The sequence below is a fragment of the Pan paniscus genome, chromosome 2 (assembly GCF_029289425.2).
Source record: "Pan paniscus chromosome 2, NHGRI_mPanPan1-v2.0_pri, whole genome shotgun sequence".
NCBI lineage: Eukaryota > Metazoa > Chordata > Mammalia > Primates > Hominidae > Pan > Pan paniscus.
In genome coordinates this window covers 3539164-4505463 of record NC_085926.1, presented here as the reverse complement: position 1 = coordinate 4505463, position 966300 = coordinate 3539164, and the positions used below count along the sequence as shown (strand labels likewise).

At 39.6% G+C, this 966300-nt stretch overlaps 3 protein-coding genes, 1 long non-coding RNA gene and 2 pseudogenes across 21 annotated transcripts; 3 read left to right on the top strand and 3 right to left on the bottom strand.

Moving 5' to 3' along the window:
* Positions 1-24616: 24616 nt before the first annotated feature.
* SUMF1 (sulfatase modifying factor 1) lies at positions 24617-721186 on the top strand. Of its 6 annotated transcripts, XR_010111383.1 has the most exons (15): positions 24624-24932; positions 38561-38734; positions 42281-42355; positions 71133-71215; positions 73150-73272; positions 74039-74153; positions 80325-80438; positions 114857-114916; positions 431138-431249; positions 670905-671236; positions 675595-675758; positions 709568-709728; positions 716175-716373; positions 719540-719621; positions 721059-721186. XR_010111383.1 is itself a non-coding variant. In XM_055109476.2 (10 exons), exons 1-10 carry the CDS (start codon positions 24663-24665, stop codon positions 621238-621240), a joined length of 1188 nt encoding a protein of 395 aa, XP_054965451.1. In that variant the 5' UTR covers positions 24624-24662; the 3' UTR covers positions 621241-623601. The 6 variants fall into 6 exon arrangements, 4 of the variants coding, with proteins under 4 accessions (XP_003831271.1, XP_054965451.1, XP_063458162.1 ...); XR_010111382.1 differs by lacking the exons at positions 709568-709728; positions 716175-716373; positions 719540-719621; positions 721059-721186 and having other exon boundaries at positions 675595-677035; XM_055109476.2 differs by lacking the exons at positions 670905-671236; positions 675595-675758; positions 709568-709728; ... (1 more) ...; positions 719540-719621; positions 721059-721186 and adding an exon at positions 621179-623601.
* LOC100986203 (histone-lysine N-methyltransferase SETMAR) lies at positions 176575-190608 on the bottom strand. 4 transcript variants are annotated; one of them, XM_063602091.1, is made up of 4 exons: positions 190345-190598; positions 180614-180945; positions 180082-180196; positions 176575-177628 (listed from the first exon to the last, which is right to left on the bottom strand). In XM_063602091.1, exons 1-4 carry the CDS (start codon positions 190498-190500, stop codon positions 176594-176596), a joined length of 1638 nt encoding a protein of 545 aa, XP_063458161.1. In that variant the 5' UTR covers positions 190501-190598; the 3' UTR covers positions 176575-176593. The 4 variants fall into 4 exon arrangements, with proteins under 4 accessions (XP_063458161.1, XP_003831270.1, XP_057157577.1 ...); XM_003831222.7 differs by having other exon boundaries at positions 180082-180945; positions 190345-190608; XM_057301594.2 differs by lacking the exon at positions 180614-180945 and having other exon boundaries at positions 190345-190567.
* Positions 190581-195099, top strand: LOC134729876 (uncharacterized). The gene is made up of 2 exons (XR_010111384.1): positions 190581-190716; positions 192085-195099. It is a non-coding gene; the product is annotated as an uncharacterized LOC134729876 (long non-coding RNA).
* On the bottom strand, positions 441239-699038 carry LRRN1 (leucine rich repeat neuronal 1). Of its 10 annotated transcripts, XR_004670427.3 has the most exons (8): positions 698444-699038; positions 495959-496098; positions 495482-495571; positions 491490-491522; positions 487857-488101; positions 458788-458870; positions 458369-458490; positions 441239-454639 (listed from the first exon to the last, which is right to left on the bottom strand). XR_004670427.3 is itself a non-coding variant. In XM_063602090.1 (3 exons), exon 3 carries the CDS (start codon positions 654149-654151, stop codon positions 652001-652003), a length of 2151 nt encoding a protein of 716 aa, XP_063458160.1. In that variant the 5' UTR covers positions 654152-654429; positions 655942-656183; positions 697331-698957; the 3' UTR covers positions 651178-652000. The 10 variants fall into 10 exon arrangements, 4 of the variants coding, with proteins under 4 accessions (XP_063458160.1, XP_054965448.1, XP_014199619.1 ...); XR_010111378.1 differs by lacking the exons at positions 441239-454639; positions 458369-458490; positions 458788-458870; positions 487857-488101 and adding an exon at positions 459061-459197 and having other exon boundaries at positions 697331-699037; XR_010111379.1 differs by lacking the exons at positions 441239-454639; positions 458369-458490; positions 458788-458870; positions 487857-488101 and adding an exon at positions 459161-459197 and having other exon boundaries at positions 491498-491522; positions 697331-699037.
* On the top strand, positions 519652-521902 carry LOC100967419 (polyribonucleotide nucleotidyltransferase 1, mitochondrial-like; annotated as a pseudogene).
* Positions 721187-721852: 666 nt separating the features above from the next.
* Positions 721853-724566, bottom strand: LOC129397546 (tigger transposable element-derived protein 1-like; annotated as a pseudogene).
* Between the last annotated feature and the right edge of the window lie 241734 nt (positions 724567-966300).

The window sequence follows — 966300 nt, the reverse complement described above, 5'->3', positions numbered from 1 at the left end:
TTAGGAGCAGCCTCTGAGCCCTTGGGCAAGTCATTTTCATCTCTTTGCCCCAGTTTTGCCATCTTAAGGAGATTCTTATTAGAATATGTCTACTTTTTAGCAGGATTCCTTAATATAAAATCGAGTCTCATGAAACTTTAGGAACAAATTAGAGGAGAATCATAGCTAATAGTTATTACTGACATAATAATGCCAAAACGAATCATAATTATTGACACTTATTGGGTGAATGCCATGTGTCAGGCATTGGTCTAAACTCTTTCTGTATAGCACCTAATTAAATCCTATTAAGCCATTTTTTACTTATGAGAAAACTGAGGGGGGGCACAAAGCGATTAAATTACTTCCTCCAAAGTCACACAAATAGCTGAGTCTTGAACCCTGGACCTAAACTACTAGTCTCCGCTACCTCCCCAGTGTAAACATGTGCACTGTATTTACCTGCTCAGATAAGCATTTAATGTCAGTCCAGGAAGGGGCAAAGCTCTTGAAATAGACAATGTTTGTGTTCACGATATTCACTCCTGCCCTCTCTTCCCTGTCAGCATTATCCCCTGGTCACTGGACGCTGGGGACTAGTGCCTAATACGTTAAGCTGCTTCTCCCCATCATCCAGAAACTGCCGCATCTGCCATATAAGGGAGATGTTTCTCATTCGCCCCCTCTCATCTCTTCCCCCATGAAAACCTCTTCCATTTTCAAAGGATCTTCGGCTCTACTTTTCAAGCAAATTCAACAAATCAGTGTATGCCTGTGTAACTGGTAAATAGTGAAGGGTAATTATTTCATGTGCTTCTAACTCAGAAACAATGGAATATTAACAGCGGTTTTCTGAAGATCCAGTTGGACAATTTTCATTTTCATCATATAATGGATATTTATCTCCTACCTGCCTTATCCACTGTCTTCCCTCGGAGACCACAAATTTCACTGAAGGCAGCATCTATGTCTTATTCATGCTTGTGCTCTCTACCTCTCCTGACCCAGAAGGACTTATTCTTCTTTCTGCACATTTTAGTAGATGTGTAAAAAAAAAAAAAAAAAAAAAAAAGTTTGTTAAGAAGATGTTTTAATGGAAGGTGTGTCAGGCATATGGCAGGATACATGACCATATTTTTGGAGCATGCAACACCTTGTAGCCCATCTCTATCATAGCCTATTTTCTCCGCCTGTATGTATGGATCATCCTATTCAACATTTTTAAGGTCTAGAAGCTGCTAGGTCACTAGAAAGTAATTTTGTTAATTTTGCTATGATGTGAAGAGGTTCTCTATGATGATGTATGACTGATAAATTATGATAATTAATGTCAGAATAAAAGGGTCACTGGCTAACTCATTCTCTGTTATCAGTAGAGGGAAAGGAGCTGCTTTCTCTTCACTGTATTTTTTTCTAGAAGAATTTTCTATCCCTGTGTTTTCCGGTATAGTGACTACTAGCCATTTAGGCACGTAAGATGTGGCTAGTTCTGAGATGTGAAATAGATGTTAACACATTGAATTTCAAAGACTTAGTACAAAAAAAAGCAAAATATCTTAATTTGCATAGTGATTACATGTTGAAGTGGTAATATTTTGGATATTTGTGTTAAATAAAATAGATTATTAGAATTTATTTTACCTGCTTTTTCCTTTTTTAATATAGCTACTAGGAAATTAAAAATTACATATATAGCTCATATCATATATTATGCAGCACTGATCTAGAAAACCAAGAATCTGATTCCCAGGATCACAATTCGAGATGATGACCAGCCCATTAAAATGGCCATTTATGACTTTGCCCTTGAAATGTTCATGCAGGGAACTACGAGGGCTTTGCAAGGTCAGTGCAGTATCATAGACTGAGCAGAAGTCTGAAGAAAGTCCAAAACTAGCACTTGAGCCTACCCCCAGGGAAGACCTACAAATAGAAGCAGGTTTCATCAGCAGTACACAGCTGAAAACTCTAACTGAATTCATCTGCCTAGAAGCCCACCTCAAATGCTGCCCTGGTTAAGAGAGCAAGATAAGCTGGAGAAAGGAGGGATCGGAGAAAATGGTTTTGACACCCAGCTGTACCATTTATATCCTGTTTTGTTTTGTTTGATAAAGTGATACTAACAATCCTTGCCTTGTCAATCTCACTGGGTCAATGGGTCATAGGACATGAAAGGGCTTTGCAAACTCACCCTCGCTATACTAAAGTAAGAGAACATTATTGACAAGAATGGAGATAATGTTGATGCGTCCTGATACAGTACTCAGTTCCAAACCAAATTTCAGATTATTGGGGCAGCAGTATTCCCAATTTTCTCTCAGGCATAAGATTTCAATTGCCTATGGAGTGTAATTGGATTGTGACTCAAAGAATAAATGTTTGAGGGGGATGGATACCCCATTCTCCATGATGCGCTTATTTCACATTGCATGCCTATATCAAAATATGTACCCCAAAATGTATACACCTACTATGTACCTGTAAAAAGTTTTAAAAAAAAGAACAGAATCACCTATGAATGTCACAATGAGCCTTGAGTGCTTTAATTAATAACTCTAAGTGACACTTAAATGGCAAGAAAGAATGTCCAACACCCAATCATAGAATTCAATCTATATTTTGGCACTGACACTATATTATCTAGTGTGATGGACTACCATTGACCATGGAAAACATCAGCAAAGACAAATAGCTACTGTATGGCTAGTCCAACTAGTCTCTCTTGGTCATTGTTAATGTTTTATGGTGGAGGGATAGAGTCACAGCCCTCGTTGAAACTCACAAAATCCATGGACACTTGCCCCAGCACAACACAGATACTGCACATTTCTGCACCAGTTCTTAAGTTTCTTGTACCAGTCCTCTAAAAATCATTCACAGATACTCCCACAAGACTAGATTATCTTTTAGCTCTATTTTTCGGTGATTTTTGTCTCACCATTCAGATAACCTCTTTGAAGATAGGGACTAAGTCCTATGAATGTAGGACCCTTTGTAGCATCTTGTTCTGCTCTGGATACAGAGTAAGCATCCAGCACTTACGGGCTAATTGGAACTTACAGAGATGACCAGAAGAAATGACCTACAGACACTTAATCAACCCTACTTGACATGGAAAAAGTGGAGTTGCTATTGGAACAAGGGCAGGAGAGAGGATGACTTGGTACAGAGCTCTAGAAACTAAGAAGTTTTCTGAATCCAGGCTCTAGATGTCCTGTGAGAATGAGAGAAGACACAGCGAGAGGGCCTATTTTTGTTGTCCTATCTCTGAAGTGCGGAAGAAACTGCTGGGCAGTCACCTTGTGAGTGGAGGGAACATGGACAAAATGTCAATAATTTAAAATCTGGAAGGCAGCATGATAACTACAAAATAATGCAAAAATTAAGAATTCTTAGTACTCTATGCAATATGGAAGTAGCTGCTATACCATCTCTGATGATTGCTGCCAGTATTGTCTAGAATCATGTAAGCAAGTAAAGAGAACTATTATTTTCTTATTCATTATTTTCCTGTAAAACATGCAGAGCCAGGGGTCTATTATTAACTACCCCATCTCCTGCCTCCCATCTGCAAGACTGTCATCCTAAATTGCTCTGGTAGACAAGCTAGATCTGGGGACTTGAAGAAATCTTGAAAAAGGCTTTTTTGTCTTATCCTAGTGTTTAAACTGAAATGAAATCTGTGTATCAAAGAAAAAACATAAAGCTCTTCCTTACAGAATAATTCAGCTAATACATGTAGAAGAAATAATAACATTAGAAAATTTGCAGCTTCCAGTATAATAATTTATTTAGATAGGCCAGGCACAGCGCCTCAAGCTTATAATCCTAGCACTTTGAGAGGCCAAGGTGGGCAGATCACTTGAGCCCAGGAATTCAAGACCAGCCTGGGCAACGTGGCAAAATTCCATCTCTACAAAAAATATAAAAATTAGCTGGTCGTGGTGGCATGCACTTGTAGTCCCAGCTACTTGGGAGGCAGACGTGGGAGGATCACCTGAGCCCAGGGAGATAGTGGCTGCAGTGAGCTGTGATCATGCCACTGCACTCCAGCCTGGGCAACAGAGCGAGACCCCGTCTCAAAATATAAATAAGTAAAAAATTATTTAGGCAGATTATCAATAGATGCCAAACACTCTGGGGAAAATGTTGATGAGCAATAAGATAGTCATGTGGTCCTAAAAATCACTCCATACATCACACACAAATTATGAAGTGAAAAATGGACCTTTACAGTAAAGAGGTAATGGCAATCACCCACGATTCACCCACATAACCACGTGATCAAATTTATTACCAGCAATACTGGGACAACTAGACACTATTTACATACGTATATGATTCTATAAGAAGTACACAACATCACATATGAAATGTTCTTGCCAAAAATATTCGTGAGGAAACAATCAAACAAACTCAGAATGCAGGACATTCCACAAGACCATTGGCCTGGATTCTTCAAATGAATCAGTGTCATTTAAAAAATATGGCAGGAGGATTATCTAGATGCAAATGCTTAAAGTGATGCATTTGGTAATTACCCTGATTGGATCATTATACTATGTATACATGCATTGAAACATCACATTTTACCCCATGAATATGGACAATTATGTGTCAATTACAAATTAAAAATTTAAAAAGACTCAAACACACTTTACAACTAAATGCAACATGTGACCTTTGAATTTTGGATTAAAAGAAATTTTAAAATGAATCTATAGAAGACATTTCTGAGCAACTGTAAACAATTTGCGTATTATAAAAATTGTAAATAATTTTCTTAGGTGTGATGATGGCATTGTGGTTATGTATGAAAATGTCCTCAAGAGATGTATACTAAAGTATTTTGAAGTGAAATCTCATGGTATCTGAAACTCACTCTCCACAAATGTGTGGTGGCATGCACCTGTAGTCCCAGCTACTCGGGAGGCTGAGGCACAAGAATCCCTTGAACCCGGCAGGCAGAGATTGCAGTGAGCCGAGATCGTACCACTGCACTCCAGCCTGGGTGACAGAGCAAGATTCTGTCTCAAAAAAAAATAAAATGCATGCCAATTTAATCTAAAAATTATATATGATTACACTTACCTATCTTATTCAAAAAATTATCTAAAATCTCGCCACATTCATGGAGATGTCTGTGCCCATTTTTGTGATAGTTTTACAGTTATGCTGGAGAAGTAATTATTTTTTACCTTTGAAGGTGATAGTGATGTTTCAACAAATGATTGAAAAATTTACACTTAGCTTTTTGGGTAAAATGCAGAACAAGCTACTTATTATAACTAAACAACTTTTGTGTCAGTCTCCAAGTTAGGAGTAATTGTATTTGTTGCAATATGTCCTTCTTAGGGTCTTTACAAATCAACCAGAAAAGCAAAAAGAATTATGCATAAGAAAAGGGAAATGGAAGGCCAGGCACAGTGGCTCATGCCTGTAATGCCAGCATTTTGGGAGGCCAGGCAGGAGGATCATTTGAAGTCAGGAGTTCCAGACCAGCCGGGGCAACATGGCAAAACCACATCTCTACTAAAAATACAAAAATTAGCCAGGTTAGGTGGCACATGCCTGTGGTCCCAGCTACTTAGGAGGCTGAGGCAGGAGAATCCTGGAACCCGGATGGCGAAGGTTGCAGTGAGCCGAGATTATACCACTGCACTCCAGCCTGGGCGACAAGAGCGAGACTCCATCTCCAAAAAGGAAGTGGAAAACTTGAGTATTGCAGGCTTCATCTTTCCCTTCTCCTGGGAAAGCTTTTTAATGATCAATAGACTTAGTTACTAAACTGAGCAGTGAATTCTATGTAATTCAGTTACCAGCGAAGTAGAACTTCTAGCTTTTTTCACTTCTCATGCTCTATCAGTGTAGACTCATGCAAATTAACTGCTTTGTTTTGCTCCCACTTAATTTTATTTCAAGATTTTAAGTAGTATTTCCCCCTCTAACTTTAGTTTTAGGATATAGGTAACCTGTATCATGAGTTCAACCCAGACAGAGAATTTGAGTCAATCCTTTATGAAACAGATCATTTGGGTAGGGTCAGCCCAGGGAAGTGGGATTGGACTGGTGAGGAATAGGGTAGAGGGAGCTATTAAGAACATTTGGTTGGTTTCATGTCTGTCATTATTAAACTGTTTAATAGGTACCTACCTACCCTAGCAGGTGCTACACTAGGCACTAAAAAGACTGAACAGAATGCAAAGAACTTTTGCTATCTGCCTTTTTCTTGATCACTACCTTTCTTACAGAGGAATTTCATACATGGTGCTTAGAGGATGACACATAAGAACACTGGCTGCTTTTTTATCAGAGGTTATTGTCATCAGCTGATCTCTCATGCCATTTCCCTCCTTGTTTCTTCTTTCAAGTAATAGTTTGCAGACCTAGCAGTTGTGACCTAGGAAACGGCTGGTGCTGTGGTCCTCTGATCTTCCTTGGTTTCTTCACCACCATCCAGGCACCTGTCCATTCACACTGGAATATTTCTCCATTATAGGCCATATTATCAAGATGATTCTTTGTCATTGAAACATGTATGTTGAATATAATATAGCGAGTGAATGAGGGAAATACCTTCTTCTGAGTAGTTTCTCTGCTCAACTGTCCTCCAAACAAGCCCTTTTATTTCAATTTTTTTAACTGTGTTACCTCTTAGAAGGAAGAGGGGGAGGAGGAGGAGGAGGAAACAGAAAGTGCATCGATTTTAAAAGTAGTCTAAGTCTTACTCAATACCTGAAATACCTTAAGAAACAGAAAAAGGCCATGGCTCATGCCTGTAATCCCAGCACTTTGGGAGGCCGAGGTGGGCAGATCACTTGAGGTCAGGAATTTGAGACCAGCCTGGCCAACATGGCGAAACCCCGTCTCTACTAAAAATACATTTAAAAAATTTAGCTGGGTTTGGTGGCACACACCCAGGAGGCTGAAGCAGGAGAATCACTTGAACTTAGGAGGCAGAGGTTGCAGAGAGCCGAGATCATGCCACTGCACTCCAGCCTGGGGAACAGAGTGAGGGTCTATCCAAATAAAAGGAAAGGGGAGGGGAGGGGAGGGGAAGAAAGGGATGGGGAGGAGAGGGATTGGCTATCTTAAAGCAAATTCTATAAAGATTCTATAAAGATCAGTGTTAATTAGAAAAAAAAAACAGCAAATAGCACTCTTATAATCAAAAATAAATAAGGGTGGTGGTTCATGCCTGTAATCCCTGCGCTTCGGGAGGCCGAGGTGGGCAGATCACCTGAAGTCAAGAGTGCAAGACCAGCCTGGTCAACATGGCAAAACCCCATCTCTGCTAAAAATACAAAAAATTAGTAGGGCGTGGTGGCAGGCACCTGTAATCACAGCTACTCGGGAGGCTGAGACAGGAGAATTGCTTTGACCCAGGAGACGAAGGTTGCAGTAAGCCAAGATCACGCCATTGCATTCCAGCCTGGGCGACAGAGCGAGATTTCATCTCTATAAATAAATAAATCAATAAATAAAGATATTTAAAAGAAAAAGATTGTTGTTTCCAAAAGAATCTCACTCATAGGCAAATCAAGGCTTTTCTTTCTAAGTTTCTGAATATACTCTTTTGAACCTGAATGAGGAAACATTGTTATAAGGCTTAATGAAAAAATTTCCATGTGGTAATATGTAAATAGTTTTGGTCTTTCCAAAAAAGGATACTGTCCCGGCACTTTGGGAGACCAAGATGAGTTTGAGCGCAGGAATTCAAGACCAACCTAGGCAACATAGTGAGACTCTCTCTCTACAAAATAAAAAATAAAAACATTAGCCCAGTGTGGTGGCACAAACCTGTAGAACCATCTACTCGGGAGGTTGAGGCTGCAGTGAGCCATGATTATGCCACTGCACTAGCCTGGTCAGAAGAACAAGATTTTGTTCCAAAAAAACAAGGTTGGGGGGTGGGATTTGTTAATCATTTTTAACTTCTGTATTATTGAACACTCATTTGGCCTTCAGAAAAAGCAAAATGGGCCTGGTACAGTGGCTCATGCCTGTAATCCCAGCACTTTGGGAAGCCGAGGTGGGTCGACCACTTGAGGTCAGGAGTTTGAGACTAGCCTGGCCAACATGATGAAACCCTATCTCTACTGAAAATACAAAAACTACCCGGGCATGGTGTCAGGCGCCTGTAATCCCAGCCATTTGGGAGGCTGAGGCAGGAGAATCGCTTGAGCCTGGGAAGCGGAGGTTGTAGTGAGCTGAGATAGCGCCACTGTACTCTAGCCTGGGCGACAGAGTGAGAGTCCATCTCAAAAAAAAAAAAAAAAAAAAAGTTTAAGTCCATCTGGTTTTGGAAATCTTCACTTGGTTAGAGAAGTAGGGTGAGAAGTTGCTATTATTAGATTGGTACAAAAATAATTGCAGATTTCACCATTACTTTCAATGGCAAAAACACAATTACTTTTGCACCAACCTAAAAAAATAGAAAATCTTTGTATTGTGTTTGTTGTCTCCACTTTTTTTTTAAAGGAAGAATGTGTACATTCTGACCCCAAATCAGTATTAGAAACTAGGTTCTCAGATTAAATTGGCCTTTATTTCTCTTCCACTTAAATTATTTTCAGAGCATATCACAAGGGAAGAGGCACCAAAGTTAAAAAGAAAAGGGAAAAAAAGACTTCTTATAATGTTAACCTATTTTAGAATGATGTTTTGAAGCAAAAGAGTGGCACTTGGTAACATATTAATCCATACCACAAGGTAAAGTAAAAGGAAAAACAGTTTTCATGTGTTTCATGGAATAACTCTTAATGAGTAAGTAAATTGATTAATTGTGGTATTAAATTATGAGTCACATTTTGTGTCACTATCTCATTTAAAATGCAGTAGAGGCTGGGTGAGGTGGCTCAAGCCTGTAATCCCAGCAGTTTGGGAGGCTGAGGCGAGTGGATCACTTGAGGCCAGGAGTTCGAGACCAGACTGGCCAACATGGTGAAACCTTGTCTCTACTGAAAATACAAAAAATTAGCCAGTCATGGTGGTGGGTGGCTGTAATCCCAGCTACTCAGGAGGCTGAGGCAGGAGAATTGCTTGAACCGGGGAGGCGGAGGTTGCAGTGAGCCGAGATGGCACCACTGCACTCCAGCCTGGGAGACAGAGCACAACCCTGTCTCAAAAAAAAAAAAAAAAAAGCAATAGAAACAGAAAAATTCTTGGTGAAATAAGGAAACAGTTGAGTTTGTCTTAAAGGTCTATTTTGGATGAAAGAAATCATGGACCTCTATCATTGCTCCATAAGGAAGAAGCCTGTTCAGGAAGTGTAGAAGACTTCTTGCTTGTAGGATGATATACCCTTCTAGAGAAGTATATTTAGCAAATATTGGCATAAATAAAGCACACAATAATAAAGAGATTTGGATAGAATTTAGCAAATATTGGCATACCTAAAGCACACAATAATAAAGAGATTTGGATAGAATTTAGAATGCACATGTGGATTTCAGGATAATTTTCAACACTATGCCTTTTTATTCTGTTGGTTCTCGGGTTCCTATCGCAATGCCTGGCACATAGTGGATACTTTATATATGTATTTATTGTATGGACATGTGCAGTCAATATATTTCTGGGTCTCTAAAGTGATAATGAAGATCCTTAAAATATTATAAACAAACTAGGTGACCCTGGTTATTTAATATTCAATTATATATATTAAGCAAAATTCATTCACTTAGAAATTTTAATTAAGTTAAGATATAGCCAGCTGGGTGCAGTGGCTCATGCCTGTAATCCCAGCACTTTGGGAGTCTGAGGCAGACTGCTTGAGCCTAGGAGTTTAAGACCAGCCTGGACAACATGGTGAAATACCATCTCTACAAAAAATGCAAAACTTAGCCAGACACAGTGGCACATGCCTATAGTCCCAGCTACTGGGGAGGCTGAGGTGGGAGGATGGCTTGAGCCTGGAAGGTCAAGGCAGCGGTGAGCCATGATTGCACAACTGCACTCTAGTCTGGGTGACAGAGCGAGACCCTGTCTCAAAAAAAAAAAAAAAAAAAAAAGACATAGCCAATACTAACTAGTAAGTTATATATATCCTAGACAGGCCAGACTTCAAGAAGTTTACCATGCCCATAAGTACAGTAGACTCAAAGTGCCTAGATTTTCCCTCTCCTAGGTATCTGTCTACCCGAGAGAAATGAAAACCTACATCCACACAAAAGCTTGTACACAAATATTCATAGCAGCCTTATTCATAATAGGTAAAAAGTGGACAGAAATGTCCATCAACTGATAAATAAACAAAACATGGAGTATCCATACAATGGTATATTATCTAACTATAAAAACTGAACTACAGATATATGCTATATAACATGGATGAACTTTGAAAATATTATGCTAAGTGGGGGCCGGGCGCGGTGGCTCACTCCTGTAATCCCGTAACCCCAGCACTTTGGGAGGCTGAGGCCGGTGGAACACCTGAGGTCAGGAGTTCGAGACCAGCCTGGCCAACATGGTGAAACCCCGTCTCTACTAAAAATACAAAAATTAGCTGGGCATGGTGGCAGGCGCCCGTAATCCCAGCTACTCGGGAGGCTGAGGCAGGAGAATCGCTTGAACCCAGGAGGCGGAGGTTGCAGTGAGCCGAGGTTGCGCCATTGCACTCCAGCCTGGGGGACAAGAGTGAGACTTCGTCTCAAAAAAAAAAAAAAAAAAAGAAAATATATTATGCTAAGTGAAAGAAGCCAGTCACAAAAGGTCATTTATTCTATGATTCCATTTATATGAAATGTCCAGAATAGACAAATCCATAGAGACAGAAAGCAGATTAGTGGTTACCTAGGGCTGGTTGGTGGAGAGGGTACTGGGAAGAAATGAGGAAAATTGCTAAAGGGGATGGGATTCCTTGTTGAGGTGATGAAATTGTTCTGAAATGGATTGTGATGATGATTGTAAACACTGTATTCAAAAAAAGAATTGAATTGTATACTTTATATGGGTGACTTGCACAGCATATTAATTTTTCTTTTTTCAGACAGGGTCTCACTCAGTCTCCCAGGCTGGAGTACAGTGGCATGATCACAATTCACTGTAGCCTCGACCTCCTGGCTCATGTGATCATCCAGCCTCAGCCTCCAACTCAGTAGCTGGGACTACAGGTGTCCACCACCACACCTGGCTGATTTTTTAATGGAAGCCCAGGCTTATCTGGAACTTCTGGAATCAAGCCATTCTCCTGCCACAGCCTCCCAAAGTGCTGTAATCACAGGCATAAGCCACCACACTCAGCCCAATTATTTATCAACGAAGCTGTTACCAAAAAACAAAAAAGTTGGATCCGAATCCTGGGATTTGCCATTTACTAGTTTAGGTAAATTGCTTATGTGAGAAGGGACCAATATAGTTTCTACCTCACTGGATTGTTGCTATAAAGAGAAAATCCTGGTAAAAAGCCTCTAACTTAAAAAGCAAAAATAAGTAGTAGCTATTATTATTATTATTATTATTATTGACAGAGTCTGGCTGTATTGCCCAGGCTGGAGTACACTGGCACAATCTTGGCTCACTGCAGCCTCTGCCTCCTGGGCTCAAGTGATCCTCTTGCCTCAGCCTTCTGAGTAGCTGGGACTACAGGCGCATGCCACCATGCTCAGCTAATTTACAATTTTTTTTTTTTGTATAGATGAGGTCTCACTATATTGGTCAGGCTGGTCTAGAACTCCTGGACTCCAGGCTATTATTAATTAATTGTTAAAGGACATTGGTCCATTCACAGACCACTCTGCTTTATTTTGTACCATTTAGGGTGCATCTCAGGCCCCATGCTTGACAACCTGCAGCATTGCCTTATGTAAAATATGCCCTGGGTCAATGAAATTCTTGCTCTTTAGATTTAAGTGGTGAAACAGAGACTAGGGCAAATGACTGTGAGGCCTGAATTTTCGGTCATAGGGGTTGGACGAGCAACAGGCAAATTGTCGTGGTGAGGGAGCAGAAGTAACCATGAAGCAATGGAGAAAGATAGGTAGGTAGTGAGAGGAGAACACAGACGCCATGGAGAAGGAGAAATTCTGTGAGTGATGTCCCGGTGCACAGTCCCGAAAATTGTCTGAATTCCTGGTAATTTACAGATCCAACCCCGAGCCATTTGGAGGATTGCAATATGCCACCACCATTGTGTGAGGTGCCACCACCAGACTGCAGAGGTTCAAGACCCACATTCAAACCTCAGTTTACCACACCACCTACTAGCCTTCTGACTTGGGCAAGTCATTTAAACTCTCTGAGCCTAACTCCCCTAATCTGTCCAACTGGCATCATGATAGAACTTCCTTCATAGGATTGTTGAAAGAACCACATGAAATCTAAGTGCTAAGCACATAGTAAGTACCAATAAATGAGAACTATTATTAATTAATACTACAGTCTATTTTTATTAATGTGTCTTTACTCCTTGCAAGCAAAGATACTTAATTAAATAGCTGGTTATACAAAGTTATTCACAATGTGAAGTCTTTTGGTTGAAAAGTGATTTTTATAAAAGGATACTTGATAATGAAAATTGTAGAAATGTTAGTGATCTACTCAATCCCTTCTTGTACTGATAAGGAACTGACACCTAAAGATCCTTCCAGATCACACAACCACAGACAGACTATGCTGGGATGAGAGGCTGAGCTTCCTGACCCCAGGCTTGAGTTCAGTCTGTTGACTCTCAGATTACTGGGATTTAAACTACTAAATAAATTTAGCAAACTTTTCTACCTATTCTCTTTACCAGTTATTCATTCATTCATTCATTCATTCATTCATTTTTTGAGACACATCCAGGCTGGAGTGCAGTGGCGCAATCTCGGCTCAGTGCAACCTCCACCTCCCGGGTTCAAGGATTCTCATGCCTCAGCCTCCAGAGTAGCTGGGACTACAGACGCGTGCCACCACACCTGGCTAATTTTTGTATTTTGTAAATTTTGTATTTTTAGTAGAGACGGGCTTTTACCTTGTTGGCCAGGCTGGTCTCAAACTCCTGACCTCAGGTGATCCACCTGCCTTGGTCTCCCAAAGTTCTGAGATTATAGGCGGGAGCCACTGCGCCCAGCCTAGTTCTTTATTTAAAAAAAATTTTTAAACAAAATGCATGATTAAAGTCCTAATGCTACTTAGTGTATTATATAAATGTTATGTTATAATAAATTCACTGTTTATTACAGTAGAATTTTATTCCACTGGGTTATTGTCCATTGATATGCCCAATTGTCACCAGGAAAGAGACACTTTTCTATGGGGGAGATCACAAGCCTGTCCTAGTTTCCCAGTGACCTACCCTGTTCTGCTGCTGCTGTGATCCAGAGAATGAACTCCTCATAGTGGAAGGAAAATGGGGTCCTTCAGGTGGCTTTTTCTTTTGTCACATAATGATAATACCAATTATCCCAGAACAAGGAGGAGAAAAAACCCCAGTTCTTACTTTCTTGTCAGATTTCCCAGAGGAAAGAGCATGGCATAGTTCCTTTTTCTTCTCCGAAATTGTTTCCAAATTAGTTTGCTCCTGGCCCAGTTTACGTCTATTCATTTCTGTAGCCATTGCATCACACCCAAATGAGTTTCCTCTTTCTATTGTTCGACAAATTTTCACAAAATATTTGAAAATTTTCTGCTTCCTCTTCATTCTGTTTTGTGAGTAAAGCATTATATTCAGACTCTTTCCTCTGGGAGTCCTTTGAGTTACAAAGTTAAATGACATTCCATGGGCAGGAGACTTGGAGAAAGCTCTCACTGTTGTGAGGTGAGCGGTTTGTGAGCAGACATTTATCATCCCTGTTGGCTTATCCATGGGTGTGCCTCTGGGTGCCTTGTACGCTACTTAAGAACTTGTCATTAATTATAATAATGGTAACACATTATAATAGAAACTATTAAGGTCTTACCATGTGCTAAGTCCTTCACATAGATCATCATATTTAATCCTCATCACAATCCTAGGAGGCGGGTTTTATTTACTCTATTTGATAGATGAAGAAAATTAAGAATTCCAAAATTTAAGTAAGCCGCCCAAGATCATTCAACCTGGAAGCAGCAAGGATGGCCTGAATCCTAAACTCTTATCCACTATTTCCATGGTGCTCAAATGGTGGTCCTCAGACCAGCAGCAAATCAGCACTACCTGGGAAACTGAAAGAAATGCAAATTCTTGGACTGGGCAGTGGCTCATAACCTGTAATCCCAGCTCTTTGGGAGGTCAAGGCAGGAGGACTGCTTGAGGCCAGGAGTTCAAGACCAGCCCAGGCAACAGAATGAGACTCTCCATCTCTGTAAAAAAAATTTTAAAAATTAGTTGTGCATAAGGCTGCACAGTGAGCTATGACTGTGCCACTGTACTTTAGCCTCTGTGACAAAGTGAGACTCTGTCTTTAAAAACAAAAAACAAAAAACAAATTCTCAACCTGCACCTCAAATCTACTGAATTAGAAATTCCCAGGGTGGGGACCAGCAATCTATGTTCCAACCAGCCCTCCAGGTGATTGATGGATGCTGAAGTTAGAGAATTAATTGCACCTTGCTATGCTTGACATGCACAAAGACCACACATGTAACCAGAGAACTATAAAGATTGTCTGGGAAATGACTCCAAAAACTTTATGTTTTTGGCCAGGAACTTGCTGGGACCCGAGGTTTCCTATCTCTCAGTGGGAGGGCTGGGACCCCCATGGTGTTTCAGAGACTCCCCCGGTATCTCCAAGTCAGGACAGTTAGCATTTCTCAAAATTCCCATTAACGCTGACATCTGAACTCAGACTATCTGTGCCTGAGCCCCAAATGGTTATCACCACCTCTACCCCATGCAAGACCACTCTCCCACTTTCCTGGCAAAAAGGGAGCATGGTGAGAGGTTGAGGGGCAGAGTCCCTCCTCTGGTCACAGTCCCACTGTGGTCCAGCTGTGTCATAGCCAAAGCACATTACCTGACTCCCCAAAGGATGCCAAGAGGATGGAGGGCACACATCTATTGACCCTTTTGCCTCTGAATTCCAGCCTGCACCTAGTGATGATGGTGGAACTGAAATATCTGGATTAGTTTCCCCTTGCTGCCATTACAAATGATCACAAACTTAGTTGCTTAAACAATACAAATGTATTATCTTACAGTTTCATAGGTCAGAAGTCCAGTCTGAGGCTCATTAGGCCAAAATCAAAGTGTTATCAGGGTTGTGTTCCTTTCTGGGGGCTCTAGAGGAAAATGTTCCTTTGCCTTGCCCAGCTTGTGACAGCCACCCACATTCCTTGGCCCTTGGCTTCCTTCCTCCATGTGCAAAACCAACAATGTTGCATGTTTCTGACCATTGTTCCATGCTTTCTGACCACATTGTTGCATCTTGCTGACCACAGCCAGGAGGGGTTCTCCTGCTTATAAGGACTCTTGTGATGACGTTGAGACCTTCATGATAATCCAGGTTATCTCCCCATCTCAAGGACCTTAACTGAATCGTATCTGCAAAGTCCTTTTTACCATGTAAGGTGGCATATTTACAGGTGAGACAGGAAAAAAAGAGATAATGAATTCATATATTATTTATCAATTAGAGGAATATATAAAGCCATTTTTCCTTTGTTCCAAGACCATTTGCTAAAATATAAACCTCAGCTTTAAAAACATTTTTTTTTTAGGGAAGAGGAAGTACTACCACATTATAGGCATCCACAGCTCAAAAAATACGTCTAGATTTCAGAACCATAAACTAGGATGGAAATTTGTCTTATAAGCAAAGTAATACCATAATAATCTCATCTAGTGTTTATTTTCCTTCTTATAACTGCCTACTTGATTTCAATGGAGCACTGTTATGAAGTAGGCAAGAAGAGGAAACTCAGGCTTACAGAAGCTTTGTGACTAAACCTAAAGTCCCCTAAATAAATTCCAGGACCCAAAGTCCAGTCTTTGACTCTAACTCTAGGACTCTTTGTATTACACTAGTCAAGACTGCTCTAAGTAGAAGTAAGTCTTCCTGGAAAGAAGTTACTTCCTCACTGATCCCCTAAGCCACCGTAGGGGATCCCCTTAGTCACACATCCCTGGGAAACCACAGAGTAATTACAAGGATTGAGAGTTCACTCCTATGTTGAGCACTAGCTGAGGTCTGAAAAGGTGATGTATATTTGTACCTTCAAATATATACAGGTGCTTCTGATGTGATTTAATATGCAGTTTCCTTTGCTAATGGACTGCCTCACAGCAGCATCTTGACATTCTATTTTCTTAAAAAAAGAACCCTAAACGTAAAACTGCTATTGAATGAACATCTGAAATATATATATATATATATACAAAGACATATATATCTCCTCTCTACAATTGAGCTCTCATTTGTGAAAAAGTTGGGAACCATTTTTCTCCCTCATTTTATCTGACTTCAAACATTGTGATATCTAGGCTCTAAAAGAGACTCATGACTGTGATTTCTTCTATTATTTCTTCCTCTCTCTTTCCAAAGGCACATAAAGCATCTTTCACTTGCTCTAAATTTCTTTTGGTGCCGTTCTGGCTACTTCTCACCCTTCTCTCCAAACACCACTGCCCAGGAACATCAGGAAGACAAACGGTAAGTTTGGAGGAGAATAATTACAGGCTGTACTGGAGTTGTCCATCACAATGCCTGTAATGCTGCTAGCATTGCTAAGAGAAAAGTGCCCCACCCAGCACAGGTAGTAAGGGGTAGAACTAGTGGCTTATTTTGTGAACGCAGTAGTTTGCAAAATGTATGGATTAGCATCATCTTGGAGCTTGTCAGAAATGTGAATTTTTGGGTCCCACCCAAGACGTACTGAATATGGTGGCATCCCCAGCAATCATTGCTTTAAGAAGGCCCCTAAGTGAGTCTGATGCAAGCTACAGGTTTGCCTGACCCAATTGCAACTGATTGGACCAGAAATAGCTACGTGACTCAAATGCAGCTAAAGCATAGGCTTCCTATTGGTCTATGGTGTCTTGTGGTGAGAGAAAGAGGAGCTGGGCAAACCAGGCTTCCCCTTTGTGGCAGGTGAATGGGGAAACAGTGATGCTGAATGAGGCTGTGCAGTAGCATTGAGGCCACGAAGGGTCAGGAACATGCTGGGAACAGGAACTGTGACTAAGCAGAAGCTGTGAAGCCAAAAACAACAATGACAAAAAGACAACGAGGAGAGGGGGAAGAAGGCAAGCCAACTGGAAGAGAAAAAATAAGTGTGCAGGGAAAAGCAGACCTTGGAGAGCTGGGGAATGAACCAGGAGAGCAGCAGAGTGAAGCTGAAGAAAGTCCGCTGCTGAGGTCCCAGAGCTGCTGCAGCCTCTAAGCCGACTCCTGGTTCTGTTTTTCACAATGTGCCAGTGCCTTCTGAAACTAATCATTCTGTTGTCTGCAGCTTCTGTCCTGTGTATTCTTAAAATGTATCTTTTCTTTGCATTTTCTTTAAGGAAGTCTTTCCCCATGCCCTGCACCCCCACCCCGGTGCTTTCAAGGAGTGGGGAAAGTAAGACCAGAAGCATTTGAAAAAGAAAAGAGGGCGGGGCGTGGTGGCTCACGCCTGTAATCCCAGCGCTCTGGGAGGCCGAGGCAGGTGGACCACGAGGTCAGGAGATCCAGACCATCCTGGCTAACACGGTGAAACCCCATCTCTACTAAAAATACAAAAAAATTAGCCGGGCGTGGTGGCGGGCGCCTGTAGTCCCAGCTACTCGGGAGGCTGAGGCAGGAGAATGGCGTGAACCCGGGAGGCGGAGCTTGCAGTGAGCCGAGATCGCACCACTGCACTCCAGCCTGGGCGACAGAGCCAGACTCCGTCTCAAAAAAAAAAAAAAGAAAAAGAAAAAAAAAAAGAAAAAAAAGAAAAAAGAAAAGAGGAAATGAACAAACCAAAATGAAACATTCTCTGTACATAACTTTCTCCACAGCACAAACTACAGCGCAAACTAGTAAAACTAAAAAGCCTAAATTAATAGGCTTTCCAATCAGATAATTTCACCAATAAAGGGCTCCAAAGACAGTCCAAAGAAAGAACCATATGGACAATTTTTTTCTACCTCTAATTATTTGGACTTCTCTCTTTTACTCTCTAAGTATAGAGGAAGGTGTCCTTTTTTTTTTTTAAATACTTTGAAATGCTCAGTTTAGATATTAAATGGGTTGACAATAGAAATAATAACTAAAAACTCTTGAGCTATTCTTATGCACCAAGCAATGTTGTATGTCACAGGGTTTAAGTTATTTAATGTCATTTTCACAAGGGCAAGAATTCTTTTCTGTTTTTTTTTTTCACTGATGTATTCTCAGTGCCTGGAATAGTGCTTGGCTACTAGTTGACACTCAATAAACACTTGTCTAATGAATTAATGAGAATCTTCATACAATCCTTGGGTACTATTATATCCATCTTGCAGGCCCTCCTGGATGTAAAAATGGAAAGCCACATTTCAAATGTCTATGTGAGTATAACACTGTCAGGCAGCAAGTTTCTACTTGGACCAAGACCATGAAGGTTTTTATTCATTGGATGATATATTCATTCATTCAGTAAATATTTACTTAGCACTTATACATACCAAGTGTTGTTCTAGCCATTGAGGTTACAGCATTGAATCCTGAAGATGCTATAGCTGCCCCCATGGGGAGACAGAGGAACAAAAGAAATCATTTCAGATAGTGACAAGAGCTATAAAGACAATAAAGGAGGTGAGGTAAAAGAGCAGAATGGGAAAGGGTTATTTTGCATTTGAGAATCAGGGAAGGTTCCTCTGAGGAGATAAGGTTTGTACTGAGACCTGCATGACAAGAAAGAGCCAGCTTTGAAAAAAGTAGGATATTGCAGGTAGAAGGAACAGCAAGTACAAAGACCCTGAGGTAGGGCTGTGCTTGATGTGTTCCAGGAGCAGTAAGAAGGATACCATGGCCAGAGCATGGTGAGCAAAGGACAATTTGATGGAAGAAGAGATCAGAAAGGAAGGCAGGGGCTAGATCATGGAGGACCCTCTTGGCCACAGTGTGGCAGCCCAGGAGTATGTGCTGAGATTGCTCTTCAAGACAGAACCTGCCTCAAGGTGTACAGTCAATGGAGAGCCCACAGCAGAGCTCTTGTAGGATTGGCCAGTGTTCCAACTGAGGCCACGCTCTTCCTGGGCAGCTCTATCAAATGATTGAACCTGGTGGGAAGAATAGGGTTCACCATTTTGGCTCAATGCATAACTCCTCTAATAAGCAGCCTTTGCTCTGGACTTCTGGTTGACCTGGACTAGACTTTCTCAGTGCAGTACCAGACTCAGAGGCTTTTCCTCCTCCATGTTCCTTCCTGCCTCCCTCCTTCCACAGGTAGGACTTGTATTCAGTTTGGAGGCTTTCCCTTCTGATTCCTTCCTATTCCCTCTCTTCTTGGGGTTTCACAGGTGCGACCCTCCCCCCAACCCCATAGGATTTCTTGCATTTCTTTTTCTTTTTTTTTATTCTTTTTTCTTTTTCTTTTCCTTTCTTCTCTTTTTCTCCTTTTTTCTCTCTTTTTTTTCCTTTTTTTCCTTTTTAATGTTTTTTTTTCTTTTCTTTTTCTTTTTAGAGGTGAGATCTCGCTGTTACCCAGGTTGGCTTTGAACTCCTGGGCTCAACTGCAACTACAGGTGCACCACCATGCCTGGCTTTCTCTTGCATTTTTAATGACCTCTTGGCCTCTCTTTTTAAGAGGAACCACACTGACACAATTGGTAGTGTGAGTAGTCTGAGAAAGCAGGTGGTAAAGTGGAGTTTGGGGACTGGGTCACCCACTGCCTGCCTGGTGATAAGGATCCCATCTTGAGTGGGGTATGATTATTTTTGGGCACAAGGCCCAGCTGCTAAAAATGTTACTGGCAGTGACCTGGGAAAATGTCCAGGTGAAAAGGAACGCCTGTGCCAGCATGCTGACTCAGGAGTTTGAGAAGTGTAGAGGAACAATGAATGCAAGGTTAATGGAATTGGCTGGTTATTACCAAGCTGCACTGACCCTCTCTACAAGGGATAATGAGAAACTGAGAGCAGTTAATAAACAGCTGAGAACCAAGTGTGAGAGCCAGAGGGTCTCTTTGGTAATTTGCAAAGAAGTCTTCTCCTGCTGTGCAAGAGCAGACCCAGCTGAGCGGCAGAACCCACAGCTCCACCACAGATGTTTGGATGCTCAGCCAAAGTAGGTCTCCTATGCTAAATTCAGGAATCTGGTTGGAAAAACATGGGGCCTGGAACCTGAAAAGTGGGGCAGGGACATCTAGGTGGATGGCCCTGTGAAATGTGGCTCTGCAGACTCCTTTGGGACCCCAGAGGGAGCTCGCAGAGGTAGCCTCCCTACTGAGAACCAGTAGTTTCCACATGTGGAAAATACTGCATATACCAGAACTTTTTTTTTTTTTTTCTGCTTAAAAACAACAGCCTCCCACCCCCAAGAAAGTGCCTCTACATCCTCTTGTGGCTGCCAGGTTATAACCAGGGTCAAGTTTCAGTATAACCTGGCTGAGGGTAGGCTGGGCCTGATAAAGGAGAAAGAGATTTTACTCTGCAGGAGGTGGAAGAATTAACTACGTTATGGAGAAATTGGACGCCTCATACATTGTTAGTGGGGATGTAAAATGGTGCAGCCACTTTGGAAAAGTCTGGCAATTCCTCAGAAGGTTAAACAAGACCAGGAGTGGTGGCTCACACCTATAATCCCAGCACTTTGGGAGGCCAAGTTAGGAGGATCACTTGAGGCCAGGAGTTCGGGACCAGCCTGGGCAACATAGTGAGACTTCATCTTTATAAAAAAAATAATAAAATGACCTGGGTGTGGTAGCAGCTTGTGATCCTGGAGGCTGAGGTAGGAGGATTTCTCAAGCCCAGGAGGTTGAGGCTGCAGTGAGCTGTGATCATGCCACTGCACTCCAGCACTCCAGCCTGGGTAGCAGGGCAAGATCCTGTTTTGTTTTGTTTTTTTTTAAACCCAAACCCAAAAGGTTAGAATTTCCATATGACCCAGCAATCTCACTTCTAGTATATATGAAGACAAATGAAAACATGTGCAAACAAAAACTTGTACATGAATATTCATATCAACATTATTCATCAAACCCAAAAAGTGGAGCCAAGTGTCCTGCACGTGTGAAGTAGATAACATTTTGACTTGTGCCTTTCCTACTCCAAGAGCCTCAGGCAGCATCACTGTCTGAGGGCTTTCAGAATGCCTTATGCATAGGCATATATTCCTACACCACATGGCATCTGACCGGGGACCCACTTCACAGTGAAGGAGGTGCAGGGGTAGGCCATGATCACAGAATCCAATGGTTTTATCCCTTACAATACAAACCCAAAGCAGCTGGCCTCGTAAAGGGTGAAAATGGCTTACTGAAAGCACAGCTGAAACGCCAGCTTGGATGCAATTTCCTGCAAAGATGGGGCCATCTATAAGGATGCAGTATACGCACTCAATTAGAGATGTCAGACTTGTCCCCACGTAGGAAGAATATATAGGTTCCACCAAGAGGTGGAAGTAGAAGTAGCCCCACTTACTATTACTCCTACTGACCCACTGGGATTTTGTTCTCCCATCCCTGCAACTCTGAGCTCTGCAGAGCTGGAGGTCCTGATCCACAAAGGGATGCTGTCTTTCTGTGGACACAACCAGGGTCCCATTGAACTACAAGCCATGGCTACCATCAGGGCACTTTGCATTCCCTGTGTTCAGGAACCAGAAAGCAAGAGAAGCCTCTAACCTGGTAGGAAAATTGATGCTGCTCAGCAGGAAAAGTGTCAGGTGTCTTCTCAACACTGCAGTGGCACCAACTTCCACAGTAAAAGCTTACCAGAACATCCATAACTTGGCCCAATGTTACCTTTCTGATCTCCTTTCCTTTTTTCTCTCCCCCTTGCTCACTCCACTGTAGCCATGCTGACCTCTTTGATGTTCAGTGAGCAGACAAGCTGCTTTCAGGACTGGGGTCTTTCATCCTCCCAGCTTCATGAGATAGAAGGAGCAAGAAAGGCTACAAAATGCAGAAGGAGCTCACATGAGAGACGGAGGGTGAGAGATATTTTATATAATTACACTAATTCGTACGAGCTGATGGCTGAGTTGGACTTTTTACCTCTTAATTTTTAGAACAAGCCTCCTCACTGATAGGAGGAAAATATTAGAGTGGAAAATATTGATGAGAAATCTCTCATCAATCTCATACTCATTGATTAGTGACTAAAAAGTTAGCCTGAGACAAAAGAATGATCGTCCTGGAGAACCAACAAAGTTCCATCTTTGATAATGATTAGTAATAGCAAAGTTATTTTTGAGATATGTTAAATGTCAGGTACCAGGCTACACCTTTTATATACTTCGTGTTATTTATTCCCCATAAAATCTATAAGAAAAAGGAATTATTATTCCCATTTCACACATGAAGTAATAGAGGCTCAGAAAGGTGAAATAATTTGCCTAGGTCATACTTCATGTAAAGTGGCCAGCTTTAACCACAGCTCTTTGTGAGTCTAAGACCTATATTATTTTCTCCACAATTTGCTTCCCCTTAAGAGAAAGAGCTAATCGTTACTTCATTTGTTCATTCACTTATCCATAATTTAATAAATGTTCACACTGAGTGATCAAGTGCCAGGCTTGGCCTGATTTTGCTGATACAGTGGCAAACAAATAGGCTCCTGCCTTACCTTCATGGAGGTTATAGCCTAATGGTGTAGCTGGACCATGAATCAAAGAAGTTCAGGTCTCTGAAGCGCAGCTGACACAGCATGTGCTGAGACTGATATTTGAAGGAGGCGAACAAAGATTACCGTTGACCTAGACCTTGACTATATATTATGCACAGTAAATACATACAACCTTGGTTAAGGTATTGACCTTTTAGCTTCATCAATTTTGAAATGAGTATAGTAATAATACATTTCTTGCCAAGTGGTTGTAATCTCAAATGAGAAAATGTGTGAAAGGCCTTGGCAAACTGTAAAATAGTCAACAAGGAGAAAAGGCCTTTTTTTTTTTTTTTTGAGACATGGTCTCACTTTGTCACCCAAGCTGGAGTGCAGTGGCACAATCACGGCTCACTGCAGCCTCTGCCTACCAGGCTCAAGTGATCCTCCTGCCTCAGCCTCCGAAGTAGCCAGGACCACAGGTGTGCGTCACCATGGCCAGTTAATTTTCTTAATTTTTTGTAGAGACAAGGTCTTGCTGTGTTGCCCAGGCTGGTCTCAAGCTCCTGGCCTCTAGCGATTCTCCTGCCTCGGCCTCCTAAAGTGCTGGGATTACAGGCTTGAGACACGGTGCCTGGCTGGTCTTTTCTTTATGCTAAAAAAATTCAGAGATACTACATTAGAATAGTGCAATAAACACCCAGATGCCCATCAACCGGCTATGACAGTTATCAACTCATGGCCAATCATGCTTCATCTTTAGCTAGACCCTGATTACCCATTTTTTGGGAAGCAAATCTTTGACTGCCTGTATTTTTATCCATATATATGTGTGTGTGTGTGTGTGTGTGTATACCTCAGTGAGTGTGTGTGTACCTCAGTGAGGGGATTCTTTTCAAAAACATAGCCACAAATACCATTATTACTCCTAAAAGCCTAAAAACAAAATTTACAGCAATTCCTTAATTTTATCAAATATTATAATTTGACTTAGTGGTTAAATTTCCCTGATTATCTCAAAAATTTTGAACTCAGTAGGTTTGAATTAGTATTTAGATAAGGTTCACATATTGCAGCTGGCTGCTATGTTTTTTTTTTTTTTTTTTTTTTTTTTCAGATGGAGTCTTGCTCTGTCCCCAGGCTGGAGTGCGGTGGCGCCATCTCGGCTCACTGCAAGCTCCACCTCCCGGGTTCACGCCATTCTCCTGCCTCAGCCTCCCGAGTAGCTGGGACTACAGGCGCCCGCCACCACGCCGGGCTAATTTTTTGTATTTTTTAGTAGAGATGGGGTTTCACCGTGTTAGCCAGGATGGTCTTGATCTCCTGCCCTCGTGATCCACCCGCCTCGGCCTCCCAAAGTGCTGGGATTACAGGCTTGAGCCACCGCGCCCGGCTGCTATGTTATTTTTTAATCTGTAAGTTTTTCCTTCATCTTCTTTTTGTTTTGGTTTTGCATTTTGTTCGATTACGGAACTGTAGAACAGTGGTTCTTAAACTTAAGTGTGCATTAGAATCATCTGGAGAGCTTGTGAAACCCTGGATTGCTGTGTCCAGTCCCCACGGATTCTGATTCCGTATTGTATTTCTCTTTTTTTTTTTTTGAGACGGAGTCTTGCTCTGTTGCCCAGGCTGGAGTGCAGTGGCGGGATCTCGGCTCACTGAAACCTCCGCCTCCCAGGTTCAAACGATTCTCCTGCCTTGGCCTCCCGAGTAGCTGGGAGTACAAGCGCGCCATTACTGGGTCTTTGTGAGGATTAAATGAGATTTTAAAAAGTGAAGTGCTTAGCATAGTACTCTGGCACTTAGCAAATGCCCAGCAAATTTGACTGTTATTTTTCAACCAAGAAATCACAAAGGGGTGCACAGTCTGTGGAAGGCCTTGAGTTTTGTGGAGTTTTGTGTTTTGCTGCGTTTTGACGTTAGCACAGGCCAGCAGGAGCGCCAAAGAAGTACCTGAAGAAAGCTGAAGAGCAACTCTCCTGGCGACTTCGTTAAGTCAGCTCAAAATTCTGCCCCTTTAAGGAGGGCTCATCCACGTGACCAACCGGGTCACATGGCCCGCGGGACAACATGGCTGCGCCCGCACTAGGGCTGGTTTGTGGACGCTGCCCTGAGCTGGGTCTCGTCCTCTTGCTGCTGCTGCTCTCGCTGCTGTGTGGAGCGGCAGGGAGCGAGGAGGCCGGGACCGGTGAGGGCGCGGGGTCCCTTGCGGGTTCTTGCGGCTGCGGCACGCCCCAGCGGCCTGGCGCCCATGGCAGTTCGGCAGCCGCTCACCGATACTCGCGGGAGGCTAACGCTCCGGGCCCGGTACCCGGAGAGCGGCAACTCGCGCACTCAAAGGTGCTCCATCGATTCCTCCGAGGCGGGTGGGGGCTGCTCGGTTCCTGGACGGGGTTGGAGTAGGCAAAGCAAGGCACTAGTAGGAAGGGAAGTAAAGGTTATAACCACACCCCAAATCGAGCACCTGCTGTTCCCGTATGAGGAGTTCCTTCTCCGTGCCTCACCGGAAGACTCCATTTCATTGACCATTAGGGAGTTTGGTTTGAGGGTTATTGTTACTTCTTTACCCCCTATTTCTTCCTCCCTCCAACCTGTTCTCTTAATGAGGATCTCATAATTTTAAGGCAATCAAATTATGGTTTAAATCACCATTTCCTCTCTTATTAACGGAATAAATTAGGATCCTGGGTCTCAGTATCTTCAACAGGGTTGTTGTATACTTATCTGTAGTCTCCTCGAGTACACTCTGCTTGAGGACAAGGGCTTGAATGGTTTATCCTGCTATTCTTAGCACTTTAGCACTTAGGAAGGGCTAAGCAAACTGTAGTTGTTTTATTACTATTATTTATCTGTCTTGCTTAGCGCCTGTATGTGTTAGGTGCCGGGATATATAAATAACTTAGTGGCCGGGCGCGGTGGCGCACATGCCTGTAAACGCAGCACTTTGGGAGGCCGAAGCGCGCGGATCACGAGGTCAGGAGTTCGAGACCAGCCTGGCCAACATGGTGAAACCCCGTCTCTACTAAAAATACAAAAATTAGCCAGGCGTGGTGGCGGGCGCCTGTAATCCCAGCTGCTCGGGAGGCTGAGGCAGGATAATTGCTGGAACCCGGGAGGCGGAGGTTGCAGTGAGCCGAGATCTTGCCACTGCACTCCAGCCTGGGCGACAGAGCAAGACTCCGTCTCGAAAAAAAAAAAAAAAAAAAAGAAAGAAATAACTGTTACTTCAATCTGTCTGCCCGGTATTTTGCATATTGATGTGTTGTCGAAACAACTTATGGATCTAGAAGTCAGGTCTTCTGACTCTTAAACTAGTGCTCCTTCTTGTTTACTTAGCAGACACTATCCTTTTCCCATTCCATTTTTCTTTCCTTTGGGTTAATCCTGACCAATATTTTGGACTTAGGTGAGAGGTAACATCCACAGCAGGTTTTACCTGACCTCCTCTTTCTCTCCCCTTCAATATTTCCGTATCGTGCCTCAGTAGTATGTGTTTATTCTGACATAACAATTATTAAAGATGTTTTTCTGCTGATGTCTCTCCCCAACTGGACTGTGAGGGTGATGGGGTCAGGACCATGATTTAGTCTCTCAGGTGTACAGTGTAGGAGGTTGATACCTGGGCTTCTCATTGTTTTTCCGTCCTGTATACTTTTTGGCCTTTAATTTTTTTCCTGTTACCCCTTAGAGCGTGTCCTGGAGTACTGTTTATTTTTTGTGTGTTGAAGACTCCTGATTACTGTTTTAGTGTGTATTGGCCATACTTGATATTAATTCCTCTCTAACTTGCCTGGTAATTGATAATCAATCTCTCTTTCTTTTTTCTTTTCTTTTTTTTTTTTTAGACGGAGTCTCGCTCTGTCACCAGGCTGGAGTGCAGTGGCGTGATCTCCGCTCACTGCAATCTCCACCTCCTGGGTTTGAACGATTCTCCTTCCTGCCTCAGCCTCCCAAGTAGCTGGGATTACAGGCACACGCCACCATAACCAGCTGATTTTTGTATTTTTAATAGAGATGGGGTTTCACCATGTTGGCCTGGATGGTCTCAATCTCCTGACCTTGTGATCCGCTTGCCTTGGCCTCCCAGCGTGCTGGGATTACAAACGTGAGCCACCGCGCCAGGCCGGTCTGTCCCTCTTTCTAAGGAGAAATCCTTACATCTGTTTATCTATTTTTTAATAGGGCAGCCATCTCATTTGCATATATACATTGGTCTGTCTCAAAATTTTATCTAGATTCCTCTGGCAAGCATTGAACATTTTTCATTTTTAAACATTCTATTTTCCTCTGGGTTCCAGAATGGGATGTGGATGTTAGAATCTTTTGGATTACATTTACAAAATGTACATTTTTCATCCCTATAGAGTGGTTTTGTGTCTTGACTGGATACTATATGGGCCATCTTTGGCCAGTTCTTATAGTCTGCTTTCTACAATGCTTAGGGGCATCTCAATTTATTAACAAATTAGTGGTTGATGAGAATATACCTTCAAGCCTTCAAGGGCTGAACTTAATGACTGAAACTGAAGCAGTCTTGTTATCAAGACAGTGATGTCATAGGAGGCTGTTCTTAATCTCTATTTTCCTTGGTTTCAAATGTTTTAGTTCATGTGCAGATGACTTTGGTCTAATTCTGACACTTTACCATTTATTCTAAATTCAGGAACTCCAATATTTCAGGAGAAGTAAATGATCATAGTGGTGTTTCTGCCTGTTTTTCCCCTCTTTGTTTTCTGTTTATTTGGTTTAATTAAACAAATGTTTATTTGGCACATTACTATATAACACTTGTTATGTAAGATTCATCCTATGTGCTGGGCATACAGAAAAAGACCCATACACTACCCACATGGCATTTACACTCTGGTAGGTGTTTCTCTCTCTCTCTCTCACACACACACACACACACAAACACACACAGACACACACGTAAGTATCATTTTTCTATAGTGAGAATACTATAGGAGGAATATGTCCAGAGTACCTGGAGAGGAAGAAAGAATTCATTCTTCATGGACAAGTCGAGTAGTGCCTCAAAAAAAAAAGGCCACATTTGAGCTAGGCCTTGGAGGAAATATTTTTAGGAGCTGGGAATGGAATTCCAGATTCAAGGACATTCCAAGAAGGAGAATAGTATCAACACATGGCACATTGTGGAAATGCATGGTGTGTGCTGGGAAACATAAGTGATTTAAGATCTGGGAGTGACATGTTCACACTTTTTAATGTAACACTTTTTAGATGAGTCTTTTTTTGTTTTTGTATGTTCATACAATGAGTGTGTGTGGCAAGGTGAGGGACACAGAGAAATAACACTGGGCTTTGCCCTCAAGAAATTTTCAGTTTCACTAGAAAGTTATGGCAATTAGAATTGTCTGGGAAACAATATAGACATTTAAAAATTTAATGTGTATTCCCTCTGGTTATAAAAATACGATTCTCATTGAGAAAATTATCCTAATAGTTTTCTGCATGGCTTATGATTTTGTAACAAGGAAGCAAAATGTTTTAGTCTGCTTTTATCTTTTAGAAGAGTTATTTGAAAGGCATTTAGGATCATGGGATGCTAAGATTGTAGGTGGCATGTCTGTACATATGGACAAAGTCAGTCTTGATTTCCTGTCTGAGGAGGTTTCTGACTGGTAATGCTTCCCTGGGCAACGAGGCACAATCGAATGCCGTCTCTTCCATGAAACCTTTCCACCTCCTACAAAGAAGTAGTTTTTCTATCCTCTCAGTTCCCATAGCTTATTTTGTTGTTGTTTGATGACAACTTGTATATTTTCTTCAATATGTTGCTAGTGTTTTTTTGTTTTGTTTTGTTTTTGAGACGGAGTCTCGCTCTGTCACCCAGGCTGGAGTGCAGTGGCGCAATCTCGGCTCATTGCAACCTCTGCCTCCTGGGTTCAAGTGATTCTCCTGCCTCAGCCTCCCAAGTAGCTGGGACTACAGGCACCCGCCACCACACCTGGCCAATTTTTGTATTTTTAGTAGAGACGGGGTTTTACCACGTTGGCCAGGATGGTCTCGATCTTTTGACTTCGTGATCCACCTGCCTCTGCCTCCCAAAGTGCTGGGATTACAGGCGTGAGCCACCGCGCCCAGCCCTAATGTAGTGCTAGTTTTGTAGTTGTCTGATATTCTACATTGGAAGCATTTTTAGATGTTTTAATCTCTATATCCCCCACGTGCCTTATACATTTTAGGCATTCTGTAATAATTTCTTGAATGACCTGTGTTTCCTTTTTTGGTGGATACAATATTGAGAAACTGCCTTGGGAATAGAGAAGGTCACATACTTTTTCAAGAAACATTTGTAAAGTATTCTTTTGCTGTATTCATCCTCCTAAGAATCCTGTGAGAGAGATCATCTCCCACTTTACAGATGAGGCAACTGAGGCTTAAAGGAATCATATAGCTCAGAACTGCAAGAAACTTTGAATGTCATTTCATCTATGATTAGTGTCTGTCTGTAGAGGCAGGAGGGTGACAGAATGGTATAGATAAATAAGCCCTGTGTAGATAGATAAGGCAGGAGTTTGTGGACAGATCCAGAGAGCATGCTTCTCTTATTCACCCAGCTTTCTCATGAACCTTTAGCTTATTTTATTTTATTTTTTATTAGAGGGGACTCAGAACAAGAGCCTTTAGCTTTTAATGTTAAGGTTGAGGAGAGGAAAGAAGGAAAAGGAGAAGTTACACAAAAAAGTTATGTATGAGCTGATTCTATTTTTGTGTACAAGACAAAAATCTTGTACAATCTTGTAGCAAGTGAAAAAAAGACAAGACTGGCTTAAGCAGGAAAAAACTGGAAGGGACATTTATAGCTCCCCTAGTTGGGAAGTTCAAGAGTAAATATGGCCCCAGACACACCTGGATACAGGGCCTCAGGCAGCATCTCCAAGGCCTTTCTCTTTGGCTATCTCTTGGCTCTTCTGCATAGTCGGCTCCATTGTCAGGTAATGTCCCTTCTCCTACTGATAAGATAACTAGAAGAGAAAAAGTTCTTTCCTGGTAGCTCCAGCAAAAGTTCAAAGATGAACTTTGATTGGGTCTTGGGCCTATCCCTAATTACATCTCCGTAGTCAAAAGAATGCTATGGTTGGCCAGGCTTGGCGGGGGGTGGGAAGTAGGATAGAGTCATCCAGTACCCCTGGGCCACTTAGAAAGCTTAAGAAATGGTTTTGGAAAGGAACTTCAGTATTTTACAAGAAGTAGAGGGATTGGGTGCCGGATGGACCAAAATAGCAGTGCCCACTGCACATGGCCTAAGTGTGTAGCCCACACATGGTTCCGTTATTCCAATGAATAATAGAGTCATTCTTTACTTCACTTATGCTTGTGGCTTGAGTGGCAGTGGCAGAAACTGTGGTGTGGCAGGGAAGGGGTTATCTCACCTTCAGATTGGAGGAGATATGGATTGTTTGAATTTGAACCTTCAGTGAAGAGTTGACTAAAATGGTCCTTTTTATGTGGCTTTGGATCCTACAGAGTGAGACACTTGGTTCTCTGGTTTTCACTTGAATGACATTTGACATTTGTAGGACAGAAAACTTTATTTCATTAGTATAAGTGAGAAATTATGATCCACTCAGAGTGATCCAGGCTATTTTTATCTATAGTCTCCAGAATGGAAACTTGGCTTATTCAGCACTGGCTATCTCTGATGGTTAATGAAAGAAGGAAAAAAAAAAACTCGGCCGGAAGTTCACATGGAAGTCATGATTGCATTAGCATTGTTGGTACTCACCTTGAGGGAGAAGAAGATGAGAAAAGTTAGATAATTGTAAAAGTTCATTAGGTACAATGGGCACAGCTTCCTGTGGTCCTTTGAGCTGAGGGATGAGCAACTGTTCTCCTAACAGGAAAGCTTTTTCTTTAAGTCTTTTATGAAATCTCTTATTAGAGCCTCTTAATCATTTTAAGACTGCTCTTGAAACTTTTGTCTGATGTCTTCAATTTTTCTACTTCTTTGTAGAGCTGCTTAAAATGTTGATTTCTCCTTTTAGGACTGGGTTATCTTGTGTCCCAGCACTTAGAGTATAGTGAGAATAATGGACAACCTAGTTCAGTCCTTGACCTGCATCTGTTAGACAGGTTTCACTGTGATGTTGACATGTTATGCATGTCTAGAACTGTTATAAATTAAATAGCATTTTTATAATTATGCATAATTCAAATGATAAATTCCTCATTACAGTCATGACCTCATTCAATTGGTAAAGATTTTTGTGTCTGCTGTGGACCATGCACCATGCTAGGCACTGGGGATATAGAAATAAAAGATTCATTTCTGGTCCTCAAAGAGCCTAGGTTCTAGGGAAGATGAAAACACAGAATTAAGATACTTTGGGTGGGATGCGGTGGCTCATGCCTGTAAGCCCAGCACTTTGGGAGGCTGAAGCAGGAGTATCACTTGAACTCAGAAGTTGGAGACTAGCCTGGGCAACATAACAAGACCTCGTGTCTACTAAAAAAAAAAATTAGCAGGGTGTGTTGGTGTTCACCTGTAGTGCCAGCTGCGTAGAGGCTGAGGTGGGAGAGTTGCTTGAGACCAGACGATCAAGGGTGCTGTGAGCTGTGATCACGCCTCTGCACTCCAGCGTGGGGTGACAGAGTGGGACTCCATCTCTTAAAAAAAAAAATATATATATATATATGTATATATACACACACACACACACACACACTGTGTGTGAGGGCACATGAGCTAGAGGGATATGCAGGCAGGAAAGGCCTCCTGGAGGAGGTGATCCTTGAACCATGACAATATTTACAAAGAGACAAAGTGGTTTATGGAAATGCGGGTGAAACACAGGGCAAGAGAGAGTGTGAGAGATGAGCTCTGATGTTTATATATGTTATTCTGAAAGGCGATAGGAATTCCTGACAGTTTTAAGTAGGAAAGTAGTATGGTCAGATTGACACTTTATTTTTTAAAACAGGTAGTATATTTACGTGGTTTAAAAATTTAAAAACATATAGAGGAGTATATAGTGAACAATTTCTCATTTACCCAGTAACCTTCCCCTCAGACAACCACTGCATGCATTTCTTACATATTTCCTCAGAGCTATGTTCTGCAAATATAAGTAAATACAAAAATAGTGAACCTGTATCCCTCAACCTACTTTCACGCTAATGACAGCATACCATACTTAGCATTTGTGCACCTTGCTTTGTTCTTGTAGCTCATCATGGTGAGATCTTTCCATATCAATATATCAAAAGCATCCCTTTATATCCCCCTCTTCTTTTTTCTTTCCTATGGCTGCTTAATTTTCCATTTTATTGAAGGCCCACAATTTACTTAAAATGAGCCTGCTATTGATGGACATTTAGATTGTTTCCAGCCCTTTTCAGTTGGAAAATTGCGTTGGGTACAGTAGACTAACATTTTCAGAAGGATTAGTAGGGGCTTAAATATTTGTTGAATGAATTATTGAATGGAAGATAGATGACTTGGAAGCAGGTGGGGATGTGAAAGGAGACTGAAGACAGGAACACCAATTACAAGGGTTCTGCAGTTATCTGGGGATAGAAAAGAGGGAGAGATTAGAGAGATACATATTTAGGAGATCTAGTGAGACTAGGTGGCCCGTGTAATATTGGGAGTAGGGGATGTGAGTAGTCAAGGTTGATTTCTTGGGATAGTAGTAATACATTAGACAAATAAAAACACATTTATTACTAATTTATCATAAATGAAAACAGCACCATTTTTATTGGGAAGTACACGCATAGAATCAAAGCAGCCACCAGCAAGGAAAGCCAGTAGAAATAGAAAGTAGAATCAATGATTGTGGATTCCTAATTTCTGTTTCTTGTGATGTTATTTTTCTAATGCTTCTGCCCTTATTGCTAAGTGACTCTCTTTTTTTCCAACTAGTCATCTCTCCTTGACTTCTTTTTTTCCCCTTTCCAATTTGAGCCCTTGTTTTTTTTAATTTTATTTTTAATTGACAAATAATTTTATAATAATTTGTGGGGTACAACGTGATGTTTTGATATATTTTTACATTGTGGAATGAGTAAATCAAGCTAATTAACAAATCCATCAGCTCACATACTTATATTTTTTGTGTGGTGGAAACATTTAAAATCTATTTTTAATAATTGCGAAATATATAATGCATTACTTATTATAGTCACCACTCTGTGCAATACATCACTAAAGCTAATTTCTTCTATCTAACTGAAATTTTGTACCGTCTGATTAACATCTTTCCTTTCCCCATCTTCCCCTCTCCCCCAGCCTCTGATAACCACCATTCTACTTCAATTAGTTCAACTTTTTTAGATTTCACATATGAGTGAGATCATCAAGGCATTTGTCATTTTGTGCTTGGCTCATTTCACATAGTATACTGTCCACTAGGTTCATCCATGCTGTCATAAATGACAGAGTTTTCTTCTTTTTTTTTTCTTTTGAGACGGAATCTGGCTCTGTTGCCCAGGCTGGAGTGCAGTGGCTCCATCTGGGCTCGCTGCAAGCTCCGCCTCCCGGGTTCACGCCATTCTCCTGCCTCAGCCTCCCGAGTAGCTGGGACTACAGGCGCCCACCACCAACGCCTGGCTAATTTTTTGTATTTTTAGTGGAGACGGGGTTTCACCGTGTTAGCCAGGATGGTCTTGATCTCCTGACCTCATGATCCCCTTGCCTCGGCCTCCCAAAGTGCTGGGATTACAGGCGTGAGCCTCCGCACCTGGCTGAGTTTTCTTTTTAAGGCTAAAGAGTATTCTGACATATATATATATATATATATATATATATATATATATGTATATATAAACATTTTCTTTATCCATTTATATGATAAGGGACATCTAGGTTGCTTCTGTATCTTAGCTATTGTGAATAATGCTGCCATGAATTTGGGAGTGTAGATATTTTTTCAGCATACTGGTTTTATTTCCTTTGGCCATATACCCAGAAGTGGGATAGCTGGATCATATGGTAATTCTGTTTGCAGATTTCTGAGGAACCTCCATATTGTTTTCCATAATCACTGTATTAATTTACATTCTCACCAACTGCAGTAGAGTTCCTTTTTCTCTACACCTTCTCCAACACTCGTTATCTTTCATCTTTTTGATGATAGCTATTCTAACAGGTGTGAGGAGATAGCCCATTGTGGTTTTAATTTGCATTTTCCTGGTGATTAGTTGTGAAGAGCATTTTTTCTTATATCTGTTGGCCATTTGTATGTCTTTTGAGCAATGTCTATTCGGGTTCTTTGCCCATTTTTAAATTGAGTTCTTTGTTTTCTTGCTATTGATTTGAATTCCTTATATATTTTGAATATTAACCCCATATAAGATGCATGGTTTGCAAAGATTTTCACTCATTCTGGGATATCTCTTCACTCTGTTGTTTCCTTTGCCATACAGAAGCCTTTTGGTTTGATACAATCCTATTTGTTTATTTTTGCTTTTGTTGCCTATGCTTTTGGGGTCAAGTCCAAGAAATCTTTGCCAGGCCTGTGTCATGGAGCTTCTTTTCCCAATGTTTTCTTCTAGTAGTTTTACAGTTTCAGACCGTACATTTAAGTCTTTAATACAGTTTGAGTTGATTTTTGTATATGCTGTGAGATAAGGGTCTAATTTCATTCTTCTACATGTGGATATTCAGTTTTCCTAATACCGTTTATTGAAAGATTGTCCTTTCTCCATTATGTGTTCTTGGTGCCTTTGTTGAAAATCAGATGATGGTAAATGCATGAGTTTATTTCTGGACTCTCTGTCCTGTTCCATTGGTTTTTGTGTTAGCTTTTATGCCAGTACCATGCCATTTGATTAGGTTTGTAGTATATTTTGAAGTCAGATAGTGTGGTACTCCACCTTTGTTCTTTTTGCTCAAAATTGCTTTTGCTCTTTGGGGTCTTTTGTGGTTCTGTACAAATTTTAGGATTTTTTTTTCTATTTCCTTGAAAAATGACATTAGAATTTTGATAGGAATTACATTTGATAGGAATTACATTTGATAGAAATTACATTGAATCCTGGCCTGGGATTAATTTCTTAATATCTTTTTCAGATAGTTTGTCATTAGTATAAAGAAATGCTGGCTGGGTGTGGTAGCTCATGCCTGTAATCCCAGCACTTTGGGAGGCTGGGGTGGGTGGATCACCTGAGGTCAGGAGATTGAGACCATCCTGGCTAACATGGTGAAACCCCGTCTCTACTAAAAAAAAAAAATATATATATATATATATACGTATATATATATACACATATATATACGTATATATACACATATATACGTATATATATACACATATATACGTATATATATACACATATATATACATATATGTGTGTGTGTATATATATATATATATATATATATATATATATATATATATATATATATTAGCCTGGTGTGGTGGCGGGTGCCTGTACTCCCAGCTACTCAGGAGGCTGAGACAGGAGAATGGCATGAGCCTGGGAGGCAGAGTTTGCAGTGAGCCGAGATCGTGCCACTGCACTCCAGCCTGGGCAACAGAGTAAGACTCCGTCTCAAAAAAAAAAAAAAAACAAAGAAAAACATGGCATCTACAGTCAGGGACAACATAACGTCTTTGTTTCCAGCTTGGATGCTGTTTCTTTCTTTCTCTTGCCTAATTGCTCTGTCTAGTATGTCCGGTATTACATGGAATAGAAGTGGCAAGAGTATGCATCCTTGGCTTGTTCTGAATCTAACAGGCAAAGCTTTCCATTTTTCCCCATTGAGTATAATGTTATCTGTGGGCTTTTCATATATAACTCATGTTAACGTACATTCCTTCAATGCCTAACTTGTCAAGAGTTTTTCTCATGAAAAGATGTTGAATTTTATCAATGCCTTTGCATATATTGAGGTGAACATTTGGTTTTGTCCTTCATTCTGCTAACATGGGATATCACATTTGTAGGTTTGCATATGTTGAATCATCCTTTGATCCTAGGGATAAACCCCACTTAATTTTGGTATATGATCCCTTTAATGTGCTGTTGAATTCACTTTGCTAGTATTTTGTTAGAATGTTTGCATCTATGTTCATTAGGGATATTGGCCTGTATTTTTTTTTCTTCTAGTAGTATTCTTTTCTGGCTTTGGTGTCAGTGTAATGCTGGTATCATAAAATGAGTTTGGAAGCGTTTCCTCTTCTTCAATTTTTTGGAAGAATTTGAGAAGGATTGGTATTAGTTCTTCTTTAAATTAGAATTCTGCCATGAAGCCATCTGGTTCTGGGCTTTTCTTGATGGAAAATTATTATTATTATTATTATTATTATTATTATTATTATTATTATTTGAAACGGAGTCTTGCTGTGTCGCCCAGGCTGGAGTACAGTGGCGCAATCTCAGCTCACTGCAACCTCCACCTCCTGGGTTCCAGTGATTCTCCTGCCTCAGCCTCCCAAGTGGCTGGTATTACAGGCGCGTGCCACAACACCCGGCTAATTTTTTGTATTTTTAGTAGAGACGGGGTTTCACCGTGTTGGCCAGGCTGGCCTGAAATTCTTGACCTCAGGTGATCCACCTCCCTCGGCCTCCCAAAGTGCTAGGATTACAGGTGTGAGCCACTGCACCTGGCCAATTTTTAAAATTATTTATTCAGTTTCCTTATTGTTATCAGTCTGTTCAGATTTTCTACTTTTTTTTTATTCAGTCTGGGTAGGCTGTATGTTTCTAGGAATTTATTCATTTTTTTCAAGGTTATCAAATTTGTAGATATATAATTGTTTATAAGTAGTTTCTTATGATCCGTTTTATTCTGTGATATTGAACCCTTGTTTATAGATGAGGAACTTGACAATTCCTAAGCTGCTGAGGAGTCTATTAATTGATTCACTCAAATGATTTGAAAATAAGACATTGTGTCTGTAAAGAGTGTATTTCTGACAGATGGTATGGTTGAAGGCCTGTGGTTTTTGAAAAAAGTTGAGATAGAATTCATATAGCATGCAATACACTCTTTTAACATGTACAATTCAGTGGTTTTTAATATAGTTATGAGGTGTTACAACTATCACTGCCTAATTCCAGAATACTTCATCATCTCAAGAAGAAACTCTATGCCCATTAGCAATCATTCCCCATTCCTGCCTCCCCCTAGCCTCTGGCAACCACTAATCTAGTTTGTGTCTCTTTGGATTGGCCTATTCTGGACATTTCATATGAATAGATTCATACAATATGTGGCCCTTTGTGATTGGATTCTTTCACTTAATATAGTATTTTCAAGGTTCACGCATGTTGTAGCATGAACCAATACTTATTTATGTCTGAATATTATTCCATTTTATAGATATACCAAATTTTGTTTACTTATTCATCAGCTGATATACATTTGGATTGTTTCTGCTTTTTGGCTATTATGAATAATGCTGCTATGAATGTTTTTGTACAAGTTTTTACATGGACATATGTTTTTATTTCTCTTGGGTATATACCTAGGAGAACTGCAGGGTCATATAACTCTTTGTTTAGCTTTTTGAGAAACTGCCAGACTGTTTTCCAAAGCAGCTGAACTATTTTACATTCCTACCAGCAATATATGAGGGTTCCAATTTCTTCACATCCTCATCAGCACTTGTTATTGTGTCTTTTTTGTTATAGCCATGCTAGTGATCATGAAGTGGAACCTCATTATAGTTTTGATTTGCATTTCCCTAATGACTCATGATGTTGAGCATGGACCTGCATTTTGTAACTGAAAATTTTCAGTGTCATCCTCACATCCTGTGCTCAGTGTTGGGAATAGAGCTGTGAATAAGGCAGCCCCAGTTGCTGTCTTCTTGGAGTTTAGAGTTCATGTGGGAAGGTAGATAGGAACAAAGTAATTGCAATTAGGGTTTTATAAGGAATTATACAAACAGCCCCTTAGTAAACTTTAAAACTTTCTATTTTAGTGAGGTAAGCCTTTTTCATGATTGTTGGAGGCCAAAATTCATGCAGTGATTATTTAAAGATATTATAGATTGCATTTTTACATGTGCTTTTAAAAATAATTCAAAAGAAACAAAAGCATATGCGAATAAAAAATGTATAAAGAAAAAAGTGGGGCTGGGCACAATGGCTCATAATCCCAGCAGTTTGGAAGGCCGAGGTGGGAGGATCACTTGAGCGTGGGAGTTGCAGACCAACCTTGGCAACGTAGTGAGACCTCATCACTTAAAAAAAAAATCAGCTAGGCCGGGCGCAGTGGCTCACGCCTGTAATCCTAGCACTTTGGGAGGCCGAGGCGGGTGGATCACCTGAGGTCAGGAGTTCAAGACCAGCCTGGCCAACTTGGTGAAAACCTGTCTCTGCTAAAAATACAAAAATTAGCCGGGCATGGTGGTGGGCGCCTGTAATCCCAGCTACTCAGGAGGCTGAGGCAGGAGAATCACTTGGACCCGGGAGGTGGAGGTTGCAGTGAGCCGTGATTGTGCCACTGTACTCCAGCCTGGGGCGACAGAGCAAGACTCCGTCTCAAAAAAAAAAAAAAAAAAGTTGGTCATGGTGACACATGTCTGTACTCCAGCTGTTTGAGAGACTGAGGTGGGGGAATCGCTTGAGTCTGGGAAGTCAATGCTGTAGTGAGCCCTGATCATGCCACTGCACCCCAGCCTGGGCAAAAGAATGAGAACCTGTCTAAAAAAAAAAAAAAAAAAAGAAAAGTGTGATATTCTCCCTACCTCTGCATTCTAGCCGTTAGCGGCTTGGTGACTGTTATTCCAGACCTGTTTCCAGTGCAGGTACGGATTTGTATCAAGTAGTGGTTTGATTAAGGAGATTACCTTCTTAAAGAATTTTCACTTCTTTTTGAGACTCGTGATTCACCTTCTTTGGGGTATAGAGAGATTTTTCCGAATTTTACAGTTATTACTGTGGTGAAGATTTACAAACTTGCGTGCTTCCTGGGTGCTAGGAACTTTACCCCTACACAGGTACACCTTGGCCGTGATGCATGACTTCCTGTGTTTCACCTTTCATTGTAGATGGTCCCCATCCCTGCAGGAGTATTTACAATGGGCACAGATGATCCTCAGATAAAGCAGGATGGGGAAGCACCTGCGAGGAGAGTTACTATTGATGCCTTTTACATGGATGCCTATGAAGTCAGTAATACTGAATTTGAGAAGTTTGTGAACTCAACTGGCTATTTGACAGAGGTAATGGGATTGGGGAAAGGAGGGAGAACTTGTTCTTTTCCAGAACTTTTAAGAATGCTTTAATAGCAGCTAAGATTGACTGACCATTTTTACTGCATTCTGTGGTAGAACTGTGTGAAGCATTTTATTGTATATATTTCATCTTAATTTCTCACAGCAACCCCATGAGGCAGGTTATTTTTCAGGTGGCATACTGAGGATAAGAAAAGTTATTTGCCCCACATTACACAGCTAGTTGGTGGTAGAGCTGGGATTCCAGCCTGGCCAGTTTGACCTCAGAACATGTGCTATAACTATTATGCTATATTGTGTTAATGCTTAATGTGTCAGAGAATACCACTGTCCACTAAGGCTTTTTGAGATAACAGATGGCGTGTAAAGTAAGACCACTTTTCTTCTCAGTAAATTGCAGTTTGTTTTTTTCCAGAAGCATTTCATATTTTTTAAGTGATAAATGCAGAAGTGCAGCTTTTCATTTTCGTGACTTTATTCCAACACCTTGACAACTCACACATGCTGTGCTATGGCAGTTCCAGACATCATCTGGTGGTCACTGAATCACAAAGCAAGGTTCTGAAAGTGGATGTTTTCCTAAATGGGAATAGGAAGAGGAAAGCTTTCTAGTCTATGAATGTTTATGTCAGTTTCTGAAATATACTTATTTTATATGCTTTCCAGTTTTCTCTCACAAAAAACCTTTACTCTTGTCTTCAGTTCGTGGGGTCCCATTCTTTTTTTTTAAGACCCCAAATGTCTTTTTGTAAATTATTATTAAATGAATAATTTGAGAGTGAATGTTTAAAGTAAAACAACTTTCAGATTTGGTTTTGCATTGTCACATTTCTTTGGAATTTTCTCAAATATATAAAGTGGTTAGAAACCTTTTTTGGGCTGGGCGCAGTGGCTCACGCCTGTAATCCCAGCACGTTGGGAGGCTGAGGTGGGTGGATCATGAGGTCAGGCAATCGAGACCATCCTGGCTAACACGGTGAAACCCCGTCTCTACTAAAAGTACAAAAAATTAGCCGGGCGTGGTGGCGGGCACCCGTAGTCCCAGCTACTTGGGAGGCTGAGGCAGGAGAATGGCGGGAACCCGGGAGGCGGAGGTTGCAGTGAGCCGAGATCGGGCCACTGCACTCCAGGAAGAAGAGCGAGACTCTGTCTCAAAAAAAAAAAACAAAAAAACCAAAAAAAAACCCATTTTTGTACACATTCATAATAAGCAGAAGTCCTTTTCCTTTTGGTTTCACAGAGATACTCTCAGCTCAGGTTCCTCAATAGTTTACTTAAGTTAGAAGACTTCTAAAGAACCAGGGTTCTCCATGAAGATTAGATAGAATAAGCAGAATTTGGGGCATCTAAAAACATGGATAGGGAAAAGTTATAAGTTGGTACAAAAGTAATTACGGTTTTTGTCATTACTTTTAATGGCAAAGACCGTGATTACTTTTGCAGCAACCTAATATATCTGGTTATTTACTACCCTCGAGCCAAAATGTAGTATTTTCTTCAATTATGATGCAAACAACAAACCACAGCAGTAGTAGCAGTACCTCTAACTTTGTTACCAGTAGAAATCACAGACATTTTTAATCATATTTTTGTTGTTGCGGAGATCTTGAAATATTGTTTGCATTCATCCCCACTTTGAAATATGATAATTATGAGACCTGCCACTAGATCTTATTTAATATATTAATGAAGATCATATTTAATACTATAGCACTGGTTTGTTTATTAATATTTTGATATAATGACTTTTCTTCATAATACTATTTACTTTATTTTATTTTTTTTTATTGATTTTATTTTATGCATTTAAACATTTTATTCTGAGAAGGGAGTTCTTAAGCTTCACCATACTGCCAAGGAGCTCAAAAAGGACCAAGAACTGCCTTGGACAAAATGCTCTGTTTTTTTAATGGCACTCTTTTCCCATCTCTCCAGCTTTACTTTATATCATGCTCCTCTTGTATACTATGTTCTAGCCCTGCTGGTTTTGTTTCGATTCCTTGAAAACTCAACCTTCTTTCCCACCTCAAGAACTTGGCCCGTATTTTCTCTCTGCTTGGAATTCGCAGTCCTCTTGCTTATCCTCCTTGTGCATGGTTGGCTCCTTCTCATTCTTGAGTCATCTCAGCTTAAATGTCACTTTCTCAAGAAAGTTTTTCATGACACTCTACCTTACAAGGTGTAGTAAAGTTATCATTATTTTCTTCCATTCGTTGTTTGGCTTGATTTTTTTCTGTGCTCCCACACTTAAGCACAATAAGGATAGGGGCCATGGCTATCTGATATTGACCTTATATCCCCTAATTTAGCCCCACACTGGGCACATGGTAGGTGTTTGATACATGTTTGTTGAATAAATAAATGGCTTAGGTGGTTAGTCATGGCAGTGTCACAAGGGAATGCAGGAAGAAGATTAGGGGTGAAGAAAAGATGGCAGCCTCCACTCCGGAAAAGGAGTTGGAGATGCTTGTAAGATCTGCAATATAAGGATCCAGTACTCAGTTAATTTCATCTAGTAAGAACAGGACAGCACTAGAGGTAGAGATTTGAGAGTCATTTGGAGTACTGGCTATAGTTAATTTGATGAGATTGAAAGTTGTCCATCAACAAGAATCGATCAGTGTATCTCAAAGTGCATCTCTTGAACTACTTGTATTAGAACAACTAGCTGTGTGCTATTTACACACACAGACTCCTTGACCTCACCCTAGACCCCCAGAATGAGAATCTCTGGTGTTGGGGAGCAGCAATATGTAGTTTTAACCAGCTGATTACATAATCTCAACTGCACAAAGCCTGAGAGCCACTGGTGTAGTAGAATTGCAGAGAGCCAAGGGCAGAGCTCTGGGGAGCAGCAGTGTTTCAGTGGCTGAAACAAGAGCCTACATATTTTAGGAGATGAATAAGAACACTGACAAATGTAGGAGGAGAGTCATGGTTACCAAGGGACAAACGACCTAATTTTCAGAATAGGGTTACATGCAACAAAAATAATCAGGTGGATGAAGAATTGAGACACTAATGTTAAATAAAATCATTAAAATACAGATTTCCATTTGGTGCTTGAATTGGCCAGTTGAGATTTGTAAGCACATTTGACCCCTTAGTGGAACTAGAATGTGTCAGAATATGAGCAAACAGTGCCATTTAATTCGTTTAGCTAGATTCAGGACAAAGGACAAAGCTTGATTATGTAATCCCACACGTACAGAATACTATTTCCCAGAGTCATCTGTGATACTTGGGGAAATGTATTTCCTTCAGGAACAGTCACGTTCTCAAAAGCTAATCTTGTTCAGTCTGCATTCTTATCAGCTAAGTGAGTCTTAAACGAAAATGGTCTCTGTAAGTGACATTAATTTAAGAGGAAGCCAGAGACTTTTAGGTCATTTCTGAGTCCTCTGGGAAGTCATAAGAAAGACTCAAGTTCAACTGGACAAGAGGAATCACTTTAATAGTGTGGAGAGAAAATGGCACACATGCAACACATTACTACAACCTTTTCTGGATTTTTATTTCCTACCTTCCTTATAGGCTGAGAAGTTTGGCGACTCCTTTGTCTTTGAAGGCATGTTGAGTGAGCAAGTGAAGACCAATATTCAACAGGCAGTAAGTAATGTTTCAACAGGCTCCTGTATTTCTCTAAGGCTCATTGAAAAGGGTTTGGGTGAAAAATCCAAACCACACATGTCACCTTCCTCTCCCTGTAACACCTAACCATTCTCCTGCTGAGGATTGACCCCAAATAATAGGCCCATGGACCAGGACACCTTATCTTAAGGAAAATGGGACAAGATGGTATCTGAGAAAGTGCTGGGTCTGCCTTGAGCTTCTGTCTTGTGTGCCAAGGAACACACAGTGTTGCTAGGTAGAGCTCAGTAGGCTCCAGACACTTCCGAGTTTCATTTACTTATAGCCATTTCTAGAATGGAGGGCTCAATGAGAACATTTTAAAATTCTATTCTAAAAGCCTCCATCTCCTCAGGTGCTGGTGTGGAGATAGAGCTTCCTTAAACATTTTTGAATTCATGGGATCAGAGTAGCATTCAAGAAAGGAGCCCTTTGTTCTGAATGTTCATAAAAAATGGAGGTGGTGAACTGGTTCTTTACATGCAGGGGTGTACCCTCCCATATGGAGGATCCAGGGAATGCAGATGAGGTGTGTTTTTCTCAGACATGGAAACAAACAGTGGAGTAGATTTTCACAAGCAGCTTTGTGATGAGTGGAACTTGGGATTCTTGTTCCAGACATTTTAGCAGGTTTGTGTATGTTTGAGTATTTGCTTGCTTTCATGTCTCTTGAAAATATAAGAACAAGGGAAGGAGTGAGGGTAAGCTGGGAAGTTGAGGGTTCACAAAACAAAGAGGGTAGAGAATGCAGAAGGGATAGGAGATGGTGAGAGAGGGAAGGAAATGGGGGTCTGCCCACTCAAGGGAGGCTGATGAAGCTAGAGGCATTGAAGACAAAGGAATCCAGCCCTCATCTTCCTTTTTAATGCAAGTTACCTTTTAGTTCCTGTCTGCACTTCATCTTTGTGGGTGGGCCTCACTCTGTCCTCTCGTGAGCAGCAGTGCAGTGCAAGAAAAACTAAACTGTCCTGGCTTATGTTTGCTTTCTCTTTAATATAGAAAAATGTGGGGGAAACGGTGAGGTAAAACAAGACTTGCTTTCAGATCATATATAAGTGAATTGAGCCACTTTTTAATATGTGTTTTAGATAAATGTTTGAAAAATGTGATTGAGCTCCGTTTTAATTTCACAGCTTTCTTTGCTCCTTACAAGTTTATAAGTCTAATATGTAATCTGATATTCCCCCCCCCTACTTTTTTTTTTTTAAAGGGCTTTGAGGTCAGTTTAGGCTGGTGTTGATTAGCCAGCAGCTTGGGACACGTGCCTCATTTTAAGATACTGAGTTCAGGTGAGGGTAGGCGTTTGCGCTTATTTTTGTAATTTGCATTTTCAGATACAGGGCCTCTTGTCACTTGAGAACCTCCAAACACATTAGGTATGAAGACAGAGGTGGGTCATTGCTAGGCTGTGAAGGTGCCTGTTGAGTACATAGTAAAGTGTGTGCTTGTAACTAGGATGAGGACAAGCGGCTCTCACTGGGTTGTAGTGTTGGTCACTTGCTTAAATGCTGATAATGGAAAAGCAAACCTTTTAAGCTTATTTAGAAAGGGCTGAACAAGTAACATAAATGTGTCAATGATCAGGGAGAGCTAAGTTTTTGTTTTTTCATCCTCCTCTTAAGGTCTGACTTACCTTCATTCACTGCACCAGACCTTTTTTTTTTTGTAACCCAGTGTCTCCAGAAGAGTAAGATGTGAGTTGGCCTATGAGGTAAATTTGAGCAGTAGGGGAGATGATTTTGGGTGGTAGATTGGCAAGCCTCCAATCTCACTGAATCACATAGTGAGAAAGCACTTTCCTTTTAGGTGTCTTTCAAGACTTGATTAAGTTAGAAAGAAAGACCTGAATCTTTCAAGTTTGAGTGCTGGCATATCCTTAACACTTGACTACACTTTTACTCTCCTTTTAACATAGAAGAGGCCTTGGAAGTGTCCTCAGGCTACCGCAGCTAGTTAATAATATTGTTTATTTTCATGTAATTATTTAAAGTATTGCATTCTATTTATGACAGGTTATAAAAGTGAGATAAATTCTCCTTTTTAAAAAAAATCTTCTTTTTTTGGTAAAATAAGACAAATACAGAAAGTCACACAACACAAATGTACAGCTTACTGAGTTATCCTAAGGTGAACGTACCTGTAAGCATTACCCAGGTCCAGAATTAGAATCTTTCTGCCTACCCCAGCAGCCCCATCCAGGTGCCACATCCTAATCATCACCCCTCTCTGTCCCTAAAGTAGCCAGTACCCTGCTTCTCAAAGTAGACACTTCTTTGCATTTCTTTATAATATTATTACCCAGGTGTACATGCAAAGTTTAATCTTGCTAATTTAAAGGAAATTTGTGTCTTTTAAGACTCTTCTACAGGTTTCGCTTTCATTGTGTCGCTTCCCCTTACCCCCTAGTTTTTCCTACAATGATTTATCTATTGAAGAATCTAGGACATTTAGCCTGGAGACTTTCCTGCAGTCTGGATTTTGCTGAATGCCCTGTCATGGTGCAGTTCATCTGTTCTCTCTGTCCTCTGTATTTCCTGCAAGTTGGTAGCTGGATCCCCAGGTGTGATCAGACTCAGGTTTGAACCCTACAGTAAGACATCAGATAATTGGTGGGTTCTTTCCCCTGAAGCACCTGATGTCTGGTGTTTCTTCTTTTTATAATGTTAGCGGCTGTTGATGCTTAGTGCCTAATCCATTAATCCAATGGGGGCCATAAGATGGTGTATTAGTCTCTCCTCGTGCTGCTAATAAAGACATGCCCAAGATTGGGTAATTTATAAAGAAAAAGAGGTTTAACGGACTCACAGTTCCACATGACTGGAGAGGCCTCATAATCATGGCAGAAGGTGAAGGAGGAACAAAGGCACGTTTTACGTGGTGGCAGGGAAGAGAGTTTGTGCAGGGGAACTGCCCTTTATAAAACCATCAGATCTCGTGAGACTTATTTACTATCATGGCAACAGCACAGGAAAACCTGCTCCCATGATTCAGTTACCTCCCACTGAGTCCCTCCCATGACAGGTGGGATTATTGGAGCTATAATTCAAGATGAGATTTGGATGGGGACTCAGCCACACCATATTAGATGGTGATAATCTAATCTTTTTCATTTATTAATGGAGATACTTTCATAAAGAGATAGTTCCATCATCTACTATTTCTTAACCATTGTTGCAGGTCATACAGGAAAGATAGGATAAATGCTTGATTCTTTACTAGCTTTTAAGATAATGAATTGGTTCCCTACTGTTCTTCAGAGGTGACCAATTAGAGTATTTTTTTATTAAATATTTCTTCTTAAGATAATTATATGTTCTCATGCAGTGTAAGAAATAATACAGAGAGATCCGGTGTACCTTTCACCCAGTTTCCTCCAATGGTACCATCTTATATAACTATAGTACGGTTTCACAGCTGGAAAATTGAGCATTCATATGACCCACTTGTTTTTGTCTGATTTCACCAGTTTTATATTATTCATTTGTGTGTCTGTGTATATATTTAGTTCTGTACAATTTTGCCACAAATGTCGATTTGTGTAATCACTGGATTTAAAAAAGTCTTCATGAACTCATGGATTTAAATATATTTTATGGCCAGGCATGGTGGCTCATGCCCACAATCCCAGCACTTTGGGAAGCCAAAGCAGGATGTTCGCCTGAGGCCAGGAGTTCAAGACCAGCCTGGGCAAGAGAGAGAGACAGACCCCATCTCTACAAAAAATACAAAAAATTAGCCAGGTATGGTAGCATGTGTTCATAGTCCTAGCTACTTAGGAGACTGAGGTGGGAGGATCACTTGAGCCCAGGAGTGCGAGGTTTCAGTGAGCTGTGATGGCACCATTGTACTCCAGGCTGGGTGACAGAGTGAGACCCTGTCTCTGGGGAGAAAACAAAACAAAACAAAAACAAGCCATATTTTATTTTACACTGAAACCATGATCCCTTTTGAAGGTTTGGGCATATCTTTTTTTCCAACAGCTTTATTGAGATGTAATTTACATACCATAAGTTTTAACGTACTAAGTGTATAATTCCATATTTTTTATATAGTACAGTTTCACAACTAGAAAGCTGACCATTGATACAACTCTCTTATTTTGGGGTTGTATCAAAAATTTATCTACATCATCACAATCTAATTTTAGAACATATCTATCAGCCCTGAAAGAAACCACATGCCCATTTGCGGTCATTACCGATTCCCATCCCCAGCTTTAAGCAACTGTCCTGAGTCCTAGCAGTGCTTCAGTCCTAGTAGTCCTTCATGGCTTCATGGCTTCATAGCTTTGCTTTTTGTGAGGCCAAGATCTGCTCCCTCCCCTACCCCTCACCCTTAAAGCCATTTCTTTAAGAAGCTCTAGTATCTTGTAGTAGAAAACAGTATTTCGAGGACCCTGTCTAGGCCCTGGGTATGCTCATTGCTATTAGGTTGGTCATTGTTTCTAGGCCTCTGCAGTGGACAGACTGAGATAAAATGCCAAAATGAGTATACACTGATACTTTGTGTGATACACTGATACATTTTGTGATTTTTAGTTTAACCTGTTCTGTGTTACATCTGTCTCCTTTCTTCCACAGCAGGAATCCTGGTTTTCAAGGACACAGGGGATGATAGACTAGTCTATAATCACTCATTTATTTTATCCCAGGTTACATACATAATGCTCTCAATAATACTAATGCTACCATCCCCAGTGTAATAACTGAGAATAGGTTTTTAAAACTCCCAAACATTTATATATGCTTTTCCTGTTTCTCCCCTAGTTTTAAAATACTGTACTATTTCTGTATTATTGAAACATATGTCCATTATAGAGAGTACTCTTTCCATTTTAGCTCTCAACTAATCTCAGTTCTACAAGTGACTATACATGTTTAATACTCTCTGTGATCATGTCTCTCTAGTCATTTGAATTGATCAAGCTCATTCGCAACTAGATTCTTCAGGAAGTGGCCATGGGAACAATATGCCCTGAGTTTTTGCCCGTTGATAACAGTTTGTTAGTGCTCTTTATACTTTAAAGTCAACTTTTCTGGATATGAAATCTTTGGTTCACATTTATTTTTCTTGAGTAGCTCACATACTTAATTTTTTTTCTTTTGGAATAAAGCATTGCTATTGAAAAGCCTGATGGTAATCTAATTTTTTTCCCTTGAAAATTAGTTGTTTTTGCCTGAACACCTGACGATTTTCCTTTTTCTTGTTCTTTAGTATCCAGTGATTTCACTAGACTGTGTGTTGGTGTTTGTCATTGGGTCAGTATTTTCAGGTATGGGGTAGAAGCTTTCAATATCTAGTTTCACAATTTTTTTTTAAACTTCAGGAAATTTTTCTGTTATACTTTTTACTATTTTTTGTGTCCTTTTGTTTTATTCTTTAGGAACTTCTCATATCTTTCTTTACATAATTCTTTTTACCCATTTTCAGTGTTTATCACTTTCTTTTTAATCATTTTTATCTCTCTCTCTTTTTTCTTTTTCTTTTTTTGAGAAGGGGTCTTGCTGTGTCACACTGGCTGGAGTGCAGTGGCACGGTCTTGGCTCACTGCAGCCTTGACTTCCTGGGCTGAAGTGATGCTCCCACCTCAGCCACCCAAGTAGTGGGGACAACAGGCACATGCCACCACACCTGGCTAATTGTTTTCATTTTTAGTAGAGATGACGTCTCACTATTTTGCCCAGGCTGGTCTCAAACTCCTGGGCTCAAGCAATCCTTCCACCTCAGCCTCCCAAAGTGCTGATATTACATGCATCAGCCACCATGCCTGGCCTCTTCTTTTTATTTTAATTTTTTCTTCTCTTTTGTCTTCTATGTCTTTTAATTATCTGTTTATTTCTGAAATGACTTTTTATTTTATTTCTAGTTGCTACTTGACTTCTCTACCTCATCTGAGTTTGTGGATTCTGATTTATTTTGTTCTCTCATGCATCATTTTCTTCACGCCATTTACCTCATTTTTAAAAATTTTTATTTTTTGAGACAGAGTCTGGCTCTGTCACCAAGGCTAGAGTGCAGTGTGCAATCTTGGCTCACTGTACCCTCCACCTACTGGGCTCAAGCAATTCTCCTGCCCCATCCTCCTGAGTAGCTGGGATTACAGGGGCCCGCCACCACGCCCGGCTAATGTTTTGTATTTTTTAACAGAGACAGGGTTTTGTCATGTTGCTCAGACTGGTCTCGATCTCCTGAGTTCAGGTGATCCATCTGCCTTGGCCTCCCAAAGTGCTAGGATTACAGACATGAGCCACCATGCCCGGCCTACCTCATTTTAAAACACCATGTTGTGATTTTTTTTTTTTTTGAGCATGTCTTCCTGACTGCATTTGTTATTCATAAGGATGTTGTTCTGCTTCTTCTTCTCTTACTTCTTATAGAAATTTGGATTGCATTTGAGCTTGAGTCTTTTCTGTTGCTCATTTCCATTTGAACTCAGTTTTTCTGAACTTTTAGAAAGAGACATGGTTCAGGGTAGCTTTGTAACTTCACTGAGCTCCCTCTTAGTTGTTCTCAACATGGTGTTTAAACGATGGCCTCCTGTCTCCTGAGATTTCCTGGATTTCTTCCCCTCCTCCACTACTTCTCTTTCCTTTTTCTCTCTTGTCCCTCTATTTCAGGAGTTTGGTTTTGTCTCTTGAGATTTCTCCTTCGTGTGAGGCTGTATTCTGGAAGGGAACCCTGGCAGGTCAGTTTCAAGAGTTCATGGTGCACAACTGTTTGAGTGCCTTCACACGTTCTTACCATGGGCCCCTTAAACCTACTCCTTATTGGAGTGGGCAAAATTCCTTCCAGTGTGAGCTACTGTTGTCAAACTGTCCCTCCATGCTTTCCAGTAATGCCTGTTGGCTCTTTTGGGATTTTCCTTTTCACAGGTCTGATTTCCTGTTGCTTTCTTTTCTTTCTCCTGCCCAACCACTGCCCAGCCACAGACACCATGCAGGTTGTATGGCCGTTGGTGGTTTTTCTTCACCTGTTTGCATTCTGGGTTTGGTGAGGATACTTTGTCACATGGATTTGCTGTGCACATTGTTCCTGGGTTTTGGGTATTGCTCTCTAGTTGTTCTGTCTGGTTTTATACGTAGAGAGGCGAGATTCAAAAGCTTTGCTGATGCCGTTGCCATCTCAGCTAGTTTTCTTTTTATGTAAAGTTTTGAGGTAAAACATTGAGCTAGCTTTCAGAGTTTGCATGTAAAACTATCTTAAACTGGTGAATTTAATGGTTTAAAACAGAGTATTATTATCCAAGTAATAATCATGAATTAATCATGAATTACTCATGATTATTATCTGGACATTTAATTTGAGACAAGAATCTTAAAAGGTATAGATATTAAGTCCCAGAAGGGATTAAGGCAAGTTTTGCTATTGTAGCAGTGTTTGTTTTTTTGGGGGATATTATACTACAGATCAGCAGTCCCCAACATTTTTGGCACAAGGGACTGGTTTTGTGGAAGACAGTTTTTCCTCGGACGTGGGGCAGGGGAGGGGATGGTTTTGGGATGTTTGAAGCAAATTATATTTACTGTGTACTTTATTTATATTATTATTACATTGTAATATATAATGAAATAATGATACAACTCACCATAATGTAGAATCAGTGGGAGCCCGGAGCTTGTTTTCTTGCAACTATGCAGTCCCATCTGGGGGTGATGGGAGACAGTGAGAGATCATCAGGCATTAGATTCTTACAAGGAGCCAGCAACCTAGATCCCTCACATGAGCTCTTCACAACAGGATTCGCACTCCTATGAGGATCTAATGCCACTGCTGATCTGACAGGAGGCAGAGCTCAGGCGGTAATGCAAACAATGAGGAGCGAGCTGTAAATACAGATGAAGCTTTGCTTGCTCGCCTGCCACTCACCTCCTGCTGTTTGGCCCGGTTCCCAATAGGTCACAGACCAGTACTGGTTTGTGGTCCAGGGGTTGGGGACCCTTGCTATAGATAACCCTCCTTTCTTGAAAAAAAGGATAGTATTTAAGATATACTTCTAGTATTTAAGATAAAGACTGTTTTGATTTTATAATTGTATTATTAATATGACTCATAAAACTTTGACACAAGGGATAGCCATAGGCTGGGTAGAAAACAGTTGCTGTTGGTGGGAGCTTGAGGAACAAGGATTATCTCTTCATTTGTAGCTTGGCACTTTCTAGATCAACCGTTTAAGGAAACAAATTCCTGACTAGGTATCCTTGACAAATGAGAGGAGTAGGCTATTTTAAGTTCTTTTCAACTGAAAGTCAATTTCAGTGAAGGATGAGAATTACCAAGCATCTTTTTTCCCCCTGCAGTAAAAACTAATTTCTAGGCAGTCATATCCTGCCCAAGTGGTGCTGGGTGCTTTGTTATTTGGATGACACTGGGCTGGGACAGAAGGCAAAGAATAATGCAGCCTGACCCGCTGTTATTTAATCACAACTGCACGACAACTCTAAACTAGAAAGAGAACTGTTAATAAGGATGCGATCCAGTTACCTGAATGTGTGTGGGTTGTAATGAGAAATGCCTTGAGGTCCAGCGGAATTCTAAGGTCACACTCCCCAAAATAATTTTTAGAAAAGCTTTACTAAGTTAACTTCAATGTAAAGTAAGCCAGAAAGTATTCAGAAAGGCAAGTTTCAGTACATAGGAAAAGTAAATTAAAATAACTCAAAACACATGTAAGTCAGATAAATAGCTCAGTATCTTTTTTTTTTTTTTTTTTTTTTGAGACAGAGTCTCGCTCTTGTTGCCCAGGCTGGAGTGCAGTGGTGTGATGATCTCAGCTCACTGCAACCAACCTCTGCCTCCTGGGTTTAAGTGATTCTCCTGCCTCAGCCTCTCAAGTAGCTGGGATTATAGGCTCCCGCCACCACGCCCAGCTAATTTTTTTGTATTTTTAGTAGAGACGGGGTTTCACCATGTTGGCTAGGCTGGTCTCAAATTTCTGACCTCAGGTGATCCACCCGCCTCGGCCTCCCAAAGTGCTGGGATTGCAAGCATGAGCCACCATGCCCAGCCTTCTCAGCATCATTTTGAATGTTTGAACTTTTAGTTTTCTAGTAGTTTAAGCAACACCATCTTGAAAACTTCAATTCTGCTTTAAGAGTTTTTTTTCTTGGCTAGGTGCAGTGGCTTCTGCCAGCACTTTGGGAGGTTGAGGTCGGAGGATTGCTTGAGGCCAGGAGTTTGAGACATACTGAGAGCTCATCTCTAATATTAAAAAAAAATAAAAATTAAAAAATAAAAAGAAATTTAAGAAAGATTTTTTTTTCTCTTATAAGACCTCTAAGACTTTCTTGCCCAAACCCACTTGTTTATTTGGGAAAGTCATAAGGAAAAGATAGCCTTTGAGTGAGAGAGATTGGTTTTGAATCTGAGCTCTGCCATTTATCAAATGATTTTGGGAAAAGCCACTTAACTTTTTTTTTTTTTTGAGACAGGGTTTGGCTCTGTCACCCAGGCTGGAGTTCAGTGGCGTAATCTCTGCTCACAGCATCCTTGACCTCCTGGGCTCAAGCCATCCTCCCACCTCTGCCTCTCGAGTAGCTGGGACTATAGGAGTGCGCCCACCACACCCGGCTAATTTTTGTATTTTTTTGTAGAGATGGAGTTTTGCCATGTTGCCCAGGCTGTTCCCAAACTCCTGAGTTCAAGTGATCCGCCTGCCTCAGCCTCCTAAAGTGCTGGCATTACAGGCGTGAGCCACCACACCCAGCCTCTCTTAACTTCTTTGCTATTCTTTTTTTGACTTCTTAAGTTTAATACATAGTTTAAAATTGTTGAGTCTTCTTTGCTAATGTAAACATTTTAGTCTGCATATGTCTAAGTGACCACTTTAGTTCCACAAGTGTTATAGTAGTTTTGTAATTGTTTATTTCTAAATGTTTTCTAATGTCCATTATCATTTCTTCTTTAACACATAGTTTATAAGATTTTTACTTTTTAGCGTGCAGCTATTTTGCTATCATTTGGTCCTGAGATCTAACTCAATGAGGCTGTAATCAGAGAATGTGGCCCTTATGATATTGGTCCCTGAAATGTGTTGGGGCTGTCTTTAGCACCTACCAGGGGTCAACTTTCATAAATGAATCGTGTATTTGAAAATAATTTTTTATATTAATTGGGTGCAATATTCTATACATATCCATTATAGGAAGTTGTTAATTTTGCTGTGCAAATTTTCTATATCCTTACTAATTTTTTCCTTCTGCTTGATCTTAGTAATTGCTGAGAGAGTTGTTAAAATCTCCATTTAAGATGATAGATTTGATAATTTCTCTTAGTGATTCTGTCAAGTTTTGCTTTATATATATTAAAGCTATGTTACTAAGTGTATGTAAGTTTGGAAGTATGTCTTCCTCAGATGAAAAATTACTAAGAGGAAACATCAGAGGTAAGTAGGGGTTCTGGCTCAACTGGCCTAACAGGATTCTTGCTGAAGGCAGGTCAGTGTGATCAGACATCACCTGGGGGACTGGGAAGGATGAGGAGTTTGATCAGATATCAAGGGTGATCACACATTTGAGGGTAGGCAAACTGACTTAGCAGGATTCTTGGTGCAGGTGGACAATGCAGAGATGAGCTTGGAAGCCCAAAACTCAGGGCCTAGTTGAAAGGAGAGTTCAGAGGAGCCTCATTAGAGTTTAGTCAAGGAGAGAATCTTTGTCATTAATGAGGTGCATCTTTCTTTTTAATCTATGTATTTCTATGAGATGTATTTTTTTTTGCTCTTATAGCTATTGAAACTAAATATTGAAATATTTTTATGAGAAAAAAGTTTTTATGCTATTTATAAAATGAAATAATTAAAATAGTAAGAAAAGCATGTCTTACCATTGAATTGAACATTTTATTATATAGAGATTCTCTTTTACTTTGATAATGATTTTTATCTTAAAGTCTATTTTGTCTGGTATCTACTATATAGGTGTACAAGCTTTCTTTTGGTTAGTATTTGTCTAATATATACTTTTTCTTTTTTTCACTTTTATTTTATTTTTGTGTTTTGAGACCGTCTTGCCCTGTTGCCCAGGCTGGAGCGCAGTGGCACGATCTCAGCTCACTGCAATCTCTGTCTCCAGGGTTTAAGAGATTCTTCTGCCTCAGTCTCCCAAGTAGCTAGAATTACAGGTGTGCACCACCACGCCCAGCTAATTTTTGTATTTTTAGTAGAAATGGGGTTTCACCATCATGGCCAGGCTGATCTCGAACTCCTTAACTCAAGTGATCCCCCTACCTCAGCCTCCCAAAGTGCTGAGATTACAGGTGTGAGCCACCATGCCCAGCCTTCTTTTCACTTTTAATTTGTATCTTTATGTTTTTGGGTATATCATTGTAAATAATGTATAGCTGCATTTGAAAGTAATTCATTCTTTGTCTTTCAGTTAAGACTTTAGTTCATTTATATTTATTGTGGCTATTGACATTTTTGGATTTAATTCTACCATCTTATTCTTTGCCTTCTGCTTATTCTGTTTTTGTCTCTTCTTTTTCCTCAATTTCTGGCCTGTGTTTTATTTTTCTTATTCCAACTTTGCTTGTCTTCTTAGAAGTCATATACTTTATATCTCCTCATTTAGTAGTTAATCAATTTTAATACTTGAGTATAAAGTCTAACATTTATTATTCCATTAACTTTTCTGTTGTATAATCCCATGACCTTACTCTAGTCATCATTATCCAACTTATGTATTACTGGTGTCCACTCTTTCATTCTAATTTGTTTTCTTCCTCCACTAATTAGACATTGTTAATACTTTTTTATGTAGTCAGTATTTCTTTACTCCTATAATTACTAATATCTGTACTCTCCATTCCTTTCTGCATCTCAGGAATTCTGTCTGAGATCAATTTATCTTCTGCCTAAAGGATATCCGTTGGCAGTAAACTTTCTTGTTATTTGAAATATCTTTAAGTACCTCATTTTTGAAAGATACTTTCACTAAGTAAAAATTTTAGGTTGGAAGTTATTTTCTTTGGCACACTAAAGGCATTATTTCACTGTCTTCTGGTATTTATTATTGCCTTTAAGAAGTCAGTCATTAGTTGGGTTTTTTTTGGTTTTTTTTTGTTTTTTTTTTTTTTTAGGTGATCCAGCTCTGGCTGATTTTAAGGTTATCTCCTGTCTTTATTATTCTAGGTGTTGATTTCTTATATTTATCCTGCTTGAGTTTCACTGGGTTTCCAGGATCTGTAGCATGTTAGTCTCCTTCATGAGTTCTGCAAGTGTTTGTGGAGCTACAGTTAATAGTTTTGCAATTGCTTATTGCTAAATATTTTCTAATGTCCATTATAATTTCTTCTTTAACCCATACATTGGGAAGTTTTTTTTTTTTTAATTAACAACTCTGGTCTACTCTTAACCATTATTTTTTTGAATATTGCCCTTTCTCTATTCTCACTTATTTTCCCCTGAAACTCCAATTAGATGTTGGCTAGACCTCCTCACTCCATCTTCCAATGTCTCTTAACCTCACTTTTGAATGTTTTTGTTTATATCTATATCTATGTCTATATGTATTCAGTATTCCATTGTAATTCTGTTATCTATTTGGCTATATCTTTAGTATTATTTTTAGTGGTAGCTCTAAGGATTACAATATAATATACGTACATAACAACTGACATTATAGTGTTAACATTTTAACACTTTAAGTAAATGTGTCCTATAACCATATAGATTCCACTACCCCATCCCCTGTGTTAGAGTTGTCATATATTACATGTACATACATTGGAAAAAACCTAGACTATGTTCTGCTTTTTTTCTTGCAATACTCATACATATTTAATTTAATTTATTTATTTACTTTTTAAAAATAGAGATGGGGTTTCGCCATGTTGCCCAGGCTGGTCTCAAACTCCTGACCTCAAGTGATCCTCCCACCTTGGCCTCCCAAACTGCTGGGATTACCGATGTGCACCACTGCACCCCGCCTCGTACATATTTTAAAGAAGAAAAATAGTCTGTTATATTTATCCAAACCATTTCTGTTGCTCTTCCTTCATTCTTCATTCCTAAAGTTCCATGTTTCCTTCTGGTATCATTTCTCTTCAGCCTAAAATAAAACTTCCTGTAGTACTTTTTTTAGAGTAAGCCTTATGGTAATGAATTCTCTTAGTTTTTCTTCATCTGATGTTTTTATTTCACCTTCATTCCTGAAGGGAATTTTCTGAGCTGGCAGGTCCTTTCTTTCATCACTTTACAAATGTTGATTCACAATCTTTTCTGGTCTACATGATTGCTGATGACAGTCATTTCAAACACTTCTCTTACATGTATTGTGTCATTATTTTATGTCTTCCTTCAAGTTTAAAAAATTTTTTATCTTCAACAGTTTGATGACGCATTTGGACATGTTTTCTTAGGGATTATCCTATTTGGGGTTTCTTGAGATTCTTGTATGTGTCCATTTATGTTTTTAATCATATTTGGGATTTTTTCAGATATTATTTCACTTTTTTTAAACACCAATCTCTCCTCTCTTTTTGGGACTCCAGTGCATAAATGTTAGACCTTTTGATAGTATCCCAGAGGTTCCTTAGGCTTGTTCATTATTTTAAAGTAGTCTTTTCTCTGTGTTCTTCAGATTGTGTACCTTCTGTTGATATGTCTTCAGGTTCCCTATTTTCTCTGAGAGCTCTTACCTTTCCATTTGAGACCATTCACCTTTGCTTCATAGCCGATGATTGTAATAGCTCCTTTAAAGTCTTTGGCTGGGCCCGGTGGCTCACGCCTGTAGTCCCAGCACTTTGGGTGGCCGAGGTGGGCGGATCACCTGAGGTTAGGAGTTCAAGACCAGCCTGGCTAATGTGGTGAAACCCCATCTCTACTAAAAATACAAAAATCAGCCGAGTGTGGTGGTGCAGCTTGTAATCCCAGCTACTTGGGAGGCTGAGACATAAGAATCACTTGAACCCAGGTGGCGGAGGTTGCAGTGAGCTGAGATCACACCACTGCACTCCAACCTGGGCAACAGAGTGAAAGTGTGTCTCAAAAAAATTTGAAAAATAAAGTCTTTGATAATTCCAACTTCTGGGTCGTCTTGGGGTTGGCATCTGTTCATGTTCTTTTCCCTCCAGTATCGGGTCTCTGGGGCTTGTTATAATTATCTAGGGAATTTTTTTTTCCAGCAAAATCAACCTGGTTAGGAACAGACTGTAAGTTTTGTCTCACCTAAAGCTCGTGATCATTCTGCAACTCTGTTCATTCATTTTTTTCATGCCAGCACAACATTGTAGTTTTTTATTCACTAGTATTTTACTTGTTTTAATCAATCTCTTACAATAATGCTACCCCATAGAACTGTTACAAAGACCAAATTAAGTAATGTATACAGTACCACCTGGTACAGTACCTAGCACATAGAAGGCCTTTTAGTAAATGACATTGTTCTAGTTTCTTCCAGTGGACTATCTCTTTGCTTGATATAATTGAAAATTAAGTTAAATTTCTTTTACTGTTGCTCATTTGTAAGATTTGGTAATGCCTCATATAGCATTCTGCCAAGCTGCAATGATGTTTTGAAAAGATTTGCTATTATGGAATACCAAATTGTGAAATTTACTATGAAATAAATCCTCTTAGATTATCTTAGAAGCCTTGGCTGGAGGAATATACTAATAACATACTTTGTATGTGTGTGTATGGTACACTATACATAACGTAAAATTTACCATTTTAACCATTTTTAAGCATAAAATTCAGTGGCACTAAGTACATTAACAGTGTTATACAACCATCAACATTATGCATTTCCAGAACTTTTTCATCATTATAAACAGAAGCTGTATGCTCATTAAACAATAACTCTTCAGCCTCTGGTGACCTCCATTGTACTTTGAGCCTCTGTGAATTCTCCTATTCTAAGTACCTCATGTAAGTGGAATCCTTGTCCTTTTGTGCCTGACTTACTTCACTCAGCATCACGTCCTCAAGGTTCATCCATGTTGTAGTATGTATCAGAATGTCTTTCCTTCGAACCCCTGCTTTCACTTGTTCTGGATGTATATGGTGACGTATCTCTTGACCTGTCATTTGTATTCATGCCTTCTTGAGGTCTGTTATCCATCAGTGGGGTGTGTTCTTTGACTTCTAGTGATGGAAGTGAGTCTAATTCCTTCTGTGACAATTTGCTTTCTGGTTTAAGATGTGGTCTGTGTGTTTAGCATACAACTCTAGATGTCCCACTGTCTTCCTGGTACTATGCCAAAACGTGAAAGAATGCCATTTGAATATCATCTATGGGAGCATTTAGTTTTTGAAAGCAGCACGGCTCAGACCTGGTATGACCCATTTCATGTTGTAAAGTCAGCTTTTCCTTGGGGAGAGAACACTGGCCCGGTCAACAGGGTGAAGGTGGGTTCACGGTAACTGAGTTATTCGGGAAGGGCAGGCCAGGGCTGGCTGACTGGATGAGATAAGAAGATAACACTGTCTTTTGTGTCTTTTTTTGAAAAGAGTAGTTGTTCACTTGACTTAGGAGCCAGTGTGTGGCATAAGCTCAGGAAGCAAAACATGATAACCCTGGAAGGTGAGAACCTAATATAATAGGATAACAGGGCACACAATATTTTTTTCTAACCTGCTCCAAGACACCTGATCTGAATGAGTGTGTGTGAGGCATGCTGGGGTCCCAGAGGTGCAGATTTGAAATACCTGTTTAATGTGACCTTAAATTTCTTTTCATGTCTTGGTTCTTTTGAGGCCTAACTTAGATTAAGAGGTAACAATGGTTCTGATGTTCCCTGCCCCTCGAATATTGGACTCTGTATCGTCGGCCTCTGTGGGAAAACAAAGGTAAACTGTTGAGTAGAGAGTCATGCTGAGGGATGTCTAGCTTTAAGAGAAACTTATGCAAAAATAAGAATTTGGAATGGATGAAACTTTCAGAATTATCTGGCAAAAAATCTTATAGATGAGGCAACAATGGCCCACGAAGTGGCACAAAAGGATATCCCACTGAAAGACTATTTAAAATTGATGTTTATGCGGAAGAGGGTCACCCAGGGGTGGGGTTGGGTTTGGAAATCATGCAAACCTAAGGAACCGAGGACTTTTTTCATTAAAAATAATGTTTATCCAGTATGTACTAGGGGCTAGGTTGTGTTTTAAGTGCCATAGATACAACAGATAACTAGATCTAAATCCTTATTCTCATGGAGGTTATAATTCTAATAAGGAACAGACTCTAAACAGGTAAATTTATAACTGACTGTGACGACGGACTGCGATTCAAATAAAACAGAATAATGGATAGAAAATGATTAGAGTATAATGCAGTTGTGCTCTTGGGTCTTTTATTTATAGGATTGGTGATGGTCTCTCTGAGGTGATGACATCTGAGCTGAAATCTAAACAATGAGCAAGGCTAGCATGACCAGTAAGGAGGGATTGAGGAACAAGGGGGACTGTGATGTGGGGTCAGGGTTAGGTTGGAGAAGTAGGCAGGGTTGGATTACATAGAGCTTTGTAGGCCTCAAAGGTGTTTGGTTTTCATCTGAAACACAGTTAGAAGCCATTGGATCTAATTAACATTTTAAAGAGACCACTCTGGTTCTGTACGGGGTTTTGTGATAGTCCTGGTGAGAGATGATGGGTCTGAGGAACCAGGTGGTAGGAAGAGAGAAGCTAAGAAGTGATCTGATATTTGGAAGTACCTCTGAAAGCATAGAGAGAAAAGAAAAGACAGGAATCTAGTATGACTCCTGGGTTTTGGGGAGATGGTGATGCCCTTAATTTGAGATTGGAGTTCCTGGGAAAGGTTGAATAAATTACTGAACCTAAAGACTAAGAGGTGAATGAGTTATGATTATTCTACAAATGTCTGAAAGATGATGGAAAAAGAACTTGATCTATTCCATCTGATCCCTGGGAACCTAGAAAGGGACAGCAGAGGGAAGGTCTCCAGGAGACAGATTTCAGTTTAGCTATAGATTGGGAACTCTGTTAGAATGATCTGAACATGACAGGGACTGCCTACCAGGAAGTGATATCTGTCACCCAAATTGTTCAAGCTGAGACTGTGGGACCATCTATTCATAGAGTGACTTCATAATTTATCGTCCAAATCAAGACACTTTTGACAGCGAAATGGGATGCTCTTAATTATGCTTGGATAATACTGACTTAGGACTTTCCTCAATCACTTTTGCCAGCCGGAGATACCTTGCTAGCAATGCCCTTGCCCCACCTTGGTCTGTGACTTCAGGGCTAGTTTGGCCTCACCACCATTTCTGTCATGTGGGGTGGCTGCTCTGTGCCGGTGAAGGGCAGAGGGCCATGATGTTACAGCCTTTTCTGCTCCAATATTCAGTGGGTCCCAAGCTCTTGTCTCACATCTAAGAAGAATGAGGATATGCTGACAATCAAAGAGTGAGGAGGGCGGAGAAAAATTTTATTGAGCAACGCAACAGCTCTCAGTGGAGAGGGGACATGGGGGTGGTCCCCCATCCCCACAGTTGGGTGGTTTCTCTCTCAGTGTGGCTGAGTGCAGGGCTTTTATGGGCTCAGAATAGGGGAATGCATGCTGATTGGTTTGTGTGTATGCAAAGAAAGGCTAAAGCAAAGACACCACTCAAAGGTGGGCATGGCAGTGTAGAAAACCAATTAGGAAAGGGTAGGTATATGTAAAATTAGTGAAGGATGGGGATCAATCAGAGGAAAGTGTGCCAAATGGGAAGGCAGATTCTCAATCCGGTCTGTGGCTTTGACTTAAAGCTTGGCTTTCAGGCTTTAAACTGTCTTCCACTTGGAGGTGGGGTTTCACCACTGACCCACCTCTATCTGCCTAGGCATTTGTCTGCCTCCTCCCACTATCAACAGGTATAAATCTGGACTTCCCTTGTCAAATAGGGAATGGTATTCATCCTACCTTATTTCTGTTCATCCTAGAGACACTATAGAGGGGATGCTTTTAGGTACAGGTTAAAATCAAGTAACTTTTTGGCATCCTTCCAGATCTAAGGTTCTGAAGATCTTTGGTACATTTTATTTAACAAAAAATGTTGATGCCCAAGTTTTCTGGATTAGTTCAAGTACACCTGTAATACAGGTGGCCTCCTGTGTGGAATGCCCTTCCCACTCCTGCCCTGCCTTACTTGCTCCTCCTTCTTACCTCCTGCAGGAAGCACTGTCAGGGCGTCACCCCCCTGACTTTGATTGGGTGCCTCACCTTTGTCTCCCATAGCTCATTGAGCTTTTCTTGGCCACAGTACTTAGAACAGGCTTGAAATCATCTGCTTGTTTGTCTGTCTTCCCTTCTCAATTATGTACTTTGGTTCTGTATCCCCGGGGGCTGGCACAGGAGTGGCATAGAGAAGATGCTCACCAAGTATTTGTGGAATGAGTAGATAGCATCATGAACCTATTCTATAGGTTTGTAGTCATGTGCCAGTACCCACATATACCTAACTACATGTTGAGTGCTTGTTATGGTATATCCTCATAGCGAGCCTATATGAGAAATTTTCATAGTATACTAATTTTACTGATTGAGGAAACTGAGGCTCAGAGAGGAAAGTCACTTGTCCAACCAACATTACATGGCTAGTAATGTAATAGGAGAGCCAAAACTGGCACCCAGAATTAGCCACTTGGCTCAAGTGCCTACTATCTGTCCCGTTACTCAAGACTTACCATACACTTGATAAGATTCTCAGAAGTCCTGCAATTAAAAATTAGTTTAACTTTGAGTAACCCAGTGCTTTCCTAACTAGTGTGACTCCTTTGATGGTGGGAACCTTTTATTCTCCATACCTACTACCATCTTATGGAAAACTGTCAGGAAACAGCTATTGGGAAGTGCTTGAATAGTGGAAAAAGTTCTGAATTGTAAACCTGCAGCCGTGGGTTATTTTCCTGGCTCTGCCACTATCTGCCGCTTTTCAGGGCCTATTTTCCCATTTATAAAATGAGGGAATTTCAGTAGATATCTTCTCAGATCCTTCCCACCTTTAAAGTCTTTGCCACTTTTAAAATCCTTTAAAAGTGTGCAAATGTTTCCTGCATAGTTTGCCTCCACCAGCAGGAGAATCAGCAGTCACGACCTTGCCACTGGTGCAGTGTTCTGCTGCCCGGTGAGTTGAGATGTGCCAGGCTGGCAGCCTGAGGAATTAGCTCTGTAGAATGTTCAGAATTTGTTCTGTGTTCTTGTGGCTGTGGGCTGAGATTGGCTGGTACAGTACCAGCCTCTCGTTTGAAGGGCCAGCAACAGAGCCATGATGTTATATGGTCATCTGCATGTGTATGTCTCTTACTGTTAATATAAGTAGGAAGCAGATCATCTCAGGCTGTGACCCTGTGCTGCCTTTGCAACAAGAGCCCCTGTCCCTTGAGGATGCTCTTTTTCCTGTCTTCTTACAAATAATAAATGAGATTATTTATATTGTTGTTTACCTCCAAGACAACGTGTGGGAGAATTTCCTGATCTTAAAATGCCTTTTCTATGTTCTGTCTTCTCTTTGACCTCTCTTCTCAGAAGCTTGAGAGCTTGTAAGGTGTGAAAAAATAACACAGAAGCAATCAGATGGCATTCCAACTTTCTGTAATTTCCCTGTTTTAGACACTGGAAAAGATCTGTAAAGATCTATAAGTAAGCTACTAGCAATGTAAGGTACCTAAGTGGAGCCTTCTTACAGAGTTGAAATAAATACCTTCATCTTGGGTGTACACGCAGATGTCTTTCCAGAGGGAAACTAACCGTACCATCTAATAATATTGAGGATTTTTGTAAATGATTTTTAGCAAGGGCTATAAAGACACGCTCTTAGGTTACAGTGATGCTACTTGTGGAAATTTAGCAGAAGCAAAAAATGTACATGAAGGTGTTTGAACATGTTCACTGTAGTGTTATCTATAATAGTAAAAAAACAACAACAGACAAACTTGAACATAACCTGAATGGTTCAATGTTAGGAGACCAGAAATTATAGTGTATTGACAAGACAAAAATACTGGCAGCCACTGAAAGTGATCGTTATGAAGTTCAGATAAAACATAGAAAAATATTCAATAAAATCAATGAAAACATTCAATATAAAATTTGGAAAAACTGTAAAAATGTGTATGCTTACTGATGAAGCTGGAAGATGAATATAAAAATAAAATTTGTAATAGAATGATGAATATAAGTAATTTTTAATGAACATTAATTTGATATTGCTTACTTTTGTTTTTTCAATGTAAAATTAAGTCTTTGCTCCATTAAAAGAAAAAACTAAAAGAAACTAAAATGAAAATATGAATAAAAAATATGTTCACTGTAGATGTTTCAGACATTAAAAATGGAACAGGGCCTAGAGAGGTGGCTCATGCCTGTAATCCCAGCACTTTGGGAGGCTGAGTTGGGAGGATTGCTTGAGGCCAGGAGTTCAAGACCAGCCTAGGCAATGTAGCGAGACTCCATCTCTACAAAAATTGAAAAAATTAGCCAAGTGTGGTGGCATGTACCTGTAGTCTTAGCTACTTGTGTGGCTGAGGTGGGAGGATTGCTTGAGCTCAGGAGTTCAAGGTTACAGTGAGCTATGATAGTGCCACTGCACTCCAACCTGGGTGACAGAGCAAGACCCTCTCTCCAGAAAAAAAAAGGCACAAGAAGAACATTAGATATACCCATAATCTCACCACCCAGAAATAATCATCACAAACATTTAAATATATGTTCTGCTAATATTTTCTTGGGATATGTGGGTATGTGTGTGGGTATCTCTATATATTGATGTATTTTTAATTGAATTTGTACAAACATTTTTGTAACTGGCTTTTTTCACTTTCAGTAAAGGGCAGACATTTATTCAAATTTTATTTTTTCAGCATATAATTTTTAATGACTATGATGTATTTGTTCAAATGGTATGAAATAAATGATTCTGAATATTGTCACATTGCTTTCAAGATAGGTTATACCAATTTACAGTTACTTATTTGATGAAAATGAGTAAAAATTGTTTTTAAATAATAAAAAATATTTCTCTCATTTTTGTTAATTTTTTTTACAAGCTCCAAATCAGTTCCCCCTGCCCTGATAATTATGCAGATCTTAACTGAAAATGAGTAAACTAGATCACTTTTAAGGCTTCTTTAAGTCCATAGATTCCTTGGGCCATTTTTTGCACATTCTCAATAGTGCCTAGAAATTCTGCCTAGAATTTCCACTCCTTTCTTAAGGACATGAAATGTTTTGAGTGTACTGATGACTGCGATGGTGTGCCTTGGGAATGCAATGTATTATAGCATGAGGAATTTCACTAAGAACTGAACCAAAAAGTATTGAAAAGTTCAAGTCTGCCTGAAGTTTCATAAATATTTTTACCCTGTTTGAAAAAGCAGGCATTTTTCTCTCCCATGCAGTCTATTAAGTCATCAGGGTACCTGATTTAGGATTTAATTTGAAGTAAGCTGTCAGACTTGACTACCTACTTTCATGATGAATTTGTTTTTAGCCTTTATTCAAGCCTCATTCTTAGCTTTCCACACTTGTGTTGGGTACTGAGGAAATATTTTTACTGTGTGCTCTTTACTCCATTTAATTCCTTCAGTTGCTAAGTTCTCCTCTGGTTTTATTTATACTTCATGAATTTGAGCAGATCTGTAATTTCTCATTGTTCACTGATGCCAGTTGAAAAATTCTCCCGGGTTGTTTTTATAGGGGTAGCTGTCATGTTTATACTATGTTTCAAGAAACGTCCATCTTTTAAATTTGCTTGTCTAAATGCATTTAATTTTTAAGAGAGCAGTTGTAAAGTTGTGCACTTGACATCTTTACACTTGAGTATGCATAATTATACAGAGCTTTCTTTTTCCTGTGCTGATTTTATTCTGGGCTGTGTGTGTATAAGAAGCATAATTTGCCACCTCTGGCAAGAATAAAGGCACCTTTGCTGTCTTGTTTCCTTTTCTTTAATTCGCTACTACAAGTCTGGTTATGTCCCCAGGGAGAGGTGGGAAAGTCTTTGCTCTCTGAAGTCCATTTCTCAAGGGGACCTCAAAACTCACATGGGTCCTGTTTACATTGTAATTGGTCACTGGCTGGCTCATACAGCTGTTTCAACTTAAACCCTAGACAGTTGCTATGGAGATGGTTGACTAGAAATAGGTCATGTTAAAGTCCTTTCTCCTCTGGATATAAGGGAGTGCTGTAACTCTGGAAATTGTCTCAGTTGAGCAGAGAATGTGTAGGTGGACAACCACATCCAAAAAAGATTGTCTCTTTTTAGGTTGAGGTTTATCATAGATGCCAGTCCACTCATGCTGCTGCTTCTGCTCTGTAAACAACACACCTGAACACTATTCCTGTTAAAAGGAATTATAGATGTCACAATCTGCAGTATAGCCTTGATGAAATGCCTAATATATGACTCTTAAAAGGTGTTTGTTTTGTTAAGTTCCTAAACCTAGTAGAATAGCACTTATTTTCAAGACAGAACCAGGAGTTCAAGAACAAGTTATTTGAAATGTTTAGAAACAGTGACACTTGGAAAAGGAAAGCGTCTAGTGAGTTTGGATGGGATTTGCCCTAAATTTGACCAGAAAATATTTGACATTCCAAGGGAAACTTGCGCAGGATGAATGAGGCCCTACCTCTGATTTCGTCAGTCCTCAGTTGTGGGGTGACTTTGATTACTTGTCTTTCCTTCTTCATGTGTGAAATGGGAAAATGGTTTCTGACTCTGCATCTGACCATCACAATGGTGACTTACGATCTGTCTTACAGACAGACAAGTGTGTAGTTTGGTTCCCTTACAGGGGCCCAAGCTTTCTGAAGTTTGGAGGTTGAGGAATGTGGATCCCTCCTGTATTCTGTTTACCCCTCACACCCTCCCTGATATGGTTTGGCTGTGTCCCCAACTAAATCTCGTCTTGAATGAATTGTAGCTCCCATAATCTTTACGTGTCATGGGAGGGACCCGGTGGGAGGTGATTGAATCACGGGGCTGGGTTTTTCCCGCACTGTTCTTGTGAGAGTGAAGTCTCATGAGATCTGATGTGATCTCTGAGATCACATGGTGATGGTTTTATAAAAGGGAGTTCCCCTGCACATGCTCTCTTGCCCTCTTGCCTGCTGCCATGTAAGGCGTGCCTTTGCTCCCCCTTTACCTTCCACCATGCCATGATTGTGAGGCCTCCACAGTCATGTGAAATGTGAGACAATTAAACCTCTTTCGTTTATAAATTACCCAGTTTCAGGTATGTCTTTATTAGCAGCATGAGAATGGACTAATACACTCCCCTTGCCCTACCCTCATGGTGCTGCTTGCTTTAGAGAGTGGGTTAGTTTATGTGTAGATGGTTCTCACATCATGACTGTGATGGAAGATGGTACATCTTCTTGAGAAGTCTTTGGAAGTGACACATGTTCCAACACTTCCTTCACCCCTTAGCCCTTGGTCACTTTTCTCAGTTGATCAGTACTCTGAAAAGGGTGAACTGGTGAGTGGAGGGGGCTCAAGCTGAACAGATATGGGGGTAGATTTTCACTAATTAGAATATATGTTCTCTGAAAGCTCTAAGAGAATATTGTAACATGTAATAACATAAATGAATAGTAGTAATAATGACAGCTAATACTCTGTACCAGGTACTTTTCTAAGCACTTTACATGTATTTTTAAATTTAATCCTTATAACATCCCCAGGAAGTAGATAGTATTATTTTATCCCCACTTTGCAGATGAGTAAACCGAGGCCTGAAGGGGTTAAATAAGCAGCTGAAGATCTTGTAGCTTGTAAAAGGTGATACTGTTGTTCAAGCTTAGGCAGCTTGACTCCAGGGTCAGATACTCTTACCACTATGCTACTATGAACTGTGTATTAATATTTAAGAAGAGTAATCTTTTTTTCCCTAATTATCATAATACAGTAGATAATTTGCTCTCCTCAGAGGACATTTAGCAATGTCTGGAGACATTTTTGTCTGCCGCAGTTGGCATGGGAGAAGAAGGATGCAACTGGCATCTAGTGGGTAGAGGTCAGAGACACTGCTAAACATCCTGCAATTCATAAGACAGTCTCCCATAACAAGGTATTTGGCCTAAAATAGCAGCAGTGCTGAGGTTGAGAAAACCTGTGATAGTGACGCACACTCATTCTAAAAATGTCTAATAGTACTCTCCTGATCCTTCGCTTATGTTAAGTTTATGTATATTCTTCCAGACATTTTTTTCCTGATGATACTAACAAACATTGTTATGCATACATTTTATAGAAATGGAATCAAATGTGTATTCTATAGGTTACCTTTATGACAGTATATTATTTTCATATTTCCATGTCAGAGTGTATTTTGGTAACTAGCCGTATAGTATTCCTTTTTTCATGGACACCAAGGACAGTTGGGTTATTTTGTAATTTTAAGTTAGAAACTATATTATGTCTAGATTTACTATACATATATCTTTGCATACTTGCTTCAGGTCTTACTATTTTGGACCAAAACACTAGGTTGCGGCCTTTGGTCAGGGATAGTGTTGTCGTGGTGTCCTCTTTCTCATGCTTTGGCCACAGTGTGCTCACGTGTTTTTTCCATCTTACTGTGCACCTCATTGAGATTGGTGATCATCATATAGCTCCATGACGTTAAGTAAGTAGTGTGTTTTGGGTTGCTAGGGTAGCATGAAAGATTTCAGAAAGAATAGTTGCTGGGAAAAAAGAAAAGCGGGTGTCTAGAATGAGAGAAAGTGTGAGTGAGTAGGTGTGTGTATAGCAGAGGGTGGGGTAGCGGGTGGAAGGAGATAAAAAAACTATAGTACTAATATGTGTAGGGTGATATCTGGACCCATCAATTTGAATTTTAGAGACATTTATCAAGGAAAATGAGATGACTAATTGCACATTTTCTATGCCAATTATTGCAACTGAGGAATTAATTTTTGTATTAAGCTGTTCTTGCAATTGCTATAAACAAATACCTGAGGCTGGGTAGTTCATAAAGAAAGAGGTCTGTTTGGCTCCTGGTTTTGCAGGCTATACAGGAAACGTAGCTCTGGTATCAGCTTTTGGGGAGGCCTCAGGCCTTTCGATCATGGCAGAAGACGAAGTGGGAGCAGGCGCTTCACATGGTGAAAGCAGGAGCAAGAGAGTGAGGTGGAGGGAGGCGCCATACACTTTTGACCAGATCTCCTGTGACACAGTGAGAGCTCACTCATCACCAAGGGGACGGCCCAAGCAATTCATAAGGGTTCTGCCCCAGTGATCCAAAGACCTCCCACCAGGCGCCACCTCCGATATTGGGGATTATATTAATATTTCAACATGAGATTTGAGTGGGGATAAATATATAAACTATATCAATTATTATATGTAAAATAAATACTTTTAAAACTATTTAATATACCAATTGTCTTCAATCATACTCTGAGGATTCCTGGGACTTGTAGATCCCCTCCAAGAATCAGGTTCAGTGCTAGCCATACAGTCGCTGCTCAATAAACATTTGTAACCAGATTGAATTGAGAGGAAAAGGAGAGTAGAAGAGTATGGGCTGAGAGGCCACTAGAGAGAAGCCCTGGGGACTTCTATACATAAACTGACTTGAGGGAAAGCTCCCCTTTGAAAAAGGGGTAGGCTCCAATCCCATCCAGGTTGCTGTGAATGCCGTTAATTCATTCTTTTATGGCTGAGTAGTATTCCATTGTGTGTGTGTGTGTGTGTGTGTGTATCACAGTTTCTTTATTCACTTGTTGATTGGTGGGCATTTGGGTTGGTTCCACATTTTTGCAATTGTGAATTATGCTGCTATAAACATGTGTGTGCAAGTATCTTTTTCATCTAATGACTTCCTCTGAGTAGATACCCAGTAGTGGGATTGCTGGATCAAGTGGTAGTTCTACTTTTAGTTCCTTAGGGAATCTCCATGCTCTTTCCGTTATTCTAAGTGAAGTAACTCAGGAATGGAAAACCAAACAACATATGTTCTCACTTATAAGTGGGAGCTAAGCTATGAGGATGCAAAGGCATAAGAATGGCCCAACGGACTTTGGGGACTCAGGGGAAGTGATAAAAGACTACAAATTGGGTTCAGTGTATACTGCTTAGGAGATGGGTACACCAAAATCTCACAAATCACCACCAAAGCACTTACTCATGTAACCAAATACCACCTGTTCCTCAGAAACCTATGGAAATAAAAAGTTAAAAAATAAATAAATAATTTTTTAAAAAAAAAAAAAGGAAGAAAAGAGGGTAGGAAATGGCAGGGGCCTTCTCCTGTTTAAGGCTTGTGTTTGCCTCTACTAAAGCTGTGCACTCAGCTGTTCCACTCCACCATGTACTGTCGGCAGAAATGCGTACATATATTTGCCAAAAGCCACAAACTCTTTTAAGAGTATTCATAGAAGCAGTACTATTCATAATAGCCCCAAACTGGAAACTACCCAAATACCCATTAGTAGTAGAATGGACAAACAAATCATGTTTTTTTTTTTTTTTAATCACTAATGATGAAATATTTTAAGACACAAAAGGGTATGAGAAAAAAAGTCATTCATGGAGGTTAACATATTGCTACATTTTGTCATTCTTTTAAGCTTTTTTATTTTTATTTTTTAATTTAAGAACTAGAACCTTCTGGTGGTGGTGCTTAGTGTTGGGGACAGGGTAGAGTTGGGAGAATGATCTGAGGATCCTCCTGAAACACAAGTGTGGGCTGACCTGAGCTTTCACTGCAGCTCCTCCCTTGACACTGAATGAATTACCTGTCATGGGCACCTAAACCTGCACAGCCCAGTCAGTGAGAACAGCCCCCAGATGAGCTTCTACAGTGCCACAAATGAAATAGAAAGAAGCCATGCCTTTTCACTCCCCTGTTCTCTGTAAAATAAAACACCTTGCTGTAGTGTCATTTAAGGACCTAATGCCTTCTTTTGTTGAAATATTTTAAAAATTGGGTTTTCCCATCAAATTGTGATTGAGATATCATGAATGTTCTGATTGTGTTGATGTGAAAAGAGAATGAACAAGAATGGGGCTTGGTGTTTTCAGTGATTGCTGTAATTGTTAGCAGGGACATATTCTCCCTTAACTTCTACTCAGACAAGCTCAAAAGGATGAAAACAATCAAAGAGTAACATTGTTGTGGGGATAACCTTGAGTCACTTTCTTTTGTATTTGTATTTGCATTAGAAGAATCATTTGCAGGCCAGGTGCAGTGGCTCACACCTGTAATCCCAGCACCTTGGGAGGCCAAGTTGGGCAGGGATCACTGGAGCCCAGTAGTTCAAGACCAGCCTGGGCAACATGGCAAAACCCCATCTCTACAAAAAATACAAAAAATTTAGCTGGGCATTGTGGCGCACACCTGTGGTCCCAGGTACTTGGGATGGTGAGGCGGGAGGATCACTTGAGCTGAGGAGGTCAAGGCTGCAGTGAGCCATGACCGTGCCACTGTTCTCCAGCCTAGGGGACAGGGTGAGACCCTGTCTCAAAAAGAATCATTTGCAACATCTGTTCTTTAGCTAGTATTAGCAACAATGATTAGTTTTTGTGGCTCTCCTTGTGACTGAGTGTCATGGGGCCATAGTGAGACTGGTTCCCTTTACTGAGTGCTTGCTGAGTCATTAACCTCAGTTGCTAAGGGCATAGTCATAAGTCCTGTATGCGTGTTATATTTCCTCCTTGTAATAACCCAAGATATAGGTGCTGTTACTATCTGTATCCCCACATGAGAAAACAGGCTTGGGGAAAGAGGTTAAATAAGTTGCCTAGGGTCACACCGTGAACAGCAGAGCCGTGATTCAAATCTCATTTTGACTGGCTCCAAAGCCTGTGTTCCTAACTAAACCATTCACTAACTGAGGACCACTGACTGTTGTTATTTTGGTTAACAGAACCATAAAGTAGGAGTTAAGGTTCTAGTTACTGTTTGCTGAGCATTTTCCAATCTTATCTCATTTGACCTCTGTATTCTGAGTTAGGTGAGGCAGGTGGGTGTGCTCCCATTTCACAGACAAGGACTAGGAGGGTCCAGACAAGTAGTGAACTTGCCCAGGGTCACCCAGCTAATGTTGGGTTGGAAGTTGAATCGGGGTCTTTTGAAAATACACCCCATTTTTTCTTCTGTGCTTCAGCTTGATCTCTGACCACCATGGTTGACCTTTAGCCTCACATTTAATTGTAGGGTTAACTCTGTTTCCTCATCTTTTAAATAGGAGCAGCACTACCTGTCTCACTTGTTAGAGATTATAGAGGATTGGCTAGCCATGCACTTTTTAAAAATTCTTACAGAGGCCGGGTGCGATGGCTCACTCCTGTAATCCCAGCATTTTGGGAGGCCGAGGCGGGCGGATCACAAGGTCAGGAGGAGATCGAGACCATCCTGGCTAACACAGTGAAACCCTGTCTCTAGTAAAAATACAAAAAATTCGCTGGGCGTACTGGCACGTGCCTGTAGTCCCAGCTACTCGGGAGGCTGAGGCAGGAGAATCGGTTGAACCTGGGAGGCGGAGGTTGCAGTGAGCCAAGATTGCAACCCCTGCACTCCAGCCTGGGCGACAGAGCGAGACTCCATCTCAAAAAAAAAAAAAATTCTTATAGATATACACCATTTAAATACACACGTATTTGTTTGCTGTGATGCTTTATGATATGAAGTAATACTTTTTTGTTAAAGATTTATTTACATATAAGTCTTTATTTTGGTATTCTGGCAAATGTATTTGTTTGGTAATCCAAATGGAAGTTGAAGGCATTGAGATTTTTGCTGCATGTACTGAGTTGATATTTTTCTAGAGTTGATGTTAGTAGCTAACATCAGCCTGTTCTGGGTTGCTTTGAGGTTGCAGCTGCTCCCTGGTGGTTACCTGTGAAAGGCGCTAACTGGAGACACCCAGAAGGGCCTGACTCTACTATTCTGCACAGGTGAGGCTGGTCCCTCTTTCCCCAGTTGACAAGTTCCATTGCAAAATAGATACCCTTTGCTCTTGCGAAAGAACTCAGTGGGCATCTTCATCTATAAAATGATAAGAATGACAAACCGTAATTGATTGGTAGGAAAATAAGATGGCGGGAAATAATGTATGTAAAGACCCAAACACTGCACCTTGCTCATAAGAAAGCTCTTAATTAGTGGCCTCTTTCTCTCCTCATTTGGCTTGTCAAAGAGTTGCCTCTTCCCAGTTTCCCTGCTCCTTTTGAGAGGCCTATTCCAAACCTCACGACATGTTTAATCTTTACATTCTGTTTCTGTTATTAGCGGGTCTATGAGGAAGAAGACGTCTGTCTTATGGATAAGTAATTGCGTCCTCCCGGGTTGCCACTGTAGAAGCCCAGGCCTTGGGTATAGGATTCACATGATCTTGAGTTCCAGATTGGAATTCTTTGAAGCCACCATCTAACTGGAAAACCACAGAGAGCCAAGTCGGTCAGCAAGTCTCCAGGGTGGCAAGGAAATAATTATCTCAAGCAAAAATAGAGTAACGCTTTAAACCCTGGAGATGGAGCAAGGTTTGGGTTAGGACTCAGCATCTCAGCAGCCCAAGAAACCTGCTCTCCTAACCTAATTTTTCAGATGCAGTTTTTAAGTCTCTATTTTTAACAACATTCCTGGTTATTGCCCTTATTGTCGGGGAGCTGGGAGTATAGGAAGTTCAGCTTTAGGGATATAGGCCATTGACAAATGTCAAACATCTTTCAAAGCCTCAATTGGAAGCCGCTGTGCTGCAATTAGGCTTCGAGGTGGAAAGTCATAGGATTCCTGGGTTTCTCAGGTGGACTTGGCTTCTTAGCTCCCAGTTAATATCTGCTTTCCTGAATTTAGTAACAGAGGAAAATGCTAAGGGAGGAAGGAAAACCCAAAAGGGGAATGTATGTTATCCATGCAGTCAACAGCGATGGATCTTCTGAGAAGAGTACATCTGTTGTCTGTGCTGGAAACAGTGACTGGCACATGATAGGTACTCAGTAGATGTTTGTTGAAAGAATAAATGAAAGGCTTGGTGTAATTACTGTGGGGAATTCAAAGGTGTATAAGGAATGGACTAGGAATTTGTAGCCCACTTTAAAAAAAGTGAGCAGGGAATTCAGCCAAAGCCAGCTAGTGCTGGGTGAATGAGTTTATCCCCTTTTTCTCAGTTTTTTTTCCCCAAACTTCCACACCCTTTATACCCTCAGGAAAAAAAGACTGGCCTCTTGTAGAGGAAAAGTACAAAGACACAGAGTTGAAAGCCAAGGGTCACAGGTTGGGTTCTCTGGAAACAGAGGCTGAAACAGAGTTTAGGATGCAGAATGTTAGGGTCCCACACCTGTAGAAAGCAGGGGCCAGAGCAGGACTGGGCAGAGGGAGAAGTCAAAGCCACAATGCAGGTCCAACCAAGCTCCACCCAACACAGGGGCCTCTAGGGTGTATATGGCCCATAGGTTGAGCCACTGTAGGCTGAAATGGCTGGCTCTGTATGCCCCTGCTGTGGTTGGTTAGTCACTGGTTTCTCTGAGATGGCTGTCAGCTCTGCTGAACCCCAAAGGAGCTAAAAGCTTCTGCTGCTGGCCCTCCTAGCAGCTGGAGTATCTCCGCATCTGCCATACCAATGACATTCTGTGGGAATCCAAGCCTACAAAGTGAAGAAATGTTTTGAGTCTAGTTCCCAGTGGAACTGTAACCCATTTGGGAGCCTGGGTTGTCAGAAACCGTTGGTGGAGCATGACAGATGCAGCATGGCTGGGGTTTGACTTAAGGACCAGGATGACCTCAGTGTCACAGACTGAACTGAGGGGGATTATGGGCGCTTTGCTGAAGCCAGTTCCTGCTTCTTGTTCTGATTGGTGTCACTTTTCATTCTACTTTTGCTCTTCCCCAGGCCGGATCATCCAGTTCTCCATGTCTCCTGGAATGATGCGGTTGCCTACTGCACTTGGGCAGGGAAGCGGCTGCCCACGGAAGCTGAGTGGGAATACAGCTGTCGAGGAGGCCTGCATAATAGGTATTTAGAGGATCTCATTTTGCCTGACAATATGTTGGTCATTTGAACAAAGAAACAACAACAAAAAACTCCATGGAACTTACTTTGGTTAGAAAGTTATAACGACAATAATTCTTTTTCTTATTTTTCCACAAAATTACTTAGAAGACACTGGAGAATGGGTCACAAATCTTTTATCACCCCTAAACCAAGTGTCTGGCCAAGTGGGCTCCCTCCAGCCCCAAAGCAAGTCCTAGCAGTTCAACCCCCTTGAGTTACATATCACTGCTTAGAACTTCTTGGCAGACTGCCCTGCTTTTAGCATTTTCTTATTTTAGGCATCTCCTGAAGCAGCGGTATGTCTCTGCTTCTAGAGCCATGAGACAGAAAACTCATGTTGGGTTCACATCTTCTAGGAAAGGCTCCTTAAAATAGCCCAGGCTTTATAAAAAAGTGTGGTGTGGTGGTGCCTGATCACACTACCATATAAGTCCAAAATGAGGTCTACTCTCCCAGCTTTCTATAAGTCCTTCTTTTAGTTTTGTGATTTATTTCAGGCCTCCTGAGTACCTGGGCAAGACTGAGACTGTTGTGGATGTGACATGAGAAGTTATAAGGAAACTGAAAATAAATCCTGATTAAAAGCTTTATTTATTTATATATATATTTTAACTGGCTCACTCAGAACAAGCAAGCAATGTTCTCTTTTTCATTGCATCCCTTCTCTTGACTTTCATCCAAAACCTGTGCCTGTTTGACAGGCTGATGCCTGTGTCTCTTCTGACAGACTTTTCCCCTGGGGCAACAAACTGCAGCCCAAAGGCCAGCATTATGCCAACATTTGGCAGGGCGAGTTTCCGGTGACCAACACTGGTGAGGATGGCTTCCAAGGAACTGCGCCCGTGAGTAATGAGACCTCTGCAGGAGGGTGGCAGCTGCTGAGAACTGAGGCTCCCAGTAGACATGGGGTGAAAGGCATTGCTCACTTTGTGACTCACACGATGTTCCCTTCGTGTATGCATTCACTGTTGCACGTAGCAAATACTAATAATTAATCAGATTTTCTTTTTGTATAATGGATTTCCCTTTCTGATTCCATAATACTTACTGTAGATTATTTGGAAAAATGAGAAGACTATAAAGGAGAAAGCTAAACTGTCCTGGAATTCTACCACCCAGAAATAATACCTGTTAGCATATTGGTGCATTTCTTCCCGATTTGTTCTCTGTGTTGATGATGCTAATAATGGCATGTAGTTATTGAGTGCTTGCAATGTGCCGGGCATTGTGCCAAGGCATTTGCATGAATTGTCTCATTTACTGTCCATTCAACTCTGTAAGGTAGGTACTATTATCCCCATTTTCCAGGTGAGCATTCTGAGGCACAGAGAGGTTAACTAACTTGCTCAAGGTTACACAGCTGGAAAGCGGCACAGCTGGAATTTGAACCAGGTCGGTTTGTTTCCAAAGCCCATGCTCTTAACTACCGTATTTGCCAGCATATGTGTTTCTGGTGTATATGTATCATATTTTTTTACATATTGCATTTAGGTGAGACTGGATACAGTATTTAAAATCCTACTATTTTTTCCTGCCTATATCAGAAACGTTTCATCTGTCATTGGCAGTATGCCGCAAATACATTGTCTTTCAGCAGCTGGATAACCTCTCATAAATAAACCCCAATGTATTTACTGGAAACACGTTATTTCTGTTTTTTTTTTTCTACAGTGAACATCTTGTACATAAATATTAACCTACGTCTTTGATGATTTTTGAAAGATAGATTAGATTCCCAGCAGTGAAATAATTCAAAGTCTAGAAAACTTTCTGGGTAAGAGTTTCAGATATATGGCCAAACTGTTTTCCAGAACACTTGGGGCATGTTTTCCTCTATTGGTGTATAAGAAATCTTTTCTCACCGTTCTTTTGCTGGCATAATCATATACTCATAAAGCCATGTCTTAGTCTTAGTCCCTTTGTGCTACTGTAAGAAAATACTACAGACTGGATAATTTGTAAACAACAGAAATTTATTTCTCGCAATTCTGGAGGCTGGGAAGTCTAAGACCAAGGCAGCAGCATGATTGATGTCGGCTGCATCCACCAGAAGGGACTAATGCTGTGTCCTCCCCTGGCAGAAGGCAGAAGAAGGGCAAAAGAGCACTCACTTCAACCTTGAGCCATTTTATTTACTTATTTATTTATCTATTTATTTATTTTTGAGATGAAGTCTCACTCTGTCACTCAGGCTGTAGTGCAGTGGTGTAATCTTGGCTCACTGCAACCTTTGTCTCCTGGGTTCAACCAATTCTCCCATTTCAACCTCCCGAGTAGCTGGGACTACAGGTGCACACCACCACACCTGTCTAATTTTTGTATTTTTAGTAGAGACAGGGTTTTACCATGTTGGCCAGGCTGGTCTTGAACTCCTGACTTCAGGCGATCCTCCCGCCTCAGCCTCCCAAAGTGTTGGGATTATAGGCATGAGCCACCGCACCTGGCCCTTTGATGATTTTTTAAAGATAGATTCCCAGCAGTGAAATGATTGAGTCAAAGGTTAGAAAACTTTCTTGGTAAGAGTTTCAGATATATGGTTGAATTATTTTCCAGAACACTTGGGGCATGTTTTCCTTTATGGGTGTACAAGAGTTCCTTTCTCACCATTCTTTTGTTGGCATAATCATATACTCATTTGAAATGAGCTCCATTCCAAAGACAAAGGTGATGGCTTTTGTGGCCCTCATTTGGACAAGACCGTGATAATCATTTCTTTTATTTTTCTGTCTGTCTGTTTTTTTTTTTTTTTTGAGATGGAGTCTTACTCTGTTGCCGAGGCTGGAGTGCAGTGGCGTGATCGTGGCTCACTCCAACCTCCGCCTCCTGGGTTCAAGCGATTCTCCTGCCTCAGCCTCCTTAGTAGCTAGGATTATAGCTGTGCACCACAATATCTGACTAACTTTAGTATTTTTAGTAGAGACAGGATTTCGCCATGTTGGCCAGGCTGGTAGGTGATCCTCCCACCTTGACCTCCCAAAATGCTGGGATTACAGGCATGAGCCACTGCGCCTGGCCTGTGATAAGCATTTTTGATGAACCAAACGAATGATATAAGTGCCATATAAGTGTCATAGTCATTTTAGCAAAAGACTATGACAGGGTTTTCTTGGACAGTTATGCATACTTGACAGCATTTGCAGCTACAGTTTCTTTTCTATTTAATTACATGAGCTACCAAGGAATATAGAGCCATTTACTCTTCTAAAATCAGTGTACCTTTTCAAAAAATACAATGTTCAATATGAAATAAGGACACTCTACAGATGTTTAGAATTGGAATTTTTGACTGAAAGTTCAGCATATGTGTAGGAAATTGACCTGAAGAAGTTGCCATGGAAGTTACTAAAACAGATTAGAACATTTACTGGGAGTCCTAAAGGAACCAATTTGACAAACAGGACTAGAGGAGAAAGCAAGCAAGCCAGCCAGAGAGAGACAGCTGCCATCTGTGTTTAGAATGAGTCTTAATGAGATCTCTATCTTATGGAAATCGTTTACACGTAGTATCTCAAGTCCACCTAAGCTGCTCTTTTGTGTCCACATGCTCTGGTCAATTGGAGCAGGAATTTAACTTTGATGATGAGATGGACTACAGGGAAATAGTTCCCTGACCTGGTATTTCATGTATTTAGTATTTCAGGTCTGATTTTATTTATTTGAGACAGGGTCCTGCTCTGTTGCCCAGGCTGGAGTGCAGTGGCATGATCACAGCTTACTGCAACCTCAGCCTCCTGGGCTCAAGTGATTTTTCCACCCCAGCCTTCCAAGTAGCTGGGACTACAGGTGCACACCATCATGCCCAGCTAATTTAAAATTTTTTGGGGGCCAGGTGCGGTGGCTCATGCCTGTAATCCCAGCACTTTGGGAGTCTGAGGCAGGTGGATTGCCTGAGCTCAGGATTTTGAGACCAGACTGGGAAACACAGTGAAACCCCGTCTCTACTAAAATACAAAAAAATTAGCCGGGCGTGGCAGTGTGCACCTGTAATCCCAGCTACTCAGGAGGCTGAGGCAGGAGAATTGCTTGAACCCAGGAGGCAGAGATTGCAGTGAGCCGAGATCAGGCCACTGCACTCCAGCCTGGGTGACAGAATGAGACTCTATCTTAAAAAAAAATTTTTTTTTTGTGGAAGTGAGGTCTCATTGTGTTTCCCAGATTGGTCTTGAACTCCTGTCCTCAAGCTATCCTTTTTCCTCAGCCTCCCAAAGTGCTGGGATTACTGGCATGAACCCCCACACCCAGCTAGACCTGATTTTATACTGAGCAAACTATTTTGACCACAGTGAGACTAAAGAATTTACATTTTGCTATGCTGCTTGTTACACAATGATTAATTTTGGCTTTAACGCATATCAGCTTATTCATCTGAAAATGTGCCAGGAGTATTCTCATATACATTTGTTTGCTTTTGAGGTTCCTGAGAGGAAGCTTTAGTTAGTAGATTGGTTTAATAGCAGGCAGTTAACATTTTTATTTTCCTTAGTGGCATACTCACCTATGGTAATTTTAGGGGTGGTGACCTCCACATTCTACTTCACTTAAACATCAAATTATTTAAGGTGGGTAAAGAAAAAAATACCCAAACCCTTGAGTAGGTACTATTATTTTTCCCATTTTACAGACAAAATAGCACCTATATAGGTTAAGTTGCTTGCCTAGTGTTAGCTGTTAACTGTTGGTGTCACTGGGTCTGGTGCCTCATGCTTATAATCCCAGCACTTCGGGAGGCTGAGACAAGAGGTTTGTTTGAGCCTAAGAGTTCAAGACCAGCCTGGGCAACATGAGGAGACCCCATGTCTACAAAAAATTCCAAAAATTAGTCGGATGTGGTGGTGCACACCTGTGGTCCCAGCTACTTGGGAGGCTGAGCTGAGAGGATCGCTTGAGCCTGGGAGGTTGAGGTTGCAGTGAGCTGTGATTGCATCACTGTACTCCAGTCTGGGTGACAGAGCAAGACCCTGTCTAAAAAAAAAATAGTATTGATGCACACATAGGACCTCAGGCAGACTGATTTGAGAGCACCTCCACCTGTGCTCTATAAGTCTGGAAAATGATTCCTTCCTCCAGTGTTTGTTTCATCTGTTTTTGTTTGTTTGTTTGAGACGTAATCTCGCTGTGTCACCCAGCCTGGAGTGCAGTGGTGCCATCTTGGCTCACTGCAACCTCTGCCTCCTGGGTTTAGCAATTCTCCTACCTCAGCCTCCTGAGTAGCTGGGATTACAGGCGTGCACCATGCACCTGCCTGGCTAATTTTTTTGGTATTTTTAGTAGAGACAGGGTTTGACCATGTTGGCCAGGCTAGTCTTGAACTCTTGACCCCAGGTGATCTGCTCACCTTGGCCTCCCAAAGTGCTAGGATTACAGGCATGAGCCACGGCACCTGGCCTGTTTCATCTTTTAACTGCACTTGCTCCTCTGGCTCCTTTCCTTGTATTCCTGAAATAACTGAATTTCTTCTTTTCCTTCCTACCTCTCCCAGCTATTACTCTACCATGCTCTTTTTGATCATCTCCAAATTGTTGAAAAAGTTGTTTATGCCTGTGGCCTCTTCTTTCTCTTTTGAACTCTGAGCCCTATTTGAAATCTGCCCAGACAACTCTACTTTTGTAAAGGAGAATGCCTTCAGCCAGAAATTTCTCCCTCTTGTGAATTTCTCTGACATTTTATTTCCCTCTCTTACCCTACTCATCCCATTCTGCATTTCAGAATTGGATTTTGAGTTTTGGGTATATTCTTTTTTTCTCCCTCATTAAACTAGTTGAGGTCATTCATTATTTGTTATTGAAGCCCTCACTGTCTTTAGTCACTGTGCATGGAATTACTGAATGAACCAATGAATAAATACTGCTGTTTCCATAATGATTGCTGATTTTGGAAGCAGTGTGGTGAGAATTTTCAGCTTTCCAACTCATCCAAATTAAGTTCTTTTCACACTAGCTTCGTGACTTTGATTGGAGTGCTCTGAATTGCCCAAGCATCAGATGCTTCCATATTCATGTGTAGATGTGAAACCATCTGAAGCCACATGGAATGAATTTTAGTTTATTCATTCCTTCCATTCTACTTCATTTAGTCTGGAAAAAGCATGGATTTACAAAAAGATTTTTAACCCCCCAAGGATTACTTGATATACATATATATTTTTTTCATTTTAAAAATGAAATTTTTCTTTATGTTTGAGAATTTCCATTTTAAAATGTTGGGAAAAATGTTAAGCCATTAAGCCAGCAAAACTATTCTGCATTTATTATTGTTCAGTTAAAGTTTTTGTTTTTTTTTTTTTCTCCTGCTCTCCCCCCTTTTATAAAAACTCTGCACTTTGGTCCTGTGTTTGTGACAGTATTATGTGGCAGACTGTCTGACCTGCCTTTGAAATGTATAATTTTCTGCTGAAGAACGCATACCGTTTGCCTCAGACTCAGGTTTCAGAGACTGAAAACCCTGTATTACCAATACACTTGATAATGAATTCACATTTTCTTTATAAAAAGAAATCCCCTTAAGTTTTGAGGCTTAAGATAAGATGATGAGTTGGCAGAAGCTTGTGGAGAGGACAGAGCTAACTGACTTGGGGTCGCTCAGTGCTGAAAGACATTGTGTGGCCAGGAAAGCTGAGCTGTGATGACAAGACTCATATTGGGTCCAGTGGGATTTTCCTGTGAATGATTTTGAAAGTCTAAGTATCATCTATCCTCTGCCTACTCACCCAATGTTTGACACAAATTTTTGATTTATGATAATATTAGTAACTCTATTAGGAATAATTTCTCTGACTTTCATACCATTTAATATGAACTCTCTTTAGGTTTCTGAATTCCTCTAAGAGCTCAAAGCCAAAAAAAAAAAAAATGCCCCTTTCTTTGTTTTTATGTTGGTCAAATTGTACTTTGACTGTTGGAATAAAACCCAACATTCATACTCTGAAATTAAAGCTCTTGTTGCATTTCTGCACTGAAGATGTTTTTTAAACCAGGTGAATAGTTTGACAGCATTTTTCCTGTCTTTGTTTTTAGGTTGATGCCTTCCCTCCCAATGGTTATGGCTTATACAACATAGTGGGGAACGCATGGGAATGGACTTCAGACTGGTGGACCGTTCATCATTCTGTTGAAGAAACGCTTAACCCAGTGAGTATTATTCACAGAGCATGTGTCTTGGAATGGTGGCATCTGTCCTCTGGGCAGTCTGCAGCCAGGCTGTCATGTGTTTCCGAGGGGTATTTACATACTCTGGAAATTAGTCTTGGGATTTCCCTAAAGGCACATTAAGCGCATGTTTCTTATTTCAACCTCAGAGCATTTTGTAAAAATGTCTGTGAGCATGTTATCTTTTCCTGGATTGTGATGGTGATAACTATTTGAGGAAATCTGCCTATAACTTTAGAAATTATATTCAGTCTCGTAAATTTGATCAAAGCATGCATGATATATAAATAACTATAAAGTTTATTACTGTTTTATTATGAACTATTAAGATCTGCTAGGTGGTATTTATCATGCCTCTAGTTGCCTGAGTTCTGATGGGTTGAAATTTTGATTCAGCAGCATTGTTTGGAGAGAAAGAGAAAGGGTGTTTTCTGGTTAAATGTTGAAGCAGGAAGTTGTGTCATTTAGTGATTAATTCCTGAACCTCTTAGTATGTCAGACCGATGCACCTTATAACTTAGGAACAGAAGGCAACCATGTTTGTCCAAGTTTTACTTATTCTGGCATGTGAAAAATGTTGAATGCAAATAGTATACTACCCTGCCTCTAAAACCAAGCTACCCCAGCAGAATGTATACAAATTGAGACACTACATGGACATGTGTGTGGAAAGTGCTTCCTTTAAAAAGAACATCTCTGAATATTTTTTATGGTGTGAACAGATTGGGGGGAGAATATCATGCAAAATCCCATCTCTAGCAAAGTAGTCATTCATAAGTCAGTTCCAAGAATGTATATTTATAACCAAACTAGCTAGACTGGTTACTTGATGTGCTTAATTTTAAACCTGAACTTTTTGAAAAGGCTCAAAGGGTAATGATAAAGAAAATTAATTCTTCAATATCTTCTGAATATAGGATTACAGAGCAATTGAAGAAATAGACTCTGCCTGAGGCTCATTTTTCAGAATACGGGAATAAAGTTGTTGGATATGCTTAATTTTTCTTCACAGAATAACACATGGGCTGCTCATGAATAATCTAGAGAAAACAGATCTACTTTTTGGGGGCTGCAGATAAAAAAGCTGAGTTCTTTAGAAACTGTCATCCCTCCTCAGTTTCTTTTACTTTCCAGCGGGGCTGGCGGAAGTAGTGGTCAAAATGAGAATAAGGTTGTAAAATTCTAGGTGGGTTTGTAGTCGGGAGATGTCATTCTCTACTGGCAAGATGTGACTTGGCATTTGCTGTCAGAATCAGAAATAGAATTTTTTTCATCTCAGATAAAAGCATCTGCATGCTTGGAAGGGGGTGCACAAGGCCTTAGAATGCTGGCAAGTTGTGAATGTATCTATCTGACCATCTGGTGTGGAGCTGAGCGCTTGTTAGCTTTCAGTTTTAGAGCTACTTGTGTTTCTTCTAAGGATTTACAGAAAAATTCACATTTTTCTTTTCACCAATCCCAGGCTTTATCCTGGATGTTGCCCTTGCTCTAATGAAATTGTTCTCGTTTTAGGTTTCTCTTTGTCCCAGTGGCCTCCTTTGCTTCCTCATTTGACTGGGATATAATTTAACAGTTTTGAGAACTAAACCCCAAATCCTTAGACAGTTCATACTCCATAATTCAGGTCTTTATAGCTTTTCTTCATTGCCAGCAGAAAAGCCATGATCATCCCTCACCTGGGTTACTGCAGCAGCCTCCCAGAGGGCTCCCTGCCTTCCCTCTCTTTGCCATATTGCGACTAGACTGATCTATATAGAGAGCAAGTCACGTGAGGTCACTCCCCTGTTTAAAATCCTTTAATGCCTTCTTATTATCCAAAGAATAAAGTGTAAAATATTTTTTAAAAACTTAATTACTTTTATCTTTTTTTAAAATTTTTATTTTTTGAGAGAGTCTCGCTCTATCCCTCAGGCTGGAGTGCAGTGGCGTGATCTCAGCTCACTGCAGCCTCTGCCTCCCGTGTTCAATCGATTCTCATGCCTCAGCCTCCCAAGTAGCTGGGATTACAGGTGCCCGCCAGCTAATTTTTGTATTTTTAGTAGAAACGGGGTTTTGCCATTTTGGCCAGACTGGTCTCAAACACCTGACCTCAGGTGATCTGCCCGCCTTGGCCCCCCAAAGTTCTGGGATTACAGGTGTGAGCCACCATGCCAGGTCTTGTTACTTTTATTTTTAATTTTTGTGGAGATGGGGTCTTGCTCTGTTACACAGGCTGGTCTCGAACTCCTGGCCTCAAGCAATCCTCACGCCTTGGCCTCCTAAAGTGCTGGGAGTACAGATGTGGGACACTGCACCTGGCTGATTAAGTATAAATTCTTGCACATGACTTCTGAAGGCTAACATAATTTAACCCTTGCTGATCTCTCTAGCCACATCTTTTTTTTTCTTTTTTAAACAGTTAATTATGAAATGTTACAAAAATTCAGAATAGTACAGAAAATACTGTAGTGTAATAGATAACTGTGTACCTACTACATAATGTTAACAGTTTACTGTGTTTACTTTCTCTTTTAGCCAAAGAAAAAGAACAAAAACTGTTCTTCTCATCAATGCTTGATATCGTCAATATGTTTTATTTAAGGTGCTCTGGTCAGTGTGCAGGGCTGTTTCACTGTGTTTTTCAGTCATCATTTTTAAAAGTTTGTCTGATAACTCTAATATCTGGCCACCATGTTGATCTGTTTCTGTTGTTCTTGGCTTTCAGTCATGTCTTGTTTTCTCACATGCCTGGTTAGTTTTGACTGACTATCAGACATTTTATGTGAAAAATTGTGGAGGTTGAGATCTAGATAGTGTGATGTGTCTCTGGAAAGGATTTACCTTTGCTTCTAGAAACTTCTATTTCAGATTAGCTTTAATCTAGTCAGGAATTGAGATGATTTGAAGCAGAGCTTCAGTCCCTGTAATGGCCAGTCTATTTCCAGTTCCCCCTGGGTATAGTTCTTCAGGGTGCCAACCAAAAGTCTAGGGGTTTTACCATAGATCCTCCACCTTGGAGGGCCTTAAACTCCAGTTTTTTATATCCTCAGGCCATGAGTCTATTGAAAGTTCTGCTCAGCTTCTCAGCCTTACATCTGCCATTTGAGGCAATAGATCTCTAAGGAAAACAGTTTCGCCTCTCTAGGATTTGAGCCCTGCAATTCTTCACAGCTGTGGTAGTTCTCATCTGGTCTGGTTAAGTCCTATTTCTCTTTGAGATCTTAATTTATTTGCTTTTCTTCCCTAATGGACTGTGTATCTCTAGTGCTTAGCAAAGAACCTGTATATAATTATTGACCCTACAATAATACCAATTCCAGATATATGGAATTGGGGGAGTTTGGTGACTGTCCAGACTCCATGTGTTCCATAAGCAGAGGCTGGTTAGAAGAGACATTTTCAGGGAATGTTTACAACCAAAATATCCACGTGGTTAGTAAATATTTCAATTCAGGAACTGACCTCTTCTGTGTTATGTATTTATGTTAGTTCTGTGACTAACTCATAATGGCAAATAATTTTAAAGCTTCTTTAGAGAGCTTGGGAATAGTCAGTGCCCTGTATGCAAAGGCTATTCAGGAAATATATTTTTCTTTTTCAGTGATTTCCAGGGAGCAAAAGTTAATCATTAGTTTTTATTTTATTGGGCAGTCATTTATGGCAAAAGCAGGTTGTGGAAACAGCCATGTGTGCTTTGTACACATCTGAGAGAAGATGAGGTATTTGGCCATGTGAAAAAAAGGTCAGCTTGGTGTTAACGTGTGTGTGTGTGTGTGTGTGTGTGTCCCACGTGTGTGTCCTGTGGAGGTGCCACATTTAGATGGCCTCATTCCCCTCCTCACAGATACAACCTAGTAAATGGCCAGTGCTGTGATGTATCTTAACCCAATCATAATGTGGTTTTTGAAAATGTAGTTTGTGGTTATTTGCTTTTCAGTTGCCTAAGTCTGAGATGGATATTAATCTGTGGTGCTATGTAGTGCTTTCAGTTAAAGAAATATGTAGAGGTTATATAACGTTCTAATTTCCCACATCTGCATACTCACTTTCAGTACCAAGGTACCATGCTGACTTGTTCAGTTGATGATGTGACAGGATGGGGTGATCTGTGATATCTTTCCCTCTCTGTGAGGGACACAATTGCATTTAGGTGGCTTCTTTTTCTCAGAGAAAGAACTCTCCTTTTGTTTTTGTTTTATTTTGTTTTATGTGAGATGGAGGCTCGCTCTGTCACCCAGGATGGAGTGCAGTGGCACAGTCTTGGCTCACTGCAACCTCCGCCTCCCAGGTACAAGCGATTCTTCAGCCTCAGCCTCCCGAATAGCTAGGATTACAGGTGCCCGTGCTACCACACCCAGCTAATTTTTTTGTATTTTTAGTAGAGACGGGGCTTTACCATGTTGGCTAGGCTGGTCTTGCACTCCTGACCTCTGGTGATCCACCTGCCTCCGCCTTCCGAAGTGCTGGGGTTACAGGTGTGAGCCATCACACTTGGCTGTCAGGGAAAGAACTCTAATTTTGGAATTAACCAAAGTAACTTGGATTACAGCTCTGCCACTTAATATTAAAGGACTACTGCTAAATGTAGAATATATCTTCAGTTTCCTTGTCTACAAATTAGAAATAATTATACTGGATGAAATTGTGTGACATTTAATATGTCATTGTATGTGCAAACAACAACAGAGGAATGTTGTTATTTTACTCTTTTTGTATATATTATGTTTTGGCTAATTATAATATTGCTTACTTCCATCAGCCGAGTTAATGAGAAACGTTGGCCTTTAGAAGCATGGTGGGGGTGTGGGGCGAGGCAGGGAAAAAAGAAAAAAAGAAGCAGAGGGAAAGAAAACAATATTTATAAATAGTGATTGCTGATATTCCTCTTACCCTTACCTTTTGTTGGCTTATCACATACTCATTCTCTCAATGAAAACTTTGCTCATGCTTCCTGGATCATCAAAGCCCAGTCAGATCAAAGTTTCCAAAATGTATTCCTCCTCTGAATGAATCTCTGCTACTTATCACATTTTAGCCAGAGATTCAGTTTGTTTTGCTTCTGTTAATGTGGAATTTGATTGTCTAATAGATTGTGTAGCTCTAGACATTTTGGAAAGTGTCCTCTGTTTCTCAGGGTTGTTTGATGTATGGAATTGACCTCGGATATGCTGGGTGCAGTGGCTCATGCCTGTAATCCCAGCACTCTGGGAGGCTGAGGTAGGAGGATCGCTTGAGCTCAGGAGTTTGAGAGCAGCCTGGGCAACATGGCAAAATCTCATCTTTACAAAAAACACAAAAAGTTAGCTGGGCATGGTGGCACATGCCTGTAGTCCCAGCCACCCGGCAGATTGAGGTGGGAGCATGGCTTGAGCCTGGGAGGCGGAGGTTGCAGTGAGCTGAGATCACACCACTGCACTCTAGCCTTGGTGACAGAGCCAGACCCAGTCTCAAAAAATAAAACAAACAAAATACACACAAAAATAGAATTGACCTGGGATAAGCCCTCCTTGTCTGTCTCCTGTGGTGTGCAGAGGCCACCCCTCTGAGCTCTTGCCTATCCACACATAGCACATTAAGTACATTTGGGGCACATACCAGTTCTCTGGCCAGAGATTAGCATGTATACTCATGCTTGCAGATGCCACACTTGTTGACCCCACTCAGATACTTCTTTGCCACTGCATGATAGGACTTAGGGCTTGGACTCACAGTAGTTTTTTAGATCCTCTGAACTCCACACTTGATTGTTCCCCTTCCCTGTGATCCTCTGGCCTCCCACCACTGTGTCTCAGTGCGCAACAGAAACAGGAGACTGTTACTTAGCTTGCCTCCTGCTCCTCCTCTGCCCAGGCGATGAGACTGCCATTTTCTCAGTCTGGCAAAAACCGGTAAATATCATATCATCTTTCTCCTTAGTTAAGACTTTCATACCCATTGATGGTCCCATCAACAGCCTCATCATTTCAAGCAAGCATTCATTGAGTACCTAGTATGTGCTGGGGGCTGGGGGAGGAAGTTAATTGAGAATTTTTCCCTGCTATAAGACCTTCACTCATGTGTTTTTTGTTTTGTTTTGTTTTGATTTTTTGAGATGGAGTTTCGTTCTTGTTGCCCAGACTGGAGTGCAATGGCACTATCTCAGCTCACTGCAACCTCCGCCTCCTGGGTTCAAGCGATTCTCCTGCCTCAGCCTCGCAAGTAGCTGGGATTACGGGCATGTGCCATGTGTCACCACGCCTGGCTAATTTTGTATTTTCAGTTGAGACGGGGTTTCGCCATGTTGGTCAGGCTGGTCTCGAACTCCTGACATCAGGTGATTCACCCGCCTCAGCCTTCCAAAGTACTAGGATTACAGGCATGAGCCACTGCACCTGGCACACTCACATGTTTTTAATCAGGACATTCTGAGGACATGAATATATCAGTTTGATAGAGAACTAACCTAATGTTCAAAATGAAAAAAAGCACGAAAGTGATGATGAAGTTCACCTGATAATAAATTTAATACAGCTACAAGTTATACAGAGTAAGTGCCAAGGGGAAAGCAAGGTGATCAAAATATCAGCCTTTTGGGACTATGCTTGGGAAAATAATTTTATCTCCTTCTCCCTAGTGGAAGCTGAATGTCTTCTGGAGGAAGTACTAACGTTTACTCATTGTAATTTTTCACTGTGGATCAGTTGCAAGGTTCTTCATCCAGTAAAATAGAACTATTGAGAAATAGAAATAAACTCAAATGTATGGCTCAGATATTTAGATCCTGCAGACACATTTCCAAACACGTTATCCAGGCATATGCTTCTTGCTTGAAAAGAGCGAATTCTAATTCCAGTTACTATTTGGACAATGTTAGAAATACCGTTTGTTTCCACTTCAGGACAAAATGACCCTTAGAGCCTCATGTTACAACTATTGATTCTTCCTGAGCAAAGAGAGCAGAACACCAAAATGTACCATGGCCTCCTTAGTTTGGAGGGTCAGTGGATCTGAAAGGTGGGAAGTGGAAACCTTCTCTAACCTCTCCCCCTGTGGGAATTCCTTCTTTGATACCCCTGACAGCTGTGGTCCTGCAGCCTCTTGCTAAAAGCTTCTTGGTGAACAAGAACTCTCCAACACTTGGGGCAACTTACTGCATTGTCAGATGTTCTCACTGAAGGTTCCTCTGTCCAACTCAAATCCTCCTTGAAGTGTCAACTCAGTGGCCCTCATTCTGCTGTTGCTGAGAATAAGAATGTATCTTCCTTCTGCCTTGTACATACAAGCTCTTCAGATACCTAAGAACAATTGTCGTGTCTCCCCTGCCCCACCCATCTTTCTGTTTCTAGATAAGCATTCCCATTCTTCTGCTGCACCTGGGATAACTGGGTTTGCAATTCAGGGCAACCCAGTTACATTCCTCTGAATAACATGAATTGGGGGAAAATGTCCTTTTTTATAAATGGACACCCAGAATTATACACAGCATTCTAGATGTTGTCTGATAGATGCAAATAATAGTGGAGCTATCCTTTTTTTATTCGTTCTTTCTCATCAGGTCTCAGATTACATCCGCAGTTAAGAGTTTGGTTAGTGGATGCCAATCAAGCTGGGTTTGAATCTTGTCACTGTAACTGTGGCTTCCCAGATGTGTGACCCTGTGCAAGTCACTTAACTGCTCTGAGACTCAGTTTACTTTCTTCTTAAATGGGGATGAAGATTTCTACTTCATAGAGTTGTAAGGAAGTGAGAGAGTGTAGTACAGGACTTAGCACAATGTTTGGCAGATAGCATGTGATACATGGTAGCTTCCATCCTAATTGCTGTCAGTGCTATCCTACTGGTACTACGGGCACGCCTACTGTTACTGTGAGTAGGAGCTGCACTAGTAATGAAGAACAATATCTCACTGATGGTTCCCGTTAAGCTTGTAGCCAAATAAAACTTGCATTTTTCTCCCATGTTGATCTCAGGCTAGGTCTCCCCAAATGTTGTTACACAGCGATTTTTTTAATGTAGCTATTTTTTACATGCAGTTATTTTTTACAATATGATTTTAAAAATTTTGAATCTTTTCTGTTTTGTATGTGCATTTTGAAACTTCATGCAATGCCTATCTCAACTCTCCATGAGATTTTATTTTGTTTATGGGTTTCAACCTTGAGAGACAGCTTATAGAAATCATTCTGGCTATCAGTGCTGTCTTTGATGGTGGTAGCTTTCCCTTCCAATTTATTATCACCAACGGATTTGGTTGTTTTAAAGTCATTGATATAGTATGAATGGGACAGGGCCCAAGGCAAAGCCCTGTAGCACTGGAGTCAGCCTACATTTCCTGAGTATCCACTGTAGTATCGTGCTATATCTACTCTTGGGATACAGAGATGTGAAACACCAGTCTTGCTGTTAAGAAGCTCCCAGTTTGTTGAGGAAAGACTGAGTTCCAATCAGATGAATCAAGATGCACTATGGTAAGATTTGTTATGGATATGATTGAGGTAGAGCCTTGGTGACCTCTGTTCTCCACCAGTTGGAGCTGTGAAGGCTTCTTGGAGGAGTTACCTTTAGAAAGGATGGCAGCAATTGGTGAGGTAACTATGATAGGTCCATGGGATCCAAAGATGAAGAAGACACGGTCCAGCCTTTTGAGGAATTCAGGGTAAGTGGTGAAAGGATTTTCTTCTTTCTTTCCCCACTTCTTTTAGTTTCTTAAGTAAATGCCTAATCGGTGCCCTGAGCCATAGCTGCGCTCCACTTGCCCTTAGTCCTGAAGTGTGATGACTTTTCCATACCCAAAGTAAATGCAGTGAGGGGAGCATGTGTGTGTGCGCACTTCTTTCTTCTTCTTTTTCTGCAACATATTTTCCTACTTCTTATGGAGCAGTAGAGCTGTTTCAAGAATTTCCTTTAGCTTACCAGCTAGGGGCTTTGGAGAGTGACTTGTAAATTATCTTCCTTACTTCAGTGTGCTCAAGAAAGGGGCTTTTATTGGTTACCTTTTCACAGTGTATCACACTCCTGGGAAGGGAGAGCCATATGCTATAAGATTGGGATGGCAGCAGTTCAGCAGGATGGGTTGGGCTTATAACAGAAACATTAAAAGAAAAGAGCAGAGAGTTTGCTAATGTGGTTATTTGTCATTCTCAGTAAAGTTCTTTCTGCTGCGCTGAATAACAGAGCCATGGTTAAGTGATGAAAGTGAGGTCAGTCGCCTGGGTTTCCATCTGAGATTTAGCTTTAAAATGTCGTGGGGCCCTAGGTGAGTCATGTCACCCTTGTAGGCTTAGTGCTTCATCTGTAAGTTGTGCTGAGAATGTAGCAAGCCATTCCTAAGGGTACAGTAAATCTGGGGAACTGCCCTTGGGTCTGCTGCTTGCTTGGAAAGTAGGCAGTGATGGAGGCTGCAGCTGACAGTAACATGGTTAAGAGGGTGGTTTTAAAATTATTTCCACCGAGTGTAAACTAGTTCAGCCATTGTGGAAGACAGTGTGGCAGTTCCTCAAGGATCTAGAACTAGAAATACCATTTGACCCAGCCATCCCATTACTGGATATATACCCAAAGGCTTATAAATCATGCTACTATAAAGACATATGCACACGTATGTTTATTGTGACACTATTCACAAGAGCAAAGACTTGGAACCAACCCAAATGTCCATCAGTGATAAACTGGATTAAGAAAATGTGGCACATATGCACCATGGAATACTGTGCAGCCATAAAAAATGATGAGTTCATGTCCTTTGTAGGGACATGGATGAAGCTGGAAACCATCATTCTTAGCAAACTATCACAAGGACAGAAAACCAAACACCTCATGTTCTCACTCATGGATGGGAATTGAACAGTGAGAACACTTGGACACCGGGTGAGGAACATCACACACCAGGGCCTGTTGTGGGGTGGGAGGAGGGGGGAGGGATAGCATTAGGAGAAATGCCTAATGTAAATGACAAGTTAATGGTTGCAGCACACCAGCATGGCACATGTATACATATGTAACAAACCTGCACGTTGTGCACATGTACCCTAGAACTTAAAGTATAATAAAAATAAAATAAAATAAAATGATTTCCATCTAGGTCCACATCCCAGCTCTGCTATCTTGGGGCCAGGGGGTGAAATCCTTTGCTTCTGTTTCCTTGTCTATAAAATGGAGTAATAGTAAGATTCAACAATATTGAACTGTTCTGAGGATTAAAAAGAGAGGTTGACTCACTGTGCCCACCACACAGCAAGCACTTGGTAAATGAGAGCAGATTACGGTTTCTAAGTGCCTCTTCGTTGGAACATCTCCCTTTGGAAAATCCTTTCCCCTTCAGCATTGCCTCTTGTTGTTTAGTAGACCAGATTATGTTATTTTTCTTTCATTTGTTTAATAGCATTTTTGAGCACCTGCTGTGTGATAGTGGCAAACATAAACATCACGCAGTCCTTGCCTCCAGAGAATTTGAATCTCAGAATTCCTAATGGTGGTTTCTTATCATTTCCATGGTAATAGGCACTTTTGCTCCACTGATGCTTAGGAAGCCAGAACCAAAGCCCGAGTTTTTTGGATTTCTTTCAATCAAAAGATTGTTTATTCCTTTCCTATACTTTTCTTCACCTGAAAAGGCCATGGGGAAATTTCAGGGTGAGGGCTTGAAAGCCTGTCTTTCTTGGCTCCCTTAGTTGCATCCACAGCTGGCAGGCCATGTCTGAGCAGCTTTTCTGGGCAGAGGAGGGGTACTCTGGGAATTCAGGTAGAATTCGGCCCCCAGTTTGGGTCGGTTGCTTGAGGAATTTTATCTCTTGTCTTGGTGTGGTTTGAGGTATGAATCAATAATGGAAATTTAGGCTCTCGGCTGGGTGCGGTGGCTCACGCCTGTAATCCCAGCATCTTGGGAAGGTGAAGTGGGTGGATCACATAGCCTGGCTAACATGGTGAAACTCCATCCCTACTAAAACATACAAAAATTAGCTGGGTGTGGTGGCACGGGCCTGTAGTCCCAGCTACTTGGGAGGCTGAGGCACAAGAATCACTTGAACCTAGGAGGCAGAGGTTACAGTGAGCCGAGATCGCGCTACTGCACTCCAGCTTAGATGGCAGAGCGAGACTCTGTCTCAAAAAAAGAAAAACAAGAAAAGAAAAGAAAGGAAATTTACGCACTGTTTTGAGGGCCAGACTCTTTGCCAGAGTTGGCATCCTGTCTTCCACTTCCGTGGGCCTTCCTTTCCATCTTTTTCATGACCTGGGCTCTCCCTGGACAGATTGTTTTTTCTTGGCAGTGAATTACAGTTAACCCTAAATGTTCCCGCACTGTCTCAGCCTGTGATTGCTGCTTAATATTTTCAGATAGGGCTCTGTCTCATCACTCTTGGCTGTAAGCAAAGATTAATATACATATATATTCCAACTCACACAATAATTCTCTTTACATTTTCTCACATACAGTAGTCCATGTTCATAAAGAGTTTTCCCACAGTACTCCTGAGTCATCACAAATGGTTTGGGGAGGAAGAGTGGTCTCTGTCAACTTAAAGATGGCCCCCAAGCCCTTCCCCACTGTAGCTTTATAGATTTTTAGGGTGAAATGTGTTTCGGGTTAAAAGAAGACATATGCCTCAGACCCTGCATCCCTGTGTGATAGTCCTGACTTTACTCCAGACTGCTGTGCTTCTGGAGTGAACAAAACGAGGAGTGAGGAGTGAAGTCAATGTCTTAAAGCTTTGCATTTATATGGGACTTTTCTACCCTGAAGAGCTCGAAGTGTTCACGCATGCGTTTTCCCCATCCCTCCGCCCCCTCTCGTTCTCATATCCTCAAAATATTCCTGATTATGCAAAAAAGAAGATGTGGTCTTGGACTCATTTTTTATGGTGTGGAGCTCTAGAGGTTTTGACTTTGGCCCAGATTTTGAACTTGATTTGCAGTCAGGATTAAATCCCAGATCTTCTGATCCCCAGACTTGTTAATGTTTACTGGATTCCAGATGTTATTTCAAATACAAAACATGAAAAGCTGCTTATTTCCTTGTAGTAGTATTTTGTCACAAGTCACATATGTTAAATCAGGCATCTCAAGACTTGTTATAAATATAAAGATAATTTAAGAGATGGGAATCGCTATGTCATACAGTGGCTTCTTCCAAAAGCAAGTGGGAGGCAGTGAATTTTTCCTATCGTTTTTGATCTCTTGAGATTTTAAATCAGTTTCTTGTCCTTCTTACCTTCCTAACCTCTTATTTCCATTAAATTATTTTTTAAAATTATTGATTTGGCAAGCTAGTTTTTGTATCTGACGTCTGACTTGTTAATGAGCTGTAAAGTAATATAGTGCCATTTCCCATTCCTATAGCTTACTTTTAGTGACTTCCCCATGTCATAGTATGACTCATTTGTTCTTTCCCTAAGGATCTGGAAATAAAACTAGGTTATTAAGAAGAGAAAATAGAATAGTTAAATTATCTTTTTTTGTTACCAAATTATGCTGTGATTTTTTTCCTGTGGATGTGTGGATGCCTTTTTAATATAGGAATATGCATATCCACACGTAGAAGTTTTATGTAAGGGTATACTTCTATCCATTCAGCAAAATTTACTGGCAAGCTACTGAATGCCAGATTTGTATGCTGGGTTCTGGGAATCTAACAGACACAATCCTCTTTTCTTAAGGAGCTTGCAGATGTTAAAAGAGCAAGCAAACCCACCTCAGTGGGTTTACATACATATACATTTATTGCTATAAAAGTATAAAATTGAGGAGGAAGTATAGCATGATGGTTAAAAGCATGCAGTTTTGGAGTGGGACCTGGATTTAAGTCATAGCTCAGCCACCTACTAGCTGAATAACCTGGAGCAAGTTAGTTAACCTTTTTCACCCAGCTTCCTCATCTGTAAGTGAGGAAATAGTAATACCCTTTATGGGGTTATTGGAGGTTTCAAGGAGATGCTACAGAGAAAATGTCTAGGGTAGAGGCTGTCATGTAGTAAACATTTGATATATGTTAATTATGAGTATTATGTTTTACGTGTAATGAAAATTCAAATGAAATAAGCTAGCAAGCTATGAAATTATACCTTACTCTGAAATCTAATCCATGGAAGACATTTTTTTGGACCTTTTTAGGGATGTGGAAAGGAGATAGGCCATCTGGTAGCATGCAATTATAAATAACACTTCTTTCCATGGACAGTCTCCACTTCATACTCAGTAAAGGAAGTAAACATGGCATCTAATCAAGCAGCAGAACATACAGAATTGGGCACTTAGCACTTATCCACTTTCAAAACGTCCAAATAAAATCATGGAAGTCTTCAAGTGGTTCTCTGAAAATAATGGTTAAGTGAAAATGCCATTTGGTATAAGCTAATTGCTTTATTCTCTCATAACTTGCTAATGAATTGTCACTGAAGAACACAGAAGATTGTGAGAATAAAAGAATGTGATAGATCCCTAATGAGACTAAACCGTGTCTACTTTTCTCACTTCAAGTAATACTTAGAACCATATGTGGCCCTGCACTCAGGACTGACAGTTTTATACAGTTATTCTAAGCAATATAAGTGATTGATTCTGGAGCAAATCTTTCCGTGAATGTAGTCTGTACCCTCTGTTGGTGGTGGTTTGGTTTTAGTTGACCTAGAAGTCGCCTTTGCATTTAGGATGATGCTGCTGTATAACATGCATTGCTTAGGATAAAACAAACGGATTTCTCTATAATTTAGATCTAATCCATCTGAAATTGGATAGAGCAGGCATGTTCCTTTGTGTTGCATATTAGTGTGTTACACTTTCTGAAGTTAAAGAACCACCTGCATTATTAGGAGGCTAATTCCATCTAGCAGTCTACTGCATTCCATCTGGCAGTCTACCACTACCAGTAGATGATGAGAAAGTTTCTTCTTTGTTGCAGAAATCTAATGTGATATGTGTTTTCTCTTAACAGTTGTTTCTTCTGTGTTTAGGTTGACTGGTTTTCAGCACATAGATGCTTTATAGCCTTGTGTTTCACAGCTATAATAATTCATGCTTCTTAAACAGAGCATATGTATCTACCGTTATATAGGTCAGAGAATTAATCATTCTCCTGGGGCCTCACTCTTTTTTCTACTCTCTCTCCTTCCTGTCTCTCAGTGGGGAGAGAGGCTGTAAAACTTGAGGCCCTCGAATGAGGCACCTCAAAGAAGATTGTAGTTGCTTATCTCACACCTCAGCAAGAAACCATGGGAAGTTCCTTGAAGGAAGTGAAACAATTTGGGATGGAGAAGCTCCAAGATAAAAGGATTTGGACATGTGTCCACCAGCTCACATCAAATGGTTGGTGGGGAAGGACCCTATAAGGTCTCTAGAGGAGCACAAGTGAGGGAACTCAGGCCAGAAGGGAAAGGATAGAGCCCAGACTAGATACTGGTTCTCCCAACTACCTGGCCTGTGCGGTGGGTCCCGTGGTGATGCCTCCTGCCTGGGCTCATCCTGTGGAGTCTCTGCAGGTTATTTTGCAGACACTTTCTATTTGCAATCTCTTGTAAGACTTTTTACTGTGTGCTTTTATGGCCTTGTGGAACTCGTGAACTATAGAGAGGTTTGTGTGTCTGAAACTAGAATAGTCGAATGATTTATTTGAAAAATGTTACAGTCTGTGAGTTAGTTCAGAAGGGGCACATGGCAGAATGGCTGAGTATGATGCTGAAGCCAGACATCCTGGCCTTCAGCCCAGCTCCTCTGCTTACTAGCTGCGTGACCTTGGGCACAATATTCAACTTTTCTGTTCCTTAGTTCTTTAGCTGTAAAATAAGGCCAATGAGTGGGTGTCCAAACATTCCTGGTTTATATCTGTGCCTAGCACAAGTGTTAATAGTGCCACCTTTCAATCTCTAAAGTATCCTTATTTGGATGGTCAGTTATATGTCTGCCATACCAATAAGAGAATCTGTATCAAAAATTTGTTTGGAAGACTAAAAATATGGAAAACAATATCCAACTGTAATGTGCTCGGTAAATATTAGCTGCTATTGTTTATTTATATGCTATTTATTTTACAAGTTGACTGGTATTTTAAATACCTGATTTCATGTATTACTCCAGGAGCAAGAACGGTTACCATAGACTTTGGGGTCTGAAAGTGACTTATATTATTGGAAAATCAGGAGCCACCGTGGTATAAGCAAGTGTAATACAATTTCAAAAATTCTCTTCGTTTCTAATCTGGTGTGGGTGAAACAAGTAGCGTGGAGGAAATGACTGCTTTCATTCATTTCACTAAAATGGTAATCACCGCAATGGCATGCTGCTTTTACAGAGAAAATACAGTGGAGGTTGTTAATTTGGTTCGTGTGTTTTACTGCGCTCTTCTTTCCAGTTTGATCTCTAGTTTTCTTTCTTTGACCTTTCTTTGGGCATCACCTTTTCTTCTCATGCAGGAGAGGCTAATGCTAATTGCAGTCCCTTCTTCATTGGTCCTTGTCCCCAGAGATAAATAAAATTAAACATAATTCAAAAAGCTTTATTTGAAGTAATGGTTTCATCTGCTCGCTCTTAAAATATTTTTTCACGTTGGACATTAGGTAAAAAAAAAATACAAATTATTGGTATTTTGACTGTATTTTTCACAAATACGTACTTTGGGTAGAGATGCTGCTGAACCTAGAAGATGCTCTATCTGGTTAGGCACGGGGGTGAGATAAGCCTGCAGGTGCCACAGTGTGATGGACTTTGACTCCTGGCTCTCTCGCTTGCTACCTGTGTGATCTTGGGGATGCCATTTATTTCATCTCTCTGAGCTTCAGTATTTTCATCCTTAAAATGAAAAGAATGATACTTCCTGCTTTACAGGGTGATTATGAGGATGAAATACGATGATAAGGATTAGTATACTCTCAACAAATGGATGGTATGGTAATTAACAGAGACGTTAGTCATTTTAAATTCTAGAATATTTGAAAACAAAGAGTTCCTTTCTCGAAAGATGGTTGAGGTGATTGAAAGAGACTTCTTTTAGGAGGAAGATGTGCAGAGGCTGTGTCTCTGATGATAAAAATACTTTGATGATGTGGATTTCATACAGGAGAAGCTAGTGCTCTTCATCACAGAGCTAAATACAGACCTGCCCAGGACCCAGAGAAACTAAAGGAGGATATAGGGTCAGTGAGAAACAGCTGCAGCCTTGCCTGGATCCCTTGTATCAGTCTTCTGAGAATAACAACACTATGGCTATTGCTACTCTTCTGTCTTCCAGATTGCTCAGTAAATGTCTTTTGTAGCACACCCTAACCAGAAACATAAAGGGAAGAGAATTCTGGGAAATGAGGTTCAGTCTAGCCAAGGTGACACATTACAAAGCTGGGACATTAACAGTTATCCAATCTAGTTTAATCTAACACCTTTGAATTACTTTAAAACCAACCCCAAATACTATATACTTTTTTCCCTAGAAAACTTCAGTATATGGCTGGGTGCCGTGGCTCATGCCTATAATCCCAACACTTTGGGAGAGCGAGATGGGCAGATCACTTGAGCCCAGGACTTTGAGACCAGCCTGGGCAACATAGTGAAACACCGTCTTTACCCAAAAATTTAAAATGGTGCATGTGTCTGTGGTCCCAGCTACTCAGGAGGCTGAGGTGGTAGGATTGCTTGAGCCCAGGAAATTGAGTCTGCAGTGAGTCATGATCATGCCACTGCACTCTACCCTGGGTAACAGAGTAAGACCGTGTCTCAAAACACACAAAAAAAGCACTTCAGTATGTGACTGTAAAAGCTAAACACTCTTTTAAAAAATAATAATAAAAACAAAACTATAATGGTATTATCAAATCTCAAAAAAACCTAAAAATAATTCCTTAATATTATCAAATACTCAGTCAGCATTCACATGTCCTTAATTATCTCATGAACATTTTTCTGTAATTGGCTTGTTGAGAATCAGGATCCTAAGAAATTCCATTCTTGTTGTGATCCTAATTACATTTGGTTGAGTTCTTATTTTGGTAATTGCAATGTAAGAGGTCAAGTGATTCACTAATACAGAAAACAAGTACAAAACTGAACAAAATTGTAAAGAAAAAACACACACCCAACCACTGGAAACTGAAAATCCACCAAAGGGAGGTGATAAATTGAGAAGTGTTGATTCTTGAGAAACTTCTATAGCTTTGGCCAAGAATGGGTGAGAATATGTGGCATTCTTGCTTGGAACTGATTCCATATCCTCTTCCTGCCACACTCTATTATTAAAAAAAAATAATAATAAATAAATAAATAAATAAATAAATAAAAGGCCAGTCATGGTGGCTCATTTCTGTAATACCAGTGCTTTGGGAGGCTGAGGTGGGATGATCTCTTGAGGCCAGGATTTCAAGACCAGCCTGGTCAACATAGTGAGATGTCTCTACAAAAAAATAAAATATTAGGCGAGTGTGGTGGCATATGCCTGTAGTCCCAGCTATTCAGGAGGCTGAGATGGGAGGATCACTTGACCCCAGGAGGTCGAGGCTATGGTGAGCTATGATTGCACCACTGCATTGTGGCCTGGGTGACAGAGGGAGACCCTGTCTCTAAAACTAAAATAAAAATGTAACTGTCAGTTCAGGACTGGTGGCGAAAACCAAAGCCTTACAGCCAAAGATTGACTTGATTCAGGGTGGAGGATGGGGGCACTGAAAGCCTGTGGCTTTGTCAGCTAAAAAAGCAGACTCACGTTAGAATATTTTGGGAAATCCTGCAGCATGACTAGCCCACGGTAGCAGTTGTGATGGGTGGTAGACCAGCCAGAAATTTAACAGGGAGATTGCGCAAGTAACAGAGACATTAAAGGTGTGAAATAAGCTTTTCTAGGCTTTCTGGGAAACTAAACATAAGCAGGGAAGACCCAAGAGAGCCCAGCAAAAAGTGAAAGCCAGGGAGACTTGAGATGACTGCCACTTTGAATGCCATTCCTCAATCCATGCACCTTGGTTCATGAAGGGTAAAAGCCCAGTGGGTTCAAGGTGTCTGAGATAGCCTCTGTCTAAATTATTGGTCAGCTGTTCAAGTATGCAACACAAATATGACCTCAATGGAATTGAAAAAAAAATCTGAACAGAGACATCAGTGGGTACAGACCATGGGGAATGAGATTCTACAGTTTATATTCAGGTAAGTTACCAAAACAAAACAAAACAAAAACCTTCAGAAAAATAGGGTAATCAAGAGTTGCTGTTACATATACATGTGCTCTCTCTCTCGCTCTCTTTCTCTCTTTATATATATAGGTAGATATATATATATATACACACACACACACATATATCTGAACATATAAACATTTAAGAATATTTAAGATTATATATGTAATCTTAAATTATGCATATTATATATAATCTTAAATGTCTAGTTTTCAGCTAAAATGTAATAAACATGCAGACTAACAAGAAAGTGTGACCCATACTAAAGAAGATGAGTATTTAAGTTAAAACTAACTCCCAAGTAGGCCCAGATGCTAGATTTAACAAAGACTTAAAAATAGCTATTATGATTATATTTAAAGAACGAAAGTATATTTGAATAGTTGCTATAAAATATGCCAACTGTGAGTCAACAAATAGAGAATCAAATAGAAATTTTAAAAAAAGAACCAAGTAGAATTTCTAGAATTGAAAAGTATACTACTAACTGAAATGAAAAATTCCCTAGTTGAACACAAGAGCAGATTAGAAATTGTAGAAGAAAGATTCAGTGATCCTGAAGGTAGATCAAGGGAAAGTATCCAGGACAGATGCAGTGGCTCACACCTATAATCCTAGCACTTTGGGAGGCTGAGGCGAGTGGATCGCTTGAGCCTGGGAGTTTGAGACCAACCCGGGCAACATGGAGAAACCACGTCTCTACAAGAAATAAAAAATTAGCCAGGTATGATGGTGCACATCTGTAGTCCTAACTACTTGGGACGCTGAGGTGGCAGGATCACCTGAACCTAGGGAGGTTGAGGCTGTGGTGAACCAAGATCGCACCACTGCACTCCAGCCTGTGTGACAGAGCAAGACTCTATCTCAAAAAAAAAAAAAAAAAAAGAAAAGAAAAAGGAATTATCCAAACCAATGAGCAGAGAGGGCTGGGCATGGTGGCCCATGCCTGTAATCCCAATACTTTTGGAGGCTGTGGCAGGTAGATCACTGGAGCACAGGAGTTCGAGACCAGCCTGGGCAACATGGCAAAACCCTATATCCACAAAAATTACAAAAATTAGTCAGGTGTCATGGTATGCACCTGTAATCCCAGCTACTCAGGAGGCTTAGGTGGAAAGATCTCCTGGGCCCACGAAGTCAAGGCTGCAGTGAGCCAGATCATGGCAATACACTTCAGCCTGGGTGACAGAGTGAGACCCTGTCTCAAAATAAATACATAAAAATTTAAAAAGCAGAAAAAATTTCAGAGAAAAATCAAGACAGCCCTGTGCAACAACATCATGTGTTCCAACATAACTTTAACACATGTGTAAAGGGAATCTCAAATGGAGAGGAGCAAAAGGGACAAAAATTTGAAAGAAAAATCTGAAAATTTCCCAAATTTGATGAAGGTTATCTATAAATCCAAGAAGCTCAGTGAACCTCAATTAGGATAAACTGCAAAAAACAAAACAAAACAAAACAAAAACAAAAAACCACACCTGGACAAATCATATTGACACTGTTGAAAGACAAATCTTGAATATAACAAGAGGAAAACAGTTCATCACATACAGGGCAACAATAATGTGATTAATAGCTGATTTCTGATCAGAAACAGTGGAGACCAGAGGATGATGGTGTGACATAATCAAAGAGTAGAAAGGAAAAAAACAAACAAACCTGTCAACTGAGAATTCTATATCCAGGAGAACAATCCTTCAAAAACGAAGGTGAAGGAGGTTTGACTTCTGGTTCTAGAAAGATGGAGAGATGGAGTAGATGTAAATTTTTCTATTGCTCTTACTAAATACAACTAAAACTCTGGACACTGCACATAAAAGAATTATAAGCAGACCATGGAAGGTTAAAGCAGAGTGGCTGAAGACCTCAGAGTCCTAGAAATGACATTATGGTGAGCCCAGGAGTTCGAGACCAGCCTAGGCAACATGACAAAACCTGGTCTCTATAAAAAATACAAAAATTAGCCAGGTATCATGGTATGCGCTTGTAGTCCCAGATACTCAGGAGGCTTAGGTGGAAAGATCCCCTGGGCCCAGGAAGTTGAGGCTGCAGTGAGCCAAGATCGTGCCACTGTACTCCAGCCTGGGTGACAGAGTGAGACCCTGTCTCTTTTATTTCCTTCTTGCTGCATATATCCCTGACTTGGAGCTAAAGAAGCAAGCAACTCAGAAATGCTAACAGGTGCAGACAAAGGAAGTCTCAACAAAAGCCTGTTCGCTCTAGCCAAAAGAGCAAGTAGGAAATGGGCAGTCTAACAATACAGAAAGCTTTTAGACAATAACCACTCTACTCTATCTAAACACCAAAGAAAAAACTGTCCAGCAAAGGCTGAGTGGGGAGTCTAGGCTTGTACCCTCATGAAGCTGTATTTAGGTGCCAGAGAAGGCCTAGCCAGGTCTTTCTTATTGTCTAGTAGTAAAGTGGTTACCCCTACCTTGCTGTATACAACCAGGTGGGGAGCCAAAACTCCTACCCACATCTAGTAGTAATGAAGGGTCCCTTCTGAATTGTTAATGGAGGCTGAGCAAGGAACCTGAACTTCTGATTCTGCCTGGCAGTAACAGGATCACACCTTCTCTGTTCCCCTGCCAGGGTGGTATCAGAGAAAGACAGCTAAAACAGGGTGTTAATAAGATCCAGAGTCTTTTAACATAATAAGAACATGTCCACATTTAAGTTGAAAAGTCACTTGCCATTCCAAGAACCAGGAAGATAACAAAGTGAATTTAAATAGATAGCAGATGCCCACACTGAGATGACAGAGATGTTAGACTTACCCAGCAAAGATATTAAAGAAACCATGGGAGAAGAAAGAAATCAGTGAGCAACTATGATCGCACTTGAAACAAATGAAAAAATTGAAAGCTTCAGCAAAGAAATAGAAAATATAAGAAGAACCAAATGCAAATTTTAGAACTGAAAATTGAAAAATCAAACTAAGAAGCTCAGTGTATGGGCTCAACAGCAGAATGGAGGGCACAGAGGGGGAAAAATCAGTGAACTGTAAACTAGAACAAAAGAAATTACCCAATCTGAACAGTGGAAAGAAAACAGTAAATAAAGAAATATTGAGAACCACAAGGATCTACATGATTATAACAAAAGATCTTACATTTACGTATTGAGAATCCCAGAGGAGAAAAGAAAGAAGACAGCATGAAATGAGTACTTCACAAAATAATGGCTGAAAACACCTCCAGTTTGGCAAGAGACTCAAACCCACAGATTCAAGGAGCTAAGCAAACCCCAATGAGGGTAATTCTGAAGAAATCTACAAGAAGACACCGTTATAATTAAACTTCTGAACACTAAAGACAAAACTTTTAAAAGCAGCCAGAAAAAATGACACCTTACCTATAGGGAAAAAAAAAACAATTTGAATGACAATGGATTTCCCATTGGTGACCATGAAGGCCAGAGGAAATGGCATGATGTTTTTTAAGTGCTGAAAGAAAAGTACTGTTAACCCAGAATCCTTATCCAGTGTCTTTTTGGAATAAGGAGAAATCAAGATATTCTCAGACAAAGGCAGACTAAGAGAATTTGTTGCTAGCCAGCCTATCCTAAAAGGATGGCTAAAGGAATGTTCTTAAACAGAAAATGATTAAAGAAGGAACTTTTGAATATCGGACTAGAAGGAAGAACATGGTAAGCCCAAATATGAGTATATACAATAGGCTTTCCTTCCTCTGTGGAGTTTTCTAAATTTTATTTGACAGTTGAAACAAATTATAACATTGTCTGATATGGTTCTAAATGTATTTAAAGGAAATATTTAATATGATTATATTATAAACAAGAGAAGCTAAAGGGATTTAAAGAGAGTTACGGTTTTGATGCTTCACTGGAACTGTTAAAATGACATGAGTAGGCTGATACATTTATGACTATATGTACACACACAAGTAGAGTGGTATGTTTATGAATATGCATACACCTTTTAGCAGCCACTAAAAAAGCTACACAAAGAGGTATGCTCAAAAGCACAATAGGTAAATAAAAATGGAATTCTTTTTTAAAAGTTTGGGTAACCCACAGGAAGTCAGAAAAAGGAAAACAGAGACAAAAAAATAGAGAACAGACAGAAAACAGAAAATAAAATGACAGACTTAACTCTTTGACATACCAATAATTATATTAAAAGTACATTGCTTAAATATATCAGTTAAAAAGACAGATTGGCATAGTAGATTAAAAAACCAACCTAATTATATGCTGTGTACAAGAAACTTCAAATATTATGATATATAAGCAAGTTGACAACAAAATGATGGGAAAATATATATTATGTAAACATTAATCAAAGGAAAGTCAGAGTGGCTATATTCATATCATGTAAAGCAGACTTCAAAGCAAAGAAATTTACCAGAGTTGGGGAAGAACATATATAATGATAAAATGGTTAATCCTTCAAGAGGACATAGTAATACTGTGTATGTCCCAGAGAATGGAGCTGAAACATGTGAAGCAAAAAGTAATAAAATTGAAAGGAGAAGTAGACTAATCCACAATTTTAGTTGGGGACCTTACCACTCCTTTCTCAATAATTGATAGTACAATTAGACAGAAGTTCAGCAAGGATATAGAAGAACTCAACAATACCATCAACCAAAGGATCTGATAGAGATTTCTAGCACTGTCTACCCTATAACTGCAGAATACCCCTTTTCAGGTATGCATGGAACATATACCAAGTTAGACCATATCCTGTGCCATCAGATGAACCTCAACAAATTTTTAAAAATTGAAGACATACAGAATGTGTTCTCCAACCACAATAGAATCAAACTAGAGATCAGTAACAGAAATATAATAGGAAAATCTCCAAACACATGGAAACTATGAAACACGCTTCTAAATAATCCTTAGGTCACAGGGGAAGTCCCAAGGTGAATCCAACAGTGCACTGAACTGAATGAAAATGAAACATATCAAAATTTGTGGGATACAGTGAAAACAGTGCTAAGAGGGAAATTTACAGAACTGCATGTGTGCATTAGAAAAGAGAAAAAGTCTAAAATCAATATGTTTCAGCTTGACCCAGAAGAAAAAGGAGAAAACTAAACCCAAAGCAAGCAAAAGTAAGGAAATAATAAAAACAGAAATCAATGAAATAGACAACAGAAAAACAGAGAAAAATCAGTTAAATGAAGAACTGGGTCTTTGAAAAGATTTATAAAATTGACAAACCTCTAGCAAGTCTGACAAAGCAAAAAGAGAATACCCAAATTACTAATATGAGAAATGAAACAAGATATCAGTGCAAACTCTGTAGACATCAAAAGGATAATGAGGGAATACTGTGAACATCTGTATACCCATAAATGTGACAACTTAGGCGAGAAACTTCCTCAAAAAACTCCAAATACCACAGTTTACCCAATATGAAATAGATAATTCGAATAGTCCTGTAACTATTAAGGAAGTAGAATTAGAAATTTTAAAACTTCTCAAAAAACAAATCTCCAGGCCCAAATGGATTCATTGAAGAATTTTACTAGACATTTAAAGAAGAATCAACACCAATTCTACACAATTTGTTTTAGAAAATGAAAAGAAGGGAGCACTTTCTAATCATTTTACGAAGCTAGTATTGCCTTGATCCCCAAACCAAAAGCAGTAAAAAAAAAAAAGGTTACTACAGGTGAACATCCCTCATAAATAGAGACACAAAAATCCTTAACAAAATGTTAGCAAATAGAATTCATCAGTGTATTTTTTAAAACATGATAATTGAGGTTTATTCCAGGAGTGCAGTCTGGTTAAATATTTAAAAATCAGTCAGTGTAATCTACCATAATAAGAAGCAAAAGAAGAAAAAAAAAGCCATATGATTATATCAGTGCAGAAGAAGCATTTAACAAACTTCAACACTCATTTATAACAAAAATTCTCAGGAAAATAGGAATACAAAGATTTTCTCAAACTTAGTAAAGAGCATCTACAAAGAAACTATATACCTACCATTATACTTAATGGTAAAAGACCAAGTGCTTTCCCACTAATATTGGGAAAAAGGTAACTATGTCTGTTTCCAGAACTCTTATTCAACATAGTGCTGGGATTTCTAGCCAGTAGAATAAGGTAAGAAATGGAAATAAGAGGTATACAGATCAGCAAGGAAGAAATAAAAGTCCCTATTTGCAGATATATGAGTGTTTGTTTACATAGAGAAAGTCCCAAGGAATCTACCAAAATCTTCTTAAAACTAATATTTCAGTTTATAAAGTTTATAAGACACAAGATAAACATGTTTATTTTTGTAAGACTAACAACAAACACATGGACATTGAAATTTAAAATACAATACATTTACAGTCACCAAAACCAAATGAAATGTTTATGTGTAAATCTAATAAAATGTGTTTAGTACATGTGTGCTAAAAGCTATGCAACACTAATGAAAGAAATATCTGAATAAATGAAGAGACAGTGCTCATGAATTGGAAAATTCAGCCTAGTAGAGATATCAGTTCTTCCCCCAATTGTTTAATGTAATTCCTATCAAAATCCCAGCAAGATTTTTTGTAGATATTGACATGATTATTCTGAAATATATATGGAAAGGCAAAGGAACTAGAATTGCTAAAACAATTTTGAAAAATAATAATGTGAGAGGAACCAATCTACCCAATTTGAAGACTTACTACTTAGCTACAGTAATCAAGACTGTTTGATATTGGTGGAGGGATATGCTTATAGATCAGTGGAACAAAATAGAGAATCCAGAAATAGACCCACACATATATGATGCCCAACTGATTTTTGACAAAGTTGCCAAAGCAATTTAATGAAGGAAAGAAAGGCTTTTCAACATATGGTGCTGGAACAATTGGACATCTGTGGGCAGAAAATGAACCTCTACCTTAGTCTCACACCTTACATAAAAATTGACTCCAAATGAATCACAGAGTTAAAATTTAAACTGCAAAACTCTAAAACCTTTAGAAAAAAACACAGGAGAAAATCTGAGATCTAGGCCTAGGCAAAGAGAGTATAGACTTGACACCAAAAAGCATGATCACCCACATATGGAAAAATAAACAAACTGGACTTTATAAAAACTAGAACTTCTTTTCTGTGAAAGAGCCTGTTAAGAGGATATAAAGGCAGGCTACAGAGTGGGAGAAAATATTCGCAACCCATGTATCTGACAAAAGCCACATATATTTACAATATATAAAAAACTCAACACTCAGCAGTAAAAAACCGAACAATCCAATTAGAACACGTGCAGAAGACATGAAGAGACACCACAGAAGAAGATACACAGATGGCACGTAAGCACATGAAAAGATGCTGAACGTCATTAGCACTGGAGAAATACAAATTAAAACCATAATGAGATACAACTACACACGTATCAGAATGGCTAAAATTAAAAAGTAGTGACTGGCTAGGATACAGAGAAACTGGATCATTTATCCATTGCTGGTGGTTGTGTGACAGAGTACAGCCATTCTGGAAAACAATTTGACGTTTTCTTTAAAACCTAAACATTCAGCTGGCACAGTGGCTCACTCCTGTAATCCTAGCACTTTGGGAGGCAAAGGCAGGCTGATCTCATGAGGTCAGGAGTTCGAGACCAGCCTGGCTAACATGGTGAAACCCTGTCTATACTAAAAATACAGAAATTAGCTGGGCCTGGTGGTGCGTGCCTGTAATCCCAGCTACTCGGGAGGCTGAGGCAGGAGAATCGCTTGAACCCGGGAGGTGGAGGTTGGAATGACCCAAGCTTACGCCACTGCATTCCAGCCTGGGTGACAGAGCGAGAGACTCTCTCAAGAAAAAAAAAGAAAAAAGAAAATGAAGTAAACATTCGACCACTATATGCCCTCCTTTGGCATTGATTCCAAAGGGATGAAAACTTATGTTCATACAAAAACCTGTACATAGCATCTTTATTCGTAATAGCCAAAAAAACTAGAAACAGCCGAAATGTCCTTCAGTGGGTGAATATTTAAACAAACCGATACATCCACACCATGGAATACTACTCAATAGTAATAAGGGATAGACTGTTGGTACGGAGAGCAACCTGGATGAATCTCCGGAGAATTATGCTGAGTGGAAAAAAAGCCAGTTCCAAAAGTTTACATACTGTATGATTCCACTTATATTAATATAACATTCTTGAAATGACAAAATTATAGGAGTGGGAAGGGGTTAGTGTTTTCCAGGGGTTAAGAAGGGGTTGGGGTTGGGAAGGAAGTGGTCGTAACTATAAAAGGGCAACGTAAGGGATCCTTGTGATGCAAATGTTCTGTGTCTTGACTGTGTCAGTGTCAACATCCTGGTTGAGATACAGTACAGAGTTTTGGAAGATGTTGCCATTGGGGAAAACTGGATATAGAGTGCACCAATTCCTCTGTTACCTTTTACAGCTTCATGTGAATCAACAGTTACCCATAATAAAGGTTTAATATTTTAAAATGAAGGAGAAATAAAGTCATTGTAGATTAACAAAGACAGTGAATCTGCTAGCAGATCTGCCATACTAAGAAATACTAAGCAGTTTTTCTAGACTGAAAGGGACTGGCACTAGCTGATACCTCAGATAGATACACAGGCAGAACTGACAAGCAGGAAATATGGTAAATAGGTAAGTAGAAAAGACTGCATTTATTTTTTCACTTAATTCCTTTTAAAAACAGAAGATTGTTTAAAGCAATAATGGTCACTGTGTTGTTAAGTTTTTCACATATATAACTGTAATATGTATGACAGTAATACTATGCATTTTGTTTGTTGATATGTCTTTGTCAAGACTATGAAGAGTCTGAAATTTTATTCTGTTTGCAAGCTCATGAGTTAGGCCACTACAGTGTCATGGATGCTGGCGGAAGACATGAAGTTTCTGTGTCAGAGTTACAGATTTTTCTAGTCACAGCACAGCAGGCAACATGCACTTCATGTTCACATCGCTTCCCCTTGTCTCCCAAATCCCATAAGGATGACACAGTAGGTCTTTGTCACAGCCGGAGAATCCTGAGCTTAGGAGACTCCAGTCTTATAAAGAGGTTTATAATAAACATACCCAACCTTTGACATTATTGTTCTGGCCAGGAAACAAACCTGCCTTCTGTCATCTTCTGAGACTGTTGGTTACACAAACATCCTTCAAAAGATAATCCAGGACAAAAACTGCCACAAGGCATATAGAATTGCCCCGTGCCACCACCACGACCAGAGGATATTTTAAGCCTCTCAATTTATAACTTCTCTCTTTTTCCTCCCTTGCTATTTATTTGTTGAAAAGATGTCTGATCTCTTTTTATTTTTATTTATTTATTTATTTTTGAGTTGGAATCTTGCTCTGTCGCCCAGGCTGGAGTGCAGTGGCACAACCTCGGCTCACTGCAGCCTCCGCCTCCCGGGTTCAAGCAATTCTCCTGCCTCAGCATCCCTAAAAGCTGGAATTATAGGTGTGTACCACCACGACTGGCTAATTTTTGTATTTTTAATAGAGGCAAGGTTTCACCATGTTGGCCAGGATGGTCTTGAGCTCCTGACCTCCAGTGATCCATCTGCCTTGGCCTCCCAAAGTGCTGGGATTATAGGCATGAGCCTCTGCGCCCGGCCCTGATCTCTTTTTTTTTTCTTTTTATTATACTTTTTAAGTTCTGGGGTACACGTGCAGAATGTGCAGGTTTGTTACTTAGGTATACATGTGCCATGGTGGTTTACTGCACCCATCAACCCGTCACCTACATTAGGTATTTCTCCTAATGCTATCCCTCCCCTAGTCTCCGACCCCCTGACAGGCCCCAGTGTGTGATGTTCCCCTCCCTGTGTCCATGTGTTCTCATTGTTCAACTCCCTCCTGTGAGTGAGAACATGCGGTGTTTGGTTTTCTGTTCTATTGTTAGTTTGTTGAGAATGATGGTTTCCAGCTTCATCCATGTCCCTGCAAAGGACATGAGCTCATCCTTTTTTATGGCTGCGTAGTATCCCATGGTGTATATGTGCCACATTTTCTTTATCCAGTCCATCATTGATGGGCATTTGGGTTGGTTCCAAGTCTTTGCTATCATGAGCAGTGCCACAATAAACATATGTGTGCATGTGTCTTTATAGCAGAATGATTTATAATCCTTTGGGTATATACCCAATAATGGGATGGCTGGGTCAAATGGTATTTCTGGTTCTAGATCATTGAGGAATCACCACAAATGATCTATTTTTAAAAGAATTTCCCATGGCCTGGGTTTTGTTCATTGCATCTTCATGGAATCATTTTAGTATATTCTTCTACCCCTTGTATTTCCTACAATCTTTGTTTAGATTTAAAGTCTTGATTATATTTAGGCTTTAGGTAGGATGTGTGTGTGTGTGTGTGGTATGTGTGTGCATGTATGTGTGCGTGTATGTATAAGAGTAATTAAAAATACTTCATAGGGCTGTGTACATTCTTTATATCATATCAGGAGGCATAGTATGCATGGCTTTTATTGTGACACCGATAAGATTATTTTTGTTAATAAGATTGATCAGTATTTAAGTAGGCATTGTCAGTCTGAACCATCCGTTACGAGGTTCTTCATTAGCCTTTCACTCACTGATTTTAGCAGCCATTGATACTCATTGCCTAGATTCAGTTCTTTAGGAAGGTTTGTTTGTTTGTTTGTTTGTTTTCCTGAGACAGAGTTTCTCATTCCTGTTGTCTAGGCTGTAGTGCTGTGGCGCAGTCACTGCTCACTGCAACCTTTGCCTCCCAAGCTCAAATGGTTCTCCTGCCTCGGCCTCTTGAGTAGCTGGGACTACAGGCGTGCCCCACCACGCCCGGCTAATTTTTGTATTTTTTGTAGAGATGAGGTTTCACCATGTTGCCCAAGGCCGGTCTTGAACTCCTGGGCTCAAGCAATCTTCCCATATTGGCCTCCCAAAGTGCTGGGATTACAGGCATGAGCCATTGCACCTGGCCAAGATTTTTGACATAGTGATATTCTATTACTCTTTCTGCATTAATTATCTGGAATTCCTCTATAAAGAACATTCACTCATAACTCTTCTATTTTCCTGAGGCATAGTTTGTGTGAGGAAGTCAGAATAAATGCTTGATGCTGTTATTTTCTTAGTAAAAAGTGATAGTAAAGTGTACACGTACAGAAGTGCCTCATTCTTTGTAATGGGTGCTTAGCATTTCATTACTATGGATTGTGTCAAATGACATGTTTATTATTTGTTTTAATTTTTTTAATTTCCATTGGTTATTGGGGAACAGGTAGTGTTTGGTTACATGGGTAAGTTCTTCAGTGGTGATTTGTGAGATTTTGGTGCACCCCCACCCGAGCAGTATACACTGCACCCGATTTTTAGCCTTTTATCCCTCACCCCCTTCCCACCCTTTCCCCCAGAGTCCCCAAAGTCCATTGTGTCATTCTTATGCTTTTGCATCCTCATAGCTTAGCTCCCACTTATGAGTGAGAACATATGATGTTTGGTTTTCCATTCCTGAGTTACTTCACTTAGAATAATAGTCTCTAGTCCCATCCAGGTCGCTAGTGGTGCCTTTTGACTGTTTGCTGAGTGATGGAAATTTGTCACACTCTCCATCCCTTCTGTTGCTTTCCTTGTCAATGTATTGGGCATGATGAGGGAAAGGGAAATGTCTCTTGACTACACAGAGTGCAGTCGTTGTGCTGTGAAAAATGTCCTGGTAGCCGTGAGCAGGCTGGCTACCCCTCTTCCTTACAGACTCATTCCTCCTCCAAACAAGCCAGTCTCACTGATACGTGGTTCTGTGGCATCTCCAGTGGATTCAACTCATCCTTAAAGACTTACATGCCTTCCCAGGTGTTTTAAACAGGGGTAGATTTCTCTGCACTAATGCTGAGTGTTGCTTCTTCATCACTTTTCCCGAGAACTTTAGCTGTACCTTGGCCTTTTGAGATTATTGGGACTGTTATGTAGAAACCTGTGTGTTTTGCTGTTCTTGCAACCATGCAAGCATTGGAGACATGTTAATATTTTGGTGTCTATGGGACTAGAGCAGTTACGGGCAATAGTACCTTTGGAGACAGGATTCACGATGGTTCCTGCCTGGTTGTAGGCAGAGTCCCTATGTTCCATATGTTTTTCCACTGAGACTTTGTTTTTCTTTCCAACTTTCATTTTAAGTGCAAAGGATGGATGTGCAGGTTTGTTACATGGGTAAATTGTGGGCCGTGGGGGTTTGGTGTAGATAATTTTGTCACCCAGGTAATCAGCATAATACTCAGTATGTAGTTTTTCAGTCCGCATCCTTCTCTCACCCTCCACCTTGCCCAAATAGGTCCCAGTGTCTATTGTTCTCTTCTTTGTCTCCATGTATACCCAATGTTTAGCTCCCATTTATAAGTGAGAACATGCGGTATTTGGTTTTCTGTTCCTGCGTTAATTCACATAGGATAATAATGGCCTCTAGCTCCATTCATGTTGCTGCAAAGGACATGAGTCATTCTTTTTTATGGCTGTGTAGTATTCCATGGTGTATATGTACCACGTTTTCTTTATCCAGTCCACTGCTGATGGATATCTAGGTTAATTCCAAGTGGATTCTTATGCATCCCCGAGCCTCTTGAGCACAGGAGGTGGAGGTGGTAGGGCCTGCAGCCGCTCTTCCTGCTGTGGTATACAGGCAAACAGATGAGGTGTTTAAACACCACCACCAATAGCCACTTAAGTTGTTTTAGCCTGCAGTCATAAATTTGATCATGAGAGACAGTGTTAATTTTGATTTATTAATGTTTTCTTTCACAAATGGGAATGGAGATACCCCTCTTCCCCAACTCTCTGGATTAATCTGCTAGGGCTGCATAGCAAATTACCACACTTAGTATCTTTTTTTTTTTTTTTTTTTTTGAGATGGAGGCTCACTCTGTTGCCAGGCTGGAGTGCGGTGGCACGATCTCGGCTCACTGCAACCTCCGCCTCGCGGATTCAAGTGATTCTCCTGCCTCAGCCTCCCAAGTAGCTGGGACTATAGGTGTGTGCCACCACGACCAGTTAATTTTTGTATTTTTAGCTGAGATGGGGTTTCACCATATTGGCCAGGGTGGGCTCCATCTCTTGACCTTGATCTCTTGACCTCTATCTCTTGACCATCTCTTGGCCTCAGCCTCCCACTTTTAGTGTCTTGAAACAACAGAAATTTATCCTCTCACAGTTCTGGAGGCTAGCAGTCTGAAATCAAGGTGCTGGCTGTGCCACACCCCATCTGGAGTCTCTAAGGGAAGATCCTTCCTGGTGACTTCCAGGAATCCTTCTCATTCCTTGGCTTGTAGCCGCCTCACTCCAGTCCCTGCCTCCATCACCACATAGACTTCTCTGTGTTCCTCTGTGCATCCTCTCCTCATCTTATAAGGACACCAGTCATTGGATTTAGGGCCCGCCCTAATCCAATATGATCTTATATTAATTACAAAAATTACAAGTCTGCAAAGTTCCTATTTCTGAATCAGGTCAGATACTAGGGCTGTGAATGAGCACTAATTTTGGGAACACTCTTCAACCCACTACACCCTCCTAGTAATTTTTCTGTTTTTTGGCAAAGTGGCAAGCATTTCAAACAGTTTTAGTTAATTATCATGTTGTTTGCTAGCAAAAATAGTTTTATTTATAAGAAGCAGCTGAGCAGTCACCTAAATTGAGGACTGTGTTAGGTGCTACAGTTGTGTCAGCCTGGGATGACTGTCATTAGTACTCGCGTCACTGTGATAAGTGTCGTAGTTATTGATTGCAGACTTAGTTCATTGAAGTTGATGATGAAAGGCAACTATTTTGTTCCCATGCCTTCCCATTGGCAAATCAGCTCCTTCTTGTTCCAGATCTACTTGAGGAGTCTAAATTGCACGCTAGCAGATACTGTGAGAGACTTGAATCACAATTTGATACATTGTAACAGAGCATGCAGAGAACCACCTAAAGCAGTGTAATGCAAGAATTGTTAAGCGAGAAACAGTGTAGGAGAGTGTGGCCATTACATGGGAGAGTTCCACAATTATAAATGCTTTCATTGCTGCTACAGTGAATTCTTGGTAATTGTCTTATAGAGTAATAAACTGACTCAGAGTGTTTGTCAGATTCTAGATATTCCTGGGAAGAAAACTGCTGCCAGCCATTATTTTGACACGTAGCTTTTCACGTTTGCAGTGTGCCTGTTTGTAATTAACAAAAGTTTATTAATGTAACATTAAGCATTTAAGGCCTTGGAAATATTGTAGCCCTGCAGTTGAAGGAGGAATAGCCAATGGCTTTGTCTGTGATAGTTTCTAAGCACAGACAGTCCCCTACTTACAATGGTTTGACTTAAGATTTTTTTTTGAGTTTACAATTGTGCAAAAGTGATATGCCTTCGGTAGAAACTGTGGTTTTAAGTATGCATACAACCATTCTGTTTTCCACTTTCAGTTCAGTATTCAGTAATTTACATGATACATTCCACAATTTATTATAAAATAGGCTTTGTGTTGTTAGATGATTTGCCCAACTACAGACTAACGTAAGTGTTCTGAACATGTTTAAGGTAGGCTAGGCTAAGCTGTGATGTTGGGTAGGTTAGGAGTATTAAATGCATTTTTGACTTAATAATATTTTCAACTTATGATGGATTTATCAGGACAGGACCTAATCCCATGCTAAGGAGCATCTGTACCTGGAAATGCTTAGAAGATAATGTGCACTTCTGCCCACATGGTTTACATTTGCAAGAAAGCACATTAGCCATGCTTGGAGAAAACGTGATTCTTTTAATTTCTGCCACTTAAGTAAGGGTGCTTTTGGGTCATAGGAAAAGGAAAAACTAAGATAGGAGTGGGGTTGTCCCGGCTTCTTGCGTTTTTGGAGCAAATAGTAGACAGGTGTGTGATTAATTGTCTTTTTGAACAAAAAAAGGAGATAAATCCCTTTCCCCACAGACTCCCCTGATACGGTTCTGGCTTATTAGAGCCTATTTATTGGTACCTCTCAGATGCTGTGTATGGCTTACCTGATGTTGAGGCTTTTATCTTGGCAACTGATGCTTTAGGATTTTCATTTCCTTTGAACTTTTATCTGAAGCCCTTCCTAGAAAAAAGTCTTGCCATTATACTGGCTCTGTGTAGATGTTAATTCTCATTACAGTGGTAGACGCTGCTCTTCCTTGCCTCCTTTTAAGCATTGCCTAATTTCCTACACTTCTTGTCTCTAAGTGGGAGCGCAGTGGAGTGCCTCAGAGCATGGACTCTGGAGCAAGGCTGCCTGACTGTGCCACTTATTTTGCCAGTAACTTAACCTACCTCCAAGGTTGGATGGAGAATACCTGAGTTAATATTTGTAAAGTGCTCAAACTGTGCCTGGTTCATAGTACGTATATGTGTCTTTTTTTTTTTTCTTCAAGATAAATCATGTTGTATGTCTTGATTGTGGTAGCGGTTACATGACTATATATGTTTGTCAAAACTCACTGGAACTGTGCACTTAAAAAGGATAAATTTTACTGTATATTAATTATATCTTAATAAAGCACACCTAAATTTTTTTAAGGCTAACAAGCAAACTCTTTCATTCAATCAGCAAAGTATTTATTAAGTATTACACAGCGGGATTATAAAAACATATAATTATGGCCTGGCATGGTGTTGCATGCCTGTAATCCCAGCACTTTGGGAGGCTGAGGTAGGAGGGTCACTTGAGCTCAGTAGTTCAAGATCAGCCTGGGCGATATAGCGAGACCCTGTCTCTACAAATAATAATTTTTAAAAATTAGCTGGGCATGGTGGTTCATGCCTGTGGTTCTAGCTACTTGGGAGGCTGAGGAGGGAGGATTGCTTGAGCCCAGGTGGTCAAGGCTGTAGTGAGCTATGATCACAGCACTGCACTCCAGCCTGGGTGACAGAAGGAGACCCTGTCTCAAGAAAAATTTTTGTTTCAAAAAATACCATGTAATTCAAAGACGCTTGCCAGTGTAGATGAGTAAACCAATTATAACACAGGATAAATTCGCATCATGACATGGTAAGAGGTGCAGCCAAGCAGCTTATTAGTCATCTAGGCAAGAAATGCTGTAGGGACTTAGAGACAGGATTGCTTCCTGTAGTCACAAAGACGTCACCAAAGAGTGGAAACTTGAGGTGGGCCTTAGAAGATGAGTAGGATTTGGGGAGGTGAGCGTTTGGGAGAGCCCATGAATACAGATACAAAGCCTAGGGGTGGAAATGCATGTGGAGAGCTTAGGCAACCATGAGAGAGCTGGTTGGATCAAAGTGGATTCTCTCCCACTGTGTAAGGGGCAGCTTTGCCTTCTGGTCTAACATAGCCTTTTTTCTTCATCTGTAGAAAGGTCCCCCTTCTGGGAAAGACCGAGTGAAGAAAGGTGGATCCTACATGTGCCATAGGGTAAGTCATGTCACTAAACTGTTTTGCCGTTCTTGTTCTGATAGCAGTTTTATGGATCCATTGTAAATGATAGCCCCAAATGTCTCATTCACTTCTGCAAATGCCTACCTAACCCCACTGAAACCAGAAAAAAAGGAGGACAGTCATCTCAAATTTGGTTACAAGCATGGAGAAAAGTAACACAAGTAACAAAGGTTGTGAATGACCTATCGTCAACCAAATTTCATCTGTTGAATCTTGCCCCTTTGAGAGACCTTTGTCGTCCCACGAACTGCACGGGGGTGGGTGTATATAACTTTTCCAGCATGTAAGTCTGAAAGCACACCCTTAATTTATTTGAGAATCCTGTACATTTCTGGATTTTCTGTTGAGATTCAGGTGAGAGTTATGTATGGAGGGCAGATTGTGATATACTGAAATGGAAGCATCCCGTGTTCTAGGTACAAAGTGTGCCTTGTGAAATAAGCATCATTCCCAGAGAGTGTTTCTTCTCTTTGGGCTATGATTTTAGTGTCTGAGCTGGCTTTCTTCATCAGTTAGAGTGACTTGGTGTTTCCTAAATAACCTTTATAAGGAATTTGGAAATAAAATACCATCCCTTCCCTTTTTTCTTTGAGTCATATATTTTTCACTTCTCCTGAACTCCAGCTTTCTATCCCTGTGCAGAGATGGCATTTTGCAGATTGTTATTGCCGCAAAGCTTCCCCTAGTAATTTATTCAGTCCAGGTGGTTAGAGACTTAAAACCACCTATAATGGCTCCAAATTAAGTTACTAATTTGATAATGATGGCATTATCAAATTTTGTCTTAAACAGTGGTTCTCAAACTTTATTCCACATTGTAATCATTTGGGATCTATATAAAATACTGATGTCTGGCTCCTCACTCACCCCCATTCTGATTTGATTTTTCTTCAGTGTGAGCTGGGCATTGCATTTTTTAAAGTTCTCCAGGTGATGAAAACGTACAGCCAAGTTCGGGAATCACTAGCCTAAAGCAAATCTCTCTAGATTTTATATATATATGTGAGTTTGTGTGTATGTGTATCTTCTGTATTTCTTAGAATTTTTAATCCAGTGATTCAGGTTGAAGTTCATAGAGCAGAGCTCAATTGATGCTTTAGACCTACATTGGTAATAAGATGTAGACCAATTTATTTTCATGAAATCTTTTTTTTGTTTTGTTTTTTTGAGACAGAGTCTCACTCTTCACCCAGACTGAGGTGCAGTGGCACAATCACAGCTCACTACAGCCCCGACGTCCTGGGCTCAAGCGATCCTCCCATCTCAGCCTCCTAAGTAACTTGGCTAATTTTAAAATTTTTTTTAGAGATGGGGTCTTGCCATGTTGCCTAGGCTGGTCTTGAACATTTGGGCTCAGGAAATTCTTCCTGCCTTTGCTTCCCAAAGTGTTGGGATTACAGGCATCAGCCACTGCGCCCGGCCTAAAATCCTAGTTTTAATTTTAAATTAAAAGCATTGTCCCAGGTCTTCCCAATATGTTTACATGTTCACGTATACATCAGAGTCTTTAATCCCAGATTGCTTCTCTATTTGAAGTTATTGCTACAAATGTACCTGGATCTTCTTGCCAGGAAACCAGACTTCCATGGAAAACAGGTGAATCTCTCTTTGTACAGTAGTATCTCAAAATCCTAATTGTCACCAGTTACGTCTCTGGCATATGGCACTTTTCTAAATTCAGAATCCATTTACTTTCTAAGTAATTGAGGACCAGAAGATTTTTCATCAAGAATAAATGGGGTAACAGAAGCTTGTAAAAAACATTTTAAGCAAGTAAAGGACATTAACTGTCCTAATTCCATACGTATGAATGTATCTACTTTCATGTTTTATAATTTTTAGCTTATTTGTAATCTACATTTTTATAAGCTTCCCAGTAGATTCTTTAAAAATATCTTTTAAACTCCTACATACTTTATTAAGTACACTTACATGGTACTGATTTTTGTATGTTCATCTTGAGTCTTGCAACCTTGCAAAACTCATTTATTAGTTCTAGTAATGTTTTTGTAAATTGTATCATATTTTCTACATAGCTGATCATATGATCTGTGAATATCGACAGTTCTTCCTTTTTAATCTAGATCCCTTTTATAACTTTTTCTTGCTGTATGTCATTGGCTAGAACCTTCAGTATAGTGTTGAATAGGAATGGTAAGAGTAGACATTCATACCTCGTTCTTGATCTTAGGGAATAAACATTCAGTTTTTCAAAATTGGATATGTATTAGCAATAGCTTTTTCATAGACGCATGCCCTTTACAGCTTGAGAAAGTTTTTTTCCATTGCTAATTTTTTGGAGTTTTTTTATCAGCAATGGATGTAGATTTTGCTGGGAGCTTTTTCTGCATCTATTGAGATGATAATATAATTTTGCTTTTTCTATCTGTTCATATGGTGAATTACATTGATTTTCAAATATTAAGCTATCCTTGCATTCCTGGGATACGTATCATTCCACTTAGTCATGATGTATTATCTTTTTTATACATTTTGGATTTGATTTGCAAAAATTATGAGTATTTTTGAATCTAGTTTATTCTATGTTTTCTTGTAATGTCTTTGTCTGATTTTGGTTTCAGGGTATTGCTGACTTCATAGATTGAGTTGTTAAATATTAACTTATTTTAAATTTTTTGCAAGAGTTTATGTAGAATTAGTGTTATTATTGAAATGTTTGATAGGATTCCTTGGTGAATGCATTTGGGCCGAGAGTTTTAACTATTAATTAATTAATTTAGAGACAGGGTTGAATTTCTGAACTCAAGCAATTGTCCTGCCTCAGCCTCCTGAGTGGCTGGGACTACAGGTGTGAGCCAGTATGCCCATTTTTTTTTTCTTTTACTGTAGGCCTAATTTTTTAAATAGAGGTAGGACTATACAGCTTATCTGCTTCTTCTTGAGTACATTCTAGTAGTTTGTATCTTTTAAGGAATTTGTCCATTTCATTTGAGTTATTGTATTTATTGGCATAATCTCTGCCTTTCATTGGGTGTTTAGACCATTTATTTTTAATGTGGTTTTTAATATGGTTGGGTTGAAATGTGCCATCTTGATTTTTTTTCTCTTTCTCTCACCTGTTGTTGTTCTGTTTGTCTTCCTTTCGATTACATACTTTTTATCACCCCATTTTCTCTCCTTATGCTTATTAGCTGTAACTCTATGTTTTATAATCTTAGTGGTTGATTTAAAGTCTATATTATGCATTTTTATCTTTTCTTAGCTTACTTGAAGGATTTGTTTTAATTTAGTCAGGTTCCATGTGATGGGGATAACATTTTAGAAGAGTAGAATAGCAGATTGACAGAACTGAGTGGGATCCACAGGATTTTCCATAGAAAAATGGCACTTCCAGGATCTTGGTCAAATGAATTGTTTATTAGGTTGGTCTTTAACATCAGTCTGGTTATATCTGTAAGGTTAGGAAAATAGCATAGTGTCGGTTGTGAATTATTTTCGGAGTGCTTAGCCTTTCCAGTAGATGAAGAGTGACAGCTTTTACTAAATTATTGAGATGTGGATTAGGGAATTACATCTGGATTGGAGTTCTATATCTGTTTCTTGCCAGGTATGTGACCTTGGGCAAATTACTTAATCTTTCTAAGCCTCAGTTTTTACATTTGTAACATACTATAATTGTACCCATTATAAGGTTCTGATGAGGAGTAAATGAACCAACATATATAAGTTCTTGGTACAGTGTTTAGCTTATGGTAAAGGCTCAGTAAAAGTTAGTTGCTCCTATCAGCATCATCTTTATTATAATTAGATTATTTCCCCTCTTCTCTTTCGAAGAAGGAACCAACTAATAAACTCCCAACTAGACAGGCAAAAGCAATGTTCATGGCATAGGTGAAAATCAATAAAAGGAAAAAAATCAGTAAAAAGAAAGAATAATGTTATAATTCATTTTTTAAAAAAATTTCTTTCTTAGATGATGACTTATTTTTGATCATGGGGCAACACCAGTTTGCCTGGCTAAAGTAAATTCTTTTTTTTGAGACAGAATCTTACTCTGTCACCCAGGCTGGAGTGCAGTGACATGATCTAGGCTCACTGCAACGTCCGCCTCCCAGGTTCAAGCATTTCTCCTGCCTCAGCTTCCTGAGTAGCCGGGATTACAGGCTTGTGCCACCACGCCCAGCTAATTTTTGTGTAGAGATGGGGTTTCACCAAATTGGCCAGGCTGGTCTCGAACTCCTGACCTTAAGTGATCCTCCCGCCTTGGCCTCCCAAAGTGCTGAGATAACAGACATGAGCCACCATGCCCGGCCTGCCTGGCTAAAGTAAATTCTGATGATCATTCATAATTTTTTGAAAATCTATCCAAAGTATAGCTTCAACAAGGAGATGGGGGCACAGAAAGAAAAACTATGAGGCAACATGTCATCTGGTTAAGGGTGCAGACTTTGGAATCAGATTGAATAGGCTAGAACCTTGGATCCACCATTTATAAACCATGTGACCTTAGGCACACTATTAACATCTGTGTGCCTCAATTTTTCCTCATGTATACAGTGCAGATACTAATGATGCCTATCTCATAGGATTGTTGAGAGGATTAAGTGAATTAATACATAGAAGTGCTTAGAACAGTTCACATAGTAAGTACTCAAGAAATACTCATTGTTGTTGATGTTAGATTAATCCCTCTGGGTCTTTAGCTCAGCCTACAACATTAAGGAAATCCTCACCATCCTACCAAGATGAAGAGCAAAAGGAGTTGGTCTAGTGTTAGTGGCAAGAGCAACGGATGGGAAATTGAGACCTCTGTTCTGTTGTGGCGTTCTCTATAATGATTTTGTTTAACATGAGTTACAATTATCTTTAAAATGCCCTTTGTCCCTAAAAGTCTCCCTCTCATAAAAACCATATTGCTGCTCCCCTTGACTTTGAAGCCCCAAGGCTGGTAAGTCATTATCTTAAATGGATTGTTCCCAAGTCCAGGATCTCATTCTTAGCACAGACATGGAGATCAATTTCACACAGTAATTAGCCATCTTAATGAAATAGGACTAAAACAGGTCCTTCCCACTTTCCCTGTTCTTAATTAATAGAATGACCCATTTTTCAGCCACCTAAAGACCTCACATCCTTAAGAACCACTTTTGGTGCTAAAAATAAAGTTGGTAAAAAAGAAAGAGCAATGAGGACATTTATAATGAGGCCATTTACCTCTTTAATTGTGTGCTTTATTAGTTGGAATTTAAAATAAACGACTTATTAATAAATGTTTGCTGAGTGAATGAGTGCATTTGAAATGGAATGATGTGTGAATTGACTGTTTTCTCAAGTGATGGCCCTGACCTTGCAACACTAACTTTTGTAGTGAGTCTTGCTTTTTAGGGTTTAATTCTTTATTGTCATTTTGGTTAATGGACAGTCTCAGGGATTGCTGTGATCTAATAAAGAACTAAATTTTGGTGGTGGGGAAGGGAGAGGCACTGATTTTAAACTTTTCATTATTCAAAGAAAACATTTTCATAGCATAAAATTTAGAAAATACATAGTAAAGATCAAAATGAAAATAAAATCATCATGCTTTCTAAAGAAAACAATTGATAGTATTCCAGCAAACTTTTTGTGTACTTAATTTTTGTCTTTCAAGAATGGAATTATTCTGTATATACCGGGGTCTTCAGATATGGCCCTGGGAATAATCTCTTGTATATGTCTTTTCACTATCCTGTGTCGCAGCTGTAGAATCCTCAACCCAGTGCTTTGGGCAGATCCCAACAGTTCATTTGAGTGGTTATATGCTAGGTTTTGTGGCATATGAATATCATCTTATTTTAAAATAGTTTCTGATATAATTTAAGAGATAAGTGACAGGTAGAAATATGCCATTCAACAAAAACCTAAGTCCTATGCCCTATCACCAGAGAGATTTCTTAACTTTCCCATTTATGTAGCAAATGTATATCCACATTCAGATGCTGGCAGGGCTATTACCACCTTCCTGCAGTTGAACACAAGGTTTCTAAGACCTGCTTAGAAGCTGGCTAATACCTTTGTTGTTTTAGTGAGGAAGCCAGTTACCCCAAAGACATCATTAACCACCTTTGTGCCAGTCATTACTCTTGCCTGGAATTCTCATGCTCCAGATCTTTGGGCAACTCAGTCCACATGTGATCTTCTCAGAGAGGCCTTTCCAGACCACCACCCTATCGAAAGTAGCCACCCAGTCACTCTCAGTCCTCTTTCCCTATTTTCCTTCCTGCAGAGGTGACTGCTCCTGGAAACCATCTTGAATGTATCGGTTTATTTATTGTCTGACAATTCCCTTTTGAATGTCAGCTCCCTGATAACAGCTATCTTGTTTGTCTTGTTCTAATTGTATCCGTCATACCTAAAATAGCATCTGGCATATTGTAAGCTGTGGTATATTCAGTGAATAATTAAACCATGCCCTGATATGATCAGGCTCTGGCCTTGCTATCCTCTCAACTTCCCCTCTAAATCCTATAAACTAGTGTTACTCAAAGTGTGGCCCATGGGCCTGTAGCATCAGCAGCACCTAGAAGCTTGTTGGAAGTAGGTTCTTGGGCCCCATACTAGACTTCCTGAATCAGAGTTTCTGGATGTATGGCCTAGGAACATGGATTTAAGCAAGCTGTATTGGCCATTCTTATGTATGCTGAGGTCCGAGGACCACTGCCATGATCATGGAAATCTCATCCACATCAATTTTTGCCTTCTAAAAAAGCGTGTACGTTTATGGGACAAGAATGTCATGTCATCTGTGTAGCTCCCCCTGAACCTGATCTTTGCTGCAGTGTGGAGTTTGCTACACATGCTTGGCTGCATGGGGCCCTGGATTATCCACAGGAACTTGATTCTAGAAATACCAAAGCACTGTTGTTTCACAGCAGCCCGAGAAGTAGGCCCTGCATGGAATGAGGCTTTTGCTATGTCTTCCTGCATGGTCACCTCTAGTCATTTGAGAGCTTCCATTACATGCAGATCACACATAGTAGGAGATGCCATCAATTTATCAATTATTTCAAGCACACTTTAAATTCATCTTCCCTCTGTCTACCTGAGAATTGCTAATGTTATATTATTCACTGACCACAAGGAAAATGAGAAAATTGGCTGCTATCATTTCACTATCTATAGAAGACAAAGCACTGTCTTTATTTTTACAGTAGAAGTGCTCTAAAGAATTTCTGTGTCAACTTGAGATACTTTTCACAAAGATAAGAAGCATTTTACTTTTCTGAGAGAAAAGAGAATAATTAAAAAAAAAAAAAAAAAACCTTTTGCATGCTGACTTATCTTCCCCCCGAGTCCAAATTATCGCTTCTGCACAGATTCTAAAGTTATTCCACATGTTGCTTTGTGAAACTTCTTTAACCAGTTTGCAGGGACTTGAGCTGTACTGGGCCAACTCAGAGTTTATGCTCATGGCACACAGGATGACTAGTTTATTTTTATTCTCCGTTATTTTGGATCGGAGAACAATCCTAGGGCACAAGAGTTTCAAGCGTGGTTATTTTTGGCATGTGGAGGCTTTTGAAGTAATCTGTGGTTAATCACTGAATACCTGCTAGGTAGCCAGGGATATGTGCGTTAGGCTCTCTTAGGTTTATGCAAGTGTACAAGTGCATGCAGAGCTTGTGTATTGGGCAGTGGGAAAGAAGACATGAGTCGTGATACTCTTCCATGGTGTATATGTGCCACATTTTCTTAATCCAGTCTATCATTGTTGGACATTTGGGTTGGTTCCAAGTCTTTGCTATTGTGAATAGTGCCGCAATAAACATACGTGTGCATGTGTCTTTATAGCAGCATGACTTATAGTCCTTTGGGTATATACCCAGTAATGGGATGGCTGGGTCAAATGGTATTTCTAGTTCTAGATCCCTGAGGAATCGCCACACTGACTTCCACAATGGTTGAACTAGTTTACAGTCCCACCAACAGTGCAAAAGTGTCTCTATTTCTCCACATCCTCTCCAGCACCTGTTGTTTCCTGACTTTTTAATGATTGCCATTCTAACTGGAGTGAGATGGTATCTCATTGTGGTTTTGATTTGCATTTCTCTGATGGCCAGTGATGGTGAGCATTTTTTCATGTGTCTTTTGGCTGCACAAATGTCTTCTTCTGAGAAGTGTCTGTTCATGTCCTTCGCCCACTTTTTGATGGGGTTGTTTGTTTTTTTCTTGTAAATTTGTTTGAGTTCATTGTAGATTCTGAATATTAGCCCTTTGTCAGATGAGTAGGTTGCGAAAATTTTCTCCCATTTTGTAGGTTGCCTGTTCACTCTGATGGTAGTTTCTTTTGCTGTGCAGAAGCTCTTTAGTTTAATTAGATCCCATTTGTCAATTTTGGCTTTTGTTGCCATTACTTTTGGTGTTTTAGACATGAAGTCCTTGCCCATGCCTATGTCCTGAATGATAATGCCTAGGTTTTCTTCTAGGGTTTTTATGGTTTTAGGTCTAAGGTTTAAGTCTTTAATCCATCTTGAATTAATTTTTGTATAAGGTGTAAGGAAGGGATCCAGTTTCAGCTTTCTACATATGGCTAGCCAGGTTTCCCAGCACCATTTATTAAATAGGGAATCCTTTCCCCATTGCTTGTTTTTCTCAGGTTTGTCAAAGATCAGATAGTTGTAGACATGCGGCGTTATTTCTGAGGGCTCTGTTCTGTTCCATTGATCTATATCTCTGTTTTGGTACCAGTACCATGTTGTTTTGGTTACTGTAGCCTTGTAGTATAGTTTGAAGTCAGGTAGTGTGATGCCTCCAGCTTTGTTCTTTTGGCTTAGGATTGACTTGGCGATGCGGGCTCTTTTTTACTTCCATATGAACTTTAAAGTAGTTTTTTCCAAGTCTGTGAAGAAAGTCATTGGTAGCTTGATGGGGATGGCATTGAATCTATAAATTACCTTGGGCAGTATAACCTAAGCAGCTGGGAAGCTCGAAATGGGTGGAGCCCACCACAGCTCAAGGAGGCCTGCCTGCCTCTGTAGGCTCCACCTCTGGGGGCAGGGCACAGACAAACAAAAAGATAGCAGTAACCTCTGCAGACTTAAATGTCCCTGTCTGACAGCTTTGGAGAGAGCAGTGGTTCTCCCAGCACGCAGCTGGAGATCTGAGAATGGGCAGACTGCCTCCTCAAGTGGGTCCCTGACCCCTGACCCCCGAGCAGCCTAACTGTGAGGCACCCCCCCAGTAGGGGCAGACTGACACCTCACACGGCCGGGTACTCCTCTGAGACAAAACTTCCAGAGGAACGATCAGACAGCAGCATTCACGGTTCACAAAAATCTGCTGTTCTGCAGCCACCGCCGCTGACACCCAGGCAAACAGGGTCTGGAGTAGACCTCTAGCAAACTCCAACAGACCTGCAGCTGAGGGTCCTGTCTGTTAAAAGGAAAACTAACAAACAGAAAGGACATCCACACCAAAAACCCATCTGTACATCACCATCATCAAACACCAAAAGTAGATAAAACACCAAAGATGGGGAAAAAACAGAGCAGAAAAACTGGAAACTGTAAAAAGCAGAGCGCCTCTCCTCCTCCAAAGGAACGCAGTTCCTCACCAGCAATGGAACAAAGCTGGATGGAGAATGACTTTGACGAGTTGAGAGAAGGCTTCAGACGATTGAACTACTCTGAGCTACAGGAGGAAATTCAAACCAAAGGCAAAGATGTTAAAAACTTTGAAAAAAATTTAGACGAATGTATAACTAGAATAACCAATACAGAGAAGTGCTTAAAGGAGCTGATGGAGCTGAAAGCCAAGGCTCGAGAACTACGTGAAGAATGCAAAAGCCTCAGGAGCCGATGCAATCAACTGGAAGAAAGGGTATCAGTGATGGAAGATGAAATGAATGAAATGAAGCGAGAAGGGAAGTTTAGAGAAAAAAGAATAAAAAGAAATGAACAAAGCCTCCAAGAAATATGGGACTATGTGAAAAGACCAAATCTACGTCTGATTGGTGTACCTGAAAGTGACGGGGAGAATGGAACCAAGTTGGAAACACTCTGCAGGATATTATCCAGGAGAACTTCCCCAATCTAACAAGGCAGGCCAACATTCAGATTCAGGAAATACAGAGAACACCACAAAGATACTCCTCGAGAAGAGCAACTCCAAGACACATAATTGTCGGATTCACCAAAGTTGAAATGAAGGAAAAAATGCTAAGGGCAGCCAGAGAGAAAGGTCGGGTTACCCACGAAGGGAAGCCCATCAGACTAACAGTGGATCTCTTGGCAGAAACTCTACAAGCCAGAAGAGAGTGGGGGCCAATATTCAACATTCTTAAAGAAAAGAATTTTCAACCCAGAATTTCATATCCAGCCAAACTAAGCTTCATAAGTGAAGGAGAAATAAAATACTTTACAGACAAGCAAATGCTGAGAGATTTTGTCGCTACCAGGCCTGCCCTAAAAGAGCTCCTGAAGGAAGCACTAAATATGGAAAGGAACAACCGGTACCAGCCACTGCAAAATCATGCCAAATTGTAAAGACCATCGAGGCTAGGAAGAAACTGCATCAAGTAACGAGCAAAATCACCAGCTAACATCATAATGACAGGATCAAATTCACACATAACAATATTAACTTTAAATGTAAATGGACTAAATGCTCCAATTAAAAGACACAGACTGGCAAATTGGATAAAGAGTCAAGACCCATCAGTGTGCTGTATTCAGGAAACCCATCTCACGTGCAGAGACACACATAGGCTCAAAATAAAAGGATGGAGGAAGATCTACCAAGCAAACGGAAAACAAAAAAAGGCAGGGGTTGCAATCCTAGTCTCTGATAAAACAGACTTTAAACCAACAAAGATCAAAAGAGACAAAGAAGGCCATTACATAATGATAAAGGGATCAATTCAACAAGAAGAGCTAACTATCCTAAATATATATGCACCCAATACAGGAGCACCCAGATTCATAAAGCAAGTCCTGAGTGACCTACAAAGAGACTTAGACTCCCACACATTAATAATGGGAGACTTTAACACCCCACTCTCAACATTAGACAGATCAACGAGACAGAAAGTCAACAAGGATACCCAGGAATTGAACTCAGCTCTGCACCAAGCGGACCTAATAGACATCTACAGAACTCTCCACCCCAAATCAACAGAATATACATTTTTTTCAGCACCACACCACACCTATTCCAAAATTGACCACATACTTGGAAGTAAAGCTCTCCTCAGCAAATGTAAAAGAACAGAAATTATAACAAACTATCTCTCAGACCACAGTGCAATCAAACTAGAACTCAGGATTAAGAATCTTACTCAAAACCGCTCAACTACATGGAAACTGAACAACCTGCTCCTGAATGACTACTGGGTACATAACGAAATGAAGGCAGAAATAAAGATGTTCTTTGAAACCAATGAGAACAAAGACACAACATACCAGAATCTCTGGGACGCATTCAAAGCAGTGTGTAGAGGGAAATTTATAGCACTAAATGCCCACAAGAGAAAGCAGGAAAGATCCAAAATTGACACCCTAACATCACAATTAAAAGAACTAGAAAAGCAAGAGCAAACACATTCAAAAGCTAGCAGAAGGCAAGAAATAACTAAAATCAGAGCAGAACTCAAGGAAATAGAGACACAAAAAACCCTTCAAAAAATTAATGAATCCAGGAGCTGGTTTTTTGAAAGGATCAACAAAATTGATAGACTGCTAGCAAGACTAATAAAGAAAAAAAGAGAGAAGAATCAAATAGACGCAATAAAAAATGATAAAGGGGATATCACCACCGATCCCACAGAAATACAAACTACCATCAGAGAATACTACAAACACCTCTACGCAAATAAACTAGAAAATCTAGAAGAAATGGATACATTCCTCGACACATACACTCTCCCAAGACTAAACCAGGAAGAAGTTGAATCTCTGAATAGACCAATAACAGAATCTGAAATTGTGGCAATAATCAATAGTTTACCAACCAAAAAGAGTCCAGGACCAGATGGATTCACAGCCAAATTCTACCAGAGGTACAAGGAGGAACTGGTACCATTCCTTCTGAAACTATTCCAATCAATAGAAAAAGAGGGAATCCTCCCTAACTCATTTTAGGAGGCCAGCATCATTCTGATACCAAAGCCGGGCAGAGACACAACCAAAAAAGAGAATTTTAGACCAATATCCTTGATGAACATTGATGCAAAAATCCTCAATAAAATACTGGCAAACCGAATCCAGCAGCACATCAAAAAGCTTATCCACCATGATCAAGTGGGCTTCATTCCTGGGATGCAAGGCTGGTTCAATATATGCAAATCAATAAATGTAATCCAGCATATAAACAGAACCAAAGACAAAAACCACATGATTATCTCAATAGATGCAGAAAAAGCCTTTGACAAAATTCAACAACCCTTCATGCTAAAAACTCTCAATAAATTAGGTATTGATGGGACCTATTTCAAAATAATAAGAGCCATCTATGACAAACCCACAGCCAATATCATACTGAATGGGCAAAAACTGGAAGCATTCCCTTTGAAAACTGGCACAAGACAGGGATGCCCTCTCTCACTGCTCCTATTCAACATAGTGTTGGAAGTTCTGGCCAGGGCAATCGGGCAGGAGAAGGAAATAAAGGGTATTCAATTAGGAAAAGAGGAAGTCAAATTGTCCCTGTTTGCAGATGACATGATTGTTTATCTAGAAAACCCCATTGTCTCAGCCCAAAATCTCCTTAAGCTGATAAGCAACTTCAGCAGCGTCTCAGGATACAAAATCAATGTACAAAAATCACAAGCATTCCTATACACCAACAACAGACAAACAGAGAGCCAAATCATGAGTGAAATCCCATTCACAATTGCTTCAAAGAGAATAAAATACCTAGGAATCCAACTTACAAGGGATGTGAAGGACCTCTTCAAGGAGAACTACAAACCACTGCTCAAGGAAATAAAAGAGGATACAAACAAATGGAAGAACATTCCATGCTCATGGGTAGGAAGAATCAATATCGTGAAAATGGCCATACTGCCCAAGGTAATTTACAGATTCAATGCCATCCCCATCAAGCTACCAATGACTTTCTTCACAGAATTGGAAAAAACTACTTTAAAGTTCATATGGAACCAAAAAAGAGCCCGCATCGCCAAGTCAATCCTAAGCCAAAAGAACAAAGCTGGAGGCATCACACTACCTGACTTCTAACTATACTACAAGGCTACAGTAACCAAAACAGCATGGTACTGGTACCAAAACAGAGATATAGATCAATGGAACAGAACAGAGCCCTCAGAAATAACGCCGCTTACCTACAACTATCTGATCTTTGACAAACCTGAGAAAAACAAGCAATGGGGAAAGGATTCCCTATTTAATAAATGGTGCTGGGAAAACTGGCTAGCCATATGTAGAAAGCTGAAACTGGATCCCTTCCTTGCACCTTATACAAAAATCAATTCAAGATGGATTAAAGATTTAAACGTTAGACCTAAAACCATAAAAACCCTAGAAGAAAACCTAGGCATTAACATTCAGGACATAGGCGTGGGCAAGGACTTCATGTCCAAAACACCAAAAGCAATGGCAACAAAAGCCAAAATTGACAAATGGGATCTAATTAAACTAAAGAGCTTCTGCACAGCAAAAGAAACTACCATCAGAGTGAACAGGCAACCTACAACATGGGAGAAAATTTTCGCAACCTACTCATCTGACAAAGGGCTAATATCCAGAATCTACAATGAACTCAAGGAAATTTACAAGAAAAAATCAAACAACCCCATCAAAAAGTGGGCGAAGGACATGAACAGACACTTCTCAAAAGAAGACATTTATGCAGCCAAAAAACACATGAAAAAATGCTCATCATCACTGGCCATCAGAGAAATGCAAATCAAAACCACAATGAGATACCATCTCACTCCAGTTAGAATGGCAATCATTAAAAAGTCAGGAAACAACAGGTGCTGGAGAGGATGTGGAGAAATAGGAACACTTTTACACTGTTGGTGGGACTGTAAACTAGTTCAACCATTGTGGAAGTCAGTGTGGCGATTCCTCAGGGATCTAGAACTAGAAATACCATTTGACCCAGCCATCCCATTACTGGGTATATACCCAAATGACTATAAATCATGCTGCTATAAAGACACATGCACACGTATGTTTATTGCGGCATTATTCACAGTAGCAAAGACTTGGAACCAACCCAAATGTCCAACAATGATAGACTGGATTAAGAAAATGTGGCACATATACACCATGGAATTCTATGCAGCCATAAAAAATGATGAGTTCATGTCCTTTGTGGGGACATGGATGAAATTGGAAACCATCATTCTCAGTAAACTATCACAAGAACAAAAAACCAAACACCGCATATTCTCACTCATAGGTGGGAATTGAACTATGAGATCACATGGACACAGGAAGGGGGATATCACACTCTGGGGACTGTGGTGGGGAGGGGGGAGGGGGGAGGGATAGCAATGGGAGATATACCTAATGCTAGATGACGAGTTAGTGGGTGCAGCGCACCAGCATGGCACATGTATACATATGTAACTAACCTGCACAATGTGCACATGTACCCTAAAACTTAAAGTATAATTAAAAAAATAAAATAAAATAAAATAAAACAAAATAAAAAAAAGAAAAAAAATAGATGCAGAAAAGGCCTTTGACACAATTCAACAACCCTTCATGCTAAAAACTCTCAATAAACTAGGTATTGATGGGATGTATCTCAAAATAATAAGAGCTATCTATGACAAACCCACAGCCAATATCACACTGAATGGGCAAAAACTGGAAGCATTCCCTTTGAAAACTGGCACAAGACAGGGATGCCCTCTCTCACCGCTCCTATTCAACATAGTGTTGGAAGTTCTGGCCAGGGCAATTAGGCAGGAGAAGGAAATAAAGGGTATTCAATTAGGAAAAGAGGAAGTCAAATTGTCACTGTTTGCAGATGACATGATTGTAAATCTAGAAAACCCCATTATCTCAGCTCAAAGTCTCCTTAAGCTGATAAGCAACTTCAGCAGCGTCTCAGGATACAAAATCAATGTACAAAAATCACAAGCAATCTTATACACCAATAACAGACAAACAGAGAGCCAAATCATGAGTGAACTCCCATTCACAATTGCTTCAAAGAGAATAAAATACCTAGGAATCCAACTTACAAGGGACGTGAAGGACCTCTTCAAGGAGAACTACAAACCACTGCTCAATGAAATAAAAGAGGATACAAAGAAATGGAAGAGCAATGTATTTTTAAAAAGCAATGTTGTCCCACAGCCTTTCCTATGTTTGATATTCCTAGACTTGTTGTTTAATTTTTTGCCGATCTACTGGTATTAAATGATATCATAAATATGATTTAGATAATAAATGATATCATAAATATTATTTAGATATTAAATGGTATCTTAGTGTTGTTCTTAGTATTTTTTCAGTGGCCGTCTATCACTTATTACTTGGTTTAATTTCAAAAATTAATATATATTCTTATTGTATTGGAATACTGAATAGGTTTCATATAGGAAATATGAAACTCAGATTGCTTGAGGGATAACTACTGTGCACATTGTGGTGCATTCGGAATCTTCCAGTCTTTTCTTCTTGGCACATGTAGTTATCTACACTGTGGTCATACCACATATACACCTTTATATTCTGACTTTTTCATTTTAACTGTTTTTTTTTCTTTTTTTGGACACAAGATCTTGCTCTGTCACCCAGCCTTTAGTACAGTGGCTCAGTGATGGTGTACTGCAGCCTCAAACACCCAGGCTCAGGAGATCTTCCCATTTCAGCCTCTAGAGTAGCTGTGACTGCAGGTGCACACCACCATGCTCAGCTAATTTTTTGTAGAGATGGGATCTTGCTGTGTTGCCCAGGCTGGCCTCGAGCTCCTGGCCTCAAACAGTCCTCCCATTTCAGCCCCCCAAAATGTTGGGATTACAGGTGTGAGCCAGTGCACCTGGCCTCATTTAACATTTTATCATGAAAACTTCCTGTGTCATTAAATACTATGTAAAAACATGACTTTCAATGGCTGCTTACTTTTCTGTTATATGGATGTGCCTAAACTTAGGCAATCATTGGTTGTTACATTTTTTTTTTTGCTGTTATATCTAATGCTGAACATCTTTGTACTATATCCATGTTACATTTATAAGGTGAAGGACGTTGGAAAATATGTGGTTAATTCTTGAATGTGCTGCCCTTTTTAAAGCATACATGTTAAGTATCCATACAGGCAGGGTTGTGGGGAAGCACTGTCTACAGCCGGTGCAACATGCATCTGACGGGTTAGAGCCTTCAGCTGAGAGTCCCAGTAGCGCTTACCTTGCTTTTTCTCTCTACACAGTCTTATTGTTACAGGTATCGCTGTGCTGCTCGGAGCCAGAACACACCTGATAGCTCTGCTTCGAATCTGGGATTCCGCTGTGCAGCCAACCGCCTGCCCACCATGGACTGACAACCAAGAATAGTCTTCCCCAGTCCAAGGAGGAGTCGTGTCTGACCTACATTGGGCTTCCCTCAGAACTTTGAACGATCCCATGCAAAGAATTCCCACCCTGAGGTGGGTTACATACCTGCCCAATGGCCAAAGGAACCGCCTTGTGAGACCAAATTGCTGACCTGGGTCAGTGCATGTGCTTTATGGTGTGGTGCATCTTTGGAGATCATCGCCATATTTTACTTCTGAGAGTCTTTAAAGAGGAAGGGGAGTGGAGGGAACCCTGAGCTAGGCTTCGGGAGGCCCGCGTCCTACGCAGGCTCTGCCACAGGGGTTAGACCCCAGGTCTGACGCTTGACCTTCCTGGGCCTCAAGTGCCCTCCCCTATCAAATGAAGGGATGGGCAGCATGACCTCTGGGTGTCTCTCCAACTCACCAGTTCTAAAAAGGGTATCAGATTCTATTGTGACTTCATAGTGAGAATTTATGATAGATTATTTTTTAGCTATTTTTTCCATGTGTGAACCTTGAGTGATACTAATCATGTAAAGTAAGAGTTCTCTTATGTATTATTTTCGGAAGAGGGGTGTGGTGACTCCTTTATATTCATACTGCACTTTGTTTTTCCAAGGAAATCAGTGTCTTTTACATTGTTATGATGAATCCCACATGGGCCGGTGATGGTATGCTGAAGTTCAGCTGTTGAACACATAGGAATGTCTGTGGGGTGACTCTACTGTGCTTTATCTTTTAACATTAAGTGCCTTTGGTTCAGAGGGGCAGTCATAAGCTCTGTTTCCCCCTCTCCCCAAAGCCTTCAGTGAACGTGAAATGTGCGCTAAACGGGGAAACCTGTTTAATTCTAGATATAGGGAAAAAGGAGCGAGGACCTTGAATTAGCTATATTCAGGGTATCTGGTATTTTGTAATAGGGAATAGGAAACCTTGTTGGCTGTGGAATATCAGATGCTTTGAATCATGCACTATGTTGAATAAACTTATCTGCTAAATCAGGCTTCACTCTCATCAGCTTCTTTTCTCTTTCTCTTCTTTGTGTTTTCTTTTAAAGAGAGGACTTTGTGATATGCGTGTTTTATTTGCTAGAAAACGTTCATGTTTATTAGCTAGTGGATAACTTTGATATGTGGGTAATTTGTGGGAATTTTTGTTCCATAAAGCAAGGCTATTCCAGCAGGAACCCTATCATGACCTTGCTGCTTGTTGCCACAGTAGATAATGCCAAGTCAAAGGCACTGCCTCACTTGCGGTCTTGTAAAACCCAGCATTTGCTTCCCATGCCAGGAAAGCACCTTGTTTTAGAACAATGGCTTTCAACCTAAGGTCCCTGGTATCAAGTTCCCATCCTGATTCCTCAGTCCTGAGAACCCCTAAGCCATTTCTTGCATGCCGTTTGAAAGAAATGTTTAAATCAAATAATATTCAAAAGTGTTTAACTAACACTTGATTGCTACTTTTGTGCTTAGCCTCTTAACATGTTAAAACAATTCACTTGAAAAGCAGTCATGTAGGCCAGGCGCAGTGGCTCACACCTGTAACCCCAGCACTTTGGGAGGCCAAGGTGGGTAGATCACTCAAGGTCAGGAGTTCGAGATTAGCTTCGCCAACATGCCAAAACCCTATCTCTACTAAAAATACAAAAAAAAAAAATTTAGCCAGGAGTGGTGACACTTGCCTGTAGTCCCAGCTACTCAGGACTGAGCCAGGAGAATCGCTTGAACCTGGAAGGCGGAGGTTGCAGTGAGCCGAGATCGCGCCATTGCATTCCAGCCTGGATAAGAGAACAAGACTTTGTCTCAGGAAAAAAAGAAAAAAAAAAAAAGTCATGTAGCTGGCACGTTTAGCCACATTTGTGGTTCATTTTGTGGATATTAAATGTTTCTCTACAAACTTCCACCTACTGATGATTAATCCCAGGCAAAAAAAAAAAAAGAACAAACATTTGTAGCAAATAACTAATGTAGGAAATAAGAGATTTTATTTTTAAAGTCACCCTACTCCAGTACAGTTTGTTTTTGCTTGTTACCTCCCGCCTGCATATATTTTTTACATTGTTATATTTATAGTGTGTCTATTTTGAATTCTTGTCTTGTTAATGTTATATTGCGTAAGTATTTTTGGTGTTTTGGGTGTACTTTTTAGAATTGCATTTCTAGCAGCAGCATAATACTGGAAGGCATTTAAAATGAATTCCTAAGTTGGGGACGGTGGCTCATACCTATAATCCCAGCACTTTGGGAAGTCGAGGCGAGAGGATCGTTTGAGGCCAGGAACTTGAGACCAGCCTGGGCAACTGAGATGGTTTGACTGCGTCCCCACCCAAATCTCATCTTGAATTGTAGTTCCCATAATCCCCAGGTGTTGTGTGAGGGACCTGGTGGGAGTAATTGAATCATGGGGGCAGTAACCCCCATGCTCTTCTTGTGATAGTGAGTGAGTTCTCACAAGTTCTGATGGTTTTACAAGGGGCTTTTCCCCCATTGCTCAGCACTCACTGTCTCTCCTGCCACCCTGTGAAGAGGTGCCTTCCACCATGATTGTAAGTTTCCCCAGCCATGTGGAACTGTGAGTCAATTAAACCTCTTTTCTTTATAAATTACCCAGTCTTGGGTATTCCTTCATAGCAGTGTGAACATGGAGTTATAACAGCAACAAAGCGAGACCCCATCTTTATAAAAAATGAAAAATCAAAATTAGTTGGGCATGGCAGTGTGTACCTGTAGTCCCAGCTACTTGAGAGGCTGAGGTGGGAGCTTCGCTTGTGCCCAGGAGCTCAAGGCTGCAGTGAACTGTGATTGTGCCACTGTACTCCAGCCTGGGCAACAGAGCAAGACCCTGTCTCTAAAAATGAATACAATAAAATGACATCCTAACAAGCCGTTTATTTAAGAACTGCATGTCTGGGTTACCAACTAAAGAGTACCCTAAACTATGTATAGCTATAGTCACTACACTTTATAATGTTGGATAGTGACATATGAGCAGACCAGCAAAATGGGACTACGAAAAGTTCGGTTTGAATGCCATAGGTGTAGTCCTGAAAAGCCTCACTTTCTGTGACATTGTACACAAAACATAGAGGCATACGGGGAAAACTGGGGTAGAGGCAGATTACTCAAAACTTAAGGAACTTTGCACGTTGTACCACAAGACTAACAAAATAATAACTATCCTAACAAAACCAGTAGCCTAATTCAATCTCCACTGGCATTTGCAGCCAGCATTACAGCCAGTTGATCCTTTGCAGCCTTAAGTTTTGAGGCACCTTCTTTCTTCTCCAAGGTGTAAGACCTTCAGGACATATGCTTCTAATGGAGATCACGTCCATCAGAAGTAAAAAATCTGATCTGGGATGTAGATTTCTCCATCAGTCGACTTTAAGGTGGGCAGTGTCTTTGCAGCATCTTTATCTGCACTGTCAGTTTTTCAGAGCTTAACACACTGGAAAGTGTAGCAGTTCTTGAAGCCACTAAATAAATCACTAGACTCACTAAAAGAAGGCACTTTCATGGGATTAAATTGTTTTTTCCTGAAGGTCTTCGTATATTGCTAAGGTTTTCTTTAAAATTATGAGAAGGTTTGTGCCTGCTTGTTTCAAAACACGTTTTAAACCACATGTGATCCAACACGACTTCCACATTCTACTGTCCTCCATTCTCTGTTTATTGATCACTTGTGAGCAATTTCTGCTTTAAATAAACAGTTGGAGCAGAGCAGACCGTTTGGTCGATGTGCCAGTTCCAGTATTAAAAAACTGTTTTGTTTTTTGTTGTTGTTGTTTTAGGAACTCTTATATCTAGAGTTGGTTTCGAATTCTCATTTCTTGCCCCATTGAAGCATGGAAGGAATTTGGGGTTTGTTTTCAAGTCTGCTTTAGTCCTGAATCCTGGACGGTCTTTATTTTTGGACTGTACATGACAGTTGAGTGAGAAGCAAGGTGTATCTCTGTTTTTTTAAAGCTGTAAACGTGATTAGAAGAAGGCAGGGGCTGGGGGAAATATGGGTGGTAATCAGGAGGGACCTTTTCTTCATGGAAAATGGGCTGCATAGATGCTTCAAACTACATGGTTCAACCTACAGCTTAAAATGCAGTACAGATCTGTGTCAATATGGGCATTTTCTTTTCACCCCCACCTTTTACTTTTTTTTGAACAGAGCATCTCAACTGTCGATAAGACCCTTGAGGAAAAATGAAATGGAAGCTACCATTTATTTTAGTAAGAGTTGGTTGGGGCCAGGCACGGCGGCTCATGCCTGTAATCCCTGTACTTTGGGAGGCCGAGGCGGGTGGATCAGCTGAGGTCAGGAGTTCATGACTAACCTGGCCAACATGGTGAAACCCCGTCTCTACTAAAAATACAAAACTTAGCTGGGCTTGTTGGTGCATGCCTGTAATCCCAGCTACTTGGAGGCTGAGGCAGGAGAATCAATTGAACTCGGGAGGTGGAGGTTGCAGTGAGCCGAGATCGCGCCATTGCACTCCAGGTTGGGTGACAAGAGCGAAACTCCGTCTCAAAATAAATAAATAAATAAATAAATAAATAAAAGTTGGTTGGGGCAGGGGTGTGGTGGGGGTGGTGGCTTCAAAGTAGTGCATGGGTAAATTCTATTTTTCAGGGACTATCTTTACTGAGAATTCTATTGACAAAAAATAATGACTGAAATTTCATCCATGGGAATCCAGTATTCTAATTCTCTTGCTAATCACCTTTTCAAAATAGATCACATTTTTGTCCTCAGTATTCAAGCTGCAAACAGAATTTTTGCATGTGGTAAAATCCATAGTTGACTTCAGGAATATCTTGAAAAAAAAAAGCACCGTAAACATAGTGCTTTCTGTTCTGAAACTTCAGGAATTTTATGCAAGGGATTAGTGTGGGCTTATTTTTTCTTTTTTAAATATTTGGCATATCTGTCTCCCTCCTTCCCTCCTTCCTTCCAACAAATATTAACATTCCATTAGCAGTATTTCTCATAAGGGAGTTAACCTGCAGGCTGGCTATGGAGGAACAAAGGAAGTAAAAAATCTGATCTGGGATGTAGATTTCTTCATTAGTCGACTTTAAGGTGGGCAGTGTCTTTGCAGCATCTTTATCTGCACTCTCAGTTTTTCAGAGCTTAACACACTGGAAAGTGTAGCAGTTCTTGAAGCCACTAAATAAATCACTAGATTTAGGAAGTGCAGAGCCAGGCAAGACGTGTGAACAGGTGAAGCAGGCTGGGCATGAGCGAGGCCTGCTCTAAGCGTGCTGCCACTGCTTTGTTCTCGTCCATGGCTGCCCTGCAGAAATGTCAGCCTGGAGTTGCTCAGTTATCCAGTTTCCAGGACTGGCTGGATGTTTGCATTTTTGTGTGAAGCCTTCTGAGTTTTTAATGTTGGCAACCAACTAATATTTTTAAAAAGCAAACACTGTGAAGACCTAATAAATTGCTTCTGCAGCCCCGTTTCATCTGCGGGGTGCCAGTTTGCATTTGCAGCCTAGATTATGAAGAGTTGATAGTCTCACAGAGCAAAAAAAAAAAATTGTATGTATTTATTTCTGAAGAATGACTGATCAAGTAAGTAATGTACTAGCAAGAAATGTATAAATGTAAGAAAGGGCCGTGGCTTGCCCAGGGACCTCATCTTGCCTAGAAATGCCTTATGAGACTCCTCTCCTCTATCCCCACGCTGTCCCCACCGAAAACCATTTAACAGCCATCAGTAATCTCAGCAGAGCCATTGGCAGCCCATTTTCATTAACTTGAGCACTTATGGCTAAGTTTGCAGATTAGTATCAGAGAATAGCAAAATTTTAATTTATTGACTGTTGATTTAATTTTATTTGTTAAAACTTAATTCTCTGGATACAAACCACCCTAGAGCAGGCCTCATTTTTATAGGTTTTCCAGAATCAGTTGTGCTATTAGTGAAAGCTAGCCTTTGTTGTTTCAAATGCTTAAAACACCATGGAAATTATTAACTCCGAGAGCCTCAGATGGAGCTTTGGCAGGTGGCCAGAACTTCCTTCCTCTGACTTGTGTTTAGACCATTAGAGCAAGAGTTTAATTAATTTTTTGATTAAGCAAAATCATTACAGACAATATTCAGGTAGGCTGTAAAATGAGAAATGCTCTTTCCTGAAACTTGCCCTATTTAGGATTGGAAAGTTCAAGGGATTAGTACCAAGGGGGCGGAATTTTTCAGCTTCAGATCAGATTCTAATCTGCCCCCAAAGTAATTGACCCCAAAGTCATCATTATGAGAAGGCTGGTTGGGCCTTTGGAATTAGTCACAGTTGTCAGGGAAGAAGGCGATTCCAGTTCAGAGTAATTGAAGGTCAGATAGGATTGCTCTCCCGCCCTTGGGTCTGGGCCATATTTGACAAACCCCTTGTTTTCTTTGCCGAGGGGAATGGAAGACTGATCAGAGCAACTCTTTTCTAGCATGTCAGCTTGGACCTCAACAGGGTAATGCTAGAAGCTGTGAATCAACGCTTAGGGGAAAAGTGAAACCACTAACAGACTATCAGGGGAGCAGAGATAAGGCTTTCCTTGTCAGGTGGCACTGATAAAAGGTTCACCTACATTTACTCTGGTGCTTGTGGGGAAGAGCCATTGGTTGCATTTTCAAAGTCCACAATTTCTCTCTGCTCTACACCTTTGCCAAATAAGATTTTATTTATTTACCTTTAAATGACATGGGAAGGATGTCATTTTAATCTCTTCAATCACTGTCTTTTATTTTTATTTTTCTGAGACAGAATCTTCCTCTGTCATCCAGGCTCGAGGGCAGTGGGACAATCATGGCTCACTACAGCCTCTACCTCCTAGGCTCAGGTGATCCCCCGACCTCAGCCTTCTGAGTATCTGGGACTACAGGCACATGCCACCATGCCCAGCTAGTGTTTTTTATTTTTTATTTTGTAGAGATGGAGTTTTTCCATGTTGTCTAGGCTGGTCTTGAACTCCAGGGCTCAAGCAAACCACTTGCCTCAGCATCCCAAAATGCTGGGATTATAGGCGTGAGCCACTGTGTCCGGCGTCACTGTCTTTAAAAGGCAGTTTAGCACCGTGGGTAGAGAGCCTTGGGATAAGATTGTCTGGGATCATATCCCTGCACCACCACATATGTAACTGTGCCACCTTAAGGCAAGCAATGTCCTCTAAGGCAAAATGGGAATAATAATACCTACCTTGTGGGGTTGTGGGGAGATATGAGAAAATGCAAAAATAAAGTGCTTAGCACAAAGTACTTGGATAAGTGCTTCCTAGGTACTTGGATAAGTGCTTCCCAGATACTTGGATAAGTGCTTCCCAGATACTGGGATAAGTGCTTCCTAGGTACTTGTTCCTGTTATAAATATGACTATTAGAAGCAAAGGAGCAGGAAGGTACTGCCAGATGGTCCTGGGCAGCCATGGAGTTACAGCCACAGAGAAGAGGACAAGATGGGCTAAGAGTAGGAAAGAACGAAGAGACTGCATAGAAAAGCTTAGCCCTGACCCCCATATCAAACATTAAAAAAGAAAAAAGCTGGCATGATTAACCCCCAAACTTGTGTTAGTACTTGAATTTGGAAATACCTGATCCTGCGCGGTCTGTCTGTCCCACAAAGTTCTCACAGAAGGGGAAAGTGAGACCTGGTTATCGCTACCTATATTGTGAAATTCTGGGTCTTTTCTTCCTGAATCCACCTCACAAAGAACCTCTAGCAGGTTTAATACCAATGGAAAAGTCATTGTGGGCATAACAATAATTAAAAAGAAGGAAAAACGAAAAGGGAGGGTAGTCTGTTTGCCCTTACTGCGTTGATCTGCCTGTTCAAGGTTTTCTGTGGTGTCTTCAGTGCTAATTTGCATTTCAGTTTTAGAGAATAGTTGTTTGGGTGGTTCTGCCTCATTGTTTACATTCTTACTTCTTATTTAATCCTTCTTTGAGATTACTGGTTCAGGATTTTAATTCTAACTACATAAATTACCAGACTTAAAAATCAAGATGGGGGCTGGGCAGAGTGGCTTATGCCAGTAATCCTAGCACTTTGGGAGGCCAAGGCAGGAGGATCACTTGAGGCCAGGAGTTCATGATCAGCCTAGGCAACATAGTGAGACCCCATCTCTACAAAAAATAGAAAAATTAGCTGGGCATGGTAGCGTAGTCCTATAGTCCTAGCAACTCAGGAGTAAGACTGAGGTGGCAGGATTGCTTGACCTCAGGAGTTTGCTATGATCACACTGCTGCACTCCAGCCTGGGTGACAGAGCCATACCCTGTCCCTAAAAATCATAAAAATGAAAATAAACAAATGAAAATCAATATGATGTCCAAGTAGAAGAGTTCAGGATGTGGCAGACAGAACTCACTACAACCTGTTGTAGGAGGTTTTATCTAGCTCAGCAGTTCTCCAAGTGTGGTCTGGAGACCCCAGAGACCTCCAGCCCCCTTTCGGGGGGCCTGTGAGTCAAACTGATTTTCATAATAATATTAAGATGTTGTTTGTTTTTTAAATTATCTAAGAGTATACAGTAGAGTTTTCTAGAGACTATATGATACGTAGCCTGAGGGCTCACAGAATATGAGCTTGTATATTTTTATGTTAAAAAATTAGGCCGGGCGCAGTGACTCACGCCTGTAATCCCAGCACTTTGGGAGGCCGAGGTGGGAGGATCACCTGAGGTCGGGAGTTCGATACCAGCCTGACCAACATGGAGAAACCCTGTCTCTGCTAAAAATACAAAAAATTAGCCGGGCGTGGTGGCGGGCACCTGTAGTCCCAGCTACTCAGGAGGCTGAGGCAGGAGAATGGCGTGAACCCGGGAGGCGGAGCTTGCAGTGAGCGGAGATCACGCCACTGTACTCCAGCCTGGGCGACAGAGTGAGACTCCGTCTCAAAAAAATTCGTAATCTTAATTTTTTCTTAAAATGTAAAGATGGGGGTCTCACTATGTTGCCCAAGCTGGTCTTAAGCTCCTGGCCTCAAGCCATCCTCCTGCCTCCAGCTCTTGAAGTTCTGGGATACAGGTGTAAGCCACCATACGTGGGTCAATCTTTTAATATGTTCAATGTCTGTAGATATAAGGCACATTACAGAAATTCTGTGGGGTCCTCAATGATTTCTAGGAGTGTAAAGTGATCCTGAAACCAAAAAATCTGAGAGCTGTTCATCTAGGAGAAGAGCAAGGTCTGACAGTGACTGAATCTGTCTTGGGAGAAAATGACAGCCTTTCTCCATCTCTTCTAAGGACGGTCAAAAAGAATTGGGTTTAAATGACCTCAAGAGCAAGTTAAATTAACTGTTAAGAAGCACTTCCTTCCTGTTTGTTTTGGGAGACCTGTTAAATGCAGAGGTGAATTTGCTTCCCTGGCCCCTTCACAGACAGATGGCCCTGCCGTGGGGTTGTCACCCTTTTTTTTTTTTTTTACACGCAGCAATAATGGACCTACATCCTTTGGAACATAATTCTATGCATGGACTGCCCTCAACAATCCTGTAGTTGGAATCACTTTGTATAAAATGACTCCCAAAAAGGGCTTTGCAAGTATTCGGTGCAAGTCATGGAAGATTCCCTGACTATTGCAGCCTCCACTCAAGGTGACATTGTGGTGGGACCCTGCCATGTCCCCAGCCATCTTTCCCCAGATGGTGGCTGTATTATAAAGCCATTGAGGAAGGTGGAAGTGTTACTTTCTGAAGCAGCTCACTTTCTCCTGGTAGACTGTGTTCATTGCGCGGTAAATTGTGGTTGTTCTATGTCTTCTCTTGTCTTGGCTGGTTTGCTTTCCAGCCAAGAGGCACCTCTTAGGTGCCAGGCACTGTACTGGAGGCTTTGTGTACATGACCTAATTTAATTTGCAGAGTAGTTTTGGGGGGGAACTGGTTATTTTTGGTTAATATTCCCAATGTGCACTTCGAAAACTAGGACTCAAGATGCCCCAGGTGACACGGTTGAGTGAGGCAGAACCAGGACTCACGCCATTTTTGTGACTTCCGTTCTCTCTACTGTATCATTGAGTCCGTTGTTTTATTGTGAGTTTGGGGTGGGGAGCGGTGGACTGAAGACGGGAGATTACTGGGGCAAGGGATAGCTTTCAGGAGTAAAAAGGCAAAGAGTGAGGAGGTGGAATGGATTAGTGGTTAAGAACATAGGCTCTGGAGCCAGACTGTCTGGGTTTAAATTCTTCTCCTACCACTTACTAGATTTGTGACTTTGGACAAGTTACTAAATCTATTTCTTCTTCAGATTTTGAAAATTATGTGCAAGTACTTCTAGAAAAGGTACAATCAAGGCAGGAGGGTTAAAGCAGTCAGTATAGAAGGATCTGAGTGTAAACCTTTGACCTGCTTTAAATCCACTCCAAACTTGAAGGCTTGATGCTTAGTCACACTGCAGAAATTATTCTCAATATGGTAATGACATGGCCAAGGCTAAGACTACACGTTCTTGAAAGACGTGCTTTCATCACACCTCCCTCCCCACCCATGTGTCACTTCTTTTTTAAAATGATGATGTTACCCTAAAGAAATGGACTTTTTTTTAAGGGCGGCGTGGAAGAAGGCTTGGGTGCATGGAACACATTCATCCACTGGAAAAAATGATCAAAAGGTGCATTATCAGCTCATTCGTTCCAGGCACAAATACATAAAAAGAATGTGGCTGATAAAGACGACTGAGATCAGTGTGTGAAGAATGAAAGGAAAAGTGTGCTGCGTCATCCTCATGAAATAGCAGTCTGAAAAAGTATAGGAGAGGACTTCCTTGATAAGATTAAATCCCCTGGTCTTTGTAAAAGGAGCCTAAAGTTTCTTACTTGCTTCTCCTAACTCTGTGGCTGGGCTCAAAACTGGGTATTTATTGTTTCGTTAAGACTCGGTTTCAGGGCAGCTTCCAACTCAACATTTGCTTCTGTTCCAGAACATTTGCAAAAATTTGATTCAGAGCAGGGAGGGTGGGGAGACCTCACTAATGTGGGAAACATATTCACATTTGTAATTTTATATTTATTAATAAAACTCTTTGCTTCAGGACATATTAGGCAAGCCAAAGGCTGAATCACATTGATGATTGCCTGTGGGCTTTCAGCTTTGAACAATCTCTTGTGGAGCCAACCCTTGTGCCTCCGTCTGTGGGTATGGTTTTCCGTGGAGTGGTAGCTCGAAGTGGTTTTATGTGTGATGTTCTCCCTCTAGTGGCCAGTTTGGGTTTGTTGTATTGGTTTGATTTCTTCTTTTTTTGTTGTACAAATGATCTCTAGAGTTGGCAAACCTTTTATTTAGGGGTAGTGTGGATTTGGGAAGGCTAGGAGGTATGAGCAAAAAGGGAGGGGGTGCAAAATTTTATTCCATAGGTAAAACAGTTATTCTAAAGTGTTTGTTCCAATTGCTAGCTTTTTAAAGAGGAGGAAGAGAAGGAGATAGAGAATGTGACCTGCAGAGGTGAAGAGAGCTCTGGAATAATTTGTCATCTTTTTACTGTAATCATTTTCTGAACTTCTACTGCTTTAATTAAGAATTATCTCATTTTTAACTATTTATCAAGTTTCTTTGAAAATTTATTATTTTTTAGTTATCAGAGCTTTAATATACCTAGGTAAAATTAGAAACTCAAAGCATAAATAAAATTTATATAGAAGCTCCTCATTCTGTGAGTTTCTGGTCTTCTCCCATATCCATGCCACTAGGTGACTACTATCAACAGTCTATCTTTCCGGACTTTTAAAAATGTATTTACAAACATCTATACTACATGTATATATGGATATATATTGAATATATACACACACAATTATATACACACAATTATATACACACAATTATATACACACAATTATATACACAGTTATACACACACACACACACACACACACGCATATACACACACAGAAAGTGGTGGCTCAAGCCTGTAATCCCAGAACTTTGGGAGGCCGAAGTGGGCAGATCACGAGGTCAGGAGTTTGAAAACACCCTGAACAACATGGTGATTTTATATACTAAAAAATGGTGATTTTTTAATACTAAAAGAAATTACAAAAATTAGCCTGGCGTGGTGGTGCGTGCCTGTAATCCCAGCTACTCGGGAGGCTGAGGCAGGAGAATTGCTCAAACCCGGAAGGCAGAGGTTGCAGTGAGCCAAGATCGCACCACTGCACTCCAGCCTGGACGACAGAGCGAGACTCCATCTCAGAAAAAAAAAAAAAGGAAATAATACATAATATATACAACTTATTTTTTTTATTTCTTCTAAAAAAAACCGGATGCATGTACAGAACGTGCAGGTTTGTTACATAGGAATACATGTGCCATGTTGGTTTGCTGCACCTATTGACCCATCGTCCAACTTCCTTCCCTTCACCTCCTACCCCACAACTGGCCCTGGTGTGTGTTGTTCCCCTCTCTGTGTGGATGTGTTCTCAATGTTCAACTCTCACTTATGAGTGAGAACATGTGGTGTTTGGTTTTCTGTTCGTATGTTAGTTTGCTGAGGATAATGGCTTCCAGCAGCTTCATCCATGTCCCTGCAAAGGACATGATCTCATTCCTTTTTATGACTGCGTAGTATTCCATGGTGTATATGTACCACATTTTCTCTATCCAGCCTACCATTGATGGGCATTTGGGTTGGTTCCATGTCTTTGCTATCGTAAATAGTGCTGCAAGGAACATACATGTGCGTGTGTCTTTATAGTAGAATGATTTATATTCCTTTGGGTATATATCCAGGAATGGTATTGCTGAGTCAAATGGTATTTCTAGTTCTAGATCATTGGGGAATCACCATACTGTCTTCCACAATGTTTGAACTAATTTACATTCCCACCAACAATGTAAACATGTTCCTACTTCTCCACAGCCTCACTAGCCTCTATTGTTTCTTGATTTTTTAATAATCGCCATTCCGACTGGCGTGAAATGGTATCTCATTGCATTTCTCTGATGATCAGTGATGTTGAGCTTTTTTTCATATGTCCATTGGCTGCATAAATGTCTTGAGAAGTGTTTGTTCATATCCTTCACCCACTTTTTGATAAGGTTGTTTGTTTTTTTCTTGTAAATATGTTTAAGTTCCTTGTAAATTCTAGATATTAGACCTTTGTCAGATGGGTAGATTGCAAAAATTTTCTCCTGTTCTGTAGATTGCTTGTTCACGCTGATGACAGTTTCATTTGCTGTGCAGAAGATCTTTAGTTTAATTAGATTCCATTTGTCAATTGTGGCTTTTGTTGCAATTTCTTTACACATTTTTGTCGTGAACTCTTTCCCCATGCCTATGTCCTTAATGGTATTGCCTAGGTTTTCTTCTAGGGTTTTGTTTGTTTGTTTGTTTTTTGAGACAGAGCTTCGCTCTTGTTGCCCAGGCTGGAGTGCAATGGCGTGATCTTGGCTCACCGCGACCTCTGCCTTCTAGGTCCAAGTGATTCTCCAGCCTCAGCCTCCCAAGTAGCTGGGATTACAGGCATGTGCCACCACACCTGGCTAATTTTTTTTTTTTTTTTTTGTATTTTTAGTAGAGACAGCATTTCTGCATGTTGGTCAGGCTGGCCTCAAACTCCTGATCTCAGGTGGTCCACCCGCCTCAGCCTCCTAAAGTGTTGGGATTACAGGCGTGAGCCACTGTGCCTGGCCTCTTCTGAGGTTTTTATGGTTTTGGGTTTTACATTTAAGTCTTTAATCCATCTTGAGTTAATGTTTGTACAAGGTGTAAGCAAGGGGTCCACTTTCAGTTTTCTGCATATGGCTAGCCAGTTTTCCCAACACCATTTATTAAATAGGGAATCCTTTCCCTATTGCTTGTTTTTGTCAGATTTGTGAAAGATCGGATGGTTGTAGATGTGTGGTATTGCTTCCGAGGTCTCTGTTCTGCTCCATTGGTCTATATGTCTGTTTTGGTACCAGTACCATGCTGTTTTGGTTACTGTAGCCTTGTAGTATAGTTTGAAGTCAGGTAGTATGATGCCTCCAGCTTTGTTCTTTTCGCTCAGAATTGTCTTGGCTATCCGGGCTCTTTTTTGGTTCCATATGAAATTTAAAATAGTTTTTTCTAATTCTGTGAAGAGTGTCAACAGTAGTTTGATGGGAATAGCATTGAATCTGTAAATTACTTTGGGCAGTATGGCCATTTTCATGGTATTGATTCTTCCCATCCATGAGGATGGAATGTTTTTCCATTTGTTTGTGTCCTCTCTTATTTCCTTGAGCAGTGGTTTGTAGTTGGAGAGGGCCTTCACATCTCTTGTTAGCTGTATTCCTAGGTATTTTAATCTCTTTGTAGCAATTGTGAATGGGAGTTCATTCATGATTTGGCTCTCTGTTAGCCTGTTGTTGGTGTAAACAAATGCTTGTGATTTTTGCACATTGATTTTTGTATCCTGAGACTTTGCTGAAGTTTCTTATCTGTTCAAGAAGTTTTGGGGCTGAGATGATGCAGTTTTCTAAATGTGAAATCATGTCACCTGCAAACAGAGACAACCTGACTTCGTCTCTTCCTATTGAATACCCTTTATTTCTTTCTCTTGCCTGATTGCCCTGGCCAGAACTTCCAATACAATGTTGAATAAGAGTGGTGAGAGAGGGCATCCTTGTCTTGTACTGGTTTTCAAAGGGAATGCTTCTAGCTTTTGCCTATTCAATAAGATATTGGCTGTGGGTTTGACATAAATAGCTCTTATTATTTTGAAATATGTTCCATCAATACCTAGTTTATTGAGAGTTTTTAACATGAAGGGATGTTGAATTTTATCCAAGGCCTTTTCTGCATCTATTGAGATAATCATGTGGTTTTTGTCAGTGGTTCTGTTCATGTAATGGATCATGTTTATTGATTTGTGTATGTTGAACCACCCTTGCATCCCAGTGATGAAGCCCACTTGATCGTGGTGGGTAAATTGTTTGATGTGCTGCTGGATTCGGTTTGCCACTCTTTTATTGAGGATTTTTGCATTGATGTTCATGAGGGATGTTAGCCTGAAAGTTTCTTTTTTTGTTGTGTCTCTTCCCGGTTTTGGTATCAGGATGATATTGGCATCATAAAATGAGTTAGGGAAGAGTTCCTTCTTTTCAATTGTTTGGAATAGTTTCAGAAGGAATGGTACCAGCTCCTCTTTGTATTTCTGGTAAAATCCAGCTGTGAATCTGTCTGGTCCTGGGCTTTTTTTTAGTTGGTAGGCTATTAATTACTGCCTCAATTTCAGAGCTTGTTATTGGTCTATTCAGGGATTCAACTTCTTCCTGGTTTAGTCTTGGTTGGGTGTATGTGTCCAGGAATTTATCCATTTCTTCTAGATTTTCTAGTTTATTTGTGTAGAGGTGTTTATAGTATTCTCTGATGGTAGTTTGTAATTCTGAGGGGTCAGTGGTGATATCCCCTTTATCATTTTTTATTGCATCTATTTGATTCTTCTCTCTCTTCTTCTTTATTAGCCTAGCTAGCGGTCTATCTTTCTATTAATTTTTTCAAAAAACCAGCTCATGAATTTGGTGATTTTTTTGAGGGTTTTTTTGTGTCTCTATCTCCTTCAGTTCTTCTCTGATCTCAGTTATTTCTTGTCTTCTGCTGGTTTTTGGATTAGCTTGCTCTTGCCTCTCTAGCTCTTTTAATTGTGATGTTAGGGTATCGATTTGAGATCTTTCTAGCTTTCTGATGTGGGCATTTAGTGCTATAAATTTCCCTCTTAACTCTGTTTTAGCTGTGTCCCAGAGATTCTGGTACATTGTCTCTTTGTTCTCATTGGTTTCAAATAACTTCCTGATATCTGCCTTAATTACATTATTTACCCAGGAGTCATTCAGGAACAGGTTGTTCAATTTCCATGAAATTGTGTGGTTTTGAGTGAGTTTCTTAATCCTGAGTTCTAGTTTGATTGCACTGTGGTCTGAGAGACTGTTTGTTATGATTTCAGTTCTTTTGCATTTACTGAGGAGTGTTTTACTTCCAATTATGTGGTCGATTTCAGAATAAGTGCCATGTGGCACTGAGAAGAATGTATATTCTGTTAATTTGGGGTAGAGAGTTCTGTAGATGTCTACTAGATCCACTTGATCCAGAGCTGCGTTCAAGTCCTGAATATCCTTGTTAATTTTCTGTCTTGTTGATCTGTCTAATACTGATAGTGGAGTGTTGAAGTCTCCCACTATTATTGTGTGGGAGTCTAAGTCTCTTTGTAGATCTCTAAAACTTTGTTTTATGAATCTGGGTGCTCCTGTATTGGGTGCATATACATTCAGGATAGTTAGCTCTTCTTGTTGCATTGATCCCTTTGCCATTCCCTTCTTTGTCTTTTTTGGTCTTTGTTGGTTTAAAGTCTCTTTTGTCAGAGACTAGGATTGCAACCCCTGCTTTTTTTTTGCTTTCCATTTGCTTGGTAAATTTTCCTCCATCCCTTTATTTTGAGCCTATGTGTGTCTTTGCACGTAAGATGGGTCTCCTGAATACAGCATGCTGATGGGTCTTGACTCCTTATCCAATTTGCCAGCCTGTGTCTTTTAACTGGGGTATTTAGGCCATTTATATTTAAGGTTAGTATTGTTGTGTGTGAATTTGATCCTGTCATCATGATACTATGTGGTTATTTTGCGCACTAGTTGATGCAGTTTCTTCGTAGTGTCATTGGTCTTTATAGTTTGTTGTGTTTTTGCAGTGGCTGCTACCAGTTTTTCTTTTCCATATTTAATGCTTCTTTCAGGAGCTCTTGCAGGGCAGGCCTGTTGGTAATGAAATCCCTCAGCATTTGCTTGTCTGGAAAGGATTTTATTTCTCCTTCGCTTTTGAAGCTTAGTTTGGCTGGATATGAGATTCTGGGTTGAAAATTCTTTTCTTTAAGAATGTTGAATGTTGGCCCCCACTCTCTTCTGGCTTGTAGAGTTTCTGCCAAGAGATCCGCTGTTAGTCTGATGGGCTTCCCTTTGTGGGTAACCTGACCTTTCTCTCTGGCTGCCCTTAACATTTTTTCCTTCATTTCGACCTTGGAGAATCTGACGATTATGTGTCTTGGGTTGATCTTCTCATGGAGTATCTTAATGGTGTTCTCTGTATTTCTTGAATTTGCGTGTTGGCCTGTCTTGCTAGGTTGGGGACGTTCTCCTGGATAATACCCTGAAGTGTGTTTTCCCGCTTGTTTCCATTCTCCCTGTCTCCTTCTGGTACTCCAATCAATCATAGGTTTGGTCTTTTTAAGAGGTCCCATATTTCTTGGAGGCTTTGTTCATTCCTTTTCACTCTTTTTTTCTCTATTCTTGTCTGTGTGTCTTATTTCAGTAAGGTGGTCTTCGAATTCTTATATCCTTTCTTCCGCTTGCTCTATTTGGCTGTTGACACTTGTGTATGCTTCACGAAGTACTCGTGCTGTGTTTTTCAGCTCCATCAAGTTGTTTATGTTCCTCTGTAAAGTGGTTATTCTAGTTATCAATTCCTCTAACCTCTTATCAAGGTTCTTAGCTTCTTTGCATTCAGTTAGAACATGTTCCTTTAACTCATCGTAATTTTTTATTACCCATCTTTTGAAGCCTACTGTCAATTCATCCATCTGATCCTCCATTCAGTTCTGCGCCCTTGATGGAGAGACATTGCAATCATTTGGAGGAGAAGAGGCAAGCACTCTGGCCTTTTGGATTTTCAGCATTTTTCATTGATTCTCATCTTCGTGAGTTTGTCTAGTTTTGGTCTTTGAGGCTGCTGACCCTTGGGTGGGGCTTTTGTGGGGGCCTTGTTGTTGTTGATGCTGTTGTTGTCACTTTCTGCTTGTTTTTCTTTCAATAGTCAGGTCCCTCTTCTGTAGGGATGCTGCAGTTTGGTGGGGGTTCATTTCAGGCCTTATTCGTCTGATTTGCTCCTGTGCCTGGAGATGTCACTCAAGGAGGCTGGAGAGCAGCAAAGATGGTTGCCTACTCCTTCTGGGAGCTCTGCCCTCGAGGGGCACTGACCTGATGCCAATGGGGGTTCCCCTTCCCCGTGTGGCTCTCAGGGTGGCCGCCACACCACACTGCTCTTCCTTCTCTCCGTGGGTCACGACAGCCTTCTAGTCAATTTTGATGAGAGAACCTGGATACCTTGGTTGCCGGTGAAGGATTCTCATGCTTATTATGATTTTCTTCTATGGGAGCCTCAGAATGCTGCTGCTTCTAGTCAGTCATCTTGGCCTGTCAATCACAATTTATATATGGTTTTTATAAAACAAAATTGAGTCATACTATAAAGGCTATTCATTTAATTTATTTTGTATATCTTGTGAAAGTTCTATAAAGGTCTAGGTCTTTTTAAAATAGCTGAATTAATTTATTTAAGCATTTCCCTACTGATGAATATGTGAGTTATTCCCAGTTTTCATTGTTAAAGTTTTTTCCAATAAACCTATTTGTACCTATTTATATCTTTGCCAATTTGTGCAGATATTTCTGTGAGATAAATTCCTGGGAGTCTAGCTGCTGCATCAAAACATATGGTTATTTCAAATTGTGTTGGATATTGACAGCCCTCCAAAAAGCTCGTACTAGTTTACCAATTTACATCCATGCACAGTGAATTTGCAGCATTTCAATGCTTCTTTATTCTAAAACTAATTTGAGAACAGCCAAGGTAGCTCAGCATAGGAGAAATTCTTCTGTAGGGTGCAGGCATAGTTGTCAGGGGAGAGGAATGAAATCAAACTGAGGTCTTCATCTGGCCTGAGTTCTAGAGCATTCTCTGCTTTCTGTGGCTGAAATACAACCCTGGGGTATGCTAATTGGTCCAACTGTAGTTGCAAATGACTCCAGTCTGCAAAAGTGACTCACTGTTAATGAAATCAGTCTTCAGGAATAAATTGTTTGCACTCCCCTCTCTGCCCACAATCTACAGTGACCTCTTAACTGTCTGTAATTGCCATGCTCTTTTTATCCCTGTGGTTTGGTGATCTGGAGCTCCTCACTGAGTTAATAATTTTGACCTTTCCTACATACGGCTTGTTTGGGAATGCTTCTGACCTCACTTACTCATGAAAGTTAAAAAATCGTGTTCTGTAGGCCAAGGACCTTATGTATTATCCAGTCTCATCAGCCTCCTCTCTCCCATCTCCCATCTCCATGTTGTAGTCCTCAGAGCTGGTCCCTGGCCTAGGCCTGGCTTGTGTTAGAAGCAGGGGAAATTGTTCAAAATGCACCTATCTGAGCCCTCCCTCTAAAAGACTGGGTTCATAGGACTAAACTGAGACTGGAGATTATATACTTTTAAAGTCCCCATTCACATCCCCTGAGCCGTGGGGCTTTTTTATCCCTTGGGAGCTTTAGTTACATTATCTGTAAAATGAGGACTTGAATAATGTTGAGCTCTCCTGTAGGAGAAAGAGGAAAGAGGCTGCCAGGAAAATTCTGCCTGGAGACTTTAGGACAGCTGCTCCTGAGGCTCACTAGTGAGTCTATCTGGATGGTTCTGTGACTGCAGATATTGGTCGGGTGCTGCTTCCGTGTTAGGCTCTATTTCTCGAGTAATAGTAAGCCGGTTGGTGAGAAAACAAGACTGAAAAAATGCTCCGTTGACATAAACCTGTTGTAGACCCCTCACTGCACGTTCTTTGAGGACCTTCCACTGTGGAATTCTGTAACTGAAGTCCAGGGGTAAAGGAAGGCCAAATGTGAAACCAGCCATATAAAACTGAGGAGTGACTTTTGTTTTATAATTATTATTGTTATTATATATTTTTTGAGACAGAGTCTCACTCTGTTGCCCAGGCTGGAGTGCAGGGGCATGATATCAGCTCACTGAAACCTCTGTCTTCTGGGTTCAAGCTCTTCTTATGCCTCAGCCTCCCAAGTAGCTGGGACTACAGGCATGTGCCACCACATCTAGCTAATTTTTGTATTTTTAGTAGAGATGGGGTTTCACCATGTTGGTCAGCCTGGTCTCAAACTCCTGACCTCAAGTGATCCACCTGCCTTGGCCTCCCAAAGTGCTGAGATTACAGGTGTGAGCCACTGCGCCTGGCCAACTTTTAAAAACAACAACAATGATAACAGAAAGCTTTACCGTGATGTTGAAGCACCTCAAAATAGCTGGTATGTAGTAAGTGCTTAATAAATGTTGGCTAAATGACCTGAGTTTTGACATTTGTTGGAATTGAAGACCTAAAGTTAGCCTGCTAGATTACATCTGGCAAGTGCTTTCTTTGTTGGAACCTGTGGGTTTTTCAATATAAACTTGGAGCTTTAGAACTTTCATGTCCCATAATCTCTGTAAGATCCTTATAATCAAATTGGATTCGTGCTAAAGTATAAATTATTACTTATTGCCTTGTATGTCCTTAGAGTGGCACTATTTATAAACAAATAAGCTGCAACTGGAATTGGAGTATTTTCAAATGAATGACTTCTTAGTTAAAAAAAAAAAAAACACATAAATAGCATTTGATATTTTGTGACAGTGTCTAGGTGAGCAAGGCAAGAAGTCTAATAGCTACAAAAGCCACAAGCCACTTATAGGTGTCTTGGTAAAGAAATAGGGGTTTTTAAATGTAAATAAGAAATACAAATTTTTTTAAATGGGGAGTGAATCCATTTGATCTTTGTTCAATAGCAAATGACATATAAATGCTTGTCACACCTTAAACTATTTCAAATGACAAGTGTCAAAAAATCTCTCTTGCATGTAGCCTTGTAAGTCTCTTAAAATTCTGGAATTTTTAAAAAAAAAGATGTCTATTGGATATAACACTATTGTATTCTGGAAACAAAAAACCCTTTATCCATTTGGCAGATTAAAAAAAAATAAAGAAAAGCTATGTATTCATTCACAGCAGAACGAAAGAAAGAGTCCTGAATCTTACAAGTTAAAGCCTGAAAATTCCTTTTAAAAAAACCAAAATGCCCTTAGTTTATCAGGGTCATTATTTTCTGAGAGCCACTCTGGCATGGTAGGAGGTATGTGAATCGTATCATGATGTCTACACTGTTTGATCATATTCTTCTTTATGTCAACTCTCCTATTTTTCTTTCTTTCTTTTTTTTTTTTAATGTTGTCATCATAATGGCCAGAACTTGTGACTGAGGAGAACAAATCTGGCAAGATGCTGATGTACTTTCTGGCAATAATGCCAGCTCATGTGATGTTCTTTGTTACTTTTTGGGGGATACAGACAGTTCAGGACAAAATGTTCTCTTAGGAGACTTTAAATTAGTTTTTGACAATCAAATCTTCAAAGATGCACTCCCTGATGGCAAAAGCTACAGCACGTATATCTCCTAACACAAAGGATATTGTGTGGAAAAGTCAATGTTTGTGTAGAAGAAGAAAAAAGAAAAAAAAATGAAGCAATTAGCAAGTTAATCTTTTTAAAACATTTGCAACTTGATGCTTTCAGGAATAAAAAAACAAAAAAGTTGTAAAAGCCCTGTAGATGAGGCCCTCATATTCTACAAGCTGTGTCTCTTCCAGTGTTCAGGAAATGGCGCTTCAACGCACATTCAGCTGCATGAGCAGAAACTGCAGAGTCATTCTTGCTCTCACACGATCTCTCTTCCCCGACAACTAATCCATCTCCAGGTCCTGTCACTGTTGCCTCTTAAATATCCCTTGAATCTCTCTGTTTTTCTCCATCTTCATTAGTGCAAGCTCTTCTTATTTATTAACTCTCCCCTGGACTACTAGAATCAAACTCCTAACTCCACCTGAGTCCTCTCTGGCAACATCCCTTTGCGCCCCCATCGCAAGTCACTTCTCTTCACTGTAGTGAAAGTGATCTTTTTGAAATATACATGTGACCCTATCCCATGCAGCTCAGATTCCAGCAGTGGCTTTCCATTTACTTTCATGAAGACCATAAACTATTACACAGTCTGTAGTCTCTGCATTCACAAAAGGATGCGGCTCAGGAAAAGACGACACAAATAACATGGCACCAAGCAGCAAGTGGTAAGCACAATGTGAATGGTCAGAAGTTATGTGGGTTGAGGCTTTGTGTGGGTACAGTGTATGGTAAGTGGTTCTCAAAGTGTGGTCCCGGATTCAGCAGCATCAGCATCATCTGGAAACTTGTTTCAAATGCAGATACTCAGGCTCTACTCCAGATCTACTACATTAACAACTCCGGAGTTGGGGCCAAGCAGTGTGTGTGTGTGTTTGTGTGTGTGTGTGTGTGTGTGCACATTGGTGCCTGTGTGTGTGTGTTTTGAGACAAGGTCTCACTCTGTTGCCCAGGCTGGAGTGCAGTGGTGCGATCATGGCTCACTACGACCTCGACCTTCTGGCTTCAAGTGATCCTCCTGGCCTCAGCCTCCCGAGTGGCTGGGACCACAGGGATGTGTAACCACACCCGGCTAATTTTTGCATTTTTTGTAGAGGTGGGGTTTTGCCATGTTGCCTAGGCTGTTCTTGAACTCCTGGGCTGAAGCAATCTGCCTGCCTCAGCCTCCCAAAGTGTTAGGATTACAGGCGTGAGCCACCATGCCTGACCCAGTCAGTGTTTTAAAAAGCCTCTGGGTGATTTGGATGGGTGCAAAAATGTGGGAATATTTGTACAGCAGTTGTTGGGTGCATTGCCCAGATGTCCTAGAAGGACTGAAAGATTTATTCATCTAATTGCTGAGAGTGCTATCAGCCTTCCTGCCCAAGACCTCTTTCCAGGGGGCAGTCTACATCCATTGACTGGTTGATGCAGAAATCTAAAGACCCTGTCCGCAGCTACAACATGGAGCCACCCTAAAAAGCTGCCTTGGCTTCAGAGCTACCTGCGGGTTGGCTGAGGTCTTCGTTGAGATTTCATTGCAGCCCAACTCCTCCTTTGCCCAGCCTGCTTCCTTTCCTTCCATTCCACAGGTGGGAATCCTAGCAGCAGCTCTTGATCTTCCCATGCTCCAATTTTCCTCCCAGAGACTGCTTCCTTGGGTACCCCCTGAGCTGTGGGGCATACTTCACAAGGAAAATGGGACAAGTTGAGACTTTAAAGAGGATGGGGAAGAAGTCAATCAGTGATGAAGGGAGGGGCAGAAGGATTGGACATGGGAGGTGTCCCAAGAGAGGAAAGCAGCATGAGTGAAACATAGCCTAAGGCCCATTAGGAACAGGAGAGCCACAGAAATGGGCTACATCACAGAATGAGGAGGGAGTACTGGGATATTGCTGAGGAAGTAGTTTGTGGAAGGTATTAAGGTCCCCAAATAAAGAGTTTGAACTTGGTTGGAAAGTTAACATCAGGCTCATCACACTAACATTAGTTGGCTCAGTCAGCAATACCCATTCAGTGCTGGGGAGGCACTGGTGAGCAAAGACAGACCTGGTCCCAGTCTGCCAGATCTTACAGTCTCATAGAGTAGCTAGACATAACTCAATCACACGAATGCCAAATTTGCACACACACACTAAATTATAGGGGCTCAAAGACCCAATGAAAGACTCTGTGTACTAGGTATACGTATGTACTAGGTATACCTGTGAGAGACTCTATACTAGGTATACATATGAGACTCTACGTACTAGATATACGTAGGTACTAGGTAGACCTAGTACATAGACTCTGTCATTCAAATTTTGTTTTGGTTTTTCCCTTATGAGACCATGAATTCTTTGAGAATGAAAATTGCTTTGCGTCCTGATTTCTCCAGAATGTAACAGTAGATGCTCGAAAACATTGGTTGAATGAATTATGAGCTCAGGGACTCAACTTCCCACCACTTAGCATGTACTAGATTCTTGACAAACGTTTGTGAATGAATGAATGAATTGTTTTGGTGTCAAGGTGGTTCAACCAGAACTACTTCCAAAGTGCTGATAAGGTGTCATGTTGTTCATAAAGCCACACTGACTTTATTTTAAGAACTGCTGAGAGATTTTAAGAGACCTTCCCTGTGTCAAGATGCCTTTTCTTTTTGAATGGATGACGATAGTAAATATTACTTTAAAGTATCTTTTTTTTTTTTTTTTTTTTTAATAAAGAGACAGGGTCTCACTTTGTCTGCCAGGCTGGAGTGCATGGTGTGATTGTAGCTCCCTGCAGGTTGTAGCTCCCAGAGACTGGGCTCAAGCCATCCTCTGCCTGCTTCACCTTCCTGAGTAGTGAGGATTACAGGGATGCACCACTGTGCCAAGCTCTAAAATATTCTTACTACTCAAAATAGTCAATAATTTAGTTGTCAAAATTAATTTTTGAACTAGTCAATAATTTGGAAGCAATTTCTGCAAAGCAAGTTGGGATAGAGGGGAGGCCTGGTGTCTGTTGAAGATAAAGGATTAATCTTTGAGCTGCCCTTGATTTTTTATCCTTGAAAAAGTTGAGGATGTCTATGATTGGGGGTTTACTGGGAGGGAGGTGAGGTGATTACTGGAGAGGAAAGGGAAACAAGGTTATTTTCAAGAGTTGGGTAGGAGATACAGATTGGCAAGAAAACACTTCCAAAATAAGCAACAAAAACAAACCCACTTTGTAAAACTGTTTGAGGGCAGATGAAAATTTTAATTGAAGAGATGCAATTATGTTCAATGCAGGATAGGAGAAATGGGTTTTAGATTTGTTTGAAAGCACTTTTCTGTATCCACCTCCTATGCACAAATGCTTTGATGTAGTGGCAAGTTAGGAAAGAGGAGGGAAGGGGTCAAGGGATGGAGGGAGGGTAGAGTGTGGGCTGCTCAGGTAGGTACCATGGTGAGCAGAGGTTGTGGGCATGTGGGGTTGGAATTAGTGGGATTAGCAGTTTGTAACTGGCTGCCCTTATAAATCCGGGAGCATTAAATATGTCTGGACGAGAGGACTAACAAAAGTTGGCAAAGTGATACATGGTAGAGATGGTCATTCAGTAATGAAGTAATTTGTATTTTCCCAGGGGTGTAGTAGTGAGGATGAGGCTGGGCAGCTGGCTGCAGGAAGATGAATGACAAGGGGACAGTAGGGTGATGGAGGTGATGGATAGCTGGTTGACAGCAAACAGGAAGAAACAAAAGGAGGGGGAGTGAGGGAGAGAGGGAAGGAGGGAAGGAAGGAAGGAAGGAAGGAAGGAAGAAAGGAGGGAGGGAGGGAGGGAGGGACAGAAAAGAGACAGAGAAATAGAACATATTGCTGGCTCTCTTGTAGTTTTAGCTGCCTAGTGGCTATGTAAACAAGAATCATAAGAGATGGAATATGGGAAATGCCAGCAATATCTAAAAGAGAAACCAGGACAAAGAAAATCCAGAGTGTTTTGCAAAGAAGGCAAGGGTAAGAGCATGTAGAGTTGGAATTCGTGGGATCAGCAGTTTGCAATTGGCTGCCCTTACAAATTAGGGAACATTGAATATATCTGGACCAGAGGACTAAGAAAAGTTAGCAAAGTGGTACATGGTAGAGATAGTTATTCAGTACATCAAGTAATTTGTATTTTCCCAGATTGATGAAAGTGTCTTCATAACCACAAGAATGAAAAACATGTATGAAACTATGGTTTTTATGTGACTGAAAGTTGACAGCATATCAAATGTATCTAAATTGAATTATCTTTGATCATGCCTGGGCATTCAGCTGAGCTGGTGATATTTGGATGGGTAATAAAATAATGACCTGATTAATAAATTATCATATATTTTTCCATATAATTTGTTCTTCTTGGCTTCCTTTCAGCAAAATCATAAATTGTGTTGTTATTGTAAAAGAAAAGTAGACTATCGGGACCTCAAACTCACTATGCCAAAGGGAAAGTTAAACATGGGAATCAAGCCTCCAATACTTTTTTCCTTTTGTACCCAAATAGATAACTGTAATTTCACAGCCTGTGTCATAGCCTCATTTGCTCTACTCCCTCTTTTCACATGCTTACTTTATCTTATGTAAAATGTAGATTTACTGAGCACGAGACAATACACAATGGACTCTTCCACACTCCGTCTTTTCACATGTAAAATGTAGATTCAGTGAAGCTAATCAGAGCCTCACAAGACTGTAACCATCTGCCTCACTGCCTACCCTTCCTCCCATCTCCTTTTTTCCCCTTTTTGCTTGCTCTTTCTGCTTTAAATACTAAAGTTCACAAAATCTCCCTTGGAAAAATCATAGGTCAAAGATGCTCCTGGGATTTGTGTTTCTTCCTGGGCACATCCTCAACCTTGGCCAAATCAACCTTGAATCGTTTGAGACCTCCCTCAGTCACTTTTTGGCTTCCATTTTGGTAGCTACAGAGGGATTCTCCGGGTAGATTTGGCCCTTGGCCAGCAGCAACTCTCCTATCAATGCCTGGTACTGGCTGGGGTTTTTTCTGTTTTTTTTTTTTTTGAGTTGGAATCTCACTCAGTTGTCCAGGCTGGAGTGCAATGGCATGATCTTCAGTTCATTGCAACCTCTGCCTCCTGGATTCAAGCAATTCTCCTGCCTCAGCCTCCTGAGTAGCTGGGATTACACGTGCCCGCCACCACACTGGGCTAATTTTTGTATTTTTAGTGGAGATGGGGTTTCACCATATTGACTAGGCTGGTCTCTTGGCCAGGCTGGTCTTGTACTCCTGACCTCGTGATCTGTCCGCCTTGGCCTCCCAAAGTGCTGGGATTACAGGTGTGAGCCACTGTGCCTGGCCAGCTGGGGCTGTTTTTATTTCTATGACTACTGGGATTACAGGTGTGAGCCACTGTGCCTGGCCAGCTGGGGCTGTTTTTATTTCTATGACTACTGGGATTACAGGTGTGAGCCACTGTGCCTGGCCAGCTGGGGCTGTTTTTATTTCTATGACTACTGGGATTACAGGTGTGAGCCACTGTGCCTGGCCAGCTGGGGCTGTTTTTATTTCTATGACTACTGGGATTACAGGTGTGAGCCACTGTGCCTGGCCAGCTGGGGCTGTTTTTATTTCTATGTCTACTGGGATGATTTGCTGAGGTCTGGGAGCTTCTCCCTTCAGACGTCTCTGACCTCACCCAAATTTTCAGTTGAGATGAGGTTAATTCTGCTGCAGAACTCCTCTATGGGAGTTTAGTTTACTTTCAGCAAGGAAGATGAGTTTCCCACTTCCGTGATGGTGGAGAGTAGCCTTTAGCTTAGACCCCATCTCCAGGTAAGAGGCTGATTTGGGGATTCATTTTGGTATTTGGTAGCTGTGGGTCAAAGTTAATTGTCAGCTGGCTATCACTTCTCCTTATAATCAGAGATCTAGGCTATATGTAAATTTTAAGAGATGAGGTGAAGAGGTAGGTAGGGTGGTCTGGTCTTGTTAAGTTTGGGCATCATCTTTCATCCTGAGAGTGATGAGAAGTCATTGAAGAGTTTAAAGGTGGAAAATGCATTGTGAGGAATGGGTGGGACGATGCCTAGGCTGCAGGCAGAGATCACTTTTTTCTGTTTTTGTTTGTTTGTTTCAGTCCATCTTTTGTTAGATTTGACCAACTTCTGGTCCCCTCTTATGTCAACTGAAATCCCTGCAGCTGCAGAAAGACAAATTTTACCTCTAAAATCCCTGGCTGGTTAAGAAAAATCAAAATTTGACTACCTGAGAGGTTTTATTTACATAAGACTGCCTTCCCAGCCTCTCTCTCTGTGCTGTTAAAGATTTTAGTGATCTCTTATATTAAGCAATTAATGAAAAAGATAAACTTTTTTAAAGGACAAAGGCTAGCCTAAAAAAGTTCTCTTGACTAAAATAGGTGCAAAAAAGTCTGACCTAAAATAGTTCTGGTAGTTAAAATTCCCATCAGGGCTTGAGTTCGTTTCTTAATCTGGGAACAACAAAGGCTACTCCACCTTGTGGCCTAATAGTTAAAATTCTTCAGTTTTACCTCCACTGCATGGGTTTGATTCCTGGTCAGGGAACCCACCCCTCTTGGTGTGATACTTGTGTGAATGTCTTTTAGGGTACCAACTTATTATTGACCCATTCCCTTTCCTTGGGAAGCTTTTGATTTCTTGTTTTCTTCTGTCTGTTTGGGGTCACACAAGGCTTTTGAGCCTTTGTGTGTGGACAGTCAGTTGAGACGCTAAGATCCTAGAGAACATGTCCTGAAAGAAATGTGGTCTATACCCCCTTTATGGATAGTGAAATTTTCCTTCTCTGAGCTGTCTTTGGGGTGATTCTAGATCTTGTAAAAAACTGCTTGCCACCTCTTTGGAGACATCTCATGTGTCTGTGGTTGTTACAACCTTGGTTGAAACACTTGGGAAGATACCTTTGCAAAAGAAGTTCAAAAGCAAAAAAATCAACCGTTTGTCCCAGCTCAAATCTGGTAACAAAAGAGCCGAAAGGATTTTTTTAGAGAGCTCTATGGTTAGAAGTCAATTTAATTAGAAGCTGATATCTAGCCTTTATGCTTTCAACACCTTTTGTTTCCTGTTTCTTGGAATTTTTTTTTTTAGTTGACTTAAACATTTTTTTTAAAGATGGGTCTCGCTTTGTTGCCCAGGTTAGAGTGCAGTGGCACAATCAGGGCTCACTGTAGCCATGCTCTTCTGGGCTCAAGTGATCTGCCCGCCTCAGCTCCTCAGTAGCTGATACTACAGGTGTGCACCACCACATCTGGCTACTTTTTAAATATTTTTGTAGAGATGGGGTCTCACTGTATTGTTCAGGTTGGTTCTAAACTTCTGGTCTCAAGCAGTCCCCCCACCCCAGCCTCTAAAAGTGCTGGGATTACAAGTGTGAGCCACTATGCCTGGCTGGCTAAAACTTAAAAAAAAAAAAATTATGTGCTTAGTATCTTTGTTGGCTTTCTTTTAAAAAAATTTTTCTCCTGTTTATATTTACTCCACACTATTCCTCCTTCTTCTTTGCCATCTTCATTGCTCTGAGTCCTCATCCCACAGGATATGGGCCGATCACAAAATGGGCTGATTGGGGTTGAGTTGTCCATCAGACTTGAAGGAATGTCCTTGCAGTGAGGTGCACTGTGGAAGCATTGTACTGTCTTGTCCCGTGGCTTTTGCTTCTTTTTGGGGACCCAGTATTTGGTATAAAAAATGGGATCCTTGAAATTTTGGGGGACCTGTGTTTTGCTTTCCAGCTATACCTGCTTCTCACATATTTAAATATTAGGCCCTAAAAATTGCATGCTTTCCTTTCTGTATTCACTAAATGGTTCCACCCGATGAGGCGGGAGAGTTAGTTCCCTGACACCCCCCTGAGGATGTGTAACATGGATGTGGCATGTCTGTTTGGTCACCACCGCTGCTCAAACCCCCCTTATGGGAGGGGGAACACGCAGACAGACAGGTGCAGGAGCTGAAATGGGCATATGTTACAGTGTGCTCTTTTAGCCTTGCCATCTGTGGATGGCTTAAATGTTAACCAGCTCAGTGGACCCTCTGCCTTTCTGCAAGGGCAGAGGGCAAGTGTGACAGCTTCCTGTATCCCAAGCTCTTGTCCAGTGTCCTGAAAGAATCAGGTCACACACAAACTTGAAGGATGGTGAATGTGGGGTTTTATTAGGGTTGGAGGTGGCTCTCAGCAGGATGGATGGGGAGCTGGATAGGGGATGGAGTGTGAAGATAATCTTCCCCTGGAGTTTGGCCATCCAGTGGCCGATTCTCCCCAGCCAAACTCCTCCCAATGTTTCTTTTCTTCTCTGCTGCACTGTTCTACCATTTGTCTGCTTGTTGCCTCCTGGAGCCAGGGGTTTAGGGTTTATATGGGTACAGGATAGGCGGCATGGTGGGCCAAAAGGCAACTTTTCGAGTACTAAAACAGGAATGCCTGTTCTCACTTAGGGCCACAGGTATCCAGGCTTGAGGGTGGGACCTTTACCAGGGAACTGCTCTCTTCTACCCAGTATTTCCCTGTCTTCTGTCTGTATCACCATGAAGCCGGTAATCTAACTAAGAAAACAAGCTAAGCCAAAAATCCAAAATACAACTTTCAGGCATTTAGCTGGCTATCTTTAAACTCCTTTGTAAAAGAAACATCTTTAAGAAAATTCCCATTTTGTAAGGGTGTCTGCCGGTATACACTAGAAACATTTACCATTGTTTTAATGTTACAAGTCATACTTTGCTTAAGGTGGTTTTCCCGGTCTCTTAATTGAACTTTTACTTACACCCTTTAAAACCCCTTTGGTTTGAGCAAATGATGTTACAATATTTAGGCCTAATGCCTTAGCTCTGTGCTTTGAGATATAAATTTTCTACCTTGTTTCACATAAGAGCTGTCCCTTTAGAAATGTAAATTTAGGGTTGCCTAGCTGACAATTGTTTAGGGCAGGAAACAGGTAATCAAGAGAGTGATAGTCTAAAGTGGAGGTGAGATTTTGAAAACTGGCAAATGAAGAATCTTATAAATATATAAGATCTGCTACTGTCTATGGCTCTGTGTGTTTATACGTGTTGTGTGTATGTGATGTTTCACTACCAAAATATGTAAAAGGGCTCTAATTAATTGGCTTAAAGAAAAAAGGAAGTGCTTAAATCAAATGTGTTACCACAAAAATAGAAACTTTAATTCAAATGCCTTGTAGTTCACATGACTTTAATAATCTTTAGTAAATTAAGACAATTTAAAAATTATTGGTAAAATAAAAAAAGTCTTCAGAATTTAATTTAGACATTTTGTCTGAGTCTATTGATTAGATACTATCTCTACCAGATGTTTTAAGGCATAAAACTTGCTTCTATGATTTGTTTTCATACCTAACTTGTCTATAAACTTATGTCTTTAGATTTATTTATTTATTTAATTTTTTGGAGATGGAGTCTTGCTCTGTTACCTAGGCTAGAGTGCAGTGGCGCAATCTTGGCTCACTGCAACCTCCACCACTTGAGTTCAAGCAATTCTCCTGCCTCAGACTCCTGAGTAGCTGGGATTACAGGTGTGTGCCACCATGCCAAGCTAATATTTTGTATTTTTAGTAGAGACAGGGTTTCACCATGTTGGCATAGGCTGGACTTGAACTCCTGACCTCAGGTGATCCACCCACTTCAGCCTCCCAAACTGCTGGGATTACAGGCGTGAGCCACTGTGCCCAGCCTTTTATCTTTAGATTTAAGTTTTTAGGCTATGACGAGGCCTAGCTCCAGGCATTGTCCTTTGTTCTGGACTTTGCATCTGGTACATAATTAAAATGGCTTACCTCCAAGGTTTTTCACTAAAAATAAGAGTTACTAAAAGTTAACATTGTAATAAATGTATATAATTGAAATTACTAAATACAAGAGAAAAAATTCTCCATCGAAAGTGTATAAGGGAAGTAGGACGTGTTTTTGGTTTAAGAAAAGTTATCAGAAGGCATGAAAATGTGGTTTTTGTTAAAAGGAAAGTAATTTTGCCTAGTTTAAAGGTTTTTTTTTTTAAATTAAAGGAATAAAAAAAGGACAGATAAAACTACACAAATATAAAAAGTTGGAAAAGAAGGTAAATTTTTGTCCTAAAGTAAGATGACAGGACAAAACTGAAGGTTTAAGCAAATTGTAGAAGGTTTGTAGAAGACTGACCTTGTGAAAGGAATTCTATGTGCAGTTAAGTTGTCTAAAATTTAAAATGATTATTTACTTTTTCTATACAGTAAATATTAATATCAAAAGCACATTGATGTTAGAGTCTGGGCCCTTGAATTGGAATAACAGAGTTTTACAGGAGCATTGATTTGTTCTTTAATAGAAAACTGTAAAAAGGTTATAAAAAGACTTATGGAAATCTTACTTTGTGATCAAACTGATTGAGATTGAGATGGATTTGTTGACAATATTTTAATAAAAATTGGCTTCAGCATTAGTAATACACTAATGTAATGGTAAAATTTGCTTTTCTCTTTTAAGTAAGATTTTTGTGAAATACTAAGAGATAAGAAAACATTTATCTTTTGAATGAGCTGGAAAAAAAGACAGTTGAGTGACAAATTCATCTGGCCTCATGCCATCTGATTTGGTTTGGCTGTGTCCCCACCCAAATCTCACCTTGAATTGTAATAATCCCATGTGTCAAGGGCGGGGCCAAGTGGAGAAAACTGATTCATGGTGGCAGTTTCCCCCATACTGTTCTTGTGGTAATGAATAAGTCTCGTGAGATCTGATGGTTTTATAAATGGGAGTTCCCCTGCACAAGCTCTCTTGCCTGCCACCATGTAAGACGTGCATGGTCCTCCTTTGCCTTCAGCCATGATTGTGAGGCTTCCCCAGCCATGTGGAACTGTGAATCCATTAAACGTCTTTTTTCTGTATAAATTATGCAGTCTCAGGCATGTCTTTATTAGCAGCATGAGAACTGACTAATACAGTAAATTGGTACTGGTAGAGTGGGGTGCTGCTGTAAAGATACCCAAAAAATGTGGAAGAGACTTTGGAACTGGGTAACAGGCAGAGGTTGGAACAGTTTGGAGAGGTCAGAAGAAAGGAAGTTGTGGGAAAGTTTGGAACTTCCTAGAGACTTGTTGAATGGCTTTGACCAAAATGCTGATAGTGATATGAACAATAAAGTCCAGGCTGAGGTGGTCTCAGATGGAGATGAGGAACTTGTTGGGAACTGGAGCAAAGGTAACTCTTGTTACACATTAGCAAAGAGACTAGTGGCATTTTGACCCTGCATTAGATTTGCAGAACTTTGAACTTGAGAGAGATAATTTAGGGCATCTAGTAGAAGTAATTTCTAAGAAATACAAAGTGTTCAAGAGGTGACTTGGGTATTGTTAAAAGCATTCAGTTTTATATATTCACAAAATTATGGTTTGGAATTGCAACTGTGTTTAGAAGGAAAGCAGAGAATAAAAGTTTGGAAAATTAGCAGCCTGATGATGTGATAGGAAAAAAAAAAACATTTTCTAAGGAGAAATTCAAGCTGGTTGCAGAAATTTGCATAAGTAATGAGGAGCCAAATGTTAATTGCCAAGACAATGGGGAAAATGTCTCCAGGGCATGTCAGAAGTCCTCAGGGCAGCCCCTCCCATCAGAAACCTGGAGGCATAGGAGGGAAAAATGGTTTTGTGGGCTGGGCCCAGGGCCTTGCTGCTGTGTGCAGCCTAGAGACTTGGTGCCCTGTGTCCCAGCCACTCCAGCCATGGCTAAAAGGGGCCAACATAGAGCTCAGGCCATTGTTTCAGAGGGTGCAAGCCGTAAGCATTGGCAGCTTTCACGTGGTTTTGAGTCTGTGGGTACACAGAAGTCAAGAATTGAGGTTTGGGAACCTCCACCTGTATTTCAGAGGATGTATGGAAATGCCTGGATGTCCAGGCAGAAGTATGCTGCAGGGGCAGAGCCCTCATGGAGAACCTCTGATAAGGCAGTGTGGAAGGGAAATGTGGGGTTGGAGCCACCACACAGAGTCCCCACTGGGGCACTGCCTAGTGGAGCTGTGAGAAGAGGGCCACCGTCCTCCAGACCCCAGAATGGTAGATTCACCAACAGCTTGCACCATGCACCTGGAAAAGCCACAGACAATACCAGCCTGTGAAAGCAGCCAGGAGAAGGGCTGTACCCTGCAAAGCCACAGAGGCAGAGATGCCCAAGACCATGTGAACCCACCTCTTGCATCAGCATGACCTGGATGTGAGACATGAAGTCAAATGAGATCATTTTGGAGCTTTAAGATTTGGCTGCCCTGCTGGATTTCAGACTTGCATGGAGCCTGTAGCCCCTTCATTTTGGCCAATCTCTCCCATTTGGAATGAGTGTATTTACCCAATGCCTGTACCCCCATTGTATCTAGGAAGTAGCTATCTTGCTTTTAATTTTACAGGCTCATAGGTGAAAGGGACTTGCCTTGTCTCAGATGAGACTTTGGATTTGGACTTTTGGGTTAATGCTGGAATGATTAAAGACTTTGGGGAACTGTTGGGAAGGCACGACTGGTTTTGAAATGTGAGGACGTGAGATTTGGTAGGGGTGAGGGGCAGAATGATATGGTTTGACTATGTCCCCACCCAAATCTCACCTTGAATTATAATAATCCCAATGTGTTAAGGGCAGGACCAAGTGGAGAAAATTGAATCATGGAGGCAGTTTCCCCCATACTGTTCTCGTGGTAGTGAACAAGTCTCATGAGATCTGATGGTTTTATTTGCACAAGTTCTCTTGCCTGCCACCATGTAAGATGTGCATGCTCCTCCTTTGCCTTCAGCCATGATTGTGAGGCCTCCCCAGCCATGTGGAACTGTGAGTCCATTAAACCTCTTTTTCTTTATAAATTATTTAGTCTCAGGCATGTCTTTATTAGCAGCATGAGAACTGACTAATACGCTATCTTATTTTGATTGTATTGTTTGGGAAACTGAGTCTCCTCTCCATAAAACAGTAAAAGTTTTTGCTTAATTTATTTAATAAATATTTTTATTCATTTATTTTTTAAATTTATATTTATTTATTTTGAGACAGGGTCTTGTTGGTCACCCAGGCTGGAATGTACAGTGTCACAATCATGGCTGATCACAGCCTGAACCTACAGACTCACGCAATCCTCCCACCTCAGCCTCCTAACTACCTGGGACTACAGGCACCCGCCATCACACCCAGCTAATTTTTAATTTTTTTTTGTACAGGGAGGGCCTCACTATGTAGCACAAGCTGGTCTTGAATTCCTAGACTCGAGTGATCCTCTGACTTTGGCTTCCCAAAGTGTTGAGATTACAAGTGTGAGCTACTGAGTGCAGTGGTTTTTGCTTTTAAAATCCTTGAATTATCATTTGGCTAAACTAATGACTTATTTTACAGTGACCTGTGTACCTATTTTGTGATATCAAGTGTTTTAAATCTTTGATATTTAACACATTTTCCAAAATCAAAATTTCAAGTTCTAAATTCTTTTTTATTTCATTAACTTTTTTAGATATTAGGTCCCCTTAAGTCCAAAGGAGACATATTGAGCTTATTTGCTATGTTAAAAATTATACAAGAGATGTCAAATATGAAATGGTGTTTAACTTTCTTTGGGTTATATTTTATATGTTATTAATATGTGTTCCAAAATTGTATGAGATTCCTATAATTCTGCTGTCTTAATGTTATCAGCTATAATTATATTATGTTAAATTGTTACATACCAAAAAGATAACCAAATTTCCTTGACAATTGTGTTTTTAACCATGAGTGTCCTACGACTTTTGTCATCCACAATTATTGTTTTACTTTGATTCTTCCCAAAAAGCTGTTTATAGTCGGCTACAGAAAACAACAACAACAACAACTAGCTTTTTTTGGGAAATTTATGGAAAAGACTCTTCTGGGTGCTATTAAAGGCAGATTTCAGATAATTTTAGACATTGTGCCATTAGGCTAGAGAGAAAATTTCCAGGATTCTCACTGGAGAGCTAATGTGTTCATGAGGCTTGCTAACCCCAATCAAATGGAATGAGTTAATTGCATGGGACTGAACTAATAGAGGACTGAAATAATGTTTCTATGACTTTTTTGTTTGAAACATTGCTGATATTTTTGTGTTTTTTTGGTCAAGAAAAAAATCGATCTATTTTTAGCTTTTAACAGTTTTGTAAAGTATACCCTTGTGAGCCAAATTTGAAGCATATTTCCTTTTCTCTACCTGATTTCTCCAGAATTTAGAAACTATTTGTAAGTATTCTTAACTTATAACAATATAGTTATTTGCATAAGTTCAGCAAGAATCTGTTTTCTTTTGGAATAGGCTATAATTGGAGACACTGGTTATTTTACCAAAGCTTTGACTGGCATGGCATATTTTCAGATATGACCAGAATGCTTTGAGAAATTGAGATGATGTTAGAGAGCCAATAAAAGCCCCTTGGAGGCTGGGCATGGTGGCTTATGTCTGTAATCCCAGCAGTTTGGGAGGATGAGGCAGGCAGATCACCTGAGCTCAGGAGTTTGAGACCAGCCTGGGCAACATGGCAAAACCACATCTCTACTAAAAATACAAAAAAAATTATCTGGTTATGGTGGCATGCATCTGTAGTCCCAGCTACTCAGGAAGCTGAGGCATGAGTATTGCTTGAATCCAGGAGGTAGCAGTTGCAGTGAGCTGAGATCATGTCACTTCACTCCAGCCTGGGCAACAGAGTGAGGATCTATCTCAAAAAAAAAAAAAAAAAAAAAAAAACCCTTGGAAAAACTGGCCTTGTACATTGTTTATGAAATTCCTTTATAGGGTTATTGACCTGTGGTAAGTAGAGAATGTCATTTTCTGACAGGCCCAGGAATCTCATTTATTTTGGGACCTCAAGAAGAGAGGAATTGAGACAGGTATCTGCAGGCACAGACAAATTCTTGGCTGTGCTTGAGAAAGCTTTAAAAGTCTAATCTGAGATTCCTTATGAAAAAGTTCCAGCAAAGCCAATTTAAAAAAAGCCTATTGGCCAATAATTATTCTTGCTGTACTTTATGCAACTAATCAGGCCAAGTATAATGAGACTAAAACTTTTTGCAAATAAATTGGTCTTTCTGTGACTTGTCTTTGGTAAAAATAAAGGATTGAGAGAAAAAAGTTATGTTTCAAAAGATAGCTGGGCACTGTGGCTCACGCCTGTAATCCCAGCACTTTGGGAGGCCAAAGTGGGAGGATCACCTGAGGTCAGGAGTTGAAGACCAGCCTAGCCAACATGGTGAAACCCTGTTTCAACTAAAAATACAGAAATCAGCCAGGCATGGTGGTGCATGCCTGTAGTCTCTGCTACTTTGGAGGCTGAGGCAGGAAAATTGCTTGAACCCAGGAGGAGGAGGTTGTAGTGAGCTGAGTTCACTATAGTATACCTGTTAGATTCTAGCTTTATTCATTTTTTTTCAGTTTTTATTATTTGTCTACAATTTATTTGGACTGGATTCTGAATTCTTTCTTGACTACATGTTTCCAAACGAACATTAATCAATTTTTTTATCCCATTTTTCTGAGTTGGAATCACTAGAAACTAAAACTGTGCTTTCCTTAAAGCCCTCCAGACTGCACTTAGACACCTTAAAATTCAGGAGAAATAACAGCAACCTATGCATATGTGTGTGTGTGTGTGTGTACATATATATACACACACATATATACATACATATATATACACACACACAGACACACACATATACACACACACACACATACATATATGCCACTTTCGTGCCTGCCACTGATGTATGGACTTCTCAGTAGTACAGGCTGAATTGGTTTTCCAGGATTGCTTTCCCTTTGCTGCTACAATTTGTCCTTGGTCCCTTTTCTCTTTCTGTTTTTGGTCTTTGTTTTCTTTCTTCCTTTCTCCCCCTATCTTTCTCTGTGGGGTATGAGACTTCATGGCATCTTAGAAATGAGCCTTCCTAGCCATGTGGATACTAGCCTTCTGGGAATAAATCATTCTAGTGATGATTTATTTTCTTCTACAGTACTTTCTTTGAAATATTTTGAAGAACAGGGGTGATATGGTTTGGCTGTGTCCCTACCCAAATCTCATTTTGAATTTTAGCACCCACAATTCCCATTTGTCATGGGAGGGACCTGGTGGGAGGTAATTGAATTATGGGGCTGGGTCTTTCCCATGCTGTTCTTGTGATAGTGAATAAGTTTCATGAGATCTGATGGTTTTGTAAGGGAGAGTTTTCCTGCACAAACTCTTTCTTGTCTGCTGCTGTGTAAGGTGTGCCTTTCACCTTTCAACATGATTGTGAGGCCTTCCCAGCCAAGTGAAATTGTGAGTCCATTAAACTTCTTTTTCTTTATAAATTACCCAGTTTTGGGTATGTCTTTATCAGCAGCATGAAAATGGGATGTAAATGGGATGTAAAAAGGGGGGAAATGTAAAAGAAAAATAGAATTGCAGGGCCCCCAAACTCACTATGCCAAAGGCAAAGTTGAGCTTGGGAAATTAACTTGGTAATCGACCAATACTGTATTTCTTTTGAGCCCAAACAGATAACTGTAATTTCACAACCCCATGTCATAGCCTTATTTCCTCTACTCCCTCTTTTCACATGTTTACTTCATCTGATGTAAAAATGTAGATTTACTGAGCATGAGACAATGCATAATCGACTTTTTCCTCTCCTCCCACTTTTCACATGTAAAATGTAGATTTAGTGAAGCTAATCAGAGCCTCACAAGAATCTAACCATCTACCTCACTGCTCATGCTCACTCCCACCTCTTTTTGTCCCCTCTCCTGCTTACATTTTCCCCTTTAAATATTCAAGTTCACGAAATCCTCTTTGGAAAACTCATAGGTCACAGATGCTCTTGTGATTTATGGTTTTCCTTGGCACATCCTCAACCTTGGCAAAATAAACCTCTCATTGATTGAGACCTGCCTCAGTCACTTTTTGGTCTATATTATAAAAAAGATTTTCACATAGTTGGTATTCTATTAACAATGATACCAAATGAGGCCATCTTTCTTCAGTCAGTGTAGGTCTTTGACTTTTTTTTAAAAATTAATTTCAATTTGAGAAAGCGTCACTCTGCTGAGACAGAGTTGAAAACAAACCATGAAATGTATGTATCATGTTCAAACATTCTAATGGGGCCACATTTGGTAAATTATTATTGCAGAAAACAAAAAATCTTAATTTCATCACATAAGCTATCACTTATGCTGTCATTTTCATCATCTGCTAAATCTATACAGTAATATAAAGAACCAGTATCAAATTTCTAGACTTACACGTACAGAGATTTAAAAGTAATAGGAATTGGAATTCTAAGTAATAGGAATTGAAAACTGTACATTGTTATTCATGAATCTGTTACATTTATGCTGAGAGGAAGAGCTGTCAAGTTAATTAATCTATCTCTTATCTATCTGACTGAGCACTTCTGTCCACATTCTCCCTGCACCCCAAAGCTGTGTCACTCTCTGATGGTGGTAATGGCCCAACCCAGAGCATTAGGCACAGTTATGTTTTGTTTTTGAGGACAGAAAGTAAGTGAAGTAGCATTTTCCTGGGGCCTAAAGCATTCTTCCCAGAAACAAATGTTCAGTCACAAGTTACCAGTTTCCAAACCAGAGGTACCAGGTGGTTGTTGTCCTCCTCCTCATTCTTCTGCTGCTCCTCCTTCTCTTTCTCCTCTTCCTTCCTTTTCTTCTTTTTCTTATAATATCTTTAAGGAGATACAATTCACATACCATAAAATCCACCTAATTAAAGTGCTTTTTAGTGTAGTCACAAGTTGTGCAACCATCACAACTAATTCTAGAATGTTGCATTACCCCCAAAAGAAACCATGTACTTGTTAGTGTTAGCAGTCAATCCCTATACTCCTTCCTGCTCCCGGCCCTGGCAACCACTAATCTACTTTGTATCTGTATGGAGTTGCCTATTCCAGATAGTTCATGTAAACAGAATACCACAAATGTGACCTGTTGTGTCCGGTTTCTGTCACTTAACATAATGTTTTCAAGGGTCATCCATATCAGGGCATTTTTTGGTATTTCATTCCTTTTTATGGAATGGCCAAATAATATTATGACCAAACAATATTCCATTGCATGGATACTACATGTTGTTTATTCATCCATCCATCAGCTAATGGATATTTGGGTTGTGCCTACTTTTTTTTGCTATTATGAATAACGTTATATGAATATTTGTGCATACTTTTATGGCTAAATAATATTTCATTGTATGGATACTATATTTTGTTTATTCATTCATCGGCTAATGAATATTTGGGTTGTGTCCACTTTTTTGTTGTTATGAATAATGCTATATGAACATTTGTGCGTACTTTTTTTTAAGACAGCATCTTGCTGTGTCATCCAGGCTGGATGTGCATACACTTTTTGTGGACATGTTTTCAATTCTATTGGATCCATGCCAGGGGAGTTACTGGGACATGTGGTAATTGTATGTGAGCTTTGAGAAACTGCCAAACTGCTTTACAGAGTAGTTGCACAATTTTGCAACCAACCAACCAATATATGAGGCTTCCACTTTCTCCACATCCTTGTCAATGCTTATAATTGTCTGTCTTTTTTCTTTCTTTCTTTTTTTTTTTTTATAGGCAGGTCTCCCTCTTTCACCCAGGCTGAAGTGCAGTGGTAGGATCATAGCTCACTGCAGCCTTGAGCTCCTAGGCTCAAGGGATCCTCCTGCCTCAGACCCCTAAGTAGCTTGGACTGAAGGCATGCAGGCATGCACCACCATTTCTGGCATTGGCACATTTTCATTTACCGTAGACTTTCATGGAATAGTTTTAGATTTTCATAAAAATTGAGAAGATAATACAGAAAGGTCCTATATATCCCATAGCCAGTTTCCCCTATTACTAACATTAGTTATGGTACATTTATATTACATTATTATACATATCAAAATATATTATTATGTATTGATACATACATATATTATACATATCATTACATTATGATACATTTGTTACAATTAAGAACCAATATTGATACATCATTAACTAAAGACCATAGTTGATTCAGATTTTTAGTTTTACCTGTCTGTTTTGGTTCTAGTATCTCATCCAGGACACCACATTACAGTTACATATCATGTCTTCTTTGACTCCTCTTGGTTGTGACAATTTCTTAGACTTTTCTTGTTTTCCAAGACCTTGAGGAATAATGTTCAAGTATTTTGTAGATGACCCTGTATTTAAATTTATCTGATTCTTTTCCTCATGATTAGTCTTGGGTTATGGGTTTGGGGAGCAAGACCACAGAGTTAATGTACCATCTTTATCACATCCTGTCAATGGCATATACTACCAACATGATTTATGACTGTTCATATTGACCTTGATCACCTAGCTGAGGTCATTTGTCAAGTTTCCCCAGAGTAAAGTTACTCTGCTCCCCTCCCTTTCCTCCACCCTCAACTTTCCATTCTACACTCTTTGGGAGGAAGTCACTATGTATAGCTTACACTAAAGGAGTAGGAATTTATGGTCCCCCTTTTCGTGGGCAGAAATAGCTACATAAGTTATTTAGAATTCTTATGCAAAGTTAGATTTGTCTTTACCCCATTTATTTATTGATTCAATCATTTATTTATATCAGTATGGACTCAGATTTTTATATTTTGTTTTATAATCCAGTACTACTTTATTTATTATCTTGCTCAAATTATTCCAGATTTGGTCACTGGGAGCTTTTACAATTTGTTTCTATACTCCTTTGACACCCCCATCAATGTAGGTTTCTTTCTTTTTTTTTTTTTTTTTTTTTTTTTTAGCATTTCCTTACTTTCTGGCACTATAAGATGCTCCAGTCTCAGCTTGTTGATTTCCTTCTTTAGTAGCAGAATTAGCCATTTCTCCAAAGAGCCCTGTTTTTTTGTTGTTGGAGAATGGTATAAAAATCAAGATCTGGGTGCTAAATGTGCTCCTTGCTACTGGAGCATCATTGCTTCTAGGCTGTCTGAGCTGACAGAGAAAGGAAATATATGTGTGCATACTAACTGTAATATACTAACCGTAATCTAGAAATATTTCTATATGTAACCTTTTGTATCTATATTAAGCTAAATGTGAGTTCATGCTGATGTCTCCAATTGATCCATTACCACATGGATCATCCTTCCTTTGCTTAAATGTAAATTCCCAATCCAACAGTGAGAAACCTGGCTCCCCCGATCTGCCATCAATTTGTTTAACTGATTACAGTATACATGTAAGGCAATAGCAGAGTTGTTAATATCAGAATTATATCCTGTTAAGGCTCAGAAAATGATACCCCAACGTATGGTCCTTTAACATGCTGAGCACTTAGAATTAAAGGAAATTGAAAGGCCTTAGAAGCTGCCCCCATGGAGGCCTGTCTGGCTTTCTCTTGTTTCTCACCCTACTCCCATAAGTGCAGGGAGGGGCTCTCCTGAAGTTCCCTTCTCTGACTGAGGGAAGTTCTTCCAAAAGGAATACATTTGTGTTGAGACTCCTCCCTAGGAATTTCATCAAACAACCAGGAAAGATTTATCACCAGAGGAGATTAAAAGTTGTCACCACACCAAAACAGGCTATTGCCTATTCTTCAGCAGCAATAAAAAACTCCTAAACAACTTTTATGACCTGAGAGACTTTATTTACATAAGACAATCTTTGTTCACCATGCAGTTCCTCTCCTTTTCCTCTCATAACTTGTCATCACCTCCCCTTCAAGCCCCTATTCATTTTATGCTATGAAACCTTCAACCATCTGCCTCCTCCTTTGAGTCTCATATTTTTCTGAGGCTTCCATTTGCATGTATGTAATTAAAATGGTCTTTCTCTTCTTAATCTGTTTATTGTCAGTTCATTTCAGCAGACTTAATTATCAAACCTCCAGAGGGAATGTTTAAACTTCCCTATAACCCCCATGGGAAACAACTTGTGTCAACTAGGAACTGCTTACTTGCAGTTCCTTTTGCCTTTAGTCTTACAAACTCCAGTAATTTCCAAAGTTACTTAGATCAGCACCTTTCACCCTTACTCTTTTGAGTTTGTTTCCTACATTTGTACTAATAGTTATGTTCTCTTGTCACAGTCTGCATTCCTGTGATTCCCTGACTTCTTAAATGATTAAAATTGTTTACATAAAATTTTGACCCTTTGTGCAGTAAAGTTCTATATGTTTTCACAAATACACAATGTCATGTATACACCATCACAGTATCATACAGAATTGTTTCATTGCCCTAAAAAACTCCTGTGCTTCACCTATTCATTCCTCCCTCCCCTCAAACTCTGGCAACCACTGACATTTTTATTCTCTATTGTTTTGTCTTTTCCAGAGTGTCATATAGTTGGACTCACATAGTATGCAGCCTGTTCAGAATGACTTCTCTCACTTAACAGTATGCATTTAAGGTTCATACAGGACTTTCTGTGGCTCGATAGCTCATTTCTTTATTGTTCAATAGTATTCCATCATATGGATGTACCAGTTTGTTTATCCATTCACTTATTGAAGAAATGTGTGTTGCTTCAAGTTTTAACCAATTATAACCTTGTTATGAACACGTGTGTGCTGTTTTTATGAGGACAAGTTTTCAAATCAGTAAATACCTAGAAGTGAAACTGTTCCAACTGTCCCATGGAAATGACATTTAAAAGTTTTGGAACACACATGGAAATTGACCCTTCAGGTCTTCAAACTTGAAATTTACATTTCTCTCATCTGAGTTCCTCCCTTAGGAAACCGAACCTCAGGCAAGGGACTTAAACTCACCAGATCACCACATCGAAATAAGATGCCAGACCCCCTCATTCATCATAATTGCTTCTTTACCCCCCTTAATTCCTTCCCTCACTATGTAAGCCTCCCCAGTTGTAGCTGGTCAGGGATTTGAGACTTTATCTCCCATTCTCCTTGGCTGCAGCACCCAATGAAATACTTCTTTCGTGGCAACATTCATTGTCTCAGTGATTGACATTCTGTGTGGTGAGCAGCAGGACTGAACCCCGTCATTTTGGTAACAGGAGCATGATTGCTGGATCAATGCTAAGGCTATGCCTAGCTCTTTAAGAGCCCACCAAACTGTCTTCTAAAGAGGCTGTACCATGTCACATTTCAATGAACACTGACGAGTTCCTGTTGCTCCACATCCTTGCCATCTTTTGGCATTTTTAGTGTTTTCGCTTTCTACCATCCTAGTGGGTGCTAAGAGATAACTTATAGTTTTAAATTGCAATTCCCTGATGACAAATGATGTTGAGCACATTTTCACATTCATGTTTATTTTTGATGTCTATTCAGACCTTTTGCCCATGTTTAAATTGGGTCATTTGTCTTATTATTTTTAAGACTTTTTTTTGTGTTTTTTTGAGAGGCAGTCTCACTCTGTCACCTGGACTGGAGTGCAGTGATGTGATCTCAGCTCGCGGTAAACCTCCGCCTCCCAGGTTCCAATGATTCTCCTGCCTCAGCCTCAGGAGTAGCTGGGATTACAGGTGTGTGCCCTATGCCCAGCTTATTTTTGTAGTTTTAGTATGGACAGGGTTTTGCCATATTGGCCAGGCTGGTCTTGAACTCCTGACCCCAGGTATCTGTCTGCTTTGGCCTCCCAAAGTGCTGGGATTACAGGCATGAGCCACTGAACCCGGCCCTGAGTTTTAAGTTCTTACCTGCCTAATTGTCCTGGCTAGAACCTCCAGTACAATGCTGAATAGAAGTGGTGAGCTTGGAGATCATTTTCTTGTTCCATATCTTAGGATAAGAGCTTTCAGTCTTTCATCATTATGTATGATGTTAGCTGTGGGTCTTCATAGATATCCTTTCTCAGGTTGAAGAAGTTCCTGTTTACTTCTAGTCTGTTCACTGCTTTTATCATGAAAGGCTACTGGAGGTTGTCAAATGCTTTGTGTCTACAGAAATGATTATGTATTTATTTTTTGTGAATTATCCCATTAATATACTGGATTTACTGATTTTCGTATGTTAAACCAATCTTGCTTTCCTGGGATAAATCCCAATTGATCACAGTGTATAATTCTTTTGATATCTTGCTGGATTTCATTTGCTAGTACTTTTTTTTTTTTTTTTTGCCTCTATATTCAAAAGGGATATTGGTATTAGTTTTCTTTCCTAGTAATGTCTTTGGTTATGTTATCCATGTCTTCTTTAACTCATGTGTCTGGTTATGGTATCCATGTCTTCTTTAACTCGTGTGTGTGTGTGTATGTATGTAACCCTAGGCACTCTAAAATGCAGGGCTCAGGGCAGGAAACTCTCTTGCTCAGCTCTAACCCTTCTGGTCACCTCTTAGTGACTTTTTCCCCCTTTAAGTCTGCCATTGAAGGACATTATATCCTAATTACACCTGAATAGAAGGGAGAACTTTGGGTCACATCCTACAGACAGTTCTCAAGACTAATAATTTACATTTATTGAATACTTTCTATATACTCAGGCATTGCTCTAACCCCTTTGCATGTGTCAACTCAATCTTCCCAACTAAGGAAACTTTGACTTGGAAAGGTTCAGTGATTTGTTCAGCGGTAACACACTGGAGAGTGACTACATTTTAATTAGGGCAAAATTTTCCATTTGGCCAAGAACAAAATCTAACAGCCACTGCTATTTTGTGAATAGTAATTTGAAAATTAAAGGAAAATTTTTTTAAAGAAAAGCTTTGTTCTTCAAGTGTGACCGTTATTATTCTTGGGCCAAAATGTTTTTCAAGGTACATGTTTCTAATCTTTTTTTAAAAAATTATTTTATTAGAGTCAGGGTCTCACTATGTTGCCCAGGCTGGTCCTGAACAATTGGACTCAAGTGATCTGCCCGCCTGGGCCTCCCAAAGTGCTGGGATTACAGTTGTAAGCCACCATGCCAGGCCACATTTCTACATTCTTAATAAAGTCCGTGGAATCTAATTCAAATGCAATTTTAATTTGTATTTCAATCCGTGGAATCTAATTCAAATGCAATTTTAATTTGTATTTCAATCTATGAAGATATTGGGCTGGTGCAAAACTAATTGCGGTTTTGGACTGTGAATTTTAAATCATTATAACTAAGCTCAACGCATTTTTATTAATCAAAATAGGAACCATTACAATCAACACATTTTTGCCAACGAGAAATAAGTTGGTTTATTCCTGTAGTGTAAAAATCCGTGCTTTGGGATTCGACGAACTCTCGGAAAGCATTTTCTGCATCCTGCTGGTTGTGGAAGCGTTTTCCCTGCAAAAAGTTGTTGAGATGCTTGAAGACGTGGTAGTTGGTTGGCAAGAGGTCAGGTGAATACGGTGGATGAGGCAAAACTTCATAGCCCAATTCATTCAACTTTTGAAGTGTGGGTTGTGCAACATGCGGTCGGGCATTGTCGTGGAGAAGAATTGGGCCCTTTCTGTTGACCAATGCCAGCTGCAGGCGTTGCAGTTTTTGGTTCATCTCATCGATTTCCTGAGCATACTTCTCAGATGTAATGGTTTCACCGGGATTCAGAAAGCTGTAGTGGATCAGACCAGCAGCAGACCACCAAATAGTGACCATGACCTTTTTTGGGTGCAAGATTGGCTTTGGGAAGTGCTTTGGAGCTTCTTCTTGATCCAACCACTGAGCTGATCGTCGCCGGTTGTCATATAAAATCCACTTTTCATCACACGTCACAATCCGATCGAGAAATGGTTCGTTGTGGTTGCGTAGAATAAGAGAAGATGACACTTCAAAACGACGATTTTTTTGATTTTCAGTCAGCTCATGAGGCACCCACTTATCGAGCTTTTTCACCTTTCCAATTTGCTTCAAATGCCGAACGACCGTAGAATGGTTGACATTGAGTTCTTCGGCAACTTCTCGTGTAGTTGTAAGGGGATCAGCTTCGATGATTGCTCTCAACTGGTCGTTGTCAACTTCTGATGGCCGGCCACTACGCTCCTCATCTTCAAGGCTCTCATCTCCTTTGCAAAACTTCTTGAACCACCACTGCACTGTACGTTCGTTAGCAGTTCCTGGGCCAAATGCATTGTTGATGTTGCGAGTTGTTTCTGCTGCTTTACGACCCATTTTGAACTCGAATAAGAAAATTGCTCGAATTTGCTTTTTGTCTAACATCATTTTCATAGTCTAAAATAAACATAAACAGCAAGTAAGATGTCATTAGCAAAAAAACATAAAGAAATGCTCATTAAAATGATGTATAACATGACCACATTTATTTAAGAATGTATTCCAATATCAAATACCAAATTCCAACAATGCAAAAACTGTAACTACTTTTTTTTTTTTTTTTTTTTTTTCGAGACAGAGTCTCCCTCTGTCACCCAAGCTGGAGTGCAGTGGTACAGTCTTGGCCCACTGCAACCTCTGCCTCCTGGGCTCAAGCGATTCTCGTGCCTCAGCCTCCTGAGTAGCTGGGACTACAGACATGTGCCACCACATCTAACTAATTTTTGTATTTTTAGTAGAGATGGGGTTTCACCATGTTGGCCAGGGTGGTCTCAAACTCCCGAGCTCAAGTGTTCTGCCTGCCTCGGCCTCCCAAAGTGCTGAGATTACAGGTGTGAGCCACTGCACCCAGCCCCATCTTTTAAAATTTGAATCTTATAATTTATAAAAATGTTATTTTATCATGGGATAATAGTCAAGTGGAAGTATATTTTTAAATGTTTTCTCTCAAAAGAAGTGTGAACATTCTCAAAAATATGGCAATGAAGCAAACAAATGCAGTTAACTTGCTGCTTAGAAAAGACTTGGAATAAAGACTCTTTGACTCTTACCTTAGGAATCTGGTTTCTAGGATTAAGTGCTATATAATAAACTAGTGCCTGAGGACAAAAAATTTCCAGGGGTCCATATTCAGTCAGTTGTCTCTGGCAGAGGCACTGAGTTGGAGGGGGCTGTTTGTGTCCTTGTCTCTGAATGGAAGATTGTCCTCTGGGAATATCTCTGCTGTTCAATATAGAAAGGCAAAAGGACATAGAAAAGAGTATCTGCAGAATCAAATGGTGAGCCAATCATTTTCCTTCTGACCATTTCCATATTGCGTCTGAAGCAGCTCAGTTATTAGGTGAGCTTGTGAGCAAGAAAAAGCACATTTTGGAGTGAGGGATACAAGCTGCCTTATAAAAAGCAGGACTGCTTCAGAGGCATTGAAGTAATAGAGGATAGTTGGCATGGAGAAATGATTAATTTGGAGGAAAATTTTTGATACTATGTATTTGTAATTTGGGGCATTTTATGTGTACTCTAGTACCATTTGTTCACAGGGAACCATTCCATGTAATGTTATATGAACATTATAAACCCTAAGATACTTAAAAACGACCTAGCTTTACTGAGATATAATTCACACGCTGTATATTTCACTCATTTAAAGTGTACAATGTACTTATATTACAGAGGAATAGTGTTATATATAACATGGATTCCTATAATGTTGAAAGTGCAGGGCCTCCTAGTGGTAGGGTTTAAATGTACTAGAGAAGAAATTAAATTACTTAATAATATCATAGGGGCTCTAGTAATTATTTTAGCTTTCAAAATGTCTGATAAACCTCCACAGTAACTGTATTTTTGCAACATCCCTGCTTTAAGGAAGGTAGTTAGAGATGTTTGCTGCTCTAGAAGTTTAAACGGGATCATAAAACTCCCGTCTCCTTCTGTGGTGTGGACAGGGTTATTTTTCTGTTATTTATACATGAAGTGAGGCTGTTTGAAGTTTTGAAGCATAACTTCACAAGATTTGGAGTACAGCCAAGTATATAATGAAAAATTTACAATCTGTCTCTTTTTCTGACTTTTGGTTACAACATGTAAGTCATTTTCATAGTTATATTTTTCACTACTGGTAGTACTTATTAGGGTTTTAGCAGGTGATAGTTAATAATGCCTTTTTCCTTGATCCATGCTTAGAAACAATTAAGTAGGACGCAGGAGTCAGACAGAAATCAAAAAGTCAGCTTTATTACTGTTAAAATTGGTTGGCAAGCAGGGTTTAGGTATGCAGCCACAAGGGTTTCTTGGATCATTATTAGGTTCGATGTTAGTGCTAGAAAACTTACAATAACAGTGACTTAAGCAAGGGAGAGACTATTTCTCACCTGAAAGTACAAAGGTGTCAGATCACGACTGACAGGATGTTCTACAGTACCAGACACCTAGACTCCTTTTAACCTTGTTGATTTTTCTATGCAATGGCTTCCTTTCCCAGGGTCATCCTGGGGTCTAGGATGACTGCTCCAGTTCCAGTCATCATGTATACATTCCAGCCAGCAGGAAGAAAGAGGAGGTGAAGGGCAGGATATCTCCATTTAAGGACTTGTCATTTTTGCTTATATCCTATTAACTAGAACAGTCACTAAGACAAATCTAACTAGGAAAGTGAGTATTCTGGGTAGTCATGTACTTTTGTTAAGTGGAGAATTCTATTACAGAAAGGGGAAAGGATACTGATGGACAGCTTGCAGTCTCTGCCACATTCCTGAGTTAAACTTATGTCACTAGGCAGAGGTAAAGCTAGCCAACCACTGTCTTCCACTATAGGGAGGGGCAAGCTGCTTATCACTGAACAGACTCACCTCAAGGGTCAATCGCTTGCAGGAGGGGAACACAGAAGGGGCTGAGCCACACATGCTGGGTTCCTTCTCATGTCCACAACTGATGTTCGACTTTTCTACGGGGCAGTACAGAGAACTGTCAAAAGGCAGGAAAGCAGTACATGATTTGGCACCACAGTAACAAGGTTTCCTTAGTTTCCCATGATCTAGCCTTTCTTTGTCTTCACTGACTGTTAGATTGAGATATCTTCCTGAATAATCATAAGAGAGTTCTTCTTCTGGCACAATATCTTTGGCTGCAAAAAGTGCCAACTTAGGTACCATTGAGTCAATTCGGACAGGAATCATCAAAAGGTTTGGCTCACAAGAATGATTAAGGAATCTTCCAATATTTCCTATATAAGTAGGGTCAACAAATGTTTCCATTACCTGCCCATTATAAACATGTTCCCTGATGGCTATAATGTAATTGGAGTCGGATTTTGTTTGTAAGTGAATTCTTCTCTGAACTTCAGAGAATCCTAAAACCTCACCAGCATATTCACAGACAAACCTTCCTTTCGGTATAAATTCCAAGGTACGAAGTCCCCAGCCTTTTTTATGCGTCTTGAACACTTGGAAGTGGAACTGTAGACCTTTCTGGACCACTCTGTTTCTGCAGTGGTCACTGCATCGGCACAGCACATTGCATTCAAAAACAGGCTCTGCATACTTTCCTCCAGATCCTATATCTCTAAGGCATGAGTTATCATCATAGTTCTCTCCATGGCGGAGACAGGAGCAAGTGCCAGGGAGGCAGGGAGTTTTGACACAAATGCATCCGGGAAAGGTTATTTGAGTGGGATCAATGTCTGCTCCAGGTCCAACTACATGATCAGGAGTGTACTGTAAAAAATATACACACTGTAAGTCAGCACGGCATGTCATATATTTCCTATATATTCCAAGTAGCTTCTGACTGGGACCCATTCTAATTCTAACATATATAAAAACAGGACAAAACTGTCAAAACACAGCATACTAAGATATTGTCCAAAAAGATCTCTCTCCAATAAAACAAGTTTTTTTGTTTTGTTTTGTTTTGTTTTGTTTTTTTTTTAAGAGACAGGGTCTTGCTCTGTTGCACAGGCTGGAGTGCAGTGCTGTGATCACAGTTCACTGTAACCTGGGCTCAAGCGATTCTCCTGCCTCAGCTTCCTTAGCTGCTACAGCTACAAGTGGGAACCACCATGTCCAGCTAAGATTAATTTTTAGAATTTGTGGTTTTATTTTAGGTATGTATAAGGATGAGTTGGGCATTATAATACTTAATGTATATAATAGTATGTTATATATAGGTACACATAAGGACATATATATGTATTATTATGTATGTATAAGGACAATAAGAAAAGTACTATTTTTTTCTCTTATCAGAAATAGAAAGCTTTGTAACTTCTTTTGTTTCCCTCTTATCTTTGGATGTCAGAAAAGTCAGTGCTGAATTTAGTGTCTGAGTACAGTTAAGCATTTTATCCTTAGCTTTTGATCTCTTTTACCTTTACCTGATAATATACATGCATATATGTATTTTAATTGTGGGTTACCTCAAATACTGGTTGGGGATAAGAAAGTCATAGATGACAAGTCAATTGCACACAGAATTCCAAAATGCTATTTCTTAAATAGATATTACTAGATATTTAAATTTATTAAAGATATACACTTGTAAAGAAATTCTAATTAAATAAGAAAGGAATATGAAAAAAATCTGTCATTTAAATGTACCTGTATTTTCAAAACATTACATTTGTAAAATGTTATATAAAAAGAAGACAATCCTCAATCTAAACTCTATGTGAAGCCTGATCTCTGGTTAGATCCTCATTAGCATCGTGAAGCATATTTTCAAACTGATTTCAGATTCAAGTATCTCTCATGAACCCAGCAGATTTTTTTATGTATATAGTAATTCTTGCTTACATAGAACTCAATCCATTTTATACCTGCTTTATTCCTAAAAGGATTTAATGAGACTTACAAACAGGTAAGATAAATGAACAAGTAAGGAGAGTAAGGTGAAAGGGAAATAGAACAAACAGGTCTAGTGAGCTTAGACACACAGTATGTGGTAGAAGTAGACTGGATATTTGGCTCTGCCTGAGAGCTGCCAATTCAGAGAAGGATATATGATTAGATACATAGCTTGCCCTGCCTGTAAGGAATAATCTCATTGTTCAGAAGTGGCACTGACTTTTTTCAGTACTGATACCAGGAAGGAATTCCACCAATGTGTTCTTCTAAACCATTCTTTTCCAGGAAGCAGTTTCATGGGCTGTTTTTTATTCCGGTCCCCAGTAAAGGCTGCTGGGATCCCACAACAGCACAGTCGGGTAAGAGCAGTTCTGCAAGGAACCAGTTGCACGGCCTTTCATTGGGGATAGATTTTAAAGCACCTGGAGGAATGTTTGCACCACGTCTTCCAGTCAATCCTCCATTAATATTTTGTCTCCAGGCCAGGCTTTAGAAAGGTATTGAACAGCAGATAGTTCTACTCCCTGTGGAGGCCTCGGGTGGAGCTATGTAGTTAAGTGCAAAACCCTATACTAAAAAAAACTCTGAGCTGGGGAGGATTGACATCCTCTTGTGAAAGATGAGCAGGACAACCAGTGGGAGGACCTGTGGGAGAAGACTAACATTCTGCTTAAAAAGTCTTTTGGGGGTGGAGAGAGGAAATAGCTTTTGTTTGTGTTGTTTCTTACAGCTTTAGCTTAGCAGGAATATCCTAAATGGATAAAGGATAGGTTAGAAAATGATGCTGTATCAGTCAAACTCAACGACTGCTGTTTTATAGAGAATCTACTTTCAGCTTTTTAAAGGTTCAGTGTTCAAATGTAAATGGTTACTGAGACATTTTAAAAAGTACTTGTAAAATGAAGATCTCTTTGTTAAACTTTTCATGTTAAACTTTTAAGTTGATTTGTCATTAAAGGTGCACATATTTTTAAGGTACTATATAAATCACTAAACGCTAAAGTTTTTTTTTTTGACATGGATAACTTCTTTTAAAATCACGTCTGACTTACTGCAGTTTTCTAATCAGGAAAGCAGGTGAAAAACAGTTTTATTTCGTTATTTTTACTTACAAATTTAAAAAGATTTTGAAGAATCTCATGATATATTTTTTAAAATTCTGCAATTAAACTTGCTGCACAAGCTATAATCCTTCAGGGACTTATAGACAGTAGCTAATTCCGAATGAACTGCAGATATCTTCCAAAAGAAAACAGAGACTTCTGGGAAAATTTCCTGTTTAAATAAATTTTTTCCCCTTGATGGATATAATCACTGATCCTGATACCAATAATTGCTTTGAGTCATTTTGTCTTCATGTTTCCATTTCTCCTCCATAAAAGGTCAATAAAGTATCATTTCAGATGATAATGACTTAAAAAAATGACTACACTCAAGAATAATCTTTTGAAAACTTTAGTCTAATTTAACATCTGATTATGTAATTACCCATCTTTTCAGGTATTTACATATTGAAAAGCTATTTATTATTTTCAGAAATAATGTGAGGTCATTGTCCTAACATTCTATTCAAATATTTACATGCCACGCGGTTAAACTTCGAGTAGTCATGTGCTGCATAATGACTTTTTGGTCAGACCACATATATGCATATACAATGGTAGTCCTGTAAGATTAGAATACAGTATTTTTACTGTATGTTTTCTATGTTTAGATACACAAACACCACTGCGTTACAAGTATCTACAGTATTCAGTGTAGCAACATTCTGTGCAGGTTTGTAGCCTAGGAGTGATAGGGCATTATCATATTGCCTAAGTGTGTAGTAGGCTATACCATCTAGGTTTCTGTAAGTACTGTGCACTCTATGACTTTTGCATAATGATGAAATTGTCTAATGATGCATTTCTCAGACTGTTTCCCCATAGTTAAATAATAATTGTATCTGAAGTATAATTGTATCTGAAAGCTAATGTAAAGTGGGTTACAAACTGGGAGTCAGCTGATACGACCTAAGCCAGACTTCTGCTGAAACAATTAGGGAAGAAGCATTCTCTTTCTACTAGAATTATTCAACTGTAGTGTTTGCCTGGCATTTCCAAGTTCTGCCACGTAGATGAGGCCTACTTAGTGTGTAGCCTACCACAGAAATGGGAAGCAGGGGTGTGAAGGGGGAAGGTGGTGGGAAGAAGTATCTGACAATACTTTTAGAGTTACTGGGTCCAGACATGCCTATAGTTACCACTTGGACTTTTCTGATTTGAGGCAATTCCTTCCCTTTTTTGTTGGAGCCAGTTTGTGTTATGTTTCTTGCAAACACATGAGTCCTGACTGATACACCCTCGGTAGAAGCTGAGAATGGTTTCAGGAAATGGCTAGAAAATGTACTCTGTTAACCAAAAATAAAATTCTAAGTCCCCTGATCATCTGAAGGGACCCCTCCTCTCAGCAAGGGCATTCCAAAGCTAACCTGAAAAACTAGTTCAGGTCATGATGGGAAGGGGGCAGGGGTCAGACATGCCTCATTATACCCTCTTCCCTTTTGGAATTACTGATAGAACAGACTCTTTAAGTCTGATAAAAAACATTTACAACCTATTCTCTCTGAAGCCTGCTACCTGGAGGCTTCACCTGCATGATAATAAACCCCTGGTCTCCACAACCCTTTATCTTACCCAAGGCATTCCTAAGTTTTTAGACAATAACAATTCCTTCAAGCAAACTGTTAATTAGAAACTGGAAGCCTCCGCTTCCAACTGTCCTGTCTTTCTGGACTGAACCAATGTACGTTTTACATGTATTTGACTGTTGTCTCATGTCTCCCTAAAATGTATAAAACTAAGCCATATCCCAACCACTTCGGATACATGTTCTCAGGATCTCCTGATGGCTGTGTCATGGTCCATGCTCACTCATATTTGGCTCAGAATACATCTCTTCAAATATTTTGCAGAGTTTGACTCTTTTCATAGACAAGTCAAAGGTGTAAATGGTCAATGAACAAAGATGTCTTCAATTAGGAGGTTAGACTAGAGCAAAGTGTGCAGGAGACCAGGCAGGAAAACTCTGTGACTATGGTCTTGAACTGTGAGGAAGCAGTGGAGAGCTTCCTAGTGCAGAACATGGAATGCTCTAAAGGAGACACAAACCACAGCCAGGCTCTTATTAGCATTGTGATTCTGGACAAGTGACTGGCTAGGCTTCAGATTAGTAGCTATAAGACAAGGATAATACCCACATTTGGGGTGGCTATCATGAAATTTTAATGAAATAATGCTGTACTCCATGTCAGGCACTTTATAAAAATATTGGCTTCTTTCAATTCTTCTAGATATTACTTTTAGATGTTATATTTAAAACAACATATGTTTCTGGCAAATTACTTTACATTACTAAACATCTTATTTATTTCATAGGTTTCTGTGAAAGAAAACATGACAGAACTGGCTTAAAAAGCTTACTCTAGGGATTAGCATGTACGTGTTCAATAAAAATTTTGCAGGTAGTGCATAGTAGGGTAGTGAAGAAAATAAGTTCTGGAGTTAAACTTTCCAGGTTCAAACATATTCAAACCAAAATTGTCTAGGAAGCCATTGGACTGTATACCTTTCCTCCATTACTTCTCCATTTGAGTGGAGAAAAGCTAAGAGCTGATCCAGACCAGACTTCTTTCAGTTATCAAGTATTACCTTACTGTCTGCAATATGCACATACTGGGATTTAGAAACAGTCAGAAAAGTATAAAGGACATGGAGAATGGGATTTTTTTCTTTTTAAGACGTTGCTGCCCAGTCTGGAGTGCAATGGCATGATCATAGCTCACTGCAGGCTCCAACTGCTGGGCTCAAGGTCAGCCTCCCAAGTAGGTGGGACTACAGGCATGCACCACCATGTCTGGTTAATTTAAAATAAAATGTTTTTGTAGAGATGGGGTCTCACTTTGTTGCCCTTTGTTAAGGGTGGTCTTAAACTCCTGACTTCAAGTGATTCTCCCGCCTTGGCCTCCAAAAGGGTTGGGATTATGGGAGTGAGCCACCATGCCTGGCTGGGATTTTTTAAATTTCCTGCATTGTTACAATGTAAGTTTTACTTTTTCTTCGTATGTATCAAAGCACAGAATTACTCATGCAAGAGCTAGGAATAAATGCAAAACAATCACGGCAAAATGATATACTGGAAATCAGATCCTTGAAGCACTGGGTGAAGATTTCAAGTTTTTTGACAGAAAACTTAAGAGAAAATACACTCTTGTCTTGGCTATTCCTGTCTGCAACAATTTCTTTCTTCTCTGAACTGGACTTACATTTACTGTTAATAGCATGAACTTCAGGGTCTAAATGACACAGATTGTAGGGCTCTCTAATTGTGTTAAATGTGTAGGTCTTACCTTTCTAACAGATACGTGTCTCAGGGAAAAGCATGGTTATGAGGTTTCGAGTGTGGCAGGGTGATGGGGGTGGGGTTCCTATCCATAGGACAAGGCACACAGCAGGTGCTCAAGAAGCATTTTTCGACTGCCAGATTGCAGCTCTTGATACTTGTTAACGAGAAGTTTGACTTTTCTGAATCACATTCTGTACTGAAGACCCAGAAACTGAAGTATGATACTATAACATTCTAGGCTTAAAACCTGGGCCTCTGAATTATAAAGAAGTGTTGTGAAAATCTTCATTCCTTTTTTGGTTGTGTTGAAACCCCAGCTACAAGAATCTTTGTACTTGGCCTCTAGCCTCATAAGTTTGTTTTTCCTCCAAGCAGCTATTAGAAGACTGTGAGCCAGATAATTCTTGTCAAGGCCTGTTGAGATCTAAAAATAATGTTTGAAGCTGGTTTCAGAGACCTGAAAAATGGTTAGATCCAACTGTTAGCTCAATAAAATCAATTAGTTTATTTTCTACTTGGCTTTCAACACTGATGACATTATGATATGCTTGTTTCCAATATGAACATCTGAATTTCTTTTTGCCTTTTCACACAGTAGCCAAAGGCAAAACAGACACAAAGTTATTTTTATCTTGAAAGTTTTTCATGCCTTAATTCTTATGTGTGCATATGCCTGTGAAGGCAGGGTTTGGAGCAAGCAAGCTGTTTTGACCTTTTATAAGACTGGTTTTGTGTTCCATGAATACATGGAAGAAAACGAGTTGAATGCACTTTTAGGCTTGTCACTTAAATGTTTCAAGCATGTTTGATCTTCTTGGTAAGAAAGACAATAAGCTCTCTTAGGAAGGGATCCTGTCTTATTTTTGTAACTCTAACTTTATTGGGAGCTGTGCATATACAGAGATAGTTAGAACACTGTGGGACTGGGTTTTAATCTCCCAATTTTCATTTATGCCCACCAACTGTAGATGTAACAATCAATCACAAAGCTTCCTCTTGTCACTCCTTTCTCCCCTTTTAAAAATAGATGTATTTATTTTAATATACACTTTGAGAAACAGAAAACCTCATGATTTTATGGACATTAATGATTACAATGATTCTAAGGGAGATACTTATATAATTTATTTTTAAATAATTGAACGCTGAAAGTGAGTTAATTAAAAAAATACGTCGGGCACATAGTTTTACAGATTGTCCTTGGATATGGCAAAGAAAAATATGACTCAAGATTGGAAACAGATTTATAGAATAGTCTCAAACGCACACACACACGCACACACACACGCACGGCAGGAATATTGAAGCTAATCGTGACAGTTGTAAACACCTTGAGGGTAGAGTGCGTTTTTCTGTTTGTTGTATTCTTTGCAGCCCAACCCACCACCTTGCATATATTTAGCTCTCAATAAATATTTGTTGAATTAAGAATGGACTAGAACAGTGGTTTTTTAAATCAGTGTTTTTGACCAGGAACTCAGCAATGCTTAGTCCTAAGTTTTCAGGGACCACTGTTTAATATTGGGCCAGCTAACTGTATTATTAACTATAAATTGCCAAAGGTAGTCTGGGGAACAATAATAATTTCTGACATTAATATCTTATTCTACTCTTTGAGGACTAAACTCTGATTTTTTCTTATCTTGCCCAAATTCCTACCTAAGGCACCTGGGGAGTCATGCCTTACAAACCATAAAGTCTCATCAGAGGAGTTTTAATTTTAACCCTGTATAGCATGGTCTGCTTTCTACCTGACTCTGGCATAACATTACATAACAAATAAGGGAAGAAATCAAAATATTTTAACCCCAAATATATTTCCTTGCCATATCTTGAAATTGCCCTGGAGGGTTGTCTCTTGTGGGAAAAATCCACATTCTATAGAGAATCCCCTTTCCCCCTCTTTTTCTTTCTTTCCACAACAAGGAGATAATCAACTAAGACCGAGGCACCTTTTTAAGTTCGATAAGAAACATTTTACAACCTGCTCCCTCTGAAGTCAGCTGGGAGTCTCCTCCCCACAATTAAAACTTGGGTCTCTACATGGCCGGGTGCGGTGGCTCACGTCTGTAATCCCAGCACTTTGGGAGGCCCAGGTGGGTGGATCACTTGAGGTCAGGAGTTTGAGACCAGCCTGGGCAACATGGTAAAACCCTGTCTCTACTAAAAATACAAAAATCAGCTGGGCGTGGTTGTAGGCGCCTGTAATTCCAGCTACTCGGGAAGCTGAGGTGGAAGAATCGCTTGAACCTGGGAGGCGGAGGTTGCAGTGACCTGATCGCACCACCACACTCTAGCCTGGGTGATGGAGTCAAGCTCCGTCTCAAAAAAAACCCCTTTATCTTAACCTAAACATTTTTATTGATCCCAGGTCTTCAGACAAACTCAACCAATTGTTAACCAGAAAAATTAAAATCTACCTATAGTCTGGAAGCCCCCCCCACCACTTTGAGTTGCCCCGCCTTCTGAACCAAACCCATGTACATGTTAAATGTATTTGATTGACGTCTCCTCTCTCCCAAACACGTATAAAACCAGGCTGTGCCCTAACCACCTGGGACACATGTTCTCAGCATCTCCTGAGGGCTGTGTCACAGGCCATGGTCACTCATATTTGGCTCAGAATAAATCTCTTCAAATATTTTAGAGTTTGATTCTTTTCCTTGACATCTTTGAAAGCTGCTATTGAATCTATTATCTTATCTGATCCTCACAAAAACCCCTAGGAAAAAGAAAGGGCAGATAGGGTTCATTGTTGATAATGGATGTTAAAGGGGCTATGCATTTTTAAATTATTATTTTCATTTTGCAGATGAAGAAACTCAGGCTCTGGGAAGTAGCTAAGATGTCTAAGCTCTGAACCATACTCTCCAACTTCCACGTCCAGTGCTCTTTCCACTTCAAAATCTTTGGTCATTCCTTATTCCTTGGGTAACGCTCAGGCCAAGGTCAGAGGGATAAGAAAGTCAGTAGAGGCTGGGAGCGTGGCTCATGCCTGTAATCCCAGCATTTTGGGAGGCCGAGGCGGGCGGATCACCTGAGGTTGGGAGTTCGAGACCAGCCTGACCAACATGGAGAAACCCTGTCTCTACTAAAAATACAAAAATTAGCCGGGCGTGGTGGCACGTGCCTATAATCCCAGCTACTCGGGAGGCTGGGGCAGGAGAATCGCTTGAACCCGGGAGGTGGAGGTTGCGGTGAGCCGAGATCGCGCCAGTGCACTCCAGCCTGGGCGACAGAGCGAGACTGAGTCTCAAAAAGAAAAAAGAGAGTAGAAAGGGCTTTGAGGTAGTTAATAGAAGCAAACATTTACTGAGTTCTTACAGCAAACCAGAAAATGTATTTTCCTTGCAATTTTCGAAGCACTCCGGAAGAGAGGTGCTGTTCCACTGTACGCTGGAAGACTCTAAGGCGTAGCCACAGCTCATTTATACTCGCCCAAGAGCCCCCAGCGTGAGGGAGACCACAGCTAAGGCTGACTCGAGGGGCTGTTTTTATGCACGACACCGGGTGCGATCCACTAATAGGCCTCACGGCTTATCCTACCTGTGAGAGACACCTGAGGCCAGGGAGGTAAATGACTCCGCCCGTGATGCCTCCTTGAGTTCTGAGGACAGGACTGGACAAAAAGCCAGGTTCCCACAAGGCCTCCGGTTCTGCGCTTCAGGGAATGGACTGAAAAGGACAACACCCTTGCTAAGGTCATGCCGTGGGTTCACAGAAAAAGGCCCAGGCCGGGGCATGCACACCTATTCCCGCGCACCAACGGGTGCGCTATAAGAGAAGACAAAAGGTCACGACTGGGAGGCCGTCCCAGCGAGGCGGCTTGAGGAGACCACGTGGGGGAGCCGCGCGCCCGCCTCCCGCGCCGCCTGGCCCCGCCCCTACCTGGAAGGGCGCCGGCGCGGCCCCCGGGGGCCACGCGCCCACCGGCAAGTTTTCCTGGCCGCACGCGACATCCAGCTGCTCAGTCGGGGCCTCAGGCTTCTCCTTAAACTCCGCCATCCCACAAGGCCGTGTCGTCTTTGCCGCTTCCGCGAACATTTACCCGCCTCACGCAACGCCTACTACCCTGACAGGCCTGGGCCGCGCGGTGGATGCTGGGACTTGTGGTCCCGTGGACCCACCGCCTCGTGGGAATTGTAGTTCGTTTCTTCTCAGGAGCGGCCTGGAAGGCGCTTCCCTTCCTTGACTTTTTGGGTCTGGCTCCCGTTTTGATTTCAGCCAGAGGCACCACAGATAATTACAAAACCATGTAAGGTACGGACGAAACAAAGTGAGGTGCTTTAGTTTTTCCTGGGAGCATCAAAGAGGGGGCTTTCGAGGTGAGGTCATTTGTCCAGGTTTTTGAGGGCTCACTGCACGTTTGTGGAGTGGAGGCAGGGGTGCGTTCTACACCGAGCGGGGAAACGCACACCAAGGTTTCTAAAGATCTGCGGCTTGCCGGGAAGTTGACTGACATGTGATAGGGTTTGTGCCAAGGCGATAGCCTCACAGGGTGCCTTAAGGAATTTGTGTGGGGCATGCTCACTCCCTGATGGAGGTATCCGTGCCCCTTTGCCTGTCCTTTTCCCTCCTCTCCATCCCTCTACCCTCACCCCTCCAAACCCCTGCCCTGCCAAAGGGTTCTGATAGCCTCAAGACTGCTGAATCCGGTGGAGCATTTTCATCCTCACTGAAGCTCTCTGACATGATTGTCCTGCTTCTCCTTGAAACTGTAAACCAAAAATAAAATTCCAATCCTCCAAACCATCTGAATGGACCCCTCCTCTCTGCCAAGGTTAACCTGAGAAACTGGTTCAGGCCATGATGGGAAGGGGGGTCCAACATGCCTCATTATGCCCTTCTTCCTTTTGGAATTCAGGAAAAGCCAGCCAGCATCAACCTCAACACACACCTTAAGTCTGATAAGAAACATTTACAATCTGTTCTCTCTGAAATTTACCTCTTGGAGGCTTCATCTCCACGATCAAATTTGGTATCCACAACCTCTTATTGCAACCCCGACATTCGTTTCTATTGATTCTAGGTCTTCAGATAATAACCAGTTGCCAATCAGAAAATCTTTAAATCTACCTATGACCTGGAAGCCACCCCTCACCCGCTTCTCGTTGTCTGCCTTTCCAGATCCAACCAATCTTACATGTATTGACTGATGTATTATGTCTCCCTAAAATGTGTGAGAGTAAGCTGTATCCCGACCACCTTGGGCACATGTCATCAGGACTGCCTGAGGCTATGTTGGGGGCGCATTCTTAAGCTTGGGAAAATAAACTTTCTAAATTGAGACCTGTCTCAGATAATTTTGGGTTCACAAACCCTTCTGACCTTGCAGCTTCTGAGGTCCCGTTGGCCTAAGTGTGTTTCCATCTTGCAGACCTTTCCTTGTTAGTATCCTCTTGTTTTCCTGCCTGACTGTTTCTGAAAAGTGGGTGTGATTCAGGGTTCTGCCCTTGACCTTTTTCTTTGCTCCCCTTCCCTGGACTTTCTCATTAATAACATCCACTCCCATGGCTTCAAATATAAAGGATTAGGTCACCAGTCTCCAACCCAGATCAGACGTTTCTCCTTAAATCCAGTTACGCATATTCAGCTAATGATTGAGCATTTCTGTTTTCTGTCCTACAGGCTCCTCAAACTCAAAATAATCTGAATTGACTTCTTCTGCCAGTCTTGCTTTTTCTTCTTTAAAGTTAACTGGGAAAATAATTTGTGACCTACAGAGCCACTAAAGCAACAAACCAGTTACTCTGTATTCCTTCTCTTCACTAGACTCATATAGCTAAGGACGTGGTGGGTAAGTCTTGTTGATTCTGCCTTCATGTTTTCATTTTTGCCTCTTCTCACTTAGTCCTAGGCTCTCTCATTTCTTGCTTGGACTTTGAAGTTCTTTGCTTTAAGTCTGTCATTCTCCATATCCCCAAATCACCCTTACTGCCGCTGCTACAATGAGCTTTGAAGATCCTTGTCCAGTTATTATATTTTGCTGCTTAGAGTCTTATTTGCTCCATTTTCTCTCAAAGTTTACCTTCTATATTCTGTGTTATGAGCCTTTGAGGACCCAGACTTTACCTATTTCCTTGGTCTCTTTTGCTGCTGTTCTCTGTTGGAACCCCTCGTTCTGTTGACATTCCCTCAATAAGCCATTCTACTTGGGCCTCTGGGCCTTTGTCCACATTGTTCTTGTATCTCCAGTGCCTTTACCCAGGACTGTCTGTCTGCTCAGCTCAAGTAGTCCCTTCTCTGTATCTTTCTTTACCCTGTTTCCCTTAGCATTGGTTACCCTCTTTACATTAGTTCTCCTACTTTATAAGCCATTTCTTATGTTCCCTGCAACTATTTAATGTAAGCACAGGCAAAACCATCTTATTGAACTCATAAAAATTATATATATATATTGGTGGAGGGTGGGGAGATAGCTAGAGAAACATTTTGTTTTAACTTAAATGATTTTGGTACATTTATATGCTAGTCTTTTGATGTAGGGCCAAAAGAGAAGGAGAGCTAGAGTGTGTGTGTATGTGTGTCTCTGTATGTTTGTTTTCTACTGATTAGAGCTCCAGGTCAAGCTTACTCTGAGTTCCAGTTTTGGTGTCTTTAAAGTGGGGTGGGAACTAAAGGATAGTGAAGCAATGTGATATCACGATCTGTTTTCTTTCCCTAGTCTTTTATACTTTTCTCACTCACAGCCACTTCAACGGCAAAACATTTTTTAGTGACTTGCTTTTTTTCCTCCAAGTCTTTACAGAATGTTCTACTTAGTTATCCCAGAAGGGGGAAACTCTTTGCACTCATAGTTCATCATCATTTTTTCATAAAATTATAATAACAGTTATACCTGGCATTAATAGGTTTGGGAACAGAAATTAAAGATCAGCCTTATAAATGTGCTATTCATGAGCATGTATAAAATCACATAATTTTGCACTGCAGTACACATCTGATATAAAAACTTTTTTGAGTACACATCTGATATAAAAACTTTCTTGTGTTGCTGTAAATAAATACTTGAGGCTAGGTAATTTATAAAGAAAAGAGGTTTAATTGGCTCATGGCTCTGCAGGCTGTACAGGTAGTATGGTGCTGGCATTTGTTCGGTTCCTGGGCAGGCCTCAGGAAGCTTTGAGTCATAGTAGAAGGTGAAGAGGAAGCAGGCATCTCACATGGTCAAAGCAGGAGCAGTGAGAGAGAGTGGGGGTTGGGGCAGGTGCCACACACACTTTTAAATGACCAGATCTTGTGAGAATTAACTCACATTCAGGTTCACAGGACTGTCACTGGCCACACTTGGCATTAGCTTCACTTGAGATTATAGGACAAGAGCCAAAGCCTACCAGAGGCCTCAGGTGTACCCCTTCTGTGGGAATAGTGCTTGCAGTCCACACAGCAGGTCACAGAGCTGCCTGGGAGCTGTTTGTTCTCCCCGAGGGTGGCTCAAATGCAAGGAGAATATATCCCATTAATAGGGTGTGGGGGAATCCTGAATTAGAAGCCTTGCCTCTCAGAAGCTATAGACTTTAAGGTAGCTGCCTAGTAAATATTTTATCAGATATAGTTGTGTACCTATCCTTCCTTAAAAGAAGAGATAGTCATGTATATGATACAATTAGCTGCTTATAGTATAATTAAGAAACATAAGAAGGTTTAGGTAAAGTGCTATGGATCTTTAGAACTGGTAAAGATTACTTTTAGCTGGGGAGATCATGAAGGATGGATAGGATTTAGGCGTTCCAGGTGGAAGGAACAGGAGAAGCAAAGTAATAAAAAGAAAGATGTGGATAGGAAAGAGTAATTTCAGATTGGCTGGAGATAAGGTTTGTTTCACTCTTCAGGAATTTTGAATAGTATGGGAATTTCTCAGATATTCAGAGAACATGCTGTTCATTCATTTTAAGAAAAGTTTGACCACTGATTACATGCATGGTCCAGTTTACCAATTAGGGGAATGTATACATGAAGAAGACATGGTACCCTAGAAAAGCTTGCAGTGTAACAGACAAATAACTATATACTTACAGAATGTGATAGAAATTGTAAGAATGTTGTGAGAAAAGAATTATAAGAGCCATGAGGAGAACCACACTCCTATATTTGCTGTTATGCCATTTTTAGTTTTTGACTCTTTCTTGGTAATACTGTCTGCTATTTGGAAAATTTTTTTGAAGGATCCACCTTATTTTATTTTTTTGGAAGCTGTCAGCAGTGGTGCTTCCAGAATAAGATATTTTGTGCATGCTGGCCCTTTGGTTTAATTTGTTTTTATCTTGCTGGCAAAGGATCCAAAAGTATTTTATAGAGTATGAGATTAAAATAATGAGAGGATGTTTGCAGGCTGATATAACCAATCTTCAGAATGCCAAGCTGTAAGTCTTTCATCTTTTCGGGGCCTAGAAACCTGTCTTATTTTCTCTAGACAACTGCTTTTCATTGACCAGGAACCTGGATCTTCAGAATTTGTTCTGCAAACCATTATAGCTAGATGGTGGGGAAAAGTGTATTTCTGGACATTAATGAATTGCCCTAATAGATTTCCATAAACAGGTTTTGGAACTGAATATTGCATTGATTATTCAGATTTCTTTTGGATTTTTCACTGGCAGAAGAGAAACTAATCTGATCAGTAATAAAAAAATAAAAAGAAAACAATACAATATAATAAAACTCTGACATTTCATAGGTTCAGTTATCCTTGGCTAAATTATGAGGTATGACTATTTGAGCTTTACATTTATTAACAAAAGTGGTCTTTAATTGGGGTGTTTTTATGCTTTTTTGTTCAGGGTTTTTATGAAGTTCTGCATGGCTTTGTATTCAGAAGCCATTCTTTTATCAAAGTTTCACTAGCATTATCTGAGCTTAATATTCTGGGATGTACTTTGTAGCCAGTGATGAAAGGAGGAAAGTCAGCAGAAATTACTTACATATTTGATAGCATTTGAAACATCTTAGCCTTCTAATAAGAACTATCACGGCCAGGCACAGTGGCTCATGTCTGTAATCCCAGTGCCTTGGGAAGCTGAGGTAGGAGGATGGAGGATGGCTCAAGGCCAGGAGTTCCAGGCAAGCTTGGGCAATGTAGCCAGACTCCATCCCAAAAAAAAAAAAAAAAAATCCAGGTGTAGTGGCTTGTGGCTGTAATTCCAGCTACTAGGGAGGCTGAGGTGGGAGGATTGCTTGAGCCCAGCAATCCAAGGCTCCAGTTAGCTATGATTGTGCCACTGTACTGCAGCCTGGATTGGGCGACGGAGAGAGACCTTCGCTCTAAAACAAACCCAAAACACCTGACACCAGTAGATACCAAGTAGGCATAGTACAGGCACTGGATCCTCTCATGAAAAAAGATTGTTGCATGAAGTCATTTTAAAAAGAAGCATGGTAATTGATACTTTTGGGGATTTCTGTCCAATTTGGTGACCATTTCCCTTGTGAGAACATGCCATCCCTCACCCAGCCCGTCTAACAGGGGTGGGCTCACAGACAGTTATGTTTATATTACACAGTGATCTCCTAAAAAGCCTCGGCCCAAGTTTTTAGCTTACAGGTGCACACCTTTTTCAATCTAGGACAATTAGGTTCTCTTGGTCAGGACCTGAGACCAAATCACAGCTAAAACTATTATTTATAATTCAGGAGCTGAGAGGTAGGTTTATTTGGTATATAGATGGAGAAGCAGAGGAAAGTCCGTCTTCCAAGAGAAAAATAAAGCAGATGAGTGATAAGGAGAGAGGACAGCTGTCTATTTCTGGTTTCAGTCTCTTTTTCGATTCACATTACATAAGTATATTATTATAATAAATTCTTCCTTTGGGTTTAGGTTAAGTCAGAGTGGTTTCTGTTACTTTAAACAATTTTAGCCAGGAAAGGTACTGTGAACATTTATAATGACATTATTATTACCATTATTATCATTAGAAAGTGTGGGTTGGATAATTAGCTACTTTGCTCTTGATATGGTTTTGCTGTGTTCCCATCCAAATCTCATCTTGAGTTGTAGCTCCTGTAATCCGCACGTGTCGTGGGAGGGACCCAGTGGGAGGTAATTGAATCAGGGGGTTGGGCTTTTCTCCTGATAGTGAGTAAGTCTCATGAGATCTGATGGTTTTATAAAAGGGCAGTTCCCCTGCACACGCTTATCTTGCCTGCTGCCAGGTAAGATGTACCTTTGCACCTCCTTCACCTTCCACCATGATTGTGAGGCCTCCCCAGCCACGTGAAACTGTGAGTCCTTTAAACCTCTTTTCCTTTATAAATCACCCAGTCTCTGGTATGTCTTTATTAGCAGCCTCAGAACAGACTCATACAGCTCTATATAGAAGTTATATGATCTTTATGAATTTTTGTTCACTTTAAAAGTTGGGTAAGCTTTTTTTTTTTTTTTTTTAACTACTTTGCCTTTCTGATGTGTCTTCACTAAAGAGTGCCTTCCCAAAATAATATTAATAGAATTTTATAACATCAAACAGTAGTACAAAATAAGAAATTTCTATCTGGTGGAAGGGATAATAATACAGTAATAATGGCTAATACTTCTATAGCACATAAGTCATACCCAGTATCTTTTTTTTTTTTTTTAAAAAAGCAAAGGCATATGGGTCATTTTTCTATAAGAAAAAATGTGGCAATTGATTAAAATAACTTGAAACTTTTACCTTACAAAATTGTGACCCTGTGTTATGTTTTCCAAAAGACAGCAGTTTACATTTTTGTGTTTAGACTGCTATTAAATATGTTTTCAGCGAATAAAAAAACTTCCATCTTGTCCTATGTTTTTATCATTGCATTATGGTTTCATGAAACCCATAATTTCCCTTGTTGATATGATAAAAAACATAAAGATAAAATCACAATCAGAATATTGTCAGTGTAAGTACTTTAGCTGTGAAGTAATATCCAGGATTGATGATTGTAGACTGTCTCAAAATGTTATGAAGTCAAATGTGGATTGTTTGATAATATGCGAAGAGGTGAAAGAAGAGTATTATGTATTTATATAACCTGCAATATCACCAGCAAGAAATTAATTTCACTCACGGAAAACATATGAACAAATTTGTTAGCATGCATATTCAAATACTGTTACCAAGGCTATGAGAGCAGACTTGCTTTGTTTGCAGTTTGACCTTGAAAAGCACAGCCCGCGGTTCGTTCATTTCACGTTCTAGGTAGTAAGCTTTGCATACCACCTATAAACAGAATTTTTTCTAGAGTACTAGATCTTCCTTCTCATCTATAATAAGGCACACCACCAGCCTTTTCTGCTTGCAGTTTTGAAAGCAAAGATGTGTAACCTTTGAAGTTTAGTTCCACAAGCGTCCTATTTTAGAGCAATCTACCCAAAACATTCTAAGCCCAGATCTACAAGTATCTACAGGATAATTTCGCTGGATACCCCCAAATATCATCTGAGACTAGAATCCTTCTTAGAGACTGTATTAATTTTCTGCTTCTTATAATGCAACGTTCCTGCAACTATATAGGCCCCTGGCATTCTCACTCTGGTAGCTTCCCAGCCCCAGTTCTAGCATTTGAGTGGAGAAAGGAAACCATGGAAACAAAAAACCAAATGCAAAAAATTTTACTCAGTTGCCCAAGACTAACTTGTCTAAAGCATCTCTTGGAAAAATGTTGATGATTTATAATTATTTTTAGATATTTCAACCAGGAAAAGTTTGGCGTAAAAAGAATTCCACAGAGGAAAAAGCTCTTTTCTTTTTCATTATCTCAGTAAGTGCTAATGTGTTAAAGTCAGCGTCGCTGCAGACGGTGGGTCTCTACATAGCAATTGAAGAGGACTGTGGAGACTCCTTTTTACTCTCCTCACACATATAGTTAGTCCGAAAAGACCTCGCTCAGTGTCTGACTACAGTGCCTGAAATCCTCGTCATTAGAACTTCTCCCATGTGCGATAAACATTGCTGTTTCCATGTCATGTTTTTTTTAGAACTCCAGTATTCTTGGGAGTGAAAAAAATGGTAAACACAGATATGTTTTACATATTGCTTTCTTTCCAGACAAGGAGAAACCTGGGCAGCCTGACAACTTAGAGGAATTGGTGAAGAGGAGGAAAAAAATGTCAGACACACCAAATTAACATTTGTTGTTGTTGAGACAGGTTCTTGCTCTGTTGCCCAGGCTGGAGTGCAGTGGTGCACTCTCTACAACTCAGATGCTCATTGTACCTCAGAGGCTCACTGCAGCCTCGATCTCTCAGCCTAAAGAAATCCTCCTGCCTCAGCGTCCTTTGCAGCTGAGACTACAGGCACACACTATGATGCCTGGCTAATTTTTTAAATTTTTTGTAGAGATAGGGTCTTGCAGAGTTGCCTGGGCTCGTCTTGAACTCCAGGGCTCAAATGATCCCTCTGCCTAGGCCTCCCAAAGTGCTGAGAATGAATGGACGTGGCCACGTGTAACTCCTGAATAGTTGAAATATGGCTAGTGTGACTGAAGAGCTGAATTTCAAATTTATCAATTTGAATTAAATTTGATTTAAATAGCTACATATAGCTATGGACAGCACATTCCTAGATACTATACTTAAACATTACACATATTTTAAATTTGATCCTCACAACAATTCCACGAAGTAGGCAGTATTAATATCTCCACTGCCCAAGATCTGAGAACTGAAATTCCGATAGATTAGGTATTTTAAAAAATGTATTTCACATGTATGAGTGGTAGGGGTGAATGTGGGCCGAGGTCTGAAACTCTGCCTCTCTGAAGATAAAGTTTCTCACCATTTATGTTTCTAAGCCTTTGCCATATTCAGAGACTACTTTTCTTCTGGCTGCTGTGCAGGAAGGAAAGGATTAGAAATCATGAAATTAGAAAACATAAACAGTTTTTCATCCCATTGGAAAGTATAGTGATTTATATAGTGAAGGGCATTATGTAGCTTGAGAGATGTTTTTACTAAGGGTTGTGCTCTTGGGCTTTGAAAATATAATCACATTAATTAATTTGCTTCAAAGGAAACCTTGATCTCACTGCTGAATATGCTAGTCTTACAGCCTGACTACTAGAACAGTCTATTAGGCTACTGAGGTTTCTGCTTTGTGACATTCGAATGTTATTACTATAATTTTACTAATTGTGAGTTACCTGAGTGAGAGAATTGAGTAATAGAAATCTGTTGCATATAAGATTATGTCTCTCTTGGTAGTAATAAAAATGCTGAGGAAATAACCAATTTATGAATGATCATAGAAGTGATTTCTAATTCTATTCTCTTTATCTTTTCGGGCTTTTAAAAATAAGTGAATGGAGGCAACAAACTGCTCTATGCCTGTGCCACTCAGAAGAGGCAAAATAGGTGGCTCTTTGAACTCCAAAACCTTTTAGCTTCAGAATAGAAAGTCAAGGAAGTTGTGTTTTGGGAAATTGAGCTTTCTTTGCAACAGTGGAATGGATTTTTTCAGTGTCATTCTAATCTAATCATTAGGATTAGAACATATTACATATAATATGTAACTCTTCCACTTCCAGTTACATATTATAACTGCACTATGTGGTTGATGAATGACTGGTCATAACAGGCAGCTCTGAATTCCTTTATCCTGAGTCCTGACTCTAGCTTTAATCCCTCAGTTTGAAAGTCTTTCATTTAGTTGTTCATTTAGCTGTTCTCTTATCATTTTAATTTGCAGTTTTTAAAAACTGCAAATAAGCTGTTCTCTTATCATTTTAATTTGCAGTTTTAAAAAAAGTCAAGTATTTTCAAACATCTTTGCTTTGTTAGTTTGAGCTCTGGAAGATTAAATTTCACATTCTGGAACTCACCCATGAGCTTAGCTTAGAAGAACATTGAATATAATTTCTTTTTTACAGAGCCTGGAAATTACAGGGTTAATGACACAGGAAACCACTTCTCACTGCAGATGAAATATGTGTGTCTTTTTTCATCTCTTAGCAAATTAGGTAAAGTTTTCCCCCAAAGAGCTTTTTTGTTTTTAGTTGGTAAATTAAACAAGCAGTTCAGATTGCACTTTCCAGACCCTAGATTTTGTAGGTATTTGTTGCTGGGGCTTTTGTCTTAATGAAGTCTGGCAGTACCTGTTCAGATGAAATAGCCAATTTTACCTTTGCTCTGGCACTTAATCCAGCCATCTGCTCTAGCTTTGGCTTTCAAGCACAAAGGGAAAGTACAAAGTATAGCTAACTTGTTGGTGACAGCTGGTGGGTAAAAGAATCATTGTGTTTGACAGTGTCCTTTGGAATAGACCACGAGATGAATAAAATACAATATATTGCCTCATCTTATAGCTGCCTTTAGGTTAGTTGAAATTTAAATTTCTGACTCATCCACCTTATTTTCACTTCTTAGGCAAAGCCCCTTCTTGTCATGTACTGCATCAGCCATATGTTCTTGGGTAAGGGTATTGTGTAGACCAACACTGAAGTAGATATTCCACTAAACAAAACGCCTTGCATTTAACCAATGACTTAAGACATGCTATTCGTTTTAGCCTATGTGTATTTTTAAACTAGAAATGATCATGGACAGTATTTATATATTCTAGGGCAAATGATCATCTTAGAGAAAAGCCAATACTTTTAATTTTTTTCCTGCATTAAAAAACTGTGCTAATTAATAATTGATAAATAAGGAAAATTTTATTTTTGATCAATAGATTTACATTTGAACAACTGGAGTTTTATTCCAAACATGTTTTTGCAAATAATTAGTTGTTTCAGTCTTTGGTTGTACTTTTTAGTGAGCGAATGAAGCTATTGGCTGATCCTCAAACATAGTTAGCTACTGGAAGCAACCTTGTATCTAAAACACCATGTTAGCATTGGGATGAGGTAGCTGAAGTGAGGTGAGAGGAAGAGAAGCTCACAGAAGAGAGTTGGCAAAAGACGTTTGGTGGAAGGTTATTTAAGATAGAATTTATTCTAATCCAGATCAGAGAAGCAGCGAGAGATTATATATTTGGAAATGTGGCCCACATCAACCCTAAAAGATAAGGACTTTTTTTTGCTTCCCTGTTGGAAAGTATTTGGAATTCATGGCAATTTAGTTTTCCACTTTGCACTTGGAAACTTAATTTCGTCTTTCCCCAAAGGTCTATATAAAGAACCCATTTTCTGCCAAGGACCAATCAAACAGGATCATGGAATCACTGATAGAAGTGGTAAAAAGCGACTTCATTTCCTTCCCTTGGAGAAGTATAAAATCCTTATTCACTAAACATGAAACCAAGTTATCTATTATTCACTGCAAACCTTTTCTGGAACAAAGTGAGGCATAAATTATTTATTTTGCATTATGAAATAAAGTGGTAAAAAGGAGAGAGGAAGGCACTTTAGAGTGAGTAAAAATGGAAGACAAATGCAGGAGACAAGGAGAGAGAGCAGAGATGAGGGGGAGAGAGAGATGGATTTCAAGCAGGAATAAGATGGGGGTCAGGGCAAGCGAAAACATCTGGATTATTTATAATTAAAGAGTTTATGTCTCCTATAATGATCTGGCCTGTTGTTAAGCTGGGACTACCATCAGTGTTAACATATCTGAAAATTTCTCATTGAAATTCTTGATTGTCATTTAACAATTGAATGTTTTGAGGATCTGCTACTTGCAATGCACCATGATAGAGTTATCCGGAATAGTTATTATAATATTTGGCGGATACATACTATGTGCCTGACATTAGACAAAACATTTTATGTGGGTTCTTTTATCCTTAAAAGAGTCCTGTGAGGTAGGCAGTATCACTACCTCTCCTCACTACATATTACTGTAGATACAATGAGATATGAAGAAGTTAAAGTTGGTCAACAAAGTTTTATAAGTGTTCGGATTTACAGTATTTTTTTTTCCTGACTTCCATTTTGTAAATGCACCTACGATGGCTAATTTCAAACTACCAACACTTTAACAACCAGCTTGCAACCTTTCTGAATGTTAAGCTGTTGATGAGAGTAGGTATGAACTGGCTTCAGTACGCGTCTGAAGGTGACTGTCCACATATCCTCAAAATACCTACAGTCTAGCAGGGGAGATAAGACTATACAATATGAAGTAGAAAATAAGAAGAACCAGATAAGGCAGCATGGAAATTTAGAGAAGAGATAAGTTTGAGTTAGAAGGTTCTATGAGGGGGACATTTAAACTGTATTTTGAGGAGCGGGTAGGATTTGAAGATGTAGATTTGGGGCAGAAGAGCTGGAGGGGAAGCGAAAAGCATGAACAGCTGATGTTAAATGTTACCTTCTCATTCTTAAAATGTGCTTTGGCTCTGTAGCAGCAATACCCTTACGGTCCACAAGGTGGTGTGATAACCCTATCCTTTTGTCCATTTAATTACAAATGATAAAATACCCATTTTGCATAAACTGGACAAGAAGTTTTTACTCTGTTGAAAATGAGGAAAGAGTTAAAAAATGTTTGTAGCAAATTGTGATGAGAAAATTCAGATAAACGTTTTCCTTTGCTGTGATTTGTTTAGACTCACATTTACACAATCTAAGAGAAATTTATGTTCAAGTTATAACGAGTACATAGGCAGTCGTAAAATGACTGAGTGAATATGTTTGACAAAAGATGGAAAATACTGTCTAAAGATACTAAACTTGGGAATATGTTTTATTTGTCTGAGAGTTAAAAATTGGGTATGTCTTTTAAGTTTCATTGTGATTAAAAAAACCAACCCAGCATAATTTAAATTCATTAACCAGATTGAATGGCTACAGTGTGCCACTCATTATGCCATGTGTGATTTGCCTATTATGCCTTATACCTGGGTCTCATATCTAGATCTGCCAATAGTTGCAAAAATGCAACTTAATCAATTATGGAAGACGTTTTGAAATGTTTTGTTGTTTTTGTTGATACCACAATTTATTTGATGCTAGAGTCATTCATAATAAAGAAAGGTTTATTTTTAGCATTTGTTCATGTAGTTATTCAACATGTTTATTAAGTACCAACTGTGTGTTGGCCATTGTGCTAGGTGCTATTTTAAATGGTCATTTAGTTTACAGAGTGCTCTAGCTAGAAACCCTACAACCAGATGCTTTACCCCTTCTGGATGATAGCAACGAAGAAAATGGGTTTAAATTAAGAGAAGTGGTAGATCCAGTTGACAAAAGGAAAAGAGTACTGTAATGGGTGATGGAGGGTGAGTATGGAGGGGGTTCCTTGTAGGAAATCTATAAGAACAGAATTGATATAATTAAGATATATACTTGCTTGAAGGCAAGGGCTTAAGCTCTGACTCATAGAGCTTCCTATCTTATTTTAGGTCTCTAATTGCTAGTGTAGTAATGTAAGAACACCCTTCAACAGACAGTCTATGTGTGACCGATTTACACCACACTGGCCCAGTGCGGTTCCTTGCTCTTTGGAGCCTCTTTCCTCACCCATAAAATGAGGTTGATAATGCCAGTCTCATAGGATTGTCCTGGAGATTTAACTGAGCAGGAAATACAGGATTTATTTTGGACTCAGCTTTGTAAGTGCTAAGAGAAGGAGGAGATCCTTGGATTCTTGCTCCTCCCCAAGTGGGACTATCTTGGCCTCCAGCTGCTCTTTCACCTCCAGTCTGAGTTTCTCAGGCTTCCTTTCTGTCACTATCTTCCTCCCCATTTTCCCGAAACCTCGTAGTTGCTTTCAGTGTAGTTCAGTTCTGGTTTGGCTGGGATAGGGTTTAAAATAGCCCTCACTCTGAATGTGATGGCATTACAGCCCACCAGGAGCAAATTATGCTATGTACTGTAGCAGAAAAGGTTGTGTGATAACGAATAAAGAGATGGAGTTGGTAGAAAGAACAACACCACTGTGGGCTTGAGGTCCTTCTTGATTTTCATGGATAAAACAGTAAATAATAAGGAAGTTAAGAGAACGTTGTGAAGTTCCGAAACCATCTTCCTTTGGGGGCAGAAATTAAATTGTATTTAGAAACAATGGAGGGCTTTGTAGGTTCAATTTTTTTTTTTTTCTAGACAGAGTCTCGCTCTGTTGTTCAGGCTGGAGTGCAAATGACACGATCTTGGCTCACTGCAACGTCCACCTCCCAGGTTTCAAGCAATTCTCCTGCCTCAGCCTCCACTCTGAGTAGCTGGGATTACAGGTGCCTGCCACCATGCCCAGCTAATTTTTATATTTTTGGTAGAGATGGGGTTTCACCATGTTGGTCAGGCTGGTCTCAAACTCCTGACCTTGTGATCTGCCAGCCTTGTAGCTTCTAATTTTTGAGTGGGGTGATTGTATGGCAATACTAAGCTAGGTTACAGGGTATTCAATTTTTCATACCACTGTAGAGTTAGGAAAGGGAGCCCAACGGGAAGAGCCGTTTCGGGGACAGAGACCCATGATAGTAATTCTTTCAGAATGCTTTTACATCTATCCAAAAGCTTTGGAATATTAATTTTTTAAAGTAGAAAGACACAGAAAATAATAATTTCTGGTTCTTAATCTTTGCCTAAAGCTGATGACATTTTTGTGCTGTGCCAACAGGGAGATTCTGTCCATGCATAGTTTTTTCCCTTGTCAGTACGTTTGCTTACTGCTCAGATGTACTGACAGAAATTAGGAAACTGCTATCTATGTACCAGTGATGAAGCAATTAAGAACTTCATTTATATTATTGTATATTCCTCACCTTCCCTAGGTGTTTTCTGGTGAGGTAGTTCTAAATGGTCATAGACCTAGATTGCAGATAGCAGGTGCCTGAACTCTCTGGGGTCATTATTTTGCCTTTGCATGGGATCATCTTTAAATTTTTCATACCACTGTAGAGTTAGGAAAGGGAGCTAAAAAGATGAGCAGAAGAGAAGTATGGATGTCAGAGCAGTAGCATTAATTATCCAAATCTACGAATTATCAGAAAGCTTACAAAATATTCTATTTCCCTATATTGGAAGATTTACTAATTTACTTTAAGCTTTGCTTGGTTGATAATAATAGAATTTTCTAAGCACAAACAACTAGCTAATGCAGAACTAACAAGATGACAAGGAAAAGCACTATATTCTTTGAATCTATTGTTCCTAAACTGCACTGAGGCACCTTGGGACTCCAAAGGGAATACTGTAGTATATTTTAAATATTCAAGGGAAACAGTGATACTCAATGTCTGTGCAAATTACTAGCTCTAGGTAGGTCATGGTTTCAACATTAGATTGTGCCACGTTCCTTTTGGTGAGGTCCTATCTTTGTGAAGCTGTGTTTTTGGTAATTGCTGTAATACTAAGCAAATACCAGTGAAAATCAATGTGGAATGAGAAATGAGAGTGACAGCATCCAATCTGATTCCAAAGTTAGAAGGTTGTGCGGTGACCAACAGGCACACACATCCCATTAGTAAGAAAATGTGTGAAAGATTTTTTTTTTTTTTTTTTTACAATTTATATTCATTATTCTTCTAAATGGCTATTTGGAAAATAAATGTTTATTAAGTTTTTTGAATCTAATGGAACTCTTAGGCATTTCCTTTGGCTTGTAGACATCATGAAAAAATTAGACACAGAAGGTCACCACAGACCAAAACAGTTTGGCAAACTACAGTTTAAACAAATTTAAAATATATGTGGTGGCCTTTTTTCTTAAAAGCTTTTGCAATTTTTTTCTCCATTACTTAATCTAAATGTACAGCTATAACCACAGACTTGTTTTAAAAATATCTTTTCTGTTTCTTCCAGCTTTCCTCTTCTTCCCCACTCCCCTACCAGAGGAAATAGTAGCAACCTAGTATGTGTCATATTTAATAATTTATTCAAATGTGCAAGGCTGGGAAGGGTCACTGTTTTATGAAAATAGGATCATAGTATTGCATTGCATCTTGCTTTTTCAGCCTATCTGGTACATTTCTAATTTTTTCACGGAAAATTTTATTTAGTAATCTTAGTGCTTTCTAATTTTAAAAGCATTTTATACATATTGTGGAAACATTAGAAGAGAAATATGCAAAAAGAAAAAAGTTAAAATCACTCATAACTATTAATATTGTGGTATTGGAGCTTTTAAACTTTTTAAAAAAGTGTATAAAAAATGCCTTAGTGGCTGATGCATATGTATGTTTCCTTTCATGAAATAAAAAGCAATACATACTTGTAAAAATTCAATGATCATAAAATACCTAAAGTGAAAGTCCTCTCACTTCTATCCCTCAAAGTTAATTTCTAGAACTTTTTCATTGCATATATAAACATCCATATATACATATATACTTTTTTCCCTTTCCAAAATTGAATTATTTCATGTTAGTACAATCTGTAAGCTATCTCATTCTTTTTAGTGGTTGTATAAAATTCCATTGGACGTATCTACTATAATTTAACCTATTTCCCTAATGGTGAGATTTCTGGTTGCTTATAGGTTTTCATATTACAAATAATGTCTTAATGAATATCCTTATGTGAGTAACATGTGTTTTTATATGTAAATGAGAGTATTTGGTTGGTTATAATGCTGGAAGTAGAATTTTTACCCAAATAATGTTCTATATTTTACATTTTGGTAGATAGTACTAGGTTGTTTTCCAAAAAGGTGAACCAATTTGTAGTCTAAATAAGTAGAGAATTTTATTTATATCAGTGATCTTGTTTGTGGTTTTAAATATCCTCCCAGTTTTGATGAACTAACATAATTTACATTAATTTTTCTAACACTTATAATACCATCTGAGATTTCTATATATTCAATATCTGTGTTTCAAGTAAATGATCATTTATTGGCCTATCATATATAATTAGCTGGCTTAATTTTATTTTTGACCACTTTTAGTTCATGGAGCTTAGCAAATATCATTCAGCCAATTTTTTTTTTTTTGAGAAGGAGTTTCGCTCTGTCGCCCAGGCTGGAGTGCGGTGGCGCGATCTCGGCTCACTGCAAACTCCGCCTCCCGGGTTCACGCCATTCTCCTGCTTCAGCCTCCCGAGTAGCTGGGACTACGGGCGCCGCCACCACGCCCGGCTAATTAGAGACGGGGTTTCACCGTGTTAGCCAGGATGGTTTCGATCTCCTGACCTCGTGATCTGCCCCCCTCGGCCTCCCAAAGTGCTGGGATTATAGGCGTGAGCCACCGCGCCCGGCCAATTCAGCCAAGTTTTAGGATTCAATAAATTGAAACAACTTTAAAAATTCATGATCTTATTCACATTTATCATCAGAAACAAATGCATTTTTACATCTAATAGTTCTTTTTTGAAATTGATTACTTATTTTATTTCAAATTGTCTAATTTTTAAAAATTTATGTTTTCTCTTTTTAGCTACTTTTAAAAATTTTATAAATTACATTTATTTTTGTCAAGGTAATGTGTTAACTATAATAACATGAGTGAGACACTTCTTGAAGTTAGAGAATTCTGCTAGAACATTGTTTATTGGAACCAAATCTCCAAAAAATGGTGTATTTCCTAGGTTTAATTGTTCTTATTTGATAATTTCCATTAAAGTGAATATATAAAGTCTGATACAATTTTCGAACTTGCAGTTCCAGACTTAGAGCCTAAGTCTAGACTTAAGACTAAGGCCCAAACATTTTTCCATTTTTCATTATTTCAATTCTGAGCTCTTAAGGTATATTATTTAAATTTTTTGCAGATTGCCTATTAGAGTATGGTAATAAACAGAAAGCATGTAAGAAAAAATATAGTGAGAACTTGATTAATATTGTGCCTTTTATGGAATCATCCATAGGTAATTGAACAAGGTATCTTAGCATCAAATTAAATATTTTTTAACATTTGCTAGAATTTTGGCTAAACCTCTAGACTTTTTCCTTAGCATTGTATTGCCTGTAAAAATCCAGTAAAGATTTATATGTGAATATTATTTATTGAAATCATTTTCTCAAGAACTTACTAAATAATTTTGTTATATTATTTCAGAAATTATTCCTCCCAGCTCCACAAAATCAACAGAAACCATTAAGTAGTCTTCAAAAGTTTTAAATTTCACATGACAGTGTAATGGGAAACATTTGAATCTTTACTGTGAACAACTGATGTTTTGCTGCCTCAATTTCTGAAAGGTTATTTTCTTATTTTGTTAAGTTGCTGGTTCTGAACTTTTTGGTCTCAGGTTCCCTTTATATTCTTAACGATAGTTGAGGACCCCCTGAAAGCTTTGCATTGTGTTGTTCTATCTACCAATATTTAACATATTAGGAATTAAAACTGAAAACATATAAAAACTCAGGAACATATAGCACACATTCCATTAGCTGTGAGAAAGAAGATGTCATGTAGCCTCTGGAAAACACATACACTTGTGAGAGAATGACAGTTACAAGGCAAATGACACTTAAGTAGTATTATGAAAATAATTTTGACATTGCAGACCACCTGTAATGATCTCAGGTATCCCAGGCATCCCTGGACCACACTTTGAGAACATTGCAATAGATGGTTTTACAATAACCTAAAACATAAATCTAGGTTGCATTGATACACCCATTGCATTGTTCTTTAAGTTCTGTGTAAATATTTCATGTCTAAAATGCTTCATAATTTTTATCTATAGTACATAGTTTTACAAGTGTACGTTAGGTGTTATATGCTACGACGGTGTTATGATGGATCTTAATGTTTTACATTTGCCTTATTGACACTGATAAAACATCTTTGAACTTGTTATTTTATAAGCTTTAACTTGCGAAACTTATTTGTAATATTCTTTTATATTTTCCTCATTAATGATTGCATTTTCTCTTGGAATCATGGGCTTTAACAGAACATGACTGCTGGTGTGATGAAAATGAAATTTAAACAATAAAACCTTCAGCACCATTTTACTCCTCATTTTGTTCAGAAAATAAACCAATCATATTCCTTCTTCAAATAAGTTGTTTTTCATTCCAGAGCTAAAATTAGTTTTACTATGCGCTGATTGTTGCAAAGCATAAAAAGACTTTCTAGACTGTTACTGCTTTTGTGCTGTATTAGAAGATGATCCCAGCCTTGGTTCTTTGTTAATACGGTTTTTGCTTTGTTTTCCTATAGATGTGGAAAATTCATGTTTATAACATGCAAAAGGAACAATAAGAAGCTTGCCCTAACTTTATGGCATTTTTATTCTGATAATTTGTTTTTAATATTTTATTATAAATTTTTCCATTTATAAATGTTAAAAAGCTACATACTTATTACTTACACAAGAATTGTAGTGCACTGACAATAAAAACCAGAGAAAAAACTAAACAATTTGAAAATGGAGGTAACTATGTAATTTAAGAATGTAACAAATGAGTGATACTCTTAAGGAGTCTTGTAAAGAATGTGCAATACATTCTTACTGCATACTTTGCTCTGGGCCAAACAGGTGGATATTTCTGCAAGTATTTCTAATTTCCTGCTTGGTGGGGGACCTAGTTAGGATTTATTTGACAACATGCTCCGACTATTAGCTTGAATTAATGAATTTAAATTATAATTTATACTTTTAGTTAATTTTTTTTGCTTATTGCATTGCTATTATAGTGTTTATCCATTAGTATGGAAGTATTTCAACATTTTGGCAGTTGTGTGCATTTGGATGAATATATCAACTTTAACCTTTGTTATTGGACGTATCATTCATCCCTCATACAGTACTGATCACTTAGCAAATATGAGGCACTATGAGGTACTGTATGAGGTGACAAATATGTGTAAGGCCCAAAATGCATCCTCAGAGAGCATGTAATCTATTACATACCTATACAAGGAAATAGAATATATGGAAGAAAGTACTAAATACTAGAGAAGAATTGTTAATATTACATACAAGTTGTATTCATGTAGAGAGATTAATCTTGTTTGGGAAATTTCATTGCCAAAGTTTAGGAATAACCATATACATTTTTTCCTTATAAGAATCATGCCTTCTCATTGTGAAAATTCATAAACTCTAGAGAGTCACAAAAAAGAAAAATCACCTGTAGCTTTTTATGACAATTACCATCATTAATATTTTGGTATTTAGCTTTAGCCACTTTATTATTTTGAGTAGACTCTTCAGAAAAGTGCTTTGTAAAGATACTCATTCAGAGCATAGTCCTAGGAGTAATGCAAGTATTATATACAGCCCTTGCTATTAGTAATTTCGAAAGAGGAGATACTATTAAGTCAAACTATTTTAAGCGTAAGTTATTTTATGGAGAATAGTGATTTGGCTATAGTTATGCCTATTATAATTATAATTGTACCCAAGAATTATGAAAGAGATAATGCAGCTGCCTTATTCGGTGGCTTAGAGACAGGAGAACTGCACTCATGGAGTTCTAGGAATGTGACAGTTTCTATTGAGAAACAGAAGAAAGCCTCATCTTACTTGTGAGACGAAGATGATCAGCTGGTTATTAGAGACCTTATTATAAATGGGGGTGAAAGCTTAGCAAATCTACCATAAAGTATGTTCATATCAAAGTTATCAGCTAAATCTTTGTATTGGAAGTAACATTTGCTTACTAAGATATTCAGTTTACAGGAAAAATAATGTATTAAATAATCCCTTTATCTTAGCTTTTCTCATTTACAAGCACCACAGATAATCCCAAATAACAAATTACCCCCCATGCTTCTTTATATTTTGGGTTGGAATCTATGGTACTATTTTTGTTTTCAGGAGTTTTTTTTTTGCCTTTCCTGATTTGAAGTAATTGTTGACGCTAGTGTGACTGCCTAGGAAGAGCCAGCTTAAAGACATTTTTGGTGGCAAGAAAATATCACACTGGAGTAAAATATATATCAAAGATAGTTTTTAAAGTGGATCAATCACATGTGGGAAATGCAAACTTGATGCCAGGGCTACCTGTGGCAAAATGGAAAAGCAAGGCAAGCCCCTTCTTTTGTACTTTCTCTCCTCCTTCTCCTCCTCCTCCTCCTCCTTTCATTTTTTATTTACTTATTTTTTTTTTTGGGACAGAGTCTCATTTTGTCATCCAGGTTGGAGTGCAGTTGCTTGATCACAGCTCACTGCAGGCTCAACCTCCCAGGGCTCAGGAAATCCTCCCACCTCAGCTCCCTGGGTAGCTGGCACTACCGGCACGTGCCACCATGCGTGACTAATTTTTTTTTTTGTAGAAATGGGATTTTGCCATGTTGCCTAGGCTGGTCTTGTATTCCTGGGCTCGAGGTATCTGCCTGCCTCAGCTCCCAAAGTGCTAGCGTTCTAAGCATAAGCCTCTGCTCCTGGCCTCCCACCTTCTTTGTTAACACTTTGCGTTCTTAGCTCCTCCTTCATATTTTCTCTAGGGTTCTTGCTATGGTCTGAATGTTTGTATCCTCCCAAAATTCATATGTTGAAATCCTAACCCCCAAGGTGATGATAATGGGGAGTGGGACATTTGGAAGATGATTAGGTGATGAGAGCAGATCTCTCGTGAATGGGACTAGGGCCCTTAAAAAAGAGGCCCCTGAGAGATCCCGTCCCTCTTCTACCATGTGAAGACACAGCAAAAAGGCACTGTCTTTTTGAAAGTGATCCCTTACCAGACGCCAAATATGCTGGCACCTTGATGGTGTACTCCCCAGCCTCCAGAACTGTGAAAAATTAATTTATGTTATTTATAAGCTACCCAGTCTACAGTATTCTATTATAGCAGCTTGAATGGACTAAGTCAATCCCTTTCTGGTGAATAACACCATCCTCTTTAGGTAGTGGCAAATACTTAGACTTCTATTATGCTTTTTTCCTTTATTAAAGCCTATATATACTGTTGGCCATTTTCTCTGTTACCATGTGGGAAAATAAGGCATGCACTGATCCCTCCAAAGGTATTCGTTACTTAGGTTATTGTAATTTGTTAATCTTTTGCTCTTATTTGAATTTTAACAAAGGGTTCCTGGAGTCAAAGCTTTAACCAAGAAAAGGCAAATATTTAATGAAATTTAATGAAATTTCAGATGGGTTGGAGAACGTATTAATATTTGGAGACAGGCTAACATTAAGGACTCCTAAGTTTATCCCACAGACTGCCAAATAGTTCTAGTTGAACGTATAGTTCTTTTTTAACAACAATAAAAGGATGAAATGATACTTGTGTCTTTTAATACAAATGGGCATTTGAAAATTCCTTTTCACAAGGTTTTCTGTGCTTCATTGTTGCCTCTAGAAGTTGAAAGTGGGGGTGGTTTTCTTGAAGAGATTGGAACGAAAAGGAACAAACTTGTAGCAGGTTTGCAAGCCTTCTCTCCTTAGCTATTTCTCTATCTCTAAGAGTCTAAAGATCCTCAAGGGAGAGGCACCAAATGCAGGTCATCAATTCCATTCAGGTCCACAGTCTGAGCTCCTAAAATGGCATAATATGCAGTCTGAAAAAGAGAGGCAGTCATCTAATTCATTTTGTTCTCAGAGTAGAGAAGTGTAGTACATGATTACAGATTGAGCCTTTAGGAGAGCAATAAAAATAGCTCTGACAGCCATTTCCAATAAAAAAATAATTTTTCACTGAGCAGAGTAGTCAGTCAATGAAGACATTTTTGGAGTTCTTGTTTGGTAGTATGTTTGGAGATATTAAGTCTCCAAAGGCAGTCATGGGAGAAAGGAACATGTGATTGACGCAGGACAAAAACAAGACACCTTCTTTTAAGAGAGTGTTTTATGACCTTTAAGTTTCAAAATAAGATTTTCTTTTAAAATCTTTCTCTAAATAAGAATTGACTGAGCAACAGTTCTCCCACTTTCCACTCTTGCGCTGGTATCATTATTTTCACTGAAAGTGCCATTTAGTGTAAAAGGGTTGAAATTGTAATAACTGTGGTCTAAGAGCCATTCATGTTACCATAAGGATTTTTCCCCACTCGCAGTGCCAAGTAGTTATTTCTTTGCTCTGATAAGCCAAGAATTAGGGAGTACAGAAATTGTAGAAGGTTTGTGTGAATTGATTTTTATTCTAACTAATTATTGTAGAAATTAAGAAGAGCAGTGTATTAACTCCACACCCTTTCCCTCTGTATATTTCTTCCCTTTAAAAGACAAAATTCAAAATTCTTAGTACTGTATTTTATTAGCAACCAGGTATTTCTTCTGGTAAAACTACAATAAAGCTTTTTCCCTTGTATTCATCTGAATGTGATTTCTTTCTGCAGCTGGGTAAGTACATTGATTTTATGTTTCATGGAGATTAGAGGTTTAACAAAATGATAATAGGGATTACTGATTCTAATTTTTCCTACATTGTTACTGGATTTAACTGTCTTTTCAACCCACACAGAGTCTTTAAAGATGTTTTCTCTTTGCTCTAGACAACATTAAATGTATCACGATAATGACAAATCAGTCATGTTAAATAAAATTAAGGTCGTAAGTTTTTGCCAAAAGACTTAAGCCAGCTTCTAAATACCTATACAATCTTCTTCATTCTGGCTTGTCTTTGCTATTTTACTGAATTTGTCTTTCTTTCTGAAATATTTTTTGTTGTTTTTTTGAAGAGGAAGTATGTTCACATGGATTAAAAACTCAAAAGAATATAAAAATATGTGTTAAGGAGTCTCATTTCCACTCCTGTTCCCACTTTTCTTCTTCTTTCTGTACTCCTTCCACTCTACCCTCCAGGTAATAACTTTTATTGGTTTATTGTAAACTCTTCCAATTGTTTCATGTAAATACATATATTTATTTTCCTTTCCCCCTGTTTTTTCCCCAAAAGTTTGTTTAATATGTAAATTATTCTAAACTTCTCTAATTGTTACTTCTTCTAATTATTTTCTCTCATCCCTGAACTGTAAACATCTCTCTGAGATTTTTTGGCTTTTTTGGTCAGACAAGTCTCAGAGCGCTGGTTCTGCTACTTATTAAGTGTGTGGCCTTGGATTAAACTTGAGAGTCTCAGTTACTTTACCTGTAAAAATGGAATTATCAATATCTATGGCATAGGGTTGTTATGAGGACTAAATGAGGTAACTTACAGCTAGTAGCCAATGTGGATGATCAATATATCTCAGTTTCTCTTTCCTTTTCTCTGGCTTTTTCTCTCTCTCTCACAGTGAAATCAACCCTCTCCATCATCCCTTCCCTGAATCAAAGCTATAATAACATCACAAAGTGTCTCCTTGTCTGTAGTATAGCTCCTGTACATCTATTCTTCACAGTGCAAGTAGAGTGGTCTTTCTGTGGCTTGTATCACCTGCACAGAGGAGCTCCGTCAAAGGGCATGTTATACTCTTCACCATGCTCTTCTTATCTGTGCAGTTTCATTGTATATGCTTTTCTCCTTGCCCAGAAGTCCCAGTCCCTGCCTTTCCATTTGACAAGCTGTTATGGATTGATTTGTGGCCCCCCCACCCCCACTGTTACCCCACTCAAAGATGTTGAAGTCCTAACTCCTAGTACTTGTGAATGTGACCTTATTTGGAAATAGGGTCTTTGCAGGTGATCAGGTTAAGATGAAATTATTAGGATGGGCCCTAATCCAACATGACTGTGCCCTTATCAAAAAAAGAAATTTGGACACAGAACACACACACACACACACACACACACACACACACACACACACACACACACACACACACACACACACACACGGTGAATGCCATTTGAAGATTGGAGTTATGCTGCCGTAATCCAAGGAACTACCAGACACTAGGAGGGAGGCCTGGAACAGGCTCTTCTCTAGCCACCTTCAGAGGGAGCAGAACCCAGCACGCATCTTGATGTTGGACTTCTAACCTCCAGAATGGTTAGACGGTAAATTTTGTTGTTTAAACTTCCCAGTTTGTGGTGTGTTGTTAGGACAGCCACAGGAAACTGATACGCAAGCCTTTTAAATTTTCATCTCAAAGCTACCTTCTCTATAAAGCCTTCCTCTCACATAAGGGGTTCCTGCCTCTTTGTTTTTTTTTCCTCTATTAGGTTATCTTGCTTTATGAAAAAAAATTTTAAGTCAAGGTACTTCAAGTTCAGTACCTCTAGACCATGAGCTACTTGAAGAGAGCCATTGCACTTTTCATCTTTGAATTCCCAGTGGTCCACAACATACAGTATGCACCAAGCAAACCTAAGTTAAATGGAGTAGGCTAAAGCTTTTTAGGACCCCGGGGTGTTCTTGATTACATCTTTGGTTACATTTGTAGTGCATTTATAAAATGCCTCTTGGAATTTTTTAAAACATTTTAATTTTTAATTGACAAAAATTCTATATATTATGTACAACATGATGCTTTAAGATATGTATACATTGTGGAATGGCTTAAGAGAACTAATTAACATCTGTACTACCTCACATAACATCTTTTTTGTGTGTGGTAAGAACACTTAAAATCTACTGTCTTAGTGGTTTTCAAAACTGGAATTGTTGTCTTTTTACAGATGGCTAGTGTCATCTCTTATGTATATGTTTTTACTACAGTTGAGTCACATCCTTTAAAGAATACAGCTTTAAGGACTCTTTAAAGTTAGCTTGAATATATAGCCAAAATTAAATTTAAAAATCTTTAAAAAGTGTCTCATAAGATATAGTACATGCAGTTTTTTGGTGTGTATGCCATCTGGTACACTAATTTTTATGCATCCTAAAGTTGATAATTTTAGGAAATGGGTTCCCTAAATAAAGCCAGGAAGTGGGAAAAAGTGGTTCCATTTAAAAAATTAACTTCCAGCCTGCTGAGGTGGCATATGTAACTTGGTTCGTATTATGAGTCTCTTGTCAGAGTATAAACACAACATGGCTTTATTTTTTTTTTGCATTTATTGCTTCCAGCTCTGCTGTGATGAACCTTCACCTCCCACAGAGAATGCATTCCCAGCTCAATGGCATCTCCTCAGATTGGTTCTCATATAAGTTGGATCATAGCGCCTACTATTTGTGACTTGCTTCTGTACTTTCCAGTATATCTTGGAGAGAGTTGTGAATCAGCACACACTAAGCTACCTCATTCTTCATGGCTTTATACTATTTTGTTGTATGACTGTGTCATAATCTATTTAATTGTTGATGGGCATGCAGGCTGTTTTCATTCTTTTAGCTAGTAAAAACCCATATATGACTTCTTAGAGGCCCTTGATTGTTTTGTTTCTACATTGTGAGATTATAAATTGACAATAAAAGGTTAAAGGTATTTACATGATTTTCTTCACATATCTGGCTTTTAATGAACTATTTTAGGTTACCATGACTTTCATATAGTACTTCAGTGTAATACTAATAATCTGTCAAATGAAGTGGCTGGTGTTAGACTAGAAATGTCTAACTTAGTCATGCAGGGTTGCATTAGAGCAATTCTTCTCAAACTACATTTGGCAAAAGTGTCAAGTTCTGAGTTGTTTAAAAAAAAGTTCCAATCCTTTGTAGACCAATACTTTTGTAAAATACAGTAAAAACAAATTATCATAAAAATAAAATTAGAAATGCATACAAACTACAAAGCCTAGATGATTAACACAGAGTAGTGGTTCTTAAAGGGTACTCTGGTATCCTCAATCATTTGTGTGATGTAAAAGGCATCAAAAAATTTGAGAATAGCTACTATGGGGAATTTTTATTATTTTTAGAAGTTTTTATTGTTCCACCATTATAAATAAATACAATGTTAAAAGTGAACCCGGGGTTTCTTTTATTATATACCTATAACCCATTTTGAAAGAATACCATGTATATCAAGACTCACTGCCATCGATGTGACAAATAAGCTTGCTTTTTGCTTGTTAATTAATCTTGGTTCGACTGATGACAATGCCACTTGAGGGAGATAACGTATGTCTAAATGGTTTCTGTTGTCTGTTTTAATAACACTCCTAGTAGAGAAACCAGTCTCATAGAAGTATTTGATTGTTATATATGAAGAGATTTTTAGAAAAGTTTAGCAAGCTCAGGATGTTCTTTTTAAAATTTTGCTCAGAATTAAGCAAGTCATCCTGTATTTTCAAAATTCATCTTCAATTTTTTATCAGTAGTTAATTCTAACAATTTCTCCTTTAAAATTATAGCCAAATTTAAATGACCTTTCATTAAAGGTAATAGGTTTGAGATTAATGCATGTCCTATGATTTGATCTCCTTCAATGGAAAACAAAATTCAGAAGTTTCATCAAATTAATAAGGTAGTTGGTACAATATATCAAGATTATTACCTACTTCACTGATAATTATTGATAAATTATAGAACATGCCATAATATTTTTCCAAGGCTTTAAAATTTGCTTTTGTCCTTTGATCTCATATGCCATCCAAAAAGATGTTGCAGTCCTTTTGTTCTATTGAAATATTAAGAAAATAAAAGTGCCAAAAATATCAGCCAAACAAATCTGGGTGTTCAATTAACATGTTTAAATACTTGGGACCAAACTGCTTTCTTGTGTTGTAGCGAAATAGAAATTCATTTTGTAGTTCCAACATTCTCTACATAATTTTTTCCTTTGATAACTGCTGTACTTTAACTGCGTACATTTTTTTAATTGATGATGATAATTTGATGATAATGATAGTGATGATTAGATTACCACATCAATACCTTAAAACTTTGGATGGGCCCTGTTTAAAGGTACCTGTGGAAATGGGAGACCCCAGAGGAAGCTCTTCCTAGGCTGTGGTGACCTGGTTATTGGCCTATTATTTAATGGAGGTACTCTAACACTGCTGATAGTGCTCTGTTGCAATCTGTCCATCCACAGATTATTATGCTGATTGAGAAAGTGTAATACAGAAATGGAACATATAAAGTCATTCTCATTTATGCCAGTTCTTTTGAGCCTCCTAGATGTAAAGATTATAAACGTTTTTCATTTTGAGTTTAATTCAAGGTCCTACTGTGTCTATTTTCCCTCACTAATTTGCATAGCATCCCTGTCTTTCCTGTCTCTTGCTTCTTGTCCTCCAGTTCCCTCTGTTCTTCTTATTAGGTCTGGATCTCTCTATGTGATGTAAGTTTCCCTCTAGTTGACCCTCACTTTCTTGTACTGTCCTGGGTAATCTTTCTCCTTTGATCCAAATAATTGTAAGGGGTTTTTAATTTAATGTTAGACATATTATTTATATGTAATTATAATTTATGTTGATAAGGTAGTGGAAAGAACACCAGGCTTTTGGGAAAGGAGACCTGGGTATTTTCATTTTGTCTTCATTCTTTATTTGAATTTTATTTTTGTCCTTTATTAAATAATGTGATTAGACTATATCAATGGTTCCTAGACCTGCCTGTGCTTCAGAATACCTGATGAACTTGATAAAAATACAGATGTTCAGTTTGTTTAGGGATTGGGGGATTGGGAGTGAGGAGGACAGTTTATTAAGCAGGTTCTGCGTATAATTGACTGCCTGACAAGGTTTGGGAACCACTGGATTAGATCACCTCCAAAGTCTTCCAGATCTAAAATGATGTGTTTGATATTTTACCTCATCTTTCTTTCCTTTCCACCATCCCCATCTTCCCTCAGAACATCCTGAAGGCTGAAAGTGTGAACTTATTTAAGACAGTGGGAGATTATTGTGTCCAGATCTATATACTTATTTTGTCAAGGTTTTTAAACATTGCTGTATTTTACAAAATTATTGTTTAAATGACTAATAATAAAATGCACAGTATGGGAATTTACCTAGAAAATAAAAAGCCACTAAAGAAAGACATACATTACAGGCATAAAGCCTATGAAGCCATATTTGGAAAACAGGAAAACAAAAGAAATACCGTAGCTTGTTGTTCCCAAGAACCATAGAAAATTTATGATATGGCACAATATGACTGATTCCTGGAATCAATTATATCTTGCAATAATAAATTATGGGGTTGAGAAGGAACTGATAAATCATGTGTATTTTCTAAAGGAAGGAATGAGGAGACCCCAAGAACTTAAGACCACCATCCAATGAGTGGTGGAGCTGGTGGTACAAATGATTTTCAAAGAAATAATTTCTTCTTTTAATGGAAACAAGGCTACTTCTACAACAGAGTATTGGAATATTCTGCTGATTTTTAATTATGCTCAAAACTTGTAATTTGTCATAGTAAAAGATAGTTATATTTTGAATATAATAAAGCATTTTGAGAAATCAGTTAAACATATTATGTCTTTTTAGGCTATTTCTTCATTTAAATCAACATGCATATTCATAATGTGCTGCCTTATAGCCTCAGTTTTAGGAAATGCAATAAATATTATTATCTGTCCATTCCCACAGCAGTTAATCATGCCTGTTGTCCCCTGTAAAATATCCCTTCAAATCTCTTATCAGAGAATGATGCTGGGCCATGGGGGTGGATTTCTGGACAATAAATTTCCCCAGGGAAGATGGAATCTGAGAAAAATTAATGTCTTGTGCTTGAACTCATGAACTTGGAACCACACAGATCAGGGCTTGAGTATTTTATTTCTTATGGATAGATTAACCAGAACTACAGAGAAATGAAACTGATTTGGGAAATTAGCCTTCTAGGAGTTAAAAAAATATTTTTTAATGATCCAAGTTTTCTTAGGATTCTAGTATATGAGCAGAAACAGGCCAATATGATTATTTTCTGCTACTGTTCTAAAGCTCGTGCTTCTGCTAGTTCTGACGCTTGTACCATAGTTGCTTGGCTAAGTGACATTTACTGACTTCAGCAATAGTGTCCTTATGTAGAGAACATTGTAGGTTACCTATTCAACTAACTTTTTGCTTTTGTCTTCTTCCTGAGAGAATTCTGATTTTGTCCAAACATCCATCTCTTCTCCCCAGAACTAAGTACTTTAGGAGAAGTTGGCCTCATCCCCAGTTACAGCAGATAGGTCCTGAATAGACTAAGCTGGTCTTGACTATTCCAAAGGGATCACCAGTGATTGCTTTAGGAGTGACATGTGTCTTGTTCTGACAAATAAGATGTGAGGGAAGGTCTGCTGGGATGGAGGTGGGGAGTTCTGGGAAAGGTTTTCTTGGTCTTATGAAGGATGCACCAGAAGAGACCATCCCTCTTCTGCCTCTTGACATTGCCCTGTTGAATGTTATATCTGGAACTAGTCCATTTTACTGCCATCCTAAGGATGAAGCCAACACAGAGGAGAGAACCCGTATCACAGAGGGAAGTGGTGCCCCATTCATGCCAACTCTGCAATTTCTCTGCCTGTGAACATCTCATATTGTATATGAGACAATACATATTATTTCAACAAATTAAAACTCTGTTTAGAGCTGAAGTCGTTCTAACTACTTCATTTCTTGCTTCTATTATTCTACCACGATCAGGTCTTTTTCTAATTTCTCATAGCGCAACCAAGGGCAGACTATAAAGAAAAGAATGTACAGTCTGGAGGTTAATTTTCAACTGCTCAAAAACCCAGACCCACCCTAGGGTCTGTTCCTAGGTTTAGGAGACACGGAGATGCATCACAGAACACTTCTGATGGGGAATGCTTGCTCTGGAGATGCCCTCTGGTGTGATCAGGGCTTCATCAGGCTTGTATGACATTTGGACTTTTTCCTTTGTCCAATTCTGCTTCCTTGACCCTCCTTTCATTGGTGTTATTCCGTAATAAATATTTTGACCCTAAACACTGTCTTGACAGCTGCTTCTGCAGAATTCAACCTGTGATTCCAGACCAGCTTCCTATTACCTGGTCTAGTTTTTTGTCAGTCTAGATTTTTATGAATTTTCGTCTCCTAAGCAGGGTGACCAGAGAGAAGCTTTTTATTTCCAGAGATTCATTTTCAGCTGCAGGAAAAACTTCTTCGCAGGATGTTTTACAGTGGGATATTCAGGTTTTTCAGGTGAAAACCTATCCCTATTCGTAGGGGCAGAGTCTGGCTGCCTAACTCCAAAAAGACAATTGCAAAGTAGTCTGATATTTTTGTATTATCTTGTTTATATAGTCTTACCTATGTTCATCTTATTACCATCCTGGCTGATTTCAGATGCCATTCGGCTTAATCCTCTTAGCCTCTGCTTTCTTATTAATTAAATAAGAATAATGTCCCTCCACAGAATTGTAGTTAGACTAAGTGACATAATATATAACAAGTACAGTGCTGAATATAGTATGCTTTCAGTAGAGCTTAGATACCTAGGTCTTTTCCCTCCCCATCCTCACTTCTCCCTTTGCCCCCTACAAATTTAGTTTCTTGGTGAAATTGGGTAAAAGTGAACATCAAGGGCAATCTTGAAAAGGGAAGTTGGTCAAACATGGTATTATTATTAAGCCTAGGTATGTGTGTAGAAGGGAGGAAGAACAGTTTTGTCAGACTGATGAAGATGGAGATTTTAGACATACATTGAAAGTATATATCTTAGAGTGGTTTGTGTTTTTAGTATGACTGGGCAGTCTCCTACCAGCTGCTTTAGGGAGGTAACTATCATACTGTTTATGGGCCCTGTTTATATTGAGTTTTCCCCAAAGTGAATTTAGATCCTAAACATTGAGGTCCAGGGACCTGCTGATATGACGTATTCTGACAGATGCAGACTAGGCTATTATTTTAACCCCATATCCTATGTTTAGATTAAAAAAAGAAACAACACTGATCAGAGTCGGCCACCCAGGAACATCATGACCTGCCCTCCCCTCCCATGCCCTCCCCTCCCATGCCCTCCCCTCCCGTATCCCCCCTCCCGTATCCCCCCTCCCGTATCCTCCCTCCCTTCCTTCTTTCTGCTTTATTGAGTATAATTTACTTAATGTAAAATGTACTCATTTTAAGTATATAGTTAAAAGATTGTTAGTACATTCACAGAGTGGTGCCATCACAATTCAATGTTAGAACATTTCTATGATCTCCAAAGATTGCTCATGCCATTTTCAGTCATCCTCTGTTTCCGCCTTCAGCCTCAGGCAGTCGTTGATCTACTTTCTGTTTCTATAGATATTTTTCTAGACATTTCATATAAATGGAATCATATAATATGTAGTCTGTTGCTTTAGGGTTTTAAAGCATATTTTGAAGTTCATTCATGTTGTAGCATGTATCAGTACTTTGTTCCTTTTTATTGCCAAATACTATTTCATTCTATTGGCATAACACATTTTGTTTGTCCATTCACAAATTGATAGAACCTGGAATGTTTCCATTTTTTGCCTATTATGAAAAATGCTATTATGAACATTCCTGTATATGTGTTTGTGTGGACAAACATGTTTTTACTTCTCTTCCATCTAGGAGTGGAATTACTGGACCCTATGGTAAATTCTATATATATAGAATTCTAAATATATATATTTATATATATGTATGTATTTTGGAGACAGAGCCTCACTCTGTCACCCAGGCTGGAGTTGCAGTGGCATGATCATAGCTCACAGTAGCCTCGAATTCCTCCTGCCTTGGCCTCCTGTGTAGCCAGGACTACAGGTGCGTAACACGATGCCTCGCTAATTTTTAAACTTTTCTGTAGAGATGCTGTCTGGCTATATTGCCCAGGTTGGTCTCAAACTCCTGGCCTCAAGTGATCCTCCTACTTTGGGTTCCCACAGTGCTGGGATTACAAGTGTGAGCCACAGTACTTGGCCCATATGGTAAATTTAATTTTTAAAGAAACTGCCAAATTGCTTTCCAACGTGGTTGCATCATTTCGTATATTTATTACCTTTGATTTTTGTAATCATTGCAAGATTAGTTACACTGTTTGCCACTGTGTTTATTAAGAAACAGTTATTAACAGTATAGAATAATTATGTAGCAGACACTGTGATGCCACACCCAGGTTCTCCCTCAGGTCTGAAAGGTCTGCTCCTCCCGCTTCCAGGTCTGCTGCTACCTGATAGTTCCCTTGTGTCAGCCCCCGTCAGAAACTGTTCTTAGAGGAAGAGTCACCTTGCTCAGGGTCATAGCTCCTTGCCCAGGGCTATGGACAGCCTGTATCCAATGGCTGGTTGATGTGAGGATGTGAAGGTCTAGTCTTCTTGTCCCAACTCAGAACAATTCCGAAGGTCCAGCCAGTATCAGAATTCTCTGTGGGGTCGATTAAAGCCCTTGTTGGAACCACATTACAGCCCAGCCTCTGCGTTTTCCTCCAGTCCGCCAGAGAAAGGGTTGATCCCCAGAGCTTTTCCTAATGTTTCCTGCACAGTATTGTTCATCTCTCAGGAAACCAACCTTGAAAACAACAAATTGCTATCTTTTAAATATTACAGATTACATTTACACTTGCCTTATTAAGTAGATTTCCCTACTGGCAAGAATCAAGAATATTTTCTTGAAGCCTGAAGCCAAATTCCAGTCCGGGTCAGGAAATCAGCTTCTGTTATCTCAGTATCTACCAAGAGAGGGCAGTCATGTAGTGAGATAAAGAAGAATTTAATTATCACAGAGATTCCCAGCACTTTGTTCTTAAGAAAAAATATTTTTTCTTGGCTTATCTTACATCAACCAGAGGCTATGTAGGAATAGTCTTCATTTGTGTGCTCTAAGAGAAGCAGAATTCTGAGGAACTCCTTTTTAGGGACACTTCTGAGCACAAGCTATGATTTTAGTTTTTAATTAATGTTTAAATTGATGGCATAGACCAGGTTGGCTCATTCTTGTAATCCCAGCACTTTGGGAGACCAAGGTAGGAGGATAGCTTGAGGCTAGGAGTTTGAGAGTAGCCTGGGCAACAGAGTGAGACCCCTGTGTCTACAAAATAAAATTAATTAGCTGGGCATGCTGGCATGCTCCTGGAGTCCCAGCTACTTGGGAGACTGAGGCGGGAGGATCACTTGAGCCTGGGATTTCAAGACTGCAGTGAGATACCATCACGCCACTGCATTCCAGCCTGGGCAATGTTGAGATCCTCTATCTATCTATCTATCTATCTATCTATCTATCTATCTATCTATCTATCGATAGTATAAAACATTTGAATAGAGTAGATTTTTAAACATTCAGTCAAGGATACCTCATGAAATCAGAGAATGTTAGACTCCAGAGTTTATCTGGCTTGACCTCCTTATTTAGTAGGTAGAAATATATGGTGCATAAGACATGGAGTGGTTGGCCCAAGAACACCAAGGAGAAACAAGTCTGAAATTTGGTCAAATGCCTTTTTATTATACCTTGCTCCTTTTCTTCTATTTTAGGACTTTGGTTATTTCTAGTTTTTCAGGAGTTAAAAAGTTTTCCTCATATAGAAAATCACTGTTGAGATCCTGATGAAATGTGATTGGTGGTGGGTATTAGCACAATCGATCAGACTGACTGTAGCACTTTCAGTGACTTTGAGTTTGATGTATTCTAGGACTTAGTTTTTATCCTTTGCATTTCAGTTATTTCTAATACTACCATTAACAAACGTTTGTGAGACATGTAAGTATTCAGACTTAAAAGTGTTTTCTCTTTGTTGCCTTCACAAATAGCATACTGCAGTCAGAGCTAATTGACCAGTTTCCGTTTTACATGATTTGGTTTCACTTTGTGGTCTCTAAAACTCTTCTCCTGGGTGAAATGCTATTTAAGAATACCAAGCCCTTTAGGGAAGTTCCTAACAAAGTGAAAACCAAATAACCATTCCCTTCATCTTTGTTAATATCAATATTAAATTATCTAACTTTTTTGCTTGGCAAAGCCAGGAAATATCCCAGTTCCAGACCTGATTAATTTTTAATACCGGTTATACTTAGGGAGCACCCCACATGCTGGTATCCTTTGTTGAAATCTGAGGCAAAGTTTAATGCTATTTTTTGACGACCTTCTTCTTCCCATAAATTGAAGTTCCCCTTGCACTCAATTCCCTTTGTCTCTGTAAATATATACCCTTGTTATGGCAGAATCCTTAAGAATTAGGAGTTGTAATTATAAATTCATTGCTTATTAAATGGTTTAAGCTTTCTATTTACCTGTATCCTTTGAATTTAAGTGGGTGGAGTGTGTGTGTGTGAGAGAGAGAGAGAGAGAGAGAAAGAGAGAGCAAAGAGAGAAGAGAAGTGAAAATAAGGGAAGGGAAAGGAAGAGAGAAGAAGTAAGAGACTTTCCCTCTCTTGATCTCCCTGTTAGTTTTCTTGCAGATGGAGACCTGGGACCACTTTATCACCTATAGTCAGTATTACTTCAGTGCTTAATTATTTCAATACTGAGGCTCCTTTATAAGGAGCCCAAGGTCATTGACTCAGCATCAGTGTATCATCAATTTAGTTTCCCTGATAGTCCGGCTCTGACCCCAGTTTCTTCGTTTATTCCTCCTGAACCTTGGGTAAATGACCTACCTCTTCTGGGCCTTGGCTTTCTTATACATAAGATGTGATTAAAAATACCTTATTTGTAGTACTTATGTGGGGACTAAATGAGATGGTAGCTGTAAAAAGCTTAGGACATAAGTCACTTAATACATGGTATCATTACTTCATCATCAGCTCTTCACATTCAAAAAGTTCCCTCTTGTAGACTGTCCTTACACAGAGTGCAGGTAGCTACGAGCAGCTTGTATTGTATACCCTACATTTTCTAGTCTGTCCAGAGAAGGATGAGAATTTAATAGGGCCAGATCCTCAGAGGGATGCATTTCTGGTAGAATTTTGTGCATTAGTAGTTGAATGGAAGTGCCATTGTGAGCTTCATGGCTTCCAATATTATTCCACTTAAGGAATTGGCCTGTCTTGCCTTTGGACTGTTGGGTTTTGGGAAATGTGAATTTTTGATTATCAGGATAACAACTCACCCATTCATTCTTTCTGTCCCCCACTTTTGGTCTTTGTTAACTCTCCTCTGTCCTGTAGTGCTGCCTTATCTTCTGCAAGTACCAAGTAATTTGTAATATGGCACTTTGGTTAAGATTGTTTGATATTTGCATGTATCTGCTAAACACCCTTTAATTATGATTCATGACTAGCTCTGGATTAAAATTGTATTTCTGAATTTAAGGTTTAAAAAACTGGAATGCTATTATAGGCCTTTGGTAAGTTTGTGTTGCTAATAGTGAATTATGAAGCGCAAACATTTCTGAGATATAATCCTGTAATTCTTTCATTCTTTGGGATGGGGGGAGTGGGGAGGGATAGCATTAACATGTTAAATGACGAGTTAATGGGTGCAGCACAGCAACATGGCACATGTATACATATGTAACTAACCTGCACATTGTGCACATGTACCCTAAAACTTAAAGTATAATAAAAAAAGATTCTGTGTGTATAAAGATCAAAAGACAGCCAAAACAAATCTATGGCAGTGATTATTTTTGCTGTACAGCAGTATGAGGCAAGGATCATCACTGATCTGAGTGGTGTTCCCAGAGGTATGTTCACTTCCCTTTCTGTATGGTTAAAAAGTTACTTTAAAAATTAACACTTAAAAATATGTTTAAGACCATATTTTAGACCTATGAACAGTTTCCTTATACTACTGGAGCATGCTATGATTTGCAACTTAAGTGAAAGCATATATATATGTATATATACACACACGCACACACACACACATACACTCTAAATGTCTTTTTTAAAGGTATTTTTTTTCTGTCCTGTGATGCTAAAATTAACTAGAAGAATGCATAAAGTAGCTAAGTGGAGAGTGGTTGAGTAGAAAATGCACATGATTTAAAGTTAATTAGATATGGGTTCAAGTTCAGTCTTTGCCATTTATTGGCTACTTAGCACTGGATAGATTTTTTTTTAACCTGAGTTTCTGTGTATGTAAACAGGGGAAGTAATATTAAACCTGGTTGCTATTGTGAAAATGGGAAGTAATAGAAGTATGTTTCTGAGTATGTAGTAGTGTTTCCTGTGCCAACAGAAGCTATCACACAACTGTATAAACCTATCATTAAACATTGATCTAAAAAAAAAAAAGAAAAACATTTTATTTTACTATGTAAAAGCAAATTGCGGGGTTTTATTATTTTTTCTTTTTTTTATTATACTTTAAGTTTTAGGCTACATGTGTACAATGTGCAGGTTAGTTACATATGTATACATGTGACATATGCTGGTGTGCTGCACCCAGTAACTCATCATCTAGCATTAGGTATATCTCCCAATGCTATCCCTCCCCTCTCCCCTAACCTCACAACAGTCCCCAGAGTGTGATGTTCCCCCTCCTGTGTCCATGTATTCCCATTGTTGAATTCCCACCTGTGAGTGAGAATATGCGGTGTTTGGTTTTTTGTTCTTGCCATAGTTTACTGAGAATGATGATTTCCAATTTCATCCATGTCCCTACAAAGAACATGAACTCATCATTTTTTATGGCTGCATAGTATTCCATGTTGTATATGTGCCACATTTTCTTAATCCAGTCTATCATTGTTGGACATTTGGGTTGGTTCCAAGTCTTTGCTATTGTGAATAGTGCCACAATAAACATACGTGTGCATGTGTCTTTATAGCAGCATGATTTATAATCCTTTGGGTATATACCCAGTAATGGGATGGCTGGGTGAAATGGTATTTCTAGTTCTAGATCCCTGAGGAATCGCCACACTGACTTCCACAATGGTTGAACTAGTTGACAGTCCCACCAACAGTGTAAAAGCATTCCTATTTCTCCACATCCTCTCCAGCACCTGTTGTTTCCTGACTTTTTAATGATTGCCATTCTAACTGGTGTGAGATGATATCTCATTGTGGTTTTGATTTGCATTTCTCTGATGGCCAGTGATGGTGAGCATTTTTTCATGTGTTTTTTGGCTGCATAAATGTCTTCTTTTGAGAAGTGTCTGTTCTTGTCCTTCGCCCACCACCGATCCCACAGAAATACAAACTACCATCAGAGAATACTACAAACACCTCTATGCAAATAAACTAGAAAATCTAGAAGAAATGGATAAATTACTTGGCACATACACTCTCCCAAGACTAAACCAGGAAGAAGTTGAATCTCTGAATAAACCAATAACAGGAGCTGAAATTGTGGCAATAATCAATAGCTTACCAATGAAAAAGAGTTCAGGACCAGATGGATTCACAGCCGAATTCTACCAGAGGTACAAGGAGGAACTGGTACCATTCCTTCTGAAACTATTCCAATCAATAGAAAAAGAGGGAAACCTCCTTAACTCATTTTATGAGGCCAGCATCATCCTGATACCAAAGCCGGGCAGAGACACAACCAAAAAAGAGAATTTTAGACCAATATCCTTGATGAACATTGATGCAAAAATCCTCAATAAAATACTGGCAAACCAAATCCAGCAGCACATCAAAAAGCTTATCCACCATGATCAAGTGGGCTTCATCCCTGGGATGCAAGGCTGGTTCAATATACACAAATCAATAAATGTAATCCAGCATATAAACAGAACCAAAGACAAAAACCACATGATTATCTCAACAGATGCAGAAAAGGCCTTTGACACAATTCAACAACCCTTCATGCTAAAAACTTTCAATAAATTAGGTATTGATGGGACGTATCTCAAAATAATAAGAGCTATCTATGACAAACCCACAGCCAATATCACACTGAATGGGCAAAAACTGGAAGCATTCCCTTTGAAAACTGGCACAAGACAGGGATGCCCTCTCTCACCACTCCTATTCAACATAGTGTTGGAAGTTCTGGCCAGGGCAATTAGGCAGGAGAAGGAAATAAAGGGTATTCAATTAGGAAAAGAGGAAGTCCAATTGTCCCTGTTTGCAGATGACATGATTGTATATCTAGAAAACCCCATTGTCTTAGCCCAAAATGTCCTTAAGCTGATAAGCAACTTCAGCAAAGTCTCAGGATACAAAATCAATGTACAAAAATCACAAGCATTCTTATACACCAATAAGACAAACAGAGAGCCAAATCATGAGTGAACTCCCATTCACAATTGCTTCAAAGAGAATAAAATACCTAGGAATCCACCTTACAAGGGATGTGAAGGACCTCTTCAAGGAGAACTACAAACCACTGCTCAAGGAAATAAAAGAGGATACAAACAAATGGAAGAACATTCCATGCTCATGGGTAGGAAGAATCAATATCGTGAAAATGGCCATACTGCCCAAGGTAATTTACAGATTCAATGCCATCCCCATCAAGCTACCAATGACTTTCTTCACAGAATTGGAAAAAACTACTTTAAAGTTCATACGGAACCAAAAAAGAGCCCGCTTCACCAAGTCAATCCTAAGCCAAAAGAACAAAGCCGGAGGCATCACGCTACCTGACTTCAAACTATACTACAAGGCTACAGTAACCAAAACAGCATGGTACTGGTATCAAAACAGAGATATAGATCAATGGAACAGAACAGAGCCCTCAGAAATAATGCCACTTATCTACAACGATCTGATCTTTGACAAACCTGATAAAAGCAAGCAATGGGGAAAGGATTCCCTATTTAATAAATGGTGCTGGGAAAACTGGCTAGCCATATGTAGAAAGCTGAAACTGGATCCCTTCCTTACACCTTATACAAAAATCAATTCAAGATGGATTAAAGATTTAAACGTTAGACCTAAAACCATAAAAACCCTAGAAGAAAACCTAGGCATTACCATTCAGGACATAGGCACAGGCAAGGACTTCATGTCTAAAACACCAAAAGCAATGGCAACAAAAGCCAAAATTGACAAATGGGTTCTAATTAAACTAAAGAGCTTCTACACAGCAAAAGAAACTACCATCAGAGTGAACAGGCAACCCACAAAATGGGAGAAAATTTTCGCAACCTACTCATCTGACAAAGGGCTAATATCCAGAATCTACAATGAGCTCAAACAAATTTACAAGAAATTGTGGGGTTTTAAAATATTTTTGTGCCTTTGTGAAATAGTATAGTTTGGGGGGTAGCTAGGTAAGCTTGGAACAATTAGCAGAGACACTGAGAATTTAAATAATAACATGTGAAAAAGTGTTTTGTAAGCTATAAAGTGTTATTTATATATGAAAAATCATGATCATTGTTGCCAAAAAATGGACAAATCACACTTGATATTACTGTTGTAAATAACTATAGGAATTTTAAAGGAGCAAAAAATGTGGACTACAAGTTTGTGATCTCTAAGCTAAAGGTTTGGCTACGTTATCTTTAAGATACTCAACATTGAGATTCTTAGAAAACATGAGCAGAAATAAAATAGTAGCAAAAATATTCACACAACCAGGGATCTTCCTTCTCCTGCCAGATGCATAGAACATATTTGTGTCCTAAGTGTTCTTTTTTTTTTTTTTTTTTTTTTGAGATGGAGTCTCGCTCTGTCACCCAGTCTGGAGTGCAGTGGCGCAATCTTGGCTCACTGCAGCCTCCACCTCCCGGGTTCAAGCGATTCTCCTGTCTCACTCAGCCTCCTGAGCAGCTGGGATTACAGGCATGCGCCACCACACACAGCTAATTTTGTATTTTTAGTAGAGATAGGGTCTCACAATGTTGGCCATGATGGTCTAGATCTCCTGATCTCAGATGATCCACCTGCCTTGGCCTCCCAAAGTGCTGGGATTACAGGCGTGAGCCACTGCTCCTGGCTGTGTCCAAAATGTTCTTAACTGATGAGAGTTGGGGTCAGACTTGTTAGCAATTGCTGCTGTTAACAATGTCTGATATTAGGTAGTTAAATGTCACTTTTATAGCCTGAGAGAGTCCAGGCTATCCTCCCCTGACATATCTCACATTTACAGTGAGTCCACTTTCTGATGTGAAAGTACCCATTTTATCACCCAGACTTGATGGAAAACCTAAATGGGTGTTATTTCTCTCAGAAGAAAAGCACTTTAAAAGTACTGAAAGGGCAGCTGAGTTAGACGTTTACAAGTCATATCTATGGAAAAATAAAATGTGTGCATTTCCCTGCTGTTTCTCGTGTATAAAAAAAAAAGTGTTCTGATGATGAGAATTACAGAAACATCCCATGGCTCATGAAATGTTCATCACTCCAACCTCCCCTGTTTGTCAATGTGGTGATACTTGACGGTGAGAAAGGAACTGGGACATTTTGAAGAGGCATAATATGAACACGATGGCTTGTGGGGCTTTTTTGTTAAAAGTCTCGCTGCTCCTTCCCAGACTCCCTCATTAGCTCCAGGCTCTGGCCCAGAGGACTGTGCACGGCTATATCTAACTGCCTGGGAAGTGTCTCTAGAAAGATGCTGGCTCAGCCTAACTGGGTTGTATCCTGGCTGCCTTTGGGTGGGAGTTTTATTTTTAACTCTACTCCCAATTTCAGATGATTGCTGAAGTCAGATTATAGCGAGGAGAGCTCAGTTTGATTCTTAGACCTTCTTTTCTTACTTAGTAGGGATCATAACCATTTTCCTCTTCTCTTTTGTCACTAGGAGAAGGAAATAAAATGATAAACTTCTTCAGAAAATGTTATGTGCGTAATAGTAAAGATTTGCTATTAATATGTATTTTCCTGTCTAGTTTATAGAGGAACAAGTCTATCTTCTTATCTTTCGGCCCTCTGTCACTCAATGAAACAATAAATAAAATAAAATAAGCAACTCAATTGCAATCATCAGGGTAGGAAAGAGATTATAAATATGTAGAAATGGCCTTGCCCACTTGGAGCACAAGACTACTATAATTTCAGGCAGAATGGAATAAGGGCCAGAGAGGAGTATTGATAATATGCCTTCAGTATTAAGAGAACTTAATAAGGGGGCAAGGGAATATTTCCTAGAAAATGTGGTGTTTGAATTGGGCCTTTAAAGATGAGAAGGATTTTATAGGCAAAGAATAGTCTGAGGGCATTTCCCAGTGAACTGGGTGAAAGAAGACAGGAATCATGAGAATGCTTGGTGGGTTGGTGGAATAGAAATGGACAGGTGTTGATGAGTGTGGCATACTTGGTTCGATATACTAGGAGACAAAACTAGAGAGACAGATTGGGGCTGGATCAAGGAGGGTCTTGGATCTGCTAGGCTAAGGAGTCTTTATAGTACTAGATGTTTCCTCATAGCATTTAGAACCAGTTAAAATACCTTTTTCTTGGATTTTTTGAAAACATCACACACCTTTACCTTGAATTGTTTTGGAATCATGCTCGTGGATTTAGAACAAGACAATTTCATGAAGCAGAAATCATTTGGAAGGCAGTTCATGATGCCATTTGTCTTATTAGGTCATCTTCAGAAGGAGTAACTTTTAAAACTGACCAAATGAGATTATACACATGGAGAGGCATTAAAAAGGATAACCTAATATTACAGATAGGAGATTTTCTTATTCTGCAGGAAACCCTTGACCTTTACATGATCATATCTCCATTTATTTAGAACTAAGCATTGCTTTTCTTTTTCTTTACCCCATGCCCTACACCCCCATTTAAAAAATAAAGACAATATAATAACATTACAGAAAGTTTGGAAACAGAGGAGAAAACACACACATGAATTGCCCCCTCTCATAGAGCTAGTGCCATCATTCTGGCCCTAGGTTAGGGCATAGTTGTGCTTTGGTTGTTTCTGCCAGCCCAGCATTAATTTCCTTTTCTTCTTTACGTAGCACTTTGATTTTCCTTAGACAAACAAACTACTCTTGGACCATGTGGTTGGGGTGGACCTCGCCTATTGATACATCTAGGAGGATCCTCTCATGGCCTGATGGACAGTTGCATCACCCTGGCTATTGGGAGCCAGAGATTCACTTCTGTGACTTTTGTTGGAACTTTTGGGAAAGAGGCATGCCTTTCTGCTGGGGCTGCTGAGATAATAGAATGTAAAGCTTAAAGCTGCTGGTAACCATTGTGCTACCTCTTGGGTAAGAATGGAGCCACATGGGGGAAAGCGGAGCCAGGAGCCAGAGAGGGATCACATTCTGACGACCTTGCTTGTGCACCAGCCATGCCAGAATTTGACACCTTAGTCATGGATTTTTTGGTTTTGTCTATCAATAATTGTCTTTTTTGTTGTTGTTGCTTTGACCACTTTGGCACATAGAGAAATAATAGAGGTGTTAGGTTTTGCACTCAGAGGAAAGAGGCAGTTTCTGGGAACAGAAGTGAATTGGGAAGTCATAATGTTGAAGATGGAATTTATAATAAGCCTTGCAGTGTGGCTAGGATTGCTTTGTTATGTTAGGCCCAGCTCTCTCCATCACACTCTGGAGGTTGTGCTGAGCAATGTGCTTCCTCCTACCTGGCCCAAGGAAAGGGCACTTTCAGGTACCCTCCAGGTCTGTTTTTATGACAAGGAGGGGCAGTTACACTACCCTTTAGATCTTTGCTTGGGTTGAGGCCTGGGCATAGACATATTTTGGCTTATAGCAGCTCTGAGTGCACAGAGAATATCAGAGATGTGGTCAGTTTTGGCCATTTTGAAAAGAAGAGGGCCAGACCTTGTTACACGTTTGGTTTCCTTCCCTTTATTCTCATTCAGAATATTTATTTCTTGGTGAAATCTGGCTAAAATGCACATCAAGGGCAGCCCCTGAAAGGATAACTTGTAGGTTGCTTATAGAAGTAGAATGGAATGCTTGCTGTGGTCCTGCCACCTGACTCCGTACATCAGTACTCAGGTGCCAGCAGCACAGGCACTAGTTGTGGGGCCTTTGGGAGAAATCTGTATGTGGCACTGATGCTGGTCTTCTACTGAACACCGGAAGGGGAAGCAGAAGTGAACATGGATAGATTTTTCAAGCAGGCTTGAGCTCTGATGTCCTTCACGCTGCTGACTCTGGCATTGCTGCGACCATTGAGCTGTGATTGTAATCATGATCTCGGCAGGCATATCACAGCTCCAGTTACACTGCAGATGGTTGACACCTAAGCCAACAGAAAATGTGCATAATCCCTGGGATAACAGATCCTTATAAATCCTCCAGAGACGGCAGGACAAGCAACCCATGCCCAGGCTGTTTTAATTTCTGCAAATTCCAAACTAGACAGCAAATTAAGTTCCCAGTTAGACAGCAAAGCATCAAAGGCAGGCGTTTAAGTAAAAGTAACAACGTAGACTGATTTCATATATTGGAGTAGCTTTGTGTTTTTGAACTGAATGTATCTTCTTCTTCCTTTTACTTACTTGTCCTCTCTATCCCAAACCAAATGTTACTGTTCAAGTAAGTCCCAGTTAAACTGAATGTTTCTCTCCCCTTCTCTCTCTGCATGTTATTTATTCTGCCCTTATGAAAAAATTACATAAAGCAAACACAAGGTCAATCAAGGCAGGCTCATACAGTGGGAAGATCACTGGATGGGGACTCTTGAGATGTGTTTTTTTCCTTGCTTTGTCTTTATACTCTGTGGACCTCAGTTTTCCAATTTGTACAGTGTCAAACTAGGGTGAGCATTAGTTATTGTTGCCATAACAACTTATCACACATCTACTGGCTTAGTGACAGAAACTTTTAATCTTATGGTTCTATTGATCAGAAGACCAACACAGTTCTCACTGGGCTAAAATCAAGGTATCACCAGGGCTTCCTGGGAGGTCTGCAGGAGAATTCATTACCTTGCCTTTTCTAGCTTCTAGAGGCGGCTGCATTCCTTGGCTAGTGGCGCCTTCTTCCATCTGGGGATTAGGACACGCACATATAGAGGGTTGGGGGTGGCATTAATCTGCCTACTGGTTACTGAACTCCTAAGTCTCTGTCAGTACTAAATTTTTCTTTTTTTTTCTGAGACATATTCTCGCTCTGTCACCCAGGATGGAGTGCAGTGGCGAGATCTCAGCTCACTGCAACCTCTGCCTCCTGGTTTCAGGCGATTCTCATGCCTTAGCTTTCTGAGTAGCTGGGACCATGGGTGTCACCATAGCCAGCTAAATATTAAATTCTGTTTGTGGAAGCTTACTATCTGTTCAGAATTCTTCTACTAATAAGACAATGATCTAGGTTATGCCCAGGTTTATCCTAATCTCTGATAATCAGGGCTGGAAACTGGTAACCAACAGGCCAAATTAGGCTCACAGTCATGTAGATTGGCTTACATATTTTAAACATTTCTGTTTATTTGAAAATTTTAAAGTGTAGAAATTTCACATAAAGACACAGATTTTTGGTTTCTCTTTAAGAAACAACAGCAACAACAAGTAGGAGAATATAGAATACTAGGCTGTTTTATTGCCTGGTATCAATTAGCCAGAACTGACTAGTACCTGTTGGTTGTCTTTTATAGAACGGATATTTGTACCTGCTTTTAAATATTACCAATATATTTTATATCAGTCCCTGTGCGAGCATTTGCATATTCAGGCCCTGTTCTATTCCCTTTATGACTTCAGCCCTTGCATAAAACTTGATTTTCACCCTGATGATCTAGAAGTATTAGAAGTTCCTGAGTCATAAATTAGATTCTAGATTTCACTAATTCATTATTCCTGAATTATTGAACTAGATAAACACATTACTCTTTTTTTTAATCCTTTTTCTGGTTTCAGAGTCAACACATATGTTATGACATTTGAGAAAACTTTCTAACTCACGACAACTATAACTTCTCCTCTGAGCATTCCAGTTAGTTGAGGAATTCAATATTATTATCTCCGTTGGTTAAAAAAAAATTTAAACAAATGGTAATAGTTTCTAAGTAGTAAATTATGGGTTGTTTTAATAGCCTTCCCTTTGGAAATATATTTTCTACCTATCCTTGGTGCAAATGATACTTTTATAATCTGAAAAAATGTAATATAAGTTATTTATTTAAAAAATCGCCTTTTGCCATTAGGCTTTGTGCTTTCACTACTGAGCTCTAGGCAAAGAGAGTTGAATACAGAATTATTCATTGCTTGGTATTTTGAGACATGCAATTCCCTTCTTAGATTGTTCCAAGCTGTTTATAACCCAAAAGGCAAGGTACTGAGATTTATTGATAGAAAAAACAAATAAAATAAAAATAAAAACCAAACCACAATCCCCAAAAGCCTTATATCCCACATCGACTCCAAATATTTTGTCAAAAAGACAGAAACATGTAAATAATTCACATTTGAGATTTTCATACTGTGTTGAATGATCATATGATCTTATATAACTGCAGATTCCCTAAATGCTGTCCTTTTGCCTTACGTAACATGTAGGTCAAATCAGGTAATATTAATGTAAGTTAAAATCACAATAGCCATGAAAGTACAGGAACAATGAAAAGAAACTGTTTATTTCCATTTTTTTTCCAATGGAGAGAAAAAAGCAAGGTTCATCGTCAAATTATGATCCCTTCTTGAGGGGAATAGAAGAGATGGAAAGTGAACCAAACTGAGCTTGTGTCATAACCCAAAAGCCTTTTCACAGTGCCTTTTTTCTTTCATTACACTACATGTTGTACATATAACATATAGCTAGATTTTTAAAAAATTTAAAACTCTTATGGAAAAACACATAATAAAGTGTAATTGGTGATAAACTGCATTGAAAGTTAGATGATCTAAGTCAAATGTTCCAATGCTGGTTTGATAAGAGTAATGAGTCAGTGGAGAACTTAATATTTTAGATACGAATACACCAGGATCACGTTTGTTTTAGGGTGCATTTTTGTGTTTAAATATTAAAAACAGGTGCAATTTTAGATTATCTATTGACTGCCTGAATATTCACTGAGTCAGACCATTTGCAGTTTTTTTTTTCTTGGAGGTAAAGTTCTTTGCTTTGCTACTATTTTTCACTGTACTTGGTGAAAGAATGGATTTTCCCCTTCATTAAAGGGGTTGGCTGGGTGAATGTAGCAAATTGGGAAGAAAGTGGTTTGATGGAAATTGCTTGAGCTTGTAACTTTCAACTTTCCTAGTTTTTTGTTCTCTCTCTGAGACCTTTAAGTTCATTGTACCTGTAAAAATGGCAAAAAGGCAGGCTGGTAATGAGCTTGGTTGCCTTCATTCCCTACTTTTGCCACTCAGGGTTTGATTTTTCAATATTTGAAAGTTCAGCAGTCTCAAACGGTGAATCTATTTAGAGATTATTTTTATATTTTGGGATAATAGACAATGTAGGCAAGTTGTACAAATGTTTTAAACAGCCAATGGGGTGTGTGTGTGTGTGTGTGCGCACGCATGTGTGTATTTGAAGCGAATCCAAAATGTCCTTCAGAACTATTTGCTACTTTCTTGTTGACTTTTCAGAAGATTTGGTTGTCCTAGAAATGACACTTATGTAGCTCATGGAGAAGAGGACATGGGGCAACCATTAATTCTATCATCATTTGTAGCTACAATATATTTTGTAGATTAGGATTGTTCTCAGAAACCATTGCTGATTTGTGCAGTGTTACTCATTTCTTTATTTACTTAGGTCAGTGGGGTGAGGACGATGAGGAAATTAAGATGGAAACTACCACTATCTACAGGCATACCTTACAGATATTGCAGGTTTGGTTTCAGACCAGCACAACAAATTGAATATTGTTATAAAGTGAGTCACATGAAAATTTGGTTTTCCCGTGCATATAGAATTTATGTTTACACTACTGTAGGTCTGTTAAGTGTGAAATAGCATTATCTCTAAAAATGTACATAGCTTACTAAAATACTTCATTGCTAAAATAATTCTAACAATTAACTGAGCCTTCAGTGAGTTATCTTTTTGCCAGTGTAGGGTCTTGCCTTGATATTGATGGTCCCTGACTGATGAAGGTGGCTACACTAAACAACAGATTTTCAATGTAGGTAAAACAGCTTTATAATAGAAGAAGATGCTGTCTGGTATTTTCAAAGCTAGAGAGAAGCCTAGCTTCAAAGCTTCAAAGGATTGACTGTCTGAATATTCACCAGGATGGAGGTCACTGAAAGTTGGGGTGGCTGTCGTAATTTCTTAAGACAACAATGAAGCTTGCCACATCAATGGACTTTCTCTTTCAGAAAAGATTTCTCTGTAAAGCATGTGATGATGTGCATTTTACACACAGAACTTCTTTCAAAATTTGAGTCAATCCTCTCAAACCCTGCTGCTGCTTTATTGACTAAATTGATGTAATATTCCAAATCCTTTGTTGTCATTTCGACAATGTTGACAGCATCTTCACCAGCAGTAGATTCCATCTCGAGAAATCACTTTCTTCACTCATCCATAAGAAGCAACTCCTCATCAGTGAAAGTTTTATAATGAGATTGCAGCAATTCAGGCTCCACTTCTAATTCTAGTTCATTTGCTATTTCTACCACATAGGCAGTTACTTCCTCCACTGAAGTCTTGGACTTCACAAAATCATCCACGAAGGTTGGAATCAACTTCTTCCAAACTCCTATTAGTGCTGATATTTTGACTTCCATGCATCATGAATGTTCCTAATGGTATCTAGAATGGTGAATCCTTTCCAGAAGGCTTTCAATTTACTTTGCCCAGGACCATCAGAGGAATCATTATCTATGGCAGCTATAGCCTTATGAAATTTATTTCTTAAATAAAAGGACTTGAAAGTCAAGATTACTCCTTGATCTATGGAATACAGAATGAATATCGTTAGGAGGTGTGAAAACAACATTCATCTCCTTGTTTATAAACTCCATTTGAACCCGTGGGTAAACAGGTACATTATCAATGAGCAGTACTATTTTGAAAGTAATCTTTTTTTCTGATTAGCAAGTCTCAACAGTGGGCTTAAATATCCAGTAAATCATGCTGTAAACAGACATGATTGCATCTCGGCTTTGTTATTCCATTTAAGCAGATTAGAATTAGCATAATTCTTAAGGGCCCTAAGATTTTCAGAATGGTCAGTGAGCACTGGCTCCAACTTTAAGTCACCGGTTGTGTTAGCCTCTAACAAGAGAGTCTGCCTATTCTTTGAAGTGTTGAAGCCAGGCATTGACTTTTCCTCTCTAGCTATGAAAATACTAGATGGCCTCTACTTCCAGTATAAGGCTGTTTCATCTACATTGAAAATCTGTTGTTTAGTGTCGTTACCTTTATGAATTATCTTGGCTATATCTTCTGGATAGCTTGCTGCAGCTTTTCCATCTGCTCTTGCTTCTTCACCTTGCACTTTCATGTTCAGGAAATGGCTTCTTTTCTCAAACCTCATGAGCCAACCTCTGCTAGATTACTTTCTTTCCTTTGTTTTCCCTTCCCTTCCTTCCCTCCCTCCCTTCTTCTCTCCCTCCTTCCCTCCTTCCCTTTTCCCTTCCCTCCCCCTTTCCCCCTCTTTCCCTTTTCCTTTCCCTCTCCCTCACCCTCTCCCTTTCTTTCTTTCCTTTCTTTTCTCTTCCTTCACTCCCTCCCCCTTCCCCTTCCCTTTCTTGTCTTGCTCTGTTGGCTGGAGGGCAATGGCACAATCTTGGCTTCTGCTAACCTCTGCCTCCTGTGTTCAAGCGATTCTTGTGCCTCATGTCCTGAGTAGTTGGGATTACAGGTGTGTGCCACCATGCCTGGCTAATTTTTGTATTTTTAGTAGAGACAGCATTTTACTATGTTGGCCAGGCTGGTCTCAAACTCCTGGCCTCAAGTGATCTACCTGCCTCAGCCTCCCCCAAGTGCTGGGATTAGAGGCGTGAGCCACTGCCCCTGGCCCAATGAGACTCTTTTGCATTCTTATCATTTGTGTGTTGACTGGAGGAGCACTTTTAATTTCCTCGGAGAAGTTTTCCTTTGCATTCACAACTTAGGTAACTGGTACAAGAGGCCTAGCTTTCAGCCTTTGTTGACTTTCAATGTGCCTTCTTCACTAAGATTCATAATTTCTAACTCTCTTGATTTAAAGTGAGAGACGTGTTTTTACTTAAAAACTTAGAGGCCATTTTAGGGTTATTAGTTGGCATAATTTCAATATTGCTGTGTCTCAGGGAATTGGGAGGCCTGGAGGAGAGGGTAAAGAAGGGAATGACCAGTTGGTAGAGCAGTCAGAACACACACATTTATTAAGTTTGCCATCTTATATGGACATGATTTGTGGTGCCCCCAAACAATTACAATAGTAACATCAAAGATTACTGATTATAGACCACCAGGACAGATAAAATAATAATAAAAAGTTTGAAATATTGTGAGAATTACCAAAACGTGACACAGACATGAAGTGAGCATATGCTGTTGGAGAAAATGAGGCCAATAGACTTAGACTCAGAGTTGCCATAAACCTTCAATTTGTAAACAATGAAATATCTGTGAAACACAATAAAGTGAAGCAGAATAAAATGAAGAATGTCTGTATATTATATTTGGTTTTGGCACTCAGTAGAATGCATAGTTCATAGCAGACTAAAATTCCTTTGATATTTGATTTGCTGAATGCTAAATTATACCCACTCTGCTAGAGAACACAGAACTTATTTTCTCTACTGATTTTGAAGCCAATGCATTAAGAAGATACCTTCTGAGTTAGGAGCAGGTGACCCCATGTGCCTCATGGGCCAGGTGGCTCCAGGCACACCAGCAAGGCCACTCAGTGAGAAGTGAAGGAGAAGGGGACGAAAGATCATGCAGATGCACACGCACATGAACTGCCACGGCCGCTGGTGGTCTGTTTGTGTTCTTGATCCCATATCAGGGCTCTTTGAGTCAGCTGATCCTCTCAGCAAGTCTGCAAGCCACAGTGTGGGTAGGTGGGAATGTCCGGTTTTCCTCCATACCACATGCAGGCTCTAGGAACATGTTGCTCTCATCAACACTTTCTTTTCCTATACTTGTTTCCTTCTGTCTATAGTTCTCTTTTTCTTCAATAGCCACCCCATGTTGCTAGATTATACGCTGAATGATTGCATTTCCCTGGGATTCCAGGTGGAAGCAGGAAAAAAGTCCCTTTTGCTTTTGGATTCTAAAGTGTAGCTGAGGGGTGGGATGTTTCTTATATCAATTCTCCCATTCCAGAAATGAAATCTCAGGTATGTGGTGATGCAAGGGGGGATGTGGCAGAAGCCCTCAATTATGTCTAAAGCTTCTCTTTTTATCTTGCCACTCATTAATCCAGACTAGGAATGGTTTTGAGGGCTGTTCTTTTTAGTGGGAAATTGCTTTTGCCTTGTGTCTTGTATCTTTTCTTCTCTACTGCTTACAGGAAAACAAAAAAGTGATGTCTTGAATTAGTGAGGTACTGGTTTTTAATATACAGCAAAGCTTCTGGAATTCAGAAAACCTTTTCTCCCCCTGCTTAAGTGTGTGGTTCTTGTAGTTAAAACAAGTTCCTTTCATGACTGGTATGCTTTTTATGACTTAAAACAGTCTATTCTGAATGTTGAGGTTGAGCAATGACTCCTTTGTTTTCAGGCTGATTTTGCTCTTCAGCAGTGGACACTTCAGCCTCAATGGCTAGAGCATCACTGGGCAATGAGACTTACCCAGGACAAAAATATATCAGTTAATCTTTAAAATATTATCCCATTAAATTAATACTAGTAATATCAAAAGCCATGATAATGCCATCACCATCACTAAACATTTGTGTCAATTTGCATTTTACAAAATATTTTCTGATGAAATAGGTAATTTTCCCCATGCCTTTGCAAAGTAGTTTGAAAACAATTCCCATTTTGTATGAGGGGATTGAGACTCAGAGAGATCAAGGGACTATCTCCTAAGATCATATATGTTGTGAGTTTTCAATTTTAGACTGGAACTGAGACATTTTGTTTTCAAGCACTTTTTGTACTTCATCGAAATCTTGGTTGCTGGATCAATGGGCTTTGTAAGGACTTGTCTGGATCATTACATTTTTCTGCTTGTATTCTTCTATGCCTAGTGGACTGCTATTCTTCCTTGGGTTCTCAACTGACTCCCTCTGTCTATATTGAAATTTGTGCCTCCAGTTTTAGTCTAGATGTCAGCTGCTTGCTCCAACTCATGTCTTAATTAGTCTCCAATAAATCTAAGCCAGTCTTCTTCCCCCGCTAGCACTACAAATCTCCAGCTGGGCTTCTTACCCCCTCTTTCCCTTCTTTGTAGTACTAATCTACTGTAGTAGGTTATAATCAGATTTCCTGAATGATTAATGCAGAGAATAGTGAACATTGCCACTTTACAAAATCCTGATTTCTAATTTCAGAACTTAATATTGAATTTAATAGCTTTACATAGAAATGTTTATTGGTAATATGGGGCCTGTTGATTTGACTGTAGCACAGAGTTGAATTGAATTAATGGTTTTTGCTGTTCTTGGAAATATCAAGAACATTTAGCTCAGAGTAGACTGGGCCAAGAATGGATATTATAGAACACATGTTCCAAAATACTACTGTATTTTTGCAATGGAAGTTGCATAGTGAATTAATTACTTGGCCTTGACTCTGGTTTTGCTTCTGTTGCTGACACACTGTTTCACCATCTGGGCAATGGGGCAGTGAAAAAATATGCCTCCTTTGCCTTGTATTGCCATAGTGTTTTAATATTTGCAGAGAATCTATTTAAGTGACATGGTAGAAATTAATACTGAAAACATGAACTCACCTCATGCATATGCCTTGAAACCAGTTGTACAGGATATATACTTAAAGCTGCGTAGTTTCTAGGCACTCATGAGCCCTGAAAAAAACTGGCTAAACATACCCAAAACCAAATTATGTGTTAAGGAAATATATAATTAAAACTGGGTCCATGACTTATAGAATTAGTGCTGAATTTCCTCAGGTTACTGTTGTATTTGCCCTTATTCTCATGTCATAGGGAAACATAGAAAGGTCAAGATTTGAAGGGAACTTGGTTAGAGCTGCGAACTCAACCACTTCTCTTGGTGGTTAGTGAAGTATCTTCAACTAAAAGACATCAAGAAACAGAGAAAAAGGCTGGGTGCGGTAGCTCACGCCTGTAATCCCAGCACTTTGGGATGCTGAGGCAGGTGGATCACGAGGTCAGGAGTTTGACACCAGCCTGGCCAACATAGTGAAACCCTGTCTCTACTAAAAATACAATAATTAGCCGGGCATGGTGGCATGCGCCTGTAGTCCCAGCTGCTCAGGAGGCTGAGACAGGAGAATCACTTGAACCTGGGAGGCAGAGGTTATGGTGAGCCGAGATTGTGCCACTGTACTCCAGCCTGGGCAACAGAGTGAGACTCTGTCAAAAACAAAAACAAAAACAAAAACAAACAAAAACTCCAAGATGGCCGAATAGGAACAGCTCCAGTCTACGGCTCCCAGCGAGATTGACACAGAAAACGGGTGATTTCTGCATTTCCAACTGAGGTACCTGGTTCATCTCATTGGGTCTGGTTGGACAGTGGGTGCAGCCCACGGAGGGTGAGCAGAAGCAGGGCGGGGTGTCACCTCACCCGGGAAGCACAAGGGATCAGAGGATTTCCCTTTCCTAGCCAAGGGAAGCCATGAGTGACTGTAACTGGGGGAATGGTGCACTTCTGCCCAAATACGGCACTTTTCCCATGTTCTTCACAACCGGAAGACCAGGAGATTCCCTCCCGTACCTGGCTTGGCGGTTCCCACACCCACGGAGCCTTGCTCGCTGCTAGTGCAGCAGTCTGAGATTGACCTGGGATGCTGGAGCTTGGCAGGGAAAGGGGCATCCACCATTGCTGAGGCTTCAGTAGGCAGTTCTGTGCTCAGTGTAAACAAAGTGGCAGGGAAGCTCGAACTGGGTGCAGCACATTACAGCTCAGCAAGGGCTACTGCCTCTCTAGATTCCACCTCTAGGGGCAGGGCATATCTGAACCAAAGGCAGCAGACAGCTTCTGCAGACTTAAACGTCCCTGCCTGACAGCTCTGAAGAGAGCAGTCATTCTACCGGCATGGCATTCAAGCTCTGATAATGGACAGACTACCTACTCAAGTGGGTCCCTGACCCCTGCATAGCCTGACTGGGAGACACCTCCCAGTAGGGGCTGACAGACACCTCATACAGGTGGGTGACCCTCTGGAAGGAAGCTTCCAGAGGAAGGGTCAGGCAGCAATATATGCTGTTCTACAGCCTCTGCTGGTGATACTCAGGCAAACAGGATTGGGAGTGGACCTCCAGCAAACTCCAACAGACCAGCAGCTGAGGGGCCTGTCTGTTAGAAGGAAAACTAACAAACAGAAAGGAATAGCATCAACATCAACAAAAAGGACATCCACACTAAAACCCCATCTGTAGGTCCCAACATTAAAGACCAAAGGTAGATAAAACTGCAAAGATGGGGAGAGACCAGAGCAGAAAGGCTTAAAATTTCAAAAATCAGAACGCCTCTTCTCCTCCAAAGGAATACAACTCCTCGCTAGCAAGGGAACAAAACTGGATGGAGAATGAGTTTGAGTTGACAGAAGTAGGCTTCAGAAGGTCAGTAATAACAAACTTCTCTGAGCTAAAGGAGGATGTTCCAACCCATAACAAGGAAGCTAAAAACCTTGAAAAAAGGTTAGATGAATGGCTAGCTAGAATAACCAGTGTAGAGAAGAGCTTGAATGACTTAATGGAGCTGAAAACCACAGTACAAGAACTTTGTGAAGCATACACAAGCTTCAGTAGCCAACACCATCAAGCAGAAGAAAGGATATCAGTGATTGAAGATCAAATTAATGAAATAAAGCAAGAAGACAAGAGAAAAAAGAGTGAAAAAAACCCAAAACGAACGAAGCCTCCAAGAAATATGGGACTATGTGAAAAGACCAAATCTATGTTTGACTGGTGTACGGGGAGAATGGAATCAGTTGGAAAACACCCTTCAGGATATTATCCAGGAGAACTTCCCCAACCTAGCAAGGCAGGCCAACATTCAAATTCAGAGAACACCAGAGAGATACTCCACGAGAATAGGAGCCTGAAGACACATAATTGTCAGATTCACCAAGGTTGAAATGAAGGAAAAAATGTTAAGGGCAGCCAGAGAGAAAGGTCGGGTTACACACAAAGGGAAGCCTATCAGACTAACGGCAAATCTCTCTGCAGAAACCCTACAAGCCAGAAGAGAGTGGGGGCCAGTATTCAATATTCTTAAAGAAAAGAATTTTCAACCCAGAATTTCATATCCAGCCAACTAAGCTTCATAAGCCAAGGAGAAATAAAATCCTTTAAGACAAGCAAATGCTGAGAGATTTTGTCACCACCAGGCCTGCCTTACAAGTGCTCCTGAAGGATGCACTAAACATGGAAAGGAACAACTGATACCAGCCACTGCAGAAACATGCCAAATTGTAAAGACCATTGATGCTATGAAGAAACTGCATCAATTAACTGGTGAAATAACTAGCTAGCATCATAATGACAGGATCAAATTCACACATAACAATATTAATCTTTAATGTAAATGGGCTAAATGCCCCAATTAAAAGACACAGACTGGCAAATTGGATAGAGTAAAGACTCATTGGTGGAGTATTCAGGAGACCCATCTCACATGCAAAGACACACATAGGCTCAAAATAAAGGGATGGAGGAAGATCCACCAAGCAAATGGAAAGGAAAAACAAAAAGCAGGGATTGCAATCCTAGTCTCTCATAAAACAGACTTTAAAACAACAAAGATCAAAAGAGATAAAGAAGGCCATTACATAATGGTAAAGGGATCAATTCAACAAGAAGAGCTAACTATCCTAAATATATATGCACCCAATACAGGAGCACCCCGATTCATAAAGCAAGGTCTTAGAGACCTACAAAGAGACTTAGATTCCTACATAATAACTGGAGACTGTAACACTCCACTGTCAATATTACACAGATCAAGGAGACAGAAAATTAACAAGGCTACCCAGGACTTGAACTCAGCTCTGGATCATGCGAACCTTAGATATCTTCAGAACTCTTCAACCCAAATCAACAGAATATACATTCTTCTCAGCACCACATCACACTTACTCTAAAACTGACCACATAATTGGAAGTAAAACACTCCTCAGCAAATGTAAAAGAACAGAAATCACAACAAACTGCCTCTCAGACCACAGTGGAATCAAACTAGAATTCAGAATTAAGAAACTTTACTCAAAACCACGCAACTACATGGAAACTGAACAACTGGCTCCCAAATGACTAATGGGTAAATAACGAAATGAAGGCAGAAATAAAGATGTTCTTTGAAACCAGAGAACAAAGACACAACATACCATAATCTCTGGGACACATTTAAAGCAGTGTATAGAGGGAAATTTATAGCACTAAATGCCCACAAGAGAAAGCAAGAAAGATCTAAAATCGACACCCTAACACTACAATTAAAAGAACTGAGAAGCAAGAGCAAACAAATTCAAAAGCTAGCAGAAGGCAAGAAATAACTAAGATCAGAGCAAAACTGAAGGAGGTAGAGACCCAAAAAACCCTTCAGAAAATCAATGAATCCAGGAGCTGGTTTATTGAAAAGATCAACAAAATAGATAGACCACTAGCAAGACTAATAAAGAACAAAAGAGGGAAGAATCAAATAGAAGCAATAAAAAATGATAAACGGCATATCACCATCGATCCCACAGAAATACAAACTACCATCAGAGAATACTATAAACACCTCTACACAAATCACCTAGAAAATCTAGAAGAAATGGATACATACACCCTCCCAAGACTAAACAAGGAAGAAGTTGAATCTCTGAATAGACCAATAACAGGCTCCGAAATTGAGGCAATAATTAACAGCCTACCAAACAAAGAAAGTCCAGGACCAGATGGATTCACACCCGAATTCTACCAGAGGTACAAAGAGGAGCTGGTACCATTCTTTCAGAAAACTATTCCAATTAATAGAAAAGGAGGGAATCCTCCCTAACTCATTTTATAAGGCCAACATCATCCTGATCCCAAAGCCTGGCAGAGACACAGCAAAAAGAGAAAAATTTAGGCCAATATCCCTGATGAACATCGATGCAAAAATCCTCAATAAAATACTGGCAAACTGAATCCAGCAGCACATCAAAAAGCTTATCCACCATGATCAAGTTGGCTTTATCCCTGGGATGCAAAGCTGGTTCAACATATGTAAATCAATAAACATAATCTATCACATAAACAGAACCAATGACAAAAACCACATGATTATCTCAATAGATGCAGAAAAGGCCTTTGACAAAACTCAACAGTGTTTCATGCTAAAAATTCTCAATAAACTAGGTGTTGATGGAACGTATCTCAAAATAAGAGCTATTTATGACAAACCCACAGCCAGTATCATACTGAATGGGCAAAAGCTGGAAGCATTCCCTTTGAAAACTGGCACACGAGAGGGTTGCCCTCTCTCACCACTCCTATTCAACTCAATATTGGAAGTTCTGACCAGGGCAATCAGGCAAGAGAAAGAAATAAAGTGTATTCAATTAGGAAAAGAGGAAGTCAAATTGTCCCTGTTTGCAGATGACATGATTGTATATTTAGAAAACCCCATCTTCTCGGCCCCAAATCTCCTTAAGCTGATAAGCAACTTCAGCAAAGTCTTAGCATACAAAGTCAATGTGCAAATATCACAAGCATTCCTATACACCAAGAACAGGCAAACAGAGGGCAAGGATCATACGCCTAGACCAACGAGCCAGCTATCTTCCCTTTTCCTTTCCAAGCACGTGTGCAGTAGGGAACAGACTACATGGTGCCAGCCAAGTGGAAAGCCCATTTGCATAGTAAGAAGATTAGGGTGAGGTAGTCAACTTCCCTGTGTGTTATGTAAATGTCACAACTGGTCCAACCAATCTCTAGGCCCTATGTAAATCAGACACTGCCTCCTCAAGCCTTTCTATAAAATCTGATGCACTCCACTGTGGGCCGGAAGTCCCATTTGGTTGCTGTTCTCCTGCCTCTTTCTTTTGCCTATTAAACTTCTGCTCCTAAACCCACTTCTCATGGTATCTGTTACCTCAATTCCCTTGGTGTGAGACAACGAACCTTGGGTATTTACCCCAGACAATGCTGCTGCTTCATTTTTAAGTGGCTATGGAGGCCAAACAAATAATTGTTGATAGAAAGAAAATTTTATTATAAAATACATTGTTTAGCACTTCTTAGCTCTCATATATATGATCTCATTTGGTTCTCATGATAACTCTGTGTTAAGAGACACAGCTGGTATTATGAACAGATGAGATAACTTCCATATTGGTTACATGACTTAGCCAAGTCATGCCATAAATAACTAGTTGAGCTGGGACTTAAACTTGGGCCTTCAGACTTCAATCCAGGACCTATCCCACAAATACCAAGGTTCTTCTTACCTAAGCATACATATTATTTGGGTATAAAGGGTCAGAAAAGTTTTATTTGGTAGCCCCTTATCCTGAACTGAAGATACATGAGAAGCATCAGATAGTCTGGATGTATTAATCATTTATATCACAGGGTTTTAGAAGTTGAAGATCCTTTGCACTCTGTGGAAATGTTCTATTACACAGATATATTTGGAGAGCCTTTTCAGGTTCCTGACTATAATTCTGTCATTTATCCTTACCTTGTAGTTCCTAACCCCCAAATCTTCTCTCTAATTATCTAAATTCTATCTCTAGTAAACCAACCACTACTAATTACTTTCTACTGATATAAATGTGCTTTCTACACATATAAATGTGCTTTGGGTGCCAAAATCTACTTCATAATATTAGGAAAGGATATCGTATCTTTGGTTTGGCCTAGTGTCCTGAAAAATATGTCATTTGTCATTTAAATCTTTATAAAGGTCTTTATAAAGGGTCACTTGACACTTCAGTTCCATAGGGAAAAAATCTTAATTTTTTTCTGATTATAAAATGAATACATATTATATAAAAACATATAAAAATAAAATATAACCTACATTGTATATTTCAATGATGACATTTGGTATAATTTCTTCCAGGAAAGTAAAAAATATTTAAAAACAATACTTAAAAGAGCTTTATAACATTTTATGAAATGGGTATAATATACTTTAATTTTTCTTGTAATTTTTGATACTTGGGTTGCTTATAATATCTCACTATCATAAATAGTGTTGGATGAATATCTTTGTCTAAGCCTCTGGTTATTTTCTTAGGATAATTGCTTAGAATTTGAATTATCAAGTTTATGGGTAATTTTAAAAAATCATCTTCTAAAAGCAAAGCATGCAATTGAAAACAAAATAAAATAGTACCAAAGGTTTCAAAATGAAAATTAAAAGCTCTTTATTACCATCACAAACTTTAACTAAAATATAGGCTATAATCCAAGAAACGCCCAGGACCAGATGGATTCACACCTGAATTCTACCAGAGGTACAAAGAGGAGCTGATACCTTCCTTCTGAAACTATTCCAAACAATAGAAAAAGAGGGAATCCTCCCTAACTTATTTTATGAGGCTAGCTTCATCCTGATACCAAAACCTGGCAGAGACACAACAAAAAAAAAGAATATTTCAGGACAATATCCCTGATGAACATCAATGCAAAAATCCTCAATAAAATACTGGCAAACCAAATCCAGCAGCACATCAAAAAGTTGATCCTCCACCATCAAGTCAGCTTCATCCCTGGGATACAAGGCTGGTTCAACATATACAAATCAATAAACATAATCCATCACATAAACAGAACTAATGACAAAAACCACATGATTATTTCAATAGATGGAGAAAGGGCCTTCAACAAAATTCAACACCTCTTCATGCTAAAAACTCTCAATAAACTAGGTATGGATGGAATGCGTCTCAAAATGATAGCTATTTATGACAAACCCACAGCCAATATCATACTGAATGGGCAAAAACTGGAAGCATTCCTTTTGAAAACCAGCATAAGACAAGGATGCCCTCTCTCACCACTCCTATTCAACATAGAATTGGAAGTTCTGGCCAGGGCAATCAGGCAAGAGAAAGAAATAAAGGGTATTGAATTAGGAAAAGAGGAAGTCAAATTGTCTCTGTTTGCAGATGATATGATTGTATATTTACAAAACCCCATCATCTCAGCCCAAAATCTCCTTAAGCTAATAAGCAACTTCAGCAAAGTCTCAGGATACAAAATCAGTGTGCAAAAATCACAAGCATTCCTATACACCAATAACAGACAGAGAGCCAAATCATGAGTGAACTCCCATTCACAATTGCTACAAGGAGAATAGAATATCTAGGAATCCAACTTACAAGGGATGTGAAGGACCTCCTCGAGGAGAACTGCAAACCACTGCTCAAGAAAATAAGAGAGAACACAAACAAATGGAAAAACATTCCATGCTCATGGATAGGAGTAATCAATATCATGAAAATGGCCATACTGCCCAAAGTAATTTATAGATTCAATGCTATCCCCATCAAGCCACCATTGACTTTCTTTACAGAATTAGAAAATCTACTTTAAATTTCACATGGAACCAAAAAAGAACCCATATAGCCAAGACAATCTTAAGCAAAAAGAACAAAGCTGGAGGCATCACACTACCTGGCTTCAAACTATATTACAAGGCTACAGTAACCAAAATAGCATGGTACAGGTACCAAAACAGATATATAGACCAATGGAACAGAACAGAGCCCTCAGAAATAATGCCACACATCTACAACCATCTGATCTTTGACAAACCTGGCAAAAACAAGCAATAGGGAAAGGATTCCCTATTTAATAAATGGTGTTGGGAAAGCTGGCTAGCCATATGCAGAAAGCTGAAACTGGATCCCTTCCTTACACCTTATAGAAAAATTAACCCAAGATGGATTAAAGGCTTAAGTGTAAGACCTAAAACCATAAAAGCCCTGGAGGAAAACCTGGGCAATACCATTCAGGACATAGGCATGGGCAAATACTTCATGACTAAAACACCAAAAGCAACGGCAACAAAAGCCAAAATAGACAAATGGGATCTTATTAAACTAAAGAGCTTCTGCACAGCAAAAGAAACTACCATCAGAGTGAACAGGCAACCTACAGAATGGGAGAAAATTTTTGCAATCTATCCATCTGACAAAGGGCTAATATCCAGAATCTACAAATGACTTAAACAAATTTATGAGAAAAAAAGAAACAACCCCATCAAAAAGTAGGTGAAGGATATGAACAGACACTTCTCAAAAGAAGGCATTTATGCAGCCAACAGACATATGAAAAACTCATCATCACTGGTCGTTAGAGAAATGCAAATTAAAACCACAATGAGGTACCATCTCATGCCAGTTAGAGTGATGATCATTAAAAAGTCAGCAAACAACAGATGCTGGAGAGGATTTGGAGAAATAGGAATGCTTTTACACTGTTGGTGGGAGTGTAAATTAGTTCAACCACTGTGGAAAACAGTATGGCAATTCCTCAAGGATCTAGAACCAGAAATACCATTTGACCCAGCAATCCCGTTACTGGGTATATACCCAAAGGAATATAAATCATTCTATAAAGACACATGCACACGTATGTTTATTGCAGCACTGTTCACAAAAGCAAAGACTTGGAACCCACCCAAATGCCCATCAATGATAGACTGGATAAAGAAAATATGGCACATATGCACCATGGAATACTATGCAGCCATAAAAAGGATGAGTTTCTGTCCTTTGCAGGGACATGGATGAAGCTGGAAACCACCATTCTCAGCAAACTAACACAGGAACAGAAAACCAAACACCACATGTTCTCACTCATAAGTGGGAGTTGAACAATGAGAACACATGGAAACAGGGAGGGGAACATTACACACTGGGGCCTGTTGGGGGTTGTGGGGCTAGGGGAGGGATAGCATTAGGATCAATACCTAATGTAGATGATGAGTTGATGGGTGCAGCAAATCACCATGGCACATGTATACCTATGTAACAAACATGCACTTTCTGTACATGTATCCCAGCACTTAAAGTATTTAAAAAATGGGCTATAGATCTATGTGTAAAATGCAAAATTATAAAAATCCTAAAATATGACTGAAAATTTAGATGATCTTGGGCTTGGCAATGACTTCTTAGATCTTTCTAGGTGCAACACAAAAGGCACAATTCATGAAAGGAACAATTGATAAGTTGTACTACATTAAAATTTAATATTTCTGCTCTGCAAAAGACACTGTCAAGAGAATGATAAGTGACAGACTGGGAGAAAAATATTTGCAAAAGACATGTATGATAAAGGACTATTATCTAAAATATTTAAAAACTTTTAAAACTCGGGAATAAGAAAATGAACAACCCAATTAAAAAATGGGCAAAAGATCTGAACACACACACATAATCAAAGAAGGTATACAAGTGACAAATAAGCATAAGAAAATATGTTCAACATCATATGTCATTATGGAATTGCAAATTTAAAAAAATGAGATACCAGTACACATTGATTAGGATTGTAAAAATCCAAAACACTGACAACATCAAATGCTGGTGAGTACATGGAGCAACAGGAACTCATTCACTGCTGGTAGAAATGCAAAATGGTACAGCCACTGTGCAAAACAGTTTGGCAGCTTCTTGTAAAACTAGATTTACTCTTACCGTGCACTCCACCAAAGTTGTTCTTCATTGGGTGAATGAATAAATAAACTATGATATATCCCTATGATGTGATATTATTTAGCTGTATAAGGAAATAAGCTACCCAGTTATGAAAAGACATGGAGGAAACTTAAACTCATATTTCTAAGTGAAAGAAGCCAATTTAAAAAGGGTATATACAGTATAATTTCTATTATATGACATTCTGGAAAAGGGAAAAGTATGAAGACAGTAAAAGATCAGTGATTGACAGGGGTCAGTGGGGTAAAAGGGATGAATAGGTGGAACACAGAGTTTTTGGAACAGTTAAACCATTCTGTATGATATAATGGTTTGTCATTATACGTTTGTCAAAACCCGTAGAATGTACAACACTAAGGGTGAACCTTAATATAAATGATGGACTTTAGGTGATAATGGTGTATCAATGTTGGTTCATTGATTGTTACAAACATACTGCTCTAGCACAGGATGTTGATAGGTGACAAGGGATATATGAGAACTCTGTACTTTCTGCACAATTTTGCTGTGAACCTAAAACTGCTCTAGAGAATAAAGTTTGTTTATTTATTTATTTATTTAGAGATGGGGGTCTCACTATGTTGCCCATGCTGAACCTGAACTTCTGGTTCAAGTGATCCTCCTGCCTCGGCCTCCTGAGTAGCTGGGACTATAGGCAGGTGCCTGCGAGCCTGGCTAAAGTCTATTTTTTTAAAAATGTATTTTCCCCCTTTTCCTAATGGCCCAGTCATTAGAAAAAGCATTTATCTTTGACCGTTTCTCATTTTTCTTTTTAGTTCCTTTGGTAGTTGTAAGGTGCTTATATCTCTTGTCCTTGATTTCTTAGCTTTGGGAAATTTACAACTTATCAATATGAATATGAGAAAGTTAGCTCACATTTATTATCCCTTGCCAATTTCTGTTAGATATGTGGTTTTTCTATTAGTTTCCTTTGTAGCTTTTAAACTGAATTTTTACTATCTAGGTGGAAGGATCACTTTAGCCCAGGAGTTCAAGACCAGCCTGGGCAACATGGCAAAACCCCATCTATGCAAAAAATTAGCAAGATGTGGTGATGCATGCCTGGTTATCCCAGCTATCTGGGGGGCTAAGGTGGGGGAATGGCTTGAGACAGGTAGGCAGAGGTTATGGTGAGCCAAAATCCTATCGCTGAACTCCAACCTGTATGACAGAGCCAGACCTTGTCTCAAAAAAATTATTGTACACATTGGTATAGACATGTGCTTGTATTTCCTCTTTAATGCTTCATCACTGCCATGGAAACCACCTCAGAGACGAGTAGCATGGCAGGTGGGGAGGGAAGCAGTGATTCAGGGCAGCGTTGAATGAAAAGAAGGGGAGGGAGATGGTACTTGCATCTAATGATTTTAGATGCTTATGCATAAAAAATATCAGCAGATAGTTTTCCTGACTCCTTGTCCCAACCTTCCACTGCCATAAGAAATATGAGGGCATGAGGTTCTCTAAGAATGTCCAGAGAAGGGCCTAGGATGTTCCCTTGTAAGTACATAGAGGTAATACATTTGGTTTTATGATATATCTCTTAAATGCAACAGAATGTCATAAAGCATTTTTCCTAATTATAATTTTTAGCACTCGTGTAATTTAGAGTTGTATAATGGTTAATTTAGTCATTTACTAATTGGTTATCCTAAGGGCTTTCTTCTATGCTGTATTTTCTTCTTAGTACTTTCTCCCTACTTGATTTTGCCTTTGATATGCTGGTGACTCCCAAATCTGTATCTCTGGTCTAGCCTAGTATTATTCTCCTGAACAGGTGCCTCAAATTTATGAAATTCAAAACTGTATTTATCCTTACCCCTAGAACTTGTTAATCTGCCACATGACAATGGATGGCACCACCCTCAGATAATTGCTCAGGCAAGAAAATAAGGTGTTAATCTTGACTCCTTCCTCTCCCTTATCCCCCTTTATCCAGCCAGTCATCAAGTTCTGTTGATGCTTTCTGCTACATTTGAGATATTTCCATCCACTTTCCTTTGTCTCTACTGCTGTTGCCCTTGTCCAGCCCACTGTTGTTTCTCAGCTAGGTTACTGCAGCTGTTTCCTGCCTGGTTTCTCTGCCTCTGGTGTTACTGTCTTCAAGTTTATTCACCCAACTGCAGCCGGAGTGATCTTTTTAAAATACAAATTCAGTCAATGTTACTTTCCTGTTAAACCTCTGATATGTATTATACATACATGGATATGTGGATACACACACACATCTACATACAAATGCCCTTGATAATGCATCTTTAGACCTTATTAGCCCACTTCTTGCTAAACGAATTTGTTTTCCTTGGCGATGCCATGCTCTCTTTTGCTTCTGGAATGTCACGTAGGCTTTTTTCTTTTCTTGGCCTGGAATAATTCCCCCATCCCTCTTTAACTGGTAGCCCATTCTCATCTTCTGCATCTCAAGTTGGCTGAGATATTCCCTTCTCCCCAAATACTTCCTTAACACTAAAGTCTGGAATAGGTACCACTAATAGGTGTTTGCAGGGAAATTTTTACTTCTTCTTTTGGAGCATATATCATGCTGTACAGTAATTCTTGCTTGCACCAATGATCCTACTAGGCTGTGAGTTCTGTATATATATGAATACACACAAACAGTCATATACATGTTAGTTGAATGGATATGTGAATGAGCAGGAGAAACGAAAAGATACCATCCAGCATCTACATAGGGAGTTGGCATTATAAAGTCTGAGGGAGGATAAAACAAAAGCAGAAACATGAAAGAGAACATGTAATACCTGAAGGTAAACTTTCCAGTTGCTGCTTGTGCTTCGAAGTCGAAAGACCTATAACAATTCATATTCCCTTTGACTTTTGATAAATCAGTTCCTTTTCTTGCATGCGAATTTATTTCTATAAAATATATTTAATTATAAAAATTATATAATTATTCAACCTCTGACTTTAAAAGTGAGGAAACAGAGGGTCAGAAAGGTTAAGCAACTTGTAGAAACAAGAGTCAGGACCAGATCCCAGTTCTTTTGACTATCTGTAACTACGGATAAATTAAACACCCGTACAATTGTTAGCATTGTGCATCTTTTGAAAAATTATCCAAGTTCCCAGTTTAGGCACCTTTAGAAAAATGGCCATAATTCTTTCAGGCCAGGAGGTCATTGCTTCAGTACATATGGGACACTAATGAACAATAAGAGTTAATTGCTAATTAGGTAAGTGTGACCTAGTCCCTGGGGGAATCTGGTCAATGTTGGAGCATCTCTGGGTACAAATGAATATTTATTGGTGCATCGGTGCAAACCCTGGTGCTGTTACTTTGAGGAAGGGAAGAGCAGTACTCTGCTTTTAACCACATACCCTTTTCTCTGAAGCTTGTTTAGTATTGACTTCATTTTAAACTCATGTCCTTACCTAACTCACATAGGTTCAGGGACTCCCTTAAGAAACTTCTGTAATAGCAGTTCACGTCTGCTCATCTGTGCCCAAACAGTCTTTCATGACTCAGACATTTTGAAACTGCAGTGTGGTATTTTAAGGCCTTTCTAAATTGAATACTTTATTTTAAACAATTCAAATTGGTTGTGTGTTCTGTCAGTATAACAGGGAAGCCTTTTGTTTATGTTAAAAAACCACACACACCAAATTAGCTTGGTACTTATTTTATAGCTTAGTAATTGCTCACTGAAAGCATCTAAGTTGACTACTTTCTCATGGAATAGGAAGAAGAGCTTGTGAGAAATTTATATTAAAAATGAAAATGGCTCATAAAAAAAGAAAATGGCCCACTGTAGGTCAAAACTCCCTACAAGAAATGTTATTGCTATAACATATACCTCATTGTTCAGTGAAGTAGGAAGGTTTGGAATAGATAGATTTTTAAACACATCAACTAACATTGACCTGCTAGGCCGTAATGACATCTCTCATAATGCCATCTGCGGATCTCAGAATAAATGCTGACCAAGCTCCCACAGAAGGTGTAGCAGTGATCTGTAAAGGGTCTGCTGCTGCCAAACATCCTATTTGTTTTTGGGATCTGAGGATGAGGCTTCCTAAATCCAGATCATTTGTTTTGCATTCACTATTGAAAACCTGGCTTAGGAGTGGGTACAGATGTTTGCTTTACTTAACACCAGAGGCTTTTGTTAACTGCAGCTGCACATATTTAAATTTGAAAGTTAGGGACTCCTGGTGAGACCCGTGGAATCACCTGCATTTTTTATCCTTCTTCAGATGAGGGAGGAAAGGGAGGACTGTAACCCAATGACTCTGTGGGGATTTGTCTGGCAACCTGGTGCTTGTTATCCTTCTTCAGATGAGGGAGGAAAGGGAGGACTGTAACCCAATGACTCTGTGGGGATTTGTCTGGCAACCTGGTGCTTGTTATCCTTCTTCAGATGAGGGAGGAAAAGGAGGACTGTAACCCAATGACTCTGTGGGGATTTGTCTGGCAACCTGGTGCTTGGACATTTTTGCTTTGGGTACAGGCATGACACCTGCATTGGAATCCCATTCTTTCTTAACGCACAACAGCTACGGACATCTAAGGTGCTGAGAATGTATCAGATATTGAATTTTTATTTTTGATAGTGAGATCTTCTATACCCTGGACTGCCTTTTAAAAAAAATACCATATGGCCTTGAATAATTTATTAAATGATAACCAAACAAATACAGATACAACTCTGTTGGTTATAGCTTTCTTTCATTTTTTTTTGTTTTCTTTTGGCTGCAAGCAAGCATAAATTCTTCCTTCTGAATAATTCCCTGATTTCCTTTGAGGGACCATTCTCCACTGTTTCATGTAGTATTGCTGGGAGGGTAAATTTTCAGGTGCTTGTCTCTCTATGGAATCTGAAGAGCACAGAGCCTCCTTCTCTTGGCTCACAGGGGACTGACGTGATGAACCCTGGCAGTCATATTCTTTCTCAGAATTTTGAATCTTGACTGAGTGATTTAAGGACACAAAGTACAGTTGGATATTATTCATCGCGGGGAACAGCTGCAGTGACATTTTGGTTTGACTGTTCTGGCAACAACGTGCTTGCTGTCTTTCCCTCATCTTGGCCTCTTGCAGTTCCTTGGTTGCTGCATGGCTCTAAGCCTGCTCTTCCAGGCTCCTATTGGGTCTGACACTCTCCTGCCCCAGTATGTTTGTTTTTGATAAAATTAGTCAATGTCAGTTTTGCTGCTTACAAATAAGAACTTTGATGCATATGCTAAGTCTGATTACCTAAGATGGACTCCATTTACATTTATCAATGAAGCACCAGGAGGAATTTACATGAGACACTCACTAGTTTCAGTTACTTGTTCTGATCATTCCCATTAAAATAATTCTCTTCAATACCACCTATACTCTTTGCCACTTGACAAATTAAGAAATGCATCTTTTTCCTAGACTTAATAAAACATGTAATGAATTTATCTGTAATGAGATCACTCTGAGAGTTGATACATTCTTTATGTGATAAAATTCTTTATGACTGTGACATAAAGGTAGGATGATTTTTGTTTTCCAGATTCCCATGTAGCATACATATTTACCTCCCATTGCCAAGATTCTTCTCAACATGCAGCTGTTGACACACTTCTCAGATAAATGCAGTGATTTTTCCAACATGAAGGGCTATGTGTTATTAAGGAACAGTGATTTCTTAACAGAAGGCTGTTCTGCCTGCCCCTGATTTTTGAAGAGGATGCCCCCTTCTTTGCATGCAAAGCAGGAAAGGGCATATCATTGGGGCAGTTAGGATAGCAGATACCTCTGTGACCGGCTCTTCAAAATAATCGGTTCAAGTTTCATTTCTTACAGATTAAATTGTTAACTTGTTTGGGTAACAGCAAGGGACAAGGTTAGAGATTGAAATAATGTATTAGTAGCATGCTTTCTATTTGAAGTGTGGTGTTACTTGAGAAAAGTTCTCTGTATTTATCTTCTGCAGGCAATGGTAGCCTTTCTAAGGTCGTTGCATTTAAAAACCAAAATGGGCCTGAAAAATCATTGATGTACAACGATTTCATTTCATTAACAGGGAAACTGAAGTCCTAAAGGTTATGTGACCTGGCTAAGATTACATAGTTGGTTGCATCACAGTCCTCTTCCTCATTTTCTTGTAATAAATGCATTCCCACCTCTCAAAACTCGATTGTGCCTAGCTATTAACAGGCCAGCTCTGTAGTCAGTTCCAGGCTGGAAAATTTTGCTTTTTGTCATTCTCTGGCATGGTGAATTGTTCAGGAATATCTGTTAGCTGGTATTCTTTCTCTAGAAATGGGCAGATCTTTCTGATAATATTCTTATCCCTTCTATAAATCTTTTGTAGACATAGGGTTATCAAACCCTGTAATTCACATGTACCTCCCTTTAAAGCATAGACTTTTTTCAAAGTTGTGGTAAGGTAACTTTTGGGTACCCATATGTGATAAAATAAAAAATATGTATTTGGTCCCCAGTTTCTTGTACACAGGTCCTAAAGCCCTTGGAATCTCCGGAGTGATAGGAGTGTCTTTTGTATACCAATGGGATGACTGGTGGCTGGAGGCCCCCAGACAGCTTCAGAATGGGGGCTGGTCACCAGAAAGACGATGGCATGATTAGAGGATTGGGAATTTCAGCCCCACCACTGGGGAAGAGAGAGGGGCTGGAGATTGAGCTAATCACCAGTGGGCAATGATTTAATCAGTCATACCTAGGTTATGAATCCTCTGGAGAACTTCCAATTTGGTGAACATGTTGAGGTGCTGGGAAGGTGGCGTATCCGGAGAGGGCACGGAAGCTCCACACACCTGTCTCCTCCTTTCTTGCCCCATGTGTCTTTTCCGTCTGGCTTTCCTGAGTTGTATCCTTTATAATAAACCAATAAATATAAGTCAAGTGTTGCCCTGGGTTCTGTAAGCCATTTTACCAAATTATCAAAACAGAAAGGTGGGTTGTAGGAACTCTTCTTCTTTTGTTGCCAAGACAGACAAAACTGTTGGCACTTATGATTGTGGGCACAATACTTATGATTGGCATCTGAAATGAGGGCAGTCTTGTGGGACTGAACCTTTAAACCTGCAAAGTTTAACTCTGAGTAGTTAGTGTCAGAATTGAGTTGGATTGCAGGACAACTGGTTGGTGTCTGGAGAGTTGGAGAATTGGTTGCTGTAAGGAAAGAAAGGACACATTTGGTTTTGGAAGTGCTGTGAGTAGAAACAGCACAGACCAAGTCACATTTGTAATGCTCTAGGGAAACTTCTATCTAAAAAAAAAAACTATCGTAAATTCTCATAAAATGAAGTTTCTTTTTCTTTTCTTTTCTTTTTTTTTTTTTTTTTGGTGACAAGGTCTCACTCTGTCACCCAAGCTGGAGTGCAATGGAGCAATTATAGCTGACTGCAGTGTTAAACTCCTGGGCTCAAGGGATCCTCCCGCCTCAGCCTCCAGAGTAGCTGGAACTCTAGGTGCATGCCACCTTGCCCAGCTAATTAATTTCTTTTTGTAGAGATAGGGTCTTGCTATGTTGCCCAGGCTGGTCTCAAACTCTTTGTCTCAAGCAGTTCTCCTACCTTGGCTACCCAAAGTGCTGGGATTAGAGACATGAGCCATTGTGCCTGGCTCTGAAGTTTCTTTTAGTGTTGTTAATAATTTTTAATGTATCTATTTGGAAATTCTGATTCTCAGACTTCATATTTTCTTGGAGCAGATCATACTTGATGATATGGCCCATAATAATTGGAATTTATTAAATGTTTACTGTGTGTCAGGCATTATGCTAAATGCCAAACATTATATATGAATTATTTCATGTAGTCCTCACAGCAACCTCCTAAGCAAGGTAATTTCATAGATGAGAGAACTAAGGCTTGGAGAGGTGCAATAGTTTTTCTCAAATTACCTGGTTAGTAAGGAATGGTGCTGAAAGTCTTAGGAGAAAAGACATGGCTAAGACATGCGCTTGTGGTTTCTCTTCTTGGCTTTTGGGGCTGTGGACATTTATAAGAAAGGTGGATTATCAAAGGCTCACCAGAGGATTTCACAGGAATGGAACATACACACCTAGTTGCTAGCATATGAAGGAGGATGATTGTCCGGGTGGGCAGTGGATTCTTGTGACAACCAGAGAAGGATGCTTCTCTTGAGTCCTAAGTTTAGACCAGCCAGTGAGAGATTGGCCACACAGGGTGTGTTTATTTGTTCAGCATTTTACTTATCTCTATGTATGTCCTTGTTTTATTTCACTTGGAGTTTATATTCCTGGAGGCTAGTTGCCGTTTTCATCTAAATTGCTTCGTACATCACTCAGCACAGTTTCTTGATAATGAAGGTCACATAACACTGTGGTTATTGGCACACACTTTGGCACTTGGGTTTGACTCTCATTTCTTACCTTTACCTTCTAGCCACCCTTAGTTACAATAATTCACCTTTTTGAGCTTCAATTTCTGTATTCGCAATTTGGAAAAAATTGTAGGTTTATGAGACAAAGGATGGAGGGGCTCCTCTTGGTGCCTGACATCTAGTAATGGCTGTAAGAGGCATCTCTTTCTAGTGCTGCTGCCACTGGGTACTTTTATTACTAACTAAAATGGTCCATTTAAAAGAATTGATATGTCAGGGTTCTAAGAATTTACAGTGTGGTTTTTAGGATTTGGGACCTTGGAAAGCTGGAGGAAAGAATATTCAATGTCCTTTTATTTAAAGAGAGCAGGTGTTTGAACTTCTCAGTAACCACATGTTCTATCAGCCTTAAATTCCCCGTACATCAGACCTAGGGAAGCAGTGAAGCAGAGCCGCGTAAAGGTGAGGGCAGATCAGAGAATGTGGCTGCTATTAGTCAGAGGTGGTTCTAATTGGCCCCACGGGGGCTGCTTTCCATAAACTTAGTTATTGGAACAGCAGTGCTACCCTGAGTATTCTGTCACTTGCCATCTGCTACCAGAGGATGTGTGCTTTTTTTTCTAATCTAGGATGAGGGGAATTGGGGCCCAGAGTTAGCTGAATGCAGCAAGAGATGTGTATATACAAAGGGTGAAGGAGACATACTAGAGTGGCTTGGTATGTGGATAACTATGTTTTGAGTTAGAGCAGGTGTCTAGGAAAATTAATTTTGACTTAAATAAAGTTATTTTCACTGAAATCATAAGATAAACTGAAGATTCATAGTTATAAATGATATATTGAAAATGACTTACAAAGTCATCCACATAGTCTGCATGGTCCAACCCCAACTACCTCTCTCCCCTCCTCTCCCACCACACTGGTCCACCACACCCCTTCTGCTTTTAGTTCCTGCAGGAAACTCTTTCCCATTGCAGGGCCTTTGCATACATTGTGTTCTCTTTCTGTAACCTCCAACTGTCCCTATGGCTACTCCAACTCATTCTTTAGGTCTTAACCTGAGTATTACTTCTTCAAAGAAGCATCACACTCAAATATAAATTAGGTCTCTGTATTCATAATGATTATTTGCAATAAAGTAATGAAAATTAGAAAAAGGAATGTGTTGGCTCCTGAAACAGGGAGCCCAGGGATGGAGCTGACCTCAAGCATGACTGGCTCTAGGGACTAAAAGCAATGCCTCCTGCATTTTAGCTCTGCTGTGCTCCTCCCACCTCTTAACTCCATGGCTCACTGTTGTTCTCATTCTTCCCACCTGAGGACTGACTTCGACCACATAGCAGGGGGAAAAGGAGCAATGGCTAGAGACCATTAAGGTTTCTCTTTTCTGGTCTGGCTAGGCCTGGATTAGGGAGAGTGTGGAGCCCTGTGTTTGAGGTTAATCTCCCAAGGTAGTGTGGAGAACATGTCTATCTGTGTGAGGGAGGGGTGACTCAGGAAGTCCGGCGGGGACGAACAGGGAAGAATGGCTACTGGATAGATGAAAGCCGATGGATCTCCACTACAGTTTCCCTTGTGGTTTTCTGTTGCAGAAGCAGTTATTTTTCTTCATAGCACTTGACCAATTTGAAATGTAGTGTATTTTGTGTGTTCATTTGGTTAATACCTACTGTGTGCTTCTGCAGGGTGGCGATCCATTCTGCAGTGTTCATGGCTGTATCCCCAGTGCCTGTTGCAGGCACATAGTAGGAGCTTGGTATCATGTGTGGAATGAATGACTTGAATGGTCAAGGAAATTAGAGTGTGTGAAAAGGAAGGAGACGGATGTGTTGTAACCATATCGTTATACCCAAAGAAGCTCTAGAATGCTTCTTGGAGAACTTGGCCATTTGAATGATTGGTAGAATCATGAGTTGAGGGCTAGAATGGGGCAGGGGTTGTTAGAGTGTAGTGTCTGTACCAGCAGGACCAGCATTATTAGGGAAAGTTTCAGAAATGGAAACTCCCAAGTTCCACCCCATGCCTCCTGAATCAGAAACTCTGAGGATGGGACCCAGAAATCTGTGTTTTAGCCCCCAGAGTGATTTTAATGTATGTAATGTTTGAGAACCACTGGAGTAGGGGACGGGGAGAAGTGAGAAGGTCATGCTTACATAGTCATAGCATATAAAAGTTACTGGCAGGAGGCAGTTCCTTGGGTTTTTTGAAACTCCTTTTTGATTTGAAGTGAGGCAGTAGAGCATAATTGTTAAGAGCACTTGAGCCAGGTTGTCTGGTTTAGAATTGAAGCTCCTCTGCTTATAGAGTAACTTTGTACAGCTCACACTATCTCTCTAAGCATCCAATTCCATATAAAATATGGAAATGAATATATTAATAAAATAACCATAGCAAATAGTAGCTAATTCATATAAGTGCTGCGGAGATTAAAAACAATAATTGTGGCCAGGCACAGTGGCTCATGCTTGTAATCCCAGCACTTTGGTAGGCCGAGGTGGGCAAATCATGAGGTCAAGAGATCGAGAACATCCTGGCCACCATGGTGAAACCCCATCTCTACTAAAAAGACAAAAATTAGCTGGGCATGGTGGGGTGCACCTGTAGTCCCAGCTACTCAGGAGGCTGAGGCAGGAGAATCGTTTTAACCCAGGAGGCAGAGGTTGCAGTGAGCCAAGATCATGCTACTGCACTCCAGCCTGGGTGAAAGAGTGAGACTCTGTCTCAAAAAAAAAAAAAAAAAAAAAAAAAGAAACAAAAAAAACCCGATAATCATGATGGTGGTAATAGCTAACAGTTATAAGGCCCTTATTAAGTGTCTAAACACTGTTGAAGCTCTTTCCAAGTGCTAGCTTATTCAGCGCATACAATTTATTGAATGCTTACTATTATTGCTTATAAATGGCGAGCGGGTAGATCCTATGTATTTGGAGTGGGCCAGAAGTTTCTCCAGTTGAGGGAATCATGGTAGAGGTTAATCAGTCATCTTTATGACCTGGAAGAGTGTGAGGCTGGTGTCCTCCTCCTATTCTGTTTCTGCTCCCACCATCCTGCCCTCTGATGGGCTCTCCATCCTACATCTTCCTGTCTTATTGGCATCACTTGATGCATAGCCTTGTAGTAAGCCATAAGTACTTGTAAGCCTAGTCATGTCTGACTGGGGTTATTCAACCATTTTGATGTACTTTTCTAAGTGGGATAAACTGAAGGTATTCTTTGTACAGGCCTTTACTAAGCTCTGCATTTTTGAGTATTTGCACTTCAGGGATTTTTCTTAATTGTAAAGAACCTACAGAGACTTTTATAACCTCAGGTGACTTCTACTCTCTGCTCATGATTCCGGTCACTGAGATGTGGATTGATCTGACAAACCCATGGGTTTTGGTCATTTGAGTTCCTGACACCAGCGATTTGGACTATTCACCAGTGCTGTATGTCTGCATGTGTGTTAGCTGGGTTTATTTACCATAGACTGAAGCTGCTGTTCTATCTGGTCAAGTTGGAGGCTGAGAAGTTTGTGTTGTGGTGCATGGTTATTCTTTTATGACACAAGCATTCATTGGGTGCTTACTGTATGTGAAGCCCAGAGACTTCATTCCTGATGAATGCTTAAACAGTAATAGTTTGTCATAGTGGAACTTGCTTGCTCAAAACAACCTGGGGCTGGTGATATCTCAGCCCAGGAAAAGGTGTGTATTAACTCGAAGCTGACTGAGCTCCTGAGGCCTGTGGGGTACTTAGTATAGACAGGGATGCTGTGACAAGGAGAGGCACTGTGAGCCTTCAAGGCTCAATTGTCAGCAGATGTTTTTCTAAGATTAACTATCTCCAGTGGCCAAATGTGCTGTGGGTGGAGATGTTTTTCTCCCAAGGGTGAATCCTCAGATTCAGGGCCTTTCCTTTTTTTCTCCTTCAAATGCTCCCTTGTCTTTCTACTGTAATTAATTTGGTACATGGCCACTTCTTGTGCACAGCTAAAGTTTGACATTGTGAGTGGAGGAGTTTTTGTCAGAACCCTTGATTGTCCAAGACAAACCCAATTTGAACTAGCTTAAGAAAAAATGAGTTGATTGGCTCAGGCAACTGGGAAGGATGGTGGTGCAGACCATAGAATTAAGGAGAGAACTGTAGGACCAGGGACTTGAGAATCAGGACACAACTTCACCAGGGTTTTTTCCCTGCTTATCTCTCATTCCTGCTTGTCTGATTGTTTTCATTTTCCTCTCTTATCTCAGGTTTTACATCTTAACTCTCCTAATGTAAAGAGCTTTCCTTCTTTCCAAGGTCCATTTTTTTTTCACGCCCAGAGAAAGATCTGATTGGCCCCATGTGGTCTTGGGTCCACCAATAGACTCATCCTATGCCTAGAGGAGTGGGCAGGGCTGACATTCAGCAGGTGTATACCATTGTGGCAGGAGCCCATCCTGAATGTTGGCCCCCTTGCTGTGCTAGTTGTGAACTATTTTGAGTAGGATCCCTGGAAATGGGATATTCTGATTGGCTGATTTGGGTCATCTGTCTTTCTCTGTGAGCTGTGGGTGAGGGTGATGGTGCACATGGCAGGGTTTGTTATAAAAATAAGAGATGGGGAAAATATGCTAGGGAGCCAAAAACTTGCCACCAAAATATGGCTTGAACACTGTGTAGCTGAATTCAATAAAAAACAGTTACTCATTACACAGCTTGTCACGGAGCATCCCAGCTAGGCCATCTGTTGACACTTTGAAGGATAAGTTGTTGCCTTTTTCTCCCCTTTCCAGGTCTTTTCCTAAATAATGTGAAACTAACCTACCTTGCTTTTCTGATAGAAACTTTATCTGCATCAATCTGCTGTCATGAGGCCCACTGGGCTCTGCTCATAGGAATCATGACTGATTTTTCTGCTAATGACAGACACGAGGTCCTTGCACTGTTCCCCTCAATTGGGTTTTGTCCATCTTCATCACACTCCACCCCCGGCCCCTGGTTCTTTTGCCTGCCCTTGATTCTTTTTCCCTCCTGTTCCTTCTTGCTTACTCTTATCCTTAATGCTGTTGTCTATTGGACTGTTTCTGTCAGAAGAGATAGCTAGGGGGATTATGATGCTTATTTAACAGATGAAGAAATGAAGGCTCAGAGAGTTTAAAGTGATTTGTTCCAGGTCGCACAGTTGGTATTTGGCAGATGAGCAATTTTTAGTCAGAGCCTTTTGATGCCAAAGCTCAGACTCTTTCCTCTTTGCTGTGTTGTCTCACTGTGTTTGCTCAGACCTTTAAACATTACCACCACCTTCCCAACACATAATCACCATTTGGAGAGAGGGAGACTTTTGACAGTGATTTAGGGATAATTTTGGAGGGTGAATCTTGAGTTGAGTATAGAAGAAAATTCAGGCTTTTGATGGGCTGGAAGAAGAGAGGAGGCCATTCTAGGGAACAAGAGCAACCTGAGTAAAGCAGCTGAATGAGAAGTGGCCTCTGTCTCATGTCACGAAACCAGCGTGGGATTAGTGGTAGCAATAACAGTATCCTCAAGGAAAGTGATGAAAAACCAAGGTGGCAAAGTGAGCAGCTGCTATGCTCCAGGCACTGTTCTGAGCACCATGATGCTTTACCTTGTTTAAGTCTTAAGGTAACTCTGTGAGCTATGTAATACCATTATCTCCATCCTCCACTGCTGAGGAAACAGAGGCACAAGGAGGTCATTAACTCACCCAAATCACATAGCTGGTAAGAAATCAAGTTTACATTCAAACTTGAACCTGTCTGACCCTGAAGTCTATTCTTTCTCTTAACCACATACTTTGCAGCTGGAGGGTGCTGCATGAATTTGAGAAGAAGCCAGACAAGCAGTCCCAGAAATCTGTCCAGAGAGCTGATGCTATTAGTAAAAACTATTCTATTTGTCAGGTATTTTTTTTTAAAAAGGTATATCTTTGTTGAACATTAATCATCAATTCATAAATACCTTGCAGTCTCCTTGTACAAGATGCAAACAGCACAGAGAAAAATGTGGAAGTTTCCCCTTTACCACACTGTCCCCTCATCCTGTGCAGATTACTTTGTATTCTAATTTATCTCTCAGGCTGCTGCAGTGGGAGAAACCACTCTGCCATCAACTTGTTGTAGGACTCGGGGCACATCACTCATTATCTGTGTACCTGGCTTCTCCATTGGTAAACTTGAGCCTCTTGCTTGCCTCCCTTCCAGGCTCAACGTTCTCCGAATCTCTTTCCTCACCCAGCGGCAATGACTCAGGAATCCTGTGGGTAATAAATTATGTTCTGTAATAATGAACCCTTTCCTTCTGTTCCATCTGCTGGTTTCACTTTTCACAGTGAACCTTGATGGGTTGAGGCAGAAAAACTCTCAGTTTAGAAATGAGCTTCTAACCCTTGGAAGTGCACTTGGTGTCAGGAGATGATGATGACAGGCCCTCCGGGTAGACAGCTAGGAACAAGGTGTGGGGGCTGCTGAGGGGAGTAACTCACAAACCAACCCTACACACAGCAGTGGTACATCCAGGTTGGATTTGAGGGTACCAGCGATTGAATGGAGACACCCGTATTTATTGACCATGATAAAATGGTTGTGTGAGTGAAAGAACTCAAACATCTGGTACCTCCCTCACAGAGCTCACAGAAAAATGATGATGAGAACCGTATCTTGTGCTTGGTGTTAACGTGGCAACAAGTTGTACAGGCGTTCAGTAGAGGAAGATCACGTGATCACAGTATGGTGCTGGCCAAAGGCAGCTTCCTTGAGGTGGTGAGATTCTAAGGCTAAAATAAATAAAAAGTTATATGCTCAATATAGAAATCTTGGCTAATTTTTAAAAAGCCTAAAAGAAAAAATGGAGTATTATCCCACCAAAGATAACTGCTACTAGTATTTTGGTACATGCTCTTCCAGTTACTTTTTACTGTATTATATAATCAAAATGAAATCTTTTTATATACTTGTTGTTTTGAAACTTTTGTTTTTAGCAATATGATATTTTCCTGTCAATAAATCTTCAAAAGCATAAATTTTTTTACAATGAAAATTGCTTTTTTTTCTCATTATAAAACTGTAGTGCTTGCAAAAAAAAAATCAGAGGATATACAAAATGTTATAAGGAAAAGAAAAAAAATCACAATTCTACCCCCCAGCAATTATTACTATTAACATTTGAGTATATATACATCCCAACTTTTTCCAAATGTGTGTGTGTGTATGTGAAACATATGTATATACTATATATTACATTTTATTCTTTTACATATTTGATTACTATCTCTCATCCACCTTCCTCTCACAGATTTTTAAACATCATGAGGGCAGAGACTGTGTCTGTCTCATTCACTAGAGAATTCTTATTTCCTTGCACAGTGCCTGGCACATAATGGGCATTCATTTAGTAAACATTTATCAAATAACTGAATGAGTGAATGATAGGTCCACATTGTAACGGATCTTGAATTAGATGATGATAAGAATGTTGTCTAATCACTGGGAAATGGGACAGGGCTTTCAGAACTATGGACATCAGGTTATGGATCTTTGCTTATGTATGTTTAGCATCTGTGCATTAAGAAAACGCAAAACACACACACACACACACACACACACACCCCAAAAAACCAAACCCAAAGCATTTGCTGCTTTTAAGTACATGAAAAGTTGCACTTTTGGCTACATTATGACTGTTAAGATTCATGGCAACTTAAAACACCTCCATGCATCACTGTGAACATGTCTCTAACTAGCTCTAAGAAGGCAAGGAACATGTGTTGTTCATCTTAGTACTGCTGCTGCATTGGCATATGTGTCTTTGGCATCAGCACATGTTTCTTGGTGAGTGTAATGGTAGGAGGATGAAAGAGGTGGAAAATTATTTATAGAGAGGCCCTGTGGTGAATAAAAGGCATGCGACGCTTCTCTGATATGACCAGATGCTAAGGTGACTACTTATTATTTTAACATGTCTCTCCCTTACCTAGTTTCACTGGACCTGATTAAAGAAGTCATAGTGAGAAATATGTGTGGGCAGACAGTTAAGTAGCTAAGCCAATTTATAGTTCCACTGCTGTAGCATGAGACTCTGGTGCACACTCTTAGAGACATTTTATATGCTCTGAACTCAAATGAACCAAGTAATAATTCGGACCTGGAGATTTTAAACTTTCATGTTGCTGGAAGGGATCCAGAGAAGTCAACTTAGAAATTAAGAATATTTGGATTGGAGTGACCTTGGATACCAGCTAGTTCAGTCTTCTCGTTTTACAGATGAAGAAACTGAGCCCCAGAAGGAAGAGTGGAATTACTCAAGGTCCTATAGCAAGTCTGTGGTAAAACTGGAACTAGAACTCAGGCATTCTAAATTCTAGGGTGATATGATTTTAGCATCTGCTATGAGAAAGATAAAAACCTAAAACATCATCCAAGAACACTTGACCACCATTTAAGGGAGGGAAGGAGGGAGGGAGAGAGAGATGGAAAGAGAGAGAAGAGAGGAAGTGAGGACAGAGGAAACAAATGAAAATGAAAACCGTCCTAGATAATACATTCTGTGGTTTCACAGAATGACCTGGAAAGCAATGCTCCTGTGAACTTCTCCATCACACATGAAAAACCTGGAGGGTTGTAGTTTTAGAAAGGAATTTGAAATGCTTTGGACATCGCTACTGGAAGTTTACCACCTTTTCTTCTGATCTAAATGAATTTAGCAAAGGAACTCAATTTTAGTCCCAGGAGACTAATTAAGCGGTCTAGCATGAACCGTAGATAAATCCGCTTGTATGAAGTGCAGCACACACACAGAGAGATGAGCTGAACTGTGGCCCTGATGAAATATGCTCACAGAATTAACTTGGCCTCTTACTAATGGCTAATGGAGCCTGGGTGAAGTGAAATTTTTGTAGAAAACAAAGAGAAGAAATTGTAGTGACTTATGTAATGCTCTTTAGAATTTTTCTTTCTATTTCCATGTTTACTCTTTCCCTTCCATCCTGTTTCTCAAGTTGGGCTACTGCAGTAATCTCAGACAGTTCTCCTAGACTCCAGTCTTTCTACTCCAGCTCATGTGAAACATTACTTCCAAGTTTATCACCTTAAAATAACCCTTTGGTGATTCTAGTCTCTGGCTTAAAACATCCCAGGATTTTCATTGCTGAAAGCTCTGCTTCTCAACTTTAAGGCTGGATTCAGCTTGGGAGAGCTTGTTAAAAATGCAAATTCCTAAACACACTCCCAAAAGATTCTGATTCCATGGATTTGGGATGATGCCCAGGAATTTATATTTTTAACATATTCCCAGTGTATTTCTTATGGAGGTACCTCAGAAACAATATTGAGAAAAACTGGCCTGCATGGTAAATTCCAGCTTGTTAGGTGGAGAAGTAAACTCAAATGGTGGAAATACAGATCCATGGCAGGCCAGAGGGTGAGGAAAGAGAGATTTTGGGTCCAAAACATCTAGAGGAATTGAATACATTAGACAACCATGACTGTGGGAGACTTTGCAACTTACAGGTAGATATAAGGGAATTTGAAAAGTTATGTCACCAGTTTTTTTGAGTTGAGTCTGCAAACATCTGGCACAGCAGAAAGAACTCTGCAATAGAGTCAGAAGATATGAGTGTGGGTTCCATCCACTTATGAGCTATATAACTTTTTGGTTAGCCACTTCACTTCCCTGAGCCTCAGCTTTCCTCATCTGTAAAATGGGATCAGCAATACCTCCTCTGCCTCTTCATTGATTTGTAAGGATCAAATATGTGAAAATGTTTGAAATGTGGAAAGTGTCGAATAACATAAGGTACTTTGTATTTATTTATATGAATAGTCTGTGCTCTTTACCCTCTCTTCTTTTCATCTTCGCCAAGTGGCAACAAGAATCTTGTTCAGGAGAGTAATTGCAGTTAAACAGGCTAAGCCTGTGTGGGGGTAGTATGGGGGAGTGTGTGTTGACATTAATCCTGCTACTGCTGTTTGCGGAAGGAAAGAAAAAAGTCATACAGCAGCTTACGGAATGTTTTTGATTACCCAGTGGATTTGGGTAGCTTGGAGATCTGCTGTTGAGCTGCCTACTAGAATCTGACTTCCTCTGTGAGCACGAATTTGGCTGAGTTTAATAGTGAGAAAAGCTTAAGAAAAACCCACACATGCTGAAACCCAAAAGGCTAATGAGGAGAATAAACAGCTTGTGTAATTAGACCTTGTGCATTTCCCTAAAAAGAAATCATGAAATATGTACAAAATGTTGTATCTGAAGGCGTCATAGTTAGTCTAGTTTTCAATTTGGAAACTATGCTCATTGCCTATAGGAATTACAAGAACAATAGGCTTCTGGTTTGTCTATAAACTGATGCTCTCACACGAAGTCTGACATTTGAAGCTCTGGCCTGGCCCGCATTCACAGCAGCAGGCATTCACGCAGATCCAGATTTGCTCTGCGCTGAATGCCCACAGTTTAGTGCGACCTTAGGTGGCTCTAGAGTGACTTCTTGATGAGCCAAAGTCTTGTAAATGTACTGTGTTGTTTTGGCTTCACACATGTTTATTCTTCCTTATACTGCTTGTCCACACAAAAAACACAATGAAATGCTTTATCTTAAAAAAATCAATTATTATTCTCAGAGGCCTGTGGTGTCTTCAATAAAAAGGAAACAATTTAACTTTTCCCCCACCACCTAAATTTGTCAAATCTTTGCATTTTGCCATTTTTGCTTCTTTTTTTATTACATATTATTATTATTTTGTATGTGGCTTAAACAACAGAATTTTATTCTCTCACAATTCAGGAGGCTAGAAGCATGAGGTCAAGGTGTTTGGTTGACAGGGTTGATTTCTTGTAAGGTCTCTCTCTTTGGCTTATAAATGGCCTTCTTTCAGTGTCTTCACCTGATCTTCCCTGCGTGTCTATTTTTTTTTTAAAGAAGTAAAATAAAGATACAGTTAAAGCCTCTGAGAAATCCTTCCCTCCTCATTCTTGTTTCTCTCCTTCGCTTTCGAGAAGTGACCACTATGCCGAATTAAGTGAATAACATGATATTAAACTGAATGTTTTGACTGAAGTAACAGGATTTCAAGGTGAGATTCTCATCCACTTGTGGACGTGAAAGTAGGTGTCCCAAATCAGACCTTACCTATCTTTCAAAGATCATATGAAGTCCTGTTTCTCCTGCAAATTGTTTCTCAGCTGGTATACAACTTAATTTTTTCCCTGGTGAATTTTAGTTGCAGTTCCTGTGGATATATCTTATTATTTTCTTGTGTTTTAAAAAAATAGCTAAGAAATTTTGTGGTTCAAAGATAAAAAATATTTTTTAATTTTTTTAATAAAAAAATAAGAAAACCTACACATGCTGAAACCCAAAAGGCTAATAAGGAGAATAAACAGCTTGTGTAATTAGACCTTGTGCATTTCCCTAAAAAGAAATCGTGAAATATATACAAAATGTTGTCTCTGAAGGTGTCACAGTTAGTCTAGTTTTCTTTTTCTTCATATATATCTATATATAAAATACTTTAAGTTCTGGAATACATGTGTACAACGTGAAGTTTTGTTACATAGGTATACATGTGCCATGGTGGTTTGCTGCACCCATCAACCTGTCACCTACATTAGGTATTTCTCCTAATGTTATCCCTCCCCTAACCCCTCACCCCCTGACAGGCCCTTGTGTGTGATGTTCCCCTCCCTATGTCCATGTGTTCTCATTGTTCATGAGTGAGAACATGTGGTGTTTGGTTTTCTGTTCTTGTGATAGTTTGCTGAGAGTGATGGTTTCCAGCTTCATCCATGTCCCTGCAAAGGACATGAACTCATCCTTTTTTATGGCTGCATAGTATTCCATGGTGTGTATGTGCCACATTTTTTTAATCCAGTCTATCATTGATGGGCATTTGGGTTGGTTCCAAGTCTTTGCTGTTGTGAATAGTGCCACAATAAACATACGTGTGCATGTGTCTTTATAGTAGAATGATTTATAATCCTTTGGGTATATTCCCAGTAATGGGATTGCTGGGTCAACTGGCATTTCTGGTTCTAGATCCTTGAGGAATTGCCACACTGTCTTCCACAATGGTTGAACTAATTTATACTCCCACCAACAGTGTAACAGCATTCCTATTTCTCCACATCCTTTCCAACATCTGTTGTTTCCTGACTTTTTGATGATCCCCATTCTAACTGGCATGAGATGATAGCTCATTGTGGTTTTGATTTGCGTTTCTCTAATGATCAGTGATGATGAGCATTTTTTCATATGTTTGTTGACTGCATAAATGTCTTCTTTTGAGAATTGCTTGTTCATATCCTTTGCCCACTTTTTGATGGGGTTGTTTTTTTCTTGTAAATTTGTTTGAGTTCTTTGTAGATTCTGGATATTAGCCCTTTTTTCTCCCATTCTGTAGGTTGCCTGTTTACTCTGATGATAGTTTCTTTTGCTGTGCAGAAGCTCTTTAATTTAGTTAGATCCCATTTGTTTATTTTGGCTTTTGTCACCATTGCTTTTGGTGCTTTAGTCATGAAGTATTTGCCCATGCCTATGTCGTGAATGGTATTGCCCAGGTTTTCTTCTAGGATTTTTATGGTTTTAGGTCTTATGTTTAACTCTGTAATACATCTTGAGTTAATTTTTGTAGAAGGTGTAAGGAAGGGTTCCAGTTTCAGTTTATTGCATATGGCTAGCCAATTTTCCCAACACCATTCATTAAATAGGGAATCTTTTCCCCATTGCTTGTTTGTGTCAGGTTTCTCAAAGATCAGATGGTTGTAGATGTGTGGTGTTATTTCTGAGGCCTCTGTTCTGTTCCATTGATCTATATGTCTGTTTTGATAGCAGTACCATGCTGTTTTTGTTACTGTAGCCTTGTAATATAGTTTGAAGTCAGGCAACATGATGCCTCCAGCTTTGTTCTTTTTGCTTAGGATTGTCTTGGCTATGTGGGCTCTTTTTTGGTTCCATATGAAGTTTAAGGTAGTTTTTTCCAATTCTGTGAAGAAAGTCAGTGGTAGCTTGATGGGGATAGCATTGAATCTATAAATTACTTTGGGCAGTATGACCATTGTCACAGAATTGATTCTTCCTATCCATGAGCATGGAATGTTTTTCCATTTGTTTGTGACCTCTCTTATTTCCTTAAACAGTGGTTTGTAGTTCTCCTGGAAGAGGTCCTTCACATTCCTTATGAGTTGTATTCCTAGGTATTTTTTTCTCTTAGTAGCAATTGTGAATGGGAATTGACTCATGATTTGGCTCTCTGTCTGTTATTGGTGTATAGGAATGCTTGTGATTTTTGCACATTGATTTTGTATCCTGAGACTTTTCTGAAGTTGCTTATCAGCTTAAGGAGATTTTGGGCTGAGACTATGGGGTTTTCTAAATATACAATCATGTCATCTGCAAACAGAGATGATTTGACTTCCTATCTTCCTATTTGAATACCTTTATTTCTTTCTCTTGCCTGATTGCCCTGGCCAGAACTTTCAATACTATGTTGAATAGGGGTGGTGAGAGAGGGCATCCTTGCCTTGTGCTGGTTTTCAAAAGGAATGCTTTCAGCTTTTGCCCATTCAGTATGATATTGGCTGTGGGTGTGTCATAAATAGCTCTTATTATTTTGAGATGCATTCCACCAATACCTAGTTAATTTAGAGTTTTTAGCATGAAGGGATGTTGAATTTTATTGAAGACCTTTTCTGCATCTATTGAGATAATCATGTTGTTTTTGGCATTGGTTCTGTTTATGTGATGGATTATGTTTATTGATTTGCATATGTTGAACCAGCCTTGCATCCCAGAGATGAAGCCGACTTGATCGTGGTGGATAAGCATTTCATGTGCTGCTGGATTTGGTTTGCCAGTATTTTATTGAGGATTTTTGCATCGATGTTCGTCAGGGATATTGGCCTGAAATTTTCCTTTTTGGTTGTGTCTCTGCCAGATTTTGGTATCAGGATGATGTTGGCCTCATAAAATGAGTTAGGGAGGATTCCCTCTTTTTCTATTGTTTGAAATCATTGCAGAATGAATGGTATCAGCTCCTCTTTGTACCTCTGATAGAATTTGGCTGTGAATCCATATGGTCCCGGAAGTTTTTTTGGTTGGTGGGCTATTAATTACTGCCTCAATTTTAGAACTTGTTATTGGTCTATTCAGGGATTTGATGTCTTCCTGGTTTAGGGTTGGGAGGGTGTATGTGTCCAGGAATTTATTCATTTTTTCTAGGTTTTTTTAGCTTATTTTCACAGAGGTGTTTATAGTAATCTCTGATGGTGGTTTGGATTTCTGTGGGATCAGTGGTAATATCCCCTATATGATTTTTTATTGCATATATTTGGTTCTTCTCTCTATTAGTCTTGCTAGTGGTCTATCTATTTTGTTGATCTTTTCAAAAAACAGCTCCTGGGTTCATTGATTTTTTGAAGGGTTTTTCGTGACTCTGTCTCCTTCAGTTCTGCTCTGATCTTAGTTATTTCTTGTCTTCTGCTCGCTTTTGATTTTGTTTGCTGTTGCTTCTGGAGTTCTTTTCATTGCGATGTTAGGGTGTCAATTTTAGATCTTTCCTGCTTTCTCTTGTGGGCATTTAGTGCTATAAATTTCCCTTACACAGTGCTTTAAATGTGTCCCAGATATTCTAGTACATTGTGTCTTCATTCTCATTGGTTTCAAAGAACATCTATTTCTGCCTTCATTTTGTTATTTACTCAGTAGTCATTTGGGAGCAGGTTGTTAAGTTTCCATGTGGTTGTTCAGTTTTGAGTGAGTTTCTTAATCCTGAGTTCTAATGTGATTGCACTGTGGTCTGAGAGACTGTTTGTTATGATTTCCGTTCTTTTGCATTTGCTGAGGAGTGTTTTCCTTCCAATTATGTGGTCAATTTTAGAATAAGTGTGATGTGGTTCTGAGAAGAATGTATATTCTGTTGATTTGTGTGGAGAGTTCTGTAGATTTCTATTAGGTCTGCTTGGTCCAGAGCTGAGTTCAAGTCCTGAATATCCTTGTTAATTTTCTGTCTCATAGATCTGTCTAATATTGACAGTGGGATGTTTAAATCTCCCATCATTATCGTGTGGAAGTCTGAGTCTCTTTGTAGGTCTCTAAGAACTTGCTTTATGAATCTGGATCCTCCTGTATTGGGTGCATATATATTTAGGGTAGTTAGCTGTTCTTGCTGCATTGATCCTTTTACCATTATGTAATGGCCTTCTTTGTCTCTTTTGATCTTTGTTGGTTTAAAGTCTGTTTTATCAGAGACTAGGATTGCAACTCCTACTTTTTTTGCTTTCCATTTGCTTGGTAAATATTCCTCAATCCCTTTATTTTGAGCCTATGTGTGTCTTTGAACATGAGATGAGCCTCCTGAATACAGCACACTGATGGGTCTTGACTCTATCCAATTTGCCAGTCTGTGCCTTTTAATTGGGGCATTTAGCCCATTTACATTTATGGTTAATATTGTTATATGTGAATTTGATCTTACCATTATGATACTAGCTGGTTGTTTTGCCTGTTAGTTGATGCAGTTTCTTCATAGTGTTGATGGTCTTTATATTTTGGTTTGTTTTTGCAGTGGCTGGAACTGGTTGTTCCTTTCCATGTTTAGTGCTTCCTTTAGGAGCTCTTGTAACGCAGGCCTGGTGGTGACAAAATCTTAAAGCATTTGCTTGTCTGTAAAGGATTTTATTTCTCCTTGGCTTATGAAGCTTAGTTTGACTGGATATGAAATTCTCGGTTGAAAATTCTTTTCTTTAAGAATGTTGAATATTGGCCCCCACTCTCTTCTGGCTTGTAGGGTTTCTGCAGAGAGATTTGCTGTTAGTCTGATGGGCTCTCCTTTCTGTGTAACCCGACCTTTCTCTCTGGCTGCCCTTAACAATTTTTCCTTAATTTCAACCTTGGTGAATCTGATGATTATGTGTCTTGGGGTTGCTCTTCTTGAGGAGTATCTTTGTGGTGTTCCCTGTATTTCCTGAATTTGAATGTTGGCCTGTCTTGCTGGGTTGGGGAAGTTCTCCTGGATAATATCCTGAAGAGTGTTTTCCAACTTGGTTCCATTCTCCCTGTCACTTTCAGGTACACCAATCAAACACAGGTTTGGTCTTTACACATAGTCCCATATTTCTTGGAGGCTTTGTTTGTTCGTTTTTATAATTTTTTCTCTAATTTTGTCTTCTTGCTTTATTTCATTAATTTGATCTTGAATAACCGATATCCTTTCTTCCACTTGATCAATTTGGCTATTCATACTTGTGTATGCTTCCCAAAGTTCTTGTGCTGTGTTTTTCAGCTCCATTAGATCGTTTATGTTCTTCTGTAAACTGGTTATTCTAGTTAACAATTCGTGTAACCTTTTTTCAATGTTCTTAGCTTTCTTGCATTGAGTTATAGCATGCTCCTTTAGCTCAGAGGAGTTTGTTATTTACCACCTTCTAAAGCTTACTTCTGTCAATTCATCAAACTCATTCTCTGTCCATTTTTGCTCCCTTGTTGGCGAGTAGTTGTGATCCTTTGGAGAAGAGGCATTCTGGTTTTTGGAATTTTCAGACTTTTTGTGCTTGTTTCTCCCCATTTTTGTAGATTTATCTACCTTTGGTCTTTGATGTTGGTGACCTTCGGATAGGGTCTTTGAGTGGACGTGCTATTCCTTTCTTTTTGTTAGCTTTCCTTCTAACAATTAGGCCCCTCTGCCGCAGGTCTGCTGGAGTTTGCTGGAGGTCCACTCCCGATGCTGTTTGCCTGGGTATCACCAGAGGAGGCTGCAGAACAGCAAAGATTGCTGACTGTTCTTTCCTCTGGAATTTTTGTCTCAGAGGGGCATCTGCCAGATGCCAGCCAGAGCTCTCCTGTATGAGCTGTCTGTCGGCCCCTACTGGGAGGTGTCTCCCAGTCAGGATACACGGCGGTCAGGGACCCACTTGAAGAGGCAATCTGACCCTTAGCAGAGCTCGAATGCTGTGCTGGGAGGTCTGCTCCTCTCTTCAGAGCCATCAGGCAGGGACGTTTAAATCTGCTGAAGCTGTGCCCACAGCCACCCCTTCCCCAGGTGCTCTGTCCCTGGGAGATGGGGGTTTTATCTGTAAGTCCCTGACTGGGGTTGCTGCCTTTTTTTCAGAGATGCCCTGCCCAGAGAGGAGAACTCTGGCAGTTTGGCTGCGGAGGCCTTGCTGAACTGCAGTGGGCTCCTCCCAGTTCGAACTTCCTGGCTGCTTTGTTTACACTATGAGCATAAAACCACCTACTCCTTGCTAAGACTTGATGTATTATCGGTTCTTATAATTTTAGCCAATCTGGTGAGGATGAAGTGATATTTAATTGTGGTTTTACCTTATAGTACCAATACCTTCTAGTTTATAGTCTAATGGCATCTTTTGGAGAATTGAAGATCTTAATTTAAATGAAGTTGAACTTGTCTATGTTTTTTAAATGATTGGAGTTTTCTGTGACCGGTTTAAGAAATCTTCCTTACCTCAAGGTCATGAAGATATTCTCTTATATTTTCCTCTGGAAGCTTTATTATTTTCTCTTTCATGTTTACCTCTTTCAAAAGCTGGAGGCCATTATCTTAGCAAACTAATGCAGGAATAGAAAATGAAATACTGCATGTTCTCACTTATTAATTGGAACTAAATGATGAGAACACATGGACACAGAGAGGGGAACAACACATACTAGGGCCAACTGGAGGGTGGAGGTTAGAGGAAGGAGAGGATCAGGAAAAATAACTAATGGGTACTAGGCTTAGTACCTGGGTATATTAGTCAGGGCTCTCTAGAGAAACAGAACTAATAGGATATATATATATATATATATATATATATATATATATATATGTATATGTATATATATGTGTGTATATATATGTATATATATGTGTGTGTGTGTGTGTGTGTATATATATATATGGGAGTTTATTAAGGAGTATTAACTCACACAATCACACGGTCCTGCAACAGGCCATCTGCAGGCTGAGGAGCAAGGAAACCAGTCTGAGTCCCAAAGCTGAAGAACTTGGAGTTGATGTTTGAGGACAGGAAGCCTCCATCACAGGAGAAAGATGTATGCTGGGAGGCTATGCCGGTCTATCCTTTTTATGATTTTCTGCCTGCTTTATATCCTGGCTGTATTGGCAGCTGATTAGGTGGTGCCCACCCAGATCAAGGGTGGGTCTGCCTTTCCCAGCCCACCGACACAAATGTTAATCTCCTTTGGGAACACCCTCACAGACACACTCAGGATCAATACTTTGCATCCTTCAACCCAATCCAGTTGACACTCAGTGTTAACCATCACATGGGGTGATGAAATAATCTGTATAATAAATGCCCATGTTACAAGTTTACCTGTGTAAAAAACGTGCACATATACCCCTGAACTTAAAAGTTAAAAAAAAATTTTTGTGCATTGTGGAATTTAAGAGTCAAGGTTCCTCTTTCTCCATATAGTTTTCCAATGATCCAGCACCATTTATGGGGACTGGGAAAGGGTCATTCTTTCCCCTTTGAACTTCAGTGGTATGTAAATTGGTGACAATATGTGTGGGTCTAGTTCTGGGCTCTCTTTATTCTGTTCCATTGGTGTATATACCACATTGCCTTAGTTATTGTAGCTTTTTTCTAAGTATTGACATTTGGTTGTGTAAATCCTCAAGTTTTGTTCTTTTTCAAGATTGTATTGGCTTTTCTAGGTCATCTGTGTTTTCATGTACATTTTCCAATAAATGTAGACAATGTCTGCTGGAATTTTTATTTGGATTGCATTGAATTTATGGATACATTTTGAGGAGAATTGACATGTTAATATTTCTAAGTTTTGGCCAGGAACAGTGGCTCACACCTGTAATCTCAGCACTTTGGGAGGCTGAGGCAGGCAGATCACTTGAGGTCAGGAGTTCAAGACCAGCCTGGCTAACATGGTGAAACCTTGTCTCTACTAAAAATACAAAAATTAGCCAGGTGTGGTAGAGCACACCTGTAATCTCAGCTACTTGGGAGGCTGAGGCAGGAGAATTGCTTGAACCCAGGAGGTGGAGGTTACAGTGAGCTGAGATCGTGCCACTGCACTCCAGCCTGGGTGACACAGTGAGACTCTGCCTCAAAAAAAATTTTTTTTTCTAAATTTTAAAATCCATGAATATTTATTTTGGCCTTATTTAATTTCTCTCAGCAATCTGTGGTAGTCTTTAGCGTAGTGATCTTATACATAGTTTGATAAATGTATTCCCAAGTATTTGATGTCTTTTATTGCAATTTAAATGCTTATCTTTCTAAAATTATATTTTCCAGTTACTTGTTAGGATATAGTTGATTTTGATGTTCAGTAATTTTCATGTGTTTAAGGATCATTTGGTGTTTCTTTTTCTGAATGTTATTTTTCTATTATATTGTTGTTTTTTTCTTCTTGATCTCTAAGATCTAATAAATTTGGAATAATATTTTGTCTGGGCTTTTAATTGTAAACATTTTTCTTAGATTGTCATTTGTGATAAAGTTTAATTTTAAACTTTCCTTATAGATTAAATAATTTAAATACTGGAAGGATCTTAGAAGTATTCTCATCGAACTTTATTATTTTACAATGAGGAGACTGCAACTTAGGATGTTTAAGTGATTAAGGTTCAACTACCAGGTAATGACAGAAACCGAATTTGAATAAAGTTTCAGTTAGTGTTTTGTTCTCCATGATGTTTGCACATAATTAAACAGTACCTTGTATTATGGCATGGTTGATTTTTGTATGTAGGATTTTAAAAATCTTTATAGTAGAGTGTAAAATTTATACATACTGGAAATTGTAGGTCCTTAAAGTCAGCTGCAGCAGCGCATATATAATAGGTACCCAATAAAAATTTATTGAATTGAATCGTTAAAAGGATAATATCCCATAAAGTGGCCAGGTCTAGATGTTTTAACTGGAGAATCTTGTGAAGTATTTAAGGAAGAAATCATACTGATTCTACACAAACTTTTTCAGAAAACAGATAGGAGAGAACTTCTTCCCAACTCATTTTAATGAAGCCAGACAAAGCTGACAAAGACATCACAAGAAAACTATAGACCAATATCCTTCATGGACACAGATGCAAAAATCCTTAACAAAATATTAATCTGAGTCTAGCAACAGATCTCTTTCTTCTCTTTCTGATATTCCCATTGTGCGTATGTTACCTCTTTGGTTTCCTCTTTGGTTGTTGTCCAGCAGCTCTTGGATTTTATGTTAGTCTTTTTTCTTTTCAGTTTGGAAAGTTTCTATTGTCACATACTCAAGCTTGGGGTTTCTTTCCTTAGTCACGTCTGGTCTACTAATGAGCCCATTAAAGACGTTCTTCATTTCTACTACAGTGTTTTTGATGTCTGGCATGTCTTTTGGTTCTTTCTTAGAATTTTCGTCTCTCCGCTTGTTACTCATCTTTTCTGCCATTAACCTTAGCATATTAATTGCAGTTAAAAAAATCCTAGTCTGATAATTTTAACATTTCTACCATATCTATCTCTGGTTATGATGCTTGTTTTGTCTCCTCACAGTTTTTTTTTTTTTTGCCTTCTAGAATGTCCTATAAATTTTCTGTAGAAAGGTTGACATGATATACTGGGTAACTGGAACTGCAGTAAATAGGCCTTTAGTAAAGTAGCGGTAAGGTTTATAGGGAGGGAAAACATTAGTCCTATGAGTAGGTTTCAGTCTTTTTATGAGACTGTGTCCCTGGACCATGACAGTTGCAAATACTTCTTAGTCCTCTCCTTACCCTTTAGGTGGGACAGGATGGCTAGAGGGGGCTGGAGTTGGGTATTTCTTTTCCCCTTGTGGAAGGCTAGAATTGGCTGGAGTTGGGTATTTCCTTTTTCTGAAGTAGGCTCTGGTAAAACCCCAGCAATTTAGGCTATAATAAAATGGTTTCTCTTGAGGGTATTCCTTATTAAGAAGAGAGTGATCTGGCATACTTCAGAATGCTTACTTTTCCCCAACCCCTGCCAGAAGCATGAAAAGATTTTCCTAGATATTCACCATGAGAGTTTTGTAGAGCTCCTGCAGGTAGAACTCATAAAAACATGGGGGCCTCCTATGACTCATTCTCCCTGGAGTTTTTAACTCTCAGACGTGTTCACACTGAGTCTCCAGCAATTGTCAATTACATTTCAACATTTCCTATCTGGGCACTGGTTCTGCACAGAATTTCTTCTTGTGAGTTTCTGTTGTAGTAAGTTGTGGTTTTCTGTATCTCCTTGTCTGTCGCTATGTTTTTGGGGCAGAGGTTTGCCCTGCTACCTCACTTCTTTGATGAATTTAAGAATAGTTATTGATTTTTCAGTTTGTTTAGTTTTTTATTTGTTGTTTGGATGGAGTAGTGATTCTTGAGCTCCTCACATGGCAAGGTTAACTTATTAACCCAAAATCAGTTAGTGTAATACATCGTCTTAATAGAATAAAGGACAAAGTCCATATAATTATCTCAATAGAAACAAAAACATTTGAAAATATCCAACATACATTCATGGTAAAAATTTTCAACAAACTAGAAATAAACATTTCTTCAACCTGAGCTGCAGGTAATTTCATGGTTAATATTAAAAGCCTGAATGCTTTCTCACCCTACGATTTGAAAGGATACAAAAATGTCTCTTCTCATCACTTTTATTTAACATTGCACTGGACATTCGAGGCAGTGCAATGAGGTAAGAATAAGAAATTAAAGATATGCATATTGAAAGGTAAGAAGTAAAATTGTCTTTATTCATGGATGATATGATTTGTATGTAGGAAATCTTAAGGAATCTGCCTTAATAAGCAAGTTTAACAAGGTCATAAGGTACAAGATAAATATACAAAAATCAATTGTATTTCTGTTTATTAGCAATCAACAATCTAAAAATAAAATTAAGATAATATCATTTACTATGAAAGTAAAAAGAATAAAATATATGGGAATAAATTTTTTAAAGTGCAAGAACTATATAATAAAAACTATAAAACATTGCTAAGAGAAATTAATGAGACGTAAATAGGTGGAAAGATATACTATGTTTGTGGATTAGAAGACTTAGTTTAGTTAAAATGGCAATTCTCTTCAAATTGATTTATAGATTCAACATAATCATTATCAAAATTCCAGCAGGCTTTTCATAGAAATTGACAACTATTTCCTAAATTTAAGTGGAAATGCAGAGTACCTAGAATAAACAAAATTAAAAAAAAAGAATGGGGGAGAGGTGGAGCAAGATGGCTGAATAGAACCCTCCAGTAATTATTCCCCCACAATAGTTGTTCAGTCACCAAACTTGAACAACTGTTGACAAAAGAAAGCACCTCCATGAGAACCAAAGAATCAGGTGAGTGATCATAGTACCTGATTTTAAAATCATTTCAAGGAAGGAGGCACTGAAGAGGTAGGAAAGACAGTTTTGAATTGCCTCCAACACCCTTGCCACATCTTCTGGCAGTGCCACGTGACACAGAGAAAGAATCTGTGTTTGGGAGAGGGAGAACACAGTGACTGTTGAACTTTGCATTGGAACTCAGTGCTGCCCAGTAACGGTGAAGGGCAGAATTCACCTGGTGCCCACAGAGGCAGTATTTAGACCAGCCCTCACTGGAGGGGAATTGTCCAGCTAAAGTGCTCTAGGGTACTAAATAAATTTGAAAGGCAGTCTAGGCCACAAAGACTGTGATTCCTGAGCAAGTTCTGGTGCTTTGCTGGGCTTGGAACCAGCGGACTTGGGGTGCACATGACTCAGTGAGATACAGCTGGGGCAGCCAAAGGAGTGCTTGTGTCACCCTTCCCCAAGGCCAGTCAACACAGCTCACAGCTCCTGGAGAGACTTCTTCTGCTTGAGGAAAGGAGAGGTGAGAGGAAAGAGGACTTTATCCTGCACCTCGGATACCGGCTTAGCCATATTAAATAAAGCACCAAGCAGAGTCCTGAAGCCCTCATTTCAGGCCCTAGTTCTTAGATGACAGTTCTAGACCCACCCTGAACCAGAAGGAAACTTGCTGCCCTGAAGAGAAAGACTCAGTCCTTGCAAGATTCATCATCTGCTGACTAAAGAGTCTTTGGGCCTTGAATAAACATTAGTGGTAGCCAGGCAGTAGTTAACATGGGTCTTGGGCAGGACCCAGTACCATGGTGGCTTCAGATGTGACCCAGCACATCCGCAGTGGTAGTGGCCATAGGGATGCTTGCATCACCTTTCCCCCAACTTCAGGCAGCTCAGCGTGAAGAGAGAGACTCTGTGGGAGAAAGTAAGAGAAGAGAACAAGAGACTCTGCCTGGTAATCTGGGGAATTCTCCCAGATCTTGCCCAAGACCACCAAGGCAGTACCTCTATGAGTTGGCAAGAGTCACAGTGTTACTGGACTTGGGTTGCCCCCAAAGCAGATATGGCTGCAGTCATCAAAGACTTAAATTACAACACTCAATGCCCTTTGAATACTTAGAAAGCTTTCTTAAGAAGGATGGGTACAAACAAGCCCAGAGTGTGAAGAATAGAATAAATCCCTAGCTCTTTAATGCACAGACATCATTGAATATCTGCAAGCACCAAGACCATCCAGAAAACATAACTGTCTCATGTGTCCGTGTGAAGAGACCACCAAACAAGCTTTGTGTGAGCAACATGGCTGTTTATTTCACCTGGGTGCAGGCGGGCTGAGTCCAAAAAGACAGTCAGCAAAGGGTGGTGGATTATCATTAGTTCTTATAGGTTTTGGGGATAGGTGGTGGAGTTTGGAGCAATGTTTTGCGGGCAGGGGGTGGATCTCACAAAGTACATTCTCAAGGGTGGGGAGAATTACAAAGAACCTTCTTAAGGGTTGGGGAGATTATAAAGAACCTTCTTAAGGGTGGGGAAGATTGCAAAGTACATTGATCAGTTAGGTGGGGCAGTAACAAATCACAATGGTGGAATGTCATCAGTTAAGGCTATTTTCACTTCTGTGGATCTTCAGTTGCTTCAGGCCATCTGGATGTATATGTGCAGGTCACTGGGGATATGGTGGCTTAGCTTGGGCTCAGAGGCCTGACAATAACCTCACCAAATGAACTAAATAAGGCACAAATGACCAATCTGCATGTGACAGAGATATGTGACCTTTCAGAGAATTCAAAATAGCTGTTTTGAGGAAGCTCAACAAAATTCAAGAAAACACAGAGAAGGAATTCTGAATTTTATAAGATAAACTTAACAAAGTAATTGAAATAATAAAAAAAATCAAGCAGAGATCCTGGAGCTGAAAAAGTCAATTGACAAACTGAAAAAATACATCAATGTGTCTTAACAGCTGAATGGATCAAGCGGAAGAAAGAATTAATGAGCTTGAAGACAGGCTATCTGAAAATACACAAGCAGAGGAAACAAAAGAAAAAAAAGAAAAGGCATGAAGCTTGCCTATAAGATCCAGAAAAGAGCCTCAAAAGGGCAAATCTAAGAGTTACTGGCCTTAAAGAGGAGGTAGAGAGAAAGATTGGACCATAAAATTTATTCAAAAAGATAATAACAATAACTTTCCAAACCTAGAGAGAGATAACAATATTCAAGCACAAGAAGGTTATAGAACACCAAGCAGATTTAACCCAAGTAAGACTACCTCAAGACATTTAATAGTAAAACTCCCAAAGGTTAAGAATAAAGAATGGATCCTAAAAGCAGCAAGAGAAAACAAACAAATAACATATAAAGGAGCTCCAATATGTCTGGCAGCAGACTTCTCAGTGGCAATTTTGTAGACCAGGAGACAGTAGCTAACATATTTAAAGTGCTAAAGATAAAAAAATTATCCTAGAACATTGTATGTATTTGAATATCCTTCAAACATGAAGGAGAAATAGAGACTTTCCCAGGTGAACAAAAGCCAAGAAGTTTTGTCAACACCAGGCCTGTCCTACAAGAAGAAATGTTAAAAGGAATTCTTCAGTCTGAAGGAAAAGGCCATTAATGAGCACTAAGAAATCATCTGAAGGCACAAAACTCATGGATAATAGTAAGTATACAGATAAATACAGAATATTACAACACTGTAATTGTGGTATATAAACTACTTATGTCTTGAGTAGTAAGACTAAAGGATGGACCTATCAAAAATAATAACTACAACAACTTTTTAAGACATCAAAAGTATAAGATAGAGATATCAAAAAGTTAAAAAACAGGGGGTTGAAATTAAATTGTGAGTTTTTTTAGTCTTCTGTTTGCTTGTTTTTGTAATCAATGCTGTTATCAATTTAAAATAATGAGTTACAAGATGTTATTTTCAAGCCTCATGGTAACCTCAAATAAAAAAAACCTACAACAGATATACTAAAAATGAAAAGAGAAATTAAAATACATGACCAGAGAAAACCACTTCCACAAAAAGGAAGACAGGAAGAAAGGAAGGAAGGAAGAGAAGACCACAAAACAACCAGAAAACAAATAACAACATGACAGGAGAAAGTCCTTACTTATCAATAGTAACATTGAATGTAACTGGACTAAACTTTCCAATTAAAAGACATTGCAGGGCTGAATGGATGTAAAAAACAAGACCAATAATCTGTTGCCTACAAGAAAAACACTTCACTTACATAAAGACACACAAAGGCTGAAAATAAAGGGATGGAAAAGTATGTTCCATGCAAATGAAAACCAAGAAAGAGCAGGAGTGGCTATATTTATATTACATAAAATGGATTTAAAGGCAAAAAACAGAAAAAGAAACAAAGTCATTAATGATAAAGAAGTGAATTCTGCAAGAAGATATAATAATTGCAAATATATATCATCCAACACTGAAGCACCCAAATATATAAAGCAAATATTATTAGAGCTAAAGAGAAAGATAGACCCCAATACAATAGGTGGGGACGTCAATACTCCACTTTTGGCATTGGAGAGACCTTTAGACAGAAAACCAACAAAGAACTATCACACTTAATTAGCATTACAGACCAAATGGTCTATTTGATACTTGATATTTACAGAACATTTCATCCAATGGTGGCTGCTGCTTCTCAGTACATTTTTCTCCTCAGTACATGGATAATTCTCAAGAATAGAGAATATGTTAGACCCCAAAATCAGTCTTAAAACATTAAAAAAAATGGAAATAATATCAAGTATCTTCCCTGACCACAATGGAATAAAACTAGAAATCAATAGCAAGAGGAACTTTGGAAACTATACAAACACATGGAAATTAACAATATGCTCCTGAATGACCAATGGGCCAATGAAGAAATTAAGAAGGATATTGAAAAATTCATTAAAACAAATGAAAATGGAAATACAACATACCAAAACTGATGGGTTACAGTAAAAGTTCATGGACTGGAAGAACCAATATTGTTAAAACATCCATACTATTCAAAGCAATCTACAGATTCAATGCAATCCCTATCAAAGTACCAATGACATTCTTCACAGAAATAGAAAAAATAATCATAAAATTCATATAGAACCACAAAAGACCCAAAATAGCCAAAGCCATTTGGAACAAAAGGAACAAAACTAGAAGAATAACATTACCTGAGTTCAAATTATACTACAGAGCTATAGTAATCAGAACAACATAGTACTGGCATAAAAACAGACACATAGACCAATGGAACAGGGTAGAGAACTCATAAATACAACCATAAACATTTACAATGAATTCATTTTTGACAGAGGTGCCAAGAACATACACTGAGGGAAGGACAGTCTCTTCAATAAATGGCACTAGGAAAACTGGATATGCATATGCAGAAAAATGAAATGAGACCCCTATCTGTTGCCATATACAAAAATCAAATAAAAATAGATTAAAGATTTAAGTCTAAGACTTCAAACTATGAAACAATGAAAAGAAAAAATTGGAGAAACTGTCCAGGACATTGGTCTGGGCAAAGATTTCTTTGGTAATATCCCACAAGCATGGAGAACCAAAGCAAAAATGGACAAATGAGATCTCATAAAGTTAAAAAGCTTCTGTACAGCAAAGGAAACAATCAACAGTGTGAAGAGAAAACCCACAAGATGGGAGTATATTTGCAAACTATCCATCTGACAAGCAGTTAATAACCAGAATATGTAAGGAGCTGAAACAACTCAATGGGAAAAAAATCCAATAATCAGATTTAAAAAATGGGCAAAAGATCTCAATAGACATTGCTCAAATGGCAAACAGGTATTTGAAAAGGTGCTTAACATCAGAAAAGTGCAAATTAAAATTACAATGGGATATCATCTCACCCCAATTAAAATGGCTTTCATCGAAAAGACATGGCAAGGATGTGGAGAAAAGGGAACCCTCGTACTGTTGGTTGGAATGTAAGTTAGTACAGTCACTATGAAAAACAGTATGGAAGTTCCTCAAAAAACTAAAAATAGAACTACCACATGATCCAGCAGTATTGCTCCTAGGTATTTGCCCAAAAGAAAGGAAATCAGTGTATTGAAGCAATATCTACACTCCCATGTTTATTGCAGCACTATTCACAATTGTCAATATTTGCAATCAACCTCTTTCCATCAACCAATAAATTGATAAAGAAAATGTGATTCATACATACAATGGAGTACTATTCAGCCATAGAAAAGAATGAAATCCTGTCATTTACAACAAGATGGGTGGAAGTGGAGGACATAATGTCAAGTGAAATAAGACAGGCATGGAAAAACCAACTTCACATATTCTCACTTATTTATGAGAACTAAAAATTAAAGCAATTGAACTCATGGAGATAGAGAGTAGTAGAATGATGGTTACCAGAAGCTAGGAAGGGTAGTGGGTGGGGGTTGGAAGTGGCGATGGTTAATGAGTACAAAAATATAGTTATATAGAATAAATAAGATCTAGTATTTGATAGCACAATAGGGTGACTATAGACAGCAGTTTGTTGTACATTTTAGAATAAGTGAGGGAGTAAAATTGGAATGTTTGTAATGCAAAGGAATGATAAATGCATGAGGTGATGGATACCCCATTTACTCTGATGTGATTATTGCACATTGTATACCTATACCAATATATCTCATATACCTTATAAATATATACATTTACTAGGTACCTATAAAAAATTACAAACAAAGAACAAAGTTGGAGGGTTTATGCTATATAGTTTTCAAAACTTTACTATAAAGTTATAGTAAGACAATGTGGTATTAGCTAATATAAACTATAGATCAGGGGAACAGGATAGTCTAGAAATGAATCCACACATTTATGGCCACTTGATTTTTGACAAAGTTGAAAGGTAATTCAGCAGAAAAACATGCTGGAACAATTTGGTATCTGCATTAGTCAGGGTTCTCCAGAGAGACAGAATCCTGTATGGATAGTATGGATAGACAGATAGATAGGTACATAAGAGGAGATCCATAAAGGAAATTGCCTCATGCAATTATTGAGGCTGAGAACTCCCATGATAGGCCATCTGCACGCTAGGGAATCAAGGAAAGCAGTAGCATGGCTTGGTCCAAGTCCAGAGGTCTCAGAACTAGAGAAACTCATGGTGTAACTCTAAGTTTGAGCGTGAAAACCTTAGAACCCAGAGAGCTGCTGGTGCAAGTCCCATAGTTCAAAGGCTGGAAAACTTGCAGTTCTGATGATCAAGGGCAGGAGAAGGGTGTCCCAGCTCCAGGAGAGAGAGAACAAATTCACCATTCCTCTGCCTTTTTGTTTTATCTGCGCTCCCAGCAGAGTGGGGAGTGTCCTGCCCACATTGAAGGCAGATTTTGCCCACTGAATTCACTGACTCACACACCAGTCTCCTCTGGAAACACTGTAACAGACACAGCCAGAAATAATGCTTCACCAGCTATCTAGGTATCCCTTAATCCCGTCAAGTTGACACCTATAAGTAACCATCACAGTAGCCATACGCAAAAAAAAAAAAAAAAAAAATCTTGATGCTTACCTCACACCATATGCAAAATACGACTCAAAATGGATCATAGATCTAAATGTAAGAGCTCAAAGTATAACAGTTCCAGAATTAAAGATGAGAGAAAAAATTTGTGACCTTGGGCTAGGCACAAAACACATGAACCTTTATGTTGTGACCTTTAGATAGGATGCAAAACACATGAACAATAAAAGATAAATGAAAACTTCTGTTCTACAAAAGATGACATTAAGAAAATGAAAAAACAGATAAGCAAAAAGGAATGGATGCAAATACTTGAAAATTATATGTTTGATAAAAGACTTATGTCCAGGTACGAAAAGACCTCTTACAAGTAAATAACCTGAAGATTCATAATCCAATTAAAAAATAGGCAAAAACTTGACACTTCACCAGAAAAGATAAATAAATAGCAAATAAGCACATGAAACAATGTTCAACATTGTTAGTCATTAGGGAAATGAGAATTGAAACACCGGAGAGATATTACTACACACTTATTAAAATATACATAATAAGAAAGACAGAATGCTATGTGTTATTTAGATTTATGAAGAAACTGGAGCCCTCATACATTGCTGATGGAAATGGAAAATGATATAGCCACTTTGAAAAATTACCCGCCAGTTTCCTAAAAAGTTGAACACGTAATTACCATATAACCCAGAAATTTCTCTCCTATGTATTTGCCCAAGAGGAATGAAATCATATGTGCACACAAAGACTTGTATCTGAATGTTCATCTTACTTATAATACCTCAAAGTTGGACAACGTAAATATCCTTCAGCTGGGGAATAGATAACTAAAATGTGGTCTAAGTAATGGAATACCATTCAGCAATAAGAAGGAGCAAACTACTTATACATGTAACAACATGAATGAACTTCAAGAGTGAAAGAAGCAATACACAAAAGAATACATATAGTATGATTCCATTTATATAAAATTTCTGGAAAAGACAGAACTATAGAGACAGAAGATCAGGTTTCTGTGGAGCTGTGAGTAGGAACAGGGATTGAAGGCAATTGGATACAAGGCAACTTTTTGAGTGATAGAAAGTTCTAAAGCTTGATTGTGGTGATGGCTGCACAACTGCATACATTTACCTAAACTCATTTGATCTGTATACTTCAAGTGGTCGAATTTTATGGTATTATAAATTGCATTTTAAAAAGTTGTTAAATGAGAAAAAATAGTGGAAGAGGAAGCATTTCAGAGGGATAATAGCTTGGAAGGGTATCTTTCTTAAATGATTATTTCTTTTTCTTATTTTTAAAGTGAGTAGACTCTTTTTTTTTCTTTTTGGACAGAATACTTCATGGTGGTTCTTGGAAGGGATTATTCCCCAGAGCAGATGTACATTACAGCATATGCTGAGTCTCTTCTTCGGTGGAGACAGTTGCCAGCGAAGGGTGAGACTCAGCGGGAGAGGGTTGAGTGAGGCTTCTGAGGTAGGCTCCCCTCAGATCTTCCTCTAATTACTCCAGCTGAGCACACAAGAAGAAAGGCAAAGCTACAGGGAGGCATATTAATTAAAATGTCTTCTTTTTGTCAGGCCATTGTCAGTCTTTTCACTTTTAGAAGGCTACAGTTGTGGGTTTACAATTTGTTATTTCCTGCCATTTCCAAGATGGTTGCATAATGAAAGCATACCACATTTTAATTTTCAGGAACAGTCACTTAGGTAGATTAATAAGCAGGAATATCTAATTGTCAACTTGGGGCTGGGAGGAAGGAGTATCTACTTTCAAATTGAGACTGTTGGGAACCATCTTGAAAGGCAGCTTTTAGTAAATCAAGAGATAACTTCCTTCAGAATGATCTCTGCAGAGTTCCCATTTCCTTCTGGTGTCACACACTTAGACATGGCAGGAGAGATCTTGGCCCTTGAGCTTTCTGGTGTCTAACTGCATGTTACTCCATAGGAGGTATAACAAGAGACATGAAAGAATCCCACTCACTGGTTTTATTTCCACTCTTTGTTTATACCTTCACTGCCAATGAATAAGGAATAGGAGAGAAACATACCTCTTAGGTAATATAGAGAAAATATTGCTTTGATTTTATCTACTGCAATTATTGAATACATTTTTCATTTGACCAATAAGAATCTCTCTTTCCGAAAAAAAAAAAAAAGCCTAAAACAAACACAAAAACCCATCAACTTAAACTCATTGTTATTCGGGAACATTTTTGATTTGATATTTTAATTTAAAGATTACCCTGTTCATTGTAAGATCAGAGGCTGATATTTTCAGAGCCATATGCTGCTTTGATTCCATGAATGGATACCCCATGGATCACAGTTGGAGTTGAAGCAGTGATAGTGGCAGAATGGCACTTTCTTCATTATATTGCACAAGGCGCGTTTTGCTTGGTTTTTCTGAAGAGTGTAATCTGCATGTATTAAGGTTAGTCGTTTGGCATAAATGTTTACTGACATGTTTGGATAGACAATAGAGTATCTTTTATAGGCATTTCCTAGTTTACTTGTCAGAACAGACTTGCTAAAGATTATTCTATAAGAGTAGCATCCTCCGCCATTCCTTGGGGGACCAACTGTATTCTATTCCCTTAATCAAAACATTCTTTCTCCTGTTCTTTTCCAGAGAAGCAGGGTAATTTCTTCTCTGTCTCAGAAGTTTATTCCTTCCTCAAAACCTTTCCTTAGACTATTTCTTCCATCTGTCATGCCCTCTCATCTCTAAACCTTACCTATCTTTTAGAGCATGGTGTAAGTTTAATCTTTCCGTGAAACTATCTCCTTACTGGGTGCACTGGCTCACACCTGTAATCCCAGCACTTTGGGAGGCTGAGGTGGGTGGATCACTTGAGCCTATACTGGGCAACATGGTGAAACATTGTCTGTACAAAAAATACAAAAATTAGTTAGGCATGGTGGCGTGCATTTGTAGTCCCCAATATTCGGGAGACTGAGGTGGGAGGATCACTTGAGCCTGGGGAGATCGAGGCTGCAGTGAGCTGTGATCGCGCCACTGTACTCCAGGTCCATGATACCATCTCCTGATAGTTCAGCCAAACTGCTCTCTTTTCTGAACTCCTAAGCCTATATTCTCCTTATAGAATTCATTTCCAAATTATGACAGTCACTGATGGTTGTCTTTGTAGACAGTTTCGTCTAGGAGTGTCCATGTGTATCTCAGTTGAGGCCAGTAGGGTTAGAATGGAAGGTTGCTGTCGTGTCCCTGGTAAGGTTTGTCATCCTGTCAAGATGCCAGGTGTTGAGGTGGCCAATTAGGACAATGAGCCAAATGAAAGTAACAAACAAGGCTTTTATTGATTTATTGCAACACAGCAAGCAAGAAGCAAAAAGTGGCACTGATTCCCTAGTATTTAATCTCTAGTACTTTTCCCATGGAACAGCACTTTGCAAGGGTGAGATGGATACATTGCAGGTGAGGAAATATTTTATTGCTTAGAGCCCTGAACAGAAGAATCCTGCCTTTTTATGGACCCAGGAGGCCAGAGAGGGGGAAAAGGGTTAGAGGTAGAAAAGCATTAAGTCAGAGTGTAGAATAGTACTTTAGCCAAGGTCTCTGACAAGGAGAGCTCAGTGCAGATGTCTGGGAAGTGCCTCAGCCAAGGCCTCTGATAAGGAGGCCTCTGAATGGAGGTGCCAGGGCTAGGAATGCAGATATCCATATTAGTATGGCTGGCTTCGGAGAGGATGTTTCAGTCCTTGACTGCAACTCCTTCCAGAAAATTGCAGTGCACTCACTATGTACCAAGTCTGGTATGGGGAGGAAAGCTTCCCCCCATGAAGCCTGCCACACAAAGCCTGGAAACTGTCTGTGTTTGGGTCTGAATGGTCACTTGTAGGATTTTGGTTTAGAGATAGACTCCTCAATAAGTAACACCTCTTCTCTTTCTTCCTTCATTAAGCTGAGATGGGACCTTATGATTGGAGTTGCAAAACCTGGTTCCATGAAGGAAATATCCAGGGAATTCAGAGGCTCTGGAGCTAACTAAACCAGAACTAACAACTGCATGCTTCTGGACTTCCCCTTATGTGAGAAGAAATAAGTTACTAATATTTAAGTCACCATAGGCATGTGTTCTGCTCCATGTAGCCTAAAGTATTCCTAATGCTATACCATTTAATCATATAGTGCTTTTTACTGTTGTATAATTGATATGATCTAAATTATTATATATAATTTCTGGTATCCAAAGGGACCCGTCAGCCATTCTTTCCCACCATACTTTTTCCTTGTAATCTTAGTGCAATTCAGAGTTGATGACAAGCATGTTTTGAAGCTATCTATTTTGGTGTTTTTTCATAGATAAGATATGGGAGATGAAAGCTATAGGATTCTTAGTTTATTTCTTAGTGTTCAAGAAGAGTGAAACTGAAAAAAAAGTCCTAGCTTTAAAAACCATGATCAATTGCCTTGAAATGAAAAACTTTAGTCTGAGTCCTAGTGTCTCTGATTAAATAAAGAACAGATAAAGTTCATCTGCTTTTTGAATATTCAGCACTGCTCTCCATGATATGCTTAGATCCTTGCCTATTCATAATTCCTACTACCTGGGAGTCAACAAATACCTAAAATAATACCTAGAATGATTCTAATAAAAAATTCTTTCTGCTCTCTCTACATTTTCCCATTTAAATATAGGCCAGTTTCCTTTTTGTTAAATGGCAAGTCTGGATTTTTTAGGACAATATTTTGTAGGAAGGAATATCAGGGCTTTAGGTACAGCTCTTGCCTTGTTGACCAACATTGTATAAGTATCATCAGTTTGTGAATAAGTTCTTTGAGAACCTTGAAAATGTTGATTTTATTGCTCTTCCCTTGGCTTATGTACAGGAATTGGTTATGACCCACATGCATACTCCTAGCTACTGATACTTATATGGGACTTGTAGCTTGTCTCCTAACACCACTGCCAGAATCTAGGTCATTAGACACAGTTTCTTGGCAGATTAGATAACTTCAAGGAAGACAAAATATGATATGTTTCAAATTTTCCTTTGTAATGTGTATCTTAATGACTTGTTATTATTCCTAAATGAGCCAAATTTGTGTTTCCTTGCTATAGAGAACAGACAGATAAGCACTTGAGTAAAAGCTGATGATACAGTTTTATTTTCTTGAATTTAAGCCTCCACAGACAAGGGCTCTGTGACCTAATTGCTTTACTTTAAATAAGTGACTTCAAAACCTAAATCATCAGTTTTGGCAGACAGCCTTTAGCATTTAATTGGTCAAGAACTAAAAATCCTATACAGAAGTGTTAACTCTTTTACTTTTTATAGCTTATATTTTACCGCTAGCTTATCTTCAAGGGGTCATCAGTAAATAACATTGTTCGAAATTCTGTATTATATGGGAACTGTATTGACCGTATTAATGTGTGCTTACATAGTTTTACAGGTTGAAATTATTACAGTATATTTTATAGCATAGAATAATCCTGGTAATGATGATAACAAGAGCTAAAATTTATTGACTGTTTGCTGTGCAAGGCAATGTGCCAAGCAATTATAAGCATTTTCTCCTGTAATTCTCACCACAACTTGAAAAGATAGGTAGAACTTTTGAGTCTGTTATTATTATACATTATAGTAAATTCTGGACTGTTTAGACTAAAGAAAGCCTTATCCATATCTGTAAATATTATCTTGGCCCATCTCTATGTGGCAGACGGTGGGCTTTTCTCCAGGCTCCTGCCTGAGGGGTAGGCTTCTTGAGTTTCAAAACAAAATGTTAATCCTACTCTCTACTCAGATGCACATAACACATGATTCCGCCCCTAACTAGCCACTTAGAATTAAGCGGACTTGAACTCTTGCCTGCCCAGTCATTGCCAGAAGCTTGGTTATAAGAAATATTGTTCATGAGAGAGCACCCAAAGGGCATGTGGCCTGTGTAGTATACACTTGCATTCTCTAGTGTCCAATATATGGTAGTATCTAGTCTCATGTGGCTATTTAAATCTAAATAAAAGAAAGTAAAAAAACTCAGTTCTTCAGTTGCAACACCCATATTTCAAGTGCTCAGTATCTATATGTGCCTAGTGGCTTCCAGATTGGACATCACAGGTATAGAATATTTTGATCATGGTGGTCATCTATTGGACAGTGTTGCAATAGACAATTGTAGAACTTCATATCTGGACTGCATTAAAAATTACTTTCATTGAATTGTTTTTTGACATACTTACTTTGGCCTGTATTGTGGCCTATTCCAATAATAATAGCTAATGTTTATTGAATATTCATTCTTACTTGTCATATACTGTTTTACATACTTTTTATGAATTGGCTAATTCTTAATTTCATGAAGTAGGCATTATTATCAACTCCATTTTCTACATAAGGGAGTGGCAGCTCAGAGAGGTTAAGACTTGCCTGTGGTCACCCAGATGGTAAAATAGTGGAGGTGAAATTTGAGTCCTATAAGTTTAACTCAAACCACATCATGCTACTTCTGAAATCCCTATGAAACTGCTTTGGAATTGTTCTCAGGGTATGAGTAGTAACTGCATTACTTTCATGACACTATTTGTGTACCCCTGCTCCTCCTGGCTATAGCTGTTTATTTATTTTATTTTTATTACTATAATGCTGTAATACAATTCTGATGCTGACTACATGGAGTTGGCACAGACTCTACAAGTTAAGGGCACAGTCTCCCACAAAAGACTGCCCACAATTAAAATGCCAGCCACAAATTCGGGTGTCCCCAGTCCACCTGCACTTCTGATCAACTGGCTGCAAATTCAGGCATTCTTATGATCCCCTCAAGTCTGATAAATTTGCTAGAATGATTCACAAATTCAGGAAAGTGCTACACTTACAGTCTTATTATAAAGGCCATCAATCAGGACTAGCTAAATGAAGAGACACAAAGGGCGATGGCTGGGAGGGTTTTGGATGTGGAACTTTCATTATTCATTTAATTTAAATAAATTAAAAATAAAATAAAATTTCAGTTCTTCATGTATAATACCCGTATTTCAAGTGCTCACTATCTACATATGCCTAGTAGCTTCCAGATTGGACATCACAGATATAGAACATTATGATCATTGCAGAAATGATTATTGGACAGTGCTGCAATAGACAATTATATGGCTTCATATCTGGACTGCATTTAAAAAACATTAATTGAATTATGTTTTGACATGCTGACATTGGCCTGGATTGAGGCCTATTCTAATAATAATAGCTAATATGTATTAAATATTCTTATGTGGCAGACATTGTTCTTACATGTCAGACTCTCCTTTTGGAAGCAGGGCCCATCATCCTCTTGACACGTTGATCTATCCACCAACCATGAAGCTTACCTGAGCCTTGGCATCCAGAGTTTTTATTGGAGTTTCATTACAAAGGCATGATTAATTAAATTATTGGTCACATGATTGAACTCAGTCTTCAGCCTTCCTGGAGGTTGGCCTAACTCAAAGCCCCAACCCTTTAATCTCCTGGTTGGTCTTTCTTTGACCCATCCTGAGTTACCTCATTAGCATAAAACATGTATTATGCAAGGAACCTATCAAGAATAACAAAGACACTTCTATCTCAGGAAATTCCAAGGATTTAGAAGTTCCTAGAACCAGGAACAAAACCAGACAAATTCTTTATTATACAATAGTATGTATTTTTTTAAGGTGGCCTCAAATCCTTCTTGAAATAAGGTAGAGGATTTATGTATGTTTGTGTGTGTATATATAAATAAAAATATAAACATTATATGTTTATACTAAAGGACTATTAACCATTGTCATATGGATTTCTAGAACTAAAGGTTGCCTTAGAAATAATTTGGCTTTATATTCTTACTTTATAAATGGAGAAATAGGCCAAGAGAAGGGAAGTGGCTTGCTTAGCTTCTTAGTGGCAGAGTTGGAACTGGAAGTTTAGGACTTTAAACCTTACATTTAATGCTCTTATCATCTTCATAGCCTCAAGCTCCTCTTATAACACTGGTCATGAACTGACTATCTCATACTTTTCTCCCTGCCTTACTGTGCCTAGAAACCTCAGGCCACTTTCAGGAGACAGCTGTGACCCAATGGGCAAAGCTCAGCCCAGACTGTATTTGTGTACCTCCTGCCTTTCATATATGCCATTCTGTCAGCCTCTAATGCCATTTTTGTCCACTGGCCATTTCTTAATTGTTTTTAAATATACAAGCTAAACATCACCTCCTCTCTGAAGCCTTCCCTGATGTCAGTTAAAATAACACTCTTCTCATAGAATTAATCTCTCTTTCCTCTGTGTTATTACATTATTTAGAATATGCCTCTACCTCAGCAGTAATTATCACACTGTATTGTAATTCTTTTTCGCCTTGTTGAATAGACATTTCAAGCCTTTACAGAATTCTTGATTCACTCTTAACTACCAATAAATCTGTTCCTCTTTTTGTCTTTCCTATCCTGATGTAGCATTATTACTGACCCAGATGTTCAATCCAAAAATCTAGAAATCATTTTGCTTTCTCTCTTGTCCTCATCTTACACATCTGATTAACACCAAGTCCTTTGATTCTACAGCCTAAATATATCCCAAAGCTTTCATCTCTCACTGCCTACCCAGTCTACCTGCCTCTACTCCTGCTTTCTTTCAGTTCATTCCCCATGCCATAGCCTGAATTATCCTTTCAATATATAAAACAGATTATGTCACTTCTAGGTCAAAATCTTCCATTGGTTTCTCCTTTCAGTGAGATTAAATCTTAACTTTTTATTGTGGCCAGCCAGGACCTACATGATGTAACCTTTTACTTCTTCATTTGGTACCAGGCTTGCTAGACTTTGCCTAAATTTCTTCCTTAAACACACCTCGTTTGTTTCTTTGTCGAAGCTGCACCAAAGTGTGGCTTGCTGTGTGAGTATGGTGGGAAGAGGAATATTTGCCCTCTCTCCAACCCACATATTCTCCTTAGCTTCCCCTACAGCCACTCTAAATGAACATAAAATCCAAGTAAAAACAGTTGGCTTGCTATACAAAGGCAGCCTCAAGATGAGTTTCCTGGTCCCTCCCTTCCAACCAGATTGCTGCCAGAATGTTCAGGCTTGATTCTTTACCAGACTTGGTTAAGATGTTATCTCCTCAGAGAGGCTTTCCTTGATCCATGATAGCACCCTCCCAGCTCTGTGATCTCACCTTGTTTATAGAGTTGGTAGAACTCAATAACCTGTCTTATTTGTCTGTTTGCCTACTGTCTGGCTTCACTAGAATGCACACTCCTCAATAGCAGGAACCTGGTGTGTTTTGTATATTGCTTATTTCCTAGCACCCTGATTGTAGTGGGGACATAGTAGACCCTCAATATGTAGTTTTCAAGTGAATGAATACCCATCTGTGGTCTTCAGTAGGCTATGAACTCCCTGAAAGCAGACATGGTGGCTTATTTTTTGGTATCCCCAGTGCTTAGTACAGGGTACGAAAGTCAGTAAAAATTCATTGAGTAATATTGAATTAAATTTGTCCTCTATGATAGTCTATGTGACCTTGGGAAAGTTCCTTAATCTCTTTGAACCTCATTTATAATACCTTTTTCTCAGGGTTGTCAAGATGAAAGGTGATCAATGGATGCAGAGTTCTACAAATGTAGGGGATTGGTATTGTTATCATGGGTCACTTTTCTGCTAAACAGGCCCACAGAGCTCATATTAATAATGCATTCCTCAGTCTTGCCAAAGATACTTCTTATTGGCCTTCATAAGACTGAGATGCCCCATGTGATAAGTTCTCAAGAGGCTGAAAGGATGTTATAATAATTTTTTTGCTTCTGTACTCTTTATAGTAATGCAAGCCTACGTGGTAATGTGGAGCTGCCTACAGACACGTTGCTGTCGCCAACACACAGTTCTTACTTCCCCTGTGCTTCCCTGGTGTTTCCATTAGCCATGTAATATAGCTTTCACGAGCTAAATGATTAGCGTCCAGCTGCTCCTGTGTTAATGCTTGTGTTCAGTTCATTAAAAAAAAAAAACTCTCCATAAGGGTTCTTAGTTCATTTAAAAACTGTTTAAAGCTCAGAGAATACTGTTTCTTAATTTTTTTAAAAAAGTAATCATTCAGCTCAGGGAATTTTTTTCTATGGCAGAACTAAAAATCTTTATAGATATCAATGGTTATTTGGAAAAGTTAAATTGGAGTCAATTCACTGATGTTGTTAAGCACAACAGCTACTGGAGCTATATTTAAAAATGCCTTTCGAAGTGGAGGGCAAGGAAAATTGATTTTGCAGATGCTCAGATGAAAGCAGACACTTTACATGAGGCAGAAAAGGCAGTTTGAGCTAATCTGTTGGAGGAACATTTTAGACCAGCAAAAGAATAGGCACATAGTCAGGGAGTGTGGGGCTGGAAATGTGAAAGGTGTCAGCACTGATCCAAAGGGTACAGAGGATTTTGGGGGAGCAGGAGGAGATGGTGCCAGCCCAGGTGAGATTGGGTCATTTATTTTTAGTTTTCTCCTCCTTCCTTTAGTTCTTCAAAATCTTGAGTCTTTAATCTAGGATCTCTTGTTCTCTTGCCCTACTTTTTATATTTTAACTTTCTCCACCATTTGCCTTGTCACAGCATCTGTATCCTCTTGCCTAACCCATCAGCAGTCTCTTAGCTGAACTGAAACCCTGTTTAGTAGGTATTAAATAGGTTAAGCATGATCTTGTTCAGGTATCGTGTTTGTACGTTTATCAGGAATCTTGTAGGAAAATTATTGCTGACCCCAAAATGAATATGACTATGAACTTGGATTTTAGACATTTTAATTTAATTAACATGCCTGTCTTTAAAAAATTTCCCTGGAATCACTTAAAGGCATTCACCAACTCTGCCATAATGGACAAAGTTAGCCTTGAGTTGGACCACTGGGTAGTGAATTGTGGGTGATAGCGAAATGCAGAAGTCTACTGGTATGGAGTATTCAGGGTCCTCTCCCAATTTTGGACCCCTCCCCGCAAATAGGCTTTCCTGTTCTGTCCTGAGCCAGGAGATACAAATACAAAAAATCCCCAGCTTATTATATTAAGATAATATTACTGGTGGATTAATATTTTGGACTTGATGTACAAGCAACTAGTTTATATCATTCTACCATGTTCTGATTTAACAGAACTGATTGACTTGACCAAATCACTTATGTATCTTAAACTCATAGAATATGAGCTAGAACCCATGTGAAATTGTTTTTGTAGGTCAAAATGGTGAAATACTAGGAATTTTATACAGTTAAAGCTAATAACAATAGCTAATAACTAAGATTTATTACATATAACATGTATTAATTGTAGTGTTTACTCAAATTAATATAAGCAAAACACTTATGATAGCCCTTGGCATAATAGGGATACCATGTACAAGGCACTATTCAAAATGTTTTACATGGATGAGCTCACTTAATTCTCACACTTTTTGAGGTAATTGTTCTTATTATCCCCATTTTATAGACAAGGAAAATGAGGCTCACAGAGGTTAAGCAAATTATCCACAGTAAATCAGCACTAAAAGATGAGCCAAAATATGACCCTGAGGAGTTTGTCTCCCAGCTGCACTCTTAGACACTAGGCTACACTGCCTTATATAGTCCCAGGCCATGTCTATTGCCACCTCATTAAACTCATGTTTTGTGGAAAACCTAGTGCCCAGAGTTCTGCCCTGGATGAGGTTATCTGGAGAGACAGAACATGTGTATGAAAACGTTTTATCATGGATTGGGGTAAGTTAGGGCTGAATAGGTGGAACACAGAGGATTTTTAGGACAGTGAAAATATTCTGTATGATGCTATAATGTTGGATACATGCCATTATATTAGACATTTTTCCAAACCCATAGAATGTATAATACCAAGAGTGAACCCTGCCTCCTGTAGTCCCAGCTACTTGGGAGGCTGAGGCAGGAGAATTGCTTGAACCTGGGAGGCGGAAATTGCAGTGAGCCGAGATTACCCTGCTGCACTCCAGCCTGCGTAACAGAGTGAGACTCTGTCTCAAAAAAAAAAAAAAAAGTGAACCCTAATGTAAACTGTGGACTTTGGGAGATTATGATGTGTCTGTGTAGGTTCATCAGTTGTACACATGTGCTACTCTGGTGAGGGATGTTGATAATGCGGGAAGCTAAGAGCATGTGTGTAGGGGGTATATGAGAAATTTCCATACTGTCCTTCTAATTTTGCTGTGAACCCAAAAGTGCTCTAAAAAAATAAAGTCTTTTAAAAAACAGTTTTATCATGAGGGGTCAAAATCAATGTCATTACGAAACAGTAACATTGGGCTATCACAATGAAGTGCATGTTAAGGTCCGGGTGTATGGTCAGAAAATACTGTTAAATTAAAAACATTATTTTGGCAATATGAGGTCCAAAGGAAGTTTAAGACAAACCATCAGCTTAGGACACAATATTCAAAATTGGAAGAAATTTACTAATCAATAGGTTTCAATTATTATTGACACACATATGCAAACATAGTCACTCCTCTACACACATGCTATTAACATACTACCTGTAGTTAGTGAGAATAGATGCAGGATTATTTATACTTGCTGCACTGGAACAACTTTGATTTTTCACTTATTGGGAAACCCTCAATAAAATTCTGTCTCCTCCAATTTTAATTCCTCAATTTTGTTCATTTGTTCATTAAACACTTACTGAGCATCTATATTGTGCCATGCACTGGGAATTATATACCACTAAAGAAGACATAGTCCCTGGCATTAAGAAGCCCACAGTCCTCTGAAGGAAAAAAAAAAATCAAATGTTTGAACAAGAATTCAAATGTCTACACAAGACCTTGTCTCTAATTTTTTCTTTTTTTTTATAGACAGGGTCTCACTCTGTCTCCCAGGCTGGGGTGCAGTGGCACGATACTAGCTCACTGCAACCTCAAGCTCCTGTGCTCAAGCAGTCCTCCCACCTTTGCCTCCTGAGTAGCTGGGACTGCAGGTACCTGACATTGTGCTGGCTAATGTTTTTATTTTTTGTAGAGATGGGGTCTTGCTTTGTTGCCCAGGCTGGTCCCGTACTCCTGGCTTCAAGCAGTCCTCCCACCTCAGCCTCTCAAAGTGCTGGGATTATAGGCATGAGCCATTGTGCCTGGCCTATGACTTAATTCTTTTGGCAGCTCAGAAAATGTATGGTCCACCATCCAGTTGTATAGTCCCAACACATCAGGTCCTGAATGTATTGCATAACTAGCAATATGTTATGCTAGTAACATATTGGTTTGTATGTGTTACGTAAAGAATGATTTTTAGTAGATGTCTGATTTTGGGGTATATCTAAACTTTTACTGGAACCAGATAAAATTATATCAAAGGAACACAGAGAAGAAAGAGAAGATTGTGGCTCATTACATCTTCATTGCTAACCTCATGAATATCTGGCATCACACAAAAGGGCAATTGAACTTCTCACATTTTCTTGGAGGAGAAAATTTTGGTCAATATTTAAATAGTGAATTTGCATTTTACATTCAGGTTACCTTCTGTAGTTAGTATGCAAGCCAAAATTTGGGTATAATAAATATTGCTTATGAACACCCAGTAAAATTGGTCATAGGGACAATTTTATTTTTCAGCACAAATGAACTGAGATTGGCTAAGGGAGAGTAGAGTAATGCATTCTGTTTCAGCTTCCACTCACTCTAGGCCATATACTTATTGACAAAAATGGTGGGCTGAATTCCCCCTATTATTTAAATTATTTCTTACCAAGCAACATATATTTGAATTTGTGTAGGGTTAAAGAGCATATTATGATAAGCCACTGTATGGGTTATGTCTCTACTCCTCTGTATATAATTATCTTCCAATGCAGCTCACCTCCCCCCATTACCATAGCAACCCACATGGGTGGAGTCTAAATGGAAAAATAGTAGGATTGAACCTCCAAATACAAACATTATGCCCAATTTGGGGGTGTTGGCCTTCAGGTTCTGATTCTCTTCTTGTGGATCTTTGTATTTTGTGACATACAGCATCTGCCCATTAGCATGAGCCTCTAGGTTAATTCAGACCATCTTTATGTCTTGGTACCAAGGATATAAACTCTCTATGTAGAGTAAACATAGAACTTGTAACATCTTGGGTGTATTTGAAATGACTCTATCCCCAGTGATGACTGGAATAGAAACACAATTGGTCATCTTGAAGATACTGTCCATAGGAAAGGGAAAAGTAAAGGATCTTAGGTCAAAGTGAGTTTGAGATATCCAAGGCAAGACATTTGCTTCTGGTACTTCCAGTGTGGCTCCATCTCAGAGCCATGAGAGAATGCCCCTTTTTAATCCTGCCACTATAAGGAAGTTTTTCCATGGAGGAACATTCCTGAAAAAACAAGAACAAAAATATCCTTGTTCAAGCCAGTATAATCTATCATTCCAGTAATTCACATGTGTCTGCAGTTACCCATGTATGTATAAACACTTTCCTTCTCTTTATTAATCTTTTATAAAATTATACCCTCACTATCTCAGCATTTATTACAATTGATCTATTAATTTATAATCATTATAAACATTGCGGTAATTAACTGTGGCATCTCTTGATATCATTGTTTGGGGTTCCAAATATTAACTTTCAACTGCTACAGTTCGCATTAGTATTAACTTTGGAAGTGTGCTATCCCAGTTTAGAGAAAGGAAACATTTCTGTCTGCTAGATCCAAGGCTTAGAACATTGTAGACTCTCAGATATCTGTTGAGGACAGAAAGCATAAAAGCATTCATAGTAGTTATTGGACTGGAGCAGGATAATGTATCTTACATTAAATAATTCACCAACATCTTAGTTGTTAGATTCAAAAAAACAATGAAAAGTAAAATAAGTCTGTTATCTCCTGGAGCTGGAAAATCACTTTTCACCCATTATTGGTTATTTTGGTGTACTGGCCAACATTTTGAACACATAGAAATCTCTCTCTATATTAAGATGGGATTATATATGATGTTCAATCATCTCTTTGAAGCTCCAGTTATGGATTGTTCAGTAACCAAGGACTATGTCTCTGAAGCCTGCATACAGTATGATTTCTTTAGGGAAATTCATAGACATGAGAAGATGATATGTAAACAATCTTTACTTCTTGTTATGAAGCCATAGACTACTTCATAGGTCTAATCATCTCATAAAATTTTACCAACAAAATCTCCTTGTATAGGAAATAGGATGATTGTACCTTATTTTAAATCGGAGAGGAGTACACAGAGCATTTTGGAGACCTTTTTAAAAGCATATGGAGGCCAGGTGCGGTGGCTCACGCCTGTAATCCTAGCTCTTTGGGAGGCCCAGGCAGGTGGATCACCTGAGATTAGGAGTTCGAGACCAGCCTGGCAAACAAGGCAAAACCCCCATCTCTACTAAAAATCCGAAAATTAGCTGAGCATGGTGGCAGGTGCCTGTAATCCCAGCTACTCAAGAGGCTGAGGCAGGAGGATCGCTTGAACCCGGGAGGCGGAGGTTGCAGTGAGCCGAGATCACACCACTATACTCTAGCCTGGGCAGCAGAGCAAGACTGTCTCAAAAAAAAAAAAAATCCAGGGAAATTGTTTTCTGTAAATATATAGACAGATGGTATTGGATTTAATTAATTAATTATGATCTGAATCTGAGGTCATAAAACATTACAGTTGAAATGACCTTCAAGATCGTTGTGAGACCAAGTCCCTCACTCAGTGTAAGAATCGACTCTTTTGCATTTTTTTCTTTCTTTTTTTCTTTTTTTTCTTTTTGAGACCCAGTTTCACTTTGTCGCCCAGGCTGGAGTGCAGCAGCATGATCTTGGCTCCCTGCAACTTCCGTCTCCTGGGTTCAAGCGATTCTCATACCTCAGCCCCTGGAGTAGCTAGGATTACAGGCGCACAACACCATGCCCGGCTAATTTTTGTATTTTTAGTAGAGACAGGGTTTTGCCATGTTGGCCAGGCTGGTCTCAGATTCTTGACCTCAAGTGATCTGCCCACCTCAGCCTCCCAAAGTGTTGGGAATACAGGCATGAGCCACCACACTTGGGCTCTTTTGCCTTTTTTCTTTTTTTTTAAATTTTTTCCGAGACAGGGTCACATGGCATCACCCAGGCTGGAGGGCAGTGGCATGATTTCAACTTACTGCAACCTCCTTTTCTCAGGTTCAAGCGATTCTCATACTTCAGCCTCCCGAGGAGGTGGGACTGCAGGCATGTGCCACAATGCCCGACTAATTTTTGTATATTTTTTTAAAGTAGAGATGGGAGTTCACCATGTTGGCCAGGATGGTCTTGAACTCCTGGCCTCAAGTGACCACCCACCTCCCTAATTGCCATTTTTCTTTAATGCCTCTTCTGATGGTTTAACACTACTTATAAAGTAGCCCATTACCTTGTGAACCAACTTCCAGTTCTTTGTTTTAATTAATGAGAATCCTATTTCCTTTTAGCCACCTTCCATTGGTTTTGCATATCCAAGAATCATATAGGCAGGCTTAAAGTGGATAAGAAAATCATACTGATATTGATTTTCAGTGTTGTTCAGTTTTTCCATGAATCATTTTTGTCTTTAACATCATGAGTTATTTAGGTGTAGATCCTGCCAAAGAAGTGAGCCTGTAATGCTTTTGTCTGTAATTAGTTAACTCTCAAACTAAATTAGGTCTGAATCAGCAATCTGCAATAAATACATCAAGATTATTATCCGATGAGCGCTATCAATTTTCCTCCTGTCTCCAAATTATTAGTCTCCTATTTGTTTACATTACAAATTCAGTAGGAGTAATTATATAATAAGAAAATGATATTGTCACTTTAAATAAACTGCTCAGCAACTAAAGCATCAGGACTATAATTAAAGGCATCATTCACAGCTTCAAATTTTAATACATAAAGGAGAAGGACATGATTAGACTTCAATGAACTTGCTTTTGTTTTAACTATTTTTTGTTTTATTTTAATCTAGATGTGGTGATTTCAAAATTCCCCAAATATTACTAAACATTCTTAATTTTATACAATGGAATTGTAGTAAATTAACTGTCTTTGCCTCTGACACCAAGCTTTTAGTTTCTAATCTCTTTCTTAGATGTAAGCTCAATACCTGCTAGCACTTGGAATGGAACAGTTATCCAAGGCAGTTCAGACAAGTTCCCACACCTATAAACTTTCTTATTCCCAGTTGGCCGATAGCAGAAAGTATATGGTCACACATTAAACCCTCAAGCCAACCTCAGTGTCTACTGGGGCCCCGAGTCCAAGATAATTGGCTGGGTTTTTTCTGTCTGAGGAATAATGGAAGGATACCCATGACCTGAGCTGAGTGTCCAACTTACCCTCTTTCCCCATAGGTAAAATAGAATATAATTTACCTCTAGGATTATTGTGATGAGTCTCTCAGATTCAGGATGTGAGCCTGTTTTAACTCTAAAGCATAGTACTAATATTAACCATGATGACTCTCCACTAGTGTAACCCCAAGTGTTCCAAAACTATACCTGAAGTCCAATAAGATCTTCCCATTGTCCTGCCATCATGCCTGAAATTTGCATTATAAAAATCATGAGAAACCACAGCGAGAAAGGGAGAGAGAATGAACACCAGCATTTGGAGAACTGGGGTGGAATATATAGCAGAACAAAGCCTATTGAACTATTCTAGCTCTTTGGGACCCTTAAGATTTCCTTTCCATCTAATGGAAGTATATGTCTGAAGTTCTACGTTTTACCCGCTGAATACAAGTTTCTTTTTTCCTTAAGGCAAAGGGGGAAGAAAAGAGGGGAAGTAATATAATAAAAAATATAATAATAAAATAATATAAATAAATTATAATATAATTTATTAATAGATATAACTTGGAAGTTGGATTTATCATGCACAGATTACTGATTTACAGTGCTCTATAAATGCCAATAGAATAACCTAGGGGCTTTAACGTATTTAGGAATAGGCATAATATTTTATTTTTGAGAGAATGACAATTCATTTGACACTCTGGATTAATGTAGACATATTCCATCTACCCCATGCTTACCCATACCCTGTATCATTATTTACACCTTGTATTAAGTAAAACTTATAAAGCTCTGAAGACCTAGACTCTTGAATAGGAATCTCTAGGGCAGCCTTTGAGATTTTCAGGGCCCAGGGCAAGACTGTAAATAGAATCTCTATCACAGTATGCCTTGTATTTCGAAGTTACAAATCAAGCTATAACAAACAATGAAATTATGTATATTTTAGTCTCTTACATTAACAAATATTATAATGACTTGGAAGGCCAGGTTCTGGACTCTTCAGAGCTCAGTGCCAGAGTGCAGTAGCACAGACAGCCAATCAGCAGCCTGTGTTCCCCAGCCTCAGGTCCATGTAGTGCTATATGAGGCCCTCACACACACATGAATGTAATACATACGTCAGCCTGCACAGCCAGAGAATTCTGTGGTCCTGGGCTCTTGGAGCCAGGTCCAAGGGTAGGCTCATCCCTTTAGACCCTGAGACTATGTAAATTGTGGGTTCCAGGACAGGGGACACTCTTGCTTGGGCATAAGGGAGGTTTTGGGAAGCTCAAAAAATCATGGCATTATAAAATTGGAAGGAAACATGGAACTCATTTGATCCAAGGCCTTCATTTTACAAACAAAGCAACTGAGATACAGAGAAGTTTTGTGACTAGCCCAAGGTCAAACCCCAAGCCAATGGCAGAGCTAAGAAGATTAGAGCTCAGATCTTCTTTCATCCTTTTCTCTCTGTCCAGCCTCTTTACGTAGACTGAAATCCCCAAGAAGATATATTTTTCTATTGCTTCCTCAGCTTCAGAATGTTTTTCAAGCAGTCTTTTAAATAAGAATGCTCCCTAGGGTAGCCAGTGATTTAAGCTTCGAACCATAATCACTGAGCTGGCAGAGGGTTCATCTGGGTGTTGTACAAACCAGGAATGAGGAAGGAGGTAGACATGAGGAGGTGAAGGCTCCCCTGAGCAAAAGCTGTACCTGACAACAGAGCGAAGGAAAACATGAATTAAAAAATGTTCCCTTTACCAAACATAAGTCAGAGAACCACCATCATGAGGAAGCACAATGGGAGACACCCTTGATGGCACACTAGTCTTTTCTTCCACTATCCTCTATGTGGAAAGAAATTCCTGTGATTATCCATTTCTGATATGGATAGCAATTACATAAGATACATTTTTACTCTAGCTACTTGATTCACTAACCCCCAGAGTTAACCGAATGTATTGTTATTATTTTGGTTAGTAAATGAATTGTAAGCATGTTTTTCCTTGTGTTCTCAAAGAGAAGTGTATTTTAGTAGTAGAATTCTTACCAACCATGTGGGGACTCCAAGTTTATTTATTTATTTTTTGTTGAGACAGGGTCTCACTCTGTCACCAAGGCTGGAGTGCAGTGGTGTGATCTCAGCTCACTGTAACCTCAACCTCCCAGGCTAAGGTGATCTTTCCACCTCAGCCTCCCAAACAGCTGGGACCATAGGAGTGCGCCGCCATGCCTGGCTAATTATGTGTGTGTGTGTGTGTGTGTGTGTGTTTGTGTGTTAAGTTCTAGGGTACATGTGCACAATGTGCAGGTTTGATACATAGGTATACATGTGCCATGTTGGCTTGCTGCACCCGTCAACTCATCACTTACATTAGATATTTCTCCTAATGCTATCCCTCTCCCAGCCCCCCACCCCATGACAGGCCCTGGTGTGTGATGTTCCTCGCCCTGTGTCCAAGTGATCTCATTGTTCAATTCCCACCTATGAGTGAGAACATGTGGTGTTGGTTTTCTGTCCTTGTGATGGTTTGCTGAGAATGATGGTTTCCAGTTTCATTCATGTTCCTGCAAAGGACATGAACTCATCCTTTTTTATGGCTGCATAGTATGCCATGGTGTATATGTGCCACATTTTCTTAATCCAGTCTATCATTGATGGACATTTGGGTTGGTTCCAAGCCTTTGCTATTGTGAATAGTAACACAATAAACATACGTGTGCATGTGTCTTTATAGTAGCATGATTTATAATCCTTTGGGTATGTACCCAGTAATGGGATTTCTGGGTTAAATGGTAATTCTAGTTCTAGATCCTTGAGGAATTACCACATTGTCTTCCACAATGGTGGAACTAATTTACACTCCCACCAACAGTGTAAAAGCGTTCCTATTTCTCCACATCCTCTCCAGCACCTGTTGTTTCCTGACTTTTTAATGATTGCCATTCTAACTGGTGTGAGATGGTATCTCATTGTGGTTTTCATTTGTGTTTCTCTAATGACCAGTGATGATGAGAATTTTTTCATGTGTCTTTTGGCTGCATAGATGTCTTCTTTTGAGAAGTGTCTGTTCATATCCTTTGCCCACTTTTTGATGGGGTTGTTTTTTTCTTGTAAGTTTGTTTGAGTTCATTGTAGATTCTGGATCTTAGCCCTTTGTCAGATGGATAGATTACAAAAATTTTCTCCCATTCTATAGGTTGCCTGTTCACGCTGATGATAGTTTCTCTTGCCGTGCAGAAGCTCTTTAGTTTAATTAGATCCCATTTGTCAATTTTGGCTTTTGTTCCATTGCTTTTGGTGTTTTAGTCATGAAGTCCTTGCCCATGCCTATGTCCTGAATGGTATTGCCTAGGTTTTCTTCTCGGGTTTTTTTCTTCTTGGGTTTTAGGTCTAATATTTAAGTCTTTAATCCATCTTGAATTAATTTTTGTATAAGGTGTGAGGAAGGGATCCAGTTTCAGCTTTCTACATATAGCTAGCCAGTTTTCCCAGCACCATTTATTAAATAGGGAATCCTTTCCCCATTGCTTATTTTTGTCAGGTTTATCAAAGATCAGATGGTTGTAGATGTGTGGTGTTATTTCTGAAGCCTCTGTTCTGTTCCATTGGCCTATATCTCTGTTTTGGTACCAGTAGCATGCTGTTTTGGTTACTGAAGCCTTGTAGTATAGTTTGAAGTCAGGTAGCGTGATGCCTCCAGCTTTGTTCTTTTTGCTTTGGCTTGTCTTGGCAATTTGGGCTCTTTTTTGGATCCATATGAACTTTAAAGTAGTTTTTTGCAATTCTGTGAAGAAAGTCAGTGGTAGCTTGATGGGGATGGCACTGAATCTATAAATTACTTTGGGCAGTGTGGCCATTTTCATGATATTGATTCTTCCTATCCATGAGCATAGAACATTCTTCCATTTGTTTGTGTCCTCTTTTATTTCCTTGAGCAGTAGTTTGTAGTTCTCCTTGAAGAGGTCCATCACATCCCTTGTAAGTTGGATTCCTCGGTATTTTATTCTCTTTGTAGCAATTGTGAATGGGAGTTCATTCATGATTTGGCTCTTTGTTTGTCTGTTAATGGTGTACAGGAATGCTTGTGATTTTTGCACATTGATTTTGTATCCTGAGACTTTGCTGAAGTTGCTTATCAGCTTAAGGAGATTTTGGGCTGAGACTGTGGGGTTTTCTAAATATACAATTATGTCATCTGCAAACAGAGACAATTTGGCTCCCTCATTTCCTAATTGAATACCCTTTATTTCTTTCTCTTGCCTGATTGCCCTGGCCAGAACTTCCAACACTATGTTGAATAGGAGTGGTGAGAGAGCGCAGCCCTGTCTTGTGCCAGTTTTCAAAGGGAATGCTTCCAGTTTTTGCCCATTCAGTATGATATTGGCTGTGGGTTTGTCATAAATAGCTCTTATTGTTTTGAGATACATTCCATCCATGCCTAGTTAATTGAGAGTTTTTAGCATGAAGGGTTGTTGAATTTTGTCAAAGGCCTTTTCTGCATCTATTGAGATAATCATGTGGTTTTTGTCATTGGTTCTGTTTATTGATGGATTACATTTATTCATTTGTGTATGTTGAACCAGCCTTGCATCCCAGGGATGAAGCCAAATTGATTGTGGTGGATAAGCTTTTTGATATGCTGCTGGATTCGATTTGCCAGTATTTTATTGAGGATTTTTGCATCAATGTTCATCGGGGATATTGGCCTAACATTCTCTTTTTTTGTTGTGTCTCTGCCAGGCTTTGGTATCAGGATGATGCTGGCCTCATAAAATGAGTTAGGGAGGATTCCCTCTTTTTCTATTGATTGGAATAGTTCCAGAAGAAATGGTACCTACTCCTCTTTGTACCTCTGGTAGAATTACACTGTGAATCTGTCTGGTCCTGGACTTTTTTTGGTTGGTAGGCTCTTAACTATTCCCTCAATTTCAGAGCCTGTTTTTGTTCTATTCAGAGATTTTACTTCTTCCTGGTTTAGTCTTCAGCAGGTGTATGTGTCCAGGAATTTATCCATTTCTTCTAGATTTTCTAGTTTATTTGCGTAGAGGTGTTTATAGTATTCTCTGATGGTAGATTGTATTTCTGTGGGATTGGTGGTGATATCTCCTTTATCATTTTTTATTTCATCTATTTGATTCTTCTCTCTTTCCTTCTTTATCAGTCTTTCTAGTGGTCTATCAATTTTGTTGATCTTTTCAAAAAACCAGCTCCTGGATTCACTGATTTTTTTGAATGGTTTTTTGTGTCTCTATCTCCTTCACTTCTGCTCTGATCTTAGTTATTTCTTGTCTTCTGCTAGCTTTTGAATTTGTTTGCTCTTGCTTCTCTAGTTCTTTTAATTGTGATATTAGGGTGTTGATTTTAGATCTTTCCTGCTTTCTCTTGTGGGCATTTAGTGCTATAAATTTCCCTCTACACACTTCTTTAAATGTGTCCCAGAGATTCTGGTACGTTATGTCTTTGTTCTCATTGGTTTCAAAGAACATCTTTATTTGTGCCTTCATTTCATTATTTACCCAGTAGTCATTCAGGAGCGAGTTGTTCAGTTTCCATGTAGTTGTGCGGTTTTGAGTGAGTTTCTTAATCCTGAGTTCTAATTTGATTGCACTGTAGTCTGAGAGACAGTTTTTTGTGATTTCTGTTCTTTTACATTTGCTGAGGAGTGCTTTACTTCCAATTATGTGGTCAATTTTAGAATAACTGTGATGTGGTACTGAGAAGAATATATATTCTGTTGATTTGGTCTTTAGAGTTCTGTAGATGTCTATTGGGTCTGCTTGTTGCAGAGCTGAGTTCAGGTCCTGGGTATCCTTGTTAACCTTCTGTCCCACTGATCTGTCTAATATTGACAGTGGGGTATTAAAGTCTCCCATTTTTATTGTTTGGGAGTCTGAGTCTCTTTGTAGGTCTCTGAAGACTTGCTTTATGAATATGGATGCTCCTGTATTGGGTGCATATATATTTAGGATAGTTAGCTCTTCTTGTTGAATTGATCCCTTTACCATTATGTAATGGCCTTCTTTGTCTCTTTTGATCTTTGTTGGTTTAAAGTCTGTTTTATCAGAGACTAGGATTGCAACCCCTGCCTTTTTATGCTTTCCATTTGTTCGGTAGATCTTCCTCTATCCCTTCATTTTGAACCTATGTGTGTCTTTGCACATGAGATGGGTCTCCTGAATACAGCACTCTGATGGGTCTTGACTCTTTATCCAATTTGCCAGTCTGTGTCTTTTAATGGGGGCATTTAGCCCATTTACATTTAAGGTTAATGTTGTTATGTGTGAATTTGATCATCTCATTATGAAGTTCACTGGTTATTTTGCCTGTTAATTGATGTAGTTTCTTTCTATCATTGATGGTCTTTACAATTTGGCCTGTTTTTTCAGTGACTGGTACTGGTTGTTCCTTTCCATGTTTAGTGCTTCCTTCAGGAGCTATTGTAAGGCAGACCTGGTGGTGACAAAATCTCTCAGCATTTGCTTTTCTGTAAAGGATTTTATTTCTCCTTCAATTATGAAGCTTAGTATAGCTGGATATGAAATTCTGTTTTGAAAGTTCTTTTCTTTAAGAATGTTGAATGTTGGCCCCCACTCTCTTCTGGCTTGTAGGGTTTCTGCCCAGAGATCCGCTGTTAGTCTGATGGGCTTCCCTTTGTGAGTAACTCGACCTTTCTCTCTGGCTGCCCTTAATACTTTTTCCTTCATTTCAACCTTGGTGAATCTGATGATTATGTGTCTTGGGGTTGCTCTTCTTGAGGAGTATCTTTGTGGTGTTCTCTGTATTTCCTGAATTTGAATGTTGGCCTGTCCTCTTAGGTTGGGAAAGTTCTCCTGGATAATATCCTGAAGAGTGTTTTCCATCTTGGTTCCACTCTCCCCATCACTTTCAGGTACAACAATCAAATGTAGATTTGGTCTTTTCACATAGTCCCATATTTCTTGGAGGCTTTGTTCATTTCTTTTTACTCTTCTTTCTCTAACCTTGTTTTCTTGCTTATTTCATTAATTTAATCTTCATTCACTGATACCCTTTCTTCCGCTTTATCAAATCGGCTATTGAAGCTTGTGCATGTGTCATGAAGTTCTCGTGCCATGGTTTTCAGCTCCACCAGGTCATTTAAGGTCTTCTCTACACTGTTTATTCTAGTTAGCCATTTGTCTAATGTTTTTTCAAGGCTTTTAGCTTCCTTGTGATGGGTTTGAACATCCTCCTTTAGCTCAGAGAAGTTTGTTATTACTGACCTTCTGAAGCCTACTTCTGTCATCCTGTCAAAGTCATTCTCTGTCCACCTTTTTCCACTGCTGGCAAGGAGCTGCGATTCTTTGGAGAAGAAAAGGTGCTGTGATTTTTAGAATTTTGAGCTTTTCTGCTGTGGTTTCTCCCCATCTTTGTGGTTTTATCTACCTTTGGTCTTTGATGTTGGTCACCTACAGATGGGGTTTTGGTGTAGATGACCTTTTTGTTGATGTTGATGCTATTGCTTTTTGTTTGTTAGTTTTCCTTCTAACAGTCAGGTCCCTCAGCTGCAGGTCTGTTGGAGTTTGCTGGAGTTCCACTCCAGACCCTGTTTGCCTGGGTATCACCAGCAGAGGCAGCAGAATGCAAATATTGCTACCTGATCCTTCCTCTGGAAGTTTCATCTCAGAGGGGCAGCTGCCTGTATGAGGTGACTGTTGACCCCTACTGGGAGGTGTCTCCCAGTTAGGCTACACGGGGGTCAGGGGCCCGCTTGAGGAGGCAGTCTGTCCATTCTCAGAGCTCAAACGCCATGCTGGGAGAAACACTGCTGTCTTTGGAACTGTCAGACAGGGACGTTTAAATCTGCAGAAGTTGTCTGCTTTCTTTTGTTCAGCTATGCCCTGCCCAGAGAGGTGGAGTCTAGAGGCAGTAGGCCTTGTTGAGCTGTGGTGGGTCCCACCCAGTTTGAGCTTCCAGGCTGCTTTGTTTACCTACTGAGGCCTTGGCAATGGCAGACGCCCCTCCCCCAGCCCGGCTGCCTTCTGGCAGATTGATCTCAGACTGCTGCAATAGCAGTGAGCAAGGCTCCGTGGGTGTGGGAGCTGCCGAGCCAGGCACAGGAGAGAATCACCTTGTCTGCTGGTTGCTAAGACCTTGGGAATAGCACAGTATTTGAGTGGGAGTGTCCCTTTATTCCAGGTAGTCTGTCACGGCTTCCCTTGGCTAGGAAAGAGAAATCCCCTGACCCCTTGTTCTTCCTGGGTGAGGTGATGCCCCACCCTGCTTTGGCTCACCCTCCATGGGCTGCACCCACTGTCCAACCCGTCCCAGTGAGATGAACCAGGTACCTCAGTGGAAATGCAGAAATCACCTGTCTTCTGCATCGATCATGCTGGGAGCTGCAGATTGGAGCTGTTCCTATTCGGCCATCTTGGAACGCCCCCCATGTGTGTGTGTTTTTAGTAGAGATGGGGGTTTTGCCATGTTGCCCAGGCTGGCTTTGAACTCCGGAGCTCAAGTGATTTGCTTGCCTTGGCCTCCCAAACTGTTATCCCCTGGGATAACAGGCATGAGCCACTGTCCCTGGCTGGATTCCAGGTTTAATTTCCAAACTGGGTAACCATAATTTTTTTTTTTTTTTTGGAGACGGAGTCTCGCTGTGTTGCCCAGGCTGGAGTGCAGTGGTGTGATCTTGGCTCACTGCAAGCTCCGCCTCCTGGGGTCATGCCATTCTTCTGCCTCAGCCTCCCGAGTAGCTGGGACTACAGGTGCCTGTCACCATGCCTGGCTAATTTTTTGTATTTTTAGTAGAGACGGGGTTTCACCATGTTAGCCAGGATGCTCTTGATCTCCTGACCTCATGATCCACCTGCCTCAGCCTCCTGAAGTGCTGGGATTACAGGCGTGAGCCACCGTGCCTGGCCTGGGTACCCATAATTTAATCCTAGCTAATACTAGCTAATTACATGATTCTGGGTAAATCATGTGCAGATACATGTGCAGAATGTGCAGGTTTGTTACATAGGTATACTCCTGCCATGGTGGTTTGCCACACCCATCAACCTGTCACTTACATTAGGTATTTCTCCTAATGTTATCCCTCCCCTAGCACCCCACCCCCGACAGGCCCTTGTGTGTGATGTTCCCCTCCCTGTGTCCATGTGTTCTTATTGTTCAACTCCCACTTATGAGTGGGGACATGCGGTGTTTGATTTTCTGTTCCTGTGTTAGTTTGCTGAAAATGATGGTTTCCAGCTTCATCCATGTCCATGTAAAGCACATGAACTCATCCTTTCTTATGGCTGCATAGTATTCTATGGTGTATATGTGCCACATTTTTTTAATCCAGTCTATCATTGATGGGCATTTGGATTGGTTCCAAATCTTTACTATTGTGAATAGTGCTTCAATAAACATACGTATGCATGTGTCTTTATAGCGGAATGGTTTATAACCCTTTGGGTGTATACCCATTAATGGGATTGCTGGGTCAAATGGTATTTCTGTTCTAGATCCTTGAGGAATTGCCACACTGTCTTCCACAATGGTTGAACTAATTTACACTCCCACCCACAGTGTAAAAGTGTTCCTATTTCTCTACATCCTCTCCAGCATCTGTTGTTTCCTGACATTTTAACGATCACCATTCTAACTGGCATGAGATGGTATCTCTAATGGCCTGTGATGTGACTTCAAACTATACTACAAGGCTACAGTAATCAAAACAGTGTGGTAGTGTGGTACTGGTACCAAAAGAGATATATAGAGCAATGGAATAGAAGAGAGACCTCAGAAATAACACCACACATATACAACCATCTCATCTTTGAGAAATCTGACAATAATAAGCAATGGAGAAACGATTCCCTATTTAATAAATCGTGCTGGGAAAACCAGCTAGCCCTATGTAGAAAACTGAAACTGGACCCCTTCCTTACACCTTATACAGAAATTAACTCAAGATGGATTAAAGACTTAAACTAAGACTTAAAACCATAGAAACCCTTGAAGAAAACCGAGGCAATACCATTCAAAACATAGGCATGGGCAAAGACTTCATGACTAAAATGCCAAAAGCAATGGCAACAAAAGCCAAAATTGACAAATGGGATCTAATTAAACTAAAGAGCACAGCAAAAGAAACATCATCAGAGTGAACAGGCAACCTACAGAATGGGAGAACATTTTTGAAATCTATCAATCTGACAAAGGGCTAATATCCGGAATCTACAAGGAAGTTAAACAAATTTACAAGAAAAAAACCCAAAAAACAAAAAAACAACCCCATCAAAAAGTGGGCAAAGGATATAAGCAGACCCCTCTCAAAAGAAGACATTTCTGCAGCCAACAAACATATGAAACTTATTCTTAGCTGTGTGATCTTAGGCAAGTAACTTAACCCCATCTGAACCTCACTTTCCTCATCTGTAAAGCAGAGCTAATAATCTTACCTTTCTCATAGAGTTGCTGTAAAGATTTAAATGAGTTGTATAAGGAAAGTTCTCAGAAGAATGCCTGGGACTCAAAAAGTGTGCTGCTATTATCAGGTGGATTTTAGGTCATAGTTTTTAGTGAATACCTGGAAAGCACATGTGTAAATTTTATAGACATTAAAAACTCAACGTGTCTAAAATCAAGCTTATCATATTTCCTGCATGTCTCTCCTTGTATTTTTAATTGTGGGACTGACACCACTATTCACTCAGTTTCCCCAAAACGGAAATCTGGGAGTCATCTTTAATAACGTCTCTTTCCCTTTGTCTGCAAAGTCCAATCAACTTCTATGTATTGCTAATGGAATTTTCTAAATATTTGAAATCAAATCAAGATTTCATTTAAGTATTTTTCGTTCCATCCCCCTACTTGCATTGGCTACTGTCTTATTTGAAGTCTGTTTCCTACAGAAACTTTCTAACCAGTCTCTGCCTCAGTTCTTGCCACATTCAACCCGTCATATTGCCTTCAATGTGATCTTTCTAAAACATACATTTGGGCCGGGCGCGGTGGCTCACGCCTGTAATCCCAGCACTTTGGGAGGCCGAGGCGGGCGGATCACGAGGTCAGGAGATCGAGACCATCCTGGCTAACACAGTGAAACCCCGTCTCTACTAAAAATACAAAAAATTAGCCGGGCGTGGTGGCGGGCGCCTGTAGTCCCAGCTACTCGGGAGGCTGAGGCAGGAGAATGGCGTGAACCCGGGAGGCGGAGCTTGCAGTGAGCCGAGATCGCGCCACTGCACTCCAGCCTGGGCGACAGAGCGAGACTCTGTCTCAAAAAAAAAAAAACAAAAAAAACAAAAAAAACAAAAAAAAACATACATTTGATAGCATCACTTCTTAAAAGTGATTTAAGGTGCCTCAAAGGGTGGAGTATGCTTTCCTCTGACTGGCACAGAAGGATATCATGGTTGGACTACTGTCTCATTCCTCTCTACACCTTCTGGTACCTGATGTTTCAGGTATATGGAAGAACTTGCTTTTTCCTGAACTTAGCTTGTGCTTTTTCTTACCTCTGAACATGCTGTTCCTGTGTGTAGCATGTGCTTCCCAGCCTAAAGCTCCATCTCCTCCCCACCTCACAAGCCCATTTATCTGGAACATCAGTCATTCTTTAAAACTTGCTGTTAGTTTGAAGCCTTTTGGGCCAGGGCAATGTTGAGTACTGCCTCTTTGTGCTTCCATATCAGAGGGTTATCTATTTTCTCATCTACATTCAGATTCTCCTAAGAATAGAGACACTTGTATTTCAGTGTCCAGGCAAGTAAACAATAAAAAATATTAATTTATTTTTGACATAATTGTCTGGTCTAATTTAGATGTAATCATTTGGCCTGAATGATTCAGATGACCCTTGGGTTTCTTTGGCCCATGTAAACACATCTATGAAACTCAAGTCTAACTGTTAGCTAACCAACACCTCAAAAAGTTAATTTACCCTTTCCTTTTTGATTTATCTCCTGTTCTGGAGACCTACTTATAGACTCATGTGTGCTGACCATCATTTTGTCAAATGCATGATGAGGGGATTTCCTTGTGTATTAGAGAATCCTGGAATAGATCGCGGAGCATCTGCAATACTCCTTGCTGCTGATGGTGGCAAAATACTTAGTAGTTAGCAAAATTCTACATGATAGGGGTGAAAAACTGTTATAAGGAGCAAGGTGTTTATTCAGCCATAAAGTATCCTCTCTCCTTAAGGGCATCGAATAATTCTTTTTAACAAAATTTGAATTTGAGATTAAGATTCTGTTGAAGTCTTCATGTTAAAGTCTCAGCAGTATTCTTCTGATGCAAATGCAGAGTTTGGGTGAATGGCATAGAGCACTACATTGCCACCTTCTTCAAACTTTTTCAACTTTTCCATCTTATAAAAATGTTGACATGTAGTTCATGCAACAGTGACTGACTTCATCTGCTTCTGGGTTTATTTTTCCTACAAACCATGAAGAGAAAGCTGGCTATTCTCCTTTTTGTACTAAATATAAGGTGTAAGGAATGAATCAAAGTTCATTTTTTTGTTGTTGTTAATGGATATCCAACTGTTCCATCATCATTTGTTGAAAAGACAGTTCTTTTTTCACTGAATTATCTTTTCACCTTGTCAAAGTTTAGTTCACTATATATGTGATGGTTTAATCCCAGACTCTCTACTCTGTTTCATTGATCTATTGTCTGTTATTGGTGACAATACTACACTGTCTTGATTACTGTTGCTTACTAGGAAGTTTTAAATCAATAGTATAAATCTTCCAACTGTGTTCATTTTTCAAAATCAAATGCAATTTTAAAATTAACTGCCCTTCCTTATTCCCCACTCCTGTCTTACATCACGCTTAAATTGGTGCATTGGTCAGCGTAAACTTAAAGTGGCAGTTCTCAAAGTGTGGCCATTGGAACTTGTTAGAAATACAAATGCTCAGGCCCTACCCCCAGATATTTTTAGTCAGAAAATCTAGGGCACTCAGCAATCTGAATTTTAACAAGGCCTCCAGGTGATTCTGGTACCCACTAAAGTTTGAGAACCATTGATATAGATCATTTTTCTACTCTAGGGTTCAGTCAACTTTTTATGTAACTAGCCAGATAGTAAATATTTTAGGCTTTGCAGGCCCTGTGGTCTCTGTAAGGATGACTTGACTTTACTGTTGTAGCACAAAAACAGCCATAGACAATATATAAATAAATGAGCATATTGTGTTCCATTGAACTTTACAAAAACAGATGGGGTGGTGGGCAGATTTGGTCTGCAGGCCATAGTTTGCCAATCCCTGTTGTATTCCATTCTCACCTCTCCCACATCTAAATGCTTGGCATTTGTCTCATTCTTATTGAAAATCTATGTTCTACATCATTTTAGAACCTCTTTAATTTAGAACCTTTTAGTTAAAAACCTCTCAAGGAAAACTCTCTTGCTGAGTAGTTCTTTTAACGAGGCTTTTGCAGTGCTGAAGTTTGATAGTTCATCTCTCTCCAGCTAGTCCTTAATGCCTGATACTATACTGTTTATTTAAAAAGCACAGTTTATCATTTAGCCTCACTCTTGAGCATGCCATTTGCACAAGCCCTACATGATGGCCGTATGCTACAGGAGCTTTTAAATCACTGCAGATTGCCAGCCCCAAACAGAGTATTGGTAACGGTGATTGCATTAGTTTGTTAGGGCTTCAGTAAAAAGGTACGCAACTGGTTAAAACAAAAGAGATTCACCCCATAGTTCTGGAGGCTAGAAGTCTGAAATATAGGTGTCTGCAAGGGCATGCTTCTTCTAAAGGCTCTAGTGGATCCTTTTTTCCTCTCTGGGATTCTGGTGTTGTTGGCAATCCTTGGTGTTCTTTGTCTTGTAGATGCCTCGTTCCAGTTACATGGCCCCTTTTCTCTGTGTCTTCACATTGTCTTTTCTCTTTGTGTCCAAATTTCCCCTTTTTATAAAGATACTAGTCATATTGGATGAGGAGCCACTCTAATGACCTCATCTTAATTTGATTATTGTTAACTCCTATTTCTGTAAAGTCAGATTCATAGATACTGGGGATTAGGACTTCAACATTTTATTGAGGAACACAATTCAACCTATAATAGTGATTAAGGTGGAAGCTGAAGTTTAATAGCAGCTGTTCTAGATAGAATCCTCACATGTGAATTTGCCAGCGTTATCTGTTCCATCTGTTATACAATGCAATATTTACCTCTGGGAAAGCTGCATAGAGACATCTTTGCCTTACTTCAGGAAAAGAGACAACAATTGCAGTTTTCTATCTACTTTTTCCCGAGAGAGAAAAATATTATTACTTGTACAGCAGATGTTAGAAGGGACTCAAGCTATCAGCAGGGGTTTAACCAATACATTGCTGGAACAATATCTACCATGGTTGTTGAATATAGCATGTGCTCAATTAGTGGAAGAAATGTCCAGAGTTTAGATGGAAATTGATATTCATTCATTTATATCAACTGTAACCAGTATTTGTTAAGCTCTTATTGTGTGTTCAGCACTGTGCTAAGTGCTTCACATATATCTCATGAAATCCTCACCACAATACTGGGTAATATAATGTCTCCTCTTTACAGATGAATCTTAGAGAGATAAAGTATGAAATGATTTGCTCAATGTAATTACCAGAAAGTGGCGAAACAGAGATTTTTACCCAAAGTTGCTTGAGAACTCATTAAAAAAACTTTTTAAATTGAAATGTAATATGTACACATAAAAGTATACATTCTGTAAGTGAAGAGGAAGCCCATGTTTTTAACCACTGTGCTAATTTTATCCCACTCTGCAATTCATTTGCATAAAATATTTATTGACCACCTACTAATAGTTTAATGATTAGTGATGTGAAGACCAACCTTGCTTCTGAGCAGAGCTGGAGCTGGAGATGGCAGATCTGTTCATCTCTCATCACATTATTAAAGGCTCAGAACTCAAGGCTAAAGAGTTTTATATTTATCCTTGGGCAAATCTGTGTCATCGAAAGTTTTTAGGCAGGGTAGAGACACAATTAAATTGAAATTTTGCATATGTTTTTGGGCAGGTTGAGTCAGTAATAAATGTAGATTTTGTCCATGAGTTCCAAAGTGTAGTCCTTAAGATTCAGACCACATGGGGGTTGTGATCATGTTTGGAAAGAGAGGAGTTCTTTAATTCCTATTAACAAATATCTAGTTCTGATTGAAGGGATATAGTGTGCCACACTGTAAACTCCCTGAAAATAGAGGCTCTGTATTGGGTAATGGTCAGTGCCAAGTGCCTAAGAGAGTTTTAAACTTTTATGAGCACAATAAATATGCATGTATAAGACTCTGGACAGAACTGGACAAGACTATGGCTCTCTATCATTGGAATACTGTACTTCATGCTGGGCTTTCCAAGAAGCAAGTGACAAAGAGATGCCTGCTTTATCTTCCTCCTATATCTAAAAAGTAGTTAGCAAGTGACAAAGAGATGCCTGCTCTATCTTCCTCCTGTATCTAAAAAGTAGTTAGCAAGAGACATATTACCTCATCATTCTCAGATAAATATAAGTCAAATCTTAGGGCTTGCTTCTTTGACCTTTCTGCTGTGCTCCTTGCAGAGGGAATAGGCAGGGTGTATTGTCTGAGTTGCCACCGCTACTGATAGGTGAAGAGCCAGCTGGACTTCCTGGGTCGAGTGGGGACTTGGGGAACTTTTCTGTCTTACAAGGGGATTGTAAAATGCACCAATCAGCGCTCTGTAGCTAGCAAGAGGTTTGTAAAATGCACCAATCTGCACTCTGTAAAAACACACTTATCAGTGCTCTGTAGGGAGTGAGAGGTTTGTAAAATGTACCAATCAGCACTGTGTAAGATGTACCAATCAGCACCCTGTAAAATGGACCAATCAGCACTTTATAAAATGGACCATTCAGCAGGAGTCTAAGAGTAGCCAGTCACAGGGAGGATTGGAAAAAAGGCATTCTGATAGGACAGAAACAGGACATGGGAGGGGACAAATAAGGGAATAAAAGCTGGCCACCCCAGCCAGCAGCAGCAACCCACCTGGGTCCCCTTCCATGCTGTGGAAGCTTTGTTCTTTCGCTCTTCACAATAAATCTTGCGGCTGCTCACTCTTTGGGTCTGTGCCACCTTTAAGAGCTGTAACGCTCACCATGGAGGCCCGTGGCTTCATTCTTGAAGTTAGTGAGACCATGAACCCACCAGAAGGAACCAACTCCAGACACATCTTGGGGGCTTATCCGGGGTATCGCCACGTGGTGAGTACCATCAGACCCCTTTTGCTTGCTGTTCTGTCCTATTTTTCCTTAGAATTCAGAGGCTAAACATCAGACACCTGTCGGCCAGTTAAAAGTGACTAGTGCAGCCGCTGGACTAAACACATGGGTGTCAGGCTTTCTGGGAAAGGGCTCTCTAACCACCCCCGACTCTTCAGAGTTGGAAGCATTGGTTTGCCTGGAACCAGCTTCTGCTTTTCCTATACTTCTGGACTGAGCTGAGGGTCAACAGAGAGGAAAGCCATTCAGCTCTGGGGTCCCAAAAAAAAGTTGGTTGGCCCTGCAGCCATGAGTGGAACTCTTAAAGTTACATCACCCAAGTGAGACTCGCCCATCTGTCCTATCTATTCTGACCCTTGCCTCCTGGGTCCTAATGCCTGTCAGACAAACTTCCTTCTGCCTCTCTTCTCTGAGGCTAGTCATGCTTCTAAAAACCACTCCTGTCTCTGGTGCTCTTCTAGTTTCTCCTATAAGAATGATTTCTAGTATAAATTTTGGGACTCTGTTCCCTTCTTTAGGCACCTGGGATCACCAATTAGAAAGATATAATTTTTGCCCAAGGCCCTGTTGCTGGGGACTATCTGGAATTTTAGGATCCCTTCTCAGACTAGCAGGCCTAACAAAGGCTATTCATGAAGCTAGGATATGGGAATTCTCAGAAATTATATCCTTCCTATTCATATGATGAGAAGTGTGGACAAAAGGCATCACTCCTCCAACCATGGAGATCCCTTCCCTCCCTCATGGTATGGTCCTCTGCTCCATTTTGAGGCATATCATCTTATAGGACAAAGGTAAGGTCCCAGTACTAACAGGGGAAAATGCTTAGGACTCTAACAGGTTTTGAGAATTCATCAGTAAGGGTCACTAAATCTGATTTTTCTGTCCTGTTTGTGGTCTAAGAGGAAAGACAAGGGTGCAGGTCTTCGAGAATGTGTTGGTAAGGGCCACTAAATCTGACCTTCATTGGTCCTCTTTGTGGTCTAGGAGGAAAACTAGCATTTCTGCTGCTGCATTGGCGAGTGCAACTATTCTGATCAGCAGGGTCCAGGGACTGTTATGGGTTCTTGGGCAAGAGGGGGATCTGCTGCTGCATCAGTGAGCACAACTATTCTGATCAGCAGGGTCCAGGGACCATTGCAGGTTCTTGCTCGGGGGGGAAAACAAACAAATCAAAACCACGGGCATTTTTTTTTTTTCAGCTGGGAAACACTCAGGCATCAACAGATTCACCCTTGAAATGCATCCTAAGCCATTGGGACCAATTTGACCTACAAACTTTGAAAAAGAAGTGGCTCATTTTTTTCTGCACCATGGTCTGGCCCCAATATTCTCTCTGTGATGGGGAAAAATGGCCACCTGAGGGAAGTATAAATTACAATACTATCCTGCAGCTTGACCTTTTCTGTAAGAGGGAAGGCAAATGGAGTGAAATACCTTATGTCCAACCCTTCTTTTCATTGAAAGATAATCCACAACTATGCAAAGTTTGCAATCTACATCCCACAGGAGGACCTCTCAGCTTACCTCCATATCCTAGCCTTCCTACAGCTCCCCTTCCTATTAATGATAAGCCTCCTTTAATCTCCCCCGCCCAGAAGGAAATAAGTAAAGAAATCTCCAAGGGACCACAAAAATCCCTGGGCTATTGGTTATGTCCCCTTCAAGCTGTAAGGGGAGGGGAATTTAGCCCAACCCGGGTATATGTCCCCTTCTCTCTCTCTGATTTAAAGCAGATCAAGGTAGACCTGATCTTGCCAAGGTAGACCTAGGGCAAATCTTTGACTTCACTTGGAGAGACGTCATGCTATTGTCAGATCAAAACATGGCCGTTAATGAAAAGAATGCGGCTTTAGCTGCAGCCTGAGAATTTGGAGATACCTGGTATCTTAGTCAAGTAAATGATAGAATGACAGCTGAAGAAAGGGACAAATTCCCTACCAGTGAGCAAGCTGTTCCCAGTATGCATCCCCACTGGGACCTAGACTCAGATCACGGGGACTGGATTCATAAACATCTGCTGACCTGTGTTCTAGAAGGACTAAGGAGAATTAGGAAAAAGCCCATGAATTATTCGATGATGTCCGCGATAACTTAGGGAAAGGAAGAAAATCCTTCTGCCTTCCTCGAGTGGCTATGGGAGGCCTTAGGAAAATATACTCCCCTGTCACCTGACTCACTCAAGGGTCAATTTATCCTAAAAGATAAGTTTATTATCCAATCTGGCACAGATATCAGGAGAAAGTTCCAAAAGCAAGCCCTGGGCCCTGAAAAAAATCTGGAGGCATTATTAAACCTGGCAACCTCAGTGTTCTATAATAGGGACCAAGAGGAACAAGCCAAAAAGGAAAAGTGAAATCAGAGAAAGGCCGCAGCCTTAGTCATGGCCCTCAGACAAACAAACCTTGGTGGTTCAGAGAGGACAGAAAATGGAGCAGGCCAATAACCTGGTAGGGCTTGTTATCAGTGTGGTTTGCAAGGACACCTTAAAAAACATTGTCCAAAGAGAAACAAGCTGCCCCCTCGCCCATGTCCACTATGCCAAGGCAATCACTGGAAGGCGCACTGCCCCAGAGGGCAAAGTTTCTTTGGGCCAGAAGCCCCCAACCGGATGATCCGACAACAGAACTGAGGGTGCCTGGGGTAAGCGCCAGCTCATGTCATCACCCTCACTGAGCCCCGGGTACGTTTAACCATTGAGGGCCAGGAAATTGACTTCCTCCTGGACACTGGCATGGCCTTCTCAGTGTTAATCTCCTGCCCTGGACAGCTGTCCTCAAGGTCGGTTACTATCCTAGGAATCCTGGGACAGCTTGTAACCAGGTATTTCTCCCACCTCCTCAGTTGTAATTGGGAGACTTTGGTCTTTTCACATGCCTTTCTTGTTATGCCTGAAAGTCCCACACCCTTATTAGGGAGGGACATATTAGCCAAAGCTGGAGCTATTATCTATATGAATATGGGGAACAAGTTACCCATTTGTTGTTCCCTACTTGAGGAGGGAATCAGTACCATCAAGCTATTCATCAAATAGCCAGTGGTTCTAACAGTTTTGCTGACTTTCTGTTTGGCTTCTCACAGGTGATTCTCAGTACAGGCTTGTGTGTGTTCCAGGGCAGGGCTGTAGAAATGGAAAATATATGGTCTTCCCCACTCCTTTCCAAGGTAATTCATAGAAAAATATAAGATGATGGCTGTCTATTAGAAGACTGATGTTGGAAATTAAGAAACAGGTTCAAACCTAACAATACATCTTGATCTCCCTTTATGATGTGGACTGGTAAAATTGAAAGAACAGGGAGTGGCAGTTAGGAAACCCAGATGTTGTTTTAACTCTGCCCTACTCACTCTAGACCTTGAGCATGGCACTTACCTTTCATAGGCTTCAATTTCCTCTCATACAAAGGAGCTGGAAGACTGTTCCTTTACAGAAATGTCTGAGAAAGTGGGTCCAAGGACAGTATCCTGGATGTCAGTACAAGAAAACCAGAATATCAACAAAGAGATAGAAGAAAGATCCTGTAATAGGTCTTTGAGAGATACATTGGAGAGATTTTCTTACATCTTTATAAAGTCTTTATAAATTCCCATCCTCCCTCCCTCCCTCCCTCCCTCCCTCCCTCCCTCCCTCCCTCCCTCCCTCCCTCCCTCCCTCCCTTCGTTCCTTCCTCTCTCTCTCTGTCTCTCTCTCTCTCTCATCTGCATGAAAAGGAAGGTTAAAAAGGGGCAAGGAGATTAAGCCTGCTTTGGTACAATAAAAACAAGGAGAGATAATTGGTTGTTGGAGTGTTTTTGTTTCTCTTCTCTTCAATAGGCAAAGTGCAGTGACCCGGAAACCCTAGCAGTCTACCGGGAGAAGAGTGGAGGCTACATTTCCTAGGTGTAGCAGTAGACAGTGATTTTTTTTTTCAGGCTGCTGCTTAGTTCAACACCCAATGACTTTACATCAGACATTTGTACATTTTTGATCCATGCCAGGCATTTTTCTTCCTTCAGTTGGGCTAAATAAGAACTTTACATTTTTAGAGTGCCAGCAATGGGCACTAACGTGATGAGTTTGTAGTTCCGTGAAGCATTCCACATTTTTCATTTTTTTTCATTACTTTCAAAACCTTTTTTTTTTTTTTATGAGGGAGGCACAGTGAGATGGCTGAGTAGAAGCCTCCATTGATTGTCCCCGCAACAGGAACACCAAACTTAACAACTATCCACACAAAAAAGCACCTTCATAAGAACAAAAAATCAGGTGAGTGATCACAGTACCTGGTTTTAACTTCATATCACTGAAAGAGGCATTGAAGAGGGCAGGAAAGACACCCTTGAATTACTGACACCACCTCACTCCCATCCTTCTGGCAACAGCCGCATGGCATGAAGACAGAATATGTATGCTTGTGGGAGGACAATGCAGTGACTGAAGGACTTTACATTGAAACTCAGTGCTGTGCTGTCACAGTAGAAAGCAACACCAAGCTGAACTCAGCTGATGTCCACGGACGAAGCATAGACAGGCCCTAGCAAGAGGGGCATTACCCATCTCAGCAATCAGAACTTGAGTTTTGATAAGCCTTGCCACTGCTGGGTAAAGGGCTCTGGGTTCCTAAATAAACTTGAAAGGCGGTCTAGGCCACAAGGACTGCAAGTCCTAGTCAAGTCCTAGTCATGTGCTGGGCTCAGAGCCAGTGGATCTGGGGGACATGCAACCTAGTGAGACACCAGACAGGGCAGCCAAGAGAGTGCTTTACCACTCCTCCCCCAACCTCAGGTAGCGCAGCTTGCTGCTCCAGAAGAAACTCCTTTCTTCCACTTGAGGAGAGGAGAGGGAGGAGTAAAGAGGACTTTGTCTTGCAACTTGGATATCAGCTCAGCCACAACAGGATAGGGCATTAGACAGAGTTGTGAGGCCCCCATTCCAGGCCCTAGCTCTCAAATGATATTGCTAGGTACACCCTGCACCAGAAGGGAAACTGCTGCCTTGAAAGAAAGGACCCAGTCCCAGGCAGGATTAATCACCTGCTGACTAAAGAGCCCTTGGGCCCTGAAAAATCAGCAGTGGTAGCCCGGTAATACATGCTGTGGGCCTTGGGTGAAACTCTGAGATGTGCTGGCTTCCAGTGTGACCCAGCACATTTCCAGCAGTGATGGCTATGAGAAGAGACTCATTCTGCTTGAGAAAAGCATAGGGAAGAGTAAAGGGGACTTTGTCCTGCAACCCGGGTGCCAGCTCAGCCACAGTGGGGTAGGGTACCAAATAGGCTTTGGGGGAGTCCCTGATTCTAGGTCTTGGCTCTTAGATGGCATTTCTGGACCTGCCCTAGATCAGAGGGGAGCCCACTGCCCTGAAGGGTGAGCGTCAGGCCTGGCAGCATTCACCAGAAGCTGACTGAAGAGCTGTTGGGCCCTAAGTGAACATTGGTGGTAGTCTGGCAGTACTCTCTGTGGGCCTATAATGGTGACAGCTATGGAGAGAGACTCCACTCCCTATGGAAAGGGGAGGGAAAGTGGGAAGGACTTTTTCTTATGATTTGTGTGCCAACTCAGTTGGTAGAGTAGAGCACCAGGTAGATTTCTAAGGTTTCCAACTCCAGGCCCTGGCTACCAGACTGCATCTCTGGACCCACCGAGGGCCTGGGAGAACTCACTGACCTGAAAGGAAGGACACAAGCCTTGCTGACTTTCCCACCTGCTGATTGTAGAGGGCCTTGAACAAACATAGGTGGTAGCCAGGTAGTAGTTACTGGGCGAGATCCAGTGCTGTGTCTGACCCAGTGTAGTTTCAGTGTTGGTACCCACAGGGGTGCTTGTGTCACCCTCCCCTAGCTCCAGGCAGCACAGCACAAAGAGAGAGACTCCGTTTGTCTGGGAGAAAGTAAGGGAAGAGAACAAGAGTCTCTGTCTGGTAATCCACAGAACACTTCTGGATCTTACCTAAGACCACCAAGGTGGTATCTCTATGAGTCTGAGCATTACTGGGCTTGGGGTGTTCCCTAAAGCAGATACAGCTGCAATGACTAAAAATTTAGATCACAATACCCAATTTCTTTTGAATACCTGGAAAGCCTTCCCAAGAAGGATGGGTACATCTGTGAAGCCCAAACTGTGAAGACTACAATGAATAACTCTTCAATGTCCAGACACTAAACAACATCCACAAGCATCAAGGCCATCTAGGAAAACATGACCTCACCAAACAAACTAAATAAGAGACTAAGGACTAATTCCAAGGAGACAGAAATATGTGACCTTTCAGACAGAGAAGTCAAAATAGCTGTTTTGAAGAAACACAAAGAAATTAGAGATAACACAGAGAAGGAATTCAGAATCCTATCAGATAAATTTAACAAAGAGATGGAAATAGTGAAAAAGAATCAAGCAGAAATTTTGGAGTTGAAAATGCAATTGACATACTGAAGAATGCATCAGGGTCTCTTAATAGCAGAAGTGATCAAACAGAAGACAGAATTAGTGAGCTTGAAGAGAGAGTATTTGAAAATACACAGGCAGAGGAGATGCAAGAAATAAGAATAAAAGAGAATGGACCAAAGCGGGCAGATCACTTGAGGTCAGGAGTTCGAGATCAGCCTGGCCAACATGGTGAAATCCCATCTCTACTAAAAATACAAAAATTAGCTGGGTGTGGTGGCTCATACTTGTAGTCCCAGCTACTTGGGAGGCTGAGGCAGGAGAATTGCTTGAACCTGGGAGGCGGAGATTGCAATGAGTCAAGATTGTACCACTGCACCCCAGCCTGGGTGACAGAGTGAGACTCTGTCTCAAAAAAGAAAGAAAAAGAATAGAGCATGCCTATAAAATCTAGAAAATAGATTCAAAAGGGCAAATCTAAGAGTTATTGGCCTTAAAGAGGAGGTAGAGAAAGAGATAGGGGTAGAAAGTTTATTTGAAGCAGTGATAACAGAGAGTTTTCCAAACCTAGAGAGAGATATCAATATTTAACTATAAGAAGGTTAAAGAATACCAAACAGATTTGAACTAAAGAAGGCTGCCCCAAGGCATTTAATAATCAAACTCCCAAATGTCAAGGATAAAGAAAGGATTCTAAAATAAGCAAGAGAAAAGAAACAAATAACATACAATTGTGCTCCAATATGTTTGGCAGCAGACTTTTCAGTGGAAACTGTATAGGCCAGGATAGAATGGCATGACATATTTAAAGTGCTCTGGGAAAAAAACTTTTACCCTAGAATAGTATGTCCAGTGAAAATATCCTTCAAACATAAAGGAGAAATTAAGACTTTCTCAGGCAAACAAAAGCTGAGGGATTTCATCAACACCAGGTCTGTCCTATAAGAAATGCTAAAACGCAGTTCCTTAATCTGAAAAGGGTTAAGAGAAGGATGTTATTTAACAATAAGAAATCATCTGAAGGTACAAACCTTACTGGTAGTAGTAAGTACGCACAGAACCACAGAATAGTATTACACTGTAATTGTGGTGTATGAACTATTCATATCTAAGTAGAAAGATGAAAAGATGAACTGATCAAAAAAATAACTACAACTTTTTGAGACATAGTACAGTAAGATATAAATAGAAAAAACAAAAGGTTTAAAACTGGGCAAAATGAAGTTAAAATGTAGAGTTTGTATTATGGTTTTTTTGCTGGTTTGTTAGTTTGTTTATGCAATCAGTGTTAAGTTGTCCTCAGTTTAAAATAATGGATTATAAGATATTATTTGCAAGCTTCATGGTAACCTCAAATAAAAAAAACATGCAATGGATGCACAAAAAATAAAAAAAAATACCACCAGAGAAAATCACCTTCACTAAAAGGAAGGCAGGAAGAAAAGAAAGAAGGAAGAGAAGACTGCAAAACAACCAGCAAACGGATAACAACATGACAGGAGTAAGTCATCTGAAGGTACAAACCTTACTGGTAATAGTAAGTACACAGAGAAACACAGAATATTATTACACTGTAATTGTGGTGTATGAACTATTCATATCTAAGTAGAAAGATGAAAAGATGAACTGATAAAAAAACTGCAACAACTTTTCAAGACACAGACAGTACAATACTTATCAATAATAACATTGAATGTAAGTAGACTAAATTCTCCAATCAAAAAACGTAGAGTAGCTGAATGGATAAAAAAAGAGACTCAACGATCTGTTGCCTACAAGAAACACACTTCACATATAAAGGCACACACAGACTGAAAATAAAGGGATGGAAAAGGATACTCTGTGTAAATGGAAACCAAAAAAGAGCAGAAGTACCTATGCTTATATCAAATAAAATGGATTTCAAGACAAAAACTATAAAAAGAGACAAAGAAGATCATTATATAGTAATAAAGTGGTGAATTCAGCAAGAGGATATAACAATTGTAAATATATATGCAGCCAACACTGGAGCACCCAGATATATATGAGCACATATCTATCTGTGAGTCTGAGTGAATAAAGGAAACATTATTAGAGGTAAAGAGAGAGATAGACCCCAATACAACAATAGCTAGAGACTTCAACACCCCACTTTCAGCACTGGACAGATCCAGACAGAAAATCAACAAAAACATTGTACTTAATTTGTACTTATAGAGCAAATGGACCTAATAGATATTTATATAACATTTTATCCAATGACTGCAGAATATACATTCTTATCCTCAGCACATGGATCATTCTCGGGATAGACCACGTTAGCTCACAAAACAAGCAAACATTCAAAAAAAATTCAAAAAAATTGAAATCATATCAAGTATCTTCTCTGAACACAATGAAATAAAACTAGAAGTCAATAACAAGAGGAACTTTGGAAACTATACAAAACATTTGTTTATATCTCCATTGTAACTTACTGCATACTGCCTTGTATTTTATGTTTATCTTTTAATCATCTAGACCATAATAAGTTCCTTGAAGGCAGAGACTGTGTTTTTGGCCTCTTGGTAATTGCAAAGGATGCCGAGTACAACACCTAGCACAGGGCAGATGCTCTTTGAATTGAACTCAATTGGACTGAATTATCTTGGGTTGTCTAGCAATTAAGGCACTAGTTTAAATGAAATAAATGCTTTTCTGTGATATATTAAACTTCCTCATACCAGATATTGGGCAGCGCTGCCAGACCCAGAGACTGAAAATACAAAGTACAATATGGGATATATGACTTGAGTACGGAAGTATCATTCTTGTGGGATTAGCATCCAGAGGCTAAATAGTTTTTAACTCGGTGACAGGGTAGAAGTAGTCACTTCTACAGACTATGTCTGTTGTAATAAAAGTAATTACTAATAGATGCCTGTCTGTCTCATTTCTGTGGGAAGAACTTAAAGTCTTAATTGCCTTATGCTGGAAAAAGGAATAAATAAAGAAGCGTATAGAGATAAGCAGAGCTATAAGGGAAACAAAATGTAAATCACTCTGATGATTAGAGAGAAGAACACAGGGAAGAAGAAATCCATGGACTCATTACAGCAGGATGACCCAGAAGTCAACTCTTGCCCTTCCAGTGATATGTGATTCTGAGAAAGTGACCCTGAGGGTAAAATATTGTGATATAAAACTAAGAAGAGAACTATTGATTTAAAAATATTTTGGGGAAAGAAGTAAATCACTTTCTACATGAAATGGAACAGAATAAAATACCTGTAATGTTGATAAATATTCCATCATAAACTTATGGATAATGACAGCCACTTGGAAAGCAACCTCAAGTGACTGTCAAGGGCTAATACTATATGAAGTGAGGAGGGAAGGTAAAGGCCTGTTCCCTGAAGTGGTTACTAGCTTAAGGAACATGACCAGCACATCTAAAAAACTGGCCCAGCAGTGAGTGAGCTAGAGAAGTAAGAATTCTGAATTGGAGATGTCTGTGATGCTAAATAACCTATTCTGTGAATTATCCCTGTGATAAGACCAAACACCAAGAAATTAAATGGGGTAGACACATCTGAGGGTTAGGGGATTATTGATTAACTTCATAGCCAGGAGGATGAAGGGTAAGAAGTTAGTCTCCAGACACTGAATGATCCTATAGGTACTCAAAGATGCAGACAGATGTGTCCAAGTCTTCTCTCTGGATCAACTTTGAAAAAAATGAAAGGCTGTGAAAATGTTTTAATGATGGCATACATTTGCATATGAAGACACATGCATTTTATAATCAGCAGCATTACTCATTCAAGTTTGCACTTAGTCAACTGGGAACTAGAAAAAAAGTATTAATTTATTTAAAATATTCACTGAGATATACTCTTTGAATTGATCTCAAATGGATTGAATTCGCTTGGGTTGTCTAGCAATTAGGGCAATAGATTAAATGAAATAAATGCTTTTCTATAGTCTATTAAATTTCCTTACTCCAGGTATTGGGCAGGGCTGCCAGGCCCAGAGAGTGCAAATACAAAATACAGCATGGGATATATGACTTAAATATAGAAATATCATTCTTGTGGGATTAACACCCAGAAAACTAAACAGTTTTTAGCTTGGTGACAAGGTAGAAGTGGTCAATTCTAGAGTCTACTTCTGTTTGAATAAAACCAATTATTGATAGATGCCTTTCTGTTCCAGTTGTGTAGGAAGAACTGTATTGGATACTGTTTTATACACTGAAGATATAGTGGGGAACAAACCAGAAAACCCCTGCTCTCATAGAGCCTTCATTCTAGCAAATATAGATAACATTAGATTAGGTACTAATTAGTTCTACAAAGTTGAAATATGGTAGGAGATAGAAAGAGTACAGGAGTGTTGGTAGGGGATGGAGAGAATTTTCATTCCAGTTTATAAAAGTTGTGTGACCTGTTGCAGGTTGTTTCCCTTCTGCAGGCCTTGTGTTTTTCATTTGTCAAATTTGAGAGACAGGCTAGATTAAAATTCCTATGACTCCTTTCTTCTGTTCTGCAGGAACCCTTAAGTCAGATGTACAGGACCAGGCTACTTTATGGTGGTGGGAAGGCAATGGCATTTTGCTATTTTATACTTTAAATTTCATAAGCCAAGTTACTCTTGTACTCTGGTGCGCAAGGTTTCTTTCTTACTTTCAGATGAAAAACAAAATTCCTAACTAGACTGCTGGGCCCAGCTTTGGTCAAGTGTTATACCTGGGGTAATTACTGCGTTCAGGGGAAAGGGACACCATGATTAGCTTGGTGTTTGATTATGAAGAGTATCTGTGGAGGGGAAGGTCTTGGGGAGCCTCTACGATGGGCAAATTGATTTTTGGTCCTGGGTTTAATTTGATGTTAGGGCATTTCCCCTCTGGAAATGGTGTGATGTTACAAGAAGAAGAGGCTCAGGGATGCTTCGGACTGACAGGGTTCATATCTGTAATCAACAGAGGCTGATTCTGGCTGCTTAAGCATGAAAGAGTTTACTAAATTAATGTTGGGAAACAGATTTGTTGTGAAGGCTAGGAGCCAGGTTTAAAGCTGAGCCCCAAATCACATCATAGAACTGATCTGAAGAGAAAATTGCTGCTGCCACCACTAAATCTTGGAATTTTGTACTGCCGCTATTTTCTCACCATGAATGTGGTTTTTCTGTAACTTACTGCTGCCAGGAGGGAAGGAGCCGTCCCTTATCTCCTTCCTTTTGCTTCAAAGCTCCTACGTCCGTGTTTGACTTGAGAACATCGCATGCCTAAAGCAGCTGGGAAAAGCAAGTACGTAGCATTTTCCATTCATATGAAGAAGGAATTTTTGCTCCCCTTCCCTCATTAGGACTCATTAAGTGGAGATTCCTCAAACATGGAAAGAGTTTCTGAATCTAGGCAGCAAATATCTACCATACCTGTTTCATGTCATTAATACCACAGGGCTTTCTTCCTCTGCACATGAACCTAAGCACAGTACCTTAATTGGCATAGGACTGGCCTGCAGGGGTGAGAAAGTCAGCCCTCCATCACAAAAGCATGCCTCGTGTCAGGAGCTATAGAAAGAAGGTTGATGTCTCAACAAGATGATAGGTCCCTAATGTCTTCCTCAGCAAACCCTGTGCACCCCTTTGAATGAATGTCACCTGTGTTCCTTTCAAATTGCCTTTTTGAAGTCTGCCAACATAAAACTAAAAGGTACATCTCCTTTCTCTGCTGAGCCCCAGCAGTTTTCCCTTACCTGAGTTTACAATGACCTCCTTCCTTGCTGACCATATGACAATTTTCAGAGAGGGTCTTATTTCAAGTTGCAGTCATATATCAAAAAAAGCTGTAATTTTGATGTATTCTGGAACTGGGATGCGGTGGTTGCCCAGATATTGGCTGGTGAGCATCCTCATCTTTCCTCCTACAATGCAGTTCTTAGAAAAACTCTTATTTAAAAATTATCAGTCTATGTACCTGTTTTCTTCAGCAGAGGGCACACAGTAGGCAATCAAGAAATATTTTTTTGAATAGATGAATGAGGCAGTGTGGAGGCCTCAAAAGAGCCCAGGTTTGGGGGACAGATCAACTGAGAGGTTGAATTCTGTTTCAGTTACTTCATAGCTATGTGACCTTTGATAACTCACTTAATGGCAATGAAACTCATTTATTCATCTATAAAACAGAGATAATAGTCCCCAGCTTGTAGGTTTGTGGCAAGGATCAGATGAAATAATGTATGCAAAGTGACTGGAACATAGTTGGTGCCCAATAAGTGTTAACTATCTTATTATTCATGCTGGAGTGGTAATTCTTTAAATTTTAAGTGAATAAATGAAAAATGAATGAAATTCCATTGATGGGTGGAAAGCTTCCTAGTGGGTTCCTGGTGAGGTTAGTTTCCCCAGGATTAGAGTCACTTTATGTGATGGTTGTGAAGGAGAATAAAAACACTGTAATTCAGACCCAGAATCCACCATCATGCCTTTCTCCATGCTGCCAGTTCTTTCTGGAGTAGCTCTGCCCCACTTCTTGGATACCTCCACACATTCTACCACATGTAGCTCAGGAGTCACCTCCTCCTCTGAGAAACCTTTCTGGACATCTCAGTCTAGGTTTGGTGCCATGCCATTCCATTTAATTCTGCCATAGTCCATGTTACAGTGTTCAACTAGACTTGGGTCACTAGCCCCAACTGCCCGACTCTTTGCAAGTTGAAGGAATGAATGGGTGGATTGTTGTCCAAATTGCGCAAGCAGATCTGATGCCTTAGGCGGGAGTCCTAACCTAAGCTCCAATATCCTCAGTAAGATAAAGATGAAACTTGACCTCCCTGCCTCCTAACAGACTTAAAAATATATTTCTTTAAAAAATTTTATATTAAATTATTTTAAAAGCAATTGTAGGCAACAATAATTTCTATACAATCATGTTGCTGAATATAACATACAGAAATGGAATATGTTTTACAATAACTATACAAAGGAGGTGAATGGTAATGTAGTTACGTTGAAATAAGGAAATAACACCAGTTTTTAACTGAAATCCATAGGCAAAAAGTGAAAATGAAAATGGTAAATAAGAAAGTTAATATTTTTTAGGGCTTGAATATATTTTTTATTTATAAGGAGTTCCTCTGTCATTGAACAGTGGAAAAACTGGAAATACAGTAAAAAAAAAAAAAAAAAAAAAACCTACAAGGCAGGGCATTGTGGCTCACACCTGTAATCTCAGCACTTTGGGAAGCCAACATGGGAGGATTGCTTGAGGCCAGGCATTCAAGACCAGCTGGGGCAACATAGGAAGATCCTAACTCTACAAAAAATAAAAATAAAAAATTAGCTCGGCATAGTGGCATGTGCCTGCAGTTCTAGCTACTTGGGAGGTTGAAGTGGCAGAATTGCTGATTCCAGGAGTTCGAGGCTGCAGTGAGCTATGATGGCTTACTGCATTCCAGCGTGGGCAACAGAGTTACATCCTGTCTCTAAAAAAGAAAAAAAAGAAAATCCTCAAGTAATTGATCAAATATATGTTTCTGCTCAATTTTTAAAAAATTTTATTGTATGTATTTATGGTGTACAACATGATGTTTTGATATATGTATCCATTAAACTTTTTGAGGATCAGAAGTGATTGTAGCTGTAACTTTGCAGGGGTTCTGAGAGCTCGCTTGCAGTTCTCAGAAGAATAGGGCTTGGTTTAGGACCAGGCTTTTTGCTTAGCTTATGCCGAACAACTAGCTTTTATTGTGTTGGGTGGAGACTGCAAGCTGACCAGATACCAAATATCTCTGCCAGGGGGAGAGACTAGGGATGTATAAGGTACTCTGAAAATGTTTTCTTCTGTCTATCCATGAGTCCATCAGTAACAATGATATTACTCAATAGCGCTTTTGGAGTTAAGTGTCTGGGGTTTTGTTTGAGAGGTGGGGTTGGGTGCAGAAGGTGGGCTGAATTAATGGTTGTTACTAGCCTCAGGACAGCCTTGGGCTGCATGAAGCATTGGTCTAGCCAAGTGTAGACAGTTTGATTTATAGAAGTAAGTCATTTGTATTGAAGCTCATGTATGAGATAAGTTATGGAGCTGATCCACATACTGTCACTTCTGTTTTAGAAACCACACTGGGCCAGGCACGGTGGCTCATGCCTGTAATCCCAGCACTGTGGGAGGCCGAGGAGGGAGGATCACTTGAGCCCAGGAGTTTGAGACCAGCCTGGACACTATGACGAGACATCAGAAAAAGAAAAAGAAAAAAAAAAATCTGGGTGTTGGGGCCTGTGCCTGTAGTTCTAGCTACTCAGGTGGCTGAGGTGGGAGGATTGCTTCAGCCTGGGAGGTGGAGGTTGCAGTGAGCTGAGATTGCACCACTGCTCTCCAGCTTGGGCAACCAGAGCGAGACCCTGTTTCAAAAAACAAATAAACAAACAAAATCCAGACTGCTCTTCTAGACTGTCCAGAAAGTGACTTCTTGGATAAACCCTTTACTATCTCTCACTGCTTTGTGCCAGGCAAATTTCTAAGTTCATTTCAAACATTAAAATTTTTCCAGTTCTGTGTTCTTTGCACTGCTCCCTTCCCCAGTGTAGTGCTTCTGTATGATCCTAATCTTTATTCACCTTTATGGCCCATAGTCTGGTCTCGGGAATATTGGTTATTTAGATATTGATGTGAGGTTACATTATGAATGCTTGTATTTTCATCATATTAATACTTGAACTGAGTTGGGGAACAAAGGTCATTGTTTCCCATTAGCAGGATTTCAGAAACCATCCAGCAAGTAGAGGAGAATTTTGAGATGATAGAAATGGCTATTTACCATGCTTACATGGGAAGGTCAGTTATGCCTGGAGTTGTCGTACCTGTCCCAGTGCATCTTTTCTCTATATCAAGCTTGTCCAACCCATGGCCCACAGGCTGCATATAGCCCAGGTTGGCTTTGAATGTGGCCCAACACAGATTCATAAACTTTCTTAAAACATTATGAGATTTTTTTGTGATTTTTTTTTTTTTTTTAGCTCATCAGCTATTATTAGCATATTTTGTGTGTGGCCCAAATCAATTCTTCTTCTTCCAGTGTGGTCCAGGGAAGCCAAAAGTTTCGACACCTCTGCTCTACATACTTGCATGTGTGTGTGTGTGTGTGTGTGTGTATATACACACACATATATATACACACATATACACATATATACACATATATACATATATACATATATACACATATACACATATATACATATATACATATATACATATACACATATATACACATATATACATATATATACACGTATATATATATATAATGTATGTATATTTATGTTTTTCTTCTTCCCTGTAGGGAGAAGCACCCCAGACTAGCAGCAGCACTCCATATTTACATGTATAAATATCTATATTTTAATGTTTATCTATTATATGTTGATATATGTATTTATATTCATTATACATTTCCTTATATGTGTTTAAATATATATTTGCATGTGTGTGTTTGTGTATAGTCATGTCTTTGCTTGTTCTCTGTTGCATGAAACCCCTAGACTGACAGACTGTGCTACACTGTTTCTTGAGAACAGCGATTCTAAAAGATGAGGCCCCCACCAGATGTTAATCCTCTGTTGAAGTGTGACGAAGCAGGCTGTACATTGGACTTCAGGTGTGAAGGCCATTTGTTCCCTTGGTGTTCCAAAGGAAATAGTCTGTCACTTTCGAAGACAGCAGAAAGAGTTTGCTGGCCGTTTTGGGGCACAGGTAGACAGCTAAAGCCTATGGAACCTGGTAATATCAGGGGTCTCCTCCTATCTGGTTGCTACCTCCCTGAGCTCCTAAGAACAGAAGAGATGGAGCTCCTTTTGTCTGGGGCAGCCATATACTCTTCAGCCCAGCTATGATGATTCAAAAGCATGCCCAAACTTCCCAGTGCATCTTTTCATAGTGGTATCACTGTTGCTTCTTTTTCTTATTAAAAATAAAGTTGAAGCCTGGCATAGTGGCTCATGCCTATAATTACAGCACTTTAGGAGGATGAAGTGGTAGAATTACTTGAGCCCAGGAGTTTGAGACCAGCCTGGGCAACATAGCGAGACCCTGCCTCTACAAATTTTTTTTTTTTTTTGAGACGGAGTCTCACTCTGGAGTGCAGTGGCACAATCTCAGCTCACTGCAACCTCCGCCTCCCCGGTTCAAGCAATTATCCTGCCTTAGCCTCCCAAGTAGCTGGGACTACAGGCACCTGCCGCTACATCTGGCTAATTTTTTGTGTTTTAGTAGAGACGGGATTTCACCGTGTTGTCCAGGCTGGTCGCAAACTCCTGAGCTCAGGCAATCCACCTGCCTCGGCCTCCCAAAGTGCTGGGATTATAGATGTGAGCCACTGAGCCTGGCCTACAAAATTTTTTTAAAAAATTAGCTAGTATGGTGGCACACCCCTGCAGTCCCAGCTACTTGGGAGGCTGAGGCAAGACAATTGGTTGAGCCCAGGAGATCAAGGCTGCAGAGAGCTATAATTGTGCCAGTGCACTCCAGCCTGGGAGACAGAGACAGACCTTGACCCCCGCAAAAAAAATAAATAAATAAAAATAAAGTTGAGATAATTATCAGAACAATTACTAATCTTAAGATATTTGTTTAGCAGCAGAATTCACTAAACTTTTTTTTTCATATTTAAACCTATAAATCAGTAAACCAAATCTCCAGAGGCTAAAATTTAAATATGGAAGATATGCAAATGAAATCAACTGTTATAAATATGTACCCATTGAGGTGATGCATTTCTTATAACAAGTAAATCAGTGGCTCAGACATGGCATCAACTGAAACAAGCAGAACTTCGTTGGCCCCTATTCATCACCACTCTGCTTTACCTCTAGGCACCTCTAGGACTACACGTCCACAGGCCAGGGAGCAAGCCCATGTGTAGGAAACTACCAGTCTTCCTCACCCCAAATTGCAATATCAGTGAATTTTCGAGATAGTAGTATATGGCCATAGATTTTAATTGTGCCAAGTGGGGACGGTTGCTTCCTGTTTGGGGATTATCTATAGTACGTGCAAAATTTTGGAAGGACAGATATATTGGCACAGTCTGAGGAAGAAATTCCTAACGACGTGGTTCAAAGAGGAACATGTTGCCTCCAGAAGTCATTAGCTTCCTATTATGGTGACTGTCTCATTATGTTGGCTCAGTGACCATGTGGGGATGTGGTAGAGGTGTTGCAAGCATTGAGTAGATTGAGTAGGGCTGGGCTAGGTATACTGGCATTGAATCCTATGCTGAATAAGGTTTTGAAGTGCATGTTTAAGGAGAAAATGGTGTATAGTCAGAATTACCTTTGAAAAATCCCTCAAGAAGACTCCATTATGGGGCTGTAAATGCTCTCTGCAGGTTCATTGATTCTCCTTTCCCCTCCAGGGCTGGACATGATTGCTGTTAATTTATTTGAGCACCAGATGAAGTAGTTTATGAGTCCCATAGTAAGAAAGTAATACAGCATCTTTAAACACTACAACAAGAACACCTCTCTGTAGGGCAAAACGCTCATGTGAGGAAAGTTCCAGAGAGTTCCAGAGCTCTTGAGGAACTCCAGAGAATCCAGCGTTAGGAACTGTGAATGATTGTTGAAACGTGAGATTTCACTCCTGTAACTTCAGGTCTCTCTCTTGTACCAGGGCATAAATTCAACTAAATGGGATGATAGGTTAATGTCCTATGCTCTTTAAATTGTTAAGTTTTTTTCTCTTTCCCTTTCTCTTTTTGAACTTACAGCATGTAGAATTGAATTTGGGTAAGTAAACGCACAGTTGATATGACCCTTGTGTAAACGTCCTTCCAAATGTGAGATTTGGTGATTTCTGCCTTATGGGTCTATAGAGATCTAGTTTAGGAAGTTGCTAATGTTTTTAGGCCAGGATTAGTAAACTGTGTTCTAGTCTGCGGATCAAATGTGGTCCATTGACTGTTTTTGTAAAGAAAATTTCACTGGAACATAGCCATTACCATTTGTTTGTATACTGTGGCTGCTTTTGAACTACAATGTCAGAGATGAGTTGTAGTAAGAAGGAGTGCATGGCTTGCAAAGGCTAAAATATTTATTGTCCTGTCCATCACAGGAAACTTTGCTCATTTCTGCACTAGCCCTTTTGTGTGGGAGGGATAGGAAGGGGAATAAGAAAATAACCACTTGCACATATGGACATAAAATGACTTCTTGTGAGGTAGGAGTTTTCTAGGTGATTCTGAGGAAATAGCTCATCTGCCTAAGCACTTTGACCCAGAAGATTACTATTGCTTATTTTCCACCTACTAAACTGAAGCAAAGAACTTCTATAAAACAATCCATGAAACACTACTTGTAACTATATGAAAACTGCCAATAAAAAATCAACCCCCATCTCTTGGGTGAGAAATTCTGCAAATGATTATGGCTTATGAGAAAGATATTTATCTTATCCCTTTTCTCAACAGCAGCTTTTCTTCGCCTGATTAGCTAGGGTGAAATTTAATTCCGCATTCAAAGATTTCAGATTAGATTAAAAGAAATGTTTGTTCAAAGGAGTGGGTAGGAGCTATACCTATGTACGGAAATGCTGATATTCAACATTGTGATTAAACTTAGTTAAAAATGCTTCATTTTTTTAAAATGTGCCAAAGGAAGCTTATATTTCATGCAACCTCAATTTCCCTGAATAGAGCTAAATGTGATTTCCTAGCATAGTGCGGAGCTGCTTATCTTCAGGTGGAAAAAAAGGGTCATTAGCTGATTCCTGCTGAGCCATCATATTTAGAAGGCCTAATGGCTAGCTGACTAACTTAAGATCAGGGAAGGGGAAATTATTGCTTATTATAGGACTATTTCCATCTCCGATTGATATGATCATTCTGCTGGGTTAGGTATACAGGAAAAGAGGGTGGTGGTGGTAGGTAGTTCTTTTTATCTGCATCCTGTATCATGACTGTTATAAGGAAGCATCTGGTTCTGTACAATAAGTTAGTCACTGTATGTGGCAATAGTTTATTTTCTAAAATAATTTTTATGTAGGCGTGGCACGTAGCTTTTGTCCTTTTCAAAATGGCTAGAAAAAGACCATAAATTCTGTCAAACAGCTTTTTAGGTGAGACATTTATTATCTCTGCTCTGGTACCAAGCATCTGCTAGCAGAGTTAAAAACTTTGCCTTTTCTAAGATTCAGATTTCTCACCTATAAAAAAATGAAAGATTAGGTAGATGATTTATGTGGGCCTTGATTTTTGATCAAGAAATTCCAAGAGTCTTTGCTATTGTGAATAGTGCCACAATAAACATACGTGTGCATGTGTCTTTATAGCAGCATGTTTTATAATCCTTTGGGTATATACCTAGTAATGGGATGGCTGGGTCAAATGGTATTTCTAGTTCTAGATTCCTGAGGAATCGCCACACTGACTTCCACAATGGTTGAACTAGTTTACAGTCCCACCAACAGTGTAAAAGTGTTCCTATTTCCCCACATCCTCTCCAGCACCTGTTGTTTCCTGACTTTTTAATGATTGCCATTCTAACTGGTGTGAGATGGTATCTCTTTGTGGTTTTGATTTGCATTTCTCTGATGGCCAGTGATGATGAGCATTTTTTCATGTGTCTTTTGGCTGCATAAATGTCTTGAGAAGTGTCTGTTCATATCCTTTGCCCACTTTTTGATGGTGTTGTTTGTATTCACAATAGCAAAGACTTGGAACCAAGCCAAATGTCCAACAACGATAGACTGGATTAAGAAAATGTGGCACATATACACCATGGAATACTATGCAGCCATAAAAAATGATGAGTTCATGTCCTTTGTAGGGACATGGACGAATCTGGAAACCATCATTCTCAGCAAACTATTGCAAGGAGAAAAAACCAAACACTGCATGTTCTCACTCATAGGTGGGAACTGAACAGTGAGAACACATAGACACAGGAAGGGGAACATCACACACTGGGGCCTGTTGTGGGGTGGGGGGAAGGGGGAGGGATAACATTAGGAGATATGCCTAATGTTAAATGACGAGTTACTGGGTGCAGCACACCAACATGGCACATGTATACATATGTAACTAACCAGCAGGTTGTGCACATGTACCCTAGAACTTAAAGTATAATTAGAAAAAAAAAAGAAATTCCAAGAGTCTTGGTGCTATCTATAACTACCGACTTTTTGTTCTACTTTTTCATATGCTGACAGTGTTGATTTCATGTGGAAGGTTGGAAAGTACTAAAGACTTCTCCATTCACCTTTCCCCCCTCGCCTCTCTCTACTGGAGGCTCCATCACTCTCCATCTTTTTTTAGACTGTGGCTCCCTCTTTTTCCTTTACCTCCATAGTCTCTGAAAGCTCCCCATTTTTGTGCTGCTCCCTCTTCTGTTCTTACCATCTCCCTTCATTTCTGCACGTTTTAATCATTGCCTTCCCTCTCTGCCTTGTTTCCTTTCCTCTTTCATCCACCCCTCTTTTCCCCAGGTTTTCTTTGAAATCCTCCCAGAACACACGTGCGATTCTTTTCTCTCAGCAGTAATGATGTTCTCAGGTGAAATGCTTTGCTGGCGGTTTTGGGCAGAATGCTAAGTGTGCTAAAGATCTGTGAAGGTCAAGTACTTGCCTGCTGGAATAAATGGGGCTTCACAGTGAGACCAAGTCGACACAACAGGGAGACCCGGTGGATTTTCCCTCTCTGTTAGCTCATGGTGAAATCAATCATAATATACCGCCCTAAAAATTGAACTCAGGGAATTGGAATCGCTGAGGTTCTTTGTAACAGGGCCTAAAGCTGTAGAGGGGGGGAAAAGGAAGAGATGAATGGGGCTGGGCAGCCTTTTGACAGAAGTATCTTAAAATACTTATCCCCTGCTGATTTATGTTTATCCTTTGCCTCAACTGTCTTGAATACAAAACAACTAGAAACCATTCATCATGAAACCCAAAGCACCCAAAATTCCTGGATTGAGGTTTGAATATGTTTTCCATCAATCTTTGATGCAGACATGAAAAGTCAAAGGAGGCTTATGGCAAAAATTGACCATAAACTTCATATCTATTATGAGTCAACCCTGCATTATGCACAGAGACAAAAGCAATGTATGTATGGATTGAGAAGGCATTGTAATTGCTTATAGCTGAAGGGAGGTCATGTAGGAGAAGAAAGCAGATTTGGTTTGGCCAGAACAAGAGGGACAAGATATGAATTGCAGAGAGGTAGGATTTAGCAGAGTATAAACAAATAATTTCTAATAAGGATATCTTTCCCACAAAGTAATGGGGTCTCTGAGTTCATAGTTCAAGAGCTGGAAGAAAATTTGCTAGAGATTTATTCATTCATTCAGCAAATATTTACTGGGTACCCAAGTAATTTCAAGCACTCTGCTAGATTCTGGCACTCAGCAATGAACGGAGATGTCTGAAGGATTCAGGTATTACATGCATGACTGTAGGAGATGGCTTTTTTTTTTTTTTTTTTAGACGGAGTTTCACTCTGTTGCCCAGGCTAGAGTGCAGTGGCGTGATCTCCGCCCACTGCAAGCTCCGCCTCCTGGGTTCATCTCCTGCCTCAGCCTCCTGAGTAGCTGGGACTACAGGTGCCTGCCACTGCACCCGGCTAATTTTTTGTATTTTTAGTAGAGATGGGGTTTCACCGTGTTAGCCAGGATGGTCTCAATCTGCTGACCTCGTGATCCGCCCGCCTCAGCCTCCCAAAGTGCTGGGATTACAGGCGTGAGCCACCGCGCCCTGCCGAGATGGCTTTTAAGATCCCTTATACCGTAAGAATAATTCTGTGGTTTGTTCCGCTTTTAGGAATTTGGATTTTAATTAGCTAAAAATAAATGAAGCTATCACACATGAATTATCTGTTTTTCAAAAATCAAAATAAAACTTACTTATAACTGAAATTACGTGAAACCTAATGGTAAGAAAAACTCATCTCTGTAGATTTTACATAGAGTAGGGTAATCATTCTGAGTATTAGTTACAAGTCTCAGAAAAAAGCAGGTTATTTGTGTTTTGGAGTGGATTGGATTATGAATAAACAGGCATTAACCTTTCCCATTAGTTTTTCTTAAAGTCTAATATTGAAATGCATTTGTATTCCTAATAGTAAGGCATGTATGGGAAACTGGAAAGAAAGGAGATTTTATTTCTGGTCTCTTGTTTTTCATTTTTGTCTTCTCCTAGATCCAGAATCTTCTCTAACTTGCTTCAAAGATTGGTGATGCTGTCAGAGCCCAAAGCTCCCATGCTTCACATTGTTTTCTGCCTTCCTCCACCTTCCCAAAGTATCTCAAGCTTGCCAAATCATACATTTCTATCACCTCTTTTCTCATCTGCCACATACTTATTCTTTTCTTTGGCCTTGTTTCCCAAACTACCACTATAAGAAGAAAGTGGGCCGAGTGCTGTGGCTCATGCCTATAATTCCAGCACTTTTGGAGACCGAGGTGGGAGCGTTGCTAGAGCCCAGGAGTTTGAGACCAGCCTGGGACATGTGGTAAGACCCCGTCTCTACGAAAAAATAAAAAAATTAGCCAGGTATGGTGGTGCCTACTTGTGGTCCTAGATTGCTTGAGCCCAGGAGGTAGAGGCTGCAGAGAGCCGAGATCGGGCCACTACACTCCAGCATGGGTGACAGAGCGAGACCCTGTCTAAAAAAAAAAAAAAAAAAAAAAAAAAAAAAAAGAGAGAGAAGACAGTGGTCACTTTAAGGAGGCACTATGGCCTGCTGCAGTGCTTCTCTAACTTTATCATGCATACATATCACTGTGGCTCTGGTTAGAATGTATATTAAGATTCAGCAGAACTGGGTTGGGGCCTGAAATTCCACATTTCTAACTAGCTCCCAGATGCTGCTACTGTTACTGCTCTGTGAATCCCAATTTCAGTAGTGAGGGCTTGATGGATTAGGAATTAGGAGCTATCTCACTTAGCTTTATGACCTTGGGAAAGTTACCTAACTCCCTGGGCCTAGTTTTATATAAGAATGAAAGAGATAAATAAATTCCCCCTGTCTCTGTACATTCTCAAATCCAAGATTCAACTAGTCTACATACACAGAAAATGGGTTTTTAGTTCACAGAGAGGGCTCATGAATATCGTTTCATTATGTTTTATGTCAAAATAATAATAATGTCAAAATAAATGATGACTTTCATTCGGGCCCATTGGAATATCAAGAGTGAACTCCTTGTTCAGATGTAATTGCTACTGTTCTTGCTTGAAATCCTACTATCTGACCTTCTCATTATGTTCCTTAGGAAAAAAGAAAACTCACTTCTTGCAAGGTACACTTGACAATCTTGTAGTGAGGGTTACCTGGGAAAAGTTACTGCCATGCAACCTGACTTATCCCTGGTACACACTGGGGAGAAATTTGCACCAACTTTTCTGCACTGGTCTGTTCTTGAATCTGGCACTTAGCATCTCTCTAAATTTAATGGGCATTTTCTGTTTTAATGAATATCTAACTGTGTAAATATAGATGTTGTTTGTTCAGCACCTTTCCCAGCAGTATTTTCCAGGTATAACTAGCCTGCAATAAACTCCCGAGGCAAACATTCTTCCCCTCTACCAGCCTTGCACAAATAGCCGATCGAGGCTCAGGGACATAAATAACCTCTTTGCAGCGGGACACTTACCTCCAGAGAGTCCCAAACTTTGTCAGAGTATTCTTTGTCTTGGAGGTGACTGCTTTCACATTTCTATTGATTGAGTCTCTGAGTTCTTCTTGGGACTGGATATTGGAAAATACTACCTTCTCTTTTTTGGGATTGTGGATCCTTTTGGAGCTAGAAAGTCTTTGAGATGAACATTCTAGTAGTTCTTAACCTGGAGTCCATTGATGGCTTTTTGGGGGCTCAATTTGCAAATCCCCTCTAATTATATGTATACTTTGGAGGTGTGAGGGCTGTGAGGGAATCCTGTAGCATTCACGAGATTCTTAAGCAGTCTGTATTTCAAAAAGTTTTAAGAACCTCTGATCTAATTGAGGTTCCCTGATTCCCAAGGTACCTATTTTTCAAACACATAAAATAATGATTAGCCTTTATCTGTATTTTGTAGTCCTTAAGCAAGCAGAAAACTGTTTGTGTTAGGTACTATCGAGTATACAAAGAGTTGCAATGAATAGTAATTGCTTTCATATACCTTACAATGTACTGTTTATTCATTCATCAAATAATTAAGGATTACAAAATATATGATATCCCCTATTTAGACTGGGGATACAGAAATAAAAGACACTATTCCTACTCTCAGTAAAACTTCATTGTAGGTGAGGGCATGTGACTATACAGCAATATGTGTTAAACATCAATGTGTCAAATGTCTCTCAACTTCTTAGAGGAACTGTAGGACACGTGATGGAATTGTCAAAACTCTATGGAAGCAGCAATGTGAATTCAGAAACCTAGCTGATAATGCCATTTTTTTTCTTTAACAGTGAAAAAACTGTTTCTCAACAATAGAGAAAAATAAAGCAGACAAACTATTCCTTGGGAAATTTTGGAGAGGAGTTAGTGGTATCCCAGGATTAAGAGAAACAACCACATTCTTCAAAGTAGCCCCCAAATTTTGCTATACATTAGAATACCCTGGAGATACTTTTGTCTTTTAATACATATCAAAATCATTCATGCACACAGTTATAAACATCACATAGTAGTTTGCTGATTGTAATGAAACACAGCAACCCCTGTTCAACATTCTTAATTCTCTGGTCTTGCTTGAGCAATTTTTAAAAACACGTGGGTTCCTAGGACTCCACCCAGAGGTCTCAAATTGTTGGATGAGTCAAAAAGGTCCCAAACCTTCATTTTGTGCTGGAGAAGTATAGTTTCAAAAGTTCCCTATGGATTGGCCCAGGATGGATGATTAGAATCTCTTGGCCTGGGACTTTTCTGCTCACCCAAACATTTTAGGACTTCACTGTCTGTGGATAAAGTGCCATAAAAGTGCAATAGCTATGTTTTTTGTTTGTTTGTTTTGTTTGTTTGTTTTTTTGAGGCTTTGAAGCAGGATCTTGCTCTGTTGCCCAGGGTAGAGTGCAGTGGCATGATCATAGCTCACTGTAGTCTCGAACTCCTGGGCTCAAGCAATCCTCCTTTTTCAGCCTCCTGAGAAGCTGGAATTAAAGATGTGAGCCGCTTGAGTTGACATTTAAATGACCCTTGATGAATAAGTCAGATTTTCAGGCACACCCTGCTCTTCCTTTCCTGGGAGGCCAGCTTTTGCTGCTGGTCAAGTTATCCTCTGGGCACTGGCATGGTTATAACCTAGGTTGCATTTCTGGTCAGATCTTCTTAAAGGCTTCTAAGTGAGATGGATTTCAATTTCTTCTCCCCCTTGGCCATTTCAATAAATCTTTTGTTTACACACATGCCTAACTCCAGTATGCACAGTGCTTATTGATGATTACCTCCATATTAGGAGGGAAATGAGATAAAAGGTCAACACAGTACTCTCACTGCTGCATTTATTTGAAAGGAGTACACATTGCCTTGCAAAATGCTGTGGCAGAAAATACAGGGAACCAAAATGAAAATATGCTTGTGACTGACTTGGCCTATTCTCGTAACAGTCTCTAAATACTAATCTCATTATATGCTTCTAATGCTGTACATGAGGATGGATTCTCTTAAAGGTCAACAAGTGAATGTATTCAACAGTCTCTTATTTGCTTATCAGGTGAAAACTCATGAAATGCAAGCTTTTTCTATTTTCCAGGGACTGTGTTTTTTTCCTCTTCCCTATTCCTATTATGTTTCCTTGACTTTAATCTTTACAGATTACTAATAATCTCAATTCCTTGAGAGGTTTATTTTCTTCAATTAAACCTTTTAAAAAAAGTTTACAGCTAGAGTTTTCTCTTTTCTAAGGATATCCCTCTACTTTGAGGATAACCTATACTATTCTCTGCTGAAGGGATAACAAAACTAAATATTATATTAATAAAATAATTTGGGATTTTGGGGAGAAATATACTACATAAAGTAGTGTCACATTGTTTCAAGGAAGAAGTAAGTACAAAAATTAGGTAAAGTCAAGGAATAATGTAAATAATTACATGGGAGTGTATGAATAGAAAAATAATTTTTAAAATATAGGATAAAGTCAAATGTTTCCTCTTTATTTCAGCAGGAAAGAGAGCAAGGAACAGAGGAGTCCAAAAGGCACTGATTTTTCCTACTTGACAAAATACTAAACTCTACTTGAAAACTGAAATAGAGAAATGGTAGAGTTCTAGCTGGGGATAGCAGGAAGTTATATAATAACAGAGTAAGAATCAGTTTCCTGAATCCTTTTAAAAATGATTTTCAAAGAATGTTGGTTGTGGGAAAAGAAAGAGGAACCCTAGTCCTTGGAAGGATTTACAGATGCATCTGATCTGTAAATAAGATCCCTATTTTATTACATTCACATCAGTGTCTAGAATTTGGGAGAAGCATCGGGGGTTAATCTCAGAAGGGGAAAGCCAGAGGTATAAATTCTATCCCAGGTATCCTATGGAGAATTAAGTCAAATGCCATGAAAATTAGGATAAATTCCAGTTCAAGTCCTAGAATTAGGATTAGAGTTAGGATGGAGAGCCAAGAGTTTTGAGTTAGGTGTGAACAGTGGTGTAGGAAGAGTTGAGAGATTTACAGAAATGCCTTAGGACATTTATGATCTCCTTATTTTGAGTTCCTGCAAAGGATGTATGGTCCTTTGGAATGTCTGAGTGGCTAAAAGAGACAGAAAAGTTCTTGTTATTGAACTACATATGCCAAGAGCATGTGTTCAAATAGCCCAAATAAACTCTGTAGTCTGTCTTAAAGAGTAGGCTGGAATCATTGCAGAACTGGTCTATACTATTTTTCAAGAAAAGATGGAGATCCTGGAAGTGTAAAGGGGGGATTTTTTTTTTACCTGTCAGCCTAACTTCTCTCTAGAAATTATTAAAGGCAATTGTGCAGCTAGACTTACTATGCAATTGTTTGCCATATGACTAGTCCTCTTTCCTGCAGTAAGATAACACTAAAATCAGTCGTGTCCTGGTAAATGATTAACAACTGGCTCTCCCCTTAAGAAATGTGTGTGTGTATATACATATACACACACACACGCATATATATAAGTTTATTCTACATATATACACACACATACATGTATATAAGTTTATTATACATTTTATCAACATGAAAGATGTGCAGCACACAATTTACACTTAATAATAAAATATACATGACTCTTTATTATTAATTCCATATTGCCAACTGATTCTCACAGAATGCTATTGTTGATTTTTTTCTGAATTATTATATCCATAGCCAAGCTATGGTTGCAGTTGATGAATGAGTCTAGCTCTAACATGAGTATTGGTTGATCTTTTCATTTATAATAATGACTGATATGAAACTGAAACAGTGAGGACGTATGTTGGAAATTTACTCTTTTGTCAATGATGTCAGTAACTTCTTTGCTGAATTGGATAATAATTTTTAAATACTGACAGAATATCTCCTCAACTTTCTGTACTATTTGCAATGTAATGGCTATCAATACAATAAAATTTTATGTTTAATCTGTATTATTAATAGTTCTGTTGTTAGCAAAATAATAAATTAAGCTCTGATTCATAGCATTTGCTGATTTCTGTGATATACTTTCCCCACGGTTGATTTCAAGGTACCAACATGAATCACTGAAAGTGGAGTTGAGAAGAAATGCTCATTACCATACTATGTTATAATATATAAAAAATCCAGCATACAGAAAAAATATGTGTAAATAGCCTCAAGAACATCACATCAGCTGGCTACAAATTTGAGGGTTCCCATGACCATCCTCAGATTTAGTAATTCACTAGAATGACTTACAGAACCCAGGAAAGTGCTATACTCACTATAACCATAATTACAGTTTTATTATTGCAAAAAGGTATAAATTAGAACCAGGCAAAGGAAGAGTTGCATAAAGTGAAGTCTGAAAGGGGCCCAAATATGAAACTTATAGTCATATTCTCTGCATGGAGTCCTGGATGGCGTTACCTTATCCTGGCTGTGATGTGTGACAATACTCAAAGCTCAGAGGGTATTGCCAACTAGGGAAGCTCACTGAGCTTTGGTTTTCAGAGTTTTTAGTAAGACTTTATCACATACTGTCCATGTGGCTGGTTTTTAGTCTCCAGTCCCTTCTGGAAGGTCAGGCTAATACATTTAGTCTCTGATTCCTCTGGAGGTTGGAATTGACATGGAATATCCCAAAGCCCCCATCATAAATCACAGTGTTCACTGTCCAGTGGTCAAATCTTCAGGCAAACAAAGATATTCCTATTAGGCAGGACATCCCAGAGATGTAGAGATCAACTTCTGATAGTTGAGGTGAAAGGTCAGTCCTCTTTTTGAGTAAAGTTAACTTTTCACTATACAGAGTTCGATAGGAATTGTGTTGAAACTGTAGATCACCTTGGGTAGTGTTGTTGTCTTAACAATATTAAGTCTTGCAATCCATGGACACAGAATATCTTTCCATTTACTTAGGTCTTTAATTTATTTCTACCATGTTCATCACAAAAGACCCAAACCTTGTTAAATTTATTCCTAAGTATTTTATTTTTTTTGATTCTATTATAAATGGGGAGTTTTCTTAATTTTATTTTGGGATGGTTCATTTCTACTGTATTGAAATACAATTAAATCTTGCATATTGAATTTGTATTCAGCAACCTTGCTGAACTCACTTATTAGTTCTAATAATGTGTGTGTGTGTGTGTATTATTAGTGTTTACTATATGCAAGATTATCTTATCTGCAAATAGAGATGGTTGTACTTCTTCTTTTACAATTTGGATCATTTATTTCTTTTTCTGCACAGTTGCTGTGGCTAGAACCTCCAGTACAATGGTGAATAAAAGTGGTAGGAATGAGCATGTCTGTCTTGTTCTTGATGTGAGAGGAAAAGCTTCAGTCTTTCATTAAGTATGATGTTAGTTGTGGAATTTTTGTAGATTCCCTTTATCAGGTTGAGGAAATTTTCTTCCATTTCTTGTTTGTTTGTTTTTTTTTAATTATACTTTAAGTTCTAGGGTACATGTACACAACGTGCAGATTTATTACCTATGTATACGTGTGCCATGTTGTTGTGCTGCACCCATTAACTCATCATTTACATTGGGTATATCTCCTAATGCTTTCCCATCCCCCTCCCCCCGTCCCACAACAGGCCCCGGTGTGTGATGTTCCACTTTCTGTGTCCAAGTGTTCTCATAGTTCATTTCCCACCAATGACTGAGAACATGCAGTGTTTGGTTTTTTTGTCCTTGCAATAGTTTGCTGAGAATGATGGTTTCCAGCTTCATCCATGTCCCTACAAATGACATGAACTCATCCTTTTTTATGGCTGCATAGTATTCCATGGTGTATATGTGCCACATTTTCTTTTTTTTTTTTTTTTTTAGTATGGAGACCCTGATCTCCAGTCTTTTTTTTTTTTATACTTTAAGTTTTAGGGTACATGTGCACAATGTGCAGGTTAGTTACATATGTATACATGTGCCTTGCTGGTGCGCTGCACCCACTAACTCGTCATCTAGCATTAGGTATATATCTCCCAATGCATCCCTCCCCCCTCCCCCCACCCCACAACAGTCCCCAGAGTGTGATGTTCCCCTTCCTGTGTCCATGTGTTCTCATTCTTCAATTCCCACCTATGAGTGAGAACATGCGGTGTTTGGTTTTTTGTTCTTGTGATAGTTTACTGAGAATGATGATTTCCAATTTCATCCATGTCCCTACAGAGGACATGAACTCATCCTTTTTTATGGCTGCATAGTATTCCATGGTGTATATGTGCCACATTTTCTTAATCCAGTCTATCATTGTTGGACATTTGGGTTGGTTCCAAGTCTTTGCTATTGTGAATAGTGCCTCAGTAAACGTGCGTGTACATGTGTCTTTATAGCAGCATGATTTATAATTCTTTGGGTATATACCCAGTTTTGGGATGGCTGGGTCAAATGGTATTTCTAGTTCTAGATCCTTGAGGAATTGCCATACTGTCTTCCACAATGGTTGAACTAGTTTACAGTCCCACCAACAGTGTCAAAGTGTTACTATTTCTCCACATCCTCTCCAGCACTTGTTGTTTCCTGACTTTTTAATGATCACCATTCTAACTGGTGTGAGATGGTATCTCATTGTGGTCTTGATTTGCATTTCTCTGATGGCCAGTGATGATTAGTATTTTTTCATGTGTTTTTTGGCTGCATAAATGTCTTCTTTTGAGAAGTGTCTGTTCATATCCTTTGCCCAATTTTTGATGGGGTTGTTTGTTTTTTTCTTGTAAATTTGTTTCAGTTCTTTGTACATTCTGGATATCAGCCCTTTGTCAGATAAGTAGATTGCAAAAAATTTCTCCCATTCTTTAGATTGCCTGTTCAATCTGATGGTAGTTTCTTTTGCTGTGCAGAAGCTCCTTAGTTTAATTAGATCCCATTTGTCAATTTTGGCTTTTGTTGCCATTGCTTTTGGTGTTTTAGACATGAAGTCCTTGCCCATGCCTATGTCCTGAATGGTATTGCCTAGGTTTTCTTCTAGAGTTTTTATGGTTTTAGATCTAACATGTAACTCTTTAATCCATCTTGAATTAATTTTTGTATAAGGTGTAAGGAAGGGATCCAGTTTCAGCTTTCTACATATGGCTAGCCAGTTTTCCCAGCACCATTTATTAAATAGGGAATCCTTTCCCCATTGCTTGTTTTTGTCAGGTTTGTCAAAGATCAGATGGTTGTAGATGTGTGGTATTATTTCTGAGGGCTCTGTTCCATTGGTCTATATCTCTGTTTTGGTACCAGTACCATGCTGTTTTGGTTGCTGTAGCCTTGTAGTATAGTTTGAAGTCAGGTAGCGTGATGCCTCCAGCTTTGTTCTTTTGGCTTAGGATTGTCTTGGCAATGCAGGCTCTTTTTTGGTTCCATATGAATTTTAAAGTAGTTTTTTCCAATTCTGTGAAGAAAGTCAATGGTAGATTGATGGGGATGGCATTGAATCCATAAATTACTTTGGGCAGTATGGCCATTTTCATGATATTGATTCTTCCTACCCATGAGCATGGAATGTTCTTCCATTTGTTTGTATCCTCTTTTGTTTCATTGAGCAGTGATTTGTAGTTCTCCTTGAAGAGGTCCTTCACATCCCTTACAAGTTGGATTCCTAGGTATTTTATTCCTTTGAAGCAATTGTGAATGGGAGTTCACTCATGATTTGACTCTCTGTTTGTCTGTTATTGTTATGTAGGAATGCTTGTGATTTTTGCACATTGATTTTGTATCCTGAGACTCTGCTGAAGTCGCTTATCAGCTTAAGGAGATTATGGGCTGAGATGATGGGGTTTTCTAAATACACAATCATGTCATCTTCAAACAGGGGCAATTTGACTTCCTCTTTTCCTCATTGAATACCGTTTATTTCTTTCTCCTGCCTGATTGCCCTGGCCATAACTTCCAACACTATGTTGAATAGGAGTGATGAGAGAGGACATCCCTGTCTTGTGCCAGTTTTCTTTTTATTTATTTATTTATTTTCTTTTTTTATTATTCATTAAGGTTTAGGTTACATGTGCAGAATGCGCAGGTTAGTTACATATGTATACATGTGCCATGTTGGTGTGCTGCACCCATTAACTCATCATTTAACATTAGGTATATCTCCTAATGCTATACCTCCCCCATCCCCCCACCCCACAACAGGCCCCGGTGTGTGATGTTCCCCTTCCTGTGTCCGTGTGTTCTCATAGTTCAGTTCCCACCTATGAGTGAGAACATGCGGTGTTTGGTTTTTTGTCCTTGCAATAGTTTGCTGAGAATGATGGTTTCCAGCTTCATCCATGTACCTACAAAGGACATGAACTCATCATTTATTTTTATTTTTATTTTTGTTAAACAAAAAATAACTTTCTCTTGGAAATTTGAAGGTATAGTTCCATTATCTTCTACCTTCCATTTCCATGGGAAGTTTGATGCCATTCTTTTTTTTTATTATTATACTTCAAGTTTTAGGATACATGTACACAACGTACAGGTTTGTTACGTATGTATACATGTGACATGTTGGTGTGCTGCACCCATTAACTTGTCATTTAGCATTAGGTATATCTCCTAATGCTATCCCTCCCCCCATCCCCCACCCCACAACAGGCCCCGGTGTGTGATGTTCCCCTTCCTGTGTCCAAGTGTTCTCATTGTTCAGTTCCCACCTATGAGTGAGAACATGCGGTGTTTGGTTTTTTGTCCTTGTGATACTTTGCTGAGAATGATGGTTTCCAGCTTCATCCATGTCCCTACAAAGGACATGAACTCATCCTTTTTTATGGCTGCATAGTATTCCATGGTGTATATGTGCCACAATTTCTTAATCTAGTCTATCATTGTTGGACATTTGGGTTGGTTCCAAGTCTCTGCTACTGTGAATAGTGCTGCAATAAACATACATGTGCATGTGTGTTTATGGCAGCATGATTTATAATCCTTTGGGTATATACCCAGTAATGGGATGGCTGGGTTGAATTTCTAGTTCTAGATCCCTGAGGAATCACCACACTGACTTCCACAATGGTTGAACTAGTTTACAGTCCCACCGACAGTATAAAAGTGTTCCTATTTCTCCACATCCTCTCCAGCATCTGTTGTTTCCTGACTTTTTCGTGATCGCCATTCTAACTGGTGTGAGATGGTATCTCATTGTGGTTTTGATTTGCATTTCTCTGATGACCAGTGATGATGAGCATTTTTTCATGTGTTTTTTGGCTGCATAAATGTCTTCTTTTGAGAAGTGTCTGTTCATATCCTTTGCCCACTTTTTGATGGTTTTTTTTTTCTTTTAAATTTGTTTGAGTTCATCGTAGATTCTGGATATTAGCCCTTTGTCAGATGAGTCGGTTGCAAAAATTTTCTCCCATTTTATAGGTTGCCTGTTCACTCTCATGGTAGTTTCTTTTGCTGTGCAGAAGCTCTTTAGTTTAACTAGATCCCCTTTGTCAATTTTGGTTTTTGTTGCCATTGCTTTTGGTGTTTTAGACATGAAGTCCTTCCCCATGCCTATGTCCTGAATGGTATTGCCTAGGTTTTCTTCTAGGGTTTTTATGGTTTTAGGTCTAATGTTTAAGTCTTTAATCCATCTTGAATTAATTTTTGTATAAGGTGTGAGGAAGGGATCCAGTTTCAGCTTTCTACATATGGTTAGCCAGTTTTCCCAGCACCATTTATTAAATAGGGAATCCTCTCCCCATTGCTTGTTTTTGTCAGGTTTGTCAAAGATCAGATAGTTGTAGATATGTGGCATTATTTCTGAGGGCTCTGTTCTGTTCCATTGGTCTATATCTCTGTTTTGGTACCAGTACCATGCTGTTTTGGTTACTGTAGGCTTGTAGTATGGTTTGAAGTCAGGTAGAATGATGCCTCCAGCTTTGTTCTTTTGGCTTAGGATTGTCTTGGCAATGCAGGCTCTATTTTGGTTCCATATGACCTTTAAAGTAGTCTTTTGCAATGCTGTGAAGAAAGTCGTTGGTAACTTGATGGGGATGGCATTGAATCTCTAAATTACCTTGGGTAGTATGGCCATTTTCACAATATTGATAGTTCCTACTCATGAGCATGGAATGTTCTTCCATTTTTTGTATCCTCTTTTATTTCCTTGAGCAGTGGTTTGTAGTTCTCCTTGAAAAGCTCCTTCACATCCCTTGTAAGTTGGATTCCTATGTATTTTATTCTCTTTGAAGCATTTCTGAATGGGAGTTCACTCATGATTTGGCTCTCTGTTTGTCTGTTATTGGTGTATAAGAATGCTTGTGATTTTTGCACATTGATTTTGTATCCTGCGACTTTGCTGAAGTTGCTTATCAGCTTAAGGAGATTTTGGTCTGAGACGATGGGGTTTTCTAGATATACAATCATGTCATCTGCAAACAGGGACAATTTGACTTCCTCTTTTCCTAATTTAATGCCCTTTATTTCCTTCTCCTGCCTGATGGCCCTGGCCAGAACTTCCAACACTATGTTGGAATAGGAGTGGTGAGAGAGGGCATCCATGTCTTGTGCCAGTTTTCAAGGGGAATGCTTGCAGTTTTTGCTCATTCAGTATGATATTGGCTATGGGTTTGTCATAGATAGATAGCTCTTATTATTTTGAAATACATCCCATCAATACCTAATTTATTGAGAGTTTTTAGCATGAAGGGTTGTGAATTTTGTCAAAGGCCTTCTCTGCATCTGTTGAGATAATCATGTGGTTTTTGTCTTTGGTTCTGTTTATATGATGGATTACGTTTATTGATTTTCATATGTTGAACCAGACTTGCATCCCAGGGATGAAGTCCACTTGATCATGGTGGATAAGCTTTTTGATGTGCTGCTGGATTCGTTTTGCCAGTATTTTATTGAGGATGTTTGCATCAATGTTCATCAAGGATATTGGTCTAAAATTCTCTTTTTTGGTTGTGTCTCTCCCTGGCTTTGGTATCAGGATGATGCTGGCCTCATAAAATGAGTTAGGGAGGATTCCCTCTTTTTCTATTCATTGGAATAGTTTCAGAAGGAATGGTACCAGCTCCTCCTTGTACCTCTGGTAGAATTCGGCTGTGAATCCATCTGGTCCTGACCTTTTTTTTGTTGGTAAGCTATTGATTATTGCCTCAATTTCAGAGCCTGTTATTGGTCTATTCAGAGATTCAACTTCATCCTGGTTTAGTCTTGGGAGGATGTATGTGTTGAGGAATTTATCCATTTCTTCTAGATTTTCTAGTTTATTTGCATAGAGGTGTTTATAGTATTCTCTGACGGTAGTTTGTATTTCTGTGGGATCGGTGGTGATATCCCCTTTGTCATTTTTTATTGCGACTATTTGATTCTTCTCTCTTCTTTATTAGTCTTGCTAGCGGTCTATCAATTTTGTTGATCTTTTCAAAAAATCAGCTCCTGAATTCATTAATTTTTTGAAGGGTTTTTTGTGTCTCTATTTCCTTCAGTTCTGCTCTGATCTTAGTTATTTCCTGCCTTCTGCTAGCTTTTGAATGTGTTTGCTCTTGTTTCTCTAGTTCTTTTAATTGTGATGTTAGGGTGTCAATTTTAGATCTTTCCTGCTTTCTCTTGTGGGCATTTAGTGCTACAAATTTCCCTCTACACACTGCTTTGAATGTGTCCCAGAGATTCTGGTATGTTGTATCTTTGTTCTCGTTGGATTCAAAGAACATCTTGATTTCTGCCTTCATTTCGTTATGTACCCAGTAGTCATTCAGGAGCAGGTGGTTCAGTTTCCATGTAGTTTAGCAGTTTTGAGTGTTTCTTAATCCTGAGTTCTAGTTTGATTGCACTGTGGTCTGAGAGACAGTTTGTTATAATTTCTGTTCTTTTACGTTTGCTGAGGAGTGTTTTACTTCCAACTATGTGGTCAATTTTGGAATATTTGTGGTGTGGTGCTGAAAAGAATATATATTCTGTTGATTTGTGGTGGAGAGTTCTGTAGATGTCTGTTAGGTCCGCTTGGTGCACAGCTGAGTTGAATTCCTGGATATCCTTGTTAACTTTCTGTCTCGTTGATCTGTCTAATGTTGACAGTGGGGTGTTAAAGTCTCCCATTATTAATGTGTGGGAGTCTAAGTCTCTTTTTAGGTCTCTGAGGACTTGCTTTATGAATCTGGGTGCTCCTGTATTGGGTGCATATATATTTAGGATAGTTAGTTCTTCTTGTTGAATTGATCCCTTTACGATTATGTAATGGCCTTCTTTGTCTCTTTTGATCTTTGTTGGTTTAAAGTCTGTTTTATCAGAGACTAGGATTGCAACCCCTGCCTGTTTTTGTTTTCCATTTGCTTGGTAGATCTTCCTCCATCCCTTTATTTTGAGCCTATGTGTGTCTCTGCACGTGAGATGGAGCTGAGTTCAATTCCTGGATATCCTTGTTAACTTTCTGTCTCATTGGTCTGTCTCATGTTGATGGTGGAGTGTTAAAGTCTCCCATTATTATTGTGTGTGCCCCTTCTAGTGGCAGAGAAGAGTCATTGGAATTTAGGAGCTGAGTATCCACAGATTCATCAGTCTGCCCGTATGTTCCCATGCCAATTTTAATGATCCTGTTCCTTCCCAGTCAATGCCCCCACTTTAGCAGTAGACACCTGTATTAGTCAGGGTCCTCTAGAGGGACAGAACTAATAGAATAGATATACATGTATAAAGGAGAGTTTATTAAGTATTAAGTCACATGATCAGAAGGTCCTACAATAGGCCATCTGGAGGCTGAGGAACAAGGAGAGCCAGTCCGAGTTCCAAAACTGAAGAAATTGGAGTCCGATGTTCAAGGGCAGGAAGCATCCAGCACGGGAGAAAGATGTAGGGTGAAAGGCTAGGCCAGTCTCTCTTTTCACATTTTTCTACGTGTATATATTCTAGCTGCACAGGCAGCTGATTAGATGGTGCCCACCCAGATTAAAGGTGAGTCTGCCTTTCCCAGCACACTGACTCAAATGTTAATCTCCTTCAGCAACACCCTCACAGACACACCGAGGATCAATACTTTGTATCCTTCAATCCAATCAAGTTGACACTTAGTATTAACTATCACAAGTTCACCCCTTGTCAACTTGAACCCATACACATCTCCTGAGATCATACATAATTTTCAAATAAGGACAATAATAAGGTCGTAATTATGCCTAATATAACTATCTTTCCTACAACCTGAAACACACTAATCCCCAACCCAAATACTATTACATAAAGTTAACAATTCTTAAATGCTGATGTGAAGTCAATAAATCTTATGCCACATGATAAAGGAGAAAGGAAATAAAATGAAGATTTTTCTTAGTACAAGTGTATACATGCACAAACATGTTTTTAACAAAAGAAGAAGGAAGTACTCATGACAATTACAGTCTTCTTTCTGCAGCTGGTCGTGTGGTCATAGCTGTTATTAATGACTACGTTATTCCAATACCCATTCTGTATTCCCTTTGCCTGCAGCAAGCACTTAAGCAGGTTGTGGTTTTTTTCCTGGTGGAGTGACCCTAACCTTCATTCCTGAAGTGTCTGGGCCATTTGTAGTCCATCCTGGAGTGGGGTCCTGTAGTTTCCCATTGAGTTTAATCACAGGGCATGGTAATGTTAAGAGATGCCCTAATGGATCTCCTGTATTCCATGCATACTCTTCCTTACCTCCGTTGTGGGGTAGTAGACTGATTTCTTCTTGATAGTCTGGATCAGTCACCACAGCCAACACTGTAACTCCCTTCTTAGCCTGTTGGCTTAAAGGTTGGAGGAGCCCAAAGTGTCCAGGTGGTAATCTTAACTTCCAGTTTAATGGAATTGTGTCTCCTGGTGGCAGCGTTCCTTCCCCAGGAACTAAGACAATCTAGGCCAGCATAACATAATGTAGTGGAAACAGGAAGCAAAAATTTTGCTGGTGGGTCACTAGGGGTGATGGTGAGTGGTGCCACTTCCACTTTCACCCCTTGATTCCTGGATCCATGAATCCTGGCTATGGGAGAAACAGTACCATATATTGGATGCTGATTCAGAGCATACATGGCCTTCTGGAGAACTTTGCCCCAGCTGTGCAAAGTATTGTCACCTAGTTGACATTGTAATTGTGATTTCAAAAGGCCATTCCACTGTTCTATCAATCTAGATGCTTCAGGATGATGGGGAACATGATAGGACCAGTGAATTCCATGAGCATGAGCCCACAGCCACACTTCTTTAGCCATAAAGTGAGTGCCTTGGTCAGAGGCAATGCTGTGTGGAATGCCATGTTGGTGGGTAAGGCATTCTGTGATTCCCTGGATGGTAGTTTTGACAGAAGCATTGTGAGCGGGATAGGAAAACTCATATCTATATCCGGAGTAAGTGTTTATTCTAGTGGGGACAAACCTCTGTCCTTTCCATGATGGAAGAGGTCCAATATAACGAACCTGCCACCAGGTAGCTGGCTGATCAACCTGAGGAATGGTGCCATATCGAGGGCTCAGTGTTGGTCTCTGCTCCTGGCAAATTGGGCACTCAGCAGTGGCTGTAGCCAGGTCAGCCTTGGTGAGTGAAAGTCCATGTTGCTTAGCCCATGTGTAACCTCCATCCTTGCCACCATGGCCACTTTGTTCATGGTCCCACTGGGCAATGACAGAAGTGGCTGGGGAAAGAGGCTGATTGGTGTCCCCAGAATGGGTCATCCTATCCACTTTATTATTAAAATCCTCATCTGCTGAAGTCACCCGTTGATGAGCACTCACATGGGATACAAATACCTTTAGTTTTTGACTACTCAGAGAGGTTCATCCACATACCTCTTCCCCAAATTTCTTTCACCAATTTTCCAATCATGTTTCTTCCAAGTCCCTGACCTTGCAGCCAAACCATTAGCTACAGCCCACGAATCAGTATATAATTGCATATCTGGCCATTCCATATGCACTTCCATGCGAAGTGCACAACCAGGTGCACTGCTCAAAGTACTGCCCACTGGGAAGATTTCCCTTCACTGCTGTCCTTCAGGGATGTCCTAGAAAGGGGCTGTAGTAGTGCAGCTGTCCGCTTTTGGGTGGTGCTTGCATATTGTGCAGACCCATTTGAGAACCAGGGCCTAGTCTTCTCTTCCTCTGTCAACTGATCATAGGGAACTCCCCATGAGGCTGTTGGTGCAGGCTGGGGAAGAGCAGGCAGGGTGGCGGAAATGGAGACCATGGGCATTTGAGCCAATTCCTTATGTAACTTACTTGTGCCTTCATGACCTGCTCTAGCCCAGTCATGAATATACCACTTCCATTTGATGATGGAAAGTTACTGCACATGACACACTTCATGGCTAGATGGGTCAGAAAGCACCCAGTTCATGATAGGCAGTTCAGGTCATATGGTGACTTGATGACCCATAGTCAAATGTTCAGTTTCCATCAAAGCCCAGTAGCAGGCTGAGAGCTGTCTCTCAAAAGGAGAGTAGTTATCTGCAGAAGATGGCAGGGCCTTGCTCCAAAATCCTACAGGGCTCTGCTGTGATTCACCTATGGGGGCATGCCAAAGGCTCCAAACAGCATCCCTACCTGTCAGACACCTCAAGCACCATTGGATCTGTTGGATCATATGGCCCTAGTGGCAGAGCAGCTTGCAAACCAGCCTGGACCTGTTGTAGAGCCTTCTCTTGTTCTGGACCCAACTCAAAACTGGCGCCTTTGGATCACTCGATAAATGGGCCAGAGTGATACACCTAATTGAGGAATGTGTTGCCTCCAAAATCAAAATAGGGTCACTAGGCATTGTGCCTCTTTCTTTGTTGTAGGATGGGACAAATACAGCAACTTATCCTTCATCCTAAAGGGGATATCTCAACAGGCCCCACACTACTGGACCCCTAAAAATTGTACTGAGGTAGAAGTTCCCTGAATTTTAGTCGGATTTATTTCTCATCCTGTGGCACACAAATGTCTCACCAATAAGTTCAGTGTGTTTGCTACTTCTTACTTACTGGATCCAATCAGCATAATGTCATCAGTGTAATGGTCCACTGTGATATCTTGCAGAAGCAAAAAGAGATCAAGGTCTTTCTGAATAAGATTATGATACAAAGCCAGGGAGTTTGTATACCCCTGAGGTAGGACAGTAAAGGTATATTGCTGGCCTTGCTAGCCGAAGGCAAATTGCTTCTGGTGGGCCTTATGGACAGGAATGGAGAAAAAGGCATTTGTCAAGTCAATGGCTGCATACCAGGTACCAGGAGATGTGTTAATTTGCTCAAGCAATGAAATCACATCTGGTACAGCAGCTGCAATCAGAGTTGCCAGTTGGTTAAGCTTATGATAATCCACTGCCATTCTCCAAGATCCATCTGTCTTCTGCACAGGCCAAATGGGAGAGTTGAATGGGGTTGTGGTGGGAATCATTCACCTCTGCATCTTTCAATTCCTTGATGGTGGCACTGATCTCTGCAATCCCTCCAGGATGCGATATTGTTTTTGATTTACTATTTTTCTAGGTAGAGGCAGCTCTAATGGCTTCCATTTGGCCTTTCTCACTGTAATAGCCCTCACCCTACCAGACAGGGAGCCAATGTGGGGGTTCTGCCAACTGCTAAGTATGTTTGTGCCAATTATGCATTCTGCCACTGGGGAAATGATGACAGGATGAGTCTAGGGACCCACTGGACCCAGTGTAAGTTGGACCTGAGCTAAAACTCCATTAATTACCTAAGCTCCATAAGCCCCTACTTTAACTGGAGGACCACAATGACGTTTTGTTTCCCCTGGAATCAACGTCAGCTCAGAGCCAGTGTTCAGTAGTTCCCCAAATGTCTGATTATTTCCCTTTCCCCAATGCACAGTTATCCTGGTAAACGGCTGGAGGTCTCCTTGGGGAAGCATGGGAGAAAGATTCACTGCATAAATTGTCAGTATTGTAGTGGTGTCCTTCCTTAAGAGAACCCGGCCTCCCCTTCATTCAAGGGGTTCTGGGTTTGTAAACTGGCTCAAGTCTGAAAATTGATTGAGGGGCCGTGATTCGCTGTTTTTATAATTCAAATTAGTCTTTTTTCCATTTGATCTAGTAGTTTTCTGCTTATATAAATTAAGTAGGAATGCAGTAGGCTTCTTACCAATTTCACTTCTAGGAATGCCATGATTAATTAGCCAATGCCAGAACTCTACATTAGTCAGATTATTCTGATTGCTGCTTTGCCTCTGCTGTCCATTACAGTAGGTACACCCACTATGCCTTTGACAGTTGAGTGCTACCATTTGGCCCCTGCCACCTTGGGATCCAATTCTTCCCATTGTATTTAAATTTTGTAGTTGAGTGACTGTCGTTCCCACCGTTAGATATGACATGCAGAGAAGGGCAATTACAGGGCTCTTTAAAGATGCAGGTGCTGCCCTCAGGAATCTGTTTTGCAAGGCATTGGTCGAGGGTTTATCTTCTGTATCCTCCCAGCTGGGATGAGTAGGTCTGAAGTGACTAATCCACTCCGCCATCCCAATCTGCCTAAGCCTTTAGATCCCTTCCTTTACATTAAACCAAGGGAGATCAGGCATTCCCAGTTCACTCACAGTAGGCCATCTTTCAATCCATATTTCAGCTAACCAAGCAAATAAACTATTAGAACCTTTTTTAACTGCCTGAGCTGGAACATTAAATGCAGAGTCCCTACTTAGTGGGCCCAAATTAATACATTCAGCCTGATCCAACTCTATGTTCCTTCCACCATTATCCCACACCCTTACTATCCATTCCCATGCCTGTTCTCCAGATTTCTGTTTATATAAATTATTTCTAATTTATAATTTATATAAACTCTAATTTATATAAACTCAAGCAGTTCTTTTTGAGTGTAGCACACCTTTTCATGGGTCACGCTCTGAACCTAACTTCTAAGTGCCTGTCGGTACTTTAGTTATAGGTCTAGAAGCAAACAGGGCTGTTGTGGATGGCTCCTGAGGAGAATGTACATTATCTTGCCTGGCAACTGCCTCAGGGGAGGCCAACACTGTTGCCCCAGGCAATGCAGGGTTGATCTCCTCAGACAAAGGTGGAAAGGCTGATGGCAGCATGGATTGGTTAGGGGATGTTGCCACTACTGGGGATAGGGAAGCTGTTTCTTCTGGCAAGAAAAGTTTATCAGAGTTTACATACTCGGTGTCCCCAGCTTCATCAGGGTCCTCCTACACATCCCCATTCCAAGTTTCAGGGTCCAGTATTTTTCGAATCAATGCCCTCACATTAACAGTAGACACCTGGCAAGGCTGTGCGTGCAACTTTTGTTGCAGGTCAGTCACTCGCATGATAAGAGCTCCTGTCTGTTTTTCCACAATTTTAGCTTTTTCTACAGGAGATAAGAATCTTACTCAGGGCAATCTTAGCAGATTTGAAGCTCAGTATCTGCTTCTGAAGCTAGGAGATGGAATCCCTGAGTTCATCATTTTCTTTCATCACTTTGTCCACTGAACTTAGGAGCAACTAACCTGCTTCATTATGTTCCTCGGTTCTCCACGTATGGTCAAAGGTATTATGTATAGAGTCACTGAACTCCTTGCCTTTCATGAGCGATGAATCAGGAGTGTCAAATGCATTTATTTTGTGTAAGTCTCTAAACAGTTCATGCCAAGGACTGTCACTGTTCTCCATACTGTTAGAAGTAAAGTCCTTCCCATTTTTGGGTCTAATCATATTAAGCAGCCAACTCCAGAAACCCCAAAACCAATGAAAGAACTCCATCCTTAATATTCTGTTCATCTAGAAATACTCCTGGTACCAAAGTCTGTGTTAGTCAGGGTTTGCTAGGGGAACAGAACTAACGGAATATATATAATATTTATACAAAGGGGAGTTTATTAAGTATTAACTCACACAATCACAAGGTCCCACAATAGGCTGTCTGCAGGCTGAGGAGCAAGGAGAGGCAGTCCAAGTTCCAAAACTGAAGAACTTGGAGTCCGATATTTGAGAGCAGGAAGCATCCAGCACAAGAGAAAGATGCAGGCTGGGAGGCTAGGCTAGTCTCTCTTTTCACATTTTTCTGCCTACTTATATTCTAGCCTTACTGGCAGCTAATTAGATTGTGCCTGCCCAAATTAAGGGTAGGTCTGCCTTTCTCAACCCACTGACTCAAATGTTAATCTCCTTTGGCAACACCCTCACAGACACACCCAGGATCAATACTTTGTATTCTTCATTCCGATCAAGTTGACACCCAATATTAACCACCACAACACCCTGTGAGGTTGGGAATACAATTTGCTTTGTAACCAACCACTTTCAGGATGAAATCCTGGGTTTGGTTTTTAGCCATTTCAGCTCTCTAGGTTGGTATCACTACATTTTTGTAGCTTTACAGTAATTTTATTGTTTGAACATCACTGTGGGCTCATAGCCTTTTATACATCCAACTTGTTTCAATTAGTTATTATTTGCTTAAATAGACACAACCTTGTCAGTGAGAGACCTCTTAAATGGGCTCCTTTGTCCTCTGGAATCCTTGGAAGCAATCTTTACTTTTTGGTCACAGTAGATTTCTAACCCTATTGTAATTTTGTTCTTCTTCACGATGTGGAATCATTTACCCTCTTTTAAGTATCAGTGACTTACCTCAGGGAAGAATATTAGAGATTTAAGTTTGAGTACACATTAGATTGAAAGTAGGTAAGACTACTGCCGCTTTCATTGAGTTACTCTTGATAGTGACAGGACTGAAAAATTATTTCTTTTCATGATTATGAATTCAAATATCTCTTCAATTTAACTATCTTGTTGTTTTTTACTTTCCTTATATTATAGGTTTATCAACCAGTAAGACTTTTGCCCTCTTTGAAATCTGACACCCCTTCCACTGCCAGTTTTAGTTCTTCCTGAAAAGTGGTTGTATTCATACCCTTGTTTTGGGGGCATATCCTTACTTTCTTAGACTCCTGTTGCTGAAGTTAGCTCAAGTGAACTTCTGCTTCTAACAGTCGAAGGTCTTAACAAACAAATCTTATTAACTAAGGATGAATGTAGTGAGTCTAGTAGATGGTCTAGAGGCTAAGATGTATTAAAATCTGCAAAAAAAAGTTTTAAAGATAAGATGAACAAAATTCTATGTATACTTGTGTTTAGAGAAAGAAGAGTAAGGAAGGAAGTCCTAATGATGTATCACTAACAGAAGAAAGAGGAAAAGCTAAATTAACATAGAAGAAATAAAGCTGTCAAGAAATATTATTTTTAAACTTGAATAAGTAGAACAAGCATGAAGAAAAAAGAGCTGACATATACAGTCCTACTTTTAACTGAGTTAAAAATTACCTAGGATGCACAAATTATATTTATGGGTACAAAGAATTGGCTAGACTATTGTTAGTGATCTTTCAGGAGTCCTGAGACACAAGAGACACAAAACAGAAAAGAAGCATCTATATATAATTCTGATTTTTTTTTATTTGAAAGGAGAATGATCAGCATGGCACTGACAGGTGGGATGCAGTTCTAGGGATAGTTTGTGCATGCTTGGGAAAATGGCACGAGGCACTAGCATGGGCTTAATAAGTGATGGTTGGGCATGGTGGCTCATGCCTATAATCCCACCACTTTGGAAGGCCAATGTGGGAGGATCACTTGAGCCCAGAAGTTTGAGACCAGCCTGGCCAACAAAGCAAGACTCTATCTCAATGAAAAATACAAAAATTAGCCACGTGTGGTCATGCACACTTGTAGTCCCTGCTACTCAGCGGGTGCTGAGACAGGAGGATTGCTTGAGCCCAGGAGATCAAGGCTGCAGTGAGCCGTGAGCATGCCACCGCACTCTAGCCTGGGTGGCAGAGTAAGATCCTGTCTCTAAAAATAAACAAATAATAATTGATCATGACAGAAGAACTTTCTCTTCTGTATTTCTTTTGACAGAGTTACAGATGTCTGTTACAACAGACAGTGGGCACTTGGATTTCAGCAAGCAATGTGATAATATTTCTCATGACATTCTCATAAATAAGAAGGAGAAAGTTTGTGAGTTAATGGTGAAAAGCAGATAGATTGTAACTAGTTGAATAACTGTACCCATGGGTGTTAATGTATAGATTGATGTCTATTGGAATATTGAGTTGAATGACTGAAACATTTATTTTAGTGCTTTGTAAAGATAATAAAGCATAGTGCTTTTTCTGTCACTTCATACCAGTGCCATTAAATAAATCTTCCTATGATTACAGAAATGTTCTATATCTGTGCTCTCCGGTACAGTAATAACCAGTAACATGTAGTTATTTGAGCACTTGAAATGTGGCTAGTACAACTGAGGCATTTATTTTATTTTATTTTTAATTATTTTAAATTTAAATATCCACATGTGGCTAGTGGCTATTGTATTGTACAGCACAGCTTTATGCTATCTACAAATTTTTAATAAAACACATACAAAGGTTTTTTTATTAAGAAGTATTTAACATTTTATTTTGTAGAAACATAAAACTGCTTTACTAAGATATTCTTCTACTATTTTACAACTGTTTTCAGTGAGAGAGATTAGGCCTAAGGCAATTAAATGATTTGATTGGAATCACATAGCTGTCAGATGAATAGGGGCTGAAATGACGATTCTTTGAATTCCAGTCAGTGCATTTTTTATATGTACTACATTATAGAAAATGACCCTTCATGAGTATATAAGTGTATATTAGATATTGACTTTCAGTGGTCAGGCAGTAAAAATTTTTCCTGAGTTTCTTTTTTTGATATTAGATACAGATAGGTAGTATTCTCAAATCAATACATTGATTCTTTGTAGGTAGGTATTGCTAAAAACAGAACCTCAACATTTTTGTTTCTTGGTCATGAAAGCCAAAGATAATTAACATTAGCTTCCAAATAGTAAATGTGTGTCCTTTTGGAGAAGACTATTTTTAGGGCCCTGAATTTCAGAGTTGATTTCCTCTTTTTTTTTTTCCTGCACTCAATTAAAATATATATGATTTAGGACTATGGCACTGTGCTAATGTATTTCTGAGAAAATAAAGAGGTGATCTGCTGCTGTGTAAAATTGTAGCAAGAAATCAACAGGGAAGGGATTAGAACAATTAAAATTTTACATTTGCAAAGGGAGGAAACGAAGTCTGACTAATAAGATCTGCAGTCTGTATTTATAGGAAGGAGAATAACATTGTGTTTCATAAACATTACTTGTACCAAACTGACCTCATTATCTTCTCCTACTTTCCAAGATATAGGAAAATTCCTCCTCCTACCATTGAATTGAATGGGCATTTGCATGCTTTTATCATTTTCTTCAGAGTAGAATTGTACTGTCTTGATGTCTTGATGCCATTTTAAAGAAAAATCTGTTTATTCTGTCTCCCCAAGTGCGGGGAGGTGGCATGTAAAGCTAATTTGCTTATAAGTGAGATTTTTATTTTTTGGAAAGAAAGAGACAAAAAGAAATTGATATAGCTTTCAAGTGTTATTGCTTTATTCACAACCTCTTGTTTTATTTATCAACAGGCGTCTCAATCATTCTCGTAAGTAAAGAGAGGGAGGGAGAGCTTTTAGCAAAGGAGCTGAATCTGAAAAGTGACAACATGAATGCAAAGACAGGAAGAGCAAATATTTCCCAGAGACATAAACACTCACACGGATCAGCCATTGTCGAGTCCCCATGTCTGATCAATGTCTGTGATGCCCTAGCTAAACCTTTCTCTCTGAGCCCTACTCTCCTCTGCCCCCATATATATCATATACAAGAACAAGACCTCAGAGATATTATGTAGTTCATTTTTCCCATTATTTAGAGAAAATCAAGGTACAAATAGTTGAAATGACTTTCCTATGATGGTATGGAAAGTTAGAAGAAAATTGGGACCAGAACAATGGTCTCATAATTCCTAGGTCATGGGTCTTTTCTCTCTACTGTGCTACTTTCCTAGTTCTGCTTTTCAAGGAAGTTTGAAAATGACTGAATTCTTCCTTCTGACCATTTGATCAATAGAACAAGTACAATACATGTGTTTCATTCTGAGCCTTTTCAGCAGTTATATTTGAGTAGAAGAAACGATGTTTTAGGGCAAATGTCTTGCTTCCTATGGACAAAACTGGAACAAAAGCAAAGCAAAACCAAACTAAACAAACATGTGGATGCCATCTAGACACTCCCTCTCATTCTGACCTCCATCAATATTTGTTAAGTGTTCACTGTGTGCAGAATATGGAACTCAGCTCTGTATGGAGTTAGGAATTGTGAGATAAAGTGTCTGTATTAGTAAACTAGCTTCTGCTGTGCTGTGGTATCACTCCCGCACAGCGGTCCTCATGCTGAAGATTTAGTTCTCAACTAACATATTACTTCTTCAAAGATGCTTCCTTGACCATTGCATCTCTCATCCCCTCTAATCACGTCTATACAAGATTGCATTGCCTTCTTTTCTTCATAGCTGTGATCAATTATCTGAATTTATCTTTTTTCTTTTCTTCTCTTTTGTGTACTTTACTCAATGTTATGTAAGTTGCATGAAAACAAAGACCATTTCTGTCTTACCTAAAGTATAGAACGATGCCTGGTACTAAGGAAATGCTGAATACCTATGTGTAGAGTGAATGGATTTGTTGTTGAATGGGCACATATCCACTGTCCCCCAGTGCCTGGGTGGTTGATGCAGAGGTGTTGCAACGTCAGCCACACAGTGCCCTGTGGACTGCTTCCTCCAACAGCAAACCAGATCCTGCTGCTGAGCCTGGGCAACAGTTCCAATACACTCCCCTGCTTTGAAGGCAGTTTTCCCTTTCAACCTTTTGGCTTCTCTCCTACTAGTTAACCACAGTCACAGCCACTTAAGTCCTTCTCAACAGATTTTAGTTACTTTAAACTTTGGACAGAATGGGTTGAGATCTTGATCCCATGTCTGCCATGAGGACTTTGGATTCTTAATGTTCCTTTTCCTTCATCCCTATGTCCAGTTTTCTCATATCAGTGGACATGAGTTTTTTTAATTGAGGTGAAATTCACATAACATAAAATTAACCATTTTAAAGTCAACAAATTAGTGGCATTTAGTACATTCACACTGTTGTATAACCACTGCCTCTATCTAGTCCCAAAACATTCTCATGATCCCAAAATAAAATTCTATACCATTAAATACTTACTTCCTATTTCCCACATACCTTCTCCCTGAACCCTAGCCACCACCAATCTGCTTTGTGTTTGTATGGATTTACCTATTCCGAATATTTCATAGAAATGAAATCATATAATATGTGACCTTTGTATATGGCTTCTTTCACTTAATAGAATGCTGAAATAATATTCTGTTATATGGATATACCATAATTGTTTATTTATCTGTTGATGGACTTTTCAGTTGTTTCTACCTTTTGCTTATTGTGAATAGTGCTGCTGCTGTATTCACCATAGCAAAGACATGGAATCAACCTAAATGTCCATCAGTGTTAGACTATATAAAGAAAATGTGGTACATACACATGGAATACCATGCAGCCATAAAAAAAGAACGCGATCATGTCCTTTACAGGAACATGGATGGAACTGGAGGCCATTATTTTTAACAAATTAACACAGGAACAGAAAACAAATACCACATGTTCTCACTTATAAATGGGAGCTGAATGATGAGAACACATGGACACATAGAAGGGAACAACACACACTGGGGCCTATCAGAGCAGGGAGGATGGGAGGAAGGAGAGGATCAGGAAAAATAACTAATGGGCATTAGGCTTAATACTGGGGTGATGAAATAATCTGTACATAACCCTCATGACAGTAGTTTACCTATATAGAAAACCTGCACATGTACCCCTGAACTTAAAAGTTAAATAAAAAAATAGTGCCGCTGCTATGAACATGCATATATAGGCACTTATTTGAATCCTTATTTTCACTTCTTTTGGGTATATACCTAGGAATGAAATTGCTAGGTCATAATGGAAACTATATGTTTAACTTTTTGAGCATGTGTTTACTTTTCAAATTATGTCTACAGGCTACAAGGAACCTCAATGGTGGTTCTTGGCAGAAAAAAAGAAGGTCTACCTTAAGTGGACATCACCAGTTCTACTAATCATAAATAACACAACTATCATTTTTAAAGGGTTGGTAGCCTTGCTAAAAACATAAAACAAAGAGACTATAATACCCATTAGAAGAAGATGAAGTGAGATCCAAGAATGATGCGTGGAACCTAGTACATAGTAAAGATAATATATCTTAGCTCCCATCTTCTATAATTTATTAGCTTTTTGACCTTGGAGAGGTCATTTAATCATCTTGGACTCAGTTGTTTTATTGTTAAAAATTATGTTCTTTTTGAAACTGGGGATATAAAGCTAGATGTGTGAAATCTAGAATGTTAATAATGGCTGGGAAAAAAATTGTCAAGTCAAATTTCCTGAATTTACAGTTGAGGAAGCTATATCCTTGAAAGATTATGTGATTAGCCCAGGGTCACAGTGTTGTTGCTCTTTATTGCCCTGGTCTGAAGTCTGGTCCAGTGTTTTTCCATCCGGTAAAGTAAGTTCTTCTTCTAGTTCAGTTATTTCCTATCTGTTATCAGCTATTATTTACCTAGCACAAACTCGATACTAGGTTAGGTATGTGAAATACTCATGCCCTCACAATTATCCTGCATCTTACCAATGAGAAAATAGAAATTCATGGGATTTTGGCAGTTTGCCATGGTCATACAGTTAGTAAATTGTGGAACCAAAATGAGACTTCAGGTGCATTTAATACAAAACTGTGTGTTTTCCTGACACCACAAGTTGGGGGTCTTGTTGAAGGAGGGGTAGAATATAGAACCAGCAGTCCAGCCACCCCAGCTAGAGTGACCTCGTAAGTCACTTTGCCCAAACCTCTTCCTGGTAGCATCCTGGAAATCCCCTCCTCCAGACAATCTCTATCTGATATCTGTGGTGAGAGAGGGACCCTTTCCTTCTTAGGCCAGCTCTTGGGCCTTGAATTTCCCATAGGTGTAATTGTGACTCCAGGAGGCCAGGCAGTATCATGATTATTTTCCCAACAGGTAGACAAAGAAGATGGTATTTTAGGTCAGAGTTGTACAAGACCATCACAAATAACCTGTAATTTTAGCTGCCCAAGATTACTTCTTTGAAATATCTTTTTGTAAAGTGTGTATCCTTCACCAAGTTATAGAAACTCAGGATTACAAATAGATTGTGAGATCTAACAAGCTTTCAGAAAACCAGATTTTAAAAAAATTTATTATTATTATACTTTAAGTTTTAGGGTACATGTGCACAATGTGCAGGTTAGTTACATATGTATACATGTGCCATGCTGGTGCGCTGCACCCACTAACACGTCATCTAGCATTAGGTATATTTCCCAATGCTATCCCTCCCCCATCCCCCCACCCCACAACAGTCCCCAGAGTGTGATGTTCCCCTTCCCGTGTCCATGTGTTCTCATTGTTCAATTCCCACCTATCAGTGAGAATATGCGGTGTTTGGTTTTTTGTTCTTGCGATAGTTTACTGAGAATGATGCTTTCCAATTTCATCCATGTCCCTACAAAGGACATAAACTCATCATTTTTTATGGCTGCATAGTATTCCATGGTGTATATGTGCCACATTTTCTTAATCCAGTCTATCATTGTTGGACATTTGGGTTGGTCCCAAGTCTTTGCTATTGTGAATAGTGCCTCAGTAAACATACGTGTGCATGTGTCTTTATAGCAGCATGATTTATAGTCCTTTGGGTATATACCCAGTAATGGGATGGCTGGGTCAAATGGTAAGAAAACCAGATTTTGAAAGGTGTTTTAGGTTGGCTTATCTAACAAAATTTATTGTGTGTCCTACTAGGTACCAAATGCTGGGCTTGTCACTGAGCATAGGAATATGAATAATATATGGCTTTTGGTTTCCGAAAGCTCACAGTTCAGTGGTAAAGACAGAGACATAAATAAATTATAATACAAAATTGGCAACTTTAATAGTAGAGGTGTGGGAAGATGGACTTCCTGTGACTGGAAGTCTGCAGGCAGAGACATTATTTAGGAACATTGTGCCTGGCTCAGCTTTCTCTCCTCTGTGAGGATATGTCTGCACAGGGGCTAAATTAAGAATCAGGAGGGTCTGCTGTTTGTTAACATTTCCTAAAAAGGAAGCTCATAGGTGGATGATGCTGTAAGTTCAAGTATAAAGGAGTGATAGTGTAGCAATATTGTAACTTTTTTCTCAAACATGGCTGTACCCTACCTAAATGGACAGTGTCAGTGGCAGCTGCACAACCTGTGGGGAACCAAGGACCAAGGAAAACTTCCTGCATGTGCCTGTACTCTGTGCAGCTACTTCTGTTAAGTTTTGTACTTACTACAAGCTAAATACATGAGAACTTGGTGGTTTGTATGTGTGTGTGTGTTTGTGTATGTGTGTGTGGCCTCTTGCTAGAGATCCAAAGCCTGACTCACAATGCTGCAGGAGATAACAACACAGCATATCAGGATATTGGGAACACTGAAGAAGAATTTTCCCTGCATGGCTTTATAGACAATGTGACATTTCAGTAAGGCCTTGAAGAATTAGTAAGTTTTCCAGTTGAAGAAATCAAGGTGGGGAATTACAGGCAGTTGGACCAGGTGGAGTGATGAAGGAGCCTGAGGCATTCAGGACCAGTGAAGAATCCAGTGTATCTGGGGCAGAGGTTCTGTGTATATTAAGGCACATTGTCTGGAACATGGGTCATAGTCAGACTGCGAAGGCCTCCAATGACAGGCAAAGAAAATTATACTGATAATGAGCTGTTGAAAGCTTTTAGGCAGGAGCAGATGTGGCTTTAAGGAATATAACAGGCAGTAATGCAGAGGATGGACTGGATAGGAAGAGAATAGCATCTGAAGATAAATGATAAGCCTAAGATAAGGTAGTGACAATGTAGGTGGAGAGAGCAGTCCAGACTTACAGCTCTTTCTGATCTGAAGGTTGAGGAAGGAGTTGAGAGTGACCTTATGGTTGTTAGCTTGGTCAGGCCATTAGCTGGAATGAAAAATGTAGCAGATTAGGTGGATTTGGGTTTGGGGAGTGGAGGAAAATAGGTAAATAATGAAATCAATGTTGTATATGCTGTTTGAGGTGTTTGTAGGACATCAAATAAAGATGTAGACAGCTGGAAGTCAAGCTCAGGGGATACAGATTTGGCAATTATTGACTTACAGATTGGAAATCAAAACTTAGGAGTAAGGCTATCCAGCAAGTGTGTAGAGTAAAAGGAGAATAAGTAAAGATGGGACATAAAAGTTTTATGTAATGTAGAAGAAAAAACAGCAGTGGTGATGTTGAGCTCTTGGAGAAAGAGAACTAAAGAAGAGTGACATTCTAGAAATTAAGGGAGGGTTGGGGTGGTCACATGACAAATGTTACATACTTCTCAAGTAGTATGAGTATTGGAAGCTGCCCACTAGATTTGGCATTTAGAAAATCAATGTTGACTTCAAAAAGTGTAGTTACTATGGTGTGTTTAATGAGTAAATTAGAAGTGACAAAGTGGATACAAAAAGTATAAATAATACTTGAAAACTACTTTGTTTTATTAAAGCAATATACATACACATTTAAAATATTTAAATGGTACTAAAAGGTTCTTCAGGAAAACTAGCAGTCCCTCTCTCTGGAACTAATGTTAGACTTCCTGGATTCATTCTCTGATTTTCTTATTTTTTTCTCTTTTATTTCCATTTCTTTGATTTTTTTTTGGCTCTATATTTTGGAGTTTCCTTGACTGAATCATTAACCTCTTTTATGGCATTTTAAATGTGGATAATGACACTCACATTTTCATGACTCTTTTTTGTTCTCTGTTTCTTTTTCATGTATCCTGTTCCTTTTTTCAAGCATGCAATATCTTCTCTTATCTCTGTAAATAAAGAGAGGCAAAGCTAGAGGTGATGATGGTCAAGAGTACAAAGAGAACTCAGGAGAACATTCCTATGTCTTGGGAGAGGAGGGTCCTATTTACTTATGCAAATGAATTCTCATTTACCCTACCCTATTATCTGCCAGATCCGCCCTGATATGTCCTGACCATGAATGTGAAGGGTGGACACAGCTTAGGTTCAAGCTGAGAATCCTGCTTCAAAGACACCTATTCATGCCTTGTTTTGGATGTTTAAAAAAGTTTGGAATAGTCACAGGCTCTTGGTGGGAACCATGTCTTCTTTGGCATAATAGGATGATTAGAAAGGCCTAGCTGTCATGCCGTCTCAACTTGAATACCAATTAGAACCATGTAGCCAATGGAAATGAGATCCAAGAACCTGAGTACTTAATGTATCTGTTTTTATTTCAGACAGAGCAGAAAACCAGCATGAGAATCAGGGGAGAGATTCATGTTTAAGTTACATTTTTTGATTTCTAACTCCATGCTCCAAATTTTCACAAATATTTTCTCAGGGAATTCTTACCTGAATTAGGTATTATTGTCCTCATTCTTGATAAAGAAATCAAAACTCAGAGAGGTGGTGAATCCTACCCAATTAAGAGGAGAGGCTAATAAGGTAATCAAGGCCTTCTGACTCTAAGCCCAGGCCTCTGTCTTACTAAGTCACCTGTTTTCTTCCCCTCCCAAAAAGGAAGAGAACTAAGAAAACAAGTTCCAGAAAAGATAAGGAAGAAGCTGCCCTTAAGTCCCTGTTTACCTGATTTCTTGAGTATTAATTAGCATGTATCATAGTTTAAATTCCTTCCCAGGAATAATTTGTCATTTTGTCCCATGAGATTTTTTTTCCTTTACATTTGTTGTATTCTGTAATTCATTTGAAAGATGGAAAGGGAGGTCCATGGCCCTATTAAACTTTGCTTTAGTTACATTTCCACAGAGAGGCTTTACTTATAAAGTAAGAAAGATAAACTCATTAGAGAAAAACTAGAAAGTATAAACAAAAATTTAAAAATATAAAAAAGCCATAATTCCCCTGCTTAGAGAAAATTAGTTTCCAGATTTACTTCTATGCATGGATACAATTTAAGATGCAGTCATATTATCTACACTTCTATAAAATGTTATGAATATCTTGTGTCAGTAAACATAGATCTATGCCATTGTCTTTAATGACTGTAGACTTTTCCATGTATAACTATAAGTAGAGCTTTGTTTTGTTCACCTAGCATTCATTAGCTGTTTGCAAACTTTGTTTTATGCAAAGTCTCAAATAGATTTCCTTTGGTTTTTGCAATCCCACATCCCTGACCTTATTTATCTTCCAAGTGGTGACAGATTTGGACTCATGATTTGATAACTGCCAATCTCAGTAAGTATTGAAGTGACCTGATAGAAATTGCTGGAATTGTCCAGTGAGAAGTAAATAGTTGTTTAGTACTTATTTTCAGCACGATACCCTATACTGAAGATACCAGATAAGAAGTGATTAAAGTACAGACCAAAGAGTCTCTGAGTGAAAAGCATGGGTCACTGGTTTATTGCTTTTCATATAAAAGAAAGGATAAAAAGGAAAGAAACTCAGTGATAAAGTGTAAATGAATTTGACTTGCTGACCCTTGAGAAATTTGGGATTTGAGCACTGAATTTTAAACACCTTTAAAGAGGCACTGAGTTCAAAATTTAATAGATCAAACTGGGATATGGGAAGATAAAACCAAAAGCTTCTTCACACCTCCATCTAGCAATAAATAACTCTTTTGAAAATTTAGGGTTTCTATGGGAAAACTTTGCAGGAAAGCAACTATGTATGTTAGTAGCTGGAAATTGCTTATTCTGCGCAATAAAGAGAGGAGACCCCGGGGAATAATAATCATTGTTCTTACTTGCGTTTCTTGAACACACTAAAGAGATGTGGCCCTTGATGTTGGGTAGTGAAGTGACATGGTAGAAAACAAATTAGCAACCAGGAGACCTGGGTTGATCCCTCTTCTACGTTAACTTTCTGTGTGACATTGTATAGGTCACACAACCTCTTTGTGTCTCAGGATCCTCATATACATTGGGGATGATGTTAACTGTGGCCTGATCTACCTCATAAACATATGTGGGAATCAAGTGACATAATCATATAATGGGTTTGGTGACATGTTGAAAAGTATAAAGCTCTGCAAATTACGGGGTCATGAAAAATATCAATAACTTTCATTTATTTGTGTTCAATCAAATGCCTGATTTTTTTGTTTCCAGAGTCCAGTGTTTAAACACCAGAACTGTTTTCACTGACAGAGCTCTACAGTAGAAAATCTGCCAGCCCAAATGGCAGATCTGCCCCAATTTAGTCATTTGTTTACAAAATAGATTTTTTATGTTTTTTTAAATGTAGTTTCGTATCTAGAAAGTTTCAGCATCAAAGTATTGAGAATAAAACATAAGACCATTTCATTCAGAAATTGGACTGAAACATGGAAAGAAAATAATTCGTTAAAAAGATGAAAAATTAGCAAGGAAATAAATAATCAGTCTGCTCAGCTAGTCCAGGTAAATGGGGAAAGTTCCCTTATCCCCCTCGCAGAGGGTGCGATGCGGGTGTGGCTCGCCCAAACCCCTCGGAGGAACATGCATACTGGCAGGTCGTGAGGAGCGTTTTTGGGCTCTGACCCCACGGCAGCATCTACGGTTGATTGTCTACAGCTCCCGAAGCCCCAGTGGGTGTGTGTCACAGTGTACTCTTTCAGTTTAGCCATCCTCAGGCTGCTTGTGTTAATCAGCTCAATTAGACCCTCTGCCTTATTGCAAGGGCAGAGGGCTTTCTGTATCCTGGGGTTCTTGCCTTGGTGTACTAGGAAAATCGGATCACACGCGGGCTTGGAGAATGAGTGCAGAGTTTCATTGAGTAGAAGTAGCTCTCAGCGAGGTAAATGGGGAGGACAGAAGGGAGATGGAATGGGAAGGTGATCTTCCCCTGGAGACTGGCTGCCCCCAGCCGAATTCCATGTCGTCCCGCTGTTGATGGCCTGCCAGAGTCCACTGGTGCCTGTCGGTGACCTCTTCCGCTCCTCTGCTCCTCTCGAGGTCCAGCTGTCTGCATTTGGGCCCGCGAGGGTCTTGGAGTTTTCATAGGCACAGCGTGGCGGGTGTGGTGGGCCAGGGTGGTCTGGGAAAAATGCAACATTTGGGGACAAAAGCAGGAGTGCCTGTCCTCACCTAGTTCCGTGGGCACAGGCCAGAAGGGAAGAGCCCTAGCCAGGGACCCTGCGTTTCTCCACCCAGTGCTTCCCTGCCTTCTTCCCATACCACAAGGACTAGATATTTTCCCTCAGAAATAAAGGCTACATACTTTAAATAAGTTGAAAATATTTTTAAAAGGCAGTTGATGTTCTCATTTATGAACTGAACTTGTGTGTAAATGGGTGTGTCTAATGCACATGGACAAATTATGTTTAATGATTTCTTAAATACTTCTCTGTTACATAATGTTAGGGAAGAAGCTAAACATACTCCCCAGTGTCCCATCACCTCCAGTTTAGCCTCTCCTTACCCAAAGTAACTCCAGATCAGCTGAAGTAGCTTTACAAAGTGGTTTAACCTGATAGGGGTCTCATTAATTTTTATGCTGGCCACTGAAAGTACTTATAAAATGTAATGTATTATAAAATGCAAATAATAGTTTACATTAACTAGTGATAGTCAGTAACTTGGTCAATAAGGGCAGCATATTAAGGATTCTAAAAATCATATGAACAGTTACACTTAACCTTTGATGAAGCTGTATTTTTCTAGCAGCTTGCCTTAAATGTGGGGAATTACACTAGAATTTAGAGGTACTTTCATCACATGGTAGTCTAGACTCATTTCCTTTTTCTTTTGTCCCAGGGGTTTGTAACTGTAGATGACATAGGGGTGTGATAGAGAATATAAAAGCTTTGATTCTGCCATTGCAAACTCTGCATGGTACCTTACTCACTCAAAAACTTCATGTCCTTCCCCAATGTAATTTTCTCTTTATTCATGGGTAACATCTGTCCTAGATCAGAAAGTTCAGTGGTGTAACAGGAAAGAGAGCTCAGTCTTGATTTTAGGTATTTGGTTCCTCAATTTAAGTGTGGGACATCTCCCACCTTCCACCCAAGAAATTAGCGATGAAATTTCCACTAAGAATCTACAGATGAAGTGGGATCTCAGAAACGTCCAATCAGCATCTTTTAAAATGAGCTTGTAGAGAAGTGACGACCTTTCTGTTTGCTCTCTTCTATATAGGATATGTTGTTAATGTTCATATTACCACTATCTAAAGGAAATTTAGAGAAGACAAATGCACTTTGGATATTATTCTACCTTTTGAGGAGGCATCCGGATCTGTGGATTAACTTTCAGTAATTTGTTCCTATCTGCCTACCCCACATTAAGGTCATGATGACCTTTTTTCCTGATCCTGATCTGGGAGTGGTGGTACATCGTAATTGTGCCACATGAAGAGAGACTGAGTTTTTTCCTGTTGTTAAGAGTGGCATACCTTCCAAAAAAACCTTTAGTATTTTCTCTTAGTATTGACCACCTCTTTTAGCATTACTAGTTTAAAAGTCCTCTCTTTTAGTTCTAATGTTTGATAGCAGAGTAGGGTGACTATAGTTAGCAATAATATGATATATATTTCTTTCTTTTTTGGGGGTGGGGGGGCCAGTGACAGGGTCTCACTGTGACCCAGGCTGGAGAGCAGTGACACCATCATGGTTCACTGCTACTGTAACCTCCTGGCTCCAGGAATCCTCCTGCCTCAGCCCCCAACATAGCTGGGACTACAGGTGCAAGCCACCATGCCTGGCTAATTTTTATTTTTTATTTTTTTGTAGAGACAAGGTCTTGCTATATTGCCCAGGATGGTTGAACTCCTGGCCTCAAGCAATCCTCCTGCCTTGGCCTCCCAAAGTATTACGATTACAGGTATGAGCTACTATGCCCAGGTTGTAATATATATTTCAAAGTAGCTAGAAGAGAGACCTTGAAATGTTCCCAACACATAGAAACGATAAATATTCTAGGTGACAGATACCCCAGGTACACTGGCTTGATTATTACACATTCTATGCATGCAACAAAATATCACAGGTATCCTATAAATGTGTAAAATATTTACAATTATTTTTAAATCTCATTTTAAATCAGCTTTACCAAATGTATTTTCTCAATGAGTGATGAGGACCAGGAAATAAGAGCGTATGGGATCAGAACACCTCATCCTGCCACATACTTTAGAAATTGTAACTATTTATGCAGACTGGCATTCAATATTTGATTGACAAACATGATCAATTCAGATTCTGTGGGCTAGCTAGCACCATGAGAGCTTGCAATTATTTGAGTTTGTTGGTAAGCATCTACAGCTTTTAGTGTCTGAAAGCACAGATTGTTCTCACTCTGTTGGATAGTGGTTTGGAGGGGATAAGAAGAAATCTCAAGTTTGCTGTTTGCTTTCTCCAGCTGTTTCCACTTATGCTGATTATAGCCTCATTAACCATTTCCCTTGCCCCTTTCTTTCCTCATCCAGCCCCCAAGTCTAGCTTCTTACCCAGAGTAACTCCAGACTAGCTAAAGTGGCTTCATGAAGTACTTTAACTTGATATGGGTCTCATTCATCTTTATGATGGTCACAAGATACTTTTCTATGAAACAGCCAATTTTAAGCAAATTATAAATTAAAAAGAGATACTAGAAGATGCTGAAGAGAAACAACTTAGCATCTTCTATCGCCTCTTTTTACAGTTTCTTCTCACCATTAGCAGTTTTATCTATTCTTGGCACAAGCTAACTCTTTTATTGAAAGGGACCAGGTACACTAAGTAATGCTAAGGTATAAATGAACAAGAGATGATTTAGTTGGCTATCCCTCTCAGCATTGGCATGTGTATAAAGAAAGAAACATGCTCTTGGGCTTAGAAATGTTTTGTTCCATCCACCAGGCATATTTTATGTATCTGGTGTTCTAGTTTCATTTATAAGTATCCTCAGTAGATTGGTTCTTTGCTTGCTTGAAGTGCATTCTGATTTGCTTTATTTATTGGAATTTACAACAGAGTTTAAGGCCAGTCTGCACTAGAGTTAATTGTAGATCTTTTTGTCTCAGATTAGAAATAAAAAAACAAAATGAGGGGTAATAATCACATATATCTTCTTGGAACAATGACTGTTTTCTCATGCCTTTCCTGTCATTTATGTATACACATTCATATTTTCTATAACTGCCATCCTAATATCTACACCACTTTGTGACCAACTTTTTCTTTAACATTATTATAAATTTCCTCCAGAATTTCTCTCAAGTAAATTCTAATGAATGAATAATAACCTAGGCCAGTGCACTTCAAATTTTTTTTTGCCATTTTCCATACTAAAACATCTTTTACGTTGTACTTGGTATACATACACGTAAACACATTCATATTTACAGAGCAATAAAGGTTTTTTTGGGTTTTTTTTAGACGGTGTCTCGCTCTGTCGCCAGGCTGCAGTGCAATGGCACAATCTTGGCTCACTGCAACCTCTGCCCCCTGGGTTCAAGCGATTGTCTTGCCTCAGCCTCCGGAATAGCTGGGACTAACTACTAGAGGCAGGTAGAGGCAGGTGCGCACCACTACCCTCAGCTAATTTTTGTATTTTTAGTAGAGACGGGATTTCACCATGTTGGCCAGGATGTTCTCTATCTCTTGACCTCGTGATCCACCCGCCTTGGTCTCCCAAAGTGCTGGGATTACAGGCGTGAGTCACTGCGCCCGGCCGAGAAATAAAGGTTTTATGAGATAATTCTTACCCTCACAAGGAATGATGTAGTCTGATATTTTCTATTTCATTTTATTCTGTTTTATACTACAGTTGACCCTTGAACAACACAGGTTTGAATTGCACAGGTCCACTTCCATGTGGACTTTTTTCAACCAATCATGGATTGAAAATGAAAATACAGTATGGGCGGGAGGTGAAACTCAGTATATGGAGGGCCAAATTTTCCTATACCCAAGTTCCACTAGGCCAACTGTGGGACTTGAGTATGTGTGAATTTTGTTACATGTATGGGTCCTGGAACCAATCTGCAAATATCCTGAGGGAGGGGTGTATTTTCTTTCTTAATCATTTCATTTAAAAAAAAATGCTGACTTTGATCAACTGAAATATTTTCATCTCTCCCTTTTTTTTTTTTTTTTTGCTATGATTGTAAGTTTCTTTTTTTATTATTATACTTTAAGTTATAGGGTACATGTGCACAACATGCAGGTTAGTTACATATGTATACATGTGCCATGCTGGTGTGCTGCACCCATCAACTGGTCATTTAACATTAGGTATATCTCCTAATGCTATCCCTCCCACCTCCCCCCTCCCCCCACCCCACAACAGGCCCCAGTGTGTGACGTTCCCCTTCCTGTGTTCAAGTGTTCTCATTGTTCAATTCCCACCTATGAGTGAGAACATGTGGTGTTTGGTTTTTTGTCCTTGCGATAGATTGCTGAGAATGATGGTTTCCGGCTTCATCCATGTCCCTACAAAGGAAATGAACTCATCATTTTCTATGGCTGCATAGTATTCCATGGTGTATATGTGCCACATTTTCTTAATCCAGTCTATCATTGTTGGACATTTGGGTTGGTTCCAAGTCTTTGTTATTGTGAATAGTGCCACTATAAACATACGTGTGCATGTGTCTTTATAGCAGCATGATTTATAATCCTTTGGGTATATACCCAGTAATAGGATGGCTGGGTCAAATGGTATTTCTAGTTCTAGATCCCTGAGGAATCGCCACACTGTCTTCCACAATGGTTGAACTAGTTTACAGTCCCACTGCCTCCTCAAGTGGGTCCCTGACCCCCAAGTAGCCTAACTGGGAGGCACCCCCCAGTAGTGGCAGACTGATACCTCACACGGCTGGGTACTCTTCTGAGACGAAACTTCCAGAGGAACGATCAGGCAGCAACATCTGCTGTTCACCAATATCCGCTGTTCTGCAGCCTCTGCTGCTGATACCCAGGCAAACAGGGTCTGGAGTGGACCTCCAGCAAACTCCAACAAACCTGCAGCTGAGGGTCCTGACTGTTAGAAGGAAAACTAACAAACAGAAAGGACATCCACACCAAAAACCCATCTGTATGTCACCATCATCAAAGACCAAAGGTAGATAAAACCACAAAGATGGGGAAAAAACAGAGCATAAAAACTGGAAACTCTAAAAATCAGAGCGCCTCTCCTCCTCCGAAGGAACGCAGCTCCTCACCAGCAATGGAACAAAGCTGGACGGAGAATGACTTTGACGAGTTGAGAGAAGAAGGCTTCAGACAATCAAACCACTCCGAGCTAAAGGAGGAAGTTCGAACCCATGGCAAAGAAGTTAAAAGCTTTGAAAAAAAAATTAGACAAATGGCTAACTAGAATAACCAATGCAGAGATGTCCTTAAAGGACCTGATGGAGCTGAAAACCATGGCACAAGAACTACGTGACGAATGCACAAGCCTCAGGAGCCGATGCGATCAACTGGAAGAAAGGGTATCAGTGATGGAAGATCAAATGAATGAAATGAAGTGAGAAGGGAAGTTTAGAGAAAAAAGAATAAAAAGAAATGAACAAAGCCTCCAAGAAAAATGGGACTATGTGAAAAGACCAAATCTACGTCTGATTGGTGTACCTGAAAGTGACGGGGAGAATGAAACCAAGTTGGAAAACACTCTGCAGGATATTATCCAGGAGAACTTCCCCAATCTAGCAAGGCAGGCCAACGTTCAGATTCAGGAAATACAGAGAACACCACAAAGATACTCCTTGAGAAGAGCAACTCCAAGACACATAATTGTCAGATTCACCAAAGTTGAAATGAAGGAAAAAATGCTAAGGGCAGCCAGAGAGAAAGGTCGGGTTACCCACAAAGGGAAGCCCATCAGACTAACAGCTGATCTCTTGGAGCAACTCTACAAGCCAGAAGAGAGTGGGGGCCAATATTCAACATTCTTAAAGAAAAGAATTTTCAACCCAGAATTTCATATCCAGCCAAACTAAGCTTCATAAGTGAAGGAGAAATAAAATACTTTACAGACAAGCAAATGCTGAGAGATTTTGTCACCACCAGGCCTGCCCTAAAAGAGCTCCTGAAGGAAGCACTAAACATGGAAAGGAATAACTGGTACCAGCCACTGCAAAAACATGCCAAATTGTAAAGACCATGGAGGCTAGGAAGAAACTGCATCAACTAATGAGCAAAATAACCAGCTAACATCATAATGACAGGATCAAATTCAGACATAACAATATTAACCTTAAATGTAAATGGGCTAAATGCTCCAATTAAAAGACACAGACTGGCAAATTGGATAAAGAGTCAAGACCCATCAGTGTGCTGTATTCAGGAAACCCATCTCACGTGCAGGGACACACATAGGCTCACAATAAAGGGATGGAGGAAGATCTACCAAGCAAATGAAAAACAAAAAAAAGGCAGGGGTTGCAATCCTAGTCTCTGATAAAACAGACTTTAAACCAACAAAGATCAAAAGAGACAAAGAAGGCCATTACATAATGGTAAAGGGATCAATTCAACAAGAAGAGCTAACTATCCTAAATATATATGCACCCAATACGGGAGCACCCAGATTCATATAGCAAGTCCTTAGAGACCTAGAAAGAGACTTAGACTCCCACACAATAATAATGGGAGACTTTAACACCCCACTGTCAACATTAGACAGATCAACAAGACAGAAAGTTAACAAGGATATCCAGGAATTGAATTCAGCTCTGCACCAAGCGGACCTAATAGACATCTACAGAACTCTCCACCCCAAATCAACAGAATATACATTCTTCTCAGCACCACACTGCACTTATTCCAAAATTGACCACTTAGTTGGAAGTAAAGCACTCCTCAGCAAATGTAAAAGAACAGAAATTACAAACTGTCTCTCAGACCACAGTGCAATCAAACTAGAACTCAGGATTAAGAAACTCACTCAAAACTGCTCAACTACATGGAAACTGAACAACCTGCCCCTGAATGACTACTGGGTACATAACGAAATGAAGGCAGAAATAAAGATGTTCTTTGAAACCAATGAGAACAAAAATACAACATACCAGAATCATCTCTCTTTATGAATAGCAACCTACAGTTTGAAAAACACTGTTCTAGCCTTTGATATACTATAGTTTATTCCCCTGTTGTTGGGCATTTGGGGTATTTTCAGAAATTGTTTTCTCTAGTTTCCATCTCTTTCCTGACCTCCTTATCTCTTTCTTTCTTTTTCTTTTAGTTATCACAGAAAATACCACACCAAACAGCTCATGTATTTAGTAGTTTGCTTTGGTTGAATTATTCCTAAGAATGGAATTACTAGGTCAAATGTTATTTTAAAAAAAGTATAGCTCTTTATATTTGCACTTAATTCATTTATTTGTTTTAGGCTGGAGTGCAGTGATGCCTTCATAGCTCACTGCAGCCTCAAACTCCTGGTCTCAAGTGATCCTTCAGCCTTGGCCTTCCAAAGTGCTGCTATTACTGACATGAGTTGCCACACTAGGCCCTGATATTTGTGCTTTAATAGGGAATAATTTCTTCCACTAGAGGGCTGAATGGCTGATCATTGAATGTCAGGCAATTCAGATAGGTGGGTAGGAGACAGGTGGGATTACAACGAAGAGAGACCTTTATTCACAAATATCAAATAAACACCTACTAAAGCTAGGCAGGATAGTACTGTGGGAGAATGATAAGAGTCAGAAACCCTGGATATCAGTCTCAACTTTGTCATTTGCCCATTTTGTATCCTTAGGCAGCTGTGTGAGTGAGCCTCAGTGATAGCTGCCTCTCCAGGGTGTTGTGAATAGTAAATAAAACAGCACACTACTGCAAAACATTAGTTATTGTTTTATTATTACTGCCTGTATTCCTAAGGTTAACTCAGTGCACAGCTCTCCTAAGGAAAATTATCTTCCCATTTATTCAGTATGGGCATCAGAGAAAGAAAATTTGGCAAATCTTAGCTCCTGGACAGTTTACTGTTTATCTGAAAACCAAGAACAATTCTCAACTTAGAGTTTAGTGACACCAGAGACACTAGCTTCTGCTGCTTGTCCGTGAAGCTCCTCCATGCCCAACCTTGGGCTATTGATCTGAATAGCTGATGGTAGAATGAAGTTGAAGAGGTAACACGACAGGAAACAAAAGGAAACCCTCAAAGCCCTCTAGGTACAGCCTTTCTGAACAGGTTGGAGAAATATCTGAATTTTTTTTCTCTTTTATGTTTTGGCTTTGTCTTAAAACCATCATGTTCTGGAAAAATAGAGTTTATTTTACCTGATGGTATAGCTTTATTATGAGGATTCTAATAAATGTGGCCTATGTTTATGTAGGGTAAATCCTAATTTATTTCACTGTCAGGAGTTATCGAGGGTTTCTAATGCAAGTTTGACATCTTCAGTTAATTGAAGAATAGATCTTTTTGCCTCAAACCAGCAAACCCTCATTGGGAGGACAAATTAATTTTAAGGATTCAAGTAGAGTCAATTCCTGATTTCTCCAGGGTTTGACTACTTTGTGGATTATTCAGCTTTTACTTTTCCTGTTGCCTTCAAGTTTCTTGTTATTTCTTTATTAGTGACTTTACTCTTTGTTTACATTGGAAAAGATGATTTTAAAAAAGGATACACTTCAAACAGTTGGAATTTCCTATCTGTTATATTGTTCTGATTAAAAGAAAAGGGAGTTATAGTGGAGGTGGAAACTATTACCTACAATGAGGCATTAGTGAATGTCAGTTATCTCTTGAAGGGTATATGTGAAAACGAAATGAGATAATGATTGCAAGGTGCCTGGTTTACGGCCTGGTGAACAGTGCTATTTTCATCCCCTAGCTGAAAAAAGAAGTAGAAATATCACTACGAATGGATATCTTTATCTTCATTTCCTCTTGGTTCTTTTATCTTTTCTTTAGGCCAATGTTTACTAGTGACTACTGTTAAAATTCCATTTTGATGCCCGATCACATAGCCTAAACCTCAAAAATAAAAGTTTCTAAACTCATTTTGTTTTTTGTGGCCCAGCAATGCCACGGGAACCCTACAGAAATTCTCCTAAGGTGACTTAGAGAAGGAGGTTCACTGAAGTATTGTTTATTATAGTGAAAAGTTTGTTGGTAGAGGAACAGATAAAGCAAACAGATAAAGCAATTTCGACCAATTATTGCATAACTGTTAAAAAAATGAAGTAGAGGTGTATATGCCAACATGGATAGATCTTCAAAACATAATTTCGAGTAAAAATTTTAAGTTGCCAAATTATGGAAATCGTGATTCGTAGTTTATTAAATAAACCACATATCATTTTATAATTGTATTGTTAGAATAATAATGTCCTTGGACCAGGATACACATTTATGTAAATAACATATAAAAATAGTTTGTAAGAATGCATATTCAATTTATGATATAGATTTCTCTGGTAAAGGGGACTAGTAGGAGCAGTGTAGACTTTAATTTTATCGTATTGTCTTATTTCTTTTTAACAAAAAAATTTTAGTTCCCCAAACAGACATTCAAATGAAGAGACAGATATTCACAGGAAGAACTCCTAAGTTTCCATTAATAATGTTCCTATTTCTGTCAGTATTATCATTTTCCAGATTACCTGGACCCAAAAATCTTTGATGATTTTTGATATTATTCTGTTTTCTTACCTCTTTTCGGTATTTCATTCAATCATGTTCCTTCTTCCAAAATGTACCTCAGACCTGGACCTTTCCTTATATTTTAAATATCACTATTCTAATTCACAAACTTATCACCTGTGTTAGGCTCACTGCAGAAAACTTAAGTTGTGTAATTGAGGAAAATTTAAGGAGACTTTTAAAAAAAATACACATTGTTATTAACTATAATCACCAGCCTATGCAAGAGATCTCAAAATCTTATTCCTTTTGTTTAACTAAAACTCTGCGCATTTGACAGACATCTCCCCTTTCCTCATTCTACCCTCCCAGGCCCTGGCAACCACCATTCTATGCTCTGCTTCTATGAGTTCGACTGTTTTAGATTCCACATGTAAGTGAGATCATGCAGTATTTGCCTTTCTGTCCTTGGCTTATTTCACTTACCATGTCCCCAGGTTCATCCGTGTTGCAGCAAATGACAGGATTTCCTTCTTTTTTAAAAACAGAAGCTTAATAATATTCCGTTGTGTATATATACCACATTTTCTTTATTTATTCATTCGTTGATAGACACATAGTTTTATTCCATATCTTGGCAATTGTGAGTAATGCTGAAGTGAACATGGGAATGTAGGTATCTCTTCAACATACTGATTTCAATCCCTTTGAATATATACCAGAAGTGGTATTGCTGCATTTTATGGTGTAAAAGGACTCTATACAAGTTTGAGCATAGAAAAAGAAGCAAAGGGTGAAAGAGGCTGATGGTAGGAAAATTTTTAGGCCTGGAAAGGTTAAAGGAAAAATTTATTACTTTGGAGAATAGGGGAAATGGTGGGTGCTGGGAGGAGAGACAGAAAGAGAGAGAGAGAGAGAGAAAGAGGGAAATCGAGATTTACTAGGATCCTCTAGATCCTCCACCTTTAGTACAGGACACCAACCTGAGGTGGCCCAGCAGGGGGAGTATCCGGAGAATACGGACCCTGACCTCTCTCTCTCCTTCCTGATTCCCTGTGGGTGCATTCTGCTGGATAACCTCTCTGGGAAGCTAAAGAGCAGGTGCACTGCTGCAGGCTCCACAGATCACCTGTTGGGGCACAGAGCAGGATGAAGAGTGGGGAGTGGATCTGAAGGGCTGTATTAGTCTGTTTTCATGCTGCTGGTAAAGATATACCTGAGACGGGGTAATTTATACAGAAAAAGAGGTCTGATGGACTCACAATTCCACATGACTGGGGAGGCCTCACAATCATGGCAGAAGGTGAAAGGCACATCTTACATGGTGGCAGACAAGAGAGAATGAGAGTCAAGCATAAGGGGAAACTCCTTATAAAACCATCAGATCTTGTAAGACTTATTTACCTCCAGCAGAACAGTAAGGGGGAAACTGCCTGCATTATGCAGTTATCTGCCATTAAGTCCCTGCCACAACATGTGGGAATAATGGGAGCTACAATTCAAGATGAGATTTGGGTGGGGACACAGAAAAACCATATCAAGGGCTAAATGAAAATTTCCAGCATGGTCTCTCATCTTCTCATATCCAGACTTCTGAAAACTTAGATATAGGATGTAAAGACAAAAACTTAGGTTAACCAAAGAAAATTTTGCTGTCAAGTAAACTCTGTGTTATCATCAAAATGAAAAATGTGTGAGGGAATTGGAGGGTCTGCTTCTGCTCTTCCAAATTTTCTAAGCATCAGTGGTTGATTCTTCTATCAGCTGTTTCCAGTTGTGTGATATGGAGCAAGGTTCTTGGCCTCTGTTCAGTTTTCTTATCTGTAGAGAGGACATAATCATAGTGGTTTGTCTAAGGATCTGATTATGTGATTTATGTTTTGTTCCTAGCGCAGGACCTGATACATAGTAAGTGTATCCATTAAATGTTGGTGTTTATTCTCTATTGGGGTGAAAATTATTCTCCAAGCCTAAGAAAGTCAAGCTGCAATTACTGTGCTATTCAAAGCAGAAACCACTAATCACTAATGACAAATACGAGAAGGGATATAGAATATCAAGGAACATTCTAGGACTTGCCATCCTCTTTCATTTTTGCTTATCCGTTTCACCACTTTCTTCATGTTCCAGCAAAAAAAAATCCCTTCCATTTCATAAAACCTTCTCTGAGTTCTGCAGCCATGCTGACCTTCATATTTGAATTCCTATAGTATTCCTTTTAGAGGCCAAGTACTAGACTGTGTGGTTATAAGTCATCTAATATGGACCTCCTGTTATAAAAAATATATATCTCTATCTACCCAACTAGGTCAGAAGCTTTTTGAGGAGAAACATAATCTTTTTTCCTTTTTTTTTTTTTATTCTTAAAAGTGTTGGCCGGGCACAGTGGCTCATGCCTATAATCTCAGCACTTTGGGAGGCCGGGGCAGGTGGATCACTTGAGGTCAGGAGTTTGAGATCAGCCTGGCCAACATAGGGAAACCCCATCTCTAGTAAAAATACAAAAATTAGCCGGATATGGTGGCAGGCACCTGTAATCCCAGCTACTCAGGAGGCTCAGGCAGGAGAATCATTTGAACCTGGGAGGTGGAGGTTGCAGTGAGCTGAGATCACACTACTACACTCCAGCCTGGGTGACAGAGTGAGATTCCATCTCAAATTTAAAAAAAAAAAGAAGTTTCTGTTCATCTATCCATTTTTCCTTCTGCCTCTTTCTCCTTTCCTCTCTCTTCTTCTCCCTGTCTTTCCTCTTCCCTTCCTTATTTCTCTTTCTTCTCTTCTTCCCTACTCCTTCCTTCACCCTATCAAATAAGCTACATTAATTTATCAAGCACCTATCAAATACTGTGCTACTGGTGCAAGACTCTGCCCTTGTAGAGCTTAAGGTACAGTTGGAGAGATAGAGTACACAAATAACCACAATCATAATTATTCCATATATAATACTAAGCAATGTAGAACACGGGAAGCACTATTAGAAAATCTCAGTTGAAGTCTTTGCATATTTAGACCTTAGTAAGATAAGCTTTGAATAATGGACAAGACCTCAGCAAAGAAAGCTTTGACAAATGGCTAGAAATTAAGGTGAGAGGTTACCCTCACTACTGACTAAGTGAGGAGCGGATGAAGGCAAAGGAAGACTGGACTCTATCATTACTGCTGTTGTGGGATTTCAGGGATATACACAGCAGTAAGGTTAGTCTAGAGGAACTTATGTTCTGGTTAATAAGGGTTTCTTGATGGCCATTTTGGCACTAACCCGTTTGTCACAGCTTTCCAGAGAAAACATCTTCTAATATTAAACTTTTTGTACAAATGCTTATTGATATCTCTTACAAGCTCCTGGTCTTTCAGAATCAGGTCTTTGTATAGATTTAATGACATTAGCAAGAATATTCCAGAAATTATGTTATGCAAATGATATGGCTTGGCTGTATCCCCACCAAAATCTCATGTTGAATTGTAGTTCCCATAATCTCCACATATCGTGGGACAGACCCAATGGGAGTTAATTGAGTCATGGAGGCAATTACCCCCATGCTGCTGTTCTCTTGGTAGTGAGTGAGTTCTCATGAGATCTGATGCTTTTTTTACGGGGCTTCCCCTTTTGCTCAGGACTCATTCATTCACTCTTCTGCCACTCTGTGAAGAGGTGCCTTCCACCATGATTGTAAGTTTCCTGAGGCTTCCCCAGGCATGTGGAACTGTGAGTAGATGAAACCTCTTTCCTTTATAAATTACCCAGTCTCAGGTAGTTCTTTATAGCAGTGTGAGAATGAAATAATACAGTAAATAGCACATTTTAATAAAACTCACATTTTCTACCTCTCTGAAAAAAATTGATAACAGAGTTCTGTGGACCCACTCTAGAACTATAGCTCTATGAAACAAATCTGGTTAGATAGCATATCTGTCACTTCAAATAGTTATCAGTTCTTTGTAGTGAGAACATTAAAAATCCTCTCTTTTAGCTACTTTGAAATATACATTATTATTAACTGTAGTCAACTTGCTGTGCAATAGAACACCAGAACTTATCACTTCTATCTAAGTGTAACTTTGTGTCTGTTGACCAAGCTCTCACCTTTCCCTGCCCATCTTCTCCACCCCCAGCTCTGGTAACCACCATTCTACTCTCTACTTCTATAAATTTGACTTTTTTAGATTCCATGTAAAAGTGAGATAACATACTTGTCTCTGTGCCTGACTTATTTTACTTAATATAATGCAGGCCCTCTAGGTTCATCTATATTGTCATAAATGACAGAATTTCCTGTTGTGTTTTTTAAGGCTGAATAGGTTCTGTTGTGTATATATACCACATTTTAAAAAAGCATTCATCTGTTGATGGACACAGGTTGTTTTCATATCTTGACTATTGCGAATAATGCTTCAATGAACATGAAAATATAGACTTTTTTTTAACATACTGATTTCAATTCCTCTGGGTATATACCTGGTAATGAGATTGCTTGATCATATGGTAATTTTATTTTTAGTATTATGAAGATCCCCCATACTGTTTATATGAATTTATAATATCACCGACAGTGTATAAAAGTTCCCTTTTCTTCACATCCTTGGCAATACTTGTTATATTTTATCTTTTTAATAATAGCTTATCTAACAGATGTGAGGTGCTATGTCACTGTGGTTTTAATTTACATTTCTCTGATGATTAGAGATATTGAGTATTTTTTATACATCTGTTGATCATTTCTATGTCTTCCTCTAAGAAGTGTCTTTTAAAGTTATTTGTCCATTTTTAAATGGGGTTATTTGTTTTCTTGTTATTGGGTAGTTTGAGTTCTTTATATATTTTGAATATTAGTGTCTTATCTGATACATGATTTGAAAATATTTTCTCTCAATTTGTGAGTTGTCTCTTCACTCTATTAGTCATTTTTTTTAGTTTGATGTAATCTAATTTGTTTAGCTTTCATTGCTTGTGTTTTTGGGGTCATCTCCAAGAAATCATTGCCCAGACCACTGTCATATAGCTTTCCCCCTATGTTTTCTTCTGGTAGTTTTATAGTTTCAGGTCTTACATTAAGTCTTTAACTAATTGTGAGTTGATTCTTGTATAAGAGTGAGATGAAGGACATTTAAATTTTATCTGTGGTTTTTCAAGCACAATTTATTGAAGAGACCATCTTTTCCCCATTAGTGTTCTTGGCACCTTTGTTGAAAATCAATTGACTGTAGATGTGTGGGTTTATTTTTGAGCTCTCTATCCTATTCCTTTGGTTGATGTGTCTGTTTTTATGCCAGTCCTATGCCATTTTGATTATTATTGCTTTGGAATATATTTTGTAATCAGGTAGTGTGATGCCTCCAGCTTTGTTCTTTTTGGTCACGATTGCTTTGGCTTTTCAGTGTCTTTTGTGGTTCCATATGAATTTTAGGATTTTTTTTCTATTTCTGTGAAGAATTACATTAGAATTTTGATAGAGATTGCATTAAATTTGTAGATTGCTTTGGTTACTATAGACAATTTAATAATATGAATTCTTCCAATCGATTGGAAGAATTCATATTATTAAATTGAATTGGATTGAATTGAATTGGTATTACTAAATTGAATTAGATTGAATTCTTCCAATCCATGAACATGGGATATCTTTCCATTTATTTGTGTCATTTTCTATTTCTTTCATCCGTGTTTTGTAGTTTTCAGTATACGCATCTTTTATTTCCTTAGTTTAATTTACACCTATGTATTTTTTTTCATGCTATTGCAAGTGGGATTATTTTCTTAGTTTCTTTTTTCAGACAGTTTGTGGTTAGTGTATAGAAACACTGCTGATTTTTGCATGTTGGTTTTGTATCCTGCAGCTTTACTGATTTTATCAGTTCTAGTAGGTTTTGGGTGTGGAGTCTTTAGGATTTTCTATATAAGATCATGTCCTCAGCAAACAGACCATTTCAATTCATATTTTCCTATTTGGATACATTGTATTTCTTTCTCTTGCCTAATCACTCTGGCTAGGACTTCTAGTACTAAGTTAAACAGAAGTAGTTAGAGTAGCCATCTTTGTCTTGTTCCTGATCTTAGATGGAAAGCCTTTGACTTTTCAGTGTTGAGTATAATGTTAGCTGTAGGCTTGTCATATATAGCCTTTATTGTGTTGAGGAACGTTTATTCTATATCTAATTTGTTGAGAGTTTTAATTATAAAAATATGCTGACTTTTGTCACATGCTTTTTCTGCATCTATTGAGATGATCGTATGGTTTTTGTCCTTCACTCTGTGAATATGATGGATCACATTTATTGATTTATGTATGTTGAACCAAACTTGCCTCCCAGGGATAATTCTCACTTCATCATTCCACCACAACCTCTTATAATATCTTGCTGGTGTACGGAGTGGGGAGGTGTATAGCAAGGGAGGTTGGTGGTTTAAAGTCTACAACTATCTGTTATCATTTAACTCCTGATTTGGAGGCACGGCAGATTATACCCAAGCCACCATTATCTGGATGCTATATCAGGGCAGATCCTTACTTCTTTTTATGCCATCTCATAACTCATGGAGAATAGGCTTTATTTTGCTTTGTTAAGAACTGCAGTGGCCAGAGTCTTCTTCACTGTCACTAATGGGTAAAAAAATCTATTTTCTCAGGCCCTAGCACATCAGATGTGAACTGAATGCTACAAATCTGCTTAATGAGTCTTGAATGTTAACATTGTATTGGCATATTTAAGACAAATTGCAATTGTCAGAAATTCCTTTGTGGCTTCCTCTCAGGCCTGTGAATGGAAGTAAGTTAACTCTATGGTTTTCTGGCAGTTTCAATCTTTAACTTTTTTTCCTTTTGGTTTGAAACCATGAAGGATGATTATCTGCAGAACGCCTCTTGGCAGATGGAGGAAACATCCCAAAGGTTTCAAAGTAAAATCCTATACCAATGTTTAGCTAGCATGATTATGCAGTTTCTAGGGGGAAAATATTGTGCATAAAAAAGTGGTGATATTTATCACAGAAAAAATAGGATACATCTAGAGACTCAGAAATCTTTCAGAGTAGACAGTTTCTTTTGCTTTTGAGAGCCATTAATCATTGCCACACAAAGGGCATTTCTGGTGTCTGGAGATAGAAGAATACAAGAGAAATACACTTAAGAATCCTCTTTGAAATAAAACAAGATTAAAAAACAAAATGTAGGTGAGGCACACAGTTTTTCAGGCTCTACCACATTTTAATATATAATATTGTGTGTCCCTATGTGTCTGTAGCCTTGAAATGTTTATGTATGCTGGTCCTGAATCTACCTTGTTAGAGATATGGACTTAGAAACATACTTGCTTCTAAATATTTAGTATATTTTATAGTTTTGTTGATCCTCTGAAGAGATGTCTCTGAGAATGCCCTGGTGCTGCTAGGGGAGCTTCAATTTCTATGTGATGCTCTCCCACTGAGTTATTCTGATGTCCCACTACTTCTCAGTGAACTTTAGCATTAAAGATAAAAGCAGTATGAGGCAATTTTGGAGGAAGTTTTGTAGTCTCAACCCTGACAGGAAGATGAGTTATTCTTCTGGGCATTTCAGCGGAGACATTGTTTTTAAAGGCAAGAGGCCAGAGAAGTCCTGAAAAATCACGGCCATTGTTTCTGACAGTAGTCAGGGTGTTGATCAAATTAAGCAAGACCAGCAGGCTGTGTCTTGAGAATTTTTGGAAGCATGTCTCTCTTTGTGTATGCCACACCAACTTCTGGCCCTTGACTGTTTGTTGTCAGTCTGATGGATAGCTGGAGCTAAAGCTTTAGGTCCAAGGACAGCTGGATGTAAGAAAGGGTGGTACTCTTGAGAGAACTCTGGTTAATCTAGGGCTATGCTTCTTAAACATGGTTTGCAGAGGTTTTGAAAGCCACAGAATAAATGTGGCACATTGTCCTGGAGAGTCTTTACTAGAGATTTTGGGGGTGAAAATCACCTTTCTTGATATGAAAAGGAAGAACACATGCGTTGTGAATTGGAAGGCAAAAAATACATGAATTTTTAATATAAACCAGAGGTGTTTTTTGTTTTTGTTGTTGTTTTTGTTTTTTTGAGACAGGATCTCACTATGTTACCCAGGCTGGAGTGCAGTGGTGTGATCTCGGCTCACTGCAACCTCCGCCTCCCAGGTTCAAGCGATTCTCCTGCCTCAGCCTCCCAAGTAGCTGGGATTACAGGCACCTGCCACCACGCCTGGCTAATTTTTGTCTTTTTAGTAGAGATGGGGTTTCACCATCTTGGCCAGGCTGGTCTTGAACTGCTGACCTCGTGATCTGCCCGCCTTGGCCTCCCAAAGTGCTGGGATTACAGGCGTGAGCCACTGTGCCTGGCTCAACCAGAGGTTTTAAAGAAATAATAAACTTACAGTAGGTATATTTAGGTTGCCTCCCCAACCCTTATTGCAGTGAATAGGTGAAAATTCTAGTTTACTTCTATGATCCCTCTGTTGGACATTTTTGAGCAATTAGATACAATTTTTTCATGAACCTAGAAATTGTCAAACATGTCTTGTTGACTAAACCAGAAGTTTTAATAATGAAATTTGAAGTTGAAAATTCTTAGTCTGCAGGCTGAATCTGACATACTGGCTAAATGTAATCAACAGACATGTTTAGTTGGATCCATGCTATGTTACTTTTTTCATTTAGTTGCCAGGAATCAAATTCCTCCTAATAATCCAGTTTCTCTTTAAAGATAAAAGGGAAGATTTGGGAACACTGAGCCTGTTCCCCTGCATAACAGGACTCAATTAGAACTAAATAGTGCTGTCCCCTTCACATAGTAGCTCACTGTGGTTCCGACCCAGCCCACTACCCTCACTATGTTACCTGCCTGATTGCTGTGGACATTTCCATTTGTGACCCTCAACTAAGATACCACCAGAGGTTTTCTTGCTTTATCTTTACAGATTCATGTCTCCTCCTAATTTTGGTATGTGTCTTCCTGATGACCATGGCTATCATGATAATCTGTAAAGAGATTTAGATGCCTTTGGATTCTGTGGACTAGTCCTTACTTAAGTATTGATTTCACCTGTATGCAGAGAAGCTGCTGTGCACAATGGCTGTCTGAAGACTGAGTCCATAGGCTGATGTTTGCTGCCTTGATATCAGGGACCTACAAAAGCTGCCCATTTCTACTTTTCACCCACTCTTTGGCTGGGTGAAGGTAACCCTTTCAGTTGTTATTATTCATTTTAAAACTTATTGTGAAAGAGGCAAGCAACAACTTTGTTATGAGGAGCAAGTATAGAGAACTTGATTGCTTAACAGCTATAGTGTGGGAGAAAGACCCTTAGATATGGAATTAGGGTCCTTGTGTTGCAGTCCTAACTCTGTACTTACTGGAAGTTCTCAGGCATGATGACCGACTGAGTTGGTGATGCTCAGCTTTCTGTTCTGATTTGGATGTTGTATCACCTGCCTTGACTATCTCGCAAGCATATTGAGAAACTGAAATGTGGCAATGTAAATGAAATAGCTTAAAGACCATACAGTCTTTACAAATTTCGGATATCTTGTTCATATAGAATTCTAAACTGGTGGGCTATGCCTAGTAATTCTCTTTTCCCTGTGACCACCATAATCCCATACAGTTAAGTGTTTAGTAGTTATTTTACCAGGTGGTGATGTAGTTTCTATTTTTAAAGACTGAAGAGAAAAATCAATTAGAAAAAAAATGTGTCTGTATTGGCTGAGTTGGGCCTTAAAATGATAAGAGTATTTTGCTTTCCCTTGTTCAGTGAATACCAGAGTTATCTACCACTAGCTGTAAACAAGAAATAATAAAGTTATGTAAAAGTGTGTTTGATTTTTACAGGCTTAGAGGCCACTGGGATTAGCTTTATATTCATTTTTTTTTGTTAACACCATTTTTCTTTCATGCACTGTGGATTTGTGAGGGTCTTTTTCCTTTCAGGCAGTCAGGAATATGAATTTGTTTTATATTGATCTGCTTATGGTAGTTGGTGTAACAGCATCTTGTAGTAGACATGCTGCTGGTCATATCTCATTTTACCTTTTATAAAAATCTTAGTGTTTCTTGTCAGTGGCAGAAAACATCAATGTTTCTCCTTGAACAATGCTGAACAAGTCATTTGATGTTTTCTGGCTTGGCTCTTAAATCTTGTGTGGTGTGGATTACAAAAAAAAGAGACATTAGGGATTCTATCATCAATCTCATTCTTCAGAGCTTTCAAAAGAAAACTTTGAAAGGTACTAGATTTTCTGCAGCCATGGAGGTTTCTGGCATTTTACATTCATAGAGATGAGTTGCACAATAATCCTTTTCAAAAAGAAAGCAGAACTCCATTTGTTCTGTTGCTTATGGTGCCCTATGGTCAGAGTTTTAAAAGCTGTTCTGGAGTTTAAAATATAGAGTTTAGGACCATAGATACAGTCTACCCTGTAAAAAATCATTTTTTAAAAATTTCATTATTCCTTTGAACAAGCCAAGACATTATTAAGAGACTTGTAATTTAGAGAGATCTATCCTGTATAAATATTACACTGTAGGTGACACAGCAATTATCCTATTTCTATTTAGAAATGCCTTACTAACCATCAATACTTCATTCAGTATTCATTTTTCTCTTTATAACATCACTACCAATTGATCATAAGGTTTTATGTTTCTTGAAGTGTGTTCTGTAGAACACTGGTTCCATGAGATGGCTCCTCAAAGTAGGGTTCACTGGTGAAGTAAGTGTTAGCATGGCTTGGAGTCAGCCTACATCATGATCCCTCTCCTTTGAACATAGTTCTCTTTTCTCTTTGTGATATTACTGAGTAGTTGGTTTTGGGACCAAGGAGACATGTATCATTACTTCCCTAACTATAAGTATTATATTATTAACAGCCTTTTGACTCCACTGTTCAACCTTCTCACTGACATTGGTTTTGAGCACAGGCTGGCAGCCCTTCACCATAACTAGGGCAATTGCATAATTTATTGTTAAAATTAGGGAGTGAAGGTGGGGTGCTGTTAACAATTATGCTTGACAAAAGGCATAACTGGGACTGTGTAGTGTAAACTGGGACTTATGGTCACTCTGTGTTTAATAAGCTTACCTCACCTTCAAAGCCTTGCTTACATCCTGACCTCTCCATCATGACTTTTCTGGTTTCCCCAGTTGGAAGTCATTTTTCACTACACTGATATCCTTTTTTGATAATTATATCATTTACTACCTTGTCTTAATAGTTGCTTGGGTACATTCCATTTCTCCCCTAGTAAGCTCTAAGTTCATGAGGGCATGATCTATATTTATACCATCTTTCTATCTCCAGTGCCTATTCATATTACCCTATCAGGAGAAATACCAATAAATATTTGTTGAAGGAGTGAGTGAATGAATAGATTAATAAATGAGCTCAACACCAAAAGTCAGATAGGCTTCTCAACTGTTACCTCTTTTCCCTTTTAAAGCAAATCATCTACACTCAAGCTACACTCAAGGTCATTTCATCATGACCTATACCTCATAAACCTTACTTCCTCCAGGCAACTTTGATTGTCTTTCTTATTTATTTTCTGTATCAGTTCAGTTTAGGTATCTCTTGGATTCATATCTTCAAAAATCCAGGTCCAGGGCCTTACTGTATCATTCTTGAATGTACCTTATTTCGAATCTCTTTCCAATTCCCATTTTGGATATATACCTGCCTAATCTACCTAAAATAGAATTTTAATATTTATCCCCTATCTTAGAACTGAAAATACTTTTCAACTGTCCATAGGCTGAAATTCAAACTCCTTGAGTTGGCATTTAAGGCCCTTCATTAACTGAGAATAATTTACAGATTCCACCTTGCCTTGTTAATTTTTTATTCTTCTTCCTTAGAATTAGTCATTATCATCTGACTCCTTTGCCTGAAGAAACAAATTCAAATCTGTTTTTTCCTAATTGTCCAGCCTTGTCCCTTATTGTTTCCCCCCCATATCCTGTACTCCATCTTCCACCAAACCATTTGCAATTCTTAGATTGTTTCTTAAATATCTGTATCTTTGCATGTAATATTTATTCTATCTAGAAAACTTTTTTTTGTTTAGTGTTTGTATGCTCCTACTCATTCTTTTAGACTTAGAATCCTCACCATCTTTGTGATCTATTTTCCTCATCCTTTCCTTCTCCCCAACCACTGTTAGGTGCTTGCTCCCTGTGTTCCTATTTGCAAAGATTTGGTACAATATGTGTCATGGTGAATTATTGATTTGTCAGTTGGTCTTCACAGTGAGAGTTTTTGTGGCCAGCACTTTAGTTTTAATTTATTTGTATTTCTTGGGCCTAAGAGTGATTGACATATAACAAGTTATTTACAAATATTAGTTGATAGTGATATCAATTATGACTAAAGCTTTTTGAATACTTGCTACGTGCTAGGTATTACCTTGTTTAATTTTATTTAACTTAATCCCCATAACCAATTCCTGAGCTAGCCATTCTAAATATCTCCATTTTATAGGCAAAGAAATTTAAAGGCTCAGAGTGGACAGGTGGTGACTTACCCAAGAACACACAGCTACAAATGACAGAACCAGGATCAGAAGCCAGTCTACCCAATTGCAAAGCTCTTACTTTTAAGCACTGCATGTATTCAGTCATTTCTATCTCTATAAACATTGGCACATTCATGGAATAACTTCCTCCTTGTTTTTTTTTCCTTTTATCAAAGCTTTCTATATTGTAAGGCACACACCAAAATTTACTTTTCTAACCATTTCTTCCATGACTATTATCAGCCTTACCTTCTTATATATTCACTCACTTGGCCATATGAAGTTCAGTACTTTAGCATGAATGTTTCACATGCAACAATTTTCTTATCAATTCTTTGACTCTCTCTAGACTTGGATTGTGTTCTAAATGACACACTACTCCACCCCCGATATACACACACACTACAGTTCTGGACACTTAGTAGAACTTAACAAGAATTATTGCTTTTATACTATACGTAGTTGGTCACTTTCGTTGTTTTTCTTGTATGAGTCTTTAGAAGATTGGAGGCAGGCTAGGAATATGACATGTTAACCAATTTGAAGATTAATCTTTGTCAAGTTTTCTTCACTTAGGAAAGGCTTAACTACTTTCAACAAAGAGAGAATGTAAAGCAAAATAAAACTGACACATTAAAATAGTGCTATCAGCAAAGGCATAGATGCTCAATGTGGAAAGGATTCTTTGAAGTCATGAAATTCACCACCCTCTGAAAACAGAAAAGGAAACTGGGGGATGCTTGTGCTGCTACTTGCCTTGCTCCAAATCTCCCACTTTACATGCAAAGCCTGGATAGAGAATTGGGATCTTCTGGTGATTTCAAGTCCTGTGCTATCTCTCCTTTGGACAGGGGCTTCAGGTCCCAGACTGGAACCCTGGCCCTGTGTGAAATTGTGCTTTGGACACCACTATGTGTCAAAGGAGATTATGATAGTGAGCTATGGAGCAGGACAAGCAGCCAAGCAGCTCTAAGAGAGGACTAAAGAATTGATTGTTGATAGTTGGCCTATACAATAATACATCAGGCCAAGTAGAAGCAGCTGGCCAGGATACCCAGCGAGGCATTTCCAGTCTATTCCTTTACTCCTTGCTGATGTGGCCTTTTGAGAGAAGAGGTGATAACTGGATGACTAAGTGCCTAAATGTATTGCAGCTGTCCTTTGAGGGGGGTCCAAGTATTACTTAATGGTCCCTGGAAGATGGTTTTCTTTTTTTTAATTACACACTCAAAAATACAGTTGAATTGAAATGGGAGCATCCAGAATAATGACTATGTTCTGAACCAGGCTGTGAGCTGTATGTCCTTGTGAGTAAATGATGGTCCCATGCAAGGGTCTCTTACATAACCATTATTACCAGTGAATATAGGTTGCACAAACTGGTCCTGCCACACTGCCAAGTCTGGCAGAATTTCTTTTTTCCTTTTGGTTCTAGTACATGCTGGTTAATTGCAATAAAAATGAATTTTTGTTAAAGTCATAAAGGGCTGTTATCCTATTCAAGGTTGTCTTAAAGGCTGCAACAGGTTTTTTTGTCAACAGCGTGACAACCTTGTAATTGTTTAACTGAATATTCAATTTGTACATAAAAAAGAAGTCTTCTGAAGGAAGACACAGGTGAAAGGTAGAAAGCTGTGATACGTTTTTAAAGGTACATTCAATTCCTTGCTGCATAGATGCACGTACACCCTCATGCACATATACACAAATATACACAGCTTTAGGAAATTATATCCAAGTTAATATTTATGGAGCCACTGTCATGTTCAAGGCGTCAGATTCCCTGTTACAAGAGGTAAAGGAGTTTGCTGTCTTTTGGGAAGATACCACAGTAAGTCTTCACTTAATGTCAATAGGTTCTTAGAAGCTACAACACTAAGTGAAACAATGTATAATGAAACTAATTGATATAAATAAGAGTTAAGTTTCTATGGCATATTTCTGGTCAGAAAACATCACCAAACTTCTACATAAAGACCCAAAATGTGTGTTGTTGTTTTTTTTGTTGTTGTTGTTGTTGTTGTTTTTTATGGAGTCTCGTTCTATCGCCCAGGCTGGAGAGCAGTGGAGCGATCTTGGCTCACTGCAACCTCCGCCTCTCTGGTTCAAGCGATTCTCCTGCCTCAGCCTCCCAAGTAGCTGGGATTACGGGTGCGTGCCTCCACACCTGGATAGTTTTTTGTAATTTTAGTAGAGAGGAGGTTTCACCGTGTTAGCCAGGATGGGATCCACCTGCCTCGGCCTCCCATCATACTTGTACTATTAAGCATTGAAATAAATGTGAACTATGTATATATTTAAGAAAGAATGATAAAAACAAGATAATGTTTACCCAATTTTTAATGAATCAGTGAGTGACAGTGGTTGTAGTAATGGCAGGTTAAATCAAGGAATAAATGCAAAGTGAAAATTGTCAGGAGCCCCTCCAACCACCATGCAGTTCAAAAACAAACAATAACAAATATGGGGGGTTTGCTGGGTGCTTTTATACTGCACAGTTTATTGTCATGCATCTGTATGTTTACTGTACACTTCACAAATTTTTATTTTACAGTGGTTTATATTTATTCATCCCTTCATTCTTTTTCAACCTGCTTAATTCCAATTCAGGGTTATGGGTGGCTGGAGCCTATCCCAGCAGCTCAGGGTACAAGGTGGGAACTGACCTTGGACAGGACCCCATCCCATCACAATGTGCACTCACACATAGCTGCATTTATTCTGAGTGGAACAACTTAGACATGCCAGTTCACCTAACATGCACAGCTTCGAAATGTGAGAGAAAACCAAAGTACCTAGAGAAAACCCATGCAGACACAGGGGAATGTGTCAGCTCCACACAGATAGTCGACCTGGGTAGGAAATGATTTTTTTTTTCCTCTCATCAATTCTATAACAAAACAATGTTGAATGAAGCAGCATTATTCGAGGACCTGCTGTGCATATGCTCAAATTACATATTATTCATTAATGTATTAATTTACCAAATATTAATGAAGCACCTGCTATGGCCAGGCACTGTGCTAGTGCTGGGAATACCTGGTCAACAAAATCATATGTGGTCACTAGGGTCATGGAGCTCACAGTTTGTTGATTTGAGATAGTCTCAAGCCAAATGAATAAAAAGATAATTGTGTAACTACCGCTGAAATAAGTGCCCTGAAAGAATGGAACATGGTTCCATGAGTATGTAGATCAAAGGAACCAGTCTGAGATCGCAGTAGTGATCAGCAAATGAAAGAACTCTGAAGCTGAAAATGAAGGACCAGCATGAGATGAAATGTGATGAGTATCTTAAAGAAGATACTACAGAAATATGATGTGATCAACATGTAGGAAAATGAAATTTGGGTTGGGGAAGTCAGAAAGACTTTGCTAAAAGGTGGTAGTTGAGTTTCAAAGAATGAGTTAGGAATTGCCTAGGTTTGAGGCCTTTAGGATCTCTGGTATATCACTTAATGACTAATATATTATTCTTCCCTTGTTCTGCAATTTAGTTTTTTATCCAGTGCTTTATTTATTTATTCATAATCCCGGGAGTTCCAGGTATATGATAGGCTCTGTGATAGAAAGGCGTTGGGAAAACAGACAAAGAATAAGAGCTCACATTTCAAAGAAGAAGACCTGAAAACAATGTTTGTATTTTTTTATACCAAGTATTTTCCAATTGTTTATTACGTATTTCTCTAATAGACCAAGTAGCTTTCCTTATTTCTCAAGTGACATTCTTCATCCTGTTTTCCAGGCAAGCAGTTTTACAAAGCAGAGCTGGACATTCTGAAGTGTTGCCAATTGTTGAGAGTTGTATTATGAGTAACTGATTACTAATCATAGGGAAAGTATTGCATTTTAAGAAAATTTATTTTACAAAATAGAACTGATTCAAGGTCACCCCTATGCAAACACCATGTCCAGTCTAGATCTTGGATGCTTTGTGAGTAGGAGCAAAAGGGTGGAGTTTCAGAATACATGAGGGATAATTATACATAATCTGCACTTCATGTTATTAGTGCCAGCTTCCACAGTGTGGGTCATGGCCATAGAACTGTGTGACAGGGGTATATGTCATCTGTCACACATACCTGGTTGAGAGTCATTGGTGGACTGTGGGCTCCTTGAGAGGATAGTCCATGACTTAAATTATTCTTTTTCATCCCACCTAGATTGCTACATTCATTTGTCCATATATTCATTCATTCTAATCACTTTCATTCATTCAACACATTTTTTCTGTGTGTGGTTTCTCATCCCATTTCTCTCTCTCTGGAATTAAAGAGCTTACACATATTGAGTCAGGTGGGGAAATTGATCCGGATGGCCAATCAGAGACTTGTGCATCTTAAATTCTCTTCAGTAAGGAAGAAACTATGTGCAATAAAGGCAGAAATAAATTTATATATGTCAGGCTCCTTCCTAGGTGCTGGGGACTCAACAGTGAGGGAAGCATAAAAAACAATATTTGTCTTCATGGAATCTACATTTTAGCTGGGGAGATAGAAAATAAGTAAATGAAATGAATAAATGAAATTTAAAATGTGCTAGTGATAAATATTATAGACAAAATAAAGGAGGAAGGGAGGAGAGGGAAGAAGTAGAGACGTGGTGATATTAGTGGTGTTTGTGGTAATGGATGGCTCTTGAAGGCCTTGCTAAGATGATATTTGCATAAAGACATGGAGAAGATAAAGGTGCATAATAGTTGTTCACAAAACATTTTTTGGGCAAATATATATGTCTCAGTGTGAGGTGATGTTTACCTGGTGGACCAAGCAGTGAAAGGAATTCAGAATATGATTTTTGCCTATTTCCTAAGGTTGAATGTCAATATCAGGGCATTGTAAAAAGCAGACTGGTCTTACCTGAGTATGGAGAGTGGAAGGAATAGATGGAAGAAGGAATGGTCTGGCACAGGTTTAAGGAAGGAAATCATGGAAGTAAATCAGAGGTGTCCAAAGAGAATACTCACCTGAGTTCAGAGGCTACCTGGATCCCCGTCTTCTCAGTAGGAGTCAAAGTATACATCTCACTGACGTATCAGCCTACACAGGTTATCATTTTCTTCCTTAGTCCATACTTCTGCTTAGGAAAAATTGTATTACACCTTCTTAGAATCAAATAGGAGTGTGCATTTTTTTTTTTCAAATCAAGCTCTCAATCATTAATTTCTCTTCAAAAACTTTTTCAGGCTGTTAACAAAAATAAAATATCAGTAATTGCTGGGAATGGCTGATTTATCTGAGATTATCACTGAAGTAAAAATGCAATTTAGAATCTCATGATTATTATTACATTTCATTCACTAAATATGGTGACCTTTTTTTTTTTAATTTTTTTTTCTTTTTTTTTTATTATACTTTAAGTTTTAGGGTACATGTGCACATTGTGCGGGTTAGTTACATATGTATACATGTGCCATGCTGGTGCGCTGCACCCACTAACTCGTCATCTAGCATTAGGTATATCTCCCAATGCTATCCCTCCCCCCTCCCCCCTCCCCACCACAGTCCCCAGAGTGTAATATTCCCCTTCCTGTGTCCATGTGATCTCATTGTTCAATTCCCACCTATGAGTGAGAATATGCGGTGTTTGGTTTTTTGTTCTTGCGATAGTTTACTGAGAATGATGGTTTCCAGTTTCATCCATGTCCCTACGAAGGACATGAACTCATCATTTTTTATGGCTGCATAGTATTCCATGGTGTATATGTGCCACATTTTCTTAATCCAGTCTATCATTGTTGGACATTTGGGTTGGTTCCAAGTCTTTGCTATTGTGAATAATGCCGCAATAAACATACGTGTGCATGTGTCTTTATAGCAGCATGATTTATAGTCCTTTGGGTATATACCCAGTAATGGGATGGCTGGGTCAAATGGTATTTCTAGCTCTAGATCCCTGAGGAATCGCCACACTGACTTCCACAATGGTTGAACTAGTTTACAGTCCCACCAACAGTGTAAAAGTGTTCCTATTTCTCCACATCCTCTCCAGCACCTGTTGTTTCCTGACTTTTTAATGATTGCCATTCTAACTGGTGTGAGATGGTATCTCATAGTGGTTTTGATTTGCATTTCTCTGATGGCCAGTGATGATGAGCATTTTTTCATGTGTTTTTTGGCTGCATAAATGTCTTCTTTTGAGAAGTGTCTGTTCATGTCCTTCGCCCACTTTTTAATGGGGTTGTTTGTTTTTTTCTTGTAAATTTGTTGGAGTTCATTGTAGATTCTGGATATTAGCCCTTTGTCAGATGAGTAGGTTGCGAAAATTTTCTCCCATGTTGTAGGTTGCCTGTTCACTCTGATGGTAGTTTCTTTTGCTGTGCAGAAGCTCTTTAGTTTAATTAGATCCCATTTGTCAATTTTGGCTTTTGTTGCCATTGCTTTTGGTGTTTTGGACATGAAGTCCTTGCCCACGCCTATGTCCTGAATGGTAATGCCTAGGTTTTCTTCTAGGGTTTTTATGGTTTTAGGTCTAACGTTTAAATCTTTAATCCATCTTGAATTGATTTTTGTATAAGGTGTAAGGAAGGGATCCAGTTTTAGCTTTCTATATATGGCTAGCCAGTTTTCCCAGCACCATTTATTAAATAGGGAATCCTTTCCCCATTGCTTGTTTTTTCTCAGGTTTGTCAAAGATCAGATAGTTGTAGGTAAGTGGCGTTATTTCTGAGGGCTCTGTTCTGTTCCATTGATCTATATCTCTGTTTTGGTACCAGTACCATGCTGTTTTGGTTACTGTAGCCTTGTAGTATAGTTTGAAGTCAGGTAGTGTGATGCCTCCAGCTTTGTTCTTTTGGCTTAGGATTGACTTGGTGATGCGTGCTCTTTTTTGGTTCCATATGAACTTTAAAGTAGTTTTTTTCCAATTCTGTGAAGAAAGTCATTGGTAGCTTGATGGGGATGGCATTAAATCAGTAAATTACCTTGGGCAGTATGGCCATTTTCACGATATTGATTCCTCCTACCCATGAACATGGAATGTTCTTCCATTTGTTTGTATCCTCTTTTATTTCCTTGAGCAGTGGTTTGTAGTTCTCCTTGAAGAGGTCCTTCACATCCCTTGTAAGTTGGATTCCTAGGTATTTTATTCTCTTTGAAGCAATTGTGAATGGGAGTTCACTCATGATTTGGCTCTCTGTTTGTCTGTTGTTGGTGTATAGGAATGCTTGTGATTTTTGTACATTGATTTTGTATCCTGAGACTTTGCTGAAGTTGCTTATCAGCTTAAGGAGATTTTGGGCTGAGACAATGGGGTTTTCTAGATAAACAATCATGTCATCTGCAAACAGGGACAATTTGACTTCCTCTTTTCCTAATTGAATACCCTTTATTTCCTTCTCCTGCCTGATTGCCCTGGCCAGAACTTCCAATACTATGTTGAATAGGAGCGGTGAGAGAGGGCATCCCTGTCTTGTGCCAGTTTTCAAAGGGAATGCTTCCAGTTTTTGCCCATTCAGTATGATATTGGCTGTGGGTTTGTCATAGATAGCTCTTATTATTTTGAAATACATCCCATCAATACCTAATTTATTGAGAGTTTTTAGCATGAAGGGTTGTTGAATTTTGTCAAAGGCTTTTTCTGCATCTATTGAGATAATCATGTGGTTTTTGTCTTTGGCTTTGCTTATATGCTGGATTACATTTATTGATTTGCATATATTGAACCAGCCTTGCATCCCAGGGATGAAGCCCACTTGATCATGGTGGATAAGCTTTTTGGTGTGCTGCTGGATTCGGTTTGCCAGTATTTTATTGAGGATTTTTGCATCAATGTTCATCAAGGATATTGGTCTAAAATTCTCTTTTTTGGTTGTGTCTCTGCCTGGCTTTGGTATCAGGATGATGCTGGCCTCATAAAATGAGTTAGGGAGGATTCCCTCTTTTTCTATTCATTGGAATAGTTTCAGAAGGAATGGTACCAGCTCCTCCTTGTACCTCTGGTAGAATTCGGCTGTGAATCCATCTGGTCCTGACCTTTTTTTTGTTGGTAAGCTATTGATTATTGCCTCAATTTCAGAGCCTGTTATTGGTCTATTCAGAGATTCAACTTCATCCTGGTTTAGTCTTGGGAGGATGTATGTGTTGAGGAATTTATCCATTTCTTCTAGATTTTCTAGTTTATTTGCATAGAGGTGTTTATAGTATTCTCTGACGGTAGTTTGTATTTCTGTGGGATCGGTGGTGATATCCCCTTTGTCATTTTTTATTGCGACTATTTGATTCTTCTCTCTTCTTTATTAGTCTTGCTAGTGGTCTATCAATTTTGTTGATCCTTTCAAAAAACCAGCTCCTGGATTCATTGATTTTTTGAAGGGTTTTTTGTGTCTCTATTTCCTTCAGTTCTGCTCTGATTTTAGTTATTTCTTGCCTTCTGCTAGCTTTTGAATGTGTTTGCTCTTGCTTTTCTAGTTCTTTTAATTGTGATGTTAGGGTGTCAATTTTGGATCTTTCCTGCTTTCTCTTGTGGGCATTTAGTGCTATAAATTTCCCTCTACACACTGCTTTGAATGCGTCCCAGAGATTCTGGTATGTTGTGTCTTTGTTCTCATTGGTTTCAAAGAACATCTTTATTTCTGCCTTCATTTCGTTATGTACCCAGTAGTCATTCAGGAGCAGGTTGTTCAGTTTCCATGTAGTTGAGCGGCTTTGAGTGAGATTCTTAATCCTGAGTTCTAGTTTGATTGCACTGTGGTCTGAGAGATAGTTTGTTATAATTTCTGTTCTTTTACATTTGCTGAGGAGAGCTTTACTTCCAAGTATGTGGTCAATTTTGGAATAGGTGTGGTGTGGTGCTGAAAAAAATGTATATTCTGTTGATTTGTGGTGGAGAGTTCTGTAGATGTCTATTAGGTCTGCTTGGTGCAGAGCTGAGTTCAATTCCTGGGTATCCTTGTTGACTTTCTGTCTCGTTGATCTGTCTAATGTTGAGAGTGGGGTGTTAAGTCTCCCATTATTAATGTGTGGGAGTCTAAGTCTCTTTGTAGGTCACTCAGGACTTGCTTTATGAATCTGGGTGCTCCTGTATTGGGTGCATATATATTTAGGATAGTTAGCTCTTCTTGTTGAATTGATCCCTTTACCATTATGTAATGGCCTTCTTTGTCTCTTTTGATCTTTGTTGGTTTAAAGTCTGTTTTATCAGAGACTAGGATTGCAACCCCTGCCTTTTTTTGTTTTCCATTTGCTTGGTAGATCTTCCTCCATCCTTTTATTTTGAGCCTATGTGTGTCTCTGCACGTGAGATGGGTTTCCTGAATACAGCACACTGATGGGTCTTGACTCTTTATCCAACTTGCCAGTCTGTGTCTTTTAATTGGAGAATTTAGTCCATTTAAAGTTAATATTGTTATGTGTGAATTTGATCGTGTCATTATGATGTTAGCTGGTGATTTTGCTCGTTAGTTGATGCAGTTTCTTCCTAGTCTCAATGGTCTGTACATTTTGGGATGATTTTGCAGCGGCTGGTACCGGTTGTTCCTTTCCATGTTTAGCGCTTCCTTCAGGAGCTCTTTTAGGGCAGGCCTGGTGGTTACAAAATCGGTCAGCATTTGCTTGTCTGTAAAGTATTTTATTTCTCCTTCACTTATGAAGCTTAGTTTGGCTGGATATGAAATTCTGGGTTGAAAATTCTTTTCTTTAAGAATGTTGAATATTGGCCCCCACTCTCTTCTGGCTTGTAGGGTTTCTGCCGAGAGATCCGCTGTTAGTCTGATGGGCTTCCCTTTGAGGGTAACCCGACCTTTCTCTCTGGCTGCCCTTAACATTTTTTCCTTCATTTCAACTTTGGTGAATCTGACAATTATGTGTCTTGGAGTTGCTCTTCTCGAGGAGTATCTTTGTGGCGTTCTCTGTATTTCCTGAATCTGAACGTTGGCCTGCCTTGCTAGATTGGGGAAGTTCTCCTGGATAATATCCTGCAGAGTGTTTTCCAACTTGGTTCCATTCTCCCCATCACTTTCAGGTACACCAATCAGACGTAGATTTGGTCTTTTCACATAGTCCCATATTTCTTGGAGGCTTTGCTCGTTTCTTTTTATTCTTTTTTCTCTTAACTTCCCTTCTCGCTTCATTTCATTCATTTCATCTTCCATCGCTGATACCCTTTCTTCCAGTTGATCGCATTGGCTCCTGAGGCTTCTGCATTCTTCACGTAGTTCTCGAGCCTTGGTTTTCAGCTCCATCAGCTCCTTTAAGCACTTCTCTGTATTGGTTATTCTAGTTATACATTCGTCTAAATTTTTTTCAAAGTTTTCAACTTCTTTGCCTTTGGTTTGAATATCCTCCCGTAGCTCAGAGTAATTTGATCGTCTGAAGCCTTCTTCTCTCAGCTCGTCAAAATCATTCTCCATCCAGCTTTGTTCCGTTGCTGGTGAGGAACTGCGTTCCTTTGGAGGAGGAGAGGCACTCTGCGTTTTAGAGTTTCCAGTTTTTCTGTTCTGTTTTTTCCCCATCTTTGTGGTTTTATCTACTTTTGGTCTTTGACGATGGTGATGTACAGATGGGTTTTCGGTGTGGATGTCCTTTCTGTTTGTTAGTTTTCCTTGTAACAGACAGGACCCTCAGCTGCAGGTCTGTTGGAATACCCTGCCGTGTGAGGTGTCAGTGTGCCCCTGCTGGGGGGTGCCTCCCAGTTAGGCTGCTCAGGGGTCAGGGGTCAGGGACCCACTTGAGGAGGCAGTCTGCCCGTTCTCAGATCTCCAGCTGCGTGCTGGGAGAACCACTGCTCTCTTCAAAGCTGTCAGACAGGGACATTGAAGTCTGCAGAGGTTACTGCTGTCTTTTTGTTTGTCTGTGCCCTGCCCCCAGAGGTGGAGCCTACAGAGGCAGGCAGGCCTCCTTGAGCTGTGGTGGGCTCCGCCCAGTTCGAGCTTCGGGGCTGCTTTGTTTACCTAATCAAGCCTGGGCAATGGTGGGCACCCCTCCCCCAGCCTTGCTGCCGCCTTGCAGTTTGATCTCAGACTGCTGTGCTAGCAATCAGGGAGACTCTGTGGGCGTAGGACCCTCGGAGCCAGGTGTGGGATATAATCTCGCAGTGCGCCGTTTTTTAAGCCCGTCGGAAAAGCGCAGTATTCGGGTGGGAGTGACCCGATTTTCCAGGTGCGTCCGTCACCCCTTTCTTTGACTCGGAAAGGGAACTCCCTGACCCCTTGCGCTTCCCGAGTGAGGCAATGCCTCGCCCTGCTTCGGCTCGCGCACGGTGCGGGCACCCACTGGCCTGCGCCCACTGTCTGGCACTCCCTAGTGAGATGAACCCGGTACCTCAGATGGAAATGCAGAAATCACCCGTCTTCCGCGTCGCTCACGCTGGGAGCTGCAGACCGGAGCTGTTCCTATTCGGCCATCTTCAATATGGTGACCTTCTAATTTAGAAACTTAAGATGCTTATTAGATAAATATTAAAATGGTGCTGTTTTAATTGTAATTATTTTTTTCCAGTTTCCTTTCAATTTGATTATATAATATTTTGTTTGATTGCTATTGGGGGCTGTGGTGGGGAAGTAATGGCCATTTCTCCTACTGTCTTCTATGAAGCCAGACATTAAAGAGACTTCTAAAACTGTAAAACAATGTGATTCTTCTTACTATTTTACTTTTTGGAAAAATATAGTTTAATTTTTAAGAATCCTCAGACCAAAAAGTTTGAGAACTACTGGCTAGAGGTCAAGAAGATGGACATTGAAGTTAGACTGACTGCCTGTTACTGAGCTTTAGGTGACCCTTAGCAAGTTACATACCTGTGCAGTGCCAGACACTCCACCTGCAAGATGGGAATGGTCATCTTACCTATGTCATATGGCTATTTTGAGGTGTAATTGAAAGAAGGCATGCTGCATAGTAACTATTCAGTAGATGTCTGGTATTATAACTTGCCCAGCTCCATGTCTGCGAGATCAGAAAGCTGAGGCAATCAGATTAAATACCTTGGCTGAGGTCACACACAGAGTCTGTGTCAGGACTTGTCTTCTGATTCTCACTACCCCGCGTTGGCTTTCCAGTACCTTTATCAGCCATTCGCTCCAAAGTTGCTCAGCACCATAGAATCATTATTTAGTGATCGCTCTTTGGAAACTAAAGGGGGGGAAAGATCTTTTCTATTAGATGTTTTTTGGGAAGTTAAAATGATGATAGTACTTTGTATTAATCTGTTTTCGCGCTACTGATAAAGACATACCCAAGACTGGGTAATTTATAGAGAAAAAGAGGTTTAATGGATTCACAGTTCCACATGGCTGAGGAGGCCTCATAATCATGGTGGAAGGCAAGAGGCATGTCTTATGTGGCAGCAGACAAGACAGAAATGACAGCCAAGTGAAAGGGGTTTCCCCTTATAAAACCATCAGATTTCATGAGACTTACTCACTACCATGAGAACAGTATGGGGGAAACCGCCCTCATGATTCAATTATCTTCCACTGGATCCCTCCCACAACACGAGGGTATTATGGGAGCTAAAATTCAAGATGAGATTTGGGTGGTGACACAGCCAAACCATACCATGCTTCTAGTTCATTATAACTGTATGACATTTACAGTTCTCTAACCACTTGCAATCTGATTATCTTCATCCCTGTAAGATAAGCAGACCAGGTGATTTTGTCTCTATTTAATAGACGAGGAATTCTGGTACTCAGGAAAGGTTAAATGACTTGCCTAACATTTCATGACAGATCGGGCATGAGACACCAGGTCTTCTAACTCCCTTGTGTTGTATTACACAGCTGTTCAGTATTGTAAATATTATCTAACCCAACCTCTTAATTTCACAGAGGAAAATAAGGCCCAGAGAGGTGAAGTGACTTTCCAAGGGCACAAAGGACTGAAATAATTTGGAGAAGAAACTAAAATAATAAATGTGGGATGGGGATTCTTTTATTATTTGTTAGATGTTTTAGTTTACCCCAGTTTAATGACAATAATTCTGTTTGTTTTTCTGATTCTAGGTGTATAAACACTGCAGGGCTATTGTTTTAGTGGTTTAATTATCATGGTTTGGGTAATGTATATTTTGCCTAACAGCCAGGCTGTTTAATGGCCCTTGTTTCTGTGTTCTCTGTGTTTAAAACCCCAGCCTTATTGTGTTGTGGATCTTGCTGGAGGCAATTGGCTTTAACTTGCACCAGGGGATGCATAGATTGCTTCTCAGGACTGAGTTTCACTTCAGATATTTGCAAATTTCAGTTTTATACACTTTTCATGCTAGACTAGGTGGTTTGAGTATTTGTTCTTTTTTTTGAGAGGCAGAAGAGGAAAGGAATGATTGATAACAATATCAAATCATGGGAGTACTGTCTATTTTTGTAGGAAAGGTGTATAGTATAATGTCAAGAAAGCAATATTTTTGTCCACTTTTGGGCTTTATATTAAAACAACTGCATGTCTCATGTTTGTAGTTCTTTAGGTAAAAGAGAAGGACAAAGTAGAACAAAAAATACTAAGTCTCTGTAGCATTTATATATGACATCAGTCCTGTCCAGGGTGGTCTAGGTGAAGGAGAAGGGATATGGAAATTATTGAATGACTGGGAGAATGAACTTTTGTTTTAATTATGTTTCTCAATACTTTAAGACTGACTATGAGTGACAAAAGGGACTATTCACAATTTAACAAGACATGTGGGTATCTCTTGCAGGCTAATAATTTGATGCCTCTTTGAAGAGATGTACTTAATAGTTCATTTAGAGGTGAATTTGAGCACTCTATGGGGTAAAGATGAAGAAAGATCATCACTGGTGGAAGCTCTCAACCTCACCTCTATTGTCTAAGCTCTGGCCCCCAAATTTATATTCTCCCCTCAGCAAAACCAAAACTCTAGGCTCTTCACATCCACCCTTCTTAGAAGGCGTCATCTTGGACTTGCCTTTCTGGGGACTCACAGAGCACCCAAAGCAGTTTATTAAGTAATTGTTCCCAGCCACATATATTTTATCCCTACTTGAAGTACTGGGAAACACATGTTCTTCATCTCATTACATTTAAAATACAATTTAGTATTCCAAGAGCCATTTTTTTAGCTTCCCCTATTTGATGGGGCCCTGATTACCTGAATGGTTGGCCCACCCCTAACCTGTCTCTGAGTCTGTGATATAGGATGGGTCTTCTATTTTAATATGCATAGAGTAGATAGACATCATCTATTTCCTGAATAAATGAATCAAGACACATACTGTAAAGCTCATATTTCATTGACTTGTAGTCACTGGAAGATTCAAGATGGTCTGTTTGAAACTTGACCTGTTATGTTGAAAACTGGGAAAGATGTAAAATTGGCACTTCTGAGGGATAATGGTCCTCTCCTCATCTTTAAACAAGATAACCACACAATGTTTTTCTAAACTCTAGGAATTTTAATCATACCCTTTTGCAAGATACAAAGAACATTATTATTTACCAATCTTTAAAATAACCCTTTATAGTATTAAGGATAAGGTACCATCTTCCCAATTTACAAAGTAATATTGCTAATAAACTCAAGGGCAGTTCTATGGATCAAAGATCACACTTTGTGCTAAGTGTGAAAGTCAGGAAGAAACTTAAGTCTTGAGTTTCTTTGTCCTGTGTTCTGTCTACTTCAGCTCCTTGCCTTGGTTCTGGAAATGCTTTGGCTCTTACTAATCAAGTAATTTTCTTCAGGTATCCTGTGTCTGGGAAAGTTTTGTTGTATGTAATTTCTCAAGCAGATTCTCTAGAGCAGAGGTGAATTATTTCCACATCATTCCATTGGCTGCTCTGACTGCTGAGTGGAGGAAAACTCACAGGCAGGTCAGAACCATGAGCTGTACTTGTTATTGACATTTTGGGAAATTACAACATTTCTCAAAACATCTACTCCTGAGTAGCCTCCTGTGTAGTCAATCTGTTGGGTCCAGTGGTGGCAAAGACCCTTGGCTTTTATGCCACTTGCGTTTTTCCTGGACTTTACTGGCAGAATAATTAGGAGCAAGAAGCAGGGAGTTGTGAATTCGCCCAGGCTCATGGAAGAGATGCCTTTCTTCCTTTAATGACTTCCAAAGGAATTAGAGTGGGGGTCAGATAACCAGCAAATTCATTATTACTCCTCTGAATTATATCTATTTAAAAAGTGTCATTTCCTCCATGAACCCATTTTTCTTTCCTATTCCATCTTGAAATAAACATCATTGTTTTTGTAAAAATGATTCATACTTACTGTAAAATTGAAACAAATCATAAAGTACAGAGAAAAAGGCAAGAAGCATCCCCAAACTGACCCCTCAGAGAAACACGATAACATTTGGTGAACACCTTAATCCTACAAAGTCCATTTCTAAGCTCTTTTTTTTTTTCACATGCCTGTGTGCCAACGATGATGTCATATTTGTATTTGTATTTGTATCTGGTTAATATTTATGTTTTATCTCTCCCACAGAATATAAACTCTCTGAGGATAGGCATGGTGTCACATATATCTTTGTACAGTGTCTAATAAGGCATTACATATTTTGTAGGCTTTCAAATATATGTTTTAAAATAAGCCAGAGGTATAAGTTCTTCTATAAGACCCTAATTTTGGATGGAATGTGCTTTCCTTGGAACAAGTTGCAAATGGACGATAGTGGTAGCAGAATATTGGGGGAATTAGATAAAGTAACAAGACACATAGACTTTTCTTTGCTTCTTCTGGGTGTTTCATAGTCACTCTGGGGTGCAGCCGATAGGCACCCTGGTGATGAGCTCTGGTTTGCTGACACATCCTCATCAGCTTAACTAGAGCTCCTCACAACGGGCATTGAAGGGTGGTGATCAGGATTCAGGGTTTGATTGCTGAACTTTTGCTGCCTTCAGGTTCCAGTGATTTTTAGTAACGTGTGTCTTGGAAAAAGGACAGGATATTAACTCAAATGTCATGTTTAAAGGGTAGGCAGACTGTCCGTGAGGTTCCAATTGTGTAGCCGCCAACAAAGTTTGAATTACAATATTAACAAGTCAGTTTGCGATCTCTTAATCAAAAGTGAGGTGTTAGAACACAGCTGCATCCCAGCAGATGGCCCAGGATTTCATCCTTTTCAGTCTGGGCATGTTTATCCATGGGGTGCACTTTGATCTAGCCGGAGGGCCTGCCGTTGTCTCTAATATTCTAGACCCAGGAGACTTTTAGATATTTTCTAAATAAATTTCTTAGCACTGTGCTTGGAGGAGGAACTTTTAAATATGAACCTCTGTCAGGCAGTGCACCACTCTGGTCGTTTATCTGCTGGGCACTTATTACACAGAAAAAGAGTTTAAACAGACGTAGATTTCATCATCTAAAATAGATTGACTTCACTTAGCCTATTTTGATTGCCTGAGAGACCCTCCTTTTCCATCTTTCATTTTTTCCTAGTGAAATCATACCCATTCTCTCTCTAATCTCCCCCAAACAGGATGTAATCTCTCTTTCTCTCTTTTTAAAATGTATATTCATTAATAGTTCATAGAGGTAATATTGCACAATTAAAATATGGGTAATTGAGTTGTTTATTAAATAGATTAATAATTTTAAAATGCTTACAATAGGCATTTTGACTAATCTCTTTCACTCCACATCAGCAATCCTTGTCTCAGACCTTTGGTTGTTGCCAGAGTAAATCTGTTGGAACATTTTAAATATAATTTAATTCTATTGATTTTAAAATTTTAACTTTTAATTAAATTGGTTAATTAATTACTTAATTTTTGAAACAGGGTGGGTCTCACTCTGTTGCCCAGGATGAAGTGCAGTGGCATGAACATGGCTCATTGCAGCCTCGACCTCCCAGGCTCAAGCGATTCTCCCAATTCAGCCTCTCGAGTAGCTGGGACCACAGGGTGCATCACCATGCCCAGCTTTTTTTTTTGTACTTTTTGTAGAGATGGGGTTTTACTGTGTGGCCTAGGCTGGTCTCAAACTCCTGAGCTCAAGCGATCTGCCCACCTTAGGCTCCCAAAATGCTGGGATTACAGGTGTGAGTCACCATGCCCAGCCTAACTTTTTTAAAATAATGATTTCAGACAGAAAAAGTTTTAAAAGTAGTTCAAAGAATTCCCATATATCCTGTCATCAGAATCCCCAAATGTTAATATTTTCCCATGTGTGCTTGATCAATATCTATCTATACACAATTCCAAACTACTTGTTTGAAAGTAAGTTGCAGGCATAATCCCTTCTGGAGAGCTGTAGGCAAAGACTTATACCCTTACACTTAAAGTCATTGTGTTAAGGCTTTCAGTATGTGTTCAACAACAATGGAAATATCACTAACACTATTGGCAGTTAACATTCATTAAGTATGATGGGCCAGGTATGAGCTTTACATACTTTATCAGTTAGAGTTCCTGATTGTAGATGTTAAACACATCTACAAAATACTTTTGTGGCTGCACCTAGTTGTGTTGGATTGAGTAACCGAGATTATAGGCTAGTCAAGTCCACACATACAATTGACCATTGCATATTATTCCAAGTTATCACTCATAACCCTATGACAGAGGTGTTATTGTCCCATTTTATAACTGAAGAAGCTGAGGTGAAGTAACCTGGCCATGGTCAAATTAATTAGGAAGTGGCAGAAGTACCCTTTGAGCCCATACAGCCCAGCTGTGGAGCCTTTTTTTCTAAACCACTCTACTGGACTGTCTCCTTAAGACCTAAATAACTGACAATCAGCTTATTGGCAACATCTAAAAGAAGTTAGGTGTATAATGTAAAGAGCTGATGAATGAATTCAACTCAATTAGATAATAAAGTTTACTATATGCTAGGAACGGTGCCAGGCAATGAGAATATGACAGGGATCTTGCTCTCATGAAGCCCATCTGAGTAGAAGCAGGCAGTGAAGCAAGAAGATGGATATGTGTATCTACCCTAGATGAGGCAGAAGGAACACTGATTTGAGGAAAGTAGTGCTCTGAGGTTTAGAAAAATTGGGTTCTGGTCCTGGCTTTGCTACTAAGTAGTGTCCTGTCCTGACCTGCTCAGTGAACGTTACTTTAGGCAACAGCTCTTCTCTGAACTTTAGTTTCTTTATCTGTAAAATAGGAGGCAATACATAAGTTGAAAAGTGAGGTCATTATGTCAAGAGGCTTGAATTCACCTTTGTCTTGAAATGTGGGCAGTCACTGGGCTAAACGCTTAATGTGTATTGAGTCCTTTAAACAATTCTTACCAGATCATCATTATTCCCATTTTTCAGTTGAGCAAACTGAGGTAAGAAAATTTATTTAATGACTTGCTCATGGTCACCAGCTAGGAAGTGAGAAAGTCAAGATTTGAATTCAGATAATGTGGCTCCTGAGTCCAGATTCTTAATATGTGTGTTATACTTCTTTGAAAGACATCAGGAAAGTCTTCGTGAAATTTGAATATGTGACCTGCTCTTTTATAAAACCAGTGCTCTAATCCCTGAGCTAAGAAACCTTTAAAATATGTATACAAAATTATCTAGTACAAATATGTGTTTTATATTGTATTCTTTTATTGGTTCCTGCTATAAAGGTAACGTATATTACATGTATGTCTGTGTGATTAATGTTAAGTCCATATTTTATGATTTTTCTTCCTTTTTAGAACATTGTTTGGATGCTTAATTAGCAGCTAGTGCCCATCAGAAAATGAATAAAAACCTGGATTTTGTCCAGTGTTTTAGATTTGGCATCAGATTTTGAAGCAGGGTTCCCAGGTACATTGCACTGGATTCAATTAAAAAAAAAGAAGAGTTGGTTCAAGTATTAGCATAGGTGCAGAAAGTCTGAGATTAGGAGGGCTGGAGATAAACTGGGACATGCACCTCAATACCAGCTTGGCCGGTGGCTCAAGAGGAAGTGGAATGCCACTGATATGACCATAGTGGGTCATAGCCCATTAGACCCTCTGAGGCATACTTAAAAATTAATGGTATAATCTTTTGGTGTCCAGCTGTAGCCTTCATTCATAAAAAACTTAAGTTTGAGATCAAAGCAAATGGAATGTATGTGTGCATTTCTGCAAGGAATACTGGAGTGATTAGTTAACACTGAAACTGTCAAAACTGGAAGTAAAGAATTGCTGTTTGTAACGTCCAGTGAACTACGGGTAAAAGTGTTCCTCACCCCCTGGAAATACAGGACCCTCTGGGAGTGACTACTCTGTGAAGATCAGTTGGATTCTGACTCATTTATTATACAGATAAGGACACTGAAGTCCAGAGAGCAGTGCTTTGCCTGAGGTTGCACGCAGGGAGAGGCAGAGCCAGGGCAAGAAGATTATGTTTCCTGAGTGCCTTTAGTTTTGAAGGAGACAATGTATGTGATTTTGGGAAAGCCCCACAGTTTCTGCAGCTTCAGCTTCTCCATCTGTAGGTTTAAAAGACAGGACTAGATCAGAAATGTCATATAAATGGCACTGTTACTGCCACTGTCACCTCCAGGACCCATGCCAGATACGACAAGTTGCTTATGATCAATATGTGTTAACAGCATGTTGAGTACTTAGGGCATGCTAGATATTCCAATAAGCACTTTCCATATACTATTTCACTAAATTATCACAACCAACCTATCAGGTAGATTTTATCAGCCTCATTTCACAAACAAGAGAACTTAGATAGATTTAGAAACTTGCTTAAGTTTGCACTGTCAGCAAACAGTGAAGCAAGACTTTGATCCTAGGAAATCTAACCCCAGAGCCCATATTCCTAAGAGCTACACTGTACTGCTAGGACAGCATATGAGCTTCTGCTGCTCTCTCAGGTACATGTCAGGCATGTACCTTATTTCAGTAAACTCCAAATGGTATCAAAACCCTTCTCATGTCACTCCAGGCATCTACTACCAATCGATCAGATCAAAATGGGCATGTGAGGTAAACCTTTTTATTATCCCTGGATTAGATGATTTCCAAAAACCCTTCCAACTCTAAGATTCTGGTGTGTGGTTTTAAGGATTGAAGCGAGGTGTTAGCTAATAATATTTACAAAAGCTGGAATACAGGGTATTTTGGCTGGCTGAGCTGATGACATGGATGTTGTTACTTCTTGGGCTGATCTTGAATTCGTGGTTAGTGTGGGAAGGGCTAAAATGGGTGAAATTGCTCATCAGGGACTGTGAGGCAACTCAAGTAGAACTGCTCTGAGGTACAGATGACAAAGAATGTCACATAGGAGGAGGAAAAAACCCAGAGAAAACCCCGAGAGCTTCCCAAGAAAACATCTTTAGCAAAACATTGCCAAGTCTGTGATGGACACCTTCTGCAGCGACTTCTTCAAGAGATTTTAAGAGTATAAACTTTAAATCCACACTACCTGGCTCTGTTATTGATTAGATGATGACCTTGAGGTAGTTATTAAACCCCTCTCTGTCCCAGTTTTTTCACCTATAAAAATGAGATAACCACAGTACCTACTTCATAGGCTGTTGTATGGATTTTTAAAACTTTTTTTGATTTTTTTTTTTAGAGATGGGGGTCTCACTGTGTTGCCCAGGGTGGACTCAAATTCCTGGACTTGAACTCTTGGCCTCAAGTGATTCTCCTGCTGTGGCCTCCCAAAGTGCTGGGATTATAGGTGTGAGCTACCACACTGGGCCTGTTATATGGATTAAATGAGTTAATGTATGCAAATCATTTAAAAATAGCACCTGGCATATAATTAGCACCATATAAATATTGATCCATTTATTGCATTATACATTTTTTTAGAGGCTCCTACTCTAACATAATCAGAAAGAACTCTAAATTGTGGGCCATTTCTGTAACTAATGAAACACATGATCAAAGTTAAGTCTAATTATCTTGTTTGTCAAGCTGATTTTTGTTATGTTGTTTTACATTTGGAACTGGGATGATACGTTCACAGGTAGTGGATAGTTTGCAGTTTAGCAAGCTCGGCCTACTCATTACTCTGGTAACACACCAGCCAGTATTTTCATTGTCTGGAAAGCCAGCCCCATTTCCATCTGCATAGTTTGATTTTGAGGGATGCCCATAGATTTAGCTTGTATGCCTGCTCAGATTGCACTTTTGAACCCTGCTTTCAAAAAGATTTTGAGGTCATATTTCGGCTCAGTGGGGAACAGTACCATATGCAATCAGTAATGTCTGCTATTAGCATAGGAGAGGGGAAGCTGCACTCTTGCCAACAGGGCTGGCTGCATAATTTGTGAGTCCCAGTGCGAAGTGAAAATATGGGCCCTCTTGTTTAAAAGCAAGAAAAAAATGCCATGAAAAGGACTAAAATATCAAGCTTTTTTCTTTCTTCCATGGTCTCTTTCTCTTGACTTAGCATGGTCTTTTTACTTACTATTTAGTATTGTTAATAAATAAAAATTTAAATTTAAATTATTAGCATGAATTTTACCATTCATCTTATATAGTTTAATGCCAGTTTTTTTTTTTATTATACTTTAAGTTCTGGGGTGCATGTGCACAACGTGCAGGTTTGTTACATATGTGTACATGTGCCATGTTGGTTTGCGGCACCCATGAACTCGACATTTACATTAGGTATTTCTCCTAATGCTATCCCTCCCCCAGCCCCCAACCCGATGACAGGCCCTGGTGTGTGATGTTCCCCTCCCTGTGTCCATGTGCTCTCATTGTTCAACTCCCACTTATGAGTGAGAACATGCAGTGTTTGTTTTTCTGTCCTTGTGATAGTTTGCTGAGAATGATGGTTTCCAGCTTCATCCATGTCCCTGCAAAGGACATGAACTTGTTCTTTTTCATGGCTGCATAGTATTCCATGGTGTGTATGTGCCACATTTTCTTTATCCAGTCTATTATTGATGGACATTTGGGTTGGTTCCAAGTCTTTTCTGTTGTGAATAGTGCCACAGTAAACATACATGTGCATGTGTCTTTATAGTAGCATGATTTATAATCCTTTGGGTATATACCCAGTAATGGGGTTGCTGGGTCAAATGGTATTTCTAGTTCTAGATCCTTGAGGAATTGCCACACTGTCTTGCACAATGGTTGAACTAACTTACACTCCCACCAACAGTGTAAAAGTGTTCCTATTTCTCCACATCCTCTCCAGCCTCTGTTGTTTCCTGACTTTTTAACGATCATCATTCTAACTGGTGTGAGATGGTATCTCAGTGTGGTTTTGATTTGCACTTCTCTAATGACCAGTGATGATGAGCATTTTTTCATATGTCTGTTGGCTGCATAAATGTCTTCTTTTTTTCTTTTTTGAGATGGAGTCTCACTCTGTTGCCCAGGCTGGAGTGCAGTGGCACGATCTCGGCTCACTGCAAGCTCTGCCTCTCGGGTTCACGCCATTCTCCTGCCTCAGCCTCCCGAGTAGCTGGGACTACAGGTGCCCGCCACCACACCTGTCTAATTTTTTGTATTCTAAGTTAAGCAGAGATGGGGTTTCACCATGTTAGCCAGGATGGTCGGGATCTCCTGACCTCGTGATCCGCCCGCCTCGGCCTCCCAAAGTGCTGGGATTACAGGCGTGAGCCACCACGCCCGGCCAGTGTCTTCTTTTGAGAAGTATCTGTTCATATCCTTCACCCGCTTTTTGATGGGGTTGTTTGTTTTTTTCTTGTAAATTTGTTTAAGTTCTTTGTAGATTCTGGATATTAGTGCTTTGTCAGATGGATAGATTGCAAAAATTTTCTCCCATTGTGTAGGTTGCCTGTTCACTCTGATGGTAGTTTCTTTTGCTGTGCAGAAGCTCTTTAACTTAATTAGATCCAACTTGTCTATTTTGGCTTTTGTTGCCATTGCTTTTGGTATTGTATTCATGAAGTCTTTGCCCATGCCTATGTCCTGAATGGTATTGCCTAGGTTTTCTTCTAGGGTTTTCATGGTTTTAGGTCTTACATTTAAGTTTTTAATCCATGTTCAGTTAATTTTTGTAAAAGGTGTTAAGGAAGGGATCCAGTTTCAGCTTTCTACATATGCCTAGCCAGTTTTCCCACCAGCACCATTTATTAAATAGGGAATCCTTTCCCCATTGCTTGTTTTTGTCAGGCTTGTCAAAGATAGATGGTTGTAGATGTGTGGTGTTATTTTTGAGGCCTCTGTTCTGTTCCATTGGTCTATATATCTGTTTTGGTACCAGTACCATGCTGTTTTGGTTACTGCAGCCTTGTAGTGTAGTTTAAAGTCAGGTAGCATGATGCCTCCAGCTTTGTTCTTTTTGCTTAGGATTGTCTTGGCAATGTGGGCTGTTTTTTGGTTCCATGTGAAATTTAAAGTAGCTTTACTTCCAATTCTGTGAAGAAAGTCAGTGCTAGCATGATGGGGATAGCATTGAATCTATAAATTACTTTAGGCAGTATGGCCATTTTCACGATATTAATTCTTTCTATCCATGAGCATGGAATGTTTTTCCATTTGTTTGTGTCCTCTTTTATTTCACTGAGCAGTGGTTTGTAGTTCTTCTTGAAGGGGTCCTTCACATTCCTTGTAAGTTGGATTCCTAGGTATTTTATTCTGTTTGTGGCAATTGTGAATGGGAGTTCACTCATGATTTGTCTCTGTCTGTTATTGGTATGTAGGAATGCCTGTGATTTTTGCCTATTGATTTTGTATCCTGAGACTTTGCTGAAGTTGCTCATCAGCTTACGGAGATTTTGGGCTGAGATGATGGGGTTTTCTAAATATATAATCATGTCATCTGCAAACAGAGACAATTTGACTTCCTTTTTTCCTAATTGAATACTCTTTTTTTCTTTCTCTTGCCTAATTGCCCTGGCCAGAACTTCTAATACTATGTTGAATAGGAGTGGTGAGAGAGGGCATCTTTGTCTTGTGCCAGTTTTCCAAGGGAATGCTTTCAGTTTTTGCCCATTCAGTGTGATATTGTCTGTGGGTTTATCATAAATAACTTATTATTTTGAGATACGTTCCATCAATACCTAGTTTATTGAGAGTTTTTAGCATGAAGGGCTGTTGAATTTTTTCACGTCCTCTTCTGTATCTATTGACATAATCATGTGGTTTTTGTCGTTGGTTCTGTTTATGTGATGGATTATGTTTATTGATTTATGTATGTTGAACCAGCCTTGCATCCCAGGGATGAAGCCGACTTGGTGGTGGATAAGCTTTTTGATGTGCTGCTGGATTCAGTTTGCCAGTATTTTATTGAGGATTTTCACATTGATGTTCATCAGGGATATTGGCCTAAAATTCCCTTTTTTTTTTGTTGTGTCTCTGCCGGGCTTTGGTATCAGGATGATGCTGGCCTCATAAAATGAGTTAGGGAGGATTCCCTCTTTTTCTATTCATTGGAATAGTTTCAGAAGGAATGGTATCTGCTCCTTTTTGTACCTCTGGTGGAATTTGGTTCTGAATCCATCTGGTCCTGGACTTTTTCTGGTTGGTAGGATATTAATTATTGCCTCAATTTCAGAGCATTTCAGGTCATTGGTCTATTCAGAGATTCAATTTCTTCCTGGTTTAGTCTTGGGTGGGTGTCTGTATCCAGGACTTTATCAATTTCTTCTAGATTTTCTAATTTATTTGCGTAGAGGTGTTTATACTATTCTCTGATGGTAGTTTGTATTTCCATGGGATCGGTGGTAATATCCCCTTTATCATTTTTTATTGAGTCTATTTGATTCTTCTCTTTTCTTCTTTATTAGTCTTGCTAGTGGTTTATCTATTTTGTTGATCTTTCCAAAAAACCAGCTCCTGTATTCACTGATTTTTTGAAGGGTTTTTTTGTGTCTCTTTCTCCTTTAGTCCTGCTCTGAGCTTAGTTATTTCCTGCCTTCTGCTAGCTTTTGAATTTGTTTGCTCTTGCTTCTCTAGTTCTTCTAATTGTGATGTTATGGTGTTGATTTTAGATCTTTCCTGCTTTCTCTTGTGGGCATTTAGTGCTATAAATTTCCCTCTACACACTGCTTTAAATGTGTCACAGAGATTCTGGTACGTCATGTCTTTGTTCTCATTGGTTTCAAAGAATATCTTTATTTCTGCCTTCATTTTGTTATTTATCCAGTAGTCATTGAGGAGCAGGTTGATCACTTTCCATGTAGTCATGCAATTTTGAGTGCGTTTCTTAATCCAGAGTTCTAATTTGATTGCACTGTGGTCTGAGAGACTGTTTGTTGTGATTTCTGTTCTTTTACATTTGCTGAGGAGTGTTTTACTTCCAATTATGTGGTCAATTTTAGAATAAGTGTGATGTGGTGCTGAGAGGAATGTATATTCTGTTGATTTGGGGTGGAGAGTTTGGTAGATGTCTATTAGGTCCGCATGGTCCAGAGCTGAGTTCAAGTCCTGGATATCCTTGTTAATTTTCTGTCTCCTTGATCTGTCTAAGATTGACAGTGGATTGTTACAGTATCCCATTATTATTGTGTAGGAGTCTAAGTCCCTCTTCAGGTCTTTGAGACCTTGCTTTATGAATCTGGGTGCTCCTGTATTGGGTGCATATATATTTAGGATAGTTAGCTCTTCTTGTTGAATTGATCCCTTTACCATTATGTAATGGCCTTCTTAGTCTCTCTTGATCTTTGTTGGTTTAAAGTGTGTTTTATCAGAGACTAGGATTGCAACCCCTGCTCTTTGTTTTTGCTTTCCATTTGCTTGGTAGATCTTCCCCCATCCGTTTATTTTGAGCCTGTATGTGTCTTTGCATGTGAGATGGGTCTCCTGAATACTGCACACCAATGGGTCTTGACTCTTTATCCAATTTGCCAGTCTGTGTCTTTTAATTGCAGCAGTTAGCCCATTTACATTTAAGGTTAATATTGTTATGTGTGAATTTGATCCTGTCATTATGATGCTAGCTGGTTATTTTGCCTGTTGGTTGATGCAGTTTCTTCATAGAGTTGATGGTCTTTACAATTTGGCATGTTTTTGCAGTGGCTGGTACCAGTTATTCCTTTCCATGTTTAGTGCTTCCTTTAGGAGCTCTTGTAAGGCAGGCCTGATGGTGACAAAATCTCTCAGCATTTGCTTGTCTGTAAAGGATCTTATTTCTCCTTTGCTTATGAATCTTAGTTTGGCTGGATATGAAATTCTGAGTTGAAAATTCTTTTCTTTAAGAATGTTGAATATTGGCTTCCACTCTCTTCTGGCTTATAGGGTTTCTGCAGAGAGATCCACTGTTAGTCTGATGGGCTGCCCTTTGTGGGTAACCCAACGTTTCTGTCTGGCTGCCGTTAACATTTTTTCCTTCATTTAAACCTTGGTGAATTGGATGGTTTTGTCTCTTTGGGTTGCTCTTCTCGAGGAATATCTTTGTGGTGTTCTCTATATTTCCTGAATTTGAATGTTGGCCTCCCTTGCTATGTTGGGGAAGTTCTCCTGAATAATATCTTGAAGACTGTTTTCTAACTTGGTTCCATTCTCCCCATCACTTTCAGGTACACCAGTCAAACGTAGGTTTGGTCTTTTCACATAGTCCCATATTTCTTGGAGGCTTTGTTCATTTCTCTTCACTCTTTTTTTCTCTAATCTTGTCTTCTCACTTCATTTCATCCATTTGACCTTCAATCACTGATATCCTTTGTTCTGCTTGATCAAATCAGCTATTGAAGTTTCTGTATGCTTCATGAAGTTCTCGTGCTGTGTTTTTCAGCTCCATCAGGTCATTTATGTTCTACTCTACGCTGATTATTCTAGTTAGCCATTCCTTTAACCTGTTTTCAAGGTTTTTAGCTTCCTTGAGATGGGTTAGAACATGCTCCTTTAGCTCGGATAAGTTTGTGATTATCCACCTTCTGAAGCCTACTTCTGTCAACTTGTCAAACTCATTCTCCATCCAGTTTTGTTCCCTTGCTGGTGAGGAGTTGTGACCCTCAGGAGGAGAAGGGGCGTTTTGGTTTTTGGAATTTTCAGGCTTTCTGCTCTGGTTTCTCCTCATCTTTTTGGTTTTATCTACTTTTGGTCTTTGATGTTGGTGACCTATAGATGGGGTTTTGGTGTGGATGTCCTTTTTGTTGATGTTGATGCTATTCCTTTCTATTTGTTAGTTTTCCTTCTAACAGTCAGGCCCCTTGTATTCGTTAGTTTTCCTTCTAACAGTCAGGCCACTTAGCTGCAGGTCTGTTGGAGTTTGCTGGAGGTCCACTCCAGACCCTGTTTTCCTGGGTATCACTAGAGGAGGCTGCAGAACAACAAATATTGCTGCCTCATCCTTACTCTGGAAACTTTGTCTTAGAGGGGCACCTGCCAGATGCCAAGCAGTGCTCTCTTGTATGAGGTGTCTGCCGGCCCCTACTGGGAGGTATCTCTCAGTCAGGTACACAGGGGTCAGGGACCCACTTGACAAGGCAGTCTGTTCATTATAAGAGCTCCAATGCCATGCTGGGAGAACCACTGCTCTTCAGAGCTGTGAGGCAGGGATGTTTAAGTCTGCAGAAGCTGTGCCCACAGCTGCCCCTTCCCTCAGGTGCTCTGTCCCAGGGAGATGAGGGGTTTTTCTCTAAGTCCCTGACAGAGGCTGCTGCCTTTTGTTCACATATGCCCTTCCCACAGAGATGGAATCTAGAGAGGCAGTCAGCCTTGCTGAGCTGTGGTGGGCTCCACCCAGTTTGAGCTTCCTGGCAGCTTTGTTTACACTGTGAGCATAAAAACGCCTACTCAAGCCTCAGCAATGGCGGATGCCCCTCCCCCCACTAAGCTCCAGCATCCCAGGTTGTCTCAGACTCCTGCGCTAGCAGTGAGAATTTCAAGCCAGTGGATCTTAGCTTGCTGGGCTCTGTGGGCATGGGACCTGCTGAGCCAGGCACCATAGGGAATCTCCTGGTCTGCTGGTTGCAAAGACCATGGGAAAGGTGCAGTATTTGGGCAGGAGTGTACTGTTCCTCCTGTTACAGTCTCTCATGGCTTCTCTTGGCTAGGAAGGGGAAATCCCTCAATCCCTGGTATTTCGGGTGAGGCGTTGCCCCACCCTGCTTTGGCTCGCCCTCCGTGGGCTGCACCCACTGTCCATCCAGTCTCAATGAGATGAACCAGGTTCCTCAGTTGGAAATGCAGAAATCACCTGTCTTCTGTGTCGATCTCGCTGGGAGCTGCAGACTGGAGCTGTTCCTATTCAGCCATCATGGAAGCACCTCCTAATGCCAGTTTGAAATGCAAGTATGTAGTTTTAAACTTGTATGTAGAATCACCAAAATTACTCAACTTGTTTTTCATAGCTTACATATATATATACAAATATATATGTATTATTCTTACCAGAACAGTGAAAATACTACACAAAGCTAAATCAACTTATTCTTCTTCTTCTTGATATGCACACAGTCTACCAATATCTCTGCCTTAAGCTTACTGTTGAGTAAGAAAGTACTGAAAGGAGGCCAGGCACAGTGGGTCACTTCTGTAATCCCAGCACTTTGGGAGGCCGAGGCGGGTGGATCATGAGGTCAAGAGATTGAGACCATCCTGACCAACATGGTGAAACCCCGTCTCTACTAAATATGCAAAAAATTAGGCGTGGTAGCAGGCACCTGTAGTCCCAGCTCCTCAGGAGGCTGAGGCAGGAGAATGGCCTGAACCCAGGAGGTGGAGCTTGCAGTGAGCCAAGATGGCGCCACTGCACTCCAGCCTGGGCAGCAGAGTGAGACTCCGCCTCAAAAAAAAGAAAAAAAAGAAAAAAGAAAAAGAAAGGACTGAAAGGAAAATAAATATGAGTTGCCCTATCTTTCCCTTTTCTTCTATGTCATCGTTTTCAGCATGAGTGGTTAGTTAATAAAGTAGCATAATTAAGAAAGGATATGATGAATTTCATTGGTTGTTCATGTTTCTTAGAATGGTGTGTCTCTTAGAAAGAATGACTTCATGCTGTGATTGAAGCAATTTCTGGTTCAAAGAGACGTTGTGGCTTCTCACGGTGCTGTCCTCTTACTCCGTTTGTTGATGAAAAGAGTCAAACACTGTATAATATTTTAAGAGATTGATTCTGAGCCAAATTTGAGTGACCATGCCTGTGAAACAGCCCTCAGAAGGTCCTGAGAACATGTACCCAAGGTGGTTGGGGTACAGCTTGGTTTCATGTATTTTAGGGAGGCATGAGACATCAATCAAATACATTTAAGAAATACATTGGTTGGGTTCAGAAAGGTGGGACAACTCAAAGTGGGAGCTCCCAGACTATCAGTAAATTTAAACATTTTCTGGGTCATAATTCGTTGAGTTTATCTGAAGACCTGGGATCAATGGAAAGGAACGTTCAGGTTAAGATAAAGGATTGTGGAGACTAAGTTTTATTGTGCAGAGGAATTTCTCAGCAGACTTCAGAGAGAGCAGGTTGTATGTTTCTTACCAGAGCTAAAAGCGTATCTGGCTCTTAGTTGATTATCTCCTGGATCTGAAAAGAAAGTAAGGAAAACAAAGGGGAAAGGGGATTCTCTATAGGATGTGGATTTTTCCCACAAGAGACTTTTCAGGGTAGTTTCAAAGTGTGGCAAGAAAATATATTTTGGGGTTATATATTTTTCCTTATCTCATAATGGTATTCCAGAGTCAGATTGAAAAGTAAGTCATGATATATAGAATAAAACCCATCTGATCAGAATTTATGGTTTATAGAGCATGACCCCCCTAGACCCCTTAGGTAGGAATTTGGGCCAGATAAAAAATCAGAGCTTAGTTCTCAAGTTATATTCATAACACACTCACCTCACACTCCCTTTAAATCTCAGTAAACTCCCACACATGTGCTCATGGGGCATCATGAATGCTGTATGCAAATAGGTAGCAAGAAATGGAAGAGGGCACATAGATTGCATGTTACCTGTATCTCCTCTGCTCATGAACATTCTCCATTGTCCCAGCAGACTTCACTTAAAAAATATAAGTTCATTGATAAAATTATTAAGAATTTCAGGACCATGACAGCTGAATATTTAACCAAGTGTGGCACTCTTCTGAGCACAGGGCCCTAAGTGATTGCACAAGTCACACATGACCTCGAAGTGGGACCTACTTGCATTTGCTGTTGTATTTCATCTCTCCCTTGCAGGGCCCTAAGACCCTACACGGATCACTGCCCCCATGGATTTGTGTAGCGCTCACTTTTGTTTGCCTGTTACATTCCATAAACAGCCTTCTGTGACTAGTTATCTCATCCTATGTGTTCTTTCTCCCTACAACATTCTAAGCTCTTGAGGACAGTGTCATAATAATGGCTCCATTTATCATGCACGGTTGGCCCTGCTGAGGCCTTGCTGTTGGTCTTGCTGATTCTATCAACTTCCTGGGTATTTAAACATAATATTTGTAGCTATTATTGTTATTATTATTGTTATTTTCATAAAAGGGTTCAGGCCCTGTAGTCAGATTGTCAGTGCTCAAATTGTTATCTTAGTTGTGACCTGGGGCAAGACACTTAATCATTTTAAGTGTCGATTTTTCGTTGTAGTTTGTTATAAGAATTAAGTTCTGTAAGTTCTCTAAAATTTAGCATGCCTGTCACATGACAAATAAATAAATATTACCTATTCATGTTATTATTATTTCTTCTTCTTCTTCTTCTTATTTGTTTTAGTCCCAAGAGTACTATGATCCCTATTTTCAAGATGTGGCATCTGAGATGTTGAGAAGACACACAGCCAGCAGGTGGAAGGCCTTCTCATCTCTAGAACCATGCTGCTCAATAGGTAGGCATCAGCAATATGCAGCTATTGAACGTTTGACATGTGGCAAGTTTGAATTGAGATGTGCTGTAAGTACAAAATACACACTGAATTTTGAAGACTTAGTATGAAATAAATAATGTAAAAAACCCCACAAACATTTTTATATTGATTACATGTTGAAATAATATTTTGAACATATTGTGTTAAAGTATATTATTAAAATTACTATCATTGTTTTTTACTTTTTAAAATGTGGCTCAAATTTAAAATGTAAATTTTTGAAACTTTGATAATGTGGCTCACATTATATTTCTATTAGACAGATTGCTCTTTCTGGAGGTTGTGATTGTGGTGGCTCAGGATTGGGGGTGAAGCCATCTTTAAGAACACATTCCACTGAGCAAGCTAATAAAGCTCTTTGAATTCCTTGCTCATCATAATCTTTAAGTTTTAATTTTAATGACCACAGGAGGGAACTTTGGATTTCACTTATCAATGTAAGAAAATGTTTTAAGCTGGTAATTGGTTTGCATCTCAGATGAACCTAATTCTGCCTGACAGGAAGCCGAGAGGCTTTCTCTTCCTCCATGTGGTGCTAATGGCCTAGGGAAGAACACAAGTTTTAGAATGGAAGATTTAAACCTCAGCTTCCTCTTCCAGCTGTGTGACTTCAGGCAAAATATTTTTGCTTTTTGGACTCTTAGTTTCTTTATCTGAAAAAAGGGACAATAATATCTACAGAGCTGAATATCTTTGCCCTCTGGTTACAGTCTTTATCCTCTCTACCTTGTTCTGGGCTCTGGGGGGATGACCTATGAATGACACCAAAGGGCTCTCTTGACAATTGGTTTCAGGTTGAGTTTGGACCCAAAACTCCCCACTCTCTTGAGTAGGGCTGGGCACCTGCAGGACATCAGAATTCTGGGAGAAAAGTATATGAATGGATTTCTTTGATTGAGCACGGATATTTGTGTACTGTGTTAATGTCCATAGAGAGCACCCAGAGTGGATGAGGCTCTCCATAACCAGGTGGATGAGCTGGCCGTTCTGGGGATGCCCCAGAGCTTGCTCAATTGCCTCCTGTACAGAATGCCTTATCTGTCCCAATATTGCTTATGACTTGGGATCAGTTTTTCTTGCAAAAGGTATGACATAGTCAAGTTAGCCTGATGGAATTCATTGGCATTATCATGTGCAATATCACCTAGAAGCAGCTACTTAACAGAATAGTGGGATGGCCTGCCAAAGGCTCAGTTATGAAGATGGTAGGAAGGCAACGTTCTACAAATTTGGAGTGCTCTCCTTCATGATATGGTGTATATGCCTCAAAACCAATGGCTAGAATATAGTGTCATCCCTTATAGCCAGAATGCCCAGGTATGGGAACCAAGGGTGGAGATGAGAGTGGCCTGTCTTACTGATACACCAAATAACCCATTGGAAGTACTTCTGCTTAATGTTCTGGAGATGCTAATGCCCAAAGAAAGACTACTTCTAAAAGAGTCATGGTCCTAGTGAATTGGAAGCTGAAGCTGCCTCTGGCCATTCTGAGCTCCTCATGTAGCTGGACCACTGTATAGAAAAGGGGTCACTGCATTCAGTGAGGTGACTGGTCCTGATTACCAGGGGATAATGAGGTTATCCCCTAACAAATTCAGGCCCTTCATAAATCAAGATTGTGGTTATTTTTTCAGTAAGGAACACCATCCAGTTGAGAAATGGGCAGAGGATAGGGCAAACAAGGAATAGCGGTGGAAGAAGGCTGGCTGCTGTGCTTATCACCTTAGGTCTTATGCTCGCCTGCGAAGCCACAGGAACTGTTATGGAAATGCCAGGTGTTCGGTCTAGGTCCTGTCATTGACTGCTCAGAAAGCCAATCACTGAAACAAAGAGTTTTGCCAGGGGATAAGGCTTTGTTATATTGCAGGTGACATCGGCCGGGAAGATGGGAGCCAAGCCTCAACTCTGTTCTTTCTAACCAGCTAAAATGGGGTTAGGGGTGTATATAGCAGGAAGGAATTTAGAAAACAGAAATTAAGAAAGAGTAAGGAAGCAATCAGGAGGAATAAGGGGTCTGGCATCTCACCGATCTGGTGAGTTTCAGTTTCCTTGATACTATCTGGGAAGCCTGAGGGTCGATTTCCTGAGAAAGGAAAGTTTGTCGGATAAGACAAATGTAAGTTTCAAGCTTTAATACCAGGAGGGCCAATTTCTGTTTATTAAAGAACCATAAACATCATTCTATGAGACAATTTGGTTGGTTTCAGAAATATAACAGTTATATTTTATGTTAACTAGTTATCTCCTCACTTTTTACTCTCATATTTTTATGAAAAAAGATAGTTTTATGAAAACCATCTTTTGGTGGTTGCTCATGTTTTGGGTTTCTGTTGGGAAGTTGACTGAATTGATATCATTTCATCGTGTTTTGGCATTTTTGCAATTTTTGAATTAAAAATAACAGTAAATGATGGGGGAGGGTTCCTGGGGGAGTGTTGCTGGGGGAGGGATGGACTGTGCTGAATGTCTTCTGTTTCCCTTCCAGATCCACTTTTCACCCTTCTGTACCCTGCTTTATGCCCCAGGAGGCTCATTCTGTTGGGTTTCATCAGTGGGATCCCTTGTGCTCTGGTTCCATTTGTGTTTAGACAATGGAGCAGGAAGGGAGGCAGAAGCAGTAGATCAGACAGCAGGTGAGCAGTGAGTTAAGAGTATCTATTCTCCTCATTTTTTCCCTGTCATATCACAAGGGTTGGTTCCTCACTCCATGGAAAGCCATAGTTGGTGTTGCCATTTGCTACCCTCTCTAAGTTCTCAGAGCTGTTGCTAGCCTCAGGTTACTGCAGCAATCCTTCTTGGATGACTTTAAACTCTGCTGGGACCAGGGCTGATGTTCCTGCCTTGCCGGGTTGTTGTAAGGATTGGAGATAATGAATGCAAATCACTCAGTACAATGGCTAGCACTCCATAGGCACTCAAAATGATAATTTTTTTTTCTGCCAAATCCTTTTACATTCCAAGTTCAAATGATTGCTTAAGGAATTAGCACTGCTTTAATAAATAAATGAGATAATGTATGTGAATGCTTTGTTCAGCATAAATCACTGTAGAAATGCAAGATAGAGTTATAGTAGATTCTCTGAACCTTAAAAGTATTATTTTTAAAAATACGGTTCTGTTTGTCTTGCCTTAGTCAGATGCAATTAGGTTTTTCTTAGAAGTGGAGTAGGATGGAAACTTGAACTGCAGATTTACATGCAAATCTCATTGAATTAAAAACTTTGTACATCTTCTTCAGGCTCTAGGCCTTTGGTTTTAGATTTCCCATTCTCATTTCCTCTTCTTTCTAGCCCAGTGAAGCATAGGTATCAAGATGAGCAGATGGAGAGGTAATTGCTTCTCTGTCTCATTGCAGAAAAAAAAGCAAAAAAGCAGTGAGAAAAAGCATCTTGACATGCGGAAGAAACTATTAAGTCTGCACAGTGGCTTTGCACAGTACCTTCTGAGATGGGAAGGGAAATGGTGAGGCAAGGTAAACAGGAGTTGATTTTCCTTCTGCTGTAGAACTTTACATACCATAAATCAGAGTTATTAGGAGGACTTGCCAGAGAGGGTGGAGAACTGCACCATGGTGCAAACCTTGCTTTTTTATTTACATGTTGCAAGTGACCATCAGAGTGTTTCTTCCTCTGTGCTTCCATTTGTTACATCAGTTTAATGAAACTCACCACTTTTTGCTGTGTCCCATGCTGTTTTATTTTCCTTCCAAATGACACAGCTTGAAGAAATTATCTGAGAAAAGAAATTTAGCACTTGTTCATTAAAATATGGCTGAAGCGTACTCCTTCTCAGGACTGCAGAGACAATGATTAGAGCACAGTGGTTAAGAGCATGTGTTCTGTAGACCTGGGTTCAATTCCTGAGTTCCCCACTGTAACCATTGCCTCCTGGGTTCATGCCATTCTCCTGTTATCAGGCTGTTACTGAAAAGGGGTCCTGACCCATACCTCAAGAGAGGGTTCTTGGACCTTGTGCAAGAAAGTATTTGGGGTGAGTCCATACAGAAGAGTGAAAGCAAGTTTATTAGACAAGTAAAGAAACAAAAGAATGCCTACTCCATAGGCAGAGTATGGGTGGCTCAACTGAGTATACTTATAGTTATTTCTTGATTATATGCTAAACAAGGTGTGGCTTATTCATGAGTTTTCCAGGAAAGGGGCAAGCAAACCCAGAACTGAAGGTTTCCTCCCCTTTTAGACCATATATGGTAACTTCCAGATGTTTCCATGGCATTTGTAAACTGTCATGGCACTGGGGAGAGTGTTTTTTAGCATGCTAACGCATTATAGTTAGCATATAATGAGCAGTGAGGACGATCAGCGGTCACTTCATTGCCATCTTGGTTTTGGTGAGTTTTGGCCAGCTTTTTTTACCGCATCTTCTTTTATCAGCAAGGTCTTTGTGACCTGTATCTTGTGCCGGTCTCCTATCTCATCCTATGACTAAGAATGCCTAACCTCTGGGGAATGCGGCTCAGTAGGTCTCAGCCTTATTTTACCCAGCTCCTATTCAAGATGAAATCACTCTGGTTCAAATGCCTCTGACAGGGCCATTATTATCTCAGCCTCAGTTGGGACAATCAAGCTCAGCAGTGACTGGCCAAGCCCTTTATAGAATGTCAAGTGATGTACTGATTTAAGGTGTTATTATTTCTAAGCTACCAATCTATGATTAATAAATCTGACTTTCATCAAACTGTATTTGTTTTGAAATAAAGACCAAGAAACATATAATAATTTAATAAGGTATATGATATGATGACATTGTCCACAAAAGTAAGTTTTCTGATTGAATAATATAATACATGTAAAAATATCTAGAATAGTGCCTGGTGTCTTCCAAAAGACCACCAGGATGGCTAAATAGTAGAAAGGAGACTTTTATTGGTGATATCAGTTTGCAAACCAGGAAGAGAAGGTCTCTAGCATGGACTGAAGGTGCTCTCTCTTTGAAGAGGGAAGGGACAGGTTGGGTTTTATGCTTCCCAGGGTCTTTATCATGCATATTCAGCAGGTTTGGGGAAAAGCTACACATATTTATGACGGGAGCTGTGAGCATGCCTGACGGGTAAATATATATATAACATACATCCCATGTTCACTTTGGGGTGGGGTTTTAGCATTAAAATGAGGTAGAATTTGGCTCTGTACATCAAAAAGTGAACTACAGGACACAAAAACATTTTGTGTGCAGTCTCTGTAAGCTGCTGAAACTGGTCTAAGTTCTGCAGTAGCTTATCAGAAAATGTTTGTGAGGCTGGCTCTTGGTCCTGTTACAGTGGTCTGGGTTGTAAATCTGCCTGATAGCTCCTGTTGTTAGGCAGTTTATGTGTGGGCATTTAGAAATTTACCATGCCAGCCAGGCCCTGAATGCTCTACTGGTAGGTAACCTGGTTTCTTTAACCTTAGTGTCTGTCTTAATTGATAAAAGTGTAGTCTCTCAGATCGCATTGGCATATGTAAAGATGTCAATAAATGCTTGTTTCCTTTTTAAATAAAGCATTGAAAATGCAGATTTTTCTTTTCCTAGGAGGACTATTCATTATCAGGACATCTTTCCTTCCAGAAAGAATTTCAATTATAAGGCAACCAAGGAAGGCAAAGATCGCCTGGTGGCCATCAAGCAGGCCATCCAGAGGCAAAACTCCTTATTTGAGGAATTTAGAATATTAGACTTCCCTGTTATCTAAAGCAGGCATCTGGTTGCAGGTTTCTTTCCCAAAAATGTATAAGTAACTAGAATTGCTGTACATCTCCGGAATGCATGCATGTTGAAACTCATTGTGCAACCCTTGTTGACATCAAGGTACCAAATGCCTACAAATGCAGTCATTTTTCATGACCTACATGGCTAATACGGTTCAAATTACCCTTAAGTACCCACTTTAAGATTCATAAATATTCCCAAGGAGAAATCCACCACATTGCGCTCATTCCTCTCTTGCTGAGGCACCCCACTCATTCTTCTGCAGTGTTCTTTCTATCTAATAAAATTTTCTTCTTCAAACCTATACGATTGTTGGTAAATTCTTCTTACTATCCTGTGACCCATGAACCAACCACTTCCTGAGGCTGGGACTCTGACACCTCGTCTGGCAGCAACAGTTGATAATAACAATAAGCTGCACTTTGTAAGGTAACTTTTACTTGTGTTACACCTGGTGTGACCTTCACAGTAGCAGTGTGAAGAAGGTTCTATTGCTATTATTATCATTCTGATGTTGCACGTAAGGGAGCTGAGGTTCTGAGCAGTTAAGTTTCTGACTCTCCCAAAGTCATATGGCTAGACTCTTTGATGCCCAGTTTGACGATGCTCCCAATACATTTGAAAGCAAGCACAGTGAGAATAGCTGTCCGCTTCCATTTCCCAGGCAAGGGTTGGCTCAGGAGTTTGTTTTTTCTGGGAGTCTGGTGATTTGTATCAGTGATTAGGAGCTTAGGGCATGACTGAATCTGTGGTAATGGTGCTATGAGGAAGGGGGCGCTGTTCAGGCTGAGGTGTAGGAGAGTGAGGGTGAGACGGTATTAGAGGAGAGGTAAATACAGAAACGAGTCTGAGTGTAAACGAACTGACCAGTGGGACAGAAGAGGTGGGAGGACCAGGTATCAAATGGCTATAGCATCATCATTACCTGTTGTTAATTTAAGTGTAGCCCAAAGCGGCCTCCTTACATACTTTAAGTTTGGCCAAAAGGTTTCTCCTTACACAGTGCACTGTAACCTAACTAGACGTGTAAACAGACTATAACCTACTCTTGTACCAATCATAGAGTTTTAGCCTGTCACAGGCTGCCAACTGTTCAACCCATGTTCTAATAAGACAAATGCCAAGCTGTACCCAGTCCAACTGTTTCTGTACCTCCCTTATGTGTCCCCCACCACCCCATTATTACCAAAATGCCAGCAGTTTGGTCTAGTTCTTGCTGCTCCCTGCATAGAAAGCCAGTCACTGAGACAATGAGTACTGCCAGAGAAGAAGGCTTTAATGGGGTGCTGCAGCTGAGGAGATGGGAGATCAGTCTCAAATTCATCACTCTGACCAACCAAAATCAGGGGTTTATATAGCAGGGAAGAAATGTAACTACATGCAGAAAAACATAAGTTAATGAGGGGTAAGGAAGAGGAATTGGTCAGCAGGAAGCAGGGAGTCAGTTAGGCAATCATGATGGGTGACAGATCTGGTGTTTCATTGTCCAGATGTGGTGTCTGGTAAGTTTTAGTTCCTCAATACTATCTGGGACTCCTGATGGTTGGTTTTCTGAGAAAGAAACTCAAATAAGACAATTCTAACTTTCTCCACTTTTAAGATTGGGAGGATCCATTTCTATGTTTATTCAAAAGAAACCATAAACATCAGTGCTATGGGACAATTGGTCTGGTGTCATCATTGCTCTGAAGCTATTCTGGATCAGGGGGCTGCCCAATTCTCAAATTATTCTTTGCTCAATTAAACTCTGGTAAATTTAATTTGTCTAAAGTTTTTCTTTTAACACTGATTAGAAATAGACTCAGGGTCCTCTACTGGCTTTTCCACAAAGTATTGGAAACAGACATTCCTCAAGACACTTTGGGGTCTTATGGAACTTGAAAGCTGGAAGGACCTCAGAGGTCATCTTATCATCCTTCCATTTACAGAGTAGGAACTCCTAAGTTCATGCAGCTAGCTAGTTTGGTACCTAAGAGCTTTATTTACTTAACAAATGCTATTTACTATGTGCCAAACACTTTCCCAAGGGTTTACAATGATTCATTTATTCCTCATCATAACCCTAGGAGGAAGGTACTACATATGCGTAGTCCCTCATTTGCAGTTCTGAATTTCAAAAGATTCTGAAAAAACAGAATTTTCTTGAAAGTTGGTGCAAACTCGTTTGATGGCAAAACTTGATCTGGATTGACATAAGTCTACTTATTGGTCTTTATTCCACATAGTGTTAATAATCATACATCTTGCTTCAAAATGTGTTTGAATGTTAATGTGTTTGAATATGGGGTCCTACCCAAGACTCTGCTGGGGGTGTTACAGAATATTTAGTGTAATCTCATGCCTTTCAAAAGTCCAAAAAATTCTGAATTTCAAAATACATTTGGTCATGAAGATTTTGTAACCTATATTATCATTCTCATTTTACAGTGAGAAAACCGAGGCAGAGAGATTATATAAATTGTACAAGGGCACACAGTGGCATTCCTGGGATTCCAAACCAGGAATCCTAGTTCAGCAGTGTGTGTTTTTAACGAATCTGTGCTCTGGCAGGCCAAACATGGATTAAGAGGCTGCTATTCATTGCTCTGCCCAAATACTTTGTATATGATGTCATGTAAGTTCAGAAATCTCTAATCTCCATCACTTGAGTTCTGACATGTTGCTTGCCTCCACCAATTTATTTACCACTGGGCAGCTAGAGTGATTTTTCAAAACGTAAATCTGATTCATATCATAACTTCTTTATCAGCCTCTGCTTCAAATGCCTTTCTTCTGCATTTATAATAACCTAAATCCTCCACTTGGCATGGTTTGACCATGCCTGTCTCTCACATCTCAGCTCATCCGTAGCCCCTCAGGCTTCCTGCACCTTCTTTCAGTTCCTTAACTGTATGGTGGTCCCTCTTGCTACAGGACCTTTGCATATACAGTCCCCTCTTCCAGGAATATTTTTATTCTCCTTATCCAGCACATCAGCCCTGTCTTGCCCTGGTCACCTCTGATTTACTTTTCAGATCTCAGTTCAAGGTTTTTTTTTTTTTCCACAGGGACACCTTTTAAATTCCTAACATGGATCACAGTTTTTGTTGTACATTTATTTGTGTGATTATGCATTAATGCCTCTCTTCCCTCTATACTGTGAACTCCATGAAGGCAGAAATTGTTTTCATTTTTGCTCACCATTGTGACTGCGTATACTCAGTAACAGTAACATAGTCAGAGATGAATACAAATTTGTTGAATAACATGATAGAATGGATTCTCTGCAAAATGCAAGGTTTATTTCTTTGTTTTGTTGAGCAGCTGTAGAGGTTTAAGAGATTTGTGTATTCAGTCATTGGCAGAACTATCACCATCATCTTCTTGGTTATCACAGAGCTGCACTTTTAGATGTCCTTTAAAAGTTAATGGTTGTGTGGAGGATTTAAGTTTTCAATTCCAGAATGGCAATTTCCAAGGGCCTTCTTTTCCGGCTCCTATGAGCATAGAAGGGACAGTTGAAATGGGCAGCTGTACAGATAAAGTACACTGCTTTCTTGAAAACTCTGCAAACCAAATTGTGTTAGGTGCTCATCTGACTGTAGACCTTGCATTGAGTAGTAGTGGGACAGATAGTATCTGTCCATCTATGAGCCTTATGCTGAATTTAGTAAGCTAAATAGTGCCGCCTTTTTATTTTTTTAAACACAAGTATATTGGTGGGATTTTTCTACAGGATTCTAGAAATCTGTCCCATGAAAGCTCACTATATATTTAGCGTGATCACCTTTTCCAATATGTTGTCCCAAATGCCCTCTTTTCTCTGCTGTTCATTCTCTCTAATGAAAAGAAAGGCATTTTTTATTTACAGCTTTGTTGAATGCAGTCACCCATTATTTGGGGGTAATTGCTAGAGTAATCTCACCTCATTGGTTTCCAACAAAGCCTCCCAGATTGACATCTCACAAATTGAAAATTAAATGCACTGTAAAAGCTGTTAACTAAACCTGACTGTTTGGAAATGGGGCATTGGGTTAATGGTTAGAATTATGGAGTGTTTTTTTGTTTGTATATTTTTGCATATTCATTGAAAACTTTTCTTCTCCCAGAATGTCTTTTGAGGAACCATGCCTGTTCTACTTTATTTCTAGCAGTGATTTTTTCTTCAGTTTTGTATTTTCTTTTGCTTAAAGATACTATGTCAACATATTATCTTGAGGAACTCATCTCCTATATGATTACTAAATGATTTCCCTGTCCTCCTCTTTTCCTTTTACTTCATTTTCCTCTTACTCTCCCAGCCATCTTTCAACAGAGCTCCTGCCCCCTTCTGTGTGGATCCAGCCAGTCCCTGGTCCCTTAATCTAGGCACCTTCCTTATGTTGTCCCTTTGGTATTCCATATCTAGTACATCACCCAGAATGTCTGCTTTTTCCTCCTCATTCCTTATCATGTCCCTGAATATTACTGCATTCGAAGGCCATTTCTGAACTTAACAAATCTTTCAAGAGCATTTGTTATGTACATGACCCTGTAGAATGGATGTGGGGGCTTGCAGACAATGCTTAAGGAGTTGCAGAGCAGTCTGGCAGAATATATGTGTATACACCTGCTCGTGAGCAACATGGCTTTGTGATTGTGAATACAGATTGTGGTGCTATACTGCCTGGATTCAAATCTTGATTTGCTCATCTACTATCTATGTGATCTTGGGTTTTATTGAATCTTTCAATGCATCAGTTTTCTCATCTATAAAAATGGGGACAATTTCCTTCCATGGATACTGGGATGATTTAATAAGTTACTATATACAAAGTACTTACAACAGTGTCCAGCATAGAGAGAACACTCACTTATACTTGTTGGTAGATCTAGACTCTAATCCCTGCTCTGCCACTTTCTCAACACCTTGAATCTCTTGTTTCACAAGGCATATATTAGAAACAGAGAAAAAAGCAGACTTTGAAGCCAGAGGGTTCCAACTCTACCATTTATTGTTGTTAACTTGAGACAAGTTAACTTCTTGGAACCTCTGTGTTTATGTTGTTAAAAATAATCTATCCCCATAAACTACTCAAATGCCAGCCTACCTTGCACCTACCTGCAACTTTCCACCTTTATTTGGCTGAGACATTTTAGCTGCTGCTTTATGGACCACAGGTTCCTCCTTCCTTCCCCGTCATGATTCTTTATAGTTTGCTAAGTATACCATGTAATTTAATATTCATAACAACTCTGGGAGGCACAGGGCATTATTCTCCTTTCTATTTTAAAGTTATGGAAACCAAAGACCAGATAGGCAGCTAGACTGACCCAGGTTGGCACGGTTGTAAATTGTGAAGGTGGGACTTGAACTTGTTTCTCTATGTTCTTTCTTTTATTCAACACAAGTCTATGAGTTTGGTTTTCGATTTACCCATGTCCTTCCTTTTTCTTAGATTCCTTTTGTAGTTTTTGCCAAACCTGAGTCCCTTATCATAAGCAAACTGCCCATCCCTAACTCACGCCTTATGCAGTGAGTGATGGTAAGGAGGAGACAAGAGCAACTGGCCTCCAGCCCTTGACTTCATTCTTTGGTTTGGATTAGCCCATCAGACTCCTTGCTCATTTCTCCATCTGGCATACTCCCTCTCAGTGACAGCTTTTAATTCTCTTCCCATCTGAGTGCAGCTGGTGGTGCTACCCTTGTTGCCCCTCTGTCATCCTGCACATTCTTTTATTGGCACTCATTTCAACACATTTTATTTTATAAAATAACTTTTTCTGATTGCAGAAGTTATTCATGCTTGTTGTAAAAATTGTGGATCACGGCTGGGCGCAGTGGCTCACGCCTGTGATCCCAGCACTTTGGGAGGCTGAGGTGGGTGGATCACGAGGTCAGGAGATCGAGACCATCCTGGCTAACGTGGTGAAACCGTGTCTCTGCTTAACTTAAAATACAAAAAATCAGCCAGGTGTGGTGGCAGGCACCTGTAGTCCCAGCTACTCAGGAGGCTGAGGCAGGAGAATGGCGTGAACCTGGGAGGCGGAGTTTGCAGTGAGCCGAGATTGTGCCACTGCACTCTAGCCTGGGCAATAGAGCAAGACTCCGTCTCAAAAAAAAAAATAAATAAAATTATGGATCACATAGTAAGAAAGAAAAAAAACCACACATAATTCTACTACCCAGAGCTAAACGTTGCTTTTGCTTTTTTTTAGAGACGTCTCACTCTGTCACCCACACTGGAGTGCAGTGGTGTGATTATAGCTCACTGTAACTTCAAACAGTTTAGGCTCAAGCGATCCTCCCACCTCAGCTTCCCAATTAGCATGCTACCACATCTGGCTATTTTTTAAGTTTTTGTAGAGATGAAGTCTCACTATGCGGCCCAGGCTGGCCTTGACTCCTGGGCTCAAGTGATCCTCCTGTGTAGACCTCCCAAAGCACTGAGGTTACAGGCATGAACCACCATGTCTGACCAATAAATATTGTTAATATTTTATTATTTAATTTTGGGATTTATTTCATACTGTATGAACCATTTTAGTTTCTGTATTTTGATAGCAGGAGCTCTAATAGAGAAAACTCAATGAGAATTACCTGGTGTAATGGCTTGGGACATGTGTGAATCTTTTGGGATCAGAAGACAACTCTGCTAGGCAGAATAATGGTCCCTAAAGATGTCTACATCCCAATCCCACAAACCTGTGAATATGTTAGGTTACATGGTAAAGGAGAATTAAGGTTGCAGATAGAATTAAAGTTGCTAATCAGCTGACCATAAAATAGGGAGAGTATCCTGGATTATCTGGGTGGGCCCAATGTAATCACAAGGGTCTTTAAAAGTGGAACAGGGAATTGGGAGACAGAATCAGAGAGATGGCAGCATGAGGAAGTCTTGGCATGTTATTGCTGGCTTTGAAGATAGAGGAAGATGGTCAAGAGCCAAGGAATGTGGCTAGAAGCTGGAAAGGCCAAAGAAACAGATTGTTCCTTAGAGCCTCTGGGAAGGAATATGGCCTTGCCAACACCTTGATTATAGCCCAGTGAGCTCCATTTCAGAATTCTGAACTATAGAACTAAGTGTAAGATACAAATTTTTAGGCCAAGTGTGATGGCTTACACTTGTAATCCTTGCACTTTGGGAGGCCAAGACAGGAGGATCACTTGAGGCTAGACTGGGCAACATAGCAAGACCCCATCTCTACAAAAAATGTAAAAATGAGTGGGGCATGGTGGTGTGCATCTGTAGTCCCAGTTACTCAGGAGGCTGAGACCAGAGGATCACTTGAGTTCAGGAGTTCAAGATTACAGTGAGCTATGATCACTCTATTGTACTCCAACTGGAGTGACAGAGCGAGACTCTGTCTCTAAAAAAAAAATAATAAAATAAAATAAAAATTTAAAAGATACTAAATTTGTGTTGTTTAAGCTGCTAAGGTTGTGGGAATTGTTACCACAGCCCTAGAAAACTAATATACCTGGTATATGTAAATAAATAGAGCTATTATAAAGAGTCAATATATTAATACAGGATAATAACTTGGAAAATATCTGAGATATAGTAAACACTTAATAAAGGCTAGCTAACATTATTTTGTACTTTTGTCTGTATTGTTTTACAATCTGCTTTTTTTGCTTTTCACATTTTTCCGTTTCATTGTATTTATGCCATATCATCATTTGTACCATAGTACTTTTCAACTATTCTCAACGCCTTTTCACTGTATGCATTAATTCAGATGAGTGTCAACAACACACTGCATGAAGAAAACGCACTTCACTACAGTATCTATTTCAACAACACGCAGTGAGAAGACGTGAACTAGCGAAGTCATCCAGCCTGTTGGTTAAGTGCTGTTTGTAAAGCATCTGAGTCAGGGAGACCCCTGAGTCAGGAAAGACCCTGGCCGTATATTGGTTGTATGGTCTTGGGGATGTTCCCTAACATTTCTCAGTCTCAATTTTCTTCATTGTAAAATGGGGATACTTAGAACACCTATATTGCACATCTGTTGTGCATATGAAATAAGACTCTACGTGGAGCCCTTAGCACAGTGCTGGTGCAAATTAACAGCTCAATATCTGTTAAAAGATGTTGTTGTTGATATTGTTACTGTAGTTGTTTATTTATCAGTTTCTCTGGGATTCTGGGTCAAGAAGGTTGAGTGAGATGGCAGACCTTCAATTGATATCTGCATTGAGCACACTGTGAGTATCTCATAAATATTACATAGTACTGAGAACAGGCATGCTCTTGATGGTAAAAGACTGTGACAGATAAATGGAGGGTAGTGGGTAAAGATATCTTTTAAAACAGGCACATAAACTTACACCTGAATAAAATATTTAACTGTTTGCTACAGAATTTGCGTGAGTTTCAGAGGATGGGAGACTGATGCCAGAGAGCCAATAAAAGAAAGATAATTTGACAAGGTGGTGGATTGTCATAGCTTTTTTGCTGTTGTCAGCAAGGTTTTCATTTTTATTTTTAATTTTCTTTTCCTTTGATAATTTCTAGACCTAGTGCTGACATTTCAAAAGATTTTATCATTCCTGTGATAAATTCTTTCAATTGAAGCTGTTTTGTTTCTGGCGAAGGCATGATTACTTTGAAAGCCATACTAGAGCTTTGTGTTGAAATTGTGCTCATATACAGTTCTTTTTCTCACTATTGGCCTGTGTTCATTTATTTAAAAGTTATTTATCTTGCAGAGTGTCAGCTCAACAAACGGTATTGCTCAAAAGGTCATGCTTGAGTTTTCTCTGACGTGATTAGTTTCATTGGCTCTTATTATTTCTCAGACATTCTTTTTTGAGTATGTTACTATTGATTGTTTTAGAAATTGATTTGGTAGAGACGAGTTTTGTGATGGATGGCAGTTTTTAACCCACAGAATAGGTCATTGTAGGGCTTCCAAATTACTTCAGAGCCAGTAATTATGATAAAACTTTACTTTTTATTGGAAGGACTTCATAGGTGTTATGTTTTTCATTTTCTAAGTTTATCCATATTTCACATTTCTCTTGCTTGGAAAGGTGAAAATATTCGCCAACACTGATCACCTCGAGGTAGTGACAGTTGTTCAATGTTTTATTATGTGTCTTGGGAATTGTTTGTTCTCTACTCTCCCTTCTGTACTACTTTATAAGATTAATTTCCTTCCACTTCAAAAACCTTATGACCCTATTCTCCCTGATTTCAAAGGCCATGTCACAGTTGGGAGGGCAGTGGAGGTTCTTTAGGGGGAGAAAAGATTCTGGGATTCTGGACCACCTTCTAAATTGTGTTGCATATTTGTGAATTCCTCATAGCTTTTTTGATTCTTATTTTTAAAAATTGTGCTTTATTGTTTTTCACAGATTTGCATTTTTTACAAACTGAAGGTTTGTGGCAACCTTGCGTCAAGCAAGGCTATTGGTGGCATTTATCCAACAGCATGTGCTCACTTTGTGTCTGTTTCAAATGTGAACAATTTTCACAATATTTAAGACTTTTTCATTATTATTATATCTGTTACAGTGATCTGTGATCATTGATCTTTGATGTTACTATTGTAATTGTTTTGGGGTGCCACGAACCATGTCCATAAAAGACGGCAAACTTAATCGATAAATCTTGTGTGTGTTCTGGCTTCTCCACTGACAGGCTGTTCCTCCATCTCTCCACCCCTCCTTGATCCTCCCTATTCCCTGAGACACAACAGTATTGAAATTAGGCCCATTAATAGCCCTGCAATGCCCTCTAACTGTTCAAGTGAAAGGAAGAATCAGGTGTCTCTCACTTTAAATCAAAAGCTAGAAATGATTAAGCTTAGTGAGGAAGGTATGTAAAAGCTGAGATGGACCAAAAGCTAGAGCTCTTTTGCCAAGCAGTTAGCCAAGTTGTGAATGCAAAGGAAAAAGTCTTGAAGGACATTAAAAGTGCCGCTCTAGTGAATACATGAGTGGTAAGAGAGCAAACAGTCTTACTGCTGATATGTGGAATGTTTCAGTGGTCTGGATGGAACATTAAACCACATACAACATTTCTTTAAGCCAAAGCCTAATCTAGAGCAAGTACCTAACTCTGGGAAACCAAAAAATTTGTATGACTCACTTTATTGTGGTCTAGGACCAAACCCACAATATGTCCAAGGTATACCTGTAATAATTGTTCTGCCTATCTCTTGAGGGTATCATGAGAAGCAGATTATGTGGACAAAAACAGTAGACAAAAAATGCAAAGAAAATAGTGGATGGGTAAGTAGTAGTTTTCTTAAACGTAACTTATTAGCACATAGTCCGGGAATATTGCATTTGAGAGGGCAACATTGCTTCTCCAGTAGCTGTTTGTTGTTAGAGTAGTTCCACTTGAAGCATGCAGGAGCTGCAGTTTCTCTGGGAGGCATGAGATGGGAGGGGAAAGCATGTATGTCCAGAGCAGTGGGCTAGCCCCAAGCTCTAGTCTTTGGTCAGTTCTAGGAAGGGGAAGATAAATACATATAAACTTTTTGCTGTGCTTGAATATTTGTGTCCTTGCCAAATTTATATGTTAAGTTCCTAACCCCTAATGTGATGATACTGGAAGGCCTTTGGAAGGTGATTACATCATGGCAGTGGAGCCCTTATGAATGGGATTAGTGGTCTTGTAAAAGAGACCAAAGAGAGCTGCCTTGCCCCGTCCATCATGTGGAGACACATTGAGAAGGTGCCATCTATGACCTGGGAAACAGGGAAACAGGCTCTTACCAGATACCAGATTTTCTGGTGCCTTGATCTTGGACTTGTTAGCCTCCAGAGCTATGAGACAATAAATTTCTGTTGTTTTAAGCCAACCAGCTTTGGCATGGTGATATGGCAGCCTTAGGAAACAAGTACAGGTTGCTATGAAGATAGAGTAAGACAGAGAACCAAAACCATTTTGAGAATCAAAGTGCCCTATGGTTGTTAGTTGATTCTTTCTTGGTTTATGTCACTCATAATCTAAAGTGCAGTACTGACCTTACTCAGACCGGTTTACCACTTAGGCTGCAGGGGTAGAAAAGAAGGAAGAAAAGCAAACTGATCAGACAGCCAGGTCTTTTCCGATGTGCAAACCAGTCTACATTCTTATGATCCAGTGGCATGAAAAGGAGAGAAGACAGAAGTGAACATGTAAGTGGTGATATTTTATTGCCTAATAGCCCCTCTGCTAACAGGCATGGCTAGTGTCCTGGAATTGAGACTTGTCCTTGAGGACTGTCAAAGATGGTAGGAGGGAGGAAAAAAGTGGGAGCCTTCTCTCTCTTAGGCATTTACATGGTACGTCTATTTAGAAACGTTACAACTTTAACATGTGCTTCTCCCCTTGCCTGTAGAACATTTGTATGGAGGCATAGGTAGGAGTGGGAATACAATAATATTTAATTTGGGGATATTTTTCCTTTACAGCTCCTTGGATCGCACACTTGAGTGAGTGTGGACAGTAGGGGAGCAGCAAGGCTGTGTATCACTGGACAAAACCACTTTCTTGGGGCTCTTTGTCCTGTGACTTAGTTACAAAGAAAAGAACATAGGAATGTACAACACTGTGATCCTGCACCAAGCCCTGTGCTCAGGAGGGATGTGGAGATAGGAAATAAAGCAGAAGGGTAGAAAAATTGTGGTAACTTGTATAGCCTATTGGATGGGGTGGTTGGTTCTGCCTGGGAGGAACAGGTAGTTTCCAGTTGTTTTAGGAGCTTTCTTCCACTGCTTTCCTTTCCCTACCCTTTTTTTTACTTTTTTTGCCTTAGAATGTGGTATATTTAGCCCTGTTCAAATTACTTGAGTACTCGCATTGCAGGGATATGTGGGTAGTTGTGTGCAGCAAGTCATTTTAGCGGGTAGACAATCAACAATATCAGCAAAATAAAATGTCAAGTTTAGAGGGTGAGTGCGTAGTTTTCTCTCACTTATTAATATATCTGGAGGAATTAAATTTTCTTACATTTCTAAAGCCCATACTTGGATTTGAAGATTATGTTTCTTAGAAGGCTAATATTTAGTGATCAGCTGTTTGTGCCAGGCCCTATGATGGGTGCTTTCATGTACATCATTATATTTTTCTTTTTCTTTCTTTTTTTTTTTTTGAGACAGGTTCTCACTCTGGTTGCCCAGGCTGAAGTGGAGTGCAGTGGCATGATCTCGGCTCACTGCAGCCTCCACCTCCCAGACTCAGGTGATTCTCCCACCTCAGCCTCCTTAGTAGCTGGCACTACAGGTGTGTGCCAACACACCTGGCTACTTTTTTGTATTTTTAGTGGAGACGGGGTCTTGCTATGTTGCCCAGGCTGGTCTTGAACTCCTGGACTCAAACTGTCCACCCACCTCAGCCTCCCAAAATGCTGGGATTTCAGGCATGAGCCACTACACCTGGCCATCATGACGATTTTCAAAGCGGCTCTGAAATTCTATTTTTATTCCCATTTTACAGATAAGGACACTGAGACCCAGAAAGCAACTGCTCAAAAGTCTAGGGAAAGACTCTAGCAATTTCAGTGATTTTATAACAGTAGATTCCTTGGAGATGTATTTTTTTTTTTCAGAAAGTAGGTCAGGTTCTAAATGAATCATTTAGAACGGACAGGAGATAGGGAAATACTAGGTAGAAAAGGGTGGTTCCCTGGCAAGTGCCCCACCATCAAGCCAGGATACGCATGCCCCTAAATGGAGTCAGGCATTCCTGTTTTCATGCCCAAAAGCTGCCTTTTGGCTCACCACAGCCCCTATCCTGTACCCATGTAAACCCCAGACTGCAGGCTCCAGAAGCAGACAAGGAGAAGAGTAGACAAGTGGCAGAATGACGTGGGAGAGAGAAGAGAAGGGCCATCCGAATGCTGAGAGGAGTTTGGCTGGGGATGGTCAGAGAGGAGATTGGCTACTGGATGGCCAAACTCCAGGGCAAGAACATCTTCCCACTCCATCCCCCTTCCAGCTCCCCATTCGTCTCATTGAGAGCAATTTCTACCACTCAATAATACCCCCGCATTCATCCTTCAAGTCTGTATGTGACCTGACTCTTCTGGGATGCTGGACGAAAGCTTGGGTACAGAAAGCTATCACACTGGCCCTCTGCCATTGTGAAAAGGCAGAGAATTCACTGAGCTGGTTAACAGATAAGCTGCCCGCGAATGGCAAGGCTGAAAGAGTACACTGTAACACAGCCCATTTGGGCTTTGGGGGTTGCAGGCTCTCAACCCTGAATGCTGCCCTGGGGCTGGAGCCCAGGGGTGCTTGCTCTGGCTCCTGAACCTACCTGTCTGCATGCTCCCCTCACATAAGGGGTTTGAGGAGCAGTGGTTACTGAACAGATGAGCAACACCCCTGTCTCACGTTCAGCAAGGGGTGTCAGGGAATTCTCCCATTTCAATTTCTCAGTGTTTTCTCCTATGCAGTCTGTTGTGGTGGTGGTCATTAGTGCCATCCAGCAAATATTTTGGCATGAGCTCCCTGCTGTGGAGTAAGAGGGCATTTCATCACTTTCTTGAAGGTAGACATAGCCAGTGAAATATGAGAAGAAGTGATACAGCATTACCTCCAGTAAAAGCTGTGAGAGCTATTGAATTATTTGCCTTTGCCCCATTTTCCTTCTGCCATGGCAACCGGAAATGCTCTGTTAGCTTAGGTCCTGGAGTTAGGATGATGTAGAACAATGACCTCAGACAGCCTGCAATGTCTGTGTAGTGCAAGTGAGAAACAAACCTTTTCTTTAAGCTGCTGTGTTTATCATAGCAGCATAGCTTAACTTATTTTGACTGATACACTTTTGTGACATGGGTTTCATGCTCCCCATGGCTTTCAAATCTATATCTGTTAGGTTAGAAAACTCTTCTGTGGTAATCTTATTCTATAATTAAATCCAAGGCCTACTTAGAAGCCTTGGATGTTACAGAGTTTCAAATGGTACAGACAGACTGGTAAGCAAAATGTATCCAGTAAATGTTTATTGAGTTCCTATGAAGTGCAGAACATCATGAGGGATCCAGAAATAAATTAGGTTGGTAACCTGCCTCAGAGAAATTAGAATCTAGCAGGGAAGGGCTCTATTTATGTATTAAATGTATGCAATGAAATGTACATGGTTTGTGCATTTATTCAAATATACTTGTATAAGGTCCATGACTACTGTATTTGTCAAGTGTTGGGGATTTTGTAGAGCAAAAAGAGATATGGTCATTTGTACATGGAGTTAGGGCCTAAAAAAGGAAATTAAAATTAATCACACAAACATAGATGAAATTATAACTGGGGTGGGGGCTATAAAGAAGCACATGGTGCTATGAGGACTTATAACAGGGGGAATTATTTAGTCCAAGGGCATAATGAAGAGCTCATAGTAAGTTTGTGGAAATGTCTTGGGCTCTGCAATCAAGCAGACCTGGGTTTAAATTCTGGTTCTGCCACTTTGAGCCATAAGACTCTGCTCAAGGCATTTTACCTTTCAAAACAGATATGAATGTATTTTTCTCAGGGTAGTTGTAAGACTAACATAAGCTTTTGACTGTGACAGTGCCTGCATACTGTATATGCTATTAAATGTTTGTTACTGAGTCTCCTTCCCCTATGTGATTGATTCTATATGACCAATGCAGAGAATGCTGATGGCGAGTATGGGTCTTTCTGGGGGTTAGAGAAAGCTTTGTGAAAAAAAGTAGCATTTGAGCCCAGACTTGAAGAATGGAAAAGGTTTGAATAAAAATAATTGTAATCATATGGTGAGATGATAATTATAGGAAATGGAATATTACTTAGTAGCTAAGATCATAGGCTTCTGAATGAAACAGACCCTAATCAAAGGATCCATCATTATTAGCTCTGTGACCTTGGGCAAGGTGCTTCTGCTCTCTATTTGGAAGTTTCCCCATCCATAAAATGAGGATAATATTGGAACTATGCCATAGGATCGAGGTAAAGATGAAATGATAAAAGCATGTAAGATATTTAATACAGATCCTGGTAACTGAGGAGATCCTCTATATAATTGGCAACCAATACTTACTCTTATAAGCAGAGAAGGGATAGTCTCTGGGTTCTTTCTTTGTAGTGCTTTAGATTCAAACTCCCAGTGCATTGTCTGACTGCAAGGGGCTGATGTCATTGAGTACAGCATGAGATTTACTGTCTCCTTTGAGTATTAATCCCCACCAATTAATAGTGACAGTCACTAAACATTTAGTACCTAATGAGGTGCATCTCCTTAGTATGGCTGGATTGGTGTAGCAAAGGAACTATGTAATCCAACTCATCAGACTTCCTTCTCACTGGCTATCCATGACCTCCCCACTGGGCTGCCCGAGGGCATTGACTTCATTTGGAAAATGCATTTAGAAATGTCACTGGCTGGAAAGTATTGAGCTCTAAAGCCTCCCTGGAACTGTGGATGCAAAGAATGTCAAGAGCCAGTCTCCTGTAAGCACCGAATCCCAAGTCATCATCTTAAAAATGGAGAAAATAAGGGTTAGAAAGGGGAATGAGATGACCAAGATTATACTGTTGGGGATATAGCAGTGAAATAAAGAAGTTAGGTAAGGTCCCTGCTCTTATGAAGCTAAAGATTCAGAGAGGGAGATTGACAACATGAAAGAAAACAAATAATTCCAAAAGCAAAACAGAGTACAGTGACAAAGAATAATGAGCTTAGGGGATATTTGATATATGGTAGTCAAAGGATGTCTCTTGGAAGAGGTGATATTTAAACTGAGACTTGAAAAATATAAAGGCACCAGCAAAGATCTGGGGCAGGAGTGTTCCGGGAGTGAAAAGGAGTAGCAAGTTCAAAGTTCATAAGGCAGAAATACGTTTGGTGTGTTTGAAGTTTGGTGTGGCACAAATCCCAGTGAGCTAGGGTGATAGTGGTAAGAGATGCGGTGACAGAGGTTGGTGAGGCAAAATGTGTAGGGTTTAGGCCACATTCAGGGTTCAAATTTTATTTAATTACGAAGGAAGAGAAGCCTCCTGGAAAGTTTCAAGCAGTGAAGTGACAAAACTGGATTCGTGATTTGAAAGATCATTCTGCCATGGTATATAGAATAGGCTATTGGAGGATGAGAATAGAAACAGAGAGACAGTTAAGAGTTTAAATTCCAGGTAGGATTTTATTTCAATAGTCTAATTGAGAGATGGTGATGGAGTAAACCAAGGTTATAGACTGGAGAAAAGGGAGGGTATTTGAGAGATGGTGATGGAGTAAACCAAGGTTATAGACTGGAGAAAAGGGAGGGTATTTGAGAGATGGTGATGGAGTAAACCAAGGTTATAGACTGGAGAAAAGGGAGGGTATTTGAGAGATGGTGATGGAGTAAACCAAGGTTATAGACTGGAGAAAAGGGAGGGTATTTGAGAGATGGTGATGGAGTAAACCAAGGTTATAGACTGGAGAAAAGGGAGGGTATTTGAGAGATGGTGATGGAGTAAACCAGGGTTATAGACTGGAGAAGAGGGAGGGTATTTGAGAGATGGTGATGGAGTAAACCAGGGTTATAGACTGGAGAAGAGGGAGGGTATTTGAGAGATGGTGATGGAGTAAACCAAGGTTATAGACTGGAGAAGAGGGAGGGTATTTGAGAGATGGTGATGGAGTAAACCAAGGTTATAGACTGCAGAAGAGGGAGGGTATTTGAGAGATGGTGATGGAGTAAACCAGGGTTATAGACTGGAGAAGAGGGAGGGAAGTGGACAAACTGGAGCTATATTTGGAGCCAGATTTTGCAGGATGCTGGGAAAGAGTGAGGTAAAGGGAATGGGTAGTTGAGGATGGTTTTCTCCATTGTGTTTTTCCTTGAATGACTGGATATGTGCTAGTGACATTTACTGAGACGAAGAAGGCTGGGAGAAGAGACGACATGGGGGCATAAGATTAAAAGTGGGAAGAGTTGTGGAGGAATTTATGGGTTAGGCCAGTGGAAACTTCCATCTTTATCCCACTGGCGAAAACTCAACCTCACAGCCAGATCTAACTGCAAGGGAGACTGGGGCAGGTAATCTAGGTGTGTGACCTCAAAGAGAAGAAAAGTTTGGTGATCATCTCTCCCATGGTGCACCACTGGCCACTTGATTCTTAGGTACGAAAGCTTCTCAACCTAAGAGTCATTCAACTCACGACTTGGGCCAGGGGTCCTTTCTTCTCAGTCATGACCTCACTCAGCCACTTGGGAGCTGAGCCAGCCCACATTTAGGTAAGACCTGAGCTAGAATTTGGAGTAGGTTCCCCTCCTTTCTCCCCCTGAGTTCAGTTAACTTCTTTTTATCCTGTAGCTCTAACTCTGGACTCAATCTTTTTTTTTCTTTTTTAAGAGACAAGCTCTTGCTGTGTCCCCCGGGTTGGACAGTAGTGGTGCAATCATAGCTCAATATAGCCTTAGACTCTTGGCCTCAAGCAATCCTCTTGCCTCAGCCTCCTGAGTCACTGGAATTATAGGCATAAGCCAGTGTGCCCAGCTCTGGAATCATTCTTTATCTCAGTCATGTCCAGGCTCCTGTTTGAACATAGACCTCATATACTTTAGACTTGACTTCTGATACCTATCCCTGCAGACTCTGTCTCAAGTTCATTATTAGTTTCTTGTGAAGAACACCATATTTGGATGTTTGTGGCTTTGGGTATGATTCTCTCAGTCTTCCAAACTGTAAAGCTGGGTTTGGTAGTGTTGTGAAGTGGCCTTAGAATGTAACAGATATGCAGAATCTGGAAAACAAAATCATAAGGCCTGTTAGGAAAGAGCAGTGATTATATGGAGTTGTTAGCTCGATTTGAGTTAGTCAAATCAAATAGTAATTCTACATACACATCCTTACATTTATTTTGTGTTAAAATAATTTTTATATATACAATCTCATTTTATTCTTATAGCACTGCTGCAGAATAGGCTTTATTATCCTCATGTATCAGTCAAGGTATAACAAGAGAAACAAGCAGAAAGATGGATGGATGGATGGATGGATGGGTGGGTGGATGGTTGGACATAGAATTATTGGAAGGAATTGGTTTACACAACTGGGGGCCGCTAGGTAATTTCAAAATCTGTAAGGCATGCTGTTAGGAGGGGGAGGCTAGAACTCCTTGGCATGATCTGAAGACACAGGCAGAACTTCTTCCTCAGGGAAGCCTCAGTTCTGCTCTTAAGGACTTTCAATGGATTGAACTAGACCCACCCAGATTACCTAGGATAATCTCCTGTACTTATAATTAACTGACTGTGGACTGTAATCACATCTACAAAACACCTTTGCAGAAACACCTAGATTAGTGTTTGGTTGAATAAATAAGGATTGCAGCCTAGCTAAACTGACAAATAAAACTAATCATCACAGCCCATTTTATAGGTAAGGAAATAGAAGCAGAGGGTAGGAAGTTGCAGAGCCGGTTGTTGGACTTTTTAAAATCATGTTAAAATATCTCTTTAAGTATTTTTTCCAGTCCTTAAATTTCATATAATATTCTTAGCAGAATCTAAAGAAAATGTCTGGATTGACTTAAGAAGAATGATCTAAATGATGCAATATTCCAAACAGAATAGTGAAGAAAGTTATTGCCTGCAAGGCAGCCAAAAGAGTGTGAGAATGACTTATTTTTTTCCTGATCTAAAAGTGTCATCATGAATAATTTCCAATATGGATAAGGCCTTGATTTTAAGTAAGTCGGTGATAATAGAGTTTGCTTCTTTAATTCTTCATGCAGGATTGCAAGACACGAATCCTTAACATTTACTTCCAGCCTGAGGCTGAACAAGTTATTGGTTTAATTATAGAAAGCTGAACTTTCATCTTTCTTTAATTGAGCATGGATAATTTGTACCTGTGATCAGTAGCCAAAATGCCATAAAATTTCTTATGAAGCCTCATACTCATACCCTTTTACTGCAGTAAAAATACCAATTCTGTAGGCCTGTACAGTCATCATTTTGGGCAACCATTTCAATTTGTTAGTAATTATTGTCAGCACTTCATGACTAATGTGGTTTGGAAAGTGGTGATGGGCAGTACATTTAGAGAAAAAGAGGCCAGTGAGGAGAGAGATGCTGGCTTCTTGGGCCCATTGTTTGAATGACAGTCAGAGAACAGCAGATCATTATTTTTCACAGCAAGGAAAGGAGGAAGGGTCTCAGAAATCCTGAACTGAATGTCAGCTCTTGGGTGCTTTTGGTTATGCATTCTAACATAAGAAGGCAAGGGCATTTTTATTTATTTTCTTTTCTCCAATCACACCCTAGGAAGACACAACTATTATTATAGGTTATGTGTAACCTCTGAGCTCATGGTCTTTAGTGAGAAGGCACCCTAGAGGCCAAAATGACTATTGTGCCTCTTTCTGCTATACATTTGAAATAGTATTGGGCCACTGAATTATTGCAGCCTTGGAGGCAGTTAGCAGCCTATGTGCCTAGTAATAATTGTGATCTAGCCTGGAAGAAATGGAGTTGATTTTATTGCCAGTATAGAAATAGTTGGTATAACCTCGAGGGCAAAATTGATAGGGTAGTCAATTTTTTAACTCTTTTAGGCAGAACTACCTTAAAAAAAAAGAATAGTTTACAAATTTAGAGTTGAAAGAAACATAGTTTGAATAGAGTATGTTTCCCTGAAGGTATTCAAAGAGTGTTTTCATGCTCTGTTTCTCAATCCAAATTATACAGCAGACAGATCGATAGTTCAAATTCTTTCCTATGGAGAAATAAAGTGTGAGATAGACGAAGAAGAGAGGATGGGGAAATAGGAGCTAGGGAGAGGACTTATCAGCTTTTAAATTAATAGAGAACTGGTAAAGGGCAGGTCCAGAGCCATGGTAAATTTGCGCCTGGAGAGGAATGGGGGGTGGCTTATGACTTCCTGTGAAAGGAGTCTGGGTAAAGTGAGGAGAGGGCTGAGAGAGGAATTGCGGACAGGTGGTAAAAGTTTTTGGCAGCCTGTGAACAAATAGTTTGAAAAGGAGGAGTTTCTTAGTTTTCTCAGCAGAAATAGAAGACATGCTCAACTGGAATTTTACAGATAATTGAATAAAGGTACAATTTAAAGATATACAATTTAAAGGTACAATTTAGAGATGTGTGGGCAGGGCTGAGGCACCTAGGAAGAGAGGACGAGGTGCCAGGTTTTAGCAATAGCAGGAAGCTGTTGTACTGCCCAGGCCTGAAGAGCATGGGGTGAGCATGGGGATCTAGTGTTCACGGGGTGCCATGACCTACCACTGTGGAAGGAGGCTCTAGATAAGAGTCGAAGTTGTAGAGGGATCCAGTCATTGTCAGAGCCACAGTGCTGAGGCAGGGGGAGAGCCAGGGAACGAATGCCCAACTCCACTCTCCTGCCACCTTTTGGTCTTTCTATTAGCCAGTCCAACCTGAAGTCAGAGGAGACAGGAGCTCCTGTGATGTGGAGAAGGGCAGTGAATGATTCTGGGGAAACAGCAGAGAGAATAACCAGCACTGGTGGAGGGTCTAGGAGGTGATGGGACGCAAGGGCACTGGACTTGCCTTGGGAGCCAACTTGCTGAGGGACTTTAAGCAAATAGCCTGATCCTTTTCTGTTTCTCCCCAAACCCATCAATAAATAGGGATAATAACTTACCCATTTCCTGGGGTTGTTATTGTCAGCCTAAATAACAAACAGAGAGAGGCTTTCTAAAAGAAAAAAATATTTATTTGGGAATAGTGCATGAGAATACACTGCAATGAGACTGCTGTGCCCATGTGAGTACTCAGGGAGGTAAGAGAAAGAAAAGGTTTTTAAAGGAAAAAATGAGGAGAATTACATAATTGTTTTGAAATAATTATCCTTGGTTACAAAGATAAATAACAAGAGTGACACCAGTCTGAGATTGGACAGGCAATTGCTGGGCAGATGTCCTTGCAAAGGTATTCTTTTGTGTAAGTTTGTAATGGTCTTTGTACAAGGTTGTGTGTTTTGCAGTCATTGTGATAGTGTTTCTTATCAGGTATACGAATATGAGAATCCTCTCTTCATGGACTTCTGTGGCTCTATTTATCAGGGTTTTTTTAAAAAACAAACAAACAAGCAAACAAAAAAAAACTTTAGTGACTCCATTTTGATTTGGACAATTGTCACGTTATAAAGATCAGGTGACATAATAGATGTACCTCATTAATTTGTATTTATGTTGAATTTTATAATTTCTAAATCTTTCTCATGTCTCTTACCTCATTTGCTTCTCAATACTAGTCTTTAGAGTAGTCAAGATAGGTTTTATTATTCCCATTTTATAGGGAAGATGACTGAGTTGCAGAAATTAAGTGGTTTCCTAAAAGTTACCAGGTTAAGAGATCTGTTGACTCAAACTTGACTGTAATTTTCTCCTAGTATACTTTGAATGCTATTTAATTCAGCATTGTAGGTGGTTTTGAGGGACTATTATCATCTTTGTAAAGCATAAAAGTTCCAGATGAGGAGCCTGAGACAGTACCTTTCATGTGGTCTGGAAGAACAGCACCCGGGATTCAGGCCTGCTTTCTTATCTGGGAAGATACCACAGGGAGGGAAAAGGCTGTGCTGCCGGTTTTCATAACCAGCCACTTCTGCCTCTCTCTGTGAAAAAGGCAAAAAGAGGTATAGCTCATGCAGGTAGCACACAGCAACAAATTGGAGTTACCTCATGTGTATGCCTGTGCCTTACAAGATGTGTTATTTTTTATTTTTGCCCTCTTGTAACTTACCTGTAGAATGTCACCTACGCATAAAAATGCTACTAATGGGGGCAACTTTTCTTCCCCCCAACTTGTGTCTGGTCTGTAGATATGCCAGCTATCTGGGACAATCAGATCCTGCTGTATTCGGGGAATTTTACCATCTGCTGCTTTTATGTGGCACTTCCTTCTTACTCACTAAGTTTCCACCTGAGCAGGATTGCAGTGCTGAAGCTCTCTGAAGGGTATTGTCTACAAAAGTAGTTATTGTGTCAGGTGAACCTGAAAGGGAAATAAAAAGTAAGTCACCTGATATATCATCATAAAGAATGGTTGACTGGGTGCTGTGGCTCATGCCTGTAATTTCAGTACTTTGGGAGGCCGAGGAGGGCAGATCACTTGAGGTCAGGAGTTCAAGACCAGCCTGGCCAACATGGTGAAAGCCTATTTCTAGTAAAAATACAAAAATTACCTGGGCATGGTGGTGTGTGCCTGTAGTCCCAGCTACTCAGAGGCTGAGGCAGGAGAATTGCTTGAACTCTGGAGGCAGAGGTTGCGGTGAGCTGAGATCGCACCACTGCATTCCAGCCTGGGCTACAGAGTGAGATTCTGTCTCAAAAAAACAAAAGCAAAAACAAAAAAGAATGGTTGCATTGATTGAATCTGAATATCCCAGGAGGAAGGCACTCTTTGGGAACTGCCATAAACTTCAGACCACAAGGGCACCCAACCTGAGGTTACTCCTGAAAACTGAATAAATGAGTCTACTAACATAGTTCTGGCTTTGCTTGAACACTTTTGGTTATGGGGAACTCAGTGCCCTCTGAGTTAGCCCACTCAGTCCATAAAGAGTTCAATAAAAATGTTTCACACCCCAAACTGAAATTGGAATGGATTGCCTCTCTGGTTCTAGTTACTCCGCATCTGATAATACACAATTAGCCCATTTCAGCATCAACATTGCACACTGTTGAACTGTATTAAGCTCACTGTCTGCTAAAACCAGATTACAATTTGTTAGTTTTACATGACATACTGCCGCTAAATCAAATCTCAGACATTCTTCACTTCTTTAGGTTTTATACCCAATCTTGTATTTCTATGTCTGTTAAACTTCCTTCTATTTAGACTGGCTTGATTGTTACGAGTATTTTGGATGTTGATTTTGTTCATATAGTTGCTATTGTTTCAATTGCATGTTCAATAAATATATCCCCTATATCTTCATCTAAATCATTGATTAAAATGCTAAACAGGGCTGGAGGAAGGGTTATTAGAGGCCTGCTGGGTTCCTGGTCACTATAGTAGGGAGACATGGGGAAGAATAAATTATGAAGAGTGACCATAGTATGTTGTAAAATTAATGAGTTAGTAGCAATAGGCCTAGAAAAGTAGGTTATAAGGAGCCTAGGGAAGAACTTTTCCCCATTCTGAGGTACATAATTTGACCTGTTGTTTTATTTATTTTCCCAAGCTTTATTGAAGTATAATTGACAAATTAAAATTGTATATATTTAAGGAGTACAAAATGATGTTTTGATATATTTACAGATTGTGAAATGTTACCAAAATTAAGCTAATCAACATATCTATCACCTTACATAGTTATGTCTCTTTTGTGTGTGTGGTAAAAATACTTAAGATCTACCCTTTTAGCAAATTTTCAAGTATACAAAACATTTTTTTTCTTGAGACAGGTCTCTGTTGCCCAGGTTGGAGTGCTATGGTGTGATCATGGCTCATTGCAGCCTTAACTCCTGGGCTCAAGTGATCCTCCTATCTCAGGCTCCCGAGTAGCTGAAATTATAGGTATATGCCACCGTGTCCAGTGAATTTGAAAATTTTTTTTTGTAGAAACTAGGTCTCACTATATTGCCCAGGCTGGTCTCAAACTCCTGGCATCAAGTGATCCTCCTGCCTCAGCCTCCAAAAGTGCTGAGATTATGGGTATGAGTCACCATACCTGACCATACAAAACATTATAATTAACTATAGTCATTATGACCTATTGTTTTTAGAATATTGAGCTTTCTTCACCTTTTAATATATGGTTAATTTGCATAGATGTTTCAGGCATGCTTGAAGGAAGTTATAGATCCATTTTTAGGATATGGATTATGATATATATTAAATTAAATGTATTTTCTGTATTTCAATTCTCTGTAATTTTTTCTACTTGAAGTATAAAAAATTAAGGGGGGAGTGCTTTAATGTTTGCCATTGCTGTTGCATTTAGGTAGTTCTCTTTTCAAACAAAATGTAAATATTATGATATGCTATTTTGTTTATAAATGGTTAAGTTGCTGTCCTAATTGTGAGTTAGTAAATTAATCTGTTTATGCTCTTTATTGCTTTTTTCTTGAATTAAGCATTGTCTGATATTAATATCACAACCCCTGAACTCTTTTGATTTGCATTTTCCTGGTAAAACTTAGCTATCCTGAGCATACCCAGTGGTAGTGGTCTGGAGTTTCCCTGGGGAGAGACTCCCAGAGCCATCTGACTGCCTCTCTTCCACTGCCACAGCAGTGGTTCTATTCCTGCTGCCCTCAGTCTGGGGAAGAAACAAAGAGCCTGAGGGCTACACCTGAGCTTACAGCATGCCACTATCACCATATGGAGAGTAGACTAGTCGCTCTTCCCAGTGAGCCCTTCGCCCTTTGCTCCCCAACAAGTGGAGCCCCAAGCTCACACCAACAGTGCAGCTGCCCCACCCCAATGGCTGAACACTCTGGGCAACAGCTGGGAGTCCACATTTATCAGAGGCAGATCCCCCGGGAGCAACTGAAAGTCACTCTGCTACTGCCTCTATAGTGGTACTATCCCTGCTACCCTCAGTCTAATGAAGGAGCAAAGACTGTAAGTGTCTTATTCACACCTCTAACAAGCTGCAGTCGACCTATGGGGAGGAGGCCAGTCCTTCTCCCACATACTCCACCCCATCACCCATCACCAAGCAGGGAACCCCTGCCTTGGGCCCACAGCACAGACCCCTTATCCTGGGCTGATTGCAGTGAGCGATTGCTGACCTGCATATCTCTGGGGTGGAGCCCCCAGGAGACAAGTGAAAGACCATCAGCCACATCTATTGATAAGGCCTCTTCCTCTGCTGCCTCCAAGTTGGTGAGGAAATATAAACCTGAAGATCACCCTGCAGCGGTGGTGGGCAGCCCAGGAATGTGAAGCCACGATCTACAGCCAGCACTTAAGTGGGAGAGGAACTTACACTTTCAGATCATTGACCGGGAACACAGCAACTGAGCAAGAACCTGCTAACTGACCACTACATCTAAGTGCCACCTATTGGATCATACTCCAAAGCTTCAATACCAAAATACCTCAATAACATAACCCGCCCACTGTGAAACCAAAGGCAAGATGTCAGTTACAAATAAAGACCCTGCGCAAAGCCTTGGCCCTGTGAACACATCCAGAAAAGAAGTCTACTGACCATATTCAATCTATATCACAGTTAAAGGAACACACACATGTAGAGATGAGAAAGAATCAACATAAGAACTCTGGCAACCCAAATGACCCGAGTGTCTATGTCCTCTAAATGATTGCATCAGTTCTCCAACAAGGGTTCTTAACCAGCTGAGTTGTCTGAAATGACAGAAATAGAATTGAGAATCTAGATAGGAATGAAGATCATCAAGATTCGGGAGAACAGCAAAATCCAATCAAAGGAAACTAAGAATCACAATAAAATGATACAGGAGCTGCCAGATGAAAAAGCCAGTATAAAAAAGAATCTGATAGAACTAAAAAACACACTATTCCTCCCTCTACCATTAACTTTCCTTCATCTCTTGTTATATTGGCATGTGTGAAATTTTATTCCGATGTATTGGCCATTTATGTTTCTTGGGAAGAATGTTAAAATGGAAGATGTGAAAAGAATGGGTTAAAAGTGGAGGTGGATAAGGAGACCAGTTAGAACTTACTATAGAAGTGGAAGGAAGGAGGCGGCGATGTCAGAATGAGAAGGAAGGGACCAGATAAGGAAATATTTAGAAACTTAGTTTCAATTTTATCTTCGCTATGTTACTTTCTTCATTGAAAATACATGTGATCTATCCATATTATTTCCTTACTCTGTGTCACTCATGCCAATAGATCATTCTTCTCTCAATGTATTTGACTAGATCTTAGTCTTAGAATATTTCTGTGGCGTATTCTAGTTTGGGAATACTTGAATTTATTTGTTTCTCCTCCTGTGGTGATACACCTTTCTGATTTGTGTCTCCTTGAAACTTTTAAGCTGTGTGTATATCTTGGAACCTGGTCATCTTCATACTCTGAAGCCCCCAAAGTGTTCAGAACAGTGTGTTGGTTCCCTCAGTATCTCCACCTAGTTCTGTATGATTCTCCTTGTGATTTCACCATGGTCTCTTTTTTTTTTTTTTTTTGCCCCACTGACCTCAGCAGATCTGCTTTGCCTGGACACTAACAATTAATTTGCTGTCTTGTTTTAAAATTAGAAAAAAAAATGTAAAGCAAAGCCCCTCTACTTTGTTGAGGTAGAGACAGAACATTCAGCACCAGAATAGATTATCATGTTAGTTTCTCCTCACAGTGGGGCTCTGTGTAGCTTCTCTGGACTGAGCAGGTCTTGGTTGACCCGCTCTGTTTTTTTTTTTTTTTTTTTTTAATGGATTCATTTCTGAGGATCATAGCAAGAAGGAAATGGAAGTGAGGAGTGAGAAAACTCCTCCTGCAGCAGCCTTCACTCAGGCCTATGGGAAGAGTTTTAGAACCCTCATGCAGGTCTTCCCCAAAGAGCCTTCATTTTTTCTTTTTGGCCTCTGCCCTCCAAAAGTCAACAGAAAATTTTCAGCAGTACTTAATTTGATAAGAAATGTGATCCAGGGAGGTGGTCTCTCCCTGAACATCTGGAAGGGCAGAGTTCTTGCCCCAGGCAGAGCCTCAAAATAAGATAACAGTTTATAGGAGCTCTAAATGAGCTATTTCACACAAAAGTACTTTGTTTACATTCTAAACATGAGGTCTCCATGTGTGAGTGACTACTTTCTCATACAGATGATCCTTTGTCTCATCCTCATAATCACTGAGTAGCTCAATTACTATGTGCTAAGATAGGCACTGGGATAAATGTTTTACATTCATTGCTTGGTTTTGTTTTGTTTTCTCATATTCTAGTGGGAGCTAAATACATTCGTTATTTTTTTAAACACTAATAGCAATCTCCTGATGTAGTAAATATTACAAATTTCCTTTCACAAATATCAGATTAAAAAAACTCCAGCAAAGTCATTTTCCTCAGGTCACATAGGCCATTGGTCACATAGGCTAAGAACTGCACCCAAAGCATTCATTTCTCAACCCTGTCCACTCACCCCCTAAACTGCAATGTCTCTTTACCATATCTCGCAAAGCACAAGCACTTCATGTCACTAATATTACTACAGTTTATTGAGACCGCATTATGCACCAGACACCTACTATCCTAGAAAGGTATAGACATTATTCGAATCCTCACAACAACCCTACAAAATATTTATTATCACCATTGGGCACGTTTGTTCTATGCCCAATAAGTAGCAGAATTGATTTTACAAACCAGGGTAGGTCTGTCTTCAAAAACTGCTCTCTGTCTCTCTATCATACAGCCTAATGGAAGCCTATAGTAGGTTGAATTGTGGCCTCTCTAAAATATATCCTTGTCCTAATCTTCTGTGAATATGCTTTTATTTGGAAAAAAGGTTTTATTCAGGTGTAATTAAATTAAGCATCTAAATATGAGATCATTTTGAATGATCTGGTTGGGATCTTAATCCAATCACAGATGCTCTCATAAGAGACAAAAGAGGATGATAACAGGGAGAAGATGAGAAACTCACATGAACGCAGAGGCAGAGATAGAAGTGATAGAGCCACAAGCCAATGATGGCCTGGAGCTACCAGTAGATGGAAGTGGCAAAGAAGGATTCTCCACTCTAGCTTTTAGGTGGAATCTAGCCCTACCAACACTTGATTTCAGACTTTCAGCCTCCAGATCTGTGAGACAGTACATTCTTGTTGTTTTAAGCCATTCATTTTGTGATAATTTCTTATGGGAGTGACAGGAAAATAATGCATAGCCTATTTCATTTTGAAACCATAGACTAACTCATACCATTGCTTTAAAAACTCAAAATGTCCCCCACTTTATTATGGCCATCAGTGCCTTTGTTGTCCTCCAGCTGGACTGATTTTCTGACTTCTTTACTCACAGTCTTTGAGGACCTCTCTTCCACCATAGCATAGGCCTGGACATGCTTTTGTGCCTTTGCTGACCTTGGTCTGGACCTTCCTTCTGCTTGTGGAACCAACTTACTATTCCCCAATCTTACACCGTAATCTGCTGATCTCATTGTCAAGTTTAGTCTGACTGATACCTTTTCCTAAAATCCTGGAGGGAGAGCCCTGGCTAGAATTGATTGCTCTGTTTCTGTGTGCCCAGAGCAGTCTACTTATACCTATCTCTATGTATTACTTATGTCTGTCTGTCCTGTATTGTAGTTCATCAATTGCCTGTGAAATCCTGTAGCCAGGGCAAGAATTTTTATCTCAGTACTTCTCATGGAGCCTGCCACAGAATATTTGCTGATGCCTCCTGACTTACCTCTGGATACCCATGTAAGTCTCTACAAAGGGTTTCTCAAACATGAATTTGCGAGAGAATCACCAAATGCAGATTCTGGGCTTCTGCAATTTCTTTGCTTTTGGGAGAGGGACAGGAAGCTATATTTCTTTCAGGCAACACAAGTAATTTTGAGGCAGTGGTTGCCTGACCATACTTGGAGTGGTCTAAAATTTGAACTAGAAACTCCTGTGGTATTCACCTGTTGAGTAATACTTTTATGAATTTCTCTCGGGATGTAATGAGTGATCTAAAATTGCATTCTGCTTGGGAAAAGAAGAAGCAAATCATCCTTTAAAACTTTGGTCAAAAGAGACTGCACATTTGGTCCCATTTCTAAACTCTGTCTCAGTCCACCTGAAATCCATTTCATATTTCCGTAGCTGCTGAGGATTTGGAGTTGATTTCCTTATTTAAAGCTCACATGCTCTGGGCTCTCAGCAGGCACATGGCTAGGATTGTCTTGCTCAGACAGCACAATTCTTTTCTGTCTCTTAAACAATTGCAAGTTCTAGTGCTTCTGTGCACCTCTCCCCATTTAACTTGATTTCAAAGAGCTCCAACCATCGCTTTAGGCATTGATGGAAAGAAAGTGTTGCCTAAGTATGCTCATTAAAGGAATAACTCATTGTGCTGTATTTTTGTCTTTGGGGACATTATGAACTTTTCCCTCCACTTAGGATTGTCTTATGTCCTTGATAGCTTCTGCATAACCCAGAATCACTCAGAGCAAAACTCAGCATAAGATAAATGAACTTTTCTGAGCTCCAATTCCTCATGAAAATAGGTATAATTGGACCTATTTCATAGAATAGTTTTGAGGCTGAGATAAAGTAATTTACTAAATAGAAAACATTTAATAGGATATCGGATCCCCAAGAGGACCTAAAAATCTTAATATTGTGTTTATAGGCAGGCTTAATAGTCATAATTTCAGATGTAACCTAAAAATTCATTGTCATTCCCCTCTTCCTCATCAGCATTGCCATCATCAAATTGCTGGATTTGAATGAGATTTTACTCTGTGTGCTGGGGACATTCTAAGTACTTGACATTCCGTACCACAATTCCTTTGCTGCCATAAGAAATTACCACAGCCTCAGAGCTTAACACAACAAACATCTACCTCATAGTTCAGTAGGTCAGAAGTCCAACACAGGTCTTGCTGGATTAAATCCAGGTGTTACGAGGACTGTATTCCTTTCTGGAGGCTCTAGGGTAGAATCTGACTCCTGCTAATTCAAGTTGTTGGCAGAATTCAGTTATTTGCTGTTACAGGTCTGAAGTCCCTGTTTCCTTGCTGACTGTCAACTGAGTACTGTTTCTAGCTTCCAGAGGCCACCCACTTTCCTTGACCTGTGGCCTCCTTCCTCAGTCCTCAGAGCCAACAAGTGTGGGTTGAATCCCTCTCATGCTTTGGAACTCTCTGGCCACTTCTCTGACTTTTCTGCTGCTTCTTCCACTTTTAAGGGCCCATGTGGTTAGATTGCGTCTACCCAGATAATCCAGGACAATCTCCCTATTTAAAGATCTGAAACCTTAATTTCACTTTCAGCATCCCTTTTGCTATGTAATATGACGTGTTTACAGGTTCTGGGAATTAGGACGTAGACTTTTTTGGGGGAAGGGGACATTGTTCTGCCTATCACATATTCATTGTCTCACTGAATTTTCTCAGTGTCTCTATTTCATTGTCGCATTTTACAGATGATAAAAGAGTGGCCTAGTGAGGTTAAATAACTTGCCGAGGGTCCAATTGATGGTAAGTGGTGAAGCCAGGAAACAAATCTAGGGACTTTGCTTATAGAATATGCTTAGTTTAGAACTATACTACATTGGGCTTATAAGATGAGCTCTAGTACCAGGGCCAGGAACCCTTTTTCTGTGTTTATGACCTTGGAAAACTGAAAAGGAGAAAAAGACTGGCTTGGATTTAACAACTTGGGAGATTTAATTTCCCACAGAAGGTCAGAGAGCCAAACAAGAGCTCTCAAGTCTGTCTCAAAGATGTATGTTGCTGACCAAGTCTTTTTGACGTAGGGCACGAACACCATCTTACTGCTCATTTCGCAACTTTCTCTCAATTTCAGACCTTTTCTAACTTTAGTTAGAAAAGTAGACCTTTTCTAACTTTCTCACCGCCGAAACTCACAGGAAGTTGGAGGAAACATTATTAGGAACAAGAATTTACCTCAGCAGATATATAGAATACCTCATAGGGTTACATCTATTACCTATTTAATACTTACCCTGTGATAAATACCTTACTTAGTGACCCTGTAGGTAGACACTATTAACAGGCGGAGCTTACAGACAAGGAAACTGAGACACCGATAAGCAAACTTGTTGGAATTTCACTCTTGGCAGCCTGATGCCAAACCACTACACTCTGTGATCACTGTAATCTTCTCTTATCAGATGAAAATATTTGTATCTTTTTTTTCCTGCTCTTAGTAATTTCCATACTTTGCCTTTAACTGAGCTATCTGATACCAGACATCTTGGCATTCAGGCTGCTCTCCTATGTCCATCTGGATGCTATGATAATAGAGCCTCCATACCTCTAGGCCAGGCAAAGGAGAAAATCATTTTAAAACAAGGAGTTTGCAGACTATCACCTGGTGGCTCTGTGATTTGGTTTCTCTGTGTCCCTACCCAAATCTCATCTTGAATTGTAGCTCCCATAATCCCCACATGTTGTGGGAGGGACCTGGTGGGAGGTAATTGAATCAGGGGGGGTGAGTTCCCCCACACTGGTCTTGTGGTAGTGAATAAGTCTCACGAGGTCTGATGGTTTTATAGGGGGAAACCCTTTTCGCTTGGCTTTCATTCTCTCTTTGCTGGCCTCCATGTAAGATGTGCCTTTGTTCTTCCTTGCTCTTCTGCCATGATTGTGAGGCCTCCCAGACATGTGGAACTGTGAGTCCATGAAACCTCTTTTTCTTTATAAATTACCCAGTCTTGGGTATGTCTTTATCAGTAGCATGAAAACAGGCTAATACACTGTGTTTTTTTCATATATAAATGCAAGGTATATTCATATATTAGTGCAGAGAACTTTTATATTATTTAACCTGAAGTAGGTTCTGACTCCTCAGGTTTAAGTGGGAGCCTAGAACTTTGTCCCAACAGTTATTATTAGTCTCATAGCATGGGCCTTTTGGATAATATTATTTCCTTATGTCTGTATAAGTCTGTATAGTTTTAAATGTTTTTTTGTTCAATCCTCAAAAACATCCTGTGAAATAAGATAGGAAAAAAAAACACATGATTATAATTAGATGGTGATGATGAAGATGAAGAAGAAGAATGCTTACCATATGCCAATGTCATATACTCTTGTGATGGTTAACACTGAGTGTCAACTCGACTGAATTGAAGGATACAAAGTATTGATCCTGGGTGTGTCTGTAAGGGTGTTGCCAAAGGAGATTAACATTTGAGTCGTTACCAGGCTGGGGAAGGCAGAACTATCCTTAATTCGGGTGGGCACCATCTAATCAGCTGCCAACACAGCTAGAATATAAACAGGCAGAAAAATGTGAAAAGATAGACTGGCCTAGCCTCCCAGCCTACATCTTTCTCTCCTGTTGGAGGCTTCCTGCCCTCGAACATTGGACTCCAAATTCTTCAGTTTTGGAGGTTGGACTGGCTCTCCTTGCTCCTCAGTGTGCAGACGGCCTATTGTGGGACCTTGTGATCATGTCGGTTAATAATAAACTCCCTCAATGTGGAGAAATAGGAACACTTTTACACTGTTGGTGGGACTGTAAACTAGTTCAACCATTGTGGAAGTCAGTGTGGCGATTCCTCAGGGATCTAGAACTAGAAATACCATTTGACCCAGCCATCCCATTACTGGGTGTATACCCAAAGGATTATAAATCATGCTGCTATAAAGACACATGCACACATATGTTTATTGTGGCACTATTCACAATAGCAAAGACTTGGAACCAACCCAAATGTCCAACAACGACAGACTGGATTAAGAAAATGTGGCACATATACACCATGGAATACTATGCAGCCATAAAAAATGAAGAGTTCATGTCCTTTGTAGGGACATGGATGAAACTGGAAACCATCATTCTCAGCAAACTATAGCAAGGACAAAAAACCAAACCCTGCATGTTCTCACTCATAGGTGGGAATTGAACAATGAGAACACATGGACACAGGAAGGGGAACATCACACTTCGGGGACTGTTGTGGGGTGGCGGGAGGGGGGAGGGATAGCATTAGGAAATATACCTAATGCTAAATGACGAGTTACTGGGTGCAGCACACCAACATGGAACATGTATACATATGTAACAAACCTGCACATTGTGCACATGTCCCCTAAAACTTAAAATATAATAATAATAAAATTAAAAAAAAAAGAAAAATATTAGCTGTTGAAATGTGAAAAAAAATAATAAATGCCTCTCTCTCTCTATATATATATATGGGAGTGTGTGTGTGTATATATATATACACACACATACTCCTCTCTCTCCCTCTCTCTCTCTCTCTCTCTCTCTCTCTATATATATATATATATTCCATTAGCTCTGTCCCTCTAGAGAACCCTGACTAATACATTCTGCATGTTTTAATTTGTTTAATCTACTCAATATCTATTGGGGTAGGTGTTGCTTTTATTTACATGTTAAAAGTAAAGCTAATTGACTTCTTCAAGGTCATGCATCTGGTAAGCATGGGACTAGGTTTTAACCCAGGCTATTTGACTCTTAGGACTGCATCCTCACCTAAGACTCAATAGCATTATTTCCATTCTGTAGCTGAGCTAATTAAGATCCAGAGTGAAATTAAGGTTTGTTATAGGCCACCCAGCTGGCAATTCTAGGACTCTGACCAAGTTTTCTGCCTTCTATTTGGAGGCAGTAATGATACATCAGAATTATATGGAATCAGAGAGAGAGTTCAATTCACATCATGGATCTGTTGGACAATAAACTTGAGACCTTGGGTAAATCATGGATATTCTCTAATCTTTAATTGACTCAGGTAAAAAATGGGGGCAATCATACCTATTTCCTTAGGTTATCAGCAGAATGGAGATAATGCTTGTAAAATGTCTTGCATGAAGTGAGTAAACAATAGCTCTTATTATCAGTCAGTGCTCTTTCCACTACACCAGCTGCCTCTCTAGAAATAATTGAGCAACTCTCAATTATTTTTAGCTTGAGCCATAGGCTGTTGGCAGGCACTACCTGATAAATCAACATCAGCATAGGGGAAAGGCTCAGAGGTATGTCCCAGACCTGAGAAATACAGTGGCTGAGACTAGGATACCTAGTAAGGTTCCAGTGAACTTGATATGTCTAACGCAGTCAAAGCTGAGAATTGGGGCTTATTAATAAGCTTCATCCTCTTTCCTTAGCTGTTTTCCTAGATGAGTTTCTGGTAAACAGGATTGCTCATTATCTTTTCTGCTGCATATAAGCTCCCTCCTATAAGATGAGATTCCAAAGGCAGTTCTGGAAAGCTGAGCAAAATGTGGTGGTGTTGAGGAAGTGGTGAAGGCTGAAGATTGTTCTTTGTGTCACATTATAAGTATTGGAGTAGATTACTGAAATACATATTGGTGGTTAGTTTCTAAAGCATGATCCCTTGAATGAACATTGATGTGCCCCAGAGACAGAGTTCTGTTCAGAATGATTTATGGTCCGTGGTGCTATGGTGTGATCTGAATTACCTTTGACAGGAAGAGCAGATATCAAATGAATTTAGAGGATAGAAATAGGTGGATAAGCATAAACGCAGAAATGTTCCAGGTTTCTCAGTTCCTTGCAAGGAGACTTTTGGGGCATACCTGAAGCTCTACTACCTGACACTTACTGGCACTGAAGGTTAAACTGTAGAAATGTGTGAATTGTCTGCTCCCTTCTGAGGTTTGTGTATTTCTTTTCCGCCAGTCTTTCCCTCCTAAAAAAGGAAAAAAACAAGAGGAGTAGAAGGAGGCTCAGAAATAGTGACATCTAGCCTGTCTTGGTGGCTGCTTTTCAATAACATGAACTAATGTACAGCTCTTTTAGATGTGTTAGGCATCTCAGGCAGAAGAAATGATCAAGTCCGTCATATCCAACTTGATTTTTTTTTTATCGAAATGAATTCCAAAAAGCCATCCTGTTGGTAAGGTAGGTACCTCTATAAGCTCTGGACTCAAGTGGACCTACCTATCTCTAAATCCTACCTCTGTCACTTAATAGCTATGAGTCTATGGGAAAGTTACCTTATTTCTCAACCCACAGTTTCCACATCTGTAAATTGGCAATAATCATAGTGCCTATCTATTACATAGGCTTATTATAAAGATTAAAGATTAAATTAGAAATATACTACTTAACAATATCTAGTCTGTAGTACACATTCGGTGTTATCTCCTGTCCCAATTCTATGGATGTATTAATCTTGGCAAGTTACAATGGGACTAGTTTATTCTGCTTTTCTTGTAGGGTTAGTATTTAATAAAAGGTCAACCTTCACTTCAGAAGGCAGAGCTTTAGCCAGGCCCAGCGAGGCAATACCCAGAACAGTGTTTGGAGCCAAGGAGAAGGAGAGACAGCATTAGGTGTTGACAAGCCCCTTAGGTATCTCCTGGCTCAGTCGCCTGGAACAGGAGGTTCAGAGAACGTCATAGGCAACTGCTCTTACTCCTAGCCTGCTGCCAGGGCAGGCGGGAAACAGAAAGCTCAAGCCAGCCAGATTGCAGGTGCAAAAGCCACTGGAGACAGGAGCCCATTCCAAAGCTGCCTGGCACAGCTGTTTAAAATGAAGGTCGGCCAAATTCTGAGGCATCACCTCTATTGCTCTTGAAGAGAAACAAACCAACAAAAAAAGTAGATTTGAGAAACATGAATGTCTGATTTGGCCTTTCAAGGTGGTCAACTAGGGTGCTTTGAAATTATAGAATTAGACTAAATGTAAGTACAAACTCTGCTTTTACAGAGGGGGACACACAGAACCAGAGAGGGAGATGAACTGTCCCATTCCACATAGCCATTGGTGCAGAGTCAGCCTGTGGCCTGAATCTCTAGACTCTGGCTTCTGTTACACAGCACTGCTGGCCAATGCCTCTTGGAAATTTGAGGGATACAAGTCATGCAAGAATCTAATATACTGAGTTTCTTAATAGTAAGTTTATGAAAAATAAGAAGCATAAATATGTTTCTCTCTGATCTTCTAAATCTCCTAGATGGGAGGGATTTAGCTTACCCAAATCTGGACCTTTGTAGCTTAAGAATGGTTTTTCTGGAAGCAAATGAGGGAGCAAATACAATACCTTTTATGTTTTTGCCTTTGCTTGGCTTTTGAAACTTGTAACAGGTGTAGCTTTAAAAAAACCTTCTTTTTTAACACAGGAAAATAATATGCTTTCCTTTATATGAAAAGGTGGTACAGGTGATGCTGTTCCCCTAAAGGATGAAGCTGAGCTGCTTTTTGGAGTGGTGTTGATGGATTTGATAAGTGTACAGCACCATTATTTCACTGGCCCCTGTTGTAACCAAGAATGGACATTTGCAAGAAAGCAAGCCCAGGTGGGGAGTGCATGCCTGGTCCACAAAAAAAGCGGAGCTAAGTGTGTCTGGCTGGGGATTCAACCCTTAACCTTAGATTCCTTAGCGTGAGATTCTAACAGCTGAGCTGTAAGCTTTCTTCTCAAGTGTTACAGTTAAACACCCACATGCCTCATCACACAATGCTGAATCCCTACAGATCAGTTAAACAGACACTGTTCCTACCAGAGACAATGAAAGATCAAACTGCCCAAAACAACCAGGTAAACAAACACGCTGTTTTGCATCTTTCTACTTTCAAAGAACCTTAGACAGCAAGTAAGCACTTTCTAACTTACCCAAATTCAGGGTCATTAAAACATGGCATTTATACCTCTTCTATTAAACCTACCTAAATGACTTGATAGAGATCTTGGAAAATAAGGATGTGTCCTCCAGAGCATTAGAGCCCTATAAAAATATAATGTAATTCAAACATGTGAACTACATTTGTAATTTTAAATTTTCTAGTACATGTATTATTTAGGGTGAAAAGAAACAGGTGAAATTATTCTTAAAATTATATTTTTGGAATCTATTTTACTAAAACAATCCCTCCAAACTACTATCATTTTTACATGGAATCAGTATAGAAATTACCAATGTTATTATTTTTATTCTAAGTCTTCAAAATCTGATATGTATTTGACATGTATAGTCTGTTCTGTGAAAAGGCCACATATGCAAAGTGACCACCAAGCACAGAAGGAGCTGAGAAACCAAAGAATGAGGCAGACAAATCCAGTTTGCTAGTAAAGGGTGATTTACTGGGGAACTTGCCTCATGGTCTTGGGCGGCAGCAAGACAGGTAGATCTCCACACCATTACTCCTCAGATCAGGAGCTTATATACCACAGAGAAAGGGCATATGTGCTCTATAGCCAGTTAAAGGCAGCCCTCCAGAAAAGGCAAGAATGCTATGTGCGTCATAGCCTATAATTTGTGCAATAACATCAAGGTTGCTTTGATGTAAAGGCGGGATTTATAGCAACTACATGTTCTCACATTGAGGACAGTAAATAGAGTGGGAATCAGAAAGCATTCCTGGGACTGAGGTTAATAAGTCAACATAGCTATTAACATTTAATATGGAGTCACTTTGTCTGCACACAGTCCATGCCACTTGGACTGGCCCTATTTCAGTGCTCAATAGCTGTGTGTGACCTGTGGTAACTTTGTTGGTCAATGTAGCATCAGAGCCAACATGAAGATCCCAGCCAATAGAGATCCCAGGGCTTGCTGGCATTCTCCAGGACTGACGTCTGGAAGCAACTGGTTCTCTTAATACAATTAGGAAGAACAAATACTAACTAAGCAAAAACCAGAATAATTGTTTTGAGGTAGATTTTACTGAGTACTCAGTGGATTTATCCATTCAGCTCTCTGGGAGTTGCACAGGAGGTTAACATATTCTTATAGACCTGTTGGGGGGCGGGGGGCCAGTCTTTTCTGCCCCAAATAACATTTTATTCTGGAACCCCTCTTTGGTAGCAGACAACTGCCTCTGTAGACAGGAGTACAAAGGAGCACTGTATTATTCTCTTGTGTATGGCCATGGCTGTTTTTCAGGATATGTTGTGATATAGACATATCCACTTCTCTAAATGCTTGAAATTTAACTAGAGGAGAGTTGTACACTTTTCTTCCTTTCCATTATCAAATAATCAAAAGTTATTTCTAAGGGTGAAGCTGTTCCTTGTGGTCACTCTTTAAAACTAGGCAGGAGGAAGTGATCTTGTCACTCCAAAAATTGTCTAATGCTATTGCCTACAGGCCAAGGGAAAAGGCTTCCCTTTTCTGCATGATGGCTAGTTTTGTCAGTGATTACAATTTTATTGTTGACACTGTACCTCTGTATTAGTGTTGGTGCAAGGCTCATAAACTTTAGCAACTTCATTACTCACCAATTAGTTTCGAATGAATTTTACTATCTTGAATCTAATGGTGCTCTTCATGGAGTAGGCTCCATGTTCATAAAGGATTTAAGGATTTCACATCTGAGGATCTGGAGGGATAGCACAGATTCAGAGACACCATTTTTTTCATGTGCGTGTGTGTGTGTGTGTGTGTGTGTGTGTGTGTTTGTTTGTTTAGAAATGACGTCTCGCTAGGTTGCCTAGGCTGGCCTTGAACTCCTGGTCTCAAGTGATCCTCCTCCCTCAGCTTCCTGAGTGGCTGGGACTACAGGCTTGTGCCACTATGCCCGGCTTACCACCAGTTTTTTAGTTGGGAATTTTTATTTGACAGAGACGCCTCAGGTCTCTAAGTCAGAGGAAAATGGCTTCCAATTACTGCCTTCCAATTTCATTGATGCAACCTTCCCTTTTCTCAGAGGCTGTACACAAGTGTGGAAAATGCCCTGGAAATGGAACCAGAGGACTTGAGTTTCAGTCCAGGCTCCTCTGCATCTTGGTGTGGGACCTCAAACCGGTTGCTTAAGCTTCCCAAGTTTCAGTTTGTTCGTCTACGAAATGGAAACTAAACACAAAGGGCTGTCCTGAGAGTTAAGTGAGATGATGGACATTAAATGTCATTAAAGTGCTTTGTGAACTATAAAGTATTCTGCAAGTGTGAGGAAGGGATACTTGTTGAGCCAAGGAGAAGTATATACTTGTGAAGACCATGCTCATCTTGAGAGCCATTCTTGAGTTTAATAAACTTGGGGTGCTAGCTTAGATCCTGCTCTTTTTGGAATCCCCCCATTCTGGTTTGGTAAGACAGTGAATTAGGAAAGAGATGAGGCCTTACATGCATTCCAGCCAGTGGAATGATCCCATCATCACCATATTAATTTTTCTCATCTCTACTCAAACTCATTTCCCTTCCAGGGTGTCAATGACGGTCATTTCATCCTGGTTTCACCTGGATTAAAAGTTTGGGATAGAGCAGCATTGTTATATGTTGCAGGTTCAGGGTTGGTAGAGTTGGCCTTATACATTCTTAGCCTCATAGGAGAAATCTTCTCTGAGTTCAGTTCACATTGTAGACTTCTGAGTATCCTATAGCAGATGTGAGTTTAAACAGATCTCATCATCTTGTATTTCTGCAAACTCTGTCTCAGAGATAACCAGCTTAGTTTCCTCCTTCCCCACCTCCCTCCCCCTCTCTCTTCCTCCCTGTCTCCTTTCCTGTCTTTGAAATTAGGATAGTAACATTTGATATTCAGGTAACTTTTTAATTTGAGTCATTTCAAACATCTAGGTTTTTTTATGTATTAATAAGTTTAACCTGTAACACTTTTGACTGTTGGACCCATATCTTATTTATGTCTGTCTTGTTATTGTGTAGAACCTAGTACAGTGCTTTGTACATAGTAGGTGCCTAGTAAGTGTCTTCTGAATGAATAGTGAGTAATAGCAATCAATACTTTTGAGGATCTAAAATGTGTTGGAAATCCTCCAGAGACATTCCTTTACTCTTCACAGTGACAGGTTATATTGCTCCCATTTTGTAGATGAGAAAACTGAGTGGCAGTGTGCTTAAGAGGTTTACCCAAGGTCATTCAGTGGCAAGATACATGGATTTAAAATTGGCTAGTATTGCTCCAAAGCTCGTGCATTTTGTGCTATATTTCCACATCTTTTAATACTTGCCTCCCAATCTTAATATAAGTAGTTCTTTTTTAGAAAATGAAACATTTAAAAAAGGCAAAATGGTACTAGAACAGGGGCCAGAGGCTATAGAAAATTCATATTTAAGAAAGAGAAAGAGTCTGACAAGGAGATACTTCTCTTCTTTAAATCCCATTCTACTGTTACGTTTCTCTTTAATTTTCACAAAACAACTGACATTTAATGAATATTTATGTGCCAGGTGCTGTGATTAGTGCTTTACATGCATTTACTTCTCACGACAACCCCACGAAGCAGATACTGTTATTTTTCTAACCATCAGACGAAGAAATTATGACACAGAGAGATTAAGACCCTCATCCAAGATCACACTGCAAATCCTGGATTAATTTTAAACCTAGGTCTCTCTGACTCCAGAGTGGAAGCTTTTAACCGCTACATGATGCTGTCTCACTTTTTCTGCCTTTGTAGTCAGAACTACCAGTTATGTGTTAGTTCGTTTGTGAATGTTGATAATCCCTGTAAGATTGCAAGCTCCTTGAGAGTCGGGCATCTTGACTTTAACTTGTGCATTGCTTCATACTGCTCAACTAGTGTTCGACAAGTGCTCATTTAATACTTGGGCATTCTCAGACTGAGTCAGCTGATCAGTCAGTCTCTCTATGACACTAAGAGAAATGAGTGTTTATATCTTCAGTGGTATTGTTAAAAACATCATTTTAAACAAAATTTTATTTTTAATTAACAACACAATTTTTATGCTGAAATAGACACTTTTTGTGCCCTCCGCTACAATCTCTTGATCCACCACTAATTTCCACTATAGCTGTGCTGGACAGTTCCCATGCAAAATGACCTCATCCCACTTTAAGCACCTCCCACCCATCTGAATTTCTGCCTCAAGACTTTTTCCAAAGGCCCGGGAGCTGGCTTGATCTGCCTTTTGGGTAGCACAGAACTTTGGAAAATTGATGCTCCAGAGGCAAACTTCAACCATTAGAAAATAGAATAGATTCCTTAACCTCCTGTCCCTTAGAAGGAAATTCTTAGGTACATCCTACCTGTCACTCAAGAATTAGTCCCCAGCTGCATGGAGCACCACTTGCCCATGGTGGTTAACAGCACCTCTTATGGTTTCTTCCTACCTCTTTGTTTCAATCTCCCCATTCCCTAACTGCTGCTTCCTGGGGGTATCTCCAAAATAAACTCCTGGCACCTAAGTCCTTGTCTGTGTTTATTTATTTATTTATTTTGGGTGGAGATATATTAAAAAACAAATTAGATCCATGCTTATTTGCTAATGGCTTCATGCCAGAGGCCACATATAATGTCACATAATGTGAATAAACCATGTGGTTGGATTCATTAGAGAAGTCATCCCAGAGGAGGTGGAACTTTAAAGGTTTGGATGCATAAGGTGAAGGTGAATGGAGAGAGAGTTTAATTTTAAGAATTGCTCTTTCCACCTTTAATAGTTTGCAACACATAACCAATTATACTGATGAAAACGTGCAATGTTTTAAAAGAATGCAAGAATTAATTTGCTGAAAACTAAGATGGCTACAAATTCAGTTTACCTTCATTCTTAGTTGCATTGTTTTTGGTGTAAAAAAGGCTAACCTGCAATGCATTCCTAGGTCTGTGGTCCATAGCACTTGCCAGTGGATATTTGTTTGTTTGTTTTGTGAGACGGAGTCTCACTCTGTCGCCCAGGCTGGAGTGCAGTCACGCAATCTCAGCTCACTGCAACCTCCGCCTCCAGGGTTCAAGCAGTTCTCCTGCTTCAGCTTCCCACGTAGCTGGGATTACAGGAGCCCGCCACCATGCCCGGCTAATTTTTTTGTATTTTTAGTAGAGACAGGGTTTCACAGTGTTGGCCAGGCTGGCCTTGAACTCCCGACCTCAGGTGATCCGCCTGCCTTGACCTGCCAAAGTGCTGAGATTACAGGCGTGAGCCACTGCTCCTGGCCGGATATGTTTTTATTACTTGTTTTCCCCCTTGAGATCTCTGATAGAGTTTTATTTTTAAAAGATGCCAGATATGACATTCATAATCACTGAGTTGTCACCCCACCAAAAAAAGTTGAGAGAAGAACATGGCAGATGGTGTCATGAAAATTATGTTGAAGGATATCCCTCATAATGATGAAAGATGCAGCAGTGAAGTCCTGGCATACATATGGATGGCAGGAAGGATTTGTGCCTGGTGTGTCTGGGCTCTTAATAACTAATGTATCAACTTGTTTGAAAACTTTTTAATTAGGAGGATCAGCAGGATTTGTGGATGAGTCATGAAGAGAAGACCTTTCCCTTTCAGCAAATGAGGACAAACTAACCATCAGTAGCAATAGATGCATTTATTTCAGTCCCCAGTAAAAATGGCACTGTTCAAATGAAGATAAGGCCAAGGGTCTTATCTTTCTATGGGCAAAATCAGCTGCTTGGTTCCTTTGCCCTGACTGCCCTTGGTGCTCTCTGGCAGCTGTCACACAAACCACAGGTCTCATGGACTATGCCACAAACTACAAATTTAAATCTGACCTTGCCACTTGCCTGATGAAAAACATTTGCTGGTTCCCTATCACACTCAGCATAAACCCCAAACTCTTTACCACAGCTCTTAAGTCCCTGAAAAGTTTGTCTTCTGCCTCTTATTGCTATTACCTCAGTTTGAGGGATGCTCTCCTTGCTTCCTGTTTCAGCCAAACTGTCATCCAACAGATCCAAGCTCTTACCAAGCATTTTTATACCTTGGCACTTATCACTCTGAAATGCTGGACCTGGAGTGCTTTTTTCTGGCCTTTTAAAAATGACTAGCTCCCCAAGGTCTCAGCATATAGTATTATCTCAGAAAATCATCCCAGGCCACTTCTGCCACCCTTCTCTTAGCATTCGCTGTCAAGTCCTCTGCTTATTGGCTTTATGGCATTTATGATGAGCCATATTATTCAGTTTGTTTATTTATTTATTTTTGCTTCACTGTCTATTTCTCCCATGAAGACAAAATATGTTTCCCAACAACTAGTCTACTGCCTAAAATCTAACAGGCATTCCATCAAATATGTGTTGATTGGGTAGTAGACAAAGTGAAATGCACACTCTAGGGGTGGTGGGCTAGAAATATCATCTTTTGCACATAAAATGAATTTGGAACAATCCAGAAAATGTCTACAGGCTTCACATCTGAGTCCTTCAAACATTAGTTGATGATTCTTGTGTTGGTCCTAGCTAGAGAGCTGCAATCTCTGTTTGGAAATTTGTGTTGACATGCTTGGGAAAGATCTGATGTTGGGCTGAGGTATTGCGATGTAGATGAACAGTTTTCTGGCCATTAAATAAAGTTATGAACTTCCCATTGGCATAATGATCCATAGATGTTTCAGGGATGAAGAGTTGAGACTGCAACCTGAATGCTGCATTTCTTAGATCTCACTGTTGCTCAATGTTGAAATATGATATTATTACTTGAGGTTTCTGTGACTGTGAGGTTTACCATTTTGAATTGGTTTTTACCAGGGTAGAACTCCCAATGGCACATTGTAGATATTCAATAAATATTTAGTGAAAAAAGAAAGATTTATGTTTTCTATTATTAATCAGTAGCTAGTCTTATGACATTCAAGCCCTAGTTTAGTCCTCTCCCACACTGGATGGGGCTGATTTGTGTAATCAGTAGGATATTGTGGAAATGGCAGTGTGTGACTGCTGAGGCCAGGTCACAAAATATAGTGTGACTTTCTCTTGCTCTTTCTTGGATCATTCATTCGGGGGGAAATCAGCTTCCATGTTGTGAGGATGTTCTGGCAGCCTATGGGGAGGTTTATGTGGTGAGACTGAAGCCTCCTGCCCATAACCATGTATGTGAACCATATGGAAACTGATCGTCCACCCCCAGTCAGGCCTTCAGATGACTGCTGCCCCAGCCAACTAAGCTGCTAAGCTGTAAGATAATAAATGTTTAATGTTTTAAGCTACTTAGTTTTCAGGTTTTTTTTATAAGACAATAGATAACAAATACACAGAGGAATCAAAGCAATGACCCTAAACAAAACCTCATTAGAAACCAGGCTTTCCAAGTCTTTGTATTGTGAATAGTGCCGCAATAAACATATGTGTGCATGTGTCTTTATAGCAGCATGATTTATAATCTTTTGGGTATGGGATGGCTGGGTCAAATGGTATTTCTAGTTCAGGATCATTGAGGAATCACCACACTGTCTTCCACAATGGTTGAACTAGTTTACAGTCCCACCAACAGTGTAAAAGTGTTCCTATTTCTCCACATCCTCTCCAGCACCTGTTGTTTCCTGACTTTTTAATGATCTCCATTCTAACTGGTGTGAGATGGTGTCTCTTTGTGGTTTTGATTTGCATTTCTCTGATGGCCAGTGATGACGAGCATTTTTTCATGTGTCTGTCGGCTGCATAAATGTCTTCTTTTGAGAAGTGTCTGTTCGTATCCTTTGCCCACTTTTTGATGGGGTTGTTTGTTTTTTTCTTGTAAATTTTTTAAAGTTCTTTGTAGATTCTGGATATTAGCCCTTTGTCAGAAGAGTAGATTGCAAAAATTTTCTCTCATTTTGTAGGTTGCCTGTTTACTCTGATGGTAGTTTCTTTTGCTGTGAGGAAGCAGCTCTTTAGTTTAAATAGATCCCATTTGTCAAGTTTGGCTTTTGTTGCCATTGCTTTTGGTGTTTTAGACATGAAGTCCACTTGGAACCAACCCAAATGTCCATCAATGATAGACTGGATTAAGAAAATGTGGCACATATACACCATGGAATACTATGCAGCCATAAAAAAGGATGAATTCGTGTCCTTTGTAGGGACATGGATGAAGCTGGAAACCATCATTCTCAGCAAACTATTGCAAGGACAAAAAAACCAAACACCGCATGTTCTCACTCATAGGTGGGAATTGAACAATGAGAACACTTGGGTAAAGGAAGGGGAACATCACACACAGGGGCCTGTCGTGGGGTGGGGGGACGGGGGAGGGATAGCATTAGGAGATATACCTAATGTAAATGACGAGTTAATGGGTGCAGCACACCAACATGGCACATGTATACATATGTAACAAACCTACACGTTGTGCACATGTACCCTAGAACTTAAAGTATAAACAAACAAACAAACAAACAAAAAACAGGGCTTAATTCTGTCGTCTTTATCATTCTTTACCCCTGTTCTCATTGGTATCTTAGTGACCTTGTTGTATATTTAAGATAGTAATCTGATGTCTACCATATTATTTGGCAATGTTTTCCCCAATCTATAATTTATCTCTATTTGGGGTTATGCTTTTGATATTCAGAAATGTGTTCATTTATAGGTGACATAGTATATCCATCTTTTTCTTTCTGGTTTTTCAAATTGCTTCTAGTTCCTCTTTCCAAAGCTTTGATTAGTATTCAATTAGTTTTTAAATAGCTTTGTATATATTTAAAATTGTAGTATACATTATCCTGTTGTTTAGTTAACCACTTTTTGCATATAACTTTCCAGTCATCTCATTACTATAAAAATCTAGATTTTTACCTTATATGGTACTATGTATTGCATGGCAGAATTGAAAAGATTGCTAAGGTTATAATAGATTATATACCCCTTTTCTCCTTTGTTTATGTGGTCTTTCACTTTGTCAAAAAAGGAAATTTACATTGATGTGCTCTGTATTATCATGCTGATTGCTATCTAGTACGTTGTTTCTACAAATTCCTTTCCAATTTAAGTTGTAGATGGTTCTAGTTTAGATTTTCTATAAGCAGAAAAGCCCACAGGTCTGCAATTTCATATATCTTAGCTTGTCCAGAAACTTTTAGTCTACTTTCTGGCTTATAGAATATCACCTTGACCTTCTCCCTTCCTTTGGGTTTGTGTTTGATCTGATAGTCTGAACTTGCAGAAATGTCAACAGTCAATTTTCTTTTAATTAATATCCTTATCAGAGCTAACATTATATCACCCTCATTTATAAGTCTTATAAGTAATTTCCCCAGCAGTGTTCTTGAGAGACAAATGACCTATCAATTCTATTGATACCTTTTTTTTTGAGTTTCATGCAAGCTCGAAAGAAAATATCCATTTTGTGGGACAAATTTTTGTTGTGACAAAGTCAGCTTATAATTTCTGTGGTTGAAACTTGACCCAGGAGTTCAGGAAGTCTGTTGTTTGCATTTTGAATTGTTTCCAAGCAGCTGCATTTGATCACAACCTGGGGGCTTCTCTTCTGGCATTTCACCTGTACTGTGTCAAACTAGGTTGGTATTCATTGGTGGCTCTGCAGTGGAGATTTCTGACAAATTCTGTCATTTGTCTGCCCTACAGTCAGGTTCTTTTATGCGTGGTGAACCTGTATCTTTTGTTCTTTCTGCTGCAAGATTTTCAACTTGAAAAAAGTCACTGTGGTGATGTTTTATTCCATTCCTGCCTTTATCAGCAGAGTACCCTAGTCACTGAACAACACCAGCTAATATTTTGACAGTGCCTTTGTGTTGGGGAAGAGTTCTTTTAGATGATTTGTATACTTTTATCCTATCAACACCTAATATATTTTGTGCTTTAATACTTAAAGAAATGTTCTGTGCCCCGTTTCATATCATCTCACAGCTACCCTGTAACATTCACTCCCATATTTTAAACTTTTCAATGGCCATTTTTGCTGGCCTTCTTTTCATTTCGTCAAACCAGCTATGCTTCCTGCCACTACGGAGCCTTTGAACATGGTGGTACCTTTTCCTCGAATATGCTTCCTCTTACCTCCTTCCTCCTTTCAGTGAATTAATGACCACTCATCCGTCAAATCCAAGTTGAAGCATCACCTGCTACGAAGGAGGTCAGGTACTTTTGTTTTATTCTCTGAAAGGACCATATTAGTTGTCTTCAAATCCTCATTCATTTGTTGTATGATTATTTAATACTTAACTCTCCCTCTATACCATAAAAACCATGAGAATGAGTGAATGGTTCTTAAATTATACATATGGAAACTAGGCTTAGAAATCTTAAATAGCTTGACCAAGGTCCTACACAACTGAGTAGCAGAGGTAGAACTTGAACCTAGGTCTTTTATTTCCTAGTTTCATGATTTTTTATTAAACACAGCTGCTCTACACTTCTAAGTCAGCCCTAATTTTTAATATATCTTCCATCTTAAAGTCGTTTTTTGTTTTATTCCTTGCAGGTGGCCAGGATAACTGTGATCCACACCTTGAGTGTGGTTGCAGCTTTAAAGTAAATTATACAAAGTAAGTGAGAGGTATATGAGGGCTCTTCACAAGTTCATAGAAAATGTGTGTTATGAAAAAACTATGCATAGATTAAAAAATTTTTTGCATCAAAATAAATTTGTACTAACTTATTATAGCATGTCTGAACAGAAACTACTTTGAGATAATAAGAAGGATAAGACATCAGTTTGAAAAGAGCCCTATCAGAGCAACATGAACATCAAATTTATAATGATGCTTGGGTGAAATCATTGATGCTTTACCAAAAGGTTATGAGGATGGTGCCCCAAAGAAATCAGCAGTTCACAAATGGATGATTTGTTTTAAGAAGAGACAAGATGATTTTGAGGATGAAGCCTGCAGTGGCAGGCCATCCATATCAACTTGGAAGAAAAAAATTCATCTTGTTCATGTCCTCATTGAAGAGGACCAAGGATTAACAACACAAACAATAGTATACACCATAGATAGTGGTTTCAACCACATTCTGATTGAAAAATTAAAGTTGAACAAGCTTTCTCCTGGATGGGTGCCAAACTTTTGTGCTCAGATCAGCTGCAGACAAGAGCAGAGCTTTCAATGGAAATTTTAAACAAGTGTGATCAAGATCCTGGAGCATTTATTTGAAGAATTGTAACAGAAAATGGAACATGGTTTTACTGATACAATGCTGAAGATAAAGCACATTCAAAACAATGGCTACAAAGAGATAGAAATGGTCCAGTCAAAGCAAAATCAGAACTGTCAAGAGCAGAGGTCATGGCAATAGTTTCTTTGGATGTTCAAGGCATTTTGCTTATTGACTTTCTGGAGGACCAAAGAATGACAACATCTTCTTCTTATGAGTGTTTTGAGAAAGTGAGCCAAAGCCTTAGCACAACACCACCTTGGAAAACATCACCAGAGAGACCTTCTCCACCACAACAATGCTCCTGCTCATGCTTCTCAACAAACTAGGGCAATTTTGCAAGAGTTTTGATGGGAACTCATTAGGTATCCACCTTACAGTCCTGATTTGACTTCTTCTGACTTCTTTTTGTTTTCTAATCTTAAGAAACCTTTAAAAGACACTCATTTTATTTTATTAACAAGTAGAAAGACTGTATAGACGTGGTTGACTTACCAGGACCCTCAGTCCTTTAGAGATGGCTAAATGGCTAGTATCATCACTTACAAAAATGTCATGAATTTGATGGTGATGGTATAGAGAAATAAAGTTTATATTTTTTATTTTTATCTTTTAATTCCATTTTTCCAGAAAAATGGTTTTAGATTTGTTACGTGGGTTTAGTATGTGATGCTGAGGTTTGAGGTCTGAATGATCCCATCACCCAGGTAGTGACCATAGCACCCCATAATTTTTTGCCCCTTTCCTCACTTTCCTCCTTTCCCCATGTAGTAGTTCCCAGTTTCTATTGTTGCCATTTTTATGTCCATGAGTACCCAATGTTTAGCTCCCACTTATAAGTGAGAACATGCAGTATTTGGTTTTATGTTCCTCTGTTAATTCACTTAGGATAATGGCCTCCAGCTGCATCCATGTTGCTACAAAGGACATGATTTCATTCTTTGCTATGGCTGTGTAGTATTTTATGGTATATATATACTACATTTTCTGTACCCAAGGGATCCCCAGCCCCTGGGCCACAGACTGGTACCAGTCCATGGGCTGTTAGGAACTGGGCGGCACAGCATGAGGTGAGTGGTGGGCAGGTGAGCATTACCACCTGAGCTCTGCCTCCTGTCAGATCAGCCATGGCATTAGATTCTCATAGTAGTGCAAACCCTATTGTGAACTGCACATGAGAAGGACCTAGGCTGCATGTTCCTTATGAGAATCTAATGCCTGATGATCTGAGGTAAAACAGTTTCATCCTGAAACCATTTCCCCACCTCCCCTCCCCACCTCCATATGGGGAAAAATTGTCTTCCACAAAACTAGTCCCTGGTGTCAAAAAGGTTGGGGACCATTGCTTTATCTGATCCACTGTTGATGGGAACCTAGGTTGATTCGATGTCTTTACTATTGTGAATAGGGCTGTGATGAACATATAAATGCATGTGTCTTTTTGGTAGAACAATTTGTTTTCTTTTGGATATGTAGCCAGTAATTGGATTGCTGGTTTGAATGTTTTAAATTTTAAGTTCTGTTCTAAGTTCTCTGATAAACCTCCAAACTGCTTTTCACAGTGGCTGAAGTAATTTGTATTCCCACCAACAATGTATAAGCATTCTGTTTTCTCCACAGCCTCACCAGCTTCTGTTGTTTTATGATTTTTTAATAATAGCCATTCTGACTGGTGTAAGATGGTGTCTCTTTGTGGTTTTGGTTTGCATTTCTCTGATAATTAGTGATGTTGAGCATTTTTTCATATGTTTGTTGGCCACTTGTATGTCTTCTTTTGAGATGTGTCTGTTCATGTCCTTTTCCCACTTTTTAATGATGTTATTATTATTATTTTTTTGCTTGTTGAATTAGGTTCCTTGTAGAGTCTGGATATTAGATCTTTGTCAGATACATATTATGGGAATATTTTCTCCCATTCTGTAGGTTGTCTATTTACTCTGTTGATAGTTTCTTTTGCTGTGTAGAAGCCCTTTAGTTTAATTAGGTCCCACTTGTTAATTTTCATTTTTATTACAATTGCTTTGAGGACTTAGTCAAATTCTTTCCCAAAGCTGATGTCCAAAATTGTATTTCCTAGGTTTTCCTCTAGGATTCTTTTATTTAAATCTTTAGGTCTTACACTTAAATCTTTAATCCATCTTGAGTTAATTTTTACATGTGGTGAAAGGTAGGGGTCCAGTTTCATTCTTCTGCATATGGCTAGCCATTTATTCCAACACCTTTTATTGAGTAGGGGGTCCTTTCCCTATTGCTTATTTTTGTTGCCTTTGTCAAAGATTAGATGGCTGTAGGTGTGCAGTATTATTTCTGGGTTATCTTATCTTTTCCATTGGTCTATGTGTCTGTTTTTGTACCAGTACCATGCCATTTTGGTTATTGTAGCCTTATGGTACAGTTTGAATTTGGGTAATGTGACACCTCTGACTTTGTTCTTTTTGCTTAAGATTCCACAAATTTTTTAAAGTCCCTTTTTATATCAGTGTGCCTGCACATATGTGGGTGGAAAAAGGAAATGGAAATTATACTTCTTCAAAAATCTTTTCCTTTTAATGTGTTTCAGTTTCAGAGATGTGGATTGGGCTGTGGAGGATATCATAAAGAAATTCCTTTGGTGTAGGGCTGTGGGGGACGGTCAAAGCATTGTTTTGAACTTATCATATGTTTAGCCTGAACTCTAAGATCTAAGAACCATTACACCTAGCCCAGAAATGATTAAATATTTGTAATCCTGAATTTTCTACTCATTAGCTGTGAGATTTTGTACAAGTCCCTTTGCCTCTGTGGCCTCAATTTCCTGTCTAGTAAATTGTGTATGTTGGGGCTGGAGATGATTGTAGAATTTTTGACAGAACTTCTGACGGTAAGTGTATAAAAAAGACTCATTCCCTGGGGATCTGTAATAGAAACTTATTCTATTATGTAATTCAGCTCTTCCAAGAGTCCACTTGTCTTTGGATTATAGCAGTTTGTGGGCCTCATTTTAGGCCATATTGCATAAGACAGGATTGAATGCCTAGTGTATTTATTTCCAGTTAGAATTATGAAATGTGAGTACTAGTAGGGACTTTGTGAGTCAGTAAATACAGCCACTCATTTTGTGTATGAAGACAGCTGAGGCTCAGATAGGAAAAACAGAGAGCTGGAACTCACAACTGAGGACTGGCTTGTAGGTCCAGTATTGTTTCTACTACACTGAGTAGTTTAAAAAGATCTTAAAATAATCTCTGATATAAGTAATATTAAAATTTGGAAAACATAATGAAGAATTAGTCTCTTTATCTTCCTTTTCTAATAGGAATATCATTTTTCTAATTATAAAAACAGTACATACTCATTGTAACAAAATCCAAGCCATTCAGAAGTGCATAGGGAGAAAATGAAGGATTCACTACAATCCCAGTCTTCCATGAAAATCACTGTTAATTTGATTCACCATTTTTACCCTTTTCTCTTTCTCAAACATACATACAAAGTTAAAAATTAGTTCATATTATACATACTATTTGCATCCTACTTCTTTTTCTTAGCAATATTTAATGGACACATGGGCAACAGATGGACATCGTTTCTTGTTAGTACTAACTTACTGTGTTTATTGTTAGAATCTTGTTAGTATCTAACTTACTCTGCTTATTGGCTGGATGATAGTCCAGTGTGTTACTGTACTATACTTAAGCAATCGTCTCCTGATGGATATTTATATTGTTTTCAGTCTTTATCTTAGGCATTGCTGCAGTAAACATCTTTCGGCATACATCTTTCCATATTTATCTGTTTCCTCATAAGAAATTTCTGGAAACCACACTTCAAGTTAATCACAGTATTTAGTTGCAAAGATGGCATAAATAGAGCAATACAGTTAGCCAATTCCTGTGGAAGAAAAAAAGGATATTTCAGACTAAGGGTGATTTTAGGTACAAGTCCACAGAATGCACAAAGCTTTCTTTGGTCAAGCTTTGTAATTTTATAATCACAGTTTTGCAGGATTAGCTCCGTGTGCTGAATTCCAGTTCAGTGGATTCCACAAATCCTTTCTAGCTGCTCTCTACATCATTGCTTCCCTTGGCTAAAGTTCACTGTAAATGGATCTAATGAGGTCAAAGACGCCTAGAGTTCAGTTTATTTCTTCCAGCTCACAACAGTTGTTTTCTCTTCAGCTTTGTTCTGAGTTAATCAGGTATGGGAGGTACTACCAATTATGTGTTAAGGAGTCAGGCAAAGAGGAAAAATGTCACTTTCTTACTGATCGATTGTTGTTTATGAGAAAATAAGCTGATGATGTCTCTGAACTGGCTTCTTGCCCAGGGGGATCATGAGAAAGGGAAGAGCCCCCCACATAGCTTGGATTTTCTATTCCCTTTAGTTGCTTGAACTTTGCATTCTCTGTGATCCCCTAAAATATAGCCATTCTTTCAGAAGGATTTCATAGCTTCCCCACCCTCCAAGCCCTATCTCAACTGATGTGGTCCATATCTATGATAAGGGATTATTGTTTCTTCTTCAGCATGAATCCAGAGACTCAGTGATCTGAGAGGGAGATTTCAGAAGTCACTTGATAGGTTAACTTCTTCTTTTTTTTTCTGAGACAGAGTCTTGCCCTGTCACCCAGGCTGGAGAGCAGTGGTGTAATCTCGGCTCACTGCAGCCTCTGCCTCCTGGGTTCAAGCGATTCTCCCGCCTCAGCTTCCTGAGTAGGTGGGACTACAGGCATGCACCACCATGCCCAGCTAATTTTTGTATTTTTAGTAGAGACGGGGTTTCACCATGTTGGCCAGGATGGTCTCAATCTCCTGACCTTGTGATCCGCCTGCCTCAGCCTCCCAAAGTGCTGGGATTACGGGCGTGAGCCACCTTGCCTGGCGGGTAACTTCTTATCTTTGGAATTTCCCTGTCAACATCACTGTAAGGTCGTCTTCTTTGAGTGGCTCCTATTGGTCCTCAGAATAAAACTTACATTCCTGGTCTGGTGGTTAAAACCATCTCCAAAGAAGATACAGAAGACCTTTCCAATTGTATTTTCTAGCTCCCAAAAACATGCCCTGTACTCCAGTCAGCCTTCGACTTCTCCTCTCCATCTTGGCTTATGCCATTTTCTCTATCTGTTAATGTTATTCATATAGCTTAAATGCCATCACTGTCCCAATATCTTCCTTCGTAAACTACTCTGAACTCCTGTGGCATTTTAACTGCACTTTTTCTGTGACACATAGTTTTATATTCTATATTGGAATTTTCTACGCATCTACCTTATTTCTCCTTAGAACCTAAACTCTTTGAGAGCAAGATTGATATGACTGGCACTATTCTTCGTATTCCTCCAATATCCAGGACATTGCCTAATACTCCATAAGTGTTTATTATGGAGTTGAATGGATAAATGAACCCAGTCTTCAGTTGAATTACCCTGTGCCAAGGATGCTAGATGAGGAAAGCCATTCTGTTGTGGAGACAGCTTTAATTATCAGGCCATCTGAATCTCATGAACAGAAAACAGTGCTATATCCAGGGTGTCTAGAGCCACCTCCTTCTCACCTTGTTCCTAATTCATCACCTGAAAAACTGATCCTGTCAGATGAGTGGGAGAAAAGTGGGAAGTCCAGCCCTCCATAGACAATCAAAACATCTGCCCAGCTCATACTCAGATGAATTTCCCGATAGGTTAACATATATTAGTTCTCCACTTTTATAATTTTGTGCTAAAAAACAGTCCCATATTCCATGGCCTTGAAGTTATCTATTTTTAAATGCACTGCAGCAAATGCAACAGTATCTCCCTTAACATCCTTCTTTTATAGTCTTTACTTTGAGGGCAATTTAACTAAATTTATAACATGTTTAACATATGTAACATATGTAGCAGATGTCTCACAGGAGGAGACTCTATCTGTGTCAGCTTGGTCAGGGACACTGTGTGAGGCTGTGTGGTGTATGACGTCTAGTGCAGGAATGCACCATGATGTGACCCTGGGAATACTGCCCTCTGGAGCTGTGCACTGTACAGTTGGATGGCTGCAACAATCTAATGTCCACAGACATGCACTTCCAGTTTGAAAACTCTGAATTTCTCCTGTATTAGTTTGTTGGGACTGGCATAACAAAGCACCACTGATTGCATCACAGTTTTGGAGGCTGAATGTCCGAGATCAAGGTGTTGTTGGTAGGCTTGGTTCCTTCTGAGGATTGTGAGGGAAGGATCTGTTCTAGGCCTTTCTCCTTGGCTCATAGGTGTCTGTCTTTTCTCTGATTCCTCTGTGTCTCTTTCTTGGTATTCATATTTCCTCTTTGCATAAGGACACCAGTCATATGGGATTAGAGCTCACACCAAATGAACCTATTTTAACTTTATTATTTCTATAAAGACCGTATCTCCAAATACGGTCACATTCTGGGGTACTAGTGGTTAGGGCTACAAAATATCTTTTTCGGGGAGGATGGAGGAAACACAAGTCAACCCATAACAGCCCCTAACAGATGAAAAAAAAACAAAAACAAAAACAAAAAAAACTAGTCCTCTTCATGGGAAAGAGCATGGGGTTCAGAATCAGAGAGAGGTCAATTTGAATCCCAGCTCTGCCGGTTCTACTTGTACTCACAGCAGAAAGGAATATGTGGGCCTGCATTCCAAGCCACCTTAGATAGCGTCTTGGGCTAGACTGAAATTAAGAACGGAGCTATAGACAAGAAAGGATGATATGTTTTTAATCAGGACACTGAGCCACAATTTTTCATTATGGACTAGGCTGGGCGTTACTCCAAACTCTCCTGATAATGGAACTATGACAGCAAGGCTGATTTTCAGCACAATATATTGCAGGAAGTGTGTGTGTGTGTGTGTGTGTGTGTGTGTGTGTGTGTGTGTTAAGGGGACCTGGTATTGCCCAGATCAGTAAAAAAACTGGGTAGGATGGAACATCTAAATGAAGTTCTTTCCCATCTTTGAAGGGTTGAGGAAGATAGGGAACTGCACATTTATGAACTCTTTTGCAACAATCGTCTGAGACACAAAGACACCCCCTGTAGATGCTGCCTCTGCTACAAAAATTTATGCTGCCCTGCTTCGTCTCCCAGGCTTCCTGCTCCCAGTAGTGTCTACATAGGTGGAGCCTTGCAGCTTTGAGGATATCCCATGCTGACTTTTATGCAGACATGACCAAGGCCTTTACCACAGGACCTCAAAATGCCTAGAAATATAAATATAAATATAATACACACAGACACAGAAACACACACACACACAGACATATATATATATATTTACATGCTTACTCCAGAGTCCAGAGGTTCATATAATCTGAGAAAAAAGAAGAAATATCAGAAGTTGTAAATATGCATAAATGTGTACATAAAAATATAGACATTTGGACCTTCTTTTTCTATTTTGTCAACTTCCAAAAAGTTATCAAGAAGTATTATTCTTCCCTTCATAAATGTTATCAATGAGGTATTGTGGGGACCAGGACAAATAGCCAGAATGTGTAGAGCCAGAATTTATCTCAGCCCTAGAGGGCTGATATACAAATAACCAGAATGTATACAGCCAGAATGTATATCAGCCCTAGAGGTAAACTTACGAACGTATGCAGTAGCAGATGTGTGGTTTTCTTTTGTTCATCACATTCTAGGGTAGTACACAGCAATTCAGCATGACTGCAAGTCAGATTTCTGGGAGAGATCCCCATCCTTGGGCTTTGTGGCTTTCAAGTTGAATTATTAGGGAAGCATCAGCTCCTCCTTGCTATATTCAGAGATCAGCCAGGATACAGCAGCAATATGAGCTGGCTCTAGCTCCATGCTGCTAACTCAGCATTTATGTCTGGGGTAGCACCAGCCTCTCCCCTGGAGTAATTAGCAGGCTGGAGTCCAACTCTTGTGGTTGCAGCTGTATAGTCTAGCAAGCTGTCGGCTGGATTTGCCACATCAGCATTCATAGCTAGAGAATCTGACATAACTGGGGGACTGGGATCCAAGACTTGCCATCATTGACCAGGATTAATGTCCTTAAGATTTAGGCCATTGCCAGTTTCATTGGTACTTTGCAGAAAGCCCACTTGTTTCTTGGGAGGCCTGCTTCAAGGGACAAGTCTTAAATACTAACCCTTACCTCTTAAGGGAAATAGATAAGTGTAGAGCACAAAAATAGGTAGGTGTAGTCCCAGCTATTCAGGAGGCTGAGGAAGGAGGACTGATTGATCCCAGGATTTCAAGGCTGTAGTGTGCTATGATTGCATTTGTGAATAGCCACTGCACTCCAGCTTGGGAAACAGCAAAATCTGTCTCTTAAAAAAAAAAAGTAGGCAGCAAGGGAGTTGGCCTTTAAGTAAAGATTCAACATATTTGCCCTCCTGTCTGATCCTCCAGTCTTACCTACCACAGAGTCAATATTTGAATACAGATGTTTTTATTCCAAATTCACTGATTTTTGCAACATCATTTAGCTCCTCACCTGTTTTTCTTTGGAATGGTTGTAGAGCCAGTGGGAGGTGGGCATAGTATGGATTAATCTTTTTTTGGCAATAGCAGCTATGTCCAAATAATCCCCCAAATAAAAATAAGATTTACTTCAGGGTCCAGAAGTTACCTTCTCTTCTCTGTTGGTTGCGGAGAAATCTTAAAGACATATCAACACTGTATTCATTTTTCTGCACAGTAAGACTTCAATTTATCACTTATTTCAGTTCTTTCTTTTGAGAGAATCAATCATTTAAGTAAATTATGAATTAAAAATTATACATGTTTCAGGCCACACATCTTGTGGATTTCCAGTTTTATTGCTCTTATTGATTGGTGTTTTGCTTTCTGCCAGTCCTGGATAGCCATGCACTATTCAACCAAACCATTTGCTGCAAGTGAAAATAACTACATTTGTCAGCTCCGAGAGTTACAAAATGGAGTCCAAATTAAATTGCACATTAGATGCTATTCTTGAAATTGAAATGTTTATATGACTGACAAATATGTGAATTGTACAAGAAGATGTCCAAAGCCATGCTCTTGGGTGAAACACACCATTTTTGATCCATACGGAGTGAAAGACTCCTCCAGAAGTCTTGTGATTGCACTGAAGCCAATTTCCACTATTTTTGCCCAGGACACAGACTTGTGGGTAAAACTATCTTGGCAACATAGTTTAAGAAAAGCTAGTCTTTAATTCACACTATTCCCTTGTTTTGAGTTTCTTTTCCTATGATCTTTGCCTATTAAATCTCTACTACTAAAAAATTAGTAACTAGTAGCTAGTAAGCACTTGTTATGGGCCAAGCATGGTACTAAGAGACCTACATACACACGCTTATTCATTTTTTGGTTTGTTTTTGTATTGTTTGTGCTGCTCTAGGCAGGCCGTGATTGAGAAAGAAATAGTCTCATTGGTCTGATTTCTCTAGTACTTACATTCTAATAGGGGAGAGAAGAAAATAAGGTAATTTCAGAGAGTAGTAAGTGTCATGGAGAATGTTAAATAGGGTAATGGGAGTGGAAGGGGCAATTTTAAAGGAGGTGACCCCAGAAGGCTCTTCTGAAGCTATGGGAAGGAGCCAGCTCTGTGAAGATCCATCAGAAGACCTGCAGGAGGAGAGATTTTCAAGGCCCAAAGCCTGAGGCAGGAGTGAGCATAACAATGTCATGAAGTTGGTAGGTCCATTTGTGTGACATGGCCAAGATGCGTAACTTGTCTGAACCCCAGTTTCCATATCTTGCAAAGGCAGATTCATTAGCTCATTCATAAAATTTCTCTTGAGCACTTACTATATGTCAGGCACTGCTTAGACTTCTCTGGGGATAAATAAAAATAAACAGTCACTGCCTACTATCCTGAGAGAGAGTAAATGTTTACATTCTAGTGGAGGAATGGGGAGACAAGCAACCAACAAATACAAATAAAGAAAGATTGGTAACGGTAAGTGCCTTGAAGAAAAATAAACCAGAGTAAGGAGATGAGAGTGGAGCTGAGAGGTGGGTTATTAGGGGGATCAAGGAGAGCCTTTCTGTGGAAGCAACATTTGAGTAGAAGGAAGAGAGAGAGAAGCAGGCCATATGGACATCTGGAGGGAGTTGGGGGACATTTGAGCTGGAGAGAACAGCAAGTGCCCTGAGGTTAAAGAGAGACTGATATGTTCAAGACATAGTAAAGGGGTCAGTGTGGTAGGATGTATGCCACAGAGGAAGGCAGGAACCATATCATGCAAGACTAGGTCATTCTAAGGGTGATGAAGGTTAGGAGGAGGGATATGATGGGAGTAATGATATCGACAACCAGGTGTTGGAAGAATTAAGAGATAAGGCAATATAACTAACACAGTCCCTGACATACAAAGCCTGCCTCCTCCCTCCCTCCCTTACCCTCCCTTCCTCGCTCCTTCCTTCCTTCTTCCCTCCCTCCCACCACAGCTTTTCCTCAATGTCTCCCTCCCTGTTCACTTTCTTCCCCTTTCTTTGTACATCTGCACTGCTCAAATATAATCCCTGAAGAAGATGTCTAACTTGCTGCTGTCTGTTTACTTACCACTTTCATGCCAAACTATAAGTTCTTGGAGGACAGGAAAGTTGTCTTTTATTTCTGTATAATAGCTACATTGCCCCCAGTACCTTGCAAAATTTGTTGAATCTGCTTTCCAAAATTTTGCTCCATGGGAAATGGAAATGATTTCTGGGAGTTAAGATGTATGAATGGATTAGCACGACCTCCTTGTTTGGACTGGAGAGCCCTGAGTTGGTCATGACAGCTACACTGGGAAAGCTGCAGTAATATGGTTGTTCTCATAAGAGCTCTCTAGTTTGCTATTAGCTTGGAGCCTGGTGCTAAATCTAGTGGCATTTGGGCAAGTCCCTTAATTTTTCTGAAGTTCAATTTTCTCATGTGTACAATTGAAATAATAATCTAAAGGATTATTGGGGGATTGAATGAAATAATATCCACCAAGCTGTAAGCACGGTGGACAGCTCTGAGTGACTGATAAATACTGTCTAGTACCGAAGGTGTTGTCCCAATTTCCTTCTCTTCCCCCATAATCATCAAACCAACTTTGGAAGCTATGGAAAAGCATGGGGAGCCTTTCCTCTACTGAAGTGATAAATTCTACTCTCTTAGTGATAATTATAATATGAGCCTGGTGCTGGGAACAAAGTTGAGTCACTTATCACCAACTCCTCCTGTTGGACCTTGCCTACCTACCTGTGCCTGATTTACTTTAGCTGTTTGAAAGCAAAGAACTTGTTTTATTTATCTGTATGGTAAAGAGGATAATAACTTACCTAAGGTCACACATATAAGTAGCAGAGGAGGCTTTGAGTAAAGATGTGGCTCATTCTGAAGTTCATGGGAACGGAAGAAAGCATGCTCTCCTAAGAGGCAAGAAACAAAATGTAGGCACTCTACTACTTATCTTGTTACCTTGGGAAAATACATTTATCCTCTTTCAGGGAAAGGACTACCTTTCTGATTCCCAGGCCAATGCCCCTTCTGTTGACCTTCTTGGGTTTCATTTTTCACATGTACAAAGATGTTGGCATAGCCTGACCCTGTCCTGCATTTTCACACCTACGTGGTGATATACATGCCCCAGGCCCTTATTAGTGATTTGATTCTGTAAAGTGACCTTTCTATTGAGAGATCCATGTGATTATTCCTAGGCACCGATCGCCACCAATACTTGATAGAGTCACTCAATATTGCAAAGCAGTAAATAGAACAACTTTGTGTGTGTAGTTGAGCAGAGGAGATAACCTTACATTTCAGATTCTTTGCTTTTGTTCTCCCAGTCCTTCTGTAAACACCCTTCCCCCAGCCTTGCTTTTCCTCTTTCATCAGGTGCCTTCTGCTTTTAGTCCCATCTGGTCCTCCTTTCCCTCATTTTCTCTCCAATGGGGACCTGGAAGATATGAAAACATACATCTGAAATACAAGATTTGTTGCCTGGGAGAGATCAGAGGATTGTTTTTTTCTTTTCTTTTTTTTTTTCTTTAACAGCATGATCAAATCTTAGTTCTTTGCTGAAAACTTTTCCAGACGGGGTAGTTTCTTTGCTAATTAAAAGGTTGGATAATAAGCATTTTGTGTTCTGGTGATTAAGACCTCCTCAGCCTCACAGGTCAGTGCCACCTGAATTAATTGGCACCTTCTCAGTTGGGGTTCAGTTCTCACATTTTATCCTACCAAGAATGGCATCCAGAGCTCTCTGTAATCCACCCTCATGCGGTTTTCCCAGCCCTTCCTCCCTTTACTACACCACTCTCTGTTGATGTAGTGATTTAACCTCTGTCACCCTCTTGCTATGTGATTTGCTTCCTTGCCACTATAGTCCCTATTTCTCTCTGACTGAAATGGTTTAGTTATGATTGTAGACTTAGGAGCCAGTGTGTATTGGAATCATTGGAACTAGCCCTGTTACACTAGTTGTTTAACACCTCAGCCTTTTTTTTTTTTTGTGACAAAGTTTTGCTCTTGTTGTGCAGGCTGGAGTACAATGGTGTGATCTCAGCTCATCGTAATCCTTGCCTTATGGGTTCAAGCAACTCTCCTGCCTCATCCTCCCAAGTAGCTGGGATTACAGGCATGCGCCACCATGCCAGGCTAATTTTGTATTTTTAGTAGAGATGGGGTTTCTCCATGTTGGTCAGGCTGGTCTCGAATTCCCAACCTCAGGAGATCCGCCCATCTCGGCCTCCCAAAATGCTGGGATTACAGGTGTGAGCCACCACGCCTGGCCTAATCTCATCGATCTAACCTATAAAAAAGAGAATAATAACTTACTCACCTCATTGGATAGTTATGAAGATAAGATAGAGTATAAAGGGTTTGGCAGAGCATCTGTCCTATGGTAAATGCTCGCTAACTGGTTAGCTACTATAATTTTCTATTTCTATCTATTCAAATCTCACTGCTTCTGCAAGTCTCCTAAAAAAATTTTTGCCAAAATTTATTTTGCCATTGAAAATAATGGCAAAAGCCGCAATTTTGCACAAACCAAGAAGCCTTCTTTGCTTATCTTCCAGTCCAAGATTATCTCCTCTTCCTAGTATTCTTATTTTGTGACTTTTATAGAATCACTTGGTTGGTCTGGGTTTATGTTTAAAGTTCCTGACTACAGGTGAAATACTCTTGGAGAAACAGACCTAAACTTCTAGCGTAACGCTGAGACACATCTTCATAGAATAGAATTGTTATTTTATGTCCCCAATTAAAGGGATTTTATTTTTGTGGATGTTTTCATGGGCTTTTGAGTGTTCTACTGATTTATTGAATGGTCTACTGATTTCTCATTATGTGAAAACTCCAGAGTCCTAGGTGTGTTTCTTCCAAGAGCCTAATTAATTCAGGCTGCTAAGGCTGCCACATGGACTCTGGTTTAAAGACTAGGCTATTTGGTGAGCAATTCTAAGACCTATTTTGGAACACTAAGGTCATATACCTTTGGAATGCCAAATTACAAGATGCTTTGAAGGAACTTTTAGGGTAAATCACAATCTCATCCGTGTGCATCTGCAGTTAAGGTTTAGAAAGAGAAGTTTGGTTCCTGATTTTCAGTAGCAGTATCATTAGTTTTTTAAAAACTACAGGAAATTTTTCATGTATTTTGCCTCACAAATACCTACAATTAGGTCAGAATTCAGAAAAGTGGATTCTGTTTGCATAGAATTACATTAATTCTGCATTCTCTCATAGCAAAGTTGAAAGAGAGGATTAATCACTTATTCATGCAAAACCAATTCACATGAATCATTTATTTATCTTGTTCTGGTAATTTTGCAGAGCTCATTTTTACATGCCTCAGGTTGCAGATAAAGTGAAAACTCAGAGGGTGATTTACCCTCCACAATAAAGACCTGATGGCCGTGTAAACAGCATGCTTCCTATAGGAAATCAATAGGTAACCATGGAAATGACTCCACAATGGGAAATTCTATTTCTTTATGAACAAATCATCAAAAAGATCAATTGTAAGATGAAAAGGCTTTGCCTGTTCCCTATCTTTCACAAAGGCTTTTGGTCTATGTAAAGAAGAAAATATGTGCCTTGGTGACAGTAAAGAATTATCTTAAAGCTGTATTGAGAATGAACATCACTTGTTACTTTATAAAGTTTGGGCTGAAATGTCTTGTCCTCCATTCCTGGAGGTCTAGCTAAGAAACTTATATCTAATGGCAAGAAGAATGTTCCAGAATACAGGATGCTTGAATTCTTGATCCAGCCTAATTTCTTTATTTTTTTAGAAAAAAAAAAAGACAAAACAAAAAAAACAAGGGTAATAATATCCAACGCCAAAGGAGCCTTTGATAATTAAATAAGATAATAGTTGGTAAAGAATACAGTACAGTGCCCACACAGAGCAAGTGGAAAATGCTATTAACAGCCACTTCTACAGCGGTGATAATTGCCCAAAGAATACTAATCCCACTAGTAAAGGGTTTTCACATTACAGGTATTTTTTTTTTAAACTTTCATCTTAGGTTCGGGGTACATGTGAAGGTTTGTTACATAGGTAAACTCATGTCATGGGGGTTTATTATACAGATTATTTCATCACCCAGGAATTAAACCCAGTACCCAATAATTATCTTTTCTGCTCCTCTCCCTCCTCCCACCTTTCCCACTCAACTAGACCCCAGTGTCTGATGTTTCCTTCTTTGTGTTCATAAGTTCTTATCATTTAGCTCCCACTTATAAGTGAGAACATGCAGTATTTGGTTTTTTGTTCCTGCATTCATTTGCTGAGGATAATAGCCTCCAGCTCCATCCATGTTCCTGCAAAAGACAAGATTTCATTTTTTATGGCTGTATAGTATTCCATGGTGTATATGTACCACAATTTCTTTATCCAATCTGTCATTGATGGGCATTTAGATTCATTCCATGTCTTTGCTATTGTGAACAGTGCCACAACGAACATTTGTGTGCATGTGTCTATATGGTAGAGTGCTTTATATCCCTCTGGGTATATACCCAGTAATAGGATTGACCCAGGCTAATTTCCAGCAGCAATGAGATCTTTAACAAGCAATTTCGTCTCAGTGGGCCTTGATTTCCCTATCTGTAAAGTGATCAGACGAGCCTAGGGATGGCAGTCTAATTTAGCCCACAGACAGATGGATGTTGCACGTATAGCATTATCTCACTTTCTCTTACTTGGAAGACATTACTAATCAATTATAATCTTCTTTGTCACTGAGCTTGAATAGAGTCTCAAAATCCTTATTTTCACATTTCTCCAGGCAGCTTCTGCCTATGGATCAGAGTTGTCATATGTAAAACATCCATTTACCTCTATGTGACCTTTAAGTTTTATTTAGCCCTGACATTACAAGAATCTGAAAACAAGCTTTAAGTACTGAATATTCATGTCTATTCAGCTAGTTTTAAGCATACAATCCAACTAACAAGGATAGCACCAACAATAAACAATTATGATATTGTCTTTATTAAGCCAAATAAACTGTTTGATCTCATTGATGTCAAAATATTTATTTCAATGCTAAAGTTACTACTGAACCACTGACTGATAATAATGAAATGGTGTTTGTAGCACTCTGCTGCTGTTCACTTATCAGCTTAGACACACAACTTAAGTAGCAAATCTGATTGCCGTTTTCATGCTTGCTCTTTTTTCAACAGTAGAGGGCAGCACAGCTATTTTTAAGTGTCGTCTTTGCGAGCCATTTGTGTGTGCTCACAGGCATTCTATACAATGGGTGCAAAGATGTGAGCTGTGGTGGGTTGCCATAGAAGAGTATGTTCACATGACAAAATAGCCTGTTTAATCAGATCTCTTGGATTGTGGTGTGGAATTTTCCTCTTTAGGCTTTCAGAAATTACCATTACCCTGTTAGTATTTACATGTTTCAGCATTTCATACTGATCCTTTTAATTTTGTTCTTTCTGTTGTTCTTTTCCTCCTGTTGTTACTTGTCTCACTTTAGAGGCAGTGTGATGTAGGTGAAAATATCACAGCTTTTGGCTTCCGAAGGTGTAGACTCTAATCCCAGCTCTCTTGCTAGCTCTGTGACTGAGCTGATCAGAATCTCAGAGCCTCAAGATTCTTTATTAAAACAGATACAGAAATACACAATTGAGAGTTTTTAGCATGAAGTGGTGTTGAATTTTATTGAAGGCCTTTTCTATATCTATTGAGATGTGGTTTTTGTCATTGATTCTGTTTATGTGATGGATTGCATCCCAGGGATGAAGCCGACTTGACTGTGGTGGAGAAGCTTTTTGATGTGCTGCTGGATTCGGTTTGCCAGCATTTTATTGAGTATTTTCACATCAACGTTCATCAGGGATATTGGCCTAAAATTCTCTTTTTTTGTTTTGTCTCTGCTAGGTTTTGGTATCAGGATGATGCTGACCTCATAAAATGAGTTAAGGAGGAGTCCCTCTTACTCTATTCTTTGGAATAGTTTCAGAAGGAATGGTACCAGCTCCTCTTTGTACCTCTAGTAGAATCTGGCTGTGAATCTGTCTGGTCAGGCTTTTTTTGGTTGGTAGGCTATTAATTACTGCCTCAATTTCAGAACTTGTTATTGTTCTATTCAGGGATTTGACTTCTTCCTGGTTTAGTATTGGGAGGGTGTATGTGTCCAGGAATTTATCCATTTCTTCTAGATTTTCTAGTTTATTTGTGTAGAGGTGTTAATAGTATTCTCTGATGGTAGTTTGCATTTCTGTGGGATCAGTGGTGATATCCCCTTTATCATTTTTTATTGTGTCTATTCAATTCTTCTCTCTTTTCTTCTTTATTAGTCTGGCTAGCCGTCTATCTATTTTGTTAATCTTTTCAAAAAGCCAGCTCCTGGATTCATTGATTTTTTGAAGGTTTTTTTGTGTGTGTGTGTATCTCTATCTCCTTCAGTTCTACTCTGATGTTAGTTATTTCTTGTCTTCTGCTAGCTTTTGAATTTGTTTGCCCTTGCTTCTGTAGTTCTTTTAATTGTGATGTTAGGGTGTCGATTTTAGATCTTCCCTGCTTTCTCCTGTGGGCATTTAGTGCTATAAATTTCCCTCTAAACACTGCTTTAGCTGTGTCCCAGAGATTCTGGTATGTTGTGTCTTTGTTCTCATTGGTTTCAAATAACTTATTTATTTCTACTTTAATTTTGTTATTTATCCAGTAGTCATTCAGGAGCAGGTTGTTCAGTTTCCATGTAGTTGTGTGGTTTTGAGTGAGTTTCTTAATCCTGAGTTCTAATTTGATTGCATTGTGGTCTGAGAGACTGTTTGTTATGAATTCCGTTCTTTTGCATTTGCTGAGGAGTGTTTTACTTCCAATTATGAGGTCAATTTTAGAATAAGTGCAAAATGGTGCTGAGAAGAATGTATATTCTGTTGATTTGGGGTGGAGAGTTCTGTAGATGTCTATAAGGTCTGCTTGGTCCTGAACAGAGTTTAAGTCCTGAATATCCTTGTTAATTTTCTGTCTCATTGATCTGTCTAATATTGACAGTGTGATGTTAAAGGTATTGATGGAACATATCTCAAAGTAATAAAAGCTATTTATGAAAAACCCAAAGCCAATATCACACTGAATGGGCAAAAGCTGGAAGCATTCCCTTTGAAAACCAGCATGAGACAAGGATGCCCTCTCTCACCACTCCTATTCAACATAGTATTGGAAGTTCTGGCCAGAGCAATCAGGCAAGAGAAAGAAAGGGTATTCATATAGGAAGAGAGGAAGTCAAATTGCCTCTGTTTGCAGATGACATGATTGTGTATTTAGAAAACCCCATCATCTCGGCCTCAAATCTCCTTAAGCTGATAAGCAACTTCAGCAAAGTCTCAAGATGCAAAATCATGTGCAAAATCACAAGCATTCCTATACACAAATAATAGACAAAAAGGAAGCCAAATCATGAGTGAACTCCCATTTACAATTGCTACAAAGAGAATAAAATACCTAGGAATACAACTTACAAGGGATGTGAAGGATCTCTTCAAGGAGAACTACAAACCACTGCTCAAGGAAATAAGAGAGGATACAAACAAATGGAAAAACATTCCATGCTCATGGATAGGAAGAATCAATATTGTGAAAATGGCCATATTGCCCAAAGTAATTTATAGATTCAATGCTATCCCTATCAAGCTACCATTGACTTTACTCACAGAATTATAAAAAACTACTTTAAATTTCACATGGAACCAAAACAGAGCTCCTATAGCCAAAACAATCCTAAGCAAAAGGAACAAAGCTGTAGGCATCATGCTTTCTGGCTTCAAACTATACTACAAGACTACAGCAACCAAAACAGCATGGTACTGATACCAAAACAGATTTATAGGCTGATGGAACAGAACAGAGGCCTCAGAAATAACACCACACATCTACAACCATCTGATCTTTGACAAACCTGACAAAAACAAGCAATGGGGAAAGGAATCCCTATTTAATAAATGGTGCTGGGAAAACTGGTTAGCCATATGCAGAAAACTGAAACTGGATCTCTTCCTTACACCTTATACAAAAATTAGCTCAAGATGGATTAAAGACTTAAATGTAACACATAAAACCATAAAATCTCTAGAAGAAAACCTAGGCAATACCATTCAGGACATAGGCATTCCCAAAGACTTCATGACTAAAACACCAAAAGCAATGGCAACAAAAGCCAAAATTGATAAATGGGATCTAATTAAACTAAAGAGCTTCTACACAGCAAAATAAACTATCATCAGAGTGAACAGGCAACCTACAGAATGGTAGAAGAAATCTACCCATCTGACAAAGGGCTAATATCCAGAATCTACAAGGAACTTAAAGAAATTTACAAGAAATAAACAACCCCATCAAAAAGTGGGTGAAGGATATGAACAGACACTTCTCAAAAGAAGACATTTATGTGTCCAACAAATATATGAAAAAAAGCTCATCATCACTGGTCATTAGAGAAATGCAAATCAAAACCATAATGAGATACCATCTCATGCCAGTTACAATGGTGATCATTAAAAAGTCAGGAAACAACAGATACTGGAGAGGATGTAAAGAAATAGGAGCACTTTTACACTGTTGGTGGGAGTTTCAATTAGTTCAACCATTGTGGAAGACAATGTGGCGATTCCTCAAGGATCTAGAACCAGAATTACCATTTGACCCAGGAATCCCATTACTGGGTGTATACCCAAAGGCTTATAAATCATTCTGCTATAAAGACACATGCACATGTATGTTTACTGCAGCACTATTCACAATAGCAAAGACTTGGAACCAACCCAAATGCCCATCAGTGATAGACTGGATAAAGAAAATGTGGCATATATATACACCATGGAATACTATGCAGCCATGAAAAAGGATGAGTTCATGTCCTTTGCAGGGACATGGATGAAGCTGGAAACCATCATTCACAGCAAACTAACACGGGAACAGAAAACCAAACACCACATGTTCTCACTTGTAACTGGGAGCTGAACTATGAGAACACATGGATACAGGGAAGGGAACATTACACACTGGGGCCTGTCGGGGGTTGGGGGCTAGGGGAGGGATAGCATTAGCAGAAATACCTAATGTAAATGATGGGTTGATGGGTGCAGCAAACCACCATGGCACGTGTGTACCTATGTAACAAACCTGCACGTTCTGCACATGTATCCCAGAACTTAAATTATAATTAAAAAAAAAAGAAATGCACAGTCTTCTCTGTCATCTCATCGTGTTGTTGTGAATATCAAATGAAATCAATATATGTGAAAGCATTATTGAAATATAGGTTTTAAAAGTAATAGCCAATCTCTTTATGCTGTTATTGCTAAGAGTCATGCTTTTAATTCAAATGAATTACACAAATAATTTTTAGGTTTTATTTTTGAATTGTAGGATGGCATCTGCCAATGGATAGATTTGACTGCAAGGCATCCTGAGACATCCTTGGCCTGGAGGATGCCTTGTTGGGAGCTGAAGTGCAGGAACTGATGCAGCTGTAAGGGCCAAGCCATGAAAGGATATGGCTGGTGTCTACAGGGTTTATTGAGAATATTCACTTTATTCTCAATAAATACTAATACTGAGCTTAAACCTATCAGACCTAATATCCCCTCTTCCCAACAGACATTTTGTAGTGCCCTTCTTACTCTCACAGATAATATAATTTGTAGGTAATATAATATCTCTACATACTTAATTTCACATAGAAAATAAATTAATATAATGCCCTAATTTTTATATAAAGGTTTAAAAGTGTAAAATAATTAAAAGTAACATAATATGTAGTTAATACCTAAGGGCTTGAGCTTGGTTACACTAAAAGACATAATAAAGTAGTCAGATGCTTGTAGCTACATGAAGAATGGAAACTGCAAATGCAGACCGTTACAGGAGCTTTGTACTTGTCACTCAAGTAGCAAGAATGTCATTGTAGTGTTGGTGAAGTGATTTTCAGGGTGGTGAACAATTTTTGGTAAAGTTTCCTCCCCATGATTTACAGGCTAGAGACTGTCCTGGAAAATTAGTTGCATATTAAAACTTGCTGCAAAAAGTACTTTGAGATTATGTGTGAAACAGTTAGCTTCTAGTCTCAGATACTAACAGAGAGGTTTTTCATCTGTGTGAGTGTTCGAGAACACAGTACAACTAATCCTTGGGTGGATTACGCAGTGCATTCATTGTGGGATGTCTTTTTTCTCTGGCCCCCACACTCTAAATGCCAGTAAACATGGGGTGATGCTGTAGAAGGAGGCAGATGTTACTGTTATGACAACCAAATATATCATCAAGAGTTTCTGAAACATTCTACTGGGGGCAGAACCCATCCCATCTGAGAATCAATGATCTAAGGCAGGAGTCCATATAGCAGCTTGGGCATGTCAATAGTAAAGAAATGTCACCCAGCCACTGACTAGATGTATAGGGAATGGAAATCAGCCCTGAAGTGTGCAGGTGGCAATGGCTGGCCAGAGTATCAGAGCTCAACCAAACAGGCTAGGGTTCCTGTGAGAGCTCTAGTGGAGAACAGGAACGCCAGACAGAAGTCAGTTGAATGGATTAGACTCAGGGCTGGCAGCAGGTGGAATTAAAGGGAACACTGCAGTGTAACAGATATGCAGTTGCCCTGGGCTTATAACCCACTGAAGCCCGCGGTAATGGCCGCAAAATTAATTCCAGACTCTCGAATACTTCTGGTGCTAAGCCTAGTGATCTTGATCAGCCTTGGTCCAGACTTGCTCAGGAACTTCAGAGGGCTGTGGTCCTAGACCTAAGGCATTGTGGAGTCTCACCCTGAAGACTTCGGGAGAAGGCATGCACTGAAAACTATAGACCTAGACACATTGGAAGAAAGTTACAAAAAAAACCCATGTGTTGGCTCAGTATTTGGAAGCTCTTAAAATGAAATGATCTGCCTTGTAAAATGGTGACCTACTGAGGAGTAATAATCTTTTATGTTTACAAAGGGATTTCATGTCTGCTACCAAGTTTCGTGTACATTATCTTAAATCAATCATGCCTTCTCTTGCCCAGTAGTCTCATATTGTTCTGGATCATTTATTGCTAGCCATCTAGTGAGTTTATTTACACTGCGGTAGTAGGTTCTTCACATATTATCTTCTAGAGTCATTAGTGTTTAGAAGAAAAGGCCAATGCTTATCTCAGTAGTCTGGACTGGATTTTCATATTGCTGTGCTTCAGAATCCCCTGGAGAGATCATATATATATCTCGATGCCCAGGGCCTACCTCAGGCTATTTAGATTCAGAAGATACGATTGTGGAATATGTGTTTTTCTAAAGTCCCACAAGTGATCCTTTGTGTAATTCAGGTTAAGAACAACTTTCTTATACATAGATTTTTTTCATCCATGTTAGAATATAAATGTCTTCAGTGAGGAATTCAGTTAACACGCTCTGTAACACTAGATCAGTGCCAGACACAAAGTTCTTCCTTGATAAATGTTTGTTGAATCTTTGGTTAATATGAAATTTTAGGCACTGTGGCTCATGTGTGTTTATGTGCAGCATGTTGGAGCAGTGTGAGGCTTTTCTAACACTTCTCAATTTTTTACCTTACAGGCAATGGTTTGCTTCCAGCAGATTTAAGTCTGATCGTAGTCCTACCTCCTTCGTGAGTTAATCATATCCCTCCCTCCCTCCTCCTCTCCCTCCTTCCCTCCGTCCTTCCCTCTCTTCTTCCTTCCCTCCTTCCTTCCGTCTCTTCTTCCCTCTCTCCCTTCCTCCCTCCCATCCATGCATCCATCCATGCATCCATCCATGTATCCATCCATCCATCCATGCATCCATCCATCTGTCCATCCATTCACATCCATCCATCAGTCTGTCTGTTATGGACTGAATTGTGTCTCTCATCAAATTCATATTTTGAAGCCTTAACCCCAAGGTGATAGTATTTGGAGTTAGGACCTTTAAGGAGATAATTAAGGTTTAATGAGCTTAGAAGGGTGGGGCCATAATCCGATACCTTATACAAAGAGGAAGAGACACCAGAGAGCTCATTTCATTCTTTCTCTGTGAGTGCACAGAGAAAAAGTCATGTGAGCATTCAACAAGAAGGCAGTGACCTGCAAGCCAGGAAGAGAGGCCTTGCTATATACTAACCCTGATGACACCTTCATCTTGGACTTTCAACTAGCAAAAGTATGAAAAAATAAATTTCTATTGTTTAAGCCACCGGTTTGTGGTTTTTAAGGTAGCCTGCTATGGTCTGAATGTTTGTGTAACCCCCAGATTCATACATCGAATCCTAATCCTCAATGTGGTGGTATTGGAAGGTGGGGAAAGTAGTTAGGTCATGAAGGGCAGGTCCCTCAGAAATAGGATTACTGCCCTTGTAAAAGAGGCCCCAGAGAACTCTCTTGCCCCTTTTGCCATGTGAGGACACAGCAAGAAGTTGCCATCTGTGAACCAGAAAGTGGACCTTCACCAAACAACAGATATGCCAGGGCCTTGATGCTGGACTTCCCAGAATCCAGAGCTGTGAGAAATGTTTCTGTTGTTTATAAGCTACCTGGTTTGTGGTATTTTGTGATAGCCAGCTGAATGGATTATGACATAGCCCGAGGAGGCTAATACACTATCTATCCTCTGTCAATCATCTTTTACCAGTGGGCAGCAATTTGTCAGGCAGATAGTAGCTTCTTTCCCATTAACTCAAAGGCATCCCAGAAATGATTGAGTTTTTGGAATTATTATTAATAACAATTCCAGGCACTAAAGTTCCTGTTATTATATGTGAAAAGATGTGGATGGCATAAAGGATTAGGTGACCTAGGTATTTTTCAGGATTGAGGCTTGAGTGACAGGCAGTTTAATAACACATCTGCTGACATCTGGTACTGCTAATGAGATATATTTTTTGAACTCTGGGATTGAGTATCTTGAGTAACTCATGAGGTCAAAGGAGAGCCAATGTCTTCAGGCAGTTTTATACATAGTAAGTTTAATAAGATTTTTATTTTTAGGAGCAGTGGCTGTGCTTTACTTTCTGATAATTTATGAGAATAACAAATTGAGACAATAAGGCTGAGAAGCTGAGAATTTGTGAAGCATTAATTTTAGTTTATTGTCGCATTGCATTTTTTGTCAGTAGACTCATTTCCTCTCATTTTTACACTTACCAATGAGCTTAACACCTTTATAATGGATTACATGCCCAATGATAAAGGACTAGACAGTCATTTTCTCTCCCTTACAATTCTGTTTAATATGACTAAATTATACCCAAAGAGCTGCCTTTTCAGACCACCTTTTATGAGCTCTAAGAATGTAACAAGAAAAGGATCTGACTTTATGAACCTATCTAGGTGGAGTTGTAAGTCAATGCCAAGTGGTCGTATGTGAAAATCTTTAGATTGCAGTTAGATTTTCGGTTGAGTGAAAATGTTTCCCTGGGGATTTCAATTCAAAGAATTATTATTCTACTTATACATTATCTATGTGTCTGTCTATTTCCCTTGAGAGCTCATATGTGCATGTTATCTCTCCATCACCTTTAGTGCCTAGCTTTCCATAGAAAAGGTCATTCATTCATATGTATCAAACATACAATTATCTAGAAGCCAACCGTTTTTAGACTTGTTTGGGAGATAGACATGTATGTAAACAAGTAATTCAAGTAACCTCTTGCAAGAGATGTAAAAGTTGTTATAGGAGCACAAAGGAGGAGGTAATTAACTCTCCCAGGGAGGTTGGAGAAGAGGTAATATTGGAGATGTATCAGGAGGGACAGTGGGGAGTTGGCATAGAGGAAAAGGGCAAGGCCTTTCCTGACAGAGGTCACAGCATGGATATAGGCAAGGAGGACACAGTGATGCTCTTTAGAAGGGCTGGGGAACACAGAGATTACCTAAATGTGTACAGCTGTGAGGATGCTTTACCATGACAGGTCTGTGTAAAAGCAAAGGCTGTTTCGCTTTTGATGCGCAATATCTTTCATTCTGTACGCTGGCTCCTCCTCGGAGATGTTGTTCACATCCCCGCCTTTGTTTTCATGGTTCCTTCTGCCTAAAACCTCTTACTCATCCTTTGGGGCCTAGCTCTTCTGTGAAACTTTTTAACACTTTCTTAGCAGAATTTATTGCCCCCTCTTCTATGTTCCCATAGCACTGTGCTCACATTGCTATGCAAGTATCATATGGGTGTTGTTCATGTTGACGTTTTCCTTACTGGATTGTGAGGTCTTCAAGTGCTGATACTATATATTGTTTTCTTTTTGTATTCTTATTAGCATAATGACTGGCAAACAATATGTATTTAAAACATGAAGAATCAGTACGGATGACCCCCTTAATGTTCCAGACAGAATTATTTTTGAAAGAGAAGTAGCTTGGCTCATTGGGAAGAGGCCTGTATGAGGATACTAGAAACTGAAATCTAACTTCACTTTGCTTCTTGGTGCTAACCAGCTGTATGGCAACAGGCTTGCCCCTTAACCTGCAGCTGCATCTTCGCTCATATGGATAGAGCAGTAGCTTATCAGCATAAACCCAGGAGATGGAGTGAAATGATCTGTGATTCCTTCTGACTCTAACAGCTGGAATTTAAAATGTATCTGATGAATTGATTTTATATTTACTCATATTTTCTTCATTTTCCTTTGAAGTGTCAGGAGACTTTATTATTTATCTGCTTAACTGTTCTCATAAATAACACATGGAGGTTTTTTATTACTAGGTATTAGTGAAGGAAACTAAAATCCTGAGTTTGTGCTCAGAATAGTCATAGAGTCAGAATGGATACTTGGAGCATCTTGAGAATATCTTGCTGTCTCTAGACAGTTCTCAAACTATTCTCCAACTGACCTTGTGCAAAAGTAATTGTATGTTGTTTTCTCTAAACTGGTATATTAACATACTATCTCCAAAAATTTTCTTTTTGAGTTGAATTTCTAATGAATTGATTAGCAGACAGATGGTCAGAATCTAGGAAAATAATAATAAATTATTTTGTCAGTATTCACAGTGAACATCCTTTGAGATACTGAAGGAAAAAGGAAATAACTCAGACATTATTTTTCATCTGTTTGTTGTAATCAGGAAAACATGGCCAACTAAGTATATCAGGTAAAAACATGATTTTATAAACTATTACGTGATTCATCAATGAAGTATTAAAACAAAGCAAACATTTATAATATTGTTCCAATAAGCACATAAATAATTTTAGCTGTTCTGATAACTGAGAAGATTATGAATCTATTCTTGAAAATTATTAATTTTTATTAAGTGATATTGTGAACTGAGCCCTGTAGTAATTAACACAAACACAACCTGTGGCTCTTGGGCATTAAGGGGCTTTTCAGAGCTTTGTCTGAAAATGGTGGTCTGCAGTGAGAATAGCAGTTGAGAGCATGCAGAGGGCTGACTGGGCAGGATAGGGCTGCAGAAACAGCCCTCAGCTTCTGTGTGTTCGAAGGTAATGGCAGCTTAACCTGAGAAACGAATGGTGTCTTGTTATGAGAGAGACCTATTTTTTTCCTCTATGTCCCAGAAGAGAATAGCTACATCACAGATATTAGTCTTCCTTGTCCTTAGGGGAGTATTTAGAGGCTTTGTTTTGATGTTGCAGTGTCCTGTAGGGAGGAAGCGGCTAGGCTCCTTTACCAGCTTGCCAGCTTGCTAACCTGTTTAGAAGGGAAGGTGGGGTATAGATACTAACCTCTCAAGACCCAGGCCAGAGTCTAGCTAGATTTAACACCTTCAGCTGGATACAATGACCACCTGGACCAGGTAATCTTTTCACATGCATAATTTAAAGTATTATTTCAATAGTTTTTTGATTATAAAAGTAAAACATTACTATTGCAGGAAACTTGAAAAGTATAAAATAGAAAGTTCAAACAAGAAAATTAGAAACACCCCAAATCCTACCACTCAGAAATACCCACTGTCAATATTCTACACACTTCAACATAATTGAGATCCTAGTTTGTATACAATTGTTTGTTGCTGAACATTACGTCATAAGCACTTGTTAAACCTTTGAAAATACTTCTTAAGCATTATTTTTAATAGCAGGTTTACACGGAAGAAGATTCTTTGTTTATATAACATATCCTCTATTGTTGATATTAAGATTGTTTCAGAATTTTTCTGCTTCTATATTCTGTTCAAAGAATGACTTTCTTCATAAAGTTTCTTTACTCTTTAGATATTTTGGTAGGATGATTTTCTAGAAATAGAATTGTGTCAAAAGATATGGATATTTTTTAGACTCCCAGTATGTACTATCTTTATAGAACTATTATGTTGCTGTATCCTCTGTTTAATTTTTGTGTTTCCTCTTACGCTTTTCCGATAGGGTGCAAGATTTTCTGACACTGAGAATGACTATGTCCACCAATGCTAGGCCAACCACTCTAGTGCCAATCAACTGATCAATGACGGTGCTTTGACTTTGACTTAGACCCTGTGAGAGATTTAATAAGAAGTGAAACATACGGTTGTGTTGTAGAAGTTTATAATCCAGCAAAACTAATGCATGTGGAAAAATTCACAAACAATTCAAGATAGAATCTCTGTAGCCCTTCTTTGTAGGACACATGTGCAATAGGAATCTGAGGTCTCTACAATGTATATTCTCAATGATTATTGTGATCAATCTTGGGCCACCATCTGTTCTAGGTTTCAGGGAGGAATTTCTTATTCTCTCTTTTCAATGAAGTTGTCTCGACATACCAACCGTTCATATCGTGTTCATACCCTGATCTTGAACACAAAACCACACAGCCTCTCATTCTGGAAGGTCAAGAAGCTGAGCCTCTGCTAGGAAGTGTTTCTCTGTCAGACTCTCCAGCTAGAGTCTAGCTGCTCTTTGCAGAGGCAGCTCCAGGCGAAGGATTTTCTTGTTGTTTGTAGCCACAAGTCCGGCAACTACTCTCCATGGTGTCTCTCTTCAGGGGTGTTACTATTCAGCATTGCTCTTGCATATCCTCCCATCAGAGTAGTTCAATAGACTCTTTGGTGTCTGCTGAAGTCTGGCTTTCTGGGCTCCCTCTCAACAATGGCATATTTAGCCTTACTCTTGGCATCACCTCTGCAGGGCGTCGGACAGCACTGCACCCATGGCTTTACATAAGTTCTCAACCCTTCAGAGGAATGAAGGAAGCTGCAATTGCCCCCACTTAAGGCTAAGTGCCTAGACCCTTGGCTTATGGTGAGCACTTGTCTCTCCCCAGTTCTACATCTACCCTCTGTAGAAGTACAAAATCATAGAATATTATCATTCTCTCTGTGCAATATTAAAATCCATACCTCTTGTGGACTTGGCAGTAACCTAAAATTCCTCTTTTTGTGTTCTCCCCATGGACTTTTGACACAGATGAATATCAAGCTGCAGGAATATCTTCCCAACTAAATATGCAAACTCACCTCTTTTGCCTGGATCCCATTAGGTGGTATTAAGGTTAAGCATTATAGGAACTCAAAGAAGATGCCAATAAAAGGCTACAATGACCAGGAAAGATTCCTGGAGGAGGTGAAACTAGAGGTGAGTCTTGAAATGCCTAGGATTTGAACACATGGGCTTGATGAAGGAGGACATTTTGAGAGGGATGACTTACATATGTGATGTCAGGATACAAGAAATTGTATTTACCAGAATGTGAAAAAGCTGGGCTAACAGTAGAGTCATGCTATGGGCACAGAGATTATTTAACCTTCTCTTTGGTTTCTTAGGCCCCACAACTCCTCTATGTAATGTACTATTTAAAGGCCAATGCTGAGCATTTCCTGGTGTGACAGCTCTTACATTAGCTGCTTCTCCTAGGCAGATCTTCCCGGTAAATGCCTTGAAAGTAGCCGCCCCCTCTAAATGTTTCTTTTGTAAGCAGGCTAGCTAGCTGCCCACTCAGAACTTTCTAGTTGTTCTTGAGACAAGTCTTTTCAGTTTTTCTGTCTTCTGATTCCTTTTGGTTTTTGGTTGCGGATGTCAGATATTCAAAATAGCTTAAACATTGAGGGAAATATACTGGTTTCTGTAGCCAATAGAAAAGTTCTGCTTAGGTTTCAGGAGAGGCTTGATTCAGGGGCTCAACATTTCCCTGTTTCCATATTTCATTTATTTATCCCTCTGTTTTGGCTACCTGCTCAGAGAGAGTCTTGCCATGTTGATGTCCCTGGAATTGTCAGGCATTCTTCTTTATATGCCTAAACATATGAAATAGAGGGCTTTTTCTTACTGGTTGATTTGAAAAAAGTGTCCTGGACTTGACTCTCAGTGGAATGAATTGCATCATATGCCCAGCCCTGAGCCAGTTACTAGGGAAAAGGAGATAAGATGCTCTGATTGGTCAGGCCTGAATGATGCACTCACCCATGAAGGTAGACATGAAGTGCGTTCAGCCCAACTACATGGACCAAACCTAGACCACATATAGTCCTCAATATAAAAGTAAGGGATGATGTTAACCAAAAAGGAGTAAATATACGCTAGGTAGTAAAAAACAACCTACATTTCCCACAGTGGGTCTCTGAATCTCCAAATACTAGGTCGAATAATCTCATTGGCCTAAAAGAATGGCTGGAATACCCTTCAGTATTGCCTGGATTCCATGGAAGGCTAGAGAGCTGTGCTGCTCACTGGTGGATGCACCTGCCTCACAGGGCCATTGCTGACATCCTGAAAGTCACTGAGAAGATTGAAGAGTCACTTTGATCTCAACTGGGAGAAAGTGATGAATGTTCTGGATGTGCATTGGATCGGGAGAGAGAGAAAGGAGGATGAGTTTATTATTTGGCTTGACTGTGTTGGAAGTAAATAAGTGAAACTGCTTAACTCAGTCTCTCAGAGGCATCTTGTCTGAGGCAGGAGAGCACAGAAGTTTATAACATTGGCCTCTAAAGTCAGGCTGCCTGGGTTTGAACTTGGTTTCTTAGCATCACTAAGCCTTAGTTTTCTACCTCTACAAAACAGTGTCCTGAGGATGCAAAAAAAATTATGCATGTAAAGCACTTGACACAGTGCATGGTACATACTCTATTATCAGCTTACTACTAATGTTAACAAATAATCCTTTGCACCAGCACATAATGTCACAAGAGCTTGAGAGAATCTGTCTATCCAGAGGCATGTGAAGTGTAGGACATATTTTCTCCTACTGGACATGAAACTCTTTCTTTCATCTCCATTTTATTTCCTGAGGGGCAAACAAGTCTGACTATAATCTTCCCATATGTGCTCTGACAACTAATGACTTCTGGGAGTCACTACCACATCCCTTTCTCCCTCCCACATCCGTCATGGAGTCCTGCCTATTCTGTCTCTGAAAGAATTCATGAATCTGATCTCCCACTTCACTGCCACTGCCCCTGTTCTTATTCACAAGCTCATCTCTCTTGCCTGGTTAATTCAGAAATCTCTAACTGAGTTCCCTGTCTCTAGTCTCTTTCCATCTGGTCTAGTCTACATGATAATGACCTTACTCCTTAGCAAGGTATTACTTAAGGCTCTTTGTAGTCTGATTCCAGCCAACCATTTCATCTGCAAGAATCTCCCCCACAAGACATTTTTTTTAGGATCACAGCCACTGATGTTCGCTGTTCTTAGAAAACTCCATGCACTAGCATACCGGGAGGCATTTCCTGCGTTATTCTCACTGCCTATCTGCCTTAGCTCTTCTCTGCTTGGTTAACTTCTGCTTATCTTTTGAAGTTCAGCTCCTCTTCCCTGGGTCCCTGTCCCTGTGCTTCCAGAGCTAGAGGTACATGTTAGTAGCATAGCATTTATCACACTTATTTAACAATTGGCTGTGTACATGCCTCTACTCTGATATGCAGCATAAAGTCTTAGAAGAAAAGGAATATGGCTTATGCATTTTTATATACCAAGGGCCTAGAAAAGTGCCCTCAAATGCTTATTTTCTACAATGAATATTTATTCTTAGGTTGTAAATTAAAAAGAGTAAAACACACTGCTATACATTTCTCATAATACACCACCATTTGAAGTGGTGCTTAGGACTTTTCTTTCTTTTTAAATGTATTTTTAATTATGTAAGTAATAAGAAACATACGAATGTTGATATGGTTTGGTTCTGTGTCTCCACTGAAATCTCACCTCGAATTGTAATCCCCATAATCCCCATGTGTCAAGGGCTGGACCAGGTGGAGGTAATTGGATCATGGGGGCGGTTCCCCCCATGCTATTCTCTTGATAGTGAGTTCTCATAAGATGATGGTTTTACAAGTGTCTGGCATTTCCCCTGCTTGCATTCACTTCATCCTGCCACCTAGTGAAGAAGATGCCTGCTCCTCTGCTTTCTGCCATGATTGTAAGTTTCCTGAGGCCTTCCCAGCAATACGGAACTGTGAGTCAATTAAAGCCCTTTCCTTTATAGGTTACCCAGTCTCCAGTATTTCTTCATAGCAGTGTGAGAATGGACTAATACAAATGTATTCTTTTTTTTTTTTTTTTTTTTCTCCCTGAGACAGGATCTTGCTCTATCACTAGGGCTGGAGTGCAGTGGTGCAATCATGGCTCACTGCAGCCTCGAACTCCTCCCACCTCAGCCTCCTGAGGAGCTAGGACTATAGGTGTGCTCCACTATACCTGGTTAGCTTTTAAATTATTTTTTGTAGAGACGAGGGTCTCACCATATTGCCCAGGGTATGTGAATCTATTCTTACTCTTAAAAATATATTAATTCCCTTTCCCCACGTAACCACTGTTATTGGCTTGGTAGGTACTTTTCAAGACCTTTTATTAATTTTTTAATAACAGCTCTTTTGATACATAATCCACATGCCATAAAATTCACCCTTTAAAAATGTACAATTCAGTGGTTCTTAGTGTTTTCACACAGTTGTGCAATTATCTGATTTTAGAACATTTTCATCATTCCTTCAGTAGTCACTTCCCATTCCTCCCACTCCTCAGCCCCTGGCAACCACTCATTTACTTTCTGTCTCTATGGATTTGCCTCTTATGGACATTTCATATAAATGGAATCATATGAAAAGCGTTTTGTGTTTGACTTGTGTCATTTTAACATAATGTCTTGAGGGATCATCCATTTTGTAGATATGTTAGTATTTCATTCCTTTTTATGGCAGAATAATATTTTATTGTATGTATACCATATTTTATTTATTTATCAATTGATGGACATTTGGGTTGTTTTCAATTTTTGGCTATTATGAATAATGCTTTATGAATATTATTGTATAAGTATGTAACTGCCTGTTTTTAATTCTCTTTGATATATATCTAGGAATGAAATTGATGGATGATATGGTAACTATATTTAACTTTCGGATGAACTGCCAAACTGTTTTCTGCAGGAGCTACATCATTTTACATTCCCATCAGTAAAGTATGGGGATTCCAACTTTTCCACATCCTTGTCGCCATTTGTTATATTGTCAGTCTTTTTGACCATAAGCATCTTAATGGGCATGAAGTATTATCTGATTGTGATTTTGACTTTCATTTTCCCAGTAACTAATGATCTTGAGCATTTTTTAATGTGCCTATTGGCAATTTGTGTATCTTTTTGGAGAAATCTTTAAACCTTTTGTTATTTTTTAATTGTGTTATTTGCCCTTTTTTTACGTTGTAAGCGTTCTTTGTATATTATGATATGTGATTTACAAATATGTATATATTGTTCAATTCCCACCTATGAGTGAGAATATGTGGTGTTTGGTTTTTTGTTCTTGCGATAGTTTACTGAGAATGAACATACACACATGGACACAGGAAGGGGAACATCACACTCTGGGGACTGTTGTGGGGTGGGGGGAGTGGGGAGGGATAGCATTAGGAGATACACCTAATGCTAAATGATGAGTTAATGGGTGCAGCACACCAGCATGGCACATGTATACATATGTAACTAACCTGCACATTGTGCACATGTACCCTAAAACTTAAAGTATAATAATAATAAAATAAAAAAAATCTCTCTCTCTATATATAGATATTTGTGTATGTTATTAGAGATATATCAGATATGATTATTAGATATATATAACTTACAAATATATACGTCATATATGCAATCAGCTATTTGTGAACAATATATATTCACAAATCACGTATCAGATAATTATTTACAAATATTTCTTCCCAACTTTATCAGATATATAATTTGCAAATATTTTATTCACAACCTTTTTATGTACATTTAAATAAATATATATTCATTTTGTGCATATATTTTTATACAGAAAGATTTAACTTGGTTTCTTTTTTTTTTTTTGAGACAGAGTCTTGCACTGTCACCCAGGTTGGAGTGCAGTGGCACGACCTCGGCTCACTGCAACCTCTGCCTCCCGGGTTCAAGTGATTCTTCTGCCTCAGCTTCATGAGTAGCTGGGACTACAGGCACATGCCACCACACCCGGCTAATTTTTGTATTTTTTTTTAGTAGACATGGAGTTTCACTACCTTGGCCAGGCTGGTCTGGAACTCCTCAGGTGATCCACCCACTGTGGCCTCCCAAAGTGCTGGGATTACAGGCATGAGCCACCATGTCTGGCCTTGGTTTCTCTTTTTAATACGTGTGGGATTATGCTGTTTGTATTGTTGTGTAGATATCTTCCTAGGTCATTGTAGTGTAAGTCTTCCTCATTATTTTAAATTGCTGCATATATGTGCATAGATCATTCCCCTGATGCTAGGCATTTTGATGAGTCTCAATATTTTTACTATAATGAACAATGCTGTAATGAGCATCGTGTAGAGGCTGCTTTCTACACATGTGCAAGTATGTAGCATACCTTGAAGAGGAATCACTGAGTTTAAGGACATCTGCATTTCACACTTTAATGTACACTATCAAAATGCCCATTAGAAAGGCTGTACGAATGTACTGCTCTTCTAGCAACATATGTGGGAATAACATTTCCTTGAATTCTGACCAACATTCAAGTTTAAGTATTCTTGCCTGTCTGATAAGCAAAAATGTTCCTGATGTTTTAACTTGGAAGAAATTATTTCAATATCATGATTTCCATAATTTCTATCATTTGGTGTTCTTATAAAAGCTATCTCTCATCTTATTCTGGAGATCTTTCCTTCACATAGGAACCTCTACATGACACAGAAAAGAAAAGATAGATGGGCGGCGAGAGTCTAGATTTATATTCTAGCTGTTATGCATGGTGAGGCCAGCTTAAGAAACACATGGCTTTTGAAAGACTTTCCATTGTATAAGGAGCAGACCAGACTTTTAACCACAATCCAGAGACTTTTAAGTTCACAAAGATACGGCATTTTATTTTAATAAAGCTATTGAGAGAGCTCCCTTTTCGAGTGACTTTTCAAACGCATCTTTTGTCAGCAGAGGGCTTTTATTAGCTAATGTAACCTTTCTGTACTCCATGTTAGCAGAGAGAGAAAGGAAATGTCCTTGGGTTCCAAATGTGGAAAGTTGTGCAGAGACTCTCAAGGAGAAAGAAGTTTTCCGCTTTCCAAAGCTGCATTTGTCACTCGCTGTTGTATCGTAACTGAAAGTAATGAACTTTCTGATGCTGCTGTCCAGAAGGTAAAGGTTTACAAGATTATGCCTCTAAACTGGCAATTGCATAAACAGAGATCACAAAGGATTAAAATGTAGAGACCAAGTAAAAGTGTGAATTTAGCTGTGAGTGATAACTTGGAGAGACTCAGCTATAAAGTACCTGAAATGGGGGGAGTTAGGCAAGACCTAGGAGTGAGGAGTGAGAGTAACAGTCTTGGCTGTGGAACAGGGTAGCTAGATGTTTAGGGCTTAATCCGAGCCACTACTGATAATTAAACAGCATCGATAAACTGAAGGAGCATGGGGAAGGAGTATGGATTGTGGGCTCCGGGTGCAATTCATGTGGGGTGTCGGTGTTGTGGTTCCATTAATTAGTCGTTTGATGTGAGAGCTCAGTCGGTAGTGGAAGAGGCTGGTGGCAGGGGCTTTGACAGGTCTTAGGACACTGGGAAAATAGATTGAGATTCTAGAGCAGGGCTAGTGCAGTGTGGGATCTGAACGTGTTGTCAGGACTGAGCCCAGCCCTTTGATTACGGTCAACATAGTAGGAATGGAGAAAGTCACACCTAAATGGGAACCTGAACCAGGGCTTCATTTCAAAGCCCATGGAACAGATAGGGAAGGGTGACTAATGACTTTTCTGCTGTTGCAGACTGGCTTACAAACTGAGTAAGGCACAAAAGGAAGAACTGGTGTTGATAGCAAAGTGTCATCGGAGAAGGCAGGAAGGACACCCTGTCATACTGCCCGTTGGCTCCCCAGATATCACTATTTTTTTTTCCTCATCCTTGTTAGGAACTGGCAGGTAGTTGTGCTTGATGTCTATTAGACTTCAATTCAATTTTGAGGTCCATAATTCAATGGGGATAGATATAAAAAGGCTTCCTTTTTCATTAAAAGGGTAATTACCTCGTTATCAGAGTGCTGGAAAGATGAGAGCTTATGGATTTTTCATAAAATTATAAGTTTATAAGGAGTCGGATGAAGTCATCTTATTCTGTCCTCAAGCCAGGGACAAATCTAATTCACCCTTGATGGATGGGACATTGTTTAACAAGGATCTCTAGAGAATAAGCGTTGATAACTTTCAGTGTTTTGCAACCTTCAGTTGTGTTATTTCTTCTATCCTGTTGAATATATTGACACAGAATGGAAGTCCATAATTTTTTTGTTCTCTTTGGGTAGAAAGAATAGTGTTATAAATGTACTTCATTTTCATTATGTTAAAGAATACTTATCAAATGCCTTGTATGTGCTTGGTGCCAGATACAGCTGTGACACAGGGAGGAAGACAGACTTGATCCCTGCTGTCATTTAGTTGTGAGACTCATGAGGGATAATAACCAATAATCACATCAGTAAATGACTACAAATTGTAATAAGTGCTGTGAAGGAAACACTAAGGCATTGCTACAGAGGATAACAGGAGGAAGCTAAGACCTCACTGAGCCTGTGGCTCCGGCCACTAAGCGATGGTCCCTTCTGTCTGCCAGGGTGGGATCGGGCACTCATCCAGTTGCAGGTGCGAGCACTATTGAGTAGCACAGGGTCTCGAGCTGTGGGCAAGGACTTGGGCAACAGGAAGTTAGAAATATCCTCTGGAAAGCTGGCCAGATTTGCAAATGGCTCTGCTGTAATATAGTCAGGTGACACTGCAGTAATGGCCACAGCAGTCAGTAAAACAAAACCTTCCCCTTCCCAGTTTATGCCTTTGGTGGTTGACTACAGACAAAAGGCTGCTGCAGTAGGTAGAATTCCCACAAACCCTCTGAGAAGAGAGATTAGTACTTCTGATACAGAAATTCTTACACGTTGAATAGTAGATTGTTCAGTTAGACCTATCTTTCCAGCTGGCTACTTCTGTGATATACAGGTTCTGTGTAATCTGTTAGCAGTAGATGGTATTAATGAATTTGATGTCCTAGCAATTAATGGCACCTCTGTAGCCCTTTCATTATCAGATATTCTTTGGAATGGACCTGTTGGGACAGTATGAATAGGAATGGCTGATGGAGAATGTGTTGTTAACCCAACAAGAAAAGAAATGTCTTCTAGTACTTTAAATGTAGTGGTTGCTGGAGCACCTAAAAGTCAGATTGTCATGTTGGAAGCCTCTGCAGAGAACATTTTACAGCAGGACTTTTGCCACGCTATCAAAGTGGGAGTGAAATATACCCAACAAATAATTCAGGGCATCCAGCAGTTGGTAAAAGAAATTGGTGTTACCAAGAGGACACCTCAGAAGTTATTTACCCCTTCACAAGAGATTGTGAAACATGCTCATAAACTCACTATGGAGAGACTCTGTGCAGTTTTTACAGATTATGAACATGATAAAATTTCCAGAGATGAAGCTGTTAAGAAAATAAGATTAGATACAGAGGAACAACTAAAAGAAATATTTCCAGAGGTCGATCTATATGAGATAATAGAATCCTTCAATACTGTTGCAAAGGAAGTTTTTAGAAGTATTATTTTGAATGAATACAAAAGATGCGATGGTCGGGATTTGACTTTACTTAGGAATATAAGTTGTGAAGTAGATATGTTTAAAACCCTTCATGGATCAGAATTATTTCAAAGAGGACAAACACCGGTGCTTTGTACTGTTACATTTGATTCATTAGAATCCAGTATTAAGTTGGATCGAGTTATAACAACTATAAATGGGATAAAAGATAAAAATTTCATGCTGCACTATGAGTTTCCTCCTTATGCAACTAATGAAATTGTCAAAGTCATCGGTATAAATAGAAGAGAACTTGGGCCTGGTGCTCTTGCTGAGAAAGCTTTGTATCCTGTTATTCCCAAAGATTTTCCTTTTGCCATAAGAGTTACATCTGAAGTCCTAGAGTCAAATGGGTCATCTTCTATGGCATCTGCATGTGGTGGAAGTTTAGCATTAATGGATTCAGGGCTTCCAATTTAATCTGCTGTCACAGGTGTAGCAATGGGATTGGCCACCAAAACCAATCTTGAGAAGGGTGAAATAGAAGATTATCATTTGCTAACAGATATTCTGGGAATTGAAGCTTACAATGGTGACATGGACTTCAAAATAGCTGGCACTAATAAAGGAATAACTGCATTACAGGCTGATATTAAATTACCTGGAATAACAATGAAAATTGTAATGGAGGCTATTCAACAAGCTTCAGTGGCAAAAAGGAGATTTTACAGATCATGAACAAAACTATTTCAAAACCTCAAGCATCTAGAAAAGAAAATGGACCTGTTGTAGAAACTGTTCAGGTTCCATTATCAAAATAAGAAAAATTTGTTGGACCAGGTGGATATAACTTAAAAAACTTCAGGCTGAAACAGTTGTAACTATTAGTCAGGTGGATGAAGAAACGTTCTCTATATTTGCACCAACACCCAGTGCTATGCATGAGGCAAGAGACTTCATTGCTGAAATCTGCAAGGATGATCAGGAGCAGCAATTAGAATTTGGAGCAGTGTATACCGCCACAATAACTGAAAGCAGAGATACTGGTGTAATGGTAAAATTATATCCAAATATGATTTTGGTACTGCTTTATAACACACAACTTGATCAATGAAATATTAAACATCCTACTGCCCTAGGATTAGAAGTTGGCCAAGAAATTCAGGTGAAATACTTTGGATGTGACCCAGCTGATGGAAGAATGAGGCTTTCTCACAAAGTGCTTCAGTCTTCAGCTACAACTGTTGTCAGAACTTTGAATGACAGAAGTAGTATTGTAATGGGAGAAGCTATTTCACAGTTATCATCTAATAATTCTCAGTGACCTTTTTAAAGAGAATTCTAGAATTCTATTTTTTCTAGGGTAATGTGCTATAGAGCAAAATTTTAGTAGTATCTTCCAATTTGTAGCTGTATATACAGTATAAATATATTCTAATTATTTGTATTAAAATGCTCATTTACATTTGCCAATTTTAAAATTCAAGAGTAACCCATATTCGCTTAATCTTATTTACATTATAAATCAAGAAATATTATTAAAAGTAAGTCATCCATACATCTTAGAAAAGATTACATACTTTTGTTTTTATAATTCTGAAATATATGAAAAAAACTTAGATATATGTCATATATGTTATTATAACAGATCTCTTCCGATATCTCATTTGTCTTCTTTATATACAGTAGTGACAGTTTACCCTCAGTCATCCTATAGCTCACCTCTTTGCCCAACAACTTTACTTGCCTACGACTGTTCACAAACTGGAACAGGCCATATTCAAAGCCAGTGCCTATTTCTTCAGAATGGTTACTAGACATAGTGAGTTGAGGGAGCTAATCTGATAGACTTTTAATAATACGATGCCTTCCAAATTGGTTACAAAATCATGAACATAGTGGAATAAATATAAATGAGATTCTAACTAGGATGAGGTAGCAATTATGTATATTTTTCAAATTTACCTAAACATAGGAAAATTATTTACTTGTCTAATTGAACTAGGTCACTTTTTGAATACGTATATTGCTCTAATGTATGGAAGTTCTTAGTATAAGAGCTGGAGGAATCGTGACTTTCAGTTAATAGATGTTTGAAATAGATGTTTAGAGGTTACTGATACACATGTCAAGTTGTTCATTCCCATCATTTAAAATATCACCTTATAATTCCACACAAAAGTAAATGGTATGTGGACGTCATAATTTAGAATATGTTATCTTTTTAAAAATCTTATAAAAATACACCGGACTCAGTGGCACATGCCTGTAGTCCCAGCTACTTGGGAGGCTGAGGTCGGAAGATCACTTGAACCCAGAAGTTCAACACTGTAGTGTGCAATGATCATGCCTGTGAATAGGTACTTCACTCCAGCCTGGACAACAAAGCAGGACTCTATCTCTAAAAACAGTTTTAAATCTCATAAAAAATAAGTAAATCTGGCCAGGCATGCTGACTTGTGCCTGTAATCCCAACACTTTGGGAGGGTGAGGCGGGTGGATCACCTGAGGTCAGGAGTTCAAGACCAGCCTGGCCAACATGGCAAAACCCTGTCTCTACTAAAAATACAAAAATTAACTGGGTGTGGTGGCAAGTGCCTGTAATCCCAGCTACTTGAGAGGCTGAGGCAGGAGAATCTCTTGAACCTGGGAGTTGGAGGTTGCAGTGAGCTGAGATCGTGCCACTGCTCTCCAGCATGGGCAACGAGAGTGAAACTATCTCAAAAAAAAAAAAAAAAGTAGGTAAATTTATGACTCAGGGCTAACTAGTTCATAAAATATTAAAAGTTTAGCTGGTTAAACCAAAGATTTTAAAGATATGTATATTTATATCAAACATTGATCATTTATCTATTGTGTGTAAAATAGCATGTTAGGCAATGTTGATATACGTTCTGAAATATTAAAGATTAATTGAAATTGAAAGATTAAATTTAAAAAAAAACCTCATTGAGATGAGTGATCAGGAAAGGCCTCTTTTTTAGAAGTGACATATAACATGAGCCCGGAATTATAAAAGGAACCAGCCTTTCACAATGAAAAGAAGAACACTCCTGACAGTGGGAGCAGCATGTACAAAGGCCCTGCACTAGAAAAAGCATGGTATGTTTTGAGAATTTAGAGACTTCAGTATACCAGGAGCAGAGGGGTCAAGGAAGAAGGTGGCATGCCATGAGATTAGAGAAGTAAGCGGACAAATAATGCCTGATCTTATAGGCAATGGTGAGGGGTTTGGATTTTATTGTAAACGGAATGTCTTTAAAAGATCACTCTGGCTACTGTGTGGCAAATGAACTGGAAGTGGAAAAATCAGAACAGAGAGAGAGAGGTTAGGAGGCAGTCCAGGAACAAGATGTTGGTGGCTTGGACTAAGGTGGGGTCAGAGAAAGTGGATAGATGTTTTTGAGATACACTTAGGAGGTCTTACTGATGGTTGGATGTAGGGAAAGAGTAAAGAAAAGATACCAATTCAAGGCTGACACTGGTAAGATGATAGTTCCATCTAGTAGATAGAGAACAAGCAGGGAGGAACAAGTCTGTAGTGGGAAGGATGGGGGGTAGATGTTTACATTTGCACATGTTAAGTTTGAGCGGCTTGGGAGACCCAGAAATAGAACTGTTGATTCTAAGTCTGGAGTTCAGAGATGTCAGAACTGGAGAAATACATTTGGATGACTAAGTCTGTCAATGAGAATAAAAGCTTGGGAAAAGAATGAGATAAGGAAGAGGAGGAGAGAGAAAGAAAGAGGCCCAGTTGTGAACTTTGAGAAACTCTTAACATCCCCCCACAGCCTTGAGAACAATTGGCAGAGTAGAGAGAGCACCAGACTCAAAAGGGTGTGGGTTCTAATCCCATTTTAGTTTTAGACACTGACCTTGAGCAAGTAACTGCTTCTTCCTGAACTCAGGATCTACACTTTAAGGTAAAAATTATTCTCTTATTCTCTTCCATCACCAATATTCTGTAATTCTCTTGGTATTAGGCTCATTTTCCAATTACTTTGGACATATTCGTAACTCTCTTTACCTACCTTAAACTGTCATATCCAGAATACCCTTTTCTAATCATGATTTGAATTTTAGGTGCATTAAGTTAACATTCCTCTAAATCTTTCTCTTCTGCCAAATTGTGATTTTTTTTGTGGGGGTGGAGGGGCAGTTGTGCTTGTGCTTGTTGGCTTGTGCATTCCAATCCAATTTGGGCACAATGAGGCATCTGTGGCCCAATGGAGATTGGTATTGGTAGGCTTCCTTGTTCATTAAAAATGAACTTCTTTATTTTTGCCATTTCTGTTGAGCTCAATTTCCCGGTCTCTTTTAAATCAGCTTTAGAGATTTGAGGATTGCCAGTGGGGTGTGTTATTTGACCTCACTTAATATTTGTGTTTGGTTCAGATCATAAAGCAAACCAAATTGACTGCCTCTGCTCGGTACCCAATAGGACTTATAACCAGGCAAAATGTGGGTTGAAAGATGTATTCCCAATTGCAATGCAGTGGAAGTGTTTGTATTAAACAAAGTTTCAGAGAACTGCTTAAGGATCTCAGGGTGGTATGTGTTCTAGATATTTTTTTCTTAACAAATTAACACTGTCAACTTATTCAGGTTGAAATAATTTTTTAACAAAGTGCCTTTGCTGTCCTGTCACAGTGCTTTATTGCTAATTTTTCTCAGGAGATGATTCTCCCTGTTGCTTTTGCCTTTGTCTCACAATGTACCATCTGAAACTGCTAAGAAAGTTGGAAAAATTTAAAAAAAAAGACTTCATGCTAAAAAAACCCCACACATTTCAGTGGTTAGTGAAAAACGATAGCTAAGATAGCAATTAGATGTCCTTTCCTTTTGACCTAATAAAGACTCTGAAACTGGCATTGGGTCATCTCAGCAAACACAATTATTATAGTGATGACTTTCCTCCTATTATAGGTGAGGGCTTGTTAGTAATTTATCTTTACTACATGTCCCTGTTTTCAGGATTCAAGCCTCTAGTCATGACTGATATGGTTATTAGAGACAAAAGAGGTTAGAGTAACTGAAAGCAATAATTCCTTGTTGCATCTTGGATTATTTGGCCAAATTAACAATGGTGTTAAATGCGTGATGCACTTAATGAATGTAGTGAGGTGTGAGCCAGTACCATGATTGTGCCCAGGTAAAATATAACATTATAAACCTGCTTTTGCATTTTTTTTTCCTTCACGGTCCTAGATGGAAACCCTTTCAAATTCTCCAAAATAGATTCAGCTGGGGGAAACTTCAATGTCTGCTTTTATATGAGATAAATATTCCCAAATTGTTACTTTGACTATATTATTTACCTTTCCCCTTTTCTATCTTTTGAGAGTTGAATTGTGCCCCTTCCCAAAAAGAATATGTCCAGTCCTAATCCCCAGTACCTGTGAATGTACCCCTATTTGGAGAAAAGGTATGTGCGGATATAATTCAGTGAAGGATCTCTAGATAAAATCATCGTGAGTTTACTGGGTGAACCCTAAATCCAATGACAAGTATCCTTATAAGAGGAGGAGAAGACATAAACAAACAGAGGATAGGATAAGGCCATGTGAAAACAAGGCAGAAATTGGAGTGATTTGTCTGCAAGTGAACTAACATCAAGAATTTCAAACAATCACCAAAATCTAGGAGAGAGTTATAGAATGGATTCTCCTTCAGAACCTTCAGAAGGAACTAGCCCTACCAACACTTTGGTTTTGGATTTCTGGTCTGTAGAAATGGGAAAGAATAAATTAATTTCTTTCTTTCTCTCTCTCTCTCTCTCTCTCACTCTCACTTTCTCTCACTCTGTCACCCAAGCTGGAGTGCAGTGGTGTGATCTTGGCTCACTGCAACTTCCACCTCCTGGGTTCAAGTGATTCTCCTGCCTCAGCCTCTCAAATAGCTGGGAATATAGGCAAGTGTCTATCTTTCTTTCTCCCTCCCTCCCTCTTTCCTTCTTTCTTTCCTTCTTTCCTTCCTTCCTTCCTTCCTTCGTCTCACTCTGTCACCCAAGCTGGAGTGCAGTGGTGAGATCTTGGCTCACGGCAACTTCCACCTCCTGGGTTCAAGTGATTCTCCTGCCTCAGCCTCTCAAATAGCTGGGAATATAGGCAAGTGCCATCACACCTGGTTGATTTTTATATTTTTAGTAGAGACAGGATTTTACCATGTTGGCCAGGCTGGCATCGAACTTCTGACCTCAAGTGATCTGCCTGCCTTGGCCTCCCAACATGCTGGGATTACAGGCATGATCCACTGCTCCCGGCCAGGAAGAATAAATTTCTATTGTGTTAAGTTTCCTAGTTTGTAGTAATTTGTTACAACAGCCCTAGGAAACTAATACACTACACTCTACCAATCATTCTGTAAGAGGCAGCACGCTGGAGTGAGAAAGACATTGGACTTCGAAAACAGCTTCTGAGCTTAATGCTTCTACCAGTAGCTGTGTGACCTTGAGTGTACTGCAACTCCACCCTGAGTCTCTGTTGCTTCATCTACAAAAGGGAAGGATGTGGACTTCCCTTTCAAGTTCTTTCTAGCTCTGTCCTTGCTCTCCCACCATAAAGAAACCCAGAAAATTGAACAAAATTTAAAATAATGATTTTTGGTTGTTGGACAACCGGTATTGTAGGACTGTGGCTCCTGAGAGAAGGACAACAGACAAGATAATTTCTAAGCTCACTCCAAGTTTAGCCTGAAGGTACTTTCTGGACTATGCCACAGAGAAATGAAACATAATCAAAGCCTAGCAGGACTTTTGAGTTGAAGGGATAAAATTGGAATTTGTGGAGAACAAAGTTACTGACATTTGTGGTACAGAGCACTAGGAGGAAAGAATTATGTATAAAAAATAGTTCCAGAAATATGCATAGGATTCTTCTTGAATTTTTGCTGAATGCTAAGATGTTCATGCAAATGGTGACGCTTCACGAGGTTGGGCAATGGAAGTGACTGGATAACTGTGAGCTAAACCTTTCCCAGATCTCACACAGGGCTGGGAGATGTTTAAGTTCCCACCACATTGGGAGACTGCACTGAACACCTCGTGCATTCATTAGAGATACCCAAAAGGGTAATGTCTCAGTAGGAGGACTAAATTAGCTCTAAGGTAAAGGCTACATTTGACTTATCTTAACAGATCCTAAAAATAAGCCTTTAAAATCTCATTTGCAAGAAATGTTTACTGCTTGCCAAAATAACCTTCAATAGTCTTTAGAAGAAGATAGAAAAATCCAGATATTCAGCAACGTAATGTTCATAGTGTCTTTCATCTAATTAAAAAGTACTAGACACTCTAAGTAGCAGGAAAATATGACCCATAACCAGGAGACAAATTAGTCAATAGAATCAGACCCAGGAATAATAGAAATAATGGAATTACCAGACAAAGATTTTAAAACAGCCATGTAAATATGTATAGAGATTTCAATTAAAATATGGACACGATGAAGTGACAAATGAAAAATACAGAAAAAATCAAATGGAACTTCTAAACTGAGAAACACAGTATCAGGAATAAAAAAACTAACTAGATGAGGATAACAGTTAATTGGACCCTCCAGAAAAAAAAGATCAATCATATAACTTAAAGACATAGTAGAAACTATCTGAACTAAAGCTCAGAGGAAAAATAAAGCTCAAAAATAATGAACAGGGCCTCAGTGACCCATGGGAACACAGGGTTCTAACATATGTAACTGGAATCCCAGAATGAAAAGATGGGACAGGAGATAGAAAATTAATGACTGAAAAATCCCCAAATTTGATGAAATCTGTAAACCTACAGATCCAAGAAGCTCAATGAGTCCCAAATAGAATAAGCATAAAAACACTATACTAATGTATATCACAATTACAATCAGAGATTCTTTAAAAGTCTTAAAAGCAGCCAAAGAAAAAGGCATCTTACAGAGAAACAAAGTAAGACATACCACTGATTTTTTGCTAGAAACAATGCAGTCTAGAAGATAATAAAATGGCATCTTTAATATCATGGGCAGAAAAAAATATGGTGACTTAGAATTCTGTATCCCCACTGAAAATATCCTTCAAAAGTGAAGGTAAAATGACGCTTTCAGACAAACAAAAGCTGAGATAACTCATTCTCAGCCTTTCTGCACTAGAAGAAAATCATAAAGAAAATTTCACTTCTCAAAAGAAGACATTTATGCAGCCAAAAGACACATGAAAAAATGCTTACCATCACGGGCCATCAGAGAAATGCAAATCAAAAACACAATGAGATACCGTCTCACACCAGTTAGAATGGCAATCATTAAAAAGTCAAGAAACAACAGGTGCTGGAGAGGATGTGGAGAAATAGGAATGCTTTTACACTGTTGGTGGGACTGTCAACTAGTTCAACCATTGTGGAAGTCAGTGTGGCGATTCCTCAGGGATCTAGAACTAGAAATACCATTTGACCCAGCCATCCCATTACTGGGTATATACCCAAACGACTATAAATCATGCTGCTATAAAGACACATGCACACGTATGTTTATTGCATCACTATTCACAATAGCAAAGACTTGGAACCAACTCAAATGTCCAACAACGATAGACTGGATTAAGAAAATGTGGCACATAAACACCATGGAATACTATGCAGCCATAACAAATGATGAGTTCATGTCCTTTGTAGGGACATGGATGAAATTGGAAATCATCATTCTCAGTAAACTATCGCAAGACAAAAAACCAAACACTGCATATTCTCACTCATAGGTGGGAATTGAAGAATGAGAACACATGGACACAGGAAGGGGAACATCACACTCTGGGGACTGTTGTGGGGTAGGGGGAGGGGGGAGGGATAGCATTAGGAGATATACCTAATGCTAAATGATGAGTTAATGGGTGCAGCACACCAGCATGGCACATGTATACATACGTAACAAACCTGCACATTGTGCACATGTACCCTAAAACTTAAAGTATAATAATAATAAAAATAAAATTTCAAGATGAAGGAAAATGCCAGAGGGAACTTTGAACCTCAAAAAAGAATGAAGAGTGCAAGACATAGTAAATATGTGGGAAAATATGCAAGACTTTCTTTCCTCATGTTTACATTTCTTTGAAAAAATAATTTTCTTTTTAGCAAAAATAATAATGCATTGTGCGGTTTATAACATAAGAGTAAAATATGATAATAGCACAAAGGAATGAGGGAGGAATGGAAGTATTCTGTTGCAGTGACTTGGTTATTACATTATGTATGAAGTAGTATAGTATTATTTGAAGGTAGACTGTGAAAAAATTAAGATGCCTATTGAAATAGCCAGAGTACTAGTTGTATTATTGTAATGGCCTCCTAACTAATCTCCTTGCTTCTGTCCTTCTCAATTCAGCAGCCAACTTATATTGTATCATACCTCTGCTCAAAACTTTCTGAGGACTGCCCACATCAGAGCAAAAACTGGTGTTTTATCAATCCATATATAATTTGGTCCAAAACTGCTTCTCTGACCTCATTTCTAACCTCTGCCCCATCACTGTCTCTGCTGCAGACATGAATCCTGCTTACTGTTCTTTGAACATGGCTGGCAAGGTCCTTCCTCTCAGTCTTTGCTCTTGCTCTCTCTTTTCCACTACCACTCTTCTTCCCAAATATCTGGTTTACTCCCTTCCCTCCTTCAAATCTTTCAAACTTTGACTTTTCCTGTAATCTTCCATGAACGCCAATTTTAAATGGCAAGTCTACCATTTGCCCTTCTGGCAATTCCTATATCTCTTCCTGGCTTTATTTTATTTATAGTGCTTTTTATTTTCTAAGGTATTATAAACTTTACTTATTTGTTTAATTTATTGTCTGTCTCTGTCCCCAAAGTCTATTGCAACATAACCTTCACATGAGCAGGTGATTTTTTTTCCTGCTTAGTTCACTAATACATCCACAGGGCCTAGAATAGTGCCCAATATGTAGCAGGCACACAATAAGTATTTGATTGAATAACAGGATCCATGGCCAATAAAGCCTGGGAACTCCAGGAAGAGCACCAAGACTCCTCTTTGCTGTTGCTGCCCCTCCGTGTTTGTCTGTGAATGCCAGCATGTAGAGTATAGCCCTTTCCCTCCCCTGTCAGCAATTTCTGAGTCATCTCCCGGTCCTCAAGGCTGCAAAAAATTGGGAAGACATTCCTTAGCACAGAAAGAGAGACTTGAGAGTCCTGCTCTAGGCTTTTTATTCACCCTGACAAATGTAACAACCTGTTTTTGTCTTTAAAGCATTTGTGTGTCTGGTGTCTGGAAAGTAGCCACTCTGAGAAGGCCTTTTTTTTTTTTTTTTTTTTTTTTTTTTTTTTTTTTAATTTCAAAGTGAACTTGTGGTCCTTTTTGGGTTTTGATTTTTATCTTTTGGAAAAGTCGGCGTCTGCAGCTGTGTTGCACTTGAGGCTTGGAATCTTTCATCCCTGACAGCAGGAGGATAAAAGGGGGCTTACCATGGTCTACTAAGGAGCCTTTCTTTAGCTTCAGGCAGCAGTGGATGTAAGCAAAGGCAAAATGACCACAAGGATCTTGCTTTTTCCTGGGGCTGGGGTTGAGGAAAGGATAGAGCCCATTTTGCCCTACACTAGTTAGTTTATTTTGCAGACACAGCACTTGTCTGTTTCCAAGTCTGCTTCTATGCCCCGTGGATGGAGTTCTGGTGGGAAAGCCCAGAGCACTTTGATTCCAGCCTCAGTCTTTGGCAGCCAAGTTCCCTTGACATCCAGGGCACTGAAAGGAAAAGTCAGTACAAGACAAATGGGCAGACGTTGAATGGTCTAAGGTAAAGTTTGAGACTAAAGCCTGCTTCGCTAGTCATGAAAAAGTATCTTTTAGGTCATGCTTTTGCACCATATCGAAGGTTAAAAGATTAGGTGGTTATTTGTTGTTTTAAGCTGGCTTTATCTTTACGTATGTCCAGAAAATGAATAGCGGTAGTTTCCATTAGTAAATTTAATTTTCTTTTGAATTGATTATCAAAATAGCAGTGCTTCTCCATTTCCCTAACATATTCAGCATAGCTAACCTTCTAGATTTATTTCTGTAACGGTAGTGAATAAGGCTTTTCTGGGCTCAGGATTTTTGAGCATTTGCTAATGGTTAGACATGTTAGCTATTATGCCACTAGGCTACAAGCTAAGTTTTATCTTCTTTTCTTGACTCTTTCTTCTGTCTCCCAGTTCATTTCCTGGCATCCTGGAGGATAGCACTTTGTGAATTGGAAATTAAAAAGACAGGTTAAGCTGGGTGTGGTGGCTCATGCTTGTAATCCTAGCACTTTGGGAGGCCGAGGAGGGCAGATCACTTGAAGTCAGGAGTTCGAGACCAGCCTGGCCAACAGGGTGAATCCCTGTCTCTACTAAAAATACAAAAATTAGCCGGGCATGGTGGCGTGCACCTGTCCAAGTTTTCCCAGCTACTTGAGAGGCTGAGGCAGGAGAATCTCTTGAACCTGGGAGGTGGAGGTTGCAGTGAGCCGTGATCACACCACACCACTGCACTCCAGCCTGGGCAACAGAGCAAGACTCTGTCTCAAAAAAAAAAAAAAAAGATGAGAAAAAAATCTGTGTTGATCTGTAGTTAGACAAGGGAAGAAGGGGCTTGACTAGAAAGTAAAGAATGCAATCAGGTTGGTGGCTAGGATAAGAGTGTTACCCATTGTGTCCCTTGCTTTAACTACCATCTTTCTTAGTTTACAATTAGAGATACTTTTATTTTTATTTATTTTTTTTATTATTATACTTTAAGTTTTAGGGTACATGTGCACAATGTGCAGGTTAGTTACATATGTATACATGTGCCATGCTGGTGCGCTGCACCCACTAACTCGTCATCTAGCCTTAGGTATATCTCCTAATGCTATCCCTCCCCCCTCCCCCCTCCCCACCACAGTCCCCAGAGTATGATATTCCCCTTCCTGTGTCCATGTGATCTCATTGTTCAATTCCCACCTATGAGTGAGAATATGCGGTGTTTGGTTTTTTGTTCTTGCGATAGTTTACTGAGAATGATGGTTTCCAATTTCATCCATGTCCCTACAAAGGATATGAACTCATCATTTTTTATGGCTGCATAGAATTCCATGGTGTATATGTGCCACATTTTCTTAATCCAGTCTATCATTGTTGGACATTTGGGTTGGTTCCAAGTCTTTGCTATTGTGAATAATGCCGCAATAAACATACGTGTGCATGTGTCTTTATAGCAGCATGATTTATAGTCATTTGGGTATATACCCAGTAATGGGATGGCTGGGTCTGGAGAGGATGTGGAGAAATAGGAACACTTTTACACTGTTGGTGGGACTGTAAACTAGTTCAACCATTGTGGAAGTCAGTGTGGCGATTCCTCAGGGATCTAGAACTAGACAAGATTCTTTTGGAAGCAGTGGACAGAAATCCAACTTACATTAACTTGAATAATAAAAGAGAATTTTTGGTTCACACAACTTTGAAGTGAACGTTTATCACAGTTTTAGGCACAGCCTGATCCAGAGGACCAAGCGAGGTTATCAAGACTTGGTCTGTCCCTCACCTCTGTTTGTCTGTATGGATCTCATATTTTGTTATAGAATATAGGCTTTCTCTGTGTAATAGGGAAGAGAGTGGGGCAGTGTTTGATTCACATCCTTCTGACCAGTGACTCAAAATCCAAGCCCTTCCTCCATTAGCTCCAACTCTAACAATTCTTGGGGGAGGAATCTGATGGAACCAATTGCATCCCACACCCAGCTCTGAGGACAGGAGGACTGAGTATTATGATCCTCAGCCCTATTAGAATTGCCTATTTGAATGTGGGGAGACATTGTTTAATTAAGTTTGGGTAGAGCTTTTACAGTTACTTTTTATTTTCTTCTGCTGCTTACAAGTGCATAAAATATCGCTTTTGCATTGCCATGGTCTGAATAAGATGGTTATGTAAATAAGTTCTGACCCCAATATCAAGATTTAATAGTTTTATCTCATAATTATCATTTTCCATGGCATAATACACCTTGGGGCAGGTAGGGGTAGAATCATCTTAATTTTGCATTTAAGGAAACTAATCCTTTGACAGGTTAGAAACTCAGAAGCCTTAAGGAGAGCCAAGCAGAAGAGCAAAAGCAATTGAATACACACTCTCTTTTATGTTCATTTTTGGGGGGCTTAACATTCTATGGGTAGAAATGAAATATTAAAATATAAGTACAGTACATATTTCATAATTTACCTTGTGTATTATCAACAGCAAAAATTAAAACTTGGACTGGGCTTCTCCAATTTTCCCCCTTGCTTTCCTTAATTTTTCTAACTTCCACTTTACTGTTTTGGGAATGCATTAGAGTCAATCAACCAAAAAGTATTTACCTTCTTTAGACCTAAAAGTTCTTAAAGGCGGTAGGCTTATCTTGATTTACAGTATGACGCGCAGTAGTTAACAAAGACACTCACATGTAGCAAGAAATAGGGGCTTAATGAATATATAAATGAGTAAGTTTAAATAAATGAGTACATGAATAAATAAGTGAAGAAAAAGAGCCATAGTCTCTTCTGATTTTCCTACTCACTAGGCTTTCAGTATAAAAATCATGCCCAGCCACAAGAGAAAAGCAATTGCTTCATGCCTTTTTTTATTTTTAGAGTTGTATTTTGCTATATTATGCCAAAATAATATTATTATAGTTATTTATTTTATTTCTAGGGTTGTATTTTGCTATATTGTACCCAATGCTCTCATTTCAAGAAAAATATTGCAGCTCTTTATCCATTGCTGCATAACTAGTCACCCCAAAATTTGGTTGTTTAAAGCAACCATTTACTGTCTCTTGCTATTCTGTGAGTTGACTGTATACTGCTGGGTGGTTTTTCCACTACATGTAGTGTTAGTTGGGGCTGCAATGATCTCAGTGTTCAACAGGCCTAAGATGCATAAGATTGCTTACACACATGACTAGCTTTAGTGCTGGTTATTGAGGCTGTTGACTGGCACATCCTGGTTCTGCTCCCTGTGGCCTCCTACATGGCTTGGGCTTCTCACTCCACAGTGGTATGGTTCCTAGAATGTTCCAAGAAGGTGATAGCAAACGCAGCAGATCTCCTTTGTGCTAGCTTGGAAGTATCTTAGTCACTTCCACCACATTCCACTGGTCAAACCAAGTCACAGGGCAAGTCTATATTTAAGGGGAGAACAATAGGTTTTGCCTTTCAATGAGCACAGTGACGAAGAATTTGCAACCATCTTTCTGCTACAGTGGCATTTCTTTAGGACAAAGATATTCACTGAATAAATTAATATACTCATGAATGAATGAAAGATATAGGACATGTCTGAATTCAATCCTAGCTCCATCATTTATTTAATGTGTGGTCTGATCAAGTTATTTAAACTTGCTGAGACTCAATTTTATCAACTGTAAGTAGAATAGTTTTGAGGATTAAATGAGGTCATTATGTAAAGTATTTAAGTCAGTGATTCAGTTCTGTTGTATATACTCAAGAAATTGTTAACGATTATTGTTTTTGTTATTATTAGTTGAATAGTTAGAGATATATAAAGGGCAGAAATAATCAACTGCACTCAGATATTCATTTTAAATGAAGTGTTATGCCTTTTTAAAAGTAATCAGTACTGAAATTATATGAAAGCATCTAGGTATTCCCAGGTACTTGAATTAAACTCAAATTCCTATTTTTACTGATTGATCTTTTTTCCTGCTGAGTTTAGTGATTGTTCTGTGCATAGGGTAGGCAATGCATTAGAACCAGGTAAAGGCTGTCATATTCAGGTCCAGGGCTGTCTTATTTTATTGATGTTAGATTTGTGGAAGATACTTAGTAGAAAATGAAAAGCCTTATAGGTTTTTCACTTTTCAAAATTTGCTTTCAGTGAGTCAGAGTAAAAGATCAGAGAGATTTTTAAATAAACCTATTGAACTAATAATATGAGAACTGAAAAGTGAGCCAATCTAGTTTTCCTTCTGGCTTTGAAATGATGTTTCATTATTCACAAATAATCTTTCTGAACATTTTGATGCACTTTTATAAAAACAGGCTTTGAAATAGTACTTAAATATTCAGTTCAGGGGTCTTTCAGAAGTGAATAACAATTTTTGTCTCATCACTAACGTGTGCTCATTACAGCAGTTTAAAGCACATTTCTCGATGTGGTTGTAATTCTTGATAGTTCAATCTGAGGTACACTTCAGATGTTTAATAGTCTTATCTTGCCACAGTTTGGTACAGGTTGAGTATCCGTTATCTGAAATGCTTGGGATCAGAGTGTTTTGGTTTTCGTTTTATTCTGAATTTGGAATATTTGCATATACATAATGAGATATCTCAGGAAAGGGACCCAAGTCTAAACATGAAATTCATTTTTGTTTTATATACATCTTATGCACATAACCTGAAGGTAATTTTGTACAATATTTTAAATAATTTTGTGCATGGAAAGGTTTTGACTGCATTTTGACTGCAACCTGTCACATGAGGTGTGGTGTGGCATTTTCCACTTGTGTCATCATATTGGTGGCTCAAAAAGTTTTGGGTCTTGCAGCATTTGGATTTTAGATTTTCAGACTAAGGATGCTCAACCTGTAGAAAAGTTAGAGCCATCATTTTGATAACTTGCTGTTACTTTATTTTTGGCTTTTTAAATTAGACAATATTTTGGGGGTAAAATTTCTTTAAGATACTTGCCATGTTCTTCAATCAAAAACGTGTTAAGCATATCTAGAAAGATTTACAGCTGAATTTTAATGATTCTTTCAGGGTACAAAATAATATAATATTGAATGCCTACTAGAAGCCAGGAGAATTCAAGCTCTCAGAAACTAATACTTTAAGGTAGGTATTACTCATTAGCCTCATTTTGTAAAATAGAAACAAATTCTCAGGGAGCTGAAAAAACTTTTTCAAGGTCGTATAACCAATATTGCAGAGTCAGGATTTAATGTAAGGTCTGCCTTGTTTCAAAAGGTTTTGATCATCCACAATACTAAATACTATTTTTTAGGGTTGGTGTCATCGTACCTGTTCTTCATGATGATTTGAAATATTAATGATGAAAACTAGAGGACAAGGGAAGGGAGTTCAATGTAAGACGAGTAAGCCCCAAGGGAAATTAACTGGAAAATTTCTAATTTACAATACTTGTACAGCCACAGAATTTTATAGAGGGGAAGCATACCTTAGAGATGATCTATCACATCTAATCCAACCTCATTGTGCATATGGTGAGGGTGAGATACTGATTGTTTGGGTTCCCACAGTGAAAAGGAGGTTGACTGGATTAGAACCAGCTTTCATCTCTAGAAAAAATCATTTCCAATCACTGGAAGACCATATCCCTCTGTAATGCCAATGCTCTTGAACTTCTTTCCTATGCCTATAACATCTACCATTTTATGATGGTCAGGGATATAACTAGGTACTTTGCCACAGTATCTCATTTGACTTCCAGAGCAGCTTGTTGAGATAAATAGTATAATCCCCAAAATAGTAGTGAGTGTTGAAACTGGGAAAAACTAAATAAATATTCTTTGTCAATAGGTGAACTGGGGAGTCAAGCCCGGGTCTATTTGACCAAGCTGTGACGGCCTCCACGAGCAGGTTAAGTGTAGCAATCTGATTAGAAAAGAGGTTTAGAGGGGGGCACTTGAAGCTACCTGGATTGAGGAAGATCACAAGAATCCTACCAAACTGTTAACTTAGAATTGCCAATGACTCTTTCCCAAGCACCTACTGCTTGGAATCTACATCATTACATGCTGTGCGAAAACCAGATAGCCAGGATTATAGCCTGTGCTTGATTTTAAGGTCTTGTTTCTTTGGATGTTGTTGATTATGATAACTCTGTTGTAAAAAAAAAATGAATACGTTTTAGGCTATTTGCAGAAAGGCGAGAGAATTAATTTTGAATCTGTGAGTGATAACAGTGGGTTATCAAGAAAAAAAACTGGAGCAAGTCCTACTAGGCTTCTAAGAAGTAATTCACTCATATGCTATGTTAAAATTTTTCTGTTCTTATCTTTCTTTCTTTACCTTTCCTTTGTTCTTTCCCATGTGCTCCCAATTCTCTATTCTCTCTCTTAGCAGTAACTTTATGCACCTGCCATTTTTTTTTTTGTACCCATTGCTTCCTTGTATTCTCCATCCATCAATCAATAAGCCTTGGGCTTCCAGGACTCTGCTTCTTTGGATCTAAGCCTGGCCTGCTCTCTCTGTTATTTCTGGTGCATCCAACGTCTAATTTTAACTTTGCTTGGCCCTATCATGTAAAAATGACTATTTAGAACAAATCATTTTAGCCTACTCAAACTATAGCATTAGCACATATTGAAAATAGGTCTGTATTAGGACAATATAAAATCATTCTGGCTTGAGTATATCAGAATCAATAAAGTAGTAAACTCAGGATAAATGCAAGCTTTAAGAATTTTGCATCTCTCTGTATATGTATGTCTATGTATATGTATACATATTATGCTCGGTTTGCTAGGTTCTAATGTTTACAGACGTACTTCAGATACAATGTAGGATTCTCTTTTGCTATTCAGTATTTTATTTTGTATTGGAATAACCTATATTGTTCACTTGAGGGACTTTGAAACTAAAGTACCTAGGTTAACATCCACTATTAATAAGTGGACTTCATGGAATGCATACTGAGTACAAACCTCATTCTTGGTTTTAGCTTGGTTTTATACTCTCTTTGCCTTTTGCTTCATCTTGTTTATTTTACTTTGACATCTTCGAAGTTGCTTTAAATTCCTTTTAGAATTAAACGCTATATATATATAAACAATAAAACATATATACATTAGAGTTACGTATTTACACTTAACATTATTATTTATGAGCTATTTAGAGATACATTTAATTTACTTAGCTTGAAAATAGTCACTTGTCAGGCTGGGCGCAGTGGCTCACACCTGTAATCCCAGCACTTTGGGAGGCTGAGGTGGTTGGATCACTTGAGGTCAGGAGTTCGAGACCCTCAGCCTGGCCAACATGGTGAAACTCCGTCTCTACTAAAACTACAAAAATTAGCCGAACGTGGTGGTGCATGCCTGTAATCTCAGCTAGTAGGGATGCTGAGGCAGGAGAATCGCTTGAACCCAGCAGGTGGAGGTTGCATTGAGCCAAGATTGCGCCACTGCACTCCAGCCTGGGTGACAGAACGAGACTCCATCTCAAAAAAGAAAAAAGAAAAAGAAAAAGAAAAAGAAAAAAAAATAGTCACTTTTCCCTAGTAAGCAGAAAGAATGTTCATTGTACTTAATTTGTTGTCTGTTTCTAGCCACAGGGGATTGTGAAATGGGAGAAAAAAGAACAGAAAACAAAGAACAGAAAATAATCATTTTAAAATAATTTGCAAGGCTGTAGACTCCATGGTGTATTAATTTTTCTAAACCTGTTAACAGTTAAAATAAATTTTTTATCTTTAAATATCTTGAAGAGGTGGATACCTCTTCAATGTCTGAAAGCATTTCTAAGAAAAAAATTTAGTTTTATTTTACAAATGTAGTGGGCAGCAATGTATAAGTAATAAACGTATCATTATTTAAGGAAGAAGAGCTAAAGGCTATTTTTTTTGTTTAAACTAGAAGTTATGAAGAGTTGGATTTTCCCTGAGGAGCTAATTATTTGCTGAGATTACTATAGTAACAGATTTTACAAGGAGATCAAGATTCCTGTAAATAGCAATTAAAAATAACTATAGATGTCATTTCAGTGCAGCACTGAAACCATATAAACCTGTTCATTTTTTTTTTAAAATGGCCACATGTATAAATTATTTTAACTTTGAAGAATTTTTTAAATTAAAAAGTTTTATAATTATGAAGTAACATTTGAATTTTTTCTGATTGCCTAGTTTTTTGGCCTTCCATTAAAAAGGCAATAACATTTTATAATTTTCAAGTTGGCATATAAAGTTCATACTCTTTCAGAAGATGTCTTTGTCTGTAAGGCACCAAGAGTTATATTGTTCATCCATAATGATCATTCATATGTTGACATCTTTGTAAAATACTATCTTTGGGAATATTCCATGGCAACATATGCTTTCATGAGGTACTTTTGTATTTTCAAGAGTATGTGTTCTGGTAGTGAACCTTCTGTTTCTTGTCCTTGTGACCAGAATCCGTTCTCTCTTTTTCTGGTAAGAGAACCAGGTTTTTGTACAAGACGAAACTATTCCTCCCTTCCAATTAGTATATATAGTTCAGATGGCCTTGAGTCTACCTTCTAACTCCACAGGGTCTGAAACCCAGGCTTGTCCAAAGAGAAAACTCACATGCTTTGTCAGGGATGGGTGTATGACCCAAACCATGTTATGGTCAGTGAGTATAAGTCCTGCCATATTTTGCTGGAGCTTCGGAAAGAGGTTCTTTCTCTTCACTAGGGTTGCTAAGCTGGGAGAATTTAAGTGGGGAGCTTCTGTTGCTCATATTTGCCACACTAGAGATAGAGCCTTCCTGATAATTACTGTGGTGGCAGAGCCATACAATGGAAAAATACTGTGTCCTGATACTCTTGCTTGTGCCCTGGATCTGTCTATGGCTATAACCAGACATACCCATGGATGGTATGCCTGGCTACTTGCACCACTATTTTACCTTATTTTGAGGTACCATTTTACCTTATTTTGCTTAAACTAGCTTGAATCGTGATGATTTCATTTGCCAAAAAGTTTGGAAGATTCAGATTGAATTTTAGATAGTCCACTGTACTCTGGGTTACAGTATGTGATTTAATAACAAGATATAGTTTTACTAAGATGAAGCTCATGTTTTTTGTGAAGGAAATTATTGAAGCAATTATCAGGAAAATTCAAGGAAAAGTATTCTTAATTACATATTTTCCACCTAATTATTTGCATTTTTAAAATTTTTAGTAGAACAATATAACTTTGACTAATATTAATCTTGAAAGGATGAAAGGAAAGGAGCAAAGTAAAATGTCAAGAGCACTAGATTAAGAGTGAGAAAATGAATTCTTCTGGGTGGATGTAAAAGGGGATATTCAAAAAGCATGGAGGTGAGCTCTAATGGGCAACTAGCTTAAGATCCAGTGGTCTGGCCGGGCAGACATTCCAAGCCTGCTTTGGTAGGCTTCTGTTTCCTCTTCGTTCCCCTCAATATGCTCCCATATCTTGTTGATATCTTAATTTTTTAAAATCAGTAGCATAGTTTCCTACAGACCTTTCTGTTATAAAACAGTCTTTATAGTCTCCTTTTGTGATTAGGATTTAATAATTCAGTTACAGCTGGGATTCTTTATCTACCCTCTCTTTGCTATGCAAGATTTATGTAATTTGGAGGTTATCTATAATGATGTCTTTGGGCATTGTGAAAGCCATGTAATGAGTCTCAGTGATAAATCTGACCTAGAGAAGTTAGAATTACCTAGGATTCTTCTGGGAATATTTTTCAGTCCTAACTGGATAGTGCGCTATAGCAAACAAAGTCAATCCTCTGCAAGTCAAGATGCTTAGATCTTGAAAAGAGATACCAAATCTCGTCTCTTCTGCCTCTCTTGATAATGGCCCCTACTCAGCTTTTTATGGATTGTGGTTTGCTGAGGTTACATTTGGAGGAAGGGCACAGACAGGGAGTGAATTGGGAAACATGTTACTATGTGTAATGGAATATATATATATATATATGTTAACATATATATGTATATATACAAATATACACACACATTCATATATGTTAATCCCTTGTTTATTATGAAGGTTTGTGATGGGACCTTGCTAACCCATATATAATAATATGAAGAAAGTCTCTTGAGTACCTGAAAACTAGATGTATCTCTTTTGTCTATTTGTCTATTGCCCACTGACTACTTGGAGGTCAAAACTACTAAGCAGTGCCTGTTATTAGTAACAGGTTCTATTCCTGTTACTAAGTAGCTTTGACCTTGAGCAAGGCACTTTCCTTATCTGGATATTTGCCACAGATATTTTCAGTTATAAATTTTTTATTCTATGGGAATCTTTTGTAGGTCATTCTAATCTTAACACCAGAAATATTTTGAGCTGAAAAGTGTGGGTAGTCATATTATTTCAGTTTCTTTGGAATTTCGATCTTGCTTAATTATCTAATATTGTTCTCCATATCCTTGGGGGAGCACAGCCCAATACATTAACATAAATATTCTAACTAGAGAGAAAACTGAGTAACGAATCCATTATTCTATGTGTTTATCAAGAAAGATCACAGTGAGTCAGAGCATCCTTCTGAGACATTTTGCTTACTTTTGATACAGGTTGTCCTTCATGTGACTTCCACCTTGAATTCTCTCACCTTGGTGATCTCCAAACTGGAACACTAACAGGTTCCTTTTATGTCGCCACTTGTTACAAAGATAGACGGTTTCTGACAATAGCTTGTACAGGTTTGGGGACATGTTTGAAAATAACATAGCATTTCCTAGAAAAGTGCTGTCTTCTGGATGCATCATTGATTTTTTTCCTTCTACCATTCTGTTTCTTACCAAGTGTACTACCAGATTTCTTATCAATTTTATTAGAGATATGAGAAACCCAGTATTCCTCTGGGAATATTATTTGTGTTGTGTCTTTCCAAAAATGCAATGGAAAAAGAGACTCTATAACTTCATACAATCTTTCAGACAGAGTTGGAATACTAAAATTGTAGAACAATTGTACATTCTAGCTATAAAGCAACCACTTATTAATCTTAAGATTAATTATCTTAATTATTACAAGAAAGAAGAGATACTTTCAAAATGTATATCAGTAAATTGGCGTCATAAATTAGTAATTATAATGACTTCAAGGTTATGAATGATACATATTTAAGGACAATTAATGAACAGAATGCTTCTGTGTATTTTACGCAAGAGTTAATATTAGCTAGGATAATCTACTATCTTACAAAGTTTAGCTTCATATACATTTGCTTTATACATAGAATGCTAAGGCCGAATGAGAACTTATCCAGTTCTTACATTTTATAGATGATGAAACTGACCAAAAAAAGGTACATGATTTGCTTAAGGTGTGTCATTTACCTTTTTTCATCAGTTTCATCATCTATAAATGTGCATAGTGATAGAGATGAGAAAAGATCACAGATCTCCTAATAGTCACTTATTATTTTATTTTAAAAGATTCATTTATAAATAAAGACCAATTATTTTCATTCTTAGAGCATTTTAGAGTAGGTATCTTTGGGAGTCTCCCTTATTTAATAATACATGTTTTAGTAAAAAATTGAAAACAATAGCATTTAATTAAAAACAATAAAAGATCAGTTTGTAATTAAGTTAACATAGATACCAATCTAAGCCAAGTATTACCTTTGTTTTTTATACCCAAAGCCTATGTTTTCAAAATGGAAAGAGCCTTTGGCTCTTTTCATTTCTCTTTCCTATACCTTCGGAAAGTTGATCACATTGCTTCAGGTCTATAAGAGCTGACAACTATTTTAATGATTTTATTCAAGAAACCAGGGATGAATCATAAGATGGACAGTTTATAATACACAGACATAAAAGGAATCTTGTAAAGGCATCTTTTATAGTGTTGTTCACTTATTTATATCATGGATCTGGTTAATTTAACAAGTTTTTTTAAATTTTAGCTGTGAATTCAGTATAGTGTTTAGAATTATTTTCTGTCTTTATGCAAATATTTGTGCAGATGTGTATTTGTGTAGAATCTTTATTTGTGGTAATCACAGGTAACATGCACAAAAGTAATATACATATTTTAAAAAGTGCAAGCATATAGCCAGTGAATTTTCACAAAGTGAACATGCCTATTTCAGCACTATGCAGATCGGAATAAAACAGAATCAACCCTTGAAAACCTCCTAATGTGCCCTACCAGTCTTCAGCCATGCCTCTCGCTTACCATGCCCAGAATCAGCTATTCTCCTGACTTCTATCATCATTAATTAGTTTTTCCTGGTTTTGACCAATACATTAATGGAATCATATATTAGGTACAATTTTATGAATGATTTTCTTCATTTAATGTTGTATTTGTGAGATCTATCCATATTGTTGCAAGTGATTGTAGCTTGTTCATTCTCATTGCTGTGTAGTAGTCCATGGTATGAACACATCATAATTTATTCTATTATTGATGGGCATTATGTCATTTGGCTACATAGATAGTGCTACTCTGAACATCCTGCACATGCCTTTTGATGTACAAATAGATATATGTATTTCTGTTTGATAAATACCTGGAAGTAGAATTATTGGGTCATAAAGTATATACGTATATATGTCCAGTGTTTGTAAATACTGCTGAACAATTTTCCACATTTTTATTCCTAGCATAAATATGAAAATTATAGTTTTTCCCCAATTTCATCAACATTTTGTATTGTTAATCCTTTAAATATTGCCATTCTGAAGGTCTGGAGAAAAGGGAACCCTTGTATACTGTTGGTGGGAATGTAGATGGGTACAGCCATTGTGGAAACAGTATGGAGGTTCTTAAAGGAATTAATAAGAGAACTACCTTATGATCCAGCAATCCTCTTCCAGGTATTTACCCAAAGGAAATGAAATCACCATCTTGTAAAGATATGTGCACTCCCAAGTTCATTGCAGCACTATTCACAATAGCCAAGATACAGAAACAACCTAAGTATCCATCAATGGATGAATGATAAAGAATTCAGTTTTAAAAAAGAATAAGATTCTGCTATTTGCCACAACATGGACAGACCTAGAGGATGTTATGCTAAGTGAAATAAGCCAGACATGGAAAGAAAAATATGTCATATTCTCACTTATATGTGGAATCTGCTGGGTGGGTGGGGTGACAGGGGAAGGTCAAACATATAGAGATGGAAAATAAAACAGTAGTTACCAGGGTTGGGTTGGGAGGAGAAATGGGGAGATGTAGGTCAAAGGATGCAAAATAATAAATATGATGGATTAACAAGTCAAAAGATCCACTGTAAAACACGAAGAATATGGTTGATCATAGTGTATCGTATTCAAGACTTTTGCTAAAATGAGATTATAGCTGAGTAACTATGCTGGGTTTTTTTTGGTGGTTTTTTTTTTTTTTTTTTTTTTACAGAGTTTTGCTCTTGTCACTCAGGTTGGAGTGCAGTGGCGCAGTCTCAGCTCAGTGCAACCTCTGCCTCCCGGGTTAAAGTAATTCTCCTGCCTCAGCTCAGCCTCCCAAGTAGCTGGGACTCCAAGCGCCTGCCACCACACCCAGCAAATTATTATTTATCATCATATTTTTTTAAAAGACAGAGTCTTGCTCTGTCACCTAGGCGGGAGTGTAATGGTGCAATCTCGGCTGACTGCAACCTCCACCTCCTGGGTTCAAGCTATTCTCCTGCCTCAGCCTCCTGAGTAGCTGGGACTACAGGTGACTGCCACCACATTTGGCTAATTTTTTGTATTTTTAGTAGAGACAGGGTTTCACCATGTCAATCAGGCTGATCTTGAACTCCTGACCTCAGGTGATCTGCCTGCCTCGGCCTCCCAAAGTACTAGGATTACAGGCGTGAGCCACCACGCCTGGCTGATGATGGATACGTTAATTTGTTCCACTACAGAAACCATTTTACTATATATCTTATAGCATCATGTTATGTACCTTATATATACACAATAGCATTTATTTTATAAATATTGCCATTCTGGTAGTTACACAGCAGTGTTTTATGGTGGTGTTAATTTGCATTTCCTTGAAAATTAATAAAGTTGAGCACCTTTTCAAACATCTATCAGCCATTCAGAATATCCTCTTTTGGAAAGTGCTTGTTGAAGTTTTGTGCCCATATTTTTTTCTATTGAGTTACCTTCTTCTTATTATTATTTTGTAGGATTTTAAAATATCTCTATACAAATTATACATATACTGCAAATAACTTTTTCTACTCTTTGGCTTGCCTTTTAAATATCTCTTTTGGTGAACAGAAGTGCTTAATTTTAACGTACAATTGACCCTTGAACAACATGGGGGTTTTTACCTCCATGAGGTGAAAAATACGTGTTTGGCCCAGCGTGGTGTCTTATGCCTGTAATCCCAGCACTTTGGGAGGCCGAGGTGGGTGGATCACCTGAGGTCAGGAGTTCAAGGCCAGCCTGGCTAACATGGTGAAACCCCATTTCTACTAAAAATGCAAAAAATTAGCGGGGCATGGTCTCACGCGCCTGTAATCCCAGCTAATTGGGAGGCTGAGGCAGGAGAGTCAACTGAACCCAGGAGGCAGAGGTTGCGGTGAGCCGAGATTGCGCCATTGCACTCCAGCCTGGGTGACAAGAGCAAAATTCCGTCTCAAAAAAAAAAAAAACAAAAAAAAAACAAAGTGTTTAACTTTTGACGACTCAAAAACTTAACTATGAATAGCCAACTGTTGACTGAAAACCTTACTGATAAACAGTTGATTAACACACATTTTTATGTTATATGTATTATATAATGTACTCTTATGATAAAGTAAGCTAGAGAAAAATGTTATTTAAAAAATCATGAGGAAGAGAGAATGCATTTTTAGTACCGTGTAATATTGCTCAATATGTTAAGTTTACATTGTCTGTTTACAAGATGAATTGTTTATCTGACATGGTGGGCAACTACAGCTGCAGACCTCATTCTATGGTACATATCAAACAATTCAACTTTTTATTGGAATGTCGTGACTTTTTCTCTGCTTTTTGGGAGCACTTCCAGCATCACTAGTGGCATTTCATATGGGTCCTTTTGGTGTTATTCTAGGTTTACGGTATGGCGCTAAACACGGGGAAATATACCTAAGGAATTTTTATTGCAATAAACAATTTACTGGAGAGAGGAACTGCTCAAGCAGAGATGATTAGCATCACATTGTGTTTTAAGTAGATACGTGCAACACTTGAGCTCAGCAGAACAGCAACAGGAGGTAGCTACAAAATTGTTACAGTAGTACAGCATGGACTACAGTTAATTTTATGCATTTATGATTTAATACTGTATCTTTATGTTTGTTTACGTTTCTCTCAACTGTGAATATTGCCATGTAAGGTCTTGTGTTTGTATGCCAAAGTTCTGTTAAATTTTAACTTTTTATAATAGATTTGTATATATTTTATGGTATTAAATGATAAAACATTGGTATCTACATATATTTTGTGCATTCGTGACATACGTAACTGTTTCTTTTTTTAAAATATATTTTTGGACTACGCTACATGGTCCATCTGTGAGTTTTTTTCAAATTGTGGCAAATCTCCAAAAAATTTTCCAGTACGTTTATTGAAAAACTCTGCATATAAATGGGCCTGCATAGTTCAAACCCTTGTTAGTCAAAGGTCAACTGTAGTCCAATTCATCAGTCCTTCTCATTATGGTTAGTGCCTACTGTCCTGCTTAAAAAATCTTTGTCTACTCAAGTCATAACAATATTTTCCTATCTCCTAGAAATTTGTGGTATTACTTTTATATTTAGATTACAGTTAAATTAAGTGGTCATATATGTGTGAGACAGTTTTGATTGTATTCCATTTATATATTTGTCTATCCTTAGGCAAAACATTCTATTTTAATTATTATAGTTTTGAATATGTTTTCATGTCTGGTAGCATAAGTCCTCCAGCTTTATTCTTTTTCAGGTTATTCTTGGATATTCATGGCCTTTTGCATTTGTATATACATTTTACAAGTAGCCTATCAATTTATATTTTTAAAATACTAGCTAGAATTTTGATTGTGATGATGCTGATCATCATTGCAATCCGCATATTGCATGATGCTAATGCAATGGGGATAATTGTCATTTTTACAATATTGAGTTTTCTATTAATAGTTAACAAACATTGTATAGCCTTCCATTTAATTACTTTGTCTTTAATATGTCTCAGTGATTTTTTAAAAGTAAGCTTTAGTTTTTAGCTCAATTCTAATTTCACCACCAAATTGAAAGGAAGGTTATAGATTTCCCATCTACTCTGCCTCTACTCCCACATACATAGCCTTCCCCATTATCAATATCTTGTAACAGAGTGGTACATTTGTTGCAGTTGATGAACCTACATTGACATATTATCACCCAAAGGTTATAGTATACATTAGGGTTCACTTTTAGTGTTGTACGTTCTAAAAGTTTGGATAAATATCTGATGGCATGTATCCACCATTATTCTATCATACAGAGTATTTTCAGTGTCCTACAAATTATCTTTGCTCAGCTGGGCATGGTGGCTCATGCCTGTAATCTCAGCACTTTAGCAGGCCAAGGCGGGTGGATCACTTGAGGTCAGGAGTTTGAGACCAGCCTGGCCAACATGGTGAAACCCTACCTCTACTATAAAAATACAAAAATTAGCTGGGTGTGGTGGTGGACGCCTGTATTTTCAGCTATTCAGGAACCTGAGCCCGGGAAATCACTTGAACTCGAAAGGTGGAGGTTGCAGTGAGCCCACATTGCACCACTGCACTCCAGTGTGGGTGACAGAGCAAGACCCTGTCTCAAAAAAAAAAAAAATTTTTTTCTGTGCTCCACCTATCACCTATTCATTCCTCCCTCCCTCCTAAATCCTGGCAACCAGTGATCTTTTTACTGTTTCCATAGTTTTGCTTTTTCCAGAATGTCATACAGTTGGAATCATACAGTATGTATCCTTTTCAGATTGGCATTTTTCACTTAGTAATATGCATTTACGTTTCCTCAATATCTTTTCATTAGCTTGATAGCTTATTGTTTTTATTAGTGAGTAACATCTCATTATCTGTATCTACTACAATTTATCCATTTACCCATTGAAGGACGTTTTTGTTGCTGGCAATTGTGAATAAAGCTGCTATAAATATCCACGTTCAGGTTTTTGTGTGCACGTAAGTTTTCAACTTACTTGGATAAATGCTAAAGATCATGATTGCTAGATTGTATCATAAAAGTGTATTTAGTTTTTAAACATTTTAATATTACTTTTAATTGACAAATTGTAATTATATGCATTTGTGGATTCCAATGTGATGTTTTGATAGATTTATACAGTGTAAAATGACTACATCAAGCTAATCAGCATAGCGATCATGTCACTTACCTACCATTTTTTATGTTGAAGCATTTGAAATTTACTTTTAGTTATTTAGAAATATACTGTACATTATTACTGACTGTAGTCATCCTGCTGTGCAATAGATCTCAAAACTTATTGCTCCTGTCTGTCTGAAACTTTGTACTCTTTGATCACCAACTCCCATTTCCTCCCTCCTCATCCTCCTAGCCTCTAGTAATCATCATTTGACTCTCTACTTCTATGAGTTCAACCTTTTTAGATTTCAAATATGAATGAGTTAATGCAGTATTTGTCTTTCTGTATCTGGTTTATTTCACTTAGCAAAATGTCCTTCAGGTTCATCCATGTTGTTATATTTGAGAGTGTGTTTAGTTTTGAAAGACACTGACAGATTGTCTTCCAAAGTGGCTGTACCTTTTTTATTACTACAAGCAGTGAATGAGAGTTCTTGTTGTTCCACATGCTCATGAGTATTTAGCATTGTCAGTGTGTTGGATTTTGGCCATTCTGTTAGATATGTGGTAGTATCTCATTGTTGTTTTAATTTGCAGTAACCTAATAATATATGATGGTGAGCATCTCTCATATGTTTATTTGCCATCTGTATATCTTCTCTGGAGAGGTCTCTGTTCAGGTCTTTTGTACATTTTAAGGTCAGGTTCTTGTGAGTATGTTTTCTTATTAAGTTTTAAGACATCTTTTAAGAACCACAGTGTTACTAGACTTAGGGTGCCCCTGAAAGCAGAAACAACTTAGATCACAACATCCATGTTCTTTCAAATATCTGGAAAGCCTTCCAAGGAAGGACAGCTACAAATAAGCCCAGATAGTGAATACCACAATAAATACTGAGCTCTTCAATGCCCAGACAGTGGGGAGCATCTACTAGCATCAACACCATCTAGGAAAACATGACCACACCAAATGAACTCAATAAGGCACGAGGGACCAATCCTGGAGAAACAGAGATATGTGACATTTCAGGTAGAGAATTCAAAATACCCATGTTAAAGAAACTCAGAGAAATTCAAGATAACACAGAGAAGGACTTCAGAATTCTATCAGATACATTTAACAAAGATATTGAAATAATTTAAAAGAATCAAGCAGAAATTCTGGAGTTGAAAAATGCAACTGGCATACTGAGGAATGCATCAGAGTCCTTGAATAGTGGAGTTAATCAAGCAGAAGAAAATTAGTGAGCTTGAAGACAGACTAATTGGAATATGCAGTCAGAAAAGACAAAAGAAAAGAATAAAAAACAATGAAGCACACCTACAGGATCTAGAAAATAGCCTCAAAAGGGAAAATCTAACAGTTATTGGCCTTAAAGAGGAGTTAGAGAAAAAGATAGGGGTAGAAAGTTTATTCAAAAGGATAATAATGAGAACTTTCCAAACTTAGAGGAAAATATCAATATCCCGGTACAAGAAGGTTAAACACCAAGCAGATTTAACCCAAACAAGAGTACATCGAGGCATTTTATAATGAAACTCCCAAAGGTCAAGGATAAAGAAAGCATTCTAAAAGCAGCAAGAGAAAGAAACAAAATACTATGGAGCTCCAGTATGTCTGGCAGCAAACTTTTCAGTGGAAACCTTACAGGCCAGGAGAGAGTGGCATGACATATTCAAAATGCTGAAGGGAAAAAACCTTTAACCCCAGATTAGTATATCTGGCAAAAATGTCCTTCAAACATGAAGGAGAAAGAAATGTTTTTCCCTGACAAACAAAAGTTGAGAGAGTTCATTAATACCACAACCATCCTACAAGAAATGCCAAAGGGAGTACTTCAATCAAATAGAAAAGGATAGTAATGAGTAATAGATAATCACCTGAAGGTATAAAACTTACTGGTAATAGTAAGTACAAAGAAAAATACAGAATATTATAACTCTGTAATTGTGGCATGTAAACTATATTTGTCCCAAGTAGAAAGACTAAACAATGAACCAATCAAAAATAACAACAACTTTTTAAGACACAGTCAGTATAACAAGATATAAATAGAAACAATAAAAACTTAAAACGTGGGAGGACAAAGTTAAAGCAAGTTTTATTAGTTTTCTTTTTCTTATTTGTTTATGCAAATACTGTTAAGTTGTTATCAGGTTAAAAGTGGATTATAAAATAGTATTTGCAAACCTCATGGTAGCCTCAAACCAAAAAACATACAACAAATACGCAAAACATAAAAGGCAAGGAACTAAATCATATTATTAGAGAAAATCATCTTCACAAAATCAGGAATGAAAGAAAGAAGGAAGAGAACAGCACAAAACAAACAGAAGACAAATAATCAAATGGCAGGAGTAAGTTCTTGTCAATAATAACATTGTCAATAATAACATTGAAGGCAAATGGACTAAACTTTCCAATCAAAAGTCATAGACCGGCTGAATGGGTGAAAAAAACAATACCTATTGGTCTGTTGCATACAAGAAACACACTTCACCTATAAAGACACACATAGACTAAAAAAGGGATGGAAAATGATATTCCGCGCCAATGGAAATCAAAGGAGTAGGAGTTGCTATGCTTATATAAGACAAAATAGATTTCAAGATTAAAAACTGTAAGAAGATACAAAGAAGGTCACTGTATAACGACAAAGCGGTCAATTCAGCAAGAGGATTCTATTAGTCAGGGTTCTCTAGAGGGACCGAACTAAAGAATATATGTATAAATGAAGGAGTTTATTAAGGAGAATTGACTCACACAATCACAAGATGAAGTCCCATGACAGGCCGTCTGCAAGTTGAGGAGTAAGGAAGCCAGTAGTGGCTCAGTCCGAGTCCCAAAATCTCAAAAGAAGGGAAGCTGACAGTGTAGCTTTCAGTCTGTGGCCAAAGTCCTGAGAGCCCCTGGCAAACTACTGGTGTGAGTCCAACAGTCTAAAAGCCAAAGAACTTGGAGTCTGATGTTTGAGATCAGAAGCATCCAGAATGAGAGAAAGATGAAAGCTGAAAGACTCAGCAAGTCAGCTTCTTCTACCTTCTTCTGCCTGCTTTTTCTACCCATGCTGGCAGCTGATTGGATGGTGCCCACCCACACTGTGGATGGGTCTTCTTGAGGGTGGGTCTTTGTCTCCCAGTCCACTGACTCAAATGTTAATCTCTTCTGGCAACACCTACAAACACCCAGATACATCCAGAAACAATACTTTGCAGCCTTCAAGCCAATCAAGTTGACAATATTAACCATCACAGGGATATAACAATTTTAAATATATATGCACCCAACACTGATGCACCCAGATATATGAAGGAAATATTATTAGAGATAAAGAGAGAGATAGGCCCCAATACAATAATAGCTAGAGACTTCAACACCCCACTTTCAGCATTAGACCAGTGTTCCAGACAGGAAATCAACAAACAGACAGCAGACTTAATCTGCACTATACACCAAATGGATCTAATAGATATTTATAGAATATTTCATCCAACAGCTGCAGAATACACATTCTTTTCCTCAGCACATGAGTTATTCTCAAGGATAGACCATATGTTACATCACAAAACAAGTCTTAAAAGATTCAAAAAATTGAAATAATATCAAGTATCTTCTCTGACCACAATAGAATAAAACTAGAAATTAATAACAAGAGGAATTTTGGAAAATATAGAAATAGATGGAAGTTAAAATATGTGCTCCCGAATGACCCGTGGGTCAATGAAGAAATTAATAAGGAAATTAAAATTTTTCTTGAAACAAATGATAATGAAACACAACATAGCAAAACCTATGGAATATAGCAAAAGCAATAGTAAGATAGAATTTTATAGCTATAAGTGTCTATATCAAAAAAAAGAGGGAAAATTTCAAATAGACAATCTAACGATGCATCTTAAAGAACCAGAAAAGCCAGAGCAAACCAAACCCAAAATTAGTAGAAGAAAGGAAATAATAAAGATCAGAGCAGAAATAAATGAAATTGAATTGAGAGAGAGAATACAAAAGATGAATGGAACAAAAAGTTGTTTCTTTGAAAAGTTAAACAAAATTGATAAACCTTTAGCTAGACTAAGAAAAAAAAGAGAAGATCCAATTAAATAAAATCAGAAATGAAGAAGGAGGCATTCTAGCTGATACTGCAGAAATTCAAAGGATCATTAGTAGCTACTGTGAGCAACTATATGCCAATAATTTGGAAAATCTAGAAGAAATGCACAAATTCCTAGCCACATACAGCCTACCAAAATTGAGTGAAGAAGTCCAAAACCAGAACAGACCAATAACAAGTAATGAGGTCAAAGCCATAATATTAATAAAAAGTCTCATAGTAAAGAAAAGCCCAGGACATCAGGGCTTCAATCCTGAATTTTACCAAACAAGAACTAATACCAGTCCTACTCAAACTATTCAGAAAAATAGAGGAGGAAAGAATACTTCCAAACTCATCCTGTGAGACCAGTATTACCCTGATACCAAAACCAGACAAAGACAAATCTAAAAAAGAAAACTACAGGCCAATATCTCTGGTGAATATTGATGCAAACATCCTCAACAAAATACTGGCAAACTGAATTTAACAGTACATCAGAATGCTCATTCACTATGACCAAGTGGGATTTATCCCTGGGATGCAAGTATGGTTCAACATATGCAAATCAGTTGATGTGATATGTCATATCATCAGAATGAAGGATAAAAACCATATAATCATTTCAATTGATGATGAAAAAGCATTTGGTAAAATTCAACATTGCTTTATGATTAAAACCCTAAAATAACAGGGTATAGAAGGACTATACCTCACCATAATAAAAGCCATATATGACAGACCCATAGCTGGTATACTGAATGGAGAAAAAAATGAAAGCCTTTCCTCTAAGATCTGGAACATGACAAGTGTGCCCACTGTCACCAATGTTATTCAACATAATCCTGGAAGTCCTAGCTAGAGCAATGAGACAAGAGAAAAACATGAAGGGCATCCAAACTGGAAAGGAAGAATTAAGGCTGGGTGCAGTGGCTCACACCTATAATCCCAGCATTTTGGGAGACCAAGAAGGGTGGATGGCTTGAGCTCAGGCATTCAAGACCAGCCTGGGCAACATGGCAAAACCCTGTCTCTACTAATAACACAAAGCATTAGCCAGGTGTGGTGGTGCACTCCTATAGTCCTAGCTACTTGGGAGGCTGAGACACAATAATTGCTTGAACCCAGGAGATGGAGATTGCAGCGAATCGAGATCATGCCACTGCACTCCAGCCTGGGGGACACAACAAGACTCTGTCTCAAAAAGAAGAAAAAAAAAGGGAAAGGAAGAATTCAAATTATCCTTGTTTGCAGATGATATGATCTTATACTTGGGAAAAACCTAAAGATTCCACAAGGAAACAATTAGAACTGATAAATTCAGTAAAGTTGCAGGATACAAAATCAACAGACAAAAATCAGTAGCATTTCTATATGCCACCAGTGAGCAATGTGAAAAAGAAATAAAAAAGCAATCATTTACAATAGCCATATATAAAATTAAATATATAGGAATTAACCAAAAAAAGAGAGACCTCTATAATAAAAACTATAAATCACTAATGAAAGAAATTGAAGAGGACATCAAAAAATGAAAAAATATTTCATGTTCATAGATTGGAAGAATCAATATTGTTAAAATGTGTATATAACCCAAAGTAATATATAGATTCAATGGAATCTCTTTCAAATACCAATAACATTCTTCACAGAAATAGAAAAAACAATCCTAAAGTTTACATGGAACCAGAATACCCAAAGCTATTCTAAGCAAAAAGAACAAAACTGTAGGAATCACATTACCTGACTTCAAATTATACTACATAGCTATAATAACCAAAACAGCAAGGTAATGGCATAAAAACAGAGACAGATATCAATGGAGCAGAATAGAGAACACAGAAACAAATTCACACACCTATAGTGAACTCATTTTCGACAAATGTGCCAAGAACATACACTGGGGAAAAGACAGTATCTTCAATAAATGGTGCTGGGAAAACTGGATATCCATAAGCAGAAGAATGAAACCAGACTCCTAACTATTGCTATATTTTAAAAAATCAAAATGGATTAAAGATTTAAATCCAAGACCTCAAACCATGAAGTTACTACAAGAAGATATTGGAGGAAATCTCTAGGACTTTGGTCTGGGCAAAAATTTCTTGAGCAACACCCCACAAGCCCAGGCAACCAAAGAAAAAATGGACAAATGTGTTCACATCAAGTTAAAAAGCTTCTGCACAACAAATACAATCAACAAAGTGAAGAGACAACCTATAGAATTGGAGAGAAAATTTGCAAAATACCTATTTGACAAGGGGTTAGTAATCAGAGTATTTAAGGAGCTCAAACAACTCTACAGGAAAAAACATAATAATTTAATCAAAACATGGGTGAAAGATATTTCTCAAGACATACAAATGGCAAACACACACATGAAAAGGTGCACAGTATCATTGACCATCAGAGAAATGCAAATCAAAACTACAATGAGATATCACCTCACTCCAGTTAAAATGGCTTTTATCCAAAAGACAGGCAATAACAAATGCTGGTGAGGATATGGAGAAAAGGGAACACTTGTACACTGTTGGTGGGAATGTAGATTAGTACAACCACTATGGAGAACAGTTTGGAGGTTCCTCAAGAAACACAAATTGAGCTCCCATATGATCCAGCAATCTCACTGTTGTATATATACCCAAAGGAAAGAAAATCAATGTATGGAAGAGATGTCTACACTCCCATGTTTGTTACAGCACTGTCTACAATAAGATTTGGAAGAAACTTAGTTTCCATCAACAGATGAATGAATAAAGAAACTGTGGTACATATATACAATGGAGTACCTTTCAGCCATAAAAAGAATGAGATTCATCATTTACAACAACATAGATGGAACTGGAGATCATTTTGTTAAGTGAAATAAGCCAGGCACAGAATGATAAACATCAGATGTTCTCACTTATTTGTGGCATCAAAAAGTCAAAACAATGTAACTCATGGATATAGAAAGTAGAAGGATCGTTACCAGAGTTGGGAAGGGTAGTCAGGGGTTCATGGGGGAGAAGGTTGGGATGATTAATGGGTACTAAAAAAAGCTAGAAATAATGAATAAGATTTACTATTTGATAACAGGATGACTATAGTCAATTATAACTACATTTCATAATAACTTAAAGTGTGTAATTGGATTGTTTGCAACTCAATGGATAAATGCTTGAGAGGATGGATACCCTATTCATGATGTGCTTATTTCATATTGCATGCCTGTATCAAAACATATCACATACCCCATAAATATATATACCTACTATGCACCCACAAAAATTAAAAATTAAAAAAATTAAAATTTGTATAAACTTATGGTACACAAGGGTAATTTTGTTTCATGCATAGATTGCATAATAGTGTAGTCAAGGCTTTTAGGTTAGTTATCACAATTTTAAAAAAATATATAGGTCTATTCGAGGCAGGGGTGGAGGGAAGAAGATGGCCAAATAGGAACAGCTCTGGTCTGCAGCTCCCAGCATGATCGATGCAGAAGACAGGTGATTTCTGCATTTCCAACTGAGGTACCTGGTTCATCTCACTGGGACTGGTTGGACAGTGGGTGCAGCCCAGAGAGGGTGAGCTGAAGCAGGGTGGGGTGTTGCCTCACCTGGGAAGCACAAGGGGTCAGGGGATTTCTTTTTCCTAGCCAAGGGAAGCCATGACAGACTATCTGGAAAAATGGGACACTCCTGCCCAAATGCTGTGCTTTTCCCAAGATCTTAGCAACCAGCAGATGAGGAGATTTGCTCCCATGCCTGGCTCAGTGGGTCCCATGCCCACAGAGCCTTGCTCACTGCTAGCGCAGCAGTCTGAGATCAAACTGCAAGGCGGCAGCCTGGCTGGGGGAGGGGCGTCCATCATTGCTGAGGCTTGAGTAGGTAAACCAAGTGGCCAGGAAGCTTGAACTGGGCGGAGCCCACCGCAGCTCAAGAAGGCCTACTGCCTCTAAACTCCACCTCTGTGGGCAGGGCATAGCTGAACAAAAGGCAGCAGACAACTTCTGCAGACTTAAACATCCCTGTCTGACAGCTCTGCAGAGAGCACTGGTTCTCCAAGCACAGCGTTTGTGTTCTGAGAATGAACAGACTGCTTCTGCAAGTGGGTCCCTGACCCCTGTGTAGCCAAACAGGAGACATCTCCCAGTAGGAGCCAACAGACACCTCATATAGGCAGGTGCCCCTCTGGGATGAAGCTTCCAGAGGAAGGGTCAGGCAGCAATATTTGCTGTTCTGCAGCCTCCGTTGGTGATACCCAGGCAAACAGGGTTGGGAGTGGACCTCCAGCAAATTCCAACACACCTGCAGCTGAGAGACCTGACTGTTAGAAGGAAAACTAACAAACCGAAAGGAATAGCATCAACATCAACAAAAAGGTCATCTACACGAAAATCCCATCTGTAGGTCACCAACATCAAAGACCAAAGGTAGATAAAACCACAAAGATGGGGAGAAAACAGAGCAGAAAAGCTGAAAATTCTAAAAATCAGAGTGCCTCTTCTCCAAAAGATCGCAGCTCGTCGCCAGCAATGGAAGAAAGCTGGACAGAGAATGACTTTGATGAGTTGACAAAGTAGGCTTCAGAAGGTCAGGAATAACAAATTTCTCCGAGCTAAAGAAGGAAGTTCAAAACCATCGCAAGGAAGCTAAAAACCTTTAAAAAGATTAGACGAATGGGTAACTAGAACAAACAGTGTAGAGATGACCTTAAATGACCTGATAGAGCTGAAAACCATGGCATGAGAACTTTGTAATGCATGCACAAGCTTCAATAGCTGATTCAATCAAGTGGAAGAAAGGGTATCAGTGATTGAAGATCAAATTAATGAAATAAAGCAGGAAGACAAGGTTAGACAAAAAAGATTAAAAAGAAACGAACAAAGCCTCCAAGAAATAGGGAATATGTGAAAAGACCGAATCTACATTTGATTGGTGTACTGAAAGTGATGGGAAGAACAGAACCAAGTTGGAAAACACTTTTCAGGATATTATCCAGGAGAACTTCCCCAACCTAACAAGGCAGGCCAACATTCAACTTCAGGAAATACAGAGAACACCACAAAGATACTCCTTGAGAAGAGCAACCCCAATACACATAATTGTCAGATTCACCAAGGTTGAAATGAAGGAAAAAGTGTTAAGGGCAGCCAGAGAGAAAGGTCGGGTTACCCTCAAAGGGAAGCCCATCAGACTAACAGCAGATCTCTGGGCAGAAACCCTACAAGCCAGAAGAGAGTGGAGGCCAATATTCAACATTCTTAAAGAAAAGAATTTTCAACCCAGAATTTCATATCCAGCCAAATTAAGCTTCATAAATGAAGGAGAAATAAAATCCTTTACAGACTAGCAAATGATGGGAGATTTTGTCACCACCAGACCTGCCTTACAAGAGCTCCTGAAGGAAGCACTAAACATGGAAAGAAACAACTACTACCAGCCACTGCAAAAACATGCCAAATTGTAAAGACCATCCATGCTATGAAGAAACTGCATCACTTAACAGGCATAATAACCAGTGAACATCATAATGACAGGATCAAATTCACACATGACAATATTAACCTTAAAAGTAAATGGGGTAAATGCCCCAATTAAAAGACACAGACTGGCAAATTGGATAAAGAGTCAAGACCCATCAGGGTGTTGTATTCAGGAGGCCCATCTCACGTGCAAAGATGCACACAGGCTCAAAATAAAGGGATGGAGGAAGATCTACCAAGAAAATGGAAAGCAAAAAAAAAGCAGGGGTTGCAATCCTAGTCTCTGATAAAACAGACTTTGAACCAACCAAGATCAAAAGAGACAAAGAAGGCCATTACATAATGGTAAAGGGATCAATTCAACAAGAAGAGCTAACTATCCTAAATATATATGCACCCAATAAATGAACACCCAGATTCATAAAGCAAGTTTTAGAGACCTACAAAGGACTTAGACTCCCACACAATAATAATGGGAGAATTTAACACCCCACTGTCAATATTAGACAGATCAACAAGACAGAAGGTTAACAAAGATATCCAGGACTTGAACTCAGCTCTGCAACAAGCAGGCCTAATAGAAATCTACAGAACTCTCCACCCCAAGTCAACAGAATATACATTCTTCTCAGCACCACATTGCACTTATTCTAAAATTGATCACATAATTGGAAGTAAAGCACTCCTCAGCAAATGTAAAAGAACAGAAATCACAACAAACTGTCTCTCAGACCACAGTGCAATCAAATTAGAACTCAGAATTAAGAAACTCACTCAAAACTGTACAACTACATGGAAACTAAAGAACTTGCTCCTGAATGACTGCTGGGTAAATAACGAAATGAAGGCAGAAATAAAGATGTTTTTTGAAACCAGCGAGAACAAAGACACAATGTACCAGAATCTCTGGGACACATTTAAAGTAGTGTGTAGAGGGAAATTTATAGCACTAAATGCCCACAAGAGAAAGCAGGAAAGATCTAAAATAGACACCATAACATCACAATTAAAAGAAGTAGAGAAGCAAGAGCAAACACATTCAAAAGCTAGCAGAAGGCAAGAAATAACTAAGATCAGAACAGAACTGAAAGAGATAGAGACACAAAAAACCCTTCAAAAAATCAATGAATCCAGGAGCTGGTTTGTTGAAAAGATCAACAAAATTGATAGACCACTAGTAAGACTAATAAAGAAGAAAAGAGAGAAGAATCAAATAGACGCAATAAAAAATGATAAAGGGGATATCACCACCGATCCCACGGAAATACAAACTACCATCAGAGAATACTATATAAACACCTCTATGCAAATAAACTAGAAAATCTAGAAGAAATGGATAAATTCCTGGACACATCCACCCTCCCAAGACTAAACAAGGAAGAAATTGAATCACTGAATACACCAATAGCAGGCTCTGAAATTGAGGCAATAGTTAATAGCCTACCAACCAAGAAATGTCCAGAACCAGACCGATCCACAGCCAAATTCTACCAGAGGTACAAAGAGGAGCTAGTAGCATTCCTTCTGAAACGATTCCAATGAATAGAAAAACAGGGAATCCTCCCTAACTCATTTGATGAGGCCAACATCAACCTGATATCAAAGCTTGCCAGAGACACAACCAAAAAAAAAAGAATTTTAGACCAATATCCCTGAGGAACATCAATGTGAAAATCCTCAATAAAATACTGACAAACCGAATCCAGCAGCACATCAAAAAGCTTATCCACCACGATCAAGTTGTCTTCATCCCTGGGATGCAAGGCTGGTTCAACATACACAAATCTATAAACATAATTCATGACATAAACAGAACCAAAGACAAAAACCACATGATTATCTCAATAGGTGCAGAAAAGGCCTTTGAAAAAATGCAACAGTCCTTCAGGCTAAAAACTCTCAATAAACTAGGTATTGATGGAACATATCTCAAAATAACAACAGCTATTTATGACAAACCCACAGCTGGTATCATACTGAATGGGCAAAAACTGGAAGCGTTCCCTTTGAAAACTGGCACAAGACAAGGATGCTCTCTCTCACCACTCCTATTCAACATAGTGTTGGAAGTTCTGGCCAGGGCAATCAGGCAGGAGAAAGAAATAAAGGGTGTTCAATCAGGAAAAGAGAAAGTCAAATTGTCCCTTTTGCAGATGACATGACTGGATATTTAGAAAACCCCATCATCTCAGACCAAAATGTCCTTAAGCTGATAAGCAACTTCAGCAATGTCTCAGGATACAAAATCAATGTGCAAAAATCACAAGCATTCCTGTACACCATTAACAGACAAACAGAGAGCCAAATGATGAGTGAACTCCCATTCACAATTGCTACAAAGAGAATAAAATACCTAGGAATCCAATTTACAAGGGATATGAAGGACCTCTTCAAGGAGAACTACAAACTACTGCTCAACTAAATAAAAGAGGATACAAACAAATGGAAGAACATTCCATGCTCATGGGTAGGAAGAAGCAATATCGTGAAACTGGCCATACTGCCCAAAGTAATTTATAGATTCAATACCATCCCCATCAAGCTATCAATGACTTTCTTCACAGAATTGGAAAAAACTACTTTAAAGTTCATATGGATGTGGAGAAATAGGAACACTTTTACACTGTTGGTGGGACTGTAAACTAGTTCAACCATTGTGGAAGACAGTGTGGCGATTCCTCAAGGATCTAGAACTAGAAATACCATTTGACCCAGCCATCCCATTACTGGGTATATACCCAAAGGATGATAAATCATGCTGCTATAAAGACACATGCACACGTATGTTTATTGGGGCACTATTCACAATAGCAAAGACTTGGAACCAACCCAAATGTCCATCAATGATAGACTGGATTAAGAAAATGTGGCACATATATGCCATGGAAAACTATGCAGCCATAAAAAATGATGAGTTCATGTCCTTTGTAGGGACATGGATGAAGCTGGAAACCATCATTCTCAGCAAACTATCGCAAGGACAGAAAACCCAAACGCCGCATGTTCTTGCTCATAGGTAGGAACTGAACAATGAGAACACTTGGACACGGGGGGGAACATCACACACCAGGGCCTGTCATTGGGTGGGGGGAGGGGGGAGGGATAGCTATTGGGAGATATACCTAATGTAAATGATGAGTTAATGGGTGCAGCACACCAACATGGCACATGTATACATATGTAACAAACCTGCACATTGTGCACATGTACCCTAGAACTTAAAGTATAATAAAAAATAAAATTCATATGGAACCAAAAAAGAGCCCGTATAGGCAAGACAATCCTAAACAAAAAGAACAAAGCTGGTGGCATCACAGTACCTGACTTCAAACTATACTACAAAGCTACAGTAACCAAAACACCATGGTACTGGTACCAAAACAGAGATATAGACCAATGGAACAGATCAGAGGCCTCAGAAATAACACCACACATCTACAACCATCTGATTTTTGACAAACCTGACAAAAACAAAAAATGGGGAAAGTATTCTCTATTAATAAATGGTCCTGGGAAAACTGGCTAGTCATATGTAGAAAGCTGAAACTGGATCCCTTCCTTACACCTTATACAAAAATTAATTCAAGATGGATTAAAGACTTAAATGTTAGACCTAAAACCATAAAAACCCTAGAAGAAAACCTAGGCCATATAATTCAGGACATAGGCATGGGCAAGAACTTCATGACTAGAACACTAAAAGCAATGGCAACAAAAGCCAAAATACACACATGGTATCTAATTAAACTTAAGAGCTTTGGCATGGCAAAAGAAACTACCATCAGAGTGAACAGGCAACCTACAGAATGGGAGAAAATTTTTGCAATCTACCCATCTGATAAAGGGGTAATATCCAGAATCTACAAAGACCTCAAACAAATTGACAAGAAGAAAACAACCCCATCAAAAAGTGGACAAAGCATATGAACAGACACTACTCAAAAGAAGACATCTATGCAGCCAAAAGACACATGAAAAAATGCTCATCATCACTAGTTATCAGAGAAATGCAAGTCAAAACCGCAATGAGATACCATCTCATGCCAGTTAGAATGGCAGTCATTAAAAGGTCAGGAAACAACAGATGCTGGAGAAGATGTGGAGAAATAGGAATGCTTTTACACTGTTGGTGGGACTGTAAATTAGTTCAACCACTGTGGAAGACAGTGTGGTGATTCCTCAGGGATCTAGAACTAGAATTACCATTTAACCCAGAAATCCCATTACTGGGTATATACCCAAAGGATTATAAATCATGCTACTGTAAAGATACATGCACACTTATGTTTATTGTGACACTATTCAAATAGCAAAGACTTGGAACCAACCCAAATGTCCATCAATGATAGACTAGATTAAGAAAATGTGGCACATATACACCAAGGCATACTATGCAGCCATAATAAAGGATGAGTTCATGTCCTTTGCAGGGACATGGATGAGGCTGGAAACCATCATTCTCAGCAAACTATCACAAGGAGAGAAAACCAAACACCACGTGTTCTCACTCTTAGGTGGGAATTGAACAATAACACTTGGACACAGGGCAGGGAACATCTCACACTGGGGCCTGTTTCCGGGTGGGGGACTGGGGGAGGGATAGCATTAGGAGAAATACCTAATGTAAATGATGAGTTGATGGGTGCAGCAAACCAACATGGCACATGTATACCTATGTATCAAATCTGTACGTTGTGCACAAGTACCCTAGAACTTAAAGTATAATTAATATATATTAATTATATATATAAAATATATAATTATATATATAACCTGTATATATGTGTATATATATTAGTGTTCTAGTCATGAAGTCCTTGCCCATGCCTATGTCCTGAATGATATGGCCTAGGTTTTCTTCTAGGGTTTTTATGGTTTTAGGTCTAAAGTTTAATTCTTTAATCCATCTTGAATTAATTTTTGCATAAGGTGTAAGGAAGGGATCCAGTTTCAGCTTTCTACATATGGCTAGCCAGTTTTCCCAGGACCATTTATTAATAGGGAATACTTTCCACATTTCTTGTTTTTCATATTATTGTGTGAGTTTTGGCAGATTGTGCCTTCCAAGAATTGGTCCATTTTATCTATGTTATCAAATTTGTGGGCAAAGAGTTCATACTATTCCATTATTATCCTTTGAATGCCCATGGGATCTGTAGCAATATCCCCTTTTTGATTTCTGATATGGGTAATTTTTGTCTTCTCTCTATTATCCTGGCTAGAGACTTATCAATTGTATTGGTCTTTTCAAAGAGCTGGCTTTTGGTTTAATACATTTTCTGTATTAGTTTCCTGTTTTCAGTTTCATGGATTTCTGCTCTAATTTTTATTATTTCTTTACATCTGCTCACTTTGGATTTAATTTACTCTTCTTTTTCTAGTTTTCTAAGGTAAACACTTAGAGAATTGATTTTAGATCTTTTATTTTTTCTGGTACCAAAATTAATATAGCTACCCCAGCTTTCATTTGATTAGTATTAGCAAAGCAGTTCTTTCTGTATCCCTCTACTTTTATATTTAAAGTGGGTTTCTTGTAGACAACATGTAGTTGGGTCTTATTTTTTAATCTACTATATCTGTCTTTTAATTAATAAATTTAGCCCATTGACATTTGAAGTGATTATTGATTTAGTTGGGTTAATGTGTACCAAATTTGTTAATGATTTTTATTTATTGCCATTCTTCCTATTTTGTATCTCATTCTTTTCCTTTCTTTTGTGGTATTAATTGAGCATTTTCTATGATTTGATTTTCTCCCCTTTCTTAATATATCAATTATACTTCTTTTTGAAACTTTTTTAGTGGTTGCCCTAGAATTTGTGATACACATTTACAATGATTCCATGTCTATTTTCATATAACAGTATCTCACTTCATGAGTAGGACAAGTACCTTAAAATATCAAAATATTCCTAATTCTTCTCTCCCATCTCTTGTATCATTGCTGTAATTCATTTCACTTATTCATAAGCTATAATCATTGAATATATTTTTACTATTGTTATTTTGAGCAAACTGTTACCTGTTAGATCATTGGAAAATATGAAAAATAAAAGTTTTTGTTTTACCTTCACTTTTTCTTTCTCTAGCATTTTTCCTTTTTTAATGTAAATTCAAGTTTCTGAACTATATCATTTTTCTTCTTTCTGAAGAATTTGTTTTAACATTTTTTGCAAGGCAGGTCTACTGGTAATAAGTTCCCTTAGTTTTTGTCTGAGAAAGTCTTTAGTTCTCTTTTGTTGTTGAAGGATAATTTTGCAGCATATGTTATTCTATAGTGGTGATTTTTATTTTCTCTCACCACTTAAAATATTTCACTCCCCTCTCTTCTTGCTTACATGGTTTTTGGGGATAAGTTTTTTGTTATTCTTATCTTTGCCTCTCTATAGGTAAGGTGTTTTTCCTCTGGCTTCTTTCAAGGTTTTTTTTTTAAATTTATTTTCTGCAGTTTGAATATCATATGCCTGAGTGTATGTTTTTAATGAATTTATCCTGCTTGATGTTCTCTGAGCTTCCTGGATCTGTGTTTTCATGTCTGATATTAATTTGAAAAAATTCTCAGTCATTATTGCTTAAAATATTTCTTCCGTTTCTTTCTTTTATATCCTTCTAGTATTCCTATTACTCAACTACCTTTTGTGGTGGTTTCACTGTTCTTGGATATTCTATTTTCTATTTTCCAGTCTTTTTCCCTCTGCTTTTCAGTTTTGGAATTTCCGCTGATACATCCTCAAGCTTAGAGGATCTTTTGTTAACCATGTCCAGTCTACTAATGAGCTCATGAAAGACATTCTTCATTTCTATTACAGTGTTTTTTATATCTAGCATTTATTTTTTATTTTTTTCTTAGAATTCCATCTCTCTGCATACATTAATCATCTATCCTTGCATGTTGTCTATTTTTTTTCCACTAGAACTCTTAGCATATTAATCACAATTTTTAAAAAATTTTAGTTCAGAGTATCTGCCATATCTGAATTTGGATCTGATGTTTCCTCTGTCTCTTCAGACTTTACTTTTTAATATATCTTGTAATTTTTTTGTTGAAAATTGGACATGGTGCACTGGAGAAAAGAAACTCTGTTGAATAGGCCTTTAGTGATATGGTAATAAGGTGTAGGCATCAGGGAAGTATTATTCTGTAGTTCTATAATTAAGTTGCACACATTGAGCCTGTTTCCTTGCACTGTAATCTTCACAAGTGCTACTCGGTCCCTTTTCCTCCCCTTAGGTAGGGCAGATAGGATGCCTAGAGGGAGTTGGAGTTGGATATCCCTTCCCCATATAAATGTTTTGTAGTTTTGGGTTTGGCATTTTTGCTTATCTTTTAATAGATTTATTTCTATATACTTGATTTTTTGAGCCACTATGTAAGTGGTCTTTTTAAAACAATTCTTTCTCTAATAGTATTTTTTCTCATATATGAAAGTGCAATAGATTGTTTACTACTAATCTTGTTTCCAGTGAACTTTCTGAATTCACATATTAGTATTAAAAATGTACAGATACATTTGGACTTTCTACATACATGATCATGTCATCTGCATGTAACAGTTTTATTTCTTCCTTTTCAGTGACTACACCTTCTTTTCCTTGCCTTATTGCACTAGCTAACATGTACAGTTTAATGGTGGTAGAAATTGTAATAGTAGAGATATTTATCTCATTGCTGATTTTAGAGAAAAAGCTTTTAATATTTTATGAGCATAATGTTTATTGTAGTCCCTTCTATTTTTGTAGATAAGATTTGTCAGATTAAGGATGTTCCCTTTTATTCTTAGTATTTGAGTTTTTTCTTACATAGATACTACATTTTACGAAATGCTTTTACTGCATTTATTGAGATGATTATACTTTTTTTCCATTTTGTTAATTGGTGAATTTTATGGATTTTTTTAAGAGACAGGATCTCACTCTGTTGCCCAGGCTGGAGTGCAGTGTCATGACCATAACTCACTGCGGTCTCAAACTCCTGGACTCAAGCTATCCTCCTGCCTCAATTTTCTGAATAGCTGGGACTACAGGCATGTGCCACCACAAATGGTTGATTTTTAAAAATTTTTTTTTGTAGAAATGAGGTCTTGTTATGTTGCTGAGGCTGATCTCAAACTCCTGACCTTAAGTGATCGTCCCACATTGGCCTCCCAAAGTTCTGAGATTATACACATGAACCATCATGGCTGGCCCTGGATGAATATCTTGATAGCTAAACCAATCTTGCATTTCTAGAAGAAACTCAACTGGGTCATGATGGATTAGCCTTTTTGTGAATTGCTGGATTCAATTTCTTAATATTTTCCTAAGATATATACATCTATGTTCTTGACAGAGATTGACTAGTAATTTCACTTTCTTGTAATTTTTTTGGTCAGATTTTGGGACAATGTTGTGTTGTTCTGATAAAGTGAGTTTGTATTTTTTCTCTCTTTTTCTAAAATCTACAAAGATTTGTGTAAAGTTAGTATAGTTTCTTCATTAAATGTTTATAAAATTTCAACAGAAAGGCCAACATGAGCCTGTATATTTTATTGTGGGAAGCTTTATAAAGTATGGATTCAATTATTGGGCAAATAGGGAATTATCTAGACTTTTCGTTTCTTTTTGTGTTGGTTTTTGTGGGTTTCATCGTTCTAGAAATTAGTCTATTTCATTTAAACTTCCAAATTTATTGTCATAGAGTTGCTCCTAATATGTTCCTGTTATCTTTTTAACATTTATAATGTCTTTAGTGACATTCCCTTTTTAATTATTGATGTTTAAAATTCATGCTATCACTTTTTTCTTAATCAGCTTTGTTAGGTGCTTATAAAAGTTATTCATTGTTATAAAGAACCATTATTTGGTGCTATTGATTTTTCTATTGAATGTTTTGTTTTATTCCATTGATATTTGCTCTTACCTTTATTGTTGCCTTCCTCATATGTTCTTTGGGTTTTATTGGCTGTTTTTCTAATTTCTTGAGATAAATCTTAAATCATTAATGTTCAGTCATCTTTTCAAATAAATGGATTGTAAGGCTAATCATTTTCTTCTGAACACGCCTTTATCTCCATCCTCCATATTTTTTCACTATCTAAAATGTTTTAAATTTGCTTTAATATTTGAAGAATAATTTGCTCTGAATGAAATTCTATGTTGTAAGTTTCTTTATTGTAACATGTCAAATACGTCATCCCACGTTTTCTTCGATCCTATTACTTATTTTGAGAAGCAACCTGTTAATGTTATTGTTGTTTCTTTGAAAATAATGTCATCTTTCTTTAGCAGGGCTTAAGATTTTTCCCTTGCTTTTTTAAAATTAGTTTTGCCAAGATGTGCCTAGATGAGTTTTTTCATGTATTGATTGTTCTGGGAATCTGTAGCACTTCTTGAATATATGGGTTAATGTGTTCTATCATTTCTGGAAAATTCTTTGTTCTCTTTTCCCTTCCCTTCTAGGAGGCAATTACACTTATGTTGGTCCTTTTCACCATGTCTCCTGTCGTAGATTAAAGATGGCCACAGATTATTTGCTGCTCTTCCAATTAGGAAATGGAAACTATTCCCCTGAAACACACTCTATCTCCTTAGAATCTGGCCTGGCCCTGTGACTTCATTTGATTATGAGTACCTCCTCATTATAGCCAGTGGTACACAAAGTGTGGTCACTGGAGCAGCAGTTTGAATATCACCTGAAAAGCACATATTTTGAGGAGCTATCCCAGACCTACCAAATAAGAAACTCTGGGAGTAGGGCACAGTGAGCATTTTTTGACAAGTCTTTGAGGTGATGTTGATGCACGCTAAAGTTTTAGAATAGCTGTCCAAGCCAATGGCAATTGGTCCAAGGGGGTGGTTAGATAAACTAAGCAGGATATTTGAGTCATTTACTATGATTATATAAACCCTAGGAGGAAGAAGCTCTCATTTTCTGATGGCATTGCTAAGCTAGTATAATATAACCTGGAGCTATTGGCAGCCACTTTCTGTCTCTTTGCAGAAAAAGTGCCCCTAGAGTAGGACAGAATAAGACTGACACATAGATAAGAGAAAGCCCAGACAACTTTGTGTGAACCCTTAATCCCATTGTGCCTAAAGTCCCTGATTAGCCATTGATTTCTCAGTTATGTGAACATTTTTTCTTTGCTCAAGCTAGTTCTATTTGGTTTGTGCACTTAAAACTAAAGAATCATGACTAATACACAAGTAAGCCCCCGTCCCCCTACAAATGATATCTCATAGAGCACCTCTAACATATAAGACAGATAAATGTAGGTCTGCTCTAAATGAGGAAGAAATAGAAGTCCTAAAATCTTACCATGTGGCTCTTCAGGGGTGTGATAGTTAATTTTATATGACAACGTTACTAGGTTAAAAGATACCCAGATAGCTGATAAAATATTATTTCTGGGTGTGTCTATGAGAATGATTGATCCAGGCAATCAAAGGGAAATTGGATAACCACTCCATAATGGAGGTAAGGAAGCATATGTCTAGAATACAGGATATCCCATGGGGCATATCTTAGTATTACCATACCCTGTAATTAAGGTCAATGGAAAACTACAATTCAATCCAGGCAGGACTACAAATGGCCTAGACCCTTCAGGAATGATGGTTTGGATCACCTGGCTAGGTAAAGAGCCAAGACCGAATGAGATGTTTGCTGAAGGCAAAGGAAACACAGAATGGGTAGTATAAGAAGGTAGTATAAATACCAGCTACAACCACATGACCAGTTAGAAAAACAAGGACTATAATCATCATGAATATTTCCTCCCTGTTTTTTTATAAGTAAATTTGTGTGTATATATACATATATGAAGGAAATACCTTTGTTTTCTTCCCTTTACTGACTTATGTAAGTATGTATAAGTATTTTCCTCATAGTATTTAAGTTATGGGATATCAGGAGAAGAGTAAATATCACTCATGGACTTTATATCCTCAGGGAAAGGATTTGTTCATTTTTGTTTGTTTGCAGGATAGTTGCATCCTGCTAGGTGGAATTAGGATCTTGTTATTATCTTTAATTGGAGAATAAGTATGGTGTAAGGAGATACATATGAGTACCAGCTTGACAAGGGAGGGACTTGTGATTGTTAATTTTATGTGTCAAGTTGACTGGGCCGTATGATGCCTAGATATCTGAATAAGCATTATTTCTGGATGTGTGTGTTACCAGAACATATTACTATTTGAATAGGTAGATTGAGTATAGATGATCCCCCTCATTAATGTGGGTAGGCATTATCCAATCAAGGGACAGGATAGAACAAAAAGGTAAAGGAAAGGCAAGTTCACTGTCTCTTCTGGAGCTGGGATATCCATATTTCTCCTACCCTTGGGCTTCAGAGCTCCAGGTTCTTGGGCCTTCAGACTCCAACACCAGCAGCCCTTACCCCTGCCCCAGGTTCTCACACTGAATTATATCACCAGTTTCCCTGGTTCTCCGGGTTGCAGACAGCTTATCATGGGTCTTCTCAGCCTCCATAGTTGCATGAGCCAATTCTCGTAGTAATCCTCTCATATATATATATAAATATCCTATTGGTTTTGTTTCTCTTGAGAACCCTAATACACTAGGTCCTTTCTCAGGCCTCTCTGGAGCCTTTTTGCAGAACAACCCCAAAGTTGTAGGCAACGTAGTTTAAAAACCACTTGTAGTAGATTCTTTGTGGCCTATGACACAACCTCTTGTTCCACCTGATTTCAGCTGCAGCTGTGATGGAGAGTTGCTTAAAGTACCCTAACTCAAGTACCAGGCTGTGTCTCTCTGCTTTTCTGTCCTTAGGCTTTTTCTAAAGTCACTAGGCTTGCTTAGTCATAGCCTGAAAACTCGGGGAAGTTAAGGCCTGTGGGAACAACCCTCTACTGGAATGAGTGGTTAAGTGTTGTGGGCTTCCATCCTGTGAAGGCACATTGCTGATGTATGTGGTGTATGATTCCAGTGGGTCCATAGTGGGATTTGGCCCTAGTTTCCCATAGTGATAACCAAATCAATGTTGCATTCTATTTTTCTCTTCTTTCTGGCCTCAACTTCCTGCTTTATTGCTCCCATTTCTTGTGATTACTTCTAAAATAAACCACCTGCACCCAACCCCTTTTCTCAGGCTCTGCTTTTGGGGAAATCCAAACTAAAATATCAGTATTAGGAAGTCTTATAGTTCTGAGTCTCAGCTCTGCAAGTTAGGTCATGATATAGGCCAAATTGCTTCCTTTCTCTCAGCCTTAGAGATGTCATTTGTAAAATGAGGAGGTTGAATTAGCTGCTTACTTGATTCTTTCTAGCTCTGACTTTCATATAACACTGTATATTGTTTCAGAAACTGAACACTTACAACATAAAACTAAAATGATGAGGCTGGTTGATCTGAATAGTCAGGCCCTTGAAACTTCCCTGTTTTCTAGCCATCTTTTTCCATAAGTGTCCAGATGATCTGCCTTATCCTCCACCTTCACTGCTGGTTGTAGATACAGACACAGAAAAACACCAAAAATACCCAGCCCAAGCAAACTATACACAGCTATTTTGACAGGGAAGAAGCTCTCAAAAACCACTGACATTCAGAGCCTCATGTTTATGCAGGACAGAAAGATTGAGAGTGAAAACAAGTATAGGCTGAATATGATCAACTATCTGGATGACTAAATGCATCATAATAGCCTTAGTACTTTAGAGCTGGAGCCAAAAATACTTACTGCAAAATGCTTCCATTTCATATTGATTTTAAAAAATGAAACGTTACACCTGGGGATCTAGCTATAGATTTCAATCTACTTTTCCTTGTAATTTGAGACAAATTGAAATCTATGGTAATGAACATAATCAGGAAGGGAAAGTCTATTATTTTCTTCTGTTAGTAACTAGAAATGATCAATTTGAAATTTTATTGTTTTTTATTTTTATTTTTAACACAGTGGTAGCTTTCCATGGGGCCTTAACACAATGATTGCATTGATTCCTGTGGGGGAGAAAAACAGAGAGACGCAATGCTTGCTGTTTTAAAAGGAAAAAGGTCTGGGAGGGAGGATATTCTGCATACTACTGTCAGGAGAGAGGTGCTCACTATGCTCACCAGTGGCTTCTTCAGCAGGACTGGTCTTACACAAGAAGAGAGTAGGCAGCCACCAACAAATATGGTTTTAAGGGGTTCATGCAGGGCTCCTGTTTTTCAGTATGTTTTCTCTTTACTCCTTGATGTGTAAAATTTCTTTGAGGTCAGAACATTCCTCTGAAATTAAAAAAAAATACCTTTTTGAAGGTATAATGAATAGAACTGTGAGTTGGGAGTCACGAAACAGAATTCTTGCTTCTGTCCTGTGTTTACATCATTAGCTCTGTGAACTCAGGTAAGTCCCTTAACCTTTCTGTGGCTAGGTGTCCACATCTGTAAAATGACTGGGTTCAGAAATGGTTTCTATCATCGTTTGCAGCTCAAAAATCTGGATTATTGATGGAAATTCATGCTAATTCATAAATGACAGGTGTCATATTATTTCTCAGAGTTCATTGGATGGGAGGAAGAGAAGTAGACAAAAAGGAAGGTAAGTGTCAAGGCTGGGAGAATCTGAAAGTGGCCTGGGGACACAAAAAGGATGAACTATGCTTCTTTACAATTTTACCTCTCATGTGTATTACCACTCCATCTGCAGCAGTGCATAGAATAACATGAAATACAGGAGGAGGCTTGCAGTAGTCTAATACCAATAGTTTAATACTTTCATTGAAAGACAAACCTTCATTCTGATCCTGGTTCTGCCATTTATCAGTGACTACAGGAAATTACTTAATAGTTTTGAGCCTCAATTTACACATCTATAGAATGGGGAAGGAAGGAAGGTTTATAAGGATTTATAAGCTGGTTTTTGCCCTCTGGATGACATTGTGTCTCTCTAGTACAGAAGATCATGAGCTCTGCTCTCTGCAGGATATCAACTTGAGAGACAGAGGGAATCGTTAGACATGCTAATACTCTGGCAATTTCACCAACAGTTAAGCTACATTAGTACTGCTCAATGTTGCATCATTTCAAAGATAGCATCCAGTGCTAATATCTTTAGAATCAGCAACATTTTCCAAAAGTAGTGATGCATCATAGATCTTATCAATATCACTAAAAATGGACTCATATCTAGGCACATGGAAAGTTAAAGCTTAATTATGGATCATTGCTGTGCAGTAAATATAGGCTGTGTTCAAGTAGCAAATAGTCTGAAATAACTGAAACCATTATTTTGAAGAGAATAGTCTGAACTGAAATCTATATTTATTATTAATGTTCCTGATGTTGTCAGAAAAGCTTAATATTTTCTTTTATTCTAATTGCTTTGTTATGTGTAAAGCTTCAACCATAGAGAAGAAAACATCTCAGACTATATCTTCAGTTGAGTAGGAAAATTCATCATTCCATAATGTGTTTTTCATACCTTGGAGAGGACTTTATGGTTAAAAACTCCTTTTATAATTCTTGATATTTTAATTTAAAAGCTCTTTATAGTCTTTAATACTTCTTTAGAAATCATGAATCCCAATTCTTCTAGCGATATGTTACCTTAACTGACCACCCCCAAACCAAGAGAAGTTGAATTTCATCTGAACTCTGAGGATGACAGATTTTGAAAACCTTAAAACTTCTTGAGAAGTTTGGATCTAATATGTGGACCCCTTAAATGGAAAATGCTGTGACTTTTCAGCTCCAGCTCTTATAGAATCATCAGAATTTATTCCTCCTTTTATTTCTGCACAGTAGGAATAGTATTCAAATCTCTTGCAGCTCATTGCTGCAAGATGAGGAATTGAAAGGCAGATTACATATGCCTACTATAAAAAGTCTGTGTGGGAAAGTATGCAAGTTTCCAGTAATTTTCATTACCCAGTTTATCCATTCATAAATGCCTTCCAGTGAAACAATGCAATATGTACTTTGTGAATATTACATGCTTCCTTATTAGAATTGAAAGGAGAACCATAAAATATAACTGGCCACCTCCTTCTTGGTAGTTATAGTTCATCTACTGGTGATACTACCAAGAGACATACATTAAGCTCCCATCCAATAGATTTTTTTCTTTATGAGAAGAACAGTACATACATCTTCCCTTTTTTTATAACTGTTAATGCCATGTACCTATGTGAAGAGGGGAAATCTAGACTCATTCAGGAGCTCACTGGTGAGCATAACAAGAACGCAACTTGCAGCATCCATACAACATCATTTTATTGAGAAAATTGTTATTTATCAGCAGAAGCAGCAGTGGGCTGTTTGTTTCATAAGAAAGCTCCCCAGCTCTTATTTAATTACCTTGGAGGACCTTATTCTCAGAAACAACAGCACTATAATGAGTGTACCATCAGACACCGATTTATTTGCTGAAACAGAGGGGGTTTGAAATGTACAGTTAATAGGGAGTTCCTGTGAGCAGAGAAGACAAACACCGGAGAAAGCTTGCTAATGTAGGGCATGGTATTTGACCTCTTTTAATTGGTTAAAATTTCAAAATTGGCTAAAATTTCAAAAACAAGGCTGTGAGGAGGAAGAAAAAGCATGGGTAGTGATGGAAGAAGTGACTGGATCTCTAGAAACAACTCAAACTCTTTCTGCTCTGCAGCTTGTTGAATCCTTTGAAGATTTTTCTGTGTTGTGGCTAGGTTGCTATGTTGATTATGAGACAGATCCTGGTTATGAGCATATCACAGGGTGACGGTCTTGGTACATGATACCATCTGTGTATCATGAAGTTGTTATCAGGTAAGCCTTACCTAGATAGACATCCCTGCTTTGACAAAATAAATTATTAAGAGATTAGTTTGTTTTATTTTGGCTGATGTGAAAGAATCAGAGTGACAGAAAGAATGAGAAAGAAAAGAATCAGACAGCAAGAATGAGAATCACTGTATATGTGATATTCACAAATCTTGGCCTCTTTTTTTCTGAAGGTAGCCAGATATTTTGTGTTCTTCATGTCAAGGGCATTTATCAAACTTAAAGTAGAAGCTGCTTGAAAATAATTTTTCTAGTTGCCTTTTGTGATTGTTATTGAGGAAGGGGAGGCAGAAGAGGGAGAGGGATGAGAAATTCCCTAAAGTAGAAGTGGGGCAGAGAATGACATGATAGGTCCCAAGTGTATCAGAGACCAGCACCATAAAGCTTGGCAGCATGCCAGGTAGCAGGATCTGGAAAGAGAATGGTGTTGTGTCCAGACTGGGATCCCTAGGTAAGCTGGTCAAAGGTGACCCTTTTTTCTAGGCTCACTTCCCTGGGGTCAGCCCCCTGGCTTGGACTGGTTTTTATACTGGAGTCTAAAGACATCTCCAGAGCATGATGAGGGAGGGGTGGAAATGTCCCTAAGGGTTGAAATTCCACCTCGTACCAACTTGGCAGAACAGGGGCTTGTATTAGATTTCCAGGGCTGCCAAAACAAAGTACCACAAACTGGGTGGTTTAAACAACAGAAATTTGTTCTTCCGTAGTTCTGGAGGCCAGAAGATAAAGGTATCAGTAGGGTTGGTTACTTCTGAAGGCTGTGGGGAAGAACTTGTTCCATGCGTCTTCCTTAGTTTTTGGTGGTTTGTTGTTAATCTTTGATAATTTTTGGCTTGTAGCCCCATCACCCTGATTTCAGTCCTTGGCTTAATCAACTACGTACATAGTGATGCCATTTGCTGAGATGGGGAAGATTGTGGGAGGGACAGATCTACACAGGAAAAATCAACAATCATATTTTGGGCAAGTTAAGACTGAAATGCCTATAGACACATAGATGAGGATGTCAAGCAGTTAGCTAAACAGATAAGTTTGGGGCTAAATTAAGAGGTCAGGGCTACAGAGTCCTTGTTATACATATTATATTTAAAACAGAGGTCTAGATGAGGATTAATGTAGAGTTTGAAGAATGTAGGGACAGAAAAGAAGACTAAAGGAAAGCTTGGTGTATTCACACTTCAATGATTGAAACAGGAGAGAGAACTAGCAAAAGTGACTAAGGAGTAATGGCCAGTGACATGGAAGGCAAATCGTGAGAAATCAAGAGAAGGGAATATTTTAAGAAGGAAGGAGTGGACAACAGTGATAAATACTGCTGAGAGGTCAAAAGAGATGAAGATAGAGATGATCATTTGAGTTGGAAATATGGAAGACACCCTGTTAAGAGTGGTTTCAGTGGAAAGGGAAGGAGTAGTTGGTGGGAAAGAAGCCTGGTTTTAGAGGATTGAGGGAGAATAGAAGGAGAAGAAGTAGAGATAGCCGCTTAGAGAGCAGAGAAACATGGATGTGTAGAGCTAGATGGGATTATACTGCAGTGACAAAAACCAACTAAAAGCTTCAAACAAAATTGGTTTGTTTCTTGATCACATTCCATGTCAGTAGCTAGAGGTCAGCTATGCCATGTACCATGTGTCTTATGTCTGGACACAAGCTGACAGAGCTCCCCCAATCTGGGACACATCTTTTTGATAGAAGAGAGAAGAAGTGAGAGACAGAACCATGCCTTGCAATGTCTCAAATCTTCAGCTTGAATTTGCCATACTACACATTTACACACATTCCATTGACCAAATCAAGTTACATGGCAAGCCCAATGTCAATGGGCAGAAAAGTACACTCCTTCTGTAAGACACTTCACTGCCTATGGTAATGTGCACAAATGAAGAAATAGTGAACACTTGAAAACAATAATGCAATCTATCCCCCCGCCCCTGCAACCACCACATATACACACCTTTTTTTTTGTTGGGTGATATAGACCATGTTTACATGCTGTTGGAAATCATGCAGTAGATCCATTAATTGTAGAAAAAAGCCTGTGAGGAGGTGAGGTTGCTTTCTTAGGGATAAGAATACTATATTATTAACAGGAGGAAAGGTATAGAGAGAGTACGGATACTGAAAGGTTGGTATGCTTGCCATGTTTTTTATATGATGACTTTTTGATTCTAAATTTTGGTTCTGTTTTTGCTTCCCAATAACATCTAAGATCAAGGTACCTGGGGAGTATATTTTCTGAAATTTGAATATTTAGACATCTTTTGTTGCCTGTTGCCTTCAACAAAACAATTTGATAGGTCTGGAATTATTTTTTTAATTTCCAAATGTCTAGCCATATTGCTACATTGTTGTATAATAATATTTCTGTTATAGAGGTGTTTAATACTAAGATCTCATTATCTCTAGGACATGCCCCCTGAGGGTTATAGCAGCTCAAAGCCTGCTTATTGAATGAGTGCATGCATGAACTCCATACATTACATTTTTTCAGACAATTCTTTAATGGCTCATTCTTTAATATTTTTAATTAGATCATCTTTTTTAGCTCTGGGAGAGTAAAGTGCAATTCCCTTTGATGAATACTAAGTATGAAAGGAAAAAATAAGTGTTATAAGCATGTATTTTGAGAATGAAGTCCTGTAAAATGTAAATAGATCAGGCACAATTAAAAACTCTAACATGTAGGTTGTAGTTTCTTTTCTTGCCTGAGACGGTATGAAGAAAATCATGTATCTATTAAGGTGGTAAAGCAGCAAGGCTTTCAGGGTGAAAACTGGATCTTCCTTACAGTCTATATATTAAGATCATCAATCTTAGTAATAACTTCTGTGGGATGAACAAATATAAAGGATTTCACCTACCTAGAGCCTAGAAATGAACTCATTTCCTTCTCATAAAATATCCTTTTCTTCATAGCAATGGTAAAAGGTGGTAACTCAAGTAATTATCATTGAAGAATGAGAACACCTACTTACAGTGTCCTTGCATGGATGGCTTCCTTGCTCTCTTCACTGAGCAAAGCCATTGGGATTGGAGAGATGGGTATGAATGCTCAAGTGTGTGGCACTTCAATATGCAATGGCATTTTTCAGTAAGTTTTGAGCTATTGAGTTGCCACTTGTCTCCTCTGAGAACCATGATTCTTAATTATAAGAAACACATTTTGACAAAGATTGAGAGTGGCAGAGACTTAAATGTAAAGTTAACTGTCAGAATATCATCTGCCCCCCATTTTTATGTGTTCTGGAGAGTATTTGGGAACAAAGTTCCAATTTCATAGCTATTGCTCTTTAGTATATTAATTGGCAGTGATGGGAGAGGGGAAGTTCATGGCATTTCTGCCCAATAATTTTTAAATTATTCCTAAAACAAAAAAATCACCTGATTCATTTTTGAAATTTAGGTGTTGTCTAACCAATAGGAAGCTCAGGGACCTCTGGGCGACAGCAAGCCTTCTCCTGTAGTTTAGCCGCAGATAGACCCAAGTTTGAAAAATGATTCTGTCACTTACTACTTGACTGAAATTGGGAATGATTTTTTTTTCTTTATGGAGGCTGGTTTTACTCATCTATAAATAGGAATACTAGTGTTTGTCTTATTAACTCATCTATTTACTCTTTTAATAATCACTGACTAGTTACCATATTCTCATCCCTGGTTTGTGGATACTAAAAATGCAAATAATAATAGCTAACAATTGATGGGTATTAACCAAATATAAGCCACTCTGAATGCTTTTATTGTTCCCATCAGATTTGGGAGAAAAATGGATACCATTATGCTCATTTTACAGATAAGAAAGCTGCACTTAGAGTTTAAGTACCTTGTCCATGTTACATAAACTAGGAAGCATGGAGCCGAAATTCAAACCAAGACAGCCTTCAGTTGAGAGTTTATTTTCTTAACCACTGTGCTATACTGCAAAGATGCAATGATACACTCTCTGCTTGCTAGTATGGACACAGACAAGAAAGTAAGCAATTATAATAAATGGATGTGCAAAGTATCCAGGCATTATAGAGGAACAAGCATTTACTTCCTTGGAATCAGCTTTGTTTTGAGATTCAAGATCATGATGAATCTACAAAAGTCTTATCTGATGTGTTGGATTTTGTGCTGATATCAAAGCCGTTGGCATCAGAAACATGCATACATACTATAATTTTGGAAATGTCAATATTTAATGTCAGTCCCTCTCTATAAAAATTCATGATGTTTTGGTGATACAGTACCAGAAATCTTACCAAATTTCTGCTACTAGGAAATACTTAGCCTAGGCCACCATTTACATTAAGAACATGGTTAGACATTTTAAAGATTCTGATTTTGTTAATGACTGATGCTATTAAGAATACAATTCACAGAAAATATGCTAATAATATTTTCATTAATCAAGTGAATATTTTAATAAACACCAAAACGTAATTTTTATGAGCACATAATAGGAGGATGTGATGTGTGAACTGTAGTACACAGGTGCTGATAAATCAGAATGAAACAAATGAAAATAATTAATTTTTAATGACTTGAAGTTTGGGTCAGAAAAAAAGTGAAATTAGAACGTCTTCAATTAGTAGCAGACTGCAAGCTTGAAGACCTGGATACAATACACCCTTTGTATGTACGGTGTGCTATTAACTTGAAAGCAAAAATGGCCTCTGTAAAACATTGCCTTTTGTTAATTAGACAACTTTGAGCTTTGAACATGAATCATTAACTGCTGATATTGCCCTAAGGCCAAATATTTGTGATCTCCTGCGGCTGTGAGAGATAAAGAAGATAAAACAATGAGGAAAGGAAAGTGCTTATTTCTCAGTTTTAGATTATCCAATTATTTCAAGTAGAGAAATATCATTAAAAGAGTCACTTAAAATAGAGTCAGTGGGAAAATAGGAAGACAGCATCCCCATTTCAGGCATGGAATTTTATGACAATTACAAAAACCTAGCAATCTATCATTTTAATGGTGGCAGGAGAATAGTGGGTTGCAAGCTCGTCCATGTGAGGAAGATGTGACATGTACCAGTAACATCTCTATTACTACAAAGTAGGGGACCCAGCTTTCAAGCAAAGCCTATCAGCTATTATTAAGGACTTCTGTGATGTTCTTGGCCATATGAGACTATGCAGATTGAAAGGGAAATTTCATTATATCTTTAAACATTTAAATACTTGGCTTCATAGTTCACTGATCTTGAGCAGCCTGACTGTCATTTTGATTCAGGTTTCCTTTGTTCCTTGGTGGTTTATTGATGGTGCTTTTCTCATTTATTGTGTCACATTGAGAGGCGCTCCCTCCCTAAATGTAGAATGACTGTCATGTGCTGATTTTGCCAGTGATGTGACAGATTTCCTGGGATCATTTGTAGGATTACCTCTTTGAAGCTCTGGTGTCAGGATCCACTGCACGTGTGGTGAGGAAAGTGTTCTTTATCTGCAAAACTACAAATTACCAGGATGAGCCTGCTTCTCTCTGCTCTTACAGCTCTTTTGTGGCCTCTCTTCCTGGGAAACAAAAGGTGTAGAGGTGATAGGTAAAGACCAAAGTGTTCTCCATTCTGTTCACATCAAGAGACTTCAGCACCCAGAGATGATTAGCAGCGGCCAAGGAAAAATGGAGTGAGGAGGTAGTGTCAAGGAGAAAATGGCTCTGAAATACTTCACAAAATGTAAAGTGCTATATTTAAGGGTTGTAGGTATTATTTTTATTTCTTGCTTCGACAGTTTAAATTTCCTATGCTCCCTCTGAAATTATGCAAGGGACCAGGCTATATTTTTCTTCTAACACTTTTCTCTTCCCTGCCACTTTCTTTCCTCTTCAGTACTTTTCTTGCTATGCCCCTTACCCCTCCTCTAACAATGAGGTCCAGTAAGTGGCGGATGGAAGGTCTGGGCAGATCCACTCCCTGTCTCTGTTCCATGACCCCTGCCCCTTCAAACCGTGAGGAAACTAATGGTGATCTTGTTGACTGACATGTTTACATCCTTCCTATGTTCAGAACCTTCCACTTGAGTCACAGCTAGTTTTTACTCCAGCATCCCGGCCCTCTAAGTGCCTCTCCCAATGTCCTCTCCCTCATATCTAGTTTTTTCTGTGACCTATTCCTTGCCTCCATTGGCAAGTACTTTCTTTTTTTCTTTTTGGTCTCTTTATGTGCTCAATTTTAATAAAAATCATGGCCCTTTTGTACTGCTTAGAGGCATTTTATCATGATCTTCAGACAATAAAAGAGAGAAACATTTCAAATGAGAGCAACAGGGACTGTGTGCCCAGATCATCTTTGTTGGATACGTGCCGGTTTGCACAGCTAATGGTCTTCTTTGTGCCTGGGTGGTTATTAGATGTTTAATGACCATTGCTCTGTTAGAAATCTAGATGGTCTTAGATCTGGGTGAACAGTTTAAAATCTGGCTGCATTAGCGAATGCCTCATTGTAAGAAGACATATTTCTTCCTATTTCTAAGTAAGAACACAAGCAAGATTTAGTTTTTGATTTTTGTGGGGGATGAAATTCGGCACGACAGTGGATCTGTTCTGTCAATAATTCTTATTGAAAGACTGCTAGGTAAGGACATCGTAAGCACGTGGGTATTTAGAATGAAGGGTGATACAAATAGAAATAAATCTTGTTTATAATTTTATTTATGGAGGCAACACATAATTTCTTGATCAGAGACTGTGGGATTCTGTTTCCTGGAACCTAGGAAAAGACTTGGTCCATAATGGACACTCAATAAGTGTCCTAGCCAACTACATAGTGAATGAATGAATGAATGAATGCAAAACGTAAACACAGGAAGGAAATACATGGCAAACAGAAGATAAGTACTCAGACACTGCTAATGAAACCATCCATCAAGGAAAGCCATCTGTTCAGTGGTAGTATCTCTGATAGAAAAGGTAAATATACATGGAAAACAAGTAGTTTTGTTTTTGTGACCTCTCTGTGCCTCAGTTTCTTCATCTATAAAAATAAACAGTCTGAATTAGATCAATATTTTTAAAACTTTAGCTTTGTGCATGACAATCACCTTGCTGAAGAGAAAGTTTGGGAATCCACTCCAGATAATCTGAGCTGGTGGTTCTGGGGTAGAGGTTAGGAGCCTACATTTTTCAAAAGCCATGTTCAGTTACCTCCATGGATTGATGGCCAGTCTTTGAGTTGGCTGACCTTGGGTCAAGTTCACAGAGTTCTGGCTGGAGTGAGGCTATTCATGTGTACAGAAGATGGCCTTCCCTGCTCAAAGAACTGCTTTTCTCAAAACAGACTGTGAGTGTGGCAAGCACTGACTGACCTACCACTTCAATATTATCCAGCTTGGCTCTCACATGCTCATGTGGTAGAGATGGCCTTGCTCAAGGCACCAAGATTCTTCTGATGGAGCTGAAGCCACAATGGGTTTGGCTGCTCCCTGTTCTGCCGAGGCACTTCTGCCTTCCAAATGCCATGCTTTATGCTAATAAAACTGACAAGACTCCATATCAGCCTTTGCTGATGTTATTGCAGAAAAACTGGTATCTGTTTTTACTTCACCTTGTACCTTCCTAAATTCTTTTCAGTTGAGTTGTTGGACTGTGGCACTCCTGACTTGAGCTCAAGTACATATGCCTTGAGTAAAATGGCATTTATTTTCCTTATCTTTCATTTTTTATATGACTTTTACAGGAATACATTTTATAGTTTTATAGCTAGGAAAAAAGTGAATGAGCCCAGGTAATCTTATTACATACCTGTCTTCTCTGGGTGTACTGGAATTTTTTTAAAAAATTCTGATAAATCTCTCCAATCAGCTTGACATTCCTCCCATCTCTTCCTTAGGTGACTCTTATTTCCTGGTTGGTGAAGAGTATTTGTGGCTTCTGTCTTAACAGGGTCTTGTGAAACATTTATTATTGTTCATTGGCTCCAGTTGCAAATACTGTATTAAGAGTTCATTTCCATGATATGTTTTTGGAACTGGGGTGATGCTGACAAAAGAGCACAGTGCCTGGCACATAGTAGATACCCATAAATGCTGTTGGATGAACAGATTAATGCCTGAGTTGGGGATGTCAAGTCCTGACTCTGCTATTTATGAGTTCTGCCTTCTCAGGCAACTCATTCAGCCTTTCTGAACTTCAGTTTCCTAATCCGTAAATGAGTTCAGATTAGGTGGCCTCTTTCTGCTAAAAAAAAAAAAAAAAGTAAAAATTCTGATATGGCTCTAAGCATAAAAGAAACCCTGGATAGTTGTGATTGTATATTGAATATTTGCCTTACCTCTCAGGATACTTTATGCTGCAAATTTAAAGTAATAGAATCCTAGACTGAAATGGCCTAAAGGACATTTATTCTCTTATATAACGGAAAGATAAGAGGTAGCGCAGGCTTTATATTTCAGTGATTCAGCAGCTCAACAATGTCACAGGAACCCAAGAACTTTCGTCTCTCTGCTCTGTGATCTTCTGCATCAGCTTCATCCTTTGCTGGTTCTCCTGGAGACTTTATGTAAATTGAAGCGTCATGCTTTTCATATCCAATGTGAGAGAGAAGAAAAATCTCCTAGCCAACTACATAATATAGTTCCTTCTCTTCAGTCTGTTTGGGCCAAAGACCCGTGCCCCTCCTTGGACCAACTGAGCCCCCAGAGGATTGAATGGGGTGATTACATTGGACTGATCATGTGGGATGGGATAGACATGAGTCTACTCATGCAATGTCTACTTAGGTTTCGTAATCATTTCTGCAATTGCTCTTCGGGTGCCAATCATCTATCTGCTGTCCATTATTAGCTATTATGTATTTGGTCTTGCAGTGGTGAATAGAAGGCAAAATCTACTTTGATGCCTTTATATATCTACTAGTAGGTACTAGGCTTGCTATTGTAACTGTGCACACCAAGAACCAAGTTTCAGCTTGGTTACTATATTGAAGACACCTTTGCTATATTTCAAGTCATTCCTTCTTTTCTCAATATTTTTTTTAATTGACAAAAATTTTATATATCGTGTACAACATCAATCCATCTTGGCATCTGTATTTTTCAGGGTTGTCTTAGAGGGACAGAACTAATAGGATATATATAAGGGGGAGTTTATTAAGTATTAACTTATACAATCACAGGGTCCCACAACAGGCTGTCTGCAAGTTGAAGAGCAAGGAGAGCCAGTCAGAGTGCCGAAACTGAAGAACCTGGAGTCCGATGTTCAAGGGCAGGAAGCATCAAGCATGGGAGAAAGATGTAGGCTGGGAGGCTAGGCCCATCATTGTTTAATGCTTTTTTTTTCTTTTTTTTAAATTTTATTATTATCATACTTTTAGGGTACATGGCACAATGCGCAGATTTGTTACATATGTATACATGTGCCATGTTGGTGTGCTGCACCCATTAACTCGTCATTTAGCATTAGGTATATCTCCTAATGCTATCCCTCCCCCCGCCCCCCACCCCATAACAGTCCCCGGAGTGTGATGTTCCCCTTCCTGTGTCCATATGTTCTCATTGTTCAATTCCCACCTATGAGTGAGAACATGCGGTGTTTGGTTTTTTGTCCTTGCGATAGTTTGCTGAGAATGATGGTTTCCAGTTTCATCCATGTCCCTACAAAGGACATGAACTCTTCATTTTTTATGGCTGCATAGTATTCCATGGTGTATATGTGCCACATTTTCTTAATCCAGTCTATCGTTATTGGACATTTGGGTTGGTTCCAAGTCTTTGCTATTGTGAATAGTGCCGCAGTAAACATACGTGTGCATGTGTCTTTATAGCAGCATGATTTATAATCCTTTGGGTATATAGCCAGTAATGGGATGGCTGGGTCAAATGGTATTTCTAGTTCTAGATCCCTGAGGAATCGCCACACTGACTTCCACAATGGTTGAACTAGTTGACAGTCCCACCAACAGTGTCAAAGTGTTCCTATTTCTCCACATCCTCTCCAGCACCTGTTGTTTCCTGAGTTTTTAATGATCGCCATTCTAACTGGTGTGAGATGGTATCTCATTGTGGTTTTGATTTGCATTTCTCTGATGGCCGTGATGATGAGCATTTTTTCATGTGTTTTTTGGCTGCATAAATGTCTTCTTTTGACAGGTGTCGGTTCATATCCTTCGCCCACTTTTTGATGGGGTTGTTTTTTTTTTCTTGTAAATTTGTTTGAGTTCATTGTAGATTCTGGATATTAGCCCTTTGTCAGATGAGTAGGTTGCGAAAATTTTCTCCAATTTTGTAGGTTGCCTGTTCACTCTGATGGTAGTTTCTTTTGCTGTGCAGAAGCTCTTTAGTTTGATTAGATCCCGTTTGCCAATTTTGGCTTTTATTGCCATTGCTTTTGGTGTTTTAGACGTGAAGTCCTTCCCCATGCCTATGTCATGAATGGTATTGCCTAGGTTTTCTTCTAGGGTTTTTATGGTTTTAGGTCTAACATTTAAGTCTTTAATCCATCTTGAATTAATTTTTGTATAAGGTGTAAGGAAGGGATCCAGTTTCAGCTTTCTACATATGGCTAGCCAGTTTTCCCAGCACCATTTATTAAATAGGGAATCCTTTCCCCATTGCTTGTTTTTGTCAGGTTTGTCAAATATCAGATGATTGTAGATATGCGGCATTATTTCTGAGGGCTCTGTTCTGTTCCATTGATCTATATCTCTGTTTTGGTACCAGTACCATGCTGTTTTGGTTACTGTAGCCTTGTAGTATAGTTTGAAGTCAGGTAGTGTGATGCCTCCGGCTTTGTTCTTTTGGCTTAGGATTGACTTGGTGATGTGGGCTCTTTTTGGTTCCATATGAACTTTAAAGTAGTTCTTTCCAATTCTGTGAAGAAAGTCATTGGTAGCTTGATGGGGATGGCATTATATCTATAAATTACCTTGGGCAGTATGGCCATTTTCACGATATTGATTCTTCCTACCCATGAGCATGGAATGTTCTTCCATTTCTTTGTATCCTCTTTAATTTCATTGAGCAGTGGTTTGTAGTTCTCCTTGAAGAGGTCCTTCACATCCCTTGTAAGTTGGATTCCTAGGTATTTTATTCTCTTTGAAGCAATTGTGAATGGGGGGAGTTCACTCATGATTTGGCTCTCTGGTTGTCTGTTATTGGTGTGTAAGAATGCTTGTGATTTTTGAACATTGATTTTGTATCCTGGGACTTTGCTGAAGTTGCTTATCAGCTTAAGGATATTTGGGGCTGAGACAATGGGGTTTTCTAGATATACAACCTTGTCATCTGCAAACCAGGACAATTTGACTTCCTCTTTTCCTAATTGAATACCCTTTATTTCCTTCTCCTGCCTAATTGCCCTGGCCAGAGCTTCCAACACTATGTTGAATAGGAGTGGTGAGAGAGGGCATCCCTGTCTTGTGCCAGTTTTCAAAGGGAATGCTTCCAGTTTTTGCCCATTCAGTTTGATATTGGCTGTGGGTTTGTCATGGATAGCTCTTATTATTTTGAGATACGTCCCATCAATACCTAATTTATTGAGAGGTTTTAGCATGAAGGTTGCTGAATTTTGTCAAAGGCCTTTTCTGCATCTGTTGAGATAATCATGTGGTTTTTGTCTTTGGTTCTGTTTATATGCTGGATTAGATTTATTGATTTGTGTATGTTGAACCAGCCTTGCATCCCAGGGATGAAGCCCACTTGATCATGGTGGATAAGTTTTTTGATGTGCTGCTGGATTCGCTTTGCCAGTATTTTATTGAGCATTTTTGCATCAATGTTCATCAAGGATATTGGTCTAAAATTCTCTTTTTTTTGTTGTATCTCTGCCCGGCTTTGGTATCAGGATGATGCTGGCCTCATCAAATGAGTTAGGGAGGATTCCCTCTTTTTCTATTGATTGGAATAGTTTCAGAAGGAATGGTACCAGCTCCTCCTTGTAGCTCTGGTAGAATTCGGCTGTGAATCCATCTGGTCCTGGACTTTTTTTGGTTGGTAAGCTATTGATTATTGCCACAATTTCAGCTCCTGTTATTGGTCTATTCAGAGATTCAACTTCTTCCTGGTTTAGTCTTGGGAGGTTGTATCTGTCCAGGAATTTATCCATTTCTTCTAGATTTTCTAGTTTATTTGCGTAGAGGTGTTTGTAGTATTCTCTGATGGTAGTTTGTATTTCTGTGGGATCGGTGGTGATATCCCCTTTATCATTTTTTATCGCGTCTATCTGATTCTTCTCTCTTTTCTTCTTTATTAGTCTTGCTAGCGGCCTATCTATTTTGTTGATCCTTTCAAAAAACCAGCTCCTGGAGGCATAAATTTTTTGAAGGGTTTTTTGTGTCTCTATTTCCTTCAGTTCTGCTCTGATGTTAGTTATTTCTTGCCTTCTGCTAGCTTTTGGATGTGTTTGCTCTTGCTTTTCTAGTTCTTTTAATTGTGATGTTAGGGTGTCAATTTTGGATCTTTCCTGCTTTCTCTTGTGGGCATTTAGTGCTATAAATTTCCCTCTACACACTGCTTTGAATATGTCCCAGAGATTCTGGTATGTTGTGTCTTTGTTCTTGTTGGTTTCAAAGAACATCTTTATTTCTGCCTTCATTTCGTTATGTACCCAGTAGTCATTCAGGAGCAGGTTGTTCAGTTTCCATGTAGTTGAGCGGTTTTGAGTGAGATTCTTAATCCTGAGTTCTAGTTTGATTGCGCTGTGGTCTGAGAGACAGTTTGTTATAATTTCTGTTCTTTTACGTTTGCTGAGGAGTGCTTTACTTCCAACTATGTGGTCAATTTTGGAATAGGTTTGGTGTGGTGCTGAAAAAATGTATATTCTGTTGATTTGGGGTGGAGAGTTCTGTAGATGTCTATTAGGTCCACTTGGTGCAGAGCTGAGTTCAATTCCTGGATATCCTTGTTAACTTTCTGTCTCGTTGATCTGTCTAATGTTGACAGTGGGGTGTTAAAGTCTCCCATTATTATTGTGTGGGAGTCTAAGTCTCTTTGTACGTCACTCAGGACTTGCTTTATGAATCTGGGTGCTCCTGTATTGGGTGCATATATATTTAGGATAGTTAGCTCTTCTTGTTGAATTGATCCCTTCACCACTATGTAATGGTCTTCTTTGTCTCTTTTGATCTTTGTTGGTTTAAAGTCTGTTTTATCAGAGACTAGGATTGCAACCCCTGCCTTTTTTTGTTTTCCATTTGCTTGGTAGATATTCCTCCATCCCTTTATTTTGAGCCTATGTGTGCCTCTGCACATGAGTTGGGTTTCCTGAATACAGCACACTGATGGGTCTTGACTCTTTATCCAATTTGCCAGTCTGTGTCTTTTAATTGGAGGATTTAGCGCATTTACATTTAATGTTAATATTGTTATGTGTGAATTTGATCCTGTCATTATGATGTTAGCTGGTTATTTTGCTCGTTAGTTGATGCAGTTTCTTCCTAGCCTTGATGGTCTTTACATTTTGGTGTGTTTTTGCAGTGGCTGGTACCGGTTGTTCCTATCCATGTTTAGTGCTTCCTTCAGGAGCTCTTTTAGGGCAGGCCTGGTGGTGACAAAATCTCTCAGCATTTGCTTGTCTGTAAAGTATTTTATTTCTCCTTCACTTATGAAGCTTAGTTTGGCTGGATATGAACTTCTAGGTTGAAAATTGTTTTCTTTATGAATGTTGAATATTGGCCCCCACTCTCTTCTGGCTTGTAGAGTTTCTGCTGAGAGATCCACTGTAAGTCTGTTGGACTTCCCTTTGTGAGTAACCTGATCTTTCTCTCTGGCTGCCCTTAACATTTTTTCCTTCATTTCAACTTTGGTGAATCTGACAATTATGTGTCTTGGAGTTGCTCTTCTCGAGGCGTATCTTTGTAGCATTCTCTGTATTTCTTGAATCTGAATGTTGGCCTGCCTTGCTAGGTTGGGGAAGTTCTCCTGGATAATATCCTGCAGAGTGTTTTCCAACTTGGTTCCATTCTCCCCGTCACTTTCAGGTACACCAATCAAATGTAGATTTGGTCTTTTCACATAGTCCCATATTTCTTGGAGGCTTTGTTTATTTCTTTTTATTCTTCTTTCTCTAAACTTCCCTTCTCACTTCATTTCATTCATTTCATCTTCCATCACTGATACCCTTTCTTCCAGTTGATTGCAACAGCTCCTGAGGCTTCTGCATTCTTCACGTAGTTCTCAAGCCTTGGCTTTCAGCTCCATCAGCTCCTTTAAGGACTTCTCCGCATTGGTTATTCTAGTTATCCAATCGTCTAATTTTTTTTCAAAGTTTTTAACTTCTTTGCCATTGGTTTGAATTTCCTCCTGTAGCTTGGAGTAGTTTGATTGTCTGAAGCCTTCTTCTCTCAACTTGTTAAAGTCATTCTCCGTCCAGCTTTGTTCTGTTGCTGGTGAGGAGCTGCGTTCCTTTGGAGGAGGAGAGGCACTGTGCTTTTTAGAGTTTCCAGTTTTTCTGCTCTGTTTTTTCCCCATCTTTGTGGTTTTATCTACTTTTGGTCTTTGATGATGGTGACATACAGATGGGTTTTTGGTGTGGATGTCCTTTCTGTTTGTTAGTTTTCCTTCTACCAGACAGGACCCTCAGATGCAGGTCTGTTGGAGTTTGCTAGAGTTCCACTCCAGACCCTGTTTGCCTGGGTATCAGCAGTGGTGGCTGCAGAACAGCAGTGGCTGTAGAACAGCGGATATTGGTGAACCGCAAATGCTGTTGCCTGATCGTTCCTCTGGAAGTTTTGTCTCAGAGGAGTACCCGGCCGTGTGAGGTGTCAGTCTGCCCCTACTGGGGGGTGCCTCCCAGTTAGGCTGCTCGGGGGTCAGGGACCCACTTGAGGAGGAGCCAAGATGGCCGAGTAGGAACAGCTCCGGTCTACAGCTCCCAGCATGAGCAACGCAGAGGACGGGTGATTTCTGCATTTCCCTCTGAGGTACCGGGTTCATCTCACTAGGGAGTGCCTGACAGTGGGTGCAGGACAGTGGGTGCAGTGCACCAGGCACGAGCTGAAGCAGGGCGAGGCATTGCCTCACTCGGGAAGCCCAGGGGGTCAGGGAGTTCTCTTTCCTAGTCAAAGAAAGGGGTGACAGACGGCACCTGGAATATTGGTTCACTCCCACCCTAATACTGCGCTTTTCCAACAGGCTTAAAAAACGGCGCACCAGGAGATTATAGCCCACACCTGGCTTGGATGGTCCTACGCCCACAGAGTCTCCCCGATTGCTAGCACAGCAGTCTGAGATCAAACTGCAAGGTAGCAGCAAGGCTGGGGGAGGGGTGCCTGCCATTGCCCAGGCTTGATTAGGTAAACAAAGCAGCCTGGAAGCTCAAACTGGGTAGAGCCCACCACAGCTCAAGGAGGCCTGCCTGCCTCTGTAGGCTCCACCTCTGGGGGCAGGGCACAGACAAACAAAAAGACAGCAGTAACCTCTGCAGACTTAAATGTCCCTGTCTGACAGCTTTGAAGAGAGTAGTGGTTCTCCCAGCATGCAGCTGGAGATCTGAGAATGGGCAGACTGCCTCCTCAAGTGTTTCATTCTTTTCTGCCTGCTTTATATTCGCTGGTGGCTGTTTAGATGGTGCCCACCTGATTAAGGGTGGGTTTGCCTTCTCCAGCCCACTGACTCAAATGTTAATCTCCTTTGGCAATATCCTCACAGACAAACCCAGGATCAATGTTGCATCCTTCAAGCCAATCAATTTGACACTGAGTATTAACCATCAGAGCATTATATAGAAAATCCAGATTAAGTAAATAGCATATTTCTTGCTCTCCAGGAATTCAAAGTTTCATAGAAGAAGCAAGGAAGAAATACCCAAAAAGTTAAATTAGAATACAAGGAGAGTACATCTGAAGTGCCAAAGGACCCATAACAATATATAACCAACTATTAGACACCTACTGTGTATGAGGCACTGTGTTAGGTGTGTTGTATATGTGATTGTATTTAATTCCTGCAACAAACTTACTAGGTAGATGGCAGTATCTCCACTTGATGGAGGAGAACATTTAGGCTCACAGAGATTAGGTACCATGACCCAGATAACACAGAGCTGGGACTTGAACCCAGAGCTCTGTTTCCAAAGCCTGTGTTAATGTTACTACATCATGCTTTGGACAATATATAAAAGTAGGACCAGAAACTTCCAACCAATTAAGTATTTTTTATCAACTTATATTGGAGTGTTGGGCTAAAGGGGATGCAATTAAGAGGAGTTAAGATCACAGAACAGAAAAAGGTGATTGTCACAGATTGGGTTCTCAAGAAGCAGATGCTAAAATGAAGTTTGAGATGCAAGACATTTCTTGGGTTTCCACACCTGCAAAGGGGAACAGCAAGCAAAATTGGACAGAGGAATAAGTTAAACTGTGATGCAGGCCCAAGAAACCCATGGCCAGCTTGGCAGGGAGTGCTGCAGTGAGCATTGCCCTGCATAGTGTCCTGCTACAGGCTGAATGGCAAGACCTGTCTAGCCCCACTTTTCTCAGCCACTGGATAAAAGCTATCCTGGGAAGGGCATGACCTCTGTGAGCCAGCTCTCTGCAGCTAAGGTGGTCCTGCAGAGGCTGACAGCTGGAGGCTGTCTGCTGGTGATACTCCCTGTGACAGGGAAGCAAGGCCTTACTTGAAGGGGGCCTGGACCATGCCTTTCTATGTCTACCACAGTGATGCCAAAGGCAAATTCTGCCTGTATCCCAGTTCTACCCATATCCTAGTTTGTGTCCAGTGGGTGTTACTAAAAGTGGTGAGCAGGGACCTATTTGAGTGAAATGGATAGGGGCCTGGGAATGATAAGCCCACAGATGTCATTTCCATGCTTGCCAAATGCTTAGGGAAGGACATCTTTCAGTCTGGCCTCATTTCTTTCAAACTGGGGTCTCATTTACTTTCTCAGAAGCAATTCTGAAAATGGGCCATGGTGTATCAAAAGACAGGAGTCGTGCTTTTTATCACAGCAGTGAGGTTGGGCCAAACCAGGTCACCAGAGTTCATTGTTTTCTCAAAGCTGATGGATTGGGCTCTGCTGTGGTAATCACCAGATCACAGAAAGCTTCTTGAGGTCAAAAGTTTACTCCTCTCATTCAGGGATCCTGGCTGACTCACTGACTCATCTGCAGAGGCCTAGGTTACTAAAGTGACCTGGAGATCTTTTCTGTCCCATACTGCTTGCCTGAATTTGCATGTAATAATTAAGAGATATTACACAATCTAAACCACACTAATGTGCCCATGAAACAAGGCTGGAGGAGAAGCATAGATTCTCCTTTGTCACTCAGATATCATACATAATAACATTCCACCTTGCCTTGCAATGGTCAGACAGGTCTGGAGTAGTCTTTCCTGGCTCTCTAAGATGCTAGGATAACTGAGTGCCCAGCATACCCAGTGCAGGTTAGTGGGGATATTTGCAAGCAGGCAGTGTGCACCTATGAAAGATTCCTCCCAAAGAGGTGCTGGAGTTGCTAATGGAAGCGATTTTTCCTTCTCTCCTTTTCTGCCCAGAATGTGCTGCCCTTCTCCTTCTTAGGCTCTGTATTAGTCCGTTTTCATGCTGCTTTTCTTCCTGAGACTGGGAAGAAAAAGAGGTTTAATTGGACTTACAATTTCACATGGCTGGAGAGGCCTCAGAATCATGGTGGGAGGCAAAAGGCACTTTTTACATGGTGGCAGCAGGAGAAAATGAGAGAAACAAAAGCAGAAACCCCTGATAAACCCATCAGATCTCATGAGACTTAATCATATCAGGAGAATAGCATGGGAAAGACCAGCCCCCATGATTCAGTTACCTCCCCGGAGTCCATCCCACAGCACGTGGGAATTCTGGGAGATACAATTCAAGTTGAGATTTGGGTGGGGCCACAGCCAAACCATGTCAGGCCCCGTCAGGTTCCTGGGCTTGCTAGGTGGGTGGCCTTGATACACCAAAGCTGAGCTCTCAAGCATCAAGCCACACACAGCCTCAGCCAGGAGAACAAGGGAGCTGGCTTTTGGCAGGGTTCCACACAGGCTGTATTGGAGAGACAATTGGTGGGGCTGTCATTAGGTGCCTCTTAATGGCTTTCTTAAATGTGCTGACTTAAATTTATTTAGTTCTAGGCATTCTCTGAGCAGTCATAACTATATTTCAAATTGTGATTTCTATAAATTAGAAATGCCATTTTTCTTCAGCTCAAGAATTTCAATGAACCAATTATTCAAAACCAAATCTAATCAAGTGCATTTTTTTCCTTTGCAAGTGTGTGTTCCCTGGACCTGCAAAGAAACACAATGTTGCCATTGGATTGGCTGAACAGAGCTGATAGATGGGGCTATCAGAATTTATTGCTAATTTGGCTGTTAAGCCTTGGAAGGACTTGATACAGAACTGGTGCCTTACATAATAATATTTAAGGTCTGGCCTTGGGTTTAAACTTCAGTTTTCCCAAGTGTTGGTAAACATATGGCTTTGCTGTGCTTTTGCAAGTACTCTTGACTTGGTTGATTTCCTTTGACAGAAGACAGTGTACAGTTGTGCCAATTGTTTTACTGCATTCTCTCTTTGTTCTCATTGTGCCCCATGTGCTATAACTTCTCCGTGTGTGTGTGTGTGTGTGTGTGTGTGTGTGCACTCATGCACACAGGTGTTTCAAGTAACTACCTCTGACTGTGGTATCCACAACCTATTTTATTGGGTAAGGGTATAAATTCTGGTCAAGGAAAAAGGACTGCAGAAGGTTACCAGAGTAAGAAAGTATGAGAAATATTATAAATTCTTTTGTCATATTTAGAGACCAAAAATTTACTAAGAGCACAAAATCAGCCCAAGATTCCCTAGGCTGAATCCTGGCATCACTATTTACTCGTTGTATGACCTTGGTGAGTGACTTGTTGTGGGGATATGATCCATGTAAAGGGGTTGCTCATTGCCTGGTTAGAAACTGCCCGCTTTATGCTGGCTATTGTTACCATCAATACAAGCTTAGAATGTGCTACTGAATGATTGCTTCACAAAATTCATGGACAAAGGTAACCCAATATAACACAGACAAGGCTTAAAGACCAGTAAATGATGATCTTCCCACCTTGCGCAAGCATTCATTGAGTTCGACATATGTATAACCTTGTAATGGGATCTCTGCCTCTCCAAAAACTAAATAATAATAAAGGAGCAAGGTCTTGCTCTTGAGGATTTCAAAATCAAGTTATGTTAGACTACAAGATACCTGAGATATTTTTCAGCATAAAGGTCTATGATTTACAGTCTCTTTACCTTCAAATTTCGTGATTGTTATTTTCTAATATCCCCAGGGAACTCTGAGATGAATCTAATAGTGTAGCATTCGGTTTCAGCTTTCAGGTCTATATATGGAAGATTTTGGAAATACAGCCAGATCCCATTCCCCGTCTTCACCTCATGCCTTCAGGACCTATTCTGGCCCAGTGTCTAGGAGCTGAACTGAAGGGGAGGATTTCCCCACATATTTTGGCTGGCTCCAATTTGTGTTCTAGGATGGATCTCTATCATGGATAATCATTCTAATAGCTAACATTTATCGAGCACTTACTATGTGCCAAGCATTGTGATGATTACTTTATGTGCATGTCATATTTAATTGTTACACTCACCTTGTGATCTAGGCATGATTAGGATCTTTATTTTACCTGGGAGGAAATTGAAGCTAAGTGGGATAAAATAAGTGGCAGAGTTGGAACCTCACCCCAGATTGCCAAACCCCAAAGCTCTTCCTGGTACCAGCATGGTGGCATGGACAGTTATTTCCTGGCTCTTTTTTTACCTTTCTCATCTATAAAGTGAGAATGCTAGGCTTTGTCTCTAAGACTCTTCCAGTTATAACATTCTATGACTTTAGATGCGTTGAATGCTTTATATCAAATAAAATTTTTGTAGAATCCACAGTCGTATGCATCATCTCCCTAACTCCTTCTCTCCTTTGACTTGCTTTCAAATGACCTGAGAGTGGATTGCAGAGTAGTATACGTGCATTTTATTTTCTTCTTTTTTATGTGTGAACTCACCTCAGTGGATCACTTACATACTTTGGGCTTTGCTTGTTTCTGTGTCTGATTCTGGTCCTGAGGGGCACCCATTCTTGCCTACAGTGATGACTGAGAGCAGCTATCTGGGGACATTTGACAAGTCATGGCTGAAACAAGGTAACAGTTGTGTTCAGTAAAATGTTTTCATCCAAGTTAGCACTGAGGCTTGAGGAAAGCAGGTAATAGCTGGCCCTCTACTAAACAGAAGTATTTGAAAATATGTGAGTTCTTTGGAGTGCCTGATAGTAAATATGTGGTATAATTTTTTTCAGGTTTAGGCTATCACCCCTTCAGGTCTGATTATTAATGAGGAGGCTATGAACTTTGGAGAGTGATAAAGCACTCTCTGCTCTCTGATAAATGACATGTGAAATCAAATGACATGTAAAGACACAGCAAAGAGAAAAGGAAGGTGAACTAGAAAAATTTCAAATCCTGTTTATGGAAATGTTTAGGATAAGCCTTTTTAGGCCAGGTGTGGTGGCTCACACCTGTAATCCTAGCACTTTGGGAGGCCAAGGCAGGTGGATCACTTGAGATCAGGAATTCCAGACCAGTCTGGCCAACATGGCAAAACCCTGTCTCTGCTAAAAATACAAAAATTGGCTGGGCATGGTGGTGCATGCCTTTAATCCCAGCTACTCGACAGACTGTGGCACAAAAATCACTTGAACCAGGGAGGCAGAGCTTGCAGTGAGCTGATATTGTACCACTGCACTCCAGCCTAGGCAACAGCATGAGATTCTGTCTCAAAAAAAAAAAAAAAAAAGAAAGAAAGAAAAAGAAAAGCCTTATTAAATTATCAGAGATTTTACTCCCTTCCTTAGAACAATGCATAATATAGATGTAAACTTACCTGATTACCATGATATTTATAACTAAAACAGCATTGCAGAAGGCTTTTGATCTCAACTCAACAATTAATGGCTAAGAATGGGATGATAAGCAAGTATCCATCTTTTATTCTTATATTTAGTCATCACCCATCTGTGTCTGGAATCAGAATTATTCATGTAGGATTGTGTCTGAACTTTGGAAAGATGTTTGTTACTTTTACTTCAATTTCTTTCTTTGTAATATAAATTAGAAATTGCTAAAACTGAAAGACCTTGACATTTGAAGGCCAACATAAAAATATCTGAGAAGGCAGATTTTAGGAGGTACCTCTAAAGGCTGGATGTCTTGGTTTCTTAGCTACCTGACCCTCCAAAGACTGAGAAACTAGTTTTTTGAAACTTTTGGTGTCTAAAACACACATGCACACACTCAAACTTTATATATAGGGAATATAAAATGAGGACCAAGATGGAAGAAGCAGCAAAACTATGACCATTGGATTTTATATAGTTGTTAAACATAAGTTTGGCTAAGAGTTTCCTGGTTGCCAAGACAAAAATGGCAACACTAAAAATTATGAGATTCACTAAAAATTATGAGATTCCCCAGTTTCCTTCTGGTGGCAAGAAGGATACATATTTATTTTACTTCCTGTGATATTTTAATGTTAGAATATTCCAGAAGGCAAGAAAACAGTGGAAACCTTGTCAGTAACTGTAGAGGCATGCCTTGTTCGTAGCTTGAATGTATATGGCGGTTTTAGTAACCCAAGAATAACCCTTAAGTCAGCTGCCTTCATGGTTCAGATTTTTCTCTCAGTTTACTTCTACTCCCTTACTGAGTTGATTGACAATTCTCTATGTATATCTTGCATTCCACTTCCCCAAGAAAGGAGAACTGGTTGGAATTGTTGGTCACTGTTCAATATGGAGCATTTCTGTTGGGCACAGTTCTCAAGTCAAGTAACCCAAGACGTTATTTCCCAGCATATAGAACACCAGTTCAACCAGGTGTGGCTAATTCAACCTGGTCTAGTGGAAAAAGCATGCCAAACCTCTGAGTAAGCATCTTCTTGTAACAGTTTCCTCAAAATAGAGAAGTGTAACATGTAGGATCTTTGAGGTTTTGTGACCACTTGATACACTTTCCTTGCCAGAAAGGAAGAAGCCAGTGTTGGCTCTATCCCTTATTCCCCACCTTAGAGCAGACACACCATTCCTGGGAAATAGTAATGGCAGGGTGTGCAATTGTTTCATTTTACTGAACTTATTCAGGGCACCAGATGAGTGAGTATTCACCCTTTTCTAGTCCTAGGCTACTGGGATTTCTTTTCACGTAGCAATGCTAACAAGTGAAATAGATGAAAGAATCTGAATTATAATGACCTTATTTTTTGCCTAAAATGACTTAACCAGCATCAGTGAGAGAAACAACAGGTCTACAGAATCTAGAATCCACTTAATAGTATAATATCAAGTTAACTTTTTTGTATATAACTAAATTCTTCTCCTTCCTGAATTTTTAAATCTCCCAAAGTCCTCCCTAGACTTTTTCTCAAGAAGGAGATACTAGATCACGGTGGCTCCATTTCTAATTAGTGTTTGCTTTATTGGCATGTGGTTTTTCTTATTTTAATGCCAGGACAAGCAGGAATGAAGTATCCAGAGAGAAGCATTTAGCAAACACCACATTTTCATTTGTTCAGCTTCATACTGTGTTCTTAGTCAAAAGAATGGAAACCATTCCAAAGTTACTTTGATTTATCCCACTGTATTATTTCCCTATTTAACCATGATTCCTGACTTGAATTTATTTAACTGAATTTATTTACTCTTCTTATTTCTACTACCAAACTTTGATATCGTTCCCTCTTTGTATACAGTTATTTCCCCTTCTATTTATAATACTGCCCTTTCAATATGTAACGCTTTTACAAAAGAAACAAAACTTTTCCTGGAATTGACTTCAAAAATAAGGTTCCAATATGGACTCTTAACTGGGGCTTTAGTAGTATAATTGTTGAACAACTAATGATGAGTTTTATAGCAAAACGAACACAGTTTAAGTTTGATCAACACCCAATATTCCTGGGCAGGGAGTTGAGGAGTCATGTGTTAGATTCCTATGAGTGGAAGTATGAGAATTCCACTTTTTGCCTTGCTTTTCTTTGTGTTGCATTTCCTGCCTGTGATAAATGTGTCCCAATATTTGTCTTTTGGTTGTTGTTGTTGAGAATCATTTCTCATGATAGGAAATGTCAAGTCAAATAGTGTGACAGGACTTGCTGAATGATTGAGTCAACCACAAATGGTATTGTCAACCATGGCTGTTGAATTAATGAGAACAATTAAAACTCATTTTTCAGAGGTCAAGAGATGGTCACTTTTGTGATTTCATGTCAGATGATTGATGACTTTTTTTTTTTTTTGGGATGGAGTCTCACTCTATCGCCCAGGCTGGAGTGCAGTGGCATGATCTCGGCTCACTGTAACATCTACCGCTCAGATTCAATCAATTCTCTTGCCTCAGCCTCCCGAGTAGCTGTGATTACAGGTACCTGCCACTGTGCCCGGCTAATTTTTGTAGTTTTTAGTAGAGATGGGGTTTTGCCATCTTGGCTAGGCCAGTCTTGAACTCCTGACCTTGTGATCCACCTGCCTCGGCCTCCCAAAGTGCTGGGATTACAGGCATGAGCTACCACGCCCAGCCTGATGACCATTTTTCCACCCTTCATTTTGACATTTTTGATATTGAAAACCACCTGCAACAGAACACCATTTAAGATCAATGACTAGTGTCAGAATGAAAGAGACAACACTGTTCATATTTCAGAGGCAGAACCTTAGAAGAAACTGGGTGTTAGATGATTTGTGTTAGAATTCTAGCTGTGTGATTAGCTGTGTGACCTTGGAGATATCATCAAACCTCTAAAAACCTACCTTCTATTGTTTTTTTAACTTGTAAAAGCTAGGTAATACTCTTGCTTTATTTTAATAATCAAATAACATGATAAATGTGAAAGTTTGCAATCTATAAGTCACACTGCGGTTCTATTATATATTATAATTTTCTTATTTTGTTTACTTAAAATTTGTTCTGAAAACATATTATCTATCAAATGTTCCTTAAATTAACTCAGTGAGTGCTATATTGGGTCTTCCTTTGGTAGGGCTGTGATTAGTCCCTTCTCACATTGCTATAAAGACATACCCAAGAATGGGTAATTTATAAAGGAAGGAGGTTTAATTGACTCACAGTTCTGCATGGCTGGGGAGGCCTCAGAAAACTTACAATCATGGTGCAAGGCGAGAGAGAAGCAAAGGCATGTTTTACATGGCAGCAGGTGAGAGAGAGAGGGTGTGTGTGTGAAGCAAAGGAGGAAGAGCCCCTTATAAAAACCATCATATCTCATGAGAACTCATTCATTATCGTGAGAACACCATGGGGGAAACCACCCCCATGATGCCGTCAACCTTAAACTTGGTCCCTCCCTAGACACACTGGGGATTATGGAAATCACATTTCAAGATGAGATTCGGCTGGGGGCACAGCCAAACCATATCAGGTTAAGGGCTATTTCACAGGAGATGTGACACTTTCAAACGAAAGGCAAGAAAACTTTTCTTTGAACAAAAAGATTAATTGTATGCCAGGAAGATTGACTAGAATGCTGAATAAATGTACATCTACTTAAGTAATATGGCTGTATTCATTTTCTCTTGCTACATAACAAATTACCCCCAAACTTAGCAGCTTAAACAATACATATTTAGTATCTCACAGTTTCTCTGAGTCTGGAATTCTGCTTTGTTAGGTGTTTCTGGTTCAGTGTCTCTCATGAAGTTATAGTCAGAATATCAGCTTGGGTTACAGTCATCTAAAGACTTGAGAGTGGCTGTTGATAGGTCTCAGTTCCTCACTAGCCATTATCCAGAGGGCTCAGTTTTTTTTACCATATGGGCCTCACCATAGGGTTGCTTGAATGTCTTCACGAAATGGCAGCTGGCTTCTGCTAGAGTGAGTGATCCAAGAGAGAAGGAGGAAGCCACAGTGCATTGTATGACCCAGGCTCTGAAATCACACATTACCACTTCTACAAGGGTTGCCAGACATGACACAAAATACCCAGTTACATTTGAATTTCAGATAAATAATAAATAATTATTTTTACTATGTCTCATGCCTGGCTCACCTGCAGTATTGTTGATTCCCAACTATATGTTTTCTCCCTTTGTAGCTATCAATGGTGCTAAAATCTGAGTTCAAAATCCATAGAATTTCATATATTTAAAATTAAATATTTTGTCAAATGCCTTTTCTGCATCTATTGAGATAATCATGTGGTTTTTGTCTTTGGTTCTGTTTATATGCTGGATTACATTTATTGATTTGCATATATTGAACCAGCCTTGCATCCCAGGGATGAAGCCCACTTGATCATGGTGGATAAGCTTTTTGATGTGCTGCTGAATTTGGTTTGCCAGTATTTTATTGAGGATTTTTGCATCAATGTTCATCAAGGATATTGGTCTAAAATTCTCTTTTTTGGTTGTGTCTCTGCCTGGCTTTGGTATCAGGATGATGCTGGCCTCATCAAATGAGTTAGGGAGGATCCCCTCTTTTTCTATTGATTGGAATAGTTTCAGAAGGAATGGTACCAGTTCCTCCTTGTACCTCTGGTAGAATTCGGCTGTGAATCCATCTGGTCCTGGACTCTTTTTGGTTGGTAAGGTATTGATTATTGCCACAATTTCAGAGCCTGTTATTTGTCTATTCAGAGATTCAACTTCTTCCTGGTTTAGTCTTGGGAGGGTGTATGTGTCCAGGAATTTATCCATTTCTTTTAGATTTTCTAGTTTATTTGCGTAGAGGTGTTTGTAGTATTCTCTGATGGTAGTTTGTATTTCTGTGGGATCGGTGGTGATATCCCCTTTATCATTTTTTATTGCGTCTATCTGATTCTTCTCTCTTTTCTTCTTTATTAGCCTTGCTAGCGGTCTATCTATTTTGTTGATCCTTTCAAAAAACCAGCTCCTGGATTCATAAATTTTTTGAAGGGTTTTTTGTGTCTCTATTTCCTTCAGTTCTGCTCTGATGTTAGTTATTTCTTGCCTTCTGCTAGCTTTTGAATGTGTTTGCTCTTGCTTTTCTAGTTCTTTTAATTGTGATGTTAGGGTATCAATTTTGGATCTTTCCTGCTTTCTCTTGTTGGCATTAGGTGCTATAAATTTCCCTCTACACACTGCTTTGAATGTATCCCAGAGATTCTGGTTTGTTGTGTCTTTGTTCTCGTTGGTTTGAAAGAACATCTTTATTTCTGCCTTCATTTCGTTATGTACCCGGTAGTCACTCAGGAGCAGGTTGTTCAGTTTCCACATAGTTGAGCGGTTTTGAGTGTTTCTTAATCCTGAGATCTAGTTTGATTGCACTGTGGTCTGAGAGACAGTTTGTTATAATTTCTCTTCTTTTACATTTGCTGAGGAGAGCTTTACTTCCAACTATGTGGTCAATTTTGGAATAGGTGTGGTGTGGTGCTGAAAAAAATGTATATTCTGTTGATTTGGGGTGGAGAGTTCTGTAGATGTCTATTAGGTCCACTTGGTGCAGAGCTGAGTTCAATTCTTGGGTATCCTTGTTAACTTTCTGTCTCGTTGATCTGTCTAATGTTGACAGTGGGGTGTTAAAGTCTCCCATTATTATTGTGTGGGAGTCTAAGTCTCTTTGTAGGTCACTCAGGACTTGCTTTATGAATCTGGGTGCTCCTATATTGGGTGCATATATATTTAGGATAGTTAGCTCTTCTTGTTGAATTGATCCCTTTACTATTATGTAATGGCCTTCTTTGTCTCTTTTGATCTTTGTTGGTTTAAAGTCTGTTTTATCAGAGACTAGGATTGCAACCCCTGCCTTTTTTTGTTTTCCATTTGCTTGGTAGATCTTCCTCCATCCTTTTATTTTGAGCCTATGTGTGTCTCTGCACGTGAGATGGGTTTCCTGAATACAGCACACTGATGGGTCTTGACTCTTTATCCAATTTGCCAGTCTGTGTCTTTTAATTTGAGCATTTAGTTCATTTACATTTAAAGTTAATATTGTTATGTGTGAACTTGATCCTGTCATTATGATGTTAGCTGGTTATTTTGCTCGTTAGTTAATGCAGTTTCTTCCTAGCCTCGATGGTCTTTACATTTTGGCATGATTTTGCAGTGGCTGGTACCGATTGTTCCTTTCTATGTTTAGTGCTTCCTTCAGGAGCTCTTTTAGGGCTAAAAACTCTCAATAAATTAGGTATTGATGGGATGTATCTCAAAATAATAAGAGCTATCTATAACAAACCCACAGCCAATATCATACTGAATGGGCAAAAACTGGAAGCATTCCCTTTGAAAACTGGCACAAGACAGGGATGCCCTCTCTCACCACTCCTATTCAACATAGTGTTGGAAGTTCTGGCCAGGGCAATTAGGCAGGAGAAGGAAATAATTTCCTAATTTTACAATTAGGAAAAGAGGAAGTCAAATTGTCCCTTTTTGCAGATGACATGATTGTATATCTAGAAATCCCCATTGTCTCAGCCCAAAATCTCCTTAAGCTGATAAGCAGCTTCAGCAAAGTCTCAGGATACAATATCAATGTACAGAAATCACAAGCATTCTTATACACCAATAACAGACAAACAGAGAGTCAAATCATGAGTGAACTCCCATTCAGAATTGCTTCAAAGAGAAAAAAATACCTAGGAATCCAACTTACAAGGGACGTGAAGGACCTCCTCAAGGAGAACTACAAACCACAGCTCAGTGAAATAAACGAGGATACAAAGAAATGGAAGAACATTCCATGCTCATGGGTAGGAAGAATCAATATTGTGAAAATGGCCATACTGCCCAAGGTAATTTACAGATTCAGTGCCATCCCCATCAAGCTACCAATGACTTTTTTCACAGAATTGGAAAAAACTACTTTAAAGTTCATATGGAACCAAAAAAGAGCCCGCATCGCCAAGTCAATCCTAAGCCAAAAGAACAAAGCTGGAAGCATCACGCTACCTGACTTCAAACTATACTACTAGGCTACAGTAACCAAAACAGCATGGTACTGGTACCAAAACAGAGATATAGATCAATGGAAGAGAACAGAGCCCTCAGAAATAATGCCGCATATCTACAACTATCTGACCTTTGACAAAGCTGAGAAAAGCAATGGGGAAAGGATTCCCTATTTAATAAAGTGCTGGGAAAACTGGCTAGCCATATGTAGAAAGCTGAAACTGGATCCCTTCCTTACACCTTATACAAAAATCAATTCAAGATGGATTAAAGACTTAAATTTTAGAGCTAAAACCATAAAAACCCTAGAAGAAAACCTAGGCATTATCATTCAGGACATAGGCATGGGCAAGGACTTCATGTCTAAAACACCAAAAGCAATGGCAACAAAAGCCAAAATTGACAAATGGGATCTAATTAAACTAAAGAGCTTCTGCACAGCAAAAGAAACTACCATCAGAGTGAACAGGCAACCTACAAAATGGGAGAAAATTTTCGCAACCTACTCATCTGACAAAGGGCTAATATCCAGAATCTACAATGAACTCAAACAAATTTACAAGAAAAAAACAAACAACCCCATTAAAAAGTGGGCAAAGGACATGAACAGACACTTCTCAAAAGAAGACATTTATGCAGCCAAAAAACACATGAAAAAATGCTCACCATCACTGGCCGTCAGAGAAATGCAAATCAAAACCACAATGAGATACCATCTCACACCAGTTAGAATGGCAATCATTAAAAAGTCAGGAAGCAACAGGTGCTGGAGAGGATGTGGAGAAATAGGAACACTTTTACACTGTTGGTGGGACTGTCAACTAGTTCAACCATTGTGGAAGTCAGTGTGGCGATTCCTCAGGGATCTAGAACTAGAAATACCATTTCACCCAGCCATCCCATTACTGGGTATATACCCAAAGGACTATAAATCATGCTGCTATGAAGACACATGCACACGTATGTTTATTGCGGCATTATTCACAATAGCAAAGACTTGGAACCAACCCAAATGTCCAATAACGATAGACTGGATTAAGAAAATGTGGCACATATACACCATGGAATACTATGCAGCCATAAAAAATGAAGAGTTCATGTCCTTTGTAGGGACATGGATAAAATTGGAAATCATCATTCTCAGTAAACTATTGCAAGAACAAAAAACCAAACACCGCATATTCTCACTCATAGGTGGGAATTGAACAATGTGAACACATGGACAGAGGAAGGGGAACATCACACTCTGGGGACTGTTATGGGGTGGGGGATGGGGGAGGGATAGCATTAGGAGATATACCTAATGCTAAATGACGAGTTAATGAGTGCAGCACACCAGCATGGCACATGTATACATATGTAACTAACCTGCACATTGTGTACATGTACCCTAAAACTTAAAGTATAATAATAATAAAATAAAAAATAAAAATAAATTTAAATAAAATGCAGAGAAACTTAGAGGCAGAGAAAACACCTAGTGAACCACAAGTGTAATTAATGTTTTCCAAATAACTATAATTGTTGAAGGACAGTGGTATTATCAGATACTCTCCATCGTGACCCCTGAATTCTATGTGTAGTGTAACTGCCCCCCATCAGGGGAAAATACAGGGTGCCTATAAGTTCAGAAGCACAGGAGAATGAATGAATATAATGTTGTTCAGGACAACTTCAGTCTGTGTGTGTGTGTGCACATAAACATATATAAAATTTACATTTTCAGACTTTGTAGACATCCAATAGTTAAATGTCAGACAATGTAAAGAGAGTAAGAACAGTTAAGGTATAGAGATAACTAATGCCTGAATAATTCTTTTTGAACAGCATTCTGGGATGATGTACATTTATTCCAAATTATCTAATATACATAGTCTGCACTGATCACAGAAATGAAGTCAAGGTGGAGGCAGTGTAACATAGTGGCTAGGAATATAGCCTCTGTGGGTACCATTCTGGCTCTGGGACTTGAAACAAGTTTCTTATCTCATAGGGGCTTGATTTCTTGATCTGTAAAATGGGACTAATAATAGTACCTCACAAAAAAATTCTTTTCTTAGGATCAAATAAATTAAATTTTCTACATAGTAAGAGCTCAAAAACTGTTGGTAATAATTATTTAGGAGTGATTGAAATATAGAAATGAATAAGAATTGTTCCCAAGGAAGGAAAAGTCTGGCTTTGAATAGCTAATCAGAAAGAACTGGTGGCTTCTACATGTTTAGGTTTTATGTGCTTGGTCATCGTGACTTTTCAAGACTGATGTGCTGACTGGTAGGGTAAAAAAAGCTTGCGACCTTCAGTTGCTGAGTTTCCCCCCAAATAGCAGCAACTGCTTTGTTTTCCCTCAGTTCCTTTGCTCAAAGACTCAAAGACATTCCTTTTTTTCCCAAACATCTTCATCCTCTTCTCTGCCACCTATTGCTGTTAGTGGGAAAGTTTTCTGAAATAAATGAGAGCTCTTTCTCCTCTTCTTTCATTTGTTTTCCAGATCTTTTCTAAATTATACTTCAAATGCTACTTCCCCATTTGTCACCCACTTTCCCGTCAAGGTTGACAGTGATAATTAGCATACCCCTACATCCTGCCACTCATTCTCTGCCTACCCTAGCGTCATACTGTGTAAAGGGGTCTGCATTTCCACAAGAGCAACTCCGAGCCTCCTTGAAAGGGGCCCTGAAATGAAATGCAAAATAAATATCATTGGTGCACTTCAGAGGTGCTGTAGAAGAGATCCTTGCTTTGGGTAAGAAAGGGGACTAATGACTGATAAGTTCTCATTCTCTGCAAGGACTCCATGAATATTATCGGAGATTTATCATAATTCACTATGATCTTATTTTATGATTCTTTATCAGCTCCCTGTGGCAAGTTTCTTAATTTTTCTTCCTCACTAACAAGAATGATAATTTGGGGTATGTGAATGAGATAAAAATTCACAAATAGCTCCAAGACCACTGAGAAATTAGTTTGATGAGTATTTTTTATTTTGCCTTTTCCTTCTCTCCTTCATCTTTTATCATTGTACTACTTATTTAAAGCTGTTGGAGTTCATTGATTCTAAGGTGCTTTTTCTCCCCCACATTTTCACTTCTCTGCAATAGAGCTTTGTCTCATGTTTGATGGTTTTTTACAATTAATTGACATAATTTTTTTCTTTTGTAGAAGCACATGCCACAACGGTGCATCTTATAATGGATGATTTCTTAGAAAAAATGAAACAGGGCATTGTCCAGGCTTTGTGCTGTGTCTGTTGTGTACATTTTCTAATTTAGTCCTTACAATAATCCAGTGATTAATTAACCAGTACATTTACTCTAAACAAACATTTATTGAGCTAATACAATTAATAATAATATTTAACATATTGAGCAGGCACTATATAAGTACTTTACATATACTCTCTCCACTTAGCACTTAGATGACCCTGGGAGGTAGATATTGATATTATTTGCATGTTTGCATGTTATAGGCCAGCAAAGGGGGTACTCAGGCATTGAAAAACTTGCCAAAGTTAGAGAGTTAGTAGCAGGCAAGGCAAGATTCAAGACTGGGTTGTTCTGACTTCAAAACCTATGCTATTGACCACTACCCTACATTGTGTCAAATTATTATAATTAACATTGGTGAAGTACTTTTCCATTTACAATGGCTTTCACAAACATCTAATTTATTCCTAGCCTAAAACAAGACAATGCAATTCCTTTTATATATTTTACTTTTAAATATATAAAACACTGTTAAAAACATTCTTAAAAACCTTCTTAAAATGGTATTAGCAAACCAAAGAAACTTCAAGGAAAACTGAAAATCTGGGACTGTTTCACTTTATCAGGACAAAGTAGAGAAAAGCTGAATCAGAGTTCATGCTAAATAGTATCCAAAGGATAATTATCTACTTTATTATAGAAAATCAAGCTATTGCACCATATGAGCCTTTGCTCTGAGATCTAAGTTTGAATTTCCAACTAACTAAGGAAAATACCACCCAAATCAACTGGATTATTAAAACGACGGGTAATAATAATTTGTAAAATGGATCACTGGAGTTAGTAAATATGATAAATGAACTTAGGCCAATGAGTCTTCTGTATAGCTTCAACTTTACAGGGAATGACTGGAAAATTCACACTATTAATGTATTTGGGTTAAATCTATTGTCTTGTTATTCTAGTGATTTATGGCCAACAAAAAAATACCCTAAAAGAGGCATATGTCTGAATGAACAAGGGAGCTATAGTTAGATTCACACTGTCCCCAAAGAATTCTAACCATTTCATCCATTAAGTAATCTAGAAGTGGGTGGCTGACAAGGTGACTGAATAGGAACAGCTCCAGTCTGCAGCTCCCAGCAAGATCAACGCAGAAGGTGGGTGATTTCTGCATTTCCAACTGAGGTACCCAGCTCATCTCATTGGGACTGGTTAGATAGTTGGTGCAGTGCATGGAGGATGCGCTGAAGCAGGATGGGGCATTGCCTCACCCAGGAAGTGCAAGGGGTCAGGGAACTCCCTTCCCTAGCCAAGGGAAGCCTTGAGGAATGGTGCATTCCAGCCCAGATAATAGGTTTTTCTCACAGTCTTTGCAACCTGCATACCAGGTGATTCCGTTGGGTGCCTGCAACACCACAGCCCTGAGTTTCAAGCACAAAACTGGGCAGCCATTTGGGCAGACACCAAGCTAGCTGCAGGAGTTTTTTGTCATACCCCAGTGGCGCCTGGAATGCCAGTGAGACAGAACCATTCACTCCTCTGGAAAGGGTGCTGAAGTCAGGGAGCCAAGTGGTCTAGCTCAGCAGATCCCATCCCCATGGAGCCTAGCAAGCTAAGATCCACTGGCTTGAAATTGTCCCTGCCAGAAGAGCAGTCTGAAGTTGACCTGGGATGCTCAAGCTGGGTGTGGGGAGGGGCATCCACCATTACTGAGGCTTGAGTAGGCAGTTTTCCTTCACGGTGTAAACAAAGCTGCCTGGAAGTTTGAACTGGGCAGAGCCCAACACACCTTGGCAAAACCACTGTAGCCACACTGCCTCTCTAGATTCCTCCTCTCTGGAAAGGGCATCTCTGAAAGAAAGGCAGCAGCCCCAGTCAGGGGCTTATAGATAAAACTACCATCTCCCTGGGACAGAACACCTGGGGGAAGAGGCGGCTGTGAGCAAAGCTTCAGCAGACTTAAACATTCCTGCCTGCTGGCTCTGAAGAGAGCAGTGGATCTCCCAGCAGAACACTCGAGCTCTGCGCTAAGGGACAGACTGCCTCCGCAAGTGGGTCGCTGACCCCTGTGCATCCTGACTAGGAGACACCTCCCAGTAGGGGTTGACAGACACCTCATACAGGAGAGCTCCAGCTGGCATCTGGCAGATGACCCTCTGGGACGAAGCTTCCAGAGGAAGGAACAGGCAGCAATCTTTGCTGTTCTGCAGCCTCTGCCGGTGATACCCAGGCAAAAAGGGTCTGGAGTGGACCTCCAGCAAACTCCAGTAGACCTGCAGCAGAGGGGACTTACTTTTAGAAGGAAAACTAACAAACAGAAAGGAATACCATCAACATCAGCAAAAAGGACGTTCACACAGAAACCCCATCCAAAGGTCACCAATATCAAAGACCAAAGGTAGATAAATCCACAAAGATGAGGAAAAACCAGCACAAAAAGGCTGAAAATTCCAAAACCAGAAGGCCTCTTCTCCTCCAAAGGATGACAATTCCTTGCCAGCAGGGGAACAAAACTGGATGGAAAATGAGTTTGGCAAATTGACAGAAGTAGGCTTCAGAAGGTGGGTAATAACAAACTCCTCTCAGCTAAAGAAGCATGTTCTAACCCAATGCAAGGAAGCTAAGAATCTTGAAAAAAGGTTAGAGGAATTGCTAGCTAGGATAACCAGTTTAGAGAAGAACATAAATGACCTCATGGAGCTGAAAAACACAGCACAAGAACTTCCTAAAGCATGCACAAGAACTTCATGAAGCATACACAAGTATCAATAGCTGAATAAATCAAGCAGAAGAAAGGATATCAGAGATTGAAGATCAACTAAATGAAATAAAGCATGAGGACAATATTAGAGAAAAAAATGAAAAGAAACAAACAAAGCCTCCAAGAAATATGGGACTATGTGAAAGGACCAAACCTACATTTGCTTGGTGTACCTGAAAGTGAGGGGGAGAATGGAACCAAGTTGGAAAACTCTTCGGGATATTATCCAGGAGAATTTTCCAACCTAGCAAGACAGGCCAACATTCAAATTCAGGAAATACAGAGAACACTACAAGGAAACACCTCGAGAAAGGCAACCCCAAGACACACAATCGTCGGATTCACCAAAGTTGAAATGAAGGAAAAATGTTAAGGGCAGCCAGAGAGAAAAGTCGGGTTACCCACAAAGGGAAGCCCGTCAGACTAACAGTGGATCTCACTGAAGAAACCCTGCAAGCCAGAAGAGAGTGGGGGCCAATATTCAACATTCTTAAAGAAAAGAATTTTCAACCCAGAATTTCATATCCAGTCAAGCTAAGCTTCATAAGCAAGGGAGAAATAAAATCCTTTACAGACAAGCAAATGCTGAGAGATTTTGTCAACACTAGGCCTGCCCTAAAAGAGCTCCTGAAGGAAGCACTGAACATGGAAAGGAAAAACCAGTACCAGCCACTGCAAAACATTCCAAATTGTAACGACCATTGAGACTATGAAGAAACTGTATCAAGCAATGGGCAAAATAACCAGCTAGCATCATAATGACAGGATCAAATTCACACATAACAATATTAATCTTAAATGTAAATGGGCTAAATGCCCCAATTAAAAGGCACAGACTGGCAAATTGGATGAAGAGTCAAGACCCATCAGTGTGCTGTATTCAGGACACCTATCTCATGTGCAAAGACACACATAGGCTCAAAATAAAGGGATGGAGGACTATTTACCAAGCAAATGGAAAGCAAAAAAAGCAGGGGTTGCGATCCTAGTCTCTGATAAAACAGACTTGAAGCCAATAAAGATCAAAAAAGACAAAGAAGGGCATTACATAATGGTAAAGGGATCAATGCAGCAAGAAGAGCTAACTATCCTAAATATTTATGCACCCAATATAGGAGCATCCAGATTCATAAAGCAAGTTCTTAGAGACCTACAAAGAGACTTAGACTCCCACACAATAATAGTGGGAGACTTTAACACCCCACTGCCAATATTAGACAGATTAATGAGACAGAAAATTAACAAGGATATTCAAGACTTGAACTCAGCTCTAGAGCAAATGGACCTAATAGATATCTACAGAACTCTCCAACCCAAATCAACAAAATATACATTCTTCTCAGCACCACATCACACCTTTTCCAAAATTGACCACATAACTGGAAAGAAAACACTCCTCAGCAAATGTACAAGAATGGAAATCATAACAAACAGTCTTTCCACAGTGCAATCAAATCAGAACTCAGGATTAAAAAACTCACTCAAAACCACACATGGAAACTTAACAACCTGCTCCTGAATGACTACTGGGTAAATAACAAATTTAAGGCAGAAATAAATGTCTTTGAAATCAATGAGAATGAAGACACGACCTACCAGAATCTCTGGGACACAGCTAAAGTGTTTAGAGGGAAATTTATAGCACTAAATGCCCAAAGGAGAAAGCAGGAAAGATCTAAAATCGACACCCTAACATCACAATTAAAAGAACTACAGAAGCAAGAGCAAACAAATTCAAAAGCTAGCAAAAGACAAGAAATAACTAAGATCAGAGCAGAACTGAATGAGATAGAGACATGAAAAACCCTTCAAAAAAAACTCAGTGAATCCAGGAGCTGGTTTTTTGAAAACAATATCAAAATAGATAGACCACTAGCCAGAATAATTAAGAGGAAAAGAGAGAAGAATCAAATAGACACAATAAAAAAGGATAAAGGGGGTATCACCATTGATCTCACAGAAATACAAACTACCATCAGAGAATACTATAAACACCTCTACACAAATAAACTAGAAAATCTAGAAGAAATGCATAAATTCCTGGACACATAAACCCTCCCAAGACTAAACCAGGAAGAAGCTGAATCCCTGACTAGACCAATAACGAGTTCTGAAATTGAGGCAGTAATTAATAGCCTACCAACCAACAAAAAGCTCAGGACCAGATGGATTCACAGCTGAATTCTACCAGAGGTACAAAGAGGAGCTGGTACCATTCCTTCTGAAACAATTCCAAACAAGACAAAAAGAGGGACTCCTCTCTAACTCATTTTCTGGGGCCTGCATCATCCTGATACCAAAGCCTGGCAGGGAAATAACAAAAAAGGAAAATGTAAGGCCAATATTTCTGATGAACATTGATGCAAAAATCCTCAATGAAATAGTGGAAAACAAAATCCAGCAGCACATCAAAAAGCTTATCCACCATGATCAAGTCAGCTTCATCCCTGGGATGCGAGACTGGTTCAACATATGCAAATCAGTAAACAATCCATGACATAAACAGAATCAATTACAAAAACCACATGATTAACTCAATAGATGCAGAAAAAGCCTTTGATAAAATTCAACACCCCTTCATGCTAAAAACTCTCAATAAAATAGGTACTGATGGAATGTATCTCAAAATAATAAGAGATATTTATGACAAATCCACAGCCAATATCACACTAAATGGGCAAAAGCTGGAAGCATTCCCTTTGAAGACTGATACAAGACAAGTATGCCCTCTCTCACCACTCCTATTCAACATGTTATTGGAAGTTCTGGCCAGGGTAATCAGGCAAGAGAAAGAAATAAATGGTATTCAGTTAGGAAAAGAGGAAGTCAAATTGTCTCTGTTTGCAGATGACATGATTGTATATTTAGAAAACCCTGTTTTCTTAGCTCAAAATCTCCTTAAGCTGATAAGCAACTTCAGCAAAGTTTCAGGATACAAAATCAATGTGCAAGCAATATGAAAAATCACAAGTGTTCCTCTACAACAATAATAGACAAACAGAGAGGCAAATCATGAGTGAAGTCCCATTCACACTTGCTACAAAGAGAATAAAATACCTAGGAATCCAACTTACAAGGGATGTGAAGGACCTCTTCAAGGAGAACTACAAACCACTGCTCAAGGAAATAAGAGAGGACACAAACATGGAAAAACATTCCATGCTCATGGATAGGATGAATCAATATCACAAAAATGGCCATACTCCCCAAAGTAATTTATAGATTCAATGCTGTCCCCTTCAGACTACTATTGACTTTCTTCACAGAATTGGAAAAAACTACTTTAAATCTCATATGGAACCAAAATAGAGCCCGTATAGCCAAGACAGCCCTAAGCAAAAAGAACAAAGCCGGAGGCATCACGCTACCTGACTTCAAACTATACTACAAGGCTACAGTAACCAAAACAGCATGGTACTGGTACCAAAACAGATATATAGACCAATGGAATAGAAAAGAGGCCTCAGTAATAACGTCACACATCTACAATCATCTGGTCTTTGACAAACATGACAAAAACAAGAAATGGGAAAGGATTCTCTATTTAATAAATGGTGTTGGGAAAATTGGCTAGCCATATGCAGAAAACTGAAACTGGATGCCTTCCTTACACCTTATAATAAAATTAACTCAAGTTGGATTAAAGACTTGAACATAAGACCTAAAACCATAAAAACCCTAGAAGAAAACCTAGGCAATACCATTCAGGACATAGGCATGGGCAAACACTTCATGACTAAAACACCAAAAGCAATGGCAGCAAAAGCCAAAATTGACAGATGGGATATAATTAAACTGAAGAAATTCTGCAGTGCACAGCAAAAGAAACTATTATCAGAGTGAACAGGCAACCTACAGAATGGGAGAAAATTTTTGCTATCTACCCGTCTGACAAAGGGCTAATATCCAGAATCTACAAGGAACTTAAAGAAATTTACAAGAAAAAAACAACCCCAACAAAAAGTGGGGGAAAGATATGAGCATTCACTTCTTAAAAGAAGACACTTATGCAGCCAACAGACATATGAAAAACAGCTCATCATCACAGGTTATTAGAGAAATGCAAATCAAAACCACAATGAGATACCATCTCACGCCAGTTAGAATGGCAATCATTAAAAAGTCAGGAAACAACATGCTGGAGAGGATGTGGAGAAATAGGAATGCTTTTACACTGTTGGTGGGAGTGTAAACTAGTTAAACCATTGTGGAAGATAGTGTGGTGATTCCTCAACGATCTAGAACCAGAAATACCATTTGACCCAGCCATCCCATTACTGGGTATATACCCAAAGAATTATAAATCATGCTACTATAAAGACACATGCACACGTATGTTTATTGCGGCACTATTCACAATAGCAAAGACTTGGAACTAACCCAAATGCCCATCGATGATAGACTGGATAAAGAAAATGTGGCATATATATACCATGGAATACTGTGCAGTCATAAAAAAGGATGAGTTCATGTCCTTTGCAGGGACATGGATGAAGCTGGAAACCATCATTCTCAGCAAACTAACACAGGAACAGAAAACCAAACACTGCATGTTCTCACTCATAAATGGGAGTTGAACAATGAGAACACATGGATACAGGGAGGGGAGCATCACACACTGGGGCCTGTCAGGCAGTGGGGGGTTAGGGGAGGGATAGCATTAGGAGAAATACCTAATGTAGATGACAGGTTAATGGGTGCAGCAAAACACCGTGGCACGTGTATACCTATGTAACAAACCTGCACGTTGTGCATATGTATCCCAGAACTTATGTATAATAAAAAAATGAAAATTAAAAAATAATCTAGAATTATCATAAAGGCACAGAGTGGTAGAATTTTAGAGATAGGAGGAGTCTCAGGAGGTTGAGCATTTCCCACTTACACAGATAGAATGTGAACTCTCTTAAACAGCTGTCAATATTTCATTTCATTTCTTCTTTGTTGGGTGTCTTCTTTAATTGCAATTTGTTCTTGTCTTATAAGGCTTTATAGGTATCTGACCTGGGTTTGTTGGTTTTGAAACTTTTATTTTCTGGAACAACACCCTTTCTAATCCCCTTCTGACAGGTGGAGGGGGGGCAGTGATATGGAATATGATGTTACTTTTGACAAAGGGGTAGAAATATTACCATTTTGAACACCAGGCATCCTCCAAAGCGTCCCATGTTTTATGCAAGAGATGGATTATGCTTGGTGCTGAATGCCTGCCTTTTAGTCAAAGATCTCCAGGGTGAATGAAGCACCTACCAACTAGGTAAAGGATTAGTAACTAAGGTGAGGAAAAGAAATCTTCCTTTTATCCAATCCCAAACTTTCCCTTCTTCCTGTCCTGTCTATGGAGCAAAACCATCACCATAAAAAAGCCTGTATAGCCCAAGAGACAGGCAATAATTTTTTATCTCAATATTTAAATAAAAATTTTTATAATATATTTTTCTTTAAAAATATTACCTGACATTATTTGCCATGGAATTGTAATGGATTTAGAACTGGAATATACCTCAGAGATTATCCATTCCAATTCTCTTATTTTGCAAATGAAAGATTTTGTAACTGGAGTGATTAAATGCCTTACCCAACAACATATAGCTATTTGTGGCAGCTGTAAATCTAGAACCTTTGTGTTATAGTCTGTTTGTGCTGTTGTAACAAAATACCACAGATTAATTAATTGATAAAGAATAGAAATTTATTTTTCACAGCTGTAGAGGCCAGGAAGTCCAAGATCAAGACTCTGGCATATGATAAGGGCTGCTGTCTGCTTCCAAGATGGCACTTTGAATGCTGCATCCTTTGGAGGGGTACAGCGCTGCACCTTCACATGGCACAAGGTGGAAAAGCAAAAAGGAACAAAACTCTCTCTATCAAGCCCTTTTATAACAGCACTAATCTATTCATGAAGGCAGAGCCCTCATAATCTAAACGCCTTCCAAAAGACCCCACCTTCCAACACTATTGCAATGGGGACTAAATTTCCAACACATGAATTTTGTCGAGGGACACATTCAGACCATAGCACCTTGTTTCCTGACTCCCAACTTGATTCTCCCCCTATAAAAAATTTTTCAATTAATATTGGAAACTTCTCACAAGTAAGAACAATTTCTGTAAACCTCTTTTCTTGGGAAAACTGGCAAAATATCCTGACTAGGTTGCAAAAGAGATTGCTCTTTAAGACAAAGTTTCAGAAATGACCTTTGAGGGCATTTTCCGTATTTCTGATTAGTGGGTGCAATAACATTTAGCTGAAGAAAAGGGCACCCAAAAGAGCAGAGAAATAATAGAGGAATTACTTTGGCAATTACTATTACAAGTCCACCTTTGAAAACAGGTGGACAAGTCAGTGATGGAAAGAGCCAGCATCACAACCTATGATAAGAACAGAAATGTCAATATCAACCATCTAGGGCATTTCTTTGCCTTCTCTGGTTGGTAGCTAAAAAATGAAAAAAACAGTATGTTTTTTTCCAGTTTAGTAAAAGATATTTTCTATGCAGCTAGGTGTAATTAAACCTAAGAAATTACTTGGTATCTTTTAATTAATATAAGCCATAGCCTTGTCACCTCTAAAATGAAAGTAGTGTAACCTAACCAGCTTACCTCATATGATAAACATAAATTTAATAAATGATAAGACTGAGAAAACCATTCTGGTTTTGATTGAAATGTTTGAACTCTGTTAGGGCTTCCTCTTAATGACAGTAGCCTTTAGATGCATTTCTTTAGATTATGTAAGTGCTGACTCCTGCTTCCCAGTTCTCTGTAAGTTATGGAAGAAGACAGAGAGTATCTTGCTTAAGATGAGAAAAGCTTCAGGTCATTTTTAAGTTAACCTATTCAGCTGAGGATAATTGAGTGAGGGAATACAAGATGTGCCCAAGAGTATGCCTTCAACATTTCCCACAACACAGGCTTGGCTTTGCCCATGGTGGGCATGCCCATCATAAACAAAGCCCATCCTAGCATGGCAGAACACAGATTAGATGAATAAACCCTTTATTTGAGCAAGTTACATTTGCTTTAGCTTCTTTTATCTCTCCAAAGAATGCAATGAGAAAAAATTACCTTTTCTCTGACATTAGCTTTTCTAGATTCCCAAATCCTTCTTTTTCTGTTTTTTTCCAGAATTAAGAATTTTTGGCTTGTGGTGACATGGAGTGTCAGCCGTTAAAAAAAAAAAAAAGACCTTCATGACTCTGCCATTCACACTCCCACTTGGGACCATGATAGTTTTCTTGCAATTTCTCTTCCCTGTTTCCTCCTTGGAGGGGAAAAGTACTGTCTTTTATCCATAGTTTACCCATTAGGGATATCCCGAGAATAAATGAAACCATCACATGTTGAGATAATCCTCTGAATAAAGATCTCTTAGAATCTGATACCATTCAGAGTTTTAATAGAGTCACAGGGTACAAAATCTCTCACTCTTTGCCAGGCTATCCCAGGGATTTTTGAAGATATGAAGGTTTTACTCTCAGTTCTATCACTGGCTCAGCTGTAGGGCCAGATGAACACCACCTGTCAGCTCCGTGCCAAGCCTTCTCTTCTGCAAAGTAGTCACCATCATCTTTCATCTTTTGGCATTTTTTTTTTTAATTGAGACAGAGTCTCTCTCTGTTGCCAGGCTGAAGTGCAGTGGCATGATCTCGGCTCACTGCAACCTCCACCTCCTGTGTTCAAGCGATTCTCTTGCCTCAGCCTCCCAAGTAGCTGGGACTACAGGCATGCGCCACCACACCCAGCTAATTTTGTATTTTTAGTAGAGACAGGATTTTACCATGTTGGCCAGGATGGTCTTGATCTCTTGACCCTGTGATCTGCCTGCCTCGGCCTCTCAAAGTGCTGGGATTACAGGTGTGAACCACCACGCCCTGCCCATCTTTGACATCTTAACCAGTGCTCCTAACCAGTTCCTGACCTCCAATTTAGAATAGGACTCTACCTGGACAGATGATTTAACAAACCATATAAAATAAAAATATTTATAGTTATATAGCACCTTTTTAGATATAAAAGTACTTCCTCATTCATTAATAGAAAATTAGGCCAAGATTTTGAGGAATATGCTTTCTCAAAACCTGAAGTAATCTTCATAAACCATCTACCTTAAGGCATCAGCCTAGCTTTGCCACTTGACTTAAAATTTCTGTGTTGCGGCTTTCCCCTCTGGGGAGAGGCCCAGAAATGTTATGAGAATAATGAAGCCACCACTGGATTCAGACAATTTCCTGGACAAAAAATGAAAATGCCCTGTGAACTCAAAACAACGTTAGTTATTCTATGGACTTTGTGGGTTGCTGTGCATGCATTTATGCACACGCATTTTTATCTCTGTTTCCTTGGACACTCCTTCTTCAAATTTAATTGTTCTCATTTTTTTCTGTTAATACCCCTTGACCACATCCAAATCCTTGAATTCATGCTAAGGCTTTGAGACACTGAGAAGGAGCTATGCTACTTGGTATAAGTGGAGGTTCCAGTTCAATTGAAGAATTTCTGAAATTGCTTTAAGCTGTAATCAGAGCAAAGGAGCAAGTGTCAGAATATTTCTGTCTGTAATGGAAATAACCAGAGAAATGCAAAATATTTTTCTCTAGTCCATTCTAACCAATTCTATTTTAGATTCCAAGGCAACTGTCAATTTGATACCTGGGTGCCTTTAAGCAGAAGTTTGGACTTGCAATGAATTTAACAGGCTGCGGGCTATTAAATGACTGTTCTCTTTATAACAGCTCCCTCTCCCTTTTGTTTGAAAAATTTAAAATGGAAATCACATAGTCAAAAATTCCTGATTTATTTAGGTTCCTCCTTAACCTCACTCATCCAACCGATTGGGAGAAACAGTGCTTTTAGAAGAATGTCTTAATTTTGGTTTCTCTGGAAGCAAACTCTGAGAAAAGAAATTGAGTACAAGTAGTTGATTTGGAAGGTGATCCCAGGAAACAGTAGTCTAGACGTGGGGAAGAGAAAAACAGAAGGAGTCAATAAAGCCTGTGTAATTAAACAAATTACCACTGTGGGTAACTGAAGCTCATTCCTACTGGAGAACTCCGGGGGCTAGCGTAGAAGACACACCTCCATGCTCTCTCCCTGGAAGAGTGAAAGAGCTGAGGTATTTATAAAGCAACTCCAAAACCATCAGATTTTGGTTGAGAAACGCTGGTGGGGATGTTGTGCAACTTACCAGCAATAGGTCCTTGATTATATCACTTAAGTCCTTTGAATTTCATTTTCTTACGAATGAAGTGGAAACAAGAACATTGCTTCACAAGATTGTGGTAAGAATTCCATGCACTAGTGTGTTAAAGGGGTTTGTAAATTACTAATTTGCCAGACAAATGTTATTTATTATTAATACAGATGAATAACACATGCTCTACACCACCAAGGAGCTTGAAGTCTTATGGAGTTAAGACATAAACATAAATAAATACAGCAGTTCTCCCTTATCCTTGGTTTCACCTTCCACAGTTTTAGTTACCAAAGGTCAATCACAGTCCAAAAATCTTAAATGGAGAATTTCAGAAATAAACAATTCATAAGCTTTAAATTGTGCACTGTTCTGAGTAGCATGATGAAGTTTCACACTGTCCAGCTCCATCTTGCCCAGGTCATGAATCCTCCCTTTGCCCAGAATATCCATGCTGTAGCTGCCACACATCCACTAGTCACTTAGTGGCCATCTCAGTGGTCAGATCGACTATGGCAGTATCGCAGTGCTTGTGTGTTCAAGTAGCCTTTATTGTCCCTAATTGTTCTATTTATTATTAGTTATTATGGTAAATCTTGTACTGTGCCTAATTTATAAATTAAACTTTATCATATGTATGTACAGGGGAAAATGCATAGTATATACAGAGTTTTGTCCTATCCGTAGTTTCAGGCATCCACTGGGGGTCTTGGAATATATTCCCCATGGATAAATGGTGACTACTGCAACTATCAAAGACAATATGTAATCCATGCCATTAGAGAGGAACAAATTTCTCTGATAGTACAATGGATTAAGAACCTAGCTTTTGAGTTCCAACCTTTGCTCTGCTACTTACTAGTTTTGTGACCTTGGGCAATTTACTTGCTCCCTATGAGTCTCAGTTTTCTTAACTACACGATGGGAATGCCAGAACTGTTCATGAAGTTGGTATAAATATTAAATTAGACAATACAGGTAAAGTGCTTAGTGCTTATTAAATGGTGGTATTATCATTCTTATTATTATTTCTGCTGCTACTACTACATGGGACTCACAGGAAGGAGAGATCACTAGTTTGGAATGTGAAGGACTCTGGGAAGTCTCCTGACATGAGGTAGTGAATAATGGAAGTCCTTCATTAACTGTACTTTCTATCATCAATTTCAAGGTATGATTAATCATAAATAAGGTTACATGACTTGGGCATTACAGTCTGTAGAACTATGGAGGCAGACGTGAGAGAGGAAATGCATTTTAAGTATGAGAAATGGAACATGGAAACGAGAAAAGACTGCAGTGTCTCAGACATGTTTTGCAAAGAGTGAGCAGAGTCGTGGGCATGAGGAGGAAGAAGAATGAAGTGGGAGATGGCGTCAGTACAGGGAAGGTCTTGGGGACCAAAGTAAAGCACTGGAGACCCAATTAATGTTTTGAAGAGATGAGTGACTTGCAGTCATTGCTCTCACAGTTTTGCATGCCTGAACCTTCATCCACTCATGTGTGGCCTCTTCAGTCCTGAATCCAGAGCCACCATTGTACTGCCTGGCTTGATTTCCTTCTCCTTCCTCTGTCCTGGGTGCTCCTCTTCCTACTCTCTCACTTGTCTTCTTGCTAGTCTTTGCTAGTGCTGCACTCCTTACCTGGAGTCCCTTTCCCAATTGTGTCCTCCTTAATCACATCTGCCCCAGTCAGCCATGCATTTCCCACAGCGATCCCTTCTGCCTTAGCACTTTCAACACTTTTAGTCTCTACCATCCACTTGACCCATTTCCCAACAAGAGTAAGGCCTTTCAATGCAGAGAATGTATTTTCTATTTTCATATTCCACACAATTTTGGGTTCACAGAGAGTTCTTAGCAAATACTTGGCTGCTGAGACCAGTGGCCATATCTTCCCAAGGGTCTCAGCTTGTGTTTGTTAGGTCAATTGTGTCTTTCTTGAATGCATCTGGTCATAGTCAGCGGAGTAAAATGACGGGCCTGTCTTGACTTCTTCAAAGAAGGTCTGGTGATGTTAAAATTATACGGCTCTGTGAAATGGGACCCATGAAGCTCCAGGTAGCAATTAGGGAAAAAAGACTGATGTTTTCTGTGATATTTTGGATATAACTGTCTTGTGTGCTATTAAATTTCACCTTGATTCACTACTAGCTTTGAACCAGAAGTCAAGAGATCCCATTTTAGTTCCAGATTTTCCATGAACCAGCTATGTGCATTTGGGCCAGTGTTTTCCTCTCTTTACCAGTAATGGCTGTCATTTATTTGACTGGGTGCTAGGTAGTCTGCTAAGTGCTATACATTCATTATCTCAATCTTCACATCACCCCTGTGAGCTGGGTACCACAACTCATCCTGTTTTCAGATGAGTAGAACCAGGTTCCAGTCTGTAAAGTAACTTGCTCAGAGACACAAAACTAGTTAAGTGGCAGAATCAGAACTCAAAGCCCAGGTTGTCTGATTCCAAAGCCTATGAGTTTTAACCACTATGCTTCACTGCCTCAGTTTCTTCAAGACTCTGCATTTTCAGCCTTACATAAAGAGATGGGACTCAGATCTTTAGGATAATTTCTAAGTTGATGACTGTACTCTAGGGTCTCATGTTATTTCAGGCATGAAATAGAGATCTGTAACTTGTAACTCTGCCATCCTCCAGCTTCTAGCTAAGGTTACTCCCTGAGGAAACTCTCACTCTCACTTTGCAGGGTGTGTGTGGTGGGGTGGCTGACCTCTGCTCCCCCCACCACCTCCAGGGCTGGCATGGGACCCAGGACCAGGCTGATCAGCTTATTGTATTCTTGGGCCACAGTGCTTGGTTCAGATTTGACCATGTGATTTAATTCAGGCCAGTAGTAATGGGGCTCAGGATTTTTGTTCTGACTTTGGAGGATAACAAGTACTCATTTGCACTGAAATTGAACCTGGGAAGATGTAGACTCAGAGCTTGTAGCAGTCAGCCACATTGCTGCTTGTGGAATCTGGGAATAAAACAACACAGAACAGAGGAGAGCCAAAAGAGGGAAGGACTGTGTCTTAGTGACATTGTGATATCCCCTGAATCCAGCCCTGTCTGAGGTCAAGGCCTAAGGCTGAACTTTGCAGATAATTGAACCATGTGTTCCTTTTGCAGGGTTCAGTTTTCTGTTTCTGAGCACCAAAAGATAAGAGGAGATCATGATTCTTTTCTTCTTTTTGGCACAAACCTACCAAAATCTGATTGAACAAGCGATCAGGATCACACCCAGCCAGAGTGCATCAGGCCTGGAATCACCTTTAATTATTGTAGGGAATATATTATTACAGTGGATGGAAAAGTACCTAATTTATCATATGATAAAATATCTGTTAAGTGGTACGATGAAACTTTATGACTCCCTTCTGCCAAGAGGCTTCCTGATCATTTGCTTGTCTCCAGAAGACGTTAATTGCTAATTGTCAATGTGCATTTCGAGAAAGTGAGCTGCTGCCTGTGATGCCTGTTAGCTTTCAGTGGCAACTCATGTCTGTCCTCTTCATTTCTCTGTAATTACATTTGAACTTTGAAACGCAAAATCGTTTAGATTGAGGCAATATAATTTGATTGAATGAATTATCTTGTATTTTTACATTAGTCATTATATTTCATTGAATCATGGAATGTTAGGGTCAAAAGAGACCTTTAGAGAATAGATTTTCCAACCTCTCTAATTTAGTAGATGAGGGAAATGGCAGCCAGATGTTGACACTGAGTCACAGGGCAGTGAGAGCCTGTTAGGGACTAGAGTCAAGGTCTCCTGATGAAACCAGGGTAATTTTCACTATACTATACAATCTCTCTTGACCCTGTCCTGATGTGTTACATGAATATAAACTAAAAAAAAGCCCAAGAGACATGCTAAATAAGTGTAGTCTGCCAGATACGAATTTACTCATTGATAGTTCCCCCTCCCCAGTTCTTTTTCCCACCTTCTGTTCTTTCCCTGTGTCAGGGTAAGGGGGTTGAAATGTCTCCTGGGTAGCCGATTCAGTTAGGAAACCTACCAAGAAGTTAATGCAAAGTAAGGTAAAACCTTAGGCACTTGTCCCCACAATTTGTGATGAGTTTTAAGGAATTTGTGATGAGTTGTGGTGCCTAGAAAAGAACAAATTTTTCTATGTGAGATAAGAAAATTCATTTTCTAATTACAGGTTGTTTTTGAGTTTTCATTACGGTAGGTTTGATCCATTCTCTGCCTGGCAATACTGTTAGAACTTCAATTTATATTATTACCCTTGAAAATAAGAAGATCCTAATTATTAATTACATTCTGTAATTTACCTATTTTTCTTTCTTTCTATGTTTGTTTGTTTTTGTTTTTGTTTTTTTGAGACAGGGTCTCACTCTGTCACCCAGGCCGGAGGGCAGTGCCATGATCATAGCTCACTGCAACCTTGACCTTCTGGGCTCAAGCAATCCTCCAACTTTAGCCTCCCAAGTAGCTGGAACCACAGGTATTTTTCTTTTTTTCCAGATTTACATTGTGCACCAAGATTTCAATTATTTCAATGAGAGAGAAGATTAAATTTATTTTGGGATCATTGAGTCCATTGTAGACTAAAGCCACTTAGCAACACTGCAACAATGCTATCTTAATTCATCATTAAGGGTCTCCCTCCTAAAAACTTAATTAGTACACTACTGTCAGTAATTTTTCAGAATAAGAAATCAGAGAAGAATCAGAAGGAGGACCAATAGGAAACTTGGATTTCCTGCTGGATTTATAAGGACACATTTTTTAAAGATGGCTTTCACTTTAGTGACAGTAAATCACTGGAAGTGCTAACAACCATCCCTGAGGTTGGTTAACCAAGGGCATAGACTGTCACTCAGACTCTCAGAGTGAAGAGGGACAGCTGCAGAAATTACCCTTTGAAAATGGACGTGTATAAGTGATGGTCCTTTTCTGTTGTCTCTGAAAATTTACATTGCAATTCATCAGTACAGCGTCAAAGACAAAATTTAGGCTCCTTGAAATTTTGAGCTTTTGATAGACAGGTTTAACGATAAAAAGTGAGAGCCTCAGTTCAGAATTAGAAACATAACTTAGCAATGTATAAAGTTAAATTTTGACACTAAAAAAAAATCACATCACAAATATCTGTTTAATTATTGATTCTTGCTAGAAGTATTAAGGTCATAAGAAGAAGAAAGGTAACTTTGGAAGATATCAAAATGAGGCCCAGTGTAACTTTTCCTAAAGTAAAATGACTGGGAGGTGATTGTACATTTTTTTAAACAATTAAGCAAGTGATAATACTGATGCTGATAAACTGGGTTTCTAACCTAAGGTGATAATCTTAGGACTCAGTTCTTTTTTATGGAAGATCTGTTGAGAGCTTAGCGGATGTCTTTTAGAAAATGTTAAATCCCTGTAAAAAGTTATGTCAAGCCAATAGGAAAACTCCCCACTCTCTGCTAGCAGTAAAGGATACTTAATGGACTTGAAATGTTAAAGGTGAATGGACAAGTTTACTGCTGATTTAGTGTCCTGTCTCTGCCGAGTTCTAAAGCTTCGTGTAGTAAAGAAAGGAAGGGCCTTTTAATAGGAACTGCCCCATTGGAGCTGTGGATGGGGGCCGAATGAGGGCAAGGGACTGGGCAGGGTGGCCGTTTAACACAGGTGGCAGGTGTTATGAAGATGGCTGTATTAACAGTGCAGAAATGCCCTCCCGAGCCTTTTCACAAAACCACTATCACAAAACACCACCACAACAAAAACCAGCCAGGACAGTGAAAAAATGGAAAAATGCCAGATTGTAGGCCCCCAGTCACATCTGACAGGTGGGCACAATGCCAACCCTTCCTGAGGACCCTCCCAGCCTCCAGGGCTCCTCAGGGCCCACAATTCTACAAGAGTATGGCACTCTAGAGTTGGCCTTTTCTGCTGTCTGTGCCATTATGTTGACCCATGTTTGAAGAAGAAATAATTAATGCAATCTTCAACAAATCCTTATTGGACACCTATTCAGTAGCATCCTACAGTTCTTAAAAAAGCATCCAAATATGGCCGGGCGCGGTGGCTCACGCCTGTAATCCCAGCACTTTGGGAGGCCGAGGCGGGCGGATCACGAGGTCAGGAGATCGAGACCATCCTGGCTAACACGGTGAAACCCTGTCTCTGCTAAAAATACAAAAAAATTAGCCGGGCGCGGTGGTGTGCGCCTGTAGTCCCAGCTACTCGGGAGGCGGAGGCAGGAGAATGGCGTGAACCCGGGAGGCGGAGCTTGCAGTGAGCCGAGATGGCGCCACCACACTCCAGCCTGGGCGACAGAGCGAGACTCTGTCTCAAAAAAAAAAAAAAAAAAAGCATCCAAATATGGATTAATATAACTACATTTTCTCACTGATACAGTGGTAGATTGTAGGCCTCTGATCCAACTAGTTGATTACATTCCAAATAGTTAAAACTCTTCACTTTGAATATTACATAATTAATGCAAATCTTAAATACTGGGTGAACACCTATTGGGTGGCAGATTTTATTGCCTCACACCCCAGAAAGACTCTTTATTTATTGAGCAATGATGACATTAGATTAATAAGAAGAACATAGTCACTGCCATTTGGGAGTTTACAGTTCAGTGAGGAGACAGGCAATAAGCAAGTAAACAAACAGAGAATTTACAAATTGTTGTAAGTACTAAGAAGGAAACAAACAGGGCTCAATATTAGAGGACATTAGGAGAAAGAAGAAAGCTGAAACCAAGAGATGGACCATTACTTGTGCAAGACCAGCCAAGAAGTTAGTGATGGAAAGGAGATTTTAGAATCTATAAGCAATTCCTGAGCTCTATGTCCCAGGTATTGTTCTAGGCACTGGTGGTATAGCAGCAAAAGCAACACAGACTAAAATCTTTGCCTGAATGGACTTTTAATTTTAGTTTGGAGATATAGATCACAAATAAATGAGCAAACAAAAACATATAGTATGCTTATGTTTCTAATTACTATGGAGAAATTAAGCAAACCAGGGAAGGTGGATGAAGAGTGCCAGGTGGCGGTGACTTGCTCTTTTAAGTACTTTGATCAGGAAAGCCTCACTATTAAAGTGACATTTAAGCAGATACCTGAAAGAAGTGAGGGAATGAGCCATGCAGGTATCTCAAGGAAGAGCACAGTAGACCTGCTTTGTCTAATATGGTATGCACTAGCAACATGTGGCTGTTTACATTTAAAATAAATAAAACACATACAATTAAAAACTCAATTCCTCAGTTGCACTGGCCGTATTTCAAGTGCCCAAAAGCCACAGGTGCCTGGTAGCTACTGTACCTAAAACAGATCTAGAGCAGATCTAGAACAGCACAAATCTAGAATATTTCCATCATGATAGAGAGTTCTATTGGATAGACAGAGGAACTAACCAGTGCACAAAGGCTTTCAGAGGAAAGAGGGTGTGAAGTGTTTCAACAATGGCAAGAAGACCGGCACAGTAAGAGTAGAGGACTGACTGAGAGAATTGGAGGGCTTGAGGTCTCAGAGGTAGCTGGCAATGATAGGAGCACAACTGAGCCTCGAAAGCAGTTGTAAGAATCTGGGCTTTCACTCAGAGTGAGGTGGGAAATCACTGGAAGGTTTTGAGCTAGGGAATTCCATGCTTAGTCTTACATTTAAGGGGATCATTCTAGCCTAGGGTCAAGGGCAGGAGCAAGGGGACCATTTAGGAGTCTCTTGTAGTCAACCAGGCAAGAGATGATAGTGAATTGATCCAAACCAATCAGAGTCTGGATATTTTTAAGGCAGAGCCAAGAGAATTCACCAATATTTCAAGTGAGAGGTGATGGTGGCATGGATTGGGTGTGTGTCATTGGAGGTAGTGAAAGTGTTGGATTCTGATTTTGCACCAACGTTAGAGCCAACAGGATTTGCCAGTAGAGCAAATGAATGATATGAAGGGAACAGAAGAGGCCAGGATGAGTCCAAGATTTGAGACTCAGACACAATGAAGGTGGATTTGCCTTTAACAGATATGGGGAAGTTTGGGGGTAGAGTACGTTTGGGGGAAAAATTAGGAGTTCGGCTTCAAACATGTTAACCTTAAGAGGCTTATTAGAAATCAGGGTACAGATGCATATTAAAGACTAGAACTCAGGAGAGAGGTGTGAATTGGAGGTAGAAATTTCAACCATGAATGTGCTGGTGACAATCAAAGCCCTGAGACTGGAGTGTGTGTGGATGGAGGTGTGGGGACTGTGTCTTGGGGTACTCCACAGTGAAGAGTTTGGGGAGATAAGGAGAAACCAGCAAAAGGGCTGAGAAAGACTGGTCTGTAATGCAGGTGGAAAATCAAGAGGGTGTGCAGTCCCAGACGCCATGGGAAGAAACTGTTTCCAGGAGGAGGGAATGATCAACTGTGTCAAATGCTGCTCACCTTTCAAGTAGGATGAGGCCTTTAAAGCAAAATCATTCAGTTTAGCAGCATGGAAACCATTGGTGTCTTTTTCAAGATCAGTTTCAGGGAAGTGGATTCAAAAGAGTATGGGAGGGGATAAACTAGACAGTTTGCTTTAAAGGGCAGCTGAGAAATAAGGTGGTAGCTAGAGGGAAAACTGGGTCAAGATTGTTTTGTTTTGTTGAGATGTAAGAAATTACAGCACACTTGAATGCTGACGAGGATAATTCAGTAGAGAGGGAAAATTTAATTATGCATGAAAGAGAGGGACCAATTGCTAGGGAAATATCCTGAAGTAGGCAAGAGGGGATGGCATCTACTGCACAATTGTGGGGAATTAATTTAGGTAGAAGCAAGGACAAGTCCAGGAAGCAAACAGGAGTAACAGGAGGGAAGGCAGGGCATATGGACACAAATGCAGGTGGGAGGGTAGATGTGGCTATGAGAACATACAGAATTTCTCTTCTGACTGTGTCTATTTTCTCCATGAAATAAGGAGAAAGGGCATTCATTAGCTGGGAGTAAGGGAATGGGAGGAGTTGTGATGTCAGGGGAAACAGAAAGCGTGAAATACCTCTCTTAGGAAAGGGGGAGAGGGAATGGACTGGGGGATGCAGTAGGATTACTGGGTACTGCTATAACCCTTTTGAGGTTCACAATCGTTAACTTAAAGGCAGAACATTTCTAATAGTTGTAGTTTTCTTTCCCCAGCCATTTCAGCTACACAGGTATAAATTCAGGATTGGTAAAAAGTTGGATTTACCTAGAGTAGCGTTTGGTTGGAGAACATGAAAACAATAAAGGGCAAAGAAGTGGGGGTTGTATACACATCAAGGAATGACACACCTGACATAGAAGCTGGGTAATAAAGAAGTGAGGACATACAAGGTTTAAAGGACAGGAAAATGGCTTTAGAATAGTGGACTGCTTGTCCTGGTTGGGAATGAAGAATCATAGGAGGCAATGGATCTGCTTTCCAGAGTGGAATATTTGAAATTGAGAGTATGGAGGGTTGTTAGGAATGATGAGGTCCAGAGAATGACTGTTGGGTAAGTGGCTGAGATTGTGTGTGGGACAAGGTCATTGGAAGACAGGAAGGAAGTCAAGGAATTAAGATGCCATGCAACTGGAAGGATTCTCTACATCAATATTAAAGTCATCAGGAATGATGACAGGAGTAGTATTGGAGAAAGCAGCAGTAAGTCAGGACCTAAGAGCTCCAAGAATAATGGGGAGTAACAGGGATCTGTAGAAGCCTGTAATAAGAACTAGTAGTAAGGGGTAAAGCCAGATCTTGGGGTGTTTATAGAGGGGGGGAGGAGAAAGGTCTTTAAGTAGAAGGAAGCATAGGATGCCTTAGAACCCTATTCCTTCCTTAAATGCCTTTATCTTCACCTAACTACCATAAATACCTTTTCCCCACTGGGTCAGGGGAAAGAGCTGGGTTGGCACCAGACAGAGTTGGCACTGCTCATGATTTTTTGTCAGTTGAGAAGAAATTGTGTTCTTATAATATTCCTGGGTCTCAAGGTTGTGAAGCCACATGATTGCAAAGATGCCAGAGGGAACATGGCCCATTGGTGAAAGTTTTCAGTTCTAGAATCAGAAAACCTATATCCAACCTACCTTTCTCCACTTTCAGTGTGACATTGGGCAAATCACTAAATCTATTTTTGTTCTCCATGTTCTCATCTGTGTGATAGAGTTAATAGTAGCAATCCTTCCAATTGCATGGCATCTTAATCTATTTTATCAAATTGTAGTGAGGATTAAAGGAAATAATTTACACTAAGGGCCTTGAATGTAGGATGTAACTGGTAAGTTTCAGCTATTGTCAGTGATATTCAGATTGTGATGTTTATCTTTACTCAGCAAAATGTACTTTGCAAAGTACATTCATTCCTAGATTGGGAACTGGTTGGTTCCTTGCAGATACTGGACTTGTAATTCAGGTAGGTGTCACCACAAGTGAAGGCCTCCTAGATTTCCCAAACAGGACTTCTTCCCAGGCTGGCCTAGTGGATCATCTGTCCTCTATTCAAGAGTTGAGAAATCTCCAAACTGCTTTCCGTAGTTGTTGAACTAATTTACATACACACCATCAGTCTATAAGTGTTCCCTTTTCTCTGCAGCCTCGCCAATATCTGTTATTTTTTTTACTTTTTCATAGTAGCCATTCTGACTGTTGTGAGATGCTATCCCATTGTGGTTTTGACTTGCATTTCTCCATGATTAGTGATGTTGATCATTTTTTTCATGTTTAAAAAACATAAATCATTCTACCAAAAGATACATGCACTTTTATGTTCATTGCAGCACTGTTCACAATAGCAAAAACAGGGAATCAATCTAGATGCCTACAAATGGCAAATGGGATAAAGAAATTGTGGTATGTATACACCATGGAATACCATGCAGTCATAAAAAAGAACAAAATCATGTTCCTTGCAGCAACATGGATACAGCTGGAGGCCATTATCCTAAGCAAATTAACACAGGAACAGAAAACCAAATACCACATGTTTTCATTTATAAGTGGGAGCCAAACAATGAATAGACATGGACATAAATATGGGAATAAAAGACACCAGAGACTGCTATAAGAGGGGGTGAGGAAGGGTAACAACGGTGGAAAAACTAATTATTGGGTACTGTGCTCATTACCTGGGTGATGGGATCAATCGGACCCCAAACCTCAGTATCACACAATGTACCCTGCACATGTACCCCCTGAATCTAAAATAAAAATTGAAATAAAAAAAGCAGGTTGAAAGGAGAATTTGCTTATGACCTTGAGCAAACCATTTAATCTTTTGAATGTTAGTTTTGGTATCTGTAAATTGAGATAATAGTACGTCTCTGATCTAACTCAGGTACCCAATAAATATTTGCTGAATCAATCAGTCAGTTAATTTGCCACTACTTAGAGGAAGCCTACCTTTACAGCCTTATTTCTAACACTCCCCACCTTGAAATCCATGCTGTAGTCATGCCAGACTATCTGCACATCCAAGAACACACCATTTACTTACACATCTCTGTCCTTTGGCTGTACTGCTCTGTCAACTGGAATTTCATCCTTACATTTCCAAACAGCAACATTCTGCTTTTCTTAAAGGACCAGTAATGAAATAATCTCCTTTTTATACCTTCTCGTTGTCTTCATTGAATTATTCAGTCTCTGCTTTCCCCCTCCAAGGCATTCTGCATATAGAGTTATATTTGTATTGACCATAGCCTCATATTATAGTAGGGAATATAGGTGTTTTCATTATTAAAAGATGGATTCTTTATGGGGAAAGATGAGTCTTCCTTATAATTGCACCTCCAAAGGCTAGCTCAGTACTTCAAAACTAGAACATGCCTGATAAATGTTGGCTAGATATATAGGTTATAAGCAGGCTCTGTGTTGGTTATTTTACATCCATTTTCTTTCAGATTTTTATAGTAGTATCCCATAGGGATAATTACTATTATTATCTCAGCTTTGCAGACGAGGTTAAATTCTTATCCAAGGTCTCAGTTAGTAACTGGCAGAGCCTCTATTTGACCCTAGACAGTTTGATTCCAGAGCCCATAATCCTGAGAATGCAGCTACTAAAATGGGGGTTTTAAATACAGAACTCTCATTTTGGGCATCTCTCGTGTTTCAAGATGCCAACTTTGCAAATCATTTTTGTGAAAAATAGGATTTGCTGAAAATGTGCAGTGCAGAAGTCTGCCATCTATTCTTACATCAGTATGGTTATTTGCTGTCTCTCAATTTTATTTCTTTAGGAATAAACTTACTTCTTTTAATCTCTTCATTAAAACTTAATTTTCAACTCCCAGAGCTACTGTGTTTCGAGAGAGAGTCGGCAAAAAAATGCATAAAAGAGGAATTGGAAGAACAGGATAATTAGAAAGAGTGGTGTGCAGCTGGGCCTATTTCTATATCCATGATTTGGTAGAAGCAGATCCTAGCAGGTCATAGAAGAGCATCATTTGATGTTTTCTTTTTATTTCTGCAAAATTCCCCATCCATTCTCTCTTCCTCTGAACTACTGACATAGGAATCTAGATTACACAATTTAGTATTTGATTTCGTGGTGTCTAGAGGTTTTGGGGCTGCAAGATTTCCTAAAATTCTAAGATTTTAGAAAGTTGGAGCTAAGAGAGCTTATACATCATTTGTCCGAGTCTATCATTTTATTTATTTATGTATTTTATTATACTTTAAGTTCTAGGGTACATGTGCACAATGTGCTGGTTTGTTACATATGTATACATGTGTTATCTTGCTGTGCTGTACCCATTAACTCATTATTTACATTAGGTAAATAATGTAATTGTATTCCTCCTAATGCTATCCCTCCCCCCTCCCCCCACCCCATGACAGGCCCTGGTGTGTGATGTTCCCCTCCCTGTGTCCAACTGTTTCCATTGTTCAATTCCCACATATTAGTGAGAACATGTGGTGTTTGGTTTTATGGTCCTTGTGATAGTTTGCTCAGAATGATGGTTTCCATCTTCATCCATGTTCCTACAAAGGACATGAACTCATCCTTTTTTATGGCTGCATAGTATTCCATGGTGTATATGTGCCACATTTTCTTAATCCAGTCTATCATTGATGGACATTTGGGATGGTTCCAAGTATTTGCTATTGTGAATAGTGCTGCAATAAATATACGTATGCATGTGTCTTTATAGTAGCATGATTTATAATCCTTTGGGTATATACCCAGTAATGGGATGGCTGGGTCAAATGGTATTTCTGGTTCTAGATCCTTGAGAAATTGCCACACTGTCTTCCACAATGGTTGAACTAGTTTACAGTCCCACCAACAGTGTAAAAGTGTTCCTATTTCTCCACATCCTCTCCAGCACCTGTTGTTTCCTGACTTTTTAATGATCGCCATTCTAACTGGTTTGAGATGGTATCTCATTGTGGTTTTGATTTGCATTTCTTTGATGGCCAGTGATGATGAGCATCTTTTCATGTGTCTGTTGGCTGCACAAATGTCTTCTTTTGAGAAGTGTCTGTTCATATCCTTTGCCTGCTTTTTGATGGGGTTGTTTGATTTTTTTCTTGTAAATTTAAGTTCTTTCTGATTCTGGATATTAGCCCTCTGCCAGATGGGTAGATTGCAAAAATTTTCTCCCATTCTGTAGGTTGCCTGTTCACTCTGATGGTAGTTTCTTTTGCTGTGCAGAAGCTCTTTAGTTTAATTAGATCCCATTTGTCAATTTTGGCTTCTGTTGCCATTGCTTTTGGTGTTTTAGACATGAAGTCCTTGCCCGTGCCTATGTCCTGAATGGTATTGCCTAGGTTTTCTTCTAGGCTTCTTATGGTTTTAGGTCTAACATGTAAGTCTTTAATCCATTTTGAATTAATTTTTGTATAAGGTGTAAGGAAGGGATCCAGTTTCAACTTTCTACATATGCCTAGCCAGTTTTCCCAGCACCATTTATTAAATAGGGAATCCTTTCCCCATTTCTTGTTTTTGTCAGGTTTGTCAAAGATCAGATGGTTGTAGATGTGTGGTATTATTTCTGAGGGCTCTGTTCTGTTCCATTGATCTATATCTCTGTTTTGGTTCCAGTACCATGCTGTTTTGGTTACTGTAGTCTTGTAGCATAGTTTGAAGTCAGGTAGCGTGATGCCTCCAGCTTTGTTCTTTTGGCTTAGGATTGTCTTGGCTATACAGGCTATTTTTTGGTTCCATATGAACTTTAAAATAGTTTTTTCCAATTCTGTGAAGAAAGTCATTGGTGGCTTGATGAGAATGGCATTGAATCTATAAATTACCTTGGGCAGTATGGCCATTTTCACAATATTGATTCTTCCTACCCATGAGCACGGGACGTTCTTCCATTTGTTTGTGTCCTCTTTTATTTCATTGAGCAGTGGTTTGTAGTTCTCCTTGAAGAGGTCCTTCATATCCCTTGTAAGTTGGATTCCTATGTATTTTATTCTCTTTGAAGCAATTGTGACTGGGAGTTCACTCATGATTTGGCTCTCTGTTTGTCTGTTATTGGTGTGTACGAATGCCTGTGATTTTTGCACATTGGTTTTGTATCCTGAGGCATTGCTGAAGTTGCTTATCAGCTTAAGGAGATTTTGGGCTGAGATGATGGGGTTTTCTAAATATCCAACCATGTCATCTGCAAACAGAGACAATTTGACTTTCTCTTTTCCTAATTGAATACCCTTTATTTCTTTCTCCTGCCTGATTGCCCTGTCCAGAACTTCCAACCCTATCTTGAATAGGAGTGGTGAGAGAGGGCATCCTTTTCTTGTGCCAGTTTTCAAAGGGAAACTGTTTTTGCCCATTCAGTATGATATTGGCTGTGGCTTTGTCATAAATAGCTCTTATTATTTTGAGATATGTCCCATGGATACCTAGTTTATTGAGAGTTTTTAGCATAAGGGGCTGTTGAATTTTGTCAAAGGCCTTTTCTGCATCTATTGAGATAATCATGTGGTTTTTGTCTTTGGTTCTGTTTATATGACGGATTATGTTTATTGATTTGCGTATGTTGAGCCAGCCTTGCATCCCAGGGATGAAGCCAACTTGATCGTGGTGGATAAGCTTTTTGATGTGCTGCTGGATTCAGTTTGCCAGTATTTTATTGACGATTTTTGCATCGATGTTCATCAGGGATATTGGTCTAAAATTCTGTTTTTTTGTTGTTGTATATCTGCCAGGCTTTGGTATCAGGATGATGCTGGACTCATAGAATGAGTTAGGGAGGATTCCTTCTTTTTCTGTTGATTGGAAAAGTTTTAGAAGGAATGGTACTAGCTCCTCTTTTTATCTCTGGTAGAATTTGGCTGTGAATCCGTCTGGTCCTAGACTTTTTTTGGTTGGTAGGCTATTAATTATTGCCTCAATTTCAGAGCCTGTTATCGGTCTATTCAGGATTCAACTTCTTCCTGGTTTAGTCTTGGGAGGGTGGATGTGTCCAGGAACTTATCCATTTCTTCTAGATTTTCTAGTTTATTTGCATAGAGGTGCTTATAGTATTCTCTGGTGGTAGTCTGTATTTCTGTGGGATCGGTGGTGATATCCCCTTTATCATTTTTTATTGCATCTATTTGATTCTTCTCTCTTTTCTTCTTCATTAGTCTTGCTAGCAGTCTATCAATTTTGTTGATCTTTTAAAAAAAACCAGCTCCTGGATTCAATGATGTTTTGAAGGGTTTTTTGTGTTTCTGTCTCCTTCAGTTCTGCTCTGATCTTAGTTATTTCTTGCCTTCTGCTAGCTTTTGAAGGTGTTTGTTCTTGCTCCTCTAGTTGTTTTAATTGTGATGTTAGGGTGTCTATTTTAGATCTTTCCTGCTTTCTCTTGTGGGCATTTAGTGCTATAAATTTCCCTCTACACACTGCTTTAAATGTGTCCCAGAGATTCTGGTATGTTGTGTCTTTGTTCTCATTGGTTTCAAAGAACATCTTTATTTCTGCCTTCATTTCATTATTTACCCAGTAGTCATTCAGAAGCAGGTTGTTCCGTTTCCATGTAGTTGTGCAGTTTTGAGTGAGTTTCTTAACCCTGAGCTCTAATTTGATTTCACGATGGTCTGAGAGACAGTTTGTTACAATTTCTGTTCTTTTACATTTGCTAATGAGTGCTTTACTTCCAACTATGTAGTCAGTTTTGGAATAAGTGCGATGAGGCCTGGAACATATAAATGACTTGCCTAAAGTTACACAGCAGGTAAGTGGCAGCACCAGAATTACAGGGCAGATCTGCTCACACTCAGACTAAGACTTTGGATACTAGATCAAGGTGCCTCTTGCCTTCCAAATTAGATTTTAAACATCTCTTGAAATATTTACTCTTGCCTTCATATAACAGACATTGTCAGAATGTTTTCTATGTGCCACACATGTACTAGGTACTGAAGTATGAAGAGGAATATGTTCCCACCTCAAGAGCTCAGGCATGAGGCATCCTTATCTCAGTCCCTTGAAAACTCATCCTTACAGGCATGAGCATTAACGAAGGTGTGTACAGAATCCTCCCAGACTTCTGTGTGTACAAATAAGTTTCCAAGCAGGAGCTGGGAGGCAAAAGGCATCCCAGCAGAGGGATGGGCATTTGCAGCAGCATGGTGCATGAAGGAGGATGGTTTGGCTGAGGGCAGAGTGTACAAGGTAAGAAGGTATGAGAATGAGATGGGAGGAAGAATAAGGGAGCCACTTGGGGAATGGTGAGCAATAAGGCTGATGACTGTGGACAGGGGTCAAATTGTGAAGGGCCTAATATAGTATCCCTAGAATGATAGACTATATCCTATAAAGAGTAGGAAATAACTACAAGTTGTTAAGCAGGAGAATAACATGGTCAGACAATATGCTCTTTACTTTTCTTAAACCCCCATGTAGAGTCAGGCTGGTGTTGGGTAGATAATAACCGATATGGTTTGGCTGTGTCCCCACCCAAATCTCATCTTGAATTGTAGTTCCCATAATCCCTATGTGTTCTGGGAGGGACCTGATGGGGGGTAATTGAATCATGGGGGAGTTTCCCTCATGCTATTTCAGATAGTGAGTAAGTTCTCATGAGATTTGATGGTTTTATAAGGGGTTTCCCCCTTTGCTTGGCTCTCTTTCTTCTTCTTCCTGCCACCATGTGAAGAAGGATGTGTTTGCTTCCCCTTCCATCATGATTGTAAGTTTCCTGAGGCCTCCCCAGCCTTGCTGAACTGTGAGGCAATTAAACCTCTTTACTTTATAAATTACCCAGTCTCTGGTATGTCTTCATTAGCAGTGTGAGAATGGACTAATACAATAACATGAACTTAATTGACTTAAAAACAGAAACTAGATTCAGTGGTAAGTTTCCAATCAAATATGCACTTTCTCTTTCAGGAATTTCTGGAAGTGATCATGCTTTATTTATTAAAATTTATTGGCATTTTTGGACAAGTACAATGGTTTATACATATATTGATTGCTGTAAGAATTATAGCCTTTAGAATAAAGGAGTAGCCCGCCTATTCTATCTCACTATTATACTTCCCTACTGCCATGCATGTAAAATGAAGGCAAAATGTAGAAGAAGGCACAATGGATAAGCAGAGGATGCTCAAAAGGAACTTCAGGGATTCACACTGGGCATCTAACTTAGTGATCAGAGGTTGAGAGTTAGTCGATATTTCAAACCCATCTTGTCCTTCATTTCTCCTTGAATTGTTTCCTTACATACTGCTTACATCCTGTATTTTCTTCTATAGAGAATTCCATAAAATAACATTCTCCAAGTTTTTTAAAGAACATTTTTATAGTGTTTCATTATTCTAGTATAAATTCACTTTCCCTTGGGTTTGCATTGTAGATGTTTGTAAATTGACCTTTGGTCTTATCTGTGATACTTGTCAACTATGTTAAATATTGCAGAGTATATGATGAAGCTAAGTATTACCAATGACACCAAAATTTTATAAGCCTCTATCTTTCTCTGGGGCCTTTTTTAGTCATAATAGACAAGGTCCTCTATCTCAAATTGCCAAGAACCCACAGCAAGAAAGTAACACGTTGAGGTGAGATCCACAGAGAGACACATCAAAGTGTGCTGCTTTGGCCTCTTTCGGTAATGCTCCTCACTGCTTATTTCATGACTGAATTGTTGTAACAGAAGAGAGGGTTGGAGGGGATTAGGAAGTCTGGTAGTACAGGCAGTCAGTGCTCTGCCCTTATGCTGTTGAATTTACACCAGTCTGAGTATAGATGTCTACACCTGTGTCTCTTTGCCTGAGCCTTCCTCCAATCACAGCCTGCAGAGTGGAAGTGCTGGTGAATAAACATCCCGGAAACGGTCCTTTAAAAATGGCTGATGAGAGTGGGCATATGTATTAGTTTCCTACTGCTGCTGTAACAAACTACCACACACGTGGTGGCTTCAAACTATGCCAATTTATTATCTTATAGTTCTGGAGGTCAGAAGTCTGACACAGGTCCCGCCAGGCTATCTCAACAGGCTGGCAGGGGTGTGTTCCTTCTGGAGGGTCTGGGGAAGAATCTGCCTTCTTGCCTTTTCCAGCTTCTAGAATTCTGTGGTCTGTGGCTCCATATTGCTCTGACCTCTGCTTCCTTGGTCACATTTCCTTCCCTGACTCTGACTCTTCTGCCTCCCTGTTTTAAGGACCCTTGTGATTACATTGGGCCCACCCATCTAATCCAATCTAATCTCACCATCTCAGTATCAATGTCCTTAACTTAATCTTGTCAGCAAAGTTCCTTTGGCCTCGTAAGGTAATATATCCACAGGTTCTGGAGATTAGGGCATGGACATCTTTTGGTGGGTGGTGGACATTATTCTGCTTACCACAATGTATGAATATTCTAGTTTCCTCATTTTTTAAGTGTGTAACTGAAGCATATGTTCTGCTGTTTTCACGGTCTCCAAGTGAAATTTAGCCCTAGCTGTTCATATTGGTTACTTGCTCAATAAATACCCTTTCCTGGTTTCCTTCCCTTTCCCATTTCACTGCCTCATTTCCTTCCCAATGGCTCCCAGAATTACCTCCCAAATAATTTGAATCCTTTTCTCAGGGTCTGCTTCCTATAGCTTAGTTGCCTAACTTCTATAAATTCTTATGAGTGAATTTCTTTGAGTGCTCAAATAATGATGGACAAAGGGACAGGTCAAAAGGACACAGGTGCCAGCTTGAAGGAACTCCCAATAGCCAAATCTGAGACAACTGGTGAACCAAAATAAATAATTATAATAAAGGATTACAATGTATTGAATAAAGTGTTATAAGAATCCATGAGTCCATAGATAAACAAAAAACAAACAAATGAAAATGGAAAACTCTTTCTTATAGTCAAAATCCAACTAATAAATATAGAAAGGAAGATGAAATTATCAAATCATTATTTGGCAAACATCATAATAATAACTAATCCAGACAAGAATATTCAATGACTCTTAAAACTAGTAGGTAAAAGTTTGAGGAGTAACAGGATATTTACATAGTCTCAAAGCATTTCCCTCACGAGATAATTACAAAGGGTAAAAGAATAACTTTATAGTGGAGAAACCTGATATGCCACCTTAACCAAATGACCTAATTGGCTTATGGGATATGGGATATATCTGTAGCATGTGCCTTCTGATATGACACACCGAGAAGAACTCAGCATCACTTCTGTGATATTTCTGCCAAAAGTGTGTAGCTGGAAACTAATCTTGAAAAAAGATCTGACAAAACCAAATTGAGGGACATTCTGTAATCTTGGCCTGCCCTCTTCAAAAATGTCAATGTCATAAAATACAAAGAAAGACTCAAGAACTATTCCAGATTGAAAGAAACTAAAAAGACATGAACACTAAGTGAAACACTTAATCTTAGATTTTTTCTTTTGCTATAAAGAACATTGTTAGGCAATTAGATAAATCCAAATAAGGGCTGTAGATTAGATAATAGTATTATATTCATATTAATTGTCCTGATTTTGTAAATTGTACTGTGGTCATGCAAGAGAACATTCTTTGTTTTAGGAATTACACATTGAGGTATTTAACGATAAATGGACATCGTGTTTGTAACTTGCTCTTAAAGAGTTCAGAACAGAGAGAAATATGAAACAAACGTAGTAAAATGTTAACATTTGGAAGATCTGGGTAAAAAGTATATGAGAATTCTTTGTATTATTCTTGTAATTTTCCTGAATGTCTTTAAAATTATTATAAAATTTTAAAAGCACAAAAATTGTACAGTGTTTTGAGTCACTGGGTCTTTGTGCTTGCTTACCTCCATGATGGATCTTGTCATTATGAAATAGGTGAAGTGCCCTCAGAATTCTTATGCCAAGATATCTCTGTCTATATATGTCAATTGGGAAACCCAAGGATGTACTGACTATTAAGGAGACTTTCTAATACCTGTACCAGAGCACAGGATTTGGACTAAAGAAAACAGAATTTGAGTCTTGCTCAAAAGTTGTGAGACCTCTGATAAGTGATTTCACTTTTCTTGGCTTTAAACCATGTCTGGAATGTTAAGGGCTTGATATAAGTGATTCTTCTTTAACCCTTCCAGAACATTAATTTATTATTCTCATATATTCTTTGAGTATTTAAATAACTGAGTCTGTTCTTCTGAATGTGGCTCATGATGGCTGCCTTATAACAAATTCCACTTGATGTGGTCATGAATTCATGTGAAAGAAATTTCCATTGTAAGGTTACTTGTTTGTTGTTTTAAAGGAAGAAAAAGCCAGCTGAAACAGTCAACAAAATTATTCAGTTTGTGATTCTGTTGACTAGATTTTCTCACACAGAAAATTTTATGAGTTTAGACAAATAAACTTCATATTAATAATTATTGAAAACAATTTACTTAGTGTAACAAATATGCCCTATTTGTTGAGTTGGGATTGAGTTGGTTTATTTCTAAAACCTTCGGGCATATGTTCGTTCCCAACTTACACTGAAGGATAGAATTAAATGGTCTAATGTAAAAAGCTAGCAACAGGGGGATCTGAGCTGAGCCACAACATCAACCCCACAGCTGCTTTGCTCCTTAATATTTGGCAGAGGGTAGTTCTCCAGTCATTGCCCTTCCTCTTTCTTAAATAGAAGTAATGAGGCTTGAACCTCTCTTGCCTCTCAGGAGTGCTGCAGTGATGAATGGAAATGCCATTTGAAAACTGCTGTGAGTCCTCTGCTAGGAAGATATTTAAGTAACAAAGCATCCTCATCAGAGTACAGTCAGCTATTGCTACAAAGCCAGCACCAGGGGACTGAATCTTTTCATAATAGCATGATCTAGAATGTGCTGTAGATAGCCATGGGTGGGGGCCAGGGAGGGTTGGGGAGGCGGGGGAAGGAATAGGCTACCTTCTCTCTCTCACACAAAGTATTCTTATCTCAGTACTCTTATTTTTTATAGTACTTATCATCAACTGAAATTAACTAATTATTTAACTTATTATCTAGTTGTCCTTCAAAAACATAAATTCAAAGAGGGCAAGAAACAAGTCTGCTTTGTTTTCTTGTATCCCTTGACAAATGGTAGGAGCTCAATAAAGACTTACTTAGAGATTAATTAATGAATTAGAAAATCCATGATACAATTTTGCTATTCTTTTTTGACAGAATTTGAGCACATTTGCTAAGATGCTTATAATTGCTCATGAACATTTGAATTTCCATAGCCAATAGGCAATTTGCCATGCATGTGATTTTTAAGATATCAACTGTAGACAACAAATAAATAAGTTGGCATGAGATGCTTAAAAGTGAATACTTCATGTATCAGTACAATCTTCTTAAGGAGCTTCAGCATGTACACCTAGTATCAGTGAAATGGATAATTGAGAATGTAGATTTTTTTTTGCAAAGTAATTTTTTTTTTTTTGTGACAAAGTCTGGCTCTGTCGCTCAGGCTGGAGTGCAGTGGCATGATCATAGCTCACTGCAGCCTTGAACTCCTGGGTTTAAGGGATCCTCCTGTCTCAGCCTTCTAGGTAGCTGGGACTACAGGTGCATGCAACCACACCCAGCTAAGTTAAAAATATTTTTTTTAGAGATGGGAGCTCGCTATGTTGCCCAGGCTGGTATCAAACTCCTGTACTTAAGTATTCCTCTGCCTCAGTCTCCCAAGCAGCTGGGATTACCAGAGTGAGCACTGCACCCTTGAAGTAATTTTTATATCTGTTTTTTCTGCTCCATATCTTGTCACATTTTGTTGTGTTACCTTGCTATAAAAAGCACATCATCCACTTTATATCCATCTCTTTATATCCAAAGAGCTAAGGGTCTCATACCACTGCAGGCAGAAAAGGAGCAAGGTGGCAGTAGGGCCACCCACTGGGATTAATCATTTTGTCACAGGTAGTCCCCATACTTCTATGGGTAATTGATCTTTACTTCCATGCAGGTTTTAAAGATGAAGAAACTTTTGTGTTGCACCTTCCAACAGCCACCATTGGGGATTTGCTTCATTTGTCCCTCTAGCCTCCTCTGTACTGGTGCCCCATAGCCTGACGTCCTGAAGCAATTCATGAAATACAGGTGGGGAAAGATGAAGACTGTCTTTCTCTTATTAACTGCCTCAGTTCTTTAATGGTAGCTGAAGCAGGGAAATGACCTTGGTGCTTGAAAGCTGCACTTTTATTTGATTTTTTTAAACTTTTGTAAGAAGTCTTGGTGGGGGTCTTTCTTGCATGTATTTTGGACGCTTGATCCTTGATCATTGTATTATTACCTTGACCCTCCTAAAGAATGACATTGATTATGTCATTCTCATTGTTCAAAGTCCTTCAGTGGCTCCCTTCTACTTGAAGAAGACAGTCTCAGGCCTTCACTCCAGCACACAGTTTTCCTCATAATCTAATCCTAGGATAGTGTTGTGGTGATGAGCTTTGATTCTGGGTTAAATACCTGATTCTGCCTCTTGTGACCTTGAACAAATTGCTTAACCTTTCTAAGCTTCCTGTTTCCTCATGTATAAAATGGAGGAAACAAGAGAACCTGTCTCATAGGATTGTTTTGAAGATTAATGAAATTATTCATATAAAGTGCTCACCATTGTCCCTGGAACATTGTAAAGGCTCAATAAAAGTTTGTTATTTTTACCACTTCTCCCTCCTGAACTAGTCCAGCAACTAAACTAATTTTTGTTGCAAGTACCCCATAATTTACATTTTCCTTCAGACTTCCTTTAGTTCATGCTTTTCCTTCCCCGACTTTCCCAAGTTCAAATGCTCCCCATTCTCTGAGGCCCTGCCACAGTGTTACCTCATCTCTAAATCCTTCCACAAAAATATACTTCCCCCTGTTTTTCCCTCTACAGTTCTAAGAGATCTCTCCTTTCTCTGAATTCCTTAACACTTTTTGAAAGCCACAGCCACTTAAATCAAGGAGGCTCTCTGGACTCCCACTTAGGTGAGGTCTGGGGGATGTGTCTTCTTTTCCCGTGGGCTTCTATGATGAGGTAATGTCAGTCCGCTCTACCATGCTGACTCTAACCAGTAAAGAGGACCACCTGTAATTATGCCCAACACATAATAGTTGCTCAAAAAGTATTTATTCAGTGAAAGGACCATCCCGTGACTACTGTACAGATCACTCCACCAGAAGCCCTAGTTTCATTCCAAACTGCAATTCCTCAGAAAATGTGTGTTGAGATTTCAAAAACTGTTGAGCCTTGGGTCTGGGGAGGATTTGGTAACATGTCAGATATATTGTATGACTCATTAATTTAAAGTGGTTTGGGGGATTCTAGATGCTAGTACTCGATCTTTTCAAACTCAGAGTTCTTTTCTCCATGACATCTATAGTTTTTGCTCGTGTTAGAGGTTCAAAATGATTGCATGGGAAGTGGAATGCTCTGGTATTTGAAAAGATTATAAGGAGTTATTTCTGTCTTGCTATCTTCTTCCCTCACAAGATGGCTGGGAAAAAGATGACATCCCCTATATTTTGAAAAAAAAAAAAAAAAGTCTTTTTTATCCAGAAGAATAGAAATGGGCTTGAGGATTGCTGCCTGTGGTTTTGCTCAGCCCAATTGATCTAGGCAGGGTGTTGGGGTGAAAACAGAATGGAACTTCTACACATTATAGGAGCTAACAGCAAGACTGTCACTCACTGGTGGCTGTTGGAAGGTGCAATATATATAGCCAGAAATATATATGTCCGTAGATTATTCCTCCTCAACAGACTTAATGAAATTAGCCTAAGGCAATTTTCCTCATAATGCAGGGTGAGAAAATTTGGGGGGAAAGCTTAAGTTTTCCTATTTCTAAATGTAGGGAGGCTTTACTTCTAGTTTCAGCTTCTCCACTCGCGGGTTGAGAGTGCCTGGCTAAATTATTCTCTTTCCCTGGGCCTCAGTTTCTCCATCTGCAAAACAAGGGTATTGAACTAAATGGTCTATAAAGGTTCCTCAAACTTTTATCAGTATGCCTTGATGAGACATATCAGGTTGGGAGCACCCATTTGGCGAGTGAGAAAAGCAGAACTTGTTTTGTATGTCATTGTGAAGGGTATGCCCTACCCAGGATTCACAATGACAATCAACGACCTGGACATACTCATCCAAGCAGAACTCCCAATTGTTGTGGTTGAATTGTCTCCCCAAAGTCCCTAACTGCCAGTACCTCAGAATGTGACTACATTTAAAGACAGGGTCTGTTTAGAGAAAATCAAGTTAAAATGAGGTCATTAGGGTGGACCCTAATACAATATGACTAGTGTCCTTATAAGAAGAGGAAATAGGGCCAGATGCGGTGCCTCTTGCCTGTAATCCCAGCACCTTGGGAGGCCAAGGCAGGCAGATCACCTGAGGTCAGGAGTTCGAGACCAGCCTGGCCAACGTGGTGAAACCCTGTCTCTACTAAAAATACAAAAATTAGCCAGGCATGCTGGCGGGCACCTGTAATCCCAGCTACTCGGGATGCTGAGGCAGGAGAATCACTTGAACCTAGAAGGCAGAGGTTGCAGTGAGCTGAGATCGCGCCATTGCACTCCAGCCTGGGCAATGAGAGTGAAACTCCATCTCCAAGAAAAAAAAAAAAAAAGAAGAGGAAATAGGACACAGAGACACACAGAAGGAAGACCATGTGAAGACATAAGGGGAAGACAGCCATCTACAAGCCAAGGAGAAGAGCCTCAGAGGAGACCAACCCTGCCAACATTTTTCCTTGGACTTCTAGCCTTGAGGACTGTGAGGAAACAGATTCCTGTTGTTTAAGCCACCCGGTCTATGGTACTTTGTTATGGCAGCCCCAGCAAATAAATACAAGGACTGTGCTCTCTAAGGAAAAGTAGAAATGCTATTGTGGTGAGGGAGAATAGCAGGAAAAAATTGGGATGAGAGAAAAGAGTTTGCAGGGCTGCTCCTAAAATTGTGTTTCCTAAGTGCCCAGTCCTTGGGTCAGAAGTTGGGCATACATTTACTCATTATTTAGAAACGGGGGAGAAAACAATTGAGAAGTTACCTGGGGCCATGTACTGTTGTAGGCCCTGGGCATGCAGTAGTGAATAAGGCAAATATCTTCCGGTGGTGAATAAAGTCAGCAGCCATAACGGTTGCTAAGAAGGAGAGAACAGCCTAATATAAGAAGGTATGACAGGCAAAACTAACTGAATCTGGGCTCTTCGAAGGCTTTGCCTTAAAAGCTCCAAGGAAAGAGTGAGGATTAAGCAGGGGAAAAAGGAGGAGGTGTTTCAGTGAGAGATCTATGTGAATGTGAGAAGATATGACCAAGGTTCTGAAAAGCAGTCTAGTGGAACTGCAATACAGAGAACAGGAAGTAGGGATGTGGAAGTATAAGCCAGTAAATTAGAAAAGATAAGTAGCTTAATTAGCTTAATACTTTTCATGGAGGAAGAGAAAGGACTGGGGTTAGAATTGAACTGACCAAGCCATTTGGCTCTGACTGCTAGCCATTCTAGACTTTATCCATCATTCTTTCACCTCCAGGATGGCTAATCAAGGGATGGTCAAGCCTATCATATGCATTTTTTTTTTTTTTTTTAAGAATGCATGGACAGAGCTTTTATTCTGGATGCCTTTTTTCCGTATGCCCTGGGGAACTGGCCAGGACAACTTAAAAAGAAAACTTTAGGATCCTTAGAGTCCAGACCTCTGCCTCCATTCTTTTACATCCAACTTCGAGCTTTCCTCACTCCCCAGAATGGATGTTGCCTACAGAGAAGAAGATAACCCAAATGAGAGAGGTGTTACAAGTAATTGTAGAAATTCTGAACAGCTTTGCTTAGAGAAAGTGAAAAAGAAGAGGGAAAAGGAGAGACTGTTTCCTAAGAGGCCAGTTTAAAAGGCTCTTCTTTCAGCAAACTTTGAGTTATAATTTGTCCACTCCCACCAGGATCTCATGTTACAGAGCTTTGAGGGAGAGAGAGATGTCTACCACTCTGCCCCTAAGCAGTATTTTCTGACTACACCATCTCCACTGTTTGACATTTCCACAGTGGCTGTGTGGCTTTCTTTCCCTTCCTCCTCTGGTGTCATTACTCTTTCCCATTCTTCTCCCTAACCTGACCTTTGGTAGTTGTGCTACAAGAGGAAGATTGTGTGTTAATTCCCAGTATTCATCTCCGAAGTGCAAAATTTGCTGGGGAAAAAAAAAGATGGCTGTACTCTTTTGAATAAGGCTTCCAGAGTTTGAGGAACTGTGAGGGTGTACCCCCCTGAACTATAAAGAATAGGTACTCATCTGACCAAATCTACTGAGAGTTGCTATGTGCCCAGAAAATGTAAGCTGCTGTGTTGTGTGTTCAGAATAGCACCTTGGGGAGCTGAACACAAATCCAAACAATCCCAGATCATTACAAGTGGCTCAGCCCAAGCAAGATGTCCTGGGTTGTATGATTTCCACAAACTTGGAATGAAGTTAAGGGAAATTTTCCCAGGTCTCAATATGGAAGAAAAAAAAAGAAAATTTAAGAAATACAATCTGTTCCCCTAAATCAACCAAATGCCAGCTTGCTCTCTGCAACAGTCCAGAAATCTATTACCAGACAAAACAAAGTATAACCAGGGAGATGAATGCATTTGCTTCTAGCAAAAACTTACTATTCACTCCAAAGTCAAAGTTGTGAATGACTTCATTCATTCAACAAACCTCTATTGGCTTTTGGATGGTCCAGTGTTTTTCACTGTTTACAAACTGCTCCTCTCAATTTATGTAGTTAATGGGAAGCTAACTATAAGTTGTAAGTCTGGGGAAATGAATTGAAATTAAGCTTTTTGTAAGATGGTCAGTTGAGTATTTCTCCAGAGAGAGACCAATAATTCAGAGGAGGTGTTGATGGAATCTGCCCTGGACAAATCTCGTAATGATCAAAACAACAAAACGTATAATGTCCACCCTTACACTTGTTAAGAGCAGAATTGGGGAAAATAACATTTTCTATCAATCTCTTCTTGCTATCAGGAATTTCCATGATCAGAAATCAATCCAATTAAAAACCCAAGGAAAATCCCATAGGAATAAAATCTAGATTCAGAGGTATTTTGTATTAAGTTATACTACAATGTCTTTGACCTGTTTTACTTTTGGAAACAAAGGGAGAGGAGCAATAGGTGAGTCTGGGGGTACATGTATCCAAGTATGGTTCTTTATTACTATTCCAAGTCTAAGGCCTTGTTTGTTACACTAAAAAAAGGATCAGAATTTTGTTGAAGCAAGTGAACTAGAAATATTTGTATTTAGTGGGCAAAGGACAAGCTGAAGAGGATTCATTTGTGCTTCTAAACACCACATAATCAGTTTCAATTTTCCAAACACGCACTTCCTATTTTCTTGACACCACAGACACCAAAGAAAACCTGTACTAAGTGCAAGCCACTGACTGGGATAGTCTTAAGCAATTAGGGCAATCTCACATCTGTTTAATGCTTGTGTCTTACATATTACCACAGCTGAGGTTCCACACTGAGGCCCCAGGGCTTGGAAGGTTTATCAAATTGCTCTTGCGAGCTTCTCTTATCTCACTAGGAAGGCACTCCCCCCAGTGATTATGTGGAATGGCTTAAAAAATTAAACTGGGATGTTTATTGCGGCATTATTCACAATAGCAAAGACTTGGAACCAACCCAAATGTCCAACAATGATAGACTGGATTAAGAAAATGTGGCACATATACACCATGGAATACTGTGCAGCCATAAAAAATGATGAGTTCATGTCCTTTGTAGGGACATGGATGAAATTGGAAATCATCATTCTCAGTAAACTATCGCAAGGACAGAAAACCAAACACCGCATATTCTCACTCATAGGTGGGAATTGAACAATGAGATCACATGGACACAGGAAGGGGAACATCACACTCTGGGGACTGTGGTGGGGTGGGGGGAGGGGGGAGGGATAGCATCGGGAGATATGCCTAATGCTAGACGACGAGTTAGTGGGTGCAGCGCACCAGCATGGCACATGTATACTTATGTAACTAACCTGCACAATGTGCACATGTACCCTAAAACTTAGAGTATAATAAAAAAAAATTAAACTGGGAATAAAGCTTCATCTGGGGACCATAGGCTCCTCATACAACCCAGCCTCTCCCTCTCCCCTCTGCACAAAAACTTGCTGTAGTTTCTGTCCTACTTCGGCTCCCAATGTAGTTACCCGGTATTTTTAGGAGCCCTTTCCCTTTTATCAGAAGGCCTCCAGAATCCCCAAGTCCTCTGGGAAGACTTCTTCCACTTCCTTAGAAAGCCTGTGATCACGGCAATCTGTTCGCTGCCTACGATGCCCTCCCTCTGGATGCTTGCTTGTGAAGCCCTCGGCTCATCTTTTCATTCTGAGCTTAAGTAGTGAGATCTGAAATTTGAGCTCCCCAGTCTGACCAGGGTTCTTCTTCCCTGTGCTGTCCTGCTGTTTCATCTTCTCCGTGTAGTCATCATACTGGATGGTCCTTAACATGGATGTCTATCTTCCTCTGTGACTACATCCTGGAGAGCAGGGGCAGGGTAGGCTCATCTTTATGTCCCTGGTGTTTGACATGGAAGAGGCAAAATGCTTCCAAAAGGACTCGTTCCATTACTGAATATCCATATGATAGATGGTTATACAGCCTTTAATACCGTGGTTTCCAAGATAGTTTAATAATATAAAAAGATGCTTACATTTTGCATAATAGAAAAAAGTGTACAAAGCTATATATACCATGATTCCAATTCTATACTCATAAAGATATATTTTTTATAATTATATGTATATATACATATATAAATACATACACAGAGAAAAAAGAGAGTAGAAGGAAGTGTACCAAAATCTCATCTGGTTTTGAGTTGTTGAATTCTATTTTTAATAAATATTTTTCTCTAGATTCTCTATAGTAAACATATACTACTGTTATAATCAGAAGAAAAAATGCGATTTTTAAATGAGTTGCAAACACGAACCATCTTATGATGGTGGGAGCCCCCCTAAGCTAGTTAGAACAAAAATTTGGTAAAATCAAGTACTGTTAATAAGTGTGTGGTGCTCTGATAAGTGGGAAAATAGTATGAAAGCATATATTTTGGTTCATATTCATGGTCGCCTTCTTTTCCTAGTTTCATCAGTAGCAGAGGAGATACTTAAACCAGTCTGCCTCTTACAAGATTGAAAGTAATATATTTTTAAATTAAGGGCTATTCAGATCACAAAGATACAGGATTAGTCATAAAACTCTTCACTAACAGTTCTCCAGGGAGTTTATCCTCCTAGCACCCCCAGCCCCCAGAATGATCTATAGGAAATTTAAGATGAGATTACTTACAGCATCAGAACAAGACTTTGCTCTGGATGATGTGGTATATGATTAAAATGGGAGACTAACCTCAATGGTTAAAAAAGAAAAGCAGCAAGGTAGCATTTCCTTTCTTATCCAAGGCTGTGGTATTAAATGCCACATTAACAAGCCTTCTGTGGGGAGGTCCCTTGCAAGATTATGACACCTACCCTTTTCCTTGTTCCTCATTCTCAGGAAAGAACTAAATCCATCAGGCCAATGAGATGGCCAGCCCAGTACTCTGAGTGCCTTTTCAGTTAGAACATAGATTCATGGTTAGTCTTGGGCCTTGGAGTCTGATAGCCAGGGCTGCTTGGCCTCATCACTTATCAGTGATGAACTGAGGCTCAGTTTCTCTATGTGAAAAATGGGGACAGGAATATACCTACTTTACAAAGTTACTGAGGATTCCACAAGATAATACAGGCCAAGCGCTCAGTACGGCATCTGAAGCACAAGTGCTCAAAACACGGCCATATTTGGGACCTACTTTTACTCCCACCCACTCTCATTTTGACTGATTGCTTTTCTTTTGCAGCTTCAGGTTCTTCCAGTTCAATGTATGGATTTGCTGTCACAACCATGGAAGACCTGTCCTTTACTTTTTCCTCTTTGGCTTGTGATTTCCGTATATTGATCTCAGGTTTGAGTCTTAAATCAGACCCTCCCTCTTCTCCATTGTTCCTGACTCAAATGCTGAATATTTGGGAGTTATGTGCTCTCTATTCCTGACCTAGATTTAGCTTGTGGACCATTATACAGTTGGAAAACTACTGGTTTTAGTCATACAGTCCTGAGTTAAGTCTCAGTTGTTTCTTACCAGCTGTGAGATTTCAGGCAAGTTGCTTGGCTCTGTGAGGCTGAGTAAACACTATTCTGTAACATACGGACGACATGGGCAACTGAAAGGATTCAATGTAAGTAATCTATGTGAAGCTCCTAGCAGAGGGCTAGATGCACAATAAATGCTTCTCCCCACTTTTCCTTAAGTCACAGCTGTAAAAATGTAGTCCTTTCTGCCCCAATTACATGGTTTGTTTTCCTTCTCCTCATGACCACTGTCTTGTTTATATGAATGAGACGTGGTAATATGCAGACTGATGCATTAAAATGCTACCTTATTAATTCAGGATTCCCCCCACCCCTTACTAGGAATTCATGATCACTCTGTCAGGGCCCAGGCTGAAATTTACTTTGTCAATCTAATCTTATGGGAGGGAGACAGGGAGGCCCAGGTGGAAAGGAGAGGCATGATCTGACGCACTTTGTGACCAGAACTGCTTTCATGAGGTACATGATACTGGATTTGCTTCATATTTAATATATAACTGACATAATGGGCTGTCAGGAGGGCAAATGCATAATGCCACTTTAATGTCTTATGGCATCCATATAAACTGGGGAGGGGGACTGGATGATTTCCTAAATATAAACACATCCACAAACTCCACAATTTGGTAATTATGCAAGAGCCATTGTCTGGCTGTTCCCTGTGTTTTCAGGCATGTCAGGTACCCTTGCAAATTGCTCAGTTTATATGAACTTCACATTTCCCCATTTAAGCTTTGGAGCTAAACACTTGAGTTTGTCATTAATTTTATAAAAGCTTTCCATGGTTTCCTGCTAAGGAAAGAGAGTTTGGTGTCTTCTCCACAAAAATCTATACATTTCAAAATTTTAGGAGTGTGTAACAGAGAATAGTATGGGGGAGTTCAAGATTAGAATTAAAATTTAGCCTGATATAAGTATAGTTTTGGAATGTACCTCAGATTCCCAGCATATAAGGTTTCTTAAAGAAGAAAAGATAAATAAATTTGAAGACATAAAGAAAGCCTTCATTGTCATCTCCCGCCGTCAAGTCTCCTAGCAATTCTTTAATATGAGAAACCCATTTAGTTCTGTTTACCTGTTCTGGGCAATGTTGAACCAACAGACATAAAAATCCTTAGTTCCCTCAGCATCTCCTTTTTACTAAAGAAGCTGGTATCAGTGCTTATGGGGGAAGTGGGGGTTGGGGCAGGGGAACTGTCCACACCAGATTAGATCAAGTCCTGCAGAGATTCCAGGCCAAAATTATTCTAGACCTCCGGATGGTGATTCTGAATCACCAATCTTTAAAGAAACATTTTTTTTTTCTTCCAAGCTAATCCCTTTTGAATAACAATAAAAAAGTCTATTTGCAAGCAAGGCGAGAGTGAAAGAACTGAGGTGAAGAAAGCATTTCCAGTTGTACTTAGGATGCTTCAGAAGTAGTTACATTTCCCTTTCCAGTGAATAGAAAGGGAAAAAGTGTGGTTTTCCCCAGCAAACTGTTGGAGATATAAAATGCTTCTCCCTACCCCACCAATGGTGAAAACAGTAATAAAGAAAAGAAAATGCCTTGGAAAATGAATACAGAAATAGAAAACAAACACCAAGTAAAGGGTTGACTATGGCGTCCTTAGCAAACAAATGAATGATTGAATAAATAGAAACCACATGAGAGAAAATATGCACTTTGATATTGTTTGCAAAAAAATAGAGATGATTCCTTTTTGCCAAATCAGAAACACTGACAATCAAACATTGCATTTGTTTTTATATCCATGGCATCAGTTCAATTTTTCATTAATTAAATGAGCAAGTTAGGGAATGCCTGTTTTAAGAAACTGCTCCAAAAATAACCTTGAAAAATCAGGTTAGAGATACACTATATACCCTGAGGGCAGCAGAAAGCAAAAGGGAAAATATGAAATTAGAAAGTGACCTATAATAACCACTTCACTGTTAAAGGTGACATAACATTCATTATCCATCAGGACCTAGTTTGATGTCTAATTTCACTGGCTGTCTAATTTATGAAATTAAATACAAACGAGAAAATACTTGGCCAAGGAAAAAAGTACTCTATCATTTTGTTTTCTATCAGCTGAAAATCAGCTCATTAGCACAGACAGGGAAAAGTAAGTTCCAGTACTTTACTGAAGAAAAATGTAAAAGGGGTTTTTCCCCCCAAACTGGGCTGGCAGAAGATATTGTTGATGAAAAATCTTAGATTTCCCGGTGCTTGCTATATCTTCAGAATGGAGAAATGGCTGAGGTTTTTCCCTTCATTTATTGCACCCGTATTTAAGTGCTCATTCTGTGTAAGTTCAAATGTTTGCTTTATGGGCCGAATGAAGCCTCGCAGATTTGCAATTGCAGGCTGCTGAGGATCTAATGCATCAGTGCCATCCATTTTCATGGTTCACAGATGAACAGGAAAGTTGTAACATGGTCCACTACTCTGCAGACGTTTGAAGACAAGAATTCCTCAAGGGAAACACCTCAAGTTTGCATTCAACGCAGCTCCAATTCTCTGTATTTCCCATACATACATTGCAATACTAACAGTAGAGACACCGTCTGATCTGCCCTGTGCTAAAATGTATCCTGAGTAAATGGGAACTTGAGGATGTACTGCATTTTTGAAGCAGGGGCACTAGAGGTTATTCAGAACTGTAAAAGAGGGGCCCTGCACAGGAACCTAACAGGCTGCCGGGCCTAGAACAATCAATGGAGTGCAGAGCACTGAACTGGCAGGAGTCCGAACTGGGTAAGCTGCAAGCCCTCCCTGGGCCCAGGTTTTTCTCACCAATAAGTGAAGGGTTTGGGAAGGGATACCTCGAGCTCAGGTACTTATTTTTCTGTTGCAGCTCATTTGTTTCAAGATCTGAAATTCTGTTTGCCAAAACCCCTTAAGAATGGGAAGAAAGTGATTTTTTTAAATAAAGTGATTCACAAAACCAAGATACTGCCAAAGAAAGAAATACCTCAACCTACATCACCTGGACTTTCTTTCTGCCAACTTCCTTGCTTTTGCTTGTCTGGCACCTGTCTGATGGAATGCTGTGTGCCTGGCGGCAGCTGCCTTTTGAAGCGACCTTTATTTTCAAATGGGTTCTTCTTTACCTATTAAATCCCATCCCTCCCTCTGCCCTTTGTGGAACTGGCCTTCTACCTAAACCTAGTTCCATCTGCTCTAAATGTTACATGTTTCCTCTATAATCTTGAAACAATTCTCCAAAACTGTCTATATATATTTGGATGAAAAGTGTCAACTGTACGGAAGTTGTTTGGTTTTCTATTAATCATTTACTTGTCTCAGCAGATATCGCCACACAGATAATAGAGACTAACACGGGTCAAAGCATATAGACAACTGTTAAAAAGAAATAACATGTCATACAGTTTGTGACACTCCACAGATGTTTTTGTACTTTGATGAAGAATGTGGATACTACAAAAGAAAATCAGGTTTTAACAAAACTCTTACAGAAATGACATATCCAATATATTCATATATATATACACACACATTGTGTGTGACAGGTTGGGATGTGTGTGTGTATATATGAATATATTGGTGTATATATATATTTACTTTTATTTATGCATGGGATACAACAATACACCTTTTTTTCTTCATATGAACCACCCTCCCACTGCCCATTAGGTGCTAGTCAGTACTATTTAAAATACAGAAATCCTGTTCATTAAGATATCTTAATTAAAATAGACATTTCTTCCCTTAGAAAAAGAATTAAAACCTTTTAGGGCCTAGCTTTAAAAAGCAACATGCTACAGCTGATTTATTTTGGTAGTTGTTTTTATGGATGTGAAAAATATTACCACTGCAACTAGCAAGAACTATAAATGATACATTATTGCAAGTGTTCTAAAAAATCAGAACAAAACTAATTTATTATAGTTCTGTCTTCATTATACACCACGTGTTGGTGAGTTAAACACAACAAAATTGTCTTTTCTTTTAAAAGTGTCTACTAAAGATAAAAAGCATAAGATAACAATTAACATGTAGTTTGTTACATTAAAAAATCTGATATACATATTTCTATTGCCTGTTAGCTTGTTCTAAGCCTCTTTAACTATTACAACAAAAAAAAAGGAAAGAAAAAGAAAATTCATTGTTTAAAGGCAAACATTCAATTCAGTTGATACAACATTACAGTACAGTCAACTAACATCATTCAACGAAGGTAACAAGTCTAGCCTTAGCTTCTTGAGTTAAAAGTCTGTAGACCAGATTGCTACAAAAGTTTCAATGCTGCTTCAAAACCGTATGTTAGCTTTTTGGAGGACAAAGTACTTTCTACGGATGGCTTCAGAAGGGGTCACGCTACTGGTAAAAGCACAGGGGAACCCCAACCTGTCATTAATCATTTTATTGAGCACTGTAGTTAGAACAGCATTATTGAGTTTAGCACAACAACTAAAATAAAATAATAATAAAATAACAATCATAATAATGATAAGAATAAAAACCAAACACAGACTGGAAGCCTAGAGTCGCTGCCAGCCGTGTCAAACCCTTGCGATACGCTATACTAAAAAAATTTGAAATATCCACCCGTCCTCTCCACTCTGCCACAAACTAGCAAAGTCAAAAATACAAAAGTCTTCAACTTGTTCACTTTTGCAGAATAAAGCAAAAACGTCTTTGTGCTCCTTACTACCAGAAGCAAAATATCCTCTGAGTTACCACATGTAATAGCTTCTGGATGTGTCGACCTGGGTTGGCTTGGTGTCTGCAGAACCATCTTTGTCTTTCTCGCTGTCACCTTCCCAGAGGTTAATGAGTGGTGGGTACAGCTCATTTAGTGGGATTGAAGAGGTTTTTTGCATATACTTTTTTAATGAGTGGTGGTAGTTTTTTCTCTTAAATCTTTTGGCAAAGTACACAGCAATGGACGCAAGGCTAATGACGGCAAACATAGACCCCATTACTGCAGCAAGGGCTGTACTGGTTTCTTGATCAGAGATGTCCAGTGCGAAGGCGGCATTTTTGGTTGTGACATTTACGCATGACTTTTGAGTCTGCTGATGAATATTGGACACTGTGAGACACACTTCATAATCTGTGGAAGGCTGCAGATGTGTTAGGTTGTATTCATGGACATCAACTGGGACCCTGGCAGTATATGTTATGTGAGGGTTATCAATCTTCATGGTGGCAGACGACCATTTTAAGTTTGACGTCATGACATTGGAATTAACTTTCCAGGACACTAAGATGGAATGGGATTCTGTCTGCTTGACGTATATTTTTAGCACCTGGGTACCATCCAGAAGGGTCCCATTAACCTTAATTGTTGCCACCCGAGTGTCTGCCCCTTGGACATTCTGGGCAACACATGTGTATCTTCCTGAGTCTTCAATTTGTATGTTAGATATTTCCAAGGTACCTTCGCTACTTAGCTTGTATTTATCTGAAAGGGTTTCCACAGTTATCTTATTTCCAATGGGAGTGACCCAGTAAATTTCAGGTTCTGGCTCAGCCATGGCTCGACAGTCTAGGAAAACCGTCGTGCTGATATCCACGTTTAAACGATTTGGGAAGCTGTCGTGAGATATCATTGGGAGGCACTGTTCACTCGAATCCTGGATTAAAACTTCCTTCACCTGGTGCCCTTTATATTCGGGCGGCATGGCACAGAACATGGATAGGGGCTCCATGAAGCGGATGTTGGTTTTGTTGGAGTTAATCCAGTGGATCACACAGTCACACCTGAGGGGATTGCTATGGATACTGATCTCACGCAGATTGGGGAGGGATTCGACTGTCTTTTGGTAAATGGCATTCAAGGCATTGTTGTTCAGCATCAAGCTTTCCAGAGCAGGGACACTTCGGAAAGCCAAGCGGTGGATGTAAGAGAGTTTAGGGTTATTGGTGGCTTCCAGCTTTGTGAGTTCAGGCAAGTTATCCAGGGCATAGCGGTCGACAGAAACGAGCTCGCCCATATTGTTGATTCCCAGTTCTTTTAACCGAAGCATATTTTTGAAGTCCCCTTCTTGGATTTTGTGAATGGGGTTTTTGTTGAGGTCTAAGAATTTCAAATTTGGAACTTTTTGCAGGGCAAGTTGAGGGACTTTAACCAGTTTGTTATCATAAAAAGACAGGCTCTCAAGGCTATCCAGACCCACCAAAGCATTTCCAGGAATATCAGTGAGATACATTCCTGCCAAAACTAAGCTTCTCAAATTTGCGAGGGGTTTGAAGTTCATATCCAGAATTCCAATCACAGGGTTTTCTCCGATCATGAGAATTTCCAGGTTGGGTGTAGAATCAAACCAGCGACTATCAATAACTTTCAGTTTGTTGGAGTTCAGGTGGAGCCTTAATAGATTTTTTAAGCCTGCAAAAGCATGAGCAGAAATAGTGCTAATTTGGTTGTGGTTGATGTAGAGTTCTTGAAGGTTGCTGAGGTCTTGTAGACAGTAATCAGTCATCTCTGTAATCTGATTTTCCTCCAAATGCAGCGTTGTGAGCTGGGTTAGGTTTGCCAGCCCGACCTCCTTAATGTTAGTAAAGTTGTTTTGGGAGAAATCTAGTTCAGTCAAGTTGAAAAGCTGCTGCAGCTCATCCACAGTCTTCGCGATGTTATTGCTCTGTAAGAGAAGCACTTGTGTGTCACTAGAGAGGTTACTGGGAATCCTTGTTAAGCGGAGGTCATTGCAATCAACAGTGGTGGCTTCTCTGTAAGTTGACTGTGGGGTAAACCAGGGACGAATTTCACATACGCAAAGTTGTGGACACTCACTATTCTGTATGGAAGACTCGGTTAATGACGTCATTAGTAGGCCCAGCACCAACTGGCAAGCTGCTATAACAAAGCTCATCCTAGCCATGCTGGCTTGCTGAGCAATCTCAACTCCTGACACCCCAAAGTTTTAACAAAACGTGAACACTATATTGTGATATGTAGGACAGCGAGCAGAAAATGTAAACATTCAAGCAAAGTCTTGGTTGAGCTGTGTAGAATTCCAGAGTCCAAAGGGATGGTTTTCAGGAGTTTTCAAAAGGCAGAAAGCAATTTGGAGTCTTTTAACTGTGTCTCTCAGTTCCAGGCATGTGCACAGGTCCGTGGCATGAGTTATTTCAGCCAAATTGAAGTCTGGAGATGTGCCTGAAAATTAGATTAGGACAGATGTTATGCTTATTCCATATACTTTCTACATTATAGCCTTTCTTTTGTTTACTAAAAAGGCACAGTCACTCGCAAATCTAGTATTGAATACATTCAAAATCCATTGAAGATAACAAAATAGGCTTTTAAATTGTAGGACATTCTTACTATATCCCACTTACTATACTAAAACTAGTTTTAGAACTCCTTCACTTTTACAATTAAATTGAGATTCCATGTACCACTAAAGTCATATATGACTGTGTACATTTGTATGTATACACATGTAAAGTCACTAAACATGCACACACACACACACAAATGCACACACTCATACATACTTAATAGGAACACTAAGAAAAAGCCTGCAGATGTCTTTTCTTTAAAAACAAAGATGTCTTTAGAAACTACATGTATTTATAGCTCCAAAAAATTAAAAGTTCATTCCTAGTGAAAGCAAAACATGAAAGGTAGTTTATTAAAGACTCAGAGCTAATTTTTAGTTATTTACATTTTAGTTACTACCTCATTTGTCTCCTGGAATTCTTTCTTTTCTAAATGGTACATTCTGCAGACATATTCAGCCAATGCTTTTCTAGCTCAATTATTCCTATGCAAAAAGTTAATTTAATATCCTACAACATGGACGAAAATATCAAAAACATGCTTGAAAGATGCCAGTCATAAAAGATCACATATTTTATGATTCCACATATACAAAGTATCCAGAATAGGACACCCTGCAGGGACAGAAAGTAATTTAGTAGTTGCCTGTGGCCAGGGGTATGGGGGAGCACAGTGGGAAGGGTGCTAAAGGCTACAAAGTATCTTTTTGAGATGATGAAAATATTCTAAAGATTGTGGTGATGGTTGCACAATTCTGTGAATATTCTAAAAACTCTTGACTCAAACATTTTAATGAGCAAATTATGTTATGTGAATTATATCTTGATAAAGCTATTATTTTTAAAGTTAATTTAACATAACTAAAAAAGGAAAACATCAGTTTTTCCTATATTTGAATAGCCACATCAGATCTTGACTGACTAATAAAAGGACTTCATTCTGTCATACCATTGGTCTCCATTAAAAACACAAACATACACAATAAATGTATTTGTATCTCACACAGATGATTTCATTAATCTCGTGAGAATGTCACTCACTGCTTAATAACTGTTGACCATGAACATGTTTATATAACCTCTTGAAGCCTCAAGTATCTTCAGCTATAAAATGGGGTTGCTCATACAAGTACAGTTCTCATAGGATTATTGAGAAAATTAAGGGAATCTATGTAAAGTTGTTAGTGTAGTAGCTGACTCACATTATATGCTCACAAAAGTTAATAATTGTTATTCATCATCTTGTATCTCTAATCCATTTTAGTTTTAGCTAAATAGTGGTTGTCAGATGACAAGTGAAAGAAGGAAAGCTGAGGATACTTGTTTTTATTAACCATCATCTGTTGATTTCAATAAAATCCTCTGAAGTCAGGTATGTACTGCTCACCTGCTGGCAAAGATAATATTAGTAGTTAATGGTTCCATTTTTTCTGCATTCCAATCAGGTGTAAAAAGCCATTATGGATCCAGTGTTTGTCTTGCTTTCCCAAACTGGGCCATTCACTTGCTAAAGTATTCGAAGCAGAGTTACATGTTTCCTGGTGTTTGTCTTGCTATAGTGCACTTGAGTCTTGAGCACTGAAGGAACTTCAGTGACTAGTGTATTCTTCACTTTCCTACTATAAGGACCTAATAAAATAGAGCATATGTGTTTAAACCCAGTGCTCAATACATAGCAAGCTCTGAATTCATGCTAGCTGCTATTATTAACCTTTCGACTTTGTAAAACATAGTTATCTTTGTGACTAAGAGTATAAGAATACAAATGGCCAATAGTAAAAGTTATGTATTTAATGAGTCATATTTTCACAGTAAGAAGGAAAAGTCCTACAACTTTTTTGTTATACAAAATATGAAAACTGCATTACTGGTCTAACAATAAAAAAAAAATTAAATCCAGATTCTGGCAAGTGTGAGACAGGAGTAGGAAATGATTGTATAAGTGTGTTGCCTGATACTAGATGCCTGCTAGTCTGTGGGAGGAAACATACATTTGGCATTCTTCTCCCTCCTCCCCATCTCCAAGTCTGGTTACTTTACCATTTATTATGTAGTCTTGTGCCACCATAAAGAAAGTTTGGCCAATGATGGACCGCATATACAATGGTAGTCCCATACAGTTGTATTAATAGTACCATATTTTTACTATACCCTTATGTTTCAATACACAAATACTTGCCATTGTGTTACAATTGCCCATTGCCTTCAGGATAGTAACATGCTATACAGGTTTGCAGCCTAGGAGCAATAGGGTATATCATATAAGCCACATATATCATATAGGCTACATACCACCTAGGTTTATGTAAGTATACTCTATGACATTTGCACAATGACGGAATCACCTAATGACACATTTCTCAGAACACATCCCCATCATTAAGTGACATGCTTGTATTTGCAAAACTTTTCAGTATTATAAAACTAGGTGACTCTGACTTTTATCTGGAAATTCTATGAAATGAAAAAATACAGGCTGGGCGCGGTGGCTCACGCCTGTAATCCCAGCACTGTGGGAGGCTGGCAGGGGGCAGATCATGAGGTCAGGAGTTCGAGACCAACCTGACCAACATGGTGAAACCCTGTCTCTACTAAAAATACAAAAATTAGCTAGGCATGGTGGTACGTGCCTGTAATCCCAGCTACTCAGGGGCCTGAGGCAGGAGAATCGCTTGAACCTGGGAGGCAGAGGTTGCAGTGAGCCAAGATGGCGCCACTGCACTCCAGCCTGGGCAACAGAGCAAGACCCTGTCTTAAAAAAAAAAAAAGAAAAGAAAACATACCACAGAGAATAACATTTTTATTATTAACTCCACAAAGTGATTTCACTCTTGTTTCTGTTGAGAGTAATCTTGAAACAGGTGCACTGGCCACAATACATTGTTAAGAAAACCTCTGCCACAGGTTATTTCTCAATCATAACTCAAAATAGAAAACCAAAAGAATAAAGCTACCTTTCATAACTGAGATAGAATTTCAACTAATTTTTTTTTTTTTTTTTTTTTTTTTGAGACAAAGTCTCGCTCTGTCACCCAGGCTGGAGTGCAGTGGTGCGATCTTGGCTCACTGCAACCTCTGCCTCCCAGGTTTAAGCAATTCTCCTGCCTTAGCCTTGTGAGTAGCTGGGACTACAGGTACGTGCCACCACGCCTAATTGTATTTTCAGTAGAGACAAGGTTTTGCCACGTTAGCCAGGATGGTCTGGATCTCCTGACTTCATTATCCGTCCACTTCGGCCTCCCAAAGTGCTGGGATTACAGGTGTGAGCCACCGCACCCAGCCTCAACTAATTTTTATGTTTCGATTGAATGTAAGGAAATGTACCAAGAAGTAAAATATGTATTAAAGTTGTGTGAGAGACTTCCAAAACAGTCTGTTAGTATTGAGAAATAGCCTTTATGGGGCTATAGGTTCAACATTATTATAGCTAATGCCCCCATTTTAGTTTAAATTATATGATTTGAGATAACTGTGTTGAAATGTTCAAATTTTTCTTTGACATACACACATACCTTTTTCAACCAGCTAACCAACCAATCAACCATGGAAACTCAGAATGTTAGAAATCAGATCAAGCACAGAGGAAGACATTTTTTTCTCCTACATTCTATAAGAATGTATGTATAAGAATTTCCTCTCCACATCCTAGAAGACATTCCTTTGGCAGCAAGGAATTAAACATCCTTAATAAAAAAGGAGATGTTTAAGATATTTCTATTTGTATTTAATTCTGAATTCTCTTTAGCAAATTTCACCAAATTTTTTTAATGTGACATTATACATAGAACAACTTTATTATAGAGTCCTTAAGCCAGTTTAGATGTTTACAATGTATGGCATTTCTCAGGAGCTACTCGCCAATAGTGTTTAAATGTAAATCCATTATCACAACAAGAAAACTACAGACCAATATCCCTAATGCATACTGATGCAAAACTTCTCATATTAAAAAGATTATATACCATGAACGAGTTGGATTTATACCGGGAATGCAAGGAAGGTTCCATATGTGAAAAACAATCAGTATAATATGCCACATTAACAGAATGAAGAAGTAAAAACACATGATCATCTCAATTGATGCACAAAACCATTTGACAAAATTCAACACTTTTTCATGATAAAAACACTCAACAAACGAAGAATGGAAGGAAAGTACCTACACATAATAAAAGTCACATATGAAAAGTCCACATTTAAAATGATTCTTAATAGCAAAAAACTGAAAGTTTCTCCTCTAAGAATGGGAACAAGGAAAGGATGCCTATTCTTGCCATTTCTATTCAACACAGTACTAGAAACTCTAGTCACAGCAATTAGACAAGAAAAATAAATAAAAGGCATTCAAATGGAAAAGAAGTAACATTGTCTGTTCCCAGATTACATAATCTTATATATATAGAAAATCCTAAAGATCCCACAAAAAACCCACTAAAACTAATAAATGATGTTAGCAAATTTGCAGGATACAAAATCAACACACAAATGAGTTATATTTCCATAAACTAACAATGACTAATCTGAAAAGGAAATTAAGAAAACAACCCCATTTACAAAAGTATCAGAAAGAATACAATGCTTAGGAATGAACCGAACTGAGGAGTAAAAAGACTTGTACAATGAAAATTGTAAGAGATAACCAAAATAAATCAAAGATGGTATAAACACAATGATGAAACATCCCATGTTTATAGACTGGAAAATTTAATATTGTCATACTGTCTGTAACACCCAAAACAATCTACAGAATCAATGCCATCTCTATCAAAATCTCAATGGTAATTTCTACAGGAAAAAAATCTAAAATTCATATAAGATCAAGAGATTTTAAATTGCCAAAGTAATCCTGAAAAAGAACAATGTTGGAGACTTCACACTTCTTGATTTCAATACATACTGTAAGGCAACAGTAATCACGATGGTGTGGTACTGACATAAAGGCAGACATATAGACCAATGGAACAGAGTCCAGAAATAAACCCTTCTATACATGCTCTTTATGATCTTTGACAAGGGTGCCAAGACTATACAATAAAGGACAGTTTCTTCAACAAATTGTGTGAGGAAAACTGGATATCTACATGAAAAGAATGAGGTTGTACTCTTACCTTATGCCATATACAAAAATTAACTCAAAATGCATTAAAGACCTAACCATAAGACCTAAACCTATAAAACTCCTAGAAGAAAACATAAGGGAAAAGCTTCAGGGTATTTGGCAATGGTTTCTTAGATATGACACCAAAAACACAGGCAACAACAACAACAACAAAAGACAAATGAGTTGATTTCAAACTTAAGGTCTGTGCATCAAAGGAGATAATCAACAGCGAAAAAAGATGACCTATAGAATGGGAGACAATATTTTTAAATTATATATATGATAAAGGGTTAATATCCAGAATATATTATAAACTCCTACAACAAAATAACCTTATTAAAAAATGGGTGAAGGGCTTAAATAGACAATTCTCCAAAGACATACAAATGACCCACAAGCATATGAAAAAATGCCCCATATCACTAATCATAAGAGAAATGCAAATAAAAAGCACAATGAAATATCACCTCATACTCATTAGGATGGACACTATCACAACAGAAAATAACAGGCATTGGAAAGGATGTAGAGAAATTGTAACCCTTGTTCACTGTTGTAGAGAATGTAAAATGGTGCAACCATTATGGAAAACAATATAGTGATTTCTCAAAAAACTGAAAATATAATCACCATATGATTATATCCCAGTTCAGGGTACATATCCAAAAGAATTAAAGCAGAATCTTAAAGAGATATTTGTACACCCACGTTCATTGCACCTATTATTATTCACAATAGCCAAGAGGGAGAGGCAGCCCAAATGTCCATTGACAAATGAATGGATAAGGAAAATGTGGTTTAATTAGATCCCATTTGTCAATTTTTGCTTTTGCTGCAATTGCTTTTGGTGATTTTGCCTGTGCTTATGTTTTGAATGATATTGCCTTGATTTTCTTCTAGGGTTTTTATAGTTTTGTGTTTTACATTTAAGTCTTTAATCTATCTTGAGTTAGTTTTTTTTATAAGGTGTAAGGAAGGGGTCCAGTTTCAATTTTCTGCATATGAGTAGCCAGTTCTCCCAGGACCATTTATTAAATAGGGAATCCTTTCCCCATTGCTTGTTTTTGTTAGGTTTGTCAAAGATCAGATGGTTGTAGATGGGTGGTCTTATTTCTGAGTTATAAAAAGAAACAAGATCATGTCCTTTGCAAGGACATGGATGAAGCTGGAAGCCATTATCCTCAGCAAACTAACGCAGGAACAGAAAACCAAACACCACATGTTCTCACTTATAAGTGGGAGCTGAAAAATGAGAACACATGGACACACAGGGAGGGGAACGACACACACAGGGCCTGTTGGGTGGTGGGGTGAGGGGAGGGAGAGCATTAGGAAAAACAGCTAATGCTTGCTGGGCTTAATACATAGGTGATGGGTTGATAGGTGCAGCAAACCACCATGGCACACGTTTACCCATGTAACAAACCTGCACATCCTGCATAGGTACCCTGGAGCTTTAAAAAAAAATTAAAATTAATTAAAAAAAAAGAAAAAAAAATGTGGTGCGGTGGCTCAAACTAGACTGCTCTGATCCCACCAGAACCCTGCTGCTGTCCATTCACATCAGGATTACCCAGGAAAGCAAACAATTTAGCCTTCCTGGCATTATATCACCTAGTTCCTTGGACTATAGAGTGAAGGCTTATGTATCTCCTATTTAGAGAGTGTGTTTCATAATTGTAGAAAGGATAGAAAATGGACCAACCAGCAGGCTGAGTCATTTTTTAAGAGGGTGGCAGGAATAACCCCAAATGAGCTCAACAAAACTGAGGAACCCAAGGAATGGTGCTTGAAGGGAAGGTGGGGTTGGTTGTGGTCCTTAAAGCTCTTGACACTTGGTGTGGGGTTATAAAATGGGGGGGAAGGAGTAATAAAGCCCTTGCCCCCAATCCAAATGCTCTCAAGGACTTAGTATGTAGTCTTATTTTCCAGTTTTGTTTGTTTACAAAGTAACCTTGCTTGATAGTGCATGGAAAGTCAAGTTTTTCTTTTTGCCCACTCAGGGCCACCTGCCTGGGCCGGCATCTTCCCCAGCGTCTTCACAGCACTCCTAAGGAAGACTTTTGCAGTGCTTTCCAGAGCTGAGGGGAGTGGAATTTAGTCCAGAGAAAGTGAAAGGAAAGTGAGGTTTCCTGTTTCATCTTCTCAAGGCGGATGTTCTCAGCTTCTTTCACACCTCCTTCCCATGGGTGCAGGAGACAGTACAGCTGGGTTGTGTAGGTGGGCCAAGAAGAAAGGGGCACTGGTCCAGTCCCAGGTTTGGCCCAACACAGGTACACAGCAGATACCATCCTATCTTCCCCTGTTAATAGCAGGCCAACCACATGTAACCCTTTTTTCCTTTACTAATGCACCTTCTTATGTGGTACCAGCAACAGGGGACAGACAGGCCCACCCACTGTAGTCTAGGGAGAGTTTTGCTACTACCCCTAAAATTGTACCACCCCCCATATCCCACTCCTTTTTGTAAAAACAAAAGGAGTTTAAACCTGTAAGCATGCTATTGCTTCCTATGTGTTAATCAGTTTCCTTCCATTTGAGCTGCATAGGAGGGAAGGGTATTAGAAGCACAGGCCGTGATCTTGTGCCAATCAGTAAAAACCACTACTACATACACACACACACACAAACACACACACATGAAAATGTGGTGTGTACATACAATGGAATACTATCCAGCTTTAAAAAGGAAGTCCTGTCATATGCTACAACACGGATGAATCTTGAGGACATTATGAAATAAGCCATTCACAATAGCGTGAATAGTACGTGATCCATTCATATAAAGTAGCCAAAATCATAGAAACAGAAAGTAGAAAGGTGGTTGCCAAGGGCTTGGAGGTAGAGGGAATTAGTGTTTAATAGGAATAAAGTTTTAGTTTTGCAAGATGACAAAGTTCTAGAGATCTGTTACACAATAATGTGAATATACTTAACACAACTGAACTGTACACTTAAAATTGAGAGATGGTAAATTTAATGTTAAGTGTTTTTACCACAAAAAAGCGAAGCCATAATAATTCAGGCCAACTTTTATAACATATACAAATTAATTATCTTAAATTCTGCAACAAATAAGAAATGGCTGGAATACTTTTTTTTTTTTTTAAGTGAAATTGCTTTCTTCTAGGGCTGACTGACTAGATCTATCAAATGTAAGAAGAAAATGTCCTGCTAATTACCAGGGTGATGTTCCACAAAGAAGTCTGGCAGTTTAAAGGAACAATCCTTTAATTAACAAAACATGGCTTTAAGGCCCAGAATTGGCACGGGATGCATTTCAAGAGTCCCACAATTATACATTACATTTGATGCTTCTTTTTTTTTTCCAACACGATATGTTTGGGACACTCTGTTCTGAGTATAAAATTCTGAAGGAAATGAACTGCATGATCATCACCATCACTGCACTTGGCGGAGACTCTCATTTTCCCCATAGCATTGTGTCAGATAGGATATTAGTTTAACAGAATGACATTATTCAGTGGGACTTAGCTCTATGATTTATATGCATTAACTTCTTATGAAGTTGGGCAAAAAGAAATATATACTCACAGTAACAAGCTAGTTATTTGTATTTCTGTTACTGCAAAAAAAAAAAAAAAAAAATCAGGCAGCTCTGGGGTTGGAGAAAGAATTCTACCCTGGAGGAATCAAGTGTTCTGTATTCGAATTATGCTTCTCCACTTACTAGATGTGTCACTTTGTGCAAGCTGTAGACCTTCCCCAACTTATGATAGTTCAACTTACAATTTTTTGACTTTACGAAGGTGTGAAAGCAGTACACACTTAGTAGAAACCATACTTTGAGTACCTATATGATAGCATTCTGTTTTTCACTGTCACTGCAGTGTTCAATTACATGAGAAATTCAACACTTTATTAGAAAACAGACTTTATGGTAGATGATTTTGCCCAATAAAACTAATGTAAATGTTCTGACAATATTCAAGGTAGGCTATGATGTTTGGTAGGTTAGGTGTATTAAATGCATTTTAAACACAATGATATTTTCAACTTAAGATGGGTGTATCAGGAGGTAACCCTATCATAAGCTGAGAAGCATGTGTACTTAAATTCTCTGTACCTCAGTTTCCATAGCTAAACTTAAGGCTAAGTATATATGGTTCATACATGTAAATTATGATAACAAAAAAGTACTTATGTAAAAATATTCAGCCTAGGGCCTGGGTATGATGGTTAATACCCAGTGTCAACTTGACTGGATTGAGGGATACAAAGCATTAACCCTGGGTGTGTCTGTGAGGGTGTTGCCAAAAGAAATTAACATTTGAGTCGGTGGGCTGGGGAAGGCAGGTCCACCCTTAATCTGGTGGGGACAATCTAATCAGCTTCTAGTGAATATAAAGCAGGCAGAAAAACATGAAAAGGAGAGATGGGTCTAGCCTCCCAGCCCACATCTTTCTCCTGTGCTGGATGCTTCCTGCCCTCGAACATCAGACTCCAAGTTCTTCAGTTTTAGGACTCAGACTGGTTCTCCTTGCTCCTCAGCTGGCAGATAGCCTATTGTGGGACCTTGTGATCATGCATGTTAATACTTAATAAACTCTCCTTTACATATATTATATATATAATATATATAAAATAATATATAATATATGATACATATAATAATATATATATATCCTGTTCTGTCCCTCTAAGAAAACGCTAATACAGATTTTGGTACCAGGAGTGGTTCTAAAGGAACAGAATATTAAAGGATGGAGTTCTTTCATTGGTTTTGGGGTTTCTGGAGTTGGCTGCTTCATATGATTAGACCCAAAAATGCTAAGGACTGTACTTCTAACAGTATGGAGAACACTGATAGTCGTTGTTGTAAACTATTTAGAGACTTATGCAAAATAAATGCATTTGACACTCCTGATTCACTGCTTGTAAGAGGCAAGGAGTTCAGTGACTCTATACATAATGCCTTTGACCATATGTGGAGAACCGAGGAACATAATGAAGCAGGTTAGTTGCTCCTGAGTTCAGTGGACAAAGTGATGAAAGAAAATGATGGACTCAGGGATTCTGTCTCCTGGCTTCAGAAGCAGATACCGAGCCTCAGATCTGCTAAGATTGCCCTGAGTGAGAGTCTTGTCTTCTGTACAGAAAGAGCTGAAATTGTGGAAAAACAGACACAAGCTCTTATCATGCGAGTGGGTGACCTGCAATGAAAGGTGCATGCACAGCCTCACCAAGTGTCTACTGTTAAAGTGAGGGCACTGATTGGAGAAGAATGCAACCCTGCAACTTGGAATGGGGATGTGTGGGAGCACCCTGATGAAGCTGGGGACACTACGTTTGTAAACTCTGATGAAACTTTTTTGCCAGAAGAAACAGCTTCCCCATCCCCAGCAGTGGCAACATCCCCTCCCCAACACATGCTGCCATAGGCCTTTCCACCTTTGTCTGAGGAGACAAACCCTGCGCTGCCTGAGGCAACAGTGATGGCCTCTCTCCTGAGGCAGTTGCCAGGCAAAATAATGTTGATTCTCCTCAGGAGCCACCCCTAATACCCCTGTTTGCTTCTAGACCTATAACTAAAATCCCGATGGGCCCCTGGAGGTGAGGTTGAGAGTGTGACCCACGAGGAGCTGCACTACACTAGAAAAGAACTGTTTGAATTCTCTAATTATATAAAGAGCAATCTGGAGAACAGGTTTGGGAATGGATATTAAGGGTATGGGATAATGGTGGAAGGAATACAGAGCTGGATCAGGCTGAACTTATTGATTTGGGCCGACTAAGTAGGAACTCTGCATTTAATGTATGTTGCAGCTCAGGAAGTTGAAAAGATTCTAATAGTTTATTTGCTTGGTTAGCTGAAGTATGGATTAAAAGATGGCCCACAGTGAGCAAGCTGGAAATGCCTGATCTCCCTTGGTTTAATGTAGAGGAAGGGATCCAAAGGCTTAGGGAGATTGAGATGGTGGAGTGGATTAGTCACTTTAGACCCACTCATCCCAGTTGGGAGGGCCCAGAAGATATAGCCTTGACCAATGCCCTGCAAAATAGATTTGTGAGGGCAGCACCTGCATCTCTGAAGAGCCCTGTAATTGCTCTTCTCTGTATGTCAGATCTAACGGTGGGAACAGCAGTCACTCAACTACAAAATTTAAATACAGTGGGAAGAATTGGATCCCAAGGTGGCAGGGGCCAAGTGGCAGCACTCAACTGTCAAAGGCAAAGTGGGCATAGCTACTGTAATGGACAGCAGAGGCAAAGCAGCAATCAGAATAATCTGACTCATGTAGAGCTCTGGCATTGGCTAATTAATCACGGTGTTCCTAGAAGTGAAATTGATAGGAAGCCTACTGCATTCCTACTTAAATTACACAAACAGAAAACTTCTAGGTCACATGGACAAAATACTAATTTGAATTATAAAAACAGAGAATCATGACCGCTCAATTTCCAGACTGGAGCCAGTTTATGGAACCGGAACCACTTGAATGAAGGGGAGGCTGGGTCCCTTTAAGGAAAAACCCCACTACTTTACCAACAATTTATGCAGTGAATCTTTCTTCCATCCTTCCCCTAGGAGACCTCCAGCATTTTACCAGGGTAACTGCACTGGGGAAAGGGAAATGATCAGACATTTTGGGGACTACTGGACACTGGCTCTGAGCTGATGTTGATCCCAGGAGACCCAAAACATCATTGTGGTCCTCCAGTTAAAGTAGGGGCTTATGCAGGTCAGGTAATTCATGGAGTTTTAGCTCAGGTCCAACTTACAGTGGGTCCCCTGACTCATGCTGTGGTCATTTCCCCAATGCCAGAATGCATAATTGGCATAGACATACTTGGCAGCTGGCAGAACCCCCACATCGTCTCCCTGACTGGAAGGCTATTATGGTGAGAAAGGCCAAATGGAAGGCATTAGAGCTGCCTCTACCTAGAAAAATAGTAAATCAAAAACAATATTGCATCCTGGAGCAACTGCAGAGATTAGTGCCACCACCAAGGACTTGAAAGACGGAGGGGTAGTGATTCCTACCACAACCCCATTCAACTCTCCCATTTTGCCTGTGCAGAAGACAGATGCGTCTTGGAGAATGACAGCAGATTATCATGAGCTTAACTAAGTCGTGACTCCAATTGCAGCAGATGTGGTTTCATTGCTTGAGCAAATGAACACATCTCCTGGTACCTGGTATGCAGCCATTGACATGGTAAATGCCTTTTTCTCCATTTCTGTCCATAAGGCCCATCAGAAGCAATTTGCCATCAGCTGGCAAGGACAGCAATATACCTTTACTGTCCTACCCCAGGGGTATATCAACTCTCCAGCTTTGTGTCATAGTCTTATTCAGAGAGACCTTAATCATTTTTGCTTCCGCAAAATATCACAATGGTCCATTACATTGATGACAGTATGCTGATTGGATCCACTGAGCAAGAAGTAGCAAACACAATGGACTTATTGGTGAGACATTTGCGTGCCAGAGGATGAGAAATAAATCTGACTAAAATTCAGGAATCTTCCCCCTCAGTAAAATTTTTAGGGGTCCAGTGGTGTGGGGCCTGGTGAGATACTCCTAAGGTGAAGGATAAGTTGCTGTATTTGGCCCCTCCTACAACCAAGAAAGAGGCAGAATGCCTAGTGGGCCTATTTGGATCTTGGAGGCAACACATTCCTCGTTTGGGTGTGTTACTCTGGCCCATTTATCAAGTGACCTGAAAAGCTGCCAGTTTTGAGTGGGGTCCAGAACAGAAGCAGGCTCTGCAACAAGCCCTGGCTGCTGTGCAAAGTGCTCTGCCACTTGGGCCATATGACCCAGGAGACCCAATGGTGCTTGAGGTGTCAGTGGCAGATAGGGATGCTGTTTGGAGCCTTTGGCAGGCCCCCATAGATGAATCACAAAGGAGGCCTCTATGATTTTGGAGCAAGGCCCTGCCATCTTCTGCAGATAACTACTCTCCTTTTGAGAGACAGCTCTTGGCCTGTTACTAGGCTTTGGTGGAAACTGAACGTTTGACCATGGGTCACCAAGCTACCATGCAACCTGAACTGTCTATCATAAACTGGGTGCTTTCTGACCCATCTAGCCATAAAGTGGGTCATGCACAGCAGCATTCCATCATCAAATGGAAGTGGTATATACATGATCGGGCTCAAGCAGGTCCTGAAGGCACAAGTAAGTTACATAAGGAAGTGGCTCAAATGCCCATGGTCTCCACTCAGGCCACCCTGCCTTCTCTCCCCCAGCCTGCCCTGTTGGCCTCATGGGGAGTTCCCTATGATCAGCTGACAGAGGAAGAGAAGACTAGGGCCTGGTTCACAGATGGTTCTGCACAATATGCAGACACCACCCGAAAATGGACAGCTGCAGCACTACAGCCCCTTTTTAGGACATCCCTAAAGGACAGCGGTGGAGGGTAATCTTCCCAGTGGGCAGAGCTTCAAGCAGTGCACCTGGTTGTGCACTTTGGATGGAAGGAGAATTGGCCAGATGTGTGAGTATATACCGATTCATGGGCTGTAGCCAATGGTTTGGCTGGATGGTCAGGGACTTGGAAGAAACATGATTGGAAAATTGGTGACAAAGAAATTTGGGGAGGAGGTATGTGGATTGACCTGAGTGGTCAAAAACTGTGAAGATGTTTGTATCCCATGTGAGTGCTCACCAATGGGTGACCTCAGCAGAGGAGGATTTTAATAATCAAGTGGATAGGATGACCCATTCCGTGGACACCACTCAGCCTCTTTCCCCAGCCACCCCTGTCGTTGCTCAAAGAGTCCATGAACAAAGTGGCCATAGTGGCAGGGATATAGGTTACACATGGGCTTAGCAACATGGACTTCTGCTCACCAAGGCTGACCTGGCTCCAGACACTGCTGAGTGCTCAATTTGCCAGCAGCAGAGACCAACACTGAGCCCTCGATAAAGCACCATTCCTCGGGATGATCAGCCAGCTACCTGATTATATTGGACCTCTTCCATCATGAAAAGGGCAGAGGTTTGTCCTCACTGGAATAGACACTTACTCCAGATATGAGTTTGCCTATCCTGCATGCAGTGCTTCTACCAAGACTAACATCTGTGGACTCACGGAAAGCCTTATCCACCATCATGGTATTCCATACAGCATTGCCTCTGACCAAGACACTTACTTTACGGCTAAAGAAGTGTGGCAGTGGGCTCATGCTCATGGAATTCACTGGTCTTACCATGTTCCCCATCATCCTGAAGCAGCTGGATTGACAGAACAGTGGAATGGCCTTTTGAAGTCACAATTAAAACGCCAACTAGGTGACAATATTTGCAGGGCTGCAGCAAAGTTCTCCAGAAGGCTGTGTATGCTCTGAATCAGCATCCAATACATGGTAATGTTTGTCCCATAGCTAGAATCCATGGGTCCAGGAATCAACGGGTGGAAGTGGTGCCTCTCACCAACACCCCTAGTGATCCACTAGCAAAATTTTTGTTTCCTATTCCCACGACATTACGTTCTGCTACCCTAGACATCTTAGTTCCAGGAGGTGGAACGCTGCCACCACGAGACATAACAACGATTCCATGAAACTGGAAGATTGCCACGTGGACACTTTGGGCTCCCCCTACCTTTAAGTCAACAGGCTAAGAAGGGAGTTACAGTTTTGGCTGCTGTGATTGACCCAGATTATCAAAATGAAATCAGTCTACTACTTTATGATGGAAGTAAGAGAGAGTATGCATGGAATACAGGAGATCCATTAGGATATCTCTTAGTATTACAATGTCCTGTGATTAAGGTCAATGGAAAACTACAACAGCCCAATCCAGAAAGGACTACAAATGGCCCAGACCTTTCAGGAATGAAGGTTTGGGTCACTCCACCAGGAAAAAAAAGAAAGAAAGAAAAAAAAACACAACCTGCTGAGGTGCTTGCTGAAGGCAAAGAGAATATAGAATGGGTAGTACAAGAAGGTAGTCATCAATACCAGCTACGATCACATGACCAGCTGCAGAAACAAGTGCAGAAACAAGGACTGTTAACTGTCACGAGTATTTCCTCCTTGTTAAAAACACGTTTGTGCCTGTATATACCTGTACTAAGAAAATATCTTCATTTTTTCCCTTTATCATGTGACATAAGATTTATTGACTTCATATCAGCATTTAAGTATTGTTAACTTTATGTAATAGTATTTGGGTTGGGGATTAGTGTGTTTCCGGTTGTAGGAAGGATAGTTAGGTGTAATTATGACCTCATTATTGTCTCTATTTAAGGTAATGTATGATCTCAGGAGACGTGTGTTCAAGTTAACAAGGGATGGACTTGTGATAGTTAATACTGAGTGTCAACTTGATTGGATTGAGGGATACAAAGTATTAATCCTGGGTGTGTGTGTGGGTGTTGCCAAAAGAGATTACCATTTGAGTCAGTGGGAAGGCAGACCCACCCTTAATCTGGTGGGCACGAATCTAATCACCTTCCAGCAAATACAAGGCAGGCAGAAAAAGGTGAAAAAGAGAGATGGGTCTAGCCTCCTAGCCTACATCTTTCTCCCGTGCTGGATGCTTCCTGCCCTGGAACATCAGACCCCAGGTTCTTCAGTTTTGGGATTCGGACTGGTCTCCTTGCTCTTCAGCTTGCAGACAACCTATTGTGGGACCTTGTGATTGGTTTAATAATCTCCCCTTTATATATATAATAGTCACATATACTAATGGGAGATACATATATATCTCTCATTAATTCTGTCCCTCTAAGAGAACCCTAACACACTGGGAAAATATCCAGCACATAGTGAGCCCTCAAATACTTATTTTTGAACCTCTGGAACCCTATCAGATTTGCCTTTGAATTTCATTTTCATCTTGTTATTGGGAGTAATGAATGATCTCTTTAAGGCCCTTGGGCATGGCAGATACTTGGTAAAGAGTTATTATCATTATTATTTGTCATTTGTATTATATTTTCAACCATTATCATTGAAATTAATAAAATCCAGAGACCAAGTATTGTATTAAAGCTAAATTGAAACCCTATCCAGGCAAATTATAAAACACAAACCTCCAACCTGGAAATTATCACCATCTCATAGATAGTATAATCACAGCAAAGAACTAAAATTTTGATCCCAAAATGAAGAAAAATGCCTTCTGAGGGCATGAGCTTTATGTATCCTTTCTGGATTGGCCAAATTCGTATCATGTAGATAATGTTCAAAAAACATCATTCTTTTAGCTTTTCTCAGGCTCCAAATAGATCCATGGCTAATGCAGGATTCAAATTTGCTTCCTTTCTTTTAGGAATGGCTTGAATAATGGAGAAATGGGATTTTTGTTCAACCAAGATTTCCTTCTGGCCCTACAGAGTTTAAGAAAAATAGATTGCCTCAACACCAACATTCCCTGTAGCTACTCCATGAGGCAAGATGGACCCAGACTCCACTGTGTGGACTGACCTCCCAGAAGGATCCTCCTGTCCCTGAAGGCCACTCTGCCTTCAGCTACAGGCCCCAGTGCTGATTGTGATACTTAACAAGGGCTTTCAGATGTCTGAAACAAGAGTATAGCATAAAGTTAAGAATGCGGCTTCTGGAGAGACAGACTTGGTTTCAAATTCAGCTCTGTGACCTTGGGTAAGTTACTGAAACTTTCTAAGTCTCAGTTTCCTCTTTAAGAAAATGGAGATTACAAAACCTGCTTTATAAGGATTGTGAGAGAATTAGAATGAACTGTTAAATGTAAAGCCTTTGGCAGAGGGCCTGGCACATGGCAAGCCCCCAGTAGATGTTAGCTACTATTATTTACAGGATTGATGTCTCTTATTGAATCTGAGTCTTTTTCATGGGTGTTGAAGATGAAAGTAAGGCATAGATCGTTGAAATCAGTAGAGAATGCCTTTTGTGGTATGATCCAGTACAAGTTCTGTACCTTAAATAATGTAGCTAGCCAGTACCAGGGGGTCAAAGAGAGAAATTACAGTAAATTTTGTATTGAGGATGTATTTCATTCCTCTTGGGAAGGAAAGAGGGCCTTGCACATACGATCTGAACGCTGAATCTGCACAGACTATTTTTAAAAACATTAGTTTCTTAGACTTTTTTCTGGCACCTGACCCTTTCTGACTCTTAGATTTCTTTCTCCAACCATTTTCCAAAATTATGTTCCTGGTTCACACATTATCCAAAGCCAAACACTCTGTAGTGTGTGTTAAGTGATCACAGACGGAGGGTCGTATGGGAGGAAGAGCTATAATAGTCTCCGTAATGCATTAAGGAAACAATATAGTGTATCCCCTTGCAAGGACACAGTGGATCTTCCTGAGGCTCTTTTGCATAACGAACTATTCCTAAAAGCCCACATTATTCATCACCAAGCAGGGTGGCCACACATCTCAATAGGCCGGGCAACAGAACAAGGATGTTCGCCAAGAAAGGAATTCTTAATTTTGGCTTCACCACAAACTTTCTGGACGACCTTGAACAAGTCATGTAACTTTGTATCCTATTTTATTTTTCTTACCTTAAGTAGTCATAGCTTCCCAGGCCTAAAGGAACCTCAGGAAGTCATCAACCCTCTCCTCTGGTGTCATGGAAAACTTTACTTCCAATCATTTTCAGAGAGGCAATGCTTCCTCCCTCCCTTTCTCTTCCTTTCTTCCCTTCTTTTTTCTTCCTCTTGTGTTATTAAATTGTTTTGGAGGGATAGAGTTTGATTGTGACAAAGATCTCAAACTTAATGATTTCTAGGGCCAGGTAGGTGTAGGGAGTTGATTCTAACACAGTAAGAAGCAGTAGCCATGTAGAAGGCTGGAGAGTGCATGAATTCCAAAAGGCATCCCAAAATGTTTTAGCTGTGCAGGCCAAACAGAACCTACCTGCTTTCAGAGTCCCTTTATGGCACATGACCAGTTTGCAACCTCTGAATATAAGTATAAAAATAGCACCTATAATGGTGAGCTAAAGGGAATATATGATAACTAGATGAGTAGATATAAATTTTCAAATATTATTGGCAAATACTCCATATGTGAAAATCTATAATTATAAACTCAGTTTATTATGGTGTGACTCTCTGCTCAGAAGAAAACTTCTTTAGTGCTTTAAGAAGCATTACATTTCCAAAAATTCGTTTTACACTCCTTTCTTTCAGAAGACCTACTTTAAAAGGTAGTCAGGACCTTAGAGATCCCCTAGGTGATCCAAATTGACCCAGTTAATTGCCAGGGGAACAAAATGAAACTCAAGTGCCTTGCTCCCAAATTCAGTGTTTCCTAGTCTGACCATGTTAAATTTCTGGGGTGGTTTTACTGGCTCCCAGAGAAAATTAGATTGTCCTGCCCCTAATTTTCTTTTCCTTTTCTCCTTTTTCTTGTATGTTATTACTATTAATTCATCGAGACAAAAATTCTCTGGTGTACTTGGGTGATATAAATGTACTAGTGTACAAAGAAGGGGATGGATACAAGTGATCTTTTGATTCTCCCTCATTTTCCTTCCTCTTTCAGGCAAGGGCAAATCCATCAAACTGCAGGTGCAGTCTCATCCAACATCTCTGGGAAAAGCCCAAAGGCGCAGCTGGTCTCCAAGTCGAGCATAAAAGCTGGGGTCACAATTCATTCAGCTCCTAAGAGGAACTGGGCATGGACGGCACTTTAGCCCTTTCAGGAGGGTTGGCCAGGCATGGGAAGCAGGGTAGGCTGGACTGGATGGACTTAAGAATTACAACAGAAAATGTAAAAAGCAAAAGAAAAATGAAAAGCCAAAAGCCCAGTGCCAGCTGGCATGAATCCAAACCCAGGAAGGTGTCTTGGGACAGACGGGAAGGGTGTCTATGAAAGAGCCCTAGGGAATAACGTCGACCTCAGAGTCTGACTTGACTTCAACTGATCAAAAGCAAGCAGGCTAGCCTCCCTGTGAAATATACAGATGCGCAAACTGTGAAAGGTAGAGACGGCCTTACAGATCACATGACACATCTACAATAACCTCTCATTTTGCAGAGGACACCTCAGAGAGGTGAGGTCACATATTTGGAGGCCAAGCTCCACTCTCCAAGCACCCTGTCCTGCACTCTAGATAGACAATCCCACATTGCTTTGCTTTGTCTAAGGTTAAATTCATATTCTTTGCCATGAGGGCAGGGTCTACAATTCTTTGAATGACATTAGTCTTTAGTGCTCCATCAATGAATCATTTATCAGTAGCACAGGAAAACATCACTCAATTTAGGGATAGTTCAGTGGCTGGTTTTCTTTAATAACCTCCATTTTGACCTTTGCTTAGGTAGGTTGGGGGTTGTATAGATAGCTCAATCAATTACACTGATGGCCAACTTATTTCAAAAAATTAGTCAGGTCAGCCGAACAATGTTCATTGATTTTTTTTTAACATGGCAGTAAATTGATTGTAATGTTGATCTGTGCTGTATAAGCACAGCCAAATTGCATGTATAAGTTGTAAAATGTGTAAGTTAAATTTCTCTTAATTGGTGATAGAACATGTGCCTGTAAAGTCTATGAGGGCATAGAAATTCAAGTGAAAGAAGTGCATAGATTTTTAAAATAATTAGGAGTTGGAGTTGGACATTCAAGATAGGAAAGCCCTCATGAATAATATGAATGTAACTAACTCTACTAGTAAACTCACTTTAATAAAAGACTATGTACTAACCACTACACTGAGTGACTTACGTGTATATGGTATGATCATCCCTATTCTTTACAATGATGCCAACTCATTTGTCTCAAGTGAGCTAGTAAGTCATGGACATAGGGCCCATGCCTGAATGCTGTCTGGTTCTGAATCCTATCTGACTCTCAGGTAGTTTGAGAAGCAGCATGGTACAGGGGCTGGAGCACTGGACCAAGAGTTAGGGGACCTGAGTCCTTACCTCCGGTCTTGACTCCAGCTCAGTGCATGTTGGCCATCTTTCCTACCTCTAAATGATGAGGCTGGGCTGAAACTAGGGCTCCAGCTCCAGGTATTGAGTATTTGATGCTTTGTTCAGGTTTCTACTCTTAAAGGTACCCAGTTAAGCAGCACTTCTTGATTGGGAGCAAAACACTTGCTTCCAGATTTTTAAGAGAAACTGTGTTTAGCTTTAAAAAAAAATTAAAAAGAAAGGCACAGTCTCAAGAGGCAGACAGAGCTGGGTCCATATCCTGGTACTACCTATGCCACCTGGGACAAATGACTCCACCTCTCTAAGCCCTGGCTTCCCCCTCTTTTTGATGGGCATAGTTATACCTACCTCATTTGGATGTTCTGAAGATTAAATGAGATAACATGTCTTGAGCAGTGGATCATAGCAGGATTTCAACAAATTTCCTTTGGCGTCAACTTAAGACAATTAGAGTCAGGTGCTGAAAACCTAAGTTAATATCTACTCTTCCGATAAGAAAATTAACTTATTTCCTGAAAACCATCTCCTGAAAATTATCTGGAACTTTTCTTCTTTTAACCTAACCTTCTTCTTTTTTTTTTTTTTTTTTTTAAACAACATCCCCAGGAGCTAGGTGCTATGATTGTCCCCTTTTTACACTGAGGAAATAGATGCATAGAGATATACCTGCTCAAGGTACACATCTAGAAAGTGGTGAAGGAAGGAATCAAATGAAATCGTCTTGGTTTCAAAGCCCATGCTCTAAGTACCACCTCCCACAGGACACACAATCATCCCAAAAACCCCCAATTTTGAATCAAATGAGTGAAGTATCAATAGTATAGTCTGGCTGCCTGGGAGCATTTATAGCTCTTGAAGCCAACACCGATTTTTCCCAAATGATTTGAGCCCCTCCAATCACAGTGAAGACCCTGGGATAGTTCATCTGTTCACTGAACAGCTTGGGTGCCACAGAAATATCCTCTATCCCTTGGGTAAGGATAGAGTAGATTTCTAGAATATTAGAAAAAGTTTAAAGCAGGTTTCATGGAATCTGAGGTAAGAATAAAGCAGGTCCTGGATTTGAAATTAATTTCACTATTATATACAGGTGCACAGGAAAGTCTTCTTCTCCCCCCGATGAACGAATGGGAAGGACTCAGGAAGACTCAACTTGAAAACTCCCCAGTATCAAGTGGCTGCCTTCAAAATCCAACCCTTCTCTTCCCAGCTCATTTCCAGTATGTATTTTCAAAGGCCATGTCATTTTTGAAGGTAAGAAAAAAAGTCACACATTTATTTTAATGAGAAATGCTAATTAAATATTTGCATTCTAGTTATTAGGATTTCAGTTTTGCAGTTTAATGGTGAGCCTCTTTAAAGAATTCTTTGTGATCTCTCTACACCAAGATAGGTTGAATGACACCTGAAGCATTTCCCTATTCTTAATTGTCTGGAAAGAAGTGTTTCAAACAAGTTAAATCCTTCACCAAAGAAACACAAAAAATAAAACAAGAGATAGGCATCTACCAAAACATTTATATATCCATCTCAGTCATTTAGGATGCAAGGATGTAAATAGTAAGCTACAGGAATTAAACTGCTAGCTCAAGAAAGACAGAAAACACCCTTTCCAAATAATGAATTATTTTCTAACCTTGCAGACACCTCGTTTTTTACATCTTAATGTTAATTGCAGGGTAGTTTTGGCTGAGTAGTAGTTGTAAGAGTAACAGCAGTTAGTTCTTATTAAGCTCTTATTATGCAACATGCACTGCATTGAATCATTTACATAAATTATTTCATGGAATGCTCGCAACGCTATGAGGTGAATGCCATCATGTTCCTATTTTTATGGGTGATGGAATGGAGACCCAGAAAAATAAAATGAACTACCCAAGGTCTTGGAACTAGTACAGCAGAGTGGTTGAGGTTCTATGTGAATCCAGGCATCTGATGCCAGAACCCAAATCGCATCGCTTTTCTATCCCAACCCGTCTGGGCAGGGAGAGTCCTTGCCAATATTTCAGTATGCCATATGAGAGTGTGCATCTCATGGAGTGAGGAACCCATTTCTGTCTTGTTCACTCTGAGTCATTCCAGGGTGAGGCAATGAGTCTGGCATCTACATAGTGGGCACTCAATAGATAAATCAAACAGCTAGCTGAATCAATTCAAATGTGCTTTCTAGGTACCCAAATATGACAATAGGTTTAGGCTTGCAAATACTCACAGCTCTGGTGGGTCTTTTCTACATTTTGTGCTTAAGAAAACCTTGCAATTTAGCAAAAATCCATCCTACTGTTTGTGATTGAGACAAACCTGCTCTGTGATCCGTCCTTTTCTCTAGACTCTGATGAAATCTAGTGTCAGTTGAAATGCAAAAGAGATCCAATAAAATGGTGCAAATTGAATCACACTGATTTAATTAAAAATACATTCAGTGTTTGCTGTGTCCCAGGGCCAGGAAGACCAGACCCTGCCCTTAAACAGCTTCTAATCTTAAGGGGAGTCAATAAGACAAGTACACAAGTTATTCAAAAAAAAGAAAAGGTACATGTCAAAAGGGAGGAGTAAAGAGATAGGTGGATCTTTGGGAGGGAGGAATGGGAGTTACTAATTTGTGTTTGCTCTATTAGCACTATCTAATGCAACTTCAGAAATATTCAGTCTGCACTGCCTAGCATGGTAGCTCCTGAGTGGCTACTGAGCAAGTGAAACGTAGCTGGTGGGAATGAGAAATGGAGGTTTTACATTTTATTTCAATTGACTGGAATTACACTTAAATAGCCAGATGTAACCAGTGGCTACCACACTAGGCATGCACAGCCCTAGATCTCCAAACTTAGTTGTTCATGAATCTGGAGATCATTTTAAGGGAATGCACATTCTCATGCCTCATGGAGATTTTGATTTAGTAAGTCTGGGATGGGGTCTGGGAATATCTGTATATTTTTTAAAGCACCAGAGTCCTGTCATGCAGACCACGTTTAAAAAGACTCCAGCCTTAGTCTGGCTCTGACCTGCCACCACTCACAGGCTCAGAGGATCCAGCAGGCATGTCAGCTGGGGCCTGGTAACTGCAAAGACACAGGTAGCTATGGCTTTGCTCTAAGCCACACTGTTTCATTCTTCCAGTCACTCATCAGAGTGTTCTCAGAGGTGACTCAAACTCTTGAAGTCCAAGGTTATGTTTTATTCATCCTGGTAGGTACTGCACTTAACACAGTGACTAGCCTGCAAGTGTTCAATGAAACAACAACCAGAGTACATCACAAAGTATATTTAGACCTTTCTTCATTTATTGCATTTCTCTCGCTATACCTGAGAGAACAAAGCCTGTCTGAAACAGGTGTATGGACTAATAAAGTTCATGTAATTTGAATCCAGAAGGAAATACATAAGAATTCTTTTACCTAAACCCTTAGGATGGAAGCAAGCAAAGGTTTCCATCAGAATAGATCTCCTCTTTTCAAGTATCAGAGTACACCATTGCTCTCCTTATTTATTGTATTTGAATAACTGAAGAGCGGTTTACATAGAAAATAACTTAAACAAAAAATGTTCAGCCCTGTATGAAAGGCCATGACTCCCACCATATTCCCTAAAGAAAAGGCTGAATGAAACTTTTTAGAAATTAAGAGCTTTTGATGGCAAATTTGCTAGACAGGGCCTAGTAGAATGCTAGCCCTAGAGCAGGTACTCGAAAATGACTGTTGAATGAACAAATGTGCCTTTTAGGTGTTTTGTACTTTAGGCATTTTAGTTACTTCCTATTAAAAATATATGTCATTTCTAGATCACATTCTTGGACAATGTAATTACAGAACATATGAAGTAAAAGTAATTCTAAAAACTAGCAGGGCAAATTAATATGATTGTGAGAAAGGTAGAAATGGTTTTTGAGAACTCAGGAAATTATCTCTAGATTTTCCAACAACAACAACAAAAAACGAGAATGGGAAAACAGGATCCCTGGGAAGGCAGCTCTTTAGAATACGAGAATGAGCACAGGCTTTGGAGTCAACAGATTTGAGATTAAAATCCAGCTCCACACATGATACTTTTCTAGTCTCCGTGTCTTCCTTTGAGAGTAGTGTCAGCATCCTTTCCTCATGTGGTTGTTAAAAAGATGAAATGAGTTAATATGTACAAAATGCCTACATCACTTACCATCAGTCTATCCCATGTTCTGGGTCAAAATGCTTGTTAGTTACGGATTGTGGATTCAAAAAAAAAGATGTTGAAGTCCCAATCCCAAGGACCTCAGAATGTGGCCCTGTTTTGGAAATAGGGTCATTGCAGATACAATTCGTTTAGATGAGGAGTATACTACTGGAGTAGGCTATAGGCTAGGCCCCTAATCCAATATGACTGTTGTCCTTTAAAGAAGAGGGAAAATGATGTGAAGACAGGGACACACAGCAAAAACACCATGTGACAAAGAAGGCAGAGATTGGAGTTCCACAGCTGTAAACCAAGGAATGCCAAAGTTTGCCAGCAAACCCCCAGAAGCTAAGAGGCAAGGATTTATTCAGAGGGAGCATGGCCCTGTTGACACCTTGATGCTTTCATCTTGGACTTCTAGCCTACAGAACTGTGAAATAATAAATTTCTGTTGTTTTAAGCCATCTAGTTTGTGGTACATTGCCACGGCAGCCCTAGTAAACTAAAGAAGTATAAGATTTTAAAGTAGTTAATATTGGGCTGAGCACATTGGCTCACACCTGTAATTCCAGTGCTTTGGGAAGCTGAGGCAGGAGGATTGCTTGAGCCCAGGAGTTCAAGACCAGCCTGGTAACATAGCGAGATCCCATCCCTACAAAAAATACAAAAATTAGCCAGGCATGGCGGTGTGTGCCTATAGTCCTACTTACTTAGGAGGCTGAAGCAGGAGGACTGCCAGGAATTCAAGGCTGCAAGTGAGCTGTGATCACCCCACTGCCTTCTAGTCTGGGTGAAAGAGTGGGACTCTTGTCTCAAAAAAAAAAAAAAAGTAAAGTAGTTAATTAATATGTGTATTAACTGCCATCTAAATTATTTTTATATGAATGCTTATTTTATCAAATACTTAGAGTCCTGACTTTCCTTACCCTACTTCTCCCCAATGTACTCTTACTACACACAACTGATTATGAAAAGAGTTTGCTTTCTACTGTTGCCTGTATATCCTACAGATAGGGAGATAGAGGTACCTGTTCCTTAACTTTAAAAGCTGTGGTAAGCTCTATGATCTTTATAACTTCTTCTAGGACCCAGCAGGCTAAACTTATAATTATTCACGAACTACCTTAGCTCTGTGCCAAAATCATTTTCCTCTCATGTTTTGAAAGTCACACACCAGATACAGTTTGAAGAATCTCGAGCCTTTAGTCTTTCACAGCCCTTTTAAACCCAAGATTCTATGACAGGCAAAGAAAGTAGGACGACGGGAAAAATTTTTTTCTGTTTAAATGACTTGTAAGATCAAGAAAGTTGTTTTTTTCTTTTTAAGAAATAGACTATTTGCATAGCTGGAATCATGAAAGTGGCAATTTAACATTATTGAATTGAGAAACTGACAGAAGGCCCAGCACAGAACAAAACATCAACCAACAACTGGGCTGTTTTTATTGCTCCTTTTCAGCACCAGCAAGTGTAGTTATTAAAAACTACCATGAAATCAATTAATTTTAGTCTTTTACAGATTATTTTAATTCTCTTCCTGTAATATGTCTATATGAAATAATTGCTTTGTAATTAGCTGCATGATTAAATGTTAAATGCCAAATCTTTACTTTGGCAGGCTTAATATGCCTGGAAGGCCCAGTTGCATTACTTCTGTTTAAGTCTTTCACAGTATAGCACTGGGTATTCTCACTTCGGACAGATTTCGCCATGCCCTGTTAGTAAGTGTTGCATAAGGAACTGGTTGCTACAATGGTTCCGGATTGTACATTCAACACTACACATACACCAGTGAAAAAATAGACTCGTCACTGTGGGCACTGAAAGTGCCAATATGTAGGCGGCTAATACTGAGCCATAGATTTTTGGATGCTGATCAAGTCAAGCAATTCCATTAGACTATATCAGATTTGCTTTTCTCCCAGACTGAATTAAGTTTAGTTTGTAATGGTGAGGATAATTCTCCTCATCAAGAAAATGGCTAACATTTTCACATTCATTTCAGAACATTTATTGCATTTTTCTCTGCTCATCTAGAGCTCTGCACTGTCTTTTGTTATATTTTTTAAACCAGTAGTAATCTGTAGTAATTATCTGACATTTTAACAACATTTAAAAAAAAAAACAAAAAAAAAACTAACATCCAATGTCCTTAAGATGGGAGCCTTTAGCTCTGATCTAGTGATATTTCTCTAAAGAGCCTGACTGCTTAGGGTTTGCTAATTGGAAGACGAAGTGCTGTTTAAACTTTAGACTAAGAAAATGTCAAGAACATATCCCTTCCACATTAAAATGTTCCTTTAAAATTTGAAGGCAGATGTACAGAAGTGTGCATACATTTAACATAGAAGTTCCTGCTAGTCAAGGTTAAAGACAGCAGCGTTTGGGTGAATGAGACAGTACTTGTCCTTTGACTTGATAGAACTCAACCACACTGAATGCCATCTTTTTTTAAAGAAGCAAAGTAAAGCCATCTGTCCCTGAACTCTTAAAATAAACTTCATTTCAAATTCCTTTTCTAAACTATTTTTTATGACTATTTCTAATAAGGACTTAAAGAACTAGACATTTTTAATCACCGCAAGAAAATGAAGTAGAGGTGTTCCTGCTTGTTGAAACCTTTCCTCTGAAAGCTTGGGGGCCACAGTGAGTCTTTAAGGAAGTGGCCAAAGACAGGGATGGGGAGCAGAATACAAAACAGAAACTGTGAAAGGTGCTTTACTTACATTCTTACAACACTGGGACAGAACATCAGTTTTCCAGCTTATAGATGGCAGGTGGTGGGGCTTCTCGGCCTCCATAATCATGTAGGCTAATTCCCGTACTAAATCCCTCTATGGTATCTTATCTATCTTACCAATCAATCAATCAATCACCCATCCTATTCATTCTCTTTCTCTGGCAAATCATGACTAATTCAAGTAATGTCACAATTCCCGCAGCTATAAGTGAACCAGCTGAAGTTAAAGTCAAGTTCGTTGCACAGGGCCTTTCTGTGATACCACCTGCCTTAATTGTCTTATTGGACCCCAAGAGTACATTGCAGCCTTCTTTTAGACACGTAGAAGAAAGCTAACTTGTAGAGCGAAACCTTGGTTAACTAGAGCATTAGGCTCAGGGAATTTGCAAATTTAATTTTCTGTTTGACTGAAGGTTTCCTAGAAAGCTTTTATAGTTTCAAATTGTAATACCTATATTTTTGCCTTTAATAAGGGTGGTTATATATTTTTTACTAAGACATAGTTTTCTTCAAGGCCCTAATAATGAACTCATATTGGAATATTTTTTTTTTCTTAATTGAAAGCCCTGGTTAAATTATTTTCTTCCAATCTTCCCTTTTCTTCTAAAAGTGGACTGAGGGTGGAGGGGATCTAGTTAATTAGGATTTCTGTTAATCAGGTTTTTTAATTGTTTTGGTAAATTAAAATCAGGTGAAAGTTACATCCCTGAATTTGAAAGAGTTTCTTATTGTAGATTTTCCTTGATGCCAATGTGTTCCCCTATCTTAGTATGCAATTGAAACTAATGGTCCAATACTCAAAGTGCTCAGATCATCGATGACCTGGACACCATAAATCCACCAGTGCACATTAGTGGATGGTCCTTAATTACACAGTCTAGGCTTGTGTAATCATATGGTGCAAAGGAACAGCTGAGAACATTAAAATGCATTATAAATCATAGTGCATTCTATAATAACTCTTCAACTAATATGTTCATTATTAAAAGTAAAAAGAATAATTTTAGTTGAATATCCATATTGTCCTTCATAACCATTAAAATACAAAAGAATCCAATGCTATCATAAGATCATCTTTATTGCTTTACCTCCTATTTTTCTAATAGAAATTGTAGTTGCATTTTGAACTTTCAATATAGAAATTTTTTATATGAAGCAAAATTAAAGTTATCTCTTAGAAAGACTAAGAAAGGGTTATTTCTTAATAAAATAAATTTTAGAGTAAATTGCAGTGCAATCTTATATGTCTAGGATGAACATGTACCTTAAAAATTTCTGTAGAGTTTTTGATTTAAGGGGACATAATTTAAACTATAGAATATTCAAATGGTTATAATAGTGAGGAAATACATTTTAATGGTGGTTTATTATTACTTCAAATTACATTTAATTGAGGATAATGAAGACATGGTTTGAAAACAAGATCAGAAAATGAGAATTATTTTATTGGAGAATTAAGCAACATTAAGTAGTATGCTATGCTTCAGCAACTTAGCACAAAATGTGAGCAAGTAGTTAGTTTATTTTCACTTCAGCGTTTTCAAGTCTCAAAAATCCAACTAGTACCTATGTTGGCACTCACCAAAAAATTCTGGGTACACAAATATTACCATCAACATGTGGCTAGTAAGTAGGTTTCTGTACCATTCCAAATGCCCACAGGAATGATAGAAATGAATTAGAATAGTTTATTGAGCAACTCTTCTGTGTAAGGCACTGAGGGCAGTGGCAGGGGAGGTGGGGAGCTGTACACAAAGCAGTGGTATTCTGAGTCAGTTGTGAGCATTTCTTTCCAAATCTGAGTTCAGAGACATCACACTGGTAGCTTAAAATTGGTCATAAAAAGGAGGGCTTACCTTTTTGGAGAGCCAGTTGTTAAACATTTACACTGGTGTAAAGGCGTCAAGGCAGCAGACTTGGAATAGGGGACAGAATAGGAATGCTTTCATTTTGAATGGGATTTTGGTTATGCCACAGTAGCTATGGAAATCAAGACAGGAAGGTAGGATGGTTCCTAGATATGGAGGGCCTTTATGCTTCACTAAGGAGTTTTCTCTGATTTCTCATCCTTGTCAGAGACTTAGAAGAAAACAGATGGTACATTAAAAAGGGAATGAATACAGAAAAGTTTTAAAAAGGGACCATTTATAAGATTCTTACTCCATTCCTGTCACTATATTAAAATACCTGAGACTGGGTAATTTATAAAGAATATAAATTTATTTTCTCACAGTTCTGGAGGCTGGGAAGTCCAAAATCAATATACCAGGAGATGTGGTGTCTGGTGAGGACTGCTTTCTGCTTTGAAGATGGTGCCTTCTTTCTGTGTCTTCACATGGCAGAAGGGGGCAAAGACAAAACTGAGGCTGCGTCCTCACATCCTCACATGGCAGAGGAGATGGAAGGATAAAAGGAGACTAAATAGCTCCCTTCAATCTCTTTTATAAGAGCATTAGTCCATTCATGAGGGCAGAGCCCTCATTACTTCATCACTTCCCAAAAGGCCCCACTTCTTAATACCATCACCTTGGGGTTTAAGTTCCAATACACAAATTTTAGAGGGATGCATACATTCAAACAACAGCATAAGGGATGGGCGAGGTTAAAGTCAACTCACAAAGGATGGGCAAGCAACCCTGAGTGAGCTACCGCAGGATGCAGAACCCAACAAGAAGCCAGATGGCAAGGGACCCATTTATGGGTACAGCCCATATACATCTGATTCCTGGGGCACAAAGCAAAGTGGAAAGGGGTACTGGGTGGAACTGGAGGGACATCAAGAATATCCAGCTCATTACTATAGCCAGGGGTACCATTTAATGCCTCTTTACAGGGGAACTATGGGATCACTTCTATAATTCCGAAAGATGAATCCACCAGCTCTACGTCAGACTGGAGAGCAGGCACACTAGATAGGGAGAAACTGGTTAAGAAGCACTTCCAATAAGCTAAAGGAGAGGCGATGAGGGCTAGAATTGGGGTGGTGTTGACAGGAACAAAGAAGAAGTGCCATATTTAAAAGACACTAGGGAAATATAACTAGAGAGGCATCTATTGGATACTGCAGTTGACTAGATGTGCAGACAGGGGAGGGAAGTGTTACGAATAATTTCAAGGTTGAGCCTGAGTGATGGGATGATACCAGTTCTCAAAACAAGATAAGGGCCAGCAATGGCAGGAGCTCATTTTGGGAGTGGGGTGAGTTTCCATTTAGAAGAGGCTGGAGTACTTCTCCTCCTGGTTCCCTCCCTGCTGGGTCAATAGGCAGGGGCTTCGTTCCTCGGCAAAAGGACGTTCTCTCTCCTCTTGTACAGCCACAGTTCACTCTGCATCCTGGAAACCACCTCTTCCTCTTGCTCCTTCAGTGATGTTGGGATTTTCAGGGTGAAAATATCCAACAGGCATTTGGAAACATAGGACTGGAGTTTGGAAGTGAGGTTATGGTTGGAGAGAAATTTGGGAGTTTTTCTCATAATCTAGTAAGTAGAAGACTTAAGATCTCAAGGGACATAGAAAAGCAGGTTAGTAATAAAAGGGTGCAAGGGAGTCCAAGATTTACCGCCATAAAGCATGTAAGAAAGGATAACTCAGCATCTTGCTGAAAAATAACCAACTCTACCCCCACTATCTTTTTCTGATAAGTATTTGGTAATAGTGTCTAAATTTACTTATAAGTCAATACAAAGATGGAACTAAAACAAATTGTTACAAGGGCAAAATGCTAACTCAGTGTTGAAATGATCTAATATTATGAACCATAATTAAGATCAGGCAGAAAAGTACATCTCTCCACTGAGGACAAATCAATAACAACTAAGTGTTATGGTCATTAGAGCACCAACGAAATTACCATCTAAAGCTTGTGAAGGATCTTGTCCACTCACCATCAGTCACCTCTGTTCATGCGAACAGCAGCCAGATGTGGCTAAGTGCATTTTACACTCACCAGCAGTCACCTCTGTTCATGCGAACAGCAGCCAGATGTGGCTAAGTGCATTTTACACAATGAGTTCATGAACGAGAATGATAGCATTTGCATGCCGAGCAAGAGAAATGTTTCAGCTATCACCAAACTACTATAAAAAATCTGTATCTGTGAGCAACACAGGTGATGTGATCTCAGTTAGCAAGTGTCATAATCAGAGGTTCACTACAATGAAAGGAAAGTGTAGTATAGGGGAGAAAAAGGTTATGAGGAGCAGAAAATAAAATAAGCTAAGCTAATTTACTAGACACTATGTGCCACGTTCACATGTATTATATCTTCCCATTCCCACAAACTTGTGGTGCTACGTCTTTTTTTTTTTTTTTTTTTACAACCAAGATTCAGAGAAGTTAATCAGCATGCTCAAAGCCACACAGAAATGGAGGAGAAACTTTCTTCCTGGTGTGCCCGACTTGGCATATGCCAGTCCACACATGTAAGACACTGGCATGCCACCCAACCAACCAAGACTCAATAGAATTACTCACACAATTTCCCTCTCCACCAATTCAAGCCTTCTGTCATGGTGACATATCTCTTCGGTATAGGATGCAGTCTCTTCCTTTGCTGAACTTTGTACAAGTTCTGCCTTCTCTGAACTCCAAGTGCAGTTTGGAAGTAGGCAGAAAAGAAAGTACCCTTTTATTCTATTCTAAGCCACACTGGTCTTCTCCCTGTTGATCAAGCATACCAAAGTCCTTCTCACCTCTGGGCTTTGGCTTACAAAGCTGTTCCCTCTCCATACCCTTTGCCTGGCTAACTCTCCCATGACCTTCAGATTTTGGCTTAAATAAATGTCAGTTCTTTAGGAAGGTCTTCTCTTAGAAGGCTTTATGTTACATTCTCCTGGACTCGTGTACTTCTTCTTCACTGGACTTAATACAGCCATCATTTTACATTTACTTGTGTGATAATTGGATTATTGCTTTTATCTCACATCAGACAGCAAGCTCCACATGGGAAAGGAACACACATCATCTGTTTTGCTCACCACTGTACTCCCAGAAAAAGATCTGCACACAAGTGGGGCTGTCGATATCTGCCAAATGATTGCAGTGAATGACTGTCATGTTCTAAGAATTGTACCAAGTGCTTTCCCATACATTCTCATAGCAGCCCTAAGGGTAGACATTATTCCTCCATTCTACAGATGAGTTTGTGGTCAGTAAATTGAGTCTTTTAACCAATACTCAGCACAGCTATTACGTGACAAAGTTGAGATTCAAACCCGTCTGGTCTGAGCCCCTGTTTTTCTGCTTTGTTGCAGAATTCCTACAGATGATCACTTAATTATTTTGATTTGATTCTATTCACTCTACCTCCCCAATGAGTCTGGAAGCTCATCTGGACAGAAATAACACCATGTACATTTTCTTCAACCCTCATATCACCTTTCTAATAGCACTTGATATTCGACATGCATTTAATGAATACTTTTTGATTAATAACACTTCCTGGGCAATAATATCACAAAAAGCATTCCCAAATGAGTTCAACTTTCTATAATAAGCTCTCTAAAGCAGTAACATAGTAATATCTCTGAGTATAATACGGGTTTATGAACTACTCATTTTCTACCAAAATACAGATGAAATAACTTTGTACAAATTATTTTAAAGCAGCAATATGGCAAAATGAAATAGACATATGATACGGAAACCCCTTTCCTCTTTCAACGACTGAATATTTGCTAAGTACATTTTCCATGTGCCAAATGCTTTTATAGGTGCCAGGGACCTAAGACTCAGTCATAGCCTTTTCCCTTACGAAGCTGCTTGGTGGTGGTGGTATTACAGGATGTAAATAAAGATAACACATGCTAGACTTGAGTGAGGACAAGGAGATGTGGGAAGATCAAGGACAATGTGACTAACTCAGTCTGGAGGAAAACCAGAGTTAAGAGTATTGTTCCTATGCATACTTCTTACTAGCTGTACGATACTGGGCAAGATCCTTGTCTCGGGTTTTTTTTCCACATCTTTAAAATGGGGATAAAACATAACTCCCAGAGTTGGTATGTGTTCCTCTCAGCACACTTAGAAAACTCTATTTACTGGCCTGCAAGGGTAGCCAGGTGACCAGCTGTGTGGTACTGGCTTTCCCCCAGAGCTAAGAGTATGGATATCTACAATTAACCCGTAAATGTGGTCACAGCAATTGGGAAGCACTGATGATGAGGATTAAACAAGACAATGAAGTTCTCCACAAATAATTACTATTTCCATTTCACAAAGAATTCAAAGAAAATCAAGTTAATGGTATTCTCAACTCTTCCCTTCATGTGCAAGTGAAAATCAGCTAGCTGAAACACGGGAGGTGCCAGGGAGGCCAACTCATAGCAACTGGCCTCTGTGGGTTCATCTCCCTAAGGATCACACCTGATTTGGCTTGCCTGGTGACTGTCTCTTTTTCTTTTCTTTCTTTCCTTTTCTTAAAGAGACAACATCTTGCTTTGTCACTCAGGCTAGAGTACAGTGGTGTGATCAGGAATCACTGCAGCCTGAACCTCCTGGGTTCAGGTGATCCTCCCACCTCAGCCTCCCAAGTAACTGGGACTACAGGTGTGCACCACCATGCCCAGCATACCTGGTGACTTTCTCTTGCTTCCAGAAAGATTTGTGGTTAAACTGCACTGTTCTAATCTGGTCCTAACCAGAAGCCTTGTGGTTTGGTCAAGATACAAGATGACGATGTTGTATGATGACGATGATACTAAGAATTAACAGTAACAATGGTAGCTGCATTGTCTATGGACCATTTACAAGATGCTCAGCATTGTTCTAAGAGTTTTACATGGCCAACCTTCATATCACAGTGGATGCAGAGAGGTGAAGCTTTTGGGTTTGTTTGCTACAATGTCTTAAATTCAGCTCCTCTTGGTGGAATGATATCTCTGAACCTAACCTATTCTCTTTATCTAGAAAATGTGATTCCATGAATCACCATTTAGGGGCATTATAATATTTTCAGAGAGAAAAGAGAGTGGGATACAGAAGAGAATCTGGAAACAAACAAAAAAGGCTCTAATGTATTCACCTGTTTGCCAATTCTTTCAAAGCACATCAGTGGAATCCATATTTCTCATGTCTAGACAAACATAAAGCACTCTAGGGGTCCACCACGAAAGGTGACAACCATGTCAACTACGGACTTCATAAAATATCTAGTCTGAGTCTTCTTGTCCCTTAAAATCTCTCCACTTGCCTCAGAGTTAGCATCCTCAGAATGCAGACCTTGTAGCAGGCAGAAATATCAGATTTGAACATAAATACCACTTCCACTCATTGCTGCTGTATACTAAGTATGCACCTTGGAAGAGGAGCTGTGCTAAGGACTTCATATGCATGTTCTCACTGAGTGATTCTAGTGATTCTAAGAGGCGGGCTCTATTATCATCCCCATTTTGCAGATGTAGATACTGAGGTTCCATGAAATCATTCTAGATCACAGAGCTGAGCAGCAGTTCTGAAACTAACTCTTCCCAAATCTAGGACATGCCTTGTTACCCACTCCTTCCCCTGCCTTGGGCTGCATGTCCTGTAACACTACGGCAATGACTGACACATTGCTCTGATGCTTCACTTGCATGTCAGGAGGATACCTTAAAGCAAAACAATCCTTAGAAGCGAATCTCAAGTAGTAGCTTTTAATATTGCTAGCAGTTTGAAGCTCATAAAAATCATTCAATACTTTTCATGGCCGGGGGCAGTGGCTCACGCCTGTAATCCCAGCACTTTGGGAGACCGAGGCAGGTGGATATCTTGAGGTCAGGAGTTCGAGACCAGCCTGGTTAACATGGTGAAACCCTGTCTCTACTAAAAATACAAAAATTAGCTGGGCATGGTGGCAGGCACCTGTGATCCCAGCTACGCAGGAGGCTGAGGCACAAGACTTGCTTGAACCCCGGAGGCAGAGGCTGCAGTGAGCCAAGATCACGCCACTGCACTCCAGCCTGGGCGACAGAAACAAGGCTCCATCTTAAAGAAAAAAAAAAATCATTCAATACTATTCATTAGATTCAGCAACCTACTTATTTCTGCAAATATCGGCAGTAATTTTTTCAAAATTAATCACTTTACCTGTCTTTTCCCTGTGTAACAAAAGATGCTTTTCAATTTTTAGACACCTAAATTTAGACAATGATGATATAACTTAATAGGCAGTGAGATGGTAAGGGTTAGGAGAATGCAATCTGTAACTATGCATTCTCATCCATTTAAAATGATTTAAAGAGGGTTTATAAATATGTTCTGTTAATAATTCTAATATAATTTTAAAAGATAATTCAATGATTGGTTAAATAAAAATACCAAACTAGATTTCAAAATTAAAAGTAGTAAAATAAAAAAAGTGATTTATTTTACATAGACTTTAATATGGAATTATGTAACTTTTTGAGTGGAATGGGCTAAGAGAGCTAACGTAGTCCAGTCCTCTTGTTTTATAGCTGCAATTAAAGAGGAAGAAATATAGCCAAGCACTTTAACAGTACAAGTTTAGAGTCAGACAGACCCAGGTTCAACCCCTGCTTCTCCACTGACCAGCTCTTCCCCTATCATTCACAAGTCACAGAGGCAGTTCTTGAAAATGCCCTGCCTGGAAAGCAGGAATGCCATAAACTGAGAATTCAAATAAAGGACTCTCTCCTCTAAAACAGATGTGTACCCATTCATTCATTCATTCATTCACTTGACAAATATTTATTACATACACACTAGTTGTTTGACCTTGGGCAAGGTACTTAGTTGCGGTCTGCCTTAGTTTCCTGAGCTATAAAGTGGGTGTCTACATTACAGAGTTGTTGCAAGGATTAAAGGGGTTAATGCACATAAGGTGTTGGTGATGGGTCCCAACACATTGGAAAGGCACAGTGTAGAGTATCATTATTCTACTGCTACTACTGTATGCTACGTTAGGAAAAATGGTGGGCTCTGGGGATAGAATTTGGGAGCTCTATGTAATATTTTCCTCTCGATCACTAAAGCGTCTCATTTGCATAGAACTAATCTCCGCTCCAGTGCTCAATCCTGGTAGTGAAGCCATTTGGGAACTTGTTCACCAGGACTCCAATTTGACAGTGTGAATGAATGCATGAAGAGAAACATATCCCACCAGCCTTTGCCCACATATTTTGTGTTTTGCCTTCAGATGGCTTTGAAGTGACCTACATTTTTCACATGGCTTCCCCATGAGAAAGGATGAGTTTCTGAGTACGTGAGGAGGCTGGCTGTGTCCCTGTGGAACACAGCAAAGCTAACTGGTCCTTTGGGGGGTTAGGCCTTACATGTAGTCCTCACTGCACAGAACCACAGTCAGCTGGAATAACAACCTGGAGAAAGCCAGTCATTGCTACTCCACTGTCCTTATGGTTCTCTGATGGTCTGATGAGTTCATGTAGATTCCACATGTGTCCTGGAAACTCTCAGGATATGGTTGAAGTCCTACCTAACTCTCACTCCTGATCCTGGAAACCACAGAGAATGAAAAGAACCTTGAGTAGTCATGTGGCTTCTCAGTCTTACTTCTCATAGGAAACCTTACACTCATTATCCCAGAGAAACCAGAAATAAGACCTTGAGGGAAGGTTCTCTCCAAAACTCGTTCTGATGTGCAAGTCTTACTAAACAAACAAGAAACAAACATAAACTTGTATGAAATCTGTCTCCCCTGCTCTATATGTGTGATGTGTGTGCATGTAAGTGTGCATATCTGTATACACTGGTCATTATTCTCTGATAGGAAAGTTAAAACGCTCCTATCAAAGAAAAAACAAAAATCAACGAAAACAGAAAATGATACCACTATAACATCTATTCTAGGCAGTCCATTCTTCCCACATGTTCTGGGTTGTCCCATTTTCTATCTCGTTTTCTAACTCTAGCTGCACTCTCCTATGAACCTTTCTTCCCAGATTGTCACAAGTCTTTTTTTAAGTGGCTAAGGTCAGCTTAAGATAAGCCATTAGGTAGGGGGCGTGGTTAATCCTTAGGTATAGGGGAAACCCAGCTTAAGTTTCTCTGCATGATACTTTTTAACCGATGCATCGTAGGTCCTTGCTTTCTTCGGTAACCCAAGAGCTAGCATGCTGAGTCACCGTCAGCTTGTTACCTGTTAGGACTCCACGGTCTAGGAAGCTGCTACCATCTGAGTGGAAGACACTAGGTCTGAGAGAGACAGGAGTCTCAGGTCTTATCCCACCTCCAGTCTTCCCCTAGATGGGTGACCCTAGACAAATTCAACTTGTGCTGGGAAGAGAAGCCTCACAAGACCTCTCCTTTTACAGATAAACTTCATCGAGTGACTTGTCCACAGTCACAATGAACCTCTCCATGACTCTCGTCCCTCAGTTATTGGGGAAAAGGAGAAAGAACAATCACATTTGGTATCTCAGGATGTTATAGGTCAAATGAGATAAATATTTAAGGATTTGGCAAAGTTTAAAGCTCTAAAATATGAGGCAGTGACAGCTTTGTCAACTCAGCTGCATCTTCTCTTCATGCAGCTTGTGCTGTCCTATGTTTATTGCTATCGACTTTCTCTCTGTTTCCAGCCTCCTCTCCTGTTTACTCAAGACACACTGAATTCTGACCAACTCCTACAAGGAATTAACTCCATCTTCAGTTTAAAGTTCTTGACAAACTTAAGGAGTCTACCCTCTCTCAAGCAACCATCCAACCCCCTTATGTTCAAAGAGGCTAGATGGAAAATCGTCTCCTGCTGAGCACTTGTGTGGCAGGTGAAAGCCTGTTCTGTGAATTAACCAGTCTGTTTCTTAAAGCCTCTGCTGGCAGCTGACATCTGAATGAAGGCTGCTGCTTCTGTACTTCTGTAGCCTGCACTCTCACCATCATAGCACACTATGCTGCACTTGTCAGTCTCCTTTCTGTAACCCCGACTAGACTGAAGCTCACTGAGGGCAGAGGCAGGATCCTTGCGACTACTGACATTTGGACCAGATAATTCTTTGTTGTGGGGGCTTCCTGTGCTATGCATTTTAGGATCTAATGGCTTCTACCCATTAGATGCCGGTATAACACCCTCATCCCACCCTCACTTGTGACAGCAGGTGACAAAAAGAAATCTCCAAATATTGCCTAATGTCCCCTCAGAGGCAAAAATCACCCTTGGTTGAAATCCTCTGTGCAGAGTGCCTTTTTCACACAGAGCACTCAATAAATACTTGTAGGAGAATGCATAGGTTGATGGAAACAAAATGCTCCAATGTACAAGCTGCAGAAAAATCAAGCTAACTTATTTCAGTTTTACTGCCTTCTGTAATGCCTGGCATACAGCAGGTGCTCAATATATACTTGTGAGGTGAACAAATGTTTAATGATTGTAAATGGCTTCCTGTACCCCTGGTAAAATTTTTCCCCTCAAGCGGGCCCAGGTGAGATGGTGAGAAACTGTCAATGCTAGGGAGAGAAAATTTTAAAAAGAACAACAAAATCTCTTAGCTATGGGATTAGGGACCAGAAACATCACCTTGCAGAAAGGCAGGGGCTGTACCCAGACCATTAGCTCTCCATATAATTCTAGCTCTTGGGGCAGAAATCAAATTATTTGCACTGGTAATATTGAAATCATCTACCAGTGTTCCTGGATCCTTTAACGCACAACTCTGATAGAGCCATGAAGCACCGGGATGGTTGCAGGACATCCAGAAGGTCAGACATTGAGTCATTAGTGTCATTGCTGGGAATTGAGCCTGCGCCTTCCTGATTCTCTGTACAGTACTTGATTACACTGATTATTATGGATGCAAATTAAGACTTATCACTATTGTGAAATAACAATGCAGGTTAATGATATTCTTTATTGCCATGCTAACATTTTTCTTTCTAGAGGGGAAAATTATAGGCATGAAACCAATTAAGCCACCTTTCTCTCTTTTAAAGCTTTTTTAGTTTGTCTAAAGGATGATTCTTTCTGTGGCTCACTGCTTAACAGTGCAAACTCCTTTTTTGTTTCCTAGGTCTTACTGAGATAGATGCTAATATTGGTGCTGCCCACTGTCCCCCTACAAATTGAAAATGACTATGCTAATACATTATCTCACAAAGGGCAGTCATAAATAGGAAGAACAAATATTTTGAAATGAATATTAAATGGACACTCTCCTGAAGAGGTTAGGCATTGCTGGAAATGCCTCCCTTGAAAATCTTTGTTTCCAAGATTGCCCTTTCCTGGACACCACTGTAGGATGGCTCTCTTCCCTGGATTGAAATGGTGGCTCCAGAATACAATGGCAGACTAATTTATGTGTTCCCCAAACTTTAAATAGTTTTCCTTTACTCCCAGCTCTACAAAATATCTGCCACAGAAACCTTTCACATAGAAGGATGTCATGTCACATGTATATTGTTAATGTAACTATGGTAACCAAAAAATGCCACCAGTGTGTCTGTTTCATACACAAATGAGGGGACAGCTGTGGAGTCCACATGTCTGCCAGTGGTATAATAGATGTGAGCTAGGACAGCCTGGGTTGGAAAATTACAACTCATTTATATTAATCGGAGCTTTCAAATAACACTCTAACCTCTGAGCAATAAAGAGTATAAATGGAAGGCAATAAGCCACTCTAAAAGCAGTTTTCACTCCATAGATTTTAAAACTAAGTGTCTTAAGCTGATACAGCAGCATCTTTAGAGGGTACTCTAAAGTCAGAGTGGACAGGACCTTGGGAATGTATTATTCCAAGTTCACCCCTAGCTTCTCCGCATCTCAGGAATGATCCTCAGTTCATTAGGTACAATGGTTCCATATAAGTTAAATGTTGATGTTAATTGTGGTACTGGAGGCATGGCTTACATAAACCTTTTAGTAATCTCACTGATTATGGCAGTTCCTTTTAGTCATCTCACTGATTATGGCAGTTAGTCCTTCCAGCCTTATTCTCCCAACTCGATTATGTTATACATGACAAAATTAAAGGTTGGTATGGGGTTAAGCAACTGATCCAAGATCATCCAGCTATGACTGGATAACAGCTTGCTAACCAACCAATCAACTGATAAAATTGTTAATAACTCCCGACATTTGCCTAGAGCTTTGAAAACATTCAAAAAGTAAAAAATATAATAGTAGTAAAGCTTGCATATTGTTTCTTTTAAAAAACTGTAACATAAAATGGTATGTTTTTTAATTATTGGATAATATGCTTAACAGTTCTACAGGGTGCCCATAAAGTCTGGAAACATTTATCATTTTATCATGGATTACAATGCAATGTCAATAAACCATTTATCATGCATTTATCTATGTTTCAGAACTCGGGAGGCCACATTCTGTAACAGATCTGTAAAGCAGGTGAATGCTAATATATGCTAAAACAAGAAATCAAAAAGCAAACTTCACCTAAAAAGACTTTTAGAACAAATGGACCCCTTGGTCACTAAAGTATTGAATTTTACAGATAGGGTTTAACTTTTATCTCTATTCTGTACTTTGAGCCAAAGCAAGACAGAATAAATGTTTTTCTGACTTCATCCATATAATTTCATCCTGAATTAAATATTAATCAAAGCTCTATTCATGAGTTAAAGATACTTTCATTGTTCCCAGAAACATATGATTCTAAATGATCATATGATTCTACAATGGAATTTGCTTTATCTCCAGATTGGCTTAACCCAAAATAGATGTTCAGCATAATTTTTAAAATTAAATACAATATTTGAATAACCTGACATTAGTGCTGAAATGAATCATTCGGGGAACTATTATTTTGTAACTTAAAAATAAATTTTAAGTAAGCATTGTGCAAGTCTCGTAAAAATGGCATCTGCATCCTATAATTTACCATATTTTATTTATGACTTATGGCCTACTTATGGTAGTATAAAAAGCCCACCATTCTGATTATTTATCATTATTATTTATATTCCACTGGCTTGGGAAGTAGCAATATAACTCTGTAGAGACCGATTTTCTTTAGTACCTAGTATATTCCCATGAGTGTCACTGCTTTAGAATATGTGGTAATGGCTCTAGCAGTTTAGATCAAGAAGGTGGCCTTAGCACAGACTAACCAGAGAGAGATCAATGGTTGAGTTTTTCCTTGCTTTCCCAGAATTTCAGACATTAACCAGAGCTAGCTGAGGTTGTTTTTTAGAAACACAGTCTGCAGTTGGATCTGCTCTTGAGATCTTTTATTTAGCAGAATGATCCTTTTCTAATAATTAAACACTTTATTAGTTTTATTTACCAAGGAATGAGTTCTAATCTGTCCTTTCATTAGACTTGCAGAATAACGATTACACAGGCAGGTTAATTGCCAAAGATAAGGTTTCACAAATGTGAGGGTCATTTTTAACTTACCAGGTTTCAAAAATATCTAGATAACTTTACAACAAAATGGTTTATAGTCTAGAAATGTCAAGTTTATTTTAAGTTACCCTTCAACTCTATCAGGAAGACATCAGGCATGAAGAGTCAAATTAAGAGTTTATTAGAATGATTTGTTACTTTCTGACTTCTATATAGCTCTAAGACACAAAATGCAAACTTGGCTATAACATTTTCTTACTTAAATTTGATTCAATTCATTTTTCCCCATCCTGTGAAAATATTGCCTTATGTATAAAAGGCACTGAACCTGCAAAAATAACTTAAAGGAACATGTAAAATAGCAGACTAACATCTGTTGTCCACCCCTCCCCCGAAACACTGAGCCCTCCAAAACAATGTTGTCTTTTTTTTTCTGGCGGGGGTTGGGGGGGTGTTGTATTTTAATGTCCCTTTCAGTGAATATATAGAATACTGGGGCAAATGCTGTTCCGTGAATAGGTTCTTTTTCCCTTCAACAGTGTTTGAGGTTGACAAAAGAAGAGGCCACTGGGGCTGGTTAGTCGTAGGTATTAATATAATCGCCTGCCTCACGTGCGGCCCACACTGCCTGCCTTTTGTTCAGCTGTCGCACAATGCCAAGAGGTGAACAGTGCAGTGTGGTCACTCTGCTAATGTTAGACACGGCAGAAAGGCCCTTGCTCCAGAGTCTATTGCACGACTACCTCCCCGTTCACTGTTATGTGACCTGAAAACCACTCGGGTAACTAGGGTTGGGACAGTTGCATCACCTGCGGTTCTACAGTTGGTGCCTTAAGAACCGAAATGACTTTGGCTAGACAGTGGACATTCTCAGCTAGACGACAGTGGACATTCTCAGCTAGACAGTGGACATTCTCAGGAAATCTTCATGTCGGTCAACGACAACGATCTTCTACTATAATGAATAGCTCTGAAGATGAGGACCAAATTTGAGCAAGAGTCAAATTATTAAAAGAAAACTCGAAAAGTTGAGGGGTCAATTCAGAAATCACTTCAAGCCGCCAGAAGTGGGTTAAAGTTACCGTCTGCTTCACACAAACCTTTTCCTAACTAGCTTAGAATATCCAGCTTGAATACTGCACGAATATATACAGCCAGGTAAAGAGCAAGCAGCACTCGGAGCTTTCAGTACAATAGCACTTAAAGAATTTGGTTCCTGAATAAAGGTGTCAGCAAGCCATGGAATTCCCAAACAGAAAAACTCACACTGCGTCTTTATTCTCTTTTCTTAAGGTCTATTGTTAACTGAAGACTCCTTGTCTTTTCAAATTCCTTCATGTGAATGGATGAGGCCAGACATCTGCCAGGATCCGCTCACATTTGCATGCAAATCAGAGACTTCGGGACACATATGGCCCTGGAGCCAATAACACTTTTACTCTAGATTTATACTGATCAAAGTGCCTTCCTGAACTTTCCACCCCTCCAGCCCTAGCTTTTAAAAATGAAATAATGAGCCTTTTCCACTAATATTATTTAGATTGTCATGGCAAGACAAAACAAAACATCTTGTCTTTTAGAAAATCCTCCACGCAAAAGCCAGAGTCGGCAGTACCTGTTCCCTCACCCAATTAGAATTCCACTTTTCCTTTACGATTTAGGTTTGGGAATGAAAATACTTACGGCGGGATGGGATTGAGACTCTCAGCCTTTGCCTGTGAGGTTCAAGTGCTTCAAAACCATTTGTACCCCGGCCAGTCATTCACTCACGGCCAGGCTCTGTTCTTGGCGTTGGGACACGGCAGGCAAGGTCCCCTTTTCTCCTGGATGTGGCATCCGGGCCGAACCGCCGGGTCCGCGTTTCCGCGCGGGCTCCCCTGGACCCGTCCCGGGACAAGCGGCCCTCTCGCTGCTGGACTCTTCCCCCGAGCCCCGGCTTGCCAGGCAGGGACTCCCCGGGCGGGAGGCGGGGAAGCGCCGAGTCGGCGGCCGCCCACACCCCTCTCCACGCAGCACAAAGGACACTCGCTGGCAAACTTTCCTCGCCTCTGACCCCGGCCGAGCCGCGAACTCGGCGCCAGCTCCGCTCCTGGCGGGGGTGAGGCTTCCCTAACACTTCAGGCTATCTGGCAAACGTCCTGGGGCTGCCACTCCTTCTGGGCTCCAGGCTCACAGGCTGAGGTCTGTGCCCGCGTGGACCGTGCACAGTTGGGTAGATTCTTCCCAACGCTCTGACTTCAATACTTCCAATGCCTTGTCAGTTACGCCCCTTGCCCCGTTCTCCTACCAAGGCCACCGCCAAGACACCCTTTTTCCTTCCTCTCCCCGTAACCCGCCACCTTCCTTTCCCTCCTCTTGGCCCCCTTTCCGCGCTGTTCTCCAGCCCCAGCTGCCTTCCCCAGTTCACATCCTGGCAGCCCTCCTCCCTCCCCGTCCCCGGGCACCACCCTCCCCTGGTCGGCCCCTGAAATCCAGCAGGCTCGGCTCCAGTCACTGCCTTTTTTTGCCTATTTCTATCTGGCCTGCCTTCCCAACTATCGCTCTCCCACACGTTTTTTTTTTTTTTTTTTTTTTTTGGCAAGGGGGACAGGGGGAAACGGGGCACTATATTCTCGTTTCCCGACTTCGTCATTTTCCCCAGCTCCATGAGCCGCGCCCCCTCGTCCCCCTTAGGCCCGCGATCTTACCCTGAGGTTCCCCAGACCCTGTAGGGTCTCCCACGCCACCAAGTTTGCCTCGACTTCCCCTCGCTGCCTCCCACACCTCCTGCCGCGGCGCGGCCGGCCAGGGACTTACCCCGAGGCCCAGCTGGTGGGGGTGTTGGGGTGCGCACGGACCCGGCACCCACGGCGGCGGCAGCAGCAGCAGCAGCAGGAGGAGGAGAAAGACGAGGAGGAGGAGGAGGACCAGCTGAGCGGCGCCTCCTTCCCAGCCCGCAGCGCGCACTGGCTCCTTGGGGCACCCCCGGCAGAGCACCAAGACTGGAGACTAGGCGGCGACACAAGCAACAGCTGCTGCACGGGGCTGGGCTCAATCGGCTCTTAGAGGCCAGGGCAGGGGGAGGCAGGATTGGGAAGGAGGGTCGGAGAAGTGGGGTGCAGAGGGCGGGGCAGCGAGCGGCCAGGTCCGGAGGAAGGCGCCCCAGGCGCCTAGGGATGCCGCCGCCCGGGCTGACGCCGCCGGCCCCTCTCCCCGCCAGGCGGGCGCTCGCAGCCGCGGGCGCACGGGCCTCGCCTCGTTCACCGGCTCGCTGCCGGCGCCCTGGGTGCGCCCCGCTTTGTGCTCCCCGCAGCCGGCGTGCACCTGGTGTAAGCAGAGGCGGTCAGCTGATGGGCCGCGCGCGGATTGGCTGCTCCGCCGTCTCCTCCCCTCCCGCCCGACCCTCTCCCCGGCCTCCCCCTCCCGCCCGCGCCCTCGCCCCCGCCCTCGGCGCAGCCCCGTGCTGGGCACCATCTGTAGACCGCCCCACAAAGGCGCAGCGCGGCGGGCCTCGGGTGGCCGGGCCGCGGCCGCCGCTTTTTGTCTAGGGGACAGCAGGCTGCGGCTGGGTAGGGAGGCGAAGCGCGCTGCCGTTTTTTAGCAAAAGACAGACCAAAAGAAAATACACGTCCGTGCTAGGAGGCCAGCTAGGCACAATGGGGCCACATCTCTTTGCAGCGTAGAACTCGGGCTCGGGGGCTGAGAACCAGACACAGTTCGGCCTGGGGTTGTGGGCGCCAAGTTTCGGGGTGAAATCCGACCCTGCGTCTTAAAATTCAGGGCGCGTCCTCGGGCTGTGCGTGCGCGCCCGGGGGCGTCCTCCGCAGACCTGGCCCGGGCCGCTGTCCTTGCCGCGGGAAGGAGGATTCGGACGCTTAACTCGGCGGCGAAGCCGCTTCCCATTTGAGGAGGCTTTCCGAAAACGTTTCTGAAACTTTGAAATTACAGCTTTCTGATTTGTTAGGGGTGGAAGTTGTGTTTAAATAGGCGGCGAAGGACTGAGAAGGCAGTCTTAAGTGGAGGTGTCTCCGAGAAAGGGGAGGAGGGTGGGGACGGAACGGGTCTTCGGAAACTGCACGTGAACCTGCGTCTCAACTTCAAAGTCGCCAGCCCGAAGCAGGGCTTCAGAAAAGCCTCGGCACCCTTTATTGGGGGAATCGGCTTTAAGCGAAAGCATCATTAGCCCCTCAGTACTGAACAACTTCTGGCAAAGGAACGTGGTGACATTTCATTATGATGTCTAAACTTAGAACTTCTGGAGAATTTGGAAGGATACATTATTAGAGATTCATCCTTTGGATTCTTCAAAGCCACAGGATAAATTCAATGTCAGTAATCATATTCTTGATCCCTGTAACATTTATTGGCGTTTCGCGTAGGTCTCTGATAAATGTTTGATGTCTTTGTGTGTCTTCACACTTTGTTATCCTGAAACTGTGTCATGTAGACATAAATGGTCACAATTTGTCTTAAAAAGTCTTTAGGAAAAGATGATACTAGCACTTGGGCTAGAAGGTCGTGCAGAGCAGAGGAGGAAAAAGGCCCACTGCTGTCTACAAATGAATAGGAAGATTTAAGATCTTTCAAAGCAAGTTGAGTCTAGACCCTTACCCAAGTTTTGTAACATGATTTTGTCTCTTTCCCCCCTTTTCATGCAGATTATCCATGGAGTTAGCATGCAGATAGCATGGAGTTTGTCTGATAGAAGTTGGCTCTGGTGGAAGTACAGAAATTGAATGGTCAGGGAAAGATAGAATGCAGGTTTCTTAGGGAGTCTCTATTAGGTTTCCAGCCTGCCTTCCTGGGAGCGGAAGAGAGATGAGGTTGTGCCCTTCAAGGAGGAGCTTTACAGAGGTAGGTCTTGGAGGAGCAGTTGGAGCAATTAATGATGGTGAGAGTTGCTCTTGGGAGGCCAGATCTAGAACAGCCTCCAGGTTTTGGAAGAGACTTCATGAGAATGGTGTGAGTCAGGGACCAAGGTATGAATTTTGAAACCAGGCCAACACTGCTTAGGTCCCAGCCCTGCAATTTATGAGCTGTGTCCCTAATGGCAAGTCACTTTATCTCTTTAAGCCTTAGTTTCCTTGGCTCTAAAGTAGGGTTAATATCAGTACTTATCCCAAAGGATTGTGATGGTTAAGTGGGAGTAAACATGTAAAATGCTTAGGACAGTGCTTAGTATATAGTAAGCATTCAACGACAGATGTAAGCTCTAGGCATTATTAGGCAGGTATTGAAGACTAAAACAAGACATCAATTCAGACAGGTGGGATAATGATTCCGCATGTGACAGAATATCTCAAAGGCACTAGCTGCTCCAGTGGAGGAAATGGACTCTGTCTCTCCACTGTTCGATTCATTTCTTTTCAAATTAGCATATCATTTATTTAAACTAATTTCCCTCTTCCCCAAAGCAAGAGTGAGAAAGGCAGCTTTTCCCATTTCTACTTGACCACTGCATGCATTTGGTTCCAGACAGAGAGAAGAGCATTATCATTAGGAAGAAATGTGTGTCAGGGATGGGGGAAGGAATTTGGGTGAGAGGATGGGGCTTGCTGTGGACAGAAGAGGAAAAATGAGCATGACAATTATGAAAGAGTCTGAAATGTGGTGTAATTATTAGAAATTTGCTGAATTGCCTGAATTGGTAATTGGTCCAAATTTTAGAAATTACCATTTTTTTTAACTCTGCAAAGGGGTTTCGGGACTGTCTTGTTAACTGACACTTAAAAGCTCCTTGTCATTGGGATGGATGAAGAGGAAACACGCATTTTTGCATCATTGGACGAAGAGGAATCAATGAACCAGCATAACCAAATCTCTTACTTGCTTCTTGCTTAAAGAGCTCAAATCCATCTGAATTACTCCTAATGAGCTCACCCAGTCCTGGGATCCTGAATTTATTAGTTAGTAAAAAAGCACTTAATAGTTATTTATTAAGGTGTGGTAGAAGACCTTGGAATTTTTGAAGGAGAACGGAATTGGAGACAAGAGCCCAAGAGTTCCCAGGAGAGCAAGGTCTTATTGTTGATGTAAAGAGTTCTTGCCCCTAGATTGGCTGTGTTGAGACACTACAAACCCCTCTGGATTCCCCTACCAGCCCCTTGAGGTTCTTTAGCTTTGGTTTGAAGGAACATTATAATTGGTGTTAGCCTAATTGTACTGATCTATGTGGTAAATGAGGAAAAAATAGAAAGATGAAACTTCAGAAGACAGTCGTATTTGAATAATCTTTAGAAGAACATCTGTATTTTGAAAAGAAAATTATCATATGCCTCTTAAAACTGCAATTTTTCAAAGTTGAAAATATGTCTCTCTCTAATTGAAATATTAATAGAGTACCGGTAGTCAGAGTTCTTTCCAATTTCTGAACTAAAATTATGATTTTAAAACAACCACCACCAAGCTCTTAGAGGGTGATGACTGTAGCTTAAAATTATGTGACTATTGTGATCATTGTTAACTTTCATACCAAATGTATTGTTTCTCTAAGAATTTTTGACAATGAGTGGGTTTACTACATATACGTAGTTCCTGTTCTTCTAGGGTTTTGTTTGTTTGTTTGTTTGTTTACTGCGTATGAAACATCCCAACACAAAAAAGGGATTAATTGACGTTTCTGTAATTAAAACTAGTTTTTGCATTTAAGCTTAAAATTTTGACATAGAACTAAAGTGACCAACCATCTTAGTTTGCCTGGGAATCTCCGGGTTTTAGTCCTAAAAATCTCAACATCTCAGGTCACACCTTAGTCTTGGATAAACCAAGATGGTGGGCGGTTCTAAATAGAACTAACATTAATAGGTTTATGGTGCTGTTACAATTTTAGTTGAGTTGCAGCTTTGCAGATATATCAAATAATGTTTTATTCCTGACTGAATAAAGGGTCCTGTTTCCACTTGTAGAACTTAGTTGTTGCAGAGATGTTGACAGTCATTGTATTGGTCCATTTTCATACTGCTATGAAGAAATACCCAAGACTGGGTAATTTATAAAGAAAAAGAGATTTAATGGACTCATAGTTCCCATGGCTAGGGAGGCCTCACAATCATGGCAGAAGGCAAAGGAGGAACACAGGCACATCTTACATGGCAGCAGGCAAGAGACCATGTGCAGGAGAACTGCCCCTTAGAAAACCATCAGATCTTGAGACTTATTCACTATCATGAGAACAGCACAGGAAAAACTCACCCTCGTGATGCAATTACCTCCCACTGGGTCCCTCCCACGACATGTGGGGATTATAGGAGCTACAATTCAAGATGAGATTTGGGTGGGGACACAGCCAAACCGTATCAGTCGTCAAATCCAACTTCTTTATTTTGTAGATAAAGAAACTAAGCCCTAGAAGAGGAACTCTGCCAGTCTATTTACAAAGCCTGCACTGAAAGCTAGACCATATACTCTTTGGAGAGGGATGATGTGACCAGCTCATAGACTAGGGCCTATACCATGTAATAGGTACTCAAACTTTTTAAAAATAAATGAATCAATGAACGAATGTCTTTATGTAATCGGGTCACATTATTTCATGAGTATTTTCTTCATATCGTTAAAAAGTCTTTGAAGCTATAATGCTTAATGGCTGCATAATTTTACCAACTTTTTGTTGGTGAGAAACAAGGACTCTCTCAATTATTTGTTATCACATATAATAAACAAACTTGTTTAAAATGCTATTTTGGTTATTGATCTATAGATATAAACTAGACTTTGGATTATCAGGTTAACATATTCAACTTTTTCTGTTTCCTTACTGTTTACCTTTAGCCAGCCAAACGTTATTAAAAAGTAAAAATATTTGTTTGCTTATGTAAAGATTTCGGTTGATAGAATTTTAGAATTTTCTTTGTTTTTAATTGTTTGCTCTCCATTCTGATTTCTCTTTTGTCTGTATAACAATAGTTAACATAAACTAAGAACTAACTCTGTGTCATTACATTACACTTAGTAGGGTTTTTTTTTTTTTTTATATTGAGAGAGACAGTCTAGTGCAACGATTAAGAGCCAGAGCTCATGATTTGGGGTCCCTAGATTTACATTCCAGCCCAACACACTGTGTGAATTTGAACAATTTACTTAAGCTCTCTGTGCCTGTAATAGTACCTGTATTGTGGAGTTCTGTGAGACTTAAAGAGGTGCGTATGCAGCATACCTATGTAACAAACCTGTACATATACCCCTGGAGTCTAAAATAAAAGTTGAAAGAATAATAATAAAAAAGATGCTCAACATCACTAATCAGGGAAGTGCAAATCAAAACTACAATGAAATACTACCTCATACCCATTGGGATGGCTATTATACAAAAACAAAAACAAAAACAAAAAACAAAAAACACCAGTGTTGGCGAGAATGTGGAGAAATTGGAACCTGATATGGTTTGGATTGGTGTACCCACCCAAATCTCATGTCGAATTGTAATCCCTAATGTTGGAGGTGGGGCCTGGTGGGAGGTGATTGGATCATGGTAGTGGATCCTTCATGAATGGTTTAGCACCATCTCCCTAGAGCTGTTCTTCTGATAGGGTTCTCATGAGGTCTGGTTATATGAAAGTGTGTAGCACCTCTCGCATCTCTTTCTTCCTCCTTCTCTGGCCATGTAAGACATGCCTGCTTCCCCTTCACCTTCTGCCATGATTGAAAGTTTCTTGAGGCCTCCCCAGCCATGCTTCCTGTACAACCTGCAGAACCGTGAGCCAATTCAACCTCTTTTCTTTATACATTTCTCATTCTCGGGTATTTCTTTACAGTAGTGTGAGAACAGAATAATACAGAATACTTGTGCACTGTGGGTGGGACTATAAAATGATATAGCCACAGTAGAAAACAGTATGGGAGTCCCTCAGAAAATTAAAACTAAAATTACCATATGACCCAGCAATTTTACTTCTGACTATGTGCCCAAAAGAACTGAAAGCAAGGTCTCAAAGAAGTATTTGTCCACCCACATACATAGCAGCATTACTCACAATAACTAAAACATGGAAGCAACCCAAATATCTATTGAGGGATGACTATATAAACGAAATGTGGTATATACATATGTATTAGTCTGTTTTCATGCTGCCTATAAAGACATACCTGAGACTGGGTAATTTATAAAGGAAAAGAGGTTTAATGGACTCACAGTTCCACGTGGCTGGGGAGACCTCACAATCATGGCGGAAAGTGAAAGGCACATCTTACGTGGCAGCAGACAAGAGAGAATTGAGAGTCAAGTGAAAGGGGTTTCCCCTTATAAAACCATCAGATCTCGTGAGACTTACTCACTACCACGAGAACAGTATGGGGGAACTGCCCCCATGATTCAATTATCTCCCACCAGGTCCCTCCCACAACATATGGGAATTATGGGACCTACAATTCAAGATGAGATTTGGGTGGGAACACAGCCACACCATATCAACATACAATGGACTATTATTCAACTTTAAAAAGGAAATAAATTCTGACATACCCTACAACATGAATATGAAATGAGGACGTTGTATTAAATGGAGTAAGTCAGTTACAAAAAGACAAATACTGTATTATTGCACTTATATGAGATACTTAAAGTTGTCAAAATCATACAGAAAGTAGAACAGTGGTTATCAGGGCATGCAGACAGCAGGGAATGTGGAGTTATTTAATAGGTGTAGAGTTTCAGTTTTATAAGATGAAAAGAGTTATGGAGACGGCTGGTAGTGATGATTGCATAACATTAGGAAAGTGCTTAGTAACACTGAACTGTACACTTAAAATGGTTAAGATGGTAAATTTTATGTTCGTATATTCTATCACCAGGAAAAAAAGAAGTGTGTATGTGCCTAGCATATAGCAAGCACTCACTAATATTAATGTATTAGTTAATATAATGGTCACTGAGAACAAGTAAACCAAAGACCATCAGTGGCTTAAATAAGGCAAGTTTATTTCATACTCAAGTAACAGAGTATGTTTCTGGCCAGGTAGCCTCTACCTAGTCATTCCAGGCCCAGGTGACTTCCATTTTTTGCTTCTTCCTCCTCTATGGCTATAGACATTTTTTTCATTTGCACAGAGTGTAGAGAAAGAAAGAGAATAAAGGATCACACGGGAACATTCTATGGGCCAGCCTAAGAAATGGCTCATACTATTATTGGTGAGAACCCAGTTACATAGCTATGTCTAATAGCAAGGAAAGCAGAGGAATGTAGGCTAGGTATGTGCCTAGAAAGTAGACAGAGAAATTGTGCAACATATTGCAATCTGTATTAGCAATATAGCAACATACATTAGAAACACAGTCATCTCTCCTACTGTTGGCTATTATCTTACTTAGTCCTCATAACAAGTCTGGTAAGGTAAGAGAGAAAATGACTAGTTCAGGGACATCCTGCCAGTAGGAGGGCATCATTATAGCAAACAAAATGTGTATAGAACAGCTACTAGAGCGGTGCTTTCCAGTTCTCTGTTCAGTTTAAAACTATTCTTGGTTGATTGCTAACCTGATTATCATCAACACAGTGCCTTCTTGAAGTTCCCAGAGACTTCAAGCAGGGAGAGGAAGACTGTCAGCTGCCCCGCCGGCAGCTTGTACTTCTTACTCTTTCAGTAACATCTTTCTTCTTTCAGTAACCATAAAACTTTAAGGAAGTTCAGAATTGTTCCTCATAAGAAAGTGCTTAGAGACTATTGCACTGGAATTCAATGCCCCTATTATCATAAATTTAACATCCACACTTACTTTTAGTCCTAGGGGCCTAAGAGGCTATAAAAGAAAGATTGGCAGATAGAGTAGACACAATTGGCTTATACACATTTTGCGGAAACACTGAGGCCCACAGAATTTCCTCTACATTTCATTTAGTACCTTCTTCTGTGAAGTTTGTCTCCATTTTGCCTGCACTTCATTTTATTTTTATAGTAGAGAACTCTCATACTTGTTATCTCTGAGTATGTTAACAGTCTTTTTTGAGCAAAACATTGACCTTATTGCATTTTCATGGATAACTAAGTATTCACCTACTGGACCAATCATCTGTTGAAATCCATATTTTCTTGAATTCAGTTCACATTGTACTCTTGAGTCTGTATCACCTTGCTCAAACTTTGCATCACATCCAAGCTATCTTTTGGAAAGTTGACTGAGTTTTTGAGTTTTGTAGCTTTGGAGAAAGAAGGCTGCAGATGCATATGTCATGTATGAATGGTGACTTATCTAGTTACTAGAAGCAAGGTCATATTGTAATTCAACTCAGTAAGGACCAGAGGGTTTTGGAGCTATAAAGAGCCTTATAGATGATCTGGCTCAACCCTTTCATTTTATAGATGAACAAACTGAAGTCTCAAGAAGGCCAACACTTCCATGTACTTCAGAGCATCTGGGAAATTTGACTGGATTTAAATCCTTATCCAAGGTCCCACTGCTGGTTAATAGGAGAGCTAGGCTAAAATCTAGTTTTCTTGATTTTTCTCTTATATTAGTGTAACTTTAATTAGGATCCTCAGGCCTCCCTGAAGTTCATGGGATATACTCTTAAGAGTCTGTGACTTTGCTATATATGAACCCCAAATCACGGATAACAAAAGCAAAAGTATATGAATAGGATTACATCAAACTAAAAAACTTTTGCACAGGCAAGGAAACAATCAACAGAGTGAATAAACAGCCTACAGAATGGGAGGACATATATGTCTCATACACACCATATATCTGATAATGGGTTAATATCCAAAATATATAAATAACTCAAACAGTTCAATAGTAAGAAAATAACCTGATTACAAAATGAGCAAAATATCTGAATAGACATTTCTCAAAATAATGTGTACAAGTGGCCAACAGGTATATGTATATTTTCAAAAAATACTCAAAATCACAAATTATCAGAGAAATGCAAATCAAAACGACAATGAGCTATCACTTCACACCTGTTACAGTAGTTATTATCAAAAGATGAAAGATAAATTTCGGCAAGGATGTGCAGAAAAGAGAACACTTACACACTGCTGTATAAGTTGGTTCAGAATTGACTATACAAATATGTTCATTGTGCTGTCTCTCTATGTATGTATGTGTATATATACATATACATACATATACGTATATGTATGTATATGTATATATGTATATGTATATACGTATGCATATACGTATGTATATACGTATGTACATATGTATATACGTATATACATATATATGTATATATGTATATACGTATGTATATATGTGTATATATGTATACGTATAAATATGTGTATATATGTATACGTATACATATATGTGTATATATGTATACGTATACATGTGTATATATGTATACGTATACATGTGTATATATGTATACATATACATATGTGTATATATGTATATATGTATACGTATACATATGTGTATATATGTATACGTATACATATGTGTATTATGTATACGTATACATATGTGTATATATGTATACGTATACATATGTGTATATACGTATGTGTATATATGTATACGTATACGTATACATATATCTATATACGTATACGTATACGTATACATATATCTATATACGTATATGTATATATATCTGTATACGTATATGTATATCTGTATACGTATACGTATACATATATCTGTATATGTATATGTATATATGTATACGTATACGTATACATATATGTATATATGTATACGTATACGTATACATATATGTATATATGTATACGTATACGTATACATATATGTATATATGTATATATGTGTAAGTATGTATATATGTATATATGTATATATGTGTAAGTATGTATATATGAGTATATATGTATATATGTGTATACATGTATATGTATATGTGTATACATGTATGTATATATGTGTATACATGTATATGTGTATACATGTATGTATATATGTGTATACATGTATATGTATATGTGTATACATGTATGTATATATGTATGCCTATATATGTGTATATGTATACCTATATTTGTGTATATATGTATACATATATTTGTGTATATATGTATACATATGTGTGTATATATGTATACATATGTGTGTATAACATACACGTATATACGTATACGTATACGCGTGCGTATACGTATACGTGTGCGTGTGCGTATACGTATACGTGTGCGTGTGCGTATACGTATACGTGTGCGTGTGCGTATACGTGTACGTGTGCGTGTGCGTATACGTGTGCGTGTGCGTGTGCGTATACGTGTGCGTGTGCGTGTGCGTGTGCGTGTGCGTATACGTATACGTGTATACGTATACATGTGTATACGTATACATATACACGTACACATGTATACATATATACGTGTATATGTATACGTATACACATGTATACATGTATACGTGTATATGTATACATATATGTATATATAGATGTATATGTGTGTGTATATATATATATATGTAGAGAGAGAGCTCTGAACCAAAGTCAGAGGATTTGAGTGTGTCACTTGCCAGCCATGTACCTCTCTCTCTCTCTATATATATATACCTATATATGTACACACACATGCATATACATATATCCAGACAAGCATATATATATATCCAGACAAACATATATATATTTTATATATATATATATATATATATATATATATATATATTTGGAGAGAGAGAGCTCTGAACCAAAATCAGAAGATTTGAGTGTGTCACTTACCAGCCGCGTACCTCTCAATGTGCCATTGACAGTCTGTCAGCTTTCACATGCTCCCTGAGAAGTCATAGTAAAAGCATCCATCTGGCCTTCCTCCTCAGTTTCCAGATCAAATCAAACTGTTCAGGGAAGTACTTTGCAAATGGCGGAATGTGTAGACCATTTTATCATGATACTGGGATATTGGAAGGCTCTGTGAGTGGTAGGCTTCCAGAATGGGGTTCCCACAGACTGTGGCAGCCTGCGCCATGTGGATGATGTCTAGTGTAGAATTATACCAGCCAACTGCACCTGCTCCCTTTCACTTCAGTGCCTGAGAAGAAAACAGAACTGCCAGCAGACTATGGGACAAATGACTAAATGCCCTCCAGACATTCCAGAGTCCTCTGCCTCTCAGACTTCAGTTATTCCTGAAGGAATCTGGAGACGGAAAGCAGGAAGCAATTTGCTGTGGAATTTTTTCCATCACAGGTAAGTTTTAGTTTCAATAATAATAGTAATAATAATGGCTAATTAAGTATGAACTGTGTGCTAGGCATGGTGCAATTTCTGGTTGAATTCTATGTAATTCTTAGAATAATCCCGTGAGACAGTTAGATGTTATTTATTAGTCTCATTTTTTTCAGAAGAGGCCACTGAGACCTTAATGAAGTTAGATCATGTGCCCTGGATCACCAATCTGATACCAGAGCTCATGCTCTCAACTCTGATGTGATCTATAGTCCCGGATTTTATCTATGCCATAATAGTAGAATCTGAAAGGCCTGCACTGTTTTGAACATATCAACACTGATACTATGTCTACTGGGGGAAAAGATTCTAAATTCAAAAAACGAAATGGATTGAAGTAGTGTCCAAGGAGCTGTCCCCAGATATATTAATTCTTTCTAAAATGAGGAACATGAGGACTACTGCTCACATTTTATTAGAATAACAGTCACATTCACAAAGTAATGTTGGAAAGTGAACAGTAGGGGATTTAAAAATGTTTGATATGTAAAAGGTAATGAAATTTCTGTTTATGACACTGGAGCTTTCTGACAGGGGTGCGTGGAGGACCAGCCATGGACCACGTGGTTGATTCTTTTTCTTTCTTTCTTTCTTTCTTTTGAGACAGAATCTCTCTCTGTCGCCCAGGCTGGAGTGCAGTGGCGCGATCTCGGCTCACTGCAAGCTCCGCCTCCCGAGTTCACGCCATTCTCCTGCCTCAGCCTCCTGAGTAGCTGGGACTATAGGCGCCCACCACCACGCCAGGCTACTTTTTTTTTTTTTTTTTTTTTTCGTATTTTCAGAAGAGACGGGGTTTCACCGTGTTAGCCAGGATGGTCTCGATCCCCTGACCTCATGATCTGCCTGCCTCGGCCTCCCAAAGTGCTGGGATTACAGGCGTGAGCCACCACGCCCGGCCGACCACATGGTTGATTCTTAAGGGCAGGACAGTTATATGGGATGTGGTTTGCCAGGTCACTTTCCGGAATGTTTCCTGGTGAGCCTCTGGTGAGAACTGGATTCTAGACTCAATCTTACCACTCATCACTTTCCATCTCTGACCCTCTATGTTCTTTATGTGTAGAATGAGACCACTGAAAGTATCTGTGATATTCATACTTTCTTTCCCCCCAGAACTTTTAGGTTAAATTAAATCATAAGAAAACACCATATCAGGCCAGTCCTGGTGGCTCATGCCTGTAATCTCAGCACTTTGGGAGACCAAGGCAGTTGGATAACTTGAGGTCAGGAGTTCAAGACTGGCCTGGCCAACATGGTGGAACCTTGTCACTACTTAAAAATACAAAAAGTAGCTGAGCATGGTGGTATGTGCCTGTAATCCCAGCTACTCGGGTGGCTGAGGCAGGAGAATCACTTGAATCTGAGAGGCAGAGATTGTAGTGAGCCGAGATCGTGCCACTGTACTCCAGCTTGGGCAAGAGAATGAGACCCCATCTCAAAAAATAAAAAAAAAAAAAGGAAAAGAAAAAGAGAAAAACCATTTCAAGACATAACAGCAAATTTATCCAGGCTCTTCGTCACAACAACCAAATCTACTCTAGCTAATTGGGCAGGAAGATATTTACTAAAAGGTGCCAATTAGCCTACAGGGTCTCTGGAAGGGCTGGAGAACATGGATTTGCCCAGCCAGGAATAAGCCCCCAGAGAAAACCCCCTGACATCCTACGTGCCTCTTCTGCTGGAATCAATGTTGTCATTCTTGCCCATCATTCGATACCTATCCCACTATGGTCTGGTCTGGTCAGAAAGTCTGCACACTTCTCCCAAATCATACTGACATTGTCCTTGCCAGAAGATCTAAGCCCCTAGCCATAGCAGTCTTTTTATGTAGCTCACTGTGCCTCTGTGCTGCTTGACCAAACCTAGGCCCAGTGCAGAACACGAAGCCAGCTAGAAGCCAGGACTGGGTGCTGGTTGGGCCAATTCACTGTTCCTGCCATCTGCACTCATTGAAGATGGCCAGGGCAGGAGCCCCTGTTGAACTTTCTCTTGTCCCTGTTACTTGGGGATGATGGTGCCTTGTTGGCTGGTCAGGCACTGAACAGGTCTCCAAAGCTCTGCAGATCAAAGTCAGATAATGACCAAACTAGATTATTTTTAAGATTCTCTCTACTGCTAAAATTCCTTGATTCTGTTTTCCAAGGTTAAACTAAAGTAGAGGTGTTTAAACAAATACTTTCCTGTAGGTCTTGGCTAATTCCAATAAATTCTCTGTAATTATCAGTAGTTAAGAATATTATACCCAAGGAGTATGGCTTTGTCTACATTTACATTGCCTACAGTGTTTGGTAGAAGTTCAAATTTATAAGCCCCTAGCACAAAGCTCCAAAAGTCAAAAGAAGGAGGGGGCAAACTTAAGCTACCTTAAATTATACAGAGGTCTGTTTATGTAATCTTTGGCTCTCTAAAGTCTCTCAATTATCAGAAAATAACTGTTATCAAGGTACCCCAAAGACATCAGATATCGATGAGGTGCCATCTTATTAGGCATAATATGTCCATCACTGTATGATAACTTGGGATACACCATGTCATTTTGCCCAAGAGCTTGGGCTCTGGATTTATTCCCTTGACTTTTGGAAGCATTAGTTAACTTATCCATTAGATGGGAATAATACTAGTAACTGCATCATGTTGCAAGGATTAAATAGGAGATATACCTAATGCTAGATGACGAGTTAGTGGGTGCAGCGCACCAGCATGGCACATGTATACATATGTAACTAACCTGCACAATGTGCACATGTACCCTAAAACTTAAAGTATAATAAAAAAAAAATAGGACAATGTATGTTAAATTATTAGCACATTGCTTGAGACAATAGATGTTTTGTCTAGTGCAGTCGTTGGAGCGCCTACCCTAGCCTTTGGACCTTTGGGAGTCCACATGGGGCCTAAATGGTGTTAGCAGCTGAACAGTGATTTGGGGAGGCTGCTGCTGGGGAGGGGAAAAGCAAGAGATGTGATATTCATAAATGTGCCATCAACCCACAAGTCCTCCATCATCACCAAGACATAGGGACAGAGTCTACTTCTGAGTCTCCCTTAACTTTTAAAGTTTGCCCTTGATGTTTATTATTGTATTAGTCTGTTTTCATGCTGCTGACAAAGACATACCCAAGACTGGGCAATTTACAAAAGAAAGAGGTTCAAATGGACTCACAGTTCCATGTGGCTGGGGAGGCCTCACAATCATCATGGAAGGCAAAGATGAGCAAGTCACATCTGACATGGATGGTGGCAGGCGAAAAGAGAGCTTGTGCAGGGAAACTCTCGTTTTTAAAACCATCAGATCTCGTGAGACTCGTTCACTATCATGAGAACAGCACAGGAAAGACCCGCCCCCAGAATTCAATCACCTCGCACTGGGTTCCTCTCACAACATGTGGGAATTGTGGGAGTTACAATTCAAATTGAGATTTGAGTGGGGACACAGCAAAACCATATCAATTATAGACTGATTTCATCTATATTTGACTCAGTAGACGTCGACAAACATCAGCTACATGTAAAACATGATGGCCTATGAACTGGGAGACTAGACGAACATGGACACTAATTCAGCAAATATTTGTTGAGTTTCTACTGTGTTCTAAGAACTGTTTTTTGGCTCTGAGCTTTAGCAAGGCCTGAGAGGATCATATGGGGGCTAAGGTGGGGACATGAGGAATTATGTTAAAGAAGAGACATTAGGATTGACTCTGCCCCATATATGTTGGGAAACCAAAGATAGCATGAGTAACCATCCCAGTTTGCCTGGGACTGGGGGATTGTCTCAGTCATAAAACAGTTCTTTTTAAAACCAGGATTGAGTGCTTTCCCAGGATGTGGCATTTTCATGCTAAAGCCAGGGAGGTTTTGCTAAATTGGGATAGATTGGTCATGTTAACGTGTTTTACATCCCCTCTTGGACAGCCTCTCTACCTTTGAGGAATTTAATTCCCTGCATTCAAAATGAAAAGCTTTGAACTGGGATGTGGTGGTGATGTAGTACAGAGAAGTCTGGAGTGAGATATAAGAGAGCAGCTCAGACCCTGGCTCTAGTTCTTGCTATTGTTGTGACTCTTGGCAAATTGATTACCTCTCTGAAATTCAGCTCTCTCATCTATACAAGCAGAAATACCCACCTCCTGGGAGTTTGAACAGGTTACATAAGATAATATGTGCACAAGTGCCTAGCACAGAGAGGAAGTGCATTTACGTTTTAATTTTCCTTTGAATAAGAAAACATGTCACATTGGCTTAGAGATAAGAAGTTTCATACACACGCTTGTCTGAATTAGCCTTTCTTCGTTTATGCTTCATGTATTGCCCTGGTAATGCTATTTAAATGTTTCCATTGGGTGTGTTCTAAGTTACTAACAAAATTGTTGTAAACTCCCCAAGTGTAAGCGTTACCTTTTCATGTCTTGGCTATCTCCTAAAAGCTTCTAGAAATTAGTGTAGTCAAATTTTGGGAATACAAATTGCTGAGATTGGTTCGTAATGCCTTTAGAATAAAATATGCAGCAAATATTTAGTTTTTGATCTGCATTTTATACTGCAAGCCTACCACCGTGAATGTTAATGTTATATATATATAAGAGGAGCCAGCTCAGAACATATCCTCTTGAAGCCTTTATCTTACCTAAATTATTGCATTTTAATCCCTTTATCCATGTGATTTCCTTGCCATGTGCAAATGCAAGGGCAGTGAAAGGTGGTAGAGACAGGACAGATGTATACCTTGCCATGCTAAGTAGGCAGAAATCCGTCTGTGCCCATGAGCCTGAGAAAACATGGTTGAAATGTCAAAGCTAACTGTGGGGCCTGGAGTTTATAAGCAGCAACAAGCAGCACATGCAACCCCACATTAGCCAAATGGAGATAAACGTCTTTGTAATTTCTAATTTTCTGTTAACATAATGGGTTAGTCGGTCTGCTCATTTGGGAAACGCTTAAGGGCTTTCTTTAAAAGTTCCTAGGGGAGAAAATGTCACCCATTAGCAGTGAGCTTGACTCTTCCCACATTAATTTCCTTTCTCTCCTTTTCCTCCCTCCCTCCATCTCTTCCACACCAAGCAGTTTCTGTGATTGACTTTATGCCAAATGTTCACAGCATCCTTGGCATATGTTGTTGTATGATGGCTGTGCTGGTCTTCACATTATGTCTCTCCTCCGGATGATTGAATCAGCAGAGCCAGATGCTCTAATGGCGAAAGGCATTGCAGATTCTGAGATGGTTCAGCACTGGGTCGTTGGGATCATCCCCTAAACCAGGCTGGAGAAATCTGCTAAAATCACTTACCTGGAAACATTCCCTTCTGCTGCTTGAAAGATGTTCCTGGGTGTGTGCCCATGGATTGAAAGAGGTGATTTGCAGCGTTTTATTTTCAGGGTGGCAGAAGGGAGGTGGGCTTCAGCTGAATATTGCCAAAAGAGCGAATATGACTTTGGGCTTCATTAAAAGAAGTGCTGAAAACAAGGGAGGAGGGGTTTTGCTGGACATGAGCGGCGGTCTTTAATTTATTCATTTATTCGACTAAAATATATGGCGCCTATTCTGTGAAAGTCACTGTGCTGTGAGAGATACAGAAATAATAGCAGCACAGCAAGACAGATGTAAATTGTAGTAAATGAGAGTTCTTTGAGGGGACTGCTGCTTTTCTAGTTTGGCTCATGGAATTGCTAGATTCTTTACTCCAGCAGTCACAAACCCAGATGTCTGCAGGGGGCTGGCAGATAAGTGAGTAAAGTGGCATGGTAGGAACTGTGCCAAATTGGAGAGGATGTGCCCTGTCTGAAGTGGGCAGCTGCTATTCAGTCCTATTTGATTGCCATCTTCTGAGACTGTGGGTCTGGCTTTGCCAAGAAAAACTGGGAATCCAAAATTTGGGTGAAATAGTCCATTTAAACATGTCAAGATAGCAGCTAAGTCAAATTTTTAAAAGCTCTGTAGAATAACTCAAATGTCTTTGGGCTACATCCTGCTCATGGGCTTCTCATTTGTAAATTCTTCTAATAAGTAGTGTTCACCCAATAGAGGCATATTTGTCAGTAGTTAGAGGAGTCCTTTAAGTTGAGATTTCATGTAAATAACCAACTGGTGTATGCGATAGTTAATATTGAATGTCAACTTGATTGAATTGAAGGATGCAAAGTATTGTTCCTGGGTGTGTCTGTGAGGGTGTTGCCAAAGAAGATTAACATTTGAGTCAGTGGACTTGGAGACGCTGACCCACCCTCAGTCTGGGTGGGCACCACATAATCAGCTGCCCGCACAGCTAGAATAAAGCAGGCAGGAGAAGATGAAAGAGCAGACTTGCTGACTCTTTACCTTCATCTCTTGCCTTCATCTTTCTTGCCTTCTTGTCTCTCTTCCCTTCATCTTTCTCCCATGCTGGATGCTTCCTGCCCTGGAACATCAGACTCCAAGTTCCTCAGCCTTTGGACTCTTGAACTTACACCAGTGTTTTGCCAGGAGCGCTCGGGCCTTTGGCCACAGACTGAAGGCTGCATTGTCAGCTTTCCTACTTTTGAGGTTTTGGGACTCAGACTGATCCACCACTGGCTTCCTTGCTCTTCAACTTGAAGACGGCCTATCGTGAGACTTTACCTCGTGATTATGTGAGTCAATTCTCCTAATAAACTCCCCTTCGTATGTACATATACCCTATTACTTCTGTCCCTTTAGAGAACCCTGACTAATGCAGTAGAGATTGCCTGGACTTCTTAATAATAATGACTCTGTTTAGTTAATGTAACAGACAGATAAAGACAAATGAGTGACACCCATGCAATGAATATAATTTTGGTGGGGAGTGAGAGGAGTTGGTTGTCCACTCACAGTGGAAAGTTTTAGCGTATACTGCTGCACATGACATGGGAGTATTTTGCACTTCCACTGGAAAAAAGTAAGGGGAATAAAAACCCCTGGATTCTACTTGCTGACTTGAGAGTGACTAAAGCGATTTATCTGAAGGTTCCCCAGGGTGGATTCATAGTGGACTCAGGCCAGATTCTCTGCTGATGCTTTGAACTTATGTCCAGAGCATCATCTCCACCACAAAAGAGCTTGCCTGCTCTGTGTCCTGGCCAAAGAGATGCACGTGCTCTATCACTGGGTTGTGGCTCTTGAGTAACTCCTGGAATTACCCAGCTGGAATTTCTATTCCTTTGGACCACAAATTTCATATCTTCACCTGCTGCCTATATCATGCTAAAAGATGGAAATGTCTCAACTAAACCATGTAGGTGGACTAGCCTCATTAACAAGATAAGCAATGGGCCATTTTCTCACTGGTTATTAACTATATACATTATCTATGAAATAACATATCTGGTCATGGTTACTACTCTATTCTGTAGGGTGGAATAGAAAAAGGTAGAGGATATATATTTCAGTTGCATTTTAAAAATTGTTTATTTTGTTTTTTAATTGACAAATAATATTAGGTTGGTGCAAAAGTAATTGCAGTTTTTGCCATTAAAGGTAGACAAGGCTGGGCACACTGGCTTAGCACGCTTGTAATCCCAGCACTTTGGGAGGCAGAGGCGGGCAGATCACAAGGTCAGGAGACCGAGACCACCCTGGCTAACACGGTGAAACCCTATCTCTACTAAAAATACAAAAAATTAGCCGGGTGTGGTGGTGGGCACCTGTAGTCCCAGCTACTCGGGAGGCTGAGGCAGGAGAATGGCGTGAACCTGGGAGGTGGAGCTTGTAGTGAGCTGCACCACTGCACTCCAGCCTGGGCAACAGAGCAAGACCCCATATCAAAAAAAAAAAAAAGGTAAACAAAAACCTTAACTACCTTTGCACCAACCTAATAATTGTACATATTCATGGGGTACGTAGTAATGTTTTGGTACTTAAAGTGATCAGAATAGGGTAATTAGCATATCCATCATCTCAAACATTTATCATTTCTTTGTTACTGTATTAGTCCGTTCTCACACTGCTATGAGGAAATACCTGAGACTGAGTAATTTACAAAGGGAAGAAGTTTAATTGACTCACAGTTCTCTATGACTGGGGAGGCCTCAGGAAGCTTACAATCATGACAAAGGCAAAGTAGAAGCAGGCATCTTCACAGGGCAGCAGGACGAAGTGAGTGAAAGCAAGGGAAATGTCAGGTGGTTAAAAACCATCAGATCTTGTGAGACTCACTCACTGTCATGAGAACAGCATAGGGGAAACCACCCCCATGATCCAATGACCTCGACATGGTCCTGCCCTTGAAACGTGCGGATTATGGGTATTACAATTCAAGATGAGATTTTGTATGGGGACACAGCCAACCCATATCATTTGTGTTGGGAACAGTTGCATTTTTTTTAAGTAAAATGAGTGGCATAATGGTTGACATTAACAGTGTGAGGTGATTACTCACTAGTTGTAAAGAACTGAAGATGTGACTGGTAAATTTGCTCAGATTTTCCTTTCCTAGGCTGGGGAAGCTAGAATTCAAGCAGAACCTGTGACCTACATAGAAACTGAAATTAACATATTTTGTCCAGATTCACCTGGATTAGCCTGTCCCACATTGGCATAGATAAAACATGATTAATATGCTTTGGGAGGGGCTGGGAGATTGAGGAACGCATTTTACACTTGGCCACAAGAGGAACAGGTGAAGCACCATTAGCTGTTGAATTTTTGGTCTTTTTATTTTCTTCATGAAAAATTTGTTATTTTTAACATTTTTTACATAATAAACAGAAAAATAAATTATATGTCACATAAAAATTTATGTTTCACAAATTTACGGTGATTGATGTACTTTTGACACATCTATCACGTTTTCAACATTTATAATTTTTTTCCACTGGGGAGTTGAAGTTTCTCTACGTTCTTTCTGTATGTTTATGCAAAGCTTGTTTTTCATACTCTTTGTTTGCATGGTTTCTGTGCCCTAAGGACTTTATAAAAATCAAATCATTCTTCATCCCAACAATCTCATGAGGTAGATATTGTTATCTGGCTTCACTTTGCAAGAGCTGAAGCTTAGGGCAAATAAGAAATGCTTACAATCTCGCAGTTAACAACTTATAGAGCCAGGATTTGAACCCAGTTCTGGCTTATTCTCATAGTAACTTCATTGCCAGCTATGAAATATCCATGACACCTGTTTACACCTCAGAGCAGTCACTTTAATATATTTATATTAACTTCTACGGAGAACATAGTTAAACTGAGGCCAGACATTTTTAGCAAATGCCCTTAAACTGGGGAGGTGATGAACACTTGAGATGGCACAAGACCCAGGTTTCCATTAAATTTGAAATTAAATGGAAATACAGTTGACACCTGTGTCTTTAGGCAAATTAACTGCTATAACTAAGTAGAAATTACCCTCTTCCTTGTGGAAATACGCCAGTTGGAGCTGTGTAGGTTATGAAGATCTAGCTTGCGATTTGAAAAAAGAACCCATTCCATGAGCCTGGGCTCATGGGACTTTTAGGCAAGTCATTTAGATCTGATCTCATCAAACTGGCTATGTCAAAATGCATGTAACCGAAATAAAAGCTGGTGCTCGACATATTCTAGTACTTGTTCAGTGTTGCCTTCAAAAAAAATATAAGCTATCAATCAAAAGTAATTTACACAATTCAAATCTTTATTGGAATCTCTTGAATAATGTCAAGGCAGATAAAAATCTGAAAATCCTATCCACCTTTATTAAAATAATATTTCTTTAGTTCTCTCAAACCCAGTATCTCTCAGACCAGGAGCTGACCTTAAAATTAAGGCCTTTTTATTTATTCATTTTTAAATATTGCCTCTCTCAAGCCTTGCCTGGATTCTCCACCTCCTCAACCCCAGGAAGCAACAAGCTATCAAAGACAGAATTTGCACAAGAGGACAAAGGAAGGTAAGGCTGGGAATACTGATATTTTATTTTTGCTCTGTCAGACATAAAAATACTATGTGTAATTCCTAAGGATTGTGTGTAACAGAGAAACCGGGACACACTCCATCCCTAAGTCTCCCTTGCACCGTTGCCACGGGCATGACTCAGGAGCCACATGAAGTTCAGGGAGAGCATGAGAGTCGAGAGTGGTGAAAGATTCATGTATGTGGTGGGAGGGGAGATAAGATACATAGGTGGACTGCGTTGAGTAGCAGGCATGGGTTGAAGCTTAGCATTGGGGTGAATATGACAGATTTTTTGGTGTGTAATTTTTAGGTAACATGTGATGCCTTCTGTTTTAGGCAGCATCAAAATGATCCCATGCCACAGTGACTATGTCAGAATGTCATTGACCCTGCCTCTGATGCGCTCTGATGGGCTTGCCTCTCTCTTTTCCACTTATATCCTTCTTTCCCAACTTCTGGATACCGATCAAATGTCAGGTCAGGTTGGAATCACAGAATGTCATGCTTAGAAAGAACCTTAAAGGTCATACACTTCAGCAGTTCCCTAATCTCATACCTGGCCTGTTTTCAACATGCATATTCTTGTATTGCACTTCTCAGAGTTTTTTCATTTATTTGTTTGCTATGGAACCCCAAAAACTGCAATTAAAAAAATCTTCCCAAGTGTTTTTTTTTTAACCACTCTGCTTTGAGAAATCCAGATTAAATTCACCTGCTTCCATCCCACTTGATCCTATGCCTTCTACTCAATTCAGTCGACCTGTAAATCTTACCTCCCCTCTCATCACATACTTGAATCTCTCACCACTCCTCCACCAGCAGGGCTCTTAGTCAGCCTAGGGATGGTGTTGATGATGGGGACGGGAGCTCATATGTACTGAGTGCTTACTAATTGTCAGTCATTGAGCTAAGGGTTTTACCTAATTTATCCCACTTAATATATATAGCAATCTCAAGAGACAAATACGATTATTATCCTCATTTTCCCTTAAGTCATTGAATTTGCTGTGAACACACTCTTTTCTAGGTTTCTGCTCAGGTATTTCTCCCCTTGTGAGGCACTCCTGGCTACTCTGTGGTCTTGGTGATGTGCCTTACCTTTGTGCTGCTGCAACGTCTGTGCTAACTGGGGTTCTTCCATATATTATTGGGATGATAATACATTTAACAGCTGAGAGTGTGGAGTTACTCTGCCACTTCCTGGCAGTGTGGCTCTGGGCAAGATAAACTTGCTCTGCACATTTTTTTTTCGTCTGTAAAATGAAGATTAAAATAGCACCTCCTCTTAGGTCTGATGTGAGGACCAAGGCACAGATGCATGTTAAACACTTAGAATAGAGCCGGGAAGAGAATAAATGTCCCACAAATGTTACCTATAATCTTATTATACCAAATTTTAACCATCCATTTACTTGTCTTTCCCCTTTCATAGGCTATAAGCTTCTTGAAGGCAGAGATTATATCTCATTCAATCTTCTATCTCAAGTATCTACTGCAAAACCAAGCAAACGGTAAGAGCTCAATAATTGGTGGTTCTTCATGTCATCCTTATCTATAAAAGGGTTCAAAATAAAATATCATAAAGACATCCAGCCCACACACTTACTTATTTCTCTGAACATTTACAACATTTCTAAATGATACCACTCTACTGTCAATTAATAAGAATAATTTATTTTATTGTGATTTAATTACATGGTCCTATACATTTACTCACTGCTTTGCCTACCAGACAAACCTAGATTTGAACCTTGCTTGCTTGCTTCTCTTGCTCTCTGTGTGGCATTGGGCAAATCATTGCACCTCTTGGATCCTCATTTTTCTCATCTGTAAGATGGAGATGATATAATACATCTTCCTTGCAGAACGGTAAAAGGATTAGCAGTGTTGTATGAAGGACATGTTGTACAGTGGCTGGGATGGAAAAGATGTCCAGGAAGAGGTACCTATGCTTTCTATTGCATGGAAGGAGTTCACCACAAATATTTGTTAATTTATTATCGGCCTCTGTTTAGTATAGTCATACGCCTCAGAGATATTGAGGGTCTGGTTTCAGATGACTACAATAAAGAGAATATTACAATAAAGCAAGTCACACACATTTTTTGGTTTCCCAGTGCATATAAAAATTGTGTTTATGCTACACTGTAGTCTATTAAGTGTGCAATAACATTATGTCTAAAATGTACGCACCTTAATTTAAAAGTACTTTATTGCTAAAATATGCTAACAATCATCTGAGCCCTCCTCGAGTCTTCATCTTTTTGCTGGTGGAGGGTCTGGCCTCAATGTTGATGGCCACTAACTGGTCAAGCTGATGGTTGCTAAAGGTTTATGATGGCTGAGGCAGTTTCTTAAAATAAGACAACAATGAAGTTTGCTGCACTGATGAACTCTTCCTTTCATGAAATATTCCTCTGTATCATGTGATGCTGTTTGATAGCATTTTAACTCATAGTAGAATTTCTTTCAAAACTGGAGTCAATCCTCTTCAACTCTGCTGTTTGTGTGGTAAATGCACCTGATAGCATTAACTGAAGCACACCCTGAGGATGACCCTGTATGGTAGATGCACCTGAATGTGTTCTGAGCTAGGGAATCTGGGAGTGGCCAACCTGGAGATTCATTCCTTGCCTGTGAGGAACATCTGAGTCCTTGTCCCATCCCATGGAACATGGGCCATACAGGGGATTGAGACCCTGAGTTTTCCATTAAATAGAGGTTGCCAGGTGGAGGTCATTAAGGGGAGGGTATTAAGTGAAAATGCAGCGTAAACTGCATACTGTTTGCAAACTGTTGTGGCCTTCCTGTCCAGCCCACCACCACTGTACCATTTCTGTATGTAAGGCGGCTCCCCTGTCCAGCTCTCTGCTACTGAACCTCCCTTGTAAGTAATCCCCTAATAAACCCAACATCTCATTTGCTGGCTCTGGCTGTCATCTTCAGCTTCTTGAACAGGTGACTTCCCTATTGAGGTTAATAGGGGTTTGGCACAACACCATTGCTTTATCAACGAAGTTTATGCAGTATTCTGAATTCTTTGTTGTGATTTCAGCAATGTGCACAGCACCTTCATTAGGATCACCAGGAGTAGATTCCATCTCAAGAAAATACTTTCTTGGCTCCTCCATAAGAAGCAACATGTCACCTGTTTCAGTTTTATGAGGTTGTAGTAATTCAGTCACATCTTCAGGCTCCACTTCTAATTGTAGTTCTCTTGCTATCTCTACCACATCAGCAGTTACTTCCTCTATTGACATCTTGAACTCCTCAAAGTCATCCATGAGGGTTGGAATAAACTTCTTCCAAACCCCTGTTAGTCTTTTATTTTGACCTCCTCTCATGAATCACAAATGTTCTTAATAGCATGTAAAATGGCAAATCCTTTCCAGACAGTATTCAATTTACTTTGCCCCAATCCATCAGAGGAATCACAATCTACAGCCTTATGAAACATATTTCTTAAATATTAGGACTTGAAAGTTGAAATTACTCCTTGATCCATGAGCTGCAGAATGAATGCTGTGTTGGCAGGCATGAAAACGACATTCATCTTGTGCATGTCTGTCACAGCTCTTGGGTGACCACTTACGTTATCAATGAGCAGTAGTATTTTGAAATGAATCTTTTTTTCTGAGCAGTAGGTCTCAACAACGGGCTTAAAATATTTAGTAAACTATGCTTTAAAGAGATGTGCTGTCATCCAGGCACTGTTGTTCCATTTTGAGAGCACAAGCAGATTAGGTTTAGCATAATTCTTAAGGGCTCTAGTATTTTCAGAATGGTCAATGAGCATTGGCTTCCACTTAAAGTCACCAGCTGCATTTTAGCCTCTAATAAGTGAGTCAGCCTGTCTTTTGTAGCTTTGAAGCCAGACATTGACTTCTCTCTAACTATGAAAGTCTTAGATGGCATCTTCTTCCAGCATAAGGCTCTTTGATCTACACTGAAAATCTATCGTTTAGTGTAGCCACCTTCTTCAGTCTTAGCTAGATCTTCTGGATAACTTGCTGCAGCTTCTCCATCAGCACCTTCTGCTTCACCTTGCACTTTTATGTTATGGAGATGGCTTCATTGCTTAAACCTTACAAACCAACCTCTGCTAGCTCTAACCATTTCTTCTGCAGTTTTCTCACCTCTCTCAGCCTTCATAAAATTGAAGAGTTAGAGCCTTGCTCTAACTTAGGGTTTGACTTAAGGGAATGTTGTGGCCAGCATGGTTTTCTTTTGTTTTCTTTTCTCTTTTCTTTTGTTTTCTTTTCTCTTTCCTTTCCTTCCCCTTTCTTTCTTTCTTCCTTCCTTCCTTCCTTCCTTCCTTTCTTCTTTCTTTCTTTCTTTCTTTCTCTTTCTTTCTTTTTTCTTTCTGTCTCTCTCTCTCTCTTTCTCTTTTTTGCTCTTGTTACCCAAGCTGGAGTGCAATGGTGTGATCTTGGCTCACTGCAACCTCCGCCTCCCAGGTTCAAGTGATTCTCCTGCCTCAGCCTCCCTAGTAGCTGGAATTACAGGCACCTGCCACCATGACTGGCTAATTTTTTGTATTTTTAGTAAAGACAGGGTTTCACCATGTTAGCCAGGCTGGTCTCGAACTCCTGACCTCAGGTGATCCACCTGCCTCAGCCTCCCAAATTGCTGGGATTATAGGCATGAGCCACAGTACCTGGCCGCCAATGTGGTCTTCTATCCAGACCAGTAAAACTCTTGATATTAGCAATAAGCCTGTTTTGGTGTCTTATCATTTGTGTATTCACTGAAAAAGCATTTTTAATTTCCTTCAAGAACTTTTCCCTTGCATTTATAACTTGGCTTTTGGCACAAGAAGCTTAACTTTTGGCCCATTTCAGCTTTTGACATATCTTCCTCACTAAGCTTAATCATTACTAGTTTTGATTTCAAGTTGGAGATATGTGACTCTTCCTTTCACTTGAACACTTAGAGGGCATCATAGGTTTTTAGTCAGCCTAATTTCAATATTGTTGTATTGCAGAAAATATGGAGGCCCAAGGAGAGGAAGAGAGACAGGTGAATGGGTGGTTGGTGGAGCAGTCAGAATACACATGTTTATTGATTAAGTTCACCATCTTATATGGACATGGTTAATGATGTCCCAAAACCATTACAAAAGTTGTATCAAAGATCACTGATTGCAGATCACTGTAATAGGTTAAATAATAATGAAAGACTTTGCAATATTGTGAAAATTACCAAAATGTGACACAGAGACATGAAGTGAGCATGTGCTGTTAGATAAATGACAACTATATTGCGGAAGAAGAAGTGGGGAGGGGTGAAGAATAAATAACTAAGCATTGGGTACAATGTACACTACTCGGGTGATGGGTGCACTAAAATCTTAGACTTCACCATTATACCATTCATCCATGTAACCAAAGACCACTTGTACCCCTAAAGCTATTGAAATTAAAAATATGTATGAAATAAACTAAAGAAAAATGGCACCTATAGGCTTGTTCTATGCAGGGTTGCCACAGATGTTCAATTTGTTAAAAAGAAAATTTGCAGTATCTGAAAACTACAATAAGGAGAAGCACAATAAAACAGGGTGTGCCTGTGATTTTCATTGACATGAAAACTCTTTTTTTTTTTTTTTGAGATGGAGTCTCGCTCTGTTGCCCAGGCTGGAGTGCAGTGGCACGATCTCGGCTCACTGCAAGCTCCACTTCCCGGTTTAATGCCATTCTCCTGCCTCAGCCTCCCGAGTAGCTGGGACTACAGTGCCTGCCACTACGCCCAGCTAATTTTTTGTATTTTTAGTAGAGATGGGGTTTCGCCGTATTAGCCAGGAGACATGAAAACTCTTTCAGGCCTGAAATCTTTTGAGTCAAATTTCCTGAAGAGCTAGTATGGTTGAATTGTGTGCCCCTAAAACATGTGTTGAAATCCTAACTCCCAAAACCTCAGAATGCGACCTTTTGGGAAATAGCATTGTTGCAGATGTCATTAGTTAAGATGAGGTCATTCTGGGGTAAGGTGGCTCCTAATTTGATGTGACTGGTGCCTTATAAGAAGAGGAGAGAGAGATGCAGGGAGAACGCCATGTGACAACACAGGCAGATTGGCATGACCTGGCTGCCAGCCAAGGAACCCCAGGGACTGCTGTCACCAGCAGATGCTCGGGAGAGGCAAGGAAGGATTTTACCCAGAATCTCACGGGGAGTATGGCCCTGTTAACACCTCGGTTTTGGAGTTCTTGCCTCAAGGACTGTGAGAGGATACATTTTAAATTGCCTCAAGCCACCTAGTTTGTGGTATTTTGTTATGGCAGCCCTAGGAAATGAACACAACTACTATGCTAAACTTAATGAGCATGTTTAGCTACTCTACAAAAGTAGCTTTCTTAGAGTTACTCTAGAAAAAAAGAAATATTTGTATTACTCATGAAAATGAGCACCTTGAGGTTTTCCACAGGTGATGGATTTTTCTATCCTAGACATGATTATAGCTATAGAATGACTGGCTGACTTCCAGGGGAAAGAGAGAGAAAAAAAAACCACCCTATTCAGAGGTTTTTTTTCCCCCTGAACTTCCAAACTTTTTGTAAAGAAGTTTGGGTCCCAGGAGGACCAACGAGCTTTCAGTTATAAGATAAGAAAATTCTGCTTGCATTTACTATTTATGAGTTGTGGCTTCATATTGTCACGTGACCACATGATGCTTTGCTTTTAAGAACCTGCAAATGACATGAGATTCATTATTTTTTCATGTAAAGAGGATGATGGCAAGCTCTGCTGTGTAATACACAACCAGCCTATCACTCTTGCTCTAGAATTGATATTAACATTGTCCATTTAGAAATTAGTGGACTACACACCATATTCATGAACATAATATTTGACATACAGGCAATATTTGATGGATAGAGAATTCAAGTGTTTAATTGCAGTACATGATTCATGGGAAAATCTTCAATTCTGAGTTATTTATTTCCTGGTACTAAACTCAGGAGCATAGTTTTCCAAGGAAAGCACACATCTGATAAGGAAACCCATTAGCTTTGTTCTCATATTTCTCCTCCAACAAGGGGGCTGCTACCATTTGTGCTGCTACGTTTGATTCAATTTCTCAGTGCAAGCAGAATGAAATTGAAATAGTCAAATAAGTTGGAGTAAATACTAAAAATTAACCTTATAGTAATCCAAAGTGTCCTAGAAAATAATTTTTTTTTTTTTTTTTTTTTTTTTTTTTGAGACGGAGTCTCGCTCTGTCGCCCAGGCTGGAATGCAGTGGCGAATTTGTATGTATTTCTAAAAAGCCTTTCTTCTGGGGGGAAAAAAGTTTTGTGTTTCAGTCTGAAATACTGCTAATTGGAAACCCAGTCCTGTCATGGAAATGCTGCTATGTCCTGTTTTTTGCACACATTCAATGCTAATGTATCTCTCCTGGCCTCAGCTTCAAGGAATGTCTTAAGCTATGAAATGATGAGCTTCCTCTCTTTTTGTTGGAAGCAATTCCACATTTCCTTGAATCAGTTTTTGGCTCAGGTTACTACTGCACAGTTATGACTATTTTTAGTGTTTTTTTTCTTTTATACTTTAACATGTTCCCCAGAATTATTCTAAAATAGCTGAATGATCATATAATTATTTTCTCTTCTTGTGAAATTCATCTTCCATTGCTTTTGGTGTTATCTCTGTTCTCTAAAACATTGAATAAAGGACATTCATTCATTCATTCATTCAACTATTGTCTACCACTGGAATTGGCGAACAGAGCCTTTCTGCCTGTATCTGTACCATTTGCAGGCTAAGAATGCTTTTTACGTTTTTAAATGATTGGGAAAAAATTGAAAGAAGAGTAATATTTTGCGACACATGAAAATTACATGACATTCAAATTTCAGTGTCCATAAATGGGGTTTTATTGGAACAGGGCCACACTCATCTGTTTGCTATTGCTTATGGCTGCTCGTGGCCTGGAAAAACCTCATGGCCAGTCTAGTAACTCAGGACTTCTGCCTCCTTCTCATGGCTCCAAATTTACCAGCACTGCCTCAAGGGCTGTTGTTCCTATGATGTGCCACTGCATTGATCTATTTCTCTCTGGTCTACCCAGCCCCTTTCGTGTGATACCCCAGTAGGGCTCTGCATGACTTGAACCCAAATTTTCCTTTCAGGGTAGATCAGCAGCTCATCAGCTAGCTGTATCCACATCCCCATCCAGCCTCATCTGCTGGTTTGGCATCCCACATATTCTCTGTCTGGAAGGCGAGCTTGGACAATGATGAAATAAGAGTTACTATTTAAAAAAAAAAAAAAGAGAACTGCCTCTCAAGTTGAGTTTCTCTCATCTTCCATTTGTTTAGCTGATTTTTTTTGAAGCTTAAAGGTAGGAGCTTACTTTCATAATTGTTAAATTTCTTCTGATTAGTTTTGGCCCAGTATAGCTGTCTGTGGAGATGTTTTTGAAACTTTATTTTCTTGGCCATTATACTGCTGTCTTTCTTAGAGTTGTCTGTTCTAAAGATTTTTTTGTTTGTTTGTTTTGCAGACATGTGTTCTGCATTTTAATCTGATGTATTGATCAAATGTTTAAGAGCAGTGATCCCTAAACAGAACTTTGTGTCACTATCCTAGAGACTTCTCTCCAATTCAATATTAATCTATTAAGTAACATTCATTAGGAATGATTTTTTAAATAAATGCTAATATCCATAACAATACGTGATTATAGAAGATTGTCATATGTTTTATAAAATTAAGATAAACTGTGTCTAAGCCCTTCCTTTGCTCCAAAAGCTTAGAAGTTCTCTTCAGGCTCTCGGTGAATATAGCAGAGCCAAAAGAGAAATTTTTGGAGTCAGACCAGAGTTCAAACTCTGTGTCTTCCACTTCATCTAGGGAAGTGCTTCTCTACACCTCAGTGTGGTGGTGAGAGTTCTGTGGAATGAGGAGTGCGCTAATAAAGCAATTACATACACACATGGCATTACTAATAGATTCTCCTATAAATGGTAGCTTAATTATTACCAGTAATAAAATTATAAAGAAAGAAATGAGGTTAGCTTAGGGCGACTTATTCTCAGTAAATTCACACTGGCATCCAGTGGAGAAGAAATTTGTTTCTAAATATCCATATATCATTTTTTGATCATTGGTTCTTGTGGTTTGCATGGGTTTAATATCATGTATACTGTCCTGGGGTTTCTGCCGTCTATTCTTGGCTAAAGTTTGTTATCCCACATTTCTGACTCCAGTCCTTGTCAAATCTCCTATATACTGAAATTCTTAAATATTACTAATGGTCTTTTTATTTTCAGACCCCCTGGTCCTGCGTATAATTTTTTTGAGCATGTGAATATGAACACATGGAAGCAGCCAGATATTTCTGTATAATCTCCTGTGAGGCTTCTCTTCAGCTGAAAAATTGGATATGGGGTTAAGAGCTCTGGATCAGGAGTAAAAACCTCTAAATACTGGTGTTAATTTGCTTCTTAACTAGCTGTGTGACCTGAGATGGGCTGTTTAACTTCTCTTAACACTAGTTTATTCCTTGGTAAAAATAATTGGTTTCTACCAGATGCTGTCCACGAGTTCCTTCTTGTTCTAAAATCTCATAATCATAAGCAATCTATTGAGAATATAAGAGAAACCCTTTGAAATGTTTATAGGGAGGGAACATGCATGGAACTATTCAGTAAACATACAAGTTTCCTTTAATGACTGAGAAAATTGTGGTGGCATGTATATTCTGTAGGAATTCAGAGAAGAGAGGGATTTATGGGTGTCATATTTTTGGGAATGGATTATCTGGAAGAAGTATAACTAAAAGAGAGAATAGAGATGGAAAAGGGTTGATATCAGAGATTGTTTTTAATTCTTGCAAAATTAAGATAAACTGTATCTAAGCTCTTCCCTTGCTCCAGAAGCTTAGAAGTTCTCTTCCTGCTGTCTGTGAGTATAGCAGAGTCAAGAGAGAAATTTTTGGAGTCATACAGACCTTGGTTCAAACTCTGTGTCTTCCATTTCATCTAGGGAAGTGCTTCTCTACACCTCAGTGTGGTGGTGAGGGTTCCGTGGAATGAGGGGTGCGTCAATAAAGCAATTACATCTTGTTGATGTTTTAATCCTCTCCAGGATGAATGTTAGTATAAGATGGCTGCCGACCACTCTTTGGAATACTGCCTTGACCTGATCTCAGAAATGGGCAAGATGGTGCCAATTATTTCCGAGCACACCATTTTGAGACAATATATAATTTTAGTTGGAGTGAAACAACATTCAACAAGTGTAGCTGTTTTGAAATAGTCCTCTGGCCTCAGAAAATTTCTGAGTATTTCTTTTTAGCAACTTTTGAAGGCAAACAACTCAGATAATTGCTACTAAGTTTTTGTTTCTTAATGTTCAATCAAGGTTGAGAGAAAAAACTGTGGAGTAGTAGATGGCATCAACTTAGGGTGCTCTTTTGAGGGATGCAATGAAATATGATGGTTGGGCGTATAGGTTCTGGACACACTGGTTTTAACTGAATAAAGTTAGAGAAGTAACTTAACTTTTTTACCTCAGTTTCTTCATTTTTAAAATGGCCTTAATATAAAACCCATCACTATTTTGTTAGGGTGAAATGTGTTATTACCTACAGAGCTTACACTAGTTGTTGGATTAAAGTAAATGCCTACTAAATCTCATTTATTATTATTCTTAGAGTTTTTGTGTGCTCCCACAAATGCATACACACGTCGTTAAAAGAAAACAGGACTTTATGAAAACTGATGAAACATACTTATGAAATAGTATGAAATGAAAAGGAGAAATGTGAAAAATTCTGGGCGTTTCTCCAGGCATAAATTATGATACATGGGACCATTATATATCCTCCTTTATGTATAGGAGGAATGACTGGCCTCTCTGACAGTCAGTCCCATCACATCTCCTTACTTTTTGAATTGAAAATTGTTATGCAATTTTTTAAAAAGATCTTAGAATTTTGAGTGACCTCTCTGGACCTTAGAAATCATTGTATCATATGACTCTAATCAGTGATTTTATCATTTAAGATTAATTTGTTTATTATCATTGAGATGTCAAAATCTAAATATCGTTTTGCCTAACTTGTGAATTCGTTTTAGTAGATCAACTGTGTAAAGGATTTCATTATACAATAAAATAATAGGAAATCTGTTTTAAAATCATTAAAAGGATTAGCTAGAGATAAATGTATTCCTCTAGGAGTTTCTGGCAGAAAAAAAAATCCACATTATTCCCATTAAATGGGTGTAATAGATCTTCCTCTTTCAGAATTTCTGCAACTCTTTCATCTTGCGTTAACTCAGCTGTGGAAATCAACACCCAAAGGATGTAGTAGGGTGAGACATAACATGTGGGAATGAAGAAAGCATAAAAGGCATTTAAAAAACTAGGGGCACTGAGTAGAAAATTCATCTGCTACTGCAGGGAATCAACTAACTCATAAAGTGCTTCGTGCATTCTTAATTCTGTAGCAGAATTAAAAGCTAGTTCTTCAACTGTTTGTTTTCTTTTTGAAGGCTTCTGACAATCAATTCTCTGTCCACTCTTTTTTTTCCTCTCTCTCCATAACAATTGTTACTGGGGACAAAATAGGGTGCTGGAGGAGAACAGTAAAAAGAAATAATGGTTTGAACTTAGTTCAGTGTACGTTTAGTATAAGGAAGGAAAGCTCTTGGATGGTGAAGAGTGCTTATGCAGTGAAAGGCTCTTTGCTTGGTATATTTAAAATGGGATTAAGTAAAGTACTAGAAAACACATGCCATGCAAAAATGCCACTTTGGCAGGAAGATGGCTTAGAGGCCTCCATAGAGGTTTTCCATCTTAAAGTTCTCTATTTTGGTAGCACAAGACATTAGTTCATCAAATGGTGTAGTGGAAATATTGTTTGCTTATGCAAACCGGCTAGATTTGAAGAATTGAAAACACAGCCAGTAAGGAGCTACAACACAATGGTTTGTGCACAAAACTAAAAGACCTTGGTTTCACAGTGAGCCTCTTGCTGGCTGCCAGGCTTAGTTCTCTTCCAGGTAGGAAGTCACCTGTGAATTGATTAAATGTGGATAGACTCAACTTTGTTTATAGAGTTGGATTACACCGTAGAGAAGACACATGCAAGTATTTGTCACCAAAGTATTTATTTGTCAATCATTCTCTACTGTCTTTTTTTTTCCCTCTTGAAATACAACTTGGCCTTCTCTGCAAAACCCATTTTTTTCTACTTGAAGGACAGATCATAGTTGAAAAGACACAACAAATTCCACATACTCTCCTTCCACAAAAGGATTCAAAACCACTGAGTATCATGGAAAACAAATTTTTATAACCTTTTCAAATGTTTTGACTTGTAACATCCTTATGTTGGACTTAATTTTCACCTCCTGCCTGATTATCCATCTTCACCTTGACAGGAAGAGCGTGTTCTCCTCTGTGATCTTCTCTCTTAAAATGAGTGTGAAGAGTAAAGGCCACCTGTTACCATTTAGAAGTACAGTTTTTCTTTAAATCCACTTGACATTTCAAGCCTTCACATTTGCTACTTTGCAATAACATTTTCCTTTATGGACTATGTGGTTTCTAGAATGGTGCCATGTGGGTCAAAATCTAGCCAGGAATGAATGGTGTTAAAATCCCTAAGCTTGAGGTTGTTTTAGGTTTTCATCTCCTACAGGGGAAAGATTATACTATGTCCTTATGCAGAAATACATGAAGCAGATTTCTTCTTATATACCAGGTCTGATGAGTTGGAAATGACTGCCTGGATGGCTGCATTGAGATTGGCTATTTATGGACAGCCAAGAAAAAGTCTGCACCAATTTGGGATGTGTGTCCTGGGTTAGGGGTTGGGCAGTGTCCTGTATTAGCCTTTCCTTCTTTAGAAGCCTCTTCCAGGATGTCACTGCTATACTACACACCCCCACATTTTTAGCTGAGAAAGTAGCATGGCCATGGGTGTGTGGCAACAACTTCTGCCCTGCTCCTTTCTCCTCTTTCCCCTATATACTGCCTTAGACTGATGGATATTCGATCCCTGTGCATTTTCCAAACAAAGAGGGACAATTACTGGCCTGGATTGAAAAGCCCAGGCAATGTGATATGTGCTCATCAAGATAAACATATATCTGCAAGCCTTCCCTCTGAGCCTTAGGTGGGTCTTAGTCACCAAAGAAGTGCAGGTTGCAGCAGTATTTGCTCTTGGTGAATTTTCAGAGGCTAGGGTAATTCCACAGCCTGTAAATGGAGACAAGCTTCAGGCTGCAGACTGGGCAGCAGTTGTGGGCAGATAAGAGTGTGTCATTCCATGCCAGAGGTTAATGGGAATTGTCAGTGTGGTGGTGATTTTTCCAATCCTTTGTTCTCATTTTGACAGAGGTTGTGGTCTGAGCCAAACGTAGGATCCTATTTCCAAGAACACCTGTTGCTTCATGGATCAAATGTAAGAGATCCTTCTTGGAAACTCCTATTCCAAATAGCACCATGTCTGTCCGTCGCATACTGTCTACATTCCTGACATACGCTTTCCCCTGGCTGAGCCTTTGGTCACCAAATGGCTAATCTCTTTGCTGCATGTTGTTTTCTTGCAAAGCTTTAAAACTATTTATTTCCTTTTTGTTTCTGAGTAGTATATAAATATACCTAGAAATATATTTCAAGTCAGCACTTAAGTCTCTCTGCCGGCTTTAGCAGAGAGTTCTGTGTAATAATAATCCGTGAAGTAATCAAAGTTCAAGTTTATTTCAATATTTATATTTAGAATACAATCAATCAAATGCACATAAACACACCCACTCAGTACCCAAGTCTCCTCTCTCTCCATGACCGGTGTCTTCATGTGAGTCCAAACCTGGGAAAACCTGGCCCCTGCAATTATAAATCATTTGTACCCAGTCACTGAATGACTTGCATTAGTTTTCAGTAGATTTTTTTTCCTTCAGCTTATCTGAATAGCTGCAAATTACTTCTATTATTTTTAAAATGAAAATATTTAGTGGACCAATCTATAACATGACAGGTTCCACTTAGCCTAAAGAGAGCAATTTACAATAATAAGATTGTTTCACCTGGAAAAGAGAAAGGGCATCTTGAGAAAGTAAAAAGTCTTGTTGGCTTTGTTTTAAAGGTATTAGCATTGTGTTATTTGTTATCTCCTACAATAATGCCATATCCCATTTATTGAGTGTTTACCATGTGCCAAGCATTGAGTTAATTTTGCATGCATGATCAGACTTAACCTTCATGGAAATTCCTGAGGCAGTTATAGATTTCTAGTTGATGGATGAAGATACTGAGTTGGAGTGAGAAAGGTGATAAAGCAGCTTACCAGAGGTCACACAGACAAGACGTTGAACTAGAATTTGAACTTAGGTCTTTCTGCTTCCAATGTCCTTGTTCTTTCCTGCTTCCCAATAAAGCAAAAGACCTGGCCTTCGAGCAAACAGTGTTGAGAGATCTCTTTCCAATTATTTAATACCTCAAGTCTTCTTAGTTTTCTGGGCTTGCCTAAGATCTTGAATATAAGTGTCCCTAACAAAAACGAGCCCTTGGTGAGAAGGGTATAGTGAGGGTCCATATCTCCTGGCCATCTAACTCAAGACATTTTCTGGATTTCACCACCCTCTTGATAGGAGGTATGACATTGGCAAACCATTTCGTAAGACCTTCCTTCAATCACCCTTCCTAGCCACCTTCCATCCTGCCCTCTTTTGTTGCAAAACTCATCTGCAGAGACCAAATCCCTCCTTAACATTTTATTGCACATTGTTTTGTTTTTTATCATGTTTCCCCAAATAGAACCTCTGTCCCTGGAGAAGAAGACTTTATTTCACTCACTGTTGTATCCTCAGTACCTAGAATAGTGTCGTCCATAGTGAACCCTTGCTAAATATTTGTGGGATGAGGGAATGAAAACATAAGGCTTAGTTAGATGGTTCCATTTTCTTGTGCTCATAGGCATTTGAAATTTAGCCAAGAGCCTCTCTCTTTCACATAGCGTATATGATGAGCTGTGGATACATTTTTATGTACTCTCGGGTTTTTGTTTTATAAAATAATTTAATGCATCATTAGTATAGTAATGTTTCATATTCAGGACATATCTATCTGTAAGCCCTGTCCTTTTGAAAACTCAAGCCAATTTGTAATTAAATACACTTCAGAAATATTGCTGTAATTTATCATGCAACATCACAGAGCTTGAAAAACATGTTTTCCTCACCTACCCTCTCAAAATGCAAAAAAAAAAAAAAAAACCCCATAAAAGATCCATTCTGTTGCATTGCTTGAGATTTCTGTGAAACCTTTGAAACATTCATTACATTTAGGCAGAATGTGTACATGTTATCTCATGTCAATAGGTCCAGATTTCCCAAGTCCAAAAGGTAGAGGAGAAGAAACTCATGCTTCTACCAGGTTTTGGTGGCTTTGAAGGAGAGAGGGAAAATAGTTCTAGGGTTTTCTGGCTTTGGCTATTCCCTCTGCACAGCAGGGTGTTTAAGGATTGGGAGTCAGGCTGCATTACAAACCTTCGCAGGAAGCACTATTTACAACGGTGTAAGTGTCAAAGGGTTAAGAAAGTCCATGAGATCTTTTTGCTGGAGAGCAAGCTAGGAAGAAAATCTTTTTATATTCCTAATGTTAATGGAAATGATCTTTCTTGCACTTGGATAAGGGGGGAAATATTTCCTCTTATTTTACTTGCAGAAAGAGGGGCATTTCCCATATTTCATAAAGCCAGTGCATATCAAGTGATCTTCCCTGCTTATGTAGATGACTTATTCTTTTGTTTTTGTTTTTGTTTTTTTGAGACGGAGTCTCACTCTGTCGCCCAGGCTGGAGTGCAGTGGCGTGATCTCAGCTCACTGCAAGCTCTGCCTCTTGGGTTCACGCCATTCTCCTGCTTCAGCCTCCTGAGTAGCTGGGAGTAGATGACTTATTCTGAAAGGATTTTTCTCAGCCTTTCAGCAGGACTAGACATTCCACTGCCTTTTCTCACTTCCCCATTGTAAGCTGTTGATGTGTGACTCCTTCAGAAAGATCCAAATTCTCATTGACTCCTTTTAAGTTAAAGTGTTTACTTAACAGCAAATGATCAATGTTGAGCTAAACAGGGAAGAAATCATCTGTATAGTTACATTTCTTTATATCTCCCAGCACATGTTTGCCTATTTTAAATGCTAACGTGGCAAGCTATGTTGGATAAGCATTCTGGGGTGTCCATGTGTTCGTTATTTTGCAGCATAAAGTGGAGCTACTCAGTCTTCGAAAATTGCTTTCTGAGTTTGGATACTGTATCGTGTCTCGTAACTCATATTTGTTCTTAATAAAAAGGCATTACCTGAGGAATATTCTTGTTATTGCTGGATCAACTCGTTACGAGAAAAGTGGGTTAAGATATATTGACATTTATTCTTTTGGGAAAAGCTGTTCGTGTGTGTGTGTGTGTGTGTGTGTGTTTGTGTGTGTGTGTGTGTGTTTACTATGCAGCTATTTACCAGTTAGATTGATGTCTTTAGAAAAGGAATGGCTCTTTTACAAGAAAGTCAAGTGTTAAGGGCATGACATGTCAAGGAAGGCAGATCTGGATTTGATTTTTGACTTTAGTTTTCCAGCTTTGGGCAAGTACTTAATCCTGCTATGCCTCCACTTACTTCCTCATCTACGAAACTGGAAAAATAATAACACCAGGTTTAACACAGATTTAGTATGAAGTTTAAATAATTGATTTGTGTAAAGCACTTACTACAAAGCTGAGCACATACTAAGTCCTCAGTTTATGTTAACTTTCGTTATTAGTTCAGTTGGCAAGTGAACAGACAGTGATGCAGACCAGGATTTGGAAAGGGATGGTCAGTGCCCTGTGGGTCCTAATTAATTAATGTTACGTCCCCAGGGAAAACTGCTTTGAGTCCCTAAGTTAAGGTAAGCAGCCTCTGGTATACACTTTCATGGCATCTTGTACTTTTTTCTTTATCACAGTTTTAAGACATTATTGGTATGATTATCCACCTAGGGGCTGATAGGGGATGAAAGGCACCCTATCTATTTGGTGCACTGCTGTGTATCCAGTGCATATTCCACAGTGCCTGAAACAGAGTGGATGCTCAAACCCATTTGGTGAGTGGACGGATGCATTCAACAAAGAGGTATGAGGAGACCTTGTGTCGCCAGGACCTTCGTAAATGAATGAATGAAGGAAGGAAGGAAAAGAAGGAAAGAAGGAAGGAAGGAAGGAGGAAAGGGAGGGAAGGAAGGAACTCTCCTGACTTATCTGGCTGCTCTTTTTTTGTGTCCTATCCTGGCTCTTTCTACTTTGCTTGATGTCTAATTGTATTTAGAGTATTTTAGATGTGAAAGTTAGGAGTAGAAATGGCAGATTACTCACATGTGATTCTAGGTCTGGAGAACTGTCTTATTGCTTGATTACATGACCATTCTAGAGTCTGCACATTTTTAATCAAGTTTACCCTTAAGCTGCCTCCTTGCATAGCTTAAGTTCAGCCTAAAGGTTTGTCTTTATATTGTGAGCTATAACCTAAATGGAATTGTAAACAAACTGTAGTCTACTGTTGTACCAATCACTGAATTTTGGCCAATCAAACGTGACCAACAGTTCAAACTGTGTTTAAATAAGGGAAATGCAGAGCTGTAACCAATATGGCTATTTCTGTGCCTCGCTTCCATTTTCTGTATATCACTTTCCCTTTTCTGTCCATAAATCATCTTCCACCACATGGATGCACGGGAGTCTGAGCCTACTCTGGCTCCGGAGGCTGCCCAATTGATAAATCGTTCTTTGCTCAACTGAACTCCTTTAAATTTGATTTGGCTGAAGTTTTTCTTTTAACAGCAGCTTAGAACTGAAGAAACATGGTTCTCGAGGGCTTGAAATAGGTTCTGTCTCTTCATTGTGCCTTGTACCATCTAAATTCCCCATTTGACGATGGTTTCTGCAAGCATGCAGTAACTTGAGGATATTCGAGCAATTGGTTTCAGTACATCAGTTTTCAGTAGAAACAGCATGTTTCATGCACATAGGGGCCAGACATAAACTAGTGAACCTGGCTGGATGGGGACAGTGGCAAACTGGAGACAAGTGCCCTATTCCAGGGGCAGCCCCCACTCAGTTCTGTTGATTTTTGCCAATGAGGGCCCAATATTACCAAATCTTCCAGTTTTTCAAGAGAAGCTAGACATCTACCTTTCTATGGGCAATCCTCCAATTTAAAAATGTTATCAATTAGTTAATTCATTTTTCATAAAAAAATTATATGGTCCAAACCAACAGTTCTAATGCCTCAATGCAGCCTATGGGAACCTGTACAGACAGCTATGTCTGTACAATCCTAAATCACATACTGCTAAGTGAAAAAAGAAAATAGTGTCCTAAGGAATGTGAAAAAGCTACTTCAAAAAATGTCTGCAAAGAGTTGGGGTGCAGAAGATAGAAACACAGGTTTTAAGTTCATGGATCTGGGCATGAGTCCTAGATCTGCCACTCATTAACAGTATGACCTAGGGTATATTATTTACCCCCTCTGGGATTGCTTCTCCTAAGATGCCTTAATTTCCTGGGGGTTTATTTAATAGAGAGGAATAAAAATGTTTATGTATACTTTATAAGATGCTCAATTTATTACATGAAAATATACAGATCTAATAAACAAAATTTGAAATATCAAATGGAACATTTAAAAGTTACTACAAATGCAATTCATTAAATTCTCCTAGAATATACAAATTAAAATTAGAATTTTAATGTGGCTGAAACGTTTGAACACTATAAATACCTTAAAGTAGACAAAATAACTATAATTGTAATGTTTACTAAACTTATTCCTATAATTATACTTATACTATTCAAAATAATCTATGCTCTGATTTATTTCTTTATTATTCCTACATATGTTTTTAAATAGCTTTATAGGGTTATAAAAATATTTGTTTTAATTTAACCTGAAAATTATACTAGAATTTATGTTGATGCCATCCCAGGATTATAAAGGTTTTCACTGATTCAAAAAACAAACAAACACCCAATACTTTCTCATATTAACCAACATAAGATCTGGATTAACAGCCAGCTGATTTCTGATCTATGTAGAATTGCTCATCCCAAAATGATTCAAAACTGAGCCACTGATCATGTGACGAGGTTCCTTATAAAACTCTACTCTATTTGTTGTACCAGTGGAATAGTTTTAATCTTATGTTTTCCCACCGGTTTATATATTTGCAAGTTGTGTTTCTTTTATCTCCAGAATGAAGCACTCTTAAAAAGTTTTGCAAGGCCAGAATCATATCTTCACTCTCTTGTCAATGACTCTTAATTGTCCTGTCCTAAACACATTATTTAAAACTTATCTATTTGTTAGTATTAATGAATACTACTTCTTAGTATTTTATTTTACTCAGTAGGGCATCTAGCTCTCTGAGGACATTTGGCTCACTAATCATCTCAAAATGTATTGTTGAGCCCTCTTTCTATTCGGTCATTGAGTGTGACCACACACTGCACCTTCATGCTACCTGATTACTACCCGTAATGAATCCTTCCTAACTTGGAGTTTCATTCCGAAGTTCCTTGGAACTACTTGCCTGACTCATAATTCTTTATCTACCCTTCTCTACTTAGACAGAAGATATATATCTACAACTTATGAACAGATGTACAGGAGAATAAATAGAAGAAACAATACACTTACATGTAATCTCTTCTAATTATCATAACCAATTGAAAAGAATACATACATATTTATAGTCACTCTTCTTTTTGCAACAGAATGACTGCTTAGATCACTTTGTGTTAACTTTCTCCGTTTGTTTTCAGAATAGAATCATGGTCTTTCACAGACTCAAACTGGTTCCATTTAGCCATAATTATTTTTCTCTTTTTGATCCTCAAGTTACCTTAAGTTGGTCAGTATAAGCTTCTTTAAACTATTTTTCCCAATGTTCTCAAAAGCACCATTTTTTTTTTAAGCAAATTTGGTTGTTCCAGGATGTCCTGATATTACTCAGTTTCAAGGCAGGGGATCAGTCACCCTCTAAGAATCCTAGGCTTCTTTTCAGGAGAAACTTATTGGAAACTGATATCTGGACCCTAGAGATCCACATAAAGAGTTGATGAGGTAAAAGTGCTGCTGACGTTGTTGGGTCAATTTTAGAGAAGAAAAATGAAAAAAAAATTTCCTTTTAGGTAAATTGAGTTCATTTTGATTTTTCCAACTTAACTATTATATTACTCAATTCTCCTTTAAATGTGATTTTCTAATTAATTTTCTCCATACTAAAAAAAGTTGTCCCACAACCAAGCTGTAATAGTATAATCTCTGTTACAATTCTTATATATTCTCATATTCCACCAATCTGTAGTCAGTTTGGGGGTTTCTTCCTCCTCGGTAGAATGACTCTAATAACACGCAGCTGGCAGGGTTGTTGTGAGGAGCATGAAAGAACTCTCACAATGCATAGCAGAGGACACATTTGGTGAACGGAAGCTAACATGATTAAGCATACATAACCCAGCAGCACACATACCTACCATGCAAAATACCTCTTGCTCAGAAAGTAGAATTTGTATGTAAGCTGTAGAAGCTCTATTTAAAATGTACTAGTGATACACAGAAAAAAATTACTTTTCCCAAAATAAATGCCTTCTATCTCTTTTGTATTGCTAATCCTCTGTGTGACATTCTGTAGCTCTTTTAAATATTTTTGTATTAACATTGAAATTATCCATCTGGGTGGTTTCAGCATCTGCTTGGGTGTTAATAGTCTATTCTGATCTGTCTCCACTTTGGAGGAGCTGTTACACCATTAAGGGTTGGGATTGTGTGGCTGGAAACCAGTAGGAAAAAAAACAGACCCATAGGTTAGGTAACTCAGATGTATCTTGAGCAACCTTGGCCACAATCACAGACAACTGTTTTTTTGTAGCTGTGTTTTAAATCCAAAAATTACTGTCCATGGCAGTATAAAAGATGAATCCTTATCCTCAGTTCTTCTGCATTACCGATAAAGCTGATTTTGAAGGAGGCCTCATTTTAATCATTAACCAGCAGTCATTTCATCTTTCAGTACTACCCACTAAATACCTACAATGTGGTTAAAGCTATCTTGGGCTCATAGGGGCGTTTGTATCAAGGGTCCTGTATTTGAAGACTCTTTACTGTTATGGTGAAAGAGCACTAGTGTTGGAATCAAAGGTCCTCATTTTAAACTCAGCTCTGTCTGATTAGCTGTGTAATCTCAAGTTAATTGGTTCCCTTTTCTGAGCCTCTCTGTTTTCCCCTCTGTCCACAGGTAAATAAAATATCTACCTAAGTAATAGGGATTAAATTTAATGAGATAAGGTTTGTCAATATGCTTTATATACTGTATATATATATATATATACAAATGTTTTACTAGTAAAGACTGTAAGATACATTGCTCTTATGACTTAGACATACCTATTGTTTGCTAACTGCAAAATGATAAATTGTCATTGCAAAAAAAAAAAAGGATCATTTTCATGAGGTGCCTTACAAGGAGAAAAAGGGCATACCTTAGAAGTTAGGGAGTTGGCCACGTGGTGGCTCATGCCTGTAATACCAACACTTTGGGAGGTCAAGGTGGGCGGATCACGAGGTCAGGAGATCGAGACCATGTTGGCCAACATGGTAAAAGCCCGTCTCTACCAAAAATACAAAAATTAGTTGGGTGTGGTGGTGGGTGCCTGTAATCCCAGCTACTTGGGAGGCTGAGGCATGAGAATCACTTGAACCCAGGAGGCAGAAGTTGCAGTGAGCCAAGATGTCGCCACTGCACTCCAGCCTGGCTACAGAGCGAGACTTTGCCTCAAAAAAACAAAAAAAGAAGTTAGGGAGTTTAGGCAAAGATATATATTAGAACTCAGATTTAACTTAGGCTTTGAGGAAGTGTTAAGAATTTGAAAAGAAAATAAATGAACAGAGGCAAAGAACACCCTAACATCTAGGACGTAGTCAATAGATCCACCTGACTGTAACAGAAGATTCCTGAGAGGGGCAGAAAGATGTGAAATTGGATGAGTAAGATGGAGATTAATGTTGCAGGGCTTTAAATGCCTGGCTAAAGATTTCAGACTCTCCGGTCAGCAATATGGGGAAACTGTAATGGCCTACAAATCAATTTTAAACAATCAGCTTCCTGAAACACAGAGATTTTTATTTATTCTATTCACAGAGAGGCAACTTCTTTATTCAATGATGGGCTGAAATTTGCTTTGATTTTCAATAATTTTCAAATAATCTTTTCAGTGGTTCTTAAAGATGATTCTGGGAAACATTTTTCTTTTCCTTTACAAAGGCAAAATTTCTGGATGAAATTCAAGCCCAGTGTGTTTGTTCTCTAAGCCCATCTCTTCATTTCCTCTTTCCTCTTGGAGACAAATACTTTGATCTGTTTCCCAAACATTTCTGTTTATAGACCTTCTCGGGCTGCCTAGCAGGCTGTCGTGTGTGTGGTAGCATTCCGTTGCTCTATGAATGTGGAGACCCATCTGCAATAGTACCAGACACATAGTAAGCGCTCAGGAAAAATTTGCTGGACAGGTGAGGAAAGGAAGGAAACAGGAAAGGTTAAAAATAAAGGACTGAAGAGAGAAATGCAAGCCTACCTGGAAAATGATGGGGCAGCATCATTTGAACCCAGCAAATTGCAACCCCATGCCTTGGACCGTTTACAAGCTCACTTCTTCATGAGTAGAGTGTTAAAGACTGAAATCAATAAGAAAGATTTATCTTTCAAAATAGCAGAATAGTTTGAGAAACACCTTGTAATAGAAGGCCAGTAGGGAATTGCTAATATATTCCTGACCATTTTCCCCATCCCTCCACTTGGTATGATGTAATTTAAAAGGGCCTGGGGAGCTCAAAGCAGATTTGAAGGAACTGAGTGGTGATATGAAAAACAGGAGGGTTGGGTAATAGTTGCTCTGTCAGTTGATTGCCGCTACATATTGACAAAGCAAACTTACGTACAAATAAGTTTTCTGTGGCCTTCTAACTTTTTTCTTCCATCAAAGAGGAAGACTCTATGTCAAAAATGTGGTAATATTTTTAGGAGAAAATGTGTATAGAAGCACAAGTAATAAATAATGCTAATCTATTATTTGTAGACATTAACAAGCTCTTCTGTGTATATGTGGCTTTGAATTGAGGGTGGGAGGTGGCTGGGAATGGGCAGAAAATAGCATCAGGAGACTAAATTGCAGAGTGACCTTTAAAATGCTTTCAATGTATTACCTGTCTCCTATGGGACTAAGTTTGTTTGGGAGCAGGGGTTTCATTCAGCTATAAAAAAAGGGAAGTCACCACTTTTTGTTTTGCCATTAATATCCCTCTAGAACTGTGACACCCATTATGGCAGGTCAAGCCATATGTGGCTCTTTAAATTTAATTTAAACGAATTCGAGTTGCATAAAATGTAAATTCAATGCCTCAGTCACATTACTACATTTAAAGTGGTCAGTTGTCACATGTGGCTAATGACAACCATATTGGGTAGGGCAGATACAGAAAGTAGAAAGTTCTACCATGATGGAAAGTTCTGTTGTGCAGTGCTGTTCTTGAAACCAGCCAGGTTTGGGGCCTAATTATCAATAGCCAGTGTCACCTGTCTTGGATTTCACAGTACCTTTAGGTCTTTCACTTCGGATTTTTTTTAAAGTGATTTCACTTTTATCACTTGTATGAATGGCAGCGATTTTACTAAGCCTGTTGGGAAAGCCTAGGTTGGTTTGGTAGGAAACAGCAAAGAAAAAAAACCTGTATGAATCACACTTAAGTGTTTGTTTCTTATTATATGAGAGACTGAGAGATAATATTAGGTTGGTGCAAAGGTAATTGTGGCTTTTGTCATTACTTTTATGGCAAAAACCTCATTTACTTTTGTACCAACCTATACATTAACTAGTTACAAGCCTCTCTGTAACTCCTAATTTAACATTTTCCAAAATGCACTGTGAAGGACACACTGGAGAAAGATCCTTGGAGAAAGCAGGGATCCACAGTCAAATCACAGTGGAAAATGCCCCAGGCCATCCTCCATACCCAGTCAGAGTGAGCTTGTAAAACTGCTAAGGAGAGTTCACTTCCTTCTAAAACTAAACCAAAATGACCTTCAAGTACTTGCTTTTGCATTTTAAAATCCAAACTCCCCAATAGGAGCTCCAAGACCATACACGTAGCTCGTGCCTGCATTTCCAAATTCATCTCTTCTTATTCTCTCCCGCTACCAACTCTAGTCCAGGCAAAATGGCCTTTTTAGTCCTTTAAATGACCACATCCTTTTCAGCCTTGAGGTTTTGCCTGTGCTGTTCTTCTCACCTAAAATGCTTTTCCCGTCCTTGCTGCCCTGACAGGTTCCTTCTGATAATTTAGTTCTCAACTTTTTGGGGGAGGACTCACGTGATCATCTCCCTAGTTTCCAGTGGTTGGCTATCTCACACGGCTCAGTAATTTTCCCCTTGGCCATCCTCTGCACAATTCAGCCTCATTGTTTATTAACTCATGAGGTTTATTCACTAATTTTTTTTTGTCACCTGCCCTAGACTGGATGTTTACAAGACCAGAGAGCATAGCTGTTTTGCTCATTATTGTTCATTCATTAGTGGTTATCACCTATGTTGTAATAGGTGGAACCAGCTTGCACTGGCTGGTGAGTGCCGATTGGGTGCGTTTCTTCCCTACTCTGAGTTCAGTGATGTCATATTGATAGCTTGTAATCAGCCATGTGGGAATAGTTACACCACAGAAATTGGCAAACGCTACAAATTAGTTTTTTTTTTTTCCTAAGAGAGCTGGTTTTAAAACATTTACCAATATACCTTTGTAAACATATTACCTGGCAAATGGTAGATTCTTAATGTTTGTCAAATGAATGAATGAACATAGTGTTTCTCTCTTGGGCAATCAGAATACTCACCAATAGGTAAATGCTCTGAGTTCTGTAGATTGAATTCATACATAACTTAATAATCCCAAATATACGTGGCCTAGGCACTCCTTTTCAAGTAACTTCTGTTTCTTTCACTCAGAACTAGTGAGAAGCACATTTTGAAAAATGTTATCTTAAACATTAGGGAAGAGGAAGTATCCATGCCCTAATTTGTCTCCTCTGTTGTGCAAAGACTCCTAATGCAGAAGTTCCCACAGCATCTATTCTAGGGAAACTACAAAAAATTTAAAAATTTCTTTTAAAAATAATCATAATCATTGGGCATTACTGCTGTGCCTACTACATAGGACACAATGCTGGGCAAAAGTGGTAATCTTATTCAGTAGGGAACTATTAGTGGGGGGTGGGGCTACTTATACAATCTATATTCCCGGTAAAGGCAGGGGGGTGGGAAAACATCCCGCTTGATTGGTCCCTTCTGTGGGAACAAGGGGCTCACATCATACTTGAAAAGGCAAATCAAAGTTTGAGAGCCTTGTATGGCAAGTTAGAGGATTTGGACTTGACTGATAAAGCGGGGAGGCTCTGAAAATTTGGGGAAATGAAGATGAAATTTATAATAGAGGATTCTGCTTCAGAGAGACTCTTCATGGGGTGAGTGCAGCCAAATCATTAATCCATTAATCCTCCCTACAAAGCCCTTACATGGTCTGGCCTTGTCTGTGTCTATGGCATCACCTTGTGGGATTCCTTCCACGACCACTGCTCTGCATTCCAGACACCCTGGGCTTGCTTCAGGTCCCTGAACTATGCTATGCTCCTTCTCCTCCAGGGCCTTTTCTCCAGGGCTTTTCCTCTGGCTGGACTGCTCCCCTCCACTCCCCCATTCACCCCTTTAGCTAGTTAACTTCTCTGTCTTTTAGGTCTCTGCTCAATTGTCATTTCTCTAGGGAAGCCTTTCCTTATCACTCTCCTGCCTATATCTACATTAGAATACTTGGCTATAATCACTAATAAAATTGTACTTTTAATTTCAGAGAGTTTGTAGCTACACATTCATTATTCTGATCAATTATAACCTGCAATTTTTCACTAGATTGTATATTTCCTAAGAATAGGGACTAATGCTATTGATCCCCAGAGGCTAGCCCAGAATCTGACACCATAATTGACAATATATGTCAGTTGAATGAATGAAGTAGTGAATTAAACGCAATTGATCAAAACAATAAATGCAGAATAGGTTGAGGGAGCTAGCATTTTAGGTCACAGATATACTCTCCAAAATTGCAATGGGCCAAATGCAATAGGATGAAATTTAAGAGGGAAAATGTAATGAAGTGAGGGGGCAGAGTAGAGCAGATGGGGAAGGAGCGAGTTTGAATGAACTGCAGGTTTCATGTGGTCTCAGAGTGGCGAGGCAGGAAAGCTGATGCAGCCTCCAACTGCAGTCGTGGAAACACGTACACTCACTCCACGTGAAAGATCACTGTTTCCTTCTCCTCTGCATTCAGCCGACTACTCATGGAAGATTGTGCCCGATTCTGGAGGAAGAATGTAGAGAAAAAGAACTGTGTTTAAAGGAGGATGCCCAGAATGATGTGGGAGACCCAAAAAGATGTTTTGAGAGCAAACTTCAAGGAATTGGCAATGCTAATCCTGGAGGAAAGAAAGCTTGGCCAGATGGGATGGTTTTTCTGGGAGGGGTCACGCTGGGCATCTGAAAGTCTCTGCTTATTGTAAATATTTTAAGAGAATAAATTTCAAAAGTGCTTGAAAAATCAATAAAGCAATAATTGTTACTTTTTTCTCTTTCAACAATAGAAAAATACTAAGAGTTTTCTCATGGATGGAGCCTGAAGCCATTATCCTTAGCAAACTAATGCAGGAACAGACAGCCAAATACCACATGTTCTCACTTATATGTGGCAGCTTAATGACGAGAAGTATTAAAATGAACTAAATATGGCCTGAGAAGGACTCTGTACTTCTATGTTTGTGTCCTTGTGGACGAACTGTAACCTAACTTAATAGGTAGTCAGGACAGAAAACCTAACTTAGGAGTATGCACCCATAACAATGGTGGAGTCTTGGACAATCCCAGCAGCCATACTTCAACCACTCATACACTGCTGAGTGTCAAATTGTGTTCAAATAAGGCAAATGTCAACCTGTAACCTATGCAGCTGTTTCTCTACCTCACTTCTGATTTCTGTACGTCACTACCTTTTTTTTTTTTTGTCTATAAATTTGTTCTGACCACGAGGCATCCTGGGAGTCTCTCTGAATCTGCTATGATTCTGGGGGCTACCCTATTCGTGAATCGTTCATTGCTCAATTAAACTCCTTTCAGTTTAATTTGGCTGAAGTTTTTCTTTTAGCAGAATGCTTGGACACATAGAGGAAAACAACACACTGGGGCCTATTGGAGGGTGGGAGGAGGGAGAGGATCAGGAAAAATAACTAGTGGATACTAGGCTCAATACCTTGATGATGAAATCATCTGTACAACACACCCCCATGCACAAGTTTACCAAGTAATAAACCTGCACATTCTACACATGTACCTCTGAACCTAAAAGTTAAAAACAAAGAAAAATACTGAGATTTTCATGTAAAAAGATAATTTGGAAACACATAGAAAGGAACTAGATTTATCTTGAAAGGTGTAGGAGAAAACCCACCATTAGGATGAATTGTTTAATAATAAATAGAAATATTTTGTAATGAAACGGGCTGCCTTATGAAAATGATGAGTTATCATTAGAGGAAGAAGCAAGCAAAGTCAGACAGTCTGTTGGAGTTGTTGCTAAGGGGAATTCATGCGTTCCTTAAGAGTTGTCTTGGTCACCTTTGAAATTAAATAAGAAAATAAAGACAGCAATTATTCTGAGGTAGCCACTCTTTAAATAAGTAAGTTTAAAAGCAAATTGTTGAACTTGGAGGCAACCAAGCTCTTCTTCAGTAGGTGAATGGATAAACTGTGGTATATCTAGACAGTGAAAAATTATGGAAGAACATTAAATGCATATTATTAAGTGAAAGAAGCCCATCTCAAAAGGCTATATACTGCGTGATTCCAACTTTATGACATTCTGGAAAAGTCAAAATTATGGAGACAGGAAAAAGATCAGTGGTTGTCCAGAACTGGGGAGAAGGAAGGACTAACAAGTCGAGCACAGGGGACTTTTAGGACAATGACACTATTCCGTGTGATGTTATAATGGTGGCTACATGGCATTACACATTTGTCAAGACCCATAGACTGTAGTGAACCCTAATTCAACTATGGACTGTGGGTGCTAAGGATGTATCAATGTAGGTTAATCAGTTGTAACAAACGTGCCATCTGGTGAGGGATCTTGATCAGGGAGGCTATGCATGGTGTGGGATGGTTATATGGAAATTCTATATTTTCTGCTTAATTTCGTAGTGAACCCAAAACTGCTCTAGAAACAGGTATATGTATGTTTTAAAAAAAAATTGTTGTACTAGTTCATGGGAATGTAGAGCCATCATCTTATCTTTTTTCATTTAAGACTTTTTGATTTTCAAATTTTGACCATGTCTCCCTGTTTTTACCAAATATTTAACACGTTTGTTGTAGTTTTACTGAAAGTGTAGAAACACGTCTTTTGAGTATTGGTGCCAAAATCACTTAAGTGATTTTCCCCCAGTATGTTATACAAACATCTAAATTTAGCCACAAAAATGTTTTAGATTTATCTGATAGCATATGCAAAATCATGTTCTGAGTAATACGGTACTTTGCTATTCAGGACAATGGAAAAGTGAAAAAAAATAGGAGAATGTAAGACCTCAACATGTTTTTCTTCCTTTTGTAATAAATAGAAATTGAGAATCAGTTCCCACAAGGGAAATGTTAGTATTTTCGGAAATGAAGAAGAATGCTTGATTCTCTCTGGTTGCCAATATAATTCAGATTCTAAAACAGTGATTTTGCAAGCTTCAAAAGAATATTTGCTTTTGATTTTTGCTGTTCCTGAAATCCATCTTCTCCCAGTAACCTGTGGTCTGAATCTACTCAATGGGGCTGTTGGGTTTCTGAGGTTGCCTTAGATGAGAACAGTGGTCTGGACCACATGGGATCAGTCACTGCTTTGATTTTTATCAACTAAAAGATTTAAAAACTTAAAATTTGGGATGTTTATCTGTATCTCTATCTACTTAGAAAGAGTATAGGGAATTCTGAGGTCTTTCCTAACAGATTTTCATTCCTGTCTCCCCCATGTCAGCATTTTCATATCTACGTTTGTTTGATGTTTATCTAGTGGATGTTCATATAAGAGAGAGAAGTCCCTCCATTATGGTCAGCATTTTGATTCAAACTCCAAAGAGACTCCCAGTAGGGGAACGATTCAGGTGTTCATGCTGTTGTAAAGAGAAATGAAATCTGGGTTTTCTAATGCTATTGAATCAGAAGTGAATGTTTTCATTAAACAAAGCTGGAAAGTAGAGTGTCCTAAGGAGGGGAAGTCTTGAGCTCCAAGTACCTGAGGGCCTTGAACTGAGGTTGAGGGACCAGGCCTCCCTGATGCTGGGCAAGTCAGCCGTGAACACCCAGCACCTATAGATAGCTTGGTCCTGGGGAGTTGGTGGAGGAGGAGTTCTCAGTGGGCCCTTTCCACACAGCACCTTCAGGTCAAATGCTTCTGCCTCTCAGAAACCCATCAAGGACTCATGAAGCAACATTGTTGTTTTCTTTTATGGGTAAACGTTGTGATCTTTTTTTTTTTTTTTGAGATAGAGTTTTTGCTCTGTTGCCCAGGCTGGAGTGCGGTGGCACTATCTTGGCTCACTGCAACCTCTGCCTCCTGGGTTCAAGCAATTCTCCTGCCTCAGCCTCCACAGTAGCTGGGACTATGGGCACACAGCACCATGCCTGGCTAATTTTTGTATTTTTAGTAGAGACGGGGTCTCACCATGTTGCCCAGGCTGGTCTCAAACTCCTGACCTCAGGTGATCCGCCAGCCTCAGCCTCTCAAAGCGCCGGGATTACAGGCATGAGCCACCGTGCCCGGCCTGATCTGACTTTCTATGGTAGCTTCCATTGAGGAGGTGAAATGCCCTTTCCTTCTTCCTCTTAGCCTTCTTTCCTCTTTCTCCATGGAGTGGGAATAAGCTACAGATTATAGAACTCAAAGCTCTGTGGAGTGGCAGGTGGAGGTCCCCTAGGATGGAAGGAAAGGAGCCAGGCAAAGCCAAGGGAGAAAAATGCAGACAGGCCCTACTCACATGCAGAACTCTCCACAACCCTGCCTGTGGCTTCATGTCTCCCATTCCTTCTCTGTGTTGTGTTCTTCCCAACACACCAAGCCACTTCCCACACATGGACACATGCTCATTATTTTGTCTACACCTTCCATGACCTTCTCCTGTCATTGGGCAGCTAGCTCTTAATCCTTCCTTCAAGAAGTCTTCCCTGGCTCCCTCACAGCTGGCTTGGTACTCCCATAGCCCTCTGTGCATACTTCTTGCCTTTCCCACATTTCTTTACAATGACCTTTTGAAACATGTCTCTTGTACCAGGGAGTGAGTTCCTTGAGGGTAGGGACTGTATCTGATTCATGTTTTTATTCCCTGTGCTTAACAATAATCTGGAATATAATTGATGATAAAGAAATGCTTTCGAATGAATAAATGAATGAATGGATAGATTAATAAAATACTTCTCCTGCTATGCTTTTCCTGGAGCTTGGGTCCCTTCATGAATTCAGTCATTTATACACATTTTTATTGAGAAAGTGCTAAACTTGGGGGTTTTTTACCTCTAGTATATCCATAATATCTCTTCCTGAAAGCAGATAGAAATACCCCCTCTAAGGTCCACTTTTACAGTATTACAGTAAATGGTTAGATGGATTGTGGGGCTCAGTTGAATAAAGCTCTACCACCATTAATTCCCAGTTGAACGCATGGTGAGGGCCATTTACATTTCTTTTCTTTTCTTTTTTTTTTTTTTTTTTTTTTTTGAGATAGGGCCTTGCTCTGTCACCCAGGCTGGAGTGCAGTGGTGCTATCTCAGCTCAATGCCGCCTCAACTTCCCGGGCTCAAGTGTTCCTCCCACCTCAGCCTCATGAGTAGCTGGGACTACAGGCATGCGCCATCATGCCTGGCTAATTTTGGTGTTTTTTGTACAGATAGAGTTTCGCCATGTTGGCCAGGCTGGTCTTGAACTCCTGACCTCAAGTGATCTCCCCACCTTGGCCTCCCAAGTGCTGGGATTACAGGTGTGAGCCATTGTGCCTGGCCTACATTTCTTTATAGAGTATAAAGCATTGATTTTCAAACCAGCCTCCTGGAGCACTAGGGAGTCTTTGCAGAACTCAGGAGCAGGCCCAAGGAACAAGGGAGAGAGGCTCATACTGGGAATATTCGCTACCTCCATCTCATGCCTCACTTTCAACTCCGTATTTTTTTTTACAGTTATTTTTCTTATGAAACTTTGTTAGAAGAATGGATTTGCTCTTTGTAAAAAAGCTTGAAAACCACTGGTATTGTTTTTGAAAAATGAGGATGTTAAAGAAAGAAAATAGTTGCCCATATTCTTTTTTTAAGTTGTGGCAAAAAAACCCATAATATAAAATGTACCATCTTCACCATTTTAAATGTACAGTGCAGAGTTGTTAACTACATACACATCATTGTGCAACACATTTCTAGAACTTGTTCATCTTGCAAAACTGACATATTCTTTTAAATGCATAACATTTGATATAGAATAGTGTGACATTTTGCTATTAATTGCTCCTTTCGGCCTGTCTTATAATCTCTTCCTCCCCCGACCCAGCAAATTTATCATGGTATTACGATAAAAGATATTTATTTCCCCCTCCTATGTTTTTGCATGAAGAAGAATTATTAGCATGCTAAACTATGACCCTTCATTCTTAAATACCATGTCTTGACTTGATTTATGTAATACAAGCCTCTAAGGACTTGGATTTCATTTAGATTACCTAGTTCAACCCTCCTTACTTGACAGGTGAGAAAACAGGTCCAAAGAAGCTAAGTGACTTGCTCCCAATCACAGAACAAGTTAATTGCAACATATGGACTAATTTTCTTATTTCCTGATCCAATGTAGTTCATCTTCTTATAAGCTTCACTTCAGAATCAAGGGTTCCTGAATTATCTGGCGTTTGTTTGGCTATGTGGCATTAAATCTTTGGCTGTGTGCACACTCCAATTATTTTTGCAACTATTTATGGTGGGGAGGAGGGGGAAACTAAAGAAGGAATGTGTCTAACAGCTACCTGCTTCTATTCTAGGCGTCACATTAGGGGATTTCCTTAAACTATTTCACATTTTAAACAATGTTTTAGGATTTATTTTTTAAATTTATTTTAAAAATTATAGTAAAATATATATAACATAAGATTTGCCATCTTAACCATTTTTAAAGTGTACAGTTTAGTGGCATTAGGGATATTCACATCGTTTTGAAACCATCATGAGCAGCCATTTCCAGAACTCTTTTCATCTTGCAAAATTAAAACTCTCTACCCAGTAAACAGTAGCTCCTCATTCTACCCTCCCCCTGGACCTTGGCAAAAGCCTTTATGTTTTTTTCCTCTATGAATTTGATGACTTTAGGTACCTCACATAAGTGGAATAATACAGTGTCTGTCTATTGATGACTGGTTTATTTCACTTAGCATAATGTTCTCAAGGTTAATCCATGTTATAGCATGTGTCAGAATTTCCTTCCTTTTTAAGGCTGAATAATATTCCATTATACGTACATAGCACATTTTGTTTATCCATTCATCCACTGCAGGTTAGGCTCTCTCACTTTTGAAGGAGTATTATTTTCCTAATTTCGCAGATGAAGAAACCAAGGCTGAACAAAGTTACATAACTTCCCACTGGTCACAGAGCTGTAGGGGTAAAGGTGGAAGTTGAATCCATATGTACTTGAATCTAAAAGCCGTGTTCTTCTCAGTTTATGAGGCTATTTCCCAATATCTAAAATACAGTTTACCTACATCAGCATGGTTGGGGGAATTCAATATTGCATTTTAGAGCCTTTATTTCTTTTATTTTAGGAATAATATAGAAGGTGCATTTTCTAGCCATGTTTAAATTGTTCAGATTTTTAATATTTAGGATTTATTTACTTGCTGGGAGTAAGGTATTTATTCAAGGCAATTGTATCATAGTATGAATACATGGCAATACTCAAATAAAAAGTAAATTTTATTCAAATATATAGTTCCTTTGTAAAGTACAAGATGTAAAAATCAACTTACGCTGTTATGAAAAATCATTATGCCCTTTAGAGTTGGAGGAAAATGTTATCCATATGGACTTCTGTATAAGCAAAGCAAAATAAATTGAGCTCTAAGGCTCTATATCCCCATTTCATAATAATACTAGCTAACATTTGATGCCTTCCAGCCATGTGCCAGGCACTGTGCTAATCCTTCTACATGCATAGCCCCAGGTTCTCCACAGCCCTGTGAGGTCAGCACTTTTATCCTCATTTTATAAAGGGACAGTGGTGTTAGGAGGGAGGTTAGGTAACTCTAATGGGTTGAAATGTGTGTCACATAAAAGATACATTGATGTCCTAATTCCTAGTATCTCAAAAAAATGTGGCCTTATTTAGAAATAGGATCTTTATGGAGGTAATCAAGTTAATATCAGGTCATTTGTTGGGGTCTAATTCATTAGGACTGCAGTCCCTATAGAAAGGGGAAATTGGGACACGGAGACCAACATGCAAGAGAAGATGGCAATGGACAGGAGTGGCATATCTACAAACCAAGGAATGCCAAGGACTGCCAGCAAATACTAGAAGCTAGAAAAGGAGAGGAGAGATTATCCCCTAGAGTCCCCAGAGACAGCATGGCCCTGGGACACCTTAATTTCAGACTTCCAGCCCTCACAGCTGTGAGACGATACATTTCTGTGGTTTAAGCACCTAGTGTTAGGTACTTTTTTATGGCAGCCCTGTGAGACTAACACAGTCACTTTCCAAGCTCAAATCAACAGCAAGTGGTAGAGCTGATTTTTGGACGGAGGCGTCTATTAAGAGCTCAATAAATATTATCTGCTATGATTATTTATAACATTATCAGCAATGATATTTAATGTTATTATTAATAATAAAACCTGGGGCGCTTGTGGTTTCCTTTCTCTTAAGCCTGTGCTATTATATCTGTCTACTATGCTACAATTGGGTCTTGCTTGTCATAGATTCAAAGGGCCATCAGTCTCCCTCTAAACTGAGTGTGAAATCCGTTATCTGTGTATGAGCGGCTTGGCAAATTCAGACAACAGATAGTCCCCACTAAAAGGAAATATACCCCCAACTGCCAGCGTGAGGCATCTGTGAGACTTTTTGAGAGAACATATGCAAAATAATCACTAAATATAGGCCCTGCACGCAGTCCACACCCAAACCTGAAGCCCGAGTCCTGAGCAAGTGAAAAGAGCAGATTGCTGAAGTCCTGTGTTTTGACCAGGATTTTTCTGGAGAGGATTGTTAGAACTCTCTTCTCTGCACTAGTGCCTACCATCTGAATATGCATCCACGAGAACATAATTCAACTTTTTAATTTTCCAGGCCTACCGATAATTGGTTCCACAGAGACACAAAGACTCATGCTCTCAACACACGTCAGAAACGCTGCTTACCAGTAATCAGAGGATCGGCTCCCTTTGAAGTTAGAAAAATGAGTGTAGCAGGGGTAGTGGGCTGGGCAGAGCTTCAGTTCTGGGTTCCTTATCATAATTATAGTGGATTATGATTTTTTAAGGTAAATCACATTTAGCAGCATCAAACCCAAATTCTTCACCCTCTCCCTGCCCCATACCTTAGCTAAAGTCTCATGTGATTTGCATGCTGAAGAGTACATTGAATTGGAAACAACGTGAGCAATCGTTCTATTTTCATAAATCATCCTTGTTCTCATCTTTGGGGAAATCATAAGCAGTTAAGCGAGGACAGCGCTGAGGATGTGGATAGGGCATTTGGAGGTGCGGCTTCTCACTCAGGTTTGATGTTATCGACTTGCTCTGGCCCCGTAGTAAGTCACATGTTGCGACTTTGGTGGGGTTATTGGTAAAATACCACACACACAGCCCAGAGCTGCAGTATGAAGTTGCTGGAAGGGTTATAGTGATGAACTTTGTAAACACGGAATCTTCAGAAGTGAAGGGCACGGTTGCGGAACACTGTCTCTACCTTGAATTTGTTTGCATGGCATAATGTATCCAATTCTTAGAATAGTTGGGGAGAAGAGTAGCATAGCTAAAATTAGGCAGTGATTTAAACCTCCTTTCTTACCTAGCCTTTTTATCATAGCTTTGGAATCAAAATAATTCCACAAATCTTCATTACCTTTCAGTTCCGCTAAGTGATTCTGGCTATATGCAAGGGCGAAAGAGTCAGGGCCAAAGGTTATCAACAGCAGCTATAATGAACTCCAGCGTGAACTCTGTCTCAGAGTTGTGAAAGCCATTCCTTTATCCTGACCTGAACTCCAGCTCTGAACTATTTTTCTCTGTAGTTCAGCTGCCCTGAATTTCAGATTATTTCATTGGTATCCCTCTTGTATTGGCACGTGGTAATAGTTCAATTGCCTTATTATCTTGGAATCCCACCCCTGGCTTTTGGCCCCCACTTGAGAAATTTAGATCCAAAACAGCAAGTCTCACATCTTCTCTGGAACAAGTAGCTCTAGGTGGTAAATCCACAAGATAATGAAGGGTTCCTGTGTGTGTGCTGTCTCAGTCTTAGTGCTAGACAAATTCAGAGAAGGGGAGAGCATAGGATTGGTTTACCTGTTCCAGTGAGAAACAGCTAGAACCACTGCTCCCTAAATCCTGCAAATATTTTCAGATTAATCTTAAAGCCTCAGTACATATCCTTCCCTCCTCTAAGACCCTTCAGTAACTCTCCAGTTGTATCAGTAGTTTTCACTGCATACTAAACCGCTCTAAAACTTAGTGGACTAAAACAAAGAATTATTATTTATCATAATTCTGAGGGTTAGTTAGATCCTTCTGGTGTGGGTCACCTCTGCTGGGGCTGGTGTGTCTAGGATGGCTTCATTCATAGGTGTGAAGGTGGGTAGGCTGGTTGGTATGGGAGCCTTTTGAGGACAGCTTGTCTTTGGTGTACCTGGTCTCTCATCCTCTGGCAGGCTAAGCCTTGGCTTCTTCATACGTGATCTTAGGGTTCCTAAGTGCAGCAAGAGAAGCCAAGCCCCAATATGGAAGTACTTCTCAGGCTTTGCTTGTATCACATTTGCTAATGTACCATTAGCCAAGCCCAGAATCACAACAGGGATATAGGGAGCTCTGATTCTTGCAGGGGCTTATCACTACCACACCATATAATAAGGTCCAAGATCCTCAGTGAGATATTAATTTATTCCAACTGCAATCTACCATCCCAACGCACCAGACACTGCTTGCACTTGTATTCCAGCCAAACTGAACTTCTTGCTTTTTCTAGTTGGTAGCATACACGCTGGTCTGCATTATTCATGCACATCTTTCTGCTGGGATACCTTTCTTCTGCTTGCCACTTGGCCAGGTTTACCACAGAACAAAAATGTATTAAGCCCCTGCAATGTGCTAAGTATGCTAGGTTCTGGAGATACAATGAATATAGCCTAAGGTTCCCAGAAGCTCAGAGGCTACCTATCCTCACAGAGCCGGTTCAACTGTTGCCTCTTTAAAACCTTCATGATACCCCCTCAATAAAAGTAAATTTTATCCCCTTTTAATCTCCCTTGGTAATTTAATGGTCTTTTTATGGTTCTGATCAGTTACTATATTGTATTATAGTTAACAATATCTGTGTATATTTCCTCTATTCATTCATTCACTGTTTATTGGGACCAGCCATGTGCCAGGCATTGTGCTAGGAGCCAGGGATCTAGAGGAATAGAAGATACTGCTGGTGTCCTGCCCGTTTTCCTGAGGGCATTGGCTGTGTCAGTGCCTGCTGCTGATGTTCTAGGCAAGCTCCTGCAGCTCTCTGCCTGGGGCCTTTCTATCAGGTACCCAGGGCAGGTAGAAGTGCCAAGGAATCAATGTGCCAACAGCAGCCCTCACCCAAGAGTGAATGGGAATTAGTGGATTAACAGCCCTGCTTCCTCGCTCGCTCAACTCTTACCTTCGTGCAACGATGGACATGCTGGGGTACATAAGCACCCAGCTTGCTCACCGTTCCAGCGGGAAACCCCTGAAGCATGCTGTGCCAGAGGATCCTAATGGGACTGAGCCTCAGCCGCCCACAGCAGTAGCACGCTAGACACTGCATTCACCACTCCCTCCCCCTTTCCTGCCTTGTTTCCCTAGTCTCCTACTCCTGCCTTGTGGGACCACCACCAAATGAACTTATTGCTCTCAAATCCTTGTCTTGCGATGCTTCTGGAGCAAGCCAGCCTAAGCGAAGAGATGAGCATGGAAGTCAGTTTCTATTCTTACATAATTTATTGTTTATCAGGGGACTCAAACGAGAGAATGGGTAATTACAATACAGTATAAGAGCTAACATTTATTGTGTAGTCTAAAAGCAATTCTAATAAAAATGAGAAATATTATTCCTACTTTATTCCCACATTACCTATGATGAAATCAAGGTTTAGAGAGGTTAAGGAGTCACCCAGGAGCAACACAGACTGACAGCTTTTGGGGATTTCGTTTCAGGTTTGTAAGATTTCAGAGCCAGAACTCTGCCACTTAGTTACCTGCCTCTCACTTAGTTCTTCCTCCTCCATTGGCAGATGGTTTCAGAAGGGTTTGATTTATTAAAAAATCTTAACAGAGATTGAACTCATGGGCCATAAACATCACCCAGGTGTCTAATTAATGGTTACGATCCATCACGTGGAAACTTGGCACAGAGTAGTGATGCTCTGGGGCCCAGAGCTGCTCAGGCCCTGAGATGTGCACATCCCTTTAAGCCAGTTGGTTGCTTACAGCTAACCCCCTTTCTCCAAATGCCAGCTAGGTCCTGGGAATACATGGGTCGCTTCCTGTAGCAGAGCCAAAGGGCTCTGACACCTTGGATAACAGCAGCTCCTAGGATTGTCTGCTCCCAAGTGGTCAAGGCCCCCAGACTCCCAGCTCACTGTAATATTGTGATGAGGGCAGGGCTCTTTCACTTCTACTTCCCAGGTCACTGATGGCAGCAGTTCAGCATGAACAGCTAATTGCTCCATTCTCCAAATGACCCTTTTGTCTGTTCCAGGTCACCAGGACACCCTTTCCCACAGGAAGTCGGAGAGGCTGCTTGTTGCTGAGAGCTGGCCTTGTGGGGAGCACAGCACTGGGCACCTGGGGAGAGCCAGGGAAGCAGCTTCAGGGCTAATGGCCCCTGGGCTGGTGTTTAGCAGAGATGTCACTCACAGTTAGGATGCAGCACCTGGAAGGCCAGCAACCTGTCTCACTTTCACCCTTCCTCCTCAGATTAAAAGCAAACATGTAAGCAACAAAACTCCAAAACAACAAACACCAAAATCATGATAAATTATTCCATTCTGTCTTTACCAATTGCTATGAGTGTTAAAACCCAGATTTGGGCTTCTGTTCTACCAGTCCCTGGCTGTGTGACTTTGAGCAAATGGCCTTGCCTCTCCCACTCTCTGCTTCTTCAGAGGTCACGTGGATTAAGTGCTTTAAGGACATGCAGTGAAGGTGGCACAGCTGGGACTTTATCCCATGCCTTCATTGGTATCAAAACACACATTGCTCCCTCTTAGAAAGGGGTTTGGTACATAGTAAGGGCTCAATAAGTTAAGCTCTGGGTCACCGCACTGCCACCGTGGGGAATCTGTGAAGGAGGTATGAAGTATGTGCTCATTGCTCTCAGCAGCTTTCTTTCTGTCCTAAACTTCACACACCCAGAATCCTTTACATCTTTCCCCTTTACCCCATCACACCTGCTCCTTCAAAAGAGCCTGGAATTTGGACTCCAAAATTCAGAAATTCTTGGACGTGGGTTCCTGCTCTGCCACTTACTGGCTGCATAATGGTGGTTGCATACTTCTACTGTCTGCTTCTCCATTTCTCATTCTTTAAAAAGAAAGCATTGGTCTAAATGATCTATACATTCCTTTCTTAGTTTAAAAGAGAAATCTGATGTCGGGTGATCAGGATGATAGTTTCCAGGTGTGTGCACTGGGGCACACCTTTACCTTGCCTAAGTCTGCAGTCACTTGTAGAATGGGAATCATGAAAGCCCTTGCCTCATAGGTAGTTGTGAGAATGACTTAGTGTAAGTGAAGCATTTGTTAGGATAGCACCTGGACCGTACTATCATCAGTAGCACCAGTAGCTATAATATTCTCAATCTAAGATTCTATAATCTAGGATCAGGTGGATCATTTCCACCTTCAACCTGAGTTTCAGTCATGGTGTTTTCTTTCCCTGGGGGCAGTTGCTTTATAGAGACATTGTTAGCTGTTAAAAGGATTTCAGTCAAAAGGAAGTATTTCAGAGGTTTTCCAAGCTCCCTGGAAATCATGCCTCTTGGGCATCTGTCCACCTCAACAATCTGTAAAACCGGTTTTGTGTGGAGCAACCAGGTAGTTAGGCCAGGAGGTCAGATTTTTTCTTAGAGGCTCTCTGTGGAATCCCAAGAACTATAGACCAAAGTCTTCAGTGTGTGTGTGCTTGTGTGTGTGTGTGTGTGTGTGTGTGTGTATGTGTGTGTGTTAGGGGAGGAAGGTGGAGGAGCTTGGCTGAAGATGCAACTCAGCTCCGGTCTGACATTTTCTTTTTAGAATTTAGAAAGGCTTCCTATGCCTTTGCTTTCTCTTGGCTCGGCCTGCTTGGCATTCTTATTCAAATCAGACCCCAATCAGAGGGGAGTACACATCATTCTGTCAGACACGTTTGCGTGTGTGGGCTTTAATTACCCTGTGCCTTCCGACCGTTCACACCCAAAGGAAATCACTGCAGCGCAGGATCTGGACTATATTCTCAAAGGAAACTCTCAGTGAATAGAAAGTGCAAAACCCGTGAAATGCGATGGAAATTGGCACACAGTCATAGATGGAGGCAGGCCAGAAACTCAGTCAGGGTGACTCTCGGGACCCAGGAGAGAACCTCCAAGTCCTCAACTACTGGACAGTACATTTTCCCAGGAGGCACTTATTTGATATTTTTACTTGTGATCTGTAAGCTTCTACAACTGAAGTCCTTCTAGTGATAGGAGCACAGCCTCATGTGGTTCAAAGGAACTTTCATGGGCACATGGCCTAATCGTCCATCCAAAGTCCGAATCCCCAATGCCTTAGTCAGGGTTCTCCAGAGAAACAGAATCAATAGAATATATATAAATGCATTGAAGGGAAGATTTATTCTAGGAATTCGCTCACTTGGTTATGAAGGTCAACAAATTCCATGACCTGCTGCTAAGTGGGGAACCAGGAAAGCCAGTGGTGTAATTCAGTTTGTGTTCGAAGACTGTGAATCGGTGGGTTTGGGGTGATGGTATAAATCCTAGTTTAAGTCCAAAAGCCTGAGAACCAGGAGCTTGCATGTCTGTAGGCAGGAAAGATGGACATCTCAGCTCAAACAGAGAAAGTGAGTTTTCCTGTCCTCTGCCTTTTTGTTCTGTCTGAGCCCTTAGTGAATTGGACGATGCCAGCCTATGTTGCTGAGGACTGATCTTTTTTACTCAGTTTACTGATTTAAATGCTAATTAATCTCCTCCAGAAACACCCTCACTGTCACACTCAGAAATAATGTTTTACCAACTCTATGGACATTCCTTAGCCTTGTCAAGTTGACACCTAAAATTAACCATCATATAATGTTTGCTTGAATGTCTCCAGCAGCAAAATGGTTACCTGGTCCAGTCCATCTTTGTTCAGCTATCTTAAAAAGTTCCTCCATCACAAAATACTCTTCCTGAAGCTTCCATCTTTTGCTTCTGGAATCTCTGTGGACCACCCAGAACATCTATATGAATGCTTCCCAAACTTTAGTCATTCATGTGCCCCCTTTACAATTGTTTTATATCTGAGTACTACCTGTAATGTTATTCACTTAATACTTTTTAATTGACTTACTTTTTTAACTTAAATACTTTAGTTTTATCCTAAGCAAAATTACCTGTGAAACTATGGCTTTGAAAGGGGAGTACATACATATACCATGTAAAATCATCTTGTGCACCATGAGGGGCAGCACAGCATTTGTCTATATTTCATGTAACACAGCCTTATTGTAGTTAATTAAATGAAATAAATGGGAGGGCATTAATATTGAGCAATTATTCTGTGCCAGATACATAGTAGGGGCTTCATATGTTATCTCAGTGAGTACTTTGATACTCAGGGTAATCCTCTGAGCTCAGTGTTATCTTTATACTTGTTTTACACATGAAAGAGTGGAAATTCAGAAAGGAGAAATCCTTGTCTGAAGTTACACAGTTAGTGACTATAAAGGTTAGGACTTGAATTCATGTCTTCTGGTTTCAAATGCCACACTTTGTTCACTGGGCCGCAGAATGACTAGGAGTTCTAGTTGTCCCAGAAAGAAGGAACTTCCAGTGGCTTTGTGCCTTTCTTTATTGTCTGAGCCATGGTGGAAGAAGATATCTTTTTCTCCAAACAGCTGGTTGCTGATTAGAACAGTTGTTCATTCTTCAGTGAGTGCTCTTAAATATTCTAAATAGATAGCTCAATTGACAGACATATATGTGGCAGGTGTATTTTAGCCACAAATCCTTTCTCTTGAGAAATATCTTGGTCTCTAATGGAGCCCAAGGCATGCCAGACACAAATAACAGATGTAGATATAGAATTGGGATAGGGTGGGGGAAGAGACAAGAATCATTAGTTTTCTAATCCTTTCAGCCCCTTTATAAAATGTGTTTGCGTATCATGTAGTGGGATAGGGGAGGGGAATGAGAGACAAGATGAGGACAAGTTGCAGGAAATCTATAAGACCAGTTTGCTTACTCAGGACTGACAAAAAATTGTTAAGCCACCACAATCCTCAGGAAAGAGCATCCTTTCTTCTGTTATCTCTAGGAGATATTAATATTCAGGGTTTCCCAAACAGAGCTCTGCAGAATACTGAGGTTTTATAATATCTTAAAAAGAATTCCATGAAAAAGAGTCTCACAGCCACATAAATTTGGAAAATAGTCCCTGCTATATTACCTTCTTATTGATTCTAAATGGCTCTTAACCATTAAAGGCTTTGAGAACAGCTGGTAACTTCGTTTAACTCAATGTTTCTCAAAATTATTTGATCACTATCAGGAAAAGTTGAAAGATTGAAATGGCCAGAAGAGATTTCTGGGTGTCCCTTTAATTGAATATGAGGTATTAACTACTGCCTTGCTCTTTTGGGTTATCTGATTTTATGAGTCTTGGTTTTTTATTGCCTTTTTTTTTCTTTTGAGACAGAGTCTTACTGAGTTGTACAGGCTGGAGCGCAGTGGTGCCATCATGGCTCACTGCAGCCTCTAACTCTTGGGCTCAAGTGATCCTCTCACCTCAGCCTCCTGAGTAGCTGGGACTAGAGACATGTGCCACCACACTTGGCTAATTTTTAAAATTTTTTGTGGAGATGGGGGTTTCACTTTGTTGCCCAGGTTGGTCTCAAACTTCTGGCCTTAACAATCCTTTCACCACAGCCTCCCAAAGTGATCTACTCTGCCTGGACAAAATAGTTCCTACCTCATGGGGTGGTTTGAGACTTCTGTAAGATTTTTATTTTGTTTTTAGAGACGCGGTCTGGCTCTGTCACCCAGGTTGGAGGGCAGTGGCACAATCATAGGTCACTGCAGCCTCGAACTCCTGGCCTCAAGTAGTCATCCCACCTCAGTCTCCCCAAGTGCAGAGGTTACAGGCATGAGCCATCATCGCACCTGCCTCTTGTTGTCTTTGACCAAGCTATTTTACAAATCTGCAAATTATAGGAAACTAACAGTAATGCAAATGATTCTTGTACTTGGAAGTATAATTGCATGTTTTTATTTGGTGGAGTTACCAGGCTACACCTCTGGCAGGTTGATTTCAGCACTCCTGGTTGCCTCTATGTTCTTTGGATTTCCCTTTGTACTCAGTTTTTACATCTTACTTATTCCCTCATTATTTGATGAGCTAAATAAAATCTTTGACACATTTTAATTTTACATTTGTAGGAGAGGCATGATTTTTCCTTTTTTCTAAAAATTATCTTTTCATACCCATAACTTCCTTTTGTTTCTTGCCTGTTATTAATTTTGTCTCTTCACATACCTACATGTCTAGCCCTGTGCCCTACCAGTTCTGGCTCCTGGTTTCTCTTTCTCTTCTAGTTTAGTATCTCTAAGTCAGACTCCTGCAGTAACTGACTTCCTTCTGGTTCTCAGGACTCCCTCCTTGTAATGCCTGTGGGTCAGGTAGCCTAAGAAAGCGCATCATCTGACATGGTTTCCTTGCCCATTCTTCCTAGAATACACTTTCCTTTTCTTTTTTCTTTCTTTCTTTTTTCTTTTTCTTTCTTTCTTTTTTTTTTTTTTTTTTTGAGAAAGAATCTAGCTCTGTTACCCAGGCTGGAATGCAGTAGTGTGATCTCTGCTCACTGCAACCTACACCTCCTGGGTTCAAGCAATTCTCATGCCTCAGCCTCCCGAGTACCTGGATTTACAGGTGCGTGCCACCACATCCGGCTTTTTCTTTTTTTGGTAGAGATCAGGTTTTACCATGTCGCCCAGGCTGGTCTTGAACTCCTGACCTCAAGTGATCCACCTGTCTCGGCCTCCCAAAGTGCTGGGATTACAGGCGTGAGCCACCACACCCAGCCCCACTTTTCTTTTTTCCACCTTCACTTCTGGCATCATTTTCTGCTTTTCCTGAGTTGCCATCACCTAATCTTTGTGTATCCAAATCCTTCCTATCCTTCCAGACCCAGCCCCTCCCTCCGTGCAGCTGTCCATGGCTAACCCAGCCTGAATTACTTTATTCCTGTGCTGCTGAAATGCCTCGACATTTCATGTCCCCCACGTGGCCTTCTTCATATATGTCCTGATGTCATGTCATTTAAAAATCTCAACCAATTCCGGAAGGGAGAGCACAATTTATATTTTTTGATGGAAGAATTATACAGCCGATTCTACTCCATGAATGTGTTCTCACTGAACCAAAATGGGGTGTATGTGGTGGGGGGCAAGTAATTTCTTTAGGATGGGCTCCGAAGGGAGACTGGTGTGCATGACAGGGAACGAAGGAATGGGAGGAAGCCACGCAAAGGTGAAGTCTCGTGCAGAACCTTTCGGAGGCTGTGTTCAGCCTGATCCCATGGGAGCTCTGCAGCATAAGCTGTGCGCAGAGTTCTCCTAACTGGGCAGCACCCCTGAGTTGTTGGCTGGAGGCCATCCAGGCACTTCCTGGGCATTGGTGAGTGCAAAGTGGCTCAAGTTACCTGAGGGAAGTCCTCAAAAGATAATCTATGGGTGCTGGTTGCTGGAATCAAGATTATACAAGAATGGGATGCACAAAAATGTTGAACAGGAACCCGGAGCACCAACAGTGTCCACGATACTCTGCTTCCTAAGAAATTTTTAAAAGTTGGCGTAAAGTACACGTAACATAAAATTCACCATCTTAGCCACTTTTAAGTGTACATTTCAGTGGCATTAAGTGCATTCACATTGTCATGCTGCCATCACCGTTATCCAACCACAGAACTCTATCTTGCAAAACTGAAGCTACACATTAAACAACAACTCTCCATTTCCCCTCCCTCCAGGCCCCTGACAACTACTTCTATTTTATATCTCTATGAATTTGACTACTCTAGGTACTTCCTAGAAGTGGAATCATACAGAATTTGTCCTTTTGGGAAACTGTAATATCTTTTAGCAAATGCCAATGGTACTTTAAAAAGTAGTGCCCTGAAATATTTACATCACAGAAATGGCCTCTCCAGCCTTTTCTTATTCTTATTGGGCATTAGAGACACCTCTCTCTCCTGCCAACAATTTCAAATAATAGATAAAAAATGGGCCCAAGAGGACCCTGATTTACGTGGAGTTCTACGACACCTCATCCTACAGGTGAGATCAAGCTGCCATGGTACCTCTTAAAGTGCCAATTCCAAGCTTCCTCCCAGGCCTGGGACTCAGAATCTCCCATGCTGGGAGTATATATTCTCTTTAAGAAGATTCTTTCCATGTGGATTTTATGAAGACAGAAGAGCATTTTCAAAATCAGCAACCTTGAAAGGGTAGTTTTCAGCCTTGAGTTTAAACCACTGAATGCTACCTTGAAATGACATTTCTCCCAGGACACCATTTCCCAAAACAGGAAGGCAGAGCTGATTTTAATGATGGGGAAGTGAGGAAAAGGCCTGAGGACTCAGTCGCATCTCACCTTTCTCTGCAATTCCTGCTATGGCACCTCAGAGCCCCAAGGCTTTTTGGAAACAGCTTGAAAACTAATGATCTAAAAAATAGATATGGAAGTCTTCTTTTCTCTACCCTTGTGTGGTAGGTTGAAAAATAGCCCCTTAGAAGATATCCACATCGAGTCTCTGGAACCTGTGAATGTGACCTTGTTTGGAAAGACGGTCTTTGCAGATGTGATGGAGTTAAGGATTTTGAGATGAGCGGGTTACCTGGATTACTCTGGTTGTCCCTAGTTACTGTCATACATATCCTTACAAGAGGGAGGCGGAGGGAGATTCAGACAGAAGAGAAGACACAGACACACAGAGAACAAGGCGATGTGAAGACAGGCAGAGATTGGAGTGATGCCACCACAAACCTGGGAAGTCTGGGGCAGCCGCAGGAACTAGAGGAGGCAGGGAATGGAGTCTTCCCTAGAGCCCCGGGAGAGAGCACGGACCTGCCCGAATTTGGACTTGTAGCCTCTGGAACTGAGAGAGAATACATTTCTATCATTTGAAGCCATCAAGCTAGTGGTAATTTGTTATAGCAGCCATTGGAACCAATACACCGTGTAATTAAAAATAATTTTCAGAGGTGTTATAAAATGTCCATAGCCATTCTCTGTGAAAACAATTGCTGATTCTTGTCATCAGCCTCCCCTAGGAAGAAGATGGGCCCAATATTAACATTTTGGATAAGCGGGAAAATTGAATCAGAAACCTTCCTTTCTCTTTCCTCCTTAAGGGAAATAATAACTATCATTTCAGCTAGTTTGACTTTCAAGTGCCCCCTATCAGCTCAGGATTTAGAGGAACTCTTATGTGAGAAGAGATTCCAATAGTTTCAGAGCACAAGCCCTTTCTCCAGTCAAATTTCTCCCTGCAAGGACTATATTTGTTTCTATGCCACGAATCCATTTACATAAGTTCTGTCTTGGGGAGATGGAAATACAAATGACTTGGAAAAAGAGGACTCTGTCTGCAGTAAGAGATAATGTACCTTTTTATTTTGTTGAAATTAAGCTATTACTGAGTCCACATAATATAAATATTTAAGCATTAAGTGGCATTTTATGCAAATCAATAAATGAGAAGGAAACAGCACTTGCAGAAAGATAAAATCCACTTTGTAGAAGTAGCAAGGCCACTTCCAGTCAGTTCTTATGTGCAGCATAATCAATAGGATGGCCATGTGCTGTAAAGCTCAAAAACTAAACTGACAATTAGGTATACTTTATTCCTAATCATTCCTAATGTTGGTGTAGTACTTTTACAGCTTGCAAGATGCTTTTGTAGCCATTTGTTATGGGTTGAATTGTGAGCCCCTCCAAATTTCATATTCTGAAGTCCTAACCCCCAGTATCATAGAATATGACCTTATTTGTAAATAGGCTCATTTCAGATGTAATTAGATAAGATGAGGTGATGCTGAAATAGGGTGGTCCCCTAATCCAGTATGACTGGTGTCTTTATAAAAAGGGAAAATTTGGAGAGAGACACACATGGAGGAAAGATGATATAAAATAAAACAGGGAGAGAATGCCTGAGGCTTACAGAAGCTGGGAGAGAGTTCTGGAACAGATGTTTCCTTCACAGCCCTCAGAAGGAACCAACTCTGTCAACATCTTGATCTTGGACTTCTAACCTCCCAAACTGTGAGACAATAAATTCGTGTTGTTTGAGCCATCCAGGTTGCGACATTTTGTCATGGCAACCCTAGCAAACTAATACATTAGTAGAGTTTAGGAAGTGATTTCATATCTAGAGACTATTTGCCAAGATCATGTAGAATGCATGCAGGATGAAAACCTAGATCTTCCGATTCCAGTAAAGTGGTGTGAAAATTTCAGGTTCTATTGGGTTGAGGTACCAGAGCTGGGTCAGATGAGGGGAACCACTATCTGCAGCTGAGGAATATCATGGGATGAGTTAAGTTTAATATCATCCTCTTCTAGCATTGAGACTAGAGAGGTTGAGAATCCTGGGCACTTAGCATGGACTAAACACAGCCATGAACTTTGAGTCATCTTAAGCAGGTAGGTTATGGGGGTTTGCAGGGATGTGCAAAGTCTAAAAATAGCAGTTGGTTTATGGGTCAGAAAGTGGCTAATGGCTGAAGAGCTCAAAGAGTTGATGAGTTAAAGCCAAGCCCAGCTTTCCAGCAGCCCAAGAATATACCCAAAATAGGGCAGGAGCCCTATCAACCAGGTGTGGGAATCTCTGTGGGACTCGAGGGAGCACGTTCCCAGAAGCAGGGGTTTCCCCAAAGAGCATGTAAGTTGTCCTTGCTCATGACTGTTATCCACTTGGTGCTTGCTTTTGTATGGAGACATGTTAGGGAAATAGTGTGTTGCAAAGAGGGCTGGATGCCAATTGACATTCTCTAGCTACCTTTGATAGGAGCCCTGGAGTGAGCCAACAATTGAGGACAACTGCATGGTCCCCTGCTACCTTGTGAGGAAGACATATATCTGATAGATAGAGGATATCAGTCATGGCCTGCTGCTCTCTGAAAGTCAGTTGTGTGTGTGATAATGAAATGTGCAGTCCAATGGGAAGCATGGAAGGTAGATTCTTTGGGTTACGGGAAAGGGAGACTCAGTCAGGGTACCTTAAGGATCCAGTATTATTGTATTTTGATTCATGGATGAATAAAGAAGACAAGAATATTGGCCATGCAGTTACTCCTCTCAGAAGCTTGAGTATTGTTTGGATAATGGAGGGATCTGCACCTCTCAGTGACCTGGGTATCACACTGCCCATCAGCAGAGCAAGTTCCCCAATTCCTAATCCTGTCCTCTGCTTCTCCTTCTCTCTCCTGTGATTTCTGCCAAAGGAGGCTGCAGGAAACAGAAAACCCAAAATGTGACACAGATATTATGGCCAGTGAAAGTTCTGGGGCAGGATAAAGAGTGTTTCCCAAGGGAAGGCATGGGGAGGTAGATGCCTGGCCAATTTACTGTTTGAATAATAGCAGAAAAATTTTGTTCTGAGAATTTGAGGATACAAAAGTGATCAAGGTACCGATTCAAATTTAGTTAATTTTTAAAAAAAAGAATTGGCTATGCACTATACTTGATGCCTTTACCTAAATTATTTAATTTTGAAGCTGAAAGTACAATTCCTGTTCAAAGGAGAATTTAGGGAATGCTTGGATTGATGGCTTCTCTGGAACTCCTTCCTGCACCCCACTTTTTATAGGCGAAAGGCAGACATGGAAATATCTGAAGCTCTGTGTAATGAAGCCGGTGAATGTCGAATTTCCAAAGACAGCCTGAGAAGGAGGGGTTTTAGCATCCTGCAAGTTAATCCCTGCAATGACTCTGTGAGAGGGATACCCTTGCTATCTTTATATCACCAAATAGAAGACTGTGTACAGTAAGTTTTAGAAATCTGCACAGAGCCATACAGCTAACTAGTTACAGATAAGATTTAAACACATTCCGTTTGACAGTAAAATTTGCACTCTTAACCATTAGGCTGTACTACTTAGAAACATTTGCCTGTTAATATGTATCTCATGCAATAACAAAAAATAAATCCCGAGTATCTCCAAGTAAATTTCCACTTGGCTTGAAGAATCTAGCTTCCCTTTCCAATGTACAAGCAGTGGGTCTGGTTTGCAGAGATGCAACCTGCATGGTGTTCTTGAAGCTGGTCATTGTGAGGCAGATGAGAGCCTCTGCTTTCTTTCCAAAGAGTGGGTGTAACAGCAACAGAAAAAAATGGCATCACAACAGAGCTGCTTCTTACATTCTTGGATTAGATTGACTTTGTAATATGTTATGACCAAGAGAGGGAGGCTGAAAGTTATGCTGTTTTTGAGATAATGCAGTAAACTGGAATGCTTAAGTGCTTATCAGGGAAATTACTTACCAAAAAAAAAAACAGAAAACAGATTCTATTTAGAGAATTTAAGCAAATGTACCTTTAATGTGGACTGGACAGCCTATTACTAGAGTGGACGTAGCTAATTGTAAGCTTCTGCACAGATTGATATCCCTCAGGTCATTGGTAGGGAGAGACGGAGTGTCCAATTCCATTTGTGGTAGAGACCATGTGTCGAGCTCAAAAACTTACAAAAATCACTTTTAATTTGCTTCTGCTGTAAGCGGATTATATAGAATTTGATTTTCACGTTCTGAGGATCTTGCTTCTAACCCAGGCACTATTACTAGAGCTGTCACAGGGAAGGGAGATGCTTGTGTTCTGCAAAGCCAAATCGCAGTGTTTCCATTGAATTTCACAGCAACAGAAGACAGGAGCGTTTTCTGTAGTTATACTTTGCTTTAAATCCTGAAAAACCTGGAGATATTACACATCCGCCTAACTTTGAAAACGGAGGATTCCTCTGTGGTGTTTATTTCTTTCATAACCACAAGATGAATTGATAGTGTGTGTGCTGGGAGAGAGGAAACAAATAGACCATTTCCAAATGCTTTTGCAATGAATATAACTAAACTGTCTTAAAAAGCCAGCCTAGTCAAAATAAGTGCAATTATTTTAAAAAATAAGTCATCTTTATAGGAGAAGCAGTCTGAAAGTGTAAGTTGGGAAAAGCTGTGTGTGTGTATGTGTGTGGGTGTGTGTTCCTGCGTGCATTTGGGTGTCAGTCTTCAAAGGCTGCAATTATGTGACAGTGCTTCCTTAAATTCTTCAGAGAATTTTTCACTGTAGTGTATATCAAATAAAGAAGGATAAGAAAATCTAGCAAACCATTGTGTAGTTCAGGATCTAGCCTATACATTGTGCCCAGGGTTCGTATGATGAAAAGCATTAATTTCCCTTAGTTCCTAGGAGGGTTTATGAACATAGGTGTCTATTCCTAGCTCTGTGGGGATGCATTTTTATGTATTTATTATATTCGTAAAAGCCATGAAAACCTGGTCCCATTTAGCCTCAGGATGTGCTAATGTCATTTAAAAATATGCAGAATTAATAACCATTTAAAAATTTCTATTGTTTTTGTATCTTAAAGAAAAAAGAAATTCAGGAAGGCAGGATGGAAGGAAAGAAAAATAGGAAACTAAAAACATATCAAACTCGCTGGCCAGTGGGGTAGCTTGAGAGCTGAGTCCCTCTTCCCTCACTTCATAAATGACCTTGTGTGGCACAGTGACATCTTTGCAACACAGTGGCTGCTCATTCAATATTTGTCTTTCTTTGGAACTGTTGGAAGAAGAAACCTACAAATTGAGTAGTAATGGCCATAACATTAACTATTATTTGTATATAGTCCTTTAGAGATTACAAGGCAAATGCCACACCAGTAGACCCTGGTGACTATTGGAGATTTGTCAGATAAAATGTGACCAGGGGTTGAGGTTGGATGGAGAGTCCTGGGAAGGGAAGATATTGGCCCTTCACAGGTAATAACTCCTTGTTTATTCCTTGATTTCAATCATGGTTCTTTTACTATCAGTTGTTAACTTTTAAAGGTAAGAAATTGAGAAATGGGCCAGGTGTGGTGGCTCATGCCTGTAACCCTAGCACTTTGGGAGGCCAAGGTGGGTGGATCACCTGAGGCCAGGAGTTCGAGACCAGTCTGGCCAACATGGCAAAATGCAGTGTCTACTAAAAATACCAAAATTAGCTGGCTGTGGTGGCATGCACGTATACTCCCAGCTACTCTGGAGGCTGAGGCAGGAGAATCGCTTGAACCTGGGAGGTGTAGGTTGCAGTGAGCCAAGATCGTGCCACTTCACTCCAGCCTGCGCAAAAGACCAAAACTCCACCTCAAAAAAAAAAAAAAAAAAAAAAAAATAGAAATTGAGAAATGAATAAAAGCTAAGAACTTATTCCTTAGACAAATAAACACACAACTAAAACTGTCTTTATTTTCAGCAGGTTAGTAGATGCCTTGCTGGCTAGCTGTGGACCTGGCTTAGGGAATTCTGCCTCTTAGTTCTTAGTACAAGATGGACAATAAAGAACAGATAGCTAAGAGATTGTAGGCAGTGATTTTTTACATCTACTTATAGCTGTATGCCTAATACTTAGCATTTCAGCTGGCAGGTAGAACGTGTTCAGTAGATATCCATTGGATGAATGAATTAATGAAAATGAGACTGTATTTCTATAATTTGACTTTCAACCAAGCATCTTAAAGTGTTATTATGGTCATCCCTTGATTGCTCAAGGCTAGTTGTTGTTTTCAGGAATATCAGCAGGAAATATTCAATTCAGGTCACTTTTTTTTTTTTTCCTGCTGTATCCTCTTGTCTGACTTCTAACCAAGTGAGTACTGGTTTTTATGTCTCATAAGCAGCTTTGTGACTTTGAACAAATCTTGTCTTTGCCAAAGTTGAGATGCTAATTTAATAGCTTTTCTCCTGATCCCACTGGGATGTTAGAGAAAGGAAGTAAAATATGTGTGAATTTTGTTTTAAAGGGGCCAAATATTTTTTAAAGTATTCTAACTTACCGTTGGTGTGGTGCCAGAGGTAAGACTTCACCCTGTTTGTCGTTGTGGGAGGATGTACAATATGCTATGAAACATCAGGTGGCCAAGGTTTTGTCAGCCACACAGGTGATGTTTTAGGGCATCGTGTTTAGGTGAAGTTTTATAATGGTATTTTCTCAGGCAGATAATAAATTATAAAACAATACATTGGAAGGGTTGCTTATCTGCCTAATACTGAACCAGGGACCTCCTACTTCCTTCTCCTCTGACATCTTCCTTTCCCACCATGCCACCATCATCATCCTAACAGATTAGTCCAGAGTTTCTCACCGGAGCGATGATCTTGATAGTTGTCTTTCCCAAGACACTCCAAATAAAGCCTTTTTGCTTTATCTGTCTTGCTGGTTTGGAAATTTAAGCTCCTCTCTATTTTCAAGGATGTCATTTAAATAATAACTGTTGTTAAAATCACCGCATGTTCCTGTACATCACCACACCCATGAAGAGTCTCCTTCTCCCTTTTTTGTTTTGTCCTGTGATTAAAGACCCTTGCTCCATTGTAAGACAGACTTGGGTTTAAATTTAAGGTCTGCTACTTACCAGCTGTATGTTCATGAGTAAGTTTTTAACCACCTAAGATTCAGTGTTCTTATTTTGTGACATAGGAATAATATGATAACCTCATAGGGTTATTGTAACGCTTAAATCTAAAAAAGAAAAAAGCTTAAATAGAAAAGATAATGCTATGCAGCACTTAGTACAGTGTGTGACCACGAGAAAGAGCTTTGTAGCTCTTAGTTGCCGTGATCTTCTCATTGATGCTGGTGACATTTGTATGTTGAAGAAGCTGTCCTGAGAATGGTAGTCTGGCTGTGACTTTAGAGTGATTACTGTGGCCTCACAAAAGAGGCTTCCCCCAGGGCACTCCTGCTGGGCCTTCAGTCAAGCTTCAGCTCAGCTGTCTGCCGATGCTTATAATCTGACACTCTGAGACTTTTTCCAGGAGGCCTTGAGACTTTTTCTTCCTGGGTCAGGATGCACAGAAGCTTCATCAGGAGATGAGCCTCTTAATATTCAAGGAGCTGATGAAATAAACTTTTTCTTAGAGTAAAAACTCAGCAAGAACCCCAGAACTCTCTACCTACCCACAAATAGCAGTTTCTAGAAGTACAGCTCTACACAAAAGGCTCCGTTTTGTCCATACTAACTTTGCTAGACCCTGCTAGTGTCTCTCTTTGCTAATACTTTAGTGCTTCTGTATTCGACAAATTGCCACATCAGAAACTCTTTTTTTTTTTTTTTGAGATGGAGTCTCACACTGTCACCTGGGCTGCAGTGCAGTGGTGCGATCTCGGCTCACTGCAACCTCCACCTCCCAGGTTCAAGCGATTCTCCTGCCTCAGCCTCCCGAGTAGCTGGGATTACAGGTGCCCGCCACCACGCCCGGCTAATTTTTTGTATTTTTAGTAGAGATGGGTTGTCACCATGTTGGCCAGGCTGGTCTTGAACTCCTGACCTCGTGATTTGCCTGGCTCGGCCTCCCAAAGTGCTGGAATTACAGGTGTGAGCCAGCACACCTGGCCCAGAAACTCTTAATCAATCTCCTCTTTACCACTAGACAAACCAGTTCTTTCTATCTCCTATGTCAAACATACTGCCTAATGCCCAGCTAATGCAGATTGTCCCCAGCTAATGACCAGTTCTCTGTTTCATCTTGGTACTTCTGTTCCCACCAGTGCAGTTGATCACTTGCCAAGAGTCAGTTGTGCTGCTGCCCATATCTATTTATGCCAGTTCTATTTGTTATGTAATTACATGCTTTGATTAAATGTTTCATAAACTGATTTAATATAAGCACAAAAAGATAGCTGTTGATTCTATGAATGTTTTGGAAACAGTAGGGTTGAGTTGCTAAAAACACTGCTGAATTAGATGTGGGTGAGATAACACTAAAAGCCTTAGGGGTGGGAGGAATCATAAAAACTCCAGAGTCCGCACTCAGATTGTTCCACAAAGGTCTTTACATTCTCACTTTGCTTTAAAGAAATAAACTTGTAAATCCCAGGAGACGGTGCATGTAAGTTGTCCCTGCAACAAAGACAATGTGAACTCTGACTACTGAACCAATTTAAAGTCAATCACACCACAAAGCCTTGGCATCAAAAGCTTAGAAGTGGATCCAGTTTATACATTGTAAGTGACAATCAAAATTTAAGTTATGTATACATCATTTTATTTTTATTTTATTTTATTTTTTAAGTTTTTTTTCTTTTATTATTGTACTTTAAGTTTTAGGGTACATATGCACATTGTGCAGGTTAGTTACATAAGTATACATGTGCCATGCTGGTGCGCTGCACCCACTAACTTGTCATCTAGCATTAGGTATATCTCCCAGTGCTATCCCTCCCCCCTCCCCCCACTCCACAACAGTCCCCAGAGTGTGATATTCCCCTTCCCGTGTCCATGTGATCTCATTGTTCAATTCCCACCTATGAGTGAGAATATGCGGTATTTGGTTTTTTGTTCTTGCGATAGTTTACTGAGAATGATGATTTCCAATTTCATCCATGTCCCTACAAAGGACATGAACTCATCATTTTTTATGGCTGCATAGTATTCCATGGTGTATATGTGCCACATTTTCTTAATCCAGTCTATCATTGTCAGACATTTGGGTTGGTTCCAAGTCTTTGCTATTGTGAATAATGCCACAATAAACATACATGTGCATGTGTCTTTATAGCAGCATGATTTATAGTCCTTTGGGTATATACCCAGTAATGGGATGGCTGGGTCAAATGGTATTTCTAGTTCTAGATCCCTGAGGAATCGCCACACTGACTTCCACAATGGTTGAACTAGTTTACAGTCCCACCAACAGTGTAAAAGTGTTCCTATTTCTCCACATCCTCTCCAGCACCTGTTGTTTCCTGACTTTTTAATGATCACCATTCTAACTGGTGTGAGATGGTATCTCATTGTGGTTTTGATTTGCATTTCTCTGATGGCCAGTGATGATGAGTATTTTTTCATGTGTTTTTTGGCTGCATAAATGTCTTCTTTTGAGAAGTGTCTGTTCATGTCCTTTGCCCACTTTTTGATGGGGTTGTTTGTTTTTTCTTGTAAATTTGTTTGAGTTCATTGTAGATTCTGGATATTAGCCGTTTGTCAGATGAGTAGGTTGCGAAAATTTTCTCCCATTTTGTAGGTTGCCTGTTTACTCTGATGGTAGTTTCTTTTGCTGTGCAGAAGCTCTTTAGTTTAATTAGATCCCATTTCTCAATTTTGGCTTTTGTTGCCATTGCTTTTGGTGTTTTAGACATGAAGTCCTTGCCTGTGCCTATGTCCTGAATAGTAATGCCTAGGTTTTCTTCTAGGGTTTTTATGGTTTTAGGTCTAACGTTTAAGTCTTTAATCCATCTTGAATTGATTTTTGTATAAGGTGTAAGGAAGGGATCCAGTTTCAGCTTTCTACATATGGCTAGCCAATTTTCCCAGCACCATTTATTAAATAGGGAATCTTTTCCCCATTGCTTGTTTTTCTCCGGTTTGTCAAAGATCAGATAGTTGTAGATATGTGGTGTTATTTCTGAGGGCTCTGTTCTGTTCCATTGATCTATATCTCTGTTTTGGTACCAGTACCATGCTGTTTTGGTTACTGTAGCCTTGTAGTATAGTTTGAAGTCAGGTAGTGTGATGCCTCCAGCTTTGTTCTTTTGGCTTAGGATTGACTTGGCAATGCGGGCTCTTTTTTGGTTCCGTATGAACTTTAAAGTAGTTTTTTCCAGTTCTGTGAAGAAAGGCATTGGTAGCTTGATAGGGATGACATTGAATCTATAAATTACCTTGGGCAGTATGGCCATTTTCATGATATTGATTCTTCCTACCCATGAGCATGGAATGTTCTTCCATTTGTTTGTATCCTCTTTTATTTCCTTGAGCAGTGGTTTGTAGTTCTCCTTGAAGAGGTCCTTCACATCCCTTGTAAGTTGGATTCCTAGGTATTCTATTCTCTTTGAAGCAATTGTGAATGGGAGTTCACTCATGATTTGGCTCTCTGTTTGTCTGTTATTGGTGTATAAGAATGCTTGTGATTTTCATACATTGATTTTGTATCCTGAGACTTTGCTGAAGTTGCTTATCAGCTTAAGGATATTTGGGGCTGAGACAGTGGGGTTTTCTAGATATACAATCATGTCATCTGCAAACAGGGACAATTTGATTTCCTCTTTTCCTAATTGAATACCCTTATTTCCTTCTCCTGCCTAATTGCCCTGGCCAGAACTTCCAACACTATGTTGAATAGGAGTGGTGAGAGAGGGCATCCCTGTCTTGTGCCAGTTTTCAAAGGGAATGCTTCCAGTTTTGGCCCATTCAGTATGATATTGGCTGTGGGTTTGTCATAGATAGCTCTTATTATTTTGAAATACGTCCCATCAATACCTAATTTATTGAGAGTTTTTAGCATGAAGCGTTGTTGAATTTTGTCAAAGGCCTTTTCTGCATCTATTGAGATAATCATTTGGTTTTTGTCTTTGGTTCTGTTTATATGCTGGATTACATTTATTGATTTGCGTATATTGCACCAGCCTTGCATCCCAGGGATGAAGCCCACTTGATCATGGTGGATAAGCTTTTTGATGTGCTGCTGGATTCGGTTTTCCAGTATTTTATTGAGGATTTTTGCATCAGTGTTCATCAAGGATATTGGTCTAAAATTCTCTTTTTTGGTTGTGTCTCTGCCTGGCTTTGGTATCAGAATGATGCTGGCCTCATAAAATGAGTTAGGGAGGATTCCCTCTTTTTCTGTTGATTGGAATAGTTTCAGAAGCAATGGTACCAGTTCCTCCTTGTACCTCTGGTAGAATTCGGCTGTGAATCCATCTGGTCCTGGACTCTTTTTGGTTGGTAAGCTATTGATTATTGCCACAATTTCAGCTCCTGTTATTGGTCTATTCAGAGATTCAACTTCTTCCTGGTTTAGTCTTGGGAGGGTGTATGTGTCGAGGAATTTATCCATTTCTTCTAGATTTTCTAGTTTATTTGCGTAGAGGTGTTTGTAGTATTCTCTGATGGTAGTTTGTATTTCTGTGGGATCGGTGGTGATATCCCCTTTATCATTTTTTATTGCGTCTATTTGATTCTTCTCTCTTTTTTTCTTTATTAGTCTTGCTAGTGGTCTATCTATTTTGTTGATCCTTTCAAAAAACCAGCTCCTGGATTCATTAATTTTTTGAAGGGTTTTTTGTGTCTCTATTTCCTTCAGTTCTGCTCTAATTTTAGTTATTTCTTGCCTTCTGCTAGCTTTTGAATGTGTTTGCTCTTGCTTTTCTAGTTCTTTTAATTGTGATGTTAGGGTGTCAATTTTGGATCTTTCCTGCTTTCTCTTGTGGGCATTTAGTGCTATAAATTTCCCTCTACACACTGCTTTGAATGCGTCCCAGAGATTCTGGTATGTTGTGTCTTTGTTCTTGTTGGTTTCAAAGAACATCTTTATCTCTGCCTTCATTTCGTTATGTACCCAGTAGTCATTCAGGAGCAGGTTGTTCAGTTTCCATGTAGTTGAGCGGTTTTGAGTGAGATTCTTAATCCTGAGTTCTAGTTTGATTGCACTGTGGTCTGAGAGATAGTTTGTTATAATTTCTGTTCTTTTACATTTGCTGAGGAGAGCTTTACTTCCAAGTATGTGGTCAATTTTGGAATAGGTGTGGTGTGGTGCTGAAAAAAATGTATATTCTGTTGATTTGGGGTGGAGAGTTCTGTAGATGTCTATTAGGTCCACTTGGTGCAGAGCTGAGTTCAATTCTTGGGTATCCTTGTTAACTTTCTGTCTCGTTGATCTGTCTAATGTTGACAGTGGGGTGTTAAAGTCTGCCATTATTAATGTGTGGGAGTCTAAGTCTCTTTGTAGGTCACTCAGGACTTGCTTTATGAATCTGGGTGCTCCTGTATTGGGTGCATATATATTTGGGATAGTTAGCTCTTCTTGTTGAATTGATCCCTTTACCATTATGTAATGGCCTTCTTTGTCTCTTTTGATCTTTGTTGGTTTAAAGTCTGTTTTATCAGAGACTAGGATTGCAACCCCTGCCTTTTTTTGTTTTCCATTTGCTTTGTAGATCTTCTTCCATCCTTTTATTTTGAGCCTATGTGTGTCTCTGCCTGTGAGATGGGTTTCCTGAATACAGCACACTGATGGGTCTTGACTCTTTATCCAATTTGCCAGTCTGTGTCTTTTAATTTGAGCATTTAGTCCATTTACATTTAAAGTTAATATTGTTATGTGTGAATTTGATCCTGTCATTATGATGTTAGCTGGTGATTTTGCTCGTTAGTTGATGCAGTTTCTTTCTAGTCTTGATGGTCTTTATATTTTGGGATGATTTTGCAGCGGCTGGTATCGGTTGTTCCTTTCCATGTTTAGCGCTTCCTTCAGGAGCTCTTTTAGGGCAGGCCTGGTGGTGACAAAATCTCTCTGCATTTGCTTTCTGTAAAGTATTTTATTTCTCCTTCACTTATGAAGCTTAATTTGGCTGGATATGAAATTCTGGATTGAAAATTCTTTTCTTTAAGAATGTTGAATATTGGCCCCCACTCTCTTCTGGCTTGTAGGGTTTCTGCCGAGAGATCTGCTGTTAGTCTGATGGGCTTCCCTTTGAGGGTAACCCGACCTTTCTCTCTGGCTGCCCTTAACATTTTTTCCTTCATTTCAACTTTGGTGAATTTGACAATTATGTGTCTTGGAGTTGCTCTTCTCAAGGAGTATCTTTGCGGCGTTCTCTGTATTTCCTGAATCTGAATGTTGGCCTGCCTTGCTAGATTGGGGAAGTTCTCCTGGATAATATCCTGCAGAGTGTTTTCCAACTTGGTTCCATTCTCCCCGTCACTTTCAGGTACACCAATCAGACGTAGATTTGGTTTTTTCACATAGTCCCATATTTCTTGGAGGCTTTGCTCATTTCTTTTTATTCTTTTTTCTCTAAACTTCCCTTCTCGCTTCATTTCATTCATTTCATCTTCCATTGCTGATACCCTTTCTTCCAGTTGATCGCATCGGCTCCTGAGGCTTCTGCATTCTTCACGTAGTTCTCGAGCCTTGGTTTTCAGCTCCATCAGCTCCTTTAAGCACTTCTCTGTATTGGTTATTCTAGTTATATATTCTTCTAAATTTTTTTTCAAAGTTTTCAACTTCTTTGCCTTTGGTTTGAATGTCCTCCCGTAGCTCAGAATAATTTGATCATCTGAAGCCTTCTTCTCTCAGCTCGTTAAAGTCATTCTCCATCCAGCTTTGTTCCGTTGCTGGTGAGGAACTGCGTTCCTTTGGAGGAGGAGAGGCACTCTGCTTTTTAGAGTTTCCAGCTTTTCTGTTCTGTTTTTTCCCCATCTTTGTGGTTTTATCTACTTTTGGTCTTTGATGATGGTGATGTACAGATGGGTTTTTGGTGTGGATGTCCTTTCTGTTTGTTAGTTTTCCTTCTAACAGACAGGACCCTCAGCTGCAGGTCTGTTGGAGTACCCTGCCGTGTGAGGTGTCAGTGTGCCTCTGTTGGGGGGTGCCTCCCAGTTAGGCTGCTCAGGGGTCAGGGACCCACTTGAGGAGGCAGTCTGCCCATTCTCAGATCTCCAGCTGCGTGCTGGGAGAACCACTGCTCTCTTCAAAGCTGTCAGACAGGGACATTTAAGTCTGCAGAGGTTACTGCTGTCTTTTTGTTTGTCTGTGCCCTGCCCCCAGAGGTGCAGCCTACAGAGGCAGGCAGGCCTCCTTGAGCTGTGGTGGGCTCCACCCAGTTGGAGCTTCCTGGCTGCTTTGTTTACGTAAGCAAGCCTGGGCAATGGCGGGCGCCCCTCCCCCAGCCTCGCTGCCACCTTGCAGTTTGATCTCAGACTGCTGTGCTAGCAATCAGCGAGACTCTGTGGTCGTAGGACCCTCTGAGCCAGGTGCGGGATATAATCTCATGGTGCGCTGTTTTTTAAGCCCGTCGGAAAAGCGCAGTATTCGGGTGGGAGTGGCCTGATTTTCCAGGTGCCATCCGTCACCCCTTTCTTTGACTAGGAAAGGGAACTCCCTGACCCCTTGCGCTTCCCGAGTGAGGCAATGCCTCAACCTGCTTCGGCTCGCGCATGGTGCGCACACCCACTGACCTGCGCCCACTGTCTGGCACTCCCTAGTGAGATGAACCCGGTACCTCAGATGGAAATGCAGAAATCACCCGTCTTCTGCCTCGCTCACGCTGGGAGCTGTAGACCGGAGCTGTTCCTATTCGGCCATCTTGGCTCCTCCCTGTATACATCATTTTAAAGGATTTTCCAATTTACCAGTAGTCTCTGTTAACTGACCTACTACCTATTTTGTCACACTGCATAACAACAGAGCATTTCTACTGCTCAAGGTGTCCCCTCCAAGTTATCTGATGCACCCACTGTCCACAGCACAAGCTCTGTGGAGACTGGCCAGTGGTGGCAGTGGCTTGTACAGGCAGGTTCACCATCTCTGACCTGGTCTCCTTTGAGCTTACCTGTAGGGCCGAGGGTGCAGCCTGTGGCTGAAGAATATACATGTGGATGCCTTTCTATATTAACTAATACTTTATGGATAATTTTTTATATACTGTTTTGTTGTATCTCCACATAGCCCCCTGGGAGGTAGGAATTATTATCACTGTTTTATAGATGGAGCTGCTGAGGTTCAGAGAGGGTAAATAACTTGGGCCCAGTCACACATCAATTAGAGACATGGCTAAGGTGAGTCCTAGACTCTAAGTCCTGTTATTTATCCATCAAGACTGATGTGCCTGGTGATTTGGGTGGTAACGTTGAGTGATCCACTTGGTGCTGAGATCCAGGCCCTGATGCCTTTAGCACTGAGTTTAACCAGCTTCATCTTCAGGTTCTCAATGGTTGGACTAGATGTAGGTGGAGAACTTGATGCAAGATCGTTCTCTGAGTTTCCAAGTCAGGAATTCGTCACAGGAGCACAGCTCCTGATGAACCTCAGTTCCTCTCCATTCTCCAGCTGGCTGTGCTGCAGGGAAGCTGTGAGTGAGTGGACACACTATAAAATTCAAAGTGAGCCACCAGAGAAGAGGGAAATGCTGTTGGCAGCACATGTCATTTGCAGTGTTGCAACACCTGCTCGTTTTGATAAGAGTCTGTCAGAATTTCCATATTCCCCCTATTCATTGGGAAAGTCATTTTGCAAACTCTAGTCCCTCTGGTCTACAATTTGGGGTATGGTATGTCAGCTTAGCTAACATTGCTTTATCATGAAAATTATTGTTGATCATTTTGGGTTAGTATTGAACCAAATACACCTGCTTGTTTTTTGTTCCCTGGTCTACTTGGGAAAAAGCACAAGAGAAAGAACCTGACTTTTGATTAAAATCAGGGAAGAAGCAAAGCACTTGACAGTTTAAATTAACATTTTGTAAAATTTTGTCTGTGATCCACACTATTGGAATCACTTAAGTGGCTTATTAACCACACATATTTCTGGGCTTTACCCTGAATATGCTCAGTCAGACCTGGTAGAAGTGGAACCTGGGATCACAAGTCTGAGAGTCACTAGTTTAAATGAGTTAGATGGAGCAATAAACACCTGTATCAGTTTCCAACAGCTGCTCTAACAAAATACCACAAACCCGGTGACTGAAAACCACAGAAATTAGGATGGGTGTGGCGGCTCGCACCTGTAATCCCAGCACTTTGGGAGGCCAAGGCGGGTGGATCACCTGAAGTCAGGAGTTTGAGACCAGCCTGGCCAACATGGCGAAACTCTGTCTCTACTAAAAATACAAATACAAAAATCAGCTGGGTGTGGTGGCCGGTGCCTATAATCCCAGCTACTCTGGAGGCTGAGGTGGGAGAATCACTTGAACCCAGGAAGTGGAGGTTGCAGTGAGCCGAGATCATGCCACTGCACTCCAGCCTGGGCAATAAAACGAGACTATCTCAAAAAAAAAAAAAAAAAAAAACAAAACCACATGCAAGAAATTAATTTTCTTACAGTTCTGGAGGCCAGATATTTGAAATCAAGGTGTTGGCAGGGCCATCCTCTTTCTGAGGACTCCAGGGGCTGTTGTGTGCCTTTCTCTTATTTTCTGATGTTGCTAACAACCCTTGATGTTCTTTGACTTGTAGATGAATAACTTCAATCTCTACCTCCATCTTTGCAGTGTTCTCCCTGTATGTCTGTGTGTCTCTTCTCCTCTTCGTATAAGGATACCAGTCTGATCGAACACACCCTCATCTTACTTTGAATACATTTGCAATGACCCTTTTTCCAAATAAGGTCACATTCACAGGTACTGAGGGGTGGGCTTAAACCTGTCTTTTTTGGGGACACAATCCAACCCATAAAAACATTTTCTGTGAGGTCCTTTATATCAATGAAAATTGTACATATTTACATCCTAATGTGAAAATTTAGCAGGATTTATGAGAAATAAGCATTCAACTCAAACCGGAGATATTACTTTTTATTTCATGATAGCCACTTGAAATTCTGAAACCTTATTTACAGTGTGCATTTAGTCATGAAACCTTTTTCACTTAAAGAACTCTTAAATTTCTTATTTTAAAAAATAATTTTTCTACTAATCAGAAAATAGTGGTGAATTTCTCCACTTTGCAACTTATCCTAAACACATGATTTAATTGCCAAGCTCTCCCATTTATTCATTCAGAAATATGTATTACACCATGCCTTATATTCCAGGCACTGTTTTAGGTTTTGAAGATACAAAAGCAAAAGAGTCACAAGTCCTTAGCATTGAAGGATTTGCATTCCAGTGGTGGGGACTGAGAAATGCATTAGATATTACACACACTGTGGTGGCAAGTATTATGATCAAAGTAAAGAAAACTTGGCAGTTGGGGGAGGTAAGAGGATGGGCAAGGAAGGCTTCCTGGAGGGGCTACATTTTAGTAGAGGTTTGAAGGAAAAGTAGAGATTTGCCAAGCAAAGAGGATAGGAAGGGTGGAACAAAAGACAGCTAGTCTATCTGGAAAACCTGCAGGAGTTCGTCAAGGTGGAGCAAAAGGAATGGTGAGCTGGCGATGGGAGATGGAAGGGTTGATGGGTCTACTATGGACTGAATGTGTCCCCCCAAAATTCATTTATGGAAGTCCTAACCCCCAATGTGATGGTATTGGAGGTGGGGCCTGTGGGAGATCCTTAGAACTAGATAGGTCTTGAAGGTGGGGCCTTTATGATAGAATTAATACTCTTCTAAAAAGAGGAAGAAACATAAGAGCTTGCTCTCTCTCTCTCTCTCTCTTCAAGCATATACACCAAGGAAAGGGCCCTGTGAGTGCACAGTGAGAAGGTGACCATTTACAAGTGCTAGGACCTGAATGTTTATATCCCTCCCCAATTCATATAATGAAATCCTAAACCCCAATGTGGTGCTATTAGGAGGTGGGGCATTTTGGAGGTGGTTAGATCATGAGGGTGGAGCTCTTATGAATGGGATGAGTGCCCTTATAAAAAGATATGGAGGGAGGGGGCATTCCCTTTGCTCTTTCTACCATGGGAGGACACAGAAGATGGCCATTTGCAGAAGAAGGCCATCACCAGAACCCAATCATGCTGGCACCCTAATCTTGGACCTCACACCCTCTAGAACTGTGAGAAAGAAATTTCTGTTGTTTATAAGCTAGCCTGTCAATGACGTTTTGTTTCGACAGCACAAATGGACTAAGACAAAAGCTAGGAAGTGGGTCCTCACCAGAAACCAAATCTGCACCTTAATTTTGGACTTCCAGGCCTCTGGAACTATGAGAAATAAATATCTCTTGTGTAAGCCCCTAAGTCTATAATTTGTTTATTGTTGTTGTTTTTGTTGTTAGAGCTAAGATAGTAATGGACCGTTCAGAGCCTGGGTCTACTGGATGATTTGCCCAAGTTTTTCTCTGAAACAGAGTTTGCTAAAGGTTGAACAGTATTCAATGCAAAAACCTATTAGAGAAAGTAAGTAATACCAGTACTTTCTGGTAAAGTAGTTTCTAAACAAAGCATATTACTGCACGTTTCTTTCGTATAGATTCACAGGTCTTTCCCTATCAAAGACTCTAAAATACCCTGCAGAAAAGAAGCCCATTTTAATGCAACTTAGCATTTTTCCAAACTTCTCTGATAGTGGAACTCCATTATGTAACTGTGACTCGAAGAGTTTTCTTGTCCTGCATTGGAATAGGCTGAGGGGATGGGGCTGGAGCTGGATAAGGGAACCTGGGTAGAAACTCCTCCAAAGTGGCTCAGAAACAATCCCTTCTTAGTCTCAAGTGTGAAGTTTTATAATGTTGCTGCTCTGAGTTAGCAAATAAGACAGGAATAAAAGGAATATCAAAGAAAATTGTATTAAGGGATATAAAAGATCCTAAGGTTAGGGATGCTTTTTTTTTGATAAATAAGATTTTAAATTAAAAACAAATCATTGTAAGGTAATATATGTTCATGGGTTTAAAAAATTTAAAATAATATGTAAGTATATAAAGTAAAATAGAAACAATTTTTTTCTTATTTATGTATAAATTAGATCATGCTCTAATCCCTGTTTTCCAAGATGTTGTTTCACTTAACTATATATTTTAACTATGTTTTTACATAGAACATCATCACATTTTGTTGCATACTATAAGTATTTTATCCACATCCTTAAAGATTTTAGAATTACTTATGTTTGGTTGTTTCAAATAGTGCTGCAGTAACTATCCTTAGGCATGTATCTTTGATACCTGTGTGACTAGTTGCTGGAAGTAGAAGTCCTGTGTTAGATGCAAGGCAAAGATTGCTAGTTGCCCCTCAGTATTCATTCTTTCCTTTTTCTTTCATAATATAACCTCACATTTATTTCAGGGAGCAGAGCAGTCAGCTAAAAGACTACATTTCCCAGATTCCCTTGTAGCTAGGTATGGCCATGTGACTTACTTTTAACCAATGAAATTCGAACTCAAGTGTTATTTAATTTTTTTAAGCAGTCTCCTTACTAGTTAAAGAGCAAACTTTTCTTCATTCCTTCCTTTTTCATGCTAACTGGACTTGGGAAGCTGTGGTGAATCATGGGGTGACATGCTAAGGTCACAGGGGAACAGCAAGACTAACAGAGCCTGGGCTCCTGAAAACTTTGAGCCACCATAGTATCCCTGGAGTATTTGACTCTGGATTTCTTTTACAAAAAGAGAACTAAGTTTCTATATTGTTTCAGCTACTACAAAAAGTTTTCCCTGTTACACACTGTCACATGAAATCCTAACTTATTCAAATGAAATATATATTGAAATATTTGAAAATAATATCTAAATGTCCTGAAAGGGAGCTGTACCTGTAGAAACTCTCATCTGCAATGAATGAGATTGCCTGAAAGAAAGTAAAATTCATTACAAATAATGCAATCTTTATCATTTTTATTCAAAAGAATTTTAAGGGTTTTCAGGACCACTGTTTTAAGCTTTCAAATATCCATAAATCAACAGCATTCAGTAGAGAGGAAGTAGAGTCATACAAACGTGTGTTGAAATCTTGACTTGGGCACTGAACAGCTGTGTGGCTGTTACCCTGAGCTAGTTTATAATCTTTTAGAGCCTCAATTTCCTAATTTGTAAAATGGGGTTAATAACAGTAACTCCTTGGGTAATTATGAGGAGTGAATAAGATAATGCATGTAACATGCTTAGCCTGGATAACATACTCCACAAACGTTAGCCGTTGTATGTAATAAACAAATTAATTATCTGCTTTTGTGAGTTATTGTGTGGGAGACAAGTATGGATGGCACAGTGCCTAAGATCAAGTAGCTCAATAGACTAGTTGGGATCACAAATACTGTAACCACTACAGTGAAGAAAGCAGGAATCCCAAAATAGAAAAATACACAGTCACAGGAATGAAGGGAGGGGAAGATGACTTCTGTTTAGGGGCACAGTGTAAAGAAAATCATTGCAAAGCCTTTGAAGGATGGGGGAGATTCCAGCTGCCAGAAATATCAGAGGACTTCTTTGTAAACCAGCCAGCATGGCAGCAGCAAGAAGTTGGGATGGGAAGGCATGGGTTAGCTGGTGAGGCAGGTGGCTGCAGAGCAAGGAACATGCAGGGAAAACGCAGGGAGCCACAGCAGAAAGGTGAGGCCAGATCCTAAAAGGCTCTCACTGAACAGCTTGAATGGGTCTCTAATGCACTGGAGGATCACTGAAGGGCTTCAGCATGCGTGTGAGGGCAGAGAGGCGAGCAGAGGTGTGCCGTGCGAAATTCCACCTGGCACTGGGGTGCAGCATGGATTCAACAGAAGCGAAACAGGAGGGGGTGATGGAAATTAATAGGATCACGTCTCTGCACAGAGCATCCATCAGATAATTTTTTTCTAATTACCATTTGGGGAAACCAAGAGGCAGAGCAGCCCTATGTCTTCCAGGATTGATAAATGAGTCAGTAACGAAACCATTGGCAAGTTGCCTTTGATTCCTTTTCCTTATCCACAGGGCAAGTTTGTCTCTTAGCAACACATTTTGAACTTGGCAGCACTCAAAGCTCTCTGTGAATGAATAAAGCAAAATGGAGGCAAATGTGAAAGTTATTTTGATGTGAGAAAGTGTAGATGCTGGGCCTGTGTATGCTGGGCATGTGCCGGATCCCTAAATCACAGGGAGCCCGTGAAACGTATAGTAGGAGACTCAGCACTCAGTAAATCGAAAGTTCCCTTCTCCCTGCAGTTGGAACTAGGACATGGTTTTAAAATACATAAATTAGGCACTTATAGAGGATTGCCTACTTTTTGTTACTATAGAAAAGGACAGTCTGATATGAGAGGTGACTTTTCAAAGGATATAAAGAATACCTGTAAAGCTAAAATTTAAGCAGAATCACCACTGCATCAGCCCCATCATGTCCCTTGGTATGTGGGCTTGATGCATCTTGAAGGCCTGCCCTGTGTCTTTGTAATCAATAGGTCCATTGCTTATTGTTTTATTATATACAGGTAACTTTTTAATACCTTATATTCTTATTCATTTAACACATTGATTGAAAACTTGCTATGTTCTGGACAGAGTTTTTAGGCCCTTGAAGTATTTTAGGCATGAATTTGACATGGGGAGATTTGTTTTGAAACAGGATGAAGAAAAGAGAAAAACTGTGGCTAGAAGAGCAATGGCAAGGGTCTTCTTGCACCTGTCCAGCTAAGACATTATCAGAGCCTGCATAGTTTTCTATTGTGCATAACAAATTGTCACAAACTTAGCAGCTTACAGCAACACACATTTATTACCTTACAGTTTCTGTGGATCAGAAGTCCGGGAATGACTTAGCTGGGTTCTCACTGAGGTTGTTTCAGGGCCTTTCACAAGGGTGCAATCAAGGTGTCGGCTGGGTTGCATTGTCTTCTGGGGGCTTGACTGGAGAAGAATCTGTTTCCAAGCTCTCACAAGTTATTGGCAGAATTTACCTGCTTATTTATTTTGCAACTGTAGTGCTAAGAGCTGCCCTCAGCTCCTGCAGGGGATTGGCAGGGTGGCTTGTTTCCCTGACATGCAGTCCTCTCCATAGGCAGTTTATTATCTTTCAGCTCACCTTTTTAGGCCAGCAGTGCAGAGACTTCAAGGAAGTCTGGCAAGGAATCTTATAAAATGTGAGCACAGGAGAGACCTATTTTGATATATACTCTTTGTTAGAAGCAAGTCACAGGTCCACCTTCCCACATACACTCAAGGGGAGAAGATTACACAAAAAGATTACCATAGCATGTGGAGACTAGTTGGGGTCACCTTACCATTGTTAAAGTAGATTCTTCACCAGGCCTGAAGAATCTCTGAGCAGACAAAGCCAGTGCCCTTAACTCTGATTACATTGCAAACGTAAGTGAAACATAATTTGAGCTCTTTCTTGTGAATGTCTATATTAAAGAAAGGCAGAACTTAAGCTCAACCAATCAGAAGCAGTGAACAAACTTTTGTAAATAGATACTTTCGAACAGGATAGACCAAGTAAGGCAACCGTATAACTATAACCAGTCAAATATTTTCTTTGCTTTACTTCTGCATTTGTCGTATAAAGCCTCCTCCTTGAGTTCCTTCAGCGGATCCCCTAAACCACTTCTGGTTTGGAGCTGCCCAATTCATAAATCCTTATTTGCTCAAATAAACCCTTTAAAACTTTATTGCTCCTCTGTTAACTTTTTAACAGAGTCTGTCCACCACAGAGGGCATTGGAATGAGAAGACAATTATTTAAATTAAGCTTGGAATACATTTTATTTAACTTTCTATCCTTATTGCCCTGCACATAGTAACTAATGGAAAATATCGACTTGATTGGGCTTCTTTCTTTGCTGATTGGATGTGAGGAGTGAGGAAGGAGTAAGTGAAGAGGAAGCGTTAAACACGACCTTGCGGTTTCTACTCAGGATTAACTGGATGCTGATGCCATTAACAAGGACAGGAAAACAAGTGAAAGAAATGTCAAAGGTTAGAGATATAATAGGTTAACTTTCAGATACTAGGTGAAGGAATCTTACAGAGCTTCTTAAACCTTAATGGGATATGGGCCACTTGGGAATTGTATTTGAATGATTCTGATTCAACAAGGTTGAGGGGAGGCCTGCTATATCTATTTATAACAAGTTCTCAGGGATGCCACTGGAGTCTCACTTTGAGTAGCAAGGCTCAAGAACAATGGGTTTCAAACATTTTTGCTTCTGAACTACCTAAAGAAGTTTGGAAATCTACTCTCTTGCACATCTCTAAGTTTACAGCTGTTATTTTTAATTGTGTTTAAACAGTTACAAAGGATAATTTCTAGCCTGTTGTAGTGACAACATATCTTAAATAACACAGTTATATCCTTCTGTATTAGTTCATTTTCACTCTTCTATAAAGAAATACCTGAGAATGGGTAATTTGTAAAGGAAAGAGGTTTAATTGATACACAATTCCACATGACTGGGGAGGCCTCAGGAGACTTACAATCATGGCAGAAGGTGAAGCAAACATATCCTTCTTCACAAGGCAGCAGGAGAGAGAAGTAAGGAGTGAAGGGGAAAGGGCCCCTTATAAAACCACCAGATCTCATGAGAACTCACTCACTGTCATGAGAACAGCAAGGGGAAACTTCCCCCATGATGTAATCACCCCCAAAAGGTCCCTACTCCAACCCGTGGGGATTACATTTTGGATTACAATTCAAAATGAGATTTGGGTGGGGACACAGAGTCAGAACATATCACTCTCTTTTAAATGAATCCATGCGCCTATGAAACATACTGATTTGATTTCCATTATCATCTATTTAAAATACACTCGAACAAGCACAATATACTTGTATTTAAAATATAGTTGAACAAGTTTTTCTTACACAGCCAAAAAAAAAATACATCATTTCTTTTACTCATATTTCATTCTATGTTTCCCACAAAATTTTATCCTAAAGTGATAGATGTTTGTGTTGAAAGTTTTTTTTCTTTTTTTTTTATTATTATACTTTAAGTTTTAGGGTACATGTGCACAACGTGCGGGTTAGTTACATATACCTAATGTTAAATGACGAGTTAATGGGTGCAGCACACCAACATGGCACATGTGTTGAAAGTTTTTTAGTATTCTGTCTACTTCGCTACCATAAAAGTATGCATATAAATTGAAATTTTAAAAGGATCGAAGTTTTTTTAAGGCCATAAGGTCCAAATGTTAAAAAACTTTCTTCTGGATTAAGTTGTTTGTTTCAATTAGTTGACAACTGGTCAAAATAACACCTAATACATATTTCAATAAATACTAAATATAAAATAATTATATTGGAAATCTTTATATTCGAATCTCTTAATTAGATGATTGAGGCTGGTTTCCTTTTTAATTAGCTCATGTATTAATAAAGATTACTTATTGTTGGAATGAGAGATGATGCAGCATCAATTCTCTGTCATTTTTCTGTTTGTTTGTTTTTTTTTGTTTTTAAGGGCAATGTTACTCAAGTCTATGAATGCCTTTACAGATACCTGCTAAAAACCACATAATACTTTATCATCAAACTAATTTTTAGTGATGTGTTAGTGGTCATGTTTATTAAATTCTTCATATTTGTTGAAAGCAAAGAATTGGAGATTGCCAAATTGATCTTACAAAGGTAAGATCAGGATAGATGAGACTTAAGCTTTTCTTTTGTTAAAATGGAGAAAAAGGGGTCGTTAGGAGGGTGGAAAGAATATTGCATAATGCTGACTACAAGCACTTTCTCAGGCGGATAGGTTAGGCAAAAAGCACGTGTAGGATCTGGAAATGTCTTCCCTTGAAACTATTTGTGCTCACATACCCTTTGGAATGTCTGTACGTTGAAATGTCAGAGGGCAGGGATATCCCATTTTGAAGATTGCTGCAGTAGAGAATTGAAAATGTGTAGATCTCAGGGAAGGGGCTGGCCTGAGGGTAAAATTAGGGGATAGGCAGACCGAAATTTAGGCACATTAAAACCTTCATTGCACAGACCTTATGAATTCAGAATTTTGGAGGTAGAGTCTGGATGGAAGGGAATTTTGTCCTATATATGAAAAGAAGTAAAGTGGTTAGCAAATGCCATTGCAGAACAGGCTTATAGGGAAAGGGGTCTTGATCCAGATCCCAAGAGAGGGTTCTTGGATCTCACATAAGAAATAATTCAGGGTGAGTCCTCAGTGTAAAGCAAAAGCAAGTTTATTTATTAAGAAAGTAAAATGGTGAAAAAAAAGCTACTCCATAGACAGAGTAGGGCATTCCTGAAGGTAAGAGGAGGAATGTGTTCACCTTGGGTACGGTGTTTGTTTATATAGAGGATAAAAAAAGATCATGGGGAAATGCATTATGTTACAAGAGTTGGTGATAAAGGATTAATTTCCTTAATTACTATATTTTGTAAGAATCAATATTATTTTTAAAGCAAAATTAGGAGTGCTTCTGTTCTCAAGATATCAGGATATCAGGGCACTCTTAAGTCTGGGTCTGTTTAGTAAATGTTATCGATCTGTTCCCTTAACTGCACACATTTAGAGGCTAGGAATACCTCACTTTTTGGGAATGCAGCCCAGCAAGCCCTAGCTTCATTTTACCCAGCCTCTATTTAAGACGGAGTTTTTCTGGTTCAAACACATCTGACAGAAGCACACAAAGTACCTTCAAACCCTTTAGGACATTCATGTGTACATACATAATTGATAAATGACTGTAAGCCTCCCTTATCTGTTTGTTAGAGTTGGTTCTCCGCTCAGCATCACTTCCTCAGCTTAGTTCTAGTTACTCAGTGTAGACAGTGTGCCTGGGGTAGTAAAACCTCATTACCTTAAAAACAGAAAGGAAATGAAATTTGACCCTTTCCCTCCATCTACCTGTCCCTCTCTTGCTACATCTGCTACATTTATGTAGGTGTTTAGAAGTTTCTTTCAACATCAAGGTATCTTGATTGTACAAATTGGTCATCCTTTGTGGTTATATAAAATAGACTGAGTCACACTTTTCTTTTTTACTTTTACTTTGAACAGATCCTTGGAAAGACCTACCCAGATCTGCGTATTTTTGTAGGGATGCCGGGTAGGAGAGTGAGGGTGAGAACTTCTACTCCCAAATTGGTATGGGAGCTCTCCTTTGTTTGCATCTTGCTCAAAGCATTGATAAGGAAATGCTATAATCCAAGGCTGGGGAATGGCTGCTTTAGTGGAACAAGCACAAGGAAAACAACTACAGGGGTGCCAGCCACATTCTAAAGCTAAATCATCATTCTCGGAAAGAAAGTCTTATCTGTCTCCCACATCCCCAGGTCTATTTTGTGCCCACCTCTGTCGTTTCTTTGTGCTTTTCCCTTTCTGAGCAGCAGGCTTTTGCCTGCCCTATTGGTATCTATCTATGATCAAATACCTTGTGACATTTAAGCTTAAGCAGCAAGATACTCCTGAGAACAACTATGGTTCGATATTTTCCATAGAACTAATAATAATTCTGCTGCCTTAGAAACTATAAAGAGCAACTGATGCCTCATGGAAAATGTAGAGGAGATTGAATTTTTTCAGTAGAGTCACGGGGCTAGAAGAGACCTTTCTTTGTTCCTATGAATCCATCCTGGGTATTTTCTTCCCCCTCACTCCACTCCCACTTTCATGAGAAAGTTACAGGAGGCATAATAAAAGGTTCTAGATTCTGGCCTATACATTTGTTATATCTCCTCCCCCGACTTCTGTCCTATTTCTCCTCTTCTGACCTAATACTCATGTGCACCCTTCCCGTTTAAATAGGTTAGAGGTGATGCCCACACTCTGAAGCAGCAAGTCAGCAGGGAGAATAACTGGGATCAAAACTCCACTTCACTGCAGAACTTAAATGCAGAAAAGCAAAGCTGCTTTTGCCTAATACATCTTTTATCTTTTCTTCATCTGCCAAAGCATGCTTGGCATTAAGTAAGAGCTTAATTCTTAAAATTGGATGCAGAATTTTGCATGTTACTGCATTTTTCTCCCTAGCTTTCATCAGAACCTTGAAGAGAGAAATTTCTCCCCAAAGATAAAGAACTGCTAATGTGATGGGCTGTTTTTTCTCTGTGACATCGAGTGACTCTTGGGATTGCCCTCATGAAGTGAATTCAGGGCACCTCCAACACCTCATCTTTGGATATTTGACAACTTCAGCTAAATAAAGACCAAAGTTTGCCCTCTGCCTATGTTCCATTGGAAAAACTGTCCTCTTTAGCTCTATACAATTTCAATTGTTTTTTTTGTTTGTTTGTTGGTTTTTGTTTGTTTGTAAAAAATCAAGTGGAGATCATGAGAATATTTTTTCAAGGTCTGCTATGTAACTGGAAAATCTTGTCTATATAATCTGATACTGATTCACTAGTATCTAAATACTACATCTCCCCCAGCATTTATTAGGTCCTTGCTGTATGTCAGGCACTATGCTAAGCGCTTCATGGGCATTATTTTGCTTAATTCTTTTAATAACCCTACTAGGTAGGCATGATGACCATTCCCATTTTGGATATTGGGATATTGGCACAGAGAGGTCAGGATCTTTCTTATAGTCACACAGCTGATCTATGATAAAGCCCACACTTACACCCAGACAACATGTTCATGGAACCCGGGCTCTGGTTTATTGAGCTGTTCCTGTCATCAGCTGTTCCTGGATGACATCCATAATGGTATGATGAACCTAGCAAGCGAATGAGAAAACAGAGATATATCCTTAGAAGCCTGGCCTCGGAGAGGGAGCACTGGGTTGGGATCCTGGTGTCAGAGGCATTTGAATCAGAGCAACTGCATCTTGAATAGGAGCTGGGTAAAATAAGGCTGAGACCTACTGGGCTGCATTCCCAGATGGTTAGGCATTGTAAGTCACAGGATGAGATAGGAGGTCAGCACAAGATACAGGTCATAAAGACCTTGCTGATAAAACAGATTGTATTAAAGAAGCCAGCTAAAACCTACCAAAATTAAGATGGCCACAAGAGTGACCTCTGGTCGTCCTCACTGCTATGCTTCCACCAGCGCCATGACAGTTTACAAATGCCATCATAATGTTAGGAAGTTACCCTATATGGTCTAAAAAGGGGGAGCATGAATAATCCATCCTTTGATTAGCATATAATCAAGAAATACCCATAAAAATAGGCAACCAGCAGCCCTCGTGTCTGTTCTGTCTATGGAGTAGCCATTATTTTATTCCTTTACTTTCTTAATACACTTGCTTTAATTTTACTCTGTGGACTGACCCTAAATTCTTTCTTGCACAAAATCTAAGAACCCTCTCTTGGTGTCTGGATGGGGACCCCTGTCTGGTAACACTGGGAGTCTGTTTCCCAATATCCCCTTGGTCATCTACATCCAGGGTAATATTAGGATAGTTATTTACTATTTCTCTGCAGGTTCCTCTAAAACATGGAAAGTTATTATTTAAAAAATTTATTTTTTATTATTCAAGTTAAAGAATAGATACCAAGAGCTTGGATGAAGGAAATAATGATGATAGTAATGATGCCAATATCAATGCATCTGTAGATTCAGAGTAAAGGCCTGAATGCAGAAAAGCCTCAGGTTTCCTTTGTGGAAAAGATCCCTTTGTCAGCATTACTTTGAGCATGGTTCTTATTGTCAATAGGTGAATTCCAGTCTTTTCTTTAGGGATCTCCTATTACTTTCTCTCTCTCTCTCCCCCTCCCCCAACCCCCTTCATTTCTTTCCCCCTCATCCTTCTCCCTCCCTCTCCTTCCTCCCTTTGCCCCTCTCCTTCCCTCTTTCCCCTCCTTTCTTTCCCTCCCCTGCTCCCCTGTCTTGGATTACAAAGACAGCACTGTGCCTGGGAGAGTGCCGAAGGGGTGCAGTGGGAGATGAGAATAAGGCCAAATAAGTTTTAACAAACTCAGTCTCTTTTTGCAGCTGCTGTTTGGAAAGCAGGCTTCCTGCCATTCTGGGGCTGAACCTGCCAAATGCCTTATCCTGGGCTGAGCCCCAGGACCTCAGCTACAGACTACTTTCTATGGCATTTCCAAATGCAGTCCCTCAGCTGTGCTGCAGGCAATAAATATCTCTTTCTGTAATAGGGAAATGGGCCCACGAAATCTATCTGTTCATCCTTCAGCGCCTCCACTGGGCTGCCTCTTTATTTTTCACCAAAATTGCATTATTGCTCTTTAAGATATAATCTGCAGAAATTTATCAAGTGCCTGTGTGTCAAAGTTCTGTTAGAATATTCTCAAATTCTCCAAGGGAAGAATCAATAGAAAATTGTAGTCAGATGACTGATTAGCAAGATAGTATAGAAGATACATATTTTTTTCCCTAGAGACTGTAGCCTGCTCAACTCACATCACTTAAATTTCCTAGCCCCTTATTATTAAAGATAGTAACTCCAGGTCTTAAGGTTAGAAAAGCTAAATTTATTTTCTTACCATTAAAAGATAGAACTAGGACCACTATATAAAAGTAATTTGATGTGTCAGATAAACCAAATGATGATAGCAATAACAATATGAACTATTATCATTTATTCATACATATTTTGTGGGCCAGGCTAAATGTATAAAATTTCTCTTTCTATATCATCTCATTTAATGTTCACAAAAAGGCTTGCAAAATATTGTTAGCTGACTTTTAAAAGTAAGAAAACCAAAACTAAGATACTTTAGCCTTTATGTTTTCTTCCTCATATTCTACATCTTAAGTTTAGGTGCTGAAAAGTAGACATTCTCATATACTGTTGGTAGGAGTGTAAATGCGACTGTAGATAATTTTGCAATGAATCAAAATTGAATGTAAGCATAACATATATTATAACCTTTTTCAAAAAATGGACTATATATTTATGCATGTGTATTTATATATGCGTGTGTATATAAAAACAGCAATTACATTTATTTTTTCTTTGGGCAAACATTATGGAAGGATATGCATGGTTGTCTCTAAGGAATGACCCTGGAAATGGAGTAGAAAAAGAGGGCTTTTGTTGGTAACTTTATAGTCATCTGAACTTTTAATATATTACTTTTTGCCAAAATTATATATTACATTTACAGTATAAAAACTAGTTTAAAATGAAATGAAAATAAGCATAATCTTTGACTCAGCCATTATATTCTTTGGAGTGTATCCCAGGGAATAACTAGACAATTGTATACAAGTATGAATAGAAGGGTATTGATACGGTTTGGATCTCTGTCCCCACCCAAATCTCATGTTCAATTGTAATCCCCAATGTTGGAAGTGGTGCCTGGTGATTGGATCATGGGGGGTGGATCCTTCATAAATGGTTTAGCACCATCACTTTGGTGCTGTTCTCGTAATAGAGTTCTCATGAGATCTGGTTGTTTAAAAGTGTGTGGCACCTCCCACCTCTCTCTCTTCCTCCTGCTCCAGCCATGTAAGATGTGCCTGCTTCCCCTTTGCTTTCTGCCATGTCTGAAAGTTTCCTGAGGCCTCCCCAGAAAAGCTGCTATGCTTCCTGTACAGTGTGCAGAGCCATGAGCCAGTTAAACCTCTTTCCTTATAAATGACCCAGTCTCAGGTATTTCTTTCTAGCAGTGCAAGAGCTAATACAGGTATTCATTGCACTATCATTAGAGACATCACACTATCTATTAACAGATATCCAGTTAAATAAAATATGGTACATTCATACAATGGAATGCTATCACACAAATTTTAGAAATAAACAAATAGATCTGTGCATATTGGAATCAACTTCTCTACAGGCAGAGGCCACCAGGAATACACCTATAGTTGAACCAGTGGGTTGATTACTCATTGCAGTGAGAGAGAATGATTCCATGGGGGACTGTGGGTTATGTGAGTAAGAGCGTGTCCGAAAGAACTTGACCAGGTTTTTATTTTAAAATGGTTCCTTTGTCAATTGTGAGGAGAGGCATGGTAGGGCTTAAGAGTTGGTTCATGGAGGCTGGGAAGGTGATGGTTGTGTTAAGTGCAAGTGAGGGTGCATTGTACTATGGTGATGGCCTTGGGGGTGGTGATAAAGGGATTCATTGGGTAGATATACAGAAGTTAGTATAGCACTCTTTAAAAAATTACAAACTGTATCCGTTACTCTGCCTACTGGACAGAAAATGTATATACAGAAATCTTGGGAGGAAATAATGAGAGCATCTTATGGAAAACCCAGCCTTAGTACAGCAGAAGTTACCCAAGGTTGGTGGCATTATCATCTTATCCGACATATTATACCAGTCCCCAAACTGCATCTCTGCCCCTCCCTTCCACATCCATATACAGAAGACACCACTGATTGATCAGCGTTCCCAAATGAACCCCTTTGAGCCCCATTTCCTCACATAGAAAATGGGGATAGTAATAGTTCCTATTGCCTAGAGTTGTTCTGAAAATTAAATGAAACTGTGCATATAAAGTGGTAAGCACCAAATGGGTATTAGCAGTTGTTATCGTTGCTATTATTATTATTATTTTTAATGTGTAGGGGTTTGAGCCAAGTACAGGGCCTTCTGCATGTACCAGATTCAGAGACAAACCACTGATTGATCAACGTTTCCCATATCAAGCAGCCTCTAAGCAGCCTGTAAGAACTGTTCCAAGCCCCTAAGACCACGTTCCAAGCAGCCTTTAAGAACTGTTCAGGATGATCATGCATGAAAATGTCTATCTGCCGCTTTGCTTAATTAGGGGAGTGATTATTTCACAAGTGCTCTTACTGCTCTTACTGATTAAGTAGATTTCCTATGGCTTCATCTTTCTCCCCTGCACCAGGCGATCTGAGCACCTGATGGCAGAACTGGAAGAGGTGAAAGAAAACCCCAGGGACACTCTGGACATGTTCTGTATTATTTGGATCCAGACTGGTCTGAATTTATCAAAAGAGATTAACATGATATAAACCAAGAGGGAAATGAAGAAACGAAGCATGTTCATTTTGGATTGAAGAAAAGTTTGTCATTATAATGTATCTTCAGATTTGGTTGCCGTGCAGGGCAATTTACTGTTCTTTTGATCTTTTTCTCTGTTTAAAAAGACATGGACTAGGCGAGGAATGGAGCAGGTGAAGCACCGCTGACATTATTAGTGTGCGTGTGAACCTCTGATATGCTAATAGGCAAAGTGGGTGGAATGGAATTGCTCTTAAATAAGTAAAAAACTTAACATTCAATTACCTTTAAAAATGGGCATAATTTGGAGGGTTTCATTTAACACACTGCAGGTAAAATCTAATTTTGTTTTTCTAAACTTTCCTTTGCTAATGCAAGGCAGGAGAGTTTTGTGTGTGTTTAAATAGACCAAAGTCTCACTGGGGAGAGTCAGAGGTCTGGGATTCTCATATTTTGGAGATAGTAATTTGATTTTCCTAGGATCCTTTTTTTTTTTTTTTTAGCAGAAAAATGTGGTAACAGTGTCATCCAGTCACAGCCATGGAGACGACCCAGTAGGGATTCATAGAATTTTGCAAATGTTCCTCTGTCCCGTGAGATGAAATTCCTTTCCCATCCAAAGTACCCACCCAAAGAGAAAACTATCCTAGGGCTTTTGCTTCTTCCAGAAATTACTTCAGACATCTCCCCCTTTCAGACTCTCTCTCTTTCCCCTGCTGTTTCATTTCCTCTGGTTGTAGTAATGTAGAAACCCTTTGTGTCGTGCAGGGGCTAAGAGCATGCTCTCTGAAGCCGCGCAGCCTCCCAGACAGTCTAGACACTGCTGTTGATGAACTGTACCATCTTGATTATTTCACTGAACCCCTTTGAGGTTTTCCTCACGTAGAAAATGGGGATAGTAATAGTTCCTACTGCCTAGTGTTGTTTTGAAGACTAAATGAAACTGTGCATGTAAAGTGGTAAGCACCAGATGGTGTTAGCAGTTGTTATTGTTGCTATTATTATTACTGTTACTTTTAATTTGTAGGTGTTTGAGCCAAGCCCAGGGCCTCCTGCATGTGCCAGCTTCAGCAGCTGCACCAGCAGTCCCCACTGGGCACTGTGGCAGTGGTGGTGATGGAGGAGGAGGTGGTGGTAAAGAGGGAAAAAGTGTATTAAGCAGAGGGAGGCGAGGCAGGAGGAAGGCATGATGGGAGGGTAATATGGTTAGGCTTTGTATCCCTACCCAAATCTCATCTTGAATTGTAATTCCCAGGTGGTTAGGGAGAGACTGGTGGGAAGTGATTGGATTATGGGGGCAGTTTCCTACACGCTGTTCTCATCTCGTGATAGTGAGTGAGTTCTCGCTAGATCTGATGATTTTATAAGGGGCTCTTCCCCCTTCAATCCTCATACTCTCTCTCCTGCCGCCATGTGAGGGAAGGTCTTAGCTTGCTTCTCCTTTGCCTTCTGCCATGATTGTAAATTTCCTGAGGCCTCCGCAGCCATGTGGAACTGTGAGTCAATTAAACCTCTTTCCTTTATAAATTACCCAGTCTCAGATATGTCTTTATAACAGTGTGAAAACTAATACAAAGGGAGAGGCTGGAAGAGCACCTAGAATCAGGAAGCATCACACATTGAAACTGCGATTACTGAATCCACGAATCAGAGAGCTTTCTTATCCAAGGTGCAATGTCAGTGTTGAATAATAACTGATAATATGAAATTTTCTTTTAATGCCTAATCACGCTTGAAACATAATGTGACAAGGAGCTTTCACCCTTGGCATTTAGAATACTTAAAGGGTTTAATAATAAGAACAATCATTTTTGAACAATAGCACCTGGACCACTTGAAAAGAAATGCTGCAAATAGCTGGTCAAGTCAGAATGCAGGAAATGATTTCATTTAACCACTGAGAATGTTAACTATCGGACCTGCCCATACAGTGGCTGGCATGGCACTTATCTCCACATGCCTGACTAGACGATTGTAGTTATTTGCTTTCTGTCAAATACACCTGGATTCTTAGTAAACACCCTGATTTATGTCTACTGGAACTCAAAATAGAATCAACAAAATCAGGGTATAACTGCTTATGATTGTGTGTGGGTAGAAAACTGATCATTTTTCAGGCCTGGAACCACCAAACAATAACTACTTTTTAAGTTCCTATTTACCAAGGGGTAGCACGGAGCTAAGTTTAATAGGCATAACCCCTGATTTCAAGGAAGTTATAATCTTCCTGCCAGGCCAGTGGGAGTAGCTATTAGGAGTCACACAGCCCACATTCAAATTCTGGCTCTGCCATTTACCAGCTTTCTTATCTCGAGAAAATCACTTTATCTCTTTGTGCTTCTCTGACAATAATAATGGTATCTACCTCACAGGGATGTTTTGAAGGTTAAATAAGTTGATACGTGTATAGTGGTTTGCCCCAGATACAGGCAAGAAGCTGCAGCCAAGGCAGGACATGCATTGTTCATAGAGAGTTTAGGAAGAATAATGAAATCAACGCATCATCTGGATGCTTTTTATTATCATCCTGCAGCTGAAATTCTAAACAATATCAGTGATAGCATACTCCCCATTGGGGATCAGTGTGAAGAACTGTGCCTGCACAGAAAGCCCTCCGTGCATTGTCCCCTGCTATTATTTTTCCTTGAAGTTCCAGTTCTCATCATTGACTCAAAATCCTTCACGGGCTCCCTACTGCCAGCAGAAAGGTGATTCAGACGGAGCCTGCCATTCAAGGCCCTCCATATCGGATTCCAGCACGTATTTTTCTAATCAGAGACCCATGCGGCACCTTGTTTGAACTTTCAGGGAAACGAAGAGTTGTTTTTCCCTGAAAGCTTCCAGTCACGTGTGTGTAGCATATTCCTTCTTTTATCTCGTCATGACCAAAGAATGCATGGTCTCCAAGATCTAACCAAAATGAAGCCTATTCTTTTTTTTTTTTTTGAGATGGAGTGTCCCTCTGTCACCCAGGCTGGAGTGCAGTGGCACCATCTCGGCTCACTGCAACCAGCTCCCGGGTTCAAGCAATTCTTCTGCCTCGGCCTCCCAAGTAGCTAGGACTACAGGCACGTACCACCACACCCAGCTAATTTTTGTATTTTCAGTAGAGATGGGGTTTCACCATATTGGCCAGGCTGGACTTGAACTCCTGACCTCGTGATCCGTCTGCCTCAGCCTCCCAAAGTGCTGGGATTACAGGTGTGAACCACTGTGCCTGGTCAAAATGAAGCCTATTCTAAATTTCTCCATCAAAATCATTGCTATCACTCAGAACTTTCCCAGCATTTCATCTCTTTTTGTCTTGGGATTGCTTTTCCTTCTTTCCACCTAATTACATCAACACCTTCTGTCTCCCACTGTAATCTAATTCCCAGGACAGAATCTAAGGCAAATTAACCTTTGATTTCTCACAGTACCTTGCACAGCACTTTACTCCTACTGAATATGAATAAAGGCATGTTGAATGAATGGGTTCCAGGAACTACTATGCACTACTATGCAATGAATTCCAAAGCCAGTCTTCCTAAGGGGGAAGACTCACACTTTGCCACCATGATCGCCACTCAACAGAAACACTCTACAAGGCAATGAGCCACGCTGTACATTTGAGTTGCCTCTTTCTAGAGATTTAGAAATTGGATAGTATGCTAAGGATAACCAGTTGTATAATTTGTTTTAAAAACTTGGTTTTTTTTTGGCTGGGCACAGTGGCTCACGCCTGTAATCCCAGTACTTTGGGAGGCTGAGGTGGGTGGATCATGAGGTCAGGAGATTGAGACCATCCTGGCAATGGTGAAACCCTGTCTCTGCTAAAAATAAAAAAATAAAATAAATTAGCCAGGCATGGTGGCAGGCACCTGTAGTCCCAGCTACTTGGGAGGCTGAAGCAGGACAATGGTGTGAACCCAGGAGGTGGAGCTTGCAGAGAGCCGAGATCGCACCACTGCACTCCAGCCTGGGCTACAGAGTGAGACTCCGTCTCAAAAAACAACAACAACATCAACAACAAAAACTTCTTTTTTTTAATAAAGGTGGTCATTCAAGTTGCAAATACTGAGTGCTATATATACAGCAAGAATGCATTAGAGATGGCTCTGAAGATAGAAGACATCATCCCTGCCTCTATGAAGCTTACAGTCTGGTTGGTTAAAAAAAAATGTATGCTAGCTAGAAAGTAGGCAACACTTATAAAGCACTGTGTATACACAGAGCAAAATGTACGCATTTGCTGAATAAATGTTACGTGAATAAATAGAGTTATTCAGGGGACTTTTCTTTTTTCTTTCTTTTTTTTATTATTATTTTTATAGGGTCCTGCTCTGTTGCCTGGGCTGGAGTGCAGTGGCATGATCATAGGTCACTGCAGCTTCAAACTCCCAGGTGCGGGCAATCCTCTCCCCTCAACCTCTTGAGTAGCTGAGACTGCAGGTGCGCACCACCATGCCTGGCTAAGTTTTCAATATTTTTGTAGAGACGGGGATCCACTAGATTGCCTAGGCTGGTCTCGAACTCCTGGGCTGAAGCAATCCTCCCACCTTGGACTCCCAATGTGTTGAGATTACAGGAGTGAGCCACCACCGCCTGACCTCACTGGACTTTTCAAAGGAGGAGGCAGTGGTGCTGGGAGCTGAGTGTGCTGGATATTCTCTGTTCACCTTCTCCCCGGGTAGGCTCTCCACCCCACTCCGTGCCCTTCATGGACTGCCTGGACACTTGGCCATGCTTTCTCACTTCCCATTGTGTTCAGCCAATGGAGGCGCTGGCAAGAGAGGGAAGGGCTTGAAGGAAAGACGAGGGGAGAGAGAGGTTGGGGAGGAGGTATGTGGCCAGGAAGTCCTTCCCTTCCGAGGTACAGGTCAGCTGATTTCTTCTAAAGAAGGTCAGGCAGTGCGCTCTTAGCACCTACAGCTTCCATGACTTTCTCAGAGTTCCTGTAACAGTTGTCTTCCCCTCACCCTGTCAGGGCTACCAGGGGTAGTAATTATTGCCATTGCTAGCTTTGGGGTGCTTCACCACCCCTTGATGGTGGATTCACCCTAATGCTGCTTAGATCTTGTCAATAGTCCCTTTGGTAAACTCACCTCAATTGTCCTGTGTGCATGGACTATCTGTTTCTTGCTGGGCCTCTGACTAATAACACGAGCGAGGAGATGGATGATGCGTGGGTTCAATTCTGGAAACACCTCTTGAAAATCTCTCCTTGTCAGGCATAGTTCTAAGCACTGAAGACAAAATGAGATTAAAACAAAGTCTGTGCCATTAAGGGACTTAATGTGTGATTAGCTTGTTTCAAACTGAAAATGGGCATTAGAAGAATGCATTGTAACCGATAACAAAGAGGGAGGTGCTTATGGAAGAGAGGAATAAGGCTAAAGCTAGCTGGCTGACATTTTATTGTAAAATATTATCAGGATTTTTAGAACTAGAAGGGATGATAGCTATTTATCTGGCCCAATGCGTTTATTTTACAGAGGAGATACTGCAGGGTCCGTTGAATTAAAATGACCTATCCCCACTATTGAGTAGTGACCAAATGGAGGGAGACCCCAAGTATTCTCACTCCCAGCCTGCTGTCGTCTGTACCCCTATCCTAGACTGCAGATCCTGCCAATTCTAACTCCATCTATGTCCTCCGAGCCTGTCTTGGCTTCTTCCGCCTGAGCCATTTTTCATTTCAAAGCACATGAGTCTGTGGAGCAAGGAGGGTGAACTTATTGATTTCAATATTCTCATTGTCACAGTCAGAGGTAAAGGTGAAGAGGGCTGAGACATATGGAGGTGAAGTGTGTGGCTAAGGATATATCACCAATACTAATCCACTGGCAACCAGAAGCAATCTGCCTGTCGGCAGGCTTTGAAGTGTTTCCAAGCCTCCTTCCTGTGCTTGGGAGTGTCCTGGAGACTCTAGCTCGGCTGGGGCGCTAATAGACATCTTGAGTGCAGCTGATTCATCCTTCCTTCCACCAGCATCACCAAAAGGCTAAAAGTGCAGCGTGGATTTTTCCACATGATATTTTCAATGATAGGAAAATAAACTGCTTGTTTAAAATGACTTTGAATGTTACAACTTAATTTGCTTGGGTGCGGAAAGACTGATGTTATTCACACAAGTAATTGCGAGTGCTTCAGAGTTATCTTAAACATTAGGATATTAATAAGAACTGCACTTATAGAGTGATTACTGTGTGTCGGGCACTGTCCAAAGAAAACTACATGTCTTGACTAATTTCATCCTATGAAGTAGACAATATTATGATTATTAATATTGTTATTATTTTCACCTTACAGATGAGGAAACAAAGGCACTTAGAGTGGAGGTAACTTGTCCAAGGTCACACATCTCATTAGCTGTAGATACAAACTCAGGCATGAGGCCCCAGGGTCAGTCTTGTGCATTATGTTAGGATTCTTATATAGACAGTTGTCCAAATGGTAGTCTTTTGTTTGACTTTTTTTTTTTGGACAAGGTCTTACTTTGTCACCTAAGCTGGAGTGCGGTGGTGCGATCATGGCTGTCTGCACTCTGGAGCTCCTGGGCTCAAGTGATCCTCCCGCTTCTCAGCCTCCCAAAATGCTAGAATTACAGGCATGAGCTGCCATAGCCAGTGTGCACCCCCCTGCCACACCCATTTTTTTCTTTTGTTTCCTTTTATTTACTGGAATACTTTCTTTCCAGGTATGAGGGTAGGGAAATTGGAGGTAGATATGTAACCTCTGGGAGCAGGATCTTCAACTCAGGGCCTCATGAGTTTTTAAGCATCAGGTCCGATCTCAGCATGTATCACAGATTTGAATCATGAAAGGAGTCAGTTGAAGTGTTTGTCTGTGGAGGAAGGCTGGTGCAATACGAAGCCTAGCGGAATGCGTGAGGTTGAGGTGATGAAGCTTAGGTCTTCTGTGAGCTCCTGACACAACAGCATGTCCATTATGCTACGGTGGCCGATTGTTCCAGTATATCTGGGACTGAATGGTTTCCTGGAACATGGGACTGTCCATGCTAACATTGAGAAAGTTCTGGGTAAATTAGAATGAGTTGATCACCCTACTTTTTGCATTGTTGGGACCAGTTGAAGCTCACTCCGTTCTCAGACTTTGAAATTAACCTTAACTTAACTCACTGCTTCCTAACCAAATCCATAAGCAACCTGCATCTGAGGCACTTAGGACCCTTATTAAAAATGCTGATTCCCAGAGTTCACTCTAAACCTACGGAAGCATAACATATGGGTAAGGTATGGTGAGGACTTACCTTTAAATATTTAAAACAAGCCTGCAAGTTTATTCTTATGCACGTAAATGTCCCCAAGCTACCGACTTCATTTTTAACAAAATGAAGAAACTGAAATTTCATAGCTTAGGGGCTCTGAATCTATCACTCTTGCTGCTGCACTTATTTTGACTTGGTGCTCAGTTTTTGTCAGTGGGGTCTTGTTTTGTTTCTTAATCTTTATGTGTACCTCAGTTTCCAGAACTGTGTTCTCAGTCTCTACTCTCCACTCTATGCATCCTATTGTCTGCCTTGAACTGGATCCAGCTTCTCATTTCTATGAGACCAAGACCTGACCCTGCCCTTCTCTGTTCTCCTGGAGCTCAAATTTCTCTCCTGAAGTCCTATTACCTGTAGATTTCCAAGCAGTCAACCTGTAGTCTGTCTAATGCCACCTTTACATCTGCTGGTCAGAGTCAAGGGTAGAATAAAGTAATTGTTTTCATATTTCTTGTAAGAAACTGCTTGTCTGTTATACTGTCAACAGCTTGGAACATCTACATTAGCTCTGAAAACAGGGCACGTTGAAACCTGTACCTACCTAAGCAAAAGCATATATATATATAAATATATATATATTTATATAGTATAAAATAAAATAAAAGCATATATATAAACATGTATATTTAAACAGTGAATCTGATCACAGCTGATGCAAAGGTAGGACTCACTGAACTATCTGTGGTCTGATATTCTACTTGAATGTATTTGCAATTAAGTAGCAGTCTTCCACCTTCACTCCTTGTATTTTCTAGAGCAGTGATCCACAACCTTTTTGGCACCAGGGACTGGTTCCGTGGAAGACAATTTTTCCACAGACGGGAGATCATTTTGGATGAAACTGTCCCACCTCAGATCATTGGGCATTAGATTCTCATAAAAAGTGCACAACCTACCTAGATCATTTGCATGCACAGTTCACAATAGGGTTTGTGGTCCTGTGAGAATCTAATGCTACCACTGATCTGATGGGAGGCAGAGCTCAAGTGGTCATGCTCACTCACCCACCACTCACCTCCTGCTGTGTGACCCAGTTGCTAAAATGCCATGACCCAGTACCAGTTCACAGCCTGGGGACTGGGGACCCCTGTTCTGGAGAATACTCAGTCATCTCAGGCATCTATTGTCCTCTGAAATGTTGACTTCCAGGTAGAACTGATTCTTTCCTCTTCTGGGTCCCATTCTACAATGGTGGACTCTAAATCACCATCTGTGGCAGAGGCTGCTGATGTCGTACCCACGCTCCTTGGCCACTGTGGAGTTCACGGGAAGCTGTGGTGGGTGTCTCCCCTGTGTGCCCATGGCTCCCCACCTCAAGAGCCTGCATCTCTCTGCTTCTCTGCCTAAGGGCTTTTTATGGGCCAGACAGCCCAGAAGTTCCAGGGACAACCTTCAACCAGTGAGGAGGAGGGTGATGGAGACCTCTGCTTTCCCATTTCTAGCAGGATGATTCTGAATACACTGTACGTGGTTCCTCACAAGACCTCAGTGGCATTGAATCCCAGCAGCCCACGAGGTCACCTACTCATTTGTGTTCCTAGGGTCCACTTCCAAGTAAACTACCTGCACCCATGTCTTTGTAAGAGGGCCTGCTTTGGGGGAAGCCCAAACTAAGCCACCATTTTTTCCATATTACTAGAAGTGTATGTTTTTATGCCTGTCTTCTCCTCTCAGACAAGACATGGTCCCCTATGGAAGGCATCATTGTTCCCTAACATGCAGCTTGACTGACACCCAATAGGTAGGTACTGAAGCAACATTTGTAGTGTAAAAGAGTGAGTTTATCTGCATTTCAGTGACATAATGATGTCTCTGAGGTGCAGTAAAATCTTAAGGTATGTCCTAAAGCAGCCATTGTAGTGCTATGGGGATTTTGACATAGTAAAATTTCTTTTAAAAATTAGAAATCTAGGCTGGGCATGGTGGCTCATGCCTGTAATCCCAGCACTTTGGGAGGCTGAGGCGAGAGGATCACTTGAGGTCAGGAGTTCGAGACCAGCCTGGCCAACATAGTGAAACTCTGTCTCTACTAAAAATACAAAAATTAGCTGGGTGTGGTGGCAGATACCTGTAATCCCAGCTACTTGGGAGGCTGAGGCAGGAGAATTGCTTGAACCCAGGAGGTGGAGGTTGCAGTGAGCCCAGATCACACCATTGCACTCCAGCCAAAAAAATAGAAATCTACTAGGTTTCTACAGGAAAGTTAATATTAACTCTCTTATGGGATTAACCAGAACATTCTATCCCTATTATTGAACCAGATAAAAGAATTTATTGTATTTTTCTAGTTGTTTTACTATACTTTGCTTAAGTCAGGGAAAATCTGAGTCATTTCTTCATGGACTATAATAACTGTTAAGCCTATATTGAAAGTAAATCTTTCATCTGTAAATGAGGATAGTGCTAAAGAGGACTGGGGAAATTGTTAATAAACTGAGGACTCCTTTTTGTTGTTCCATTGAAATATATATATATATATATATATATTTTAATGTATTAGACTGAGACAAATTCAAATTAGTCTATTCTTCAGGGACTACAGTCTTTAACTACCTTTCACTGGAGAAAGAACTCTGGCAGTGTGTGCCATTTTGTTAATATTTTCAGAAAGCTGGCAGTTCTTGAGCATTATTATTAAACCAATAATTTATTCCAGTTTCTATCTGGAATCAGTAAGCAAGACATTTGACATCAGTGAGCTCTTTCTTCTTTATTTAATTTTTTTCTTCAAAGTTATGCACATTCATTTGCTTCAGCAGTGAAAAAACACAAAGCCTGCAGAATTATGACTGTCACTTTGCTTCTAACAAAATACCAGAAAGGATTGAAGGAACACAATATTAACTAACATAAGATGCACCAGGTGACCAGAGAACAAGTTCTAATAAGTATTTATGGTTTAAAAATGAATAATTTTCTATTTATCATCCTTGCTCTATACAAGAATAAGTGAGATTTTATTCATAAGAGCAATGAAAAGGCTGAGCTTACAAGAAGGTTTTTAGATAATTTATGTCAGAAACATTGCTGTCGTGAGCTATTATTTTTAACAAATCACTCTAATAATCACATATCATTGAGCTTTTGGGTATCCTAGTTTTCATTAAAATATACAGTTACTCAAATATTTAAAAAGCTTGATAGATTTACTATAGTTAAGGATCTGAATCACAAAAGAATGTTCAGGAAAAATATAAATGTTGATATGGGGCTTTCCAACCAACATTTAAAAATAGCAAGAAACTCATCTTTATATTACAAGAGATACGTAGCATTGCAATAACACAACCAGGTAGATAAAAAAATAAATTGGTCTACAAAAGAATGTTGTGGTATAGATGTTTATTGTACCAATTTTGATTGACCTTGCTTCTTTATTATATTTTAAGCTCCCCAAAAGTAAAACCTTTACATTTCCCTTGGCTAGTGCACATAATAGCATTTCAATTGCCTTTTGAATAGATATTTCCCCTTTAAATATTAAAACAAATCTTAAAAGTAATTGTGGAAATCCTTGTGAAAGGACAAAAGTAGAAACAGGAGATTGTGATTTATTCCAACAAGTCAAAGAAACCATCTTCTAAAGCAAACATACGTCATGGGCATTTGGTTTTCCCCAAGAAAAATAGATTGCTCTATACAAATACATGGTAAAGCCCGAACAACTAAAGACAACGTATTCCAAAAGTCTAAGTTTGTCAATGCATCTACAGGGAAAATAATAGAAATAATAATTTTCTTTGTTATAAAGAGCTGTAATCTTTCCTCTTGCAAGGTTCCTGAAATTTTTAATTCATGTACTGTGTGTTAATCCTCAGCTGGTATGCAATACCCAAAAATGCTCCTCTCATGTTTATTCAATTACTTTACTACATACTTGTATAGAAAGTCTTACTATAAATTCAGCCCATGCATTGAAATTCTTGCATCAGGAAGAAAAGTTAAGCAACTGTGAGGGAGATTGGTTTCTAAATCCATATAGCCAGATAATATTTTGAGAGTGTTCTGAGGTTTTCTTCACCTGAGTTTCTTTTATATGGACCCTTTCGTTGTCCACTTTCTTGAATAAATTGCTCTCTCTTATTTAATCATAAGCATTCATTGTTCCAGATAAGAGAGAATATGGCAGAAAAGCAGAAAACCTACTCAAAATGTACACAAAAACAAAGGCTGATGTGTCAGAAGAACCTGGAATTAGTTTCAAAAGTTAAATCCCTGAAGGATTTAGAGTGTAAAATTTATGCAATGAATTAGATGAATTGAAATATAGGCTGCTCCCCTCCAGCATACTTACCTCTAAATTGGGATTACTACAGTGTGAGCTGGGCTCTCTAGCTTTGAGCAATGCATTTGAAAACATTTTATATAATACCCTTGAGAAAAATGTCTACATTTGATGGTGTCTAAAGGGAATTCAAAAGTTGATTGATGTATAGGTATCAACTTGGAGCCAGGTTGCTAGTGTCATTCTATGTGGCTCTGTTTTATTCAATAATTTTGTTAATTATTTAGATAAGATATGAAAGGGTTTGCCAATCAGATTTGTGGGAAGCTTGACATTGGGGAAGTTTGGAATCATGTTAGAAAATTCATGGCAGATTTAATCAAAAATAGCTAGGAACGCAAATCAGACCAAATTTAAAAAGATAAAAATATACAAGTAAGACCTTTGCTTAGGGTTTAAACAAACAAACAAACAAACAAACAAAAACCCACATTAACTACACAAATGAGGGGGTGGCAATGCCTGCTTGAAGAAAATGTTCCTGTGGCGCTATGAGTTAACTTCACTCAAGCTGAATGAGTGACTTTTTTGCCAGAAAAGATACTGTTGCAATAGGTTATGTTCAAGGGGATAGAAATGGACCCACTGTACTTTGCACTTTGTACCTGTAAGATTGTGTTCAATTCTGATCTTTATCATTTGGGTAGGTTATTAATAAACTGTAGGACAGGTAGAGTATGTGGCTATATTTTATATTTAGCAAAAATGTTTTTGAATTTCTCTTATATCCTAGCTATTGTCCTAGGTATTGGGGATGTATTGGTGAACAAGAGTTTCTGGAAAAAGGGATGATTAATCTGGAGATGATAATAGAGGCCCTTGCTAGCTGACAGCAATTGAACAGCTGACATGCAGAAAAAGAATTAGCCCAATACTGTGTGGCTCCATGGGGATTAGGCAGAAGTTATAGGGATGCAGATTTTGGTTACAGCATCTGTTCACAAGTGAAGAGCATGGCCTTGGGTTAGAAAGTGCCTTGTCATATTCCAGCGCAGGCAGATGTGCATCTGTCAGGGCACATGACATGATGCAGAAAACACTTAGCACACTACCTGGGCACGTCACAAGTGCTCAGCCAATGGAACAAAATAGTTGGACAGGGGATTCTTCTGTCTTTGGGGAATATGTGATAGATCATTCTAGAATTCTAAAGAACAGGAACTCTTGCCCATATTTTTATCCCTCCTCTCCATCACTGGGCTTGGCATGTGGTTGGTGGTCTTTAAATGTCTAATAAATGAATGAGAGGTTTGTATCATCTCCAAAGTGTACATTAATAATTATGATACTAAAAGAATCATAAGCCTTCACTGTTCCAGAAAAGAGGGAAGATGGCAGAAAAACAGAAAAACTACTCAAAAAGTACACAAAAACAAAGGCTTTTGTGTCACAAGAAACTGGAATTGATATCAAAATTTAGAGTAGCATTTACGGTTCAGAAATCATTGATTCCAGCTTGTGGTTTACTGGCAGTGTGATCTGATGTTATATGTTACAGCATCTTTTTTTCCTACTTATTTAAAGAAAATCTCAGTTATTCTCAGGAGCACACAAATCTTTTTGTCATTTCATAGAATGTCAACATTTGGTGGCTGTGGATTTACTGAGAGTTTACAGAAGATTCATAAGTTCATTCTCCAAATCAAGTAGGATCCCATTTAATCTTGTTATAACTTGCATTATTCTGATCCACACAATTCATCTTTCTCTTAATTTATGAAGTCTTCTTACTTCCAGAAGGTTCTTTGTATTTCCTTTCTTTTAAAAATGAATATTGTATTAGTCTGTTTTCACACTGCTGATAAAGACATACCAAACACTGGGAAGAAAAAGGGGTTTAATTGGACTTACAGTTTCACATAGCTGGGGAGGCCTCAGAATCATGGCAGGAGGCAAAAGGCACTGCTTACATGGTGGTGGCAAGAGAAAATGAGAAGGATGCAAAAGCGGAAACCCCTGATAAAACCATCAGATCTCATGAGACTTATTCACTACCATGAGAACAGTATGGGGGAAACCACCCCATGAGTCAAATTATCTCCTACTGGGTCCCTCTCACAGTATGTGGGAATTATGGGAGTACAATTCAAGATGAGATTTGGGTAGGGACACAGAGCCAAACCATATCAAATGTTGTAATTCTTATAAACTGAAGAAATAAAATTCTAAGCCCTCCAACCATCAGAATGGACCCCTCCTCTCAGCCAAGGGCATTCCAAAGTTAACCTGAAAAACTAGTTCAGGCCATGATGTGAAGGGGGTGGGGGGCCAGACATACTTCATTATACCCTCCTCCATTTTGGAATACAGGCACAACTGACTAGCATTAACATTAAAACAGAGATCTTAAGACTTTTTGTAGCAATAAGACACCAAATTCCAGCCTGACTCTAGTGTAGCATCACCTGACAGAGAGCAGGCCTTGAAAAAAATAAAAGTATTTTACCCTAAAGTATATTTATTTGACGTATTGTGAATTGGCCCTGCAAAGCTATCTCTTGTGGGGAAAATTTACATTCTGTAGAGAATCCCCTTCCCTTTCTGGGTCTTTCCCCTGATGTGGGAGAGAACTAACTAAGAATCTGGCACCTTTTTAAGTCTAATAGGAAACATTTACAATCTATTCTCTCTGAAGCCTGATACCTGGAGGCTTCATCTGCATAGAACCTTGGGCTCCACAACCCCTTATCTTAACCCAGAGACTCTGTTCTATTGCTTCCAGGTCTTTAGATAAACTCTTTCAATCAGTTGCTAATCAGAAAATCTTTGAATCCACCAGTGACCTGGAAGCTCTCAATTCAAGTTGTCCCACCTTTCCAGACGTCACCCATGTACATCTTACATGTATTGATTGATGTTTTATGTCTCCCTAAATTGTATAAAACCGAGCTGTGGCCTGACCACCCTGAGCACATGTCATCAGGACCTCCTGAGGCTGTGTCACGGGCACATCCTTAACCTTGGCAAAAGAAACTTCTGCATTGGTTGAGACTTGTCTCAGATACTTTCTAGTTTATGTTTTCAATACCCTTTCTAACCACCCTTCTCTCCCTCTAAACTCATTCTGGAAATAATTGATTATTTCCAGTTTTCCCATGACATGTCAATATCCAAAAAAAAAACAAAAACAAAAACCGAAGACTCCTCTGCCATCTCTAGAATGCTTATTATATACCAGGGGCCCTACATATATTATCTCATTTAATGCTCATGACAACTTTAACTGTCAATGCTACTATTTCCAATTTACAAATGAGGAAATGGAGAGTCTGAGAAGGTCAACAAACAGCTCATTACTGAAACCACTGGAGTTTGAACTCATTTCTTTCTGTTAACTCCACATTCTATGGACTATTCAAGTTAACTGGAATTTTAGATCGAAAGTATAAACATTCAAAAAGGAGAAGTTGAAAACTGAGCTCTGTTCTGAATGGGGTTTATTTTTGTCAAATAAATTGCATAGCTCCTTAATGCAATTAACCATAAACAATGAGAGATTTAAAAGACTGATATCTCCCAAAGTATTGTCATGCCTTCAGAGTTAGGTGGCTCCTATCACCAGACTAGAAACACCCTTTCAGAGGATTGAGGTCAACCTCCTCCTCGTTTTAGGACACAGAGTGTGGTGTGGTGTGTTGACTTGCTAAGGTCACCTAGCTGGTCATCAGCTCAGTGAGGACCAGAGGCCAGACTCCCAGATTCCCAAACTATTCCTAGAGAACTTTGAACAAAATCATGGATACTTTTCCCTGAACAGAAACTCTACTCAAACATAAGACACAACAGAAGAGATACATTTTGATAGTTTCAAGGTAAAAAAAAAAAAGTCTTGATTTAAGATCAAGCAAGTGTTTAAAAGCATTTCTGAACCCCTTGGAGAAAGGCACTTTCTAAATAAAAGTTTCATTCGATCTTTCTAAAATGTTTCTTTTAGGCAAGCATCCTTCTCGTAAAATATTTACATGTTCTAATAGCAAACATTCACATTAGTATGTGTTAAAGATCTGAAATTTACTTAACCAAAATTGTTTGCTTCTCTGCGTCCAACCGGCAGGATTTCCAGAAATCCAAAAGAGATAAAGAGATTTTCTTACAAAGCCAGTTAAAGCACCAGATAGAAATTTGGAAAGGGCAATTCTAAAATAAGGCTCTTTTAGAATAAGAACTTGCTGAAGATCTTGACTTGAGGAGTCCACACTAGCTCAAACACCTGCAAAATGAGCAAATAAGGCATAATTTCCCCAAGACGTTATGCCGGAATCTTGCTAAATTCTTTTCACTGCCAAGGACTCAGTTAATGTTTCAAAGGATAAAGCGCAGCAGGTTTTAGCAGTTTTTCTGGGTATCGAGAAGAGAGAATAGATTTAGGAACTGCCTGTTTTTATCAAAAGAGAACAGATAAGGAGTCGTCTTCTGCCTCCATTAGAGTTGCTTCTGGAGATGTCAAAATATTTCTAATGTTGGCAGCAGGCTCTGTGGTAGGTATATTTTGGGTAGAAAACAACTCCACCTGTTTCTTGGAACTTATTTTGAATAAATCTCCTGGGAAATCATGAGGCACAAGCTCTTTATGAAAAGAGGAAATCTCACTGCTGGAAGCCCCGCGATATGCAGAAAGAGCATCAGGACAAGATAACCTGGAGTTCTAGTTCTTCCTCCAACTTTGCTGCCTGTCAGATACGTGGCCGTAGGTCAATCGCTTACCTGGCCTGGACTTCAGTTTCTGTCTCTGTAAAAGGAAAACCCTGGACAGTTTCTAAGTCTTCACTAGCGTTCTGTTATCACTGTCCTTTCCTGGCATGTTGGCTGTGGCTATTACCAGCCTCCTTCTCCCAGAGGCACTATAGCCTTACGAGACACGACTTCTATCTACCCTTGTAAATGATATTTATAAGGCAAAAGGCACATATATAAATTTCTCATTTTTTGATGACTTTTAAATACTTCTAGTAAATACAATTTACTAGCAAATTGTATCTAGTAAAACTTCCTTGGCTGGAACCCTATTAAATTCTTTCTTTCAGAAGAGAAAGAGGAGGTCACTTAAGAAAACTATTTTAGTTAGGTTTGTAAGGAGAAACTTAAGAAAATTAACTCTTTAGGCATTGTGGTAGCAGACAGTCACTAATAATGAGATAATGACAAGACTAAATATACTGAGTTGGGTAAGGGTTAACAATCTGTTAGTCTTAGTTGGATTTACAACACATGATTAAAGGTAATGAGGCCCGTTTCTTTAATAGTGGTCTATGGTTGAGATTTTTCACTCTTTGTGGCTGCACACATAGAACTAATTAGGCCTTTGGATCCAAATTGGCCTCTCAAATTGAGTATCAAGAGGAAAAAAATCTGATTAGTTACATTTTTCAAAAGTACAATTGGCCAAAATAGTTAATCTGATTGCACATCTAAATAAATGCTTTTCAGTCTGTGGATCAAGACTCATTAGTGTGTTATGAGATCAATGCATTGAGTCGTGGAGGACAGTTTGGTTGTTTTTTTTTTTTTTTAATAAAAATACTAGAATAGAAAATATCAGAGTATATCATAATAATGGCCAGTATTAGTTTGTGAACATTTATTTTATGTATATAGGGAGAATATATATATATGCATATGTGTACCTGGTCACAATTGTAAATTTTATTTCTCACTCTAGGTCTGGTAAAGAGAAGGTCAGTTTCCCTGGGAAAGATTCTGAGATGGAGATTTGTGTGCAGTGAACTTATTGAAAAGTACAGGGTGGAAACAATACCTGTGCAAAAGATGAGGGCAGCGGGACTGGTCAGGGGAGGAAATTGAACAGAGATGTCATTGCAACAGAAGTCTAAGCTGATCCCCATGGGTAACGTAGAGCTTGGATGGCCCTGCAGATTTGTCCTGAATTGAGGCCAGAGGGTGGCAGGACCGTTGTATCCTCACAGCCAGATGGATATCGGGCAGCCCCTGGGGATAGTTGGGGAAAGGGTGTCACCTTAAGTGAGGTAGCTTTTTTCACTGACCAAAGGTAATTACAGAGGGGGTTTCTGTTGCCAGCTGGACAGCAGGCTGTTCATCACTGGAGGACCCCAGCAGTGAGGGAGCCTGTCTGGGAGGCACCCTCAACATCCACACAGCCACCACCTAGATACAGCGTGAGTCAGACTAGCCTTCTTCCTGCGCAGGGGTTCTCAACCTTGGCATTATTGAGATTTGGGGTTAGATAAATCTTCATCATGGGGGCTCTCCTGTGTATTGCAGGATAGAATAAAGAGTCTGACTCCGTTTTTTATCATTGACCACCGACAACGTTCCAGTCCCACCACCCTCTATTTCCCTCTTGCCCCACATCTGAGCAAGCCTTAACTAAGAAAGCTTGAACCATCTCTCTCTTGGCTCCAGGGGGAAGTTCAAATCAAGCAAACACAGGTCCATGGGTGGGAATCTTCACCCTAGCTCACTTCCTAACCATAATAAAAACCCAAGCCACATTCAGACTGACTTGGGTCCCTGCCTAGCATTCTCCAGAAAGCCTTATTATGTGAGTAATAAACCTTTGCATACCCCCTTGGTGTGTGTGTATGGCATCAGCAGCCTTAACATTGGAACCAAATCTTGGGCATAGGGTGTTCAACAGTATCCCTGGCTTCTACCCACTAGATGCCATTAGTAATACCCTCCCAAATTGTGGCAACCAAAATGTCCCCACACATTGCCAGATGCTCCTGGGGGAACAAAATCTCTCCTGGGGGAACAAAATCACCCCTGGTTGAAAGCCACTGCTCCAGGTATAAATTAATCTTGGCTAGATAGGCCATTGATAGCAAGATTTATGTCCAGTGTTCCCTGCCCCAAGTATTGTGTAGGGTACTCAGAAAAGACCTATGGTAGCTCTAAATCCTCATTACCCAACAGGATGGCAAAGATAGTTTCATGGGTTCTCTCTGATTACTTACTTCCAGTATGGCTGTGAAATCAGAGTGGGTGGTCTGGTGTGAAAACAGGCTGAAGGCTTTAAACTTTGATTGTTTTATTTATGGGGCACATTAGCTGCTTCTTTAGAAGGCACATAAAATCATTTAGGCTCAGTAAAATGGGATAATGTGCTGATTTGCATTTGCCTGCCATTTACAAAATCCATTTTATGAAGTGGGAGTGAAGCAGAATGGTATAGTTGGATTTTAATCACTAGAGTGTCTACCTCCCTGCTTGGGAGTTTTCATGCTATTCCAAAGACTGGAAACTACAGAGAGCAAGAGAAGCAGGGGTGGCTGAGCTGAAGGAGTGGCTCTTAAGTGAGTCATTGCTGAGGATGTTTCTGCTAACAATTGTAGACCACAGAATCACTCACTTGTCCTTGGTTGCCTTAATTTTTAAGTCCATGCTTACACTAAAATATGGGTGTTGAGATGAAGTAGAATTAAGTGACACAATTGCATTAGACCCTCTAGTAGTTATTTTCAAATACTTATTTGGAGTACAAGAGTAAATCTTTCCCAGCTTTCATTCAAGGTTCTTTTTTTTTTTTTGAAATGGAGTCTCACTCTGTTGCCCAAGCTGGAGTGCAGTGGCATGATCTCGGCTCACAGCAGCCTCCACCTCCCAGGTTCAAGCAATTCTCCTGCCTCAGCCTCCCGAGTAGCTGGGAAAACAGGCATGTGCCACCATGCCTGGCTAATTTTTTTATTTTTGATAGAGATGGGGTTTCACCACATTGGCCAGGATGGTCTTGATCTCCTGACCTCGTGATCTGTTGGCCTCAGCCTCTGAAAGTGCTGGGATGACAGGCGTGAGCCACCATACCCAGTCCTCCCCCCCACCTTTTTTTTAAGACAGGGTTTCACTCTGTCACCCAGGCTGGAGTACAGTGGCACAATCATGGTTCACTGCAGCCTCGACCTCACAGGCTCAGGTGATCCTCCTACCTCAGCCTCCTAAGTTGCTGGGACTACAGGTATGTGCCGCCATGCCCTGCTTATTTTTGTAGTTTTTGTGGAGACAGGGTTTCAACATATTGCCCAGGCTGGTCTTGATCTCCTGAGCTCAAGTGATTCGCGGCCTTGGCTTCCCAAAGTGCTGGGATTACAAGTGTGAGCTGCCACACGTGGCTGGAGCCACCACACCCAGCCCACGAAAGTAGGTTTTAATGGGGAAATTATTAAGTCATCTAGAAAGAAGTTGTTGTCTTGTCCTGGGCTTGAGTGCCAAGGACATCAAGTATAGAGTCGATTATTTTCTGCTGATATCTACTTAGATTATAAATGGTTCAGATATACAGGACTAAGGGCAGGAGTTGACATGACTTGCTCTGAACTTCACACTGTTGCTGACCCAGAGTCCCAAAGCCAGATTTCTAGGAAAATAATCAGACTAGGTTATGTGTCCATCCTTTGTCCTCAGCTGTGGCTACTGGGCCAGCTCCTTCTGCAGTGTTGTGGGTGGGTGGATAAGAATAAGAAACCAGGTCTCCTAGGCTTTCATTTTAAAGAGGAGAGAATTGAACACCTGTGAGGTGAAGTGATTTGTCCATGATTATACAGCCAGTCACTGACTTACAGACAGTAATGAAACCCAGGGCTCCTTATTCCTCTATAGTCCACACCATTTTGCCTTAAAAAAAAAATCACCAAAGGTTTATTATATCTGTCCCACTTTTCTAGCACTTCTCCTTAATTAAAGGGAAGAAGGACACCCTTAGGTTGGGAAACTGAAGCAAAGGGTGACTTGCACGTCACAGAAATGCGTCTAAGTTTTCTACATTACTATTCAGTAATTCAGTAGGTTGTCAGTTTGACTTCTTTTCTACTGTTTTATTGAGATATAATTTACATACCATACAATTCATATTTTTTTTTTTGAGATGGAGACTCGCTCTGTCACCCAGGCTGGCGTACAGTGGCACAATCTCAGTTCATTGCAACCTCCACCTCCTGAGTTCAAACGATTTTCCTGCCTCAGCCTCCCCAAGTAGCTGGGACTATAGGTGCACACTACCACGCCTGGCTAATTTGTCTCTACTAAAAATGCACACATTTTAAGTGTATAAGTCAATGCACTTATGTGTATTTCCAGAATTGTTCAACCGTCCCCACAATCTAGTTTTAGTATATTTCCATCACCGCATGCACATTTACAGTCACTCCCCATTCCTACACCATAGAGTAACTGGTATTCTACTGACTTGCTGTAGGTTTGTCTTTGTTGAACATATCATAAAAGTGGAATAATTGAATGTGTGTTATTTTGTATCTGGCATCTTTCACAAACGATGATGTTTTTGAAGTTCGTTTGTTTTGTAACATGTATCAGTACTTAGTTCCTTTTTATTGCTGTATAATATTTCAATATATACATATAATACATTTTGTTACTCTGTTCATCAGTTAATGAATATTTAGATTTTTCCACTTGGCAGCGTCTTGCTCTGTCACTCAGACTAGAATGCAGTGGCATGATCATGACTCACTGCAGCTTCAGCCTCCTGAGCTCAAGTGATCCTCCTGCCTCAGCCTCCTGAGTAGCTAGGACCACACAGGTATGTACCACCACAGCTGGCTAAATTTTTTTTCTTTTTTTTGAGATGGAGTCTCATTCTGTTGCCCAGGCTGGAGTGCAGTGGTGCGATCTTGGCTCACTGCAAGCTCTCCCTCTGGGTTCATGCCATTCTCTTGCCTCAGCCTCCCGAGTAGCTGGGACTACAGGCACCTGCCACCACGCCCGGCTAATTTTTGTATTTTTAGTAGAGATGAGGTTTCACCGTGTTAGCCAGGATGGTCTCGATCTCCTGACCTCGTGATCCACCTGCCTCAGCCTCCCAAAGTTCTGGAATTACATGAGTGAGCCACTGCGCCTAGCCCCACAGCTGGCTAGTTTTTTAAATTTTTAGTGGAGGTGTCTCACTATGTTACCCAGGCTGGTCTCAAACTCTTGGGCTCAAGTGATCCTCCTGCCTCGGCCTCCCAAAGTACTGGGATTACAGGTGTGAGTCACCAAACGCAGCCTGTTTGCACCTTTTGGCTATTATGAATAATACTGCTGTGAATATTTGTGCACAAGTCTTTGTGTAGACATATAATTTTTTAAAATTTCTCTTGAGTATACACCTGATAGTGGAATTGTGGATTATATGGTAACTCTATGTGTCAAATTGCTTCCCAAAGCAACTCCACCATTTTACATTCCCATCAGCAATGTTTGCAGATTGTTTCTCCACATCCTCACCAACATTTGGTTTTGTCTGTCTTTTAACTTTTAGCCATCCTAGTGGATGTGGCATGGCATATTCTTATGGGTTTGAATTGCATTTCCCTAATGCCTAGTGGTGCTAAGCATCTTTCCATGTGATTATTGACTATGCATTTTTTTTTTGGAGAAATGTCTATTCAAATCTTTTGCCCATTTTAAAATTAGGCTACTTATCTTTTCATTATTGAGTTGTAAGTGTTCTTTATGTATTCTGGACACAAATCTTTTATTGAATATAATTTGCAAAAGTATGTTGAATTTTGCCTACCCAACAAAAATTGAATCCAGTATGTTTTGTATTTTTCGGCTATACTGTAAGGTAGGCATTGTGCTAAAATTGCTATAAAACTGTCCTTGTGTATCTTACATAAGGTGTGACATATATAAAATAATACATGATAATGCCATAATAGACGTATGGATAAAGTGCTATGGAGACACAGAGGAAGAACCAGTTAATTCATCATTAGATAATATAATAATTTATAATAACTATAACATTTAAATGGCTGCCAATTATGAAACTTACTGGATAACAATGTATTGATAAATTTTCATACACAATCTAACTTAACTCTAAAACTAATTTTATGGAAAATGTGTCCCCACATTTTCTCATTCAGAGATTGTGACTTCTGAAAATACGTATAATTTTAAACAAATTCTGGAAATAGATATTGACTATCTATGTAGAAGTCACTGTGGATAACACTAAAAAATGTGATCCTGGCCTTTATAAATCTAGGAGAGGATAGGATATATTTACCAATACTATTTTATACAGGCAGATTATTACCATCTCTCTTCAAATAGCCATAAAATCAAAAATAGGGAAGAATGATAACTTATAAAATTAGGAAAGGCTTCTTGTAAGAAGTAGTGATTAAGCTCTACATTGAATAATAGGGAATATTTTCAAAGATAAAAGTTGACATTGAGGGCCAGTCACGGTGGCTCACTCCTGTAATCCCAGCACTTTAGGAGGCGGAGGTCAGTGGATCACTTGAGCCTAGGAGTTTGAGACCAGCCTGACAGCCTGAGCAACGTATTGAAACCCCATGGCTCGTACTTGTATTCCCAGCTGCTCAGGATGCTGAGGTGGGAGGATCACCTGAGGCCCAGGAGGTTCAGTTGCAGTGAGCCGAGATCACACCGCTGCATTCCAGGCTGGGTGACAGAGCGAGACCCTGTCTTAAAAAAATAGAAAAAAAGGCATTGGTAAGATGATAACTTATTGTTTATACTTAGACAACAGGAGAGAGACCAGAGAGAAAAAAGGCAGTATTCCCAATTATGTGGATGTGATATGAATAAACTGGGATGTCCTGGGAAAATTGGGATATGTGGTCACCCTAGTCATTGGAAGGAAGGTAGCATAGGTGGAGAAGATTGAGCAGAAGTTCAAAGGTGGGAAAGGGGAGTCCATTTAAGGATATAGCACATGAAATGATTTGGCTGTGCTTACCAGTACTCTTGTTCATAGAGGACGTGTATAATGGGCTCTGTCCTCTCCCACCTTTGTGGGTCATGAATTTGATTCCCACTAATTCCCCACTTTTATTTGGGGAACAACAAGAGATGAGGGTCCAGGGAAGCATAAGGAGATAGGGACTTGGGATATTCCATGGCCAGTGGGCTAGACCTTGAGGATCAGCACTTAGCTCCCAGTTCACTTTCTTTCCCCAGGAATGCTCCTTTTTCTCCTTCCCACCTCAAGTATGCCAGGTTCTTTACTCCCACAGTCTAAGTTATCTTTTTAATTTCTTCTCCCCCTTCCTAGCCCAGTTTTGTCTGTTTTTGTAGAAAAGCAAACTCTGCAAAATTTTCTCTCTCCAACTTCTGCCAGCTAATTATTTGAGCCTTTGTTTCTAGTTCAGTGTGAGCTGAAGGATAAAGATGAGTTATAACTCTGCCATACAATTAATCTATTGTGATTTCTACCTAGTTGTAACTAGGGCAGTGGTTGTGAGACTGAAAACACTCATGAATGAGGGACACGATTGTTTTCACTGTAATTCCTGTGGTCCAGTTTCAAATGCAAAATCTTGTACAAGTAGAGAAATTATATGTCTTCAACATGGAACATATGATACCTATGACAAAGGAATCAGGTATTTAATATGGAGCTTAAACTAAGACTCTAGAATGTGAGGCCAACAAAAGAATAAATCATGCTGCTATAAAGACACATGCACACATATGTTTATTGCGGCACTATTCACAATAGCAAAGACTTGGAACCAACCCAAATGTCCAACAATGATAGACTGGATTAAGAAAATGTGGCATATGTACACCATGGAATACTATACAGCCATAAAAAATGATGAGTTCATGTCCTTTGTAGGGACATGGATGAAGCTGGAAACCATCATTCTCAGCAAACTATCGCAAGGACAGAAAACCAAACACTGCATGTTCTCCCTCATAGGTGGGAATTGAACAATGAGAACACATGGACACAGGAAGGGGAACATCACACACTGGGGCCTGTTGTGGGGTGGGGGGAGGGGGGAGGGATAGCATTAGGAGACATACCTAATGTTAAATGATGAGTTAATGGGTGCAGCACACCAGCATGGCACATGTATACATATGTAACTAACCTGCACATTGTGCACATGTACCCTAAAACTTAAAGTATAATAATAAAAAAAAGAATTGGTTATAAATATTTTTAAATGGTGCTGAAAAATTTTTTTTTAAAGACTGTTTTGTTTAGAAGAGATTCTGTGCATAGACTCACAGTGCTAGAATTTTGGGCCTAATTTAAAGAAGATTTAATATGGGAAGGCTTGAGCTGTGTCTTTCACAGAAGCTACCTGAACCTACTCAGACGTCTGCCTCTTGTCTTGCATCTTGACAAAAGTCATGTTTTATCAGTTGCTTTGCTCTAAGGATTACATAGGTCCTTGCCATGAAGCAGTAAGAGGAAAACTGTACATGAGAAGCTATGGTGGGCTATGTACATGTGGGATTTGTTTCAAGATATTGCCTAGAAGTCAAAAGCCTCCTAAAATGATGACTGACAGAACCTTCCACTCGTTTCCCGTCTATCAACATTTCACTGTGCTTAATAAATGTAATGATTCTAAGATTTCCAGAACCTATATAGTTTTCTAATTTCCATATGAAATGTTAATATTAAGTAGGTTTAAACAAAGGTAGGACTTTGGTTTCATGTGCTTCTGGAGCAATTTAATAAATACACAATTATAATAAACTGGCAACATTTCAAAGATACTAACTCCAAAATGAAACAAAGCGATCTTTATGTACACAAAGCTAATTAAAAAGAACTTGGTAATTTAAGTTTTTCCATTGTGGTTGTAAGTCAAAGTATAATTAAAATCATGAAAATAATATTATGAGACACTGATATTTTCATTCCAATGATGCTCCTATGATGTGAATCAACACATTGGAACCATCATTATTCTGTTAAAATTGAATCAGCATTGAGTGTCTGTCAAAATTTATCACAGTCCTATTATGAAGCCACATTAGCTGTAGTTTATTTAAACTGCCAGCATACAAAAATCTCTACGGAGGTTCTTATTAAGAGCATAAATCTAAAAGAAATGAATAAACCCATAGCATTATTGCAATAAACAGAGACAGTTCTTTCATTGTAACCTGAAGATTATAGAATTTTAACCAGGTGAAGAGCACTGGGTTTCATCTTGTACAATCTAACATTTTATCAATGAGGAAATCGAAGATAAGTAAGTTACCTGTGTTACCCAAGATCAGACAGCTAACCAGCAATTGATCTAGAACTAGAACACATGTGATAAAGTGATAAATATTAATAGAAAGTAGTGTCCTTCATAGAATACTGCCATGTAATTGTGTCTTACTGGTAAAACTCTTTACAGAGAGGTGTGCGTTAGTTTTAATGAGGGATGAATGGTCAAGTATCTCCCTACCACTCACTAGCTATCACCAAATGATTTAAACTCAGTGCCACGATTTATTTATTGGTGAATGGAGATCTTAGTCATGCTTCCTTCTTAGGGTTGTTGTAAAGAACAAATGAAGAAGAGATTCCTTTATTTATTCCATATTTTGTTGGACACTTACATGTTTATATTGTTGTGTTGAGTGTTAGCTCAAAAGTAAACAGGGTAGTTGAGGAGCTCAGACTTGTCTGTCTTCCCCACCAGACCATAAAATGTGTTTACCGCTGTATCCCCAGAATCTAGCACAATGTTTGATATGCAGTCAATGTTCAAGAAACACTAAGTGGATAAATGAATAAAGGACCAATTGAGCATCTAGAAGTAACTCCAATGGAAAGTAAGAAGTAGTAAGGGCTGTAAAGGAACAGCAAATTGAGTGTTCTAGGTGTTTATAGGTCATTGATAGATTCCAAAGAGCCCATGAAGATAGTGTTAACACACTGAGCTTAACCAGAAGCCTCGGGCCTAGGGCCAAATATTAACACTGTACCTGTATCTATGACCTTGACCAAACCACTTAGACCTCTCAGTTTTTTTTGCAAAGTGGAAAGGTTAGACCACAGAGCCCAGGCTGATAATGTAAATGAGTGAAGTAGAATGAGTGCAAGATAATGGGTGCTGACAGGGACTGTGCTAGTCTAGAAAGCATACTCTGTCTGGAAGGACTCACCCCTTCTTAATCTAACAAATTGTTTCCTTCAGGAATGAGGGCCAAGTGTTGTCTGCTCTTTCACATTTTCAAAGGAAATTTAGATTTTTTAGCTTTCAGAATTTTCTAATTTTTAAATGTTGGCAACTAATTCAAAATTAAAACAATCAGAAAGCACCAAGTGACCACGCAAGTCAGACAAATATTTGTCTGGGCCAGATTCGGCCCATGGAGTGCTAGTATTTGAGCTCTAGATTGGTTGATCTTCAAAATTCTAACAATCTGACTCCCTGCTTTAGCTGCATGTCTTAAACTAAGATTGCTGTTTCAGAAATGATGTGGTTAATTTTGGAGTGACCCTTGATTCCTCCCCCAAATATGTCCCAGTCCATTTTTCTTTAGGAGGTTTGTGCTGACAGTTTACCATGCAGATATGGTCTGTCACACCGCAACATAAATGTTAATTCTTGGGATTTTGAGAGATAATTAATGCTTGAAAACCATACTGGGATCTGGAATGGCTGCTAACCACAGAAGGACAAAAACAAAGAGTTTATCTTTATCAGGCTCTCTTTGTTCAGTTTATCTTGCTGAATCTTTTTATGCACTGTTTTCCCAGAGAGTATACCCTTAATTGAATGCTGACAGCTTAGAACTAAATGGAAGAGGTTCTTGGCTTTCCCATCATGCATTTCTCTCTCTGGTCTGGGTATCCATTTTCCATGAGCTGGCTGTTTTAGAACAGTAGATGCCTCTTATTATTGCTGACATAGATTTCGAGTTTTTTTTTTTTCCACATTTGCACCATGTAGATTGATTTCTTTTATGTTTATTCAGCTAAAACTTGCATGCCTGAGAAAAATTGAAATGGTATGCCATTTGTCATTCTACCTGGCCATGTCTTTAAATAACACTTGCTTTTTATTGAATATTTGAAAAATAATTTCTTTATAGAATTTACACAAAGGCAGCCTGGCAGCATATTATGATATCTTCCATCTCTTGACCTTAAACTGCACTTCTCTCTACTTCCTTTGTGCGATATACGTTTTAGTGGGAGGGCTCCTTTTGCTTTCCTGTACTCTAGTCTGCCATCAGGAATTTATCTTCACTGTGAGTTTACTCTAAGTAGTTTTTGAACTAAGAAAAATAAAATAAAATAAAATTTTGCATGGAATAACATGGTATAGGCTCTGAGTTAGATTGTGGGGGTTTGACTTTCATCCATTTCTATCACTTACTCTGTGACTTTGGGCAAGTTATTTAACTAAGCTAAACCTCAGTTTCCTTATCTGCAAAATGGAGATAGTAGTACCACCTCAAGGGACTATTTTAAGAATTAAATCTACTCTTTTGGCTTAGGATTGACTTGGTGATACAGGCTCTTTTTTGGTTCCATATGAACTTTAAAGTAGTTTTTTCCAATTCTGTGAAGAAAGTCATTGGTAGCTTGATGGGGATGGCATTGAATCTGTAAATTACCTTGGGCAGTATGGCCATTTTCACAATATTGATTCTTCCTACCCTTGGGCATGGAATGTTCTTCCATTTGTTTGTATCCTCTTTTATTTCCTTGAGCAGTGGTTTGTAGTTCTCCTTGAAGAGGTCCTTCACGTCCCTTGTAAGTTGGATTCCTAGGTATTTTATTCTCTTTGAAGCAATTGTGAATGGGAGTTCACTCATGATTTGGCTCTCTGTTTGTCTGTTGTTGATGTATAAGAATGCTTGTGATTTTTGTACATTGATTTTGTATCCTGAGACTTTGCTGAAGTTGCTTATCAGCTTAAGGAGATTTTGGGCTGAGACAATGGGGTTTTCTAGATATACAATCATGTCATCTGCAAACAGGGACAATTTGACTTCCTCTTTTCCTAATTGTAAAATTAGGAAATTATTTCCTTCTCCTGCCTAATTGCCCTGGCCAGAACTTCCAACACTATGTTGAATAGGAGTGGTGAGAGAGGGCCTCCCTGTCTTGTGCCAGTTTTCAAAGGGAATGCTTCCAGTTTTTGCCCATTCAGTATGATATTGGCTGTGGGTTTGTCATAGATAGCTCTTATTATTTTGAAATACGTCCCATCAATACCTAATTTATTGAGAGTTTTTAGCATGAAGGGTTGTTGAATTTTGTCAAAGGCTTTTTCTGCATCTATTGAGATAATCATGTGGTTTTTGTCTTTGGCTCTGTTTATATGCTGGATTACATTTATTGATTTGCATATATTGAACCAGCCTTGCATCCCAGGGATGAAGCCCACTTGATCAGGGTGGATAAGCTTTTTGATGTGCTGCTGGATTCATTTTGCCAGTATTTTATTGAGGATTTTTGCATCAATGTTCATCAAGGATATTGGTCTAAAATTCTCTTTTTTGGTTGTGTCTCTGCCTGGCTTTGGTATCAGAATGATGCTGGCCTCATAAAATGAGTTAGGGAGGATTCCCTCTTTTTCTGTTGATTGGAATAGTTTCAGAAGGAATGGTGCCAGTTCCTCCTTGTACCTCTGGTAGAATTTGGCTGTGAATCCATCTGGTCCTGGACTCTTTTTGGTTGGTAAGCTATTGATTATTGCCACAATTTCAGCTCCTGTTATTGGTCTATTCAGAGATTCAACTTCTTCCTGGTTTAGTCTTGGGAGGGTGTATGTGTCCAGGAATTTATCCATTTCTTCTAGATTTTCTAGTTTATTTGCATAGCGGTGTTCGTAGTATTCTCTGATGGTAGTTTGTATTTCTGTGGGATCGGTGTCGATATCCCCTTTATCATTTTTTATTGCGTCTATTTGATTCTTCTCTCTTTTCTTCTTTATTAGTCTTGCTAGCGGTCCATCTATTTTGTTGATCCTTTCAAAAAACCAGCTCCTGGATTCATTAATTTTTTGAAGGGTTTTTTGTGTCTCTATTTCCTTCAGTTCTGCTCTGATTTTAGTTATTTCTTGCCTTCTGCTAGCTTTCGAATGTATTTGCTCTTGCTTTTCTAGTTCTTTTAATTGTGATGTTAGGGTGTCAATTTTGGATCTTTCCTGCTTTCTCTTGTGGGCATTTAGTGCTATAAATTTCCCTCTACACACTGCTTTGAATGTGTCCCAGAGATTCTGGTAAGCCAAAAGAACAAAGCTGGAGGCATCACACTACCTGACTTCAAACTATACTACAAGGCTACAGTAACCAAAACAGCATGGTACTGGTACCAAAACAGAGATATAGATCAATGGAACAGAACGGAGCCCTCAGAAATAACGTCGCATATCTACAACTATCTGATCTTTGACAAACCTGAGAAAAACAAGCAATGGGGAAAGGATTCCCTATTTAATAAATGGTGCTGGGAAAACTGGCTAGCCATATGTAGAAAGCTGAAACTGGATCCCTTCCTTACACCTTATACAAAAATCAATTCAAGATGGATTAAAGACTTAAACATTAGACCTAAAACCATAAAAACCCTAGAAGAAAACCTAGGCAATGCCATTCAGGACATAGGCATGGGCAAGGACTTCATGTCTAAAACACCAAAAGCAATGGCAACAAAAGACAAAATTGACAAATGGGATCTAATTAAACTAAAGAGCTTCTGCACCACAAAAGAAACTACCATCAGAGTGAACAGGCAACCTACAAAATGGGAGAAAATTTTTGCAACCTACTCATCTGACAAAGGGCTAATATCCAGAATCTACAATGAACTCAAACAAATTTACAAGAAAAAAACAAACAACCCCATCAAAAAGTGGGCAAAGGACATCAACAGACACTTCTCAAAAGAAGACATTTATGCAGCCAAAAAGACACATGAAAAAATGCTCATCATCACTGGCCATCAGAGAAATGCAAATCAAAACCACAATGAGATACCATCTCACACCAGTTAGAATGGCAATCATTAAAAAGTCAGGAAACAACAGGTGCTGGAGAGGATGTGGAGAAATAGGAACACTTTTACACCGTTGGTGGGACTGTCAACTAGTTCAACCATTGTGGAAGTCAGCGTGGCGATTCCTCAGGGATCTAGAACTGGAAATACCATTTGACCCAGGCATCCCATTACTGGGTATATACCCAAAGGACTATAAATCATGCTACTATAAAGACACATGCACACGTACGTTTATTGCGGCATTATTCACAATAGCAAAGACTTGGAACCAACCCAAATGTCCAACAATGATAGACTGGATTAAGAAAATGTGGCACATATACACCATGGAATACTATGCAGCCATAAAAAATGATGAGTTCATGTCCTTTGTAGGGACATGGGTGAAATTGGAAATCATCATTCTCAGTAAACTATCGCAAGAACAAAAAACCAAACACCGCATATTCTCACTCATAGGTGGGAATTGAACAATGAGATCACATGGACACAGGAAGGGGAATATCACACTCTGGGGACTGTTGTGGGGTGGGGGGAGGGGGGAGGTATAGCATCGGGAGATATACCTAATGCTAGATGACGAGTTAGTGAGTGCAGGGCACCAGCATGGCACATGTATACACATGTAACTAACCTGCACAATGTGCACATGTACCCTAAAACTTAAAGTATAATAAAAAAAAGAAAAAAAAAGAATTAAATCTAACAATAGCACATGGTACACAATAATTGTTACACAATAAATGTAAACTATTATGTTTATTATTACTATTTTAAACTCTGCAGTTTAGAGAATAACGTTTACATTGCACCACCTACTTTTCAAAAAAATTCTTCCTTTCCTCCTGCCTTTCATTGTTGCCTCTCCGTGTTTTCTCACTCTTACTCTCTCTTTAATTTATTCATTGAATATTTGAGTCCCCACGAAGTGCTAGGTACTGGGCAAGAGACCAAGAAAACAGTGGTGATCAAAAGAGACTCAGTCCCAGCTTTCAGGAGCTTGTAGGATGCTGAGGGGCAGGAAAAGCCATTAGTACAATAATCACTTGGATATACAATTACAAACTATGACAGCTAACCAAAATTAATGAGCACTTTCAACTTACTCTTTCTTGAAGAACTGTGAACGATAATAGTGTTATCAATTAATGTGTATAAAGTGTTTACCTCTTGCAAAGCACTTGTACTTACTTTGTTTTATTTGAACCTTATAATGGTGCTGTGATGTAGATATTATTCATTCCCACTTCACAGATGAAGAAACTGAGAAGTTAAATGACTTGCTTAAGGTCACACAGTAATCTTATTAAGACTCAAGGCAGGATCTTCTATCTCTAAACTTTATAATCCTAATAATCTATAAAATAAGAATTCTTGAATTGTCTGACTCACCTGGCATCTTCTGGAAATGACTGTGTGTCTTAAGGGACATGTATTCAAGTGGCATTTTCGAACCCAAGCTCTATGCGTCAAACCCTGAACAGGTAAATTGGACAGCCTAACTCTAGGCTGTGATTGAAATTCCAGTCAGTTCTCCCAAGAGCAAGTTCCAGATACCAAGGAAGGCCATTGAGAACATAGCCCTAACTTCTCAGTACCACCTACAGCTCTTGGGAGAATGCCCTTAAGACCCAGAAAAATATTTCCCACCCACTTCGGTTGCCAGCCTATATGCCAGAGTTCTTGTTGTTGCCACCCCCACCCATCTTGGTTTTTCTTAGTTTACAAAGACAGAAAGGCAAATTAGAGAAACATCCATTGCTTTTTAGCAGAATTAGAATTTTTAGAGTTGCAAAGCCACCAACCATGGCTTGATCAGGTAGGAATTCTGTTCTTCCAGATGTGTTTGCCTGTGCTTCCCTGGGCACAGTAGAGCCCACAGTGGCTTCACATTTCAGGAAATGTGCCTGGGACCCAGTCGTCATAGCTGGGATATATGCTTGAAGTAATATATGGGGATGCTTTGCATGTATTTCCCTTGAGGTTACACATTTCAACAGTTCATTGTGTTGACTTCCTTGCTTTTTAGTAAATGTGGCTCTAATATGAGTTATCCTATTTCATTACATTCAGGAGGACTATCAGCAGTCAGGTAACACCAGGCAGCCCATCATGTAATAATGATGCCTAGTTTCAGGGATCAACCCTGAACATGTTCCCAACTCCATCCTTGAGACTTCCTAGTGGTTATATAGCCATGACACTGTAACTTAGTGATACGGTTTGGCTCTATGTCCCCACACAAATCTTACCTTGAATTGTGATAACCTCCACGTGTCAAGAGTAGGACCAGATGGAGATAGCTGAATCATGGGGGGACACTTTCCCCCATGCTGTTCTCATGATAGTGAGTTCTCAAGAAATCTGATGGTTTTATAAGGGACTTCCCCTTCGCATGACACTAATTCTCTCTCCTGCCGCCCTGTGAAGAGGTGCCTTCCGCCATGATTGTAAGTGTCCTGAGGCCTCCCCAGTCATGTGAAAGTGTGTGTCAATGAAACCTCTTTTCTTTATAAATTACCCAGTCTTGGGTATTTCTTCATAGCAGCATGAGAATGGACTAATACACTTAGTCTCTGTCATTTGTCTTAAATGAAGTGAGCACCCTCTTCAACTGAGAGATTCTGCCTTCAAACTCTCAGCAAACTTGTCTAGGATTTGTTGCAAAAAAGAAACATAACTTCTAGTTTTGGCAAAATATGGAAGCAAAACAAGTCATGACATTTTGGATTTGAAAGAGCTTTAGCTCAATGCTTTCATTTACTGAAAAGGAAATCAGAGCATTGTGGAAGGCAGAATAATGGCTCCCTAAAGATATCTCCATCTCAATCCCAGAGCCTAGGACAATGTTACCTTACATGGCAAAAGGGACTTTCAGATGTGGTTAAGGTTAGGGACCCTGAGATGGGGAGATTATCCTGGATTATGCTAATGAGCCTAATCTGATTATGAATGCTATGAAGAGAAAAGCAGAATAGATCAGAGAGAAGTGATGTGAGAAGGACTTCACCACCATTGATGACTTTGAAGAAGGAGGAAGGGGTTTATGAGCCCAAGAATGTGGAGGTTGTAAGTGCTGGGGTTGGCCCTCCCTTACAGGCAGCAAGAGAGCCAGAAACTCAGTCTTATAACAGCAAGGAACTAAATTTTGCCACTGCGTGTCTCAAGGGACAAGTATCCAAGTGGCATTTTAGAGCCCAAGCTCTAAGTGTCAACCCCTGAACAGGCAAATTGGACAGTAACAAATTGAATGAGAAAAAAGAAAAAAGAAAGAAAGAAAAAAAAATAGATTTTCTTCTGTAGCCTCCAGAAAGAAACACAGCTCTGCTTAATCCTTGCTTTTAGCCCAGTAAAACCTGTGTCAGATTTCTGACCTACGGAAGTCTAGGGTAATCTATTTGTGTTGGTTTAAGTTGTTAAATGTGTGTCAATTTGTTACAGCAGCAATAGGAAATGAATACAGATACAGAGAGGGAAAGAGACTTGTCTAATGTCACATGCCTAATTTGTGGCACAATAAGGCTGTGGTCACTAGTAGTTATATTCAGGATTTTTGATTTCCTGTTTATCTAGATATTCCCCACCCATCCCAATCCCAATTATTCTCTCACACAACACTGGATTATTTCCTTTGTCCTGCTTATCACACCCCAAGCAAATCTGAATTTATCTTGCTTCCTTATTTCATTTATCATCTGTGTCTATTTAGAATGGAAGCTCTATGAGGACAGAGGCTATTTTTCTTGTTCACTACTTTGTACTTAGGTATCAGTACAGTCCTGGACATGGAACAGGGTTCAATAAAATTTGTTGAATAAATGAAAAAAATGAATGAATGAGTGAATACTATGTCAAAATGAATGAAAAAAGGAACTAACAAGGTAAAGAGAATTTTATAAAATTTTGCTCCAATCTCTCATTTTACAAAAGAGGAAACCTGGGACTCAGGAGGACACAGGTCCTGTTCTTAGCAGCTCCAGAACCTTGATCTCCTGACCACTAGCAGAGCACGTTCCTGTTTTTCATTTGACCTGCACCAAAACATCTCATTTTAAAAGCAGTGTGGAAGTAGATGGATATTGTTCAACTAGAAGGTAAAAACGGGAACTGACATCTCCTGGGTGTGTATTTTTCTGAAAACACCCAGGGGCAATACCTGTCCTAAAACTGTTCACCTTTTAAATCTTTCTTTCTATATTAGATCAGATGGACTCCAGACAAGCATGCACTTTCATTCATTCTTGAATGAAGATCATAAAACACTTTAGAAGGAATAGGCTCGGCCTGTCAAGCATCCTGATTGTGTGTTCTGGGGTAGTAGGAGTTCACTCTCTGGGCTTCTATATCTATATAGAGATATTTGGCTTTTAGAACTCACTTCTAACTGGCTCATTTTTGTCCCTGTTTCTTTATGGCTTTTATACGTTCAATGTCCAGTTTTGGAGATGGGATCTCACTATGTTGTCCAGGCTGGACTCCAACTCCTGGGCTCAAGCAATCCTCCTGCCTCAGCTTCCTTAGTAGCTGGGACTACAGCCATGTACCATGGCACTTAGCTCTGTGTCCAGTGTTTTAATTACCACCTCCAGGTGTTTAAGTAAAACGTTCGCTGGTTTTGTTTGTATTTTGTTCTGCTAGAAAAGAATTTGGAATCAAGTAATTTCTGATCTATCAGTTTCATCACTAAAAATCTCTTGATAATCTACCATTGATGGGAGCAGAAAAACCATCTTTGAGGAAATGTGCAGGCTTAGACCTCCCTGCTGCGACTGTTACAAGTAGACGCTTGCAGGTGTTTCCCTGTAAGGGTCACAGCAAGGCCACTGATGCCTTGTGACACCAGGCAGCAGGCCAAATTGTGGTTTGCACTCCTGCATATACTTGGGGTGTGATTTTCTGTTTGAGACATTTTTCTTTGATTTATAAATCCTTCCCCACTCGTCAACACTGGCTACATCTCCTTCTCTTCCCTGAACAAAACAACCCCTCACCCATCAGGGTGCAGGATGAGAAAACCAGGATATTTCTTAAATGGGAGTAAACAGCCCAACAGAATCAAGGGAAAGACAGTAAAACATCAATTCCTGGCCACTAGTGACCACAGCCTTATTGGATTTCTCTCCTTTCTCGTCCTGCGTTGCCATTTCCACTTTTGCCAGGCAGTATCTTCCGTAGGGCCAGAAGGACAAGTCAGATATGTCTCTTGAGCTGCCTGGAAGCACAGACTGTGCCCAAGCTGGTGGCATCTATCAGCGCGGCAGCCGATGACAGCTTCGCCTCGGCCTCCTTGGCCTCCTGCCAGCAGTGAGGAAGTGGCAAGTGCAACCTGGCTCCCATGGGTGACAGCCACAAATCACATTGTCGTTCCCTTCATAAACTTGACCGAGGCCATCACTCCCATGAGATGGCCATTTTCCAGGAGAGCTTTGTCGATTCTGACAAAACCCATGAGGCAACTATTTTGTGAAGAGATTGAATCTAGCCTTCCTATCAGGAAGAAAACTTGCAAAATTATACTCCAGGCAATGTTGATGTCAGTACTCAGCAGCAGGCAACTCGGAGTCCAGTTTCGTTTCTGCTGCTGACCACCTGGGCCATGGTGGGAAAAATGTTTTAACCTCTCTGGGCCTTGGTTTTCCCATCGGTAAAGTGAGAATCGATCTAGAAGCAGAGATTACAAAATGGAGGCCTGGGGTCTGAAATTAGTTTACATGTTTATTTTATTTATTCTGAGCAATTCCCCTCTCCCTCCCTTCCTCCCTCCTCCCTCCCTCCCTCCCTCCCCTGTCCTTTCTTCCTTCCATCCTCCCTCCCTCTCTCCCTCTCTCCCTCCCTCCCTTCCTACCTTCCTTCCTTCCTTCTTTCCTTCCTTCCTTCCTTCTTTCCTTCCTTCCTCTTTCTTTCTCTCTTTCCTGCCCTTCCTCCCTTCCCTTCCCTTCCCTTTTTTCTTTTTTGAGACAGGGTCTTACTCTTTCACCCAGGCTGGAATGCAATGAAACAATCATGACTCACTGCAGCCTAGACTTCCTGGGCTCAAGCAATCCTCCTGCCTCAGCCCCTCAAGTCGCTGGGACTACAAGCACATGCCACCACACCTAGCTGATTTTTAAGTTTTTTATAGAGATGGGATCTTGGTATGACACCCAGGCTGGTCTTGAACCCCTGGGTTCAAACGATCCCCCCACCTTGGCCTCCCAAAGTGCTGGGATTATAGATATGAGCCACTGTGCCTGGCTTTTTTTTTTTTTTTAAGCAAGAATTTTAATTGTCTCAGTTGGGGTAGTTTCCAGCCATTTTCTCAGTCTCTCCTGCTCCATTATGGCTTAAACTCATTTAAGCCAAATTTTGCTAATTTATCTTACTTATTTGGTCTCTAAAGCATTTAGGTTTGCAATCCCTGGACTAGATGATCTTCACTTTATTACTGGCTTTAACAGTTTATTATTTCCTGATACTAAATCGTCTGCAAGTAAACAAAACAAATGAATTAGACATTTCAATAATGCGTTCACCTAAACTCTGGATTCTTGGGGACAATTACTTTCCATTTCACACATTCTCAAATTTCCATGCATGGTGGTAATTCCCGGCAGTAACTCTGTCTTTGGTAAATGTTTGGTAAGTGACTCAATGCCTTATGAAAGAAGAAAACACAATAGGTGGTGGTTAAGCCAGGAAAGGGAATGTATTTGATAGTTATGGACTTGCAGAAAGGAAAAACTCTGGTTGATGACAGAGTGGCCATAATTCTCCACCCTTCCCTTTATGCATAACCTTGGCAATGTGACTGTGTACCCTTTCCCATTGAGAGATAGTTAATTTCTCCACTCCTTGTATCTGGGCTGGATTGTGACTTTCTTTGGTCAACAGAATGTGGCAGAAGTGATGTTATGCCAATTCCAAACCTCCAGCCTCAAGGGACCTGACATGCTTCCACTTTCTGTCTCAGAACCGTGACAGCTGCCATATGAATAAGCCCTGGTTAGCTTGCTGTGGCTCATACCTGTAATCCCAACACTTTGGGAGGCTAAGGCAGGTGGATCATTTGAGGTCTGGAGTTCGAGACCAGCTTGGCCAACATGGTGAAGCCCCATCTCTACTAAAAATACACAAATTAGCCAGGCATGGTGGCCAGCTCCTGTAATCCCAGCTTCTCAGGAGGCTGAGGTAGGAGTTTGAACCTGGGAGGTCGAGGTTGCAGTGAGCCAAGATCGCATCACTGCACTCCAGCCTGGGCAGCAGAACAAGACTCCGTGTGAAAAACAAGATGAAACACCAGTTATTCAAGAGGTACAACTAAAATATTTTGGTAAGCTTTGATCTAACCTGATATTTTCCCTTTACCAGGAAAAGGAACCAAATAGTTGTTATGATGGTTAATTTTATGTGTCAACTTGACTGGTTCATGGGGTGCCCAGATATTTAGTTAAACATTATTTTTGGTGTGTCTGTAACAGTCTTTCTCGATAAGATTGAATTTGAATTACTGAGTAAAGCAGGTGGCCTTCCTCAATGTGGATGGGCAGCCTTCAATCCACTGACTGCCTAAATAGAACAAAAAGGTAGAGAAAGGGATAAATTTTTCTCTCTGCCTGACTGCTTGACCTGGAACATTGGTTTTCTCTTACTCTTGGACTGGAAATTACACCATTGCCTCTCTTGGGTCTCTAGCCATGGCAGATTACTGAACTTCTCATACTCCATAATCATGTGAGCCAATTCCTTATCCTCTGTCTCTCTCTCCCCATGTGTATTAGTCTGTTCTCACCCTGGTAATAAAGACATACCCAAGACTGAGTAATTTATAAAGGAAAGAGGTTTAATTGACTCACAGTTCACAGATTGTGAGGCGGGAGGCCTCACAATCATGGTGGAAGGTGAAGGAAGAGCAAAGTCACATCTTACATGGCAGCAGGCAAGACAGCTTGTATAGCGGAACTCTCCTTTATAAAACCATCAGATTTCATGAAACTTATTCATTATCATGAGAATAGCATGGGAAAGACCCACCCCCATGATTTAATTACCTCCCACCAAGTCCCTTCCATGACACATGGGAATTGTGGGAGCTACAATTCAAGGGAAATTTGGGTGGGGACACAGCCAAACCATATTACCATGTGTGCACACTATTGGTTCTGTTTCTCTGGAGTACCCTAACACAATGTCTATGTCATTTACTGAAAATCACACACCCAGTTAGTGCTAGAGGTACTAGGACCCAGGTCTCCCTGAGAGACCCCAGTCAGGAACATTGAGTACATTGAATCCACAAGACAGAGCAAGCCTAAGCCTTGCAAGCTAGAACCACAGGGGAAGTGCCCTGGTGGTGGTGGAACTGGGTTGGGTATTGAATGACAAGGAGGATTAGACAGGACAACTGAAGCTCAGGGCATTCCAGAGAGTGCACCAAACATTCCAGATAGGACCTGCTGTCACTACTGCATTGCTCTTATATTTGCCGTAATAGATGGAACCAAAATACAGCAAAATACTTCCATTTTGTGCAAGAAAAGCATAATCCAATTAGGGGAAAGTACTACATTGCATTGCATTACAAATACACTTTATAAGGGATTTGGGTTTAGGTTTTTTAGCCACACATTCATGCTGTGATATTATGAATACTATCTAGTCACCTAACAGGATAGAGTTCTCTTCTCTCTCTTCTCGCTTGTGCTTGAGTACGTGATCATTAATTGCTCTTGTCCTCTGCATATGACTTTGCTTTCAGAGTGTATTGATTCAGCTAAGATTGAGGAATAAGCCAGAAGCTTTTTAGGAAATTACAAGGGCAGGGTAGTGAACAAAGATTTGTTTACCAATATTAATTACATAATGTTGTGAAGATGCCGTGTGGGAGTCACGTAGATTAGGAGTAGAGGAATCGCACAGAATGTCAGAATAAAGTGATGACATGTCTGAACAAATGACGAGCGTTGCCCAAGCCAGAATTCCATTATACCTGATGTGTTCTTAGTCTCCAGCATGACAAATGGGTCTGTTGTTCCTGCATTGAGTATTCACAGTAAGCAAGGAGAATACATTTAAACACGAAGAAAGAAAAATCAAAGAAAATAAATTAAGGAAGGAAAAGTTAAAATGTATAATATGTCTTTAGATTGGAGGGCAAAGGGGCCTTCTATTGAGATTTTGAGTATGATATTCTTGCTCCTTAATTTAATTTCCCCCTAAATGGACACAAATTTAGTGCTGGGTTGACCACTCTGGAGGGGGTTATTCCCTCCCCCTCTCCTCACAACAGGGATAATGCAGAATTTGTCAGGGGTCTTCTCTCTCCATATCTCTCTTCAATTTGTTTTTGCTTCAGGTTCCTCCCTACTCTCGTAATTCAAAATATGCACATTTTTTAGAGAGAACATTGTCTTTTTTTCTCATTTAAATTTGTTAGCCCTACTTCCAGAGATCAGAGGCATCGGTTAGCAGGTGTAAGACATGTCCTTGCTGTGGCCAGTATCCCCTCTCTAATGAAATTTACATGGGATCATGAAAAACAGGTGTTTTAAAAGTTCTCTGCAAATTCAGTCCCATTTTTTGAAGCCTCAGGTTAACCTCCGGAACTTTGTTAGCCCAAATCTTACAGTTGGCGTCTCCTTAGATGTAGCAGTCTGTTTCTTCTAAACCTGCTGCTTTCTCTCCAGGCTGGATCCTGCTTCTTTCCTCCCCGCCTAGAGAAGCAACGTGCTTCTTGCTTCTGGGAACAGAGCAGAAGTGAACTGCCGCGGGGTTGGTGTTCAGCTTCCACTCCACACATCTCTAGCTGACTGATTTACAGAGACTCAGTTCACAATGGCTGTCCTGGGACCAATAAAGACTTTTAAAGGAGGGGATTATGGAGAAGGAATGGCCCAGTCTTTTCCGTGAGAATTTGTCTGTCCTCCAGAGAGGGTCTGAGTTTCACAGGATGGTAGGATCATGGCTGCAAATTGCAGCTTTCTGGATAATGGACTGTAGGGTTCCCCAGGCAGGGCTGGAAAGGGCTGGGTGGGGGCAGTTTGGCAGAGAGGTTATAAGGCATTGGAGGAGACCTTAAGTGATGGAAAACATAACACCTGTCCTCCAGGAATGCAGAGTCCATTGTAGATAGGCAGTAAGGTCCCAAGGAAGGGGAGAAGAAATAACTGTAAGTCACTAAAATGGTAATATGATAGATGAATATCATGGGCAACAATTGTGAAAGCATTCAGAGGGGAAACATTATTTCTTTCCAGAATGTTCTTGGAAAAGTTTCAGAGAGAAAGTAGAACATGATTTGGAGTTCAAAGAGTCAGTGTTAAATCAACTTAAAAATTAAGACATTTGAGATATAAAAAAACATTTTTAATGTAAAAATCTTCCAATAAAACAAAACCATGACCCTATCTATCATGAATACAAAGTAACTACTTTTATGTTGCCTTTCAATCTTGGACTCTATATTTCAGAGTTATGGTGTGCAACCAATTATATATTGTGCTTTTTCTCCCATATTGTTTTGGTAATAAAAAGAGAAAAAAGCAAAATTAGTTTATCTTTTATGTATTTCAAAATGTAAACAAATGCCTGGTCATAACTACAAGGAAGGCCTACTGAATTGATCCAATGGTTAACTCTATATACAGAATCGCTGGAATCACATTTTTATCCTCTATATATTTTGAATATATTTTGTAGATACTTCCATAGATGTACTGAAAATGGCAATGTAAAATAGAGTGATCAAAGCATTCTGTTTTTGTTTTTGTTTTTTCTGAGACTTTTCTGGTTTCAGCACTGAAAGCTCTCCATTCAGCAACTCCCTTTTCCTCAGCCTCCCAATCCCAGCAAACTGGGACTGTTGGTCATTCTATAAAAAGACTGTGGCCTCGTGGAGATGACAGTGTGGTAGAGACAAGACTGTTAAGAGTGTAATTGGGATCTTATAATGATGAGCCAGGCAAAGACATCCTAGAGGAAGTTACATTACCTTCTTAGAGGAAGGTTGGACTTCCTCTGAGAAAAGCTAGGAGACGAATCACCTTAAATACTTTACATCTGGAGACACACCCAATGTGGGAAGTCAAGTCATAATCTTAAATTACTATTGACTCTAGATTCAAGATAAGGAGTTCATGAAGAGTGACTATAATGTTTAGTTATGGTAGAACTTTCCATAGGACACATTAGTAAAACTGCCTATCAGTTTTAATTCTGTAATAATAAAAAGTTTTTTTGTTTTAATTTTCTATATTGGTAACAAATTTTGCAAGTTTTCAATTATTGAAAAAAATGTTAATTTGTGGGTCACAATTTATTTAACTGACTTCATATTTTTCTGACCTTTCCTCATGTCCCTGACAGTTCCACACATTTATTTCTGAAAAATTAGGGACACAGGACTTTGATCTTCCCTTTGTTTTACTATGCTTAAGAAAGGGTGACAATCTTAAAGGATTCCTCTTGCTATGGTTTGAATGTGTTCCCCAAAGTTCATGTATTAGAAACTTAATCCCCAATATAACAGTGTTGAGTGGTGAGGCCTTTAAGAAGTGATTAGATCTTGAGTACTCTGCCCTCATGAATTGGTTGACGCGTTTATTGCAGGAGTGGGGTCCTGATAAAAGAATAAGTTCTGCCGCCTTCCTTTTTCTCTTGTTCTCTCTAGCATATGCTCTTTTCCCTTCTGCCTTCTGCCATGGGATGATGCAGTAAGAAGGCCCTCACTAGATGCCTGTCTCTCTGTCTTGTACTTCTCAGCCTCCAGAAACATTAGCCAAATAAATTTCTGTTCTTCATGAATTACCCAGTTTCAGGTGTTCTGTTATAGCAGCAAAAAGTGGACTAAGACAACCCTCATGAAGCTAACGTGGCTCTTTAAGGACAGAATGCTGGAGGGCACTGCATCTCCTCAGGCCTGGATAAATGCTGTCCAAATCTTTCCCTGAGGACATCTCTTTTCTTTCTTTCTTTCTTTCCTTTTTTTTTTTTTTTTTTTTTTTTTTTTTTTTTTTTTGAGACAGAGTCTCGTTCTGTCCCCCCAGGCTGGAGTGCACTGGCGAGATCTCGGCTCACTGCAAGCTCCGCCTCCCGGGTTCACGCCATTCTCCTGCCTCAGCCTCCCAAGTAGCTGGGACTACAGGCGCCCGCCACCACACCCGGCTAATTTTTTGTATTTTTAGTAGAGACGGGGTTTCACCGTGTTAGCCAGGATGGTCTCAATCTCCTGACCTCGTGATCCACCCACCTCAGCCTCCCAAAGTGCTGGGATTACAGGCGTGAGCCACCTCTTATATTCCACATGGGCCATACCCCATGTCTATTGACATGCTGTCTCTTCAGATATGTTAATACCATTGATTAAGCTACAGCTTTCTTATGTACTCAAACTTTGATTAGATTTTCCCAGTTCTTTTCTTTTTGTCTTTGGGCCTGGGAAATATTCTACAATGAGAGCTGGAACAGACTAAAATCATCCATTAGGATTTTACTAATGAAGCTCTCAGAGATTGCAGGGGTATTTCACAGGTTCCCCTATGTTTTCAATATATTTCTCTATTGATGTTCTCTCCCCAGATCCAAAAAGAGGATTTTATGTGGTTGGTGCCTCCTTAGGCTTCCAATAGTGTACCTACCCCTGAGCAGGAACAATGCGATCAGCCCCAATGGGAGGCTTAGAAGTAGAAGTTATCTTTACCCCCAAGAACCTGACTTTCAAAAGCTGTCATTATGCATTATTTATTTCCAAATGAAAGATAGAAAAAAAAGTGTTTAATTCCAAGGAGAGATAATGTTTTTGTATAATCCAAGAATACTTAATGGAGGAAGATACTTGATCTGGATTTTCAGAACCAGAGCGAGTGGATCTCACAGTAGAAATTGCTATTTCCTTTATTAGCATACTGTCACTAGTAATGTTAAGGTCTGGCAGTATTTTCCTTTACAAATGTGTTTTATATACTATTCAAGACTTCACATCAAGCCCACTAACCCATTAAAAGAGGCCTTCAGAATGTCCTTCAAACAGGCACACTCCTGACCTGGAATGGATTAAAACTAGTAATCTGAGGCGAAAGGTTTGCTTCTCCATTTCTGTCTAAGCTAATGAATGTACCTCTGTGGCCAGCCTGCCACTGTGCCATTTATACAACAGCATCTTCTAAAGAGAGGATAATATATAATGGCCTCTTGGACAGAGTAGTGTGTGGGGCATGGAAATTTAGTAGGGAGCTGGGAAGAAGAAAGAAAGGCTCTCAGGATGGAGATCAACTGATTAGATTACCGATCTTGCAAACTATGGAGTCAGGCACAAATACAACTTTACTACTGCATAAATAATAAATCATGAAGGAGAATGCGCTACATTTTTTCAAAATTAAGTTTTCATTGATGCCCATGACTTCCGAAGAGTAAAAATGCAGCTAAGACAGATATTTATTTTGTGGATGAATAAAATAAAATTTCAACTGGGAAAAAAATTAATAATAGAATAAATGCAAGTTGAATGTCTAACAAGACATACAGTATGTAATTAAACTCAACTTTATCAACTCCAACATTCATTAATGGATTCAAAGCCTGGGGAGCTATGAAGTTCTTTAAGAGGCAATCAATAACCCATTACAATTGTGACATAAACTCTGAACCCTAACGACCAGCGACAGAAGAGTTGTGGCCCATTTAATGAGATAGTAGTAGTATTAAAGGTGAGCAAACGTATGTGAGGGTTAAACCGCACTGGCTTTTATTTCACCCAAACTTACACCTTCATTTTTCCTTTGCAATACATCTAGGAAAAATGCTAATTAGAGCTGTTCATTGGACCATCTTGTACTTTCTAACCTTGAACTCCAGGTTTGTTCCTTCTGAAAAGTTTGCTGTTCGAGTGCTCTGAAAGGTGGATCCTTTAATTTTATGGTATTTTACAATATTTCCACTGAATGTTTCCTTTTTTCAGCGGTCTTGTGAATTGCCTTTACCATTCTTTCTTTTAATGCCCTTTAATTGACTCTGAGAGAATCCTGCTCCCTACAGGCATTTTCACTGGGATCTTTGGAGTGTCATTGTCATTGAACACTTTATATTGAAGCTTCCCCGTGCCTGCTCTACTAGAACAGATTTGAAAATACCAAGTTTAGTACATGTTATTACCCTATGTTTCTGATGTTACCTACTATCTTACTTTCGGTTCTCCAGAAGGAAACCCTGAGACAAGATTTGATGCAAGAAGCTTATTTGGGAAGTAAAGAGGCCACCAACAGGGATTGGGGAAGTAAGACAGTCAAGGAGAAATGTGGTCTAACAAATATATATGCTCTTGGTCCCAGGTTCCCTGCACAGAGCTCCTAAAACCCTTGGAATTTCCTAAGTGATACTAGTATCTTTTATTATTCACTAGAAGCCCCTTTTGGTCACATATGAGTTCATGCTAATGGGGTGACTTAGGAATAGCCTCAGGATGGAAAGGGTCACCAGAAAGACAAGTGATTAGAAGGCAGAGGAGGTGCTGGAGATTACGCTGTACAAAAACTCTTTTTGTTTGTTTGTTTGTTTGTTTGCTTGTTTTGAGACAGAGGCTCACTCTGTCACCCATGTTGGAGTGCAGTGGCATGATCATGGCTCACTGCAGCCTTGATCTCCTGGGTTCAAGCCATCCTTCCATATCAGCCTTCTGAGAAGCTGGGACTACAGGTGCACATCACCATGCCTAGCTAATTTTTAAGTTTTTCTATAGAGATGGGGTCTCACAATGTTGACTAGGCTGATACAAAAACTGTTGACCAAGGGGATTTGAAAAATTTGGGCCTGGAAGGGTGATGTGCCCAGAGAGGGCACAGAAGCTCTACGCTGCCCCTCCCTACCTCTATACTTTGCCCTAGACATTTTTTCCATCTGTCTGTTCTTTCATTGTATTCTTTATCATAAATTTAGGTACACCTAGGTAAAGTGCTTTCCTGAATTCTATCAGCCATTCTAACAAATTATTGAACCTGGGGAGGGGTTTTGGGAACCTCCTATTTAGAGCCAGTCAGACTGATGTGTTGGCACCTGGGACCTGCTACTTGCAGCTGGCATGTGAAATGGGAAATCAGTCTTGTGGGGCTGGATCCTTAATCTCTGTGGTCTGCACTAACTCAGGGTAGATGGAATCAGAATTGAGTTAAATTGTAAGACATCTTGGTTTCCAGGGATTTGGAGAATTGGTTGGTGTTGGAAAACAGTCCAGAGGAAGGTAGTCAATAAAGAAGGGTGCTCAGCAAACCAGATTTACCATGGCCCCTTGGGGCTTAATTCTGCTGGGGAAACTTAATTCTGCTGTGGAGGCCAGGGTAGAATATACACCCAAAAGTCCTGTCACCCAGTGGGCAAAGGAGCTCGGTATTTTTATACCAATTCCTGTTGGTCATTGGTTGAGGACTGCTCTAAAGGTGTATTAATTCCCTGGTACTTCTCATCTGCCACTTGGGTGGCAAAGAGTGCTCAGAGCTCAGAGAACACCCTCAGTATTGGCAATTGGAAGTCAGGCTGGTGTGCACTAGTGTGGTAGGGGAAGGGGTGTGAGAGATCACCCAAAACTCTACCCCATATACCGTTGGTAGACCTTCTGCCTGAGCCTCCTCTTATAGTCTGGATATTTGTCCCCACCCAGATCTCATGTTTAATTGTAATCCCCAATACTGGAGGTGGGGCCTTGTGGGAGGTGTTTAGATCACGTGGGTGAATCCCTCATGGTTTGGTGCTATTTCATGATAGTGAGTTCTTGAGAAATCTAGGTGTTTAAAAGTGTATGTCACCCCCACCCCCCAACACTCTCTTGCTTACTCCTGCTTTCTCCATGTGATGGGCCTGCTCCCCCTTCGCCTTCCACCATGACTGTAAGCTTTCTGAGACCTTTTGAGAAGCCGAGCAGATGCCAGCACTGTCTTCCTGTAAAGCCTGCAGAACTGTGAGCCAATTAAACCTATTTTCTTTACAAATTACCCAGTCTCAGGTATTTCTCTTTATATCAATGCAAGAACAGCCTAATGCACGTCCTTTAGTACATGAAGGCTATAGGACCTTGATTAGAATTTTACATTCCTAGCAATGCTTGTTGTCCTGTTAGACATTTAGATTTACACTGAATATTAGTAGCTGGAGAAATGGGCTTAAAGATAGCTATAGAAATGTAACAGATGAGAACTTGGAAGGAAGGAAGCTTAGTGTTGTTATATGAGAAGAGCTGGGGAGAAGATGCTTTTACTGACTGTCCCTGGAGATTTTTTAGTGGTGCAGAGGTCATTTGACAACTTCTGGTGGCATCCAAGTGTCAGAATTAGGTAATAGCCTAGGATTAGACTGGGTATGGGAGGGTGCAAGATGTGGGGTGTGTGTGTGTGTGTGTGTGTGTATGTGTACCTGTGTATGCCAGAGCATGTGTGATACAAGCACATATACTGGGAGACAGACTCAGAACTCCAAATCTGACATCATGTGTTTTGTTTAAGTTTTGCATGAGTCTAAACACCCTAATGCAAACCATTATTCCCCTTTCCCTTGTTCTAAAACACTATGCTTCAGTTTATTTTCAAACCACAACCTGTCTCGAAAGACCAAAAGATTCCAAGTAAATGGTATTGTTTTAATGAAGAAACAGAAGGACTCCTTAAGGAATTCAGCTGATTATCCTGAACATAACCCATGAGGCTTTTCTGTGATCTCAGTTTTCTCTTTAGCAGTGCTATTTTGGGGAGGAAAATCAGCATGTGTGAGGTTAGAGTTCCAGACTGAGTTAAGAGTGAGAAAAATCAGATTTAGCTTTTCAGCCTGGATTTTTCAATTGTCTCTTTTTGGGGCTATCAGTGCTTATGGTGGCAAATCCTGCAATTGCGTATGCTTACCTAAGTCGTCTAGATAGGAACATGTATAGATTACATTGTGCATATGCATGCAAATGGAATCACTTTAGTATCTGGAAGTTTCTTTTGTTTTGATTGAGCTCTCATCCAAAGTATTTTTTCCCATTCGTTTTCTGCTTCTCAAGGACCATTTGTATATCTTAAACTGATTTTATATGCAATAGTCCTGTGGATGCTAATTAGAAAATCATCAGCTTTTGTAGCCTTTTGGAATCTCTTAGGAAATTAACATAATTGGCTATTTCTTGCATTTTGAAATTTCACACACTTGGTGAAGTTCACATTCATCTTGCATTGATTATTCCTCAATTCCACACCCACCCTGCTCTTTATACCTAATAGCTGTTCAAAAAATCTTGGTTGAAATAAATCCATCATTTACATCTTTCAAAGTCAGTCCTTCAGTGTGTCTAATGAATACTCTAGAATGTTTCAAGACAGTCAAGAAACAGTCAAGCTGTACTTGTTTACCAGTGTCTTTCAATTGCAAAGATCTATAAGTCCCACTGCAGACTCAGTTTACCCAGTTCGTGATTCAGTCTCTATTCAAGTAGGCAGTTATAATGTTAGCCAAAGGCGTAGAGTGAATTTTGGGATTAGACTTATTGCTCCAGATTTGGATCTGTTTTGCCTGGGGTGGGGGTGCATGTCCACTAAGCCTCGGCATGCCCTTCCCATGGTGGCCTAGGATGTACGGCTGTGACTTTGCCTTAATTTCCTTCCCTAATTGGTACTCACTTCCCTACTGAAAATGCAACCTGTGTGGGATCCAGTTTGCTCAGTTGAGGCCCTGATACCTTACTTAAATCAAGCTAGCTCTTTCTCCTAGGAGCTGAATCATACACAAATAACTCAAGACCACTGTCTGTAGTTCTCCTGTGAATGTGCTTGTCACCCACAGCTATTCTTCCACCACACACTATACCTGAAGAATTTGTCATCACTTAGACCTATGACATTGTATTGTCCTGCTTAAATTTGATCACCTCGGTTTTCTGTTTTCCTTAGCCATTCATCCATCTACCAATCCAATTGTTTATTCATTCACTCCCTTACCCTTCTGTGGGGACCATTATGCCTTATGCACAATTCCAAAATAGATTCTACATTTTTGGACCTGAACTTTAGATTGTCAATTACTGCACCAACCATCAATTTTACGTCTAGTCGATTTCCCTTGTCTCTTGATTTTCACCCAGACTAAACTTCTCCTCCTTAACAATGCAGTTATAGAAGTCCTTATTTGTCTTACATCCAAACCTACCGCAGTTTTTTTGTTTGTTTGTTTATTTTGAGACAGAGTGTCACTTTGTCACCCAGGCTGGAGTGCAATGGCGTGATCTTGGCTTACTGCAACCTCTACCTCCCAGGTTCGAGCAATTCTCCTGCCTCAGCCTCCCGAGTAGCTGGAATTACAGGCGTGCACCACCAAGCCTAGCTAATTTTTGTAATTTTAGTAGAGATGGGGTTTCACCATATTGGCCAGGCTGGTCTTGAACTCCTGACCTCAAGTAATGCACCCTCCTTGGCCTCCCAAAGTGCTGGGATTACAGGCGTGAGCCACCGCGCCACTCCCGGCTGCCTACTACAGTTTTAGTAAGAGCTTCTCTCACTTTGGCCTTTCTATTCCATCTATTCTTGCGAGTACATCCTATTCTTTCTTTATAACTTATATGGAAATTGGGGTTGAGAATTAAGTTTTGTATCCTCAAAGGAAGAATAAAATTATATCAGTTTATTTGCTGGACAAATACATATTCTGTGTGAGGCACGGTGGGAAACAGTGAACGAGACAGACTGGACTCCTGTTCTCATGAAGCTTATACTCTAGCAAGGGAAACATTCATTAAATAAGGAGAGTCCATCCCTCATTTTTTGTGGATTCTGTATTTGCAAATTTGTTTACTCACCAACATTTGTTTGTAAGCCTAAAATCAATACTCACAGCACTTTCATAGTCATTCAGGGACGTGCACAGAGCAGCGCAGAATTCACGTTGTCCAGCCCACATGTTGCAAGCTGAGGTTGAACAAGGTGATGCTCTACCTTCTTGTTTCACCTCTCAGAATGTAAAGAAGTATCCTTATTGTGGTAGATTTAGCACCATGTTTTTTTTGCATTTTTATATACAAAATGCAAAATTGTGGTGATTTTGCTGTTTTAAAGGACCCCCAAATGTAGTGCTAAAGTGCTGTCTAGTGTTTCTAAGCACAAGAAGGCTGTGACGTGCTTTATGGAGAAAATATGTGTGTTAGATAAGATTCACTGAATCTTGAGTTACAGAGCTGTTGGCCACATGAGTTTGATGCTAATGAAACAGTAATATGTATTAGATACTGTATCTTTAAACAGACACACGCATCAGACAAAGTCATGAATTGAGCTGTTGATGAAACTCTCCTAACCAGAGGCTTGCAGGAACCCAATCTTGTATTTGCTAATTTAGTGTTCACAGTGACTTTGTAGAACCTAAGGACTGTGAATAGCAAGAATGACTGTAATTAAATGAATAACTCTTTAATTGCTAATATGATAAGTGCTACACATTAATAGCACTCCGTACCACAACAGCATATATAGAGGAACTTATCCTCACCTTAGAGGTTAGGAAAGGCTTCCCTGAGGAAGTGGCATTTCCCCTGTGATGTGAAAGAGATGTAGGGATTAGCTGAGTTGAGAGTAGGAGGTAGGGAATTTCAGACAGAGGGAACAGCGTGGGTAAAAGCCCTGATGTAGGAAAGAGTGTGATTCATTGGAGGAATAAGAGAAGGCCCCCATGAGAAGATGATTGTGTGTGGGGTGGGGAGGGGAGGGTACAGGGGAGAGTGGTAAAAAAGAGAATAAAGCTGTAGACATGGACAGAAGACAGTTCATAAAAGACTCTGTGGGCCAGGTTAAAAATCTAAACTTTATTAAAATAGCCATGAAAAAATACTGATGGGTTTTAACTAGAGAACTGATGGTTCCTTCTGCTCTGTGAAGAATGGATTAAAGACAGGCAAAGTGAATAAGGGGCCACCTGACAGGAATCCAGACAGGGGATGACAATGGCTTGAGCTAGGGTTTGAACTAGGGTGTGACCATGGATATGGAGAGGAGGAGACAGACTCATAAGAGATATTGAAAGTAAAAACGGTAACATTCAGTGAGTGAGGAGACATGGAGGATGAGGGAAAAGGAGAAGTTGAGGATAATCATGGCGGGAGCAACTGGGTAGTTAATGATATAATTTATGAGAAGGGGAACTCTGGAAAAGGAACACAATTAGAGAGAATACAGTACATTTTGTTTCCAAAAATGGCTGCAACGGTATCTCCCACCTCACCTGCTTTTTTTTACAGTGTGACCTTACCATTCTCCCACTAAGAGGCAGAACTTATTTCCCTTCCCCTTGAATCTGGGCTGATCCTGTGATCTGCTTTGTCTAGTAGAATATAGTGGAAGTGATGCTTTATAGCTTCTGAGCCTGATATTTAAGAGAATTGCAACTTCTGCCTTTGTTTCTTGAAATGTTCCTCCTTGGAATCGAGTTGCCATCTTTGAGGAATCTCAAGTGGCTACACGGAGATGCTAACATGAAGGAGAATCAGAACCCGTGGCTGATAATCCCAGCTGACTTCGAGCTGGAAGCCAGCATGGACTGTCAGCTATGTGAATCTTGGACCTTCCAGCCTTCTCAGCACCCTAGCTGCACTACGTGAGCGGAAGAACCATCCAGGTAACCTACAGAAGCTTGTAGGTAACCTACAATAATTTGCTGCAATAGATTCTAAAACAGAGTATGTAGGAATTCAGTTTTGGACGTGTACATGAAATGTTCTGGGGCACTCAGATGAAGATGACTGTTAAGGAGTTGGTTATAAATATCTGGAGCTGAGAAGTGAGATCTGGGTCAGAGAGATACATTTGAAAGTTGCTAGTGCTTAAATCATATTTGTAACCATGGGAGTTGCTAAAAATCTGTTGAGACTGTAGAGTGAATAGAAAAGCAATATAGAATTAGGACTGGGACTGAACTTCGAAGAATTCTAGCTTTGAATGGTCATGTTGCGAGGAGGTGCCCTCATTGGAGATTAAGAAGGAGCAACCACAGTTTTCTTGTTATCACAGAAGCCAAGAGAGGAGAGGAGACTACTTCCAGAAGGAGTGTGTGCTCCATAGTAGTATCAGAGGCAAGTGAGAAGTTACACAACATGAGTTCGAAAAGTTTCCATTATTGATTAAGAAACACGGTGGTCATCTATAATTCATCTAAGTAAATTTCCAGAGAGCTGTCATTTACTTTTTACAGTGCTGACGACATTTTTATTTTAACCATTTTAGTGACAATAGCTTACATTGCATACTTTGTGTATGCCAGGCACTGTGTAGGATTCTGCATCTACATTACATCATCTTTAATTTAACCATAACAATTACATGTATTTTTGAGGCAACTGAAGCTTAGGGAAATTAAATGAGTTCCCTAAAATTATTCAGCTAGTCGGTGGCTACGTGCCCTTCCTCCCTGCCCCACCTAATCTACTGCTGTAAGTCTGTTGAAGGAAAGAAAGCCACATTATTGTTAATTGTTTTAGGTACAGTGATGGTCATTTTTATGGGAGTCTTTTTGGAGCTTATATCTTTTAGAAATACAAACTGAAATATTTACAGTTGAAGTTTTATATCTTACATATGCGTCAAAATAATCTAAGTGGTAAAGAGGGAGTCATTATACCATACTCTCTATTTTTCTATAGTTTGAAATATTCTATAATGGCAAGTTGTTTTATTTTAAAGTGTCTCAGTGAGGTTCTGAGGTCTACCCAGTGAATAAAGGTACAAGGGCTTTGCGTTAGCTATTTTAGGTACTCAGAGTTTTATTTCTGGTGTTTTTCTCTGATGTTGTGGATAGTGAGTGGTCTAGATAAATGGTCACTGGACATGGGAGGAACTATGAAGTCCTCCATAAAGCCTGCAAAAATAAGGTAACAAACCTTCATATTTTGATTTACTGAATAATTGTGAACGGTGACATTCATCATCACTCAAAAGGCTTAGCAGCATTTGTGAGATGACAATTAATTAGCAGGATGGCTTTATAAAATGCATGTTGCTTTTCGTTGCTATGGCCCATTTTCCTTGTTTAATGCAAACTTGGAGACTCTTAAATGCATCCTCAATCTTTCTGGATTTGTTGTTGCATGGTTCCACAGACATTTTCCCCTAGAGACATGGTAATTTTGCAACTTTTAAATATTCAACACAATTCTAATTATAAATAGTTCTCTTTCAAAAGCGATAGCCAGACACTTGGCACAAACCACATCTTGTTATATTGGAAAAGGATGACAGCATAATGACTGATGATATGTGTTAGATTCTCTCATTTCTCTTAATTAGAATTTTCTCTGCATTATCATGCTTTGTAACTAACCAGCTTATTCCTGACAGTGGTTAATGTGATTAGGAATGGTTTTAACTTTGTATTTCATTTGGAGAAACAGCCCAGCCAGTCTGTCTGATAGCCTGTGTGGGCAGAGGAACAAATTTCCCCCAGTCCTCCAATATTTCTGTTCTGCTTGGGCTGGTCTGGTCAGGATATGAGAAGAGATCAGGGGAAGGGGAGCATGTTTTGTGCTGTCAGAAAGAGAGGGATACTTTCAAAAGGAAGAAGAGTGTAGCCTTGGTACAGAAGGCAATGAAAAGGTTAGAAAGTGTGACCATATGGAGCCATAAATCAGTAGCTACCCAGGCAACAAAGCTGACTCTGTACATCTGGTATGTGACTCACCAGTTATTTATTGAGCACCTGCTGTGAGCACAACCCGGACATCACCACTGTTGGGGAGTACAAAATACTCCAGAGACCTTTCCTTTGCCTTCAACTCTAGCTGGAGGCAGACTTCTACAACTTAACATCCTCCTTGAAGACAAAGACTCATCTCTTTGGTTCCTCCTCATATCCCATTGCCTGGTACGAGGTTTAGCTCACAGTAGTTACCCTTAATAAATGATTCGCTAATAAATGAATGAATGGATGAATATAATAACATGAGAATAGTTACAGGGTCACTTACAAGAGATCTAATAACCTACTTTAAACTAAATATGTAAATGCCAATAGGGTGGTCATAGAATAAAGGAATATCAGAGCAGCATGAGGTTCTGCAAAAAGATTTCAGGCTTCTGACAAGCCTGTGCTGGTTTCCACTTCCTCAGTCTCCCCAGACAGGGTAAATTAAGATGACGGCCCTGACGGTTAAACTGCCCAGGCCCCACTCATGGAACATTCATGCCAGCAAAACTTCTGGAAATTATCCCTCAAGGTAAGTGAGAGGGTGTCTGGTAGATATAAGAAGGTGAGTGGGTTTCACCTCCTAATAAGTTGCACAGACATTCCTGGGCTTGGGACACCTAAGAGAGGAGATCGTGCAGCCTTACAAGGGTCCCAGGTGAGCTGGATGCAGAGTACAGGTGGATTTTATGATATCTGTTTTTTGACTGTGCCGTGGCCAATCCTGAACCTTTTGAAACATAAGGAGACACAGTGTCCCAGAGGTCAGTCATTACAGAGTCCTGGAAAAAGGGATTTCTGAGACTTCTACTCACGATTTGAGAGAGAGATCTGTGGCAGCTTTATCTGCATTATCCTGGAAAATTAAGAGAAGATACTATGGTTTGCCTTTAGCTCACAGATTGCTTGCTATCAGCAAAGTGAAGACTTTGGGAGGAGCTGAAAACATAATTTTTGTTTGGGGATGCTCCTCTGAATTCAGCAGAATACCTGACTTGAAACAAATATTTGGATTATCTGTGGGGTTGCTTTATCTAGAAATCCACATATTTGTGCTTCAGACTAGTGGTATATATGAAAAAAAATAATTCAGCTAGAGAATTTATGAGGAACACCCTTCCGTCCTTCTCTTCGCCACACACAGATATTCAGGAATGTTTTTTTCTTCTTCCAGTGAATATGTGAACGTTTTGCTAAGTAGAACTTGTTAATTGCCACCACATGGCCAGACTTCTTCTTAGGAAAGAATATCCTTGTTATGAACTGAATTGTGTCCCCCTAAAATTCACAGGCAGAACTCAATGCGACTGTATTTGGAGATAGGGCCTTGAAGGAGGTAATTAGGGTAAAGGATATTATAAGAGTGGGTTCCTAATCTAATAAAACTAGCGTCCTTAGAAGAAGAGGAAGATGCCAGGATGCCTATGCACAGAGGGAAGGCTGGGTGGGGACCCAGCAGAAAGGAGAACATCTGCAAGCCAGGATGAGAAGCCTCACCAGAAGCCAACGCGGCCAGTGCCTTGAGCTTCGATTTCCAGTGTTCAAACCTGGAGAAAATACATTTCTGTTATTTAACGCACCTCGTCTGTAGTATCCTGCTATGGTAGCCTCAGCGGATTAATACACTGAAAGTAAATAAATAACACATGACTTCTGTGGTTAATGGATTTACTGCAGTCAGTTGAGGAGAAAAAACAAATGTGGATAAAATGGAGAGAATATACTGTTATGTTGAGCAAAGCTGACAGTAATATAATAAATATAATATAATGCAGACAGGAATATAATAAATATAATATAATGCAGACAGGAATATAATAACAAGAGCTTATTTTAATGATTAACTTACCATGTGTTAGTTTCATGTGAAGGGTTGAATCGTGTGCCCCCAAAAAGATATGTGGAAATCCTAACCCCTAGTAACTTTGTATGTGACTTTATTTGGAGATACAGTCATATAGAAATAATCAAATTAAAATAAGATCATCAGAATGGACTCCAATCTTGTATGACTGATGTCGTACAAGGGGGAAATTTGGACACAGAAACAGACATGTGCAGAGAAAAGATGTCATGATGTCATGAGGACACACAGGGAGAAGATACCATGTGACTGGAAGAGGCATCTACAATCCAAGGAGTGCCAAGGACTGCCAGCAAACACCAGAAGATGTTTGGTTAGTGTTGTAGCAGGCAAGCTGCAGACAAAACCCCTCAGACACCGAGTTAAAGAAGGAAGGGCTTTATTCGGCCGGGAGCTTTGGCAAGACTCAGGTCTCCAACAACCGAGCTCCCGAGTGAGCAATTCCTGTCCCTTTTAAGGGCTTAGAACTCTAAGGGAGTCTGTGTGAGAGGGTCGTGATCGATTGAGCAAACAGTGGGTACGTGAGTGGGGGCTGCATGCACCAGTAATCAGAATGGATCAGAACACGACAGGGATTTTCACAGTGCTTTTCCATATAATGTCTGGAATCTATAGATAACATAACCGCTTCGGTCAGGGGTCAATCTTTAACCAGGCCCAGGGCGCGGCGCTGGGCTGTCTGCCTGTGGATTTCACTTCTGCCTTTTAGTTTTTACTTCTTCTTTCTTTGGAGGCAGAAATTGGGCATAAGACAATACGAGGGGTGGTCTCCTCCCTTAGTGTAATCGCAATTTTTGCCATTACTTTCAATGGCAAAAACCACAATTACTTTTGCACCAACCTAAGAGCAGCTACAAGGAAGGATTCTTTCCTAGAGTCTTCAGAGAGAGAGAGAGAGAGAGAGAGAGAAAGAGCTCGGCCCCCCTGACATGTGATTTCAGATTTCCACCCTCCAGAACTGCGAGATAACACATTTCTATAGTTTCAGCCACCTAGTTTTTGGTGCTTTGTTTCAGCAGTGCAGGGAAATGAATACAGCCTTGTTCTCAGAGCTGGACAGGGCAGCTTCCTTAGTCACTAATTCACCACAGATTTTAAGCTATCACTGGAATGATTTAGAAATTATAGTGCCACTTCACTCAGGTTTCCTCACATGGGGTGAGCTGTCCTCACTGAAGTACTGAAGTGTCTCTAATGGAAAGAAAATAATATGAATAATATAAAACATCACTTGTCATTGATGAACTAATGCTGTATTTTTGTGATGCACACACAAGTTGTATAGTGACTACCTATAAAGTAGCTACTATTATTATCTCATTTTATAGCTCAGGAAATGAGAGTCAGAGAAATTCAATGATTTGCCTGACTTACCCTTGGTCTCACAGCCAGTAAATCCTGCAGCTGGCATTCAAACTAAGGTTTCCTCTAGCTAGGTAGTGAAAGGTAGGATTTGGATAAATAGTGTAGGAAGTACTTCTGAGCTGTGAGACTAAACAGAATTATTTCCACTAGAGATATTTCCAGGCATAGCTAAAAGAGAGAGTCAAAAGTGTGCTTGGAGAACGAGGAGCCCAACATAACAGGACTGGCATGGATAAGACTTCAAGGTGGCCCGTTAGTTTCATGGAAGGTCAACGTTTCCCCATCCTTAGGAATTCCTGCTTCCAAGAATTGATTAGTGATAAGCAGACAATAGAGCTTGACCCAAATCCATTTTACATGCCTTTCCCACTGAAACTGCCTTTCCAAAAATTATGACAGTGAAAGAAATCTGACCTAACTGACTCCATCTTTCTTTTAACCTTTAAACTACCCTTGTTCATTCCTGTGTGTTAGCCAAAGTAACTTTGGAAGGAATTTAGTTTGTAGTTTAACTTTGAAACAAAGAGTATAACAGCCCCTCCCCAAAACAAACTACCTCCTTACTTGGGGAGCAGACCACCTTTGTAAAACTGACAAATTAGCCACAGAATTAGAAAGTGTGGTCAGGAGTCATGCAGCCAGAGACCATAAGATTCCTAACCTCACCAATTGCTCCTGCAGATAACATTGCTGTTGTAAAACCTAAGATCAGTGTCCAAGACATTTTTCAGACCTTGCATTATGATAGACCAGCTGCTGCCACCCAGACTGGCAATCTGGCTCAACTAGTTCTGCAATCCCACCCAGGAACAGAAGACAGCAAGAAGAACCTGCTCCAATCCCCTATGATTTCATCGCTGACCTAATTAATTGGCGTTTCCCATTTCCTAGCTCCCCACCTGCCAAACTATCTGAAAACTCCTAGCCTCCACATTTTCAGGAAGGCTGGTCTGAGTAATAATAAAACTCTAGTCTCCCCTTTAGCCGGCTCTGTGGGTATTAAACTCTTTCTCCACTGCAGTTCGTCTGTCTTGATAAATCATCTCAATTTGGGAGGTGGACAAGAGGAACCCACCCAGTGGCTACACCAGCATGAAATTCTGTGTCATCTTCTTGCCTCTTCTCTATACTCCTTATCTCTCAAGTTTCTCTGTGGCATGGGGGATAATGGAGATCATTGACCATATCAATCACATGGAAAATCCATGTGTCCCTTCTGAGATTTACATAGAAACACCTAAGCAAATAGGGAGTTTTCTCCAGAACTATTCAGTATTTTATAAACAAGTAGCAGTAACATCCATCATCTTTAAAATCTCCATTCATTAAGCACTGTGCTGTAGCAAAACAAAACAAAATGAAACGAACAAAAGAAACCCCAGAATACAATATAACATGGCAAGACAAAACAATAACCACTAACTTAATGCAGATATACTTACAGCAAGACCATCCTGCTTTACAGAAATTCTGAGTTGTGGAGTACTTAACAAGAAATATAGCTTTATAGCAAAAGTCTCCAGCTAAATATGGGGCAGTCGAGTGTAGCCAAATGCAAGCCTAAGATTTCTTTACTAGGCAAGAGCAATTTGTCATTACCAAAGCAAGAGAAGAGGGGTAGCATTGAGTAGAAAAAGTGGTCATTTGTGATGGGATCATCTGGTGTGGGTTTCGCTGCTGTGTGGCTTTGGGGTCTCTTTGTCTCCCAGGGCCTGTGTTTTCATCTATAAAATGAGGAAATTTCACTAAAAATCATAAATTCCTCTTAAGGTCTATGTCCTGCCTTATAGAAATCAGTGCTTCTCAAGTGCCTAAAACTTCTTCAAAGTGGGCTTTTTATGATTTGAACCTCTTTAAGATGGGGAAGTATCTTCTCCAAGCATTACCTTTCGGCTTGGAAAACCCTATCTTGGTCCAATTTAAATTATGATAAATGCAAATCAATGACATCTAAATTAGAAAGGTCTTATGATAGTTGATCATACAAGAAGGCTTCGGTCATTATATTAATATGACTTTTCTCTAATCAGGTATTTCTCATGTCATATTGATAATTTATTCCTTGGCAAATGACTATATGTCTTACATTGTGAACCTGGTTATTTATGGTTGTATCAATATACAAGCCTAGGTCAACTGCTCGTATTATCATCCCAAACATAGAATATCTATGGAAGTCACTGCTACAGTCTTCTGGATTTCACATATTATCTACATGGAGTTCCTTTGGTACATATGTTAATTAGACATAAGGCAGCTAATGACACCAATCATACTATTTGGAGAAAAGAGTAATGTTTCTTATCTCCTAATTCATCTACTCATCTGGTAGGGAACTTCTGTCCCTTCTCTTTCTATTCTTCCTATTCTTAAAAGTATTTATAATATTCAGCTTTCCTATAAGAGGATTCCCTATTCAATAAATGGTGCTGGGATAACTGGCTAGCCATATGCAGAGAATTGAAACTGGACCCCTTACTTATACCATATACAAAAATTAACTCAAGATGGATTAAAAACTTAAATGTAAAACCTAAAACTATAAAATCTCTGGAAGACAACCTAGGCAATACCATTCAGGACATAGGCATGGGCAAAGATTTCACGACAAAGGCGCCAAGAGCAATTCACCCATCAGTGTGGAAAATGCACAGAAGACAATTCTAATACCCTTCTATTCTCCTTCAGGGCTACCTTTCTGTTCTTCATAATGCTTTAGTCTGAATTCATTAAATCTATAATTTTTTAAAGACATTCATTCTCATTTCTGATATTAGCTAGCATTAATAATTAATACATGGGGCCTATCAGATACTCTACATAATTGCTTATTCTATCAGCCTTTGCGCTAAATTAGAAAAAAAAAAGATGTTTCAAGTGAGAAGTGGTAAGTTAAAGGAAGCTAACTGAGGGACAAGTTAGAATGGTTTATAAAAGAACTATACTAAAGCTGAAATGAAAAAAAACTAAGTTTGAGGATTTTACTCCACTATTTACTATCTGGATGACTGAAGATAATTAATTTCTCTCAGGCTATTTCCTCATCTATAAAATATAACTAAATAATAAATACACAAAGATAAATAAATAATAACAATATGCTCATCCTCAAATTCTTAGTGCCCAGCACACAGTAAGTGTTCAAATAATGCCTGCTGAATGTCTGATCTTCACCATTTTGTTGGTAAATAGAAAATGAGTATGGGGCAAGCATTTAGTGTTGTCAGCATCAATGAAAATAATAAATACCAAAACACCTCATGAACCATAAAGCACTGTACAAATGCAAGGGCTTTTAAAAACCCAAAGGAACATGATGGCTTTCCCACATAGAAGATATAAAATCCCAACCCACTCTCTCTTTTCCCTTCTGTTACAATACAATGGCAGCAACAGTAATTTCAGCATTGGGTTATGAAACAAGTTACAGGAGCTAGGCTTCATGCCCCAAAGCACAAACAGGTGGAGATACAGGAGCATCTTCCTGACTCAGCAAAGGAAAGTTTTAAGAGCAATAAGCGAGAAGACAAAGCTTTTCAGAATTGCACTGTGTTTCAGAGCTTCCCTCTGCCATCTCTGGGCCCTGGGAAAGGCAGTGTCAGGAAAGCACAGGGGAAACATATGGTGGGAGAACAGCATGCTGACAGCTGAAGCACAGTTTTATAATAACACATAAAAGTAACAGCTATGCTAGTTAAAACAGGATTACTTTAAAATATATGCATAGATACACACACACACACACAGACGTGTCTTGAAAACTGGGATACAGAGGCTGTCTGAAGAGGCAGCCGGAATCAGAGGAAGAGTTAGGAGTTTGCAAGCTCTTGTCTACAATGCTGACACACAGCATCGTTGGAAGCTGGGAGGGGGCCAAGACTCAGCCCTCCTCCTTCCCAGGGTCTTAACCAGTGGATGTGAGAAACTGACACAACACATCAGCTTTACCCATGGCTGGGCAAGCACCCAGTGATCCTCAAATGCTGGGGTCTGGTAAATAATTTTTGAGAATGTAGCTTGGATTCGAGGTCACCAAACACCTTTTATTTCTTCCATAAGCCTGGATCTTGAGGTCAACCTGTGTGAAGGTATCTGAATCTGCAAAGGAGATTTGTTCCCCTGCCTGGCTGAATGGAAGAGCAGGACCTGCCCCAAACACCATCACCAGTAGAATGCAACCACAACAAAGCAACGGATGGGCTGGGGTTGCGTTTGTAATTTAGTTATTCCACCCTTTAGAAAATATGGCTCAACAAATGTTCCAGTTCTGACCAATCTGATTATTTCTTCCCCCTAAAGTAGGGAAGAATAGGAAGAGGAGGGACAGAAGTTCCCTACCATATGAGTAGATGAATTAGGAGAAAGAAACATTACTCTTTGCCCCAAAAAGTATGATTTATGTCATTAGCTGCCTTATGTCTAATTAATATACATACTTAAGGAACTCCATGTAGATAATATGTGAAATCCAGGAAATTGTAGGGATTTCCATAGGTATTCTATAGTTGGGATGATAACTGCCAAAAGCAATTGCAACAAAAGCAAAAATTGACAAATGGGATCTAATTAAACTAAAGAGTTTCTGCACAGCAAAAGAAACTATCAAAAGAGTAAACAGACAACCTACAAAATGGGAGAAAATTTCTGCAAACTATGCGTCTGACAAAGGTCTAATATCCCCACCTAAAAGGAACTTAAAGAAATTTACAAGAAAAAAAACAATCCCAATGAAAAGTGAGCAAAGGACATGAACAGACACTTCTCAAAAGAAGACATACATGCAGCTAAAAAGCCTATGAAAAAAAGCTCAACATCCCTGATCATTAGAGAAATGCAAATCAAAACCACAGTGAGATACCATCTCACACTAGTCAGAATAACTATTATTAACAAGTCAAAAAACAGCAGATGCTGGTGAGGTTGTGAAGAAAAAGGAACGTTTATATACTTTTTTGGAAGAATAAATTAGTTCAACCATTGTGAAAGACAGTGTGGTGATCCCTCAAAGAGCTAAACAAAGAAATACCATTCCACCCAGCAATCCCATTACTGGGTATATACCCAGAGGAATATGAATCATTCTATTATAAAGACACATCCATGTGTATGTTAATTTCAGCACTACTCACGATAGCAAAGACATGGACTCAACCTAAATGCCCATCAGTGATAGACTGGATAAAGAAATTACAGTACATATACACCATGGAATACTATGAAGCCATAGCAAAGAGTAAGATCGTGTCCTTTGCAGGGACATAGATGGAGCTGGAGGCTATTATCCTTAGCAAACTCACACAGGAACAGAAAACCAAATACTGCATATTCTCACTTATAAGTGGGACCTAATGATGAGAACACATGGACACACAGAGGGGAGCAACACACATGGGGGTCTTTCAGAGGGTGGAGGTGGGAAGGAGGGAGAGGATCAGGAAAAATAACTAATGGATAGTAGACTTAATACCTGAGTGATGAAATAATCTGTACAACAAACCCCCATACCATAACACAAGTTTACCTAGGTAACAAACCTGCACATCCTGCACATCTGCCCCTGAACTTAAAATAAAAGTAAAAAAAAAAAAGGCCTATAAACGTATACAAAAGCTCAAACTTCTAATAAAAAAATCAAACAACAAAATATACAATTTTTCAACTATTAAGGTGAAAACTGTTTGGCAACATTTTAAAAATGATAACTTTTAGTGGTAGCACATTCAAGAAGCATGGTCAGAAAAATAGGATAAACTTTTATACTCTTACCACTAGACAGGGGGTATGGGTTGGTGTGATCATCCTGAAGGGAATAAACTATCAATCAAAGGTCTTATCGGCGTTCATGACCTTTGACCCAATAATTTGACTTCCAGAAATTCAAGAGAGATGTATATAAACAATAATGCTTAGGAATGTTTACTGTATTATTTATTTATTTATTATTTATTTATTTGAGATGGAGTCTCGCTGTCACCCAGGCTGGAGTGCAATTGTACGATCTCGGCTCACTGCAACCTCCGCCTCCTGTGTTCAAGCGATTCTCCCGCCTCAGCCTCCCGAGTAGCTGGGATTACAGGCACCCATTACCATGCCCAGCTAATTTTTGTATTTGTAGTACAGACTGGGTTTCGCCATGTTGGCCAGGCTGGTTTCATACTCCTGACCTCAGGAGATCCGCCTGCCTCAGCCTCCCAAAGTGCTGGGATTACAGGCCTGAGCCACCATGCCAGGCTTGTATTATTTATTTTTAACAAAAATCAGAAAGCTCATTGTTTGATGATGAATGACAAACCTATAATTTATATATAAATGATTGACTACTTTGCAACTATTTATATGTTTTCAAAGAATAGCTTAGAAAATAGGAAAATATTGCAAATATAACATTAGGTGAAAACAAAATAGGACCCACAATTATATATGTGAACGAGTCATTGAGTTAAAAACCACACTACACTGTCAATAATGGCTATATGTTGGAGATAAAACTTAGGGCCATTTTAATATTATTCTTTATATGTTTTTATATTTTCAAATTGTCTATAAAGAGTATGTGTTATAGTTACATTTTTAAATGATGAATTATATTTATTCTTTTCCATATTTATTATTTAGTTAAAAGAATTATTTTATGTATTCAAAACCCAAAAGTTAGTTAATTGCAAAGTCAGCTAATCAACAAGATTCCATTTCTCTGAATGCTTCCCTTGGTTATAATTGTACAAATTTCTGCTTGAGATATGCCATTTAATAATTATAAGTAGTATTTTTGATGTTTTAATTGGTCTTTTTTGATATTAATAACAAAATTTCATATATTAAGTGATTATTATTTCTACCAATTGTTTTTATATACTGAATACTAAGATATAATTCTTTTCTATACATTCTGTTGAATTCATCAATTATGAATGTAGGAGAAAAATTATCAACTATCCTACTCCATTCATCTCTGGCTGTTCTTGTGTTACTACCATATATTAACTGTATAGTACCTAATTTTGTGATATGCCTTCCATATCCAGCAGAGTAAGTCATTCTTGCATGGGCAAATTATTCTCCCTTTCCTCTGAAGCTCTTCTTGTACTTCTTTTTAAAGTAGTCTCAGCTGTTGATTTTTTTGAGAGGTTCGTTGGTATACAGTAGAACTTGTTTTCTGAGATAAATAGACTATGACACTTAAGATTACGTAGTTGGGGCCAGACTTTTAAATATATATTATATTTGAGTTGATGATATAAACCCCACTACTAAATAATTTTCAATCAAGAATTCACGCCTGTAATCCCAGCACTTTGGGAGGCCAAGGTGGGCAGATAGCTTGAGTCCAGGAGCTTGAGACCAGCCTGGGCAACATAGTGAGACCTCTACTCTACAAAAAATACAAAAAAAATTAGCCAGTATGGTGGCGTGCACCTGTAGTCCCAGCTACTCTGGAGGCTGAGGTGGGAGGATCCCTTGAGCCTGGGAGGTGGAGGTTGCAGTGAGCTGAGATCATGCCGCTGCACTCCAGCCTGAGTGACAGAGCCATTTTCTGATTTGCCATTTACTAAACAAGTGACGTGTCACTTTCTCGGAGCGCTAGCTTCCCAATCAGTTCAAGGAATATTAACTAGTCTATGATTTCCTCATGGGGTGGTGTGAAGATAGAAAGTGATCATTGAAACTGTAAAGTGCTATGTAGATAGAAATAAGAGGTAGTGTTGCATATAAGATGGCTGTATGCTCAGTATGGCTGGCTGGTGGCCCACTTTTCTTTGGTTTTGGCCACAAGGCACCCTCGTAAAGGGCATTAGGCTTTCTACTAATATCCCTTTTCCTTGCATAAATGGAAGAGAACAGCTAGCTGACCGAACAAAACTAGCTTTAAAAAAATAACTGCTAATTTTGAAGAAGAATCTCCCATCTAGAATATTTGGAACTAGTTCTATTACCTAAGAGGTTGTGGAGCTTTTTTTTTTTCCTATAAACTACAGTTCCTATATTGGACAGTGTTAGGGGCTGAATTGGGCCCCACCCAAATTCATATGCTGAAGTCCGAAGCCCTAGTACCTCAGAATGTGACTGTATTTGAAGATAGGGTTTTTACAAAGGTAATCAAATTAAAATGAGGTCATTAGGGTAGGCACTAATTCAGTAAGACTGGTGTCTCTACAAGAAGAGGAGATTAGGACACAGGGACAGAGAGAAGACCTTGTGAGGACACAACCAGAAGGTCACCATCTGTAAGCTGAGGACAGAGGCCTCAGAAGAAACCAACCCTGTGGACACATCCATCTCTCTGACTTCCAGCTTCCAGAATTGTGAGAAAATAAATTTCTGTTGTTTAAGCCACCCAGTCTGTGGTACTTGGTAGTGGCAGACCTAGCAAACTAATACAGATGGCCATTCTAAGTGTTTCTCTCCAGAAAGCCACAGCACATAAAATACACATCTGGTCTTCTGACTCCAAGGTGTTGGGGTAATTTCAGTAAATAAAACTTTGATCTAGAAAAGGCTTTGTGTTTTCATTATCTGCCGTACTACGGCTTTTCATGGAGAGCAGGGACAAAGGCCAAACCCATATGAACTCAGATGGAATTGTTCAAGGGGTTATTGTAAATTCATCACTTCTGGGTTCCAAGGAATTCTCAATCCCTCCTCTCCTGCAGCCTTGGAGAACAAGGTTCTGTGGCCTTCCGTGGGCGGCATCTGTTGCTTCTCCGTGTGCTCAGCCTCAAGGCTACGTGCTCTGCTTGTTTGTAAGTGTCTAGCTAAAACCAAATATGTTGGATTGTTGGTGATGGCACTGCAAAATGAAGCCTCTAGGTCGCAAATGTTTTGTATTCATCTTGCCCAAGTTTAGCAGATGAGACCTGAAAGCATTTTGTTACTCTCCTGGGATAATGGCTAATTTGACCCTGGGGCATCTTTGGAGCAAGATGCATCTTCCTCAGAAGTTGCTTTCCCTTCCAAGATAGTCCTGGAATGTGCTCAAACATGCTCTGTTGTTTGTACTTGTTCCTGCAAGAGCCCAGGGCAGTGCTCCGGCTGGAGCCAGGTTGCCTGGGCTCTGCCATTTCCTGACTTTATGATGTTGGGCAAGTTATTTAACCTCACTGTGCTTTAATTTCCTTTCCTGTGAAAAAAGATAATCCTACTACCTACCTCCTATGGTAGTTGTGAGGATTAAGCAAATTACTGCAGGTAAAGTTATTAGAGCAGTACTTGGCATTGTAGTAGTCTTTCAATAAATGTTACCAGTGTGGATGGAATACACCAGCTGTTCAATATGAGTTCTTTTTTTCTCAATATTCTAGAATGAGAATGGAGTCACAAAATTTTTGCCATGTAAATGCTGCAATGTATTTGCTCCCTTGGGCATAAAAAAAAGTATTTGTTGAGATTTCTTATTTTCCAGGCACCACGCTGAGTAATTTATGTGCTTTATCTTAGTTAAACCTCGTAACAATCCTGTGAGGTCAACACCCTGTTCCAGTTAGGATAGGTTAGGTCATACTGCAGTAGCCAATAATACTAAAATCTCAATGGTTAATGGAACAAAGATTTATTTATTGTTCATACTGTCTTTTCAATGCAGGTAGTCAGGGGTCTCTGCTTACCATTATTACTCAGGAACCAAAGCCAATGGAGGATGATACTGTCATCTCAACAAATGTCTTAAGGACTAGCCATGGGAGGGGAAGAGAGCAAGGGGAATTGGGTGCCATGTCTTCAATACTTCTACACTGGAGTGCTACACATAATTTCTGCTTGGATTAGCCGCAGAAAGTCAAATGACTGTGCCTAACTTCAGGAAGGAGTATGTCTGGAAGAAGAGGAGAAAGAACAATCTCAGCACATACTGACACTGTTCCTATTTTATACCTGAGGACACTTTCAGCTTAGAGGAAAAGGGAAAAGTAGTTGGTTCAACATCACATACACACAGTAGTAAAGGGAAAGCCACAATTCCAATATTCCACTGGCTCTAAAATTAGTGCTTCCAGTCTCTTTGATCACTGCCTGTAGAGGCTGGTGACATTCTTGCTGGAGCCTGTTGGGAGTTGAATTGTGCTCACCAAAAAGATATGTTGAGATTCTAACCCCTGGAACATCTGCATGTGCTCTCATTTGGAAATAGGGTCCTTGCAAATGTAATCAAGATGAGGTCATATTCCATTAGGGTGGGCCCTAATCCAATATGAATGGTGTCCTTATAAGACAAAACAGGGACACAGACAGACACATGGGGGAAATACCTTGTGATGATGGAGGCAGAGCCAAAAATGCCAAGGATTGCCAGTAACTCCAGAAACTAGGAAGAGACAAAGACGGATACTTCCCTGAGTCTTGACAGGGAGCAGGGGCTCCCAACACCTTGATTTTTGACTTCTAAATTGTGAGAGAATAACTTTCTCTTGTTTAAAGCCACCCAGTTTGTGGTACTTTGTTATGTCATCCCTAGGAAATGAATATAGAGCTTATCCTGTAATTCTGTGTGTTGGATCTTCATTTTCACATTGTTTATTTAGCCACATGTCCCTTCTAACAAGCTTGGGCTCTTCTCAGGAGCTATCTCCTTTAGGAAGCCTTCCATGAGAGGGCCCTGTGCCATGTCTTACTCTTGAGGTCTGGTACTCTCAGATCAGACGGTATCTGATGCTGACTATGCATTCAGGAAATGTTTGTTGAATGAATACAATGGCGTTGGTTTCTATTCTTTTTCTCTAATCTTCTCACCAGAGTTTAGATGTTTCAGCTTTGTAACAGGATGGGACATTTATTTCAGACTTGGAGAGACTCTGAAGAGTTTGTCAGAGGACAGACAGTTCATTAGTTGGTTCTCATTTTGAAATGCTTGAACTCAGGGAACACATCTCAGCTTCATACACAGAGCCTTTGTGGTTGGATCCATGCTGGTGTTTCAGGATGGGTTCTCTGGAAGCAGATGCCAGATGGAGTTTGGGACTGAAGATATTTATCAGAGAGCAGTGTCAGTAGAAAGGAAGGGGAGTAGTACTGGACAAAAGAAGTCAAATTGGGATGCAGGCCTGACACAGCCTTGTCAACCTATCTGTGAGGGAGCTCTGGAAAAGTACCTCCAGAGTGTCATCCATCAGGCCAAAGTCATCGGTCTTTACACCCTGGAAGGGCAAAACTCTGACAAAGCAAGTGCACCTGAGGCTGACCCTGAGACACTGGCAGCGGAAGGCCATCTGCTGACTGCACCTCCTGTAGCTGGGGTGCAAGGCTTTCTTTAAGGAGGAATTTAGGTGGCCTGTATTTTTATCTGTCTCTCTGACTTTATTTCACGCCACTTTTCTTTTGCCCACTGTCAACTCCAAAGCACCAGCCTCCTTCAGTTTCCTTCACCCCAACCACAGCAACTATGAGCAGATCTTCATATATGCCCTCCTGTTTTCCACCTCCCTGCCATCACATTACCACCCCCGCCTCCTAGAATACCGCTCCTCTCTCTCTTCCAGCAAACTCTGTCTTATTCTCCAACACTCCACATCTTACCTTTTTAGGAAGTCTTTGCTGCCTTTACATTCATTTCTTCTTGAACTTTTAAATACCTTGCAACGTCACCCTAACAGTACTTATTAGACACCATCACATCTACTCACTAGACCATAAACTGCCCTAAAAAGGACTTAGAATTCAAACTTTGTAAAGGTGCTCGTGTCTAGTTTGGTGCCTGGCACATATAGGCAATTATTCAGTGCTGATTAATGATGACTGAATAAAATATGCAAAGGAAACAGAAGGAGTCATGTGATGTCAAGGGAGGGAATATTTGACTTGATTTTAGTAGAATTCAAATGACAGTGATGTGTTTATTATCCACTTTCACTTGGCTTTAGGCCAATCAGAACCAGCGTCCTGTGTAAGCCAGTTCTAACAGAACAATTCCTCTCAGACCTGAGAATCCACACAAGAATGCTACAAAGGCAAACAGGAAATATGCATGACCCAAAGGATGCATAACCAAACCAGACTCCAACCTGCAGAGGGAAATGTGCCCTAAGGATTCTTTACTGGAGTCAGCCTGCTCTTTAAGCAACTAGTCCAGAGGCCCAAAGGTAGCTGCCTGTCTCCAATCAGGGCTTTACAGAGCCCTAGATGGCCTAGCGGACTTCTTCTATCACTGTCTAGTCAGTACCAGTTTCTTCTTTATCTGAAACAGCCCTAGTTTTTTTTTTTTCTTTCTTTCTCATTTGCATCCAATCCTGGGGAGACTATCAGTCAAAGATTCTACCCTCCCTCAGATACAATGAATAGTTTTGCAGAGGTCATGAGCCCTAAGCCAGGCCAATCAAACCAGTGGGCATCAGCTCTGGGAAGGAGAAGCTCGTATTCTACTAGTTGTTAGGGTGACAGATGGTAAGACTGAAACACTGGAGATCGTGAGGAGACCAGGCAGGGAGAGCTGCCTGAGATGAAGCCAATATAAAGAGCATCAGCCACAAAGGAGGGGAAAGGACAAGTCCTCAATGACGTTGTTAGAGCACCAGGATTTAGATTAGCTTGGATTTAATATAATTGTCAAATGTTGAGTTAGTGAGCCAATAAATAAATCACCCTTTTTTGCTTAAGCTCTTTTTTTTCCGTTTTATTGGGGGTATAATTGACAATTAGAAATGATATATAATTAAGGTGTATGGTTTGATGTTTTGATACATGTATACATCATGAGATGTTCACCACAGTCAAGCTAGTTAACATAGTCATCACATCCACATAGTTACTTTTTTGGGGGTTGGCACGGTGAGAAAACTTAAGTGTTATCCTTTTGGCAAATTGCAAGTGTACCATATAGTATTGTTAACTGTAGTCACCATGCTGTACATTAGGTCACCAAAATTTACTTATCTTGTATAACTGAAACTTCGTACCCTTTGACCGACATCTCCCTGTCTCCCCCATCCTCCAACCCCTGACAGCTAGCATTCTACTCTGTGCTTCTATGAGTTCAACTGTTTAAGAATCCACATATAATTGAGATGGTGCAGTATTTGTCTTTCTGTGTCTGGTTTATTTCACTTAGCATGTCTTCCAGGTTCATCCATGTTGTCACAAATGACAGGATTTCCTTCTTGTTTAAGGCTGAATGATATTCAGTTGTATATAAAGATATACACCACGTTCTCTTTATCTATTCATTTGTTGATTTGCATTTAGGTTGTTTCTGTATCTTGGCTATTGTCAATAATGCTGCAATGAGTATGGGTGTGCAGATATCTCTTTGACATACTGATTCCATTTCCTTTGGCCTATATACCCAGAATTGGAATTGCTGAATCATAGGGTAGTTCTATTTTTGGTTTTTGAGGAAGTTCCATGCTGTCTTACCCAAGGTCTATACCAACTTACATTCCCATCAACAATGTATAAGTGTTCTCTTTTCTTCATACCCTTATCTCTTGTCTTTTTGATATTAGCCATTCTAAAAGGTATGAGGTATTTCACTGTGAATTTAACTTGCATTTTTCTAATGATTAGTGATGTTGAACATCTTTTCATATACCTGTTGGCCATTAGCGTGTCTTCTTTTGAGATTGTCTATTTAACTCTCTAGCTTGTTTTAAAATCAGGTTACTTGGTTTTGTTGTTGTTGTTGTTGTTCTTGAGTTGTTTGAGTTCCATATACACTTTGTAGATTAGCCTTTTTTCAGATACATGATTTGCTTAAGCTAGTTTGAATTGGGTTTCTATTCCTTGAAATGGAAAGATTCCTTCTACAGACACCATCTTGTCCTTTCTCTTACATTTTCAGATGAAAAGAGTAAGAGCCCTACAGCAGGAACTAGCTCTTGGTCTTCCATATCTTCGACTAAGCTTTGTACTTCAGATTAAAAAAAAAAAAAATCCGGAGTAGAACAACTATTTTATATTGTTTAGAAAGTGAATTTTTGTCCCAAAAAATGACAAAAGATTTATGAGAGCTCTTCTCTGTCCTCAAGCCATGCATAGTTTAACTGGAGAGACAGGCTCAGCATATATCAAAACAAGGCAGTGTTTTAAGATTTAGTTCTTGTTAATCAGGGCCAAAAAAACCCAACTTCTGATGAACTTGGTTCATTCACTCTTTGGTAGAAATGGTAGCAGACCCATAATGTTCATATTTCTACCAACATGGTTAACAGGCAGTTTCATCTGGGGTCATGAGTTGGTGATTCCTTCACCCTGATAATTAGGTTTTGCCAGCCTGGGGTTTAATGAAAATTATTAAAATGGTGAATTGGAGGAGACTTGCCTAGCTGTGTCAACAGGAGCATAGTTCCTTGGGGATAGATTGCTCAGAGCTTCAGTGTTTTCAGGATTGAACTGAATCATTTATTGGTCACATTGTTTAAGAAACAATAATAAACAAATAATAAAAACTTGAGAGGCATGGGAGATGGCCTAGTGTTTGAAGGGCTGTGGAATACAGTTAGGGATCTCTAGACTTGGTTCCACACATAGCATAGCTTTTTACAGTTATCACTGGACATTTACAATATGCCAGATACTATGCTAAGCACTTTATATGGATTATTTCATTTAATTCTCATAACAGCTCTTGAGGAATGTAATTCATTCTCCTTTTGCAGTTATGCAAACTGTGACTCAGAAAAGTGAATTTGCTTGCCCAAAGTTAGACGCTAATAAACGTGGGAGGCAGAATTTGAAATCAGTTCCAGAGCCTGAGTCCTAACATTACCTATACTGCCTTCCCAGTAAAGGAAAGAACCCAGGGACAGCAGGGACCAGGGGGGAGGAGTGTCACTTTGCAGAGAGATGTGCACTGAGAGGACCCTGGATTCTAATGGACTAGCTCAGGATGTGCTTCACTTATCCCAGAACAAAGTAAAGAAGGCCCGGGCAGGTGCAATGGCAGGAGGAGAGGCAAGGAGGATGGCAACGGGAGATTTTGCAAAAGAACACTGCAAGACTTAGAAAAAAATGAAAGGGAGATGAGTCAAAACATATCAGAGTCCATTTTAAACGCGGGTATAAAATATCAGTGTCCAAAATAGTAGCTGTCAAGAGATTACTTGTAGCGTATTCCGGGAATGCATTTAGTTTCCATGGCAGAAAGCTGTGTCAAGGAAAGAACTATTCATGTATACATTTATTGGAGACTCATTAGTCTATTTAATGTATTTTTAAATTTTTAAAAGGCCACTCACCACAATTACGTCTGGGCAAATATACAGGGGGAGAAAATCAATGTTGAATTTTACAAATAGACGCTGTCTCAGCCTTCGCTTTATCATTCCCATTATTAGGCAAATGGAAAATCAACATAATTGTGCAGAGTGGAGTTTTTCAGCGGGCTTGAAGAAAGTTCCTAAAATGTGATTCCACTTTTATAATACAACTTCTTGATGTCAGCTTTTCTTCTGTTTCATTTTCACAGTGACCCACACTGTGTTTATTATTTTTGAAGGCTCATGTTGAAATAGATGAATAGGAAGGATAGCAGATGGGTTTCCCAAAGCCTGCAGGCTGGGGTGAGCCTATATCGCAAAAATGCCCACTTAATACTAGGGAAGAAATAGCAGTCGGGGCTTGGATGACACAGTGAACCAGCTGTTGGGTGCTACAAGGTCTGACCGTAAAGCCTGGTTTTATTTGCTACAAGATTCAGAGACCTGGCCAACCCAGGTCTCTGATCATTTTCAGCACTTCCCATGACATGCTCTCCTTAAGATACCATCAGCATTTAGTACCAAAAAAAGTATGTCAGGCTTTCTCTTACCCTCCCCCTTATATTCATTCCTCTAAGCAATTCTGTACTGGTGAAGTTGCTGACTCAAGGTGATGAAAAGACCCCTGCACTGAGGTCAAAAGACTCAGATGGAGTCCTAGCTGTGTAGAGTTGGGTGAGTCATTTCCTTGTGCTGGGCTTAGATTCCATCTGAAAAATTAGAGATTGTTTTGTGATGGTTTCTTGGCATTTACACAATATGATTCTATTCATGTGGAATACTTCTGAGACACATAAGATAAAAGAATATGGATTTGTTGGGGGAAATAGTGTAATAAACTGAATTCAAAAATGAGTAAGTGGCAATGTAAGATGATTTCGGATGATATGCAGATAAACATTTTAAATTTTAAGTCACTCATCTCCTTTAATACGTATTAGAAAAGATATGATTAGCAATAATCAAACCTGTGATTACATTATGTTGTTGTTTGTGATTATGGTTAATTAATTTGTGGCAAAAAGGGAATTGATTTAAAAGCGTCGGCCGGGCGTGGTGGCTCATGCCTGTAATCCCAGCACTTTGGGAGGCCGAGGCGGGCGGATCACGAGGTCAGGAGATCGAGACCATCCTGGCTAACACGGTGAAACCCCGTCTCTACTAAAAATACATAAAATTAGCCGGGCGTGGTGGCGGGCGCCTGTAGTCCCAGCTACTCGGGAGGCTGAGGCAGGAGAATGGCGTGAACCCGGGAGGCGGAGCTTGCAGTGAGCCGAGATCGCGCCACTGCACTCCAGCCTGGGCGACAGAGAGAGACTCCGTTTCAAAAAAAATTAAAAAAAAAATTTTTTTTAAAGCGTCATATAGTAGATAATTTGGCTACCGTTTGTCCCTGGCTATTGGGGAGTAATCTCTTAATCTTTGGAATTGCCAAGCGATAGAAGAGTCTTTGTTATTCATAGAGGGCTCTTCTTGAGTTTATGTCAACAAAGTAACTCATGCTGGACCTTAGGTAGTTTCAGGATGAGAACTGGCTATGCCAGAATGACCACCAATACAATTTAAGGGTTGGGACTTTGAGCCAGGTTGTACCAACTGTCCTCTGGGGAGTCTGTGGATTGAGTGCAGCCACATGGCCAATCAATCAGTCATAACTACATAATGAAACCATAATGAAACCTCTGGACACTGAGCATGGTTGAGCTTCCTTGTTGGTCATGCACATTAATGTGCTGGGAGGGTGATGCATCCTGAGGACATGGATATTTTGTTTTTGGGACCCTCCAGGATCTCACCCTATGTGTCTCTGCACTTGGTTGGTCTTGCAGTGTATCATTCATAAGAAAACTAGAATCATAAATATAGCTTTCCTGGAGTTCTATGAGTCATTCTAGCAAATTATCAAACCTGAGGAGGTAATGAGAACCCCTGAATTTGTAGCCAGTTGGGCAGAAGTACTGGTGACCTTGGAACCCTGGAGCTTGTGGCCGGTGTCTGAAGTGAGGGCAGTCTCGTGGAGGAGTATGCCCTTAAGCTTTGAAATTTGACCATCCCTAGGGAGCGAGTGTCAGAATTGCGTTGCACAAAGGCAATATCAAGTGAATAGGAGTATTAACTACTTAATAATAAAATGGTACACAGATATATTGTCAAAATCCTATGCATAGTTTAAAAATGACCAAAGTTTGAGAAAACATTAATATAATATTCTCTGTAGTGAGATTGACTACAGTAAGCCTATTATACAAATTTGGTAATTTACTCCCTGCAAGCACCCTGTGAGGTAGGTAACTACTAATATCTCCATTTTACTGATTTTAAAAACAGGGGCTTTAAGCAGTTAAATAACTTCCCCAAGGTCATGTCATAATTAAGTGGCAGGATTAGGATATAAACTCAGGTAGTCTGGCTCTAGAATTCCTTGTTCTTAGATATGTTCGTTACCACACTGTTGAGGTACCTGCCTCGTAGAATCACTGTGATGATGGAATGAAATACTGCATACAAAGTTCATTGAAAAGCTTCCAGTACATAGTAATCGCTCAGCAAATGTTAGCTTTTATTATTCTTATTCTATATCAAGTAATGTCAATTCTTAAATTAGGAGACATTTAATTTGGTTATACACTATAACACTGTCTAGTATCAATTGATAGGCATATACATTTTTTGTTATATATGAAAACAGAGAGATATTATGTTTGTAAGTTAGAGAAGGTACAGGACTTACATTGCAGATCTTTCTAGCATGAAGCAATTTCTTTTCCAGTCAAGAAACATTAAGTCCAAAAGCAAAGTCAGTATGATAAAGAACCTGGTTTTTATGACCTTTTTCTTGATATTATGTAATTCTAGTTCACATAGTCGAAGACAGTGAGAGGAGAAATTTTAGCAAACAAAGCAAAATTTGGGTTTCAAGATTTATTTAAGTGACTACAATGGCTTAGTTAGTTAGAATGCTCCAGACTGGTAATTCATCTTTATTTGTCAGCTCCCAAGAGTCAAGTATGAAGGGCAAAAAGTGAGCAGGAAGCAAAAATAACTGCCTGTTTTTGACTAATGATCATCCTCAGATTCGGGATGGATACATTTCTAAAAACTCTTGCTGGAAAAAACCTAAGTGCTCCCCTAAAATGTTAAATGTGTAAGTTGGAACTGGGAAACATATTAATAGTTTGTATATTTTCTTTCACATAGATACATAACAATACTAACAATATTAGCTGTGGATATAATATCTATATATATTAGGAAAAACTACAATTTATTAGAATAAAGGGGCTATTAACAGTGTGTAGGAAAAATTTTGTCCTGAGCCCTTATTCTGGCTGTGATATTTAGTGAAACAGTCCAGTCATGGGTCCTATGAGAGAAGTCACTCTGTGAGTTTCCATGGAGGAAGAAAAAGCTTCATTTTTTTACCCTGCAGCAACAGCAGAGGGAGGGAGAGCCTATCTTCTTTGCAAATTCATTAACTTTGTGGTTGAAGGGAGCAGCGTCAGAAACTGCTTTAGCACAGTGGGAGGAAAACAAACAGATTCATCTCCAGAAACCAAAGGAAAGGGTAAGTGGGTTTTTATTAGCCAGCTGTATCCTAGATGGTCAATTTCCAGTGGATAAATACACCTTACGTATGTGTCTCTTGCTTCCTACCTAGGCCTGATCAGCTGGGCACTTAAATCATTCCGTTGGGGTAGCTGTAACACTGGACAGTGTATTGGAAATTCTGTTTTCTGGCCTGTTCAGGACTCAGCTATTCTATTTTGGTTAGTTAAATATTCTGATTATCAGGGTTATCAGGGTAGATGACAGCTGTGGTACTAATTCACTCATACATCTACCCTACAAATATTTATTGAGGGCTTTCCATGTACCAGGCATAATTTTATTTTTTATTTTTTATTTTTTTGAGACAGATTCTCACTCTGTTGTCCAGGCTGGAATGCAGTGGCACGATCTCCGCTCACTGCAACCTCTATCTCTTGGGCTCAAGTGATCCTCCCACCTCAGCCTCCCAAGTAGGTAGGACTACAGGCATGCACCACCATGCCTGGCTAATTTTGTGTATTTTTTTTATAGAGATGGGGGGTCTCACAACGTTTTCCACACTGGTCTTGAACTCCTGGGCTCAAGCAATCCTCCTGCCAGGCACCATTTTAGATACTGTGAATATAAGATGCTTGTGAATACAACAAACAAGATCCCTGCTTTCCTGGAATTTACATTCTAGTGGAAGGCAATATAAAGGTTCACAGATGCATATGATTATTTCAAATAGTGAAAAGTGCTTGAAGAAAGTAAATAGACTGCTGGAGCCAATTAACAGTTTTCAGAGAATATCTTCAGTGTAGAGGGAATGTCAAGTGCAAAGACCCTGAGGTGGAAGAAAGAAGGTAGATGCACTCACAGGACAGAAAAGAAGTCTCATGTGAACTGGAGCATTGTGAACAGAGAAAGTAAGGTTGAGAGGTCAAAGTGGTAGGCAGGACTTACATCATGTAGAGCCTTGAAGCCTTGAGGTAAAACAAAGTCCGGGGTTTTATTTTATAAGTGATGGGAAACCATCAGAGGGCTGATGCAGAGGAGTGACATGATATGCTACGTATTTTTAAAGCATTAATCTGGTAGCTAGATGTTCAATGGGTTGATTGTAGGGTGGGAGGTGGGGTGGAGACAGATGGAAGAGTGGGCCCATTTGTGCTTCCAAAAGTCAGAGAAAACTAGTAGAAGAAATGTCATTATCTATTAAATGGAACAAACAGAGCCTGGAGTCAGACTTCACTGTCACTCACTTGTCATGTTGTCTTAGGCAAGTCTCTTCCCTCTCTGAAACTCGGTCATGTCATCTGAAAGAGAGAAACAGCCTGTAGTCCTAGATTCCCTTCCAAGTGCTTCTGCACACTAACATATGATTCAGAGGGTGTAGCCCTGTCTAAAGGCAGTAAAATCTCCAAGACTGAAACTAAAACCTGTAGCCAAGCCCAAGCATGGATGATGGAAGCAGTGGGGTGAAAGGGAATCCCTGGGTGGCAATCACTTCTCGTGATCTGGTATATGGCTCCTTTGTTGACATGAGCTTAGCATATAGGAATTAGCCCTTGTTTGGTGGCTCTTATCAGTCCTCATTTGTGTGGTTATCTTTCATCTTTGCTGCCTCTTGACACTCCTTGGTCCTAGCGTTGTTCCTCACTGCATCTTGCCTGAGTAGTTTGGGGACCTGTTGCAACAGAAAGTATGTCTGACTTCATTAACATATACACCATTTTGGTGAGTCGGGGTGTCAGCTTTGACACTTCAAAGTAGGAAAAGATGAAAAGGGAACCATTCAGTACTTGGCACCTCTGCAGTCAGGGATTACTGCAAATCCAGAATGAATGGACAGGCTACAAATTCCTGCCTAAACTTATGTAGACATCTTCATGTAGACGTCACATCATAATTTAATAGCAAGGTGGTGCCTTAAGAAACATAATGTCATTGGACCTATTCGGCCTACCCTTGCACCTGTAAAGAGGAGTTTCTTTTCCCTCAAATTGTTATTTTCATGGTTTAACTTCTTTTGAATTACCTCTTCAAGAATTATTGCTTAGGTATCCAGTTTGGAAATATCTGTACTGTCATGTCACTTTTTAGTGGAATATGTGAGGTATGGAATAACTTGAGATGAAGTTAGATTTTGAAAACTAAAAAAATATTAAAAATTGTTTTAGCTAAGAGAGTGGGAATATTTGCAAACCTTATACCTGATAAGCGCTAATATCCAGTGTATATAAAGAACCCACATGACTCAATAGCAGAAAAGCAACTTGATTAAAAAAATGGGCAAAGAACTTGAATAGACGTTTCTCAAAAGGAGACATACTGTATAGACAGTTTTCCAAAGAAGAATAAAAACGATCAACAGGTATGTGAAAAGGTGCTCAATATTACTAATCATTAGGGAAATGCAAATTAAAACCATGTGGAGATATCACCTCACACCGGTTAGGACAGTTATAAAGGCAAGAGATGACAAGTTTTGACGAGGTTGTGGAGAAAAAGGAACACTTGTACACTGTTGGTGAAATTGTAGATTGATGTAGCCATTGTGGGAAACAGTAGGAACATTCCTGAAGAAATTAAAAATAGAATCATCATATGACCCAGCAATCCCTCTTCTGGTTAGATACCCAAAAAAGGTGATATCACCACCTTGAAGAGATACCTGCCTTCCCATGTTCATTGCAGCATTATTCACAACAGCGAAGATATAGAAACAACCAGAGTGTCTATTGATGGATAAATGGATAAAGAAACTGTGGTATCTACAAAAAGGAAAATTATTCAACCTTAAGAACTGAGATCTTGCCATTTTCCACAACAAGGATGAACCTGGAAGAAATTAAGCTAAATGAAATAAGACAAACACAAAAGGAAAAATGCTGCATGATGTCATGTGTAGAATCTTTAGGGATTCAATCAATCAAATGTGGTTATGGAGGAGGTGGGCAGTGGGAGGCAATGGAGGGATGTAGGTCAAAGTGGCAGACATGTAAGATGAACAGATCTGGAGACCACAGGTACAACAGGAGGACTATACTATAGTTAACAATATTGTAGTGTATTCAAGATTTTTCTAAAAGAGTAGAATTTAGGTGTTCTCACAATGCCAAAAAACAGATAACTATGTGGGATGATGGATGTTAACTCACTTGACTACAGTGATGATTTCACTGTCTATATACATATCAAAACCTCATGTTGTATAACTTAAATATATACCATAAAATTTAACAATAAAGAAAGGAATATGTATAAACACACAATATACACATCAAAACCTCATGTTGTGTAACTTAAATATATACAATAAAATTTAACGATAAAGAAAGGAATATGTATAAACACACCATACTATTTTCCAAATGTTATTTGAATTATCCTGAATGATAGTACCTGATTTTCTCACTAGACTAGACATTTCGGTACTTATCTCTTTACTTGGTATATTAGTTTTTGTTGCTGTGTAACACTTTAGCAGCTTAAAACAATGCCTATTTATTTATTCCTGATGCTGTAAGTGAGAAGTTCAGGTGAGCTCAGCTGGGTTCTCTGCTCAGGGTATTGCAAGGCTGAAATCTAGGTGTTGGCTGGGCTGAATTCTCATCTGAAGGCTCTGGGGGAAAAATGTGTTCCAAGCTAATTCTTGTTGGAATGATTCAGTTCCTTGTGGCTGTCGGACTGAGGTCCAGTTTTATTTTTTTTTTGGCCAGCTGTCAGCTCTCAGTTCCTAGAGGCATCTGCATTCCTTGCTATGTGGCCCTGTGTCCATCCACAAGACAGCAATGGTGAACATGTGGAATCCTCCTCATGCATCAGATCTCTCTGACTTCCTCTTGTGCAGCCAGCCAGAGACAAGCTCTCAGCTGGGTTCGTGTGATTAGGTTAGGCTCACCTGAATAATCTCCCTATGTTAAAGTCAACCGTATCATAAGATAGAACCTCATTATGGAAGTAAAATCCATCCTGTTCAGTCTTGAGGATTGTGCAGGGCAGGTATTCCATGGAATGGGAAATCTTAAGGCCTACCTTAGAATTCTGCCTGTCACTCTTGATTACTCAAGACAAATTTAGTTGAGAATTGTGTTAATTTGGGTTATCCTAACAGGAGGCATGGGTTTCGGTGCACATAATTTATTTGGGAGGTTGTCCCAGTTAGCACAGTGAGGAAGTGGGGAAAGTGGGGCAAGGAGGAAAGTCAACAAAGGAGCCAGTTTCTGATGCAAGCAAGTAGGGCTCAGTCCTTCTTGGGACTCTCCAAGAAAAGGTAATACATCCCTCAAAACTGCTCACTCCCACTCAACTCCCATTTGTTGAAACTTGCTCTGAGGACAATCGTCTTTTCATCCCTCAGTTTAGATCAGGGAGTGGATATTATTGTTGCTATTTTGCACATTAGGAAACTGAGACTTAGGGGGTTAGGTTTGTCTAAGACTATTTTACTGTGAGGTGGTGGCCTATATTTCACCTTTTGTCCAACTTGCCTATAGCATATGCAGGCTACTGAGAAAGACAGAGCCAGAAGTCACTCTCCTGCCTCCTGATGTTGCTCATTGCCTCTTTTGAGTCCATTTTTAAACCACCTAGGGGTAAATAAATGCTGAGATTTTAAATGAAGATAATCAGAATGATAATAATCTGTGAAGGCTGAATGGAGAAGGTCCATGCTAATTCTCAAAGGGAAAATAACAGGCTACCTCACGTTCGTGTAACTACTGCAGACTCCCAGAAACCCACAGATACTAATAAAATCCCATATATGTGAATGTGTTTTAATTTTCAAAATGCCTTTTTATTCAGGATGCTCTTTGCTCCTCCTATCCATCTCTGAGGCCTATGAGAAGGGTACTGTACTGCTGTCATTCTGAGCTTGGGTTTTGGACTCTGACCCATCTAAGTTTAAAACCAGGTTCTGCCACTTTGGGTGATCTTAAATTACTTAAGTTCTGCTGGCCTCAGTGCCTTCTTCAGAGAACTCTTGTGAAGGCCAGAGCAGATGGCATGCTCAAAGTGTACAGCATTATAAAGTACTCAAATATATGGTAGCTGTTTTATTATTCTCATTGACATATGAGAAAACTAATGTTCAGAGAGAAGTGACTTGCCCAGAGTCATCTGCTAGATGGTGGTGGAATTAGGGTTAGAACTCAGTCTCAGGGTTTCAGGTGGGCTCTGTTCTCCTCTTCATGGAGAGAAGATAAGAATCTTCCTTCCTGTCCTCCAAGATGAGGACAATATCCAGGCAAATCACCTGGTCTCTTTTAAGAGCCACTTTGGATGTCACACAATAGTCAATTCTCCTCTCGAGGTGTAGGGCTTTGTGTCAAGAGAGTGGGATAGAGGTAGCATCCTCTCCCCTTGGGAAGTTCTTTCTACAGTTCCTCTGGGCACATGGCCCTCACTGTACAGTTCCAGGAATCAACTAGAGGCAGAGAAATGGTTTCCAGTAGGTGGTAGTGGAGGGGCTGTCTCTGACCACTTCCTTGATGGATTTGAGGTGTTTTAAAGTTCATTTCTCTGCACTGTGGCCAGCATGGGCATTTGATTTTATGGTGGCAAATGCTGCCAATTTTTATATGAAGAGTTACTTTTTTATGCAAGATTTACTTCTGAGCAAATATCTATAGACTTTTTTTTTTCTTGTCCACCCTAACAGACGAATTGAAATCTGGATTTTCGTGTCACAATTTTTCACTCAGTCTTTCCTTCACTATTCATTTTTTCATTTAGTCAATATGTATTGAATGTCTGCCATGCTCCAGGCACTATTCTACACCTTGGGAATACAGTGGTCAACAAAATATACAGAGCCCTTGCCTTCATTGAGTTTCTAGGGGAGAGAGAAATTGCAAAAGAAAAAAAAAAATCAAGTGAATTATGTAATATGTCAAGAAAATAAACTAAGGTACAGAGGATAGAGAAGGCTGGAGGTTTATACGAGGAAGATCAGGAAAAGGTGGTTTGAGAAGGTGATATGTTAACAGAGGACTGGAAGAAATGATGCAGAGAACCACAAGAATATAAAGGTGAAAGGAAGTGATAGTTGGCAGTATATTTGGTGTGCAACTTGAGGAATAGTAGGGAAGCATGGCTAGGAGAGTGAAAAAAGTAGAGAACGGTAGTTGATGAGTAGAAAAATAGCCAGGAGCCATGGCTGGTTTGCCATTGTGAGGACTTCAGCTTCAACTCTGAGCACTCCTCAGACCCCTATGTATCTGGCTTTACAGTTTTCTTCAAAGTATTAAACAGCTTAGATGTAATGATGCTTAGATGTAACAAGGCAATCAATCCAAGCAGGAGGACGTTTGTGGAAAATATTTTAAGTCCTAGTACTAAGAGTTGCAAGAGAGATCTTTGCGCTATTCCTCTACTACCCTGTGGGGCTTTAACAATGGGATCCTGCTAAACTTGGGGTTATTTCTGGTTCTTTAAATTTTGATTTTCTTCATTTTTTATTCTTTCACATGTCTTGATGTTCTCAGCTAAAAATCATCCTTTCAAAAGAAAATTTTAGAAAAAGACATAGAATGAACTGGCAATATCTTAACCCTCTAGCATCAATCATTGACTTTGAAATTAGAGTTTGAATAATTAAAATCAATTTTTGTGCGTTTTGCCACCCCCACAACAGGATATTTCTGTCAAAAGGCTCCTGTGGACTCCAGATTAAGTTTGTTAATGGGATCTGGCCCATCTATAGCCAACGCATTTCCAACAAAAAGCCAATAAAGCTCCAATTGCACAGGCTATTCTTTTAAAAATTCTCCATGGTGATTCTATTAAGCCACATTACAAGAAGCAAAATTGCATTATTAAAATGACCACTTGATTATTTTTTCTTTTTTTTTTTAATTCTTCTTACTGTTATGGAAAAAAAATCTCATTTTAGGTCTCCTTAGGATTTGTTTCTTCTAAGAATTTACTCTGAAATAGAGGCTGGTGGGAAACTTGCAAGCCTTTGTACAAGTAATAATGGACCATTTTACTGTGCTAACCAATATGCACGTATTAAATCTGTGTATTTGAAAGAAATACATTTGGACAATAGTATTAGTGTCATAAACTGCATCAGGATTCCCTGCAGGGCTTGTAAAACACATTATTGTACCCCACCCCCAGGCTTTCTGAATTGTTATGTCTAGGTGGGACCTGAGAATTCACATTTCTCATGAGTTCCTAGATGATGATGATGATGATGATGATGATGATGCTGATGATGCTGCTGCTGCTGCTGCTGCTGATGATGATGATGATGATGATGATGGTGATGGTGGTGATGGTGATGATGATGATGGTGCTGATGATGATGATGATGCTGATGATGATGATGATGATGATGCTGATGATGATGATGCTGGCCCCATGACTAACATTAGGAACCACTATATTAGGACCATGTTCTGCAACGATGCATTAGATACTGGATTTTATTTCACCTGGTTAGTGTTGGTCCCCATCTGAGTGAGTCTAGATATTAGAGACTTCACAACTCTGCTTGAATGCATACTCAGCTGTAACAGGTGTCTAAGACATGATAAAAAACACAGGAAGGCTTCAGAATTGATTTGAATAAGATTGAAGTCTTTGAAAACCAAAACATGGTTAATTTTGGAGTATTCTCAATCAGTTTGGAATCTATGAGCTAATTATTTCAAAACCTATTCTCCACATCAAATTGTTTACTTTTTGCTTTGAGCACCCTCTGGATACACCATGTTTTCACTCATGCTGTCATCCCACCTATTATAAAATGCCTCCTACCCTGCTCTCTGTTCAAACAAGCCTGATCTAAGTCCTAGGTCAAATCCCAACTCCTTTATGAAACCCTTGGTAAAGCAATTTATGAAGGTCTATAAACCTTCTTTGAGATCCAATTGCCTTTATTATCAAGACAATTCATTTGGAGTGACCCAGTGAATTGTTTTTGCCCCAGATTGCTAGATAAACCTTGTATGGTTATGTAAGTTCTTACAGGAATATGTTTGACCTTGTCAAATAGACTGTAAACTTTCTTCTAGCAGAGATTAAGACTACCATGTAGTTGGTATTTAATATGTACTTATTTGAAATTGAAGGCACAATTTCTATAAAACTAAGTTTCTACTCTCTCAAATATATATAAAACAATTAATGTGTACTGAGCACTAATAATATACCAGGAGCTTGACCCACCTCACTGACACCCTGTAATAACTGTATGGGGTTGAAAACATTGTTATCCTTATACCAATGAGAAAACAATGGCTTAAAGAGGTGAATGACTTGCCCAAGGCCACACATCCAAGAAAGGGAGAGTTGGGATTGAATCCTAGTCAGATCTCAGAGCCTGTATCTTACCCTTTGCAGTATTATTGAGCCATAATCTTTTTCTTTCTCTCTCATTCTCAGCAGCCCAGACCCTCAGCTAGCTGGGCTACACAGTATGAAGCTAGCTTTTCTTCTCTGTCCCAAACTCATTGGAAACCACAGAAACCACATGAAAAATGGAGTCTGACCACCTCTCATCTATGGATCTCAGACTTCTCCTTCTGTAATGATTCACCATCAAGGGTTATGGAAGCCACAGCAGCAATAAAAGACTCTTGTATTGATCCACTTTGAAATTATAGAGGAAAACAAATTACCCTGAGGTTCTTTATTGGCATTGAGTGTTAGGTCCAGACAGATTCCAGAACAATTTAGCTTTTAAGATTTAATTCAAAAGTCCCTTGCAAACTATGGATACAGGAAAGTGAATCATTTCATATTAGGGGCTGGGGCGATAATGATGATAAATGCCTTTTTGAAAGCTTTGTGTTCCAACCATAAGCCCTTCTCTAATAGTTCTTTGGAGCTGATTAGAAGCTTAAAAAGCCCCATTTTGGTCAAGAGCTGCTAATTCCTAGTTTCCCTTTGGTGGAAATAATTGGTCTGATAATATCCAAATAATATTTATTAATTAAATAATACTCATTTTATGTGATTGTTCTATGTACATGTTAATTGGATGCTGAATAATCAGTTTTACTATCTTCATTATGTAAGTAATGCATAAATCCAATTTTGTTTAAGAGTTTCAGATAATATGTACTATGCAGGAGAAAAATAGAAAGTCTTTCTTCAACATCCTTCTCCCACCTGCCTCAGCCATCCTGTTCCAGGTGTAGCCACAGCCGGTAGATGAGTATGGATCCTTAATTCTCCTTGCTGTACACACACAAGTACGTATATGAATGTACATAAACAAATAACTTTTTCCATAAATGAGAACACACTGTAAGTTTTTTCCTGTGACCTTTTTTCCACTTGACATGTTGAGGAAGTCTTTTCATTTTAATTTGATACAATGCCTCTATTTCATTCTTTGTAAGGGTTATTTACCATATTTGAATTAACATGGCAAATAAATGTCTAAACGTCTAAAATGTACCTGAGATTTTGTTTTTACTCAGGTGTAGTGAGGCCATAGATCAGGAGACAACTGCCATTGAAAAGAGAGTGTGTTACGTACAGTTGCCAAGAGGAAGGGGCACACCACACCATGCCACACTGTTACTGGTGGCAAATCCATGCAGGTCTGCAGTAGGTCTTTTTTCCTGTATAGGTCTCCAGTAGGCCTTGCCTCCTAGGAAGAAAGAATTCGACTGAGAGGCATAAGGGAGAGGGAGAGACGGAGGCAAGTTTTAGAGCAGGAGTGAAACTTTATTAAAAAGCTTTAGAGCGGAATGCAAAGAAAGTAAAGTACATTTAGAAGAGGGCCAAGCGGGTGACTTGAGAGATCACGTGCGTGGTTTGACCTTTTGACTTAGGGTTTGACTTGGCATACTCCCAAGGTCTTGTGTTCCTTCTCCCCTGATTCTTCCCTTGGGGTGGGCTGCCCGCATGCACCGTGCCCTGCTAGCACTTGGAAGGAGAGCCTGCTCAGTGTGTTTACTGGAGTTGTACGCATACTCACTTGAGGCGTTCTTCCCTTACCAGCCGAATGTCCTAGGAGATCATATACCAGTTAAACTCCACCATTTTGCCTCTTAGTGTGCATGTGTGAGCCCATTCACCCAACTCCTGAGATCTTATCTGGAAGTTACTGATCACCAGTTTCAGGTTTTTCCTATCTATTGGGAGACTGCCTTTGCCTAGTAGCAGCTGTTATTATTTTAGAGAGAGAGTTAACAACCACCTGACCATCACTTGATGGTCACCTGACATTCCTGGTTTTGGCAGGGGCTCTCTTGCCCTGTTTATGTCCAACTAGCTACCTACAGTAACAAAACCACACAGGGCCAACGGGGGAGTTACCAGGGTCAGTCAGGAGGCAGTAGGATTGGGGAAAAACATAGGCAAGATGGTTTTCATGGTAAGGAAAGGGTAAGGTGAAGTAGGCAAGCTAAGCAAGTTTAGGATTGAATAGTTTGAATAATTTTGGTGGGCTCTGGGCTATAGGGGTGGCCCCTGGTTTTCCAGTATCTGGTCCTCAAATGATTTAGAGCAAGGGTAACATTGGCTTGGTGTATGAGAATTAGATAAAGGAGGTGGTTGCAGTTATGGCTGGTTTGCATATGAAAGGCATGCTCTCGGGGAAGTTGTCTGTTACCTCTAGGAATTAGCTTACTATGGGAGGGGCAGCCCTTCCCTGCATTCACAATGCCCCAAGATGTCGAAGCGTCATAAAATATGGAAAAATAAAAAACATGATCAATACAAACATTTTTCCATTTGCCAAACATTTTACTGTTTCCAGTGTGTTACGATTCTGACCACCTAATATTGTGAAGATCAAGCCAGACAATGGATATGAAAAGACTCTACCAGTGGAAAAGTGATATACACATGTATGAGATGTTAGCATCATCTGTAGTCTATTGTTGAATATGTTATAGCTATAATGTTTTCTATATTGTCATATTTTATATGTTTGTCTATGTAGTTATTAAGATGTGGATAAGAGTTTATATCTGAGTTAGCTTTAGGTAGAGTTGTAAAGAAAAATGCCTTACTTTAATTTTATCTCCACAATGATGCTATTGGCTAGCTCTTATTCCCACTTTATAGAAAAACAAACGAAGGCTTTGAAAAGTTCAGGATTGCCAAGGTCTCTCAGTTCCTAAGACAAAACATCGATATGGTTTTTAACTTGGGTTTTTCTGGCCTTCAAGTTCTTTCTATGCATTTCTGACCCTTCCTAGTTTCAACACCCTCCCTCATCTTTCTCCACATCTAGGAGCTAACTGTCCCATATCAATGAGTCTGTAAGTCAACGCTGCTTTCAGCCTCTGGTCTTGGTAGCTAAAAGAATACCTAATACCCATCCTGTTGACGAGAGCCCCCGGGACAGAGGTCCTTATTAGATTTTACAATATCCCTCCCCAGGGCTGGAGTCACCCTGAAGCCCAGTCTGTTCCTGGGATCTCATGGCTTGCCTGGAGACTCCCCATGTGTGGACTGCCTCCTGGATTCCCTTCCAAGATTCTGGCCAAGTTTCCACCCCCACTCAGAATCCCAGGTGCCTGCTGCTTGCTTGTTCCATGACTCATTTTTTTTTTGCTCTGCCCTTTGAATACTCTCCATTGCCTGCCAGGCTGGGTTTTTCCCTCAGCATCTGCAGTTGCTCGGTCCCCTGGTGTCATTCTCATTCCAGGCCGATTAGGCTGTACCTGGCTCTGTCTCTAGTGGTAATACTTTTAATGAGCTCTCTGGTTTTCTGCATTTCCCTGTCCCCCGGGGGTCCACCACCTAAGATGTCAGGTGGGCAGCCTGGTTCCCCATTCTCCCCTTTTAAAACATCACTTACCTGTGTCCTACTGCCTCAGAGATGCTTCTGTCTTCAGTGATCTTGAGAAAAACAATTACGATAATGATAGCCACCATTTATTGATCACCTACTATGATGTAGTCAATAGAGGAGGAGGCACTTTCCTTTTCTATCTCATTTGCTCTCACAAGTTTTTCAAGTGTGTATTATTAGTCTCATTTCTACTAGAAAGGCACTGTGCCTTAGAGAGGCCACCCAGCCTGTGCAAGGTCACACCGACTAGCTAGACTTCCCTTTCATCGCTAGGAGAAGAAAAGTTACCACTCAGCTCTAGCTGACTCTGAAGACCTTATTCTTCCCACTACTCTACGCCTCCTTAAATAGATGCACTAACTTCTGCTCATGATGGGCTGATACATTCACACATAAGCATCTGAATGGTACTCAAGCTGGAGGATAAAAACTAGGACAGTCACAATTCCCATCAGGGGAGCTTGCCAGGATCTATACTGTCAGGCAAGCAGACTTGTGCACCTCTCAAATTATCCTTTTACTCTTCGCTGAGAAAACTAGCTTTGGGCATCCTGTGAATTGAACCCCCATCTGGGCTCTAAGGGCTGTTAAAAGATGTTGCACAAGTAAAGCAAGTGAGGGTCTTCAGCAGCACAGAGAAAGAAGAAGCAGAAGGAAGGTATAAAGGCACTGAGCTGGGCGCCATAGGACTTGAACTCTATTCTTGTCTCTGCTTGTAACTGATATTTAAAAAGTGGGGACTAGCCAGCGAAGGCATCTCTTGTTGCAAATCCTGTTCACTGAGTGTCACTGCCTGGAGCGTAGTACTAGGAAGATGCCCTGGCCACACGTGGGCCCAGTGGTGAATCTGTGGATATGGGCAGTGTGAGAATGCTGTAAGGGCCAGGGATGGAAAGACTCTAGGTAGCTGAAAGAATTCCAGCTGTAACATTCAAGCTCCAACATTTGGAAACTGTGGTTCTTCCCGTCATCTTCTTGGACACTCATAGGGGATTCCAGGAGCCATCACAATTGAGAAATGGTGTGATTTTCTTCTACACTGACCTCTCCCAGGACTCTGAGAAAATGGCATACAATTTAGCTAGTTAGCTCTGTTGAATTCTGCTAAGTGGTCCCCTAAGAGGAGCACTGTGGACTAGCACTTGAAGACCTAAAAGGTTTAAAGTCTTTAAATTCTTGAGGACACAATCCATGTTCCAATTTCTTTTGCCTTCAACCATTGCCAGCACCACACCAAGTGCATACTACACAGGCCAGATACAAAATCATTTCTTTCATGGGAGAGACAAAAGCCCTGGAAATGCTGAGGGGTTTTCCCCTCCCTGTTGCTGATATTGTTAGCTAGAAGTTGAAGACCATTTCATAGCCCGAGATATTTTTGCTTAGTCTTCCCTCTAGCCTTTTAGATGTTCTTTTCCTAGCACACATTTGCCCTTTGGCCCTTGTTTGTATCTGTCATTGACTTTGGGACCCTTTTCCCATCATCATAGAGCAGGTTCTTTTTGCAATGGGATGGGGGGCCCTTTGCCCTCTATAACATTGACATTCAAAGCCCATGATATAGCAAAACACAGGGGCGTTGCTTTGCTGTGACTGGCTCTGCCAACCCAGGGACGCTCCATGAGAATTCAACATACCAGGAGCCACATAGGGAAGCCAACCTGCAAGTTATTAATACAAAGCCCTTACCACTCTTTCCGTCTACATCTGTGCCTTATTTTCAGACCCTTGTCACTTTTTATTCCAGCCGCTTCCTCTGGGTTTTGTATCTGTGAATTTGCATTCCAGGCAAATGCTCCATTTATGGTTAAAAAAAAAAAAAGCGCAGACAGCATGAGTTAGCACTACCATCCCTTCTTCATGACACAGAGATGGCAGTTCTGTATTGGGCTTCTGTCTTTGGCTTTGTCCAAGACTCCTTCTCTCACTGCTGCCACCAATGGTTATCTGTACTTCCCTTAATGAATTAGGGCTCTTGGGACCTCAAGAGAGATGAAATCCCAATGCTGCGTATTTGGCAGCAGCACTAGTAAGAGTTGTGGTGTCAGGAGCTGCCCAATAAGAATTCTTTGTTGGACCCATCCTAAATAACCTGGGAGGACCTGCAGGTGATAAATAGGTCCAGGCTTTTGGGATGATAGTGCACTTAAGATGCCCCTGGTCTTTAGCTCAGGGACAAGGTCACAGACACTGTAACACTTTATGGCCTTAAGCTCTTTGCAAAACTCCGTGCATTTCTAGGTTGAGCTTTTTAGTTGCCTGTCATTTTTCTCCTCCTTATCCTAATTTTTATCATCAGAATTTGTTTTCTTGGAGACTTCTCTTATGCCTGTGAGTTATTGGAAACCTTCTCCACTGTGTCCTTTCTATGTCTGTCCTTCTGTTCTCTGTGGGATCCACTTTACAGTGTCTTCCATGCATTTTTTTCCTCTGCCCTCTGCATCCTCACCAACTTAAAAATTGTCCACTCTGTCTACTGTCCACTAGTCATGGTGGGGGTTGACCTGGAAAAAAGCCTGCAGTGGGATCGGTAGCTGTGTCCCCTGTCCTCTTTGGCAGGTCATTTCCTGTCTCTAACTCTTTTTCTCATCTGTAAAATAAGAGGATTGAACTAGATAATCTCTACTTTTCTGTCCCATGCTATAGTTTTGTGATTCTAATTGATTCATAAGTAATAATATCTGAAATTTATTAAATGCTTAATGAATGCCACTCATGGGGCTACATACCTTTTTAATAAGTAAATGAAATATATACAAACTGCATAACGTCTTCTAGGATTATGATAATAATAATGGCAATAGTAGCAGACATTTCTTGGCTGCTTCCCATGTGTCAGACACAATGCTAAACCCTGTGTATTATTTTGTTTAAATACAATAATTCTTTATGGGCTTTATTATTGCACTCATTTTACAGATAAAGAAATGGAAACTCAGAGAGGTTGAAATAGTTCATTCAAGGTCACCCAGCCTGCAAGTGAGGATGTGGGAATTTGAATTACAGGTAATTTAACTTCAGAAGCTGAGATCTTCTCTGAGTTACATTTAACTTCTAGTAGATATTCCCATAATGAGTGACAATGTTGGCCTTTCATTACTATGACTAAATATATTTCAGGAACATGTATCAGGAGGACCTTGCTGCAGGGAAGACCCTGCTGCATGTTTGTAAACTATATTAATATTAATAATTCTGCAAGGTAAGACTAAGTCACAGTGAGGAAATTCAGTTCTGAGCAAAGAAAAAGCAAACCTAGGAGGAGGCCTCCCAGAAGCTTATGGAGACAAGGAGGCAATAATTGAAATTAAGAAGATTATAGGCCCTGTGGGTGCTGGTGACGCTGAGCCACTCAGCAGGGAGCCACGAGGGCTGACATTTCAATGGTCCGTGAAATCATATGACAATCAGTGAATTTACCCTGTCCTTCACCTTGGGAGGAGGTAATGTGGTCCCAAGTCAGTTTACTCTGAGATTCAATGGAATTAGAACACCTCAGAATCGAATTTTTGATTAAAAATTATCAAAATAAAATATTCCTGAGTCAGGCATGGAAATTAGAGAGGCAGTTACTTAAGTCAACTCAGTAAACTTTTGAGCACCATCCATTCCCAGGTTGTTTAGGAGCTCATGCTGTCAGGCTGAGTAATTTGGATTGAATCCTTTCACTCACTGACTATATTTATCAAAATCTTAATGTGTCACATCTGTTACCTTGATATTTCCAACTCAGAATATGTACACAAGAAGTGAATCACTATAGGAGTTTTCTAGTGGGGACTAAGAAAAAGTAGACCAGATGCTTTCGAATTTAAGATGCATGAATTTCACAGAAAACAGTAGATTAAAAATGCAACTTAATTCTATGAGGGCACCTTCACAAGCTACTTCTCCAGCTACAGACAGCACATCTGCTGATGGCCTGGGCATCTCCCCATCTTCTGCCACAAACAAAACCCCTTTATTATAGATTAGGTCCCAGTATCTTGTTGTTTGCAGAACATTCTAAAAGCAATACTTCGCCTGAGCACATTCATCCCTGAATGCATCCCTCAGTTGCTTGTCTAACACTTTTTTACCAAAGATATCATCAGTGGAGATACTGAGTTATTATATACTCAACTTTGCAGTTTGAAATTTAGCTCATCCTTTTGGTTTCTGCTCTGGTTTCTCCTCTGCAAGAGATGAATTCCTGACCACCCTCTTTAATGTGGACCTCTCCTCCAATCTATTTCTGCTTTGTCGCTGCGTTTTATTTCCTTTTTGACTGTGTTTGAATTTTTTTTTTTTTTTTACTTATTTGATCACTTGGATATTTTTCTGTCACACCCTGTGTTCTGTAAACTCTCAGAGGGCAGCAACCTCATCTGCCTCTTCAACTACTGTTTTCCTGGAACCTAGCATAGTGCCTGAAACAGTAAGTTAATATTTGTTGAATCAGTGAATTAGTGGAGATGCATTCGATCATAAGTCACATTTTTACTGTGCCAAGTGTTAAGGACACCAAGTTTCTGAAACACATTCCTAGTTCACAAAGGCCTAACAGTCTATCTGGGCAATGACACACAACCTAAATTACACTGGGTTGATTTGTATTAGTATTTAAGTGCTATATGAATATTACATTGAATAAACACTCCAATCATTGATTCATTCAGCCAACATCTGTTGATGTCTACAGTGTGCCAGGCATTTTGTTTGATGCTGTTATGCAAAGATGAGTAAGTCATAGTTTCTGCCTTTGGAGAGGTGAGAGTCTAGGGGGAGAGAGTGGCATGTAATGAAATGATTTCTCTGGCAGCATTTGTTTAGTCTGTTCAATGTATAAAAATTGTGAGTCAACTATGTGCTTGGTGGAAGATGCATTTGAGGGGATCTAATAGGGACAAGGAAACCACCAAGTGAGTACTGCAATAACCCACACCAGACATAATGGACTGAATGAAGGTGGTAATAAGGATAGACAGGAGAGGAAGGAGACATAAATATGAAGGAAGCAAAATTAATCTGAGTTGATTAGATTTGGAGATGGAGGGGAGGAGAGACTAGATTAAGTTACCTAAGGCACATCTTCATGGAAGAGAAAGGACGTAAATTTCTCCTTGAAGGCAGGATTGGATTTGAACCATGGTAAACCTTCTAGGTTTGTGGCCTGGCATGCTTCTGTCGTGTTTAGATATAGAGAGTAGTTTGTTTAACTGGAATGAAGAGTTCATTTGGGGGCTGATGACAGATAATAGTAGAGATGGTAGGGTGGTATATTTATGACTTTGGGCTTGGAATCAGGATGCTAGGGTACAAGTCTCAACATCACCCTATCTTATGATCTTGGGCAAATCTTTATAACTCTCTAAACTTTAGTATCTTCTTCAGTAAAATAGAAATAATAATAGCATCTGTCTCACAGGGAAGGCTGGATACATATCACTATAGGGTCATGACCAGCATCTCTTCTAATTTTGGGGCAATGCTAAGGAACTGTTGAATGGTTTAGCTATGAACCTGGCACTGGTAGGCAGGATTTGGGTGGCAGAGTCCAGGGGCAGGGAGCCCATGACTGGATATGGGCATGGAAAGACAAAGGCAGCCAAAAGGGATGAATCCTTTATAACTAGGTAGCCACTGGATATGTGAAGTGAGGTCAACAATGCCTCCAGAATTTCCAGCTAGTGAGGGAGTTTTGCATTGGTTATCAGGAAGACTGGACATTAATGCAATAACCACAGAAGGGCAAGTGTGGTCAGAAATCTATACTGGGATCCCTGGGAAAATTTTTAAATCATCACCTAGAAGAAGAAGGTGTTAGAGTTGATGTTGAGTGGATTTCATTGGGTTTCTGTTCTTTCTCAGTCTTGTGCTTTTATCTTCTGATATGCCTCCCTTGCTTTATTTAAAAATATATATTATTGTGGGAGGGTAAAATACACACAGCATAAAATTCACCATTTTAATCATCTTAAAGTATGCAATTCAGTGACATCCAGAACATTCATAAGGTTGGGCTCTCATTTTTGCTATCTAGTTTCAGAATATTTTCAATGTCCCAAAAGGAAACCCTGTACCCATTAAACAAGCTCTCCCCATTCCCCCTTCTCCTAGTCTCTGGCAGCCATTAATCTGCTTTCTGTTTCTATGGATTTGCCATTCTAGATATTTCATATAAATGGAATCATACATTTACATGATACATTTATGACTGACTTCTTTTACTTAGCATAACGTTTTGAAGGTTTATACATGTTGTAGCATGTATCAGCACTTCATTCCTTTTTACAACTGAATACTATTCCATTTTATGGATATACCACATTGTGTTTATCCTTTCAGTTGTTAGTGGACCACATTTGGGTTATTTCCATCTTTTGACTATTGTGAATAATGGTGCTATGATATTTGTGTACAAGTATTTGTTCGAATATCTGTTTCTAATTCTTTTGGGAGTTGAATTACAGGGTCATTAGGTAATTTATGTTTAACTTATTGAGCAACCGACAAGCTATTTTCTACAGTGGCTGCACCATTTTATATTCCCATCACCTTGTTCTACATTTAGTGGATGAAGTGTTCAAAAAGATGAGCATAATCCATGTAGCCAAGTCTGATTGCAGTGGTGGTTCATGTCAATAGTCTGTCATTCTCCCTCAACCCCTAAAAGGCACTGAGTGGAGAAATAAGAGAGCAGCAATAATAACAAAAGAAAAAAACCCTCTCAAATCAAGAGCTATTTAAATTTAGAAAAAATATTTTTTAAATTGTACCAAATTATATACAAAAAATAGACTATTAACAATACATAAAATAATTGTGTCTGTTCTTGGTTAGTGGCATTATAGACAATTTTTTTTCTTATCTTCTTCCAAATTCTTTAAAGCAAACATGTTGCACTTTGTAACAGAAACTCCATAGATGTTGTAAAACAGCAGTCCCCAGATATTTAGGCAGCAGGGACCAGTTTCGTGAAAGACAATTTTTCCACAGACCTGGGGAGGGGGATGGTTTCAGGATGCTTCAAGTGCATTACATTTATTGGGCACTTTATTTTTATTATTGTTATATTGTAATATATAATGAAATGATTATACAACTCACCATAATGTAGAATCAGTGGGAGCCCTGAGCTTGTTTTCCTCCAGCTAGATGGACTCATCTGGTGGTGATGGGAGACAGTGACAGATCATCAAGCATTAGATTCTCATAAGAAGCATGCAACCTAGACCCCTCGCACGTGCAGTTTACAATACACTTTGCACTCTTATGAATGTTTAATGCTGCTGCTGTTCTGACAGGAGGTGGAGCTCAGGTGGTAATGTGAGAGATTGGGAGTGGCTGTAAATACAGATGAAGCTTTGCTTGTTCAGTGCTCACCTCCTGCTATGTGGCCTGGTTTCTAACAGGCCACAGACCAGTACTGGTCCGTGGCCCAGGAACTGGGGACCCCTGTTGTAGAAAATATCAATATACATTTGTTGTTTTTGCTTCTTAAAGCTTACAGTTTTTTTAAAGTACTACCTTTATTTTCTCTTTGAAGATTAATACATTCAAATTACACAGTTAATGTTATTGTAGAGTCCAATGTGAAATCTGTGCATTTAATATGGATATGGAAAGTATAGAATTCCAGTGGCTGATTTTATCCAGCTGGGAATATGTTCCCTTCAAGCTTGGGAGGGGTCACCCATCAAACAGAATTGAACAGAAAAACTAAGCATCCATCTTAAAAAGAAGACAAGGACTCACTAGCACTGCAACTCAGCTTCTGTGAGACTTCAGCTTTGCCCTTATCATCCCTCATTTCCCATTAAATAATTTCCTGTATTTCATAGCAATCCCAGGCTGTCTGCCTTTTGACCTTGTCTTCCTGATGCTGCTGAAGTTGTGTGAAGATTCTGTTCATTTTGGGTCTCTAGTGAATTAGGACGTGATTCTATTCAGTTCATGTGACAAATGCCCATAGAGTGTTTCTGACTTTTTGGGCACTGTTGCAGGCACAGCAGGACTTATATTCATAACATTTAATAAGCGGTAAGGTCTGGGTACCAACCACCCTGGTACTAGAAGGTTGTCACAGAGGGTTTCCAGTGTGCTAGCCATTATTACCTTTAGTTGCTAGATCACAAGGATAACTGGAATATTCCAGAAGGTTAGGTAGCAGGGGCACTGAGGAGAAGTCCCAGGGTTACTGAAGCAATGATTTACCAATCGATACAAAATTATTTCAATATCATATCATCCCATATGGCCCTATCAGGCCAACTAGTTGAAAACTTTTGGATAACTTGCTGCTGCCTGCCTAGCATTACCTTAACTCAACAATTCTTCTCTCCAGAGCCCTCTTAAAATTCTTTCTCTGATCAACAGGGTCCTACACAGTACACTCTTTGCTCTCTGCTTTCCAGCCACACTGGGTTTCTCTTATGTCCTGAATTTGCCAATTTTCCTCCCTCTAAAGGGCAGTAGTGCCTCTTGTACTTACATTCTGAATGCTCTTGGTTGACTCCTATTCTTTCTTCAGATCTCAGCTCAATAGTGGCTTCCTCAGGGAAGCCTTCCCAGACCTATCACTGAGGCAGGTTTCTTGGCTACATACTTCCCTAGAACCTTTTTCCTTCAAACATCTTTCTACATTTTCAGTTTTGCATTCATGAGTGTGAATATTACAGAATTGAAAGGTCTGTGTCTGTTTTGCTCACCCCTGCGTCCTCTTCCACCTGGCACAGAGCATGACCTGATGCTGGGAAATGAAAAAAAGAAAGAAAAAATAAATAAACAAGGATGGAAGGTGAAATGGGGAGTGTGGAAGGATGCTCTTCCTTCCCCTGCTGTAATCAGGCTTCCTCCTGCATCTGAGCAGGAACGTGGGGAAAACTGGGTAGGGGAGATGTCGGGTGGCATTTTGCAGTGTCATTTTATCTTCTGAGCGTAATTGCAAGAAAAGTGAATCCAACTTTAGCTGAAACATTCCAAAACAGTTTCTCTAGCCAAATGATGACTGATTTCTCAAACTGGCAACATTATCACAAACATGAAAAGGGGCTGCCCAGAACATAAGCACCTGTGCCTGCCTGTGCTCTGAAGAATTTGGTGAACGGATAAAGCGCCAAGATTGAGCAGAGTGTTTGGGATGTGGGAGTGCACGTGAAGGTGATGTGAAGGTAATCAACAAGACATTGAGACTTGAGGACTACAATTTGTGGCTGATGAGTACGGGCTTGGCCTTCCACAATAATGAGGTTTCCTGGTAATTGTTTAATTTTATACTTGGTTTGGATACACACACACACACACACACACACACACACACGCATGAATTTATGCCTTGGTGTCTCAAAATGGGCAATGAGAGGCCATAGGACTGTGCTCATGCTTATTTCTTTTTCCATCTGTTAGCTTAGGATATTAATGTTTCTGTGGGAATTGTTACCGTGGTTGTTCCATGAGCATTTGCAAATTTGTACAGATATTCCTCCTTGATATTTCTTTAGTCTCTAACATTAGCGTCAGCACAAACAGTTGGAATAGTCAATATTACCCATCTGAGTGGAACAGTTGGGATGATATATGAACGTCTCTGGAGATTTTATTTAATGCATTACATTTTCAGTCCTAGAGGATATTTCAGAAAGGCATGGAGTGTATGGAGAGACATCTAAATGTGAAGAAGACCAAGTGTGAGTCACCTTGATTGAAATATGAATTCTGTTTGGGAGAAGGAGTATCTTATAGAGAAGGCACCTATAGATATAACCTTCTAGCTGACTTTGACAACTTTGAGAAAGACTGTGCTGAAATCTATGCTTGGAAATTTCTTCATCAGGACTTGAAAGCAATTGCTTAAGAAAGCCATGTTATCCCTCATGCTTCAGTTAGTTCTCAGAAAAAAAAAATTGAGAATGAAAATATACATAATGAATAGATTAACTGCTTAGCAATTGGGTTACATTGCCACGCTAACGCAGTGGGGCCCAACTAATCTCTTAGGAGGCAAGTTTCTTAAATACATTGTTAGACCAACTGGAAAATTAACTAGGGTGTTGTCTGGAAAGATCTCATTTTCATCGTAAAACTTGCCAAGTAGAAATGAAAGAGGTGTCCAACAACTCATTTTTCAAAGCGTGTCAGCTGTTGCTGTACTTTTTCATGTAAATTATCTTTCCTAGGGAATGAAGAATTGAAAGGGTTTCTTAGGCATTAAAAACAAAACAGAACAAAACAAAAAATGCTGAGACATTAAATAAGACAGTGGTTAGCTCAAATGACAACTTCTCTAAATAACGTACCTTAATCCTTCTGGCCAAAATAATTCTCTCATTTAGTTTTCTTAACAGTTAGTTTTCTCTCTCTCCAATCTAATTCAAACTGATTTAGTTAAAAACAAAAGTGGGGGGTAGAGGTATTGCCACATACAACTGAAAATCTTAGGAGTGATGGTTCAGGCACAGTTGGAGTCAGGGGATCAAAAGATATCAGCATTATTTATTCAGTTTTATGTGCTCAATCTCTCACTGTTTTCCTCTGAACTGATACATTCTCAAGGTTTCCTCTCGTTGTAACACGATAGCTATCAGAAGCTATAGGCTTATGTTTTAGCCTCTCAACAACTTCCTTAGAAAGAGACTTTTCTTTCCTAATAACTCCAACAAAACTCCTAGAATTTAATTCCATCAGCTTGACTTGGGTCACATGCCTATTGCTGAACTAATGACCATGGCCAAAATGAATAGAATGCTGTGATTGTGGAGATCTGAACCATACTCCACTCTTGGGATCTGGGAGATAGAGTCAACAATCCTTGGACCAAAAGCAGAGGAGGTATTGTTCCCTAAGGGAGAGTTAAGGTGCTCTTTTCAGAAGTAGAAATGGACACTAAACAGATGAGAGAGAGAGCAAGAGTATGTGTATGTGTGTGTGTGTATGTATGTGTGTGTGTGTGTGTGTGTGAGAGAGAGAGAGAGAGAGAGAGAGAGAGAGAGAGAGAGGCGCTGTGATAGACTGCATTCCTGAGCCCTTCCTGTATCCATTAACTTTTCCATGAGACTGCAGCTCCTCCTATCAGAAGGTGGAGGATATTGCCCCACTCCTTGATTCTGAATTATTCGGTCATATGACTTGCTCTGGCCAATGAGATTTAGCAGACAGAATGCAAGCTGAGACTTGGAAAAGCACTTACGTGATTGGGCTCCCTCTTGCACCTGTGCTACCACTGTGAGTAGTATGTACCTGGACTATGTCACTGGTCCCAGAGGAGAAAGAGAGACATGTGGAGGTAAGGTGTTCTCAGTCAAGCTCCACTCAGAGTAGAGGTCCCAGTTGGCTAAGACACATGAACGGATCCAGTCAAGATCAGTTGACTCATTTGTCACCCATGAAACATAGTAATTGATAGCCATTATTTAAAGTCACAGTGCTTTAGGGGAGTTTGTTAGGTAGTTATAACTAACTGATAGATTTCTTGCCTCTGTAATATCTCCTGTAGGGTTGATAATCAACAAGTATATACTAATTCTGATGTACCAGTGACTGTAAAATTGAATCAATTAGTAAATAGTCTCTTTACTAAACACCCTGAGTGACCCAGAACCCTGGCCCCACTCCCAGCCCCATTGAATCTCCCTATGATCCAACAACTGAAAGAGTAATGCCTGGAATGCCAGGGGTCCTCCAACACCCTAATGCAGTTCTATAGAGAAATCCATTCTGATTGGTCAGTGCCCATGCCTTACATTTGTTAAAAATTCTGAATATAATTTCTGGCCATTCATGGACCTGACTCATCACTCCATTAGGTTCTTAGCTTCCTGAGGTTAGTCTCGACATCTGGATCATCCTACACATTTGGGCCATGCACCATGAATATTTGTTGAATGAATCCTAGATAGAAATACGTACTGAAGGAAATAATATGGTCTAGTGCGGTCATCAAAAAAGTTGAAGTCATTTGTGGCATGAGTTTAAGTGTCCAGGGAGTTAATTGGCAATGACTCATTGAATGTCAGAGGGGAGAGAATCCCTTCAGGGCATTTGCATATGTTCTCTTTTAGAATAAAAATGTTAGGGCTTATTTGAATTTTATTTATCAATACACCAAAAACTCAGTCATGCTTTTATTTTTTATTTATTTATTTTTTATTTTATTTTATTTTTGAGACAGGTTCTCACTCTGTTGCCCAGGCTGGAGTGCAGTGGTGTAGTCATAGCTCACTGCAGCCTCAACCTCTCAGGCTCAAGGGACCCTCCCACCTCAGCCGCCTGAATAGTGGGACTACCGGCATATGCCATCACACCTGGCTAATTTTTTTAATTTATTTTTTATTTTTTTATTTTTTAATTTTTTTTGGTGAAAAGGGGACTTTGCAATTTTTCCCAGGCTGGTCTCGAACTCCTGGTCTCAAGCAACCTGCCTACCTTGGCCTCCCAAAGTTCTGGGACTACAGACGTGAGCCACCACGCCTGGCCTCCGTCATGTCTTAAACAGAATTACCATCTTTCCCCTCTCTTTTGGCCTCCATCAAATTAATTGCCATAACTCTTCATTCCATGTTACCAAATATCTCCCAATTATTCATGCTCAAACACTTGAAATCTGTCTTCATGCACTGTGCTAGGAGTTCTGTCCTCACTGAGCCGGGAGCACAGTTTCTGCCCAGAAGCAGCGACAAGTCTACTTTGGAGACCATTTTGACTTTGATTTCTTTCCTGCCCTGTTGTCTAATCTGCTACCAGACAGCCGACCTGCCACTCCTTCCTCCATAGGGTCTCAAATCTGTTCCTTCCTTTACATTCTTAATGCCCCCCCATTTGAGAGAGGCTGTGGTCACAGTGTAAACTGACTTGCATTGGATCCTTTGTGTTAAGGCAGGCTCCCCTAAACCTCTGCAGGAGCCACTTGGTTTCCTCTTCAGACTTCCACAGCTTGTAGATTCCCAGTCAGGAGGGTAGAAGGAGGTAGAGATTAATTCTGAAAACAAAATCCCCAAATGGGAGTACTGTATGGGTTGATTACTCCAACTTCTCCCAAGCATGGATGTCCAGGAGGGCTCTGGGCTTGCTCCAAGTTGTTTGAGATAACGAGATTTCTCTTCCCCAGCACCACACTTCTAGTGTTCTCACCAACCTCCTCTGCTACCATCTCAGAACTGGCCTCTCCTTTCTTGTTCTTACAAACGAAACTTCTTGGCAAGAGTCACAGAGTACTTGTTGAAATTATGCACCTGCCACCCATTCTTTGGGCATGTGGCTTAGCTTATCTGAGATGTGGTTTATTTATCTTTAAAATGGGGGTAGGAGGGTGTAATAGTGAAGTTTAAATGACATAATTTATGTAATACACCTGGTATAGTGTTCGCATATAACAGGTTCTCTACTAAACTACTATCGTTATCCTTATCCCTACCATCTCTCCTTTTTATTAAGGCTTTCAATTTTGGCTAGAGAAAGTTGATTCAGTTTCTCTTTACTCTGGCCGAATATAGACTTAAATTTTTTTTTAACAGTAACAGTCTCCACACTTCTGTTAAAATATGCAATCCAAACCTGGCATTTTCTTAAATGTAATTTTCAATGTTACTCTGCCGGAGTGGTGGGAATGTTAGTTTGGGGCAGAGAACCTCAGCATCACTCTACAAATCACACTGCAGGCACTTCTTGCTGGTTGTGCATGCCTTGCCTCTAGTCGTACAAACCAGCTCTTGGACAATACTGTTATTCTTGGCCCAAACAGAAAACATTGGCACAAAAGAGTTGGAAGGAACCTGGAAGGTCATCTAAATTCTAGTCCATCGCCCTACTGATGTTTGATTTTCTCTTAGATCCCCCAGTGCAAAAATTTGTCTTGCTCTTCTTGAGCACGGTGTTTTGAAGCATAAAGTCCATCTTTTGTCAGCTTTGACAGCTGTGAGTCATTCTTCTGTACTGAGAGTCCAAATCGACCCTCCTTTAACTTCCCTTCTTCTGCAAAGAACTCTTTCAATATAGATTGCAGAACTAGTGCGAGAACAGCTTTTCAACTACAATGTGGTGCTCCCATTCAAACCTTAGTTCTGAGATCAAATACACAGGAAAAGAACGGGCTTAACTATCATCAGTTATTCTAACGTGAACAATGATTTAGATGTTGGAAAATTATCAAATGAAAATTACAGCCAGGAAAAAAAAATCTCTAAATTGCTATCCACACTGAAATTCATGACTTTGGGATAGATATTGAGCTCAAATAGTCCCCAGTAGGAATATTTTCTGCTGCTTCCATTTTCCAAAGTTTCTTTTCTTCTTTTGCAGCAACATGACACAGCTTATCCTTGGCTTCCTCCAGGGAATGTGGCAAGCAGTGTTCATGTGGATGTGTCTGTCCTTGACACCAGGCTTCCAGAAAGTGTGAATGCAGCCATTGTTCTGAACAACACAGAACTCCTTGGAGCATCTGGGAGAGGCAGGTAGAGAATTGTTGTAGAATTTGTTCATGTGGGAGTTGGGAGGCTGGAGAACTTTGAGCAGGGAGAGTTAAAACTGAAGTTAAAGTGAAGAGCCCTTTCTGAATATCGCATGGGAGCCCCGCTGATCTCAGTGGTGGCCAGATCATCTCAAACTAAGCCACGCCTCACCTTTGACTCTCTGTGTCCACAAGGCTGGTGTCTTGAGCCAAAAAGCCTAGTTGGTCTGAAATTTGGTAAACATGAGGCCATCCTTATCCATCTTTAGCAGTTCGTGCTGGGTCCATCTGTGCCTTTTAACAGCACGCAGTTTACAGTGGAAAAGATGGATGTGTCTTAGTCCTAGAGGAACTTAGCTCTTTCTTTTTATGGGGTTTTTGTTTGATTTTCCTGTTGTTTTGTTTGTGCTTTTGATTTGTTTCCACCAGGTCAGCCTTAGGCCAAATTAGAAAGCTCGGGAGTAATGATACCTTACTTATACATTGTACTTCATAAATGTTACAGTGTTTCTGCCCTTATGACTTGATTTTACTGGGCATTCACAAACCAATGAGGCCAAGGCGGGTGCTACCTCGCTGCAGATTGTAGAAGAGCTGGCTGTTGCCCAGAGAGGCTAAGCAGTTGACCAAATAACAGAAAGTAGATTAAGTGGAAGAGTGAGCACTAGAACCCAGGGATTCTGTCTTCTCATCCTGGGCTCTTTCCCCTTGGCTCCATCCTCAAACACTGCCCCCTTTTTGTTTCTAGTCCCAAGCATTCCCCACACACCCCATCCCCTGTTGTGCAGAGCCCCTGTCACTGAGGTCAGTCCCAACTACCAAGGCAAGCAGGTTCTGGATCTTTCCCTGAGCTTTTTCTCTATCACAAGTTCATGCCAATTTAGAATTTCTTTAAGGCCTATTCTCTGCTATTAAATGATTTCAAAATATATAGATAGATATATAAACAAATGTTTCTAGAAATAGGTCATGGGGTAATGAGTAAAATAGGCTACAGATGCAAATGCCTTAGGGACCAGGCAGGAAGTGCTAATGAGTGAGATCGGCTCGGTGACAACACTAGGAAGCGGTGAGAACTATGGCAAAATAGGGAGCTGTGTCTGGTCAAATGGAGTAGCCACTACTCAGCTTTGGCTCCTTGTGTCATGGGAGGAGGCAGAACTGAAGTTTTCAGATATTTCCATATGTTCTTTCCTCCAGGAAAAACTGAAAGGCTGGACTTTAGTGTGTTATTTTCCTATGCTGTTGACCCTTGAAAAACATGGGTTTCAACTGCATGGGTCCATTTATATGTGGATTTTTTTTCAATAAATACATTGGGAAAGTTTTTGGAGATTTGCAACAATTTGAAAAACCTCGCCCAGATGAACTGCATAGTCTAGAAATATGGAAAAAGTTAGGGAAAAGTTAGGTATGTCATGAATGGATAAAATATATGTATGTACTAGTATGTTTTATCATTTCATACCATAAAATATGCACAAATCTATTATAAAACTTAAAATTTATCAAAACGTATTCGCACAAACACAGATCATGTGTAATGCCATTTTCAGTTGAAAGAAATATAAACATATTAAAGATGCAAAGATGCAGTATTAAATTACAAGGCATAAAGTTAACTGTAGTACACACTCTACTACTGTCATAATTTTGTAGCCACTCCTGTTGCTATAGTGGTGAGCCGTGTGATGCAGATCATCTCAATGTGAGCAGTCTCTCTCTCCAGTACATTTCATATCGCAGTAAAAAATGATCTCCCTTGGTTATCCCATATCTTTCATCGTGTTTAGTGCAAACCATAAGCCTTGAATAACACAATGGGATTCACACAAAAGGCCACTAGTGATACTGGAAGCAGATGCAAGAGGCAGAGAAAAGTCATGACATTATGAGAAAATGTTGAATTGCTTGAAATGTACAATAGATTGAGGTTTGCAGCTGTGGCTGTCCACCATTTCAGACAGACAATTCATCTTGTAAACAGATGATATAAACTCCTGGGATTAACAATACAGTACAGTAGTGTAAATGTATTTTCTCTTCCTTATGATTTCTTAATCACATTTTCTTTTCTATAGCTAACTTTTGTAAGAACACAGTATGTAATACATAAAACACACAAAATAAGTGTTAACTGACTGTTTATGTTATTGGAAAGGCCTCTGGTCAACAGTGGCTATTAGTAGTTAAGTTTTGAGAGAGTCAAAAGTAATAAGCGAATTTCAACTGCACAGGGCTCAAAGCCCCTAACCCCCACATTACTCAAGGGTCAACTGTATTTTAAAACATTGGGTAGACTTAACAAAAGCCCTGTGTGTGATTTGGCATGTCGCTGGCTGGTTTGTGTCCTCTGACCTGGGGAGACAGGAGAGGAAGGCCCTTTGCGCTTGGCATCCCTCAGGCATGAGTAGAGTAACAGCTAGCCTGGACACCAGAGTTGGAGAGGTATGTAGACCAACTGGAACAACTTGGAGACAAGGGACCATGGTGTCGAGGAGACTCAGACACTTATGAGGAAAGGTGATGGAACTGGAGACATTTACTCTGAATGAAAGAATACTTGATGAGCTGTTATAGGGAAGATGCTAGAAAATTATTCTGCGCAGCCCGTAGGGTCATTTCTCTTGTTATATCACCCACTACATTTTGGAAGCCAGGCTTGTCCCTTCCTTCTGTCCATCCTCCCCACCCCACCATTTAAAAAAATTGTACTTTATGCACTCCGGACACATGGATTTAATTTTTTAAAGGTGAATTTCCTAGGGCAGGTGTACGTAAAGATTATTTATAAAGGGCCAGGTAGTAAATGTTTTAGGTCTCTGTTGCTTAATCGTTTTTTTTTTGTTGTTGTTATCTTAGTTTTTGTTTTTACAACTCTTTACTAATGTGAAAACCACTGTTAGCTCCTGGGCCTTATAAAAACAGATCCCAAGCCAGCTTTTATAAGTTGCTGACCCCTGCCCTAGACTGAGACCGGCTAAGTAGTTTAACAAATCAATTGGAGCATTTAAAAATTCTCCTAAAACAGCAATACTATGTCCCACATAGTATCAATGTTCTACAAATATCAATAGGTGTTGTAAATAAGAAAATTTTGGGGTCAAATACTTTTGCGAAACATCAGCTTATGCAAAGTTAAAAATTGTTTTCCCCTCAGAACTTTTAATATGCTAATCTGAATTAGGAATTTCTAAGAAAGACCGTTTCCTAAACTGACCATGGGGCTTTCTCCTGAGGAGCATGTGTATATATACATATACACACACATATATATATACACACACACACACATACACACACACACACACATATATATACACACACACACACACACATATATATATATATATTTTTTTTTTTTTTTTTTTTTGAGACAGAGTCTCGCTGTCGCCCAGGCTAGAGTGCGGTGGCGTGATCTCGGCTCACTGCAAGCTCTGCCTCCCGGGTTCACGCCATTCTCCTGCCTCAGCCTCCCAAGTAGCTGGGACTTACAGGCACCCGCCACCACGCCCGGCTAATTTTTTGTATTTTTAGTAGAGACGGGGTTTCACCGTGTTAGCCAGGATGGTCTCGATCTCCTGACCTCGTGATCCGCCCGCCTCGGCCTCCCAAAGTGCTGGGATTACACGCGTGAGCCACTGCGCCCGGCCTGAGGAGCATATTAATATTTCTCTGGATATTTGCTTGCGAAATGCTGTCCAAAGTGAAACTATAGTTGAAAACCAAGCCAAAATAAAACAACAACAAAACCTGTTTTGGTTCCTAATTCACCTTTATCCAAGCCACTGTACCGGTGCTAAGTATGGAAAATATGTCCGTTTAGAACCTTTCACATTCTAGAAGGCCAGAGAGGTGCAATTAATATTCTTTGGAGGGAAAGGGCAGCCAGCTGAGTGGGAAGGAAGTGGGGAAATGTTTGGCTTACTTTCCACCTAAGGATGTTTTCTATGAAGTGAATTCCTAAATGCTTTAAATTACTCTGTTACTCCCCATTAATCTATGAGGCCCACACAACAACCAATGGTCAATTACTTGACCATTTTTATTAAAAACAGTTACCTGAAACTTTGTCCGTTTGCTACTAAATGTTCATTTCCTTGAAGAAAAATATCGACTTAAAATGTATAGGCTTGGTTCTGAGCTTTGCAAGGCAAAAGAAGACAAAACCTTGCCCCATTTAAAAAATCGATACATAATAATTGTACGTATTAATGGGACACTTGGTATTTTGATACACGCACACAATGTGTAGTGATAAAATCAGAGTATTTAGGATACCCATCACCTCAAACATGTATCATTTTTTCGTGTTGAGAACACTTCAGATCTTTTCTAGCTATTTTGAAGTAGGCAATGCACTGCTGCTTCCTATAGTCACCCTGCTGTGATGGATACTAGAACTTACACTTTCCATCTAACTGTTTGTTTGTATCTATTGACCACGCTCTCTTCATCCCTCTTCCCAGCCTGAAGAAGAGAAGGAGGCGGCTGCATATGTGATGCGTATGTGATACATATAAGACACTAGACCTGGATCCCACCCTGAAATAAGTCATTCTGCACTTGGGGACAGCTGTGAACAGTTCTGCAGTGTCCTGGCTGCACTTTGAGCCAGGTGCATCTGCGTTGGAGCCCATTTCTACCTCTTGGCCACTGCTTATACCCAGGCAGCTTATTTAAACTTATTTGATTTCCAGTTTACTCATCTCTAAAGTGGAAAGAGTAAAATGCATCCAACAAAGCTTTTTGCAGTGTTTAGAGCGTATGTACGTAAACTATTTTGGCAGTCATAGGTACTCAATAACTAGTAGCTATTACAAGTGTAACAAGGCCATACGAGACACCCAGGGATAGGCAAGTCACCACTGCCCCAGTTTCTCAGGTCAGCTTGGAACTTTCTGCTCCATCACCCCTAACACGAGACTTTCTGCCTTTGCAGCTACAAGACAACTGCTCCCCCTTTAGCCTTGTGGCTATGATCCAAGCAGGACCAAGAGAGATGGTTGAAGGGAAAATCATCCATGCCGGCTTAGGTTGTCTACTTTTTATCAGGAAATCAGTAGCTGTCCCTGAAAGCCCACACAGTTTATTCTGTTTATACAGTAGTCCCCCCTTATTCATAGGGGATACATTCCAAGACCCCCAGAGGTTGCCTGAAACCATGGATAGTTCCAAACTCTATGTTTTTTCTTATACATGCATACCTATGATAAAGTTTAGTTTATAAATTAGGCTTAGTAAGAGATTAACAACAATGACTAATAATACAATAAAACAATTATAACAATATGCGGCATTACTACTCTTACATTTGGGGCCATTTTTAAGTAAAATAAGAGTTCGTTAAAGGCAAGCACTACCACGCCAGTGGATCTGATCATCTATGTGGCTCCTAAGTGATTAACAGGCGGGTGACATCTACAGCTTGGATCTGCTGTACAAAGAAACGATTCACATCCCAGGTGCGATGGAGCAGGACAGTATGAGATTTTGTTACGCTACTCAGAATGGCACACAATCTAAAACTTATGGATTGTATATTTCTTAAATTTTCTATTTAATATTTTAAGACCACGGTTGACCCTAGGTAACTGAAACAGCAAAAAGCAAAACTGCAGATAAGGAGGACTACTGTACATCCTTGGCCGAAACTGGATCAAAAAATAACTCCTAGCAGCAAGGGAGTCTGGAGAGGTGAGTATTTTACAAAGGCAAAGTGCCACCTGAACAAAACTGGGAGTAAAAAAAATGAAATAATGAAAAGGAGAAAATGGATAGGATCACCAGGTAAAAAGCAGAATCATCCCCGCAATCCTCCCACCCCAGGGATTTCACATCCTCCATATTTTGGCCAGCTGGCTCCAGTTTGTACTCCAAGGTACAAAGAAGCTGAACTGGTTCTTCCTGTCTTTGCCACTAGAGAAAATGATGGTGACGGCTCTCATGGACTGAGCATTTACTACTCCATGCCAGGTTCTCATTTAAGTACTTTACATGTATCATCTCATTTAATCCCCAAAACAGCATCAGGAGCTAGGTACTATTATTATCCTCCGTTTACAGATGAGGGTCTTGCTGTGCTGAGAGGTTCAGTCACTTGCCCCAAGCCATACAGCTACTAAAAGATGGAATTAAGTTTCCTTCCCAGGTTGTTTGAATCCAAAGCTCAAACTCTTAAGCACTATTCCATATTGCCTCTTTAAAAAATCAGTAATTTGGCTGGGTGCAACAGCACATGCCTGTAATCCCAGAACTTTGGGAGGCCAAGGCAGGAGGATTGCTTGAGCCCAGGAGTTCAAGGCTACAGTGAGCTATGACTGCACCACTGCACTCCAGCCTGGGTGACAGAGTGAGACCCTGTCTCTACAAAAAAAAAAAAGAAAGTAATTTATATTAATGGTTAATTGATTTTGACAACAAAGCACAGGAAATTTAACTGGAAAAATGATAGTCTTTTGAATAAATAGAGCTGGGACAATATGGTATACGAATTCATAGCAATGAATTTACCACACCCAAAACTTAAATCAAAATGGATCAGGCCTAAATGTAAGAACTAAAACTAAAACTTTTAGAAGAAAATCTTTGTGACTTGGGTTAGGCAAAGACTACTTAGATACAATATCAAAAATATGATCCATTAAAGAAATTGATAAATCAAATGATTAAAATGAAAAAAATGTGTGTCAAAGGATACAATTAAAAAGTGAAGACATAGTACAGACTTGAAGAAAATATTTGCGAAGAATATAGATGATAAATAACTTGTATCCATAATATATGAAAGCATCTTACAATTCAATAATAATACAAACAAGCTGATTAAAAATGAACAAAAGATTTGAATAGACATTTCATTATAGAAAAGATGCAAATGAATTATAGGCATATGAAAAGGTGCTCAACGTCATTATTCACTGGGGAAAAGCAAATTATGACCACAAAGAAATTCTACTGCACGCCCACTGCGATGACTTTAATTAAAAAGACAGAAAGTAACATATGTTGGTAAAGATATGGAGAAATTGGATCTCTTCACATTCCTGGAATATAAAGTACTACAGCCACACCAGAAAACAGTTCAACAGTTTCTTAAAAAATTAAACATATGCTTACCATTTGACATGGCAATTCCTTAGCTAGATAACTGGAGAATTGAAAACCTATCTTCATACAAAGGCTTGTACACAAAAATTCATAGCAGCATTATTTATAATAGCCAAGAAGTAAAAACACACCAAATGTCTATTTTCTAAAGAAAATGTGCTTTAGAAAATACGCATCCATACAATAGAATACCATTCAGAATTAAATACTGATAGACGCTACACCATGGATGGACCTCAAAATTGTTAAGCCAAGTGAAAGAAGCCAGATGCAAAACACTACACAGTGTCTACATGATTTTAGGTGAAAAGTCTAGGAAAGGCAAATCTATAAACAGAAAGCAGATGATTGGTTGCCTAGGCAGAGTGGGGATTGACAGCAAATGGCTGCGGAGAATCATTTTGAGGGTGATGAAATGTTCTGAAACTAGATTTTGATGATATTTGCACAACTCTGAAAAATTACCCAAAATCATTAAATCATATACTTAAATTGGTGAATGTTATATTATGTAAATTGTACGTTAATAAAGCTATTTTCAAAAAGTGGTCCAAAAAGAAGATGGAGGTTGTAGTCCAGATATCCTGCTGTACTTTGTTTTACTAATGGATTTAGAATGAAACACATACAATTGAGCAATTCCCAACAGGACCTAGGCTGAATTTCAGTGCTAAATTTTGTTGTGCTTCTTGTTGTTGTTGAACTATTATTTTTAAGGTAATAGTTCAAGAGTACACGTGCAGGTTTGTTACATAGGTAAACTTGTGTCTTGGGGGTTTGTTATACAGATTATTTCATTACTCAGGTATTAAGTCTAGTACCTATTATTTATTTCTCATGATTATCTCCCCCTCCTACCCTCCACCCTCCAATAGGCCCCAGTGTGTGTCATTCACCTTCATGTGTTCATATGTCCTCATCATTTAGCTAATTATTACTGAGAACATGCAGTATTTGGTTTTCTGTTCCTGCATAAATTTGCTAAGGATAGTGGCCTCCAGCTCCATCCATGTCCCTGGAAAGGACATGATCTCATTCTCTTTTATGGCTGTATTCCATGGTGTATATGTACCACATTTTCTTTATCCAGTCTATCGTGTATATGTACCATATTTTCTTGATCCAGTCCATCATTGATGGATGTTTAGGTTGATTCCATGTCTTTGCTATTGTGAATAGTGCTGCAATGAACATACACATGTATGTGTCTTTATAATAGAATGGTTCGTATTCCTTTGGGTATATACCCAGTAATGGGATTGCATGGTCGAATAGTATTTCTGTGTTTAGGTCTTTGAGGTATTGCCACACTGTCTTTCACAATGGTTGAATGAATTTACATTCCCACCAACAGCATAAAAGTATTCCTTTTTCTCTACAACCTCACTGCATCTGTTATTTTTTGACTTTTTAATAATGGCCAATCTGACTGATGTGAGACGGTATCTCATTGTGGTTTTGATTTGCATTTCTCTAGTAATCAGTGATTTTGAGCTTTTTTTCATATAATTGTTGGCTGTATGTATGTCTTCTTTAGAGAAGTGTCTGTTCATGTCCTTTGCCCACTTTTTAATGGGTTTTTTTCTTGTAAATTTGTTTAAGTTCCTTATAGGTACTAGTTATTAGACCTTTGCTGGATGCATAGTTTACAGAAATTTTCTCCCATTCTGTAAGTTGTCTGTTTCCTCTGTTGGTAGTTTCTTTTGCTGTGCAGAAGCTCTTTAGTTTAATTAGATCCCATTTGTCAATTTTTGCTTTTGTTGCAATTGCTTTCGGCATCTTCGTCATTAAATCTTTGCCCATTCCTGTGTCCTGAATGGTGCAGCATAGGTTGTCTTCCAGGGTTTTCATAGTTTGGTGTTTTACACTTAAGTCTTCATTCTATCTTGAGTTAATTTTTGCATATGGTGTAAGGAAGGGGTCCAATTTCAGTCTTCTGCATATGGCTAACCAGTTATTCCAGGACTATTTATTGAATAGGGAATCCTTTCCCCATTGCTTGTTTTGGTTGGGTTTGTTGAAGATCAGATAGTTACAGGTGTGCAGTCTTATTTTTGGTTTTCTTTTATATTCCGTTGGTCTATATGTCTATTTTTGTACCAGTACCATGCTGTTTTGGTTACTCTAGCCCTGCAATATAGTTTGAAGTTGGGTAGTATGCTGCTTACAGCTTTGTTCATTTTGCCTTGGATTGCCTTGGATATTCAGGCTCTTTTTTTGATTCCATATGAATTTTAAAATAGTTTTTTCTAGTTCTGTGAAGAATCTCAATGGTAGTTTAATAGGAATATCATTGAATCTATAAATCGCTTTAAGCAGTATGGCCATTTTGGCAATATCGATCCTTCCTATCCATGAGCATGGAATGTTTGCCATTTGTTTGTGTCATCTCTGATTTCTTTGAGCAGTGGTTTATAGTTCTCCTTGTAGAGATCTTTCACCTCCCTAGTTAGCTGTATTTCTAGGTATTTTATTCTTTTTGTGGCAATTGTGAATGGGAGTTTGTTCCTGATTTGGCTCTTGGCTTGACTGTTGTTGGTGTGTAGGAATGCTAATGACTTTTGCACATTGATTTCATATCCTGAGACTTTGCTGAAGTCATTTATCAGCTTAAGAAGCTTTGGGCTGAGACTATGGGGTTTTCTTCATACAGGATCATGTCATCTGCAAACAGGGATAGTTTGACTTCCTCTATTCCCATTCAGATGACATTTATTTCTTTCTCTTGCCTGATTGCTCTGGCCAGGACATCCAATACAATGTTGAATAGAAGTGGTCAAAGAGGGGATCCTTGTCTTATGCCGGTTTCAAGTGGAATGCTTCCATCAATGATAATTTTGAATTAATATTCTGCATTCACTCATTAAGAGCATTTCCTTGACTAAGATTTATGTTACTCAGGCTTCCAATCATTCAAGAAGTGTATTCCAAATTAATAAGGATTAGCCAGTCTTAAAAGATTACTGCTGAGTTTATCCAACATTTGCATCTTCTACAAATTCTCTGTGCAATGGAATCAGGATTAACATGCAGTAGAGATCCTTGGGTTGGCCCTTGAGCTTGTCAAAGTCCCTTGATGGCTAAACCATCTCTTTTTGGAGTGGTCATTTGTCTCTTTGTCATGAAACCTTGTGTTAAATTTGTTTTGTATAGGACTGGGCAAAATGCTAAAATGTACATTCTAGATGCTGGTCTAATACAATTTAGAAAGATTTTCACAATTGAAACAAATCATGAAACCATCGAAATTTTGTATTTCTGTCAAATTGGAGCTTCACCACCATCTTCTTTGAGTAAAAGCTGGAACATTTACAACTTTGAAGTGTTTGGAAAATATACTTATGATGTTCCACTTGTAAAAACCTTTATAGGCCTAGTTGACATACATTCTCAGCATGTAGCATTTCTCTAACTGACTTTTTAAAATGAAAATATGACACTATACTTTTAAAAAAATCTAGCCTGTGACACATTTTTTCTGGACCCCTAATTTGTCTGAAAAGAATGATATTGCTTACAAAAATCACACATTCTGCCCAAATGCCAAAAAAAGATGAGACTTTTTATTTTTAATGGCAGGGGCCCTGCCTACATGGTTCCCAGCCTCTGGAAGCAATTTACACAGCACCAGGCCATTTGTCCTTCACTTCAATTATATGTAAGAGATAAGTGCTTTAGAATTTTCAAGAGTTTGAGCAGGTAGCAATTCATGAACTAGGTAGCTCCAGACTGTGACCAGTATGGGGCTCTGATGAAGGGAATGAAAGGAAGGATTTTTTACAGGGTGACTACAGAAGCAAGGCAAAGAAATTATTTGGTTGGGTAAAGTGGAGCAGTAGCTTTATTTGGATCGTTCTAGTGTAAAGTCCCTCATTAGAGGTTAGTTGGTGGTTTCTGATTGGCTAAGCTTAAGTTTCATTTTGTATTTTATGCTGAATTGGGTTTTGGTTTGCTTATGCAGGAACCCAGAGTGCTGGAGCCCCCTCACTCTAATGACCTCCCAACTAACTATTTTAACACAATGTTAGAGCCTCATATGGTGTCAGAGGTGGAAGGGACCTCAGAGGATATATAGCCCAACCCCCTCAGTTTGCAGCTGAAGGAACTAATGCCCAGAGAGGTTCTGTAACTTGTCTCATCCAAAACCACATAGCCAGTTGGTGGTTACTAGCCTAGTGCTTGCTTGACTACACTGCACTGTGAACATCACAGAACTTCAGAGTCTCAAGAGGCCTTTGAGGCAATGCTATCCAGTAACATGTTTTCACAGACAGGCAGCTGAACACAGAGATGTAAAATGACTTCTGTAAGGAGGTCCCAGAGCTCTTTTCCCCTTCGATAGAATCATTTTTGGATGCTGGTGTTCTGCAACATTCTTAGGAATCAAATATGTAGGGTACAATTCTATTAGTTGCAAGTTATGTTTAGTATCCTGCAACTGTAGCGGGATACAGACAGGGAAGATGAGTGAAATTGTTTTAGTCTGTGTAAGGGACCATGTAGAATAGATGATGATGCTTGTTGGTAAGAAAAGATTGAGGAGCAAGTACATTTTATTTTTATTGTGAATGTAATTTATGAATTAATTCACCTTAACATGTGTTTCAGGCTTATTTTATAAAGTCCTTTTCTGGTTTTCGAATGCTTTCACATTTATTATTACCTTTTCAGTCCATCCTAATAGCACCATGATATCCAATTTAACAGATAAAACTGTGGAGTGATAGAAAGTGTGGTTGGATTGCCCAAGACCACACTGCCATTAACTAAACAGGGAAGTATTTAAGCCTTCTTATCCTAGAACATGTATGCTCTTTCTAATCCATTTTACTACCTTTTAGAATTTTGTTTGTTTGTTTGTTTGTTTGTTTTATTTTGTTTTTGAGACGGAGTCTCTCTCTGTCGCCTAGGCCGGACTGCAGTGGCGCGATCTCGGCTCACTGCAAGCTCTGCCTCCCGGGTTCACGCCATTCTCCTGCCTCAGCCTCCTGAGTAGCTGGGACTACAGGCGCCCGCCACCGCGCCCGGCTAATTTTTTGTACTTTTTAGTAGAGCCGGGGTTTCACCGTGTTAGCCAGGATGGTCTCGATCTCCTGACCTCGTGATCCGCCCGCCTCGGCCTCCCAAAGTGCTGGGATTACAGGCGTGAGCCACCGCGCCCGGCCACTACCTTTTAGAATTTAACAATATTTTTGTCCTATGTTTTTTAGTTTTCTGATAAAACATATAATTTATCACAGGCCGTATCTACAAGCAGGCTAGTATGAGAAAATGTAATAAAGCACAGGGGCTGTTGTTAACACTATGTTTTTAAAATTTTCCAAGTCCATATCATTGTTAGAATAATTTAAGCTTACATTATTTTTCTCTTAAGTACAGAGGAACTCACTAGAAGTATTCCATATTTTAAGAAGGCAAGATATTTACAAAGTTGAAACTGCAAAGCAAATGAATTAGAAATAATTATTCTTTTTGTGTGCATCCACTTTACAAAAGACTTACCAAAAGAATCCTGTAATAATGCACAAATGTTCTTTATGCATTTTAAATAGAATTCAGTTGACCAAAAAATTTAGTCATCTTGCAATAAACTTTTCCAAGAAATTCATCTCCTGTTCTTTGTTGACTATATTTTCTCATCTGTTGAAAATTTCTTTTTAGTAACCTTTGAACAGTAATATTGGCCTCATCTTCTGTTTGCAAAATTAGTAAAGAGCAATGGATTCCCTAGGGGTCAAGGAAAAAACTCAATTTTTTTTTTTAACTTGAATATACAACAACTAGAGCTAACTCAGAATTCCTGAGTGATAGATTATTTTCTACTTTGCGGTTATTGAAGTTTCACCTGTTCTCATAGTTGCAGCTCAGAAAGCAGGTTCAGGTGGCTTTCAATTTAGGTGAAGAGTAAAGAACTTCATCCCTGAATTCTGGAATTTCACAGTTTGGAATGTTTACAAAAGCATTAGTTGAGTTATTTTTTTTTTTTTAGTCTGACAATAAAAGTTTTTTTATTGCAATTATGTTTCTGGTCCAAGATGAAACTTTTCTTTTAAAAGTTCCAAACGAAGACATTTTGGGAGCTTTTTTCTGGAGGGTGGGGTAGGCGTGGGGGTGGGGCTGGGCATTTATGAGTTGTAAGAAAAGAGGTTGGTGGAGAACAGATGGCCTCCTCCAACCATACATATTCATGAGTACATTTATTTCATTATGTCATCCCCTGGGAAACCCTAGCTTCAGCTTTTATAAGTTCGAATGCCGTCAAATTGAGCAGTCAGAAGGCCCTCTGTCAAAAACTGTGTTGCTGAAAAATTTGAAGAAAAGTATGTGAAAGCCTTCACTTCACGCTTTTGTCTTGACTTTTTACCGCTGAAACACCTGTTATTTCGAGAGCCAAGACTAGAGTGTCATTGAGCATAATAAATGTTAAGTGTTGATAGCTGAGCTGACACGTTCCATTAATCAGATGGTGGTGTGTTATGTTTAGAGTATTGCCAAGCACATTGTTTGCTAATGTCGTATGAAACATGAGATGAAAACATGTCTGTGTGTCTGTTGGAGCATCTTCAAAGTTGACTCCAGGCCCTCTCCATTTGCAGAAGGGGAATGGGTCATCCGATGGGTTGGAAAATGTTCATTATTAAATTCCCCGTGTGTCTAATCATTTGGCAGGAAGTTCTCTGTTATGTGCTTCATGCAGTCTTTTCCACTGGACCAAGAAAGAGCAGCACAGATTTTTTTCCCCCTTTCATGCTGAGTGAGCTCCTGCTAGTGATTAATGAAGGCATCTAAATAGCCTTTGGTTTAAATGATGTTATCACTGTCTCCATTTAACTCCACATGTCTTTACCTCAAACAGGAATAAGACTGCTTCTGTCTTTTCCCATTGTTGCCTGGCCATGAGGAACTGTTGATGTATCATGATTTGTTTTACAGATCTGTCAAGATCATCACTCAAGCACTTCTCTTGTTCTCTGCTCATAGATTCTATGGAAATTGAGGCATGCATGAAGCTGCCCACTTGGGTTAAGCACATCATTCATTTTCTTAAAAATCTTTAAAATAATAATCCTGATAGGCTTAATAATAACAATAACAGTAACAATAATGTCACCTAACATTTATTAAGCACTTATAACAGGCACAATATTAAACATTTTACAGAAACCTTGTGATGTTGATACTATTAGTATCTAATTTTGCAATCAAGGACACCAAGGTTTAAAGAAGTTGGGTAGCTGTTGTATATTGTGTCAAAAAATGTGAGAGGCTTTTAAAGAAAGTGTTATTTAATTCTTGTGATCTCTCAATAGCAGTAAGAGACCCAAAAATTATGAGAAGCTGACAGGTCCCATGGAGTCCAGGCCTCTGCAGATTTTTCACCAACGACAGTTGTGTGCAGATGAAGCAAACTGGGCATTGTAACTATGAGAAAGAAGAGGAAGCTCTTTGTCAGAAAAGAGAACAAAGTAGAGAACAGAGAGAAACATGCCGTGAGATAGGGGTGAGGGGTGAACAGAGAAAGGAGTTGGCTAGATCTCTGATTGTTTACAATTTTTACCTGCATTTCTCAGAAGCTCCAACTGCAGTTCATTTCCAGGTGTAATTAATATTTTTACATTAACCTTCCTTGGGCTTTAGGCAGCTTCAGTGGGTTTCTCTTTCCTTGCAGCCGAAAAGTCTGGACTTGGAAATAATGGAGCTAAGATGCAACCCTTGCTTTCAGACCCCAAATCAAAGCCTGCACTCGCTCTATTACACCATCCTCTATTACACATTGGAAGAAAAAGGGTCCAGTGAACATGGCCGTAGAGCAGACAGATCTTTTTAGATCTCTAAAGTTTAAGACACACACACAAAAAAATCAATAAATGGGGAGGCTGGAGAGGCAATGACTTCTGGTGGCATGACAATAAATCTAAATAATAGGTCATGCAAGTCTAGGACTACCTTTATTAAAATATATTTGCCTGTTTTTAAAAAGGTTAGAAAGTGAAAAATGCTTATTAAAAGTTACTATTATAATGAAAGTTTACTGCAGGGATGTGTACAGTAAAAGCTAAAAGCCCTTCCTCTTGTTTGCCCAGACTCCGGTCCATAGAGATTACCACTATGCACGTTTTAGTATGTGCCCCTCTAGGACTTTTCTATGGATGGGCTGGATATGTGCCCATGATGGGGCTGTGTTCAGAATCTTTGTGCCACTCGTACTTGCTTCTTCTTGATTGGTAATCATATCATGGACACTCTGCCATGTGAATACACGCAGATTTGTGCAATTCTATTCACATCTATATGACATATTCCAGGGAATAAGTGCACCAGTTCTCTGTTGGTGGGCATTCGATCATCTCCAAATTTCTGCTGTTACATGTCAGACTTCAATGGGTAGAAACAATTCTCTTTGAAGTGCTTCATTTGCTCATTTTAGGCTGTATTTCAAAAGCACTATTAGGAAGTTTAAAAATGTAATCATCCACCCTTAAGATCCTAGGGGCAGGTAAGTATGACAGGTATTCACAGTTTAAGCATCACCTAAAAACTGGTTTTGATGACATGTATTAAGGTCCCACAATCCTAAGCCATTAATCAGAATTCTTCTGGGCTTTGTGTAATTCAGGGGTGGATAGGGTGAATATCCATTGCCATTGCCATTTCTTTTGTTTATCTAAAAAAGATCTTAAAACATTAAAAAATAATAATAACTAGCACTCAGGGGAAATTTGGGCTTGCTCTGCAAGTAATTCATCCCTGACTGCTGTGAAAACCAACTAATAAGCAAGTATGTAGTGATCACCTCTGTATCCAGTACAGATACAGGAAAATATTTACGATATTTTCATTATGCTTTAGGTAGAACCTGTAGAGCAGGCATGAATGGACCTACTGTAATCAGATGTTGCCACCAATGTGTTAGGACTTAGTATGTGTGATTTCAGAAGCAGAGTAGATGTACAAAGCACAGAGAATATAACAATATTGAGAATATTAGAAAACTCCTGGTAATGTTTTATAAAATATGGGACTTTTCCTTCCTAAGCACGCAAAATACATCCTGTCAAAAGCTGCGTGTTTATAAATATTTCCTGCCTTCCAAAGCCATGGTAGATAAAGGAATCTTGAAAATTGGAGAAGCGATATGATAGCTCTCTCAATACTACTTTATTAAGTGTCAATTGTGTGAAGACTCAATTTTTAAACTTTAGATGATGCCAATACTAATAAAACACAGTCCTTACCTGAAAGGAACTTAAAATTAATGTTGCATAATAAATAACCAGAGTACACACATCATTTTTAGCTTAAAAAAGTAGAAAGTATTGTTAAAAGCCAATTCATTTTCATGTCTTTATCAATTTTCCTTTAAAAGTGTAACCAGTTCTGTATGATGTTCCTAAGAGTGCTTTTCTGTGCCCATTTTCACCCAGTCCAAGGAGTTTGTTGTGTTTTGTGGCTGGATGGGTACTTAGGACTAGACTTTTACTATGATGAATAATTATAGCTATTGTTTTTTGAGGGCTTGCTTGGAAGCCAGCACCATGCTAAAAGCTTTAGGTGGAACTTAAAAATTCTCCCAGCAGCCCCTTGTTGGGAGATTTTAACAAATGTGGAATCTGACAGCTTCTCAGTGGCCAACCCAGGGTCTGAGGCCAGGCCTAACTCCAACGCCCCTGCTGTGTTCCCACTGTGCTGATGTTTATCCACTTCCAATCATTCTCATGCCACCTTCGAGATGCTTGCCTTATCTCCGTGCCACCAAAATAGTACTTTCTTCATGTCTTTTCTAAATCATCTTACTAGTCATACCTGTTATGTATCCTAAGCATTTGGGGTCATAAAAGTTTGGAGTTTAGTGTACTAGTTATATATTTTCTCCTATAGGTAGTGAAATAAATAGATAAGCATTAAAGTAAAAAAGCTTGCCCATGCATCACCTGTAATTCTTTAATTTTATTACCAGTGGTACATGCACCACCCTTGGGAAACCCTGTCCCATGTAATACTATTTTCAGGTTTTTCTTCTTTGTATCGTTATATTTTCTCTGGATACATGTTCGTTAGAGATATTCACCTCCTTGTAAAGAAAGGAGGTGTGTAAATCAGATTTGCATTTTAATCACCATGAAAACAAATTCGTGCATGGAGGAGGCACTCAGTCCACAGAGGCTAACCTCGCACAAACCGAATATAACAGGAAATACGTTTTTTGAGATAATCCTAACAAATATAACTTGACAATTAAAGTTGTCAGCTGTCTGAAGATACCAGAATTTGCCCTTGGCAACAAAGTCTTGCCATGTAGGGTATTTTATCATTCAATTATTCTGGCTTTCTTTAAAAAGGTAACTTAAAAAATAAAAAATAATAGGAGAAAAGTCTTATGTTTCACCATTTGGACTGTTAAATCATGCCGTTTATTCTAGCTCATTCCATTATTATTAACATTAGCATTATGGAAAGTCAACAGAATACATTGTTCCAAAAATGTTTAAGGGTTTTATTCATTTTGAACACTCAGAGCCATGCATGTTACAGAGCAATATATCTAATCAAAAGAGGCAATGGCCCTAGAGAGGTTATTATTGGGCTGCTTATAATCAACTAATTTTTGGCTTTATAACTTACATAGAGAGATTAGTTGGGAAAATGATAATATATAAAGCTGCCCTTTCAGAAAATTAACCTCCAAGACCCTGCAAAAGACAAAAATTAAAATTAACTGAAGAGGGGCCCAGAAAAAAAATTATAACATTTTGGACTTCTCCCAATTAGGACAAAGTCCTCATTGCTTATTCTGAACAGGGAAGCCCATTAATTTGTACAATGCAGGTGGAATATAAAACATTAATTTCCTTTGGTTGCTGGAACTTTAGAAAAGTGCAAAAATCTTCATTAATTGTCTCAACATCCCAAGAGGTAGGTAAGTATTATTAAGTTTATTTTCTCAATACTTTGGAAATTGAAGCAAAATGTTAAATTGCTTGGCTCTATTTTCAAATTTTCCACTTCGGCTCTGACTAAGGCAGGTGGGCAGTATCTGAATTCAAGACCTGAGACCTTGCAGCTCAGGATCTCAAGGCATCAAAAATAATGACATAGTATCTCCAGGAGGTATCAGGAGCAATGTAGGAGGACTGCACAGCTCTGTGCTCAGTGTACCCAGTTTTGTGCTTTGGAGAAAGGACAAGAAGAACTGGTCTCTTTCCAAAACAAGCCTATCTCCAAAGGGAGCACAGCATAATGGCATAACCTTGCTGTATGCCTGGCAGTACATACATTTGTCTTGGAGAGAGGAGTAGTAGTTGGAAAACTTAAGATAAAAGATCTGGGGGTGTCGCTGGCTTCTGATGTGTTGATATCAAGGCAAGTGTTTTCTGCGCCATGACTTCATGTTAGTCCTATACTGGAGAACACTTTTTTTTGGTGAGGGTGTAGGGCACCAGGAGAGCCTCCTGGGCATTATGAATGTGCAGTAACAGACCCGAGAACAGACCATGTTCTTTCTTTTGAATTCTGAATCTGTGATTGGACACTTAGACACTAAGGCATTTCCTCACAAGAAGATATTTTATAATGAAACAAACCCTATACTTAGAGACATGAAGAAGGCATCAAGAAATGCAAGGTTATTTTTATTGTTTATTTGTTTCATGGAGGAAATCATGGAATACAGTGAAGCTGTTTCTTTCCATTTGAGCAGACTACAGTGAACCAATCTGAGACCTGGATCTCAGTTTTCTATTGCTATTTCATGAGAAAATATGTTATACTGGTTAGGCAGGTGGATTCTGGAGTCAGCAACTTGGGTTAGACTCTTGGCCTGCCACCTTTTAGTTGCATAGAATCATGGGCAAGTTAGTTCATTTTTTAAACCTTCAGTTTCATCATCTGTAAAATGAGAGTAATAATCTTACCTGCTTCACAGATAAAGATGAAATAAGTGTAAGATATTCTGTACATTTTATCTATTATTAATGCTGTCATTAGATTTGGTGTCCAGTGAAACAGAATTTCCAGCTCGTCACTATCAATAGTGGCAAGAGAGAAACTGGAAGAGAAATAGAAAATTGTCCCTGCCTGTCATGAATAAGGAAAAAGGAATGCCACCTACTTTTACATCAGCAGCTCTGTTGCTTAGTGATTTACAGTGGGTGACAAAAATACATTGTTGGAACATATTTTGCCAGTCTGCGAATTAATCTTTCCACAGTCCACAAGGAGGGTGAGTTTTACACATGTTCACCCCAGCCAGCAGGTGATTCACCTTCTGATCTAACAGGATAGTCTACTTCTAGGATATAAAGGAAAAGTAGCAACGCACTTGACCAACACGATAACAAATGCACAGAACTTAGCACAGTGCCAGGCATTAAGGAAGTACTAAGGAAATGTTTGTTCTTTTTCTTTCCTCCCTCTTATTTCTTGTTTGAACCCTTGATAAAGTCATGTTCTATACTCCTTCTGTTCCTATCTGGAAATCATTTCCTCACAGCTAGATCCCCACATTGTGAGTTTCTTTGAGAGCATCACATCGTGTTGTATTAATTAATTATACCACCTCCCATCCCCAACCGCTTAGTATGGAGCTTGCATGCAACAGGTGCTCAAGAAATGTTAAACATATGGTTGAAAGTAAGTAAATGTTGTTAGGGTTGGAGGATTACTTCCTTTGTTCACTATTATGTTTCATTAAAATAATATAATTTCCTTGTTTGAGAAAGACTGCCTGAAGATTTTTCAGAGGGGACCTATTTTGGTGGCGTTGCAAAGCTTGATAGAATGGCATTGCATGTTAGGCCACCACACGTATTCCTCCTGGCACCTTATTGTGTTGCTTTGCCACTTTGGAGTGAAATTTGGTCCATCAAACAGCTTGTAGCTTCACTAGAACAGCTCTTGACTTGATCGCAAATTAAAACTCTTGAAGGGGCAGTTCACTCCAATGATTTCTCCATGACTATATTGTCAGTGGGGATTTGTAATTGTAGCCACTGCTCCAAATTTCTATGAGCATTTCGAAATGATTAGAATGACCATTCATTGAGAAGACAATATATAATTATTTTCTTTTGATCTTTTAGCAGCTTCTTGCAAGGAGAGCAAGAAGAAGGAATAAATTGCCCCTGTGTCCATTTGGATAGGAGCCCATTTCAGGGAGATTTGGGAGATGTGGCTCCAACTTTGGCTCTTATTTTAGCCATTTAGAAGCATTTCCACTTGAGTCATTGAAGGGCTTTTAGAGAGTTAAAGCATTCCAGCAGCTATGAATTCTTAATAAAATACAAAATTTGACTTTTACTTTGAGGTATTATTATTCATGCTGGGAAATGAGAGTGAATAGTGAGGAAGAAGCAGAACAAAAGTTTTTTGGAAGGTTAAAATTGCAATTCTTTCTCTTCCATCTCTCTCTCTGTCTCTCTCTCTCTCCTTCCTCTTTCAACTTCCCCCATAATTCAGTAAAGCAGCTGGGAGAGGGGGCACACGGACAGCATTACCCAAAGCATGGTCCATTTATGACCCTCATTATCAGAATCAGATGAGGTGACCATGAAACCTTCCGATTTCTGAGCATGACAGCAAAACTACTGACTCAGAAGAATCTCCACGCTAGTGAATTTTTAACAAGAACCCGACTTTGTGTCCTTAAAGTTTATTAATTATTTTTGGGGTTGTGTGGTGGAATTCAGGGAAATAAAATCAAGCCCAATATGTTTTTCAATCTTTTCTCAAGTCTTCACTATTTAATTTTTACGAGTCATTTATAAAAACCTCATTTTAAAAGATGTTATTTCTCCGCTTGTAAAATATGAAGGACCGTGGTTTGCAGTTTTGTGGCAGTCCAGAAGAAACAGGGTGGGTGCTTGCCGGGCTGCCATTGACATCTGCAGTGGATAAATCGATGCAGTGAAGCAACAACCCACCAAGAAAAACTGAGCATCATCTTAACTCTTCTTTATGAACAGCAGTATCCCCACGGTACCTCGGCAACTGAGATCAGATGTGACTTCATTGAGGAGATGGCCCATTCCCCCATCCTTAATGGAAAAAATGGGCTTTACATAGCATGTAAATCACGCTAGCTCTCTCTAAAATCATATTGATGTAACCAAATTTGGTACTAATCTCCTTTTTAATATATTTTTAAAAGCAGCAAGGGAATTCAAATCCAGATGCCAAAATCAATTCCTGTCATTCCACAGGACTGTTAAAAGGTTTCATTCCAAAATCATATTTCTTTTTATTGAAGTCTGACATTTGAGGCTATGAAGTTGTTTACTCTTGATTTTTCAAAAATCAGTTTACTGGCATGTTTTGACGGATGCTGTATAATCATATCCTCTATCACCAGGTATTGTTCATGCCTTTCAAATTTGATTTTGATCTACTTTGCGTACATGAACTATCAAATAAAAGCCAGTCATCTTGCAATAAAAATTCAGTCCCATGTGCAGGACAACTTTCTAGTTCTCACTACTGGTTCCCTGTTGGCAACAGCACAGCAAAAGGTGGTCATAAAAAGTGGATTGGAGGTGAAAATGCTTGACGGTGAGAAAGAAGGTCACCAGCGTGGTCACTCATGTGTCTCAGGGGAATGCCTGAAAAGAGGCGGAGAAAATCAGGGAGCCTGATACTACAATGTTAGGTGGCTGTAAGGAGTCTAGAAAATATTAATGATATGAAAAGAAAAGAAAGAGGGTGATATAATTGAGTGGTGTGGGCTTCAATGGATGGAAGGCAGAAAGGCTGCCCAGAGATGTCCATGGCCTGAAACCCAGAACCTGGAAATATGTTACACAACAGGGCAAAAGGAACCTTGCAGATCGAATGAAGGTTCAGGGGCTTAAAATAAGTTTAGCCTGGATTATCCAGGTGGGTTCAATTTAGTCATATCAAAGTCCTTAAAAGCAGAGAACTTTCTGCAGCTGGAAACAAGAAAGATGAGGCCGATTGGGAGAATTAGAGAGATTCAAAGTGGGAGAGAAGGATTTGACCCACTTTCCTGACTCTAAAGATGAAGGAGGCCACAAGCCAGGGAATGTGGAGGCCTCTGGAAGCTGAGAATGACCCCTGGCCATCAGCCAGCCAGAAAATAAGGACTTCAGTTCTATAGCCACATTGAATAAATTCTGCCAATGACCTAAATGAGCCTGGAAGCAGAATCTCTTCCAGGCTGAGACTTTTTAAATTTTGGGCTTGTCAGGCCCAAAGCAGATAAACAAATCTGACACCCCCATCCCACCACTACCCGGGACGTCTGGGCTACAGAGCTGTGAGGTAATACATGCGTGCTGTCATGAGTTGCTAAATTGTGGTTAATCTGTTATTGCAGCAATAGAAACCAATACAAAAGACAACGAGGGTGTTGCAGGAGAGCTGATGAACTCAAAGCTGGAATGACTGGGGAGAAAGCACTGTGAAGCCTCTGCACTTGCAGTACGAAGTTCAAATCCCAGCTGTGACACTTAGTTAGGTGATGGCACTTAGGAGACCCCACTTTGATAAAGCTTGATTTCCCCACAACCTGGAAGTAATAACAGCATCTTCCTCGCTAGCAGTGATGAGGCTTTAATAAGCTAATCGAAGTGTACGTGCCTAACAGGCACAGAGCTGCTGCTTTAGTTTTACTAAAACGTCACACAGTAGTCGCTTGTCCTTGAAATCCAAGGGCGGGTGCCAGGGAGCAGACTTTACTTGAGGGGAGTTATGAAGTAGCATCGTCAAGAGGAAAGCCAAGTTCCAAACAAGGCCTGGAGATGGAGAAAATGCACTCAGAAAAGGGTATGGGGCAAGTGTGAGCCAAGTGTGAATCACAGCAGCCTTCTTGGCTGCGAATGTGCATAACGATCACCCAGAGATCTGCGCACAGGACAGATTCGGACTCTGCAGGTGGGTTGGTGCCTGAGACTCTGCCTTTCCTACAGGTTTCCAAGCGGTGCAGGTGCTGCTGGTCCACAGACCACAGTTTCAGTAGCAAGGAATCAGAGCATCTGAGAGAAGCGGCACTGTCTGTCGTGATGCGGCTGGACGGTGAGATAAGAGAGGAAAGGAAGGGAGAGCAAGCAGGACGGACCTTTGTGTGGCCATCAGAAGCAGGCCTGAATGAGCAGGCTCCAGTCAGCTACATCCTGCTGTGAGGGCCTCCCTTGTCGGCGAAGCCTGTTGCCACGGGTGGGAGTGGCCCACTCGGGCGCAGGAATGAGGGCCTGTGTGTGGTCAGCACTGCCAGGCAGGGCACTTCTGAGGCTTTGTGCTTCCTTGTGGCTAAGCGTGTGCAGCAGGTCCTGTGGAAAAGTCAAACCCAGCTGGCTTCTCCACGCCGCAGAGTTGAGGTGGACGTCGGAACCCAGACAGGTAGGACACTTTTGATAATCTTACATACAAAGGCCTTGGCGATGTATTACTGAAGCCTCCCTTTATTCCTTTCCAATCTTTTCATTTTCAGAGTGCTTTCACGTCTCTAACATCTTCTCACAGGCCTTTAAAAAATTAAACTATAAAGGTGTTCACATGCAAACTATAGATATGATGCTTTGCGTTGTGGTCTGAAATTACATAGGTAAGCACATCTGCTGTCCCTGAGGCCTTAGAACACTGGGTATGGAATCTTCTCTCCTCCCTCTTTTTGTCGTCTTTTAATAAGGGAGTGTTGTGCTGGTTACAAACTCAGAGGATAACCTTTGTGGGGAAGGATCTTGAGCTTTGCAGGTGTGGCATGGCCTCCACTCTGAAAAGCCAGAATCCAATCCCAAATGCTGGGTTTAGAGACAGGTGCCTGAGACTCTGGCCACAGGAATGTGTACGGTTCTAGCAACAGTGCTGGGTGTACCTAGCAGGGGCTGGGTACTGTCTGGAGCTGAGGAGGGGTCTGAGGGGAAAGATCAGCTAGACCAGAAAAATGACCTCTGCTTTCAGGGAAGGTGCCATTCAGTTGGAATGGTGAAGAGCAAACACCTGGAAGTGATTTAGGGATGTTGACCAGGGTTCTTGTCATTTGAAAATAGATGATAGCAGAAAAAAGAGAAGGAGATGCAAAGGTATGAGCAGAGTGGAGCGGCTTCCTTATGAAAGTGGCTGGCTAGTGCTTATGTCTCTGGTTTTACAGATTGTTTTTATTCAGATAATATTGAATCAATCTTAAAAGAACTTAAGAATAAGAATAACTCGTCACCATGCTGGGCGCCGTATTTTCTATTTTTCTCTATGGTGTTTCCCAGTCTATTCATATCTATACCATTTGCTCTCATGGCGGTCTCATGTATCTATTCTGTTTGTAAAATTGTAATCTGACATCATTTTTATGACACTTCAGTTTCTGCATCATTTCTAATTATTTTATTATATTCTGTCATGTAATTATGTAAACTCTTTGTCTTTTACTTAAAGTACTCATTATTTTGATTATACAATACTGTTGCAATGAACATCTTTTTTATTTGGGCATTTTTTTTTCTTTTTAGTTATTCAGATAAATTCCCCAGCATTGAATTACTGGATCCAAGAGAGAGACATTTTTAAGGATATAAAATCACATTTCTAAAGAATTGATCTAATAAAAAATGCTGCTAGTAATATACCTATTTTTCCTGTTTACTCAGTTTGAGTTATAGAATTAAATCATACTTCTCTGCTATTGTTTTGATATAAATAATATTGGTTAAACATTTCATTATGTCGTTCTTCTATTTGCATTTTTTCTTGAAAGGATGTCTGTTCATAGTCTTTCTGCATTTATCTGTTAGAGTCTTGGTGATGGGTATTTTTAAAGCTGCATTTATTCATTTGATACAAATTCGGTGCCTGCTCTATGTTAGGTATAGTACTAGATGCCAGAGACACACCAGGGGACAGTATAGCCCTGTTTTATTCCTTAGTCCCTTGCCCCTCTCCTATCCAAATTCATTTTCTTAGTATTACTTAATAGCCTCACTTGTTAGGGCTTTTTCCTCTTTCCCAAGTGAATTTTAGAATCGTAGTAAGTGCTATTTCAAAAGGACTTTATACATGCTAAACATACACATACATGCATACATATCTAGGATGCTGGTTCTGTTTCCTGAAGATGGATTTTGATTGATATCACAATATATCTGTATGCCTCAATTTATCCGAAACTTCTTTTATATGTTTTTATATATTGCCAGATTGTATGGAGGTTTTGTTTTTAATTTTTGGAGAAAACTCTATATTGTTTTCCATAATGGATCTGCCAATTTACATTTCCACCAACTGTGGGCAAGGGTTGCTTCTAGCAGTTTGTCAGTGATGTTTTGCTTTTCAAATATTATAATGGTATCATCTCTGCTTGATTTTTTTTCTCTATGTGTATTCACTTTTTCTTTGATATTATATTAGTTAGAACTTGGGACATAAGGTAGATAGCAGAGGTCATGTATGTCTTGGTCCTATTTCTGATCCCCAAAATAGGATCAAAACATTGGTAAAATTAGTTCCATGAGTGGGGCTTTGCTATATTTTCTCTGTGTCACTCTTGGTTTGAAATGTTCTATGTAATATGTATCTTTTTATTTCTAGTTTACAATACTTTATTAAGAATAGATATTACAGTGTCACAACTCTTCCAGTAATATTTTACATAAGTACTTAAGGCTTCTAGAAATTTAACATTGATATACAGTCATGTGCTGCATAATTGTGTTTTGGTCAACAATGGACTGCATATATGCATGTATGACGGTGGTTCTATAGATTACACTGGAGCTGAAAAATTCCTATTACCTAGTGATCTCTTAGCTTTCATAACATCATAGTGCGATGCATTATGTATTTGTGTTTGTGGTGATGCTGGTATAAACAAACTTGTGATGCCAGTCATATAAAAGCCCAGCCCACACAATTATGTGTAGCACATGGTACTTGATAATAATAAATGACTATGTTACTGGTTTATGTATTTACCATACTTTTTACTTTTATTTTAACGTGTACTCCTTCTCCTTACATAAAAAATAATAACTGTAAAACAGCCTCAGGCCGATCCTTCGGAGGTATTCCAGATGAAGGCATTGTTATCTTAGGAGATGACAGCTCCATGCATGTTATTGCTTCTGAAGAACTTCCAGTGGGACAAGATGTGGAGGTGGAAGACAGGGATATTGATTATTCTGACCCTGTGTAGGCCTAGGCTAATGTGTGTTTGTTTTTAACAAAGTTTAAAAAGTTAAAACTGGAAAAATAGCTTGTAGAATAAGGTTATAAAGAAAGAAAATATTTTTGTACAACCATGCGATGTATGTTTTAAGCTGTTTTACACAAGAGTCAAAAAGTTAAAAATATAAATTTATAAGCTTTGTTATAAAGTAAAAATATTACAGTCAGCTAAAGTTGTTATTGAGAGGATTTCAAAATAAATTTAGTGTAGCCTAAGTGTACAGTGTTTAGGAAGTCAACAGTAATCACAGTAATGTACTAGGCTTTCACATTTACTCACCATTCCCTTATACCCAGAAAAATTTCCAGTCCTGTAAACTCCATTCATGGTACAGGTGGACCATATTTTATCTCTTATGCAGTATTTTTACTGTAACTTTCCTATGTCTAAATGCACAAATACTTACCATTGTGTTACGATTGCTGGTAGTATTCAGTACAGTAACATCTTGTACAGGTTTGTAGCCCAGGAACCATAGGCTATACCATAGCCTAGGTATGTAGTAGGCTATACCATCTAGGTTTGTGTAAATACTCTCTATGATGCTCTCACAATGATGAAATCGCCTAAGGACACATTTCTCAGAATGTATCCCCAACTCTAATCAACCCATGACTGTAATATGTTATAGTAATAAGTTTTTCCTATGTTGATTTGTGTGCATAGAATACACTGTTATAAAATATTATTATTTTTGTAGTGCTAAATTCTATTTTCAGGCATTTTATTAGTGACTTGTAGATATGAATATATCAGAGCAGTGTAGTTTTTGTGTTACCAGGTTTTAGAGAAAACATGAAAAACCTGTGGGTGGGATACCATCTTCCTGATGTTTTTCCTCTCCTGGGTTAACAAATGAAACTGTGTGACCATCTTAGGCAGCAAGTGACAGTAGCCCTGCCCTAACTGGTGTCAGCTGACTGCTGTCAAGAGGGAAGAAAACATGTGTCTGCAAATTTTCTTGTTAAAAATCCTTCTTGCTTTAAAGTGTGCTTGGATTTTTAGAAACTGCTGGTAGAGGAGAGAATCATGCCTCTCAGTTTTGCTGTCCCAGGGTGGAAATAAAAGAGATTAGACAACCCTCTATCCCTTTTTGTAGGTTCTCACTCACTTCCCCGTGAGGGTGATGAATATGTTCACTTTCCTGATCATGGTGATGACTTCATGGGTGAATACATATTTTAAAATACATCAAATGATACACATTGCCTCTGTGCGGTCTAGTGTATGTCAATTAGACTTCAATCAAGCTGTTAAAATAACCTTGGTTTTTAAAGGGACAAGTCATGTGGGCTGAAAAGGGGAAAAAGGCAGTCTTTCTATGTGGGAGAGAAGGGGAGCCCAGGTGGGAGGGGGTATTAACAAAACCTTTTTAAACATTTCAGTGATTCTTCATTCTCTTATAGTGAATCATATCTGTATGGTCCATTTTCTATATAATATTTCTTGTGAGATGTGAAGCATGTGATTGAGTTAATTTGAGGTTTGTTTTGGGGGTAGAGTGTAAAATGGAACTCTTACAGGAAATACTTTGTGTAAACAATTCTTACGCTGCTGCAATGCAGAGCAAAATGACAGTAAAAGCACAACTAAGTAAAATGTATGTTAACACTTTTATATGTTCATTACTGTAGATGTTTTTATCAGTTTTAAGACTGAATCACACAGTTACTGACCAAGTGCATGCTATAATCCTCAGGAATGCAATGCATGAGTGAATTTATTAAGGTACTCCTAGGGGTTTAAGCGATTTAATGAAAAATGAACTTTTAAGGAAAAAGATGGCAGGTAATAAATATGAGATACTTCCCACCTGCTTCTGATATATAACCCAGTGGATGTTCCATTCACTTATGCTAAAGATGGATCACTATAACCACGCCAGCAGGAAACTTTAGCTGAATTCTGTAAACGGCAATCAAAGTAGGCCGAGGTCACCTGAAATTACTCTCAAAGATGATCTTGTCTCAAGTGAAATTTTAAAGTGGGGAGGGATTTGGAATTTTAAAGAGCAGAGTCTTGTAAATACAATGAGGTTAGGCTACAAGAAAGTTCTGGGGGACTAATCTACTTGTTTATTCAAATAAAGTGAAAATTAAGAATTTTGTCTTTGTTTACAATGCTACTGCTCAAAAGGTGGATTTGGTGCATTCCTTTTTTTATGTCCTGGGGTTTATTGCTTTTGACACTTCTACTTGTATAATTTCATGCCTCCAAGTCATGGAAAAATACTGGCTAAGGAAGGACCTCAATTACCCTGTCCTGATGTGGATTATGGCAAAATGTATTCATTCAACCGACAAATAGTTCAGTGCTTACAGTGTCCCAGGCACCAAATTAGTAACTGATAAGGCAACTGTGTGCAAGAAAGACAAGATGCATACCCTCAAGGTTATAATTCTACCTGGGCAGATGGATGTTAGGCATTGGGAAATTGATAAGGATAAATGCCATGAAGGACATAAAAAGAGGAGGGTGATGGGACTACTGGAGGGGAGAAACTCTTCCTCCCAAGAGCTAGGAGGGTCCTGAGATGGGGAGAGCCTCACCTCTGCCTCTCAACCTGGGCATCAACTTTAAACAGATTGCCAGCAAGAACAAAAGCCATGGTTCTGGGCCCCCTCTCCCACAGGGTGACATCCTAAAGTGGTGGTTCTCAAACTTGGTTGAATTTGGCAATGACTTAGGGAGTTTGGAAAAAAATAACTGATACCTGATTCCCAACCCCAGGGGTTCTTGTTTAATCGGTATGGAGAGCTGCCTGGAGAGGTTGAAAAGCTCCCCAGGTGTCGCTCATGTACAGCACGGTTGCAGAACTCTCAAGCAGTGGTTCTCAAACTTCCCTGGGTGCCTAAATCACCTGGAGGGCTTGTTAAGACACTGATTTCTGAACCTACCACCAGTGTTCCTGAATCAGTACATCTGGGGGTTGGGGGTTGGGGTTGAGAATTTACCCTTCTAACAAGCTCCCAGGTGATGCTGCTGCTGACCCAACGACCACATTTTGAGAACTATTCTATGATCCTTTACTATGTACTTAATCTGCAGATCGAAATAGCATTTTAAGTGTTCCATTAGTAAAAATATGGTTTTATACTTCTCCCAGGTTAATGGGAAAAATGTTCTAGTGAATCTACCCATTTGGGGAAATTGAGCCAAATTAAAGCAAATTAAATATTACCCAACATAATCGATGTCCAGACAATTTATCTTGCATGTGGTAGATCAAGTCTTTCAAGAGCCCCAATTATGTAATTATGTGGGAACAGTTGAAAAAAATATTTGTTATTGTATCGTCATACCTCGGAGACATCACAGGGTTGGTTCTAGACTAGTATAATAAAGTCAATATTACCATAAAATGAGTCATGTGAATTTTGGTTTCCCAGCATATATAAAAGTTATGTTTATACTATACTGTAGCCTATTAAGTGTGCAGTAGCATTATGTTCAAAGTAACAATGTACGTATCTTAATTAAAAATACCTTATTGCTAAAAAATCTTCGGAGGCCTTAGCAAGTCATAATCTTTTGACTGGTGAAGGGTCTTGCCTCCATGTTGATGGCTGCTGACTGATCAGGGTGGAGGTTGCTGGAGGTTGGGGTGGGTGTGGCAATTTCTTAAAATAAGACACCATCGAAGTTTACTGCAGCAGTGGGCTCTTTTCACAAAGGAGTTATCGGTAGCATGTGGTGCTGCTGGATAGCTTTTAACCCATGGTAGGAGTGTTATCAAAACTGGAGTCAATCCTCTCAAACCCTGCCACTATTAACTAAACTCGTGTGGTGTTCTAGTTTGTTGTCATTTCAACAACATTGACAGCATCTTCAGCAGGAGTAGCTTCCACCTCAAGAAACCACTTTCTTTGATCATTCATAAGAAGCCACTCTTCGTTCCGTTTTACGCTGACATTATAGCAATTTAGTCACATCTTCAGTCTCTGCTTCCAATTTTAGTTTTTTATTTCCACCTCATCTGCAATTACTTCCTCCGCTGAAGTCTCAAACCCCTTGAAGTCATCTATGAGGATTACAATCTATTTCTTTCAAACTTTTGTTAATGTAGATATTTTGACCTCCTCTCATGAATCATGAATGTTGCTAATGGCATCTAGAGTGGCGAATCCTTTCCAGAAGGTTTTCAGTTTACTTTGCAGAGATCCATCAGGGGAATCACTATGTATGGCAGCTATTGCCTTATGAAATGTATGTCTTAAATATTAAGACTTTAAAATTGAAATGACTCCTTCATCCATAGATTGCTGAATGGATGTTGTGTTAGAAGGCATGAAAACAACATTCTTCACCTAGTACATCTCCATCAGAGCTCTAGCATGAACAGGTACATTGTCAATGGGCAGTAATATTTTGAAAGAAATCTTATTTTTCTGAGCAATAAATCTCAACAGTGGGCTTAAAATATTAAGTAAACCATGCCATAAACAGATGTCTGTCATGTAGACATTGTTTTTGCATTTATAGGGCATGGGCAGAGTAGATTTAGCAAATTAGCCCTAGGATTTTTGGAATAGCCAAGGAGCATTGGCCTCAACTTAAAGTCACCAGCTGCATTAACCCCTAACCAGACGGTCATCCTGTTCTTTGAAGCTAGGCATTGAATTCTCCTTTCTAGCCATGTAAGTCTCAGATGGCATCTTCTTCCAATATACAGCTGTTTCATCTACATTGAAAATCTGTTGTTTAGTATAGCTACTTTTGTCAATTATCTTAGCTAGATCTTCTGGATAATTGGCTGCAGCTTTTCCATCAGCACTTGCTGCTTTACCTTGCACTTTTATGTTATGGAAACAGCTTATTTCCTTAAACCTCATGAACCAACTTCTGCCAGCTTCCAGTTTTTCTTCTGAAATTTCCTTACCTCTCTCAGCCTTCATAGTTTTGAAGACAGTTGGAGACTTGCTGTGGAACAAGCTTTGGCATAAGGGAATGTTGTAACTGGTTTGATCTTCTTATTCTTTCCTAGCTTTTGAGTTAAAGTGAGACATGTGACTCTTTCTTTCATTTGAACACATAGAGGGCATTGTAAGGTTTTTAATTGCCCCAATTTTAATTCTGTGGGTCTTGGAGGGTAGGGAGACCTGAGGGGAGGGAGAGAGACGGGGGAATAGCTGGACAGTGGAACAGTGAGTGAGGACATACACAATATTTATCTGTTAAGTTTGTTGTCTTATGTGAGCGTGATTCATGGCATCCCAAAACAATTACGATAGTAACTTCAAAGAACACTGATCACAGATCATCATAACATACATAACAATGAAAACATTTGAAATATTGCAAGAATTACCAAAATGTGACACAGAGCCATGAAGTGAGCACATGCTGTTGGAAAACTGGCACTGATAGGCTTGCTTAGTGCAAAGCTGCCACAGACCTTCAACTTGTTAAAAAAAAAAAAAAAACCACAATATCTGTAAAGTGCAATAAAAAGAAGTGGAATAAAATGAGGTGTGTGTCTCATAAACTTCACTGGCAAGTTCCAGTCTTAAAATCTTGTTGCTATCTTTCTCTATGCTCCTATAACAGAATATGAGATTGGGTAATTTATAAAGAACAACAATTTATTTTCTCACAGTTCTTGGTTGAGAAGTCCGAGATCGAGTTCAGTTGCCTAGTGAGGACTGCATCCTCTAGAGGGGAGGATCACTATGTCCTTACATGGCAGGGATGGATGGGCAAGAGACAGAACACTGCAAGAGACTTTTTTTTTTTTTTTTGAGACGGAGTCTCACTCTGTCACCCAGGCTGGAGTGCAGTGGTGTGATCTCGGCTCACTGTAACCTCCGCCTCCCAGGTTCAAGCGATTCTCCTGCCTCAGCCTCCTGAGTAGCTGGGATCACTGGCATGCACCACCATGCCTGGCTAATTTTTATATTTTTAGTAGAGATGGGGTTTCATCATGTCGATCAGGCTGGTCTTTGAACACCTGACCTCGTGATCCACCCACCTCGGCCTCCCAAAGTGCTGGAATTACAGGCATGAGCAACTGCACCCAGCCAAGAAACCTCTTTTTTTTTTTTTTTTTTTTTTTGAGACGGAGTCTCGCTCTGTCACCCAGGCTGGAGTGCAGTGGCACAGTCTCGGCTCACTGCAAGCTCCGTCTCCCGGGTTCACGCCATTCTCCTGCCTCAGCCTCCCGAGTAGCTGGGACTACAGGCGCCCACCACCACGCCCGGCTAATTTTTTTTTTGTATTTTTAGTAGAGACGGGGTTTCACCGTGGTCTCGATCTCCTGACCTCGTGATCCACCCGCCTCGGCCTCCCAAAGTGCTGGGATTACAAGCGTGAGCCACCGCGCCCGGCCAAGAAACCTCTTTTATAAGGACCTTAATCCCGTTTAAGAAGCCCTCATGACCTCACTATCTCTTCATGGCCACACCTCTTAAAACTATCACATTGGCAACACCAGAATTTTGTGGGGGGGAGGGCACACATTAAAATCATAGCAATTATACTGATGAGAGATGTCCCCAAAAGCTGTCCATAAGTGGTCAAGCACAATATCTTCAGGTTCTGGTAACCATTCTATGTGCAATTTCAAGAGATAGATTGAAGGGGGTCTCTGTTGTCATCAACCTCTGTTGACTCAAAGGAATTGTTCAATGAAGAGAGATGGTAAAGGGTAAAGGCCTTATTTTACCAGGAATGCTACAAATTTTTTATAAATTTACATAAAGGGTCTGGTTCATGCAGTGAGAATACATGTCAAACTAGTTTGTAGGTATCAAGAAATCAAAAGTGGCCACTCTGGGGGAATACCTGTAGTCTGTCACTGCCATTGATATCAGCTTAATCTGTCTTCAAGGAATTGGCTTGTCTTGTTCATTATGACATGCTGTTGGGGCTAAGGCCACTGGCTGCCTTGACCTCTAAAGTGTATTTTCTCCTCAGTCACTGCACATTAACTTTCTGGTTCTTTGGGTTTGTGCATGTTCTTCCTCACACACACACTCACAAGAACAACAAAAAGTGGGCTCGCCTCAAAAGCAATTGCAACAAAAGCAAAAATTGACAAGTAGGACCTAATTGAACTCAAGAGCTTCTGCACATCAGAAGAAACTATCAACATAATAAGGAGAAAACCTACAGGGTGGGAGAAGATACTCGCAAACTATGTATCCAACAAGGAACCAATATCCAGAATCTATAAGGAACATAACAACTGAACAAGCACAAAACAAATAGCCCCTTTAAAAATAAATAAAATACATGAATAGACACTTCTCAGAAGAAGACATACAATCTGCCAATAAACATGGAAAAATGCCCCACATCACTAATCATCAAGGAAATGCAAATCAAAACTACAAAGAGATACCATCTCACATCAGTCAGAATAGCTATCATTAAAAAGTCAAACAGCAGATACTGGTGAGGCTGAGGAGAAACGGGAATGCATATACACTGTTGGTGGTAGCGTTCAGCCACGTAGAAAGCAGTTTGCAGATTTCTCAAAGAACTTAGAACTACTCTTTGACCCAGCAATCCCATTACTGAGTATATATCCAAAATAAAATAAGTTGCTTTACCAAAAACACACATGCATTTGCATGTTTATCACAGCAATATTCATAGTAGTAAAGACATGCCATTAACCTAGATGCCCATCAATGGTGGACTGGATAAAGAAAATGTGCTACCTATACACACGGAATATTACACAGCCATAAAAAAGAACAATATGTCCTTTGAAGCAACATGGATACAGCTGGAGGCCATTATTCTAAGCAAATTAACATGGGAACAGAAAACCAAATGCTGCATGTTCTCACTTAGAAGTGAGAGCTAAACATTGTGTACTCATGGACATAAAGATGGAAACAATAGAAACTGGGAAATACCGGAGTAGGGAGGGAGGAGGAAGGGCAAGGGCTGAAAAGCTGTACGGTACTGTGTTCAGTACTGGGGTGACAAGATCGGTTGTACTCCAAACCTCAGAATCTTGCAATATACTCAGGTGACAAACTTGCACATGTAACCCCTGAACCTAAAAAGCTAAAATCATTAAACAGAAAAGTGAGCTGGCATGGAAAACAGTATTTTGCCAATTGTGCAAGAATTTGACTAAGCCTTGCAAGGCAACATAGCAGAGTGATTTTTTATTCTCCAACTTCATAAGAAATGACACATTTATTTCTCTAAACTAGTTTGCAACTCCTCTGAGTGCCTAGTTTGCCTGGCTGTTGGGAAATTTAGTCTCAATCATGATTGAGGCTCCATGTCTCTTGGAGCTGTCTAAAGGTCCCAAAATCTTATATTTTCCACCTTGGAGAGTCTCTCTGGTATCAGTTATTCTTTATAAGCCTCTATTCCTTAACTGTCTTCACCCTATCAAAAAGAATTCCTTTCATTTCGTGGGGGAAACCTTTCTTCCCTCCTCACATCTATCCTCTTTCCCTAGGCATTCAGCTCTTTCTTCTTCCCCTCTGATCCCTTAAAGTTAACATAATCACACTCAGCATTCCTTTTTTTTTTTTTTTTTTTGAGAACAAAAGCAAAATGCTACTTTCACCCAGCAATACACATGCCCCTCAGGGAAAAGGATAAAAATGCTAAACTGTCTTCTTATAGTGGAGCAGAGGAAAAAATACAGAAAGAGCAAAATAACAAATTAATAATTAAAAAGGATCCTATTAGAAGTATAAAAATTCTAAACTGTTGTTTCCCCTGAATCTTCTGGCAAAATCAAACCTCTGATGAACTATGCTATGTGTTTAATTTAACTTTACGTACTTTTGGTATTCCAAATTATTCCCTGGGGCACATGTATTCCAGCTGGAGAAACAGGGTTATAAATCTCATTTGATTCTTCATAACCTATGGATTGGGAGCCATTATCTCTCTTTTATAGATGGTAAAACTGAGGCTCAAATAATTTGAGATTTACCCTTGGTTAGTGATGATTCATTCAGCAAATCCTTTGAGTACCTGTGATGTGCTAGACACTGCTCTAGGGGCAGGGGATACATTTGTGAAGAAGAACAGTCCTGTCCCACTTCTACTGTAATTGGTATGGGAGTAGGCAGGGGAGATTAATATCATGAAGTAAATTTAGAAAGAATTTCAAGGGGCCGGGCGATGTGGCTCACGCCTGTAATCCCAGCACTTTGGGAGGCCGAGGCGGGTGGATCACAAGGTCGGGAGATCGAGACCATCCTGGCTAACACGGTGAAACCCCGTCTCTACTAAAAATGCAAAAAATGAGCCAGGCATGGTGGTGGGCGCCTGTAGTCCCACCTACTCAGGAGGCTGAGGCAGGAGAATGGCGTGAACCCAGCAGGTGGAGCTTGCATTGAGCCGAGATCGCGCCACTGCACTCCAGCCTGGGTGATGGAGCAAGACTCCATCTCAGAAAAAAAAAAAAAAGAAAAAGACAAAAAAGAAAGAATTTCAGATTATGGCAATAGAAACAGCTAAGTCCTTTGAGTTCTCACTGTATTCCCATGACAGGTATAAGTGCTTAACACACGCGCGATCATCTAATCCTTGCAAGAACTTTGTCCAGTAGGAAATGTTACATTACTTCTGATGAGAAAACTAAGGGAGGTCAAGAGATGTTAAGGGACTTGTATACAGTAAGCAACAAATTCAATCCCAGACACCCATGAGTAACTGATGTGATGCTATGAAGAAAACAAAAGATCACAAGATGGGGTGTGCGATAGAGGGAAGCTATTTTTATAAGGAGGTTGTCATCGTCTCTCTGGAGTTACACGTGCTTTTAAGCCAAAATGGGTAGGAGACATGTACACATTTAGGAAGAGATATATTTTCTGTGCAAAAGCCCTGTGGCTGGATAAGACCAGTTTAGAAATTCTTATCTATTGGAGCCTAAATTCAGTGATCTCTCTGCTTTATAAATGTAAAATCACTAACCGTGGGGCCTCTAGCAAATAAAACCAAAAGCCTTGGTGACAGGAGGACAGCTTTGGCCAACAAAATTTTTAACCCATTTGCTGAGCATTCAGCTCGAGCAGGTTTTATGATTTTTCATAACAGCCTCATTTTACTCTTAGCTTGGTTAGCCAGCTGAAGGCCCCAGAGCTATTTAGAAGTTCACATTTTCTCTCAGTTATTAGTTTCATAAACATGGGCCAATTCTTACTTTTCTGATCCTTTTCTAGCTCTTAGTTTTGCATCAAAATGATATTTTGGAAACAGCTATTATTTCTGTTGCATTGCTGGAGCTTTTTCTTTTCTGTTTTAGGAAGTTTGGGGAAAAGATTTTTTAATTTTCCTGCCTGGACTTATTCTGCTTAGCTAAAGTTGTCAGCAGCTGCCTTTGTGAGGAGTCTTTCAAGTGTACTGACACGATGATGGGTGGATGGTCTCCTTTCTAGACTGAAGATTCGTGGTTGGCTATGTTTCTGAAAGCACAGGGATGAGAGATCTCCCAACCTGGTTAGGTGCTCCCAAAAGTTATTTTGGTTCCAAGACTGAGCATTGGCATCAGAGGACTGGGTCATACTACTTAGTAAATTGTCTATTCCTTAGTTAAACAGAAATACCTATTTCCTGGACATGCCAAGTAATTGAAGTCTATTCAATGATTTCTTCATTCAACAGTGTATGATGAGAAGAGCAGTACATAATGTCTCTCTGAGCCCTATTGCTAGCTCTGCCTTGAGCCAGCAAGGTGACTATCAATAAATGAACTTGTATTTCTGAATCTCAGTTTCTACATTTGTAAAATGAAGCTTAATGTCAAAGGAAGGGTGATATGTATCTGGTACTAGTTCCGTTTCTCTGGAGAACCCTGACTAAAAAAGATTTTGGTACCAAAAATGATTCTAGAGAAACAGAATTTTATAGATAAGTTTTTCTGAATTGATTCTGGTGTTTTTGGAATTGGCTCTTTAATCTGATTAGATTTAAAGATGCCAATGATTCCATTTCCGGTAATAGAAAAATGATATCCCGTGGCCTTAACTTTCACAGAGATAAGTAAAATATTCTTATTCCTAATCAATCACTTAAAAGAAGCAAGTAGCTATATGACCCTATATGATACTTTTCAACATTTTTGGAAAATAAATGAAACAGTGACACTGGTTGATTACTGCTAATGTCACTAGAAAAAGTGGTGACAGATAAAGATGAGCTCAGGAATTTGAATTTCCAGTGTAAGTGCTGCATAAAAGACCTAAGATCTTCTATGTGTGTCCTGAAGGACACGGTTTTCTCCTGTATCCACAGGGCTGAAATTGCTGAAAATCTAATGCAGAACTTCATCCTGCAACTGGCTTAATTACAGTATAAGTTAACTCACAGCCTGACAGGGTGTTGACTGTTTAAAGTGAGGGCATTGATGGGAAATAATGGGTTCCCATAAGCTGAAATGGGTACATGTGGGAAGAATGTGATCAAGCTCGGGACATCAAGCCCCTCAGTTCTTTATCGGTGCTGTCAAAGACAGAAATTATCAAGAAAGAGCGTTGGCCAGTTGTATTCTGTACCACTAAGTATAGGAGGGATGTTTTCAAAGGGTCGGTTGAATTTATTGAGAAATCATCAAGAAAAATTTTGAAATAATTTTAACTGGAGTGATGAGGGCAGCATGACAAGGGATTCTCCACCCCAGGCAGAATATCCCTCCCCACCCCCAGCAGAAGTGGCCCTAATCCCAGTTGTATAGCCTTTCTAACTTGCCTGAGGAGGTTTACCCTGCATTGCCTGAGAAAACTGTCTCTCCTCAGGAATCTGCCATGCAAGACAATACTGATTCTCCTCAGGACCTGCCTTTCTTTGGTTCCAGACCTGTAACTAGGCTTAAGTCCCAGCAGGCCCCTAAAAGTGAGATACAATGTGTGACCCACAAGGAGGTGCATTCATTCCCACTATTTTACTTCTCTGGAGTATCCTGAGTAATAAACACACTAAAGGCTGGCCCAGCCTGGAAGCAAAGCAAGTATAAGGAGCCAGCAGGTAGCCATCCCCCAAGTTCACGTTGTTGCTCAATCTTGTGGTTCTACCACTCTAGTGTCAAGGAATAATCCTTCTAGGGTCATTCTTCTAGGAAGACCACATCTTTCTATAAGACAAAACAAACCCAAGAGAAGGAGACCAAGAGCTCGGAATATTTCCCAATGTTGAGACTCTCCTAGTCCCTAAGACTTCTCAGATCTAAACAACTCCAAAGCAGGAGTACAGCTTTCTAATCTTGCCACAGGAGAACAAGAGAGCAGGGCTGGGCAAGCTCAATTGGTTTGTTACTCCAACCTCATGAATGAAAATGCCCCAAAAGACTTTCCCCCAGCAAAGCTTATGAGCAAGGAAACACATTCTCCCCTGGACCCTCTAAAATAAAACACAGCCCTGCCAGCACTTTGGATTTAGCCTGGTGAGATTCATACTAACTTCTGATGTATAGAACTGTAAGATTATAAACCGTTTCTGCCACAGCTCTATACCCTAGAAATTATAGCCTAATGAATATCTTTGAACTTCATTAATCATTGATAGTTGTCCTCCTTAGTGTAGAATAAGTGATGCAAAATAGGAATGGAAAAGAGCTATGTGTTACAACAGAAAACAAATGGGTCCAACTATGTGATTTCTAAGGCACTGTCTATTTAACAATTTGTGAATCTCAGTCTAAGAGTCTAGGGCCCTCAACATGTGAAGGAGTGGGAACCCTGCTCTTTTCGCAGTGGTCAATGTAAGCCTCATAGGGTACTCATCTTTATTTCCTTTAGTTTGTTTCAAGGCAAGGTAAGTTTAACTTCAATGTACTGGACAAAATTGAAACTTAAAGGACAGATACATACTAATATCCTATGTTTTAATCTAATCTGAATCGATAGCTTTGCATTAGTCTCAGCATCTAGAATATATATATACATATACTATATGGCCTATGTATAGTTTGTCCATCTCTCCCTCTCCCTGTGTGTGTGTATGTGTGTGTGTGTATATATATATACACACACACATATATACATATACTATTCTTCCAGAATTATAGTTTTTAAACATTCATTTCCTACTTCAAAATCAATAATGACAAGGCATTTGCTGGAAACTCTGGAACACTTTGTTGAGTAAAACAAGAAAATGGAAATGCAAATAAAGTTAACTTCAGGTTCAAATATAGTTCATATATTTCTCCTTACCAACAAATTTCCAAAGTCATTGGAAATATTTTGATGAAAGCTTTTAGTGTTCACAAATAATGTTATATCTAAAAGTGCATTTCTCCTGATAATGCTAATATACATATGGCATAAAAATAGGTTGTAAAGATCTAGCTGAATGTAGCTTTTTATAAACTCCCATATTTATTCTATTTTTATTGCACTTCTGCCTAGACTGAAATAGGATAGATCTGACCTTGACCTGAGACACATCTGTACTGCAAATCCTAGAGTTCCCACAAGGACTATTTGACTAGTTCTTGTAAATTAAGGGCCTTTTACTGCCAGTGGTAATGAAGTCTCCCTGTCTTAAAGTCTCCTTTTTCCCTAGAGGGTCCTCTAATCCAATGCAAGTACTACCTTAGTATTATTCTCATAATCCAGGTTACAACAGATCTACCAGCCATTGCTGGCTTTGCATGTGCAAGAAGGGGTAACAAGCCAAGACACATAGGCAACTTCTGCAAGCTGGGAATGGACCTCAGTTGTCAGTCATTAAGAAGATAGAGACCCCAGTCCTACATTGAAAGGAAATGAATTCTGCCTATAACCTAAATGAGCAAGGAAACAGATTCTCCCCTAGATCCTCTAAAATGAAACACAGCCCTGCCAGCCTGTTGGTTTTAGCCTGGTGAGAGTCATACCAACTTCTGATCTACAGAACTATGAGATTGTAAATTTGTATTGTTTTAAGCCACTAAGTATATGGTGGTCTGTTACAGCAGCACAGGAAAACTAATACATCCAGAGGAGGAAAAGTCAAAATACTTGCTTAATGGTTCAGAAAGGAAATGATAGCAATATAAGTGTGGCAAGACATCATGTGACATGCGACTACATTTCCTCTCTTTATTAGAGTTATGGAAAGTAATAGAGAAGGCAGATTGAAGAACTGATGCATGGATGAGATTTTTGATACTAAGCCCCAACCTGTGCTCTGAATTCCACAGACAAAACTGTGCTGATGTACTCTTTCCTTCTGTCCCTTTGGAGCTGGGTAAACATTCCCTTCCTTTGTGTCTACTTAACCATGCTGAGCCAAACCCAAGTAGTATTTCTTAAATAGTGTCAGCAGCAATTTTGCCTTTGGGAAATAATTCTTGAAGCTGTAGTTTGCTTCTAACAGCATTTCTGGAGAACAGAAGACATCATCATTTAAATGTCACCACTTTTGAGTAGACTGGAAGAGGTTATAAACCCTAGCCCAAAGAATAACAATTCAAGGCAAAATTAGAGCATACGTTATATATATATATATATATATATATATATATATATATATATATATATATAGTCCATTTCATGCTGATTCAAAAGAAAAGTATTCAGGGTTTCTGCAGTTTGTTTTAGATTTAACAGAAAAGCTTCATCTGTTACTTCACAGTGCAGGCTGTTATCTGATCACTGGTGCCATTGACATCACTCTGTAGGCATTTTGGTTATTTCTGGAAATAGCAGCAGCAGGAAAGACTGTTAAGCCCTAAAGAGAATTAAGTCTTGGAATGGAAAATTCAGTTCAGTCCTTAGTGACAGGCTTCCTCTCAAAGCTCTTTGAAGATGAAGCTCTCACTTATAAATAAACAACTTGGAATCTTCTCCCACCTTGACTTATTTTCCATGAGAGACTTCAACTGCACACTCTCTCTAAGGGGATAATCAAACCGACTGCTGGGATCCAAGCTGTCAGTTTGTTCTTCGGAGTATCTGAATGCTGAATGGCTGCCCTCTCCCCATGAGGGAAGCTGATTGGCCCAGGAAGAGTGTGGAATGAAGGGGCATTGTGGTAATTACCTCCCTGCAATGGCAGAACACAGGATGCCTGTGGTCCACGACTCCATATTGTTTGCTGAGGCCTATATTTCAGGACAAGATAGAGATAGGTCGTTTCTCTATGCTGTGACAGGCCGGCAAAGCAGAGTCATAATTATTTAACAAACATAGTGTCTATGAAAAATAAAATATCACAAAATCTGTAGGGAACTCAGAAGTTTTCAAGTTCAACTCCAATGCAAGGCAGAAGGCTCTTCAGGCTATTCCCTGAAGACGAGATTGAACCTCACAGCTATAGAGACTGACCACCCCTCATGGAAGCCTGGCCACCTTTCAGAAAGCTGCATTTGTTAGAAATGGAATTTTCATGTTGACCTGAATGTGGATCTTTGTCATCTTTTCCCTGGTGGTTCTGCAGTCTATGGCCACATAGAACAAGTCCAGACTTGTCTACAGTAGAATTCTCAAGCTCTGCAGGGTTCTTAAATATGAAGTTGTTCAAACCAATTATTTTACAGGCAAGAAAACTAGGGTCAAAGAATAGTCATTGTTTTGCTCACAGTCAGAGCTTTATGGTGGCCATTACAAACCCAAGTTGCCCAGCGCCCTGAGTGTTCCCCCTCTATACTCTGTCCAAGAAAAGAACCTAAGTCAAAGGGCTGTTGTGTTAGAGGGAAAAACGAGTGTGGGAATGAAAAAATCCTGGGTTCTAATTATGGTGTTGGAACTTATTATGTATTTGACTTTGTGTGTTTTTCTTAACTTTTCTTATCCTCAAGTTTTTTAATTAAGAAAAACGAGACTTCCCCTGAAGAAGAAATGAGGTAATCATGTTAAAAAGCACCTAATCCAGTGCCTGAATTGGAATAAACATAAACATATTTTAAAGTTCTTGTTAAAATCTTTCAGCAAATGTTTTATGAGTTCTTTCTAGATTCTGGGCACTGATACAGATGCTGGGTGTATTGAAGTGAACCAAAACATGTTCAGTCCCTGCCTTCATGAGGAGGGAGAAAATGAACAAATATACACATGTATCTAAGTCATATTTTAATAAGTGCCCTGAAGAAACACAGCAAAGCTGGGGGGGGGTGTAGAGAGTTAAAAGGTGCTCTTTTCTTTTAATAATTATAATTTTAAGTTCTGGGGTACATATGTAGGATGTGCATGTTTGTTACATGGGTAAATGTGTGCCATGGTGGTTTGCTGCACCTATCAACCCATCACCTAGGTAATAAGCCCAGCTTGCATTAGATATTTTTCCCAATGCTCTCCCTCCCCCAACCCCACTCCTGACAGGCCCCAGTATGTGTTGCTCCCCTCCCTGTGTCCATGTGTTCTCATTGTTCAGCTCCCACTTACAAGTGAGAACACGCAGTATTTGGTTTTCTGTTCCTGCCTTAGTTTGCTGAGGATAATGGCTTCCAGCTCCATCCATGTTCCTGCACAAGACATGATCTCATTCCTTTTTATGGCTGCATAGTATTCTATGGTGTATATGTACCACATTTTCCTTATCCAGTCTATCATTGATGGGCATTTTTGTTGATTCCATGTATTTGCTATTGTGAATAGTGCCACAATGAACATACACATGCATGTATCTTTGTAATAGAATTATTTCTTTTTCTTTGGGTATATACCCAGTAACAGGATTGCTGGGTCAAATGGTATTTTTCCTTCTAGATCTTTGAGGAATCACCACGCTGTGTTCCATAGTGGTTGAACTAATTCACCTTCCCACTGATCATCAGAGAAATGCAAATAGAAACCAGAATGAGATACCATCTCATGCCAGTGAGAATGGTGATTATTAAAAAGGCAAGAAACAACAGATGCTGGTGAGGTTGCAGAGAAAAAGGTGCTCTTTTCTGTAGAGAGGTCAGGGAAAGCATCTTGGGGAATGGGTATCTGAGGAATCACCTGGGTGCAAGGTCAGGTTTTGGACCACGTGAACATCTGGGAAAGAATATTCTAGGACAAGAGATGTAAAAAGCAGAGATCCTGAGACAAAGATCCTACTTGAAGCATGTCATGGGTAACAGGGAGACCAGTGTGGCTGAGCAGAGAGGGTTGGGGGAGTGGTTAGAGATGAAAGAGGGATAGCCAGGGACTAGATCTTGTAGGACCCTTATGGGTCATGGTAAGAGCTTTCAGTGTTCTTGATGTGGTTGGGTCTTTAACAAAATGTGACCTCATATGATGTATGTTTTAAAACAGTAGTTGTCAATCCTGCCTGCACAATGAAATTACACGGGGATTTTTTTTTAATGACTAGTGTTCAGCTTTATTTCCAGGAAGTTAAATTTAAATGGTCTGGGGTGAGGCTAAGCATCTGTGTGTTATGGAAGCAGTCCTCGAAATTCTAATGGGTAGATAGAAGAAGCACTGTTACAGAAGGTATCAGTGGCTAATAGGATAAGAAATGTATATGATGAGCTAATGAGTTCCATCGTATGCCGAGGTAAGTGCAGCCCCAATGCTGGGTGGAAGTCAGTGCCGTCAGATAGCCGGTAGGGATGAATGAGCCAAGAGAGCTTTCAAGTCTTGATCAAGAATTAGGAAAAACTTAACAAAGAAAAGGGGTTTTCTTATTCCCTGGCCTGGCCCTGCAGACTTTTTTTCTGAGGTGTAATAAGGAAAATGGTAAAAATGACCAGAATACCAGGAAGACAGAATGGATCCATGAGAATGAGCATCTAAAATTCTATTTCTAAAATCGTTTTAACTACAAAGAATTGCCTTGTGCTCCACTCTGTAGTTGATGAAGGTGGTTAATTTAGGTTCCAAGTTGGTCTTTAGTTAACTCATAACTATGATTTCCAGTGTCTTAAATACTCATTACAAAACTTATATGAGTAAGATATCAGTTACCCTTATATTTTATCCAGTCTGCATTCTTTTAAGCATATGTTTTAGCAGTTAAAAATTAATCGAGTCAAAAGTGTTGTAGTTGTTCATTGGTTCCCAACTATGGACGATTTTGCTCTACTTGGTATATCTGGCAATGTCTGGAGACATTTTTGGTTTTTACATATCTGGGATCTAGTGTGTAGAGATTAGAGATGGCCCCAAATGTCAATAGTGAAAAGGTTGAGAAGCCCTGCTTTTGAAGGTCATTGTCCCCTATCTTGGGGGATAGGGAAATCCAATTCTACATTTCCTGCTACTTAACTGTGTAATACTCCTTAGACAATAAGTCAGTCCTCTGTAAACCCAGAAGGATCTTCATTTGAGAATAAGCTGCTGCATTAGGTTCAATACAATGCAACAAATATAAGTGTCTATTATGCACTTGTCACTATGCTAAGCTGAAACATAGAAACATTCCTTCCCCTTTAGGAGAGTTATAATCAGCTGTAGCCATGATAATCCTATATGGCAAGCCACATCAAATTTTCTGACTTAAATTATCATCATCCTAACCCATAAATTTGCAGATTGACTGGGGTTCAGCTGATCTAGCCTTGACATGTCTGTGTTCTAGGTAGGATCCAGTTCTGATGCTCAATGTGATTTTCATCCTTCTTGGGCCACTGGGTAACACAAGGGGGAATCTGCTCATGGTGAGGGCAGAAAGTGCAAATGAGTGGGTAGAAACATTCAATAACCATTAATGTCTGAGCCCAAAACTGTGTCACTGTCCCTTTCACCTACATTCTTTTGACCAAAGCATGCCATGTGGTTAAGACTAGAATCAAAGAGGTGGATTCTGCCTCTAGGGGGAAAAATGAAAAATCATGTCAAGGGACATGAACACAGGAAAGGTGAGAATAAGGAACAATAATGCTTTCTATGTGTAGAGACCTTCCAACTGTAATATGTAATAGTTTTAAGACTATATTCTTGTCTTTGCATGTTTCAAGAGATTCTTTTAAGTTGAATTCAATGGTGCAGCTTCATTTAAAGTTCTTAAGAAATCCAGTTTGGCTTCCAAGATTCACCTAAACTTCCTTTGCAACTATTTCCATCAATAGGGTGACCTAGACAGTTGGATGTCTCCAACTTTGTTTAGCTTGATGTATTTCTTCCACCATAGACACTTGCTACAGAAAGGGGTAGAACTTGATTGCTGCAGAAGATAATTTATGATACTCTGGCAGTGGAAGAAAAAGAAACAGATGGCTGGCATCATCGATGCCTTACAGTGTGTCAGCTGAGTGATATGTCAGAAGTTCTTTCTCCTCAGCGGGTAATGGCCTCCTTCCAGCTACTGCTCCTAGAATTTGAGCACTAGCAAACATTGTATATTGTAAACGATTCTTTAAAGTACTTTGAAAAACCCACTAATAATATGATTAGGGACTGGATGCTTTACAAGCTTTATCTACTTGCCTAGTTGACAACCCTAAAAATGAGTACTCAGATGTAATTTTAAAATATGTATGGGTGTAAATGTGTGTGTTTATAGATGCATGGAATATTTGTAGAAGAGAACTCATGAATTAGGTAACAGGCATTGTACCAGGGAGAAGCATTTTGTGGCTATCAGTGGAGGGAAGAATAATGTGTTTCACTGGATACTCTTGTACCACATATATTTTGTATCATGAATATATAATATGTATTCAAAATATTTTAATAAAATGAAAGATGGCACTAGCATTCACATTTTACAATTGAGGGAGCTTACCTATTCAGAGTCTGTAAGCTATATTCGTAGAAAAATGGCAGACCTGGGATTTGAATGCAGGTCTCTGGAACTCTAAAAACTTAATTTTAGGAAAACTTCCTGCAAAATTATGTCTCAGAGTTTTCTGGAAGTAAATAACTGTGCATTCATTGGCCCTGCTGTTCAGGAGACAGTCATGCATTTTCATCAATAATGTCTCCATTAGCTTGATCATGAAGTTTCTGCATGCCAGGGTTTCTATTTGATGGTCTCTATGAAGTCCATTAAGCAGGTCAGCTTATCATGATCTCCAGTCTGAGCATAGATTTATCAAGGCGTAAGAGTGACCACAGTATATGAAGTCATCTACCAAGAGAAGCTGAGAAGTCCAGTTTGCTAAGTCTTTTGTTTTTATCCTTTTTGCCTATTAAAACAACTAGTAATAACATTATCCATCAATATTGATCACTTATGTCTTCTACTAATAATAATCCTGAAAAACCGTTCTAAGCCCAATCAATGTCTGAAGGCTCTAGTTTTTCTGACAGTAGAAAATGAGCATCCAGGAACTCAAAAGTAAAATATTAAGGGAGAAAGTTATCCAGAGTTCGTGAACTGATTTTGCACCAAATATCCATGTAATCCAGTTTTCCCAGGAGCACAGTAGATGAGAATTGATTGAGGAGTAAATTAAGCCTTAGAAATGGATGCTATTTATTCTCCTGAGAACATTTTCACTGCTTTGGAGCAGACATTTATAAAGTCAGTTATCCTTCCCAATAGTTGCTGATTGGTTTTTAAGAGGAAACCCTATCAACATTTGGAGCTGTTCTTTGGCCCATTGTAGGTTTGGGGCATTTTGTTGTCATTATTTTTTATTTTAATACATCTGTATGGAGAAGAGAGAACATGATACCATGGAAAAAAATCCATCATCTGAGAATTAGGCTACTGGGACTTGAGTCCTCTCTCTTCATCCAAGTTGCAGTGTGACCCTAATTAAGTATGTCTCCGCTCTTTGGTACTCAGTTTCCTAGGTCTAAGAAGAGTCAGACCACATGCTCTCTAAGATCTCTGATTCCATGTGTGATAATGTTACAAATTTTTTTTTCCAGGACTCAGAAACCAAAGAGCCTCAGTTTCTCACCTGAGGCAGTCTAAATAAAATCATCAAATGGTTCAAGTTTTCTTTGGTAGGATTTTATTTCCCTGCTCTGTGTGTATTGTCCCTTTACTTGCCTCCTCCTAGGTATCTATGACAAAGGTTCTTTATATCAGCATGCTACCAGCTAGGGCAGGAATGTACAGGGAGAAGAACAACAGATTTGGAGTCAGTCAGGAGCTGGTTTTATTTCCTGCTCTTTCATGAGCTGTATGATCTTAAAAGAGTCACTCAACTTCATCAGCAGGATGACAGTGATGACCTAGATAATCTCTATCATTTCTTCTAAACTCTAAAATAACTATTCTAAGCCTTGCTAAAGTGTCTGTGTACGATGTTGCTTTCTTCAAACCTCTTACCCAAAGTAAGTAATTTTACAGAGTGCACTTTTTTCTCTTGATTTCTATTTATATCAAATGATAAAGAAAGGAAACCCACCCCCACATTTCCCTCACCTTGACATGTTAACTGTTTTCATTATCTCATTTGAACTTGTAGTTCTTGTCTACATGCATGGATTCAGGTTTTGGTTGGGCTAGGAATTTGATTCACTGTAATATGTAGTGGAAAAATAAATTTTTGTTTAAGACTTCGTAACTAGCCTTGTCAAATCAGTGTAAAGCCATCTAGTTTGTTTTAACAGGGCATTAGTTAGAATGCCCTGGAGACCCTAAACCAGGATGGCTCACAAATAAAGTGTCCATTATGTAATATATACTGAGTTGAATATGGTACAGTGGTCCCTCTCCCTCTCCCTCTCCCGCTTTCCACCATCTCCCCCTCTCCCTCGTCTCCGTCTCCCGCTTTCCACGGTCTCCCTCTGTTGCTGAGGCTGGACTGTACTGCCGCCATCTCTGCTCACTGCAACCGCCCTGCCTGATTCTCCTGCCTCAGCCTGCCAAGTGCCTGCAATTGCAGGTGCGCGCTGCCATGCCTGACTGGTTTTCGTATTTTTTTGGTGGAGACGGGGTTTCACTGTGTTGGCTGGGCTGGTCTCCAGCTCCTAACCGCAAGTGATCTGCCAGCCTCGGCCTCCGGAGGTGCCGGGATTGCAGACGGAGTCTCGTTCACTCAGTTGCTCAATGGTGCCCAGGCTGGAGTGCAGTGGCGTGATCTCAGCTCGCTACAACCTCCACCTCCCAGCCGCCTGCCTTGGCCTCCCAAAGTGCCGAGATTGCAGCCTCTGCCCCGCCGCCACCCCGTCTGGGAAGTGAGGATGGCCACCCATCGTCTGGGATGTGAGGAGCCCCTCTGCCCGGCTGCCCAGTCTGGGAAGTGAGGAGCGCCTCTTCCTGGCCATCATCCCGTCTAGGAAGAGAGGAGCATCTCTGCCCGGCCGCCCATCGTCTGAGATGTGGGGAGCGCCACTGCCCCGCCGCCCCGTTTGGGATGTGAGGAGCGCCTCTGCCCAGCCTCGACCCCGTCTGGGAGGTGAGGAGCGTCTCTGCCCGGCCGCCCCATCTGAGAAGTGAGGAGCGTCTCCGCCTGGCAGCCGCCCCGTCCGGGAGGGACGTGGGGGGTCAGCCCCCGCCCAGCCAGCCGCCCCGCCCAGGAGGTGGGGGGCGCCTCCGCCCGGCCGCCCCTTCTGGGAAGTGAGGAGCCCCTCTGCCCGGCAGCCACCCCGTCTGGGAGGTGTACCCAACAGCTCATTGAGAACGGGCCATGATGATGATGGCGGTTTTGTCGAATAGAAAAGGGGGAAATGTGGGAAAAGATAGAGAAATCAGATTGTTGCTGTGTCTGTGTAGAAAGTAGACATAGGAGACTCCATTTTGTTCTGTACTAAGAAAAATTCTTCTGCCTTGGGATCCTGTTGATCTGTGACCTTACCCCCAACCCGGTGCTCTCTGAAACATGTGCTGTGTCCACTCAGGGTTAAATGGATTAAGGGCGGTGCAAGATGTGGTTTGTTAAACAGATGCTTGAAGGCAGCATGCTCCTTAAGAGTCATCACCACTCCCTGATCTCAAGTACCCAGGGACACAAACACTGTGGAAGACCCCAGGGTCCTCTGCCTAGGAAAACCAGAGACCTTTGTTCACTTGTTTATCTGCTGACCTTCCCTCCACTATTGTCCTATGACCCTGCCAAATCCCCCTCTGCGAGAAACACCCAAGAATGATCAATTAAAAAAAAAAAAGAATATGGTACAGTGGAGAAGTTCTCAAATAGTGGCATTCCATCATCTTCGTACATAGGTAAGTGGTGTCAAACCCCTGGAGAATCTTATTAGGGTAGTCATTCTGCTGCATGATATGTTTTCCTATAGTTTCTTATTAAAAGAGTTTTGTATCATGTAACAACAAGTAAACTTGCCGTCCTGGAATAGCTCCATTGCTTAAGTGGCTCAAGGCACTCTGGGCATACTACCCCATGTCCTTCTGCTATGATAACTCCAGGTGGAAACACAGGTAGTCTTGGCCCCAAAGAGAGAAGGGCTGAAGCTCTGAGAAACTAGCCAGAAGCCTGTTGGGAAAGTCATTTACGTCTTTGTGAATTAGTACCAGATGATAAAATGAAGCGATGGTCTTTAATGAAGCCCTTGAATATGCATGCTTGTCCACCTGAAGCTTTGAATCAGCTTCCAGAAGTCATTCATCTCTGAAGATTCTTTTAAGCCAGAATCCTTGCCATGTTCATATGCAGGAATTATTCCCATACCTTTGAGGTTGAGTTTTCAAAAATAAAAGACATATCTTAGGACTAACTGATATTTCCACAAATGAATCAGAGCATTGAGGATATGTATGCTGATTCCGAAATTGTAGAAGCACAGTGATTTCCAGAATGTAGTTCAGGAGATTTGGGACTGAAAACAGTGTTTTAACTCCTAGATATTTCTCAGCATTTTCCAGAAACCCTAAGTAATTATCTATCTTCTGTTGGAAGATGCAACATTGATGGCCCTGGATTTGAGAATTATCTTATTTGAAAACTTAAGTTTTTGAAAAATATGCACATTTCAGATCTTTTTTTAAAATGCCAGAATGTTTTTCAGGACTTTCTTCCATTCTGTTGTAAGGGGAAAACCACAAAACACAAAAGAATTAGGCATTCCAATCATATGAGAAGAAAATCTGTCAGTGTTAATCTACTAAGGTCATGCTACCTACTTACCATGAGTAATGATAAAGGCATATTTTCAATTAGCAACAAGTGCCAGAGCCGGGCCTTAAACTTGGATCCTGCTGGCTCCACAGCTGACTGCCCACACAACCATGGGGAAAGCAGAGAACTGCTCCAAGCTTCCTTTTCTCAAATGTAAAATGCGGATCACAACAAAATGCACCTGACAGGGTAATGCTGAGATTCAATAAGATGACACTTTCAGCACTTAGTATTTGACCTGCAAAATATTATAAGCAAATGTTAATTGCATTATTATGTAACTATAAGGAAGGGAACTAATAGTTTTTAATGATAAAAGTAATGTATACTCTTCAAAAATTCAAAAGCACGAATAAAAATTTTAAATGTTAGAAGCTAGGTAATCTACTTTCAGGAATTTTTTGCATGTAAAATATATTTGCATATGTAATATATATGTACACTTGCAAATAGATATGTGTGAATATGTATATGGAGATGACAAAAAGGTTTTACATCATTCTGTAACTACTTTCTTGCTTTAATTAAAAGACACATACATACATTCTTCTAGACCAGGACCACAGATTTACTCTGTAATAGTTCCCGGTATCCCATTTTACAAATATGTTTTATTTTCCAATCTCTGTTTGATGAATATATAGATTGTTGTCTTGTTTGCAATATTATAAATAAAACTACTTTCAGTAAGTAGTTTTAATCTATATATCATTTATACTTGTGTAAGTTATTCCATCAGACTGAGCCATAGAAAAGGAATTCATGGATCCAGGCATTATGCCCATGTTTTAAAAAAATGTTAGCACATTCATCAAATTGCCTTCTAAAAATGTTTGTACTTAATTATTAACAATTGGGGGGGACCCTATTTTTCCACATACTCCCAAACAACAACTTTTAGACTATTTTTAATCAACTATTAATAAAATGAGTATTTTTATATGTAAATTTGAATCTATTGACAATGAAAAATAAAAAAACAATTAAAAATTGGGCAAAAGAGAATTCTGGAAAGATGGCAGAATAGGAAGCACTGGGCAATTGTCTCCCTTGCCCAGGCAATAATTGCAGTGGCAGAATCCGTCTGATGGTGTAACTATTTTGGAATTCTGAAGTCTATTGAAAGCTTGCAATTTCTAGGGGAAGGCTTGGGAAATAAAGTGTAGTTAATTTCAATTGATTTTAGTCCTTAGAATGGTGACAGTTATGCATCTCTCACCCCCTTGACAGGCAGTTTGCACATATTTTTGGAGTAATTTGTACACAGCTCATAAGAGACAGGGTGTACAAAGAAAGGCCTTATCTTCCAAATATCAGTGTTCTGATTGCTGATTATTGCTTTTAATCGCAGAGGTGCAGACAGAGAGGTGGGAGGCCATGGTTGTTGCAACTCCTCCTATTGTTGCAAGCCCTTCCCTTCTATCTGAAGTGACTCACAGAGGATTTAAAAGACCAGCATCACATTTTTCCTCTCTTTATTTTTCTTTTCCCCCATTTTGGGAGCAAGACATTAAAGAGTAAGACAATTAGAAATAAATGCATATACGGGGAAGATTAGAAAGTGATCTTGCATGCCCCAGGAAAGGCACAGGCTCAGAAAAGACCTGAGCAGACCTTGAGTTTACACCTTAGGCTGATGCTTGGCACAGAGAAAGTCTGCAACAATCAAAAATAAATAAATAAATAAGCAAAAACAAAAACAGCAACCCTAAGGAAAGGGGAGACTGATTTCCAGAGTTACTATTATTAGATCCAAATGTCCATTTTTTAGCAAAAAATTATGAGTCATATAAAAAAACCAGAAAAGTATGGCACACTGAAAAGAAAACAAAAATCAACAGAAATTGTCTCTGAAAAAGATGTGATAGAAGCTCTGCTAGAAAAAAACTTTAAAACAGCTGTCTTACAGATCCTCAGACAAATAAAGGAAGATGTGGAGAAAGTCAAGAAAATAGTTTATGAACAAGATGAAAATATTAATAGAGAGAACCTAAAAAGAAACCAAATTGAAGTTTTGGAGCTGAAAAGTATAATAGCCAAAATAAAAAATTTATTGGAGAGATTCAAAGGCAGATTTTGCAGCCAAACTAAAGGATCAGCAGAATCAAAGCTAGGACAATGGAAATCTTCAAGTCTGAAGAACAGAAAAAAGATTGAAGAAAAGTGAACAGAGCTTAAGAGACATGTGGGGCATGCATTGTGGGAGTCCTGGGAGAAGAGAAAGGAGTAGAGAGAATATCTAAAGTAATAATGGCTGAAAACATCCCAAATTTGATGAAAGACATGAATATAAACATCCAAGAAGCTTAATGAACTCCACATAAGATGAACTCAAGGAGACCCACAGAAATATGATACAATCAAACTTTCAAAAAACAAAGAGAATCTTGAAAGCCACAAGAGAGAATCAAGATTTCACATACAAGAGATCCACAATAAGATTAGCAGAAAATTTCTCATTAGAAACTTTGGACATCAGAAGATAGTGAGCTTATATATTCAAAGTGCTAAAAGAAAAAACTATTAACCAAGATTACTATATCTAGAAAAACTGTCCTTCAGAAGTAAGAGAAAAATTAAGATATTCTCATATAAGCAAAAGCTGAGACAGTTGTTACCATGAGACCTGCCCTATAAGAAATTCTCAAGGGAGACTTCAAGGTGAAATGAAAGAATATTAGACAATAACTTGAGATTGTATAAAGAAGAAAAGATCTCAGTAAAGGTAAATACACAGGATTATATTATTGTGCCATTTATATGTAACTCCCTTTTGTTTTCTACATGATTTAGGAGACTAATACTTTTTTAAAATTATGAAATGTAAAAGCTAGTAACTTTGTTGTGTAAGTCCACATTTTGTTTTCTACATGATTTAAGAAACTAGTGCATTAAAAGAATTATTGTTATATTTTAGAGCATATATATATAGAGAGAGGGGCATAATTTTGTGACGACAACCAAAAGGGTGGGGATAGAAATACAAAGGAGCAGAGTTTTTTACGCTATGAAGTCAAGCTGGTTACAAATTCAAAGTGTGTTAAAACTTCAGAATGTTAAATGTAATATCCATATTTGCCACAAAAATAGCTATAGAATATGCACAAAAGGAAGTGAAATCAAAACATTTCACTGCAATCAACTAAAAAGAAGAGAGTAATGTGGGAAATGAGGGACAAAAAAAGCTATAGGGCATATAGAAAACAAATACAATGACAGGTAAGCCCTTTCTTATCAGTAATTACTTTAAATGTAAATGGACTAAAGCTTCCAAACAAAAGACAGAGATTAGAAGACTGAATTAAAACACACAATACAACTACATGATGTCTATAAGAGATGGACTTTAGATCCAAAGACACAAATAAATTGAAAGTAAAAGGATGAAAAAAAATACTCCATGCAAATAGTAATCAAAAGGAGCAGGGGTAACTATATTAATACCAAACAAAATTTAAGAAGATGAGACAACATTATATATTAATAAAATTTCAATACAGCAAGAAGCTATGGCAATTATAAATATTTGCCCACATAATGAGAGATCATCTAAATTTATGAAGTAAAGACTGATTTAAACGTTAGACCTAAAACCATAAAAACCCTAGAAGAAAACCTAGGCATTACCATTCAGGACATAGGCGTGGGCAAGGACTTCATGTCCAAAACACCAAAAGCAATGGCAACAAAAGCCAAAATTGACAAATGGGATCTAATTAAACTAAAGATCTTCTGCACAGCAAAAGAAACTACCATCAGAGTGAATAGGCAACCTACAACATGGGAGAAAATTTTCGCAACCTACTCATCTGACAAAGGGCTAATATCCAGAATCTACAGTGAACTCAAACAAATTTACAAGAAAAAAACAAACAACCCCATCAAAAAGTGGGCGAAGGACATGAACAGGCACTTCTCAAAAGAAGACATTTATGCAGCCAAAAAACACATGAAAAAATGCTCATCATCACTGGCCATCAGAGAAATGCAAATCAAAACCACTATGAGATATCATCTCACACCAGTTAGAATGGCAATCATTAAAAAGTCAGGAAACAACAGGTGCTGGAGAGGATGTGGAGAAATAGGAACACTTTTACACTGTTGGTGGGACTGTAAACTAGTTCAACCATTGTGGAAGTCAGTGTGGCGATTCCTCAGGGATCTAGAACTAGAAATACCATTTGACCCAGCCATCCCATTACTGGGTGTATACCCAAATGACTATAAATCATGCTGCTATAAAGACACATGCACACGTATGTTTATTGCAGCATTATTCACAATAGCAAAGACTTGGAACCAACCCAAATGTCCAACAATGATAGACTGGATTAAGAAAATGTGGCACATATACACCATGGAATACTATGCAGCCATAAAAAATGATGAGTTCATATCCTTTGTAGGGACATGGATGAAATTGGAAACCATCATTCTCAGTAAACTATCGCAAGAACAAAAAACCAAACACTGCATATTCTCACTCATAGGTGGGAATTGAACAATGAGATCACATGGACACAGGAAGGGGAATATCATACTCTGGGGACTGTGGTGGGGAGGGGGGAGGGGGGAGGGATAGCATTGGGAGATATACCTAATGCTAGATGACGAGTTAGTGGGTGCAGCGCACCAGCATGGCACATGTATACATATGTAACTAACCTGCACAATGTGCACATGTACCCTAAAACTTAAAGTATAATAAAAAAAAAAAAAAGACTGACAAAATGGAAGGGTAATATAGATAATTGTACAGTAATAGTTGGAAACTTTAATGCTATACTTTCAATAATGGATAGAAAAGCCAGAGAGAAGATGAATATGGAAAGAGAGTACTTAAACAGGACAGTATACCACCTCGATCTAAGAGACCTAAAAACAACACTCTGCCCAACAACAACATACACACTCTTCTCAAGTGCACATGGGACATTTTCCAGGATGGACAATGTATTAGGCCAATGTACTAATAAATTAAGTCTCAAAGATTTTAAAATATATTAAAGCATATAGAAATTAAAGAGTTAACTCTTAAACAACAAATGGATCAAAGAAGAAATCACAAGGAAAATTAGCAAATACTTAGAATGAAAAATTCTTAGTAAATTAGGATTAAAGAGGAACTTCCTTAATTGATAAAGAACATCTACAAAAACCCACATTTCACATCACGCTTAGTAGTGAGAAACTAGATGCCTTCCCACTAACATCTAACAACAAGACAAGAATGTCCCTTTTCACCACTTCTATTTAACATCATATTGAAGGTCCTGGCTAATACAATAAAACAAGAAAAGGGAATAAAATATGTAAAGATTGGAAAGGAAGAAATAAAACTGTTTTTGTTTGCAGATGACTTGATTGTTTATATAGAATGAAAGAATCAACCAGAAAACTCCTGGGATGAAAAAGTGACTATAGCAAGGTTTCAGTATACAAGGTTAATAAATATCATTTGCTTCCTTATATGCCAGCATGAAGCAATTGGGATTTGAAATTAAAAGCACAACACCATTTACATTAGTGCCAAAATAAAATTATATATAAATCTAGCAAAATATGTACAAGATTTGTATGAGGAAAACTAAAAGAAAACTGAAAGACATCAGAAAAGAACTAAATAGATAGTCTATGTTCATGGATAGAAAATATTAAGATGTCAGTTTTTCCTAACTTGATCTATAGATTCAACCTAATCCCAATAAGAATCTTAGCAAGTTATTTTGTGGATACTGACAAAATGATTTTAAAGTTTATATGTGGAGGAGAAAGACCCAGAATACTCAACATAAAATTGAGGAACAACAAAAATTAGAGAGCTGATACTGACTTCAAAACTTACTATAAAATGTAGTAATCAAGACAGTAAGGTATTGGTGAAAGAATAGACACATAGATTAATGGAATAAAAGCACAGAAATACAGTTTTGATCTTTGACAATAGATGAAAGGTAATTTAAAAAGAAAGGTTAGATTTTTCAACCAATGATGCTGGAACAACTGGATATCCACTTGCAAATAAAGGTGTATGAACATTCATACATATGGACATATGTTGTCATTTCTCTTGGATACCTACATATATTTCCTGGGTCATACTGTAGGTGTATGTCAACTTCTTAACAAACTGCCAGACTAACCACCATGGTTTAATTTCGAAATAATTGTGCTAAGTAAAAGGAACCAGAGAAAAGAATGCATATGTTATGATTTCATTTACAGAAATTTTTGAGAATCCAAACTGACCCATAATGGCAGAAGACAGATAAGTATTTGAGAAAGGAGAAAGATTACAAAGAGGCACAAAATCTGGGGGTGTGTTTGATATGTTCATTATATTGATTGTGGTAATGGTTCCATAGGTGTAGAAAATATATATATATCAAATCGCACACTTCAAATATGTACAATTTACTGTATGTCAAATATATCTCAAAGTTGTTTCAGCATAATAAAACATTTGCTTTAAAATTAACAATACAAGTTATTAAACATCTAAGAGCAAGTATAACAATAAATAAATATCTAAGAGAAAATGTAAAATAAATAAATATCTAAGAGCAAATGTAACAATAAATGTGCAATGCCAAGATTACAAAGTTTTTTTTGAAGGACATAGATCTGAATTAGTTGAAAAAATAGCACAATAGCATATCTTTTCATATATAGATTCAGCGTTTTTGAATTTAAATTCTTCTTTCAATTAATATATTAATTCAAATAATCAAATTTTTCTCTTTTTTTCCATGGTTGTTGGAGAAATTGACAAATTGATTTTAAACTTCATCTGGAAAAGCAAATTTGAAACTCTATCCAAGAAAGTTTTGAAAGAGAAAAATAATGATGAGGGGGTTGGCTTCTCTCAAAACATATTTTCACTCTGCAGTAATCAAAACAGTGTGATATAGAAATAGAAATTGAAGAAAGACCCATAGAAATATGAGAATTCAGGATGCCAAATTTAAGTTGACTTTTAAAATAAATAGCTTTCTATTTGGAGTGCTTAGCTATAGAGTATGGAAATGGTAGTTTTGAGTTTAAGAGACTTTAGTTTTTAGTTTACAACTTTCAGTACTTTTTTAATAATAAATATGGATTACCTTTAAAATACACATAAATACAAAGTAAAAAAGACCAAACTCAAGCTAAGCCACCAGATTAATTATTGTTATTTTAAGGATTGCTAATGAAGGAAATGCCACAATTTTCCTATGACACCCTTTTCAGATTTCCAAAAAGTGTGTTATAAAAGGAGAGCAATCCTTTCAGACAAAAAGAAATATAATCTAGTGTAAGTTCTAATACCCATTTGTTTTAGGTTAAAAAAAGTGTTCTATAGATCTTTATTTATCTTCTATCATTGAGTTTCCAGATTGTGGGTAAGTCTTTAAAATCTAGGTAAAGGCTGAAAAACACTAATTTCTATCTAAGCACCAGAAAAGAAGTCTATAAATAGAATTTTGCATGACTGTGGGGTTTTATATAAAAAACCTTCATAACTATGGATGATAATATGCAGAAAAAAAGAAATTTCATTAGCCAATTATAATTACATTGGTCATCATATTAAATAAAATGTCTTATATCACATCAAATATATATACATAAATACATATGTGCATATATTTCTACATATTAGCAGATCTTAAAAAGAGTGCTGTGGATCTATATACATTGCCATGGGAGGATTTTTGAGGTATGATATTGGGTGACAGAAATAAATAACAGAATTGTAAGTATAGTGTGATCCAATTTGTTAAAGTGGAAATCATATATGCACACGTGTGTGTAGTATTGTAATTAAATGTATTTAAACACACATAAAAATACTTTAGGAGATGTGTTCAGAATTCCTTTGAGAGAGTGACCAAAACTTTTTTTCTCTTTTGTTGAATTATTTGAAGTTTTTACAACAAATGTACTTTACTTTTGTAACTTAAAACTTTGAATCAAAAACTTAGTGGGGGAAGTGGATGCTTATTAATGGATGTTGGAATAAATTGGCTTGCATTTAGAAAAGCAGATTTGATTAATACTTCATACCACATAGAAAAATAAATTCCTCTGGAATAATATTTACTGAGTATTTAATTCTGTGACAGGGACTATGCTAGGATTTTTCTTCGTACTCATTTAAACAACTAAGAGAATGTGCAGTACGGTGCATTCCATTTATAAGAAGAGCTGGGATTTTACATATGGAAGAGCTGGCATTTTAATGCACATGGTCCTTTCTGTTCCTCCCTTTCTACTTCAGTGTTGGCTGAAATTTCTACGCATGTCAGAAAAGTATAAAGTAGTTTTACATAAAATATAATGCATCCTGTTGGTTTTTTTTTTTAATTGGCCCAGGAAAAATTCTTAAACTTCCTTAGAAAAGATAAGAAAGAGAAAAATCAAACTTATACTCTATATCCTCATATTGTCATTTCACTGCTGGAGTGCAGTGTATTTCAAATAGTATGGGATTCAGTGACAGAAGGATTCTGATTACCATAATCTCTGAGTGGGAGATCTAAATTTGACTCTGACATTGAAGCCTTCAATCATCACGTTATGACATGAAATCAGAATGCAGTGTCATGCAGCGTTCTGTAAATAATCCTGTAGTTACATCTTCTAGGCTTTTCTAAACTACAACTGTTTTCCCATGTGGCAACTTGTACTAGTTGGCATCCTCAAGTTATTTCCCGTTTATTATAAAAGTACTGTGTGCTCATTGTTAAGTGTTTTCTTTCATATGTATGGTTAATATCCACTTCCAAAGTATAGAAACTTTTTAATGTCTATCTCTCCTGTTAGTAAAAATCTAGGATGGCAAGGATTATGCCTATTTGTTTATCACTATAGCCACAACTGGGCTTATAGTAGCTTTTCTTTTCTTTCTTTCTTTTTTTTTTTTTTTTTTTTTTGAGACAGTCTGGCTGGCTCTGTCACCCGGGCTGGAGTGCAGTGGCTCAATCTCTGCTCACTGCAAGCTCCGCCCCCCGGGTTCACGCCATTCTCCTGCCTCAGCCTCCCGAGTAGTTGGGACTACAGGCACCTGCCACCACACCCGGCTAATTTTTATATTTTTTAGTAGAGACGGGGTTTCACCGTGTTAGCCAGGATGGTCTCGATCTCCTGACCTCGTGATCCGCCCGCCTCGGCCTCCCGAAGTGCTGGGACTACAGGCGTGAGCCACCGCGCTCAGCCAGTAGTTTTTCAATAAACATTTAAATGACACTTTTTTTTTTGCTTTGTTTTCTATTCTAGAACTATACCAATTTTAACATAGTCAATAAGAAATAGTTCAATCACGGCCGGGCGCGGTGGTTCACGCCTGTAATCCCAGCACTTCGGGAGGCCGAGGCGGGTGGATCACGAGGTCAGGAGATCGAGACCATCCTGGCCAACACGGTGAAACCCCGTCTCTACTAAAAATACAACAAATTAGCCGGGCGTGGTGGCGGCGCCTGTAGTCCCAGCTACTCGGGAGGCTGAGGCAGGAGAATGGCGTGAACCCGGGAGGCGGAGTTTGCAGTGAGCCGAGATGGCGCCACCGCACTCCAGCCTGGGGGACAGCGAGACTCCGTCTCAAAACAAAAAAAAAATAGTTTAATCACATTTATTGTATTATCTTCTTCATCTCTGAATATTTAGCCCTCGTGTGAAACAGTTAATACCAAGAAACTAATCTACTTTCTCTGTTTTGCCTTCTGTTGTATAGTTAATACTTTCCCTGTCAGTTTTGAGAATTGTATATTCAATTAAGAGATTAGAAGGGTGTCAGGGAAACAGAACTATGAATCAGAAGATGTGATTATCTCTATACCCTGCCAACCAGCCATGTGACCTTGATGGTAAGTTCCATGAGGGTAGGTTCTCAATTTTATTCACAATCTACTCAATATTTGCCCATCACACAGTAGTAAATTGGCAATTGTTCAATTGTGTATTGGCCTTAAAAAGAAAAGTAAAAGTCAATAGCACCTCACATTTTTAACCTAAAAGTAGGCATAGTTCTTAATGCTGTACTCAAATCACATAGATATAACGGTCATTGAGGTAATGAATAAGTAAAAAGCCTCTGAAAGGGGATAAAGTTTGTAAGAACCAATCTAAGCATGCTTGAGGACTTTCTAACTCCCTGTACCCCATAGCCAAAGCAGCAGGCATTTCTATAGAGTACTTAGAGCTGTGCCCCAGAATGTGAATCTCGCTGTGGGTACCACATCTTGCCTTCCATTTTGAGCCACCTAAACTCAGATTTTGTGAGCCAGCTTCTTTCATGAAGTCTATATCACCTTGCCTTGGGCCTTTAGATTAACTACACTTGCCCAGTTCTCCTTATCAGTTTAATTTCCTTTCCTCTCTCCAACTCCACCCTGTTCAACTAATTTTCTCTGACAGCACCCTGTCTCTTGTTGACTTTCTCAGCCTGTCCTTCCTTACACCTGCACCCAGGCCAGGGTCCTAGACTCTCACACAATATAATAAATTATTATACTGGGTCTTTCACCAAACCTCCGGGCTGCCATGCTTCAAATCTATGTCAGTGAGAAGACGTTCCACAGAGGACAATATAAAGAATAGCATCAATTCTGCTGGACCTCCCTTTCAGTACTGGAGCCAGCAGTACCTTGCTATTCAACCAACACACATGGCAACTCACAGGGCACTGTGGTGTTTATGCAGATCAGAAACATCCGATGGACCCGGAGCTTGAGCATCCATCCACTCCCGGGGTAGGACTCAAAATATTTACTTACCTCTGAATGCTTTCTGGACTCTACTTTTTCTGGCATGGTTACATCTTTGCCTCTAAAGAAATCATGCAAGGTTTGAAATAAGGAGATGTTGAAGATTTTACCTTTCACTTTAGTCGAGTGCCTTCATTTAATTTTAAGGTTAAAAGATGAAGTTATTATTCTTTGTCCGGCAGCAACTTTATTAAAATCTTTACTAAACATTTTAGTGTAGATTCCAATTCTGTGTGCCACAGCAACTTAAAAGCATTCCCTAAAGTGTTTTGCCTTTTTTAAATGAATGCGTTGTCTGAGCCTTCATTTTATCATCTGTGAAATGAGGATACAGATGGCAGCTGACATTTACAGAGGGTTTGCTATGCCCCATCCTTGCTTAGCAATTTACAACAAAAATAGCTCTAGTCAAATGAGAAGGTCCTTCCCCAGGAGGTCATTACTGTCCCCATGGCTCTGAAGGGACAGGGAGGACACTGGCTGAGGTTCAGGATTCTGCTTACCTACTTAACAATATATCAAGTTTCTTGACACGTAGAGCAAAGATAGATAGTCTTTGAGTAGCAAAGGTTGACTCTGAGAGAAAGAAGGGCAATAGGAGAGTTAGGGAGAGCAGTGGTTATTTTCCATTTAATATTGTGTTAGGGAACTTATTCTCCTCCCTCATCTTTGTTCTAAAGCAGGTTGCCAGTCTTCCATGTCCTCCAAACACTCATCTTTGTGCAAAAGTAAACATTTGAAGGGACATAAAATACACAGCTATTTTCCTGCAGCACCAGTATGGATGGGGTGAAAGCATAGGACTCACATTTATTAGACTTATCCGGTTTGATCTGAACCAGAAGCTACAACTGACCAGATCTATTTGTTGCCTTTTTTCTTCTCGAACACATATGAGCCTTTATTTTTTATTAAAGATGGAAATCTCTCCTGGAAGTAAATCAAATGCAGTATTAGCCTTGTCATCCTGGACTTTGTAGGTTTTCTCAAGGCTTTGAAGTAAAGGTGCAAATCAACACACTGACTCTAGTCGGATCTACCCCAGAAAGCTATTTCCTGGAGAAAGTCACATCATACATACAGGCAAGAGCATGATGGTCACACAACACACACAGTAATATCAAGGGATACACAATTCTCATACTGCAGTTATTGTTTTGTGGTTGATCATCATTCGGAATGATATACCTTGTTTTATGAACAGCCCTTCAAAAATAATATTTATTATGAATGGTTCATTACAATTTTTTCTGGTCCATAATATCTAGCCCTCTACAAAGGTATGATAGTGAGGTGAATAGTGTCTCCCCAAAATTTATGTCCATCCAGAACCTCAGAATGTGACCTGATTTGGAAATGGAGTTTTTGCAAATATAACTAGTTAATCGAAGATGAGATCAAACTGGATTAGGGCAGGCCTTAAATCCAATGACTGGCGAAAATATAAAGAGAGGGAGAGGACACACAGAGATACACGTGGAAGGGAATCCAGAGATTGGAGGAATGCAACAGGTCAAGGAATGCCACATATTGCTGGGAGCCACCAGAAGCTAGGAAGAGACAAGGATGAATGCTTCTCTACAGCCTTCAGTAGGAGCATAGCCCTGCCAACACCTTGATTTCAGACTTTCAAACTCCAGAAACTGTGGGACAATGAATTTAGATGTTAATGGTAATTTTTTTATGGCAGTTCTAGAAAGCTAATATAGATGTCACGTGTCTCCCTGAATTGAATTTGAGTGTGAACCTGGTTCCCTCAGTTATAAACTAGAGTCCTTGAGTAAGTCACCCTTCCTCTCAAAATTTACAGCCTCATCTATAAAACTGAGATAATAATACTGACCTCAGGTTGCTGTAAATATTAAGTGACATGATACATGAAAAGCTCTTAGTAAAATGCTAGTCATGAGAGCAGTACTGAATACAGCAATAGTAGCAGCCACAGTTGCTGTTATTGTTCAGTGTGACAATAATACCAGTGCAAAAAGACCAGATATTGTAGTTAATCATCTTGTAGAATGAAAGTGAGTCTTATACCTCCCCTATAAACTTAAAACCTTTTACTTGAGTGATACAAAAAACAAAAAATGAAAGCAGGTCTTTGTTACCCTAACATGTTGGTAATCTGAACCACTTGCCATGATCCATCTCAAACTCTGAATTCACACTTGCTTTCCGATCCCTGCTGTATGTACTTGATATTCATTCTTGTTCTTATGATCTTCAATGGTCTCTAACCTTCAGCACAATTTATATAGCTTTGACCTTTAGCTTCCCAAGTTTACTATGATGAGATGCTGACTTTGGTATTCCCATTTCCTAGCATGTTGCTCTCTAGAGCTTCCTATCAACAGCAGGTGGTAGAGAAAAATCCAGAAAGGCAATTAGAGTATGATTATCTGAGGGCTTAGGCAATAGAAAATTAGGTAACAGCTGAAGGAGGCAGCAGCTGTGGAGACAGGCTACAAAGAAAGTGATTGTAGGTTTGTTTTTTGGTCAACTGTTACTAGTAGACAGTTGCTTTAAAGTGTTCCTGATCCCTTTGGCTTTAGATAAACCTAAGACCAAGTGGAAAGAAAAATGGATAAATATATGTGACATGAATGACATATTTAGATGTCACTTTATAATATAATGCAGTTTGTAGAATCTTAGTGCTTCAGTGGACTCTAGAAATCACATAGCCCAGAAATTCTTTAATCAAAGTTAAGAATGCTTTCTATACTATAATGCTTACTACATACACACGCAAAATTAAACATACAGTTTTTCATAGACTGCCTGAACTCGGGGGCCAGACATCACATAAAGAACCCCTGACTAGACCCCAATATTGATGTGTTTAAATGAGGTAACGTAAGTCTAGGCAGGATGCATAATCTGTCCAGGATAACGTAAAGTGTAAGTGACAATGCCAAGACCAGAACCTGAAATTCCTAAATGCTGGGTCTGCAGGATATTGATAGAAAAAGAAAAAAAATGATCTTGATGTTAGTCAGGAGATTAACCTGAATGAGCCAGAGAAGCAATTTTGGGTGATAAGGGGAGGAGGTTTAAGCCTTTGGTTCATAAATGGGCAGTGATGCAGTAAAAAGTTGGCTTGGCAGATCTTAAAGGAATGCTTATAGTTCTTGCAGACCAGTGGAGATCACCAGTTAGTGCATCAAGAATACTTACAACTGAATGACTCCATTTGAATTCCTGTGCAATCTTAGGCATAAGAATTTAGTTTGTTGGGAGAAAGGTGTATTTTGAAAAAAAAAAAATGGTTCCTCATTTCGATTTTCTCATTAGTTTCCTGAGTATCTTTAAGCAAATCATCTAACCAAGTCACCAACGTGGCACATGTATACATATGTAACTAACCTGCACATTGTGGACATGTACCCTAAAACTTAAAGTATAATAATAATAGAAAAGAGGTTTTACTGGGGGAAGCTTAAGGCGCCTCCTCGCTTGAAAATATAAAGACCAGATGATTCGTTTACTGCGATTTAAAGAGATCTGAAGCTTTGCTTTTATTTGTTTGCTGATGCATATGAGGACTGTTCAGTCCAGGAGACACTGGTTTCTGCAGTAAATGTAATGTCAACTGGGCTGCATTTCTCCCATTACTGGAGCTTGCTTTCCAGAACTGTGAGTAATGTCACATGGCTGTTTGTATATGCACAGCAAGACGCTTCCAACAGTTTCATCTTGGGAGTGTGATACTCAGTGTCCTACAAGGACTTGTAAAAGAAGGATTGCTGAAATATTAGATCATCAATGGTTCAGTATTTACCTAGTAAAATTGAAAAAGAACATCAAGATGATCTATAGTCACTTCGCTCCAAGGTACAAATGTCATATTGGAAGAAAATCCGTTATTGTGATAAATTTTATCAGTTTCCCATGGGGGGACGCTCTGTTAGGTGAGTGTGGACCCAGATAGTGGCTCCTACAGGAAGCCAAAGGGGAGTTGTTGGCTCATTATTTGATATTAATGAGGCATCTGCTTCATAAGATACTACGCAGAAAGGAAATATATTACCTGAATTCTCCCACTATGAGATTTCTCTATGATGGCCTAGCAGCACAGACTTAGTGCAGCCCTGAAAGCAATGGCATAAGGGAGGAATTTGTCATATTTGTTTTCATATAAATATATTTGGGAGTAGCTCCCAATACAGTTTTCTAGTACATGAAGGAATGATGAAAAAAGAGGTGTTTTATTTTAAACTGAAGACAGCATGGCACAGGATTTTCCATTTCAGTGTGCAAGATCTACATTAGATCTTGTACCTATTTTATTATACCTTTTACCTATTTAATTATAAAGTTTATGACTGCAGAACATCTGCAGAACTATGTTCTTTGGAGCTTTTTACATATTATACTGACCCGTAAACTGGGATTGGTGGAACAATGGTATTGACATTATAACAAATCAGGTGATGAAAAACATGGCTTATGAACATGGCTATGTGAAGCTTTTGATTCAGTATTTGCAATATAAAGGTTTTTTGTTTGTTTGTTTGTTTTTAAAATTGTCTTACCACGCCTAAATGAATTGAAGCACAGGGACACTAAAAGGTGAAAACTGTACCTGAAGATTATTTGCCATTATATCAGATATATATGTGTGTATATATATGTATGTGTACATATATATCTGATATAATGGTATATATAAACATTATATATATAAACATTATATATAAACATTTTATATATATAAACATTTTATATATATAAACATTTTATATATATATAAACATTTTATATATATATAAACATTTTATATATATATAAAAACATGAAGACAATTGAAAGTTGACTATATTCTGATCTTTCTTTTTGCTGCTTCAATGCAGATTAGGTCTATGAGTTACCAACCCAGGGGAGACTGGAAGTGGATTCCAGTCTGGATTTTGTTTCCATGGTAATTCATCAGCAACCATAGCTTGTTCTACTTCTTTTTCTAGCTGTTTAACTGACTTAGGTATGTATTTTAGTGTAGTGAAAAAGACGTGACTATTTGTAGGAGTTACGCCAAGTGCAGAGAATCTGAGGAGTAAGAAAAGGTTGATTTCCCAAGGGAAGCGGTTATTAGAAACAGGGTTTTTTAAAATGCTAATCTTGCCAATATTGATAGATTCAGAAAAACCCGGGTATGACTAGATTGTCATTTAGCCAGAGAATGCAAGCATGTCTACATCTCATCTACTGCTGATCAGTGGTCCTCACAAGTTCCCTGAAAGAGAGGAAGGGACTGAAGGCCCTCCAGCCAGCCAAGAGTTCCTGATCGGAGTTTAGGTCCCAAACTAACACAAGGGGCTGAAGAGCGGCACCATGTGTGTGTGGTCTATTACTTCCTAAGCAGCTTCAGAAGAAACAATGGAGAGGACGTCGCAGTCTATATCACAGCCCTGGCCCCAGACCATGGGTGAGACCTTAGCACTCTACTGAGAGAGACGGTGAGGTAATTACTCGCCTAGTAATTTATCGAGCCAAAGAAAGTGAGAAGGTGTGGTTCTGAGACTTGGTGGTGAGTTGCAGGATAGGAAAGAGGGTCTCCATGAGAGACGACCTGGCCTTAGGCTGGTTCATCATTCTAGAAGACAGGACAGAAATAAAAGAAAAGCTTGCCATACACATCTGTGCTAAGGTTTTGATCTCTCATGACTCCTCCCACCCGTGAAAAGACACTGTCTGAACCCAAGAATCTGAACCATGAGTGGGAAGAAAAAAGGAACCTGAATACTTTCCTCTAGAAGCAAATAAGAATAAACAGTCAACTCCCATTTTCCTCTTTCCAGCTTGCCATTATAACTACCCATTGTCAAATTAGCCATCCCGAGGGGGAGCCCACTGACTCGGAGACACCCTGAATGTTGAAGCCCAGCAGGACATTGGAAATCATCAGGCCCCCTATGCGTTTATGCCCCAGCAGTAACTTGCTTAGTGTCACAGGGCAGTGGCAAAACCAGGACTGGGACTCCGGTGCCCATCCCCGGGGCCTGTTGCCCACACATGGCTGTCCTCACGCTGCTTCTGTGGTTTCATGGGCTCTTTCTTGCCACACATTCCCCATCATGTTCACTTGTTTGTTTTAATGGGGCTGTTTTCTGGGCTCTGAAGCTAGCTTGGCTAAAATGTTATTATTTGTTTGACACCCTAGATTCTGTTCAATGTAGGACTTCCATGTTGTTACTGTGATTGAATTCATTCTTTATTTTAAGTGTATGAGGTGAACAAAAATCAGAATTAATGGCCCAAAGAACCCTGTTTAATATGTATTTATACAATAAGATGATAGCACCTTATTGCTGTGAAGAGGCAAAGAATGTAATTAAGCCTATGTCACCTTCGAGGATAACTCTCTACTGATCTCTCATTTGGCAAATCAAGTATTTGCACTGAGAAAATCTTCCTGGTGCCACTTACAGAGCTCTCATCTTTCCTCTGTGTTCTCACAATACTGGGCTCAAAAGCAATTAGAGCATTTGCCACATTGTTATAATTCTCTGCTTCTATGTCAACTGGCCATGCCTTTCCCTGGAATGCTTTCCCACTCTAGTGGGGACAAAAGAGATCCTCTTAACAGCGCAGTGCAAGACCCTTAGCTTGGCTTTGCTCACCTCCCTGGCTTCATCTAGTGCCACTGCCTTTCCCACAGCACGCTGGCCCCACTGGCTTGTTGTTTCTCTCATGACCTCTTTTCTTTTTGTAGCACTTATGTTAATTTATTTTACATTGATTTCTGTGATTATTTATTGATGCTGAAGGAGAGACAGGGTAATTCTTGAAATATGATTCCCAGCCATTTGGGTCAGGATGTTCCCTTGATGGCAAGAGCACAGATGGAAGAGGAGGTGTGTGCAGAGGTGCAGACGGGAGCCTGAGAGAATCCTGTCTGATGGCTTATTTTGTCTGTAATTTGCAAGCCTTAGAGAGGGCCATGGGGAGTGGGAAACATGATAGAATATCTACCTACGTGTGGCTCAGCTTCTGTATTCAAATAAAGATAATGAGAGGACTTCATTCATAGGATTCTGTGACGATGAAGTGAAGATTTTATCCGAAAGCTCTCAGAAAGGTGATTGGCACATGGGCAGCACTAAGCACACATTAGCAGTCATGGATGTTAGTCCACACTGCACCATTTTGTAAGCTCCCTGCTATTTTGCAGACTTTGGTCAAAGTGAAATATTTCATGGGGGTTCGGGCTGTAAGAAACATCCTGCCTAACCACCTGACCACAAGGCAGACAAAGGCCCAACTAAAGACAGAGGCCCAACTAAAGAGACATCCCTACCACATCCTGCTGGGCAAAGGTCCAAGGAACACCACTATCATATTCTACGGAAACAAGGGCCCAAACTGCCTCCTTATGAGAACATCTTATCAATATCCTGCCGAGCAGCAAGCCATACTGCCTAGACCCCTCCCACACATACCTGTAAGTACCCCAGCCTGTAAGTGGTGGTGGGCTCTGGCATTAAGCTGGTCCCTCAATACTGCAGGCGTCTGCAATATACCTGTGTTGCTGTTTGAGCAGCCTTCTCTCTGTTTGTGTGTCTTTCTTTAACCCTTGCCTTCCCTTAAAAAATAAAAAAAGTTTAAAAAAAGCCTAACAGTGGAGGGAGAGGGAGCACAGTTCTGTATGATGCTTTATATTGTATGGGTTGAATTGGGGTTCCCTAAAATGTGAATATTGAAGTCCTAACCCCCCACTGCCCCAGGATGTGACCTCGTTGGGAAATGGTGACATTGCAGATTTAATCAGTTAAGTTAGGATCAGGTC

Coding starts and splice junctions, on each gene's coding strand:
- SUMF1 (XM_055109476.2), top strand. CDS start 24,663: ATGGCTGCGCCCGCACTAGGGCTGGTTTGTGGACGCTGCCCTGAGCTG. Junction 42,356..71,132: donor AGACCAATATTCAACAGGCA/GTAAGTAATGTT, acceptor GGTTGCTTTGAG/GTTGCAGCTGCTCCCTGGTG. Junction 431,250..621,178: donor AGAACCATGCTGCTCAATAG/GTAGGCATCAGC, acceptor TTTTTGAGACAG/GGTCTCACTCTGTCACCCAG.
- LOC100986203 (XM_003831222.7), bottom strand. CDS start 190,500: ATGTTCGCGGAAGCGGCAAAGACGACACGGCCTTGTGGGATGGCGGAG. Junction 180,946..190,344: donor CCGCGCCGGCGCCCTTCCAG/GTAGGGGCGGGG, acceptor TATTTTTTACAG/TACACTCCTGATCATGTAGT. Junction 177,629..180,081: donor GCAAGCGATTGACCCTTGAG/GTGAGTCTGTTC, acceptor TGTTTATTTTAG/ACTATGAAAATGATGTTAGA.
- LRRN1 (XM_063602090.1), bottom strand. CDS start 654,151: ATGGCTAGGATGAGCTTTGTTATAGCAGCTTGCCAGTTGGTGCTGGGC.